At 46.2% G+C, this 1,088,621-nt stretch overlaps 30 protein-coding genes and 2 long non-coding RNA genes across 55 annotated transcripts; 11 read left to right on the top strand and 21 right to left on the bottom strand.

The window, feature by feature from the left end:
* Positions 1-8,423: 8,423 nt before the first annotated feature.
* On the top strand, positions 8,424-11,423 carry LOC105279216 (potassium/sodium hyperpolarization-activated cyclic nucleotide-gated channel 2). The gene is made up of 3 exons (XM_020031635.2): positions 8,424-9,592; positions 9,737-9,901; positions 10,056-11,423. The coding sequence occupies exons 1-3, from the start codon at positions 9,360-9,362 to the stop codon at positions 11,245-11,247; spliced, it is 1,590 nt and encodes a 529-aa protein (XP_019887194.2). The 5' UTR covers positions 8,424-9,359; the 3' UTR covers positions 11,248-11,423.
* A 128,682-nt stretch (positions 11,424-140,105) lies between these two features.
* On the top strand, positions 140,106-225,989 carry LOC105279215. Of its 3 annotated transcripts, none has more exons than XR_893896.3 (3): positions 140,106-140,279; positions 145,019-145,239; positions 173,469-174,711. It is a non-coding gene; the product is annotated as an uncharacterized LOC105279215 (long non-coding RNA). The 3 variants fall into 3 exon arrangements; XR_003406580.1 differs by lacking the exon at positions 140,106-140,279 and adding an exon at positions 225,578-225,989 and having other exon boundaries at positions 143,623-145,239; positions 173,469-173,563; XR_002193268.2 differs by lacking the exon at positions 140,106-140,279 and having other exon boundaries at positions 143,623-145,239.
* Positions 225,990-240,310: 14,321 nt separating this feature from the next.
* On the top strand, positions 240,311-282,016 carry LOC105287028 (transcription factor SOX-5). Its single transcript, XM_026969590.1, has 9 exons — positions 240,311-240,336; positions 245,202-245,969; positions 252,877-253,096; positions 274,060-274,341; positions 274,730-275,108; positions 275,806-276,030; positions 276,453-276,500; positions 276,662-276,814; positions 277,159-282,016. The coding sequence occupies exons 1-9, from the start codon at positions 240,311-240,313 to the stop codon at positions 277,650-277,652; spliced, it is 2,595 nt and encodes an 864-aa protein (XP_026825391.1). The 3' UTR covers positions 277,653-282,016.
* Positions 282,017-282,374: 358 nt separating this feature from the next.
* On the bottom strand, positions 282,375-285,071 carry LOC105287027 (DNA-directed RNA polymerase III subunit RPC3). Of its 2 annotated transcripts, none has more exons than XM_011352404.3 (7): positions 284,607-285,071; positions 284,271-284,395; positions 284,043-284,197; positions 283,676-283,916; positions 283,235-283,597; positions 282,757-283,120; positions 282,375-282,662 (listed from the first exon to the last, which is right to left on the bottom strand). In XM_011352404.3, exons 1-7 carry the CDS (start codon positions 284,766-284,768, stop codon positions 282,528-282,530), a joined length of 1,545 nt encoding a protein of 514 aa, XP_011350706.1. In that variant the 5' UTR covers positions 284,769-285,071; the 3' UTR covers positions 282,375-282,527. The 2 variants fall into 2 exon arrangements, with proteins under 2 accessions (XP_011350706.1, XP_011350707.1); XM_011352405.3 differs by having other exon boundaries at positions 284,043-284,179; positions 284,607-285,069.
* A 414-nt stretch (positions 285,072-285,485) lies between these two features.
* LOC105287026 (N-alpha-acetyltransferase 15, NatA auxiliary subunit) lies at positions 285,486-324,664 on the top strand. Its single transcript, XM_011352403.3, has 11 exons — positions 285,486-285,664; positions 285,990-286,337; positions 286,509-286,643; positions 286,731-286,875; positions 286,949-287,206; positions 287,281-287,591; positions 287,727-288,008; positions 288,109-288,322; positions 319,593-319,786; positions 319,959-320,067; positions 320,197-324,664. The coding sequence occupies exons 1-11, from the start codon at positions 285,608-285,610 to the stop codon at positions 320,703-320,705; spliced, it is 2,562 nt and encodes an 853-aa protein (XP_011350705.1). The 5' UTR covers positions 285,486-285,607; the 3' UTR covers positions 320,706-324,664.
* Positions 289,429-305,036, bottom strand: LOC105287024. 2 transcript variants are annotated; one of them, XM_011352401.3, is made up of 2 exons: positions 304,788-305,036; positions 289,429-292,832 (listed from the first exon to the last, which is right to left on the bottom strand). In XM_011352401.3, exon 2 carries the CDS (start codon positions 292,830-292,832, stop codon positions 289,587-289,589), a length of 3,246 nt encoding a protein of 1,081 aa, XP_011350703.1. In that variant the 5' UTR covers positions 304,788-305,036; the 3' UTR covers positions 289,429-289,586. The 2 variants fall into 2 exon arrangements, with proteins under 2 accessions (XP_011350703.1, XP_011350702.1); XM_011352400.2 differs by lacking the exon at positions 304,788-305,036 and adding an exon at positions 301,860-301,904.
* A 548-nt stretch (positions 324,665-325,212) lies between the features above and the next one.
* On the bottom strand, positions 325,213-326,681 carry LOC105286596 (deoxycytidylate deaminase). 3 transcript variants are annotated; one of them, XM_011351650.2, is made up of 4 exons: positions 326,384-326,681; positions 326,052-326,284; positions 325,735-325,969; positions 325,213-325,542 (listed from the first exon to the last, which is right to left on the bottom strand). In XM_011351650.2, exons 1-4 carry the CDS (start codon positions 326,404-326,406, stop codon positions 325,488-325,490), a joined length of 546 nt encoding a protein of 181 aa, XP_011349952.1. In that variant the 5' UTR covers positions 326,407-326,681; the 3' UTR covers positions 325,213-325,487. The 3 variants fall into 3 exon arrangements, with proteins under 3 accessions (XP_011349952.1, XP_011349954.1, XP_011349953.1); XM_011351652.2 differs by having other exon boundaries at positions 325,735-325,951; positions 326,061-326,284; positions 326,384-326,675; XM_011351651.2 differs by having other exon boundaries at positions 325,735-325,951; positions 326,384-326,483.
* A 355-nt stretch (positions 326,682-327,036) lies between these two features.
* On the bottom strand, positions 327,037-328,415 carry LOC113562026 (deoxycytidylate deaminase-like). Its single transcript, XM_026969963.1, has 4 exons — positions 328,195-328,415; positions 327,872-328,089; positions 327,551-327,767; positions 327,037-327,465 (listed from the first exon to the last, which is right to left on the bottom strand). The coding sequence occupies exons 1-4, from the start codon at positions 328,212-328,214 to the stop codon at positions 327,396-327,398; spliced, it is 525 nt and encodes a 174-aa protein (XP_026825764.1). The 5' UTR covers positions 328,215-328,415; the 3' UTR covers positions 327,037-327,395.
* Positions 328,416-328,757: 342 nt separating this feature from the next.
* On the bottom strand, positions 328,758-334,407 carry LOC105279319 (deoxycytidylate deaminase). The gene is made up of 5 exons (XM_026969589.1): positions 334,319-334,407; positions 330,069-330,125; positions 329,742-329,959; positions 329,378-329,591; positions 328,758-329,292 (listed from the first exon to the last, which is right to left on the bottom strand). The coding sequence occupies exons 1-5, from the start codon at positions 334,405-334,407 to the stop codon at positions 329,232-329,234; spliced, it is 639 nt and encodes a 212-aa protein (XP_026825390.1). The 3' UTR covers positions 328,758-329,231.
* Positions 334,408-335,958: 1,551 nt separating this feature from the next.
* LOC105286811 lies at positions 335,959-344,262 on the bottom strand. Its single transcript, XM_026969588.1, has 17 exons — positions 344,152-344,262; positions 343,829-344,046; positions 343,512-343,725; positions 343,376-343,426; positions 342,483-342,629; positions 342,309-342,403; positions 341,331-341,385; positions 340,690-340,740; positions 340,381-340,580; positions 339,999-340,212; positions 339,519-339,627; positions 338,948-339,055; positions 337,690-337,798; positions 337,587-337,636; positions 336,805-337,066; positions 336,484-336,700; positions 335,959-336,401 (listed from the first exon to the last, which is right to left on the bottom strand). The coding sequence occupies exons 1-17, from the start codon at positions 344,169-344,171 to the stop codon at positions 336,332-336,334; spliced, it is 2,190 nt and encodes a 729-aa protein (XP_026825389.1). The 5' UTR covers positions 344,172-344,262; the 3' UTR covers positions 335,959-336,331.
* LOC113562025 (deoxycytidylate deaminase-like) lies at positions 338,884-341,020 on the bottom strand. The gene is made up of 5 exons (XM_026969962.1): positions 340,690-341,020; positions 340,381-340,580; positions 339,999-340,212; positions 339,519-339,627; positions 338,884-339,055 (listed from the first exon to the last, which is right to left on the bottom strand). The coding sequence occupies exons 1-5, from the start codon at positions 340,710-340,712 to the stop codon at positions 338,939-338,941; spliced, it is 663 nt and encodes a 220-aa protein (XP_026825763.1). The 5' UTR covers positions 340,713-341,020; the 3' UTR covers positions 338,884-338,938.
* Positions 344,263-348,611: 4,349 nt separating the features above from the next.
* LOC105279294 (deoxycytidylate deaminase) lies at positions 348,612-351,689 on the bottom strand. Of its 4 annotated transcripts, none has more exons than XM_011338951.2 (6): positions 351,671-351,689; positions 351,401-351,577; positions 349,689-349,736; positions 349,360-349,592; positions 348,996-349,155; positions 348,612-348,910 (listed from the first exon to the last, which is right to left on the bottom strand). In XM_011338951.2, exons 2-6 carry the CDS (start codon positions 351,532-351,534, stop codon positions 348,865-348,867), a joined length of 621 nt encoding a protein of 206 aa, XP_011337253.2. In that variant the 5' UTR covers positions 351,535-351,577; positions 351,671-351,689; the 3' UTR covers positions 348,612-348,864. The 4 variants fall into 4 exon arrangements, with proteins under 4 accessions (XP_011337253.2, XP_011337252.2, XP_026825761.1 ...); XM_011338950.3 differs by having other exon boundaries at positions 348,996-349,209; positions 351,671-351,687; XM_026969960.1 differs by having other exon boundaries at positions 348,996-349,209; positions 349,360-349,580; positions 351,671-351,687.
* On the bottom strand, positions 348,612-355,274 carry LOC113562024 (deoxycytidylate deaminase-like). 3 transcript variants are annotated; one of them, XM_026969957.1, is made up of 6 exons: positions 355,152-355,274; positions 354,511-354,561; positions 354,184-354,401; positions 353,820-354,033; positions 353,327-353,444; positions 348,612-348,792 (listed from the first exon to the last, which is right to left on the bottom strand). In XM_026969957.1, the coding sequence occupies exons 1-6, from the start codon at positions 355,238-355,240 to the stop codon at positions 348,751-348,753; spliced, it is 732 nt and encodes a 243-aa protein (XP_026825758.1). In that variant the 5' UTR covers positions 355,241-355,274; the 3' UTR covers positions 348,612-348,750. The 3 variants fall into 3 exon arrangements, with proteins under 3 accessions (XP_026825758.1, XP_026825759.1, XP_026825760.1); XM_026969958.1 differs by having other exon boundaries at positions 354,202-354,401; XM_026969959.1 differs by lacking the exon at positions 354,511-354,561.
* Positions 355,275-355,825: 551 nt separating this feature from the next.
* Positions 355,826-357,362, bottom strand: LOC105279296 (deoxycytidylate deaminase). Its single transcript, XM_011338955.3, has 5 exons — positions 357,084-357,362; positions 356,885-356,963; positions 356,563-356,810; positions 356,267-356,480; positions 355,826-356,196 (listed from the first exon to the last, which is right to left on the bottom strand). The coding sequence occupies exons 2-5, from the start codon at positions 356,905-356,907 to the stop codon at positions 356,070-356,072; spliced, it is 612 nt and encodes a 203-aa protein (XP_011337257.1). The 5' UTR covers positions 356,908-356,963; positions 357,084-357,362; the 3' UTR covers positions 355,826-356,069.
* A 705-nt stretch (positions 357,363-358,067) lies between these two features.
* Positions 358,068-386,205, top strand: LOC105279297 (growth arrest-specific protein 2). Of its 3 annotated transcripts, XM_011338959.3 has the most exons (9): positions 358,075-361,611; positions 371,016-371,403; positions 378,859-378,983; positions 379,452-379,593; positions 380,228-380,474; positions 381,184-381,445; positions 382,334-382,459; positions 382,839-382,925; positions 385,179-386,205. In XM_011338959.3, exons 2-9 carry the CDS (start codon positions 371,187-371,189, stop codon positions 385,251-385,253), a joined length of 1,281 nt encoding a protein of 426 aa, XP_011337261.1. In that variant the 5' UTR covers positions 358,075-361,611; positions 371,016-371,186; the 3' UTR covers positions 385,254-386,205. The 3 variants fall into 3 exon arrangements, with proteins under 3 accessions (XP_011337260.1, XP_011337258.1, XP_011337261.1); XM_011338958.3 differs by having other exon boundaries at positions 358,068-360,959; positions 382,839-386,205; XM_011338956.3 differs by having other exon boundaries at positions 358,068-361,611; positions 382,839-386,205.
* A 161-nt stretch (positions 386,206-386,366) lies between these two features.
* Positions 386,367-389,139, bottom strand: LOC105279298 (septin-2). Of its 3 annotated transcripts, none has more exons than XM_011338960.3 (8): positions 388,763-388,857; positions 388,366-388,483; positions 387,956-388,292; positions 387,761-387,872; positions 387,473-387,665; positions 387,259-387,386; positions 386,988-387,161; positions 386,367-386,902 (listed from the first exon to the last, which is right to left on the bottom strand). In XM_011338960.3, exons 1-8 carry the CDS (start codon positions 388,820-388,822, stop codon positions 386,729-386,731), a joined length of 1,296 nt encoding a protein of 431 aa, XP_011337262.2. In that variant the 5' UTR covers positions 388,823-388,857; the 3' UTR covers positions 386,367-386,728. The 3 variants fall into 3 exon arrangements, with proteins under 3 accessions (XP_011337262.2, XP_011337263.1, XP_011337264.1); XM_011338961.3 differs by lacking the exon at positions 388,763-388,857 and adding an exon at positions 388,968-389,139 and having other exon boundaries at positions 386,729-386,902; XM_011338962.3 differs by having other exon boundaries at positions 386,729-386,902; positions 388,852-388,951.
* Positions 389,140-389,655: 516 nt separating this feature from the next.
* On the top strand, positions 389,656-515,785 carry LOC105279302 (neurobeachin-like). 2 transcript variants are annotated; one of them, XM_011338969.3, is made up of 3 exons: positions 389,656-390,026; positions 484,111-484,174; positions 515,616-515,785. In XM_011338969.3, exons 1-3 carry the CDS (start codon positions 389,868-389,870, stop codon positions 515,675-515,677), a joined length of 285 nt encoding a protein of 94 aa, XP_011337271.1. In that variant the 5' UTR covers positions 389,656-389,867; the 3' UTR covers positions 515,678-515,785. The 2 variants fall into 2 exon arrangements, with proteins under 2 accessions (XP_011337271.1, XP_011337273.1); XM_011338971.3 differs by lacking the exon at positions 484,111-484,174 and having other exon boundaries at positions 389,659-390,026.
* LOC105279301 (neurobeachin) lies at positions 492,871-674,707 on the top strand. Of its 5 annotated transcripts, none has more exons than XM_026969861.1 (53): positions 492,871-496,202; positions 555,548-555,652; positions 588,523-588,649; positions 588,864-588,964; positions 589,123-589,218; positions 590,426-590,547; positions 590,931-591,057; positions 591,174-591,293; positions 591,374-591,520; positions 591,768-591,875; positions 592,524-592,664; positions 592,891-593,036; positions 593,125-593,338; positions 595,203-595,455; positions 595,552-595,694; positions 595,782-595,972; positions 596,055-596,163; positions 596,238-596,319; positions 596,404-596,720; positions 596,800-597,021; positions 597,168-598,896; positions 598,999-599,164; positions 599,245-599,398; positions 599,483-599,662; positions 600,446-600,586; positions 600,756-600,863; positions 600,958-601,129; positions 603,023-603,391; positions 605,159-605,289; positions 606,541-606,651; positions 607,552-607,759; positions 607,867-608,205; positions 609,549-609,675; positions 609,779-609,887; positions 610,064-610,239; positions 610,318-610,589; positions 610,972-611,108; positions 654,962-655,079; positions 656,889-656,991; positions 659,608-659,723; positions 663,986-664,098; positions 664,309-664,449; positions 665,855-665,974; positions 666,147-666,299; positions 666,451-666,523; positions 667,304-667,488; positions 667,579-667,756; positions 667,834-667,914; positions 668,008-668,178; positions 668,283-668,546; positions 668,702-668,898; positions 668,975-669,126; positions 669,255-674,707. In XM_026969861.1, exons 1-53 carry the CDS (start codon positions 495,999-496,001, stop codon positions 669,343-669,345), a joined length of 9,960 nt encoding a protein of 3,319 aa, XP_026825662.1. In that variant the 5' UTR covers positions 492,871-495,998; the 3' UTR covers positions 669,346-674,707. The 5 variants fall into 5 exon arrangements, with proteins under 5 accessions (XP_026825662.1, XP_026825661.1, XP_026825658.1 ...); XM_026969860.1 differs by having other exon boundaries at positions 596,043-596,163; XM_026969857.1 differs by having other exon boundaries at positions 596,043-596,163; positions 607,867-608,220.
* LOC105279300 (protein mab-21) lies at positions 640,313-642,721 on the bottom strand. Its single transcript, XM_011338964.3, has one exon. It carries the CDS (start codon positions 642,409-642,411, stop codon positions 641,314-641,316), a length of 1,098 nt encoding a protein of 365 aa, XP_011337266.1. The 5' UTR covers positions 642,412-642,721; the 3' UTR covers positions 640,313-641,313.
* On the bottom strand, positions 644,428-647,112 carry LOC105279299 (protein mab-21). The gene has a single exon (XM_011338963.3). The coding sequence runs from the start codon at positions 646,744-646,746 to the stop codon at positions 645,646-645,648; it is 1,101 nt and encodes a 366-aa protein (XP_011337265.1). The 5' UTR covers positions 646,747-647,112; the 3' UTR covers positions 644,428-645,645.
* A 144-nt stretch (positions 674,708-674,851) lies between the features above and the next one.
* LOC105279304 (synaptotagmin-10) lies at positions 674,852-704,472 on the bottom strand. 2 transcript variants are annotated; one of them, XM_011338973.3, is made up of 11 exons: positions 704,157-704,472; positions 703,777-703,978; positions 680,850-681,118; positions 680,611-680,757; positions 680,285-680,416; positions 679,190-679,344; positions 678,878-679,046; positions 678,666-678,786; positions 677,978-678,149; positions 677,688-677,888; positions 674,852-677,564 (listed from the first exon to the last, which is right to left on the bottom strand). In XM_011338973.3, the coding sequence occupies exons 1-11, from the start codon at positions 704,160-704,162 to the stop codon at positions 677,561-677,563; spliced, it is 1,578 nt and encodes a 525-aa protein (XP_011337275.1). In that variant the 5' UTR covers positions 704,163-704,472; the 3' UTR covers positions 674,852-677,560. The 2 variants fall into 2 exon arrangements, with proteins under 2 accessions (XP_011337275.1, XP_026825665.1); XM_026969864.1 differs by lacking the exons at positions 674,852-677,564; positions 703,777-703,978 and having other exon boundaries at positions 677,684-677,888; positions 704,157-704,471.
* LOC113562006 lies at positions 699,942-701,533 on the top strand. The gene has a single exon (XM_026969865.1). The coding sequence runs from the start codon at positions 700,186-700,188 to the stop codon at positions 700,477-700,479; it is 294 nt and encodes a 97-aa protein (XP_026825666.1). The 5' UTR covers positions 699,942-700,185; the 3' UTR covers positions 700,480-701,533.
* A 3,848-nt stretch (positions 704,473-708,320) lies between the features above and the next one.
* LOC105279306 lies at positions 708,321-737,243 on the bottom strand. 2 transcript variants are annotated; one of them, XM_026969862.1, is made up of 5 exons: positions 737,057-737,243; positions 734,024-735,813; positions 714,685-714,918; positions 710,835-710,900; positions 708,321-708,817 (listed from the first exon to the last, which is right to left on the bottom strand). In XM_026969862.1, the coding sequence occupies exons 2-5, from the start codon at positions 735,767-735,769 to the stop codon at positions 708,644-708,646; spliced, it is 2,220 nt and encodes a 739-aa protein (XP_026825663.1). In that variant the 5' UTR covers positions 735,770-735,813; positions 737,057-737,243; the 3' UTR covers positions 708,321-708,643. The 2 variants fall into 2 exon arrangements, with proteins under 2 accessions (XP_026825663.1, XP_026825664.1); XM_026969863.1 differs by having other exon boundaries at positions 737,061-737,243.
* Positions 737,244-738,272: 1,029 nt separating this feature from the next.
* LOC105279308 (guanylate cyclase soluble subunit beta-1) lies at positions 738,273-750,266 on the bottom strand. Its single transcript, XM_011338981.3, has 14 exons — positions 750,086-750,266; positions 749,648-749,721; positions 747,978-748,078; positions 747,745-747,863; positions 746,573-746,728; positions 746,171-746,324; positions 745,724-745,878; positions 744,829-744,957; positions 744,612-744,694; positions 743,965-744,135; positions 743,329-743,566; positions 742,926-743,066; positions 742,037-742,194; positions 738,273-739,294 (listed from the first exon to the last, which is right to left on the bottom strand). Exons 1-14 carry the CDS (start codon positions 750,086-750,088, stop codon positions 739,165-739,167), a joined length of 1,812 nt encoding a protein of 603 aa, XP_011337283.1. The 5' UTR covers positions 750,089-750,266; the 3' UTR covers positions 738,273-739,164.
* On the top strand, positions 739,302-742,024 carry LOC105279307. The gene is made up of 2 exons (XM_020031651.2): positions 739,302-739,823; positions 740,339-742,024. Exons 1-2 carry the CDS (start codon positions 739,694-739,696, stop codon positions 741,241-741,243), a joined length of 1,035 nt encoding a protein of 344 aa, XP_019887210.2. The 5' UTR covers positions 739,302-739,693; the 3' UTR covers positions 741,244-742,024.
* Positions 750,267-760,085: 9,819 nt separating the features above from the next.
* LOC105279309 (head-specific guanylate cyclase) lies at positions 760,086-786,194 on the top strand. The gene is made up of 11 exons (XM_011338982.3): positions 760,086-761,242; positions 772,737-772,816; positions 773,611-773,693; positions 779,898-780,243; positions 781,849-782,227; positions 782,464-782,643; positions 782,864-783,002; positions 783,252-783,418; positions 784,346-784,489; positions 785,478-785,632; positions 785,708-786,194. The coding sequence occupies exons 1-11, from the start codon at positions 760,997-760,999 to the stop codon at positions 785,901-785,903; spliced, it is 2,115 nt and encodes a 704-aa protein (XP_011337284.1). The 5' UTR covers positions 760,086-760,996; the 3' UTR covers positions 785,904-786,194.
* Positions 786,195-792,877: 6,683 nt separating this feature from the next.
* On the top strand, positions 792,878-985,569 carry LOC105279311 (amphoterin-induced protein 2). Its single transcript, XM_026969946.1, has 9 exons — positions 792,878-793,618; positions 841,789-841,878; positions 869,015-869,078; positions 899,325-899,363; positions 938,460-938,532; positions 966,556-966,618; positions 974,407-975,314; positions 975,583-976,105; positions 977,375-985,569. Exons 7-9 carry the CDS (start codon positions 974,421-974,423, stop codon positions 978,349-978,351), a joined length of 2,394 nt encoding a protein of 797 aa, XP_026825747.1. The 5' UTR covers positions 792,878-793,618; positions 841,789-841,878; positions 869,015-869,078; positions 899,325-899,363; positions 938,460-938,532; positions 966,556-966,618; positions 974,407-974,420; the 3' UTR covers positions 978,352-985,569.
* Positions 985,570-985,701: 132 nt separating this feature from the next.
* Positions 985,702-991,368, bottom strand: LOC105279310 (LARGE xylosyl- and glucuronyltransferase 2). Its single transcript, XM_011338983.3, has 12 exons — positions 991,087-991,368; positions 989,192-989,341; positions 988,982-989,112; positions 988,709-988,892; positions 987,714-988,258; positions 987,487-987,636; positions 987,114-987,416; positions 986,635-986,831; positions 986,425-986,566; positions 986,202-986,332; positions 986,022-986,114; positions 985,702-985,914 (listed from the first exon to the last, which is right to left on the bottom strand). Exons 2-12 carry the CDS (start codon positions 989,268-989,270, stop codon positions 985,812-985,814), a joined length of 2,058 nt encoding a protein of 685 aa, XP_011337285.2. The 5' UTR covers positions 989,271-989,341; positions 991,087-991,368; the 3' UTR covers positions 985,702-985,811.
* Positions 991,369-991,614: 246 nt separating this feature from the next.
* On the bottom strand, positions 991,615-1,000,406 carry LOC105279312 (protein mesh). 2 transcript variants are annotated; one of them, XM_011338986.3, is made up of 15 exons: positions 999,723-1,000,406; positions 998,948-999,189; positions 998,524-998,711; positions 998,129-998,444; positions 997,745-997,913; positions 997,410-997,667; positions 997,079-997,275; positions 996,863-997,008; positions 996,494-996,775; positions 995,926-996,395; positions 995,528-995,802; positions 994,921-995,347; positions 994,671-994,853; positions 992,115-992,265; positions 991,615-992,041 (listed from the first exon to the last, which is right to left on the bottom strand). In XM_011338986.3, exons 1-15 carry the CDS (start codon positions 1,000,159-1,000,161, stop codon positions 991,945-991,947), a joined length of 3,840 nt encoding a protein of 1,279 aa, XP_011337288.1. In that variant the 5' UTR covers positions 1,000,162-1,000,406; the 3' UTR covers positions 991,615-991,944. The 2 variants fall into 2 exon arrangements, with proteins under 2 accessions (XP_011337288.1, XP_011337287.1); XM_011338985.3 differs by lacking the exons at positions 991,615-992,041; positions 992,115-992,265 and adding an exon at positions 993,145-994,315.
* An 83-nt stretch (positions 1,000,407-1,000,489) lies between these two features.
* Positions 1,000,490-1,004,124, bottom strand: LOC105279313 (CCR4-NOT transcription complex subunit 7). The gene is made up of 7 exons (XM_011338987.3): positions 1,003,967-1,004,124; positions 1,003,478-1,003,563; positions 1,002,629-1,002,814; positions 1,002,378-1,002,537; positions 1,001,973-1,002,249; positions 1,001,749-1,001,889; positions 1,000,490-1,001,681 (listed from the first exon to the last, which is right to left on the bottom strand). The coding sequence occupies exons 2-7, from the start codon at positions 1,003,491-1,003,493 to the stop codon at positions 1,001,559-1,001,561; spliced, it is 903 nt and encodes a 300-aa protein (XP_011337289.1). The 5' UTR covers positions 1,003,494-1,003,563; positions 1,003,967-1,004,124; the 3' UTR covers positions 1,000,490-1,001,558.
* A 2,793-nt stretch (positions 1,004,125-1,006,917) lies between these two features.
* LOC105279314 (trypsin inhibitor) lies at positions 1,006,918-1,007,560 on the bottom strand. The gene is made up of 2 exons (XM_011338988.3): positions 1,007,386-1,007,560; positions 1,006,918-1,007,105 (listed from the first exon to the last, which is right to left on the bottom strand). The coding sequence occupies exons 1-2, from the start codon at positions 1,007,486-1,007,488 to the stop codon at positions 1,006,924-1,006,926; spliced, it is 285 nt and encodes a 94-aa protein (XP_011337290.1). The 5' UTR covers positions 1,007,489-1,007,560; the 3' UTR covers positions 1,006,918-1,006,923.
* A 2,842-nt stretch (positions 1,007,561-1,010,402) lies between these two features.
* Positions 1,010,403-1,014,320, bottom strand: LOC105279315. The gene is made up of 3 exons (XR_893912.3): positions 1,013,577-1,014,320; positions 1,011,039-1,011,252; positions 1,010,403-1,010,961 (listed from the first exon to the last, which is right to left on the bottom strand). It is a non-coding gene; the product is annotated as an uncharacterized LOC105279315 (long non-coding RNA).
* Between the last annotated feature and the right edge of the window lie 74,301 nt (positions 1,014,321-1,088,621).

Genomic DNA, 1,088,621 nt, shown 5'->3' with positions numbered 1-1,088,621 from the left:
TTATATCCTCCTACCTCATATCTCCTCATCGCGCGATAGCGCACTCTATTACGCGAACATATTGAGAATAACGCGTCTCTTATCCCCCGGGGATGGTTTCATCCGACACATGCTTACGCATCAGCGTCAAAAATTTCTGGGAAATTTTCCATTAAGCAGCCAGCTCGGGTGAACTTGAGACGACGAAGACGACGAAGCATCCCTTGTCGCGAAGTTACAGGACAAACCGAGGAAACTCGCGCGATCGTTGCCTCTTCCGTTCGTTCAACTCGGTCGACGGGGTAGAAATATCAATCCTGAAGAACCCGGCGTCGCCGAACCGTCGCGCTCAACTCGGATGACTTACACTGGGGATGTAGTACATTGTGCTCGAATGACATCGCCGGCCGAGTAAATCACGGCGAACAAGTAGAGCCATGTTCCGCGATTCGCGTGCGGAACAGCCGTTGCATGCATTCGCGCTTTTCAACGGTACTTGATGGAACGGGGGATATCAATATCAGCGAAGAAGTTGGCTGTGTAACGCGCGGGCATTTCGTGTAATATGACGGCCTCGTGATTACATCGTGGATAAAACATAAAGTACATTGATTATGTATCCAAAAGCGAGCTTAATTAAGTTAAGCATGATAAATATCCAATTCTAGCCGCGGTGAATATGCCATGCGTCACGATATGTGTAAATAGCAACTAGTTAATTCAATACTTTGGGACGTTAAATATTTATGCGTATATGCATTTAAATATATAATATATGTTGAGGTAGCGACACCGCATGGTGCACACGATGCGAATAAAATTAAACGGGGCCAATGAGAAACGCTCGGTGCGCTTCGGTCGGTTGCAATTACACCCGGCCCTTTTCGTATCTCTCTTTCAGTATTTTAAGTTTGTTTACTTTAACTTTAGCAAAGAATGCATCAAGTGTGTACTATCCGTCTCGAGAGTTTTACGGCATGAACTACCGCCGTCCGCTTGAAATGTTCTGATTAAATGTCGGCTCCCTCTCTAGTGTAAACAATAAACATTTCCACGGGATGAAAATTGTATTCCACGCTACGCTTCCCCGAGAATTCCGCTTTGTGTCCGCTTTTAATCGCGATAATAACCGGTACGATAATAACTCGGCACGGAGGGTTCATATTCGTACGATTTATACGCGCATAATGTAATTCTTCAACGAATGCGTTTCTAATTCCGTCATATATTGCGAATTATGGAAAACCAATTTTATTTCATGAACGGGCCGCGGACTTCAATCGCCCAATGCGCGTATCATCCGTACATATCCGAGAGATTCGACATCACGACAGATTCTTTCCTCTTATTTCGCATTTATAATATAACACACCATGCGATATCACGTGTCGATAAAGCGTAAATAAATCTTACGTGTTTCTACTCATATTCAATAACAAGCTGTCACAGCGGAAGTCGCGACACAAGTTTGCATACGTATATAACAAAAGTTGGAAAGTTATAAGACGTCAGAAACTTTCTAAGATAATACAACGAGACGCAAACGCGCTCTGGCAGCGTCGGCAGCACTACAACTTTCCCAATTTGCTATCTATGACTACAACTGCAGATTCTAACTCAATACGCGCCCCTTAATATTCATCAAATTGGCCAAGCGTATAACGTCCTTAAGGCGTTGTCCAACTTGGCCCAGATCAACTAGATAATACTTGCGCTAACTTTTCCAACTAGGCGCATTAGACATACGTGATGCAGTTAGTTCGAAAGGTGCTGCGAACTTTTGCGAGAGACATTAGCGTAACGTAAGTCATAACGGAGTTCCACTGGAAATTTTGCGCGATGTCACGATGAGCTCCATTCGATAGCGTGTAGCGCGCGGTACAGACTGTAGTCGCTTGTAATCAGACATTTACGCACATTTCCGATTACCGGCGCAATTGTCCCCTCTCAGAAAAAAGGAACAAAATTCGGTCGAAAGTTAGTTAGCTCGACGCGACCTATACATATTTAACCCCGCGACCTCGGCCCTCAAACTATTAAATTTCATGAAGATTGCACCGCAGGGAAATGTGCGAGGAAACCGAGGAAGAGTATACGTCAAAAAATCTATCTAAAATAAATTCCAAGTGGCTAATAAATGCATTCTGTATATTTATATTTTGCATAAATTTCATCATTACGCGATAGGTATCTCATTACAATGCGCGAGATGTTATTGATATAGGCGATAGAATCATTGCACGATTGGTGCGAACTCCGATATTGATATGGATATACTGATGCACTGCAAATTATACAGGATGTTCTGAGTATCGCTTGTATTTGCGTTAGCTAAATTGTATATTGTCTATTTCGCAACCGAGGCATCGATACTTTCTGAATTCCTTCATATTTCCCATCCACCACTCACGGAATATCCAATAATTGATTTGATATTGTAAATTATAATTCGCAGATGCGTTGCAATCGGATTCCAGGCGAGCCCTTTCATGACAACGAACTTTCTTCGGCTCTTTCGCTCGCGCGCATTGTGTGCACTTCGGTAGATTGCTGTTAATTACGCAAATATGCGAAACGCATCGCTCGTGCGTTATTTCAGCAGGCTTTCTCGGTACGGAGGCATAAAGTATCCCGGATACATGAAGTTTTCATAACTCACGCCACTTACCGTGAATATATACGCTCAGCCTGGCCGCATCACCGGTATTACCCCTCGCGTCGCGCGACATTTTATTCTACATTTATGATCGCGCACTATAAGCTAAAATCGTTATTCCCGCGGCCGTATATCTCACCATTATCGGCTAATAAGCTCGTAAATCCGCGCGCGACGCAAATGAAAAAATGTAGTGGCCACGCATGGTTACTATGCGATGATCCATGACGACCGGAAACATTGGACGATTTGGATTTAAGGCATCGGATTTTATAGGTAGTGCCACAGCTGGGCGAGACATTCCGCGAAGCACCTCGTTCTGCCTTTCAACGAAGATTGTTAACGAAAATCGCCCCGAGACCAGTATACTTAAATTAAACGGTGGCAATATTATGAATGTAAATTGGAAAACTCGGTATGTATTTTCTAGTTTACCCGTCTGGCAGCTGGACAGTTTTTTAGCAGCTAGATACTTTTCAATTCGATAGCTAAATACGTCTTTTATATCGATCGCAGCCGAGAATGTAATCTGTTCTAATTCTGTATCTCTACATTCGGCTCGCGATTTGGAGCGCGAGTTAAGACACGGTGCCGTAAAATATAAGCCCCTAGTTCCGGTTAGCTAAATTATCAAACTGATTAGCATATCGTCTTCCCCTCAGGCCGGGAGATGAAGATACAAAAACGTTAATTCCTGTTAAGTACACCCGAGCCCGTCGATTCGTTTCGGAGTAATGGAGCGGCGGATATCCTCCTCGTCCCCGACCTCGCGTCGGCTGCAGCATCCCGCTTCCCCCGTCGGTGCTTTGTCTTCGGGATACCCGACCGGAGAATACCGCAAACGTTGCCCACGGCGACTGTGCGGTGCGGCTCACGAGTCCTGCACATAACGGCCCCCGCGCTTTGACAAGTTTACGACGTTTAACGGATGCAAATGCCGCGCGTAGGCGTGAGCTGCGGACGCGCGGCTCCAGGTCCGACAATAAAGAGCGATATACGCGGGATGTCGGGGGATAAAATGAGCGAGAGATGGAATCGGGGGGGTGGAATGAGAGAGAGGAGGAAACCCGTGTAATTACATGGGGTACGGTAGCCGCGCGCGCGGTCTACTCTAATCCCTCGTATAACGTGGCGAGGAGAGCCGTATCGGCACCAAGGGCTGGCCAAACGCCAACTGCTAGATGGTAGAAGCGGTTGTTTCAGCCGCGAAACTATATATCGCTGGATAACTCTGGCGCGCGCGTGTCGTTCTCCACGCGCATCGCGCGCACACGCGTCGCGCGATGCGCGTGGAGAACGACACGCGCGCGCCAGAGAAAGAGAGAGAGAGATAAATGAGCACTTACGGCCGCCACCAGTTGCCTCCTTCATAATAACGGATTATGTCTGCGTTATGCATCTGGCAACTTCATCACCGCGCGGCGAAACCAAAAGGATCGTATCGAGAGAGTAATCGAGGTGATGTCGAGCGCGACGTCGTTCTTTTCAGAAAAATGTATCTTACGACTTCCGTTGCCTTTTGCGGAGACTCGCGAATCGAGTCACGGCTGACGAATCTTTCATTCTGGAAATCGTTTACTCGCAATCAGGTGCGGATGCATGATAAACCAATGAGCAACATCGATCTCGACTGGACTTGCTTAAACATCTCGTTTGAAGGCGGATGTTGTTCGCCGGATTACAGCGGCGCTAAGCGAGGAGGGCCGCCGGAACGTAATTATTGCACTCGGTTGTTCCAATATGGGAGGTATCGACCCGGTTCGTTCTCGACCACCAGACACCCAGACGGTGTCCACTGTTCAATCTATCAATTATTGTAATGCACATCCGTATAACTATAAAATGCACGTGTCCCACATACATACGTGCGAGGGCAGAGAGAGAGAAAGAGAGAGAGAGACGGTGAAAGAGAGCCATACCAATCCCGTACGCGGCAGCTAAAGTGCTCGAAAATATTTACGGAACCGTGCGTTTTCACGAAGCGATCGGGTGGTTCACAGCGATGGCTTTCGGGGTAACTGCAGCCGCGTCTCCCTTACCATTCGGTATATTTACGCCGGCACTAGACCATGCGGGCGAGTGTTTTCGTCTCACCGAGCGTATCGTTGGCAGCTCGCCGCGCGCGTACACGCGGCGAACCCACACGTACGCGAGTACTTACGACCACCAGTTGCCGGCTCTTTCCCCGGCGTTACACCCATCGAAGTATAAAGCGTCGTTCAGCAGCGTGGACGGGATGGTTTATTGATCATTGCGGCGGAAGCAGAAAAGAATTACCCGCCGTTCGCGCCCTTACGTCGTAAATATAAGGGAAACATCTCGGCCCTGACGAGTGCATTAAAAGCGCGCTGATAAAAGTAAAACTACTCGTGGGTGATTAATAATATTTGTTAAGAAACGAGAAAAACACGTAATAGGTGTGATAAGTACATGATCCGCTTTTTTACAACGCGCGAGTTTTTATTTGAATATGAAACGCGCATCTCGTGGCGTTGACTCTTTAGGGTTTCCACTTGCGTCGGATTCAATTCGTTACACGTTAATGCCACACGAGTTAAATGAGATAACAAATGTATTCGCAAAATAACAATACGTATTTTCCCGTCACAAAGCGTCGTCGATGCTATTTGTGTAATCAAATTTCGATCACGACGATTCTCGTTATTGAATACAATGAGCCACTGTATCGATACGCGCACATCAAAATGAAACGCGGTATCATCATGATCGGCGTATTCCGGATAAATGTAATTGGGATAATTAGGAGCGGGATTTACTTGTGAAGTCTCCGCCCCGTTATAAATTTCAATCAAATTTCGACGCAATTACACGAGCGGCGAGACAAAGCTCCCATTATTTAAACCAAGTTCCGACATTCAAATCTGCACGCGTCACTCATCGGAGACGACGATTCGGCTCGTCTGCGGATCAGTATCAGTTCCTTAGCAGGAGCTCAATTCCTTTTGGAGGAGCCTCCGGACCTCCGGAGGAAGACGGACATTCCGGTTTTATTTCCGTCGTAGCCCCTAACGAGATATTGATACAGCAACGAGACCAGCCGTAACTTTCTACCCCCGTGACCACGTGGGCGTATATGGACCTTTCCGCAGTCACTCGTCGTTACGCGGCGGATGGGCCTCGGTAAATCTACGTTAGTATGTGCGGAGGGTAGCTACGCGAGCGTGGTCCGAGTGACCACCCTTCTTGTTCCTGGGCGCCGTCTGTAACGTCGTTCCCGAGTTCCAGGACGCGTCGCTGGACGACTAGAAAATTTATTACCAGGATAACGCGGGAGAGGGAGGGAGAGAGAGAAAAAAAGGAGCTGCGGAGAGAACCCGGAAGCTGTGCGGCGATATACTTGCCCTTTCGCCTGTGTCTGACCCTTAATTCCCCCGGGGCGGTTGGGGGGAGGCAGAGCAGCGACTTTAAATTGCGTGCACCGCTTAACCGGTGGATTTTCCGGGGTAAAATGTTTCCTGATACGCGCGCTTCTTCAGCTCCGACGGCGATACTACCCGCCCGCAAACGCCCGAAACGCCTCGCGGAAGCTCGCGCGCGTTTCTCGTGTTCTTTATTTTTTTTTCTTTTTTCCTTCTTTTTTGCGACGTTTCATGTGCGAGCGCATCACGCGCGCATCGGTGGTAAAGACACAAAGTGCCGAAGAGTTTTCTTTATGCAGGCGACGACCGCCTCTGTATCGCTGCTGCTCGCTCGAATGGGCACGCTTACGCCGAGTTTATCCGCGGACGCGTACATTTATATATTTCGCGTGTATGGGAAACGAATAAAATCGCCCATAAAATCTCGTCGTTACATCGAGAATTCAGCGCGTGGAATATATATATGGGCGCCGTGGCGGGGGTTGTCTCTATGCAGTGCACGCAACGAAGGTCTGAGCCCTCATAAAGCCGACTTGTATAAAGCGTTACTTAAATGTACCGTGAACACGGAGATCATCCATCCTGAGAGCGATCCGCGATGCTTCCGCTGGTAGACACTCGCTCGTCCTTATGACGATAATCCTCGGCTCGGCAGAATCGACGAACACATATGATACATCGGGAAATGTACGATCCGCGTAAAAACGATCATTAATACGTGCGCCATGCTACGTCATACGTATTGCGGAACGCTGTCGCATGTGTACCGTTCATTTGCGACCGGAGGGAAAAAAAAAGAAAATGTTCCTACAGTCAGCTCGATATATTTATATCTCGTGGAAACCAACTGTCAGTTGCACTAAAAATAAACTGACCGCACCGAAATTCACTGCTCGCGATGTACGCGACTCGCAGCAAACATACCGGCAATTATTCACGTTTCCGTGCACCGGAACGTATGAAAAATATGATGCATCCCATATATTGGACAGCAGTATTAATTTCGAGATGGACACGCGTATTAGTAAACGCGTTTGCACAAATTGCGGACGTGAAATTTAATAAATTGCCTCAACAGTGCATGTTTATATTTCTAGATGAATGCAGCTTCTCGAAACTTACTCCGCTTTAATATTTTAATTAGCGTAAGTCGATAACACGATCAATAGGATTAAACGATAATACAAACTTATCTCTCATCTCTCTATAAAATATTGAACTCCAATTGTATAATAAATTCAATGAAAATCGAATTTTTAATGTTGAAAATGATATGTCTAGAAAATGGAGCTGCATTTCCAGAGATGAAATAGCAATTTTTACATGGATTATATTTGCATCAAAGATGAAAGATAATGTTCGCAGATATTTTCGAGCATTTTTCACTGCCAAAATAATTTCCTCCTTTTTTAAATTAAGAAAGAACAAAGGCTGTATCAAGCATATTTAGCAAATTAAGTTTTCATAATACTATCTGTTAATGTTATCTGAAAAGTGCGAATATAATTATAATTTATACAGCGAGACTTTATGATAACTTAATATTACTGCAATAATGGGACAAAATAATATATTTTTCTTAAATTAGAGTAATTTCTTTCATTGTATTACAAGACTTTAAGTGATTAAAAAAGTATGCTAAAATCTTCGTTTGACTTCAACTTTTAATTATAACAATTAGAACTATATATATATAATGTATTTATAATATGTATGTATTTATATATTTTTCAACAATTAGCAGTTTACTTATTATTACTACCAAATCTTTCTTAATCAAAGAAAGATATGAAGGCATAGTCTGAGTCCATCCGTCTAATTACACTTTATTTTCTTATACCTAAGTACTTATATATAAAAATTAAACCTTTTATGACTAACGAAATAATATAGACCGTAATTAATAACAACAAAGCCACAAAACAATGTCCGTGGCGTTATCTGCCAAAATTTGCTGAAACTGATTTTCATGAAACAGTACTCGTGGTGTCATCTGCTAGAATTTCTCGGAACTGATTTTATTTCCATGTGATACTGGTAACTGGGCAGTATTTTGTGATCTACTCGCCAAGATTACCACCAACTTCTAACAGATGGCACTATATGGATACAGTTTTGCGTCCAAAATTAGTTCCAATAAACTTTAATAAAGTGATGATGCAGATATTGTTTTCCGGACTTTACCTTCCCACAATTAGTTTTCAGAATTCCCTCTATGAACCTTCACTGCCTTTTAGTTTAGAATTATGGAATATAGCCGGACGTACTCAGACCTTTCTCTCTCTCTTATGAGAGAGAAAGAGATAGACTTTTAATTTCTTTAATGTTTAATAAAAATATAATAAAGAAATTAAGTAATAATAATATATAGAATGTTGAATGTTGCATAATTTTGTTTATTATTGGGATATTGCATAAAAATTTACGAAAATATAAAAATGTCTTCTTGTTCAATAAAATGTTCATGAATAAATTATCTAGCGCTGTATCGTTGTTACATGCGATTAAAATCGCATATTTGATATTGAAAATGATATTACCGATGATCTACAATGTCAGTCATAATTTGCAGTTTAATTGAATCACGAGTAAAAATACTAGACCAGTAGTTTACAGAACGGTGTACAACGGTATAATGAATAAATGCATTAAATAAATTGTCCGTAGTTAAATTGTACGAATTCAGCTGGATATTTGTAACAAAAATGGATAAAAAACTTGTACGTAGATAAATCAATCTCGTTTTAAACTTTCGTACACATTTTTCGTGCAATGTAAGAGATTTGTGCCGACAGAACTTTCTTTTTTATGAAATGCATTGTACAAGAAGCATGAATCTAATGATCGACGGAAAAAGCAATGACATCCTGAAGCTATGAAAATATAGAAAATGAAAGCAAATCAGAAATAAAGTGCTCGTAAGAAAAGAAATCGCACAACGAGCGCAAACGAAAAAAATCGATTAAATGTTATCAGCAAGCACACTGTTAGATTGCAGCGTTATCAGAAATTATTTAAGAGCACTAGAGAATGATTTTATCATTTATGAATTAAAGTCAATATCTGTTCATGCGGTCGCAAGCAAATTGAAAGCAGCGTAGCTGATATTACCACAATATAAGAGAAGAGAAACAAAATGCGAACTGATCATCCATCGGCACGAGACTACGCTACCGATTGTGTTCTCTATGAGTCTGCCATGGGGTGGCACGGGGTTTCCCTTGCGTCCGAGGAGATGTCACCATTGCGAATGATGTACGCTTGTCACGCTGACATAATGACATAATCTATAATTAGAAATATAAGTCCGACTGCATTTGGTGAGGTTCATCATTTTTCTCGCGATGCTTCGCGTGGAGCACGATTGCGAGATCATAACCGAGCACGAGGACATAGTGTTCCTGTCGATTTACAGTTTCTATGAAAAAATGTTCAACGCTTTGCGCCGTTTTATGATGGCATCGACCAGGAATCCAGGTGCCCGTAAGCATTTACGAAGCCGTGTCTCGATAGTCGCAGAAAAGCGGCGGCATCTGCGCAATTACAAGCACATCATCCACCCGTTCAGCATGTTCAGGTATATCCTGTCGGACGACAAATTTCTTCTTCGACAAGCCTTCATATTCTCGAAATGCAACGCTCCTATCGTGTGCACATCGACACTCGCATATTTTATTTATATGAAAAGTATGATAAATTGAAGGAGAATTTTATAGCGCAGACATTGCTGGGATTTCACGATGATCCTGACGATGATGTTGCTGCTGCTGACCGTGCCGTATTACGCTGTCTTCGAAGCACGCAAACGTCTGTATTACTGGACGGCCCTGAAAAATTCCCTTCTTCTTTTCTGCTGCATAGACATTGTGATTAATTTTATGACGGGGTGAATGCGGTTCAATTAATTAACATATACTAATTAATTCTCCTTGAGACTTGTATGGAGCTTCTACAGATATTTCATCTCATCTCAACTTTCCTACTAAAGCCCGCTCGGAGTCGTCACGAAATTAAAATTATCTTTATTTATGATCGACCAGGTATTTCGACAAATCACAAAATATTGTCGTGATGGAGCCCAAGAAGATAATGAATAGATACGTACGCCAGGGTACCTTCTTGCCAGACCTGTTCGGCTCTTTAATAACGGACACTGCGTTCTTCAAAGTTGGGGAGGAGTATAGATTCATACAAGAGATGGCATCCTTGATATGCGTGTTCCGCGTGTTCTCCCTTAATTTCTACATGAGCAAGATCGCCGACGAATATGACATCTCGTTGGCCACTTACGAGATTTGCGTCATAGTGTTTTGGATACTGTTAGCGCTGCACTGGCAGTCTTGCCTCTACTGGCTGGTGCCGATTACGACGACATCCTTCTATTGGCCAGGACGCCCCGCCGACAATTTCTGGCTGCACGAATTCGGCCTTTGGGAGCAATCGAAAGTCAAACAGTACCTGTCCTGCCTAGTGCGCGCCGTGTCCGTCTTCCTCTCGGCGGGCTACCTGCGCAGCAAACCGGAAACCGAGGAGGATCTCACGCTGGTGGTCATCCTGCAGGTCCTGGGCATTCTGACGATCTGGATTCTCACAGCTCGCGTGAAGCTATTCTTCAAGGGTGTCAACAGCTCGCGGATAAGATATCAGGGCAACATAGCCGAGCTGAAGCAATACATGCGGACCCGCCAGCTCTCGCACTCGCAGCAATCCCGCATCGTGTCGTACTACGAGTTCCGCTTCCAGCGGCAGTACTTCCGCGAGACGGAGATACTCAACACTCTGTCCGGGCAGATGCGCCAGGAGATCCGCATGCATGCCTGCCGCAAGCTCGTGGAGAACGTCACGTTCTTCAACAATCTGCCGCTCTCGCTGCTGTCGCGCATCGTCGCCCTGCTCAAGTCCGAGATATTCCTGACGAATGACGTGATCGTGCGCGCCAATCAGCTGGGCGACTGCATGTACTTCATCGCCACCGGCACGGTGGCGATCTACACGAGTTCCGGTAAGGAGGTGTGTCACTTGGAGGACGGCGCGCACTTTGGCGAGATCGCCCTTGTCATGCCGGATGAGCGGAGGGTGGCGAGCGTCGTCGCCATCGAGACTTGTGAGCTGTATCGTCTGGACCGCGGTAACTTCGTCAGAACGATCCATCCGTACCCCATGCTCTGGGAGCGAATCAAGAAGATAGCCATCGAGCGGCACGAGAAGACGATAATACTCAACATGCAGTGAACAGGGAACATGCTCCGGTGGAAAACGGCGACAATTTCATTTTCGTGTACGACTTGCAGGACTTGCAATATTGAAAACCATCTCTCTTGGTATCGTCGAAGCGACAAAAAAATTATATTTACACGACATGTTGAGTGACGACGAAAGTAGCTCCGTGATTGTCGGAATTACATTAATCATGAGCGGCTGCAGAGCGTGTCGTCTCGAGACAATCGAGCGACGATAAATTTGAGAAACCCGATTACGTGACCGTGCAACGTAGCATTAGCGTACGGGATTTATCGAGGGGATCATACTCCTGGGAACAATGCGTTCGCAATCGGTACCTCTCATCCGTAGTTGTTTCACGGGCGCGTGTAATGCGTTCTAGACTCACCGCGGCGCGCTAATATTAGGTTGCAGGGACTGCCGTTGGTTTGTTGCGATTAAAAGAATCGTTAATGATCGTTGACGATAATAGCGGAAAATTGTTAAAGAACCGATAAATTTCACGAGTCCGATAACTGTTTCTCGCAACCCAGCATTAGGGCAGATTTATTACCCGAGACGTGGATCAAGAAGATCGCGATCGTGCGCCGCGCGGAAGACTACAATTTTCAATGTACTGTAGATCATCGGTAATATCATGTAGCAAGAAGAATGTGTGATCGCTCCTTAAGATGAATTCGTGATAATTACAGTTTAGCGGCGTGCATCACGCACGCATCGCGGCCCTTCGGACTCGTTGTTTTGCGAACGTCAAAAATCGCGAGCCCATTCGAAATGCATCGCGCGTATCAAATGTATCGAGCTTCGAATCGCGCCGAGTCGGCCACTTAATATAATGGAACGAGAAACGGAAGGTCTCTCGGCTTTGTGGCCGTGCATCGACGCGAAACTAGCTCGTGTTATTAATGCTTATCGGCCGCCGGGATCATTATCTTTAGCGCTGGTTGTAAGATCCGTAGTTGATTGTAGTCTGTGTCCCGGGATATTGCATTAAGAATACGCGCGCGTAACGAGAGGAGGTCTGATTTACTTGACGATGCGTGCTTATCTGAAAGATTCGCGTATCGAGTTAGTCCGACCGGTTTCTACCTGGAATATCTGCGTGACGCGATGCAATGATACGTTATCCGTTATTAATGAATGCGGTTTTCGCGATAATTGTTTTTTTGTCGTTCGGGAACGGACTTGTCACCGAGGGCAAGGAACGCACGAGCGGGGGAAAAGCTCCGGGAGGCGGCACGCGTAAATCATATGTATATACGCGGGATGGAGAGAGAGAGAGAGAGGGAGAAAAGCCCTTCGGAATTTATTAGCGGACGTAACTGCGGTGCGTTAACAAGTCCGCGCCACGATGACGCGCCTCGCTTCTCTCTGATGCTAAACGCAGCGAATATCCGTTCCGATTACCGCGCACTCGCGCAGAGAGCGACGGCACGGGCTGCCGTAAAAGCGACGAATGAATCCGTTTGATTGTCGCGTCGTTACGCGCGGCGAGAGAGAGAGAGAGAGAGAGAGAAAGAGAAAGAGAAAGAGAGAGGGAGAGACGAGGCGCAACGGGACGTGAAAATCACCCGGCTACGCAGACTGCAGTAAATTACGCGTTAATTAATGCGAGAGCTATCACGCGCACGCTGCCAAATCAGAAGAATTGTAGCGATTGCTGGGAGACTTAACGACAAGTTTATTAACGCCGCGAGAGATACGATCACCGACTTGCCTGGCGAAATTAATACGTACATAATTGAGATCGAAAAGTCGAGCCTTCGCTTACATAGTTTATCATGCCAATTTTTACTGCACAAGTTTTCCGATGAGCGAGAGAGAGGCATAGGAAAGGAGAGAGGGACGGCTCCGCTAGGTAAAGCCAATTAATATAATTAATATTGCCGGTCATATCGAGCGGTCGTAGGTGGTCGACCGTGCGGAAACTCACGCCTCGTTCACCGTGGAAACGACGCTCGACGTCGGTGGTCGACCGGAGGGCCGCCCATTCGACGGTAGACAATGGTTCGTGCGCATCGACGCATGGGCAGAGGGAACGCCGATGACAATGAAACGTTTAGGAGGGCTGGCCATTGTAATAGGCCGACGATGCGCCTGCTTGGTAGCTCCCGCGGTGTGCACGCACCGCCGCGTATCCCTACCGCCACCGCCGCCGCCGCGACGCCGGGGGCGGAAAAGGGAACGTCGAGAGAGCGATAGCATGAACAAGAGAAAGAAAGAGGGAAAGAGAACAGGAGGAAGAGCGAGAGAGCTCGCTATTGTTATCAGCCAGTGTTGGTTCGATCGTCGGTGAGAGCGAGACGAAGCGCTGCTTCGCTGGAGAACGAGTGAAACGTGCCGCGATGAAACGAGAGGAGAAGCTGGAGGAGAAAGAGGACGAGGCGGGCGGGAGAGAGAGGAAGAGAGAGACGGAGAGAGAGAGAGAGAGAGAGGGCCGTTGTGGCTATGGTTATGTGGCCACACCCCGCGGAGCCAGCCAACGAGCTCTCCGCCGACCGACGACCCACCTGACCCCACAATGGGCAGATCCACATAGCTACGCTCTGTAGCTCGGTGTTGTGCATTGTTCCCCCCCTGCGTGCGTCAAGTGGTGTGCACGCCGTTGAAACAGAAACGGGAGTGCGCACGATTTACCCGACAGGGTGGAAACGGGGGAGGGAGGAGAGAGAGATGATGAGCAGGCTGATCCATCCGAAACAAGCTCCCGATTGGAACATGTCATTTAGGGTTGCGCAACACGATGACAACGCGAGGAAGATGCTGAGAACGCTGAGAAGAGAGGCAGAACGGTAGACTTGGGGTCATTAACGCGTTTAACGGTGCATGAGTGATGCGGGGATCGCGATATGTCCTTTAGGATGCACGCCCAGCATTTTGCGGATAATTCGACTCGGTTACTTTCATGATCGCGTTCCTTCTTTAATCACCCTCTTTCCCGTCTTCCGCTAGACTTTTGCATCGTTTTACGTGTTAGAGAAGACACGCACCAGGCGAAAACGCAGGAACCGTTGAAAGTTCTTTGTGTAGGATGTTTTGGAGGAATATGAATTTGCTGCGTACGTACCAACGCGAACGTAAAAGTTCATAAAATAAGGATTAAGGTTCAGGTTAAAGGGACAGTTAATGACTTAAGGAGTTCCGTAAATCTTGCCGCTTACGCACGCGTTCTCGTTAATAGCTCGTGTACATTTCCGCGCGGATTAAAGCGAGCAACCCTTAGCGGCGCATTCTGTTGCAGCAGTGAATTTCGCGGTTTCCGAGGAAATTCCGAGATTCGAACGGTTTCCACATTTGCGGAATCGAGGGACACCCTCTCCCCGGTGCGTGATATACCCGACAGAATTAAACCGTGAAAACGATTCGAATTCGCCGGCACGAGCAGCGAGATTGTGTCCCGGCGACGTGGCGTCTTCGCGCAGATATCTGGATAGACAGATACCCGCGTAGCGTGTACACCTACATCAACAAAACCCGGCGACGGCGACCCTGGCTGCCTTCTCCGCGATGGGTCGATACTCTGCGAGCCGCCACCCTCTCCCCCGCGCTACGCCCTCGCCCGTTCCGCGTCTCCTCTTTCTCCTCTTCCTCCTCCTGCTCTTCCTCCTCCTCGTTCTCCTCTGCCTCCTCTGTCTTTTACCCCTACACCCCCGCTGCTGTTTCCGTTCAACCCCTTCCATCCTTCCTCTCACATACCCATCTTCGCCCACCATCGTGCCGTTCTCTCGTCCCTTGTGCCACCTACCCCTACGTCGTCCGCCGTTTCCACTTCCTCCTCCTTCTCCTCCGACCGTCTGCACCTTCCCGCCGCTCTCTCTACCGCCGCCACCGCCACCGCCGCCGCCGCCGCCTCTTTTACCCTCGGTGGCCTCGTCCATAGGTGTACCGGTTGATTGATCGTTTATCGATACGCGGAGGGCCCACCCCGGCGAGTTGCGGGTACGTCCTACACTCGGTCCTCCGCCTGTCCTCCCCCCTGCCCCTCCTCCTCGCGATCTGCACCCAGCGCGTCCTCCCGCCGTTTCCCCTTTCAAGTATACGCATTACACATTTATAAGGGCGTTAAACACGAGCCGCATCGATGGCATAGAACGCTGTATACAAGGGATATATATATGCGTATTTCCCTCATCCTCCCCCGCGGTCCTTCCCGGCGCGCGTCCCGGCCGATACCCTCTGCCATCCGCTACTCTCTTCTCTACCCCCGTCCCACCTCACCTCACCGCCCCGCGCTTTGCAAAGCCAACCGGCCGCCTGGCCAACGATGCCCCCCTACATTCGGTTTTGTGTAGGAAGAGCCATGCTCGATTGGTGTCGGTGTGTTTGTAAGCGCGCCGGGCAACATCAATGTTTCGAGTCGAGCGTCCGCCCCCATTATTTCACCCCCGGCCTTGGAACCGCCATCCCACATCGACTAGCTTGCTCCCCGTTAACTCCCGCTCCCCCCGTGCGCGGGTGGTGCGGCTGGCATCTCCTCTCCACCCGCTTCGCCACTCTCTCGCTTCATTCCCCGCACGGTCGCTTGCTTGCTCGCTTGCTCGCTCGTTCGCGCGCGCGGATCCCGATGCACACGACCGATACTTATTGATATGGGCTTCCGTTTACCGTTGACTACATACGTGACTTAACCGCCGGCCCCGTGCACTTCCGAAACTACTACATCAATTTTTAACTGCGCGGCTGGATTTATCGGGAAAGCTTATATTTCGTCCCGGCGCGTGTGTGCGCGCCACCGGCGTTCGTGATTCGCCGCGCGAGTTCCCGCATTCTTCTACCCCGCTTCCGTTTCTGCGGCCGGTTTTATTCCGTCAAGCGGAATACGAAAACGTGGCAGCGAGAATCGCTGAATGCCACTGCGTGTTTCTCCCTTTTCGTCCAAACAAAAAAAGCTTCTAATCTTCCCTAAAAAAGAGAAAAAAAGAATTATACCAAAGTTACTAATCATCACTAATAATTACGGGATGCAACATCATTTGTCACGTGGTAGCGGCGATTACCGTCGGAAAACGGAACTAATGCTATTGTACGTTAACGAATTGGAGTGAAGCCGCAGCCGGGGGTGCGGCCAACCCCTATCATCGAGTGTCGGCTTCCAGTCGTGACGTGGCACCACCGGTGTTGACTGTCCGTCACACATCCCCGAGCTCGAATGACGACGTTTATAAGCCAGTGTCAACAACGGCGGGTAATGATGTGCGGCCCCCATGTTCAGCGACCATAGGAGCTTCCCGGCAGGCGGTCGGGCACCCGCAACGTATCATCCCGTCACGCTACATTGAACGTCATTGTCCGAACTAAAGTCGCCGTTTATCGCTCAACGGGCAACGGTATGCGAACAGAGAAATTGTATACGGTCCCGCCCGTTTCCCATCGGCATGATGCAAAAAATCATTGCTCACGCGAAAACGTATAACAATATCGATGTGTGCGCGTACGTAATCGAAGATCGTCCGTCGATCCTCATCGATCACGTGGCGCAAAAGTGCGATTCATTAGATTTTACAGTTGTGCAAGACGATTGCCTGTCCAATGATGATGCTTTAACAATTTTGTTGGAACGTTATTTGTTGCATGTAGGTTTTACATTGAATAATATGTTTGAATTTCATGGTTGAGTTATTTATTACAGTTGATATATAAAAACTTTGTACCAGATATAAAATATTTACGCGAAAAAGAAAGCGCTGCACGTGCCGAAGACGCACATTTCCAGCATCTCCCGCATGTGACAACTGATTTACATAATTCGTCATTGACTTGGCAGTCACCCTTTTACTAACGAGGTTACCCCAGGGGGGATGTTTCTGCAAATTCACCTTTGCGCAGCGTTATACACTGACACTCAATTATCTTTGCACGGTTAAAGCATTCACTGCAACCGGTAGATAAACTGGAAAATACGACCGTGGCATGAATTGCAAAAATCACTTAACCAGAAAGAGGAGAAAGTGCAAAAACGTTATTAATCAGCGTCGTAGTGCGCTTTAGCGATGATTACGTATCCAACAATAAAATACCAGCACGGTAATGTGCGCAGCTATCACATTGAGACAACATTAGTTACCTTACCATATTCCTATAGTTGCCTGTCGATATTCATTATTGGCAATATATTTCGTGATTAAATATGTGCATATTTTAGAAAAGGCATAATAAACCCGCAGTCGAATGTTTAATCAGCAGCGATACTCTTCGAGAGGTGGATGAAAAAATAAACGAAAATGAGCAAATCGACCGCAGTGTATCGATCGAGCGGAGTATTTGTCTGCGATAAATAATGGCAATATACGAGTGCGCGTGTGTTGCGAGGGATCCTGTGTACATTATGCATGATCGACGGCGTAATAATGCACGTCTTTTCATAAGATTCCGAGAGAATGAGCGAACGCGCCATTACTAATCGCCCGATGCGAGAGTGTAGTTTCGTTTTCATGAATGTTTCAGACGCAAGCACGCAAGAACGGACGCACATGAACACGAAATTTTGCCGCAGCTGAACGATAAAAGCGTGACGAGGGGAAACATCCTCGATCACCTTTTACATTTTCTATCCCACATTTTTTTTTCATCGCCATATAAACGCGCAATTAAGACATTCTCGATTGCGACGCGATCGCGATCGGAGGCCGCGCGGAATGGCGAAACGGGCGCAAAATAGAGTCATTTGATCCACGACGAGTATGAGAGGAGTGCGTGGAGGAGAGCGACGCAGAAAAAGCGCGGCGCGCGAACCCAGCGAACTGTATCTGATCCTGATTACTTTCATCTCACGTAGATCGTTTCGTGGCAAACGTGACAGAAATTACCGGCGGCGCTAGATTTCGCCGCGTTCTCAATAGGCGTCCAGGTCTCTTTCTCGCTCTTGTTCTCTTTCTTCTATTCCTTTTTCTCTCTTTCTCTCAAGCCGCTTCGAATATCGCCTAGGAATGGACACCGAGTGCTCGCAAAATTCCCATAAACCCTCCCCCTTACCACGACGTCCTCCCTTTCTTCTCGACGACCAGGAGTTGCGCGTATTTCGCCGCGTATAATGAAAGACGAGGCGAATTTCTGCGCGCGCGAGTCTCTTTACGAGCTGTGACTTGCACGTGAACGCCCCGAAACAAATAATTCGCTGTCATTACAAATGGGCAAAGTTTCGCGGCACAACTTCCTTTAACTCATTATCGACTTCTTCGAAACTAGTCAGCTCTTCTCGCGATTTGACAAGCACAAGCTCCTGCAAAAAAACATCTTTGGTGGTGCTTTCGCATGCCTCGTGATGGATGCGATCTCATACGTGCCCAAAGCGATGTGATGATTATAATGCAACGAGATAGTAAATTGTAAACGAAATACAAATAAATTTTTCGCGGAGAAGGATCAGTCACTCAGCATTTTTGCATAAAGACATCATATTTATAATAAATTACTCGTAATATTATATTACAATTTTTCCGCGGATTGTGTACTGCCTCGTTATTCACTGTGCAATTTTGCACATCGCGCGTGTACGTAATTACGTACACGCTTATTCGTGTCACTTAATTTTACGCGAATAGCGGAGTATAAAAACGAAATAGGTGTGTTATACGGTCGCGGTTGTATTTCAGGGAAATGTGCCGGCTAAAAGAGAGGCAGGCCTGCATGCCGTTTCGCATATTACAACGGACAGTTAATTACTTTCGGCTTATCCATCGTCATGTGCGTGCGCTTTCTTTCCGAGCCGTTGTACGACGTCCAACTTGTTCCCATAATTCCTTTGGGCACATGCCCTCTTATATCACGTAACTTTATTCGGCGAGCATGCGGCCGAACAGTTTATCATCCACCGCGGGCCCGGACACAACCGGCAGTTGTGTCGATAACGATGCCCGAGGTGAAAAGAAGAGTCAGCGCCGAAGAGAACAGCGACTGCTGATCGCGTTCCCCGCATGAGATCCGACGTTTCGCCATAAAGGGATTCGGAATCGAGTTACGGGGCATTTATTATCCCGATAATGACCGAGCCACTAATTACTCAGCCACTGTAAACACATTCGTATGACCGGTATCGTAACTCGGAAAAATGTATGTGCTCGCCGATGATGAACGCGAGTCGATTATCGCGCTCCACATCGCTGCAAAAAGATCGTAAAGCGATTTTTAAGCATCGGCATCAGCGACAACCTGTTCGCTTGTTGCTGGAAGCGATACCGCGGGCAGGTCGATCGCAGCATCGTACAAAGCTCGTCTAAACGAACCTGTTTCCGCAGAAAGATGGAATTAACCGTTATGAAAGATCGTACGATAATGAATTTTCTTGGCTTAATGGAAAAGATCCTCGCGCACACGTAACGAAAATTACGGTCCGTTGACTGTGCACTCGCAGTTTCGACCGGGTGAAGAGTCTCTCCCGATAAGCCCCGGCGATATTCGATTATTTAATCGACACGTACGACAAGTTGCGCGAGACTAATGAGCGTAATATCGACCCGCGCTGGCCCGTGGCTCCTCGCGGGGACGCGTTTTTCCGCGAGAGGAGGCCCCGAGAGGACTCGACTGTTACGCAACGTGGCCGATCGCTTACAATACAAGCATAAACGCGTGTATCGGAGCCCGAGTCGCCACTAAATAACGTCCATTACTCAGGAATTTATTCGTAGACTCACTACAGGACACCGACGATTACGAAGCGATAGACGAGCGTCCCCCTTTCTATAGATGTTCCCCCGCAAGGGGGTATGTACCTTGTTCGTCGGCTGGGATATACTTTCAACTGATCCTCGCCAGCTGTATACGCGCGCGCGCGGATAAGAACATCCACAAACTTCCGTATTCATAACTATTCACTCGCGCGCGGAGAGCCGATGTGAGTCTCGATATCCGCACAAGAGGATTTAAAAAGATAATTCGCAATGCAAGTCGCTTACGGGGAATACAAAGAACGGCCCGGCGCTATATTGGCATCGACATGAACAAGCAGCAAGTTGAAAGTTTTCTCTCTTCCTCTCTCTCTCTCCCTCTCTATCTATCTACCTATCTATCTATCTATCTATCTATCTATCTATCTATCTATCTATCTATCTATCTATCTATCTCCCTTTCTCTTTTAAATCGATTGTCGATGTTGAAGATTGGAAATTTGATTTTGTAATTCTATTAGTGACGATTATTATGATGATTATTAGATTACCATGCATGTCTCTCGTGACTCGCTTGCTTTCCTCGAAACAACGAGATGCAGCGCGCACGCACGCACGCGCGTACGTCTCCGCTCGGGACGATTTTGTGATCGCGCGGAGCTTTACGAGCAGATTTCCAACGAGCCTCCGCGACGACCCCCGCTGACGACGATAGTGTTAAAGCGGTAGCGTGACCGCGTGTTGCACCCCCTGCCTCCCCGTGTCGCCCGCCGCGACGAAAAAGCGTCGAGCGGATCGAGCCGGGGCGTCGTGGCGATCCGCGCCGAGGCTGCGCGCGGACCACCCGATGCGCCGGGCATCTGAATTAATTATTTGTTTTAATATAAAATCTGCGGGGTGTGATTTAGTTCGCCGCCACGGGGGCAAGTGGTCGGAGAGGACCCCCGAGCGCATAAACAAGTCGCGGCGGTCGGGACCCTATCCCCCTTCGTTCCTCGTTCTGGATGCGTTCCTCGTCGAACGCGTACTAGTGTGCATCTATACGTGCAGCATACGTAGCCGAACTAACGAGTCGGCAGCAACGGCAGCAACGTCGACCTAGCCGCGGCCAGCGCGGGAAAATCGCGAGCGCGCGCGATTATCGATGGCACGATTTAATCAAGCATGTCGATTGCTTCTCGAAGGTTTACGGTGAATTTCACTCTCGGCGTGTCTCCACTGAATCATATATTTTTTTTCGGGGCCAGATTGGTTTATGTAGTACGCGCACTCGATACGAGATACCTCGAGTGTATCTTGAAATGTATCGCGATCGATAGTTGAATTGCAGTCCCATTTCCAGGACGACCTTCTTTTTCGTGCCGGCACTATGTATCGCCTCGATTAGCCATGCTATCGTAAAGCGCCATGGTGTTTTTCATGTTAATCACAGCAGCATCCTGGATGCTGCAGAACATTTTCGAACGAGTTCCTTTGGCGTCGGGGATTCTGTTACGCAAAATCCGCGGGAGTCCGCTGCGACGAGATCGGAGTCCGATCATCGGACGAGTCCGTCTGTCCGTTCGGGAAAGCGCGCGTGAAACTCCACGGTATTTGGGACGCCGGAGGAGGCGCGAGCGGAGAATCTTTGTGGCCTCCGTGAACATACGAGAGCGCGAGGCCACTTTGTAATATTCACGTACCGTAAATACACGAAACGCGCGAGCTTTATGTAAACGCCGCGCCTAACTGATTGCCGGATAAAGTGACTCGTTATAATGATAAACTCGATTGTTAAGTCGTACACATATCCAGGCGAGAATTTATTCCCCGTAATATACCGCGTATCCTACGGCGCCTCGTCACACACAGTCACAGCCGCGCGGGCACCGTTCATTAATAACGCTATTAATGCGAGGTGTCGGGGACTTTTAATTGCGAGTGTCAAGTGGATTAGAATGTGTGGGTAACGATTTTTCCACGGCTATTAATGGCACCCGGTTGTCTCCGACGTGCGATATTTTCTCGGGCGCTTCTGCGCGACCGCGAGCGCGCGGTTATTTTTGCCGCGCGGCGAAAGTTCGGGATCGCGCCGTCGTACGTTTAAATGGAGAAAACGCAGGATGAATGGACGCGTACAATGCCGCGCGTAGCCGTGCTTCGTTCCGCGAAGCCGAGGGAAAAGAGACAAGCGGAAATTCGACTCGACTCGACTCGACAGCCGAGTATCGTTAATGGATGGAAGGTCGTCGCGTGTAGACGAGAGTAGCGCGTTTGCGGAGCTATTGGCCGGCATCGCCGCTCGGCAGCCCACTAATCACCGCTAATGTTAATATTATGCAGCGACCACAATGCCCTACGTGGAACCCCCGATAAACCACGAGCGGATCTCGGCGCGGCACGGGAGATGCACGCAGCTCTCGCATGCGATTCCCTTGTCGAAGCCACGCCACCCCTCCGATCGTTTCTGCCAGTCCGTCCTCTCCTCTCTTGCACGCAGGTACACTCGCTCCCCGTCCCCCCGACCGCTCGACGAGGCTCTGCAACAGCACCGCGCTCGGAACTCTTGTTGATCCTCCTTCTTGTTGATCTTCTCTCGCGAGCCTTAATCATGTTCGATTATTTAGGAGAGCGAGGCGGTTCTCCAAATCGACATCGTTCGTTCGATCCTGCGATATCGCGTGGACCCATCGAATCGGCAAAATCATTTCCAGCACGCGTGGGGAAGAGGAGGCATTACACGCGTAAATGTATGTAAATGTACGAGTACTCCAGCAACGTCGCATGTGCGCACTGTAATTACATCTTCCGCTCGTTCCCGTCCGCGCGATTACGGCGAGCGCGCGAGATCGTCTTCTTACGGGCTCTATGACTCGGGGGACTCTCAACGTCATTTACGCCGTTAAGTCGCGTCCACGAAATCGAGGCCCCAGAAAATGAGCATCGAGTACGTCGGTGGATTACGGTTTATTTTCGCGTTCCCGGTAATCACGAGCCGCGCGCAGCGCAAATGTTAATGGACGCGAGCGCACTGATAGTAAATTGAATACTCACACGGCGATAGCAGGTGCGTTTTGTTCGACCCGAGACATTCTATCAAATGTTGACCTATCCACTTGCTGCACGAGGGACGACAAGGGGACAGGGCCGGGGCTGCGGTTACGGGCTGCCGCGGGTGGTCAATTAGAAATGAATATTCAGTGCTTCGCGTCCATTGACAACGAGTCCCTCGACGATAAGTTATCGATGCCGCTCACGCGAATATCCGTAAAAGCTAATAATACGATCCGCAATTACCCGTCGCGGTACTCGCGGACGGATAATTATAATTACAGTGCGCGCGCGCGCTAATTAATCTCCCGCGCGGTTGTTTTTAAGGAAACGCGAGTCGCACGGTGATCTCCGGTTCGCATTAATATCGTAATTAAATTATTCGCAGGCGCAATCGAAAGAAACGTTTGATTTATCTGTCTCGTGTTCCGCGGAGACTCGGAAACCTGAAAGGCAACCCGAAATTGGGTTACCTTAATTGGAAGACAGAGACGGACTCGCATGCGAGGCAGATCCTCCTCGCCTGCTCCGTCGCTGTTTCCGTATTCACGTGATCGGGGCGTGAAACCCGCGTATTTAAGTGTCCATGGCGCGGCTTTCTTCTGCCTCCCCGGTAATGATCCCTTTGTCCGACGAACGAGCGAGTGCAACTTTAAGCGAAAACGTCCATTCAGCCCGACGACAACGCGATGGTTTGCGCCCTGAATATATTGCACCGATTGCGAGGGGAAGATAAGTGCGGGAGAGACTGAGGTCCGTCGGTTCTCAGCTTCCGACGAGTCCGGGCGGAGGCGCCTTTCTTACCTTCGACTCGCGCGAGAAAAGGAGCTTCCTCGCGGAGAAGGGCTCCGTTATTCACGTGTGGCAGTCATCATAATGCGATACTCGTTGCCGTGTTAAATCAGCGGCAAACGGTTCTTCGAATTAATAAAGGCAAATTATTAACTTTCTGATGATTGTGAGACGCATCCTGAAATTCGCGAGGCTTTATCAAGGTTCTCTGGCGTCTTCCTTCGTCATGGACGATGACGGCTATTAACACGTGATTTTTGCGGAATTCGACCTGTTCGTCCGATGGATTGACACGTCGCGATAAATCGCGACGGTCCGCAACGTCCGCGCGAGTTTGCACGCGCGGATGGATTTGACGAGCGCCCGTGCCGAGCCGAGCTGAGCGCAGTCGTGTCGGGGGGACGAAACGCGCTTTAAGCCTCATCGATCCGTCTTAAGTTACGCGTATATTAGCGAGTGCGCGTATCTGTGTTTTCATGTCCGGTATATCGCGGATCGGAGATTTTCACGTGATCGGTATCGCGATGCGTTTACGCGATGCCTTCTTCCTCCGCACGACGTGATTTTTCCAGAAAATTAATTAACACCCCCGGTCGCCGCATAAGCCGCTTATTTCGCCGATAATAATCCGCGGTACACGTTAGAATCGCGAATGCGTTAAGCGCTAATAGATGCAGTCGAGTCGCGCGAGTTCTCTCTCTCTCCCTTTCTGTCTTCCTCTAGTAGGTGTACTCGCCATGAGTAAATAAGCGTATCTCAAGTGGCTCTATTAATAGGTGCACTGTGAGCTTGTAAGCCGGAATATACATTTTTTTCCGGGACCAGATACCGCGCGCGCGGGCAGTATCGCGCGCGCGAGCGAGCGAACAAGCGCGTCCAGCGCCGCCGCTTCCAAAGCCGAAGGCACGTCGATCCAGAAGCCGATCTCGCATCGAGATAATAACAGGGAGATCGCCCCGTGGCGTCGGCAGGCGGTTAAAATGTGCCCGGCCGTGATAGTCAACGACCAAGATCGCCTCTCGCCCCCCGCCTTCTCTCCCAAACGGTCCTGACCTACCGATCGATTCCGCGCTCGTTCGCACGCGACTCGCTAAATTCTTCCTGCCGGGCTGTTTCTTCAGCTTTCCTGCCGAAACCAGAAACGAGATCTCGAGATTCACAAAAGGATCGATTTTTTTTTAAAAAACTTACGCACAGTATTAATTAACCTCAACGAGGGAAACGATTACTCGATTACTTGCGCGTTCGTCCACTCGGAATCGCGATCGCAAGAATTTCGCAGCAGAAGACACGAAGGATGCATTCGAGCGCCGGATAGACCGAGAAATCCTCGACGATCGATGACATTAACGAGAAACGTGGGATTCCGCGTGATGATCGCGCGCCTTCCTAGAGGATTGGCGCGAGAGACGACAGGAGAGTCGCTTACGCGGCAGAGATCACGGCAGGAACGAGCGTTAATTTGCGTTTTCACGGCAGAAACAGTAAGCGCGGATAACGAAGGCCTATTAATAGAGGGGGCAGTGCATGCCAGAAGGCGACTGTCCCTCTTTGAGAAACCGGCAGCCCGTGGCGGCATAGCGCCGCGCTACCACATATCTGCACGTACTTGACAAACAGATAGGGACGCTCGAACGAGTCAGTAATTACGGATGTGGCTTAAAATAATGAAAATCTATTAGCCAGCGCAGCGTTTAGCAGCGATGCTATCTGTTTAGGAACGCAGCACGCGCAAACGCGCGATCACGCGGCGAGCTCGCAAGTGGAATCTGACCGCGCGGGACAGACGACTGAAATCTACCACGGACGGGGTGAAGGCTGCGAGCGGGAAGTAGACGAACTCTATTTCGCGTTTTGACCGACTCGCCGTGGAATTAATAGGACGGAGGCGCTTTCTTCAAGATAACTTTAAGCGCGTCCTTTACCTCCATCGAGCTGGCTTTAAATCGCGCAATAAGAGCGCAATAAGTCTCGTCCTTAAGGAGGAAAATATGGAACCTCTTACGCGACTTGGTAAAAAAAGAGTGAAAGAGAAGAATGCGTTCCGAAAATTATTAAGACTCACTGAAGAGTGCAAGCTTAGAGTTTGTGCATAAAGAACGATGCGATTGCCTAAACTCTAATTCTTTATCCTTCATGTAATAAAAAAAAGGCTTCTCCCAAAGCGTTACATCGAATCCATCTACTTCACGGCGGACAATAATGGACGGAACGAAGCCGGCGAAGCGGATGGAGGAATCTACTCGAATGTCGCGGCCGATATTCTCCCTCTCTTCTCGATCACAAAGGCGGCCGTCACACCGGCGAGCACGGTGAGCCGATTAGAGCGGGAACGGTACAGCGTGAGGAGAGGAACGGACACAGAGAGCGCGCCGTCGAGAGCGGCTCTCGTCGTCGGATGCTGCGGAGAGGATCGCGCGCGCCGAGCGAGCGCCGCGTCTCGCATCGGCCGGCCGGATGGCTGGCTGGTCGGTCGGTCGGTCGGGGTCGCTGACTCGAACGGTCGCCGATCCGTCAGTCGATTACTCCGGGGATCTTACGTGAACATGGAAACAGGTTCTTGGAATCCGGTTCTCGATTCTACATACGACTCTAATCAACGCGGCTAGATTGCTGCATCGTATAGGTACGTACGTACGTACGTACGTACGGCGCGCTCGGACGCTCGGCTCGGCTCGGCTCGGTCGCATGCGTTACCTCGTTATTTCCCGGAGGGAATAAACGCGCGCGTGGTGTGTTCGTTCGGCTTGGCGACGGCCGGTCGCCGATGCCGAGACGCATTTAGGGCCGATTTCACCGGTGTCGGTTTGCCTCGTTTCTAACTAACCGAACTTATTCCCCATTTCGTGTCTCTTTCTCTCGCTCTCGATTCTTGATTCCCTTCTTCTTGATGTCAAGATGTCAAGATAAGATTCAGAGGTAAATGATTTAGGAGCTAAAGATGAGGTACACCTGAGTGTAAGTGATCCTTATATCGATCTCGAGTTATATTAATTAGACGATATATTATGTACAATTAATTTCCAATTACCGAATACCGCGTGCCACCCGGTATTTCGAATAAGACGTGAACTTCGCATATCAGCGAATTAGCGTTATAATTATATAAAGCCCCGAGAGACGTGACAACCAGTCACTCCGGCGATTCTGTGCGGACAATAATGTCATTCGTTGAAATTGGCGCACGCTTCGGTTTTGATGTTCCCAATTTCGGTCGTCCGTCTAAACGAGTCTTCGCGAAGTCGGACAAATCGGACCACGATTTGCACCTTGCGTCACGAAAGGCGTAAATTTCCGTACGGCGTAATCCCATCGCCGGCAAGATAACGCCGCAATTACGCGAAATTTGTCTCGCGACTCCACGAGTCGCACAACTGCACTAACGTGTACGACTAAAAAGCGAACGGTGACGGTGGCAGCTGGTGACTTTATTTGTTTGCACACGTGCAACAAAGTTGGACATTTGCGTGCGTGCCCGTCAATCGCACGCCCGTTTCCTCTCGCAGCGCGCGTCGAAAGGTCCGAAACGAGTCGGATCACGCGTAAAATGCGGGTACCGATTTTACGCGGCTGCGCCACGATAGCCGGCAATTATCGTTAATTGAGACCCCAAAATGCAACGCCTCAGCCGGCAGCTGCCGCAACGGAAACGATCCCCACGATCCTCGACGAATTTCGCCGGAGATGGAGATGACCAGGCTCTTTCGACCGCTTCGGAATCTCGCTCACACGTTTACAATAGCCGCTTCTCGGCGAGGTGCATACCTTGGACTGCACCAGCGCAACGATAATGATCGACGTTATTCACTTTTTACACCCGAGAAACCGGAAATGCCGCTCACGGGCGTATGATAAGCCTTCCTAGCGAACCGCGACCAATTAACGCCATTCCAGCGCGTTACGATAATGTCGACGTTAACATCGAGACTCGTGTTAACGCGACAATAATAATTGAACCACGCTCTCGCTAAAATATAGTATATACTTTATTACATACGCGCTCATTGCTAATATCGAATTCTTTCTTATATGACGGCCATCAAGTACATCTTACACTGTGATCATCATAAAACCAAGATGGAAAAATAGTAATCTTCGAAAATTTAAAAAGAGATGATAGACTGAGAGCGTACGAAGACCAGGTGAGAATATTGCAAATCGCAAGGAAAGTATTATTACGTGATACGATACAAGTTATATATTACACAATATATCAGATTCTAAATTGGAGCGACGGTTCCAAACGATCGTGTCCAATTACAATGAAGATTCCTTTAACGGAGCTCTCCATGATGGAAGCTGTGCCGAATGATCTAGTCGGCGAGTCTGCTCATAAACTACGCAGTTGAACGTAGGCGCGGCACTCTCGAAAAAGAATGATCGGTTTATCGGTGTCAATGAGATGCGCGGAACCAGGGTCCTGGACCAAGGTCGTCCACCTGCCACGCTATCTGTCGCGCGCGGTCCAATATCTTTCGCTAGCTAGCGCGCGAACGAGGCGCCTCATTACGCTCCGCCGACGATGGAGACATCATGCTCGATGATGCCGCGGAATCCGAGCGGAGATTTTCTCTTACGAGGCCGCATCGCGCTTCTTCCGGAAGCGCTCTTCACGCAACTGACGTTCGTCCACAACGAGCAGCGCGATACCGGGGGTGCGGCTGACATCTGAGAGCACATGAGCATTATCCGATGAGTTTTCGCAGTTGCAATACTCGTCTCTCTCAGCGAATCTGATATAATATTTTATTTCGTTTTTATTTATTGTGCTTCTTGATTTTCTTCTTGCTCTACCAGCAATTCAATTTGATTTTGATATACATTAGGGGTGTGATTTAGTTTTGAGGGTTTTCTTTGCTCAAAAACGCATGTATTTAAATATGATAATGAATGAATACCTTAATCAAAATATTTTCCTTCGTTTTCTATAACTTTTTCCCATCTTTCTGGCAAGAGATGGATTCCACCACGATAAAATGACTTCTTTTCAGTTGATCCATTCGTCGACGAATTTTCGCGCTTCTTCGAAATTATGAAAGTGTGTATCCTCTAAAGCGTGTTGCATCGACCGGAACAAATAATAATCGCATGGAGCAATGTCCGGAGAAGACTTGCCATTCAAGCTCTAATAGTGTTTGTTTCACTGATAACGCAACGTGAGATCGAGCGTTGTCACGAAGAAGAATCACTTTCCGTCGTTTACTCGCAATTGGTGGTCGTTTTTGGTCCAATGCTTGCTTCAACTTGTACAATTGGTGTCGATAACAATCAGCCGTGACAGTCTCATGCGGATTTAACAGCTCATAGTACACTATACCTTCTTCATCCCACCAAATACAGAGCATTACTTTTCAACCGTGAATATTGCGTCTCGGAGTGGATGTTGATGGTTCGCCTGGATCCACCCATGATTTTCTGCGTTTGGGATTATCAAAATAGATCCACTTTTCATCCCCAGTAACAATCCGAGACAAAAGACTCTTCTTTTTTTGCCTGGCGATCAACGAAATGCAAATGTTCAACCGGTTCGCAATGGCACTTTCCGATAATTGATGTGGAACCCATTTTCCTTCTTTCTGAATTTTTCCCATTTCATGTAAATGTTTGGTAACTGTTGTACGATCAACATTTAATACTCTGGCAAGTTCTGAAGTGGATTGTGTTGGATTTTCGTGCAATAATGCTTGCAAATCTGCATTTTCAAGCTTGCTTGGTTGTCCCGAGCGTTCTTTGTCCTTCACATCAGTATCACCACTTTTAAAGCGTCTAAACCAGTATTCACACGTCTTAATTGATGGGGCAGAATCACCATAAGTTTCCACAAGAATTCTATAACCCTCAGCCGCAGTTTTCTTTTGATTAAAAAACAAAAGCAACGCATGTCGAAAATGCTCTTTCGGAAGTTCCATTTTTACGATGATATAAACACGACTGTTATTGCATCTATTGCTATAATGCTACTAAATATCATGGATAATGTCAACACTGTAAGAAACAACAGTTATCGGAAACAGCTATTGGAACAAACTGACACTACAGCCATCTGTTGCAAAACCCTCAAAACTAAATCACACTCCTAATACATAATTTAAGTAAACAGTCATAATTTAAATAAACAGGATAGAGAGACAACGATGCGGAATGCAAGAAGAATGATTTATCGAATGACGATCTTTTATTACTTCCATTTTGCAACTTTATTGCATCAAGCGTGAAATCGATCGTGCGGTATAATCTCGCAAGATCTTGTTGCACGACAACGGAAGAAACACCGATAGCCCGATATCACCGGTCTCCATATCTCCTGACACACATACTGCTCTCGGCGTGACAAAAATTCGTGCCAGGTCCGCGTACGAGCGAACGAGGTAACGAAATGCTTGCGAGTCGCTTGGTCAGCTCGATCAGGACACGCGCAGATGTGCCGGCAGGTGTTATCGCGATCGCGCGGTCAAAGTAGTAACTTTCTGACAGGAATGACCGGTCGACTAGAGAAAACGATCGCGACAGATATAAGTGTCCCGTCGAAAAGAAAGAAGATACGTACATCTGTATCCATGCTGTCCGTTTTCGCGTCCGGAACGATATAAATTGCGCGGAAGCTGGTTAGTGCGGTTATCCGCGCGCGCTACTACCTAAATCATCATCGTGCGCGTCGCGCGATCGCCGTCGATTGCTTTACGAGCGCGTAAAAGCCCGTACCCGTCGTCGTCGTCGTCGTCGTGAGTAGTCTCTCGATTTCGCGCTGGTGCATCACCGATTTACGGGATTTATTTTTGCGAAACTTACGCGCGCTCCGCGCGCGCTTTTGCATACCCCCGCGCGAGATTTACGCGCGTGTTACTTTCTAAAACTCTCTCCTCTCCCGCGCGCGTTTGCCACCGTGTGCGAATAATTATTAGCTGCCGCGACGCCGACACTACTTACACGCTCACAAAGCATACGCTTCGAGAGCAGTTTGCAATTCGCTAATCACCGATTTGTCGGAGCGACGCGGTGTAATGAGTGTTATCCTGTTCCCCCCCCGGCGCTTCGACTTTCGCTAATCTCTTTGAGCGTGCTGCTGCACCAGCTCGACGTTATCCTTTAATGACAACAATTTTCCTTACTTTGTCGCATCTCATTACTCCATTATATTCCTGCTTTTCTATTTAGCGCAGCAACATCGAGCGTCAGACCGGTCCCGCGTATTCCACGATTGTGACACGCATGGGACGCATGGGATTCCTTTGTTCGTCGACTTTGGTAGCAATTAAAAGAGTAACCGAATCGATGGCGTATAGAGAAACCAGATCCGAAAACGATCGGTAAATGCGACGACGTTCCAGCGCAACGCTTCCGATTCTTCTATCGCGCCGCGAAACGAAAGCGTTGCGCCAACGTGTCGTAACGCTTAATGATGTTCCATATACGGCGCGGCCTTTCGCCGAGGCGAGACATGCGTCCGATATTATCGTCAGAGTGACGCGAAAATGTGCGTGAGAGCGTATCGTTGTTCATTTAACGCGGAAGACGGCGATCGTAATTTTTGGACGATCAGTATCAATCGCAATTTCGAAATCTCGTCTCTTCGTGACGTGTCCAAGCGGATCAGCCAAGCGGATTAGCACGAAACAGTTCTTGGCGAATGCTGTGACGGCAATCTCGTTCGTGCCCGAATGACGAGCGATTTCGACGGAACCGTCAGTGGAGGAGGCTTCCGACACGACCCTGGGTCACACGCAGCATCCGAGTAAACATGTGCGCACACGGATACATGGACCATCACGCCACGAAGCGGTCCTGTCGTTCGCGTATGTATGTATCTGAGCAAAAGACGGACAATAACAGGCGTTACCGGTGGTGCGCCGAGGATGTTTGCTCGAAGCGTGTTGCACACGTCTGAGGTGAGCAGAGCGAGAAAGGCCGACGAGAGTAGCCGAGAAAGCGAAAGAGAGATGGGAACAATCGTGATCTTTCCGAGCGCGCGACAGCGCGAAGAGAAAGAGAAACGTGCGGGAGGAGAGCGGGGAGAGATATAAGAGAGCCGGCGGGGGAACGGAGAAGCATCGTACGCCCGAGCCGGTGGGAAAGAGGAGCCCGAAGAGTGGATCGAAGATGTAAGGAGGCCCGTGCATCACCTGTGTCGGCCCACGGGTATCGCCGCTAGCGTGTCGGTGTGGCGTGGCGGGATGAAGGAAGCGGACAGTGAAAGAGAAAGAAAGAACGAAAGAAAGGAGGAAAGAAAGACAGACAGACAGAGAAGGAAATCGAATGAGAGAAAGAAAGACGAGGGGAAAGAGAGGATTCCCCAGTCTTTCGTAGGTAGGGGGAGCGTGGGCCTGACGCGAGGATAGACTCGTACGAGGGGTACCAACGCGGGGACCGGGACGGTCGGGTGAACAGCACTGCGTGTGTGACAAGTGAGGCCCCGGGAGGTATCAGCAAACTACCATCACCACCACCAACATCACCACCACAATCGCGTGGACGCACATGTGTCCGTCCATGGCGAGCAACGGACGGAGAACGATCGACCGACGACGACGGCGGCGGCGGCGGCGGCGAGACGAGCGGGGTCGGCACGCCCGGAGGGCGACGGGGTGGGACGGGAGAGTATTCTCTCTCTTATACCGCGCGAGGGCAAAGACGCGGCAGGGCGGGAGGGTCTTCTGGAAGCGGGAGAGGAGCCGCGCGCGGCTGCCCTCCGGCGCTCGTCCGACGGCATTCCTTCCACCGTGCGAGTCGCCTCTTCATTCTTCTTATCGGACCCTCTCTCTCCCGCCCCTTTATACCACCGTGCGTCCGCTCCTCTGCTACCCTGGCTCCTTCAACTGTCGTCCCCATTCCCCCTGTCGTCTTTCCCCTCGTCCGGCCCCACCTGTCAGCCGCTCGAGTCCCAATTTTAGCCTGGAAAGACGCCTAAACACCCGACTTTGTCACCTGCCATCCCCCTTGAATCTCGCCGCGCCCTCTCCTGCTCTCTCTCCCTCTTCTCTTCTTCCTTGTCGCATCTCTCGAAGGGACAACATCCGACTCCACGAATATGACCAAAAAGAGATCCCTTATTCGCTTCTCACATGCTGTGTCAGCCAATTCCCTTTGTTGTACACGCGGCTATCGAGGGACGCGAGCGTGCGATCGTTCCGCGATCGATCGGTGGCGATATAATTAATCGATATCACGACGAATACGAAGAAGAGAGATTTTGCGGAAAAACGATAACGAGAATAATCTGAATAATAATCATATATTAGAAAAGATTTCCGTCGACGGAACACTTGCTCGCGCCGGCACTCCAATCGCAAGCGTTAATCGTGCTCGTAACACGCCTTGAAAATGTCGCAGAAGAAACGCCGAGAAAAAGAAACGCTTTCCCTCCATGCGTTCGTTAGTACGTGGGGCGCACGTTGACGTGCAGGCGAGGGTGATCGTCGCTGATATACATTATAAAATCCGTCTCGCGCAGCGAGACGAGCAAATGAAGATTTTCACGGTGCGGCGCGCTCGCGAGAGTATTTTCACCGCAATTAAAAAACGCTCGGAGTAAGTCCGGCGCGCGGGATCGCTCGGCGGGGTACACCCCCTCCGCGCGCGCGCGCGCGAACTAAGTTTCAACGCCGAGATAACATCGTGGTCGGGTTGTGATAAGTTACGCAAACCCCTACTAACCGCAGAAAAACAAATGCGTTTCCGACGGCAGATCATTATACGGCGCGTTATTTATTCTTGATGATCATGAAATACCGGTTCCCCGCGGGGCACGGCCGGGCGTGTACAATAATTAACGTACGATAGCAATAACGATAATTCGCGATCTCTTGCGCAGCATTCCGGCGCTACCGGACACGCCGCGCCGCGCCGCGCCGTTCTTGGAGCTTCATTCATCGATCTCGGGCGTTTATGCTCTTGCCGGCGCGGCCGGGCCGCACGTCAGCGAGCGAGCGAGCGAGCGAGCACGCCGGCGGTATCAGCGCGGACGCGCGGTGGCGCGTTTCGATTCGGTATTATCTAATCGCGACCGGCATGCCGGAGCTACCGCGATCAAACCCTATCCTCCGCGTGGCCCCGGCGTGGCACACCGTGTGCCCACGTGCACCTGTATTGGTACCACGTGTGCGCGAACGCATACACCCATGCACGCAGGGTTCCACACGCATGTAGGGGCGCGTACCATCGTGATGCGTTCGCGCTCGCGCATCCCGCCAAGTCGTTTCCACGACGGATTTTTACTCGCGGCAAATAATAAATTATCGGGCCGGCCGTGCGTAATCGGTTCGGAATATAATCTGCGCATGGACAACCGTATCGCGCAGCGGTAGCAGCGGAGGCTCCCTCTTAGCCTACAATCTGTCTTACATATTCATTATGGCTGCAGGGTGAGCAGGTATTATCTTAGATGGTCGGTTTGGAACAACGTATAGCTTGTAATTTTCAGGGAGCCCCTCTCTCTCTCTCTCTCTCTCTCTCGCTCTCCATCTGTCTCTGTGTGTGTCCATCTCTTCCTCTCTCTCCCTTTCGCTTTCTCTCTCTCTCTCTGTTTCTCTCTTGCTTGCGATTTCTTCCTTCCCCCTGCCCTCGCTCGTTTCTCCGTCCATCTCGTCATACCCTTATCCATCTCTCCTACACTTCTCGTACATTCAAATACTCACATGTACGCGAGTACAAGCCTCCAACATCACCCTTGCTTCTCTCTGCTCTGGTATTCTAAGTCGCAACCCTCCCGGCGCCCCTCGACGTCGCGTTCCCCGATACCTAATCGAGCCATCGTTTACCTGGCGTAATGACAGTTTGTTACACACGTATGTGTGCGCGCACGTGTACCTACAAAATGTATGTGCGCGCCTCTGCCTGATAATATCGCGGTCTTGACCGTAATTGCCACTCGTCTACCTCGCCACAATGGTCCCGGTGACGATCCTGGAATTCCCAGTACCCCGAGCGGCGCCTTCGCCGGAGAAGAATGGACATTCGTCGCTTCTTCTTGTTCCATCGTCCTACCACGCTTCGCTCCGGATACCTATCGCGCGAACCGACTGCATGCACTGACCATGTTTGGCCGGAATGGCGGAAGTCTTGTGGCTTTTCTCGATTTTGTAACGACAGACCGCGGTGAAATCGACAATTGCGCTATCAAGATTTATCAAAGCACTGAAATTTCCTTACATGCGGAGTTTTACGATTAATTGTAATGATTTATGATTAATCATCAGTAGTTGATTGAAGACTTATATAACTGTGTGGTTTCGTTATTGTTAACGCTCGTCGTTGGCATTTTCCTCGCGCTCCTTGGATCTTCGTGAGAAATTGTGTTCCTGGCACAATTATGGGAAAAGCGGAAAGAATTACGAGGGAAGAGTATTATATACTTTACGAGGTCATCCACATATCTCCATGGAGTCGGCGGTGCGGCGCGATTGGACAGCAGAAAACGAACAACCGTTCCCGAAGGGAAGTAGAGGGAGGAAGTACTTGGAAACGACGACGATTCTCTGGAGACTTCCCGTGCGGGATTACCCTTCAATTTTCGAACTCCGGGTGTCGCATTTTCTTGACGGGATCTCTTCGTCGCTGTTCTGTACTCGAGAGCAACAGTACTCGGAGCGTATTCGCCTGTAGCCACGGCGAATACGGCAAGTGCATGTCGCAGGGGAGCAGGTGCCAGCGCAAAGTGAATGACTGGTGGCACGTAACGGTGACGGCGACGACGGAGAAGAGGAACAGACGGGAGAAGAAGGTTCAAGCGCGCGAGGCGGGCGGATAACGCGAGTTTCGTGAATGGGGCGAATGAGGTGAAACACTCGAAGTCGACGGCGCGTGCGACGAGTGTGATACGCTTTCTAATTATCGAAATTAACTCGACGGGAACGAAAACGGGCGTGTGCCGGCTTGACGCGCGCTTCTCAAAGGGGAACAGGCCGTACTACGCCGCGCCGCGCGATATTTTACTCCTCGCTTTTAACGCGGAGACACGTCGCGTAATCTGTTACCGGTTTCGCGATTTTCTACCTGCAGTAATGGCATTAATTCGCCACGGAATGTCGATGGGATTTTTACGTTTTTCCGTTATTGTCGCTCGCAGTTGAAATTGCGATATGGCGACATGGACAGCGTTGATTAGAAAGCATTCCGTCATGAAATTAGCATTATTCACAGACATAGATTTTTTTCGGGAGATTTTCTTATCACTCCTCGTGAATTACTTGATACTCATTAGTGATATACGTTTTATCTATAATATTTCCGCGTGTCAGCCACTTTTCTCGATGATTTATATACCGTTGCATTGCATTAACGTGAGAACGGTCTTCATTGCAATCGCAGAACAAGATGGGGATCGTAGCAAGATAACAAGGATTTTCCAGTAGGAAAATTCTGCCAGAGGTTGATCGATTCCGCCGGGTAGACGGCTGGGACGTCGAGCGCCCGGAATCGGGGGCACGTTTGTCGTACGTCAAGGCGGGGTGGAAAGTGCACCGGCAACAATAATCAATGGAGTTACTGCATTGGGGTGTGGCGCGCAGTGCCGGCGCCTCCTTGCTGTCCGACGTACTTCGATCGTACCCCTTGCAACCTCCGTCTTCGCCCCGCGCCGCCGGTAACTCCCTCCTCTTGCTCTTACCTACCCTCCACCGCCACCCTCTCCCCGTGACTCGCCCGTTACCCCTCCGACGTCGTAGGTATCGACATCCCGTCTTGTGTCTCGTTCTCCTTCCGCTCTTAGACGCTTCTATCCCTGCGGACGAATTGTCGCAAGAGGAACGCTCGTTTGTCGCGCCGATCGTTTCATGGAGAAATTTAATTATAGGTATTGGTTGCACGTCCGGTCCGCTCGATCTGCCGTCACTCGGGCTTGTCGTATTCGAAACCGTTTCGTATGTCTCGAAGAATATTTCTAATTGGCCGCTTATCTGCGCGATTTCTCCTTTCGTCGCGCGCTTTCCTCCGCAATGGCACGAGAAGAATGCAGCGCAATTTTTATTTTTCAACTGCCAAGTGTAGCACGACATTAGGCTAATTACAGCTTGTCAACGTGATGACAAATTCGCGTTTTCCACACGATTGAAACTCGGACTGCCGCGACCTGAGTATGTCATGGTTCCAAGTGGCTGAGAGAGCTGGGAACTGGTCCGAGATCGGCATCGAGGCCACGGAAGTCGTGGGTGGAACGACGCTGCGAGCGCAGTAGCGCGAGCGGAACGCATTGCGGGCCGCAGGTGCGCCGGTGAAAGAAATAGCGTTGCGCTGGTCAGCGTTGACACCCCGGTTGCTTCCGAGCGCCGCCATCAAGGCGAATCTCTCGATGGATTCTGGACGAGCGACGCCACGGAAATCGCACCACCTGCCTCGCGGAGATCCTTCGCGTGTCGCAACATTTGTCAAATATCCGTTCTCCATTTATCATCTCGTCGGCAACGCCGCTCGCGATCGGGAGCGGTCACGAAGATGCGCTGGTGATGAAATAACATCGCGATTCTGATGAATCATTAATTGTTAGATCATTAATGAGGCTGTGTAAATTGTTGATTCGTTGCTAATAATTGTACAACTACGAGTCGTCCCTCCTAGGTAAACGATAAGGAACGTTCGTCGTTCAACGTATTGTAACGATTCGGCAACGCACTTATGAGACCTCGTTATGGAATCATTCTTTCGAAATTATGATATCTCGACTTATGCAAGTCAAGTTATGCTGGTGAGATTACATTCGTTGATAGGAAAAACGCGGCCGTCAAGAAGCGCGCGAGAATAACTTTCATTCCGAGCGCTGCCCGGATTAATTCAATGAGACTGCAAGTGCTTGATTAATGATTCGAAAGATCGGGCGGTGCCTCGTGACTTGTACAAACGGTTTCAGAGCGCGCGGTGACAAATTAGTAATGTCACCGATTTAGACGCGTGTCCACGTAGAACCAGAAGCTAAGCGAAGAACGGGACGCAGAATAGCATTTTGCCGGTTGTAGCTGCGCGCGCGTGTCTGATTATTCGGCGCTACAGCTTCCGGTCGCGTCATCGACCACGCGGGCTCGCCGAGCGGACGTCTGCAAGCACTCGCGTCGGTTCTTGTTCCGCCAGCATCGCGAGGAAGGATCGATCGAGCGCCCATGCGAAGGCATCACGTTTCTCTTAGACAGTAAAAACGCGCTTGATGTAAATAATGGCGATGACGCGCCGACAGCAGCGGATGCATCGCGCGCACAAGTACGTTACTCCTCGCGCACTGCGATCACTGCGCTTCCTCGCATTATCCGTAATTTATTCCGGAGGCAATTACCGCACAGCGAAGCTATATTTTACGAGCGCTAATTGGAAATCGACACCGTGCGACATTCGAAAAGTATCATCTCTTTTAACTACTGCGTTAATCATCTCGAAGTGCAACTCGATAATTGGCACTAAGCGCTGTAAACTTGGCCTGTAAAATGTTTTTCTTTTTTTCCTCCTTTCTGTCTCTCCCTACACCCTCCTTGGCTACCTCCTCTTCCTTTTCACCGTATCTCACAGCGCCGTCATTAACGATATATGCCTACCGAGCGCGCGGCGTGCCTCGCGCGCGCGATGACGATGACTTTCAGCGTACTCGTTGTCAAGTAGTCGACGGCACCGGTGGCTGTCGATATTTAAAGCAGCACCGTCATCCCACTCGGGCCCGGGTCCACATAGCTCATTCATATCCTCGCTCTCCATTCAATCTTCCGATCGGGAACCACCTGATCTCACGCTACCGCTCCGCTAAGGACGGAACGGCGCACCAATGTTGCATTATTTATAGGCGCGTTTAATCGCCTCGCTGGTCCCAGCACGTCGTATGGCAAAGGTGATCCTCGACTACGGCTCGAAGAACCGGCATCGGCAACGTCCAACATCGCGAGAACACTGGTCGACGAGAATGAAACGGTATTTTTCGCCATATGAGGAGTACGCTTCTTCATCGATCGATCAACGTGCTCGCGTGTCTTCACGAGGCACGCTTTGTTTCGTGATCAATCAGAGAAGCTAAAGCCCGATCCGCGCGAACGATAAATGCACGTCCGACTAATTAAAACGTACAAGTTCCGATCTATTCGCGGAGCGCGTACGCGCCATTCGAGCGCACCTTACAAGCTGCGGATTAACAACGGGGCAGGATCTTAGAGTCAGTCATTAGCAATTGCGACAGCGTAGGAACGTACGTGTGTGCTTATTGTCCTCGTGTGTACAGGTGGAAACTCGTTATAAAGCACTTGTTACGCATGACGCAATTCCCGGCGCGAGAGTGGACGTGAATGCGGCTCTATCGGCATCGCGCGCGATAAAAGTCATTATTAAGTGATATATAGACGGTCTTGTGCGACTAACGAAATGGGACGTCTTACATCATCCCTCGCGGCGGAGATAATCGATATACCGCGATACAATGATGCGCTATTAGACGCGCATGCGGCAATGACGAATACGTTATCCGCGTGCTCCGTTTCTTTCACAACGCGGCCTTTCATTCGCGCGTTTCGTGTCAATCAGTTTGGAATTATCCGCTACGTTCAGCACAGATCACAATGCACGTGTAACGCTCGCGATCGGCACTTTGTTGCGCGCAGATACGATTATTCCGAGTTTCAATACCGCGTAATAATCGTCGTGGAGCTTCTCTCTGTTCAACCTCATTTTTAATCTTTGCATTTATAATATTTATCGAGCAAATGTATGCGCGTCGTTCAAATCTGTTGAGGCAAATATTTTGCATTACTGATAAACGGCACACGCGTTCTCTCGGCATATACTCCTATATCTGCGGACTTAAATCGAGCTACAAGGTTTACGAGGATTAGCCCACCGCAGTCGCGTTCGACCCGATCATCCTTTATCTACTGGCGATCAGAATGGGGCAGCGGTCCCCGCGGGAATATTCGGTTAGCATTCAAAGCGTGCGCCGTTCCCACGTGGACTCCCGGGAGTTTTTCCGATTCACGATGAGTCGCCGACCGAAAATGCTCACCGGCCCGGAGATCCAGATTGTGCCGCCGCTCGAAGGCATTATGCCATCCCGCATTGTGCGCTCATTGTGCGATTGAATGAAGAACATTTTTAGACGCCACTTAGGGCTTGCACGCCGGGGTGACACGCAAGCACGACTCATCCTCGCCTAACATCCCCTTTTCCATTGTCGTGGAAGACGCGCGCTCATTGTGCGCGATGCTTTTAGTAGCTGAATGTATCTCACGCTAAGACTGCAAAATGGATACCGACGAAAAAAAAAGAAAAAAAAATGATGAAACGTGGCAGGTTGGAGTGAAACGCTTTCGTAATCGTCTAAATATTTCGCGAAAGTTTTAGTCTCGCAATGTTGCTGGACGTGCGTGCTGTCGAGATCTTATTATTTCCGAAAGAAATAGTGCGTAACGTAAATGTGTGATTATGTATATTCTTATGGATTGCATAACAATGTTTCCGTTGTTGAAAAAATTATTCGCAACATACAATTATTATATCTGTACATGTAGTTATTTTATTTGATTTGCATCTTGTCTTCTTTGTTCGTCGAACTTTGATGATTGGGATCATGATCGAGGATGGACATCGAAAGACGTATGAATAATTTATACCGAAGGTTGTGATTCAATTAGCGAATCGGAGTACCGCCAATGGATCAAGCCATGGGCTATTGTGATGCTAATTGGATATAGCTGGACGAACTGGACGATATCTAGCAGTACCAGAGCAACTGGATGGCATCACTCGTGACCACTTTGCGCGACTCGCTATTACTCGGTTTGAGACGGTCGGCTTTTCCGCGCGTAATTCTCGCAACATTATACTTTTCGATTAATTTCAATGAAATAAGACGGAACCGGTTTCAACGTGCACGACACTTTTTACGCATGCCAGGCAGCTTTCGGCTAAAAACCACCGCGTAATCAAACGACGACGACAGGTTATTAACTCTTGGCAATACGTTCGTAGTGATGCAAATGATGTATGCGAGTACGCGAATATGCGACGTCGTGTTTATCAGCGCCGGTTCTCCGCTTATCCGCGGCGCGAGTTCCCGTGATAACGCGGAGTATCCAACTCGCTCTCGCAAAAGAATCGCGTCGCGTATATCGCGGGTGCGAGCGAGGAACTCGAATTTCACGTTTTATTGCTGAAAACTATCTCCACTGTGATGTTGATCGGCGTCATTCCACCGCAAGCAGATATATCCCGCGATATGGCAGGCGGAGGGAGGAAGAGGGCGACAAAGGAGACAGGGAAGGGATTGTCAATTCGCGAAGAAAACGCTGACGATAAGAGCGCAGTAAAGCGGTTCGGCCGAGCTGCTGCCAGCTAAAACTTCGTTTAGCATCGCATCGGGGTGAAACAAACCGGTCGCGTGCGTGTTGGCTGCGTGCGACGAGCAGAGAGGCAGAGGGTCAATCTCCTCGCTTCTCTTCTTCTTGTTCCTCCTCTTCGTATTCTCTCTTTTCCTTCCGCGTAACCATTTTCTTCTTCTTTTTCATCATATTCTGCTTCTTCTGGCCGCTTAACCGTCTTCTCCTCTGCATCTCCCGTTTTCTTCGCGCGGCACAGGCGCATCCTTTCTCCTTTCTTCTTCGCGTGCCCGCGGCACTGCCGCCATTATGGTGTACCGAAATATCAAACCATCACGTAAACGCATTGTCGAAATGATGTGCGATCCGACGTGGATTGCCGTCGACTTCCAACGAGATTCAGAAACGCGATTTCGACGAACGTGATCCGCGTGCGAAATATCACGCTTACGATAAATGCGCGTGTGTAGCTCGTTACTTGGTAAAATTACACCAAAACTATTGCCAAAATATTGAACCAAGCGTTCGAGAAAATATGCAAATTAAATTTCCACTTTCTTCGAAGATATAAACGGTATTCTGATCGTACGTTTGAAAATCTATGCAGAGCGAGACAGTCACCTTTTATTTCATTACGCACTCCCTCTGTACAACTTTTTATATTGTTGCAAACGGCAATACTGGCATAGAAAAAAATCGAAAGAGATGCGCATTGTTCAAGGCTAACGTCGTTTGTGCTTTCCGCGTTGCGGAATCGAGCATCGCGCTTGCGCTACCTCGAGCTAGAAAGAAAACGATTCATCACTATTGAATGGCCGGCCTTGTCTAGATGCTTTATCTCTTTACGCATGGGACTTAGTAAGCCATTGTGGTGCCATAGAGAAACGGCGGCTACGCGTAAGTAAGTCGAATTGCGCGCAAGCGTTTGCGCACGAGAGGGAGCACGCGTTTTATCTGACCGCTCCACGCGCTCTTACCTATTCCTGACCGGTATCTAAAGACGAAACGTTCATCGAAAAAAGCTACGCTATATTGAATATTTTTGCCACCATAATATACTGTCAAGATCAAATTAGGCCCCCCGAGGGAATTTATCACCGCCACGTATTCCCGCGGTCTGCAAAACGACGAGGACCAATAGGAACTTACTTCTCCGTCGAGATTCTCGCGTAATGTAACTTTGAGCTTTATTAATACTCATTAACGCAGCTGAGCATGCAGTCGGTAATGGCCTTTAATCATCGATCGACACTACTTATCTCTACAATAGGCGAGGGATATCACGCGTGAACGTTCCGTGAACCGCGAACGTGATGCGACGCAGCGGCGGCCGGCGTGCACGTGTGAGCCGTACACGGGAATCGCCGTGAAACGCTAACGTTATAATAACGGTCGTAACACACAACAGCAAGAAGTCGTAATTTAAATTGAGTTTCTCGCTTGTCTGCCCGTAATAGCTCTATTGCACGCCACTCGAACGAGAAAGAGAATGAGAGCGCAGGAAAGAGCGATGCGGCGGCGGGAAGGAAGGCACAGAGCGATTCAGCCGGAGAGAAAGAGAAAGAGAAAGAGAGAAGTATGACAACGGGCCGCAAGGGAGCAAGAGAGCACGATGTCGTCGGGTGTCGCGAGTGGGTGGGTGTGAGACATATCTGCGCTAGGGCGCGTTGATCTAATTGATGCCCTCTGTTGGGGACGGAGTCAGGATATGACGCGAATCCATTGTCGCCCTCTCACATTATTATAATATATATTATACACGCGTGTAACATCCGCGCGCGTATATCATTGACATCGCGCGGCGCGACAACGGGAGCCGAGCGAGAGGGAGAGAGCCACGCTGAGGAAGAATGGGGACGGAGATACGAATGTGACAATCCGCCGACATTGTTCGGTCAACCAGTTAGGGTGTGCGGTTTGCGGGAGCCGGACACTTTGCTCGATATATCGGCGACGATATATTCCAGACGATCGATAGCAAAGCAGTTCGCGAGATTTGGCGATTCGAACGAGAAGAAGCCCTCCCCCTAAAGTAAGCTCTGGTGACGGAAAGAATAAGGTACTTCCACCATTCTGTAACACTAAAATATAAAATACTAAAGAAAATACTAAAAACAATATAATCTATCATTATTATAAATTGGACAAGAGCAATAATTTATTGAAACGAACGTAACGATTAATAACATACATTCATACGTGATTTGGTGATGTTATTGATGATGAAAACTATGGTTTTATATAGTTCAATCTAACGAATACCTTCGTCATGATATTGTAAGCGACCGATCGGTGTTTACCATCCTAGACATAAGAGGACGAGGAGAGGTGTCGGTCAGCGGGAGCGCTTCGGAGTAGCTTAGTGGAGAGAGCAGTCGCCCGGCAAGCGAAAGACCCGGGTTCAATTCCCGGCCTCGGTTATCCGTGCTCCGTACATTTTTCTCTCGTCACTCTTACAGCGTGTTATCGAGGTCGAATCATCGGGAACGTGACGATGACTTCCCATCGTAGATCATCGCGATCAGGTGCGGTCCAAATGATCGCAGTCGCGAGTCGCGCGAGCCGAAGCGTGTGAATCGCGCCTTCTTGATAAATCACCAACGAACCGCGCCGCGGATTGACGGACGCGCAATTTTGCGGACTAATGACGTCGCGTAGCGTGAACCATGAAAATTCCACCATAGCCTCGTCCTCCGGGCTTTGTCCTCGGCGTCTGCGCGTATAAGGAATTCTGCGAGCAGTTCTGTAACAATGCGCGTCGTGCGCGCGGCTACGGCGTGAGGCGTCGGCTGTGTGAATCCACACGCGGGGCCGGTCGCCACGGTGCCAACGTGCGTGGGCTGACAGGCTGACAAGCTGACAGCAAGCTGGGCTCCGACCACCCGACACCTCACTGTCAAGCGGCCCGGGACTCTCCCGTAACTCCTCTGCTCTCGTCTCTCGTCTCCCGTGCCTCCTCTCGTGTTCTCCTCCTCGCACTCGCGTCCTCTCTCCTCCTCGTCTGTCTCCTCGTGCCGCCCCGACTGTTTCTTTCTTTAGCCGTGTCTCTTCCGTGTCCTCGGCCGGCCGTTCTATCTCGTTCTCCAACCTGAGAGGACTTCACGGTTAAAAGGTCCCTCGTCTCGTGACTGATGCGATTAGGCCCCCGCGCCTGCAGGATAAAAATACTATCGTCCGAGAGAGAGCTGTCGATTCCGTCTCGCTCGGGGACGGCCACTCGTCCCTCCTCGCTCGGGAATATTGATAGTTCGTCGCGCTTTATCTAATTGATGGGCGATTAACGAGATCGTGACACGTAACCGTTCGATTGATGCGCTCGCTCGCGCGTCATGCGAATAACGTCATTACAACCGTAATGTTCAGTTTGTCCTGACGCGGCGTCGAGTTGACGATGGACCGCGCGGGGGATATTAATAAGCTGTCTATTAATAGCCGTTTATGAGTGACTAATGAGTGGTTTCAGCGCGCACCGCGCGAGTAATGTAACGGTTAAGGAACACTCGCGGATTGCCCAACGCGGCGCTGTACCGGTCGCTGGATGCGCTGAAGCGAAAAAATAAATCACCGTGTATAATAAACGGCTCGACATGTTTGAGATTCGCTAATTATAGCTATATAAAATAATTATACGCTGCGAGCGCACCGTAAAAAGGCCGCGCTTGCGCGCGCGCTCGTTCGCTCGACGGACGCGCGCTAACGCGCTCGGGATAGTTTCGTCGTCCCGTCCGGGAGATGCATCTGCGTCGAGAGCGTATCGGCCAATGGTATGCAAGGACTATCCCGGTATTGCCGTGTTGCCGACTGGCTTTCGAAGCCGGAGATAAGCCCCGCGATCCTGGCGAGAGGAGAGAAAGAGAAAGAGAAAAAAAGAGAGAGAACCGAGGGTACAATTATTAAGAACCGGTAGAATCCATGCTTGTTCTTCGGCCGAACATCTCACGGGACTTAAGTACCTATTCGTTGTTGTCGTCCGCGAGTACGCCTCCTGCAATAAGACGCGTCCCGTGCTCGACGATAAATTTCTGCACAACGACGGAAGGTTCGCCTCGGCGAAGGTTTTCACTTCCTGGCCGCGAGGGTAACCCTCTCGCCTCGTATGTGCGCTTCGCGACTGCCATTCACCTCCGTCTTCAAGCTAAATAGGCGCCCGTTTCTGCGTTTTCCAAAGAGCGCGTGACCCGTCTTGGATCCGCGTCAAGATATCCCTCTCTCCCTCTCTCTCTCTGCTTCTCTCTCGGGAGACGATAGTCCTTGATGGGATAACGCCGCCCGGAGTAACGGCTAATGCATCTAATGGAATCGATGGTCTCGCGATATACGTTCCTTTATGGCGTTGATCGTACGCCTCGGGCCTTCGTGGACACTACGTGGGATAGTTTCCTCCCGCGAACGAGGATCCATCGTACTTTTCGCGGCCATTTGACTCGTTGCTTTAATCGAGATACAACACATGCGGTCGAGCATGCAAGCAAAAGGAATGAATCGAGACTATGATGTAATGTACAGCTGTTGAAAAACGCTGCACCCAAGCGTCGGTTGAGAATCAATTTACGCGTGCTGTTATTATGGCCGAGATTGTACTAGAATGAGATCGAGCGGATCATGATGTATAGTATCGATTTCCCGATCTAATATATCCCCGACGTATAATTCCGAGCACCGCTGGCGCGCGCGCGTAAATTTCGCGCGACGTAATAGCGCGAGCGATGCGCGACGCAGATTTACGCGGTGCCCCCCGACGATTCGTTACCGGGGGATACCAAATTGGGAGCAATCGGACGTCTCATTAAGTATCGGATGGCTGCTGGGCCGGGGCAGAGACAATTACCCCCTGAACGACGGCAGCGTCGAGATAATCGACCGGATAGAGGAGGACCGGTGGACGTATATTTCACGTGGGTTTCTCCGATCTCTCTCGTTTCCGTCTGCGGGCCGCAACGGCGGTGTCTTACAATTCACGACAACGTCAGGGGGTGCAGATAACATCTCAGGCCGGCGCGCAACAATGCATCCTGCCGGACGCACACGACGCGGTAAGACATCCTCTCGCATCGCGGATGAATCCGCGGTCCTCCGCGAGATTTTCGAGTCGGCATCTTTGCTCACAAGTTTTCGGCCGCATCAATGTTATAATAAATATATCGCCAAAAAGCATGAAATAATTCGTTGATACGTGTTATTGCATATTATTTAATACAAATTACGTATATGTCATTTATACTATTACATTAATTATACGTGCAATTGGCAAAAAACGCTATGTCTCTTGAGAATATAAATTATTAATACATTATTAGTATGTACTATTATGTTAATTATAGCGCGACCAGCTGACGCTTAAATTAGAAAGCCAGTTGTCGAGCGGGCCCTGTTAAGTTATTAAATTGCTGAATACAACTGCAGCCAGCAAGTAGTCGCGTGTCATACATCACGTTTGTCAGACTCTCGCTCGCGTGTCCTTAATTTTCGGGGGACGTGGGCGACTCGGGAACGTTCTCGGGCGCAGGCGGCCAAGCGCAACAGCCGACGAGTACGTACGTAGGCACCGCTTGATGCGGCGCGTCGTCCTGGTACACGAGGCATTGTTCCCCGGACGCAGTACATCAATTCCGCGGCGGTCGCGAGCGGTTCACCCGCGTCGGCACCGGCCCCGTCCGCTCGGCCTACGCTCGCGTATCCAGCCGCGCCGCGTTTCGTTCTCGCGTGAGCTGCGAATGTTTCTCGGGCTGTTATAGATACTTACATAAAGAGGGAATGATGTATGCCGCTCGATGGGTAATATAATGTAGGCGGCTAACGAGAAAGGGCTCGGCGCGCGGGCCCGCCAGCGGCTCGCGTACCGCGCGCCAACGGGGGTGGCGGGCCCCGTAAATCCGCAGCCTTCAACTAAATCAACGCGAGTAACGACGCCCGTCGTCGCTCTCTGCGGCGATGCGCTTTCTCCGCGAGGCGATGCTTTTTCCGCTTGGAAAGGGGTGGACGTAGGTTTCCTCACCAGGAGGTGAAAATATTGCTACCAAGTCGTCTGAAGAAAATGAAGGAAGAGAGGAAAGTAGGGACGAAAATAGGCGACATCGGTGTAACGATGAATCGAAACGGAAAGTGCAGTTCGTTCGTTCGCTCGTTCGTGTGCTCTTTTGTCCGTTCATTCGCTCGGCTGCTCGCTCGCGCAATTCCAATGTTTTATGCTCGCGCCTATGCATGCATAACGAGCTCCGAAGTCGTAACTCTCTGCTTAAACCGTCCAGCTTCACGACCGTAGGAAATAACCAGTTAACAATCGCTCACGTAGGAAGGACAGTAAGAACGACCGTTTTCCCGATTTTGATTGTCGCACCGCCCATGTCGCAATTGTCAGTGTTAATCTCGTTGTCGCGCGAGGGCATAGAAGAGTATTCCTTGAATATTAGATGATTGCAACACGAATCATCTGCGTATTTTTCCAAGATCAGTGTCCGTCACTTGATTATACGCGCACCCGTTGCGCGTATACGTTGCGATTAATCGCAACGCACCCAATTAAGGGTGGTTGAGGGGATCCCTAGCTGGATCCGTGAGGTTTACAGCCTATCGACAACGACCTCGGATGTCGTCGTCGTCATCGTCGTTGACGACGTCCGAACATTAGCAATTCTAAACGGTATCTCGCGAGAGAGGCCATCATTAGGCGGCAAGCGTAAATAATAATTACACGTTGAAGAACAATCGCGCGCAGCTCGGAGAGGAATCTTACCTGCGGATGCTGTTACCACTACTACTGCTGCTGCTGCTGCAGCCGCCGTCGCTGCTGTTGCTACATATCGTCATTCTTTCTCTCTCTCTCTCTCTCTCCTCTCTTTCTCCCTGGTCTCTCCTGTCCGACCGCCTTTCTGGAGACTGCGGATCGCGGCTCCTCCGAGCACTAAATAAAGTAAAAGTTTAATGGCGCACATCCGTTGTTCCGATAGATATCTTAATGCGACCGGATTTTCAAGTCCCTTGAGATAAGTACGCGCCGATGCGACCCGTCGGCGTAAGGGCCGTTAAACGGACGGTGCGCCTCGCGTTTTTTGGCTGCCGCCACGGTACGCACCTCTAATGACCGCGCCATAACAATGTCGATCGGCGGAGGGACGATTATTAGACGGGATTCCGCGTCGGTCCCGTCGGAGATGCCGTGCGATAACAGCGTTTCGATTCATTGTGTTATTCCTCTTGGCCGGTACACGCGCCGTGAAGAACGCGCGCGGCAGTAAAAGTTCGGTGGGCGCGACGTGTTCCAATTAAAAGGGCCTGCGGCATGATCTCTCGGCTTGCATGCCACAGAGGTATCTCTCGATCCTCGCCCTTCTCGTGACGTTGTTCGAGAAGAATAACGCGCGTGACACAACACACCGCTTTCTACATTCCAACAATCGAGACCAATCGTTGAACGCGGCGCGCATTGTCGCATTGGGTTTGCGCTCGTTCGACGGAGATCGATTCGCTCGCAAAGTATAGACTCCAAGACAGTTGCAGGAGCTGCAACGTGCCTGTTGCATATCGAGATCCGTCGCGTGGAGATCTGTGTAATCTTGCCGGTGGGTTCTTCGCAGATGCAGTGCTATGAAATAATAATGGCGCCGTCGCGGCAATTACGGCCCGGGGCCCTCGGACTTTGTTGCTCGCCCATACCCTGCTACTACTACTACCTGTCGTAAGAACTGCAGAATTATCGCCCAGGACGCGCACGGATTGTTGGTTCAACGACACCGTTCGTCATTGCCGTGGTCAACTTAATCCAACGCGGCCTTGGAAAGCGATGTTACGGCCGCGTTATGACCGTGCCGTTCGAATCGGTTTCAAATATTACGATAATGCAGGTACACTGGAAGTCGCTTTGCTCGGACGCGCGATTGCGACGTCAGTCCCCTCCAGCATTCAAGCGAACGCATACCACCGATCTGATATTCTCGTTTTATAATATTAAAAGTAGCATTCGCGCCGCGCCGGACGATCGTCGCGGCATAATCCATGTCCACTATGCATGAACATACCATACGTTTGCTGTATGGCACCTTGCATTCGCTTGCGGACTTGCTTAAGAAGCTGATGCTGATACCATCGAGAAATGTATACGCGTATATCATCGTATCATCAGGCGAGACACGTGCTCGCAAAAATGATTTCGAGTCGCGTTAACTTCAACTTTATCAATCTGCGAGTGATGATAAAGATAATTAATTCTAATGTTAATCGAAAAGCTGGAACCTCGCGCCTATTATCGAGATTATTCGCGCATTGTACGCCTATTGTAACTAGTATAATATTGATGCATGTGTGATCTTCGAAATGGCGAGTCGTGACGAAAACAGAACGCGGAGGACCGAAGGGAGTCCCGGAGGAACAAATATCGGGGGGGAAGGGGACGGCTAGCACAGGCCGCGCAGGGGCCACGAATCCCCATGGACAGCCATGGACCGCCATGGCAGGTGAGTTATATTCGTTACCGGGCGAACGGGCAGACCCGGACCCGGGGAGCGCCCGGGGGAAACGAGTTACCCCGCTTTATTCCAGTTTAAACGGTCCGTCAAAGTCACCATTACCATTCCGCAGCGCGCGAACCATTTATTTACGCGGTGCCCGGACGCGCCGCTTATTTATAGCCGTCAATTAATTATCGCTGAATAATGAGCGCGCGCATCCGCGGAATACATTAGCCGAATCGCCATTCTTACCGACGTTACGTTTCACCCGCTCTCATCTCGGGGGCGGACGATTCCCCCGTCGGCTTCCCCCTACGGTTCGTTTGCTGACCGATGCTCCTCGTGCTTGGTGGAGGTGCTCTCCCTGCTCCCCCCGGAGCTTCGTCGTTTATCTCTCCCGAGAGACGCGTGCCCGCTATACGCGAGGCGATACGGGAACTGCTTAGCGCGCGCGTTATTCGTTGGTCTCGGACGAGGAGGAAACACTTAGCCGCTAAGGTAACTGGTCTGAGACCCGCTAAATTGGTTCAGCGTCGATCTACTCATCGTTCCTATCGCTGGATACGCGATGTGCCTGCCGATGTTGATTCTTCGCAGACGCACCGGATGCGGATTGATGAATTAACGCGGTCAACGTCGCGCTTAACGAAGGCGAATAAGTGAAAGGGCGAGAGAGCGAAAAAGCCTGAAGACGAATGGCCGGGCGGGGAGTAGATTTGTCAATGTTGACGCCTGGCGAACCGCCGTGGTTCCGCGATGGGTGCCCCTCCCGGTACTTGAACTCTCGACGGTAGTAAGTCTGCGAACCGATAATCAGGACGGTAATCACCTGGCCGCCGGGTATTTCGCTAAATTTCGAGACATGCGAACGTAGCGGCCGATAAAATTAATCATTTTCGGGCGTTTCTTTTTCGTTCGGCAGTCGGTTCTGGATAGCCCGTGACGCGTCTTTCGACGGGGGTACCGATAATGATCGCGGTGAACACCTCTCGGCGACCTCGTCGAAGCTACACCCGAGGATACACGTCACTAATTAGGTGTAAGCTGCAGAAATTAGATCGTGCGAGGATACTTCACCGGCGTGCTTCAGCATAATGAGGGAAGCTCAGGCTCGCTGTTGGCAACATCGAGGCGAGCTCAGGCGTCCTAAGGCGCGCGATTGTAAATTCCGAGTGCAGTAATAGATTTTAGGGGGTCTGAGGGGAAGCAGCGACGTCGCCGTTCGCCACGTTCGCGGAGATACATTGCGTCGTTGTGCGCACGAGACGTCATCGATTTCGCCGATGTGAATGCTGCATCTGCACGTATCAGGGGGTACGAGAGGGCACGGCCGAATAATAATAAACGGGGATAAATACCTAACGAAGGACGCGAAGGTTGCATGGCTATCGCCCATTCATATGAAGCAGGCGAATCCGAGAAAGGGAGATTGGGGCCCGGGGGGGCACCGTTCTCCGGAGAGTCGTCCGGCGCGGACAATAAATGACATTGGAGCGCGGTTCTCGCGACGATACGACGGCACGATCGCCGGTTTCTGCCCGGTTTGTCCTCTCCTCTCCTCTCCTCTCCTTCCTTCCTCGGCGAAATGCCTCGATCTCACCCTCCAGCGCGCGTTCTCCACCTCCTCCTCGTCCTCCTTCTTCTTCTCCTTTTCCTTTCGTCCGGGGCGTAGGCAGGTTGGCATACGAGCCGCGGTCAACTCGCCAGCTCCTCTCTCTGCTCTAATGAGCTTGCTATTATTTGCTTTATTGAATGCAATTAGAGCTTACTTCGTGTCCCTGTTCCCCCGTCCCGTCCTCCCGGGTCCCGCGCTACCACGTCGTTTCTTCGGCTTCTCCACGTTCTCGTGGTGGTTCGTGTACACGTATAGCCGTGCTCGCGCGCACAAATCCTCTCGGATTCCGGCGGCAGGTACACGAACACGCACGCAACGCGCGGACGCGCGCGTAAACGCGAGGTATCGCGCCGACGGATGAGACGGGGGGCGTAGCAATCAGCCCACAGACATGCATCCGCGCACTACTGTGTAATTTCTAGAACAAAAACCTCGCCGTAATTGTGCTCATTATCTTCGGGGCTCCAGAAACAAAGCGGACGAGAAAGGCAAAGGAGCGGCCGCGTCGGATATCGCGAATCAAGCGAACTTCCGTTCCGCGAAGGCCTTACGTTCTTTCTTCCCTATCTCTCCCGTCCTCACAATCTACCCCCTCCGCAATCGAGCCTTTCTTTCGCGACGTAATGATGTTGCCGGTGATATTTGTTTCCGCTGTGATCAACGGCGAGGATGTATCCCGCCTGCCGGTCGAGCCGGGGTAGTTCCGTGGATTGATTATTGTTAATTATTGGAACGGCTAATGATGCTGTATGTTTTCAATTGTTGCGGAGAATCGTAAAGTTCCCGTACGCATTATTGAATGTGTCGAAAGCGATAATGTCAGGATCGATACTTTTGTCACGAGTTCCCTCATTAATCTCCTTTAACGCGCATTTGCGGCTTGAGAGATTTATGTTAAAGGGTCAAAGGGAAGGTATTATCCTTTCTTATATCAAAGTTCCCTGCAATCTCGTTCTTGCATACTTTATATAATTCGCGAGCGAATCTATTCGCCATTAACCCCGACGATATTCGGCGGGAGGGTAGGAGTTTAAGGAGAACACGCTTCCCCGCTTACGTTAATGATGATTCAAATTTAAATTGCCCCCGATGAGTTGCGCCTCGAAATCCCGTCGGATGTTCGGCGATTCGGCGAGGTGGTGGAGAATATTCATTTCTGACAGCCACGGGGCACCGTGAGGAGCCCGCGAAAATACGAGATAAATTGCTCGAAAAAGTACTCTCTCCAGCTTAAAAGCGAATCAGCCGGGTATTATCCTAAGTGACTTTTAATGACTCGAAACCGACACGGCGCCGCGCCGCGCCACGCCACGCTTCCTCGCGCGCGGCATCCGCCACGCCGGAAGGCTCGACGGCGCGACTCTGCCCTGAATTGCTTCGAAGTTGAACTCGCTTAATCACAAAGCGCATGGCGCGACTCGTTGTTAGCGTCATGTTCCGCGAGATGAAATCCGAACGTTCTCGCGCGTTTATCCCATTATCCTGGGGGAGATGAGAAAAAAAAGAAGAAAGAAAATAAATAAGATTTAGCCGACCGGCCGACCGGCCCGAGTTAGAATCGCTCTCGGCATTTTAATGAATTGTTGTACACCGCTGTCGATCGCGAGTATCTCGTCGACGGCCATGTAATCTCGACGCTTCTTCCGAGAAAGTATCCTCGCCCGAACGTCGCGCGTCCGATTTTCCTCGCGTTTCCTCCGCGGAGAAACCCTTCGCAGAGAGAAAGAGAGAGACCTGAAAGATCCTGGATGCATGCACGGCGAAATAAGGTGTATCCGCGTGTCCAAGAGCTGCACGCCGCGGCGCGCGGCGTCCCGGGTATGGTGCCCCATCGCTCGCGGACCGGCGGATAGGTAGGTGTAACTCGCGCGGCGCGTCGCTCCCCGCGTACACGCATATGTACGTGTACGCGCATGCAACGCGATGGGGGGGCGAAGCAGTCAACCGGGCGGATCGGCGAGGAACCGAGCGAGGAGAGAGGAGACTGAGGGCAGGGCGGAGAGGGTTGGTTGTAATCTACGTACCGAGTAGGTAGGTAGGTAGGTAGGTAGGTAGGTAGGTAGGTAGGTAGGTAGGTAGGTAGGTAGGTAGGATGGGCGCTGGATATACACCGGGTACGCGCGTATAGGTATAATGACTGGCACTTCTATGCATTATCATACCGCCGGGGCCCCGGCTCTGCGGTGGTACCCAGGCCGGGGTCCGTATTCGTGTGTACCCGTACGTGTGCGTGTACGGGCGCGCGGCGCGTTGCGCGCCTGAGATCACAGCCGACGTGGTCGGGGGAGAGATGAATAATTTCAGGACGGGCACGCAATTACGTGCGCGTACGTCTCGCGTACCAAGTAGCCGGTCGACGGGGGCCGTGCACGCATGCACGCACGCACGCACACGCGGATCCGACCGACGCCGTGGCGCGGCCGCGTAACCCGTCCCGCCTGCCCCCCCCCCCTCCCCGGCCCCGCTCCCGCCGGCCTCTCTCTCCGTGGACGCTCCACAATCTTGCTATCATTTATATTTCACTGCGGGCAATTATTTCGGGCCCCGGCCGTGCCCATCGGGTGTCCGATAAGTTCGAACCGCCGCTCGTTGCTGGTGCACCGGCGCCGCTGATCTCGGGAAACGATATCGTGTCGGGTCCCGATATCGCGGCGCTCAACGAGTGACGCGCTCGTGAGGGGATACTCTCGTATCTGCTTTAGTAGCTTTGGTAGCGAGTAGTAGCTCTCGGGAAATAAGATAGAGACGCAATTTTTGCGAACCGCTCGTGGTGGCGGAGGCGGCCGATCGATCGGGCCCCGTTGTGCTCCAGCGCAACGCCGGGAGCGCACGGCTCCCTCATCTCCCTGTTGCTCTTCTCGCTCTAACGTTTACTTTTCTTTCTCTCGGCTGGGAAGTCTAAAATTGAAGAAGCATCCGTTGCCTGATGATCGATCGCGGAGACTCGGAAATAAGCGGGCCAGTCGCCGCGAGCGAGGGTCCAAATGTTAGAATCTCGACGAGCGCGCAGTGTTGCGTTGCATGAACGGTAATGACTTTGCCTTCTACTCTCCTCTGGTCTCACTTGATCACCGAAATATTAATTATCGGTCTATGTGTAATCGTCCCTCGTCGGTCCGATCTGTGTGACCATCTAACCGAGCACGCGAACCGATCGCAAGAGCCGGGGTTGCCGTCAGTTTTAAATGCCGCTTCCTCGTGTGCTCACGAGTGGGGCCGCGATGGCCAAAGTTCGTTAATTTCCGGTAGTAAAGTTATATCCGCCGGTGGAGCCGAATGCAATTAAACGTTAGACGTTATCGCGACGGGAACGACGAGTCAAAGTGGCATCCACTCGGCTCTGAAACGAGACGGACACTTTGAATATCAACTCGCTCGAGAGTGATAAGTGGATGAGAGGGAGGCTGCGGCGGACGCGCGGCTGCGGGGGACGACGTCGTCGACGGAGGGCGGAAGAATACTCGCGCGGTTTCTTTAATGATTTTATATCGTCGGTCCCCTATACATCCCTATACATCATGCTTCTCGAGGATTTTCTTCATTATAAGTTTCCGAGCGCGACGGGTATGCATCCTGGGAGTGCGAGGGAGTGTACTGGGGCGGCGAAGATCCGGAGGAAGGAAGCACCCGAGATACTTGTGCGCGCTTAGCCGCGCTTGTTTCCAACTTGTCGCGCTGGGTATGGCATGCACGACTTACCGACATGTCCTCTAACAAATTGCCAAGAGCCGGGACACCGCTTACAACCTCGTTGGCACCTTGTGATGCGGATAAAACGCTCTTGTGAAAGAAAGCGGTTTTCCTTTCTTTCAATCGTGCTGCTTAGAGAAACGTTTCCAGCACTCCGAGTAACGATATTGTAAGCGACCGATCGGTGTTTATCATCCTAGACCTAAGAGGAGAGGTGTTGGTAAGCGGGAGTTCGGGGTAGCTTAGTGGAGAGAGCAGTCGCCCGGCAAGCGAAAGACCCGGGTTCAATTCCCGGCCTCGGCTATCCGTGCTTCGTACATTTTTCTCTCGTCACTCTTACAACACGGAGACAGCAAAAAGGAGGCTCTCCTTCGTACTCGCCTCGCGGGAACAGCGAGGCCTAAATGCCATTGTCCGTGCGATCGCGCACGTCAATCGTCAACAGTCCATTCTATTCATTCGCTTTTAACGAGTCCCGTGCTGGCGATCGAGCGGACTTCCACTTGCTGAGAGACAGGTGCTCCCAGCCGCGCGATGCCCTTAGGAAACCGGAGGTGAAGAGACACACTTGCTCTCTCTCTCTCTCGCACGCGGGCGCGCTCGAGAAAACGCAATCGTACTTTCAATGGATCTGATCGCGGACTCGCGATAACCGTCGTAAAGGGTCCCGTGAGAGTAGATGATTCTCACAATCGGAATTCTGCCCGGCGGCGGGTAAGCGGTACGTCTCCGCGTGGTGATTAATGAAGGAAGTGTTAATCAGTGTATTGAGGCTTTATTCAATTTCAGGAGCATTATGCGCTACGTGGCATACACGCCATGTAACACTCTCTGATGATTCTTTCTTTAAAGGATGTCATAATTTAATTTGTGTGCTTGTAAAAATCGCCCGAAGGCCGGACATGTGTAAAAGTTTCTAATACATTGTCGCGGAAAGGGAGAGAAAGAGAGAGACTGATGCAGATTATTGATGATGTTACGATTCTTATCTTTGCATGTACAATGTATTTTTTTGTAGGAAATCACGTAGCTAATTCCAGGATTTCAACATGATAATTACAGTGCATTTGCATCGCAGCAGCCTCACTGATTTGCCCTATTTGCATTATCGATTTCGTAAAGAAATTCTTATGTTCAACCCGTAATGTAATTAGGAGAAAGCGCACTCTTGACACCTGATCATTAGAATATCAAAAAGTGCGCCACGAACATAAAAGGAAATAAATGAGTACATTAGAATTACTGATATCATTCGACACCGTAAGCTGCCATCGCGGTTATATATTGTACCAGTTATGAAATTAATACTGCAACGGCGGTTTCGTTATCGCTTGGCCGACCAATCTTTTTTACCCATAATCGCGCGATAAATATATTATTTCTCGCCACGTCGCGACGTCATACGTTTCTTATTCTCATTTTCGACACGATACCGGTTTCGGTATCACCGCGCCGAAATGTACGGCGGAAAAGAAAGACGGAAGAGAAAAAGAGAGAGAGAGATACACCGTTACTAATGCTCCAAGGCAGAGCTACACTTTCATTATAATCATCGTACCGTTGCTACCGCGGCCGGATGGTTACGCGCTACCGTCCTGAAAGTATATAATTTGTCCATAGAGGGTGGGCGTAGCTCGCGCGCGAAAAACGTTTACTTACGATAGCGAAACGGTATGTTTAGGGGAGCGTTCCGTAATGATGAAGACTCGCGCACCCGCAAGATTGTCTCGGATGAGCGCGGGATTACGGAGAGCCGAGTGCAATTATCGATAGTATATCTCGATTATATCGCAGTCGGCGCGTTATCGTGTTCGGTGCGGTGTAAGGCGAGCAAAAGGACGACGACGAAGCGTCGCATTCCACCCGAAGGAAATCTCGAGGCCCGCCGGCTTCACGCTAGATTTTCTGCCGTTAGGCCTCAATCCGCCAGCGAGGAGGCTGCACCGCGCGCTCAAACGTGTCCGCGTCGCTGCGAAAAATCTCTATTAATTCCCGGCGATAGCGTACAGTACCATCGGCAATTAATGACGCGCGCGGTAATTAACAGCACGCACACATACGACTTGCGCGACTCGACTCGACTCGACTCCGAGTACCGTCGCCGTAAACGCTTTCCTCGTCGTCGATGCACACGCTCATCTTCCTCTCGATCATCTTCCTCTCGCGCGAATCGTGTGAGACCGCACGGGGTTATGGATCGGAAACCCATTTGGATCCCGAGGTTTGTGCGCGCTCCTCATTTAATCGGCGCGATTAAATCGCCCGATCGCCGACGCAACGAACGTGTATGATAATTCAGCGGGCGGCCGAAGCCGGTCAATGGTCGCGCACCTGTTCTCTAAACCATCATCCAGTCTCTGTCTCTCTTTCTCTTTCGGCGTTCCCCACCGCGCTCACCGTACCTTCTCTCTCATTAAAGGCATACGTCCTTGTCCCTCTTCTTCCGCAGCGTCTTCCGATGGTCCCTCCTTGTCCGTCGGGTCAAGGCACGTCTAGGCTGTTGGAAGGCCATTTACCCCTTAGCCCGGTACACACACATCCGTAGCTTCACTCTCGGATATATACGTATGCGCTGACCGTATCCAGCGTCCAATTTCGTCGTTGTCGACATTGTTATAAGATTCATCGTCGGTACAATGCACGATAGGCGTCGTTCGGATCCGTTGGATCCGAGTCTGGAGAATGTCCAGTGAGATAAAATCCGCATCACCTTTTCCACGAGTCGGTCGAAACGTCAGCACTACGATAGGGCGAAATGCCACCGCGCGAAATTACACTCCTCTAGCATTTCTATCTCTTTAATAATTGTGCGCGAGGGCGATTACGATGATTCGACGTGACAGTTCGTGTAAACGGCAAAGACAGCCAACGAGACGAGAGAAAGACGACGTTAGAAAGCGAGGAGTGCGAGCGTTACGATGCGTCGGTGCCGAGCAAAGCGGAGACTACCGTGCGCCGCGAGGCGGCGGACAATTTGTCAAACAGCTCTTTACCGGCTTACGTAACGCGCTCGTATTATGGATCTCGCGAGAGCGTGTACGCGATACGCCGATCTCTCCGATCGGCACGTATCGATGACCTTTCGAGCGGCATTCGACGGCTCCAACCGAACAGATCCCTATCGATACGCGCGAGCGGAGTTATGACGCCTCGTGTCACACACGCGGCGCGAACAATCGTTGAACAAGGCGCGGAGCTTTTTACGGCACGCGGGAATTACATCGCGCGTACACGAGCGCGTACATGAGCGCGTCGTACGCGCGTATCTGCTGCGAGGGCTTACCGATTAACATGTCGCGATATAACAGGCAACGTTAACAAACGTCAACAGCCGAGACGCCGACTTGTTGGCGCGTACTTGTTGCGAGAAAGCAATCATACCGTACTTGCCGCGACTTCGGCAGGCATGCACACGATTAATTATCCTTGTCGAACGGTTTTCACCGATGCATCGGCCAACTGCTAAGATTAATTGCCGCGGGCCCGACTTTCCGGCGACAAACGGAACGCAGCGTCGTTAACGCCGCCGCGAGATGAGGAAAGATCCCCGTCGTCGCCGCGTGTCTTCCCTCTCTTTTCTCCCTTTCTCTCTCTTTTTCACCCTCTCTCTATCTCCCTCTGTTCTTCCAGCCACGTTACGCCCGACAATAATCGCGATTATCAATCACCCGGAGAGTATTTATTACAGATTCACGTCGAAGAATCCGTGGCGGCGGAGATGGTGCGCGCCGCGGCACAAAGAGTACTATACTCTATGCATCTTGAACGTTTAATGAACGAATTAACATGCATACACACATCGCACGCACATCGTATGCACGCGTGGATATCTGAAAAAGCGCACTCGCTTTAATAGACACGTACACACGCACGGAATCGCTCCGCAGCGAGCTTTATTCGGGAGCCACCGCATGCGGCCGGCTATATCAATTTGTAGACGCATCGTGCGAGCGCGATTCACGCACACGCATACGAGAAATGCGTACGGGCGCAGGTAGAACGTGAGCACGCGAGGGGAACACCTACACGCGATATCGTCCGGTTGTTGCGCGCGGATCTCCGGAGCCTCTTGTAGCCCGGGATCCCCTGCGCCCCGTCTGCCCCCCGTCCGCGCCACATGCGTTATAATCTCGATATCCCATATATCCACGTACAAGACATGCCTCCCATTTTAAATATACCATCGTGTAATTCATAATAAATGACTTATAAATGCAATGTACTTTTTGTGTGCCGGAGCACCGCGCGCCCGTTGTGCGAGCGACCGCGTCCTCTCACCCTCTCTCCCTGCCGCCGCCTTACCCCGTCGAGTACACGCACGTATACTCGCACGCATTCCCATGCGTGACCATTCGCACACGCGGTGGCGAGCGTATCCCGAACCCGGCGCGCCGATCCGACCCGCGTATCCGCTTTATTATGTGTAACACGCATTATATGAGCCCTTCGCGCGAGCGTCTCTCTCTCTCTCTCCTCTCCTTCTCGCCCTTCTCGTTGATTTAGATAAATCGGAGATAGCCGTGGCGGAGGTCGGGCCGCGCGTACCTCATCCGCGCCGCTCCGTTTCCGAGAGTCGCGCGCGGCGCGCTAAATCTCGCCGCCGCCGCGCGTACTTCTTCGAGGTGTCGCACAATTCAAGCTGTGGCCGACGTGGCGTGATCGGTTGGACCGGAGCCGGGTGTCCGGCGACGAGATAGCACTCGAAGGAGGAAGGTCGCACCTACGTGCAGGCCTTGTCCCCCTTCCCTTCATAATTCTCTTTCGATGAACTCTGACCTTTGCTGCGATTCAAAATGCAAGCCGCGCGTGAAACGTGGAACGCGGAATACGGATATACTTTCTTGGACGTCTGGAGAACGGAGAATAGAAACGCGTAGCGGAGAACGTTCACGCCGATACTCGACGCGCACGAATTACCGTGGTAGCCGGGACCAGGCCGAACATATCTCTCTCGCGTTTGGTTCCTCGCGAGTCCAAGACGCAGGAGGCGACATGCGTGACCGAGGTTCGCGGTAAGGGACACCGCGAGGATTTATCGAAACCCCACGTACGTATACATGTCCCGCAGCCCTAGCTCGAAAACACTCCGAAGAATTGTCCGATGCTGAAAATAAAGGAGCGCCGTCTCGCCGGCCGATCGTCGGCGATGATGCGCATCTATACGCGAGTAGAGAGTCCACGGAGAGAGGCGGATAGATACCGAGAGTCAGGAAGGGAAGAGAGAGAGGAAGATAGCGCACGTAGCAGCAGGGGTGCGATTAATCGTCGTAAGCAATCGCTTATATCCTGGAATTTTAATTCGCAGTCGGTTAAGCGTGCTCGTACGTACACTCGTACCGCCAGGGACGAACAAAACGTCGCGCGTACGTATATCGCGAAAAGCGCCGGCGGATCCGAGCGCGCGCGACTCGCCGATACCTAGTCGCGCATCTACCTACGTGGTGCGCGAGTACCTACCTATCTACCTGCCTACCTGCCTACTTGCCTGCCTGCTTCCCAGCCTGCCTACCTGCCCGCCTCGGTACTCGGTACCAACATTTGAAATCCGGCTGATGTTGCTCCGGCACCTGCACGCGCGAGCGCCGCCGACGACGACGACGGCGACGATGGCGACGAAGCGGTCGTACCAGTCGGCGGTTATAAAAGTGTCAACGGCCACGTACACGCGGACTTTAACTCCGCGAGCGCACCGGCGACGATCGCCCGTAATAACGTTTCCCGCGTCTCTCGCGGTTTTCGAAGGTGCTAACGAGAGTCGAGCGAGGGAGACAGAAAGAGAGACAGAGACAGAGAGAACGGATTTCTTTCGCTCTTCTCTCCCTTCGTCGTCGATGAACCGGATATGAGTGCGTTTCGAGTTGCCGGCCGGTCTTTTTCGAGTGACACACGACTCGAGGGCGCGCACACGCTCGGCGTATCGCGTTATATTAAAATAGCGGCCAACACCGACTACATCGCGGGGAGATGTCGCGCTCACCGACGCAGCGGGGCGTCCCGCTAAATAATGCAATAACGTAAGAATTACGGCAACTTGATAATACTTTATGTATAATTATGAGACTGCGACTTGCAGGCCGCGCGGACAGTCTCTGTTTCGGGATCGGCACTCGCGAGCGCAAGGCCTCCGGATGGCGAACGTTCGATGCGGTTTTCTGTCTCGCGGACAGCTATGCGTACGCGAGCGTGATGTTATCACAAATCTCGTAGGTTCTTGCGCTGTCAGAAATACAATCTTGCATTTCTCAATTTCCTGATTTTCTCGGCACGAGTTCCGAGCGTGTCCTGCCGCGCGCAAAAATATTCCCCTCCTCGAGATAATCGAGATAATTTAACGCGCGTGGCAGAGAGGCACGCTGGCGCTATCAATCGCGAGATGCAGTCGAGAAATTACGAATGAATACGGCGGCCGCCACGTGGTTTACGGCAAGCGGCCGTAATGGCCGTGCAATTACGCGTAATGAAACAATATTGCTTCACCGCCTAAGAGAATGCGGCGGTTTATTAATTTTTATGAGATAATTTCGGGAGCAGCGCCCGTGCGTTTAATATCTCCCTCGCGAATCCATATAATTTGCCGCCTATCTCGGCTACCATATTACAAAGTCTCAAATGTGTACGCACACGCGAAGAGGCGAGAGAGGAGAGAGGAAGGGGGAGGGCGGCCCGGCGCGAGTGTGTCACGCAATGTAACGAGTGGCCGCCCTTCGAGGCTTTGACGAGTCCACCGACTTTGTGCGCCTTTTCACGCGAAAGGAAGACGCCGCGAGCGGTTAATTTAAAACATGTTATATGCAAAGTGGTAATGGTCCCCGCACTCTGTCGCGACTCTGTCCCCGTCACTGTCCAGTGCCTTAAATGCCCGTCGATGCGTGTTTGTCGTCTCAAAGGATCGGGTCTCTTCATGCGCGTCGTCGTCGAAGAGAAAAAAAAAGAAGGAGGATCAACAGGGAGAGGTACGCGCGTACGTGTGCCCGCGTGAACGTTTTATCGCGCGAGCGCATCCATCCGGATGCGCGCTTATGAGTCGTTTAGAATCGCAGCCGGAACTATCGCCGAGCTCGCGCGTTAAAAAAGAAGCGGTAATCGCGAAATTAACGGTTACTCGCACCTGCGGAGATCTGTAATGCAATCAGCAGCCATCGGTCCCGCGTCTTCGTGCGACCCGACCTCCGCGATGGCTGCCGACCTCTGACTCGGCAAACATATTGATTTATTAAAGTGCACGCGTGTGCGCCGCATACGTACATATTACCGCGCCACCGGCCGTGCCGGGTAATGGACGGTTATTTTCTTAATAGATTTCCATTGCCCAAAGAAATGTTTAACCGGGGACGCTACCGATCCGTGCCCCCGTCCCCGTCCGCCGTCCTGAGGACCGCCGCTTCAAATTGTAGCTTGTTCGCGGTTACAAGAGTCCGGCTTATTTGCGCCGGATCGGCACCGGCCTGCCTCTGCGTCCGCGTGAAAGCAACGATAACGAGCCACCCTTCGGAAGCTCGCGCGAGGAACTTGTGTTCACCGTTGCAGTCGACAGTGTGTTCTCCAAAGCGCGGATTTTGATACTATGCACTCTCACGATGTGCAAATTCTCCCGCGAGAGAATAGAGAAGAAGCGACGATTGTCGTGATGTTTCTCTTTTTCTGTTTCTGCCTTTCCGTTTCCGCCCACGTTATGGGAGGCTGCGAATAGGAAACGTCGCGCTCATGCTGGTCTCAATCTCTCGCGACCAGAGGCATTGGGAAAAGGGGTCGACGGAAAGACCGATCGAGAGCAACGCGAGGGAGGACAAGCAAGTTCTCCCAGAGAGAAAGAGAGAAAGAACGAGGTTGGTAATTTATAATGTGTAACATGTAAAGTGGTAATGTGGTCGGCCGGTTGTAGTGGTTTGGTGTGCAAGTCAGGGACTTCAGGTTGAAGGAGAGTCTCGAGGAGGCAGGCGAGGAGCGGCCAGGCAGCAACCGGCCGCGAAGATGTTGCGAGGGGGCACCGTGGGGCGAAAGAGCGGGGAGGGGGTCCCTTAGGGGGCGTCGAATGGGGTACCCGAGAGCGCAACGGCGACGGGGGATGAAGGTGGGACGGAGACAGCGCGACGAGGGGGAAAAGAGCGCGAAACGTGGTAGGAGATTGAAAAGAGAGAGAGAGAAAAGCAAAGAGGAAGGAGGAGAAGGGAGAAGAGAGCATCTCGGAGCCGCCACTGCTTGCGTGTCGAGGCTTAATGAATGCAAACCACGATCCGGAGGCAGCCCGCTCGACCTGTTGTTTTCCAGTCCAGATAGCCTATAATTTTTATTGTCACGGGAGAAATAGCAGCCTGATGGAGGCACGGCTTATCTCGGTCCTCGTTTTGCGTCCCGGCCGTGTTCCATGCGTTTTGTTGCCCTCTCCCGAAGCTCTCGCGCCATCTCCTCTCTGCCTTCACCCTCACGCCGTCGACCTCTCCCTCTAGCACGTCGTTCAGCTCAATCCTCCTCCGTTCTCCACTTCGTCTTACCCCGCGAAAGACTTGTCTCTCCTCCTCTTTATTCGATTCTCTTGAGCTTTCTCGACTCTTCCGTTGCGCGATTCTGATTCTCTTCATCTCGTTCTTGATCCTCCTCGATCAACCGCCACCGGCGAGTGTTATGCAGGTCGCATGTACAAGGAACATGATGGCGTATTACGTGCTCCATATTGCTACTATGTGATGCGCGTGTAATGCGCATCGTACAAGACGAATACACGCGAATCCGCGAGACGACCGGCCGGCCATCTTGAGCGATCCTTCTGCGGTCAGGAGAGTACGCGTCAATCTTTGAGTAATAATTTATTCATTTAAATGACCAGACGTCTCGCTCTCGTGCAATTTAAGAATCCGATCATCTCAAGCGGCACGGTACCAGACGCCGATGGACGGCGTAATGGCCTGCAACGCGCGACGACGCGTATAATCAAGCGATCGCCTTTCGGAGGCACCAGTGACAGATATCCGGTTGTCGATGCTCGATATTACATGAAGCGATGAGAAAGAGAAGGCTGGAGACAGAAACCGTGCTCGCCCATCGTTGCTGCGATGCGCGGGCACGTAATCGTTTCCGAGGAATCGCATCTCCTCGAAGAGAGATCCGATGAAGACACGTCAGATCGCCCATAACGATTATCCGGCGGCGAGGAGGCTATCGTTCCCGCGGCTGCACCAACGGCCCCTTGTTATATGCGAGAGATGCGCCGGTGTGCATTGTACGCGGCCGCGTACACAAATGGTTTCACGGAATCACGCGGAATGGCCAATGACGATAGGGTACTTGATAATGACGGGTAACGCGCGAACGAAATAAGTCGCGGAATGGGCCCGAGCGTTCGCGGCTCAATCGCGAGCACCGATGCGTTGACGGTCGATGTACGGATGCACCTTGCGATGCGCAAACTTGCCTTTGCTCACCTGTAATTCGGGAGGAGAGGGCTGCTTGGGTGGTTGGTTGATTGGTCACTTGGTCCCTGCGAAATTGGATTACAACGTGGACTCGTCATTATTAGCGCTCGAGGATTCATTAACCACTCATCTCCGCGGCGTAATGATGATCTCAGTGGAATAATCCTGAATTGCCCGCGATAATGACCTTCCTGAGAAACGCGGAGTGACCGTTACCGCGAGAATATTGCTCGAACGCGTTTTATCCGGGCGGCGGCAAATTCGGGCGTGATACGGATCCGCGAGTCTGCGCTTCCGTTCGAGCGGCTATCCCGCGGCGATTTTCTCTTCTTGATGCAACGCGCGCTATTTGAATAATGGAATCCATCCGCGATGGACGCACGAAACGCCCGATACCTGCACGCATACGCAAAGGCCGCATGCATCTTGGCACACACTCGGCACTGCGCGCGCGTGCAGACTCCATTCCGCGCGGATCGGCGTCATCATCATCATTATCGTCATCATCGCTGGCTTTTCCACGCGTGTGTGAGCGCGCGCGGGCTCCCTGTCTCCCTGTCTCCCTCTTTTCTCTCTCTTTCTCTTTCCCTCTGTTGGCGCAGCCAACGACGAGAAATTCCAGCGGGTGAACGGTATAGCGACCGCAGGGCAATCAGCGTTAACAATGTTTTATTGTTACGTCACGGATCGGGCTGGCCGGTACACACGTATATACGGTATAAGCGCGGGACGAGCGGACAGGCGTGCATTAAAGCTTATCATAACGGTTCGCCGTTAAGTCCCCGTCAGGACGGGCCCAGGGAGTAGTTCGCGGGCGGGAAGGAAAAAGAGCCGGCTCTCGAAACTTGGAACCTGACACGCTGCGATATTCCGTGATGTTCCGGGATCGAGTGACGGTCTCTCGATGGATATATTATATATGCGATGACCGCGTGTCGTGCACACTCGATTAAGGCTGGCCGCTTACGAAAATAAGCCGCGCGCATTCCCAAAGCGACGGAAAACCATTAATCTTCCATAGCGCAAACTCGCCTCGCACTCGCCGGCGCGTGGAATACACGAATACATGAAGCCGCGCGTGCATATCTCTTGTTAATCTGCATCGCTACGGTATTATCTGAATAACGCAGAGATAACGATTTGCGATTAATTCTTTAATTTCGAGCACCAAGTAACCGTGAAATCGATGATCGTACGCTACGTTAGCGATCGGCAAGCGAAATCAGAACCGCTTGAAAAGTCGATTTATCGAACACGATTCCAGGATATCCGCGTAGAAAATTTCTGGATATTTTTTACGTAATTATACGTATAAATCTTTCTTTCCATATTTTGATAACGTTTTGATAACGATTTGATATCTACTGATAAATTTCTGCGTTCGACGAATGCACTTTTGCGGACTATACGCGAGAAGTTCGCCGCTCGGTTCTCTCACACTGACCGACACTTTGCACACGGAGGTGAGCAAAGGTGCGGGCAGGGAAAGGCGGGGGAGGCTCGATGTATAAGGGTAACGGGACCCCCGACGATCTACGTATTCATCACGCGCGACCCTGAGCGCGAAAAAAGCGGCGGCCAATTTATAACCAGATATAATTACAATATCAAGCGTCGGCCTTTTGGTACGTGTTCGATAGCCGATAATGAACGATCGATGGGTCGGCGCGCGTTTTAACCATTTAGGGATTTCGATAATGAGACGTCCATGAGTGCCATTCTTCACCCGCCTCACCCTCGGAATATCGAGCAAGACCTCCTCTCTCGATTGACGAAGTAGCGATGAAGTAATTCGCGCGAATGGGCGAATCCCTCTGTGAGCAGAACTAATTGACAAACATTGACAGACGGGTAGGTTGCGAGTCTAAAGTGGCGTGGCGAACCCGAGTGGCCTTTGTTGACAGGGTGAACCTGCACGCATCGGCGACACGCGCGTGCCATTTCCACAAAGGTCTGGAAAGGTGGACTACTTCCGCTCGATTTGGCCGTTCGTACGTACGCGGAATTCACATCCGGATCAGGTCATCCGTGTCTATGGCGAGAGAGATTTCTCCCATCGATTTTATTGGGGACGGTCGACTGATCACACGTGCTCGCGCGAGTTCCTAATTAATCGCGGCAAATTTTACCGCGCGACCGCTAATTTATCGCGCGGCCGTCCATTTTCCGCGCTAAATCTGCACGGAAACGAGCACGGAGGAGATATCGAAACGCACGGCTCTTCGCTCGCGTAATCCCGCGGCCGTCTCTCTGCCTACGTGGCGGTTCGTGGTAAGTTGCCCCAATATCGAGAGGAAATTCGATCAGCGTCTCGTATCGACAAGACGCGATGAGTTTGCCAGCCGCGCGGCGACGGGAAAGCATTTATTTGCATAGGCGGCGAGTGCCATCAGCAAAGGATTTCTGTAATCCCATGCAAATTGTTAAAGTTGAACCATTAGCGGAAATTAATGCGATTTTCTGCGAGCGCGCGGCTGAATATAATATTGATGGGTTTGACACACGGGACGAAGGGACCGTGGAGCGACAAGAAGGAGGAAAGGATATTCGATTGGGGTGCTGGAGCGGCCAGGGGAGAGAGGGCCCTCGCAACCCCTCATTATTTATTAAACTATCGCCGCGGAATCGTAAGCAGGTATCGCGCAGCAACTTAAGACATCGCTCTGAATTTGCGTTCCTACAGGTCGAATGCATTATGCAACGTAACCGCGGAGGAGCTTGCCTCGTACCTGGCTCCCCGCAGGCGAATCGCGTCGTAATCGCCAAAGTTCTCGTTTCCAATTCAATAAATGGTTGCATCGCAATCTGGTTACGTTTTGTTGCGGCAGAGTATCGTAAATCCGTCCTATTTTCTCCTTCATGCACTTTTAAGCAAACTTGACTCGCTTCGATGCGATCTTCACAGTTTCTCCTGCGAGTAGTCGCGAAACCGAGAAATCGCTCGGTCGTACGAAAAGTAAAGCGGACTCGTCGAAAGAAAAGCGGAGTTCGTTAAGCGCTCGGCGCCTCGCGGGCGATCACGGTTTATTTTCTCGGTCAGCATCATCCGGCACATCGCCGCGCGGATACTATCAATCATCCATTTTAATTGCTAGACAAATGGACGTATTAGGTACGTCTCGGGGAATATAAATAGTACCTCGGCTCTCCGGAGCGCGCTTAATATTCTATTAGCTTAGTCGCACGGACCGTTCCCCTGCTCGCTCCCGCCTCCTCGTCCGAGCTCTCGAGTTTCCCAGTTAGTTTAGAGCCCGGTGGAGAGATGGAGAGAGAAAAAGAGAGATAGAGGCAGAGAGATGGAGGAAGAGAATGGTACTCTCTTGCATAACGCCAAGTACAATAGCTTCGTTCAGTAGTCTTTTTTTCGCCTCTGCCTCGCCGCTTCTCTCCTCTCGCACGCGGACGACGCGACGCGCTCGACGAATCCTGGAATCTTTATGAAAGGCATAAACGGCTATCTTCCCTAACGGTATCGTCGAAAATGGTATTCATAATTATACAGTTGCGACACACGCATTATTTGTTCGGAATTGTAATGGCCACGAGTTCTCCTTTGGCTGAATGAGCCTGCGAGCGGTATAAAACGTTAATCGCCGCGCCACGGAAAGATGTCTTTTACGACCGATTATAAATCGTCGCTTTCTCACTGCGTTACTCTCCGTCCAGTCCGTCGGAATAATTATATCCTGCAGCACGAACGGGTTAATAGTCGGACACGATGATAAACCGGTGGCCGTTGATTGATCCTAACAAGCGGCTATTGTGATGTCTTGGAGAAATGTGCGCGAATCGGCTGGCGGGATTTTTTCAACGTCGAACGACTCGCGAGATGCGATTCGACACGATCTCAGCACGGCGAAACTGAAACGGTGGTGACCGTACAACGAAATCAGCACGAAAGCTTTGCTCGAGCGCGTCGCAAATACTCGAGCGTGAAATAAAATCACGTTCGAAAAAATTAATAATTATCCCAAGCTCTCCGAAATTAATGAGTCTGTATTCTCGACTAACGCGAGCCACTACTAGTGCTACTCCGTCATCGCCTTAATCACCTGGAGCAAGCCTTAAGACCGCGCCGAGAGACCGAGTACTTAGGGTGCCCTGTCATTCTCGTGGAGAGAATATGGCTTCTCGGGAGTAAGAGAATGTGTCATTGTTGCCGAAACCTCTCGGGATTCGGCCGGACGCGAATACCTGGCCGATGTTTCCGAGAACGGGCCTAATAACAGTGTATCCCCCTCGTCTTTCATCGCCATCACGGGCGCTAATGCACGCGTGCAAAGCGTCCGCCGCCGACGACAAGCAGTCGTCGTGCCTTTTCGTCCCGATATCATCGGTCCGGCAATTTTGTTGTCGATCGAGCGGCCGACGTCATTACCGGGCCCTGCCGGCCGCCGAGCTGCCGCCACGCCGAAAACGCCCGGCGTGAAAGAGTTGCGCTTCTTCTTCGCAAATAATGCAGGTTCGTTGGCCGGCGTTGCTCCTCTTCGTCCCATTCGTTCTTCGCATCTCTTCCCCTCGTGGCGCCTCCTCTCGCTCGCTCGCTCGCTCCGTTCTGCCTCTCGCTCGCTCCGGCTTGGCCTCCGCGCCGGAGAACAGCCGAGTTTTTGTCGCCCCATTGTGTCAGTCAGGGTTGCTGCCTCTTCTGCCCGTCCATTGTGCGAATTCATCAACGTATTCATTCATTCCGCCGGTATTGTCTCACAGCTGTTCTCCCTTTCTCCGTCTGCTTCTGTCTCTCTTCCTCACTCGCAAGATCCGTCTCCCTGCGAGCGTTCCTCTCTACCGCCTGCTGATCGCCTCCGTCGTTATGTTGCGCATTAATGGTAACCTTCTCGCGCGCGGAGCAGAAGAAATAGAAGCGCTCACACAAAGAAACGCTCGGATTACCAAAGGAATAATGAGACGTGCAGGAGCGCGTGGCCGTTCGCCGCTTCGCGAGCTCATAGCACTTCATCTTGAGCCTTCTTTGAAAGAGCGGAATGACATTCACATGTTGGAGCGAGATTCACGGCACAGCACGTCGATTCGTCGTTCAATTTCGCCATCGTCGAAATGACATTGTCCCAGTTTACTCAATAACAACCTGTTTCCCGTGCCCCCTCGTGTGCGGGATCCCCTCGATCGCGTAGGTGCGTAACGACGTCCGACAACAACTTCCTGGGGCGAAGTTCGCCACCCCGTCACGGCTTGCCGTCAACCCCCGGCGGCGCTCCTACGTATATCGGATCGCGAGGAGCCCGGGGATGGGGCGCGGTCGGGGGCGCGGCAACAATCGCATTTCCTGAGCGTGAATTATCGAGCCTACGCAATATCGTTGCGGATATTGTTTTCGACGCGAAACAGCGCGAGGCTGCGAGTCTGGCTGAAGGGTGGCGGTGACAATGGTGAAAACGAGAGAAACGGAGAGAGACGTGCAAAGGAGAACGAAGCACATGTGCGAGAAAATGAAGGAGAGACAGGGTGAGAGAAATCTGCGCTGCGGTGGGTCGAAGGGGCGCGTTATTGTCGTCGTATAGCCATTCTCTCGCGACTAGCAGTCAATCAGAACACCACACGGTGTTACCGTTCGCTCTCTCGCTCGTATAGTCAGTCAGTCAGTCAGCTTGCCAGCCAGCCGAGTCGAAGTAGTCTCGGTGGTTGCCGACCTACCGAGCATGGAAATACAATTACCACGCCGGGAACAGCGCGCGTCGCAAGCTCCGCCGCCGTTACGACCGGCAAGCGCGACTACCCCCTGTCGTCCCCCGTCTCCGCTGCTGGTCGTAATGACGCCTGATTGTGTAACGCCGTGTAGGGATATTGGGTTAAATAAACAATATTAAATCCGCAAACGGGATTCCGCGTCACGGCGCTTGTTGCGCGCGCGTATTCGACGACGTCGAGAATTCACTCATCTCCCAGGTAGGGGGTGAGCTCTTACGTGATGCACATCGGCGTTCGAGTTTGTCCGCCGCCGACGACAAGCTGAAATCGTTTGCAGTCGAGACAGTCAACGCGAGCATCCCCCTATAGGAACGAGTGTGGGGGTTGCAAGATGACCCGGGAAATTAAAGCCGAATATAAGGATTGCTGCGCTGACGCCAATCACTAAAGCCAAACGCAGCAACAGGAATAGCGGTGATTTATGGGAACGCGCGAGAGGGCACTCACGGTTGCACCGATCGCGATTTTCGCCGCGGCGCGGAACGATTTATCAGCCCCTCGTGTTAGGCTACAGAGAAAAAATCGTGGTTCTCCATTATCACCGGCCGTGATATCGTGTACGAGTGTGCTATTAGCCATTGCCAGCAATCACTTATCCGCACTTTCCTCAACGAACGCGTGCAGTACCCGCCCATTAATTTGCGCACAGCGTACAACATGGATACATACACGCGCGAGTGGATGCATTACGCGCGTTAAATAATTGTCGATACAGATGTATATTTATTAAAGAAAATTAATGAACCGTGTCATATACATGTGCACCTTAGCGAAACGCCATCGGACGCCAGCCAGCCAGCGGTGCATTGAACGAACACACGACGATTACAATCCTTATCGAACGTCGTCGGTTGCTGAAGACAAAATCGACGTATATTTCGTATCTCGATGATTTGGAATTTACGAGTATCCGGTGGGAATACGCGTGCCGCCCGCGAGTATCAGCGAACCGGTGAGAAAGCGTTTCACTCGCGCATTCCTCGCGAGTTTCCTGCGCTCGACGGACGGAGGCCAACGCGTAAACGCGCCGATAGTTTCTAAAGCGCGATGCGGCGGGTGCCTTATCGCACAACGTAAGCACCACTCAACCTCCAGTGTTGCGTGCAAATTGTTGTTAATCAACGCCCGCTCGCTCTCCTCTGAAATCTACCATTCGCTTCTACGACGCGTAAGATTTAAAGTCGAATGCACTTAGCTCACGATTCGCGATTAAAAAACCACGAGCAGTAAAGATAATGGGAAGCAATAGCAAGAGAGAAGGGAGACAGTGGAAAAGACCTATTTTCACGGCGGGATTACTCGCACCCGTCGACGCGAACCGCGCACGGGGGTGGAAATTAATAACGATTTACAGGCGCTTTCGGCGCCGGCCGCGACACTTTCGGAGTCGCGTATGCACGCCGCAACGACGTCGTACGCGCGTACGCGTCTCGTTTACCTTCGTCGGGACGGCATTACGCATAAATAAGAATAATAATAACGATTATTGCGGCCGCGCACGGCCGTTGTTAAATCCTCCGCGTCGTCGGCATTAATTCCGCTTAATTGCCATGCCGTTTCCCCGGACGTCCCCCCGAAGTACCGCGGGCAATCGCGCGCACGGTTTCAGTTTCCACGATATCGTTCCCGTTTACGATATTGTCGCGACGCGAAACTGTCGTAACGTTTACGAGCCGGGGATAAATTTGCATACGCGCGCGCGTGCGTTTCGCGCTCGCGGCCGCACCGTTCTCCGGCCGAGCTCACATCGTGATCGATCACCGCGATGAAAGATCCCGAGGCAATTTCCCTTGACACGATCGCGACACGTGCTGGGAGACACGTCGCTGATCGAACACCAATCTCACTTCTCTTGCCGGAGCAAGATGATGTGCGCGTGGATCGACATGAGGCCAACGAATCGAGCGAAGCTCTCGGCGTTGCCTTAAATCTCGCGAGTTCCACGTACAATCGTTGCCCAATTAACTTCGTCGTCGAGGGTTGCCGCTAACCGCAACAATAACCACTGTGGAGGGTGGCTGGCGCTCTCCGCGCGAAGATGCGAGGGCGAGATCGCTCGTACCCCCTCGTACACGCGGAACGGTGCAATACTTTATCAGTGGCAGCCAGCATTGTCATTTGTGCAAGGGGTACGCTACGCACGTTGCGTACCGTTGTCCCTTTCTCTCGGCTCGCTTTTCTCTTTCCATCTGCCTCCCGTCGCTCTTTTTCTCCTGCTTTTCCTCCTCCGACCATCGTTAGTCGCGACCACGCGACGACGGCGTATTATACGCGCACTCGCCGATGCGTGCTCTTTAGAAATTTCTTCCTTTGTCCCTGCGGAGACGCAACGATGTAGCGCCCGCAACGTTGCTTCTTGCCCTTTGTAGTTTCGGTGGTGACGTTCTCTCGCCGTTATAATTCCCGCCTGAGAGACGCGCGAGAGATTCGCAGTGACGCGTAATACGCGCCGTGAAATGCATGGATCCGCGTGTGCAAAGCATTGTCGAGAGTCTCCGTTTGCGCTGGAAATTACGCGCGATTTCACACTTTCGGGCGAATGTATGCGAAAAATTAGAGAAATACGATAAATATTCATGTGCTAGATTACGGTAAACTGATCTTTCTTATATGGATGATACTTTTATTTTAAATTAAAATGCGTTACGTTTCACTTGTAGTATCCTATTCTTTAATACTTTCGTATAATGTATGCTGTAGATAAATTATGCTATCATTTAGATAATTACCTTATAATACATATTTTTTCTACAAGAAATTAGTAACTTTATATATATCTACTAACTATTAGTAAATAAATTAAATTTTTAACGATGGATTAAATGCTTCAAACACATTAAATGCAAAATGTGTTCGAGAAATCGATAGTAAAGTAGCAATTACTAGCGAAAGTTTATGCTAAAAGCTAAGAAAATTTATGTATAATGATAAGAAAATTTTCGATCACCTAGTTCATTAAAATACATAACCAGTTTAAAATACTAATTGAATTTACTCGTGATATAACAACCAATAAAACTAGTTTTCATTATCTACATTTCCATTTTTATTTTTGTTTCCATCGATATGTCGCGACTTGCATAGTATAATCCATATCTAGCGCCAAAGGTCCACAGAAAGTAGTCTCCGAGCTGTCAAACTAATTTATTGTTACCTGCGCCTTACAACACAGCGCAATTGTGTGAAACATCGCGGCTGCCCATCTTTTAATGCAGCCCCTTTCAATCGTCGAGATCATGCTCGTCGTTAGACGAAAATCGCGTGCACGCGCGAGCGACGTCACTCGGCGCGTTTGAACCGAGCGGCTCGGATTTGCATCGAAATGGTGCGGCTTAGCTCGGCCGGGTGTATACTTGCCACGCTCGGAGTTTCGGTGATAATTGCAATAATTGTCACGGTCCCCATTGTTCGGCCCGGCGCCCGAGCGGAGTACTTCGAGGAGCGACCGGCGTCCGTCGTCCCCGCGTGTGGAACAAGTGGTCGCTTGATTCTCGGCTGATTGTTCCATTCTGAGAGCTGCTCCATCCACCCACCAACCCATCCACCCACCCCTTCTCCCCTTACACTCCTGCTCCGTATCCCAGAAACACACACGTACACGTGGCTCGCGCGCCTCACGTCGCCCATCCACGTCGACTCTCCTACGCGAAGCCACCCCTAAATCAGCCTTGGTGAGCCACCGAGAGTCGGCACGTCCGTCCGTCCGTCTGTCCGCTGGTTTCATCCACCGTCGTACGTGTGCGGGCAAAACACGAAGGCGACCATCCGAGATAAATGATGGTGTAGTGGAAGACAGCGGTGTCTGTGAATTCAACGTCCCGTATCTCTCTCTTTGCTTCTCTCTCTCTCTCTATCTCTCTTTCCGGGCTTGGACAGCTTACGCCCTTCCTCCTCCGCGCGTACCGCGAAAATGAAACAATCACTGATTCCTTCATACGTGATTACCCGTATTGTCCCCGAAGCCGTCGCCAGACGACGGATCAAGGGGAAGGTCCACGACGTTATCGGCTATCACCACTGTTTTCCATTTTTTTTGTCGTCTACGCGCCAAACAGACATGGAATTCACGGACGATTGTACATGATAATAGCCATTATCGTAACGATGAAATATTACGCATGATGATATCGAACACTCTTGCACACATATTTCAAATAAAAGTGTAGCCGACAATAATGTGCGATAAGGGATGATGCGATTTCGACTTGTCGATGAAGGCTCGTGATTGCCGGCGATTGTGCAAGATTCGCTATTGGCACTTGTCATTATAAGTAAAAAGAACGTGACCCGGACCTGCTTGCCATCGTGATACAGAGATACTAGCATAATGCAGTCGTGATGCGACATGACGTGATTCTAGAGAGCGCACCGTTTTCTGCGGGTGAACGCCGGCTGACGAGCGCCCCGTCCCCCGTCGCCGGCGCTGTCGCGACGTCGCCATTATGTACACCGGGGAGGAAATAAAAATAAGAGCAATTAAATGTCTTAATTAAGGCTATTAATCAAGCTGTCGGAACGCACGCGCACGCTCCGATTCAGGAATGGCAGTGCCGCGTGATTTCTTGCGGCCGCGCTCCTCGATGCGATGTTTTCTTCCCCCCCCGGCGGCGTTACATATTATATTCCGTGCACATATCGATCGACAGATCCCGCGGAATGCGGCGCACGAAACACAGAAAGAGAAAGAGAGAAAGAGAAACAGAAAGAGAGAGAGACACATACACCGATCTGACAAACATCGATCACTCGCGACAGGGTTTACCATGTTGGGAAAACGAGTCCATTTCGATGATTTTCTGCCTCGCGGAAAATACCGCGGCGAGGGGAACACGGTGATCGCGAAAAGCGCGTAACACGATGCATCACTGTGCATGCTTGATTCTCCAGCGATCGGTGCGATTCCGCTTTTGGACCCGCCTCGAGTGCTTCATTAGAGCCTATCCATTTAAAAGGAAGGATTCTTTTTTCTCTTAGTGCCACGTCGTCGCATTACCCCGTGTGTCCCGCAAATCGCCCCTTACATGGTGACGTTCGCCGGTGCTCGCGGTGCACCATTTATTCCGACGACTTATTCCGTGCGTGTCGATTCGCTCGCACGCCCAGTATCAAGCCCTCATACCGGGCGACGCATTTCGCGTATGTATCTCGTGCCGCGAACTTCTTTATATTAAAAGGTAAGCGAGTTAACGGGCCCTCTCGCTCCACCACCGCCGGCCAAACGTGTTGCGGAGAACAGGTTGCGCCGTTCTCGATAGCGTTGAGGAGCGTGAGCTCACCCCGGTATGCCTACGCGAGAATTCTATCACGGAGATTAATATTGGGATAATTACGGAAAAAGCGTGCACTCTTCGCTGCACCCGTGGATCTGTTTCTCAAAAAACAGAGAGGAACGCATGTACAAATGTTGCTCGCGAGACGCACGAGATGCACATTTACTCGCACGCAACGTGAATAATTTAAGAAACCTGTGCGCCAACCAGAGCGAGTATCATTTACTAACAAAATAACGCGAACTTTATCGATTGCTTAATTTCTGATGTTGTATGTACATTACTCGTGCGGTTAGTTGTGTCAAGTTCCATAATTATCGGAATGCAAAAGAGAGAAAGAGAGAAATAAATTCTCGTAAAAATATCACGCGGCAAGACTTCACACATTTTCCACGCAACTTACAATTGCTGATACGATAACCATTTATTTGTGACCGGAAATCGATGTGTTATGATAGTTAATTTTAGAAACCGTTTTCTCACAAATCGCGATATTTTGCGGTCAAAATACGTGCCAATAAACGTAATGACGCACGTAACGATATTTTTTTTGGCGACCATTTAGTTCGCATATTCTCTCTTTCCCTCGATTTTCTTATATCTTTCAAAAGGATAATGCAGCTTACAAACATACAAGTCAGAACTCGTTGTTATAACTCGCCTCTCATGCAGCTCCTCATCCTATAGGACAGACATCGACGTTGCTTAAATTGCGTATTGTTACAATTGAAATTATCGGTTAAAAAGGTGTAAACAATTCTGATTAGTAAATTATTAATCATTTTAATAATTGAAAAATAATTACAAAATGAATTGGACATGCAATTAATAAATCATAACGTAATATCGCAAAAACTTTCGTACAAGCATCCTTATTTATTAAATTTATTTCAGAGATTTAATTGGGTTTTAATCATTTTTGCTTCAGTAAATAAGTAGTAGAATGCGGTCGATCCTGAGTTGTGACGGTTGGTCGGTGAGTGTAAAAGAAAGAAAATATTTTTTATTTGATGGTAGATATTTTTTGCATAATAGTGCGATTTACTTTGCTTTAGTAGATAAAAATAATTTTTGTAAATGTTTTTATGTAGATTTGTGCATGTATATACGAATTGTTATTTGAAGAACAATATGAGTCATTAATTTACTCATGTTCATTTATGTTTTAATATATAAATTGCATATTTTAATTAAATTTAAAGTTTTGCGATTAAATTAAAGCTAATTAAATATATCGCGGGAACAACATTTCGCAATATGTTTGCAAAGTATTGCGGAAGTAAACTTTGTCATTACATTATGGATCAATCCACACATTATAATTGAAGTGAAATGCAGTAAAGTGGAATAAATTTATTCCGACATAAAATTTAACGTATCTGGTAAATATTTGTTAAATCATTAACAATCGTATATCACGTTGCGAGTGTAAGTACAAAATGAAATAAAATGAGAACTGAAAAGAAATTAACGATGAACTTCAAGGGATTTCATCACGCATTGATGAGTGATCAATTTTATTGCTTGTAAAGTAGTATTAATGATGCATGCAGTAGTTTATAAATCGCACTGACCTAGAAATTATTTAACGAAAGTAGTTTGTGAAGAAAACTAACAATATGTATATATCGTAAAAAAGAATATGTAAGAATTTTCTTATATTATTCCAAATTACTGTTCGTTATTATATTTGTCTGCAAAAACTTATTTTCAAAGAAGATATAATAATATCAGAAGTATGCGCCAATTAAAAACCTATTTAATGCAAAATCTTGGCGCTATTCGATCACATAACATATCAATTGCGACAATAGTAACCAATTTTATGCATTACTATTTCTTACTGCTCCGTCTCTCGCCCTTTTCTCTATTAACGTCAAACTTATATTAATGAATATCACTTTTGTATTACTAGACTTGAGCGCCACGTTTTATGCATTAAATAAAGATATCGTTGAACAAAATGGTGAAATTTCATTAGAGCGGACATATAAGTGCAAAGTATCGTCCTACGTAGATGCGTTATCACATAACACGTCATTCGGCTGCATAAATTGCGACTACGAACGATGGCCGCTAATGCGTTTTATCTGTATACGATACGCGTTTAGTTATGGCGATATAATATAAAGCCATCACGGAAAAACCATTCCGCGGCACGTTCGCCAGGCAGCTTCGTCCTGACGGACGAGTCCGCGGGAGCGATGGCCAAGCTCGTAGATCACCGGAGACTATTAATAGGGGACGATTTATGCTGGCGTTCGTAGTTTTACTCAGATACAGGTAATCGGATACGTGCTGGGAGTGATGGATATCCATTTCAGCCGTTACTTCTCAATCGCTCGATATGGCACCGGGCCTCGCACGAGGATAATTCCTCGGCGTCGCAGAATCGGAGTGCATTTGTAAGAGCCCGCATGCAACATCTCATGATATAATCTGCGGTGTCTCGTCGCCTGATGTCGATTAACACGTTAACCGGACAATTCCACTCGACGACAATGATTAACGATGCGACAGGGATGCATTATCCTTTCTCATCATTGTCTTTTTCACGCGGTTGTTCCATTTCGGAGTCATATTCGAAATGCTCGTTAGCCAGGAAGGAATGAGAAGAAAGAGAAAAGAATTAGTCCAGTCAAAATACGGCTTATAAGATAACTGTGCTCGCTTTTAGGGCTATACGGAACATTCGCGCGAGATACCTAACGGTATATTTAATTAATTATTTCTCGATCTATGCATCGTTACAGTTTTATCATTTCGGTCGTCTGAGAGATGCTAGCTTCGCACAATGGTTCAAGTCACGTCGAATAAGATCGTCGAATTGCGAAAGTCGATCAATCGCGCACGATGAGGCGATGGCTCGTAAGCTTTGAGCATACGAAAGGCGCACAAAAAAACGATGGGCGGTATTAATGAGCGCGTTAATGCCGCCCATCCTCCCCGTAATCTGTCGGGCATCCGAGCTGTTAATTGGCACGCTGCGACTATCAGCTTAGAATGGCGAGCGCGTAGCTCCCCGCACGTCTTGCCGATATTAAATGATCTCGAGCATATGGAGTAGACGTGCTTTCCCAGGGCGGCGATCATGGTGGAGATATAGCGTTGGTGATAACTCAGCGCCGGGAATTTCAAGCTATCGCCGTGATCGCGCTGAGACTCGCTCTTGACTCGACTTCACGATTAGGCTCACCCAGTGAAAGTGCAACGAAAGGGCATGGCGCTTGGCCGTTCAGCGCGATGCACTTTCATCATTCGTACATTATGAATGGCGCTCATTCACGCCCCTGCGGTAGACGCGTGTTTATTTTCCGCATGGCTGCTCGTTGTATGCACCGTTCGTTACCGAGGATACGTGGCGTTCGCGAGATCTTAGTAAAGGAATCCATTCATAACGATTGAACACGCGACACCGTCGAACGCGTCGCAGGATGACTCCTCGAAATATTGTGGCTACATTCAAATTATGCGATACGTATCATATTTTCACTTGCCGTTTCTAGGCGCCTCAAATGCGGATAGATTCTGCAGTTCCTATACGGCAACCGAAGACATGTCTTCAGTTTTAAGAGGTATTGGCACGCGCGAGACGATTGCTAGCCGAAGGGATGACGAGGGAATAGGAACAGGAGGGTAAGCGAGGGTAAGCCCGGAGGAAAGACGGCTCATAAGGTAGCTGTGCACGCTCTTAGGGCTCTTAGGGCTAGGTAACGCCCGCGCGAGACGGCAGCGCATGACGGTGTGCTATGTTGTGATGTAATTAGGTTGTCTGGAACACTCACGTCACGTCACACGGCGCGTTGCAAGCGAGGCGGACGAGGACATAATGCGGCGTCTACAGTCGAAGCGCAGCCTTCGGCTTCCTCCTCCTCCTCGTGCCCCCGGCTTCCACCCCCGAACAGCTCCTTTCGGCCGACGTCTCCGAGCAACCATCCATCCATCGCCTTTTCGCCCTCCGACACCCATTCAGCGAACCTTCATCTTCCGCGCGAACTCCCACCCTTTCTCTCATCGAAGTTAATAATGTCGGCAATAATTAGAACGCCTGTCCCAAATCTGCCTCAAGCAACTACGGGATCATCGGTTCTTCGTAATATCTCTATAATGTTCCCGTACGATCCATGATGCAAAGAACGCCCAAAGAACATCCTTCCCTAAGAAACGTGGCCATTTGTAAAATCGACGTTCTTCCTCCGTGCACGATCTATTATTGCCGCGTCGATTATTATGATCAGCCAGACGGAAAGACAGCTTTAACGCTCGCGAAGGGATCGTACCGGATAAACATTCGCGCTGCACGCTTATGATAAACCTCGGAATGAACCGAATGCGGAGTTTCTTTCGGTGTGCACGAGAACCGCCGCATCAGGGCCCGGATAACTACTCAGAAGGGACGAGTAAATGAACGGTTGTCCCTGGAATTTTTTGTTTCCCCGCGCGGTAACGTAATCACGAGGTGCCTCGAGCCTTGCGTAAATAATACGCTCCGCAGCCAGCTGCACATTATGAGACTCTTCTCGGTATTAATAGTAATTGATCGTATCGTCGGGACATTGCGCTCCGTGCTACCAAAACCACGCGAAAACTCGATCGCCTGATAATGCTCAATTTGCATGTAACTCAAGTGGAACTGTGAATTACACGCGTTAAGTACACATGTTCCCTTTACGGGCAGCGAGCGGAGGGACATCGCGATCGCGGAAGAAATAATGTGCAAGGCGATTATACCAAGGATACGTTGCCTGTCTTTTTGCCTTTTCTTTCCCCGTTGATCATCAAGCGGCAAAAATTTCGTTGCTGGAATAAGGGTTACAGAATATCTTCCTTCCTCTTCACCTAAACGTTCAAGGATTCGTTCATAGATTAATATTATATTATTCGAAAAAATTTCCGCGTGATTTGACTCAATCTTCGGATTTATTCGAATATTTATTTATTTATATTTTATTGTATAATTGAAACGTTCAAAAATATGTACATGATTCGCATGCGATTATTGTGATACAGAGGTACTTGAATTTCATTTTTCTAATTTCTCTGTTGACGTTTATTATTATTGCTAGAATAGATATCTCACATGGAGATAAATATGATGCATTTAAAGTAATTAGCATTCGTTTGTGTTAATACTTACTTTACTGTTATATTTAAGATATCACTATCTCAAGTGTTCACGCCTGAACGATCAATACTAGACTCTCTGGCATTGATTCGCACGTAATCGCATTTAGCCGGGCGTTTTCGCAGAGAAACCCAGTGACATCGATGTTAGTCCTCCTCCCCGACCAATCTTCCATAAGTCACCGACACAAACCCGGCAAAAATGCTCGATGAAAACTGACCCGCGTGGGCATTGTAGTCGCCAACGCGTTGTACGCTAAATTCACCGATAAATCAACTTCCTAGGTACTGCACGGTTTAAGACACTGACAGTAAAGTACTGACGGGTTTATTAATTAACGGAAATTAATTTGCACACCACGTAAATCACTGCTCGGTCACGTTTCCCATTGTGCATTTGAATTATGAAAATAACTTTCACTCCAACTCTGACTTCCATTCTTCGCCAAACGGTTAATATTATTAGATTTATCCTTTCTAGGTTTTTTCTAGACTCTTTCTGGCAAACTTTCTAAATTCTTATAGAACGTACTATCTGGGAGATTTAATGGTCACTTTTGAAAGTTCGCGTGTTCTTTGTTGCGTAAATTTTGAAGGATAAATTAAGAGGTAATCTTGATTGCGCAGTCATGCATACGCAGCAAAGTTGTATACTCGTTACACAAATTCAATTGTTCAAGGAGGAGATATGAAGAAAGATAACATGTTATTAATCATTTTAATATTCCGAGTACACAAAATTGACAATATTACTTTCTAAATCTGCACTCGAGTACGCGTTGATCACAACTGCCAATTCTAATCGCGTTTACCGTGCGTTTCTTACTCGCAACAGAAAGCAATCTCGACGAGGAAACGAGTCATTTAATTTTATCGGAAAAATAATATAAGAGAGCGCGTCGTCGAATAGCGTTAGTCGTGAGATCCCATCCCCGTCGATTTCTCTCCCGTTCCCCACCCGTAATGAGATTTCATGTTCGCACGTAATGAAATAAATATCCTTTTATTTCTCCTTATTAACCAATATTGCCTACGTTGTGCGGATGCGGCGTTCCAGTCGGCGACAAAGGCGGCGACAAAGCCGACGCACTTCCGGCGTGCGGAAACACAGGCTCATCCTCAATGTCGCATCGCGTTTCGGCGGGGCGAATTATGCTCGAACGATGAAGGGTGCGTAACGGGCTAAACGGACAATCGGCGCATCCGGATAGATTACGGAGATTGTGATATGCTAGTACATCCAAGAGAGGATGAACAGGGGTCACGAGGAGGAACGAGGGGGGAGGAAACGTGTCCCACTGAGCGGACAGCGGCTCATTATTCGCGACCTACGATCTACCATCTCGGCTCCGAAATCATCTTGGAGCGTCTGCGGCTATCAGACACGATCGCTCAACTGCACGCGAACGCTTATATTATTGCATATCGAATATCGCCATCTCGGTGGCTCAGCTGGGAATAGGCATCGGCGTGTCGCCGATTAACGCTGCATTATGCCGCGCGTAGACGAATTGTTTCTGACGTCCATAAATCTCCGCGAGTTCTCCTTTAAGGCACGGCCATCGTTTTAAGTCACGATAACATCTTGAACTTCCACAATTATTTAATGCACTAATGGGCGCGCGCGAGATGCGAGAAGAACTTCGCTCGTGCGAATTTCAAGCTAAATACCAGCACCTGCATCGTAGACTCGAATCATGATCAAGCTAGAACTTCCTGCCGTTTGAAAAAATCCCTCCTCATCTTTTCCGCGGTTAGAATTACGGGAGAAACAGACTCTGCTCGTTTCGGCGCCGCTGACGCAACAAATCTCCTCGCGTTCGACAATGCAACGGAGGGGCAGGGGATTAAATCCTTCCCGCAGCTTCTACTATTCTTCGCGTAATCGTCAGACGTCAATTTACGGTGCGCGATATGCTCCCGTAACGACCTCGAGCCGCGGGGATAAAACGCGACGCTGAAACGTCTCTAGCTCACGTTGATGGCGCGAGGGGCCTGTTGCGCGACGCTTATAACATATCTGTCTGGTGCCCGCGTACCCTGTGCACGGAATCGCACACACGAACATGCACATGAAGTCCCCGTGGTAATACCACGGTGGCACGCAAAGGCACACGGGCGCCTCGTCCGACGAGGCCCCGCCGCATTGTTCTCCAACGTGGCACGGGGGAGCCCCCTCGTCACCACCCTCTCGCCGCCGCCGCTAATTGCGCATTGTATACCATTGTTGCTCATGGGCCGGTTAACTCCTATCGACCTGCTATCTTCATATAAAGTAACGCAAAACAACGTAATTAATTGCCAGTCCGGCGAGCATTGTTAGACGATAAATAACGCGACGGAGCCCACGTCCAATTAAAATATTCACCGAGACAAACAACAATGGGACGACCCTCCTCGGATCCTCTCGGTTTCTTCTTCCTCTATCCGCGCGATCTTAGTCGGCGTCCCTTCTCTCTTCCGCGGAAGAGAATTCTCTCGTGCGTTCTTCAACGCGGTTCTGTCTGCAGGTGGAAGAACCATTGCTGCGACCTGCACAAAAATCAAACGCGATACCTCTCTGTGCGCAGCGTAATCGCTGTTATTCCTCGGGATCGGCGGAATGAGGAATCTCTCCCTTCATTTCGTTGAAACAATGCCGCGTGACGTGAATCACGTGATGATTGGAATCTGTGCGGAATGCGAGAGCTTACTTTACGCATTATACGCGAAGCTAATCGGAAAATTGGCTTTTCTTCATGCTGATTTTAAATTAACTAGTACAACACAGGCGCGCGCTATTTTATTTTTCAATTATATTTATATTGTTATTTGGCATATTGCCTAGAGTTCTCGATGATTTAAAATTCGTTAAAACAATAAATGAAAAAGTTCTAGCCATTAAAAAGTGTTTCTTTTCCGAGGAGTTCTGTGCTATTTATATTGTTAATTGGCATATTGCCTAGAGTTCTCGATGATTTAAAATTCGTTAAAACAATAAATGAAAAAGTTCTAGCCAGTAAAATTTTTTCTTTTTCCGAGGAGTTCTGTGCTATTTATATTGTTATTTTTCAATATTAATAGTGTTTTCGAATAATAATATCTTATATCTATTATTTATTATACGCACAATTATCATACTCTACCAAATTGTTAACCTCCACGCGAACACAGCCGCGCGATGTTAATTTAAGCTGAACATAACGCACAACGCGAATCGAGATAACCAATCAGTGTCGCGGAAAAGAGGCAACAATGATTTCGATTTAATTTAACACGGCTTTTTTAAGAGTGGATTTAATTGATATTAAACGATTTTCTCATTCGCAAGTGTGGAAAAGGAAGATACAAATTATTGTTAATCTCAAAGTGAATTTTATTGTCCGTTTTGTAATGGTGTCGTATTAAACGCTTTTTTTGGTAATAAAAGCTCGTGAACGATGCACTATGTGCATTAGAGAGCCGTAACTTTACAGCATATTCTTCAAATCCTCAGAAGAATCTTCGTATTTGACATTTAATTGTGCGTCAAGCTATTAATGTCTTTTGTGACGCGTACATTCCCGTCGCGAGGAATTCTCGCTTCTCCGCTCGTTTTCCGGCCAGTTTACATAATTGAATAAACACGATGGGAAATTTATCTCAAAGCCGTTCATGGGAAGAATTGCCCGTAAAGCAGTCTCAGCCACTATCGTCACGCTATACCCGTGCGCGATTAGAGAAATCTAAAATGACGTTACTGTCAACGCAATTCGTATTTAACAATAATTAATTCGTTAATTCCACGTGCAATGCCTGTCGAGGAATCGAAAAAGTCGCTGCGGGACTTTTTCAGGCGCGTTTGTTGGTCGCGCGCGCGCGCGATATTTAGACGTCTTGATTATAGGTTGCTCGCTGGTACCCGCTTTCTAATGCAACGTATATACCCCCCTTTTTTCCTCTCATTTCGGTCCCGAGTGAAACTCGAATCACGGGAGACTGCGGGAGATAAGCGCGCAGCGATATGCACCGCTCGTCGCGATTACGTAACGGCAACTCGCTCTTGTTTTGACAGTGGTATGCCAGGCCGCGGGACATTTTTCCGTATTACAAGTCAGCGTCTCGTGTCTTCTGGCCAAGCAGCCGTGACGAGATCGAGATTAGTTTCATCCACTTTAGTCGTGCCCTCCGGACGGAACCGCACTCTATACCCTCTCGCCCACGTTTATTTCGATATCGATAATGCCCGATAATTCATTACGCCACGCATAACGATCGAGAAAGTACTTTCGTGCAACCCAATCTTGAAAGTCGCGAAAGTTCGGCTACGAGAGCGTTACCGCTGCATCCTGTTCTTCGCGTTCGCGTCCGTGGTTTCCGCGGACTCCGAGAACGCGCGCAATACGCATGCCGACGACTTATATCAGCAAGAAATTGCCTTCAGGAAACAAGGCATTCTGCATTCTCGCACGCTCTAACGACGTGGGCATCTTTCGAGACGAGAGCCGCGGCGCCTCCGCTGCGTCCCGTCCATCTCGTCCGGATTTACGAAGCGGCGGCGAACGGACGCAAGCCAGCGCACGTACGTCCATTATCACACATTAGAGTGGAAGCTGAGACGTTCGTGGTCAGCCGCGGATAATGTAAGTCCGCTCTCGCTCGTCGAGCATTGTGGCGCGTATGAGCGAAACCACGTCTCGCATATTGTTCCTCTCTCTTCCACGTATACGAATGCATTGCAAGCTGTCCGCCGCATAATGCATGCCTCTTCTTCATCTAGCGACTTCGGTCGCGGATCCAGCGAACGTAGAATTCCAAGCGTGAAAACAATCGATAGGAAAAAGAAACCTCTTTTAATTTCGATTGTTGGACAAGAGAAAGGAAGAAAAAGAAGAAAATACCCGAGTCGAAATTTTGCGCCTACTTTAATGCTTTTAGCAGTTGTACGAACCTACTTTTAGGAAAATAGAACCTAGAACTCTTATATTGAAACTTAAACTCCTACAAACAGGTATTAAGATACTATTTTGATCCTGCAACATTCGGCTATAATCTTGATCGTAACCTGCTTTGACGCTCTAGCGGCAAAAAAGGAAATTTCGGACATATTTTAGTGTTAAAATAGTAGCTAAATAGACACTGAATAACGTCTCGGATGAAGAATTCGAGGTTCAATGTAGAACTAAAATTTCGACTCGGGTACTTATAATGATACCAATAAAATTTTTATTTATAATTGTAGCAACAAAACAATAAAGATAACGAAAGATTGATGTGCACAATGTACTTATAAAGAAAATGTAATAGATAATGTACACTGAAAGTAAAATAAATTTCGCACGATTATTCAAAGAAAAGTTCGTCACTAATTAACTTCGTCGCTGATTTACTTCGCGGCTGTTCCTCATCGCGCTGTCCCTTCGCGGATCTCGCTCGCTCGCAGCTTCGTCCCTCCGCGTTCTCCAGTCTTTCCTCGTCTCCCTCCTGTTCCGCTCGTTCCTCTTCTTCGTCGTCCCCTTCGTCTTTTCTTCCAGCAATCCAGCATCTCGCGTTTCTCCGTCTTATCTTCCGCGCGCTTCACTCTCTCCACCGTGCGTCTCCCTTTCGCTCACCGGCCGGAGAGTGCCTTATTTATTGCCGGCAGCAAGGGCCGCAAAACTTAAGGCCCGTACGCGTGTACACCTTCTGCGTGCGGGTTTTTACACCGTGCATTACAATGCGCGCGCATGTACGCATTATACTGTCCGCGTGATTCATTACCAGCCGATCCTTCGGACCCCGCTTGAGAAAATACGGAAACTATAATTGCGCGAGACTTACGACGCCCGGGTACGCGCACGGACCCCGCCATCCCCCGTACGCTGAATAACACGCCGCGCGGCGAAGCCAGCGTTTACGTGCGATCACCGTGAGATCATATCGCTCGCGATCTCTTCATTCGACCGCGGCCTTCGATCATTCCTCATTGAACGCGACGATTTGTAATCGTTATTATGTCATAGAATTTTCTATGGTGAACACCGCATTCCACCGTGACGTCGACAAAGCGAGCGAGTACAACGACGTTATGTACCACCTGACGCGAGAAAGGAACGTAATCGCGCATGTCCGAAATTTGCAGAAGGCAAAAGGAGAATCTTAAGCATTAAGAACATCGTTTTGTTCCTTCGAAAATGTTGACTTCTTGAAAAGAAATTGTATTCCTTATGGAAGCAACGAGCTACATAGCAAGTTACTAGATGTTTAGGTAATTCTTGGATGATCTAGCGTTCAAAGTAAAAGCTTTAACGGAATTAAATTAACGTGATAGATTCGGTATCTATCTTCTAATATCATACATCGGCGGTTCTAATATCATGCATCAGTGGAATTCTTCCTGACGTAAGACGAGCTTTGTGTTTACCACTGATCCGACAGAGCAGATTGGCGACTTCGTCGGTCCGTAAAGGGAAAAGGAGAAGCGGATCGTTCTTGTACGTCACTTTTAATCTCGATCACGCCTATTACATGTAGCCGAGTTATGATGGACCAGCGATGACCCACTTTTCCTTCTTCCGACGCTGCTCGCGCGCTTCGTCCGCGCGAGGAAAAGTCGAAGCGTAATCGCGGCCGTCATTCCCCGCGCGCTGCTAAACTCTAGAGGTTTCGATGCACTCCATTCATTTATAATATATCCTCAAAGATTTCAATTCAGAAGTTGAAGACGTAATGTTTAGATGACGTACTCAGAGAGAAAGAGAGAGAGAGAGAGAGAGAGAAGATCACAACTCCGCGATTACGCCACGCTATCGAAATTTCGAAGAGTGATGCTTCGCTTACACGCGTCTTGTCCCGTTTCGTTTGTGGCATGAAGAATGGAAACGTGCGCATCCCCAGCGTGCTTGAGTGACACAAATAAATCGCTCGTACCTAAGCGTGCTTAGATACATCTGCGACTTATGGATGCAATCATTATTGATACATAGAGGTGCGCGCGCGTTGGGATGCGATTAATAATAGCCGGCTACATATGATAGCAATAAGAGTCGACGTGATATAATGGCTTTGTAATAGCTTTCCCATTCTTCTTCCTTCCTCGTTCTTTCCCGCTACCTTAATTGAATCTCTCTAGGAGGCGCGTCTACGAAGAAGCCTCTCCTACGTTTTAATCTCTCCGAGATCGTCGAAATCTGCGTTCGGTTCTCCCGGAAATCCAGTCAATAATAAACGGCGGCATCCTTCGAGTCAATCAGCTGATCCGATCAGATTATTGCAACAATTTCCGCGCTCCGGTTTCTTTCCCCTTTCGCGTTCCTCGCGAATCGGCGGCGCGTGTTAGCGATTCATTTGCGAGGCCGAACGGTCGCTAGTCGCGCGCGGATAGGACGGCCTGCTCGATCTCCTTTTTCCTCTCTCTCTTTCTCTCCCTTCTTCTCATCTGTCTCGACAGATAATCTCTCCTGCTCGTTTCCTCTATGTGTACACGTACATTCTAACCACCCATCTACCTATTCGCCTCCTTCTTTCTTCTTACTTTCTCATCCGACCTCCTCTCATCTCTCTCACTCTCCCGAGAATCATCAACATTGCAGTCAGGTGCCGCTACTTACACAACTCGGTGGATTCCATCTCCGGAGCTCTCGCGCGCGCGGAGGGGAACCAAACCGAACCGAGCACAACGACGGCGGAGGATATAGGAGCAGGAGCGGTTTCTATTTTCTGCTATCCCGGTGCGTTTGTGCGCGCGAGCGCCTTTCGAGCGGCCGATCTCATCGGGCCGGTCGGCCGCTGCCGCGTGTATGTCGATTTATAGCATCGCGGCCCATTAGAGATAATTGTTGTTGGTCGGGTATACCCGACGTGTGTACCGCGAGTTGCGATGCAAAGCCGTTTTTCCCCGCGCGCGTACGGTTCGGACACGCGGCGCACGGCTGTTTTATTACGTGCGAAATTTTTCTCCAATCTTTCCACACACGCATGTTGAGTCTGTGCATCTGCACGCACGCACGCACCATCATCGGTGCTCGCGTCCGCTCGAACGAGCTAGTTTTATAGTGGCCGCTGTAAACGCGCGCGCCGACCGCCGCGCCGGGGGGACTCGGTTAATTGGAATGTTGCTCGCTCGATTAAAGTATTAAAATAAAATCCCGATGTGTATAGTGTCGGCTCGGAAAACCTCTTCTTGTTTCTCCCTGTCCCTCCGTCGCGGCATCCTCGCGAGATCCGCAGAATCGCAGCTTGCACTTTGAAGCTGCTTGAGAAGAATGTGATACGGCACATATTGAAATGCTCGTGAGGAGAATATAAAAACATTTTCTCTGCCAGCTAATGAGTTTCTCAAGATCTGCAGATTGAAATATTCGACGCTAGGAATTAAAAACTTACAGCTGTGTCAAAGTTCTTTCGTGACAAAAATCGCTCGCCAAAAAATCGAGCTGATTAATCTCGCTCGCACACAGGGTCGGTATTCTTTAGTTCCTTTTTCGCAGTCATCGGAGCGATTCCGCGGTATCAACGGGGAAACGCAATACCGCCGTGTCTCGATCGATTTCCGTCTCGCCGTTGTGTTTCTTTTTTAGCGGAGCGAGGCAGCTTTTCGCTTGCGCGAGCACGGCTACCGTAGTAGCGGCCGGCGAGATCGGTAATCTCTCCTGCGCCGGTTATGGTGCAGGTATTAATCTTACGCAATTCATCTCGTTGAGCTTGTCTGGCTTATTAATCCTAATAACGACAGTGTGCGATTCACTTTTCAAGATTCCGCGTGCGGCCAGGCCGTTCGCCGTAGACGGCGATTAAAAAATCGCCCCTCGGTTTCGTCGTTTTTGACGATACCGTAACGTGGGCGTGCGCACCGCCCGGTATCTCTTCCCGTAAAACTTGCAAAAGCGTAACGAATCGACGGTATGCACGTGGCGAGATAGACATTCCTGCTAGGCCTCGCGCGAAACGACGGGGAAGAGGAAATAGGTGCAATTAGAGGAGGAAGATGTAAAGATAAGTAACAATCTCACAGTACGTACGTACGTACGCACGTAACTGCGTACCGTTTGATATCGCGAGAATTAGCGGAATCGTCGTGCTCCCTCTGCGTGAGCTTTCGTTAAAAGGCCGAACTAATAAAACGTTAACGTAACAACGGCTGAATTACGACTTCCTGCGACTCGTCTGCGTCTAAAACTTCGCGCGCGATCGTCAACTTCGGGCTAAGTGCACGCGCGCAGATGAAAGAGATCGCACAACGCAAATAAATTGGCCGCTCGCCGGCCTTTCGTATGTTTTTGCTTAATTTCGCGGGGCACGCTTCTCAGCGGCGTGCAGCTCATATTCTCGTTGTTTGATTCTGCAGTGTGCGCGAGAGAATGTAGTCCCGCGGAAACCGCTTCTACGAGTTCACAAATCGGCACGAACCGCTCCGTCGTCCTGTTTATCGCTGATCCTTAATTATGCGAGGATTTATGTGATAATTAAATATCGATAAATGTCTCGCTCGAGCAAGAGATTGCCGGAATATGGAATTTTTAAATCGTGTTCCGACACGGTGCGTTAATCACGCCGAGCAGTGGCCCGTTTGATTCGCGCAATTCGCAGTCCCGAAGAGTCAACCGAAGGCATTTGCATGCGAGGATGCGTCGGCGAAAGGTTTTGCGCCCATGCGAAAATATACTTTAAAAATGAACTGGCTTAATAAAAATATATTAAGCTAGTACGCGCACCGTTCGCATCGCGCGGTTTACACTTTCAGCAGGATAAAACGGCTTTCGCGCATCTGCCGGCCGTTTAGAGGCGGCTGACAGTAATATTCGAGTGGTGGCCGTAGAGAAAGTGCCCGTTTCCTATTTTCCCCGGTCGCACTTCAAAAGAGCGGGCGCGCGAGCGCACTCCACGCGGCCATGTGGTGAATTTTAGCGTAACAATTCTCTTAAACCCGGCTAGGTTTACGTTCACGCGTGGGAGTGGCTCTAAAGGGAGCGTCGATTGATTGATATTCGGACCGCGTCTGTCTTTAACCGAAAAAGATTTTAACGTCCCCTCTATAGGGATAGAGAGCGTCCTCCCTCCTGCTTCTCTCTCTCTTTCTCTTTCTCTCATCAGCACGATATCGCGTTTGCCGCGGTGGCTTTGCCATGCGAGAAGCCGAAATACCCTATGCATCGTGTCTGCTAGTGCGACGAGTGATGCACTCCACGCGCTTTCTTTGCTTCTCCCTCCCCCGGCCTTCCCGCCCACACGTAAATATGCGTCATGATACGCATCGTTCGCCGCGGTTAATGTCGTCAGAGATTCTTTGTCGACCGCTTGACGGAGGAAAGTTCCGAAACGATCTCCTCTCTCGACAATCGGGTCAGTCTCAAGATAATGTCTCCCCTCGACTGCTTAATGAGACACGAGTGGAGTTTCTAAATTACCGTCAACGGTCGCGAGCATGTTTCCCTCTCCTCTCTCCGATCGTAATCTAACTCGGTTTTACGGTGAGCGATTGTCGAGCGATTCGCGCGCGTATCGAATGGGAAGCCGCGCGTTCCCGAAAAGCGCGGATTCGCATAACAGTGGCGTTGCATCACCAGCTGCAACAGCAGCAGCGGCAGCAGCAGCAGTAGCAGCCGCCTCGTCACGACCATATACGCTTCTTTGCTCCCAGCAACGCTTCCTACATCCCGTGATAACGTTCTTATAAGGCATGATCTTCCACAGACTCGATCGCGCGCGTCCGACCAGGCGAAAGAATGCAACGTCTGTCGCGCGGTGTCATCGAACCCCCCTGCGTTACAGATGTAACTGGAAATGGCTTTGTAGTCTTTAAAGCCACGGCACGCAAGAGAGAAACGCTCGTCGCGTGCAATCCCGAAGACATGAATCGATGCGGATTACGTAACAAGTACTATATCGATACGCGTCTCCGAGCTGAATTACTGCGTATCACATTACCGGACACTCTCGGGATAATGGGCAGCACACCAAGAGCCGGAAGGGCATAATCGCCGCTTTTCATCGCGATGGCTTTTCGTGGTAGAGTTATTTCGATGTCGGGAAGGAGTCGTAAGAGAGTGCGAAGGATATCTGGCAGGCACATTTACACGGCCGCCGGTGGTGGCGGCTAACAGTGGCGCACAAGAGTAAATGTTATAACAAACACACGGCCGAGCGGAGGCCACGACGACGCCCCGCTATTTAACATTATTTAGTTTGCTTTGTGGCGCGTTTAAACAGTGCCTGCCTACTTTTTGTACGGGTATTTGATGTGCCTGCAGCCACGGCGTACGCGTATATACACGAGTACGCCGTGTTTGTTTTCTAGGTGGCGGTCGGCCAGGGTAAGGATAGTCAAATCGCCTTAGTGCACGCGTGCTGCACGCTTGCTTGCAACACCATGTTGACAAGAATGTCGAGAATCCATGGGGTATCCCTCTTGCACCGCGAGTGACGTAAAGAGCGGAAATGGCGCGATCGATATCGACGCTGGTACCAAAGACAAGACTGACAAATCAGACAAACGCGACGAGACAACGGCGATTTCGTAAATGGTGACGGATGAGGTGAACGTTCTGATAATGGCTGGTAAATTTAGTGATCAAGGATTATCCTGATGATTCACTGTCTGATTGATGCGCGAGTACGGCGCGGTTGAGAGAAGTGGGTGCAGAGTCCGCGAGTTTCTTCGTCGCTCTTGCGGGAAACAACGGATTCTTCCGATTTGGGCGGATAGCGGGATATTTTTCTCCCGAGACAAAAGGGGCACGTACGTCCGGTTGGACCGCGCGCGCCAAGATTTACACGTGTATTAAATTACACGCGACTTCGTGACACGAGGGCCGAAGGAGGCCCCCTCGCCTTGGGCGGAGCGGGGACCAACGGGGACCAAGTGCATCGTGTAAGAAACCACGCGACTGTTCGTCGCGCCGGGGCATAGAAATCAAGATAGAAAGCTCGTATACCTGCGAACGGTGGAGACAAATGGTTGTGACGTTACGGCGGTGGATTCTCCCGCGCGCGCGAGCGGGACTCCCGCTTAAATCACACCGCGCGGAATATTTACGGCGTGGCGTATCACGTTTCAATATATCTTATTGTGGCCGACCGAGCCCGCCGCTCGTCCCGTAATGAAAACGCCCGTTTATGTAACGCCCGGCTACGTCATATCCCGGTATATCATGTGTACGAGCGCGTATAGAGGCGCGCGGGATCCGAATTAACGGCGGGGCGTTAGATTTATCGTCGCGCGCATTGTTAGTTAATGAGAGAGCCTGTATCCGTTCCGGCGTGCTGTCACGCGGTCCGATACAAATGGTCCCGCGGTTCAGGCGACACAGGTATCCCCGTGAGAGGGTGAACCGATACCGCCGGTTACGTCTCAATGTCATAAATCCGTGATCGCTGCGTACTCGGCACTCAGAGCGAACTTAAAGAGCAGCCGGCGTTTTTCTTAGCCTTCTGCCTCTCACGCCAGCTCCGGGCACGTGAAGTTGCCCTTCACTGAAATCTGACGAGTTCCAAAATGCTCCGTTAATGTCCGTTTTCCTCTCATCCGCATCTTCGAGCGAAAGTGATGGAGATCCACTCAATGAGTCTCTAGGAACGTTGGGCACGTGTTACAATCAGCAACGCCGTTAAGATGCGCGCTCGCGGCACGGGAGGAGAGCCTAACGAGACAGCTCGTAGCGCGAGTCCCGGCATAAATCGAGCCGAAACGCTAAAAAAGGTCGCGCGATCATTACCAGGTAGGCATGAAAGCCGAACGCGAGAAAGGAGGCGACGCACACGCACACGTCTTCTGAATTGGCGACTTGGAAGAGTACGCGCGCGCGCTCAGAAAGGAAACGCGCGTCACCCGGGCTTTTACGAGCGGCGTTATAGCGCGCTACCGTAAACGGGGTGCCGGCGAGCCCATTTTCGTGTTACGCAAAGCCTCATTAGACATCCTATTCTCGGACGTGCGTTTTAATCGAGCCGCGCTCGTCGCCCGCTCGCTCGCTCGCGTGGTGCAACGTCCTCAGGCCGAGCTCTCTTCGTATTCTCAGGTATTCTCCGATACCTCCCTCCCGGGTCTCCTCCAGATTCACTCGGCCCGTTTCAGGCCCGAACGCGAGAAGGGACCTACTTTCTATCGTAGTTAGCCTACTGTGTTGGCGCGCGCGGTCCCAGCATCCGGCAGTGCCCGGGGCGAGCCATCACTCTCACTGCTCGAGATGAGATCTCCGTGCGAGTCTCCGGAGCGGTCCATTGTGCTCTTTCGACGCGGTTCACCTGCGCGTATCGCGCGCCTAAACGTCTGTCGCGCCGCGATCACCGCATCCGCGCATAGATGCCGCAAATCGTCCGATTTCCGGGGAGGAATTCTAGCGATCTCCGGCCAGCGGATTACAGACGACCGCGCGTCGACGTGATCATGTTGTTATTTCCGACTTATGGGACGATTGCTCCATCTCACGATGGCGATTCGCCGAGCGGACTGATGGTGCACCGGGATACGAGGTGCATTTTGCGGAATAGCACACTGACTTGGTCATCGCGATCGCTCTTCGAACGTCGTGTGCATCTGTCGAGAGAAAACGTAGCAAGGACGAAAGCACTCTACTTAGACGTACAAGATAATTGCCAAATGCTGCGAGGCGGTTTGTCCTAGAGTAGTGTGAAATGAGGAAAAGTCATTTGAGTGAAAGGAAAATTCGACATGCTGCGAGGCGGTTTGTCCTAGAGTAGTATGAAATGAGGAAAAGTCATTTGAGTGAAAGGAAAATTCGACATAGAAAACCGGCGCCCGATTGTGAAAGGGAAAAGAATCAGAGCTGAAAATGGGCGAGGACCGTTCTGGTGTGATTGAGAGGTTTCGCATTAATAATTAATTAATCCGGCATCTATCGCGGCGCGGCGCAATATAGTTGCTAAAGTAATGTTCCGCAAAAAAAGAAAAGAATCGAGTAATGAGTCCGCGGAACCTGCTTTGCGGCGAGTCGCGTGTTAATCTGGCGAAAGACTGCAAAAAGACTGCCGGCGCAACGATTTGCGCAATTTCCATCTCGCGCGCGTTCCTGGTTTGTCCTGGACGAGTCCGCAAACAACCTCGAATGGGCTCGTTGAGACGCTAACTCGCGCGCCCCATAAACGCGCGGCAGCCACCATATAGAATTTGTGGAGTGCAAAGTATCAACGTATGCTAGCTGCATCTACCTGCGGTCACACGTGGGCACGCATATACGTGCGTGTGTGTCCGGGGGATGCCCGAGCGGCCGAAGCGTCAATGTTAACTACGTTTGGTTGATAGAAAACCGTCGGCATGCCTGGTCGGCCACAAAAGCCATTTCAGCGACCACAATGCGCGTTGAAAGCACGCACGGTCGTATGCGCGCATCCGCGGCCGCTTAGGTGCATGCAATATGCGCTTACCTGCCGCGCACGGCCGCAGAAGCGGAGAAAAAGACCCCTCCAAGAAAAAAAGAGAGAGAGAGAGGAAGAGAGAGGGGTACCCGTAGCGTAACCGCGCTTATTAAGACGTCGTTGGCTGGGCGGAATTTAAAGTGCCTGCCTTAACGTAGCGGTCGAGCACACGAGCGCGGATGGATTACCCCGCATCGGTGTACTCTACCTTAAGAAATTACGATCTTCCCGGTGGAGGCAGACGTCAGGTAAATCAACGAGAATCCAGGGGACAAGAGGAGGCTGTAGACGTAAGCGAAGGGGATGAACAGCAGCGGAACGTAATTATACATCTTGGAGTAGCTAGACAAAGCATATTCGAACGAAATGCGCAAAAAGGATGCTAGGTGGCCGTTACGTTCTCTTCGTAAAGCCGAGTAAAGATTATTCCTCCTCGTTGCATCGACATTATGTGAGAGTAAGAAAACGCGAAGGCTATATAGGCACGCGCCCCAAAGTTTTCAATTACCAAAAATAAACAGCGCGCGAACTGATTCGCGAATCACGATTGAGCGACGGTATAGAATGCAATCTGCGTGTAGATCGATGTGCAGGGAATATTCCTTGGTTTGTCAGACGAGAGTACTCTGTCGCACTGCTGTGCACGATGGGGTTGTCGGGCGAGGGTGAGACGGCAGGAGGGATGGTGCAGAACGAGTGCGAAGTCCCGTCAAGGGATAGAGAGACAGAGAGAGAAAGAGGAGGAGAGAGATAAATTGAGAGAGAGACAGATATCGACGGAACGAGGCACAGCTAGCAGGGCGACCAAGCGCGGGGAGGGAGGGAGGGACCAAAGCGCTTCACGGTAGCTCACATCAAAGAGTCGGGCTTAATAGAAAGCCTTAGAGGCGTTTGTTCGAGTCTCCTCATCTGGCTAAATATTCCTGACTGAAGGAGATATCGGCGGGCCAAGATACACAGCGCGGCGCGGATCTTACGTATAGAACAAACAGAGCACGCCCGCCCGCCGCGGGCCCCCGCGCACGGCGCCGTGCACGCTTCCGTTTCGTGCCTTCTGGGTAACGACCGCGTATTCGCATAAGTTTCCGCGAGTTTCTGCAATCTGCGTGTACACATATCGAGTCGTTGACTCCCCGACGTAATAACCAATGGGCGCGTTCCAGCGGAGAGCGCCCGTCGCGACTTCTCTCGCGCGGCGTACGTTACGCGCGCCTTCCGCCGCGCGGAAGAATCGCGCCCTCGCGTCTCGCCGGAGACGCCGGAATTCGACTAATTAATGTCGGTGTTGACAGTGGGGCACGACGACGGCAGCCGCGATGAGAAACTTGGCGAAATTTCGAGTAACGAAGGAAGGCAGGCGGGAATGGAGTGCGCCTGACGGAAGCTTTGGATACGGTGCCGTGGCGCCAACCGACGACGTTGAGAGATGGTATTGGAGACATCGATGTCGTTTCCGTACGACGTCGAATGCTGCGAGAGCGAGGTCTGAAACTTCTACGATCGATCGTCCTTATTGCCCTATCGCGAGTAAACCTTTTTCGATTGAAATCGGCGTCGGTGGCTATCGCCGTTTCGCGCTGACCACTACTGCAAAAATGTTGAATCGCTAGGTGCTGTCTGTTCAGGCGGAGAGAAAAGAAATTATGATTAAAAAACACGATCGCGCGATCCAATTTTGCGCGAATGCGGTGACGCCCGGTGCCGCACCGTGCGTATAATTAATCTCCGATGGGATACCAACGTATCCGCTATAGGTCATTATAAAGAAAAGAAAAAGAAACGCAAGGGAAGGAGAAAAAGAAGGAGGAGACATTCCGCATGCGCATCGCCGATTAATACCTGCGGATATACAACCGCGAAACCATACGCGCGCGTTTGATTGATTTAAACAGTCCCCCTTATCCCCTGACAGATACAAATGAATCGGACGCGCCCGTTACTAAGCGCCGTGCAGATGTAATCCTTTAAAGGGATATTCGGCCCGCGATTCGCTTCGGTTAAGCTATACAAATAGACGTGGGATGTTCGCAATCAGTGTCGGTCTCTCTGCGTTTCATGGGGTGGGTCGCGCGCGGCTATTTATAAATGAGTCTTCGCGTGGAACACACCCTTTGACGAATCAACGATCTTCCGTTATTATTCCGCCATTCAGGCGCTCGCCGGCGTACGCCATCGCATTCGGTCTCCCAAAATTACACCCGAGCGGCAATATTATATTCGCGAGGGATATTACATTCGCATTACGGCCGGTTCGCAATTACCGCTGGTACCTGGCCGACTTTGTTCAACTTGCGCTCACAAGAAAACAGCCAACTGTTTCCTCGGCTGTCACGTGCCTTATCGACTGCCTGGCAGTTGTAACTGTAACTGTGCGGAATCATTTTCTTCTTTTCGCGGACGATACACGTGAAACAGGTCAGTCTCATAGGCGAGAAGCGAGGCGCTCCGTCCACGAGGATACGAGCCGCTAATTACTCTCGTTTCGAAAAGCGGAGCCTTTAATTTGAATATCAACGGCGGGGGAGCAGCATTATGCTCAACAATTATTCAAGGCACCGGCGAGAGGCGAGCTCATGAATTAACAAGATCTATCAGTACCTTCTCCTGCCGACTATATCCATCCGACCATCCACCCGGCACTCCATCCCTCCCCATCACCCATCCCGACGACCTCTCACGGAGTATGCGGCACCGGTGCTGCGAATCATCGTGCCAAACGACCTCGGTAACGACGAGGCATCCACCGTTTGTTTGTACGCTTACTTTGCCGGTCCCCGCCTTCTCTTTCTCCGCTCATCTTCCCCTCTCTCCCTTCCGGCGCGCGGGAGAGAGCGTCGAGTCTTCCAGCATTGTTTAAATACAATTTTGTCGTTTACTAATTAATGCGCCGTACATCAAAGAAGATGTTTATTGGTTCATGTGATACTAAAGAGACGGTAACGAAGAGGTAACTCGCTAAGGGAGCGGTTGAAGGAGGGCCGGGAAGGGTGGCCCGGGCACCGCCGCCGGTTTCAGAAGCGGTGAACGCCCATGAAAATATCTATATAGACGCAGGAAAAGTCGCATTCTCTCTCTCGCTTTCTGTCTCCTCCTTTCCCTCGCTAGTCCCCACGCTCCGTCTTCTATTCGCCTTGCTGGCTCGGCTCTTCCTCCTGCGCCTCCACCTCCTTCTGCACTTTCGCCATTCGCTTCCCGTTTCTCCTCTCGGCCACCCTCTTGTTCCGTGTTGCTCGTCGCTCTTCTCCTCAACAAACGACGGTAACCACCCACAGACTCATCAACTAACTCTGTTCCAGAGTTACCGGGCGACCCTCGCCACCCCTTCTCCGACCTCGCCTCCCCGTAGTCCTGTTCTCTCTTTCTCTTTTCGCTCGCTGTCTCGGGCTTTACGTAGCGCGCGGCATAGCACAGCGCCGAATCAGCTTGCCGTAGTTGGCCATGTAGTTTTCACCCTCAAACGGAAAGCGGGATACAAACATCCTCACGCGGACGACGACGGTGAACGGTGGTGGTGAGACCACGACGAGGGAAACCATGAAAATCAGTCAAGTTGCTCGATCGTGTGATTCGCAGGGCCCTCGAGTTTGATTGGATAATTCCTCTATCTGAGGGTCATACCGTGGTATTTCTCACCCCGTAAGTTTCGCCGTGTATGCTGACGGAACCCGAGCCAATTGCGATCCCTATTTCGTATCGGTATCATTTGTCTCATCAAGATCTCGCGATTCGTTCAATTGTTAGCGAGTTACGAAGAGATCCCTGCGATTTAGCGCGCTCCTGCGTTCTCTTCATTTTCTAACTCGTGCCTGAGAAAGATGGATTACGGTGTACAAGCCATTACGTGCGGTACGGTGAAAGAGCGGATTACAAAATGCAATCTTTCGTGATGGGCGAGAATGGCAGGAGGCAACACTTGGGCGATAACGAGGGGAGAAGAAAATGCGGGATAATGAATGCACGGGATCATAGCACGGTGGTAACGTGGAGGTACAAAGGCGGCTTAGAAAGCGCGATGGAACAAAAGCGCATCGTGATTGATCAGGGCTCCCAGATACAGCCTGTTGATACCGTCATTCGAGTCGATCCATATAGCTCTCTAGCCGAACGTGGCCGAAGAAGCGAGGGAAAGGACGAAAATGAATCGAGATAGAAAGACAGAGAGAGAAAAAGAGATGCAGGAAACTGAAGAAAAACGAATAAAATAAAGTCACTGGAATCTATCCAAAGAAGCGAGAAATAAGCCGAAAAATAGAGAAATCAGGTTTTAAACCTTGCATTCCATTTGAAAGAATAATTTGCGAAATTTACAGAAAAAGTATCCAACGATCGAGAAAAATGGTGGTCCCTTTTAATGACTTGTTTACTCGAGACTGTCGCTCCTCGTGCATACGATCTGCGTCTCCGACAAATTCAAATCCCAAAAGCGTCCTGGAATTAAGAGAGAAACAAACAGGCGGCTGGACAGCCGGAGTGGGGACAGGGGAACAGGGGACGCTCGAGAAAGTGAGATGTAAGGCCGAAGGACGAGGGTCGCGCGGACCGTGGGTCCATGTGATAATGCTGTGCTCCGCCGACCGAACGAAAAACGGTACCGAGGGGGGGGGGGGCTATACTCGTCCAACGGGACGCATTATGCCCGACAGAACGGGAGGAGGCGCGCGCGTTGGCCGTTCCGTGCCCTTCCTGTGTCAATAGGCTCGATTTCCCTTTCAAGTTGTCAACTCTTTTTGTGTGCCTGGCAAATTGTCGCCGACGATGGAGACGGAAGTCGCACTCGACGCTGACGGGACGGAGAAAGAGGGACGAGGGGGGAGAAGCGAGAGGGAAAACCCGGGGAGATAAATTAACATTATTGTTGTGACAAAGACGGGGGTGCCGAGCCCACCCAGACTGCGCTTGGGTGCCCCCCTGCGGGACCCGGAGCTAGGTAAACAATTCCACTTGATGATCGGCTCGTTTGATGTCGCCTGATTACCCTGCGCAAACAATCGTCGATTCTCTCCACGGAATATCGAGATATTTTCTTCCGTCCACTCGTCCTGATCTCCTGCCTGCGTCGAGCGGGGGAAAAAATGCTCCCTTGCATGCTCGTTTGTCGAGATCAATGTCGCTCTGCAACGAGGAAAAAGGGCTGTAGTTCCGAATGGGACAACGCACCAATTGCGATCAAATTTTGCAGGTAGCTTCAAGAGGTCATAGTAAGGTCAATTCTAAAATTTTACTCGCGGTTTTTGTTTAGTTCAAAAGATATAAACAGAAACATAACTCAAACTATTAATAAAAGAAATACACTTTATAAGAATACATTTTAGCTTTAAATCAGAAATAGGTTTGAGTTAGGTTATATTTTCCGAAATTGGAGCCCCGGACACATACGCTCGGTTTTCAGCCCGCTTCGTGGGAGGGCGGGAAGGGAGGGGCTTCGCCCCTCCCCCCGCCGGGATCCGTGCCGTGTACCAAGTGATCACAATCTGTGTGAACCTTTGTAATATATGTCAAACTCAAATTTTTGCTTTGCGTGAACAACTGAAAATTCATGCAAAATTATTAAACTTCTTTTGTTAATAACTATTTAATAAACAACGAGTGACGGCTAAAACCTTTTGAAGGTCACTCAGAAGAGTGACCTCTATAATATATGCCACCGTCAAGGTCATCGGGGTGTCCTCCGTTATTGTCAATATTTACCCTTTTTTTTGTCACTGACAGTGAGTAAAGGTTGGAATTGTTTAAATGTTATTTATAGACATAACTTTGGTAAGATATACTAAAGATTTGGTCATTAGAGCAGAATTTTCTTTTGTCGATTAGTAATATATTAAGTTATGTTTTTGTTTATATCTTTTGAACTAAACAAAAGCCGTGAGTGAAATTTTTAAATTGACCCTACCATGACATCTTGAAGCTACCTGTAAAATTTCATCGCAATCGGTGCGTTGTCCCATTCGGAACTTCACCCGGAAAAAGTCTCGACCGAGCAATGCGACACGATGAAAGTACGATCTACGTATTTTTAGATCGTAATGATCAACACTTTTCATGCTTCCGGGTAATTTCTACACCGACGAGCGCGTATCTCCGCTTTTTCTGAAATTTCATAACGGTTATTAGGATGAACGTATCGGGCTGGATGCACCGGCCGGATAAGAAGATGAAAAGCCGTCGAAAGTTCCCTGATCGACGTTCGACGGAGACGCCTTTATTACTAAACCCGAGCAAAACCGCCTTTCACGCACGAGCTCACCGCAGAGATTACCTTCCACTCATTTACCTCATCTCACCCGCACTCCTACACGGTCGGCCGACCGGCCGGCGCGCACACGTGTGTACGTTACGGTAATGTCGATCGGCCTGTAATCGGTACGTCGTACTGGTATAAGAAATGTAACAACGGCGATCATGCAGCGCGACGCGTTTCTTCCACCGGTTCATCCAATGATCAATCTTATTAATTAACACTCAGAGTCCTCGAGCCTTTCGAGGGTGCCTCTCTCTTCGCTTTAGCTTCCCGTTTTATTTGACGACGCAGACATTACACGACTTTTCCGCTCGGTCCACGATCACAGGGAAAGAAACCACATACCGTTCTGGAAGTCCTTCGACTTCGACAGCCGAAGGAGTACCCTCGAGAGCGAGCGCCCGGTCGGTCTTCCCGTGCCTACTTATACACGCACGCGTCCTTAATTAGAGTGGTCGCTCGTAGTCGAATCCGGCTTGCGTAAGCGCTCGTCGTCGTCGTCGTCGTCGTCGCTCCTTGCGTTGTCACAATGGGCGGCGATGGGCAATCATAAAGAGACCCGGCCCGTTTTGGACGCGGGCGAGACGCGCAATCTGAATAAAATATACGATCGAACGCGATGATAGATAAAAAAAAGGACAATGCCCTTTTCAACGAGCGGGACCAGCGCAGGGAAGGGACGAGCGAAATAGAGCGCGAGGAGAGGCGGGAGGGCGGCCGGAGAGCCGAGCGAGGAGCACTCCGACTTTCAGCGAGTCGACAAAGAGGCTCCTTCTATGCAAATTAAATGCTGTTTCCATAACCATTCGTCCGTTCCATTGAGTGAGGTTCGGTTCTTTGTCATCAAGGTAAAGGGAACTTTCACAAGGGGCCGCGTTCGCTCGCTCGCTCCGACTAACCAACCAGCTAACCAACCGACCGAGCCGCCCAACCACCACCCACCGCCCATCCACAATCTACCCCTCTGATTTCAATAACCGAAAGCTCCTCTCGGCACACTCCTCTGTGTGATACTAATAAAAAGATCTCTTTTTTCTCTTTCTCTTTTCCTGTCTCTTTCTCGCTTTCGGTAATCTTGACGTCGTGATTTCTTGCTCTCTCTCTCTCCCTCTTCACCCTTCTATTTTCTCTATTTGTGGCGAGTACTGTGATAGAAAAAAACGGACCGCTCGTGAAAATTCCCTTCTGCGTTTGTCCAAAATTCGCCACCCTCGTATCTTCACTCGGCTCGCAACGGTCCTCGAATTGAAATGAGTATCGATATCATCGATATTATTAGGCGCGGTTGGACGACTTGTGCGAGAATATCAACGAGCGTGCAGGAAAATACGCGTGCATCGCTGTGGGCTTTGATCCCAGTAGCATATGTTACGGATTTTACTCCCGACGTTAATAGACTCGTGATACCCGACCTATCCGCAATGTAGCGGAGAAATCTCGCGACTTAACGATCCACTAAATTATCGCTCGCGTTGGCTCTGCCCGGCAGGTGACCCTATCAGGCGCCATTAAATCCGGAACCCGGATAGTTAATACTCATTAACGGTATGCCATAATGCGAAGCGCAACCAGGCGGAAGGAAAATTGGAGCAACAGCGTTATAAACTTGCGGAATATTATATTATAATTGAATAATACACGTTGCATGAGAACTAACGAGTCCATATATGTGCACACCCCTTGAGATTATCTCTTTAAGTATCAGTTAAAACGTATCTTTATATTTCGTTTATCAAATAAATTTTTTAATTCTTAATTATTTATAATCTCGATACATAGTAAACTTTCGACTATGTGAAAACTAATTTTTATCGATCCCTTCAGGATCAGTATACATCTTCATATCCTAATTATTAATTGGTAACGCTGCAATGACTGGAAAATTAGCCTCGCACATTTCGTTGGGCTAGCGAAGGTAGCATCTCTCAGTTTTCCGCAGGTGTTGTACAAGCGGAGGTAAGAAAAGTAAATAAGTAGTGAAAATCTCAAAGCGGTGACCGCGAAGCGCGTCTGCGCGCTCGCTTTCACGGGCGATCGTTACTCTCGCGTTTGACTTGGCGCTCACTGACGTTTACGAGTTCAGGACACCGTGCGTTGGCGTGTCGAAACCCCCGCCGTTAATAATCCCGCGAGTCAACGAGGGGGCGCTCATTTTCCGCCGACGGAAATGACTCGAGTGTAACAAGGGCCGCGGGAATCGTCGCGGCCGATTTCGCCGATTTGACTCGACTAGACACGACTGAACTCGACTCGACTCGGCTCGACTCGACTCGATTCAACTCGCTTCCACTCGTAGCGGCGAGCCGATAGCAATGAAATTACACTCGGCACAAAGAGCGCCGGCGGGCGCGCCAGCCGACCACCGGTAATGATGCAGCGCGTTTACACTAAGAAAGCACACCACCGGTTGCCTCCGAACAGAAGCGTGCTGCTCCCGCGTCCCATCGATTCTCTCCTACACGCGTGTAATCGCTCGCGCGTGTACGTACACGGAGAACGCGTGCAGCCTACGTACGCTCTGGTACTTGCACGGTGCAGCAAGAGAAAGATGCTTGAATCCTCGATATCTTCTATCTACAATTATTATCCAATACTATTCTTTATAAATACCATGACGCTTCTACACAATTTTTGGAGACTTAGAAAACCGGTCGAGATTCTTGCTTCGCGCTTGCGGTCTTCAAAGAAGCGAGCGCGTGATTCCGACGAGAAAAGAAAACAGCAACAACAATACTTTAGATAATTATCCGCTCGCTGGACCGGATGAGCGATAAGACGCCGGAGTAGGAGTTGCTGACCGGCAATTAATGACTAACAGCTGATTAAGGAGAGGGTCGGCGTGGCTGGCGAGCCAAAGGAATGGAGGATACGAGAAGGAGGCCGGAGAAGGTGGATAGGATTAGGGCTCGTTAAGTTTCTATCACCTGGCAGGGCGAAGGACAAAGCGCGCGGTCGCCGGCGGACGTCCGAAGGACCGTGAAGCGGAAACGTATTTAACCTCTCACCTACGTCGCATTAACGCCGCGTTACGGGTGGTCTTTTTACGGCAGCCGCCGTACCCGCACGGGACGGTCGCCGGGACCATCGAGCGTTTTACGATAGGCCCCGCCGCAACCGCGTGCGCGATCGTTTATGATCCCTGTTCGTGGTCGCACGCGGCAACTGCTCCCGCACGAGTGAAGATACGTGTGTGACGGCTTTCATCCGCGTTTCACGCGCGACGAAATATCCACGAGGCGAAATGGTCCCTTTTACGCCTGGAGTTTTCGGTGGATCCGTAAATGCAGAGTTCTCATCTTAGCCTTTTTACATCGTATCAATTCTTTTTTTTTCCTTTCAAAGAACAATGAGAATGTAAAGCTTGTAGTGTCACACCTAGGACTGCTCCTGGGGACAGCCCTCGGGCTGATGGACCGGGACGGCTCCATTACAAGGGAAACGCCGCGTCGCGGAAGACGGCATCGCGTGGAAATTGAAGAAAATTACGGCTGCCAGTCGTCGGCGCGTGATTTATATTTGCGAGTTGCCGAGGCTCACAGCTCGTTCCCCCTTACTTGCTTGCTAGCTTGCTAGCTTGCTCGGCGGTCGTAGTCGCGGTCGAGAATGGCTCCGGCGCGAGGCTGTTACGCGCCTGAAGACGTTATTAGGCACGGCGGCGCGTTACGCTCGTCAAACCGAGCCGAGTGCGTAAATCCCGATCGTAATCTCACGACCGCTCGACCGCTCAAATAGAATATCGGTTACCGCGATATGACGCCTTGCTCGACTAGACTATCGTTCAGCAAGGATAGAGGAACGCACTTATCGTTCCGAGCTTAGCGCACTCGTCGCGTAAATCTCCATGCAAATCCAGACAAGCCAAACCCGATCGTGCGACTGCAAAAAGAGCCATAACAATATCTGCATAAGGCATGCACACACTGCTGCGACCCGCGGGGCTAGTTAGCGAGGCGTTTCATTAGGCAGATAAGGCAATCAACCCAGCCGCCGTCTCGTACGTTGAATTGTGCTCGGATCGCCGTGCAGGAGCGGTGCGTTACGTGTGTGTGCGTGCATACCGGTCGCGACGGGTACTTTACGGTTGTCCGGTACTCTCAGCGCTTCGCGGAGTACCTACTCTAATAAGCCGCATTAAGACGGAGTCCGTCAGTCTGCGGTATTCGCGGAGCTCCGCGGCATACGGAGCCCTTGCTCATCTCAAAGTGCAGCTTTGGCAAGGACGCTTCGCTCTCTCGCGGAAATAAAGTCCGCGTTACGACTTTAGTCCGACAGCATCGCGAGCGGAAACGCGTTTACAGCTAATACGCGCGCGCGCGCTATTCGGGATCCCCGCGTGGTTTCCGCCGGCGAAAACCGACCAACCGCCGCGTCGCTGCGCGTTTTATTAAATCCCGCCCGATGCAGTTGGTCTTTACTTTAATTACTCTCGATACGGGAGAATCCCGGATAAACGTTTGGAAGATAGACAAGGCCGGCGCAGCTCGCCGCTCCTGAAAATGCTTCTGCACTCGCGTCTCGTTAACTCGAAATAAATTCTATTACCTCCCCGTTACTGCCCCATCGCTGGACGGCAGCAAGTGGTGAACCCGGCGGTGGTTATAAATGGCGGGAAATATCGGTTGCACCTGTTTTAGACCAGCACTTTGCAAATAAACGACCGCGCGTCTAACTGGTAAGCGTTCGCTGTTTTACTCGTCGTTGTCCTTTGTGCCTCCTTATTAGGACACGCGTGCGAAATCAGTAGCCGGCTCGGTTATCCGGTCGGAATAAATGGAATCGCGTGCATTCAGGATTGTCCTGATATCCCGCGCGGCCCACGTGAACAAGTCGGGTACTTCAGGAGCGCATTACGCACACCCTACGTCTACGGTCCCTTCGACGACGTCCGTTGCTGCCAAGGGTATCTCGTACGTCCTACGTAAAAGATTCAACGTCCCGTGCTCTTTACGAGTACATTCCGGCGCGCGCTGGTGTCGCGTCGCGCGTGTATGCGTGCATGCGTGTTGTGCATTTAGGGCGCAGTTAAGCGGTATAAAGTATATGTTTAACATTACGTCCCGGCGCTCGTATTACGTTTCTTTTATTTCCCACTTTGTTAACATATAAGCCATTCCCATTCGTCGGGAAATTGATGACGATACTTCGGCCAGATAATACTGAAATACGATCGTGTTAATAATATATCGTGCTCCATAAACTCGTATCGGTACGGATCTCAAGTGGCATAATAATTATGCCCGAGATACGTTTCCCGCGAGTGTGATATCAGGCACGGCACACCGATTGCACGCTTGGCAAGTAAATTCGCGTGGTACGTCGCACGTCGCCGTACGAAGGCGACCGTAAAACCGCGCGTTTGCGAGCTCGCGAGGCCAAGACCACCATGACAAGTGCCGATGCCGAGAAATAAACCTTTCGATCGACTACCGGGCTACCACTCGCGCCGTTGCGTCTCTGCTACGCTCGCATGCGAACGAGCGTGCATATGCGCTACCATATTTAATATCATAAATTACAAACTGTCCGCGTATATGCGCTACCAGCAAACCGGACGATCCGGGAATTATCGAACGTAATTAAGCGTGAAACTCGTTGGATTCTCCGCGTGGCGACAAAAATCTGCATGCGCGCGATGAACACTATCAAAGAGTAGAAACGTGTCTAAATGCCACGCGTGGCGATGCACGTGCATCTTTCTGGTGGCTGTGATCAAATAATCTCATGCTCTCGATACTTTCGAGAATCGCCCGCAAGGCCGGGAAAGCAAGCGTTTACGCTCGGCTCGCTCGCGACAACCGTCAACCGATCGATCAATCTGCTTCGCTTTTTCACGTTACGCCAACGCATCTGTTCGCCCGGGGTGCATTGTAATTGCAGGCATTGGCATTTTTGCACGGCGATCCCATCGCTGATCGATGATTGGTAACGACGTTTCGATCATGCGTAAGATGAGACGTCTTATTTTTCTCGGCGCGACACGCGGCACAGTGTGATTCATATAAATGATAACTCGGTGAATCGAATGATCACCGGTTGACCGGCAATGATTTTCTCCGCGAGTATTTAAACGCGCGGATATCACAGCCCCGCAGCCTCGGATAATTTGGCGAAAGTAATACGCTCCTCGCCACGAAAGTTTATCTGGCTCGCATCTGGCTCGCGTGCGCTCGCTACACTCGCGGACTGTAATTAGATAATTTATCCCGCATTAAGTTCGAACACTATATGCTTAATTTATAGGAGCCGCGCCGGATAAGCTGTGATTACCTCGCGCTTCCGTCGCGCGAAAAAACCGCGAGGACTTTGCTGCCCGTGGTGTGCATTCTAATGGCCGGCAACGCGTAATCATTATGGGGAATTCTCGATAACGGCGCTATCGAGGGAGCGACAGGCGCTCCCGGGAACGATTTCTAGTTTCCCGCCGCGGGAAATGGATCCGGAGCTGGTTACTCGCATGCACGAACGTTGAAGGAACGTAGGCCGCAGATTTCACAATTGTCTCTCAAGTCTGATTCAGTTATCGAAGAGCACGCCCGTGATTCTGATTCCACGCCGATCTGACAGCACTTTTTCCTCGCATCTTTTTCTTCGATAGATTGACAGATCGGCGTAAATCACGCCTCGCGTGACACCCGTGGGCAATTAACGTTGAATCGAACGCGCGAGTAAGGAAAGTGCGTTAAGGATTACGCGCGCCTCCGATCCACGCTCCGCATGTACGATTTGCGGCGTGTGGGTGTACACGGTCAATAAGCTGGATAGTGGAAGAAGACACTTGTGGCGGACTATATAGTCCCACGTAGAAATTTCAAAACGGTGCAATACTGGGACTGTACCGTTTGCCATCGTGGCAGTACTGGCCGCCAGTATTGTGCCAGTACAGATTCGACACAGGAGTGTAACGCCATGCCGTACTTAATTGCCAGTACTGATCCGACACTGGCAATAATATATGGACCAGTATTCGGTAAATAACTGCACCAGCATTGGGCATAGAAGTGGACCAATTAATGTATTACTATTTGTATTTGTAATTTGTATTTGTGACTTAAATATTATAAACAAAGACTAATGCAAACAACATTAGTAAAATCATTTTGTAAATGTCGCGTGAATTAATATCGCGTTTAAAAGAAAAAGATGTTAAATCGGTTTTCCGGATGGTTATTTATACGTGATAACTCAAATGTTTCTAGCGAGAACGTCACGCCTGATCTGGCCATCTATCGGTCACTGGTGAATCAATATATTGTTATAATCCTATTCTAAAAAAGGCGTGTTAACTTCGTGAAGTTCTTTTTTATCAAATATTGAGGCCTCTTTTTCGCGACGAATTTCGTGTGACTTGAACTTCGTGTTGCGAATGTCAGAATGTCATAGTGGCTGTCAGTGCGGTTATATTGACAATTGTATTTATTATATTATTTTTATTTTATTTTTTTATTTCTTATTTTATTTATAGCGCGCGTAGCGTGTGCCTGTGTTGCTAGTTATATATTATCGGCAATGTATGTAGTCCAATGCTGGGTCTGTGTCGGTTGCCGAAGCATGGCCTGTCTCGCAACCAGTACTGGTCCATGTCTGTATTTTATAATGGCCCGTCACATGGCCCGGTTTTTAATAAGTACTGGGACAAGACTGTCTGCCAACTCTTTGCAGTACTGGCCGCCAGTATTGTGCCAGTACAGATCCGACACTGGAGTGTAATGCCGCTGCCGTACTCTGGGCTACCAATACTAGGCCAATGTTGGGCCAGTTAAACAACCTCGGCAATTTCTACGTGGGATATTTGGTTAGCCTCTTATCAATATGGTGTAGCTAATTCTGTAGCTACTGCATTAAATTTCTCTTGCGCCACGTTTTCTCCATTAATTATTTTTGACCGTGTTAAAGAGGGTAATTACTTTTGCTCCTTATTTTTCTATAATCATTAGCTTCAAAGGAGTGCTGTTTTCATCGTTTTGATAAAGATAGCTTTTTTGTTCGCCGTCAACCATTTTCTCGATTTTCGATTTTGAACGACAGTAGGTAATTAATTTCTTTCTAAAAAGTGTGGAATGCACCTCATTTACGTGAACTGTTATGGCATCCCGATCCCGGTTTCTCTGTACTGTTGAATCATGCTGCTTCTTAATTCCGATAGACCTCCGCGTGCACGGAAATGCTTATTTTAGCATGACACTGCAAGCACCGCGGAATAATGCAGACACATCGCGCGCGCAAGGTAGGTACGCGGGTTTTTCTTTTTGCGCTCGCCGGATTATCCCGCGGCGCCATATTTTGCTTGGCCACGTCCGGATAGCGTTGTGGCTGCGTATCCAAGGATCTCATTCCACCGATTTCTTCGTTTCCCATTTGCGGCCAGACAGCACAAAGTGAGCGCGCATAAAGGCGCGACCTTCCACTAGGCGCTTCTTCCTTCCGCCGCCGCCGTCGTCGTCGTCGTCGTCTGTCGGGGTGGACGGCCTACGTGTGTGTCCACGTGTGCGTATGCATATAGACGCACATATATTTTCTCCTGATCTGGAAAACAATACGCTAAGCGTGGATTTATACGCGCTGCAACCCGAGGTAATAATTTACGCGCGAAACGCTGCCTCTTCTTTGGCATTTCCCTGCTCGCTCCGGATATGTCCCCCCCTCTAAATAAGGACACGACGGAAATGGCTCCCCATTTCTTTCTTCCACCATCTCCCAAGCGGCACCGATGATCCGGCGCCTCCTCTCTTCTCTATCATAACAATGCGCCGTCTTCCAGACGCTTCAAATAGATTGTCAGATAGATTTCTGCGCCAAACATGCACTTCGGAAGTAGTGCCTTGGATTTCAATATCGAAAGATGTCACTTAGACATTCACGATTACGTTCAAATATTTTGCACCCACAAAATTAAAACAATCATTATTTGAGTCCATTATTTTATTTCGAACATCACTCGAGGAATTTCTGTTCGCTGATGTACGTGATTAGAAATGTTGATCCAAGTCAATCCGAGGAATATCTATTCGCTCAAACACGGGATATCCGAAAACGGAACATCTCAAACGTATCACAAATAGTATCGTAATCGAGGGTTGCTTCCTGCGGAGGCGCACTCGCGGGCACATAAATTTCGATTATTGGCGTTGTTTATGCCGGCGATACTCGGCAAACGGGAACGCGATAAATCTCGACGCGCTCGCGTTCCGGCCTGAAGAATGGAGTTTCCCGACAAGCGTCGATTTGTCAAGAAGGGCTTCGAATACCTCTCAATGGCAACAAGCGGAAAGCTCAGCCACCCTTCGTGGCATTCCAGAGCCACAATGCCCGTTGAATGCGTGTTCCTTATCCCGATGTAGGAGAAACGCTGCCGGTCGAGCCACGGCAGAGGGGACTAGCAGAATAGATCCGCTCCTATGCGTTTGTCGGGGTCGAAGCCCCACAAAAATTTACTTACCTACGGCCCCCTCCTTCTCCACCGGACCCTACAAAGAGGATAACTGTATTACGTTACATTGTGCTCCCCGATACCTAGCGGGTATCACCTGATTTCTCGTGGACTCGCTGGATAAAACGAAAGTGCTGTAGTCGACAAAGAGGAGGAGGAAGGGAATCGATCGTTGCATTCTTGATCACCTGCTGCGAATACCGGTATTCCTCCGTTTGGATATTTTTTTAAATATAGTTTTCTATTGCAACGTTTCACCCGACGCGACGATTGAATCACCTGAATCATCTCGAATTAATTATAATGTTTCTCCAAATGATCGATATCATGTCAATATGTTATATCGTTCGAGTACTTGCACAATTGATTTCGAATATTCGCCGATCCCTGAGACCTAACTCAGCTGTGCCAGAAACGTGGATACATGTCGACGTACACGTACAAATGCAACGACCGATCATTAATTGCGTGTCAAATCTTTCCGCGCCGTTTCTTAACGGAGAGCGCGTTCGATGCGATCTTCGACCGCGTCCGTCGACTGCGAAACGAACGAACGGACGGACGGATCCACTTACGTGTCATTGTCTCCCCCGATACCTGTCATCCGACTTTCTCCTATCGATCGCCAATGGCCGATCTGGCGTCCGCGTAAGTCCTGGCAAGGATTTATCGCGCCCGTCGATCGTGCATATAATGGGTTGAACGACCTCGACTTTATCCCGGGACTTGAACCTCGGACCGCGAACAATCGATCTCGCGCGAACCCGCGTGCGGAGAGAGACAGGGGGAGCAAGACCGGAGAAGAACGAGCGCCCGTTACAGTCGGAGGATAGACCGTGCGTGCGAAAGGTCATGACTGCCGTCGCTTCGCGATCGCTGGCGTTTTTTGTACTTTCTAATGCCCCGCCGCGCGATCTCTCGCCGTGCGGGACTAACGACGGCGGGACGACGCTTCCTCCGCTCGCCGGTGAACGCCGATTCGCTTTATCGGACGTCATTACGGACATGCTTCCGGTATCGCTCGTATCTCCGAAATGACGTCGCTCCAACCGCACCGTCTGTGTCATTCCGGCACGCTGACGCGCAGACTCGCATCTGACGTACATTTCTTCGTGCTGCTGATAAATATCTGAACAATGTCATTTTCTTTTATTCTATGCGCTTCCGTCGCGCTATCCACCTTATTCTTCTTATGCTTGAAAACGTAAGTAGTTTTGAGTGACCTCCGCGAGTGACGCAGCATCCGCGTATCCAACCAACTGAAGTCCCGCAGAAGAGTTGCAACAACCAAAAGACCCAGCCTGAAGTCGAGTTTGATGAGTGCGAAGCAATGCGGTGTGCGCTAAATTGTCTCATCTTCGTCGTCGCCGACACACTTTGCCGGCGTTCCACTTTTGACGGCGCGTTTCCCGGCGCGTTCCCGATCGCTCGTTACCCGGCCCGCGCTCGGATTGTTGGAATACCTCGTGACCCCGAGATCATTTTCTCTCGGGACGAGAAGAAAATCGATACACACATTCTTGACGCGTTACGACTAGTCCGGCGGCGGGCTCCACGATAAACGACGACAACGGCGCGAGAGACAGTAACGGTACCTGCGGCATTCTTCCCGCAAAGACCGGGAAGCGAGCGTACCCGCCGAACGCAGATCGTTATATCGCACGTCGTTATCCCCGCGGTCGTTAGGGATCGTATGATAGTGGCATCAAGTATAATACAAGACGCTCAGCGTAACGGGATTACGCCGGACAAATGCCGATTGTTGGCCGAGGCGCGAGTTCTTGTTTCATCAGATTCATCGCGCGTTTTTCTCTCCCTCGTCCCTTCCACATTATTATTCGTCGATCATTAAGAAACGAAAAACGGGGACATTGCCGGACATCAGGCTGCGAGTTACATAATGTCGCGTAATTGAAGATTGCGATTCTATAATTCGAAGCCCACGTTTACAAAACATTTCGTTTACGAAATATTAATTGGTTATCAGAAGATGCGATTTGTCAACATCACGGGTATGTACAGACGCGTATCTGTACGGGGAATTTCTTCTGCATCGTCGCAGGAAGGAATCGTAACGGTCCGTCGCACCGTTGTCTTCTCGCGCAAATGCACCGATAAGGAAACGGGTCTGCGATCTCCTCTCCGCGCGCCGTGAATACGCGTCCCGTTTGAGAACTCGGTTCCGACTTGCGCGTAGGTGTGAGGCCGGACAGGAGAACGAACCGCCGTAAGGTTCTCCGGCGATCGATCGATAGTATCGGGAAGGCTCGCCCTGCTGCCGCAGACGATAGCTCGCGGATGTGCGTACAGACGCGTTGAAAATGCTTCCGGCACGTACTCGCGAGCAGACCGCGTGGCGGAGTTATTGATTGTCAGGCTCCGCTAATTCATTGCGTGTCATCTTCATTATGCCGGTCCGCGGTCTCTCGAGAGTCCCATTGACACGTCGTCGATTGGTGTCCCGTGTGGGATCGGTCGTTTGCTCGTCGCGATAACAGCGGAGCGAGCGGACGCAGCGCGCGATTTCTCCGTGCGGAATTATTGACAGTGACGTCGGCAAGTCTGGCTTTACGGTCAATCCTTTTCGCAAAAACATTTTGACAAAGCCATCCCGTTCCACATTGAACTTCAACCCGACCGCGAGCGCGCGCTGAGAGTCACAATGTTGCGAGTGCAGTCGGTCCCACGGTGTAAAAGTCGCGTCGAGCGATTCATCGACCGTGCGTTTACAGCGACAAGTACATGGAAGAAGACAAGCGTAATCTCCCGTCGCACGGAATTGAATTTCATTTATGAGCACCGATAGAGTAATGGCTTCTTCCTCTTCCTCTTAAAATTAGCGAAACACCGCGTCGTGGAGACGCGAGGCGAAGCTGACTCACGTCGCTCGCGATTGAAGGTAGCAAATTGTTCCGTCAATTCGCGGAGAACAGAAAGATACGAATGAAAGAAGCGTTCGGGGAGAGAAGAAGAAGTCGGCGGCGTCTCCGCGACGGGCGTTTCGCTCGCCCCAATAACGTAATACATCACGCGCGCATCGGCAGACAATACACGGGGATTACCTCACAATGGCCGATGATTTACTTCTATTCTCATTACCCTGCTTTTGTCGCGGGGCCGCCCCGATTGGCGCCGTTGTCATTAGAAAAGTAACAGAGGCGCGCGTCCACCCTCTGGGGCTCCGGGGAGCGCGCTCGTATTATCCGCGCGGGGCGCGGGAGCGCGGTCGGCTGGGGCCAGGAGGGTGGCACGAAATTAGAAAGAATCGCGCTCGTAGCAGAAACTGTGGAAACTGCATTATCGCGACACCTTTCCGCCGGCTCGCTTATCCGGCTTCCGCCATTCAGCCGAAGGGTGGATGGAACGGGGCGCGCCTTTGAACGCGCTCTTTGATTTCGCGAAGAATCGAGCGCCGGTAGCGTGATGCGCCTTGCTGTGTATTCCCGCTTGCGCAGCTGAGAGATATAAAAATGATATAACTAAGAAGATGTAAGCGTATCGAGAGGTAGAGTCATATGTTGCGTTTGTACATGTGCGAGTGTGTGTGTGTAAAGTTATTTATTATACGCGATACATATATTTCTGCAGGCGCATAAATACGACACGTTCATAGTCCCGCACACGTCTCGAAATTTATTTTATCCGCTAATCTCAATTTCCATCATTAGCCGCGATAGGGACCTATCGCGAATTTTCTTTCGGAGCACATAACTGGTTTTACCTTCTTAGCGAGATTCACGCCGGATAAGGTCGTCGGCTACGTGCGATCTGCTTGAACACCTGCCTGCTCGGACGGGGTCAACGCATCGTCGGGTTAGCGCCGCGATTGAACTTTTCACCGATCGTCCAATCGCGCGGGCGCATATCTCTTCTGTAATAATCGACGGTCGACTCGTACATACTGATCGCGCGGTACCCATAACGTCCGCTCGAATGGGTTTCTCTCGTTCACGCGTCCGGTAATGTGTCCCGCGATTATAAGCGGCCATCGGCCATGATTATCTCGAGTGATTTATGTCGGCGATTCTCGCGAGGGATTTCTCTCCCTCTCTCTCTCTCTCTCTCTCTCTCTCTCTCTCTTTTTCTTTCTCTCTTCCCCTTTTTCTCCCCAGCCGGAATACTATCGACGGCAACCGAATTGCCGGCGGCAGGCTGCCACGTGTGCGCTGCCGCAGCGCAACCCTGTGGTGACCTCGACGGTCAGCGCAGCGCATCCTCTCCTTCGGCGATGACCCCATCGCGCGAGGAACGTGTTGAACAAGTTACGCCAGTCCGCGGGACTCGCCGTGCCTAACGTTACATGGTTCTCGTGTCAGTGGCGGCAGCTGCGCGCGCGAACCTCCATGGATTGCCGGCACCGATGTCTACCTATGGTGTCTACGGTGCGCGCTGCGGCGAACGCGATATCTCGTCCCGCGCGATTTCACCTCACGCCACGCGGTCGCGCAGAGGCCACCGAGATCGACCGTGAAAGATCGAGAGGCCGCCGTATATACAGGCGGAAATTGATTTCGCTCTGGTAGCCAGCGACGTCCCGCCGACAAATCACCGAGGGTGAATATCCGGTTTCAGCGCGGAGGTCAGCGCGAGACTTTTGCAGCATCCCGTCGATTATTACGTTATTGGTGTTCTCTTTTCTTTTTCTTTTCTTTCTTTCGTTTTTTTTTAATACATCCAATCGGATACAAATATCCGTCGTTGCTCGGCGGAGATTACGGCGCGGCGGAGCGAGTTATGCGCGAGTCGCGGTTTTCTGCATACTTATGAGCCTCCACCTTAATTTGTCATCTTCCATATATAATATAATGAGCACGAATGCCGTCATGGTAAAGAATATTTGCGCAAATGTAACGTTATCGGAGACTCAACGTGTGAGCTTTATCTACGTCACCGTAAAGTTAACGATGCTATACGAACAGTCATGCATTGATTGCCAATTTTAGAAAACGAGATACTTGAACAACTCTTTGTATTCTGAGATAAATGAAGTCTCTTGGAGAACTCCAAACATGTCAGAGGGCAAGGCTACAAGCTAAATTGTCTACTTTACAACGACTAGAGGCTAGAGAAACCCAGCAACGGTGCCGAGAGGCGAAAATCCCCGCGGCTAAATACATTTCTGGCGGAAAACATTGATTGACGATCTTTTATTTCAAGATTCCAGTGTTCAGGCATTTAGACGGTAGTGTTGGCGTACGCACCAGCGCCATAAATCATCATCGGTGCGCACACGCACCGCGTCTAAGTGCACGCACGTTGCACAGCGCGAAGATAATGGTCCGTGCGTTGCGAGTTTAGCAATGGCGAGGCGAACGAGGTCAACGGACGACCCCCGCCGTCACCGTGCAACCACGGGGTGAACGCAAGCCCCCTCTCGCTCCCCCTAGCTCGTCTCTCATATTCTCTCTCTCTCCTTTCTCACCGCGCATCACTCGTGTTCTTGCAGATGCGTGCGTGACGCTGGTTCCTGTACGTCGATCCTGCGGCAGCCCTCTCCCTGCCTCCCTCTCCTCCTGCGATGTGCTCCTTCCGTTACGTTCTAGCCGGCGATGCTCGCCGAGATGCAACGGTCTTCTCGTCTCTCTCCAACTCTCTCGTCTGACTTTGGATTCGAATACAGCGCAAGTCCGTCAAACCTCCTCCTCTGCTCCGTCTGCTCGTGTTTCGTCTTCCAACGTCTTCGTTCCTTGTTCTTCCAACGTCTCTTCCGCCTCTGCTTTCTCCTTTCTCCCCGTGTGTCTCTCATACACCCCGGGACCCTGTCTCTCTCTCTTTATGCATATTTCATAGTACTACTTGCGCTACGCTTCCACCCTCGCGTACTCCGGCCCACCGTCGTGTGCTCGCTTCCTGCGGCTCTATCGCGGTCGAGGGTCAATGAGCTTACCTGCCAGGAGAAACGGGCACGACTCGTAGAAATCACTTTCGACGATGCTCCGCACTCGATGGGGGTCGTGGCCGATTCGTTCGTGACGGACGCTCGCTCAAAAGTTGACCATACGAATTAATAAGTGTCAACGTTGAAGGAGGCACGAGAACAAGAAGGAGAAAAAGACAGATCGATCAGACATTTTTCCGGAGCGAGCGCGGTATCCGGCGTTGGAGATCCGGGAACGCTTTTATCATAGACGAACGAGTATAGTCGTTGCTCAACAGAGAAAAAAAGGGTGTTTTCCGTGACGAGGGTGGCACATGCGCCCGCCGGCGCGAGTGAAACAATTAGGATTAATGCATCATATGTTGACGCGGGCGACTTTAAAATAAATACGGTTGTCATATGGCGATTAGTGGGGTGTTCGCGACGGTCCTGCGCTCGCTGGACGATGATCGATGGCGGCCATAAATAATGCAACACCCCTCGGAGCAATCCTGAGCTCCCGGGACACCCTTCGAACAGGAGAATTCTCTTCCTTCTCGCTTCCACTCCGTCGTTCCGTCGCTCCCTCGTCCTCGCTCTCTTTCTCCTCTCCTCGCCCAACCCTCCTTACCGTCCTGAGCCACCCCAATGCCATTTCCGATATACCACGCGCCGCGGCATTCATCGCTCCGTATCGGCGACCACCCTCGACCCTTAAAGCCATTTAATTTGGATCCGGGTTATTAATTATTAATTAGCGCCAGTCCTATTATATCTCTCTATCGCGGTGCAACGCCTCCCCGGGAGTGTAACGACATTATGCCATTAAATTGTCGGGCCTCGTTAGTGTCTACGAGTGTATTACCGTGTTTTCAGCACTGATTTTCCCCCCGCGTGTATTCGCTTTCTCCGTGATCTACGGATCTACGCGATCTCAATCGCAGTCGCGTCGATCGCCCGGCAACGATCTTTTCTACGACGTCACATGTCTCTTAAAAGCGCAGCTAAAATAATGACTCGATTAAAATTCACCTAAAATTTTATTTAATACAAGATCAACCCGGATATTCGCACGCAGTGTGAACGGACGGATAAAAAATTGGGACTGAACGACTTGAACAAGTGAAATGCAGCGTGCTTCTTTGAAAGAACGAACAACAATTCTCGTTCTGGATAGCGACAGCTTTTTATGTCAGATCCCGGACATCATTCGATTCCGTTTTCCACATTGCCTTATTCGTTTGATGGTATCTGTGTTCTGCTCGCACGATTTATCAATTGTTCATCTAGCATCTCGCCATACTCGGCGATACGTTTGGACCAACGTGTTACAGGCATTTCTCGAATCTTGTAGAATCGCTCTGTTTGATTACGTAAGTATCGTCCACGCAATGCGTACACAGCTCGAGAGATATGAATTATTCTTGGGATACTGTTTATAATTAATTGTTCAGTGACATCGAAGTCTCGATGTTCTCATAAGGATCTAGTATTTTTGAAACAAATGTAATTCAACTCTGATTTCAATTAAGTATAACGCACACGACACATAACAAGAGTCACCATGATAGACACGCGAGAAATGGAACGAGATACGATCTCTCTTTCTCTTTTTCTCTCTTTGTTCATACGGTGTCCAAAATTGAACTCACTGAGATTATACCGGTTTCGATGCGCGGCTCTTTCCGGGGATAAAATTCCCGCGATCGTCGTGTAGACGCGTGACGGGAAGAGTCCTTAACAAGCCACGTGGATGTTTCGCGTCTGACGAAATGAGATTCGAATCTTTCCGGGTGATCGCGAGAGAAGGGCAGTCGGGAGGCACGGGGACGGCGACGGGGAAACGGGGGCGACGAGGAGAGACGTACGAAGTGGCGGTGCATCGAGCAGGATGTAAGTAGAAGAACTCACGGACTGTCACCGGGAGTACAAAGTGCGGATTGGCTGACGCGCCGCTAAAGGAAAGCCAGGAATATATCTCGCCTCTCATCTCCATGCTCCCGTTGCAGTTATATTACTTCGCTCTTGCTGCATCGCGCCGAGAGTTTCATGCCGTTTGACATAGAAGAGCGCGCGACCATTAGAATGATTCCGGCTGCTGACGCGTAGGATCGAGTGCGATGTATTTCCCCAATAAAGAATAAACGTGGACGATCGTGGCATTCGATCGTATCAATGGGAAAGAGAAACGTACGTCGATCGTGACGTTACACAACGTCCGCGATTTCGATCGCCGCCGTTGAAAGGAAGGAGGAGCTCGTTGATTTATCAGCAAACGCGGCACGATGCGTGTGCGTGATGCTCGACGACGCTTCATATTCGACAAATTAACATCACGCGGATGCGAGATGCGATCATGCGTTAGCGATCACGCGGGAATCAATGCGCGATGAGCGAGGCTTGCGGCTCGAGAATTAATGATAAGCCCAGTCCGGTATATGATCCTGGATATACAGAGTGGTAACGGCGGCCGGATCATCTTCTTGCTGACCTTGTAAGGAGGCAACCCTCTGGCGGATCCTACCGCGCGACCGGCTAAACGTTTGCCGCGCATCCGCCGCTCCTGTTCTCCAAGGCACAAACGGCACAAGACTGCCTCAGACTCAAACGCGGTAGTTGCATCCTGGCGATACGAACGCCTTGCTATCTGCCTCAAGATATCGGCCGTGCACCGATTTAGATTGCCTTTTAGAACACGTTCGCGCGAAACAGAACAGGCTGTCCCTCGACGTGAGATCGAACTTCTCAGAGCCATTCGGAGACCTATACGCCTGAATCCTCCTTCCTCTTGCTCGTCTTTGCAGAAAATTTAAAATTAGATCTTTCCAGAGGAGATCTTTTAATTTCGCTTCTGAACGGAGTTACATAACTTTTTTAACAAATGATTTTCTATAAAAGATGGTGTTATTTAGATTACGGAATTTTCGATAGGGGACCAAAGTAAATCTTTTTAGGCCGCAAATTGCTCGATGATTCTTTGATAAGCATACAATCCCTGAAAACAATATTCGCGACACGAATTTCTATTTCGATGACTAGCGAACGTCGGGCTAGTCGCTCGAGTCTTACAGGCGTACAGACTTCATGGAAGTACAGACTCCTTGGAATCGAACGAGAGTGAGCGTGTTGCCGTTATCGGATCCGTGGGAGCACCTTTTTTCCCTGCGATGCGATAACGCCACCGATAGCCGGCAAACGTGGAATGCACTCGTCTCGATTTTCATGAGCCAGACAGAAGAGCGAACTCGGACTCTCTCGCACGTGTATAACTACGCACGAGAATGCGCGTGTGTGCACGCATCGCGCTCGCGCCGATTGAATAAATTTAAACCAATGCGAGGAATACCGTTACCGGTGTCGCATGTCCGTGATACGCGAGTCGTTGCTACTGAAACCGCGATCTCGCAGTAAATACGGTGTTCCACCTGGACCCGCACTTTTCTCCTACTGTGCATTCTGTTATCGCTCCTGAGAAATTCTCCTCGACGTTAATGTTCCAGCTCGCGTACCTTGTTCCAGGCTTTACAATGACACTCGCTCGATCGGTGAAGCCTAACTGTCGAGAATATTGCAAGACTATTTTTTTCTCTACCCTTAAAAAACATTTATAATTACGACGCAAACGATAAACTAACGATAAATATGAAACCGCACGATTTTCGTTGCACTATCTAGTTTTATCAACAATTATTTCCCTAGATATATGCATCTCGTTAAAATTGAAGGCACTGTTGCATGAGATACGTTAATGTAGATGTCTAAGTATGAGATTAGCTCAGATCACGCAAGAACGATTTAATGAGACCGTTTTAAGGGACAAACAGGTGCGTTTGACGAATCAGCGCGCGCCCAGGCGCGATCTTGCGTCTCGATACAGGTGCGAGCAGGCAGGTAGGCAGGCAAGAGCAAGCTAGCAGGCAAGCAGGCGAGTTCGTACGCGAAATAAGCGGGAGAGATAAACCGTGATAGAGGACAGGGGAAGGGGGGTTAGAAGCAGGGATATATCGTAGAATAGGAAGACGGGCGCGGGCAAACGGCCAGGATACCAGGCAAAGAAGACGAGGTGGAGGAGGAGGTGGACGAGGCGAAGGACGAGAGGGCGGAGGCAGATCGGCAGTCAGGCAGTGGCAGAGAGGCAGGGCACGGGCACGGCGCGGACCCGTAACGTTAACGCGGGCTAAACTACACAGCTACGGCGGGTATAAGTCGGGCTATTATCGGGCTATGCGCTGAGAGCCCTCCGCTTTCATCCGCTAATGGGCAGCTCTCCGCCCGTCTGCTCTTTTACTGCGTCATTAATACAAGTTGCACATGTCGAGAGTCGGTGCGCTACAATAATTTACATGAATGGAATTGAAAATTTTCTACTCCGCGGAAGAGAAAAGAGACGCGAACGAGTGAGAAACGGCGGCGCGGCGGGGCGAGATGAGGAGAGAAAAGGAGAGAGGAAGAAGGGGGCAGAAAAAGATAGCGCATGCGAAGGCGAAAGAGAGAACGAGGAGATACGGATTAAACGAACGCCGGAGAGGGAAAAAGAGGGTCAAAGAGCGACGGGAGCAGAAGGACAGGGCGGAGGAGGAGGGGACGGGGGTTGCGCGGGCGAGCAAGGAGCAACGGAGAGGGCGAAAATCTTCTGGCATTTTATGTCAGTAATTACATGAAAGATGGTATAACCCAGCCAACCGACAGACCGACAGACCGACCGACCGAACCTACACTTGCCTGACCTCCCCATCCCATCCGCCCTTCTCGTACCGAGTCAACCAACCGACCAACCAACCAACCAACGCGCGTCCTCCCCTTTCAGCCGCCAACTGAATCCCCTTTAGCCTCCGTTACTCATCTCTTCGGCTCTATCCTCCATGTCCTTCCGCGGCTTTTTTTCTATCTCTGCACATTCGTACGGATACGCAAGGCGAGGCAATAGCGAATGGCAGGGACAGGAAAAGAGCAAAAAGGGACGAGAAAGTCCGAGAGAGAGAGAGAGAGAGACCAGGGTGGAAAAAGAGTCCTTTTTATGCTTTAATTTGTGCATGAAGTGTGTCCGGCCGAGGATTTAGCTGCGTCGTGCGGCTGAATCTTCCTTTTCCCTTCACTCCGGCAACCCTCCGACAAACAGCCGCCCCCGTCTGCGTGACCTCTTCCTTCGAGTGAGACGAGCTTCCAGGCGCGCTGGTACCACCGCAAAACGTAACACGACCACGAGGAGGACACCGGAGAAGCCAGGAGAAGGCCTTACCTATCGTTGACCCCGTGCACTTTATTATGCACGGTGCCGTGAGTTAGCGCAAATAATGTCGTCGTAAAGCAATCAGCCGGTCGCGATCCCCCACGCCCACGCGCGCGAAACTCCCATGCGAGCACCATGCGAGAGTCGCGCGTCACACGGTGAGGATGTACGAACGCTCGTAAGTATCGTCTATGTGAGCCGCGAGCCGGTGCGAGCGGCGTGAATTAATGGCAGCTCGTGAGCTCCACGAAATAAATTCGATTTCTTCGCGCTGGGCAATCGCGCGCGCCGGGAATCGTCGTCGCGCCGCGATGCGAGCCGAGTCGAGCGTAATTTCTCGTTGGCGCGTTGACTTTTTGGACGAAGAGAATCCGTCGCCGCCGCCGCAACTGTTGCGTTACATTAACATTTTCACGCGTAACGTTACACCGTATCGAAAGCCGCGATTATGTCCATGTATAATTCATTCGCCGTAACAATGTAGCGGTGCCCCGCGACCTTTATGGTGCTGCGAATGCTCTCTCGCGCAATTTGCTTTCGATTATGCGCGGAACGCTATATCGCACGTTGTCCACTTTTCTTTTCGCGCGATAGTAAAAATTGCGAGTAACGCGCATAACGAAGATCGTGCGGATGATTTGCGCGGCGCGCGATTTACTCGACAGGATCGGAAATTTCTACCTTACAGTCTCCCACGCTTCTTTCGGGAGGAATCGAAGAGGACTCTCTGCGTTGCCGCGAAGTTGCGCGATTCGGAAACGGCTTCGCAAACTGTGTTACCATCCAATAATTTGTTTCTCCAAGTTATATTGCAACAATCTCAAAGCATCGATCTCAGAAAAGCTGTACAGGACTCTATGTAAGCTCGACAAGAACCTCGATTATATGCGCGTTTGAAGTTTCTAAAGTAACATATAATTAAACTTTTCTACATCTCTCGAAAATGGAGCAACATAACGTCCGAATGATGTATTTGCGAGCAAAGTTGATGGAAGTAATACCATCACGATATGCCAAAGCGAACAATTACAAAGAGATTTTTCGATCAATTTACAATTCCGAGGATTCGAACAAGGATTCCTTTCGTTTTTATCTCGCTCGAGGCCTTGCTTCTCGCGAGATTACTACGGGCGATCGCGGGCTTAAGCTCTTCAAGTCATGGCGCGGATCGCTGCACCGAGTTCTTCGCCGACATCACCCCCGGCTACTCGGTAGCTATAGCGGCCATACGTCAACGTCCATTACGCTTCCACCCCGCTGCTGGCTTTAATGTTTTCGACTCGGGCACTCTTTATCCCACCTTGCAGCTAATTAGCGAGCCAGATACCGGACACGCGCTCCCAGCGCTCTCAGCACTCTCATACCACCGACGTATACACAAACGCACTCTTTCTCTCTGTCTTTCTCTTTCTCGTTCTCTTTCCCTTCGTATCCACAAAGTCCTTCCACGTTCGCCACCCGTCTCCTCCTCACCCACCCCGTCCTTACTCTCGCAGGGACCTTGCTCCTTCCTCTCTCGCTCCCTCGCGTCCTCCTCGCCGCGTTTACCCGCGGTTCCTTCTCTGCCCGAGGGACACGTCCTCCTCGTTCTAGTCGTCGCGGAACCGGCCTGGCTCTGCGATTATTCCAAACTCATTTTAACTCATTACCCGGGTCTGCCGCTGCAGAATGGCGCGGCGTACAAGTGCGCCGTACGTGAGCGGGCGCGGCACACGTAAAGCCGGAATATAAATATGAAAATTCGCGCGAGGACTCTCTTCCTTCTCCGTTCGTTCGTTCGTTCGTTCGTGACCGCCACTTGTGTGCACCGCGTGCATGCCTTCGGCGCGCGACGATTCCATTAAAATTTATTACCCGCGCGGAGTATTTTTGTCGAATCGAGCCGTTGCACCGTCGCGTCAAAGTGAAAGAGAAAAATAAAGAATCGACGGCTAAAGTTCCGGACTGTTCTCCACGAAATCGCGATCAGTCACGACTCCGGGGTTGATTAACGTGCCAAAGTGCACACGACGGGTAGCGACTCGCAAAGGATGATCGACGTGCAAATTTAAAATCCAAATAGAATGACCGCTGTCGATAGTAGGTTTGCTCGAGCGGGTGGGGAGAAGGATCGGTGGGTGCAGGGGGAGGATTACGCGATCAGCTAAAGCGGCATTCAATTTCGAGTTCTTCCCAACTCCGTTAACTACTTCTCCGAGCGGATACTCGGCCGGCGGGGCGGACGATCTCTCTCCCGTACGGTCGCAGCGGTAATTCCTCTCCGACTTTGACCAGCGTGTACACGGCGGCCGGGGTAAGTTTCGAGCTGATCATTAGGTAAGTTTAGAAAAAGGGCCACTCCGAGGTTTCATTAGGAAATGGATGAAACAGTGGATATACGAGGATCGGAAAGGAAGGCTGGGCCTGTACGCCAGCGGGAATGGGGTAAAGCTTTGAAGCTCGCGATGACTCGAACTGATAATCCATTAGGATCCGTCTACTTAGAGTATAACATCTATTTGAATGCAAATCAATAGGGAATGGGAAAGGACGGTAGCCAGTAATTGGTCCGGCTTTATTGGAGCTCTCAGTGTCTCAAAGAGCATCTCGTTCGGTCATCTCCTCTCTCTGGCTCCGCTTCAGCGTCTCCTGCCTCGCCGTACCCGTCTCCCCTTCCCTCCCCCGCTCCTTTCCCCCCTTACCCGCTCTTCTATATACTCCTCTGTCTCACGACCTCTTTCCCTGCGCTACCCCGGAATTGCTCTTCCTCTCGCACTGACTTTCGCAGCTTGCATGTCGCTTCCTCCGCGCGTGCGCGCACGCGCACGAAATATACCTAAGACTCAATGATAATTATCTAGGATCTTCCCTTTGCTAAGGGCTCCGTTCCTTTAGCTCGTTCTACTTGGCATGTATTCAGCAATAATCGCGGATTACTATTTGCGCCGAGTCACTCGCTGTTACCTCTCTCAATAACGGATCTACAGTTGCAGATGGCGTTTAAGATGTGTTTTAGAATTTCGACGGTGAAACAAAGACTGTGCCAACACGAAGGAGACGTTTCAGGATCGTCCGCGACACTCTCTCTTTTCTAGGCAGCTGCAAATCAATTCATTCGTATTGCGTGAGTGGCAACACCGCAGACGAGAGATGAAATTAATTCCAGCCACGTCCGAGTCGCTCAATGGCTTCTTACTTTCCGTCGTCTTACGGTCGCGCGAGTATCGCGCTCGGTAAATGGCTTGTAAGAGGAAACGCCGAAGATTTATTGGTTGCCACCACGAAAATGTGTGCGAGCCGACAATGCGCCGATACAATATACATCGAGGGAGTAACGACGACGGTCGCTACCGCCAGTTTCTACATGACCTCCGACAAAAACGCGGCCGCACAATCGAACCGGCGCGATTGCCAACGGTGGTTTCTTTTCGCGACCATGATTAACGATTGAACGCACTCGACTTCCGATCCGAAACGTTCGCGGGAAACGGTCCATCGCCGGCGCCCGTTCTCTCGGTCGCGTGCTCGATTTTTGTGCCCTTTCTGCGCCACCACCCCAGCCGCGATCGCAAAACCTTTCGCGCCTTCGTATTCATTGATGTATCGTGCGCCATCCATCTCCTGTTTTCGAATGGCGTCCCATTTTTCTACCACGCAGACGGTGGGAAGGAAAAAAGTCGGCGCGGTTTCTTGAGGGGACCATCACGACGCTTGTAACCACTTGAATGTCGCTCAAACGTGCGATAGAAATTTGCTTGATTCGCGGTTAATTCGTACCTACGAGTGCAACTCTCTATATCTCAATGGGCTCTTAGCTTTAATTATTATTCACACTAGATGCTTATTACTGCGCGATCTTCGTATCGATATTTATCCATAAATGTCGTCAACTTTTGGTGAAAGTTAAATGAGCATCTGCGAAAGGTATGACAGCAATTTGTAGCAATTAACTTAAATTAATAAAATAACACAATAAAGCACGGCATAATTAACGGATTGATCTTGAGAAAGATTGTATAAACGAGAAGAAAAAAGAATCAATGCTTGAATTGGCTACTATTAGCATGCAGAAGTTTAGCGTTCACGTTTTTAACTGACGGCGGGCGACTTCGATGCTCCGGCAAAATTGGAAGTTACGTGTCGCACCTGCACGCGAGATAAGTCGTTATTATGTGATTCTCTCAGTCTTCAATCGCGAAACGTTCACCGGCATGTATTTATATCCGCGCGGAAGAAATTAACTGTGACATTTCGCCCGTTAATTACGTTCACTTTTTAAAAATTATGCCCCAAGCTGCACGGGATTTTCACAACGTGCGCGTACACCAGCTTAATGAATATTTAAAGCGAGAGCGGCTCATTAATCAAGCGATAAGACACGTTTAATTATTGAGCACATGTGTTGAAAATGCGTATCCTTCTGACGGACATCGCAAACGCCATATCTTAGGAGTGAGTTCTGGAGTGTGCGTTTAAATTAAGACCTCTAAAATGGGCTCCTTTACGCGTCATTAAGTAATAAGCCTGACATGTTCTGTAATACATTTGAATGGATTCGCTCAATAAATATTAATCGTCGAAAAGCTGTAGATATATGTTTATATCTAAATCGACCAATTACACCATATCCGGTAGCTTTCGTTAGCGTTTCTTAGCGCGTGGTGAGCGTAACGTTGAATCGCCGTTTTTGTCACATTATTAAATCACCGAGGAAATTCGCGGAAGCAACGCTACGGATGATAAACCACGAGTGTGCGCGCGCACGCAATCCGGCTTAATTAGCGTGCTGCGGGATTAAGCGAAACAAATGCGATTTACATAAATAACGCGTCCGCTAAAACCCATTGCGATCGATTGCTATATAATCACCATCGCGAATGGCTCGCGGTCCAATCGGTTTTCGTTCCGTCGAGCGAGTTACGATCCCGGAATACACGTGAAAGCCACGCTCGTACGCGCTCCATCGAATGGCAATTCGATGCCCCTCTTCCCCTCCCGTAGCCTCCCATCGTCCTTCCACCCACCCCCCGTTCCCATAACGGATCCGGTATGTAAAGCTTTTTCTCGAGATTACACGCGCTCTCCTCTCTCGCGTGACATCGATCGTCGATCTGGAAAATCGAACCTGTTAGTTAAGTGGTTCTTTCCTCGTTATTAAGCCGTTATCAAGCGCCACGCAACGAGCGATTCGAGACGACGGTAACTTTACCGGGTCGAACGAGGGGGAAGGCATTCGGAGCTGATTTAATTGATGCGCCGCCGAGAATAAACTCGGAATCTACGACGCGAGAATCGTCCAGCTCGCGCTGATCGCACGACGATGCACGCCATTATCGCGTAACAGGCAAGATCTCTGTTGTCAGGTAGCTAGTCGTGAAATGCTTGTCCAGTCGCGGCCGTTCCTGCACGCTCCGCTGCGTATTTCTTGCGTTCTTCGTTCAGCGAAATCGCGATCCGACCATTGTACACGTCGTTTCGGCGCGCAACAGACGATATCTCTGCGCGATTATTGCTGGATATTTTTTATACGTATAAATATGCCTGTCTTGAGCCGCGGCGTCGCTCTCGACCGGTCTGGCTTACGTTTTCCGCTCACGAGATGCAATGCAACACGATCTTTACGCGAAGCATCGTCGTTCGCTACTAATATCGCGAAGCGTTCAGCTCGTCGACGCCGCAACGTTGTTTCCGTGCAACCTGGCGTGTACTTATCCAATTTTTGCGGTCCTCCTGTGCTAATCTCTGTAGAAAGAATCAACAGAAAACAAAACGGCCAATAAACAACTGCGCGTTCTCTTTAGCACCGCGATTATTTGTCCGTCTGTGCAGCTCGCCGACTCGCGCGGTCCTCGCAGCCTCTCAGCGTGTATTGTACGATGGAATCGCATCGCCGAAGTGAAAGTTCAACGTGGTACCGCGGTGCTACTCCTTTTCCGATTGTCTCGTCGCGGCGCGGACGTGAGAGAGCGTGAAACGCAGGGAGAACGATCTCCTCTGATCGCGGCGCGGGATGAATTCTCACGCTTGGCTTGCGCAAGCTTACACGCACGTCGGGCTACTTTTCTGACTTTTCTGAACAATCTCGCTTGCCTGAGGACACTGATAAATCCGGGAATCAATCAAAAAGATCCCAACGAGAGCACATAGATCGTTTCTTACGTAAGCGAGGCGACTCTCTTTTCGTGAACGATTATGGCAGCGTGAATTCCGCGAAACGAGGTTTTGCCGGTCGACAAGCCTTTCGTTGCGCGGCTCACGGTTCTTCTGCGTGCTTTCCCCGCGTAAAGTATATGCGCCCGGCTGGCTAATGGCTCGACGGAGAACAGATATTGCATGGGAGACACGCGGGCTCCTCGCACCGTCGTGAGGCAAGGTGCCACGGCAGGCAATTAATTCCTACGAGCAGACTTCCGTATCGGAAAGAGATAAACGCCGGACGCTCTCGGTCGAGACCCCACGATCGTATATTACGACGCGGTTTTGCAAACGTGCCCCTCCAACTTCGCGCGAGATCGCGAGAGGAAACTCGGTCTCGCGCGAGGGACGCCCGCAGATCCCGTGTTCCACGCCGTGTTTCGCCGTGACAGGGTGCATAAGATGATGCTCTCTGGAGGATGAGGGAGGACGAGAGGGTGCGTACAATCGCTTAGCGCAACTTATTAGAATGCAGGGATGTTTATGCAAGGCGTCTTGTTCGCGCGATTAACGATCGTATCGTCCGCGCGCTCATGACGACTTTGATTCGCAAACCGTTGAGCAAACCGCAATTGCGATAAGCACCTTCGGGACCATTTATCCGCATCGTCTTGAAAAGGTGCAGCCCAGTGATTTACGCGAGCCTGGAGCTGTCGCTTTTCGTAAGGACCGTGTTTTGCAGGGAAATGAATTTACTCGGCGCGGTAGCTTAGCCGAGAGAGAAAGAGAGGGAGAGAGAGAAAAAAAGAGAGGGAAAGAAGGACAGAGCCTCCAGCTTCTCGAGAAAAAGAAAACGTACAAGCCGCTGCGTCGTTGCGTATTAATCACATCAGGATTCCTTGGATTCATCTGTGCAGTCATTCGCGGCTGCGCGACAAAGTATAATAACGCGGATATGCCGGCTTAGATTGTACTTATATACTGCACGCTACACGCGTCGCGTATCTGAATATACTCGCGTGCGCAGCCGTGCCTATTTATAGCCCGGGAACCGTAGCCGTACCTTTACCTAGATACATTATCCAGCCGGGTACGTGTACCTGTGCCTAGTTACTTCGAAAACGTGCCTTTACACGTCACTGGATCGGGATGGTCCGGTCGCGGAACGAGCGGACTGGCGCCAAGTGGATATCACCACCACGCGTCCGGCCACACAAGGACGGCGCGCACACGCTCGCGCGAGCTAGCGTGCTCCGCCGGACGTCGGATGCCTTAGATTCCCCGCGCGGTTAATTAACTTTGCGCTATGGCGAATTCCGTGCTGGATTTAACCCGGCCGTACACCGTAGGGGACAATTATCGGGAGTCTCCTAGACCCCGTGCGCGAAAAAAAAAGAAATCGCGGCGCGCTCCTCAGAAGTCGCGACGGCGTAATTACCCCGTTCGCGTAAACGTCTCATTCTCGCCGCGACGTCGATCTGAATTACTAAACATGCTGCTCCCTTGAACGAGCGAGCGTGCGAGCGTGCGAGCGGGCGAGCGAGTTGGCGACGAGACGACGCGCACAGGATCACGCGGGAGTCGCTTTTAAGGAGATACGCGTTAGAGGCTCGATGACGGGGTGACAGGCGAAATGGATGGCACGTAATTGCGTGCCGCGATGCAGCGAGAAGAAAGTAAATTTACGGGCCCGGCCGGGGCCCGTAAATTGCGCTCGGCGAATTGTGCGGATGTACATTCGCGCGCGAGAAATGGCGTCTCGGTGACCGAGCGGTTTAAACGGCGCGAAATAATTGCTGATTAACCGGAGGTGGATCGCCGATTTCTTGCTTTATGCGCGTCGCTCCAATAATCCCGAACGGAGAGGTAACACGAACGGATCGGTCTACTTCTACTTTGTCATTCAATTAAAATCGATAATTGAATTCCGTCACGATGTTGCTACCGGCGACAGTATACGCTCATTATCAACGGCGATCGGCAAGAAAGACTTCATTCGACAGGTAGATTGCCATCAATTCTCTTCGACATCGTTTCACGGCCTGGAAATACCATCATGGCAGGGCGTGGACACACGAGAAGATCTGAGTGATGCATCGATACATCAACACGTTTCAATCTTCCTTCAGAGAGCTAGAAAATTGAAGACCGCAAAATTCGTAAGTCATGATAAGCATGTTTCAATCAGGATATGCTTCGGCTCCGTTAGATAACCATTCTATCAGCTGATCTCGAAGCGTACATAAAAATTCATTATCTCAGATAGGTTAATGCATTTGGCGATAATAAGTAACACGTAATCCTCTACTAATTTCGATGAAATTTTTCATCCCGGGATTAATATCCGCTAACGGATCTCAGGCAAAGATACGTATCGCGCCGATAGCGATATTATACGTGCGGACGAGTACTTACACGAATTTCGACTTCAGAGTCGATCCCAGTAGCCACGCGCGATCACGGCTTCGAAATCGTGCGAATGGCAAGGCCGTTAATGGCAGTCAAGGTAAACGCACGCCGCTTTGGTATTCACCCACGAGAGACGTCGGTGTTTGACGCGCGCGCGGAAAATGAGTCGTTCCGCACGCGATATCTTGATCGAGGCGATTCGCGCACGACGTTACGTGAAAAAAGGTCGATTTGACGTCCTTAACGCGGCGAAAGCACTCGAGACGTCCGTTAAACGCGAACGAGCATAACAACGCTCGTGGCATTCGTGACTAATGTGACATCGTCGCCGCGATTAACATATTAATCGCGCGCTGTAACGGCGTGTGGGTGTCTCACATGGCACGCGCAGGCATCCCTCGTCCTGGACTCCCTCGAGTAACGAGCGAGGAAAAAAAGCACGGGCACCACGTAAATCACCGCGACCCGAGCGAGCGATTCTTATTTATTGTGAGGTGGGCGGAAAGGAAGATGTGTGTCAGGTGTTTTATTGCTCGTCAGATCCACGAAGGTCGTCGTGGGCCCCTTGTTAATAATTGCAATCGACCCGTTTAATGCAACGCGTCTCGCCGGTGAACGGAATCGACAGTTCTCCTTTAGCTCCTCCTCTGCTGTTGAAACGTGAAATTGTAATATTGACATCCGACAGAAAGAGAGATATCGAATATATCGATAAGGAGAAACCTACTTGCATAATCGAGTACACCGTTTGGTTCTTAATTTCGCGGAGAATCGAGATCTTTTGCGAGGCAATTTTTGAGTCAAGTAACTGGATGTGCCGAAGGGGAGAAGAGTACACGTCAAAAATATGCAATTGAGGTCTGTTACATAAACAATATTAAATTACAACACGCGGCATCGACCGATCATTCCGGTAATCATATGCACGCCGCGGGATAATAATATCGGACGGAGAAGATAATAGGGGAAACCCGTTTCCGCTGAAACACATTTATGGCAGCCCCCGGGATCACAGTAATTAATATTAATTATTAGAGCGTATTTTAATGTTAATTAATGCTGAGCCCGTTTAATTGCGCCCGGGGCAAGTTTCTCGGTGCGCGCCGTCGATATCGTCGATGCCTCGCGCTCGTAAAACGGCAATTAATAACGAGACGAAACGCGATTTGCGCGCGTGAACTGTCCGCTTTGTGAACGGAGCCGACAACCGATCACCTTTACGAGTCATCTGAACTGAAACCATACGGAAGAGATCAGCTGAAATCTCCGAAAAATCACATTCTCTCTCTCTCTCTCTCGCCGCGATGACAGACGATCAAATGATGGACGCTTACCGTTCTCCATTTCCGGACGAATTACACCTGTCCGCGTGTAACTGTATGGACAATAACGCGGAATTCTGATCCAACGACGATCACTGCGAGCGAACATCTCCCTGCACTCTCCGTCCGTCCCTCTTCCGTCTCAAGAACTCCGGCTTGTTCGACTATGCGGGAACATAATGCCGCGCGGAGCAGGTACTCATAACGCCCGGCCAACTTGTTGAGATATAGCCCGGGTAGTGTTTCAATCGCCGGGCCACGACCGTCGACAATGATACGTGCACGTATGCAAAGCGTATTACAATATTGGATAGCGGGGCTATGCATCATGATAGTCGAAATAAATCATTCGGCAACAAGCACCGAGACGCGGCGCGCCGCGACCACGGGGGGAGTCTTAAATAATTTAGCAATTTTTCGACGCCGCGACCTTAAGGTCACCGACGAGTAAATCGCGTAAATCCCCCTCGGCTGTACGACCATACGCTCTTAGTAAGGAGGCTCTTCCCTCCCTCGAATACTTCTCGCGTCCGGATACTCCGGAGTGCCGGACCGCTGGAAACTGCGAGGGAAATCGCGTGTGTCTGCCGGTTGAAAAAACGAGAAGAAGGAAGAAGAGAAAAAAGTCGCGTATCCCACGTGCTTGTGTCCGCGGTAATAAAGAGCCATGCTTCGCGTACCGCTGGAACGCTTCCGCAAATCGAGCAACAAAACGTGGCGCGCGTACGCCACGGCAGATATTACGTAAGCGTTCCAGCATGCAAAAATGAAACCTGTCCCTTTGCCCGGCTCCCACCTCCCACATGGGACGCGAAAGCAGCGAGGGAATTTCTGATTTTCTTTCAGCGAAGGAAATTTTAGTTTACGCGCTTTTTGTTTGTGCATACAACTGCAGATGCACGCGAGTTTTGCGCTTGTGCGAGACGCCTGTGTGCTCCGCTGAATCAATATTTGTCCCCCCTTTCCCGTGTGTGTCCGTTGATGCTAATTTAATGGTACGGCTATTATCAGAAACCTTCGAGGAACGTTGAGTCACGAGAAGAGAGGCGTAGGAAAGACCGCAAGATTAATATCGCTAGTTACGCAATTGTCACAGATTGTTACCCAACATTACCAAATGATTTTTATTGGAAATGTACGATTCGTGTGAGAGTTTGCACTAACAAACGACGCGAGTAACATTGTGTTCGAAGATGTCACGATGACACTTGATCCCCTCGACCATCGCTCACGTACCATCCATTTGTGTATGTGCCTCAGGATCTTTCTCTCTCTTTTTTGTTCTTTTGCGGGCGCTCTCACTTTCCCCGCTCTCTTTCTTCTCTTCCCGGTCATAATGGCCAAACACATAATAAAGAGAGCGAAACGCGGGTCCGCGATATGTAGGGCGGCTAACAATGGCGCACACCTGAGCACGGGCCGGTGCGTTTGAGGTGGCTTCGAGGAGGCAGAAGGTACCGCATGGTGCATCAGTATGAAATGTAGGGGAACAAGGGGAAAAAGAAAAGAGAAACGGGGGGGAAGAGAGGGCCCGCGCTCGGAGAAAGGCGCGAGGGGAACGGAACAATGCTTTCAGCCTCTTCTACTGCTTCTTCTTCTTCTTCTTCTTCTTCTTCTTTTCGTCCTCCTCAACAACGGCTGATGCTGCCCGCGCCTTCTCCTCGATCCTCTCGTCCACGAGTCCGGGTGCCAGTTCTCCGATTTGTTCGCGAAGCGCCGAACACAGCCGGTCACCTGGTATGCACGTCGTCGTAGCGCGCGGCTACCATTGTCCAGCACGCGCTCGTTCGCGTGTGCGTGACTCGGTTCCCTCTTTCTCTCTTTCTGTCTTTCTCGTTCGCGTGTCACTCGGACACGCGGGGAACCGGCCGATTATTCCGGCTGCGGGGATGCTGCGGCGAGAAACTCTAACGAAGCTCTCGTCGTACGGTTACGTGTCCTGGTATATAACGAGCGTTAGCACGTTTGGAGAATGGAAGATGGGAGTACCTCCGGATCTGCTTAAAAATGATTTTGCGAAGAATCACGTATTTATATGTAAATATCAGTGGGACCTGTTTGGTTGATTTAATGTTCATGCTGGTTCTCGCCCTCCTCACCTCTCAAATATCTACCTAAACGCAGACTGCGTGAGCGCGGCGCACTTAACTACGTGATTCTTTAAATGTACTTGGCGTTGTGTCTACAATCCCGCCTGACGCCGTTAATAACTTCCCTTTGATCAATTACTTCCTGAGTACTTTCGACATTAATGTTTTCCCACTGCTGCGAGGGATCATTAACCATTGCAGGCTCGCTGCTCCCGACATTAAAACTTAAAACGGCAGTGATATAATTACGGGCAGCGACTGAGATTTGCTCTCGCCGTGAATTCTTGCAAATCGCCGCTAATATCAAGATACGAAAGAGAGAAAAATTAGTAACCGCTCGTACTCATTTTTGTGCCTTAATGTACATGTGCGATACATAGAAAATGTCGCAGGATAATAGAAGAGCGCGATATTTTAATTGCTACCAGATCTTATCTGGGAAAAACGTTCCCAGCGCTCGCGAAGCCAATTAATATTAAAATGCGTATGTACCGCAGTGCACATTTCGTTTTTCGCGATAACACCGATCGCGTAAGAAAAATTAACGAAGGCATAATGCGTATCCCGTGCACGAAAAGGAGCAAGTTGAAACATCCGTTTGAATTGGTTCGCGAGAAAGGTATGTCAATATGCGTGCGTATCCCGCAACGATATAATAACCGATGCATCGGCATCGGTCGTGGCGAGTATACTTAATTCCCGTAAATTATATCGATCCTGTCATTAAAGTCGCTGTGAATGAGAGTTACCCACGATGGAATGCAGCGGAGAGAACTTCAGAACATGCTCGAGAAGTCCGCGCTCGATCGCTCGCGCGGGATTCTCCGAGTCGAGTGTCCGACGTATGAAAGGGAATACGCGTAATCTGGAGTACTTGTACGTAGCGAAAGAAGCTTTCACACGGACACCGGATTATTGCACGGCTAATAGCCGGCGACGACAAAAGTGGAACGCCCGGCTGATGAATCCAAGAGTATCGACTCGCTCGTTAAGTCGCGAAGAATACCGGTCATTAATAACCCGGTAGAATGCGGGGCTGGATCTGGCTTTCCGATCCGATCCGTGTAAGAGCCCGAGAATCGATCGAGGATTAGAATCGCTTCGATCCAAGATATCAATTAATTTCCTCGCGGTATGGGTCTTTGTCTCCGTTAGCTGCATCTCCAGAAGCCGAGTATCGCTCGCAGCTGTCGCTGCGTGCTCTGAGAATTATGACAACACAGTCAACAGGGAGATAATTAAACCGTCGCTCTTAAGTGCGGTTCTTTTCCCCGTCCAGCACGATGCGTCCTCGCCCTACGCCCGTGATGAGATTCCATGGTTATTTCCTACCTGTCCGTCCGCGCTGCGTGACCCTCAAGGCCGACACGGATCCGCCGAGAGAACGAGTGATCTCGGCGGACGTGCGTCTCCGAGAGGAAGTACCCTCCTCCTTTGGTAGCGCTTTCTCGGTTGGTACTTGTCGCGACTATACACGACAATCAATCCTTTCGATCATAGCTTAATCGGAGCTTGCATCCGTTTTGGATTTACGATCGATTTCGATAACTCACGCGAGACGGGAGTTGCCGAGCTACGATCGCCGAGCGGAATCGCGTTGACGAACAATGAGCGCGGCGATGCGCGAGTCTGGTGACGGTACGGTCGTGGCTGATAGTGGAAATCGGAGCAACCTGATCCGAGGGACCAGAAGGTCCCGGGCCGCATAATGGGGGCCGTCCTTAACAATCGCGTAAAAAGACGCCGGGCCGGTTTAGATTGAGGAATATTGAGGCATTGTGAGCGGCTGCGCGTCTCGACATGCGTGCGTCCGTGTCCGTGTGCACGTTACGTGCGTTGACAATGGAAAGCCCAGTGGGTGCGTTAATCCGACGTGTGTGAGGCTGGACTGTGGGAATATTTCGTGGAGAGAGAAAACGAGCTGAGAAGACAGAGAGAGAGAGAGAAAGAGAGAGTAGGGGAGAATTATCTGGACGTCGGCGAAGGCAGGAGGAGAGAGGATAGGCGGTCTTGGCTCTATTGTTGCATCTCGGCGATACTATCTGCCGTACACGCGATGCCTCTGTCGGCTCGCCGACAGTGTTGACTCGTGTTTAAAGTCTCGTATACACTCGTGTGTGCGCTCCTCTCTCCTCTCTATCTCTCTCTCTCTCTCTCTCTCTCTCTCTCTCTCTCTCTCTCTCGATTCATCTTTCCTCTACTCTTTCTCGCCCTCTTTCACTCTTTCGCAGGGCTCGGTCGGCAGTAATTGCCGCGAACGACGTGCGGACCGACGACGAGGAGCCATACCCGGCGCATCGGCCACGCGGACAGGTCTCTCCATTTATCGAAGCCGCGCGCGGCGCACCTTCATCCGGAACCGATGAACTCATTGTCTACCATAACTCGTGATACCAGCACCGACGGCTAATAACGAAAGAGAGACGGAGAGAGATAGAGAGAGGCTCATCGGAAGCGTCACCGCGGTGAAAACTAGAAGGGAGGTCACGGTGAGTGCAAAGACAATCGGAAGGTGTGCGAAGTCGCGTGAGTCACTCTCCGCTTGCTTTTCTCATGGACGGAAATTGTCTGGGTTATCGATGTATCGGCGATTTTTCTGCGGCGTGCCTTCAGTCGAGTTATTTTCGACGATTACCGCTGACAATGGTGGAAATAGCGCAGCAATGTTCTTCCTTAAGAAGTTAGCGCTCGATTGTGAGACCAAACTAAATCACGTTTCGTCTCGTGTCTGATAAATTCCGCATTTGACTTTTCATCGCTATTCTATCAGATAAAAAAAGTGCTTCTCTATATATGTATGTGATTTCACAGAATTGGTCCCGATTCCTGACACGGTGCCTTCTTCTTTCATTCCTTAGTGTCACGGACAGCTCTTACCTTTCTCTCTTTCTTCCTCTTATTTTCTTTCTCCCACGAAGCCGCGCCTGCTTATCGGGGGTTGCAATTTCATCCTTTCGGTCGAGTGGTTTCGAAATTCCAGCTCTGACGGGAGACACCCAACGACGTCTGCGCGTCCGTTAAGAGTCTCCGCTCTAATCTCGAGAGCGGATATCGAGTCGGTGTACTGTGTCGCCGATGATCGGTCAGAGAATCGTTCTCTTGGAAAAGTGGCCGGGCAGTTTTGTAGTCGCCGAACGTGGGAATGATTTTGAGACGCTGCCCGGGGGAACGGGGTGGGCGAGGAGAACGGGGCATCTTCCTCTCCAGAGCCAGTCCTCTTGATGCGCGAGCGGACGCGCGCGAGCGCGTTGCTGCTCGCGATGCAACACACCCGTGTCGTCCCGTGTATGCGCGTTCATGCAGTTTGTAACGCGCGGAACAGGTATTCCCCCATTGAAATAAGGTAACGTCGCGAATATGAAATATACCCCCTTGTACAACTTGATAATCCGTGGTTACCATAAATCCTGAGTGATTATCCGCGTGTCTATTTATAAGCCTCGTGGCGTCGCCCTCACCTGAGCGAGTCCGTCCTGCCTCCTCCTCCTCCTTCTCTTCTTCCTCTCCAACCGCAGCCGCAGTCGCTGCGTACCACGCATCTCTTCTTCTGCCTTCTGCCTACCTCTTTTCTCTTTGTTCGGCTATTCTCCCGGTATTCTCGTTCTTCCCGACGAGCGAGGCCCCGAAAGGGCTCCTCCGGCGTTCTCGCGCGTATGTGCGCGTCAAGAGCTCTCTTCGTGGTGCACGTGAGGCCCTACGGAGATACGCCCAGCAGGATTAATCGGCTTACGGCGAGGAGCGAGAATGATTTGTCGCCGAACCGTTTGTCCGCACCGTGACAAAAGTGCTGATCGCATGCGGACGGCGAAGGGCGAGGCGGAGGCCGCGCGATGAGCGACAGGTGGCAAGGGAGGACGCTATATCGATTTTATCTTTCCTTCGGCACGAGACGATGCGACACGTGTACCAAGAGCACACGCGTACTGCAAATTAATTGTCCGCTACAAGGAGGAAACGCGAGAGTGCGACTTGCAAGAGCTTGCAGGCTGGCACATTAACGTCCGGTGTCCCCGAGGAAAATGCAAGAAAACATATTGAGTCGCGGGATAATAAATAATTCAGATTGATATACGAGCTCCAATATCGGCGGGATCGCGCCGTCCGTACACGGATATGCGCGAGTGGGTTGTCGCACTTTGCCTCGTCGACAGATACGCGCATATCGATCACTCCCGGATGCATTGACAGCTTCATTCGAGAGCGTGTCCCGCGGTATTGCGCCTTCGCATCGAAACCCTTCCCACCTCCTGTCCTCCTTGCGAGATTTCAGAACGTATTAAGGTCTCGTCGTGTGAGGCACGCGACGTCACGCAATTCGTCAGAGCTGCAACGTTGAGTCATTGCTGGCTGCCATCGATTGTCTCTCCGCGTGCAGGAAATATGCTAAAATATGTATGAAACTTGGAACGGTACTCGGATGTTTCTCCACCAGTAATTGTAGTGATGTCTTCTTTGGACGCAAGCGAGAAACGCTCGACGCCGCCGCATTAATGGAGGCTGCATTAACGGAGAAATTTTGCGCGGAGAAGAGGGAGAAAGTCGCGTCGCGTTACGCTGCGTTCTCCATCATCGTATCGTCGAGTCTTCCGCGTTTCAACAATGTTGCAACGCGTAACCAGTTCGTATCCAGCGAGACCGTTAATCTTGGAAGAGAAAAAGAGAGAAAGAGAAAAAAAGCAGAGAGAGAGAGAGAGACAGAGAGACAGAAGTTGAAGCAACCGAGGAGAAAAATCAGTATCGATTAATAAGTTAATTCATTCTCCGCGCTAATTAATACTCCTCATCGCGCAGGCAGGATATCGCTGCGCCAGCCTGCGAAATAGCAGCGATTAGCAGGAAGCGAAAGGTAATCGAGCGTCGATCGATCGATCTCGAGCCAGCGGTGGCGGGGAATGATTTTCAGAGCTGGCGCGCGCGCGGGCCTGCTCAGCTCTGAAGAGGTCAATGTTGAGAGAGAAGGCGAGAGAAGTCGAGAGAGTGTAACGTCGTCGTCGTCGCTCCCTCCTCTCTGTTCTCCTCCTCTCCGCCCCGCGGATACACATGCACATACACACGAGCGCTGCGGCAAGCTATTAAAAACCCAAGTTATGAATGAAAGCCGGGCTGAAATAGAATGGCACGCCGGGTCCCGCCCACAGGGAACAGGTACGAGCACCACGACACACAGCCGCGGCCTCACCGAGGCTGAGTCCGAGTGTCAAAAGATTCCCGAATAGCTGAACGGACGATTGCCGCGTGCGATGCGCAGCGGCGAGTCGCTGTCTCACGCGCGGAAACCGGTAGTCGAACACCGGGATATAATTTAATTACTATGCACATGTCAAAGTCAACTTGTTCGACGTTCGATACGCGCGCGCGCGCGCGCTTCAGCTCTGTAAAGAGAACCGCGAATGTTGACGTGCCTTAAGAGTTCCTCGTGCGCTCCTCGACGTTCGATGGCCCCTTCCGCCGAGGAAGACAGATTTACAAAGCGGATTTTCGAAGAGCTTTATACATTAGCATACATGCGCGCACGGGAGAAGCCTAAATAACGCTTAATTATGGATCGCATTGAATTTTATCGGCAGTACACACTGAGCGGGCAGCGATGCTCGCGCGATGGTCCGTCAGATAATGTATGGAAATATCGCGAGTTCGATCGACCGGAGGGTTTCGACGCTAAGGGTTTCTGGGAGGGACACGGACGCACGGGACTATCTGTCACATTCTTGATGTCAGCAGTCGGCATCCGGAGGGCCGGCACGCCGGAGAGGAGCGTCCTGACGATTCAATTAGGATTCAGGCACGCAGCGAAGGTTCGGATCCCTCCACAGTGTCCTCTCCTCCTCCTCCTCCTCGTACTCCTCTGAACCTCACCTTCCTTTCGTGGTATAATCGATCGCCGATTTCACGAGAGATCCGGCCACACTGTGCTCGCGTGGCCAGTTGATATATGAAGTTTAGGTACCAGATGCGAAAGCGGTCTCTGCACACGAGGAACCGGGTATCTGCCGGATCTACGTCCGAAAAATGCGACAACGTAATAAGCGCATCGAGAAAACGTAATTGCTCGCCATCGCCGGTCATTAATTTAAACGTTAATCCAATTACGTGTTGGGTACGCGGACTTTTCGGTAACATATCTCACCATCGGTCTTGGTGGCTTATACAGAGAGAAAGAAAGAGAGGAGAGAAAGAAGGGAAGACCAAAGACAATTTTTCTCTCTCAACGCTTACATCGGTTGTTACAATGAAACATGGACAGATTGAGGCAGCCGCGGCAATGAGGACGGAAATTTCAACTTAATCGCGAGCGCATTCACATGACTTAGCGATCCTCGCGAGTCATCTCGAGAAGCTGTATTCCGCGCGCGAACAATGTCCATCTCGGCGCGTTTAATCAATCGCGAGGAGAGAACCCGATCGTTATATCGCATCGTGCACAGAGAGATGGAGCGAGCGAGAGAGAGTGAGAGCGAGAGAAAGAGACACGAATCGCCGGCGAGACTAAGGAAGTGGGAACGGAGCGCCGGACCAAGGGCTGAAAGCTTCGATGAAGCCATCGCCGAGAAGCGTCGCGGGGACAATGGAGCAATCAATAGGGTAATGTGAGGACACTTTATCGAATTATCGATGCGGTCGACACTGGCGTACCTACGGTCAATGGACACGGGTACCCTGCTTTTCGAGCGAACCCTTACTCGCTTCGTCGTCGCCCCCTCTCTGTCTCTCTCTCCTCTCTTTCTCCGTCTCTCTTTCTCTCTGTCCCGGCCGATCTGTCTCTGTCTTTCTCTCTCTCTCTCTACCTCGATCCCTCCGGTCACCCCGTGGACCTCTCTTTGCCGCTTTCAATCTGTCTATCCGCGTCTCTTTCTCGCAGGTTCCCGTCAATGTTCGGCGACTGATAGAGCTGGAGCATCCGCGCTGTAACAAGCTCAGTCGCCCTTGACACTTTGGGCCGTTAATGTCCGAGTGGCACGCGATAAATCCGGCCCCCGCGAACGAGAGACGTATTTCCATCTTATCCGCAGAGTGCCTATCCCGGGAGTGTCCTTCGGATGCGGGAACGAGTGCCACCACCGCGTATGTCATCTCTCGCACTCGCTCGAGGATACTGGTTTGTACGCTCGTCTCATTCCTGCACATTGTAGCCCTACCAATCGCACGCGACCCTCACGATCACGTTAAACACGCTGTGAAATGTTTGTCTCCCTTTCCCTTCTCTCTTTCTCACCCTTTTTGTGTGAAGAAGGTAATCGATATGCATCTGTTGCATACGATGCAGGTAGAGTAATAAATCGATCGATCGAGCGATCCATGAAAACTCTCCCTTCCACGTGACTCACCGCTTCTGCGTCTTAACGCGCTCGTTCACGGTGCAAAAAAGCCTCTCGCATCCCCGATACATAAATCTCTGCTCGTCCGATCGATCGGAAAATCCGTAACGCGGCTAGAAAATCCGGTCGTGAGTGGGTTTCGCGTGCCCGAGCGGACGGTTTAACAGGGACGACGGTGGGCCGATATTTTTACGCGCTCGGACTCGGACTCACATATTTCATGTCAGTTTGAGACCGGGATTTTTCCTGCGCGTCTTTGTATATCGAATATCGCCGTGCGTGTGCACACGCGCGTACATGAACGCGCTTGTAATTGCCGCGGGAACGGTCTTGGACAGTGCCCTTATCTGCTCCCCAGCGGCGCGGGGGGCGAGTCGTGGTCGTGGTCGCGGTCGCGTCGCGTCGCCCTGGCGTCGTCGTCGTCATCGTCGTATCGTGTCGGCCTCGCGAGTAGCACCCGGCCGCGATTGACCGCGCGCTCGCGCACGATATCGCACGAATGAGTTATGATCCCCATTCGTGGATTTGCATACCGATTCATTATGCGCCGGTGGAACTCAAAATTGGAACGCGACGTGGCGCAACAGATCGCGCGCGCTGCATGGGACGTCGAAGGAGGGCGGCAGTAGAGACGATAAATCAAAGGCCTCCTGCCCCGCGTGTCCCCTCGCCCCTTCTGCTGTCCCCCCGCTTAGGCTCCTACCCTTTTCGCGAGGCGCATGCAAATGCTCACACTCGCCTTAATGGCGAGACGACGCGAACGGTCCCAAGGAAAGAAAGAAAGAAAGAAAGAAAGAAAGGAAAAAAGAAAACGTCCATCAGGAGGAGATAAAGGAGGAGGAGAAACTTTTCGCACGCGCTCAATTCTGGGCTGTTGGTTCGCGGCGAAGCTGCACGAATCGTGCGCGACGAAGGCCGTACGCACAGATGTACTAAATCGCGCGCAAACAAATCACTTTGGCACGATCGACGTGCGCAAACACAGTTGTGCAATGCTGCGGCGTTGAGTAATTCGATTTATGTAACGGTAGCGCGACTATTGTCGGCGCGCGTTGTCCCGCGACACCAACTCGCCGAGGAACTCATATGCCGATTCGTTAGGGTGTTGTCGCCGTCTCCGTCTTTTGATTAAAGTATTCACGTCGCGGAACTACCATCTATCTTAAGAAAGTCGCATACGCGTTGCGCTCTCCACGGAATAATCTCGAAAACGTAAAGGTTGTCAAGAGATAGAAGCTCCCTTTAACTGTCACTTGATTGCTGTAACAACAATTTTGCTCGTTTCTCAGCATTTACCTCGCGAGATCCTCTCTCGTGAGCTCTTCGGCTGAAAGAGGAAAGAGAGAATGAAGAAAAAGAGTAACGGCGACGAGGAGAGAGAAGCGGCTTCGAAAGACGGATGAACGGATTGTCTGAGATAAGAGGAGATGACAGGTGAGGTACGTGGGCGGAGGCGGGACAGATAGGCCGATCTGGGTATACATGATACTGCCCACGTTGATATCCTTACAGCTATATCATCTCTCTTTCCCCTTTAATTCTTCAATATCAGTACGCTCGCATAATTTATTTAATCCCGCCGGAGCGCCAACAACCTGCGCGGGACACAAAGTACGCAACCACTTGCGTCTTCCTTCGAGCTATCTTTTACTCGTGCTTGCATGGTTTATAATTTATAATTTGTACAAGTTTGTTCATGATCCAATTTGTGAAACTGGCACGAGAGTTTTGTTGATCAATGAACGGTATCATTTTCTGAAAGAAATGAATCGATCGGACAAAATGTTCCCGGTCACCTCATCATTCTCCCGTATCCAATGTGAAACCTTGCGTCCGCTTTATGGGAAACGCGCAGACCAGGTCGATAAGTGTCGTCGATAAGTGCTCGCGCCGTCCACGAACAATCCGTCGTCCTAGCCCTTTCATCCCCCGAGGGTGGTAACGTGGCAAGGGCAGGCGAGAGAGAAAGAGAGATAGAAACTATCGCTCGACTGTATTAAAGCGCGCGTATCCGCGGCTTAAACAGCAACGGCAGCAGCATCAGCAGCAGCACCGGGAGTAGCAGAAGCAGCAGCAACGGACACCCCTCCATGACTGCAGGCTGTTTCTCCTTTCGTCTCTTCTCTCGCGCGGTGCTCGCTCTCTTCTCTTACCTCCTCCTCGTCCTCCTCTTCCTCCTCCTCCTCGACAGTGGTTAAGTCCCACAGCTCCCTCTTTTCTCCCTGTTCCTCTCTCTCTTGGCCGGTCCTCCGCATCTCTTTCACTCTACCCCGTCCTGATCTCTCACCGTCACTGTCTCTCGCTCTCCCCCGTCGACCGTCTCTCCCGCGAGTCTCTTTAGTTTTGTGCGCTACCTGCCTGCCTTGTGGCTCGCTCGTATCGTATCGTATGTAAGTGAAGCGAGGTGCCGTGCCGTGCCATGGCGGGGACGAGGCGAGGCTGAAGCCTCGGAGACGACGGGTTACCTGTGTGCGGCACGGCATGGCGTTGTCTCCTCGCGTGTAGGCACACGGCCCTCTCACACGTGCTCACGCACGTACGCACACCGCGCGACGTAACGGGGAACACGAGGGCGCTCGCGCGACGGAGATGCCGGGCACCGAGTGTGCGTGCAAACAGGGGGTAAGAGGGGTCCGACCGACGTACACCAGGCCCAGCATCCGACGCATACAGGTGCGTAAACGCGTTGAGAAAGAGAACAAGAGATAGAAAGAGAAAGAGTTCTCCCGATTCCACTCTCGCGGATCGCGAGGCTGTGGCTGCGAGAGTGTAGATATGCACAAGAGAGAGAGAGAGAGAGACAGAGGGAGACGAGAAAGACAGGTTGGAAAAGAAAGAGAGGGAAAGAGAGAGAGAGAGAGAGAGATCGCGAGCATGTGTGTGGGTCTGGTAACCGCTGGTGTGATTGTGTGCCGGTGCACACAAGAGCGTGGGCTCCCCTCCCGCCGGAGCCACACTCCACCTCCTCCTACCTCTCGGTCTCTACCTCCTTCTTCTACCTGCCGGCCCGGCCGACACACATGTGTATGTGTACCTTGGTCTTCAGTGTAAGATCTGAACCAGCGGAGAACGCACGCTATTGTTATATCATTATCATTGTCATCGTACGTACGTTCGCGCGTCCGTACCCGCCGCCCGGTGTGCCGTGAACATTTCGCCGTGGACACTCGATGTGAGGGTACGAGGGACACCGAGATCGAAAATCGTCCCAATCGCGGGTGCAAATCGGTCGGTCGGTCGGTCGGTCGTTCACGCGTGCGGCACATATACCGGTACCGCGGTGCAAACGAGCGGGCACGGTAATCGAAAGAAAGCGCGTACGAAGGCGAGGGCGATCCTCTCGCACTGCCCTTCGCGCGACCGGCACGCCGGATCTCCGTAGGGCCCCAAGCGATGATGGGGTGGTGCGCATTGGTACCGCGGCGCCTCTGACAGCACACGGTGCGCAACACGTGGGAAATCGCGTTCATCGATCCCGGTTAGTCGTCGACGTAGATCGTATCTGGATCGAACATCTCGCCGAGTGGGACTGGTTGGATTGCACGAGAAGACCACAGATCCGTTCTCAGTAAAGTGAAATCGTCGAGGAAGATTTACAGATCGATTCGTTGCATAGAGCTTGATACGACGATTTAAAGTGTCCGTCATCGATCGTCATCGACGTTGATCCCTTAAATTGGAGTTGGGAAAGAGTGGCTTTTAATCGACGGTGCTCATAATCAATCAGGAAGGTGTAGATCAGGATCACGAGGACTCGATGACGGGGAGGAAGCGAAGGAGACTCCGAATCCCAACGGACGAGAAGGGCAGGCTAGGTCGAAGGGAGGCTACGGAGGACGCCTAATTAAAGCGATTAGACTTTGGGGTTAATTGTTCTGGAACGCCAAACTCTTACATGATTCCACGTCGAGGCAACGCCACTGCCACGATCGCCGTGCTTGTTATCGTCGTATCATCCCTTGGCAGGACTGAAAGGGCGAACGGGCCAATTTGACAAGGCTCGAGTCATCGCTTGCTCAAGGTCTCGACAAGCTCGTTTGACCGCAAACGGGACGTCGGCCTTTAGTGTCTACCCGAAAATCTTGGTGCTAACTATCCATTTTGTAATGCCGTTATAATTTCAATTGTCAAGAGTATTTTCTATCTCTGTGAAGAATGCATCTGTTCTCTCTTCAGGCCCTCTCTTATTTTCTTCCTCGATGGTGATTGCGTCTGATCGATCTTTTCGATCCAATTCTCATTTTCCTGTTCACTTTTCTTTCCTCTTCTATATCCTGCAGTGTGATCAGGTTGGATCGTTTCGCAAGCATCTCGCTTGATAATACCGTGCCGGTTTCTATGATGCAAACAACGGGGACCACGACTCGACGTATTGCGTGATCGATATGATCTCGACAATTGCTCAATTAGTTTTTTAAACGTGTATATATATGTATAGTGCACCGTGAAAGATTTATCCGGGTTTCTTCTCTGTGAACGCGCGTGATTAGTGCGAGGTATCTCTCCTTCTTGTCTTCAGATCATCGAGCGAAAGCGTGGACCGTTTGAGTGTGGGTGAAAACAGCTTGACGACAGTGCGCGAGCTTAAGCCTCACGAGGTGTCAGGTGCCAACCGGGAAGAAGCCACAAGCTGGTGCTGATTCCGTCAAGAATCGATGATGCGAACGAGCGATCGCGATGACGAGTGATCCGCACGGCATGACGTTTCGTTCTTACGGAAGAAGCTAGTCGAAACTGACGGTAAGTCTCGAACATCCTGCGCGGTCTAGTGGAAAACATCCTTAAATACTCTGAACAACTAACGACGTCGTAGAGTCTCGCAATATCGAGATAATTCGATATTACGTGACGCTTATCTGGTGACGCAGACAATCGGTATTCCTCCGCAGGCATTTCGCGTGAAAAATTCATTTCTTTGATATAATTACAGCCTACGTAATCACATATATTGCAGTTTGACTTTTTTGACTATTACGCGATTTCGTACGCGAGTGGTAATTCCATGTCCTTGCCGCATCACGTGCTACCGTGTCCCATCGAAGATGCATCGCGCGCTGGTAGGTAGACCGGCTTGAACGTTATGGTAGACATGGTAGACACGGGGAATTAATCTTTCATGGACGTTAATAGCAATCAATTCTCAGCTTGTTACATCGGGAACGCTTACCACAACTCGTGTGAGCCGCGCAAGCGATTAGAGGAGGCGCGCGGCGTGAAAAAAATGTCAATTAGAGAGAGCAATCCGCATGAGATCCAGCGACGTCTCGGGGCTCGGCGCGCGCGAGTCGTGAGCGGATTCCCAGGCCGGAGCGGAACGATAAATCCTTCGATTGTCGAACGATAATCGTTCGGCGGCCGCGCTCCAGTAAGAAAGAAAGAGAGAAGAGAGAAAGCAATGAGAACCCGAACATTGTCCAACAACGATTATCACGCGCACGTGATCGCGGCGCGTCCCGCTTGATTCCCGCCGCCGGTTCGCAAGTAGCGCAAAAATCGCTCGCTCGCTCTCAACTCGATCACGTTCGCGGCGTAACACGTTCCCGCATCGAATGATCGGCCGATTCGCGGGTGCATCGTCGATTCGTCGAAACTCGCGCATTAGTGGAGCAATCGGCTCCGGAACGCGCCGCGCCGGCCGCGGCGGAATGTTGCGCAAAACGCGCGAGCGTCTCTCGTTTTGGTAGCATGTCGCTCCTAATGGGACGCGGCGCGATACGCCGCCTATTTTAATTGCACTCGTAAGAAAAGCCAAATGGCCACGGGACCACGTAAGGAACAATCGTCAATGAGACGATGCCCGGTATTATTCGGTACGTTTCGCGCGAGAGAGCGGTCGACTTTCTTAAACCAGCGTCGATGCAAACGGAAGCAAGAAACCAGCAACATTTGCGCTCGGAATGACATTCCCCGAAAGATAAATTCTGTCGGTGCAAATGTCCAGATGACAACGCGAAAGATCCAAGTGTCTCCTACAACATCCTTCATCGCTGCAACATCCTTCCTAGAAGCTTTTATTAATCTCGGCCTATTGCGATCGCGTATCGCTCGCGCGCGAAACGTTATCTTGCCCGATAACGATCTGAAAGTATGAGACGGTGCATGACGTCCGTTTCGAGCGGACAAATCGCCAGGAGTCATAGGATCTCGCCGGTTGAGCGGTGTTCGATGTGAGAAAACGTGTGTCCCGCCACCGCGTGATTACATTTTACGATACTGACGCAAGAAATTATTAATCAAAGCACTTAATTACACGTTCCTAATGCAACGAGGAATTTCACGTAAAGCTAACGGTCATCACCGGCAGCAGCAGCAGCCGTTGCCGCCGTTTGTGGGCTCCCATGCGGATTATTACCTTTCATTACACACTTGGATACTCCGGATATACAATGCAGCATCGAGTTATTAAGACAGTCCCGTATCGTGGCGTTTGCAGCAGCAGCGAGATTGAGATGTCGGAGGATGAGCCGATGTGGCACGGACTCTGCCACTTTACGCGGATTGCCTCCTCGCAGTCATCCTCGACGCATAATACTCTGCCTCTTCCGTTCCTTTGTCTCGCTACTTATATTTCCAATGCATACACGGTGATACATATCTCATTCGGTCGCAGTATCTCATTCTGCGACACCTGCCGAAGAGCCTCGCGCGAAGAATCTCTCCGGTAGCGCGTTGCACACCTCTCGCGAAGTCACGTTCTCTTGCACGGTGGTTGATAGTGCACGCTTTTAGTGGCCATATTTTTGACTTTAAAAAGAGCACCTGTCGGCAATGATTTGGGTGCGGCACGAAGCGCCGCTTTTATAGTACGCACGGGAGGAGACAGTCCAATTAAGGGCACATTTGTATACTTAAGTGCAACGATATCGGCACATAAATCGAGCCAGCCTCGACGATTTATGGCGTCCTGCCGAATCTCGTAAAACATGTACCGCGGCGCGAGATACGCATGCGGGGAAGCCGGCATTCCGTTCCTAAAATTCTCAATGAACGCAGGAGAAGTGGAAGATACGCGTGTAACGTGCAACATATCCCTTATGATAATATGTATAAACCTATCATTTATATACGTTATTTAAAAAAACATCATCTGAGAGCAACCACAGTATTAAAAATATTTCATATCGGAGCAGTCGTTACACTGAATGATAAAATCGAACGATAAAATACCTCGTGTGCATCGAATTAAATTCTTAAGTCGCATAATAATTAATTTCTTTCTTAGAAAAGACAAGTGGCTTTCTCCTCTATGTCGATCGTCAATTCTTCCGCGGCGAGTATACTTGCGACAAAACTAAGTAAGGGAACATAAAGTCTCTCTTCTAAATGTCGCCAAAAGTTGCCAAGGAAACGTCTGTCGAGCACGCAATGTCGCAACCAAAGCCAAAACCTCCCCTAAAGAGGCATGCGATGTTAAACCAACCCTTTACGCGCTACATCACAAAGGAGAGCGAGCCGTTGTGGGCCAACCCTTGCAAGATGACTCTTCCGGCAGCCTCCTCTTGCCCCCTCGTTCTTCCGCGTGCAGGATGTGCACGCGCGGCCGGGGCAGATAGGGCCGGTGCGTCTCTCTTGTCGTAAATCTTGTTCGCTTGTTTCTCACGTGCTCCGCAACGATCGGCAGTTGAGTTACGTACGCCGGTGTTCCCTGACGCGCTTATGGCCGTTTCACAGTGTTAGGAGCTCGTAAATGTACAAAATGAAATCCTTTAAAGCGCGGCATATTCATTTTGCGCGCGGCAATTTGCATGTAAATCCACCGCGCCCGGACATAAAGACCCGATAAAGGGATGTCGTAATTTTCCGCATCGCAGGAACGCCGACACTTCCCGTGCACCGATTGAGTCGGAGAGATCGCGAAAAGCGCGTTTCTCATGACGCCGATTGAGATATTATGCACATTGCACTCATGTGTTTTGCTAACCAAACGCTTCACTTCACTTTTACGATAACTCTTAATCGTTAAACGTTAAACAATCGATACGCGCACGATTCGTCGTAACGAGATCCGTCCCTTCTTTTCCGATCACGCGTTCTCCATCGCGTGTCTTCTATCGCGTATTTGAATACGCATGCACTGCGTTCCCGTTCTCGCCGCGTGCATCTCGTTCGGTCCAGCGAGACGCGTGCGATCGCTTTTGGCATCGAGCGACTGGTGCCACGCGAATTTTTACGAAACAGGTGATTTTGCCCATATATACGCAGTGTTGCGAGCACAATGCGAGCGCTCGTACTCGCGCGATCCGTCTTCGTAGTCGATCCTGCTCGCCTTGGCATGGAAAATGCGCGTGCGTGTCCTAATAGAGTCCTTTGTTCAAAACCGAGCTCGATTGTTACGCGGCCGGTTTATTCAGAGTGGAACAATGTCCAGTCGGCCGGATAGCAGTTTGTCTCTCGAAACGCGGGTATGCGCGATCTTATCTGCCGGAGAACCCCGAGCGAAATGCAAATTGAAGTTTCCCCGCATAATTGGTCCTCTTTAAGTGAACACCTATCTGCGAATCGCGCGTGGACAAGCGAATTAAGTCTACCATCATTTTTATCGGATACTGACGTGAAATATAAATATTGAAACGCTTAATGATCGCAATGCCATTCTCGGTGGTGCGCGCGACAAGCCGATTATCTCGTTTCCATCGCGTGTCTCGTTGCCATTTAGACGGCGAGCACAAAACTGATGTCCGCGCGCCGTTTCAGACAGTCGCAATATTTTAGAATAATTGATAGATTCGCGTATATACCTCTCCCTAATGCCGCGTTCGAGTCGCTTCAACTGATTGAGATTTAAAATTTGCATCGTGGCACGATTTGCATCGCGGAAGACGTATGCAACAGTGTCGGGTATTATCGAAATCCGATCATTATGCAGGCAGATTTCGATCTTGGTAGTCGTGCATGCGCGCATGTTCATCATTTACACTTAGCGAAGTAATTCGCGGCGAAGTTACCTGACCCGTTCGCCCACCTGAACTCGTCGGAAATCCCTTCCATTCCGTGAAATAAATATAAAAGATCAAAGCGATTCAGACTTAACGTTCACGGGTTCGACCCATAAACGAGCCGGCTAATGCCGGCCGAGAAATAAAGTGAGGCGGGTATACTCTTCCCGCATCTCGCCGCGACGGTTCTCGTATTATGGTCCAAGAGACAACACGCCCACTCTCGGCAATCACTGGAGAACGGCAATCCCAGCTCTCCCGTAATGTCCAGCGTTCAGATTCACTATCGAGATTAGTCGGAGATTAATTAGAACCGAGACTCACCGGATGCGCGTTCGTCCGACTGAAAGAGGAGTATCCGCTTCTTGATCATTTCAAGTCCTGTCAACAGAAATTTCGAATCTCCGTTAATTTGCGGTATACATCTCGCTTACGTACATGCAAGTTGCACGTGCCATTTGATCTGCAAGACGTAACAGCGATGCCGTGGTATCTCACTGAGCAGAAGTGATTTCGCGTGAACCTCCGCGAAAAACGCGCGTCCTCCAGTTTGTCGAACCTCTTCACCCTCCACCCTCTTCACCCTCGACCAAAATTTCCGTCTAACTTGACACGTCTACCTGCGCGCGGAGCGTTACCTGCAGCTGCTTGCGCTATCGATGAAACGGTCATTGACCCGACAGCGGACAGGTACCCTCTCGGCCCTAACGAGTCCCTGCTCCTCCTCGGACCCCAGAAAATGTCAACGAGAGCGCTGTCGTAGCGTCAACAGTGCCGATCGGACCGGAGCGGTCATTCGCGCTCGCGCGCCGGTTCTCCACAAGGTACCCCACTCGATCCTCTCGCCCTCCCGCCTCTCTATCCCGGCCCTCCTCGTTCCGTTTTGCTCTTTGCCGAGGTGGCACGGTCCTTTATAGCGGCGATCTGGCCCCTGGAATCCCAAGGCATTTATCGGTGGAGTTAATACAGGTGAACGAGAGAGAGACCGCGAACGGTCCGTCGTAGTCGCCGTTGTCGTAACAAAACAGGCTCCTCTCCTCTTTCATCCTCCGTCTTTCTCTCTTTCTTTCTTCCTCTCTCTTTCTCTTGCGTCTTTTGCTCGTTCTCTATCTATCTTCCTTCGTGCGGACGGACACTCGGTGTTCCCTCGGTGTTCGGCGAAACACGACGGTTTCTCGACGAAGAGAGGTGACTCCCGATGGGTGGGAGGTCGGTATCATTGAAAGGGATGAGGGAGCGGGGAGGAAAAAGAGCAAGAGCAAGAACAAGAGAGAGAAAGAGAGAGAGAGAGAGAGAGAGAGAAAGAGAGTGAGAGGACCGGAGGAAAAAGGCAGGGCGGCGGTGGGCCTAATTAGTCAGGGATATATCTGGAATCTCATGGAGGCTGAGTTTTGTAGGCCTCCTTCAGTTTTATGTACGCAGGCGGATTTCTCTCGTGGATTAGCATACAAATCGATTTAAACTCGAGATAAATAGCCACTCACGGGCTCCTCACACGGAGCCGACTTCGGGCATTATCTTGTCCACCGCCGAGATTAACGCTTAATGCTTTATACTTTACAGCCGAGGAGCCTCCCCGCGCTGCCTCCTGCGGGTACCACTATATATACTTAAGTACGTACCTGCGTTTTGTCGTGACACCGTCGAGTGGCTCTTCATCTCTCTCTCTCTCTCTCTCTCTTTCTCTTTTTCTCTTTCTCCCTATCTTTCTCTTTCCCTTTCTCTTGCTCTCTTACCTTCTCTGCCTCCCGTCCACTCGTAGTGTCCGCCTCGCGCGCTCCGCGCCTCCAGTGTTCCTTCGTTACTCCCAGCTGGCCGATCGGACAAACTCGTTTCCGATTAATCGAAACGCCGGGTCATCGCTCGAGCAATAACGGCCCGCCAATGTGGCGGATCGTTTACACTTTACACCCCCGATGAATTTCACGGGAGTGAACCTGTAACACCGTGTGCGCTGCGCTCTTCACGCAGCGCGCTGATGGCATCGCAGCGTTGACGCCGATGAAATCGACTCTCCGAGGCACACCATTATCGTGTTACACGAGCTCGCGCGCCTTGTATCCGGTCACATTATTTTCTCTAGTACAGGCATACGCGTACAGCGATCTCTCATCGCGCTCATCTAATTAATACCGAGAGGGAAGAGGGAATCGCTTCTCGCATGGCGAATAAAATTCAAAGTCGCGCTTCTCCTCGATGGCGAACTCCTCCGCGGAGAACACTTGCTGGCGCTTTCCTGAAAAGCGTGAATGTAAATTATACATTCGTTAGCATTTTATGACAGTTTTACGCTCGCCCGCGCGGCGTTACCGCTCCTAATCGTTGCAGCGCGCTAATGGTTACGTTAGCGTTTTATGCCCGGCACTCGCGCGCGATTACCGCATCCTTTCGCTCAGAGAGAGAGAGAGAGAGAGAGAGAGAAAGCGGAAACGCAATGCTAACGTTCCGTTCGAACCGGGACCAACATTAATATCAGACGCGCTCATAATAATCAGGTATAACGTGATTTTGGGAGACAACGGCATACCACTTACGTCATTGTGTTCATCTCATGGAGAGTTTATTACCAGTCGGCCGAAATCACGTCGATTTTATGATTACGTTAAAACGTTCGATTTATGTGACTGGCCTTGGGTGACGATGAATTATTCGTCGGGCACAATACGAGCGCGCGATGCCGTTGACTCCGAATCGAGGATCGAGGTGGAACGACGGGTTCTCGACGCCGCATCCGATTTCACCGGGATGCACGAGGTTCAAGGCGTGTTTTAGCGGAATATCTCGATTATTCATGACGATCCAAGGTTCCTGGGAACAGCGAGCGTCATTCGAATAGTCATTAATGAGCCGCGGGCGCACACGTGGAGAGAATACGGGAATCGAATCTCCCATGAGATTAGCCGTATCGTCGAGAGAGCGCTGCTCGTTATACCCTACTCTTTTATACTAATTTATACCGTTATACCTCCCTTTGCCCCCTTAGACTCCTACGGAACTTGTATTTTTTAATTGGCTGTTGCGCAAACGACTATAAACCGATTCTCTTCGATCAGTGCGTAGGTCCACGCGCGCGTATACGTCCGATCGTAAATTTTCTTGTGAAATTCATCGAAACGTCCATCATACGCGCGAGCGAATTCGCTGTCTGCTCGATTAGATCGAGCCTCGTCTCGTTTCCATTCCCGCGATCGCTATCTCTACTATCTTTTTGACATCCGGTTGCGCTTTATCGATACAACTTTATTGTGAGGCGAGCGTGCGTCCGCGTCGTGCACTCGAGAGCCGATGTGCTCTTAAAACCGTTGTTGTGTTCACCGAGAAAAAGCAGGCCGACATTAAGCGAGGTACGCCGGGGGGACCGGCCGACTCTCTCCCTTCTTGTCGCGGCAATTATCATAATTTACTCAATTAAGAACAATTATCGGAAACTGCAAATCGCTCGACGGCTGTTCGATGATGATATCGCGCCATCATGCTTATCCGCCGTAACGGGGAGGGACGCTATTAAGCAGTTATCACTCCAACTACGTATGTACTTAACAGAAGGGACTTTTCCGACATCAGACAGAGGCACCGACACTTGGCGTCGCGTTTGCTACGTCCGTTGTTTGTTCACTCCGCCGATCCGTTATCTCTAACAAGGTTACACTCGGCACGATAGAACCGAGTTTCTCCCTCTGTCTTTCTTGCTCCCCGTTCGTTAGTGTGTAACGTTCAATTAGCGATTACTTTGTTCGCCGGAATTATCTGCGTCTCGCGTGTCCCGATGAAATCGTTAACGGCCGACTTTTAAGACACGCGGCCGGATCGCGGCACGATTGGCCCGACACGCGATCGCGAATAATTGACCGCGCGCGTAATAAGGACGGTGCCGCGTGTTTCGGCATGTTGTACCATACGAGTACCATAAGGAGTGCGTAATATTATACAAAGGTGTCTACTAGCGCGGCTCTCAATCGCCGGGACTGGGATAATAATGTCAGCGTGCTACGCGTCCCCAATCGCGCATCTTCGTGAAGCGCGCGAGGCAGCCGGAAAGAGAGGCGCAAGTGGGCCACACTTGAAACGGATGAGCAGGTGAACGGGCGTAAATCAGGGTAGACTTAAGTCACGGCACGGAAAGGGAGAGGACGGGGGCCGAGAGGCGAGAGGGAGAGCTGCGGGGAGGGGAATGGACGGAAGATGAAGAGGGACACTCTTCGCGACGGAGGCGCGCTGAAAAGAGCGAGAACCCGAACGGAGAGAAAAAGACGGACAGAAGCGGAGCGGTTCTTGCACGGAGGGGGCAGCGAGATTGGAAGAGCGTCCGATGCCGGATCGAGACCAGCTGCTGTCACCGACCTGCCTGGTAGACAGCCAGATTATTGCACGAAGCCTTCATGGACCACGGATGCGCGCGGGCCGACCCTGTCTCTCTTTTTCCCCTTTTTTTTCTCGCTCCGCTATCCGCCTGCAATGATACAGTGGTGGATCTTGAATGGAATGAACACCATTCTTCGATTCTTAAGAACGTCCTAGATTTCGTAGTGGAGAGCGTGATTAATAATTAGACGAGACGAAGCGCGCGTTTGCCTGTCCACGATTACATTTCGCAAACGTTTGGAACCAAGGCGATTGTAGGTACGTACATCGCTTCGTGATCGCGAATCTCGTTGCGTTGGAAGCCGATGAAATAAACGTCGCACCGTTAATAAACTGCCGGGAACGTTAAAGCCGAGGCCGAATCGGTAAGCGTGCGCTTGCGATCTGCCGCGATTGGCGATCGGATTTGCCGATCTTCGCGTCGCCGTCGAGCGTAGCAGAGTCATTCGTACTGCAGGGATGGTCACTTTCATTGAGAGAGTCGAGTGGGATCGAAGGTGGTGCCGGATCGGCAGAAACCGTCACGCGTCCAATAAATCTTTCCGCGTACGTTCTCCAGCCGTAATGCGCTCCAGCGCGAAGAGTTATGCGGGATTGATAAGACGCGGCACAAAAGTGTGATTTACGACATCGTTCACACGCGGCGTAATTGACTATAAATGAAATTGTAAAAGAGAGAGAGACTGCCGGTGTGTCAGTCCGCCTGAGAGTCGATACTACTCTCCGGCCGAGCGTCATTACGAAATTTCGCGCGCGCTTTTATCGGCCCGTAATTCAGCGGGGAACATTTTCCGCGACAGCCGCGTGAAATACTCCATGTCCGATTACGCGTATTACGCGTGGAACTGGATCGTGATAGCACGACGATGTATATGCAAATTGCATGCATCCACGCACCTGATTTTCCTGGTTTCGTTTCGACTGCGAGATCCGCGTTACGAACGCGCGGCCCTTTCGCGTCACGAAAGTGGTTTAATCTGGGCGATTCCCGCGTGAGAACCCGCTCGTGTCGAGCATGGATAACCGCGCGACACCATGAGATCAGTGCTGCTAGGCGGCAAGGTGTTGAAGCTAAAGGGCTCGTATTTTTGTCGCGGCTCGTCGTAGTCGGCGCGGCCGAGAGCCCCTTTTCGGCCACGGTGGCGATAAATCCGTATCTTTATGAAACGCCGTCGGACGTTGCTGCCTATAGTGGCTTCTTTTGTTCGGCTAAATGTTCCGTAGCTCCGGGCCGGCTGTTCTCGATCTCTCTTTCGCCGCCATCCGTCGGCCCGGCGTGCCTTCTATCGCCTTTTCTTGCATAGGCATTGTATTTGGGCCGCGCAATCTCTCCGACGCTCGTATCGACCTTTTTCTCTCTCTTCCTCGCGCTGCGCCAAAATTAGAATCAACCTTTTTCGCCGTGTATGTCATTTTTTATTAAAACATACGTACCTACATCCGTCTCTTGAGATGACGATCTCAGTGTGCTTCCTCGTAATTAATGCAAATAAAATGTAACATAACGGGCGATCCTGTCTCGTCGGAGTCGCAGGGTGTCAGTACGAGGGTTAATATTTGGAGAAAGTGTATAACTTATGCGGAGCCTCGAGAAATCGCCTCGCGCGTCCGCGGTGGGTTCCCAGGAGCGATTTTACGACCGCGGATTAAGAGTCGCGAGTAAAGTCGATTCAACGATGCAATTAAGAATATTTACGCGTTATTAATTTATTTCCCGGTGAAAGCGAGCAATGTGCAAAACAGGCCGGTCGCGTTAATCGAATTACCTTACCGATCTTAACTTGTCGCTCTTGCTGAACATTCATTAAAGTCGGCGTGCATGCACCGGGACACGAAGATCACGGTGATTTTGAGCGAACACCACGTTTGCAGGAATCTAACCCTTTGTGGGAACTGTTACCCGGCGCCCTCGCATATTTCGTGTATCCGTGTAAAATTGCGGACGATCCAATCTTATCGCATCGAGCGGCCTCGAGAGAGTCGGGCCGGATCCCATATAAATTATCGCCACGAATTTCGAGACACTCCAAGCCTTCACCCCATTAACCCCTTTTCTCATCGTCCTCTCCTCTTCCTCTCTTATTCCACTGCAGTTCCTCCGACACTCAGGCAGGAATTTACACCGCATTACACGATCATTGTCGCGCGAAGACAACGGACGAGCGGCTTCTAATCAAAGAATGGCGGTAATCACCGAAAATAATGTCCTCCGCATCTCATAGGCCTTTAGAGCCCACGTGCACAGCCGTGCCGGACCTGAGCAAACGATGGGCAATAAATTGTTGGCACCTACGCGAGCGTCGTGTTCGTCTCTCTGGTTCTCGCTGGTACCGCGCTGTGCCGAGATTTTCGCTTGGCGACCGCAGTGTCTCGTTGGCCGATCACCGATTCGAGACGCCTTAAAACGGTAACGAGGGACGGTTTGTCGTTAATACCTTTTTGCGCGGGGCACTTGGGACCGCTGTGACCGATGGGAATAGGTTTATGGCGGTTTAGACGCGCGGACGTGCACACATGCAGACGAATCGCGTCGACGACGTAACTCTCCTCGCTAATGGGAAGAGACTCGCAGACGATATTTTAAATAGGGCGAGGAAGGACACGAGACTTACTTCGATCGTGGCGGACGCAGCATCCTCGCCATGAGTCGCCATCAGTTCGAGTAAAAGCTGTTTTTCGGAGGATTCTTAAGCGTTAACGCTGAAGCGTGTAATGCAAGCGACGGACAATCGTACGACATAATGGATGCGTAACAGTAGCGTTTTTCGAGACGAGACTTGACGACATTGCGGCGTTATCCTCGTCGCTAAAGAAACTCGTGCGAAATATGAATATACAACGAATCGACATGGAAAAAGCAGCGTTTCAAACGCGATCAGCAAAAGACTTTCTGCAGGAATTTGTCGTATGCAGACTTGCATGTCGGACGCGGATAACGCAGCGCGGAATTATCCGTAACAATTAAATTTGAATCGACAGTTCACACGAAGCTGGTAATAAATATGTAACTGTCAACACGCTGCACTTACGCGTATTCCGGCGCGCGCGTTTCCGTCCAGACAATAACGGCCGGCAGACGTTTTCACGGTGATTGCGTGTCTCACTAACGCGCATTTATACAAAGTAAATGCCTCGGAACGATGTGCGATCTATGCATAGAGACAATATCTCTCAGTCGCATTCTTCAAATAAGACAGATGTGACGGCGAATACACCGTGAAAAAAGCGCGGAGCTACTTTGGACTTGTCGTCTGAGGCTCGTCACAAGCGCGTTACGTCATTGTCTGTCTAAAAAATAAGTGAAATTTAAGTATTAACCGACAACGTTGCATAAAATGACTCGAGAGAATAATTCACCGAGTATTGGTCACGCAATTGAATTATTTCACTTCTCGTGTTTTGCGTCCGATATCGAGAACTGACAATAATCGTCGAGCGGTCGTTCACGTTTTCGATTACGGCAAGAAACGCTGGCAATTATCCAAAGTCGTTGTCTGGAAAGGAAGGCAAATATTAGATCCCCCGTCGCATCGCCGCCACTCGAGGGACGCAATTATTGGATATTCGTAAAAAGAAAGAAAAAAAAAGAGACGAAAGAAGAAGCAAGACGGCGGCGGCGATGCGACCGATACCGTTAGCGCAGCCCGTAATAAAGTAAATAAAGAGTCCGACTGCGCGACGACGTTCGATTCTCCGCCGAGGCGAATCGCACTTTTATTTCCCTCCGCTCGACCGCAAGCAAGCCAGGAGGACGGGAAGGAATTGTGCACCCTTCCCGAACCAGTTTGGAGGCGGCTCGGTTCTCCGCTCGTTACGCATTATCATCCTCAATATCATTTGTTGATTGTGTAATTGACGGGCAGCGAACTCCTCGTACCTCACTAATTCCATGCCACCTGCCGATTCGTCGTCGCGTGTTGCCGTCTCCTTTTTACGAAGTTCTCTCTGCATTCTAATCGTTCGCAAATATACGGCGAGCGCGGAGATAAAATCAGTCGCGAGCATTTCAAGCGTTTCGTGCCGCGCGATGGAGCTCGAAGCTCCATTCTTTCGAACTCTTTCTCTTCCTCTCGCCCTCAATTAATCTTCGGACATCTTTGAGCGGTCCTTTGTAAATGAATCTTCCATGGATCTGCAGCCGTGGAATTTCTCGGACGCAGTCCGGGAGAAATGAAATTAGAAAATATGTTAATATATCCTTGCCGCGCCAATATCACGGAGTCATTAGAAATGGACAAAATCGACGAAGATCGATAAGTGGCTTTCGACTAAGTGACTCGAATTACTTAAACATCAATCTATCAGAGAAGCCACGGTTATTTTCTCACATCGCTTCCTTATATCTTACGCCTTTCGACATGTTTCCTTGAAACGAGGGGACCGCGTCGGCGATCAGTTCGATCGAACGATATCTTGACGATATTGCATATATATCATTATAAAATAGGAAATGAAATTTTCTGAAGCACCAATTTCCTGATATTTAATTGAAATCGCTTCTTATGCGGCAGGGAAAGTAGTTAGACATTTTTGTGTTACACAAGGACCAACGATTCTAATACCTAGTCATTTTTTTCCTAGGCAGACGGCGGATTTGTACGTTAGTGAGCCATTTATCAACGGTTTTACTTTGTCACGCATTAATGTCGTTTTCGTGCACTTTTTCCCAATGGCGAACGGCTTTCAGCATTCTAAATAGTAGGCTTTCCCTAGAGCGTAAAACGTCTTACGAGTAACGCCAGCGGCCAAGACGTGTCATTAAAATCGCCCATAAATATGCAGAATTGTTTTTGTGACGGCGCGAATTCCGCTTTCATCAATTTATTCAATAAATAAAGCGTGACTTTTAATCGATTCTATTAACGCATTACTCGATATCAAGCTCCGCTTTTTCTCTGCGCGACAAGAATAAAAGAAAAGAATAGACTACTTGTAGCATAGAAATTAACACGCTAATTGAACTTGCTCTGTCGAATGTAATCGTTGCGAAACGGCCCGACCTGATCCGACAGCTCGAATTTAAGAGGAGGCAAACGCGCGACGTTTATTGCAAACATTACGCTGCTTGATGTTTCCGGTGAAAACGCGCCAGGCGGAAATGATTATTACACTTGTCTCGGGGGGAAAAAGACGTCGAGATTCCTTCGTCTTGCGCCGACGACTTTTCATGAAACTATTAAGCGTCCGCAATGAACGAAACGGGAACTCGGCCGCAGTCTATTTAACCCGAAGGAAAACTTGGACAAACAAGTTTTACGTTAGGTAAAACGCACGTGCATCTGTAATATTTAATTTCGTAATATTTTTATTTAATTCTTTAATTATATCTCACATCTTTTTCTAAACGATCCAGTCACGTTAATTGGGGATGCTGCATGCGTGTATGCACGTGTGCAGTCACGTGGTTTCCGTTACGAGTCACCTCGTGCCGGTCACGCGATGAACTCGCGCCGCGGCACGACATGTGCGTACCTTAATCGGACGCACGCAAGCTTGGACCGGAAGGGAGACTGACAAGGGATGCATTTGACGCGCGAAAACCTCTCCCCATTCAATTATTATAGTCTCGCGACACCTGTGACGAAGCCTGACCGGACCAACCTGTTCCGAGCAGAAGCCGCTTACATTAATATCGAGCGGGCGCGTAACCGCGCCGCGATAATCACCGCCGTGGCAGCCGCTGCATCTGCATATAAGCAGGGCGAAGAAGCGAGCGTCCAGTGACAATGCGGGTAAAGGGGAAGATCGATGCGTAAATGTAAACTTGAACGAGCGCAGCAAAAAGCGCGCGACTTGAGTTGCGAAGGGCCGTTTGTCTGAGGCTGGAACGAGCGGAGCGGAGCGAAGCAGAGCACTCGCTCCCTTCGTCGGCCCGTCTCTCTCGCCGAGCCGGCGCGCGTCCCTTCGCGCTCCATCCTGACATTCCTCTCCTTTCCGCTCGTGTGGCGTCTTTCCCTCTTTGCACTCTCTTTGCGCTCTCCTCCCATTCCTTCCCGGTCCCGTGCTTCTCTTCTCATCCGCGCCGCTTCTTCCGTCTCCGCTCTCTCCGCTCTTTCCCCCGACCTTCCCCCGCGCGGTCACGTCCCTCTCGTCTGTTTCACTTCTTGCGCCGTCTCGTGTACGCTCATGCACGCTCATCTCCATTCCGTCCACGCCGTACACCCTTTTTCTCGCAGCCGCCACCGTCGCCGCAATCTCGGAAAACGCGCACTGCTGGATTTCCCCGCTCGCTCGCTCGCTCGCCCATCTGCGAGGTCGATAAGACCCTTTGCGCGGCGAGAGGTCCATTTCGATGTTTTTAACACCCATTGCGAAGATACCGCATAGAGCTCTCTCCGGAAAAGCGTCTGGAAACGCGCATCTCTTCTCCGAGAGATATGCGCTTCCTGGAGATGCACCGAAGGAGAACGTTGAATTACATGAAAATTTGCTACCATTTCGTTTTATTTTCTGGAGATGCGTGAATACGAGGTAGAATAATGTATATGTGTTGATATTATTATAATATATTGAAAGGAGAGATATATACAATTTTCTGAAGACGGAATTTCTTCCCGAGGCACTCAGCGTCGTCTCAGCGGTTTTTCGAACCTCGTTCCTGAAGCACGCGTGAATAATTAGCTCGGATAAGAAGCGAGCGCGTTGTCAGTCTTTTCTCTTTACACGCTTTATTAACTCTCTAGTCTAGACGCGCGAAGGATACGAACAGAAGAGCTATTGTGCGCGTTGTTCGGCATTCATCTTGCCGAGCTTTCGCGAGCGGGTACTCGCTCGTGTTCTCTCTTTCTCTCCCTCTCTCTCTCTTTCTCTTTTTCTCTTCCTCTCTGGTACGCTCTCGTTTTTAACTTGTAATTATGCGGTGCACGTTGCGGAAGATAGTATTAGTATTGCGACGCGCCCGCTAAAGCAGACCGCGTCGAATCTCCAGTCCGTCTGTCCGTCTGTTCTCATTCGGGATCCTTCACGTCCGCGTAACGTCGTTAGAAACCGAGCTAGAAAACATCGCAACGATTTTCGACATAATTACATTCGGGACGACGAGCAAACTTTCAAAAGCCGCAGTGATATGACAGCAAACCGTATCTTCTCGCCGTCGTTCCACGTCTCACACGAATTTCGAATCGAGACTGCAACCGATTGGAAATAGCCCGTCTGATAATTTGGACGGCAGCTGCGTCTGATCCCGCCGCTAAAAGAGCATCTAACGAGTGACATCCAACGTCACGCGATGCCCTTCCCCCTCGCCCTGGCGATCGCGATCCTTCTCCATTTTTCGCGCTGTACCTCTTCCGGCGAGAAGGCAGCAAAAGGCAGCGACGCGGCCGCTGGAGGAAGAGCGTTCGGTGAATTGAATTATTTAAAGCCCGCGCAAGAACAGGCGTCTTTTATGAGTGGCCCCGCACAATGCCGGCTTTGTGTGCCCCCCGGGTACACGTGTTGCGTGTGCGCTGGCGGGCGCGTTCACGTACGTATGGCGCGACCGCGTCGCGTAGCCGGCATGAATGTGCTAATAATGAAGGTAAATTTGTTCCGAGGAGTCATTAATTAAAGTATTTTGTAACAAGGCGACGTCCGCAGCGTCGCGGTACCCTGGTCCCCGTCCGCGCGCACGGTCGACCCTTTCTTTCTATCCTGCGCGCACGGTGCAGCACAGTAGCGTACGGAGGGTGGTCGTGACGGCGGTGTTGTTTCAGAGTTACTCCGGGGCGGCCAGAGTACACCGGAATACGACACACTAACGCGTTTGAGTACACGGAAATGAAGCAGAGTGGACGGACAAATGGCTACGGTAAAGGGACGGTGGCACAATCGATGATAATATCTCTTCAGAGGGAGGATTATTCATTCGCATACCCCCGTGCTTGAAGATCATAAAGGGAAAGACGCGCTGATTCCCAGAGACGCTCTGTATAAACGTACTCGCGACTGGCGTCTATGCGTCGCGCGTTTGTGTAAGTCGCTACGAATAGGGGAGAGCCGGTGGCGAGAATGAAGGCGCGCGTATAAATAAAGGTGGCGATCATAGAATTGCTAATGTTTCAAAGAGAGATATTATTCTTTTCAGAAGATGACAGGACGTACGCCTCGGCGCAAGAGACTTTTCAGACGATCGCGAGGGATGAGCGGGACAGGGATGGAGAGTTGAGAAAGGGGGGTAAAGGACGATGGTGGATGACGATGGCGGAATGATCTCTCTTTTTCTCTGTCTGTCTCTCGCTGTCCTCCTCCTCTTTGCGCGGACTTGGCGGATCCGCGCGTGCGAGTCCGCGCGGACGCGCGCAAAAGCGCCGGGACTCCCGCGCCTCTGTACTTTATATATTACTCGCCGAGACGCGTCGCCTGTATGTACACGAGTGCACACGGACGTAATACGCGCGCGAGCGGGCCACACAAGCGAGCGGGTTTGCGTGAATACGTATACATTATGTGTCTATACGAAACAAGCGCGGCCACCAGTAATTCAAAGGCCGCCATTCAAACCTCTCCCTCCCCCCCTCGCCTCTATTCTTGCTCCCGCGTTTGTAAACCATTTCATTTGCCCCTCGTCGGAGCGTACACTAATAACTAATAAGGAACTGTGCTCCCGGACTTTTAACCGCTAGCAACGCCAGCGTCTCGCCGCTCGCTCGCTCTTTGTACGGAAAACCATCCTCGTCGCGGCGAACGGCGCGGCTTTGACATCGCCTCGACTGGCCGGGAAAGCGATGGACAATACGTGAGACGCTCTACATTGCGGACAATACGGGGAGACCATTCCAAAGCGTAAGATGCCGTCTATTAGTTGCGCGAATGGTGAAAGAACGGCCACCGAGATATCTCACGAGTGAATTAAATGCGACCGCGTAAATGGCGAACGCATTTTGTTGCAAGTATCAATTCACGACGTATCCCCGCGAAGCAGAGCCTGTTCTTTTGAGTTTTTTTATGTATATATAATTTTGCTTCCTGTCCTATTCTTCTTGCAGTCTGAATGCATCCTGACGCATCGGATAATTAATTGACTTTTTGATAATTACTCGGTGGGTTCGTCTCGAATTCGCCGGGCTGGTGAGGAAAGGAAGACAATGATAAATTTTCACTTCGACTTGTGTAAAACACACACGTGCGTTATAAATGATGCTACTTATCGCCGAGGACGATCTATCATCGATGCTGTTAAAGCATCGTTTTCGCAGAACGTACGAAACTTGACGTACCACTGATGTTTTATTCATGTAACTATCTACACTCTAGTGGCCGTGCCGCATTAAATAAATATACTTGTTTAACGAGCTCTAAGATAAAGTTCTAACAAGCCAGCGTAATCTGATCTTTCTTACAATTAGCGCTGTATTTGCTCGCCTAATTAAATAATAACGTGCAATGCCAGATATCCCCGCCAAACGTTTATGAATATTTATATTCTTTTAAAACCCAAATAAATTATCCGTGTGACTCGCCAAATGCGTTTTATATTATATATCTTATTAGATTTATATTATATCTTAATATATCATACCTCATATCTTATGTCAACACACATAAGTGCCATCAAAATATATACTAATAAAAGTATTATGTGTAAAAAACGAAAATTTTCTATAATTCATCGCATATATCATTGCAATGTGGGTCGAGGGAATTCTCGATACTCGTACACCTGTAAATTAATAACAGCTGTGTGCAATCGCGCTTCCCTCCCTCGTGAAAGCAAACCCTCGAAGCGTCCACGCTAAAAGGCGAGTGTCGAAAAACCATGACATATGCGAGCGAGACCTAATCTATCCGGCTTCCGAAGCAAACGAGCGGGCGTCAAAAACGAGCTCTCGACACGTAATTACGGCCGGCCCTTCCGGTCTTATCACCGACGGAAGAAGGATTACGCGTCCACCCCCGACTGACGTCAGGACGGAGCCAACCGACTCACACGCTCGTGGCCGCGAGGATCGCTCGCGTGTAGATCCCGCCGTGTGTACACACGGGCAGACTTCGCCGACTTCGCGAGTGCACGTTTTCGTCGCTTCACAGCACCGTGGGCACCGCAAACGTGGCGAAGTACACGCGAAGTCGCGAAACCGGCATGCGACGAGTTTGTTACGTCACCTGCGACGCACTGCGTCAGGTGGAGGCTCCGTTCTGGGACCAGGCGAGAGGTGATGTCCTTGGTGGACACCTGTCGGGACGTCAGGCGTCAACGGGACAATTATTAAGTGACGAGCAAACTACGAAGCAGCGAGAACGAAGGCGGGGTGCGGAGGAGCCGATGGCAAAGCCAAGGGAAGAGAGAAAGAGATAGAGAGAGAGAGAGACAGGGAACGATGAGAATCACCCTCTTGCACTCGAAGGTCGATGAAATTTCAGCCTCGGCCCAGAGAAGATCGCCCGATAAATTGAAGGGCGAGCGCGCCGGAGGCGCTCTCCCCGAGCCCCGCTGCCACCTACCGCCCTCCCCGTACCGTTAATCCACCCCTGTTACGCCGCCCGCCACTCTATCCTACTCACCCCCTCGGCCGCGGAGCGCAGTAAGCCTCCGGCCGACTAGATTGACGTCAGACAGAGGAAACGGCCCCGCGCCTAGTGATTGTCATTTTCCGGCCTGCATCCGGTGCCGCGTGCTTTTTCTCCGCTCGCGCCTCCTCTTCTCCATCGCCATCGCGCCTCGCTCGTAATCATTTTTTACGATCAAGTCGCGCCGCCGTCGTCTGCACGCCCGTTTCGGGATCGGCGCGCGCTGATTGCCATCCGTACATCGTTCCTCGGCCTCGGGGGATTGTCCCACGTGTGCGAAAGATATATGTTCGATTTCAAGTCGATCACGCCCGGATCACGACATGGAGTTTAAAGGGGCGCGTCTCCGGCCATCTCTCCGATACGCTCCACTTAATTAATGTAAATTTGATTAATCCGAGTAGAACGAGGAAAAAATATCTTTTATTCTTCTCTGATCTCTTTGTTTGACGGAAGAGATCATCACGAGACTCTTCCAGATGCTACAAATACATTTAGCTGATCCCAACTCGGTCTGGTAAGACACTTCCCCTGCGGGGAGAGGAAACGATCCTCTCGGCCGAGAGTTTGTTCCTCGCGGCTCCATAAATAACCCCCACGACAAGGATTAGCTCCCCTTCCGTCCGGTTCATTGTAAATTAATTAACTGGAAATGAGAAATCTCCGGTGTTCTTGGCGGCGGACGCATTCAGTGGTGAATAAAGGCGCGCTCTTTGAGCTACTGATCACCGCCCGATCGCTTTCCCAATCGATATATCGCGCCGTTCTCTTAAACTCGGTAACGCCGACACGGTTTCCCGGAGCCTCCGTCGCCACGTGAGGCACACGTGTCAAGATAAATTGATACCTTTGCGCAGCGCAAACAGCAACCTCAAAGTCCACAAACCTTTGCTGTCAAATGAAGATCCGCGAATTTATGTCTCTGATTGAGTCAACAGCACAACGGCGTCATCCTCAACATCAGTCGATCTATTTCGCTCGTCCGAGGATCTCCATCGCGCGTACATATTTGCGTGCACGTTGAGTAAAGAGGATTGGGGAGAAAAAAGAGGAAAATTGCGAAAGGAAGCGCGCGCTCGCGGTCGGCGATGGTCGCGACGGAAATTCGCGAGTTCCTGCTAATTGAATCGGGAAACAATTGTTATCCATCGTGCGCGTATGCGTATGCACGCATTACTTACGTGCGATCGCGCGGAGCTCGCCTCGCGTGTTTCAACGCGTATCGGCGCCTACGCAACTGCGCACGCGGCCATGGTGGAATTTTCACCTGCTCAAACAGCGAGCCGGTCCCCGTCAAGCTCGCCGTGTCATTGTGTTTGCATTATTATGTTAATCACAACGCGCGGCAGTAACAATGCGTCAACCTCGATTTAGGAAGCGGCTCGAAAAGGAACATGTGGCTGAACAAATATTAACTGAGCAAATCATTAGTTTCCTCCTCGCCTCCGTTCCTTTATGTCGGATCGGCGTTTGTTCGTGGAGTGCTAGTCTTCAGGTACGTTGCACGCACACGCGAGCGAATCCACGTATCGCGACGAATAACGTAAACGGCAATACGCCGATTTTTCGAGAGAGAGAGCCTACACCAGGCAACCGACCTCCCTCCATCCCGTAATTTGCAAATTACGCGCGCGGCTGTTTGCAGTGTCACCGAGTGCGGCACCGGCGAAACCGCGGACAATCCGCGGCGTGGACGATTGCGAAACTGTGTAACTTGCGAATTTTTATTCTTGCCTGCGCCCGTCCAAGTACGATCAATATTTGAAAACACGGAGAACGTGATACCGTGTGTACGGTAATAAAAATCTGACGGACGACGTCGCGATTTGAACCTTTTGCCTAGGAGGTTCCGCTGTGATCGTTGTCTAAGACTTATCATACTCACACGCTTCGGTAAGAAGTGTACAGTTAAAAATAAAGCAAGACTTTCGCCGAGAGAAATTTCCTATTAAAAATGGCGGCGATCTATTACAAATAAATTCCTGAAATAGCAATAAACACAGGCAAAGTTATGTATCCACGGCACGTAGCAGAAAATCGACCGTACCACCGTAAACAGGGGCCATTAAACGGCCGTTTTCTTGCGCTCGAACAAATCGCGCGTGACCAGAACGCCGCGATACAATTAAACGTGGCGTAGTCGAGGCGAACCAACGGGGAGCAAGAACGCCGCGTCCAACGGCGAAATGGTCCTCGACGGACTAATGACGGCGAGCGGCACGCGTCGTCGTCAGTGCGCCGCGAGAGGAAAGAGAATAAAAAAGAAGGAACGGAAAGGAAGAAACGGCATCGATCGTCAATCCGCCGATGCGAAACGTGCTCGAAAAAGTCTCGTGGCGCTAATCACGTTAGCATAGCGTCGATGCTCGAGTGGAGCAAGCCGAAAAGTGCGCTCGGCGGTGGCCACTCGTCGACGTGGCGCGACAGCCACCCCTTTAAGCACAACACTCCACTGCATATCGGCAGTGCACGAGGCACGCAGAGCCGATGAGAACCCGAGCTGATTCGACCGAGAAGCGAATAGAACCGCTTGATTAGGATCCCGGGATTTTTCGAGAGAGCTGGTATCCTTCTCTCATAGGAAGAGAGCAGTTGCAATTGGATTAAGAGCAGCACGACTTCAGTTTTATGCAGAAAAATAGAGATATTTGGCGCACGAGATGGTCTCATCTGGCATAATTTGGGTTGACGTTACATCAACTGTGTCACCTCTGTCATTCTCGAAGGCGATTTTGGAACGTCAATGCGACAGCTTTGAGTAAAGTATTTTAATTCTTAATTCCCGCGTAAATCCAATTGACGACACCGAACTGGTCCTCGTCCATCCCGTCCCACCGACTCGTCCGCTCTTCACGGGCACCCTTCCGTCTTCCACCTTCTAACCAACCCCGTGCCGCAGCGACGTGCGTAACGCAATTACGATTGTTGTTTGAATGAACAATCAAGCGCCCTCGATGCCCTCGCGCCCCCAATCATTCAATTTCTGTTCAATCGACTTCTCTGTTCCCGCGCCCGCTCCTTTCTCTTGAGAACCATTTCGACGTATCGAAAGAGAGGCGGGAAAAGAGAGAGAGAGAGAGAGAGAGAGAAACAAAGAAAGAGAAAAAGACGTAGCGAAAAAGGGGATCGGTGCCTTATAGGACAAAGAGGGAGTGGGTGACGAGCGCAGTCAGTCGTAGAGTTTCCGAACGGGGAGGGGCAGAGGGGACGAACAGGGTGCGGGCCCACGATTATTGTCGCTTTCCCGACTGACAAAGTAACTGCGCCGGAATACTTCTTATTTCCTGCTGCTGACAGGGCGCGTATTACGAGAAAAGAAAGCTAATAACAGCCGCCACCGCCGCCGCTGCCGTCTCGTCATTCGGCTACCTGCATTGACGGGCGCGCCCCCGTGCTCCCCCGGGTTACATTGCCGCCACCGAATTCTCCCGTCTCTTTGCGGTCCCCCCTGGCTGCCTCGCCATTGATTTGTGCCGGTGGAATCGGGTACGGCGCGCGTGTGTGCGAGGACAGGCCTGTGAAACCCGGTTATTAGTTCCCTGCGGGAGAGCGGATCTCTTCTTCCTCTTTCTCCTTCTCGGTCTTCATCTCTCTCTCTCTCTCTCTCTCTCTCTGTCTTCACTTTCTCCTCTCTCTCTTTTTCTCTCTCTCCCGTTCTCCTCGATTCCTGAAGGTACCGTACGAGAGACCCCTTTGACCGACGAGAGAGGAAGATAGGAAGAGCCATAGAGACGGTTGAGGTCGAGAGGCCGGCTATTATTTCATCCGTGACGTCACTGCCGCAAGCGTCGCTCGATGTTAGCTCGGACGTGACGTCGAAGTCAATGGGCTGTTTACGCGATGCTGCTGGTACTGAAATGCAGCCACGGGATGAGGGAAAAGCGCGCGATTAACGAGCTCTGGTTTACTTGCATCGTAAAGGGCTCTCGCGGTCGTAATACGTCACATCTTGTGGATATTTCCACGGCGAAACGCGAAATCCTATAAACTCGCGCACAGGCGGCGCGAACGTGCGTTGCTCGTTTCCGCCGACTGTTTGACCGCGGCTCGAACCAAGTAGGCCAATGTTAAACGCTCTTTTCTGATTTTAATATCGTCGATGTAGCAGGCAACCAATTAGTTTGACGATCGGCTTCCGGAAATTGGGAGGCGATTTCTCATCGCGGCTCGAGCGGGATTTTCGGTGCGCGGCGGATCGATTTCTTTTCCGGATTCCAAGATTTATACATGTACCCCGTGTGACACGCCGTTAATACCCGCGCCAATAAATAAATCCATGGTAGATCGGGCCGAAACTCGGCAAACCTGTTCGAATCGCGCCTGTCGTCGGTTTTTATGCCGCTCTTTAAGCGGCTAAAGGGAACCGTGCGGCATAAACACCCGGCTTGAAGTCGCCGTCGTGAAGCTGTACGGTACAACCTGCTTTTCCCCATTACGGTGTTACTTTTCCCACTTTATATTTTATCTTCGTGTAATTCGCGTCTCTCTAAATCTCCGCGGTAGGCATAATGATCGTAAAATATGCGTAATGTCACCCTCAGCAGCATTTCCGTGCCGTGAGCAGTCACCCCATAAACCTCTACGTTTCATAGGCTCCACGGCACTTTCACGGCATCGGTATTAGCAGTACATTAATAGAATTTACGTGCCGTCGTACAATGTAGTCCCCGTGCGGGGCCCGGTACCAAGCGAGAATTAAAGACCGAGACGTAGGGAGAGCACTGGGCCCCCACGCCCGGAGGATAGGGAGGCTCACCGTATCCATCGTAAAGGAACAAATCCTCGTTCGCGCGAGGTGCAAAGTGTAACGGGTCAATTATCGTGTTTACACGGGGAGTACAGTAACCGGCGATTCCTCGGAGTACAAATACCGGTAACTTAGTTAAGGCCGCGCTCGCGTTCGGATCTAGAGCGGAGACGCCGATGAGAAGGACGAGGGGTCGACGGGGGGAACACCGAGATGCGGGAGGAGGACGCGGAGGAGGAGCAGCAGCAGCAACAGCAGCAGCAGTATCAGCAGGAGGAAACGGCGGGGGGAGACGTCAGCTCGGCGGAGAGGAAGAGAGATCCGCCGTGCGTGGCTGTGTGTGCGTAACGTGAATACCCGCGTGTACGTTATACGTGCGGCGACCGAAGAGGTGCGAGGAGAGGAGGAGGGGAGGAGGACAGCCGGCACACGATGGCGAGAGGGCGGCAGGGGGGCGAGCGGGTGAACGGGTGAACGGCCTGCCGCGTCCTTGCGAGCCACCTGACCACACCGGCCGTGCCGCCACCACTCGGTCTCTCCAGCATCCTTCCAGCTCGGCTCGGAGTCGCCAATCCAACCGGCAAACCGCTCGTCCACCGGGCTCCTACCTGACCGATCGCATACGCGCTCAGCCTCGCGGATCCGCTAGGTCCGGGATCACCTAGGACCGTACCGCTCGTCCTTTCGCGCGGAAACGTGCAGCTAACCCTCTTGGAGCCTTCAATCTGGATTCTGTCTATCCCATGACTCAATTGTGGATTCTTCCGCGCGATGCTTCGCTTAAGATGATTGAGATTTACTCTTGATCTTCGAGTTATGCCCTTTAACCGCGATCGAGGTTCTCCAAAAATGCGCGATGTTTGTTTTTCTCGCACTTTGATTCATCGAAATGTCTCATCGTTCATCTCGCGATAGATTCTTCCTTTATGAAGAGGGTGTCACAACGGATTATGATAGATGCATAGTAAAATACGCGAGCTGCGCTTTCTTACGCTTTCTTATGGTGTGGACGCGTATAACGAATTTTTCTGGCACCGATAAACCAGTCGCAATGGTACCAGTAGTGAGTTTTCCACATATTTCGGAATGTAGGGGCGTTGTAACATGTCCGCGACGCGTGGGCACAGAACCATTGCGATTTCTGCGATTGCGTTGGTTTCAGGTGGCCGTTTCGCGCGACTGTGCCCAAAAGTGGTTTCTCGCCTCGCTGCGTGTGTATTGTACGCTTCCTTATTTCCCGAGAACGCCCGCGCGTTATTAGCACGTTACCGCGATAGCTTGTGCCTTTTCAGAGAGCCGTGTCTCGTTTCTCGACTCGTAACTGGTTCTCCCCTTTTGCGCGTAACGTGCACGATAAAATCCTCGGCTTTTGTATCGCGCGATCTCGATCGATCACGCCGTTTGTCCGCACATGTTGTCCGTTTCATTGTGCTCGAGACTTTCCTAACGATCCGCTGTTTATTAAAACGTTTCTACTATTCTGCCAGTATCTCTGCGACAGATCTGTGACGCCATTTGCGATTTCTACATCTCATTTTGCCGATCCAATCCGGTATCGAGCTCTCGCTTATCTCGATTACCGATTTTAATTACTCCACTGTTTGCGATGACGGACAGACATTTCCGCGCGTAATCGTGCGTGTGCGTATATGTGACTGCTCACAACGCGGCCGTGTAAGTGCGCGATCAAAGGCGGAAAAAAAGGTATATAATTTCTCGATTTACATTATCCTGTGCAAATCTGTACACGCGGCATTCCGTTTTCTCCGCTCCCACGGGATGTCATATCGATCCTACCCGTTTGAAAGATACATCGATGCCATCAGCACGCCAAAGCCAACAGTTAAACGATCTCTATCGTACGCTCGGATCGCCACCGGCAAACGCACGCTTGTCAAACGAAAGCGAGATCAGCGCTTTCGATCGCGCGTCTCGATACCTTGATGACGATCGCGCTCATAAAGGACGATACACCGCCGGATCCATCGTCGCCATCATCACCGATGATTTGTTGCGCCTTCCTCCCAGCGTGAACGGGGAATAAACTGGAATAAACTGGAACGCGTGCATCATTTATCTGCCCGGCGCGTATCGAACTCTCATTATCGTTAGATCGTGCCTTCATCGCAAACTTCCGCTCGCTGCGCGGCCGTTTGCGCGTAATCCAAGATGATTTTATGTACCCTTTTTCCCTCTTTTTCTTCTTTTTACATGCATACCCCAGATGTCGTGTTGAGTCTAATGTGTTACCTCTCGGGCCGACGTCAGACACTTCTCTCTTGAAAACGACCATTTAGCGGCTCTGTAAGACTTCTCGCTGTCGCTGGAAACCGTACGGTGAATTTATCAACTGCTGTCCTCGGCGCACCGAATTCGCTCATGTCCCCGTCGTCTTATCGTCCGCGCACTAGTCGTCGCGTGTATTTCCGCCTGGATATTCTAATCTCTAATGCATATTCCGTCTAATTTATGGCGCAGCATGCGGTTTAGATATACGTTCGCCGTGCGTTTCTTCGACTCCGTCGTCGCGACGAAAGAAAGGAGGAAGACTCGTGCTCGTTGTTGTCGGAAAAGTTAATCAGTATCGCGATAACGTGTCGTTCCGTTATGCGATCTCCCGTATAGGGCGCAACCGAGTTTCAAGGCGGATTCATTTGTGTTACGATCCAGCAGCGTCACGAGCATCGTTCTTGCTTCACGGACGGTTGAGACTCAGCCGTGCGATTACACGCTTCATGGTGGTATTCTGTCGAAGCGTGTAACCAGTATCGGCTCGCGGAGACCGTAGGTTACGGAAAGATCCTCAGGGCTAATGATCCATCACCTCCTGATTCTAAAGTCCGAAGTGGCTACTTAACGACTTTACGGCTGCTTGCTACCCGGGGAACGCCCACGTGCCACAGGTAAATCCCGCCGACGTGTCTGCGAATTGATCTCAGCCGGTCTATTAATAGATCAGGAGCTACCTGCGATCTTCCGGACTGAGACGACACGAACCTATCAGTTTTCAAGAGAGAAGCACACCTAGAAGCAAGCGGTCCCGCCATTAGCCGGATTGAGCGATAGCACGTACTTCATTACTTTTATCGCGTTACACACGAAAAATTTGCCTTTGTAAACGAACATGTACATGTACATTTATGGTTATCATGACAATTATGCGCAACTGATAAAAGATGTGTTATTGTAATTAGGCTCGTTCAAAAAATCGAAGCGACGTCGATTTTGCAATAAAAAAATGTCTAGTTGCGTCAATCTCTGCGATATTTCGTTACAGTCGCTTACACTAAACATCCAGCGAAATAACATCAGGTATTTGTCAGGTACTTAAACGATCTTTACGCGGTTATAAATTATGGAGGAGGGAGGAGGAATGCTTAGAGTGGACATTATATTTTCTTCTAGACGATTCATTTAACATCGTCGGATTCCACACGGCGGCAGGAATGTCGGTATTTCGAGTCAAAATCGTTAAACCGAAAAGATGCACGAAACGGAAAGAAAGAGAGAAAGAGATAGAGGGAAAGAGAAAGAGAGAGAGAGAGAGAGAGAATTAGCGAGAGAGCAGCGAAGCGGAGAAGAAAAAGAATAATGACATAGCATCCACCTTCCTCGAAGGAATCTTGTGTCATCTACCAGGTTCTTCTCTCCTCCTATCCTCTGAATCATCATCCTTTGTCTTCACCCAGGATCCTTCGTACCTGTCGTTGACCAACCGCAAATCGCGATTCTCCGATCCCGATACAACGGATTCTAGATGGCATCTAACGGAACGTATCTCCTGCTTAATTGAACGAGGCCCCATCATTGTTAACTATTCCAACTATATAAGCCATCAACTTCAGCTATTAACGCGAGCGGTCTGCGCGTTAATCCTGCTCGCTAACTCGCAATTTGAGCTTTAATTTTTCCTATCCTGCTCCGAACGGACCCGATTCGCTCCAATTCCGGTTAGATAACATTGAACGTGAACCGGCCGATTTGCGAGATTCGCGCGAACACAAATCTTGTGCCGAGCCTTCCGGTGTATCCTTTTTTCTTTGTTCAAATAAATATTACAACGCGGCCTTTATGTGCACGCAATGGAATAATTGCGATTATCCGAACGCACAACTCGGCCGTGCAACTCGACCGTAGAATTCGATATTCGATTATCGCTATCCTTCAGTGGCGGTAACCGTTTCGCGCGGCCGGGTCAAAAGTTTAACAGGATTCGAGAACCAGTCGCGAGACGACGTGCTCGCGCGGGTAATAGAGGTCGAAATGGATAATGCGAGAATATTAGAGAAATGGGATTCCGAGTGGATTACGCTCCAGCTCACTCGCTCGCGCGCGCACGCCCGCCCCTTCCGCGCCAAAGGTTAAACGGCGCGGAATGACGTTTCGCATTATTCGTCAGGATGCTGACCGAGGATGCCTTCTTGTCTTGTTCGCAGGACGGTGCGCTTCCTGATGCTCGCCGTAATTGTACGACGGTGGACGGGGTCGATACGGCCGTAAACCCGATCAGCTGGAAGGAGATTCGAAGCCGGTGAGTCCAACGGCACCTGCTCATTGTGCTTATTCATTCGGGATGCTCCGGCGGGTACGCCGCGCGTACAATGCCGGCTTAATGGAACACCCATGGGGACCTTTGGCATTACTATGAAATCTATCGGCGCGGCTACGGACCGATGCGACAGACTTATCGATGATGCTCTCTCGGGACCGCGGCGCGTACCCGTTCCTATCAGGCCGCCGCACTTGCACAGTCACCAAGCGTACGGTATTTCAATTGAAGTCATGTTAACGTAATCGCGCGATGATTCTTCTTCGTTTTTCTTGCCTTTACAGCGGTTCTCTCGATTTTACCCAAGTCCGCGCTTCCGTCGTCGGACGGAATCTCGTAGAATCCACACGCTCGGTTGCCCCCACGTTTCCCGTCGCGATTTCTTGTCGTTGAATAAGGAGAATTGGACGTGGAGATATGTCGAGGTATGACCGGGCGACCATTTCCGTTTGTCGAAATCGTGGGGCGGAGAACGATTTAAGATTGAAACAGGAAATTATGGAGAACGCGTGTATGATATGTATCTATCTCGCTTCTGCACGTGCTAATACGCTCTATCGAAATAATTCATATTTTGCCGGCGATTGCCCAAGATCGGAGCTAGTTCGTGTCGCGGTACGTCGCTTGAGTACATGCGATTACCCGAGGCGGCCAGCGCGAAAAATAGGATTTGCGTAGAGTCGTACACGTGGCGGCACGAGAGCGACCGGGGAGAAAAGAGTGGCGTACTCTCAACTTGGACGTGCGGGCTAAGTGGACACGCGCGGACAATTGCGGACGGCGGGACGTGGTTTTACAATAAGTCAATTCGCTCTCGAGCTGCATAAGAACAGCCTGACAAAAAAAAGAAAAGACAGCCTGGGATATAGTTATTGCGGCTGCACACGTGAACAGGTCGATCCGGTCGAGTGAGATCAAAAGAGAGATGGAGAACGACACATGAAGAGAAGAAGAGAGAGATAGAGATAGAGAGAAAGAGAGAGAGCAGAGAAGAATGGACGGGGGGCCAGCGAGGAGAGAGGGCCGCGAAGAGGAACAGGAACGAAGGGGAACAGAAACGAAGGCACACGTATGACACGTATCGAAGGCGATAAAGGCCCAAAGGAGAGGAAGAGGGCAGCGGCGGCGAAGAGAGGAAAAAAAACCAAAGAAAAAGAGAGGGAAGGAGAGAGAGAGAAACGAGGATGTCGTACAATAATCGAACGCGCTCGCAGCACAATGTTTGCAAAAGAACGATATCTAATCGGCGAAATGCTCGTCGGAAAGTAAACCCGAGAACAGGGTGGAGCACGGGCGCGCACACGGGCGCGTTCCGTCTCCCTCCGTCTCTCGTTCACGGCCGTTTTCGTCCATCGGTCTCGCGCGCGCCTCTCCGAGAGGAAACCTGCCGCGCGCGCGGGGCACCACAGCGTGGACCCGTTCGCCGCCCGGTATCTCTTTACGTGTACGTATACGTACACCCGATACGCGTATACACACGCCGCCGCGTGTGTGTCCGTGCATCCGTGACACACACACGGCGAGATACACGCGAGCGGAGAGCCGTACACTCGCGCGCCGCCGAGAACACGTACCGGCGTATATACCACCACCGAGTATTGTATAATGCAGCCATTGATAGCCGTCCTCTCTTTCACGCACGCGATCTGTTGCAGTCGCTGCAACCCGTGTCCGGTGACAGCCTCCAGTGTCCAGTCTCCCTCCCGGTGAGTGTGTCCACAAGATTTATTTTCCCAGGCAAGATATATACGGGGTGGCGTCGCGAAAACCGTAGCACCGGCAGCCGGAAAATCCGCTCGGGCACGCGATTCGAGAAATTCGAGCACCGCGCCGGTGTACGAGAAAATTGCGCGCTCACGAGAAAGAGGAAGAGAGAGAGAGAGAGGGAAATGATCGTCGGGCGCGTTGCAGTTTTGCAGGACGTACTATCGCAGTAGAAATACGATCTAGTGAGGTGTGATTGGACTTTGTGGATCGGACATTCCTCGTTTTCCACCGCGAGTATTCTTGTCTGTAGCCAGAAATGGAGTCGAATGGGTATGTAAAATTGCACTGGCGTTTCCCATTTACATTTATTATGTAAACGCAAGCACAAAGATTACATATCGTTAACTATAAATTGTACATCGGTTGTGTATCTTCTCAGCATAATCATTCCATTAATGATTATTTGTAGTAGATTCTTGCTTGAAACTCGACGGAATATTTAATATAATTTACAAATCGAGACATTTTGTGGAGAATTAAATTAAAAGAAAATGACACATGACAGCTTGAGTCCATTAATTTTAATTATCTTCGACTGCAATTAAAAGAGATTTTCGCGAGTGGAAACTCGGCCGATGGTGAGCATAATATCAGGACATCCTGTACATTGCGCAACGAACGAGTGGCAGGACTTTTACTTGACAATTTGCCTTCGCAGTAGCAATCTCTGATACCAAGAAAGCGGAAGCGAGCTACCGCGCGCGCTTATGCAATGTCCAAGGTTCCGTCGTCGCAAGATCAGGAGCCCCGCGGCAAGAAGCATGTCGGGAGAGCAAAACCTTCTTCCGGCCGCGAGAGACTTTCGCCATTAATCGCGCGCACGTCAGGGGTATCGTCGTAATTTTCTCGATCGCGATCTCCGCCATCGTCGTCTCGCTTTCAGGCGCTGTCTTTCTCCAAGGAAGCGCGGGGAGGGGGCGCGCGGTACTTAACGAGCAGATCACTTTCCGCCACGGCGTATAGCCGCGATCAATTTACAAGCGCGGCGAATATCGCCGCGGGGTCCGAGTCGCGGAAGATCGCGATCGTGGCAGCCGGTTCCGCCGGGGAAGAACCGTTCCTGATAATCTTTGTGAGCTTGTAGGTGGCGGCGAGCGAGTTACGACTCTCGCGGCGATTTGTACGCGCTTTTGTGCGGAAACACGCGGGTACGAGCGCGAGAACGAACGAATTGGGACACCCGTTGAGTCGCGCAGATTGCTGCTGCTTCGCCGTCGCTGCCGTTCGCAAACGCGCGCCAAATTGCGTAAACGAAATCGAATTACCGCGTCCATCGCGAGATTCGCGGGCTGCGTTCGATTTATCGGACGATCGCCGTCGATGCGTTTCCCATCGAGCGCTCGTCATTTTGCGGGTAACTAAAAAATTCCAGGCGATCTTCGTTGGATCGAGCGCGCGTGCGAGAGAGAGAAAGAGAGAATGATTGAGTCGAGCTCCGTTCACGTTTATTATATAATATATGTACATTTTTGTGAGCCGAGGAATATTCAATCTCCTAATCTACTTGCGATACATCGCCTGACAACGGGACCATCTTCGTTCTACCGAGAATGCTGAAATCTCGACGAGATTTTGGCATAATTTCGCGCTCATCGATTTATCGGAGACATCGGTTCCCGAATACGGATGTTCGCGTTCGGCGTGATATTGACATGCCGCTACCATCAGCGAAACGTTGAGCAAATAGCGCGAGCACATAGTCGGTATCGTCGATGCCATCTCGTACTTGTCAATAAAGTATCGGCGTATCTACGAAGACGGCGATAAAATGTTGAGCGGTTCGGCTTGTGAGATTTTCGACGGTGGGAAAACGTCGTTTTATCTTATCGCTCCTTTGTGCAAACAGTACAATGACGATTACGCGCGTCGCGACGCTCTGATGTCCGCTCCGCTTCCGCTAATTTCGTTCCTTCGTTTCAGCGACGGAAGAAAAAGACGCGGCACGTTAAATCGGGAGCAATTCGGCTGCGACGGCCGTCACAAAGAAGTCATCTCAATATAAAGCCCGACGAAAAATGATATTTTCCCCGGCATTTGTTAGCCGTAACTCTGGCGCTTTTTCTCTTCTCTCTCTCTCTCTCTCTTTTTATTTCTCTCTTTTTCTCTCTCTTTCTCTTTCGTACGCGTGGCGATTATTGAAAAGCTTTCGTTTCACGAAGACGAGAAAATAGGGAGGAGCGTGCTGCAGCAGGTGCGCGGATGAATAATCCGTTCGTTTGTTCCGCCTTTGAGAGGGAAAAGAAATGCATAAATGCACGAGAGGTAATTCGAGGAAGCCGCACGATAGCGCGCAATTTTTATTGCAATATCTTTTCTCTCTCTCTTGAATAGAGAGAAAGAGGGAGAGAGAAAGAGATACAATTCCTGCGGATTATTGCCGATAACTCAAATTTTTGGCAACGAATTCACGAACGTCGTGCCGAAAACGTTGCGCCTCGATGACAAACGATACATAAAATAATATGTTTGGACGATTTTGATCTCGTTCGCGGGCGTATCTCGGCGAACCAGAATAACAACGCGCGGCGAATTTGAAGATATGCTCGGAATGCATTAAGAATACGTGCTATGGATAGAAGCATCGCGGCAAACGAGCGCCGGCTCCGAGCGGAGAGGAAAGAAAGAAGAGGAGGATTGAAACGCGCGCTTTTGTCGGTACGTCATTACGACATCCGGTCACCGCATGGTCGTTAAAGTGACACAAGTGGTGTTTCAAAAATATCTGACGAAATATGAATCGGAGTGGAAATAACGTCGCGCCGTTGTTGCGACGCCTTCCCTTTTTCTCGTGCTCCTGCACTCATTACGCTTGAAAATTTATTCGCTCGAACATACGTGCGGCCTCGCATGCAAAATATATTATCTTCACGTTCCAGCCCGGTGTTTAATTACGGAGAGCTGCTAATTGATATAAATAACGTATCGCATAATATAACATAATATTTGTTTATCTGATTTCCCGCTTGCATAAGAGTCTATTTCTACTTCTCGTGGAAACAATTTCGAACGCAAACATTCGCACATTTGCGACGAGGCATACCGCCTTTTGGAACAACTTTTTGGCAGCTTCAGCGAATAATGCCGCTTGTTTAGAATACCACCAGGATTAACACACTCTCGCGAGATTATGCAGATCCTGGGAAGCTTGTCTATTTAATTCTCGATTTATGCGGAACTCGCCAGGTCGTTCTGAGCGTGTGTGCCCCGTGGGACGGACCGTTGTCGACTTTAATCGGGGCCCGTGCGTGCGCGCGCGCGCACGCACAACAGCCGATCGTGAATCTGCCGTTGACGCGGAGAGAGCCGGCCTTCTTGACGAAAAAAGAGAAAGAAAAGTAGGCAAGCATAATCGTAAAGTGCGAATGTTATTCGCCGGGCGATGAGCGAGGCTGCCGAGAAAGAAAGAGCGACGAACGGACCGGCAGGGAGGCGCGAGGGGGAGGCAGAAGAACGGAGAAGACGCCGGGAGGAGAGAAGAAGGACGATATTTTTTCGGCGCATATAATGGAACGCCATGGAACGTGAAATGAATTCCACGTTCTTCGCAGCAGCGACAAAGATCTCGGCCGATTCCTCGGCCGACCCTCGCAAGAGCAGAAAACTGACATTTGCACCGTTACAACGGATCACGACGATCTCGCGATGCGGCATTATCGCATAATTAGCCCGAAGTCCGCCCGGGCGGATCGGCGGATTACCGACTCCGGATCGACGAAATGAGAAGTCATTTCATGTTTCCGTCAACGGGATCGACCACTCGATGAGCATTCCTCTCCCGCTCCTCCATATCGTCCGAGTGCGGCGTCCCCGCACTCATCATCTCCGGAATTCTGCTTTCTCGTCGTTCTCCTTGCGTCGTGCGTGCACGCCGTCGATAAATTCAAAGGAAAACTAAAGATCGGCACTCCTTTCCCCCACAATCGGTATTCGAGCGTGGCGGCGGATTTCGTCGAGCACGTCAATTGCGAATGATCGGTGAACCAAGAAGGGCGACAGGGGGATGGCGCAGGGGGGGGGTGGAAGTGGAGAACGCAGGGAGCGCGTCGGGCTCGGTCGGCCGAATTGCACAAGCGGATTATACGTTTTCCTCCGTAATAAAACACGGGAGGTCTCAAAGGGAAAATAATGTCTCCCTGATTACTCGCCTCGATTCAACCCGCTGCTTTTCCCCGTCCCTGCCCTCCTGCCCCGGCCGACGCCTCTCTTTCGCGCTGTTTCTCTTTGCGGGGATATAACTTCCCGGGTCCTTTCTGGCCGGGACTTTGTTGAAATGGGGATTAAAACGATGTTTGCGCGCGGAAGCCAAAAGCATTACCGACTTTATCTTTCGAATCGCGCCGTATTACTTTTCCTTTTATCTCCCGGCAGCCTCCGCGATATTTGTTTTCTTAATTTCAGTCGGAGAGGGAAAAAAGGTATCTCCCGCGCTGTAAGATTACGTTTGTAAGAATTAAAATGCGTTATCTCGGGCAAGTCGCGGTTGCACGTGGACGTGATTATTTTCGACGTAAGAATGAACGCATCGACAATGACCAAATTTGGAAGTGCCATCTTGTTACTCGTTTTCCGCGTCTGTTACGTAACTTTCGAATATCGAATGTAAATCAAGCACCTAATCAATCTAGCATAATATAAGAATATTTTTACCGGTTTTTACAGTAGCCTTCCTTTATCTTAATAGCACGTAGCGTTATAAATATGTATCACGATGACAATAATATTATATATGCGTATGTATTCTTATGTACTTGGTTTCGGGATATAATAACTCGAATATTAGCCTGCCGCTGTTCGGTAATCGATAAACCGGTTGGACGACAATACAAGTTCCTACCTCTCAAAAGTCGTCGGCTTCATAAAAAAAAGCTTTGCAATCTTTGAGATCCCACGTGTATCGATTCCGTATAGACATAAATAATCTCGTTTGTATATATCTTGTACGATCTGCGAAGAAGTATACATTTTATATAACAAGTGAATTTCACTAATCACGTCAACTATTTCATTCGGCAAATACGTTATTTCCGAGTTTAATTATACAACGATGATTATGACGATATATAAGCGATGTAAAAGCGATTTATATAAATTTATATTGATACCGAGGTAGCACAAAATGAAGCGTGTACGACATTTCACCTTTAAAAAAATTTGCGATGCCTTGACTCATATATGTTACTTAATGAATATTGCTAAAATTGGAAGATATTAATTATAGAAGATATTAATTATAGAAGATATTAATTATAAAGCTATAAAAAGATAATATACATAACACTGCAATTTTCGTTTGCCTTTTTTACTAATATTCGATCGCAGCAAGTCTCACACATATACGAAAAATCGATCGTATTCTGTATGATATACCGAAGTTTCATTCTGGCCGATGCCTCAAATATTCAACAAACGAGCTGCAGAGACAAAAAAACTGCCGGTTCCCAATTCTCGGCCATGAAGGAAAAAAAGAGAGAGAAAAAAAAAGAGAAAGGAGAGAGGCAAGACTAAGATCTCCAAGAGTGGTCGGGGTGCGAATAGGCGTCGCGGCGAAAACTCGTCCATAATATATAGGGACCGCGCGCGAACATAAAATTCTCCGATTGCAAAATTGATGCGGCTTATGTTACCCTCTCTCTATCTCGCCGCTCGCTATCCTCGCACTTGTCGGTAGTCAGGTCGGCGCGGCCCCATCGCAGCGACATCGTCTACGACGACGACGACGACGCTGCCTGGTCTCGCGGGTCCCCTCCTCGTTTTACTGTAAAGCAACTCCTCATATTGTACAGGGACGCGTAATTCATTTTTTACCGGACTCGGCTCAATTATTTATAAATTGCTGCTCCCTGGGGAAGGGCGGGATCGACCTGTCATTGCCCCCCCCCCCGGCGCGGCGCGTCGCGGCGTGGCGCTTCGTTCCTCGTTCCCTGCTTTCTCTCGCTCGCTCTTTTTCTTTCTCTATCTGTCTCGCTTCTTCTCACCCTCGCAGCAGCCACACCACCCCGAAATAAAAAGGAAAAAGCGAACGCTTTGGAAGCGCCATACGAGCGGCCGGTAACTACCAGACACTTGGAGCGATCGCGCGTGAGATGTAATTTGTAGTTTGGCGCGCTTTATTTCATCAAACGCGCGCTATCTCCGTATACCATCGGGAGCGGGGGCTGCGAATTTTTATTTTTAATCCAACCCTCGCATCCTTCAATTCTGATCATGCGCCGTATAACTGTCGCGATACAGGATGGGCTGGGATAGACGGATAGGAAGAGTGGTACAGCGCTTCGAGAGCGAACTTTTTACACTGTCGACAATCATTATCGAAGTTTATTATACTTATATTTATTATCAATATAGATTTATTATCGTAGAATATTGACTATCGAAAGTCATTGCGGGAATGTAAAGATTTATAACATTTTTAGAAAAATAATGAGATGCGGAAAGCAATAAAGATTATACTTTATGCAGGCGTTCTCCAATTAATTGCCGTTGCGCGGAAGTATTTATTTTATGGATAGTACACATATCAACATTCCGACACGCACGCATAAAATTTGCCTGACCTGCAACTTGCGATCTTAATTCACGCGGGTTAAACGTCCGTCAAAGGCGGAGACCTCGGCTCGGCGGAGGAACGCCAAGTGGATTAAAGGTCAATTGCACGCAAGGGCTACGTATGACCTCGCGCAGCACGCGCTCACGATCGCGCAGGCCTCCGCGATCTTAATGACGCGCCGCTCTACATAAATTTACATGTAATTGCAGGCTTTTTCGCGAACCCGGCAATTTCCGACCCCGGCCGCATTCGAGCCGCACGCACGCGACGCGTTTGTTTAGCGGTAACACCCCCGCGCTCACGCGAAACGGTCCTTCGAATCTCGGCGTTATTACACGTTAGATCCTAGCGGATCGGCCGGCCGTAACTCGATCTCACCTGTTGTATAGCGGAACTCATTCATCGCGTGCGCTCGTTTCGGCGTGATCGTCCAGACGCGCGGCTAAACAATTCAAAAATTAATCTAACTGTTACGTGCAGCACGTAGGATAAAAGAATCGAGGAAACGAGGGAGAAGAATACAGATACTTTTACTTATAAAAGATGATTGAGATATTTTCTTTCTTGAGATATGTAGTTAGTAACTGCAATTTCAAAGCAAAATGTCAAAGAATAATGAGTTTCAATAAACAATTTTTATTGGAATCTTGTACCAATTGAACTCGTCAAAATTGAAGTTTGGAATTACGTACTCAAATACGATCGTTTATTACGCAGAGCGTTATTATCGGAGTAATGATCAAATTATTATTACATGCAGCGTTATTATAGGAGTAATAATCAAATGTAAATCTCAGCGAATTATAGCGATGGCAATTTCGGGCCTTATTATTCCTGCCACGTTCATCGGCGGCAGCGCATCGAACAACGTTCAAAGAGCATCGCTGTGTGGTTTGATGCCCGGATCATCATTACGGGGACACTCGGCTGCTTTGACTGCTCCCCAGAGAACACAATCTCCCTTTCTACGTCTCCGCGTTTCATCATCCGTCCATGGTTTCCTCCCCCTTTTAACGTGCGCGCGAATGCGACTCGTTGTTTGCAAAATCGGCCAAAGGACTAGGAGAGTTTCCTTTTTAAGGGGACCATATGCTTTTTAATTAGTCTCCGCCCGCTCTCTCTCCTCGCTTGATTTCCTTCCACTCAAGTGGACCGCGAAAAGCATAGCGACCTCGTCGTCGCCATTAAACTTTCTGAAGAACGCTTTTTGAGACCGCAAGCAGTATTGGCACCGTCATATCGATCGAAATAAATGCTTCTTATGAGTGTTATGTTTTTGACAATAAAACGATACTCGAGTAAATCGAATTAATGCGAAATGAGTGAAATTTCGATGTCGTTTGGAGGTCGTCAGCGCAATTGATCGAGCACATGATTGTTAAATTATTGATTAAACAACGAAGTTGTGCTCGTGTGCTCATCTCTCGTAATTGTAAGGCGCAAGTGTTGCGAAACGCGTGACAACGCATCTTACGAGTACAAAGCAAACTGATCTGTTTTCCATCAAATTCTGAATATGCGCCGACGCGTACGTAATACCATTTTTGTTAAATTATCCTATTGAAACCGTCACGAAAGCATTCGTCCTCTCTCTTTCTCTTTCTATTGCTTTCTCCCCCTCGCAATCGGCGTTGGCATAATCGGTTACATAATGAAACACATAGTCTACCAAACGTGTAAACATTTACCCGTCGATTGCGTAGATGATGATTGTGTTCTACATCAAACGAGAATAATTGATAAGAGAAGAACGCACTTGTCGATGCCAGAAGCGTTCCGAAATGGAATAATGCTGGTTAGATTGACTTGTTTCCAATCTTTATTTCAAAATCAGATTGAATCCTCATTCTAAAATAAGATAAGATTCTAAAACATAAGAGAAAAATGTGACGTCCCATTGTGTGTCCAAACCCGTAAAGAAATCGATCGCACATTTAAAGAATTCATCAGCGAGATGTAACATAAGGCGTGACGAGGCTTCGCGACGCAAACTCGCGGCGAGATTCGCCGTGCATGAAGCATTTTGGTAACATGTCATAGCGCGCAAAATGTAACGTGTCATTAGAAAGCGCTAGGACGTGGCTGCCGGGAGAAATCACCGCGCGTCTCTCGTTTCTCCGGTCTTCGGGATTCGCTAAAAAATCAAGCAGACGGACGTGGTCGCCGCGCGGAGGAACGAAGTCGGTCGGGCATCCGACGAGAGAGAAGCGGTTTTATCCTCGTCGGACACAATGCCACCGCTCTCACGAGAGCGCGCACATCAGCGAGAGGACAAGGAGGACACCGCGCAGACGCGCCCGCGTACGATCGGAGGCTACCCTTCAAACAACCTTGATATTAACCAGTTGTGGAGGGCCCATTGTCGGCGCTGGACTATGGACATTGTGCTCTTTGAGCGTCCCACAAAGAGCAACCGCGGCTCGCACGCTCGGTGTGCGTGCGGTATTCAAACGGACGCGCTATCTCTGGTCCCGGGGCCCCGCACACGCGCGCGCGCTGAGTGCCGTTAGATTGCTGCTAAAAGCGCGCGATGGTGCCCGCGGGGCATTACCCATTGTGAGCGCACGGCGCATCTCGAAAACGTAACGTCGGACATACCACGACTGGTCACCGGTGGCCGCCGCGAGAGGAACGGAAGAGGCGATTGCGATCCATGGATCCATTGGCGCTGAATCGTCCTATCTCTCTCCCTCCCTCTCTCTCTCTTTATTCCTCTCGGGCTTAATCGTGAATGAAATTAGATTAACACTTCGCCGACTGGTTTACAGCGCCTCGTGAAATTATGATCTCGAAAGTCCAAAAGGCAATTGAGCGTGATAAGGCGCGCGATAAGGCGCTCGATAAATTACAGAAACGTTAATTTGATTCCTTTGTTAGTAGCTCGGCCGGATTTCTGCTTGCTCGAACGGTTACTTCGAAATTACTTCAACTAGACTCAACGGCTTGAATCGCCGACTCCCAACTTCGTTCTCATTTTTCATTTCTCCTGTCTGCCGGAAAAACTTGTGAGAAAGGAACACGTGCATATGCTCCTTCCTCCACACGCAGTAGCCGTATGCGGCCGATTGTCGCTCGCCGAGCGACAATCGGAGACGTGGGTACCACTTCGTCCGGAGGCGTGAGCCAACCGTACCGATCGCGTCGATGGAGAACGTCACAATGGACGCGCCGTTTAAGGCGCGAGGGATTTCCAAGGCGGGAGATTAATTGGTCTCGCAGGAGAGAAGTGCGAGACAAGCGCGTACCGAATTCGACGTGGAGAACGTCCGGATCTCTCGCGTATGCTCGCATACACGTTCGCTGACGGGATGGACGGGGGAGGGACGGGAGAGACCACGCCGCGTACGGTCGCACGGAGCCCGTCTTAAGGCCCTAAGCTTCTCGTCGGAGGACGCGACCACGCATGCGAGCTAAGGACTAACGCACCGGCGTCGGCACAATGTACCGTGGGCCGCGATGAATGTGAGCATTAAACGATTATAGTCGGGGATTTGTACGAACAAACGGATGACAATGGCGTCGCGCGAATGGCCGCGGCCGGGCCGGCCTCTTGTTCCGCTCCTTCCTCTTTCGAGATTCAATGAGAGACTAATTGCAGGCTGCATCGTCGGCGTTGGCTGCGAGCGAGCGTGCACGGTAGCGCGAGCGCGCGTATTATTCTTCACCGACCACGTCCGCGCCATTACGCAAATTGCGCTCATCGATATAAGCGCGCCCCTATTATTTTAATCTTCGTTGTTTAGCGCGGATGCGGACCGACGCGAGCCGGATGCTGGCTGCGTGGCCATACCTGAAGCGTACGCACGGCTGCAGTAGATGGACGAAAAAAGAGGAATGAAAGCGGAATGCTCTCTCATTTGTTTGTTCATCCTCTGTATCTCCTCCGCGCGGTCATTAGGTGCACAAGATGCGTCTCGCCGGCCGTTGCGCGGTCAGTCTTCCGCCTGAGAACATCACGGAACCGCGAGGGGATCCTCGAAGAATCGCACGTGACGGATAAGAGCCGGGGATGCAGCGCGCGCGCGCGCGGATTATTTCGGCACTCGTCAATCGAGATATCGCGAGCGCGTCCGCGTCTATCAATAGACGACGGCGGTGCGCCACTTAATATACGCGTTGCGTCGTGTAAATCATATCGGTCCCGTAAATCACGGGCTAAAAGGGATCCCGAGAAATCGGCCCGCGCGATTCAAGAGCGGGTCCCGAGGCCCACAATAAGACGTGACGCATATCGGCGAACGCTCCCGGCCAGATGTCTTCCAGAAGGTCTCTCTTTCGTTCGATAAACACGCCCGAACCGGCTCGAGAATTCTCCATCAGAATTCCTCGGTGAATTCCGAGCGCTGCTCCGCTTCTTCCGGGGACTTGCGAGAAATCGCGTTATTTGATAACGTCCCGCGACTCGCGCGAGTCAGCGAGAGGAATCGAGGGTTGGAGAGGAAAGGGGAGGCCCGGGACCACGAAGAAAGAGCGTCGAAATCGGCGATGCTCGCTCGGCCGGTTGATCCAACAGCTACCATCTATCATGCAGCTGTTGCTTCCATTGTGTTGTTAGTCTTACGTTACGCGTCGCGACGAGAGAAGCCGAAGAGAGCAACTCTCTCTCTCTCTGTCTCTCTCGCTTTCTCCTGTTGTTTCTTTCTCCCTCTCTTTCTCTCTCCTTGCGAGCGAGGAACCAGCAGCCGGCTACGAGCGAGTCTGCAACATGTGTTCGTCCCGCGTCCTCCTTCCTCCTGTTCCTCCCGCCTCTGTTTCTACGTCTCTAGATCTCCCCCTTTTTTTCTTTTCTTCGTTGCGTTATAGTGTTATTCTTTCGACCTAACCTGGGGCTGGGAGCGAGGAAGACGAGAAGGAACGCGAAGTCGCGCGAGCCGAACAATGGATTAGGTACCAGGGTGTTTTAACTGCATTTGTGATACAGGTCTAGTCCCGCCGTATTTTCTGGGTTCCACGCGATCATCGCGCTATGATCCCTCCTTGTCACGGCGGTTAAAAATTAACGGAAGTGTCAGACACGCGTTCCTATTTTTACGCGAGGTATCTCTCACGGAATCAACTCGTACGTTAAAAGGGGGAGAGTACGCGCTCGCGGAGCGTAGGTAAGTAACTACCGTCGGCATTTTCTCACGTAGCCGACGTCGATCGCAACGGCAAACGATGTATTAATTTCACGTAATGGACGAGGCGGGCATCAAGCGAGCGATGCATTCTGTATCAGAAGAAGTATACCCGGGAGTAATTTATAAATGGTCATCTCTCTCTCACGAAGTTCCAAAGCCACGCGCGCGCGCGCGGCTCCGAGAGAAACAGGAAGGACGAACAGGAAAGGGGGCGAGGGAGCGAAGGAGAGAATCGTCGAGGGATACGGAGAGCGAGCCGGGCAGAGAAAGGGCGTAAAGGCCACGGGGAAGCGGCAAAGGAAGGGAGACCATGAGACAGAGAAGAAAAGAGGGAGATGTAGAGGGGGAGGCGGAATGAGAAAGAGAAACGAGGTGAGGAAGAGAGAAAGAGAGATGGGGAGAGAAAGACGGAGACAAGACAGAAAGATAAGTCTTTGATGTCTAGCGGAGATATGATGATAATCATGATGAAGGCTTCCGCTTGCACGCTACAGCGGAATCCGCGCGCCTGCTACCCTCCCCGCCGTGAGTGAGTCGTGTGCGCGCGCGTGTGGTTTCAGGCCAGGTATCTTGTGTTCTCGCAATCAATATAACGGACGTACGTCCGAGACGTTGATATAGCCGCGGGTGACCCTTACGTTAACGCGTTACGCCCAAACGGGATTCCAGATACGCAAGCAAAGTCCGTACAGGTGCGCGAGCGGGTTTCCGCCGTACGCTCGGCATCGTATCCGCTCGATGTTACGCGAAACTGAGCGCCAATTAACATTAAAAACGGCCTCGCTCGTAAGCTAGGAAAATTGCAAGTCTGAAGCGTGAATTTTGCGAAGACAAATGGTACGCGCTCGAGGAGTTAATCGTCGGTAGATGACGTATGGTATCGCGAAGTTATCTAGAAACGAGAAATCGAACGAGGAAATGTGGCTTGGTGTGAAACCGCAAATTTCCGGTAATCTTGTAAGAAGCGTAATTTAATTATCGCATTCGAGTTTTCCTGAACTCTTCATGAGTTCTTCATAATTTTCATAATTTCCAGAAAAAGCTGAAAGTTGTAACGATATGCATCAAAGATGTAATAAAATAACTAAATAAAATTGTTTGATGTACTTGCTTTTTATCTTTTCAACACTTTTCCCCTGAGATCTGAGAGGAAAACTGTGGGAAAGCGATGAAAACCTGGCAAAACGGAACACGAATATAAGTTCGCGGTCCAGCCTCGGCGCGTCCGGCTGAGAAGACACAACGGGAAACATACAATAAAGACGATGACTCGTCGCGAGCCTTGTATCCGCGCGCGCGTACACAAGAAGTGCGTCCTGCTTTCACGACAATCCAATGCGGGCGCGAGAAAGTAGTCGGTCCATCCGCCTTTATACATACCAATCGAATAGAAAGCCAGATAAGCTTTATAGTCAATCGAAATCGTAAAGCGGCCGGACGGCTAAACTTTTAACGGAGCGGCGTCGCGACGGTCGCACGACTCGCGAAGCGGAATTGTAGCCGCTGCCGACACGTCTGAAACCCTGGAATTCGTGAGAACACCGCAACATCCATTTGATTGCGGATTAGAACCGAGTTTCCCGATAAAAAAAAAGAAGCAATAACTGACCTCATCTCTCGCGCAGCATCCCGAGAATTTCCAGCATCGCGCGAGTAGAATCGGCTCGCAATGGCCGCGCGCGTCCATCTCACGCCGCCAGATAAATCCCTTCGTTTTAGCGGCCAACATGGGTCACGAATCGAACACTTTCATCAAATCGCCACGCCACGTGTCCGGCCGTTTGCATACATATGGTCGATGCATATTCTCCGACTGAATATATAGCTTGCTTTCTCGCACAGAATCGTACATGTGAGCGGTTTCTCTTAGTATAAAGATTAATATATGTATGTGAGTGTGTGTGTGTGTGTGTGTGTGTGTGTGTTTCTCGACGATACATTGCTCGCGCAACTGCGAGTTTCCGCGCGTGAAAAGCGCGTATACGTTGAACACACTCGACGATACGCGCGTGTTCGGTGCGCTGGAGGATACTTCGGCGTCCAATTTTTCGGTGAATTTCGATACTCGTGAATGCTTGGTTCCCCTGTGAATCTTTTATTAGCTGCATAGGAAGCACGCGCGCACGCTGACCGCGTAAACTGTATTTTAATTTTCTGGATGGCGGGTTCGTTTGTGCCGCGTGCGTTTGGTGCCGCGCGAATTCCGAGAGGCGAATTCTCGTCCAAGCCGTCACATTGCATCGAGAAACGAATTTACTTTCGAGCCACCACCGACATATCCTCCCGATGCACGTGACCCCGGCACATGCCCGAGTCTGCTCCCTCTCTCTCTCTTTCTGGAGGGGTTTCACCCACGAAATTTTACACCGTAAACCAGAAGAACGACTCCGACAGGGATGGGCGCACGTGCGCCGGACATCGTTACTAAAACATTAGGCGACGCCGATAAATGGCCGCAATAATCCCGCGACTCGACTCGCACGCCGATTGTAGAGTAAAAAGCGAGCGGAGACCATGCCGACTCCGACCGCGGGGACCGACCGGTGTAAGTGATCGCCCTTCTTTCTCGGCCGCGTCTCTATACTCCACGGGCCGATAAATACACGGGTCCGCCACGGGACGGGGGTGAGGTGGGGCCGAGACTCGGCCCCACGAATTATAGGCGTTTTAAAAATATTGTTCCATCACTTATTCAGGCGCACGGCTAAGGTATCGCTTTCCAATAGTATCCTTCGATCACAATTTCCCACCGGCTGTATTATTGAAGCCCGCTCCGAAACTCGGGGCGTTCTAGGCTGCGGCGGATATCGCCTGTACTTTGTGGAGATAGCTCGGCCGGATAAAAGGATGATATACGATTACGGCGCGGACCCCGCGCGGGAAGCTGCATCCTATTTTCAAACACGTCGATCCTCGTAGCGTGACGGAAGAGTATCGTTTACATTCCTGCGCTTCTTGATGTAATTGCACGCGTGAGTTGCGTTTCTCATTCGCGCGATTACGTCGTTGCACCGAGCACGCGAGCGCTCAATGCAATGCTCATTTTTCAGACTTATGCAGATGTCTTCGAAAGCCGCCGATGCAGGCAAATTTCATCGCGGATAATTAAAATCGAGACCATCTGTGGACCGTATCGATTATGTCCCCACAATATTCCGCGGGACGATTCAGCTCTCTCATTGCATCCGCACTCGTCGCGTTTCCGGATGTGCTCGCCGGATTATCCGCTAGTAATCTGTCACGAAACCGAAAGTTCTGATGATTCCATCAGAACTTTAGGATCCCTCGAAGGATCCGACAGTCGCGCGAATCGCGAGCATAGGGATTTTCGACGCCCGTAATTTCCCGATGAAAATCCTGATGAGAGAGCCACGTTCACCATAAATAAAGGATGCTCATCAAAAATTTTCGTAATCAATGAAAGGGATTTACTATCTCAGAATGATCAATTAACAATGAATCAACGGCGAACAATCGCGATTGCGATCGCGTAAAGCGGAGTCCACATCATCGAAATGTGCTACGAGCGAAGCTTCGTCATGAACCGATCAAGCAACTACATTGTCGAGTCGAACTTTTTCGAGATTTCAGCGAGCATTTTCACGTTGTATAGTTTGATTTATGGCTTCCTATCAGAAGATATTTTCATCAAAGAGCATTACGCACTTTGTGCGTAAGCTCTACGAGAAACGAAACGATCATCATGGAAGTAAAATGTGATTCACGATAATTTGGTTCGACGTATTTTGTAATTTTAACGCGAAAATTTACGAGAAAATCTGACTAATCGAGAAGATCAGCTCACGACTCAGTTCGACAATGTGGACCTCGCTTAACACCGTGACGGCGTGCCGGCGCCGGGAATGGGAACGGCAGAAGCTCGAGAAGCGGCGCTTTCAATTATTCCCCACCGAACAATCCAGCCGCTTGTTTCCTTCGGCGATTACATCTCCGAGTATTTATTCGCCTTGCCCCGTTCTCCGTTCACGTTCTTCACGGCGCGCGGCTTCCATCGTTCCGCCGCATCTATTCGCTCTCGCCTCCTCTTTGTCGCCCGCGCTGCACCCGGATTGCTTCTACTTGCTCGTTGAAGTCCCGGCGAGCAAAAGCCGCGGAAAGAACACGACATGGCTCGATCTCAAGTTTGCACAAGTGCTTGACGAGATGCATCGGCCGCGTGGACGAGCGCAAAAGGTCAAAGGGCATCTTGTCTGTAAGGTAAAACGCAAAGATTTTTGCAAAATCACAAAAAGTGTTTAAGAAGTAGCGTGCGAGTAGTTACAGGTTTATGAAAAGTAAAGTTAAATATCATTCAAAATTTTATGATATAAAATAATGAAGTAGATACTTCACACGATTAAATGTTTGTGGATCACAGATTTAGGCAAATTTGTCTCGGTAGAGTCTCAATGATTCACATGTGTTGCTTTTAGAGGCTTAACGCGTGTCTGGCCGATAGCCCGATCGTCGTCCCAGCAATTTTGCTAATAAATAATGTCCGTTGCCTCGCGCGCTCGCGCAGAAATTACGAGGCCGTTACGGAGGATTTATGGGATTCGGTAACAATATGCCCCGCGCGAGAATCCCGTCAGTCCTGAGTGCATCGGTGGGCGATTAAAAATACGGCACAGCCGAATAACAACAAGTAGAAATCTCGTAGCCATTAGCCGGCAACAAAAGCAGCCGAGAGAGCGCGCGTCCACCGCGTTTCTTCGTTCCCAATGTAGTCATTACTCTTTAAAAGCGGTCCATTAAGGTAATTGTGTCCTCCATTCTCCTGTCCGCCTCGGCTCGCATCACCGGGCTGGCCGTCGCGGTCCCACTTTGGAGATCCGAAACCGTGATTACGCGCGCACGAATTATCGGGAGTTAATTGTAATCCTTAATTAAGGTCTATACAGAGTGACTGGCGGATACGCCGCTCGATAATTTCTCTCGGGGGATAAATAAACGAGCTAGTGCTTTTAACGCGCGTCTCGGCCGCGCGGCCGCGTGCGTCCTATCCGCTCCACCCGCTTCGCAACTGCCAAGAGACGTATTTAACGAGAACGACGATTTACGATCGTTCATATTCGCGTGCTATTAATTGGAGGATCTTTTGTAATTTCAGCGCTAAATGCGCAAGCACTCGTAAATTACGGGGGATATTACCGAACTGAACTTTAATGCGTTGCTGATGATTACGGTCTACTCAGCGCGAGTAATAAATTCACAGTAATGTCTCGAGCTAAAAAGGAGAACAGGGAGCGGCGCGCCAGAGCCACCGGAAGTACGTGTTGTCAACCCGGGCCGTCAGTCCGCTGAAAGCAGAACATCGTTCTCGGGGCGCGCGGCTAAGCTCTGGCAGGCAGGCGTAATCGAACAGCTCCGCGGGCTTAAATGCCTGTTATGCCTATCTATCCTCGGGTTTTCTTCGCGGGCACGTATGGTCCGCACGTGCTACAATTATTGTTGTGCGTTTGAAATATGCGCGCGTGTATATGTATATATATAGATACAAAAGCCTTCGCGATGCCGCTCATGACTTAGAAATCCTTTACGGCGATCCCGGTTGTCTCGCCGTTTCTACCACGAAGATCCATTAAACCGCGACGACGACTGACGGACGGTGCGAGAGCGACGTCGTAAAATCGCGCGCCGCGTGCATGAGATGAACGGGTACGGTTCCGATCACCGGAATTGGCGTGGAATCGCACGCAACTGATTTTCACACGTTATTGAAAATTATATTTTTAATAAAAGTTCGGAGGTGAGCAACCGCAGGTGAAACCGCCTGACTCTTCTTGACACGGAACAACCTCTGTAAATCACTGTGAACGACGGCTGTAAAACTTGCGCGCCGATTAAACTTATCCGTCGAGTGATGCCATACGAGAGGAAGAGAGAGGAAAAAGAGAGGTTGGTTATGAGCTAACAATTAACGCTCGCAACAGCCGCGGCTTGAGAGACCCCATGAGCTTGTCGTAACGTGGTGGATTCGGCAGCCAGTTGTTGCCGCTGCTTTGGCTTCTTCGATGGCCCTGACCTAGCTCAACCCGCTCGAGTTTCTAATTTCGTGCCGGTCGCATCCTTTGCCGGAAATAGCGCACGTGTGCTGCCGCTGGAAAAGCCGAGAGAAAGGGAGAGAAGGAGAGTCGCCATTGCTCGGTGCGATGATTAAGGGCGGCTTTAGGGTGGCGCGATTCATTCGGTAACGATGCGTCGCGTTCAAATCCTTCGGTCCTCGGTCACGTTTTTCGTCTTATGGCTATGGTCGCCGGATGTACATGGAGTGCTGCGGACCGTATTTGTTACGTTAGCGACGCGGCACTTCGGTGCACTCGCGCTGTCGGAGGCGGGTGGGCACCGGTGCGCGTGCAATCGCTCAGCCGCGTACGCGGGTTTACTCCTCGCGCGTAACGTCGCTGAAAGCCGGGAGCTAAATTTACATTGTTAAATTGTGCCACCGCTTCCGTCAAGCGTGCGCGACTCGTCGCTTGTTTATTACGGTATGTCCTCTCGTGCTTTCTCTCTCTTTCTTGGTCACTGAATGTGCAAGATGCATCCGCGGCCTCCGTTGAATTTATCTCGCGGCACGTTTCACGCGAGCGGCTCATGGAAATTCGGTAAAAGTAACGATGGGAAATCTCGATTGAGCGCGGATACCGATAGTGACTTCCGTTAAGCTTGTGCTCGACCCTTGCCGTACGTTAAGCTCGGCTTTTCCCAAATCGCTCGTGGAGTTATTCATATCGCGTAATTATACGTTTGCGTCATAACGGAATATGAAATCAAGTCATTAGTCACGACTGGATAAACTCGTAACGTACACTTATGCGGGACGGCTCTCTGTGTCCCGTCATTATCACAATTTAAATATTTCTACACTCGATTATACGCGTACGCCGACAACACCTCTGAGATCCTCTTCAATTTTCATTAATCGCGCGATAATTCCGCCGCGCGCGCGGATATTTTCGCGGCGGATATATTCTCGATCGTCGGGCCAATATTAGAATATTGCCGCGAACGGCGTAAATGTTGAGAGAGAAATAGAGAGACCTGTCGTTTTACCGTTATCAATCACCATAACGCGTATAAAGACCGCTAAGTGTCTCGATCGCTGCGCGTCGATTTTCCAATTATCTACGCACGCGTGTTCCACATTACGCTTATCGAACAACGGTATACGCGGCAGCAATGAGGAAATATCTTGGCGGCTGCAAGCACTGCTATTACCGTATGCCGTGTGCAAGCGCTTCTAAATAATGATTTCCGTCAGTGCGACCTTGGACATGAAAGAAAGTATCGGTGCCGTAACGATGGAAAAAGGACAACGTTGGCGCGCGACTCCTCTTCCTGGTCTCGTTGTTCGGTCGCGAGTTCACTCGCAATCCGACACGCGTGCGAGTATTGCAGGCGCATACCGGATAAATCAAGCCACTGACAGTGCCTAATGATCGGACCAAGTTATTGACAATGAAAACGTTGTTCGAATGCAGCATGGGGAAAGATTACGCGACATTCCCGTGCAAAATTTCCGTGCAAAATAGATTGGACGAATAAATTGTATTCTTGGTGATTGCGATTGTGCTGCATCGAAAATCGAACAAAAGAGTACATATATTTTGTTAAAGTTAAGGTAAACTATTTGTAAAATTAATGCAAGAAGAAGAGACTCCCGCAGAATCAGAAAAGCACGGGCATGCTCTCACACAACTACGAACATAACTCAGGAAAGCTCAAAAAGCTCAAGCAGGCTGACACAGGCAAGTTCAGGCGAGTTGCGCAAGCATGGACATAAGATTAAACATCAAAAATAAATTTAATAAATAAGAATGTTTGCATAAAATGTTTTTTCACTTACGTTATGAATTATTAATTTAATTTCATATTTCAATAATTTTATAATAATTACTTTTAAATTATTAAACTTATTAATAATTAATATAATAATTAATTTAATAAGCGTATTGCGGACTGTTTTGACCAAGAAGAAAAATAGAAATACAAAAAGGACTTGCGAACATATCTTTAGAATATGCCGATTCTGCTTGACCTGAACCGGACTCGGTACGGCGAATGTGCAGAGATCAATCAAACAAAATTATTCCGACTTTTAGATATTATTTTATTGAAACTTTCCGATTAAATAAAAATACAAATAGAATTTTACTGAATAGTTATTACTATCCTATATACAGGGTGAGGCACCTAAAACAGGCCACCTGAATATCTCGACTGTTATTGGTGATAGAAAAAAATGTGTCAGACCAAACTTGCATGGTTTCGAGGGACACATAATTTGTTCTAAATAGTTTTTTATTAGGTGGACGCGTAGAGGTTATATGAAGGTCAACTTCGTTTTTTTAAATGGTATGATATGTTTTTTTACGTACTATCTAGTAGAGCGTTTGAAGATGCGCACATTGATCTACGGGTCAAAATCATTCAAGGTCACTGAAGGCCAACTGCAAGGGAAAATAATTTACTTTATATTGCCTAGAGTTTTCTGCTATTAAAAATACTGTAAATTCAGAAATGAAAAAGTTCTAGCCCTTAGAAATTTTTTCTTTTTCCGCGAAGTTCTGAGTTGTTGTTATCATTATTTTTTATATTGCCTAGAGTTCTTTGCTATTGAAAATACCGTAAATTCAGAAATGAAAAAGTTCTCGAGTTAAAAATTTTTTTCTTCTCAGAGGAGTTCTGAGTTGATGATATCATTATTTTTTATATTGCCTAGAGTTCTCTGCTATTGAAAATACCGTAAACTCAGAAATGAAAAAGTTCTCGAGTTTAAAAGTTTTTTCTTCTCAGAAGAGTTCTGAGTCGATGATATTATTATTTTTTATATTGCCTAGAGTTCTCTGCTATTGAAAATACCGTAAACTCAGAAATGAAAAAGTTCTAGCACTTAGAAATTTTAGCCTTCAGTGAACTTGAATGATTTTGACCCGTAGATCAATGTGCGCATCTTCAAACGCTCTACTAGGTGGTACGTAAAAAAACATATACCATTTAAAAAAACGAAGTTGATCTTCATATGACCTCTACGCGTCCACCTAATAAAATATTATTTAGAACAAATTATGTGTCCCTCGAAACCATGCAAGTTCGGTTTGACACATTTTGTTCTATCACCAATAACAGCCGAGATATTCAGGTGGCCTGTTTTAGGTGCCTCATCCTGTATAATAATAAACCAATGAAGTTTATTTATGAGGTCTATCGATTAATCATGTCACAATCTGACTTCGATCAATGCTTTTCCTAAGCCTATACCTCTTCTCAATCTTTCCTCATGAAAATACTCTCAATGATTTTAATACCCGCGAAAAAACATTGATATTGCCATGTTGCCGAAACTTGGCTATCTCGGAAGTATAACAAAGGTTAAGCATTAGATAGAACGAACTAAATTGACGTGAAGTCAATGCGAATGGGGTTCGCCAGCCTCTCATCTCGAGCAAAAATCATGCCTAATTCAGTCTCTATAGAAGATCCTAATCTATAAGAGATTAACTTTCCTTTAATTTTTCTCTGTATCAAGAATTTTTATGCATTAAAAAAGCAGTTTGGGGGTGTCAACGCCTCCCTGTCAAATCGAGAATTAGACGTTGTAGGGTTTAATAAAGTCGTTACTGTTACGTAACTTGGTTTACGTGCGTGCACCCGCGAGGAAATGCGCGGTGAACGAAATCGCTCCGAGAATAGCGGATTGGCAGAGGATCAGGTGCGCTGCTAACGAGGCGGACGAGAGTGATTCTGCTGGACGCTGCGTGCGCTTTCACGACCTAATATTCCCGAGTGAAACGTATCCGCGCGATTTCGCGAGGTAAAAATCCCTGGTAGAATGAACACGTCTAATTTTTCTGCTGAGGTGCTTGACCTTAAGGAGAAAGAGAACACGAAGAGAAGAAAAGAAGAGAAAAGAGAAAGAGAGAGAGAGAGAGAGAAAAGGAGTGAGGTACCGTCGTGTGTAACCAAGCACCGGGGCCTCCATGCATAGTTAGCAGCGTGCAATAGGAGATCCTCTGTCCCCCGGAGCAGATCTTTAAACGGTAGTCTCACCTGCACCGTCGTGATTTTCATAGCTACGAGCGTTGTAGGTAGAGATAGAGAAAGGAAGAGAGAGAGAAAACGACAAAAGAGAGAAGAAGAAAGAAAGGGACAACAAGTGGAAGGCGAAAAGAAAAAGGATATTGCAATGACTACCGATCGTTGCGCACTGAGAGTCACACAAACCAAAGAGTACCAGAGATGCACGCGAAGGGTGCGAAGCAGAGAAAGAGAGAGATGTAGCGGAACAAAGAATACGGAATACGGAGAGAATGTCCCTCGTGGCGCTTCAGGATGGCGACACGAAGGCGACAGGGGGACGAGTACACGGAAAACACGATACCCCGTAGGTGCGAGATTTAATATGGCTCCCCCGCGGCCCCTCTCGTGCGCTCGCTTTAACGAGCGATCGTCAAATTAAATTAGACGACACGCGAATCGTTAAGGGACATGGCGACGTCGCAGCGCTACCAAGATGGACATACGCGCTGTCCGCCGCGGGCGGCCGATGCTTCCTCCTCGTCTACAATCCTCGTCGCCGTCTCGGATGCTGCGAGAATGCGAGATGCTGACGTGTCATTACTACCACTGTTGCTGCTGCTGCTGCTGCGCGTTGCTGATGACTAGCGCATACCTGACGCGGGGAATAGATCGCGTCGCTTTCGCGATTGCCGCCGGCGCCTCGAATAAGTCAATTACATCGACAATCGTCAGGCGCATCATGGATGAAACGATGACGAGATTAGATGAAACGAGCCGCTGCGACGCGATTAACGCGCGGAAGCTCCCCGCTTCCTCGCCGAGCCGGTAGCCAAGAGTCGTCACGAATCCGAAACTTGCGAGGAGCTTTTACGATCACGATTTACTGCGCTCCGTCTCGTTATGTTTTGCATAGATTAAGCAGCAACAACAGCAATAGCAGCAGCGCTTCGGCATTATGTATCGAGATTACGCGTGTATCATCGATAATGATTTATTTCCGCCGTTTCTCGCCGCGGTCGTAATTTACTGCTGTGACATTTGTTGGTAGACGATTAATAATCTCGCGACTTCTAGAAAAAGAGGAGAGAAAAACACGCAATGTAATTCGACAATATGATAAAGACGGTCCAATGAATGCGTGACGACGGCAGCATCCGCACACACGCACGCACGCGGGGTGTTTTGTGGTGGCAATTAATAGTAGATTAGCAGTTCTTTCTCTTCTTTTCTCTCTCTTTCCCTCTCTCTCATCTGCTTTCGTAAGCTTTGTAAAGAGGAAGACGGAGGAGCAGAGCGAGGCACCGGATCAAGCGTATTGGGAACGTGGCAGAGCGCGGGGAACGGGAAAACGGAGTCTGGGGAGAGGTCGGAACCCGGGGGTTGCTGAAGGGCCACCGAGACTCAACCCGAGGCGAAACCCGGCTGGGGACGGAACGACGGGGGAGGAGGGATGAGATTACACACGCCGCCTCGGGGATTACCACACTCTGATTCTCCGATAAGAATGTCAAAATAAGCTGCCTCTCGCTGCGCCACGTGTAATCTCCCTTCCCGCTCGTCCCGTACGCTCGATGGGCGCTTACGAGCCGCGTAATTACATTGTGACGAGCCCGGCCGTCTTCCCGATCGACCCCCCGATGGTACTATCGAAACTATCGAACGTCTCATCATTGCCGCTCGAATCATTTCCTGATTTTCATCGACCTATTTTCGTGTACGCGAATACCTCTGATAATTTGCACGTTTTTCTTTTCTTTCTTTGTGCTGATTAATCCATGGCATTTTTAACGCGCAAATGATGATGTATCTGTCTCTTTTCTAACGCACAATTTAACAGAAAATTGTCTCTGCCGAGAAGCTAACGGCGTAAATCATGTTTAACATGCGCGCCCGCTCGTACGTGGCGCACGCAGTGTCGTGTAAATCAGTCGGGCGACTTGAAGGCGACGCACGCCGACGGAATTCTAAACGATCCCTCGAAGAGGAGAGATACCTCCTCGGGCATCGGGAGACGGATTCTGCCGGACAATCCGGGGAAGCGTTTGACCGTGCGTACACAGGAGCGGCGAGAGCGTAACGCATAAATTACGGCTTCGGATCTCGCACGGGCGAGCGAGGACGTGCCACTTTTCACGGGTTCCGTCTAACGGTCTCGCGAATAAAAGTGCGCGAAGAATAGGATCGGCTTGAGGGATTAGCTGGCGCCTTTCAGCCCGAAACGACATTGAAGGAGTATCGCGCGTCTCTTCTCGCCGCGCGCGAGGATTAATTCCACGGTCTTTTCGCGCTGCGAACGGAGACCAAGTCTCGAGCGTCACGCGAATTAGTCCATGACTCGCTCCTAGCACCACGTAGACCACGTTCAATGTAGCACAAAACATGTCGATAGCACAATAAATGATTTTCAAAGCCGGTATTTGTCGTTTTCTCTTTCTAAGACAAGGGACTACATTTCGACGTAACTCAAAACTCTGAAAATTTCATCTTCGATACTATTTTGCGAATTGTAACAATCACGTAATTACGTTTCTCGTTTCGGTTTACTATGTGGCTTATTGTAAGTGCGAACCCCCCGTCCCCTCCTCGTAAGATCGAGCGGGTCTATTTGATCGCAATGAATAATCATGACAACGTGCGGGCGTTGCGTGTGTGCACACGCGTTATGGATGCATCGATCCTCTCCTCGGCCCCGCTCGCTGAGGGCTTTTCGCAAGGAAACGATACAATAGTCGGGGAATGACGATTATTCAAGTCGGGGTGGATTATGGGACGTTTATTGAGGCTAGCTTCTGTCCCCAGCGGACAGATAGGTGGGAGAGTGAGGGTGGCCTCTTTGCGCGTATGCGTCGACGATGCGTGTGGCGGTGTGTCCGGTGCGTAGGGTGGATGTTGACATTGGCAGATCTGTTCGTGGATTAAAGCTTTGTGTCGTACAAAGCGTCGCCACAATGTCCCTACGCTATTGTATACGCGACCTCATATACCTCCTCCACGGACGGCGCGACGCAACACCCTGCAGGGACGTAATAACTCGGTCGATTCCCCATTAAGGATTCAGACGCGCTCGGAGAGGCACAGGCGTATCTGAAGGAGAGAACGACGGATCTGCTCGCGCCGTTCCCTTGGATCCTTCGGCTTCAAAGCGTGTGAGAGTTTCGGAGCTGAGCTTCGAATTCGAGCTGAGCTGGTTTTGCAAGTGTCTTGCCGTATCGAGTACCCTTCGACCCTGTCAAATATTCTGTTTCTTGGACATTGAAATGCTTAAATGCGTCAATATCTTCAATCATCGCACGAGACTTGTGTAGGATAATTAACACTTTCTTAATACACACACACACACACACACACAGCATGATAAAATAAATTTCTCATCTCCGCGGATGTAACATCCCTTGAGTTTACGAGTTTTCCGCGAACGGCTTCGTCTTAATCTCGCTCCGTGTGGGATCCGACACCCACTCTCAGACCTAAATTGCGTTAGGATAACGCCTTCTCCGATGACGTTGACCATCGTTCTGCGATGGCAGCGTTAACTCTCGCCACCGCTAACTCCAGCGACGGGAGTTATTCGGCATCCTCGTGTTTTTAGCGTAGCCCCGGAATGAAGTTGCGAAAAGTGTGATGGCCGGGCTATACGGCGCTAACGCCGGCGATGGCCGCGCCCGACGGTCGACCCCGGAATAGGTGTAGGTGTAGGTAGGTAGGTAGCTAGGTAATATCTTCGTAAGCTCCGTCTTTTATGACAGGACTAGAGCGCTCTCCTCTCAAGGATATTGGTAATCTTCGGGCAGGCTGTAGTAATATCGGCGCCGCGCACTGATCTCTCGCCTCGAAGACCCCCTTCCTCCACGTGACACCCCCGCGTCCCGCCGCCACCTCCTCTTTCACTCCGTCCCTCTGCGCCCACCACCACCACCCGCCGGGCTCTACGCGCCGGTACAAGTCCGCCAACCACCCTTTCCGTATGAGAGCCCAAGACTCCGAAGAACCGTCTCTTTGCCTATATCTACCTCCCTCCTTGTGCTTCCTCTCTGTCTGTCTCTTTCTCTCTCTCTGTCTGTCTCACTCTCTCTCTCTCTCTCTTTGCAAGCATCCCTTGTAGCTTCCGCTCCCTTCTTCCTACCTTCTCTCTCTTTCTCTCTCTCATTCTCTCACTGTCTCCGACTCTCCTCCTTCGTAAGGGCGGTATTGACGCGGCTTTGCAGCCACATTCCGAGGTAAGAACATATAACGTACGTTATACCTCAGCGTTCTTGCTCTCTCGCGCTCTTCTTTCCACCCCGTCACGTAGCGCAGTCGATAAACCCGAGTCGCTTCAATTTTATCGTGGTTTTACTTGTATTCCCGGAGCAATTATGACGTCAGTCCTCGCGCGCAAGATTCGCACTTTATTAATAGAATGCTGTAGTCGCGACGTTCGATTTATCACCCAGCAGCGATATTAGACGTCGCGAATCTCGCGTATCTCAGTTAATTATGTATACGGCACGCCGAGCGAGTTATGAACTTTTATAAATAGATCTCGAGATTTCTTCCAATTTATGTAATATCACTCACGTCGCTATTTGTGTACATTTATTATTGCGATTTGCTGCAGAAATAACACACGCAGTATTCTCGTCTTATCGAACTTCTTTAATAAGACCATGGTCTCCGACGTAGATTCGTCACGCGATCCTCTCATCGCGGGAGATCGCACATAAGTGCTTACATATCCATACCGGGATGCGAATACGGGCTGCCCGGAACAGTTTTAAAGACGCTTTCTAATCTTAAGCGGTGCATAATATCGCGTTCACGCCGCTCTGCGGAGCGTACAAATACGCTTAGTAATCCATTGGAGCGACGTTATATTGCGCGTAAGAGTTATGGCTCGGATTTAACGAGCCATCGATCGGTTCGTTATGTGGCCAGTGCGGTCGAGACGATAATTGGATAGCATTCGATGAATCGCACGCACAACAATAGGCCTACAACAAGAGGAATCGTACTTTGGTATTCGCATTACGTTCTATTTCTTTCGATGCAGACGCGATGCAGATGCGGAAAGTTTATTTTGTCATGTTTTATCAGGCTTGATAGTACTTGATACTCTTCCTTATATGGCTATGATTTGAAATATCTTGAAATTATGACAATGTCATTTTGTGGTTCCGAAATATTTAAAATATGCTGTTGATACTTTTTCTGAGAGAGAGTTTGTTTCTGATTGAGCTGATGCACATTGAGCGGACAGTGCATCATAACTTATATGCTCTTTGTTGGCGATGCGATTAATGAATACCTCGGTGACGATAAAGCAAGTCGCTCGCGAAGAATGGTTACGCATTGAAAACACCGGGGTCCATTTTATTAACGCGGAAAACTAGCGCGTTAACCACGCGATCTAAACGTTTGTATAATTACGACCGCGGATCTGTCGAGGACGTTTATTCCCGTTAACAAGTCCGTCGAGTCGCCTCGCCGAGTCTCGCCTTAGATCTTAGGAGCAAACTCAGAGTCCCACCACAAAAGTTCTTTCGTTAGTATTCTCCCTCGGAGCGGGCAGCGGCCGCGACTCTTAATTGCGAAAATTAATGCCGTTACGGACGCCGCCGTCTCCCGGACGATTGTCGAAGACTAATTAGAACGGCGATTTCATGACGCGAGGACGTATAACGACCTCATTCATTCCGTTTGACAGCGCGGTGCGCGCCAGTCCATCGCGACGTATACCTCCGTCCTTTCTCGTGCTTGGCCTCCCCGTTCACCCTCGGCACTCCTTCTAACCCCGTGGCAACCCCCGTCGCGTCGTATCTGGTGCGCGAGCGCCAGGTATAAGCTGGAACGAGGGAGCTGCCGGGCGAGCTGGCGGTATCGCCCGCGAGAGATTAACGCGCGAGCGAAATAAAGGCCATTGAAATCCCGGCGAACAAAAATAGCCGCCAATGAGAAAGGGAACCTTACTACAGTTCCCTCTTTTCAGGGCTTTCATAAAAATTTCTGAAAACTAATTTTCCTCTTACACACCGGGTGCGCGAGCGGCGGCGGAAGCGGTGTATAAGAAATGCGGCCTTCGCTTCTCTCGACGCCCTCACCCCTCGCTCACCCTTCGACGTTCGCTACTTTCGGTGTGCTCTCTTTCTCTTTTTCTCGCTCTCTATTGCGCGGCATACGTCTCTTTTCCTCATTCTCTCCCTCTCTCTCTTTCTGCATCCCCGACATCCACTTTTACCGTTCTTACCACCATCATCGTCGTCGTCATCGTCGTCGTCGTCGTCGTCGTCACCTCTGCACAACCGTTCCCTTCACCCCGCGTTCGTGCTACAGCACTTTTATACGAGGTGCTAATCTTCCAGACAAGCTCCCGCCACCCATCCCATCACAGTCGATCTCTTTCTCTCGTTCTCTTTCCGCCGCTTTTACAGCTACCCCGCGCGACCCTCCTTACCAAAGTCAGAGCGCGCCGGGATTATAATATAATATCACGCTCGTACGATGGGGACCGAGCATCATCGCGTCCCGGAGCCGTTGCATTTCGATGTCGACTGTGTCGATAATCTCTCGATAATGTCCGATGGTTCTTCTATCCTCTCGAGGAGCTTCATTTATGCTACTTGCGATGAAGAATACAAGCGCAAAGTTTCGCCGCCAATCACGTATAATCGTCGCAGTTTGCAAAGTCTTTTTCCTTTAGTTTTAAGATGCAAACGTGCAACGGTCCAAAGAAATATTCACGCCGGAGATTCAGGATCGAACTACTCCAAATAAACGTGCGCGGTACGCCGTGCGGATACAGCATAAAAGTGGTCGGCGTTCCTGGCGACGCGAGGGCACTGCCGTTTGAATAAGTTGCCCGATAAAAATTTCATTTCCCCACCGCACTGGGAGAGTCGCGTTGCCCCGTGACGCTATTTCGTCCGTTCATTATCGCCCGGGTCGCATAACTCGCCGCTGCGCCTATCCCATGGGATACCACGCGGACGCGCGGGGAACAATGTGGCCGCCTCCTGAATTATTCCCTTTGATTGCTCGCTTTCGTCCCGCTTCGCTCGGCTCGATGTGCGCCGAGTCGTCGCCGCGACCCCGCTGACATAGAGTTTTCGGTGACCCCAGCCCCCTGCTTATGGTAACGCGACCCGCACGAACCCCGATGCACGGATCGCGGGGGTTGACACCGATTACGCTCCCGTTCCGTCCCCTGCCCCTTGTTGCTATCATCGAGAACACGGGTCGTAACGACGAGGGATGGGGGAGGGGAGGAGTCGGGAACCGACCGAGCGGACGGACGGACAGATGGACGGATGGATGGATGGATGGCACGGCAATCAAACTCCCGTTAATACGGCTAAGTGGAAACGAACCTCCGCCGCGTACGCCGGCGCATGCTCGTATGCGTGTGTCCGTATGCAGCATCCGCACGCTCGTTCCCGCCGCACGGAAAATTCATCAGCCGGCCAATTGTCGGCGGCGCGGAGTCACGCAGCGCGACGTTCGTTTAATCGTGAGCCGGAAATGCAAAGCGACATTTGGCTTTTTTAATAACGGGTCATTATTCTGATCTCTACTAATTAGAATCGACGCCTGAGTGCTCATAACAATAGTTGATGACAAGACAATTAGGTTTTTTTATATTTCTGAGTTGCCTAATCATTTTAATTGTTCAGAGATACAATTACGACTATTATTAATTGATAGCATTAGCGTTTATTTGAAATGGGATGGCTTCCCGAACATTAAATCTACACAAGCGAACTGGAACCACCGATCGGGCCCACTCTATCATACGAGCCACAAAAAGATCTTTATTGGCTGACAGTGAACGTGCCTATTATATTAGGTACGCGCGATCCATCTCCCGAGGACAGCTCGACAATGGCTCGATAACGCTCTAATGTTCGAACGCGTGACGTCCGCTTACGCGGGGTGAATTGATAGGGGATGCAGGCGCGGCATTATTTGTACCTTGCAGATTTTTGATGATTTCTCTCTCTCTCTCTCTCTTTCCTCTTTTCTCTTCGGTGAATCGTGCAACATCGCGACATCGTGAAAACCTTAAGTCCAAGGGAGGAACACTGATTGAGGAGCGTCCGTCAGATAAGCGCGTAATAAATACGAGCTTCGTGAGTAAGCTAGAAGCGCTGCGGGTGAGTCAGCCTTTCGCCGAGTTGCCGAAGAAGATGCTTTGACTGGCAGCACATTTTGCCACCGCGATTCGTTCCTCTCCTTCTTCCCTCCTCTTTCTCTCTCTCTCTCTCTCAAACCTCCCACGATATAATAAACGTGGCGGGTGAACCCCTTCGGCGTCCAGGCGAATAAGATAATCTACATCATTTTCGCACGGTTTTCACTCTGTACACCCAAAGAAGCATATCTCGATCTTGACGGCGACAAAGTCGAATCGCTCGCGTCTTTCGCCGAGAACAAACGCGCGCCAAGAACTTGACGAAGGGCGAGAACTCAGTCCGCAAATTTGACGGTGTCGCAGGAAGGGGGCTCCATCTGAATCGGCCTGAGTCGGGAGCACGTCGGCTTCGCCTCGCGGTGAAAGCGTTTATACGCGATATTTATTGAATGTTGTTGCCACAGGCGTTCTGACAGTTCGTGAATGGGGAATGAACTGAACGGCGCCGAAGGGAGATAAAGGGGCGACGCGCGCGCGAGAACGGGAACCGCGGCGGGGAGAAGCTGGGAGCGAGCGAGCAAGTGAAAGCATACGGTCCGGGCGCGTAGCGCGAATAGGCGAATCAATCATCCTGCGACTCATTAGCCACGCTGGTACACTTTTCCCTCCACCTTGTGCTCCAACTCTGTTTCTTGTTCGCCCGCATCTCCTTTCTGTCTCTCTCTTCTCTCTCTCCGTCTCTTTCCTGCCCAAGCAAATTTTTCGCCGAGAGTTCTCTCTCGTCGTACCCGTTACGAGAAGGTGCTCGCCGTTTCCATTGTGCAGCTTCCAGCGCTCACAATGCGCCCCCTCCTTCGAGCCTGTCCCATCAGGTAACGAAAAATTACACTATTGACGGGGAACCATCAATCTTTGCATCATGAAACAATGATCGTATCGACTGCGATTATCTTTCTGCGTTACACTGTCTCAAAAACGAGAGGAAAATGCGAAAGTAGCGTTCATCGCGATCTACGCGGCTATTATATACGATACACGTGTGTTTCTGCACGAATGCTTCCGCGAACAAGGCCATCATTTTGCTGTCGCCAGCATCGTGATGCACCGTGCCGGGTGCACAGAGATCAGAGTGGCGAAAGAACGCGTGAACGGACGATGAGAGAAGGAACAAGAAGAGGCGAGAGGCTCGCGAACAACTCGCGAGAAGATTCCGGACTCCCCGCAAGCCGGCCGGTCGTTGCTTTAAATGAAACGTTAATTAAGGGGGGGGAAGACCGTGCGCGCGTAGAGCAAGAGACCTTCGCTCTCTCGCAATTAACGCTACGGTACATCCACCGCTGACCGCGGCGCGGTTCGGCAACGATTTGCCTTCCACGAGCGAGACGAAGATGAGAGAGAGAGAGAGAGAGAGAGAGAGAGAGAGAGAGAAAGAGTCTTGACAGGTGATTACACCTGCATTACGTAACGCAACGTTCGTTAACGTTCGGCCCGTTATTCCCCAGCGATTTGATCGAGCGAACCGTTTATCGCGAAACCGGTAATTCGCCCCTCTGCCTCCTCATCATTCCCCAGCTTTATCATCTCGCGCCACCTCCTTTGTCCGTGTGTGCCCCATCGTTCCCTCCTTCCCTCGCGATCGGTTTCTGGAAGTCGTGCATAACGAATCCGTCCCGCCCCGCTGCGTTCCCGCGCCTCCACGATGCCCGCGTTCTCCGCTCTCCGCGTGCTACTGACGCCGACGTTTCGCGTGCGTGCTTCCCCGCCGTTGTGAAAACATCTCAAGTGTGCTCGCGTACGCACGCTGCACGCTCGCCTCGTAATCATCGAGCAGTGGCGTCTGGAAGCGGCTAGCATTTGCAAACTTGTTCTCCAACGTGCAATGCCCGTGACGTATAAAGCATATTGTTTTTTCCGCGACGACGACGGTAGCTCCTCCGACGTGCAACAAGCGTGTAATCACATCGGTGTACGCCGGTGCACCAGGCTGCGCGTGTAATTTGTCAGCGAGCCGTGCGTGTCCAGTCGTGGTAGGTGTGTCGTAACAACGCGTATCGAAACGAGTTCGGATTTCAGCGCGGATCTCAGCACACGCGCCGAATCGAACATCGAAACGATTCGAGCCCGATTACCAGGACGGGAGAGACAGGGAGGGTGCACGCGTCCGCAATGCGACTCGATGCGACTCGACAATAAACTACACCGATACGCGATGGTATTGCATAATACATCGCGTATGACGCGCGTCAAAGCCGCCTCTCTCTCTACGCTCGAAGTTCCTTGCCGGCATACAGGGACCGGACCCATTAGCAGGATATATCGAGCCCCGTAGGATTAAGCCGGCTTGCCCCGCGGCGCCTGCCCCATCAGCTCAAAGGACAAACATAACTACTTTAGTCCCGGCCGCAAACTCAAGGGTTAAGCGAGCCTCCGTTACGCTTTACGCGAGCCCGCCGTACGCAACCGCTCCCTCCCTTCCTCTCAGGACATGAAATCCTCGAACCTGCCTCTCCCGGTCTCTCTGATGATCCCCTCGCCGCGGAACTCCCTCCCGCATCCCTCGAGTCCATCACGGGTCGCACACAGTCAGGATTGATTCCGCCTGAATATTTCATAGCAGCCCAGACCCGAACTCGTGTTCCCTCCCCTTCCCGTATATACCCCTGCCTCCCGTCCTTCTCTCCCATACGCGCGCGTAGTTCATTAACGTCATTATTCTATGATGAATTTATCGTTGCCCCCGCTAATGCCGTAACGGGCCTTGCCAAACTTAATGAGCGATTGCCCTGCGATCACTAACGACTTGGTTGTGGGGCGCGTTACCGGCTTCGCGTTTCGTTTCGGCGTTTCGTTTCTCGCGCTACGTGCACTTGCATCTTTGGTCTCCTAAGTTTCTTCCTGTTACCTTTGGTTCCTTCGTTTCACGGAGGGCATCGACGCCCTTCCTTGTTAACGCGGATCGTTCACGAATGGTCTTCTCGCACGAGAAGTTTCAACGGGGTCCGCTTGTGCTTTATTCGCCGGGGTCTATTTCCGTTCGCGGGTGCAGTCGCGAATCAGCGTGACGGATGAGGCGGATTTACCACGGAGAACCAACCGACGAAGAGAGCCCCGTTGGATTATTGCGTATTCATTTGAATGTCTCGCGTCACATTAGCCGGTAACGGTGCGGGTTATTCTATGGTTATCCCGGCCCGATCAATTAATCACGGCGCGGCGGTACAATTTCGGCGCATCACGCCAAATAGCGACTCTTAATTGCGTTAACCCGAAACGTTTCACTATTGGCCACTATATTCATACCGCGCGCAGGACGTTACACAGACCCAAATAAACCGACGCGACTTTATCCGGTCGATACGGCGCCGCGTTGCGATAAGGAGCACCGCCTAAGGGGAGTATCGAGGTATCGACGATTGACGGATAATCATCGCGCCTCGGTGAAAACGCGCGTTATCGCCCCGCGTTTTCCGCGCACTGTTAGGATGATTATTAACGGGCGCGCGATTACGGGAATCAGACGCGGGCCGCGTTCCGTGTCGCGAAACGGAAGACGTCGATTATATCGTATCGCCATGTCGATCGGGGTGCCGCGCGACTCGCTGTTCTAATCAATAGAGTAGACGGTTGCCATGGGATGGGACCGTACAGCTCTGCGATGTCGTAATTATAATTATTAGGTAAACACACAGAGCGACGCGGCTTGCACACCGCGTTACACAGACATATCGTAACGCACCATCCTTTCGCCCCCTTTCCCTCCTATCCATCCTTTCTCTCTCCCGCTCGAGTTCTCTCTCTCTCCCTTTCTCTCTCTCTCTCTCTCGTTCTCTCGCCCCTTCAAGCTCTCTCGCCTTCTCGCTCGCTCCCTGTGTGCGCGAAGCGTGGCTTTGCTGTGCTGTGCGACTGCAATATATCCCAGCTATGCATTATGCACGGAATCCTCTCATTGGCTCGTAGCGTGCAGTCGATACTCTGCATTCAATGGATGTCTATAGGCCCAGACCTCGCCCGATGCCACACCGCGTTTGTTGCGATCGATTAAGCGAAAATATTCGCTTCGCGGATGTCGGGGTTGATATGACCATGTCGGCGCGAGCATGTGAAACCTATGCGACAATTATCCAAACGAACGACATATAGGAAGTATATAGCTTTGACGGAGAAACTACTATGGTCATGTCTTATACTCTCCCATCATTTATATTCCAAAAAATCAAAAATTCTTCTGCTCCACTCAGTTTATCTTCCTCTCGTATTTATAACGGTGGCAAAACATTCGTTTAATTCGTTCGGAACAAGTTTTCGGTCATCGACGACTCGGTGAACGCGCGGGAGTCCCTTTTATCGTAATTTTCTGGTGGGCGCAATTTATATATATATATATATATATATATATATATATATATGTACGTGTATATATATTCCACCGTAAATGGCTTTCCAATCGCGCGCGCAAGGAAATTGCTCGTCGCTTCTCGATAGCAAATTACAAGAGTTCCGGAACGCGGGCCGGGCCGCAAGCCGGGAAAAAGGACGCGATCAGCGGGAGAGCGTTAAACTTGCGGCGTACTCAATTTCAAAATGGCCAATAGCGACGCCCGGCGTCGTTTCTTCGGCTCGCAAGCCGCACCGCTGCAGCCGAGAGGCCGGCGAACACCAGACCGTGTGCCCGCACTTCTCATTAATTTTTTATTTCGCGCGAGCACGAAAACTCACTGCTTCGAAAGTTCATCCGCCGTCTCGTCTACTTCCCGTCGTTTTCCTCCTCCCTCGCTGTACCTGCCTGCCCGCCGCGCTTGGTGCTGCCGAAAAAAAATGTGCGGAGCACTCTCGGTCGAGGGAGAGCTCCCGGAGAAACAAATGCGCGAGATCAAAGTGCGCCCCGGGCTCATCGGACCCGGGGTTGATTATTTTTATGACGTTACATCACGGCCGCGGGAGGGATGGCAGAGTCGTCCGAGACAGATGAGATGGCCCCCTTCCCGTCGTATAACGAATCTTCGCCTCCGAAGGAGAAGAGCGGGTTCCCGATCCTCCCCATGTACAACGACCTGTCGCCCCGTGACCGGAATACGCTCCGGTCGCCTTTTATTCAGCATCTCCCGTTCTTACCTTATTACTTACTGCGGCGATGGCCGACTCGGCGAATTAATGGACGTGGACGCTGCGAGTGGAGGAGAGTCGAGATGGGTTCGACAGTGAGCCACGGAGATCAAACGACTCGGGGGGTGTATTGTGCGACGAGACGTGATTCGGGTAAAAACGTCCTGCGCGTCCGTTATCTCGTGCCAGTTTTTCGATAAGTCACTAATTACGGATAGTACTGGGTATTATGGGGAGGCTCCACTGCTCTGGCACTCCCGGCAAAACGGCGCGTTTCGAGCGGAAGAGATACGCCCGGCGCGCGATACGTTCGCAGTACGTTCGAAGCGCGCGGGCCCACGTGCGGGCACGCGCGCATTTCTCAAGCTGTCAGCTTGAGACTCGGCGGGCTGTTTCGCGGATACGTGCGTCCCATTTCGTTACATAATAATAGAACGTTCGACGCGACAAAAGGAAGCCGACACCGACGGAAATTAAGAAGCCGCGGTATTATCGCGCGATGCGCCGCGTGACAGATTGACACTGTTATTCTTAACCAAATGAGAGACGTCACCGAAGCGTGTGCGTGTGCGTTACGCGGAGAGGTATTTCGGCCCTCCCGTGTTCTCTGTGGCAACTCGAGTTCTTCAGCACTGACAAAAAGCCGCTACGACATCGAGAAATGCAACACCATAAAACGAAATAATATATTACGCGTAAGCTTCGACAGTTCCGCTCGTGGGAAAGACGTACAGGTCTATTAATTAGTGACTTTGGATGCAGCATCGATGCCACTTATCGTTACGGGAATTCTTGCTCGTTATACAGCTAAAGAAAAATAGGTATGCGTAAAGTTATGAAGACATAACTCGCAATCAGAAAGACAATAATTGCCTCGCCGTAATCCGCTATTTCTGCGAGGCTGCATTAGTATACGCTAATTGTCCGGCATTGTATATCCGCGCGAGCTTAAAGGCCGCTCGCCAGACTTGCAAGGCGCATCCATCAATCCGCACACCACGTGCGAACATAGGTGCAATGCCAGAGACAAAAGAGCGGACGCGTATGGGGCATTATGAGCGTCAAGATTGAGTTATGTAACTGGGACGGAGGCCGCTTCTAATGCCGACTCGTGAGGAGAGGCATTCGCTCGCTCATGATTCCGCTCGTACGAGAAAGCTACGCGAGGTTGCCTCCGTCATCAACCAAGTCAATTAGGACGAAATCAATTAGGCGGAATTAGAGAGAGCGTCAGTCAGCGAATGGAGAACAGTTCTCGACCTTTCTTCTCAGAGATGCTAATGCTTTCGGACAATTCGGAGGGGAAGAAGGAAATTCTCGCTAATTTCCCAGAGTAACGACTGATTTGAAAAAGCTCGTCAATTGACGTTCGCACTTCTCGTTCCTCGGCTCCAGAAAAACTTGCCGCATCACTGTCAAGCGTTTCTGGAAATCGCGCGGTGCACCGCAGCGTTGGCTGATGGTCTCCGTCATGAGCTGAGAGTCATGCCGGTTTTTCGAGAATCTGGGAAGACTTCCAGAGGGGCGCGACTGACGAAAATGTCCCGGCTGATAGACGGCCAGTCCCGGGGACGCGCGGGAGGCAGGCGAATAAATTAACAGCGTCATCAACATCCGGAGAAGCGAGAGAGAGATGAGTTATGCCTCTCAACGCTGCGTCTGAGGAGCCGCAGCGTCCTCTCCGGCGTAGGTAGCGCACGCACAGGCACATGCACCCCGCACGCTTTTGCCGTGCAGTCGCTCCCCCTCCTCCCCCCCCCCCCTCGTGTCATTTCACGAACGAAAATAACGCACGGTATTTATAGTCGGTTTTTATGTGAAAACTTAAGTGCTCGTCGCGAGGTTACATCAGGAGTAACTACACGCCCCCCCCCCCGGACTATCTGCTGTCCGTAAAGAAAAAGAAATCGACGAAAATGCATCGGGAGAAATCTCGCGATATCGAGCATCTAACGTCGGAGATTAATCTCAGATGACGGGGTTTCATGGTTTCTTCGACGAGAGTAGGTACATAAAAATTCATCACGTTGCATCCATATGTCTCGCGCGAGTAGGTATTACAAGAACTTTTCTCAGACGTATAATGAAAAATATTTATGAGGTGAGAAAACTCTTCTCTGCAGATATATAAATATCAAATTTCACGTGCAAACCGACAGCATAAAAAGTTCACAGCGTCTTTTGAGCATTCAACGTATTTTTTTTTCTTTATCGGTTTGCATAATGCCTGTTGGAAAACGCAGCCGTCACGGCAAAGCTTTTTCCATCTCACGTCAGAACGCGACATTACTAATTATCGTCGCGACAAGCTCGAATTACGTAAAGTCTTTATTCGAGTCTTTCGCATGAGTTGCTATTCGAGCGACATTCATAGAAATTCACAACATTGCACAAGATTACTAGGCACCACGACGTACTATGTAGCGACCGCAGTCCGGAAGTGTCCGTAACGTTCCAGTTAGTGATCGAAACTGCTAATTTTGATCGACTTAATCCTCGATAGCACACACACATATACACTCATACGCACACACGCATATGCGTGCGCGTCAATATAGTTACTGATTATCGGATGACTATCGACTGGGCTAGTTTCGTGAATATATAATTAGAATAATCGCCGTATATTTATATCATTTTCCTGTTTCCTACATCGTCCGATGACCACGCGTATTGCGTTTTCTTAAAGAAAATCGTCAATCTAGCCGCGCGCATAATCAGTATGCAGAAATACGTCCATACTTTCACATTATCGTTCGTTTTAATGAAAAGACCGTATAGTCAGATTCGTAAGCTTAATCATAGGGATTACTTTCGCGTGCAAGATGTCGAGTCTTCGCTGACCGAAATTAGCCTCTCGACGGGTTTCTGATTCTAGCCGTGCGCGGATATATGTGGAAAAAGATCACAGGGATTCGATACACGCATTCTGAGCGGGGCGCCGCGCTCTCGTACACACGCACGATATAATTACAAAGTGTATCGCTCGCACATCCACCCACGCGCGCACCCGAGCGGGCAGTTTCGTTTTCTTCGCGGATCCCCAACAAGATGCGCTTTGTACGCGTTCCCTCCGCGCGATTTCTTAACGACAAAAGAAAAGACACACGCTTCTTTGCCTTCCACCCTCTTCCGCTGCCTTCCGCACGCCCACCTACGTTGCGTGCGTGTACGTACGCCTCAGCAATTCCCACAGACGCATTCGTACGCTCCAACGCGCTGATGCGAAAAGCCTCGGCCAGCTGAAAAAATCCAGCGAAGCACTCTGTAATTTATGCGTCTCGCATGCGTACGCAAGTCGCAAATTGATGAGTATGCGCGTGCGAGGCGCGCGAGTCCAATTAACTGTTTCTATCGGTCTGATCGGGGTCCGCGTGCGCCGCGATTTGTCGCTGTAAACGTAAACGTACGTATGTAACTCGTTTTCGTAAAAAGCACCGGCATAACTGATCGAGGCAGATTGTGACGCTAGATAGCAGACTGGAAAACGCGCCGAGAAGAGCTTGGATTACACGGTTCACTCATCGCATCGGTCATCCGTAAGGTAGCGTAAGCTGCATCTCGCCGGTCGGTCGTTATATCCCGAAATGCGCGGAAGGATGGAGAAGAAGAGACAAGAAACACGATCGAACCACGTGTCTGACGTAATCGAGCTTGGTCACTCGAGAGTCAGTCGTCCTCGTCTTCGCTCTCGTCGGCGACCCTCTTCCGCCTTTTTCAAGCACGCCCATTCTGGTCGCCTATTATTCGTCGCTGCCGCTACTACGGGCCGCGTATTTTGAATGGCGACGCCACGAAGAACGGGCCCCTCTCCGTCGAGAGGCACCGTCGAGAAAGAGAGAGCAAAAGCAAAGGAGGAGGAAATGCTTCGACAGAGTTCGGATGCTGGCCTGGACCAACACGTGCAAACCTTTTCTGACCTTCGGGCAGCCTCCGCCGCTTCCTCCGCTTCATCGTGAACGACGCCCGTCCCCGGCGGCCGTCAGCCTTTCTACGTCAGACAACAGTCTCATTGTGACCGGTGACTCCGATTTGCATACTCGCTCATGTATGCGTGTACAGTGGGCCGACTGTGTGTATCACGCGCCGTTTATTAATCGCGAGACGAGTACGTGCGTACGATACTCGGCGCGCCGAGTAACACGGCGGCCGGGCCTCGCGGCGAGCTTGCGAGCGAGATGCTCGTCGCGGAGTACAAAGAAATGATCGGATGTCGGAGGCCTGACCTCTGTGAGTTCAAGTAGGCGTACACGTCATGATCGATCGCCCCGTCTCAGTCGATCGAGTTGATTTGCCTGAGCGTTCGTCTTGTCACGTAGATCGCGTTTCTTCCGTAATCTTGTCGGAGACTATAAGATGATTCATATTGCAGCAACGAGCATGCGGAATTAGCGTCGATTGTCGTACTTGATTCACTGATAATAATTGGGCAAGCTTTGTAACATCGAGCCTTTCTCGCGACCCGGTGAAAGGGCCACTGTACGAAGACGAGGAGAGACAGCTTTTATCTGTCTACCTAAAGTCGAAGACACAGATAGGAAAAGGGGAAATCGCTTCCATAGAAACGTTAATAATAATAATCATAATAATTCTCTTCTCTTTTCACAACGTCTGTTCGGCTCAGCCTTTTCATCGGTACGTGAATGGGCCGAACGAGTTGAGCCGCGTCCTCTTCGGGTTCCCTTTTTCCTACCTCCTCCAGTCTCCATCATCGTTGCTCGTCTCTCCACCCTCTCCACCCCCGTCGTGTCTAACCCTCTTTCCCATCCTCTCGCAAGGAACATCCATTGGAGACCGCGGTACCGATTGTGCGCTCCTTGCCGATCTAGGAAGTCACGTATGAATAGAGTCAGTTCCCGTAACGTTCCTCCCGTGCGCTTTTTCCCTTCGAGCCCTCTCACGTGTCGAGAAAAACGCGAACGACGTCGCGTACATGCGCCGTCCGATCGCATAACCGATACGGCTCGATACGGCTCTATTCATGCCCGCGTAATTTCTAAGAGGTTTCCGCGTCTCCCTTTGGCCGGTCCCATCGATCTCGATCTCGATCTTCAGCCTCGACCGAGATTTCGTCTCTCCGAAATCGGGATTACAAAGAGACATGAGAGAAATGTTAAGTGATATTAAAATGAAGTCGGTGAACGTAAGAGACATCATTAGGGAAGAAGAAATCGAGTACCAACACAAGCGTGAAACTGTACGGCACAAGAGCATTATCTCAATCATCTCAATCATCGTTCCTGCTGTGACGTTTTTGCCCTGCTGACAGGAGTATAATTACATCTAGAAAAAAGTTCGGATTTCTATCCGGGAAGATGTATTTAATCACACACCAGGCATCAATTACAATACAAAGAATTCTTTGTCTTGCCCGGAGGAAAAAAGAAGATCGAGAGGAAACAGAATTTAATTATTCACTACCAATGCTACGTGATAGCGCGAGGTTTTTTTGCTTCTCTGGTAATAATGAAATCAACCTTACATTACTGCGAAACGGACCACGCGATCAACACTTTATACTACAAATTGTTAACTAATATCGTAAGAAAACATATAATTATGTGTTACGTAAAATTCAATCAAACGGTAACGGCCTCATCGCCGATAGTAATTCGCGATCAACACGAAACGGATACAAGAGGCAAGAAAACACAGGCTCGCGTGAAAGGACTCACTTCTCGAATCCGCCGGCGAAATTCTTTTATAGCTTACTCCGGATACGCTCTCGCCGACGCGCGTCTAGTCACGTATGAATTAGTCGCGTGTGTGCGAATACGCGAATACTTGTCGCATCGATATGACTTCGCGATCATTGCATGTTTGTACATACGTTACGCCGATGGAGAATCCACAGGACTCCGCGCAGCGGATTGATCAAATCAAACGCCAAAGTGGATCACAACGAAAAGGCCGCGCGATCATCTCTCTCTCCGCGCGCGGCCCCAACGAATTTCAATATGGCTCGGCATGCCCGAATAACCACTTATATCTCGCCAAGTATTCGTACAACGCGAGTGTATGAAAGGCCTTCGCGTATCCTCCGCGCGTCTGCGACGTGAATGCCGCGACCGCGCGTGGCACCGAGTGGAATCGCCCTTTCGAATAAGTTTGTCCTCATCCCTGCACGTCCCGCTTAGAGACCGTGGTCCGATTTGTGCAACGTGCATCGGTGACGTATGTGAATCACATGTAACGAGGTCGCGTCATGTTAACGCATTGTGCGGGAAATAGAAATTATTACCTGTTATTATCTATTAAAATTTCGCTTTCCAAACAGGTAATTTTTCAGAGTAGATAATTTTAATTTCAATTCTTTATCTTCAAATTGAAAAGTTCTTTGTTCAACGCGCCTTCGTTGATCGAGTTACACTAGACACGCAATTTTATTCGCATCCGGTTAATGCGAGCTCGCCGATGCGACTAAATGTCACTCCACGTGCGGTTGTATGATATTTGTAACAATTTATACACGCATGCTAATCGCTCGTTAGTTCTTGTACGTTATTTCTCACGAAAGCGATTTGCATGGTTATGGGCTATAGATTCTCGCCTCTCGTGTTCTCCCGCAAGATGCGTTCCATTATCCACGTGTCCGTTTCTTTCCCGCGAGCGATCCCGCTGATTAGAATCATTTATAACATACCGGTGTCATTTATAACGTCATTAATCGCGCGCGTCAGCAACGATCGTGTCTCGTGGACGAGACGGCAAATTTTAATTCTCTTCGATGTGAACAGATGACATAATCGATATCCAACAAAGAATAGCCGAAGATTCTTGATCGGTAACAATTCGTCGCTCGCGAGCATTTTGCTTCACGTGCACTTCGTTCAATTAAAAACACGATTTATTATTTAAGATACTGTCTTCCTTTTGACTGCCGCGCCGCCGAAAGGAGAGACCGATAGCTTTGTCAAATGGAAAAAGGGGATTGCCTATTTAGAAGCTGACGGCTCGAAAGCCCTAAGGTGGCGTCACTTATCCGGTAGGAAAAAGACGAACGAGACCGATGCTTAGAGAAATAACGTAGATACGTGGCGATAGTAGACGAGCGAGCAAGAAAATAAGCAGAGAAAAAGAGAAAGAGACGAAAGAACCGTAAAGGGAGGCAGGTACGATCTTTAGGGGATGACGAAGATGCGTTTTTGTCGGTGTAGTTACTCGAGGGCGGGAAGATCGCTTCTTCGACCTCTTTCTCCCTCTTTTTCTCGCTTCTTTTCTCTCTCTCTCACTCTGTGCAACTTCGTTTTTTTCTTCGCACTTCTTTCTCTTCGCGAGGCGGCGTTTAAGAAAGCCCACCCCGTCGTCCTCCCTCTCGATCTCCCGCTTCTCTTTCTTCCTTTTATCGCTCGCGATACCGACCGTCGTCCTCGTCGTGGTCCTTGCCTCGTCCTCATCGACCACTCTGCACCCGGCGAAGCAGCGGGGGTGTAAAGAGTGCGCGAGCGAGACGGAGGTTCTACGGAGATGGGAAACGTGTTTGTCAATAGCCTGTTAATGCGCTAAGCCATTAATCATTGCGAGCGCTCGCTCCTGTCACCGCGAACTTAAACCATCCCCCGAGCTGCTTCAACGACGGAGAACAGCCGGAGAGGGTGGTGAGAGAGTACGACGAGGGGAGGAGGTAGCCGGGTGCAAAACGCCAGGAATCGACTCGCGCAGTTCTTTCCTCTGATCCCGAGGACCTCGTTTCTGGTATACTCGCCCTTTTCTTCCCGGCTCTACCTTTCTCTGCGCACTCGCTGGTAAGCAGGATTTAATTCTCGAAGATGCGCGGCTCCTCTTCGGCCGAATTGGGTTTATCGGCCCTTAATCGGACAAACGTCAGCCGCATTTCAGCGGGCTAAGCAGATTCTAGCTGAATCCGTTTCCATCACCGAATCAGACATAGTTTTTTGTAAAGAGAGAGAATATGCCTCCACAGTCTTGCTTCAATATCAACTTCGTTTATATTGTATGTTCCAGCTGCGATATTCACGATTGTGGCTATATATAATCATCTCGACGCATATATAATCATTTCGTAATACGCTTTCGACATTTTATAATAACCCCGCATAAATGTCTCATTATTTTCGAAATATCTTTGTACTTAATTAGACATTTATCTAATCATTACTTAATCGAAACGTTTTACATGCAACGTTAAAGTTTTTCATGCAACGTTGAAGAAAGTGTAAGATTAATAAAGAAATTCAAGCGTTCACAGTAAGAGAGATGGATTGAACGTAGAGCGGAAGGTTAACCTTTTCATCGCGGGCCAACCCGTCGCTCTTAATTTCCGCGCGTCCTCGCGGCGCGAGTGGCAACACGGAGCGACGCCGTCCGCCTTGGTACCGCGCGATACACATGCTCATCTATTATATCGGAAGGATCTCGGCGTTAATGCACAGCCACACGTAATAATATCCCGCTGGAGCAGCGAGAGAGAGAGAGAGAGAGAGAATGAGCGGAGATTCGCTTTCTGAAATAACCGCGCGTTTGCGGCCAGCATGCACACGCGCGGGCGTCGAGCTCGTGGAGATGATGATCGGAGCGCTTCTGTAGAATGCAGCAGAGAAGACGAGAAGAGAGACAAGAGAAGAGGAAAAGGAGGATGAGTATACGAGAGGGCGAAGCAAAGAGGAAGAGGGGAAAGGAGGAAGCAAATTGAATGGGAAAGAGAGAGAGGGAAAATGAACAGAGAACGACAGATAAGGAAAGGGAGGAAGAGGAGCAGAGAGGAAGAAAGAGAGAGACAGAGAGAAATAGAGCGAGAGCATTCCTATTTATAGCGTTCTATTCGTTTCGGGTAACTTCGGATGCTGCACGGACGTGCCATGGCGGAAGGCATTATTATGGTAAACGATCGTACGATGCTTCGTTTATTATCCCGAAGTTTATTGTGCTTCCGCGGCCGATTAACTTGTCTAGTCTCTCGAGATCGGAACCGTCAGCGAGAGAGAAAGAGAGAAACAGAGATCTGTGCGTAGTGTGCGTGCGTATCCACGCGTGTGTTCCGTTCACCGGGATCGTATCGTTCATTCAGGAACGATCGCCTATTCTGCATCGTGACCTGCAGCGTGCTTGACTACGTAAAATACAGGAAACGGGATTCTTGATCCCGGAACTCGTTACGAATAATAGATATAATGACATGATAATCGTAATATAAAACACGACGAAATATAGGTGCAATAAAATATTATAGAGAGCCATTAGTAATATATTCGTCTTGATCGCTCGTTTCCTGAAGCCACAGCAGCTGCAACGCGCGATGAGCAATTTCAGTTTTATTGTCACTGATGCAGATCCACGCGACGTTTTGCATAATTGTAATCCGGGTTCCGGCGCGTCGAAGATTAGACGTGGACGGCGCGGTAACGAAGCGCGGATAATAAACGTTTAGCGTTTAACGAGTGCGGCCACTATAAATTCGCCTCGTGGAACCCGCGAACGCGCGGCCGTAACGAGAAATCCGCGCGCGCTCCGGCTCGGCACGTACATAAATTAACGTTAACAAGACGCGGCGCGTACGTTAATAGACGGCATAACGATACTGGTCGGGTGCAATCTGCGAATCGGTCGGCGACTCAGCCTCGTAAAACGTGCCGATTAGATAGAAATCCTGAAGGCGAGCGCGCGTGGCCGAAAGTGTAACTTGAAAGCCAGATATCAAGAGCGTCTTCCGCAAAGTGACTTCCCCTCGCGCTTCAAAAAATTCGCTCGTGTGCATTCCCCTTTGCCATTATCTCACCTTCTCTTGTTTACCGTTTATTCGCTCGTTTATAATAAGAAAATGCGAATTACGAATCAAGCTACCCGCCATCCCCTAGTTTACCTTGCCGAGTTCCAATCGATATCTCAGTCCAAGTTAACGATAGACGCTTATCCACCGTCTGCCGCAAATTACAGTCCTAGAACCATCGATTAACCGAGGGAATCGATCGAGCATCAGTTTGACCGAACATTAAATGTGGGAACGGCTGCTAGTGGCTCGTGTATGCGTTCTGACATCGCGGATACGCGATACATCATCGTGAGTGCACACAATGTGCTTTCCCAAGTACAAACTGCTTATTGTTTCTCGCGGTGCTCGCTCGCTCGCTCGCTTGCTCGTTGCTGCTGTTGCGAGGGCCGAGAAGGAGCCGAGAGAGAGACGATAATAATAGCCCGGCAGCCTCCTCGCAGCCGCCACTCACGACCGGGTCCCGTTTTCTCGCTTCGGCTTTATGAAATATCCTCGCCATTCTTTCGCGCCTGACTCACTCTCCCTCTGTATGCTCGTGCTCCATTCATGAGGGCGATCGCGCGCGATCCGCGGCTACGACGCCTCTTTAATCGCGCGCGTGGCCGCCGCGCGAGACGCCAATACGCACTGTTCTTCGCCTTTGCAAGGACCTGTCATCCTGCCCACCGTCATTCAATCTTGTATTCATTTATATATACTTATACTTGTATAGATACAAACGTGATTAGATCGGGTATATTTGGTATTGAACCAAACCTCTGCAGTAGTAAATCAAAATTGGATGCGGAGCAAAGCGCAGAATAAGTAAGACTAAATTAAATAGCAGATTATATTAAATACCGCTTGCTATCTCGATTTTGCGTCTCGCGTACTCGCTAATTTCAGTTCTCAGACGAAAGATAGAGATTGCACTTTGTGTGGTCCTTCGGTGATATCGATCTTTTGCAAAGAGTTATTACGATATTTGCGACATTAGAATCGGCAGCTCGATTTCCGCGAGCAAGTTCGCACGGTACCACGATGTGCGTACTTGGCGCACATCATGCGACTTCGGGCGTATCTTGATACAAATATGCGCACGTGCATTGTTGGTCTCGAGTGAGAATCCCTATTGTCTCGGCGGATATCGTTACGGGCAGCGCGTGTTCCCGCAACCGGTTGCGTGCGTATAAGAAATCACGTCGTCTCGCGTTTATTAGTAATTAAGATTTCGAGCCGCGATGGGAACGGATGCCGTAAGCGACGCGGAAAAAAGAGGAGGAGGGAAAAACAATAGGAAGGTTTTTTTCATACTAATTCTCTGTTAAGTGGAGGTTGGGAAGGCCGTTATTATCGGCCGTCGTTTGCGCTCATTATTTCAATACACAAGTTAATGGTACAATTCTGCGGCTTGTTGGCGAAGTCGCTCGTCGTTAATCATCGTACTCCGCGGTTAAGCGAGTGCTCATTGTTACGACAAATAGTCTAAATTGCATTGTGTAAACGCACACGTTGTTCCTGTGAAACATTATTGTGATGAGCGTCCCGGGGAAACCTTCAGTGATTTATAGCTTGAATGTTTTACGATCGAAGACTCCCTCATAATTACCATCTTGCAATAAACAACTAATTATTACTGCATTATCGCAATATTATTATTATTCTGCTGTATGAGATGTCGTAACATGCTGACTTACACTTCGATAAAATCATATTGAACGAACTTGTAATACAATTTAATACACACATCACGTAACTGACACAATTCAGATCACTTAAACAGGATTTGCAGACATATATCTACGAAATAATTGCTAAATTATTATGATTTATTAATCATGATAGTAATCGCAAAATAAATATCAGCAATCAGCATCCAGCAGGCGAGAGACCGGTCCGAACCTTATAGATTTCGTCACGTACGCGGGTAACCCAGATACACATACGCCTAAGAGAACCACCTATTGCAAAACCGCTTTTCTGACGTAGTCGTCCCCGCTTTATGGGATTAGTGGCCGTTCCACAATCGACAACCGCAAACCGATCGATCATTGCGCGCGGCCCCTTTTATTGCAAGACGCGACAACAATGTCGGCCCTCCCGCGTAAGTGCCCCTCCGTTGTTGTCCGTCGCGCCGTAATTCACGCCTACACGCGTGCACTCGCGCGGGAAACCCGCCGTCATCGTCGCCCGCAGCGCGCGGCCGCCTATTACGGGCGCGACCGTAACGCGCGCGGATTTTAATTATTCTCCACCGACCGGACACCTGTCACCGTAACGGGTGCACGCGCGCGAGTGCTCTATTTATACGCGCGCGTTTAACGGTCAGCAGTGTTTCGCCACGCCGAGGAGATCCTCGCGCGCGCACGCGGCTCGCGAGGAAGCGCGACTCGCGCCGCTTCTTCGTCGTGTGGTCACTTCGTCGTGGTTTTGCCCCACTTCTCTCGCAACGCGAGAGTATTTTCCTCCCACGCGAAAACCCGACGGATGCAACGATGTTGCGTGTTGCATCCAAATGAACCTCCGCGAGATTGCATCTAGGAGCGAATTCATTCTCAAGTCTCCAAGCGACGATCATCATTTTGCCCGAAGGGCGATTTGAAACGGCTGAATCGAATGTCAGTCTTCAATAGAATTAATGAATTTTGCAAGATTAATCAATCCTGATTAGAGACGTCTGGGTACTGTTATGCAGGTGGATTTTATTAAATCAATTTGTCAAGTAAAACATCGTGCCTCGAATTAATTGCAGACGTCCTTCGTTATTATTCCGTTTCGGATTTCTTGATTCGACGCGCTCAGAATCGTCCCACGCAACTATTGTTACCTCTCGTTCTGGCTCACGGCGCTGTAACAGCACGAGTTTAGAAGATTATCGGACGGCTTAATACAATCGGAGTTCTAGGCGTGACGAAACGCGGCACCAACGTGCAGAGCAGACCTGCCGAGCGAGCAACTGGAAAAACCAATAAACTATGAATGGTCTTTCCTCTTTGAGTCGTGAATGGAAGAGAGATCGCAGGAAACGTCCATCGTTTCCTCGTTCTATTTCTCGCTTTCAATGCACAGACAAAAGTCGAGAAGTAATCGCGAATTGAAAGGATCTCGCTCACGTTGGAAAATTATTCGCGCACGAGATCCTCGGAACGTCACCGTGCAGAGACGTGGAGGCGATGACGACGTGGAGAGGCGGAGATATAAAGAAAAGCATCCGACAAAGGTTACTATTTATAATCGGCACGGTGCGCGCCGCCGGATGAGCCGGGCGGGGGTGACGCGAGAAAGAAGAAGATGCAGAAGAGGACCAAGAGGAAGACGAGGAAGAAAAAGAGGGAATCCAGAGACAGCTAGGACACGCGGGGAGCGGGGGCAGTCAGGCGCGGAGACGGCGATATATTAATAATGGGAGTAACAAAGCGGCGAGGAAGAAAGGAATAAAGGGGGCGAATGAGTAAAAAGAAGACACTCGCGCGTGGAGAAGGAAGAGAAGGCGAGCGTATCGTGGTTCCGTCCTTTTCCTTTCTCCCTTCGTTCTCTCGGTTCCTGATCTAAATTCGTCCCAGGCCCCGTTGCAACCGTTTGGCTGCAGGCTAACGGTCCGTCTTCTCTCTTTCTCTCTCTTTCCTCCGTCTCTCCTGTACACTCCTTTCCCTGTCATTCCTTCGTCCTTCCTCGTCCACTTGTTTCGGCAGGCTCTGTCGCTCTGTCGCGAGGCCGCGACTCGACGGTCTCATTCATGAGACGAGGTGGAGGACGCGAGTAGATGGAAGAGCGATCGGGATGAAGCTACTGTGCGGAGGACGAGGATAGAGGGAATGACATAGAACGAGGCACATGCAAAATGCGGGGAAGAGGGATCGCGAGAAAAAGGAAGAGAGAGAGAGAGAAAGAGAGATTGCGAGCGGCCGGAAATGCTCGCAGCCAATGTTCATTCACAAGCGGCCACGGCTGCGTTGTCATCTTTCTCGTCTTTTTCCTTTTCCTTCATCTCAGCGCTCGTTCCCGCCCGTCCGCCTTCACCTCCTTCTTCAGCTACTGTAAGACTTCTCTCTCACTCGCACTTCTTCATCGTCGTCGTCGTCGTCTTCGTAGTCGTGGTCGTGGTTGTGGTCGTCGTGTCGTCGTGGTTCTCGTCGTGGTTGTCGACGACCACGACGACGATTACGACGGCGACGTCCAGCAGCGTGAGCAAAACGTTCCGACGCCACCGACGCCGCCGCCTCGCATAAATCTCGTTCCTCCCTCTCTTTCTCTCACTCTTCTGGTGTTTCGCGTGCCCTGTCTCTCCCTCGCGTCCCCAATCGCTCTACTCTCCTTCTCTCTCTTTCTCCCTTACACCCACTATAGACCCAACATACCCTGCGGCAGGATGCACGAGCAATACGCGGAACGCGTACAACACTCATTGTTCTTGTCGGCTCCCGCACCCGCGACCGGTACCGGAATAGCACGGTATCCCCCGCGTGCCACCGCGTTAATACCGCTCCCGTGCAACGCATAACGATGGCCCATCTCGCGTTTCTGCCAACCGCCTTTCTGCCTACACCCTACGCCCGCGCCGGAAAACGCACTCTAGTTCCAGTCTAAACACGGGGTAAAAACGGTCCCCACCGTCGTTTCACTTGACAATGCGCAAATTTTTGCTGCAACAGCAGCAGTCGACGTGATGTCATGAAACGTCATAATGTTGAGGTAGGATTACGCAAGTGGCTACTTTGCATCGTGTCAATTAACGGGCGATTCATTTGGAGTGGCGGAGGATTCATTGTACGCATCGTATTGTCATGTAATGACAAATTATTTTCTTAAGGAAAATTACTACGATGTAAGAAGTGATGATTGCGTTCCCTGATTGCCTGATTGCTGAATTCTATTGAATTCTGATTGTTATTGAACAAAGTCGTTTCTCGACTTTAGCATTTTCCGCATTAGTGCACATGGTGTTTCACTTAATTATATCCAAGGCCATTCGGGATTTCTCCTTTCGACAATGCAATGCAATAAAAGCAAGAACGAGTTTTACGAGCCGGCAAAGCGCAGTGAGATGTAGCAATTTTAGGGGGGATAACTCTGGAGCTGCGTGAGAGGCTTTTCTCGCATTTGACCTCCATTGAGGGAGAACAGCAGTCATAAATTTAGATGCTCAATTAATGAAAGTCGCATTTGAATAGGCGAAATAAACGTACAGCTGTTTTCTCATTACTAACAGCCACTGCAGCTTTTACACATATGGCATTCCAAGATAACGTCTCTTCTAACTGTTACACAAATATTCGTGCTTATATTTATGAATATGTATGGTTTAAATTATTAAGTGGTCATTTTTATTTTTCTACTATACTATTCTATCAAATAAAATGAAATTTGTAAAATAGAATTAATAAATTTGGAAATATCTAACATGTACCTTCTATTTTTTTATTTCTAAACATTTTCCTAATTTTGTCATGCTGCTTCTACCTCTTTGCATCAAACCGTAATTGATTTATCGATAATAATTAATCGATGAGAGATTATTGTATAGTAACGATTAAGATCAGTTTCAATTATATTAGAGTCAAGTTACGTTTTTGATCAGATTCGGAACGAAATATGAGGAGGAGGCTATCATGCAGATTAATTGCAGATCGGAGGATCGGCGTACTGGACCGCAATTGATCTTAATTGAGAGGAAAAGAACATCGATTTGTGGTCCAATGCGGAAGCGGTCAGGCGGGACGGACGAATGGACGAATTACGGTAGTGGTCCGGCGAAGCATGCACGGGGGATAGTAAGAGGCTCGAGTTAAGGGTGCGTTGGGGGAGTTTGAAAAAGGTGGCTGACGCGGGGAAGCGAGGGAACATGAAAGAAATACGATCCGACATCCTCCTCGTACGTTTCCTCCCGCGGAGAGAACAGCTCGGGATTGCAAGATATGCGACAAGGTGGCATACGCATCCATCGACATACATACTGACGGATGAAAAGCATCAGGGAAGAAGAGATTGCATCAGATACAAGAAGTAACAAACAAAATAAAAGAAACCCAAATGCAAAATTCCAATGACATTCTTGTCTAGTTTGCTCGTCTAATTTTCAATCGATTATCTCGCTACGCTACGATACGATACGAATACTTGCGCATCGACTCGACTATAATTTTGCAGTTGTATCTCGGCAGATAACTAGAGTTATGAACTTCGGTCGTACGAACGTGTAATATCGCGATGAATATTGAGTAGAATACCATTAGATATTTCCGAGATTAGGGCAGAAATGCATGGCGACGTATCGAAACGAAGCAGCTGCACGACGGCTATCCTAACGGTGGTTCGGTGGTATCACGGTTCGCACGGCGCGAATCAATTACGAGCATTTACGATAACCGAGTTGGTGCATAGAGACGTTTATTCCGCGCCTCGGGCCGCGCGATCTTCAGTCCCGAGCACTCGATAAAATTACACACGCACGTATAATCCCTACAGTTTATGTGGGTACGCGTCCATCATGAACGGAAGTGAGATAGATATGATCGAGATGCGATAAGACAAAGATCAATTTTTTTATCCGTGATTTTGTTATGACTCTATAATGACGGAACTGCAAATCGCATTACGCCGCGCTGTATGCGCAACGCCGCAGGTATACGCCCGATTCGCCCCCCAGTTCGGAACCGACTCCGAGGTTCCCTACCTGGGCGAAAGCCGACAGGGAGCACTTTGCGGGTTCCGTAGTGGAAGAAGCGGCATGTGGGCGGACAGCCCGGCGACAACAATGAGCATTGTGATTTGCGCGGGTGTGCCTCGCGCCCCATTGGTCGATTCTCACCACCACTACGAGCCCGTCCTCGAGGCGTAAGCGAGCCCGCCGGCAGGGGGTTGTACCATGGCGGCCGCCTACAACCCGAACAATGCACAATGCGCGCGGCGAACCACCTGAGGCCGACATGGTTGCTCGAGAGCGACCTTACGACTTGACTTTGCGCCTTCGCGATTTGATGATTGCATCCATTTTTGCTTCTTTTTTTAGTATTATATTTCTCAAAGGGGTGAAAAATGAAATCTGATTTAAATTAGCTTCGATCTTCATTATCCTGCTTTCCAACGAATCCATCGATAAATTAATGCAACGCACGGCAAAGTATCTCGAACGAGCATGCAAACCTACGAAGCTGTAAATAATATGATCGGAGCGCGGTGATCGGAGGGTGCTTTCTACGTTCGGGATAAATGTTACCGCGTGGTTGCGACAGATCGATGTATTTTGACAGTTTCCCTGCAACACATTCTCATCATCCATTTCGGAGTTGTACATTGATACGCCGCACATTCTTTTACGATCACGTGTGCGCACCGTGCACTAATCTCGTTTTTCACCCCCGTTGAGCAATGAGGTCGATTTAGATGATTGAAAACCAAAGAGACAAGACTCATGCAGCTACTCGTAACGCGCGTAGCTGTCCATCGTCTCGCGACACTATTACGCCAGGCTTACGAGCTAGCAGCGCCTTAAGACGCTGGATTAGAGAAAAGGGGCAGGGGGTGAGCCCGAGTGAAGCGGCTGCTGAGTTCTCCCTGCACAATCGCGCGAACGCGTTCCGATCCGTGGACGACGGGTGCGACGACGTCGACAAAGAGAAACGACGAGGACGAGGACGAGGACGTCGGCGAGAACAACGCCGGGAGTCGCTGGCGGCGACGGTAGTGGTGGCAGCGACTGTGCCGGTGGTGGTGGCAGCGGCGGCAAGTGGCGGGCAGATCACATCTCGGCGTGGGTGTCGGAGAACGGAGGCGGCGACTGGACCACGAAGGGGGCGTGTCGTGCATGGCGGGGCTCGTCGTCGTGTACGAACGACCGGGTGCCGCCGCCGCCGTTTGCCGATGGTGTGACAAAGAGGCGACGAGCACGAGCGGGAACGTGCGAGGTAGACCGAACACGGGCACCGGGAACGCAAGAGTGCGACGGGGAAACAAGAGGTGGAAGCGAGAGAGAGCCAGAGGAGCGGGCCGTACGGAGGGAGACGGTGCGTGCCGGTGACAAAGGCAAAAGAGAGAGGGAGAGAGCCGGCGAGCGCGCGGGAGGGGGGTCGAGAAAGCGAGAGTGCGAGAGAGCACGACGAAATAACAGTAGCGGGGCAAACTGCGCGAGAACGGCGGCGGCGCGGGCGCCGAAGCGCCGGTTGCCGTCGCCGCCGTCGCCGTCGCCGCCGCCGCCGCCGCCGCCGCCTTCCGAATCTCATCTCTCCGGTCGGTCCTCGGGGGCTTCAGTCAGTCAGCCGACGCTCCGAGACGCGGTGATTATTTCCATTGTATGCCTGCCGCTCTCCGAGAGGGGGGGAGAGGGGGGCTTCCCACCGCACTCGCGTTCGCGTTACCACGCTCCCTCTTCCACCCTTCGTGTCTCTCTCTCTCTTTCTCTTTCTCTCTCTTCTGTTCTTCGTCCGTCTCTCGCACCGCGCCACTCCGCTCTATGCCCGAGCAGTCTCTCCGTACGCCTCCTTCCCGCCCCCACTGACGCGGATCCACTGACGCGCCGCGGGGCCGGTGAAGCCTCTCCGCTCGTGCCGCAGAGCGCCTCGTAGCTCGCGGCAGTGGTACGCGAAGCGGAGCATCGGCGTCGCTCTCGTGAATCGCGAGACGGTATCGATATCGGTGCAGGAACAGCTGTTCATCGCGCGAATCCGCGCCAGAGCACCCCGCTCGCTCGTACTCGCGCGTACGCGCGCGCGCGCGAGCTCGCGTTCCACCGTCTGCTTATCTCCCTCCGCGACGATTGGTGTTTGATTGTAAGTGCGCGACCGGGCAATCGGAGCAACGGCGACACGACCGGGTCACGAGTTAGCGTGGAGGAGCGGCCGGTGATCGCGGACTACTCTTTGTGAACGCGGCGCTTGATCATCCGACGCGAACATCCGGGTGTTGCGAGATCCGATATCCGAGCGAGTTGTGAGCTACTACCGAGTGGTGTCCCCGGGAGAGACCCGGTCCCGGTCGACAGAGCGAGTTCGACGTCGCCGCGGTAGCCGTCGATCTGCCTGGTTTGTCAGTGGCGGTTTTGCTCATTGTGCGGGGGTGCGTTCTATTGAATACGTGACAAGTGTTGCGCTCGATGGCGACGGGGTAGTCCAGGCTACCAGCGCGCGGCCAGGATGATATGAGCACGCTTGGCAGGTGAGTGAACCGAGCTCGCGTGCTCGCGGATCGGAGCACGTGGTTTCTCGACGCGCGATCTCGGGACCTGGAGGCCGACGTGGCTGTTATCATCGCGGCGTATCCGTCACGATCGTAGGGGAACGTGACTTCGTACGGAGCGAACGTGAGCTTTATTGTCGGAGCTCATTGGGCTCTCATTTGATTTCACCCACAGATATCACAAGAATTTCCACACTTTCTTGGGAAATCACAAGTACAAGTATGATTATGCAATTGTATATGCATCTGTACGATTATACAAAATACTTGTTCATGAAGATCTTCTTTATGGATGGCATTAAGATAAGATCTAACAGCAATCCTTTTCCTGCCTCTGTATTAAAATTATAGTCTAATAATGAAGAATAATTAAATTGAGTTTATAATTAGTCCGGTCTGTCAACGTTACACAGCTCTCCATTACACTTATAAGTTATCAGAATACGAAATTGAAAAATTATATATAACTCCGGAAAGTCCGCATCGGTGTGCTATATTGAAAAACGAAGAGTTCGATGAACTCTAAATCTGAGATTCTCAACTGAGATTCTGGACTCGTTAACGCATGAAGAAACATCGAAGTAACTTAATTCGATGATGCCTCTCGACGCATTAACGCGTGAAGTGACATGCGCGTCTTCGTAAACGAGATTTCCGCAATATGTTGTCCTCCCAGTGCCAATGACGGCGACTGAAGAGAAGAAGCTCGTCGTCGATCGCCCGCAGCCTCCGGCCGCGTCGGGACCGGTCGATCCATCTCCGTGCCACGGCTTCTAACGCGATACGAAATGCGGAATTACGCTTACACGAGCAGGCGGCGATCACGCTCGCGGGAGCCTTCGGTCGGTATGTAATTGGAGTCGCGTCGTGACATTGTATCTCGCGCGATACGCGACCGCCGGCGCGATAGCGCGAGGGCGACTGGATGAAGCGTGTGTACGCGTAACGCGCATACGTGTCAAGCTGTATATGGATGTGTGCGTGCGTGTGCGAGCCGTGCTCAGCTTGCCGGGTACAGCCGTGCAGCACACGCGGGGCCATGTGTTCGGCACGACGAAGGAGAAAGAGAGCCCCAGTTCGGAGCGGAAGGTCGACGAGAGAGAGAGAAAGCGAGAGAGATGGAGAAGAAAGACGAAGAGAGGAGAAGAGACGTAACGAACGAGGGTTGCGAGAGGAGGGAGCGCGCTCTCTACGCATCTGACCCAGTGACCCTCCCTGTTGTCCCCCCTTTGCCTTCCTACCCCTGTGTTTCTTCCACGGGGTCCCATCCACTCTCCCGTAGACTTCCCTCCATCGTGAGATATCCTATGCGACCCTTCTCGAAATCCGGCGACAAAATCCCTCCCTGCCTCCCCCGCGCGTACGAGCGCAACAAAGAACGACCACTTGATGCCTGCAGCTCGAGCAATTGGAGCACGCGGCGCGTGCAGCAGCGGCTCTTTCCGTTCTCTGAAACGATAGGCCAGAGATTTCCGGTGATCAGACGTATACAAAGTGGATACCGACTCATGAGTGTTCACCCAGAGGAGCGGGATGTCTCAATCCGCGATACGTTTACGAGAAATCATCTTCGCGAGCGGGTAATCCCCGAATCGAGTCACGAGAAGTGAACTGTAAAATTGATCTATCGCTAATTAGCCCAAAAAAATAAGGAAAAATTACTTACTTACGATTGCTTAAAGCGGAACGCGATTTCTTTTTTTTCTTCTCCGATATCAAAATCTCGTCTCGACGATCAATGGGTATTGGCGCCGGCATTTGGGAGCTTCCAGATACAATCGGCCTCGTTTCCTGGTTAGAGCGTGATTTGTATTACGGATATCGGGTCGCTGAGCGCGCGCAAAAGTATCTCAAATTATCATCTCGGGCGGCCAATGATAACGCGCGTGCGAGCGTACGCGCGGATTCCCGAAGGATACGTCTGATACGCGAGATTGACGTATTTGCGCGGATACGCATTTGCGTAACAAGAGCCGCGTATCGAGCCGAACGGCGCGGAATCGAGAGACGGCGATATCGAATTAACGCGTGCAACGATCGCTGCCCGTCCCGGGATATTCACTTGATTTTTAAGCGATTTCCCGCGGGGCCCGCGATATCGTCTCGTTACGGTTTCGGAAACGAGGGATTTCATCGAGCAGGATTATGAATTACAGCGGCGTCAATGCCGGATGCGCGATCGATCCTTCCGCGCTTTGACCAACGCGGCTACTTAAATTAACCGGCAGCCCGAGAAAGCGGCCGCTAAAAAAACCAGCGAGAGCTGGTTAAACGCGCGAAAGCGAATTAAAATAAATAATTAATATTTAACCGCCCGCGCGCGCGAGAAAGAGGGGGAGAGAGATAGTTGTTTGAAGGATTTCCAGTGCGCGGTCAGCGCCACGAGCATTTCGTTCCGCGAGCATTTAAGAGCATTAAAGAGACCATGCCTTACAAACGCAAGAGATTACACTGTTCGAGAAAAATTATATTGTTTGTTGCATACCTCTCTGTACTAAGGGACTCATTAACCGCGAGCCGGCCAAGTAGACGAAGCATTTAAAGACAAGAGGGATGCGTTTGTTATTTCGAAAACCGTTCGTCGACCAGCGCCATAGAATTCCGCATCATCAGGCGGATAATTAAAATAGAAGGATCTGAAAGGAGAATGGGATACACGTACGAGATAATAAACAAAAGCCCTTTACGCGACTGAACGTACGACAAAGCCCCACTGTGTGTGCTTTCCGTCATAATAAATTGTCTCGGTTACATCCCCGAGCTACAAAGATGCATCCCTTTGTAAACTACGAGCGCGACGTGCGTTATGTCATGCGGCGCACTCAATGATATCGTTCGCGTGACAATGCACGCGCGTTGGTCGCGCTGTTGATCTCACCGAGAAGCCAATTGCGCTCACCAAGTATAAATCTAGTCGCCCAACGTGCGTCGCCCAACGCGACTCGAAATACCGGCACGACCTCGGCTGATATATACGGACAACCCTATAATTGCGCGTGACACCGCTCGCTACAAATGAATTCGGCAGCGCGCGCGTAAGCACGACGTACAATGGAAACACGACGCGTGTGCTGCGATTGCGTCAGCAATCGGCGTCGCAGCGTGTCCGCAAGACAAAGCACGACATTCTTAAGTGTCAAAACACAGTCGGGTCCAGTCTCAGCATCCCGACACTCTGGCGAAAACGAGCAGCGAAGATAGAGAGAATGCTGCATCGCGCGAGTTTCTGCTGCATCGCGAGTTACTACTGGTAGCCGGTCGTTGCGCAACGATCTAACAATGTGAACGATACGGGGAATGATACGTCTCTCGACAATAGAACCCTTGATACGCCGAGACCCCCCATAGCTGGTACGCGTGTTCTTAGGCCCCCCACGCCGACCATTCCATTATCCTTGGTTCGCATGTAATGTGCGCATCATTGTGATATGATGATAACCGTAAAGTGAATAAATCGCGTTGCGTTTTCCAAAGCGTACACTCGATCTTTAACAGTTATTCGATCATTAAATGTCAAACATCATTTTCGTCATCATAATCGTGCATTTCGTGCACGCGGAAGATCCGCATGAAATCTCGCGTGGAATTTAAGTTACCCCCGTTACGTCGTTATCGTTATATACCTACATCGATCAGTAGTCGCGAATTGAATTACCTGTGAAACTTGCGTGCAGCGTAATTGCCGCAAAGTACATGCGAGATGCATCGTTCTGTCTGCAAGCGGTGTCGATGCTTGACTTTGATCGGTCTGATAAACGCGAGAATGAGAAATGTATCAGAAAGGAAAAGAAGATCCTTACTCGGAGCATCCATTGAGATCAAGGCCGGCGAATTATTAAAATGATAATTTGAAACGGACGCAAGCTGACGCTTTCCTCCCTGAATTTCCACGCTGGTATCTCTCTGAGATTTTTTCGACGCTGGCGATCTCGTTTCCATACTCGCTTCTCGGAACATGCCAGAATCCTCACCGCTCATTATCCGAATGATACTGCAATCCATTTTTATCGTCGATGAAGCGTGATAATGCATGTAGCAACGCAAGCGCGACGAATCAGATCGCCGATTATGAATCGCTAATGCTCGAGCGCAGCGTAATCGCGCGAGCACGCGCGTGCGAGAGGTGCTGCGTGCCTCTAATTTCCAGATACATGAATTGCTGCGCGATTTAGTGGATAACAGTGAGCGATAAGCGTCGGACGCTTGACCCTGCTAGAACTCTCCCGGGATTTCTTAAACGAGATATGATCTCATACGTTACGCTAATCAGAAATTTAATCAATACTACTCACATTATTTATCGCACGCGATACGTTTTTACTTATACTGTATAGTTATTTCCGACATGCTTATCTGCAGATACATGTACAAACGTATAATGATTAGACAGTTTTTTTCCGCTGATGATATTTTCATCGAAAATATCTCATATTGTCTTAAAGCGTTAAATATTTACGCGATCTGCGAACAATCCGCGGCACGCGTCTCGTATTCTTCCTCTCTCTCTCTCTCGACCCCGCACGGATTGCCAAATATTTCATAATAATTCATCTCCATGTTTCGCGTATCTCGCGTCCGCAGAATTATCGCAATGAAAGCCGCGCGGGAGATTGCGAAGGAAACCAGAATAAAACAACGATAAATTATCCCATTTCGTCATAACGATACAATGATGTACGTATTCGTTTAAAGTATGCGATAAGATCTTCCTCAAGGCTTGGGAAAACGCGCGCGAGTACGTGCCACCGTGAACCATTCTGAATAAACTCTTCTGAATAAACGTCAAGCAGATAAAGATGCGATCGCGTACCTGCGCGGTCATTACGATATCGCAAACGTCTTCCTCGTGGAATGTGGCTACAGGCAAAAGGAGCAGCGTTCCGAGCTGCTCTGGCGTTCATTAGCGTGCCGCGATTCCGCCTGCTAATCGCGGTAGCCCGTCGCTTTTAAAATTACGACGGCAACCAGTCTCATAACGTATGATAATGCACAACACATTACGTTCCGCACGATGCTACACCGCTAATCGGCTAAAGACTCGCGTTGCGGAAGTGATTGATCATGAATGAAATTCTCTCTCTTTGATTCCTTTGACTGTACAATCTCCTACCACGTTACTGTAAGCAAGATACGTATTATCATCAAGCATGAAGAAATATTACTAAGTTTATCTCGAATAATGGAAACGAATTAAGATTCCGTTCTCCAATTTATCCAAGCATCAGAAAAATTCCGAGTCTTTAAATTCCTATAATATATAACGAGGATATACACATCGATGTGTCCCCAGAAGGAAAGAGCTTGAAATTAAACTCTCTCGGCACTCATTGTCTTATCGCGAGGGTCAAACTCACAGGAAGAATCGAAAATAACGTCAACTCTCGCTGCGCATCAACGACTCTCCAGCCGAGATAGCCGATCTTGAGTCGCGATCCGCGGGGCTCTACCTCGGTTTCATTCGTTAAACCATAATACGCCTCGTACTCCGTAACCCGTACAACAACCGGAGTTCATGGCCCGGCGGGATTCATCAGGACGAATGAATAGCAACCAGATAGCCGACTGAAGTACCGGGGCACTGCGAGTGCGCTATCGCGCGTGCAGCTTTTCGTGCACAGGTACGCGCTTTGTTTGCCCAATGTGTGCATACATTCGGGACGGAAAGATAGGGGGGCAAGGGAAGCAGGGGGAGCGTTACGCGTCCATTCGATTCGCGAGGGTGGTGGGCTACTTTGAGAGATACCAGCGGACGTAACGTACACGCCGGTGTCCCTGTGTGTTTCCGGATGGAGGCGCGTACCCCCCGAATTCCCTTGGTTCCCTCCACGGTCAGGCCTGGCTGTTCCTCCCGGTCCTCATGCTGCCCCTCATCTTTGGGGTTCACGCTCCTCCGTCTCTCAGTCTTTCTCTCTTCATTGAGAGAGAGCGCGTGCTTTTCCTCACACGCGTATGGCTGTGTGAGTGCGTGGAGGCGGCTGCGGAGAACTCTAACGCGTTCCAGATGCTGCACGCTTTGTTCTCATCGGCGGTCTCGCGCGATGCCTGTGGCTCTCTTTTTCTCCTGCTCTTTTTCACCGCTCAGAGCGAGATTCCCGATAAGCACACGTCACGCAATTACACATCGAGCATAATGTCTGCAACAGATTTTTCATAATCTGTTATGAAAAATTTAAATTTCAAGTCTTACGTCTACGTCTAATTTAAGTCGAGGAAAATGATCTTGTTTTTAATGAGCGATGGATAGTTATATCGGATTATAGTCCAACAGTGAGTTGCTTGAAAGCGGAGCAGCTTCTCGAGAATCATTTGCAAAAATGCACTATTAGTCGTGTTTTCTCTTCTCAAAATCTTGAAAGAGATACACGCGTCTTAACGCACACAAATTTCCCGAACGCCATCGTTTCTCGTTAGTTTTCTAAACACGGTCCCCGACGTTATTTAACTCCGGCCATTCGTGTCTTTTGTCTGCCTAGCCTCGCATAGTCCCACACGCCAAATAAATTCTTGCGTCGCTTCTCTTCATTTCTCTCTCTCTCTTTCTTTCTCTCCCTCTTCCTTCATCTCTTTTAGAGCTTTTCGGACTCTTTCTCCCTCGATCTCGTTTATCTGTCTTCCCTTCTGGTTCCTCTCTCGGGACGATACGTGCATACGTGCATACGAGCGCGCGGAGGAACGCGCCGAGTGTGCACGTGCACCGTGTGCAACGTGCTCCCTTTCCTCTCTCTAACGAACTTTGCTGTGGCGTGAAGGAGGAGGATCGAGGAAGCGATCCGAAGTCCGAGCAACTTGACACTGAACACATGGCCCCACTTCTCCTTAAACCTACACTCGGTCAGAAGACCCTCCCCTCATTTCCATCCGTCTGTCTCTCTCGCCTCTCCTCCACTTCTCCCCTGATCGGCGTCCCGCAGTCGAACCTTCCTTCTCTCCGTTTTTTTCTTCCTCGTTCGTTCTCGTCTCTTTTATCCGCTGCGTCGAGGAGTTCTTTCTGGATCGATCACGCACTCGCGATCCATATGAATTCTGTCTTCAGCGTGCCCGGTAGAGACAGTCGGTGCCACTAATCACAGCATCGCGAATCGCAGGAAACGTATCAAACGATATTATCCGACTAAATTCCTTCTTTTTTTTGGCAATAGGCATTTATCCTACTTCGGGCATAAAAAATGACGCGATAATGTGTTCAACTTTCCAATTTCGATTCCAATTTACGAAAGCAATTGTACACGCGTGTCCCGGAAATCTTCTTATCGCAACCGTTGCGCAAGCCGAGAGCTCATTTGTTTGCGCAACGCAGCTAATCCACGCAAGATTATCCATAATAAGCGGAGACAGTACAAGATTTCGTCTCGCGGAAATGCAAAGAAAGTGCGAAGCGGCTACTCACCGGTGAAAGGTCGAACGTATTTGCGACTGTCCGCGTCTTCCTGGGATTCATGCAGCGTTATCGCGGGTATTTCTTTATTGGCACCTAGAACTCGCTATTCGTTGATAATGCTTCTTCGATGCACGAGCCTAGATATCAAATGATAGCGAATTTGGCGCGAGCGTTCGTTCCTTCTCGCCCCACTCCTCCTCCGAGTGGCCAAGTTCGGTGGCCATTGCTACTCTTAATTAAGTCATGATATTAATCACGACAGCTTATAGCGCGCCGCACTGGTGGATTAACAAATTCGACTTTGCGCAAAAATTCATGAATGTATTAATTCCATTGAAGATTAATAATGCGTACATTCATTTGACTGGAACATTAATTTTAATATTCAAATTTGACTTCTGACAAAGTTTTAGAGCGATGTAACGGGATGTAATAAAACAACCTGAGAACTTATTGAAGAAAATGGTGCGATTCATATGTTACGCGACTGTTTTCCATTTGCTTGCGTTAAATCACCGCGCGATAAGGGGTTTGTCTTCGACTCGTTGTTTTGACGCATTTAATTAATGCGTAACGATTAAAAGTCCAGCGATATGACTTTGCCTATCTGCCCGGATGTCAATTGTAACCTGCTTCACACAGAATTCATCCATTGAAAAATATTTCAGATGCAAATTTTTTTCACGAATCTAAAAAGTGATTTGTTTTTAGACAATATTCCACACACCTGAAAGGTAACATCGTTAAGATCATAAAACTGTGAAAGATCGGATCTGCACGTTCCTTCGCTCGTCTTTTTATATCATCTGCTCGTTCTATAAATACAAATTTCGGACTTTTGTCGCGTACGGCCTTCCCTCCTCCCCCTATTTCTCATCATAATATCCACTCCGGCGCGTTCTTAGCTTTACCGGGCGTGGAGTTTTATATTACCATACTTCAGAGCACGGAAGGCGCGAGAGTCCCGTAGATAAAAGCGTGTCTCGCAAGAGAGGAGCAATGAAAAAGAAAAAAAGGAGAGAAAATTCGCGGCGAGAGGCGGAGAGTGCTGAGAGGCGACGACATCGTCGTCGTCGTCGTCGTCGACGACATCGTCATCGTCGGCGGCGGCAGCCGCGGCGGAAGAGAGAGGCTCCGGAAATAGTAAGAAGTATTAGAGCAACCGCGAGGTCGGAGAGGCAGCCCTCCTCGTCCTCCTCCCGGAGTTCCGCTGATAACGTATTCTAGGTAGAAGGGGCAACGAGAGGAGCAGGAGGAAGCAGAAGAAGAAGAGGAGACCCAAAGAAGATTGCTTTCACAGAGCGCGGCCACGGCGCAACGCGGAGGGTGGCAGGGCGGGAGGGAGGGAAGCAGGGCGAGGCGGGCGTCACGTTGTCGCTGCCTCCGTGAATATGTTCCGGCTTACTCGCACGGGCCTCTGCGCGCCGTTTGTGAGGGTGAGGAGGAGGAAGAAGAAGAAGAAGAACGGGAGGATCGCCTCGTGCTCAAGGAGGACTTGACTATTCCCAGGACAAGCCAGCCAGCACTAAACCACTCCCTGGTCGGGGTAGTGGTGATACTGGGTGACGGTGGGCCCCGTGGCACCCCCGCGCGCGGACGAGCGTCGGTCCGCGCCCGCTCATACATAAACAAGAGATCGGCCGAGAGGTGGCATCAAAAGAAGAGACGCTGCGGTACCGGGACTCCATTATGTAGAGCGTATCCCACGCTGGTTCTACAAAGAATACTAACGACACGAGAGCGGTATCGCGCTCTTTCAGGACGTCCAAGACTTTCCTCGCGTTCCTCGACTGACTTTCCCTGCGTGCACGCGATCGCCGCTTGGGGATGACTATCGATACTCGGATGCTGCAGACAGATTGTTGCTATTTTTCTATTATCTTGAGCAATTTCTCGACGCCTAGAATGACGTTGATGTCTTGTGCAGATAGTATCACGTTATCATTGATTAATTAAGCTTATTCATCTTCAGTCTCCATCTTGCCTCATTGTTCAGTGGGAAATCCGCGCTGATATAACAGGAATGACGAAATCGGGATATTGTAATGCCGGCACTATCAGCACCGTGGCCTGAATTGTGTAGTAATCCGACAGGGTTTTGTTTACGACGAAAGAGTTTGCGCGGCGGGTAACGCGCGTATAGTATCTCTCTTACGATAACTTCCGAAAATGTATGAAAAGTAGATAACGAAAAACAGAAGGCGGTCGGCCGTACATTAATGGCCTCTTATCACTATTGTACATTTGAGCCGTACGGCTCGCAGGCTAGCGGTAATATAAAAATTCGTCAATAGCGCGTATCTCCTTTCCTCGCGGCGTATCGTATATACAAGCGACGCCTGGACGACTTAATTATAACGCTCCCGGTCCTCCGCCGGCCGTCCCTCCACCGAGAGCCGATATAATGAGTTCTTATGTGCCACGTCGCGTAATTACGGCCCTCTTTTGTTCGCTTCTGTTTAACGAGAATTAAATATCATACTTTGACCGGCGATCGATTGCGTCCCCTTGGCTTGCTTCTTATGAACGGTTCCTGCTGATAAAATTCCGGTAAAGAATTGCGCGGTTCGTCATATTATTCACAAAAATCATCCGGATTGTAAAATATGGTTTCTAATCCTGATAATATAGCAAAGAAGAGAGAGTATCATTATCGATACCTCGACTGATTGACATTTGTTTTATATGCATAATTCTCATAATGATTTGGTTATATATGTACATCTTGAATGTCTCAAATTTTCTGTTCTGCATTAGAAAATCGGAATTAAATCGCGATAGCATTTTTTTATTCGGATTATCTTAAGCTGCCTTCATATAAAATATTTTGTCAAATTGTATATTATTATGCACGATCGCGATGTTCTTGCTTGAATTGCCTACGATTTTCGTGACTTGGGAAGTACCGTTATTCAAAAATGTTTTCTCGGCTGTTTCTCACACTGGACCACTCGAAACAGGCCCCTCTCGTGCGTCCTATTTGCGTGCGTGCTGACGGAAGTCGTAGCTTGCGGTATCGGGCCAACTTTCCCACCCCGAAACGCCACCCCTGCCCTGCTACTTGAACCCGAACAGATGCCACATCTTCCCCCCAAAAAAAGCCCCGGGTACCTATTGTGCCAGTAATAGAAAGTCAAGCGTCAGCTCACACGCTTTTACGTGTCGGTACATGAACGTGCGACCCTTAGCTACTTGCTTCGATAATAGGTAATTGCCTCGGTAATTCAATCAGATCCGCAAAACGATCGGATCGTCAAAATCTTGCCATCTCGTTTGAGTGAATCGCGCGCGCGCGCCATTACATTCAATAACTAGATCGCGTACATGTTAGTGGGAAAACGGGATGCAATACCGGAAATGCACACGCATGAACCGTTATCGAACGCTCGCTAACGCTAATCTAATGCATTAATACATGCGTTAAATTGTGTCAGTGCGTTTTTCCGATCGATCGACAACACCACGCCTGCTTCTTCCGTCTTGAATTTGAGATAGAATACATAGAAACCTCATTTGCACTCGAGTTGCTGCGACAATTGCATCGTATCGTTGTGTCGATGACTTTTTTAAAAGGGAGAATATGAGGACACCGACGTACGCGTTTTGCAAAGGTAACCATCCGGAGCATGTCGTACATGTCGCGATACAAAGATAGAATTTTAAATATAGCCATAACGCCGGTTTCAATGTCTGTGTACGTGAGTATATGAGAGCGTATGTGTGTGTGTCTGCAGCAAATGTAATAACCGGGATGTACGACCTTTCTTCCGATAAGCGCGTTCTCCCGATTGAACGTGCACTAATACAGGCATGGATAATTTGTATCGGGCTCTTCGGTGAGTTTATTACACGCGTCTAGAATGGCGTAACTTTACGACATGCGCGTGATAGTCACAGTTAGATTAATTGCAGCGCTATTAAGTCACAATACGGCCGGCCAGTCATCATGAGGGTTTCGGTTGTCACCGATGCGATATTTCGCACGGTGAAAACATTTCGCGCGTAAGTCGAATGACAAGTACAAAATTTTTATGGACCAGACGCTAAGCTGTGCGCGAGGAACTTTAACGCGAGGAACTCTCATTCCGCGACGACCTTATCAGTAATTTTCCGCGATAACGAAATGCCTGACATATTAGAATTGAATTAAAGCGCGACTTTCCGCCGGAGAATCGCGTCGACGATGGAATCATCGTCAATTTATAATAATCGCCGCGCGCGCAAAATCGAGAGGAAGAGAGCGAGCGGGTGAGAAAAGAAACGCGCTTGCGTAATTACACATCTCACGAACTTGATGAGTCAGTATCTGAATGAATGGATATCGCACGGATGCAAGGGAGAAAGATAAAAACTCTTCGGGAGAACCGTGAGGAGAAAGAATTCGCCGTCGATTTATCGCGTTCGTGATTGCTCGTGATTCGTCGACTCGCTATCATTGAGTATAATGCGCAAAGTATGCGCGTGTTCGCCAATGCGAACTTTGAACCGCGCTCGACCGATTATTTTTTCGGCACTCACTCATTACGAGCCCAAGGGGTCGCGGTCTCGCTCGAGGATCCGGATCTCGCGCTCCGGCCGAACTTCCGATTTTCACGCGAACAAACGCGATTCTCCCGCGGTCTGTTCCTTTCCGGACGCTGAAATCGGACGTGTTGCAGCATCCGCGCGAGAGGGATAACACGATGATTCGCGCGAGTTCCTGCACTGTCACCGTGGCTCGAACGGATCGCCCTCGCCTTGCTTGTGAACTCAGTCGGCCGGACACGATGGCATCTGGCGGTTAAAAATATTTCTTCCACGCGGACGTGCCGCAGGCAGACGCGTGCTTTTTGTTCGGTCTCTCTTCGAGCGACGCGGCGGGGCGAGGCGAGGCGAGGCGAGGCTCTATAGTCGTGAATCTGTGCGCTTCGCGAAGTAATTATGCCGGTCGGGAAGTCTAGGGACAGAAATACTTCGCGTACCGAGAGCAACAACGAAGAGGAGTCGTGTCGACGACGACGGTGACGACGATGGCAACGGCGACGCCGGCACCGGCGCGCATACGCGTCCACCTAGACTCGTACAATGTCGACGTGTAGACAATAGAAATAGAAAACCGGCGCGATAAACTGGTACATTTGGCTAGCAGGAGGTGGAGGCGCAGAAAAGGGAGAGCCGCGGACTATGTCGGAGAGATTTCTCCACAGCCGGCACGCCAGACGTGTTTTCGCGCGCTGACCGATCACGGATTAACCGTCTCACGCGTGAGCATACCTGTGCATCTGCGATACGAATATTAGCTTATGAATATTAACATCGAAAAATATAGCCGCGAGTCTTTTTTACTCGTTGCAAGTTTACTGATTTTGAAAAGATTGTTAACGATCTTCAGCTATTCTTTCATCTTTTCTTCCTGAGCTCTTTGCAGCGATTTTTTTCATTATCGATAAAAATAGCAATAAAAGAATGCAATTTTTAGTCTTCCTTATCAGCTGGTAAATACGTAAATACGTGACTTAATATGTGCGCGTGTTCAAATAACAAAGGCGTATCAAAATCCCCACAGATCGAATTCTTGGACCAGAAACTTGGCGTTCCCCGTTATCTTAAGCACGGGGTCACACGGCGAGCGCGATGGACGTGTGTGTTTCGGCAGAGTTATAAGAAGGTCGGCTTGCCAGTTAAGAAGCGGCACATGTGGTCCAGCATGGAGAGCCTCCGAGTCAATCCCGATCCATCGTTGCTCCGATCTCGCGCGTCGCATCTTGGGGTTAAACGCACAGCACGTGATCAATGTGCGATCAGTGATCCGCGCGTGCACGAATCCCCCTCGCGGATGGTATCGCGCGAGTACGCGCGATGCAGGAAGCTGCAGGAGGCTGCGTGTGCAACGCACGTACATTGTGTTGCAATGTGTAGCATTATGTTATATGCGTACGCGCGCGACGCAGTTACTGCCCTCCCGCGTTATCGGCATCCCCGCCATCCGCCTCCTCCCGGGTGTTTTTTTGTGCGATTTGCATAATAGGCCGCGGTAACGCGCGGTATCGCGCCGCGAGCGGAGGGACCGACGTAATGATGCTGACCTTCCTGATATTACAGCGAAGCCTCATTTCGCGACATGGTGTCTCGGCACGCGCGAATCCAGGGCGGCCAGCCACTCGCCTCTCCTTTTTCCCTCCTGAACTTTCAATCTGTAATTTTTCTGAAACATTCTATGCGCGACGCTCCTTCGACCACGACGAGGATCAGGTGGAGATTTTAAACAAGTTTTCACGATTAAGGATCGCGTTAATCGAATGTTAATACTAAGGGAGGTTAGTACTGTTAAGGATATATCATATTCATACTACATTTTTTCTCAGAGATATTCGTAAATCGTCTGTAAATCGAAGAAATAGCACGCTGCTCCGGCTAGAATAGGACAGTAGCTGCATATACAAAACTTGCAAGAAAATACGGGAAAATTCGTGTAAATTTTTGTTGGAGCAAGAAGATACTGGACAAAGTGCTAATTAATTGATGTAATAATATATTAATTTTAATTGCGGTTTACGAGTTTATTGGAGTCTCACGCAATGCGTAATACGGTATATCGTTCAATAATAATTCTCTGTGTGTAACGCTAATTCGCATTTCCAGAGATCCAATCGATCGATCTCTATATTGCAATGAAGAATCACACATGCACACACATACACGCAGCTATCCCCGCAGCAGCCTTACGTAACTCATCTCTCATACAAATATTATCTTTATCTTCGCAAATATTATTTCTGTCGCGAATTCACTCGCGGAAACGAAAACCAACTTGCGTCTTTATTTCGGCCGGCAGAACAATCTCGTTTAAAACTTCCTGGTATCTTTTGCTATTAATCGCGAGAAACACTAATTTACTAATATTTTTCAACGTTACTTCGTTAAAAATTAATTTCATTGACTTTGAAGGATTAAGCGACGGATTAATTTACGAACGTAATTACAGATGCAATGTGTAATCACGTTGTGTTATATGTAATCTGCATCTCGAAGGGCTAATCGGCGGATCAATCCGTATGTATGGGGAAGGATCGCGCGGATCCTTCTCGAGCGATCTTTATACGCCCGGAGCGCATCGCACAAATATTATCTTCATCCACGCGATAGAGTTAGCGTCCGCTAACAGCGATGGCCGATGACAGCTGCGGTGTCATTATATATTTCATAACTTTATGATACATCGCACTCTCTCGCGCGTTCCGAGAAGATGCGCGCGCGCGCGCTGCATTCTCGGCGCCGTAAATCGTTCTCCATTATGCGACTAACAAATGTCCGCGTAACGCGCCGTAATAAATCTCCCCTCCCCATGTAATTATGCACATCACAGGGGACGATTCTGAACGCAATGCGACGTGCAAAGCGCGGCCGCTTGCCTTCCCGGCTTGAAAAGCCGTGCACGTCTAAAAGTCATTACCCCTGACACATTATGCGCGATGCACTTCACCGTTGCGCGTCAGTCAGTCCTGAGAAATATGGGTCAAACGTGTTTAATGGCCGGGACCGTTGACGCATCGGCCAAAACACGCAATTCCATCACGAAAGGAATTAATGTACGTATCGCTCGCTCGATACAATTTACTGGTACCAGTGCGAAAATCGAGGTAGACGCTGATCCCGAGCAAGAAGGAAGAGTTCATTCTCGTTTATCAAGAAAATCGCTTGCGGGGGAAGCAGAAGATATTTCCGCGAAAAAAGTTGCATTGCGTGAAAAAAGTTGACCGAAACGTGATTAAGCATTTTTCATTGAGGCCTCACCACCGATCAACGAAAACGCGATTTGCAGGCCGCGTGCGCTCGTTCCTGACCTCGCAACCTCGCTCGCGGATGATAATCGGCCAACGTAGCCTTTTCTCTTTCTTTTCTCATTCTCTTTCTCTCGTACATTCTCTTACTGGCTTTCATTATTTTTTTCTCTCTCTCTTTCTCTCCTTATGTCTCTCTCTCCGTTTCGCCGTGCCTTCCGCGCGTTCTCGTTCGCTCGATTAATGGAATCTCGTACGATTAATGGTGAAAGAGTTGCGACACTCCGCAACAATAATTCCCGCCTGATAATTGCGCCTCATTATTACGTCTTGCGGCCCGGTTATGTAACCGTTACTCCGATTGCTCGATTTGTTCGCACGTATCAGCGGCGGTGGCGGCGGATGGCAGACGGGCCGGTCGATCGCGCGATTTGGATTTAGATTTGGTAATTTGTCGACGGAAATGAATGGACGAACTTGGGCTAGTCCGTGTCTAAATTAACTCCGCGCCAGATGGCAGATAGTTTAGACGTCGCGCCCGCCCGGCGACGTCCGGCTGACGTAAGGAGCGACGTCGTGCCTCGCCGGGTCCCTCGTACAGCATCCTCCACCTGAGGACGTCGAGATTTAACCCCCTCATCCCACCGTGCCTCGAATCATCGAGCCAGACAAATTTGCAGTAAACTGCGCTCCGTAAACCGACATTCGGACGACATCAGGACGATCTCTTTATTCCACATAAAACTAAAGAAACGAGCGGTATCGCTGGACATATTCAAGAGATGCATCACGCCGATTATCCTCCCCCGCCCTTGCTCCTCCGTATACCACCCCCAAATTAGCGATGGACGAATTAACGCAAAGAGAAATAAAAAAGAAAAATGATACCGAAACAAACCCAGAACAACTGAGCTCAGGATCTCGTTACGCTTGTGTTGCAGACTGAGGATGTCCTCAAAGAGGAAGTCGCCACCAACGAAGCTATCGGAGGGCGGGGGCGGTGCGGGTACAGTGGCAGGGGCCAACGAGGAGGAGGAAGACACTACCTCGCCGGTGGCCGGTCCCGGTGCGGGCGAGGCTGCCGTCGTCGTCGTCGGTGAGGAGGGCGCCGCCACCCCCGTCGACATCGAGGAGTGCTACTCGCATCAGCGAGGCGGCGAGTGCGAGTCGTCCGGCTGTTCCTCGCCGGCGACGACCAGCGAGCCGGATCTGCGCGACTCGCCGTCACCCTCGTTGAATTCCCTGCGGACCGCCAAGCGACAGAGGTTGCTGTACCTGTCCAGCCAGGAGACCCTCACCCCGTATCATCCTCATCACCATCACCACCATCACCATCACCATCACCATCACCACACGAATACGTCGTCGTCGTCGGGCGGCGTAGTGGAACCGGCGAGTTCCTCGGAGTGCGGCTCGCCGCCCACCCTCCTCTCTGTCGACACCTACTACTCCCATCATCCCCATCACAACAACAACAACAACACCGTAACGCAAAACAACAACAACAACGGCAGCGGCACCGCCGCTGCCGGTAGCAAGAGGTCCATGGACGACGTTCTGAAAAGGCTGACGTGCAAGATGAATAGCGAGTCCCTGTCGATCCAGGACGACACCACTACTACTACCACCACCAACACCACCACCACCATTAATACCAGGCGGACGTCACCGCCGCTCTCCTCCACGCCGACTGGCCACAATGCGCATAGGTTAGTCCAGGTGATATCAAGTGCTGAGGTGGAGGGTTCAAGAGATGCGGACAAATACGACTGTTTAATGGGATCTTTCATATTTCGCGCGGTCTTAAATTGCTCGAACGGGATTCAAGAAAATAATTCAAGCAGACTTTCAAGCAAGCATTCAAGCAGAGATAAAGTCTTCGGTTTCCCCGTTATATTCGCTGAAACTAATGCATTCGGACAGTAATTAGCTCACTCTTACAAGAGAAGAGGAAAGAAATTCGATACTATATTTCGATACTATAATCTGAGGATCACGCAATTTGTTTCTTTTGAGAATCTCGTTACTGTTATCGCACCGGGGCTCTCAGTGATTTCGGGACTCCCTTCCGTTTGATATCGGCCCGGCTGCCGTTAACGCGTCCAGGAAATATCCTCTGAATGGCGATATGACGGGAAATGAGGATAGCTCGCTCGGTGAGAATCTCTTTCCATTTTCGCGATCGTTTCGAGTTCGCGACGATTAGTGTAATCCGGATTAGCGGCATGTCTCGATAAGCAGCTCTTACGTAACTGGCTGTGCTATGTTAATTATTCCGCGACCGATCGACATTGTAATACAGTGCACTACACTGTTGCAATATCTGCCTCATAATGCGCCACCGTGTCGCCGAGGTTATCATGTGGCTCTCCCGCTTTATATAACTGATTAATCTAATATAATAGAGAGAGAGAGATAGAGGTTTCTCAGAGGCAGATATGGCTTTTTGCAATTTCGTTGCGAACGGCACGACGGTTCTTGCTGCTACGGTTTATTTGTCACCCACCCCGCGTAATGAAAGCGTGCGCGACTACTTATTTGAATTTAATCTCGATTTTATAACGAGAAGCTAATTGCAAATCTCTCGGCGGATCGTTCTTTATTGATCAGTCGACTCGACACGATTATTATCGTTCAGAATTGCGATAAAAATTCGCTAGCTGCAAAACTATCACTTTGACGATAATAACAAAATCCCGCGGAGATCATACGGTATTAAAATTGTCTGTAAAATTCTCACATATTTTTAATGATGGAAAAATAAATTTATAAAGGGAGACTATGTAGTTTCGTTAAAAGAGACAGATTCTTCGAAGGAAATCCGTTGATGTAGTTTGTGAAATTATTAGTGCTCGAAAGCTTACAACGTGACGTTTTACATTCTTCACCGAGCGATGTTATCACCGGAAATCAAGTCGGCAGGTCATAATTTTGTTTTCTGAAAGAAAAGACCACTGTGTCGTTTTTTGCTTCACATTCTTAAGGCCTGGTATCTCGGATACGGTAACGCGCGACTAACGATCGGGCGGAGCCTAAAAGGGACTATTGTCTCGAAACCATAAGGCCAGCTTAGCACGGCCTCTTGAAATTGATCTCTATTACCATACACTCAGTTGACAATGACCAGCGACTCGAGAACAAGAACCAGCGGTCGCGATAAAACGTAGTTCAGCGATCGAGTGGAAAATGTAGGAAAGCAAGTTTCTGGTTTTCTTGTACATTTTAAAATGACCGGTTTTGCAATCGACCGGTAACTTATCTTTTATTTAATTTCGCACCATAGTTTTCCAAAGTCCGTTAAGAATTTCGCAATTTATATCTACGTTCTTAATAATCTCTTTTTCTGCACTCGAGTTGCGAAAAATCTGGTTATGAAATGATCGAACGAAAGCTTGTCGATCTCTCGTAATTAACGATCTGCATCGATTACTGTTCTCCATACAGTTTTTATCGGTGCACATTTATTTTTGTCGTGATTCCGCAATTCCTAAATCGTGCTAATTGAGGGATATTGTAAAGAGAGAGAGAGAGAGAGAGAGAGAGAGAATCAAGGAAATCTTTGCGACATGTTGCGACACAAACGGACCTATATCGCATTGTAATAATCGCTTTACTCGCAGATAATAAGGTTTGTCAATGAATTCATTCGTGTCGATTACCACAATAATGATAATGACTACGACGAAACATTTATGATACAGCAAAGTATTTTTCCTCTCTTCCGACAAATCGCACGCGTACAATGTATGCAAAATCGTATGCCATTAATATCGCCATTAAACCCGTCTGAACGCGTGTCACTAATTGCGATCTTTATACACGTCACGACTAGCCAGCCATTAGAAAAATCACAGTTTTTCGTTTCGCGATCGATTCCAATCGCAATCCAATACATCATATTAATCGCATATTATTTATTTTTTTTGTTCTTTGGACTCTGTTGTAACTCGCGCGAGAAGTAAATCCGCAAGCATCATCCAAGCGATTCGTGCCGGACAACATCTGGCGAGATTACATTGCACGACAATACTTGCGACAATACGGGGTAACAGAATCTGCCGCAAAAAGTGTCTTACAGACGGTGCAACGCTGCAAAAGTTTTACGTTTTCGCGGCGGAGTCATTGAGAGAGCGAACGAGTGAACTTGGCAGCGTAGAACTGTACCAGCCCGTTGCGGCCCACATCGGGCCGACAGCCGGCCAAGATTCTTCAAAAATTCAGCCAACAGTACAACTTGTACTTACGCTTGACGTTCGTCCTCTTTTTGGAGCGCGCTCAAGTCCAAGTAACGCGGACTCGCTTCGAAAATACAACGGCACGCGGCGTGCACGACGTTGTTGTCGCGATACGATCACATAACGGTCGCATAATAGCGTAATACGTTCCTAATAAAGTATAATGCAACAGTGTGGCACACTTAATTGTTTACTTGACGCACAACCTGAAGCCGAAGAGGCAACATTTATTCAATATATAGAATATAACTGATTCCCGATTTATCATTTTTACTGTTCACGACCAACCTCCGATTGTTATCAATTTATATTTCATGAATTAAGAACATATGTATCAACTTTATACTTACAGTTCTGGCGGCGGTAGGTGAGAGGTGAGAGACCGAAGGGTCCGAGGCCGTTCTAAAATTCGCGCGCGAGCGTCGGGTGTGCAGACAACTGGTACCCAATAACATTGTTACATAAAGTGTCGCTCGCGATCCGCACGTGGCATATATGCACCACTGACGTATCACGTGCGAATCGTATTATTACGGGCGCAGAGACGGCATTCGGCACTAATATACTTGTGTACTAGCGAGTGACGAGCGAGTAGAGTTGTAGGATGGACGAAAATATCAGGCGTGCACACGCATTAGCTCTCGGCTATTCTAAAGATAGTCGATATCGGATAAAAAGCCGCGCGAGTAACCGTGGTATTATATGGACCGGCGATAACTCCGATACGTAAAAAAAAAGAGAGAGAGCGAGAGAACATCTCTGGCGCGCGATGGGGTTTGGTGACGGACGGATTAACGACGTCGAGCAGAGAGAAAAAGAACCGTGCTCGACGATCGGCTTAATGGCGTAACGTTATTCGAGCACGGGCGAGCGATGTTGCTGGAAAACGCGTGGCATGAATTCTTTCGATATCGAAATTCAAAAGCACGGCACATTAAGTGTATGTACGTGCGCGTTTGAGCTCACTTGAAGTCTCGTGTTTGATAGCTCGCTCGCTAAATGCTTCTACTTTGCTGCAAATAAAGGTTACAAAAATAACGGAGGTGCGCATCAAAACTTTCAATAATTTAATGTAACTCGCGATGGGCGCGAAATAGCGTAGGGTCGTAAACAAAATTATCGCTCATTTTTTTCGGTAAGAAAAAAGCATTCTTTCCTAATTTAAGACGCCATTAATTGTTGTTTCAAGCGCAGTTACTCGACGCTGCTAACTTCACGCGTATGGGTCACCATCACGGTCCTTTCTCGCGCCTAAATTCTAGGAAGTCATCTTCTATCTTTTTATCTTCGCTTCAAATTGCTCGAGCACGCAAGTCTCATTCGTCGTGTGTTTCGGTTGTAGGATCGGAGGGAATAATACGAAAAAGCTCACGAAAATGACTCACCGGTCGTAGAAAATCAGCAGCTGGTTGTCACTCGTTCTCTCTCCTTCTCTTCCTGGAAGCTCCTTTGTCCTCATCGATACACTGGACTGCACACTCACACTTGCACTCCCGAATAATGCCCGACAGGCGAGACATAATGCACATTAATATCACTCGCGAATGCGCTGCTCCAATATTAACACATAACACCCGCGTAATCGCGACTAGACCGATTCGCCGACTTAAAACGATCGCGAGATTCACATTTCGGCACTCCGCGACGCGAAAATATCGATTGTCCTTGGCGGCAGTCATGACGGACCCGTGCATACCGAGCGTAAGGCGCGCGGATAACCAAAATGGACGACTCCTCTTGATTACTCCAGCATTCATTCATAGATTCGCCTCGAGGCGATCCGTTGTCGAAATTCCGCACCTGTCCGCGTTTCCGAATGACTGATAATGCAGGCGCGTCTTTGGCGACACTTGCGGCGAACCCGTACACACCTTGACGAGGTCTCGCGAAAAAAGCGGACGACAATTTTTTCTGATGGCTCCGTTTTGTTCGTTCGGATTCTCCAAATTCGACGAAGACGCGAGGTTGTGTTACCCGCCGCCGATCACTGGACCAAATCACAATGCAGCGATTGTCGTGTGAATTATTATATCGATTATATCGATATTACAATATCGAGATGATTATTCGGACTCGCGTTCGCGTTTTCGAGCGACGTGAAGTTGCAGACTACGAAATGCGCGTCCTTGCGGGTAGCCATGTAGGACCCGTACGTACCCGAAAGAACCGATGAGTATTGTAGCCGTGTTGCAAAACCGACGATCTCTCTTTCGATCACTTTGACGTTCTGCCGCTGTGTTGTCGACGCTTCTCGATGTCCAACGAACGTTGAACGAGGTGATCCTGCGAAACACGCGGATCGGAGTGCGAAAGGCGTCTCGACAGGTGAGACCGGCTGGTCAATAATACTCCAAAAGACGCGTTAATCACGATCGCGACGGTGCATTAACGCACCGAGACGATCGGAGTCGTTGAAGTCGGCACTTTCGACATTTGTTCGTACGCGTAATTCACCGAGGACGAGTAAAACCGACGCGAAAACGCGGAGCCGTTTCTCTCTCTCTCTCTCTCTTTCATTAATGATAAATTATGTTTGAGTCTATTTGGAAATATGCTGCCTTTTTGAAAATATTAACCGGAATGTGTGTGTCTATGCATTGCATTTATCATACATGTATATCTCTCTTCAATTAATTGCTACCAATCGAATTGTAAATTAACATTTCCACAAAAAATTGAAAGAGTAACAGCATCCTTACTACGCAGTCATCTCAGTAATAGGATTATAATATATGTAGCTAATTGTTTCTTATCTCGCAATAGAAATGTACGATTCGTGCGTGAACTTGCGTCACACGTATCTAATTATTGATTATTATTTTTAATGTAATAATTAAATGTTTTTGATAAAGTGTCACTGTAAACTGCATAAAAATCCCGCGAGTTCTAGGTCAGTACAGGCTGCAAAAATCTTTTTACTCTCTTAGTGACTTTATCTGATCTGTGTGATTCAATTTATGATACAAGCATACACGTAGGAAGCAGCACAAAAGAGACGAGGCGGCCATTTATCTTGGCTTGCTCATGAAACGAAGCCCCCCACAAATGCCTTATGCAGCTTGCGACAATAATAACAGGGGCAGCTGCTTTTTATTTCCCTGTAGCCGGTAAGCGTGAACGAAATCTGTCGCCGGGTCATTATCGAGCTAGAGAAAATCCGAGTGGAATTAAGGCCTTTCGCGAAGCCGGATGTGCGCTTTCGTTGGCTGTCGACTGAACGGGATAGGCTTAAATGCTCGGGGAGTATTCAAATATCACGGGCCGTCTGGCTCCAACGAATGCTCCTCAAATTAAACTAAAGAGTAAACGTTTAATTTAATATTTTATACACTTTTTTCTGTTCTGATGTGTAACGAGATGAATCTCTTCCTCTCTCTCTCTTTCTCTCTCGTCGAACGAAGCTTGAAAGCACGTTACGTATATAAATAAATATGTAGACACATATTTTATTTATTCATCTTTTTCTTTCTCGTTCTTTTCCACCTACACGATTTGTATAATAAATTATATATATTATCATATATAAAATTACGCTGTCGTGCTGAGCATTATGCAATATTCTTTTACAATATTAGAACTCTATCTCTCGTTGCTGCTCGCGTGCCATTCATATAACGTAGCTTCAATCATTGACCCTGTAACGCCACGACAAACCCTGCTGAAGCCCGCCGGCTGACGTTGCTCTAGATTTCTGCATAGCGCGGGCTTTCTCGTTGTCAGCGTCGTGTCACCCTCGTCTTGTTCTCGGCAGCGCGGACTTTGTCTGCCTGGCGGTTCCACGGCACGGCACAATGGACCTGTATCACTTATTCGCGGTCCATTTTCCCTGGCATAAAGGCGCACAGGCTCCGGGCCGGTTCCGGCCGGGCGCTCGAGGGCCGGGATTCGGGTGAGGGAACGGCGGGGGTGGGTTAATGGCAACCAGGGGGGTACCCCATCACGGACGCAAACACTCGCCCCGTCGTGATTGCGCGGCCGCGACCCATCTATTATTCACCTGGCTTCCAGCATCGCGCAGCAGCGACCGCTGCCATCCGTGACAACCTAATGCCCTGGAGAGTGTCTTCTTCTTTCTCGCTCGGCAGCCTCGGGAACGTCTTTGCGTCGACGGATATTCCTGGCCGTGCACGATCTCTCACCTCTCATCCGACTTTTCTTCTTTCATTTATTACTAATTCAAAAGCGTCGGTAATGATTATCGACAATAAATATTGCATAATAATTTATTATTTACGATAGATTGTACTTGTGTACGGTTATAGGATTCAATTTTAAAGTGCCTGCGACAATCGTGTTTCTCTACCATCTTTCTCTCTCCCTTCTAGTGTGATAGAATGAAATTGACTTTAAGTGATTTAAGTGATTTAATCGTGTGTTGCAGTGGAGGCGCAACCACCGTGGCGAATAACGTGGCGCTCTCGTCCCCGGATGCCGGAAGGATATCAAACACGGAGGCGCAAGTGCAGCAGGACGGCGTGGCGGCCCTTCACAGGGTCCTCTGCGGCGAGAGCGTGGCCGAGAAGGAGCGCCGGGTGTCGGAAATGATTCTACAGCTACAGCTGATCAGGGAGCAATTGTTGCAACAGCAGGATCAGCCGAAGGTGAGTACTTGTACTGCGCATATTGTAAGGCATTCGCAGACATTGAATTATATCGTGATGAATGATAAATATCCTGGATGTCTCAGCGTCATTTCTATTCATCTTTTTATCAACACGATTTAATATTAATAAAATCAGAGCATCGAAATAGATCTTGAGTTGCAAGTAATGGAAGAATTATCATCAGACAGTAAATTACGAAACGAATGACGCAATTATTAAAAAATGACAAATAAAACCAGAGAGTCTGAGACATCGAGCATATCGATTTATCGCGGAATATCGATTTATCGCACTCGACGAGGGGAAATCAGGGGACTCGAACGTTAAAGTTTGTTGCCGCGATGCATGTATATTACATCAGATAGGATTTCCCCATTGTGAGAGAAACAGGTGCATGAACCGGTCAACGTGTCCGATCGCACGATACGCGCATACGGAATACCCTTTACAATGAATGGAAAAAAGAAAAGCGAAACGCGTGTCGCGCGACCGCAACGGTGACGAAACGGAGAACGGAGATGGCGGAGATCGAGATCGAGCGCGGTGCGCCGATTTATAAATGGTGCATGCTGATCGACGAGAGAAAGTGCATCGATTAACGTGGAATTCTAATTAACGCGCGATCGGATCGCGGTCGCGAATAGTTCCGAGAAAAAAAATGAGAAGCTCGAGAGAAGTCTCCGCGGCGACCACGACTACGAGGACAACGATCGGTATGCCGTTACGACCAGTCTGATGCGTATCCGTTTGAGAGAGGAGGCACCGTGATAAAGCGAGGCACGCCGCGCGACCGGCGGCGTCTCCTCCAGCAGGATCGTAGAATAATTCATAATGTTCGCGGCGGTGTCTTTCCGCGAACGGCTGAAAAATTCCGCGCGCGTTCCTATTCCCCGTGCCATCCATCGGAATGCCGCGAGCTCATGTTCCTGCGCTCACAGGAGGGCAACAATGTTCCCGACAATGCAATGCATATCTGTCTCTCTCTCTCTCTCTCTCTCTCTCTTTCTCTCTCTCTCTCTCTCTCTCTCTCTCTCTATTTCTCTCCGTATTACCGTACTAATAGCGAGTCCGTTGCACCTCCGCGAGTAACAGTACACGTCTGATGCGGCTTCATCACGCCAGGGCGCGATTGGCGACCCGGCGCCGTCGTCGTCATCGAGCGCGAACGCGTCCCGGGCACAATGGGGGTCGCATTAGACTCGCGATTCCGCATATCGGATCCGATAGCCGACAGAGATTAGCATCGCCAACCGTCCCGTCCCGGCGACGATGACTCGATGATTCCGCGCAGGTCATCGCGTGGAGCTGCGGTGAAGCGCAATGCCGTCGCCGCAGCCACAGCTACAGCGCGCAGGAATCGCGGGAGACCGGAGGAACCTGTCTGCCCGCAAAAATGCGAGCGCGTGCAGATAATGCCCCGACGTGTATTACCGTTATTATGCCAGTCATTTACGTGCTGTGGAAATGCGATGTTTCTTCTTCCCCGATGTCCCGCTAAATTCGCCCGCTGGCGGAATTCTACGAGCGCGTTCGAGCAGATATCCGTCACATGCGTGCGCGCGGCCAGCAGCCGGAGGTCCGCATACCTGAACATGTGAAATACATGGATTCGGTAGCGGGGTAACGATAAATGCTCTGTGGCGTAAACAACAATCCCAAGACATCCCACCGGGAAGTTTCCGCGGGCGATCTGCCGCTATTCATACCGGCGAGGAAAGAGAACGATGGATGAGTCGTTGACACGTTTTCAATTACCCCGTTGCTCCGTCCGAGCAATGATGCAGCCGTAAGACATGAAAAGATACGTGGATGAGGAAGTTTCTCTGGTGCGTGTGTAGCTTTTTAGATAAACGTTCACTCGTAGAAATGCTCCGCTCTTTTAATTATGATCTGACTATAATGCTTTTATAGGCAAATCCTAACTTTCTAAAATGAATAACAATGGAATCTTTCTCTCTTCTTCTTAATTAATAAATTGCTCCAGAAAAGATTTTTGATTAATTGTCGTACGACGAGTTGTATGACGTCTGCTAAGATAAAGAGACAATTTTCGGGCACTCTAAGCGTAGTTTTGCGGGTGGATCTACCAGTTCTCCATTGCATAGCGAATTTACTATGCTTGAAAAACCAGCAATACGCCTGATAATTGATCATCACGTTATCAGGTCATATTTTTTCGATCATTCAGCATAGACAGATATCCAGTTCGCGAAAAGCTCTTTCACACGAGCGCGAGACAAATCCATCTTTGCAGGGACGTTTTCAGATGAAGTTTACCAGGGTGGAGAACAGTCCTCCCGTCCGCCATTTCATCGGCGCAGAATGAAAACGCGTTTTGTCGGCGGCGTTTGCGCGCCGGGCGCCCCGTCATAGTCGGTTGACGTTAAAGCGGAAGTGCAGCGGAGTCGTGGCGGACTGGAGGAAAATTGAGGGGAGGAGGGGGAAAGGAAGAAACAGAGAAAGCGGAAGATCGGTCAGGGGGGGAAAGAAAAGGAAGATAAACTTAGGAACGAGCACGTGAGAAAGAGATAGGTGAAGTAAAAAGGCGTCGCGAAAGACAGAGAGCCAAAGAGAGAACGAGAGAGAGAGACACAGAGAGAGAGAGAGAGAGGGGGGAGATACCAGAGAAAACGTAGGAGGAAGGCGGTAGTCTCGCTGTTCTCCTCCTCTTGGGTCGCGGAGGGCGTATAGTAATGTTCGAGTTGGCAGACTCGGGGTTGAGTGGGGAGAGGTCGTCTCTCCTTCTCCCTCTCTCTCTTGTATTTCTCCCTGTCTTCCCTCAATGTATAGACCTCTCTCTCTCTTTCTCTCTCTCTCCTTCTATCTGTCTCTCTTTCTCTATCTCTCTTCTTCCCTCTCTCTCTCCCTCTCTTCCTCTCTCTGTTTCCTTTCCACCTGTTATACGACGCCGTGCCATGCTGCGTTGGCACAGGTGTGCGCGATCGCATAGCCAGCGACAGAGACCGCGCGCCCTCGCCTCCTCGCTCTCCTCGCTCTCTAGTCTCCCACCTTCGTGCGATCTTTCTCTTCCACCTTTTCGTGCCTCTTTCTCTTTCTCCTCATTTCTTTTCCCCTCTCTTTTTCTCTCTTTATTCCACGCACTACCGGCCTGGTTGCCGTCTTTCCCGGCGAACACGAGCAAGCCGATCGCGCGTGGGCGGCGATGATCGCCTTCCCCTCTATCCTGAAGCGCTTTCACGGTCCTACCTGCACACGTTCGGTTGCTGCACCTGCAGCTACAGCAGGGATATACGGCGTCACGCCCAGTAGTTCGACCACGGGTCGACTTGCTGCCGCATACCGTGGATTTCCTCCCCCGCACATACCCTTTCCCCTTTCTGCCGGGGGCGACATCGACAACGAAACGATGGCGCGTTCGCCATACGTGTTGTCGATCGTTGTTCATCAACAGAACGGGATTTTCAGGAATGGGATACTAGGGAAGATAGTGAACGACGATGAACGTATGCTTCTTCTGCGTAAAACCTATCCTCGCGATCGGATACAATAGTCTGAGGAACTCTCGTTTCGCTTGGTCAAAGGGTGTACTCGCGACGAGTATATTCGCAGGCGTTCTCCTCGACGAATGAGAACCCGCGAGCGTACGCGAGGAGCAAAAATGATCTCTTTGCCGCGGACGCGTATGCATATGTATTTATCATATATGTATTTCTCTGAAATAAATTTTCGTTCCCCGTAAATTACTAGCCCGCCGAACGCGCGACGCAGCCGCGCGTGAAATTAGTGCATTAACACGTTTCACTGTGCTACTTTTATACAGTTTAATGAGAATTACGGTCACAGCGTATTACCGATGAAACGCGCGCACCGACCGCGCGCGAAAATCTTTGTGCACGATTTCAGATAAATTCCGAGGGGGGAGGATAAGGCAGAGGAAATCTGATTTTTCGATTATTCGGTTATCGGGACGAATTTGTCGCGGATCTACTCAACGATGCGTTCTGCTCTTTTGCAAAATTTTGTTAGTCCGCTTCACTCTCATCTTGCTGCACCGGTTTACATTACACGCCAATAAAAGCACGTTTTAAACGAGTTACCTTCGCTGTATGCATGCCTGGCAATGAGGCACGCTTCTAGAAACTACCCAAGAAAACTGAGCGACAGAAAACATGCAGCAGTAACCGTACCGATGAAAAGGAAAAATATCTCACGGCCGTGAGATGCATAATGACATAATTGTATTCGAAACATTCGAATAAATATATGATTATGTAAATGCTGATCGGCGCTTTTAATTATTGGCTTACGTGCACTGCTAAGCAGGTCTGTCGCGGAGCAACTAGTTTGCTAAATTCATTCATTCCGACCGATCGATCGGTAAAAAAATTATGCAAATGCAACAGTCAGCAAATATAGGACTCACCGCCGAGAAACTATGCGTCTCAACGTGCAACAATATTTGCGCCGACTCGTTGTATCAACACATGTTATATGATATTAGATTGTATCACGAGATACATTCACATGTGTGTGTTTTACACGCTTACACACGTGTATTTCCGCACGACAATATCGTTATTACGCGCGACAACATGGTCCACAAAGGCGGAGCGAAACCGTACATCCGTACAGGGGGGTCATCGCGCATCCAGGGACGACCGGGGTGAAGCGCGCGCGCCGCCGCCGCCACGCCGCGTTCTCTGTGTGCGCGTCCACGTCCGTTTGTCCATTTGCGTATCGGTCGGCGCTTTATGGGAATTAGCAGTGCATTGTGGGCCGCCGGTGGGCGGGCTGTGTGTGCACCGGTGCACGAGACGCGACCGCAGGCACGGCCACCCCCGCGAGCCTCCCGTTTGGCGGACGGGGATTGCGGGGATTGCGGCGAGATAGCCGAAGGGGATGACGAGAGATAAAGCGCGGGAAGTAAATAGAAAGAGAGAGAGAGGGAGGGAGAAAGAAAAAAATACAGAGAGAATGAGAGAGGCACAGGAGACACAACGGTTGCGGGCAGTGGAAATAAGAGAGAATTGACCCCCGAGGGGGGATGATTCTCTCTCTCTGTATACCGCTGTTTGTCAATACGCGAGCGATATGATCACCAAGTATAATCACCGGCGGACCCGAGAGAGTGCGCGCCGGGCTTTCTGTCAATAGAATGCTACTTTGTGACCTCCCGCGCGCCATCGGCTTCCGCCCGGTCTCTCTCGCCCCCTCGTCTCCTGTCAGCCGCCCTGCTGCACCCGCCGTCCCGCGACGCACCTCCCGCCGCTTATATATTGTATCAAACGCATCCGAGCGTCCGCCCTCCGGAGCGCACATCGTCCGCTCGTGAAATCCGTATCGACCACGAAGCGGGGTAACGCGCGGTACACGGATACATGGACATATCAGGACGCGCGTAGAAACGCGCACGCACGCGGGGTACCAACCACCCCGCGAAGGCCGGCGCGGAGGACGTTCCGTGTCGGCGAACAAAAGCGTGCCCTGCATATTGCGTAACGCGCGTTGTTGTTACCGCCACATGCACGCATCTTCGAGCGCGTCTGACTGAATTCTCCTTTTTCTCCTATTTCCTTTCTTCCTCTTTTCGCGCGCGAGTTCACCTCGCTCGCTCGCAGCTACAAAGGGAATCGCATGATGTAGCGGCCATTGCAATCGGAATATATACGTAGGGATGTGTGCGAGTGTGTGCATGCGCAAAAACAAGAAAATCGATGACAAAACCGTTAGCTAGTTGTGATTACGCGATAATTACAGAGCGCAGGCCATCTGCGCTACCCGTAATCAGCGGTTACAGACGGTAACGGAATTTTAACGGGCTGATTAGCTCGCATTTCATTATGTACCTCATTACATATCGCGTTAAGACAAAATAAAGTCGTAGCTTGCCGAGGGATTAATAAAATACCACACACGCGACACCGTTTTATTTCGAATCGATTATACGGAGAGAAAGGCGATTGTTGCTTCGAAAATGTCGCGCTCCATAAAAAGCGATTCGACTCGCTGATGAAATAAAGCGTCGCTGTAATAGTACGGCATACCTGCAAAAAACTGCAGCGCATTTGAAAAACGTCATGGAAAATGCTTTTAAACAGGATGTTACCAATGAGAAGTCGACTAGTGACATATTTACGATATATGTACATATATCGATAGATATCGATACGACAAATATTATATTTACGAGAAATGAGAAGGATTCGCGACACTTCTTTTTCCTCGCGCGGCGATTCAACCGATCACCCTCAACCCCCATCACTTCTGTCTTCTATCTATCTTTACCTACGTCTGACTCACTCCGGTTGATCCACTCTGCTTTCACTAACGAAGCCCCCGCAAAGTGTGCATTATCAGCGTGCCGCGTCATCGCAGCGATTTCTGCAGAGCGCGATTCGGTTTGCCGTTAAACCAGCTAAACGAACGCGGTGGCATTTCCACGCACCCTGCACCCCTCTTTTACAAGCGAGGAACATCGACTTGCGGACGCATCCGCGCGCGAACACCCATCTTCCTTCCGTTCGGTCGTTCCACCCACGTTCAGGGGTCGTCGTCGTCGTCGTCATCGCCGTTGAGCGGGAGACCTCGTTGCTGCTGTTGCTGCTGCGACAGCCCGACCGGTGTATCTTTTCAAGCGATCAAAGAATTACCGCACTCGAGCGGCAGGCCGACGGTGTTTGCCGTTTGATCGTGGTGCAACGACGCGTGACTTTGCACACTTCGACATTACCTGACACGGCGTCACGTCGCGCTTCAAGGCCGGCTTCGGACGTTTGTGCACCCCCGTAAGCAAGCTTGCAATTTGCGAGCCTATTCATCCCGGCGCGGACAGGTAGAACGCGCTTATTGTACTCGAGGAAAATCCCCTCGACACTCGGCGGAATATACGAGTAGCAAATTATACGAGAATATAATTGACTGGAAATAATGAAGAACGAAATAAAATGCCAAAAAAGGAAGAAGATACATTTATTACTATCTTTTTTAAGTGTCATATCGAACTTGTTTGGCTTATATTACATTACATATTTCATTTGGCTTATATACATTATGATTAAAAATATGATTTATTATAAATAAAATATATATAATATATTTTATAAAATATATTTATTTTAGATAGGGATTAGGGAATTTATAATATTTCCAACTATTAGCAAATATTGTATATTTTTTCGAAGCTTCTCGTTAGTTGCTCGCACACCGCTGTTTGATGTTACAGCGTGTTAACCATTAACGTATCTCTCATACCTGTTCCTTCCTTCCTTCCTTCATCTGCCGCCCCCATTTTCTCGCACTACCACTCGCCGCTCACTCTTTCCATCTCCGTTTCACTCGTGCTCTCTGCATTTCTCCATCAATCGTTCCCCGCGTTTCCCTTTCCAAACCCCCATAGATTTGTACATCAAATATCTCTTCTGGAGCTCGCGTTTTCTCGCCATGTACTAATGCACGTAATTGCGGCTAACATCATTAAATCCATCGACCGATGCTCAAGTCGCTGACTCGCTCAAATCGTGGCCTCTCTTTTATCCATTGCTCTCGTTTTACCCGATCCTTTTGATTTTGCGATCTCGCAACAACTCGTTTTCTTTTCTCTCTCTCTCTCTCGCTCTTTCTTTTTCCCTCTTTGGATTTACCATGTTGTCATTTGCTGTTATCGTTATTTTAACTTATCCCTTTGAGACGACAAAATTACACGTAACACAATATCTGAAAATTCGGATTATATTTTGGAAATCAGAACGTACTCGATACGCTTTCCATGCGGATCCTGCGATCTCGAAAAAAAATGCAATGTTGTTAAAGGGTTTACGCATAACCGGGAGAATGCATAGTGAATGACACAGCATCCACGTTGATCCGGAGACTCATATGCGGCCAGTGTAAAAATTGAAAATGCCGGTGCTGCAATAATTGAAGGTTTCAATCGAGTTTATTCGCGCCAAAAGCGCGCATTCGGTATCGGATGAAATTGAATTACAGCTTGAAAAAGTGAGTGAGTGAGAGAGAGACAGGGATGAAGGGAGGGAGCGGGTGGGACACTTGTGTGTAAACCGGCGTTGCGTTCTAGGTATCGATAGCTGATCGGGGACCATCGGTGTAAAACGCGTTCAATCAGCTTCGTATACGTGCCGTGTATTCGTGAGCGGCCGGCATATCGGAAGTAATACTGCACTCCAAAAATCGACGATACGATTACGCGGCGGCAGTACCTGTTTTCGTATTTTTTAACCGTAACTGCAGCGATCCAACCGACCCGTTATTCAACGTCCGATTGAATGATCGTAACAAGGGGTAACTCGTTTTATCCTCCGATACGTTTGCCACGCACAACGTCTTTCTCTCTCTCTCTCTCTCTCTCTCTCACATGTACATACGTATGTGTACACTCACGCCTCTCTCGCATATAATAGTCCACACGCAATCAGTATTATTATCAATATAAATGTCAGACGCTTCAGCATCTCGTTAATGTGAATCCATTTGCACATTGAGCGATTCCCGACGACTGTAATCGTCATGGTCGGTAGCCGCCCTGCATCTTGATTAGACTCGCATTAATGTCGCGACGGTTGTGGCCGTGCATTAATTCATCGCTAATTAGTGCGAAAATAATATATCAGTTGATATAAATACATGTGTCGTAAACGATCAATCTTAGATCAAAAAAACCTGAAGGAAAACTATTGTAGAAACTTGCACGGCACTATCTCTCGAACTCTGTTGAGTTGTCTCTCTCTTTCTCTCTTTCGCATATCGTTCTCTCCATGCACAGACAAATATACGTTGGTACGTGATATTTGGTGCAATTGTATCTTTACCGAGTTACCTTTAACGAGCGTTATATTAATTAAGAAACAATCATCGGACGGATGCATCAAACAGAAAGGACGTGGCGGCTGCGACCGAATCACTCGACTACGGCATTACGGGCCCTCTTGTGCCCTCTGCGCGCTTCTCCTTAAGCAACTCGACCTCATCTAATTTCCCGCGACGGGAGAAAAATCTCTCGTAATTATTTTTCTCGTTAATGCGCCCCATTGTCCGGGCGCGTCGGGTCCCCACGCTATCGGTAGCCCCACGCCGCGTCTTAATTAAATCTGCGTACTGTCAAACGAAGCGTACGGCGAAATTTCGCGGACGCTTCGCGGTTTAACGAGCGCGTCGACGTGTTGACGCGATCATCGCGGACGGATGAGGTCCACGTGGGAAAAAATGTTGGGTTCTCGTCTGAAGCAACAATCACCCAGCTTGCGGAGTAGCAATCACGACATCGCTACATCGCCACTTAATTTCCCGCGGCGGAGCGACGGAATTTTTAACGCCGACGATGAGGTCGCTTCGCAAAGTCGAGCCTGAGCCTCCCCTCACTTCGCCCCCGATAATACCATTGTTAGAGAAGGAAGATAATTATTCGCGGGAATGAATCAGGTTCCCTTCTCCAGTTCCGCGAAAGCGAAACCCTCGCTGCCGAGGAGAGGACGTACGTGGACGCTGCGATGAATATCCGCGAGACGATGGAGAGCGTCGCGCCTCCGCGGCCGCTCTTATCTAACGGCGGCCCCCACGTTGGCGACACGGATTGTTAACTGAATCCGGGAGCTGGCATTGTTCGAGAGTACCGAGCGCGCAACAGTGTATCCATTGTATTCTTTCGCGGGCACGTCCGCGTCGCTGCTTTTCTTCCTCTGCCTCTCCGATAGCTTTTTCTGTTTCGTCTCTTTCGCGATCAGTCGTCACCGACGACTGATTGTCTCTCCTTCTCTCTCGTGACTCTTCTCATTGTAATTTCTCGACCCGCGCCCGCGCGGGTATTGCATTGTTCGCAGTTGATCTCGGCGTGATCCTCGTCTCGAGTCTCGTTCACTCGTCTGGCTCTTTCGGTTTCACGGCTGTACCAGCATCCGCTTATCGAGGGTATCGGTCTCCCTCGCAGCGAGCAGACGCGCGCGTAAGGTCCGAAGCGCACGCACTTTGCTCGCGGCAGCGGATATAACGCGCGTTTTCGGCCGCGGTGCCGAGAATAGTTCAAAGTAAATACCGCGCTGTGAGTGTTGCCTTCTAATCTTCTTCTCCTTCTTCCACGGGCGATATTCTGATTGCATTATGAGCCGGCCTCGTGCAGACACAGCTCCTCGAGAGGATACTCCATCGACGCTGATGTAACGCGCGCCCGCGAATATTGTCGCCAGTGGTAAGTGGCGGTGTCTGATTAACCGGTTCGCGTAGATCATCGTAGGATCACCTAACTAACCATGTCTTGCAATCAGCGAAACACCGGAGATGTATCGAAGATTTGGCATTACGGATGAACGACTTTTTGTGGCCCATCCATTGACATCTCTAATAAGTTAAAATTTTATTCATTTAAAAATTCAGAGCAAACATTTTCCTGTCAAAAGTTGAATTGGTCTCTATTGAACAGCGTAACATAATATTAATTAATTTAAATATTCACAAAGAATACGTTACTTCCGCCAGACAATTTTACTCAAAGGGAAAACTATTTATTATTCGTCCATTCTGGCTGGTTTAGTCGAAAAAAGAGCCTGATTCCGGCCCTTATCAAGTGCACAATACAATAACAGTTATTTTTGGCTGAAAATAACTGAAAACTTTTCAAGGAGCACCTCAATGTGACAATAGTTCTACAGCGATCATCTATCGACATAGATCGATATAGATAGTCGATAGATGATCGCTGTAGAACTATTGTCACATTGAGGTGCTCCTTGAAAAGTTTTCAGTTATTTTCAGCCAAAAATAACTGTTATTGTATTGTGCACTTGCTAAGGGCCCGAATCAGGGTCGAAACGTCGTGCTCTTTTTTCGAATAAACCAACCAGAATGGTCGAATAATAAATAATTTTTCCTTTAATTTAAATATTAATTAATTTAAAACGTAGGACTATTTATAATATTTTCAAGAACAGGCAGAGATTGCTGGTTCAGGATTCAGATCATCCAACGAAGCGGATCCGCTTCGAGCTACTTCGGAAACGGAGCGACCGCGCGCGTAACAATAGGGGCGCAGATTTTGGCCGCGGTATTTGACTCTGGATATATCTCGCGGAGAGATCACGGGAGGAGCACAGAATGAAGTGGAAGTGGGTACTCGGCGGGGGCATTGAGTGCGGTTATACTTGTAACTTGGACGGCGACCCCGTGAGGGAGAGAGAAAGAGAGAGAAATGGAGAGACGTCAGGGGAGGGTAGCCGCGGGTGCAACGGTAGTAAGAATTCAGCCGCGTGCACGCGCGCGCGCGCGAGCGAATGTGAATGAGCCCCGCAGCTGCCACATTCCTGTGTGCCATCACCGCGATTTCCTTCCATTTTCTTTAACCTCCTCCTCCTCCTCTTCCTTCATCTTCTCATCTCGCCCGAACATTCTCCTCTCGAGAGGGACGCGGCGTCGGGTCGCACTCGCATCACGCGCAAAGCTCGCGCGCGCGACATCATTTCATTGTCTCGTCGCGATCTTGAACGAGTGGGGTACGCATCGAGCGACCGGTTGCATAAACGCGCGATGCAACTGCTCGCAGAAGCCGAATTTCGGCACGCCAGGTGTTCGATGAACAGCGCAGGACACTTTAAAACCGGTGTCCGATAATCGTTTCGCGCAAAACATTGAGCGGTGAGCAACACCCCTGAAACTTCTTTCGCGACCTGCTTATGGAGTTTTTTAACATCTTCCAGTCGACTATAAAGAACGGCTCAGTCGACTGAATCATTCCTTAAATGGGTGCAGCACGCGTGCGACATCATTTTATTGTTACGCGTGTGAGAGATAATCATCGCATATATCTATTTCTGTATTTATGTATGAGGTATTATATACCTCATTCTGTGGAATGTGCAGCGTGGCGCAAAGGTGCCGATATTAGCTTACGGTACATACACGCATTCGCGTAAACGAGCCTTTTCGGAGCACGCGAGCGTGCGGCTTACTACCCGCTCTGGGGAACCGCGGGTTGTTTCGCTTTGCCTTCATTACGACGGCAAACGATCCTGAGAGGTGCGCTCCGTGGTGTCACGTTAAAAATTACGCGCACGTTATGGGCATCAAAGCCGGCCGCGTTTTAACGCAACGCTGAACGGGAACCGCGAGCGGAGGAATTTCGTTTCGAGCGTTCCTTCGGGACTCTCCATACGTGTCAATCGACGGTTGACTCTTGAGATTTGTATACGACGATCTCTGTCAATGATGAATAATTGAAAGATAAATGATTAATGTAAACCACTCGAGCTCGTTCCGTAACGACATCACCGTCACACGGGTGATAGAGTTTCAATGTGACGTTTGCACATTATTGACAAGTGAAAAAATTGATGAATATTAATTGAGCTAGTTTTTTGACCGCACATAATGATTAAAAACATACAAACGCTATGATTAAATCCTTATTGTGCAACATGCTAATTCCCGTGGTTAGACTTGCAATATCGCTCGCGTTGCGTATCAGTATGTGTGTGTATACCTCGCATCTGCTTAAGATCGTTCCGCTGGAATCGCGCTTAAAAGTATTCAACAATGCGACGTATAATTCTTCCCGCACAAAGGAATCGCGAAGAATTCCAGTTATCTCGGAATGGGCGGCCGCAGAAGGATGTCTCCGCGATTTTATTAATCGCCGTGGAGTAACTGGCTCTTCCGTTGCGCGTGTCATCTCCGGGTTCCGAGAAAGGCGCTTTGCCTTTCGCGAGATCAACGTGGCAGATGCAACAACGATGCGGCAGGAGAACGGTTGTGCATATCGCACGTGACAGACGGCAGGCTGCTCGTTGGAGAATCTAATTGATTCGCATTAAAGATACACAGGATCTATTTCCAGAAATGGGATATCGATTGGCACATGAGCACAAGTTCCGCCTGTAATTTGTCAGCGTTTCCGAGTACATTGTTCGGCGCGATCTCGCGAAATTCATTTGCGAAAGCCGCATGTGGACCGATCTTGCAAAACGCGAGGTTGCGGATTATCGAAGGAATCAGGAATGATTTTTTTCTCTTTTCAACGGTGACGACTTCGTTGAATTCTTTCCTCGTGTGATCTTGCATGATCGTATCCACTCGCACGCGCGCATAATGCGCGCGGTTGACACAAGAGGAATTATTATACAATAGGATTGTGGTTGCGAGGGGAGGAAAGAAGAGGACGAGGGGCACCGTGACACGTGCATCGCGCGCATTATTCTCGTTTCTCAAGTGGTCCAAGCATCTCGGGGATCTCGGGGCTTCTCTGCGGAACAAGCGTTCGAGGAAGAAAGGAGCGAGTTGGAACGGGAAGCGCGCGAAAAAGGGAATGAAGGGCGAAGGGAACAACGATGTCTTGAGCCCCCGTACGCGCAGTCGTGATGCACATATAAAATTAATTAAAATCGACGGATACGCGAGGAGGGGAGCTGCTTATTGTACGTATCCCGACGCGGAGAGCACGACGAGCACGTGGTAAGGTGGCTGGAGGTACGTAGCTGCGTATTGTGTGCTAACCAACCCCCGTGGTCGTTCTGCCTCCACCGTTGCCTCCTCGTTTCCCGTCTTCTTTCTTGTAGTACTCCGATATCGCCATCATCAGCCAGCGGAAGTGTGAGTGCGGTTATACGGCCGCCTCACAAAGCTTGGCTTGTTAGAAGTTAATCACTCTCCGACTGACGTTACAGAGACGTATCTGCGTATCTCTTGGTATTGTTCCGATCCTTGGCTGGTTAACTTTTAACGCTTAGGCGGAAAGATATTTTCCTGTCCGCTGTTCTCTCATCATTAATCTCTCTGAAGAAAGATTGAAATTGGTATTAATAATGTAGGACAGGTCGTTCTCGATTTCTATGCCGCGACGATACTTTTGATCACTCTGAGTTAAGAGGACCCATGAGAAAAATTACATGCTATGCTCGCGACAAGAACAAGAACAAGACGCTCTCGAACGATAACGTCGTGGCATAAACCGATCATCGAGGTGTCGATGTGGCACGGTGACAGTACGTCGCGGTTGTCGACTGCCACGACGATGAAGAGACAGTAGGGTCGCTGGGTGATCTTCTCTCGAGAGGGGTGACCGTTGATGGGAATGCCGACGATCGAGACAAAGAGAACGTGGGGCAGATAGAGCGATCCTGTGGAAAGAAAGGGGAATGACGTGAGTAGGATGGATCTCCTTCTCTCTTTTTCTTTTCCTCTTTTTCTCTATTTCACTGAAAGAGACGAATTCGAGTCGAAGGAGGCGAGAGAAGAAGAAAATACGTCGCGAAAAGCAAGATGAAACCGAAGGAGACAGCGATGCGAGATTGCCCTCCACGCTCGCCTCAAAGTTGACGGGAGTTACTGTGGACGCGTCTCGACGTTCCCCTCGGTCCCCGGGGACACTCGCACACGACTGCCTTGCCGCACACGATCGTCGCGAAAAGAACTCCCGGGCGACCGTAAGAAGCCGAGGACAATAATCCCGCTGACAGCCGGCTCATCGTCGCGGCTTATTTCGATCCGCCAATGGGCCCTGAGCCGTTAAGAGGAACGTAGTTTCTACGCTGGCCCCCCGCCGGTGTACACGCTGTCATATGCCTCGTAATATCGGGCTTTAATGCCATTAACGCGCACTTACATATCGACGTACTTACGTATCGTTGGTACGAGTGTGCGCGAGCACACAGACTGAAATGTTAAGAAAGAAAGTGTTCGACTAGATCCTCATATGCGCTCGCCAGCTCTTGAAGATTATTTACTCAGCAAAATAAATCTGAGGTAATAGCATCCTATTTTGATTAAGCAGAAGCTGGAGAAGGGATAGCAACGATGTGTATGAATATATTTCTATATTACTATATATACATACATATATATATATATATATATTTCTATACCGAGAGGTCATGAGATATTTAACGTACAATATTGAGTGCGCAGATAAAGATATCTTCTATCAGCTAGTAAAAATGACGGTACGTAAAAATAAATCTGCTTATGCAACGAAAAATATACTATCTTTCTAAGTCCGATATAAAATTGCTGCAAAACAGCAATTCTTAATCGCGTGTTTATGCGCCGCCAGGAACATGCCATTCTCCATTCTGTCAGTTCTGTGCGCGTGAGAATTCCACGTTCGTCATCGAAGAAAAAAAGGAGAGAAGCCCTTTGCTCTTCCTCACGGCCTACCTGTCCCGGTAACGGAATGCTCAGAAGACTCCAGATTGTGAATATTAACCGCGAGAGATTTGCGACGATGCGGTTGCACGCAATTTCCTGACTGCTCGCCGGCGCTTCGGAGTGATTCGAATGCGGTTGACTGTCTCGCTACTGTTCGGTATTCGTGTCAGTTGGCACGAATATGGAGGCTTGTTCGCAAAAGAACGGGAAAACGCATCGGCAAACAGTGAACGAGAAAGCCGCGTGTAGTTTTCAGGCCGACGAAAAGGACACGCGTTTACAGAGTGGTGTGAACGATAGTAGTTAGGTAGTCATGCTGTGCGCACTCCTGATGATCCTGATGATCTAGGCTACTCTGTAGGTCTGCGTTACGCGCTCGCGAATCAGAATGCATGAATCGGAATCCCGATGCGATCTATTCGCATGAACGATTATCAGTTCCCAACTGCATCCTAAGCCAACTCGGTCGGCGGGAAGTGGTGAATGCGTTATTTTCGTTTAGCGAGAAGCTGACCGAACTGCCGGGACAGTATTCCTGACCTATCACTCGCTGACGCGATTATCTTAATCGCTTTCTCGGAAATTCTCGGAGGATTATTGCGCGGCGATCGAACTATTGATCGACGGGAAATCAATGGCCGCGTGTGTGTCGTACGTGTCGCGCGAGTTTGCTCAGCGCAACCGACACAGAGATCCTACATAGTTAACTGCACGTTATCACAATTGCTCGCGGAACCGATGACGTGAGCTGAAAAGGGAACAAAGTCGCCTTTGTGATGTGAACCCGCGCGATCGTGAAACGCGCGTAACGCCTGCATCAGACGACTACGAGTTGGAGATTGAAGTTGCGAGCTGGAGATTGCGGTATTTGACCAATCAAAATGTTACCCGCTACATCTCGATTGATGAAATTCCAATCTCCAATGCATAGTCTAGTACGGGCTCAATGCTCGAACGCCGTTGGATAGTCGTTCTCACATTCGAGACGATATCGGCCAGCAGCGCGGCGCGGCCAAAAGGAATTAATATATTAACATTAGCGCGCGGTAGCCAACCCGGGCGTACCCGATGATCGGCCAATCTGTTTATCCGCCGACGCGGAATATCAAAAGGATTAGGAGCGGCGAATAGATAATAAACATCGGCCAATAAAGATATCCGAAAATATCCGCGGCGTGCAACGCGCGCGTCTGTCCGTGTCCACCGTGCCCATGCTGAGATCTATGATTATGGATCCCGCGAGGTCAAACCCCGTGTCTTTTGACGAATGCGCGGGACGTCTGTTCCGTGTGCCTTCTGCAGCCTCGCAAAAGGGAACATAAATCGTGTATTACGTAGCGCGAGACGTTGAAACACATTATCGTTTCTTCTTCATCCGCAGAATGCGTGAAAGTAACATGCTAACGCATAACGAGGAAAAATACTGGACAAACAAATTTTACAAAATTATATCGTGCGCTTTTCTCGACTAGTCATATGTAACAAACGTGCATAGGAATTACGTTGAGGTAATCATGGTAGGGAATTAATGGTGATGCGAAGTATACTTTACATAAAGCCTTGTGATATCGTTCGGCAAGTACGATACCGCATTAATGTTGGCCATGCATTTACATTTACACAGTCCACGTGTCAAATACGTATGAAGTAAAGATTAAATTCACATGTTCTAGGATGTAATTTATTATTTCATACGTAATTCAGACAATCTCGAACTGTGAAAAAGCAGTGGTTACTTTTTAACAGTTGTCGACGTTGGATTACGTGCGTAATGTTAATTTGCGCATAGACTGTCCTCGCATTGATTTTTTACGGATACCACGAGAGGGAGAAATCACTGTATGACACACGTGGCATAATGCGATTCCAACTGCAAGGATATATAAATGGCATCAACAACGTACAACAACGAATCACTATAAACGGCGCACATGAAAGGAAGCAATCCTCGTGACGGAATATCCTGCGGAGAAATGTCAATATTCGAGGAACACAGCAGCTACACAGCTACATAATTTCAGTCTAAAATAGCTCGCAAGATTATTGATGCAAACATCTTGCCGACGAACATTTCAGTCGAGAGAAACTCGCTTTAAGCGAGCTGCAAAAATTGTCGTTAAAATCAAGACATCCGGTAATCCGGAGAATCCGTGACGATGATGTTTTTCCAGCTTTATCCGTGCGATCTGCATCATTGACGTCGATCTCTGTAACATCGTCGATTGCTGCATTATGCATTGCCACACTCGAATGTGATTCGCGAGACGAGAGACAATCGGCGAGCTCTTGAAAAGACGGTCACTCGAAAGACCAGCGAGGTACCATCCACCATCTCGTACTGTCCGCACTCCGCTTGAAAAGCGGCGCCACGAAAATACCGCTTCCGGTTGCCCTAGATTCCCGCAATTCAGGGGTCCCTCTCTCGCACTCGCTCCTCTGTCCGCCCCGTGCGGCCGAGCGCGAATCCCGTTCAAAGCCGGTCCATAACTTATGCATTCACCGGCCGGTCCCCTTGTGTGACGTCGGATTCCGTGTCTCTCTTTTAAAATTCCATTAAAGGGTGCAACGGCGCTTTTCTGCGTCCACGGCTCCTCGTTGTCTCGCGCGTCGCGTCCGCGAGGAGGGCTGGCAGGACCCAGCTTCATCTCCTTCTTCTCGTCCGCCTCCTATTCGTGCTCCTCTCGTTTGTGCCGTTCAATCGATTATTCATACCAGTGGTGTATTTCGGGACGGGAACGATCGCGATAAGATTGCGCTGATATCCGGCGAGGCCTTAATCCGATCTACGTGCGTGCGGACTGCCTTCGCTCTTGGGAGAGTCGACTCTCTCTCGGCTCGGCGCGGCACGGCGCGACGTAATTTTAGACAGTACCCGTCAGTGACAGTCTTTATAACGCATGTGAAGTATGAACCACTTCCGGTGGATCCACGTCATCCCCTTGCGCGTCCCCCTGCGCTCGTGCACTCGAGCGCGAGTGCTCCGATTCTAAATGTAGACAAGCGAATTCGCGTGGCCCTTAGCCCTCGCTCTTTCGCGCGTCGTCTCTCGCGTGTCGCCGGCAAACATCGCGTCGTTGATGCAACGACCAGTTTTCCGTTAAACAAATTTAAATATATAAGATTCGCTGGAACATGTAATAATAGAACTACGGCCGTGGTATTCGAGTTGATCGATGTTCGAGTGTTACGAATCAAATATGCACGTAATTGCATCGCAATATCGCGCAGCGCAAAGCAAGATTGCAATAAATCATTGGAACGTCGAATTATTTAGGATATCACGCGGCATATGACTAAATCGGGCATGCCACTCTCCATCGCTCCCTCTTCCTCCCCGAGTCGCATCATGCGCGATCTCGATCGATCGATGATCCGACGCCGGATGATAGTCCACCCGAGTAGCCGATTATACGGGGGGTGGCAGGTACGTTTTGGTAATTGCGCGGCTAAGTTTAGGCGGTGCAGTTGGCGTCAATGCGCGGATGCATATTCAGAACGGGGCTCCTCATATTCTTATGCTCACTTACTAAAGCGCTGCGTCGCGCGCGTGGATGTGTGAATGTGAATGGAACTTGCTGGCACCCCGCCTGTTTATATTTAGCCACTGTGGGCGGTATAGCTGTCACGGATACGTATCATCGGCATAACTGAACTCTGCAAATGAATAATGAAGTTCCAGTCGTTTCTCTATCCTTCCTCCCTCCCCTCTTCCCTTTCACACTCTCTCTCCCTCGCCCTGCGCTCGTTCCTCTCTCCTCCGCCTTTGTCGACCGTTATAGGTACCCCGAACCGAACACGTTGCCCGAATTGGCGTTACCCGGTCGCGTCTCATTGTCTCTCGTCGCCAATTCTTCGCGCTCGCATTACGAAGCGAACACGAGCGGACGTGTGGTCTCAATGAACTGCGTACGCCCGTATGTAGGTGCATAAACGATCACTTCGACAGCTTTTAGGTGGTCGCCGAGCCGGCGTGTCGTAAAAGACCGTAACGTCGACGAACGCAGAATGGAGAGAGAAAGGAGGGAGTAAGTCATACGGATACTCTTAATCACGTAATGACTGTCTTGTTCCATCACGATTTAATATGATGTTCGAATGACATCTGTATTTGCTCTCTAATGATTGAATCTGTTTTGTCTAACTTGCTGAACAGAGATCGTTCATTAATTGATATCGAAAATATCGAGAATGGGGTAAACGCCATTAATTTTTATTAACATACTCTACAGAAAGAAAAGGATGTGAGAGGAGATGGAATTTTTCGGTTAATCTCCGTAAATGCTGAGCACTGGTGCCTCTGACGTGCGATTTCTAATATGGCCGATATCGACTGATCGTTCGATATGCATATTAATCGGTTTTTTACGCTCCCGCACATTGTAATCGTTTCACGCGTCGATCGTTAGTGTTGCAACCATTTTCCTCGTCCGTTCGCGCTTCTTGCGCTGGTGTTCTTAACAATCCACGGAGGTCGACAAGAAGTTCCCGGCTAAACAGCTAATCGACGCGAAAGGTCTCGGGCTTATCGCCACTTATCGTTGTGCAACGCCGCATGTTTTGCGCGGATTTTTGCGTCGCCAACCCGGACGCGAGCTTACCCCACAGTTTTTATTTCCATCGCAACTGCTTACAATGTGCGGCTGGCAAAGTCCTCCTACTCTAACAAAGTCGGGGACTCTACAGCCGCGGCAAACTTGTCGCGAGAGCCTCGTGCCGATCGTAAATCATTTGCCGCGATCCACCATCGAGCACCGCAGGAATTAATAATCGCTCGAGAAGGGCGATGCAAGCGGCGGCGGCGGTTGCATCCAGCGTCGCGCGCGCGTGACGTCTCAGCTGGTGCACAGGCCGGATGAATAAACGTCTTCCTTATCGTCTAAAATAAGCCCCACGCATATCTGGACCGCGGCCAGGACGTAGGAAAGTACAATGATATCCGTCGCGTAAATTGTTGCGTTCCTGTGGAGGGACGCGGATCAGATATATTCTGCGAGTCTAAATCCGGCATGCCTTATACGCTATTAATACGACATTCATCGAAAAATTCGCTGGCGATGCACTTGGCTGCCCGACCCGCTTGACCGCGTCGATACTACCAGTTTTTCTTTCTCTCTCTCGCACGCGCAATTAGACTGCTGCCTGTTTAGCTGTGAAATAGCCATTTTTCGTAGACGCGATATTTATATCGGCACGATACACGATCCCGCGCTGCGACGTAAATGTTATACATCCGAAACAATTTTAATGATTAAAAATGCTTTTTCGATACGCGGCGCTGACGAGGCCTCTGTTTGTGCTCGGATCGCGCGAACCGGAAAATCTGCCGGCGTGTAACGAAAATCGGGAAAAAATATTTTCCGCGCAAATACTCATAATTGGCACGCTTCATACATGAGGTCATTCCATCTGGGTGAAGTGTCAAAGTGACAACGCATCGGCCGTTCGGAATCAACCGCTGAACCCACAATTCGCAATTTTTATATCGCGGTGTCGATAAAAAGTCAGATATGCGCGCAACGCAAAAGATTATATATTTCTATCCGATTAATCCAAATGAGAAGAGTGCGGAACTTTACATAAGCCCAGTAAATAACATTGTGTGTAATCACAAGTTTTTGTGTCAGCGCACTAAATTACGGCTGCATAAAATATAAATTGTTTATCGTACTTACATAAATGTTACAAGACCAAGAGATATTTTCAACCATACATACGATACACGTCGCACTATCCGTCACGCTCAACAGACAAAGCGAAGCATGCGATTGGAACTACTCCCGTGCACCTCCGCGATATTCGCAATACCCGAAACACGCGGCGTCTTTTTATTATAATTAGTGGCCCGTGTGACTTCACAGACGTCGTATCCCGCACACATGACGGTCGCAGACTCGCAGAAGCAAATCGAGATGCAGCGGCTGCAGACGGAGCACCTGAAGCGCCAGCAGCAGGAGCACATCATGCAGCACAACATCCAGGAGCTGCAGGCGCAGATGACGAAGAGCCAGCTGGGCATGTCGGGGATGTTCCTACCGTTCTTCGAGCAGCTCAGGGGGCTGCCCGTGCAGTCGCCCATGCCGCTGCCGCCGGCCACGTCCACCGCCACCACTGGCAACAAGCATATCAACTCCATCGCCAATGTACGTGGCTCGGTGATTATCGATAATCGCTGTCTGCAATTCAGCGGTCCCCGTTTATTGGCTATACGCGCTCGATTCATCCCTCACTGGTTCCGTGTTATGAACATTTTTTTGTCATCTCCCTCATTTTCGGCGCGAGCTACTCGTTTGGCGGAAACTTCCTGTCACATTCAATATAGTTGCACAATTATTACTACTATTATTACTATTATTATTATTATTATTATTGTTACTGTTGTTACTATTAATATACGGAGAATTAGACGTTTGAGATCCCGAGTGTTCTGTTGCTTGTTCGAAAAGCATGATGGTTCCGACGTTGACTCCACTTCGACAAGTATACCTAATAGGAAAATGTTGCTTATAAAGATCTGGCTTTTGTTCGCAGATGATCAGCGGCCACCGGGAGGGCCCGAGCTGGGCGACCGCGCACCTCGCGCAGATGACCACGCAGCTGGAGAAGGAATCGCCGTCGCCGGCACCAATCTCGTCCGCGGTTGCGCCCACGGCGCCGCCGCTCCAGGACCTCGACGCGCCGCTCAACCTCACGAAGCCGAAGTCGACGTCGTCGGGTGCGACCGCGTCTTCCTCGTCGCCCGGAAGCGACTCGCACTCGACCGGCGCCGGAAGCAGCGGCCAGCAGGAGCAACCGTTAGCGGCGACCGCGCCCAAGCTGTTCCCGCCAGGTCTGCCGATACCGCGGAATTACCTGCCGACCCTCCCCTACGCCGGCTTGCCGCCGCATCTCAGCACTTTGTCTTCGCCGAGTGAGTGTGAGACCGACGTTTTACTGATCGTTAAACTGATTTACGTACTGATTCTCGCGCTTCATGATGCTCGGCGGTTGCGATTCGCCGAGAGCGGGGAAGAGAGAGAGAGGGAGAGAGAAAACGGAATGAAACGAGCGAGCCGAGAGTTGCAACCGTTCCGGTTGCAACGGTGCCGTAGCAACAGTGCGTGGATCGGTGAATGAAATTGTGAATGAGTCGGGACGGCTTGCGTGGTTACCACGAGAAGTCATTGCCATTCAAGAGCACGGTTTACGTGCTTTTACGCGTGTACGCGTACGCTCGCTCTCGTTACCCGCGTATCTTCCTGTGGCCAACGTCCGCGCGAGAACGTCGGAATGCCCGTTTCATCGATCGATCGCTCGTCCAAGTCCATATGCGCTGCGTAGGTGTGATCTTATCATCCAGATTCAAGCTTTCATTTGAGAGAAAGTCATATTTGATTAAACAAATTAATCCGTAGAAAAAATGTTCAATATTACTGAATTAAAAGATGCGAGAGAAAGCGTTGAACGAAATTTTCCGATCGATCTAGACTTGAACGAGCGATCTTGCAGACAAAATTTATAGTTCTTTGGCATCTCGTGTCTCAGTCGAGTATTTTATTATCTTGAGATCATGATCGAGTATCTTCATTGCACGGCTCTCATTCCGTTTCTCCGGTGACCCGTTACAGTGGGCAAAGTAATGGGCAAAGACGAAGCCGGTGGACCCGGTGGATCTGTGGCGGCTGCTGCGGTCGCAGCCGTGGAGAAGCACTTCGCGATGCACGGGCTCTACGGATTGCCGCCGAGTGCAGGTGCGATGCCACCGTCGGCCCAGACTCAAAGACCGATCAAGCATTCTGGCTCTCGAGAGGAGACACCTCAGGAAGAGCAAGACTTCCTCTCGTCGTCTCACAGTAAGTAGACGGCGAATGCACGGGGAGGGGAGGGGGGGGGGTGTTAATCGTTGAGAGATAGACGCAAGAAGATTTTTATATAAATAATATAAAAATTATTCAGCGAGAGCTGCCAGCATGTTAAGAATTCTTTCTGAAACATGGAATTACTTTTTTCTTAAGCAACACAAATTATATAATGGAAAATCTCATAACTAAAGATAAAAATCAGTTTAGAATTAATTGCAAGGTAGAATCAACTAACGTAAATTATATAGATATTTTTTTATCGCAATTTATTATATAAATTTGCGCTGTTGTATTATACAAAATCATGAATGTTGTAAAAAACTTATGCAACATATTACTTATATTATAAAACCTGTATATAATAATCGCGTCACGTTGCACCTCAAGTACATGATTTGATTTTGAAATTGCAGTGTGGCGAGATCCGACGTATAAAGTAGCGGAAGACATAACGGAAAAAGGTAAGCAGTTCTATGGAGTAACGATTAGCTTGATATTACGCTCTTGTTTTGAGAGCGCCAAGTGACGCCCTCACGAAATTAGATTCGTTTCTCACGAGAGTATCGTGAATCGCGACGACGGCGTGACATCTAACGCTCCTATCTCCTCTCTCTTTCTTCAGCTAAAATGGTGAGGCAGCAAAAAAGGGAGAGTGAGAACAAACCGCATATCAAACGACCTATGAACGCATTTATGGTCTGGGCCAAGGACGAGCGTAGAAAGATCTTGAAAGCCTGCCCGGACATGCACAATTCGAACATATCGAAAATTCTCGGTAAGTAATCGCATCTGATCAATATCGCCTTTCACATTTAGTAGTAATCAGCATTCCACGCGTGCATTTTCAAGAATTCTCATTCCCAAGTCGATCAATTGCGCGTGAAATTTCACACTCGTGCGATCATGCTTCCTGAAATTCGACGGTGGCGTTAAACAAACGATGCACTTTGCCGGAATAAAACTTTCTTGAATTCGATTTCATCGTTCTAATCGTAATATAATCGCATTGTCAAAGCACGTTTCCGACTCGTTATCAAACCCACTCGAACCGCTTACACTTAAACGCGCTTAATTTCTCGCATCGCACGAGAATAAAAGTATTTCCTCTATCGGTTGCAGGCGCCCGGTGGAAGTCGATGTCGAATTCGGAGAAGCAGCCGTACTATGAGGAACAGTCGCGGCTATCAAAGCTGCACATGGAGAAGCATCCGGACTACAGGTACCGGCCGCGGCCGAAGCGCACGTGTATCGTCGACGGCAAGAAGATGCGCATCTCCGAGTACAAGTCACTGATGCGGCAGCGGCGGCAGGAGATGCGGCAGCTCTGGTGTCGGGACGGTGGCGCCGAGATGAACTTCCTGTCGCCGGTGGGCGCCGATATGGCCGGCGCGCAGCATCATCCGGCTGCAGGCGCTGGCCCGTCAGCACGGCCGTCGGTCTCGCCTCCGGCGACGATGTTAAACGGCGGCGGTGCGGGTCCGAGCTCGGACCATCCGTCGTTTTACTATCCGCAGGATAGTCTCTCGCCCACAGACATGATGAACTTCTCGCCCGAGAATTCCGGCTCGATCGGCGGCTACGACGCGAGTCCGCGGCACCACGACGAGGATTGAACCGTGGCTCCGGGTCAGCCACTCTGGCCGCCCGGAGCGTCATCATCGTCATCGTCGTCATCGGTCACCGCGGCGGCAGCGGCGGCGGCCGCAGCGGCCGCAGTCGCGGCTTCCACGTCGCGGCTCGCTCATGAGCTCTTCTGGTAACCGGAAGTTTGCGGTCCGGCCTCGGTGTGCCCGCTGTCTTCCGAATCGTACGCGACGTCCGTGCGAAAAAATAAACGCAAGACTGCAAAGATGCGTTCGGATTGCGAGCGCGCCGCTTTCCGGTGGAAGAGGAGCGTGCCGAAACCTCGCCGGAGGTTGTGATATAACGTTCCATCTCTGTGCCATCGTACACGAAGGACCTAAGGTAGCGAAGCCGGAGGCACCGATGGCGCAGCCACTTGCTCGGATCCATCGTCACGTCGCTCGATCGTGTTGATGATTGTTGATGATCGGGGAGACGTCGGTTGTCCTCCGCGAATTTCTAAACGATGCAGAAACGGTGCATCATGTGCTCAGACAGTCGAATAGTTAAACGAACGACGAAATTTTGAAAACTACCTTCGCCACGGCTAATCGAGTTTACCTTTATGCGTCGGCAGAAACTTGACAATCCGTTCTCGGTATTATAATTCGCATGATTTTCGCGGTTTTTCTTCAAGACACTGCCACTACTTGTTTCCATTTCTTAGGCAGAGCAAATTCTCTTTTAAATGCATTGTAAATTCGCAATTTCAAGCCGAAGCAACGCATGAACGACGTAGCAGAACCCTCGTCTGATAGACGTCGCATTCTTCCTCAGACAAGCGTTTTCCCTCCGATTTCTTCATTCACATCGACACACGAGCGACACCGGAGGGGCACGTTCACGCACGTGGCCGCCGTCACGCATGTCGGCGTACCTCCCCGCACCTTTGCGCGTCGCACAATCAAAACCGCAGTCCACACGGAAATTCACGACGGACCTCGACGAGCGCGAGGGCACGCGAACTCGCGCGATACTTTCCAGGGACAATCGCGTGTCGCGCTGGTTCGGGGGATCCGCGCGATGGTTACGCAATCATCGTGAACCTCCGTCTTACCCTGGACGTAGATATCCACGTACACATAACGCGATGACACGATATACGGCCAAAAAGTTGTTCCTATACCTTCTAGTGTGTGTGTGCATGTGCATGTAACAATGCGCGCCGATATGAGAGAAGCGGAACGAAGACAGAAACGTAAAAAGCAAACGAAAAAGCTAGATAAAGAAACGAGAAGAAACGCATGAGTAATGAACTGGTCCCTCGCAGCATCCCCTGCACGGCACCTTCATCTCGCGACCGCCCCGCAGTCACGCAATTGTCCACCAATAATAATGTAATAAAACCACCGACGACTCCACGTTCGACGCGCCGAACGAACGTCGGAACGAGAGTGAGAGGAAGCTGGGGAAGACGACCCGGCCGCGCGATCGATCTCGCGCGTAGACGCGCGTCGCGGCTTCGTTCAATGTAAAAATGCCTAGTACTTATAGTATTTTCATCGTTAATTTATTGACTGTAAATGTAGAAGAAACGGCGGACACGCAACCGCGAGACGGGTAAGAAAGGGTAAGTCGCGATTGAGCCAGGGGGATGGGTACAGGGGCGAGAAGAGGGGCGACACGATGCAATAAGATGGACACGGGAGAATAATAACGTCGATATGTTAGTACAACGTTACGGTAAAATCGCGGATGGGATTACCACGGGGTGACACGCGCTCATCGCGACAGTAAAATCCACAATCGCGCTTTATCAGTTGCGGCCGACGTTCTCTGGTAGCGTGACACAGCGACGACGTCGCGTTACGTTACGTTTCACCGAATTACGTTCTCGCGAATGAGGGATGATGATCGCGCGTACATCCGAGAACGAGGGGAAGACGGGAATCGACTGGGAGAAACCGCTACGGACTACGGTGCGAGCCGATGCGAGAGGCGAGCACGCGGTCGTTACGGTAGGCAGCGTAGCCAAGCTGCGAGACGATCGGGATAGAGCGGTCTAATATGATTTCGGAGCTCGATGTGATAATACTTATGTGCCAAATAGCGTTTTCGCGGGCCGGGGGGTCGGGGGGTCGATTAGAGCGGAGGGGTCCCCCCCGGTTCCGAGTCGCCTCGTTGGCTCGACGTGAAGCGAATATCTTCGCGTCTCCTCCTCTACCTTCCTTTTCTTTTTTCACGTTCTCTTTCTCTCTCTCTCTCTCTCTCCTTTTTCTCCTTTTCCTCGTCTCTCTCTCTTCTCCTATTTTTTGTTATTTATAATCAGTGCAATTACGTACACGCGGTACCTAATATAATTTTATAAAGAGAGCCAGTATCCTCGATGTGCTGTGTCTGCACCCGTTTCGTTGGGGCTCGACCGGCGTCAGATTAGGGTATAGCTTAATGTTGATAATAATTTATTTTATGTATATAATGGATTTGTACAATGTGTCGGGGGGAAGCGGACTAATCGCGCGGCATCCGACACGAGCGCCAATAATTATTAATGTACAGTGTAACTATATTGTGATGTATATCTACGTAGCTACATTATATATGTAATTATTCGAGATATGTAGATTAACGAAATGTTAAACGCGACGCATATTCTTCTTTTCATTGTCATTATTATCTTTATTAATTATTATTATTATTATTATCATTATTATAAATGTTACGTTAGTATTGATATCGTCGTTGCTTACTTAGTGCTATTATTTAAGTGATCTTACTATTTTTAATAGTGAAGAAGGTTGTACGTGCCAGTTTAGACAAGAACGGCAAGTAGAATTAATCGTTGATCGTTTTACGCTCGAATACTCAAAAATCGAATTGCGACCTTGTCACCTTGTTTTGCGTAGTGCACATTGTTTCCTTGAACTCGAATCGCCTTCGGCGTGATTTTGTGATCGTTTCAGAATGTCAGTTTTTTTTATCAGTTTTTAACTTTTTTTCTCTCTTTTGCTTTAAAGAATTTTATATTTCGAGATGTGTGATTCTCTAGAGCGATTTTCTTTATCGTCGATTTCCAAAGATGAACTTTGTGAAATTTGTTTCTCCCTTATTCATCTCGCTGTCGGATGATTAGCAGCCTACCGTTTAATTGGAAGACTATAGATGTTTCGCGTAAAAGATCTGTTTGCATCTTGCATTTCTTTTCGATTGTGCCATACCCTTCATTATCGCGAGTAATTCGATTAATTCGAAGAAGAGTTTGATTGCTGCCACGCTTTGTGAGGAATTTTGTGAGATCGAGCCGTTTTGTGATGACAGCGGTCACACGTGCAATAGAGCTGGGCCGGCGTCTCGCTTCTTAAGGTCCCATTAACGTTTCGTCGGACGTAGTGTTTGTTTTGGCAAAAATTGGTTCTGCATTCCATCGATTGCGACTTCTCGAGTTATCTCGATTATTATCTCCGTTGAAATCTGCTTACGATATTTGCAGGCGCGATCTCTTCACTTCCACGGGTGTCACGGACATTACGCGATAATCCCTCAGCACACGCGATTAATTTACTGGCCTTCACATGCAACCAATGCGAATGCAAACTGTAAGAATAGTAAATTGTAAATCGAATTACACAGCTACTAATATTATAGTATATTTAACGTAAAGGAAAAAAAAGTGAACACACACTAACATCCGCTCTCAATATTCCAAGCATTCACTTCATTTACATGTACACGTTGTTGTTAATGGTATAAAAAAAATATATATATATTATATATAATAAAAATATAACGCTTTACCGAAATTCAATCTTATAGTTTTAGGTATACGACACTATTTCTAGATGAAAACTTGTATGTATGAGGGATGTACATAGCTATGCAGTACTAGTGCACACAAGTGAGGAAACGGAAGCGGAGTGAGCGAGAGAGTGAACGAGAGCGAGGAAGCGAGAAAGAGAGAGTGCATGTGTGTGTGCGGGTGCATGTACACGTGAGCAAGAGAGAAAGATAAAAGAATATAAAAGCAGTCAGAGTCGCACGTGTGGATGGAACGAGATTCTCGCGATCATCTTAACACTATTCGTGTCGTGATCGTGGTACACTATATCGGGTATCAATAGCGTAAAATCAAAATATATATATACATTTAGGACGATGGGTAAATCGCTACTCTCTCTCTCTTTTTCTCTTTCTCTCTCTCCCTTTCTCTGGTAACGCTACTTTGAGTTTTATTTATTGTGAAAAAAAAAAGAACAAGTCTGTCGCGGCTGAAGTGTTAAGATGAGCGTACAAAAGCATTATGGTAGAACAAAGGAAAAGTCATTTTTCGGAGCGCGCAGTAATCTGTAGTAGTCCAATTGTCCAATAATGCCCAGACATTCGTGCTTACCGTAAACGAGAAATCGAGATGCACCTGGTAAAAAAAAGCGCAATGACATTTTTATCGGGCGCGCAATCGCGGAGATAGTGAGACCTTACCAAGCACGTACCACATGCAAGCCGGCTGTGAACCACGTAACTGTTCCCTACGTTCGTTTCTCTCGACAATATAGGCAGACGTACGTTCATCCCATTGACCGTTCAAATGAAATCAAAATGCGCGAACGGGCGCGCACAGGCAGCAAATCGCGATCGTTCATTTCCATTAACACGATCCAAGGATGACTTTTCCTCGTAGATAGACACGAAATGCACTGTATATCGTACAATAGAGAGCAGCACTATTATAAACATGAATATATGATTATATTTATTATAATAATTTGAAAGCTAGGTACTCTTTGTTGTTTGTATTTTACAAGCGTAATCATTATTATACATAAATAAATATAAACTATATAAATGAACGAGCGCAGGAGAGTTTTATTCTTCACACTCGCGCCCCGAAAAAATGGAAACAGAATGCTACAAAGGGATAAAAAGTTTATTTAATGATACCGGACATACATGGTCAATAGAAATAATGTTTCATCGATGTGAAACTCCGCCGCCGCCAGTCCCTTGATCGCTTTCTGCGCTTTCTCGAGCTGCTCGTTCTCCGATGGCGTCATCATGTCCGCGATCTGCGGAAACGAGAGAAAACAATTTTACACATTTTTTTATTAATCATTTATTAATTTGCCGCTGCATAGAAATATATATATATATCGATATTACGTCAGCTAATTGCTGCTCCGTAGCGCCGTGTTCCCTCATGTTGGCCGAGAGTATCTGCACCCTCAGCTGCTTCTCTATCATCCGCCTGTTGCTAGTGGACTCGTGGCTGCGCCTCTGTATGATGTTGTACAGCGCCTGGCAGCAATGTTCCATCTCCATCTCGACGACTGTAGGCAGATCGATGCAGAAGCGGAACGATGCCTTCCTGCTGTCGACCGCTGACGATCCACCCTTCTTCAGTTCTTGTATCTGTATGTAGTTCTCCTGCACCAAGGTGTACGCGAAGAATTTCGCCTCTTTCGCCGGTATCATTGCCATCTGCTGAATCTGCTCCAGCGTCACGCCACTGTCCATGCGCACCAGTCTAAAATCGCACACAACTAAACGATTACGCGAAGAGCGGCGTGTGAGCGGGACGTTCGTTCGTCCACACAAGCGAAGCGGAATTTCGATGAACAATGAAACATGAAAACGTCACCTAAAAATTCGCGCGGCTTTCGAGCCAAATCTCTCGGTCACGATGTTCTCCAAAGTGACCCATGCCAGTTGCTTGAACGCGTTCTTCATGTTAATGCTGTACTGCCCGCCGCCGGAGTCGCCAACTCGCCTGACGAACTGGCTGCTGTCCTCCTCCATCATCTGCAGGTACTGATCGAGATATTGCTCCAGCTCCGGGCAGTCGAGCTTCTTCACCGCTTCCTTAATCTCGGTGTACGGAATGGGATTCGACGTGTCCGACCAAGAGGCGGTACGCACGTACATCAAGTTGATCAGCTGTCGCATGAGCTTACCGGCACTATCGTTGAACCTTTGCGTCATAGCTGATACAACAATTTGGTCCCTATAGATCGCATAACGCGCGTTGACACTCCCAAAAACATGATTAACGCTACTGGATCGTGAGATTAAACAGTCTCACCTAAAATCCTGCGTAAAGCGATCAACGTTGACCTTCCAGTATACCTTGCCATCTCCGGGATCAGCTTCTTGGCCTTGCATCATGTAATGGATGGCTCTCAGGTCAAGTTCCGGTAGATTGTAATCGGGTTTTTCCGTCTCTTTCGCCGCTGTATCGAAGGACACGCTGCGCATCAAGAACTGGTTCTTCACCAGCAATTCAAATGCATCCTTCAGATTTGGGAGGGAAACGTCTTCGTCAGCTGAAAGGACATTTGCACAGTTGATGCATCTAAATCATTCAAGTGCGCAAGAATAAATCACATCTTGGCTGATAATTTTTTCAAGAAAAGTAGAGAGATGTATCTAAAGCTTTCTTAAATTCATACACTTGTTGGATGCTTTCTCGACTCGCTTGTACGTTTTTATTATTACTTCAGACGCTGTCAAATATCCGTGCTTCAAAATTTCTTCCAGCATGATCTCACCCTCGTCTCCACAGTAGGTTTTTGTGAAGAACATGTATCTGTAACAACAAGTGATGCTTACGACAACTGATAGCTCCGACGTTAGATTTTGTTCCACGACTAGTGTTCACACTTAGTGTGTAGTAATACCTGGGGTAGCGGAGAATCATGATGATCTTGTCATGGTCTAGAGAATATTCTATAGTGTCGTCTTCCTCAATTTGCTGACAAGTAACGTAGCCGTATTTTATGAGAACGCACAGTCCTTCCTTTACCTAAATATGAGTAACATCTTTTGAGAAATATTAAAAATATCAAGGAAAATAAATTTTAATAATAAATTAATAAATTTTAAAAATATCAAGGAAAATAAATTTAGGAAAATAAATATAAATTTTATATACACTATTATTTGATACTTGCAGAGTAGAAGTTGAGGTTATGGTATTTATTTCATTAAAATAATATTGTTTAATGTTTACGTACCTTTGCTAGCGGTAGACGTGTGCCAAAACATATCGCACGTAACGTTTTCGTTCCATGTAATAAATTATTACCTATACATTTTATAAGAGGTCCAAAATGTTCCTCCAATATTAACAAGCACAATTTGTTGTAAAAGTCCCTCATGCTTCCAACAATTAACATTTACTGTTTCCACTAATTGAAAAATAAATTATCCGCGAACACTATTTTACACAACATACTCGTATTTTCTGCATTTTCACTGATATTAAAACATAACCTCAAAGCAATGAACGTGTTCATCTATTTTATATACAATTAATATTTGTATAGGTATACAATAATGTTCTTTGAACAACTCGCATTAAATAATGTAACAAAATCGCGGGGAATACACAATTATTAACAATAACAATCTTAAAGTTAAGCACACACGTCACTGCAGTTTGCACGTGGTGCAAAAGTCCATGGCGGCCAAATGAGCTCCTAGGGATTTAGAACTAAAGACACGTTTTTATTGATCACTGTACTATTTCACTATGTTGTCGATTAGTTGCTCTCTTTGCAAGTCAAACACAACGAATGTAATAAAATAATAATATAAAATCGAAGAGAGAAAAAGGGGATGTTATAATTGTCATATGCAATTATGCTGATTTGCGTCCTTTGACATAGCTTCGCAAAAGTATGAACTGATTTTTGCGCACGATAGCAATTTCATAATTATTACTTTATTACTTCATTATTATAGTAAATTGTCAAAAAAGGAACATTGTTCCCGACATGCGATTACTCGCGATTACGCGAAAATGTTCGGCGTGCCATCGCGCACGCGATTGGCGCGTCGGGCGAGCGCCCGTTGAATCGCCCGGCGCCGTGGCGACAGCATTTCCGGCGGAACAGCATTGTCGCAATGATCACGTGATCATAGATCGACTTCTTCGTTTGTGGCCACGAGGTTTTGTGGTGAAAATTAAGTTCACCGGGTGGAAAAGGCCCCCTATTTTTGTAATTATACAAAAATGCCCTCGAGCAACCCGTTGCCACCCAAAGAAAATGCCCTGTTCAAGCGTATCCTGGTGAGTACAAGCTGATTAAAATACTCTGTTTTGGACCCCACTCTCCGGACCGACGGGGTTTGCGCTCATCATGCTCTAATGATAAAGCACACCCGTCGGGAAAAACCGGGAAAAAGTCACTGGCGATCGCGGCGAGCGGCGCCGCGCGCGTCGTCACGGGCAAAAGCCCGTCACGACCAGTGGCACCCGGACGACGGCGTCGGCGTCGGCGACGTCGCGCGAACGCGGTGCCGCCAACTCTCGCAGGTCGAATCTCGTAATGCCCCGACTTAACCCCCGCGGCGCATGTTTTCACGAAACGCTCCACGTATACCATGTATTGCAGAGATGTTACGAGCACAAACAGTATAAAAATGGGCTAAAGTTCGCGAAGCAGATCCTGTCAAATCCCAAGTTCAGTGAGCATGGAGAGACCATGGCGATGAAGGGTCTCACTCTGAACTGCCTGGGCCGCAAAGACGAAGCCTACGACAATGTCCGGCGCGGTCTCCGGAACGACCTGCAGTCCCACGTCTGCTGGCACGTCTACGGCCTTCTGCAGCGCTCTGACAAGAAGTACGACGAGGCTATCAAGTGTTACAGAAATGCGCTCAAATGGGACAAGGACAATATCCAGATCCTTAGGGATCTCTCATTGCTGCAAATTCAGATGCGAGATCTGGAAGGATACAAGGTGAGTGTTCCATAATTATAATTTTTCTTTCGTAATTGTTTCTTGTTTTTATTATGCTTATCTTCTGTATTTCAATATTACAATAAGTAATTTCAATTTCTTTTCATAATTCATAACTAATTTAATGCTACTTGCTATTTTAATTTTATTATATATCTACTCTCTCTACAGGATACCAGATATCAATTATTTATGTTACGTCCTACTCAACGAGCCTCCTGGATCGGTTTCGCTATCTCGTATCATTTATTAAAGGATTATGAAATGGCGCTGAAAATTTTAGACACCTTTCGAAATTCTCCGATGGTACGTAATTCACGTGCACACGTTTACCCGCAAGTATGCAGGACGAACGATGCAACTTAATGGAGAGCTTTTACGAAATTTCTGCAGATCTGTTACGATTACGAACACAGTGAGCTGCTTTTGTACCAGAACATGGTCATCCAAGAGTCGGGAGAGAGCGAACAGGCGTTAAAACATTTAGACAAGTATAGTGATCAAATTTGCGACAAAGTTACTGTGAAAGAGACTTACGGTAAGCGCGCAACGAGGGTAAAAATATTTTTTACGAATATCAATACTTCTCACGCACTGTCTCTTCCCTGTAGGTAAATTAAGACTTCAACTGGGGCAGTACGCGGAAGCGATTCAGGTCTACAAGGAGCTGTTAGATGTTAATCCGGAAAACACAACGTATTACACTAGGCTAGCGGAGGCCGAGAGACACACCGCGCCGGGCGACACGCTGCGTATGCTCCAGAAATACGAGGAGCTCTTCCCGCGAGCGCTAGCGCCGCGTCGCTTGCAGCTCAACTATGCGAAAGCAGATGAATTCAAAATCCTAGTCGATCGATATTTACGTAGAGGTGATTCATTTTCCATGTAATTAATTGCACGTTAAAATGCTCCCGTCGCATGCTGATGCTCACACGACTTTCAGGGCTTCACAAAGGCGTGCCGCCGTTGTTCGTCAACCTCCGCTCGTTGTACACCGACAAGGAGAAGGTGGAAATCATATCAGGTCTGCTCGTGCAATACAAGGAGGCGTTGAAGGCGCACGGCCACTTCAGCGATCACGAGGAAGACAATCCGAGGGAGCCGGCGTCCGCGCTCCTGTGGACGTACTACTACCTGGCGCAACATTACGATTACCTCGGTGAAACGGAAAAGGCGCTGACCGAGATTGACGCTGCCATAGATCATACTCCTACGCTTATAGAACTCTTCGTTACCAAAGGACGTATTTACAAGGTAGGCTTTCTTCCGCGCGCGATGTGCGTTCCGCTACGGAATGTGCGTTTCGCAATCGACACGGACGTCTGTCCCGAGAGAACGGCGTGAGAAACGTGTGTGGTCTGAAGAGGTTGTACGTTCGTTTGTTAACAGCACGCAGGGAACGCTCAGGAAGCGTACAAGTGGCTGGACGAGGCGCAGGGGCTCGACACGGCCGACCGATATATCAACTCCAAGTGCGCCAAGTACATGCTGCGCGCGAACCTGATCAAGGAGGCGGAGGATACGTGCGGCAAGTTCACGAGGGAGGGCGTCTTGCCGATGGACAACCTGAACGAGATGCAGTGCATGTGGATACAGACGGAGACGGCCAACGCGTACAAACGTCTCGGGAAGTACGGAGAGGCGCTGAAGAAGTGCTACGAGGTCGACAGGGTGAGTTGAGACGCGCGTCGCGCGCCTGCGTTTTTTTTTTCAGATGCGATGCGTCTGATCTGTGTGATTCATCGGTGCGTACCACGTACGTTGCCCGCAGCATTTCTCGGAGATCATAGAGGACCAATTCGATTTCCACACGTATTGCATGCGGAAGATGACGTTACGGTCTTACGTCGGCTTGCTAAGGTTAGAGGATGTTCTGCGGTCCCATCCGTTTTACTTCAAGGCAGCCAAGTGCGCGATGGAGGTGTACCTGCGGTTGCACGACTACCCGCTGCCGGATCCGGCGCAAACGCAGGAAATCGACACCGGTGAGTCCCGTTTCTCGTTCACGCTGCATTTATTGCCGCGCTATCTCTGTTGAAGATGAAATGGACGTAGTACGTTTGATAATTTCGCACTCTATCTCGCGTTATCGATGTATGAATTTGTTTGATCAATTCAATATAAATATTGGCAAGATTATGTCATGTTTCGAACAGCGCACGATTATATTTCGTTTCTTGGAAACTTCTCGATAAATATTAATGACCGTGTTAGATACAAAATGCTACTTTTTTTTGGTCATATTAAAGTACGCGAATTTTGTAGAAGATACAAGATTATTTCTAGTTTGTTGGAAAGTGCCGACCGTTTTTAATATTAATAATCTAACGTGCACATCTGGAATTTTTCTAATATTATATTGTAATTATGTTTATACAATATTTTTTGAGAGACGTAGAGAAACTAACAGTGTATATTACAAATTATATATTATACGCTTTGCATTCTGTGTCCAGTCAGATTCAACATAATGTTTTGCAGGAGCTCAAAATAATTCTCTAATTACTCAAAGCATGCTATGCATAATTATAATTGGCAAACTGTATTATGAAAATTTCCATAAAATTTTGTAAATAATATTGTATAAACTGATCGCTATATTAGATTACACTAAATCACGTACATGCGCTGCGAATTATTTAAATCTATTTTCATACGAAAAACACGCTATAGGAAAGTTGCACCAATTAAAAAAATATTTAATGCAGAAAGCTTCATGGATTTAGTAACATGTAAATTGCTATAATGTAACTAATTTTACGCGTTTTAGCGTCAGTGAATATGCATTTCACGCGTGACATTTCACATAAATATCTGATTTCTTTAGCTACTATTAAATATTAGCTCGTCACTTATCACTGCTCTTAGCGTCAAGAACTCGAAATGCACAATACTATCCATTGGGTGACAGCGTTTCAGAATTTTTGAATACGATTTACCAAGTACCGCGTATCAATCGCGAGCTAACGTACATGTAATCTGTTCGTTAATCACAGATAACGTGCGCGAGTCATGGTACATAATAGCACAGCCATATCATCCTAGGAAATCGTAAGGAAAGAGGGAATCGGGTTGCGTAATAAATTAGTCGTTTCTCGTAAAACAACGTGGCTCTCTAATTAATCTAACTTAATCGAGTCGTATTTACAAGTACAATAAATATGTTAATGTTATCGTCGCGCGTACGCGGGCGACATTCACGAGATTATGGCATCGTGCGGGTGCCGAATCGGAAACGCATGTCGCGCTTCAGGCGTCACCTCGACGCCGCCTCCGTAATCTCGGTCCCCGCGGCTTTGGATAGATGTAACCGTCGTCCTGCCGTTGCGTGACCGCCTGCGGCGTCAGGAAGTAGAAGTGGCCGACGTCTCCGGGTAGCCGGTACGCGAAGTACGCGTTCGGATTGTCCGAATGATTGTCCTGCACGGTGACGGGATCGATGAATTCCGCGTCGGGGTTCACGGCGGGACGCGGCTCCCTATAGTTGACCTCGATGTCGTCCAGCAGCGACACGGGCTCCCCAACATCCTCCAGTTCTTCTCTCGACCCAACCACTGGTACGAAATTGTTCGTGTGCCCAGTCGGCTGTACCGTTCCATGCACTGCGTAACGAGAAGTCGGATTCCGCAATCGGTAGTTCTCCGTCCGCAACTCGTAGTCGGATAACGAAGCGGGAGATTGGTGTGGCCGAGGTTTCGGCTCGATCACCTCGATGAACTCGCTATCTGGATTAATCGGCGGCAAGGGTCTTCGATAGTTCACCAAAGTGTCGTCTTTCAGGGAATACGGTCGTTGCGATTGATCGCCATAGCGTACCTTCACGTTGGGTGCCTTGTGGGTCACCGACTGACCAGTCTTGTAGATGTTTGTAGACACGTAAGTGTTCAAGGGTTTCTCCGTAGTACTGCTCGATTTCCCATAAATCGGAGTCGTACTCGGTATCCTCGTGTCCGGCAGTTTCTTGCCGAAAATCGTGAAGTACTCCTTTGTTACGTCGTCCAGTAGTCTCTCGTCCTGCTGCGTGAAGTAGGCGTGCTGCGGATTCGCCGTTGTTGTGTCCGCGATTGGATATCTCGTGGTAGCACTCGTAGGATAAACGAGTGGTCGATGTTGCGCCTTACTGTACGGTATGCGTTTCAACGGCGGTGGTTGCTGATGTCCTCGCGGCGAGCTGATATCCTCGTAGGCATATTGCCGAGTACCGAGAGTACCGGATTGAACATCTTGGTACGATTCACCGTATGACACATCTTGCTGTTGCTGCCGCAGCTGCAGTTGTTCCTCGTGATACGATGTCCCGCGGCCACCGCCACGTTTCGAGTAATCCGCTACCTGGAAGCTGTATTGATAGATTGGCTTAGGTTTCGTGTTCTGTCGGTAGTACGTCTGCGGCTTCGGGGTTGTGTAGTACAACGAATGGTTCGGGCGCGCGGGCTGATAGTACACGGGCGCTTCGTCGGCCAGCATGGGCTGATTCTGGTCTTGCAAAGTACTGTCCGTGTGTTTCGATGGCGTTACTCCCGCATCATCGGTGTAGTGGAACGTATGCGAGTTCTTGACGATGTTGTCGATCAGCTTCATCTTATAGTCACTCGATGTTTTGACCGGTGCGACCGTCTCGACATTGTAGTAATGCTTTTTCTTCTCAGAAGTTTGCTGTGATCGCGACGTTTCAACGTTGTAATACGGCGACTTGGTAGTGGTCTCGTGGTAAACGGTTGACGGGTCCGCTGTGCGACCCGAATTTTCGTCGCTCGATTCCTCGTAAAAGTAGTAGGACGCGTGATTGCCTGAGCGACCATCACCGGGTTGACTGGTAGTGATGATGCTCTTTATGGAGGCCGGCGTCACTTCCACCGGTCGTTCCAGCGATGACGGCGTGGTCGACGGATAATACGCGAGAACCGGTACCTTGTTGGTCACCAGGGTGGACCAGTCCTTGTGTTGGGTCGTCGCCTCGGACACTTGATTGCCGATCACGGGGCTGATGGTGTATATCTCTGTGTTCTCGAGAGTGTGCGGTTTCTTGGACGTCACTGTCGTCACCTCTACAGTGGGCGTTTTCTCCTTAGACGTGAAACTGTCTGTAGCGTTCTTAGTCGTACGACCGAAAGAGACCTTCATACTGATCGACGTGGAGATTGTCTTAATCGTCGGAATCGGTGTGTCGGATGGGTTCTTGTACTGCTTGGTCGTGAGTTTCCTCGGCGGTAGGTAAGTCGGCCGCGGTCTCGGTGTAGTCGTCGTCGGTCGCTTTGTGTACTTCTTCGTGGTCTTCTTCTCGTCCAGGGAGGAGAAGAAGTCCGGCGGCGGTGGTAGTATGATGCCGGGCACTAGCGGTCCCGGTGGCACGGCGGTTGTATTGTCTCGCGGATAGTGGAAGCTGTACGGCGGCGGATAGTAAATTGACTGATCCTCCTCGTCGTAGTCTGACAGATTGCTCGGCGGTGGCGGTGGTGGCACGAACACCGCGCCGGGTGGTATCGAGTGATAAAACGGCGGCGGACCGTCTGGTGGGCCCTCGGGTGGACGGAATTCGGGTCTTAGTCCTTTGTGCTCGTTGTTGCCGCGCGACTTCTCCTCGATAGTAAAGTTTCGCGGGGGAACGCCATAGTCCGGGGTGAGTATCGTGCCGTTCGGCGCGATTGGAAAGAACGGACCCTCCCCCGGTAGTAATCCCTTCGTGTAAAAGGGATCGGTGCTATAGTCGAGCGTGCCGTTACCGATGTCCTCCGTGGTGCCATTTGGGCCAATGATCTGTATCGGTCCGTCCTCCATGAGTTGTACTGGAAAGGGCGGCGGTATCTTCGGCCGCGCCGGGATCTTGACCTGTCGTCTGGGCGCCTTGTAATCGTCGATGGGAGGCCACCTCGCGTTATCGCTCGGCCGTTGACCGTCCTGCTCGCTTCCGTGTTCAGGAAACTTCCCGCCCCTCAGCACCAGCACGTGATTCTCGGCCAGCCAGATCTCGTCCTCGTCGAGACCACCCAGATTGTCGATCGTGTCCTTTGGCACTTCGGGATTGCCGGCGTAGCTGATAATGCCAGGCCGTTTCGGCCGATCGCCGTAAATCTCGTTCTGTATGAGGCCGTACTTGCCCTCCTTGACCTGCTGAGAGAGCGTTTTCTTCTCGTCCTCGTCGTCGCCGCCGCCGCGAGTGCTTTTCCCCTCCTTGCCGTCACCGGCCGCTGACATGAGAATTCCGTCATCCCACAACGAGTCGCCATCGTCTTGGGGTTTCGTGTCGAGTCTCAGGTGACCTCCGACCAGTCGGTGAGATACTTTTCTTCCGGGTTCCGCGGTGATCTCGTTGTTCGTCGTCGACAGTTTCCCGCTGCCCCAGCTTTCCGATGCGTATTGCTTGCCCGAGCGATGACTAGATTCCTCGACGTGTCTCCTCTCGCGGCTCGACGACGATCCCGCTATCGTCGTGCATATCGCTATCACTGCTAGAGCTAGTGGTAGCCTCCGCAAAAGCAATGCGAGATGCGTCATCTGAAAATAGAAGGCACCGTTATAACTCCTGTCTTGTCTATAACTCGCGTGCACATGATAGATCTTTCTAATATGATCAGGAGACGATAAGATACTTTGGTTCCGCGCGATCGGGGAGAGGAGGCTTTGTTTAATCTCGTTCTCGCGCGAGAGTATAACGGGAGTGCAGCGGGTGCACCTTGAAATGCGTTTCATTATGCGAGCCATAAGCTAATTAAATAACGCGTTCCATTCCTCATACTCGACTTCGAAACGACTTTTGCGTTTAATAGGTCAACGAGAGAGACTCGTTGCGCAGAACAACAGTTTGCTGACCACAATGGCCGGAATTACATTCATAGTCGGTAGACTTAGCGCGCGTATTTCTAGCGTATGTCAAGGATCTAATTACGCAACGGCGCTAATTAAGTACTAAGTCACGAGCGCAAAGCATGTGTTTACGCGCGTCCCAGCCAGACCACCGCGTAGTCCCGCAATTTAATCTTGCAGGAACGTAGAAGTACGGTCGCTAATGGCTCTCTCATCCCCATTACCGCATTATCTGCAAACCACATCGGCGATGACAAGCAGAATCTTTGAAACATTTTTGATGGATACGATCGTGACGACTAGACACGTTTTATGGTAAATTAAGCAAGCTTTATCAAGACCAATGATTCAACACCTAATGTATCGCAATTCAACAGGCGGGAATGCTCAAGAGTATCCCTGGATGCATCCAGGGCTAATTCGAGGTTCTACTCGCGCATTCGAGGAATTCGGTCAATTTCACCGATTCGAATCGCGATACGAGAATGCGATAATATCGAGAGGGATTGCCACGCCTTTCGCCGGCGAGCAGATCGGTGAACGGTCGACAAACGTTCACGGGTCACCGGAGTACTGAGCCAGCCTCGTTCGTAATGACTTGTGACTGAATAACGAACCGGTGCGAGTGGAGCGTAGGTTTCTGCGGGCGTACATGTGTTACGTTCGGCACGACCGATGCATTAACGTCGTATGCGGTTTACTGCAAACGCGGTCGTGTAAGTTTGCGGAAGTAACGCCAGCGCGAGCAACACGATAGCGAGCTTCCGAGAGTCTCGCGGACGTCGCACTTTGCCTATCTCTCCGCGCTCTTCTAATAAAACTCCGAACTTCCTCCCGTCCATCCATTTGCGATCCGCGACGATACGTCTCCTACGCAATGCTGATATATCGTCTGCCCAGTTTAGTTGCTACAAATAGAAAGTCGTTATATAAATAGCATTATGCAAGGAAAATGCGATTTCGGCTAAGCCTCCGCGGACGATTAATGGTAGCAATTATAAAATGCTATTTAATTTGTACATCGATATCTAAGTTTGGAAATTAATTCTAGATCGTGATCGATATGACTTGTATTAATTTTCGTAATCGTAATCGTAATTAATTTTCGGCTTTTTTATGATTCATATCTTCAGCCGTGAGTTGCAATTTTTCCGCGAGCTCTAAACTGCGTTTGATTGATGAACGCGGAATCAAGAATGTACCTTTCCTCGTGCATCCGGAGCGGCACGACAAACGTTTATCAGGATTCCCGGTACGTCGCTGAATTGCTGTAATTGTATCGCAATAACGCGCTTCCTCCGAGAACCAGCAGTGGCCGAGGACGAAGACGCGATACGCCTTACGTGAGTGCGCTAGATTTCTCCGTGCAAATAAGTGCTTAATCTATGCGCGAGTTACGCGAGGACGGCGCAGCAGCGTTTCTTCGCATAAAAAAAGAGGCAGGAATCGATGAATACATTACACTCGATGTACGTGGCCGAAGTCGTCAATGCGTCCTAAACACTCGTAAGTTTCGAGAGAAACTCCGCGTGACTCATTCCTCGAGTATTCCGCATAGATATTTTAATATATCTAATGTACCTCTGATTGTTTGATCGTTGTTGATTATTTTTATAATCTACTACCTCTACTTTATCAGAACCATCCTCTCATTGAACATTGGGCTCGAATCAAAACTCAAGTTCAAAATTAATTAGAATCATTCAATTAATCAGAGGCCAAACGATTCGAACATTGCACGATACTGCTGAACAATTTTTCTTTTCTCTTATGGAATCGTCCCTGTGTCCTCGGTTGCACTTTGATAAATCAGATCTCGCGCGGACACTTTCGTCATCGTGCACTCACCGCGACCGGCTTGCCCTGCGACTTAACATACTCATTTCTCGACATTTAACCGACACTGCCCACACTGCACGATTGAACAATCGAACGTTCCGCCCTATCAAAAATCGATGTCTCAGCACATCCCACAAACGAGATCGGTCCCTGATTGTTCTCGCGCGACACGCATCGTCTCACAAAAGTAAGGAACGACGAGGAGGAACCACGCAAAGCGATCCTCCACTCGGACACGTTTGCGAATCAACGTTCCTTGGTTGGTTTCACGCGCGCCGACGAGTGACGATGACTTTTCGGCACTTTGATTGGTGGGTGCGAGTGGAGAAACGCGTCGGATCTCGATGGAACCGCGGTGCGACCGCACGAACCGGCATGGTACACGTGACTGGTGGCTTTTCCATCACCCTCTCTTGGCGTACCGGGGGCCCCCCAAGGACGTTCGCCGGAGAAGGTGGAGCCATTTCCAGGCGGTAGCGTACTGGACGCGGCCTGGACGCGGTGGAAAGGAGGAAGTCTCGCCGATTCGTATCGTCAATTAATGATCGTAGTTAGATCGGCCGCTTTCTGGTGATCGGCGTTACTTCTCCGGCTATCGTAGCCGCCGGTTACCCGGAGGATGTTTCACGCGCGGCCGTTTCCTCGCGGACGTTTTTACGTGGGCGACGTAACTACGGAAAGACGTGCGATCGAACACGATCGAACCGCGTGCACTATCTTGATGTCCTTTCACTTCTCGGTGATCAGCGACCTGTCCGATTCGCTCACAGGCGACACTCACGTGACAGAGCTGGATCCGACGGAATCGCGTGCACTCGCGTATACCTGAGCGTTATCTCCCGCGCCCGATTGCCTAATCCCATCCGGTAACGGAGCCTTTCTGTACCGGCAATGAACGCGCGGTAATGGACCCTGATAAATCAGCGCCGGTAAAATACTAGATGCTGCTCTGAGGAATTGTCCACGCAACAATTGTCGAGCTATGCTTCTTGCCTACGGCGCGTAATCGCGCCGAATAGGCAGTTCGCCGAGTCGTTTGCCGAAATTGCGATCGCTGAATTGACTGTCGGCTTTAACGCTCGGTATTCCGGAATAACCGTTACGACCGAGCTATTCGCGTCGCGAGGAGTCGCGTAATCGCCGCGTTCTTTCGCTCGGCGCATTTCGTTCGCGCGTAGTCGCGAAGCCGCGCACAAAGGAAGGCGCGTAGAAGCGGCTTGGTGGAAGCGATATTGCAAAACGGGTGGACTCGGTGTCGCCGAAATGGAGGTGGACGGTTCCGCAAGACGAGAGCCGAAGGATTTTCGATGCGTGATGCAAGACGACTCTTGGCAGGTGCCGTTACGTCGCCTCTGCAACGTTCTGTTCGCGCTCCAATACGCGTTCGGTATCAGAACGCTCCGCGGCCGTGGCGACTGGTAGTGGATCGCTCCGATCGATCTCACTCGCCAAATTGGAAAAAAAGTCGGAAACTAGTTTAGCCGTGATAGACGTGGCGTAATAATCACGGCTCTCACGCGAGGCGGGCTCTGTCCGGGAAAATCGTCGCGGAGAAAAATCGTTCTCCTCCCGCCTCACGGAAATGTTCCTCTTGATCACTTTAAGATCTACTACTGCAAATCCGTCGATTGATATGTCTAATAACCATGCGGCATTATGCATGAAACGTACGTTCGTTTGCAGAAGAAGGTTCCCACGAAAAAAATCTGCATGCTTATTAGTATCTCGCGGTCTTGACGGAAGTCGACCTTGGATGCGGACCATCGAGAAGGCGTCCCACGGTTACCGATAAAACGGCATTGAGCCATCGCACTAGTTCCGCGAGAGTGAAAGGTGGCCGGGGTGGCAGAACGAGATCTTTGCAAAACAGCCTCCACGTTGATTCATCGCGAACGGATATCGCCCGATTATTCTTCTTTAGATCGCTCGTAGTATACCGTTGCTCGAAGTATCGATCACAATAACGTATGACTCGCGCGCGCTACAGTGCCGTTTCATCCAGCAAATATTTGATTTCGCTGTTACCGGAATATTGTGTAATTTTTATACTGTAAAAACGTTATTATGGGAAATATATATTACTGTAATTATTCATGGAACGCGCCCGCCTCCGCCAAGTGTATCGTAACGCGAGGAGGCCGCTTGCATACGCGGACTCCACGTAAGCAGCTGCGGATCTACCGTTATCCAATTGAATTTACGCTTTCAACTACTTTCCTTTTTGTTTCGCGTTGTGCTCGCTGAGCAGCGGCATTAATTCCCCGACGCCGCCGAGTGACTTTCGGCGCGTCGCTCGCATAACGATTTTACAACCGCACGTAGAAATGTACACGCGGGAATACATACGCGAAACCGGTCGGGCACACCTTTGCGCACAGGAAATCGATAATTGACTCTAAACGGTGTCCTGCACGACGCGCCTTTTGCCCGATGAAACTAGCGCTTCTTTATTCAATAATCCTTAAGTCGATAATCGGCGACCGTTCCTCATTTTCTGGTGCCAAGAAGGTCGGCTACCGTGTTACACGGCAATTTCATTAATTGTTTTCGAATCATTTGTCATATACTTCTTGTGAACCTACGTGTTTGCGTAAGACTGATAAAACAGGAGAAAGCTGGAACGCTAAATGCGCGAGGTGTCTCGGCTTAAAGGGAATTATTATCTCTATCGCTTTCAGATGCGAGAGATAAGTCCGGTTGTCTGTGTTACCTAGACACTCGATCGCTGCACTTGATGTCATATATTAATGCATTGCCACGGGCTACACAAGTGAATTAAATTAGCACGTCGCCGGAGAAACATTGTTGCTCCATTCCTCGCTAAATGTACAGTGTCCATACTTTCCTACGTTCGTTAAGCAACTCCGACGTGTGCATTTCATATTTCCATTATCTCCTCATACCTTTTTTTCTTATTGGCCACACGTTACGTGAGTGTGTCGAAGACGAAATTAACTCTTATAATACGCCGGCGACGTGGTACCAATCGCGCTTTCTTGAATAGAAACTCGTGGAAAAACATCGATAAGCTCATTCAATACGTGTTGCTCTAACACGGTTCAATATCAAGTGTGTCTGTGCCGGTTAATGACTTATCAACAGTTTATCAGAAATTATGATTTACATGTTTAGTAAATTAGAATTCTCACCCACGCGCGGGAAATTAATCGCCGTCGCGATAAAGGTATTTGATCCTGAGTTCACCGAGTCACGTAGCGTTCGCGTCGAATGACGATTTACCGCGCACGCCGCTCGAGGTGAATCCCCGGCAGAAGAAATCTGCGCCATGACGAGATTGACACGACGGGGAAGAGCCAGCGCACACCTCGCTAGCAGAACACCTTGGCATTGACCGGCTTGCTCCGCCGAGGCAGCGCTTGCATAATCCGCTCGTCTCGTTCATCCCGAGCAGCTCCTCTCACGCCTGGTTACGGCACGTCTATCGCATCTTGTCGCGCCTCTCCTTCGCTCGTGATCGCGCGTCAGGATATTCTTTGCGAGCAAAAGAATTGCGACGACCACCGGTATTGCTCGAGTCGCGACCCCCGTTCTCGTTCATCGACCGGAAGTCTCCTGAACGGAACAACGAGTACCCGTGTGTGTCACGCCGTTATTAGTTGTCTCAAGAACTCAAATACGGGGCCTCGAAGCGTTACGCAAGCTGATTGCAGTTTCTGCCGGTAGAATGATTTTGTTTCCTCCCGACGTGATTTATTTGGATGATCAGGCGATTTATCCTTCGTCGTTAGGTAGAGTTGTTGTAGTCGAGGCGGGCCGGAAGTTTCCTCAAAGAAATTAGCGATTAATCATTCTGTATTACTTGTCGGAGTGATTTTTATACTGATTACATGGTCTCGGAATATCTTGCGTGCAAATAAAATATAGTGGCGATAATAGAATATTTAGAATAGATATGCATAAATATTCGATTGAAATCGCGAATCATACGAGATGGCATAATTTCGCCATTTCTATCTCCGACGGATTATTAATTATTTGCATTTTTTTTAATGGCTCCTGATAACTGTTTGCGTCAGTTCTGCGTTCCCAGGGAGTTGTATTTCTCGTTAGTATCCACCGCGAAATTTGCATGGCATCTCGATAAGTCCTTCGACGCACAATCTTATAGTAAATCTCACGATATATTGTGCAAGAAAGTGGTGAACAAAAAAAACAACGAGGTAGTTCATGGCGAGTATGGATAATACCGGTTTACGTTTTCAACGTTAACGGCCGTTAAAACCCGCGCCGGTCAGACAAGGTTAACGGCCCAATTTCGAATCACGCAGCGATCTTGCCGCTACTTGCTTTGATTTTTCCTGAAATTCGAAAAATCCAATCAGCATATCAAAGTTTTTTGCCGTTTGAATGAGAAAATATCTCAGTTGGCTGGAACATTCAATGTGTAATTAAACATGGTAGCATATGAAATGTCACATCACAGGAAAATGTGTGATTACAATTTCGAAAAATTTGTAAACGGTTTTCTATCTTTAGTTTTGGTTATAATAATTATTAATGGTTCTCTATCTTTATATTCTTCCGAGAGAGAATAACGACAGTCGATCCTCAGGGGATCTCCCACGTATTACCAATTTTTGGCAGTAACGTTCTTGGAGGAATTTCTTTTCGCGCAATCGCGATGGCCTTCATGCCTTCAGGTAACAGGCGACCGAAATCGATACGCGAAAAAATTCGAAAAAACAGGTCGCAACCGCAATCCCATGCTCGTTAAAGCTTGGAGAACGACCGCGGACTTTTGCGCAATAATTTGCACCACAAATACACCTCCGCTAATCTCATCAGCGTTTTAGCTTCGCGCATTTTCACCTCAGGTTGACTTGACCGTTCACCTTCACGATAGATAAGAACCGCAAATCTTGCAACGCTTTCTCGAGTATATCTCGATCCTTGAAGCTGCTCTTCATTTTTAGATACCGTTTCACAGACTTCGTCTTCGAAGGCATAAATGTTGGCGATCTGAGACGCGTACGGAAACGTTGATTTTTAAGCGGACCTGAGTACGTTCCCCTTGATCAAAAATGCCGTGCTATCGCTGCGAATATCGCAGGAATTCCCGTGCCATTTCACTAGTTTGGAATCTGTCTCTTTACAAAAAATACAAAATTTTTAACCAGCCGCTCGAATAACGTCGCGTCCACTTTTTAGCGGATATTTATTTTATTAACACGAAAGACACGAAAGAGTGATTATGCGACTGCGCGATGAGTCCATCGGAATTCGCACCGTCGGGATTCCTGCCGATTGTTTTCCCCGTGTTAATCAGAGTCCGATTCGTGACGCTAATCGTGTCCGTACGTTTCAATCAGCGGATTCACCGGATCTCAAATTAAACTGGTTTGTCCGCGGTGTACGCGGTGAATCACAGTCCGGGCATCCAGACGATCATGATCCCCGCACACACACACCGCCGTGATCGCCCATGGCGAATCGTACTTTTATCCGCGTTCCAATGCTCGCGTCGCACCATTTCGCGCTTGCCGCGTGCATTCCCACGCTTACGCCATGGTGTCCCTCTCCGTCGTGCAAGTTAGACGCTGTCGCCGCCGTTACATCGACAATTAAGGACGATCACTCGCCGGCAGGAGGGGAAGTTAGCCTGTGCAAGGTTTCGGGCCCAAGGTTTCGTTGACGATCTTGCTCGCCCTCGTGCTGGTCGTTCGTCCATTTCGCGAGTCCATGAGATTGCATTCGATGCATCCGCGCGAGCGAGCAGGGGACACCGTCTGCGTGTGCGCATTTTTTTCCTCGCATTTGTTCCCTCTCGCAAGCTTTCGTACGCGAAGTAACGCGAGGTACGTACGTTATTCGGCGTCTAAACGCTAATGCAAAACCGCTCGCGAAAGAAGAAAAGTGTCTCCTTTCTCCGATCGCATTCCTTCAATCGGTAGTTTTCATATTATTCCATAATGAACGCTTACTCGCCCCATGTATGTAATATGGTACACTTACGTACCGCCACCATGCCTATGCCTCGATACGTACCGTATTTTCATCGTGATATCGAAAAGTTACCATTACCGATCTCGCTAAACATGCGACACGCGACTTTCCCCGACATGTCACTGCTGTTTCTTTTCCCTTGCTTTTTCTTTTCCTTCGCTTAGCGATACTTCATACGTGAATTGCATAACTTTGAAAAGCGGTGCGCGTACTGGCGCCTAAGAGATACCGCGCGACCGGTACGATGCACATCGTCGATCCTCTATAAATCGATATCCGCGATTGGCACTTTGGTCTCGGAGGTCTACAAGGAAGAGCTCGAGCTTCGATGCATATCATGATTATTTCTGTCTTCGTTTTACACCGTTTTTTTGCGCGTTTGCAAATTGCGCTTATGTAATGTGATCTCGCGAACGCGAATGCATGATACTGTGATGAATCTTGATAAGAGATCGAAAAACACGTCACGATAACCAATAATCATTTACGTTGATTTATCATCTACCTTCCTCTTCTTCCGTTCCGGGGAAGCGATCGTGCATCAGATACGCGGCATTGATATATCCAGAATGCAAACCATCGCACTTTCTAAAAAAGCAAGACGCTGTCGCGCTTCTCAAGGAACGGAAGAGACACGTCGCCGACACGCTCCGGATTTCGTTTAATACACTTTGGTTTTTCCCGAACGTTTTTCGAGGGCAGAGTTATATCGAGGTGAAAGCAATCGATCGCCGATCGATCGATAGATCATGCGTTATAATTGACAAAACGAGATGAAAGTAATTAGACACGTCGTAAATACATTAAGCCGTCGCCGGAAGTCCCAGCTTTCGCAAGCAATTCGCGATTGACCGGATACCCCAGAGAACCCCCAGCCACGCGAGAGACGATTACCGCGGGAACGATTGACAACACCTTCCATTTCGCTCCGTGATATAAGCTCATTCGACGAAGTAGAGTCGAGTGCACGAACGCAGGAAGCAAGTCTATCCGGAAATCGTTCTCTAAAAAAAAGAGAGCAGATTTATACAAAAAAAAACTTTGCAAATTTCTGGAGAATCTTTAAAGCATCTTATTTCTGGTTATTTTTTTGCTATTTATTACCTATACAGGGTGGTCCACTTAAATCGATCATCTTAGATATTTCACTTGTTTTTGATGATACGAAAAAATGTCTAAGGAAAAAGTTGCACCGTTCGAAGGGGCTATCATGATGACAGAACAAAAAGTTTTTCAAGGCTATTTTTTTCGGAGATTCAAAGGTCAAGATAATTTTTTTAAATGGAACTACATATTTTTGTTCGCGCAATTGTATAGCCAACATCGACAGGAGTTCAGCGACCTATGACAACATGACCTTTAAATGATCTTGAACGCGGGAAACAGAAAAATCAAACTTTATGCTCTTCAACACAAAAATTTATTTAAGGAGGTGTTCGAAATGATATCCTCCGACTTCAATACATTTTCTAAGGCTCCATGGACGTTCTACTTATCGAAGCCACTTTAGATTTTCGACGGTCCAGTAGTTCATATTTCTTCTATTTACTTGTCCACGGTTAGTGAACATTGATTCATCGGTAAACACTCTCATGTTCTGGAATTCAATGGAATGTAAGATTGAAATAATTCCATACATGTATTGTGTGCGTGTGTGTATGTGTATGTAAATATTTATGATCGTGAAATGCTTTCGCAGTTCAGTTCATTTCCTGAGCTTCTCGATATCAGAGTTTAAATATGACTAATTATACAAAAGAGGAAAGAATAGAAATGCTTCTTATTTACGGTGAAAGCGGAAGAAGCTCTACAGAGGCGCAGAGAATGTACGACCAAAGATACCCTGAAAAGCGTTTACCGTCTCGCGCTGCTTTTGACCGTCTTATTAAAACATTTCGTGAAACTGGAAGTGTTTGTTCACGTAAGAAACTGCGACCTCGTTTGCAAACTAATGAACCAGCAGAAGTTACTGTTTTGGCTGCAGTGGCAAATAATCCACATATCAGTTCTCGACAAATACAAAGAAATACTGGTATTTCCAAGACAAGTGTTTTACGCATTCTTAAACGCCACTCATTTCATCCATATCACATTGCATTGCATCAAGAACTTCATGGAAATGATTTTATTAATCGAATAGAATTTTGTCAATGGGTGCTACAACAGTTGGAGGTCAATGAATTCTTCTTCAACAGAATATTGTTTACCGATGAATCAACTTTCACTAACCATGGACAAGTAAATAGAAGAAATATGCACTATTGGTCCGTTGAAAATCCAAGGTGGTTTCGACAAGTAGAACGTCAACGTCCATGGAGTCTTAATGTATGGTGTGGTGTTTTACACAATCGAATCATTGGCCCTTTCTTTATTGATGGTACATTAAATGGTCAAAAATATGCTGATTTTTTGTCCCAACAATTACCAAACTTATTGGAAGAGGTGCCGTTAGAAACTCGTTTACAAATGTGGTATCAGCATGGTGGTTGTCCGGCTCATAACGCACGTGTTGCACGTACAGTTTTACACGAAACGTTTCCGGAACACTGGATAGGAAGAGGAGGACATATCAGTTGGCCAGCACGTTCTCCTGATTTGAATCCTTTAGACTTTTTTGTGGGGAATGTTAAAGAACACTGTTTACAATGATGTACCAACTACACAAGAGAACATGAGAGAGCGCATTTTGAATGCATGTGCTAGTATAAATTCAGAAATGATAGAAAGGGTAAGAGTATCATTTGTGCATCGTATTAGAAAATGTATTGAAGTCGGAGGATATCATTTCGAACACCTCCTTAAATAAATTTTTGTGTTGAAGAGCATAAAGTTTGATTTTTCTGTTTCCCGCGTTCAAGATCATTTAAAGGTCATGTTGTCATAGGTCGCTGAACTCCTCTCGATGTTGGCTATAAAATTGCGCAAACAAAATTATGTAGTTCCATTTAAAAAAATTATCTTGACCTTTGAATCTCCGAAAAAAATAGCCTTGAAAAAATTTTTGTTCTGTCATCATGATAGCCCCTTCGAACGGTGCAACTTTTTCCTTAGACATTTTTTCGTATTATCAAAAACAAGTGAAATATCTAAAATGATCGATTTAAGTGGACCACCCTGTATATGTTATATAAATTTCTCGCACGCGAATTTGTGAAGTGTCTGGTAGAAATTACGCTTGCCACACGTTGGAGAACCGCCGTTCCTGCCTGCTGTCACGGTCGGCGATGGATATGCAATAATAACCGACATCCTGGCGCATGATGACCGCGCGCATTATAATTAATATTTCTCGGAAGACCTCCTAAACCTTCGCGTCGGTTAGATAAATGGGATAGATACGCGTGTTAAGACAGATAAATGAGCGATACACCAAGTTCGGTCATGTATCATCGAGAGTATCAAAGTAGTATCGCGTTCATCACAGAACGAATCTGCGATTCAGAAAATTTCTATTCGCGAAAACATCGGCGGCTGCAGTTTTGTGTACTTATCACCTTTCCAATTTTATTTTTCTAAAAAGATATGTTTTTTTATGCATTGAAAACCGACCTTATCTCTTGACAACGTTATCATTACTAGTATCCATCGAAACGACGAAGTCTAAAACAAATTTGCAAACGCAACTGTTCTGTTTGGCAAAATGCGACGCGTGATGATTTCATCTTCGTTAGCTATATCGTCCGTATCGGTTATCAACAGCTATTAGCTCACGTAGCGTAGCTACCGGAAGGTCGAACACGATTGTCGGAGGTACGTGACACGTCGACTGCGTTTCACGCGGGATATTCTCGTCGCACGTTGGAAGGATCTTTCTCTCAGAGATAACTGCGATGATGCACTCACGATCGTCTCTTAATGCCGTGTACCGGCGTCCTCGGTCAACAGAGTCTCCCTCGATGCGTGACGGCGGTAACCGGCTGCTTCAAGCCTCATGTATCGCGCACCAACGAGTTCATCTGCACGATTGCGCGCGTGAAGGCGATCCCGACGACCAGGAGCAACGTGTCTCTCCTACCATAACACACTGCCACCAGCCGCCGCAAGCTGTGCGTGCTGCGGGATGCAACCAACTGCACTCTTGTACGACGATGCACGAGCGAGTAGCCTTCTACGCCGCGTGACTGGCGATCTTTATATCGGTGGATCCTCTACTGGCCCTGCGCCAGTGTCATCCCACTCTTTCCCTGATGCCGCGACGCGATGCGAGGTGACGCGATGCGACTCTTGCGACTTGCGCGCGGATTCCCCGGCAGAATCCGCGTGCGGTGTTCGCGCGCTTGGAGAACACCTTGCATGCAAGACCTCCGCGAGACCAGAGGTGCTAGAGGAAGTGGAAGCCGCGTGTGCAATGTCGCCGGTCGCTCTTAAGACTGTGTCTGTACCCGAAGGCATCGTCCTGCTGCGCTCGCGTGCCCTTCCTCTCTCACCTCACGGTCCCCCCTATTTCGCTCTTTTTCAAGGCAGTTCTTGGTCGAATCGACAGGAAGGGTTTCTGCTGTCATTTATATACGCGCTCTTTCAAATTGGCGTCTGATTGGAGTCAATTAGTCTTGTTACGTTGAGTTTCGACAGTCCTCTTTGCGAAATTAATTCGTTATTATCGATGTCAATCGCTGACATGTTTGTGTTAGTACGTTGATTCGTTTTGTCTCGATAACATTCGTCGCGGTCGTAAAACGAAGTATTCGCTTATCTTGCTTTGTTCTTGAGAATATGCGGTCTTGAATAGAATATGTGCTTTTGTGGTTTTCGGACATCCTGTCACGTAATATTGCAGGATCGTAGCGTTAAATAATAAACTTGTAGACTATCAGGAAAAAATCTCTCCGAAGTGCGTTTGAATATTTATTTTCTGCACGATCATTCGGGCTATAAATATAAATATGCACATTTATTTCGCACATGATAGTAAAAATCAAGACCTCCGGTTTTTAATGGGTTTCAGATATTCCGTGTTATTTAGTTATTCGAGATGGACGTGACGATCTTGACCCGTCTATTTAGCGAATGATACGATCTGTTCGGAACAGAAATAGAAACGTGGAAACTTACTATTCACCGGATGACAGACGTGCGTGCAAAAGACACGCCACGAGCTTCTACTGGATGCCAGAAATTCCGCTTCGATCTTCTTTATCCTCAATAAATTCCTTCATGAATTTCCTCATTCCGAATCTCGGCGATCACGAGTATCGCTTACGCGTGACAATAAAAAGGAATACCACTTACGTGGTACAATAAACAAAATATTATTTACGTTACGTCACCGTTTAATACGTTTACATTACATTTCCTGATTTACGCGTTGCCGTATATATTGCATAATTACCCGTGCGATAAGATCCAAATTTAAATAAGAACTTTCACGCGGCTTTCACCGAGTAGTCACGGTCCATTAATAGAAAATAATCCGCGGGCGTATCAGCGCTGCTCTTAATGCAATAACAATGGACATTACGAATCTGTAATAAGCGCATGTTACGATTTTATTCCGCGTTTGTTTCTCAGACGTGTGGCATTAACACCTCCTTCTTTCCAAAGCCGATAATGAGCGCGGAAAATACGATGAAACCGTGAGAAATGATGTCGCTCATAAGTAATCACCTTGCGTGAACGTTGCATCGATCGGTTGCATGTCAATCGTCGTGCGGAAACTATCCGACAACGAGTCGATATCGAGCCGCTTATAGGTAAACTCGTACCGGCATCCACTATTTTAATTGCGATGATGATTGCGATCACTGATATCAGCTACAAAGTGGAATAAGTAGTGGAAAATATTATGAAGTCGAGGTTACAGCAGCTCGATAACTTTCGCAGAGGTTTCTCCACGTTATCCAAGTGGTTTCCGTATCGACTCGACGTGTCAACTCGCTTGACATGTCATGCCCATTGACTCGGAAGCTTCATGATTTTCGCGATGGCAGGAGATACATTACCTCTCTTGCTCGCTTAAAAGATGGAGTCCCCTGTCACTATCGGCGCACGGTGAATCTTCATGTGTTGTATGGTAAAAGTATTATATGGGAACATGCTTGTTTGCATATGAACAACCGATGAACATCGCTTCATCATGCTGGTCACGTGCGGCGAACGCGGACGTGCACGAAAGTTCGGTCGGGCCAGTTGGGCTTGATCGCGAGTGATCTCGATGCGGAATTGACTCTTGCACCGGTGCAAAAAGTCCAACAGCTGAAGCTAAGTGCGTGCTTTCAAAACGTATCATTCTGCACAATGCATCAATTACGTAAGAAAGCAGAGAAAGGCGATCGCGTCCATTATCCATCCATTATCTCTCGGGCGCATCTTATTCCCGCGTTCTCGCATTTTTCTTCGGGTTCGACGAACCGAGTCGAATTGATCTACTCTGCACGAACAATCCGACAATCCGTCCGCTGTCAACGCGATTAATCCTCGCGCGCAGCCAAATTAGGAGAATCGCGACGAGATCGTGCGTTTGTCATCGGCGTTCACGCGAATCGACGATCTACCGCGTCCTTTCGCAATATCGTCATCGTATTCTGGGACCGTGACGGCATCATCCAGATGCGAACCGTCATCGATGTGACGTCTTGCGTGACGCACACAGAATCGGCCGTGCATTCGCGCGCAGATCACTCTATGACAAAAGGGTATTTTTAAGATACCGTTCATTCACATACGCGCGCGCGGTTTTCCCGCGAACGAGCTTTGAGTCAGCGGGGACAAGGTCAAGTCCGCTCGTCCTGGACGAAAGAGCCCATTGCGCGCTTTGAAGAGGAATTGCTTCCGTCCTGGACCGCGTCGTAAACGCGACGATGCGGCTCGTTTCGGATTATTTGATCGCGCGTGAGTCAACTCCGCGGCAGTATCAAAGCATCACAGCATCACTGTTCTTCGTGTTGCGAATTTTTAAGCGCCGCCTGATCATGCTATGAGACGTCCGGATGTAATCTTCATTGCGTGCCTTCGCGTTCTCGGGATGCTGGGAAGAGGTCGTAAGGAAGATCGATCTTGTCATCTTCCTACTTGAGAAGAAAAAGGTGACCCTGAGGAGCACGTGTGAAATTAATTATTCCGCTACGGCGATTGTACAGCATATTTGTGGTGTGAAATAATGCAATAGTTAATTATTAATTACGCATGTATAATTTCGTTTGTGTGATAACGACTGCTCGATACTCGCGATATCGACGCTTCTGGCTTTCATCGTCATCATTTATTTATTCGATAGTTCAAGTTTAGTCGAGTCACATTCGAATTTATGACAAAACTCTTCAAAACGAGCGAGGTCGATGGCAAACGAGGACATTTTCGGAAGGATAATCGGAGCATTGGATGTAAAAAGCTCTTATTCGTGATTCTTGTTCGTCAGATTAAAGCGAGATTCAATTCAAAAAAGATTACATGGTTGATACGGTTCACCGAGTACTTGGCACATTATAGCGTGATATTTCGTTGTTGTATCGCCGTAATAAAATCCTACAGAACAAAGTGGTGAACAGCTTTGTTGCTATAAGGTCGCGGGTCATTAGCCTTCATCAAAACTGAGAAACACATGGGAGCACGAGCTGCTAGGTGGAGAATCATAGATACGATCTTCCCATTGTTCCTGCCGACCTTAGCTCGCGCTTATTAACACGTGAGATTGACGGGAACGGTCTCGCCGATGCACAATCTCGTTAAATTAACTGCGCCTTCTATAACGGCGCGCCGTGTTGCACTTATCGCGATGTGATATCGACCCCGCGATCTTGAATTTTAGATCGAAAGCGAGAGAACGCGCGCGCGCGTTGGAAAGTGCCGACGAAAATCGCGAGGGAAAATCGCTACAAGTATTTTCTTGTGCCGTGCGGTTCCTGGGAACCAGGTTGAGACGTGATACTTGAAGACGTGACAGTGAAATTTTCGCTTTCAGCCTTCCATTCTTTATGTTTGCTTCCCACATCGCTCCTGACACCGGGCGCTCTTAAATTGACGCGATTGTTGCTCCTAATGAACGTTAATTAATCTTGTCTTAGCTTTCGATTGAAATCAGTGAGTCGATTTGTCGCTCACGTTCGATCTGGATTAATCCCGCGGAAGGTTGTACAAGACGCATGGCATACGCATAAATATAATCAATACGCAACTAAATGTTATACAACTGAACGTTATACAAGCGCAATTACATACTATAACAGCATATAATGCTGGATGATTTTTCGACTTCCGTATTTCGGAATTACTCGCTCCTACAGGTATGTGATAAATTTAATGAAGGAAACGCCACTTATTTTAAGTTACATCGAGATTATATATCACGCTTGTTAAGATTATATATCTTTTCCGTTTTTGCGGGTTATCGAGTTTGCGGAATCGCAATCGAAATCGCGATCGAACGTGTTCCGTTTCGAGCTTAGAGGAGTGTTGCATTTTGTCACGAGTTCGGTTCGTTTCGCTCAGCCTGTCGCCCTGGCGCTCTCAACCACGCTCAAAACGCAAACAACGGGGCCCATATTCTTTTGTCGGGCGTGTACGAGCCATTGTTCGCGATCGTGCGCACTTACGTTTTCCCGTGATTTTACGCAGAAAGTGAGAAGGCAGTTTCTCGCGCGCGTGAATTTAACGAGCACCGCTGGGAAGTAGGTCGAATTGGTTAATTTCAAGATCACGGCGAAAAGGTTGCTCCTCGCGACCATGCTTGGTGTTATGGCCTTTAACCGGGGCTTTTTATGTCTCCCCCATTGCTCATCTAGGACGCAGTAGAAACTGCGGAACATGTGGAATATGAGCATGCACTTTGTATTCTTCTTTTTCATACAGAAAGATTTCTTGCAACAAGAACAAGAGTCATTTCCGAAGACGGTAACCCTTAATTTAATCACGCCTTGATTGGCGTCCGGCCTTCTTGCGAAGGCGACTCGAGGCAAGTACGTCGAATCACTTAAGCGTTCTAAATGAATAGATAGATCTCGTCACGCCCTCAGTTATTACGTTTCGACGCACAATGACGGCCTGTTAATCGGCTTCAGTAATGAGTTTGCGACTTGCCGGTTATCAATTAGACTGATTCATTTACTTCACCGGAAGGCGCCAAACGTTACTGGCGTTCTATTATTGTCGCGATTGGCACATGATCGGCGGGATGCATCCGCTGCATCACATCCGTGCACCACATCTCGTTCGTTACGAGAACCACATGTGTCGCTTGTAAATTTCTCGGGCAAGCAGCGTCTAACGCGAAGTGCGTTTAAAGAAATCCAAAATTCTCGGTAATCGTGGCAGAAAACATGCTGACTGCGTAACTGGTTGGCCACCGATTTGCAGTTGGCATAACGCGCGATATCTGTAACGTGTTTTTGCACATAACTGATTTTTGCGAGCGTTTCCTTTGCATGTTACATGTTTACTTTGCGTGAGCGAAATCTAGCGCGACATTGCATTGCATTTCTAAAGGATTGATTGATGATCGCAGTTGGCGATGACGCTCGTCATCGTTCGCGATTTTTCCACGATTCGTTCTGCTCACAACGGAAATCGGAAATCCGTGCCGACTATCAGGCTCGCTTTTAGAATTCACGTCGTTCCATTTCTTGCCTCACATTAGCGAGCAGTTAATACGCTCGCATGTAGGTCAGCTCTTCATTTCTGTGAGATTTTATAAATCCGATAAATTCGCCAGGTAATTCTCCGTTGCTGCCGGTATGACGCTGTTGCTGAAAATAAATCGTAAACTGCAAAATTCAAAGAGGGAGAGAATATTCTGTTCAAGAGAGAAACGTTTCGAAAACAAGTATGCACCTTCGGAATATTTTTTCGTCAATATCTAGAAAGTATTTCAAGGAGACTAACAAATATATTGATTAATAGATTTTACTATTCTTGTCGTATTTATGACTGTGTGGGCATTGAAAGGATCGCTGCGACTCCGACAGTTCCCCATACATGGAAGCAGAGATTTCTGATTTCTCGAACGAGATTTCGACATTTCGGATTTCGTGCAAAAATTCTGGAGCTGTCCCGCCGTCGTTAGCGCCGTGACTTTCCTGCGCTCGCGATTTTCCCTTTCGCTCGTGGAATTAGAAATTCGAGTGGAAGATGGCCCGTTTCTGTTCCGCTGTTCATTACGGATTCCAGTCGTCGCATCGTCAGTATTTTTACACGCGACGCAACGGCTTTCCGCGGGGGAACAGCACCATCGAGCGAAAGTGTCATCGCCGTCGAGGCGCGCTGCACGTTCATCGCTTTCCCCGTGATTTCCTGTGGAATCGGTCCTATTCATTTAACTCTCATATTTTTCTCATATAGTCGGATATTCGCGCGTTCACGTGTCCGCGAGGGAAGATATTATCTCCGCATTCGACGCGCACGTCCGAGAGAAACGCACTTCTTCATGGTACGTATCCTGAGTAGCACACGGCATTTTATCCTTCTCGATCGTTACGGAAATGATCGATTTATTTCTGTAAATCGTATTAGCAGCGTGTCTCCGGTGGGCTGGTTAATCACTGAGACCACTGTCTTCATTAATATTAATGTCATTAATATTATACTTCGCTGATCACCGGTTAACATTTTCATGGGAACGTTGCGGGTGGAATTTATTCCGCGTAATGTTGCAAAAATGCAGCATCCGGAATAAGAACCGTTGCGCTAACCGCAACATACGGAGATAAAAAAAACCCCGTTAGCTGAGAAAATTGATTCATCATCGACGTTCCAGCACCGCGACGAATTCTCGATGGGGTAACGGCTCGACGAGAATTCTTGTCTGCGAAGGTGATAAATGTTATTCTTACGTGTATCGGTGGCGCCATTGTGCAGAGGTTGTAACAACGGTGTCTCATAAATTTTCATTAGTTCGCCTGATTTTCAAGCGTACGTCACTCATATTTTTTGCTTCAACATGTTAATCATCGTAACAACTGCATACCGGAAGCCGTCCTCATAAAGCAATAGCGAGTTCACTTGATCGATGCACACTCAATGCTGATCTCGCAAATATTCGAAATACTTTCTTCGTTTTTTTATCCATGTCAACGATTCAGATTTCACCGCGTACTTTAAATCGTTTTGTGATCCTGGTATCGGGTATCCCTCTCTCTGTCTTCAATCTCATGCACGACAGCGAAATTGAATATTTTTTTCATTGTACCATCTGGCGGATGATTCGCCATCATTAGCTCGGCTCATGCCGTTTCGTAATACTCATTCGCTCGGCGTTTTTGTCGCTGACAAACAGGAAACAGCGCGCGTGCAACACGTGCCGAGGTAACACCTTGAAGGAAATGCACACTGTGTTCGCATTTAGCGGTCGATACTCGTATCGCGTTTCCACACTGTGCACGGTAATATCCTCGACATTTCTCCCGCGAATTCCCTCCAGCGAAATACGCTTTTAAGAACGTTACGTAGCCCGTAGCGAAGCGCAGATCTCGCATCGAGAACCTGGCCTGGTAATGGACATCCGGAGAAGTACACTCCACCGAGACATTAATCTAATTTACTGCGCTAAGTACCATGAAGCAGCATTTTAAGTCGCAATTTTCTCTCGCGTTGTTGAGTCACCGTGGCCATCACTCCACTGCCATCAAAGATCAACAATCAAGATTTCGGCCTATTCCGGAGGTGGGACCCCGCAGTCGCTCACGGATTTCTAAAGACGAGTTCAATCCTAGGATGTACCATACAATAAAAACCAACGAGTGACGTACGCGATGTCGTCCAAAGAAACGACAAGTCGTGAGATGAATTTTAACGAGAGGAAGACGCCTGGTCCCGTCACCGTGAACCCGGATTCGGTCTCGAAACACGGTCTTTTTGGTACCAAGCGACTTGGTAGCGGGATCGAGGCGAATACTTTTCGTCTGGGGCCGCGTTGGCGAACTCCTCTTGTCTTGGGAAGTTAGCATTACGGCTCGCAATCGTATAGTTCGAAGCCACGGTGGTGTAAGGCCTTTCTAGTCGTCGATACGATACACGAGACGGGTGTAATGAGTGTAACACACACGCCGGCGATTTGCGGCGGTCAGGTCCCTTTCTTATTTCTCCCGCGAGCCACGCCTAAGCCCGCAGAACATTTCGCGTGGCATACCCTTCACCGCACGTAGAGCACAGCCGCCTGTGTACCAATCGACCGACCAAACAGCCACACACGCTCCACAACGGGAAACGTGGGCGAGGTACTTCGGCGATCGACGTATCTCGGCCGCGATCGATGGTATCGCGCTGGTTCAGGCGCGATTTCAGCAGCAATTTCAGCGCTCTTTTCGGTTCGAAGTTGTTGGCTTGAGAGCACCAATCTGCTCGCGTCACGCGGATAACACGGAAAGTCCACCGGAAGCGAAATCGCGCTGTACGAAATGAAGAGTATGAATAACAATCAGGTGGTTTCGCGGGATTTGCATAATGCGGTATCGCTTTTTATTGATGCTTCGGTATTCGGGAGAATCAACAGCGCTCATGCAGCCGTGATGCGACGTACTGAAAAAGTGAGGACTCAATTCGCGCGACTGCAAGATTTTCCAGATGAACAAGCAACGCGGTTTCCAGAGCGGAGTCTCTTGCTCCAGAAAGACGATTGGTTTTTTACTTAATTTCCAGTTTTCACCTGCACGCACTCATGATAGCTCGATTCTCTTCAAAAGCGTATAAATAAAGTATAAATAAAATTAATGTTTAGAATATCTCGGAGATACGTTGGCTGAAAATCTGCAAAGGCGTCTAGAACGCGACCAAGAGTGAGTCACTGATTCTTATTTAAGCAAAGTGTCTTCGTGGAAACGTAAACTCGCGCGACAGCGTTATAAATAAATAAGTGTTTACTTTCATAAATCATCGACGCTCGTTTCATTGCAAAACTGGTATTTTTTGTATGCATAATCAATATTTTTGGGCGATGCAAGTGGCGCTAAATGTCAAAGAATATACTTCGACCAAAGTCATCGGTCGAGAATCGACTGCATTCAGCTCGCAATTTTCGCGGCACGGATAAGCGGCTGCATAGTCCGTATTTATTCCACGACCCGCTGATCTCAGCGCACAGGATATTGCGACAATGATCTCCCCATTTATCACGCGTAGTAAATGTTGCGTCTGTACATATATATATGTATATACGTATACGAGCACGACATGGCACTGCGTCGTGTGATTTCCGAAAGAGTCCAGTGTCTGCTTCCGAAAAATCTATTCCCGTCTTCGTCCCCGATTGAGAAACACGTCGCAACGGAACGAAGTGACGCCAAAACAGAAGGGAATCGTGGATCACCGTGAGTCACGATACTCGATCTGAAAATAATTGGATATAGAACGAGCGAATGGACGGTAGAACAGCCGACAAACCGTAGAACATTCGATGCTGCTGGCGCGCGTAAGGAAATTGTTCCCGGTACCGCGCCCTTCTCAATTAACGTCATACTGATCTTGGGAATAATTTAATTGCGGCATCGTTTAATATACTATGTAACGGACGATCGACGTAAACATCGGAATTTATGGTCTGCAATTTCTCCATTCGATTGCGAGTTCCATTACTGAACAAATATCGCGCTTTTACTTAGCATTTCTATATTTCTATCTCCGGCTCGCTGAAGGTGCTTCGCAAGAACTTTTAATGCACGTTTAGATCGCAAGATCGGCTGAAAGTAGCTCGACCACATGATACGTAAATTCAGGGTCGCACCGTGAAATAAATCACGCCACGATGAAGTGAAGTGAAGCGAATTGGAGAAACTCTTTTAAGCTTTTCGGTACTTCTACATGCAGAAACAATTTTATATAAGATATTTCAGTAAACATTTTCGAGGAATTTATTCTTCCGGCTCCTCCGAGTAATTTTTAGATTACAAATGTTTCCGCGATTCGCGCGGCCTTCTGGAGAATTTGCAAATGGAATTTCTCGAGAAGCTAACAGGAAACGAATGAGTTTGTCTGCCGAGATGAAGAACGCATTCGATCGTTATCTTACAGCGTCTTACGTAATCAGTATCATAAATGCGACTTGGCAATATAATTGCCGCTAATCGGACTTTTTGATATAAAAGAGTAAGAAGTCCCTGTATTCAACAGCTCGATTGAATCGACATTGGCGACGCGTACTGTCTACAGTTTTCTTCGTTCATCAAGGTGACGTAAGGATCGTTAATGAGAGTGCGCGACCGACAATCATCGGCGGAATCAAAGCGCTTTGTCGAGCTGGCACAGCCGCTTTTCTTCAGATCTAATATAGACGTTCCTCTGTGCCACAAAAGTTGCTGAGCCGCTCTGTCATCGAGCATCGTTCACCGTGCACAGATCGACTATCTCGCCAAGGCAAAATCACTGCAACGGCGTTTATAATGATGCCCTTTTTCTTGCCGCTACTGCGCTATTATCGTACGTTATTCCCAACATAAACATAATTATACATTATTCGCAAAGTATTTGCGTAACTGCAAATAGATTTTTATTACATAAAAAGATTGTGTTGAAAACAAGATTGCGCGTCGGCAATTAACTCATCGTCACGTTATCGTCATGTTATCGTAACTGCTGTGACCGAAGGTCACGTAATTAATCGTGGAACTGTCTAATTCATCGCATCTCTTTCGGTCCGCTAACGGGATTAATTGCGCTCGATGGAGAAAATTGCAACGTTCGCGATAATTAATCGGCCGATAATTATTCCCCTCGTGCACGGCACGATCATCGTGCCGGTATCGGAAGAATGATAATCCGCCGAGCGATTAAACGGCGGCATTTTCGCGTGTGGTCTTCTCTTCGTGGTATCAATTAAAACACGGAACTCCAATGCGTATAATTCTGGTGCAGCAATAAATTAACGTGTTTTTCACGTCACAGCATCGTGAAAACAGTTTTTTCGACGCACTCATTGAATCTTTATTCGCTTGGTTTCTTTGTGGAGATCTTGTCGATCCAGACCAATGTAATGTGTGATTTCGCACGTTCTTGAACTTCCGCTTCGGCGATTGTATCGCCATAAATGTACCGAATAAAAAGATATCAATAAAAATCAAATTTGTGAATTTATAGAAAGGAATAAGAGTCGACTTCGATATATCCCCATTTAGCGTACTCGCATACATATACATATGCATATCTTAGCGTATTTTATTGTTGCCAGATTTAGCGTACTTTATTGCTCATCGACACGCTGTATCCTCAGCAATCCTTCTTTGTCCCGCAGCATTATGCAACAGGACGGAATTAATGAGATTAACGACAGCAATTATTCCCCAACGCAATTTCCTCGTCGGATTGCACGTTTGCCATCACCTTAAATGAATCATTCTGATTCAATGACGTCGTCAGAGGTACGTCGCGAGAGGAAGGTCTCCTCCGCGAGATTACAGGGGGAGAACTCGCTTCGCGAAAAACTGGTATCGCCGCGAGTTTCCCGCGCAATTAAAGAACTAGGTGTCATTTGCGCTCGCTTCTCCTTCTTCTTCCGCATCCGATGCATTCTGATGACGGTGCGGCGTCCTTTTTCCATGCGCCGTCCTTGCCGGCCGCCCCCGTCATCCATTTCTGGCCGCTACCCTTACGTAACCGTAATTATCTCACGCGGTGGATCTGTGGATGCGTTGCAGTTGCATCTCTCGTGGCACGCGACCTCGACTCGGCTTGCGTTCCTGCCGAGATACCAAGCTGACACGACATCTTCGCCCACGCGAGAGATGATAATGACTGTGCATCGTTACGATCGTAAAAAAAAACAGGCGATATTTTTGCGCTCGGCTTTTCGCACAAAGAAGCCCATTCTGCGTGATAAAGAACCTGCGCCGTTATTCACACGCGGGTATTCCGGACGAATCCAACAGGATCCATTCGTCATGAAACCGTGACAGGATACAAGCCAAGTTGCACCGCATCGGGAAGCCCGCGGGGCGTTACGTAAATCGTTTCGTGGGTGTCATAGAGAAATCGTCGATGCTCGCAAACGCGTTATTACGCGCGCTTAAGATTAAAGGTTTCTCGAGTTAATATAATATCTCAAGGACCGCGCAATTAATATGCGGTCTCTTTTGAATCTCGTTTCTGCTCGATGAGAGACTCTGATCTCTTTCAACAGCCGCTATTCAAAGTGGACTCTTCAATTTATGAGCCTGGGCTCGTGTATGATATCGACTATTTTTTTCGCGGAGCTAAAGATCGCGCCGAGGAAAAGTGATTTCTCAAGTTCCGCGACTTAATAAGTTTCGCGAAAAATCGCGGCAAGCCGCAGGCGACTCGGTATGCCATCCCCCTTATTATTCCGACTATTTCTCTCGCCTGCGAGCCACGTGAGCGCGATTATTGGCGACACAGTGAATGCATTGCCCACGTGGATTGTGTCCCAGCGATCGCGTGGGAGCACAGATCACTCGAAGGTAGATAATGGTGCATAGCTGAGGGCGCGGTCCGATCGAGGAAATGATTTAATTTAGCGCAACGTGGAATGCCCGTCCCTATCAAAAAGACCGACCGTTATTACACGAGGTCGTGTATAAATCAGCGGTTTTTCAGCCGCGAGGAAGGATCGCGCCGCTGAATCGACGCCGGCGTCGCGCTTTCTATCGCGCGACGCGGAATTACGGAATAAGACTCGTTATTCGCGCGTAATTACCGAGTAAGTTCGCCGGGGCACGACTATTGTGCATTAGCACAATAAAACTTTTGCATACACCTAATTTGCAACGACTCCACGCGCGTGATATCGAGATTCGAGGGTTTTGCGGGATGATCCCGATGATCGCGGATCGAGTGCGAACGATCGCTGAAGAACGCACGCATCTTTGCAGAGGGATGCAATTTGCATCAGAAACTTGACGCGCTGGTACCGCCTGTTGCTCTACATTCCTGAACACGCGCGCAAGTGCCGCGCGCGAGCGTAAGGTCCTCCTTCGTCCACGGATGAAAAATCTCATGTCGGACCGTGCGATTTCCTCATCAATTAATAATGAAGCTTTTCGCGATGCTGTTGGTCTGCCGGTTTGTGATCATTCTATCGGGTGAACATCAACTGATCCCTCCCTGGCCACCTCGATATGCTTCGACAAGTTTATTAACTCTATTGAACTTGTGTGTTACATACGTTATTAAGCTGGGACAGAATGATGTTGCGTATATCATTCTGTCTATATCGGAAAGATCAATGAGTTGAATGATACCGCTTTACGTCACGTCAATTGTCCGGATGATATCATGAAGCTCGCGTGCAACGATAATAAGCATTTGAATCCGAGATCGCATGAATCGTGCTGATCACCATGTGTGATTCCGGCACCGAAATAACGCGTAAATAATTCTTACGTAAGGTAGAACCAAGGTGGAATCGCCTTTCGAAGAATCGAGTGAATCCTCTCGGCGGTAACGCCTACGCCGCTCGCGGATTTACGGAGCATGGCAACAGTTCTCTACCGCGTTCTAATAATCGCATCGACCGGCATTATTACATAATGGGAAAGCGTTCGTGATTTTTCGCGGCTTAATATCGAATTAATACGGTGCTAATTAATGCGCTGATGCCTGCTAGGCGTGCTGAACGTTGAAGCATTAGCGCAACAATTGAAACTGCTTGCCCCAGTTTTCCGCGTAGCGATCATTGATCACCCGGTTTCTTTAAGCAATTGATCGATAAGGGCTGAGAATATCGAGAAATAATTTCAATTATAATCTTTTTATCTTGGAAATTGGAGACGTATCCTCAATTTTTCCAAGAGAGCAATAAAATACAGATAACATATATTATTTATTCTTGTCACATTTATATGCAATGCTTTAAAATAATCCTCTCAGAAACATAGAAAATTGATAGAAATCATGCATGCTCTCCCATTTGTCATGGTTCTACTAATACAGTTTGCGGATTCTGTGTCGTGTCTTGCAGTTCAACGGAAGAGTGACCCAGACTTCTTTGCGTGTCTTAGATTACCACCCGCCTCAGTCAATTACTGGCAAGAAGCTGATATGCGCATTATGATCCCTCGTATCCCCGGTATTACCGTTTTTCGCGGAACGCTTCAGATATTTACGGTATCCCGAAGCGATTACGAAGCCTGGCGCACGGTTCCTTTCTACTTTTGCTACCGTCCCACGGTACCCGCCGGGCATGCACGTGACTAACGGGCACGCGAGGCACGTGCACGCATGCCAGACCTACTAAGCGAGACCGTCAGTAGGTCTGGCCACGACCGAAGGCGAGGAAAAGTGGGAAAAAGACTGCGAAACCGGCCGTATGGGACCGCGTGTTTTATCTGCCCGGTTAGTGGAATACCGTGGCAACCTTGGCAAGTACGTCAGCAAAGTCCCGCCACCGAGGGTATCCACGGCGATATTTGTAAAAGCGGCGGAAACTAGTGTCGAAACTGGTCTCCCGGTTCGCGCCGAGAAAACGGGGGGAGGGGCAGAACTTGCGTAACCGTGAAGAAAAAAATTCAAAAGGATACTAGCCTCGCGCAGCTCGCGCGCTAATTGAGTAATCACGCGTTGGATCACGAAGGAGAGATCATTGTTGTACGCGTAAAGCACTTTCGTTCAAATCGTGAGTTATGATGTAACTGGGTCGGTAGACAGGACCGACTTTACGTCTTGCGGAGTTCTCGAGTAGGCTTCGATCATGAGATTTCCGAGCGTGTGTACGTACTGATGAAGCTTGTTGGCGAGTTAACGCTACTAAATGATTCCCTTTCTTGTGCTGTGTTACAGAGAATTTGGCACCGTCCGAATTGAAGAAATTGAGGAATAAACAGAGGAAGCAGCGCAGAAAGGCCGAATTGGAGCGACAACAGGCCGCGCAAGCTCAAGAGAAGCGGGAGCAACACAATAAATCCCGACAGCAGAACGACCCTGATCTCGAGCAGCCCACATTAGATGAATTAATTCCGGAAAAACTGGAAAGGGTCAGTACGAATTTATCTATATAGAATAAGTCTTCCATTTTTTTTAACCGTCAGATTGATCGTTCTTGCGTCTTATTAAAACATCGACATGATTATAATTTTTTTAATATACCAATGCAGCTGTGAAAAGTGCATTATACATCCCAAAACATTTATTGAATGCATTTTTTAGGTCGAAGATCCGCTGGAACAAGCAATAAAGTTCCTGCAACCCCTGCAGGATCTGGCGTCGGACAGAATAGAAACGCATCTCATGGCTTTCGAAATCTACATTCGCAAAGGTATGAAAGAATTGAAAGAATTATGCCCAACTGCACGCACGTCAATAATCGAATTATGATGAACGAAAATCATTTCGCAACGAATGGTTCGCGGTGTGGAACATGTCTAATTCGGTTTTCCCTTTCTAGGTCGTACCCTCCTTATGCTGCGTTCGATAAAACGCGCTCACAGACTAGACGCGAACGATCCGGACCTGCACACGTGTCTGGTGCGCTTTCTGCTGCATACCGGCAAGTCGCCGTTGGAAGGCGCGGTGGGCGAGGTAGTGAAACGGCAGACCGCCGACATCTTTTCCAGTACTAAGGCTGCCACACTGAATACCGAGTACTTGAAGAAGAACCGCAACTCGCTGCCGCATCTACTGCAGGGCGCGCGGATGTTGTACGTCCTAGATCCGTCCGCGCAAACGAAAGCGCTATCTCTCGTGACATCCATCGACGGGCTCGAGGGCGTGACGTTGCAGAACTGCACGAAGGTGCTCGAGGCGTTGCGCAACGGTGACTTCGGACCCTGCGACGACACGATAGCCGATTACATGGCGAGGTGCCACGTGCGGTTCCCATTCGCCACCGCGTTTCGGCCGCCCGAGCCGAAGGCCAACAATCATCAGGAGAAAGAGAACTCGATCAAGAACTGATCCAGGCACGCGCTATTACAGCGTCACTGAGCAGCGATCGTTATAAGTAGTTAGACGAGTCAATGGTGAACCGGGGGTGGTGCGGCGCATTCTACACCGATCTACACGATCTGTTAAAATCATGTTTATCAGTTGTCGCGGTTAAGAGAAAAAAAAGGAGAGAAAGAGAGAGAGGGGGGAGAGCGAGGAACGACATAATCGGCGGGATTAATCGATTGATCGAGTATAAAGCATGCGTCACGCACGAACTGGCTCCTCGAATTACTTTGTAGTGTGAACAGTGTGTTTGAGACAGTGCTCGGAGAAACAATTCTAATAAATTATATAATATGACGGGGAGGGAAGGGAGGGAGGGAGGGGGGGAAGGGACGTGGGTGGACCGCGCTCTCTCTGCGCCGGACGACTCACAATTTTACGAGGAAGCATGGGGCAGGGGAAGGGGGAGAGATAGAAGAGGATGACATATTAGCTAAATACTAGTTAACAATCGAGATCGATCAATTTGACACGTTCCACTTTAATTGTGGACGGCTTTAAAAACACGAGAGGAAGGGACGACGGGAATCGTGGTGAGCGATGATGGAAAACGACGAGGGAGTGCGGACCGTTCTGTGTGTACTGGACGTGCAGTGTTGTATAAAATAAAACGTGCGAGACTAACGTATTATTGGTACAAAAAAAAAGACACAAAAGACTTGTATACTATACATACATAACGATACGAGCGAGCGCGCGCGCGTGCGCTCCGCTAATGCGAATGTTTCTACTCGATGTGTTAAGGTGTACAATTTCCAGCGATGCCTACGTAATACTCTACTGTGTAGAGGCCCGCAAAAAAAACAAAAAGAAAAAAACGCTAGATGATCATCAGGAACACCGAGTTACCCGTATTACCCGTGCATGTCCGTCGCCGCGTCCGGATGGACTCCGTTCCCGCATCGTCTTGTCTAACTTTTTCTGGTTCGCCTCACCCGTGAACTGTTGATTCGAGTGAATAAAAAATGATGATCTAACGCTTCGCCTCTTCTTAGATACATACAGACACAGACACACACACACACACACACATTTTATTCCTGCGTTTGTCCAGGGTAATGATCTGCGTTTGGATTGGAGCCCTGGTATCCCACTGAGAGCAATCATTACGGGGAGGGAGGGTAGTAGTGTCCGTTCTCGCAAAAATTCTCTACGAAAGTTACTATAGGGATGATGATGATGATGATAAACTGCGTATTGTGTGCGCAAACTACCAAAGTATATCATAAAGCCGAAAACCCGTTATAGTGTTGATAGCGAAGTATCATCGTGCGTCATGGTATCATACATACGATCGAAAGATCGTACATCGATCGTGGGGGGGAAGGGAGGGGAGGGGCGGGGAATTTTTCAAGCAACGCTAAAGATTCAAAGCCTACCGGTACAAGTCAAGGGATATTACAATTTACCTCGTTTAATTCCGGGAGTAATGCTACATATTTATAGGTCTTCAGTTTCTGCCGTAAACAGGAAAAGAAGAAGAAGAAGCAGCAGCAGCACGAAAAACCATTTTCGATACGAAGTAACATAGAGATACTACCGAGCTATTATTAATAATGTTTGTACATATTTCAAGTACTATAACAAATAAGTGTATATGTCTTTACAACTTTCTTTCGATGAGAGCGACGAGCGAGCTTTCGCCGCCGATCGATATCTGCTGAATGTTAATCACCTACTCAAACACGTCATAACAGTTATCATAAATATATAGTAGGTATCTACGTTTCATTGTATTAATTATAATGTATATTTACCTCTTTAATCTCGACCGTAAAGTAAACAAAATCTCATACCGGCTACTATTGCAGACAGTGAGCAATCGATGGAGAATGGTCTAACGAGATAAGAAAGATATACAGAAGACAAAAGGAACAAAGCTCGCGGTCAATCTTTAAAGACAATTAAATTGATTTTCTAGCTCTTCCCTTCCGTAAAGCGTCGAAAACACTTCCTCGGGACTAGAGAACTTTTATTGCCAGACCGATGAGAAATTTAGTGTCGCCGTCTCCGATGCTAGCGGTGAAATTCTAGAGATCAATAGAGGAGGAACAAGTACAAGAGTGACAAGTTGCTTGAATCGATCTTTACAAATTTGTAATGAACTTAATTAAATTATTGATACTCCATCGGAAGCAATTGGGCTCCATGAGCGTGCGTCAATCACGAAGACTATAATATATTTCTTAATTCCTTCCTTTCTATTTTTTTTTGTTTTTCATTTAGAGAGATCTCACGAAAGTACTGATACAAGAGTGCCGTTGCTCCAATCTGTATCGAAGGTTGTTACCTCGATCGAAAGACTTCCGTTTCGCGCATAGACGAATATCAAAAGATAAAAAAATAGATTAACGCGAATCGCATTTAACTTCGCCGAGAGCTGAGTCTGAGAGATTCGCTTTTCAATTCCTAATACCGTAATAATAAATAAATACCGCACGACAAGTTAGCCTGGGTTTATCCCGTAGATCATACCTTTTCTTCCATTTTCGGATTATCGTTGGATTCATCACACAGAATCGGGCTAATTTCGAGCGTCATCTGAGATCGTTACAGAACGCTCATCATTTTATATTGTCATCTCATATTGTAGTACGTATCCTGAGGCTCTATAATTATATCTATAATTATATTCATCGATAGTTTGCTCGTAAACGATATTTCAAGCATCATCATGAAGATCCGAGAAAATGTTGATACGTACGATGCGTTTTGTGCCTCGGTGCACTGGTCTCGATCTCTGTCGAATTTCTGTGTGATGAATCGAGACTCCGTAATGTATTCATCATGTTCATCGTCTCCGATTTTCCTCACATTATACTCACGAGCGAGGAAACGAGTGGAATGACATTTTAATCGAACGAATTCGAACATGTATAGTATGTACATAAAACACATGCGCATGCCACACACACACACGTACACGTACACGTGCATATTAATCGTGCATATATGTATATCGAACATCTTTATGTTTAATCGTTTCCTTTAATTATATTATATCACACCACCAGAAATATATCATGTAAAACTGATCTACTTTGCTCCGCTTCAACTCGAGGAGAGAAATAAACATTGTTACATATTTCTATCATGCCATAAGTATTGTGTCACCGTTCACGTTTGTACAGCAAGTAAAAAGTTCCGCATAGGAAGTGAGCTCTCGTGTCATATACTTAATTCTACTTTAGTCTATCGTACACCGCGGTCGCTTCCACACTTCCTGTACATTAAGTTTTATTTATTTGCCGCACTCTGCATGGCCGAGGAGGTGGAATTTACGGAAAATCTGTAAAGAGATCGACGGAGGAGCAGGTTCACTTCGCCTGCGTTTGTACCTACTCTCTCAATTAAATTTTCTATAATTGTAAATATCAGTGTTCGCTCTTTGGACCATATAAGCATGGACCGCCAGGCTGTATATCCCAGCAAAATGAGGCGAAAAGTGTTGCCAGGTATAAAGGCCATTCTACAGTGGCAGTAAGTAGTAAAAAGTAGGAAGTAAAATAGTAGAAATTGACCAGTCACAGTCGATTTCTTTTTTCACACTCGACTTTGAGTAGTCAATTTCTACTATTTTACTTCCTACTTCTTACTGCCACTGTAGAATGGTCTTAACGGGTTTTGATCAGTCACAATCCACGCGAAAATCAAATTAGCTAACTCTTTACTAAATTCTGTTACATTATTTCCTCGGTGTTTGAGTTTTATTTATATAGTGCGCATTGGCGTCCGAAGGGGAGAGGGAGGGGGGCAAGACTGGTCCATACTTATATAGTCTAAGGTTCGCTCTTTCGAGGGAATTTCGATATCCAGTACGATAAGTTGTATTTTCACGTGATTACTTGGTGATTAACATTACTTGAAAACGTTCAATCTATCAAGTGTCAAATGAAGGAATAAATAAATGAATAGAAACGGAATTATATCTTGTTACATGTGTGTGTGTGTGTGCGTGTATGGGATATGTGGATGGATGTGGGTGGGTAGGTGGATGGGTGTGTGTATGTATGTGCGTGCGTGCGTAAGCGTGTGCGTGTGTATGTGTGTATGTTTGTTACCATGACATTTTTCTGCAGCATAGAAATAATATCTTACTGTGGCCTTTATTAATTAATCGTTTACGAGTACGGAAATTAAATACATTTTTATAACTGCCGTTCTTTTTTTTATAATATGTAGGACGTGTGTTTATTTTATGAAACAGCTGAGAATAAAATAAGACAAACTACTATCAGAATTATTCATATGAAAAATATAAATGTATAAAAATATTAAAGCGTCAAAAATTATTTGTAATAAAGGACGAAGAATTGAAAGCGTTGCGCGAGAAAAACCCGCAGCTAACAAAACGAGAGAGAGCTTGTAGCAGCTTGGAATTGAAAGAGCAGTGCGGAACTATTTGAAAGAAATAGAAGAGAATAAGAAGAAAGAAAGAGAATAAGGAGAAAGAACTGATAAACAGCTAATATGGCTTTTTAAGTTTTTTAATATAGCTTTTTTTATATAATTCTACATGCTTAACTTTTAACAAATATAAAACTATTCATTTGGCGCTAAAATAACCTGATTTAAATCACATATTACATATACATAATAATAAATAACAGAATAATTCAGCTCTAGTCACTATTCACCATGTAATCAGAATTATGCAGGATTATTATATATTTAAGTGTCCGTTTTTATCTTCTCCTTTGTGAGCTTTTTACTTCATTCATAGAATCTGTGAAGACTAGACTATCTCTATTGATGAGTTGGTAAATTAACAAATATTTGTGATCTCTTTAGTTTATATTGCCTGAAAAATAAAGAAACGGAGTTACCGTAAAACATTTTGCGGTTGAGAAACAATAATTCACAATAGTGCCATCCCGAGTAGCACAGTGCATTGGCTTTACATTGGCCAAACATTGACCAATGTAAAGCCAATGTTTGTCCAATGTAAAGCCAATGAACTGTGCTACTAGGGATGATTCCAATCAGTTAATACCTAAATGTCACACCAGCAGCGTTGAATATTCTTCTCATACTTTCTGTTCGGGTTTCCGGGTATTTAGCGGTTGCATATATCACTCTTCTTATGCCGGATCGTATTATCAGTTTCGCGCATTCGTTGCACGGGAACAAAGTAGTATATATCGTGCACTTGTTAAGATCGATCGAAGTTCTCATCGCGTCGATTATTGCAGTAAGCTCCGCGTGACAGACTAAAATTGACGAATATTCTTTTAGCGATTGAGCAGCATCTCGTTTATTTGTTATGCGTTGTGTTAAAAAAAAAAGAAGAAATGCTAATGTATATTGTACCATAAAAACCTCTATAATCCCAAGGGTTTATCGGATTTGGGTTCCAAGGAAACTCATCGTCGCTGCATCCTCTGGACATCTCATTATATCCAATGCTAACGATTCTCCTATTGTCATCAACAACACATGCACCGACCTTAGGGTCCCCATTTGTGCATGTCATGGATAGAGCCGCTACAGTCATGAAATGCTCGTCCCAATAATCATCATGTAACATGTTGTTCCTCGGACTTCTACATGCAATGAAGTGCAATCAACAATAAGAATATTTATTCGATTCTTATCCTTATTCTTATTTTACTCACTTTAGTTTTGTAAAAAGAATTTCTTACCCGTTGTACGATGTTTCCGCCATTGCCAGAGCAAGAACTATGCCCAAACTGCACGCAAACGTATACTAGAGATCTATGGTCGAACAACTTGGCAGATATTTATTTATACATTATTATTTATCTATGTTATCGTTATCAAATCTGTATGCATCAGCAGATATATATGTTTCTTTGTAGTATTTGTACATTATTTTAGACGTAGATTATTTGACACGATGAGTCAATGGAGATATGTTTTAGAAGCAGAAAAAATGGATAAGGTAGAAGTATTACACATCGAGGGAAAGTACTTTGTAGGATTATAAGATTATAAGATACAGATAATGAAAATTGTTGATTGAATTTTTTTAACGGAAATCTGATATTGTTGGATCAATAGCTTAAAATTTTACGAATTTTATATTAATTCTAGTTTCTTCAGTAAATGACAGCTTTTATCAGCGTTAGATCTTGCAGGGGAATACCAACAGTACGATAAGTTATATTTTCACTTTTAATTTTTCCTACCAATTATTTAGAGATTATTAATATTACGTAGAAACGTTCGAGCAACTAAATATCAAAAAGGGAAGAAATAAGTGAATAGAGAGGAAATATATTTCACATGTCTTTCACTTAGATACTTTTAAAAATAAAAGTAATATCTTGTTTCAGGTTTTATTAAGTTGCTATTTAGAATTACAGAAACTAAGTATATTTTTATGACTGTCGTTTTTTTATATAGGATATATTTATCGTGTGAAAGAAGTAACAGAAGAATAAGGTAAGACAAACACTGCCGTCAGAATGATTCATACAATATATTATAGCATCAAGGATCATATTGATATACAGACAGTTTCGTTAATTCACAGTTCACTGCCAATTATCGGCAGAATCATTCTGTTCTTTTTGTTCACCAAATGCTGAGCAAAGACAACGAGTTTCGTCAGAATTATTATATATTTAGGTATCCATTGTTGCATCGCTTTTGATCTCTCTGCTACAGGTCGGTTGAAGACTGGATCATCCCCTAGTCTCTTTCTCTTTCGAAGTTAAGTAATATCCTTGATCTTGGGGACATATTGATATCGTCAAATCGGCTGAAGAAACAAAAATAGAGTTATGTTAAAATTTTCTACGACTGCGCGATAAATATTATACATGAATAATTTGGAACAGTTATACCTGTATACAACACCAGCATCATCAAGCATTCTTTTTGAAGCTATCCACTTCGGTGTGCCCTCCTTTTTAGGATACGATTTATATATTATCTCCTTTATGCCGCTTTGTATTATCAGTTTTGCGCATTCGTTGCACGGGAAGAAAGTGACATAGATCTTGCAATTTTTAACATCACTCGAATTTTTGTTGACTATCGCGTTAAGTTCGGCGTGAGACACTACAATGCAGTCGAAAACTCTTTTAGATGTTGAACAATATCCCATTTGTTTTGTATTTTGTTGAAGAGAAAAACTGAAGAAAAATAGTTAACATGTAATATACCGTAAAGATATTTTGCATCTAAACTGTCTTCCGGGCCTTGCTTCCAAGGATACTTGTCGTCGTCGCATCCGTAGGGCATACTATTATATCCAACGCCGACGATTTTCTTCTCATTATTAACTATACACGCACCGACCTGGCGCTTGGGATCTTTACTGCGTTCTGCAGATAGGAGTGCTATACCCATGAAATATTCATCCCAAGTAATGTAGTCCGTCCTATTAGAAGATTTGCTTAGTATGAAGAATAGATAGAATACATATTATAGAGGAATATATTTGATTTGTTTAAATTTTTTTTTAATTTAGAAAAGAGTTTTATACCGTCTAAATCCTTCCGCCATTATCAGAATCAAGACTTTATTTGAACTTCAGACAGAACAGAACACTAGAACACAAACCCGAGAACTATCGCTGGACAATGTATCTCAGCAGCTATTTATTTATACGTTATCATTAATTATCTATCCGTTATCGGTGTTATTCTTACGTTAGATATAATATATTTTTCAGGATATACGTTCAAGGCATTTTAAAGTTGATTTAAAATTGAAAGAATATTTGAAAACGTTCAATCAGTTAAGTCAGGCCTTCACTTAAAGGACTGGCGTGAAAGGCGAGTGAAAACTGATGGCACTTTCGGAGACTTTTCCACTTTATTGTAACAATAAAACCAACAACTAACTATAATACATGAACACCAAACCCTAAGCCGTACACCAGTCGGAAATCTTCTGACTCGTCTGGACTCTGGACCTGCTGCACCGAGACGGAAATCTTGGGTAGCGGAGATCCCTCCACCTGAATGGAACGGAGATCTTGCGCGAATGGTGGAAATCTTACTACTTTAAGAGGGAAGTCCTTATTAAATCATTAAAGAAAATAAATACATTTTTATACTCATTTATTTAAAAAAAAATATATTTACGACAAAGTTAATGGATAGAAAAATAAGATCGTATAAAATCGTCTTTTAAAATTGCTTATGCATAGTAAAATACCATAGTATCAAACATTTATAGTCAATAAAATTATTCTTCAGTTTAACATAAGGTTTCTTTTGTTTAGCCAATATTGGCAAAATTATTCTGTTCTTCTCGTTCATCAAATGTCAAATATGAAAATAAAACGGGCGCCACTATTAGTAACGAATAATAAAATGCAACCCTCGTCATGTATATATAATCAAAACATAAACATAATAATTAGGATTAGGAAAACATAATAATTAGAATTATATAAAATACGCTGAATAATCCAAATTATAATCGTATACCCCAGTAATGATAATAATGCTGAATAATGTTTACAACTTCGGCTTCCCAACTTTAACCCTCGCCATTCATTGGAGTCTGCGGTGTTTAATTCGTCCTGTTGCAGTCGATATCACTAAAGTTAATTTCTATCTTCTTGTTCAGTGGCCTGAAAGAAAAATTAAACAGAATTGCGTAATAATACCACTAATTCCAATATATTAAATATATGAATAATTCAAAATAGCCAATACCTGTACGTAACACGATTAGTATTAAACAGAGTCTTCGCATACATTGTTTTGTAATTGGAGACATTCTTATCCGACAGATATACCACTTCGTTTATGCCAAATTTTATTATCTCGTTTGCGCAGTCGTTGCATGGAAATAAAGTGACATAAATCGTGCAATCTCTAACGTCGGTCGAATTTCTGTTGCGCAATGCATTAATTTCCGCGTGGGGCACTACAATGCAATCGAAGAATGCTCTTTTAGTTGAATAACATTTCATTTATTATTTTCCATGTTTCCATTTCATCAATGGAAGAAACGAAACACACGGGAAAAGTAAATATCATATTAATATTCACATTAATAAATTATCATAAATATTACCAAAATTTAGTCGCGCACCTAAAGTGCCTCTCGGGAAACTGTGCCATTGGAAATAGTCGCCACGTTCCCTACACATACCATTATACCCAATGCCGACGATTTCCATTATATTATTAACGATACATGCGCCGACCTGGCTGTCAGGATTCCTGCTAAGTTTCGCTGCTAAGACTGCCTGAGCCATGAAATACTCGTCCCAATCTTGACAAAGCGTTCTCCTAGACAGTTTACTTGTATATAGAACAAAGTACAATCGATATAGATAAGGAGTAAGTTACAAAAGAATATATTTTATTTGCTCAAATTTTGTTTAGCAAAAAAATCTACCTTGTATCCAGCGTTCTCTCCATTTGTCCAGTTGTCAGAACTAAACTTCTATTCGAACTATGTCAGGACACAAATCAGAGATTTATGACTTAAGAACACATGTACATATAATTAAATAACTTAAAAATATCCTTAAAAATATTTATTTGTCAGCAGATATAAGTCATGCAAGTCATGTCAGATATATATGCTTTAGGAATAGAAACAAAAGTAGATAAATGAATGAGTATTATATCAAGCGACGCGGTAGCGTCGCGACGCCAAGTACATAAAGAACAAGGTTCCGAGCGATATTTCTAAAATATTTTTAAAATGTTTTATAAATTTATATGTTAACAAAGTTTGGAAAAAACGTATTTTAAAAATCTTTCTAAAATACTTCAAAATTATTTTAAAATATATTGAATCTTATAAAATATTTTGTGTTATTGAAAGACAGTCTGTTCTTATAGCGCGTTATTGATGTTACTATGAACTTGAATTTGCCGAAGCTTACGTTGACTGGTTGTTCACTATATGCTCGCGCAATGTTCACTGATCACTTGCCGATATGGTATTGACGCGTGCGACGTCTAAAATGGCGTATTGAGTTAAAATTGAACATGCTCTACTTCATAGTAGTGACTAAAGACGCAGCGAATTCAAAATTTTTAACGCTAGCAGTTAAAAATTGAGCGTCTAGAAGAAGTTTTTATCAGCGAATTCGCTGACGAGTAAAGAAGCTTGGTCAAAACGAATGAAAGCAACGCCGTGTAAATAGCCCATAACCATTGCCACGTACCATTGTGGAGTACACTGATATGATTATCAGGGCTTCGTTCCGATTCCTCGCCAGGGTGCTCTCCCTCTCTTTTTATCTCATTCTTGTATCTTTCTCACTTTAACATAGCGGGTGCACCTGGGTAAGGAATCGGAACGCAGCCCAGTTATGGAATGGCCGGAAAAAATGTCACAGTCGTGTATCTACGCCGAACGATTCCCTAGGCGACGACATCCATCAAGGGAAGTAATTGACCCCTATTAAGCTGGACCCCCCAACGCAAATCAAGTTCGGACCTATCAAAAAATTGAGTGCTATTTAGGTGCTAATTAGTTGCTCTAATACAAATTTTGTTGCTCAAAACGTTTAGCAGGAAATCGCATTTAAATTGGGGGGGGGGGGGGCAGCTTGCCATTAAGCTGGACCCCCCATAACGCAAAAAATATATCAGCGGTTTTACAAAAAAAAACAAATTACCTAGATTTAGTTGCTATTTAGTTGCTCTAGGATAGCGCAAAAGAAGTTTCGAAATATAACACAGTTAATGAAATATCACCATATAGGCTACGGTCCAAAATGCGCTCACAGTGCTGAAAGCGTCCTCCATCCTTGTTGCTTATTATATATCGAAGAAAGATAGAAGACGCTTTCAGCACTGTGAGCGTATTTCGGACCGCAGTCATACTCACCACCACACCGGCGCGTCGTTGCCACTCACAACAAATCCTCTTAAAACTCATTAAAATAGTTAGTTGTTCGGATGTATTTGGTACCAAATTAATCTAGAGGCAACGTAGTATCGAGATACATCAATATCCGAATTTGTTGCTAACTCTAACAAGTGGAAAAACATTAGGTAATCCCGGACGCTCGAGCCGCGCTGCAAGTTCCTTCAACCGACGTTTAAGAATTAGTTGCTTGCAAGATTTTGGTCTCAAATTGTTCCTCGCATCACGGGCTATCGAAATATATCAATAACTGAATTTGTTGCTGCAAAGTAAAAAATACTCGTCTATGTGGTCGCGAACTTTAACTGTAGCGCCTGGCCATCCGCCACAGTTAAAGTCAAGACGAATTGTTTAAAGAATTAGTTGCTCGCAAGATTTTGGTCTCAAATTGTTCCTCGCATCACGGGCTATCGAAAAATGTCAATACCTGAATTTGTTGCTAACTGCAAAGTGATAATATAACCGTCTACGTGGTTGCGGGCGGTCACGCGCTACTCTTAACTTCAAGATGGTATAGATTGTTTAAAGAATTAGTTGCTCGCATGATTTTGGTCTGAAACTCTTCCTCGTATCACGGGCTATCAAAATATATCAATAACTGAATTTGTTGCTAGCTCCAAAGTGAAAAAATATTCGCCTATGTGGTCGCGGATTTTAACTATAGCGCATGGCCATCCGCCACAGTTAAAGTCAAGACGAAGTGTTTAAAGAATCCCTACAAAAACCTTGTTAAAAAAAGAAAAAATATATACGCCAAGTACATAAAACGTATCGGACTTTCTACAAACGGTTTAATTCTAAACAACCTTTCTAAAATGTGTATTATGAAAATTTATTTTTTCAAAAATATGCAATATGAAATTAATGCAATTAGCCAATTATATCATTCTTATTTATTTAAAAGTGAACTGTTCACAAATGGATATGAAATCAATACAATATATCTGGTATTTGTTTAAAAATGGATGTTATCAGTGCTGTTAACAACGAGTACTGGCGCAGCGTCGTAGCGACATGTACGCGTGCAGGTATTCAGGTGAAGACGGCAATCTCCTGAGGGTCCGACGTTGTTTGGTGTCGAGGAATTGGATTCAATACAATCGTGGTTGATTTTTCCATAAAACTTTAATGATCATATCGCGTACTCTTAAAATGTAACGTCGCGGAGGGAATCACGAGCAAGCCTTTCTCGTATGGAGGTCGAACAAAGTCTACGTTTCTCGGGCCGAGTCCTCATTCCATTCTTTTCTTTTTTCTTTTGTCAAACATCGGTTCTTTTTTTGTTGCCGAGTGCACTCGATCTATAGTTCAACGCCATCTCTTTCTTACTCGAAAAACTGAGGAAAACTTGCTCAAATTTCCCACTTATCATTTGATTTCTTAACATACCGCTCGCCTCGTACTAAGTACGATTTAAACAACAGGGAATTAACTTGTGACATACAAAACTAAATTACTTGGAATAAATTCTCCAGCTAATTTAACAAACAAACTTGCAAATGTGAATTGGTCTCTATTAAGTAACGCGCCGCCCGCCATGGACCTAGACTTTTATTCTAAATTATGATCTTCACTTGGTAGGCGACAAAGACGAGATATAGGACGTTTGTAAGTACCGGATACGGTTTTAACATCAACAACTCTTACTAGTCCTTTTGAATCCGGATATAAGTTTTGTATACGTCCTAAATCCCATTTGCTAGGTGGTAATAGGTCGTTGCGAACAAGTACTAAATCATTAAGTTTTAAATTGGAACAACTCTGTCGCCACTTGTATCTTTGCTGTAGGGAATGTAAATAATCTTTAGACCACAGTTTCCAAAACTGCTCGTTCACTCGACATACTCGCTGCCAGCGATCCAGGCGAGATTCTTTTAATTTTAGCACTGATTCTTCCGGTACTGCTGTCAAAGGTCCTTCTACTAAAAAATGTGCGGGTGTAAGGAAAGAAAGATCATTAGGATCGTCGGACAAAGCAAAAAGAGGTCGTGAATTTAAACAAGCTTCTATTTAGGCTAGCAAAGTAGAAAACTCTTCGATAGATAGTGTGTGGGAACCAACAACTCTTCGTAGATGGTGTTTTACGGATTTTACACCTGCCTCCCACAATCCCCCAAAATGAGGAGCCGAAGAAGGGATGAACCGCTAACACAACCCGTCCGAGGCCAGATGAGCGATTAAATCCCGATCTTGAGATAGTGATTTAAAGGCTTGGGCTAATTCGCGTTCCGTACCTTGAAAATTGGTACCATTGTCGCTATATATGATCGAAGGAAGCCCTCTACGGGACGAAAATCTTTTCAAAGCTGCTAAAAATGCGTTCGATGTATAATCATTGACTAATTCAAGGTGGATAGCGCGGGTAGAAAGACACACGAATAAAGAAACGTAACATTTACGGGATCGTTGTCCACGACCAACGGAATTTAAAGCGTAAAAGGGTCCTGCATAATCGACACCTGTATGTGAAAACGGACCTTTCCCGTTTAAAAACTATAGCACCCTCGACATTTTGGAATTAGAATTTTCGTCTCCAAATGAACTCAGGAATCTACCATTCACGGCTTATACGGTAGGTCTAGGACACCCTGTATATGTATATCTCGAGAATAAACTTCATTGTAAGATTACATCAAAATTCATTGTATATCAAAAAATATATCAAATTATCAAAATACAATATATCCGAAAATGGCAATTGTCACCTGTGTTTTCTAATGTAGATTTGATGGATTGATCAAGTTTAGATTTTAATATCTTACCAATTCTGTTTTACTTCAGTAACAGGTTCGGATTGTAACAGCAAGACAAAAGCGACTGTGTCACAGGCGAGAAAAGACTGAGTGTGCATCCGTATTCATTATCTATCAAGAACAGATCAGCAAAACTCTTCGCGGGAAATGAAACAAAGGACTTATTTTTTATGCGTCCCGATATTCACTGCCAGTACTAAAAATCTATAGTGTGCGTGACATAAACGATAGATTATTAGTGGCAGTGAATATCGAAACGCAGCCTTAGCAGTCGTTGTGTGCTCATGGAGTCTTCTACCTAGAAGCCGGGGCTTCCCCGTTCCCCACGATAGTAGATCGCATCGAAGACGATCGAAGAGTAAAATCCCTAGTAGGAATAACAATTCTGATTGGGATTGAAGCTGGGATCTTGAAAGTACTAATCACAAGAACGAATGCTATTTGCAGTTTATTTTAATATTGTGCATATTATATATATATATATATATATATATATATATATATAGCACATATAAGCTTATATACCATGTGCACATGAAAGATCGAATGATTGCTTTCTACAGCAATCATTCGATTTTTCGAGAAAATTTGATAGAAGAGTGATAAGTTATATTTTTACGTGCTGCTTAGTGAGTAATATTATCTGGAATTTTGTCTGGAAGTAAGGGATAAAAGATAGTGTGTTGAAATGTGTGTTACTGATATTTTTCTGCAGTGCAGAAATATCTTGCTTTGGCTTTAATCGAGTCATTATTTACAAGGACTAAAAATGTAATCTATTGATTCTTTTTACATATTTATAAAATTTATCTTATAAAACCGCAAACGAAGCAATGCGACAGACTGTTGTCAGAAAAATTGATATAAAAATATAGCGTCAGCAATTAGATATAGTACATTCACACACACATACATATATATAGTCATATTTGTCGTCATTCTTCCTTCGTCTCATCCTCCTTTTTACATTTCGTAGGAGTCTCAGATAAATTCTTCCTCCTTTCGTTGCATCTAATATCGCCGAAGTTGATCTCGATCTTTTCATTCCTGAGACTGTATGGCCTGAAAGAAAGGAAACCGAATTACTCAACAATTTTACACGACTTTACATCACAGATCAACGATTCCAAATAGTTTATACCTGTACGTGACACCGGCAGCGTCGAACATCTTCTTCGCAGCTATCGTCTTGGGCTTCTCCGCCTTGTCATCCGACAGGTACACAACTGTCCTTATGCCGGACTGTATTATCGCCTTTGGTAGAAGTATTACACATCGAGGAAAAGTACTTTGTAGGATTATAAGATTTTAAGATACAGATAATGAAAATTGTTGATTGAATGTTTTTAACGGAAATCTGATATTGTTGGATCAATAGTTTAAAATTTTACGAATTTTACGAATTAATTCTAGTTTCTTCAGTAAATGACAGCTTTTATCAGCGTTAGATCTTGCAGGGGAATACCAACAGTACGATAAGTTATATTTTCACTTTTAATTTTTCCTACCAATTATTTAGAGATTATTAACATTACGTAGAAACGTTCGAGCAACTAAATATCAAAAAGGGAAGAAATAAGTGAATAGAGAGGGAATATATTTCACATGTCTTTCACTTACATTAGATACTTTTAAATATAAAAGTAATATCTTGTTTCAGGTTTTATTAAGTTGCTATTTAGAATTACAGAAACTAAGTATATTTTTATGACTGTTGTTTTTTTATATAGGACATATTTATCGTGTGAAAGAAGTAACAGAAGAATAAGGTAAGACAAACACTGCCGTCAGAATGATTCATACAATATATTATTTAGTATCAAGGATCATATTGATATACAGACAGTTTCGTTAATTTAGAGTTCACTGCCAATTATCGGCAGAATCATTCTGTTCTTTTTGTTCACCAAATGCTGAGTAAAGACAAAACGAGTTTCGTCAGAATTATTATATATTTAGGTATCCATTGTTGCATCGCTTTTGATCTCTCTGCTACAGGTCGGTTGAAGACTGGATCATCCCCTAGTCTCTTTCTCTTTCGAAGTTAAGTAATATCCTTGATCTTGTGGACGTATTGATATCGTCAAATCGGCTGAAGAAACAAAAATAGAGTTATGTTAAAATTTTCTACGACTGCGCAATAAATGCATATAAATAATTTGGAACATTTATACCTGCATACAACACCAGCATCACCAAGCATTCTTTTTGAAGCTTTCCACTTCGGTTTGCCCTCCTTTTTAGGATATTCTTTATATATTATCTCCTTTATGCCGCTTTGTATTATCAGTTTTGCGCATTCGTTGCACGGGAAGAAAGTGACATAGATCTTGCAATTTTTAAGATCACTCGAATTTTTGTTGACTATCGCGTTAAGTTCCGCGTGAGACACTACAATGTAGTCGAAAACTCTTTTAGATGTTGAACAATATCCCATTTGTTTTGTATTTTGTTGAAGAGAAAAACTGAAGAAAAATAGTTAACATGTAATATACCATAAAGATGTTTTGCATCTAAACTGTCTTCCTCGCCTTGCCCCCAAGGATACTTGTCGTCGTCGCATCCGTAGGGCATACTATTATATCCAACGCCGACGATTTTCTTCTCATTATTAACTATACACGCACCGACCTGGCGCTTGGGATCTTTACTGCGTTCTGCGGATAGGAGTGCTATACCCATGAAATATTCATCCCAAGTAATGTAGTCCGTCCTATTAGAAGATTTGCTTAGTATGAAGAATAGATAGAATACATATTATAGAGGAATATATTTGATTTGTTTAAACTTTTTTAAAATTTGGAAAAGATTTTTATACTGTTCGATTTTTATCCGTTTAGACGGTCTTTCCGCCATTATCAGAATCAAGACTTTATTTGAACTTCAGACAGAACAGAACACTAGAACACAAACCCGAGAACTATCGCTAGACAATGTATCTCAGTAGCTATTTATTTATACGTTATCATTAATTATCTATACGTTATCGGTGTTATAGCTTATTCTTACGTTAGATATATATTTTTCAGGATATACGTTCAAGGCATTTTAAAGTTGATTTTGTTTAAAATACAGCAATATAGCAAGTACTCAAACATAGCGAAATGATTAACCAGGAGGCAGTGCATAGGCAATGCCAATGAACGACGCTCGGTCGCATTTCTTTTCTTTAAAAGAGCTCATTTCAAGTTATTGAATATCTCTCATGTGCTTTGTCTCTCTCATGTTTTTTGTTCGTGCGTTCGGTTGGTGACCAGTCAGTCACAGTCTCTCTCACAGTCTCGTGTGATACGAATCTCTCGTGATCTGTTGTATCTTCCGTAAAGTCTATACAGTAAAAGTATTTTATTCGAGTGCTATATCAACTTAGTTACGCTCACGAGTCAGCCTAGTCAAAGAGCTTCTGGAGAGCATAATCTCGTCCAAAGATCGCAGGAAAGACTCTCGTTCTGTCAGGCTCTGGTGTTGATTCTCGCCTACAGAACCGATCTTGGACAATTCCAGAAACACCTCTCAATTTTCATATTTATACTTGAATCTCTCATTCACATTAAGGCTGCTGGGCTCTCACCACGGCCATGTTGAATTATGACGTCAGAAGCGAGAAATGACACGCTGAGAATTATTGCGTTTTATTTACAAATAAAAAGATAGTCGCATAAAACAACACTTTAGAACGCTTTAGCATACTTCTAAAAATATCCGAAAACTAATCTTTTCTGTTAACAGTCAATCAAGAGTCGTAAAATGACTGTGATATGAGACTTAGTCATGCGAAATGACTGCGCATGTGCAAGACTATTTTTATATTACAGACATTTTACGGCTACTAATTGACTGTTAAGACAGAAAAGAGTAGTTTTCGGATATTTTTAGAAGTATGCTAATGCGTTCTAAAGTGTTGTTTTATGCGACTATCTTTTTATTTGTAAATAAAACGCAATAATTCTCAGCGTGTCATTTCTCGCTTCTGACGTCATAATTCAACATGGCCGCGGTGAGGGCCCAGTAGCCTTAAGGTCAGTGTATCCAACTAAAATTATAATCATCAAGTGTATTAACCACAATAACCAGACGTTTGCGTAATCTGTTCCGTTTCATTGAATTTATGACATTATTGTAATCTATTTGCGAATTATCTGTATCCATTTACCGTATTCTTTAAAGCGAATGTCTATTCATTTAATATTTATGCATTGAATGTTTATTCCATATTTGTGTGTTGAATTTTAATGTTTATGAATGTATTCTATTTTAAACCTGTATGTTAGTTCTAAGATCTGTTTAACAATGTTGAAACCCGTATTTGAATTCTAAGATTTTTCTTATCAATGCTAGGTACCATTAATTTGTTTGTTAACTGATTATTATAAACTGTCAATTTATAAAACTTGTTTCTGCTTGCGAATTGTGATCTGTTATTTTTGAATTACGAATTGAATTGTTCTCTTTTATAATTTCTATATTCTTTAAGTTCATTATACAGATTTAAAATTGAAAGAATATTTGAAAACATTCAATCAGTTAAGTCAGGCCCTCACTTAAAGGAATGGCGTGAAAGGCGAGTGAAAACTGATGGAACTTTCGGAGACTTATCCACTTTATTGTAACAATAAAACCAACAACTAACTATAATACATGAACACCAAACCCTAAGCCGTTCACCAGTCGGAAATCTTCTGACTCGTCTGGACCCTGGACCTGCTGCACCGAGACGGAAATCTTGGGTAGCGGAGATCCCTCCACCTGAATGGAACAGAGATCTTGCGCGTGAATGGTGAAAATCTTACTACTTTGAGAGGGAAGTTCTTATTAAATCATTATAGAAAATAAATACATTTTTATATTCATTAATTTTTTTAAGCATATATTTACGACAAAGTTAATGGATAGAAAAATAAGATCGTATAAAATCGTCTTTTAAAATTGCTTATGCATAATAAAATAACATAGTATAAAACATTATAGTCAATAAAATTATTCTTCAGTTTAACATAAGGCTTCTTTTGTTTAGCCAATATTGGCAAAATGATTCTGTTCTTCATCAAATGTTGCATAAAAAAATAAAAATAAAACGGGCGCCACTATTAGTAACGAATAACGGAATGCAATCCTCGTCATGCATATATAATCAAAACATAAACGAAATAATTAGGATTAGGAAACCATAATTATGATTGTATAAAATATGCTAAATAATGTTTCCAACTTCGGCTTCCCTCCTTTGACCCTCGCCATTCATTGGAGTCTGCGGTGTTTGATTCGTCCTGTTGCAGGTGATATCAATAAAGTTAATTTCTATCTTCTTGTTCATTAGCCTGAAAGAAAAATTAACGGAATTGTAAGTAAAAATCACAGGACACAGTTATAGGCGTATACTTTATTCGCGTGGACATCGGTGATCGGTCGAAGCGACCCAACGCGCAAGTGGATACAACAGGACTGTTGTGAGCTGAGCTCGCGAGGCGCTCGTTCTCGTGGTTTTATCGTCGAAAGACAAAATGCGATCGCGACATCGCTACTCGCCGCCGAAGCCGGCGATTCGTTTGCAACCGGATCAAGGGTTGTGCTGCGCGATCGAATAGCGGCGTGATCCTTTGGCGCTTACATCGAAGATCTTACAGAATTGCAAAATAATACCACTAATTCCTATATACAAAATATATGAATAATTCAAAATAGCCAATACCTGTGCGCAACACTATTAGAATCAAACAGACTCTCCGCATTCATTGTTTTGTAATTGCAGACGTTCTTATTCGACAGATACACCACTGTCTTTATGCCAAATTCTATTATCTCTTTTGCGCAGTTGTCGCATGGAAATAAAGTGACATAAATCGTGCAATCTGCAACGTCGGTCGAATTTCTGCTGCGCAACGCATTAATTTCCGCGTAGGGCACTACAATGCAATCGAAGAATGCTCTTTTAGTTGAATAACATTTCATTTATTATTTTCCATGTTTCCATTTCATCAACGGAAGAAACGAAAGACATGGGAAAAGTAAATATCATATTAATATTCACATTAATAAATTATCATAAATATTATCATAAAGTGGCTGCGCACTTGAAGTGCCTCTCGGGATGTGCCAATAGAACTTATAGTCGTCACGTTCCCTAGGCATATCATTATACCCAATGCCGACGATTTTCATTATATTATTAACGATACATGCGCCGACCTGGCTGTAAGGATTCCTGCTAAGTCTCGCAGCTAAGACTGCCTGAGCCATGAAATACTCGTCCCAATCTTGACAAAGCGTTCTCCTAGAAAGTTTACTTTTGTACATAGAACAAAGTACAATCGATAGATAAGGAATAATTTACAAAAGAATATATTTTATTTGCTCAAATTTTGTTTAGCAAAAAAATCTACCTTGTACCCAGCGTTCTCTCCATTGTTCTCAGAACTAAACTTCTATTCGAACTATGTCAGGACACAAATCAGAGATTTATGACTTAAGAATAACACATGTACATATAATTAAATAACTTAAAATATCCTTAAAAATATTTATTTGTCAGCAGATATAAGTCATGCAAGTCATGTAAGAGATATGCTTTAGGAATAGAAACAAAAGTAGATAAATGAATGAGTATTATATATATGTATATCTCGAGAATAAACTTCATTGTAAGATTATACAGGGTGTCTGGTAATGATCGCCCCAGCTTCCGTGCACGAGTAGAGCGGATCGAGACGAAGAGAAAAGTTCTATACCGTTTTGCAATATTCGCAATAATAATAATAAAATATTGAATATTAAAGTCAAGCGAATCCAGAGCCGCTCGAGGTATAGGATTATTGCGAATATCGCAAAATGGTATGGGACTTTTCTGTTCATCTCGATCCGCTCAATTCGTGTACGGAAGCTGGGGCGATCATTACCGGACACCCTGTATATCAAAAAATATATCAAATTATCAAAATACAATATATCCGAAAATGGCAATTGTCACCTGTGTTTTCTAATGTAGATTTGATGGATTGATCAAGTCTAGATTTTAATATCTTACCAATTCTGTTTTACTTCAGTAAGAGGTTCGGATTGTAACAGCAAGACAAAAGCGACTGTGTCACAGGCGAGAAAAGACTGAGTGTGCATCCGTATTCATTATCTATCAAGAACAGATCAGCAAAACTCTTCGCGGGAAATGAAACAAAGGACTTATTTTTTATGCGTCCCGATATTCACTGCCAGTACTAAAAATCTATAGTGTGCGTGACATAAACGATAGATTATTAGTGGCAGTGAATATCGAAACGCAGCCTTAGCAGTCGTTGTGTGCTCATGGAGTCTTCTACCTAGAAGCCGGGGCTTCCCCGTTCCCCACGATAGTAGATCGCATCGAAGACGATCGAAGAGTAAAATCCCTAGTAGGAATAACAATTCTGATTGGGATTGAAGCTGGGATCTTGAAAGTACTAATCACAAGAACGAATGCTATTTGCAGTTTATTTTAATATTGTGCATATTATATATATATATATATATATATATATATATATGTATGTATGTATGTATGTATATATAGCATATAAGCTTATATACCATGTGCACATGAAAGATCGAATGATTGCTTTCTACAGCAATCATTCGATTTTTCGAGAGAATTTGATAAAAGAGTGATAAGTTATATTTTTACGTGCTGCTTAGTGAGTAATATTATCTGGAATTTTGTCTGGAAGTAAGGGATAAATGATAGTGTGTTAAAATGTGTGTTACTGATATTTTTCTGCAGTGCAGAAATATCTTGCTCTGGCTTTAATCGAGTCATTATTTACAAGGACTAAAAATGTAATCTATTGATTCTTTTTACATATTTATAAAATTTATCTTATAAAACCGCAAACGAAGCAATGCGACAGACTGTTGTCAGAAAAATTGATATAAAAATATAGCGTCAGCAATTAGATATAGTACATTCACACACACATACATATATATAGTCATATTTGTCGTCATTCTTCCTTCGTCTCATCCTCCTTTTTACATTTCGTAGGAGACTCAGATAAATTCTTCCTCCTTTCGTTGCATCTAATATCGCCGAAGTTGATCTCGATCTTTTCATTCCTGAGACTGTATGGCCTGAAAGAAAGGAAACCGAATTACTCAACAATTTTACACGACTTTACATCACAGATCAACGATTCCAAATAGTTTATACCTGTACGTGACACCGGCAGCGTCGAACATCTTCTTCGCAGCTATCGTCTTGGGCTTCTCCGCCTTGTCATCCGACAGGTACACAACTGTCCTTATGCCGGACTGTATTATCGCCTTTGGTAGAAGTATTACACATCGAGGAAAAGTACTTTGTAGGATTATAAGATTTTAAGATACAGATAATGAAAATTGTTGATTGAATGTTTTTAACGGAAATCTGATATTGTTGGATCAATAGTTTAAAATTTTACGAATTTTACGAATTAATTCTAGTTTCTTCAGTAAATGACAGCTTTTATCAGCGTTAGATCTTGCAGGGGAATACCAACAGTACGATAAGTTATATTTTCACTTTTAATTTTTCCTACCAATTATTTAGAGATTATTAACATTACGTAGAAACGTTCGAGCAACTAAATATCAAAAAGGGAAGAAATAAGTGAATAGAGAGGGAATATATTTCACATGTCTTTCACTTACATTAGATACTTTTAAATATAAAAGTAATATCTTGTTTCAGGTTTTATTAAGTTGCTATTTAGAATTACAGAAACTAAGTATATTTTTATGACTGTCGTTTTTTTATATAGGACATATTTATCGTGTGAAAGAAGTAACAGAAGAATAAGGTAAGACAAACACTGCCGTCAGAATGATTCATACAATATATTATTTAGTATCAAGGATCATATTGATATACAGACAGTTTCGTTAATTTACAGTTCACTGCCAATTATCGGCAGAATCATTCTGTTCTTTTTGTTCACCAAATGCTGAGTAAAGACAAAACGAGTTTCGTCAGAATTATTATATATTTAGGTATCCATTGTTGCATCGCTTTTGATCTCTCTGCTACAGGTCGGTTGAAGACTGGATCATCCCCTAGTCTCTTTCTATTTCAAGTTAAGTACTATGTTTGATCTTGAGGACATAGCGTCATATCGGCTGAAGAAACAAAAATAGAGTTATGTTAAAATTTTCTACGACTGCGCGATAAATATTATACATGAATAATTTGGAACAGTTTTACCGGTATACAACATTAGCATCATCAAGCATTCTTTTTGAAGCTATCCACTCCGGTTTGTCCTTTTTAGGATATTCTTTATATATTATCTCCTTTATGCCGCTTTGTATTATCAGTTTTGTGCATTCGTTGCATGGGAAGAAAGTGACATAGATCTTGCACTCTTTAACATCACTCGAATTTTTGTTGACTATCGCGTTAAGTTCCGCGTGAGACACTACAATGCAGTCGAAAATTCTTTTAGTTGTTGAACAATATTCCATTTGTTTTGTATTTTGTGAAGAGAAAAACTGAAGAAAAATAGTTAACATGTAATATACCGTAAAGATATTTTGCTTTTAAACTGTCTTTCGGGCCTTTCTTCCAAGGATACTTGGCGTCGTCGCATCCGTAGGGCATACTATTATATCCAACGCCGACGATTTTCTTCTCATTATTAACTATACACGCACCGACCTGGCGCTTGGGATCTTTACTGCGTTCTGCGGATAGGAGTGCTATACCCATGAAATATTCATCCCAAGTAATGTAGTCCGTCCTATTAGAAGATTTGCTTAGTATGAAGAATAGATAGAATACATATTATAGAGGAATATATTTGATTTGTTTAAATTTTTTTTAAATTTAGAAAAGAGTTTTATACCGTCCAGATCCTTCTGCCATTATCAGAATCAAGACTTTACTTGAACTTCAGACAGAACAGAACACTAGAACACAAACCCGAGAACTATCGCTAGACAATGTATCTCAGCAGCTATTTATTTATACGTTATCATTAATTATCTATACGTTATCGGTGTTTTCCTCCACGATCTCCTCTTCTTTTGTGCGTATCGATTTTAACCGATGTGCACTCTAAGCGCCCGCGAAAATACCTATCTCCCTATACGCGAGTTCCCATATCCTGAGGATTTACGATATCATTAGCGATCGGTGTTATAGCTTATTCTTACGTTAGATATATATTTTTCAGGATATACGTTCAAGGCATTTGAAAGTTGATTTAAAGTTGAAAGAATATTTGAAAACGTTCAATCAGTTAAGTATTAAACGAAGAAAAAAAATGAATAAAGACAGAATTACATATTGTGCAGGAACGGACTCCTGGATGGAGGCTCCACTTTCGTGTTGATGAAACGCTCGGAAATGAGCGAGCGACGTGTGTGGCGTAACAGCGATCACTTTATAAAGGACTGGCGTGAAAGACGAGTGAAAACTGATGGCACTTTCGGAGACTTTTCCACTTTATTGTAACAATAAAACCAACAACTAACTATAATACATGAACATCAAACCCTAAGCCGTACACCAGTCGGAAATCTTCTGACTCGTCTGGACTCTGGACCTGCTGCACCGAGACGAAAATCTTGGGCAACGGAGATCCCTCCACCTGAATGGAACGATCTTGCGCGTGAATAGTGGAAATCTATTACTACTTTGAGAGGGAAGTTCTTATTAAATCATTATAGAAAATAAATACATTTTTATACTCATTAATTTTTTTAGAAATATATTTACGATAAAGTTAATGGATAGAAAAATAAGATTGTATAAAATCGTCTTTTAAAATTACTTATGCATACCCAGACAGCACATAATATTTCTGATAAATATTCATAAATATTTATTGATATTTATTATTTTAAATTTATATAAATATTTTAATAATATTGAAGTTACATAAAGACAATACAAAAATAAAAATTGTATTCGACATATTATTAAAATAAATATTAAATATTTTATATAATATTTACGGTAAGTAAAAATAAATATTTATAGTATAATATCTTGTAAATATTTGTAAATATTTGTCAACTATTTGCTGCAAACGCCATCTGTTTCATAGAGTGCAAACTAACATCCGGCTGTACATATTCAAGTTATAGGTCTGTTCTTTATTGTTGAACTCCCTGCACTGGGCTGAACTAGTTCAGAGTTTATCCTTTTCCTCCTAATATGGAGTAAAAAAGATAAACTCTGAACTAGTGCAGTCCATTGCAGGGAGTTCAGTAATAAACAGACCTTATGTCTTTATAAATATTTATTTTATTTATTACATATATATTTTTTATTATTACATATCTTATTATACTATATATATTATTATATATATAAATATCATATTAATTATTTTTACATTTCTGTAAGTATACATAATGTGTATACGGCTCACATGTGTATCGCATGCCTGTTACCATATAGTCTTCTCGATATTAAAATTAGTTTTATATCGTCTTACATGTGAAAAACTAAAAAACGTTAGGCGTACATTGAAAAAGGTGCAACATTCTCGCAGAGCTGCTGTCGATGCTATCGATAATGATTTCTTTTCACACTTGTTGTTGTTCGTTCATTATGGATTTATTGCTTTAAATATAATTAATAATCGACAAGATATATTAATATATAATATGAATATGACAAAATATGAATATTTTATAAGATAAAATAAAAAAAATATTTATATTTATTTCCAGTTTTATTGCTTTATTTTTCCTTTTATAAAGATGTATTAAAGAAAGTAAAAATATATTTAAAAATTTTTATCTAAATTATTTAATAAGTAATTTTAGAATATTTAATATAATATTTATGATAAACATTTTTAAGATATTTATGATAAATATTTATGATCTGTTTAACCCGTAACTGGTATGGTCACTTTTTTTATACGTAGTTGGTATGGTGGGGTCATATAGACCCCAGTAAAAACTTTAAATATTTTCTATTCAAATTGATAGATATAAACACGAACAGTTTGGGATATATTTGTCGGTTTATTTATGACTTAGAAATAATAATTAAATCAACATATAGTCACATAAACTTTAAAATAAAAAAGAAATTGCACAAATTGGTACATACATATATAAAAAAAATAAACTTTTCTTTATATACCTATTTATCGTCGTTACTTGCGACTAACTAAATCATAATAATAAAAATATAACATTAAGGTTACAACAAAGTAAAAAATAAAAAAGAAACAGTTTTAAATAGAAATAATTAGTAGCAGGTGGGATAGCACTCCATTTGAACCGATTCTTACCAAAATAATTAGCAATTCTTTTTTTGATTACTTCTTTGTTACTTAAAACAACATTCTCCATAATTGATTCGTTTTCGCTCTCCTCTTGTTCCGATCTGCTATCATGACCACTTACATAGTCCGGATCAAAGTCTGATCGTGAGTCATTGTCGCTAAAATCACTTTCCTCTTGTTCTTAAAAAAATATCGTTTGCTCAAGATAGGATGTATTTTCTACACGTTCCTCAGAACGTAAGTTATCAATTATAATCTTTTTTCTCAATTGATATGCCATTATTAGTGGAAGGAGAAACTATTCACTGTAACGAAAATGCAACGTAATTAGTATGGTGGGGCACAGAGACCCCACACTGGAGAAAAAGTTTGACAGACACATTATACTTACATCGGAAGACATAAGCTCTTTACGAGACACTCAGTACACAATACTTGAAAGGTACTGGAACGTATAAAGCGCTACAGCAGATATTCTCGGAATTATAACGAAAATTAAAATTCCTGGGGTCGTGCAGACCCCACCATACCAGTTACGGGTTAATCTAAGACTACAAAGAGATTTATGAAATACTTTAATAAATATTTATAAAATATTTAAATAAATCTTATAAATATTAGTTATAAATATGAAAGTTATAAATATTAAAGTTATAAATATTAAAGTTTTTCTATAGTAAAATACCATAGTATCAAACATTAGTCAATAAAATTGTTCTTCAGTTTAACATAAGGCTTCTTTTGCTTAGCCAATATTGATAAAATTATTCTGTTCATCTCGTTCATCAAATGTCAAATATGAAAATAAAACGGGCGCCACTATTAGTAACAAATAATGGAATGCAACCCTCGTCATGCATATACAGGGTGTCCCGAATTTAAATGTCCAAACTTCGGGAGCGTGTAGGGGATAATAAATCAAAAATAAAAAGTCCTTTAGAGATATGCTCGTTTTTACTTCGTTTTGGAAAAATCGCAAAAAAGAAAACGTAGATTTCATGCAGCAATGACTCGTCGTTCCGGAATTCTTCTGTTTGAAAATCGGCGCCGCGCATACTCTCGCACTTCCTTTGTTTGTTTACATTTCTTTTTTTGTTTACATTTCTGCTTCTCTCCTATAAATTCGTCAGTTACTCATCAGAAGCCATCGAGTGAATTACTCCTGTCACAATGCCGCATACATATTCTAACGTTGAATATGCTGATATGGTTTTCGTGTATGGTTTCTGTGACGGTAATGCTAGGGAGGCGGTGCGAGAGTATGCGCGCCGATTTCCAAACAGAAGAGTGCCGGATCGGCGAGTCATTACGTTGACTTTTAATAGGCTGCGAGAGATCGGCTCATTTTCAATTCATCAAGACCCGTTAAGAGCAAATTTGCAAGTAGAAAATCGTGTTCTGCGCCACTTTGATAATAATCCTGAGACCAGCATCCGGAGGGCATCAGCTGCATTACAAGTGCCGCGGCAGACAATCTGGCGAACTTTGAAAGATGATAACCGCCACGCATACCATATTCAAAAAGTGCAGAATTTATTACCCCAGGATTATTTCAACAGGTTGAATTTTTGCAATTGGTTTCTTGAGCGATTTGATAATGATAATTCATTTCCATCAAAAATAATGTGGACGGATGAAGCTACGTTTACAAGAGGAGGAATTATTAATTACAGAAATTCTCATGTATGGGCTCATGAAAATCCCAGGACTGTTAGAGAATACAGGTTCCAGCATGAATTTGCTCGATCACCTGATCTGACACCAGTGGACTTCTTTGTGTGGGGGGCCCTGAAGCAGGAAGTTTATTCGTTGCCAGTCAACTCAAGAGAGCAATTAAGAGACCGAATCGTGGCTGCAGTGCACCAAATATCACCAGATCAGTGTTTGGCTGCAACACGAGCTGTCCGTATTAGATGCAATGCTTGCATTGCAGCAAGAGGCCAACATTTTGAACAATATCTACATTTACATTAAGCAAGTGACAACATGAATAAATAAGTGTGAAATCTACGTTTTCTTTTTTGCGATTTTTCCAAAACGAAGTAAAAACGAGCATATCTCTAAAGGACTTTTTATTTTTGATTTATCATCCCCTACACGCTCCCGAAGTTTGGACATTTTAATTCGGGATACCCTGTATAATCAAAACATAAACATAATAATTTGGATTATATAAAATACGCTGAATAATCCAAATTATAATTGTGTACGCCAGTAATGATAATAATGCTGAATAATGTTTCCAACTTCGACTTCCCTCCTTTGACCCTCGCCATTCATTGGAGTCTGCGGTGTTTGATTCGTCCTGTTTCAGTCGATATCAATAAAGTTAATTCCTATCTTCTTGTTCATTTGCCTGAAAGAAAAATTAAACGGATTTGCGTAATAATACCACTAATTCCAATATATTAAATATATGATTAATTCAAAATAGCCAATACCTGTACGTAACACCATTAGAATCAAACAGATTCTCCGCATTCATTGTTTTGTAATTGCAGACGTTCTTATTCGACAGATACACCACTTTCTTTATGCCAGAATGTATTATCGCTTTTGCGCAGTTTTCGCATGGAAATAAAGTGACATAAATCGTGCAATCTGCAACGTTGATCGAATTTCTGTAGTGCAATGCATTAATTTCCGCGTGGGGCGCTACAATGCAATCGAAGAATGCTCTTTTAGTTGAATAACATTCCATTTATTATTTTCCATGTTTCCATTTCATCAACGGAAGAAACGAAACACACGGGAAAAGTAAATATCATATCAATATTCACATTAATAAATAATCATAAATATTACCAAAATTTAGTTGTGCATCTGAAGTGCCTCTCGGGTAAGTGTGCCGTTGGAACTCATAGTCATCACGTTTCCAAAGCTCACCATTATACCCAGTGCCGACGATTACCATTATATTATTAACGATACATGCGCCGACCTGGTTGTCAGGATTCCTGCTAAGTTTCGCAGTTAAGACTGCCTGAGCCATGAAATACTCGTCCCAATCTTGACAAAGCGTTCTCCTAGACAGTTTACTTGTATATAGAACAAAGTACAATCGATATAGATAAGGAGTAAGTTACAAAAGAATATATTATATTTGCTCACATTTTGTTTAGCAAAAAATCTACCTTGTACTCCGCGTTCTCTCCATTTGTCCAGTTGTCAGAACTAAACTTCTATTCGAATTATGTCAGGATACAAATCAGAGATTTATGACTTAAGAACACATGTACATATAATTAAATAACTTAAAAATATCCTTAAAAATATTTATTTGTCAGCAGATATAAGTTATGCAATTCATGTAAGAGATATATGCCTTAGGAATAGAAACAAAAGTAGATAAATGAATGAGTATTATATCAAGCGACGCCAAGTACATGAAGAACAAGGTTCTGAGCGATGAGAGCCACTGCATAGACGTCGCGCGCTACAAAGTACAGTAGAACCTCGATTATCTGAGGTGGTGCGGACCGAGCATACATCGGATACTAACTCCACCACGAATACTGACTTATTTTCCTACGTTAGTTCTAATATTTTACTATGTATCTCAAAATAGTTCTGGCTTCTAACAATTTTTGAATAATTGTTAATAATTATGTACACTTCATCCCCATACTCGTGATATGCTGGTGCATCGACGTGAGTTCTGGACACTTTTCGAGTCTTACGTTATAGTTCTAGTACCCCCCGCCCCCCGTATATTCCCAAAGAGTTCTGGCTTCTAGCAATTTTTGAATAATTGTTAATAATTATTATGTACACCTCATCCCTATACTCGGGATATGCTGGTGCACCGACGTAAGTTCTGGACACTTTTCGAGTCTTACGTTATAGTTCTAGCACTTCCCCGTAGTTCTTGCTTCTAGCAATTTTCGAAATAACAAATATAAAAGAAGACTCAACATCTTATAGTTTATTCTTGCATGCTATGCCAGCTCTGAGATTAAAAAATTATTTAAAAATGTTTAAAGGACGGAACTATGGCTAAAACCTATCAAAAGCCTTGGAACTATTGCGGAACTATTTAAAAAAAAGCGAAATGATGGCCTAGAACTGCCAGCATCTTATAGTTTACTCTTGCATGCTATGCTAGCTCTGAGATTAAAAAATTATTTTAAAATGTTTAAAGGACGAAACTATGGCTAAAACCTATCAAAAGTCTTGGAACTATTGCGGAACTATTAGAAAGAAGCGAAATGGTGGCCTAGTACTGCCAGCATCTTATAGTTTACTCTTGCATGCAATGCCAGGTCCGAGATTAAAATATTATTTAAAAATGTTTAAAGGCCAGAACTATGGCTAAAACCAATCAAAAGTATCGGAACTATTGCGGAACTGGTAGAAAAAAACGAAATGGTGGCCTAGAAGTGCCAGGATCTTTGCTACGGGTAGTTAGCATATCATTTTCTTAATTCATGATTTTTTTGTATAAAATCACCAGAACTATCATTAAAACCTATTAAGAACTATAGAACTCGACTGCATGCGAGTAAAACTACTTTTGATTTTTGATCTGCTAGAAAATGATCTGCTACGGGAATTTAGCATATCATTTTTTCAATTCAATTCAATTCAGTTTTGTGCATTCGTTGCACGGGAACAAAGTGACATAGATCTTGCAATTTTTAACATCACTCGAATTTTTGTTGACTATCGCGTTAAGTTCCGCGTGAGACACTACAATGCAGTCGAAAACTCTTTTAGATGTTGAACAATATCCCATTTGTTTTGTATTTTGTTGAAGAGAAAAACTGAAGAAAAATAGTTAACATGTAATGTACCGTAAAGATGTTTTGCATCTAAACTGTCTTTCGGGCCTTGCTTCCAAGGATACTTGTCATCGTCGCATCCGTAGGGCAAACCATTATATCCAACGCCGACGATTTTCTTCTCGTTATTAACTATACACGCACCGACCTGGCGCTTGGGATCTTTACTGCGTTCTGCAGATAGGAGTGCTATACCCATGAAATATTCATCCCAAGTAATGTAGTCCGTCCTCTTAAAAGATCTGCGTAGTATGAAGAATAGATAGAATACATATTATGGAGGAATATATTTGATTTGTTTAAACTTTTTTAAACTTTGGAAAAGATTTTTATACCGTCAAGACGATCTTCCCGCCATTATCAGAATCAAGACTTTATTTGAACTTCAGATAGAACAGAACACTAGAACACACTCGAGAACTGTTGCTGGACAATGTATCTCAGCAGCTATTTATTTATACGTTATCATTAATTATCTATCCGTTATCGGTGTTATTCTTACGTTAGATATGACTGCGAAAGGCGAGTGATAACTAATAGCACTCGGAGACTTCGTGAAGCTGGCACCTCATTTTTTTAAAAATCAATTTTTTATTAAAGTTCTGGTAGCACCCCATTGAGTTCTAGAGTTCTTTGCTAAATTTATCAATAGTTCTGGCGAATTAAGCTAAAAAATCAATTTTGAAGTTTGGGGGTGCTAACTTCACAAAACGGGATCACAAAATTAGCAATAACATTAAAACCGTTGAAAAGAATGAATTTTGTTAGAACTCTTGTGATGCTACCCAGAACTCTCAATAAAACATCGGATTTCCAAAAAAACTTTATTCCTTCGAATTTAGAAATTTCCGGCTAAAAGCAAGATTTAACAGGATACAGCAATTTTTCATGTCACGAGCCGGAAATTTCCAAGTCCGAAAGAATAAATTTTTTGGGGAAATCCGATGTTTTATTGAGAGTTCTGGGTAGCACCTCAAGAGTTCTAACGATGACTCTTAAGACTCGAAGCGCTAAAAGCAAGATTTAAGAAAATGCAACGATTTTTCGTGTCGCGAGTCGAAATTTCTAAATTCGAAGGAATACATTTTTTTGGGAAATCCGATGTTTTATTGAGAGTTCTGGGTAGCACCACTAAAGTTCTAACAAAAATCCTTATAATAAAGTTCAGTATTTTCAACGGTTTTAATGTTATTGCTGATTTTGTGATCCCGTTTTGTGAAGTTAGCACCCCCAAACTTCAAAATTGATTTTTTAGCTTAATTCGCCAGAACTATTGTTCAGTTTAGTAAAGAACTCTAGAACTCAATGGGGTGCAATCAGAACTTAAAAAAAAATCGATTTTAAAAAAAATGAGGTGTAAACTTCACAAAGGTCTTTCGGAGACTTTTCCACTTTATTGTAACAATAAAACCAACAACTAACTATAATACATGAACACCAAACCCTAAGCCGTACACCAGTCAGAAATCTTCTGACTCGTCTGGACTCTGGACCTGCTGCACCGAGACGGAAATCTTGGGCAGCGGAGATCCCTCCACCTGAATGGAACGGAGATCTTGCGCGAATGGTGGAAATCTTACTACTTTAAGAGGGAAGTCCTTATTAAATCATTATAGAAAATAAATACATTTTTATACTCATTAATTTTTAAAAAAATATATTTACGACAAAATTAATGGATAGAAAAATAAGATCGTATAAAATCGTCTTTTAAAATTGCTTATGCATAGTAAAATACCATAGTATAAAACATTATAATCAATAAAATTATTCTTCAGTTTAACATAAGGCTTCTTTTGTTTAACCAATATTGGCAAAATGATTCTGTTCTTCATCAAATGTTGCATAAAAAAATAAAAATAAAACGGGCGCCACTATTAGTAACGAATAACGGAATGCAACCCTCGTCATGCATATATAATCAAAACAAACGAAATAATTAGGATTAGGAAAACATAATAATTAGGATTATATAAGATATGCTGAATAATGTTTCCAACTTCGACTTCCCTCCTTTGACCCTCGCCATTCATTGGAGTCTGCGGTGTTTGATTCGTCCTGTTGCAGTTGATATCAATAAAGTTAATTTCTATCTTCTTGTTCATTAGCCTGAAAGAAAAATTAACGGAATTGTAAGTAAAAATCACAGGACACAGTTATAAGCGTATACTTTGTTTGCGTGGACATCGGTGATCGGTCGAGGCGACCCAACGCGCAAGTGGATACAACAAACAAGACTGTTGTGAGCTGAGCTTGCAAGGCGCTCGTTCTCGTGGTTTTATCGTCGAAAGACAAAATGCGATTGCGACATCGCTACTCGCCGCCGAAGCCGGCGATTCGTTTGTAACCGGTTCAAGGGTTGTGCCGCGCGATCGAATGGCGGCGTGATCTTTTGGCGCTTACATCAAAGATCTTACAGAATTGCGAAATAATACCACTAATTCCTATATACTAAATATATGAATAATTCAAAATAGCCAATACCTGTGCGCAACACTATTAGAATCAAACAGACTCTCCGCATTCATTGTTTTGTAATTGCAGACGTTCTTATTCGACAGATACACCACTGTCTTTATGCCAAATTCTATTATCTCTTTTGCGCAGTTGTCGCATGGAAATAAAGTGACATAAATCGTGCAATCTGCAACGTCGGTCGAATTTCTGCTGCGCAACGCATTAATTTCCGCGTGGGGCACTACAATGCAATCGAAGAATGCTCTTTTAGTTGAATAACATTTCATTTATTATTTTCCATGTTTCCATTTCATCAACGGAAGAAACGAAAGACATGGGAAAAGTAAATATCATATTAATATTCACATTAATAAATTATCATAAATATTATCATAAAGTGGCTGCGCACTTGAAGTGCCTCTCGGGATGTGCCAATAGAACTTATAGTCGTCACGTTCCCTAGGCATACCATTATACCCAATGCCGACGATTTTCATTATATTATTAACGATACATGCGCCGACCTGGCTGTAAGGATTCCTGCTAAGTCTCGCAGCTAAGACTGCCTGAGCCATGAAATACTCGTCCCAATCTTGACAAAGCGTTCTCCTAGAAAGTTTACTTTTGTACGTAGAACAAAGTACAATCGATAGATAAGGAATAATTTACAAAAGAATATATTTTATTTGCTCAAATTTTGTTTAGCAAAAAAATCTACCTTGTACCCAGCGTTCTCTCCATTGTTCTCAGAACTAAACTTCTATTCGAACTATGTCAGGACACAAATCAGAGATTTATGACTTAAGAATAACACATGTACATATAATTAAATAACTTAAAATATCCTTAAAAATATTTATTTGTCAGCAGATATAAGTCATGCAAGTCATGTAAGAGATATGCTTTAGGAATAGAAACAAAAGTAGATAAATGAATGAGTATTATATATATGTATATCTCGAGAATAAACTTCATTGTAAGATTATACAGGGTGTCTGGTAATGATCGCCCCAGCTTCCGTGCACGAGTAGAGCGGATCGAGACGAAGAGAAAAGTCCTATACCGTTTTGCAATATTCGCAATAATAATAATAAAATATTGAATATGAAAGTCAAGCGAATCCAGAGCCGCTCGAGGTATAGGATTATTGCGAATATTGCAAAATGGTATGGGACTTTTCTGTTCATCTCGATCCGCTCAATTCGTGTACGGAAGCTGGGGCGATCATTACCGGACACCCTGTATATCAAAAAATATATCAAATTATCAAAATACAATATATCCGAAAATAGCAATTGTCACCTGTGTTTTCTAATGTAGATTTGATGGATTGATCAAGTCTAGATTTTAATATCTTACCAATTCTGTTTTACTTCAGTAAGAGGTTCGGATTGTAACAGCAAGACAAAAGCGACTGTGTCACTGGCGGGTAAAGACTGAGTGTGCATCCGTATTCATTATCTATCAAGAACAGATCAGCAAAACTCTTCGCAGGAAGTGAAACAAAGGACTGCGTCCTGCCAGTACTAAAAATCTATAGTGTGCGTGACATAAACGATAGATTATTAGTGGCAGTGAATATCGAAACGCAGCCTTAGCAGTCGTTGTGTGCTCATGGAGTCTTCTACCTAGAAGACGGGGCTTCCCCGTTCCCCACGATAGTAGATCGCATCGAAGACGATCGAAGAGTAAAATCCCTAGTAGGAATAACAATTCTGATTGGGATTGAAGCTGGGATCTTGAAAGTACTAATCACAAGAACGAATGCTATTTGCAGTTTATTTTAATATTGTGCATATTATATATATATATATATATATATATATGTATGTATGTATGTATGTATATATAGCATATAAGCTTATATACCATGTGCACATGAAAGATCGAATGATTGCTTTCTACAGCAATCATTCGATTTTTCGAGAGAATTTGATAAAAGAGTGATAAGTTATATTTTTACGTGCTGCTTAGTGAGTAATATTATCTGGAATTTTGTCTGGAAGTAAGGGATAAATGATAGTGTGTTGAAATGTGTTACTGATATTTTTCTGCAGTGCAGAAATATCTTGCTTTGGCTTTAATTGAGTCATTATTTACAAGGACTAAAAATGTAATCTATTGATTCTTTTTACATATTTATAAAATTTATCTTATAAAACCGCAAACGAAGCAATGCGACAGACTGTTGTCAGAAAAATTGATATAAAAATATAGCGTCAGCAATTAGATATAGTACATTCACACACACATATATAAATATAGTAAAATTTGTCGTCATTCTTCCTTCGTTTCATCCTCCTTTTTACATTTCGTAGGAGTCTCAGATAAATTCTTCCTCGTTTCGTTGCATCTAATATCGCCGAAGTTGATCTCGATCTTTTCATTCCTGAGGCTGTATGGCCTGAAAGAAAGGAAACCGAATTACTCGAAAATTTTACACCAACAGATCAAGGATTCCAAATAGTTGATACCTGTACGTGACACCGGCAGCGTCGAACATCTTCTTCGCAGCTATCGTCTTGGGCTTCTCCGCCTTTTCATCCGACAGGTACACAACTGTCCTTATGCCGGACTGTATTATCACCTTCGCACACTCATTGCAGGGGAACAGAGCGACGTATATCGTGCAGTCCTTCACGTCGCTCGAGTTTTTGTTGAGCACCGCGTTAACTTCGGCGTGGCACACTAAACGCAGTCAACGAGAGCTCTTTCAACAAGAGTTTATCAAGAGAGAAAAAAGAAGAAAAATAGTTAACACGTATTATACCGTAAAGAGACTTGGCATCTAGACTGTCCATCGGCCCCTTGCTCCAGGAGAACTGATCGTCCTCGCATCCCCTGGGCATGCCGTTGTACCCAATTCCGACGATCTTCTTGTCATTGTTAACTATACACGCGCCGACCTGGGTGCAGGGATCCTTACTGCGCTTCGCGGAGAGAAGTGCTATAGCCATGAAGTATTCTTCCCACTCGATGTAGGACGTTCTCTTAGAAACTACGTTTCCACAGGCATCTCTACAAAGTATAATCAACAAATGAAAAAGGTTTATGAGGAACACGTTCAAATCTTGGTAAAAATAATGTCTTACACTGTGCACGACCTTTCCGCCATTGTCAGGACTAAACTTTCTACTAGACTTCACCGGAACACCGTTGAGAGGTGTATGGCTGAAAAATGCAACAGATATCTCATTAACAATGCCTGTATTTTTTAATGCAGAGTCTTAGAGTCGATTGGTATGATTAAATCATAATAATAGTAAAAGATATGCTATAAACCAGACTCACATGTGACTGCTATGGTTCAGCAGTATTATTTACAAAATTTACTTGGTAGTTGTGCGACTTGGATAATTTGCCTTTATGCTGACGCTGCTACGGCAAATATTGCGACTCAAGCATTAGCATTGCACATGAAGAAAAAGTATTTCCAGTCTACTGGTAAATCATATTGATTCGGAATGGAAGTGCTGGGTCGTCGAAGCAGTGTGAAGACGAAAATAAAAATAAAACGTTTGATTTGTCATTAGGTTATGTTGCCACTTCGTATTCACGAAAATCACGAAAGACAGTGGAGGCTCGTAGCGGATGTTTTTAGAATTAACCGCGAGAGTTTTTTAAGGGGACCCTAGAGTCTGTTTTACCGAAAATTCTTGCCTTTTCTACATTGGTTCGAAGAACGTCCGTTAGGAGCCTCCACTATTTTTACCGCAAAAGATAAAGTAGTATTCATGACTCACAATAGCAGCGAGGATAGTATCCACTTATCAGGTATCAGAGTAGATATAAATCGTAAGAATTAATTATATTATTTGCATATTAGAATATTCTAATAAATTATTCTTTGTCGAAATTTTATTAGATTTGTATTTGATAGACATTAGATTTGATAGACGAGATAACAAGAAATCAGCTGCAACTTCGATCGTGCAGTCCTCGACTGCGTGTTTTAAACAATAACTCGTACATTTACTTATATGTGAGAGAATAATTAAAAACGAACTTTTTACGCTATTTTAAGAATTAGAACTTATTGTACACATGCAATGCACACATATGCAACATCCGAGGCGATGGAGTAATATATTTTATCCTTCGTCGCCATAAAGTAGCTTAGTATTCGCGAGCGACGAGCGACGCGTATATTTTAATTCGGTCAATTTATCGAGATACTGGGGACAAGATCAAAAATAGGAGCATGGTACAATCGATAAAAGCTGTAATAATCTGTGCATGGCGGAGCTTGGGACTGAGTCTTCGGGCACGCCAACCGGTGGCTCCTGGCACCGATTCATGATCTTTCCCGAAGCTCTCTTTTATAAATTTCAATATTTATTAGAAACTAATAACCAGGCATTTTGTAAATTATTGTGCTCACATATTTGCGTGTGCTTGAAATATCGATTAAAAGTAATCAATACTGCCCGCCGTCGAGATATCGTGCCAATTCAGACTCTTTATAATGTGGCCTCCGAGTTTGGAAATTTATTGCTTAAATTACATTTTGCAGAGAATAAAAAAGAATCTAAAAATACGATACTTGGACTGTTGATTTCTTTCGTCATGAGGCACATTAATCGAATTGTGTCGCATATTGCTCGATTGATACGATATTTGCTACGGTACACGTATTATGTGGATTTCCGTATGCGCGCTTTACGTATCATTCCGCTATTTTATATTCAGAGTCCGTGCAGTTTCATGATACACTGCATGTACGTACTATTATTTCTGATTACAGAGGGAGAACCTTTCGTCAGCGGAAGAAGGCGTCCATCCCGCTGCGGAATGTAGTACCTCCACATTCCCGTGCCGAGCGTGCCTTATATTTGTACGTTTCCTTCCGGTCAGATTTCTCGATACGATGCAAAAGATGCCAAATCTCCTCGTAGGCGACTAACCGATCTATTTTCAGTTTTGCATTCAGTTTTGCACCATGACGACCAGAAGACAATTGAAGTCCCGTCTCGCGCAAGAAATCAACGAAATGGCTCATTCAGCGATCGCCTTCCGAATAATCGTGTTGGATTTGCAGAAGGGAGAGACTTTACCGTGTGCGAAAAGTATCACGTGGACAGTAATACGTACGAATTGCGTTCTTAAGTCTTCCAAAGAAGAAATAAATAGAAAAAGGAAGAAGGAGCCCTTCCTCCTCGCTTAATCTACGATCAAGGTATTTATATATACCTTAATACGTTAAACGGTAATTATTTAATTGCGATTTATACGCTTAGTACTTTATTGTTCTTAGTATTTTAATTAACATGTCAAACTGAAAGTAATTTGCGGAGCTTGACGCAAGAAAACATCGCGTGTCGCTGGTATTTCGTAAAATTAATATCTTCTCTTTCAATTCTTCCAACTTTTGTCTTAATTGCTTGGTTATGCTTCATGTGCCGAGGTGGAAAGGCTTTGATGTAAACGCAATGCTTGCTTTACGCAATCGGTACCGCGGTAATTTCTTCGCAATATTGACACAACGTGCGAATAGCTCCGTTATTATTGGCACACTGGCGAAAGATACACGAGGCCGAATTTAAAAATCCTGGACCCTTCACCCGCATTTCTCGATTCTTAGTTGATCCCTAACGTGTCTCTCCTTCGCGAAGCAATGTGGGTGCGGCACCGTGTGGGCACGTTTTACAGCTCTCGGAATATTGTTAGGAACATCAGCAGGAAAGAAACCTCGTGTCAGCCCCCTTTATTAACTAGTAGTCAATAATGGAGACGACGCGCGATCGGTGCCGATCGATTTCAGATTACGTTCCGATCAATTCTCGTGAGAAGTTAGGTCGTCCTGTTCCCGCATAAAATTTCAGCGTCTATGTAGATTCCTATCGATCGTCCCCGCGTGCAAATGTGACAGCGATTCTCCTTCGTCGAGCCCTCCTTAAACCTCGCGACGGGAATTCTAGAAGGAAATTCTGGCGAATTAGACTTTCTAAGCGTGCGTGTTGCGAACGTTAGGAGTCTACCACGCTGTTCCGCAACATATAGTACAGTTCTCTCCACTAATTAACGTTTCTGATGGAATGGTGCGGCGAGTCGTGATCGCCGCACGCTCCTCGGGGACCCGACACCGCCGTTGATCCTGCTTGACACGGTAATGCAACGGCATTTAATCGGAACTGCCGTTACTCACCGCTCGGAAAATCGACGCTTCCCGAGCCAACATTCTTCTTATGCCCACGACCCGACCCTCGTAACAGAAAAGGGTCCGACTCGATGCGAAAGCACGATCCTTACCAGTGATCTCTTTTCAATTGGGAAAGAAACACCTCGTTTCTCCTTCGAATAAAACAGACATCAATGTAACGACGATATTAAGAATAAGAAGCAATGAAAATGCTTTATTTCGGACTGGACAGTATTAACGTTTTGCTTTCCAAAACTAAGAGAAACGTAACATCTCGCGCGGATGGCTTTCCCATGCAGAATTCCATCCGATCGGGCGATTTAAAATAGAATGGACAGACACAGCGGGTGTACACGTCGGAGCATTTTCACAAAGGACCTCGAGTGTCGAGGGCCTGTTTATTCAGTCCTCCCTCGACACGACGCGCTGCAAACCGCCCTTCGCTGCCGTCGACGCTGTCGGTTCTCGTCGCGACGCGTGTACTATATTTTATTCGGCGCGCCGAAACTTGGTCCAGGGAGGACCGAGAGGAGAATATTCGCGGTCGAGACGAGGAGGATGTCGAGTATTGATTAAGGGGGTGTTCGCCGGGAGGGATCCTCTCTCCTCGCGGCGGTCGCGTTTCCTCGCTTCGTAAATGCACAGGGGATGAATGGGCGCGGTAGGGGATCGTCGCTGCGGGGATCGGGGATTTTGCTGGAAAGAGGGGGTGCGGCAGGAATGCACGCACCGGGTGCGTCTGCGCTCACGCAGTGCCTCCGGATGCGCCCCGTGCGAAACGCGCACCGTATATTCACGATTTTACCGGGTCGGAGACTCGCGAGCCGTAAGGGTACGCGCACGTGGTGTCTGTCGATGGAGAGTGCTGGGTGCGGGAAGTAGGGTGCAGACAGCGGCAGCGGAACAGAGATAAAGCTGACGAGGGTGAAATTGGCAGTCTCGGAGGAATCGCGATGCCGAGTGGCGCGTTCGTTCGTCGCATTATCGGCTACAAGAGTTTCACCCCTTGACAGAGAGTTCGCCGTTGTGTGAGTAGCCACGTTATCTTGTACAAATTTCCTCCGAGGGGATTCCGGATGAATTTCCGACTCTCGGAGAATCGACGTAGAAAGTCTACGAGATTTTAACCCTTAATCGAAGAGAATCTTTCAAGGAGATTTTCAATAATTACCAAACTTAAAAAAAAACTAAAAAAATAATTAAGTAATTAAATTTTCCCAATAAAGATGCTTTTATCAAAATAGTTCGTTGCGTCACAGACGCAAAACGTGCTAAGGAGGAGAAATCAATCTTTCTATTTAAGGGTTAAACGTCCCTTTCCGTGATGTACATAGTACATACATTTCGCCCTATACGTCTCCATGCGAATGTCGTGCGTACAATAGCGACTGTCAGAGCTCGTTCTCGGGCACGACATGGTAGGGGCCCGAGATCCGCCGGCGATATCTCCCTCTCCGTCCCGAGCACTCTTGGAGCGTGCCGGCACCGAAGGGCTGCAGTCGTGATCGGATGATCGGCGGGTACGGGTCGTTGTCGTCGTTCCCGTCGTTCGGGGTGTCTGATTGTCAAGAGAACGAGAGATCAGGGTTTCGAATTCGCATTGAGTCCGCGTTTCGAGTTCGCGAAACGAGAAACTCCGCGTTCATGCAACGAGCGATGTTACACACGAGAGTTCCTCAGGTAAGCATTTCCATTTCGCAGTCGCAAATTTCTTTCGATAACGCATTTGATACGCGACCGCCGATTACGTGTGTTTTATTGATGTTTGACAAGTGTACGCGGATTTATGCATGTGATAAGCGACAGCCGCGCTAGGATAATGATAACGATAATTTAAAATAAAACAAGGCGTCATCACGAATGGCTCGTTATGCAGAAAGACTTAGACGAAAATGCGCGAAACTTTTTGGTAAAATATTATTCGCAATATTTCGGTATTATTCGTCATTATATTATTATATATTACTGGGACACGTTCTGATTTCGAAGTTGTAAGGTATACATTCCGAAGATATTCAACGGTATTTAAGTACACATGTTCCGATACGAATCATTGAAACGATACGTATTACTATGAATATACTGCTATTATTGAAAGACAGTACGTCCTGAAGTTGAAAGCATTACCGGTTTCTGTCATTGTGTATTATATTTACTTAATATTATGTGTGTGTATCTTATAGTCACCCTATAAGTCACCCACAATATCACAATCAAAAACAATTTAGTACGTGCAAATTGATTGATTTAAATTGATTGCATTCTATATTGTTCGGCTATTACTCCACTTGAATACTGGCGTCACGGTCGAGTTAATATTTGCAGTTGGCAGCTTGCGATAAGAGCGAATCGAGCGCAAATAATGCGCGAATGAACGTGTAAACACAAAGATCATTTTATATTATGTACATTTCATCATGCATATTTTTATTTCGCAAATAATTCAGAACTCTCGCGAGCGAGAACTGTAATCTGTTTGCTCGAGACATTATCAATTGTTTAAGAAAGCGAGGGTTGATACGTGCTTTATTAACATTTAACGAGCGTGTGCATGGTTTTGCACTTAAATATGCCACTTTAGAGAGCTAATTATGTCGAGCATGACAGTCATTATTCCGCGCAGTCGGTTTATCGCTCCAATAATAAAAGCAGAAATAATTTTCTGTGACATGTGCAACGCTAAAGTGCTCTTCGAAACATCTTGAAAAATAAGTGGACTCTTCTCGGATACCACGCACTTTCTCTCGGCCACAGATTCTGTCGTACAAATTTTTTTCTATACTCAGTCGAGATGGAATGAACCATAATTATTCGTCTCAACATCAATTTAATCTTCGGTGTTGAATGTGTCGACGATCAAGTTGAATCCGCAGGAAAGTAAAAGCTTGAGACTCATCATCGAGGAACAAAATGCTTTCGTTTCTCAATTACGATCTTTTGCTTAATCTATTAAATTTTTTGAACTCTCGATATTAATAAATTCTGACTGTTTTAATATTGAAGTAATTTTGCAATCCTCTTAAATTTGATCGTCAGGCAAAGTTGGTGTATTTTTCGTATCCTAAAATCCTCGTTAATTAATCCTCGCGATAAAAGTTCCACGGCGCGAGCAATCTTATCTTACCAATCGTCTTTTATACAACTCTCCTTTTCTCTCCTTCTCACGACACTTTGATGAACGACTGACGGGCCCGCTCGCAGAACGAAGCTTAAATGACACATCTCGGTGTGTGCGCACTGCGACATGAAGTCATTAAAGAATTTCTAAGGCGTCGGGCAACGGCCTGCCTCAACAAAGCTTATTATCCCGTACAGACGGGAGTATATCTGCCGTTGTATCCGTGTACGCGCACGTTACGACTCTCGCTCGTCATTTTCGCCGCAATTAAACCTGTCTCTGGAGCGCGCGATGCTGTTATACTTGATAAATCAGATAAATCACCTAACGGCGGCGGCGACAAATGATCGATGACCGCCACTGCGAATTAGACGATCGGCTCAGCTGGGATAAATTGCGAAGCATGACAAGAAGTTCATCATTCGGAAATCCGCGAAAGGCAGATTCCGGGATTTGCACGGGATGAGTTTTCACTTTACCGTACGCCGCGCTTGTGCTCGCTCGCGCTTTGAGAGATTAGCTCGCGGGAAAAATTCTGTTCAGCTGCTTGAAAGACGGAGAAGTGCGTAAGAATCTCGTTCGTTTACGCGAGCCGCTTGTTGCCGTGAAAATCCGTTAAAGCGCATTAAACATGCTCATTATCTCCCGTAACAGCTGGTAATAATGTTACGAAGTGCGAGAAGACCGATGATATCAACGAGAGACGGCGATAATACGCGCCGTGGGCGCGAATCGCGCACCAGGAGCGCTCGCTCGCGTGCGCACTCTTGAAACCGCTTTGCGGGCGAAGGTGCGCGTCGTGTAGACATTCATGCAACCGCTGATGCATTAGCATCAGCAGTTTCATTAATTCCGCGTACGGTGCAATTAATGAATTGCACCGTGCAGACGTGACCTGTTAAAAAAAGAAGAAGGAAAGAGAAGAAAGAACTCGGTTTTGATCTCAATTAAAAAACCTGACGTCTGCTTTTCCACGGGATGATTTCCAGGCACGCCCGCGAAGTAAACTGCTCCGAGAAGCTACGCGGTGCTTCGCATTAAATTTTACGGCTTCGGGTATTAGCGTTAGAGACATTCGCGATACTGCAATGGTATCGCAAAGCGCTGATATCTTCCTTTCGAATGCAGGACTGTTCGATTCGAAGGCGAATTTACGGTTTCATTGCTCATCAGGCCGGTTGCGCGCGGTGATTAACGAACGCGTGGCGCTCTGCAACGTGCTATCAGTGATATCGCGATGGAAACGAACGGAGAACGGCGCCGATAAGCACGGAATATAAATTCGCGAACATTTTTAATCGCCGAGTTATCAGCAATCGTATCTCGCTCAAGTACATACATCGCGACCGTAAAAAGAACCGGTCGCTCTCTCGCGCGCGCGCGTGCGAAAAGCACGGAAAGAGCGCAGTTTTGCGCTTTCTCACCGGAAACGCGAAACGCACTCCTTCCCAATGCTGTCTCGATGCGATGACTCGCATTAATCTGGACTTTCCCGTCGATTGGGAAAGGAACACGAACTCGAATTTCATTTCCCGGCACGTGCCAGGATTTCCGCTGCATCCTCACCGTCTGCCTGTTTACCGGCGCGGTTTTATCGCCTGGAACGTCATGCATTGCGACGTATGTACGTACATACATATGAAACGCACCTACGCGAGCGCGAGCGTCACGCTCCAAAACGATTACTCTTATTACCTCACTTATTACCTCAATCCTACTGCCGCTAACGGAGCATCATCGCGAGCGGCGCCTCCGAGGATTGTTTCTTTCGGATCGTCTCTCTTGCAACGCGTCGAGAGAGATCACCGAGCTTCTCCTCCGGTTCTCTAAAAATACGCGCTTCGGAGATTTCGCTTCCCGCACGCGGCCGCGAGCGAGAATGCGCGCGGCGACTAACGATAAGTGCGCTTTGTTAGCGCGCTAATCGGGGCGTGAAACATCTTGTCGCTCGTCCGTCCTCGCCCGAGATGATATTCGATTCGCGCCGATTTATGCACGTCGCAAACATCGAGCAAATTATAGAGGAGCGGGCGAGATTCTACTTTGCCTTCCCGCACAAGCCGATGAAATTCGTCGGGACGCCCCGAGCACTTAATCGGTGGTTTAATCGCGTACGTTTGATCGCCAGTAAAGTATTATTACACGGCGGATGTGCGTCCAAGCGTGTGGCGTTATCCACGCTTATCTTAATGAAAATCGACGAATCCATTTCACACATGCGAACATCCGTTACACCGCAGGCCTACACGCGGCTGCAACCGCGTCGCTTGAAACGCGGTAGCGAGAGGAGAGTGCCAGGAAAAGGAAAAAAAGGAGAGGAGGAAGGCTCTATCAATCTTTCGTCGAAATGTAAAATCCATTTTCTCCCGCCGCGCGTAACCGCACGATGGATGACACATCTGTCATTCGTTAAGTGCCACGTGCGTGAAGACGTGTCGCCACGGGCGCAATTCTGATTAAAAGGGAGTGAAAGTCCCGGAGCGCCTCACGCTCGTACGCATCGCGAATCGTCGTGCCCTCCTATCGATTCTCTTCATCTTAGTCTTGTCTTGGTCTCGTCTTTTTTGCCAATGAAGTCGCCATTTCGCAACGGCGACACCCACGGTTCAACCCCGTCCGCTTTCTCGCGGACGTTCCTGTTTTCCGTGCGGGGAAATCAGCATGGGGAATCCTCGGGTATCCTTGGGCCGACTTTGTAGAGCAGACGCGGATGAAAATTCAAGTCGCGACAGAGCTTCCGAGAGCAGCTGGATAAACCGACCGGAGAGACCACCGTGTGCCTCCCCGTGAACGGTAATTGGGCGTGCACGCTCTGTTTGCACGCGCTTTAATTAGATAGCTCGAGTATGCTATACAGCGCATCGACTGGATTTTCGAGCAGCATTCTTCATGGTCTTCCTTCCTGATTGCCGCTGAAACGAAAAGTTCAGCGCGATCGAATCATTTTCGAGAAGAAACTATCAGTCTGTTGCGAAATATTAATCTCACAAATTTATATTATATTTTGATTATGAAAGTTTTCTTGATTAACTATTTCGAAAAAATTCTTAATCATTATTGCCTGAAATATTTGGAAAAAAGTTCTGACTGTCGTTTGCGACATCTGTTGCAAGGTTTATGTGTGAGATAGCTGTTGATAATAAGCTTGTAACCGTAGGGACAGCTGTTTCGCATTCCAACCCGATGAGTCCTTTGCAGGTGCGAGAATTCCCTACGGGGGACGACTGCAAACGAAGGCGCGACGTCGCGTCGTCCTAGAGCCTCGTTTTGTTCGTGCACTGCACGAGGGAATATCTGAAAGTATTCGAAAGTCCGAAAGAAAATGGGCAACGCGTTGACGCGGTCCAGTTCGTCCGGCGCGTACTCTCGACGACGAACTCATTCGCTCGCTGCCGCTCGCTAATTTCAGGAGCATCTTTTCTGTTACCCCCGCGGCGACGAAGAATCCCTAATTACAACTGACATATGCGATTCCGCATCAAGTCGCACTTTCTATCTGACGAGAAAAGCGGTAGCTGCGCGCATAATTGCAGCAGCCAGCGAATCTCGTTCAGGCCGCATCCTGCGCGCAATATATTATTTATTGAATACTTGAGCTTCTGAGTATTCGACGGGACAGTCGGAAAAAGTGTTGACAGCACGAGTAAGATATTGGACATTGATTTTCTTGCCGATGTATGGCGGCAGAATATTTCAATATGTGTAAATTCCAACATACGGAGATGTGAATGCGTGCCTCAGTGGTGTAAATTTTTTTATACTACGTGCAACGATTAATCAATCGTAACAGAAACTCGATTACATTGTAAATTTAACGTGCTGCCTATTTTAAAGTCGGTACAGGAAACGCACGCGAATAATGCAAAGTAATTTCCGCACGAGGCGCAGACGGCCGTCCGAAATTTTTGCGAACTGGCCGACAGGATGATGTCGCTCTTTCTCTTTGTGATGCGGGTGACCGCGCGACTTTATCGGCTCCTTTTAAGGAACATTTTATAGCAGTACGTTCTCGCGTAACGACCACCTACGTGCGCCACGCTGCCATTTTGCTACGTGCAAAAAGTAAAACGACTAGAGAGAAACGCGCTGTAGTTGACCCAGCAAATCTTTCTCGCTCTGTGTAAGCTTCGCGTGTAAGCTGTCCGCGTAAATTATGCCTGTAACTCTAACGCGCTGACGCGATCAGAACACAGCTCATTTGAAACGTAATTGAAAATGTCTTCGATCACGTTCAATCTGTATTAAATAAAAAATGGAGATTAGAAAGCTTCCCACGAACTTTCTAGCTTTAAGATATATAATTTCCTTCTTCAAAATGCACGGATTTCAGGCAATTTATAGAAATGAGTCCTCCAAGTACAACAATGTCTACGAATAAATAGGATACGATAATAAAAATATGATATATACATGTTATACATACACAAACATGTTTATATATTTATAATATATCCACGCGGAGTAACTATACATTAGTGCTACAACGGTAGGAAGCGGGTTTCCGCTCAGCTATTGATTAAAGGAAATTGCCAAGTGGCGTTTACTCTAAGCGGACGTTCAAAAAGCTGACGGTTTGTAAATGAGGCACCGGTGAGGCTTGATGAGACCGATCGTAGGATGATTAAATAGACAAACAAACGTAACATAAATCGAGACTGGTGAACATGCTCGTAGCGACTGCGAACGACGGACAACTGTTCGCGATCTGCAGGTCCACCGCGGCTCGCACTCGAGCTGTCCTCGAGCGAAATCTCGAGAGGAGAACTACGGGAGGAGATTGTCACGCGACGTTACACGTGTCCCTTTGCTCGTAATGAGCGGATAGCCCACGCGCTCGCGTTTACGAGCCGGACGCGCGATGATGGACGGCCGCAACGTTTGCCACGCGTTTAATCTCGCGCGCGTACATACACGCGTTGAGGTCTCTAATGGCAATCCAATTCCGCTGCTCATCCTCCGATTAAGCCCGATTATTGTCGGCTGGCCGTTGACCTCGCGGACTTCGACGTGAGTAATGCGTCGCGTTCGATCTTCTCCGATCGGATGGCTGATTGCTATGCTTATTATTTTATTAATCCGCTCAGGAAACTCAGATGGTTATGTATTGGTAGGTAGCTCGTAGGCAATTAATTACGTCGAAATGTGAAAAGGAGTTCTTGATCGAGAAGATGGTTTAACAGACGCTAGTTGGAGGAAAATGGATGATCATGTCACATGCAACTTCACGTGTACACGACGACTCGTTTTCTCGTGAAAAGATCGTACACGCTTTATTATATCACCGCGTTGCGGCAAGGTACGCGGTCTGACACGTAACCAGTGAAACTTCGAGGTGTTAATGAGGATACATATCAGTATATATCTTTCATGCCCCGCAAGATTATGAGCAGCTCAATCAATTAAAATAATCTGGCCGATCGTATGATCGTATCTGCGCTCTGAGGAATCGTTCAGCACGATCCCTCGTCAGAGTCAAATGCTACCAAACGTCACGCGTTACTGACCTCGCGATTATTTTCATTTCATTTATCGAAGCTGCCGCTCATTCGAGATTGCTATGGTAATTCCTCGACGTGGGCGCGAAACAGCTCGTAATGACTGCATGATTACTTCTAGCTGCTGAATACCGAGAGAACGGTGCGCGACGACGTGTCTGCAAAATTAATGCAGAAGTCGAATACGTATGAAAAAAACCACGAACTTATGTCATCCCGTGGGCGCGAGCGTTACCTATCCAGTGAAAAATAAAAGCTTGATTGATGGTGCACTCCTCGCATCGCTTCCTGCGACGTTGTTTTTCGAGCGATAAGCAAAACACGTGACATTTTACTTATCGTGAAAGACGTAAAAATAAAGGAAATGAAAAGTCAGTGAAGTCAGTGGACGTTCGTACTTCATTTGACACGACTCAAGTCTCGCGATCTAAACTCAGCGTGTACCGGAGGCACGGTCAAAAGAGCACGCTCCAGGAAGATAGGACCCGTCCAAATTTGGCACTGATGCCCCATACGGGTGTGCAAATCTTCAGTCAAGGATAACCGTCACGTTTCCATGCCGGTCGGGGCTTGTAAACAGCACTCAACTCGAAGGAACCTGCGATGTTCAGCGTTCGTAACGTATACCGCTATACGTGATCCCTCTTTCCTAAGACCATTCTCTGCTCGTCACATTACGCGTAGCCGTATATAGAGACGTTATGCGGAAGGCCCGGTTATTTTTGCGCGATTACATAAATCAGATTGTTACGGTGGAATTGAGCCGTTCGAGAGTTAATGAAGACTTTAGGATCAGACGTAAATGGATCTGTACAGGTTCCCCGTTTCTTTTCATGAGTGCGTGTAATTATACGCGGATAAAATAAATTCTACAATTCTATATCCCTTCTTGTAACGTATTCTTCTAGTAATATTATACTGTAGCATCAATCATTTTTGTAATTAACACTGCTGCATCAATCAAGATGCTGTCGTTACTTATGACATAAAAGCAGCGATCATAGAACACCACGAGGATTTTCGTAGAGATATCAAACGTCACGACACGTAATAAACGTGAGTAATAGATTGCGGCGATTCTGTCGTATCGCAATTTTCTCATGTCAAGCGGATATAGACACTCGCGTCAGAAATTGATTAAAGTTTATCACGAGGTTGACGTCGTTCATCGTCCGCCTCCGTTCAACGTAATAATGATGCATGCAAATGCTATTAATCCCGGCGATTGTCTCATCGATCGATGAGCGGGCCCGATCTATCGGGGGACCGAAGGTCTATCGGGAGAGGAGATTTCGCGCCCACACGTGAAATGCACGATGATGTCGCGCGCGTCAAAAGCACATGATGACAGTTTCATCCGCGATTGCCAGGTTTCACCAGGTGGTTTCGCAAGCCGTTTCGCTAAACGAGGTTTCGATAAGAAAGTCGCCTCCGCTCGTCCCTAATCTGAGAAAAGCGCGAGTATATGCGTATCACGACGTGATGATGTAACCTTACGGTAACGGAGACGTTGTGTGAATCGCAGTATCAACGTATCGAAGGACACTCGTAGGTTTGTCTGTGAGCATCTCGTGTTGGGCGGTGATTTGTTTCCTTGGTCCAGAGGTACCATACCGGCGCGCCGTCTTCTTGCATCAGCATTTCGGCATTGACAGCGGCGATCGATAATCGTGATCCTCCTCTCGATCTCTCGCCTTTGTTGCCGGACACGTTTTCGGGAGGTCAAATGCAAATTTCAGTCTCGATGCAGACGCATCAACGAGGGGTTTCGATATAATACGCACGCAATTACGTAGGAACATAATTGGAGGCGTTACCGTAACTAACAAAAGAAACGTTCTTTCTCGCTGATAGACAGACGGCCACCTAATTAATTATTGGTGCGTGAGTGTTAATCGTTTCTCGTTCCGGGGCTATTATATGCTCCTTCGGATGCGAACGCTTAACGCTAACTACGTTCGTGTTGGCGCTCCGCAAAAATCTGCATGATATCCACTCTTTCGCTTGTCTTTTTCTAAAAAATATTGTTCATGAAAAATGATCCGTCCGATACAATTCTCCAATTTTAATTTCATTGTGTCCTCGATTACTTGAATGCTTCCTCTCATCATCCTTCGAGCAATCCTACGACTGCTGTGTGCGCTCTATCTCTGAGGCCGTCCTTATCCTTGAGACTTAGATTTACAGCTGTGGGGATAACGGTAGAGCACTCGGAGGACAATCCTCACTGAACACAGAAACGCCATGTACACCGTCCCGTCAGCGCTTCCCAGAGAAATCGTAGACGATTATCCGCGCGCATACACTCGCGCTCGTCTCTTGAGCGTCTCCGTTTTCTTTCCGTTCTGAGAAAAAGATCTCTGCCATATCATCGCGCTCTCACTTTCGATTAGCTTTCTCGGTACACTTTTCGAAAACGACTTCGATAACTCCGATAACGCAATCCCAAGTTACATATTTTTACTTTCCAGGCGTCACTTAATTGCGAGGCGCGCGTTCCTGCGTGACATCGCCCGGGAACGGCCAGGCAACTGTCGCGGAGGGTGAAGTGGGTCCTGGAGGAGGACCCGACACGAGTCAGGAGGGAAGAAGGATCGAGAGAAGATCTGGCGCGCGGCACCGGGACCACCCGCCGCACCAGGATGTCGTACACCAACCGGTTCCCGTCTTCCCAGCACACCCGTTATCGCAGCAGCTGGGGACCATCTTCGGTGTCTGTCTTCGATCGGGCCGACGTACCGCGGCCGTCACCGGAAGAGGAAGAGTACGAGTTCTACCATGAGCGGTTGCACTCGGCGCAGAGCCGCCAGTTGATACCGCTTCAGGAAGACTTGGCTGATTGGATCAACAAGACGATTAGTGAGTACATTGCGTTGCAAATCAATTCTTCGTGGGCGAAGCGACAGTTTCCACGAGCCTTTTAAATTTATTCGAGTTTGCAACAACTACAAAAATTCAATCGACCGCAGGTATTGCATATACATTGTGTAGAGTGTAGGGAAATGTTGCAGCAATCTTTTCCGTTTGACTCAGTCGCGAATACCACATAAAGTTAATGTAGCGTAACGAAGGTGTAATGATCGGACTTGCGCACTGCTCGTGACTTTAGCCACCTTTTTCTCGCGTTTTACGCGCTACCTGATGTGGAGCCACCTTAAAAAGAACCGGCGTATCGTGCCACGGGATGTGGCGTGCGCGTGCAAGCCTCACGCGGCTTTGGTACGCAAGAGCCGCACACAAAGGTTCGCATCTGGCGCGACGTGGGAAAGGATACTCGTAATAATATTTCGCCGTGCACTTCATCGCGTTTCGCTCGGACGGGCGTGCAAAAACGTTGCGCCATGTGCACGAAGTTTGGCGAAGCGACGATTTTTCAAGGACGGCGAGACATGACATCTGGATATCGTTTTGCAAAAAACGCAATTTTGTCGTTCTATTCATTCCACGGAACGGATTGACTCTGAATGACGAGATGTCACGAGAAGTTAATAGAGGCGACCTCAAAAACAGCCGTAAAAGGCGAACGAGATCAATAAGTTATCGTGAACTCGTTCTCGTATAGCTGCGCGTACGTTCGCCAGAAACGAAATGTGCCGTGTAAAGATTGGTAGGACGTACTACCTCGTTGGTACTAAACTCGGCGAGTCCGAAGTAGGTGAAAGCCTCCGAAACTTATTTATTACACGCGAAGACTGCACAGGCTGCAACATTCTTGAAACGAGCCCGCGAAGTTGGTGCCATAAAAGTTTCCCTTCGAATCTATCTAATCAAAGGAGTTACCAATGCGCAGTCAGTCGTTCAATTATCGATTCCTACTACTCTCGACTGGAGCTTAATCGGCCTCGATCGATTTTTTAACGAGCAATTTTCTCTGAAGTTAATTATCTTTGATAATAATTCGAGGTGCGATATTATTACTTCACGAATTATCAATTTTCTTCATTTTTATGATTGCGAATATTTGAGATTATCACTATTCATCTGACGGTCGTTTCGAGGTGCTTGGCTTAATCATCTAACGCGAAAAGAAAGAGGCGAAACGACGAGGGGAACACTGGCCCGTGATTTTTCCTCTACGAGGATTGGAAATCGACCGATGGCTATCTAATTCTAGGCAAGCATGTGACCGCCTTTCCGAACCGCCAGTTTCCTAATACGGTACGAATACGAGTTGATGCGTAAAATAGAACTGCCACAGTGTACCGAGCGTCCGCGGAAAGTAGCAATTCCGACGCAACGCGGCGTTTCGCATAACAAATATTCGCGACGCGCGATTTTCACTGAACTAACATCATTCTTCCCATTAGCCTTTCACGACTGATCTTGAAACTCTGTGTATCTCTCATTGAAATCTGATTGCAAAGGTATAAAGCCTGATAAAGACGGTACTATCGATTTCTGTTACATCATGTGAATAATCTCGCGTTCCAAAATGTAGGAATCCGTCAATAGCGAAGCGATAGCATCACGTGATTCCTTCTTGCAGAGTTCGATTCAGTTACTTGTCTTTGCGTGCAAGCACTTTTCTGCACTTTCACGTTCGATTGCCAGCCTTTGTGCACGCGATTAAATGCTGTCGCACATCAAGAAAAGTGCGTCCGTGAAATACGCGCGCGGCCGCACTTCGGTGAGCGGAATGTGCGAAAAACGAGTGTGGTCTCGCGGCCTCGAAGCGTCCAGCTTCAAGATGTGGACCACCCTGAGAGATTGCGACACGGGCCGCCGGACCGGCGAAGAAAAACGAGAAAAGCGATACGTAAACGAACATCGGGCCGCGCACGTATATTTAGCCGTAAAAGGATAAGGCGACGTGCGAGTATGATTTACGTGGCTCGCTTGAATTGCGTCGCTTAAAATATAATACATCAGCGTTTGACAATTCGAGACAGAGAAATATGTAGGATCAAGGAGTCGCTGTTAAATGGTGGTAGATTAATATCGAATGATACACGCAATGATTCACGATGCAATGATTTCAGCTCATTAAACGTATCTGCGAGATACGATGCACTAAATAGAGGATATAATCGGATCGGATCCTTGAATGGCTGACAACGAACACGCTGGTTTCATTCATTCCTCGCGGGATCTTGTGCATGAATCTTGTTGGCTCGGTTGACTCCGAAGGATAATACTCAAGATACGAGCGTAGATTCCGTTGCCGAAGGCGCGCGCGGAGAAACCGTTCCTTCGTACGTGTCGTATGCACATAATGCATGCACGAAACGTATGCGCGCTGCAATTTTGCAAATTGTTTCCTTTTTCTTCGACTGGCGTGTAATCTCGGAGTTGACTCGGACTTTCTCTTTAATAGAGTACGAATTTATGAATTTATTCTAATTTATGGATTTATTCGTGAGGATTATACACGTGGGTAATTCGCGACATTATTGATCATCCGCATCTCGCACGTGCAAATTGCACAGTTGAAGACCGAGGGCTCGGAACGCTCTTCTTCTTCTCCCGTGAACAACGGAAAGAGTTTGCGAAAGATGCTGTTTAATCATGCTCGGCTTGTCATATTCAATAAACATCCTAAACGTTTCGAAAGAGATACTTTCAACGAGGCGTGAGATTGTAAAGGGAAAAAGATGTTTAATGAGTCTTCCCAAGACGGTTAGAGGAAGCTTGAAATTGATCGCTCGAGCGATCCTGGCGTGTCGTAAACGTGTTTGCTCATCCGAGTTGTTTAACGAACGGATTTGCGCTCGTGCAATTTTTTTCTGAGGTAAAAACCTCGTCCAGGCACGATTGAAATGAGCAGCAATTGAAAGAACTATTCTTGAGCAACTTATCTCAACTTTCTTGTAAAGGATATCAATTCGATCGCGATGATTTTCTTTTAAATCACTCGAATTCTTTTTAATTGATTTTTCAATTAATATATAAAGATTTTACGTAAATAAAATTAACAGTGCAGCATAATCCTCCAGCGAGGTCCTGAAGATCGAAATGAAAACGTAAAAGACAGAGTCACTCATTGAAATTCATCGGTTGTTAAAGCACCATCTCGTCGACGTGAAAAAAATAACACGGCCTTTCGTTACCCACGCGCGCCCTGCGCTTGCCGCAGTTGCAAAGCCTCCGTGAGTCAACCGGAAGTCGTCGGGCCGGGGCACCCCTCTTCCTTCGTGCCTTCCTTCTTCTCTTCTCTCTTCATCGCACGGGGCACCCGATGCCGCATTACGCATAATAGGCGTACGCCTTCTCGCTCGCGCATCCGCAGGACGAACGCCGTCGATTCGCGCGACCACGAAGATACGACACGGCAATAACGATCGATACCGTATCCAGACGGATATCGGTACGGCACGCGCTCGCGGACGCTCTCGAGAGCGGCCGTAAATCAGACAGCAAGAGAGAGAGACCTTTTGGAGCGCCGCGCTAATTTATCGCCGCCGATTATTTCCCCCGATATAAGGCGCCGTAGAAGCGACCGCGTTCACGGTTCTGGACCCGGTCAGATTTATCGTGGGATCCGGGTTGCGGAGTTACGATATACGCCGTTTATAGCGGCGCGCTGCCGAGCGAATCGTGATCGCGCTTTAAATCGCTTTGGTTCGCCGCCGCCGCCGCCGCCGTGAGTACTGCGTGGCAAGCGAATGAAAAATGCCGGCTATTCAGAGCCCGCTCTATGACACGAACACGAACGGATAAGGAATAGATTACGCGTGTCCAGGCGTGACGCGGCGATAATCGAGATACCGCGTCCTTCGGCCGGGGCCTCGGCGCGCGGAGAGAACTTGAGAACGCCCGGTTCCCGAGAAACCAGTCCAGCGTTTCAAGACTGCGAGCAGCACCGCTAAGGATATCCGTAAGGATACGGTAGCCGCGAAAAGTACCACGGCTCCGGGACATTGGGCAATCGCGTGAGGACGTAGGACCGGATGCGCCGGTACCGCTAAGAGCCGGAGGAAATCTTTCTTTTCGTCGGGACGTCGTCGTCAGTCCGTAACTTCGTTCGCCTCAAGATCAAGATCGCGAGGCTTTAAAGAGAACGGAAAAGAAGAGCCGCACGTCACGCTCGCCGACGGTTTTGAGGATTGATTCGTACAAACTGATTCCTCCGAGCGAGCTCGGATCGCTCGACTTACAGCGCTGAGACTACAATTTGCGACTCTCGCGCGAGCATCGGCGCTGAACCGAACCCGCAATCTCGTATCTTCCCGACTCGTTCCCGGCACGTATTTTGCATTCGCCGTTACACGTGAATAGCGCGCGAGCGACAATGGAAAGCGTAAATTGACGAGGAAGCGTTCCCGTTCGAGAGGAGCTACTCGTGCCAGTTGCCTGCACAATACTCGACGTCGACAGGGATCGTCTCGCGGGGAATACCGCGCGGATCCGCTGCAGCATTAACTATTGTGCGCCGAGGCTTCCTACCCGGTATAACAAGCGAAACAAACGAGGGACTTTGTGCAATATATCGGTGCAACCGAGATACCGGATCGAGGAGATGCGTTCTCTTCAGTTGCAGCTTCCGCCTTCTGATATCGGAAAGCAGACAACGGAATATCGCAAACGCGTGCGCCTCCTCCGTTCCGCGCGAGATCCTTATGGATATCGACCCCGCCGAAGTCTTGAACACCAAAGAGTCGTGCCCGAATGAGAAACGACGTAACGTCGCGGACGTGTATCTACCTCGGTGACGGGAAACACGGTCGCAGCACGTACTTCCGGGTGACCGAGTTCCTGTACGACGGGATTTCCTCCTTGCGTCCACGCACGTGTTCGTGGAGTCCGGAGAACTCATCACTTTCCCAGTTTGCATGATTTCTCATCGATTCGTAGCAATCAAGTGGAGATTCTTCCTTTCTTCTTCCTTTTACTTTTGTCTTCAACAGGAAACGCTATGGGGGTTTGCCTCCAGCGCCCGTAATGTATTCGCAATTCCGATGCACGTGGCCGGAACGTTGCACCGCCACGTGATGGGGCCCGTGCCGTTGAAACCCCGTTCTTTTCGTCGTGCTCGCGGTGCCAACCCTATTGTTGTTACCGGGTCGAGTCACGAGCCCGCGCTCGCGAGTTCTCATTACCATCCGTATCTACGAGGCACTATCGCTGCGCCGAGGCCCAACCTAGTTCCTATTTCCCATCGTGCCCGCTCTATATCTATATAGAGTGTCTACGGGATCGTGTCGCGACCCGACTACGAGTTTTCCTTAGACCCGCTCGTTGATCCCAGGGCTGCTCCGCCCTGAGAAAGAAACGATGCATTGACACCCGGGTTAACTCAAGTGAGGCATCATGAATTATTTCTTCTTATCTCGTGCACATAAACGGAGAGGAATATTAATTTTTTTTATAGGATAGATACTCTCATATAAATATATCGAGTGTATCGCAGTTACATTCGTCCGAGTTGCTTGCGGCCGTAAAATTTTATCGTTTCTGCGATTTAAGTATAATGCGTTCTACTTTGATAAAACTTCGATAGCCGGGGAACTAATCAATTTTCGTGATTCGTTTACGCCTAATGCCAGAAAATCTACGACGCATACGACTAATTAAAAATGTATGTACACACGAAGCGAAGAAGTGAAAATCGCGAAGGAGTTACCCGCGAGGGAAAAAGGATGCTCGCGCTTGCTCGAATCCTGCCCCACGTATCCGGTGAAATTCAATTGCCCCGATGTATATCAATATCTCTGGCGCGCGATACAGATATATAATATAATCGAATGAGACGATCGTAAAGCGCCATCGATATTTTCGCCTATCTTCGCGAGAGATAACGGATCGAAGCAAGAGAAGCGATAGCAGATAACGGACGCGGATGGTGAACGGACGCGCGAGCCGGCGCGCAGATGCGCGTGTTCCATCATCTTCCGCGCGGCTGAAAATCCGCGCATGAGTTGCTAAGAGATAATGAATATGAAGGGGAGACGGCAATAGATAACGCGGACGTATAATAGATAGTAGCTAATGGCCAGTGTAGATTAACGTGCGTGATTAACGAACGTGTTCGGGCCGGACGAGGAGAGAATGGCAACCGAAGGCGCGTTCGCCGGCAGAATTAGACACAATTTGTCACACCAGAAGTAAGGCTTCTCGTAGAGAAAAGACATGAGATGAATGTGAGAAAGAGGCTGATACAAGCATGATAGGGATGATAATTAATAGCGGCTAATAACGAACGGAGGATCAAGTACGTGATAAGCGTGCATGTTGATGTCGGGCAAAAGAGAACGGAGATAGGAGGAGTTTCTTTGTAAGGAAGATTACGCGCTTTGCGGGGACAAACGATAATCCCGGCCTCAGAGTCTGTGAGAAGAGCGGCGGTTGGTCCACAGGTGGGACCAGCCGCGGTTCGTTTCCAGGGAAAGTCTGGACTCGTTGAATATTCATCGGGAGACGCATCGCATAGGGTTTCCCGTGTCGGGGAAACGCGCGCGTTGGAAAGTTTTATTATTCGGAAAAGTGGAACGTGTGTCCTTGATCTACCGGTACCTTACGACGGCGAACGAAGCGCTGGCGTGATTTTTCGAGTCACGCACCAGTCGATGGAGTCTCATCGTGAGAGGATCGTGAGCTGACGGTTTCCTCGCTTGACCGATCGTGTCAATCACGGCGATTCAAGTTTCTTCACTTTTTTTCTTCTGGAAATCGGAAGAAGGAGAGATTCCATGGCCGATGAATCGGCCGATCCAAATCCATCTCGTTGTCCCCCTCGATGATTGATCCCACGATTGTGCCATTAAACACGTCGTCCTTGAGCATCGCGTGCTTCTGATAAATGATTTGCTGCACGATCGCTCGACGTGTACGCGTCTCTTCGAACAGGCTTCTGCGACCGACCGAACCGGCTCGGCGATCGACATTCGATACATGGACGAATCACCGTTGCGTACATCGTTGGTATACTTACGCACGGCGATTACAATCGTGCGTCCTCGATCGAGTGCCTCTTGCGAAATAAATGCGCGAGACAATTCCCGACTGTCTGCGAGACCCACTTTTTACAAACTTATCCGCAGATTATTTGCTGATTTAATTGTTGCGTCAATTGTGTAACGAACATCGTCCAGTTTTCCTTTTCGTGCGGAGATTAAAATCAATTTTAATTATAGCGTGAATCGAAAGGATGGCACGAACATAGTAATTCACAATGATTTGATGAACTCTGAATGAGAGTGAACGGTTACTCTTTTTTGTCACGATGTATCACTTCATCTTGATCAAGCCACTTGAGCATTATTGAAAGACGTTTGCAGCCTATACGTCAAGAGATACGTAGATATACGTGCGTGCCGATTGCCACAGCTACGGCAAAGAAAGAGAGAAAGCTAATAGCGCTACACATTCGAATTTCAGATGTCGATTACATAACGGGCGACAATTTCTTCGACGTGCTCGATAATGGCGTGGCCGTGTGTCGATTGGCAAGGGTTATCCAGGAGAAGGCGAGATCCGCGGTGGAGGCTGGACGGGCGAAAGGGGTAAGCACAATTTGTATCACCCTTCTATCTTATGCTTTGCATTTTAACACAACGCATTTTTCACGAGCAGATGTTCTTTCCTCAATGTTCTGTCTGATTAAGCACACGGAAAGAAAAAAGTAGCTGCCATAGCTAAAAACTGCGTGTGATAACTAAATTCAGTCGTAATATATGGACACCTAAATTTTAGTTGTGACACCTATTTTATTAGATAAGGTTCCTAATTCATTAGCTGCAAGAGCAAACATTTTGCTGTAGTTTAGAAATTTATAGCTACGGCAGCAAACATTTTTTAGCAAATCATGATTAGCTACGGTAGCAAAAATTTTTCTTTCTGTGCATCCACTTATTAAAATTCGTGTCGCAATATCAGACTCCCTATAACAGGAAAATTTGTTTCGGCGTAACAATGACAAAGGGATATCTGAGAAATTCTGTGCTCAGAGCATGGGAAAAATTTTTTTGCAGCCGGCGCCGATGATACGAGGCCGTTGCTGGGAAAACGCCGCGCGGCGCAGCTTCTTCTCCCGCGACAACATGGAGAACTTCATACAGTTCTGCCGGCGACTGGGTGTCCACGAGAATCTCCTCTTCGAAAGCGACGATCTCGGTAAAGACGCAATTAATTCTAATGCATGCGGATCAAGTAGGGGCGGCGCAGGCCGCCGCGGTTCGGCCCATCGGACGACTTTCGACGAGATTTGCGATCCGGGCACGTACTCGTCTAACTTGATGGCCGGTAATTAGGGGAAACGCGGCAATTGACTGGCGCAATCCCGCGACGGTCGAGTGTGTGGGAACCTGGTCTCGCAGTAAATTACGATCAGGCGCCGCGGTACGCAAATCCAGAGCGCGGCGAGAGTGATCCGCCGTGCCTGCGGTGCGGAAAAGTGGAGCGGCTCTCGTCGGAGAGCGGCGGGACGCTTTTTCCCAGTCGACTGGGGTTTAATTGCCGGGGAACAATTGTCGGGGAACAATGCGCGTGCAGTTACGTAAATGACGTAATCGGCGTAATCGAGCGTGACGGCTGGGCCGTTTTGAGGGAGTCCTACGCGTTCTCTTACGCGAGTAATTACTAGTCTTAATTGCTAGCAGAGGCCGTCAATGACTTGATGAATCGGTAGATGTGTCAAGGATGCTGCAAATACGTGCGGAGCAATAAACAAACGCAAACGTCACGTGCGGATGGCAAATTTGTCATCTTTCATTGGCGCAAGCAATAAATCTGCCATTTCTCTTTGCAGTTTTGCACAATCAGCCGCGAAACGTGGTGCTGTGCTTGCTGGAGGTCGCGCGACTTGCGGCTAGATATTCCCTGGAGCCGCCCGGTCTCGTGCAGCTCGAGAGGGAAATCGCGGCGGAGCAGGAGCGAGATCTTCATTGTTTGTCCGACAGCGGCATATCTCACAGCAGCCTTGTCTCCTGGCAGTTCCAGTCGCCATCGCCGACCGCGACGCCCAGACCGCCGTCCGAGAAGATCAAACACAGCAGGTAAATAAGCCATAGGATCTCTTCTCGAGGGGCGCAGAGGAGCCCTTTTCGAGAAGAAACGAGGATGTCTGCATATTTCAGCGACTGATCCTCCTTCTGCGTCTCCTCTCAGCGTGTCTATCGTGGAAATCGGTTGGGATGTCGCAAGGAAGAAACCGAAACTCGCCCGTTGCGGAACGCGTGAGCTGTATGCTCGCATAATTTTCTGTTTCGCTTACGCGGACAACGTTTAGACCTCGAGCGTACATTCCGGCTCGTTTACGACAATAGATTTCCCCGTCGGCCTAACAGCCGTCAGCTGAATGGGCAATTCCGCGAGGTGTTACCGCGAACGGAGACCTCGAGTCACGTCGTAACGCAACTCTGTAGGAGTGGCTGAATTTTATGGTGCGCGAAGCTTACAGAGCGTTGACGTTAAAGGCGCCACGGCGGCCGTTACATTGCGCGCTATTCGAGATAGGCTGTCCGCTCTATTAAAGTCCCAAATTGTTTAAATAAAATGTATTTCTCCACCCGATTATCGTTCTATAATAAATACATTTTTTGCAATATATATTATAAATAATTGCAATTTCTGCTCTTCTGGTCTTAATCAATCCGTCTCTCGCTGGCAGAGGGCTTACCCAATTGTTTTCAACTATTTTTAGAGACATCGCTAAGATTCGTAACTTTGCGGAAGCTTTTGACACAAAACTCTAACGCCTTTCAGCTCGGCATCTGAAGTCGCGACGACGGCCACACGATGGTTGGATCCGGTGACTGGCGCCACGCATGAACCCGAGATGCGAAGGTCCGTTAGCGACAATGGCCCTACTGGAAGCGATGGAGTGCCCAGTGACACCACCGAGGATGATTGGTCTCGCGGTAGTCCCGAGGATCCGGACGAAGTGCCGTCACCGTCAAGTTCGCCATCGCCATCGCCAGCCGAGCCACCGGAGCACACCGGTCCGATAACGGAACTCGATCGCAAGGTATCGTACTGCTATTATCGAGATAGCTCGATCGTATTCCGGAATCTCGATGGCGAACAGTAGTCGCAAATTAGTTGCGTTCGAAAGTTTCAAATTGTGATTTATTATTTATTTATTTAATCATCTTGATAATTATTATAATTTATGAAAAATCGAGGTCTGATGATCTTTTACGTTTGATTAAAAGTATTTCATCATCGCGATAGCCATAAATAGCTCTCAACGACACTCCATTTATCGAGGATTCATTCTCCTCTGGGGAATAAAAAGACCCTTCAGGATTGAGACGTCATTACGCGATGCACAAACACTGCCTCCTTCCGCATAGTGCGCAGAAGGAGAAGTGCATAACGGCGAATTGAATAATTTATATCTTCCTTATTAATGTTAATGTACCTCGCCAACGTCCCCTACGGCGTGGCGCACGTTACGGCCGTATCCTCGCGCATCTCGTGCGTATCGTTGGGAAAACCTCGGCCCTACGGTTCTCCGTGGCAGCTGTCGCGCCGCATTACAATCGTCGTGAGAGGAAAGGAACGCGCGCGGGGAAGCGGAAGGGACAATGGGAACTGGCGTTTCCTCGCGCGCGCGTCTCTGCATGTCGAATTCCTGCATGCCTCACAGCGGAAGTTAAGCGCTTTACGGCCTCTACATCTCTCTGTTCGGTCGCTTCATGCTCCGTCCCGACGACACGTTGAGGCGATTTATCTCGCGTGATGCTCGATCGTCCGTCGTCCGTACGGTAACAACGTAGCTGCAGATCGACCGATCGCACAAAAAACTGCCCGCCTCTATAGATATATTCCTGAGTTCTTTTCCTTTAAGTACATTTCTTTCGGCTCGGTTTCCCGCATCGCGTGCCAACTCCGTTTTTTCTTTTGCTCGCAGGTAAGAAGAGCGACCGAGGCCGTCCAGAGACTCTGCCAGTGCCCATCGGAAAAGTGCTCCAAGTTGAAAGTGCGCAAAGTCGGGGAAGGTCGCTATCACATCGCGGGACGTAACGTCTTCATCAGGGTACGTGTATATCGATTTTCAATTTTTTACAGATCGGGATACGGTCTGTAGAAAATTTTACACAGCGGATTACAAATCGAGAGATTGTGCCAAGTATCATTAACGTTGCAAATGTTCGCATTTTGTTCGTATTTCGGTCTCTTTATGTTTCTTTTGATTTTTTCTCGCCTCGTGGAAATCCGTACTCTATAATTTAAGGGTTTTGTTAAGGGGCCGCCGCGGGTACCTGAAGATCTCGAGATCTCTCTTGAGATCTCTGCCTCTCTTTCTCTCTTTCTCTCGAGGGTTTCCCTCTCGTCCCTTTCCTTTTGTTCGCAACGTCGCGGTGGCCCTGTAATCGTGCCAGCTGCTAATGACCGCGCCGCTGACGTGTTCGCAGCTTCTCAAGGGGAGACACATGATGGTGAGAGTGGGCGGCGGGTGGGACACCCTGGAGCACTTCCTGGCGAGGCACGACCCCTGTCAGGTGAGGGTCCTCAACCGCGAGGGCACGCCGCCACCAGCTCGCGGCACCAAGCACGACAGCTTCCTGCACATTCGCGCCAAGTATCGCAGCCCGCCGTTGGAGCCGAGCCTCTCACGTCGATCGCTCGCCTAAGAGCACCAGCACGTGTAGTGGCCTAATCGTGCGCCCACATAATTACGCGGTCCCCTCGGGGGTGCACACGCGCGTGGCGCACGTACGATTTCACGTTATGGCCTGCAACTGAGCTTGACGTCTATCCGAGAGCAAGACTATCGGAAGACAAAGTGGGGAAACCACTGAGACAAGTGATTGAGAGAAAGGAAGCAACTTTTGTAGCACTTCCGGCACACTGCATTTGTACATTAAACGTACGTGCTGTACGTTATCTACGTTATCTACGTAATTATCTTTACGTAAGCGTGATCCTCGACAGTAACTCTCTCGGATAGACTGAATTTCGCTGTGACACGGCGCTATCATGCCCACATCCATCTCTGTCTCGTCTCATGGGAGTATTCTTGACATGATCGGCCGGCAACTCGATGACGGACGTCGATGAACGGACGCGGATCGGTCGACGTGTCAGAAACGACGCAACGAAACGTGGCGACTCGAGTCATCGAGCAGGAACGGCGATTTCCGCGCACGATTACATTCCTTCTTTCCTAAGTATACTTGTCGAGTATTCGCGGGGGGGAAAAAAGACGACCGCAATTCGCAATTCCCAAGAATTTGCGGCCACCCGCGGCGCACATTCCGATATTCGTGCTTGCGAGTAGCTATCGTTCCTCTATCGGGGATCACCGGCTACGCACCGCCTACGACAAGCTCGCAAGATGCCTCTCTTCCAAATCCGTAGCCACTCACGTGCATCACCAACTGTGTCAAGTGCATTTGTCACGTACATGCGTACAACATAGCTCGATCACGGTGTAGAGACGCACACAACTATTTTTATTACAGAATAGGAGCAGGTATTCAGGTATGCTCGGAGAGCAGACGCCTGCGTCCTGTCGAAGCATGTCCTCGCTGATGCGTGATACGCTCTGGTTTTCCCGAAACGCGATGGATAACGATAACGAATAGCCAAAGTTCTGTATCCGAGATTTGACCCGCGAATTTACAGAGACTTTGTCTATTCAGTATTATCGTATCGCATGAGACCGTAGTACGTTTTCGTCTCTTCAGGGTACCGAGGGTAATCAGCATCTCTCGGAGATCCCTCGACAGGGCTCAGGGAACGTGATGCACTTGGTAGTGGTAGTGTCTAAGATCGCAATGACCAAATTTATTTTGAGAACCGCGTCTTTATCAGGATTTCGCTTCATCGTATATTACTAACGAAGAAATTGATAATAATAACAGTAATTTTTTGTACGAGTAACTTGTAAACTGAAACATGCTGCGCCTGCGTGTGCAATAAAAAGGAGACAAAAGTGCAATTAAAATCTCAGGTAGAGTATCGTCGTCCATACAAACGTGTCATGCCTTAAGAAGATCGATCAATGATTTTCTCGACGAGATTCGTTCGCGAATATGTACACTGATCTTTCCCTCAAGCAATCGTCGTGCCAGTGTTACAGAGAGTTTGTAGTCGAACTGGACACGCGCCTTTCTTATCACTAGCTTGCAACGTATCTTTGAAATGTACTCAACTTGAATGTTCAAGCTCGCTTTGGTCATTGCTGTATTCATACATATTCTTACAGTGCACTCTCATATTTTGCGACGCGATCAGGCACTCGTATCGTATAATAATCGCGCGGGGTCGGCCTGATTTTCTTACACATTCAGTATCACAAGAATCAATCTGCCAATTAATTATATCGCATTAAATTTGGCAAATTCTTTCCTCTATGTTTATTTGTATTATTATGTATTATATATTGTACGATATTTAAATGAGAATCGCGCGCTAATTATCATAAAATATCGTATACTTATATCAGAAGCTTCTTCAAAAATATTCTCTATCATATCTTTGAATGATCGTTACTTGCCAGCTCGCGATTCTCATTTCAGTCGGCCCTGCGACTCATCGACGCGCACTTTAACACTCGATTAATATTCTTCAATACGCAACTTGTACCGCCTAACGTGTAAAGTGCTTCACGATTAATCGTCATACACATATATATATAATACATATGTATTTTGTACTTTTTTATATAAATAGGATAAGGGATCATCCACGGTCGGCCTAAACGTTAGCCGAGATATCATTAAAAACTGTATCAATTATTCCGCTTACAGAAGTGCAAGAGCACGGCGTGCAAAGGGATGCCAAAGCAAAGAAACACGCGCCGACGAGTGTTATCGGCCCGCTGAAGCCGACGAGTCGTCATCTGCGCGCGATCCGCTTCTAATGATCACGTCGAACGGTGGTATTTGCTTTCACGGATCTATATCTCCTGCGCGCGCGAATCACCAGTCATGCAATCAGTTCACCGTCGTTCGAGATTATCCTTCGCGACGTAGAGTCTTATTACGACGTAGAGTATATATTGGAGGGCAATTTCTACTGGAGGGCTTATTACGTAGACATAGATTTAGCGAGAACCATTGTACGCGCATTGTATTGCTGGACACAGGGCCTTACGTTGCACAGACACGATCAGACCGCGAAGTCGCTTCTTATGCTTCGCTGTTTTAATTAAATAATTCAGTCGAACGCGATTAAACCGCCCTGCCTAATTAAGCTGATTTCGCCATATTACGTAAACTGTAAATATACGTTGCTCTGACGACATCGACGGGATAGTTGATTTAAGTTTATTAATCGTACCTGCGTTAATGTTCATCAGCGGATCTTGAGTATAAGTTGTGTATTCTGTATGTTTGGGTAAACTGCTTTTTATCAGACATTATGTTTGACGTTATTCGGATCTTTCGATCTTTTGCAGTTGTCGAAAGTAAATGAGAATATGTGTGTCTTTCAATGATATTGAGATTATAAAATTTGTTGAATTATTATTATTTGTAACGAGGTGTCAGAGCGGTTTAAATTGATAAGTGCGCGTTTTTAAATATGCTATTGTCTTTCTCGATGCTGTTACGTTTCAGCGTGATATTCGGCTATTAATTCATCAGTATCGCGCTGCTTACATTCACGATAATTGTACGAAATTTTCGTAACAAGTTTTACAATTTCGTTTAATGTACGGTATAATGTATGATATGCTGCACGTATATATTATCTTAGCCGATCAAGTTTAAGTTCGAAGATATAATTATGTCGGTTGTTATATTTTGTTGAGCAATAAAATATTTGACCACGAAACGCTTACAGTATTCTTATTTCCCAAAAACATGACAACGTAATAAATTATGAAAGAACTTTTTTACCCTAGTTTTTCATTTGCTGTACGAAATTTTTATTTTCCGAGAGCGCTTTCGCGTAACGCTGCTGTTCGATATCGCAAAATTAGTTCCAATTAGTAATGTACCGGCGGAGTGAGATATCCTATTTTTATTTGCATACTAAATATACATTTCGTACAAAGGCAAATTAAGTAGAAATTAATAATATTAAGTAAAAGTTTGCTTAAACTATCTTTTTTTTTTAATATCCTTCCACGTTGGAATATATGACTTAGAGCGTATCCTTAAAAAACTTTTTGGTATATATGCATATAAGTGAATATTCCATTATAAAAGATAAAATAATACTAAAATAAAGAGATACAAGATCAGGTATACGTACAATTATTAAAATAGTAATACTATTATTGATAACGATGCAATTAAAATGCACGGCCATGTCTTTCGATGGTATAAAAAGGTATCTTACGGCGAGGCGCCGTTCACTTCTTCTTACTCTTGCCCAGCGTGAGCGTGTGATGCTGCGGCTGTTGCGCGAATTGCGCCTTTCGTCTGTTAAACTCCAGTATGTCATCCTCCAATTTCTTGCGATTTTCCTCCAACTTTTTCTTGTCCTCCGCGTGATCTTTTTTCAACTTGTCAAACTTATTGTGCAACTGGAACGTACAAGAGGATTCAAGTGGATAACGAGACGCGTTAGCAATGATAAAATGATGACCACGGCGGAGACGATGGCGCTACCTCTTTCTCCGTTTCCTTCAGCTCGGCTTCCTTCTCCTTCACTCGCGCCACGAACATCTGCCGCATCTCGTCCTCCTTCTGCTGCAACTCCTGCAAGTGGATCGACCGCTTCGCTTCACACGTCTGCTGGAAACTCACTGGCTTGTTGTCACTGTCAACATCGCTGAAGCCCATCTGGAAATTCGGCAATGAGCAATGAGAGAGAGAGAGAGGAGGAGACACGAAACGACAGCTTTGCAGGAGTTTGGAAGCCTGTACCAATCTTCTTTACCTGCTCCAATCTTCTTTTGCGGTAAAGTTCGTAGTGACGGCAGTGCGTTTTCTCGCGCATGTCCTCCATATTGGTGCTTATCAGCATCTCCCGTAATTTCACGAAGTCACAATGAGACTCGTTCTCGACTGTAGCAGAGTTTCTAATTTAACGAGGCCGCTCGAGTGCTGCCGGCACCTTCCGGTCGATTGAAACGGAACGTTAACAGCCTTACCTTGTACCGTGCCCCACGGATACTGACGGGAACGCATCATCTTGTTGCCTATGCGGATGAAATCGGTGCTGCCGACGACGGCGAACGGCACGTGAGTGTTCATAGTGACATTTATGTCCGCCACGCTCTCGTCGTCGGTCGGGAACTGGTAGATCTGTATTCCGTTCGTTTGCAATTCCGATATGATTTTGCTCTGGAATCGCAGGCATTCTCGTGAGGCATCGTGACGCAAAGGGGATCACACGAGATCAGAATAACTGAATAATTAGCCAAGCAACCGCCACGTACCTTAAACTTCTGTAGCTCGGTCTTCGATATCGTATCCGCCTTCGCGATAATTGGAATTACGTTAACTTTGGAGTCCAGTTTCTTCATGCACACCAGATCGATGGATTTTAAGCTGAAAACACAGATCAGTATAATTTTTGCGACATAATAATACGTAAATTATTTATTAATAAATCGTAAAACTGGTTTACACACCCATGGCCAGTGGGACAAATGAAATAAAGGCAGATGTGAATACGGTTGTCGTGGTAGGTCGCCAGGTTGCGTTTGATTTTCAATTCCTCCTGCAAGTAGGCCTCAAACTGGGCGTCTATGTAGTCAACGACCGCCTTGAAGCTGTCCTCCTTGTTAATCTGATCGCCGTAACCGACCGTGTCGACAATAGTCAGCTTCAGCCTGACGTTGCTCTCTTGCAGCTCGTAGGTGTGCGCCTTGAGCTTCACCGACGGCAGACTATGTGGGCTGGGAGTGGACTCGAAGCTCGTGTTGAACAGCGAATCCATGAGCGTCGATTTCCCGAGCCCAGTCTCGCCTGTAAGATGACGGGTCGTCAAGTCGGCTACGCAGAGCCTTGGCTACCCTGCTAGAGCAGGGTTATAACGTACCAATGCAGAGGATGTTGAACAAGAATCCATTTTGCACCGACTTATTCACCAGCTGGCTGGGCAGACTGTCAAAGCCGACGTGACCGGACAACTTCATGGTACGCAGCATCGCTTCCACCTAGCATGGCAAACAGAAACCACAAATAATGCTGGCAAACAATTCTACAGAGAAAGATGAAGCGATTGGAAGCTCTGCTTCCATAAGTGGATAAGACAATCCTATAAAGAGAGGTGCGTCACTAGGTGTACAGTTATCATGACTCGAGAGGGAGAAAGGGAAAAGAGAGCAAGCCAACACCCTTCAGCTCAATATACACAAACTCATGGAGATTCTATGGGGTTGATCCTGATACTTCAATAAAACGACTTCTCAAGAGGAAAGCTGAAGGAGGCTTACAATTGATGAATGCAGGTACACTAATTCTTTCGTGAAATCGGACAATATTTCGTGAATCATCAAGTGCACCCAACTTCCTAGCGACGTACCACAAGCACACACACATGTATAGGACTAGAAGGTGACAGTGGCGAACCATGCACGGGTTACGGGCGCCGTGTCAACGAGCCGAGCGGTGCGTGGAACGGCGGAATTCTCGCAGTACCTTAGCGCGGTCAATATCCTCCGTCGCCATTTTTCCTGCGTGCTCGCGTGGACGCAACGTGAGGCCGTGAGTGAACAGGTTTTCGAGTGGAAATCGCGAGCCACCAGGCCGATCGCACCAAATCCGGAACGTGCGTGCGCCAATTGCGCCGACTGACGCGGAATGCTGCTGCAGGGCGCAGCACCAGTCACCACAATCGAAACCGCGTTCGATTGCAGCTGCTGCGATTTGACGCTTCCGGCATCCGCGGCGCGTGTGTGCGCGCAAGTATATACGTGTGCACCACTACTACCCGCGCTTATTAAAGCCATAAAGACGGAATTTAGATCGCCAGATCGAGAGAGTGGCTTGGAATGCGAGAATGAAATCGCGGAGTCACGCACGCGACATCGAATCGGCCATATTCGACCGCGAGGCGAGCAAGAATCTATTATTTCCGCTGCGCAAGTGATCGCGAAGGAATTTGCACGCGGGACAAATAATTAATTTAACTTCCATCCAATTTGTGCGCCATCGACGAGAATCGTTATCGCCAGATGTCAATTATAAATAATTGCGTTTGCAGCGTTCGTCGCGGCATCGCCGTGCGTTCGTAAATTCGCGGCGCCGCGCGTGCGCGGACGGCCGAGCGCGTCGGCGCGTGCGTCGTGGGCGCGCGGCGGTGACAGCTCTCGATCCTAGGAACATTCGGGCCGGCGCGGCTGGCAGGCCCCTCACAACAGTGTCCACTTTCTAACATGGCAGATCAATTTGTGTTGTATTATCATGTGACGGCGAAACGCTCCCGTTGATAGGACCGTAACCTCCGTGCGAAGCGTTCGGGACTGGACTGCCGGTGCATAACCTCGCGAGTGTGGGACGCGCGACGCGTCGCGGTCGCGTTATTAAACCGCCGTCGCGATGGCGGACCTAAAGAGCCCGCCGTTCAGTGATATCAAGCGGCCCGAGGAGGTGGTGGCGATGGCGATGAACGACAGCCTCAAATTCGCCGTGCTGATCGGCCTGATCGAGGTGGGACAGGTGTCCAACCGGGAGGTCGTCAACACCGTGCTGCACCTGGTGAGTGTGAACGAAAAGCGCGACGACGCGGTGCCGCGGCACGAAGCGAAACGCACCCGGTGCCCCGTCGATGACGAGGACGACGATGATCACGGGCCTCGCGGGCGCCGCGGTCCCTCCGTCGCTCCTCCCGGTGACGGCGCCGAGAGCTGTCAAATGCCCTCGCGCGCGATCGGAGGGATCAGCCTCGCCGGGAATCCCCGGGATTGATCGGCGCCCTCGGCCAGAGGAAGTCGCGCGAGTTCCCAATACGCGACTGTCCTCCTGCTCCGCGGATTCCCCCGATTGAAACTACGTCTATGTGAGAAAAACCGCAGCAGTCGACGCATCCTTATCTTTGCGTCAAATCCGTCACGATGAATTTTCGTTCCCGCGGAGAGAAATTCCGCTTCGACTCCGGTTTGCATATCGGGTATTGTATTTATACTCGAGTGACGTATTTGACGTACATGTATGCTCATTATTTTAAACTTGATGGCGATCTCTCTCGTTTTCTCTGTACGTTTATTATTAAATAGCTGCAGTGAAAGTAAACTTGAATGGGATCATCTTTGATCAATGAAGCGCGCCAGCGTGAACCGAACCGAGGCAGCTTTCGATTAGTACACGACGTGTATTATTCCACCGTGGCGAGGAACCGTAGTAGTAGTATCGTAATTACGTCACGCGTTTGACCGCAAAATGCGCATCGTATGATAATCAGCGCCGATAACGCCGAGTGTCGTGGACAATGAGCAAACGGCCGCCAGAACCGGACAGGTTCCTGCCTAGCGTTAAACGCGGAAAGTACATCCTGACGCGTTCGAAGACGGGGACAATCCGCGATTACGCAAGCGTGCAATTGTCGTCGCGCCTCTTCGCAAAACAGACGGATGAGTCGCGGATACGCGGATAATTGCGAGTCGCGAGCTCCGATGTCGAGTCCGGCCTACGCTGTCGCCTTCACAAACGATGAGGATATTAAAGGAAGTCATTAAAGGAAGTGCGCCGCGAATTTGGAGGAGCAAATTGCGGAGATCTTATTGACGTGTTTTCCTTTTCATCTTTTTTCTTTTTATCGTGAAGAGCGAGCGAGAGATCGAGCGTCTCACTCGCGACGTGTACATCGTCTCGCAGTCATTTGAACGGCGCCGCTTACGTGGATCTCTTACGTCGCCACGTAGAACGACGACGCGTTGTCCTTATCAGCACCGGTTGTCGATCGTCCTTCGCGCTTGAACTCGCGCTCGCTCGCTCTGATGACGTGTTTGAAAGATCGTGCGCGCGCGTGAAAACTCGTCGCGAGTCGATGGTGATAGACAGGACCGTGAGTCCCAAACGATGGGCGCTCATCGAGCTGCGAAAAATGCATACGCCAATTCTCGGAACACTCGTCCACAGATATCACGTGGCGTTGATCAATGATCGGCGTCCGGTCGTTTTCACGAGCCGCACTTAGAGTCCACTTCTAAATCATCGTTGGTACAGCGGCTATTCCAGCACGTGTTTCTTCAAACTTATAGGCACTCGCAGCTCTCGTACTTATATTTAACTCCGTTCGATGTAGCCTCTTGAGTGCTCGGTAGGACGTGGGTCGTTCGCGCGAAGTGGAGCACCCTCCTCTTTGAAGGAACGCTTGCGGATAAAAGCGTGTGCAAAAGAAATTACTTATAGTTTCTACGAAGCGTTTCCAAAAGTTGTAATTGTCGACTTAATCTTAGAACACTGCGAGTGTCTTAAGACTCCCGGTTAAACCGTTAATGATCCTTGAAGTTAGTGAATGGTTAACGACGTCTATTCGAGAATGCCTGCGTCGTGATGGTCTCCTGCCCACTCGCTTTGCACTGATATTGTCATTACTGCAGATTGATACTAGCCCTCCGGTAAATAAGTATAGGTTTAGTGCGTGGTAGAAACGGTATGGGAATTGCAATGCAAATGCACTGATCGTGAATGCACGGGAAGATAATAACACGCGCGAGCATAGCTGCATAGCTGCTGCCCGGTGGTATAAATTCACTATATTATATCCGCACATACGCCCGTCGTCGCCAATATCTGTGAATTACGCGTGTTACGCGTGAAACGCGTATCACGCTCGCTGCTGTTTGCGTTCACGCGTTATTCGCATTATTTGCGACATCGGCTGGATATTTCGCACTATCGATTTCGTTTATATATTGCGTTTCTCTCCCCTCGCCTCTCTCTCTCTCTCTCTCTCTCTCTCTGTCTCTTTCTTCCCTCCTCGACATTTTTGCGTAGGAACGAGAATTGATTTGCCGCGACCGTACGTTCGTCGCCCACTATGACTTCGACTGCCCAGCTAGCTAATTCCGAAACCGTGAACCGGTAATAATGTTAATCTCGTTTCTTATATTAGTATATTTATTATGCAAGTGGTATTTTATTCAATTTTCATTGAATGTTTCTACAAGTATAGTTGATGGAACTTTTCCTATATTTAGTAAATCGTTGTCCGCATACGAACGATAGGGTCCACGCGGAAATGCATACGTCACCTCCATATGAATGACGAGGCAATCTAAGCGTTAACGCAGTACGTATCGCTGCCGTGATTTGTTCAGCGGTCGGGATAAAAGGCCGACGTGACCGTCCTGGAGGCCAATATCGAACGCGAGGTACGAATCGCTCGACCCTGAATTAATTAGCGTCGCCCGTTCGCGCGATACTGTTGCATAAGTCACGGCGCGTAACTCATGGTCGTTCGGTTGAAACTGGTATGAATTAGCTTGCGAACACAAGCCAATTTTTATGGTACGATGAAACATTCGTCGGATGTTCCACATTCATGCGGAACGTCCGCGTCGTTCGGTTGTATCGACTCAAAATGACGCGATGCAAAAGTATAATGTCGGCGCCGTTCGCTCAGAACGCAACGTTGTGTGCACAAGACGCTATCTTGGAATTAGATACTGTTAATTTTAGACACATGTTTATCAGTACTCCCGAAGCGCACGGTCTTCGATTATCTTTCCCCTGTGCATCACACCTGCGCGACGTATTTTTCACTCGTAACACGTTGAAGTAATACGCTGAAGAAGATCGATTGACACAACATTAGTTCACGCGCATGAAGAAAAGTCATAGCGGCAAGAAAAGCCATATCGATCTCGAATCGTTCGATCTCTCTAGCAGCGGAGGAGAGACTTCTTGTTTCTTTGTCGAGGAGCGACGACTCTCTCCGCGCTCCTCGCCGTAGGGCCGGGAATTCCTAATGGGTTATTTTGTCATCAATTGACGGTAGCTTGTACAACATCGGATCGGAAATCGATGCGCGTGCAGTGCGTTTACGCGGGCAGGCGTGTACAGTCGACGACAGTGCGATCGATGCGATGAATGTCAGCGAGTAATTAGGTGCAAATTCGTGACTGCAATTCATCACGGCGGCATTATTCATACCGGCTCGATTGTGCTGCCCGTGATTGTTCCACGTTGCCCTACGAGTGCCGGCCTACGGGTCACTTTCTACGGGATATATTTTATTTATGCTTATGACATAGTTCTGTGCTGCAGCGTGCGCGCCGTTGTGACTATCGCGCACAGCTCGGGTGTTAATCGATTCGACTGTATGCATATTGTCCACATGCGAACTTACTTTCAACTCGTTCTCGACAGGTTCTATTTTGCTGCCGCATGGTATAGTTTAGAGTTACCGGAACGCTAATATCCATTTTTGCATCACGTGGCGGTGCACAACGACCACTCGTTTTCTCGTAAAATCGCGAAAATTTCGTTCCACTCTCGTATGGGCATCCTTTAGCTATTGTGAGAGACTATAAAGTTATGCACTCTTTATGGCGGAAGTCATGCTTGCGGACAACCGATGGCATTTTCGTTCTATTATTGGATCAAGAGAACGATACCCACGTATTTCCATTATCTATGATATTTTAAAGCTTTTTGTAGTGCAACGATTCATTGTACCCCCAGGCGTTGTACAGGAGAAGATAGAAAAGATAGGAGAGAGCGAGAGAAAGACGGAGGAAGAGGAAGAGAATCTCACATAAATGATGCTTTTCCACCCGTGATATCTTTTATTTTCAATCGCGTCTTAATGATGGTCTGGTCTGGTCATTAGAGAGTCAGGGGAAAGTGAGTTTCGTCCGGTTTCCTCGTTTGTGACATTTCCCGTAACGTTTGCGACCGTATTTTGACATAACTTTTTATTCAACTCGCGATTATTTTAATCAATCTCGTAGGAAATATGAATCGCGATAACCATGTGTTCTCCGTCGAACACGTTGAAGAGAGCGAATGTGTATGCATCATCCGTGGCCCTGGCGCGATCGGTATTAATCGTTTTACATTCGCGCCCCACATCGTAATCTTTCGCGCGATAATGGATCGCACGGGTCGTGTCGTCGTAGCGAAGTAGCCCCTCGGTCGAATGAGCGATACCCGCGATTTCACGTACCGTCGATAGCTCGTCGCTAATTGATCGGACAAAAGCGTGATTTTGCAATTTCCATATAAATGGAAATTGTAGATGCCGACGTATTGCACAAGAGGGGCAATACGGGTATTCGCGGCTCATTGTCGTCGTTCGTTTCTACACGTGTACCATATCTATGTAAGTGTGTATGTACACACACACACACACACACACATTTATCGATTACGGTTTCTCTATTCACGTATGTATGCGACATGATCGACATCGCGCGCAACGTTACATCACGTTTTGTTCGCACGCTGGTGGATGCAGATTGTCCAGTGGTTTGTAAATGACGGAACGTAAATAATGTGTGCCAACTTAATTTTCCAAGTTTCCGTTTTGCACGCGAAACGCTGGAGCGAGCGAGCGAGCGAACGGCTTTGCGGACGGCAGACGCGGGGACATTTTTATGCGCGATTCGTAGATAGTCTCGTGGAATAATACGGATTTATGAGCCGTAAAATGTGACGTGATAAAGTAAATATAGACTGATACGATCTTATCTGCTACATATAATGGTATAGAGTAATCCTTCGATAATTCTCGCGCTGGTTTTATTCGTTTTGCGCTAATTACATTTGCTCGCAGAGCAGAACTGGCATAAAAACGATTTCAACTAAGTAATATGCATTGTTTAAATAAACAGCTGTGAATCCCTTGAATCTCGAAGTTATCACTCAGCTGTATCGCGGTAACAGCATGCAGCAATATAAATTCATTTCTTGATCGATTTTCTTTATCAGAGCTGAGGATCGTGCACGATTGATGAACGCATGCAGGTTGGTTGACTTAATATTTTCGCTAGCGCAACAAGCGGGAGAGAAAAGCGGCAATTGACGCGTGGACTACAGATAAACGTCCATTGCAAACACAATCGTCAAATGCGCATAATACTGTTTTGCAATGGCCGTTTGATCGTTGTATTATTAAGCTCTGCATACACCGACAGCCGATTCGGTTCGTGCAATTTCACCGGCGGCACTCGGGCTAATCGCGATTTTGCCGCAACGTGAACACTCTACGCACACGCAGACATTTAACGCGGATCAGTTAATCCGTCAGAACAGTTATTAATTAATTCGGTGGCGGGCTCTCCACCGCTCCAGTTCTCGCAGCGTGAGAACGATCGGCGGACGCGATCAGGGAGATTCAGATGCGATCATCGCGGAATTGCACGTGGTTACACGCCAATGACGACCTGCATCACGATGTGGGAAGCGCTTTAAGCGTTCGATGCTTAAACTATGACGCACGCCGAGCTAAACGTGGCGGACGGCACGTGCCCGTTCACGTGGATGCTCTAAAAACGACCGTGCGAGTCTAAAATAACGAGCTTCTTTCTCCTTCATTTTCTCATCCTCTTTCTTTCCGTCGCTTTTCCAGCGTCGACCGAACGAGTTTATCTCGTTCGCGTCCGGGAATGACATTTACTCTCGCATTCGTATCGCCAGGACACACGTTTACCTCCTTTCTACGCTCGCAGGCGTGACTCGCGTGTTGCGCGACCATTGATTATTTCGGTGCGGACTCGCCATCGCGATAACCCCGCTTACGAAATATTAAAAACGCTCACGGTGCGCACACTCCTCGCGGTAATGTTTGGAAAACGTGTTAACCGCGCCGTCGGTTTCAGCATATGAGCAAACAACGTGGAGCCAGGCGCCTAACGAGTTTGTCCGTAAATTACATTTCCTTTCGTTTCGTCGTTTTATAATACCCGTCGTGTCCGAATCGGCACAGAGTTCTAGTGGTTTCGCACAGTTTCATCACCCGTTGAAACATAATTCTTTATTTGCAATGCAGAGAGAGAGAGAGAGAGAGAGAGAGAAGCATCTTTGATTCGTCATCACGATTTGTATGCATCCGATTTTTCACTTCTTGTTCGACTTCCATCGTCTTCACTTTTTACGTTTGATAAATCTCGCTTCGCATGCACATTAGATCGCTCGTGCACTCGAGCGTGGCGCTCGCTAATTTGATATCGCGCAAGAAAAGCGAAACGCGCAAGTGGCACGCGCGTACAGCGGCGTGACTGCCACTGGAACTGACGGTGACATAACTGCGTCTTAACTTGATAAATTAATTGCGGTTGCGGTAACAGGTTGCATAGCGGTAAGCGCCATGGCTGTATCTACAGCGCGTACATCTATACCACGTATTAAGCTATTATCAAATCATAAGCGTAAGTCTTGTAAACGCAGTTCGGCCGCGGCCTTGTTTGTCGAGACAATATCGTCGCGAGATGTGTCAGCGCAGCGTCCGCGGCTGCACGCACGTGCGAAGTCAACGTGACGTGATTTCACGGTGATAGCTTAATGCGCAAGTAAACGGCGGCGATTTATTAAGGGGAGACCAAAATCCATGATAGAAATAGAGATATCCGTACAGTGTGACAGTAGGCTGTCTAAAAAATAGATGGAGAGAATTCTTGGCAGTCGAATGGGCCCTTCACAATATATTGCCTGCGGCAAGATGATTCTCTTCGAAGGGCAAAATCTATTAGTGCTTGGAGAAAGTCCTAGGGGAGAATAGTCCCAGCCGAGATACGAGTATTGACGTAATAAGAGATTAAAAATAATATTCTCTATTTCGGCTGATTTCTCCTCGAGGCGACATGTCTCGCGATGAGTGGGCACTTTGGCTCGTCTGGAACAGCTCCCAAACGTACAATTCCAAGCAAACCTCTTTTCCTCCCGATAAAAACTGATAACGAATTATTATCGAACGCTATTTCTCGCCGGCGCCACTCGCGTGCGGGGGGACTGCGCCACGGTGATTAATGAAACGGATTATTCCGTCCATTAATTTTCATCCTGTGCGCGTGCGTCTGTATACAGGCGGCGGTTCAACGATTGCGCGTTTCGTCGCGGCTCGAATCATTAATTACGATTTAACGACGGCGGCTGTATTTTTCGCCACGGCGACGGCGACGGCGAGATATTGCGGATAACAATGCGGTGCGATTTTTCTATCGACGCGTATCGCCGTCTTGAGAGATGCGTGCACTCGCTCGCCGAGTGATACGCGGAATAATCGTTATTGACGCAACACACGCACTCCAATCGTGATAATCTCGCGAAACCTCGCGCCATGCCGGTACATTTATTACCAGATTTCGCACAATCGCCGCGTCCGATAATTGTGTCGGCAACACTCGCGACACATTATTGCCCAACACGCGTCATACTTCCGATCGAGTTCTCTGTTATGCTCGTACGTTCCGCATGCTCGCGCCTACCCGTGCCATCCGGTGGAACAGGACGCATTCGTCCAATGAATGAGAGATTCCTTTGTGCAAATCACGCGATCAAAGAAAGGGCTCTGGTTGTCCGAGTCAGCGAGCGAATGTTGCGAGCTCGTTGCATTCAACAGCGTGAATGGTGTCTATGTGCTCATCAATAATCGATTAACAGATTAAAAAGGATTGAAATAGATTCTTCTGAGGTATACACTCGGTCTTTACCTATTATTAATCATACAAGAACCGCGTAACGTCAGTTCTGTCGATATACTCGTGCATGAGCACCTGTACAATTAATGGCTCGAGTTATATGACGGCAATCGATTGACGGTTGTTTCCTTTCTTTGTTTTTTATTAATTCTGTCATTTATAAAATATATGTCGTAATGTCACTTTACAAGTTTGTATTTTGTAAGAAATACGAGCGAGCACGGATCATGGCTGCAGCATAGGAGTACGTCGAGGAGAGCGAGAGAGAGAGAGAGAAAGGAATTCCTTGTCGCATAATTTCCGCAACGCTCACGGATTATATCGAAATATCTTAATGTCGATCTGCTCAAAAAAAGAAAGAAAGAGAAAGAGAAAGAGGCAGCGCGGGAAAAATCCCAGTAAACGAGAGATAGCGGGTGCACGGGATGCGAATGCCTCTTCCTCTCATTGTCGAGAGCGAGAAGGACGGGTGGTAGTTAGTAGCAGTGACGGGGAAATGAAAGGGCTATTGAACGTATTCAACCCCCTCTGCTTTTCAGAGTCCGCGCGCGCGGGGCTATTGGCATTACGCGAAACGAGATATCCAATAACTTAGTTTTTCACAATTAGCGAGGCGCACCGATCAAAGCGCGGCCGATGATGCGTAAGTTCCATTGATGATGCACCGCTCCCGCCATGTTCAATAACGTATCGCACTCACTCGCGGAACTCGAGTCGAACTCCCGTCGTCTCCAGATCCGCAGCGGCTCCTGCGAAAAGTGCCTGAAGTCTGGCACGTGTGTGTCGTAATTTTTCCTTTCCGAAATTTTCCTAACTCATTCCTAATAGTTAAATCCTTACTCCGAGAACTCTTGTCTTGCTTGAACGAGCCAGTGCTCTACAACTTCGTACTTCCACTTCCTTGGCTCATCGTTTACTCTTGAACGATCACAAAACATTCCACAATTCTTATCCGCAAAATGAATATTCGTTCCGAATAAAATGAATGAATAAAATGAATGAATTGAAATGAAATGAATGAAATGAAATGTTATAAAATGCGTCTGTTTTATTTCATGCATCATAATAAAACTAAAATAAATAAATAGCTATGCTTACAATTTATTTTTGTATTTTTGCGTAAATTGACGCAACAATCTAGATGTTTGTTGAATCGAGTTGCTGCTTTTCCCGCATCGATGGATTTATGATGCTTTCGACAGAAAAAGGCTAGACGGAGTATAACGCATGCCTTTTATACTTCAAACCACTCGTTCGCTTTCGAAACTCCATACGTTACGTTTGTCGAAGGACAGTATCTATATTTCCTGCCTGTGCAAATCGCCCGACTGCTCACCCCAGAAATATGTGTATGGAAGTTAAGGGATTTGGCAGAAAAACTGCGAGCAATGCCGGCGGAGCGGAACGGCAGGAACGCTTGGCGCCGGTCCATCTACATTTACCGCGGACTTTGCGCCGTTTAAGGGCAACGACTGCCGGTCCATATCCCTCGTGCAGGTATTCCCGCAGCGGCATATCGCTGCCCAACTTCGAAAACCCGATGGGAAGTAATTTTTTGAAGCACTCTAGCCTCTGGAGCTTTAATGGACGTTACGAGCGATGAGGTCGAGCCGAATGGCTTCGGAACCATTGACCTCCGCTGGAATTCGGAATTGCTGTTTATTGTGAGCAACGGCGTATCCCAGTGGGACAAAGACGATCGGAACGGATGTGTGTACGTATGTGTGCTTCCGCTACATCGTGGACATCACGGGGATCGACGCTCTTATTAGAAAAGTTGCGTTCAGTGTCGATGGCGCCACGTTGCTGGTTACAACGCTGGAGGAGCGTGTTTGGCACCCTGCCAGATGAACTCTCCGCGGGAACTCTCCCCTCGCTCGCATGAAAATTTCAAGGGTGCCCCGACGCTGCGCTCCGAGACAGATCGCTCTTTTCGCGTCATTTGGTCTAATCTCGAGTCGCTCGTTGCGCGTTACGTATTACTCAAGAGGGACTGTCGATGCGATTATTCACATTGGTATTAATGCTGATTGGATCATCGGTTTCCGAATTCCGAAGAGCCAACTCTGCGAGATCGCTACATGGCAAGAAAATGGATCCATCGCTCTTCGCCGTTCATTTTTTTGCCATCATTGTGTGAGTTTTTTTGCGAGGTATTCTTGCGTCGATTCCGCGACATTTTGCGATTCAGGTGACGAGGATCAAAGTCGATGGTGCGCAACCTCGAGAATGGTCATTATCCATAGTCGAGGAGGCGCCGTGAAAAGACGCGTGTGTTCGAGCATAAAATAGGGCACGTGACGCTTAGCAAGCGCATCTAATGGGCGTCGTTGGATCAAACGAGGCGCTGCAGAGAAAATCACGAGGGTACTCGTGACGCCTAATTAATGTGTTCTGATTATGCAAACACGATTGTGAAGGCTTTCCTAAAATGCAAAACAACATGAAAGAATTAATAGATTTTCTCCGAGCCAAACAAGTCTTTTTCTCTCTTTGAATGTTCATCACGTGCAAAATAACGCGTCGGAGCCGACGATATTTTTATATAAAATAGTTTAGCATGAGAATTTCACGACACTCTAGGCGTACATTCTACAGTATGAAGTATGAAGTATAATGCACGTTGATATTTCGATCCTATTACGAGTAAAGCGACGAGACACATGATAAAAAGTTATTACGTTCCCGGGCGGTTTACGCATAACGGGACGAATGGGGGTTTGGTTTCCCAGGAATGTCGATGGAATCTGATGTAGGCGTTCCGGGGTCTTTGTGTTTCACCTTGGCGTAATTTCTTGTCCGGCTAAATCGAGGACATTAATAATACGACGACGTGGAGAAGAGGAATCGCGGGAGTAAATCGCAAGCATCGGGCTGCGAATGGTGCAAACTGCAATGCTGCTCAGCTCTTTCTTTCGGACGTTATTTATCGCTGGCAGTTCACGCTATGAGTATCATTGCTGGATTAGAAAAAATAATTGCGGACAGGCTTGGTGGATGTTATGGGATTTATTATTCTCCCGGAAATACCAGCGCATCCGTTGCTGCAAGTTTACCCGGTTTACTCCATTCGTGTTCGTTTACCGAAATATCTGATTACTAGTCCTCATATTTAGGTTTGTTGTTCGCATTATATGATAAAAGATTAATCAGCATTAATATCTACGTGTAATATAATAATTGATGAATCAATATTGTGATGCCACTCCCTTCCGGATATTAAATCATCGTACGTGAACAATAATTTATTCAGATCGCTGACCTCGTCCATAAATTCAATGTGTTAGACTGATCATTTGATCGAATTTATGTGCGGAAAAATATTTTTCCGGCACCGTTTATCAGGCACGTTTGCATTTCACACTGTCGTGTGCATCGAACCGCATTAAAATCTCGCGCACACCTCGGGAAAAAATTCTGTGAGCTTAATAATTTATAACGTTTTGCAAGTTATCCGCAGAAGAGTGTATACGCGTGTATCTACATATTATATATACCGATAAATATATAAATATCGCTTGGAAAAAACGTGTAAATCATGGCATCGAATGTCAATACTTTAAACGGCAAATAATTTACTTCTTTTGCGGTTTTTGATCATCGGTGAGAGGAGGCCAGTTTCTCTCCCGTCGTTCCATTTTTGCGCCTTTCCAATTTCCTGGTCGGTGGATCGTAACTTTCGTGCCATGCGCCGGCCAGAAATTGCTGTCCGATGATGAAACGGCGTGTGTCACCGAGGTCACAATGCTACGCATCTCGTTCCCTGCAATCGTCGAAATTCTGGGACGATGATACATAGCGGCGCAAGGTGAAATAGTGTGATCGATATTAATCTGCAACTCGCAAGCAAAGAAAGAGGACATATATCCTAACCTGAGCGAAATTCGCTCTCTCCCATCTCTAAATCGTGGAATAATGTCGCCCCAGTTCCCAGAGGTTGTCGATATCGCAACGACAGTAGCAGTAGTGAAGTATAACTGGACCGCGTACGGTTTTTCAAACATGTCTCTGATTCTCTCGGGGAGATATTAGAGACAAGTAATGCCTCACAGCGTCGTTTGTCGCATGCAACCTGTCGACGGTAGCTACTGAGAGATGTGCAATCGCTTTCGGAGTACGGAGGTTTGCGATTCGCAAGGAAACGGTTTGGCAATACGCGCACTTCCGACAGGATGTGCCCTCGAGTTTACGGCGTAAGGAGATTCCGATGTTGCACGTGTATAAGCTAGGACCACGCGCACCAGTCATGCACCGCCGGCTTTCGATTGGGATAATATTTCGAGGGATAAAGAAAAGGACAGACAAAAAGAGAGAAACCCGAGGAAAAAGCCATATCGCTTAATATTCTCGCGTCACTCATTATGCGAAATTATTGGCATATAATTGCCATCGATAATTTATATGCACGCAAGATACAAGCTGCAAGCTCGTCGAAACGAGTGAGCGCGCGTCGAACTTGCGGAGAAGCGTGTTCTCCGCTTCGGGACGTTTCTCACCCTCGCGTGACTCCAAAGCTTTCGACGGGCGGCCGGGATTTAATTCAACCGGTCGTCGTAGGGAGAGTGATGCGCGGAGAGGTAAAGCCTCTCTTTTCTCTCCCATGAGCCCCTTACGCGAGGATGGAGCCTTCCTTTCAAGTCGCATCCCCTAAATAAGCCTCTTGCATCTGCATAAATCCGGTACGGGGTCGCGAGCACGCGAATGAGCGAGCTCGCTCTTCAAATAATTATTGCTCATCCCACATGCGCGCCACAGTCGCTCCGCGCGATTTGTGGGTTTCCTCGACGCCTACTTGAACTTCTTATTAATTGATTGTGCGGCCCGATCTTTTCTGGTGTGCAATGAATTATTGTTATCATGGTGAAATGGAATGGAATCCAATAGGATGTAATAATTTCGCAGAACACAATAAGAATTCATAAAGAATTTTATTCCATATTCATATCTGCAATGCATTTTATACGACACTTAATCACATAATATCCTGTAAAGAATCACCTCTGATTGAATACTTTCTCAGGATTTGGCCATACGATTATTCCAGCACATTTTAGCACGAATAACCGAGCAGTAACTGAAATGCGGGACCACGCGGTGTGACTGAAAGCGAGTCTTGTGCGCGGAATGCGACCGCGGATACGAGAATAGTATCGGATACACGGATAGTGCAAGGGAGGGAGGAACATACACGCCTCGTGTGTACACATTACAAGCCACTGCAGCGGCTGATCGATCGCGAGGGCATACATGGAACAGGACTGACCGTTGACGTCGACCGAATGACAAGACGTGGCGTTTCGCTCATGCCTGTTGTAAGGGAGCCTCTCCCCCGGTGGGTCCTTTGATGCACGGAAATTCCAATTTCACACCGCGGCATGGTCGTTGTCAAATCGCGACAATGTCGAAGAACAGAAGCGAGGGATGTTTCATCTTTCTCGAAGCAGCAGCGTTCGCCTCGTCAATGCATACGCCGAGAGGATATCGTCGTGCGGAAGCGATCGCGATGTCACGTCTCGTAGAAGCGAGCTTTCGAGGGTCGTCGTTCGTACGCGCGGCTGTCCATTGTCTGTCCGCTGGAAAGTTGAAAAAGTTCCTGCCGTTTCTACGTAATAACAGGAGACATGAGGCAAACGTGGCTTTCAGCATCTCACGTTGCGCCGACGTGTTCCTTCCATGGACATGACCATCGAAGAACGAAGAATCATGCAGAATTGTCTGGTCGCGCTGGTCCCGTTCTCGCAGGAGGCGCATACTGAAAGTGGAATTCTCGTGCTGTCTGAATAAATCAGTCGTTTTCCCTGCGCACGACCGGCCGACTGAAAGTTTCATACGGACCGCGCTACTTCATCTGGAAATTTCATCCGGATCGATTCGGCGGCTCGGCCCCGGAATTTGGGACGCATACACATGGCCGAACCGCAAATTGTCCATCGGGGACATCCTATGTCTACCGCATCACCGCATGAAAGAATGGATCGACGTAAATGGTAATGGTAAAGCCATTACGAGGACCGTGGAAAGATAAACGAGCGAGATCGATCCATTATTCTCATTATTCAATGAAAATGTTATTCTTCATTTGCATCCGATTTTCAGCCTTGGAATAAATTGATTTTCAGGAATTAAGCACACATGCGATAAGAAAAATTTGAAGTGCTACAAGAGAAATTTCAGAATTGGACTTGGGCTCAGTAATTTATTAGATCATTAACTAAGTAATCCGGGTCGAGTCTAGGTGGCGATTAATCGAACTAGAGACATACTTCTGACAGCACAACGTAATTTGTCGCATATTAATTTTATAGTCGGACAAGCATTCTTTAAAAAAACAACAAAATTCTCCAACAGAACATTGCTAAAATATTTATATCGCCATATAAATGCGACCTGGTTTACTTAGTTAATGACCTGATATTATTATTCTATCGTCATCGAAATCGATCCGGCTCCAATTTAATTCTTGTGCAAGAGTCTGAATTGTTTTGGAAAAACACATGCGGATATCTTGTCTCTGCTATCTCAGGCTGTTTTTCTAAGGCAGATCATCGAAGATCATTTGCGATTCACACGTGCATATTATGTGTGATTGCAATTCTGATTGCACTCTCGTCATTATAAATGACGCGTTCTCTTTTTAGCATTGTCCAGTGGAGCAGGTAGCGCATTCTGACTGCGCGCGCGGTTCTTGCGAGCGTCAGGTGCAGTTTCCAGCAAAAAGTGGTCTGCGTGCGCATAATGCAAACTCTGACTGTGTCGAGAATTTCATTTCGCCTCTCTTTGCGCGCACGTGCACGATTTTACTTTGACGCAATGCATGTAAATATTGCGACGCGTTTGTTGAACGTACTCGATATCAGCTGCCACCATTCTCACATGAGTTTTGAGACAAGAAGAGTAGCTAATTATATCAAAGTTATTACACTGAGAAAAAAATGTAATTGATCTTACGAAATGTTTTGTCACGGGCTGCCAACAAAATATATACTTATTTCAACAAGTTATATATTGAAACAAATATGTAGTTCTTGGATTATGGATATGGATGTGTAATCACACATATGAGAATTATAATCCAATAATTATATATTTGATTCAATATATAACTTGTTGAAATAAGTATATATTTTGTTGGCAGCCCGTGACAAAACATTTCGTAAGATCAATTATATTTTTTTCTCAGTGTATAATTCTCTAACATATTCACAGAGGCGTGTGAATAAGAAGGCAAATAATTGTGATATAAATTACTTTTAGATAAAATGAGATCAAAATGAATGAATCAGTTTCATCGTTTCTAAAGGAATAAAAAACTTGAATATTAAATAAACAAATTTGAGTTTTTCATAAATAATCTCAGTTATTATTCTCAATTTATTCCACTCACAAGACTTAACTTTATAAAAAATAGATACCTGATATCTCGGACAAAAAATTCAATGTTCTATTTCGAAACAATGAAAAAAAAAACAGGATTTCTGATCAAACCTATTTGTGTTAAAAATCGGGTCTGCTATGTTAGTTCGTTTCAAAATAGAATCGCGTCAGTAGGGCTCTAATTACAAACTGCGGTGAAACAAATCTGGGTTGCTCGAAATGGCTATTGTCCAAAGTTGTCCTAAATAAGCAATTGCAAGACCTTGGTGTTTATACATGAACATATGGATCAAGTATGAGAAAAAAAATTTGATTTTATTTTTTTATTAGTTTCACGAACTATTAATCGGACAGCCAAGATCATAAGTTCGCCCCTACAAATAGACTGACAAACGTGAGAGCAGGAGCTAACCCCGTCGATTTCGGGTGTTATCGTTGGATAACGTTGGAAACGTAGGGCGTGGTGGAGAGTCGTTCGTGCAAATAATGGAGAATTGATGATCGCGCCAAAAAAGGACGAAAAAGTGGGACACGGCTTTCATATTTTCGCTTTTATATTTAAACATCGCGACGGCGGTTGTCTTCGATTATTCTATCCACAGGTTGCTGAATAAATCGCGAACGGAGACGCGAACGTTTTATGTCGTTTTAGATCAATCGCCATTTATATCGACTATCGATTTATACCATTTGTATTAATTTGTCGAGCCTTAATGTGCAGTGCAGTTACAACAAGTGATAAGTAATATGTGCAAGTATTCATCATTTTTCATTGATGGAAATTCTTTACGGAAAATGTTATATTTGAATATTTGAAATTTATAGCATCTCTTATAAACTCGTTGTAAAAATAACATTTAAAAATAACTGCGTTTAGGTCATGTATATACAGATTTCGCTCCTCCATGATTATTTAGGTACATATATTGGTTACGTCCTCTATATACTAAACGGTTCAACATAAAGCATACTAGGGAGCGGCTCCGAGCCCTATTGATTCCGAGTGAAACTGGTCAATCAGAGAGGACATTTCTTTGCGCGAAGCGATTCTTTTTACGTTACTTTACAAAACTGTTCAAGCATGTTTAAATGGTTAAAAACGACACAACATAGCATCTCCGAATATATTGTACACGTAGAAACATTTTGGCGTTGCAACTGTAAGATAATAACTATTTGAAATATTTAAAAAATCTATTAAAAAAAAGAAATTTCTACCATTCGTAGTAACAAGGTTTTATTCAAATTGTTGACTTTCCCCATTTTTCGCTTTAAATGCTTAAAACGAATTCTTTTAACACTTTTCCGATGTTGTCTACCTTGAAAATTCGACGTCGATTTTTGTACTCGCGCAAACCGTACTCTTTCCACTATTTTCTCTCGGATTCAACTTCATTTCTTCGTTTTCCGGAAGTGCATGAAGTGGAACCGTGGAAAATGCGTTACCGGTATAAATTCGATGAAGTGGGAGAGATAGGGATAGAGATAGAGAGATAGAAAAAGAGGGAAGGCCTGTGCATGTCACGATCTGTACAACGTTATTCCGACCGCCGATGTGGGAAGCTGTTATAAAATCCATCCGCCTGTAGGGCCCTTCGTGCGCCCTTGCCTTCGATTTTCCACGGTGTTGTTACCGCCAGCGGGAAATCAAGGCTTAAACACTCATATTTTCGAATATAAATTCGAGTGATATCAGGGTCATTTTGGTAGATAAATGCGCGAAATAGGGTGCGAATTTAGTCTGTTCCCCTTTCATCTCCGATCGCGACTGATCACGCTCTCTGTATTTCAGAAATTAAAAGAGCTTCACTTTCACAGCTTTTTATTCACTTGTGTCACGTTGACGCTCCTGCTATTCTTCTGTGAGTGGATGGAAAATTGTATTTGCACATCTTTTTTTTTGAGTAATTTCTCGTGGAAGATACGTTACTGCTAGTTATTTCTATCGGATTTCTATTCCCTCTGTTATATTCGACGTTTCCGCTTGCACTAACACGTCGAACGCAGAAACTTTTGCAGGAATATTTTTCCTCTTCGTACAAACTGATCGTAAAAAAATTGGACTGTACGATTACTTTTCTCATTCGTTATACGTCACATTTTAAGTGCAGTACTACTTAGAAACACGCGTAATGATAAAGTGTTCCTGTTTCTTCCCGCTATCTTTTCTTTCCCGACATTTCTTGAAACTCACCTGAGAGTAACTTATCGACAATGGCTTCTAATCTGATTAAAAGTTAAGAGGAACGGCGTTACAAGTCAGGAAGACTGCGCTCTCCCACGCTGAAGTCATATACGCGATCTCAGACATCTTGATAATCCGACTTTCCTTTCGGACTGGTCGATGTTAATGTATACGAAAATGCGATTTATCGAGTTTCGACTTTAGAAACATTAAGGAACCCGTCTGATCCTGCGGATTACTTCGCCTCGGAAATTGTAATATTTAGCAACTTTCCGTCTCGGCTTTAACGATGTTGCTCCGCGGCTGTTACATTCTTAACGGCGCAAGAGCGGAGCGTTTTTAGCGCCAGATATTAGAAATATTTTCTTTTGACGATGTCCTCGTGGAAGGCACTTGCCACGGAGTGCTTGCTTCTACACTTTTGCGAAAGCCAGTCGAGAGCCCGAGATGGCAGCTTAAAAGGCGGCAGCTTTAAGCTTCCGCTAAAGCGCGGAAATTCGTCGCTCGCTCACGACGCGCGCCGGAAGCGAAACAATATTCAGACGAGCGGATTTATTCCCAGATATTTCATGATTTCTCACTTGTCTGCTGCGGGAGTATACGGGATCAGGCGGGAAGGGCGTCGTTATTCTGGAGAGTTCCCGAATGCATTTCACTATTTGCGATCGTAACAGCCTCCGCGGTTCGACGCATAATCCCAGCTTCGCTCCTGTTCGCCGCGGACGAGCGCAGAGGGATTTGTTAATGTAAGGAGTCCCATGAGAGAGATTTGTGACGAGCGGTGCGTCGCCATAACGGAACAGCGAGGAGAGACTTCTTAATGAACTCCATTTTTCAGATCTTCCGCCTTATTCGACGCTAAATATTTAGTGGTACCGGAGTTTTCTCAAAGGCGTCCAGTAGTGGCCCTCAACGTGACGTTGGCGAGCAATATCTTAAGGGAGTAGAAGATGTAACGTCGATGAAAGTTTGCGTGTAAATTTTCCGGTGCGCTCGTGACGCGACGGAATTTTTCAAGATATTTTTCTAGGAGAACAGCTCCCGTGTTGGAATATTGCCTCGGTAGGTATAATAACGAAGATTCAGTTACCATCCGGAGCCCCCGGTAATTATAACATAATTGCGTTAGGTCCTTCTTTCTAGACCGTAATTTCGCTGTGTACATATATTAGAATAGAGATGATAAACTTTAATATTTTTATATCATGTTAATTAATTACACTTATCACTGATCGTAGAGAAATCGTACGCTCCATCCACTCGTTAGTGCCGCTGTTTACGGTATTTCCAAGTGTTTATCGACCGTCGAGTTTTCGCAATTATTCGGGAATTTCGTTCGCCGCGTGATCAAAGGGCAGACATAGACATGCGAGGTCCTACGAACATTAAAACGTGGGCTTCTCCGAAGGTTCACGAAATTCTCCGCGTGGCGAACAGCTCAAAGCTCAAAGAAGCAGTGAGAAAAGGGAAGAGGAAAGAAACAGAGAAAGGAAAGAGAGAAGAGCAGAGAACGCGTGTGTATACAGCAACAGCACTTTGTGCCCGCCGGGCCCCATTGTCACCGTATTGAATTTCCTTTCTCATTCTGCACTGTGGGGACTTTGATACTCGTAGTTACGTACGACGAGTTGCAGGCCTCTACGCGCGGAACACCCGATCCCGATGAGATAACTGTCGATATATCCGACGCGCAGGTGTCGATTGTAAGAGAGAGAGAGAGAGAAGGAGAGGATGGACCAGCTCTCTTCGGCTACATGGCATTATATCTATTCAATATTCTGCCAGGGATACTCGGGGCCGCATTTGCATATTTCTGCGAGCCAGAGCGAAGACAGTCTAACGTGTGTGTGTGCGCGCGCGCGCCCGCCGTACTGACCAGTGCGGGTCAGCGCGGGGTGTTCTTCCACCCCTCACGTCACAGCACCCCGAGGTGTTGGCTCCCCGATAATCGCATTTGGTGTTTACGGTGGAACGGTGCCGGGAATACCGTGCCGGAGCGGAATAAGATCGGCTATGCCGCGCGCGCGGCTGTAAAAAGTCGGCTGTAACCGACTTTTCCTCGCGTTTTATCGGTTTATCGCGCGTCGTGCCTTGTGCTCGATAAAGGGTGGCAGCGATCGATCTATCGCCCTTCGCCCTCGTATTGAAATGTTTAATGCCGCCGCCACCGCTGACGACGACGTCGTCGTCCTCCTCCACTCGAGTTCCCTCGTACTCTACGGGAAAATGTCTTTCACCGACGTGGCCCTTTGAACCTGCTCGACGATTTATCTCTCTTTGAGTTAACTCTCTTTCTCTGTCTCACGATCGCCGCGGCTGGGTATCGTTGAAATTCGCCCCGTTATCCATTGTTACCGCCGATTCGAAACGCGAGCCGGGCGAAATTTCCAATCCCGTTATTGACGTCGGGCGCATGTCGGCACCGATGTCGATATAACGTTTTACGCGGGATCATTTGGCGTGCACGAGCGTACATTTTGCACGTGGAAAATATCAACGAAAAAGGAGGACACCAGCGAGACTCCGGATACCGCATGACGGATGATCGCTAGTTCCTCGAGGCTATCAATTGCCATCTTTCCTCACGTTCTCACCCTCGTAAGATCCCGAGTACTCTTGTGCTATCCTCGAACGTCGACGAAACTTACGCGGCTTGCTTGTCTTGTATTAAAATGTCGTTCGTTTTACGGCACGCGTTCGCTGTGCCTCAAGAGAGCGCGATAAATTCATGGCCGCGCCCCCGGGATCGTAAAGCAGCCGCGCGCTCGTGCTTTCGCGCAGTCGAGGGAAACGAGGCAGCAATCTGGCAACCTCCGATATTCACCTTGACAGTCGAACGCTTCCGCCGCTTCCGAAGAAGAGGGAAACTCTAACGGCGGCTGGGAATCCAGCGTTCTGCAAGAGGGGAGACTTAGATCCCGAGCACTTGGATCGCACTTCGTACAATCGGAAACGGGAATCGAGGAACGGTGACGTGAACTGCGTCAGAGGGCGGAAGACTGCCAGGGTGGCGTTCCCGCCGGAATTAAACGTGCTTAATGGAGTTGCATCGTCTCGTCATCAACATCGAGTAGCGCGAATGAATCTTCAGATAATAGACCGCAGCGACGAAATTGTCCGTCTCTCCAGTACTCACTTACTGTTCGAGCGAATAATCTACTGATAATCTGCGACGGCGACGTGAATTACCAATCGCAGCTCGCCGCTTTGAGCGTAGGCTTCGTGCATCCCGAGCTGCGAGATTACTGCGACTGAATCATAATACGCGATTAGAATGAGCGAGAAACGATAAGCAGTAATCATCGGCGGTCTTTCAGAGCTTTCTGCGACTACGTAATCGAATGTCGTTGTTACGACTACGCGCCCCGAGTATGTCACGTAAATAAAAGGAGCGTCCCCTGCATGGATGCACCGAGTATCAAGGTTACTCATGACTGACTTGACGTCAGAGCTCTCATTTGTGCGATGTCTTCCTTCGTTTTACTCCGCCATTGCTCCTATTTCCGCGAGACGCTCGTAAAAATACGATATCGTGCTCTGTATGAAAGACGCTGGAGGGGACAAAGGGGAAGGGTATATGTTCTTTGAGAAAAAGAGGTTTAATACTCATCCGACTGAAATGGATGGTGATTTGAGTCCGCCGTAAAAATTCCTCAGCCAGCGCGCACCTCGCGCGATAATGGGATTGTTTCGGAGAGGCGAAGTCAACAGGGAGCTCTGCTATAAGTTTCATGATAATTCTACGAACATGCTTGCGTTGTGAATGCTATTGAACCAACGGTCGGGGCAGTCAGGATTGCAATTATAATTAATGACAATCCCTTGGTCGATGCATTTCGATGATATTTTTCAGCGGGGTTTTTATTACAACCGAGTCTCTGGTCTTAATGTTGAACGCTTGACGGTGATCGCCTTGTCGTTTATCATTATGGATTCCTTCGGAGACCATCGATTCGCGCGCGCGGGCGGGAAAGGACCACTAATTTCACTCCGAGTCTTGACACTACCGGTGCACTACCGGTGATCGTCGATAGAAATTTCATCTCGGAAATGAAAGGGTCGTCGTTCGTGAAAAGACCAGCCGACTCGAACGAGCCTTCACTCGTGATGACGGATAATGCAACGCCGAGGCGTTCTACTCCGCTTCGACCGTCATACAGGAGACCGTGACTGATAGCTCCACCTAGGCTAGGTTTGTATTTCCGGCTTCCAGTGATACGCAGTGTCTACTATAGGACGACACGCGCCTCGCCCACATGGCATGAGTGATTAATTCAAGCGTCTGTACCACTTCCGGGAGCAAGGGATCCATGCCGAGGCCGTGCGAGAGGCCGAGATGCGCCTCAGGAAGCGAGATCTGTTTACGTTCGTGTTCGCATCGCCGCGAGGAATGCATTCAATCTTGTACATTTCTGAGCATCACCAAGTTGATGTCGTTAACTTTTAGGACGTGGATATCTCGTGTGATATTAATAACCAGTCGAGAAGCGCTGGATGATTAGGCTTGATAATTAGCAGCTGCGACGAGCTCCTAGCGAACATTTCCGAGAAACTTTCTCTCGTATCTTGCACAGCTGAATGCGCGGTTTAGCCGCTATCCTCTTGCTGACTTTGCTCTTCGAGTCGAGGGAGAATGGCGAAAGATCAAGCCGGGTGACTTGTCCTAATTCGAAAATATATGAAACGTTCGCCCTTTCTTCTCGCGAACTTTGCGATTTGATTAACGCAACTCGATAACGACGACATTTCCGCTCGGAGACACGCCGAGACAAAAATCGAACGATTGTGCTTCGAGTGGCGAAGTACCTGCACTTGTTACGTAACATAAAGGGCACAAAGGTCGAAGGAGGAAGTACGAAGACTCTTCTCTCTGATGAAGATTCTTTCATTCGTATTGAAGCGAAGTTCGTCGTTCGCGATTTCAAAGTTCGGATGAAACGTGCAGCGACGTGAGAGCGCAGAGGAGATCCAAGAAGATAAAAATATAAAGCGTATATACGCAAACACATAGCGAGACACTGAACTGAGGCAATGGCTGTTTAAAAGTCATTAGGGAGGCTTGTAACGGAGTTGCTTGCTTCTTGTGTCATCCCTCATGATTACAGTAATCCTCCCTTTCTTGCCACTAGTGTGTGATGTTCCTCGTGTGTGCAACGGCCCGGATGTATGCATGCCGCGTGGCTGACTCAGGCGCCGTCAGATCAAGTCAGACAAACGCCCGCATTTGTCTAGCGAGAATAATCGCACGATGACGACTCGACAGAAGCGCAGTAACATGTACCTTGTAATTAACGGCACAAATTGAAGTTGATTCACATTATACTGGCACAGGGTATGTATCAGCACCGATATGGTAATATTTTGAAACATGCGTTTTAACGAGAACTGCAATTATATCACACTGAACCGTACAATGTATCATGTCCTTTACCATCACCATCGCTGTCATCATCAATATAATAGCAATCTCTATCTTCTTCATCTTCAAGAATCGCAATTCCAATTCCATCGCCATCATAATATTATAATTTTCCGGCGACAGTTCCAACGTCTCAACGAGAAAACAGCGTATACAGAAAATATGAAAATGTAAATAAAAAATCTTTACCTTAAACAAACTACAAGTCTTTCTGTCGGTGAAATTGCTTTGCGCAACAACGTATTTTGTTTTTGTAAACATAGATTTAATAAATTACAGCAAATCATAAAATTTACATTGCGGCATTCTAAAATACTGATAACATTTGTCATCATATTTTAGTAAGTCTTTGAACAATGTCTAATGTTCTGTTTCACGTTTTCTTTTTTCTAATATTGGATTCTCATTTTCGATTTTTCTTCACTTTTTTGACTTCAGCTTCATCTTCGTCTAAAAGTAAGGCTATAAGATTTATCATCGCTGGATGGATCCATTCATTGTGACAGCTGTCAACTGACGGATGACGACTGAAGCAATCTGAACACACGCATTTTATTTGTCGTGCCAATGCCGCTACGTGACGGTCCATGCCATATAATGTGAATCAACCTTTATTCTGTTATTCTCTCTCAATGACTAAATTATGGATTCAGCTGTTCTCTTGGGAATTTCACGTTCTCGCGTCGGAAAAATGAAACAGATGCGCGAAAGTGTTCGAACTATTTCGCGTGTCGACAAATTTCATTCGTTGTTCGCAGCTTCATTATCATATTGTTTCAAGCGTTTTTGAGAAAAAAGAGGCGAACGACATAAACGACACGTTTTTTTTCCCCCTGGAGGGAAATACATCCCGGAGGAGGATATTTTTGCGATTCCTCTCTTGGGAATCTCTTCTTCCTCCAACGGCCACGGACGGAACTAATGCAGGCAGAGAGACTCGAAGCGTGAAGGGATCGCTAAATCCAACTATCAAAACTTGGATTTTACGACGACATACGGAATACGCGCGTGGGGTGGGTATCAGGTGTCGTTGGAGCAACCCCACGGCAAACCCGACTTTTATCGCCTACTTTTCGGATACGCAGGCGAAATTAATTGCTCAATTTACGCGTTCCCCATTTTATCCCGGAAACGTTAAGTTGGTATTAATCACGTTTTCCAACTCTCTGTCGAAGATTCATCTGTAATGGATTATCGTTGATCCGTACGGAACACAAGCTTCTCCGTTAAACCATCTCCGCGGCAAGTGATAAATATGTACGTTCGTATTAATCATAGGTAAGCTCTTGTCATAACGCGATAAATTGGTAATATCAGTTTAACGATCACTGAGCTCTTCAAATAACGTGGATATCAAGTAAAATGAGGTCGCGCAGAAAATACTATTAAAAGAAGCCTAAAATAAGGAGCTGCTTGTGATTCAATCATCGAGAGGAATCATCAAACTTTATTTAAGATTCAATTCAAGATTGAATAAAGATTTCTATTTATAATTTCATTCTACAAATCAAAATAGTACTATGGAAATAATATGCTAGATCAGGCCTGCGGCCGATTTGCACTTTTCGGCCGATCTTGTCTATTACCATCTTCACTCCTTTTGCTTCATAGTATCTTGGCAGCTCGCGAAGACGTCAAGACGGTCAAGCTCAGGGACGGATTAGCTGTAAGTCGTGTATAATTCGTTAAAACAATAAATGAAAAAGTTCTAGCCATTAAAATTTTTTTCTTTTTCCGAGGAGTTCTGTGCTATTTATATTGTTATTTGGCATATTGCGAAGAGGTCTCGACGATTGAAAATCCTTTAGATTTAGAAATTGAAAAAGTTCTAGCCATTAAAATTTTATAAACAGTGAATAGAAATAAGCAGTGAACAGCCGCGAAAAATTAAGATCAAATTGAAGTGTGCGCAATGCGCGGGGCCCCTTCAACCCACCGTCACTGAACGCGGGAAAATTCTGCACAATATACCTAATGTCAAAGGCCCATACACGACTTACAGCTAATCCGTCCCTTAGCTTGACTGTCTTGACGTCTCCGCGAGCTGCCAAGATAATATGAAGCAAAAGGAGTGAAGATGGTAATAGACAAGATCAGCCGAAAAGTGCAAATCGGCCGCAGGCCTGTGCTAGATAATATATGAATATATTGCTAATAAATGAACGATTAATAATTACCCTTGATATATCGATATTTCGATATAATCGATTTCGACGTAATCATCATCGTGACCAGTAAAACGACGGAACGAACACTGGATCGACATGATAGATGGGAACGATCGGAAGAATCTTCTTCGGCAAAGTGGTGCGATTCTTTATCATTTTTGTTTCCGAAAGATCAGCGGGAAGTACGCGTCGGTTACCGCTGTGCTCGCAATGTGGAATCATTTATGCGAGAAAGACGTATGTGGCCCTGTCGGCGCCGCTCCCTGGTGCATGTATCTTTCATGGAGAAGGTACCGTGCTTTTGCGCAGCCGATGGTGCTTCCTCCACTGATCACCCCCGATTCCTTCGAGCGAGGTATCTTGCGAAATAACATTGATCTACGACGGTCTGTCGAAATATCCACTGTCGTCCGCACGAGACATCGAGCGACGTCCATTCGCTGCGAATGTCTCTCCCGATTCCCTCCGAAAGCCGCAAAGAACTTTATCCGATAAATGTCCCCACCCATCCTCGCACCCTCGTCCGTTCTCTACCTTCACCCTTTCTTCCTTCGTCCTTCGTCGCGGGCGGACGAAGGACGACTTTGATAAGTTCTTTGCGCGGCTTCCATCGTCGCTCGCAAGATCCGCAAACACTAATCTCACCGGTAGTCTCCGTTCAGGAAGCCCGCCATCGCATGAGGAAAAGAGGGACCAAGGAAAGCGGAAGCGGAACGGGAACGGACGTGAGTCTCGATCCCCGATATGTTTGCCGATATTTTTCCTCGAGTGCGCCTCACGGAGATTCTATTAACGCTGACTGCCTCGCGGATCCAATCCTTATCCCGTTCGTGAAATTAACGACTGCTTTCCCAAATAGGTTTTTGGATGACCATCGAACGTACGAATTTATCTTTGGCTGTTCCATTTAATCAAGATTACAAATAACGATCTTGTACACTTGTTCAACCGAAGCCTCTTTTTCGTGGCATGGCGTATGGATCAAGCTTCGCGGGCGTTCGCCACGCGCGTGATAAGTAGATTCGGATTTCGCAGTACTCCGCACACTCCGTATAATTCACGTTATCGCGAATGTAGTGAGAGTACATATGGAATTAGGTAGCGAGTGGAGAGGTATCCCGAATCGGTTCAGATAATCTCGAATGCATGGGTTTAATTAAGATGGTGCTAATACACCTGGGCACGAGGGACGGCTATCTGTGTGTACCTAAAGGCGCACTCGTGTGACCATCCCACATCAGTCGGTGAATATCATTGAGTCGTATACTCTTGGAAGAGTTCAGCCTTAATCTTTCAATTATGTAGAATGGCGCGTCCGTGCCTTAACTCAATTACCGCCATCTTCTATCTTTCATATTCTATCATGGGACTGTAAACCTTTCAGTGGCGGTTCTTCTCATCGAAAGGACGCCCGTTCGACAGATCCGGTAAAGATCTTACCGGAAACATCCCGTTGGAAGAATGAAATATCCGTCGAAGAATGTTCTGCTTTAAAGCACGCTTAAGCGTGTCGCCGTAGTGCGCCTAGAGCTTTCGGAGTTTCAACTTTACGCTTGGCCAACGAAAAGATACAAAGATACCGAGCGGAGACTGCTCCAATTAGCGCCCCGTATTTGTCCTCGCGAGTCCTCGGTCAGCTCGGAGACGACGCCGCGTGGTTGCATCCGCGTACAATTATCCGGCATCTTTCTTGCAAGGAAAATCTCGAGTAACGTCTTACGTCGTTGAAGAGAAGATGCTCTACAATATCACGCTGAATAATCACGTTGCGGCTAGGATTCTGTCGTCGCTTTCCCGCACGAGTTTCGTGGAGCTAACACAAGCAGGAATATCAAACACCAGTCTTGCGTTTGACAAAATTGTAATTTAGTGGTTGCAGTGTATAAGTAGGTGGCGAGTTCTTCTTGATTATCTTATAAATTATATGAGCTTGAGTAACTTAAATTCCATTATGATTAATTATCCTTTTCAGTGGTTTCTGTTAACTGCTGTTAGACTACTTCAACTTCCGCATCCGAACTTTTCCAGAGCGATCTACATATTTCTTGGGAGAAGTTCGGTTAAAACTACATGAAAAACTGAATTCCGTTATCCGTATAAACGTCCGTAAATTAATGCGTTTGAATCACTTCAAGTCATAGACGCCAAATATAGAGAGTCATGTAACAAAGATCCGCCAGAGAGATCTCTGCTGCAGTAAAATTCTCGCGGGTCAAATAATGTCGGGATATCTTTCCGCTGAAACATTTTTCTCTTTTACCGCCCCGCTTTTATATGCCTCTATGCCGTCCAATTTTAAGCAGCAATAGAATCCAGCATATGGAACGCTGCGTCTCGAGAATGCGATACGGAGACGGAAACGGAACGTCGGTTTTAGTGTTAATAAAAAAAAGCTCGGCCATAATAATGTAACGAGTTCTTGTCTCCCGCTGTTTCACGCAAAACGCCAATTCGTCCGCTCGATCGAATCTGTGTAAAAACGGTCAACGATCTTATCACTGTCGATGTAAAAGTCGGAGTAAAAATCGGAACGACCTTTCACTCGAGTTAGATACATGGCTTGCAAATAACAAACGAGCCGGACAACCGGCTCCGCATCGCGCGTACTTTGGCGCGCGGATGAGTAATCGCGCGCGCATTCTCGAGGATCTCGTTGTAGGATATCCGTACCGATTTCCGGAGGAATGAACTCGGCGAGAGAGCAGACTAACGACTGCGGGTTACACCCGCAATGCGGTAAATAAATCAGTTGACGGCCAACAAGGATTTTAACGCAGTTGGCGGAAATCGAAATGGCTGGTGTCGCTTTCAAAGTGTCAGAAAAGGTTCGCCTGTCGCGCCATTACGCTCGTTCCGGGAATGGATCCCTTTCCGTCGAAATGCTCGAAACACGTTGGAATTAATGTCACGCCGTTACACCAGCCAGGTACAACGTCGAAGTGCGAACACTGTCGAGACGTATAACCTTAGCTGGATACAGAAGTTTGGATCCGCCTCGCGATTTCGAGTTCGCGGATACGCGCCGGAAACGCGCTTTCCCACGGTGTCTCATTGACATCCTTCGCTGCAACGTGAACATTCGATTTCCATGGTAATGCGCCGCGATAAGCAGCTTTTGATTTACGTAGGTGTACGTTCTATATGTGATTTTCACGTGTGGATAGTGACGACAATAATAATAGTTTTATTAAATTTGTTATTAAATTTCATCACATAACTGATTTAACTTTATCCTATTTTTAAGTATATTTTATCATTCTTACAACTTGAAATAGTGAGAATTACTGTGGTCTTTTATATGTAAAGTTTTTCATTTTATTTCGAGCGACTTCTATTGTATTTTTATCTTCAAAATTCAAACACGTCATTCTAATAGGAAACGTGGTAACTTTTATCATATCATAAGCGCAAATTCTTATTATTACTTTTATCATTTTTCTTTTATTTTTATTTTAGTATTCTTTAAAATATTCTGACTGTTATTTGGACATCTCACTTTGAAAATTGACAGAATTCACGAAGAACATTAATTTCAACCTAAGAATGTTTTCTCCATCGTTTTCTACCACGTGACATTCAAAATACTTCTCAAACTTCCGTCTCATTCTTCTTCGAGAAAGAAGCAACGTCTCCTGGAACGCGGAAACTTTGGAATTGTTCGTTAAAAACTTACAGCCACGTTCCCCGCGGCTGACCCTCCATTTTTACGCCGTTACCGGGCGGCATGCCCCTGCCGGGTGTTCTCATTTTTTACCGAGATAAGGAAGGGAGACATTATTTCTATAAATTATTTACTTGTACCCTCGAGAAACGAGATCGCCAAAAGCATCATTGAAACTCCACTCAAAGAGCGCCTAAACCTCGTTTTCAAGTAGAAGACAAGCACGTCTTTTTTATAGACATTTAAAGATCGATACTCCTTTCCTCTCTTATATCCGCTCTGCCGCGCCGATATAAATAGAAAGAACAGAAAATGACAGAGAGCTCCAGGTAGCTAACGTGCACCCTCTTCGGAGAGGCAAGATTTCCCTCGTTATTTCCCGCGCGGCATTTTACGGGTCCGATATTTTATGCCGCGCTCGGCCAAGAAGCTTTCAGGGGCTCCTGGTGAATCGCCAAGTATATAGCCGCGGCGGTGTTGCTCTTTCATTCGTTACCAAAAGTACGAAGTTTCGCAGCGCCGTGGAAGAGAAAGAGGCAGGAAGAGAGAGCGAGAGAGATTCTGTGAACTTAACGGACGGAGAAGTTGCAGCTTCACGCAATGCAATCTCGGCATGATGACGTCGGCGCGGGATCTAGTTTTCTCATTCCGTCGAAAACGGGATTAAGAGCTGGGAGATTTAACACTTTATCAGTGAATCCGCCGCGATTACGTTGTCGATGGAGGACAAGTGTCGGCATTCTTGACTTGCCCCCCCCCCCTCTCTCTCTCTCTCTCTCTTTCGCAGTCGAAGCTTTTCTCACAATGGTGCAATCAAGTATCTGCTGCCGGGCTATTAAAGTGGTCCCGCCACGCGCGGTACATAAATCTATCACGTTTCCTTCCGCATGTTAACGCGAAATACCAAGGTGGAGAGTAACGAAATGTCTTTAATTGCACTTGAGAATTTCCTTGAGCTGCTTAAATCTCTCGTGGTAAAAGTATTTGCACGGGAATTAGGAGGTGCTTGCGCTACGTCGTTACTTTCGAGCGACCAGTTTTCTAATTTTTACATTGTGCGTCGCACGTTGAAGAGAAGTATCTTACGATTTATCGTTCAGTCGACAGCTTATTAATCAATTAACGTATTTCATATTGCAAAATTGAACTGTGGCAGCTACTTTTGTCCGGTTACTCAGTAATAAACCGGTGCCACCGAGTTTCATCTCGCACAAACAGTCTAAATCTAATGCGTCCCGAGGTTTCCTGAGCGAGCGCCCCGCGTAACTGCTCTCGGTAATCCAGCATCCGAGATATCTCCCCACGAATCGCGAGAGACGAGCATGCTCGCGCAATTTTACAATCCTTTTTACGACTGCGTCGTCCCTGGTCTCTGCTCGTGTCCTTCTACGTTTCACGCTCTTTCTCTGTCTTCCCTTTTGTATTTTTGCGCTGTACAACGCGCGCTGGGAAATGAATATTTACGCCGCCGTTCCCCGAGGCCCGAAAGTCCCATGCGAGGGAACCACCGCGCACAAAATTCACAGGACCACCTTCATTCCCTTCCTCTTGTCCACCGGCAACCTCCGCTAGGTATAAAGTTACGAATTTATAGTACGGCCGTGCTGCGCACTCTAGGTTCTTCATGAATGAACACTGGCGAACGTGAGTACGTTCCCGGTCGCGTATGTTTCGCGCACGGTGCTGAGGCTGTGCAGATTCACGATGCGGCCTCGAGGTAAGCTAACGGACACTGGTTACCAATCAACTCAGCGGAGGTTGCAGAGCTCTGATCTCTGGATCTCGGGAACCACTTCCCTCCGATACCACACACCCTGAGGCACCCTGATGGCGCCACGCTTATCGGCACAAGCCGGATTTCGGCGTCGAGCACTGGATTGCTACCTCCGTATCGAATGAGACTCGTACGAACGAACGAGATTAGGGTGCACGGTGCGGTCAGTTTGCAATCGCGTGGTTTACGGCATTGCTAATCGACGTGGAATATATGGAGCCTTTACCGAAAATCGTTGGATTTAGGAGAATGTAACCGACGATGTTGTCCGACTTTGTAATATGCTTGGCACCGAGGGGATTGTATCTATATATATATATATATAAAACCAGATCTCTCAGATTTTTTAAATAATATGATGAAGTTTTAGTACAATGCATTTTTTTGCTTCTTTCTTGCACCAGTTATTTCGATTATTCGAGCAAGTCACGACAATCGCGACTCTGCGAAACTGCTCTCGTTGCGACGCGAGTAAAAGGGCAACGCTATTTATTTCTTGATCGTGTCTCGCGTCGTAAAGAATTCAGCTTCGTTATTTTGTTCCACGATCGCTCGAGAAGAATATGACTTCTTCTTGCACTTCGCGACACTGTAAATAGCATCGATCGGCTTCGACTGCTTCGATATCAATAAACGGGAATCCGTTATCGGTTTTCTTTTAAGGCCACAGAAGAGTACTTTTCTTTCATAACCTGTAACCCTGATAAGGAACGTAATAGTGTCTTATACAGAATTTTATCATAACCATCTTATGCTCTTCGAAAAATTCGCTTCACACATTCAAGCGATTTCTTTTCAAAATATCGATATCGATTTTGCTTTGCGTACAATCCACCAATTGAGCCACTTTCTCTTTTTTTTTTAATTGCCATTGGATCCATTCATATTACGTGCCACCGTAACTCGCAATTTTCATTCCGCGTGTTTTTCATGCGCCACTTTCGAAAAACTCCGCTTTTCATGGGAATTTACGCACTGGACGTGGTGTTGGATTTCCCTCACCGTTTTCACCGTTTACAAGGACAGTCTCTGGTTACCTCGAGTGCATATTCTTACACGTATCAGAATGCATATACGTGACCACTTCACGTATATGCATTCTGAGCGAATGGTATTATGTAATCGAAGTCAGGAAGACGGGCAATTGAGCTTTGAGTTGCCAAAGAGACGTCGACGATGGTGCGGCTTACAGCATGCGAGACATCCGAGCAATATGTGGCACGCATACATCCCATACCTATCTGCGATATTTTTCCGCGTCTCTCGTAAATATCCCCGTGTCGAGCGTGTCCTCCACGTATCTCGCGAACGCAGAAATCGAATTTCGATCGAGAAACGCGTTCCGGTTGACGTTGCGTTTCTTCATGACCGCCGATGCATCAAAGCCGCATATTTCTTTCTTGCTCGAGTAAGCTAATTCATCTGTGCTTCTTCGCGATGATGGCAATCTGTTTGAACATCTCACTGACATGAAATTCGGTCTTGAAATGTCGATCGAACGTCGCGTTCAATCGACACGTGATGTTACCCATGTTATTTTGCAGTAACAAGATCAACCAAGCGAATCGTAGTGCGGCTGCTCGCCGTTCATGCATACGAGCTTGTGGCCGAGGAGAGAGGCGCATCAAACTCCCGCGCATTTGCGTTTCCATGTGCAACATGCAGGCATAAATCCTATGTACGACATTCCACAGTCGTACATTCGAGGGATTCTTTTTATTGCTTTCACACACACACACACACACCGCGCTATACGGAAACGTTACATAAAAGCACATGCGTTATATTGAACGATCAGAAATGCACCTGAAAGAAGCACGTGACACTGTTACTGTTTGCGAAATAAACGCGCGAAATAAAAATCACCCTTTCGTGATTCGCACGATGATTTTACGTTTCGTTTGATAGGGACAGAATTCCCATTCGTGAAACTGAATTCACAAAGCACCTCAGATCTTGAAGTGACTTACTGCGGGCTAAACGCTCGCTTAACGATGAATAGGACACTGAAATAAAATACGGTGGAATGTCAGCACGGCCAAGTTTTCCCTCCTGTTGCAACTTACGCGACGGAGGTTGGCCTAATGCGAGTTAAATTGTCCGGTATATTCGAGAAGCCGTAGACCGTGCATATAATCCAAGAGTTTCAGAGTCCAAAGACCCGCCGTTGCAGCAACGGCTAATTATTATACAATTTTGTGAGGTCTCGTTGGAATTCAGGATGACAATAGTCAATCATTTACGATAATAGTAACAACGGTTATATTTATTCCTTGCTTCGACAGTATTTAGACGGCACTTCCACACTTAGAGCACGCTCGCCACACTTGTTCTTACTTGATCTGTCCACCGATACGCTCACCGAGATTTTAATTAATTTATCGGCACGCTCGCCTTACTTTTTTTTTATCCGACGGCACGCTCGCCCTTTTCTACCTTGATTCCTCTCTCCGCTTTTTTCCTAATGCTCTCCCCGCTTATCTCTCCTTAGCTCTTTATATATTGCGCTGATTGCGCCCTCAGGATTCAATAATTCGCATTATCTACCTTATTGACCCATTTCTATTTCCGCGGTGTGGCTCTCGCTGTACGATTTGCTTACAATTTATTCTGGTTCTGGTCTGAAACTGAAAGAATTCTGTGATTCGAAGACCGGATTGAAAGACTTAATCAGATCGATTAAGACAATTAGATATAAGTTAAGATGTTAATGAGCAATGCCTGCATCCATGATTCGTTAGATAACAAACCAGAAGCAGAACCTGAGATAAACATGCATCGCGTTCGCGTCTTCAATTCACCAGCCACTTTGTACTCATCATCTCGGTTACCTGAAATATCTAAGATACGAAATTCAGGGAGAATGAGACAGAAAGTGTTTTGGTATAACAAGTACGCTGATGGAACGAACGTGAACATACAAGGTACGGAGATGATGCAATGAGCGAGATGAGCACACCGCTATAAGCTGAAGCACCGCCATCCTGCGCGCGTTCACGTATTGTTGAAGGTACGTACGTATGAACGACCGGGGAAACGACGAAAAGCGAATCACGGAGTAGACAGTACGCGCGAGTCGGTCGATACGCGCCCCTTCGACGCGACAGCGGTGTGGCCCGTCCTGCCAACCCCGGTGTATCCTGTCCCCCTCGGCCGCTCCTGTATGTCTCTTTCTCCTACACGCCCTTTCCCCGTTCTGTCTCTCCTCGTGATCTCCACCGAGACCACCCTTTCATCTCAACATCCTCATCCTCGCGATCTTCGCGATGGACCGATGCTGTCAGGATCTTCGTCAATGTTAATTACCATACAGCTAATCTGTCTTTCTCCTTTGCACGCTTTTCCTCTGTTTCTATCTCTCCTCATGAGCCATTGAGACGACCCTTTCTCCTCAACATCCTCATCCTCGCGATTTTCGCGATGGATCGACGCTGTCAGGATCTTCGTTAATGTTAATTACCATACAATCGATCTATCTCGACGCAAACTTCATCGATCAAGAACGTGCGCGTGATTAATCAACCGCACCCGTTTAGCAGGGCGTCGAGGTTTAATCCGACGCATTGAGGACTGCGAATCTGTTATCTGCGATCGTTACGAAGGAGATATTTCCTTCTTTTCGTGACGTTCGGTTTGATTCGTATTTGTACAGCTGATGCACGTTCCACATCTGCATTTACAAGTTGATTTGCATTTGGCTGATGCGCTCGTCAGAAAACATAATGTCGACGCGTCAGTATACGCGTAGGTATCCTCATTAGGAAATCATATTGGTAACGTCAGCGTAACATTGGCGTACCCGTTGGTGCTTTTCGTTGCGTAATTTCTGAATATACACGGCTGCTAAATAACATGTCTGTTATTTTGCTGTCTCTATCGTCTCTGATTTCAGGATGAATCATACCGTCAAAAGTTTTGTCGATATCGATTATGTGAGCGTGAGAGATCGACTCTCTGCTCATTGTTACGTTTATGTGCTCTGCTATTCCTGCGTATACGAGGTTGCGAAAAGTATATCATCAAATTCAAATAACGTTAGAAATTTTAGGGGCAGAAATTAGAAAATGTCTTTCCATTAAAAAAGAAAGTATCAAAGCCAATCTTGTTGCGATTTTTTTCTCTATTGTCCACTTTATTTAACAAATAAAATTGGACCTTTCAGAACCAACAGCAAAACATACTTAACGTTCATTATTCGAAACTCCAATACATTCCTGCTTTTGATCCGTCGCGTTTTTGAAATCTTGATGCGTCCTGCAAACACTATAGTTCGCTTCCAGATGTCCCGTGCACTCGGCGCCGCGGCCGATCGTGCACGTCGCGCGCTAAACATCCCCGAGTGTTCTCCGTGCATCATTCCATCCCCCGTACGCGCGCGCTACGACATGTATGAAGTTTTACAATACTCCAAACGTACGCCCCGCGCGTATGTACGTATTGATCCGTTCTGTCGGCACTTTTGAATAGAGCCACCAGCTAGATATACATTCATAATTACTTCGTAAAAAATTCCATGCAGCCGCAATCGCGGCTCTCCCTCCCGTTTGCCCCACCATTGGCAATTTTCAACTCTTTAACGTGAGTCTTTGTAAACGCGAGGGTCTTTGTAAACGCACGCGCGAACAGCACGTCGTGTTTCCTTTTTCGCGTCCCGTTTCCGCTCTTTGTACATCGTAGCGGCCGCGATGCATTCTCTTCTTTAATTTATGCCGGTGCTCGTTTGACGGATATTCTTCTACTTTTGATACATCATGCATATACATATTTATGCAAGCCAAAGAGAGCGAGAGAGAGAAGGAGAGAGATGAATAGAGGAGATTTTGTATTCTGCGTAACTCATTGCGCTACACATTCGCCCCTCCTCCTCCTTCTCATTTTTCTCCTTTCATCGATCTTCCGTTCTCAAGGGTTCTCCCCGGGGTCCGATGAGGCTGTTGCAGTACATTCCCCACTTATCGATCTATCTTAATTAGCGACTTCACGTCTCTCGAAGTCTCTCGTTCGTAATTTTATGAGCATTTAGCGTCTCGAGGCAGGCCGTCTCGTTTGTGAGGTCCTTTTGTAAGTCCTCTTGCAGTTAAAGCCAGTGTACACGTGCGATATGGTACCGAGTGTCTCATCAAGTCTCGCTTGCGACTTTATGATATCAATTTACGTGTTTGTTAACGTAATTCAACAATAGTTGACAATTCGTCGAATAAACGAAGTCGCTTGCGCGTTCGATACAGAAAGCGAATCGCGCGTGCGAACGTGCGAGAGTCTGAAAAAAGGGCTACAAATTAGAATTACGTCACTTGATGATTACCGTCTACGATGAGCGTTCGCTCACACAAAATGAAGTCGCGAGAGGGTTCGTATCCAAGCGACGAAGAGTATTTTAGCAGATTGACAATATACCTGCTTGGATCGGCCACGCTCGTCGTTTTTATCCCTATTCCCCGATCACGGACCAGACCGGGTTTTATTGTGCTCCTCCATCCCTTCCTGCTGACAATCCACCGGTGGGATCAGTCTGCTACGTCCGCACAGAAATTTCCTCCTTGGTTTCTTACGACTTTTGATCGTAATCTGCAGATTCTCGAGAAGAGAGGAGTGACAGACGCGTGCGCGCGCAACGGGGAGATTGGAGTAACGCTCGAGCCTCTGCTTTTCCACCCTCGCCATCCGCTGGAAATTTCATCTTACAGCTAGATTGGTTGTTTGCCCGCTTTTCCCACGGTCGACTTTTAAGCAGATTTCTGGTGACCGTAACTTCGTATCGATTTCCGTCCCACGTCGCCCACGTTTTATTATTTCACCGTCTTTTCCTTCGCCCCTCCGTTCTCGCCGTCAGCTATCTTTTTCGCCTCGTTCTCTCGATTCTGTCACAATTCCCTCTCACCCGCTTTCTCTCTTCCTTCTCCTCGCTGTTTCCACGATGTCAATACAATTTACAATGGATTAGCGCTTTACTCGTAAGAGCCGCACGAGTTAGTGTGGACTAAAAGGGGGGAAAATTGCGTCAAGGGGAACAGAAGTTCCAGACGTGGGAGACGCGCGCTCTGTTTTATGCCGTGTTATGCACGGCTATGATCTCACTTCATCCACCGGCGCGGGAAGAACGGGAAGCGAGCAAGCTTCACGTGGCACTTATTACTTTATGGAAAATGCACCCCAGTGGAGAACAAGCGGATAATACATTTTTGACACTTCATGAGATTCGAGGGAGAATAAGTGAAGGCATCAGGTCGCATGTACGTACTGCATCGTGTACATACGTAAATTCTTTTTATGATAACACGATTCTATACGCCACGTTATTCTGCTTATCCGACAGATTTTAATTTATCCTCCTGCCTATAGACACTTCTTTATGAATATTTTCCATAAAACGAAAATGTGAGACGAGATTATTCCCGCCATAATTTACTCGCACACTAAAACGCGGTTTTACGAATATTTTTAATATCTCCCGTCTTCACTTCCTCCGTTTAGTAACTAAAAATCGTTTTCCTCACGTGTACCACAGTTGTCAGTAAGAGAGTTGTCCGCCTTGAGCCGAATACCGTGCCGTTTCGAGACGGTCAGTTTTGATTTGCGCATTATTCGGACGAGTAAACGAGTTAGGTCGTTATGACGCTTGCATAACGTGCTTTATTACACGCGACTAGCATTGATGTCGACGATGCAGCGGTTCGCGTGTTGAACGCGGCGCAGAGTTCACGTTTCTGCGCGCGAAATCAATTATTCGTATGGTTTATTGTCCGACTTGATCCGCCTTATTAGGCTTCACCCTATCAGACGGAAGTTTTGACGCACGCATTGTCCCGGCTCTATATCGCATCTCCATTGCGGCACTAAGCCGATTGGAAACTCCCGCCTGGTAATACGAGTTGTCCGTTTGCAGTGCCATTACAATAATTGCGTGTTGCCTAAGCCATTAAACCACTTGCGCCGAAATCAAGCGGGTTTGCACCAATTAGCGGAAAATATATTTCAGATACTGGGGAGGGGGAGGAGGACACGAGCTCATTACATTAGCATTACTTCGAGCCGTCTCCGATACCAAGCACGATCCACCCTAATATTCGGCTTCACTTAAGGGCTTCATCTAATATTTAAGCCCCGATTTAGACTGGGCTTATTAACGACGTCGGCAGGTGCGGACGGTATAAGTTAGCCTTCTGAGCTACGCTGGGCGTGTAATATTAGCGACGCTAAAAAGATTAACGATGCGCGAGGTCTTTCTTTATCATCTTGAAAAGCCGGCTGGCAAGGACTCCTCTTCAGGATGCTCTATGGAGAAAAGTCAGTGCAGGCCATTAATTCACGGGGATTTCTGGATCTCGATGGCCCTGTATGCGTTTCCCGGAACTTGCCTTTATCGTCACGGGAGAATAAGAACATGACTTGCGGCGCTATTGTTAGCGCGAGTAACAAGACATACGCGCGCAACTGAAAAATGCATATTGCAGAGGAGGAAGAGGAGGAGATGCGTCGCGTCGCCTTTTTCCTTCACGTCTGACAACCACCGACGTCAGATTAAGTTTCCCCGTTAGGTGGTTCATCCGGCGGCTTCTCCGATTTCTGCTCTCCCATCGTGGACGTTTCCGCGCGATCCTCTCACGCTCATGAACCCGCGCGCCGCCGTATGCGGTTGTCAAGTGCGTGTTTGCCTTCGACGCGATCACGCGAAACTCTCGACGTTTCTCTTGTGTCGCCTCACGATAAACCGGAAAGACGGTTCCCTCTTCGCTGTCTCATTGAAGCTATTGATCACGACAGTCGGTTGTAATTGTGCACATTCATAAAAGAATTTCAAGTAACGTTTAGGTAGTTATACAATCGCGATATCGGAACATTGGAGGAGATCACAATGATTTCCGTGGAGGGTGCTTGTATCGACCGCGCGCCCGCTCACTCAGCCCGGCTAGGAAAATTAATTAGTCGAAACTCGGCGGATCGTTACGGGCTCAGACGCGGATAGAATGGGTGTAGTCGCTCGCTGGTTATCCTTTAATCACCTTTCTTTCCTCCTCCGACGTCAGATGACATCTTTATCCGCGCGTACTTCCTGCTTTTTATCCTGTCGGTCTCTTTGTCGTCCGCGCGCGCGATAGCAACCTGATGTCGTTTCGGTTCCCATCGGACTCTATGCCCATTTTTCCCTTTTATACGATTCCCAGCACACAGAGGCTTGCAATTGAAATTTTTATGCGACGGGAACAACGATTGTCAAAGATCTATGAAGACCTATAAAGAAACGAAAACTAGTCAGGCAGTGACTTGTGCAGGCCATTAATTCAGATATTTATTTATTTGAATAGTAGAGGAAAACCGCTCGACAGAAAAACCTAATTGAATTTGTTACTTACCGTATCCGGAATTTTATCAAATCGACTTCTGAAGGGCAATTGATTACACAGAAGTCGCTATATTGATACCGAGCTCTTGACTGCTTGGCAATCTATTTTGTATTTATTCACTAAATGGCAATTTGACCAGGTTTCGCTAGATTGTATGATCGCAAGTTCCTGCACTGCCGAAATTACTAAAACGGTTATTGATAAGCGAACGAACGCTCTTTCGAGAATACATGAAAACCGATCGATGTGTGAGAAAGAGAGGAGTTGAGAGTAAGAAAACACGACGAAAGAAATTGGGGCGATCGGAGAATGCACATTGGCGGTATTCGGTGAAATAAATTGCGCCCATCGTGCGGCTTCACTGACTTTCCCATTTTCTTCGAACGTGAAGCATAGAAAGAGAGAAAAATATCGCGCAGCCTTTTATCAATCGAATCGTACGGAAATTACGATCGTATCGCGTTGCACGCTCGCAAAAGTTACGTTTGAATTTTTCAAAATTCTACCAAAGGAGGCTCACGAGTGTAACGTGCATTTTCCTCCCCCCGTGTGTTCGTTACGGTCTTCAGATATCAAAGCGGATTTCGTATTCTCTCAAAACGGAAGGAGGTTTGGGGAACGGCAATCGAGCAAAATATTTGCAGTTTCAATGCGATATCTCCGTGGATTTGTCAACGTTGGAATCTCATATATTTCCCATCAATCCCCTGATACTTGACTTTTGTAAGACGTTCGAATGGCATTCCGGACGCAGTTACGCTTCTGCCGGCGATCTCGACACGCGAGCTTTGTCGATGAGACTGTGGTAGTGCCCGGCAAGGGCTCTCCCAGACGTTCCACCCCGGAGAAACCCACGAGGAACGGATGCGGACGTCGCATCAAGACAAATGGCTTTCTTCCTGATCTACCGTGGCTGTACACGGATGAGGAACATGCATCTCCCGTGTGTCCTTATCTGTTTCTATGATCGAGCGTTTTTTCCTTGCACTGGACATTTGTGTACGGATCTACGGATGTATTATGGAGGCGTCTGCGGTTCGCATAGCGCAATTATCACTCTACCATGTCCGCGCCAAGGCGCGCAATTAGCGGCAAGTTGCCTCGACGAATCGAGAGATCGAGAGAATCGAGAGATTTACGTGTCAATAGCCGTTCAGTTTTTCGATTATGTCGATGCTCGCCGAGTTTCCGTTATATCGGATTTCCGGATTCATTATCTCGCGAGCATCGGTCGCGCGTTTCAGGCCTGTCCCTTCGTTATATCCAGGCTCTTTCTTGCTGGCTCTCGTCTGAAGTGTTCCGAGCGTCTCCCTTTATGAGCCTGCTCCCTTGCAGATACTTCTATCAGTCCCGTCGCCTTATTTATTTTCTCAACCACCTGGGCTCAATTTCTCCATTACTCCCTAACATCCCCGCCGATGATCGTCTCACACCGCCCGCTCGAGTTTTCCCATTAAAATTGAACGTCTTTGAAGGGACGGGCGGTTGCGCCACAGTGTAACTGCAACGATCGCGTGGCATTTTCGTCGCGCGATGACACAAAGTAATCTCGTGCCATTAGATACTGCGTTGTTACGACATATCGCGACAGAGAATCGCGGACAGGAAAAGCGGTAAGCTCGCAGGAAAAATGTCTTTTCGTATCGAGGAAGCGATTTACTTTATCGGTGCATTTCGCCGTACAGCGCTATAGCAGTGGAAGTTTAGACATTTCGCTGTACCGCCGGTTGTACATTTTCTTAATATTTGCGACTCTTGTCTCCGCTTCCTCCGTCCTTCCTGCCTTCCTTTCTTTGGGGAGGATGAAATTCGTTGATGAAATGCAACGCGTAGGAGGTTTGTAGAATTTACAGAGACAGATTGCAATGCCCAACTGAGCGTCGAAATGTAAATTAAGAATGTAAATCATGTGACATTTAAGCTTACTTGCACGAAACATGAACAGCGTTCCGACATTTTCGTTAATGTCAGTCGCCCTTGCTCTACCCTCGAGTCCTTTGAACGCATTATTCTTCGTTAATGTTAAAAAAAGTATGCTATATGGTAATGCACGTGGATCGGATACGTTTCTTTGTTAAAACGCCCTGTAATTCAATCGATAACGAACTGGAATAAATCCCTGTAAGCGCGTATTGCGATATAATAGGATTTAACAGTATATAATATACAATTATTACATTTATATCACTGGCTAAATTGCAGATCAAAAATGTATTCATCTATTAGCAATAATGTTATTACATAATCATTCACAATATTGTACAGAAACATGTTATTAAAGTAATTAATAAATGAATTTATCCCTTATTATAAATTAACAATTTCCATCACTTTATTATGATCAAATACTCTTTCAGGTGTATATTCATATATTAACAATACCCATCGTTGTATCGCCTGTTCAAATGTAACTTTTCCATCGATTTTCTGTGGTTGGAACTCCCTTTATGACAGTTTTATTCGCCATCTCGGATTCCACGTGTGATACACCATAACGTGACATTAATGATAAAAGTACACGTGAGGTCGGGCGTGAGGGCGGGGCGTTTTTATGTGTATCGACGCCGCCATCCGATGTTCGATAACTTTTCCGGTATTAAATTTTGGAGTTCTCAAACTTGTATCCTCAAAGAGCCGAGAGGGAGCCGAATCGCGTCGGATCACCCGCATCAGCCGCGCGATTTCGCGTGATTTTCCAACGCGAGCACGTCTTGGTGAGAGTTAAACCGTGTAATTTCACTATTCTTCGAGGAACGAGCCAACTCCGGGATCGTTAAGATCCTTCATAACTTTACCGCGTGCGGAATCCTGCAAAATGAAACGCGTAGGATTTAAGCCGCACTTCGTATCGAACGGATACGGAAAGCGTACCATCCGTACGCTCGCGCGCACATCCAGACAGCGTAATATATTATAAAATCCATCCCGAAGTCCATGGCCATAGCGCAATGTAATTTGGGATGAATTGGATTCGTATTCGTGAGAGAACAACGTAATTAGCTTAGCGCGAAAGCTGCTGATATCTCCGCGAATAGATCGGAAGAAACATTAGCGCGCGATAATCTCGGTCTACGGAGCACTTCCGTTACATTACTGTGTCTTACATCTCGAGACTTGATTTCTATCGTGGAAGACGCTAAATCGTCTTTTCCAGATTCTTCATTTCATCCCCTCGGTTTAATTAAAATCGTAGAATGCGGCGTAGTGCGCGCGCGCAGACTACAATCGTGTTTTTATCATCCTTCTCGGATTTCACGAGATGGAATTCCTGTTTAATGAAAATATTTCGAAATACTAGCGAATACTGCATACATCGAACAAGTTCTGGCTGTGGAAATGTTTACGAGCGCGATATTTCGTTGTAATTGATTCACTGTAACTTGAGACATCTAATATTACGTCATCAATATTTCGTTATGCGTATCGGAACAATTATGGAAATGTTACGATTTATATTGTCGCGCTTTTGCTGCTCGATGTGCATGGAGGCGGGTCGCGTATATATTATACTTTACGTGTGTCCGGCTGGTAAATGAAATCCAGAGTCGACATAAGTGAAACAACCGCGCGGAACAGTCTGCGGGACAATGGGTTCTGGTAGTACTCATAGGTAGAAATGCGTTAAAAGCGTGTGTTACTGCCGCCTGGACGTTATTGTTCACGAATGCTCCCTCCGCTTAACGCGGCGATACGTTTTGTCCAAGCAACTCGCGAGGATATGATAAAGGATTCTCTGGCCAGCAAATCTCATGGAATAACGATTACAGCGCAAAGGATGCATAGAAAAATCCTTCCAAAATGCATCGATCGCGACTTGCGTTGTCTCGTTGCACCTGAATCGTTACGAAGTATATTCGAATGACACATTCAAATGAATGATCATAGTCGTCGCGAATAAAGATTTATGCAGGCAGTTATTTCCTATAAACCGACTGAAGAATCGCGTGCACCGTGATATAATCCGCCTGCATACAAAGCAGTCCTCTTAATAATAAGGCGCCTGAAACGTCGGTCCGTCCATGCGCCCGCATCAAAAGCTTACAAGAGCTTTCCTATGAGAATTTCCAATTCTGTCTTCGCGAAACAGGTTAGCAAAGCCTGGTCGTTAGGAGGAAGAATTTCGTTTGCGTAATGGCCTCTTCTTGGTGCTCAGACGCGTGCCCGCATTAACAGCGGTAATGTAATACCCGTAATTTTGAAAAGATTGCGAATACCCATTGAATAACTAGACGGATCTCGCACAAGAGAGCTCTTGAACTCTATTCATCCGTCTCGTTTTCTTTTCATATCGGCTTTTTGTGCTTCCTACAGTTATTTCTGACTTCTTTTTTTCCTCCTTTTTCACAATCCATGTTCTGCTCTCCATCCGTTATCACAGACCGTTAGCAGTTTGATCAACAACAGCATCATGGTAGTAAAAATGATCGACTCTCACCGCCGATTAATTCTATATTCTCTCGTATGAGTGCCACGTCTTCTGCATACGCGGATTTAGAAATAAGTATCTCGCGGTTTTGTTGAAATGTCCAGGAGAGATATTTGTGTGTCAATGTTTAACATTTATATAACAAGACAGGTTTAATATTTCAAATTTATGCAGCTTCGTTTTATTCTTGTCGCGGAGGATTCTTGGTCGACTGAAGCGGTATAAAAAACATGCTTTTAAATGAAATGAATATATTTTCGTCTAAGTTGTTTATTGTTTGTTTAGCGCTTTATTGCTAATTTTAAGTTTTTGTTATTTTCGTAAGAAAGCAGACCTCGTCAGCGAGCGTTTCGCTGTTTTCGTGAAATCCTTAATGCATTTGATGCCGATTACAGGGCAGTTGTGCGCAGCATTGCGGTTGCCCCAGACCGCACTGCATATCAGGTGAAACGCGCAGGTATTTTCGCTTTGGTGAGCTACGTTGAGTAACTAGCACTCGTGGTTGCCCGTTTCTCTCGCCGATTGTTACGCGACATGCCGAGAGGCAAGCAGACAGAGGTGGAGATGTGCCGGTTCTTTGATTACTTGGCGAAACTCGGACGCGACTAAGAAATATACTTTTGTCTGTGGGAAGTTGCGGGGCATCTTCAAAAAAACGGTTTCGCAGTTGGAAGAGTATCGCCACGACGAACTGCAGGCGCAGCTCGCAATGATAACGCACCCAAAATAGGAGTGCTCGTGATGATCTAATAGCGGTGGCCGTTTAACCTTTTGTCCAATAACGGGAATAATGGCCTTGTCCACTAGAATCCATATTGCCTCGGGATATAAACTGGAATGCGATTATCGAGAATGTGTAAGAATTTCCATGTGTGGAAATCCGAAAAATTAATCCGCGAGCTAGCATGATGAATGGCTCCACTTTGCGGTGATTCGGCAACCATTAATCGTGCGCCGTCACTCGGCAGGTCGCCCTACCGAATTTTTATCATCGATAAAATCTATAATTGCGTCGCGATAATGGAGAGGAAACGTGAGGAAACGCCAATATATGATGCGCCGGTGCTGTTTTGCGATTACTCTTGCAACGTTCTCATATATCTCGCGTTTAATTGCTTGGCATATGTAGTACGGTTTTACGTACGTTTTATTTTACTTTATCCTTTTACAGGAAATTGGATGCATAAAATTTCAATTCCGATTGATGATATATAGTATGCAAAACTATCGCAGGGATTGACCAATATTTCTGCCTTCTGCAAAAGCGGACCTCTTCAAGCGTCGCAATTCGGTGGATTTGATTTAGTCGGTATTACGTTAGCATGATTTAGGGAACTCGCTAACGAGACGTGAATTCTTCAAGCGTAAGCGCGTTATATCACGGCTCCCCATTGCAGAGTAAACTAACGGGATGGACGGAGAGGTGGACGTAATATTGCTGGACGAAGTTGGACGGAGTGCCTCGCACAGGTGGTATCGGTAATTCGTAAGCCGAAATTCGCGTACGTCCCTGTGGCCGTTCGGCTGCAAGTTTCCCTGAGCGCGGACCGATAAATTTTCGGAAATCCCGGCTATTAGCCCGAAGCAGGCGTCGGCCCGCACCCGTTACGTCGGGATAATTTGGCGTCGCATGGGAGCGACAGAGAAGGACGAAGGACGCACAGAAAGGACGGCGGTAACTGCCTAAAGGTGAGAGAGCGACGATCGACTCGGGAAATAGGAAGGGAGACGTGGTCGGAACGGATGTGAGCGAGAAAGTGGAAGATAGAGACAGAGAAACAGAGAGAGAGAGAGAGAGAGAGAGAGATTCTTGCAAAAGCGTAGCTAGTCGTGCCGCCAAAAGCCAATGGGATTCGGTGGGCAGAGTGCTGTTGGAATGCACGAGGGTTGGTTGGATAGCGGCCAGGAACGAAGGGGAGAATGAAGTAATTCGAGGTTGTTGCCACCACGAACGGAAGTATGCAAGAGAGATGAAGAAAGCGAGAGAAAGAGAGAGAGAGGAAAGGGGGTAGTGACCAAACGAATGGCACGCTGCATTCAGGTGGCGCATTTCAGCACAGTCCATCTGGACTAAGGTCATCAGAGTGGAGCCAACAAGGAAAAAAAGACGAGAGAATGCCACTGGGAATTAAGCTCGCTCTAATGTCTATATTTCGCCTCAGCTATAATTGGCTCATAAAAGATTAGTAGTTTCGCACGTACACCGTCGGTGCTGTGAACGAATCAAGATGTCAATCGCGATATAAATGTGGGGCGCTTTGGCAATCATCGGCCGAGGTGTGCCTTCGTAAGATTGGAGAAGCGCGCGATTTCGTGTTTCGTCTAATTCCTCTCGCGACTTTTCTTCGTGCTTGAACGTATCCAATTCACAGTACGCTTTACTCATCCGCGCGAGCGCACTTTCCGCAGCTGACACCATTGCGGAATAACGATGTGCAGTGCGATTCAAATCCCCCGCCGCAATGCGCGGGTGCGTGTCAGTTCCCAATACATCGCTGATCGTCGAAATTGTGTAAAAAAAAACACATCGGGACAATCCGTCAACAGACGCAGCTCGCGATCGCATAAAATACCCGTTTTTTCGTTGCATTGATTTCGATTGCTTCATCGAGAGGGCAGAGGGGAGAATATGCTTTATGAGGGGTCGCGGCATTCCATTAAATGACGAAAGAGTCGGATTGACGTTACGTTACGGTCAGTGGGTCCTCCGTCCATGTCACTCAGGCGCATGTCGTGTCGTTATTCTTTCGTATTGACGTGTCGCGCTGATGGATACCGATTTAATCTCCGCAGTGTCGCGATAGGATTCCCTCGCGACGAGTTTGCGACCGGGAATGTTCCCGCAGATTAATCTTGCCGACTCGTCGCTTTTCATAAAGCATGCGTTCGCAACGAGGTGATTATTATTAGATGTTCGATGTCTGATTAATCTCAACCAAGTGACTGTCCTCATTCGTTTCGTCTCTCGGGCTTGTCGCAGAATAATACTCGGTGTTATTAATGCTCTTTAGTAGTCTTTTCAGCAGCACTTTGTCGGACAACTTCGTAATTTATATGTTCCAGATTGAAGCATTCTACTTTGTTTTTTTCTTGCGCGTAAAAATTCATCTACTTGCTGTTCGATCAACTAAATTCGTGCTAGGAGAGATTATTTCTTCGACATGCACACTTCATCAGATATTTAGTGGTGATTAGTGGTCGTCACTGAGGTCTACTCTTCTATCCTCTAATCATCTAGAAATCATCAAATATTCAGTGGTTTCCTAACCGTTGGAAAACTGCAGATTATTATTGCGCGCGAGTGTTTTTCCACGATCTTCATTTATATTGTTCCTTTTTCTGTGTCTGTGTTTTCCTCAGATACGCGAATATATATAATCGACAAGACACTATATCTCTTCCTCTTTACCAGATAATCGATTGACCTTAAGTCTTACGTTTAATCTGCTTCTCGTGCCGAGAAATCGATTCTCAACGAGAGAAATAGATTCTCAGTATTTCTCTCAGTTTAATAATTCTCAATGATCTCGTAAAATTACAAATACAAATTATACAAATACAAATTATGATCGTATATTCTCGTTCCTCCTACATTTTCGTGTTCTTTCTTAAAAATGCAGGATGCGATTCGCAAAGCGCGATATAACGGAGTTCGCAGTTTAAACGTTTCTTCGGCTTTTTTCTTAAAATATATCAGGTAATTGCCTTGTCAGCTTTCTCTCAAAGAGACTGCGTATTAGATTCCTTAAAATCCAGCTTGCATGTGGCGTCAGATCTTTTTCTGTTAGTTTTACATCGCAGGAAACGAAATGTACGCTTAATGCAGCTTGCTAGAAATACGTGAAAAGTCATCTCGTTGAAGCTATGTTCTTTCGTTGGAGGTAGGCGTTTTTATATTTATTAAATCCGCGGAAAAACTGCACTGCGTCTTTCCTGTCGCAAGGATGCCGTCAGCAACAAGTAGAGCGAGCTCTTTTTCTTTACATCGCTCTATTTTTGTGTAATACGCTGATTGTAATTACACTGAAGCTAAAAGCATGGACGTCAGAACCGTGAAAAATCACCGAGAAATCACGATAGCGCGGCAAGTGCCAATGAATATCCAAACGCAGTCGGTGATGCACAATTAATGATGATAATAGCACGTATTGCAGTTCTAAAGTTCCAAAAAGATCCCAAATGTTTTGATCTGATTCACCGGTTCAAGTATCCTCTTGAATGATCCTCTTGAAATAAGAACTATTCGCTTTTCGGACTGAAGAGGGTCGGAAGTGAACCGAAACGTGATTTTATATCAAAGCGTTCCTTCTGCACTCTGTTCAGTGCAGAAATGTCTGAGTTCAGAGAAATATCTTCCATTCCACACCTGATTTACAAAATTCCGCGTTTATCACGTCGTGATGTGAATTAATGGAAGTTGCTCTGTTGTAACATGAAACGCAATCGCATGAATCCGCCAATGTCCGTGTGTGCGAGGTCTCCGTACGCGTCTATAATACCGCGATCGCGAATAGGGCAACGCTGTGTTCAGATTGTCGCAATTTCGAGGATGTTCCAAGCGAATTTCCGGACGAACGGCAGTCGGTGATGACACTTTGTGGTTACGCCATTTTTTCAGCTACCGTTCGGCGAGCATTTAGGCTAATTGCCACCCGGTTGCGGCTAGAACAGTGTATCACGTCGCGACTGTACTATACGCAATTGTGGAATTGCGCGGCTAGATATCCGGAGATCGCAATTGCGCACTGGCATGTGCATCTGCGCATACGCTATTTGGCAGACTGATAGCGTAATTGCGTCTCATCCCCTCGCAGTCGCGATGCTCGTCGTTTGAGCCACCCCGTCCAACTAAAATCAATTTCTCACGACCCGAAGACGTGTCTCTTAAAAGGGAGGATCTCCTCGCGATGATGACCTTACTGCAAAGCGAACTTTTGTGAGGGTGAAGCTTCCAAAACAGTTCCAAAGTCACTCGAAGCCTAATTGTTTTACGATTTGTTTTACGACTTGTGATATTTTTCCTTGGGTTATAGCAAAGACGTCTTTCGCCTCGATAAACTGTCGATATGTCGATAAAACGACAAAGAATACCTCTTTTTTTTTAATTAAAAGCATTACAGTCTGCGCTTTCCGTCTTCATACTGAAAGATATTACCCTCGTGAGTATTTGAAACTCCTGGTATTATCGTATTTTGCAATAAAAATCAGAATTTGCGTTGGTTTCGTTATCTAGTGCACATGTACTATTTTATCAGAATTATTCTGCACTTCTGAAGTCATTTGGCTGAGATCGTGTTATCGTTCCCATAATGTAACTAATGTCACTTAACGTCAAATTAGTGTTATCGACTAATCTGATGAACATTGCAGTTATCAAATTGTGATCATTACTGTTATAGCTTGCGTCTATATTTCCCAGTATATATGCAAAAAGTTGTTTTCGTGACATTTATAACGACGACCACATGCGCAATCGAGGAATATAACGGATCGTTATTTCGCATTTCGATTTATTAAATCGCAATCCGATCGCCCGCACGAGAGGGCAAATCTTTTTTGATTTATTATTTATAAATTTCTTTTAATGGAGGATTGGAGTTCGTACGGTAGAAATATGCTTCCGTGCTTTAGCGTGCACAGGTCGTTACGCGGGCGTATTGGCGACAAACGCGCCGCATGTATGACAATGCTCGAGTGGAGAAATGCCGCGTTACACGTATGATTTTATATCGCTTTACATACACGCGCGTCCCTCCACGGGTAATATTATATACATCGTGCTGGTCCCTGTGTATTATCTTGGAGCACCGATGCGATTCGATATCCATACCGATCGGATCGCTCTTGCTATCACACTGAACGCCTTGCTTGCACTTCGCTGCTCATGAACCTCCTTAGCTCGGGGTATTACCGCGGCGATAATATAGGACACGTCTTGCACGTCAAAGTTCTCTTCGGAACCTCAATGCGTGCGACGCTGCCCTGCGAAGGGCGCTTTCGATCGCTTAAGTTTTGATACCTCTTACCTAATGGATTTCGCGCTCGCGCACTTTAGATCGCCTGTGTGCAGCTAGCCTTCTTCCCATCAAACAGAAACATAGTCAGGCAAAATTGAGAGCTACTTATGACAGTTTTCAAAAACATTACATTAAAAATTTGGAGTTAGTTCCCCTCGACAGAAATTTAATTTTTTTTTACTGGCAAATGAGGCTGAGTAAACGTATGTATGTTCATGCAAATGGAAACGGATTTAATCTTTTTCTGATTAAACATGCATTGCGTGAATGTTGATGCTAACGTTGCAAATAAACTGCACTTGTGGCTCTTCACTCAGTACGATGCTCGAGTTGAAATTTTTTCTTCTCGCGATAAACCACGGGTAAAACCGAAAGATCCTCAGGCGACTCGTGCTTTGTCCATCTCACTACCGCTACCAAGGTGTAATTAGATTCATTAAAATTACCAAGATTTCTCGTAACCGTAATATTCCAAGGGTGACAGCACATTCTTTAGTGGCTCAACGGGCGTTCGCTATCTTTTTTAGAGCACAAAAGAACTTCATTTGCCACACATTAAGTATTATATACCAAGTTTATTTTATGTTTTTGTTTAATTTCTATTTGCACCGTAGCACATTAATGAAAAAGAAAATAACAAACGTCAGTTATAATTTATGAGCGAATAATGGAAGAAATGCTCTGTTCATTTACGTTTAATTAATATTTATAATGTTCAACTCGCGATAATTAATTATCCAAGTTCCACATGCGGGGCAGCATTAATTAAAATACTAATCGAGTCAGCTGTTTCGAGGGACGGGAAAGAAAGAGCGGAAACAGTCGCCAGCGAAAACGAGCGAAGTGCGACGGGTTTGAATTAAATTAGAAGACGTTTCGAGAAATCAGTTTTCGCAGAGATCGGATACAATCCCATCTGCTTGTGGCATAGCGAGTAATAGGAAACGAACGACGGAGTTTCCTCGAGATTCGCCTTCTTCGACGGTATCACCAGTTAGGATTCAGAACTTCCCGTTGTCGCTCATAACATTAACGTACACATTGACGTTTGGTGATAGTATAATATTGTTGGTGAACTAAGTTTCGACCGAAGCAGTACTATATCCGATTCAATACCGGTCCAAATCTCAACAGAGATCGACATCCTCGAATTTTTACCTTAAGCTTAATCCTTAAGCTAAGTACCGAAATAATTGATTTTAAATTTCTTCAAGAAAGAACTTCCTAATGTTTTGCTTTTTCGGGATGTTGCAAATGTATAGTAAAATGTTTTGAAGAATATATCCAACAAAACTCATGTTATGGAAATATTTTTCAAATATTTTTTTCGATATACAGTAAAAAAAAGTTCGAACGGAATCAATGAACGAAGAAATAGTGGAAGAGAATACATGGGTGTTTCCATGTTCAATTTTACGCTGGGTCTAATTCAATAAAGACGAGAAAAAAAGCGGAGGAAAAAGTTCGTTACAACAAAAATGTACGTTCTTTGAGCGTAGCTCATGGGGAGTATTCGAATGGTTTTATTCAATTTGTGAACTCATATCACTCTAACCGAATATTTCCACGAGACAACGTTATACGAATATCGCACAGCGTGCGCAAAAGCGTAATGAATTATATCGCTCAAGTGATTCGACTGGCGGAACAGTTTAAGGGATTGCAAATACAGCGGGCATACGACGTGAATGCGCGATCCCGGAACTCTAAGCCGCGCTTTTGAAGGATTACGTAGATCCGGACGAGGATAAAACGGCACGAACACAGTTTTTAATGAGAGCTTTCTTGCGCGACGGCGTAAACAGATACAGCAAAATGCAACTTGCAACATTTGATCTCCCCGTCACGGACATTATTATTTCAAGATCGTTATTAGTTGATACGCTAATCGAGATTAATTCCAATTGATTCCAACATGAATACATGAATTATGTAACTTAGTTCATAAATATCCAATATGGAATTTACTATGCAACGGATAATTTCTAAATTGCGGCTCTCTCTCTCTCACTATATTATAATTGTAACGAGATGAATTTTGTCAGCTTCACAAATTCCGATTGTGTTAAAAATTGAAAGTTTCTCCGTTGAAGACTCCATTTGACAGAATGCGAGTGTAACGTGAATTAAGGGATATCGCGCGGCATAATCGCAGCGCTCGTGACAAATCGAAACGCGCGTTTAATTTCCGATTTCAACGTAGGAAGAGAACTCTCCCTCTTTCCCCGTTCTTCTGATAAATTGCGTGAGTTTTCGATGCAACCCGTCGGCTGTTTTGTTCCGTTCGGATTTCAACTCATGCTTACAAGTATACAATTGTCGGCTAATGACTGGAAAACGTGGGAGAATCGATGCTGGAAATATACGAGCCGCGCGAGGCGATTCCGGGCCGAATCACAATGTGGCGCCGTAGCACTCTCTCGCCTCCCTCGCTTCCATTTTCGCCACGGCATCAGTTTACGTAATTAGCGAACTAATACGTAAAATAAACGAGCGTCTGCGCAAACCGCCCACTCAAACATTCCGTTTTCTGTTTAAACATTAACGATATTCATCAACAAATATATACGCGCTAAAAGGGCGGCGACACATTCGTGAATACGTAGGACAAAAAACCGCAACGTGACTCTCTGCAATTATATTTTATGTAACACGTATATCTTTTATTTACGGACGATATCCAATTATTATATCGCGTTTATTAGTCGCGCACTGCGGCGCTGCACTTGACTAACGCGTACGAGCTCGTATCGTGCCATTACGAGCGGTCATGAGCATTATCGTGGCACAGATACGATATCGTCGATTTCGATTTACTATTTGCTGTTACATTGCCGCTTAGCTCTCTGCTCGCGTCTGAAAATACCATGGTGTCCCGTACGCGCGCAACGACACGTGCGTGTGTACCCCGCCGATGCACTAGACGTAATAGGCCATAGGCCCCGTAATAGCTTCGAGATTGTTGCATCTACGAAATTTCCCGGGGTCGGGTATGCACTTAAGCAGCGTGCAAGTATGCAGGTTACGCGAGACGGCAGATTTTCAAGATCACTTTGTCAATATTACCTGTTTCCTAAGTAAATTATACGTGAGACGCGGCGCATAAAGGTAACGAGATTCGGTTACGCAAGTAACCAAGTAATTCCGCAAAGAATCGTTTCAGACGACTCGTTGTTTCAGAATCGTTTCGTACTCATCCTCGGATGCTTGAAAACAATTTTTCAGTGACATATAATAATAATTTCGAAAAGTAAAAATTGTTGCAAGCAAGCGAAATTTGATAGGAACAGTTTGAAGTCATGCTCCACATCCACACGTACGCTCTAATAGGTGTCCGTATGCGACTGCGCGTTATGCAGGAACGTGAACTCGGAGAATAATAAAATTACCTTCTCTTTCTCTCCTTGTAAATTTCCCATATTCCTTAATCCCGCTTATAGCCCACGATTAAGTCTCGAGAATAAAAACGACATTAAACGCGTAGATTAATAAAAGGTTTACGAGGGAACGGAGTCTCCATAAGTGCCTCGCCACGTTTTACTATCGCGATGGAGGTCGAAGTTTCGATTCAGGTATCGCCTCGTTCATTTATTATCTAATCATTGATAGGTTAAAGACTTCGTTACGGGAATGCGTAGTACCATTGTATCTTCGATGCTTCTCAAGGCGGAGTCTTAATTAACGCCAATGTTGCATGAGACGCGAATTCCTCTCGCAAGAATTCAACGTTTCACGACGGATTGTGTTGCTAAACTATGCCAAACACCTTGTACCATCGTCACTGTTAGTCGCGATTAACCGTCGTTTATGCATCAATTAAATTTGCGTCCGACCAGGCAACTTGTTACTATCGAGCGATTTTTTTACGCGTTGATAATTATTAAATTGTCGCGTGATACTTCTAGTACGATGCACTTAATGCAGTTTCGCGTAGAATATAATAATTTCTGCGTGGCCAGGTAAACTCGGCCTGAGTTGGTCCCACGTAAAATGAGCGCGAGAAAATGCACTCTCGCAGGGTATTCCGATCACGCGCTTTTCCCCAGTGTTTTCCATTACAGCGTATAATCGAATTCGAGCTGCTCGTGATCGAGATTTCGTTGGAACCAAACAAGTATACCGAATGAGAAACCACGTCCCGTTCTCCTTCAACAACAAATTCCTTCTTGTTCGAATCCTAAATGAGCAGAGAAGATAGAGCGAACTATTCATTCCGTCACTGAGTACGTCGGCAAGAAAACGGGAAGAGGTCAAAACGCTGCTTGGGGCGGGGGTGGAAGACTTAGAGCCGGCTGTGAGCGTGACTTACGGGGCGAATGAGGTCGCAACTTATCCACTTTCGTGCCCGTCGCTTTCATTGTCACCTACCCGCAAGGTGCATATGCAAGTCACCCCGTAATAATGTGTGCGTATTAATCCTGAGGTGTTGTTCGTGCTTGGATGCGCGGTATCACATCCTTGCGTGGCCCACGACGAATCGGACCTTCAAGTCCAGGTCATAGGTCGTTACGCGCGAGTACTCATTCGAGACGTCGTGTGGAGAATCCAGGAGAGGACCTCCCTCGTCTGCCCTCTCTATCCATCTTCCACGCGCCCTGCCTGGCGCTTCATATTATCATATTACGTGACCGTTCCAACAAAACGCTCCTCAATCTTATCTAGCGCTAAGGGCGGGGAGAAAAGACGGATATCGTCCAGGCAACCCCCTGCTGTTCTCCATGGCGGAGAGAATTTTCCGTATCCATCGTCGGTGAAACGTTAAGAGTTTCCCGGGGGCGCGGTTCCCCGAAGGATAGTAATCGATCGAGGAAGAAGCCCTTCCCCGATTTAGGGGTAATATTTGACGTGCGTCAATGCGCGTGAAGTATATACATTGTAACCGTGGCTGTTATTTTATTTGTTTCAGGTAAGTCTGACTGCACTGCTTTCGCATGAATCTCGCTCGCGAGTTGATCCCGACAGACGAACTCTACCTTGCTGCGGTAAGTATTCTATCGAGTAACGTCGAGGAATCGTTCTCCAAGCATCCTCGCAAGCGCACGGTGCAGAGACACGATTTGACATTTGCTAAATATTCCCGTTCTCTGACGGGGGAGGCGTGTCAGAGGGCTTTCTAATAATAACAATAAAGCTCTCCGTATGGAATACCAATATACGGAGGACTGAATAGCGTATTCCGAACCTGTTCGAAAGCGCAGCCAGTCATACAGAGTACACTTGGCGTTAATGCGCTGTACGCATCGAAGCCAGGGGTCCGCATCGCATTCGCGCTACGCACCACGGAAGTCACAAACAACCTCATTAACGCGTTCGTGCTGTAGATGTGTAGGTACAGCATAATTACATTGATATCAATAACCAGTTCTTTTCGAATATCCTTTTTTTAACATTTAAGTCAACTAAAGTTGCAATTGCGTGGTATCCTGGTATCCGGTTTTTACAGATGTATCCGCTGTTTGCGATCCTTGAGAGATTACAGTACGCGCGCGTCCACGCATACATACGCACATGCACACATGAGTAAACGCACTACGGTTTATATGCTCGGAAAAATGCATTGATTAGTATTCCGCACGTAAATGAAGCTGTGTTCGAACGTTCGAAGCACTGCGCCGCGCGAATGCGAATTGCGCGGCGTATAGTGTATATACGGACCGATGGCGTTTTCATTTCGGGCTCTCATCGAGCCGCGCGATCGATATTTAGCGATATTCATTTGCACCGGCAATTCCAGAAAATTGGATGTAACTCAGTTTATTGACGTTTATCAGCGCGACATTATAAAACAAATTCTATGTGTAATAAATATTTAGATCGACATTTATAACGGCTGATGTATCTATAAATATCTTTATCGCAACTGTTATTGCCGGGGCCACCGGGTCTGTAATTATTGAATACGCAGTGCAATGCGCTTCTAATTATGTTTAGCCATAATAAACTCGAAGGTACAATTTTAATGAATTCTTTTACTCGTTTTTTTCCATCTTATTATAACGTTCAATTTTAATAAGATTGATTCGTACATAATTTCCAGAGGAGAAAAATACGTAACTTGATAATACGGTCCGTACCCTAATTTCTCGGTAAATCATTCGACGCCGGCGGCGATGCCAATAACGCGCGCTTAATCGTGCAAGAAGTAACGTTTCATTCGACACATCACGCAACATTCGCGAGGGGTGCCGCACAGTTTGTGTGTTGCGTGTCGCAATTTTGTAACACTGCGGTTTATTTCCCCGCGGGAGAGGTGAACCCGCACTTCCTCCGCACGCTCCGCCGGACCTCGCCTGTTTCCCGTATTGTAGGGGTGGTTTTTGTCACGTCGACCTGCATAATGCCCGTGTGAAAATTGCCCTTGTTTCGCTCGCCGGGCACGAGTGGATCGCGCGGACGGTATTGGCTTAAAGTTTAAAGTAGCGATCGAAGCGAGGGCAAACACACGAGACCGGAGCCCGCTCTGCGCACCCCTGTGCCGACTCTTTGTGAGAAACGATGCAAGGTAATTAAAAGTCGATAGAACCCAGTGGCCTGCTCCAGTCCTTTCTTTACTCCCCGCTGCACGCCACCCCGTCGTCCCGCACGTACTTTTTTATCATCCTCGACCTATCGTGCCACCTACGCATGCCAGTCACCCTCCTCGCCGTCATCGGGGGTAACATTTGCGTCTTTAAGCGGCTTACACTAAATCGCCGCGGCCTCAAAATCCGCTCGTGTTTGGTTTTTAGATTGGTTTGTTGTTAGCTCTTAATCGTGCTCGGCTGATACGACGCGGATTAATCAACGTATAAAAGTAATGGTGGCGGGAAAATCATCACCGAGTTTCTTTTACATCGTAACGTGGTTTTAAGATAAGATGTGCTTTCAATTTTGCAAGCATCACGCGTAGTTTCTTAAGAATATCCTCAGAAATTTATCAATGTATGCAGGTGACAGTTTCTAACAGTTTACAACAGTTTCTCTTGTCGAGTCTGAGATACGTGCTTACGCGCCACTATAAATCCTCGTTGTTAACTCGAAAATCATCATAATTACGAGTTATCGTCTTCCGTGCTTCGTGTGTTTCCCGAAGTTATATCTTGCCATTACCGTATCGCGTAATTCGTGGTGTTGGCTCATTGGACGCCAGAAAATGCGCGCCGTTCGTTATACATTCTTTGTATCTACCCTAAATATACCTCCCGCGCAACGAGAACGTGTCAAGGGATTTCGCTACGCGCGTCAAAAAAGCGCGACGGTCACATTTCGCACGGTATTATTATACCTGTCGCGTCGCGGTACCCGCAACTTTTTCCCGCTGGCGAAACGTTGAAACCGCTATCTTTCGTTCCGCTATCGCGTCGCGCGGGCGCGCGTATTGATTGCCACCGTGGAAAACATCCAAGGTCCTGCATATGACCACCAGACGTGTATATATCGAACGGGGACCGAGTGGCTCGGCGTAAAATCGATATTTATTCCCAACGCGCTTAATGACATTTAATTACGCGGATAGGTGGGGTCCATCGATCGTGAGGCCACGTGGGTGAAAAAGAAAGAGAGAGAGATAGACAGCGAATTAGGTCTTCCGGGTGTCCAACTTATACATAATTCACTGCATAGCGATTTGCGTATTTCGCGATTTAAAGCGCAGAAAAAATAATTGCGCGATAATATTTCCGATAACGTATCAGACGGACACGATTGAGCCGTGCGAGACGCCAACTGCGATCGCTATCGTTTACTTGATCTTCCGGCACGGATTTCTATACCGCGGATAAATCTATAGAGCAACACGGAGGTATGTATCGTACAATCGGGAATTTATCGTAGATGGCCGGCTTCCTCGGGTAACCCGAATAAATTCCGTCTGAAACAATCGAATCGCCGAGATTACTCGGCACTAACGAGCCATTTGTTACTGCGGCGCGAGAGATTTTTCATTATTACAATACTACTAGGTAATCGACTCTTCGTTTAACCGCTCCGGCGGCGGCGGAAAAATGTCCAATTATAAATTGTGCCGGTTTTAAAATAAAATCTGAAATGCGATTCGTGTCAATATTTTTATCTTGTTAAAATGTCGTGTGTAATGCATCGTTTTATACTACTTTTATATGCTAATCTTTTTCAAGCCAATTACGTCGAATCTCGCTTGTATTTCAGTATTTTAGTTAATCTTATCAAAGTTCGATCGGATATTGTATTGTACATAATATATATGTATGTATATAAATATGTCATATATTGCATGATTTAATTAATAATATTGTACAATTTAATCAATACTGCTAATTAAATATTACAATAAAATATTAAAATAAAATATTAGAATCATCGCAAAGCGTACGGTAACATTCAGAAATAACTGAATTTATAGGGTTTGGATCAAAAAATGTCGAAAATAATTTGCTTAATAAATGATTGATGATGATAAAATGACAAGACTGTAACTTATACTTCAATGATACTAATTGCGAACTAAAAGCACAACTGTCTCGACATGTTTGATAGTTGTATAATTATTAATTATTTTATTCATTGTTAACGCTTTTTTTCCGATGATCCGATGTTTTTATAATTACAATTAGCCAGATAATTTTGTTCTCATTCATCACGCTTAATTTACGTTGCGAATATTACTTACAAAGCTGCAATATTTATTTTGCGTTTTATCTTGATCAGTATTTATTTATTGCATTATTGTATCGCCACGCGATACGCCTCATGTGTTGTGCGTTACATATTCGAGTAAACATATTCTCTACATGCATGTATGCAAATTAGTAGGATACATCCACAAAACCGGTGCAAATGCTTCACCATAGATTTTGTAATGCGAGCCTCGAAATATTTCCCTTCCGCGCAGTATTAAATCCTGTCAGACATACATAAAATACCTTTTTCTCAGCGTGACTGCACCTAGACAAAGACAAAGCACGCTTTTTATCTCCCCCGTAGGGATTAACAGCGGTGCATTCCAACGATCTGGAAGTTTACTTTTTACTTGGGTATCCATTTTTCTGTTTGATTAAATTCTCTATTCTCTGTTTTTCTCTTTTGCTGCATTGTGTGTATGTGTAACTGGCTGATAGAAGTATATTCGTCTAATGACATTTTCCATTATATAAATTGAAAATTGATACGATCTATGAATAGATTATCTTGTTCTCGGCAAGCTTTAAACTTACTGCCTTTCTATTTTCATTTTCACAATATATTTTTTGTAAACTTTCCACTTTAATATCGAGTAAAAATAAATTAATACATACATATAAACACGACACGTGTGCAGTATATTGAGATATTATTATAAATCTAATAATAAATCCTGTATTTAATTTTAGCACAAATTTAATCGTTTTTAATCTGCGATATCGTTTCGATTTATAATTCTTTTATCGGATCGCCGATCTTGGGCTCGTAACAATCACCCCACGAAACAGTCATAATTTCGCTATTACGCTTCGCGAACATTGGGACATAAAATTGATTTGTTCGTCGAGCATGTCGCTCGCCATTGCCTCTTCAATTGCATATCGCGAATTATTCGCGAGATATTTATTTTTTCCATGCGCAGATTTATCTGAATTAATTCAAATTGTTTAACTTAATGTTAAGTTTAATTGCTTAAAAAGTTACCTGTCTCATAAATTTTTATTTAATATTATATTATATATATAATAGTTAATATAAATTTGATATAAATATTCGTTTCACAAAATCGACTAAAATTTCTCATTAATACATTTGTTCGATAATTCAGGATTCGGAAAATAGAGGAAGCTGTAAGGTCGAGATTACGGCTCCTAACTAACTTCTAACTTCATAATGCGATATATTTCTGTTCTTCGCGCTCTTGTCAAAGCATTTACTTGACTTTGCAACAATTTAATGGAGGCACTTGTAGAGATTCACTTCTGTCCCGTCGTTCAGATGAATCCGGATGACGATGGCGATGCAAAAGTGCCGCACGGCAAAAGTACTGTCTTGCTTAATGCACGATAAGCTTTTGTGTCGGATCTCTATGGTAATGAGCTGTACGTAAGAGCAAAAGAAATGCGAAGATCTCGTCTCTTCTCTCGTTCATCTTTCCAGCATAATGCGTCCCGACATTATTACCAAAGTCATCGCGCGCGGCCTCTCTTGGTTTCTGCCCGAGACAGCTATTGTTGGCTAAAGAAGTCACGCCGTTCTTGATGGAGACAATAATTCCCGTGACCGTGATCCTTGCACTTGACGTAACAACTTCGTAATGCTCCTCGACTTTATAGGTGGCCGCCCGCACGCATTATTGACGATTGTTAAATCGCAGATGTGCAATTAGGATTATCAGAGATATCGAAGTAAAAGTAGCTAGTAAAAGTGCTTACGATCTCCACTGAGAATCTTTCTCCGATTAATTGTTGTAAACTAAATAAAAGTTCCCGAGATTTACAGTTGAATTTTGGAAAACAAAATACAGAGGAAGAAAAGAAAGCGATTTTTCGAAGGCATCTGTGACATAAAAATGTTTTCAAAATTAGATATAAATGTAAAGATATTTTTTTATATATTGGAGTTTTTGCTTCCATTAATACTCTTTTGAGGTTTCATTAAAGCATGAAATTTATTGGACCAGAAAATCCACGTCGATCCTCTTAGCAAAACTCAAACACGAAACTCTGCATTAAGAATTAATACAAACTTTTGAGTACCGGGAGGGTTCGTGTGGATTTTTTTGGGCAGGGTTTAGATGCAGAACTTTGTATTAATTCTTAATGCAGAGTTTTGCGGTTAAATTTCGCTAAGAGAAGTCGACATGGATTTTCTGGTCAATCCAATGGAAAAATGATGACGATAAGCATACTCAAATTATATCTTTTCCCCAATCCCTCATAAAAAATTAATTTGATTTTTTGAGTTTCACGGACATTCATCTAATCCAAATCCCTCGTTTTCTCGCGATTATACACATTGATCGCTACATGAAGGGAGTACAGAAGCACAGAAATTGGTATCATTAGAGTACGAAGTTCATGCTGCCTGTGTACTCGCAAGCATAATCAGGCAACTGCGCAAATTTGGCTTAGGCAACGACGTAATCGCTATGTATATCCGTTAGTATCTGGGAAGTTATCCGCGTATATATGCGCGTCGTCGTATCGGACAACATCAGTCACGCCACTTCGATAGACCGCTAGATGCACGTGCTAACGTTCGCCGGATTCGGGAAATTCAACCCTTGCGAGTTGCACTCGCAGGATAACGCGCAGGCTTGCACCCTCTGTCGCCCGTGCGGTACTTCGATATTTACCCACGAGCAACCCTTCAGGTTCGCGTTGGTAAAGCAGACTAGTCTCCTCTGTTTCCAATCGTTCTCCACCGAGTCCTCCAATCGGTAGCTGGACCACTTACCCTTACGTTACGTTACCAATTGTCCCTCCCTCTGCCGATCGCTTTGTACAAGTGTAATCTAATTTTCCTAAGAAAATAATGTTACGCACTAGTTAGGGGATGTGTCAAAGCTACGGCAGACCCTCGCCTTATATCTGTGCAAAAGGTAAGTTGCCTCCAGCTTCGACGATACGGTAGGTAGCTACATTTCCACTCTTCACATTGGCAGCACTGTACGGAGTCCTTGTGAAGGTAAGATTCATTGAAGACAGTCCGTATTCCTTTTTAACACCAGGTGATGAAGCTTTTTGGACATCGCGATCGATTTTTTTGGGGTACTTTTCAATTTCCAATCTTGGATGATTAAAATTTGAGAGACTTTAGCAAAATTAATTGTTGCTAAAGTCTCTCAAAGTTTATCTATCTTCTCAAAGTTGTCAAATATTTCTTCTTTTTTTTAAAATTCTGTAAATACTTAATGAACGTTAATATTCTACGCGAATTTTGTTTGGTACAAGATATCTCTTTCAAAGATCAATATAATTATTAATACTGTTTTCTTTTACAAATATCACTAATAAATTTAATAAAGTAATATAAAAATATAAAAAGTGCGGATAAAGTTTTTAGAGAAGAGAAATATGTTATATATTTTATTCAGAGATTCCCCGAAAGCTTGTTCGCAATCTTGAACGTTTCGTCGCTTCCTGTTAATTTATCGAGTCACCAAATCTATTCACAACATGCACTGCTACTCAAAGAGATAGTGTATCCCCGCAGGGGGAATGCAAGCGTCAATTCATTATTCATTATTATCGATTCATTAAAATCCGTGCGCGTGCGGGAGAAACGTAGGCGTGTATCTGTTTGTATCTCAAAGCTCGCTATTATGATCACAAAGGTTTTCCCCGAGTCCCATCGCAGTCGATAATACAAAGCTCCCGGTATTTGATTATACCGTACACAGTGGATTCTCAATATTTAGCACACGGATCGGTAGCGCAAGGGCTGCATTCGTGTGTGTATCCTTGTGCAGCGAGAAATTGCGGTTTGCGGTATTTCAGTGATACTTGCCACTGTGAAGCGAGCGTTAGCTCGAAATTAACGCGCCTAATTACGACCCTTTTCCCAACGTGGCGTAAATTAATACCGCTGTCACGTTGAGGACATCTAATATTTCCTGCCCTAAGCAGGAGCAAAGACGAGAATGGTACAACTTTGTCGGTGCATTTTCCTTGAGAAAAATGCATTTCCAATTTCCCATTAAAGCGAGTTTGCGCTTATGGGGAATTATGATTCTCGATATTTGCATGATTATGTATCACACAATTACGATTTGTAGAAAATTGAAATAATTGAGAATATATTTACACAACTATGGAATTTCTCAAATGAGATTTTTTGATAGTCTATTATGAGCCGTTTATTTAAACGCACGAAATCCTTTAAGAGATGTATCCACAACGGAGTTCGATTAATGCTCACTGGTGCTTCGCGAAAAGTTCACCTATTTGGAATCACGGCGACGCTGCTTGTGCAGCGTTCGAGGCATCCAAGACTGAATTAAAGTTCGATTAAAGTTCTATAATAAGCCTTATAATGATCGATAGCGTAATAAGATCAAAAATTTGAATTTATATAAGGCAGAGCCAAATCAGGAGAGCAGAATCGAGTACATTGTGAAAGCGCTTTCTGCAAGGATCTACTGTTCGTGTATCGAAACATCGAAATCTTCATCGATAAATTCATCGTTCAATAACTCGCATATACTTTAAGGAAATACAGTCAGTAATGAGTCAATATATTTTTTTCATGATGATTCAATATAGTTTTTCACTTGTTTCGCGAAACGAATGTCAACTTTCGCGAGGCAAGCTATACCCTGGATTCTGCCTTTCTGCATACGAAAGCGCGGAATATGATCACCGAATTCAACGGTAATGCCGAAAGCTAACGTGTAAATTTAGTCAGGTATTTGAGAGAAGCTGAATGAACATTGTCGTGCCGGGGAAATCCAAGCGGACGCCGAGACTTCGCTCTTGCTTCGCGAAACGATTTGCAATTCGAAACGGTCTTTATCTTTATGTGCTCTTTGTTCTCTCTCAAAGCTCAGTAACGTCCATGAGAGCATTCATACCGTCACTTATGTAATCGCCTTACAACTGACGAAATGTACGCGTTTCGATTACGGTTATTCACGATAGGGTGCACGATAACGTATCGGTTATTACATACCGTCCGCAATACCACAGATTGCGACGTACGAAGGGTTATTACTTCCCTCAAACTTCGCGTACACTTCTGCGTACGGTCGGTGCGTGCATCGAACTTTTCAGTCGTCGTAATTCCAAATTCAACAGCAAAGAAACGATTTATTTTCACGCTGCGTGTAACGATAAAACACAAACACATGAGACACAAACACACGCACGAGAGAGATCGTCTATCCTTCGGGAAATCTCCATTCTAATTCGGGGCTACCGCGCGATGAGCAAAAACGCAATCATTTACATCACATCGTTTCGTGGATTTGTTCCGTACGCTCGCGGCGATCCTCGCGAATGCAGATTTGGTAACTAACGAGCATGCCGTGCCTTTCATCCCGCATTACCGAGGATACATCCGCGGTTTGCGGGTCTGATGTACCACGACGTCCTTTTTCGTCGACGCCGATGCTAATGAGCGACGAGAGCTCTAACAAGTGTCGCCCCGTATTACCATAGCTCTCTGGCCATACAATAATAATTACATGCAAATATAAACAATTACTCGGCCGACCTTGTCGCTGTTGATGACCCGCCTGTATGTTCGCTGCAATTATAACAGATTTTAAGAGGCGACATGCGCGAGATATATCACGGCGCATCTTGCGATCATGCATTTTTCATCGAAGATTTCATGCTTATGAAATTAGGCGCGCGCGAGATATTCGATAAGGATTCGATCTCGTTAATTTATCCTCAACGTATCCATTGACTCGAGAATCCTTACGTCGCGTGGAACAAGGTGATCGTTAAACAGAACATCATTTCGCTATCAACGATTCACTTGCATCGCGATGCATCAATGTCGTCAATGGATTTGTCCTCCGAGTCAGTTGACATTAAGCTTCCGAATGCGCCGTTGAAGTGGAACACCGTGAAATCTAATTACGTCGAACGGCATTAAACCTGCGACGTTTCACTGAACGTAGTAGTTGTTCATGCAAGCGTAATGATACAATCATTAAGAGGAAATAAGCATCGTTAAAGATATACGCGCCGACTGACGTTCTCCGAACATCCCCTTGGCGGAGTAATAATATTGAAATATCATTTCTCACGTGGCAATAAAATAAATATCACCGTAGCGCCTGTAACTCGGCGAGCACTATTAACACTAGCAAAATCCTCCTTACGAATGAATGAACGAAATTGTTAAAAGCGGACTGATTGGATGATCCTTTCCTCTCACACAGGAGGACAATGTACGTTATATCCTTCATGCTGTATTGTATGATTATCCCTCATTGCGCGCTCGTAGTCGCGCGCGCGTGCTATGAAACGTACTCGGCTCGCTTGTGAAGTGGAGATTGCTTACAACTCTACGGGGAGCTCCTGGCATAGGCAGGATTACATATAGAACAGGTCCGTGCCTGGTCCGTGGCCGGTCCAATATCTCCGGCGCGCAATTACGTAACTTGGAAATGAGTCCTATCGGACGCGTGAGGATCATCGCGCTCGAATTTCGCGGTGACATGATAACGATACGCGCCTCTCAGCAATATCGCCGAGAGCAAAGTGGATGGTTGTAATCTGCAATACGCTCGCTGCTTCTCAATTACGCCGCGCGTTCGTTGTAGCTTTCGGCTATTGATGTATTATCTGTTTGGCTACAAATGAAGCTGCCATGTTCGCTCTCAGAGCGAGTGCGAGCGTTAAACGAAAACCAGTCGGTGGACCACCGAACTGGAACGATCGACGGGGCACTCGCGTACACCATCATCCCGATTTTCGGCAGGACGAATCTCGCCAATCTCTCGGATTCGACCGCCTCCGTCTGCGTGCATTGATTTTTTTAAAGTGCACCACCACCGAGCAGACACCGCATCTCGGTTATCGCTGGTGCGGCCGCGGGCTGAAATATATCGATGCTTCTCTCGAGCCCGACCAAACTGCGTAAACTGCTGGACAAAAAAAATGTTTCCATCTGCAAACGAAATGAAGGGGCAATCTTTTCGCCGATGTGGCTCCGGTTTATCGATCATCGGGCTCCTGTCACTTGCAATGCTCGGCCGCGCGCATAACGTCCGGCTGCGACAATAAAGCAACCACCTGCGCCAAATCGGCGGGGGGCAGTTTCGAATGCACGTTGGAAACCTAAGGCAGAGATTAGCACTGATGGTGGAGGGAAGCGAGGTAGGATAGATATTGTTCCGTTGCAATCTATTGTTTAGTTCGTTCGTTCGTCGTGTAATACTCCGATCCTCCCGATGCGGAAGGATTCGATCTCGATCGGTAGTTGCTGACGCGAAATACTGTTGCCGGGAAAACGGCTGTCAACGAGCGGAGAGAGGCCTTCAGTCAGCTTCATGAAATATTTGTTTCTAAATTCTATAACTATTCGTAGGCAGTCAACAAGCAAACAAGTCAACGCATTCTGACAGATTCATCAATACCGGTTTTCCCCTTATTTTTCTTTTTTTCAAATGCCCTACATGGCGTAACGAGTTCCGCAGTTTACCTTGTTGACTCGATGTTGACTGCGTTGAACATAGACTGAAACCGGAAAGTTCCACTAGTTTGCATAAATGTGGAAAATTTGCGAGGATAGTTACCAAATAAGCACGGTGAGACGGTGGAAACAAGTTCACCGTTTTACAGCCTGGTGTTTCGCCTGAAAATGCTCGGAATATTCGTTCTCGGAGTCATTTCTATCCGCGATGTTCGAGTTTGGAAATCGTAAACTTCCAGAATCGATGGTCGTCATAATTATGAAGAATCGCGTTCGTTTTATTGTTGCTACGTGACCCTACAGGACTTCAGCTCTGCGACCCGAATAACGCTCACGCCCGCGCGAAATAAAATTTGTTGACGTCACTGTGACGTATTCTTCCGCAAAGCGGGACGCCGGTGACGGGGTGCAATCGGAGGAAGAAGATCTGGATATACCGGGTAAAAGGACGAAAAAGAGGAAAAGGCGGATGGCGGAAGAACGATGAGAGAGTGTAGCGCGCGAGGAAAGCGAGGAGGTAAACGAGACCAGGGTTTCCGGAAAAGGAACGTGGAGTATGAGCCTCGAGCTTGTCGATACCAGACGCATGTTAACTGAAGGTATCGACCCGATTTAAATATTCCCATCAATCGCCAAGGTTCTCTTCAATAATTCATTTGGGAAACGCCGTCGTATCAGTGGCTCATAATGATGAGGACGACGACGAAAAGGTTGTTTCATCCGGTATCAATCCTGCCAGTTTAATCTCGAGTTCGCCTAAAATATGATGACCGCGACGTCTCAAAACTCAGATAAATCTAAACTTAAAGAATCTAATTTGAAGGGCTCGAGAGTTCGCCTTTATTGGCAATCGCGATATCCGATAATCTCCGCGTCCTCTTCGAAATTCCTACCAAGCTACGGATTCTGCACAGTAGACGGTCCTCGCGTAAGCGCTGTTCCTCTCTCTCGAGACTTCACTTCTTTTATCGTACGTTGCACCCTTTAATTACGACGTGCCATCGCGTTTGCTCCTCTTACATTTTCATTTTTCACGGATGCGCACCCGTCTCGGGCGAGCGAAAGTTAAACCGCCATCCAGGAGGTAAATTCTACTGGTTTAACTGACAGTGTAATTCATCGTCAGCAGAAATTGTTCGTGGATCTTCGAACGTTTATAAATCATCCTTGAACTTGCGCGAATATTACATTTTGAGTAATTAATCGTCAAGTGGATCGTGATTTGCAGTTCCAATTCTCGCGTCATCGTTTTGAGAGATGTACATCTGCCATGCGTAAGTAAAAGCGAAATATATCTTGCTGTGATGCATGCGCTCTTCGCGGCATGCATCTATCGGCAGTGCTAGTTTTATTATCGATTCGTTCGAGTTGTTCGTGGCGGTATGTACACCTCATATCTCTTCTCCCCACGGATACTTTCTCATTGATACAATTTTATTGTCCGTGAACACGAAACTCCAAGACGCTCGTCTCTGTCCCTCTTTCTTTGCTTGACCGAACCTTTTCCGCTGTATATTTCTCGAAGCGGGGGGAGGGGAGGTAAGGGAGCTTGAAAATATATCGATTATATCTTTAAGTTCGCCTCTCGGCGCCGTGGGAGAAAGAACCTTTTCTCTTATTTTCTCCAACGCGCCCGCTCGACCGTGAATAAGACCGTTCGCCCGAGTCTGGGCATCTTCGATCCGGCCGGGTGGAGTTCGTCGCCAAGTAGGTGAAAACAATGGCTCGTTCGACGACTCCTCTCCGAGAGAAATCTCGAGAGTCGAGGCCCGTTTTGGTAGGATGGACGGACGGATTCGTCTCGGGGAAGATAAGGGGCGTCAGCCTGACCCGAGCTACGCTCAGGAGGAGTCTGACGAAGTCGCGCGTTACTTACTCTTAATTCTGTTTCTCCCTCCGAGTTCTCGGGCGAAAGTTTCCCTCCGGTCTCTCCGACGATGGGATCAAGTTTCAAGCGATTACCGACGAAACGAACTCATTCGGCATGTACAAGGCGACACGCGCAACATGATCGATGTTGCGCCTAACGAGCTTGGTTCCTACGAATTATTAAACGCGCCTAATCCTTCGCCTGGCCTCCGCGACAAATTACGCGCGCCACATGGAAAATTGATCGTCCTCCACATGACGAAACAGTAAGCACCACCCGTTACGAATGACTAATATAACAATTACGATGAAATATTAACTGGGCTCTCCGCGTGCGTGCGTGGAATCGAACAATCGGCAGCGCGGAATTCACCGCGCGCGCGATTGCACGCGGATCAGGGGGGACACTATTAATCACCAGCCACCGAAATCTCGCGCGTGTTGCCCGGGTACCACCACGTTACCGTACCTGTGTCTGGCTCTCTTCCAGACATTTCAATATCCGCGCTCTCTCAAAAACGAGGAAGACTTTTAAGAGCAAATTGATCAAGCCTTTGCTGGCGTTCGATCGCAACGCGGAAATGCGAAACGAAATGGATGGATAAGGAAAAAAACACGTTGAACCGAACTACCTTTCTCTCTGACAATCGTTCTCTCATACGTTTTGACTTTTATTATCACGACTCGCTATTTGCTTGTTCCCAATGGAAATCAAACTCTCCTGCTCTGTTCCCAATCAGTCTCAATCATCCCCGGTTCGCAATTTTTTCTCGTTTTTTTAGTCCAATAATTAGGAAAGATTGACGTTCAATCGTAGTGATTTTTTCACGTTGCAATTCTGCGTTTCTGACACTGTTTTCCATATATTTTTTTACGATCATCCTCGCGCATGTTGGTCTCGTCGTTTTGCCGTTTGATTCGCAAAGCGAATGTATTATTGCGCCTGGCGATCGATGGGAGAGACGTCGCATTGCATCATAATTTCACTAATGAGCAGACTTATCGTCTCTCTTTATTCGTTTTTACCGGCGTCTCGCGGTTTCCTCTTTTACGTCGACGCGGATTGCAGTTGCAGCTTGCAGCATCACTTGCTGTCCGTACGTGGAGTCGTAAAAAAGCCGCGGAAACAAGCGACTACGCAACGAGCCGTGTGCGGTTACGTTGTATCATAAATAGCGACGAGTGCGCCGACGATTCCACACGAGTCGCGCGCTTTTAATTACACGCGGGAAAACGTTCGTTAAATTTTGCGTGCACGGTATGCGCGATGAAAACGTCCGAATTTAAATATCTCGCGTTCGCATCGGATTAAAACAAGACGAATTGGAGACAAAACTACAGAGAGTCATACAGATAATGCTTTCTTCTCTATTTCTATACTCTATTCAACAAGTCGAGATTATAGAGCATGTCGTTAATGAAAGAGGTTGTCCTCATTATTCCAGATATTTTATAAGACAGAAGATCGTAGCCAATCGAAGCAATTAAATTCAATTAATAATGACACGTAAAGAAAATAATGGATAATCCTCCTTTCAGTTCAATTTTCTACGTGCGAGTTTCTTGTTGGCTCGATGAACTAATATGAGTGTGAGGAGCGAGGAAGAAACTAAGAAACGATAACGCCGGAAAACGCGGATGATGTTTTAGTTTCGGATTTAAGAGTCTCCGCCGATAATTGAGTATTGCCGAGAAACGAAACTCCCGGCGGATGAGAAGAAAGGACTCCGCGAAAAAGCTTGCGTTTATTAACGTGCTGCGTCCTGAGGGAATCACATCTTATACGGTTAGAACATCTCGATGGAACGTCTCGCAATCGTACACGTCGCCCTAAGCGCTTCCGCGAGACCACGCGACTCTTTGATGTGGAAAGACGCCGATGCGAAGCCTTTGAACCCGAACAATCGGATTTGAACGACCGATTGCATGTCTTAAAGATTGCGGAAGCCCTCAGGGGTAAGGAGGGAAGTGGAAGGAAAGTCTCGCGCGCAGATTGTGCGCGGACGAGGGAAAATAAACGGCAGCTTAGATCGTGAAAGAGGCGAAGGAGATATTCGCGAATGTTGCAGGATGTCGTCATTTCATCCTTCTTCGCGAGAACACGTTGCATGCAAAGGTAGGTAAGAGAGGAAACATCAATAGGAAAGTATAACTCGGAAACTGGCAGTACTCTGCTAGATCGTGAGAACCGCGACGAGATCGAGATTAATTTCACGATTCGAATCTCTGATTTCCTCGATATTGGATTCTCGAAGATCAGTTTGGCACGTTTCGCAAGTAATACAATAAAATTCTGCGCTGCTTTGCGACGACGCGAGGATAATTTCAAGTAACAAGTGGAGATTCTCGCGAGCTATCTCATGCTAATAGTTTGACTCTCTCTCTGGTAAAATCTGCGCGCATAAAGTACCGCCAACTGTGCGCATCCCGTTCCGCTTGGATTATGACTGCTATCGCGCCAAGTCCGCTAAACAAACTTCTGTAATTAACGGGGATATATATTCAAGAAGCTTAAATCAGTCCGCCAGAACGAAGGAACACCTACACCGGTGACGTCAATATACATACGTGTATGCATAAGTGTTCTGAACTCCCGTTTACATCCCTCTATAAATGCAAAATGCATATTCTACTTTAACACTTAAAATCTTTACTTCCTGATGTTAAAAATCAACAATTGCAAATTGTAATTTATCGTACCACGAATCTATTGTCTATTCATTTGAATGAATAGAATATCGCAATTCCTCATTATCATGGAATAATTGGCGCCATCAACGGATCTCTAACAAGCGCATAACGTGCACGGTAGCGCATTTCTATCCCAAGCAACGTTTCGTCTGAGCTGATGCATCTCGACAAGCTGTCGGCGGTTGTTCCCGGCGTAAATCCGTCGCGTTCTATATAGGAAGTAGGTAGTAGGAACACCTCAATATGCCTGCTGATTTCCGTGACATAACTTTGCTAATTACAGCTGATAGTATTTCAAGAAGCTATGCGCGAGTAGGGGAGACGGCGGCGAAGTCGGCTCGGAGAGAATCCCGAATGCCGTTAATACGCCTAAGTAGACGTATACTCCTCTCGTCTTCTCCAGTTACTGTGCTCGGAGTGCCTCGCGTCTACAGGTGCGGGCTCTAGTTCTCGGACTCATCCTTATGTGCGCACTCACATATGCACGTGCTTATGTGCGTACGTGCGTGTGGCAACGCAAGAAGATATCTACACGCTCGAGATATACGGTTGCAGTTTCTATCCGCCGTGTACCGTCGACAGAATAATTATCACTGTGATATGCTTGAGCTTCTCAATCCGGGAAAGCCCTCCTCGCGTGGGGAGGGTCCCTTGTCGTTCCATTCATCAGCTGGAAGTCCCGCGGAGCGGGCCATCACCGTTTCTACCTAAGCGAATAAATCCAATCACCACTACCACACCCGCTTGCCTCTGGCTGATTTGCGTTACCTGCGCGTGCACACGTATTGCCTGTATATCGCGGTCCATCCCATCTCCGCGAGCGGGAGACGCTCAAACACGACGCCTCGGAGAGATCTTAATTAATTCCGTCTGCGAAGCCGCGAAGAAGCGATTTCTTCGGTCGAGTGACGTGTTAATTGACCGCTCTAATCTCGCAATATACCTACGTTTTGACAGATAATAAGGCTCTGTTTTTTTTCTTCTGCTACACACGAACGAAGAGAAAGATTTTCTAAGTTTTGCATTAGTAGCTTGAGTACTCCTATAGAGGCGCTCGACGGAGAAATGGGACGAGCAAGAACGTACTTTTTCGTACGTGTTTCTCGGAAATTACGATTCTCTCCTTTGCTGTACGCGTTAGTCTGTCGAGTCAGTATCACGGTGTGAATGGTATTCTCAATGGAATTTTAGCGCACATACTCGAGAGGGAAGGACGTGCCGGTATAATGAAACTCTTCATGTTCGGCAAAGAACGCCGCTCGCGCAAATTCCATTTAAAATGTAAAATAATCGGAAATGTACGCGCGCACACACGTACATGTACACGCATGCATAAAGCACGAGATGGATGCTTCGAAAAACGAGATCGTTTCATATATATATATATATATATATATCCGTGAAACATCCGCAAACTTTTCATACGGCGCTCATTGCATATTATATGGAGGTTTCATAAAACATTCGTGAAAATTACATGAATGTATCAGCCAGCGACTCGCCCTCGCTGCAATGTGAATATTACATTGTCAACGACGTTCGTGTGACAAAGAGCGCGAGGTGGCTATCAGTCAACGACAACCCGCATCATTCTTTCCCCTTAGGAGTACCTATCCCACTGTTAAGCTTCGACAGAGCTGAATGACGGCGTGTTCATCAAATGGAGATTATAGCGCGTGCTTTCAAGCGAAATCCGAAATCCTTGCCACTCGATTACCATCCTTCAAAACTGCCATCTCCATATCCCTTCTGGTGAGATATAATACTGCTGGACATATTCCTTCTCCGGTCGGCCGATCCTTCATCAATCAAACGCGAATTAAGCTCGCAGCACACGTTAATGAGCAAAGTTATGCGATGAGGAAGAGGATCTCGACGTGTAGCATTTCGAGGTGCCCGCGAAAAATTATCTGGAGAAATTATCAGATTCTTTGGAGAACATTAATTTAATGCGCGAAATTTTTCAAAGCGACGCGGTCGGACACGCGTGTATGATCGTGTCACTGCAAATCACGGGAGGGAATATCGAAAACGCGACGCTCGCTGCACAAACGACGATACGACATGGCGGATTGAAATTCGCGACAGTGGCAACTAATTACGGGCGTTCGAACGACGCAATCACTACGCATCATGATTACGCGCGGTGCGCGGACAAACGCGTGTCGTTTTGACGCGGCTGTGATCTGTCCCTATCGTGGAATCTCCTCGTGGACGGTGCATGGTGATTGCGCATTATGCCCGCTTGTCGCCGCACGTTAATTCCCACAGGAATGCCAACGTCTAACAACGGCCTGGCGAAACGAAGATTTGTGACAGATAATCGCGACTATTGTTTCGGTAGGGACCGGGCCTTGATACGATTTGGATCGGCCGGCCTTTGTCCCGTTGTACAAGCACGAATTCAATTTCGAGCAGTACGCGTCAGGCTGCATTACGATGGACCGGCCTTCGATCGATAGTCGCGTAACCACGCCGCCATCGGAGCGAAATGTTGAACTTCGCTCGCTACCCTCCAGATCTACATAGAACAATATGTAAAATTGTAACGCGATCAAACAATAAAGTAATTCTGAAACGACACGGTATCCCGCATTTATTGATAAAATTTGTATCTCCGCATATACCGCGGGAAAGAGTATGAGAAAAATAGTAGAAGATAGAGTAAAATAAGTGAAGGCGGATGGAGAAAAAAATATTCATCTCAAAAATATCGGAGAATATTAATAATGTATATTAAGATTATAGATAATAAAAAAGCATAGTGAACGGTGTAAGATGATTTTCCTCGATTAACCTGAAGTAAATTTTGGCGGATTGAAATGCTCTGTACACTATACGTACATAGTCGATAGATATGTTCAATTAACAAAAATTAAAAGTGTAAATAGAGTACGTAAAAAGACCAGCTATTAACGTTGCTGTAATCACGATCTGTAGCCGTAGGGCGTGGCGAATAATCTTCCGCACATCGGCAACTCGCGTAATTTTCGGTCACGCAATTACGATGCAATTTACCGACGGTAAATCCAATTTTGTAACGATGCCGAGCGCGTCACTGTACGTAGTTATTTGTTTGTTATAAAAGTGGTATGCTGTGCGCCGGCTCTTAACGCACGCGGTAACATCGGACATGGTCGCGGCTGAATCCGCTCATTAAATGAATTTTGCGATTTCCGTCACTAATTACTTTTCGATTCTTATGCAAAATCCGGGCGGTGCCTTCGCGCGAGCCGAAATTTCGACTGCGACTGCAAATAACGGTCTCAATCCGCAAAATTTCTGCATCAGAAGGAGCGCGCGCGGAACGTTGTTTGCATTAAAATAACATAAAATCGCGCGGCGGGAAATCACGTCCGTCACCGTCGCACGAAAGTTAAAATTGTTTTTGGACGGTGCTCCCGTCTGCCTTGTTAAATATTCAACATTTAGGAACCGTCCAATTTGGAAGTTCAAGGCAACGCGTCGTCTTGTTGGAAAATTAATTGAATTCTTGTGCGGGAGCTGGAGTCGCGCACACTCGATGACGCTTTTCTCATTAACCACCGTGAGTTCTGCTAAAAATGTCTGTTTAAAAATGCTGCTGGCTGCACTAAACAAGTAAAAGAAAAGCTGGGAGACACTTTTCACGGAGCGGTATAAAAAGTTTGCAGTAAAAAGCGGACGTATCTAATTATAGTCGTGAAATCCAATGAGAATTTCGGTGTAAAAAGTAACAGCAACAATAGGATGCAGATCGGGAGGATAATGGAAAAATTAAACAAGATTAAACAAAATCCGATTGTGCGCCTTAATCAACCCTCCATGCTGACATGATTGATGCTGATATACTTAACTTCTAGACAGGATAGAAAAGAGGGTAGAAAAGGTCTTCCTTCTCCGCTGGCAGGGAGGACGGATATCGTGATAATTCTTTATGCTCGGATCTAATCTGCGAGCAATAGTAGGACGGGTTGTTAATATCCAGCGTAATAAAATTTTAGAGCCCATTACAGCGTGCAAACTATCCAATCGCGGAGGGTTATAGATAAACTAAGGGGTGCTGTGTTCCGGGTTTATTAAATTTAACGTCCTACACACCGGAGGTTTCCCGCGCCCACGTGTCCCGGTCGTTAAGTCTCGCGAAGATACGTTATCACCAACACGAAGAATGAGTAGCCTTATACCCTGCATAGGGATATACGAGGTCCTCTTCTCGCAAACCAATCAGGTTTATCGATTAGCACAAATAGACATCTCCTTTACGTGGCTCTACGTGCCGCATCTACTTTCTTGAACTGTTCCTTCAACAAGCTCGCCAAGAGAAAGATCAACTTCTCGCTTTCCCATCTCGCTCGCAATTTTCGGTGTCAGTGTATCGCAAATGCTGATCCACGAATTCGCTTATGTGCGCTTTGACGCGACGCTTCGGAAAGCAAAGGGAACAGCGAGAAATCTCTCTTCGTCAGTGATACCCGTTAACTCTCTTACATTCAAAGCACTTGCCGTTACCTCTCGATCACGCTTAATGTCCTCGCTCCTCAGTGCTTCCTTCGCTTCGAGTGGCAGTCCTCGTTCTCTCGTTTTGGCCTCGTTGCTCTTTTTTTATGTTCTCTCGCTTTCTCTATCTTTTGCGCTCCTTGTTTTGCATATCGAGCAATGCATCTTTAATCTGCCGCGTAGCCGTATATCCCGAAGGAGTTGCGAGGCAAGTCCAGAGATACGAGTTTCTCGTTGGAAGCAGGGAAAGGAATAGAGATAAAAAAAGAAGAGAGAGAGAGAGAGGGGAGAGAGAAAGAGAAGGGAGGAAGAAAAGAGAGAAATCGAAAGCAAAAATCAGCGACTTTTCGCGCGGTAGCAAGGTGAGATGTTACTATTCATGGAAAAAGTTTTAATTTGCGTACTTCGTGCACGCTCGCTTCTGCATCCAGGATTTGCGTCGCATCTGTGTGACGGACCGTACGTTGGAAACTTCCGTAACGACGCATGGAGAGTTACACGAGCGAAATTAGTATGTCACAATGTTACATGCGTGGTGTACTTTCAAATTGGCGGAGAGTCAATCATAAGCAGTGTAACCGATTAATCTCTATTGGGATTAATTATCATCGTTAGTTCACTTATGAGCATTATTTGCACACTATATGCCGATTTAATCAGAAAATGAAGATGATATAGTTTGAATTAGAAAGCAACGCGACACGAGATGACTGTTCATCATTATAATGAACATTTTCCGGGCAATTCCGGTAATTTTCAGACCTGGAGCGAATCTATAGAGGCAATACGCGAGTCGTTTGCATCGGGCAACGTTCCATTCTTTCTTTTTTTCTCACTTGCAGCGGTCGATGTAACTGATCGGATATCGATAATCCTCCTTAAGCCTTGTTCAACTTAAACGAGATACAAGGTTTGCTTGCGAGGCAGTGGATAAAGCGACGTTACTATTTATGGAAAAAGTTTTAATTCTCGATCCAAGTTCCGCGCGCGCGTGCGTCTCCAATCGGCGGCATTCGGAATCGGTTTACGATCCGCGCAACGGATCCGTATCCGTCAAACTTTGATGACGGCAGGTAGTAGGAGCGGAATTCCCCGTATCAAATCGAAGAACTCCGTATTCGAAACTTTTTGCTCCTCCAAGAGTGCTATTCCAAGTTTGCGAAACGGCTTGTTTGCTGCGCGATGCGTGCGGAAACGCGATTTCTCCTCGCGTGTACTTCTCGCGGCCGTGATGTGGCATCCTCCGTGCAATTCTAAGACGTAACAAAACCGTCAGCGACTTTTTGCGTATGTTTTTCGAGCATTAGCACAAACCTCGATCTCTTCAACGCGAGAACAAGTCTCTTCCCCCAGAGCGGAGAATTGTCGTATTTACGAAAGAAGTTTCTACTGCCATGCCAAGTTTCCGCACGCGATTTACGCGGTCCCACGATTCGTGATAGTTGCGATTTCTTTTCGGAAAATCGACGATGGCGCAGAAAGTTTTCCGTCCACATCGTCTCGCGTTCAAAACACGTCAACCATTTCCAGCGATATCCGTAGAGTGGTTCGAGCATGGAAAATGCATCTTTTGATTACAGCCAGGTGCGGTCAGCACGAGAAGCCACTCAAAATGTTCAACTTTTGATATTGACGTAATTTCGTGCCGATCTATAAACGTAACAGTCCCGTGTATGCATTATTGGTTTAATATGGAACGCTGGAGGGAGATACGAATAAAAGCTCGCTAAAATGAGAACTCTTTGATTAAAAAAAAATTCTCTCGCGTATGTAATCCAGCGTATTGAATTGTCATGACATTTTGTCGCGCTTGACTGTCCAGTGCGCGCGATTTTTCGGACGTTTTCTCTACAGCGACACTTTCCCGGAAAATTTCCGTCATGTTGTGACGTTTGCTGCACGAAAAATTAAAATTAAAAATGGCCTGTAATTCGCTGCTGCCGCTCGCTTGCACAGCTGACGAGTACAGCTCGAGGGGAAGCATCGCTCGAGAATGCCGGAGCTTTTGATGCGGCGTGGAAGATATCGATGCTCTCGAAGATAGCGCGGGTGTAATGCGACGTTACCGGTGACTCCACCTTTTTGCTCGGCAACGACTATGGAGTACGCTACTTCTCGTTCGCCGCTTATTAACCTAATATCGGAAATTCATTACAATCGAACGCGATAAATTAGCGATCGTGAAACGAGCGTTCCTTTTACCTTTTGCCGTGTCTTTGCCGTCACGTATTTTGCATCCTATCTCGCAATCCTCGCCGTCAAAGTTTAATTAGTTTATTTCTCGGCGCAAGAAGCCAGCCAATTCCGCGCGCACTCCCGCGCTCCGCTTCTGTTTTCAATCTGTAATTGGCGCGCACAGAAGACTGCCGGAAGAACTGCGAGATTGTTAATTCGCGGCTTTTAGAAATCTTCCGTTCCCGTCATTACAAAGGGACTAACTTGACCCGAAAGTGGGACGTGTTTTAATTATAACATGCAACGACACTGCTTTAATCAAGATCCTTATAATTTTACATAATATTCGAGAGAGAGAAGAAGAGGAAGAATAAGAGAGAGAGCTCTTGGTTGATAAAATCACTCGATAATCTACAAATGTTTTCAAGAGACACCTGTTCTTTTGCTCGATTGCTGGATCGCTTAATTTTGGGGCTCTTAATTTGGAGCGCTTAATTGCTGCCCAAAACTACTAGAGATTCTTCATGATGCATAACGTGCATAACGTATTCGGAGCACTATGAAATATTCAACTTCTAATGACATACTTTCAAGCGACACTCAAAACTGCAGTTCATTACGGTAAACCTTCCGACTGGCACATGATACTACGCAAATTATTAACGGTTATTAGGTTGCAAGAGGGCTTCCAAGATGTCGAGGACTCTTGACGATTTCCATGTTCTTCCTTGATCCTGGCGACATAGAAAGAGAGAGAGGAGAATTCGCTGGCAACATCTCGAAGGCAGCAAGTTAAACGACAAATGCAAAATAACTTTTCGCATCGCGCATTTTCATTTTCCGAGTAGATCCCGGGGGATGCGCAACTGCGCGAAGGAAAATATGCTTTTGTTTCGCGAGTCCGATCTCTCTCTCTTTCTCTCTGCTTTCTGCTTTACCTCTCCCTTTGCCGCTTCTACCTTGGTATTCTGCGGAGACCACTTCGCTAAGTACGAATTAATGAAGCTTCAATTAACTTCGCTCCTTCGTGCCCGTAAAACTCGCCGCCTGTCCCAGCTATCAGCTAAACTACACCCCGTCATCGAGCGGACGAAGTTTCGTCTTGCAACAAACAGCGACGTAAAGCTTTTCCGGTGAACGAAGAAGCGCTGCAAAAAAGCCAGCGTGTCGTTTCACCTGCATTGCACCAAGCTGGAAAAGATGGAGAGCAGGGGAAGATTGTGTCGCACGTGAGACACAAGAAGAGTGTATCGATGAGGAGCAAAAGCTGGATTCGTCCTCATCATCTTTCAAAGCGACGACCCGCATCGCAAGACAAGGGTTTAGGCATTTACAATCATTAGCACCGTTTGCACTCGTGCTCGTCTGAATCTTTTAAAATATCAGCTCTACAGACTCTTGATTCGGTGATTCGGTCAAAATCTTCAGTGGACGATTCTCGATCAAAGAGTGTCGCGCGACATCATCAACGATTCACGCTGTCGTAGACCGTTCACGCTTCCTTCGTCGCATTGTCGCGCACATCGCCTTCATCACTTCCGAACTGCAGTTGCATCTACGTTTCCGGACATGTAGGAGACTGACACACTTCGATGGTGGGTCGAGCACAGTCATTCGGAGCATATGTTCAACTTGCTGGTGGCAATTACTATTCGACCCATGGTTTAACTGTGTCCTCGATGCCCCGGTTCCACCTTCACCTCGAGTATGCTAATTGGTCGAAACGCGCGACGCTTAACGGCAGACTACCGGCTAATGCCCGTAACTTTCGGAATAAGTAAGCGGCGGGGAAAAAAGCTCGGACTTTAGCAAGTTACCGCGGCTTGTTGCAAATTCGATACGCATCCCGAATATTATTACGGATTACGGGCTACGTGTTTTCTGCCTGGGAATATATTACTGAAACGAAATGTAAATTCGAGTTTCCGCGCGCGCGCAGTCTGATCGAATTTCCTCATTGCAAATCACGTCGCATCAAGAGAAGACGGTGCAAGTTTTTAATCTCGTGAAGGAAAATCTTCTGGCGCTACGTCCGCTCGTTCACGACATCATCGAATCGCGCCGCGATTTCCTCCATCTCGAACATCCTTGTCACTTGACAATCTCGGCCTGTTTAAATATGACACGTATGCCACGAAAAGTACGGTCACACCATTTAATCCACGTGCAATCTTGCGATATATACACATATACTTACGAGATAATCGCGTTCGCGAAACGAGAGCCTATTTGCATTACAAACTTTAACGCGGCGAATTATTACCGGTGGAGTACCTCCGAGCGAGGCAAATATTGACCCGCAATATTACGTCATTCACCGCGCCCGTTTAACGCCGGTCATCCCCGAACGAAGTCGATTACTCTCGTAGATTTTTCAATATCCTTTTCCCTTGGTCGGACCTCTCCATCTTTTCAATCGGCTCTCTTTTCTTTTTCACTCGCCACCGAGTGCCTGGGATTGACATGATCCATCGTAAGTCACTTGACACACTTGTGTCCGGTCGGCATATCGTTAATGGGTTCGTTTCAAAAATCGATTCGCCAAATCGATATTATAACGACACGATTCATCGCTTATTGCCGGCCGTTCAACCATCCGGGGATAAGGTTTCTGTGCCGGAAATTTCAGCCAAAATTGCACCATTCCATGCGTAAATCATTTTAATCGCCATTTTTATTTTATCATTATAATTTCGCGTTCGCAACGAATGTTCAAAAATTCTAGATTCCTAGATCGTGTAAATGGAGTGGGCGCTGCTGCTAACGTACATACGTTTCCTCATAATAGCATATTACAGTTGCAAACTACTTTTTGCATTATAAATACTATCAATTATGTAATCCTCATATCCCTGTCATTTGCGTCGGCAGAACGGAAATATTGCATTGCCTGCCGAATTATATATAATTGTAGCTGATCAATTTGTAAATAGGAAACTGACTGAAAACCAAATTATAATATATAATATACTTTGTAATATATAAAATATATATATGTATATATATATATATATATATATAAAGGAAAACAAATTACCGAACTGGAATATAGACACACTTACAAATTGCGTAAAGACGCGAATTGTGGAGAAATGCAATTATTCCAAATGAAAATGAAAGCCGCTTTCGAAAATGAACGACAATCGCGAAATCCTATTAGCTCGCAGTACTGTTTGTCGGCTATCATTTAGCAGTCCCAGGCTGCCGAACGAGTATGGCGCGATCAGAGGGTTGTGCTATACCCGTTTATCGCCGCTGTCGGGAAACACGACGTGCCGACCGCACGGAATCAAGGCGGAGACGTTTGATCGGCAAAGTCGGCACGGACTAACGTCACGTTTGCGACCATGTTTGCATCGTGTTCTGCAAACGGATCCCTTCGGTGCACCCGGACGGCTGCATGCCTACACTCGCGCGCGCGCGCTTCACGTTGGTGCGCATATCGCATCTTCATTAGCAAATGATTGATTACCTATAACGTATCGGATGTGTCTGCGTGTTTGCCGGCGCGCGCTATTATCGTGCGTTATGCAGGAGCGGATTGACGTGCAAGCGGCATGGTCATAGATCGATGTAAATCGCATGAACATACACACATACAAATTGTACACACGTATCTACCAACGACGTTACGAAGTATGGGAGTGACATTCGTGTTAATCGCTCGCAAAATCCTGATTGTTCTCGCGCGACTCCGTCGTTAGAATGCTTGTACACCTCTGTACGAGCCATCCAATGCAACCTTCTCCAACTTCACGTTAGCAAATGAAATGTGATTTCCTGAGTGTCGAGGACTCTCGTAAAACATTCTGAGCCAATTGTACCGATATCGCGGTGTCGAATGAGTTCGCGCGGCGATTAATTTGTCCTAATCATCTGCCATTATCAACAGCGATAGTAAGCAAATGTGCAGCTGTATCAATAGAGATGAATGTGCAGTCACCTGTTCATTAACTCACTCGAGGTTGCAATATTGGAACGTTTAACATTATTATCGCTTTTCTCCGACTCCGTCACAATCGACGTTTCCAAGATGCCTTGAATTCGTTTGAAAAATTCGTTTGCTTTTTAGTGGAACACGTTTCTCTGGAAAACATTTCTCAAGTACAGATGAACGATCGAACGTTTGATTTCTTTTTTTCAATTCTCTTTTCTGCGTGATTAAATTTGGAAACCTTCGGATAATTCAGTAGCGATCTCTTCCATACGTTTGCAAATTTGAAAATTTAACGTGAACGACAAAAGAGAACACGTAAAGTTCACCAAGTCATTCAGCAACGTCGTGGTAGTGCTTGGAAAATGCACGAGAGGCGAACTAATAGGCAAAAATCCCGTGGAACGAAAATACAACCATGATTACATCTTGCTGGAAAGGATTTTCCTGGGAAGAAAAATGCATTAGACAATGCAGAACTGCCGGCTCACGGAGTCAGCCTATTGTTTATATTTTCACGCGTTGGTGTTTTACGTCTTTCATCATGCAGCTCTCTATCCCTTGCCTCTCGTCTTTTTGCGAACAATGAGGTCGACGAGATGCGATTCATGGCGCGCTTGAGCTCGAGCTTGCAACTTGCGAAAGAGCATTTTTCCTCCTTCATTCTCCTCCTTCTTACCTTTCCTTCAATGCATATCATACACAAATGCGGATCTGTGTTCGCGTACACAGGTCGTCTTAATATCCTAAGCCCTTTAAGGATCTCCGACCAAGTCTGCGGATAAATCGTGAATCTGCTGGAGAATTAAATTAGTCGTAAAATTGAGATCTGTGTGAGACAGATTGTTTCGGAAATTCTATTAAATGTTTGAATATCGGAATTTCTCTCCGCTTAGCGAGTTAAGTGGAGCAAGATGAAGAGGTACCCTCGGTCATTTCCACTACAAACGAGAATGGGATATCTCTCTCGACGGCGATCCCTCAAGTGTTTGCGCTCGCGAAAACGCGTTCCTCGTGACTTGCGAGGCTGACGATCCTTACACCGCCGCGTGCATCCACATTTATAGGTGCAGGGCGTAACAACGAGCATTGTCAGTGCGGCCTGATGAACCCCCGTCGTCAATGTTCGTCATCACGTGGATACTGGTCGCCCAATTTTTTGATCCAACCTAACCCTCAATTAATTTTCGTTCACATCGGCGGACGAGCCCACGGACATGTTTACAATATGTGCCGTAATTGCACGATCGTGATCGCGTGAATATCAGAGTCGACAACGGAATACGTTCCAGATGCTTGTTATCGCGTTATTACGAGAATAATTCACGCAGTATTCGTCGTGATTTATTAATATAATAATTATCCACGCGCAATGGAAATTTCATAGAACGAACGATGGAATATCCTTGATAAAATTTACAACAAAACTTCGCATTACAGTGTAAATACGATGATGGACATTATAAGATGCCAGCGTCAGTTTCATTTATCAAGTTACCCGCGCGAGCGCCGTTGATAAAGATCATTTTTTGCGCCGATATTATATTATACCCAGCGAATGCTGTCTCCCTTCCTCTCCCTGTCTCTATTCCCTTTTGTCTTCTTATTGATTCTCGTCCCGGGGCCGCCGTATATTCGACTCCATATATTCTGTACTTGCTGTGCCGACTTCTCTGCTGTCTCGCGACGCGGTCCCATAGAATGAAGCCGGAAATTGGCGATGGTGAAATACAGCGTGCACCATTGGCAAACTCGGCGCTTCGCTATTGAAAGAACTATTAAGTCAAGAGTGCGTAACGACAGTGGCCCGTCCTTCTGCGGGCGAGCTATAGCGCATCAATAGATAGAGCATCCGCGCCCGATTGCAGCTTGCACAATAGCCGCGTGCGATTTCAGACTACCGTGATCTTCTAATTAAATTTCGGGAATATTGTGATCGATGTGATTGTGCGTCTCACCCGTAACTCCTTGTCGCGTCCTTGTACTGCCACCTAGGTGAACTTCGAAGTGATAGATCGACGAGAATTTCTCTCCGAGGAAGAATTTGTCCTAAATTTGTAAAATGCTACACAGCTGGAGGCAAGTGCGCGACAGTTCTGGGCCATCTCACATATGTACGCGATTTATACAAGATGCAGCAGCTTCTTTCTCCCCAAGTACATAAGCATACGTTAAAATTCCGTTATGTACACCCGCTTGGCTCCCCCGGATTTCGCCGACGCGACGTTGTAACGCAGACGCTGTAATATAGGCGTTAGGCAGCCGGACGTGAACATTAAATCAGCGAATTCAGCGGACCGGTGGTTCTTTTCTGCGTTTGCCACCCCGGGTTACGTAAATATTTGTGCTACGTCGGGAGAAAGGCGAGAAAGTTATTTCAGGACAGAGGGTGGATTGCATAAATGCGGAATTTATCGCGCAAAATTTTACGTCACGGAACCTGGCATTGATATATAGAATAACATCGGCGAGAAAAATTGCTCGAGGAAGGAAAGAAAGTCTAAAGTACGTTTCAGCTGGAAGGTGAACCGAGAAGGAACGAACACTGCTCTGATCAAATGTGCGAGAATGATGAGATGTATCAAATGGATCAAATGTGCGAGAATAATGAGGTGTATCAAATGAGCAGATTAAATCCCAGTCTTTCATAAAATCACAAGCCCTCCATGTGACGCATCGTTCGTTCATGATTTCCGGTTCCGTTAAAGGTTACTGTCGCGTTATGGTGCACACAATATTCGTGACGTGCAAATTCATTTCCGCAAAACGCTTTTCCAGACTCGTATTTTCTCGCGGAAAGTAGTAGGATGCAGCGCACGGATGAAATTGCATTCCGAAAACTCGCGGAACGACCGAAATACTTTTGCCGCCGCTTTTACGGAACCGACGAGCCGATTAAGCGATTCCTCTGGTTGGCCGAGAGAAATCGCATTGGCGTTTCTCCCGTTCTCGAAACTTAAGACTTCCGTGGAATCTCGAAGCGGGGCCTAGTTCTCCTCGTTTTTCTCAATTTCCACTTACTCCCTCCCAACGTTCTTTTTTCTCCCTTTTCTCTTTTTGTTCGCGGGGCCTCTCGAGCACCCAGACGAGACGCGCTCGTCCACGAAATTCAAGCGCAAATCGGTCGCCCTCGACGTGGTTGAAGATGTCGTAGAGGAAACGTTGCATATTTATCGTGCCAAGCCAGCTTCTCCGATCGACTCCTAAACTTTAAAGTCGATAGCCCGACGTTCGACCAAAATGAATTATACACGGTGTCCCGAACGAAATGCCACTTCCTTTCAACTGTGGACTCTTTGGATCAATTGTAAAAGACTTTCCTTTAGCAAGAATAGTAATACATGTTACTTTTTCACTAGTCTCAGTGTCAGATATTCAGAAAGCTGTAAAATCCTCAATCTTAGAGTTTCCTCTTTTCTGTCTCTAACAGCTTGACTTTCATCATATTTATGGTCATACCATTAAAAAAGTTGTTCCGAGATTTTCTATTCTCTTTCATATAATCTTTTATTCAATATACATACGTACTGAAAACTAGACCACACTTTTCAAAAGCTATTATTATAATTTCGCAATGTGGGCATAACGTGGATAGAAAAAGTCGTGAAAAAAGAAAGAAGTCTGCAATGAAAGAGAAAAAGCATTAAAAAATGCCAGAAAGAGACTGTAGTCTTTTTGATCCAACCGCGTGCATTCACGGGCATCCACCGTGACAACGTGATAGTAGCAACGGGATCGGACTACCCCTTGGTCTTTCTAATTTTTATCCTCGGTTTTTTACATTATCAATAACGGACAAGCTGTGAAAAAACGAGCAGCAGCACTCGCGCGACATGTCTTTGAAGTGCATGATCAACCTCCGAAAAAAATACGCCATGAAAGCGAGGAACCATGCGTTTTTTATATTTATTTATAAGTTTGTGAGAAACTAGAAGCCCGAGAAATTCGTTACTGTGCACCTGTAATTAGTTCGCACGCGGTTATGGCTTTCCTGCGGTTCGCCAATAAAGGCCTCTTCACACATATCCGTGACGTGTCAGTGCCGTATTCGCTCAGTTTTATACATACATGTTTTTATACTAGTATTTATACATGTCCGGCGTAGTAACATATGCGAATCGACACGGCACTGATACGGTACTGACACGTCACGGATATGTGTGAAAAAACCTTAAATCATCGATCCGACAAGAGAAAAACATGAACGCAGAAAAGCCCGGGTAAATGTTTCCGAAAGACTTATTTCAATTAGAACGACCCAGATTCGAACTATTAAGAACTTATAGAAAGTTCACAGGGGGGGAGTTGAAATACTAATTGATTTGCCGGAACGTATACTACAAAAGGAACGATTTACTTTTGTGAGATTACGGTTACGTGGATCGTTGTATGACATTCGTGATTTCCCACTAGTAACACGTGTGACATGAAGAGATCGTGATAAATTTTAAAATTAAGAGGAAACGAAGACCGCGTAAATTTCTTTACGCGAAATCCGCATGTCGCAAATCCCCACGACGGAAAACGTCTTTCATGATTCTCCGGTCGCCTTGGTTTTGCACGCGGGACGCTTGACCCCGTTTTCAAAGGCGTAGCCTACGGCACTTTCTTGGTTATCCGCAAACAGAACGTCGTGTAAATTCACATTCCTTCGTAAGAAAGCCTCTGCGAAGCGTGGAACAAGCTACTACGGTAATTAATTATAAATTATAACACACGTGCACGTGAGATGTCAACAAAATATCGTATTTTTGCAATCGATACAAAAATGATCTTGCTGCCTTATTGTACATGCGATATACGCGTTATTTTAAATTAACGATAAAGTATAAATTCTGTGAGCGAAGAATGTGACGTACGAAGCGATACAACCTTTAATGGGAAGGAAAAGGGACCGCTACAAGTTTGCGAAAACTCGTTAAAAAATTCGATGAAATTGCTTTAATCCGGGCTTTACATCAGCGACTCAAAGATTAGTAGTTCCATTAAGAGACGTCACTGCGCGCGGAATAGCTTGTATTAAATTCCGTTCGTTCCTACGTTTGCATAATAACTTCCACGTACGAAATTATAAATCCACATTTAAATTTTCCTACACCCCGTATTCATCTTTCATTAAGAAAAGCCGCACGACAGGTACAGCAGGGTGAACATTCAAATCGATTAACGTCGCGATCTACATCCCGCGGAATAATTGCGGTCCCTTCAACAAGGGCGAACATTCTGGTTAATTAAAGTCAATTTTTCGCGATACCGGAAAATCGTTTAATTCGATTGTGTAAATAGGAATTGTCATTACAGTGAGATAAATGTGAGGTAATAAAATATCTCTCCAAGTTAATCGATAATTATTATTTCTGAGTCGCAAACTGCAATTAATGCGAAAATAGTAACAATAGCCTGTACACAACGCATTTCCACAATAATTGCTGATAAATTTGCGATGGATCGTACAAAGGATCGATATGTGCATATATGCGTACGGTTCGTAATAGATAACAGTCGAATCATCATCAATGTAGATTGCAAAGATATTTATATTGTCGACAATATCCGAATTTTGAGCTTGCTCTGACAAAAGATGCGTTATTGCATTTATCTGCATTATATAACTTTATAGGTTTCGCATGCCCTTTACATTTATGCAAATATGGAACGCCATATTTGAAAATTAATCCAACAAACATGTTAACAGGTTTCGCCAGTCGAATATTTTAAAATATCTTGTTTTCCTCTATCGATCTCGGTTCGGTGCACAATTTTATGTATTACGCATCGCGGTTAACCAGCCCTACGCGGTCATAATTTCGCCGAAATGTTTTTAGCTAAATACGATAAAAGGACGAAAAAGCGGTGTGTGGAATTATTCATCTATCTTTCGCGAATTTACTACGATATTCATTTTAACCCGTCGATATTAACGGTATTAGCTTTGTATTTGCTTAATTTTTCTATCCCGTGATAAATGTGCATTTGCCGCATTTAATTGTTATTGCACACACACATATATAGAGTGCACTATATGCGCAGCGGGAAAGATCTATTTTATTAATTTGCGATTTTACGTTTGATTGTGCCTTATAAAATATAAAGAATGGGACACATTATGGAATTAATATTTACGCGACTTCGTGGGCTTTTAGCGCGGACATGCGTTATTCAATGCGCGCAAATGTATACGTCGTCAACGACGACGACGAAACGTTCCTACTGCATAGGTTCTCTTCGCGAGATTTTCATAAAGCTTATTTTCTTAACGTCCGTAATTCTGTCAGCGTTTCTGTCCCGCATTTCAACCAGTGCATTTGTCGTTCCGCTTCGTGCAACGCTCCTACAATTTTTTGAAAACAGCGCCAGACAAAAATCTCACTAGAAAACTAGATGCAGGTTGAGTATTTCCTCAGATGTGCACTATAAATCGTGCATAAGTGTAACTCATCAAGCGAGACTTCACCGGACGGAATAATAATCGAATAAGCGCAAATAATAGAAGTCGTCGTATTTTCGACAGATCATTCTTTTTGCCGTTCAAAGCACGTTCATAGTATGGTATAGAGATCATATATAGATATGGAATAAACAGATTTCATATTATTAGCGACAAATGCGTCATGCTGTGTGTGTAATTATAATTCTGATCAAAATGGAACGATCACTCGACTGATACCAAAATACTGAATAATGTACGTAACCACCTCACAAAGGACATCGTTAACAATGTATCACTTTATGAATATATCGTTGCGAATATACAGGACATGATACAAAAGAGGAGAGGTATGCTCTCGCATATAGACACTTCATTTTACCTCGTTAAAGTATACGCTAAGGATTGCATCTCGGCGGTGTATCATGAATATTCAGCGTTCATTTTCCTTGGATTTAATTTGCACTCATATTTTTACGCGACGCGTAAGCTGACAGAATGGCATCCGAGAATTTTATCATCGATATAAAAAATAAGGTCAATAATAAATTATGTATCCTATCCTGTATGCGGGCGTCCCTCGCTCGTCGACTCTTTTTCTATAAAATTAATATCGTGAAAACTTGCATGTGTGTGCAGTTAAATCGTTTAACTTGATTTTCCATTGACTTTCAGTTTATTCGCAATTTAATTGCTCATTGTTTTTATTATAAATACGTGTATATTCAATTATGAAATGAAAACTTTTACACAATAAATAAAAATCTTTCAGTCTCTTAATGAACCTTCATGTCACGTTCCTTTTGCTTTGCCTGTTCCTCAATTACTTGCAGCTTCCTTTGTTAGTTATAATTAATAAGTTCTTTTTTATCCTCTTGCCTTGGAGATTGTGGAAAATTTTGTGCGTAACGAGGTTGGAAATACCGAGTTGTTGCTTCAGCCGTTAACTTCCTTTATGGATGCTGCATCACCTCATATACGAGCGCATAATGTCGGTAGACACTTACTTTTTAATAAGATCAGTAATATCCTAACAGCTTTGTTCCGGAGTTTCACGTACACCAACGAGATAACCTACCGTGTCTATTCGTGCCTCTGTTCCATTTGCAGTTATGAAAGCTAGATGCGATTAATTTGCGACGCGTTTGCGCTCAAAACAATTCACGTAGAACACTCAAACTGAATTGAATAAATATTCCTGTGTTTCGCGAAATTTATGTCCTTCTTGTTTATTATTTCAAAGTTACGTGCTCTTGAACCAACAAGAAAAAGTTGATACATAATTTCATATGCGAATAATTTCAGAGTTAAATTCGAATATTTCTCCCTCAAAACGAGCCAGATGTAAATGGCCACTCGTTTTTCGTCAAGAAACAGTGCATTTGTTCATATCAAAAATGTTAAACCTTTCAGTTGCATACCACAAAGGAGATATCTTATTAAATAATAGACATTGTCGTATGCTGTCGGTGCAAAGACCGCGCATACTTGATAATTAGTCACGGTAATTAAATCGAGCGATTTTATGATAATCCAATGGTCTCTCTCTCTCTCTCTCTCTCTCTCTCTCTCCCCCCCCCTCTCTCCCCCTCCCTCTCTCTTACTTGAAGTTTTCTCATCCTGTCATCGTGGTCTATACTACTGTACTAGCGTCACTATCTCGTTTTCTGATGCCCGTTTTCCTTCCTCATCCTGCACGCGCTTCATTCACTTTCCCTCTACTATTCCCGTCAGCGTCACTAACTCATTTAAAACTCCGGGGACAGGCCTTTAATTAAAAAAGTTTACGCTTCTTATTGGCGGGTCTCCGCGCGTCGCATTGAGTTCTAATTGAAAATTACTTAGCGAGTAGGTATTTTCGTGAATAATTTTACATTATTGCATATGCGGAGACGCGTGCATAATTGTATCTCCGCGGTAACACCATACATTTATCATGCAACGTGATATTTGCGGGATATTACAATTACCTTGCCAATATCTAAAAAAGTAGCGCGAACGAAGTGCCGCAGGGATTATAATATTTTTGTGTCTTACAAAATAATTGCACTTTAGAAAAAAAAACGGACTTAATAACATTTTTCAACGCGAATTGTATCTTTGCCCCTAGGAAATCTATTCGCGCGGAAGTATACGCACGGAAAACGTGAATCCTCCCGGCATTGACCCTCTTCACCGAGCTCTCAAGAAGACGGAGTATATCATACGTACACGGCAGAGGGAAATAGAATTACTTAGCTCCTTTTCTCGATGAAATTAAATTACCGCCCGGCCATTAACGCGAGTAGAATTTCATTACGTTTTCTCTTCCTGAAGAGACGACGAAAGGGACGACGACGGCCGCGCGATCCATTCATCTGGTTTCCGTATTTCTTTTTTACACAACTGCTGTATGATCGCGCGTGACGAACCAGAGTATGCACATTGCGGCCGCAAAACGCAGGATGCCGATAAACGTGACAAACGAGTCTCGCGTTTAGTTTTTATAATACGTTCACCAACGTAATCAATGACACGCCACTCCGAAAGAACGAGCATCTAACGTATCTGCCTTTGGCGCGATAAAGCCGCAGCAAATACCGGGTTTCTATCCGTTCCCCGTCGTAGCGTACGTTATTCGTTCGAATACCTATCCTATCGGAATAAATTGCGGTGCGGACTGAGAATGATTGTCCTCATTTTGTCCGTGCGTTACACGCCGAATAAAAATCGCGCGGTGCTATCGGTCAGCAGCAATCGCGTATCGCCCTCAACAACGATCCTGAATTTAATTCATTCCTTAGTCGCGTGTTCAACCCCCTTTCTGCCTTGTCCATTCCCGCGCTCGCTGTCTTTCGTACCTCCGATTAATCGGGCGGAATTAAAACCGTAAAAAGCGGAGAAGTACGCGAGCTAAAGATGTAATTGAATTTATCTCGCGTCGCACTGGCTTTCAACCAAGTTAATTGCTCACAAAAAAAAGAAAAAGGTAAATGAGTCCTTGTCAAAGACTGATAAAGCTTCTGCGTGATACCGCCTACTGTCTCGAAATACCTCGCTCATGTAATTGCTACCACCCCTTTTGAGACCCCTAATGGAGCGCTGCCAGTATTTCGCGTGGATATTAAATTTACGCAAAACTATGCACAAACGTAATACTGTAATATGAACAATACATGTTTCACGCACAGACTTGCATTAATATCAAGCATCAAATTACACAATCGAATTTTCACTTGCAGTCGATTCACTGGCAGAATCGAATTAACACTCCATTAACCACGATAGGAAATTAATTAAAAATTCAATGCGCTCGTGAGGTAAAATGCAACAATTTTTCATCAAGCGATATAATGGAGCACAGCAACCGCTGCGGACCGACGCAATTAGGCTGGGAGAACGCAAGGGTGGATGGACGAAAGGGGGAGAAGGATACGGCTTTACGAATCTGGAAATTCTCGCCTCTTTAATAATTACGCTATCGTGCCAATGAAAATGGTAGCTTTAAGCGTAACACCACGCTTAAGTAATGTTGTCAATTTCGGAACTAACGTGGGCTACACGTCGGTAAATTGCTGTGGTTTTGGCGCAGCGTACGTATCGTTATTTCAAAGTGCTCCAAGTACGGCAAATTGAGTTTCCTGTCTGATAATTAATGCCAAATGCTCGCGTGATTCAACGGTTGTAATGCCGGTTTATCAAAAGTTATCGCCATTAATTTACATTGGTCAGCGAGTTAATCCACAGTTCCAAAACTGCACTTAAAATGTCATGGTGTGATACTGGGACGAGCGTGATTCAAGCTGCACCCTGCACCCTTTCGCTGACACACTTACGCGTGATTCTCTCGAAATTATGTTTGGGTGACGTGTTGTATGAAGGTTTTAATCCCTTACGTCGACCCTTAAAGCTGCTTCTATTTTTATTAATGGTTTCCTTAATCAAGAAGATTATTATAGAAAATAATATTATAGAAAATAGTTACTTTGATGCAATCAATATTATCGGTAAATCGGTTATGCGACTCGGAAAGTAAGCGATCGTGGATTTCAAGCGGGATTTCGCCGGAGCAGGAAAACCTGGAAATCTCTCAGAGATTTCCGAGGTTTTTGCGAAATTAAACAGGTGGTTCCGTCTAGTGCTTCAGCACAGAATAATCAGACAGAGTCGTATTCAAGTCGTAGACCGATTCCATATACGCGAGGAATCCCCCCGTCCCCAGATCTCATCTGCAGTTTACTCCTGCTATCGGACATTGCCGCGATCGAAATTCTCCAATCCGTGTTAAAAATGATACGAAAACCCCTGTGCAGAAATAATGCATCCAAGAATTTCAATTACAGGGGAATAATGGAAGTTCGTTCCTGCCGTAAATAATGAAAATACTTAGAAACAGGGGAGTATAATGACGCGAGTAATGCAAGATAATGATATTACAGAATACCTGCACGCGAAAACCAATTAAAAGGCGATTAACCTGATTGAATTAGCTGCGTTAAACGGATCGGATATCGCGACGTGCTGTCTCCCTTACACCTCCAATCGCGTTACGTGCAATGATCGACGGGCGTTCGATACGTCAGCACATCTCACCGCGACGATAAAAGTCGGCGTTTATCATGTAATTGGATATTAAAAATTTCGCAGCCAATTAAAGACATTAACCCAGGCAGAGCGATGAGAATGATCGGTGGGCCGACCTAAATATCGCCGATAAACTTCCTCTTCGATGCGAATTTTCCATCGCCCGTCACCACCCTCTACCGCCTCTCGTTACACCGCGCTGTCAAGTCCACCGGGCAGTAATAAATTGCACCTGGCTCGAAACGAACGTTAAAACTTTGACACGTCGTACCGGTCAAAGCGACCTTTTCTTCAGAGCGGATTCCACTTTCATCGTCGCGAAACGTGCGTCATCGCAGCCGACGTTGCGCTTTTTCTTGTTTTCGCCCAGGTACTCCGTCAAAGGATGAACGTTCTGGCAAGTAGCGTTTAACAGTTCGATTCGATGCAATAGTCGGTCGGTGCAAAGGTTGACCGACTCCACTAAACTTACTTGTCCACTGGCTGGCACTATAGAGTTCCCTTCCTCCTCCAGTCGCCTTGGGGAACATACTGGACGAACAAACTTGCCCGGATTGAAAGTTAAGGATGGTTAACGGGGGAATATAACCGTCCTTATACGGTGGTCGAACGGAGAGTGAAGGGCCATCCGGGAGATCGCCCGGCAGTTTCCGCGAACCGAAGAGTGAGCTCTCTTCCTTCCTCTCTCTTTTGAATCTGGGGAGACTTTTCAGTAATTCCGCGATCACACTTCGAAATGCTGGTGTGCGATCTTGGCAATTACTTTTGTCACCTCGAGGACATGTACGTTCTTAATATAATATAGTATAATGTAAAGTCAAAGAATTTTCTGAATGGTTGAATGCAATTATTCGTATACGTGATCTCTAATTTTTCTAAAGTTAAACGTGAAAAATGGTCGAAAGACAGGTATATGTACATATTACATAAAAAACTGAAATGTATTAGTGAAAAACCGCTACTTTTCTCGGGATTGTGGCGATATTTTAACTAGGTGAGTGTAAAAATATTGTTTGAATAGACAATGCGGCGGCTATGCATCAGCGCCGGAACAAACAATGCGCCGAGAAAAGCGGGGAAATAAAGACCGGACAATGCGTTGGCCAGTGGCTGTTATGACGATTAGGATGAGCGCGCAGTTTCGCAATCATGATACTGTCATATTTGTCGGTACTGAATAGCTGGCGGAGAGAAAGTTGAACAAGCACAGAAAAGAGAATCAAACGGGATTGTCGACTGCGCGTACACGTGTCTTATCCTCAATGTAACGTACGATCCTTCCTTTTGACGCATAGGTTTACTAAGGCCGCTCACAATCCTTTTCCAGACATCCGATTTACTTTCGTGCGGCTTCCCCGCGGTTGCTTTTAGGATTGCTTTGAGGCCATTCGTGAAAACGAGAACGCTGAAAATAGTCGAAATTTGCGAAGGAAAACAGCGCTAGGAAATTACATTTAAAACATTTCGAGATAGCGATCGTTATGCGTAAATATTGGAACTTCAATAACGTTGCATTTTTTTTTTAATAGAAAGTTGCAGTAACGAGATCGAAACGTGAAGTCTAATGAATTTTATTTCTTTTAATGGAGAAAATTCTGAGTGTGCGTAGAGATGCGTTATGGCAGAAGCAATTTTTGCGAGAGGCGACGCGGACGAACTATGCGCCCTGCGAAATAAACGAAATGAAATATTATCGTAAGAAGTCGCTCGCTTGCTGAGAGTGAACAATTTATACCCGCAGCATTCGAGGTCCAGAAAGCAATCTGGAAGATGCGGGCAAATTTACATTACACGGATACCTGAGCTCAAACTTCGCGTTATTTGCGATATACTCCTTTAATATCCGATAAATTGCAGACATTCTCGAGGATGCATTCTTCATAATTATCTGATTCACGACGGATGATTTAATATTATGCAAAAGAGAGATTGCAGAGTTTTTTTATTGTATTATGTGTGTGTTATAAATAATTCTTAATTTCTTTTCTTTAAAAAAAGGTTTCTTTGCTCCATCTTTCACGATTCATAGATAATTGAGAAAGAATATAAATTACATAATAATTTTATTATAATAATTATAATTTGTACTCGGTTTACACGCTTTTATTAAGGGCTTTAATCTGATATCGGTTCGCTCTCATTTTTCTTCCTCTTGAGATCGTCTAAGGGCCTGCGAATCTCGACGAAACGAGATGCAACATGCGATTCCAGGCGACTTGTTGGTGATCACAGAGAACTTGTTGGTATATGCGGTAAGTCGTCGAATCGCATGAGGATCTCACATAACAGGTGGTAATGAATATGTCTGTTCATCTTAACGTTTCCCTCGTGCGTTTCATATGTCAAGGGATGGCGGAACTTCCTCAGTGACACAGGGACTCTGCGATGATAAGGTTTCTACGTTTATCTTCGATTTCATTGTTCATTGGATTTCATCGTGTAGCTCTAAACTATTATTACCATGCACTTTCTATTTAACATCCTATTTAACTACTTAATACGTGCAATACGAATAATAATAACACATAGAATATCATAAATAACTATCATAGAAATCATGTATTTTAAGGGCTTTAAGATTATTGATCGCTTGCTAATGATATCGACGTTATTTCTGTTGCAGGTACGTATTCGACGAAAGGCGAGCACTATAATACAAAGTCGACCATTGTCCAGTACATGCGTGAGTAAGTCATGAATTCGGTATCTTTTACATCGAATAGTCTATCATTCCATCTCCGATAAAATGATCTACAACCGAGTGTCCCTATTGTCCGTTTTTCTTTTTTATTTTATCCGCAGTTTTGTTATCTCCGCATTAACTTACATCACGCAGGCCTTGCTTTCGCATTCTACTTGGTTCGATAGCAGAAGCCAGAACCAATGCAATATTACGAAAGAATATGTACACGCATACAACAAATCTATTAAAGCTCTTGGTCATTGCGATATCTGAAGAATCTGAAGGAAGCTGCGCTGTTATATCCGCCGCGTAAAAATAAAAAAATCGCATCTCCATCGATGATTTATGCGTGTTTCTATCTTGTTAAAAGCGAAATAGGATCAGTTTTGCTAACTCTAAGATTCCACTACTATCAGCCAAAGATTGTTCGCAATGTTTTATCAAACACGTTTTACGAGCTATGGCTTAGTTCTTCATTAGCTCTTCATCTTCGAGAGCTAGCTCATAAGTCTGATAAAAGATCGCTGTTACGTTGGATGTTTTAATAACGTCTCGCGGATGCCGTTTCTGTCGTACTTTGCGCTAATTCCGCATCGAACTCCATCGAGAAGATAGTTAATCCCTCGCGACGCGATTACCGGCAATAAGGAAAACTACTTTCCAGCGTAACTCTCCGCTCCGTCATATCCGCCGTGAGTTGCCAAGAGCTCCCGTTCCGCAAAGTTTTTGTCTTTTTGTAGATGGAACTTGGCTTGTCGCGATTTCGATGCTCACCTCCGTCACGCCGTTGCAGTTCGTGTTGTTCGAACTCTTGTCGTGACTTTTTATCCCGGTTTTATTCCGAATCGCATTCGGAAGGAAGGATGGATTACGGAAACATCATGTTGAATTTATCGAGCTGCGTTTATGCGATGCGAAGGATATGTCCAATTAAAATACGGATCAAAAGATTTAATATCCATTTTGAACCCAATTGCAGGCACGCCGGCGCGTTTCGCAGAGCGCTCGTTCATAGTTCGCATAACGGATATTTTTATCTGCGCTGGATGAAAATCGATGATAACGCGCGACTATAACCGGGCGCCCCAGTTTATTGGCAGAGCTATCAACTCTTTGTTAGTAGCAAAACAGATAGATTGCGTTTTTCTCAATCAGAGTTACCGGCCCTATTCCAACGGCGGAGAGCGTAGCTACCGGGCAGAAATATTCTAAATACTTTAGAACATGCTAATATCGGAAAAGTGGCGGAACGAGAGCTCTCCCCGAGCTTTTCTGACAATGAAATCTCTACAACGCATTCGCGGATGAAAACTCGTTTGAGAGTTCCGTACGGTGGAACATGCGATTCGCTTAATCGAGATTCGCAGGCGACGGGCACTCGCCGAGTCATCGAAAAGTGCCTTATTTGCTCCGGGTATACACGTGGTCCCGAACGGTTGTCCTTTCCAAACGACCGCATCCATTACAAGCCGCGATACGCGATCGTGTCGCGCGTTCGTCCGCGTAACACATGGAAACTCAGATAACCGTTTTATCGGGTACAGGAGCAGAGGCGATTTGGCTATGGGAATCATGTTCGTTATCACTGGACGTTGCACAGACGTATCCCGCGGAAAAGCGCGGCAAGATCGCGAATTGCCAAGTGGATTTCACGATTTCATCCTCTCACTTGCTTCCCTCGTGCAATCGAGTTCTCGAATTCGTGTGTCGCCAAGGGTCTTTGCTCGGTTGTCCGATGTGCGTTGCGTGACGAAGGAGACGTGTGCGCGTTTCATCGCTCGCGCGGACCAAGAAAGTGCATAATAAATCTCCCGACGTAGCCAGTACACGTCCGCCGACTTCTCAAGCGCGCGGATCCATGGAAAATGAGATTTCCCTGCGGCGTGGCGTGCTTTCAAAATTTAAAAGGCGGCCGTTCCCGCGAAGCTTTCTGCTCTAGCCGGGAAAACGCGGCTGGATGGCAAGCACGGCGGGACCAGGGCGAAAAGTCGGACGTGGAAAATCAGTTCGCGTTTAACGGAGAGACAGAGAGAAACGGAGAAAGAAAGAGAAAGAGAGAGAGACAGAGAGAACTGCCATGGCAACCTATGGCACCTCAGAGGAGAATGTCACCCTAGCTGGCTTCACCACCATTGCAGCTATTGTCGTATACAGGAAAGACGCTCTTTTTCGCATTTTCGTGAATACCTATGCTCGCGCGCTTATGCCTCGTCTGCGTCGTTCCGTTATCTTCTCGTTATTGTCTCATGGGTATTTTAGAGATACCAAGTCATCACGTATTCCCTTGGGTCAGAAATTTCAGAATCGATTTAGTCAAACGAAAAGGACGTGTATTTATATTTCTCATTTTACGAACATATGAATAATATTCAATAATATGAATAATATTCAGATTGTATCTCGCGCATTGTAGTAATATAATAGTATCTATCGTGCGTGTTCTAATTGTAGGACAAAGAAAATAAAAATATAATTTAATTTTCTGTAAATTGAAAAGGATTGCATTGCTATTACTTCTGTTCGCTGGCGTTTTAATAAAATTATTCACCATTTGCATATGGAAATTATATAATTTAATATTAACAACTGATTCTGCATTTTAATGGAACGCCTGACCTAAATTTATACATTTATAGATATGTTTTATCATTTTGATTGAGAAATCCGGCCGTGGCGTTGTTACCAGACGCTACAATCGTGATACAGAGAACGGTATTATTCGACGAAAAAGAGCGAAGAGAAATAATAAACGTGTTCGATAGCGACTGTATCTTTCCAACAGGAACAAATATCTTGATTTGATGTTGGTTCGCGAGACGTCAGCAAAAAGGTCGAGAGTAGCCATCGATTCCTTACTCTCGGCGGAAAGGAGTATACGTTGTGTAACAGAACGTTGCGCAATTCGTCTTGATATATGTCCCGAGAAGGAAACTTTGAATAGAAAGTAAGATGCATCGATTCCATTACGAGATATGTCGATGTCGACTTTTAATTTTTTTAACGTACAGATCTTTTATCTGAAAGATTCTCGCACGTATTTCGACGCTGTCAGATACGCAAGGAGAAAAATCAATGAAAATATTTTCTCGCGCTACTTTCCTATCGATGTTATCTCATTGCACTTGTTATCAAGATTACACGAGCTCGGATTTTTGCGCGATGTTACATCCAATCAACTGAGCGCATGTTTCTTTTGCACTAACGATCTCTCTGCGGTTGTTTGCTCCTGTTTAATGAATCTAATGCGGATTATGTTATGATTCATAACACGTGTATGTAAATTAGCTGTTATATAGTTATCTTTTTGTTCTATGAAAATTTATATACACATGTACAAGTTTTAATACATTACTTCGTTTAATTTCGTTCAAACATTGACGCATTTATATTTAATCACATGTAGCGAGTTTTTGTTGTTAAACCTATTAAAATCTATATTTGATGTCACAATGCAGTTTACATTTACTCATTACGTATTCGGCGCTGTATCGAGTTAACGTGAAAACATAGGCTAATGATATTACATTCAACTATTACTGCGTTACATATGGATTTATTATCATTTATGCAATCAAAGTGAAAACACGATAAAATGCGCTTTGCATAACAAGACAATGCTGATAAATAATGGAAAAATGTATAAGTCCATGATTAACTTGTTGCATTCGCAACAAGTTAATCATGGATCATCCCTCGAATCGTCGTAACACGTAATTATGCATCGATACGTGCTTTCCCTTTAATGGATTTGAATGCACAAGATATAATATCACTTGCCATCGAGAAGTCCTCCTACGTCACGCTGTTACGCGGGATAAACACGATGTGGGATGACTGCACGAAGCTACAGTTAGCCGGAATGGCGTATGCATTCGGAAGTGTGGGAATTTATAATCCAAGTCCGGCTATATATTAAGCAAAGTTACTTCAAGTCGTAAACGTCGGAATATATCAATAGTCGGGTTGGTCCGCGCGCGTGTGGTCGCGCACGCGCGCACGTAAAGATGCATTTTCGCATGCATGTGTAATACGTATAATACATGTACGTGTATATCGAATATGCCCTCCCGACAGCAGCCTCCACCGCAGTTGTTGGTAAAATCGTTTTAGTTAGTCACTTTGACGCCGTTCCGCCTTTTTAGTAATTAAGTAGCCTTGCATACACAACGAGCAAGAATTAATTAGGCTTTTTTGTTAACTTTTCTGGCATCTCATGGTTATACGCAAAGTTTCTTGGTTCCTTACGCCTCGTTTGTTCAGAATAAAATTTATCGATGATATTTGTTGAGTCCATATTTTATTACTGTAATCTCACAGTGGATAATAGATGTAATCATATTTGGGTCAAGATTGATCATCGATTGTCACTATTAATCAACGAAGCTTATGAAATTGAGCACTGATTAGTGGCCCGTCGTGATTGGTTTAATCAATACGGATTATACGACATCCGACATTAAATATTCATTCGGTCATCAAGCTAAAACTGTTTTAATACGCAAGAAACAGGCTTTGCATCTTGAATAAAAATAAAAAAGACTGTAAAAGAGATTTTTTAGGGTTGAAAGTAGGAGGGTTGGAGAATTGAGAGCAAATACTCGCGAAGTATAAATTATTTGCGCGATTTAATCACGTGATGGTTAGAAATAATCATATACTAGAATAGCACCGCTTGTTTCTAGAGATAAATCAATGATAATACAGAAAGGGGAGGCCATAAAGAGCAGCGCTGTACGGAGCAGTATATTTATCTGCGCCGTTTTCTATCGATCCAACTCGCGCAGGCTTTTGTTCTCGTAATTAACTACCCTTTCACTCGGCGCGTCGTTCCGACCGACAAACCAGCACCATTTGTCGTTACAATGTGATACTAAAATTTATACTGCGTGCTCTCGCACTTTCACGCTATCGATCGCAGTTGCGCGTGCGATATTCGCGTGATCCTAGCAAAAAAAGAAAAACGAAGAAAAAGAGGTGAAAGAACCCCATCCCAACTGCGAGGTTGCGTATCTACATTTCGGCGACATGCCGCGTGCTTCAATTCAACAAATCTCTATGTCCGACACGGCGAGGAAACTTTCATCGTATTGGTTCTGAAGGGAGTGTGCTGTCGAATGAAAGAGGAATTGAATCTGAATCCGTGCCGCGGGATACAATATGCTTTTCGTAAAGACGGGACGGCTCCCCCATCTCGAGAGAATTTCGCGACGAGTTTCACATGCTTGCCTCAAACAGCGCGCGTTTGATAGAAAAAGAAAAAAAATGAAGAACGCGAAAGGCCGTCTGCTAGATGTGCGCGTCCGCGTAGAACGGAATTGGCTCATATTGAAGTCAAAGTATCAAGCGTGCATGTGCGTCGAACGTATTATCGATTATGGCTGTTGCAAGAGACTGTAGAGCGTTAAACTAATATTTTTGACGCAAAACTGTAAATTCCACCGCAATGGTTTACGTACCGACCAATATCCATTATTGCGTGAGATTTGTGTGCGCGTTGCATTATAAGGCTCGCGGCTGCAGGCAGTAATCTGCAAATTTGATCAGTAACTTGAGTAATTAAACAGCAAATCGGCCAAACGCTCGTTTATATGAATCTCGTACTAGAAAAAGGTTAATCACATCGCACATCGGAAATACGGGACAATTGGGCGAAAGTCGTTAAGGGAGAGCATGTGCGATCTTATCAGTTCCTACATCGATTATCGACTTGCCGCATCGGTCCCCGTACTTCGCCTGTGACTATGATGATCCGACGTGATTTTCGATCGTAAGGGAGCATCGCACGCGACGAGCAAATGCGCTCGTCTTCGTCCGTAAAATTACCGCGTCCCTCGAGTACGCGACATCACGGTATTCGAAATGCGATCCACGTAAATCTTCAAGTCGTTTTCTAAATGAAATAACCGTGTCGCGGATACGGCATCGCCCGGACGAGCTCTGTAACTCCAGAGATTTACTGCCACTTTGAATTGCGTCACCGGATAGAACGAGCATAAGGCAATCAACGCGCCGTTTGATACTGTCGTGCTATACTTCCGTCGTCTACTCCTCCGTGTAAATGCAATTTAAATAATCCAAACCGTAAACCACCACGTCGTCCACAGATACGAGGTCGAGCTTTTTCTGACCTGGCTGGAGAGAGCAATAAACGTTCCCATCGTCCTCCCACTTTTCTTCCCGTTCTTTTCTTTAAGTATCTTATATTTAAAAACAATGAAAACATTTCGGCGATTAAGACACGTGAAAGGGAAAAATTAGGGGTGAGCTAAACGGCTAAATCACGTTAAACTCAATTCTCTTACACTCTCGCTCTCAGGAATTTCTCTCAAAATTGCCTCTCTGTGTGAGTAAAGGACGAACATCGGGTGTACGGGCGTTTCTCTCCAGAGAAGGTTCTTTAACCGCTTAGCACCTCGCGCGACAGACCGCGACCGTTAATTCCGCGACTTCGCCGGAGCGCGGCACCCCGAACTTTATTAAAGCCAATTAAACCGGCGACAAACTTGGAGCGAACAGTTGCGCCGATGGTGTGTACCGTAAACGCAAATTCACAATTTGTCGACCCGGCGCACCTAATCTCGCGGGACATCCGTCGTAAACTCGCCCGTTTTCGAATGATGCACGAAGTCGGTTGGCGTTTGTGTGCGAAAGTTCGTTAAGGGTATATGGGCCATTTACTTGTCCCGGCATTACGTTGCGCGCAGCTTGACAAAAGCTCGCGAGAAGATAACGTTCTTACTGTTACCGCTTGGTTGGAGACTAGCGACGCTATTTGCATAACATTTATACGCGCTATACAAGTGCCAGGATTAACGTTTTTTCCCAGAGTACAAAATTAGAAGGTACAAAAAGCGAGGAATGGAAACACGCATTAACGTATCGCCTCTCAACTCGAGTTGTTTGTTTGAACAATTCACACAGCAACCGTACGTCGGCATTTCCAACAACAAAAATGGATTATTGAGCATCGTAAAATTGATTTTTCCAACTATGACTTCGAATCTAATTGACGTAGGTAAAATTAGAAGTTAATTCATTTATCGAGGAATTCTCTCAACTGCATAATCAGTATAGGAAGACGAAATAGGTCAAACAGTATGTGTTATAAGGGCGAGAAGAAAGGAAGATAAAAAAAGTTCCATAAGAAAGGAAATACGTTCATATAAAAAAAAATTTCTACGGGAAAGCGATAGGAAGAAATCAATAAAGAATCTGAAGGAAAATAGGGCAAGTGAACAGAAAAAAAAAAGACGAGAATAAGCGATCTCGAACTACAGAATGGAGATTTCGGAATAATAGCGGACTATTGTACGGGGCGATGCAGTAGCACAAATCACACATGACTGAAAAGTTCAAAACGCCGTTCATAATAAGAGCGCAATTCCTCACCTTAGTAGCACAATTTCCTTCAAATCACGATTTTGACGTCGTCAACCATTTCTAGTAAGAATTCTAGTAAGATGCGCAAAAAAACAATTTACGCCCGAAACGTACTCAGAACGTCTCTAATATTGTACTAATTTTACTTATATAATTTCCGTAATATTCTTTTCTTCTACGCCGGCTTCTCATTTCAATGACACCGTTTGACAACAGAGGGAAAACCGCCCCGTTTAACCGCTCCGCGATAAATTCCGCAAGATGCATTAACCCTTAGAGGGCCGGGATTTGTCCATTGAAATTTAAAATTTTTTAACGTAAAATTTATGCATATATGCAATCTATAGGTTCCGTAAAGTTCCCAAGTTCGTACCTGGCCCATATATGGGCCAGTCCGGCTTCGAACGGTTTGGCAAATATTCAAAATTTTCAAATTTTAAATCTTAGTGTTTCTAAGGGTTTTTGATATCGCTAATCACGATTTTAAGATCAGATTATCGAAATTTTACATAGGAACAGTGTTGCCAACTTAAATAAGCCTAAATGAATAATAACAGTTACATGCATGTATAAAACTTTCTTTGGCGTTATCCAAAGCTAATTGCATGGACATAGAAAGTTTTGTAGCTCCTTTTTTATTTTTTTATTTTATAGTTTTATATATACCTATATATGCACATTAAACAGTTATTTATCTTGTAGCCACTATAGTGGCCCATATAGGGGCCACCCCGGCCCTCTAAGGGTTAAGAACATCGCAACAATGCGATCACGCCGACGGACGGACGCAGACGGACGCGCGGAGCGCATTCAACCCCGCTTGAATGTCCGACCTAGCTTGTGCTCGGCGTAAAAATCGCCGCTGGCTGGTCTCGCCGGGTCAACGGGCGCGGGTAGAAGATACGCGTGATGAAGAAGCTGTGAGGCATACGGTGAACATGAGGACGCGAGGCGAAATAAAGAATGCGATAAAAGAACGCGATAGGGAACGGACGTGGCGAGTCTGAGGTGCGGGCATGGAAGCAGCAGAGCGAAAGAAGCATAAGAAGAAGGATGACGGGGAGTAAGACCGAAGTAACAGCGTCGCTCGGTACGAGCGACCGGGGGTGAAACGGCGAATAGCGCCCCGCTGGATGAGAGGTGGCCGAAGGCGCTGGTGTTCGCGTGAGGGGGTTGCTGCGGGAGGTTGGTGGGTGCCGAGGGAAAGGAGAGAAGGGATCGGTGGATTTTGCGAGAACGCCGTACGGAGGGGTTGCGGGGGTGGTGCCGCGGGCCGCGCCGTCGCCCAGCATCCCTCGTTTCCACCCGCCCACCCTTGTAAAGGCGCACCCTCACGCCGAGAGTATCTGGTAGTCATACGCTGGCCCGTTGCGCGAGCCCGCTGATACAACTGCGTCGCTCTCTCGCTCCGTTTTGCGCGAGTTGTGACGTGACGTACGTGTCGGTCGCACGAGTGACGATTTGTGCGCATCCACCTGGATCCGATCGTGCGGAGTGCTCGCGAAGCAACTCGCGATCGTCCACCCGGTCTGTCGGCGTGAAAAGCGCGCGCGTTTCCAGCGATTTTTCTCGAGGAATCGTTTTCTCGGAGGACGGTGTGTGTTCGACGCTAGTGGTGGGACCTCTGCGAGATATCGGTGCTGATCGGGGTAAACGCGAACTCCGAGAAATCGCGGCGCATGTCCGCACGTCCGCCTCAACGTGCCTCAAGATCCGAGTGCATCCGGTTTCCGTACGACGTTCGCGCTCACATGGCCTGTGTTTTGTTTCCGTGACCGCGTCTCCGCGCACCCTACGTGGCTCCCTCTCGAGCGGTTTTTCGCTTGCAACGACGAGCTGCCATCGTGGCCGAAGCGCGCGCTTTCAGTGAGACCTCGTGTACCGCAAGACCGGCGTGCACAGAAAAGACGCGATCTTCCAGGATGCTCCACTGACAGGCAAGATACTTGAACGACGAATGCTGATGCTTCGAGTGAGATGGTTACCGTCGAACGCGGGCGTAGTTAGCTGTAGGATCATCAACACAATCAACGACGAGTTTCTGATCAGCCACCCTGTCACCGGCAACGCGTTAACATTTGTCGTCTCGAGCGACCCTCCTCGTTCACATGGAAGCGTGTGATTGACATTAGCACCCTGAACGGTCAGGTCGTTGTAATATCGAGAGCCCAGCTTGCGATCGCGTTTTGCATCATCATCTCTTTCTCTGTTCCTCTCGTTCGGGGGCGTTCGTGAGTGGAATATCCACGGAAGTGCGAGATCATCGACGGCGTTAAGCTGGCAACGCGACCGACGTCTACCGTTACGACCGTACGCGTAAAGTGCATTTAACAGTGCCGCGATCACTTACGCCCCATGTGGCTTCTTATACGGCAAAAGAAGTAAGAAAACGATAACGTTCAGGTAGCTTTTATACCGATCTACGTAGAAACTCTGGCTCTTTCTTCATTCGTCGCTGCTTCGGGTTTCACGAGACCGCTCGCGAGGTTCTCGACGCGATTACGGTCGTTGACCAGGGAGATGGATACGTTCTTGATTATCGGCATCTGCTTCCTCTGCTACGAGATGTGCGATTTAATCATGCGCTACGCCGCGCCGCAGGCGCCGATAGAGACGCATCACGCGGCGGAAACAGCCACGGCGACTACTAAGGCATCATCTTCGCAAAAAGTCTACTCGATCTCTCGCAAGATTCAAGGACCACCCGCCTGTTGCCCGCAATAGATGGTTGCACGTTCGACTCCGGCTACGGGTAATTCCGCCCAGAGAACCCCTTTGACGTCCGCTAGCTACGGGGTACGCTGAGGAAACGAGACACCTTTGTGTGAGCGGAAGATCTCCGCTGAACCTCAAACGGATATAGAACTCTACTCGACTGTGCCGGGGCAAATGGATGGCCTCGCCAGATGGATTTACAGTTCCGCACAGTGATAACAGACGCTCGTCTCGGAGATTCATGATGTTTACGGAGGCCCGGAGGTGGCAACGCGATCGATAATGATTTGTCAGCTGATACTACGTCTGAAAACCAGTGGACCAGTGGTCAGATTTCAGTCTTTAAAGTGACGAGTTCGTAGTTCGCGTGCTAATAAACGCTCTGTGCTTCATTCACGAGTGTGTTTCGAGTGAATCGCGAGGCAGGAGCAGCACATCGAATAGATAGAACATGACGAGATGAATCATCAATAATAGGATCCGCTGTTGGTTGTGATTTCGCTCGTAGAAAGTGAAACGTTCGCTTCGCTGCCTGACAAGACTCTCGCTAGCGAAGTTTCATTGTTAATTTTCAGTGTTCGGCAACATCGACAAGGCGCGATCGCTCGCTTCGTTCGTGGACAAGTAAAATGCAACGGTGGCGAGTCTTGCTCGTGTGAAACCCATCGTTGCACCACGCGTTGCTTCACGTCGCGTAACGCGGAGCAAAGGTGGGTTGTCGTTAGGCTTTTGAGTGATATCGACTGAGACATCGCGGCCGATAGCCTGTCGCGGAGCGAAGGAAAAGCAAACTTGATGCTTGATGGACTCTTAGAAACGTGTTTGTGAATGCAAACTTCAGCGTCGAACGTTGATGCGACTGCACGTAACCGCGGCGCTAACAAACAAGAGGCAAAGTTTCTTTTGTGTATCTCGGTCAGAGCTCTGCGTAATCATCAATAGTGTACCGTTTCCGTGTCATAACGCGGATCGCCTCTGCGGTGCGTTCGAATGGATAGAAGCGGTAACGTCATTTAACGCGGTTGTGTGTGTTTACTGCTCGTAACTCAATCTTGACGTCCACGACCGCCGTGTCGAAAAGTTTCCATAGATCGTAACGAACTTACGAACCCTCGCGGTTATTGCGGCGGCCACGCGAGGACGACTTTATCAAGATCGGGAGAGAGGCCTCAGTAGGCAGAAGAAGTCACGCTGACGAGAAAGTTTAAACTGGAATCGCTAGGATCGTCGCTCTTCATAAAGGTCTGACCTTTTGCAAAATAAATGCAGTTAATAAGTTAAACAGCTCGCGGTTCACCGTGCACTATCGGCGAAATGTCTTGCCGGCGCTGAAACGGCAGTCGTGTTGATTTTATTATATTAACCACACGCCCATCCAGCAAGGAGCTCGATAACGCCGAACAAAAGCATCGTGAGGTTGAAAGCTACCGTGATACGTTTTCCCCGAAGCCATATATAATGTAATTCTCGCCGCATACATCAAAATGCTCTCCGACCGATAGAACGAGCGCCGCTCCCTGATCAACTGAAGTAGCTCTCTCGCAAGGGGAAATTCGCACGAACGGGATTCGTTCATCAATGCGACGAACAAGGGGGAGGAGGAGGAAGACCATGACTGATGTTCGATCCGAGTCCAAATATTCGCCATTCGAATCCTACTTGATTCCCGCAACCCCCGTTCGGCAAGCAAATCGAGAAAGATCAAGACGAGGAATCATCAAAGATTAGAAGAGATGGACTCACTGGAGCGTCTAATGAGTTCCCGCACTCACCATCCGGCTCTTACGGCGGCCACGCGATCGCAGAACGCCTTTGTGCAGGCCAACCTCTGCTCCGTAATAGGCCGCAAAGGGCGACACCTCAACGGCACCTTTTGCCTAACCGGAGACACGATGGAGGGCATCATACAATGCCTAGTCTTCCTCAAAGCCTTCTCGGTAAGGAAACCGCCGTCCCTATCCGCCTGCCAACACGTTCGAATTCGCTCATTGCATCCGACGGAGTCTTGACTTAATCTTCTAAGTGGTAAAGTATCTTAAGGGATTCCTTCCTCTGTTGCTCGGCACCTCGTACCTCTTCGTGGCTCACGCTGGGATTTCAGACCGATACGTTATCCGGTGTAATGAATCGCACCGTTCTCGGCGGTAAAAAGAAATTATGTTAACTGTCTCTGTGATATTTTAATGTTTCTATCGGTATCTCAAATATAAGACACGAAGTGTGAGTGCTCATTTAAAGCGACTAGCATCGGAAATGACGCTGCTTCTACTGATTCCGTGACGATGAGTTATCCTGGCAATTAATTCTTGCACGTTATCTCGTTAGATGCACTTGAACAACGAGGATCGTCCAATTGCGCAACACTTGTCGCACACCGAGAGAGAGAGAGATTCAGACATTACGCGTCGCCACTATTAACTGGCAATTACGATCTTTTTTCTTTCGTGTTCTTCCCACGTTCGCTGCACTTACAGGATTGTTTTTCCCGACAATGCGACAAATTAAAGTATACCTCGTGGTTCATTCCGTTTTGTACACTTGATTGCTGTGACGTGACGGGCACGCGCAGCACGAGTTTGCATGGATGCATGTAAAGGCGTGAGAGTGCTTATATGCATAGTTTCTACCATATGATTCGTCTTCTATCGCTGGAAATGAACCCTAAGCGGTTAATTACGCCATGAGGGATAATCAAATAAATCGTATATGTGTTCGGTACATTATTGCAGTTTATTAAGGAGCAAGTTACCGCATGTAATTCGTGTACAATTTCAGTTTAACTCAATTACATTTGGAAATCTGTACATTCAATATTACGAACTTCCGGACATTTTAAGCACATGTCTCAAAGTAATGATTAATTATTGGAGAGTGATTTTAAATTCGCGCAAGTATAATATATCGGAGCAGCAAAATATGAAGACATTTATTGGAAAAGGGAAAGAAGGTTGTTTATTTTCTCTATGTGAAACAGATACTCCTCCTCGTCATTCTCTTAGTAAATGCAACGTATACTTTTATTTTCTCGACTCGCTCGAAAGGACAACGTACTGTCTTGGAAGGACTTGTAATGAAAATATTAAATATGTATCGAGTGATAATAAAGAGAAGGCAAACATAAGACGTTGAAAATTACATGAGAATAACATTCACTTTGCTCCTCTTTGCAACATCGACCGATTTCACTTGACGCGCTCGTAAAAGGTGTCCCGTAAATTGCATGTCTTCTTATTCTATGATTGAATCATTGATGCTCGGCGGGATGTTTCAATCAGATTATTCATGTTCAGCTGCACGGTCTCGCCGGTCGTTAACCGACGTTATGAATTTTGCAAGCGACGACGAGTCGACGTCAGGACGACGGGGCGCTTTCCGTCGATTCGATCTCTTGTTATCGCCTTTCCGCTGTGTAAGATTTTCATCTTAAAAGCACAAGGGGCTCGACGGCGCGCGGCGTGGCGTTGAAAGACGAGCGCGTGCACTTTCTCGCAGCAATAAAGCACCGATGTTGTTTTCAAGTTGCGCGCCGATACCCGGAGCAGTTCAAAAGCTCGAGAGTAGCGTCTCAAGAGAAATTTAAACTCCAGGATTGCGAAAGGAATTGAGCTTTCCTTTGACCAAACTCACCGCGCTGAATTGGTGCACGGCCGGGTCTAGGAGCGTCCTGCTTAGCATCGTCTCATCAATCTCGGCGTAATTTAATTTGCGAGTGCGTCTGCCTCGTTAAAGTCCCGCGCGTCCAGGATCTTTGATCAGTTGCGGAAATTAAATAACAAATAACATCGTGTCGAAAATAACATGCACGAATCGTCGAGTAGCCATGTATTCGCGTCTCGTTGCAGGGTATTCTTACACGGCTCGTATACGCTGCAATATCTAAAATACGATTTTACATGAGCGCATCATGTGCGATCGATAGTATGACGGAGGACAGTTTCTCGCACCGAAACCGAACCGATAATTTTACAGCGCGGTCGCGGGACAGATTAAAAAGGGGACACCTCCCGAGTCGCACGGATCATTAATCAAACGTTTTTTCGCGAGTTCGCCCGGACGGTTACTCGAGCGACCACCGATAGATGCACACTCCGGATGGCGTAAAAATTCACAACGCCCCGGAGAACGGGGAGCCGGTGCTCACGGTGCTTTTCTCGTCTGTTCTATTCCGTCACGTTTACCACCACGCGGCTTACGCGGCGTACAGATAACTTTTTCTCCTCGGGACTCCTCTGTCGCGGATGGAAGTCTCTGGTACGCGTCTTGCATAGCCCCTTCTCATCCTCTGACCCTTCCTCCCGCTCCCGTTACCACGATTGTCGTTGTTATCGATATCGTCGATGATATAACCGGGCGCGGCGCACCAGCACGACCATCGAGTGGCATAGCATTCTTCGTTTCCGTCGCACGTTCGAGATGAAGGGTGCGACGAAGGTGCTGATAACATCTCTATGAGGGTGCCTATGAATTTTTATCTAACCCTAGCCCCGCGGCTAAGGAAAGATAGAGAGAGAAAGAGACGAGCGGAGAGAATTGCGGTAGTCCCTAAGAGAGAAGCACTTATCCGGCCATTCCCGCGCGCGACGATAGAAGTTATCGGCAGTATTGCGCCGTAACGAGGATGCTCGCCTCGCCCTCGTGATCCTGTCCGAGGACCGACGAGAAAGGACCACGATCAAAGTTACACGGTGCTGTTAAAGGAACTCTCTATCTTCGATCTCATCTTGATCTCGAAGGATTCTGTCGTGAGGTCGCCCTCGCATCTACCTTAAAATGGCTATTCTCCGCGAGTAAAGTTGCATAAAAAAAAATTAAAGCAAAGAAAACATACGATTGCAATTAAACTATGTTGAGCGAAATTTTTGTATCTCTTTCTCTCTGTATTGTTCAATATTTACTTGGAAGAGGAGATTTTATGTCGCGTAAACCTCTACCCAAGAGGAGAGAGACTTCTCTCGTCTCGCGTAGGGTTTACCGCAAGGTGGCGAGGAATCGCGATTTTACCGCAAACCAGCGATATTGTGTGCAAAAATGTAAAATCCTCGCGATATCTAGACAAAAACTTGAGTTAATTTTAAGATTTAATTATATTCTAAATATAATCTTAAATAAATACACGCGCAACGTTTTTCATAAAATACTTCCTGAAAAATGCGATAATTAATGACATGGTGGATGTGATAAAGGAAGAGGTGAAACATCAACTATTTATGTTTAAATTGTGTTGAGCGGAGAAATAATTTATGCATTCGATACAAAACGATAATTTACATTATAAATGTGACTCATTTTATTTCCATCAAAATAATACGTGAAATTGCATGTAAACGAAGTTTTAATCGAACGTTAATATTAAAAAGGTATTTCTTGTGGCAGCGCGCGTGTCACGACTAAAATGTTATATAAACAGATAATTCAATTCTGTTAAATGTATTATATTTTTCTGATCGTTAACTTTTTGATTATACAATACAATCGAGATTAATACTGTCAGACATATTGCTGATTTGTGGTAAAATCTCGATTCCTCGCAACCTTGCGATAAACCCTATGCGAGACGAGAGAAGTGCTGGGTAGAGGTTTACGCGGCATAAAGTCTCCTCTTCTTTTCCGGGAGAAATACGTCGGGCCATGAGCCATAGAATATCCGAGAGCCCCAATGTATAGGCTCCCTCGATTCTCTAGTCTCCCTTTGGGTTATGAGATTTCACTTTCCCCAAAACTATTTCTATCAAGTCACGGTACTACTTTATTCGCGTTACGTGGCTGAAATTCGCCCCGCTACACACGCCCTTATGATTACTGAAAGTAATTCGCACTTTCTCCGGATGTTATTCGCGAAGCATTCCATCAATAAAATGGACGAAAACCTGATAATTTTTATATATTATGTAATGTAAATGTGCAAAAATTTATTTTCAAGTAAAATATTTTTGTTACAATGTATTAGATACATGAACTGGATATTATACTCACAAGAGAAAACGCACGCGATTACCAAGACGAGCGAAACAGTGATTTTCTTCCTACCATCGCGCATATTTTATGTTTATTTAAAAATGCATTGACAGTTTAAGAGAGCTCCATTTAGCTCATTAGTTAATTAACGTTCGGAAACAAATCGCAACGATTCGTAGCGCAATAGCACTACAGATTTGCGTCGCTTTCCGCGTCTAATTACTGAAAATATTTTCCGTGTCGAGAGTTTCCACTGGGAAACAAATCGCCAAAGAGCAGTGAGCTTTGAAAGCTATATGTGTGTTTGCTCACGAAATAATCCATTGGTCTATTACCGAGCGTGAATGATATCCTCGTCGACGTGGAATCTCGCTTTTCCACGAAATCGAATTATACTCCGAAAACTCTCCTCCTATCCGTCCGGGATGCTGAACAGATATATCTCGTGCTGTTTGGCGTTTATTTAGGAATTCAAACAATTCATGCGTACACAAATGTAAAACGTTATTCCGCCGAATGAGAAAAAGCTCGTATATCACCAAAGATCGGCACATTTATTTATATAACAAAAATTTAATAACAAAATCGAGCGTATGTAATAATAGCGAAATTGCGCGAGAAATATTGGACGAACGGGTGCAGCATGCAACGTATCATTTTCCGGAAACAGTTCATTTATCTGAAGATGAAGATGATCTGAAGTCCACTCAGCAAGTAAGCCAGAAAGATATCTGACAAGATAAAGGCATCTTCCGAAGAGCGGTAATAAAGCGACGTTGAAATTTAACAAGTCACGTGACAGAAAATCGGGTTTGATCGTAATTGAATTTACCGCCAAGATATTATCTTTTCGGGTGTAAGTTCGCTGTCTCGCTTGACGGAAATAGGTGGTTTCTCGTACAGGATATCCCAAATATGTATCCCATAAAATTCTCTCGCGGGAATGAAGCTTGAATGACTCGCTCGCGGACAGACGTTACGTGAGCGGATGAAGAACCGGCACTGCAATATTAGAAGCTCGTACAACGAAGTTTTATTTTACTTGCTAGCAATATCTGCAATTTTCGCGCAAAGTGTGATCCGTTCTGCAGCCAACGATCTAAACGGACATAACGGATACGGAGGTAAGTTTTATCGCCGCCCCGCGAGGTATGTCAGGACGTTGCACTTTATGCCAACTTTCAAGTAGACGCGAACCTAGAATTTATAGCCGGTCTTGCGAGGACGGCTCTCGCAATAATATTCCATATGTTTCAGAGAGGAAAAAACGTGAGGCGACCAAGTTACCCGCTCCTTTCCCGTGAAATACTCGTGTTCGATCCTTGTTTCGCAAGTCCCCCTCGTAATAAGATAATTGGAATAGACGACTTTCACATTTTTATACCGTGAGATGCTGCAAGATGCTACAGTCGCGAGATCGTCGCTTTTCGCGGAATTAAAGCGAGATATTCAGGAATGCATCGTCAGGACTTCATTTCGAAACCACCAAGTTGCGGCAAGATAGTGCCCGTACCCGCTCATATTTCATTCCATTCTTGACTTAATATAATTCCAACGAGGCGAGGCTGCAGTCCCGTCGACAGCGCTGATGCTGCGCGGAACTGTCGCTGGCCACGGTGGCTGACTATTACGTTTCCGCGAATCGAACAATTAATAATCGGTCTCTCTGTTGGCGCGCACACACCGCTGTCATTCAATATCCTCGCGTTTTTACCAGGACGAATTCGCACGGAACGGAATATGGAGCCGGATGCGGTGGAAACAGGCGTCATATATGTGACACGTCGTCAACACTCTCTATTGGAGCGCGCTGTTGTTTTTGCTGGACGAAACCTGGACACTCCTGGGTTTCATTTGGCGGTTGTGCAAACACCGATTCGCCGCCAATAAACATCCCCCATCGCGACATGCGAACCGCACCAAGCACTTAAGTATTCAAAGCCGACTCGAATTCTATGGGCGCATCGTCAACGGCCGCTCTCTATTATCACCAAGCGCTCAATCACCCCTCGCGATGGATCATCGCCTTTAAGATCCTCCCCCCGAAACCTAAATTAATATTCGCGGCTGGCGGGCTAAATGCGACCAAATTGCTCTGGCTACGTACCTTGCGGTTCAGCTGATGGTGATTCAATACGTCGGATAAAAGAGAGATCCCTCTTTTCTAATGTAAATGAAGATTAATGTTAATGCCCGGCATACTAAGTTAAATACGGATGACAAATAAAATTTCGTTAAGCCAAATTGAGTCGATTAATTTGTACTCCCCCAATTTCTCGCGTCCCCTATTTTCTTTATTAACTTACATACTCCTGTCGTAAATACAAAAACGAATTCAATATTACTTGTCAAACTTGGTAATTAAGCCTAACAAAATAGAACGCAGCGTGAAATGCAAAATTTACGAAATCTGTATATCACCGATTAATTAAGAAAATGATCGGCACTATATTTTACAAAGTCGACGTCGCAAAGCTCCCATAAAAGCTATTAACATGATTTTCGCTCGTTTCACTCAACTTAGCAAAATGCAAAATGGAATTTTTCTTTCGTCGATGGAGCGTTACTCTCACCAAAATATCCCGCGCTGCACGCAAATACGCCTGCATCCAGTATTTTACATACACGCACCATCTGTCCGAAGAGCTCCGGCAGTTCTCTCCGCCTCCGCGAGGATATGGAGCTTTGCGCCAAACAAACCACAAAAACCGCCGCGTTATTAACTCCTGGATTATTAACTGGGATACCGGCGCATTAAATAGAAGAATTTCCCCGTCAATGGAGAAAAAACTACGGTGTCCGCGCTCGCTGAAATTTCGTAATGTAGTTTCGCGACGATATCGCCAGTAGCAATTTTCGATTGATGAACGCGTTTATACGTATATACGAGTATCTCTCAAGCAATTTTAATTACGTGCAATTGAACATTGAACATATTCCGCGTTATTTCGGGTTTTGCGAGTGACATCGAGAAATGATACGATACCGTATCTAGGGCGGACGCAGTTCATTCGCGTTATACGTTAAAGCGAAATTATTATCCGTCACCGCCATCGCGCCATATTTCCGTGAGATATATTGCAACCGCGATTATTATGAGCAGTGTTTAATTATCGACGAGAGTGGAGGAGGGTGCGGAGGCTCGGTTGAAAGAGCGTTGCGAACAAAAATCTTGCATCATCGATGAAATCGTTTATTGGCGCACTAGATCGGCGTTGCGACAAGGTACACCTATCAGGATGCACCTATCGGGGGGGTGCGCTGATGTTCCGCCTACGGGAATTTGTATTTACGATCGAACTTAATTATGAGATATGCAGCGCGTGGATTACTTTTACGCGACGATTGTGAGCCGCACAAGGACGTAAATATTATATGTCGACGCTATCCCCGGGGTTATTAATTTTCGGGAAAATTAATCATCCACCCGTGTCTGCCTGATAAAAAATCGTCCATTAATAAATTTAATGTCGCACACACATACACTGTCAGTACACTGATCCCACCCCCTCATCTACGTTGCAACGTTGCTCAGCGCGCCCGAAGCTTGCGCTAATATTTGCGATGCGTTAATGAGACCGCGAGCCTGTTGTTCTAAATCCGCCGTTGTGCGATTATCAGCGAGAGAGCATACGATCGAATTCGCAAATATCGCGAGTACCTAGATATAGCCTTTAATAACGTACAAACGCATTCGTTACAAACATTTGCGCCCGATATTTTCTCGCGAGTTATTGCGAGCTCTTCCGAAAGCGAGAGGGCTCGACGTCGCTCTTTTGTAGAGTTTTTAGTCGATTTCTTATTATCTCTACATTTATCACATTTTATAAGGCACTTTGTATCTTTTGTATTGTGATTACTGGTACATCGCGCGCACGCGGAATTGCAGCGCCTTTACGCGCCAGATGTGACCAGCGCACGCGTTTATTTATTTCGTATTATCGGTATAAGCGGGGACCTAGATGTCGAAGCAAGTACTGCCAATATCACCGTTTAATCGTACTTTGCATATATTACATGTATGCAGGCGGATGATAACCGCACGCACGCTGTTATTATTTGTAAAATATACACGGTGATGAGTGTCTACGTAACAGAAAGCTCGGGTATCGCTGTACACACATTTCGGCGCTTATCCGCCGCCGTGTCGCTATCAATTTTCGACGATATCACGGGCGTCAAATGACGCACGCTCGTTACCGCCTACCTGTGGTGTAAAAAATTCGATGAGTGATTCACACATGTACGGCGAAAATAAAACGGTATCTATTATATGAGGCACGACCACAGTGATCGATATTTTATATTTGTATCGTACAGATTGAGCAACATCTTACAATCCGCGCGTACAACGTACATCGCTTACATCGTGATCGGAACGCCGGCGACGTCGCGCCGAGAAATTCACCTCTCGAGATGTCTAATCGAAATGGGAACAATACGCCCCTCGATTGCGGAGATGCTGATGGGGTAGATTAAGCAATCTCGAGCGCGTGACATTGATAGAACTTGCATAGCACTCGTCGTCGCCGAGATAGCGCGGACGTGGGGGTACATGGCGACTTGGCGAGGGCGTCGGGCTCGAATAGGAGTCAATGGGTGATCGGTCCTTCGCGGGGGAAAGGGTGAGACTTGATAAGATGCATCGGCGCTGCGGTAAGGAACGCTGTCGGGAGTGGCAGTATGAATAGCAATGCTGTTACCATTAATGGAGCACGCCTAATGTCCCTCTTAACTTTCCCGCTGCAGCCTCGTGCTTGCGCGCCATTAGAAAGCGCCCCGTCTGGCGTTGATTAAAGCGTATGAATGAAAAAGCGAACGGCGCGGCGTTCCACGAGTTCTAGGACGAACCGCGTTCCTGAAATCGACCAGCTCGATATTGTTCTCTGCCGTTCGCATCTTCAGGCGGGCGACTTTTCACTTTAATTTTTTATCCTGTTCCGTTTCCTATTTTCCTGATTTCCTATTTTAGATGTGAACCGAGGATGCAGGAATCTCGATTAGAGTATGATGACGATACTGTCGACAATATATTTCCTGGAGCACCGAACTCCGAGGACTGTGATTTGTAAAAGAAGTATACTCCAAGCAGATTAAAATGCATGAGACCCTTACAGTCTACTGGGATACAATGTTGCAGTCACGTTAATTTATTCCCGCACAGCAATATTTCGCGCCGGTTGATACACTAGCGCGCAGTTTATAGCGCTTCCGGTCCTCACGGAGCACACACAGAACTTTGGGAAATTTCGTTCGTGTGGAAATGCATCGTTACACTTCCTTTGCAATATCGTGTGCGCGAAAAAGACGTTGTGTTTGTGCGAGATGGCAATTGTGCCGTTATGAATAACTTGTTTGCCACCGGATATTAGCCTCACGTACTTTGACGGCATTTGCAGGTGAAAGGGGTAGAAAAGAAACAGAGATCTGCACGATGATAAAGACGTGCATGCACGTCTCCTCGAGTTACGCGAATCAAGTGGCGGAAGTCTGCTCGCGCGTTTCCTGATATTCATATTCGCGTCGAAATGCTCAATATTGTCATAGATATGAATCGTATAAAATATCGCTCTCGCTGGCAGCTCTCTCGAGCAGCTTAATCACCGAAGTTCCACTTCGCCGATTCGACGCGATTATGTTTCCATCGAATCTTCGAAAATCGGAGCAGCCGCTTTGGTTAAGCCATTGATCTCGGTTCATCGGATTACGCATTCGTCGGGGAATCATCCGTCCGCGGGAAAAAGAGCAACGTTTTTCGGAAATCCAAATGCACACCCCATCGCTGTGCAGAGACGCGGATATCGTGAAATGTCAATGCGCGGCTAGAACAAAATCTGTTTTGCAACTTAAAGAGGATAACGTTTCTGTGGGACGAAAAGTCGTTCTTCACAAAGTTGTCTCAATTTGTATTATTTAATTTGCGAGTGCACACTGCTTTGGGTGCAATAAATTCGCCAGCAACGCGTGAATAATGGTGGGTCTTTCTCGATAATTTGCCGCGGATGTATATTTAAAGGTACTTATAGTTAAATCGCGGCAATAATTGTTCTGCGCGCAGGTCGTTCCCGGGCCGCCATAAGCGCATGAAAATGTCGGAGATTTACGTTTTCAAGTTGGCCAACCGCAAGCACCCGACGCCAGAGTTACGATTCTCTTACCGAACGCGCGGTGCCGCGCCCATTTAATACTCTTTAAAGCTTAAAAATGAAAGAAACATTAAAGCTTATTACGCGTCGTTAAAAGCGAACTTAAAACAACCCCCCCCCCCAAAACGACGTTCATTTATAGACGCCGTATCCCTCATTTCTGAATTGTCGATATAACCCTAAAATATATGGAGCATATCAATCTTTATTAATTGAGTTTCTTTAACTTGGAAATTCAAAGTTGCAAATTTTCATCCTTCCTTAATTTGTTCCAATAAGAAATTGAAATTTTTCGTGCAACGAATACGCATGATAAATGCACTTTTATTCGTTACACGTGTTTGACTTGCAAATACAGATATCGGTGATAATCGAATGATGCATGCTACGCTTCCTATTCAAGAGACAAATGTTCCGGTTTCCAGCGAGATGAAATGTCAAAGGTGATTCTTACGTTGACGTGAAATCACCGAGTCGTGCGGCCATGATCGTGTTAGCGTTATGTGGTTGATCATAATTTCATGATACAATTAATTAATAACGATCTGGCATACGCATTCTGCGACGTTATAAATAATATTACATTTGCTAAATGAATATGCATAATACATGGATCTGGTATATGAATATCTGCCCGATACTTTTAATGCATATAATAATGAATGGCAACAAGCTATGCATAATTCTGTAATGCAAAAATGGAGATGCAACTCTGCTTTAAATATATTTTATATTGTTCTACATTCAAATGTAGAAACAGTATCATATATTCAATGCGCAATACATTAAGTCACTAGCGAGCGTTCTCTTTTGAATTTCGGCGAAAATCGTGCTATGTGTTTTCTATAGAGAAACACGAGTTCAAATTAAAGCAATCGACCGTGGCTGCGGCGAGATTATTTTTCGCATCCCAACGCCCCATGATTGCAGCAAAATTGTGCTTTTGTCAACGGTAGAAACGGGCACCTGACATGGCGAAATGCATTTCCTAACGTATAACAAAATTCAATAATTCCTCCTTTACATCAATTGTGTATACATTCATACAAATAAATTGTACAGATTAATTTTCGCTATTTTATTTACTAACGCTAATTTTTGATCCTGAATTTTGATCGATATTTTTGTCATATCAACGTCTCTATAACGTGATTAACGTTACACGCGGATACCAAGTAACTCATGAAGCATTTTCATATATCTATCGTGCAAAATGCGTTTTTCATACTCAGACGACGAGCTTGCGGAAAATACATCGACCTTTCATGAATCTATACTTTTGCGAACATCTTTCTTCGTTTCTTTTTGAAGTATGCAAACATCACGAAATATTTGCCGATAAAAATCATTTGCTCACGAAAGAGAGAAAACCGAACGAAGAAAAGAACACTCCCCGACAATCACGAACTGAAGCTCCGCGACACATCAGAATATCGCAGAGGCGAAGGACCTTTGATTCCGCTGCTTGTTTTGGAATTCGCACTAGTGTGTATGCACGAAGTGCAGATACCCCGATAAAGTTCTCGCGGTCGTACTTTTGCGCGTATCGCACGTTACTCGACGCTTAAAGAGCGGAATCGGCGTCGCATGAAAATTCACAGTGCCATCGTGCAACTTAGCCCGTTAATTAAAAATATCGCTTTTATCGCGCCGGAACAGTTTCGAGAGAGCAATTCGCCGACCAGTGCTGGAATGGAGACGAAAGTCCCTCCTATCAGGTTACGTAAAAACGGATCAGCGGTTCAACAAAGGGACGAGATTGAATTACGCCTGCCTCGTCTTTTTGACCATTCCGACGTGGTTACCCATGGCTTTCCCGTGCTAGCACGCGCGTTAATAGACGAGAGCTCTTCTCCCGCTCTCTCGCTCTTTCTCTCATTTCCAAATCAATTAATCGCTGGTTAACGGACTTGCTGCGAGACCAAGGAACGAGATCGACCCGTCTGGCTGTAATCTCGTTTACTCCGAATGAGAACGAAAACTTGACATTTTTGCTGGTCATGGCGGCGTCGAGTCAGATTAGAAGGAACGCGTGCAGGAACCGCGAAATCAATTGTCAGCCTCAATTCCCGATGGCGAATCTGCCGGCGCGCAACTCTGTTACGTGCAATGGCTGAAACCGTACGACGTCCTGGCCCCAGATGCATCCTGGCCGAGAATCGAATCCCTTGGACACTGCTTGTGAGGGGTGTCTAATTGGTCCGCCATCGTGCACAACGCAATTGCAATTACGTCCTTGCCACACGCAGCATCGGGAATCGGTTAAACATTCTCGTCGCGAGCGCGCATTTAATAAAATGTAGTAAAAATATCATTTTTCATTGAAAATTAGAAAAAATTCCATAGTATCCGTGTCAATCAAATGGCTAAATATGACTTCTCTTAACGACAAAGAGATCAAAAAGATTTGTGGTATCTTATCTTCGATCTTGCATGGTTCGATCCGAATTCTCTAATTCCGGGAATTTGCTATCATCCCAATCGCAATCTCCGCTAGATATGAAAACAGAAATCATTTTTCTGATTAAAATCTGATGGAAGTTTCAGAGGAATGCAATCGTACGATTTATAATTCATATAATTGTGTGCATCCTACGTAGATATAATCATAACGAGAGCTTGTAGAAGTATTGAAAATTAAATATTCAATCGCATATCCGCGAATTCACATCTTTACAATATCAAATTGAATCAACACGCTGAATTTTACAATGGATTCGCGAGATTTTAATCACGCGTACAATTTCAAGTCAAATAATTAAAATGTAAAGCTCAGCGCATCATATTATAAAACATTATAAAAATTGATAGTAAAATATATTGTGCAGTATGTAGATCGCACGGAGTTACAGTGGAATTTGTCACAATCACAATATTATGAAAAATTATTATCAATCGATTAAATTAATCTCAGGCAGTAAAATACATGCTTGTGCTTCATTTCTCGCAATCTTAATGTGAGCTATTTTAATCAAATTTCTGCAAGATCTAATTAGAGATGAATGTGCTGGACATCGTTGTGCGTCCGCAGATTTGTACACATGCTAACATAAGCCATAACAATGCATACCACGTAAAGCGTTGTAATAATCGACAGCTTACAGTATGGAATACAGCAGGCCGATTAATACCTCTTTAAGCTATCAAGAGTACACAGCTATTAATGCGTGCATTCCCACCCGCGCGAGATTTCCTAGATATCTAAAGCCGCTATTACTTCTAAAGCATTACCTTTAAAAGCATACAAGAAAGATACTGTAAGATAGAAGAAAAGAAAAATAAAAAATTTCATAAATTTTAGATTCACATAATCCGCAGCATGCGTATACTTGACGCCTTTCTTCTACCTTTTTTTGAAAACATACATTCTCCCGAAGCACGAGAGACTTCTACTAATCATCAGCTTCAATGCATACCTATTGACAAAAAATTCGGATTTGCATTTTGTGAGAGTGTATATCGAGTCCGAGAGTGTCATGCAGGTGGATTTCCACGGCCGTGTCACGTTCGCGGCGGAACTAATGGGAAATTGTAATTTTCAGCGAACCGACTCTCGCGATTCAGCGTCCCGTTACAATTTCAGGCACCCACCAATCCTGCCGTTCGCCGCGCGCCATCGCTTTATACCGAGTATGACTAGACTCGTTCAATTATCGAGTGCGTGCATTCGTTCGACAACGAGCGCATTAGCGGCAGCCTCATTATACGTGCGACTGCAGCCATGGTGACGGGAATGATGCCGCTTCGTGACGGAGTTTCATCGAATCTGCATTCTCTTTTACGAGAAACCGACGCGTGCCGTGTGCATTACCATATCCACATTATTATTATACGACGGTCTCTAATCGCTCGGGATCGCTCGGAGACAAATTGCAGCAGCTCGAGGAACCCGGACTACGAAGTCGATTGTCAGCCGCAATTTCCTGCCAGCAACGCCGCTGCTAGATTAAGACCCGGATGACTCGAATCGCGGGAATGTCGTAGTTACACCGGGACCGCGCTCGATTGGCTCTAAGGCCTCTTTAATTGCTCGATCTCCAATTCCACGGCGATTGGAACTTATGCCTCGCGCACGTAATGTTATCTGGGAAGCTTCGGCGAGCCTACGTGTTACAAGATGTACGCTATTACAATATGCGCGCAGAGATCGATTTTGTCCTGCATATTTCAAAAGCCTCTCTCCTGTTTTATGAGAGATTAATGATACAAGTACATAATCGTTAATAATGATTCCGTTCGACTACTCCCGAAATTAATCATTCGAAAAGAAAGCTAGAAAGCCAGAAAGACAAAAAGAGAAAGAAAAAAAATGAGAAACGAGGTACAAATAAATGTTACAGTAAGACATAAGTTGCGACATTGGAAATCGTTAAAAATTGAAAGCGGAGGCGCCAGACGACTGGCGGTAATAAATCGTGGTTTTAACGTCGAGGATACCGGAGGCCCCCGTAATGGATTCTTCGTTGCATATAAATCTAGCGCGGTGTCTCTTTGCGGCGGATCCCATGGTGCATTTTGCCGCAACCATCGATTTTATCGTTCGTCGTAAGCGCGGTGTGTCTCGAGCACAATGCGACGACGATCCGCCCGCCCGCCCGGCCAAGAAACGACTCGCGGTTCTTCCAACTCATCCTGAAAGTCGATCGGCGCGTTGGCTGCATCATAAATCGTCCCGCGTGATAAGTTCCTCCCCTCGTCGAACGCCCTCGTTCTATGGGATATCCGGATTCTTTCCGAAAACATTCCCCTGCGACGTTAATGCCTTTCATCCGTCAGACTACCACGCTACCCGACGAGAAGTTCGCGGAATGTATACCACGTCATCGTGCTAATTGCAAGAATGAATCACACGAATAATGGAAACCTATCGATCGATGCACGGATGCAAGCGAGGTATCATCAGCATGACACTTCGCTCAACACGAAATGGATCATTCTTTAATTTCCGAACTTTCCTCTCACCAGTAACCACTGCTTTAACATTCCTTTATTTATTTATTTTTTCTTAAGACTAGTAGAACACAGGCGTGCGCTATTTTATTTTTCACTGTTAATAATGTTTTCGAATAATAATATCTTAAATAATCCTTTAGATCGCCAGAATAAATGAAAAAGTTCTAGCCATTAAAATTTTTTTCTTTTTCCAAGGAGTTCTGTGCTACTTATACTGTTATTTGGCATATTGAGAAGAGGTCTCAACGATTGAAAATCCTACCGGTGTGAACCTGGCACCTGACTTTAACGAAATGAAAATTTTCGGGCATATTTCGTTTGTACCTCGTTTGTACCTGTTTGTACCATCGTTCGTTTCGTTTGTACCTCAACAGTTTAAAAGTTATAAAGGGTCAAAAAATAGCCAGCACCCGACTAAAAGATATCCGAATTTTAATAATGCCATTCGAAAGAGCATCGTTTGTACCTTCAGGAACCATCGTTTAAATCGTTTGTACCTCAACGGAACCGGAAGTACAGGCTTTTCAAAAAATAGGTCCAAGAGGTATCTTCGTCAATTTTTGAGATATCGCAAAACGGCCAACGGCGGTCGAAAGAGCTCGGATAGCGCCTGTTTGTAACTCCGTTCAAATAGTTTGTACCTCAAAGGAACCGGAAGTACAGCATTTTCAAAGTAAAATAAATAGTTGTTCATACCTCCGTTGTTTGTAGAGATATCCGAAAATGCCCAACGCCATTCGAAGGAGCATAGTTTCTACTCGTTTGTACCTCCGTTCAAATCGTTTGTACCTCAAAGGGACCGGAAGTACAGGCTCTTCAAAAAACGTCCAAGAGGTACAAACAGGCGCTATACGAGCTCTTTCGACCGCCGTTGGCCATTTTCGAATATCTCGAAAATTGGCGAAAGTACCTCTTGGACGTTTTTTGAAGAGCCTGTACTTCCGGTCCCTTTGAGGTACAAACGATTTGAACGGAGGTACAAACGAGTAGAAACTATGCTCCTTCGAATGGCGTTGGGCATTTTCGGATATCTCTACAAACAACGGAGGTATGAACAACTATTTATTTTACTTTGAAAATGCTGTACTTCCGGTTCCTTTGAGGTACAAACGATTTGAACGGAGTTACAAACAGGCGCTATCCGAGCTCTTTCGACCGCCGTTGGCCGTTTTGCGATATCTCAAAAATTGACGAAGATACCTCTTGGACCTATTTTTTGAAAAGCCTGTACTTCCGGTTCCGTTGAGGTACAAACGATTTAAACGATGGTTCCTGAAGGTACAAACGATGCTCTTTCGAATGGCATTATTAAAATTCGGATATCTTTTAGTCGGGTGCTGGCTATTTTTTGACCCTTTATAACTTTTAAACTGTTGAGGTACAAACGAAACGAACGATGGTACAAACAGGTACAAACGAGGTACAAACGAAATATGCCCGAAAATTTTCATTTCGTTAAAGTCAGGTGCCAGGTTTACACCGGTGAAAATCCTTTAGATTTAGAAATGAAAAAGTTCTAGCCATTAAAATGTTTTTTTCCGAGGAGTTCTGTGCTATTTATATTATTATTTGGCATATTGCCTAGAGTTCTCGATGATTTAAAATTCGTTAAATCAATAAATGAAAAAGTTCTAGCCATTAAAATTTTTTTTCTTTCCCAAGGAGTTCTGTGCTATTTAACAAGCCAGTTTTGGTCAAGAATAAAAGAATTTGGTTAATAATATCTTATATCTATTATTTATTATATGCACAATTATCACACTCTACCAAATTGTTATCCTCCACGCGAAGACAGCCGCGCGATGGTAATCTACACTGAACATAACGCACAACGCGAATCGAGATAACCAATCAGCGTCGCGGAAAAGAGGCAACAATGATTTCGATTTGATTTAACACGGCTTTTTTAAGAGTGGATAAGATATTACATATAAAATAGAAGTTAATACAGAATAGCCTACTCCGAGAAGGATAAGAGTGATTATCACAGATACACATGAGATTGACTGTCTCATTAATTGTCTCATTGTTACCATTCAAGACGTGCTTCACGGTGTTTAATTCTAGTGCCTGTGTTTCAGAGTCACATAAATTTGATCGTAATCGGATCGATAATCGCAATAGAGTTTCCGGGACGGGAAAGGGAACAGAGTGGAGGGACTTAAATTTCAATCCGTCCTCGAAGCTACCAGATAGTTAAGGTTAAACGTTCCTCGTCATACCCTCGTCACGGAACGACCAGTTCGCTTTCCGCGATAAGCGATCGACTAATTAGGAATCTTGTTCCGCCGGCGGCATGACGACGACATCACGGTGTAATTGTAGTAGCAACGGCGACAGAAGTAGCAGTAGCAACAGCAGCAGCAGAAGCAGAAGCGCAGCAAATAGCAGTCAGTCATCGTCGATGGACAACGCGAGATCCAAAACCTGCCGGAAGCGGACGGAGCGATTTTGCGGAAACCGCGCATGTTTCGGGATAATCCGTGACTAATGAATTCTCTTGTCGCTTAATCGCCTTCCGCCAATCGCGGGGAACAGACGACGTTCGTTACGAGCGTGTAATTGCACCGACAATTCTAATGGATATCTACTATAACCCCCTCCCCCTCTTTCTCTTCCTACCCCTCGAATCGCAATTAGCCTACGGCGAACGATAAGCAGGATGTAAGAGCCGTCCTCGCCTTGAAAGAAAATGGACAAGAAGCCAAGAACCAGTCGCGAAGAAGAACTGTTAAAAGTAAAATCTCTTGAGCACACAGTACCCCGTGGTCGTTACGTTAGAATAGTAATTTCCGTATTCTTACGTAATTTAGCCCGCAAATGTAACTTTAATGAGTTCTCATGGATTTACGACTGCTCTTTGTCGCGTCACGTTAAATTTCCCCTGAAAAATTTAGTCTTAAAATGTGTAATCTCATATTAATCGTGAATGCAATTTATATTCCTTCTTGCCTCTACCATTCCGATATGACCGAGGGGTGCAAAAACAAAATTGGACGTCGCACGTTGCATTTACAATTGGCGTCCTACTTTTCATTCGTAATTTCGCCTCTCCGAGCTTCTTTTTCGATGAATCATGGAACGATGCGCAAGAAAAAACTGAAAAAGTCATCTCGTTTTAATTCGTTACGCGATGTTAAAGTCGTCCAAGAAGGACGAACAATATCATTTCGCGTCGAGAGCACCGAGTTTTGTAATAACAACGATTGCCTCTATCTCTACCGCCCGGTATTGTCGTAAAAATCTAAGGTGAACCAATTTGCATAGCTTATTTCTTTAGATTATGCGACGGCTGGGACATTGTTTCACGCCGTCGTTTAGCGGAATAAAAGTCGGGTTCCGCCGTCCCGCATAATTCGCTCGTAAAGATAGGAATGGAACGGTGCTTTCGAATGCTTCATAATGGCAGTTTCGGAGTGGCGCCCACGGCGCCGTTGCGATCCATCAAATCGCGACATTTTTACGTGTTCTTCGTACATCTCCCATGAGAAATCCCATCTCCTCGACTCTTCCAATCCCTTTTTCTTCGCTCTCTATTATGCGACGCAATAGAATTAAACTATCGTACGTTATATCTCTCATGCCAGACATACATTCACGATACATCTTTCTCCGCAAAATCGGAGCTGACGCGTTCCTGCATCTGAAGTTTCTTGTAGCGCTACAGTGTGTATGTTTCTATGTGCATGTGGATTGTGCATCAGTTGGAATCACCGATGCAATATTTGATCAGAAATATCAATAAGTTATCTTCAAACTTTGCAAATCATTTTCTATTTTTGACTTTTCATACAGACACGAATACGATGCCGATTCTTCGATACGATGCAAATTTTATTAGAATAACAAATTTTGTACATGGTGTGATGGTGACCTCGAGGATAAGAAATTTTATGTACTACTTCAGTTTCTTCGTTAATTTCACATTTCTGGTTGGTGTACGATCGCTCGCACTATCAAATTGTGGGATACGAATTTTTAATATTTTTCTTATAAAATACACGCTATCGCGATGTGTCAGCATTACTATATAAAACAACTCCATAGAAAATTCCACGTGAAGTACGCACATCCCGCGAAAATTCCAGTAATCCCTCATCTTGCGTCACGATGCGTTATGCGCGTCTGAAATCGCGGGTGATTACAGCTTCTTAGCGCACGTCAAACTCACGGAAAACTTCAACCGTGTGTGTATGTGTGTGTGCACCACGCGGCGTTGTTGTTCGCGGTATGCCGTACAGAAGTCGTAAATTTCTACGTATATATTTTGAACATTGTTATTTCTATCTGTTTCAGGTACGTATAATCGAGCCGAAATGGAACACCGTGCACACCGGATGACGTACGTGCCCACGTAACGTGAGTGTGGTCAGTGTGGTCAGGCGGTGCCGAAGCGTTGTAACGAAAGCTCCCAGTTAATACTCTGTAAACGAAAGTAGAATGCAAATAAATCGTTTACCACACCACTCTCGTGCTCTCTATCTCTGTGTCTCTGTCTATCTCTTTCTTTCTTTCTCTTACTTTCTCTATCTATCTCTATCTTTCTCTTTGTGTGCCTCTATTCTTCTGTATCTCACACTGCGCTTTTCTCCAAGCCGCTAACGTTATATTACACGCACGCTGGGCATCCGGTAAGCCAAGATTATTCGGATTACTTACGCATACCGAAACTCGCGACGTTATAGAGAATTAATAATTGCATATCGCGACGCATGTCAGACAGCTGCGAGCTTCGATCATTGAATCGCGTTTCTATTCTATCGACGACGACGTTCCGCGCGAGAAAATCGGTGATGTAAGTAATTACGTTAATCTCCTTCGCCGACGTGCTTGCTCTCGCTTCGAGTTACTATCGATCTGACGAGCATCCGGTTTTTCCTGCAATATCCATATCGCTGCGCTGATGATGGCGATTCTATAGAAACTCAGCTTGTCGCTTCGCTCGAAGAAAACTGGCTTACTTTTTGCACGCGCAGACGCCAATCAAGAAATGACGGAAAACAATGTCTCTTCGACGTGGGCCCACCCGCTTCGCGAACGACGAGGAAAGAGAATTGCGCTTCGTGCACGCCGCTGCACGTCTCCTTAAACACTTGCTTTAATCGTAATCGCCTCGCAGCTTTGCCTGCGCACCGCGCGTGAAATACAATCTCAACAGTCTGAAAACTTGATACTGAACGGAGCATCGTCGAGGAAGAGCCGTTGATTCTCTCATCGATCGATGTCAAATCGAGATAATCAATCTATCGGGTAATCGAGATAATCGGACGCTTATCTTTCGGCGCCATGATGAACGTTCAATTTCCGTGTCTTGGGTTCATCCGTTTCCAACAGGAGTCTGCATGGACTGCATGCGCGGGCGTACATACATGGCAGTATACACACGCGCGCGCGCATGTATATGTACTTTATATAAACTACATACATCGGCCCGTTAACAAGCGAGGTCGCGGGGGAATTAGAACGCAGGTCGACGGGGCGGGTACGCGACGAGGGTTTCCTCGTATTTTCGCAGAGAAAGGCGATACGGCGCCCCTTAAGTGACTTTATCCGATCCGATAGTCGCTTCTCCTCGCCCGGAGACGTGCGTTACGCTCGGATCGGCTTTCAGCACTCCCGCGCGGGTCGTAGGAGGCAAAGGGGGTGCGGGTGGATCTTATGGCGGGCTTTCTGCCCCGTGCAGGCTGCTTAGATAAATAGGGCGGACGTGTGCCCGATGTTAGGAAGCCGGCTCGAGAGAGAGGGGGAGAGAGGAAGGGAGAAAGAGGGAAGTGACGGTCACGAAACTAAGCGACGCTCAAATAAAGAGAGAAAAAGCAGGAGATGGGGAAGGAAGAGAAAAGCGTCAGAAACAGTCCGTGAAAGATCGCCGGATCTTGACGAGTCGGGATTGACCGTCGCTTTACTTCGACTGAGCCACTCTCGCACTCGAAATCCGGTAATATGCCTACTATCGATCCCTCGGGAACGACTTCTTCGGAGACAACGGTCCCCGCGGTCTCTCCGGGAAATACCGCTCTCGCTGCGATTTATCTCGTCTCTCTTCTCTCGACATAATTGCTCGACCCAACTCGGCGACGAGCGCAAGGACGGTTGCACATGCACCGTCACATCCGGTATCGTTTGCGCTTTTACATCCTTGGCTCTAAAGACCGGCAGCACACCACGGGTCTTCCGGGTCTTTTAACTCGAAAGTTCCAGTCCGTACGCGTAAATCGAGGATTCTAGCCGTCCAGTGGTTCTGTGGCTTTCAACGAGACGAGCATAGACATCAGCCGGATCTAAACCTGAGCTTACTGAGGATATTTGCGTGGCCGGCGCATAATTCCGGTATTATCCATTGTTTCAGATCGGATCAGATCCCGCGTTGTGTGCAGCTGCGCGCGGATTACGCGGATGCGCGTGTTATCTAGTACACGTGAAAGAGACGCGTCAAATATTTCATCTTCAATGCGGATAAGTATTCGTCATGTTTTATAACGGATAGATTTTACGCGGGCACGCGGACCGATCAGGAATTTTGCGGCGCGTGAATGGAGCTTCGACGCGGTTAAACGAACGCTCACCGAGGCGGAATCGACAGCATCGGAAATACATTACGGAAACATTTTTATTAAAAGCCTTTTGCTCCCGATCGCATTCATTCGGCTCAATTTTCCTTCGCCACGGGACTCCGCGCATTAATGCGCGCCGCGTGAGCTGGGTGCAACGCGGGTATATTGTTAATTTACAGGGGATGCCGCTTCACGGGGTACATCCGTGCGTACAATGCTCACCGTCAACATCAGTATCACGACAATGGCGTGCACGTTGAATTTTTAGTACGAGCACGAGCGCGCGGCTATCACGTACGCGACGCGCTGCTTGCATTTAATATCATGCCGCGTCCGAGGTACTCTGATCGTTCGATCTTCTTCGTATGTTCCGTGACGTTTCGACCGCCGCGTCGGCGGAAAGGAAAGCACACGTGCACAGCACCGCGAAAAATTCCAATAGACCGCGGTAAATTCTCTATTGATCCTGGGGACGCTTGAGCCCAGCAAAACGAAATTCGACATCCCGCTGTGTTTCGTTGTGCCGTGTACGACGTGTCGCCTACATCTTGAATTTATGTTTCGGCTGACATCTCGGTTAAATCTCTTTTTGAGATTATTATTATTCCTTGTGTCTCAGAAGGATACGAGCAAGCAAGAAGTCACAATTATGAATAAAACTGGCCTTGCAGCTACATTACCGTTGTGACGTTCCAGCTTTGGAATATTCTCTATGATGAATTTTTCAATGTTGCTTTAAACACGTCGCATTTTCAAGCCCGCCGGGGTTTACACAAACGATCATTATCTGGTCCATGCAAAATGTAGAATGCGCACAAAGTGATGACGGTTTCGCGATTAAAATTTAATGGCGTTCGGAGTAGCGAGTTTTCCCCTTTTTGTGACTCATTACCCGCCCAAGTCGCCTCTTGGGGCGACGGTTCTTTGGAGTGCACTTTATTATACCTAAAAGTTTCCTTGTTCTTGCGTAAATGCTTGCGAGATTTTCCGCCAATTAATCTGCGAATCACGCGGGGCTCTTTATCATTTGTACATTTAGTTTACAATATCGATGCTCGGTTGCATTCGTTGTTTCGCTCGGGAAAATAAATTAAGCACGAGCGCTCGAATAAACGTGTTTTTATCTCCAGTTAATCGGGAATTCGCCGAACGCGAATGCACAAATTACACCGTATGGCGTCGAACGAGTGTTTTTTAACGTGCCATTCGAAATTCTCACGATCAGCGCCATAATATAGACCCGAGACGTATATCGGTCCGCGCAAATTGAAATAGGTATTTCACTTCGCGGGGAAACCCGTGGAATAAATCACGCGAACGAATTTCCCCGCAAAGTGGATATTTCTGATCGGAATTTATATCGGACCCGAGGACGTACGTGTTCCTCGTCGCGCATCTATCTGCGTAACGTATATAGTATACGTCGTCGTCTCGGCGAGCATTTCCGGCATAAATGGATCGCGCCATACGACAAGCATTGCGATACACTTACGGTCGTAAATTGAACCATAAGAGGATTCGCGCGTAGCCTTCAGCCACAGGAGCCCCTCAGCTATTTATACTAGTATCCGATATACTTTCAACAGATCATATTAATCCCCCCTTGGGCGGACGAATACAGCCCGACACACGGCTCTGCCTTTGTAGCTCTATAAAAATGCATATACGAGTACTGCAGCAAAGATAATGAAACAAACGAACCGAGACTGCTAATCTTACATTCAAGGAGCGCGGTCCGCGTACAACGTGAAACTCTTTAAGAAAATTAAGTGTCAGACAGAGCGTGCGTTTTCATTAAAGTTTCGCAGTGGTTCGCAATGTTAACAAGGCCGTGTGAATTAAATGTCCAAAGTTCAGTGCGTTTTAACGGAATATTGTTCGCAAGAGCAGTGATATTCAGAATATGTCAGCGGTTATGCGTCGTTTTGTTACTATTCTGAACGTAACGGGCGAAATAACTCATACGCCCGAAGAAAGTCGACGTATGCACGTTACATATTCGCGTTCTTACGCGACAAACGCGAAATCGGTGGCTGCGTGCGTCCCGCGCGTTATACCTCGGAACGAGAGTTACAGCACAGCTTCCGCTATCCAAGTAAAAATCAGTCAAGAGATAGCCGGCCGGCCGTGTGTTGCACCGTAAATCACTCGTCGACACGACCATCATTTGAATCGGCTGCCACGGTCGCGATGACCGTCCCGAGATGACGATATGTTGCACAGCGTTTCGCAGTGTGCTATAGTAGTTGCACTTTCGCATCTCTTGGTAATGCGGGGCGAGAAAAAAAGAAAAATTAAAAAAGGAAAAAAAGCATCTCGTCGACCCGTTCAATGCGGCACGATCCTTTTTTATCCCTCTTCAACCAAGGGAAACGTGCGCGGAATCGTACGAAAGCGGCGTTTATCCTCGTCCATATGTTCGCGAGACGAGAGGCGTCCCATATGTCGCGCTAAGCAACGCGGCCGATCTATTTCATAAGCCACCCCCGGCAGCCGTAATCGTCCCGCAAATTTTAGCGCAAATCCGCTTGCGGATTGCAGTGCTTTCGGCGATGCAGTTTTCCCGCTGCTCGTGTCGAAATATTGGACAGAAAAGACATCCATCTTTTCTGTGCAGTAATCCTACGGTCCACGCGACGAGCTTTTAAATCACGAAATTTTCCGGAAATATTTTGTAGAAGTAATAATCATGCATTAAATTATGTATATAATTTTTTCATTTAATTCCATTTAATTTGTAAAAAAATTTTAATCAACGGAGTTTTGTCTGAAATCAGCGAGTACCAGCGCGGGCGGTGCGCCACCGCGCTGGCAACTGACCACACGTCGACCATATCTACTGGCTGCGAGGTCTTCTGGTACTGCCTGACTTCACCTACTGCTCGCTCCTACTACGCTCTTACTACGAGATCAACGACGCTCTCTTATTTCTATCTATGTAATTGTTTTATTTATTTAATTAAACTGCAGTTTTTAAAAATTATATTTGTTACTTTTTACAACAATTTATGGTGCAATTTATTTATTTTTTCTATTTATAATACATCACATTTGCATAAGTATGCACACATATAAAAATGCTTTTAGTAAATTTATCTTTTTCATAAATATGAAAAATTGTTAATTATTTAAATAGGTTATCATGATACATTTGCGATTTATTTTTCTGTATAATTCCGTGAAAGGAAAATTACTGCCGTTGCGCGATAGCGGTTATAAATTTGATTTGTGTTTAATCCTTTTCCGCGAAGCTTGGCTTCAGAAAAAGGACCTTTCGAAGAAAAAGGAAACGTGAGCTGAGGTCGCTCTGGAGTGTACAGTTATTAAGTTCGTAACTACATTATAGTCTAACAGACTCGAAAGTTGGCTGAACGTTAACGCTGCTCGAATAAAGCATCAGAAATCAAACTTCACTTCATTTTATTTCATTTTCATCTCATTCCATATACATTATTTCTTTTTTAAGGTATATCTCGTAGTCGAAACGTTGAGGAAGATCGCCAAGTCAAAGTTTAACCGTTCCTATTAATCTAGCTGCAATCCGTATTTCGATCAGGTGCACTCGTGAAACTTGGAACAAATTCGTCCGAGTTCTTTACGATTTACCGCGACCTTAATTTACGATCGTCCCTGTCCTCGTAAAGCATGAAGTCGTCATTCCGGTTATGCGTGCTCGGTCTCTTCGTATCATTAAAAGAATTTAACTGTTTGTAACAGACACGTTTCATCAGCGGAAGATGCACGCATTACATCGTCGTTACTCAGCCCGATGACTGATCGTTAAATCGCGCATTTAACTTCGTTATCTATTATTTATGATGAACGAGTAAAACGTGCGAATCGGATGTTGTACGTTATTCGTAATTCTTACCATTGTCGCTATCAAGGATATAATGAACGAAATGTACTGATAATAACGAGTTCGACAGAACGAACCAGCAGACGCAGTATTTCTCTCCTGCGGAGTGGAAGGCACGAAACAATACGCGCGTACTCTACTTAAAAGAGCTCGGCTACGTTCGATTTACGAGTGTCAATGGCGAGCATTCCACGTATCGGGCAGATCGGGCTTTGGGCACGGTGACAATATCGAGAACTTCCACAGAGGATTTCAGAATTTCACGGCGTCACGCAGTATAACTCGCTCAGCGTGCAACTTTATTTATTGCATCGGGTTCGCCTTTGAAATTCAGTGGTAGACACAGCTTCCGCAACTTCCCGACGAATTGCCTGCTCTGTAACTTCGTTGACGTCACGCATTTGTATGGCAGAGGGCTGAAACAAGAGATGCTGAGTGTGCGTTCAGCTGACCGCGAGGTTTCCCTTGAGTATCCAACCGCCGCTAAATCGTTGCGAAATGTACCAGATACGTTACACATTTTGGATATTAAATCTACTGAGAATTTATCAGCATTACGCAATTAAATGCAATAGTGCTCAATAAACGTTTCGGTGCAAATCGTTTATATCTCATTTCGGTTATATTTCCACGTGGAATATCTTCATGTAGGTTTTGCGATACTTCGATCGATGTAAGCTGTACGATTTCAGCCGAAATCGGATGTGCCCCGCATTTGCAACGTTCACATGCGCTTCTATTTCCGCCATCGTCACGGGGCTCAAACAAATCGCCACATGAGCGCACAGAAAAAAATTATTAGCCACCGGCTCCACCGGCTACACACGTAACCCGCAGCAGCTTGCGGCGGTTATCATCGAAAATCCCGGGAAAAGAGGAGCTCTCTCGGGATAGAAAGCCCAAGCGTGTATCGTCGCATACATATATTTCTTCGGGGCGTTCGGTATACGAAAAGCGCAGCTGCCGAATGCCAAGCTAAGACGAATTGCTCAGACACGCTCCGGTCTCTCTATTGGCAGTCTAGGATGGTTAACTTATTTTCTCGCGCTGCGTAATGGAGTTTGTCTTCTCCGCGTCTTTCCCTCTCGTCCGCTTTCTGTCTATCTCTCTTTATCGCATCGTCTCGCGCGGCTTTTCCCTGTACGTCCATTTTGCGACTCGGCATTACGAGCTTTCGCTGCAGCTGCGTCCCGTTCTCCCGGCGCAGCTTCCTCCTCCTTCTCCTCGTGTTAGGGTCCGTCACACGTCGTCGCGTGTTTATGAGAAATCACTATTCCACGGGAAACCCATATAAAGTCACGATCCCGTCTGAGGAGGATATTATGTGCTCGCTTGTATGCTCGCTCGCCGAGCGTCGTTTTCGAGCAACGCGGCAATCTGCTTTGCAAGCCTGATGTACAAAACGACCCCGGGAAAGTAATGAATGTAAGGCGGTAAGTTCCGACGATTCCCACGGGAGTAGTTTGCCGCGAACCGTGATTTATCGCCGTCTACCGACACACGAAGGGAGCACTCGAGCACTTGTGCGAATCGCGGCCGCTATTTACGCGGACCCGTGTTGTCGCTGACCCCTTGCAACCCGATCGTGATAGATCCAACCTTATCGTCGCGCATTACTCGATCGTAAGAGCACCAGAAACGACATTTTACCCGGCGATTCAGCGAAACCCGAAAGGCAAAGGAAAAAATCCATCTGCAACACGCACTGCACATTTGTCATGAATTTGTCGCGCTTGTGTATCGTCGTTGAGACTTCCGTGGAACGATTCCGTATGAATTGCAATGGAGTTATCTCCTAAGCTAATTCCGCGATATCGCGTTTCACAAGGAGCGTGAAATTTCGAGCGTTCACCCTCGCAGTTACTCGTGTAAGATCTTAATCACGAAATATCGCGTGCCTCCGATATTTCGGAGGTCCCTCGCTTCTACATCGCCGTGAAATCTCACCGTGACGTTCGAGGAAACAGTATTCGGTTATGCAATTCGCGTTTCTATTAAAACGGGAGAGTTTAACGGACGCGGCATGCGCATTAAACCGTGCCGCGTGAGGAAATAGATATGCTTAATGAAATGTGCTTTCGGAGGACGCGAAAGCCCGCCTAACTCAATTTCTACTGTCGCCGCGGTAACCGCCGCGTGCCCTGCGCGTTGCATATGTTATTGCATGATAAACATATTATCATACTCCCCGCCTGATAAACCACGAAGACACTTGACGCTTTGTCAACGTGGGCGCATGCATAACAGAATCCGAATATCATCTCTAACACGCGATTCTTGACACGCGCGACATGTCCGCCTGCATTAATGAAGCGGAACAAACGTGTCCCCTCGATACGTAGGCAATAATCATTTTTATCGTAATTTCCCTGAATGCGCAATCGTTCATAATAAATTAATTTGGAAAATAATTGCTCGCAAGTGCGACGAGAAATTTCACGGTAATTATTATAATTTTGTCGTGTCGTGGACTGTATATGCATAATGGAAATCAGTTTCGGAATTGTGCAGTGAATAATATCCGGGGAACGTTGTGGCTCGATTCGCTGCCGAGCTAATTAATTTTTTGAACTGCCTCATAAAATTAGCGAAACTTAGGTTCGTTCGTTGGACGTAGTTAGAGAGAGATAGGAAGAAGTTTGATCGTCTTAAGCGAGAATCAGCTTAAGGGAAACCGACTCAGAGACTGACAGTTTATCTTTTCCGCTTTCAAGTTCCTGGACGTTGGGAATTGAGTCAGCTGCTGTTTAACGATGTTTCAACCACTTTTCGCTGTGAAATTCGTCGATATATATTTATTCTGAGCGATTCGAGATTATTATATAATACGTTCACCAATTCGCATTGTGGTGGATGTGCACGCTGTTTCGTAGAACAGAACAGAAGCACTTCTCTAAACCGAAAGCCGATCGTTACGGGCAATGCAAATTAGGAGGCTGGTCCGAGGGTGGGAGGATGGGAGAAAAGACGTGCTCTTCGGATCGTTGTTAAGTCCGCGAAACAATTTCACAAATTGCAAGCGAGCCAAAGTGGAAATCGATCGGAAGACCGAAGGAGTGAATCGCCCCAAGTGCAAACGGATATCCGCCTTCTGTGTGCCTTCGGCTGATAATTAATCCCTTACATTATTCTAATGAAATACGCGGAGGGGACGCAGGGGGAACTGAGGATCGGAAGGGACCGGAAACTTAGTTAGGAGAAGTGAAAATAAGCGGATAATGATAATAGTTCTTGGGCCATAGATTTTCCTCGGGCAAGATTAGGGGGCGTAACTTCCGGCAACTTTGGGGCTGCAACGACAACGACGACAACGACAACGACAGCGACGACGACGATGACAATGAGGTTGCCGGTGGAAACGTTCGATAGAGTTTTACATAGTAGTTACGGTTAATGCAATCTCAATGTTCATCAATTCTATTATAATTGCTGGTAGCTTATCGTAAATAATCCAATAAACACAATGCAATAAACCGTTCTTGTATATAAATTTTATATACGTATAATAAGCGATAGCGCGCGAAGACAGTCGTGCCGGCTGCGACCGCAATTTCGCACACAATTTCTTTTCTTCTTCCCGTTATCATGCGGAGACTATGGAGAAACGAGTGATGTTGTATCGCATCCCGAAGGAACCGCGTATTGCATTTATGGATTTGTTTTCCCCGCGGCTCTTAAAGCTTCACCCTCGACGTCAATCTTTTATGACTCCACGCTCATAGATTCTTACGATTTCAGTGCGTCCGCGATCATGTTTCTCAGTTTCACAACATTTCCATCGCCCTGAACCGTAAAACGAATGGTCGGTATACTTGACGTATTTTTATGTAACTCCCATAAAAAATACAATTTTGCAGCGAGCGTTGTTGAATAATGACCGATGCTCTTCAAAGAAAACCTAACGTGAGTTTCAATAAAACGGAAGCTGAATTTTCGCTGATAAGTTGCCGGGCATTTCGCGCGCGGTAACGGGCGATTCGTCCAAGATCAAAGGCTGATTAGGATGTCGGTGCAATCGACTTCCTTCATACCACGATCTTATTTAAGACGCAACAACAACAACGCGCGAGCAACGAGTAGCACTTCGCGGCGCAATATATCGGCGGAGTAAGATCCCTTAAATCCCGGATTAAATCGAAGGTGTACGGGAGAACGTAACGGCGATCAGGAGAAAGCAAACGAAGACGATGAGGAAAAAGAAAGAAATATAAATCGGTAAACCATCCCAAAGGAACGAACGAGAAACAGACGGTACAGAGAAAGACGGCTGAGGGAAGAAGATGGAGGGGTGGCTACGCCAATCCTTGATTTACTCGGGGGTTCTTATTGAGTGGGGGAAAAAGGCGGGCAAACAGGTTATCCGAAGCACAGGATTGTCTATAGAAGTAGGAGTAGGTGGCACGTGACGTGAATGCACAACGGCATACCAATACCCTTCGCTCTCATCTGTGTCCTCTCGACCGCCTCTATCTCGACTTCAACCCCGTGTGTGTTCTCTAGAAGAATGCGGCTGCTGCTGCTGCTGCTGTTCTACTACTACTAGTGCACCTACTATTGATGCTATTACTATCGTTGCTGCTGCTGCTGCTGCTGGTCGTGGTACCACTACTACCGTCGTGATTCGCGGCTACATATAAGCTCAAACATCGACCCGGTATTTTCAGCTTCTTTCATGTCCTTTCAGTCCACTTCTGCTGCGAACTTGTTCCAGTGTTTGCGAGACCATTTGCGTGGTATTTAACGTGATTTTTCAATCTCGTCCTTTATTGTTATCCCCTTTATCTTCCCGTTCGTACCCTACGGGATTTCTGTCACGCGATGAAAAATACGAAATACCGGAATCGAACTCTTTTTTGATTAAAAGGAGAAAGAGATCGCTTTCGCCGCTTTTCTATATCCGCGCATACGGCAAAATACGTCATCCGCATATCTATTCGTATACTGTTAGAATTTTGTGATTGTTCACCGCAGGTAGAATCAATACGTTAAAATAGCGGAGTACAACCGTAAGGTTACACACATGTATAGGTTGGATAACGGCCAGTTTTTTTTTCTTTTTTTTTGTTTGCGCGGGATAATTGACGAAGTGCTCCATTTGCTCGTCCGAGTGAGATGTAAAATTTATATTACGTACACCGCACAGTTATTCTTGAAGATTTTTTGAACAAAACAACCGAACCGAAGGTAGCAATTATTAAATTGGTTACTTTTATATATAATATAAAATATCACATGTACAAGTTATGAGCAACAAATATATAGCTTTAAAAAATTATGTGAGAAATTTGGTGGATATCAGTTACTGTCTATATTTTATTAGATAAATCCAAGTTAGCAAAATCCAGATATTTTGCATTATTGATCTACGTCGGCGGAAAAATATCGCTTACATCGCGAACAACGCGCTGCGCGGCCGCGCGAGAATGAAGAAATATATCCTTTACCAGAATATACATAGTTCCCGGTATTCCCGGCAAAATTGGACGCACATTTACATTCTTCTCGATTTCGGAAATCCCCTCAGAGGTATTAAGCCCTGAACCCGCCAAGTTTTTATTGGTCCCAGAAAGTTTCGCAACCTCAAAGGAGAATCCTGTCGGCCGCAGACCACGGTAATCTATAATTCCACGGACGAAGTTTAACGCAAGCCACGGAATGGAACGGACTCAAATTACGTGGCCTCTCGCGAATACCTCACAATGGCTTATCCTTGTAAATTGCTTCTTAAAATCCGCCGTGCTGCCTGACGAAACACGCAGCGTTCGAGGGGTGGACCGTCTTATTTCTGCGAGATTCATAGCGGGATCAATAGGGAATTTGACCGAAGCGAGAACTCAAGAAGGTTTGTCACGAAATTCGCAACGAGAAAAATTCTGACGCACAACATCGCCCCAGTATCATGCCGAATCCCCTCGGTCATTCATAAGAAATTTATCCGCGCGCGATTTTCGCTCCGCTCTCGGGATTTTTGCTGCGATCGATCCGATCGAACGCCACGGACGTCGCGTCGAAACGTCCCGGGGGGAGATACGTGAGACACGAGGATCTCCCAGGAACAAAATTTAATAAAGAGTATTTCGTTACGGTACGTGGCATGTGGTTCTGGAGGAGGCAGGGCAAGTAAGGGTGAGACTCGAGGATGATGCTTGGCGCCGCTTCAACGCGAGTATAAGCCAGCATCATCTCTGCGATCGGGTGCGAATCGAACGCTTGTTCGCTCACGTCGCACGAACACAGTCGCAAGTACGCGTACGCGCAAGGCAGATAAACACGTGTGTACAGTGACGGGGGCGAAGAACAAGAGGGTGGCTCCTGTGCATACGATTCGCCTTGATTATATTTCTCTTCCTTCATCGAGCGAGTCACGCCAGCGTGTTTCCCCACGAGCAGTGGCGTGAAACTAATTATTATTCATGTCACGAGCAGTTCGTAAGCATGCTCGTGCGGGCGCGGAGGATGACGTAAATAAATTATTATAGCGGTCGCGTGAAAAGCCACAATTTTGTATCCGTCGACTGCGCGTGCTCCTCGCATCATCTTGCGCATCGCAGGCGAAATCGCAGGCGTCGTCCACGATGGCGACCGACGACTAAAAAGTCGGGAAGCTCGTTTGGAAAAAGCACGGCTGTATCTTTGGCAACTTGCCAGCTCGCGCGCGACTCAGGAATAAGACGTTCTTATTTCGTATCGCGACATGGTTTCGAAAGCGCGTACCTGCGAGCTATCGCTTTACGAGTATTATTGGAATTTCGTCTTCACGGTAAATGGCTTAAAAATACACGAGGGGAGGTAATAACGAAAGCCACTCGCGTAGACTGTAATTATAGTGTCTCTACCCGATATCTTACCAAATAATCTCACCTAGCGAAAAAATAACTAGCGCACCGCCTCTTGGTTGCGGACTTAAGGGGATCCTGCAGTGACTAGTGAAACAGTGTTGCCATTTGCACTCATACACATACAAAAATTACAGTTGAAATGCTTTTTATAAAAATTTGGCAATTTGTACGCAGAAAATTGCGACCATCCCCTCTCGGAATAAAATAAAGGAATATAATGAAGCTTTTCGAGGTGACTTTAGAAGCGTAATAAAAAAGAAAAGTATCTGTGAAAATCTTGTACATACTTATACATGCATACAAGATTTTCACAGATATTTTCTTTTTTATTACGCTTCTAAAGTCACTTCGAAAAGCTTTATTATATTCCTTTATTTTATCCTGAGAGAGGATGGTCGCAATTTTGTGCGTACAAATTGCGAAATTTTTATAAAAAGCATTTTTTTGTGCAAATGGCAGCACCATCGCGAAAAAGTTCCCTAGTCACTCCAGCATCCCCTTAATAAAGATAACCGAGCATCGATATTCATTCTGATTGTTTCCACCGGACGGCTTTCGCGCTGGAATAGATACCTCCTACGCGTTGCTGGAAATACTTTTCAAGTATTCGCGCAAACGAAGATTCTTGCAGGCGTGCGAGCTTTTCCGTCGCCGCGTATTTTTACGTCCCGGATTTCCAACGGATTATTTCTACCATAATGCAAACAAATGCGTTGCGCGGCAAGAACAAAATATTAAATCATAATACTAATGGAATCACAGTTATATAATATAAATCTGTTTAAACCTGACATCGTTCTACTTCATCATCATAATTTAATTCTTGTTCGTTTTTTCCATCATTTGTTTACAGAAGAACTGACATAAGAATGACGTGTCTTTCGCATAATTCTTAATCTGACGAATTATTCGTAGCTCTCGCTTTGCATTTCAGTGCAGCGAGTATAAATTACATGCATGCATACTTTACGAGCGTGAGAATTAAGGGCTCACCCAAAGCGCGATGAAATCCCTCGGCGCGGTTCGTCGTGGTCCAACAACGAAATCGGCCACCTGGAACCTGCTGCATCTGGGACGCATGATGTATCGTAGTTTTCGATTGATCGTTACACTTCTCTTGTCAAGTGTGCTTTATATTCTTTAGGTATTTATATTCGCGACATGGTATTCTCTTCTCTGTGTTCTTGACGAAGGATGATGTGTCGAGCAAAAATAGCACGAATTTAATTTCTTTTGAAGATTAAGACATCAAACTCGAACAAAAACAATACGTGTTGTGGTGCAAATTACGACGTAAGATGCCTGTAGTTTTTTAATTTGCATCGCAGAGCAGAGTGACGATTATCCACGAGAGGTGGAAGTGGCGAAACTCATTTACGATGCTAATTATTTCGAACAATTAATTAACTCGGTTATATCAAACTGAATAGAATTTATCGGTCTGCCCGTTTGAAAAGCTCAATTTGTATAAGCACGACGCATCCCTGGCGCTTTGCATAAAACGGAGTAACGGAAAATGCTAATTGCTTTTCTACATAGGAAAGTTTTCGACGGGAACGTCGGGCTTCCGACGGAAAATATTATTGTCTTTAATCGTGACTTGATAAACATCGCGTTTTCCCTCGCTGCCGCGCAAGACGTCCGCAATTAAATGGCAGGATGCAACGCGATTCGGCAGGACTCAGGACAAGACAGATAGTCCACCAAACCCGTTACAGAACCTCGTGCGGAACAGCAATTCAGTATCAGTTCCAGTGCGGTCTCGTTTATTTTCAACTGTCAATAAAACGCAAATAAATTCCGCGGTGGTTGCCGAAGCTAAATATATTTCGTCCCAAAAACTCCCATATCCCCCGGTAACAGTCCCTGAGTTTTGTTCGCGGCGAGGGATTACGCGTTGAAAAATCCGACATCCTCGTTTCGCGCTCCTCTCGCTAAAAAAAAGGCAGGAAAATACGAGAAGCACTGGAGGAGTGCGTTTAGCGTGCATGTTAATAAGCGTTATCAACAGATCCCTCCGATAATCCGTATTAACCAGAATTTGCGGAACTCATCGGCTTGTTTCAAAACTCACGGACACGCATCTCACGCGTGTGTTAATATATTAATGTATTAATACCTCTTTTCGAGCAGACGTGTATGTACATTCATTTGAGCGTTTCGCGTATTTGAATTGCGTAATACGTAGCAAAATCCTGCCATTTCATATATTCGCGCGAGAGAGAGAGAAAGAGAAAGAGAGAACGAGGTGATCCGTGACACAACCAGCAAAGCAATGAGCGTGACCGCAGTTTCAACAGTATTATCGACCTGTTTTAGGAGCCAATGATGAACACCTGTTCACACACCGAAAGAGTACTCGCAAATATAACTATTCCGGAAATGCGAATTCCCGCCGACACATAGTAGCATTCTGCAAGCATAAAAATACAGTTTCCGCAATATTCGTTTTTGACTCACAAATTGTGTCTCTGAGAAAAATCGATTCGTTCGAGACATCGATCGTCAACAAAAACATCGATACACAGGCATACAATACTTGAACATTGTAAACACAATGTTGTAAAAACAAGTTAGTCACCCATAGATGCTGTACTGTAAAAGTGTGATTGTTACTGATCGTAACAGCAACGATCTGGTAACAGAAGGCTAACGTGCGTGGAATTAATGCAAGTTGTAGGCACGAAGCTGGCGCATTGTGGTCTCGCGATATGTCCACATTACAACATAATAGAGAATGCAGTGCGGCGTCTGCCAGGAACTTTGCTACGTGATTTGTTAACGAGATGATCCTGCGAGACACAATTTTTAATTTGGCGCGACAGAGAGATATAATGCAACAGTGGCATGTCGTCTGCAATCAAATCAATTCGTACGTGCACTATATATATACTCATCTCTCCGAATCCAACACGCTTTAAATATATTTTTATAACGCGGCGTATTTTTCTAGTAGCCCGATGCAAAATGAAACATTTTTAAAAATGTTATTTGAAAATGTACCGCGAGAGAAGTCTGAATCGGTGAAAATTGGTGATGAGAAAAACATTGTTGACGTATCATGGGCATTTAAGATTACTCGCTTTGGCGACAGCTAATTTTAAACATGCAGATCTTTACAAAGCTGTGGAAAACATGATAATCCGACAAGCGCAGCGAAGCGTGCACTTAGGCAATTGAAGTTAAAATTAACGTGCTGGAAAATGTTGGAAACCCAGAAAGCGTGATGATAAACGTCAATTTGCTTATAACGGACAGGCTTTCCCCCTCGTTGCGCCGAGAGAAGATCACCGAGCGATAGGACTCTATGAAAATTTATGGAAAATTGCGGAAATCTCGTCGAAAGTCGCGTCCATCTGCTTGAGTCGATTTGAGAATCTCATGCACGGCTTTATGTAACAGAACTGCATTGCGCGAGCTTATATCGCGTGAAAACGAGATAACACAAAAGCGGTAATAATAGAAACTACACGGAATTCGCGGGATTTGCTCTCTCGTAACGCTCAAATAACGAATCGCGGAACCGGATTATATGAAGATGTTCCGGAAACTCCCGAGGCAAGGAATTTCTTCGCACAACGGTAGCGAGAAAATGGAAAGCTGCCGGAAATGAAAACGCAACGAGAGGATACATGCTTATAATCTCCAGTATCAATTTCGCGAGGTTGATATTCCGAAAATATACATTCATCATCATAGAACTAAATCGTTTTACGAAGAAGATCTCGCTATCTGCAAAATACGTAATATGCATCAAAAGAAGCGAATATGAAATATACGAAGATATTCCGCGATAAACGCTTTTGCTGGCGCGTTGCAATGGCCAATCTTTCCCGTCTTTCGGAAGGCAGAAATATTCAATCAACATTTTTCTCGCTGGAGTTCTCCGCGCGAGGTGGGACGAGTCTTGAGCATGCACACCAGCCAAACTGTCCGAAGCCAGTGAACTTTTACGGTGGTTAATCGGTGCAGCGGCAGCTCTGCTCTCATCATTTTCAAACTGCCTTGAGCGGTCACGACAGACGCGTCCGGAGGACGTCACCTCAGGCTCCGGGCGACCGCAAAACCGCGCGAGGCGAGCTTATCGAGTTAAGCCCAGGCCGAAATCACGCCTCGCCTCGCCTCGAGCCACGGATATCTTGAGACACAACCGAAATATTCCATCTGCCGAGGGAAAGCTGGCCGCACCACCAAGTTGATGGGTAATGAAGATAAGAGTGCGAAGGGAGAGAAAACCAAAGATGGAGAACGCCGAGAATTCTCCAATTAAATCCCTACCCTACGCTCTCTCTTTCATCTCCTCTCGGTTCTCTTTGCCATCCTCTGGTTCTCCACCCTCGCAGCTACGAACGTCGCATAAACTCTCTCCCTCTATGACCGCGTCCCTTCGAGATTCATGTCGCTGCCCTTCGCTTTTCCTTATTATCCAGCACGCGGATCCAGCTACGACAGAAACTCAAATCCTCCTCACTCCGATATCATGGATACTGCCTGGCAGTAAAATAAAAAAAAAGGATTTGTAAATCGTTTTACGTGGAAGCGTCTCTTTTTTCCCTTTCGTCGCCGGTTAAATTGCGTCCACGTATATCTCGACGGGTGGATGAAGCAGTTGGGAATGTTAGCTTGTCGACTGATTCAATCGCGATCAGAATCCCGGCCGTTTGCGGTTGCCCTCAAAGCCGCTCCGGCGCCACGTAAATTTCGCAAAGTGCGCTCGCTATTGCAAACGACACGACGGATTAAAAGCGACGACTTAACGTGACAAGTTCAACGTTCCGAGCGACAGAAGAAAGATGTGCAATAACATAATAATTTCACAGCGCCGATATCGCAACGTCGTTTTCGATACCGTCAAAGTTGTCGTTTCGCACGTGTGAGCTTTCACCGCTTCACGAACAATATACCGGAGCACTCCAAAACGGAGCGTCACTAGATCCGATAGGGTGGTTCGCGAAATTTCATTTTTGCCCGATGAATGCACTTCCGGGATAATGTGCACGAACATGGGCTCGCCTGCGCGCACTGGTGGCACGTATAAGAGAGGTCCAGAAAAAAAAACGGGAGAAACCGATAGAAGGGAAATGGGACGAGGCGGTGGCGGAAAATAGGGTGGGATGCGATAGGGCCGCGTGTGTAGGCCAGAATTGGAGGACGAAGAGGAGAGAAAGGGAGGACCGGCGCGGGAGAGAGGACCCGGAGGGGGACGGACAGAGCGGAACGTGATTAATCGATGTTACCGAGCTAGACGAAGCGAAAGAGGGCGCCGTGACAAAGGTCGACTTCGCCATGGCGCCTCCACGCATAGCACCGTCGGATTACCGGGACGGTAACGAGTTAACGACGGAGGCCGGCTCTCGTCGACACGACGCAGGCCATTACCCATGACAAATACTGCGCTATGACGTTGACTTTTTCTCTCCGTCCGCATCGCTCGCCCCGCTCGCTTCATCCGCTTCCCTCTGCAGTCCCCCCTTCCGCCTCCTCACCCTTCGGCCAGCCGTCGCCATCGCCGTATCATTCCGCGTCAGTTGAGACGACATTGGGCCGCGAAAATGAATTTTTGCTCGGCAACGAGCTTTTGTGCGCCACGGACGACGACGGCTAAGCCCGGCCATTAACGCGACCCGTATCTCACGCCAGTTGCAAGACCAGCCTGGGCTTTCTTATGGTGTACCTTGGCAACGAGCGGAGGATTTGCCGGGAACGGACCGTTCGTCCGTCCCTACGAAACGGTCAGCAGCGTTAATTGACCCACAACCGTTCCTGCAGTTTCTTAGGGCCCATGTGCGGTTTACTTAAGCGAATCCGATTTGTTCCGATGAGGAATTAGCGAGGTGAACGTTCAAATCGGTTTCTCGATAATTTTCACATCAATCTGCTGTCGAGATTGGACGAGTTGTATTATATGTATATCGCGCAAAAACTCACGATTAAGCGCATTTACAATAAAATTCCCTAATTGACGTGACGGTATATGGTAACTGTGCTGGAGGCGCAAGACCACAATATCGGTATACAATACGCGAGCCCTTGGAGATCTTAACGGCGTCGTCACAGCGAATTTATATTATCATCCTTGGAACATGCTAACCGCGGGGGAAGCGCGTATAATTGAAAATACCGAAGCGCACTTGAAAATGTCAATAAATCCCCGGTACCTCGCCGCCTCGCCGGCCATGCTTGTGACACGAACCCGAGGGATGCGAACGCGGTTGAATGAGGTGGCGGAGAGAGCAGGTGGAGCTCGATGATGGCGAGTAGGGATGGACGAGAGGGCTGCATGGGGTAACCGCGCGTAACACGTGTATCGTTGATTGGATTGAATTCGAGCCTCTCTCTCCACCGCACACAGATAAATATAGTATAAATAGAGCATCATAATATATACAATTTAATCGTTCATTCGTACATTCCGCGCCAGAACGCTCTCTGTCAACGACAGGTCGCTCAACGAGTGCGGGTGGATTTTTCATCCATCGGTATTGAACGGAAAAAGTAATTACGGGGGTTAGTTAATGTCGGAAATTAAAAGCTTCGGGTGAGCCGAGGCTGCGAGCGAACAACAAAGCGCTCCTGATCAAGTAAAATTTAAATGGACCCTGTTTCATCAGAAATCGGATACGGAATTTGCTTGTTTAAAGGTACCAAACGTCGGATACATAAAAACCGTAATTTTCAGAAAGAAATGATCGACTTGAAATTCATCAGCGAGTCTGAGTTTTGACAGAATCTGCTCGAAATTTGCCAGGGAATTTAACATCCCATGTGTGACTCTTTCATTTTAGATTCGTAGCGACGAGAGCGGGCGAGAGGGTTTTCAACCAAAGGCAAACATAAGCGGATGAGCGCATTTACATGTTATTAAGATTTGACGGTAATAGCATGCATACTCGTGGTATGCAGAATATACGATATGCAAGATTTTTAATCTTCGAGCTAGAGAGAGAGAAAGAGAGAGAGGGGGGGAGGAGACAATTTTTTTCGCCGAGCCACCAGTTTCCTGTATTCGTGTACACAGCGATTTTTTTAAATGAAAAAGAGTCATTAAAAAAAAAGAAAAAAGCTCGGAACGAGACTGTGTACACATCTATATGACACGGTTAGTCATTTACACATGTGTTTTATATTTCCATAACATGACGTACACGAACTGTATCTCGCTTTTGACGTCACAACGCGCACGTATACCCTCTCCTTCCCTCCCAGTGATGTTTACGGCGATACGAAGTGCAATAGATGCAGATGAAAATAAACTAACGTCGCGCGAGGGTGACATCGCAAACCATTGGGGTTCGTAATGATTTTTCGCACGACGACGGCGACGACGACTTGAAGTTATATCGCGCGCGAAAAGTGCGCGCAGGTGGATGCGACAGGAGGACGTCACTTCGTTTATGATGCGGTACCACCCTCGTCACTTGCTCACCGTCGGGATATGGACGTTCCCACGAGCGATGTTTTATTATGAGCTTGGTGGGCCTGCAGATAACGAAGCGCCAGATAGACGCGGGGGTGAACACGCTTTCCCACTTCCTCCCCTATTCGTATGTTGCACGGAGCCAATCTCGACGTGAAGGTGCACGCGGTTCTGTTATAGTGTACATAAAAATAGAATCTGCAACAATGCAGTTCCGCAGTTTTCTCTGCGCGACGCGACGTCTATTTCGCGATACTTCGCGCTAACGAGCACGGTGTAGCGTAAATGACTCGTTACTATGTATTGCACGTTGTTTTTCATGAAGTTCTAAAAATCTCAGATTTCCCCGGCGCAACGTTCTCGCTCAAAAAAGGAAATAAAAATTAACTCCCGCCGAGACTCCCGCTATTCTCGTGCGTATAAATTGCGCGTAACAACCGGAAACAAATTGTAAAATAGTTTACGTGATCTTCATACGTGATTTTCAGACCTAAAAGACACCCGCGTGCGCAAATTGGCGCGATCTAAACTTGGGATGTGCGAAGCATCACGCGATGCGAATTTCGCAAGCGGACAAAGGTGATCGCTCGCAAGCCGACAGCCAAATCGATAAAACGAGAGAATGCCGTTTCCATTGATCAGAATCCCCGGTTGGCCTACGGCACGACACGTCCGTGGATCGAGTCGCAAACTCGCGAAACCGCGAACCAAACGAGCGCAGCGCGACGACCCAGCGGCCTCGAACGTGCGTTGATGGGCGCGTGTAGTTTGAACGCACGTACATGCGCACACGTCACAGCAGGGGGCTGCGACATGTCGCGCGTATCGTATCAACCCGGGATTCCCTCTCACCACGCGAGAGTGATATGAATTGAATTGCGGCCGAGCATAATTGGAACGTATCAACGACGCCGTTCGAACACGGAAAGGGACCGCCGGTCTATAACGTCTCGTCCGCGTCCAGATCCAACCGGACGGCGATATCCCAGACGGAAATGAATGGCAAAATGCAACGGCAAAAATCTGCATCAGTGGAACTCTCGATCTGTCCGTGTTCTCGTTCATCCTAGATATTTCTCTGTTTATTTGTTACTCTGCTGTTCGCGCGGTATTTCCGCCGAGAGAGAAAAAGAGAGAGAGAGAGACAGAAAGTCCGGCGTTCTCTTTGTTCTCGAAATGCAGCGAATGTGATTACCGTATCTATAGATGTAAGATCGAAAAAAAACGCCATGCCGCTCGTCCGATGATATCGACTACTCGATATCAGTCGTTCTCGATACGCCGAGTAATACTCGTTACTTCGGGATTGATCCGCGAATACTCCTCCGAGAACTCGGTGGAAATCGAGCGGTGTGACCGCGCTTCCGCGTAATTTATATGCATGACCGCGAGACAGAACCGCCTCTCGATCCAATCGCGCCGCGGAAATATTCCGCGTTACGTGTTACATAAAGTCCGCACAAGAACGGCGATAAATACAGTAGACACGATTATCGTTCTTCACCTTTCGTAATTCGTGCTTTTATTGCATATATATCATGAAATTAAATCAATGTTCTTTTTTTTATGCAGTCAAACAGGTGTACACTTCCACACATTTCTAATCGCCGAAATCAGAGAGTGGCGACGTAGAGAGAGATGGATTACTCCTTACAAGGGAACGTTCCTATGGTTGTCGCGGGTTTCAGAACCAAACTATGTTTTTTAGATAGAAGGTCTGTAGGTATGTTTATATATAAAATTTTAGCTGCTATGGATAATAGGGAAAGCCATTAGAGTCTTGTTTGTTTCATGATTGAACCTCTCTTAAATCGTAAGATCTATTAGAAAGACTATTAGCTAGGCACGTGAACAGCTATTGGATGCGAGGCAGAATCACGTGTTCATGTTGTTAGCCTTATGTATGCGAGTCTGACCATTATTTGGGTACCTGACGTATGTCGTACGAGTCCTGAAAATTTAAGTCGACATAGCGCACGTCGTTAACGCAGTTTGAACTAATATTACTGCTAACGTAAATCATGACTCCAGCAATAGTAGTGAAGTTGTTGGCTGATGCTTTCGGCTTATCGGAGGACACACCAAGTCAAAAGGATCTTATCATATTTGAACAAATAAAAAAGGATTTGCTTCTGGAGGAAATCATTGTTGAAGAAGTAAATACACTTATTCTTAATGACGTATCATCTGATGAAGAGGAAACAGTAAGCGACTTTGGAGATGAAACAGATACTCCAACATACGATTAGCTAATATTGCAAAGCGAGGAAAGCAGCAGTGATTCATCATACGCACCATCACCAAAGAAATCGCAATCCACATTTCCGGTAGGATACTTGGCGGATGCGTACAAAATCTGGACTAAACAACCAAGGGAGAAAGATGGCAACTTCGATCTTCCTCATCTATGTCCTTCAGGTTTGACTCTTCTCCTAGAGCCAACTTCAACACTGTTATGGCACAAAAGAGAAGAATAAAAAACAAAACTGTGCTTCAAAAATTTTAACAAGGATTGAAAATTCCTAGTCATAGAAAATTTCTTCTGCAACAGTTAAATAGTGAAGTGTTCGATTATTTTCTTCAAATGCGTACTAAAAATGCAATTATTCACGACAGGACAATTAGGCTTTGGGCAATGCAAATAAAAGAGCGCATTGATCTGGAAAATAAATTAAATTTCAAGGCATCCGAATCATGGATCAGAAAATTTAAAAAGCGAAATAAGATCGTTTCTCGGAAAATAACCCATAAAGTTAGCAAATCATGTTTCCAGGAATTAAGCGATTGTGAGGCAAAAGCGAAAACATTTGTTAATAATGTGCGAACATTAATTGAAAAGTACAAGATAAACGATGAAGATGTGCTTAACGCAGATCAGTCGCGCTTCGAAAAAGAACTTCGATCTTGAAGAACCCTTGCCACTAAAGGAATCAAGCAAGTCTTGGGGTCAATGGGTTCCATTTCTGCAACAACCCATTCCTATATGATTATGCCGGTCATCACTATGAGTGGAACTCTTCTGCCTCACATGTATATTTTAGTATCTGAAGGAACTGGAAAATTTCCTGTAAACATGACCATTGATCTTCCAAATATCAAAGCATATCCAGGCAAGTCAGCAAACATGTCCAAACAAGATTTGAAAGTTTTTTTGGAAGAAGTTTTGTGGCCAGACCTTAAAGGAAAAGAGATCTTAATTTTTCGCGGCTGTTCAAATTGAGGTGTGCGCGATGCGCGGGACCCCTTCGACACACCGTCACTGAACGCGGGAAAATTCTACACAAGGATAGGATAACTACAACCCTTCGTAGCGCCGAAACTACGCCACCCTCGACATTTTGCAAGAGGAACATTCGTCTCAGAATCACCTCAGGAATCTACCATTAACCGGTGATACGGTAGGTCTGGGACACCCTGTATAAATAAATTGACAGATTTTCATTACATTCCTTTACATTATAAATATATTTTTATTTATAGCCCATAGCAGCTAAAATTTTAGCATTGGTCAGTATTCATTGAGTACTTTCGAACGATGTATCACACATTGCGTTTTTTGCGACAACGCTTCAGACCCTTCCCTTGTTAGATGGATAACTCATTAACGGTTGCCTGACGGATGTATTATAAGTATCGTTACCACGGCGCACAATATCGTTAACAGGCATAAGATAATTATCATCTTGCGCGCGCACGAGTTATTCGCGAGGCTTGTTGGAGCTCTTCCCCCGCGAACCTAATTACACGGCGAGAGTACGTTGTACCGTGGAATTTTGTACACGTTCTAAGCCGCCGCGTTTGCTCTTAGCCGAAGTACTGACCTATTTCGCTCAAAGCGTGTTTTCAGCACCGCCCCGAATTATGTATACACATCGACTGCATTTTGGCATTTCGCAAGCCGATAACACACACACACCCACACACGCCCAGTACCCTTACATCTCCAGCATCCTTGCTAGGCGATTGTGCCCGGAATTATGGAAGACCTCGATGAAAAGTTTATCGACGACGCTATACGCGACGCGAGTACAAACCCCACGAGCGAACGGAAATTCCGCGTTGCTGAATAGTTCTATTATGTGATACGCGCGCCTCGCGCATAATTCATGCGACGCTCTTGCAATAATGACGAGGCACGTGGGGGTGATAACGCAGAGATTGATTTTCGGTCCGTGTACCCTGCAGAGCAAGAATAGTTTTAGAGATCGCAACGCGATGATCCGATTCCTGATCCGTTCGTTTGCTCGTATGTCAGCACAGATATTTCATTCGCCGTTATTTTCTCTCTGCGCGTCGCCGGAGAGGTGGATGCGACAGTTTCGCCAACGACAAAGGAACAACGAAAGAGAGGGCGGAATGCAGTGCACACACGTGTGCGCGACACGTACGTGCACTTTGCACGTTGCGTTATATCGAAGAGGAGCATACGATGTGTATAAATCGGAGCGTATGGTGCTTGCGACTGCCTCTCGATCTGCAGCCGGCGTTTACCAGACCGGATGGCACCCCCTCGCAAATAGCGGACGAACGATGAAAGTTATAGCGCTCAAATTTGGCCGATTGATTTTTATCCCCAGTTCCCCCTCGGGATTTTACCTCACCGTACAATCACGCGGGACAACGGTAACGAGACACATTGTATCACCCTTCAAAACTGCGACAATATTCATACCTCACGTGTGACGTCAAACGTCTCCTTCCGCCGCGTCTTTATTCTTGAGATGGACATAAAACATTCTCGCGCAAATAAAATTTTTATAATTATGGCAAGACAGTGCCAACTAGCGATCCCCTTCGTCATTTATTAATTTAATGTACTTTGCGATTGTGTTTGAAGAGCACTCTCGTTAGAGGAGGAAAAGGTAACGATATTGTGAAATAATAAAAGGTCGCCAGGAGTAACCGTAACCCGTTCGACGTGAGAGCAGAGAAAATTAAATGTCACGCGTAATGAAACTTTGAGGAGCCAGATTTCGCTCGCAGTGTGCTCGCAGAACGCGCTAATTTGAGGAGACAGACGGGATAGACAGAGAAATGCGGCGGCGATAGCGGCAACGGCAACAGCAGCGATAAAAAGGGGTCGTAAAAAGGGTTGGGAGAAAAGATAAAGAGGACTCCCAAAAGGAAGGAAGGAAGGAGGCTACTGGATGGCGCAGGGACGTAGACCTTTCGACCTCGCGCTCCGTTTGATCTACCCTCGGAGACAAACCGTCGTCTTCCGTACGTCGCATTGACTTCCCGGCGCGGCATCTGCACCCCGCATTGCAACCCAGCTTCCCTGCAACTCCACGTCCCTTTCCTCTCTTTCTTCTTCGTCACCCTTCGCTCGTGCACAATTCACCGTCCGTACAATTCGTGGCCGGCTTTTTCTTTCGACGTGTCTCGCGGCGAATGCCGCAACCGCAACCTCCGTTGTCAGGCATCGTGATAAGGGAACGTAATGTGGGAAAGGGAGTGTACGCTACCGTATCACCGTCGTATTTGCGAGTGCGATCGCGTTAAACGCATTTTCGCGATTCGCGGAATGCAGCTCGTGCGCTAATGCGGTCTGCAGCACGAAATTCGCGTACGACGAGGCAACGCGATTCCGGAATTCCGCAAGAGTCTCAAAATCGTGCGTGGAATGCAACCACGACCGAGTCGTTCCTCTTCATTCAGAAAAAGAATACGTATGCGATGAAAAAAAAGGAAAAATTGATACGCGATGTTTCACGATGCTGTAATTTTGATTTTGTCATCATCGTCACCAGCAATGCGTATATCTATCGCCAACTAAATGAATTATGCGACTGTGCGTGCCGACATCGATACTCTCGTCATTAAACCTGTGGTTTGGCTTACATTCGCTCGTTATCGTCCGTTAGTGCTTTGCGAAATTTTGCCATTACGCGGGAAAATAGTATCGCCGAAGCGAAGCGGAAGCAAAGAGGGAAAAAAACAATATAACGGGAGCAACGTTGGTCGGATACGATGAATATCACTTGTTTCAGCGTTACATGACGCCGAGGCGGTAATTTCCGAGGCGTGATAAAATATCTCCCCTTCCCCCGCGCGCGGCGCGTTTTGATTAAATTCAGGCATTTATAAAGTTTCCACTATTATAGAAACGTGAAACCGTCGGAAGTTTGAGTAATTAGCATGTGTGTGGGATTTCGTTATTCTCAGATTCGGGAATATATCCACTGAGCTCTACCGTAATCCGACAACGAGTCATTTTACGCGAAGCTTTAATTTGTAACGTCAAAATCTCCCTTCACAATTTTTTTCTGCGATGAGAAATCACGTTTCAGTATTCTGAATCTCTTTCGAATTGCCATCTTGCATCGAACGTGTTTCGCAGTAATATTTTGCACGATTTTACAGCCTCCCGATAAAACACACGTATCAAATTGTCCGATTAAAGGACGCGTTCGCGAATGATCGCGATATATCGCGCGATAGTCGATATATAGAGTAGCAGTGCTGTGTGCCGCGAACTAGGCACGTCAAATGTAAAAGTTGGACGGGCTGCATTCTATACCTTCGCGTTTGACGTCCTGGTAAATACAAGCGTTGCGTCCTGAATTCGAAAGCAAACTGTCAGCGCCAATACCCAGTATAAACTGGCATCGGACGTACATCTCAATAAGAATTCGGTCCTCCACTTGCCGAATCAATCTTCGTGCGAGTCTTTACGCAAATAATTTCAGCGTCGGCGTCATCTGCGCCGATAATACATCTTGAGCGCTGACAGCAGGATATTGATTGATCGCTTAATCGTTCGAGGATCAATGAGCAACGAGGAAACACAAGAGACTCGATTATTCAGCGAAAAAGAGAGAACTGATATAAAGATGTCAGTATTCTCTTACGAAAATGCACTTAACGACGTGTACCCGTCCAATTATCCAACGTCAGACTCGTTCAGGATTCTAATGACATTAGGGACTTCCCATTTCATGCATATACGTGGCACACTCATGCATAGATATGAGCGACTCAGCTCATAGTTAGGAAGATGTCATCGTTTGTTATTTCGAGACGATTGACGCAGGTATGTCGGCGTCCCTTTCGGATATCCTAAGAAACGCACGAAGGTGAAACGTGCTATCGCGTAAAAATCCTAGGGTGGCGGAAATACCGAAAAATTTTCGCATGTGTGGACGAACACTCGAACGTGAAGAGCAAGGGAACTCAATCCAGGTCCGATATAGGGATATTCACGGGCGCGCGAGTGTTTCGCATTCTGAATCGAGACCTGTCGATTACCCGTCGTATCACGGCTCGTCAGGGTCGATTATGCGATGCCATGCACGGCTGGTGTCCGCTAATGCGCCGATCTTCCAACGGTGTCGTCCGTCGGTACGGCGTGGCGTGGCTCTCAAAGCACGCGGGGTTACAAATTACGGGCGCCCCGACGTCGGTGCCCTCGTGTCGCGACACAAAATTATGATCTCCCTCTCACCTCCAATTAAGCCGGCCGCCCACGCTCGCCTCCCTGTCGGCACTCGATCTTCTGAAAAGCTCGGCGGGCGCCCTCGTGACGTCAACATGCCGCGGCCTCCCCCTCAGCTTTGTTTGCACCCCGAGATTTCTCTGCCGCTCTGCGTATTTCATCGCGCTCAGCGTTAGCTCGATGTTGCTCGACGCAATTTTTTTTCACGTCACACAGTTCATTATCGTTATTCGTGATCTCTGATAAACTATTTGCTGATTGATTCATAAAAACTGATCGATTTGAATTTTGCAGAAAAATATTCTGACCTAGATTTACTCGGTGTTCAATATGACTCATACCTTTGGGAGTTTTTAAAAGCTCTACCAATATGAGACCGATATTTGTACCGTAATTACAAATTTTTCAATTTTTATTTTTAATTCCTACACTTTGTACTTTAAATAATTTCGAATATTTATAAAGGGAAAGGTAAAATAATTGATAATGTTGAGGGAATGATATATTACTAGTTCTTCCATTAATTTTTCTTCACCATTTCCAATCATTTCAGCAAAAATTTACAAATATCGAAGAGATCGTGGCGGAATAATGTCAAGTTTTACACGGTATTTCAATCCGAGAAGGGTGGATCGATAGGCGCATATCTGGAGCCGAGAGGAGCCTATCGGTTGGAAATTACTGCGAGCTACAGGCGCTGTACTTCAGAATGAATGATCCATGTGTAGCCAACAGTGCTAACAACGAGAAACACAAACAGACCTGAGGCTGCCTACGTACCGGATCGCTAGATTTCATTGCATCGAGATGAGTCACTCCAATCACGTTCAATTATGGACGAGCTACTCGAATGGATTAGATCGATCGGCATCGTCATTATCCCTTGACGAGCGCAGGGGCACTTGATGCGAAAAAGATGAACTGGCTATCTCGCCATTACTGTCGATTCAAATTCGAGTTCCGCATTTGCACCAGCCGCGTTGCATATTGCACCGATCATTTTCCCGATCATTTTCATTTTAAAAGTCGGATTGATCATCGAGAAATCTACTTAAATATTCATTACGTCGTATAGATGATATAGACGAGCTTATGCAGTTATTGCTCGAATTGGAAAACGGAATTGCGTACGGGAGGATTAAATATTCAGTAACCCAACCACTAACATTTAATCATGCTTTAATCAATCAATATTACATCCCCTTTATAAATGCCACACAAATAACGTTATCACAAATACGTATTCGATCCAGATCAATCACTTTTCGCTTTTCAAGATACAAAAGAAATAATATCGACAAGTCGTTAACCATATGTCGAAACGGGCAACATGCAAGAACACGACCGATTCCATCAATTTCAGTGCGATGTTCCGCTTTTCACACGTAGCCTGCCAGCTCACTATAAATGATGTACATAGTCCCGCGATAGGCTGATTCCGTGCATCAAGTCTAACGGACCCGTGACCAGTATTCTCGCGTTTATTTTAATTAATCCATCAACTGATTTGAGAAGCACTGCCAAAATCGCACGGGCAGAGATTCGCTGCTCGCAATACCGAAGCGCGAGATCCATGCTTTGAAATTGAAACTATATCACGTGTTATTTTACACAGCGTACTACATTACTGAATATATTCGATTGGTGTTTCGACATATGAAGACAGCAGCGTGAGAAGAGTTACATATTACAGTTGAGCGACGAATTCTGTAAAACGAGCATTTGTGTCGCGTTCGTTGGAAAACACAATAAAGATTTATTAGCAAATAACATCTGTCCACATACACAAAATAGTTTCAACTCAATAATAATTAAAAAGTAACGAAACGAAAGATACGTTCGACGTCACAACTAGACATGATGATCGCATCGATACAAGAGAATAATTTCCAGCATTTGATTTATCATTCGATCACCGTAATGGCTGCTCATTATAAGACCCTATGGAAACTAGTCGAGCTTTATTCACAGCGTACAATCCTCGAACATGATAATCAGAATATCGGTCCGCTTATATTTTTTTCATCCACAAATTGCAACTAATTCTTGTTTCTCATAAACGGCACGAACTCATTAGCATTGTAATTAACAGTTCGTGCAAGAACGACGAGTTTTCGCAGAATTAAACGATGATAAATTCGATATCGAACATACATATTACATGCATTATCTCTCATTAATTGAAACGTTCCATGATTATGAAATGCAGCATTCGCCGAATCAACGATTCCCTAGGAAGAGGAGGAAATATCACGTTGAATATTTTCGATCTTCCCCACATTTTGATAAATAAATAATGTCAACATCCGATTAATGTTCCCTTAATATTTAAAATTTTCGTCTTATTTTTATCTTTCACAGCATCCTTATGCAATAACGAAATTTCTATTATGCGGTACATCTGATAAATAACGAAATTTTCATTAGGCAGTACGTCTGACAGGATTTTCACTTTGCGGTACGACTGACAAGTAACTTCTTTAATAATTTCTGTGTATCTAGCCGCTCCAACAAGCAGGAGCAATGAAACAATCAGCTCAAAATTAGAAGTTATTAATGAGTTTCTCAATGCCATGAATTACAATTTTTAAATTCATCAGGAATTTAATTTTTTTTTGACAAGATTGAGAGAACATTTCGAAATGCTTTTTCTACAGCACTTGAGATCATTATCCATACTTTCCTCGCCAAATACTCAGGACTAATCGCGAGATCAGAGCTTTCATCAAGCACAAAGAAGGTATCATTACCGACGGATAGGATCCCACACGAACGAGGGACGCGCACCATCCGATTTCTCTTACGACAATTCTCATCTCAGCTCCTTCTTCGGCTGTCGCTTTCCCGCCCCGATGACTTCGGGCGCAGTTCCTTTTCTATTTTCCCTTCCTCGTAACCAGAATCGCCAATAATAGTAACGAGAGAGACTCAAGATAGGTAGAACTTCAACGGAGGGTTAGAGCGCTGCCATTATTTGACTTGTTTACGACTCCTTCGTCACTTTTGCGTAGAATTCTCGTTAAAACCAGCGGAGGGAAAATACGACACGCAATCCGCGGCGGAGAGTCGCAAGTTTCATTAATTAAGGGAAAGGGTCGCCGAATGAGTACCATCGTTGTCGCACGCCGTACGTGAGCGCGAAGGGTGACGCCTAGCAATGTTAAGTAGCATTTGAGGAACATATGAAGACCGACTAAAATTCTCTTTCGTTCCAGATTACATAATTTCAAATATGATTATTTTCCAAGCACATACAAATAATTTAATCTCATTTGGAAGGATCTTTACGTGACGACACCTACCAATCCTGATAATTGATGGTAATAACTCTGTTAATTGTAATGTCGGACACGCGGCAAAACGGATTCGTAATCTCACTTTCCGCGACACGGAACGAGCGTTTACCGAACGCGATCTCGTCTCGAAATTCGCCGACACGCGGGCGTTAAGCCGGGACAAGTGTGAGATTGACCTCGACTTGAACATCCCGAATGCAAATCAGAGACAGTCCACACCGACTCGAGACGCTTTTGGATTACGTCCTACTGGAACGTGCAGGTTCAAGAAGGCGAGCTCGATGATGGCGAGCTCGACATCGGCCCGATGTTAGCTCGCTCCGAAGAGCGACAGGCCGTTTCCGTCTGCAATATCACTCGCATCTGATCACGATCATCAATTTGTCCTATTAACTTGTTCAGCGTACCTTCGGCTGCCTTCATGAGAATCAGAAAAATGAGCGGACCATCGTTAAAATTCGGCTGAAATTCCGCGATGGAGAAAACGGCAACGAATTATGCGAAATTATAGAAGTTAGTGGAACGATTATCATCGTTAGCATTCCTATGTTCTCCCGCGTGTGCCTGAATAAATAGCGATTTGACTCAATCAAGCGTGCGTAATGAAGCGTGCATGCGTGCATGCGTGTCGTCGTTACTGTTTATCATGCGTGGCATTTTCGTTTCCGGTGCATTATGTGTGCAAGCGACAAACAGAGAGAGAGAGAGAGAGAAAACGAGAAATCTGCATGGAAATGCATTCTGACATTCCGAAATTGGTTGCTCGATTACGGCGAGCGATTTAATTCGCGGACGCGTGGATTAAAATCCCGTTTTTCGTCCAGTACGACACTGAACAGCGGTACCGCTGCCAATACGACGATTTCCATTAACGCGCTTGATGCGTTCGCTAATGATCCCTGTCTGAACGGCGGAATCTATTAACGGACACGACCAGTGCAGCGGATTCACTCTCTCGGTCTCTGTCTTTCCGCCGTTTATACGTTATAAACCCGGTTAAATAGCCGGTCTCCGTGTATCGCACTAATCTCAACGCGACGTATGTTACTTATCGGATTGTTCCGGATAGTTTCCGGGAATTCCTGATTTTGGTACTCGAAGTGATGTCACGTTCGCCATCCGAGTCAATGTACCGTTCGCCGACGTGGTTGAAACGCGATACTGCTACCGGATCTGGAATCATGTTGGGAAACTCGGCTTTTCACAAAGCTTCCGACGACGTGTAGTGAACGCTCCTCTCTGAGAAAAAGTACATGTAGCTAACAAGTATCTTTTACCATGTTGCATTTAACGAGCCGTCGTAAGCAGGGTGACGTAAAATTTCTAGCGTAGCGAAGCGTATTCTGTCGTACGTGAATATAATAACTGCTAATGATGATGCGAGATGATGATGGTAAATAAATGAGACATTTTTCGAACGCTTGATAGCTGGACGTTAAATTCTGGAAAACGGCTTTTATCACATTCGCGCGGTGGCTGCTGCTACTACGACTCGGATTAACAGATTATTAATTACATTCTTTATCTCACCATATCTGCACGCGAAAGCCACACAAGGCTGGGAATCCACGAAGATTCATTGGCGACCCGGCGACCAGGCGCAAAAGACGTAACGCGCGAAAGGAAGAACAATGCTCGTGAATTTAAACCCAGCCAGGATCACGGCCTAATTAGGAGCAACGCTCGGGTTAAATATGAATATGAAAGGAAGGGTTACACAGATATAAGAAGAAGAAACGGCCAACGAGAATCAGGCGATTTACGTGCTTCATCCGGCGCGTCAGTTTTCCTTCCGTTGCAGCTTTTCTTATCTCACTCTGTGCAAAGATAAAATCGCACTGCTATTTATTATGAATAATCATACACGGTCGCATGTAAATTTCCAACTTCCTGCGTTGGCTTTTTATTTGGTGTAAATGTGATGCTTGATGCTCCAATTTTGAAGTAAGAAGCGAAGAATCGCGGAAATAACGCATTTCAGTTCAACTTACTACAATATCAATGTAATTACCTTGACGGATGCATCTTTCGAGAGAATTTGCGACGTTGTAGTTTAATATTTACCGCGAACGTAATTGTGCTATCTTTTACATTAGACTCTCGCGGTTCTGATTTCTTGAGGTGGAAAACGCGGCGTTATAACATGGTCGGAATATTTAGGTGTGTGCGGTAGCAACGAAGTCTCCGGTTTCACGGGAAGAGAGAATTACTAAAATCCGCGTCTCCGCGTTGGGGGTGAATGTCGCCGGAGTTCGTAAAGTGGCGAGATAGGGTGAGAGAGCGGCGATAGGCACACAGCCTGAAATTCCCTGGGACACAGCTCGCAAATGCACCCACCGAAATAACCCCCCGGCGCATAACCCCGAGAATTCCCCGTGCTGGATCGAATGACCGCGAACCGAAGAAAACAACGTACATACGGGCAGACATCTCAACTGTACAGCAGCCGAAGTATGACATGCACACGTGACGTGTATTGCGCTGCTGCGATTCTCGGATTTCTCATTGCGACGCAAAGTAACCGATTGCGGAATTCGTTTCCATGAAGGCAAGGATTCGCAATAACGTCGAGATAGGAACACGGTAACGAGATATAAAGCGCTACGGATTAAATTTGAACAAGATAAGAGGACGGTTCCAGCCGTAGTTTAATAAAAGAAAACTGTGATATCGACAAATCGACGTTGCACTAAAAGCGCCCTTAAGATTATATTTCAGATCCTCTGCAGTTTATTCGAAGAAATGCATTTTAAGAGTCTCTATTTGCGTTTCTGCACGATGTTTTACACTGTTGCATCGTACACCAGTTAGCACACAAGAACGCAGATTATCTCGACACTGATACACGCGGCGCATGCATCTCTTTCTCTCTCTTGCATGGGCGCATCTCGCGTATGCGAGGGATATTACAAATTCAAATGCAGCAGTTGTATTGTCAGAGTTATGTTCCCTGGCGGTGACTTGTCACCGAGTCGACATTTCAGGGAGCGGGTGGGCTCCCGTAATCCCTCGTGCCGATATGTAAATACGGCCGATGGAGATCTCGCGGAAGTCTCTCATCGGAGAGTACATGGAACACAGTGGACCGTATCATCCGGCGATTGAAATGCAGATCCCGATGTAGATTAATGATGTACCGAAGTAGATGCATGCTTGCCGATCCGCCAAACATGCTCGTCCGCTCTGACAGAAATGATGTAATGGTCGCGACCCTCGAGACACCCATAAGATGATGTACATGTGGACGTCTCATTGTACGACCATTTCTATACACGTTCCCGTGAAAATGCAAATTTATGCTTGCGAAGACAGTCGTGCTAATCGTCTTTACATTGTCGGATCTCCGGAATTCTGAGACTAAATTCTCGGATTCTGATTATTTTGCGTCTGATGCCAACTTTTAAACTATTAAATACTACAACTTTTATGATCATGTAAAATTTTCACGAAATTTGTATTAACATTCGTAATATATTTATTATCGTCTTTAAAACAAGACCGAAGTATGGCATGTATTTTCTTCGCAGAGAAAACCATTTCTCTCTCTCTCTCTCTCTCTGGATTAATTTTTTCATAAAAAATTAAAAGCTCTGTTATCCTCTGTGAATGTAGAAACGCAAGGAACAGTGACATCTCCGGAGGAAATGGAGGGAATCTTAAATTTCACAAACAGGATTGTCACGTTTCTCAAGTAACTCGATAAAGACTTTCTGCGTAAACAGTACGAGTGCTGTTTCCCATCGTGCGTTGCGAATAACGAGACGGACTTCTGTTACAACTCGCGAATCGATATTCCAGTAAAATTTATTTACGCCCACACTTTGCATCGAAGGTTGTTACACCGTGTAGCAGGGTGTGCCGTAATAAATTTCGCTTTAACGATCTAAGGAAAGCTGCGAGCTGAGTTATCAAGTTTCAGCTGCGGAACAACTAAATTGAGTGGAAATAACTACGCGTGGCAATTGTCATCGAGTATACCGTTGAATCACCGTGTCGCAACACATGGGAAATACATAATTGCAATTCTATTTGCACAACAGCTTTCACGGTGACATAAAGCTACAGTTATTTGGCTAACATTGCGATGAAACATTTCGTCGATGCTAAAGAAGGAAAGCTTTTCAAATATGACGTGGTCGATATAAAAAATATCGTACTCTCCAACTTTGCGATTACATATATAATTCTGCTGAATGATTTCGAAGCCGATAACGCAAATCCCTCGGCATCCGAAATTAAAAATCAAAATCCAGGAAGCTTCTACTATAAAATTTTAAATCTCTCGGTTTCGAAGAAATCGTGGAATCGAAAATGTGCAAATTAGGTATACGCTTCGCTTTGCGCGGCAAAGCTGTTTTTCGCAAAGAGATATGTAGCTGCAAAGGCGAGTGGTATCTAATTAGCGGTCAAGTCTGCCAGTCGACCTTAATTCACCGGTTGAGGCTGCCTTTTCGCCTTATTCGTCTGTTCTCTCGGCTACACGTAGGGGAGACCGGGGCTCGTTGGCACAAGAGGCAAGTTGACATTGCGTTCAATTAATGTATTTGTGGCAAAAAAAACTATAAGAAAGTTATTTCAAAATAACTCTTTCATAACGTAGATACTTTTCTCAAAATTTCATTTAAATAAAAAAAGTATTATAATAAAAACAAGGAACATTCTGATTCAAGAGCAGCCAAGTAAATTTTTGAGCATTTCAAACTTTCGTATTAATATTCTTTAGCTTGAGAGAATAAATCTAAGTATCGCATTATTAGTTAAAAGAAATGTTTCTGTTACTGTTAGCACATGTTATTTTGAATAATGACAATAATTATTTATAATAAAATGATTTAAATCAAATGTATGTAGAGCTGGGGTACGTTGGCTCATAGCATTAGGTTAGGTACGTTTATGTATTGTTGCTGTGTGAGAAGTGAGAACATACCTACGATCCTACGATTGCTATAGTATTTAGAAGTGATACATAAAAGTGATACATAGAAGATTAATTGTAAGTAACTTTATATGTGTATAATATGAGACTGCTAGAACAATTCTATGCGTGTATATAATAATGTAACCTCAAATCTAATTGTAATTGTTGTAATTATCGACGCATAGCCAACTTATACCGTGATGTATGTCAATTTACCCCACTATCGGGGCAAGCTGGCTACAATGCAATACGTTCGTATCTCACTCATTACAAAAAAACTATGCAGTATACAGGATCGTTTCTGGCATGAAAATGTAGAGAAAGGTTTGCTCTATCATATTAGTACAGTTTCATTATTATAATTAGTTGTTTAAAGAGTCGAATGACGAAATTATAAAAATGGTGCCAACGAGCCCCGGTCTCCCCTATCTATAGAATGTCGTTCAACTGCAAGAATTCGTAGCATCGTTTTCATACGAACGCTCTACATGTTTTGCGTGGCCGTGTGTGTGCATTGCAAAAGAGACGGAGCCTAAAAGGAATCGATGTAAACTCGAAAAAGAATACCTAACACATGTGCGATATCCATACATAAAATTTTGCAAACGTATCTTTAAAAAACAACTACTAGTATTATGGAATATTTTATATATCTAATATTTACCAGAATAAATTTACATTGAAAATATAAAAGGTATTTCTGGGATTCAATTTAAAATGGAATATAGCTTGTATGTTTAACGGAAAAAAATTGGATCGTTTAATCACGAAATTTGCTGAGACTCGGAAGGGGATACGGGCACACATTTCTTTTGAGAAAGCAATTCGGTTTGATGATAGAAAAACTGCGGATCGATTCCTCCGCGTAGGGAAGGATGTTTCTTTTTAAAACATCGCACGACCATCCTCTCGATTCCCGGCGCATGGGCTGTTAAGATTCGCGCGAGTGATATGGGTCATTCGAGAGATCGCTCTGGCGGCATCGTGCCCTTCTATCGGCAGTAATAGCGCTCCACTTTTGCCCCTCCGCCGCTTTCCATTACGTGGAGACTTATTTTCCTCGAGGGATGAACGATTTCCGGAAACGGCTGGCACGTGAGAGTGCAAGCGTTGAACTGCGCGTTACGTCGCGTTCTCTATTTCGGTTTTTCTGCACGACGCACGCATGCAGATCGTCTAGCATTACACTGCACATTTGCAATAATATAAATATGTCTGCTCACTTTCGTTATTCCGATCATGCAACGTACTTTGGTCGGTGTCATTTTTCAACAGAAGACAAAAAAGAAAACGATATTTTTAATCACGCGTTTTTTAAATTAATTTCACTGCTATTAGAAGCGCGCATGATTAAGCAGTACTTCGGCCGAAACGATTTTAATTTTCGGTGATAGGACAGTCGGAGGAGGTGCTGCGCACGTGAAATGCAAAAGAATTAAATTAAATTCCAGACGGAAGTGGCATTCATGTTCTTGGTGCATCGCTTACGCGAGAATGTAATTGCGTTGTAAATAGTTGAAAGCGCGCCAAGCGGCTGTGCCTTGAAAATTTTGTTTTCTCGCTTTATACCGTTCCAATCTAATATAACTGTCCATATATGTGTACATGCACATGGCAAGCAGAGGAACAGAGAGGAGAAAGAGAGACATTGAAAGGGAAGTAAGAGGGAAGGAGAGAAAGAGAGCCACGGTAAAATTCTATTATCCAAATATCGATAGAACGAAATATTCGTCGAAAAGCAATTGATCCTCTCGCCAATAAATGTGCCGCGGATAATTCGATATAAAAAAAATATTTCAATACGGCAAACTCGACCTGAAAGCCGAATGAAATTTATCACAACGGGATTACACAGTGTAGTTTTTACAGAGGAACGAATTTTTTCGCAACCAGATCACTCGTTCCATTGATTGTTTGCAAATTTTCTTGTTCGTCGATACGATCGCGTGACGCATCGTGACGATCATCGTCGAGTTACGCTTCCGCGAGACTTTCCGCGTCGTGCTAAACGCAATGAAACTTTCGCTAAAATCGTCGTTGCGTTTAGCCACCAAAGTTACCGGATTGAGTCGGCGAACTTCATCATCTCGTTACGCACGGGCACTCCGCATGCTTACAACGAGTCATGAAAAAAACCCGGGATAAAAGCAAGGAGATGCGTGTACTCGAGTCTGCCGAACATAAAACCGTGTCGTAACGATTCCACTGCACCGATATTCAGTTTTACGTGCCAACTTCACCGGCGCCAACAGTGAGTATTAGTTACGAGTCCGACAAAGGACGAAACATCGGTTCTCGCGGAAAAACGAGCGAAAAAGCGAACGGAGAAACGTCCGCTTCCTCGCGCGGCCTCACAGAAGAATAGTTTTCGGAGTGTTCTTTCGGAGTGCAGAACCGGACGCTTCTTTTTTCCTCGTGGTGCTAACCAATCTCCAACTTATAATACAACTCCTAGCGGAAAGTGGTTCCTAAAGGAAAGCTGCGAGATCCGAAACGCGCTGTTCGATCGAGAATAGGGGGCAGGGGAGGCGAGATAAGCGCCGTTTTTCAATTGCCGGAACAATCGATTTTATAAATGTATCCTGCGTAAGTCGTGAATTTTTACGAGCAATGAACGCGCGCTCGTAAAGATTGGCCATGACCGGGAGAGCCGTAGACACGACCGGAGGAATTCATGATCGATACCGGTACGAACGTTTGAAAGAAAACGCACAGCGGGAGGGAAAGTAAAGGTCGGACGAGGAGAGACCAGGGGGGCGAGCGAGTGAGATACTTCGCCGGAAATTACGCTCTCTCCGCGGAGGCGGCGTTTCCGGTTCAACCAGATATATACGTAAGAGTCGCTCTCCGGCAGGAGAAAGAACCGCAAGCGGACGTGGACCGTAAACTCTTCTCGTGTCCGAAATGTTTTGTCTGCCGATTTTGCTCACAGAAACATGTCGTTACTACGCGACCAATCGCAATCCAATACGCGCGTAAAGCGCCGTTAAATGACGACTGTACGAGTCGGAGTAGAATATCGAGGAATATAGGTGGGACACTGAGTCGCTCAAACGTAGGTCGCGTAAACATTCAGCGAAAGATTTTTCAATAACTGCAAACGTAAAAAGAAAATATGTATGTCATGTCATTTTTATTGCTCTTTTACGCGTGATACACAAACAGAATATCGTAATGCCGTTAGAAAGATGCGACACATATGTCATTATAATCCGATGCAAATCTCCGCTCGCTTCCGCATGCACGCATAATACAAAACGTCGATATTTATTCATTTTATGCATATCGTTCAAATCGGATATTGTTTTTCAGTTACGGACATATTTAATGAACCGAGAAATTTCATACGAAATCGATGTAGCGCTCGACTGGCGGGAGAGGGAAAGGGAGGGAAGACAAAATGAACATGGAAAACTGCGATTATTAATATTAATAACGCTGCCACGAGATGATCGGTGGCTGTTTGCCAGAACAATTTTATTTGTTTATACCACCCGTTGCATTGCCTAGGTCGGATTTTGTTATAGTAAATTATAGTTATATAAACGGAACAGCGTTACGTGAGCATTCGCTTGGTATAGATCCGGCTATCGAACAGCGAGGCTTTCAGTTAACAGCGTTTCCGTGATTAAATGCTGACGATACATGCACTTCCTCTAGCGAATTTCCGATCCGCTTGTATCCAGAATTACCGCTATAATAATTATTATACTATCCCGTACATATATTCAGCCGTATAAAAGAAGACCAATAATCCAGCACAAAATGAACAACTTCGCTGTCGCCATTGTCACGAGATGCATGATATGTATACATATACATTCACACATACATACATACACATATAGAGCGATCGTATATTTGTCCATCTTCCATTTTTATTTTAACACACTTCCATTTTTATGTGCAGCTCGTGGGCGGCGAATTCGACATGGAGCTGAACTTCGTGATACAGGACGCGCAGAACATCAGGCACATGCTGGAGCTCCTCGATCATTGCCCGCCCAATCTCCAGGTAAGCGAGCGACATGACGTCCAAAACTAGGTCGAATTAATTACTCGCGGAAAATATCCGGCGCAATCCGAGAGGGATGAAAGGTACACGCGCGCGCGCACACACACACATGAGCGGATGCGATACCCCACGATATCGGGTAATTGAAATTGAGAATCCACCATCTATACGTGTGTGCGGCGCGCATTTTTACAGATTCGCGAGAGAAGCACGTTGAGATAGAAAAGTGATTTCTACGATCCTCGGGTATCATCGAAGCAGACTCGAGTTACGCTATTGCGTCTAAGTTGATCGAAGTCTCAAACTACTCAATCTTCCCCTTGTTCCGGCGGTTCTTGCCGATGGATTGCCGTTTATATCGATTTATAAGATTTCTCGTTTCCCGGCACTCGTTTCCTTTTATTTCATTTCATTTCATCATCTCCATCAATGCTTTCGATATTCTACACATAGCGAGAGAGAGAGAGAGAGAGAGAATATATATATTGCTTTAATTGGCTCATTCAGTTTCATGCGATTGTTGATCTGAAGCAAAAATAATAAGATCCATCAAAGATCGGCAGTCAAATTTTCAAATAGTCAAAATTCAAGATGTATAAATTCATAATATATAGTCACACAACATAAAGTTTCTGAATTCTATATCACAATATTTTACGACTTTAAATAAATAACAGTGATTCTGGCGAGACTATTTAGTTCACACATACGCAAACGCGCTCGCGTATCTAAATAATATTATATTCACTGCAGTCTCAACTCCGCGGCTGACTCTACGGAGAGACTTACTACTTCGCCCGTTGCTCCGTGTCGCAATGGGGTAATTCTACTTCACTTCTGCTGAGTGAATTATCGTCGGCGTTGAATAGAAGCGATCGATAATATGCGTAGCACACACACACGGTAATTAAAGTTATGCGAATAATTCATATTTTCTTTCTCTCTCTTTCTCTTCTTTTTACGCAGAATTTTGCAATCCCCCGGCATAAAGACGATAGGAAGGAAAACCGTCAAGTAACGAGGTGCGCGTTTGAGTTCGTGGTTTTCTCTCCTCGCGTTTGCCACTCCCTCGCCACCCTCACGTGGAAAAAGAGCGCACGACGTGGAACACGCACAATCTCGGCACACAAAAAGATCCGGAATCCATTACGCGGCAGATTTTTTCCAGGGACGAGTGCGCGCGTATGACGTTGTCATGGTATTTTCTTTTTCCCTCGATCACGAAAAGCACGAGATTTATCATTGCTTTGAAGCGTCCTTCACGTCCTCCGCTTCGCGTGTCTCGCGAAGCATCCGAACGCGAATCGATTCGCTGACGAAAAAATACGATCTCACGCGGTGTCGTGTCGTGCTGCGCTCGTCAATAAAAAGATCGTCCGTTGTAATCCGATCAATGCTGATCGATTTGAATGCACATCGAGTGTTGACATTTAATAACTTGCCGGCCGAATGGTAATTTGTCAAGATATTATTGAGATAAATTGAAGGCATAAATTGCCTAGTACATTTCGACAAATTGCGCGCGAATTCTGATCACGAAATGATTAATTTCCCCCATTCGATGTCGCATTAATTGATAGCAGACAGATAGATAGACAAGCAAATGTTCCAGTTGCTTTATGTTTATTAATGATTTGATCCCCAACTTCCATTTCACGTGATCTGTAAACAACAAATATCGCGCATGGAAAAAAGTGGATTAAAAACAAATATGCACAATCATACAGTCCGCGGAGAGAATATTTGAATTGATGATTTTTTAGCCTGTTTTACGCACGTTTTACGAGTTTTACAACTCGGATCGTCGCGTTTGCGCGCTAGTATCTTCTATCAGATACCGAGCGGGCAAAGGACGTGTTCTCCTAGGTGCAAAGATTAGGGCGGAAAGGGCTTCCGCAAAAAAGCACCATCTACTGTGTATCTTCGAAGTTCGTGCAGTGCCCGGCTTCGTTAAAAGCGCCGGGTGACTCGACGGGCCAGGAAACTAAGGACGGCGAACTTTTGTAAATAATAGCAGGTCCTTAGCCGCCGTGTCGGCCGGAGAGAAAATCCGTTTACGCTTTCGTCGCTGTTCGCGAACTCATACACGACACTTGAGCCGTCGTCGTGGCGAACTTTCACGGCGCGTGAAAGTAAATAGAAATTTAAACTAGATGGATGGAACCGACGAAGTTATGAACATTCTGCTCCCTCGCGCTGATCTTTCGCGGTCGCCCGCTCCGCGTCTCCGCGTAGTCAAAATAACGGATCACCGTGTGCCGGACGTGGTGTTTCAAATCCAAATCAGATTTACGTGAACTCATCGTGTCTCCGACGAGAGAAGGAAAGCGAAGGAAAGAAATTGCGGCCAGGCCCGCCCGGCCAGAAGAGTTCTCCGTGCTGTGTGTTGCGATTTACGCGCGAGCTGGCGAGACGCCGTATCTGGCAGCTGTTGCTCAGATGAGAATTAATCTGTACCGTGCACAGGCTGGAAACGCCCGTTTCGGTGCGCCGGGATCGCCGCATTGCAAACGTTAAGATGCACTTGATGGCATGAACGCAAGAACGCGAGTTCCGCCTGTTATATGCAGAGAGCTGTGCCATTTATGTCGTTTCTCTGTCATGTGCTCGTTTTTAATATAATATAAATTTAATATAAATATATTTGAAATATAAAAATATAATATACATAAATCTTTAATATAAATCTGTCGGATGTAATCGTGCCAAATATTTTCAGTTCTGATATTAAATATTTCTGCGAAATTTTAATTCGGAAGTTAGGTTAACAGATTGAAAGTAATTGACGTAAAACAAAAGTGACGGTACTTTCTATATATAATATAATCCTGTGCGCATGCATAATGATAACGCTCGCTTTAATAACGGCTGATATCAGTTACTGATCGATTTCTGATGTCCCCATGGCCTCCAGCTCGAGCAGCAATCTGAAATGTTAATGCTATTAAGAGAGTTTCCGCGTTGCTATATTCGATCGTATCCTCCACCGTGTCTAGCTTCCCTCTTTCGCGGTAAATAACTAACAAAGTACATATGAGCGCATACATATATATACCGAATGTCCCAAAAGTAGCGGTCCATAATTTCAGGAAAGCTTCTTTGGATTACAAGTTAAAATTCCGCTCAAGCAAAGTTTGCTCCAAGTTAGATGTGAAATATGAATATTACATATCTGCAGTCGCAAATTTCACAGAAATCCTTTACCTCCCAATCGCTTACGAACTTCAACGTCGTCGATGACGTCGATGAAATATCTTCCCGTGCCTTTTCTCTCGCTTTAGCTTTAATGCCCGCCATTAAGACACGTGTCGCTGAATTTGAAACGTGCTGTACGTATTTCGCGGTACGTTCAATAGATCCATCTATCTTTCCGAGATCTAAGCCAAGCATAATGGACCGACGTAATGCTCGGAGAAGCGTATTCTATCTAAATCTCTAGCACTTTTCTCCGTTAGGAGATCTTTTAGTAGACGAATATCCTGCGGGATCCGCAAACGAAGCGACGACCGCGTTAAAGAGACACAATGCAGTTTGAAAGTGCCATTTGCGACGCACTCGTATTTACGTCACTTTGAGAAATCGACCGAAAGCTTTTTAAATGAAGAGCTCCCTACAGTCCTCTCTCTCTTTCTCTTTACATACTTTGCTTTTATACTTTCATGGAACATTTCGCAAATCTTCGTCTTATGGAGATCCGTGGACCTCCAAGAACAATAGCATGACTCAAATATTTTCCGCGAATGAGAATAAATGCGGCAAGATTACATAAATACGATTTCTGATCTCGCGATTTGATTAATATTCAGAAAATTGCTCTGACTCGATTAATTTCTTTCGAGAAAGATGGGGTGAGAAAGGATGCATGCGTCCGGCGTTCGATAATAAAGAATAGAGGATCAAATTAAATTTTCAGCGGCGTAAAGCAATTTCGCTATTCGCGGATGAAGATACGGACACGTGGTACGCTTCCGAAGAGGGAGATTAAAATGGATGAGACACCGTCTCGAAGGGAAAAGATCGGATAATGTGGGCGTCTTCAATCGAGTGTTATTTCAAGAAATGGCAGGAATATAGAGGTTGAGACATTCTTTTTGACATACTGTTATTTACGGTTGATCGGATACACGTCAAATCGAATTACTCTGTTATCACCGACTCGTTCAAAAGAACGCGACGTCTCACCGGTTGCAGTATAAAACTCATTATAACAGTTTTTCTCCTCTCTTTATACCATATATTTCAGCACGTAGGATGAACACGTAAACGTCTCGAAGAATTTCTATCAATCCATTTCTTGGAACTTGGAAAATCATATATGATAAATAATAAAACGATATAGAATAAAATCAATGTGATTGGGCATGTCAATAGTTTCGTTGTTTGACGGCAATCGAGAAAAAACTTTTGCATTGATGTCATCAATTTGTAATGTTTTTGAAAAATATAAGCAAACATTGGAAAAACGGCGCCTTTAGTTTTGCAGAATAATACAATGAATAGCCATTTCATGTTATAAATGCATAGTAGGCGTAAACAAGAATATCCGTTTTTCACTGCGCAGAATGCAACAGCGATTTGCAACGAGAATCACAAGCGTTCGCGAACACGATTTCATTCGGGTATTATGTCGCATTGTTATTTTGATGAGATGCAGAGTCGGATTAACTGTTGGCGAACATTGCACTTCACATAAAATATTTTACGCGCGCATCGCAAAAATCTATTTTATATTTTTGGAGAATTATATGAATTATTAATCCGCAATTCAATCAAGAAATAATAATAATGGACATTAATGCAATGAGAAAATAAGCTAAAATATTGCTTTCGTAAGCGCATTTTCGCAATTTTACAAGTATGATCTTATCGATCATTTAAAAATTAAATTGGGTAGAAATTTAGAGAAAAGTGGAGAAAAGGAGAAAACGTGCGTGCAGTATTTAAAACTTAGATTTATGTATCTACATACGTAACAATTATCTATTTCGTAACGTATTCATAACTAAATGAAATCTAGCGAGAAATATTAACATTACTCATACTACGCTTAATTGCCTACTAAATATTACGGAGGATTATTAAAGCGAGTGCCCGTAGCCTTTAGAATTTTGGACCCTATTACTTCCAATTGACAGACTCCGAACTTTCATTAGATTTCATTACATCCCTATATATCGCGTTCTATTCAGTTTACGGACTATTAACAGTGTTTAAACATAATAACTTGGATATTGCTACCCCGTTCACAGCCTTCATAAATTGCGAGAAGAGTTTATGGATGCTGCTACTGTACCAGATATTGTAGGAAATGCATATACGTTGTAATTCCTACGAATATGTCAGTACTTTCCCATTTGTGAGAAAAAACAAACTAACGTTCGATTGTCCAACGAGCAACCATTTGTCAATACTTTTCAAAAAGGAAATCCGAGCGTGCACGCGTTCGTAGAGAAATATAAATACTCCTCGATTCATTGAATGTGACGCATGGGAAAAGATCTTCATCGCGTATATGAAACAAAAAAAAGAGAGAAAAAGAAAATATTTAAAATAATATGTAAAAATACATAAAATATATCTGAAAAAAGCAAGAGGCAATCAAGAAACGAGCAGCGCGTATGCATTACCGAAGAGGTGCGCGAAGCCAGAATTTTCAATGGTACTTACGAAATGAATGTTTTCCTAAGGCGTTGCCAAAATCAATATGCCAGCGTGATATTGACAGTGCATGCGTTTCTGTTTACGTTGTCCGATCAATTCGGGTCAACAACAGTATGACAAATAAGGCCACAGTGTCAGCTGCGGAATCACGGTGCAATTCTCGTACTTGGGAGCAGCGCTCTCCGGACACGAATTTCACGGATTACCGACGTTTAATTCATTTATAAGCGGATCCGCAATGGTGGGTAGCGTCACCTAATCGCGTATCATTACCGCGGAGAATTGCGTACAATTGCACGCTGAATAATTCATGTTATTCGTAGACGAACGGAATCAACGATTTCCACTCGTGCCGATCACCGATCGCACGAGCATCGAAGATCAATGGCGGAATTAAACGTCAAATATTAATGCGATTGGTCGTCGAATCACTGTGTGACACAATTAAGTGGGAAAGGCCTCGTCCGCTTCCGCCTCGCTTGAAATGCAGACGCATTTGTTGCGCAGTCGGAACTATAAGCACCGTCGAGCGCATTGCGCATTTCATATGGATCCACGCTGGCAAATTACCGTAGAGATTAGTTCATCGCCATCGGTTCAATTATTATTGTATTGTGTGCGCGAATATCGTGTACAGTTCAAAGGGAACCACTATATAGTATCAGTAATCAGTAACGTATGTCTGTATGTATGCGATACGCATATGTGTCCGGCTTTTATTAAACTGATCGATTTATGATTTTGTTAGGTCGGCTATCGCGATCACGTGTTATCTTTATGATTTTCAGAATTTTGTTTTATGACAATTCCAGCCTAGTAAGTTGAAAGTATCAATTATTGCAATAATATCAATAGAAAGAGAGTGCATATATAATATTCTTTCCAATAATATTTTCCAACGTTCGCGTAACGCAATCATAAACGATTCTTTGTGCGAATTTCTGGTAACGCTAAAAATTTAGTAAAATAATATGCAACGTGAAATGTTATTTAACATCCATGATTTTACAACAAATTAATTTTAAATTTCCGCTTTTATATATACAATGCATATCGTTCAAAAGAGTCTTCGCACAAGGGACTCGCTCGCTGTTATCTCCCTCGTCAGAGAACTCGCTTTAAGTTTAAGGATATTTCGGGCGTCTAGATAGGAGGAGACTCGCGCGCGAACTAAAGGCAAGATTTCGCCTTTCCAAAGATAGGTATCTTACAGTTGATGAGAACACGGCGCTGCGTCCCGAAAGGGTTGGCATGAAGGCGCGCCTTTATACGTGCAGTACGAACTCGGAAAATTATACTCGAAATACAGATTATACAATAGATCCCAGAATGCAGTTTCATGCAGCACACGCGTGTCTAATTACCGTACGTCACGCGGAGACAAAAACGTCCACGATTTTGCGCTGAACGGTTGCGGATTGCGAGGAATTTAACGAGGATGCCGTTTAAAGCTCCAAGCAAGATCGCCGCGATCGAGTGGCGGTTTTAGCTCTCTCCCTCTCTCTGAATCCGTCGATTATGTTACCCCGTGCTCGCGTTACGGCTACAATTACGCGTGCACGCGCTCGCGTTGCACGCTCGGCCACGTGTGAATATTCTGGGTTATTAATCCAGCCGGGATATTAATCCTGTTTAGCGGCAATGATAATGCTGACACTTGCGCGACGGTCATGACGAATTATTCATGAATCTCTTACGGTGCGATTCATCCCGGCGAGTCGGCGTCGTAACGAGAGCGTCACTCTCATGAGGACTATCGATCGAAGTTTATTCCGCAATTCATGTTATTTCATGCCGGCCCCACAGTAACCGGAAAAGGAAATTGGATAAATCGATGTTACCGTACATAATGGTTTGAAATAGACGCGATAACTGAAAAATACGATACACGATAGAGAGGCCAATTGTGCATTTCCGAGCAATAAAGAAATCCGCTCTCGCGATTGCGGCGAATTTTACAGTCGACATATTGGAAAATTGAAAAATAAACGCGATCGATATCGATATGATTGTTTAAGGTAAGTAAGTGAAAAACTATCGAAAAAATTAGAAAATTAAGTGAATTTATCACCTTGTGAAATTTCAAAAATCGCTTTTGGATCTATGTCAAATTGACTTTGCGTCGGTTGAAAATATTTATGTGACTTGGGGACGTCGAAAGTTCCAGAGAAAGAAGAGACAAAGTTATTTTCCACTGCTGAGATATATTATTAACAATCGCGAAGAGGAGTAGGCGGTTCGAGTTTTAAAATGGAACAAAGTTCTCGCAACGTTTTCAAGAAGTTATGCTCGCGGCTGATACGCGTTGGCCAGCCATATTTCTATAAAAATTTCATCGGGAACTTCGCCATACATCACGCAGCATGTGTGCCTGTATTTTCCCGGAAGGAAATGATTTCTTGCCGCGTAACCGTAAATCCTATACACACCGTGGAAAATATTTGTGGTAAACTAAACAGTCAATAAATGTTGCATCAGTAATATCGAAAAAATATTTTTCACGCACGAAGGTAACCGGCAATGAAGAGAAAACGCGATATTTTTCTATCCAATGCAAATTATTATTGTTCAATATCGTCGTAGCGTGCTATGAATTTTGCGTTGCCGATATATGCGCTCGCTTCCCATTTATTAACACCGTTTAGAAGAAAAACATCCATATCCGATTGATAAACATTCTCACTCTAAATTACAGTATTCCCAACGAATTTGGCGAACAGTCAACGAGCTTTTTTCGAACGGCGCAACAGACCACTCGATTTTCGAGTTTTCATAACTGCACCGCGTGGGGTGGTACAAATCGACTCTCCCCCTCGACCGGAACGGTTTTTCCGTTCGATTCCATCGAACGTTCGTCAATCTCCATACGAGTACGCGTGGAACGTGCAGACGAGCGCGCGATCCGCGTACGAAATATCCGCGGGATGAAAGTGAAGACAATGAAGTGATCGAGGGTGGACACGCTTGAGCGGAGATTCGAGATGTGTCGTTACGCCACTGCGTGAGTAGAATATATTGATTTATTACGACCCCCCGTCCGCCCCGATCACACCGTCGTCACCGTCGTCGTTACCGCCCCATCCGCCTCTTCCTCTCTAGATTTCTCGTCTCGTAGCTTCCAACTGCGCGCACTCAACTCCTCTGTCTTCGATTGTGCGGGTCCTCGTTCCTTGCCTACTTCCCTCCCTCCCTTCCTTCCTCCCTGCCGCCTTTCTTCGCCGAGTTGTACTTCAACTGCGATTCACCTCTATCGGCGCGTTCCGTTCGTGCGACATCCGCGAGGGCGGGGGACATTATTGTCCCCGGTATTGACGATGTCGGCCTTGTTATGCACGGACTCCGTGCATTGATCCGCGCGGGGATATATCCATATCCACCCCCGCGGCCTGTCGGCGATATTATGCCGCGTGACGAGGCATCATTCCGCTCCGGAATTTCTTCTCGCAAGCTGTCGGAGGTGATGGCAACAAACGCAATGCTACATGAAAATCGTTGGACAGTATCGTTTAATGCCGCCCCGCTGATGTTCGATGCTACGTTTTCGGCGAGTAATGGCTCGAATGCAGCTTGATACGCGAAAAGAAACAGCCATTAGTTCTTCCTTTACATTCTTCGCAAATTGCCGCAGCCGAGTATCGTATCGGCGACTGCAGTGCGACTTAATTCGCGAACAAATGGAAATTAAGGTAATGGAGTGGGTAATAAATATAAGCTCTCTTGCTCCCTCTTTCTCTGCCTCTCCTTCCTTTCTCTCTTATCATGTAAATTGCTTCTCCAGGTCCGTACTTCCCGAAAAGTAATCAGTGACGAGCGTTCGCCGTTCGAGTATCGCTAAACAAGACGGTCCTTTCATTTCCGATCTGTCCGTGGAGCTGCATGGAAAACGTCGATTTTCCGCGCGCCGAGGGAGACCGTGAAAAAACTACTCGTGTCGATAGCCATGATGGCAACCACCCACATCACGACTAGCAATATCGCGAGGATTCTATTCAAACGCTGAAAATCGTCGTTCTACGAGCGTCTAAACATTCCGTGTATGCAATCGAGCCTGTGCAATTGTGTTCCCGACGTGGAGAACTCGGGAACTCGCAGCGGAAAATCGAGAATTCGCGAGATACTGTCGACGAAGATCACATATTACTATCTTCATACGTGCGAACGTACTTCCGGAGCAGCGTGATAACAAAAAAAGTACAAAATATTAGCGCTCTGCCACCATCGTTCCGCGCGCAAATGCGTTCCATTTGTCTTCCGGTTATTTCGTTGGCAACAGTTTAGTTTCATCGACCACTACGTACATTCGACGCTTAATCGACGTTTATTGCGGCGAGTTCGGCGAGCTCAATTTTCGTCAGGAGCGCTGCACCGCACAGCGATGAAAGAGAGTAATTAAAAAAAGTACAACGCGCGAGGGAAACGACGGTTCTTTCTCGCGAATATAACGGAGAAATTAACGGAAACCGTGTAGCCCCAATGCTCTTTCAGCTTAGTGATATAACTGCCGGGGGCAGAATAAGAACACACTTAATGTTTCGGCGGGGGGTGGGTACGAATAAGGCAAGGCGGTCTAATATCATTTGCATCAAAAGACGTGTAATGGCTTATCGGCTCTTTATTACGCGCTCAAAGCCCGTTTCGTGTAAGTAAGACAAATGAGTATTAATGAGGAACAATTCGTCGTGATTTGCGCATCGTCGTCTCAAAGCGCACCGCAGCAGGAGATAATGGAGGTGCGGAGGGAGGCATCAGCATGCGAGATAGCAGTGCGCGATGGCGATCCCTCAGATGAAAAATGAAAACTAATTGGATAAGGATCGCGAATGGGAATGATTCCGGCGAAAATGCAAAAGAACGCAACAAAGTCCGAAGCACACGGATGCAGCAGCTTAAAAACAGCGCGCGTAACGTAACGCGGGATTCGTGAGTTATTCATGGGCCGTGGTGCGTTCCATTTTCGCGAACGCGCCGGGACGCTGGACCTGGTCGGCTAAACGGAGAAGAAAAATGCACCGGAAAGAAGAATGCGCGCGATGGCATTTGCGAAGCTGAGACCTCACTGCTAAGGGCGGTGAGGGTGAAGCTTTAAACATTGTTCGCATAATATTCGCCGGCGTAATTCCCGCATAATTCCCTCCCCGTCATCTGCAGCTGTCTCATGACTCTATGCACCGTAACGTGAGCACATCTCAACAGGACGATTTTCCACGATCGGTAATTTTGGAGAACCATGTGGAGGTGAAAAGATACTCCGAGAGGCAATCATCTCTCTCCGCTTAACGAAGTCTACTCTCGAAGCAAAGGACGGACTAAAAAAAATTGCATAGAATCTATGAGCTCTTAATCCTCCCTGTAACGAGTAATCGAAGTGTATCGATCGATGCGAACGGAAAAATGGCAATTTCGTCCACGATCGTCGATACATACGCAGCTCAGAGAGGGCTAAGCCGCTACGTCGATATGCTGATGAGGATTTAGTTCCACATCACGCTCCCATGACGTTGTACTCGTCGACGTAAAGGGAGAAACGATCCAGCTAGAAAGGAAACCACCCCCCGTTCCCCGGTACTCCGCTTTGGCGATGCATTCTGGTGCTGGGGCATCCTCTCGCATCCTCGCCCCCTTCGCCGCCACCTTGCTCCGATCTACTTGTCCTTTCCGTCGACGACGACACTTCGCGACTTGCGTCGATCCATCGCGCTGGAAAATTATTCCACAGAGGGGTGCCGGCAGCACTTTGCCGCTCTCGACCAAGTCTCTCGTGGCACCGATCGTGTGATCCCGAGGCGAATCGGATGAGCGGAGAACGCGACCCAAGCTGACGTCACCGTCGATAACTTAGAAATTTCCGTTCGGGCTGCACAGCCTCCGAGGCACTGGCCCGGAAAAGCGCGAGACAGAGGGCTTTACGGCGTTTAACGGGGAGTTAAAATTATCGAAGCGTCTGTCGCTTGTTCGCGCTATCGATCTCACCTGCACACGTGCGCGAGCGTGCGGTATACCGGAATGCGCGCGTGTGTTATGTGCCATCATGCAAAATGTGCATACGGCTAAGTACGCGACGCGCGTTTTATTTATGGAGCGCCCATGCGCTTTCGACAGGCTAAATCGCGAAAGGGAATACGTAAACCGCGGATGTGTCGGAAATACGTCGATTTTGCAACGTTGAACATTTCAACACCAAAATGTTCTAGTTAAATGGGCTATTTTTTAAATATTGTACACCATTCACGCACGGCATTCACGGTGGCACAACAGATCCCCATAAACGATATGAGAATCAATATCATTCCATTTTGTAGCACACGCGCAGAGATGGCTAAGGCCTGCTTATATATTTGCCTACACTGAATATTGGCTCACGGCTTTTGAAGCCTGAAATTTCCGGCATTTCGTTTCGCGTACGTATCGGCTACATCGCGACGCAGGAAATACTTTTCGTCGAAATGCTCACGCAATAAAAAAAAACCATATTGCGTACCGATTCATAAATTCCATTGCATTTACCGCGCGCATAGCACCCTGAAAATCCTTATCCATAAAAAACGTGGTCTAAAACGTTCCATTACGATATCGCGAGAAGTGAAAGAGAGCGGTATGAGCATTTTGCGTAATATGTATAAAAGGTTCTTCGCAAACATGTCTGGAATCCGCATGTGTTTTAAATATTATTTCATGCACAAATAAAATTTATATTGTAGAGTATTGCTACCACATATTTCGCAGAATATTTATGAATTCCAGTATTTCCATAACCTAGCTATTTTATATAAAATGCTTTTTTCTACAAACACCTGATACTTCATAAAAGAATATTTCATGAGACTGTTTCATAAAAGAACTAAAGTCAGAAAAATACGACATAAATTTAAATGTAAATTAATTAAATTAATGACAGAATAATGATTGACGTTTTGTATACTACGCGTACCGTAGAATGTAATGAAGCAATAAAATTGCTGGCAGTGCTTCATTTCGCACTATTCAACGCAAAAATCATAATGTATAATGCTCGCATACGCGCCGGTTAAAAAACAATACATCATCATTGCGCATTTATTTTCTGCACGCTTGCGTTCATATCCGGTCAACAGATAAATCGTTACTTTCTTCATCGCGACAAATGAAGATTAATGAAAGATCGTGAATGATCGATGTTTTAACAATCATATAATCAATATATTCGATGGGAGCGACTTGATGAAAATATTTCATAAAATTGCAGCGCCCGTCACAGCACGAGTTATTCCGATTTTGCGCTGTGATCAACGTAATTGGAAGTAAAAAACATTTATCGGCGTTATAAATCAAATTCGCGTTTCAATAAAATCGCAAACATTGAAAATTTCGCGGAACGGGGAACGTGACAGGGAACCCGCGCAGCGAGATTATACGCGAGCCACCGAAACTGGAAATACGAACGAGACGAACGCAATCTGGTCGCCGTCCGATTAGGACCCATTACGATCGACTTATTGGAAACGTAAAGCTTCAGTTTTCATCGAAGAGGCGGACAACGGCTTTCATTTACTTCGCCTTCGTCCAGACGAGCGTCTTGACCCGTGCTTCGATCATGCCCGGCGCTTTATTGCCAATCAGAGACCGGCGAGAGAAATGGTGCTCGTCAACTCGCGAACGAAACGAAGTGGAAATTCCAACGCGGAAGTGATATCCACCATTCTTTCCTTGCCTCCTTGTGGCGCACCGATAAAAGCGACAAGTACCTACGTCCTGTACAACAGCCGCTTTTGATCAAGACTCGAAGCGGAGAGCCCCGAACACACGCACAGCGCACTCTTGATCGCAATTCAGCCTCATGCAGTATATTCACGTACGAGACAATACAATACACGTCGTGACAATATTCAGAAATCTAAAGAGATATAATGATTTTTCAGAGATGCGCGTTTTAATCTCGAACAAACTGATCGACGAATCCTCCCTTTTAAATAGAGTTATTTCACTATGTAAGTCTCTTTTCCTTTCTCTCTCTCTCTCTCTCTTCCTGAATTTTCGAAGGCATCCTGAATTTGCGAAGGTGAATTATTTCGGGCACGCGAAACACTCCGTCTTGCGCGGTTTTAATTTTCTACTCGACCCGCGGTACATCATCGAGATTTTACAACAGCAACGGCGGTTCCCGGCGTAGCCGGGCTCTACCGATCGTTACGCGTCGCCGCACAAAGAGATCCACATCGCCATTCTGCTCGGCCGCTTATTTCCCTTTTTATTTTCCCGCGAGAGTCACGTATATCCCGCATGTTCGATTGAGCCGCGAGAAACAGCGGCAGCGACGATGACTCACCCCCGGGCGACAGCTACCCTGTGTACAGCTGCGCGAACCCCGCCCTTGTATCCTATGCCCGTTGTCGGCGATGGACTTAATTAATGTCGTTTTATCACGCGTCCCTTTCACGTTCCCGATCTCTCATCCTCCTCCCCCGTCAATTTCGAGTCCGTCAATACGTTGTGTCCGTTTTAATTCAATGTGCGCCGCTCTGACGCACATCTCGAAATAATAATCCATTGTACCAGCCACGAAAGTCGCTCGTTACGTCAGACGTTGCCTTGGTGATCGCGGTACAGCGGAGAGAACTTTTCGTTACTATTTGCTCTGAGGGTACCTTCGCTTCCTTCGAACGTGGAAGCTGCCGGAAAGCTCTCGGGTTCGGTTCATCCGATTTTCCCCGGAAAGTGTGAAAGCAACTAAGAGAAGAGGAAAAAGGAATGACTGCAATTACAAACATCCGAGCGAATGGTAGTCAATACTATTGCTATTGTGATCGACGATGCGCCATTTAACGAGCATGAACATATTAGCAGCGTGCCAATTTTACCGCACATTCTACGCATTCCGACGAAGCGTTCACGAATCCGACCACGCGGACGGTTATTTTCGAGGCAGAGCGAAAAATTATTATTATTAGAATTATTCGGTTCCATCCACGCGATCGAAAGGACACGCGCCTGCCGAACTTCCTGCCTCGCCAACCAAATTTTTCGACGCATGAAAAAGGAAGTATCTCATGTTAACCCTTTGCCCATGTTCGAGCGTTGCTTCCCTTGCCGTGATAAATTTCGAGCGCATAAATCGCTCGCGCGATGACGTGCGTCCATTCGGCCGGTGAATTTCGGGCGATTCCGTGCTGAAGTGCCGTATATACACACACCGGTAATCTCATAAAACTGCAGTACGTCAAATTACTGTCCGGATAACTCGCCGTCGACGGGAAAGAATTTGCGCGTAACAGCGTTACTCAACGTTGCAGTCGAAATTCTGCGCGCCGTCGCGTGCGTTGTGTAACGAGTAACGACACGTTACACAACGATAATCTAATAACGTGATTGCGCGCGCCTGCCTCGAACTCGTCCACGGCGAAAAATCTCCTGTAAAACTATCCCTTTTCGGCCTCTCGGACATCTCTTCCACCGCGAACGCGTAAACCAAAAAAAAAGATCCATTTCAACGCGAAAGAGTAATGCTGACGTGCTTCCTGACGTACAAGAGCGAGGTGATGGACAATTACGTCGCGGTCAACCGCAAGACGTGACAGATAATATCCGCTGAAGGAAACTTCCGTCCAGATGCCGGTACTCTATCACTGGACCGATACATCAAGCCTGACCTGCTGAAACTTGGGGGCAGTTCGCTCATTCACCCGGGACGAGCGCTCGTCCTTGCGCGCGGAGGGCCATCTGAGACGGAAACTCGTTGCGCGAGAACTTTAAAATGCATCGTGACATCGGCGGACGTTCCCGAGGGTGATGATCTCAGGGGACCGTTGCTTTATTCGTGTCGCGCGTGAAGTAACATTTCAATCCGAGGGAAGTCGATGCCGCCGAAGGATCCGAAGATCGAGACACCCCATCGTGCGCACCGCGTGCGCGCTCGTCAACGTACGCGGAATCGTGAGTAGAGTTCAATCTTATTTGGGTTTATCTCCATAAATCCCTGTTAAATTTTGAACGTGCGAGATCTCGGAAAGGCTGTAGAAAGACCGTACGCGGTCGAGGGGTAGGTACCAGAGACATTTCCATCCGTTCTGAGATTGACTGGAGGGTGGGCGCGGAGTGAGATCTGCGAAAGCGCCGTGGAGGAAACGTGGTGCGGGAAACCGCAACGAAATTTTCTGGCATGGGATGAGAGAAGCCGAGCGAAGGCTTTATGGTTTCGCCCTTCGTGTATATCAGCCGTATCCCCGGGATTATACGGAAAAGTGAGTTTGCTCGGAGAAGTCTCCCGATAGGGACGATGCCGCGACGCAAGTCCAAAGCCGATCGCGATCGATTCATCGCCTAAACGGATGTAGCAGCACGAGGGTAAATTAGGATATCGATCGGTTTGGTGACAAATGTTAACATGGCGGCACGCGTACCGCGCGATCGTTAACGTTTTTCTCAGCCATTAGCGATTTGTTCTAATCGCAGATAAAGAAGATACGTAATGAAGAAGATTACTGGATAAATTAGTCCAATTCGGAGGAAATATATTTTACTTGAGGAAAACATGAAGTTAATATTTCTCGTTAAGAATTGAAGAATGCAGGAAGCGTGATTATATGCACGATTAATAAAGAAGATGCGAGACACGCGGATGATATGCGACAAATATAGATCAATCACGATTTAGTTATCAACTTACCAAGCCATTGGTTTCGTGCGCGATATAAGAGTCAATCTCCCGTAAGGGTCTTTTAAATAAGAACACGAGCCATTAGGCCCGTAAATTGCTCGGAATATTTTCATGCGCATCCTTACGTGACACGTAATGATCAAGGGAGAGTAACGACGATTGCAAAATGATTGTTTCACAATATAAAAAGCGGATACATTGAATGGAGATGCGCGGTTCTATGTTAATACTAATATACACACGCCTGCGAGGAGGAGAATACTTTGAAGGGGACGAAATAAATTTTGATGAATAAATTCAAAATCTTGCGTTTTATTGAACCATTCCCGATACTTTTTTGATCAGTAGTATACCAATTTGTGTATAGAGTTTAGCAGAAACTTATGGATATACGTAAAGTATGACAAATTTCCTTAGTTTGCGATACATCGTACGGCCAAGTTTCTGAAAAACACATCAATCCGCATCTCTCTTTCTCTGTCTCTCACTCTCTCTTCCTCCTTCCGTTCTTGCGCGATACTCAATATATATTGCAGTAGTTTATAAACTTCCCACTTACCCAGTTAACAGGAAATCGATTGCAATCCAATCGTAGAATTCCTGTAATTAACTTTGCTCATCGTCGCAGATAATTACGATATTTATATTATCCATTCTAATTTGGATCAAACAATACAAGCGCCTTCCAGCTAACATTAATGTATCTAATATCATCTCATTCCTGTTTTTAGAAATAATGCAAATGACAAATTGATCCTGTCTGCAAAACACTTAGCCGTCGAGCTCCTTTGACTTATTAGCGACGTAACAAAATTACTTTTCTGGCATTTGCCAGTACTATGTTTCCTGAGAACAATACAGTGACATAGTGACACTAAGCGAAGCTTTTACTTATGTAAATTAAAGTATTTTTAACCAGCCAAGTGCTGTTCCCGAGAGAAGTCCTCTACAAATGAGTACCCTATGCGCGAAAGTTTCGCTCATCCAACAATAACGTTTCTTATTGGAAACAATTGCGTTTGCGAAGTTTTTCATATGTTTCTCGACCAACAAAATCCACACTGTGCGTATGTATATGCGAATTTTTTAAATATTAATACAATGTAATTATAATAATACGCTATATCATTTAACTCGCTAAAGCTGTGCAAGTAAGTAAACCTATTATACGTTGTACAAATGCACATGTAATTACTTATACATATAAAAAAATCATTACTTTTTTTAAATCAAAGATAAATGACGGTATTCGGAAACAAAGCCTTGATCCAAGTACACGTGACTGCATTTCTTAACATCCTGTCACACATTTTCGAGAGAGCCGGTCGTCATTTTAAAAGGCCGCTTTCCGCGTCCGCGCCAGCGGTTTCAATTAACCGAGATAAGAGAGAAATTTGCCGACTAAATGCATCTACCCTGTTTGCGAAGGAACGCCAATATGCTTACACGTTTCTGTTCTCAGCCTCTCGGTTCTCTCTGCGAGTCCGGCCGTTTAATCTTCGATATTACATCTTCACCGTTCTTTCTACTGAGTTGTCCGATTAAAGTGGACGTTCTCTTTGCCCATCCCTTAATGTCGAGATGCACGATGCCTCGAGCTCCACGAAGACAACTGCGATGCGACGAACGACGAAACTTTAGTGTTTTGCAATCACATCTTGCATCTCGTCGTTTCGCGAGTCTGACACGAGTACGACGTCTTGGATAACAGCCCATAAACGCCATAATAAATCGCGAGTTCGGCGCGGCGTCTCCATTATGCTGTTAACCCCGTATTAACAACCTTGTACAGCGCACCGTGCGAATAAGTTTTTAATGCACTTCCGTGCCCCGAAGAACTTTACGTCTCCTCCTCGTGCTTTCTACGAAATTCTGGGTTTTTATGGCGCGCTTTGCTCAGGGAGTATGCCCCGTACGAGCTTTCTCATCGAAATAACTCCCGGCCTTCTGTTCCCTCGTCTTTCACGTCCCCCGTTCTCCTAGTCTGTTCCTAGCGTGAAAAATCGTGGCTTTCGAGTGATGGAGCTCTTTTGGTAAGTGGCAAAGAGGCAACTATTCGAGCTGACCGTAAGTTCCTATAAATCCCTCTGTAAGAACAGAAGTCAATCAAGCGACCGATTAAACGGTACCTGCACGTACATTGTAAAGCTTAACGAACGTATTTCGAAAGTTCTATCTGAAACGTTCTTTAAAAGTCAATAATGGTATTTTCACAAACAAACACTCTTTCGCGATAGGTGAAAATACATGTTCAGATGCACGTATAAAAATGCATAATGTATCACATTGACTTATTTAATACCGGAGACTAATGAAACATTTAATATTTACTCGGCCGATGCAGCGTATCAAGCTTAACAATAATCACAGTAAAAGCAAATTCATTTTTGCTGTGATTATTGTTACGTTCGATATATTGTACGGAAATACATAAACATTGTTAACATTTCGTTCGCTGTCGACAAAGTAAGCTCTCCGTTTTCGAATAGTTTCCACATTCGTGCATTTTCAATCACACGCGAGTTTACACTGCGTATTTGCGCCGCAGAATTTACTTTCTAGTACACGCATAATATACGACTAGTCGCGCGTGCACGCTAGCACGAGACGCAAAATGTGTACACAATTGTGAGGCACCCCGCCGCATATTATTTTGTGTGCAAATAGCCCTGTGCATCCCGGGATACGCGAGGATCCTGTGTTTAATTAGTGGCCTCGCAGCAGTTTCGCATAAGCGTCGTAATGAGCCGACGTTGTTGGGACATGTCGCGAATTTCGGGGACTTTCGCCCTCACGAGGAATGACCGTCACGCGCCTACGGATTCCCAAAATTTCTCCCGTGGCCCTCGCGTTCCTCGCACGATCAGGACGAAGGGCAAAGTATACGTACGAGGATAACGAATAACGGCGTTCGCCGGATTTCGCCGGCTTCATCGTCAGATCTCATTGTTATTTATTGCACACACGGGTTTCAGTTGATGGTTCACCATTATCGCAACGACGTCTCGCGCATCGACAATTTTCTCTCTCGACGTAGATAATGCCGATAAGCGAGATCATCGCAGGACAGTAAAACTACACGCAAGCTTGCGTTCTCGCGATTTTACAGTCGTAACTTTGATCGAGGGGATTACTTGCGAGAGGAGAACCTGTAATCCGAATGTGTGTGGTTCAGTCGGTTCGGACGCCCGGGGCATACAGAACCGATAAGATGGAGAGTGACGGAATGATGAGATCAGGACACCGGAAGTGGGCAGCCCTGCGTGTGATAGCTTCTCACTCGATTGCATTCTAATCGAAGTGGTTCAACTAACACGTTGATGCGTTGGTTGAATCACAGCACATCTCAAGATTCACCCTAACACAGTTGCTACCCGAAGTGGTAGTTGCATTGGCACATTTATTTCTTTCTTTAACACCTTTCAGCAATTTTCGTCGACTATTATTATTGCTCCATATAAAACCGATTTCCCAGAAACTTTTACCATTAATAAGAGTTCGACCATTGTGTTGCTACGTTTGGTGCCATTTTTCTTCAGCGCGGGCGAATGGCAGGTATTACGCTCTTAAACTTTTACACGGAAGCAACCTTCCTCTATCTTTCTTTTGGGTTCACCCATTCATCGATTGCATTAGGAGAACGGCTGCTACACACAACGGTGGCGTATCTCGCACAGTGCAATTCTTCAAGACGACGATCCCCATCGTTACAAAGTGATGATAAGGAAAAGAAACGTCGGCGAGATCTCGCAAAGGAGCAACCGTTTTGTCCCTCGTAATCCACAATAGTGCTCGACGCGCGTGATAGCTGCCCCGGTTAGGTTTCCCGGAATAAAAATCAGATCAGACCCTTCAAGTTACGGCCGTGCTCAGAAGTGAAAGGGCTGACGCGGGCGATTCCCATAGATCTTGGAGAATAGGATAAACTTGATGCTCTCGGTCGGTGCAGACCACGCCATTTATGAAACTGCTCGAACGAATGTCTCAAATATGAAACGACAGCTTTCCGGTCGCTCCAACGTTTTTCGTTAGACCTCCCCGATTCCGTGTTCGAACAAGTTCGATTGCGGCTTCGCCGATTCCTTTTCTTCATCGCGCACTTCTTCGTCGAATCCAATACTCTTTCTTGAGCACTTTTACAAGCGTCATAATCACAACGATTTCCTTCTTGTTCGCGGAGAAAAAGCGTAATGGTCAGCACTTTGATTCGTTGTTATTGTTCGAATAGTAAACTTCCTTGATGGCAATGTACCGTATTCGTATCGCGAAGAAATTTTTAGAAATGCTCAAAGAATGTTGCGATACATAATAAGCGAATGTCGATTTAAATATTTGGTTAAATTTCACACATATGTATGCGTGAACATACAACAATGTGAATTGTTTTATCTCGTGAAGGAAAAATTTATAGAAATGTACAAAAATTAGTTGAAATAAAGTTACGTTTGCCTGTGTTTATATTTCCTTCCTTAATTTAAGACTTGTAAAATGTTGATTTGTGCCATCAGACAGTCATAGTATAATTAATGAATAACAAAAAGATAACTAAGATAATTTCTGAGTTTTTATATTTTATTACTTCATCGCAATAAAGAGGAATTTTGGCAGAAGAAACCACCTGACAGGAGAATTTCGAGTGATTAATCGCTCCGAGAGAGGAGGCTGGAAGGTTTGTCCAGAGGTATTTCAATTATTCGAATTCGAATATTACCGTTCGATTATTCGGACTATTCGAAAGCTGAAAATGCGTGTACCGCAACTCTCGCGTGCCTCGAATCAATTGAAACGGAACGAATCTATCTTTAAATATAATCTTGCAAAATTATTTTCTCGCAATTTTATTATTTTTAAATTGTACGAAACACATTTATCGATATTGGAAACGCGCACGCGTTCGCAGATTATGTAACAAGTTACGCGTAGTTATGAACGACAACGTTTCGAACGTGCGATTGTTAGCAATTATTGTTCGTTCCGATAATTAACCGGTCTGCGTGCAATTTCATGTAACACATTTCGGCATCGCTCAGCCAACATTTTTGTGACGGCTTTAATTACAGCGATGGTTATAATGCGGTTCATATCCGTGAATGAGTTCATGATTCGGTATACGTGCATCCGGCGAGAGAAAAAGAAACGGAGACGAGCAGAGAGAGAGAGCGAGGAAATGGATGGCACCAACTAGAAATGATGCTATGGACCAGGCTCTCGCTATTTTGCATGAGATAATGGAATTTACTTTCCGATGCTATCCGACGACCGTTATCCATTATGCGATACTTCAATATGTACGCGCAAAGTTCGTACTCGATAATAAATAACATAAATTCTACATAATATAATGGCTAAGTGCATAGATATTAACGTCATTCGTGAAAAATATTTTTCCCGAAGGTTTTCAGAAATACGGATTCTTTTCGGTGACATTGACGGACGGTCTTAAGCGATTCGCTGTTCACGGGACTATTAGATAAATGACGGCTTCGATTAGCGACGTGACGTTCCATTCTGATGAACGAATTCTATTTTTTGCCAGTCGCATGAGGGTGCCCGCGTGCTCTCCCAGCTCCGCTAATAAGAATTTCTCTCCCGCTATGACGAATTTTTTTCCTGACTAGGCAAAAGAACTCCAACGACTGCGAGATCATGAAGAACCGGGCGAAAAGGTTACCGCCGCCCTCGACGAAGGGTGGAATCGAGTTTCACGGAGAATCGGCAATTCGGCATGCAAAAATGCGGTTTGTAATCTCGTTGTATGTGTCCACTGGATCGCCCGTGATTGACAGTTTTGAATCATCGTCGAAAGTAACGTCATTAATCCGCGGCACGTTCTTTCTCACCCCCTTTTCGAACGTTTTCCTTTCACGCGATCTCTCTATTTTATTTATCCATATAAAACGTTCTTCAGCTCTGTTATCTGGTTACCGTTTGATATGACAACTTGCGTGCTTCTAGCTGTTGACTGAATATTTACAAAGTCTAGCGCACGAAGTACAGCACGCACGTGTTCAGGATTAAATTCACGCCTCGATATTCTCGAGAAGTCACAAGAGGAAAAGGTAGTAAATAAAGAACTTCGAGTGAATCTGATGACTTTAGTCTGTGACATTTCCCACTTCGGCTTTATGATCAAATAGATATAGATGGTACACTACTACACGATCTGTGCTTTCTGGAGGCTGGAGAAGTTATATGAGATCAATCGAAAACTGTCTTTCGTCTTTCAGAGCGCGCTGAGTACTCTAAGATATTGATACCATTTCCCGGCAAAATAATCTCCCCGCTTCTCCATCTTCGTGCTGCTTCCATTTACTCCCCTTCGCAGCCACGAGTATTGCGAGATGCGATAGCGGATTGGTATGTAAATATGCGTCAGCAAAGTGGCCGGAGCAATAATCCAATCGGCCTGTGCGGGATAAGCGAGAGATCGGGCGGTAACATTGGGATATTCGCAAATTCGCGATCTCTGCGTGTCTCATTCGTAGTAACGTAATGCACGTGACGGTGGTAACGCGGGATCTGAATTTACGAAGATTGAAAAATCCAGCGCGTGAATCGGAGAAAGAGGGAAAAAGAGAACGAGAGAGAGAGAAAAACGCGGAAACGGGCCAGGGAAACCGAGAGGCGTCCGCGCGGAAAGTAGTCCGAGATTTAAATTGCATCTCGACTGGCTCGGGCTCGTGCATCATATTTATCTAGCTCGGCGATGACACCGGCGATGACCTGCCAGAGCGGGTCAGGACTTAGGCAAATACCGTGTATCGCGGATCTCCAGACCCAGCGGAATCTCGAATCGGAGGACCCAGGAACCCCGGAGGAAAGTCGGCATAATTGAAACGCGGCGAAGTCGCTCTTTCCGGCGTCTTGGCAACGACGGAGTTCGAAGTCGGATCCAATGGAGTAGACGTCGCGCGACGTCTTCGCGACGTTATTTATTCTCGCGGCGTCGTCTCGCGTCAGGAACGACGGGCGTCGCGACGATTGTGCAGCGTGCGGGGCGAGAAATGAAAAACGATAACGCGAATGCGACCCGCGCGGGGGGAGCGCCAGTTATGTAATAGCATTATGCGGCACTGTGTATATCAAGAAAATGGATATCGCCATAATGAACGCGTCGTAAGGCTGACATAATTAGAATGTTGCCTTTGATGGCTGATGTAAAAGCGATACGCCCAGCTGAATCTTCTGTGCAGCTTCATGAAAATTAAACAGTATGCGTAGTGCCGCTATCGAATGACCCTTTGATGATGTGTCACGATGTTCTCATCCGTGAAATGATTATCGGAAAAAGTACAGCGGCTGTTACATGAATTTATGAAAAACGTAATTTATATTATTTCTCAATGACGAACGTTTCAACGAGCGAAAATTCGCAATTTGACCTGAGACGTACGTGCCTAATTTACTTTTCTCCGACCCTCCGCGCGTGAACACACTGGGAGAAAGAAACGAGCGCGTTATCTTTTCCACGTAATAAATTTTGTAGCACGATGCGTCGCGTAGGTGTAGCGACTTTTACGAGGCCGGTCGTCATAAAGCGAGCTGACGTGCTGGCGATTAAATAAGGGAACGGGAGAGAGAGAGAGAGAGAGAGAGAGAGAGAGAGAGGGTGATCACATTAACAACTTCAAAGAAACGTCGCGGTCGGCGAGTCTCGTACCTCAACCTGAGAGATCCACGTTGCAGGAGCAACCATAAAGCTGCTAGTCGACCATTTCGCTCGTTCCTCGCGCCCGGAAGCAGCGCGCGTCCCAGAAAACCATTTCCTTTCTTTCGAATTGCCGTTCACCCCGCGACCCGCTCGGCCCTCGCATTCCTCATCGCGTTACACCGGCAAAGACGGCGACCGTTAGTATTCCGCGAAGATGTCGCGGGTAAATGATGTCGGGAAAAATGAGATCAAGGTATATACGGATATATGCTAGTGGCGACGAGCGAGACGCACGAGGCAGGAACGCGCGGTATGTACGAGCCGATTCTCGGTTGTTCCGTGGAATACTGCACGATTCCTCCCCCGTTCTCCCCGCGCACACCCCGTAAGTTATGATACTTGTAATATCGCCTGGTATTTCATTGTTGCTGTCTACAAAACGACCCATCGCCAGGTAGAGCCGAGCTGGGAGCCGCGACTCGCTGCACACATATCTTCCTCCGGGCGAACCTGCGCCAGCCGGGCCACTCTCTCCGGCTTTCGTCGAGAATGGTGTCATTTATATCGAAAAAAAGAGAAGTGACGGGGCTCTCTTTGAAACCGCGCGGGCGAAAAGGTATCCGTTTTCCGGCGGAAACGCGACCAGGTACCTTTCCGTAACGCGGCACTTCGACCCGCTCTCGCGATTGCTATGCGCATAAAACTCGGCGATAGGAAGCGAGGAGCGAGGTGGGAACATTAAGGAATATCGTGCGCGGACTAATTCCGCAAAAAGAAGTTTATAATTTTTGAAACCTGAGATACAAAAAACCGATCGAGGTACAAAAAAAAGGAACGTTTTGAAACATTTTTGACGCGACGATAGACGGAATGTCGAGCACTTTTGGAAATGGTTATCCGTTTCGCTAATTTTCCAAATCTCTTACTCCAGTTTACTCCGTGAATAAGCTGAATTATTATAATTAATAGTAAATTATTTAATAAGTTAGAGACACAGAGTTGGAAACGCTAAGGAGAAATATCAACGTCATCGGACTGAAGCAGTCGGCAGCGCAGAGCGAGATGCAATGTGCCTTGTGGAGCGCTGTGTCAATGTTTGCACCCACCGCGCTACACCCACTGACTTCCGCTGCCAATACCATCCGTACATCCGCGGTGGATTCGTTCCGCCATTTGCATACACTTACGTAACGCCGCTTTCTTCGCGATACCAAACAATCGAACTTCAGCTGCCTTCGTTCTGCCTTTCATTCTGTTTTTGTTTCCAACGCCTCCGTGACGTCTTCATTTCTCAAAGAGATTCAAATGGATCACTGACTCGAGAGAAGTCTGCGGTTTAATTGAATTGTGCGAGAAAGAAAAAAGACGAGCGTGATGTGCATTATATCATAAAATTCAAACGATTGGGGAAAAAGAGACAGTGCCGCACACGAATACGAATGGTATTGCAATTTATAACGAAAATGAAAATAATGTTGGATAGTTTATCGAGATTCCGCTCGGGAAATTGACGTCTTAAAATATAACAGCAAAGAATAATATTAGCAATCCATTCTCGTTGACACCGCGCGCGGCTCTTCCCCATGTTTGGAGCGATATTAGTCGCACGCATTTTTCTTTTTAGCCATCGGTTTTGCCAGACCGACCGACGCCGCGATATTTTTCTCCCTGGCTCTCGGATACTTTATCGGCCTCTGAGAAAATATTGTTTCAGCTTATTGCTAATCTTCGCTTCTTGTAACCGCACACGTAAGCCACCGCGGGAAAAACGAACAATCGCACACCGCAAGGTCGTTCGGTATATAACATCATCTTATAATAACGTCGCATATTATATTTGCGGAAAATCCGCACACGAATCGACAGTATAAATACGCCTCAACGCGAGGATTATCACAATTTTACGAAATATTATCAAGTAACGTCGACCGAGCAAAATTACTTTCCGAAATATCATATATTTATTTACGATTGATTATTGTACGATTGATGTGCGATTTAATATGTCTCAGTTTCTTGCCCAAATTACAACTGTAACTGTAAATTAGGGGAGAATACGAGCGACGCGATTACACTGGAAAGTTTCGTCCCGCGTGGAACAATGGGAGTTTTAAAGATTCGCGCAATTTCGGAAGCGAGAAACACCCTTTCAGTGGAGTTAATATACGATGGTCCTCAACCGTGGGAAACTATGGACTGCGGGTCTAATCGTACTTCGTAAATGCGTCGCTTCCACTCTGTAAATCTGTGCGTTTAACGCTCGGTGGACTCTTAATGTGATACAGACACTACGTGCTAAGGTGCATCGCAGAGTCAAGTAGATCGTAGCCGCGCAATTGTCAAGAAACATGTAGCGCAATGCGAGCGGAATATCGATGTCCTGAATTTTTATCCGCGTGGAAACCGGAGAGAGAAAGAGACCGCAAGAAAGAGGGATAGAGATAGGGAAGAGAGAACGACTTAATCGAGTGACTCTTAACTTAATCGTAAAATTCGAGGTAACAAGCATCAAGTCGTAATGGTGAAAGCATTACAGAATTAGGGTGAAACGTATGCCCCATGCTTATTTAAGCCCGCCGGGCCCGGCGCATCAGAAGGGAACGGCGATAAATGGAAAGCGCGGAGTCGCGGTGAGGTCAATTAAAGTCAGAAAGTTGGTTAAAGCGTGCCGTGACAGTGTATCTCGCGGAACGAACTCGGAGATAACATCGAGATAGTGTGTCTGTTCTATTCCTGCAAATGAACCGGCTCCGCTTTCTTCAACGAGTCCTGCTCCTTCTCTGATCTATGCGGCGACGTCGATCCGACTTGACGTTTTTACTTTATCAAAGCAAATGGAAATTTGTGTCTCCGCAGAAATGAGTTGCCGCGCAACGTATAGAATTTGTATGTGGAAAACACGTTCGGAATTGAGTTTTACTTAGTTTTATTTAGTTTCGAAGAGGCGACGATTTAATCCTGAATATATGTTCAATTTTGGTTAAATTGATATGCGCAACGATTAAATGTTGTATGCATGAATTAAAAGAATTCTGTATCGGCCTCGAAGAGGTTTTTTCTGGACCGCGAATATATCTATTTTTCAATATCCGTGGATCAATTTGCGGGAACGACTTTAAAGTTTGTATGCACATTCGGCTATTGGTGACGCAATACTCTTCCGGCGGTTTTTTCTCTGGTGCATCCTCGGCCCTTTGATACAGAATCGAATGGGTGTACGGTTAACCTAATACCACGACTGAAACCTCGTGCTAAACGAGCTCAAATTCAATTGAATTGGCCGCTAACCAAAAGCTGACCCTTTGAGGCGCTTGAAATTCAAAGAAGCGATTGAGGTCTTTTCGCGGCATAAACACTTTACGCGCCCTCGTGAAATGGAACTTCCGCTTTGTGCTTAAGTAGTCCGTATTCGCACAGTCGCCTTTGATATATTCCCTGCAATCGGAGTTACCGTCACTTGTTCATACTGCATTCAAGTATAAAATGAAGATGTCGCAGAGTCTGGATGTGTTCAGTGCTGTGCTTAGTTCATAATCATTTTAATCACGCCTTCATAATTATTTTATCATTTGCAGAAAGCGGCTCAAGCAGAGAAAAGATTTGAATAAATGGGGAGCTGGTAATAACGACGCAATAGCCGAGCGATGATCCGTGAACAATACGAATGATAAGAGACAGCGATGCTATCACTGATTTATAACTCGCCGTTGTTTTTTGTCTCTGTGTAATCTGTAATATAACTCTGGGGACCCGAAAGATCGAGGAAGAATGAAACGTAGAAGAGAAATCGGATTAAGTCTCGGCGCGCGCAAAATGCCGTGCAAATGAAACGAAAAGCCCTATTGATTTTATAACGAATTAATTAATGCCGGCACAAGTACTACAGTAAACTCTCTCGGTCTTGCTCTTTAACATACCGACCAGTTCTGACTGTGTTATTCGTAAGTCCATTGTGAATACTTCGTCCTCCTTTGTTCGACGGCTTCAATATCGATGGAACAAAAGGACGCCTTCGAAGCGCAGCAAGTTTTGCACCAAGACTGCCTTTTGTCCGCGGGATCTTTGATAAATTCGGAATCGCCCTTTTTTGCCGGACAAAAGTGAAAGAATTATGAGGGAGGAGTCACTCTGTCTTTAATAGTCGAATCTGACCTGCAAACCGGCGAAATTTGCATATGTACTTACGAAGCAGAAGGATGTTTTTCACACTCGACGAAGTGAGAAAGCACCACCAGGCACCCACCGCTTTTTCTCCTCCTCTTTTCAACATCGCAAACGCCTTTAAAAGCCACCGCTTTGCCGGTGGCTTTTAGCGCGCGCGGCAATTGTTGAACGCTACGTACCAAACTGGCGAGTACGTTTTAATGTAGGAAGCGTAATGGATGGCTACGCTGAAATTGAACGATCCCCTCCGGAAACGCGATTCTGCGAAACTCCCCCGCTGATGCGTCCCAACTTGAGCAACCCGACCAGGCTCTTCCGGGATAACTCCGGAAGAATTACTACCGTTGACGGATCGATAGCGGGGAAGAAATGATAATAAGGTGCCAATGAAGCGCGGTAGCGCGTCACGTCTCGTGCGAAAGATCAATATCCTGCATAACCGACTTGCAAGAATGCAGCCAAGCTGAGATTTGCACTTCGAGCAGGAAAGTACATAAATAATTATCGTAATTGATGGATAAAGAATTTTGAATAAGAGATTTTTATTTATTTGTTCCCCAAAACGTAAGAACTCCAGAATATCTCGAAAGAAGAGTCAGAATTCAATCGATTACATCGAAACTCCGAAAAGAGGATACTAGTTTGAGCGTAATATATTTCCCAACAATCTTTATCGGCATCGACGACAGCTCTTCTTGTACAGGGGACCATTGGATTTCCGATAGTGCAACTTAACGACGCTCGCGTGCAGCGAATTATTCACGGGCGCGTCGGGTGCTTGGATTTTAAAGGCTCGCAAGCGCCCCTATTATGCAGGATTATCCTGCACCCCGAGTGCGCCCCGAGGATCACGCCTGAAATTCGCGGGAGCGGAAGCTCATGGGAAAACCGCGCACACAGCCAACCCTTACGTTTTCTCCTAAGTGCTATCACCGACTACCGACGATAGAGCCGCGCGCGAATTACGATCACGAGATTACACAAGTGTACACGGCCGTTCTGTTGATTATCCGCGATATTTCACCGCGATAAATCGGCGCGATCTCACGTGAAGCGCCCGCGTTGCTCATTAATATCATGCAATGGAATTTAATTAATGTGAGCGTAATTAACATAAATCTAATTAATGTGAGAAATCTCAGAGATATCACACCACATGCGAGAAACATCCAAGAATTGTTTAATATTATTTTTGCCGAGGCAATACGAACCGGTGAACTCGGAGTGAAGGCAACACGCGCGTCAGTAGTTTAGCCGCGCGTGTAGTCAGCCATTAAAATCTTTGACGGCTGATAGAAACTATAGTTCGTATCCGCGCTTTTTGTGATACAATGTGTCACGAGACGACTTCGTTTACTAAAACTTCTATTTCATCTACGTTTTTTTTAACTCATCTCACTTGAGCAGAATTAAAACTGACAAAGCGATTAAAAGTCACGGGGTCTTCAAAGTGTATTTGTGGAAAATAAATGTAAATGTGTAACGCGATGTGCTCTGCGATTGATAATGATGATAAAATTAACTTTTTCGAATATCAATTGAATATGTGAAATATACTAATTTTCATGCTTCACTTAACATGTATTTATTATTATATATCGTGTCATTAAGTATTACTATATTGCACATATTAGCATATATTTTAATTTTATTATAGCGCAAAAATGTATCTTTCTTGCGGTGATTAAAAATTGAATTTCATTATTCTTCATTAATTATCAGAATTTATTAAACATATTCTAGTTAATTATGAATTTATAATATGTCATATATACTTATATATGACATAATGATATTTTATGATATTTAAGTGAAAATTTATATATTCCCTCACTCTCTCTTCCTTCTTTTCCCTCTCTCTCTCTCTCTCTCGTTCTAAATTAGATACAATGTAAATCGTGCACGTGCTAAAATAACGCGTACTTTGATTTGCTCGGTTATAAAATAATAAATATCTCAACATTCTGTACTACTTTTATCTTCGCAATATTTCGATGTATAATGTCAGCAATGTAATTTTAACACACCAATCACGTAGCCGCTACGAATCACCAATGAATAATCGACGCTGTGAACGTTAAAAGGTATCCCTGCAATTTGTTATTGCGAAAAAAAAAGAAAAACTGGGATTTCGATTTAAGAGATTAAATTTGTGGCGTTCTGTTTATTCCACGCATCAATACATATTAGTGTTCCATGCGATAGGTGCGTACATGAAGCACACAATTGCAACATTGAATTTATTACGTAGCATTCGTTAGCGCGCGCGAGATATGTTACACGAATTAAAATATTATTTTATTATTCCGGCGCACGGTTGGTTCACATTCAGACGTTTTGTTCTGAAAAATATTATACAAACAAGCATGTTATGGAAATATTTAAAAACCGGGAATGTTCATGAGGCAAAAATACGCGATGACCATTTGTAGATGCAACGCGGGCAGGGGCCAGAATTAAAAAGGGACGGCCTGTGCGAACAATCAAGCGATGCATATTTCCGATTTCGACCAACCTGCATTTATTAATCCGCTACAGTACATTCACAGTCACAACTATCATAAACAAAATTTCATCGATAAAATGGCGGTTCGCCTCTCCTCTCTTTTTGGGCTCTCCGAATCACTCGGAACTTATGTTTAAAAAAAGAAAACAGTCGTGCATGGATCACGTATGTCATGTAACGTCACGTATCGCGTCTTTCTGTCAACTTGCAACACTTCGTCTACTTCGTTTACTATAAAAGTGCAAATAAAGATATGAGTAAAACGGCTGTTGCGGCGTCGGTCAGCAGAGACTACGCTCGCACTCCTCGTAAAGGCACGTCATAAAGCCGACATTAATATCCGCAGCCGTAAGCAAACGCTTGCAGTACTGCCTCGGGGTGCAACGCATCCGAGAGCACAGATAAGCGGTATCCTTTAACTTAGTATCCAGACTCAACCTGACCAAAGATCAATCTGACTAACCACTGCTCTCACGATTCCGGGCAATTTATCACGGTCGAGCGACAGCTGAAAGCTTCCGCGACATTATTCAGGACCGCTACTCCATCCCTCCGGTGGCTCACCCTCTCTCCTACCCTGCCGGATTTTTTGCTCTCGCTCAGCGGATTCATCCGCAACTCCGATGCAGTAAGCCGACAAGGTGTATAGCCGCGAGATCATTACTCCGGAATTATCCGAATGCCCATAACTTCTCCTCACGAAAACTCCGGCTCGCCGGGGCCGGAAATTCCAACTGGGGGAATTCCGGCGGCATTTTCGGGATTTCTCCGCTATTCGGCGGTTACCCCGCGCCCGTAGTTATCTCGCTTCGTGGCCTACCTTGCATATCAGTAGGGGATTACGCGGGTACACGAACGCCGCGTTCGACCGTTCGCCCCCGTTGTGTGTGCTCCGGTTGTGTCCGGTAGCTATAATAATTTCGGGATGAACTGCTGCCGAGCCATCGGGGAAGTTGATCTACACTGTATAAACACGCCCGGTGGACGATGCACCAGTGGCCGAGGATGCATATTGAGATAGTCGATAAATCTTATCAGGGAGAATACCCTTGCGGTGCAGATGCGCGAGTTGGCCTCAGCACGTAAGCTGAGAACAGCTGTTTAACGGTATCTCACAATATTTGCCCAGCGGACTCCAAGTGAATTATTCGCGATTGCTTACAAAAAACCTCTTTAGTGCATTAACTTCTTTCTTGCAGGATGACCGTCTGGTTTTATTAAGCCATCCTTTATTCTCAGCGTAAAACCGCTGCCGCTCCACTTGCCTTGGAGAAACCCTCCGAGTAGTTTTTGCCTGAACGTAATTGGCAAGCCATTATCTGTAACAAAGACATTACTGGATTTCTCGTCTACTCGAATAATTCGGTTAATTAAATCAAAATGAACGGACGATCCCAAGCTGTAATAAAAATGCGAGATAAGAGCGGCAATTTGTTTATGTATTAATGTGTGAAGATGTTACTACACACGCACGCGAGATATTGAAAAATATGAAATTTTAACTCATCCTCGTAAATGACATGAGTGCCTAGCTGAGAGTAAATTAGATTATATTATATATATGTGTAATTATAATAATGCTGTAATAACCTTTTCAATTAGCATTATGTAAATATATATGCGAAGGTATAGAAGTAAATTGTTTTGGATAATGAAAAAAGAGTAATTGCAAAATGAAAATTTTATCTTTTACGTATACATTGACAAATTTCGTGACAAACTTAATTTTTATTAAAAATTTTTGCGATTCCTCGTAAGAGAGAAATTGAGAAATAGTAACGCTAACAAACTTCCATTTTATTAATTAAATTAATTAATTAATGTTTTTAACAGGAACGATATTTTCATGCAAACAAGCAAATATTAATAAGTGCACGGTACGCTTTTAATTAATATTCCTCATTATCTCACTATTACATGACTTTAGCAAGCGATTTATGATGATAACGCAATTATGCACAATGAGATTCCATTTGAACCAAATTATTAATTACATGGCTTGCTCGGATGAAACATCGCGTTATATTCTTTGATCCTGTAGTCTCGAACAATTTTAAGCATGCATACGTTTTAACGTGTGCATTTAACAATGCAAAAGTGTATATTGATTAAGCTGCATATACATTATACTTTTCATTATTAATCGCAAAATGTAAAATACCCAATTTTCCAGTTATAAGTATTAAGTCTGGATTTTACGTTACCAAATGTGATGTTCAACTATAATAAATAATGTATTCGTGCTATTTTTGTTTCAGGCCGAAATATGGAGTGTCTTTATCGCGATTCTTAGGAAGAGCGTTAGAAATCTACAAGCATGTACGGATGTGAGCCTCATAGAACACGTTCTACATCGACTGTGTCGTGCGGAAACTGTCGTCGCTGGTAAGTAAATACTTTAAACAAGCTCTCTGCTGTCTTTGATAAACCACAAAAATAATTTATTAGAGTTCCTTAAGCTGACTATAAAAGTAATCATTTTCTGCGCTACACAGCTACGATATTATTTATGACAGAGTTTTGCCATTTCCATATAATTATATTTTCCAAAATATCTCATCTTTAATAATATTTAATCAACCTTTGTGTGCCGCGGCAGATTTATTAATCGATATGCTGGGAGTGCTGGCAAGCTACAGCATAACGGTGAAAGAACTGAAACTTTTGTTCGGCGCTATGAAAGCTGTCAAAGGAAAGTGGGTAAGAACTTTTAAGACTCGTTTATAAAATTCGCGAAGTTCATCAAAATTTCGATAAATATTATCTTGCAAGAATGTAGACGTATTCGAATCTGAATTGGATGTACGTGTCGGATGCATGCTGAAATTACCGTAAAGTAACAGTGATGTATTTCGCAGCCACGACACTCGGCAAAACTGCTAAACGTCCTCCGCCAAATGCCGCAGCGAAACGGGCCCGATGTATTTTTCAGTTTCCCCGGCAGGAAGGGATCGGTAAGTTGGTTTCTTTTTTCCCGACTCTTGCCTTTGCCCCGGAACAGATACTTCTTACTTTACGACGTCCCATAGGACGTCGTTCGATTCTAAACTCTATCAAAGTTCCGATAAGAGAATTTACCCTGCCTCGCAAGATTCCGCTGTCCGCTTACATTTTCGGAATCAATCACGGCAAGCAACTTTCCCAAACATTATTACCGCGTACATGATCAAGGAATACACGTCCGTCCGTGGAACATAATACACACCGGCGTATCGGTTTGAGCAGAGACGTTAGGCATTCATTATCATGCGCTTCATAACGCTCGTTCTCGTTACATTGTTCTCGTTGAGAGCAAATTAACAAATTTATGTAATAACAATTTACAAGAAGAAAAGATCTTCGTTACGTTGATGGAAAGGGGAGAGATATAGTCTTTCTAATTACTAATTAGTTGGAAATCCCACGTTTAAACGTATGATAAATGATATGATGATGAATTTTACGAGGCTTTCACGAATTGAAGTTGTAAGATATGTACTGCATTAATTAGCAGTAATGAACAATATTGAATGATAACTTTCCTCTTTGTGCTCTCCTTCGTTGTATGCCTAATTAATTAAATATGTGTATGCAGAGAGAGATTGATGCGTACAGAGCTGTAATTATTAAAGACGTATTAATAACAGCGCTGCCATTAGAATTGTCATTCATTTTGCACGCTGTAACGGTATGATCCTCCACAGAGACACGACAGTGTGCATAAGTGCATAATTATTAATTAAATTATCAACACAGCGCGTACGGAGGTTGTTGGAATTATGAAAAGCCCGTTAGTAAAAGCTCATTACGTGAAGCACAACGGAATATAACGGGAAATAGAATAATATAATTATATTTGTAACGAACGCTCAAAGAGAAACGGGATTGAAAACTAAGACTGCAGTCGGAGTTAGATGCATGACAGCGTATACGGTTATACGCAACCATCACTGTGTGCATTAACGATATTGACACGATATCCGTTTCAGCCGTGTACACACATACACATAGAATGAAATCGTAGGAACGGTATGACGCAATCGAGTGCCATCGAAAATTGGAAACCGTGGAAATCACCAAACGTTTGTTCAATCTCGAAACGTTTTGCCCGTTACGTTAGATTTCCTCTCTTTTTATGGAACAGCCTGATGAAAGCTTGATTGTCTCGCCTTTCTGCCGCAGGCGATTGTCTTGCCGCCGCTTGCAAAGTGGCCTCACGAGAACGGATTTACCTTCACCACATGGTTCCGCCTAGACCCCATCAACTCTGTTAATATCGAACGAGAAAAACCGTACCTCTACTGGTAAGTGCTCTCACATCAAGCACCCTTGCGAAAGCACCCTCTCCAGGTGGAGCGCCGGCCTTAAAAGAATCACCTATGTATGTTTCTCAACTCCGAAAAAAGCCGCCTCCTACTTTCCCATTCAGCGTTCTCATTAAGAGTGATCTCGCGTGTGCGTATTACGATAAAACAGAACAATACCTGTGAAGTTTTAACAGTTTTGCAGTTTATTCCAACTTTACTGTAATTCAGCCGTTTCGTGCTGATTTAATTTCCGCTGTTCCTGCACAATATAATTTCAAATAGAAACAGAAGGCGCAAGTAGCACAGAATGCGAAAGCAGATAGAGATAAAATAGCTTCGACAACGATGAAAAATAACAAGATGTTGTCTTATTATTTCAGCTTTAAGACCAGCAAGGGAGTAGGATACTCTGCGCATTTCGTAGGGAACTGCTTAGTCCTGACTTCGATGAAAATAAAGGGCAAGGGCTTCCAACATTGTGTCAAATATGAGTTTCAGCCACGAAAGGTACGCCGCGTAGTAGTATACGCATGTTTCTCGAATCAATACGCCTCGATCGTTTCGCATAGGTATAATTTCAGTCTTGCGTGCCGCACTAATCGAGGTACATCCTTTCGTTTTAGTGGTACATGATCGCGGTAGTGTACATATACAATAGGTGGACGAAGAGCGAGATTAAATGCCTCGTGAACGGTCAGCTGGCGTCGAGCACGGAGATGACATGGCACGTTTCGACGAATGACGTAAGTGAATATAAATACGACGAGACAATGCAGGCGAGTCTGCAGTCGGCGTTTTGAGACGAGCAAACGTCACGTTGCAGCCCTTTGACAAATGCTACATTGGGGCGACCCCCGAGTTGGACGAAGAGCGCGTGTTCTGCGGACAAATGAGCGCGATATACTTGTTCAGCGAAGCGCTGACGACGCATCAGATATGCGCGATGCATAGATTGGGTCCGGGATATAAGGTATGCATCCCTCTTGTTTTATTATAAATTGTATTAGGCACATACTTACGCGAATCTTTCCGAGCGTCGTCATTTTCACGTTAGTGGACGCAACAGGAATAATCTATGGTGGACGGTGGTTTTCCACCGTACAAACGTGTTAATCGATCGCGGGTTACTTGATTTATCGCTCGACGGCATTCTCCTCGATATTGCATTCACGGGTGAATATTTATTGTTAATAATAATTCCGATCCGAACTGCGCAGAGCCAGTTCCGTTTCGACAACGAGTGCTACCTGAATCTGCCCGACAATCATAAAAGGGTGAGTGAGCAGGATCTCTCTGCGAGCATGGTGGACCAAAGTATGCAAATTGTAAGCATTTTGATTTTATTTCTCCCGTTAACGTATAATTTGTACTTTGTTAATCGCTCTATTACTACGCTCGAGTTCATCTGAGGTAATTACGACCACCCTCATTTGCCGGCCGTAGCCGGTTAATAAGTTTAATGTGATTCGCTTTATGTTATTTACCTTAGAAAAGTTGATGGTATCATTACCTCGCATTGTGCCATTATATTCTTGTATTATTACCTTGTGTACATTTATATCCCTCTTTTTATTATTTCTCTTCTCTTTTATCGAGTGCTTGTTTCTCTTAATTAGCCAGTTTTCTCTTAAATAATATTTTTCTCGAAACGAACATGCGTGATGTGGAAATTTGCAAATGATTTTTGTTGTAAGCTTGAGCTTTATGTGTAACGTATCGTATCCTACATATTATTACACCATTTTAATTTAACGTTAATGAGTATTTTACTTAGTAGTTTAGGTAGTAAAATATGAAAAGTTGATTTATTATTAATTCCAAATTATTAATTTGTCATTGATTTCAATGTATCTGGAAAAATCGAGCTGACTTGTTTAACGTAGTTCATCTCAATGTCTATTTTGCGAGTAACGTAACGAGTATCGATTATTCTATTTTGCGATTCTATTAATAGAGATCTCTGTGCATTCCAGGTACTGTACGATGGAAAACTTTCGAATGCAATTGTGTTCATGTACAATCCAGTAGCGACAGACTCGCAGCTTTGTCTACAGAGCGCACCGAAAGGCAACGTCTCGTATTTTGTACATACACCGCACGCCCTCATGCTACAGGTAAAATTTATATTCGTATTTTATTATTTATAGCTTCTGCCCGAAGAGAGACAGGTTTAGTATCGTTCTCGACGAGAACGCAGATGGTTGCACATGCATCTCTCATTTACCAGATAGCTGTTGCGCCTCGGCATCCACGGCACGCGGAATAAATTCACCGCTAAATGCTAAAATAGAGCTGAGAAATTGTTATTTCCGTTGAGAAATTGTATGTTTCGGCTTTCAGGACGTCAAGGCAGTGATAACGCACTCAATTCACAGCACGCTGAACTCGATAGGCGGCATACAAGTCTTGTTTCCATTATTCTCGCAGCTTGATATGCCTTATGATTGCATAGCGCCAAATGACGTTAAGCGCGATCCCACGTTATGGTAAGTCTTATTAATAGCCGTCGCGGAACCACCGCGCGCGCGCGCACCGCCTAATGAGACGGCATTAACGTGGTATATCGGCTTGCAGTTCGAAACTGCTCGGATTTATTTGCGACCTGGTAGAGAGCTCCCAAACGGTTCAGCAGCATATGGTACAAAACAGGGGATTTCTCGTAATAAGCTTCATGCTGCAGAAAGCGAGTCGAGATCATCTCACGACGGAAGTCCTCGCATCCTTCCTGGAGCTCACGAAGCATCTGGTCACCTGCCTCAGCGCGAACAGCGACTTATTACTGAAACAGGTATCGATCTGTTAATTAAATCGACTCTTGTCTGCTAATATCCCGTTAGACGTGATAAATAGGTATTTATTTCTCGATAGGTATGTTGAAGCTTAGATAATTACATTTCTCTCTCTCGATCGTCTTTTTGATTCGTTTTAATTTAAATAGAGATACAGCTTTCATTAATTATAACTTTGATGAATTTCAATTTGCGATTACCTTAGCTGATGGTAGTTCGATATGTTCATAGACTTGTAAGATATGTATAGATTTAGAAAAATTCTAGATACGTATAAAATGATGACCCCTTTCGAAAAATTCGAAAAGTTAGGTAAAACAATTTAATATCACGAAAAAATCGAATATGTGATAGATTAAATAGAAAATCAGTGATAGAAAAGAGAACGCGATTTTGTAGGATACAGTATTTAATTATATATCCCAACATCCACTTTATTTCACAATAGTATTATTATAGCATTAAAGAAAGTATCATCCACCCGATACATTGTTATTTAATTGAGTTGTGTTGCGTAATTCATGCGAAAGCAAACCGCTTACCCATGTGTGTCCATGTATCCAATCCATGTATTTGTATGATTTTCGTTTGCCTGATACATATTCTATTGATTATACAAGCATGAATTATGTTCAGTTTCCACCGGCTAAAATGGCAATATATGTGTCCTCCTGTTACACCAATTTGCGTTATAGTCTCCACTGTGTAATGTAATAGCTTCTATGCTTTCATCACTCCTGTCGAAATGTTTGCGAATGCTCCATACGTATTGGTACATGTTGGTGTATGAATTTAATGTGCATTCTCTACTCTCTCGCGAGTCTTTATTAAAGGCTCACCCTTCAACGAGCCTGTCAAGCATGCCCATTCATTTCGATCATCATTATGATACCCAAATCTCGGATCGCATGCAATCTATACCGACTTTTGAGCTTCCTGGTTTTAAAAACGTGGCTATACGCAAAGTATTTTGTGTCGCTTTTACGTCCAAAACTTGTGATTCTTATTTTGCGACGCTAAGAAATTCCGTTTGTCTCTGCTATTACGCGAAATTATGTTCTCCTGTCTTCAGATACGCACTTTCACCGAAATCCCGTCACATATCATCTTCGATTACTATAAGTTCGATTACTACAAGTCGAGACTTTTGATTTCATTATTCGAGTGTTCAATTTGTAATTTGTTTACGGTCTAATATTAATTTAACGTAACATTGATGCATTTCTTACATGGATAAATGTACCTTCTGCGATAAGTAATAATTATAATGCAAATTACATTGATTTAATCGCGATTCTTGATTTTTGGAATGTATATACAAGTGAACTCTGCAGTCCTAAATGTTTATATATTTTCGATATTATTCCTCAGGATTCTTTCTCACAATCATAAACGCACGAGCATTCTCTGCACTCATTCTGTACTTGTCAATCATCTCTTTCTGCAATAATTGTTATACACGTATGTAACAATGGACTGTGCCAGCAGCGTGTTGCTTCCATTCTTTTTCCATAAGCTTTATATACCATATTCGAAATTTGTTCATAATTTTCGGTTATTTGTTGTGTTAAAATTTCTGTGATGTGACATATATTTATCATCGATTTTTGTTACAATTCTGATACTTGACACCCACACATCCCCGTACTGATTACTGAAGAAGGTCAATCAGGAAAGTAAAATATTTTACGCCCGACGTAACACTCTCTTTGCAACGAAAAAATATTCGCCGGGTGACTTACGATCGCGCACGACGATTACGTGGATTAATTACATCAGGATAACATAACGCGCCGCTCAGGAAACGAAAAAAGTCGGCTAGATTGGTGTGTCCGAAGAACAGGCAGATCCATGGTGATGTAGTTGTTTTATTTTTCATTCCTAACATGGCAGCTACTGGATCACGTCCTTTTTAATCCCGCTCTGTGGATATACACGCCTGCGCCGGTACAAACGCGGCTTTACTCGTACCTGGCCACAGAGTTTCTTAGCGACACGCAGATCTACTCCAACGTGAGGCGCGTATCAACCGTATTACAGACGGTGCACACGCTCAAGTACTATTACTGGGTGGCTAATCCCCGAGCGAAAAGCGGAATAACACCGAAAGGAATGGGTATGTGATTGTCACACCTGATCGAGCGACATCGATGCGAATGATTCTCGTTGGTGAAATCACTGCAACGACATTTCATACGAATGCGTTCCACAGATGGACCGCGGCCGCAGCAGAAGGACATTCTCACGATCCGTTCTTACATTCTGTTATTCCTGAAGCAGCTGATAATGATAGGTAACGGCGTAAAGGACGACGAGCTGCAGAGTATTCTCAATTATCTGACGACGATGCACGAGGTGAGTCCGTACGATGGCATCGAAATGTAAAGTAACGTGAGAAAACGTGATAATGCATCGGAGATCTTCCTTTGCATCTCTTCGCAGGACGAAAATTTGCACGACGTTCTTCAAATGCTGATATCCCTGATGTCGGAGCATCCGTCGTCGATGGTGCCAGCATTCGACGCGAAGCAAGGCGTGCGGACGATTTTCAAGCTCCTGGCAGCCGAGAGCCAGCTGATACGACTGCAAGCGTTAAAACTGCTGGGATTCTTCCTCAGCCGCAGTACGCATAAGTGAGTAATAATTTGTCGCGAACAAATTTGCGAAAACAGAGAACGTCGAAGGACACATTAATTCTTACAGTAATGATTACAGAAGGAAATACGATGTAATGAGCCCACATAATCTGTACACGTTGCTGGCCGAAAGGCTCCTGTTGAACGAGGAAACGCTCTCTCTGCCGACGTACAATGTTTTGTATGAGGTATTTATCAGTCGTATCCTGTTGCATTAAAAAATCCTAATTTACAAAGATTTTTACCTCGAAATTACTTTCAGATTATGACGGAACACATCAGTCAACAAATACTCTATGCCAGACACCCCGAACCCGAGTCCCACTATCGCTTGGAGAATCCAAGTAAATTGATTGGCGATTGATTTATACATATACATCGCGAACGAATCGAACACTCCTCCTCACTTTGCGATCTATGTTTTCCAGTGATCCTGAAAGTGGTGGCGACGCTGATTCGACAATCAAAGCAAACGGAGCAGCTGCTGGAGGTGAAGAAGCTGTTCCTGTCGGACATGACGCTGCTCTGCAACAACAATCGGGAGAACCGGCGTACCGTCCTGCAGATGTCCGTGTGGCAGGAGTGGCTGATCGCCATGGCTTACATCCATCCGAAGAACACGGAGGAGCAGAAGATATCCGACATGGTGTACTCCCTGTTCCGCATGCTTCTTCATCACGCGATCAAGCACGAGTACGGCGGCTGGCGCGTGTGGGTCGATACGCTGGCTATCGTGCACTCCAAGGTAAGACGCACCGCGAAATGCTCGGATATTCCGAAATTTAACGTAATAAAAATTCACTACGGTCTTCCATCGCGCGCAGGTGTCGTATGAGGAGTTCAAGCTCCAGTTTGCCCAAATGTACGAGCACTACGAGCGACAGAGATCCGACAATATCACCGATCCTGAACTGAGGCAGCAGAGACCGATCAGCACGATCTCTGGGTGGGATCAGCAGCACTCCGGAAGTAACGGCTACAGCAGACCGGCGCCATGGGGCAATCAGCAGAATCACGAGATACAACATATGGAGAGAAATTACAAGGTAATATCAAAACCTGCAGAAACTTCGAATTAACTTTAACGATCACGCGATTTTTCATACTCGGTGATTGTTTGCCAATATAAAATTATTCGTGTTACAAATTAAATCTCTTTCTTGACAATATTTTCTATCATGATTTTTTGCAGGAATTTGATGCATCCGAATCAAACGATCGACTGGAAGAATCCTGCAGCTGCGACCTGAACTCCATAGACAACACCGAGAGCGACGGTAGCCCGGCTATCGTGAAGTCGCGCAGTGAGACCTTGGACACCCTGCAGTCCTGCGAGGTGGTATCGCTGGATTCCGTCGTCGTAGGGCTAAGCGACAAGCCGGAAACGCCGACCACCGCTCGCGAAGCTCACATGGAGACGCCGACCATCCTTGAAGAAGCGAACAGCGAGGCAGTTTCGCTGCCGACCACGCAGGAGACCAGCGAGGTGATATCAATCGAGAGCTCCAGCGATCTCTACAGCGAGGTTCACAAAATTGAGAGCTCCAGTCCCGATTCCATGATAGTCCAGGATACGCTGAAAAAGGATGAGGACGCGGCATCCGAGAAGCAGCCAGTCGCCGAGCCGTCTACGGCCGAAGAGACTAAGGAGATCAAGGAGAACGCGGAAGTGACAGCGGCCGAATTGAAAGATACGAATGAAACCGAGAAGAAAACCGAGAAGGACACCAATGTCGACACCGACACAATCACCGAGATAACGGACAAGAGCGAAAATCCCTCAGTTGCGAACGAGCAGGCAAAGGACGAGAAGCCTGCTGAGGAGAGCAACGTTGCCACCGACGACAGCAACACGCCGACCAACACCGAAGATTCCGACAAAACGACGACGATAGTTGAAAACGCTACGGCTGATTCTGTCGTATCGAAAGACGAAGCCGATATCGAAGAAGACACCGTGCCAATTGTCCCCTCTGACGAGACGCGGGAAGTGTTGACGGTCAAGGTGATCGAGAAACTCCAGCTGGAGAACGAACGCGAGGTGGTCGACAGCGACACGTCGGAGGCGTACTTGACCCCGACGGAGAATCAGGAGACCTCGGGCGAGGTGAGAAGCGGGACGTCCGAGGGCGAGAAGATCGACGACGACACCGTCGAGAGAAAGGACGTTTCCGAGGAAGGCAGAGGCACGACCGAGACCGCCGATGCTGGCGAGAATGAAAACGCAGGGGAAACTGTAAAAAATCCGAATTGCTCAACTAGCGTAGTAGAAAGCGGCGAGGATGCTTGCGCAGAGAAGGCGGTAGATCTAGGGGAGAAGGAGGAGGAGGAGGAGGTGGTGCTGGAGGAGCCAGTAATAGTGAATAGTGCGTTAAGTAGTGACGAACGCGCCGTGGATACTTTAACGGGGGACAAAAGTGCTGTTATTAATGATAACGAAGACGCGAGAGTAAACGAGACACACACAAGGGAGCCGTCCACTATTTCTACTAGCGTAAGTGATAATAAGCCGGACGTTACGGCGACGACCGGCGAGATAGAGGTAACCGATAGCGTTTGTAGTAATAGCGATGTTCAAAGTTCTGTAGATAACGTGACGCAAGTGCCAAATCCTAAGCAGCAAATCCCAACAATATCTACGGTCTGTGATGCAACTAAAAGTTTATCCGACGGTGTGCCTCAAATCGTTAGTTCTAATGTGGTTGCCAGGGACAATGCGTTATTGAGTGACTTGACTACCGATCACGTAGACACCCATCGCAGATCCAGCCTGCCGATCGTCTCCTCGGACGCGGTCGGCAACGCGGACGACAACGTTCACGAGCCACCCTCCTTGCCTGTACCCTTACGGAAGACATCGTCACCCCAGAAGCGACCAAGGAGTGCCTCAACGTCCACGCAGGTGGATCCTAATCATTTCGGTCAGTCATATTCAAGACCTCGATGATTTCATTTCTCAAAATACGCGACAACTAAAGGCCACTCGCCTTCTCACTTCCTCGTATTTTTTTTTTTTATTGCAGAAGCCAAAAGATCAAAGCAGGGAAATCCCTCCACGCGACCGATGTTCAGTCCAGGTCCGACGCGACCACCGTTCAGAATACCGGAGTTTAAATGGTCTTACATACATCAGCGACTACTGTCGGACGTTCTGTTCTCCTTGGAAACGGATATTCAAGTGTGGAGAAGGTACGGAACGCGTGTTCGCCAACAAATTTCACTTCTCCGTTATGGGATTTTGTATTTAACGTCTCTTTGTATCTTTGCAGCCACTCGACGAAGTCCGTCCTGGATTTTGTGAACAGCAGCGAAAACGCCATCTTCGTGGTGAACACGGTCCATCTGATCTCGCAGTTAGCCGACAATCTGATAATCGCTTGCGGCGGATTGCTGCCCTTATTAGCATCGGCCACTTCACCAAACGTACGTAAATTATTTCAAACGATCAAAGAACAAATATTGAGCCACTTTTACGATTTTTAATCCAAACGATCTGAATATTTGCAGAGCGAATTGGACGTGATCGAGCCAACTCAGGGGATGCCAATCGAAGTAGCGGTTTCTTTTCTGCAGAGACTAGTCAACATGGCCGACGTGCTTATATTCGCCAGCTCGTTGAACTTCGGAGAACTCGAGGCCGAGAAAAATATGTCGAGCGGCGGCATATTGCGACAATGCTTGCGACTGGTTTGTATGATTGAGCATAAGGTATTTCGTGGAGTCGGAGCGAGAAATAACGATAACTTACTTAGAATAGATAGATATAGTTATGATCTGGATTCTGTCGTTGTGCAGTTTACCGACGATTTTCACAGATTACTCGTCGACCCATTTAGGAAGACTTATACTAAATATTAGTGCACATTGTGTTTAAGTTCTGCACTTGACGATACATAGAATTTATAGTGTACAATTTTAGAAAGGAGTTTATAAGGATTACGAGATATCAAGTTTGTCTGTTTTAGTACTCTTTTTCATTTTATTATTTATGTTAACGATGTTAGATAACACGATGTTTAGATGAAGATCAAAGTGACATACAAACGAAAAATGCAGCTGCAACAGCATTTTATTTATACTTGTTTAGAACATATGTGGCATGCATAAAACTCAAAACTCGATACACTTAATACACTTTAAGGATATCAAATATAGTTGTCACGTAAAAGTTGTATTTTCGATCTCCCGTGCATTGGTAAAAAATTTGAAACTCGATTTATACCATGTTGCAAAATTTATTCATAAACAATCTTACGAATAGCCTTCCAGAAAATTTAATTTCATGAAAACCAGTTTTATCCAACGCGTGAAACGTTAAAAATATTTTACGAGCGTAAGTTCGCAAGTGAGATTAACGGGTAGCTATAACTGTATTCTTAGCTATATATAACTCTCAATTAGGAATTTAATATGTACAACTGCACAACATCTCTCTTTTTGTTGTATTTACCTAATAAACTGCTTCTATAGGTCTGTACATGTGCCGTTAGAAACTGCTTAGAGTGTAAAGAACGTGGCAGATCGTACAGCATGTTAGGTCGGCAGATCGGTTCTAGTAATAAATCACAGCACATACAGTCCCTCATACGCGGCGCTCAGACATCACCCAAGGTACGTCTCATCTGATCAAACTCACATTATCGATCCAGGCGCCCTTTCGCAGCGTCCTTCCGTATCGTTTCACTTTCCAATTTTCATTCGCTAAAACAAAAAAAAACACTATACTTATCAATATTTAAGATATACTTTCGTTATTTAACGGGACGTTCTTTATTCATAGAACATCGTGGACAACCTGACGCATCAGTTGAGTCCCGTCAAAGATCCCGAGAAATTGCTGCAAGACATGGACGTAAACCGTTTGAGAGCCGTGATATACAGAGATGTTGTGAGTAGACATGAAATTCTTTTACTCGTAACTCGGATTACTCGTAATTGCACATTGAACAAATGCAAAATTGAATTATTTGCATCGATTTCAGGAAGAAACCAAGCAGGCGCAGTTTCTGTCCCTAGCTATAGTTTACTTCATCTCTGTATTGATGGTATCGAAATACCGCGACATCCTGGAGCCGCCGATATCGCAACGTCCACCGAGCCCAGTGCAAACGATACAGACGAATGGTGCCGGTCTCAGGCCAGGTAGCCCTTCAGGTGAGATCCTCGTGCCTCATCGATATCATTATTACTACTAGTTAAAAGAATTTTATTTACCTAAATAACGATACACAAAATTAATTGCCAAAATCAAATTAGTTTTACGAGTTGTAGATAATTACGTTGTAAGATATTATACGATGACAATTTTATAATTTTTTTTTATTGTTTTTTTGCTAATTTCATTTTCAAAGGTCTTAATTACTGGGTATGCACTCTGCAAAGAACTTATGAATTATGGAGATGATGGATTTAAATATTTAAATAGTCGTATATGCTGTTTTACCTATGTCGATAACGTAGTGACACGTATGTTTCTATGCGATAATCTGAAATTTTTGAAGATCGGCCAACTATTCAAGATTTTTAATTACTATGAGATATCTACGAGATAATCATGAAGAGTAATAATCTTTATATACTACTATGAATTAGCTTTGCACGTTGAACATTTAATTACGTATCGCTTTCCTAAGAAAAGATTAAAGACTTAAAACAAATTCTCTGTTTACGCAAAACTCTTACGTGTCAGATATATATATATATATATTCGATTATCTTTCTGTTTCAACATTGTACCAAATTATAAAAAGACTTGATTGATGAATGAGTGTTAATTATTTCTCGATACTACAGCATGATTGCAGCTATGCGCGAAAACATAAAAGAAGAAAATTTACAGTGTATGTGTCTGTGTGTCTTGTAAAAATATATTAGAATCCGCCCAATCAGAATTTAGATTATACGAAACTAATTCAAAATTCCGTTGAAATTTCGATTGACAAAGAATTCGATAATTTTAGAACGTCGTCTCCGCAACGGCGCGCGGGGTGGATCAGTTAATTAAAGATTTCTCTGTTACGGTGTTCGATTGACAATACGATGAATGTTCTTGGAACAGCGTGAACATATGTGTACAGATATGTAGCTAGTGTGTTCGACACTGTGCACCAAAACGATGTAGCTGCAACTGAAACAACAGCACATGACACACAAGTAGAACGCATGTGTTATTGCACCGTATGAAATGAACATCCTATATGTATCTGACAGTGAGAGTTTTGATGTTTGCCGAATGTGTTTTTTGCACTCTTTTGCGTTTACGAGTCTATACTTACATCGTTACATCATTGTGGTTGTATTTTTTATTCAATGTGGAACTTATATCTATGTGGCAAATCTCGAAAGATAAATGTCTCTATGACTGCTATCACACGATTAATATTTTCAATGTCTAACATATTACCACAACAGACCGCGTGATAAGTTCTTTTAGAATGCCATACTCGTTTAACGAACATTACATTACCGATGAACATTAACGATGTTTTTTTTTTACGCAAGAGTGTGTCGATAATAATATCTCGAAACGGCGTCGTCGTTGTTTCATTTATATTAATTTCTTCCATTAAAATTTATTCTGTTAATTGCAAAAACGAGCGCTGTCAATTTAATATTATCGTGTATTCTCAATGATTTGCTGTTTATAAAATAATGCGTATCTGAAATGAGTAAATTTCGTCTGCTGAGTTTCACTCTATAAATATTAATCAATATTCCATCTTAATTCTCATACTTTCCAAATTGTTATATCGACACTTAAAATCGACATGCTCACTTTTAAGCATGTAAAGACTTTATATATATAATTACTAGTATTTTACAAAGGAAACATGCCAATAATTCATGATAGCAAAATTTCTTAATCAGACGTTCCAAGTATCGCGTAAACGCTGCGCTGACAATCGCATCCATCGGTCATGGATTTTCCATTGAACGCATAGAGTGAGACGCAGCGGAACATTTAGAAATATACGTTACATAGCTCGCGAACGACAGAGCAATGATAGCGCACGGTCCGATAACGTGGTAAATGTGGTTCCTCGGCAGATGGGAACGGTGGTGGCGGAGGGCGGCCCTTATTTCCACAGTGGTCTCACCACGTGTACCCACAGTTCCTCCCGGGATCTCACCCTAACGCCAATGCGAATGTCAATGCCAATGCCAACCACCACATCAACCAGCACCACCACCAGCACCCGCTACCGGCCGCCAGGCACTCTAATCGCCAGCCACCTTCCAACTATTACCTTCCGAATCACCACAACAATCACTACAACCATCACCCGAGCAACCATAACTATCATCGCCATCATCATTACCATCATCACAATAACAACAACCACCACCATACGCTTCAAAAGCATATTGATCAGCCCCGAAATCTCTGTCATAGAAACTCCGGTGTCGGTCTGCAAGGTAACTCGAAAGCCCGAAGGTTCTTTCACGGAATGCCCGAGTTCTTTCTCTTTCTTTCGCCTGGTTTATTGCGCAGTTTTCCCGCCGTTGTTGTTGCTGACTTGTGATCTGCACGATTGCTTAAGTGGTACCAGCGAGAGTTGTCGCGCGCGTTCCTCGCGCGCGTTCCTCGCGCGCGTTACTTCCTCGATGTGTCCTCGATGTTGTACAAATGTGTTCCCCCTTCGCACTGTATAAATCTCATTTGAGTTCTCAAATTTTTATTACCCTAAACGGAACCGTATGGCCGGCTGAAGAATCCAGAAAATGATTTTTCACTGATTTATCCGTCCGCTCTTCACGTCGTTGACCCTCTCTTGGTTATTTATCTTAAATAATTGATTACGTTGATTCGTTATTAGTTACCAGTACTGTATTATTATGAAAACCAAGTGTTACCTGTTGCGTTGTCTTACTTATCTATACTATTTAGCTCAGTTTTATTTCTCAGAGGCACGTGATGCACGTTGCACACAAAGCAGTTATCTGAAATTTTCAGCATATCACTGTGAAAACAACAAGTGTCATAAATCTTGTTTTGCAGCATGTTTTACATTGCACTGCGCCTGCTATTAATAAAGATGAAATATGCATGAACATGAGGACGATATTATTTTCTGAAAACTGAAGAATGACATAAAAAAATATACTTATTTAAAAAGAAAAATGTGTTGTAGTTCACGGAAACGATAGTTTCTCTTGCATATCTCAAAAATTTTGTTGTAGCCAATCATTTAATCTGATATCACTAATGTTACCGATGGTTTGTTACGTTTCTCTTTTTCTGTCCAATACAGGGTGTCCCAGACCTACCGTACCACCGGTTAATGGTAGATTCCTGAGGTGATTCTGAGACGAATGTTCCTCTTGTAAAATGTCGAGGGTGGCGTAGTTTCGGCGCTACGAAGGGTTATAGTTATCCTATCCTTGTGTAGAATTTTCCCGCGTTCAGTGACGGTGGGTCGAAGGGGTCCCGCGCATCGCGCACACTTCAATTTGATCTTAATTTTTCGCGGCTGTTCAAATTGAAGTGTGCGCGATACGCGGGACCCCTTCGACCCACAGTCACTGAACGCGGGAAAATTCTACACAAGGATAGGATAACTATAACCCTTCGTAGCGCCGAAACTACGCCACCCTCGACATTTTACAAGAGGAACATTCGTCTCAGAATCACCTCAGGAATCTACCATTAACCGGTGGTACGGTAGGTCTGGGACACCCTGTATAATTCGACATTTAAGGAATACCAGCTGCTGCGAAAATTAACGAATAACCGCTTTCATAATGTGCAACTAAATTTGTGCTGTTAGGAGTAAGTAGAATGCAGAGCTTGTGTTCTTTGTGATGGAAATAACCGGAAACCATAAATGAGTTCTCATAAGCGTCCCGTAACTTAGTTACGAAACCTTGCATATTCCTCTTTTCTCCCCATGTAATACGAGTGTTAAAGAATGTTCGATGTTTTTATTTTATCTACATGAATGTGTCGCAGTCTTACCGATCGCGTTCACATCGTGATCTTCATATCGACAAATCACGGACTGCAAAACAGATTCTTAATCAGTATTGATTTTCCACACCAAATACAAACGAAATGTTCCACTTTGCTACGATTGTTGAACGCATGTGTATGGATATCGGAGTATGAATATTTTGCTTCGCAAAATAGAAGAGACTGCGCATCTCTCGATTTTGTAACGCCACGTTTTAATCCCATGTTCCCAGGTAGCGGAGGTATAATGAGTCAATCAGGCTCCCAGGACGACGGCGAGTACGAGGTCATCATCGTCGACGAGAACAACTCCTCGATTCTAGCCGATCACGACGTCACATCGTCGGGGCCGCCATCGACTAAGGTAAGTTGATTCCACGGGGAATTCGCGCCCCTCAAAATTTCAATCTTACCTGAAAAGTGCGACTTGTACTTGTCCTCCACCTCTCCCCCTTACCGAACAAATTCGTAAGAAGTGTACACCGAGAATAATCGAACCGAAAATCTCGCAGGTAAAAGCCTTGTAAATTCCGTGTCACATGTATGGGACTTAATTATGGGACGGTAACGGTAAATCAATGGTTGGACGTAAAACGATCTGAGATATCACGGACTTGTGACGATCTTATTGTATTTGAGATTCTGCATGCATCTCAGTGGAACGAGAACGTAGACACGAGATTCGATGTTTCGATCTGTCGCTTCACACAGCTAAAATATATAATTAGCGAATATATATATTAATATATAATTATCTGCGGGTCTTGCCGAGAGAGTTAAAACGCGGAAATGTCCGTTTCTTACGATGTGTCCTCTCTTTTGCCCGGTAATTTCCAAGCGATATCGAGAGCAGCGAGACTTTAGCACCCTTCTACTATCAAGCACAATTTTACGAAGTATTCACCGCAAGTGAACGAGTTACTTGTGCCGTCACACAATGCTTTGCACCAGTTTATCACGCGCAACGTTGTTCGTCGCGTGACGACAAGATAGAGTTTCATAGATTTTCACAATGTTCAATTTTCTATATTTTACGATTAAACTAGAGCAGTTGAAAAGTAGCTACTTAGACTCACGAGCATTGAGACTCGACCAGGTAAATTTACACTCACCCCTAGATGTTAATTTCGAATTAGCACAATTCTGCGATTGTGGCATCCTTTTATCTTATCTTAAGAACGTGGACGCAACCCCCTCAGTAGTTATCCCTCTCAATTATTCTCCCGCAATGTGACCGCAGTCACGAAGAGACTTTGCGACCCACCGTAGTTGAGGACTCTTTGCGATGTCCAGCATGTAGTGTTTCACTTATCGATTGGTGTTTTGCATCTACGTAGCTCCAACGTAACGATCGTCTTACCTGAATCTCACGATCTCTCGCACGTGACACGATTTATCCGATTTGTGAAATTTGGCGAGCCCCGTCAAACACGCGCGAGATCTCACCTTTCTCTCTCTCTCTTTCTCTCGCGAATACACGTAATACTATGTATCGGACCCTGTACCTATTATCTGTAATTCTGAATTGAGCATGCGTTACTTTGACTCTGGAATTTCTCTCATTGTTAACTTCCTCTGCTTGCATTGCTATGCATACTAACTACTGGTTCTGAAGGGAGGTCACAGCGGTGTACCTCGGCCGCGGACTATTCTCGAGGATTACACCTCATCAGAACCAACGCTTGGCACTACCACAAGGTCCGAACCACTGCCACGAAATCTACAGGTAAAACTTAATTAGAATACAGACCCGGGCGAGACCGAGACCGCGCGATCGAGTCACCGATTTCCGATTTCCCGAATTACGTCCCGCCAATAAGTGGCGGTTTTTCGGAAAAAGGTTCTGTTTTTTCTTTCTTTTTTTTCCATAAAGTAGAATTACGCAACGGTAATGTGCGATAATGCCCATCTGACGGGTGGCAAAATACGTTTCTGATTTTAATTACATCCTCTTTCGACGCTTACGTAATATTGTAATATAATGGACTACATAGCGGTCCTTACACGCGTGCAACCATTTGATCGTACTCTGCCTAGAATCACTAAGATTGCCATCGGAGCTTGAATACTCGACACACAGGCTTGGTTCTTTCTTTCTGATATATTAGTTGATTGCGTAGCAATGGTGTATTACTAATTGCATGTAATGAAGTAAGTACTTGGCACGCGAAGGTTTATGATCGAGTATGACCGTATGAAATTATCCTCCATGAAACGTGTGTGTCGTAAAGTACAATTCTAGGATTTTGTTAGCAAAATACTACAGTACCGTAGCGATATAGTGTTCGTAAGCCTGAAAGTACTATAAATATCTAGTTTTTACGTAACACTTTCTAAAGAACAATATATTTAGTAATAGTTTACTGAAGTTTAGTTGACAGAAAATTCCTTGTTACCGACTTGCTCCGACAAAATCCGCGAGAAAGGTATAAGAGAATTTTCAAATCTCATTCGGATCAGTAAAGATAATTCTTTCGCGTATCTCTTGATCAGAGCTTTAAAAAAAACGCCTCAAACGTTCGCCTGACGGTTCGCGATTGAGATATGAATCCTAATAAATTAAAAAGGCAGATCTAAGGATGCCGGTCTTTCATGGTTCCCTTTATTTTAATCAACTTTCTCTCAGAGCAACGACTCCAGCGAGGAAACGGTACACCGCAGCAACATCACCGCGGATCCGAGTCCTTCCGAAGTTACTACAGACAACGAGAATAAGCACAACTCCTCCGAGGAGGCTTGGACCGACGTGAACCTCAATGAGGACGGCGACACGATGCCAATTACGAATCCTAGGGAGGATCCGCGAAATATTCACAATATCGCTCACTCACGAGGTAAAATCAATCAATCGCAAAACAATCGATTCTACGATCGATGATAATCTCATCGATTTATTCTAATTTTTAATTTATTAAATTTAATTGCATCATTTAACACGCAGGCGAGATGCAGGACAGCGAGGGCAACGTCCTGGAGCAGGAGATGCTGGGCAACGCGGAGCGTGGGGAGAAACCGTCGGCGGAAATCTCGGTGGTGCGAGTGCCTGATCGGCTGGTGGTAACCGCGGCATCCCCAAGGGCTGATGAACTCCCGATCAAGGGCCTGGTCGACCATTTACCGGTACCGACACCCTCCCGCGAAGCCTCGCTCACACAAAAGCTGGAAATGGCTTTGGGTTCGGTTTGCCCCCTCCTTCGGGAAATAATGGTGGATTTTGCCCCTTTCCTGTCCAAAACACTCGTTGGCTCTCATGGTCAAGAATTGTTAATGGAAGGAAAAGGTACGAGCTGCAAGGGTACGTCGAACGTACGGTCATTTCTCCATGCGTGCTCGATGTGTATGTACGTATATATGTGTGTGTGTGCATGTGTGCGTGCGTGTGAATTTTCGAGACACATCCGTCGTTATACGAATCGGGAAATCCGCTCCTCTCGTACGTGGCGCTCCTGCGTCCTCGATGCGCATTGATGGTTTGTATCGAAGCGCAGCCTATAAAGACGCGAGCATCGCCGCTAGACACCGGCCTGTAAAATCACGTATAAAAGGCAAGCACGGCTTTCAGGTCCAGCGCGTTTTACGCGCGCGCAATATGATGTAGAATGTCCGAGGTTCGATAGATAAAAAGGACGTATTTCACGCTGGACTTTATTGCACGACACGAGGAATAGCCGTAGTAGCGCGGCCTGTGTTTTTGTGAACGGTGTCGAGATATATCACGCCCACGAGTAAACCGGAATTGTAACGGATTAAGAAACTAAGGAGCGCGGCTAGCCTCGTGTACGCGACACTTCCCGGTGTAATAAGCGAAATTGCACATTAGATTTATTCATAATTTTATTAAACTTTATTGCTGTATGCACATTCCGATATAAAATATGTGTCGTAAACATATGGACACTGCTGTATTTTTCTCACGCTTTTGTCGATCGCACTCAGCACATTGTAAGAATAAGTTTTTACCCAGAGTTCTACGCCGGCTCATAAATACATGTATTATATTATACCGAAATCGTAAACGCGTGCCTTGCCGAGACGTTCGTCATTAAGCAAAAAAAAAGGAGAGAGAGATACAGAAGAACCCCCGTAATTGATGTATTATGTGCTCGTTAAGAGATAAAGGAGAGATCATAAAGATAAGAATTCGCCTGTCGCTCGTGCAAAATATTTCGAATCGTGCGTTTAGATATTCCGCGCGATAAATAAAAATTTAAAAGTCCGCCCAAAACGGGCGTGCTCGGCGAGACTTTCGTCACTTTTACGGCCGAAGCGTCTCCGGCGTTTCACACCAAGTATTCAAATTAGTCGCTTTATGATCTCGCTTTAAAAAAACACGCTCGCGCGTCCCCCGGGCGTAATCTCTCACCATTAGCATTCGGCACACGTGAATAGGAGTCGCGATGATTCCCGCAGATTTTATATTCAACGAACGCGACGGCCCCGCGAATGTATCGATGTACTTTATTTCGAACGACACCCCGGCTGCACGTTCTCCGTAAATCACGATGCTCTCTGTCCGGCTCGTTCGTTTCTGACCCACCCATTGTTGGTTTTCTTCATTGTTTATCGTTTATCGTGCGATTTATCATTCGTTCGTTTAACCGCGCCGTCTCTGCAATTTGCCAGGTTTGACCACATTCAAAAACAGCAACTCTGTCGTGGAGCTGGTTATGCTGCTCTGCTCCCAGGAATGGCAGAACTCTCTGCAGAAGCATGCGGGCCTCGCTTTCATCGAGCTCATTAACGAGGGACGGTAAGACGTTCATTACCGCTAGAACGCGCGCGAGCAAAAAAACGCAAACGGAAGATTCTCGTTTTCCCTTCGTGAAAATACTTATTCCCTTGCGTTTACACAGGTTGCTATCTCACGCGATGAAGGATCACATAGTGAGAGTCGCAAACGAGGCGGAGTTCATTTTAAACAGGATGAGAGCGGACGACGTGCTGAAGCACGCTGACTTTGAGGTATTGCCCGCGTTTCTTCCCGCGATTGCACTATCTTCCTAACATAACCGACCGGTTTTTGTCGCCGGGAAGTTTCTACAAGCTTGCCGATATCGATATAACTAGAAACATAGCTGTCGATACTCTTAAGACAAAGCCACACGTAACGCAATAATTTTTTTTCCTACAATTTTCAGTCTCAATGCGCGCAAACGCTTCTGGACCGCCGAGAGGAAGAACGCATGTGCGACCACCTGATCACCGCAGCGCGAAGACGCGACAACGTGATCGCCAGCCGGCTGCTGGAGAAGGTCCGGAACATCCTGTCTAACAAGCATGGCGCGTGGGGCTACATGGATCCAATGGCTGCAAAGTAAATTTTCGCGAAACCGAGCGAGATTGTTCTCACATCTCTCGCCCGCGGGGTCTTCAATCGCGTATCTGTTCACAGATTGGCCGAATACTGGAAGCTGGATGCTTGGGAGGATGATGCACGCAGACGCAAGCGTTTCGTGCACAATCCACTAGGCTCGAGCCACCCGGAGGCTACGCTCAAGGCGGCTCTCGAACACGGTGCACCCGAGGATGCGATACTTCAAGCGCGTGAAGAGTTTCACGCGCACCTCGCAGCCTCGCGTGCACATCAGCAATTGCAGTCGGCGGATCTCCTGGATGACAGCGAATTGCTGTCGGACGACAGGGACCTCGACAACGACCTGACAGGTAGATTGGTCAGCGTACTTGGTAGCCGATAAACGAGACGTGACGTTCTGATGACTCGCGTTGCACGTGAATTGACGCTTTCGTTTCGCCAATTTCGCCCCGTTGATTTCGCCGAATTTCATCGTTTAAACTGCGCGCGTGCGTCGATTGTTAATTACTTTAATTTCTCATTGTTCTCGATTTCCCCGCGCGCGTTGAATATTGCAAATTCGACGTTATTGATTGTTCGGAAGGACGCGTGAGTCTCATGACGAAAAAATACACAGTTTTTAATACTTGAATAAAAATCATCTTTATTTTGGTGTGCGAGTAATACATTTTTTGGAACTGCTTTTTTCGCACGCATTGTTCTCACTGTTCGTTTATTTCACTGCCTTATCAGGTCCGGTGAACATTAGCACAAAGGGCAAGTTAATCGCTCCCGGTATCGTGGCGCCTGGCATCATTTCCGTTACATCTACGGAACTGTACTTCGAAGTGGACGAGGACGATCCGGAGTTTAAGAAGATCGACAGTGAGGTGAGTCTTAAAATCGAAATCTTAAAATATGGTGCTTGAGGAGACACAGAAATGCGCTTCATTATTCAATTTATAATACAATATATACATATATATATTTTTTTAATGCACTTCCGTGAAACAAAAATTTACATGTTGTTTATGTAACCCTCGATAACCGCCTTACCTTGTCTTCTCTTCATTACCGTACAACATATGCATTTGGGACAACTCGTTACACTCATGAACTATTATCTTCGTGAAATATAGTCCTTGCTTGTCTTGGCGATAAGATTGTTTTTTTAATGAAAAGCCATGGCCAGTCAGAAAACGATAAACTGGCTAAACGCAGGTTTGTCCATTAGTATTTTACGAAGTATGGACTAATCTAATGCCTCTAAAATGCAAAGTATAGAAATATATAATTTATATTATTATATAATTTTCCTTTACTTTCGTCATTTCTCTAATTCTCTCTTATCGCATATCGCATATAGCCTTATCAGCGCGCGGATCGACACACTGGCGTAGCACCACTTTAAAAATGCGTGTGCGGCGCTCGGTTATTTACATATTAAATGTTTGGGATAATATTTTACGCTGCTCTTTCTTAAACTGACGAACGCGAGGTCCGTAAGGTAGCCGCTCATAACGAAGAATATCAATCATTCCGGCCGTCGTGGAATTTGAATAAGTGCGCACCGTAAATGATGAGACGTGGCGAAAGCTTCCACGGCACCGTCGGCGCAGGCAGATTCCGCCTAGAATTAGTCCGGACGTGTCCCTGTCTATCAGCGCCCACGGGGCTACGTTCGTGAAGCTGACGCGATGAAAAAAAAAGAAAAAGCGAGCGAGAGAGAGAGAGAGAGATAAATAGAGAAATAAAGAATAATAAAAAAAACCAATCCTGTAGAAAACTAAGATAAGGCACGAGGGAAAGGGCTGGGAGAGAGAAAGAGGAAAACTGGGAGTAAGGCAAACTGGAAGAACTAGAAGGACGATTATCATATATCGGTCGTAGATCTCGCGTTTGTATAACTAGGGAATAAAACAAACAGAGGAGGGCCCCATGGGGTCGGCCGATCTTCAGGGTCGGCAATTATGAGCCCCCCGCGGGGCCCGGTATCTGCCTTGCCCGCACTCTCTCTTTTTCTCTCTCTCTCTCTCTCTTTCGCTCTCTCGTCGTCTCTCTTCCTCCCTATCGCCCCATCGCTCCACACGCATTGACCGCGCATCGGTGGCATAGGTGAACAAACAGCTCCTCCTCAGGAATGTACCGAAGCCATGCACCATGCTTTTCCCACCTAGGCCGATAGGCATCGGCGACGGCGAGATCGCGAGAATGCAACTTGCGACGTTGCTCGATCGGCTCGCCTTTAATGCGTTCTTCGACTTACGCTGGTACCACCCCGATCGCGCGAGGTCTCGTTGACGCCGCCGGATTCTTCCTTGATACCGACGTCTCCCTCGTTACTCCGATGCCAGTGTCCAGAAGTCTCGATAACCGCTCGTCAACAACCAAGATCCTATCGCCGTCCTCTACGTAGTCGCCGCGGTCGTGCATCCCTCGCCGTGTCTACCTGTCGTCCCCGTCGTCGTATGTCGACCGACGGACTTGCCCCGTGAATAGTACGAACTCATTCGGGCTCTCTTAATTGGAATCCTTTTTAAGGAGGAACGCCAAGCGCACCTGGAAGTGAGGGGGAGGGTGGAGGAAGGTGCGCTGGAAGAGAAAAAGAGAGAGAGAACGGCGGACCGGCAGAAAGGCGGAGGGAGAAGGTGAAGGCGAGAGGAAAGAGCGGAAAGAAAGACAGAGAGAGAGAAGGAGGGAGAAACCGGTCGTTCACGATCGAGACACGCTCATTAGTCGAGGATGTCCCGAGGGTAGGCGGGAGGCTTCGTCGAATTCGTAGGCGATGGATCACTCGATAGTCGAGCCGAGACTTAAGCGATCGTAATGCGCGGCCGCAGAAGAGGATGCACCCAGGAGTGGCCCCAGGGAGGGATTGCATATCGGGCCGCGTGCTGCTGCACCCTTTTGCACGTATCTTCCTCGTGGATACGGGCCTGCCCCCTCTCGCCGATCCCTCTCACCGATTCCCTCCTTGCCGATTGTGCCGATTCCTCCCTTCTTCCTCCTCCGCCTTTTATAATGGCCCAGGCAAACGTATTTATCGTGATTTATCGTTTACACGGGTTTCTCCTTTCTCTCTCCTTCTCTCTTGCTGCCGGCCCGTCGTTTCGCCGTGTCTTTCTCTTCCTCTCCATCCGTCCTGCAGTCGTCGTACGTTAAAGATAGAGGATGCGCACCGTGCGATTACGTTGAGGATGAGTTATCGATAGTTCGCCGGCAGCATTAATATATCGAAAACAAATAATCGACGGTATATATGGCACATTGTCCCTCCCTCCAAATTTTCGCGGGCGCGGTCCTACCTTCCGTCTCGGACTCGATGAGGAAAAGGAAATCGCGCTGTCCTGTCGCGATTCAGAGATCACCGAGGCGCAAAATCCCGCGGCCATTCGCGAGCCGATGGTTATTCATGTCGCGCGTATTATTTCCATGAGATTTATGTCGTATAATTGCTCGTGATGGCGAGTAATAACGGTATGCCGCCGCGCTCGGTTGCGGTTGCGCGGCTGAAAATTGAGTCACCACTCGACTTATTCCCGCGGACAGCCGCGCGGAGACCGAGATCGTAAAATAATAATTGATTCCCCCGTTTCTTATTAACGTGTGTTTTATCGTGAGCGAAATCGATTACCGCGATACCGCGTGCATTCCATCTGCGGAAATGCACGTGTGCTAAAACCGGCGTGCTCTTAAAGCAAAGAATAAAGATTAATGATAAGTATTGGCTTCGAGGGAATCATAAATTCGTATCATTGAATATCATTGTCGCATTCGTGCAAGACTCGCAGAGCACGTTTCCGTAATTTTCGACAGTGTTTGCACGTCCCTTCGGGCGTTTCTTATCTCGAAAATGGAGAAGCGGATCGCTTTTCGGTAAAACTAACGGACTCTCCGTCGCTTTCGGCTTCGAGAGGGTAGGTCACACGGGACATTAAACTCCGCCGCGTCGCAGCGGATCGGGCGGCTCGCATTTTTATGGAAACCTGCTCCGTGGCGCCTAAAGCCCCCTTCCCGCGGTATAGTTATCGCAGACACATGCTGCGAATATCCCCGTGGGATGCCCGTGCGGTGCGGGAAAGAGAAGGCAAGGAAGGAACAGAGAAAGAGAGAAGAACGGACGGGAGAGAGCGAGGAGTACCGACCGGACAGGTGGTCCGTGCCGTACGTTGGTGCGTGCTCGTTCGCGAGGAAGGCACCATTAACGAGGGGGTACCGTGCCGCGAAAAATCCGCGATGGCGGGCCGTTTATCAGCGATCCGCGAATAGAAACCTCCTCGTAGATCACGCGGTGTCGGAGATCTCCTGGTTCACAGTCGGCCGCGTAATGTCTGTGACTCACTTTACGCTCGACAAGAAGAAACAGAGAGAGGAATTATTAATGCAGTTTTATTATTCATACATGCGTGCACATTGTGTAAACGCTCTCGTGCAATCGATACAATTTTTATGAAACATCGATAGGACAGAAAAAAGGAAAACGGAAAGGCACGTCGTATCGGGGACATGCGTGTAAAAGGCTAAACGGGAATGACAGGAGGGCGGGCCATGACCGAGCACCGGTTTAACGTTATGAGATTACAGCCTTCTCTAGCGCGATGCATATGTATGATATCGGTGTGATATAGTGCGAGTGACGTTATAATAATGCGACTATAATTATTCTGTGCTCCGGCGGCGAGCGAGCGAGCGAGCAAACTGTCGCCTGCACTTTAAACACAACGCGCGTATCTGGTACCATCAATCCCGACTGCATAATCTTCATATCTCGCGATTACAACTGCGCGTCGATAAATAATAAAATCCATCAGTTCTTTTTACAGTCGACTGCCGAGACTGTCAAGTAGCGCCTTCGACAAAGAGACCCGGCTTTTTCTCCACGTCGATGAGCGCGATATGTCTTTAGTTCGTTAAATTATTTATCGCTAAATTATTTATCGCCGAGTACAAAATAATAGGCTCTCACCGCGCCTGACGAATAAGCGCGCATTACTCTCGATCGGATCTAATGTCACCCGCGCTCAGGGGTTTATTATTAATAAAACTGGCATTCCCTCTCTTTTCCCTGCGCAGGCAATAATAACGCCTTGCAACAGTTTCGTCGAGCGTCTTCCACCAGGAGGAATCGCGCGCGCGTCCACGCGGATTTGCATATCCTGCATAATTAAATCGAACCGCGATTTCGATGGGACCGGACGTGGTGGTAGCCGATGTCCGGCGGGCAGTCTGCGCGAGGAGGATGCAGTTAGTTTGGTAAACACTCATCAATTCATGGGCAGGGCAGCGCGAGGAAGCTCGACAAGGGGAACGGGCCAGAACCCGGAGAGCAGGCTGGAAGGAGCGGGGCGGGTTCGTTCTCAACAAGGCAGGGGTAATCACTGCTATTAGCGCGGACATTACTCCGGTGGTCCGCCAATCTCCGCAACACTCCATCATATCGGTGCCCCGAGGCCTCTCAGCGGTGCAGAAAATGGATTTTCCTGCGGACCGCGATCACGCGGCTCTCCCGTCCTTCGCTGTCGCGACTCAGATCGTCCTCGATCCCGATTGAAGCTTCACGCTGCCTGGAATCGTCGCCGAGCCTCGCGTTGATCAATCCTGACAATTCTACGCACGACAATTCTTGCATCATCTTATTGCATAATTATTTCTTTGATTCTTCCTTTCGAATCAAAACTTGAGTGATGCGCACGATTATCTCGTGATGACGCTTTAGCGGCGGATTGCGGGAGTCGAAACGCGTCATCGTGATCATCATTGTCCGCGTCGAAGACGAGCGAGAAGTCTATCGCACACGAGCGGAAAGAGAGAAGAGTCCCGCTCGCCGGTTCCCTCGCCGGTCGTTAGAGGCGTGACGACCGATTATCCTCGAAAGGAATGATGATGGATATCATAGGCAACTGTCTCGTGCCACATCAGGTTCTGTCAGCGACTGCAGGTAGGCGGGAGGCTTGTGGGTGTATCCGTTCTGTAGGTACGCGAACCCAGCTCGGTGTTGAGAGTTTGCTCGCAGGTATACATATGGGGTGCTCCGAATGCACGCCGACCTGTCTCTTAACGAGACGTCCTTCCACCGTGTTCCAATCCTTCGCAACGTCGCTCGTTCCATGTCGTGCGTAACTACCGGAAATACATGCACTTAAATCGCCCAGCGAGAAACAACCCTTAGCGATACGGTGCTAATTTCTTCTCGACGTGTTCTCCACGTTTTCTCACGGCGCACCTCGTACATGTGCATAAACAGAGGACGATACGTATCAAGATACGACACTGTTACAGTGTTGGACGTTGATCAAGAACGGCGCAATTTGGGCAGCCACGTTATGACTAAGAATGAGGGATTAATTACTGGCTTCAGGGACGTCGATTTGGCAGGGTCTGCTCTTTGGGAAACCCTGCAGCATCATTTTTCCAGCCTGATCAGAGGACTGTATAATGTGAACGTCTTCTCGCTCCGCGTGAACATTCGAAGAACCTTTACCAGACCTAAGGCTGATCGCAAAATAGAGATCACATTGCTGTCAGCCGCAATCGCTCGGCATCTCATGGGAACCCTAGTTACCTCATTGATACGGACCTGGAAGAGAGCTAGTCGCCGGCGATATAGGCGGGGCACAAGGCTGGATCCGATTCAGAGTGTGACGGATGGTGCCCACCTGTGGATTCATTCACTAATCTGCTCGCTAAGCAAACAGCCCAAACACACCCCGTCATTATCGCTGACGGCGTAAGTAGCGCCTGATCTCGTCCTTACCCGATATTTATTATGCCCTCTCGAGGCCCCCCCCCCTCCTCGCCTTGTTCTCTTTTTCATTGGCTCTCTTTCTCTCTCCTTCACCCCTAGCTTCGCGCACGCATCTTTATAACAGACCAGCGATCGAACGCCGGGCCCATTTTCGCGTCACCCTTTCGCCACATTGATTTTCGGGCTATCTACGCGTTCGGGTGCACGTTGCCCCGCAATTATCGGCGGCGCCCCGGCGTATCGGTGGCCGCGTGTGCCATCTGGATACGTGCCTGGAATGGAATTTCAGGGCTACGCTCAAGTCGCGCAAGAGTAGCTCTTGATTCCAAGCGTGTGCGCGCCGCGGGTAGAAGCGGCCGCTCGATCGTGATACGTACACGCACTCGTTTTCTCCTTGAGATAATACCGCAAAGCGTGTGCCCCTCCAGGTATCTATCAGTTATCCAGTCTAATGACGCTTGTAATATCTCCGCAGAATAAAAGGAATTAACTTTAGATTAATGAATTTTTTTGCGTGAATTAAACGTGGCAATGAATCAAACGTGGCGACGCCACAGATCGTGATAAAATAGTTAACGTAAAAAATTACATTCTCGATTGAACGATTGTTTCCTCGTGCCACGACAGTCTCTAATTATTCCCGTATCCATTGGAAGAATGCGAAATAGAGGTAGACGCTTGCCTCTTGCGTCGTAATCAGGGAAACAAGCGAATACGGGCGCAAAGGTACGCCAGGTGAACGTCGGGGATGAGCGGGGAAGTCGCGAGATAAGGGAAAACGAAAGTATTCTTTTTTTCTCGACCAAATTGACAAATTTATTAATATATATTACATATATATTACATTGATTCACCTGGCGATACAAACTTATTAATTTGAGTAATAAAGGAAAACCTTTACCAGAGGCCGTGTCTTTTTCCCGCTTTTCCCGTACCATTAATCACCATGTCTCGTGAGCGGCGGGGTACCCCGCGGTGCGTTCTCCAGCGAGCTGCGCTGCGTCGCGAAACGGACCGCGACGTTCGACGACGCGAATCTATTAATATTAATGAGACCGTCGGCGACACACAACGAGCGCGCAAATCACACGAGAGGATAGAGCGGACTCCCATTCCGCGTAATATCGATGCCGGATAATCACTATGCATCGCCATGAACGAGAGAGTGAGGAAAAACGTGGTTCTCGACTGCGCCTCTTCGATGATGTCTCATCATCTTAGATCAGATTTTAAATGCAAATTCTAGATCCAGAGGAAGAGAGAGAGAGAAAGAAAAAGAGAATCAGATCCGACGAATATTCTCCTGATAAATGCTCAGCGTACTCGCGTGCGAAGCGTATCCAATTCCGGGTCACAAATTCGTGCTAAACGTTATTGAGACGCTTGCCCGATCATCTTGCTGAGTGCTGCGGTCGATAAGCGAACAAGGAGATCTGCATACTTGGGATTATCTCAAATTGGTTATCACCGTGGCGAGATGGAGCGAGACGGAGCGGATGGAGCGTAGCGTGAAATCGGTATTGCGTATCCGGTTTTGCTCGCAGAGGTGCTGCTCGACCGAGCGTATAATTTGTCGCTCGCGCGCGCGGAGGCAGGTTTTACTTCTCAATTATGCAAAAATGGGGCCGGACTGCACGAGTGGGGACCCACGGTGAAATAGTTCGTTGACGATAGATCTCTCGTCGATCTGTCGATTTGCGATTCATCGACTTGCAGTTTACGTAACTGGATAACGAGCGAAATGACGAGAGCTGCAGGCTGCAGGTCTCGCGATTTCGTCTTGAAACCGGTGAAAATTGTACGCTCGTCGGAAACCGTTAAAACGAGAATATAAGTGCAACGATCAGGATCACCAGGTTTCCGAACGATTTTCTTTATTGTCCCATTAATCACGCGCGGGAGCAACGATGGCAGTGGAGGACGGCGGTCGCGTCAGCTGTCCCGCACGATTTTCATTCACGGCCTGTGCGTGCCCATCGATTCGTGTACGGCTGCAAAAGGAAAGCGAAATCGGGGAAGGCTAGTTATCGGCGGGCGAGATGGGACGAGCGGATAGGCAGGAAACGGGAATGTTACTGACCCGGGCGAGAGCGAGCTGGTAGTTAAAACTGTGCGCATCCCATAATTTAGCGATTATTTTGACAAGGGTATGATCTCCTGACAGTTTGCCGTGGCCTTATGGCTACGCTCTGAAATATAGCTATTTAAATGGGCGCTTAGGTGCCCCGTAACGAAATACGTACTTTCCAGCGAATCGGCGGAACCGCAGTTGAGCGATCGCACGGTTTAACTTCCCCTCGGTACTCACGTCGCTTTATTTGCTCGAGGAATCACGAGCAGAGAACAGAGAGCAAAGAGGTAGGACACGTACTACTCACGTGTCAGCGAAGCCGAGTGGCTCGTGAAAGCGATGCGAGCTGACGAAACGGTGATTAATTATATATGTATGTATACATTTGTACATAATTGTCGATAACTCGCGAGCGTGCGTGAAGTAATTTATAAACTATCGCATGCGTTTCGCAAGTTCCGTGTGGATAATAACGCCGCTCGATTACAGTCGCGTGACCAGAGGCAGGCGGCCGCGGGGGGCAGCGCAAAGTTGCGGAACGCAAACTATTACCCTAAGCGTAATTCTCGCGATCTCGCAAACGTGGTACAGAATAAGTAGCCTCTTCGAGCATCCTCGTTCCCTCGTACCCCGACCGGGGTAAAACGTAGTAGTGCCCGTAGTGCAAGTCAAGTCGCTGCAAAGCGAGCGTGAAATCGGGGCGTTCCTATCAATTTCCACGCCACATTAGCCCGCATATTTATCCGTTTGTCCCTCGACAACGACAAGCGAGAAGATAGAGACGCGAGCGAGCTCGCGACTCGCGTCAATGCACGGAGAACACGGTCGCCGCTCGCCGTGCCCTCGATTAATTCTCGTTACACCGGATTATTCACGAAGGGGGGACCGGTCACCAGCAGCCCGTATAGAGCGATCGCGCTCGAATTAATATCTGATTAATATCTGATACGCGTAAATCACGCGATTGTGCCTGCAACGGGCCATGAACGGCCTGGCAGGTATCTTCACAAAGGGGCATCATTTGGTGGAGGCCATGAAGACGCCGCCATGCCGGGGATTATGGAATTCGTACTGAAGAATCGTTTAGTACAGAACGGTGTAAACGCGTAGAGTGGGTTTCGTTGGGCTCTACGGTGGTTGCGAGGAGAGGTTGCTCCTCGGCTACTTCTGCGGCAACGATTATCCGGTTGTTAGTCAGCCGCACGAATCGTATGGAAAGGAGCACGCCGTTCCCCGTGCCTCGAGCTTTCGGCACGCTGTCATGCAACATGCAAAATCAGTTCTCTTCGGCCACGAGTCAATTTGCCGCGACAAGCTGTGCCTCTCGATTTATTCGCGACGCCACGGAGCGTTCTCCACTCGATCGGTTCTACGTTGTGGGACATACTTGATCGATGCCCTCCTCTCTAATTGAGCTCCCTTAATTTACACTTAATTTTTCAGTTTGTCCGAAAAATGCTAATGAGAAAATATCCAGGTTCCTCGTTCGTGTTGTTTGCGTTGTGTCATCGCGTACAGGATTCCGCGGCGACAGGTTGCGCTCCGTCCGGCCAGATCTGGCGAACGGGTCGTCGCGGCATCTTTATTCATGCGCATCGGGACCGCGTCGTTACAATGTTTGCTTTTAATGGTGTTTGAAGGTGCGGTGTCTCGTAATACCAGCACACCGTGAGGCCCCCATCCGTGAATACACAAATACCTTTTGCCCGTGAGCCGGAGATGCGTGCGTGGAGAAGAAGGGAGGTCCGCCCGCGGCTGGAGGCGCGACGTACGTTGAGTTATGGCGCAGGTTAATTATACAAAACATTCAATTATACCTCCCCACGGAGCACACACCCAAAAGCCGGGTCTATTCACACGGACGCACACCGATCCGCGTACCCCGAAATGCTATCCCCGATCGGGTCGGACGACCCGGTTACAGATACGCAAAAATCGAGGCAATCGCAACGGTAACCAAATCGGACGTCGATTCTTCAGCGACACCGTTACCTTGAGCATATTGTCGGCCGAGTATCGAACTCTTTTTCTCTCCCTCCTGCGTACGGTCTCTTTCCTTCTTTTCTTATACCGAGATTGATGTCTTCAAATCGACATACGCAAATCACCATTCCTGCCAGTATGAAATAGCAAAGAAGCTGAAAGAAGCGCGGTGGTCCCTATCTGCGTTCATCTTGGAGAACGATCTCGTGAAGCCGGCGAATTCTGTCGCAGTCGGAGCAACGGTGTCACCCCGTGTAGCCGCGCGCGATTTATCGATTGATACCCCCGATCCCGAGGGGTACCATTTATCACCGGGCAACGGTAGATCCTCCTCGGGACGCATTGAAACAAAAGAGCTACGGAGGAGCGACGGAGTCGTCTTCCAAGCGGAGCGGAGCTGAGCTGGACCGCGCGAGAGGTGAGGCGGCGAGGCGAAGGCTCGGCGTTGCCGGGGTCCCGACGTGGCGTGGGGCCCCATGACGAGGTCCAGGTCCGGTTCGGGGTGGCGTGCGGCGAGGGGACGCTCATAACGCAGGGATTTTACGCGCCGGCGCCGGCGCCCCCCCGCGGTCTCAGACGCCGCGACCATAATGCCAAAGCTGAACGCACGGACGGCGGCCTGAAGACGACGAACGGAGTATCTCCGAGACTATCACTGGCGCCCCCTGCTCCTCCTCCTCCTCTCGGAAGGTCCACCTTTCTCCCACCGGCATTAAAAATGCCTTTATCTCGATACGTCTGTTATGTAATGGATGAACCGCGCAGCCTTATCCCGATTGCGTTCCCCGACGTGTATCTCTTGAATTTTAAAATTGATGCTCCGTTGCGTAACGCACTGTCTCTTCACAAACGCACGCTTGTGATATCGTTTCCCACGTAGAATCCGCGCGAATGATTTCGCAAATTCTTTCGTAATTTTCGCCGCCCGATCCTCGGACATCTCTTGTTGCTCCATGTGGAATCCATGTAGAATCGTGAGAGTGACTCTTGACGAGAACACGCGGGCTATTCTCCTTGCTGAGGATGATCGGTTCTCATGTGTCTATCGATCCGCGCGTAACGGTCCAGGCAGGCCGCGCTTGAGAACGATCCTGCTCGATCATTAATTACCCGGGTTATTAATGACACGCGTGAGCGGTATCATTGCACGAATCGCGATACGACGGGCGTTCTTGGGCTCGCGGTTGATTTATTCGTTGACCTTGAACTTTCGTATCGTGGTAGACCAAAGGAACGCCAGGAGACGTCCGATATATAAGTTTGGTCGTTGTTGCCGTGACTACTGAACTCGCGGACTACAAGCTCCACTACGAGACAAAATTCAGTATTAGCGGTACCTCAAGTATACGCCAATATTCTCGTTTTTTGCCATTATGTAAGTTCCATTAGCGATGCGAAAAAATTTCCGCGAAGAAATTTTCGCAAGCCGCAAACCCGTGGACATTACGTATCTTGCTTGGTGAACACGGTATCACGTTGGACTTTGTATAACCACTCGCAATTGCTTCGTCGATCATTATAAATTTCATGAAATAGGATACGCACGCAGGTGGACTTCGCGACGATAGCGGAAAATTATGGATGCAACTTTATTCTAAAAAATAATGATGTATGCATGCCGCATGTCCTTACGTTTAATTTACGATTAATTTATCGCAACGTTTCCGCTAATCCCGTTATCGAGAAATATCTCTTCGTCGCTTACGCGAAAGCGAGGTAAATTGCATTTCGACCGAGGATTGGAGGGATATTAATTCCGCAAACGAGGACTCGCGACGTAAGACTTGTATACGTAGGCGTCTGGTACCACGCGAATTATCCGCGATATTCCCCACAGTCGGACAAGCGTTCTCTGCACGTAGAAATAAATATATTTGCCATGGCGAGTGGCTTGCGAGAAGGATTCGACTCTAAGACGTTGCTCTGAACTCTCCCTGAACTCGCGCGGGATCAGGGATGCTCAAGCGTACAACCGAACTTCTTTGTACCGTAAAACATGTTTTCCATACTGCGCTCTATGGTACACCATGATACCGACGAGTCTTGTTTTCATTTCCATTTGCGCGCGGTTCTCCATGGGCCATTAGCATGAAACATTCTTCGGTCTGGAGCAGGTAGACAACGAGCGGTGGCTTCTCCACGCTCGGGAGGGTCGACGTCTCGAGTTTCCGCAAGCTCGGAACAAGGAGAGGGCCCTTCTTCTCCCAAACGTTCACATCGGCGTCCAACGGTCGCACGGGGCACCGATGGAACGCCGCGCCGCTTCGTTCGGGGGCTGACGCAATCGCGCGACATCGCGGGACTGCAGGAATCAGGGGGACAGCTTGGTGTGCAAGTCCTCTCCTGTCCCCCCATAGCACCGTAAACGTGATATATACCGTGGTCTCGGTCGGACAGCGATCGAGGACGACGCGGTGCCCCCCTCGTGATATCCCCTATGCACTCGAAACCTACCTATTCATTGTTTTATAGGAGCCGTAAAGATGTCAGGCAATTAAAAGATTCGCCTGATTTGTTGCGTGGGCGAGCGGACCGATGCGGTATATCGATACGACGGGGTACCAGGCGCGGCGTGCCCCTATGGACGACGACGCTAACGTGACGGTGGCGATGGGCGGCGTGTGGGTGGTTGGTTGGTCGGGTCAAGTAGGTTCGACGAGGAGAACGCGGCGTGCCCATGTGTGCCTCACGGCATTTCGCGGGGGACACCTGACATTGTACCGTCGTTGTCCTACAAAAGGCGTCTTCAGCCACGCTCGTAAATGTCCGCGACCCCATCGTGATATACCGCTAGCCGTATATTACCGTTCGTAACGCGCAACGGTCCCGCGAGGTGTGGTTTTTCGGGGTGGACAGTCACCGTCATCCGTTTCGAATTGATACTGCCTGCTGCTCCTCGCGATCCGATCGTGGATTTCGCGCGAGATCGGAGCAAGACCGAATCGGCGTGGTGAACGAGCGAGCCTCCTTTCTCGGCGCGTCTACGAATCGCTCAATTTACGCACGCTCGTAAAACCATTAATCAGCCATTAAGCCGCTCCGAGGATGGCGCGATTAAACGTACATCGGGCACGGTAAGCCGTGCGTCTCTCTTCGGGCTATCTGCCGAATGGCCTACGAAAAAGGTTTATTGCGCGCGTAAAGTCCGCGTTTATCGCGCGCGAGCGGAGTACTTTTTCGCGTCGGCAGAATTACGAGTCGCGTAAACGTTTGCATAGTTGGAATTCCGTTGCGATACCCGCATCTCCTTGCGGCGGAGACGCGAGTGGAGATTGCGTGCGGTGTAATGAATTTTTTTGCGCGATCTCCGTTTTCATGAGGAACCTTGGCGACTGCTGTTATCAATAGCCAGCCAGCCAGCTAGTCAGCCAGCGTTGAACGCTCGAGTATCGCACGGAGGAAATACCCTTACGAGTTCCCATGATAGAATTAGGCGGGTGGAGATCCCGTGACCGGACCCGCCACGTCGTCGACGGATGAAACCATCGCGTGGCTTATTTAATTCCCGGATGGCGACGTAATCAATCTCCGTGGCGGACAACAGACCGGCATCCTTGCCTGCCACTGATGTTCCTGAGCAGAAACCGCCGCGGCCTGATCGTATCTCACGAGAGAGGAGCTCGTGCTTGCCCGTCGACGACGAGGGCGACGGAGACGACGGCAAGATGGCGAGAGCTCTCGTACAGGTCGATCGCGACCATATAAGCCGCATATAGCAAGCAGACGAGAGGGAAAAAGGGAAAGAGACAGACAAGACAGAAAGAGAGAAAAAAGGAGAAAGAGAGAGAAAGAAAGAGAAGAAGAACGAGAGAGAAGGTATAGCGACGTTCTGGTGGGAGATTAAAACAATGCGGTCGGTCAGATAACGCGGGTGTGACAGCTCTCCGCCGTATCCACGCGGGCCCGTGGACTCGGATGGACCTTAACGAGAACCCCCTAATAAATAACTAGCGAGTTCGAGCTCGTTCCCGTCTCCTTTTCCTGTATCGGTGCGTCTCTCTCTCTCTTGATCCTCGTTCCTTTCGTTCATCTCCCTCTCGCATGCACTCCTCGTGTTTCGAGAATCGCATGAGGATGGAAGGCCGAAGGGATGGACCCAAAACAGGCCTTAGGCATGAAGATGGATGTGGTCCGAGGCGCCGCCGTCACCTGGCAGGCCTTCCACCAGACTTCCAGTTGTACTTCGTGGCGCAGGGACCGGCGAGAACAACTCTCGGCTCTCTGCGACACCTTGCATCGACGGAAAAAACTTCGATTCTGAGCCCGAACGTGACGTCCGCATTAGTTGACCCTTTCGAGGGCGGGGAAAAACCTCGATCGATGATGATGCGAATTGCACGAGGGAGCGATTAGTTTTTCGAATGCTCGTACCTTTGTTTCTTTAACGCAACGTTTAATCTCATTGTCAAAATATGTTTCCTTTCTTTTTTTGGATTGATCTTCTGATATCATCTGTCATAATGTTTTGCGATGTAACAAGCTCTGTAAGTATCCGGCGCGGATCATCATTGATTTTTCAGTCCGATGATACTTCATCCAAAGATTGTTTCTACTTGCTCTCTTCTCCTGCACGTCGTCCTTGGCTACTGATGATATGCACGCGGTACGTTGTCGGTGCATCCTCGATACCTGCTTGACTCGGTAACCCAAGAGATTCTCACTTATCTTCAACCCGATCATCTTCACGCATATTATACTCCGAGGAAAACAGCGCGAGTAAAAAAAGGAGAAAAAGGAAAAAGAGGGAAAGGGACAGGCGCATCCTGCGCCGACAACTCGTGAGTTCTGCCGCGCGAATAACAGGATCAGGTTACCCTCTTGGAAAAGGGAAAAGGGTCATGTGGTGCTCCTTGAAGAATCCGACCGCGTCGCGGCGGCGTCTCAGAAAGATCACTCGCCGGAGAAAGGGTTAAACCCATCGTTTTCCGCAAGATCGCACGCGAAACGTTTCTCAGTATAATCTTTCCTTTACATTGCGCCTCTCTCAAGCACTATACTTACACACTACGAGCAACAAACGCGCAACATTCGCAGCCCTCTGACGGCTCACCGACGGATCGTTTAATGAAATCGCAGAATAAGTAATATGAAACATCACGAACCTTTCTATGCGAAAGGCGGAAGAAGAGCTAAGTCACGGATCAAATCGAGAGGAAATTTCTCAAAGATATCGCGATCGCTTTCGCTCCTGCGAGGATGGAAACACGAGGATTACTCGCGATACAGCGTAGACATTAAAAATCGTGTCTCTCCCGGGCCCACCCTATCTACCGACGGCAAGCATAAATCTTTGCTGGATCGGATGATTGACGTCTATTTAATAGAAACGCAACTATACAAGGATGATGCGGAATAACATTAACTTGTCCGGGAGTCGAGGGGGCTGGTCCCGCCGCGACGGGTGGCCATTGTAGTCCGTGGACCCCTGCGAGCCCCGACCTTTCTCCCATTCTTATGCCTGCCAGCTCCCTCGTAAAGTCAAACGTTGACACTGGCCGCGGGACACCGACTTCACGGCTCCGAAACTCTCTCTCCCCCTGCCTTCCCCTGACTTAGCCACCTCCTCATGTTTGGCTCTCTTCTGTCATCCGCTTCCTTCTCATGCGACGTCCTCTTATCCTCCCCCGGTCCCGGCGAGTTCCGTTTCGCGCATATTCTCGCATTATTATTGCCGAAGTCGCGGGTACGGCTGACCAGGAAGAGGCGAGCGGGTTTCGTCGCGCCAACTCACGATCGGAGGTCACGATCAGTTACCTCCCGATCAGTTACCTCGTACCGGCATACCAAAACTCGTTAGAGGGTACGTCGAACGATAACCGAGGATCGCCGCACGCAGAAGCAAGATCCGCGAACCTGGTGGCGGCTGTGTGAGAAATAATATCCTGTTGTCCGAGGCTTCTCGTCTGGTTTAATGATCACGTAAGCTCGCCGCACATTGATATGCCGGCGAGGATTACAGCCGCGTATAGGCAAGGATGTGGGGAACGCGCGATCGACGAGATTGCGTGTACGTCGTGGAGAAGACCGAGCTCGAAGCTCGCGTCGCGCTGCACTGGGAGGCTCTTCTAACGATTATTAGTTAATAATACTCATCGCGTGAGCGGCCCTTTTGCCTGCCGTCACCGTTTTCTTGCCGAGCGAGACTCCTGTCTCGGTATTCTGCCTGCAGTTCCGCTTCGCGCTCGCTCTCCGCTTTGCAAAACCGAGCGGTTAAGCCGCCGCGCGCCGCGATAAAAAAGAGCATCTCCGCGCGAGGAATCTTCAGGGTGAATCGTGCGCGCTTGGACTGTTTTTTCGCACGTGGACGAGGTGGGTGCATCGTTCGTTAAATTAGGAGGTTTATGGGTGCATTAGCAAGCTTAACGACCTAATCAGAGCAAGCGCGCGCGGCATCACAGAGAACGCCGCGACGGAATTGACGTGAGCATCTTGACACGGGCTCGACGCCTCGGGCCAGGCCACGGTGCTTTTTATCTTTTGCCGATTTCGCTTTACGGCCGTGGAACATTACTTTTTGCAAGTACAATACTCGATACGACCTCTCTCCTTAAATGTTCAATCGTAAAATTCTTTGTCTCGTCGAAGCAGCACGCCAACGTATCGGATTTAACGTGGAAACGTGGTAACGTTGACGCGCGCTCGTTTTACACACCGCCGAAACTCCAAAAAATTCTTCTATCTCTCTCTCTCTCTCTGCCTCTCATTCCTTCTCCCTCGCACTCTCTGTCTCTCTGTTTCGTACCTGCTCCAATAAAGTACTTGGTAACACGATATCCGGTCAACGTGGTCCGGCGAGATCCTAGATCGTACTTTAACGTCAGCCGTCCCGCGATGCGGCCCGGCGAAGTTGCAGGAACGAGCGAACCTTGAAAACAAGAGGAACACGAGACGCGAATAAGACGAGGCGGACGCGAGCGAGCAAAAAGGGCACGCCGAGGAAGGAAGATAGGCGAGAGGAAAAGGGAGGCCAAGGGGTTCACGTTTTCGCTTCGTCGGCGAGATCAAGGTGGCGCCACGCCTCCGGACCGCCTCCTCTAATCATCGACTCATTACTCATTAGTGCTAATGAGCCACGCGCACCGTCCGCGTACCTACCTGGCTAGCGTACGAACACCTAGGTGATCGTCGGGGTTACGACAGCACAATAGCCCCCGCAGGGGTACACCCTTGAGTTGGTCCTGAAGACCCGCCACCCTCGCGTCGCGATAACGCAAGCACGCGAGCTGGCCGGAGCGTCTAACGCGTGCACGATCCATCCCTTGAGGATCGATAAAAGGTTGCGGTATCGATTACGCCGGAGTCGTGCCGTGGACGGACGGTCAAGCGACGATGATTAACGACGGCGCTAATGGAAAACGTCTCCGTCCGTTTATTATGGAGATCCGCAGGCCGCAGGTCGAGCCGTGACTCCGACGTGCGCCCGAAATTCTTGGGCGTCGAAGAGGAAACTGCGTTTCTTGAAAATGGTGTGCAACGACCGCCGCCGTGGCGTGGAATCTCGCTACCGATGATTCACCTCGGGATAACACGGTTATCCGTGAAAGTTGGTTGAATGGAGTCGTTCCTGAAGATCCGTGTGACCCGCGCGCAGCTCCCCGAAGCGATACCGGATGACGCATAATTTTCTAGAAATTGGTAAATACCGTTCGCAGCTTCTTGATTCGACGAATCCGCAACATCGTGAGATCAAATTCGCGTTGTTGATCTGTTCGGGATCTTATTAGCTCTTGTTTGATTCTGAAAACTGCATTCTGACATGTTTCATGACACGTTTTAGACGTTGCAGCAGGTCTCTTGTCGATACATCGACAGAATCGAGCGATCGATGAACATTATGACAAGCAGCAACCCTCTCAAGGATGGTTTCTTTATGTACGCACTTATTCAGCATTTATGTTTCCACTGACTGCGGGTGCACGCATGGCGCTCTGCGCTCTGCGAGGGGGATGACTTTCGGTCCTCGCGCGACACCCCCGGCTTCCCATAAAACAAGCCGTGACATCGTGCCCAGCGAAGCGACCACGTGTGACGAAAGCTCGCACAGAATGCGCTCCGAGCTGCGTCTCGTTACATCCGTCACAGTCGTCGGCCCGTAAAATTGGCGCCACCTGCCACCCTCACAGAATCCGGCTTCCCGCTCGCACTGCTGGAGGGACCCTGACTCATCCCATCGCCGCCAAGTATTTAATGCATTTATAATATGTGCGGCTTAATGACCCCCAGCCTAACCCATCATCTGCAGCGGAATTTATTGCGAATCCGACAACCGTCTTGTGCGCGGGCGGAAAAAAATCCGCTTGCGTTATTCATCGACTTCTTAGGTGCTACGTACAACTTGGGTTAAACAAAAGCGAAGGATTTTTAATGATTCTTGAAAGCAGAGAGGAAAAGAAAGGAAGAGAGAGTATCTTTGTATCATACCTGATGCTGGAAATGACTTAATTAAAGTAACCGAGTTTAGGCATTCATTTGTCTCTGGCTTAAAGGAATAAGGGATCATTACATTACATTAGTGCGACCAAGCCGGAGGGGAGCCTGGCATCGGAGTCGTGCGAGGGTAGACGGGGGACTTGATGTGCAAAACATAATGTGATTGTTTCCGAACCAGCGATCGAATCGGGGATGCTCTACTGGCGATGACTTCATCCCCAGCCGATCGTCGTTTTCTATCCATCTTGGAAGGCCGTACGCAGCGGACCGAACGCGGATGGAGCGTGAAGATAATGGCAGAGTCAGACGACCATTTCGATCACGGATCACAGCACTGAAACGTATTTTTACGTAAAAACCGTTTCAAGAATTCAACGAAGAAGAAAAATTCAACGTTAAAAGTAAAATGTTGCCATATTTGTCTTGAAAAATGTTACGACAAATGTGTTATAATGTACTATCCCATCCACGATTATTTCGGATATATTTAATATTCAGTATTCGCAACGGAAATCAGTGCCGGAAGTGCAGACGCGTTTGGGTTCCATCCGAAGCCTCGCGATCCAAGGAAAGGCACTGCCAGAGGGAGACCTGACTGATCGGCAAGAACAAAGCTCGCAGATAGGCCTAGTCGCATTGTCCCGCGGCTGTTTGCGCCCGGTTTTCGTCCCGGAGATAAAGAGAGAGAAAGAAAGAGAGAGAGAGAGCAGACGTCTGACGTGCATTGTACAGCTCGCAGCATTCTCGCCGTTCACCGTTTGCCTCCTCTCGCCCAACTGCACGCGAGGAAAGGATTACCAGAGAAATCCTTTAATGGCATTGTTGGCATTTGAATAACACGAAATATGATACGAGATCAGGCCTAGCCTCTCCCCCGAGTCCCTTCACTTCTTGCTCGCTCCCTAAGCTCGGGGGTCCTTCGGTATAGGGTTTCTACGCTGTTTTCTACGCGTTGTTGTTCGGATTAATTGTTGGCAGCTTGTCGATCCGGGCATCTCGCGGCATAATGGCGGAAAATATTTGTCAAACCTCCAGTCCCCTTCCTCCTTCGGTGCCCCGATGCGTCGGCGCGATTTTAGTCGTCATAATGATTTTGGTGAACGTTGGAAATGGTTGAACGATTGTACTGGAGTATTCATTCGAATGTAGGCAAAGTTTCGATTCGATTCAATTCGAAGCAGAATCGAACGTTGGTAGAGATCGACGTGGGTTTAATGTCTGTCGCCCCAGGCGTCGTCCTTCAAGAACAATGCTAATGTTTTTATAATATGCGCTTATTAAGATTCAATCCAATAGTTCTCGATCGTGCATTCCTTGCCACACCTCACCTCGCCGATTATAATTGGTTGAGAATCATAAATCAAAGCTTGATTGGATTATATTATAGTTTTCAACAGACCTATTGTATTAATAAAAAGAATAAACTGCTCTGACAGAAGCAATGAGTGATAGGTAATTGTTTATGATCCACGCTGAGTTTAAAAGCAGCTTAGTCGTGTATTATCTCGTTCTTTATAAACCCACGTTATAGCTGGCGCGACTTCATAGGTATTCCATTAGATAAAGACCTCGGTATTGTAATGGAAGAGCCGAGTTGGCGAGAATATCCACGCAAAATCAAAAGACCGACTGCTTAAATTGCACGCGCAGCAGCATTGACTTGTTAACGTCGTTCCTGCGTGTACGTGACCGACTACCGGTCATTCCGTCGCGTTCTGCGTGACTATTATTCCTCTTAAAGGACGTTTATAAACCGGACACTTTAGACGGTTCAGCAGGTAGCATAGGCCCATTTAGTATTCACGGTGTTGCGCGAACGAGAAGCGAATACGAATCACCCCCTCGTTCGCGACTGCAAAGTTTATTTTTGCCGGTTACGAGGGGATTGATGAGGTAACTGTGGTGTTGAAAGACAGATTTCGTGGAACGGATCGCTCGTACGAGCGTCAAGTATTTTACGGAGGAAGCTCCGAGATTTACAGCTGCAGTGACAAGCATACACATTTTTAGGCAGAATCGCGCATCACGTTGCACGATTAGAGATATAAAAATAGCCACGGTAAACTTCGGTAGCCGATTTTAATAAAGTTTCATTCTTTTTCTGCTTGCAGGTGAGTACCTAGACACGTTATAGAACGATCGGTCGCACCCTCAGACCCGTGTGTCGCAGCTATCGGTGAGTACCACTTCGATATCGTAAAACGAGATGCTCAACAACGCGACGCTAGAGGCACACGCGTGCACGCACATGTTGCGCTGTTGTAACGCACATTTAAAGCGTGAGCGAGGCATGGTCTTTACAAAGGATGCCCCGTAAAATGGCTGGACGGTCGCCGTCTTTGAAGATACGAGCGTAAACAGACGATACACTTGACGCCGCCGGGAAGCGGAGCGGAGGGTGCGCGAGGAGACGCGAAAAGGACCGGGAAACAGGCGGAAAAAATGAAGTTGGAGTGGAGGAGGGGATCCGGGTGTCGTAGGACTCGCGGCGATAATTCAAGCAAAAGGATGCATCAATCCTGCAAGCCCTCCGCCTCTGCCGTCCCGCGGCACCCCCTCAGTCCAGAAATAGAGTGATGTTCGTGGCCGCTGCTTCTTCCGCCGACTCCCCTCCCGTCTCGGCGTTCCCACAGACTCTCCCGGTTTCCCTCGGGAAAAGCCCCGGATGACTGCCGATTTTTCCCGCCCCTTACTCGCGCGCGCGTGTTCCACAAACATAAATCTCCGCGGCCAGGGCGGGGACCAACGCCACCCCCGAAGCTAATCGAATTTGGATCCGCGCCGATCCGGCGTGATGCTGATTCCGGATTGCTCCGGAAACGCGACAGGTTACCGTTGATTTTCCAGCGAGAGAAACGTCATAGTTTAGCTCGCGAGTTTAATCGCACGAATAATTAATTAGCGCGACTTGTTAATCGCCACGGCAAGTGCCGAGCAAGATGTTGGATTCAAATGGCAATTTACAATGCATTACTGGTTGTATATAACGAGTCATTGGAGAAGAAGAAAAACTGGATCTTAATTGATAAGTCGGAATGTCACGCGAGTGAACGAACGGCCGCAATCGAGGAGGAAATGGGTTCAATGCGCGCGACACGGAAGTTAAAAGAAATTAATTTATCGCGGTGATAAATTGTGCCTTGCGTGCACTTAGACCGTCCTTTACCCCTTTCAGTATTAACGATATTACCGGGTAGTCCGGGGGGGACGATTAAATTTCTTCGGCCTGAATTAGAGGTAAGAGCGCAAAGTGTTTTCGCGCGACGTCTATTAACGTCGCGGATACGGCGCCCGTGGACGTTATGAATGCCCGATTTTGCGGAATTATTTATCTTTTAATCTCGCGTGAAAGCCTCGCTTTTTGGCGCCGGGTGTTAAACCCTCGCGATGAAACTTTTCTCATCGCGAGCAGACCGCCGCCGCGGCATTTCCGCCCCTTCCGCACGTTTTATCGAATTGAGGACCACCGAGAGACGCCCGCGATCGTTTGTATCAATTTGCTGCGGGTTACAAGAATTCACTCTATGAAATACGACGTTCCTCCGAGTTTTTACGAAATTGCGTTCCCCGAAAAATTACGGCGCCACGTGGCGGAATCGTTTGCTCCTTGGCTGAATGCGCTTCTCCGCTAATATCGCGCTCGCCGGTTAATATCAAGAATGAGGAACTCGCGAGCTGAGAGATCATTTGGAAGATGGCGATCGAGCATCCCGAAACAAAGTCCGGAGTCGTCGATCGTGGCTGACGTTGCTCCTGTTCACGGTTCTTCCGATGCAAATGGAGAGAAAAAACGAGAGGAACGTCTACACTTCTGCCGGAAGTAGCAGCACTTAGTAGCGCGTACGACTCACTCGGAAGATCACAACAAACTTGCCACTTGGAAATTTAAAGGCAGTTAACGTTCCCGGGGGCTTTCTCGCTCTCCACACGCGCGTTCTCAGCGGCCGGCTGATTTACTAAAACGCGTCTTGGGACATTCGGGCTAATACATTTCGGACGACGATGCGTGTAACGCAGGGAAGAGGAGGGGGAGGCCCGAGACCAAACAAGAAGCGACTTCTCATAGAACAAAGCTTGCCGCCTCCTCAAGACATCAGACACCTCCTAACACTTCGGTCTGGGTGGCTCTTTCTCTCTTCTTCCCCGACTTCTGCCCCTCTTTTTCTCGCTTGCGCTCGGCAGGACGTTAACCAGATCACCGGATGCCCGGGACACTTTTCTCACCCACTCGACGTCGTTATCTGTGCCGTTGGGAGCGAGACCGGCCATAAAACGAGACCTGTTTCGTGCTTCGGGTCTTATTGAAAAGTCCCATTAATTTCGCATTCCACGCGGCAATAAAGAGCACGTCTATCGACGAACGAATTTGGTGTGCACTTATCACGAACCGCCACCGAGATAAGCGAGCCGGAGGGAGGAAGAGGCTGCGAAGGAGAGCCTCGAGGAGGCGCAAGGGAAGAACGAGTCTGACGAAGTTCGTAAGAGAATCATTTATCGTGTTTACTTTGTAGTTTTACCGTCCGGCAACTTTGTGTCCGGCAAACGCAGTAACCAGCGCTCGTTAAGCCCGTACGCGAAGTGGCGTGATTATTGCCGGCGCGATAACGCCTTCGCGTCGAACTTCATAAAGAGAGATTACTTAACGGCTCGGGCTTATCTTATTAACCCTCGATATATACCCGCGGCGCCCGTTCGCTTATCTCCCACATTAATACCGAGCCACTTATGCCAGATGCGAGTCCCGCTCTTTTCCGCGCCGCGTTCATCGCTCGCGTCGTGTGGACGATTACGCGTTCCCGGCTGCGTTCCGAGCGCATAACGCGCTCGCGGTAGCGAGCGTGGGCTTTAACGATCGTTCGTTGGTCGTCCTGCTCGTCGCCCAGGTACGATTGGACGATCCCGAGGGTTCCGGTTCTTCGGAAGCTGAGACCTCCGCGTTCTCCATGACCTCCCCATTCTCACGAGAGAGTCCCGAGAGCATTCCCAGGAGCTGCTGCGAGACCCGGCTCTGTACCATCTCGGCCGGTTCGTGAAATCGACTCCCTGCAACCCGGGGAGATCTGCATGAAAGAGTCATGCACGTAAGCGGAGACTAACGTGCGAGGTTTCCAAGATGTACCAGGATGTATCTCGACTCTCTCCTTCTCGTCCTCTCTTTTCTTCGCTGCACGAAACGCGACCCTTCGCGGCGATCTCGCGTGCCGTCGATGTACCGGCGCGCGTTCGGTATACCCCGGCACCCTCATCAATGTTGCAGATCGGCACGCAATGACCCCGGCCAACACCGTCGTGATACACTAAGTGGTTTTGCTCATAAAGCTGTAACGGCCCGGCAGGATAATGCCGTTAGTAAGTGCTCTTAAGTACTGGGGGTAAGTACCGCGGGTGCAAGAGCGCACATGCGACCCGGGAGAGAAAGTGTCACGGCGGCATCGACGTTTCTCTCATCGCGAGCAGGTCAGACCATCGCCAGTTCTCGTGGTTTAATCGTGTGATCTCTGCGAGATGAAACTCATGGCCAAATGCATGAGCATCGATGTAACAGTGGAAAATAAAAAAAAAAGATATTATTTGAGAAAATAGCTGATATTTTTATTTCTGGCATTGTTTGATGTTCTGTTGGATTGACTGGTGCAACTTAAAGCAGAATTTATCGTAGCGCCCGGCTTTAATAGCTTCTGCCGCGTCGTCGTCGTCGTTCTTAAAAATTTTTAAACGATTTCTACGAGTGTAAACGCATTAGACCGACGGCTATCCGCATCATTACAGCATCACTAGCGGACAATCGGACGATAAAGGCTCATAAATTTGAGCGATTTATGCGAATGGTTCCGCGTCAGTGTCTCCTCGGTGTAAATTACACGGTTGTCTAGAGTTTATTGAATGCACGGGAGTAGTTCAGCATCCCGAAGGCGATATTTACATTTTCCCTCGTACGCGATTTGCGAGCGCAGTTCGGCCGGAGTCAACTAACGCTCCTGCGTTATTTTTACAATCTCGTTTCGGTGCCTCCACCGCGACAGTTCCTCGTAGTTTTACAAACCTCGCGCACGTATAAAGAGAGGAAAAAGTTGGTCGCTGGGATATCGCGTTACCGGTAGGTGAGACGTTTTTCTCTCTCTCTTATCCTTTTCCTCGTTTTTGAGTGGGACGGTCTCGGTCTCGGGAGGGCCTAATGAAATTGAGACACAGCCTGCCTATGACGAGTTGCCCAAAATCGGAACTGACGTTACCAGTGCTCGGGCTCGGATGCATCTGGGATGTTTCTCATAAATTAAGAATTCCAGCGTAGAAGAAAAAGAAAAGGATCAAAATTCATGCACAGGGTTGTAACTGAGCCAGACTTGGCAGGCGCGCTCTTTCAGTTCTCAGTGAATGTTCATCTCGTGGACGGAGAATGTGACGTCTTCGTCGAAAAATACATTTCCGGATCATTCGAGGCGGTCCATTCTTGTATTTTAAAGCGGTCAGTTCGCTCGTTTCATAAGGATCACGAGGCAAACTCGCGCGCGCGCGATCCCGAAGGACGCTCGTTAACATCCCCATGCAGAATCGTCGCGAGATGGACGGCGATCGCGTGGCGAGCTCGGCCGCATCCGCATCGTCCGGTACCGCGATAAACACAAATTACGGATATATAATGTACGGTAATCCCGCTCTCTCTCTTCTCTCCTCCTTTTCCTCACGAAGTGTTCGTACGCGAAGAGGGTCGTCGTCCCACGAATCCTAACAGCCGGTCGAGAAAGCTAGAACGGAGAGGCGATTCTAATGAGAGCTCGCTCGCTCTCTCTTCCTCTCTGTCTCTTGCAAGATAAGCGTCGCGGTTGGGTAGCCCGTAACACGACGCATTCGTCCGTGCATTCCTGTCCGGTTTCCTCCTTTTCTGGTCGCTCCCTCCTCACCCCTTCATCCTCCGTACCCTTCGCCCTCTGTGTCTCTCTTTCTCTCTCTTTTTCTCTCTCGCTCCACCTTTCGTGCGCCGCAGCATCCACCGCGTCTGCAACACGGCGCTCTCCCATCCTCCTTTGGGTTGCGCTCGGCCTATCTCACTGGCGTTCGTTCTCCCCTTCGTCCCTCCACTCGTCCTTACCTGATCTCGCAGTCCTCCTCCCCCTCACTCGTCCCCCTTCTCTTTCTCCGCCACGTTCCCCTCACCCCGCTTCCCGTCGTCCACCCCCGACGTCTTTTGTCTTATTATTTTGTCGGCGCACGCGGCCGGCAGGTATATCTCTCCTTCTACACGGCGTACCCCTCCGTGCTCCCTTTCTTTCTGTCTCACTGTTTCTCTTTTCCTCTTTCTTCTCCTCTCTTTCCATGCCTCGCCGCGCCACGATCCCTGCATATAAACATCGCGGCTTTATCTGAACGTTTTATAGCGGAGGGGTCCCTGCTGGCTGAGGGGGCCCGGCCGGGATCACCCCGAAGAAGGAGGAGGACCGGTGCCGCGGTCCGGCTCTCCCGTCCGCCGAGCGCCGCGCGGACCGGAGGGATCACGGATCCTTCGGCCTACGCTTCTCTGATGTTTCTCCTCCGCGATCCTTATTCTCTCCCGTCGTCCCCGTGTCCTGTCTCTCTCCTTCTCTGCTTCGATCTCTGTCCTTCTGTCGCCGTCTTCCTGTCGCACCAATGCCAATTACAATGTTCGCTCTCGCGCATTCTTGCCTTTGTCTCGGCGCTGCCTGACGCGCGCGATCCGCGCCGAATTCAAGGGACGGGCGCCGTTCTTGAAGGACCCGATGCAATGATAAAGCGTCCTCGCACGCAGACGCTCTTCCTCCCTCCCTCCCTCTCTCCCTCTCTCAGTACTCCCTTTTTGCTGGACACGCACGTCGTAAGTAAAAGGAAAGAAACGATCCCGAGTCGTTTGCATACTGCGTGCGCCTCGATCCGTTTCCCCTCTCGTGATCCTTGCATTCGCATTCTTTCTCTGCTTGTCTTGCCGGCTTTTTCCATGCGCGATCACCAACGCGTTGCAATCGCCTCGAAAAGACATGTACCCGTGATCCTACTCCTCCACACGAACCGACAACCAAGGATTGCTTGGTCGGGACCATGCGATCAGCGGGATGCGTGGATCGTCCGCTGGGTGATCGCGAATCCGCCGCACGGATCCCCGGTCTTGTATCTCGATCGACAATAAATTACGGCGACGAGCATGCGAGCGAGCGACACGTCGTCGTTACCGGCGGATGGCGATTGAGCCGGCGTAATAAATCCCAGATCGGTATCACGGCAAGACAGTATATTAATAAGCGTATGTGACTGAATCATTTAATTGACGGTGATTGCGCCTTATTACCGCGTCGCCGGCAGAAGCGACGATCGGGTTTGTCATTAAGATTAATAATTTATTGTAATTGCCCCGGTGCTCTAATCGCATGTCGCCGCTTTCTTGCTGGTCTTGCGGGTCTCGCGGAACGCTCGCCCGTCGACCACCTTGAAAGTTACGGTGATAAACCGATAAGCATGTAAATTCGGTCGTGCAACGCGAGCTCGTCGCCGCCTCGCTCGTTGGAATTACCTGCAGTTCGCACATACGCCATGCCCGAAATTCGAAACCTCGCGCGAGATACTCGTACAAAGTACTTTATTATCCCTGCGTTGCCAGGGAACACGAAGGGTGCATGAAATCAATCTAATAATAATGCCACAGTGAGGTGCAGTCCGCTTTTTTCTTCTGCATAGTCGAGGAAGTAATACAACATGTCCAGTAAATCGTCCTGACACAAAGTAAGCATTAACATATCTTTTTAATGTCTCCGAGAGGTCTCCGAGAGGTCTTCGAGAGGTGATGTCGCGTAATTTGCACGAGTAATTGCCTTGTCGGTTTAATCAGAGATTCAATTACTGTTCGCCGGTTGGTTGCCTTACATTTGCCCGAAATAGAAAAGAGATAATTGCATAGCTAGGCATGATACTTAGCACTTGTAATAACCTCACCTATCAGCTTGCATGATTTACCTCTCTTTATAATATTTACATATAAATAGAATTCACATAAATAATGTCCAATGTAATAATTAGCAGATTGAACTAACTTTCTTTGCGATATCTCATTATATTAATCCATTGATGATACAGTCCACCCTCAAGAAAACTTATAAGCTTCAAATTTATTTTTGATATCGATTCAGATGGTTAATAATAGATCTAAATAGATAATAAACATGTTTTGATAATTTTGATGTTTTTCTGTATATCGGTTTTCTCGTTAAATTCATCCACGCGCACAAGCTATGCAATTAATTTACACACTACATGGGATTAATTCAGATATCAATGTTCCTTGAGATCGGCGCTGGCGCTGGAAAATTTATCCGCGCGTGTCGAAGGAGGAACGAGAAATTCCGCCCATTACTTACGAACGCGCTACTCCGAAAGGCGAGGCGCGCGCGCATGAAGACGAGAGAATATTTGAAGTTTCTCTGATGCACGCATGGTAAACACGGTTATTAGTAATTGTTGCGTTGAATGGACGCCAGTTGCACGCGCGCTCGTTTGTACTAGTCGGGACGAGTCTTTACAACTGACGCGCGGTTTCAGATCCACCATGCGCGGAATCGTTTGTTACTTCCGTTTAGGCTTTGAATAAAGTATCGTTGAGACACGGCTGACTCGGAATACACCGTCCATTAATCGAAAATGATCCAGAGCACACGAGCCCTGTTTCACGTTAGCCACTCGCCTTTAGTCAGCGCGATCCGACAAATCCATCTGCTCCGGGATTGCGATTATTATATCACTTTGCGGGAAGATTGCCATTAAGTAGCTCTCGGCGAGAAATGTGCGGTCGCTCACGATTTTCGCGCGCTGAAGAATCCTTCGAAGAAGTCGGAAGAAACGAAGCTCTCGTTCACATGTAAATGATATATTACTGCTCCTCGCAGAATACTGCTCGCGATCGCATCAATTGCGATTGACGTGCATCTGGACACGTGGAAAATTAATTGAACACTCTAGTAACGTGATAGCATTTTACATGATAGCGCGTAATACCGTAATGGACTTTATGCTCACGCCTATAATATTCCAGGGATCCGTAATGTAATTCCCCGGAGATCGTTGGATTATCAGCGTAATGCGTTTCCTTTCTCTTTGCGTGAGACACTCTTTCTACGTGACTGCAGTCTTTTCCTATACATGTTAGGAGCCGGCAGCTGCTTAAAACTCGTCCCCGACTCGCCGCAGGTTATTACGCGGACCGTCGCGCGCGTACGAGCGCACCGTTCGCGGTAAAACATTGAGATAAGGCCCAATTAGCTTATCAATGAGAGAGGCAGAAAAGAAAGAAACAACGGCGCACGATAATTACCGGTCTACGTCGAAATGAAACGGAATCGGTAAAAAGACTGTATCAATTCCGTCGCGGCCTCATAAATAATATTTAATAACAGTGCCGAGTATGACAATTTGCGATCGGCGGACATTGGCGGGTTTCTTCAACCTCGACACACTCTTGACGACGGAAAACGGCGAGCGATTGCCTCGGACCGCGACAAAATGCGTGTGGGAAATGCGGATTTTCCGTGTTTCTTTTTTCACAATTTTCGCGACGAATCCGTTCGAAATGTTTCTGGCTGTTTAGTCTTATGATGCAAACGGAGAAATTTCGAGCATTCCTCCGTCTGTTTCGCGAACATCTTCAATGGCGAACACGAAGAACGAGAGAAGACGTGAGAAAACGCGTCGCAAGATTTACGAGGCCTAACTCGTGCTCCGCGCTACGCGTCCGTCGCTTCGAGATGTTAATAATCGTCGCATTACGATATTCGGTTCGGCAGTGTTCGCGATTTCTCAGGCGGCACATTGTGGAGTAAGGAGAGTGGGTTGTGCATGATGTGTCATCAACCGAACGCGCATCAGGCTTCCATATAAATAGCATTATATTTCACATTTCGTTTTACAGTTCAATAAATATCTTTTTCAAGTATTATTTACATAGGCGTCGGAGTTGGGGGAAAGAGGAGTGACGGGACAGTTAATAAGAGAGAAACGACCCTTAACCGTGGTCAGCTATCGACCTCAAAATTGGAGAACAAATTGAGCGTTCACGTCGAAAAGAACGGCGACTGAATCGCGTTAACCCTTCAAGCGCTGGATTGGCAGTGCCCGTAGCTTCAAATTGGAAGATTCACGAGAAAATTTTAAGTGTCGAAATAAAGCGGCGTGTTCAAAAAATAATCGTTTGCGTGAAGAAAAAGTCACGTTTTTTTCGAATTTTTATACGATTACCGGATGCTGATTTGCAGCACTTAAAGGGTCAAACGCGGAGAATGGACATTTTCGCTGTTTCGCATGATGACAAAGTTTCTGTACCACAGGTCGATAGTTACTTCAGGCGCGCTTCTGTCGGCCGGACCTTGCGACATTATGGATTGGCCGTGCGAGATCGATCATCCTCTCCGCGACTGTCTGTAATTGCAGCAAGTACCTCGCACCGACAGTAGAAACGGCATTTTGTTTCCCCTTTCTCTAACATCGAAGTATTTATGGCACTAAACTCGATTGTCTGCGTGCAACACGCGTTCACTAAACATCACATACATGCGCGATTATATTCTGGCGCAAGGGTTGCTGTCAACACACACTGAACATCCCTGGAGAATTTCTATGCGTATACTCCGGGATCGGGATTCCACTAGGTCCAGGTTGAAAATCTCAGGTCGAGGCTCCCAATAATTCGATGAAGAATAAAAAAAAGGCTCTTCGTGGATTCTCGTGGTTCCTCACGAAGCCGTCGCTTCGTGGCGTTAGGTGTATTTTCCTCGTGCGCCGGCATCAGCGACGCAAATGCGGGCGACAAGATTGCGAGTGCATCGAGCAATTGCTTCGTCTATTCGGTCACGTTGAGTACACCTGCATTCAGCTACAGCTTCTCGAGCGCGCGGCTGTTCGTCAGCAACTCCCGGGTGAGTCTCCAGACCTGCTTCGCCGCATTCTCTAGGCCGCTGGGAGATTTCCCCTTGAATAGATCGAGATTCGGCAGAAAGTAATGCGGACAGCGACGACACTGCAGACAGGAGATCAGCTGCAGAAAGATGCCATTTATCCGCTCGGCCAGGCAACCTTCGTCCCATTCCGCCTCGTGCGGGTGCTTTTCACATTCGTACAGCAACAAGGTCTTCATGTGGTAGCTGGTGACCGGGTTTCCCGGCAGCTCGAGATGCCGATCTCGCAGGGTCTTCAAGATGCTCAGACAGCGCTTCCTGCTCGCGCCCTGCAGCAACCGATTCTCCGCGTCGATGAATGACAATGCCCACGCGTCGCCCTCCATGGCGGATTGCTTGCCCTGCAGGCCTATGCACTCCTTGGAGAGCATGTCGAAGCCTTCAGCTTTCACCTCGGCGACGATGTTCGGGTGTGGCCAGGGGATGTGCGTGATTGGCCAGTGGGAGGCCGATCGCGGCCACAAACCGGCGCACTTGAACGCCGGCGTGATCTGCACGACGTAACGTTCGCGTATACGTAACTTCACCTCGGTGGTGTCAGCGATCATCTTCACGGAATCCCGGTACGTGCACTTGTCGCACGCCTGCGCCACCAGGGTCTGGAAACGCGAGCGTATCTTGCGCGCCGACAGGTAACCGGACGCGGTGATGAACTCCACCCAGAGCGACATGGACCTCTTGCGACCGTCGCTGAGCTTGAGCACCGCGCAGCCCGGCAGGGTGCCGTCGTCCACAAAGTTCAGCACACCCATTTGATTCAGGTAGATGATAATCTCAAACTCGGTCGGCGAGATCACGTCCAGGCCGTCGAAGCGGCCGTTGTAGTCCGTCAGCGACGAGATGAAGCGCGGTTCCTGCACTTCCACCTCCTTCAGCACATCCTGCACGACCCGGCACACCTCCTGGATGGTCTTTGCTACTTGATTCTTTCGGGTCATCACTCGCTCGCCGAAGTACTTGTTGAACTGGTAAACCATCCTGGAGTGTGACGAGATCATATCAGGCGGTACCAACATCGTGGACCGCCCGGTAGTTCCCGGGACGGGCTGTTGCAGCAGTGATCTTCAGGATCTCCGGATCATTGCGCCCTCGCGTGTCCACTTCCGGCTCTTTCGCCGTTTCCCGCTGCCATCGGTACGCTCGGCGCGATCTTGTTAGCGCGTCGCGGGGTTCGCCGCTCGCTGGATCTCACCGGAAGTTCACCTGGGAGACAGTCTCGCGTTCGTCAGGGTGCACTGCGCGCCGGAGACACGAACGAAGGGTGGAAGAGAGGTATCACACGAGCGTCTCCGTGCAGGAGCAGATCGCCGACTGCGCTTGTTGTCTACCTCCTCCGCATCACCCGTCCTCCACAGCAACGCACGGGCGTGTGTCTTTATTGGCAACGCCTTCTCGCAGGGATTACGCCCCCTGATGTGATCTTGTAGCCAACCGGCGAACCGCCAAGCCGCCGTGGGCGTGGCTGGCCGTGCCAGACCAGCAACATCGATCGCTGCGCGAGGCACACGCAGGCACTCTGGTGGTGTTTTACGTGCGGCGTGCACGACAGAGGGATGAGGGTAACGCACGAGGGCTCACCCCTCGTCCTGGCCCTTCTATTCTGCCTCCCCATGAATTATGCAGGAATTGCTTGGTTTATTTCGCGAGGGCTCGATCTTTCCTCTGCGGACCCTTCAGTCATCCTGAAATTTTCGATATGGTGGACCGCCGGTGATCCTGTAGTGTGTCCGCCGGATAGAGTTACCCTAAATCTCCTTCTGTGTCCACGATACTTTGTTTTCGATGGGTTGGCATTGGAAGTCGGTAGACTGTAATAATCATCCTCCGCTACCGCGACTGGTCGAACGATGTCAGAAAACGTTGTCCTCTTGGAGCACAAGTCCAAACCGGTTGGAACTTTCGTTTCCCGGAACACAGAAACGCCGAATAAAAACCACATTTGTAATGCTCGAAAAGCCGGAATAAACGTCGTATGTACAGGAGCGACTGCAAAAATAGGAACGTTGTTGTCGACGGCGAGATTGCATTTCTCGACTATTTCTTCATCGTCTAGCCTTTAAATACTAGCATTTGAATAATTAATAATAATTAATAATTAATTTTTATGTCGTCGATAGAGTTACAAAACTGAGTAGATGAAAGTAACTATTGATAATGTCGCTGACATTTCTTGCAAAAGTGTCAGAGTTCTCGCGCGAGGAGCGAAACAAAAGAAACGGTAGGAGAAACCGTGCAGGATTAAAATATGTTAATATCTTAATACACGCAATGATAAAAACGCCGCGGTACCATCCACCGGGGAATGTCCATTAATTTGATATTCTACAGTCAATGGAGATCTTTACTGTTCGTGTTAGAGTGTAATAACAATTATCGTACGCATTTGGAAGTGGTCGAATGTGTAGTAAAGCAAGGAAAGCAAATGGCACCGGTTAACGAATGTCATTGCCGCGAAAGGAAGACTCGGAACGTTAAGGATAAAATTAAGATAAGGACGTGATATTCTATGTAGGCGTATAATGAAGATGATAGTCCGCCTCGCTGGCAGCGTGCCGTTCCAGCCGCTCCTACAGCACACGAGCTGGATATAAGTATTCGGCATAATAATTGTACAGTATGCTCATTAAAATCTGACATACAACGCATTATGAGAAACACACTCCTCTTGTAAGAGAGGAGCGGTCCCGCGAAAAATTAATTGGAGAAGATATGTATACGTTTGGTCGTAAATTACGAAATGCGAAATTTACGAATCTGGTAAGGTCTAGCGATTCGACAAAGCCAAGGATATTTGTTGAAGTGGATATGCAGTGTTTCGCGATAATTACAACAGATGATTTTCGTTATGTTATAAATACTCTAATTATTTATGAGCGAGCGAGATAATCAGTTGCTTAATAATAATTAAGAACGTGTACATCGGAGCGGTAATTTATTGCATTATGTTAGTTTAATGAACTCCATCTCTTAATTGGAATCAGGAGATAATTTTGGGACGGGGTAGTTTCGTGAAGACATAAAGAATCCGTTAATCGAAGATGACAAATGCATTTATTCGTTATTTACATGCACATCGTGTTTCGAATAATGATCGTAAAATAAATATCATTTAAATAATGCGAGAGAGAGAAGTATGTATACCGTATGATATATACATATAACAACGAATAGTCAAACTACCGTCGGAAGCCTGCAGCTAACCGATTATAAATATCAGATCAAAAAGAATAACAAATTGCATTGCGCTTCCAGGCGAATGAATGAACGAAATTATAACAGTCAATTACTAAACAAACGCGTCGCATTCTATAATATATATACGCTTCTTTTAATATACGAGTAACTTGGGATGCGAAATTAATTCCGTGTTGTAAAAGCGTACGTTCGTAATACGGAAGTTCGCGCTCGCTAAAAGTCTTGTACCGAATTACACGAGATGTTTCGTTCCGACAAACCGCATCGCATGATCCACGTGCGATACAACATGACGCAGTACGTTAATAAGAGATATCGAGATATGCTTAACGCATAACTGCTGGCGTGGGATATCGTGATCCGCGATATTGCTTGTTTTACAGCCACATAAAATGTTTAAAGTGAGACGCATTAATTTGTCGGTGGGTCGATGTGTCGGAAGAGAATTTGTAATTCATATCCAACTGTAAGGCGGAAGAGCCATCGTTCTGTATGTATATTTTGCGGCATAAAAATTACTTTGGTGATAGCGTGCTCGGTTCTCTTTTCTTGGATATTCGTAGCTTACACAAGTTCAGTCTTCGTTTATTCGATTGATATTGTTACAGAGACAAGTTTGGCTGCAAAATCTCTCCAAATTCTGGATCACAAATTATATAATTTGATTAATTTTAGAACGTAAAAATTCAACGTACGATCACATTTTAATCGCAGCGGATTTTCATGTTGCGTTTCTACGTGACCATCAAAGAACGAAATTAAAAGTCCGGCTATCTCTATTTTGACGATAGCTTATTGCTCGTTGAATTGTGATTGTTACCGGAGGAGGACGAGTACGACTTAAAATGGCTTACGTGTCGAGGATCGTTCGTAACAATGCACCATCCCTAAGCCCTTGATAAAAGCGTGTATTAAGTAGTAACAGTAATTCGCAATACTGTTTGCGTGTAGCATCGGTGAAGCACGTAATATGCCGTGCGGCAGCAATGTTCTCAGAGTCCTGTTACAATCGAGTAACTCCTCCAGCTTCTCACGCGCGTCTCTTCGTCAAGATGCTAAAGCTTCTCGAGCGCGCGGCTGTTCGTCAGCAGCTCCCTCGTGAGTCTCCAGACCTGTTTCGCCGCATTCTCTAGGCCGCTGGGAGACTTTCCCTTGAACAGATCGAGATTCGGCAGGAAGTAGTGTGGACAGCGACGACACTGTAAACAGGAGATTAGCTGCAGAAAGATCCCGTTGATTCGATCGGCCAGGCAACTCTCGTCCCACTCGGTTTCGAGGGGATGCTTCTCGCACTCGTGCAACAGCAGCGTCTTCATGTGATAGCTGGTGACCGGGTTTCCGGGCAGATCGAGGTGCCGATCTCGTAAGGTCTTGAGTATGCTCAGACATTTCCGGCGACAGCCTCCCTGCAGCAGCCTGGTCTCCGCTTCCGTGAACGACAGCACCCAAGCGTCACCTTCCATTGCCGACTGCTTGCCCTGAAGCGCGATGCTCTCCTTCGACAGCAGGTCGAAACCGTCGTTCTTCACCTCCAAGACCAAGTTGGGATGCGGCCAGGGCACGTGCGGGATCGGCCAGTGGGAGGCTGATCGCGGCCACACACCTGAGCACTTAAACGCGGGCGTGATCTGCACGACGTAACGTTCGCGTATACGCAGCTTCACCTCGGTGGTGTCGGCGATCATCTTGACGGAATCCCTGTAGTTGCACTTGTCGCACGCCTGCGCCACCAGGGTCTGAAAACGCGAGCGTATCTTGCGCGCCGACAGGTAACCGGACGCGGTGATGAACTCCACCCAGAGCGACATGGACCTCTTGCGGCCGTCGCTGAGCTTGAGCACCGCGCAGCCCGGCAGGGTGCCGTCGTCGACGAAGTTGAAGACGCCCATCTGATTCAGGTAGAGGACCACCTCGAATTCAGCCGGCGAGATCACCTCGAGACCTTCGTAGCGGCCGTTGCACTCGGTCAGCGACGAGATGAAGCGCGGCTCCTGCACCTCGACCTCCTTCAACACGTCCTGCACGACCTTGCACACCTCTCGTATGGTCTTCTGCACCTGGCCCATGCGTGCCTGCACGCGCTCGACGTAGTACTTGTTCATTTGATACAGCATCTTCGACGGGCCGCCCATGAGGTCCTGTGGTACCAGCATCATGACTAGTCTGCCCGCTCGTGACGTTCCTCAGGATGTGCTCCCGCGTCGGGCGAGGGTGCCTCATTCTCCCGCGCGCATACTCACCCCCGGATCAACCTGTCATCGGTGCCATCGTTGCTGCCACCATCGACCGTTACTCCACGCATTATTCCGATAACCGCGATAGCTCCTTCACCCCCGCGATTCTTTCGTCAGGGTTAAGCCGCTCGCTCGGAACCTCGCGACGCCTTCCCCGAAGAGGGTTCAGCCGGAACGATGTTACGGATGAGCGAACCCTGCGTGCCCAATCGTGCGGCAGATGTTGTATGTGCGACGAGAGCAGCTCGAGGTGTCCCGCGCGCACGACGACAGAGAGAACGCCGCTGACCACCGGCTGGTTCCGCCGACGTTGTAGTTGTGCGCCCCGTTCCGCGTAGTCCCGCCTTCCGATTCGACGGGGTCACGTGGAGTGTGCGCGTTCCTACCACGCCTCCCCGGTTCCTCCAACGTTCCTCCACCACTGCTGCTCCTGCCGCCGTTCACCGTCGCTATCGATGGGGCGAACGATAAGCCATGCAGGTTACAGAACCGCGGCGACGGACGTTCCGTCACCAGCAACCCTGCGGTTTCCAACGATTGTATTTCTATCCTGCAGCTGCTGCATCAACTGCAAATCGTCGCAAATTTTTTCCCCGGATCTATAGATTGAAACTTAGTGCACGAGGTTTGGTGATGGCGGCACGGGCGCGGTTTCAAGGTTTAAGGAGCAATCCTTCAACAATCCTGGTGATCTCCAAACTGTTTTACCGATTTATTACGAAAGCGAAGTAAGCTTTTGTGAAAGTCGCGGTTGCTTATCGTATTCGCCTGCTAGACCACATCAAGTTGGCGTTGTGCCTAGCTATAGCTGTATATGTACGTCGGTAGCTGAGACACATTCCGCAAATGGACGAGCGGCTTGTGCGATCCCAGGGCGTGATAATTCCAGATGCGACCGAACGAGCCGATAAGGTCCCGTTGAAAGGATCATTTGAATATTAGACACCGGCGTGATAAGCAGAAAGCGTCAGCGACATAGTCCGTTCTCGTTCGCTCGCACACGGATATGCGAACGTGAACACGTACGCGCATCGGTCGGGGCAGGTGTGCACCACGAAAAATGGCTCACAAACACGAGATACTCTGGATACCTACCTACCTTTTATATCGCGATCGTAAAAACTCACGCCCCGCCAAATATCCGGTCGTAGAATACCGATCGGCCACGCGGATACAGATACTCAGAGCACAAGATTCCGCCGATTGCTGCAGCCTCCGTATCTCCGGGAAGCATCGTACGATCTCTGAACACGAGCTTTCAACCCTTCAGTGCTCGACCGGAAACCAAACGCGTCATCAACCGCATCGTCGACTGTATGCAAAGAATGCTCTTCCGTTGATCTTTAACATCGATACGAGCAATGAACCCAGATGTTTCTTATTATAAGAAGCGCGTGGATTCTCTTTTCGACACTCTTGGAAAACTGATAATCCGCTCACATGCAGTCGTCATCAGAAATTCATTTCTCTCGTTCAGCAAACACTCGGGAAATGTAATCGGTGCCTTCGATCCTCTTATTTGATTTACCCCTAATTACGTCGTGCATCACTGTCCGGCTTGTTGTTCATGCCCTGATGATCGTAGTTGCAGAGCGGAACGGCGAGAGTCTGTGTGCCAGAGAGACGCAACCGCGCTCGATTCGCGCTCCTCGCTCCTCGTGGATAATCGAATAAAGCTCGGGAATCCAATCTACTCCAAGTTGGAGTGGTAGATTGGTACCCCCGGCGGTCCCCCCGCTTCACTCTCGCGCTAATACGACTTGATTCATGAGCCGAGCACGTGTGTCGTGCTCGCGCGCGTTTCTGTCCCACTCACCCCCGTTTCGCCCATGTTGCATCGGTGAGCACCGAGGGGTCAAACGTTCTGCTACATCAGCCCTCGCATTAAGGCAGAACTCGGGGGCTCCTTCCGCCCTAACTGTGCTTTCATCATCCCATTCCGGCTTAATTCGTTTATCATCTGAATTATTTGTACACCAGCATCCTCGCGGCCTGGTCAAGTGGGACGCTCTGCGGGATACTTCGATCGGTATTTGGCCGAGTAGCTAGAAGATCTCAACTGGACTGCTCCGACTCCCCTGAAATCCCTCGAAACAATATTATGCTCGTCGTCAAAAAATTGTAGACGCACTAGTTTATGTGATCAGCGCAGAGTCTTTATCGCGAACAAGATAGAAGAAGCGGAATTTGATCTATGCCAAAATATTTCGTTTCATTGTACGCGCGATACAGGTATACGAACACTCTCCATCGCGTCGAGGCTCTCCTGTTTCCATTGTGTAACGTTTCTATCGAGAGGATCGTGACGCGTTTTTTGGAGCGGTCTGCAGACGGCACGCCGAGTCGACCTTGTAAATCAGCTCGGATGAACATCCCCGCGTAATCCCCGAGTAATCCCGGGACCCGGTCTAGTTGAGCTTCGGCAGCCGGTAGACAGAGAGAGGTACGAGTACGCATTTCACGGTTTCTTTGTCAAATGGCACGGAAAAAAAGAGATCTAGCTGTATCTCGCTTCGAAAAGATCGCCTCCTTCCTCCATCTCCCCCGATCATTACCAAATCCATCACGGGAGAGAAACGCAGACGAAGTAATTCGGAATCGATCGTTTCGTTCGAGTAGTACATACTTTTACGTATTATATTCCAATTTCGGTTACAGGCGAGCGAACCACGAGTTCTTGTCCGCGTATGAGTAGAATGTAATGATCAAATATCGATAATCCCAAAATTCAAATTAATCAAACGATCGATCAAATATCGATCGTTTAAAGAGCAATTATTAATAGCAACGCATGTCGATTCTAAGCCTCTTAGTCTTCACGGGCTAGTAGTTTAACTACGAGCACTTTGATGACAGCCGGTTCGTACGCATCTGTTACCGGAAATAAGTCTCATTACCCTGTTTTATGATAGCTGGAAAACGCACGGGTACGGGTTAATTAAATGGAAAAACATCGTCGCTCCTGTATCGCCGTCCGTCCAAGCGTCATCGGTAGGGGTTGCTTTACCTCAGCTCGAAACTGTATCGTGTCACGTTTCGTGCTCGTAGGCGATTTTCTGGCTATGCACGACAGACACCGTGCTTTTGAAGGATCCTCTTCTTTTTCTTCTGCTCACGATCGTGCGAAATGTAACGCGGGAGAAGAGAGTCACCCCGCACGCAGCCACCCTTTGTGTGTTACGTGGCGGCGTTACCTCGCGCGATGCTGCGGTAATAAAAGTATGAGAATACGCATGTGGCACGCATAACTCACCATCGCGATGGACCCGATTGGAGCATTAACCGACACATCTCCACAGATACAGGCGGACGCCGTATGTTCCCTCAGCACGCGCAACCCTCGCGCTCGAGATCATACGTTGCCTTGCGAGACTTTGAATTTTCTCATTTCATGACTTATTTGTTGGATGTGAACAAATTTTTAACTTGCATCTCTGAAAAAATCATAAAAGATAATTGAATTGCAAATTTTAATTAGAAAGAAATTACGATTATCGTCAGCGATAGTGTAGCAAATTATTAGACGAACATTTTCCGTTAGGACTCGTTTTTAATATACAAGGTGTCCCAAAGCAAGTGCGACAGCCGTTAATGAGAGATTCTTGAGAGTATTTGGAGACGAATTTTCTAATACCAAAATGTTGAGACTACAATAGTTTTTAAATGAGAAGCGTTTGCAGTTGACTAATCGTATCGTCTAAAATTCGCGCGCTCAGACACGGTACATTGCACAGTAGTGACAGGCTCTAAGTGCCCTGAGTCTGGATCATATGCGATATTACAATATCAATTTCTGATTCTTCTTTTCATTTATTTATACGCCGATAATAAATAATATATTGATAATGTATTGAACATTCTATTCATTCATTCTAACATTCAAACATTTTATAATAAGATCTTAAAATTTAATCTGTCAGTAAAAAGCAACGTGCATCGAAATGTCAAAGCTATCACATGAAGCTATCACATGTCAGCCGAGTGACATTGCTTATAGATTACAGATTTCTGTTTCACGTACATCATAAGATATTATTTTTGTCTTTTCTAAAATAAATAAGTTGATCTAATAATTGTACAAAATGTAGAAACAGAACTTTTTATTATAAATATACATTTTTAAAATTATTACATGATATGCGTGATACAGAATCTGTAATCTATAAGCAACGTCACTCGGCTGACATATGATAGCTTCATGTGATAGCTTTGACAGTTAGATGTACGTTGCTTTTTACTGACAGATTAAAGTTTTAAGATCTTATTATGAAATGTTTGAATGAATGAATAGAATGCTCAATACATTCATTATCGGCGTATAAATGAATGAAAAAAGCATCAAAAATTGATATTGTAATATCGCATATGATCCAGACTCAGGGCACTTAGAGCCTGTCACTACTGTGCAATGTACCGTGCCTGAGCGCGCGAATTTTAGACGATACGATTAGTCAACTTTAAACGCTTCTCATTTAAAAACTATTGTAGTCTCAACATTTTGGTATTAGAAAATTCGTCTCCAAATACTCTCAAGAATTTCTCATTAACGGCTGTCGCACTTGCTCTGGGACACCCTGTATATATTATTTTATTCAAACATGTGTATCATTTATTCATTCGATATAAGTAGATCTCTCTTGTTTCCACAGAAATTATTTTGATACTTGAACTCGATTTGTTGACTCGTGCACAATGAGAACTGTCTACGATTCCACTGACAAACAACTAAGATGTCGAACCCGAGTGCGGTGATCTTCTCCAGCCATTCGTACGCTGCATTCCGTGTGTTTACCGGTGGCATCGTGCCGTGATTTCGAAGGGACCAGCGCTCGATGACGCGACGAGGGTTCTCGTGGGCGTCCAAGTGAGGACGAAGCGAGCGGGCGGAGGGGTCCATTATTGTCCGGCGCTTAATCTGTTTGTTGTATACCGCCGGCGGACTGCTAAGTGGTATCCCATTCTATGGTGCCCCCACGGTGTAACGTGGAGCGAGCAGCGAAGAGAGGACACCCCCCTTGCGAACGCGACACATGTTGTTACATCACGTCGCCCATTGTCGTTGCGGCGCAACCCCGGCGCTCCGCTGCGCCCGGAAAACGAACGAACGAACGGACGGATGGACGATTTCGGGTCGGCGAGAGATGAACAGAGACCGTGGGGAGCTCTAATCGCGTACCACTTGACACTATGCGGCGAGGACCTCCCTTTAACCGCGTGTGGTCTTCACCACCCGGCTCCTGCCTCGTGTCGAGACATGTAAACGTATCGTTTTTACTGTCCGTCGTATGACGATGTGCATTTCATGTCTAGGGGTTCCCGGGGATGAATGTGCACGAATATGAAACGATGTACCAAACGCATGCAGAAATATCTCGCGCTTCTTCTGCGAATGATAATGATAATTGTCATGACATGTTTCTCCTAAGGAGTAGGAAGATTTAGATTTAATAAGAGAGTATCACGGTAAGGTACGCATAAATAGAGCTGTACCATCAGTTTCTTTTATTTTATTTTCCCTGGAAACTAAAGTATTATTTTATCAGCGAGAAATTTGGAATAATTATCCAGTCTTTGTCCGACATTTCTGTTTTTATATTTTAATTATATACATTACGTATTTTATCGAGAGCTTAATGATTTCTGGACCAAATGTACGTGAGAAGAAATTTACGCTTTATCAAGGAAACATGTCAGCTGTTTCGTCGATTAGTGATCGCAACAGACGAAGCGAGCGACGCACCCCCGCGTTCGCGAGGGTTCAAACAACGCCGAACTTGCTTATATCTAATCGTCAGCGAAGTTTAACGCAGAGTACGTGTTATATCTGTATGTCGCGGCCACAAATATCCAGACAATGGATTCTGAGCCGCGACGCGGCTGTTATCAATCTCGTGCAGTGTTTGCGGAGAGCTTGCGCAGTTCGTCCCGGGGGGTTGGCTCTGTGCATTCGCACCCCGAACGTGCGCGCGTCGCGTTTGCTGCGCATGACACTGCAACCGAGATCGCCGCGCGACTCTCAATAATGAAAACCAAGAAAAAATGAAGAAATAAAAATGGCACATTGCTCCTTCGCAGGAATTTCGCAACGTGTCGCGTCTGTGTATCCCCGATTTTCGCCGTCGAGAACGCTTGTGCATTCCCGTTACAAGCCGACGTGACACTCATGCCCCCGACAGGCCGCAAAGCCGCTTACGCTCTTGTAATTTTGACGTGCGTGCCGCATCGTTAACGTGTAACATTTCGGAAGGGAAAAACGAACGGCACGAAGCGTGTTTCGACATCGCGATTTTTTTATTCGCCGTGCCGAGTTGACTTATTTCTCGCGCATCTCTCTCCGAGGGATCATCATTATGCAAGGAATTTACTTTGACGACTCGCCGCAGTGACGTCCGCCATGCGGACGCGGTATTAAGCGGTAAAATATCGTGAGGCATAGGAACGGCGGAGACTTTCGGGACTTTCCGGAGCCATATAAATTTCCGCGTTTTACTGGCGATCCGTCCTTTATTGGCGGCCGTTTGCTCATTAATCGAAACAATTGCACGCATCAGAATGAAACCGCATATAAAGCCGAACGCCGCCAGCTTTATCCTGTTAAGATTTGATGGCTGTCTCATTAAGGAATCTTAACATTCATTTCTTGTGTGTTTTCGGCTTGCACATCCTTAGCCTGCGTGATTCGCGGTCGTTGGAATCTCTCCGCCATCGCTATAAAATTAGTCGAGATGTTTGTAAAACATCCGTTTAATTGCTTGACTAGAAAATACCGAAAACCGCATATTCTAGCTAAAGATTAATAAAATAACCATCTTAATTTCTTATAAATACATACAAGTTTTTGATATTACTTTCCGCATCTTCAGCATTTAATTAGTTGACATTAGATAAATTTCATGATGAATGTTAAAGAATAAGATTAATTTCATAATTGTGTTATTTTCAAGTGGATCGTAATTCGAGTAGCAAATCAAATGTTGTGATTGTGTCTATCGAAGCGACTGAACACAGATGTCTACGATTTTAAAACGAATCCACATCAAGTCGGACTAATACGTCTATCGCCACCCTATTTCTGATCAAAGCGCGACCGCCCTGTTCAACCAGAAATCGACGTTAAGGTGTTTTCGAGCACCGATGTCGGTTTCGATAAGTCCGACAACATTTCTACTTACATTTACCTTTGCGATACTCGCATTTTTATCGCAAAAGACGGCTTTAACGGACGACGGGAGCCGCAGATAGCATCTTATTGGCATTTCTGGCCATGGACGTTCTCGAGCGTAATCAGCTGAATGGATCATTCAGGCGGATTATTTCGACGATAATTTCATTGGCCGCGCGTAAGGACATCACGGTGGCACGATACGTCCTCATTAAGACGCAAGAATCGAAGGCCTTGTTAGCCACGGGGTTGTAAATCGGGGGATCCCTTACTTTGTCCCTCCTTCCTCCTCCCTTTCTTTCGCCGTGTACGCCGATCTTTTTTCCCTCCACCCTGCCGTCCCTCCCTCTTCCTTTTCACTCTGTCTCTCTTCCTGTACCGTCGTTCTTTTTGTTCTCCACCTCTCCCCTTTCGCCGACGAGTTGTTCACGACTCGTTCGAGAGCGCAAGTCCGCGAGGTCCTGGGATCGATTCTCGGCTCAGCAGGAGGCTCCTCCTACCATGACGGCCATCTTGCAACCGGCACTAGCCTCACTATATCACATCACACTTCACTGCATCGAGCTTGCATACTCTTACATCCAGCCATGCGCTCGCATCCTCGGACCGTGCTGCCTTGGTCCCCGATGGGCATTTCCGTTGCGATGTCCATGCACACCGGCGAACCATTGTTCGCGAGAAATGCTCGTTTAATCAGGAAAGGTATCGTCGCACATAAGCAACAAATTACCAGAACATGTTAACTCTTTTTTTTTAATTTAGCGATTTACACCGAGATAATAATAGATATTAATAGTCCAACCCAAGGTCCAAACACGGCTTCAGAAATACGTAAGTTAATCCTTGCGCAATGGTAAAAATAAATAATGTCTTTCACAAATGGCAGACGTGTTTTAAATGGAGACAAGCGTTTAGTTATTCAATTTTGATCCGAAAACATTGATAAAGGGGGCACGTCTCCGATTTCTGTTCTAGGTGCTGAAGTACTGCGATCACTTGCACGGGAAATGGTACTTCTCCGAGGTGCGCGCGATTTTCTCGCGCCGTTACCTGCTGCAGAATGTGGCCATCGAGATCTTCCTCGCCAGTAGAAGTAAGTGCCGGCAATCCTTTTCGCTTTGCTCGTCCTCAATCAGCGTGCCGCTCTCGGACGAGAGCGCATTCCGTTTCTTGCACGGTCTCCTTCACCACCCTGCGTTATTTCGCGCGGACGGAGACGCGACCTAATTCGGCGAACGGCAAAGCGGAATTCCGAGCTCGCCGCAAGGTGTGCGCGCGCGTTAGTTTTTGCATAATAAATATCTCGCCCGCATTACGGTATGCTCTTTTTCCTCAGGATCAATTTATTATTCAATCCTGCGGTCGCACCTGCTGCTATACCTCGTTGTTGCACTTCGTATCGTATTTATAATTCTCCGTGAAGTAATTTTCAATAACGCCCCATACCTTCTCAAACAATAGTGATCATCCTTTTTAATTAGAAATTGATATTTAAAACCGCTGAATTGATGAAGACGCGGTCAAGCTTGCGCTGGTTGATCAATTCAGTTGATCCAGTGACAAAATTTCGCGCGCGCTAACAAAATGTATCAATCGAGATCAAGCTATCGCTGATGTAATCAACAGTGACGTTTTGATATTAACAAGCCTTTGTCTTTGCATTTGGGAAAACTCGTAACAGACCACGCGGTCGAATTGCTGCTTATACCTGCCTCGGGGCCACTATCCCGCTGATTATTTCTCCGGGGCGCAGATAAATTCCCCGATGCGTTCCCCGATTCTAATCTGATCCTGACTTTCGATGCGTCGTGAGGGGGACTCTCGGCGGTGGAATGTCATCCCTGCGAGGAGTCGTACCGCGCGCCGTTCATTAAAAAATCAGTGGAAACGCGCGCGTTCGTTAGCCGATGCCGAGGTACACGCGTCTCTCCGCTCGCGCGATAAATCGTCCAACAATAAAACCGAGAATGAGTTACTTTTATAAGCAGGCGCGGCCGCATGCTCGTTGGCTGCTTTACGTTACGGCCAACCGAGATGTCACTTGCTTTCGGAGGAGATTCTTGGTCCTCCCAGGATTCTCACGATTACCCTCTCACGTGACACGTTGTCCCGTGTCCGCTCGCGCGGTTCGCGTTATAGTGTAACGCTCGAGATGCCGAGCTGATAAAGGCGCCTTTTGCGACAAGTAGTCGCCTTTGGCCTCTTGCGACATCTACTGACTCCATTGTGGCGAGTGTTAATTACATTCGGTACCGACAATGCGCGAGTACCAGCATGAGTTTAAAGAAACACCTGGAAGAAACACTGCGTAACGCTGTTTAATAAATGTATGAAAAATACAATAATCAGAAATTGCAACTAATATATTGATAATATTTCTGGTAAAAATGTTTATACGATTTACGTAAAAATCAAAAGAATGATTTGACAGTTTGTGTTTGTTGAAAATCTTTACTTCTTTAATTAAGATGCACACGCTATTCTTTGAACTCTCAAAGGAACTTTGGACGATTGAATTCCCTCTTGCTTTCTGCCATTCCGCAGAAAAGAAATAATCGATTCTAAAGTCCGCCAATTTATTGCAAGCCCGTCATCGTGCAATAAATCATAATTACGCTATCGATTTATTAGCATACTAACTCAACGGTATATCTGCATAATTAAATAATGATAGACTCGTGGTGTCTGAACAACTAACATTAATACTTTATCTTCGTCACAATATATTTATTAAATTACAATTCTTCTGGAACTTCTCGTGAATAAATGTCCGAGAGATGAAAATTGAAAAGTTACCTTTCGCAAGGAATTCTCTTGCATCCAACCGAGTGATTGACGTGCGACGTATCCTCGGAATCGAGACTCACTTCTAATACGTGCGTTAACGCCTTTTTGTCCACAGCCTCGATCCTGTTCGCGTTCTTGGACCAGGCAACGGTGAAAAAGATGATCAAAGCACTTCCGCGGGTCGGCGTCGGCATCAAATACGGGATACCCCAGACTAGGTAAGCGATAACCCGCCTGGAACACGCACGAGGAGGAGGAAGCGCCCTTGGGTGACGTTCCACGGGATCCCAGGACCCAAGTCCACTCCCAAACATGCTCATCGCATTCCCCCGTTTCTTTGTCCTTTCCGGTAGGGCGGTATTCTATCTCAGGGACGGATCCAAGGAGCGCTGCTTTCTCCACAAACGTTTGTCATTCCCGCAGATCAATCGCGCGCGAACAAGAGCACGAGACTTAATTACGATCGGCGAGTCGAATGGAAAAAAAATTAATGAGGAAAGTTTGAATAATAACTTAACGTCGAATTGATTTTCAGGAATGACAATGAATATTCTTTATGTTAATAATACATGTGATAATATCAAAGACACGCGTTCACGTCAAGACATGCGCGCTCAAATCTTGCTCTTTCTGGTGTGCTATAAGACGTATGAAATGTGTGCTAAGAGAGACAGCAGGGGTGCAGAATTCGTCCCTGCACCGAGTTACGTCCCCATGTCTCGTGGTATCGTATGCACTGACAAGACGGAAAGATCCTCGCAGGATACCAAGCCTGCCGTGGATCGTCGGCGAGGATTGGCGGCGAGAACAGAGGTTCGCGTATCCGCGCTTCGACCCATCCATTAGAGCGCTCCTACATACGAGAGATAGCCGGAGAAGGATACGCATCGGCCATAAATATACGACGGCGAACTCCGACGTCTGATCCGAGAGGAGAGGGTGCCCGGCTCAACAAAAATAATCCGTCGGCATATATAAAACGCGGATCCGCGTTGGGATGCTGCGAGGATCCCGCCGTATACGCGTATTACATGAGAGAGGAGCTCTTCAATTGACGCATAATTGAAACACGAATTAATTAACGCGTTGAAAAAACAAACGTCTGCCTGTCACAATTATTGTTTGATTAATTTTGAATGGATGGGTTTTAAACGTTTTATTTCGATTTCGAATTTTATACTTTGATCGCGCAATTTAATTACCCGGATATTTGATATTAATAATTGGAACGTCGACAATATTGCTATCTCGTCGATTGATGGAAAGGAAAAGTTTTGAATTTTGACGCGGCGAACGTAAAGTTATTTCATAATTTCCTGTTTCTATGTATCGGATGAATATTTTATGGGAATTATTTATCATTATATATGACGGTACATGTAGATACAATCGGAAATTGATTTCTATAACAGCTCCAGGTAGAAGATTGCAGAATATCATGTAGGAAACTGTGGTAATTGACACGCAATCGTAAAAAACTTTTGAATCTGACTATCTCGCGTTGAATAATGTCCTCAATTACTATACGACTTTAATTGGTTCAGGATTTTAAGACGATTAATATATTGACAAAAAATTGGAATTTATATAGCGGAATATCGAAAAATACGAAGGATATATTTTCCGCGAGACACGGCATTTACAACCGGATTCATTAACACCGCCATAAATCGATACGTAATTAGACGCTTTCTTTAGAGTATTAGTTACACGTTAATTTACATTTGCCGATCCCGCCGTAAGCATTAATTTATTCCACTCCAGGTAGCACGAATAGTGCTAGTAGCTTGAGAAATTTCAAACTTCATAAACACGCGCATAACTCGTTGCACGTTCATACGTACGCCATTTATTCCGATTATACATGCAACTTTTTGCTGAAGAATCTAACAAAAGTATCGGAGAATTTTCACGATCGCGTAGCGAGAGGTTGGCCGATAGCGCCTTCACGTTCGCGTGAAATTTACGCGAGATGCATCTAAGGCCTGAATTTATGCGTCCGGTCGTCATCGTGTGCTCTCTTTTAAAACGTCGCAGTGTCCAAGGACGCACGCCCGTTAAAGTTCCCCGTGTATAAATCCTAAATCAGCGATCCCCCGGCCGTCCCGTAAAAGCCGCGCGACGGCACTTTACGGCGCCGCGCGTAAAGACATCGGCGTTGCAGCGTGCGCGTCTTGACGTAATTGCCCCTGCGAATTGAGACTGACTGTCGTCTTAATTGCGTATCAAAAGCCGCGTGCAACGTGCGTTTGATTTCGACACTAAATTAAAACGCGCGACGGCTGGCATCGCCGAGAAGCGAGTGACGCGGCGAGGTTGCGACGCGCGCAATTTCGCGCGTGATTATACGCTTTCTTTCTGAGTCCGAGTTGAGTCCGAACCTGTTTCGATTATTGGTACTTCATTGTCGGCGTCATATAGCTCTTCGATGCGCTTACCAGCGAACCAACGTGGACGTCCTTATTTCCATAGGCGTGTGCGCGATCTCTCATGCCGCGCTTTAACGAGCGCGCATACGGACGTACTAAATATACATGATGAAGACAGGTCGATGCGAATAGGCAGGGGATTTTATATCGGTCTATGGAGTCGTTAACGACGGAGGAAGTTGCGGTCGTTACCGCGGAAATAAGCTGGAAATTAATCGCGCAAATAAATTCATTACTTCTGCTTGAACACGTTGATCGGCTGACTTAGGAGAAAATTGTCCTCGGGAAATCTGCGATTTATGACCGCATTAGTTACAGCATGCGGATTAACGACTCTCGAATTTTTACGTGCGATATCATTACTGATTAATAATCGATAATCGATAAAACTGATTTATTTTTCAGACGAGCGTCGTTGATGTCACCGCGACAGTTGATGCGAAGTTCCAACATGACTCAAAAGTGGCAGCGCCGAGAGATATCCAACTTCGAGTATCTGATGTTCCTGAACACAATCGCCGGTGAGTGCGTGCTCAAATCGAACACACACATGCACACATAATGGATAATGATCCGAAATTGAGATGATCCGGTAGCTGACCTCGCGATGTTGCTTCGATCGGAGGAAGATCGTGAAAGCAGCGAGGAAATACCGGGTTTTTTATGGGCGCACACGGGCGGATGGAGTCTGTCGCGGCGCATTAGGGATGTTCTCAATCAGCCTCGTGTTCCGTTAGCTACCCTATGCGAGTAATCCCGACCTCATGGGCCCCGGTAATCCTCTCCCGGGGGACTCACCAACGCCGCCCCCGGTCGCTTCGCCGATGCAGGCGAGATGTAGGCGCGCGTCTTTGTTTCTCTTCGGTTTAATATCCGCACCCTCGCGCTCATCGGAGCAAATCACGAAACTCGAGACGCCGCCCGGCTCTTCGCGTACGCTTTTTAATGGGACAGTTCGGGGGGCACCCTTTGACGAGTGGACCAACAGCCACCAAATGCTTGGAATCACCCCCTTGTCGAAGAGTGCCTTCTTCGGACAACGCTTGTCCGAGATATTTAACGCTCGCGGACGAGGCGAGGCGAGTTCTGCTTTTATGATCGCGCGCGTGATAGGCTGATTTATCTTTAATTTCACGGAAGAGCGGATGCGACGCGCACACCATTTGTCTTGCCGTGTTGCGCGTCTTGCGCGCGGCGAGTTTTGCGGGAGGAGGAACAAACGTATCATCGAGCGATTCTCTCCGCGAGGCTCATCGACTCCCTTCGTCGGGAATGATCGATCTCTCGGCGAGCATCTCTCCCCAGGCGATGTAGCTTGGATAATAATCGCCGGCGCGCACGCACGGGGTGGTGTTCCGGTCGTCGCGGCGGCGGCGGCGTCGGCGTCATTAACCGATCGCGCTATCGACCACGATTCTCGTAAACGAGAGTCAATTCACGGAGTGGCCACCGCCCACTCTGAGTTATATCGCCGACCTGGGATTTATGCGCGCCCACGCACGCGTTTGGTCGGTGCTTAATGACGGCGATGAGCACGGACGCGTAATTATTCGCATTTCGGCGTACTGTGCCGCGCGATGCCCGGGGGTGGCCGCGCCGCGTATTTACGAGGGTTATATATTAATTGCTCGAATAAATAGCCGTGGGTACCGCGAAACGGCCACAACCACACGGTCGAGAGCGGCCCAAACCGCCGGCGGAGAAACGGGTAAGACAGAGAGAAAGAGAGAACGAGAGAGAGATAAAGGGAATCACCACGAAAACGAACCGGTCCCGCCCGGCCGGCCGCGCCGAAGCCGCGCCGCGCCGCGCCATGCCGGGCCCGCGCTCCCTCATACGATCAGTCGCGGGGTTTATTTGCTCTCGTGCGCGCATCGGTTTATTAAAAATTAATGACAGCGAATCCGATGTAAATACGATAGCCCGCACCGGCGGCGAGCAAGCCGCGCGTGTGTACAGGGTGGATCGCGAAGAGTGATCGCGAGGACCGGAGACGGATCTGCGAAGATCGTCAAATATCACCGCTCGCCTCGTCTGAGAACCCAGCGGCGTGTCCTTCATCGCAAAAACTATGAAAAATGGATGGTTGCTGGAGGAAAACGCATGCAAGCGACACCCCGTTTTGAGCTGGGACATCCGAAAAAATATCCTGCTCCGAAAATATTTGTCTTGAAGTAGCCGAGCGTTATTCGTCTTTCGTGAGTCCAAAAAGTTCTCAAACAAACAGAGAGCAAAGTCCGATTTTACTACTTTGCTCCCTCGCGCGAATGCGGATGCAACGGTTCGCAAGAAATGGTGGAACATGCGGTCCTATGATAATCAGAAACAAGAAATGGCATTTATGGCAGTGAATGTGAAAAAACGTTGCGTTAAGAAATCACACCGAAGGCTGCGTCCGCGCACCGATTCTTCGAGGAGTACCCTGTATAGCACACACAGCTGCCGACATCCCCCGCAGCACGTTGATTGCGATGCATTCTGATCTTAACTCTCCCCGATATAATTCCTGCGAGCGCGTCCCGGGGATACGACGATATTTTAAATCCGTTGATACTCACTTTGTAATCGCATCTCGTGCGGATCAATTTTTTGCGCTTAACAAAAAGCAATTATATATATCAGAAATGCCACTCAAGGATTTATTAAACGTGCTCAGCAAACGAGGAGGTCTGAGATGTGTAACGCAGAACGCGGGATAACGTGCAACCAGCAGAGTATCGATGTGTGATTGTACCTCTCCGTATTCCCCTGTCGCATTTATTTCCCGGAGAGACGCACGCAGCTGTTTCGAGCACACCGAGGACCTTTCTTACCCAGGTAGTCGGCAACGGGTCGTCGTCTTCGTTTCCGATCGTATCTAGGTTGGCCGGTCCTGGTCCGGGGGTGAATTATTGAGCTGAGGACGCAGCGACAGCGCGCGATAAAACGGTCGGCTAAAATGTCATTCGTATATATCGTGCAAAAGTAATAACCGTAATTGCGGCGCGCGGACACGGGTTTACCTGAACCGGCGTAAATTCGGCTACCTAATTCCACCACGATACTCGCTCGGCGGGGTAAACCTCGCGGTAAATCGCGCGTCGTATTACACAAATCTCGCGAAACCGGATCCAAGGTACTTCTGCGCGCGGATCTGCTCCCCCTTTCAGAGTGATCGAAGAGGGCTCCGATGGACCAGTGAGAATTACTCACGCGTCGCCCTTCCAGTCTCCCCCGAGCTGCTGCAGCGACCGTATGTTCCATGAGTTATCTTGGTCCCGGCCTTAAATCCTTTCGGAATATCGCTCGAATTTCTTTCGGGCGAAGGCACGGCGAGGAGGAGGCGAGAGTGAGCTCTGCTAAATCCAAGGGCAACGCGGACCAGAGCGGGACCAGAGGAGGACGCGTGTGTCGCGGGCATTCCGCTGTCGGGGCGCGTTCCACGAGCGCTCACTCACGCCGACGCTACCATTAATAATCACTTTGATGCATAACGCGGTCTCGCTATTATTTACGCCCGGCCGTCGCTCGTGCGGCCCCCACGATTTACGGTCGTATTGTAACGACGGCGGGAGCTGTGCAACGCGGCACGACTGTGCCGTTGTAGCGGCGGTCTTTTTCTCCTGTGGGAATTAAGTATCCGGAGAGCCGTCTACGAGGAGACGGACGCTGCGCAGCAGTTCTCGTGTTCTCCAAGTCGCCGGTTGTTTGCGCCGCTGTAATCGGCGGTGACGAATGGCTGATGCGTGCGCTGATAACTGGAAATGCTTAATAATGAAAAGATCTAGGCGCGAGGATAAAACGTGAAACTCCGCATCTTTTAAAAAAAAAAATAAAAATCGCGCTGCATCTTCTGTCGTACTTTGCATCCTTATTTTTGTTTTTTAATGACGCTCCATCATCGAGAATCAGCGCCAGTCGATTGCTCCGGCTTGCTCGACCGTGCCATAGAAAAGAATATTTCGCGTGCGGATCAACGGGGCAACAGAAGAAAAGAAAACGAGGGGGATTCTGGTAGCACACGTGTATTCGTCATGAGGGCGCCGAGTGACAAACTCGCTGACGTGCTTTAATTAGCGACAGGGAAAGAGATTAGAACTCAACCATGGGACCGCGTTGCCGTCACTAATGCATTTCGGGATGGGATTCCTGCGTGGCGCGGGGGGACCGGTGGCGGGTGCGAGTGAGACCTCTGGGAGTGACAATTTCAGGAGCGATTAGCCGTCACGCTCTGAGTTATGCGCTTACTAAACGGCGCGCCGCGCCCCATTGAGCCACACGGCGCGTTTTTCGTAAAAATAGAATCGTGCGGCGCGGGCGCGGGCGCGAGCTCTCGCGGCCGCTTTCATCGCCCTTAGTTAACAGCGGGGGTGTGAGATGAAGAGGAGTGACCGTAAGGCTGAGAAAGTGAGGGGGAAAAGGAAAGAGAGAGAAAGGCGCAGGGTCAGGCGAAGGGAGAAACAAAGTCGACCGGCGATTATCCGCATTAAAAGCCGAAAGTGCAATGTCTATGCTATCCCGTTGTCTATTCCTGTCTGTGTGTGCGAAGAATTTAATTTAGGCACACTTACGTCCTTCCTCAACTTCCTTGTTTTTTTTCTCTCTTTTTTTTGTTGGGTTTGGAAGCGATGATTTAGATCATATGAGGAGAAAAAGTGCATGTGACGCGACAGCTTCGTTAAAATACTCTTGCTTTACCGTTTGCGTAGATCGTGATAACACCAGAGCCAGCACGAGTCGAACATACAAGTGAAAGCCACGTTGCTTGCAGAACGAATAAATTAATTAATTTATATCCTTTCAGGTCGCACGTATAACGACTTGAACCAGTATCCCGTGTTTCCCTGGGTGCTGACGAACTACGAGACCAAGGAACTTGACCTGAGTCTACCGAGCAATTATCGTGATTTATCGAAGGTACAAGTCTCATAATTTATTGTTGGTAGTAGGAGAAATAGAGGAGGCGGTCAGCCAATTTACACATCTTACGTTGCAGAAGTGTGAAAATTGGCAGAAAATGTGGCAGAAAATTGCCGTTCTCGTTATACACACTTGTGAGAAATTTTCACGCGAGAGTTAGTAAACCGACTTTCTCAACTAATGAATGATTTTACGTGTATTATGCAGCCGATTGGCGCGTTGAATCCGAACAGAAGGGCTTACTTCGAGGAGCGGTTCCAGAGCTGGGAACACGACACCATACCGCCTTTCCATTATGGCACGCATTATTCTACGGCAGCCTTCGTCTTGAATTGGATGATCCGCGTGGTAAGTATCTTATATCTTATCATTATAATGTCTTATTATTCCGAGGATATTTTATTATTCAGCGTCCTCGGCTATTTATACCTATTATCCATGTGCATACATTTTCCTAACAATCACTACATCAACTCGATGAATAGAACAATTAACCGTATTCATTTGCGACGAAGGGCGCGCTCGTTTAAGCAATGTATTAATTAGCCTTTGGCCTGTCAGTTGCTTTTTGCGAACGTTAAATTACACGCGACACGCGCAGCTGAGTCTCTTTGTGCGCATAATGGCCGTATAATTAGCTACCGATCGCTGATTTTTTGTCTCTCCACTTACGGAGCGTGTCCAGTCCGCACCATAAATTTCAGCGACACTTTTAGTACCGCGCGCACGCTAATTTGGGGGCGTCGGAACGCCCTCGTGCCAACGACGCCCGCCTTCCCGTTAAACATACGCGTTTGTTTCTGCTGCTGCTGCATTTCCTTGTTCGCTCGAAATTCCGACTTTAACTGGAAAACGTCTTCATCCGTCTTTGTCCCGACCGGAAGCGCGATACAATCGCGCAAAGATTCCATTCCGCTATACCGACACGTGAATCTAATTATCGTATTTGCACGTCGTTCGACCTCGTTTACGTCAGGTTGCCGATCAATTTCTACGATTGCGTCATAGTTGGAGTGATTTAGCACCGGCCTTAAACCAAATGCAGTTTGCAACGAGATACTTGAAGCACTTGAAGCATTAAATGCGAGGCACTCGAGCGCAAATAACGGTGTAACGCGTCTAATTGTTTATTCTATAGCGCGCGCTATAGTTGCCAGGGTAAAATATTACGCCGTAAATAATTTATTGCTTCGCACAACTGTCGTAACTTTGCCGCATGCCTTCGCCGCTGCGTCCGCCGCTGAGACGCGTTTACGATCAGGTTACAGCGTCATCCCGGGGTCTTTCACCGTGGAAAGCAACGGTTTTAGAGATACGATACATGGCATACTTGAAAGTCTCTGTGCCCGATGAGAGCCGAGAAAAATCGGGCACGAGTTTACGTTCGCGATACAAGGCGAGACAATGTTGCGTGTGGCCTCTTTCTTGTCAGCTCGCTCGTCAACCGAACGGATGACTGACCGGGAACGAGAAGGGCTCCTCGTCGCACAAAAGGACCGCCTGTAAAGTGCCTCTAAGTGGCGGTCTGGAGTCGCGTAGGGCGGCTCTCTTCCGCACGCCTCTTTCTCTCTCGTTTTCATGTGGGAAATCCCTCCTTCATCCTCTCTCTCTCATTGACATCTTCTTCTACGCGCTGTTGCCGTCATTGCTGCTGTTACATTTTTAGGAAAGAGAAATAGAAAGGGAGAGAGAAAGAGAAATCTCGACGAAAACTGTTCATGTTTCAAAATGTAAATGAATTTTGTACTTGCAGGAACCCATGACGACCATGTTCCTGGCGTTGCAAGGAGGCAAATTCGATCACCCCAACCGGCTGTTCTCGTCTATCGCGCTCTCGTGGAAAAACTGCCAGCGCGATACATCCGACGTCAAGGTTCGTTACATTTCATTAATCATGGAATTTACATTTCGAGCCACACTTCGCTGATTCGCCACACTTGGCTACATCTCGCACTGTTATTATTTATTTTATCATTATCGTTTATCATTTAATACGCTAGAGAATTCGACAGAGTTCATCAAAACCCGTCCCTTCTCGTTAACAGGAGCTGATTCCGGAATTCTTCTTCCTACCGGAAATGCTGGTAAATAGCAATCGTTACCGTTTGGGCAGACAGGAGGACGGCAGCGCGGTCGGTGATGTTGAATTGCCACCTTGGGCTTCGTCTCCCGAAGAGTTTATACGTATAAATCGTATGGTATGTTCTATATGCATTACTTTTTCTCTCGCGTACGTTCCTTAATATTTGAAATAAATATCACAACTTAATATGAAATTAAGAAAAACAAAACTCAAGTAGCATTTTTTTGCAACGTGTCTGTCATTAAATTATAATATTATTTCTTCAGGCACTTGAGTCCGAGTTCGTGTCTTGTCAATTACACCAATGGATCGATCTGATATTTGGTTATAAGCAGAAAGGTGAGCTTTGTCTTAAATTAACTATGATAATTTATTGTAAAAGCGCTCGCGAATTTCAGGATTCTTAAAACTGAACGAGATAGGTGTTCTGTACATATAAATCCACTGCATTTCGTAATTTAATTTAATTTTCATTTTTTTTAAATTTAATTTTACGTAGGATAACAATATCGACGTCATAATCGCGCGGTCGCTGTTAGGTTCGCGCTTAATACATTAAAATACGTGAATTGAGTCAATTTTACGTTCGCACAATCCGGCAGGCGCCGCATATCGTGGATACCCATAAGCCCAAGGTTGCGCCCTGGGTGTTGGGACAGAGGCAGTCGAGTCAAATTAGATTTCCACCGATGGTAATTGTCGGTGGCGCCTCTATATCCGGCGCTTCCCCGAAGATGCAGCCTCCGACGCGGAGAGGGACGCGAGGGGGAAAGGTGCTGGCATCCGAGGGCGCGCGTATGGAAGGAATTAGTTTTTAGTTAGCTTCCTCTCCCTCTCTCGGGGCCCTGTCCCGACCAATTAGGCACGTGTGCCGGGTGCGACAATGCGTCCCACCCGTAATACGCAACACGTTTACGTTAAGAGCAGCCGGTAGCAGCACGAAAAGCAAGCGGAGTCCACCGGAAATACCGGTATCGCGACGGGATCGTTCTCCAAGTCGCTTTCGAGGAACGCGTCGTCGCGCGAAACAAATTGCGAGATTGTAAGAAAGCGTAAAAAACAAAAAAAAAACGCGTTCGCACGACCATATATTCTGATCGCTTTGCTGGTCGCTTTCAGGCCCGGAAGCCGTGCGTGCAACCAATGTTTTCTACTATCTAACGTACGAGGGTAACGCCGAGCTGGACACAATCACCGACCCCATGATAAGGGAGGCGATCGAGAACCAGATCAGGAATTTCGGGCAGACGCCGTCGCAGCTGTTGATGGAGCCGCATCCGCCGAGGAGCTCGGCGATGCACTTGGTGAGAGATTATGCCAATACTTACGCATACACGTATATTAGTAACTTTTGTGCGGTTTAAAAAAACGAACAGATGACTCCGCTCTTCCAGTCGCCGATGATGTTCTCGAGCATCCCCGACGACGTGTGCATGACCATCAAGTTCCCGTCTAACTCACCGATCTGTCACATTTCGGCTAACACCTACCCGCAACTGCCACTGCCATCGATCGTCACGGTCACCACCGGCCAGCAGTTCGCTGTCAATCGATGGAATACCAATTACGCGGGTAAGGCAATTTCCGGTACGGAATTCCCGGAATTTCAGCCGACGAATTTGCTCTATTTTTATCGTTTTTTTTCGCAGCCTCGGTGCAATCTCCGAGTTACGCGGATACACCTCAGGCGCAGGCTGCCAATCAGCCATTGTCCATGGATCCCGTTCTCTGTGAGTAGAATCGAATAATGCTCCACGCGAGATCTACAATGGAACGATGATCCCTGACAGAGCTGATGATATTATTATCACGTGTATTTCCAGCCCAAGCGGCGAACAGCTCGAACCCGACGCTGCAACGCCGGCACCTGGGCGACAACTTTAGTCAGAAGCTGAAGATACGTAGCAACTGCTTCGTCACCACCGTCGACAGCCGATTCCTGGTGGCGTGTGGATTTTGGGACAACAGTTTTCGCGTCTTCTCAACGGAGACAGGTGAGAAGATTTCTCATTATGACAGGAATCTTAACTAGCAATTGTTAAGTTCAATGATTACACAATGGACTTGCGTGACGAGCGAGAGAAACGTATGTTCGCAGCGAAAATCGTGCAGATAGTCTTCGGTCATTACGGAGTGGTCACTTGCCTGTCGCGCAGCGAGTGTAACATCACCTCCGACTGTTACATCGCCTCCGGGAGCGCGGACTGCACCGTCCTCCTCTGGCACTGGAACGCCAGGACGCAGACCATCGTCGGCGAGGGTGAGGCGCCGGCGCCGCGCGCCACCCTCACGGGCCACGAACAACCCGTCACGGCCGTCGTCATATCCGCCGAATTGGGCCTGGTTGTCTCCGGGTCGCATTGTATGTGTTATATAATATTTTTGCAGAAAATGCTTTGAAAAATTTGAGTTTGAGAAAGCTTCGCTATATTTTTGGATCGCTCGTGGTCTCGAATTATTTTTGAATTTCGAAGTATTTTCGTGACATTATTTTGACATAATTGTTTGCTTTTCCAGTCGGTCCAGTACTTGTCCACACTACCTTCGGTGACCTTCTACGATCTCTCGAGCCGCCGAACGGTTTCTCATCGCCCGAGAACATTGCCATGTCGCGCGAGGGTGTCATCGTGGTGAATTACGAGCGCGGTCACATAGCGGCGTTCACCATCAACGGAAAACGCCTTCGCCACGAGTCTCACAATGATAACTTACAAGTAACTCTCGTTCTCCCCCGCTTCTCCTGATAATTCGCGATGATCACGTGATAAAATGCCACTATTTCGTTTCCAGTGCCTGCTGCTGAGCAGAGACGGCGAGTACTTGATGACAGGAGGTGACAAGGGTATCGTAGAGGTCTGGCGGACCTTCAACCTCGCTCTGCTCTACGCGTTTCCCGCATGCGAGAGCAGTGTACGCTCCCTCGCGCTCACTCATGATCAAAAGTGAGTAAAATCATCATTCTGAGATGAAATATTTAATCTAATAATAAGTATATAATAAATTCTGTTAATAAATAATTCTATTAATAAAAATATATAAAATTCCCATTCCATTTACGCTGCATTTTCAGGTTTCTCCTCGCTGGTTTGGCGAACGGGTCCATCGTGATATTCCACATTGATTTCAACAGATGGCATCACGAGTTCCAGCAGCGTTACTGAAATTACGATTTCCTCTTCGCCTAAGGGAGCACGGCGCACCTCGCGAGATGTCGCAGCAGGCTCTTGCGTGTTTAGCTCTTCGGATAGCACGACGGCTTGAAAATTGTCCCAAGTCTCACGTTCAAATGTCTCGTTCGTTCGATCTCTCTCAGCTCTCGCGGATCAGAAATCCGCGTGTTACTCGCGCGATGTTTGTACGGAGACCGACGGTTTCCCGTCGGAGCTATCTTTAGACTCGCCGCGATTCACGACGGGCGAATTGTGGAGAAGAAAAGGGAGGAAATGGAATAGCGAGGGGAGAAGGAGGGAGGATAGAAGATTCTATCGATCGTGCGTCAGGTGCAGCGGACGACAACGAAATAAGCGTGACGGCACTCGTCCGGACGGCGACATCCGGAACATCCGCGAGCGTTTCGGCGTTCAGCAATAAAGACTCTCCCTCGTGCGACTGCGCGCAAGTTGCTTCCGTAAAGAGAGCTAAAAAAATAGATCGAGTAGAGGGTGAAGGGAGATGCGGAGGAGATGCGAAGAGGGCGAGGCGCAATCACACAGAGGTGCGATCGGGGCGCGCGTTCCGCGTAATCGTCGCGGTGAAGCGTGATCGTCGTCGCGCGTAAAGAAAAAAAATCGCGGCGCGGCGATTGCGCGCGTGCCGCTCGCGAAACGCTCTCTCTCTCTAGTCAATTAACGAGCAGACTCGGATTCACACCTACGCTCGCGAATGTTCGCGCGCGAGGCGAATGATCGCGCGATTTCTCCCCGGCGCTGCATCATCGGGGAGCGTATAAATTCGTCGACGCGGAGGAGAGAAAGAATGAAAGGGGGAGGAAAGGGGGGAGGTAACCGCGTCGACGACTCGGTTGGAGCTGAACATACTACTATTATTTTTATGCCTGAAGCTGCGCGTGGATTTGGCCACGCGGCACTTTTAGCGTTAATGTCCAATGTATATATATATATGTGTATATATATATACACACATATATATATATATATATACGGATAATTCCTCACGTTATACACGTATCATACACACACGTATACATACACGCGCGTTCTTTATCCCGTATACATATATTAGGAAGCAGAGGAGCAAGCGAGAAAGAGGCGTGTATTATCGCGAGAGGGTATTACATCGTATTCTTCCTATCAGATGTGTATTCAATGTCGCTCACGTCGGACTTTTTGGCCAAGCACCTTGTACGTTCAGTTCGGACTACACGCACGCGAGACTATACGCACCGCGTATACACACACACACACACATATATATACATATATATATATATATATATATATATATATATAATAATGCCGCGACTCTGGTGAATACCCGCAGATCGGCGGGGATGCCACCGATCAGCATCCACCGGATCGCTCTGTCAGGCTCACCCGCCCATACCCGCCCCACCACCCCCTGCTACTACACTTTCTACGCCCTGATGTTCGCGTCCTTCGGAAGAGATCCTAATTTTTATCAAAGCCGTCCAGCTTAACTTTCGCGAGGATATTTCTTGGTATTTTCGCACGCGATGTATGTTAATCAGCAAAAGCGAGTTATTTAGGCTAAAGTGACACTGCGCATCCCGAGCTCATCCTTAAACATTCCGTGATACCTGTCGAGGATCGTACGTGCGTGTGTGAGTCGTGCGTCACCGGTGATCCCTAGGGTGATTTCTCGTGTCACGACGACGACTACAGAACCGTAGAGTATACGAGAGAGAAAGAGATGAGAGAAAGGAAGCGTGTGAGTGCGAGAGAATGGAGAACGCATACACTTTGACATGCAACGACAACGATGGGGGAGGGGGGAGGACGATGCTTGATCGCGCACTTGTAAGCGCACTTCAGAGAGAAATGCCAAGCCGACTTGCACTCGTGCATCATCGTCATCATCATTATTGTAGAACACACGATAGCCGTCTCGTAGAGTGTTACCGCTAGGTACTGTCGTTATATTCTGGATCCCGTTTTCACGCAAAATACGGGAACTACGCACTGTGCATAGGTATAGCCTTCAGTTATTCGTACGTATTCTCGATATAGCGTCGTATTCTCGTCGTCAGTCTTGGTTGATCTTGCGCGACGAGCGATTACTTGTCTCGAGGGAATCATCAGCGTTCCGTTGTAGCTCACGCTTGATAGCTCAGCTCCGCGCCGTATAATACGGATACACATTTCCGAAATTGTCGCGGAACATAGTAGTCGGAGAATTTTTCTGCGGGACAACGGCGAGAGATGCGAGGGTAAGGAGGGAGAGGGTTGAAAGAGAGGGAAGGAAGAGAGCGAGTGTCCTTCATGGATCGCAGTTGATCGTCGTGGTAACTCGAGCGTGCGCGATTCCACGACCATTACATGCGACTCGTGATACGGCTGAATCGTCATTCGCTTCGCTGTGACGCGAACGGACGACGAGTCTTCGATTCTATTGTAGTTGAGCGCGTCGTTGGTTGCCGAAGCAGTCTAAAGGGAAATTCTACGCGGTGTAGAATTTTCTATCTAGAGAGCGGCAGCTTTGACAGATCTTGAAGAGTGGCCAAATCCCGAACAACGAGATCGAGAGATCGACGTATCCGTAGCTGCCGATACGCCGATGTTCTAGTCAAGGGCAATCACCGTGTGGAATCACGAGTCGCGCAAAAAGGAGTCATCTGCGATCCTCAGCAGCATTTCTTAGGTATCGATATATTTAAGGGCTAATCGCCGTACTGTCTACGTGTAGGTGTATAAAAAGTAACGCGCATCTAGAACGCCACTGTTTTAGCGGATCGATCACTTCGGGCTTGCGAGGTCAACGGTAGCGAGGTCCCGGCCACCGATCCCCGATCGGCGCCGACTCGCGGCCGATCGTCGGTAATATCGTACAATTCTTAATAAGCGTCTAGAAGGCGGGGAGATTGTTACGTGTGTTAATAAAAACGGCGTTTGATCGCTGCGCTTCGTTATGGGCGTGCTTCTGCATGATCGTTTGTACCGTTTTGTTCGCACAGGTGTGAACGGATGAGCGAGTGAGCGGTGGAGGGAGAATAGAGAGTCAGGGAGGAGGAATACGGGAGGGGTTCGAGAGGGTTGTGTCTGGATGCTTTCAATGCGATGTATCGCCGACGCGGAAACGCACTCGACGCGCGTACTCGACTAGGCGCGCATCGCTATTGTGGCTATTTTATTTTGCGGTGAGAGAATGAGAGAGAGAAAGTGAGGGAGAAAGAGGAAGGAAAAAAGAGATAGCGATTAACGTTAAATCAGAATGGGCGAACAGGAGCGAGGAAAGAGGGACACGACACATTCCATCCGCATTTCCTGCTTTTTGCCGATTCGCGAGCGCATGTGGCCCTAATACAACCGGTCGGGACCACTCGTCGAACCTACAAAGAACGAGAATCAAATTGGCTTCCTGTTTGCGAGCGTGGGAAGTAGGGTCGAATGAAAACGAACTGTCCGAAGTTATTTTCGAGGGGAAACGTTTTCGTGTTCGCGAATCATATACGTTCGACGTGCGTTCTCGCGCGACAGAATGCCAGCATTTTCGGCGTCCGAAACTACGCGAAGGCAGCGTAACGGGTGAGAATGCATCGGGGTGACGAAGAAGTCTTACGTACTTAAGAAGAGTTTTTATATTTGTTTATAGATGTGTGAGAATGTGCTGCACTCTTTAAGCAAAGTTGTTAGTGGATTCCCTCCATATTGCTAATACACACGAAGGAAGTTAAAACTCAGATCGATTTCTGTCCGTACTCGAAGAAGAAGAAGAGAAGAAGGAGAAGAAGAAGGAGAAGAAAAGGCATTCGGTACATAAAATTGAAAAGAAAAAAAATAATGATATCGCTACTATTTTAAATAACGCTAAGTACAATGCTACGAAGAGTTCGCCTATATTATTAGTAACAATTACGGTTTTATTGTCACCATTATTATTGATATTCTTATTACATTATACAACTGTGGCTAACGCATTAACGTACTTAATATTATAACAAGGGGGGGCTGCCTACGCGGGAGCATTATAGATTTGTATATTCGTCGGATAAGGCCCTTAATGTTTGTGTGTCAGGTAATAATTTTACTTAACCCACAATCGCGATCAATCGATGGGGGAGGCGAGAATGTGAAAAAAAACGCGCATAAAGGAACCGCGCGCAAACTTCCGCTTCCGGTTCCGCATGTCGCGAACGCTGCCCGTAGAGGAAGAAGTACTTACGTATAGATTATTAATTCGACGCCGATGCTAATCTAACGTTCGTGAGCGCGATCGCGGCCAGGAGAGACGCGAGAGACCGCACCGCGTGACACTCAAGCGCTTACTCGTATTAGGCTCGTATTATCCACCTAAAAAACCTCTGATTTAAGTGTGTCGAAGGTAATTCGCGGAGTGAAAGAAAATGCGGGCAAAGAGACACCGTCACCGTCATAAATCGGCTCAAGCCGCGCGGAAGCTCAAGGGGGCTGCGCGGTTATATAGCCCGGTTCTCCGCGAGCGCGAGAGAAGGAAGAGTGCAACCGAATCGAATGCGAGCTTTCGTCACGATCACGCACGATCAGTTTTTTACATCGCACATACGAAAGTCAATATATACCGTAGCGCCGTTCGAAGCTGGAGAGCGGGCCACGATCGCGCGTGTGGATCACACGCTTGGTTTCACCGCATTCAGCGTCGCGCGCGTGTCCCAACGCGTGCGAAGTTTTCTGAGCGTCGGGAACCCGTTTTTTACATCGAATCGGTAATGCAGTCCGACTTCCGCCGCGCGATCGTGGTCGAGCTCTCGACGATCTACGGGACGATTTACGTCATCGCGCGATCACGTCCTCGTATCGCGGTCGAGCCGCAGTACCGATACATGCGGACAGCCGTCCCGAGATCAAAGACACGTGCCGATCGATCGATCGATCGGTGAATGGAGGAGTAGCGTTAGAGGCTTAACTAGGCCTAATCGCTTTTGCCGCGGCAACGTTACCAGTCCAGCGATGCTTCGGTGATCGGCTCGATCGGCGAACGCGGAAGTGACGTGGAAGCCATCGAAGGAGTCTCGGGCACTCGTCTCGCATGGATCTCCGGCGAAGCCAAATCGCAACTCGCGTTGATCACCGTCGACGAGACCGGAATACAGAAAGACGTGCGTCGTCGACGGTGCGGAAGCGCGTAACAGATTAATTCCCGCCACTTTTTTGAGGAGTACTACTATAAGTAGAGGAGTACTTAAGTCGTTGCTACATTACCAGTATAAGCTCTATCGCTTATTTTATACTTAGAGGTATTGTAATGTTTCGATTTAGAGGTAACATAATGGGAAAGTTGTATCTTAGCGTAAGGTAGAATAATCTGTAAAGATAAGTAGTCGAATAAATGAAAAGTACATTTGATGTTGCAGATGGTCCCTTTTCTTTTCTACCTCCGACTAATACACTCGGCTTGTCAATTGGATGGTTCAATATTAAAATATGCAAACAGGGGTGTAGGAGGGGGAAGTTAAATCGGAGGAGCGGGGAAATTAAAAAGGCGACTGCGTTCTTGTTATTTCGATTTATTGATGATTCATTCACGATCATATAACAGGGAGCATTGTGTGTGCTCAAATATACAATATAGATATTATATACTCGTTAGAAAAGTATACACATTGTTCATACCGATATTATTGTTACTCGCTCACAAATCGACTACATGCGAATACGATCGCTTTCATAATTAGAGTAGATTTTAAACAAAGCGCCCTTACCGTTCGCACAAACAATTGTAATGCGTTACTGACATTTACTGACATAATTATCAATGCACATTCATTTTATTCATTTCGCACGTACTTTATCTGTTTCGCCTCATTCGTAGAGATATACATGAGGGAGATATGTATTTATATATATTTTATAAATCTACATGCAATTCAATACCCTCACGTTTTTTATCGTCCGTGTCTTGCAACTCGTAGATCGCTAATGATGCGGAAGAAATACTGAAAGAAAATAGAACAAAAATTTATCATTCATTTTTAATTGAGACACGTACGAATTAAATAGAGAACTCGCAAGTTTCACGTCTGGACAAGTCGACGGATCCCTCAAGCTTGTTTAAATCACTACTCTCAGTATGGAGCGACTGTTTCCACGTTTCACTAGGTGAAGTTGAGAGAAAGCTTAGTCCCGTGATAAGAACGGTTCCCACTTGTACGAAAAATACAGCATCTGTGTCCCTCCTGTTTGCGCGGACATTGCTGGGAATAATGGGCTAGATGAAAAATTCTCGGGGATCTAGAAAGATGTCTCTTACGTTTTACAGGCAGGCATACAGTTGAAATCGTGTATTGACTCGAGATAGTTAGCAGAATTATACTCTAGGTTCACTATGGCGCGCAGACTGAAATTTCTATGTTTAAGCATGCGATTAGAACGTGCTATCGTCGTTATCGTGCTACTGCTACTACGTTGTTACTCATTGTTGGCACACTTTACGCTAGTCAGTGTATGCCATTTGTAATATATCACCAGTATTCGGTATTATTTTTTGCGATTACTTATACTTGCGTAACAACTTGCTACGTTTTGTAGATTACGTATACTTTTTGTGGCATAATTTACATGTATCATATTCTCATGCCTTCACGCGACTCACAACAACGGTTTCGAGGAACTCAAATCCAGACGTTCGAATTCAGAAGGAAAGAATCAATTACTTCCGTAATTCAGCAGATAAAGAATAACGAAAAACGCATAAGATGAAATTTTCTCTCACACCTTACAAAATCGCCGCGGATTTATCAAAGCTACGATTTTTTAAATATTCCATTTTCCAGAAACATCAATTCTTGATACTCGCGTATTCGAAATCTTTTCCCGTACGATCGAATCAGCGTCCTTAAGAATATATCGATGAGATACAATTCACACACTGATCTGTACTCGTCAGAAACATTCGCGGTCCAATCAAGCGCAAAAAGAATAAAGAACGGAGCATAAATCGTTAAAAATGGTTATCTATTCTAATTATAATCTTTACGTGCTTCTTTTCCAGAATTATATTATCCTCGTCGAGGATTATATTCTTAAATTTACGCACATGCATGTAAATAATCCAGTAAATTATAAAGAGGATTGTGCACCGTTCATCCCTTTTTCACCCCTACGATATTTTTATAATTCCATCACGCTTCTAGATGTATATTATTACTTATTATCAAGTTCACAATCGGATAGTGTCAGTCGCGAACGTACATGCCACGTAGCAGCTACTGGTGCACACATGATTTTTGAATCACGTTATACGCGTGTCGCTTGTACGTACGCATACGCATGCGTGTATATATGTGTATGTATGTTTGTCTGTGTTTATGTATGTAAATTGGTACATATGTGTTCCAGAAAGTACATTATCACAAACAGTGCCCGCGTAGCGTCGGGCGCGATTATATGTCTAAACACGTATCACGTTAATAGAACAGTTGCGCGCAGAAATGTGGGTGATAGCGAGCGTGAAACAATAAATGGCGCGTAGATCCAGCGCGCGTTCGCTAAATTCGGTGCTATATCTTATAGAGGGTTCTATCGACTAGAATCATCGATCAATTAATCGATTAATCAATTGTACTCTGCCGCCGAGATCTGCTGGGATGCGCGATCCTCGTCGCTCGAATCTGCCTGTACGTTCTCCACTTCAGACACGTAAGTGTCGCAGATATAAGGCCTTTGTCAAACACATGTGCCTCACGCTCACGCGTTCGTCTGCTATAAAAACTTACCTATCTGATCACGCGCGTTTAATCTACGAGACATTCAAGCTACACCGTCATGCTCAACATCACGAAGGAGTCGGAGGTTTACGTAGGGGAATGATGCGTGTCTGAGGGTGGCACGCGCGGGACCAGCCCGCCGCGCGATAGGACAAAGCGAACGCAAAACTATCTCTCGTCTCTCTGTACGATTGCCACGATCGTCAATCGTCGAAATTGAGCAACATGTGTACGCGATGATCTCTCGCAAGCGACCGGTTTCACGTCGGATGTCATGTCGAATCGTTCAGTCGTGTCATGTCATGATGCGGCTGCCGCTCATACGATGAAACTCACAAAGTGCAGAATTCACCTCTCGGGCCCCGATTTGAAGACAAGAGGTTGTACTTAAGTCAGTTAAGCGACGTACATTAAATACGACAGAAGGAGACGACGTCCAAGCCAGCGTCTGACAATGCCTGCGAGTTTCTGCAGTTTTTATCTTCGACATCTCGCCTTCATCTGCAACGCAACGCTTTGTTAGACAAAGTAAATTAAATAAGGGTGATTTCCGTCGTCTCATCGCGTGGAAACTTCCGTTGGATTGTCGAGAGATCAGCCAAATAATTGCGTAAGTGACTTTACCTGCTGTTCAAGCAGCTCAGGCTCACCGGAAGCGGCTCCGAATCCACTGCCGGAATATGGCCGGACACGGTTTCCATCAGCGGGTACCATTGCGCCACCGGTTTCCTGGGGTTGTCCAGCATCTCCAGCCAGTGGTCCCGGCCGATCCCAATGAAGCTCGAGCCGATTGCCGTGCATCCCATCAGCTCATTCGATCCAATTCTAATTGGAGTTTTAATCAGATCAGTAATGAGACCGATTCATTTCCTTCTTACTTGCAGATAAATTAAATGCCTCGAATTTCCACTCACCTGTCGTAATCGATTACTTTCACTATGAGACTGACGTCCTCGATGTTGTTCGCAGGAACATCAAAGACCAACGCCTCATTGTAGACAGGGTATAGAGTGTTCTTTTTCACCGTAGTCTTCTTCTTCTTTATTCGCTTACCCTGGCACAGCAGGTAAACTTTCACGTACGGATCTGATGGAGAAACGAGGCAAATACAGTTAACTTTCCGTATTTTCCTTCCACTCTCACAGAGAATGGGTTTTAAGTGTATGCACAAGTTTTAGTTATTTTTTGCGCATTTTTGCTTTTTAGCTTTGCATGATATATGCAATACAATCTAAGTACCAAAATATTTGCCCTCAATTTTTGCGATTTTCTGCCATCTCTTACAAATTTCGAATTCCTTTGCGGAAAAGGTTTTTCGTATCTCATTTTGAAAGTATAATATTATTAAGTTAAAAAGTACTGCATCAATTAGAATAAATGGTAATTCGAATCCGTTAATAATCCATTTTACAGACTGCAATGCTCACTTTTTAAAAAAGCGAGAATTTCTTTGAAGTTTAAATAATAATACCATAGCATTGAAAAAAAAGACTACACCTTTTGCAAACACCTAATAATAATCGCATTATTAGCTCTCTCGTGAGATTAAATCTCAGCACTAATATCACAAGAGGAGAATAATATCTGGTCCACTTTACCCACCCGATTTGCCCGTTATATCCATCGCTTTAAGATTCCTGGCTTTGACCACGGTTAACGTTAGCCGACCAGCTGTCGGCAGATAGCACAGCGATAACATCAACTCTCCTAGATCCACTTTCTCCTGCGAAATGAGATATCAGAAAGTCAAAGTTACAGTCACATCCTTCTGACTGTATAATTGACCGTTGGTCTCACAGAAAAGCGCAAATTACCTGTAACGCGCAGAGAATGTCCATCGTGTATTCGATCTCTTGCTCGAGATCGGTGCACTCCAAGAGGCCTTTAAGCACCACTTGTCCAATGAGATCGTGACGTGAGAACCGGTCAAAATCGTAAACCGAGAATTGCAGGTAACGCTCCCTTAGTTCCTCGTATGACACGCTGCCACAATAAATTATAAATAAATTTTTCCATTGTTTCGATTTCTCCATCAAATTCTTTTTCGTAATATCATTTGGATAACAGAGCGATAAGAAAGTTTTAAAAGTACATCCGATAATCGTGCAGCATCGTAAACCGCTTACCTAAAGATGAATGTCTCGTTGAATATTGGATTTAGGTTCTTTCGATGCACTTTCGTCTGGAATTTCTTCTTTCTGTCCGGCAACAGGTATAACTTGATGTACGGATCACTGCTGCCCGTCACATCCTTTATCGGCAACTCGCGTGCTTCCAGAACCTGAGTGCATCGGAAAGCGTTATGAACCGATGAGATCAACCGAAGAAATGAAGTAACGTAAAACTAATGTTACGTTTTACGTGGAAACGGGGATTGGAATAATATCAAATGTTATTTTTATCGTGCACAGTTAAAGTTGCAGGCAGCGGCGAAGGAAGAAACAGTTAATTAAAAGTATTACACAAACACGAGTATTGCGTAATCATCACGAGCAAGCATTTTTCGCAGGTAAATATGCGCGACTGTTTTGAGAAACAGTGTCATAGTTTTTATTTAAAAAACAAAAAATATTTGCGCGTGTGTCACGCGGCGAATGCAGCCTTGGGGAACACCGGGGTGACAGCGTCGTGTATTTAAATTGACCTGTCACGAAACGCGACCTGCTCTACATAACTGATCTTAATGGACCTGAATCCATCGCGGTACAGGAATAACTCAATGCAGCTGGCATTACCTAATCCGTGTTACGCGCTAATGTCAGTACAGTGCAGGATATGTGTCCATCACAAATGCAATATTCTGATCTTCGTTATCGTTATTCAATATCTCACTCTTGCTGAATATGATACGCACAGATACATATGCCTGTATATGTACGGAATGTATATATACATATATAATATACATTCCGTCTCAACTGTAGTGTGTTTTAAATGCCAACTCGTTAATTTGCAGATGTACTTTTAATCATTATTGTTATTCCCCGTTTTTTGATAGAATTTTGCAACGTTACGATTGTGAATTTAGTCAGTTTCATATTTCCCTCAAATATACATTTTTATTGCAATCTTTTTTCTATATCTACTGCGCTCGAGTTGAATAAATGCACAGCATACAATTCACCCATATATATTCACGTATATTGTCTGACGCGTTTGTTTTAATGTAGCAGCTCAGTTACAATAGAATCGTAAAGAGCAGAACACCACGCGATACTGACTTTGACGATGAGCCCTTCGATCTCCTTGTCGTAGCGAAGAGCGAAATGTAGTTTGCCAGCATATTCCATTTCTGTTGTACTGGAGCTTTCCGCACTCTCTTGCCTCACCAACTCCTTCTTATACAATTCCGGCTGCAAAGGTGACATAATATATGGCATCGTGCATCACACGCGAATAAAATCAGAATTTATATGTTCACAGTTGTTTGTCATCATGGAGAACGACGAGCAACATATGGGATAAGCTCGGGAGAGAATCGCTGAAGATATCTTTGCGTTATCGATGTTCGATGTTTATCATGATAAGATATCAGGCGAAGCTATACCTTGATCAGACCGAGGCTGGAATCGCTGCGATTCTCCAGGCTGCAGATGCAGAACTTGATGTTTGGCAGATCGAGTCGATGCGATAATTGGCGTTGGAAGCTCTGGTGTCGCATCGGCACGATCGGCAGAGTGGTCTGACGCAGCACCTGCGGCCAAGCATTAAGTACATCGTGACAAGCCGCGCGATTTCACCACCGCGGAATGTTTATCCGCGGTGATTCGATCTCGGCAACGGTACCTTCTTGTTCTCCTTCTGCTCCTGGACATACTCGTACTCGTGAGTGATCGGTTCCGATTGGAGATCCGGCAGGGAATGACTGATGCGGATCGCGTTCTGCTGAGCCTGATCGGTCTCGGTGTCCTCGATGTTCTCGTGCCGTGTCTTGCTCATCAGCCATCGCCAGGTGGAGGAGCAGTGGAAGCTCACCGCCGCCAGGAGAACCAGGCCGACGAGGGCCACCCCTGCCCCTATCAGAAACTGATAGGGGAAGGTCTCGCTCCATTCCTCTGTGGATCAGAAAGCTCCGTTATCATTGCGGCGTTTAATCTGAATAATTAATTACTGAAATTGCTAGGTGTAACAATATACAAATAAATATGTGTTAACAAATCTACATGATATATTGCGCGATAAAATAGTTTCTGATGCAGTTTCGTTTTTGCATCGCTCGAAAGTCCTAGAAAAAGAGACACGTTTCGTGTATGCTCCGTGGAACGCCGCGCGCTGCGTAACGTGGATCGCGCGGAACGCAGTGAAAGGATCGAACGAAATGTTTTCCCTGCGCATTCCCGTATTACCAGATACGGGTGTTACGTCGGATGCAGGTAGTGGATTACGGAGATTACATTGCGCAAGAGAGCCACTAGTCGGCATCTATTATCGTACGATTCCGAATCGCTATTCGTCAGGCTGGTGGTGATAGACCGTCGCTGACGAGAAAGCTGGTCTCTCTCGCTGGACTCGCGCAGATACGTGCAGAAGGCGATGCAAATGAGAAAGACCCTTTAAGTAAATTGCGCGTGTGAGTCTGCAGCATTGTACGCGCATCCTACGACAAAGAGAAAGGTATCCTTGATGCGGCCTGCACAAATGAAGAAAGGTACACCGACGCCTCGCGGTTGAACGAGCTTTCCGTTCTCGTTTACGTCGAGAACAATATACGTCCTGCTAACGACAGAAATATCTCCGTTTTTGCTGCAATGTGAAACAAGTCGCCGCCAGCAGTGCTATACGTGATATTTTCCTTCTCGTTGTGCTCTCCCTGCAGTATTCAAGATCAAATTGTGCTTACGAGTCAGCGAAAGAGCTCAGCTTACGCATAAATGCATAATCTCAATAGTTAGCTTACCAATCGCGATCTTCAATTTGCTCTCTGCACTTTGCTATATTTAATGATCTTCCTACAATCAATACTCTTCGAATATCAATGCTTTTAGAAGAAAGATAAAATTCCGCTTTTATTTCTGGATGATTAAAAAGAAAGTGCAGTCTTCGCGCAGCCTACAGATGGAATAACATACACATTATTACGCAGGATTGTTTTATGGGAATGATTCATCATAGGAGGATGTAACATGGAAAATATTACGCCGCGCATCACGCCACGTGGGAAGCTGTAGGTGATCGATGCACTATTGGCTTTACGGAAGCTCTCTGATTGACTGAGTTGCGCATGACTGAGTCGTGGAGTGCATCATGATGTTTCTCTTTTTATTATTTTTATTCACGTACGTACCGTAGGTATTTAAATAAAAAAATTGCACGGATAGTGCACTTCTTTATCTACGAAAACAATAAAATGGAATTGGGCAAACACAATCCTGCAGGCTTTTTCTCTACCATTTTGCAGTGCATATGAAATAGAGCCAGTCAAATAGTCAATAAAGGCCACACGAATGTGCGCTTTATTGTTATATTGTAGAAATTCCATTTGTTATTACGATAGCAGATGTCCCGTGGAGTTAACATCTGCATGAACCGCATGTAATGCACCTCGCGCATGTATTCACGACACTCGCTCGAGAATCAACATTTAGCCGCGATTTAACATATTTTTCATAAATAAAACATATTTATCGCAACGACCGTGAAATGCGCTCTTAAATTTCAACAAAAATGCAAATTCTCGATTGAATAACAGAAAAAATATATTTATATTTCATAAATATCTAATTTCGAAATTCAAAATCCTCCTCTGATCCGTATTTTTACAATAAATTTTATCGCTTGAACAAGTTGCATTTGAAAAAAATATCTTCCACATCTCCGAATTATATATTTTTCCTTTTTCCTTGGAAAACGCCGATGTGATGAACGAAAGAGGTCAAGAACGTTCTCATCGAAAACGAACATAGTCGTAAGTTAGATCGTCTGGTGCACTTTCGTGCTAGGTGTATTACTCGCATGACGAACTCGTGAAGTTGCAGCATGAGTACGATTCACGGGATACTTCTTCGTCTTCACTCATTGTCGAGTCGAGCAATGGTGTAGGTACACGGTACAGGTGATTGATGGGCTTTATTGAATTTACGGGGTTACTGCCACGTGGCTTCTAATGATTGTCCCGCAATGGTAGATAATAACGAAATTTTGTTCCTCAACATTTCAAGTGCTCTCGTTCATTACGGCACTCTCCTTGATACATAAATCTTGATAAACGAATTAGAATTTTTATGACGCTTTCAATCATACTTAAATTATACTTATACGTAGGAAAAAAGATAAATCGCGTACATTGTTACATAATATTAAAATACTATTATAATAATTCAATTTTAAAGTGTTAATCTACCAATTAATTTACCTATTTTCAGTAAAATCTGATCCGCTTTCTGTGACGTAGTTTGCCTCCCTTAGCCAAGTAATAATCAAAAGCAGACGATCCCCCGCTTCTCCAACCCTTCTTCTGTCAATCGAGTTTCCATCAGTGCAGCGCGATGCATGCACACGTCATCTCGTCAAAACGTGTCGATATATCCTTTTACATTTATTGCGCTTTTTCATCTTCTACGTGACATGCGCTCGCACGCCGCCCCTGACCCTATCTCTGCGTTTGGCACGTTCACGGGAAATAGAGGCCTCGGGATAGAATTGGCTCGCGTAGCTACGTCGAGACGCGCCTTGCAAGGCTAACACGGGATTTACATCCTTTGCTTATTTCGGTTTGCGACCTCGTCTATGATCCCGATAAAGCAAACGATGCTCCACCGCCATCGTGGATTTCTATTTCTCGTGAATTCAGCTAATTATTCTGCGAATCCGAATAATACGTCAATAACGGTGAGACGCGAGACTATATGTTCGTTATACGGCATTATAAGCGAAAATGTAATACTACATGTAATGAAACTTGTACCGAGAATATCGCATCCCAGGTATCTCGACGGATATTTGCGGCCTTGACCTGCTCCTTCTACTTGCGGCTTGTTTAGCGCTCCGGCAACCCTCCGAGTCTTTTCCCTCTTCGATGAGCTCCTTTGTCAGGAATCAACCCTCCCCATAGAAATGTATTAATTCTGGAATTTTATGCGGTCCGTGAATATCATCGTTTCTGCAACGTAGGTATATTCGCGTCAGATTCGCATCAGTAATCCGACCGTCCGTTCCTCAATTATTTATCCACCACAGTCGCTTGCTACATTGAGCGATCTAAATATAATCTTCGAATGTGGAATCGTGTAATAGTACTAGCAGTCAGGTTTGTGATTTTAATGCGCTAGAATGAGACATGAGAAATGCTAGCTAATAGAAAGAAAGTCGATACATATGAAGCAATGTAGAAAATGACGTGTGACATTACAGAGCTATATATATGTAAATCAAATTTTAGTCGAGTTCTATGACTCGCAGATCGTCTGTTGCTCAGAATGAGTCACGGTTTTATTTCTGCCTAAATTGTCTCGTAGACGGCCAGCATTTTTCATGTTGCTCGTAATTTTAGTCCACGCGGACAGCTTTCCTCGGGAGGAATTGCTGCAAAACTGAAAACACATGTGCGTCTGCATTTCAGGCCGGTATCGGAAGATTGACAATCTCTGTGTAATTCTCAGATGCAGCTCACCGTGGCATATCCATTAGCTCCATTACCAGTAATCGCATCTGTAACGTTTGACTTGGCACATCGCATGCCTTTGATCAGTATCCGCATATCCATATTAACGTTAATTAAACTGTTTCCGTTTACTTTATCTTCAACAAATATACCTTAGCAAATATGCGGAGAATATTCCGCAGAACATCCCGCTTTTTCTTTTGATCTGCAATACATTAAATCACGTAATAAAGATAAAGGAAAATCCGGAAAATTTGCAGCGATATTGCAGACTGAGCGTTAATAAATGCGTTCATTTTTACGCACACAGAACGGATATCAATAATTCGTGACTGACTGTTGTAGCAGTCACTCGGAAATTATTGATAACTTACTGCGCGTTATCATATAATACACAGTTTATAACAGAAATTTGGGGCACGGCGTATATTGTCTGCGTATGGACGCAACGCATTTTCTATTGAATTGAAGTTATAAACAACCGATTTGGTAATATTGATGGCAGAGCAGATGTTCTACACCTCATGTAATTCTGTCAAATATCGCACGTTTACGAGAATTAATAGTTGGACATGTCAGCTGTGTTTAACGAGGATGGACATCAAAGAAAATATATCAATAACTGAGCCAATAACAGCCGCCTTGGACGATCTGTTCGGTTTCGAGGTAGCCCGAAAACGACAAGAAGAACGTGACTTGACAGCGGAAAATGGGAAACTACGTTTTAAGCCCTGGCGCGTCTTCATCAATCATATTGACAGCTATCATGGAAAACTATTGGCCGACGTGCGTGGACCATTTTAAATATTAAAAAATTTAACATATTCGCTTCTCTATATAAAATTATACATGTTCGCAGATGCATTAAAAGTTCCGTAAGGGACGAAGGTCGCAAAGAAGAGATATTAGATAAAGAAATATAACGTTGTAAAAGATTCTCATATCTCTCCTTGCGATTTATACTTATATTTTTTTACGTTACTTTTTCTTATGACCACACGTATAAACCTACAGAATGTTAATTATATGCCCACTTCCGACCTCCTTTCTTGCACTTTCTGGAATTATTCTGCCATTATTTTTTTCTTTATGCAAACTTCCAAACCTTTCCTTCATTTTATTTCTTTATTGTTGCTTCCAGCAATAGAAAGTATATTATGCATGGGGGAAACATCAATACGACATACGATTGCAACAATCGTTTGCACCCTTGTAAAAGAAACATGTTTGTTAACAAGATGGATATTAAGGATTAATCGAGGAAGAGATAAAAAAAGAAAGCGGTTAAAGTATCAAGATGGTCTTGTGTGTGACATTTGTTGCAATTTTAAAAAGGATTCAATGGCGGAATACGCTGCATTATTTTTCTTTGTGTATGTACGTATATGAATAAAGCGTATTGTTCGTAGCACAACGAAATTCCCTTGAAAGGCACAATGACAAGTAGATCCCCGATGCTGGAAGCTACGGATCCGACATGATTACGACATGACTACGAGCCTTTGATTCGAGCAATGCGCGTATCGTTTTGCCCATAGTCGGCGCACAGTAATCAAGGGAAAAGAATAATTAGAGTATTTTTCCGCGTTCCTTTTTTCATCGTGCCGATTAAGACGACCGCGGCAGTATTGTCCGAGCCAGCCGCTTTGTATCACTTCTCGCAAAGCGTACAAATTATATGAGAAATGACCGGCTGATCATTATTAGTCTTTCGCGTTTTCCCTCTGGGAGATTTGTCGCAGCGGCACACTGAGGGTTCGTTATTTTTTCTCATTACAACCTAGCTTGTCTTGTAAAGCGAGCACGGGGGACCTTGGATAATTAAAATTAAAACTGATATTACATCGATAAATTGCCTCGCCAAATGGTGGAGAGATGTAAATAAAAGGTGTACGCCGATGCACAAAGGATTCTTTTCAAAGGCACGGTGCACCGGACAGATTTTAAATCGACTCGACTCCAATTTTCGTGCATGAGATTATTTCCCCTTTTGTTCTTTATTGTACTGCTACTTACTTATAAAAAGATTCATTGCTTGAGCCGGTTTTAATCCAACAAACGCGGAGCGATGTAAGCACGGCGAATTTATTTTTCAAAGCGGCTTTCAAATACGGTACTCTGGACGAGTCATTTTATGAAGTTGCTTCTGCGCGACTGGCGTGATACAACGCGCGTTAAAACTTAACTAACTTGACTTGAAAAACTGAAATGTTCAGATCTTATCGGATACCGTGTACGTGGATCCGCTGAGTGCGCGTGCGGACGCTTTGCCGGGTCGGGAAGACGAAGAATTCGAGGACGCCGACGATGAAGAGGAGAGAGAAAAAAGAAAGTGGCCGGGCAAGAGCGCGGCGGAAGTTTCGAGAAAATACGAAGTGATCGGTACAGTTCTGGACCGCGAAGTAATATATCTTGAAGTTCCTGTCAGTTTAATTAACAGCGCTTTCTCGGCGCTCCGTGATTAACAGCAAGTTCGGTTTTCCTGCGAATTTTTATCATATTCTTGTGCTCTCTCAAAAAATAAAAACAATAAAAAACGTCGGATACCTTCGCGTAAATTTGGCAGATACCTATCGATACCTTTCGTGTCGCGCTGTATGCTTCATTTCCCTCTGTACGTTTCAGGTGTCACGTATTATCACATCTTGTTTCGCGCGCGCGATACCAGCATCAGTAATAAAATGAGACGAGGGCACAAGAAACACACAGAAGGGACGAGGCAAAAAGCGCGTCGGGTTTGTTCGCACGTAATGCCATTTGATTCTGGTCTCTGTTCGACAGTACCCGTGCCCGGAGAACGTGACGGTGATTACGAGAGTCGTGGACGACGAAAACCATCTTTTACCCGAGCTGATGAGTTGCGGCGTTATTATCTACGACATTACGCAGGAGCCAGGTCAGATCGAGGAGGCTTGCTGGGCCCTGAAAGGTCCATTAATACAAATACACACACACACACACCCACACACCCACACCACACCCACACACCCACACACCCACACACACCCACACACACACACCCACACCCACCCACCCACCCACACACACCCACCCACCCACCCACACACACCCACCCACCCACTCACACACACACACACACACACCCACCTTGAGCCTCCGCTTGTAGAAAGAGAAATGATCCTTCGCAAATAAACCTACCTGGCTCTCTACTAATGCAGAAGTTACTGAATTTTACATCGATATACCTTCCGTCTCGTTAATATGGAATTGAGTTTGCAATGTTTAACTTGAAGTTCTGTTTCTTGCAAATTGCATCACGGAATATGGATAGGCGGAGTTTGTAAACGGAGCTCACTCTTTAATTAATAAAGCAAAGACGACATAATTTCATTATCTTTTACATCTTTCAGATTTAACATAACACAGAGAATGGGTATTTGAATAAACCGATTATATCGTATACTCTACTCGAATTGCATGAATATAAACATTTTTCAATTAGGAAAGTATATAATGCAATTGAGAGATCTTGCATAACTTTGTACTACAAAGCACAGGATAAAATAAAACGTACTCAAGTACAGTCGAATATTCTATAAATTAATTCCATAAAAATATCCAACACAAATGTGATTAAAATTTTCAGTTCATATTTCATCAGAAAGCAAATTACGTATCTATATTTCAGCTACAATTACTGTAATGTTTTAAATTACAAAAAACATTGCTCGCGGAATACGTTATGTTATTAAGGGAAATAGAGATTTGAAACTCCAGTTTTGTGTGAAAATGTAACATTTTAAAACTATTATATTAATTATATATTTATCACTGGCTTTAATGTTATTCTGTACTTCGGATATGTATTTTGCTAAGTTAAGCGCTTAAGGAAACTTGTCCCAGAGCGCAAATAAACGTCTCTCTCTCTCTCTCTCTCTCTCTCTCACGTAGCGCTCTATCGACTTAAAAAGAACAGCACCGTCGGTTTCCAGGTATCATCCGCGCGCTTCAAGATACGCTGGAAAAATCGCCAAAAGTCTTTGAACGAGAAGAGCCAACACGACATTTTATCCTGATCTCCACTCTAATGACGTGGGCCCTCACGAAACCGTTAGATCCAACAGATTCAGATTTGCCATTCACGGAAGCCGATTACCGAAAACGGAAGCCCCATACAAATTATAAGGAGCACATACGCTGCGAGCGAGAAGTCGTGACCGTGAAGAAGATCGCTAATTTACAGAGCAAATTAAGAACCCTGGTCATTTGCTGTGGCATCACGTACGGTGAGGAGGAAGGCCCACTGCACTACCTCTTCAAAATGGCCTGGCAAAATGCACCGTTCTTACCGGTCTTCGGCAAAGGACGTAACAGGATACCTCTCCTGCACGTTCGTGACTTGGCTGCGTAAGTGGAAATAAAAAAAAAGAAAGAGAGATACTTAAGAAAATTTATCTCGTTTGCGTGTGCAAAGTTGCAATATTATCGGTTTTCTTAATACTCAAAGATGAAATTGCTCAGCACGATTTTACGTTACGAGCAGGCCTATGCCTACCAACAATGTTTCATTGTTTCAACTTAACTTTTTATATCGAACGTAGCATTTTCAACCACATATCGTTGATATTAAAATACTCTTTTTATTCATTATTTTAAAACATTTTTAGAATTGTATCTTCGGTACTACAAAATTGGCCTCCAATGCGGTATATCGTGGCAGTGGAGCAGGAAGTGATCTCGCAAGATGCGATTGTTGAGGTATCGCTATGAGCCTTTCCAGAATATATCTATACCGGCTATGTCGTTCGTTGCCATTTTACGAAACGAAAGATTTTCAAAAGTAGCGAAACAATGTCGGGGTGGGGAGGGGGAGAATGTAGGACGGAATATACATTTGCAACAAAGAAGCAAGAAGCAACTGTAAAACTGCTATCGCCGTTAAAACTTCCTACATAAACGCGTTGACCTGCGTTACTCGCGATAGGGGTTGACTTCGGTGATTCGTATTCCGTTTTATTGGCGCAAACCAGTTTTTAAAACGTTCTTCGTCCTACTTGCGTAAACTGGTTTACGCAGGACAGAATCGAGCATTTAGAGTCGACCTTAACAAGCTCGTCGAAAGATTGTAGGTACCAGTACTTTTCCATAATTCACGAGTCCGTTTTCCATACGGTAAAAAATTTGCATCCCTTCGCGTGCGCGAATTGTAATAATTGAGAGCTTCAGCATGTGCAGACGCATGTTACTAGCAGTCTTTATCGCATGCCCTTTCGACGAAGCGTATATATGCATACATGAATTGCGCAAAACGTTGCAGAATAAAGTGGAGGAATATTAAAAATAAATATACGATTCTCAAATACAATTTTCTTTCTTCTTTTTGATTAATATTTTCGAATACAGAGAATCAGTCGAGGTTTAACTACCGGCAAGATAAGAAGTATATCAGAAGGAGAGGCTCTCCTGCTGCCGGAGGTTTCGCAACAGGTGTACGATCAGATGACTGTAGATCTAAAAATCGAGCCCGTGCACATCGTTGATCGCATACGCTGGTACCACGACATGCCATTTCGCTACGTTACGGATGCGATCATAAGGGAGTACAAGGCAGCGCGGAATCTGCGCCCAGTGAAAATGGTCGTTCTTGGTCCGCCAGCATCCGGCAAGACTCGGGTGGCGCGCTACCTCGCGAACCACTACGGGATTCATTACCTTCATGTGGAAACATTGATCGCCAACGTAATTCAGAGACTGGTGAGCGTGTAATAATTTATTCACGCAGAAAAATGCACGATCACGATGCGAATAATTAAATGAATTAACGCGCGATCAGTCAATGATGCAATTCGCGATCGCGATTCTAAGATTGACGACATCGAAGCCGCGGAGCTGGCGGAGGAACGGCGAGTTGATGACCTCAAAGATACAGCGGCGGATGGCGGCGAAGATAAGGCAGATCAAGACGAAGAGGCGGTGGAACGGGACGAAGGAGAGGTCGTCGCGAGTGTAGCCAGCTTGCGAGAGCAGCTCGACGAGATCCGCGCCAATATGGCAGCAAATAACGGCCACCTCGACGACACCGTTCTGAACAAGTTATTAAAAATATTTATTAAATAGTTATTAAAAATATTTCCGCTGTTGGCCGCACGTGCGCCAAAATGCATCTCTGTGGGCGGAATTTCGTTGCGAGCACGTTATCCGGCATTTAGGAAACACTGCTTTCATCGTTAGTCGCTTCATTTTCTGCCTTGCAGTTGGCTTCGCAATCTCATTCGTGTCGGAAACGTTATTTCATTTAGAGGCGCTGTTCTAATGACGCTAAAGATTCGAATCCCGCGTCCTCCATCTACTATTCAGCATCAAATGTGCGCGGATATAATACATATTTTTTCCAGGAAAATTTCCGGAAAAATATCTCTTCTGTATCTCCGCGATGCAACTTCGGCCGCTTTCCGTCTCGCGAAACGTGTAACATCCGTGAACGTTATTTTCTCGCCAGATAAGTTATACAATGTACCGATATATATCAAAGTTCTGGCGCAAAACCCAACGCTGTAGAACAAATTTCATTATGGGCTGCAAGTTAGAAGCCTCCTCGCACCTCGCACCGCTCACAGGCTTTGTAGCCTAAACGTAACGTGTTGCAATAAAGTGCCCGTATCGGAAGAAGTAGTCAAGCCGCTTATTTGAAACGTGCTGCGTTCAATATTGCATTCTGTACAATAATTCTCGCGATAATGTAACATAACATTTATCGCAATTTAATTTATCTTTTATGCTGATTATATTATTTTATAAATATTAATTTATTAATTTTGTTTTGGAATGTCAAACGATTCGTACAATTAACGAATACAATTCCTAGCAGAAAGTACAGCATGCTCTTTTGATAATATTGGAAATATCAATTAACATTAAAGGGTGTTCCTGAGCCGGCTGAAGTCGAAGGATTGTTTGAATCAGGGATATGTGATGGATGGGCATCCGAAGACTCTCGAACAGGCAAGAAAGTTGTTTCTGATCGACAGCAAGAATTTAGAGGAGAAAGAGTACGGGGATGAGGATACCGCAGCTGGCGAGGCCGACATCCTGCCAGAATTGGTAATAGTTTTGGAAGCGAGCGACGAGTTTCTGAAAGAACGGGCCATGAACCTTCCAGAGAGGGAGGTACAAAATACCCATTATACGGAGGAGCACATGCTGCGGCGCTTGAGAGAGTACAGGTATTCATCGCGTGCACCAAAAAAAAGAGAAAAATTTCGTGTCATTTGAATGTGACCGCCGAATGATTTTTTATATTCATACCGTAATGGTTTTGACAAACGAAGCGTTATCCGCGGCTCGCGCGTACAAATGGGATTGGAAGGAAGATAAGGATCGATCACGCTTCCGATTAAACGTTCCGACGAGATTGAAATGAAACGTTCAAGTAGCGCGGATTAACGCTTCGAGTACGCGTATGACAGTTGAAAGTTGGAAGTAGCGAGACCGAGTCAAGTTTGCGTCGAGATACGGCCTCCGAAGGAAACGGGATTTATTCGATTTTAATTTGATTAAGGGATTTTCGGCTGAGCGCTTCTCTCGCGCTGGGTCATGCATGTTAATAAGAACGTGCTCTTTCTTATTCTCCTCGTGCCGCGATACAGACGAAATAAATTAATTGCCCGCACTTTTTGTACTCTTGTCGGACGAACGAGCTGTGTGTATATTGCAACGCGTTCGGCGAGAATCGCGCGATCGATGCGCTCAATCACGCTCTGATATCATAGGGAGAGGAACGCGGATGAGAACACGCCGCTGCAATTATTCGACGAAATGGAAATTCATCCACTTGTCGTCTCCGTGGAAACTGACACCTGTCCGGATATGTTCCCCACGATTTATCAATGCCTGGAAAAACTCGGGAGGCCGAGGAATTACGGTAAGCGATACGGTAGTTCATACGGCCCGGCCGCAATTTCACGTCACTCGAGCGTACTTTACCCGGTAATTCCGTAACGATACGCGTGTCAATGTCTTCGAAGTTTCCAATATCTCGTTGTGCATATCCTGTGTTGCCTCTGCTTCTACGCCCACCGTTCCTTCGCAGTTCAGTGTTTTCTATCTAAATCAGGGCGAAAATATAAGTGTCTCACAGCGTCGCTGGCAGCGAGATTTATTAAAGGGGATTATTTCCCAGTAGAAATGTTGAATTGTGAGATGGAAATCTTGTACAGCGCATCGGATTCCCGGAAACAGTGAAATCTTAATTTTCGATATGCCTCGGTATACCTCGTTAACGAAAGATCGATTACTCCGCTGTTGGACAACTTCAATTTTACTTTGCATTACTGTTCTTTGTCATAATCGTATCCGCGATCTCTGCAGAGGAGACATTTAATTACGTTCAATTAGCGTTAACCGACATCGAAGAAATTGGCTCTCATGGCAGCTGCAGCGATAGAATACTTCTAATATTTTCAGCGATCTTCACGGTTTGTAATAACAGCGACAAGGATGAAGAAAGCTTTTAGAAAATTTACCATTTTTTGAATTATATCGTTATTACCATAATTGCGTTGATTCAAAGTTACTATTCTTTATGATCGTGACATCAGCACACTTATTTTTCTTCGATTAGGGCCAACAGCCGAGGAAATAAAGGCGGCACGGAAACGCGCTGAAGCAGAAATGCAGGCCGCCGAAGCTGCGGAAAAATTGTGGAAGGAGCGAGAAATTTTTGAGCGTAAAAGACAACGCGAGGAGAAAATGAAGGAATGGGTTTGTCGATGCATTCTCTCTCGATATTTAGGAACCACCTGGAAATTTAACGTTTATTCTAGCAGATGTCTCGCTCTCTACGTATGTTTCTACCACTCTATATAATAATTTGGATCGATACGAAACAGACGGTCATTCAATCAGTCAGCCACCAAAATTGGTCGCATCAATATTTTAATATCGACTCCGTCGACGTAAACGAGTTATCAATCGCAGCAGACCAATGTAGTAATTATTTAAATTGTCCAGTCGTACCTTTCGTCAACAATAATACATAACAGACAGAGTATAACTATTAGAATCATCGTTAAATTCCAGTGCATGACGACGGCTAGCGTGCTGCTTGTTTTCCCACGTTGCTGGCTCCGTTGCTGCGTAGATGCGTGTCCGTCGCAGACGCGCTTTGATCCGCATTTGCCGATGTAATCGCGTGTACGGTTATCAAAGTTCCGCTTAACTAGGCATAATTCTGGGAGCGGGCGCATTCCGCCTTTCGATCGCGCGTAAACATCGCGTTTTTCGAAATCTCCACCGGCGCGATTTCCGCCCGCTCCGTAAATCGATGAATCGCACGCTGCATTTCCGGGCGTTCGAGCGAAGTTTCCAAGCCTGGAAATTACTTCTCCCGCAGTGGAATTAGTAAGTCTTATAAGCGGATCCGCAGGATTAAGCGAGGCAAACGAATCGATGCGCCTGTTTGCAATATTAATCTGTTTTTTGCACGCGTCTGGCGTGAAGTCGCTTCAGACCTATGAATCGTATCGAGTTTGATGTTTCTCTGTGAAACGTTTTTGCTCGCACTTGCGGTATATGCATTAGCGAGCTGGAGCTGTCCGGGGGTTCGAACACGGTATCCATCACGGTCGGCCGCGTGCACGGTGTTATCCCTTTCATACGAGCAAATCGTAATGGTTCGCCGATAGCAAACGCTCGGTTGGAACGGATGCACGAGGATCCGGAAATAGATTTTTGAGAACGTCAACGTAGCAAATATTGAACACTAACCGAAGCTTCTTGCTGGTGTCGGTTACCGCGAGAAACTTTGCGGATCGCTGATGAGGAAAAGTCTTTTACGTTGTCTTTTGCAGACGAACTTGATGGAGAAGTTGAAGCAGGAAGAAGAGGAGAGACTTAGCATTCTGGCGGAACCGTTGCAGCGTTATCTCGCGAAGCACGTTTTGCCAACGTTGACGGAGGCTCTGATAGAAGTCGCGAGGCTACGGCCGGATGACCCAGTGGACTTTCTCGTTAGTTAATTTATTAAATTGTTTATTTTATAATCGCCGTACGTTTTTATTACTGTTGCGTGGGAATACCATATCGCGCTCGCTCATTCGTCAACCCGTTCCGTCTGAAAAAATTTTAACACATCCGTGCAACATATCCGTGGGTGTCGCTAATTAAACAGCTCCGTCTGTGCTAATAGCTCGAAAATGGAAATCGTGTAAGACGAAAGCTACGGCGAACGGCGTAGGGACAGGATAGAATTAACTGCTTGGCCGCGGCTCGCACGAGCGCGCTGCAACAAATGGATTATGGTATACCGTAATCGGCCACGTTTCGATAATTCTGCCGCACTGGACCGATGTTCGGTTCGGAAACGATCGTTCTTCCGCTAAAGGAGCCGCTTAAAGGGCAATTACGTCACAAGTGACCGGCTTTTAATTTGATTAAATTCACAGTTCGTTTGGCGCGCCCGGGGGACGTGCGATATTTAGTGATTATTCCCCGCCACTGTCAGACAGGTCAAAATTAATATATAATGGTCCGGCTGTGCAAGGCGCTGCAAATTAAAAGCGACGATGAGCTTTTCCCGCACGCAGAGATATCGACCGGCGTTGTAAACCGAGATGATTCACCATTCGTTTCGCAACGCGCGCCGTCTATCGAGTTTCGTGTGGCTGGCGGTCGCACGACATTGCGACTCTGATCAATGCACACCGTGAAATAACAGCGGAGAAACATTATGGCACGGCATATTATAGAAAGTTTATTGACAAAGTTAAATCCACATTGAATTGGCCTCGTCTGAAAATCTAAAACCGCGCGGTCGCGACTGTTATTTCCCGCTCCCCGAGATTGTGTGCTTTAAATGTAGTGTTTTGCTGTTTCAAGTTACACACAGCGTTGGAATAATGCGTGTATAATGCCGTAGACGGGCGAGTGCGAATTATAATGCGATCGGATGGATCTAAACAAATCACCGTTGCAAAATAACATGTAGCTCGTGCGTGCAACATCCGCGTGATTAAATCTTGCGCGAAATAATCGTCTCGTCTGTAGAGATTTATTTAAGGCAACCGCGCGTGAATATAAATGAAATTCCGGACAGCGATCGCCAACGATAATGTGTTATGTTTCTTGATAATGTAATACATGATCGCGACAATAATTCACTTTGATCGAATTGGCGATCGCGCGCACTTTGCACTCACTATCGCGCATGTAAAAGCGCTCGCCTGCTTATATATAATAATATTGCCATACGTGCCAAAAAATTTAATTTATTTAGGCCTCGCATGTACGGTGACCGCAACTTCCACGAGTGCGCGATCGTTAGACCCGAACGGCAAACAAAATTCCATCGGAACCTGTTGAAGGCACCTCGTCCGAAAATTCTGTGTTTCGCCCGGGCATGCAGACACGCACAGTCCGGCGAACGCCGGCCGCGAAAGGCTGCGCGCATTTCACGTGCACGAATGCGAGAACAACTTTCACACCTCGCGAGTCCCGTTCCCGTGGAAATCGATAGGTCGCTGCTCACCGATTAGACACCGTTCCACTCCGGAGCATCGAACCGCGAGAGGAATAGGAGCATGACCGTTCTCTTGGCTCTCCGCCGACCATATCGGGTCCTTCCATCTATAATTTCGTGATTTCGAGCTCCGCCGGTTCCGATCGGTCCGCTATTATGGAGAAACGCAAAGGGCAGAGGCAATTTTTTTCACTATCGGCTTCAGTAACCGTTTTAATTTGTTCTGTTATTCACGGGATCGATCCACTGCGAGATCGCCTATCGCTGCGCAAATTTCGGCGCCGGTAATGAAATTTCGCTCTGGCCGGTGTTCGCGTTAACTTTTTCGGATGAAATCTCCTATGTGTATTTTTCATGGCATTTTTGTTGAAACGTAGAAGCTTTCATTAGCCCGGATATTCCGATACTCGCATCGCGATAGTTTCAATTTCAACGTGCTTTTGACGTGGCATTGCTAAAGTAGTTTTAGCAGGCGCGCGGTCATCTCACATCCCTGCATAATCTGCTTTGTAGCCTCTTTCCGAAATATGATAATGGATCTCATCGCTTTCATCTTTGTTTTCCGTTTTTTTCCCCTTCGTTTTATTTTAATTGCTTACGTGGGCGAGGTTCCAGCTTTGATGGTAATACGGTAGTTACAGCGAATGTTTATAACATTCACGTCGGCTTTCACGATTCAGTACAATGCTTCCTTTGAAATAGCGATTTTTTCATTAAAATCTATAGGTAGTATTTGGTGTGAAGGAGAGATAGTTACAAATGGATAGGCGGGGCGCGCCACAGGGTGGGTAGATCAATGGCAGGGTGAGACGTGAGACGTGAGACGTGAGAGACGTAGAGAAAGAAAAAGACGGGGAGAGAAGAGGAAGATCGTGACAGAGAGGAAGAAGGAAAGAGAAAAGGAGAGAGTATAACGTCGATAAGGTAAATTCGCGTTACCGTCAACGTTTCCCAACGGGTTTGGTGAAATTGGTATTTCATGCCACTATAGCAACATGTGTGCCCTTCAACATTCGTTATTTAAAAGGCAATCAATTCAGATAAATGCAGTCACTCGATGCGACTCTACGTCATACTAGCAAAGCGAAGAAACAATTTGCAGGCACCCTCAGGAATCTCCTGCGAAGTTGTCGTTTCCTAACGAGACGAAACGTTTACCGAGCATCTTGCTTGATGCCGAAAATTGTATTATATCTCCTCTGTGCGACACTCAACAACCTGACAGTGAGCTTTCGGAAAGTCTTTGCCCCGTGCCTCTCCCCTGTCATCTAGAGTCTTCGGAACGTTATCGACCACACGCGAATTCATTTTCAAATTCACAAGACGGTGGAGACTTATCATACTAAAGCACTCCGAGTCCACAGAGTTATCTCGGTAATGCCTTTTCCATCGAGAAACCGCTGACTGGCGTGTTGGCTGGTGGGAAATGTCGGCTGTCTACCTAAAAGTTTCACCGTCGCGTCAGATCGATTACTCAGATAGCGCCGATATCAGTCTCACAAAGATGATCATTCTCTATGTCTATTGGCTAGTTCGCCAATAATATGACACCAAATATGATCTCATTTCGTTAACACAATACGTGCTGTAGCTAGCTGATCATCCCGACTTTTTCAGTGATATTTAATATCCGGCTTCTTTCGAATGTCGTGCAAATTACCGTGATTTCTACGGTTCGTTTCATGTGTATTTTCGTGTCGAGTTGTGCATCGTAAAATCGATTGATACAAGCACTCCTACTCGCCGCTTCGCGTTTAATCGCGAAAGAAATATGAACATTCAGATGGTACGTGCAGATACAAACGATTACTGGCGTTTGATTCCTAGACTGGTACACTTTGTGCAGCTTCGCGGAATTTTCTGAACCTTTTAATTGCTACGTTTGCGTTTGCGTGCGCGCGTGATAGAAGCGTCCTGACATCTCTCAAACGCGAATAATGTAATCGTTCCTATGAGGAATGCGAACAAGAAATCGGGATTCTAACATCGTTCGGGAAACATCGAGACACACGAGCGAGTAAGCGAGATTGCGAGGTATAATGGAACGCGATAACGTAACAACAAGCCAGTATCTTTAGATGCTCTTACATAAGAGCGCGCCGCGCTTTTGGACCAAGTTACAAAGGTAAATTAATAACGAGATGGGACGTAATGCGCGATGTCACGACTGCTCTAAAATTACAAATGTAACGTAACGTTCATTGTTACGTAACTGCTATTAATGCCAGAGTATTAATACACGTATACGCATCTCAATGGATAAGTTTAGCGAAACGATTTTTAAAATAACGATTACATCATGACTTACGAAATGACTTATATTTCCGACAAGTGCTTCCGCGTGAAACGGAGAAATGGAAAACGGAAGGAAGAATATCTTTGTATATCCTGCGCTTTCCAGTTTTCGTTCACGTAAATCTCAACGTAACAAAACGTTGCCTGCGAGACGCGAGCTTATACTTGTCTTAATCGTAACGAGGTGACGGTCGATACGTCCATTAAAAAGTTATTACGCGTCGCTTCGACGAAGGGATAAAAATCGGATTTCGCAGAAAATTCGATGGAGCGTATTAGACGGCACGTGAATGACGAGAAAACGTATCGAAGGTGCGTGAAGAAACAAGCAAACTCCGAATTTACGTGATACGGAATAAACGATTATTTCAGATCGACGTAACATGCACATGGGTCTTTCTGTCAGTAATTATTGCACGTCGCCATTCGCATTGCTCGGATTATTTTCAAGTGACATTTAGATCACCCATGCATGATACTATCGCGATACTAGATATTCTCATTCGCTAAAGTATTCTGCGGGATTGAGGCAGGAAATGGTGATTCTATTGTGCACAAATGCACATAGACACACGCGTGCAAAATACGGAAATGACGTTCATCGCGGTAAGCTATCGTACCTAATTTATTAACAGCGGCAAACCTCATAGAACCGGTTGACATTTGCGTTTGTAATAATTCATTAGCGGGCCAAAACCAGCGCAAAGGACCGTTATTAAATCTTTATTATTAGTTATTAATTGCCGGGCATTATGGTCCGGCAAACAATAAAATGAAAGACATTGGAGCCGGGAGGAGTAACATTTGGCGTTCTTCCGCACACAAATATTACAAAGCAATCCAATTACGAAACAATACATATTTACGGAGGAAATATAATAATAATACATAACGATTTACCGCGTGAACTGCGTAAGCAGAATTGCATTTTACAGCGATCGAAGTGCGTCGTTTTCGCTGTTTCGTGATCGGTTTCACATCGAGCGATATTTATGGTATATTATGCAGCGGCGTTTATAATAGGCACATTGTTGTGCCGATCATTGTTGTAACCAACACGGGTTTGCATAAATAAAACAACGGCGAACGCTCCTGCGCGATAATCGCGCGAAGATTGACGCCGTAAGCAACGCGCGGCTCATTCTGCGCATGCATAATCGTAAAAATAATACTGTCGCGGAAATCGAAGCGCGCCGGAACGAAAGCAGCATTGAAAGCGAAAGCGGGTCGTGATATCGGATGGTGCACGATCCGTTTCTAAATAGATTACGAGGTCGATCCCCATACACACTGCACAATAGTCGCGTGCTCCCATGTGCAAGCGGAGGAATCAATTGATAGAGACCAATCAATTATAATAATTGAGAAAAGCTGCGCGTGCATTGAGCTCGCGAGATGAGATCGCTAAAAATATTTTGAAGTTGCCGTTATTTATAACAGCTACTCCAAGATATTTGCAATTATTATATTATTACGCGATTTAATTACGTTGCTCCTTCCTCTGTCAGTTATTTTTTTTTATTAAATGCAATTAAATTAATTCACTTGTAATACGAATTTATAGAAAATTCTGGCATTTCAGATAATAATGATGTTTCAAGATATTTCCATCTATTGTCATTCGACAATCGTAGATTGATCGTAGATTCGGGTCGCGCATAAGCGCTGTATCGGGCATTACTGCGCGCGCTGAGCAAGATGTACGTTCGTTCTAGGCCGAATATTTATTCAAAAAGAATCCCGAGGGAAAAATGTTCGAACCGGATTATACGGAAACAATGAGCATGCTTCTGGATGCTATCGGCCAGCAACAAAGCGATGTTCTTCCGGAAGCAGGATTAGATAGCGACATAATGCAGTTCCTGAAGAAGCGGGATGAATTATCCACCGCGGACGAAATAGAGGAAAACGGAACGAAGGATGAACGCGGAACGCCAACATTGATTCCTGAGCAGACCACCGATTGTGAAAGCACCGATGAGTTTGAAAGGGAGGAATCAAATTTCACCGAGCGGATCAGCGATGAATTCGGGAGAGAAGCGTAATCTGTCCATCAAACCGTTCTAAACGCGCAGTCTTTCGACATATGATATAACTAGAAAATAAAAAGCGCAAGCTGCGAACGTTTGCGATGTTGCATTAATCGCCAGTTTGACGTTTGTTCAATCGACATTACGTATATTCGTTATTGTAATTTATTTGCTGCGAAGATCACGAATTATTTAAGCAAAATATATCCGATATAAATTTTTCTTGACGTTAAATATCAGTTTGATGCGCACAACAACTTTGTTACTTAATTGTGACGACTCTTTTTACATGAACGCTGTTTTTTTTTAACCCAATAATTTCGATACTCGTTCAAACGTGAGTCTCTTTAAGCACGTGCAGTGTTGACTAAATATAATGTGATGTATTTAAATAGTTTGCTACGTATCTTCCTTTTTGCAAAGTTATATTACGTATTCGATACTCAAGGGAAGTCAGTAATTTCTTGCTACTCGTGTTGTGTCGAGTCATATCATACTGGTTCTATTTTGTTGCCTTCAATTCATGCTGATCTCGGACTTAAGCACTTTGGTTGTGTAGCGTGCAATAAGCAGGCGTTTCAAGCCGAACGCTCGAAGCGTCGCCCACGTTAGATCTATAATATCTCTTGAGACGGGATTCTCTAACGATTTTATACGTGCGACAGCATCTGAAGAAACAAAAGGTTTAATAAATAGAAATTCTTATCCTTGGATGCTCGCAGCACTGTCAGCGCAAGCCAACTTTCATCGAGGAGGGCAAGTGCGTAAGAAAAGTTTAATTAAGAAGAACTCTTTATTCGCAGCGTCTATAATTCCTACACGAGCGCGGGTACAGCTTCTTAGAGGAGCAGAGCTCCACAAGAAGAGCGAAGTTTATAGTCCTTGACCAGGATAGACTCGCGATTCCAAAGCCGCGCAACTTCTATTAGAAGCCGCTGCAAATATCAAGAATGCAACGCTAAATTGATCGTTTTATGGAAATCAGACGTGTGGCGCAACGTACGTATGGGTTTTTGTAGACATCAAGGCCGCGATCATTTCAAGCTGGGCTTGCTTGGGAGAGGGAAAAGAAAAAAAATCGATTACCATTTCTCCCATAGTCTGGCACGATTACCATATATTCCTTTTCCTTTCCTTTTTCTTTCATGCTCAAGTTATGGCGTTAGTATAATATCGCTGTGAAACATCACGTTTTATTAAAGTTATATCGGGCGATCAATCATATAACGATTACACGTCATCGTAGTGATCGACGAAACTTATTTTCTGCGAGTGAGTTTCTCGAGTCGTGTCTAATTTTCGGTTCACCACCCTTGGGACCGGTTTCGTACGCACCGGTTTGTCCGCCTCGCTTCGTAGTTTAATTATTTAACGCGTAGAAGATATATACGCTTTCTCGCGATCGCAACACCGGGCTGCGCCTCGCCTCGACGCGGTCAAAACGGACGCCTCGATTCAACGCGGTTAACGCAAGTGGCTTTTAATCATACGAATTCTCGCAAATGGCTATCGCGATGGTCCGTGACGCTGTCCCGATAAAGGCCAAATGATAACTCGTCGCTAAAGACACACGCACGCGTTACAATTGTCATAACTGCACACGAGCGGCGCGGCGCAACAATTTGCTCCCGCTCAGAGTAACATCGCTTAATTAATCGATGTTATTACGAGGCAAATTATATGCGAGCGCCTCGCCGCGCGGTTTAATCGGCCGGATAATACACTGATATTCCTTATAAGCGATACAACGTACCGCAGGTTGCGAAACGATTCAATCTCGTTTGCGCTTCCAACCCCCTGGTCCATCTCCATATCAATCCGATACTTCCGAGTCTGCGATGTGAAAGCGCATGCTTAAGTCGAGCTTCTTCAAGGAGAGAGATCGTGAGTTTCGTATCGAGCCGTCGAATAACATTAGGAGGCCAAGGGCGAGGATTCCGCGTCGATCCGCCTTTTTTTCACGCAAACCTGATGCTTCCCTCGGCGCGTTTTTCCGTTGCTACTATAATATTTTCGCGCCAGCAATATGCGAATTAAATATTAATGTAATGCGCGGCGCGTATCGTACCTTGAAATTAATATAGAAGCTTTTTTTTACGCAAGGACACAGTAACGCGACGCGAAGCTGCGTTGCCTGGCTATTATCAAGCTTCCGGGACACGCGGAAACGCTTTTTATCTCGATGCTGTCCGTGAGAGGCACGTGAGTGCAAAGTAAGCGAGCGAGCGAGCGAGCGGTCGCAGCGAGAAAAACGAATTATGCAAAAGTGTGCCAGATATGAAAGTAAACTGGGGAATTAAGGGGTGCACACGGAGCTAATTAACCCGCGAGTGTGCCTACATTAGCGCTTGAACTCGCGCGCGACCTAATCGATGCGAGATTTACGCCTTGTGGCTGAAATTGGGTCAATCAACAGTAACCTGGTTTTAATCAATACAATACAATACAATATCCGCGTCGAAAGTAGATCTGGATCGGGCGTTGCCTGTTGGCCGAATGATCGACAGACAATGCCCCGCTTGTTCTGCCTGCCTGCCAATTTCTGCTCCGATCCTGTCATCGCTCGGAATCGGGAGCTATGTAGGCGCGAGCTTGCTCTCTCCTTCTGTATTCTTTGTGAAACTCTGTATCCGTGCATATGTTGCGCCACTTATCGATTCTTATAAGTATAAATAGTGTCGAAGCGCATCGCTTTCGTACTAGGAGCGACATACACGCGCGATCGCACACAAGTCACGGTATTAGCGACGCGGTATAACGCCGACGACAATAACGTGTCGATAGAACGTCGCGCGCGTATCGTTTCAACTTTGAGACACGTCCCTTCCGTGTCTCCTGAAAGCCCTCGTTCGCGCGCGCCGAGCGGTTCGATCCGTTCGATCCGATATCGTAATTTATCGAGAACGTAGCGCGCAATCGATGGTTGGCGGCCACACGTGACCCGAAATCAAATCTCGAGGCATGATTCTCGTTACACCCTGTGTATCGACAGCTCCGCTAATTTGAGCGAATTAATTTTACGTGATTTTATCTGCCCTCGATCCGATATCAAATTTTTAAAAATTTGTTTTTGGCGTTTTGTCGGCAAATTAAACGCCTAATTGTAAGCAACCCTCTCGGAAGGAGCCGCGATCAAGTAACAAGTATTAGGACACCCCTCACCTCGCGTGAACTACGAACCGCGAGTTCAAGCTGCTTGATTTTCTGCTCGGGAGTTCCCGAGGCCGACGTTACAAGAAACGGAGGTCGGATTTCCCCAGCGGTGTCGGGCGCGCGGCTGTACCGCGCCAGTATATCTGTATCTCCAAACACCTGTTAGCAGCCGCTCTCGAGCAGGCGGCTGGCTCGCCACATCGCCTTTAAAGCCGCGGCGTCGCGAATTCCTGCGCCGGTCCCAAGCCGAGCGAGCGAGCGAGCGAACTCGAGCAGCGACCTTGATCGCGGCACCTGACATCACCGGGATGCTGCGACTTTGCCTTTTCGATGATCTTCCGTCCGGATTGTTCGCGTAAGGCTACGACAAAAATCGACTGCACGCGTACACACTCTTTCTGTCTCTCTCTCTCACATACATACACACACACACACACACACACACACACACACACACTCTCTCTCTCTCTCTCTCACACACACTCACTCTCTCTCTCTCTCTCTCTCTCTCTCTCTCTCTCTTCCTTTCTCACTCTTACCTGCATGGCCCTGCAGGGAGTAATTCGCCTCTTCGCTCGGCACGACGGTCTCCTCGAGGATGCTCTCCGACGCCGTCTTCACGACACCCATCGTCGCCGCGTGGGTTCGGACGCTGCGGTTAACTAGCTAACTGACTGACTGAATGACTGATTGACTGACTGACTGACTGACTGATTAACTGATAGACTGACTAGCACGAGCGGAGTGACACGGCCGGTACGGTGATAGCTCGCATCGGCGATCCCACAGCGATGTTATCCCGTCTCGATCGTGCCGCGTTGTCTGGCGTCGCCGGAATGCTCGGCGCCGTTATTTCGTTCGACTATTGCGTCTGCGTTCGCGCGCCTGCGTCCCCGTTCCGCCCTTGCCGCCTGCCTCATCTCGCCCTTCTTGACCCTCATGCATCCCCCGTTGCCACGGCCGAGCCCCCTCGTTCGCCCCGCGAGCCCTCCCACGCCAAGTCGTCATAGGAGCAAGGCTATCCCTCTAGGCCAGGGTGAACATAGTAGGCAGCAGAAAATTGCGGTGGTAGTGGTGACAATTGCTAGTAGTAGTGATGGTGATGCTGGTGGTGGTGTCCTCTTTATATACGCCGGTGAGGTGAGACGCGGCAGGGGTTGCTGTCGCTTTCATCGCTGCTCCTCCTGCTGCTGCTTTCGTCGATGCTGTTGCTGTTGCTACTGCTACTACTGCCGCTGCTTCCGCTGCTGCTGTATCTGCTCGTGACGGCTGCTCGCTCGCTAACCTGTGCTCCTGCCCGCCACCGTAGGGCGGGGTGTGGCGAGAGCACGGCGAACAGGGGCAATGTCGACCTACCTCGGTCTCGGTGAAGGTCTCCGACGGTTACTCGTGCCGGATAACGCTTTTCCCTCTTGCGCTTCGCTCGTGTCGCAAGCTCCTCGTCTTGATGCTCCTCTCCACCCTGTCTCCCTGTCGCGCTCGCCGTTTTTTCCCTCTGATTTTCACTCTGCTCGTTCCCCTCTGTTTCTCACGTTTCCCCGTCAATTCATGCCATGACCCAGGACTTTTATTTCAGCTGGTAATTTTAATACGCAATGCCCTGTTGCTCCCGGCAGAACGCCGAACCACCGAACCGAGAATTCCGAGCTGTGTGTGATCGAAAATCCGGCATGCGGTAAAAAAGAAACAAAAATCGCAAATTGCCATCGTTTTGCTATCGGTTTCGCTTCTCTCGTGATCGCTCTTTCATATTGCTCGCGTTCAAGATTCGTTCTTTTTAGCTTGACAGCACTTTCTCGGCGACATCAAAAGAACAGCAAGCGATTTAAATACGCCTGAATAACGCGAATATACGTCTTCAAGCTCTTTTTTCCTGCAACGACAGTGAACTTGCAGTCAAGAACACGTGAAATGCCGAGAATAAAGCTCGTGCAGGAATAACGGTGACACATCATACATATCACATTGCATCCCTCTCAAAGGATCCTTTCACGCCGCAACAAAATGTCGATCTCGTTATTCGAGCCTGCGGTATTCTCAACTGATTTCGATATTCGTTGGTCAAACGGTCCTTTTCGCTTTTTGACTTGAAATTTTTCCCCGCAAACCTTGAAATTCTTTCTGTAAAGCTCGTGCACGTGCAGCACGTGTGTATGTGTGTGTCCGCCAAAAACCGTGGCTCTTCGTCGCAGAGCATTTATAACACGTGTTCGTCCTTGAGACCTCCCACGATTCGTCTCGCTGCACGCGGGGCGCGATCGTTAAATCACACCCTTCACCGTACACTCTCGCTCTCTGAATCTCGGAATCCTGGACAGCGTTTTCTGCGCCGCTAATGTCTTAAATAGTACAGCCGTCGTAGCGGTACCGCTGTAGCGGCATCTCCTTGTCTTCTCGTCTTGGCACCTCCGTTTACGAGCGTGCGTCATCGCGCTCCCTTCCGCTTTATTGAGTGCACCGCTTGTGATCGCGACTGAAAGGCTCATCGCCCCTTGCATAGATAGGGAACTCTCTCATCCCTCTTCTACGAGTCTCTCGTAATAAGACACACGGTAGACGGAATGGCATTCACGCGGATTCTCACGTTACCGGGATCTCATCAGGCAGCTCTCGACGTTACAGACGAACGAGCACGGCGTTCTCTCACGTCCGATTAGATACGGGAAAGATCGGGGTCCCTTAAGCGATAACATGTTATCGTGTTTAATACGCCCCGCGCGATCTGTTTGGCTCTACTAGATTGATGTAAACGTGGAATCCCGCACGTGTACGTAACAGTCAAAATAATGTAAACAGTATAATATTTATTCAGTGCATATATGCTCTTGCAAGGAAAAGAGAATAATCCGTTTTGATTGATTTAGCGTGAGAGTATGCAATAATGCGCGAATAAATTGCGTTCCGCGCGATGTGCCTGCGCCCGGGTATTATGTTAAAAGTGCGAAATTAATGTTTCAAATCGACCGTACGTATACACAATCATGTAATAATTATCTTGTGAACATTAAATTAATATGCAAAATAAATATTTATTAATGACCATGAGCGCGCACACGCACGCACACGTATGCGAGAAGGATTAAATCCTCTCCGGGGATTCCGTCTCAATTAGCATCAAATTGGTGATATTACAATCGTATATTTTATTTTACATTTGGATATATTGAAACCTCTTGATGATTCTCTGCTCTGCCCTACTTATGATGAGATAAAAGGTAGAAAACAACAGGGAATTCCATGTGCTTTTAAGTCGATTACACTACACGCTCCCTGTGTTCGGCGCTCGCACGCGCAATGCCTGTCTCGCTCCGAATTCCACTATCGATAATAGAACAAGATGGATATGTTGACTTTCCACCCCCGCTAGAACCACGAAGACGCCGCGGGTTGCCGAGTCGCACGTGTTGAACGTGGAAACTTGTTGCACGTAACGCTACGACGCTTGGGAGAACCATGAGTCGTTCTCTTCCGTTCTTCCAGTTTGATGTCTTAGTTTCCTCTCCTCTTCTCGTGTGGATTTCAGATCAGATTCTCCACGTCGGATTACCAGGTCGGCGAAATTGTTGTCGAAATTGAAATTCTATACGTACGTCTGGCGGAATGTAATGCACGAAAGTATTTCCGAAAGTGAAGTAAGAAAATAAAGTAAGCTCGCCGCGCAGGCTACGGTAACGGTATATTCCAACTGAATTTTGTGCAAATGCGGAGAAGACTTGTGTGCATCTAGGCATCTGGAGATTGCTATCTTGGGAAGCGAAGGTAAACGCGCACCGACCATGTAACGTTTACTCTTGCTTAACGTGATTTGCGTGATTATCGTGCGTTATCGCGCGCCTAAACGTTTGGCGAACGAACGAGCAGAGATCGTGTCGAATTTTCACAGTAATCCGTCTTGCTCCACTTACCGAGCCGCCTCGGCTTACTTTACGTGTATAATTGGGTTGTGGATAATTAAATGCGATAGAGCAGAAAGTGGCCGTTTCGATCGAATACTAACGAATCCGAGAAGTCCCTTTTCGTGCGGAGCGTGAGAACGTTTTTCTTCGTGCGCCCGATTGAACCAAGTGCAATCCACCGCAGCGGCGGATTATCATCGTGAAAACCCGATTTCTCGGATATTTCTGAGAGGTCCATGCTTTTCATTTATGGACCACTTTCAAGCAAAGTTGCTGAAAAGGTGTACCGCTTTCTTGCTACAACTCCACATAAATGTATGAAGCCTGAGAGCCCGATCGATCGCTCACGCTGTTGTTTTAATGTTACTGTTAACGGTCCTTAGATATAGAAGAATGAACGTAAGAAAATCACGCGCAATTATGATCTCTCATTATTAAAAGGCGTCCTCCTTCACGTCCTATTTAATCGTTACGACGTGTCGAACGTGGGAGCAGCAGCAGCTGTGTGCTACGGTATATCACGCCTTTTTAATTAGATCATGGACAAAGTGAAAGTATACTCATTATTCTAGAGCAGTCGGCCTGCTCTGGTTACTGTGACGACAGTGCAGAGGCTGCGCGTATTGCGGGATCATCGATTTTACGATTTCGATGAACAATCGGACAAAAAATTAAAATCATATAATTGCATTGAATTTTATTCTCAGAAGCGGGATAGATAATTAGAGAGGGTAGCTCTCGGAATTCAGGAACTGGCTCTCGGATTTGGGCACCCGCCCAAATCTCGAATAACGTGAACACGCAAGATTACAAAACTTTACACAAAAAGTTTTATTAACCGTCATATCTTACAACATGCGACAGCGTGGCTACGCAAATTAGTTAATATTGTTTGTATGCGTCTCATGAGCGTACGCCCTCGCTTAAACGACGTAGCGTAAAATATTCTCTCGTAGCACCTTAAATAGAACATGTAAGTTAGTATGGAAGGTAGTCGAAAGACAGAGAAAGGAAGAGAGAGAGAGAAAGAAAGAGAGAGAGAGAGAGAGAGAGAGAGAGAGAGAGAGAGAGAGAGAGACGGGAAAATTAAAGGGAAGTGAGATTTGAGCAGGGTGGAGTGCACACATCCCTCAGCAATGCGGGCAGCGTATCATGCCGAAGACGTCGCACTTGGCGCACTTGAGAGCGACAAATTCCACGGTAAACTCGTTGCGATGCACCGATCTCTTGCTGCCGTGGCAGATCGGGCACAATAGTCGCTGGAATCCACCGCAGTAGTTGCAAACGACGCACGCATCCTTGCACTGAAATGCAAACAGGTCGTGACGTTAGTTAATGAATAAATTGAACGCATTACAGGACAACTGTAGGCGACAGTTGATTATTCGCAGTCAACCGGTTAATCGATGATCGATCGCGGTATCTTTAATCAAAGCACTGCACTTTCGAGTCGACTCTAATGTTACTCGGGGAATTCTCTCCGCAAAGTAAATGCGCCAGAATTGTGCACTCCCGTTATTGCTGGTCCGTTCGTGTTTGCACGGAAAATATCTCCGCGAATGACGAATGATCGCGCGATCTAATTTAGTCATAAGGCTCGATGGTGCCTCCTATCCATTACAAGCAATTATATTAAATTTATCAATCTCGTTAATGCAAGTAGCAGTTTATGACTGCTGAGACCAAACTGGATAGCCTCCGCGTGACAACGATGCTCGAATGGACCTTCTATCGAGCCTTGTTTGACGTTACGAAACCGCAGTTTTCACTTTCACTTTTACTTGCTACTAGCTGCCAGTCTAAATCGACTAACAAAGTAGAGCGTAGTTCGGAATGGAGAAATGGCTACTCTTTGGGTGAATATCGGGCTTATTCATTCCTAAATAATGTCAGGCGCGTACAGTGTATTTGACTGTTAACATTTGACAGAAAATAAAAGGAAAAGAAAATTTTTATAAGCTGTGTGTAATTCAACTAATCATCATTAATTCCACTTGACCAAGTGATGTAATCTAGAAATTCTAGTGAAAAGTAGAAAGTTCAGTAAAAGATTAAATATTACGTTTCGTTGATTTTTTCATGCGTCCAAATATCGATTCCGACTATTTCACGTATCTGTAAAAAAAACTTCAATTAATCTGTGTCAACAGCCGAGACACGTGTGTAAAATCGCTGCGTGTAAATGTGAACTCGAGTACTTTATGTCTTTATGTATGTAACTACAATCACAAAACTAACAATGACCGCGTAGATGTAAACGACCTTTCGTTGTAGCAAGGTAAACCTGAATTGCACGACACCAAAATTTATGGTACGCGATGGTGGAGAAGGCGGCGAAGAAAAGGAGAGAGAGAGAGAGAGAGAGAGAAATCCAGAGGGTGGGAGAGAGAGACGTACTTCCAGATAAAAGTGAAAGGAGTGTGCAACCTTGCGTTCACAGCCGCTTGTGTTGTGTGTACAGGTTTCATCAGAGAGTCGGGGCTGTTCAGTCTACCTTAGATAGCCAATTCTACGTAGAATAAACGCGTCGTGAGCGCGCGATCACGCAATCATGCGAATTATTCGCGGCTCTTGCGATGTTCTTGCGACAGCGCGTAAATCCTGAGCGGAATGTACAATATGGAGACTTTTTTTATACCTGGCCTGAATACTGGTTACCTTCATTACTTTGCTCATTAAAAGCCTGAAAGCAGAGCGGCAACAATGGGCGCAGATATTGAAGCGTCGCGATTGTCTAAAAATACATCTCTCTCCTTACGTAAATTCTTTTATAAAGTTTATAAAATGTTCATTCTCGACGAGACTCAGAATAGAGGTAGGTACATTTAATTCGAGTCTATAAATTTATTACGGGCGTCTGTGCAATTAAATTACAACGGTGTCATTTAAATCGAATGCAGCGGCGAAGCATTCTTTTCTAAAAAGCGATTCGACTCTCGGAAAAAAGACGGAAGTTACGTACGGTTCTTCGACGCCCAGTGATTTAATTGGTTACGCCAGCTTACGAAACCCTACGCGAGTTTATTAACCGACATGTAATGGCTCGTGATTATCGAAATTAACGTTTGGTGAGTGCATTTTTTACGCGTTCACGCGCGGATTCGAATTACCGAATTTAAAAAAAAAAAGGAAGAAATCCGATCATGATTCGATATGCGGAGCGTGAATGTTGATCGCGAAAAACACAAAATTATCAATTCCACTCTCGCTCGCATGGATGAATAGCATATCCGCGTTAACATACCGCTCCGGGCGTGGAGGATCAAGGATACGTCGCGATCTCGGCGATCTCCACGATCCAGCCCGGCAAAATCGACTCACCTGGTAAGGTTCCAGTATGCGGCGCAGTTCCCCCGACTCGTTAAGTCGCTCGACGGTGTCGACACCCTGCAAAGAGAAAAAAAACGAAAAAATTGTGAAATGCAGGTATTTAATGGCCACGACATTTGGTTCGTTCGGGAGACTCGTTCGCGGGCTCGCTTTCTTTCCGCCTAGCGCGTTACATCGGCTGCCGTGTAGCTGTACCATAAAAGGAACTTGTCTGCGGTATGTCGCACGCGGTGCGTCGAAAAATCTCCGTCGAATAGGATGGAAAATCGGTATAGTGCGTCTCGGGAGACTAACATAATACTCTTGTCGCCGAGAAGTGCCGCTGTCCCGCGCGAGAAAATTTTTATCGCATTTCTCGGTCTTTTCCTTATGCACGCGTAATTGTGAGCCACATCATGCATTTTCATGCGATCGTTAATGAGGCATTTTAACGAGGCACGCGATACGTCTGGTCTGCTCCGCTGATTTATCCGAGCCAGAAGATCTCGCGCTTTTCATTTCATTTGTTGCGACTCGCACCTTTAAATCACATTATGTGTAATCTTGTAGATTTCAAGCAGACTTGCTTCACAGGTGCGTCGATTGCATTATATCTCATTACAATCTCTGCGACGTGTTTTGTCTTCAGGTCAGGTTCTGCAAGAGAGAGAGAGAGAGAGAGAGAGAGAGAGAGAAGGTCTCTTTCGTGTCTTGCAGACTGAATGCAAGATCGAATGCAGGAAAGCAAACCAACGCGGCATTCCGCGGGTACCTGCTCGTCCCTACGCGCGTCTCGTAATCTCACATCTGATGTGACGTAATACGAGTTTTATTGCGATTGTAGTTAGCCACGGTGATTATACCTCTCCTTTCACCAAACACGACGACTTGCGGACTGTTAAGCTGTTAAATATGTACACGAGGATGCGAGCGAAAGCATCGTCGCGAGGAACGTCGCGAGGAGCAGAGATGACGGGAGGAAAGGTGTGATCCGGCAGATTTTTGGCAATGATTCGCGCTGTTTCGTGCCGGATAATTGCATGACGCGACCAGATTGGAATGCAGTTCGGGTAGTTTTACGTGTGTAGACTTGTGTGCTAGACACCAGCGACCACCATAAGGCGATATAACGCAGGCAATCTCACCTCGCGTTCTCTCTAGCGGCCTTGGATCAAATAGCTTGACATTTCACTTACGCATATATCTACTCTCCCAGCGACTATCGGTTGCTGGAAGTGGCTCTCGGAGAAACGGATACCAATAGGAAAATCAAATAACAGTGTAATTGAGTCACAGGGGCACGTTATTTGCCCGGTTAATGCATGTTGTTTTACTGGAAAGATTGACACTAAGTTTCCGGGAAGGATTTCCTCACGTATTTCCGGCAAAAAAATTCATATATCTGTTTCAGAAATGTTTCTGATTTATGAAGAATTTTAATTGTTCAAACTGCAATTGTAATTTAATTATAATGTAATTAATTATGCTTTAATGATTGCAATAAATATGCCTGTATGCAAAATTAATTTTAATTATAAATTAATTATATATGTACATATGTCTAATAAATATTTATTATATGTACAGGCTGCATTATTTGTGCAATACCTTAATAAATGAAATTCCCAAATTTAATTTTCCCTTTAAAACTAGACGCGGTAAAAAATTTCATTACACAGAGGTTTCGATTATTCCAGAATCGTTCTTTAGACAGATATACGTATATGGGGAATATTTACCGTACGCAACATTCATAATTTCGCTAAAGTATATCGCTGATATCATCATTTGGGAAAACGCGCATAAACACTGAAGCTCATGATTACCGAGTACTTTATATCGCAATAAAAGCGATGTGTTCTTTTATGAAGAGGTGTAAAGATATCTCGCATACAACCATGCGAGTCTCTCTTCTCTTGTATTACTTCCATCGCGAATGAGAGCAATTACGAATTCCACGTACACTTAGGGAACATAATTTACTTAATTTACTATGATTGTTCTCAAGTGCCATGATATTTAAGTGATCATCGATAGCGCTTGTTAGTGGCCACTAATCTCTAATTACCCATTAAGTGATTCTCATTAAGAGTTGGCGTCCAACTGGTCAGATAAGATACTTACAGCTATCGCGAATCGTAATTTGTTTGTGCAATGCAGGATGATATTTGAGAATTGATAAACGAATCTGTTCATGGAATAAATAAATCTGTTTTTATTCTCAGCGACAAGCTACACGTGTATGCAAAGTGGGAATGTTTGTCATTTATTAAAATAATATTTTATATATTTCTTTCTTTCATTTCTTTCGCGTCTACAATATTTTTTCAATAATAATGTTTTAATGACACTAGTACAACACAGGCGCGCGCTATTTTATTTTTCAATTATATTGTTATTTGGCATATTGCGAAGAGGTCTCGACGATTGAAAATCCTTTAGATTTAGAAATGAAAAAGTTCTAGCCATTAAAATTTTTTCTTTTCCGAGGAGTTCTGTGCTATTTATATTGTTAATTAATTGGCATATTGCCTAGAGTTCTCGATGATTTAAAATTCGTTAAAACAATAAATGAAAAAGTTCTAGCCATTAAATTTTTTTTCTTTTTCCGAGGAGTTCTGTGCTATTTATATTGTTATTTTTCAATATTAATAGTGTTTTCGAATAATAATATCTTATATCTATTATTTATTATACGCACAATTATTACACTCTACCAAATTGTTAACCTCCACGCGACACAGCCGCGCGATGTTAATTTAAACTGAACATAACGCACAACGCGAATCGAGATAACCAATCAGCGTCGCGGAAAAGAGGCAACAATGATTTCGATTTGATTTAACACGGCTTTTTTAAGAGTGGAATCTCACAAGGAAAAACTGTAAGGTAACACGCGAAAGACGATCTTTTCAAAGAGAAATGCACGTTGAAATGGAACATTGGTTATCTATATTGAACATCGTGTTCCGTCACAATATATGAGTGTATCTGGAGAAAGTGTGATGATATCTTTATACAATACAAAACATTTCTCACTAATTTAATTTTATTATTGGTATCATTCCGTCATCTGCAATGGTTAACTGTTGCGCTTTGTATTCGATTCAATTAAATGCGAGAATATTTCCACGTAATACAATAAATTGTAAACACATACAGTGCTGCGTACGTTTCATTGCGATTCACCCATTCGCACGATTTCTGCAGATAATTCGACGCAATCTAATTTGAAATTTTCGCTCGTAGGCTCATTCAATTTTCGCTCGCCGGTCGACGGTTATCTTTGACATTTCACGTCATCCATCTCCCGACTTTCTCGATGTCGAATATCCCCGATTGCGTAACGCGTCATCGGCCTTGTATAAATTCTTCGCAAGGCGTAAGGAGACGGATTCGAAAGGATCGAGTATAGTGTATCTACGACGAATGTACGAGTTCTTTATGTGACTTTTCTTATTAGAAATTATTCTATCTGCTAGAGGAAGAATAGAGAGAAATCGATACCACTTCTTAACAAGAAGAAAGTACCTTCGTTGACGAACGTCAAGTGCAGATGACGGAACACTCAACGCCAGATGGTCACGTTTTATTATCTAACGTTCTGAATATCCGTCGTCGGGAATATATTTTAAAGCGATGATAAAGTGCAATTTACTATCTAAATGAAATGAGAACGCGTATAATTAATAATTAATTAATGATTAATGATATATCTATCATGATTTATAATTATTACCGACCTCTTATTTGTTTAAAATTTCTGTAAAACCAATCTTAACAAAATAAAAATTAATTAACATCTACGCTAGTTTGTAAGTTCAATTTTAGTAATATTTTACAGTAGCAGTTTCGTACATACCCCAATGTGTTGGCCATCAACAAAGAGCTGCGGTAACGTAACGACTTCCGAATCGGTCCGATCCTTGAGTTCGCTTTGTAATTCCGTGTCACGGAACAGATCCGCCTCTTCGTACTTGACCATGTTCGTCCATAATATCTGCTTCATTTTCATACAATTGGTAAAGGTCTCCCTAACGATGCCCAGCGACGTCATGTAAAGCACCACTCTGCCCTTTTCTCTTTCTATATAGACCTGAAACAATATATGATACGTCACTGAAGATTGTAACGAGGATTGTCCCGTGCAGATCTTAGCTTGTATCGAGCATAAAAGTTTCGAAATCCGCCCAGTGTTGAGAGAGATATCGAGATGATTATTTTTTACAATTTCGTAACCAACATCACGTGCGTGCCTTGGATCCCATCCTTAGGCTTAAGCTGTACAAACTTTTAATAAACCTTCAATCGCTCAACGCGGCATTTAATAAAAGCGAGATTGGATCGAGCGACGATGTTATCGTATTGGTTTCCCAAAGATAATTGGAAATTTCTCGTGACAAACAACGTTGTCGTGCGAATAGCGATGGCTTCCGATATCATTGTTTGGAACCATTCAGATACGAAACCATTAAAGTGTAAAAGAAGAGAGAAAGAGATAGTCATTGTATTCTCTATAAATAATTTTGTTGTATAGACCAACGGTCAGGCCTTTGAACTTTGAAGTGACTGCTTTAAGCAATGATTGTGCTACGCGACTACTAATTGGAAAAGCTTAATACATAAAAGAAATCAAAGTATTCCTTTTTTCTCGACCGAACTGGCAAATTTATTAATATATATATATATATATATATTACACGACGTTTCGACCAAGTTTCTGGTTCTTCTCAAGTGTACACGGAACTTAACAAGTCATTTTTGACTAGAAATGACTCTCAAACCAATCGATACAACATTCGATAATCGATAGAATATCGCGACAAGAACACTCCCGAGTGGAAAGCACGTTAGCACTCCACGGCGTTCAGCAAGTAAATGATGATTCATTTACTCGGGAGTGTTCTTGTCACGATATTCTATCGATTATCGAATGTTGTGTCGATTGGTTTGAAAGTCATTACACATAAAAGCGTAACGTAAAAAAACATAATCATAAAAATAACAAACAACGCTGAAATAAAAAGAATGCCGCACAATAGACGAGCCATAACACTTCCTTAGATTAGTTACATAAATCGAAGTGACGACCACATGTAGACCACGACTATTAGTAAACCTTTCATAAAAGCGAACTAGCTTTTGCGGAGAACTGGGTTTTGCGGAAGAGGTTCGCCTCTTCATGGTTCGGCAATTCAATCGAGAGCACGCTGAACTTCAATTCTTGCTCAGCAAGGCATGCACTCGTTGGATGTTCCTTTAATACAATCGATTTCGTTGGCACGTGCATAACCACCGGACTATGTATATCGAAGTATCGTGTGATGGTTTGCGAGAGGACCGAATTCTTGTATTATTTACTTAATATTTGTGAAAAACGTAATTTTCGTTATATTATCAAATATATATATATATATATATATATATATATATATAATTAAATATCTCTTTTGTCGTTGTGCACATTTTAATGTTTTATCCGTTTGTAAGTGTTTCAGTTTCTTGATCAAATAGTCGTCCTAGCGGACACTGTCACATTTCATTACCATTTAATGTTACATGAGTGTCCAAGATCGCGTATGCAAGAGATATGGATGCAATCCGTGAGTCTGCAAAAGCTAGACATCTCTCGGGGCGCAATCTGCGCGGTAATCTAGCTTGCTTTCGAATTGCTTCTACTTCTCGCGATGCTTAATATATTTTCCCGCTAAATTGCGTAATGTCATTTAGGCAGTCGTTTCAAGATGGAAAAGAGGAAAAAGAGGTAGCGGTAAGTGGCAGATGATACAGAGAAAGAGAGAAGAGGAAGAGAAAATGATCATGTTAAATTAGCTTTCACCGCGCAGAAATGGCAAGACGATTCAGTATCGCGCATATAATGCCAGTAATGCAGCTTTTCATCCATAAAAGAGCTTACGTAATGCCATTCTTGATACGTGCATTTACACGTGATTTGATTAGTAAAGCACACAGAAATATTTCGATGCTGGATATGTTTCGAATAAAGCTCTTTGATATACGAGCAGCTTTTACTGCAATCTGTAGAACAATAACTTCCTCAATATTTTTCATAATTTTTCGTCGACTTGCAGATCGAAATGCAGATAGAAATCATACCGTACATTAATTTCCATTTATTCCTAAAAGCGTAAAAACATATTATTGATATTATATATTATTGATATTATATATTATTGATCTGCGCGACATATTCTGTATCGCGAGTTGTTAATTATTATTACAATGTTTTATACGCGATATGCACTGTTACAGTTCATATTTTACGTTTTAATAATATCGAGTTGATTAACGACGATATGTGACAATATGCGCATTTATTCTTATTATCGACTTTATTGCATTTCAAAATTCTAGTTAAAAATATTTCATTTAGTGGATACACTTGCGATGTTACCATGCAATATCTTGCGACTGGCATTTCTCGACTTTGAGCTCGGTCCAGGGAAGACGCAAAGCGATCATCTTAAAATCTTCGCGAGTGGTTACCTTCGTTCTCGTGGCGTTTACCTGCCATGAGTCCCCTGGTCGCCAAATGACTCGTGGAACTTGTATGCACAGTGTTTAAATGTCGATTTTAGTTCGATTAGTACATTTTGTGCCTCGGACGAGAAGTCGTGGCTTATTCTCGTTTGTAGGTACTTATTCCGACGGCAATGAATTTCTTTAGCTCGTTGAGTCTACCATATGCCATACGATTTACTCTAAGTGTTTCGTATATTATTCGTGACTAAGGAGACTGAGTCGACGTTAGGGGTGGTTTTTGCTCGGGACGAGAGATCAGCAAACCCCATCCAGGTTGACCTCACGTTGGTTGGTTTAGCTCGTTCTATCTCGTGTCTAATCTGGTCCTCTGTGTACTCGGTATACTTATACCAAGATAGCCGGACCCCGATAATAAGTTAAGTGCATCGCTGGTTAAATGTGATCACTTTATCTTCTTGATTGCATGGTTGCAATAATGTCGCGATTAACTTAGCAAAAGCTAAGCGACATATAGAACCATTATATAAAACGTGTCGCATTACAAATATTTGTTCTCCCGATTCGCATGTCAGCGCTTCGCGAGAATCGTATCGGGAGTGCCGTATTTTTTCGCGAGTGTATCCGAGGATGAGAGGAGGAGGAAGTTCTCTCAGGAAGGGCATCGGACAACGCCAGAGTAATCGTGAGATGAATAATTGATACATTTTATAAATAAATTTTCTTGTCATATTATACACGATAGCGATGCATACAACTCTTTATACGAAAGATTTATACGAAAATTTATGTGAAAATAGAAATCCCATTTTTATTTTAAGTGCAATTAATATATATCGCGTGTTTTCAAAATTTAATACACTTTTTCTCGCGTATACGATGTTTCTCTCTTTAATCTCGCATTATCCTTCTGTGATAATGCCTGATCGCCTTCAGGGCTTTCGGGCAGAGCCCTGAAGCATGTCAGATCCTGTCTGAGCATTGCTGTGATGAGCCCAAGTTATGTCCGAGTTGTGCTATGGTCTACCTGTTGCATTCCTGAGCTTGTCTGACCTTGCCAGAGCCTCTGAATAGTCTGAACTTGATTGAGATTGCCTGAGCTGACGTGTGCATTCTTGAGCTTGCCTAAGTTTGCATAATATTCTCGCTAAGCTTGCCTAAGCTTGCCTAAGATTGTCTCAGCTTGCCCGCGTTTTCTTGAGCTTGCCTCAACTTCTCTTAATCTCATGTGCTTGCGCAGCTCGCCTAAACAGAATCTACCTTTTCTTAAATTTATTCGTTTATGCGGGTACGGTATTTGTATGAAAAATGGAATAATCTGTTTCTTACATGAATCTCTTCAACTCCGCTAATAACAAAATAAAGTACGATAATGTGAAGAATAGTGCTGAGGCTAAATCCATAAATCGATATTCGATATAAATCGATGTAAATAAATTGACGTCGTTAACAAGTAAATACCGCATCGCGAGTGTGAGTGTGAAAGAAGTGAAGATTGAAGAGCAGTCGATGCACGACGAGGCGAGGGATTCCAGGTAGCAAAGGTTGCAGACGGTCAATTTCGTTATTGGACTATGATGGACCGAAGGATTTTATCGCGCATTGGTGGAATACTCAATTTTATCGACTTTAAGGATGCATGCAGTCTGTAAATCGCACTGATTTTTAATGAGATATTTAAACGTTTTACAGTTTTATTTTCTTGGAACAGTCATAATTGTTATGCTCACTCACATTTGAACAAAATATAGTTTCATAAACGAAGTTTTTAAATAAACTAGTACAACACAGGCGCGCGCTATGCGCGCGCTATTTTGTTTTTCAATATTAATAATGTTTTCGAATAATAATATTCATCTATTATTTATATGCACAATTATCACACTCTACCAAATTGTTAACCTCCACCCGAAGACATTTAACACGGCTTTTTTAAGAGTGGATTTGACATATTGCGAAGAGTTTTCGACGATTGAAAATCCATTAGATTTAGAAATGAAAAAGTTCAAGCCATTAAAATTTTTTTCTTTCCGAGGAGTTCTGAGCTGTTGATATAATTATTTTTTATATTGCCTAGAGTTCTCTGCTATTGAAAATACCATAAACTCAGAAATGAAAAAGTTCTAGCCCTTAGAAATTTTTTCTTTTCCGAGGAGTTCTGTGCTCTTTATATTGTTATTTAGCATATTGCCTAGAGTTCTCGATGATTTAAAATTCGTTAAAACAATAAATGAAAAAGTTCTAGCCATTAAAATTTTTTTCTTTTCCGAGAAGTTCTGTGCTATTTATATTGTTAATTGGCATATTGCCTAGAGTTCTCGATGATTTAAAATTCGTTAAAACAATAAATGAAAAAGTTCTAGCCATTAAAATTTATATTATACGCTATGCATGCGCTATTTTATTTTATTTTTCACGATGAAATAAATACACAAATAAAAACACAAATTTATCAATAACCGCACTGACAGACATTCGCAACACGAAGTTCGAGCCAAGCGAGATAACCAATCAGCGTCGCGGAAGAAAGGCCTCAACTATTCGATAAAAAAGAACTTCAAGAAGTTACACGCCGTTTTTGGAATAGGGTACACAAAAAAAGAATAACGTATATAAAGGAGAGCGAGAAAGAAAATTTTGTAAATGATTAAAGCAGTGTATTTATAAAACTCGCGCATAATCATAATGTATTGATTTATAAAAATACTTTATCATAATTTAAGTATTACAAGTTTTACTACTCGAGAGCTGCTAGTGTCAAAACTTGCTCCATAAATATTGCCATTGATTCCCATCTAAACTTGGCACACACAGCGCGTGTATGGCATCTTTTCCTACTTTTTCACTTAGAAAATGTAATCTTTTAGAGATCAAATAGATTACACCGCACGAGAACCATCGTCCTCTCCCCTTTATTAACATCGCCCTCGTAAAAGCTCCAGACTCCCATTTATTACTCTTAAAGCGTAACGCGCGATATGCACTCTACAAAAAGACCATTCATTAAAAATGTACTAGCGATACTCAAAACTTTGCATTTATCCATTTAACTTTTCAAGCGCATGTCAAGTTTCGTTGGAATTAAATCTCGCAGAGCGACTGTCTCGCGACAAAATACACGTTCACGTGTCGCAAGTTTATTAAATCCAGCGACTCGAATCCGCGATGCAGTCGGCAAGTTTGATGAACCTTTCCGTCGACTTTTTGCTGGTCATGCGGTGCGTGCACGCAGAACGATCACGTCCAATTGGCATTATAGATCGCCACGTGTCCGCTCCGATACCTCCGCGACTGCTAATGGATACGCTCCGTCGAGGAAACCGGACTCGTCGTGCCAGGTGCATGATCAGCACGATAAAAGCACGCTATCATTGTGGCAGTATATGTGGTGCGCACGTTAAGATCTCGGTTGGCCATTACGAAGTTTTTTGTTAACCCACTTGCATCTACCGATACCCGTTACCCTACGCAAACGCGACAGGTATAGGTGATCGCCTTCGATCATAATTACGCTTCGGTCTCGGAACGGGCAGAGCCGTGCACGCGAACCAGATGGTATAACAAAGTGCCGATCTCGATGTAATAAGCTATAAACTTAATCGGAGGTGTGCACCACTCGCGCGTGCACGCCGCGTGCGTTCCCTGCGTTCAAGCGAAGCTTCAATCACAGAGTCTTGTTTGACAAAATTTATCCGCTCGTCGATCTTGTATCATTATGCTGACATCAAAAGACCATCTCCGTGATTTCATGGCTCATTATGGTAATATTAATGATTTGACAAAGGTATGGAAACTCTCGATGTACGCTTGGATGATAATTGCATAACTCAAATCTCTATTTCTCCGAGAAGCGGAGACAATCGCGATGGCCTCAAAAGACTTGATCTGTTCTTTCTGCGACGGCTATTAATTTTGTCGTAGTGGACTTTACGGTATGCGCGAAAAAATTGGACGAGGTTGTCGATGCCGTCTATAGAAAAGAGAGGTATACTGGAAAAGTAGGTCTTCGCTGTCTGTCTCCATTTTCCTCGGGTTGTAAAGCATACGCGAAACGCGTTGACGCGATTTGTAATTTTATATTTTATTATGATCATTATCATGTTAAAGGCTGATTGGCTGCCAGTTATGACAAGTTAGCGTATTAACGTTTTTCATGTCGTGTATGAATAAAAATGCAGAATGCGCGCTTTTTCCCGCACGTGATCGATGAGAGAGGGATGCTTGCAAGAAAATAATTTATCCATCATGCGGCTTCTTGTAATAGGACGCGCGTATGTAGATGTATACCTATATGTGGTAGCGTATGTGCAGCTCACACGACGTGAATAATTTTTTGTGCGTCGCGACGATCCCACACAACATTATCCACGCTCGGTAGATCTTACGTTCCAATAAGGATTTTCTTCGAACGGCAGAGGCACCATAAAAGAGATGTTATGGGCTTGCAAAATCGCATCGCGTGAGTATATATTGTAATAGGAGTACGTAAAGGAGTCTATTAAAATTATTAAGCACACACTTTCTCTCGGAGTACTTAATTTATTTATAGTAATCCTGGCTTTTGTGAAAAATATCTTTTGGCCATAATTCTTTAATGTCTGCAGTAAAGTTTTTTTCCTTTGCAAAGTAAACCATCTCTGAGGTTACCACTAGGGAGTTTTTCAACCCCTGGTGGTTCTTCTCCTTCGATGAGACTCATCTTACCGTAGTGAAGGGGGCCCAGCTGCGGTTACTAAGAATTCTTAATCGGTTTTACGCAGCCTGTCACTGCGCGAATCCACACTGGCTGTGCTTCGAGAGTACGTGTTCGATACTTGTTTACGCTTATTATGCACCTCATCTTCTTGAATTTACCTCGATCTTTTCGCTCAAGTTTCAAGCACATCTCTTTTTAATATCCTTCATCATTAATTAGATGTAAGTCAATCGATCTCTCTTGGAATTACAATCGCGAATTACAATCCGACGAGAGTCCCGCTCTGCCGAGAGTTGGTGATGCCTGCAGCGAAGAAACGAACGAATCCCATTTCTAGTTTCGCTCGAAGATTGACGTGGATTGTATTGTGGAGTTGCGCGCGTGATTTTACCGCGATAACTAATTAAGTGCAAATGTGCGCGGCAACGTACGTGGCTCGTGTAATTTAAATGGGTTTCAATTTCACGGCACTGTAATGCGGAGCCCGGCTGGTCGGCCATGCTCGCTACATACTCACAAATACAAGATAATTTCACAAGCATTTAATGAAAGCCGCGCCGGCCGTTACATACGAAACGAGAAGGCGTGCTTTGAATCGCCGATTAATTGACGCGAAATGACTCTAGCTGGTAATACACCGCAGACAAATCGAGGCAAGCCGAAGTCGATTTCTCCGTAACTGGGATAATGTTACGAGAGATCAGGTCGCCCACTGACCGGAATTTTGCGTGCTGAGAGACTTCCTGTGATAAAATACAACTGCCGCACGCGCGGAGAACAGTTCCCGCCCGCTTGCCGCGTGACAACTGGTGCAAGAAATATCCATTGTAAAGGGCAGTTGGACGAGCGTGAAATTCAGTTTATCAAGGTCCTGCGGTGACCGCAGCCCACGTCGCTAATGCGACAGGAGACTTCTTTCACTTTCTCCCCGTCGTTCTTGACCGTTCAACGTTGAAAATCGCTCGGGTGATCGCCAGAAACGCTTTGCGTCGGCCAATTCGATCGCTCAGTCTATGCGCTACGGAGTATCTACCAATATGCTTTCAGCAATTGCAGCAATTTCAGCATCGGCGCAGCTGGACGATCGCGAGGCCAGTAATTGCAGCGTAATAACGACAGTAGCTGCTCATTACGATTTCTGTTTCTAAAAGAGTGATAGAAGGCATGATAGAAGAGATAGAAGGTATGATAGTCACGATTTCGTATTGCCCCGTTATTCTCGTAACATTAATTTCACGTAGCATTCAATTTTCACGGCGTACTCGTAGAAGAATTCGAGATTCTAACGCGAAATCGGAAAGGGTACGCGATTAAGGGAAAAAAACCGAACGTGTCCAGACACATAGGTGCCTCTCTAATTTTGTGCGTGCATCGTCGCGGTTGCACAAGATTTCCAGAACGATCACCAAGTGATCAGCATTGGCGCGGCGTATTGACGAGGCGGACAAGTCCGGCGAGCGTGTAAAAAGGTGAAAGCGCGCATGCACCTGCAACGCCTAAGCGAAACCATCGTCGCCAGCGTCGGGACGAAGCGCAATCCTCCGTCTTCGCTCCGAGACGAGCGCTTTCACACGCACGTGAAGGCGCGCGACGTAAAGTCGTGCGTTTTACCTTAAGCTCGTCGTTTTCACGCCGTAACGCTAACAGCGGAGCTACAATATTACGTAAGCACGAGGAGTTTCGCGAGCGGAACGTGGGTCGTAAGTGATAAAAGTCACGCGGCTCGGGACTGTGGAATCCGTGACGCACGTGACCAGTGGATGGATGGATTAAGGAGAAGATCCTATCGCTCTTCTCATCTTGATTGAGCTCGCTCCGCGCCTCGCGATGCATAACACGAACATTGAGGAACGTTCTCCTCGTCGCCACGCGTATCGTGCGTATTTGCGCGCGTGCATGCGCGGTGATGTCAGGCGCGCTCTGACCTTTGTCGGGATAATCGATGCAAATGCGCCATCGTCCGATGAGTGCATCCCGCCGGGTCCCACCTTTAAGATCCACGCGAGTGTGATGACAGTCTACGTGCATTTTCCCATTTCCCGCTTCCCGCGACACGTGACCTGCGTGACTCGACGGCCGTGCGATTTATCGCATCGTGCGGAATTTCGGATCACGTGTAACCTTGCCGTTCTCGTGCGAACCTTCGTCGGCTTCATCCACGTGTTATCAATGGAAATGTCAAACGAGGAACTTGCAATATGAAGTTACGACGTGTCGCATGATCATTGCGCATGGGAATGCCATCATATGTTCCGATCAATTAATTAATTGCCGCTCATAAACTGTTCAACCGAGATGTTTTGGAAACTATGAACTATCTTCTATGAATTACAAATCGTGGGAAACGTTACAGCTGGTATCAAGCTGATATCACTCGCTCCGCTCGTATTTCTTTCTCCGGCCGTGTCTCGTTATTTAAAATTAAAAACCGTAGGAATTATGCAAACAGAAAGTAAATGCGCCCAAGACAATCGCGCACGGTAAGAATTTCATTCGGAACGAGCTGCCTTTTATCTTGCTCGGCTACAAAGCAGCAGCACGCAGCCGTGAGAATCCGTTTCGCTTTTCCCGCTGCGCGTGTATGTGTGAGTCGCTGAGAGAAGAAGAATATCTTTCTCTTTAAACGTGCTGCTTGTTATCGCCGTATCTTGGTTCACACAGTTCGTGCTACATACCTTCTCTCGACAAGTTCAATTTATGTTAGATTTATGTTAGATTTGTTATCCATCATGTGGAAAGTCGTGATTTACAAACGGGTGAAAAATTATAATATGACATGAAAAATTATAATATATTATAGGATTAACAGTGAATTGCTCTTTGTATAATTAAAAATCTCTTACGTCTTTGTGAGCCTTCAAATAAAATTTGAATTTAAAAAAATTTGATGAATTATATCGATAATTTTAGTCCCGAGCTAGTAGTACGTAGAACGAAATCGTCGATGCGATTCCCTTTTACCCTTTAATCGATGTTCAGGAGAGCAGACCTGAAGTACAACAAGCTGACCTGGCATCGATTTGATTTCGTTGAAATTGAAACTAAAAGCACTCACTGTTCATTACATTTAATGCTGGAGCGCTCGCAATCTCCGCATGAATTTCCGAATCGATCTCTTATTCGTGATGCTTGGCTAATTTCATTATCGAAAACTTCATTGATTCGTAACTTCTAATTTGATCTGTGCGCTCCCGTAGCCATACTTGCTTTAATAAACGAATTCCTCCTTCGCGTAATTACATGAATCGAGCCTCACGATTATTTTCTCGTCTTTTAATAATTTGGATAATGGATAAAAAAAGAGCTAATTTAATGTTCATTTTCTATATTGCTCTTTTCTATTATGTAAAAACCGTAGCCTTTCTAGGCACAGTGAGTGACAGAAGCAATCGATAATAGTATACATCCATTTCCTGTTTTTCGCTCGCCCATTATGGAAATGGGATTCCTTGGCTCTACCGCGTGTTTCTATTTCAGGATACGCGTTGTACAAAGCTTAATTACGCAGCAACGCACAGCAACACGCGTCATTATGAAATCACCGATGGGAAATCTGCTCTTTGCTCATCTCCGATAATAGAACGCGCCGAGGGAGGTAGTAACCGTTTCGCAAATGGTTCGGATGCCGCACGTCTATCAGAACGAGGTGCGAATCCGAAGAAGAAAGTACACTTTCATAAGTACGCCTGATTATTTATGCGTGATTGCAACCACTCGCGCGAGCACCGCAGAAATGTCAACGATCTCGTGGCTAGAAAGGAGAGTCATATTACCGCGCCGGCATTCTCGTCGTAAATACCGTGGAGTAGCGTTCAACACGTCCCGCGGAAAGTGTTACGATAATCCAAAACGGAATTCTCGCGGAATTCCACACCGTCAATGCGCTCCATCGTCGTTACGATGCAATCTTGAAAGCGCGAGCACCCTCTTCTCCCTTCATCTTTATCTTTTTCTGTTTTTCTCGTTCTCTCTATTTCTCTCTATTCGTCTCTTTTTCCTTAATCAGGTTGCTTAAATACGCCGCGTATATATCTTTCCGCAGAATCACGCGGATTGTGGAACTCCTAATTAATTAGATACGGAATCCGTTCCTGCATCCGCGGCTTGAAAGTCACGATTTGTTTTATGCACCAAGATAAGAGATGGATCACGCGACCCCACGTGCACATTCCGTGCAAGGTTGAAAGCACGGGAGTAGAAATTTCTCATGGCGAGCTGCATCATGTCGGGGGTGTATTCTCCCTTTGCTCCTTCCTTTTGACATACCGCGTTTATTACTCGTGCGCGCATAACGCGTATGTAACTCATAGATATTAATGCTCACGTTAACATATATGTTCCGCGAGCGTATGCGACGCTTTCAATTACGCTGGCACATGTATCTATATACGTATTACATTTGCCTAGGTTGTGCTGCACATCGACGGCATGCAACTCCCGTTACGTTACTTTTATAGAGTGTCGCAGTTTCCGTTATGATTCTCCGGCGAACCGGTTCCTCGATCGCGGAGATTCCCCAAATTTCGAGTTATTCGTGTCAGCTGCGCGTACATGCACGTCTGTCTCTTTCCGGTACCAATATACGCAGGTACCGATATGATACCAGCTACCAATATATACTCTGCAGGATACACGAATCTCGAAGATTCGCAAGTAACGTGCCTTATTAGGAATCCTCGGATGGAAAAATAACGTGAGAAGCGAAACTCTGCGCCTCCGGCTGACATAAAGATGAAACTTACGAGGCCGTATCCAGATTATGCTTTCAGGATAAAGATTGTTTCCCCACCCTCGCAGACCGCGCGAAACTAACCGCTGCCGCGGCCGGTCATTCTTACCGGTTATGGATTTACGATTACGGTTATAGTTGTGCCATTCCCGGGTGTGCGTTGAGTGAAATTTGTGCGTGTCTGTATATCTGCCTTTTTACCGGAGCGGTGAGCCGGAGCTCTCACGTACCGCAAACACCGCAATATCTCTTAATAGGCGATATTATTGCGCGCGTATATACGCGCGCGCTCACTAAGTTCTACTGGTTTTACGGGTTCTCCGTTGGCGATTTATTGACTGCGATAACGTATTTGTGGCTTCTATACGTACGTTTGAGCGGCCCGTATATTTTTCACGCGTGCACTTACGCAACAGCGCGCGGCAATTGTAGCGGAGCGATATCTCTCACGCGGTACGTATACAGCTCCAAATTATGATTAGCGATATTAGGCGATATCGCATTACGTATTATTTATTATGCGAACGAAGTTATTACGTGATTAATTGCTACACCATGTGCTGCAAGTGTTTACTTAGTAATCTACTCGTAATAAACTCGACATCCGCATCACCCATCCCGCTTCCTTACGGCGTGGTTTTTACGGTATCGTATATCCTATTATTAGTTAATTGGAAGACAGGATATGCTCGGCAAAAGGGTAAGAGCTCACGCTGCGCGGTTTCGAATTTCTTGATAAACGTAGCGGCCACCGCGAGGGTGGCTTTTGTAAAAAGCTCGAGCGTGCAAGCGACCGGGCACGTGGCAGGCTAGTAGCTTTTCAGAGAATTACACATAAAAAGGGAATACGTGAGGAAGGTGCGAACAAGAGAGGAGACAGAAAAAATGAAGGAAGGTCGAAGCTTGACCAGAAGGAGAAGGAAGAGGAGGAGGAGGAAGAGCAGTCCGAAACAGTTTGCTCTTACTGTTGCTGCTTATTGTCGCAGCGGTGGCGGTGGCCTCTTTGACCCGCTTTCTCTTTTCCCACCCGATTTGTCTCGTGGACGAGGCCGCGCTCCGCGTTTTCTTCAACCGGGAAATTCATGAAGAGTCGACCTCCTGCCATCCGCCACTGATGGTTAGAAGCCCCGGCAAATCCGTCTCCTTTCTTTCTAGTTTTTTTTCTCTACTTCTCGCTCTATCTGTCTTTCTCTCTCTCTCTCTCTCCCGCGGATGCGACGCGGAATAGTCGTGGTAGTCTCGAGGAAGGCGGAAGAGGTCGCCGGACGAAGTAGGCCGTGGCGCGTCCTCGCCGCTCGGGTCGGCTTCGGGTCTCGTTAGCAACGCTAATGCGCGGAGTTATTAGTAAGCCAAGCGTGCTTACATAAATAATTTACGCGGCCGTCGAAAATTTTGGGCAAAACGCCGCGGCAGGAATGCGCGGCGAAAGTGTATTTGCATAGAGAAAGATGATGACCGTCGCGGAGATTTTGAAAGGCGCGCGTTATGCGTGCGACCCCGAAGCAGCGTTTCATTAGCGACGTCGCGTGTCGCGTATCAGCTCGACGTCGTCAGAGTGAGATCTATCAATTTAACGTCAATTTATGATCGATGTGCGTGTCGATCGTGTGGCACTAGAAATTCACTGGTCCGCGCTGCGTTTCGTGCGATCCGTTCGGACGATCGCGACGATCTCGCCGATTTCGTATCGGAGAGATGGATGAAGTCCGATCAACGCGATCGTTATTTTCGCGAGGAAGGAAGGAAGAAGAAAGTCTCACGAGATGGACGACAAAGTGGGTCGTATCTGTGCGGCATTTATCATCGGTCACATTTCACATTCTTCGGCGGTGGCTTCGTGGTACTCGAACTGGGTTACGCGCGAGCACGCGTGAATCAGCTTCATGAAAATTTATCATACAAACGAGAGTAACGCTTGGTGCTTAGCTCGCGATCTACACGCATACACACGTATACGACTACCGAGTGCAGGAAGCGGAAGATTTCCTGGCCATTTGAAGTCAGATACGACGAGATAGTCAGCAACGACGTGTCGGTCGAAGAAGTAGAAGTTGAACGAAACTCTCGCTGGCTGTTGAGAGAGGAAATATACATAAATCAGTACGCAAATCAGTTCGGAACGATCCGTAATCGTTTCCCCATTTTTCACAAATTACCATTAATCCGTAACATTTATCGTCCCGCTTTCGTCGGTGAGAAAGTACAGTTTCTACAGAAAATCGAGCGTTCCATATTATTGGTCGAATGCGTCCAGCATGCTTTTATTATGTACGTGCAACAAAACGTGTAATTATATAACCAGGTATACGTCGATAAAACGATCGCGGACACGAACGATAGGAACAGGTAATGACTAGTTTCTTGTAAAAAAAAAGAAAAGAAGAAAGTTTTATTTCTCGTTAAAGCGGACTGATTATTACGGACAAGAAAACCGAAAATTCGATGCATACAATCACATTTTCAATCAAGCCCGCAACTTTTTATCGTCCGTTGTTTGGATGGCTGCTGATTAGTCGTTGCCGTACTTGCGTTGCGTGTCGAAGCAATTTTCAGATTTAGCTTAATTATCGCACTCAGGTAATCAACGGACCTTACGAGCAGCATTAAGACTCTATGAAAATTCTTTAATTAGATACGCTGGCGGTAGAACCAGCTCCGCTTGCGGTAATACCAGGCCCTAATGCCTCTACTCGCTAAATAGATTATCTGACCACTAAATGTGTAACGTTTTAATTGCATATACCGCTTCGCGATGTATAATCGACATGCAAGATACCGCGCGACGTTTGTTTCGCGCGGCGCGAAGAGGAATTCCTTCTCGACGTATCGAACATGCCAATTATTCAGGATGAGTTATGAATTGTAAAATGTAGCATCATTTCATGCGGCAGGATAGCAAAGATCGCTGCTAAATGGGAGGATTGTGAGGATGAATCGCGCGAACGTATATGAATCTGTTAGTAATAGAGTCTGTCTGGCGATTTGCACGCGTTCGGCCAATAATATAACGAAAAAAAGCGTTTCCTCTTCAGCGTATCAAAGAATTTATCGGTCTAATCCAACTCATGAAATTCAATTGGTGTATTATGGCGGGTACCGTGCGGCTTTCGTCCCGGAAAATTAGCGTGGCGCTTTCAGTTATAAAGTTTCGTTATGTCAGGCACTCGGCTGCACTTGAAGCCTGCTTTAAGCTGTTAATTACACGGAAGTGGATACGTCATTTCCCATTACACCGTTTCGCTTTGAGACTAACCCAAGCCAAGCTGTAACAATAATCAAGCATCAAGCGCGTTTATCGCGCAAGTATAATCGAGAAACGTGGAAATATTTCGCGGGATTTCAAGATCGCCGTGGTATGACGTAAGCAACGTCGAAGTTCTCAGAGTCGGAAGTAATTTCGTATTACATTCCGACATTTGCAATCCCCGAGTACTTGTGCCACGAGACCGCAAGAACTTCCATTACGTACAGCGCGTTAAGCAATAGGAGAAAATTGTCGCGAAGCGAATGTCTGCCATAAACATGTCTGCCATGAACCAAATTTGCACAATGTTTTCGCGAGAGCTATTATTCTACCAGGTGGAAAAAGAACAGAGTTTTCCTTGCGCGCGGCATTATAAAAGTTGCAAAAGTACGGAAATAAACTTGGAAGAAAATTGTCCAACGTTCTAATAAAATTACGTGCTAATAAAAAATTGCGATAATTGGAAATTAATTACACAATTAATTTCCCGCAATTGTTGTACAGCTGGTGAAATAAATGTTACGCTAAAGTGACGCGTGGTGCCCTAAATATTGCACAATAATGAATTGTTTCTGTCAACCAAATTGAAACGTCTGTACAGACGGGAGTCAGTTGCAGAAGATCGAAAACGTTAATGCATCTCCATGCGATGCAACACGTCAGCAAAATGCACTGAGGGGAGCATTGAGATGAATCTGCGTGCCGTGACGAGGAAGATGAGGAAGCGAGAAACGTATCGAATGTAGGGCATACCGCGCCAGTGTTTTACCCGGAGCGATATTTATAATTTCAGGTCGGATCTGCGTTGGAGCCTACTTAATTTTTTCCAGTTAATGTAAAATAAAGTCCCTCGCAGCGGCCAGTGGCCCGCGGTCTGCAAAATCATGCACGACATTTCGATATCGTGAATCGCGGTTACCCGACCGTGCGGTTAATGTGCCGAACCGTTAAAAATCTATCGACGCGTTCCACGGCAAACCGCCGAGGCGCGTCATCCGAGCTCGGTGCGGATATTTCGAAAGTGCAACCCGATGTTACTTTCAGCCGTTGTTATCAAAGAACTCGATACGCTAGGTAAAGCGTGACTATTAGCAGCTTCACTTTGATCACGTTTTCGTTACTTACGTAATTTGATGTGATTTCGAATTTAATTCCAGCTATTGTTCCGAAATATCAAATTCTGCACACGGTTTAGGTTTCAGGCAAAAATACGAGATACTTGTCAAGGATTTTTATTAGATTTCATTTTATACATGGAAAGGTATAGTTGCCACAATTAAAAGTTAATGCTGCAAATAGAAATTGTGTATGTTTCCGAAGGTGAAATACTTCTGGAGGCACTTTAATCCGGTCTGGAGAGGCTCTTCTCTTTAGCAGATGCTAGCTCATTAAAATAACATCATTTGCGATCATGGATGCCAATATTCGTGGGGAGCGGGGAATAATCGCGCGGCTCGCGGCGGGTTGCACGCGAAAAGTGCAATTCGAGGCGTGCCGTGGAAGGCTCAGAGGCAGATTCAGCCACGAGGAAGGGCGGGATTATTTCGCAGTCGTTGCGGGGCGCATTTGCGTGCGAGCGAGATATCCCCGGTCTCTGTAATTTCGCGAAATAGGCCGCGGCGGCCGCACACGCGCGGACGAGATGGGATAGCAGCACTGCTGGTGCACGATAACAAAGAGGAACACGAAGAGCAAGGCGGAGGCGAGGACATATACCTTGCTTGCGTTTCGCGGCGGCCGCTGTTTCTTCTCGTACGTACCTACTTGCCGTAATATCGCTTTATCGAATCTACCGTTATGTCGATCCGTTCCGCATCGACGGTACGGACATACGCACGATGCTCGCATAGCAACATCGGAAACCTTGCAATAAAGACGCGCATTATGTATAGGTACATATATACATACGCGAATATATAATATTGTGTTGGCTGTCTCGAATCTGCTTAATAGCGGATTTCACATTGGGAAGCGAGGCGAAATTAATGCAAAACGCCGCGAAACGCCACGCGGCAGCTGACAGACGCTAAGTGGGCTCGCTGTACGCTGCGAGTAAGCCGATTATCGCGACGATTAAACGTGTTCACGGACAAGACGATGGCAAATATTTGTCAAAGAACATTGCGAGAGGCCACCGTTCACGGTGGATCGCCGCCGTTGCTCGAGTTCGTCAAGAAACCTGTCTTGGTCCCATTGACGTCACTTCTCATTCAAGATTTTATAGCAGAAAGGTATGAAATATAAAGAGGGTCCCTTAACTTACATTTCGCGGACGATGAGTCTGTTCGGGACACTGTCTTTGCCTAATACCTTGCTGTCAAAGTATCAATTATCGTTTACATTTGTGAACAGTTGCACATGGAAAAGGAAGAAAACAAAACGATTCAGCAACAGTAGAGCCGAGTGGACTTGGTACTCGGTCAAGTGAGTTCTCGAACTCGTAAAGTCGTAACGTGCGACTCAAAGTACCTCATGAAAAAAACGAAATAAATCATTCGAACTTTTCTCCGCGACATTTGTAGCTTCGTGTATGCGCACTGGACAAGTATCGTCGCTCATGTATCGTCTATAGATTTATGTAACAACGCTACAACAAAAACTTTATTTATGCAATCTTATGAATTAATGAGTGCAAAGTTCACGTGAATCGCTTTTACGTATTAATAATTTCACGCCACGAGCAATGTCGATCGTGTCAATATGACTTGCTGTAAGAACTGATTACAGGAGATCTCTTGGTCTCTTTGCAAAGGCTGTGCGTTTTTTTTCTAAGCCATGCGGAATGCATGCTTGAATATGGGGACACGCGATATAGTTACGAATCGATGCCACCTGATGACGATCCGAAGCGGCAAGTAATGGAGGCCGGCACGGCTATCTAACTGTAAATCTAACGCTTCGCGCCGACCTGTACACCATGAGAATCAAGTGCATCCAGCTTGATGCGCGGTTCAAATCGAGGCTTGCGCCAGGCTGCTCGATACACCATTCTGGCTCGTCAATACGCAACTCAGGTACTCACGGTTCCAGCACCTGATTTGCATAACAAGTGGCCCCGTCGTTTACGGGGCTCAACCTTACTGCCGTGTCGATCGGTCGATATCTTTAAAACGCGTGAAGCCGCAAACACGGCAGAGCGACCTTACGCAAGTCCGTAAATGGACTTGTACCTTACGCCTTTTTTCGTCCATACAGCCAATTTACACATTTATTCAGCAATGCATTATTGATACAGCATCATGCATTTTCTAACTTTCATCGGCATCCCCTGCTTCGAATCTATATGACACTGCGTTACTTTCTATTTTCCATCGCACGTACACAGCAAAAATATTTGTGTTAAACTCAGCACATTTCATGTTATATCTCAAACGGTCCACTTAAATTTTTGTATTAATTTAACATAATGCAAATGTATCAAACAATGACATCAATATTATATAGATAATTAAAAACAAAATTAGTAGGAAAATTGCGATGTTTGGGAGCAGAAATTTAAGGTAAAACGAACATATTTGTAATGTTAAATTTCATTTAAGGAAAATGTTATTTATATGGTTCGCACAATGCCGTACACTGTGCGTCATCGTTAATGTTTGTAAAAGGTTGATTAAACATATGGTGACTGCTGCAGAGTGAAATTTTTACTATTTTATATAAAACATTATTTTAACATTTGGATTAATTAATCATAAATTTAATACATAAAGTTCAATTAAAACAACGACGAATTCGTTAAATTTACATGGATATGTTGCGTTTTTAACATAACAATTTTAACGAGGAAAATTTTTAAACAGAAATATAAACTGTTTTTTACTGTGTACGTACCGAAAAATAATTTAGCTTTTTAAGTGACGCTGCATTTCAGAGACGAATCACGTTCCTCTCATTATAGCTCTGTATACGTGCGGCAACTTACGAGCGCTCATTACGCCAGAAATTCGCTTGTACTCTGTAGAGTTAGATCTTGCACAAGCGTTCCTGGTAGCGTTGCACCAAAAATTAAATTAATATCTACTGATGCAAACCTTGGAGGTGGGCGTCTGTAGAAACGTCGCGATGCCCGCTCGCACCCTGTTCTTCACCCCGCGTACGGTCCCTTTGGCACTTCGTATGGCTTCCTTCTCGTGGATTTTGTAGCCGGCGAAACACTCGTCGGTCTCGGCCGCGCCGTGTTCGCGATTGGAGTTCTTCTCACGCAATTCGTTCACATGGAAGTTGTAGTACCTGTCGTCCTCGTACAGATATTTGTGACCGGACGATCGATTCTGATCGGCGTCGATGCACTCCGTTCTCTCCTGCTCGTGTTGCTTCCTCTCCTCATACGTATACTCTTTGACGACCGCCTTGCCGTTGTGTTGCTCGATTGCAGGAACAGGGCTTCTCACTCGAGGCGTCGAGGACGCCTTCGACAAGGACGATGTGTCGGATGGCGAACGCGACACGTTCGCCGACAACGCCGGCGAGAATGAGCCAATTTCCGTTATTGCCGAGACCTGTTCGAGGCGAACGCCACCCTCCGATTCTTCCGCTTGATCGTCGGCACCGTTCGTCAGCGTGATTCGCCCGAGTTTCTCGGCGACGCCTGTTGTCGTAGTCTTCTCGATGTTCCTCAGCAAAGGCGTCTCGACGTGATCTTCGTTTCGCGAGTGCACACTGTATTCGCTCGCATCACCATTCGCTTCGGCGCCGTTCAAGGAGTCGCAGCTGATGTTGCTCTCGTTGTCGTCGCTGTCGACCTCGGCGCCGCTGCTGGTCAGGCTACCGGTCCGATTGTGAGTGCCCGCTGATAGTATCACTGTGCTAGCGTTTTTCTTCTTCGGCAACGGCGGTGGCGTGCCGTCAAGGTCGCTGCAAGTGCCGCTGTCCAGGGTTTCGCTGGGCGAGCATTGTCCGCTGGACATCACCATACCGCTCAGCGGATTCTGGTAGCTGTTGTAGTAGAAACAGGCGCTCGAACGGCCGCCAAGGCTGGACGAGTTCAGGGTCTCTGTGGTACCGCGGTGCACCATGTCCCCGTTGTCGCTCCTGTCGTCCCGCTGACTGCGTTTGTCGCTGTCGTTGCCGCCGCTGATGCTGATGGAGCTGGTGCAGGTCTTATTGTTGTTGCGTTCCCGATCGCTGTCGGATGCTGGCGGATCGCCGCTGTAGACACTGATCCTAACACAGCCGTTACCGGTACCGGCACTCTCGCGGTGTCGCTCGTTCACCAGATTCGTCGCACTCACCACCACCGCACCGCAATCTGCGCGCTTGACCAGCCGTTCGCGCGCGTTCTCGTTCTCGATTTCGTGTTTGCCGTTATCGTCCAGAGTCAAGCGTACCGTTGATATTACCCTACTATTCTTGTCACCATCTGGGTTGATCTTGATCTTTACTATGTGCGCAGCCTGCTGTTGCTGCTGCTGCTGCTGCTGCTGGTGATGATGATGAGGGTGATGATGATGGTAATGAGAGTGATGATGATGCTGCGACTGCTGCCACCGCTGTTGCTGATGCTGTCGCGACGACTCGACGATGCCGCTCTGCTCTTCGTAGCCGTCGTTCGCCGATTGCACTTCCGGGATTATGCTCTCGCAGGTTGTCGCGGAGTCGACGGTAGGTGCGCTAACTCCGACAAATACCGTTGCTCCAGGTCCAGTGGCGAGGGACGTCGGGACGGAGGGGGAAACGGTCCGGATTGACACAGTCTGTCGAGCGGCCTGGCTCGCATCCCGGGCCTGGGTCTTCGCTGGTAGTGGCGGAGGAACGGTCATCGTGATGGTCTCATCCATACGTGCATACGAAGTCACACCGTGGCTCGTTCGGTACGCTTCACCTTGAGGTGGAGGAATTTGGAAAGTCAAGGATTAACGCCCCACTCTTCGCGGTTCTCTCTTTCTCTTTCTTGCTCCTTTCGTAGCCTTTCTTCGTTATCGCAAGATCGGCCGGAGGGACAAGGCTAAATCGGCCGATGATAAAAACGCATCGAACCATTCGCCAATCATTAAGCGACGTTAATCGGGGACAAATGAGGCCATTTCCCAAAAATTGCTACGTGCTCGTACGAGCATCTATCGCGATCTACCGCGGCATTAATTCACCGCAAATGCAACACGGATTCCTCGCGCTGAACAACTGCAATTTGGAGCGAAATAACACTCGATCAAAGTCGAGTGCCGTCCGAACGGGCGGCTTTTCATCGACACGCTCGCATTGTCGATCGCGTTCACGGCATATGAGTTGAAATATTAAACTAATATTGTTGCTCTCTCCCTCTCTCTCGTTATCCCCGATATTGCCAATTTAATCGGTGAGATTAATACATCGCTGTGTTCCCTTAATTGACTCTTTTTGAAGTGCAGCGCGCGGAATAATACGAGTTAATTAAATCATATCGATCAATCTAGCGGATAATATCTTACACGCTAAATAATTATCCACTACACGTCGTTGAGGTATCCACGATCTTCGGAGCATCAGCTACGCATCGCTCTGTCCGAATATGGTGGTCCATATTGCACCATGATGATCACGCTACAAGGAAAGCAAGAGAGCTACGCCAGAGATTGTATGACTGATTAATTATTGCACGATTACATGCATTTAAAAATTCTCAATTGCGACGAAGATTGCAATTTCTTCAATGGTCGATACAGACAAGTCGCACCAGTGAATGCACAGTAAGCGAGTCGCCTAAATACCGTCGATCAGCCGTGGTATTTGGCCGGTCGCGTTCTCCAGACCTCGCCGTTCGCCCGCAAGGACGATCGAACGGACGTGACGGGAGAGCTTGACGAATTACGCCGCTCGAATCGGGTCGACCGGTCGAGGTGCGTAAGGCCCCGCGGGTCCGCTCGTCGAGGGAACGTTAGCACCTTGCGCACACACCTGCGGCCACGCGAGATCACGGATTACCTGCCACACGCGCACGAGAGAGAAAGAGCAAGAGAGGGAGACGGAGACTGGCCGAGAGCATACGGGATCATCACGGGAGCCACGAAAAGACGAAGAGAGAACCATCTGCGAAAGGGGGAGAGATGGTCGACCAAGTGTACACGAAGCGGGATGGTACCACTTACAAACCGCATATATGCGATATCAAGAGCGGCGCATAGTAGAATCCCGATTGCACTCGACTCGAGGCGATGCAAAGCCGATCACGACTACGACGACGACGACGACGGCAGCGATCACGACGGGTGATCGTTCACAGCACGGAACGTCAGTAACTGTACTGAGTGCCGCTGACACTCACTCATGCGGTGTCTCGTGGCCCGGGTGGGGACTGAAGTCTCGGGCCCCGGGGACCATGGTGAAAGAAGGAGTGGGAAACACGTTGGTCCGTCTACGGGGAAGAACGGCCGCGGAGGTAGGGGCGGGAAGGGAACGGTCGAAGGAGAAGGTGAAGCAGGAGGTGGCATGGTGGAAATGATGAAGAGAGGTGGAGAGAGGAGAGACGGGCGGAAAGGACGAGAACGGGTTCTCCGAGTCGCGGCCGTGGTCGTCCAACAGGTACCTGCCTGGCCGAGTGGTGGACGTGGCGTCCTCTGCTATGCCACCGGGATCCCCCGTTCCACCCCCCCCCTGCGGTCCCTTATTTAAATACCTGCGGTACTCCTTTACCGTTCACCGCGCGCGCCTTTCACGTGGATCGGCTTGATCGGCTCGATCAGCTCGCGTGTGTGTAGGTGCAAGCACGCGCGATTGTCGATGCACCTACCGAAATTTTCACCGGCTGTTAATGCCCAGAGATACTCTTCTCTTCATCTTTCTTCTTTTCTTGCGATGATAATCCTCTCTGGGCTGGACAATTCGCGTGGTCTTGGATTCCGTTTGAATGGAGAATGAGCGATACTTACCGAACGCGTGGTCGGCTAGGAAGCATCGGGAATAAAAGAGAGAGTAGAAAAGACTTGATTCTACGGTAGCGTGATGCTTCCCGCTGTCCGATCTGACTGACGGATCCGTTCTCTCATTTCCTCACCGGTTTGCGTAGATACAACGCTCTCTGCTTTAACGGTTCCTCTCTTATAAGATTTATTTGTTGTGCATACGTGATGCAACTTCTATTTATGGATTTATGCATGTCTACTGTGACGAGAATGGACGTCTCAAGGCGCTTTGAGAACTCGGAGAAAGTCTTTCGTATAACATGAATAGCCAATAATTTACCATTGTACAAAACGATTAAAATTAAGTGACGCGTAAATTCAGGATGTTTCAGGGTGGTGTGTATCAGCTGATGATGACTTGCAACTTATCCATTGAGTGACGCTTATATTGCACTCATATCGAAAATATCGATTTTTCTTATTGAAGCGCAATAAGTACAGTATTTAATGATTAAGATTAAAATACATTCGAGTGATGTAATCTGTGCAGAAATTCGTAAAAAATTCTTATCACATTTACGCAATACAAAACTAGAATCAACAGTAGATTTAAATACGATTTAAAGCTAGTAGTTGTGACTAGCACGTAATTGAGTTAAATGTAATATTGCCATAAAATAAAATTTTCCACGAAGAATGCGTTAGTCTGAAGGAAGAAACGTTTCGCTGTTCAGAAGAATGCATACGAGATCCATTGTACAGACCTTGTGAGCCTTAAAGGGAACTAGAACAGGTTCCGTTACACCTCCGAGCCGCGTGCATGCGCGAATCGCCTGTCTGGTTATTTTCGTTGTCTTTTTCTCAGTTAAGGGCAGGACATTTCGCGCCTGCAACCTCTTCGCCGCGAATGATCATCGACGACCTGACAACTAGGCGAAGCGGGACAAGAGATGCTGCTTATCGCTGCGATGTCATCAAATAAATAACGATTATATTTGATAGCTTTGCACACTTACAATCGCTGAACAGGCCTATCCAGCCGGGGACAAGGCCCTCGGCCTTACAATCTGCTCGGGAACAATCGCGCCGATGTCTCGGCGCGATAAACTCTTTATAAACTTTTCCGCATACAATCAAACGTATGGTACACGAAAGTGTATGGTCGTGAAAGTGCCTTAGTCGTACACTTGCATTGCTCCTATTTTATCTCTTAATAATTAGCTATCTCCTCGCGAACGTAAGGATTTGCGTGGGAGCGCGCAAACTTTTATTACTCTGTATATCCATTTTTAACTCTCGAACTGAAGTGAAGAGATTCCCGAAATTATTGCTAGGTGCGTCGTTGCCGTAACGATTTACGACGCCAGTTCTCTTTCTCTGGACAGGAACCATACGTTCATGGGTTCGGATTTTCCTTTCATGGACACAGGACCTCGGTACTCCAAGAGAAACTGCGGATCTTGATTTTCAGGCATGCACAGATACCTGCAACAAAACGTGCAAACATTAATCACAATTCTATCAACGTCAACATGACAGTCATAATATTTTTATAAAAGAAAATTACATATTAGAATAAACTTTGCCATTTATGACTTGCGAAATATAATATTTTATTAGAATCCGGATGAATGTTGATTATTGCAGTTCAAGTATAAGCAGCTTACGTGTCGCCTACACGAATCTGATTGCCTCAGCGGAAGGGTGCATCGAAGAAGCCTTTGAAACGCATACTTTACGTCTAATCGAATTAGCCCCGTCGTGTGCGCTGGGCCTGGTTCCTCACGCTAGCGACCATTAAAACGCGAACGTTCGCGACGGTGCATGTCGCTGAAATTGTTGCCGCGATCGAATCCTCCACATAATTGAAATCGCGCGAGGATCATGGAGGTGCTGATAGATTGCTACTTCGACAGGTTGTTCTCGGAGATGGAGCGCAGCTGCCTCGCCTCACGATACAAACGTCGCGAGCTGGTCAATTATTTCAGCGACGTGATAAACAGTTGTGCGGAAGGTACATAACGAGATTTATGACAGGGACAAGTCGAATACTCCGTCGCGGTGACAAATGGATCGCTGTTGGGGATCGAGACTGATTAGCGCGTAGTTGGCGTCGTTCTATCATTCGTGTCCGACAGAAAATTCCTCAAATCACTTACGTGCGAGTCGCGTCCGTCGCGATGCCGCGACATTAACGCGCGGATGTTTCCATTCGCCTCATCCAGGCAAACGCTCGGGGGACACTTTGGTGGAGATATCGCCACCCGTTCGCAATCTTACCGTTATATTAAACTGTGCCTAATCCTTTCTATTTGTCTTCGTTGTTCCGCTGCGATGCCGTTGCGGTAACGGTGAAAAATACCGCGACGCCGTAAACGCATCTCTCGCGCCACCGCGAATTCCGGGGTAATTTGCATCTCCGGCTGGGATATCGTCTCGCGCAGTTTTTATTTTCTCCTTTTTCTCCTTACTCGCGGCGTAATCGCGACGAGGAGCGCACGAGCGATCACGTCTGCTTGATGCTTCCAGCGGAGAACCTCGACAAGCAAGACGTGTGCGAGAGGATCGTCCTGTCGGCGTTGCGCTACCACAACATCACGATGATGGAGAACGGGTCGGTCTGCCTGCTCGGCAAGTTCCACAACGTTCTTTACGTCGCGGCGAAACTCTGTTACGACTGGGATCTCGGCAACAACGAGATTGTCGGCCGCCTGTTGAACGACATATTCTACTGTGAGAGAACTTTCGAGCGGCTACTGGTCGGCGCGATCTTTGGCACGCGCGTTACGCACTTCCTGTCCGGCTGGAAGTGCGACTTCGAGGATCGCCAAGAGAATATCCGCGCTCTGGTGTACTTTCTGGATCACGCGATCAGCGGCCGGCTCGAGTACCGTTGCGAATCATCCCCCATGAAGCGACGCTTCATCGATGTGCCGATGGAATCCTATGGACAAGTATTACCATTGCGAGTCGCGGTGCAACACAGCGCGCCCGACATTCTGCTGATCATGCTGCGCTATGGGGCCTCAATTGAATCCGACATACTGGCACCGTCGCCGATCGAGATCATTCTGACGAAACTGAACGAACTTGAAGCGCAACCAGGTCAGACGGAGGTCGTCTATCCGGAGCATCTGATGACCTGTCTGAGGCTGCTGCTGAGGACAGTCACGACCGTCTGCGTGCGGACGCCCGAGCACATCGCCGACCGCAGCGGTATCCTCAGCGTGTCTCTGCATGAGCAGTATCCCAATCTGATGAATCGCGATCTGATTCCGCCGGAACGCAGCGGAGTGCATCCTGCGGAACTCAGGCACCTGTGTCGTTGCCAGATCCGCGAGACTTTGCACGCCAACTGGGCCTTGCCTCACGGCATCAAGAAGCTGCAGATCCCTGAATCCTTGAGGGATTACCTGGACCTGCTGCGAGACTGACAAGGAAAACTCTTATTTGCGGATTTCGTGGTCTATACGTGATCGATATCCATCGTTTCTCAGTCTCGACGCGCAGTTCCGTGTGCGGTTTCATGTGCTGGAATTCCATCCTGCGAGACGTAATCGCGCGTTCGCCCAACTCGCCGCCGGAATCTAAACTCTTTCAGGATATCTGTGTGCCACATGTAAACTTGGACTCGTAAATCCTATCGCCTGTCCTGAGTAATGGCGAAGTTCGGTGAGATCTATGAAAAGTGCAACGGAGCAGAGGCTTTGATGGATATGAATTTTCTATCTAGACGTGTCAAACTTTGCTCACGAATCTTTCATACGAGGGGAGAATCCGTACAACGTTGCCTGAGCCAAGTATAGAGAGGTCTGAGATTCAAGATCTAAGAGAAAGAGAGAGAGAGAGAGAGTTCAAAAGGTCGGCGGCGACGGCATCTCATAATGTCGCTGAGTTAATGAATCTTGGGAATTGGAGAAACGCTTTGTCGGGGACGCTTAGTCGCCCATGATACGAATACCAGAGACGTTCGAGAATAGCGAAAAGTATGTCGTGAGACGACGTACGCGACACGTATACGTTCGGGAAACCGACGTCGCGATCTTTCCGCCACTTTCTTTCATTGAGGGAAATGGAAATAAAGTAGAAACGATACAGAAAACATGTTCACCTAAACGAGGGACCAATTTGAAACCACTACATCTATTATTTTCACGTTTAATAAAATATAATCTCTCTCTCTCTCTCTCTCTCTCTCTCTATGTATTAATGTTTGAGATACTTTACCTGTAAGCATCCTCCGAAACATTGATTTTCCCTGGCTGACCGGTGGTCTCTGTGCGACTGGTAAGATTCACGGTATTTCCGAATAAACAATAGCGGGGCATACGATGACCAATCACGCCAGTAACCACTTCTCCACTGTGTATTCCAATCGTGATTTTCTGTAAAATAATAATTACAATATTATACGAATAGGAATCTGATAGAAAATACAAGATTTATATATGCTGGGTTTTACTATACACGAATAATTATTTTCTGGGCATTAACGGAATATCTCTATTGTCTCTATTATCTATCTATTCTCTATTGTATATATCTATTGCTCCTAAATTTATTTTTAATGGTATGAGTGCAAATATATAATGCTCTACGTCTCTCTTGTCTCGATTGTCTCTTTTGTGCTGAAAGTTTAGCGAGTTGTTTTTACCTCTTTACCCTTGGGACCTAATATATCGCCTCAAATATTTTAACTGTCTCCGGCTGACAAATATTTAAGTAATCTGAAAATTGTATTGGACTCGAGAAACAAAGTTAAGCTTCCGTCATGTGGAGATACAACAATAGAAACGTGCCAGCCCTCCCTCGGGAAAGCGCAGACAGTTCGCAATATATACATATAGATATACATGTATCTATAGCTCGTGTAAAGATACGAAGAAGATTTCAACTTTCTACAAAGTCGACAAACAGCTCGTTATCTTGATGACCTCTCCTGCGGCAGTTTTTCCGGTCTTACGGTCACTAATGGCTCGTAATGTTTAACGTGCGATCTTAAATCGACTCTCGCGCGGTATCGACTCTCTATCCATCCAACCGGATGGCGTTATCAAGACGCACCACTCGCCCGCGGCTAAAATATTGTGTATCTGGTGAGTGCAGACGTACGTACCACAGGTTCGCCATCGATTTGCACTTCGTCAGCCGCGAGATCCATCATGTCTAGAGCTAGACGGGCAATGCATCGTGCATGACAACGACAGGGTTCCGGCAGTCCACTCACCGCCATGTATTTATCACCGATGGTTTCCACCTAGACCGGACAAAAGTGAGATTAACGACAATGGAAACTTGGAGCCGAGAGCGCTACAGATACCGCTTGAAAAATAGCGGACGATACACGCGCGTGCGAAAACACGTTGTATTTCCTCCCCCCCCCCCCCCCAGCATGTCGTTGATATCAGGCTTCATTAATATCTTATTACGACTCATGAGAGACGTTTTGTATAGCAAATACAAGCGCCAATTAAAATCTGTTATGTATCAATCAAAAATCGCATCCGTCGTATATTTACCTTATAAACGTTGGGATTCTTTTTGGGATCAGTCAACACGTCGAAAGCCGTGTAGAGTTCGTTGAGCATATTGACGATCTTCATAGCGCCGTTGGAATCCGTGTGAGCGGCGCAGTAAGCGCCAAAGCCGACTATCCCGGAGAACAGGAGGGTAACGCAATCGTATTTCTTCGCTGGTACTGGTCTCGAGTGCCTGAGCTCGTTCGCCACCGAGATGGGAAGCACCGAGTAGAGTAATCTGCGAGACGCGAACGAATCCTTTATACGACGTGTCAACGCAACACATCCGCGCGCCGTGCTTTCGCGGATTAACATTTACGAGCAACCCCGAGAGACGAGCGATTTCCGCGCGCGAGTTGACGCGCGCTTGATCGAGTTTGGGTAGTTTCGACGAGCTGCTCCCGCTGGGAAGGAAATCTCGGTGAACTCTTGTGTCCCGCGCTCTCGAGCTCTCCGCCGGAAGCTGGCTTTTCCTTTCGCGACACCACAAATCCCGTCGTAAATTCGTTTCCGTCAATTTCCATCGGTCGGACTCCCCCGCCGCGAAAAAGTGGAGTAATTCGCGGTAATCGGATTTACCTACTGGCAAAACGACGAGCGAGTCCGGCGCGGTCCCGCGAGCTGGATGACACTTACCTGTCAGTTTTCTGCTTCTCGCCGTCGAGCTCGCGATACGTCTGCTGCAGCTTGTCGGTGAGCAATTCCAAATTGCGCGTCAGCTTGTAATCCGCCTCAAATTGCTCCGACATCAGGACCAGATCGCGAGTGGCGTCGTGCAGGGGAACGTCGCTCAGGTACAGACCCCGCCTGTACAGCCAAAAGGATAACGCGATATCGCGATTTCGATGAAGACGTTCTGTCACGCGCGACACCGAATCCACCCCTCGCGCGCATACATCCTGTCAGGTAATATGTCACGCACAGGGCTCCCGATAACATCGGATAACACGGAACTTGAACCAATTACCCTTAACGCGAACGTACGGACGGGGATCCAAAAGTTGGTCGGAAAGATGATGGGATTAGGAGATGCAACTTTCCTTCCCGCGAAAGAAGAGTAAACAAGTTTAACAAGTCTTGCGCGCAGAAGTTGATACTAATAAGTTATGTACTTTGGTAGCTGTATATGTATACTTTTGCATTTTATTATCCCGTTACGTCTCCTGATTTATCGTGCGACAGTTTGATTGAACAAAGAGGCGATTAATAGGGATCTCGTTTACTGTGCAGCGACCCCAAGAAACACGTTTAGCAAACTTGCGCCAAGATTGTGTAAGCCTTACCTGGTTAAGTCATCGAGATTCATAACGCTCGGGTAACACAGAAAGATGACTAGATCGGATTCAGGTATATACAGCATTTGCCCCTGCGAATAATGATTCGTTTTTACTCTTTTGCCGAATCTCCACACGATTCGGCAAACGCATGGAAAACGAGCTTGAAACTTGAATTGCTTTCCAAGTTTTCAATTTGTTTCCAAAGCACCGGCTGTAAATTTACCTTTAAACGCAAGGACGCGTATTCCTCCGCAGCGTCGACGCGCATTACGCCCTTTTTAGTTCGCAGTACGTATACTGTATTTATGTGCGACAATATATTCTCGAACGTTAATTCCAAATGCGGCCTGACCTATAGGGATTAATTGATTAAATTAATCAGAGAGAGAAAGAGAGTGTGCTTCGGGACTGGTCCGGGTGTTCCAAACAAAATTAACGTGACATAATACTCCCGCACTAATATAATATCACGCATAGATCCGATTTTTAAGACGTAGGATATTAATAATAGCGAGGTTAATTGACAACATCGCATTTTGCGCGCATGAATAATAACGGAAATTGTAATGTAAATGTTTGATGCATGCGGACAACGTGTACCGTGTCAGTCACAGTAACTTGCATCCCGTATACGTTCGCATGCTCACGGGCATTGCGTTCCAATAGCAAGCTCAATGCTCCGTGTGCTAATGTAATTTCCCTTTGACGGGAGAAACAATTAGTAACAAGTATATTGAAAATTAACGATCGATAGCGCGAACAGTGCTCCGTGATGAGCGTACGAATGTGCAACGTTGGCTGAATTCCGTCAGGCGACATTGTCAAAAACGAAGAGGAAGAGATAGAGAGAAAAAGCGAGAGAGAAAGAGAGAGATTTTTTTCTCTCTCTTATCTTTAACTAAATAAATTTTTGGACGATAACAATTAGCAGCTCCAAAACAAAGATAATAACAGAAAGGATATAATGTATCTTCTGTGACAGATCCGTGATGCAAATTATTCGAGAGGTGCATTAAAATACAGCGAAGTGCAGACTCGTGACGAAAGCAAGAGAAATGGAAGGCAGAAGCTACATACATTAAAGAAAGTAGTCGTAGTTTTATGGCGCGTTAACTCACAGTCAGGAGAATATCGCTTAATTTGCAATGACCGCTGGAGACGCGCGGTATAACGCGTGTGATGGTACATCCGGTTTGAACTATGGTGAGGTCCCGATTGAACATTAGGTGAAATGGGAAAACTCGGCAGAATGTTGTTGGGCTGACCTTTGGTTCTACGACAAGTTATCATAAGTTTTTCTCTTTGCCCACACCTGCGTTGTAAGATGCGAGATTTCATTATAATAATTTAGTAATGCGCGTTTCACAAGGTAGACATAATTTCGCTGCATCCAAGTTGTCGCTACTCCCGCTCGTTTTCATCACAAATTCCGTTTCCGGAAAGATTTGATTCGACATGTCGCATTTTCGAACGTAGGTATGTCGTATTGTGATGACGATTTTATTGCTGAATCGCTTGCGCATATCGATTCCTCTTATCGAAAGAAACAGCAATACGCCACTCACCCACAGACAGTGTTTCCAGCTCGGCGATCATAGGATTTGATACGACTCCCGGCCCCGAGGTGTCAGTTATGAGGAATTGTACATGATCGCATTCGCTTTTCGTCTTCACTATCTGCATATCAACGTCCGTGCCGTGCAGTTTTTTCGCGACCGTCTGTTTCAAAAGCAAATTAAAATTTCCCCTCGATAGTCTGTTGCCGCTGTAGAATTTACTACGAGAGAAATATTCTCGCTAAATAAAATCAACGTTACGTTCTCTCGCGTCTCTTTCGAGTTTTTGCAACGTTGAATATATTTTCGGCACTCTCGGGAATGATTGAACTTCATTCCGCGATTGAAAAGATTCTCGAGTCCCGCATAACGAATCGTATTTCTTGTTAGAGTCGTTACAGAATCGCGTACCTTGACAATGCCGATAACGATGTGCTCCAGCCCAGGCCGATCCGAATAATAATGCAAAATAAGCGCGCCATCCTCTGGTCTCTCTGTACATCTAAAGGATGGTGCTCTCATGCCCGGATATAGAGTACCCAAATGATCATGAAGCGCATCCAAATTCTGTAATGCGATCACGAACGTATACATAATATAATACGATATATATGACATTTCCAATATCGAATATAAATTTAAAATGCATGTATCACATTGATTAATATTAATCTCGATATGGCTGCAGCCATAGAAGTATAAAATTCACATAAATCTACATTTCATTTCCACTTTCTATCAAAGAGGTAGTAATAGATACCGTGTGCCATCTGATTAATTAAATATTAAAGAGAGAAATTAGATGAAAAGGTGAAAGGTGAAAGATAAAATGAAATTATAGAAAGACCCGATAATTAACATTTTATATATTTTTATGTGATGCAATTCTCTGTACTACATGGCAAAATAACGGCGAAATCATTTCTGAAAAAAGTAGAAAATCCGTGATGCACTGGATTTAATTGCAAACCTCGTTTCTATGCGGGATGAATAAGCGAGAGGAATTGAATATACCTTTGAAGTTCGGCGTACAGAATCCGTTATACAGCAACGATATTAAAGTCGAATATCTTTAAGTTTTATTATATCTATTTTTATTATATTTAGTACTCAATGAATAACACCTGCGTATTTTTCTCGCAAACGAATGATACCAGTGACCAACTTAATTATAGATTTATCGGGGCTATCTATAGAACACGAAAAAATGCTAATCTCTACACAGATCATTTTAATATCTCCGTTCTGTTTAATATGTTTATCCCGACACATCCTGTTCTATCCGTGACTGGTTTAACAAGTTGTTTCCGTGATAAGTTACAGCAACGTCGTGCGCACCAGCTGCGAAGTATGCACGATTTAACAAGCTATTAAGTGATTTCAACGACCATTAAGGCTGTCCTTAATGCGATTTTGAAGCGTAAGTGAGATCGGTTGGCAATCAAATTAAAATACGGGACGCGCAAGTGATCTCAGTTCCACTTTTCTTATCGGTGTAAACCAGTCATGACTATAAGCGTGTGCAACGAAAATGTTCTCGAAAGAAATCTATGATGCTCCTACGAGTTTAAAGAACCTCTCACCTGCAGGAAGTCTCTAGGTGTAGCTCCAAGGACCTGAAGGATCTTGTCATAACCGGAATCTTGGCAGAACTCGAAGAACATCCGACCAAACAACTCGAGTATTTCGTTGGCAGGGATATCTAGAGAGACCAGAAGTTTTAGTGAGTCTTTTTGATTTTTACAAAACACGTCGTGCAATGTCGACGTTTACAAATCTTGCTATAATGAATTATTCCAAGTGAAGACATACGTACTAAGCCTATTGACGGCGGCGGATATAAGATTATACGTAATCTCGTCGTCATAGATCTGTCGCACCAGAAACTGCCCTTCCATATTAACCGTCGCATCTTTTCTGCATCATCATGATAGTATTGTAAGGGTTGGCAATGCAGATGCACAAAACATTCAAACGTTGTGCCTTACAAACAAAACTCTTATTTCGCAAGACTTTCACATTGACTCGATATTCCCGAAAAAAATTTACATCAATTTATGTTAAAATTTAGAGCTTGTGACAATTTTTCTTAGCAAACGCGGATTCTAAATGTGTCTGCGCGCTTTTAATTATTCTACGTTAGATACTTCCAAAGTTTGTTTTAATTATTTTACGTTAGATACTTCCAAAGCTTGTTTATTTCATGAGTACTTTGTGCGTGGACCTGTTGCCATTAAATTTACATGTCGAGTGCTCCAAGCGAATTCTTTGATGTGGATATCAGGTGTCACTTAAAGCTTACTTCATCTCTTGCGACAGCTTTAGCAATATTTATACCGTGAAAAAACTTATGGTACCTTTGAGAAAAGTTCCACGGAGAGGATGCTCGCAAAGAAACATTCACAATAATTAAAGAGTGAAAGAACCAACGCGAGTAATAATTAAAAAAAAGAAATGGTGTCAGTAAAGAAGATTGATAACGCCGTGATTAAAACTGATCATCTTTACGCTTCTTTAATCAATAAGTCCACGTTGCCATGATTTAATTTAAAAGTTTAATTTCATCTCAAGGGACGTTAAGAGCGCATAAATCTTAAATCGCGCCTCAGTTGAGTGCTGTGCTGTTATTTCCTAATCATGTTATGATGTTGCCATAAAACCAGATGATACCTCCGACGTTACCTAATATTATTCTGCGGTCCAACTTTGTCGACCATATTGCTAAACTTCGTTTAAGACGGGTAAATTGACTTTCTTGTAGATGCTCTTAAGCAGTACCCATCTTGATCACAAAATTATCTATATTTTGTGCCATTTAAAGCGTATCAAGTACACGTACAAGCAAAAACATCCATTTTTTAATATTTTCACAAAAAATACGTCTTGGAAGTAAATCCGCATAGTTTAAAAATATTGTTAAAGTCGCAATTGCAACGCGCGCGCGGATCGTTTAAACTGCAGTGAAATCATGGTGACCAATCGAAAAATCAATTTAAACTCGTAATCGGATTTGCGAAATGTCGACGGCTTATGGTTCACAAATATTCTACAAAATAAAACGATTTTTATTTATAAGGCAAAACGTATGCTTCTCGACGCAGCTCGCAATAAAACAATAATACGTACAAGCGGTGGGAGGAGTGGGTGCCTCTGGATATTAATAGACGTATGGCGGGAAGGAAATCACACGTGACGCAGCTACCTTGACATACGCGTGCGAACGCAAGGAACGCGAGCAGAGAACTCAGCAATCGCGGACGTACGTGTTTATAGCTTACAAGAAAAATTCATGACGACGTACCAGCGTGCAACTTATCGACGTGCAAGGTGCCTCTTACAACTGACCTATGTCGACACCTGATTGCTCATCCGACGGTAGCCGAGCGAAACGGGAGGATCGTGCGAGGGTGGCTGCGCGGGGTACGCGACCAACCGTTCAAAACAAGGGAGAGCATGAAAGGGGGGGGTCACCTAATTTTTACCTACTTTATCGCTTCCCACGTCTCGCTGCCGAAGGTCTTCACGACCAAGAGCTCGAGGGCGTAATTCACGAAACCGTACTGCACATACAAAGATACAGGGATTGCATGTGTATGTATGTTTGTAATTCACCGGCGAGCGAATCGCGTACGCCACGACGTCGTCGTCAAGGTGCTGACGAGGGTTGCCTACTCGCAAGGGAATATATCCTGTGTCGCGAACCTGCCGACCCTTCTCGAGGGGATGAATTCTCTCTCTTTCTCTCTCTCGAATTCCCCCGCAACCGAATCATCTTCGTCTGCTTCGAGAAGCGCGCTCACGATTTCTTTTTGGAGCGTTTTCCCTCGCGCGGAGCCCTCGTCAGCACCCGTACATCTTCGGATCATCTTCGGATCGTCGTCGGCGTCGCGTGTTCGTCCGCACCTCCGCTTCATAACGACGTACCATTCTGATGCAGCTCGGACAATCAGGCAATTAGGGGGAGGGAGTCGGAAAGAGAGAGAGACAGCGCGGTAGCCTGAGAACCCCTCACTCGCCGCGCGTCATTCCATTTCCGGTCCGCCCCGATTTTTTGGGAGCCGTGTTTACCTCGTGCACACGAGCCGCGTACTGGAGGGTGGCCCGCGCGTCGCTCGCCGGCAACGCGATAAGTATCGATTTTCCGCGGTCGCGGCTGCGCTTAGATACCACCTAGTTGCGCTCCTCTTGCACGAGGAGCCTCGTGCCTCAAGCTGCACGTACGTGTACACCTATACAGGCGTGTGCACGCGCGTGTACGCGGGGTAGCCCACACCCCGTGCATTTTCCCACCCCAATCCGCTTTACTCCGGCACGGTGGAGCCGATGGCGGCTATATAACTTCGCGAATGAATACTTATAAGACCTTCGTGAGATTAGCGGACGGCGAACGACTTCTGCGGGAGCCCGAGCGGACGCCTGGCCGCGCGCACGCTCGCAGTTCCGCGCGCTTATCGCAATTCCTCGCGCGATTCTCGCGCTGAACGATCGGTGATTCACTTTTACGAGCCGGATTTCGGCTGATTCGGCTTAGGAGGGAGATGGACGTAGGCTCTCCTCTCTTTTTTTTCTCGTTCTCGTGACCGGATCGGTGATGAGGCTTAACGAAACGTAACTCGGTGTCATGAATGTCGGAGAACGTCGTTTAGAAAGTTTCGAACTGCAGCATAAGGTGTTCTTGCGCGTTCCCCGCCTCTTTCGACTGGTAACGAGCGATTTCTTCGAGTCGATTACATGCTCTAATGATACCCTGAGAAGGGATCATGCGTGTTATTTTTACGACGCGATGACATTTTGTCGGTAATATTCGAGAAGAGTTATGCGAATGTACGTGCGTATTTATTTAATTATATATGTAACGTTATTATGCACATTATATTGTACAATATGTGCAAACACGCGTACGCACACACACGCAGAAGCACACAATTGCGCGTTACAATCGCGAACAGCTAACTAAATTAGGATAGACTGGACGATAGTGTTTGGTTTAAATTGAAATTAATGGCATAGCAGAGAGGCGGGCAGCGCTCTGCAAACGCCCCATACGCGAATCATTTTGATGATAGAATTGCGATTTTACTTTTGTCCATGCCGCTTCAATAACGCCGCGCGCTGAACGCATAACAAATAATCTTCAGAAGATCTATTTCCCGATGCAGGCAATAAATTTAATTACGGCGACATACTGCCATACGATTTACATTTCACAAATGAGATTCAGCGCATGAAGTGATATTGAGCGCGTAATTCCACTCTGCCGTAATTAATTTGTGTCATTAAATAACACACCGCAAAAAACATTTCTTACGATACCACTGGGAGTACAAGTTGCAGCGCACCTTGATAAATAAAGCAGCCAGGGAAGATGGACAAACCAGGTAATATTTGCATTATCTCACAAAGCGATTTTGCGATTTAAATTGCATTTATACGGTAAGCTACTATCGAGGTACACATCGGAAAGTCAAATATGAAATCTTAAATACGAGCCATCCCGCTGTAGCGCATCTTCCTTATTTCCGACGCAAAGATATGCATCCAAGTGGCTGCAATTTTTCAGGAATAATTCCAGTTGCATCAAGTTATATCAGGCTGGACGCATGCTGATGGGAAAATTGCCAACTTGAAGATGGTAAAAATTTCAATGTGTTCCGACAGAAGATTCTTCAAAAAGAATCCTTCTTAAAGGAGCTTTTTAAGAATTGAACTTACTCCACATCGGAAAGTTCCGGCCTCCGTAAATCCTCAAGTCCGCGCGAAATTTTCCCTCATGAAAGAAATTGCACGACGATGGTGTCTTCGGCATTAAGTATTCAAAGTGACCCCATTTCATTCGGCACTATATGCTGAATTGCTGAGTAATGCCGTAAAGCACATGTGAATGGGGTGGCGAGGGAGTAGAGACAGTTTAAAAACGCTTAGTCACTGCAATATCGCGCTATGCGCTTCTCATGCGCCGGCCAAGAAAAACGAGAAGAACGCACGCGAGGACCAACTTTAATTCTGAGAGATGGAGCGCATCTCGGCGGCATTATTTATGCCGTGCACGGAATTGTATTAGGGTGTTGGTTGATCACGATCGATCGTGTTAGCCCGTAATTGACACCGTTATTGATGAATGGAGGAAGTGCGCGGTCGAGCGTTCACGAATGTGAAAATTTGGCTAGCTGAGACGCCGGCTATCTGTTATTTCATGATCGCAGCTAGCGATAGCGGGGAACCGGCGAATATGACTATTTCCGTATCTATCGGCGCACTTGGCGGAATGCTTTTATCGCCTCGGCGTACATGGCATTCCTGAGGGAGTTGCAGCGACCTCGTTCCCATTGTGCAAAACGAAAATGGCTGCGGCGCTTTCTCTCTCCTTAGTACCCAATTTTCTGGAAATACGATGAAAACACCGTTCGTGTTGGTTTTCTTATTGATCCGCTGCCAATCGTATCACTCCGTGGCGCGTAGATGCGCGACGTGTGCGCGAGCGTCCAATGAAGCTACAATAAAATTTTTACCGACGAATATAGCCCGATGAAACGCACGATCGATGCATGAAAAGCGGGAAAGAGCGCGGGTGAACTAAAAAAGAAAAAGGTGAAAGAGAGTGCAATCGATCGAGAGACGCGGAGCACCGATTTATTAAGTCCGCGCTGAAATTATCGATGATGCTCGGCTTAAAAAATGCAACGCGACGACGCGCAGTCCGCAAGCGGAGCGAGGCGAAGCGCAGAATGCACGGACTCCCAATCTCGTGGATTGCGTCGCGTTCGGGAGAGCCAATCGCGTCGACCGTCAAACGAAACGCACGGCTATCGACCATCAAGATTAAATGGTTCGGAGTGATTCACGGGTGCTAGGGGGGAATCTGTGGGTGCCGGAGAATTGATCGGGAGCTGGTTATTAGAACTATGAGAATGAAGAGACACGTCACATTTTCGAGATACGCGAGCGGCGGCGCGAACTGCGCTAATTACAATAAAGTTTAATCTTCCATTAAATTCCGATTCCACGGGTCGCGCTCGTCCCTCTCTTTAATATAACTCACGAAACTCATGGCTCGGCTCAGAATAATTGCGATTTCTCATTTACCGCAAAATCAGGTTTTTGACGTGTTTTCTAATTAGCGGACAAAATGAGAAAAATTCACATCACAGTGTCATTCAACAATCCTTTTATTAGAAATGTGTCAGACCTTCACTCCTAAATTAAAATAACAAGAAATCTGAGAAGTTGCTGTCCGCGGGGGCGGATGATCATTAACGTAAGTGAATCTCGCGTCTGAATTAAAAGTGTGTAAATAATAAGAAAATGGCTCAGACAGCTTGAATAATTATTGAGGGCTCCGCCCACAAGACCGCGATGTAGACCGTGTCGAAGCGGAGTCTCGTGACAGCAAAAATGATACCCGATATTTTGCCACCGACTACTCATTGCGGCGCCTCGTAAACTTATCTACCGCCCTCCTAAGTGCAGGTTGTATAAATAAGCGCACGACACCTGACACTTGCTCTTATATCTGCTCCTCCTGCTGGTTCTCTTCTTTACGATAGTCTCTTGAAATAAAATTCTATTGTCTTTTTCGCTTGCCTTGGAAATAAGTACATTAAATATTAACGAAGAATGAAAGATTTCGAGGTTCTTTGCTGCGTCTCTCCGTAGCGGAAATGCTTAATTATTACACAATATTATACATGCACACACGTGCACGTACACATGCACGCACACACGGAACATATAATCCCCCGAATGCGTGCAACAATTCCTCTTCATGTGGGATTAATATTCCGTGCATGCTGAAATATTTATCGACTACGGGAGATTCTTAATGGAGGAAAATTTAATTCACCTGCGCTCATAGTTTCACAAGCGCATCTTGACATCTTCCGCGATAAAGTACCCGTCTAGTTCAATCCCGCGCAAACAACAAACTTTTCGGCAGTTTCATATATACAGCGGCCAATTAATCTACCGTTATCACTTTCAGCCGCGCTATCCCGCATCCGCGAAAGCGGTTAGTCAATGACTTTCACGTGGATTCTCGTCGGTCGACCTCGGCCGATGATAAATAGCGCCCCGCGCTTAATTAAAAATACCGTCACACGTCGAATATCGATGACCGGGGCCTTTTCTCCGCCGAGAAAGGGAGATCGAGAAATGCGTGTACCAGCCGGAGCACACCGTAATGGTGGCCATAACATAGAAATGACTGACGTCACCGGATGCCTCCAGACGACCTGCATTATCGATTTTATATCGTCGACATCCCCCGTGGAGGTCGTCGTCGACGGATTCCACCCTCTATCTCTTGTCGATTTTTATAATGAAACGGCACTCTTCGATGCCCGTCGGACGGCGCGTCCCCGTACGACCATCAATTTCCCTCTTTTCCATGATCTCGCCGTAGGGCGAAGATTAATGTCGACTTACATGATTTTTTGCGCCCGTGAATTGCCGCGTTTCGACTGTGGCGCATGGAGTATTTCCCATCAAAGGAGGATCTCTCTCGTCAATTAAAGTACGGCTCGTCGGCGCGCGTGGAATCGAAAATACGATTTTGCTTGGTGCAAATCAATCGCGGGTGGTCTTGAAATTTCGATAAAGCGACCCAGTTCCCAGTTTTGAGAAACTAAGATTTCAAGAGAGACCCCCGAATCCGCGCGGAAGACAGATGCGGAGCTTCCCTTCGGTACGTGATTGCAACACCTGACAAGAATAAATAAAATATCGACAGTTAAGGCTGAAGCTGTTAGTAGGTATTTGCCGTCGCGTTCGTATGCATTTAATCAATATATTTCGATCAAGTTCAAATAACCTGGAGAAACGTTGGGGACTACATAAAACGGTGCCGAGAGAATACGTACACGCGGGAGGAAATATTTCACTGAATAAACCAGTAAAAATAAAACCCAGTATTCGAAAACTGTGTAACGATTCACGAGGAAAACACTACGCGCGCAATACAATATGAGAAAGAATGTATCACCGTAATTCACAATCAAAGTGAAAACTTCTCTTTCCCTCAGAGTTAATTAATCTCGTAAAGTGACAAGATCTCTGTAAAGTATAACTTCTCCAATTGTAATCTGCAGAACATAACGATGCGCGCTGTACACACTGATTGCGAGGAACGTTGAAATGAGTAACGGTGAAAATGATTCTGGAAAATAGTAGTGTATCATGCATCTCGAGCTGAGCCATCAGATGCACGTGGCTGGAGTAAGCCCGAGAGGAAGAAATAAAGGGGAGTGAAAACCGCTTTGTTTCGCTCCTATCGAGCTATAAAATCTCCGAGGATGAGGGCCATACAGTAACTCAAACGTGTGAGATATGTGGTTATGTACTTCGAAAAGATATGGATATTAAACGGATGGAAATTTTGTGATACCATAAAAAAAGGGAGAAAAACGAGATACGAGAACTTTTAATCCGACATGAGGAGATACAATCGTATATTTCGTGTGCCCTCTCTTATTTTTCAAGCGTATAACAATATTATTACATGTTGCAACGAAGAAAAATCGGTGTACCCACGAACGAGTGAGAACGATCGATTTATCCCTTGGCGAGAGTATCGTTCACGTTTTCGCAGAGTTTTCCAGCTGGTTTTACGAACGTGTATCAAACGCATTTTTCTTTGGTGTTTGCAGCGCGACGCAAGAAGAATAACAAAGTACACGATGCGATCTTTCAAAAACGCGTATCATGAAAATTCTACAGGTATAGAAAATACATCGGAAAGTATTATATACGAAACGATACATTTTTCTTCGGCGAGTTCACTTGTCAGCGAGGTCGTAGCAATTTGCAGCTAGCTATATAGCCAGTGATTGATATCGACGGCTGGCTGCTTCTTTGGCAAATAGCTCGCACTTTCTTGCACGTTCTATTGCATTACCCGGCGCTGTATCGCTGCTCCCATCATATTAGACAGACGAGTTATTGCCGTATCTCATCATCTCTTTACTCTTTCTTAATTAAAAAAAAAAGGAGGTAATAATTTTATCTTTTCACAACGCAACGAAAGGCACGAATCCAGGTTGTCAATAGGAGTCGCAACTTTTATCGTCGTGACAGTGATGCGACTTGATAATCCCGCTGTGTGTCAACGTTATTGATCACCGGACAGTTATTGATTACCAGTACGCGGTTTATATGTAGTCCCTCTCTTTAGGGTAATTTCTGCGCTATGTTGGTTTTCACCGCAAACTCGCGCGGACTTCTGTCGACACGCGTAATTAATTCGTGTGCCGATCTGTTCGTGATCACTTTGATATCGTATATCTCGACATCGTTCTCCAAATATGCATTCCGATCACGAGTGGAAGCTGTTGCGCGATAAAGAACTCATTATTGTATCGCGATTTCGGAAGCGCTGGCGTCTCGCCAGAAACTATCAAGAAGTATATTTAAGCTGCCCCCGAAAACACTTAGCTGTAATAGAACACCGAGAGCATTTGGACCCATTACTACCTGAGAAATCTGGTATCTCTTTGCACATATATGTGCACGCGTGCGCGTGCACATGTGCGGCGCCAACGGTCTTTACATGGCACGCTAAGGGAAAAAAGACAAACCCGCCAGACGCACGAAGAAAATGGAATAAATCCTCCGCTCTGCAAAAAGACAAACACAGAGTAAAGTAGCCAGTATTTTTAGCTATTACTAACTCAGCATTACTAACTCGCGACACGATATATCGCAGCTGCATTTCAGAATAAGCTACTCGAAATTCGGCTAACAGCGAAATAAAACATGAGCACTCGGCTATACGCCGTGATTGCGCCATAGGTACGCGAATCGAGTATGCACGTTTGCGCGCGCGAGAGTGCAAAGTTATTATACTTTATAAGTCATTAGCGAAACGAGATCGTTAAATACGTAGCACGTAGCACGAAGACCATACTCTGAACGCACGCTAATTTCATTTTGTTGTCACGCAGTGAAAGCCTTACGGGACATATTATTCATTTAGAGAGACAGGGCTATCTGGGATCTTCAAGAGAGCGACTTTTCTATAGAGTTTTTTTACTATTATTATTTTATATATTATTGCTGAATTTCATGGATTTCTTTCTGAAATAGAACACGCTTTGCTTTGAAAAATACGAGCGAAGACCCGGCGCAATTGCGAGCGAGATGTACGTATAAATCGTACTAAAATTGTGTGCAGGAAAGGAGCGCAAAGTCGACGAGATATCGTAAACGCGAACTCAGCAACTCAAAATGCCGTCTTTACGGCGAGTAAACTCGGTATTCGCAAGCGTAGTGCAGGAAACGTAAGGTGAGAAGCGTAATTCCTCATGGGAGACCATGAGGAAACAGAGAAATTTATGCGTCTGACGAATGGAGTCAATCTGGCAAATGGGAAAAGCGCATTCCGAAAATCACGCCGTCGTATTCGCAGCTGTTGGGTACGTTGCCAAAAATGTGATTCAAGTCGCTAATTCGATTTTGCACAACGGGGTGTACGTGTGTCACGCGTTCCTTTGACCGCGGCCTGACCAGTTGTCTGCGGCCGTTAATGGAATGCATTACACAGACGTTTAACCTATGCATTAATATTATACGTGTTTACGTAGTCGTATAATAATTTTCGCTTTCGTTTAACTAAATTTGTCACCTCACTGAATCATACATTATACCGTTGCGATAGTTTGCAAGCCATGGATGACCATTCGACCGCATAAGTGACGTTTACATCTAACGATAGTTTTGACTTATTCTTGTGACTCGTAGATCTCTTAAAAATTATGCTGGTTTTAAATAATCAAATAAAAAAAATATTTGTACAGAAATTTAATTCAGATATTTTATAAACGTATGCGAGAAAGTTTTAGCTGTTATCCATAGTGTGACACAATTTTGTAGCTAAAAGTTGGGACAAATTGTTTTATTTGCGTAACAACTGTCCTAAATTTCATTCCATACGCTGAGGTGATTTATTATTTATTTTACTAAATAATATGGAGAAGACAAACACGATAAAGATAGTAGATAGCACAGGGAAAATGGAAGAATTTTTTCTGAACAATTCGTAAAATCGGAACGGACTCCAAATCGCAGATTTAATGTGCTAATTTCGTAATGTCCGATATGCACTGCTTCCAAGGAATATTTATATCTTTATTGTCCCCATTTTATCATCACCGAGTGATTATTTTCTCGAATGGTTTTTTCATACATATCGGCGCTTCGAGAGAACGCTAGAACGTTGCATATTAATTCTCCTAATTATTCTAATTAGAAGATGTAATATAAGATTGACGATAATATAATCGTCAACATAGATGTCAACGTCACAGTTACTCGTTCAAGTACAATATTCTCTTTTTCTTTCTGTCGCCGTTATTTTCGCCGATTTCTTTTGGCCGATGTAATTTGGCATCTCCGTCGGGAATCTCGATGGGCAACGACCGTCCAACCGACTTCCTCCTCACCGGACCACTGACATTCAGCTGCGGTACGAAGCAACGTTCCTCGTGATAATGGTACAGATCGATCGCTCCAAATTGTCGGACATCCAGATGGATATCCGAGCCTGCCGCCTGTAGCATGGAGACGAGGCGGAAAAGTGCTGGACAAACTTCGTTACCGAACTCATCCATTCTGCTATCCTTTATGTTCCTCGCTTGTCTCCTCGTTAATCTGATGCGTAACCCGTTTCAGCGCTCTGCCGCGGGACGTAATTGAGGGAACATTTTGGAAAGGGACAATGGGATTAAATAAATTGCGATGGAGTTAACAGTTATCAGTTATCAGCGTCATCAGGGATCGTTAAAACGAACTGGCGCAACATTGCCGACGACACGTGGCGCTTAAGCAATTATGTTAACGGTCCGCCGATGTTATCAATTTATATTCAGACAAATTGATAGAGTGTAGTATCCAACAGCTCAGCATTTAAGTGCTTACGCTCGAATTACATGGAAAAAAATTTGCTTACGCGGATACACGCGGCAGTGCAAAAGTGTGCAAGGGTAACAGAATCTACTGCAAATACCCTGCGATTCCTGGAAAGGAGTCATGCCATTAACGAGGAGGATGTCAGTCGGATTAACCCCATGGTTCGCATTTTTACGTTGCCTACTATGCATGATACATGATTAAAAATATAAATTTTTATTCTGTGCTCTGCGTGGTCGGAGCGTAAGCGTTAATCGTCGTAATAGGGATAAACATGCTCGAGAGAATGTCAATAAATGACCTAAGGTTTGCTTAGGAGATCAGGATTACGAGAAAATTAATGAGAAAAACTATTGCTATGTAGAGGAATATGTACTTGAGCCGCAGCAAGAAGCGTGTTCACCGTAATGAAAACACTCGCGTGCATGACAGATCTTGCTTTTCATTACATCAACTGGATCATCGCTAAATACGTCCGTTTACTCACATCGTGATCATTTTAATTTCCACAAACGAGAATCGCGAGTTGCGTCGCATGCAATTTGCGTTCCATTAATTCTAGCAGTGTATCCAGTGCCCGAGCAGAATTCCCGGAATAATCGAGGATGCATTCTGCTCGTGTAAGATCTTCATCCGGTGGCTGGATGCGTCGTTGCGCCAGAATTACAGAAGCTAATAATAGAGAACGAGATGTGTACTGAATTTCCGCAAAATTTCTGGGGTAAGGGGAAAAGGCAGGAAAACGTCAGCAGGTAACTGCACACGAGCGAGTCAGGTCAGCCAGGTAAAGCAGGCAAACAGGCGAGCGAGCGGACGGACGGGCAAGCAGGCGGACAGGCGGGTCTCCTTCTTTACGAGCGACGGAGCGAAGAGGACAGAAAGTGCGGCAGTTCGAGAGGGAGGTCGGAAAACACGCGCAGGCGTCTCTACTACCCTCCATCGTGGCGCCTCCGTTCTCCGCGCGCCCCTTACTCGCCGTCGGCTCACCCTCGCTCGGCCGACTTCCCCGACTCACCCTCCGCTCGGAGCGTTGCTCGTTGCGCCTCGGTCAATCCGCGAGCAGTATGGCGCTACGCGCTCCGGCACGGCAACGTACGTAGCGGTGCCGTCACCCTCGTTCACCGTGTCCGTCCACAGTCGCGTCGGCTTGCCGACGCGTCCCTGGCGCGGGGTGAAATCCGCGCGCGAATTACGATTGTCGATAATGCGCGATTGGATCGTGCGTCCCACATTCCGGGGTAAAGCGAGATTGTAGAAAGACACGATCAGTGAGGAAGAGCGAGAGAGAGAGAGGGAAAGAGAGAGAAATTAGAGAAAGATCGAAGTGACGAAAAGAGCTCGAGACATTTTCAGGGGGTGGCAAACGAGTGACGGCGGTCTCACCGCGTTGATATGCAACCGCATGCATCGCGTCGGACCCGACGGCGGTCTTGGACGACGACCGGGTAATATAGCGCGCGCAGCGCGTTGTAGTATAACGAAAGGCTTCCCTCCGCGCCGCGCGGTGTACAATAAAGGGTGGTGATCGAGAATGACGGTCCCATCGGCGATCAACAGCACCAACGGTACCGGCGACAACGTCACGACCACGTTCGACGAGAAGACAACGACGTCTCAGGTAACCAAGACGATACAGACAACAGCGGCGAGTTCACGGATTGGTCGCACGTGTCCAGGCGCCGCTTAGGACAGCGATGTGAGAGGGTTGCGAACTCTGTCGCACAGAACAGTCACCACAGAGACTCAGAGGAAAGCGCGAAGAGAGGGCAAGCAGTTAGCGGGGAGTTGCACCCAGCTGATCGCCGACGAGCGCGACGGGACGCGCGCGCGGCATGCCTCTCGTTAATTAAGACCGCGTGCTTTCCGTCTCCTCTTGCTTAGTACACCCCCGAACAACCGCTGCATCGGACCGCGAGATAGAGCGGCTACGTCTGCAAGATGGCATGCCCATTCTCCGGTGGACGCTTCAAGGTTCAGGTCACCAGGAACGACAGCAGCAAGGATGGAGATCAGGTTCGCAAGTTCTCCCGGATCCGACAGGACGAGGGCGACAAGCCGTTACGACAATCGTCGGTTCAGATCACGTCGTCGCTGCTGGGAGAGGACGGCGACGACCTCGAGGACACACAGACGCTCAACCTGAAACACCTAAGAGCCGCGGTCACCCTCCTGACTAACCCTTTGGTATTGAACAAATAACTATTCTGATCTCTCAGCGTCTTTCAGCTGCTGGTTTCGTATACACGTTCCTCCTCACGTGGCCAAGTCACGCTGTACCTTTACCGCCATCCCCCCGCGTTGTTGATAGATCTGATAGATGCTGATAGATTAATCGTTTCTTCCTTAAAAGTAGCGAGAGGTAGATAAGGTAGAGGTAGATAAGCATTGCATGCGCGTCTCCAAGTCCTTAGACAAAATTAAAGACGCAAAAGCGCCAAAGAAACAGCTCTGTGACGCTCCCAAGTACCAGCTCGGTTTTGTACGCTCGGCTTTTCTGCCGATGAGTTCAAAGTCGGATTAGCACAGGCGCTGACACGCAATTGGTTTACAGTTCACTTGAGATTCTCATTCCACTTTGCGCGGAAAGGACGCGTACACGTCCTCTTCACAGCACGCGCGAGTCTCCGCTTCCTCCACCGTGTCTTTGAAAGCCGGTATTATCGCGAATACGACCAAGTCCCGTTCTCAAAAGGCAGGGACGATCGCGATAAACGAGACGGCGAATCGGGGTCGTTTTGACGCGCGACACTTACGGCGTGCCGGACGGCTGAATTTATATTTATCGCCTCGACCTAAATATCGGACGGATAAATTCAGGCGACACTCATCTCGATTTAACTCGATTTAACTTAACCAAGAGAACGCGAGATGCATCGCGAGTCAACAACATTCGAGTGGTTTCTGTATACCAATCCGATGTATACCCGTCCGATGATCCGATGAAATAATCTCTTATTGCTATCCAATCCTCCGCTACAAGCATATGAAACCACGCGCGTCCGTGCCGATCGCTATTTATGGCAACACGGAGACTCCTCACATTCTCTTCTTTTTATTATACAGAAATCGCTATCAAACTTCCCATAGATGCGCGCGCACGATCGTATACGGAGATCGCCCATGGGAATCGTGGCAGTTTTTCATTGAGAACTGGGTCAGAAATATGTAATAAATCTCAGCGAAAAGTTTCCTGCCGTCCCCGTTAGAGAAAGCGGGAGTTTCTAAGTTCCTCCTCCGCGCGGAAGCAAACCGCGTTAGCGACTCACGCGAGCGGTCCCAATGTTTTCGAAGCCAGGTACCGGGAGCTTTTCTGCCACAAAGCTGTCTGCATTAAACTTGGCTGGCACGGAAGTCTCGCTGCTTCCGGTAATGCGTATTGCTTTCATGATGCCTTTCTTGCAGCTTTTGCACAACTTGTGTAGCGAATTACGTCGTAAGAGCAACCAGCGAGGACGTCGTATTTTCGACAAGCGTTTTGAATTGTTCAAGCCATCTCTGACAATCAGGAATAACACTTCTTGTTGACATGTAATTACAAAATTAATGATACTTTGTTAGCGTGATATCAATAGATTGATACTAAGCTAACAAACATAGTTTCTTCATGAAAAGATAATATTTTCTTGCGGATATATCCGTCTTGGAAAATATCTGTTCTGTTGGGGACAATCGTGCACATCCTTGCTATCTCTCTTGTTATCGGTGAGATAGCATCGGTAATTTTTGATCATTGAATTGCAGTAATTCGGCAGCCCCTCCTCGCCATCCAATCACGTTAGATTGATTCCCCTGGGATGTATCTGTACTTGGCAAATGTCATTGGTATTTCAAGGGGTTAACGGCGTTTGATGGCAGATTAAGGGAGATGGGAATGCCGGCACTTAAGGCGATAACGCCGAGTGCAAATCCAGGGAGGTGTTGAGCCACGCACACAACTCGGCATCAATGTTCAATTCCGCGTGTAGGACGAGTCGAGCGGTGGAAATGAGTAGTTTCTCGCGAGAATGGGCACGCGAAGGCGACCGTGACGCCAAACTTTGTATTAACGAGTGAAATCGAACGCGTCCCACGATACTCGTCGCATTATGTCACAGTCCCGCGCGATGGAAATGATTCCTCCGCGATAGGGACGCGCACCGCTCTTCCCAAGACTCCTGGCTGGCGGTCTGAACAAACGCAGAATAATTAAAATCGCATTTACAATTGATTTTAAACAGGTCGAGAAAGTCGAAGTAAAGAGTCACCGCGAATACGAACAGAAAACGCTGAGACTTATATTTTTTATTACAATTGATATTTATCTGAAGGATACAATCGTGGAAAACTTTCGGATCCTCTCGTTCTCCAGCGATAATGAGATCTCTGGAAACGCCAGGTGTCAGGTGGCGATCGGATGGCAGAGCCGTTCTCCGGAATCAAACGTCACCGAAATGAACTTTCGACGAGATCAAATCAGGTTCGGGGTTTCGTTATCGATTGAACTTTCAACGACAGTTCAGGGCGAGACAATGATTCGTGAAGCGGCGAGTGTCGTTTAATCCGCGTGGCGAGAGACGCGACTTTCTAATATTGGATTCTAATCGACAGATACGAGAACGGGAGTAGGACGAGTTTCAAACCATTGGAAATCCTACGGCGCAGTGGTCGATCGAAATCCTCAACTCCAACAAGGCGAAACGACGTCACGTCTCCACACGTGCGTGGGTTCGGTCATTTCATTAAACTCTTCTGATCGTGTAAAAGCGCGTTACTACAAATCACGTCTCATTAGGCGCGAATGCAGTTACTTGAAAATTATATAACCGCGATTCGAGAATTCGATCGCCAATTTGCGGTAACACAGTTACTGGTTTCGAGTGCAATCTCGACAAGCGCTCTGCAACTGTGCAATGTCCTAGTGTGTCACGGAAATCAATAAACCTGCAGGATGCGGTTTTGACATGAAGCTGCGAGATTCTGTAACGCGAATCGCTCTTCCGTGCGCGAGCACAAAAATGTGGCACTGTCGCGTCGCAAAAATCCTCCGCGTTCGCATTTTCTCCAGCCTCGCGTGGTAAATAATAGTTAGACCCATGGAACGTTTGCCACACCCTGGATTCTCTTTACCGCGAAAACCCACGAGCTGGCCACACGTAGCTTGAGATAGCATGGAACCGGGGATTCGGCGCAGCCTCACGCTAAAAGGGTCAAGAGCAATTAGTGGTGGCGTGGTGGGTGGGGAATACAAGATTGCCTTGCAACATGTAAAACGGCCGAGTGTTCCTCCGCTGGTCGCAAACAGCGCACGGTGAGCGCCGTACGAACGGTTTTCCCTCCGAAACGGATGAATAAATGACACGAAGGGCGGAACGTTACGAATCGTTAATGCACCGCGGTGAGCGCACTCTAAAACGAGCGCAAGAGTTTCGCAGGAGTTATTAGCTCGGCAGAATGCCGTCCGGCAGTCCACGACGTTGGTCTTTCTATTGACTTCCGCTTTAATCTCTCCAAATGAAAAGAGACGTTCCTCCAAGGACGACCCAAGATATTCCTGGTGTAATGAATGTCACTCGCGCGCACGATTCCACGGGAGAATTCAGGTGCCGCCCTACGGCTTATCGCTCTGGTCCAGCAGGGAGCGAGCATCGAGAGAGAAAATCCATACGGAAAAGTCCATTCCGATACGCGGGAAATTAATACAATGCGTTCAAGGAATAAAAAAAAGGAAAAAGAGGGGAAAGTAGGTATATCGAATGAGGGTGGAACTGAGAGTGCCGCGGGATTAGAATTGGATTCCACGTGCACAATGGCAGCGCGACGGTAAAGGCGGATCGCAAATTCCCGATGCAATTAATCGTAACGAGCGTGGGTATCGAAGTATCGTTCTCCGCAGTTGCATCTCTGGCTTTTTTGCTGCCCGAGTGCAAGGCGAGAGGCGGTAGCGCGGCGCGAAGTCGACGGGAGAGAAAAGATGAGGCCAGCGCGTTTAAAAGCGCCCTGCAACCGCCGGCTATTTCTCACTTGCTGAAGTATTGAATTTTTTTACGGCGGCATCGCCGAGAAATTCTTTTGTGCGTCTAAGAGTGCGCGTCGTAAACGAGCATTAAGCGGATTATTTCACTAATCCCGGGGGTGCGGGTATTAAACGAGCCATTTCTAACAGCGGCAGCTTTTTAAATACTATGTCGTGAGAAACGCCCGTTCGCAGTACGCGAGGAACTTCCGCGGCACGTACACTCTGGCATGTCGTGTCTGACCCGACATAGCGTGCATCTCCTCGATCGTCGACGCGGAGCACCACAATGATGTATCATGCGGCCGCTGTTAATCGAGAGGTCGGACCTGATATTGGGGCGAGAACCTATTGGCGCGTTTCACCTCCCGTGGGAGGTTTAGGAAAATAATTACGTAATATCAGCGCGACGCGGATGTTAATTACGATTTAATAAACGCCGGGCTAGTATCCGGTGGGAGATGACGAACCAAATAGATGTATGTACATATGTATATATATACATATATCTATATTCTACGGGAGCTCCACGTCCCGTGTTTTATTAAATTTCATCCGATACCGGATGCGCGTGCGGATATTTTTAACGCAATATATCTGTGTCGAATCATATCAATGGCGCGTGATCGATGCGTAATATTAATGTTTTAAGCTTCCTGCGAAAAGCCGGAACACCGCGTATCCGGCGACCGATGTCGAATATCACGTATAAATTCGCGGGATCGGGGAGAATGCAGTTGCCACGCCGATAGCCGCCGCGCTATATCGCGCCACTTGGGAACTTGGAGCGCCTGCCGCTACCTGTCGCATGCACGGGGCTAAAATTAAACGTCCACGCGGAAAAGGCACGGCGGGGAGGCGCGAAGCGCCGGAAAATTTTAATCACACCTACAAGCTTGAGGTATCAGCCGGGATTATCAGGTATTACTTAAATGGAGATTTCGGATCAGCGACCCCAAGCCTCGATTTCAAGAGATTACTCTCGGGATAACGTGGGGGAGAAAAAAAATGCATATCGTGCCGATTATCGCGAGAATGGCACAGGCGTAATTACTGCTAATCGGAGAACGCGAAATTGCGTTACGTTTACCTGGAATCGCCGACTAATACTGGGATATCGCCGGCTATTAGCGTGCACACTTCCGCAGTTCTCGGAAAGAAAAGCTGTAATAACTCACGACGCGACAATGTTGCCTTCCTCGGCCGTAGCTGGCGGTCGGAAGTTAATCGCACGCTCGTTGCAATGCAAAATACGTCTCTTTAGAAACGATCGATATATCCGTCGTTTCTAACGGCGCTGCCACCTCCCCCCAACGACGCCGGGGTGGTAATCGTAAGGGCCGTAAATGCACTTCCGTCGGATACCACGTTACCGTCTGCCATGCTACCGCGCTGTTATGGAAATATCCACGATCGATTCGATGAATTTGCATAACACGCATGTTCCTCCGCGTCCCCGCTACCTCTATTAACCCTGCACATATTTTTACGACGGGACCGCATTTGTGATGGATGAGGCTCATTGCGCGACGCTGCTTCAGCGTGGACGAATGATCGCGGGACGCGCAATTCCTCCGCAGACGATGCCGGCGATGCTCTCGTGGCCATTACGGCGAGAAATATGCCGGATCGATAAATGCTCGGCGGATATTCTTCCACGTCGAATGGTCTCAAGTGGATGTAACGCGGGAAACGCGAGCTTGAATGAAAGTTCCGTTTGCGGGGTGAGCGGGAAATTATGTCGCTGAAAGATACTCGGCGGTAAATTTAATAAAAGCCGCATCTCCTCGCTGCCATAAATATCACCCTCAAATTGGGGTTTAACCGAATTTCCGGTCTCTTTGCTAGCCGCGCGCTGGCCCCGAAGTCTGCATGAAATAAATACGTTCGCCGCCGTAAGCGAGCATGAATGCAAATATTGTTGTAGTCTGAGTAAATTTGAGGCAATTTATGTGCCGGGCTCGTGTTTGTCTCGATCGGAACATAAATACTACGTCACGCTAGGGGGAAGCGTCCAACTTTTTCCCAAGTGACGTTGCAATATGCACCTCGTATGAAAATCCCAGCGGACTAGCCGTGTATATTCGTATATCAATTGCATTTTTATACTGAATTCGCGGCAGTTCTGTTTGTTACGGCTTTATGCCACGGAAATGGCTTATAGAAAATTCAATGCGCTGCATATGCGGATATAGTCGTTTATACGTATGCCGATACGCTCGACAACATGGAACAATCGGGATGTCCCAGAAGAGAAAAAAATTTGTTCGCCTGCGCAAATTATACCTATATAGATTTTCTGTTATGTCATAATTCGCTTCCTCCGTAACGTCCGACGTGTCCCCCATGTTCACTTATTACAATCATTTAACTTAGGGTGGGTCTCATTAAACTCGAAAACTCGGCTGTGCAAATACTGTTCGTGCCTTAACTCTATGTTACCCGGGACCAGTTGGATGTTACGGCTTCACGGCTCCGGAAAGTTGCATGTGATATTCCGTTTGACATGGGGAAAGACGCGGCAACGGAAATACCGTAATCTTGTAACGCCCTACCGAAGTTGACTGGGAATCATGGTTCAGATCGTAAGCCAGTGGAATAATGCACATCAAGTTTCATCTCTTTTGCGAATCCGGACATGTGCACGCGCGGCGCACGTACACGAGGGATCGCGACCCCGTCTATTATTCTACGGATAACTTTTCAGCGGATGGTTTTTCTTTCGGATTTCTTTTGGATTCGCCGCAAACCATATAATTTCGTTTGCCATCTTCGTATCTTCGTATCGCGGTATCTTCCTTGAAGTATCTTGCTTGCTGAATTGTCGAACGCTGTCAACGAAGAATTTATTTCTTTGCCGAAAACCACCGCTAAAAATAGCGATGCAGGCTTCATAAAACTACGCGGTAATTTTCGCAAAGGGGCGAGCACGTTCACAGTGTATCTTGGTTAACCACGCGGCATTCATTCTTGGGGTTGCCGGGTTCTTCATTAAAGGAACGTTCTACGTCACAAGATTAATCCTTTCCCTTGGCTCTCTATTTTCTCGAGCATGGCGTTCCTTTGCACTCTGTAGTGCGGACTTGAGTGCTTTATGAGATACCGGATTTCTCTGAGCGATTGCGTGCGCCGCGTGAAAGGGTCGTTTAATGATGTACGTAACAAAATCTCGCGCAACATGCTCATTTCGAGAACACTGAGGAGAAAAGAACGAGACTAGTTTAATGAGACAAGGCCGACGATGACGATTCCTCCACGTTCGGGATCGTCGTCGCTGCAAATGTCATCATGGTGTAACGAAGATCGTAATTGTCGTCTCTGTGATGCATAAACATGGGAGTTAACTAATGGAAGGATACAACTGGGTTACTCGAGCGGTTCGGAGCGTGGCACGAACGACCATTGCGTCGCCAAAAGTAATTAAACTACGCCATTCAACGGAGGGTTCATATACCCATTACAGGGCTTAGCATTTCGTGGGCTGCAATTGCGAGACAATACGCTCGATTGTTCCAACCGGTTGGTGTATAGTTGTGCCTTGGCCGGCGTACAAACCACTGTGTACGTACACGTAACTACGTACACACGAATACACGGTGACTCGCAAAACGAGTTGCATTTTGTCACGGGGAATTCGAGAGACGCGACGCTCGACGCTTCCGGCTAATCATCGTTACCGTGAATGACACATCGGCAGAGACAAGCTTTATAGGAGATGGGCGAGGATGGATCGACACGGGAGGAGACCTCGTAGAGGACCTCCATTCCGGCGGACGAATTGGATGGACGCGATAGAAACTTCGTTACTTAGTTAAATTGACGGAAATCAAGTTTTCCTCTCCTACTTGCGGAAAATCACGCCGAATCGTGAACACGAAAGCATGCAGCTGTGTCAGGTTGATGGCCGAAACTCTCGCCGCTCTCGACGTCGATGGATTTTGCGCAATTGGCCTATAAATGTACTCGCGCGAGGATTGTAAGATTTTTTAATGCGTGATTTTCAAGGCAGATTTTATTTAGCTGGAAATTTTAGCTGCAAATTGCATTGTTCGAAGGATTATGCACGCGAGGCGCGATGTCATAATTTTCGTTTTCTCTCGTTTTCATCAAAAAACGCGCAATTTTATTCCATCACGAAACGACGAGTATTGTGATTCGCGACGCGTCTTCGCGCGGCGGAAACGTCACGTTTTGTGAGAAATAAATTACACATTAATTCGAGCGTGAACTTTGTACGGTTCCATCGCGGATACACGTGTTTCTACGTGTCTACAACATTTCTACAACAGTAATTTGCTTCTCATCGTTTATTCTCTTCTCCTTCCGACAAGGTTGTATGAATAATTTTATCGTCCACGAAAGTGCTTGGCAAAATGAAAGTATTGGTTGCATCAGCGTTATCGGGATAATCGTCACTTCTCAGATCTGCGTCGCCACTGTGAAATATTCAAAATTTGAGAATAAAGAAAAATACCACCTCCCCGTGTATTAAGTCACTTAAGTGCCTCTCGTAATAGCCCGCGGTGCACTTACTCCGATTCCTCGAAGCCGCCACGGAGCATAATGGAGACGGCCAACTTTCGATGCAATGAAAATATTAGCTGACGGTCTCCCGCAACGGAATACCGTAAGTCTCACTTAAGCTCGGTACAATTACGCGATAATTGTTTGAGGGCATCATCACTGAAACATGTGACGCGTGTCCCGCATTTTATTTTCTCTTACATAATAATCGTGTTACGGTAAAAGTTGAGTCACTGCCTTACAACGATAAAGCTTCGCCAGTGGAACTCGAAATTATCAACTTCAATTATAACGACGATAAAAATATATATCCGTCGATTACTGGAACTGGGTCTCGCCCAAGTGCTCCGAAAGCTTGTCGACGATGCGGTCTTTTTTTAACAATCGGCCAACGTAATACTTCCCACGAGCATGTATAAACTGACAAACATGTCATTTCGCATGAATGTCTCGGCGTCCTTTCACAAGTAGTTTAAATGACCTTCCCTCCGCCATTCTAGAGTGACCTCCATCGATTTTGGCTCCAATCGGAATGTGACTACCGAAGCGTTCGTTGAACAGCATTTTGCATTGCCAGATTCTCCCGGTTTCTGTCTCGCTCTTTCTCTACTTTTTCACTTATACCAAAAAAGAAATATATTCATGAAATGAAAAAAAATTTATTCATGCTTTGCGGCTTTCATGAGTGCAATCGACTGAAGAAATATTTTTGAAAACTCTGTCTCTCCCGTTTTTGATCTCTCTCTCTCTCTCTCTCTTTCTCTTCGGCATGGCCCTGGTGTAAATAAATAGGTCAATCGATCTACAATCGAATTAAATTGCCAATTACATTTTTTCACTTGTCCGTTTGATATTTATTTCAACGTGATATTCCATAAAATTTCTTCTCTGTCGAGAGTGTGCAACCGTCTCTTTCCTTCCTGGAAAGTTAGAAAGTAATTTAGCTACTCATGCGCGAACCACTAATTAAACTGCTTTTCTCCATTTTCTTCATTTTTATATACATAATTTTATTCCATCAGTCGCAGTTTGCACACTGTACTATCGTCGGACAAGGTAAAAATTAAGATGCGGTGGACTCAATGTGGCTGCAAACAATCGACGTCGCACAATACGCCACACGCTAACACGTGGCATCTGGAAACGCAATTATCCAGATCTACCGTGGAATTGTTCTCCATGAGCGCGCATATTTAATTCGTATTATCACGAGTCTCAATACGCGAGCGAGATTAACTCGTTAGCCCGGTTTTCTGCAGATCAAGCCCGGCACAGTTCCCGCGACGTGGCCCATACCCGATTATTAATAAACGCCGGTACATAATTCATACAATCCCGCCGAGAGAAAGAAAGAGAGAGAGAGAGAGAGAGAGAAAGAGAGAGAGAGAGAGAGAGAGAGAGAGAGAGAGAGAGAGAGAGAGAACTAACCAGCGTTTAAAGCTTAACTAATCGCGTACTCCCAATAGATTATATTAAAACTTTGAAGCTGATTACGACATCGGTTCGAGCAATTTGCATTCGTGATCCATCGGTCCAAAATTCCCGTATTACCGTGCACGTACATTATTCGCTTCGATATTTTATTTTGCCGGAACGTTGCTGTATCTTTTTTTAAAAATATCATCGTGAAAACTGATGCAATAAATAAATAACGCTGGCAGTTGTCGCAAAACACCTTTTTACATCATTTTCGTGTTGTGCAGACTATTGATTACTTCGGCTACTATCTCTCGCGGTCTGCCGATACGAATGGATATCACCTGTCAGTTGTAGTGGATAATGTCATTTGTTGGATATCATTTTGACAAATTGTTATCTGCCGAGTGAATCCGCCGAAACGGAATACCCAAATCAAAGGAAACTTCCTTGCCCATGCGAAAATATCGAGTCCCGCGCGAAAAACTCTGTGTGCCATTTACAGGTTGATAAATTTCCTCCAGCTTTCGGAATATGCAAAACCTTCTTGACAGCTCCAACGAAACATCGTCTGCATCTTTTTCTTTAAGTGCGCTTTTCGCGCGACGTAAAAATTCAGCACGTTTAATCCTATTTACGCGAGAGAAGCTTGCAAGATTGCTGAAAACAATGCGTTTTGCAATTTATGTTTCACCCTGCGCGATTTGTTATATCTCACAGTATTAACAAAGCGTTACTTAAAGCGGTATTGAAAATTTCAACGTTCAATATTCAATACTCAATATAATTCCATTGAATATTCGAGGAGATTTATAACTATAAAAGTTATAGCTTTATGAATTCTTCATCACGCGCGCAGTGCTCGAAACACGCGCAAGCAACCATTCATGATTATTCGTAATCCGACGGTGTTAATCGTGCATCTCTATGAATTCATGTAAGAGTTGAGCCAGAAAATAACATCGTTTCCAATGTCGTTTAAGCACCGGCAATCACGCGGTTAATGTCTCATATGAGTGCTCGCAAGCGCCATTCTCTTGAGAAGAATTGCTCGTACAAGCGTACCAAATGGAGCAATAATTCTCAATGTAAAATTCCGGCCGTAATTTAATGGCGGAGACCTAGGTATTATGCAATATCGAATTATTAGCGACTCACTAACGCAATAATCGTACCGGATGCACTCACAGGATGTCGTTAAGCTTGGACTTTTATATATTTTTAGCATAACTTGTGATGTTGCAACATCATCTTTCTGCCGTGATGATAGGGTAACTCTATGTGCGAATTTTTCACGCGCATTTACGAAAACCGCATACATCCCCCGATAAAAGTTCGGAATTACCACGTGCAGACACTGAATTATGCACCTGCGAGTTTACAACATGCTATTTATATGCATACGGTGCATTCACAAATGGTACATTTTGCATGTTTAACTTAATTCATAATGCTTAATTTTATAAACAATAATAGAATTTTATTTTATGTAAATGGTCATTATCACGTTTTTACACACAATTTTCATAAAAGATTTTGCATGCTACTCCTGATGAAAATTTATGATATGTTTTAACGTCTGTACAATATAAATGTAACTATTAATATTTTAATTATTTTATTACTTCTTCCTAAGAGTAAACTAATTAAGTTATACGTTAATTAATTTTATGATTAATCTGAAATAGATAATAATGAAATAAATTTATTTAGCAGTTATTCCTTTATTCTCTATTATTATTGTAGAACGAGGTGGTGGCTGTGGCGCTAGAAGCTCTATTAAATAAACATGAGATACCTCTTCCAACATCGGCAATGTCATCTTTGTGAGTATATTCATTAAAAATATTCTTCATTAATATGGAAATTACGTGTTATTTGTTGGAGAAAGTGAAATATATTAATTATTGGTATTGGTCATAATATAATCATTTATTTTATTTTAACTTTTCCGCTGCAAAGGTAGCTAAAGCCACATTATTTAGTAATTAATTAATTAATTTAATTCACAATGTTTTTTGGCTATACTAATAAACATTATTTAGTAATTAATTAATGAAATTCACAATGTTTTTTGGCTATGCGAATAAACGAAGTGCTCTCTGCTTCCGTCATGTTACCAACTATGCAAAAGTATAAATATCGCACAACACTTTCCACGAGATAATATCCTCTCTTAAAAATCCGTTAAATTATATTACATGTCGAACGAGTAAACTTGTTATGTAATTAAAGTTATCTACTTGAAACAAAATAAAATGACAATGCCATTAAACAATACTGAGAGTTCAAAAAGAATGCAAATTGATCATTCATAATTTACATATCGATGTAAGGAAGATTACATTGTGTATAAACTGATTTAATATGAATTTAATTAAACGCGCGCGGTCTCCAATACAATGCGCGCACAAAAATTCCTCTGATTAACGTGCTTAAATGAACGCGATTAAATTTCCACATCAATTTTTACATTCAACAGTAAAACAATTCTATATTCGTAAAAACATATTTGATTCGATTATCGACAAGAGCAAAATGATATTCTTACCAATCACATGATTATTCAATGCACACAGGACTCAGCAGTGATATTATAATATATTGTTTTACATTTCAGAGAAAAACTTCTAAGTAACGCTGAGGAAGAGGAGAACTATAATTTACTGGAGGACATTTACGAGACCCTGAATTACGATTGCGGTAAGTGATGTGACATTTACAATCGAATGATGATAGAAATATGCTACTCTTATAAAAACGAAAAGCTGCTAGGTACGATATAGTTGAACAGAGAGTTTTTGGAAGTACACTCGTTGCCTTGACTTGGTGTCTTTACGGTGCAGCTCGACCGCATTCACTTTGTGGCGGAACAAGTTTTTCACAAGTTTCTCCTTTTTTATTTTAACTACATAGTGCACATGAGAACGGTGCGAGCTCCTGGTACTTGCAAGCACGCGAGCCCTCTTTCCGTACCGATACAGCGAACACATTTAAAATAAAAAGGAAAAAAAAAGGAAAAGGATCCGCTGCGTCGCAAAGTAGCTTCGGTGTACGGTCATGGTCAAAACGCTTGTCTCAAGTATGCACGTTAATTCCACGAGCGCATCCGTGACCGTTCATCACTGTCACAAGGACGATTGATGCACATATCGATTTTAAATAATACCTACCTTTTATTACCTGCTACGTTTAACGTTGATCGTCCCGAACGTTAAGACGTCCATGAAACGTCGGAACGCGTTTGAACAGACGAAATTGCATGATCTTATTGCAGAGGCTTACTGCGCAATTCCAAGATGCGACAAAATACCTTGAGATACCGTACGTTATATTTCGTGGCAAAACGTTATCGTTATGCAACTTTTGCGTTTTTCGCAATTGTACCTTGAGCACCATTGTTTGCTTTGATTTGGCCGCACGGCTGATAACGCGAGAATCCGTTAATGCGGGCTTGACCGAGTTTTTGATTGAATGAGCGCGCGGAAATACAAGCACGAGAACCAATCGCGTATTTACCACGCCTCTAATGAAATATCCCGCAACCAAGGTAATAACAATGTAATCTATCAATTAACCAATTGGTACAGTGAGGTTTTTTTTCGATCCTCCTCCTCCTCCTCCTCTCTGTTACCCCTGTTGGAAGAATTAATGGATTTCTCTGGAGAATGGAGAAGAACGAACTTGGCGTGGCTCGTGAAAGAAGCGTTACTATACTACGAACGATCAGATTCTACACGAGCATCTTCGAAATATCCGACGTGCTCGTTTTACGCTCGTGTTCACAACAGACATTAAAGCGTGTAAAATGTGTGCAGGCTATGAACGTTGTTATCGTTAGAAATAAAGCTCGGGCTCAGACAGCTGTCTCTTTTTCGCATTGAAATTATTTCAGCTTTACTAAACGTGCTCTCCCGCGTCCCGGATCCTTGGTTACGCGCTCCACTTTCCCTAGCAACTGCATCGCGGCTGCAATCTGCCGTCGTACGATAATGTTTCTAATTTCATCCTGCGTTTTAATTCACCCGACACCAGCCACGCGCGTTTTCGGCTCCAATTTGGACTGCAGCACAGTAGCAGCAGCAGCAGCCGCAGCAGCAGCGACGGAGATTATCTCCGGCGGAAAAAGTAACGCTGATGTGCACCAGAAAAATTAACGTCGTGATGCCATATAAAGGTACCGCAAGAGAGAAATGAAGAAAAAAATAAAGCGCTCGCATAATTTCGAAATACTTTTTAAAATTTTTGACTACATTACACGCTACAGGTGAAATACAATTTCTGCGGCGCTTCTTTCTCCTTTCATCCTCCGCACACGGTGGTCTGATAGGACCTGGGAAACTAGTACATCGAATCTTCGAGACGGTGTCTGCTGTCACAGGAACCGGGACTATTAGGCAACGGCGCACCTTTATCGATACTCGGGTCACACGATTTGATATGATTTTAACGAGGACGCTGTTGCAGGGCGGATAGACTGCACAAATAGAGCCATGTATAGACCATGTGTGAAGGTTTCCTGGCGTTGACGGAGCCACCTCTCGCCGGGGGTAGGGTAATACGTACTCCGAGAGATTAATGAACTAGATGAGCCTGGTCTCGGAAAATCGTGTTTGCTATATGGTGTCTCGCCGCTATACGCCAACTCGTATCTTATGCACGCAAGCACAGAGCGTCTTATTGATTCAAGTCCGTGCGCGCGATGATAGAGTCGGCTGCCTTTCCCGTACGAATTCGAGAAACTCTTGTGAGCCAGCTCTGCGAATTTGTCATGTCATTTGTATAGAGCGCGTCGCAGCAACGTGTAAGGATAATCTTGTATTATAAATGGTCGACCCTGAGGGGTAAATAGGTAGGCTTGGCGAACGCGGATGAGACTGCTAAGTCTTCCGCGCGGAAAGTGGAACGAAGGATGCGCGCGGGGCGCAACTGAATATTTCATCGGTAGCACCTAGGAAAGCTGCGGAAAGCAGAAACGAAAAATTGTATTCTCTTTCGTAGAAGAGTGCCGTGCCGCGTTTCCCGCGTCATGAAAGCTCCAACTTGGAACAATAACCGCGTTATACCACGGCTATTGTATATCGTGTATCGCAATACAATTTCGCAGCTTTCAAATTCCATTGTGCGCTCGCGTGCGCGCGAACCAGCTCGTACCATCTATATATCCTTCGCCTCGCTTAGTGGTGCATTAACATTTTTGTGACGCGTTTTCGCGTGTTGTAGATACGATTTACGATTTTCTCTCTCCTTGAAAATGTTTTTTTCGCGTAACATACATATTTTATAATTACAGATTTTATCACATCGGCGTCGGCGTCGGCGAATCGCTCCATTATATATAATACTCTCTCGTGCTTTCAATGACAAGCGCGTTTATGTTTATTAACGGTAATTAACTAATATTATATAATATTATATAAAGTTATATTACTTTATATAATTTATTATTAAAGTATATGATTTATATACTTTATATAATTATTACTTTATATAATATTATACATCGGTGAATGCATCAGAAGAGCAAGAAGATATCTTTGAGAACTTTGCAAATCACAACTTGCGACAAATTCAGCTTACTTGCTAACAACGACGAACACATGCGGAATAGCACATTTATTTTAGAACGCCAGTTGAAACAAACGAGTCGTACTCCTTCGAAAGAAGTAAGGTTGTTAAAGTCTCTTCAAAAAGTTATTAGAAAGTTATGTTGGCTGTCACTCTCTTGAAACACTCGCCTGTAACTGGCAATCATGAACAGCGGTGTAACAGACTTGGAAACGTCTGCAGATTGCACATAAAAGTTAAATTACACAAAAGTTCTTTATTCTTCCGTAATTGTATTAAAGGGAAAAATGTGCGTTGAATTAGAAAAAAAATGTACAAATATGCAAATACGAAAAATTGATGAGATAACTGATATTTTTTACGTTAGAGCACGTGATAACACGTGAGCAGAATTTTTTTTCGTTCAATATCATGCATCGCTGAATTTTCAGAACGAGTGTCTGTACTCTAAATATGCATTTTTTATTCGCAATGAAATAGAAAAACGTACAGTTTGCGTAACACGTAAAATTTGGAATAACATTCGAACAACTTTCTCTGAATAATTTACAAACTCGAAGCCACGGGAGCTTCAAGTCGTCGATCGCGCTGGCAACTCGTAAACCCCGTAACGGACATCGTGTGTCTCAATGATCCAAAGGGGATCGAGGAGGATCGGGAACGGTTGTTTGACAGCAAGGCGGACTGTCAGATGCTTTTGCGCGATCCTTCATCTTGAAGCGCATGTTAACCCAATTTGCATTCGGCAGCGTGTTCGAGTACTGTAGTTACAGTGGAGCGCGCTTCAGAAGCGTCCCATTAATCATCGCGGACAATCGATATGCGCATGCAATGTATTCGGATCTGACTTCCTGATCGGGAACCCGTGAATAGGGCCTCGGTCGTGGCCAAACGAACGAAGACAACGGGTCGGCCGTCGTGCGGGAATAACGCGGTCTTTGTCGACTAATAGTCCGTCCGGCACGCGAGACGCATCGCGAACGGAATTTAACGCTCGTAACTTGGAAATATGGTGTGCCTCTAACGCAATAAAGAGCCCGCGGGGCCGCGGTATTACGTAACCGCATTAGAGAACGTGAAGAACATTGTGCTGAGGGTATCCGCACGCTTGCCCACTCGCTCGCTCGCTCGCGCGCAAACGTCCACCCTCTTCCTCGTGTGCGTGCGATTATGCGAAACATGTGTTTACCCGCTATAAAACGCGCAACGCACCGTGCTCGCCTCCCCGTTAAATATATCGCCAACTTACCTCCGCCGGTGCGTCAAGACACTTCTTTGACGAGACGATAGCGGCACGTACATGGCCGTTCGCGGTCGAGGTGATCCTCCAAGCATGTAATCCTGGAAAAAGAGCAAGGGTAGCGTAGCGAGTACTCTCAAGTTCAAACAAAATCGCCCTGTGCCTAGCTCTCTCACTCCTTCCAGCTCTTTTTGTCCTTCGCTCTCTACTTTTTTTTTCTGGAACAGAAGGGCGTACACCGTAAAGAAATTACCACCCCGATGGAGTCCCTTTCCTCCCTTCTCTCGGCCGCGTTAGCGACCACGACGGCTCTTGAATGCCGAAGTTCATGCTTGGTAAAAGCGCATGCCGTGCGATTTTAACGCAATTAATATGCGATTCGATATGTTGCGTGTGTGCGCGCAAACAAGAATAGCGACGGGGGTACGTAATTATACACGACATATAATTAATAAACGCGAACGCAATAATGAATTGATAATCTGTTTACTTTGCAATTCTCATATTGCAACATTAAAATCGGCAAACCGTTAAATTCGCGTGCACTCGCGATCGCCACACAAGAGCTTATCGCCCGCTGACAAATGCGTATCGTCGTTCATCAAGCGAGCGGAAAACTCGTATTTCCCCGACTCATGAGGATACCCCGGGACAAGACAAATCGCGACGAGCGCAAGCTGCACGTTACTCCCACCCTGTGATCGTGGCCCCTTTTCGCAAGCCCTTTCGCAAGCAAGCCCTTTCGCCTGCAGAGTGAGCACATCGCATTTCGTATACGCGACAGGAAGTGCTCGTAGGCGGTGGCTGTCGGAGCGAGAGGGAGACCCGCCCGTATCACCGTAATGCAATCTCGAGAGAAACCCCAGGACCCCAGGACCTCCCTGTCTCTGTAGGTATACAGGACGCTGGACCATTTGCTGGATTGACTTACGAAGGGTCTTCTTACGCTCACGATAGCACACGACACAAAACACGACGGAGTCGACGTCGCGGAAACGTGTAAAGGGACGCGATTCACGACGTTTCCACACACGTTCACGTTGGTGGGAAGACACGCACCAGACGGACCAACGATCGACCCAGATGGATGCTTCGCCTTGCGCGTATCGTCGTGACCCAGAAAACAGCGAAACCACCGAAAACCTCCTCGAATTAATCCCACGCGCGATAAGCATCGGCTGTATAAATCGCCGGTAACGTTTTCATTTCCGGGCACGTATCGCCGCGCAATCGCCGGCAAACATTTGCGATGCTTCGCCGCGTGATCTGGCACGTCCATCGGATAATGGCACCGTTCCCGGTGCATTTAATGGGAGAGTGACGTAACGACGAGACCTCGCGTGCGAAATGTTTGCGGTTGAGGTTCGGGAATATCGTCGGTGGTTGGCCGGTCTTCGCCTAGGCGAGAACCCGTCGATTAAAGGGCATTCGTCAGCTAAAAACCCATCGATTCGACCCGGGTTTGTCGCGCGACACCGACATGAGCTCGCCGCGCGATATTCAGAATGGTCGGCCGGGCGTATCATCGAGCGCCCGACCACGCAACCACTATTATAATTATCGTATTTTCATAGCGATATCTCGATGTAGAGCGATTCGACCAGGGAACTCCAGGCCGCGACCCTTGTTCACCGGCCGTCTATTTCCGGATTTATGCAAGGGAGTAAATCCGACCGCATCGAGTTCCATAGAGCTGGAGCTCTCTACATGCGCTATCAATCCCGCGAGAGATTCGTCCGCGTTTCTACATCCGCGACGATTCACTGTTCAATATCACGTTAAGCACTCGCGCGTGCGATGAACATTTTTGCGGATGAATAGACTCGTCAGGATGCAAAGGGTAAGATTCGAGAGAACACGACGTTACTGTCGACCAACTCGGCGCAAACACGAGATAGCTCGCTGCACGAGAGAGGATTATTTGCGATAAATTTTTATTTGTTCCGTAAAGAGGCTTTATAAATAGCTGCATGTGCTTCGTATCGGTTGTTTACGGAGCTCCTCGGCGTGTCGCAAGGAGGGAAGTAAACGGTCCCTGCTGAGTGACACGAGACGCGAGATTCCCTCGCGGCGGATTAATGTTTGCGGAACTTTTACAGACGTCGACGTGAACGCGTTCTTCGATCACCTCGGCCAGGAGGTGATCGCGTGGGCTTGCGTGGGTCTCTTGGAGCGGGCCTTTCGTTGCCTTGGGAACGATCTCACCGCCTTCCTGACCACGCTCGACGGTGTGAACGACGTTGTCCAGCATCAGTCCGGCTCGGAAGCTGAGGCCGAGTTTGTGTGTATCGCCACGCCGGAAGCACTGGAGCTACACTTCACCACCGACCACCCCTCCATAGCCTATCTGCTGGTCGGCAGTCTAAAGGGTATCGCCAGGCAGTTCTATAATGATCAAGCCGACGTGTATATCCTGCCGGATCCTTACAACACGAAGTTTTTTAGGTAAATCTTTGTTGATCGCCTCGGCCTGCCTTATTGCCTACTACCGGCTTCATTGCCGAGCTTCGATTTTACTTTTGTGGATAGCGCGGCTTTCCAGTCAGCCGCGGATTTTAATTTCCGTCTCTTTCCAGTCCGATTTTGACAAACGCCGGCAGGCATAAAGAATCGCTATCGGAGCGTAAGAGCAAAGCGAGGTGAAGGACGAGTATTTCCCAGCTCGATTATCTCCGCGTTTAACGGAGAAAATACGAGAAATTGTTATCAAACATCACGCGCGAGCGAGCTTTCCGCAACTGCAACGAGTACAAAGGATCGTGTTACCTCATTTCGAAGTGACACAATTTCGGTCTGCGCCGTGCGAGTCCGTAGCTACTTGTATAACATCAAAAAGCAAAGAGAGGACGATAGAGGAAAATTATCAAGGGAGAATATGAAATTAAAGTGATAGAAAAAACGCGAGAGGAGTAAAAATTAATGGGACACCAACATCAGCAATTATGACACACGATTAATGATCCCTTGAATATTTACCGAAATTTTTCAATCCACTCGTAATTAGGTGCTCAGTTTTGACGGATTTTTGACGGATATGCACATCAACGTCAGCTGCAAAGGCGAACCGTGAAATTCAGTCAGCTGGTCGATCAATCGAAATGATGCCTCGATATAAACTTTAATAAGCGCCGTATCCGCTTTTGCGAATCTCCCGATGATTGCACATAAATGTCGCTTCTTACGCAAATAATTTATGCGTCGCGCGTGCAAATAATTTATTCATTTATATGCCGTTTGTTATTTACACGAACAATCGCGCATTTAACGCGAAATTCCCGATCGCGCGATACGTCCGCGCTGCATATAAAGCCGAATCGCGTATTGAAACACGACCACCACAAAGAAACACCGAAATTATTGTATCCATCTGTCCAGCTATTTATCGCATGTTGCATGTTGCGCGCTTTTGCATAGGGCAATCAACGTCCCGCCTCGCGGCCGGATCGCGTGTACCGAAATAATCTGACGCGTGTGCAAGCGGAATATAATTCGCGCAGATAGGCGAAGACACCGCGCATGCAGCCAGTCCAAACCTTTCGTTTAAACAAATATTGATTCCCGGCAGCGGCGGACAAATGTTTGACGATAGATGCGGCAGTCCAGCCGGAGTCACGTTAATTCTGAGCGCACGAGGCCGGACGAGGGCACGAGGCGCGCGCGAGCATGTAAATGACGTGCGAAACACCGTCACCGCACATCGCTTACATTTCCGAGTTTAATTAAACGTTTCGCGGGAACAGCGAGCGCTGGTTAAGCTCGACACCCGCAGCAGCGCCCGGATCCGATAGTAATTGTCTCCGCTGGAATTGGCGTATGATATCGACGCAAGAAATGCCGATCCTCCATTTCCCCGTCTCTACGTAGCTATATTATGTGAGCAAGCTTCGCGTATCGATACTAGATATCCGGTATAGTCACGTCGAATTGTTCCACGCCCGCACATTGCTCATTAATGTCTGCGGCAAGAGCGACGTTCTCCTCTTGCTGGACATCCCCCGTGAATTTTTACGGAGAGCGACGTGTCTTCACTCGCCCACTCGATCGTTACAGATACCGCATCACTCCGGAGCGTTACAGCGAACGACCGGATGTGGCCGACGCAAATGACGACTCTGACGTGCTGTCGTCCGCCTTCCGTCCACTCTCCGCCGAGGCAACGGATCTCCGTATGGGGGTAGCGAGCTTCTGCAAGGCGTTCCCGTGGCACTTCGTGGTCGATCGTCAGCTGGAGCTCGTGCAGCTCGGCGTCGGTTTCATGAGGATCTTCGGCCACCACCTGAACCGCCACGGCCGCGAGATATCCACGTATTTCGCCTTCACGCGGCCCCACGGGGTCACTTTGACCTTCCACGAGATCCTGAAACGAGCGAATACGCCGTTCATCCTGACCCTCCAGAGGCCCCACGGCATCGACAAATATCCCGCGGAGGTAAACGCACGTAAACAGGGTTAAACACGCGCGGTACGATCGACTTGCGAGCCCTCCCGGCGAGCCGGGAATTTGCAAATAAAAGCGGACTCGAGGCTCCTCGCGGGAGCGGTATTCAGTCGATGACCACACGAAACTCTCTCTCACTGCACGAATTATCGTATCGTGTCCCGTATCGTGCGTCGATAACGAATCAATTCGCTTCTCCAGTAAATTATTGCAGGGCGTTATTGCAGGGCCTGGAGATGAAGGGTCAGATGGTACATTGTCCAGAGTCGGACTCGATTCTGTTCGTGAGTTCGCCGTTCTTGAACGGTCTGGAGGGCTTAACAGGTCGAGGACTCTTCATTTCTGATATTCCACTTCACGACGCTACGAGGGACGTCATACTCGTCGGCGAGCAAGCCAGAGCACAGGTGGAAACATTCATACACGATTCTACTCGCTCGTAAATAAGTCAAGTGAAAAGCTCGTACTTTGAGCCGGTCTCATTAATGGTTGGTCATTATTTCATTATGACGGCGCGCAATAATTCACGTTGTCTGTCGCGTAATTAAGATAACATCGACATTCTATTATATATATATGCTACCATAATGCCCGCATCGAGCGCAATGCTGAGTAATCTCCTTTCAGGACGGCTTAAGGAGACGTATGGACAAATTGAAGAGCTCCATAGAAGAAGCCAACTTGGCGGTCGATGCGGAACGGGAAAAGAATGTCAGCCTTCTACATCTCATATTTCCACCGGATATTGCGAAGCGCCTGTGGCTGGGTAAATTACAACGATCTATATCCGATCATATATATATATATAGTGATATCTTCAGCTTCTTTTCTTAAATGTCCGTCTTTAGCGTCGACGTTCAGTGTAACGCAAATGAATAGATGAAAGTGGAAAAATGCTATAAAATACTAATATGAGTTTATTCGGCGAGCATTGTTTGAGTATACTCTAACAAATATTTACGTATAATTGCAAAAGGAAAAAACTCAAGTATAAATTAGTGTTTTAATCATTTAGGAGAGACTATCGAGGCGAAGACATATCCGGACGTGACGATGCTGTTCAGCGACATAGTTGGGTTCACAGCCATCTGTGCTACCGCGACACCAATGATGGTCATCAATATGCTACAAAATCTTTACGAGCAATTTGATATCTTCTGCGGTCAGTTAGATGTGTACAAGGTGCGTTCTGGGGTGCGGAAATATGTAGAAAATCTTTTGATGCGTTTACTATACATTTATCTTTCACATCCGGTTTAATCATTATAGCTGCTATTTATATATATTATTAATTGAAATTTTATCATTTATTCTTTGAAGACTCATTGATAAATTATATTGAAATGTTTTCTTTTTTGAGCGCTAGAAAAATCATTCTCAATTTATCATTTGATCATAAAAGAGATAAGATATTTTTAACAGTTACGAGAGAGTTACGTGGAATTTTATAAATATCTTAAAAACGTTTGTTTCACCGATAAGTTCAGATTTATCTCTCTCTCTCGTGGAGCGATGCTGCCATCTATGGGGCGCTGAGCGAACTGAGACAGCACTCATACAATTCCTCATCATTTTTTATCGCTATCAGCCATTTTGTATTCCAACAATAGAAAATAATATATAAGATAAGGGTGACGTAACGTAATAGAATGAGACGGCTATTTCATTCGTATCAATTTAATTTAATTCATCGAGAAATTCTAATATTATCACAGATGATTGTCTGTAACGGCTGCCATTATGTGCCGGCATGAATGGGAGCTGCGCATCGATTTTATTTATTTTATTTTTATTTTATTTATTTAAAGTTTAACGAGAAAGAAAATCTTTCTAGTACAATACCAATTTAAACAGAGTAAATACCAATTATCATACCAAATACTATACCAATTTAAACAGCAGAATTAATATAACATTTAACATTTTGACAAATATCTCTAAATATTTATGAATTAATGACTATCGACCAACACTAGAAAATATTTGAAAGAAATAAATCAGAATTTAGATAATTTTTATAAATAACGAGTCAGGACTTCTTTTATTGTGTTTGAATCCGCCGTACAACAATTGTATTTTAAACATTTTATTTTATTCTTGTACGAACAGGTAGAAACGATTGGCGATGCCTATTGCGTTGCATGCGGCCTTCATCGTAATACCAATACACACGCGCAACAAATTGCTTGGATGGGCCTAAAGATGATACAGACGTGCTCTCATCACTTGACTCACGAAGGCAAGCCAATAAAGGTATTACACGTGATGACTACACGATTACAGATAAAATCGTGCTCACACGCGACTCTGCTACAATTTTCCTTCGTCATTCGATGCTGACGATAATAGCGTAGTTAACGCCGTATCATTTCATTTTGTGCACTTTGCCATATCATAAAACAGCAATTGCAATTCCATTCCATTCCATTCCATTCGTGGAACGTAATGCTGGGATAAAAACGTTTAATAATATGGTACAACGAACGTTAGCGTCGACGATTGCGACTGAATAGTATCTTGTTTCATATTCACACTCGTGTTCTAAAATGTCATGTGCAGCGATGTTTAAAATTCTGCGGTTCTCCGAAAGCATTTTATATATTGTATAATTGTTATTTTTTAAATGTTAAAAACATTTTTATAAATGTAATTGTATTTTGTACAACACGGATCACAATGAGGATTTCCAATATTGTATCATAAGAGGCCCCTCTCCGGTAGCGTTTCTCCTTCAATTTTAATCTCTTTTACAATTTCTAATTGTGTCGATAAGTCGTTTTTTACTTCGCACTCGAGAACGACGATCGGTATAGCAGGCACGGTTCTCTCTCTCTCTCTCTCTCTCTCTCTCTCTCTCTCTCTTTCTGCCCCTCTTCCTCTTTCTCTTTCTTGCCCTCTTTCGCGATGTGCCGTGTCTGAAAGTTTTTCAATTGCAGAATATTTTTGATTATTGCATATCTATTCAGGCAGGTATTCCGTTGTTTATTATTCCCGCCTTGAACGCTATTAAAACTTTTCCCATTTAAAGTATTTCTTAACTGCGATAACAAACGCGAAGAAAACGCGCCAAGCCACCCTCCACTTGCATCAATGTCGAAGCCAAGCTACGCGGGGCTTGTCTTGCTCTTTATATTTTTTTCATTCATATCATTTTTAGTCTTATATGTTCACCAAACGTTAGATGAATCATCGGAGCCTTCCATCGACTCGCTCATGATTCTCCTCTTTGCTATCCCCTCAGATGCGCATCGGCATTCACACGGGGATGGTGTTGGCGGGGGTCGTCGGCAAGAAGATGCCCCGATACTGTCTCTTCGGGCATAACGTCACGCTGGCGAACAGATTCGAGTCAACGAGCGAGCCGCTTCGCGTCAACGTTAGCCCGACTACGTACCTGTACGTGAGGAGGACACTCGCGTTTTCCATTCACATTACCATCGTTAACGTTCACCTTTTTCGCCTTTTTCGCAGGTGCTTAATACAAAGATCGGGATTCATACTGGAACCGCGGACCAAGGACAATCTACCCAAGGGGTTGCCGGCCAGCGTGTCGGGCACGTGTTACTTCCTGAATGGGTACCAGCATGACGACGTCGACGCGGGTGAGCCCCTCAATGTGCACATCCAGGCCGCAATCACGGAGCTCGGAATCAGTAGTAATATGTAGATGGCTGCTGAGAGGTCCGCACCGCGCACCGACGAAGCCGCATCGCTGATCATGTGTGTTTAATGATGTTAGCGTCGATAATAGGGCGACGCCGCACCCGACATTACGATACGACAGATCGATGTACGTGAGCTCTCAAGCTGGCACTAAAGGCTACATTAAGGGCATGGCGCTAATTGTACGAATGCAATCGCGAATGAGACCTTGCGCGGATATACTATTTATACGCAGAGTCTTAGATTGTAATCATTATATACTTATTAAAATATAAGAGCAAAGTAAAACACTCCAGCATGGATTACGCGCGCCTGTGCGCGCGTGTGTGCGTCATTTGAGAAATCCTCCCCCGGATTCGAAATGGATCCCGCGACCGAAAAAACGATCGTTTTCAGCCTGTTACGAATCGGATATTGCAATTGTTTTCTTTTGTTTTGCGCGCATCGCGCGAGTTTTTCGCTGCGGCGAAAGAAACGCGGGAAAAACCGGGCGAGTAATTTTACGGGTCGATTCTGGGCCGCGCCTGACCTAGATCAATAACGAAGTGGTTCTGTGCTGTGAAAGCTGTTGTCAGCTGCTTCTTTAAAAAGCAGCTTGGGTATTTTGCATTGCTGCTTCTCTCTGTGCAGCCGTGACATTATTTTCTTCTTGCAAGTACTTATCTTTTATTCGACAGGGTTTCCATCATATTGGAATTTTACGTCGCAATTTATCTTCGTACACTGAGAAAAAACATTTTCCCTTTTGATCATGAAAATGAGATAAATCAAATTTTCTTTTTATAAGCGATCAATGATTAATTATGCGTTCATTTCTTAACTACTTTACTGTAACGATATCGATACCACATAATACACTGTGTAGGTAAAGAAACAATGCAATGTTCTCCATAATGCAACACGTTACTCCGTTTTATTATTATAATAATAGACACGCACATTTTTCGCACATAAGGAAGCAGGAAAATTTACCAAGCGCGATTTACGGAACCGTTAATATTCCATTTTTCACGGAAGCGTTCTGCCTCGGGGAAACTTCCGGTTGTTGTACAAAATAGCGGCTTTTAAGATAATAACGCCGGTTTGTGGATCATGGTAATAACCAATTGTGCCGTTCTCGCGGCGAGACGCAACAGCAGCAGCAGCAGCAACGGTGGCAGCAACGGCGGTAGCAGTCCGCTTATTGAAAAGCGCGGCCTCTTTCCGCTTTAACGTAACCGTGCGCGCATCGTTTTACCGGGGGCACAAAAGGGAGGTGGCGTGTATTGTAAAACTGAAAACTAGGAGGAGGTTTTACAAAGCCACTGTCACTGACGGCCCACCGTTCGCTCACGCACGTGCACTTACACGTGTACATACGTGTGTAGGTGCGTGTATACTCGCGCGCGGACGTGCACCCTTACCAGCAATCTACACGTTGTGTGTATGTGTGTATCTTTAATGTTTCTTACAGTACATTTATACAGGGGACGAAGAGATTAAACATCGTCCCTTCCGGCTACGCCATGTAATGAAACCCTCGGTACCGAGCGAAATATTCGCCAAAGGATCCCGGAGGCGGATCATAGCGGTGTGGATATTAAAATATGCAAAAAGATAAGGAAGCAAGATTAGAACAGGCAGCCGGAATAATGACACGAAAATCGGCCGGTCTTTAGTTACTATGGCATCGTTATTATGCGCGAGGGAATGTCAGAAAACGCGCATCATCAAAGCTAAAACGGAGAAATGCGCCATCGTGAAACAATCGACATGAAAAAGTGAATTGAATTGAAAGGAAAATTATAATCTTGGAGTAAATTTGTCGGCTCGATGAATACCTAGAGACGGCGAAAGGGGAATATCAGACATGGGTCCCGGGAAAGAAAAGTCTACTTGGATTATATCGGGAGAAAATAACATCATTAAAATGTGATGAAGCTTTCTATCTTTTTCATCGCGAAGTCGCAGTCCCTGAGGTGCTTAATGCTGTAATGCGATAAACTCATTCTCCGTGCTCGTGTAAATGGAGTAAAAAAGGAAAAAAGAGAGAAACCCGTAGTTTTCATTGTTCGACAATTTAATTACCTCGTAGTATAACGTTTTAATTAGTAATTCTAAATAAACATATTTCTCCCTTTTGCTTTTGCATAATTATATTTCCGACAAGGAAAGATCACTATCGAATAAAATTTACTAGTTTTATGTATTTTACCTCATTTTTTCTAGTCTCCTCTTCTTTTATTCGAGTTTTCATTTGTGACATTAAGACTTCGTTTGTTATCACAATACTCATTCGACAAAAAGAACTTTCTCCCCCACTCTGATATCCTCTCCGATATCCAGCACTAATTTGAGATGGACTTGTGGAAGGATGTTATCTGTTGTCCCCTGTAGTGCGGCAAAGGAACTAAGTCAAAGGCTCTCGTGAGTTCTCGAAGCCTAGCCAAAGTGGCTCAGCAAATATTTCTTTGTCGAGAGGGAATATGATGTTTATTAAGGCAACTTAATTAAACTGCGAAATTTCATCAACCAGTGACGTTTAAGTCGTATTTAAAATGAACCGTATTAGGCAAATATTGAATGTTTACACAGCGTTTGAGGGAAAAGCAAGTTAAGTAGTACCATCTGGCAATACGTTTATAATATCACGATACTTTGATTTCTCTCCTATTTCCGTTGCGTCTTAAACAGCGTCTTAAACGCACTTTTTCGAACAGAGACACTTACTCGAATTCGGGATTACGTTAAAATATCGCGATCGGGTGGTACGTGATTTTAATCGGGTAAATATTTTAATAAGATATGCACGTCGTTAAGCATCCCCACGGCAGGTATTTCGAGTTTAATACGCGTGACATAATTCACATTCTCCGCTTAATTACATTCTCTTGATAGTTTTGAACAATGCCAAGTAACTGGAGCATTAGCCCAGTATGTTTAAGAAACCGCCCGTGTAGAAAAATTAATAGGGTCTTAAAAAGTCCCGATTAATTTTCCTCAATATTAATATGGCCCTATAATGGTATGTAACAAATATTTTTTCGGGACCTTATAAGAAAATAATAAAAAATATTGTTTTAATCATCTGTCCTTATAGTCATTATAATATCTAATCGGGCCACGATGTGGCAATGATAGGGCATCCCTTTTTAGGACATCCCTATTTATTCCTTATAAAGGCCTTTACTTTCTTATTAGGCCCTAACAATTTTCTGCACGGGCGTTATATCGAGATCTCGCATTGCTCGTACATTAAATAATAAAATCTGTAGAATATACGAAATACTGGTGCATTACCAGAGATTTTTCACGGTTATCAATAAATAATGCTTGTGATGCAGGCATGTTATATTTTTCCTCCATTAATTACTCATATTCAAGCGTCATTACGGATTATTACACGCCGTAGTTCCATTTGGTTTATCTCTGATATTCGGTGCAGCGCAATCATTCTTCCGAATCATAAAAATGCTACCAAGTTTGCGCTCCCTCATCCTGGACGTTGTCACTACTTTTCACGCGACAGGACAACTATGAGACAAGTCTGAAAAATTACCGTAGCTACTTTCGCACCAGAGGTTTCATTACGGTGCACCATGTTATTTACTGCTGTGCGTCTCCACCGCGTCTCATCGAATCGTCCTTAACGAAAAGCAATTAATTAGTGAATTAATATTAATTGGGCGCAAATGGAACCAATATTTACCGTGAATCGATTCTCTCCATTATCAATAAATTTAAAAATTTTAAAAAGATAAAATTATTAATAAATTTTCCGATTACCCGATAATTCTAGAAAGGATGACATCTTTATTTAAATAGCACGTTTTCCATCGAACATGTATGAATTGCTCTCTCTGTCAATGTACGAACGCATCTGGAGAATAATTAAGTTTCCGCTTTCCGTTTCGGCGAAACGGAATTTTCCATACGTTTCCTGCATATTCTGGATGACGCGACACGTACGTTGAACGAAAGCCATTCGTGAATTGCACGACGTGTCTCCCCGCATTCGCCGCTTCGCTGTACGTTTCTGGTATCGATACAAATATATTATTAACTCGCTCGCGTACGGAATACGCGAATATGTGCATATTCTTTGTGCCGCAGCGCGGTCGGCTGCCTTTCTCTCTCTCTCTCTCTGTTGCTCCGAGTGTTCGATTAAATTGCAATGACGCGTATCGGTTTTCGTCCTGACTGCAGGACGGATCGAAACGAGTGTCTAAATACTTAGTGCGCGCTGTCATGTAACCGCCTGTGTATTGACTGCCTTTGCGTACATTTTCCGTTTGTTGGAAAAATTGACAGAACGAACGCGGTTTTGCGGCACGACGTTTGTCCACCATGGAATAAAGGCTCGTGAATAACATCGCGTGTAAGCAACGATCGACAGCATCTTCGATTCGAAAATACGATTTATGCACTTAACGGGCGCAACATCGATAATAACGAGTCGTCTGTTTTGTTCGGATAGGCAAAATAAATGACTTTCACTAACTGGATAACGCAAATTCATTATTTGCGGTAATTGCCAATCGCACTAACATCGCGAAAAGCGGAAACGGAGGACTCTGGGCGAGTGTAAGGTATCGCGTTGCAGCTTTATTCCTGATACTTCAATCTTCGTGCGGAATCCGCGGTAGTGATCCACTTGGTATACTCTTGTTGCGATTCCTCTTAGCTTGATACAAAAGGACGAGTATTTAATAACATTTTATGTAATTTGAAATCCAATAAAGCAGATTCTACTAATCTCATATTTAGCTCGGTGTCCATCCACCCGTATGACATTGTTAAACGTGATAATACCTAATTCACAATGTTTGAAATAATGCGATTTATATTAATTAAACTAAACCCTGTGGCGCGTATTTAATGCGTTTATTGATTTATCATATATCCGTCCCTATGAATTATTCCATTTTAATATCAGTCCATTTATTACAATACATATATAATAATTAATTATATTTTTTTATAAGACAACCGATTTGTACATGTATACGTAATAAAACTGCATATGAAAATAATATCATTTATCTTTTTTTAGTATTATTCAGGAATTAATTAAATGTAGAAATTAATAAAGGTTTTTGGTAAAAGCAATAATGAAAAAAGGACATTTTTGATACTGGAAAATTTGTATGGATGGTTAGGTACAAATTCAATTCGATTCATTATTGTCGGAATACCGATACGCTCCCTTTTATTTCAGAAACGCATAATTTAATTTTTTGTTTAAATTGGAACGCTTCAATAGTTTATTATCCATTGCGACAAATTACAGCGTTCTAAAAAGGAAAACCGAGAGAAGGCAAATGGGTAAAAAGGATCGGTGGAGGGTGACAGAGGGGCAGGAGATGAACGGTGGGAATGCGCGAGCGAACGGAGAGCGCAATGAATGAAACATAATTTATTCAATTGGAACTAATAAATGGTATTTATCGCGTCATCCAGTAGTTACATCAGAGTAAAATCTGCACGTCGCTGAAGTATTGTTGTCGGGGAGAGCACTGTTACACGACGTCAAATAAATTACCGAATAACATGCATGCACGCGCATGTGCGTGTATATAACACACACACACACACATATGCGTACATAACATACTAGTCTAAATTAACTATTTTAGAAGAAATTCGTATTCCTCTTAAAATTTCACGTTAAAAAATCATGGAAGAACACTCGATTTTGTGTATTCGTTCTCGAGTTTCCCCTTAAAATGAACATTTAATCGCAGACTTGACGCAGAGAACTTTGGACACGTTGTATATCAATTACCGAAGATCAATTGCGTTGTGTTATCCGGCTACTCTTTTCTCTCTCTCTCTCTCTCTTTATTTAATTTTCATATTGCGTTAAATTGGTTGCGCTGCATTTCCTGCAGATTGGCGAGGATCTTATTGAATGAAGACGGAATTTATTCGTCGTTGCCTCTTCCGATCAGATATTGAAATACTTATTTGATATCTGATCGGGTAACTCTTACATCAAATTGACCTCTTTCTTCAAGCGAGACCTCATTAGTCGAGGATTTATGCTGGTGCCGGTGGGCGCGAGAAGAAGCGCGCGAGATAAAACACGCTCGCGCGAAATTTTGGAAGCGTTGCGGTGTACTTTCTGAATTATTTGCGACAGTGTGAGATAGCGCGTGTTTTATTTACTGCGGCCTCTAATGAGATAGATTTGGTGCTGCGATAAAATATCTAACTAATTTCCGTCGGCGATGCAACCGTTGCCGCGCGCATTGTGTTATTCATTCGCAGGGAGACTCGCAGAGTTTAATTAATCGCTTACATTCGCGATGCGCGGAATTATGTCTACGCACGAACTTAACTGCGATACATGAAGTCTGACAATAACGTTTAACATCGCTCGACATTAGCGTTAAAAACTCAACTCAGTTATCCCGGCTCGCTAATTAATTATTATAACCTGCGCAGCTGAAGACGCGTGCTTATTAACGGACAGTTTCGTTTCCTAACGGATATTTATATAATGGACTGCCAGTTTTTTTGTTTGCAAATGTATACGCTGCTGAATATGTAAATTATCAGGAACATGAACAGCGGTGCGCGCATTAAAATACCAAACCTAAATTTATCCGCAATAAATATTGGTTTTGCATTTGAGCATCAATCGATATGAATAATTTGTTGCGCATATGCGCTCCGTCGTTCGCAGGGTCGTTCTCGTTATTGTTTCAAAAACAATTAAAAGTTATCAAGAAAATTAAAATTTTAATTAATTAATTACTTGTTCCGATGCTCGGCGAAGCGAATTTCCAACATTTTCTCTCTTCCCGTCGAATATATTCCAACAATTTTTCAGTGCTTTTGTCATTCACATTATTTCAACCGTTTTTTGTAAAATCTATTTTACTATTTTAAAATCTACCTTGATGCGAGTCGAAGCGCGAAGACCGGCACTGGACAGACCCGTCATCGTTTCGGGTATCGGCCGCTAGAGGTGCGCCGATCGCGTCTCGGCTGCGGCGCCAGCGTTTAGTCTGCCGCAGTCAGCAGCGCGCGTGGGTTGTATCGTATCGTGTTGCGTCGCGTCGCCTTTCCTCTGAATTCTCTCTCTCTCTTTCTCTCTGTTTTTCGCCGTAACTCTCCTCGGCGACGAGAGTCACGCGAGTAGAGAGGCAACACGGGTACGAGTGCGAGGAGAATTCACGCGAGAGATCGTGCAATTGCGTGAGGCCGGGACGAGGGATCCCGAAGCGGCCTGAAGTTTGCGTTTCTTTGCGCGCGCTGCGCAGCATCCTGTGCGCGGCGACGTTGCGTTCGCGCTCTTTCGCCTCGTGCGAAAGGAGATCGCAAATTCCCGCGACCTTTTGCGCGTCCTTATTGTACGCGCGCGCGGCGGCGGCGCGCGGGCTTGTGTGTGTTCGCGGGTTACGCGGAAGGATGTGACAGTGTTCGCGCGTAGCAAACGACCGCGAGCCGGTGAGCGCGTAAGTTCGTCCTCGAGAGTGTTTGCCGGTCCCCGTCGGCGTCGCCGAAGTTTCCGAGTATCGCGGTGTGTCGCGGTTGTGCGTGCGGCGTACTCTGTGGTGATGCCAGAGGCGGATAACGAACAACGAGTAGTCGGGAACAAGTCGGAGGAGCTGCGACAACGAGCGCGCTGAAGGTGTCCGCGAAGCAAGGACGACGTGAAGTTGCCGCCGCTGTGCCTAACCAACGGATACCTGCGGGTACGTGCCGGACGGCAGCTCTCTCTCTCTCCACACGGTAAGTACAATACCGATCTCTCTTTTTATCTCGCGCAGAGGAGTCCTGTCCGGGAATACTTTTCCCGGATAATTCTTTCGTCCTGTCATGCACATGGCTCGCAGCGAAACATGCATGTGTGCGTGTGTGCGTGCGTGCTCGCTCACGCGAATACGTTCCTTTCCTGTTGGGATGCACACAGCGGGAGAGTCGGGGTTCCTACCTGAATTCTCCGTGGCACACGAGGCGGTGCTCACGCTCGCACTCCTCGCTCGAGTTCCCTCCGTGCTCGGGTAACGCGGTCTCGCCCGGAATGGAATCTGGTCCGACGAACGTCTCGCGGGATCTCTCGTTGTCTTCGACTCTTCCATCGGCGAGTCCTGGGTCGTTATTGTTCGCCGAGCGGCGCGTGACGGTACCAACTACCAGCTCGTAGGTGAACGCGATTCGGATTCAGAGTTATTCGTGGGGATCGTTCTGGAAGTAGTAGCGCCTCACGAGCGTTTACGCTCGACGAAGTTTCAAAAGCCACGGTGATTATCGAGCAATTATCGATGCCTGTTGTCAGTAAAACACGGAGATTCGGGCATTTAAACACGCGTAATGTGTAATATGTTAAATGGGAATATTTAATTGGGTACGCGTGAAAAATGTGACTCGGTATGGGAATACGTTCGCGCGAGAAATACGTTCGGATACGTTGAATCAAGTGCACAGAGTCCAATTGCGGTGATTTGATCACCGGAGAAATATCTCCGGTAATTATCTAATAACAATCTTATCATGTAATGATAATCCTCACTAAGTTACACGTGTGTACTTCAATGCATTTTAAAAGTATGTATTTTAAATCGTCGAACACCGAGCGCAGTTTCCACTGAACGTTTTTACTGATAGTACGTCGCGCAGTTGTTGAGAGAGCAGTGATTAAAGTGTACACGGTACACTTAACCTTGGAGTACAACTCTGTGTGTCTTTCGAGTCTCGCGTTATGAGCATTGGACTTTTTCGGATATTTACGTTGATGCGCTCGCACGACCGTGAAATTGCTTTACGATGTAATTGACGCCGGGGTCTGCTCTCACACGTGTGACACACGAGGAATCCTGATGGAGCGAACGTACGTCTTCTGAGATAGAAGATTTCCACCACGTAATCTTCAATAAGTTGCGCGGGAATTTTTGACTCAATTGAGATTCCTGTTGCATCCAGATTCGTTCCGTCGAGCTCTCCGACTCGAAATATATAGCCGTGAAAAAATTGCAGGGACACAACGCAGCGTGTCTCTCTCTCTCTCTCTCACACTCTCTCGAGCTGAAGGGGAGAAAAAACTGGGGAGATGGCGATTTTTTATGATTTTATCCGAAACAGAATTGCGAAAAATGGCGTGTTTTGAAAGCTATGGGGATCTGCGATGCATAATAGAGAAGCAGGATCGAGGAAATAAATATCCCTCCTGTAAAAAAAGTCCCGCGAAAAACACTCGCGCTTGCAGTGTTTACTCCGTATACGTATATCAATCTTCAGCAAGTCGACTGTTGTCCGTAGCAACATTTACGGACGCGAGATATCAATTCTTCTGCAGATGCAATCAATCTATTATGGTTGGCATGAAATAAGATATCGAACTCCTTGCTCGCATGAGAGAGAGAGAGAGAGAGGGGGGGGGGGAAAGACCGGAAATAGAGATCCGTTTCGATTTCCGTTGTCCGTGCTTGTTTATCGCACGCAACTCTTCATGAACGGGCTTCTATTTTTAAGATAATGGGCTCCTCCAAAATTTTTCCGCGTTGCGTTTTCCATCGAGTATCAACGAATCGCTCAAATGCACAAATAATTGGCAAGAAATTTAGCATTTCGTAAATAAACATCGTTACCGGTGCTTTCCGTGATGACAAGAGTGCTGCGAACCAGTTTGCCAGCGTAATTGGTGTGCGTTGTCAATTTCGAGTGTACGTTATTATCAAGTTCGAGGAGAACTTCGCCTCGAGGACAAGATCCGCTTTGCAATATTATAAACGCAGTTATTTGTACGGGCTCTTCCTTCCTTCCTTCCGTCATTGAAAGTCGAGACAACCGAAGCGTTCTATTAAAACGACAATCGAGCCACCGGGTACCGAGCAAGGGTCGACAATTACGTGGAGCATTTAATTATAAGATCTCATCTCGCAGTTTAGAAGATCTCTGAATACGACGAGAGAAAAGTCAATTCCGTGTCCTCCTCCCCTTCCCTCCTCCCATCTAGCAACGAGAAATGCTAGCTCTTTCGTTCGGCAAACACGATCAAAATAACGACTGCGGGATGTGTTGTGGGACGCTGACCGGAAATGTATACATTTATTGCAGGAAGCAGCAGATCCTATTAGCGATACTATTGGCAATCGTGATAGAAATGTGCTCGATAAATAATAGCTTCTTGTTTTCATTAAAGTATTCTATAGCAAACGCGGAAAGCTAATATTGACGTGTCAGTTAATTAATTTCCTATAGAATAATTTCTAACACGTACTCCCCGCGAGGTGATGTTTCAATAAAGTATTTCGTAGCGGATCTTCTAAGTGCGTGATGATTTATTCGTCACTCAATAGCGAGCATACCTGCACCGCTCATTTCCGTTTCAATAACGTTTCGTACACTGTTTCGATGGCTGAAAATTCGAAATCGCTGTTTGATATTTTTATATCCAACGATCGTATCCCCGAGCGGGAATGTATGCGCCTTTTTTTTGTTTATAGATTCCACATTGATATGGAAATATATAGCCACGCCACATTAATGAGAGTGCTTCGTTTTCTCAATATAGTCTCAATATATTCGATAATCGATATTCGCAGCGCGCTTTTTCAAGTCTAAATATCATGCTAGTTAAGCATACTTTCTCGAATTGTTCCTCGCGTTGTTACGACGTAATCAAAGACGACGTCTGCTGTTCCGCGCGGCGAAATGAAACGCAAACGAGCAGTATCGATCCCCTTTTCGTGCTTCTCATATGTTTATCCGTGGCGTAATATCCTTTACTGTTAAAAATACCAACCAGAAATACCGGCACGTAACCATCCATTCACCATGATATCATAATATTCATACGTGTTATTTTTATCCTAACATCATCATTCGTATATTAATACTCGAAATATAATAGAGCACGTATCGATCTATCTGACCGCGTATATTCATTGGCACGTTTGGAGCCCATGGCAGCCTATTTCGGCCATAAATCGATTATGTCGTTGAACCCTCGAACCGTTCTCGTGTGCCATGTTCTTTCGCTCCTGACCGTCGCGACGGATTTTTGACACATCGTAAGACATGCTCTCGTATGAGTTAGTTACTCACTCCTCGTATGAATCACGCAACGAGTCACGAGTCTACGCTGTCGTGCCTGTCGAGATCTCGTCATACCAGTTGTCATACATGATCGTATGTATCGTGTCGTGATAGATCTCCTGGCGTGACGCCACGTCTGTCATCATTCTTTAAAATTTCATTGGATAAATAAGAAGTAATCAACGGAATTTGGAGTTTAAAACGTCATTGACTACGACAATTTTTAGAAATTCTCGTGTTTCAAACTGAAATGTAGTAAAAGTGGAAGGAGATAGGAAAAAGTGACAGAGAAAACGACAGGCAGAGGGAGAAAGAAAGGTGGGGAGCGTTTTCTGGAAAGAATAAGCATTCATAAAAGACGGAAGAAAACGGAACGAATAAAATAGAGGGAGCGTGTAATAGGACGACAATACGCGTTCAACACTGGAACCGTTGAGAAATGAAAAAAAGTTTAAAAAATCTGTATGCACTCGTGCAAGGTGAAGGAAGGGAATATAAGGAGAACGCAATAATTCAGATAGTAATGGTATTTAATAATATTTCGCTTTACTTAGCAACATAACATTTTATGAAGCTCGTTTGAGAGATTATTCTAAAGTCTCACTGCACATATATGAAAGATCCATAATACAATTTGGTTTCATGTATTAGATATAACGAGATTACGGATGACGGATCGTATTATATGCGAACAAATATTATTTTCGATTCTACGTAGATACACGTTCAGACAGACTAGACGTTTTTAATAATGTGTGGTAAATAAATTTTATATATGCGTCGGTAATGTGTGGTAAATAAATAATAAGTTAGATATAAATCTCGTTCTCTCATGTCTCAATTTAATTATTTGGTTTAAGTTTAGCAAAACTGCATTGAAATGAAAAATGGTATTAATAAAAAGACCAATTAAGTGAATAGAAAATGATGATTCTGATCGATCGCCTTTGTAATTGCATTTTAGCTATTTTAGCGGCGCTATTTTGGCCTCCTTCGTTGCGGCTTGTGCATTTTTGAAGTCGAACGTCGTTCATGCTCCCCTATCCGCGCTTAAATCTGACTGCAGTCATTAGTCACGCTTTATTTCGCGTCAGTCTGTGTTATTCGCACTAAAATAGCGGCCTTCCTTCGAGAACGGCTTGACTCATTGCACAGTTCTGAAAGCCATTCATGAAACCACGCGCGAGCGCGCGTGACTTTAATGATTCCGTATGCGCATCGGGACGCATCGCGCGCCGATAAAATGTTTCTCCGGAGTCAGCTGGTTCTCGTCATCGTCGTGACGTTATCTCCAGCGGGATCGGGGACGGCAGTTTCCGTTTGCCCGCGCCGCGTGCCGACGACGACGACGACGACGTCAACGTCGAGGAGGGTGGCACTCATTACCTCGCAGTTGGCGACGTGCACACCTTCCTGAAAATCGCGGTGTAGAAATAGAAACGTCGGGCAAACGTAACATTTTCGCGAAAATCCGGAAACCGACGTTTTTTCCCCTCCGTGTGGAGTTCGTGCTATTGTAAGTTGGTCGGGTTAGCGCGATCTCCTTTCGAGGATCTCGAGTGCGCGAATTCACAAAATTTTTGGTCGCATATGTGAAACCATGTATATCACAGACAATGTGTTTGATATTATGATTCTCTAATAATAATAAGGCTGATAAGGCTCAGTAATTAATTAATGTTACTATATGCGGTAATATGAACATTAATATATACATATACATATTTGTAGAGAGATATGCAGAGATTTCGAGCAAATGTTTGTGCCAGACTTATCCCAATTAGTATTTTCTTTGCAGAACTCGGAGGAAACATTTGCGACGAAAAGTTCGACTAAAGTTTTTAACGTGCATTAACGCGCACATAGAAATATAAAATATGCTAATGAAATATTTGCAGAGATAGTGTGTGGTAACTGCTATTAGAATCTTGATTTCGAATCTTCTATTGATTTTTCCATCGCCGCAAAGAAAACATCTTTTTTCATTTAATGTCGCGTCAACTGTTGAATAGTTAATAGCGACATGATATTTAAGAGCTGTAGTTAGTTACACTGTAATGTTGCAGTGGTTTGTCAAATAATTGTGTGCTTTTTAGAAAGGTAAAATATTTGACACGTTAAATTTTGTACGACTGAAAAGTCGAAAATTGTGCAGGTAATTGCCGCTGATGGAAAGCAATTTGAGGTATTTCCAACTACCTTTTAAAGAAAGAACGATTTTCGAGGAGCGTGATGAATATTTGCGCAGAGTTAACTTTGAAAGAGTTTGAAATAAACAGTTTAAACAAAATAGTGTAGCGCAAAAATTTATAATAATTGATTGTCATTGAAAACACAAAAGTAAGAATATTGAAGTTGATTGTGTATATGCACCACATGCCAGTTTGTAAAACTAGGGAAAAAATATTCGAACGGAATAATTTTCTCCGTATTGTTTTTAGAAAAAGCTACGCGCGGCTCACCTATGAGACTATGTACAGCTCCAGTCAGCACAAATCTAGCATGGTTCAGCGCAATTTGAAAAGCAACGTTGTTAAAAGTGCTGCGTTAGCCATGAGAACATTTTATCTTTTAAAGAATAGCGTCGGTTGTAGCACGTAACGTCCGGGGCAGAAACCGGCGCAAGTTTAACATCGACTTGCTCTGTAAATTGTACGTGTAATTGTTTAGAAATAATGCTACGGTGTAATCCGATTTATAATCCGAGAACGAATGCAACGAGTGTAAATCAGAATGCGCAGAGATACATCCGCGTTATACTCATCTCGAATGCAAAGTACACTCGCTAAATTGCAGGAACTGCATCAAATTACAGATATCACAAAACAAGAATAAAGGAAATTATTAGCCGAACATAATTGGCCTGGGTTTTGCAGGCTCCCTATATAAAACATCTACTTCGGGAATAGATTGACCTCACGGTCGACGTGTCGGCGCAGGACGAAACAGGAACAGTCTTGTGCCATAAATAACTATGTATTACGTTGACAGACAGCGCTACATTATGCACATTCCATAAAGGGCACTTACCCTGATTAAGTCTCTAGGCTTATTACGCGATATAGACGCATATGCACGATATAGGTGCATCGGATATTACCCCAACTGACGAGAACACGCGGAAGAAGCGAAGGGCGCGTGATAAACGTGTCTCAGGGATGTTTTCACCGCGGGATCGATGATTCCCTCCGAGAAATTAATTACTTCGCGCGCGCGCGCTGGGCTTGAATGTCGATGCGATGCAGCTCTTATTGTTTGCTCAGCCTGCCGTCCCCTTCCGCGTTACGCAGACGTTACATCATACACGCGCGGTGTTTTCACTCGTGCCGGCGGAAAGTGCACATTGTAATCTGATTTGAAGTCCGCTCGGAGTGCGTGGCGTCCACGTTGACGCTACTCGTAGGAAACAGGAGCGACACGCAAAGCAGATCTGCGTGACCGATAACACTCGCGGGAGCCCGCGGGAGGAACGAGGGGATGGAGGGACGTTCCTCTCCCTCGCTGCGTGAGGGATGTATTATTTCGTGCATAACGCTCTTTATACATTCGGATCATTAGTGACGTCGCGGAGGCGCCGGGCGTCGTAACGAGGCGCGGTCGACGTGCCGCGCGCTCGTCAATCATGACGATAAGGCGCTTTATCCGGTGCTTATTTCAACTCTCCCCTCCCCCTACCCCTCAAATTCCTCATTCCAGTGCGACTTCGTACTCGCGAGTCGCGAGCACTCTTCCTCGATTTACTCTTTCGCCGGTTGGCAAAAGAAAGGATTTCCCGTGCGTCTGTGAGCGCGCGCAATGTCCGAGAGTCGACGCGGAAAAGAGTCTCGGGCTTTCAGATCCGTAAACGGTATGGACGCGGGGGTATATCTTCTTGTGTGTTATACGCGTTTCAGATCATGTGAAAAGGGAAACCGACGCTCCTATTTCCTCTTTTCTTTTTCTTTTTTATTTTATCCGTTTGCCCTGTTCGCCCGCTCTTATCTTCCTCTTCGTGCCTCTTTTGCGGGAACGTACAGCCACTCGGATGGATGGACCGAATGGACCGCGAAGGAACGGATCGAGCTCTGGAGCTTTCTAAATCCGCATCGATCGCTCGTAATGGACGAGACGACATGTCGGCCGGGATGACTATGAATTTTTGATACGATCACGTCGAAATCATTATGCCTTGTCAGCGCGATTTACAATCCACGTCGCGCGCGCGTAATGTAAGACTTATGAGGCCCCGTCGTGCTTCGAATAATAATCCTTCGTCGCGCTGGAACTACTTCAGATTCGTCAGAGGACGTTTCTCAAATAAGGGCCGACGACGACGGGCCACCAAAGAAAAAACATCACGCCGGAAGTTAATTTAACTCGCGTATCTTCTCGTTGTATTTGCAGCTTTAACGGCACAGTGATATCTAACGAGACGTCCCGACTATGCTATTGCTGTTGCGGCACATCTTGAGCCATGGTCTGATCTCGAAGAAATTGCCACTATATCTTAATACTAACGGAGAAGGGGAAACGCGTTTTACAGAGCTGAAGATCATCCTTATATTTCTGCATGCCTCTTCATCTCTTTTTCATATTATATTCTGTGTAGTGCGCGATATCTAAAAAGAACTTAGATATTAAGAATGCAGTCTTTAATAAATTTAGAATTGAAAATGTAATAACGAAAATTCCACGAAAATTCCGATTTCAGTCGGAAATCGGAGTTCAGCTTGAAGAAATATCCAAATGTCAGAGCTACGACTGACAGATCTTGCCGCTCCGTTTTAGCATCCGGGACGGATTTCGTTTTAAAATTTAATTTCCCGGATAATTGCTGGGGCCGATGTTTAACGCCAGATATGGAAGTTACTTGTACGAACGCACGGTAAAATATAACGCCAGTCTGAAAACCGAGTCCGGATTAATCGAGCATATTGCCACGTTTTACAAGTTGGTTTGCGTCTGTTCACCGCTCTTTGTTCGCACATTGCTATTCGATAGTCCTTTTGCGAGTGATGCATCACCGCTCCGAAGTTTTACAGCTTGCTCGGCGGAGGTAGGAGAGACAGAAAAAAACGTCATTTGAAATATCGAGCCGCTCTATCGTGGACGGATAACAAGGGCTCCTAGCGGCCACGCGACAAAGCCGGTAATTGTTGTTGGATTTAGTATAGCCATGATCTCCCTGAATGTGCGCGTTTATCACTATGCACTTCGGCTGCACTGTTCCCGCAATAAAAAACGCTCGCGAAGATTATTCACGGAAGATGAGTGAAAAAATTCTTTTTCCTCGTAGATATCGTAGCGAGATTATGTTACATATAATTAATGGAGTTGCGAGTCTCGTGCTATTACCGTAATTACCTCGATTATCATAATTGTTATTGTGATTATACACGCGGGTGGCACGCGTGTATTGTTACACAAATACGTAGAGTAAATTAGCCTTCTTAATCATACCGGCGCGCTGCGGTATCGGGTTTAATGGAATTTTTGCGGGCGCGCTATTAAATAGTAGATGCGACCAAACATTGCAATTTAACTCTCTTTCTCTCGCTGCCCCTGCCGTTGTTCTTAGCTGCTGGAAAAATGTTTGAATAAATTTTTCATTATATTTGACTGCCGCGTGCGCGAAGGTGCATGTATAACGTGTAGGTGTAATTACATTGGAAACGAGAGGAGGAAAGAGATTCAGGGCATTATAATGCCGGTCGGTCGGTATCAACAGTCTGGATTATATGCACAAGTGTTCTTTGTGTCGTGCGACGCGTCGAGCACGCGTCACGCGATAATGTACCGCACATTTAACGCTTCTTACATATCTCGAAACAGATCTTGCGCGATGCACCGTCAAACGCTCCAGTTTCGACGGGGCTGCTAAAGACCTTTTCTTCGTAAACCCGCTGAAAGTGCAAACGTGCGAATGTTAACACGTCCTTATTGAATGCGTTCGTTAACCCAATCGTCGCGTCGTCACGGCGCGTAACAATGACAGCTATACTTTAACGTTCGCTTTAGTCGTTCACTCGTGAAACTCTCTACAAAGTTTCTCAAAGGAACAGCCCCGTAGCGTTTCACCGCCTCTCTCCTGTTCAAAGTGGATGGAGGGTATAAGTAATTTTCTTAATGTACGCGTCACATTTGCGCGCGATAAGAAGCGCGGACTAAAAATGATATCGTGGACGAATGTCAGATTTATATCGCTCCTGCTGGCGAGATGGCATCTCGACGTCCCCGCAACAAGTCAAAATAAATGGAGCTCCCTCGCGCGGTATCAACTTGTGTGCCTAGCGGGAGTCCGTAAAACTGCAGTTAACGTAAACGCGTTGCTTATTTATACGACACGTTCTTAGCGTGCGTACCGTGGGTGGCGAGGACGACATAAACGGACAGTCCGAGTGTTTGATCAAGTCACATGTCGTTTGTGCAACGTCACGAGTAAAGTTTTAATTTCGGTGAGAACATCGTTGTGTAATTTGCTTTTTGGAATCTGGCCTTTATCGCCGTCACTTTAATTTTTTTCAATTTTATTTAACTACGTGGATTAAAGCGGCGTTAAATAATCTCGAAATTATTTAATGCCGCTTTAATCCATGTAAAAAACAATTATCGCGAGTAGAACAATATAATATGACTGGTCTCTTCTCGGATCGCATGATGCATTCCCTTGCGTCCTTGTGCGTAATCTGATACGTAATTATCATTTTTTTCGCGCCGACTACTGGTCTCTGACGTAAGATACCCAGTTCTCGATACCTAGTAAATAACAAGATCTTATTACCATCATCCTGTATTGCAAGACACAGAATGCAGGAGAGATGTGTAAATTCTGGATTCATTTTTCAATCTACAACGTTCTCAACTTACAACATGCATCATTGTTTGCACGAGACACGTAATTGTATCAATTAAACATGAAAATAAGTCTTCCGATACGTGCATAGAACCGTGCTTGCAAACCCATGTCCATTTATTTACAAGTTAATGCTTGTACCTTGATGCGCCATGAAAATAGGACTCTAAAGAATATGAATATGATTGACGAGGATTAATGGGTGCGCAATTCGAATTATATAGCGACATTTATCATCGGATACTGACAATTGCGATGCACCACAGCGATGCACAAATCCTCGGTGGTTCCGTTAAAAATGATACAATCCGCGAGGACAGTCTTCGCCAGGAGCAATTTCTATTTTGCGAAACGTATATTCCATTGACACATTTCTCTCGCGGCATCCGCGATCGAATTCGGGATGTGTTTGACCAATTAAATATTCAATCTCGTCGGCGCTCTGGCCGCTTTTTCTCCTTTCTCCCTCCCTTCAAGCAAACAAATCGGGGGAAACTTCACCTACCACTTCGATTGTACTTGGGGCAGGATCTGAATATCGGAAAATACATCGGCCGTTAGTTCGACAGCTTCTAATATGAAAATGATTAAAACGTTGAGGAGGAGAGAGAAGTCCCGAGTAAGAAAGTTAGATTAAAGTCAAAGTTCAAGTGTGATCGACTAGCCCGATGTTTGCCAAGCTCGTGCTCGAATCGACTGCGAACTTCGCGAATTACATTTTTCATATAGGCATTAATCAACGTCGTGCAAATCGACATCATTTCCTGAGGGGGAGAAGGGTGGAGAAACATGTAATGAAATAGCCGCCGACACTATGTTCGGGTGTGCGGAAAGGCAGATTAAAGATAGGTATATAATCAATCAAGACTCGTCCGCGCGCGCGCGCGTGTAATTTTTTGGAAAAGAAAAGAAAAATGACCCAGCCGATTCGCCGAGATATTAGAATACATACGCACACGCACACGCGTGCACAGTTACATGAAATGAAAATTATCACACACGATACTAGAAACTACATATGTAAATTGTAAGCAAATTATTGCTGCGGATCGTTAGTGAGAATTGTTGGCGAACGATTCAATAATCGACACGTGAACATTACGGAATTGATGTCCGTATTTTTGATCTGCGTTTTGCCGTTCGTTATACGCGCAGTTATCGCGATAAATGCTTATCGAAACGCTCGATCTGTGTTGTAGCAACGCAATTAAAAACGAATCTCGCAAGTCACTCGCGACTCCAAGTACAGAGCAAGATGATGCATGTATAGTTGCCCGCGCGTACCGGCGCGGCGAGCCGGCTCGAAATCCCGAATACGACGCGCGAGTTGGTCGCAAATAATTCTGTCGATATTTGCTTCCGTTTCGCGATTTGACATTCGCGAGATTATTCCCATCGACGCTCCGCAAACCCGTAATGCGCGGAATGCCGAAAATACTAGGAAATCGCGCGCGGAGATGCATCCGCACCGCGCGAGACACAGCCGGGCGAAGAGATGTGGTACAGCTGAGCGAGCGCTATTACGTAGGTAAATATATTTCTGCAAGAGGGAAACGGTGAACGCGTGCGTGTAGTCGACCGATTCAATATCTAAAAAGTGACATTTCTTGCGTATACATACTCTGCGCCGCTCTTAATGTCAAAGACGGAGGCCGCGTGCTTTGCGTCGTTCACAAGAGTGCGTTTATGGAGATACAGTTGGAGCGTAGACATTTTGCCGACAGCGAAAGAGAAGGTGTGTGTGTGTATCTGAGAGAAACAGATAGAAAGAAAGGAAACGCGTTATATGTATATTCATATGAGTGCGTGTTACGTCATTCTTTATCAAGGACTGTCGGGAATGATACATCGTCGCAGCAATTTGTCGCAAAACTTCAATTACTCGGGCATTAAGCAGTGCACTGAGGTAGACGTTGCGTAAGAATAGCAATAATTTAAAAAGTCCGTGTAGACCAACGGATTCATTCTTTACAGTAAATCGATGAGCTGTCGGACGAGTTCAACTGAAATTGAAGAATATATTTTCAAACCAAACTAGCTTTAGAAAACAGATATTACGTGTGGTAAAGGTTCCATGAACTTTTAACAGGTTCCATAATCTCTCAAAAGTATCTCAGGTTTCGAAACAGGATCTCCGATCCCGAGTATCATCAATACACACAATCCAGATGCAAACAGAGGGACAGTTCTTCGTTCTCTCTGGTTGTTATCGCTTCGTGTGAGTCACGCGTTGATTTTTAATATCCAAGATAAGCGATGGCAATATAAAGCCGGCTTTATACCTATTCACGATGCACAGTCGTATTAACGGTAAGGTAACATTAAAATCGAGGTCGCGTTCGGCGCCACGCGCGCGCAATTTTCTCCGTCTGCCCACGTCAAGGCGGATTCCCTTGCTCGAACTCTCGCTCAAAGGCAAATCGCGCCGCGTTTCCAGTGCATTTTAGATACATACTTTTTTTCGAGAGATGATTCGCGAGTTGAAGCGAGTTACACGTGCGGATTGCCTTCGAAAAATGCATTCTGCGATAAACGCTTAAAATGCGTGAAGTCACAAGAACGCGCACAACTTTGCGATCGTTGCATCCGCTTGAAATTCAAGGTGATGTTGCGTGCGGGAGTACGTAGTACGGTGTGCGTAAGATTGTGGGCCTATTCGGGACCATTCGCGGCCGAATGTTCAGGTTAATGGGTTAAAGGGTGCGTCGATGTACGAGCGTACGCACCCTTCCGGCGATAAATTTCTTTCTTATCGTTACGTTTCGTTTCACGGGTCGATTGAACGCGCTCGAATGTGAAGTAGGTTTGCTTACTGCGTGAGGGAAACACCGTAAAAGCGATTAACGATCACCGCAATTTCGCAACGTCGGCAGACCTGAACGCGCAAAGAGCGCGTTAAACGCGCGCTAAACTCCCGTGAGGTTCAGGATAATTTTCGAGGATTACATGAGTAAAAAGGTACGTCCGGCGTACAATCATTATGTAATGCTTGCTCACATTTCTGTCAAAGTGCTCTTCCTGGCACACGCCGACGTTGAAGCGAGAGGAGGACGGGAAGGAAAAGAGACTGCGAAAAAATTCGCGTTTTGATTATTAAGTCAATTATTATTTTCCATGTCGGCGCGCCGTCGTCGCGACGCGCTGATATTCTTTCCGCTTCGCCGAGGAGGCGCGGCCAACCAGCCGGAAGTAGAGAAACTTGCGCTTGCTCCCCTTCATTATTGCTTCGCGAAATCGCGGTGCTTGGATTTAGTCGATCTGGCTTGCTCGTGAACAGGAACGGCTGAGAATCGAGAATTCATTAATATGTACGTACGACGGAGTTGTGTTTTTCGTCGCGTTTCCCTGTTCTTTGCCGATGAGATTGGATATTAAAACACAGAAAATTCTGTCGTTTATCATCGAACTTCTTGGCGAATAATACATCGCCAACCGACCGGTGCAAATCCCTTTCATGAATTTAACACGGCTGTTCGATGAACACGATTTTACAAGCGATATGTATGCCTAGTTACGCTCGGACATAATAAAGACCGCATTCACGAATCGCGCGATATATTCTAGTATTACCATTACTGATTAATATATCTGCCACAAAGTACATTATCGATGCGATATTATTTAACGCGCGCGCGTGCACACGTGAACACCGTTATTGCAGGAACGTGATAAAGATAACTTGATTTTTCAGTTCTACATTTCGGTTCTGGAATCGAACAAATGTGCACGTGGTCCGCATTTAGTGCATGTAAAAACTCTTCCTTTTACAAAATGATGTTTATCAAGAGATGTGCACGCGGATATCACCCTCGCGCTCACGGTAATAAATGGATACGTTTGCGCACGATTCTTTTTACACAATTCTTCTTTTCGCCCGCGTTCATTATCGCTGTCTAATCTCTCGATCTCGTGGACCGAGTGGTCAGGCGGACCGAGAAGTCGCTCGAAAAGCCGACGTTGATGTACGATGCGGAATTTCACGAACGTGCCCTCCGAATTGCACGGCCAGGGTAGAAAACTGCGAATTTTTCCGTCGCGCGCGAGTGTGTTGCCTGTTTTATTCTCCGCTGGCGCGCTGACGCGACGGCTCCACTTTTTCCGAGCTGTTTGCTCCATTTTCCCGCGACTCGGTTCATTAAGCGCGCGCAACGTGCACGCGCAAACATACGGTCCAATTACGGGAGTTTGTACATAATGATCTAATTGCGGTATCGAGGAGCGGATTGGCTATGCTTCATCCATCCACTATTCGGCATCGGTCGGCATTACGCACCGGCGTCCGCGCTGGGTTGCTGCCGGCCGCGCGAATCGGCGTAGCGTAGCGGTCGACGAGCGCTAAAGATGAGCTCGTATTAAAATATTCATGCCTCATAAGAGCGTCATGTGCGCCGACCGTTCCCTGGGAGCGATGTAAAATCGCGAGAGCGCGTGCGAGAGCGAGGCCGCTCGCGCAAATTTACGACGAGGGTGGGTGGAGTGCACGGGGCGAGGATTCCGAGGGAGCCTTAAGCGAATCCACCATCAACGCGAGTAACGGTTCCGCCCGCGCGCGCGCGCGAGAGAGAGAGAGAGAGAGGGAGAAATTCGCTCGACCGCTTGAATGAAAGTCGCCGAAACCATGAGGATAAACCATTGGGGTAGCGCTGCTTGTGCAAGATCCAGATATTAGTAGGAATTAACGGACGGAGTATTACTCAATTAGGGCAACTAATGCCCATTTAACCCTTAAACCGCCGCAACCGCCGAACGCCGTTCCATTGTGTGATGATTATCGCAATTTGATCACTCGATATTGTCACGAGTATTACGAGTAAATTTAATAGCGTGTGTCTACTGTATTTATTGGTTCGTGTTACCGATTCGGAATTACTACCGGATTGCTTTCCGTTACAATACGCGATTAGCGAGTCAAGCTTTTGATCGGTCTCCCTTTGCCTCCATGATCGAAGCTCTTTTTGTAAACCCGATGCGGCAATTACCCCCAGCGAATCGTAATCTAACTTGACATCCGGGCGATAACAATTTCGCGGCGTAATGATAAACTCGTTTACAGACACCGGTTACCGCGCAGACTCTTCCTCGATCCTTCGCTGCGGGATAAAACGTTGTTTTATCGTGGAGGACAACGTCGCGCGCAATTTATTCCGGGGACCTCCCCGAGACGAGACGGTCCGGGACGGTGTATCGATAATTCACGGCGACAGGAATTTACATGGTGCGTAGCCGAACGAGCGTAGCCTCTCGATGTCGCCTCTCGTTGATAATCTCTGGTGTTCAGGGTGCCGTTGCGAGCTTGCAGGGGTCATTTGTATAACGAATCGCTGACGATTGTCCGCTCGTGCGCGATCGATTGGGACGGGACGCTGAGGCGTACCGGAGTCGTTTGCAAGCCAGAAACTTGCCGAACTGTTTTCGTTGCCTCCATAATTTCCTCATCCAATATTCACGGAAAACATTCGTCCGCAAATAGTCGTCCTCCTCCTGAAATATTCATTTATTTGCGCGACATACGATATCCTGTGTAAGCGCGATAAATTTCACGCCGAATCCGGCGAGTTCGTATCCTGGATCGGCGATCTCGAATTACTTTCTTCGTTCCCGTCCTCGCATTGTGGCGTCTTATGCGTTATTGCGACTGTGCCACGTAATGACTATTGTAGCAAAGCTCCCTATCGTTGTCGTACAATGCGACTGCGAATGCCCGTTACTCGAATGCCAATATGACGGATTTCCCTGGGGGTCGTAAACTACTTGCACGGAATGGGGAACCACGTATGAACCGACAGTGGCGATCTGCCGGTTCATGTTAATACTCATGCTTGTCAGAATTGGTTCGCGTTGTTGGCTCACGTTCGCACAATAGCTGCTGCCTCCGACCGCCGTCTCCCCAACCCCCCCGATATAAGACGCTGCGAATGACCGAGGAATTTGCATGTGCGAATATAGTGTGTATGTGTCGGTCATTGCACATTGCCATTGTACGATTTGCGGTATTCTACATCGTCGGTGCGATCCTGTTAGATGATATCGTTCCCCCGATGCCGGCTTCGATTAAAGAGAAGAAGGACATTCTGATGAGGTGACCTCGTGCGCCGGATATTTCCGGAAGATGAAAATTGGCTCGTAAATGTATGCACGAAGTGGAAACATTGCCTTTTATTAGCTTCCCTATTTTTTCCGTTGCATTTCTGTTCATAAAAAAATGTTGATAGATGATAACGTGGCGCGTTGAATTTTTAGTAGCTAAGATACTACTAACAATAAGTAAACTTGATGAATGAAATTTCTATTTTTTTGATATAATGAATGTGACACTGTTGAATAATTTCAGGATATTTTTATTTTATTGATCGAATTTTGCCAGATCTCCGTAAATCTAGATCAAATGTGATGATCAAATGTGAAATCAGAATAACGTCTCTGAAAATAGCGCTCGATTATTACGTGGAGATGTTGCAATGTTATTTTCGCTAAAACAAATAAACGTTATTCTAACAATAAGATATACTTAATTCTTGCTCCTCAATGTGTAAGTCTACACAGCAACTGTTTGACATATTATTCAAATAATTAATTATTTGAGAAATCGATAATTGTTACGGAGATAGATATTTTTATTTTGTAAGCACAGTTGCATAATTCGTACTATTTCTATATTAGCTTCGTACTATTTCTTACTATTCGTTAGTTTCTTGCTATTTCTTGAATTTGTTATTCAAGTTCTAAATTGGTCTTTTGTAAATGTGTCTTGCATGCAGCACAGTTTTATGCTTTATGATATTTTCAAATTTCTTACTTGCGCATATTTTCAACTTGCTCGCAAATTTTAATACTTTTTTAAATTACAGTCACGCTTTGCCATATGATTTACATAAACGGTGTGTAAAAAGAACGAATGTGCATTTACGCAGTACTTACATGCGAAAAAATAATTGCAGTAATTAAAGTGTCTCATAACGGCGAGTTTAAAATAACATGTGATAATGAAATAAACCTCAAATGCTTTTTGCTTGGTGTATTTAATTAAAATAATTACGACACAAATGCGAGTAATTTATCATAATATCACAACCACAGTGAAGTAATTAATTCACGCTCCTGCTACTTAGTTTACATCTCTCATTATTATGCAACTTAATTTTTATTTTAATTCGTAAAGAGTAATGGGACTTATTCATCTCGAAATTATTATTATATAATAAGACCAATAAATCATCACCAGTTTCAAAATTATACATCTAATTTTTTAAATAAAGGTGCAATATAAAATGTTATTCTGTATCTGCGGGGAACCATAAATATTCGAAACATCCGGTAAGTGATACGGAAGTTTACATTATTTTTCCTATCGCGTCTTCTTGTGTCTTTACGACTTCGCGATAACAGTGGCGTGTGCTCGTGGATTTGCGCCAACCACGTTTTCAAGGGATCGTTATGCGTTGTAAAAGAGTGAGAGGCCGTTCACGGCGGTGCAGAGAAAAGAGTGGAGACTATAAAAGTGGCCAGGATGCATATGCACGAACTCGTCGTGATATTTTTACGTTTTCTCGGGTAATTTCCGGTAAGTAAGTCGGCTTAACGTACTTCTCGCGCGCGGAGAGACGAGAGCCGTCCTATATTTCCTCTTGTCGATTCTGGTTTAATTTGAGTTCTCGGCGCGTGGTATGTGTATCTATGTGTGTGCATGCATGTGTGCGTGTATGCGTGCGTCCCGAGCTGAGAGGATCGGCACGTGCAATGGCAATTCCTCAAGAACTTTGCAATCCTTATTCGACACGGAAACTCCGTCTCTCGAGCGCGATATGAGACAGCGCCGTTTCCTTCCCTTCGGCTGCGCCATTTTCCCTAGAACGAGCTGCATGCAAAAATCGGTGCTAATCGACTCCCGGTATTATCTCGCCTCAGTAGATTGCCGTTCGTCCTTCCCTCCGCGTGAGTGTCTACAGTCAATTCGCGCCCGCGCCGCTCGAGTTATAAGCCATCGGTCGAAACTTGCACGCTAATCCCGTAATACTCTCAATTATTAGACACTAGTCCCCGGTAATACTTGCGACGATTTTAAGTAATCGCTTGATAAATGTTAGATAAATCTCGCGTCAAATCAAACGTTATCGCCGTACGTCCGTCGGTTATACGGAACGTGCAGACTCGATCCGCGCAAATTCAAAATATATTCTGGTAATACGCGCGGCTTAACATTGGCAATCAGAGAGAAGGATTTCGCAGCAATGCCCGTTGCCTTCTTGAATACAGAAGGGATTACAGAAGGGTATTATTAAAGTGCAGGATAAAATAATGTTGGCGTTTATTGGTTTAATACGCGATTTACAATGTTTCACCCAATATTATTGAAGATTTTAATTACATCAATTTGATTAAACACACCGATACATTGTGATATGTACACGATTTTCGTGTGATTTGCACGTTTTTACTTTATTATGTAACAAGCGATAAAATCTGAAGGGCGAAAAATATGTATAATTATAAAGTAATACGATACTTGTCCGGCAATAAATGTTGGTGCTACCACGTGACGGGATTTGTAACGGTTATTACTTTGACTCGGTAAGCGAACTCATTTTCCCTGTAAAGAACTTTATGTGACAAACGGCATAGAATCTCTCAGATCGACAGAAATATATCATAATTGGCGGTTTACAAAGGTCTCCAACGTTGTACGAACATTTATCGCAGCCGGCAGCTACCGCAACAGGTATACACACGTATACCGTATCGACGAAGGTGTGGATGAATACTTTTTCACGTGATAGCGCCATTTGTACCTCTTGAATTCACATACGATTAAATCGAGTGAATCAATTTATGTTTATTATTAATTCTATTTTCCATGTGCCAGACTTTCATTTTTATTATAAAAAACTAAGACACTCGGGATTGGATTTTTAATCATCTATATTACTTTTCTCTCTCTCTCTCTTCCTCTCAATAACAAAGTTTATTATAACAATTTTAATTAAATTTTCGTATTACAATTAAATGGAATCATTATTACCGTCATGCATTAAGTTCGCTGTTCCTCTATCGAGTGTTTTATATTAATGAATAAAGAACGAAGCAAAATAATTCGTTGCATTTTTGCACCGTTGCGGTTGCGCGCATTGTTCATCACGAAAACAAAGCGGGAATTGTAATTACAGATATATACTTCCGAATTTTTGTTTCCTACGAAGATATCAGTGCCTGTGGTATCCTCTCATATAGTACTTTGCATCCGCCTGCTTGCCCGTAAATTTTAAGCTCTCTTTGCATCTTTTAGCAGCGTGAGTGGGATGTTTCCTCGGGATTTAAAGCTTCGTAGTTTGCCATCTACGGCGAGTCATTAATCATTATTTTATTATCTTTTGAATCTCATACGCTTATGCGCGCAGCTTAAGCCAGTAGAGCGCCGCAAGGTATAAAGAGAAAAGTATACACTAATCGCACCGTAATTGCGATTGGATATATGACGCAGTTCCGGCAACGTTTATTCGTCATTCGCTTCGTTGGCGTTGCGTGGATTTATTAAGATAATTAGCAGTCGCATTTGATACACTTTTGCGCGACGTTTCATTCATGGAGATCGCCTGCGAACGTGCGAACGTACTCTCGACGACGAAGCACCGAGGACGCCTTTCGGACGGAAACTTCCTCGAACGCGGCGTAAATCATGGCCAAAGGTTAAAGGTTTCCGATAATCCACCATATATCACGTGAAGCGCAAGGTTCGAATTAACGTAAATGCGGTTTTCGCCCTCTGAATCCGGTAATTGTTGCCTCTACCTAGGGACTGGCGGTTTCTCGCTACTCGCTCCGTTACTTGAAACTTGTTCTCTTGTTATGTTACTCTTAATCTATCGTGAGACCAGAATTTCCGGTTCGCCGTACGCACGAGCTGAACTTGAACTTTTAAACGCATACGCTCTCTCTCGCCAGGCGAGTTTCTCCGAGCGCTGCAATTCAAAACAACTGCAGCTAGAAAGGGAGAGAGAGAGAGAGAGAACAGTGAAATAGTAATCAGGATATACACACGCTGAATTGAAAGCGCGGATTAGTATCAGGATAATCTCTTGTATTCGATTGCGTATCTTTAACACGATATGGTAGTGTGTGGTACAATGAAACCGAACATTTCAGGAAATATCCGATTGCGACTGTAATCTCGAATATTCAACGTAATTTGCGGCTGATCGGGCGGCTGTTAAATGGCGCTTTGTAAAAATTAACGCGCGATTGCCGATGTGATAAAAGATTACAAAATTGCTCGGCAATATTCGAACGCGGTGGAACTGCAGTTGGAAAACGACGCTCTGTACATGCAAAAGAAATGAAAAGTGAAGACATCGCGGGCGAACTCGCGATACTGAATATTCATACCGGGCATTTGCATATCTCGCGGTGAGGCGTACTGATTTGTTTCTTACCGTCGTGTTTCATTTATCGATTCCGTACCCACTCGCCACGATGTGATAATTAAGCGTGCAAATTCTCTCCTCGTTCAAACAAACATAAATTCACCCGTGTTTTACGCACATTGAGGAAACAACTCGCCCGCCTAATGTGTGACTTCCGTCACATTCGCTGATGCGCTTCGTTGGGTCGGTCACAATTAGTTTCCCGTTGTTTCATTGAGATATCTGCGCACATTGCGATGAGCGCTGGTAAGTATATCTCGCAGTGACGAGTTCGGCGACAAATACGTACTTTTGTTTCGCGTGCAATGAATGGATTCATCTGCGGGATTGGCAATACAGGTATCAAAGAACGCAGCGCATCTATTGTGCGCCGAACGGTGGAAAAAGCGCCGCGGGACAACAATTGTACCAATGCTGCAATTGCGCCCTCGTGATCGATATCACGGGTACCCGTGCAAAGTACGCGGCCCCCCTGAATAGCCGGCGGCAACTCCGGCTGCGAGTGCGTGCCGCGGCCTTTTTTATCATTTCCGAACTCGCGCAGAATTGCGTGCGGCGGCCTCGTTGTCGATGGTTCCGGAATTATTAGAGGTGGCCCCGGCGGTTCGATAAAATTATACGCGAGGCTACCGACCGACCCGGACGCTCCGATATTCTGCGTGTTAAGCGGCATTTTCACGGGACATTGAGTAGGATCACGATACCGATCCCGATCCCGGTGTAGCATCGATATTAATCTCTCCGATGACACTGCGTGGTAGATATCATGACGTCTCGATGCGGCCAGAGGAGACATATCAAATATCCTGATGGGATATCATGCATCCGCGCGCGCGGATCATGCGCGTACCAGCGATCAATCATTTAATCGCGGTCACATAAGGAAGAGCTAATCGTTTCGTTAATAAACGTGACGTAGCGAACCGTGCAGCCGAGAGTTTAGCGTGCTATCGCCGAGCTTGAGCCAAGTCAAGCACGGATTATTCGTCGTAAGTTGCTTCCTCCGTTGCTTCCGTTCCTGCGAAACATGCCATTGTCGGCATAACGTGTCATGCACTCGCGCGTCGGAAGGTTACGGTCTACCAGATCCGACTGTTGCGCATAATAATACACGGTGCTACGCCGCCGGGGGTGTTCGAGCTCGAACACGCGCAAAATGCGCTCTCCCGATGCTCGGGCTAATTTCAATCTTCCCGAACGTTATTAAACTTTCCCCAAAAGTTACGCGCCGCTCGTTCTATGTATACACCGTAGCCGACGTAGCGGCTTTCACGTACACGCGGAGAAACGCGGCAAATCGCAATCGCGCCCTTATCGCCCGGGGAATTTCCGAAAAACTTTCGAACTTGCGAGAACGAATTCAGAGATGGAAAACTCCACGCGGCAAGCACGGCTTCGGAGTCGGCCCTCTGCAAGATATGCGTGATTGAGAAAAGAATTTTTCACCTTTCTCGTCTTTCGTGTACTTTTCTCGGGCCTGAAAACTTGAATTAACTGACTTGCGGTAGTCTGCATCGGGATAGCCGACAATATGACTTGAACGTTCCCATATGATAGAATAGTGAAGACTCCATACGATGGAATAGAAAAAGCGAATAACGTGTTCCTAACGTTTCCCATTTTTATTCAAAAGCGAAAGCCCTATAGTCTACCTTTGATATCTTCCAACAAACGATGTAGGTAATTGGCTGCTTGGTAAAACGTGATTATTGCTCACTCCATGAAAGCATCATCTGTAAATAACTCGCGGCATTTTCTCGTGAAGATAGACGGACGCCACGACAAAGGGGATCGTTATTTCATTTGGCAGCTGCCTTGCTTTAAAGCGCGGACGTGTCATCGCGAGAGTGGATTGCTTTGGACTCCCGAGATAATATTGCAATCCGTGGCAAGGATGTTGGCGGACACTTCATTAGAGTCTACATATGATTCCACCGCACTTGCTCGCTCTTTTGAATATGTCCGAACTCATCGCGCTAGTTCTTTCAGAATAACGCCCAGTTTCATTTGAGACTTTCGATTTCTTGATTCCACTTGATCGATAACGACACGATGGTGAATCTTTCGCAGAACGATTGTCACGAATTTGTGATCGTATCACGATCTGATGCATTTAAATTTACACGTGTACATGGCTCCGTGTATGTACTCGGCGCACCTACATTCCCGATACACTCTCTCTTACTCGGTGAAACTTTTGTAAAACTAGTTTCTTCGAGATCTTCATGTAACTTCGAGGGGATGATATCAAGTAGTTGTTAGCCCTCCCTTCCCGGGCGAAAGTACAGAGTGCACCGTATCGCGCGTGCGGTGCAACCGGAAAGAAGCTTTCTGAAACGTAAGACACGGAGAAAAGGAACAGCTCTTATGTACGTAGTTTACATAAAAATAAAGGGTCGCTCGGAAAAACTCGAGCCATGATTCTCCGTTTCACGGGGTTTATTACGAGGGGCTCGCGTCGCGCAAAACCAGAGTGATTCAGATCGCTCGAGATGTGCTTTCTCTTTTTCTTTCTCTCTCTCTTCTACCGGCGACAGATGCGACGATATGAGTGATAATCAGAATCCATAATAAAAAAAGGGTGCGCTATTTGCGCGAGATAAGTTAAACCTCCAGACTGGGTTGATCGTAAAGTCGAATCCGATAAGTCACCGGTATCGATCCACTGATGCACAGTGTGCGTGTTTATCTTTTCACACATGCCCGGCAATATCCACGCGAGGAGATACCGAAGTGCTCTTAGGAGGGAAGCATATGTTTGCAAGCGATAAGATAATTTCGTACTCGGAAAAGCTATTTTATGGATCGATGGATAAACGAAGAAGTATTTCGAGATCTGCGATGACGTAAAAAAAGAGGAGAAAAGAGGAATCGTGGAGAAATTTTTGTTGGAAAGTTCTGTGTTCTACTTACACGATTTACGTGATTGAACGATAGATATATATATTCATCCAATTGAATTCAATTTCGATGTACCAGTTTCCTGTGAAGAGATGAGAAATACGAATGTGGAAATGCTGTGGCATATGTAATTGAGCTCACCGGTGTACTCGTTACGTCACTTGTACTTGTATCGGAACAATTATCGGTATGACGTACTATATTGCTCTACATAAAATAAAAAATATCACAACATCTAAACATATTACATGTGTCTAGATTTTTCGGGATTTGTGATTCATATGCTTCTTTCTTTCTTGTTTAAATATTAATACTTTTTATTAAAAAAGTAATATCTTGTTTTTTTTACAGTGATCGTAACGTCGTTTGCGTAACAGTCTTTTTGATACAAAATCGCGCGCGTGATGATGCGACGAAAGCTATTACTCCAGGAGTTAAGCTGTTTCGACATACTAATAAATCACTCGTATCTACGTGCATATGACAGGTAGTGACGTCGATACTTTGATGCAGTTTTACGGGCATTAGATTTTTCAGCAGGCCATTTATAGCGTGCAGCTAATAATAAAATTCTCGCGTGTCAAGAAGCGGGCGTGAAAAATATTGTGGCTGCGTGAAAATGGAACTCCGAAATATCAGGATAAAATCAGAAAAAATATTTTTGCTTATAAAAAAATTCATTCAAAGAAAACAAACAAATTCCGAAAGAAGATCTCGTAATAAATGTAAAGAAGACTTAAAAATATTCATGAATATACGTGGAAATACTGTTTATGCAGTTTTCAGCGATCATAAATTCGTCCCTTCGATGTATCTCGCTTTCGAGCGTTTACATGTTTCCTATGAACATTATTTTAACAAGGAGCGGCAGGGTATCATGCGATTCACTTCCTGTTCGCTTGACGCACCCGGTAACACTCATTTAATTATTCAAATTACGCGGCGACGTAACAGCTCCCCTGGAAATGGCTCTTACATCTAAAGGGGAGGATCGCGTTTCTCGCGTCGAATTTCTCAAGAGGAAGGACGGCTGAAAAACTGAACTGCAGAAATCTTCCTGACCCGAACAAGACAATGCACTTCCTCGCCCGTCCCTCGCATTATCAACTCGTGCCCCCGCGTGGTCTGTCGCTATTATAGCCTTTGCTAAATCGGTTTTGCATAATCCCGCTTGAAATCGGTTTTACTCAGCGGATTTACAGCGAACGGATTGCACGTGCCGAATTTTTTTGCGCGCTTTACTCAAGCAAGTACAGAAATCGTTGTACGCGAATCCGGCCAATCGTGTTTACGTTTAATTTACGTCCGCGTTTATTAAAGTCGCGGTGCACGGTGCATTACATCGTTGGCAGCAGAGCGTAACAGGTTCAATATCGACGGTGGCTTGACATTTAATTTATTAACGATCTCGTATTATCTTCTTCAATGTCATCCATTCGACGAGTGGCTTGATACGTTACCCTTACCCGTTTATCTTGGTTGTCGTAAATGATTTGTACGCCGCCTTGATTCACATGTTTCAACGCTGAGCTGATGCAAGCGCGTTTGCTCGCCACTATACGGATACATGCACGAGAGAGAATTGTTTTCGCGTGCTTTCCGTCGAGGGATGTACGTTCTCCATTGTCTGATCGAATCAAACGCGGCAGAACGAGCAGTCCGTTCGGAATTCTCCGAGGCTCCATGTAAATTCTCGACTATCGGTTGCGCGCCAGGGAATCAGATTAAGGAAGCACGGAACGATTACCAATAACGCGTCGAGGAATTTTTTGCACGATGCCACACGTACTAGCGCGTACTTCGCCAGGAACATCCAGCGAAAGGGGGTGGCAAACGTGGAGGGAATCGATAGGATTAGCGGGATCGTGACAAGAGTGGTTCTGGCTCCGGGTAGCGGGCACACGGAGAGGAAAACTCGGCGCGCCGCGAAGCGGAATTTAGCCTGCCGTTGCATCCGCGTGCAACCGCAGCCTGAAATTACGCGACAAACGCACGTCCATCTTGCGCGAGAACCCGTCCGAATGCATATTGCCGTAATAATCCATAAACAGGCAGCGTCATCGGTGGCGTTTGGCATTATCGGATTTGTAAACTGGCCAACGTTTGTGACGCGGTACGGTAAACTCATTGACGTTCAAATATTCTCCTCTCCGCCTCTTCAATTTCCAGCTCTTCGCTACTCCACCGACCATCCCCGGTCCCCCTGCACCGTCGTACTGTAATCGCAGCCGTGCGGCATACATGCATACTGATGCACCGCGGATCGACATAGTTGTCTCCAGTTTCGTGCGGGCCGATTCGTGGGGGTTATCCACGCGAAATCAGAGGGCGACGACGGAGGGAAGAGGAGGGTCTTACGCGACGATCGGATTCCGGACGATACGCTGACCTTAATTTCGCGTTCAACCCAATTTCGCGGGCCGGTACCGGCAATCGACGTAATCATAAATAATCGAGGGATTCATGCGAGCACGGATTCCAGAAGTTACCGATTGTCACAAAGCGAATTCGTGCGAGTGGTGCTGTTGAAAATATGGAGATGCGTGGATACGTGACAAAATGCAAACGTTAAGCAAACAGTGCGGTCGCGGTGATGACGGTATTACTCCGACATGATTGTCAACTGGATGCTAACTAAGCGTCCAACGTTCGCTCAGCTTTAAGCGGACTTATCGGATATTCGGAAAAAAAGTAACAATGCATGATTACAGCTCGCGTATCGCTGACGGTGCACGTATATAATTTTGTGTAATTTACGGACGACGATTCACCGTTTCGTGACTGCTTGTTAATTAGCGATGCGTGTGAAATTTCAGCAGGGCACAAGGCGAAGCGTGCAGACTGAAATTACATAGGCGCTCTTACGTAGGACAAGTTGACCGCTTATTGATTAAGATTAGATCCACGCTGTACGGGGATGCATATTGGATTACCGTGGAAATTATTTTTCCAGCCAGTTCGTTATTTCATCCATGCGCGTCGGTGTGCGTTGCAGCGTGGAGCGCTTTGTGGTTTCGGGAATTAAAATTACATTATTAAACGGTCAGATACGCTGTGAAATAGCGGCAGTAGTTGCCGGGTAAGCTGAACCTCACTTTTGTATGGTGATATCCGACAAAGTCCGACCAATACAGCTTCCCCGGGCAATAATTCGTCGGGTTTATCACGGAACTTTTAGATTCGGCCGCTACATGGCGCGTACACTTGCACCGTATCCGTTTATGGGACGATTCGACCAGCTTGCAATTTCCTGCTCCGTCCGGGGTGTCAAAGTTCCGATGTTATCCAAGTTTGCGCGATTTCCTTCGCGCGACTAGCGTCTCCCCCGTGCCAAAGATACCGTTGAATTTCGTCGAAATATCGATGCTAGTATCGATATTTCGACGATGCTTTAGTCGACCATACTTCTCGAAATACAAGCGACAAAATATTTTTTAATCTAGTACATTAAATGTTTGTCCTCTTCGCGGACCATCTCCGAGAATAACATGATTGAAGCGGGAAGAAAAATAATCTCCACGTGGTTTATGCGATATTCGAAGCCGGGAAACCATGGAGGCTCATTGAAGCACGTATCCTGACGTGGCGGCGCGTGCATTTATTTTCGTTGGAGCGAAAGTGCTTCTCCCCCTACGTGGCGTAGAGAGGGATCGGTGACCAGAGTTCCCAAACGTGATCGCGCGCGATGAGATACGAGCCTGAAGCCTCGTAATGCCGACGATGGAAAGAGCTACGGGCACGTACGCGTTTTAAGCGAGAGCACCAAGTTGGAAACCCGATGGAAACCCCGTGATTTCGGGGTCCCCGTGGGGGAAAACGCGGAGACTCTCGAGGAAGACACGAATCACGTACCGCGTATGTGTAAGATCCGCGAGCGAGGAGGGTGCGCAGAGAGCGTATTCTCCGTGGCGGAGATACGAAAAGTATGTATGCTCACCGAACGATCGGGGCAAAATTATGAAGCAACTATCCGGTCGATCGCTTGTATGCACAGTAAACGTATCAAGGGGGAAGGGCCGAGGGTAACGCCGAGTAACACGAAACCGAGCGTGGTATCCGCGTAACAAAATAATTCAGGAGCTTTCACTCCAGACCGCACGAGCGATGCGCTTCGCCATGGCGACGCGTCGACCATCAATTATTCCCCCTAATAATTTTATCGCGTGTCGAACCGACATCGGGACAGCGATGAACGACGTGGCCTCATGTGCTCGCACCACTCGGTGATAGTATCTGATCTAGCGGGGTGACGTTATTGATACAGTCAGCACAAAAATGTGTTTTCCGGCCATTCGCGTTTATATCACGCGCACGCGATTAGACGAGCTTTAGGAGCGGTGGATTTACACGCGACCGTCATTTACTAGCGCAAATCCTACTACTCGAAATTGCCAATTAGCCGGTCGCCATGTCTTTGCAGCACGCTCGCACCGGAAGTGTTTCCGGATAAATAATTGCCAATCCTGCCACGTCGATCCCGCGGGAGGATTGGTGTCCATTCGTGGCGCATCGTTCTCTTTCATTTGCAGGATCGTATGGTAGGTACTTTGACCGTACCGTTGAAAAGACGGATCAGAAACTTGTCATTTTAAGATCCTGGTAGTATGCCGCGGTTGTCCGATTATACAGTATACACTCTTAGGAGATTTTTAATTTTTACTGTTTTAAGGAATAATTTATTGCAATTAAATAGTGACTTGCTATCTCAAAATCTGAATTTTATTAACCCTTATCACTCCAACCAGCAAACGCAAGCCAGCGTTAAACAGTAAGATATGAATTTATTTCTGTTTTGCTTTTGAGAATTACTTTACAAAAATTATGTAGCGCCTTTTCTTAGTACCTTAAAATTCAAAAATGTATCTGGAGTTGGCTGACTTTGATTTCAAGACATGATGGTATTACATATCGTTATATTTCAACCAGCAAGAGACATCTTTTATCATGTTAATAACGAAAGAAAGTAACGTGCAGGTATAAAGGTATAAAGTCAGTACACAAATGACTCAAGGTAGAAAACATCTTCTTTAAGGATGTGTTCTTTAATCTCCGTGAAATTCCTATCGCGATGCGCTTTCGATCTCCGTCCATACGAGTATGAGTATGTTTTCGTGAAAAGCGTTCTTTTCTGCCAATATCCTCCACGAATATTCGGCGAGCGAGTGGGAAACGTATTTTCCGGTGCATCCAGTGTGATCCTCTCACCTCACATCCATTTTGCTTTTATTTCTTGGCTGCGCAGTCGGGTCCTTAGCCTTGAAAAAGGCCGGCTTTTCTCGTAATGTGGCTAGAAAGATTGAGAACTGTTTCTCGTAATCGGGTTCGTGGAAATTCGTGCGAACGGGTACACGACGGAGCAAATTGTTACGTCAGGTTACTGACACGTGCAGAATTGTATGTAATTATTAATTATAATATGAAACGATATAAACATTGCAATATCTTCTGACTTTAAGTACTGGCTCTGCTAATTAATGAAATAAAACGGCTTATAAGAAATTTATCATCCGTCTTAACGATACTATGCATTCAATGTACGTTGCGATTGGCCGTAAAATTGTACAAAGAGAGAAAGAGATGGTGAAAAGACATGCACTTGTGGGTTAAATTCTTTCATGAAATATCTGTATGCCTCATTTATTCCGTTCTCCGTTATGATCTCATTAAAAGTCAGTGAGATATTCTTACGCGGACACGCGGCAGACACTGTTCGCTGGGAAAAATTTTCATGTCTGCGGGGAATAGAGAAGTTCGCAATCTTCTTAATTTCAATGAATGGCTCGCGACACGACTCGCCTGAATCCGACAAAGCAGCTGTTATTTAAGTATGCTTCGCGAGAACGTGAAGATTCAGCGTGGTCCATACTCCCGTTGGATCCCGGAAGGAACCTTTCTCCGAACTGACGTTCATCATCAGTTAATAACAATATTCAGTTTATCAATTCTCGGAATTCATGAACTTGTTTGTATCGACCAAGTTACGTAATTTCGACATCGTGCCTGCACTTTCAGGAATGTTTTATTCTCTCGGCGAGGATTTCAGTAGTCCCCAGACTGCCAGTACGGACGACGGTATTATTCATACTCGTTCAATGGATTGAAATTCAACCGCGGCAGTACGAGTTTGTCGAAATTAATTTCGTCGATGTGAAATCGGTTGGATTATCGATAATGGTTAACGTTCCCCGCGCTGATTCCGATTTTCAAACATTTCCTTTGCCTAATGCACATGCGCGTGCACTCTCTTATCTTATCCTGTGGGAACGAGAAGAACGACCGCACGTCGGATGGAATTTTTGATGCAGCGCATTCATGGTGTACCAACCCTCGTCGAGGATGTCACGCTCGCGTATTCGCCGACGGCAATATTAACGATAAGTCTTAAGTACACCGGAGCGGACGGAGCGTGCGGCACATTTTCGAGAGTGGATCGATATGTGCGGCGGGGCCAGGTCCAGTTTCGACGTGATACCGTGCATCCGACGATCAATACGCGTCGGGACCGCAAGGAACATCGCGCGTTGCACCACGTGCGTTCAGCGGGTCGCGGCGCTTAATCGGGCTGCGAGCGCAGAAATGCGAATTTCAATTTACCTTACCCGCGATCCCATGCGAACCCAATCAGTGACACAGATCGAGCTTCGCGTACACACGTACCTACCACCGTAAAGCCGCTCGGGGCCCTCGAGACACGTTTACCTGCGTGAGTTCTCGACGCTGGGTCGGGTTGGGAATGTCGGGATACGCGCGGATACGGGGCCTCATTCTCGACGTTGCCACGTGTACCTGGACCGCTGCTGGGACTCGAAGCGGTCTGCCTCTGGTTCTATTTGTGCGCCGGACAGGTACGTTCAAAGATACAACGCCTACGAGTGCGAGAGCCAGCCATTGTGCGCTGGTACGTACGTAATGCCGGAGAATCGCCTTGTGGCGATCTCCTTTCTCTCTCTCTGCCCCCCCCCCCCTCTCTCACTCACTCCCATGCAGTCTCCCTTTCTCCTACGACCTCCCTTCCATGGCCGTTTTCTCTCAGCCTCGTTCCCTAGGAAGACGGGCAAGCTGATCCATCTGTACGAACTGCTACGCCGCATTGTTCTCAAATGGTACAGCTGGCTCCTCGTGCTCTCTCGCGTGCATTCGCGTTGTGCTTTGTGTCGAGCTCGGTGGCGGTCACGACGGCGGAATAGCACAAATCGCATATATACGATTATAAAAGATGACGATGATTAACATCACGCGCGGATCGGCGTCCCGATTCGTTGCCCTCTTTTCTCGCGGTGAGCGAGTGTAGACAGCGAAAAAACCGGAGGGTCCTTTCTCCTTACGCGCATTCGACCGTCACAAATTGGGTTCGGTCCAGTTCTCTCTCGCCTTATCTGTTATGTCCATTGTCTCGGGAAGCTTTTGGCAAATGGAATTAAACGACAATGCAACACCAGCCAGGCTTGGGTACCAGAGCTCCTTCTCTGTTCTGCGCAGCTCTCTGTGCAGCTAGATCTGACATAGTTGGAAATAATCGGCGGCACTCAATTTTATTGGAAAGTGGATTGCGCGAACGGACCCATAAGAAGCATTGTCCGAAGTAAGAAGCACTTCTTACGCTCGATTGCGTAGTGTGTAGATGCTGTGTAGTTGCGCCTTCGTCCTTTCTTTCTCTCTTTCTCGCGAAATTCACGGGTCGAAATGATTTATTTGTCTACCTTTTATCGTAGCTTCGTCATGAGGTACAGAGCAACGAGGCACGCGGAATTCGAACGTGGAATTACGGAAATTCTCCCCATTGTTTCATAACGCGATCCCGTCCATCGATATTCCTGCTCACATTTATCTTAAAAACGCAGCAAGTGAAATATCGCGCGCTTTGAATCGCCGAATATTCGCGGTCTCGCTTCTACGCGGATATAATTTTAGATAGACCCGTCGGCAATATTTGATATGCGAAATGAAAACCCGTTATTTGCACGCATCGTTGTACCGGCCGCAGCGGCCGATAAAATTAATTGTCCGCAAGCACATTTAATTTTGCTCGATGTATACATCTATCACTGCGAAACGTGGTTGCTGGAGGGTCTCCGATACTTTGTTATTAAAACATTACGTCATACAGCGGTCGACCGTTTTACAAAATTGACATCTCAATTTCTGTCACGTTCTGTCTGTCATTGTTATTAATTATCGCACGTTGGAAAGACTCGCAAGATTGTTTCGTTACAAAGAGGTGGCATTTCATATAAACCAAATAATAACCGCGGATATGCATTCTGCCAAATAACTCACGAAAACAAAGCATACGGTAATTACGTGATAATTATTTTTTAAAAAATTATGATATTTTGGCCGATTCAATATGCTCTCTTGGGATGGGAATGCGGGATCCGCTCGCAAAAACGTATCTTCGTTTTTTCGTATTCCGAAGCAAACTCGGATTTAGCTACCGATTCATCTTGATACGCGCGATCTGCATAGAGTTCTTTATACGCGACGCAAATACGTGCCGTACCTCCGAAAACGTGCATAGATGCACATATTAAATCAGAACGGAAGAATTATGTGGGAATGCGGCCTAAAATGCAGGCAGTTGTATTTCATCGTCGACAGGAATGAATTTACGAGCGCGCTACGAAGAAACATTCATGATTGTTTATGGCCGCGAGGTTTTCCGCTGCGGCGCGGTCCCGCGGTCCTTTTTCTTCCCCCGTTTCGCGCGCATTTATGCATTCGCGAGGGCTGCGCAAGCAGCTATGAGACTCCCTCATAAAATAAAAAAAACGGGGAACACTGGACCATTGTTCATCGAGTTTACCATTTTCTATGTTTCTTCGCGACGCGACTTTTATCCCCCGCGGGAGCCCCGGTTCGTTTTTCGAAGTTACGACTCACCCGGTACATACCGCGTTGCCGCTGTGCGCTCGCGCAGAGAACCTTATGGGACACGCTGGAGGGTGGATGGGAAAGAGACACGGCACTCTGCATTACAATTACAACGTAAAAAAGTTTAAGTCACTTAACACTGTGCAACTGTCCCGACGGTATTAAACCCGAGAGATACCGCGCGAGCGCATTTATGCAAACGGCATGGTAGTACGAAGGCGTGTTATCAAGATACTCCGTTTCGCGCTATTTTGAGGTATGATTACGGGCATCGCCGTATTATCCCTAAATACGCTTTGCCCCCAAATCACTCCTCGCACGGATTATTCGCGGATTCGGATGGAAGCTGTTGGAAAGTGTGCGCGCGCGCGCGCGACATGACCTTCTCGTGAACTGTCTCGGATCATGAATTTGGGTTGATGGAGATAATGTGAGACAATTATAAAATTTGATCTTTCATCTATCCTTCTACTTACGTCTTACGTCCTATTTACGTCACTTTAATAAACTTCTATTTCTATTTCTATTTCAACTTTAGAGAATTATTTAAACTTTGTTCGAATAATAGCTATTTAAAACAGTAATATGATTGATTAGTCGAGAGAAGATAAAGCACATGTTTACTTTTTAACATCATTTTTTAAAAGAGCCGAGTTAATATCAGTCGGGAAAACGTGTCACGTTGGCGCTACCGTAACTATCGCGCCGAATATGTCTGCCGATGAAATTACACATATTCGTGAGGTACTCCGAGTCCGTCCGAGAGACGAGCTCGATTCGAGTCTTTCGCCATCACGTGTCGGAAGGTATTTGCAATGATTTACTTCACAGACGGGCCCGTCTGCCCCGTAACGCCCCACAGGAACCCGGCATTATGCGCGGGCGTATATGACTCCGAAGTTTCACGAGGATTCCGATATTTACTGCCTCGCGTGCCGGATAGAGTCCTTTATACCGATTTTACGTAGCAGCTGTTGTACTCCGATCCCGTAACTCTGACTTTTCCCGGGGAAAAATGTAGGTCGCGGCACCTCGTGAACGCGTGATTCGTCCTGCACATGACGTCTCGCGGAGGATCATCATCGTCATTGCGACGAACTCTCCATCGCGTTCGCCTCTCCGTCAGTTACATTTCCGCACGCACTTCACGCCGGACGCCGAATTAAACACGCGCGCGCGGGTTGTATCTGTCTGCAGATACGTGCCGGCTCCAGCAAGCGTGACAGGATGCGTTGTTAACGTGGCATCATGTCCGCTCGGGACAGATGCATTAATGACTATCTCCTCCATCTTTTTCACGTTCCTGCTTCTGGATTTATTATACGAGATCGTAAATCGCGCGAAAGGGAACGCGCATCTTGGTGAAACGGCGCGCGATCGAAAAATAATTTTACACACAGATGCGCAGTGCAGCTGCGTTCTTTTTCTTCTTTTACATTACTTGGACGTTCGAGATTCGAGATGAGATGTGTTTGAACGTATTGGCGTGGCGGAAAGATCGAGTGAAATGCTATGGATTTACGACAAACCAAATGGCGGAATACTAGAAGTCTGTGCACGAGCGTACGTCCTTCCTATAACGAGCTTATCCGTTTTCGTACTGAGATCCACCGACACCGGCATGCGAAATGGATCGAAGGAGAAGCAAGTGGCAATGTAATATTTGCGTGTGACGGCGCATCGTTATTTCATTTGTTTATCATCGTATATGTTATTGCGAGGAAATTATTCAATCGGAAATGAAATAGATGATTGTAGATGTGAGTATCGCCCACTTTTGACCAGAATATGTTATTCATTTGATTCATTAATAATTCTGACGAATAATGGCCTAAGAGCGCACGAATTACTCATGCAGATGGGTGTGATCATTCAGCGCGGATCTGTCAAAGTTATACAGTTACACAGGTACGACAGATAAGACGTGAGACGACTAGTAATCATGGAAAACGCAATTGTATGTGCCAGCGTACGAAGCGATAATATTGTTTGATCTTGTGCCGATACGGCGTTACTTATGGAGATTGCTTTAATCAAGCTTAATTCAAACGAGCTTGATTAGATCAGCTTCGAGCGCGAAATAATCTGAGATACGAATTATTTTCTAATCTGAGGGTAATGAAACACCCACGGGAGAAAGAGACAGGCAAACAAGCTACGTTGTGTACATTCATTAATGAAGTTCCGTGCGCTTCTGCGGATGGATATAACCAGCTCATCGCCGGACTGAAAATCACCTCGGAATAAATTACGGACGTTTTCGCAATTTAATATTCGCCGCGCTCGAAACTCGGGAACTTCTAGCGCAAAGAATATTTTTTAATGCACAGCGTAATGGCAGTCGTTGTGCGAGCGAGCTGTGATAATTAACGTTCATTGAAAATATCGTCACCGCGCACTTCCACCGCTGACCGACAGCGCTTTTCGTCCTTTTATCGGTCGCTAAACCGCCGTTTTGTCGTCGGCTAACCGCCGTGCAAAAACGCAAAAAGCGGACACGAACTTGATCGCGCGCCGGCACGTAAGTGCGGAGATCCGCTCTTTATGCTCCTCGCAAGAACTTGGAATATCCTCGCGCGGAATGGACCATTCTTGGATGAGAATTACAGCGAGACCATTCGTTCAGCACTCCGGCCGACGGAGGTCATTGTTCCAACGCGAATTTTCGTCAATTAATCGTCGCAGCCGGTCCTCCCTTTTCTCTCCCCTGCACGCGCCGTCCTCCCTCATTCCCTTATTGCCCTATTCGTACGAATTAAATCGAGACGGAATGGAATTCCATTTAGCGCATCGGCCGAACGCGCTCCGTTCCGGCGGCTTGGTTCCCGCTGTTGCGTGCCGCTGCTTCGACCGCGCTCGCCGTCCGTTATTAACGGAGTTATTTTTACCTAGCTCAAGCGATCGGTCTGGGAAGTCATTCTCGGGAGAGTCGTTGAACCTGCTAGGTGCTGCGATAATTCTCAAGTCGCAAGAGTCATGACGCACATCAGGTCAAAGTGGCTTCTCAGTACTGTTTCTGCGTAATAATGATAAAGCATCCTAAACCCGTTGGCAACGATTGACCATGACTATTCGCGTTTATCATGTTATCGTCGCGCCTCCGGAACGATGATATGCCTCGCAAGGTTCTTCGCGAAGGATTCACGCGCTCCGCTCGTCCATCGTTATGTACCAGCACGCGGAATCGATTGTTCGCAGTCATTACGCGCATGTTGCGGATGGCAAGCGAATCGAGAGAAAGGGATAGAGAGAGAGAGAGAGAAAGGGAGAACAAGTGACCGATCCTGGTAGGGATGAAAAGCCGAAACGGGCTGAACTCCCGGCGCTCTGAAAGTTTCAACAATGCGTACCCTGTATGATATGCCCGCTGACCATGGTACCATGGCTACGAGATTGTAATTGCTAATCGACGCCTCGGTCGTTATTTGCCGCAGCCAAATTGAATTCGACCGCATATCAAATTGATTCATAATACAAGCCCACCCCGTCAGCCCCTACCTCCTATCCTCTTTTGGCCCGTATTTTTGGCCCCGTTAATTGGGATCGACTATAATAATTGATTTCGACAATTTCGCGACATTCGCTGATTCATTAACTGCTAATTAGACACAAATTAATTGCAGATCCAGCACGGACTTTCTGCCAGGCGACAAAGCGAGGCAAAGTTATTTTTTTCAGGAGTAACGATTCGCACGTTGCATATTTACGAGTACGATTTTTTCTAAAACTCGACTTGTGTTATTGTGCTACGGCGCACTCCGAAATATTTATTAATAGAATTCGCAGAATGCATATTCATTGATTTGATCATAATACACTTTTGGAGCCTCTTATTACCGAAGTCCTGGATGATCCTGTCGGTCCCGTCGGTTCTGCGTCGGGTGGCCGATCGCATCGATCTCCAAAGATAATTTCGCGAGAACCAACATCACTGTAGGTGTGATTAACTTGCTCTCGTATTGTCAGGAGTACCTTCGGCTTTTACATTTATAGTTACGACGCCGTTATTGTAACGATAATATGGCGAGCGTAACGCGCGACCGTTGCCTGAACATAATCTAGAATGTTCGTATAACGCGCTTTGGGACGCAGACGTCCGCAGTAACATGGAGCGAGCGAGCGTTTCAGGCCGCGCGGCGAAATGAAATTTGTTTCGATTGGCACGGATATCGATCCCGCGTTGGCAAACTATTCCTTTGACGCGTGCATTCTCCCCTCTGCAGATTTCATCGTCGCTCCTTCACCTACGCCCTCTCTCTGCCTGTCCACGTCCACGGCGACGAGAGGGAACGCGCAGCTAGCCGGAATACGGAAGTATGCCGAGTGCGGTCACGACATCGCGGTACACTTGAGTGGAAACTAAACTAGCTTCGATCGCGAAACACGAAACAACGGCATGCATATACTCGACGTCGGGTCTCGCGATCGAAGATAATTCTTCGGCTTCCGTCGCGATCCGCGTAGATCGTCTTGTGGATCACCTCGGCGAACGGTATGATTAAAGTGCAGCTTGAACGAACGCGCTTCATTCTGACACGACGGATTTCGTTGTTGCGCGACGTCGTACAACGTCGACCCTCCACCCCCGTCCACCCTCCGCGGTTTACCACACTAAAAATTCATGTATTCAGGCCGAGTGGGCTATACCTGGCTCGCCTTGCGGAATAGGGTCGAAGGTGTATTCTCCGAGGCGAGATCCACGCTGGCACCGCAATTTGCTTTCTGATTACGTCACTGACCCTAAAAACGGGCGCGCTTCCGTCGGTCTATCCTGGCGGTCCGGCGGTGTTCTCTTCCTCTCTCTCTGTTATATTACCGAGACGACAAGCGTGATTACCTTCGTCCAACAATGTCGTGACCGTCCACCGGAAGAGCCAGCCGTGGTCTCAATTCCGCGGGACTTAAAATTTCATGACGAAGAGTTGCCGCACCGACGTTACGTTTAAGCCGCGCCCGTTCTCCTCGTATGAATGGAGAACGGTAACCTCGGATATGGGTACCGCTCGCGCTCATACAAACCGCTCTGCAGTGTAACCAAATAATTGACGATCGAGCCCGCTGTTTGTCCCGTATAAGTCGATGCTTAGTTATTCTATTAAGCCCGCGGCACAGCCGATCGGTGCGTGATGCAGCTTACCGTACACCGCGTTTACGTGGAAACCGGGGACGCTAGGCCCCGGATACGAGCACGCGTGATTACTGTTGGTACCATGCAAATCTCAACAATAATTTAGCTCACAGCGAATCATCAGCACCCAACTCGCCGGTCCGCGCGAAATATCGATGGTATTTCCGAGCGAATGCTACGGGGAGGGGCTGGTAGACTGTATTAAACATGAGGATGCCGAATATGCAACGCGTACCTTTAATTAAACATTTCTGCGGGAGTAATTTTACACTGAATTTACCACAATCGAGAGATTGTGCGTTATCACGCGGCTCGTACCCGAACGCGAAAGTATTTTAGCGATTCGCCGCTTATCGCCGGTAATCCGTTGTTCCTCGTGGTAATTTGCCTGGTCGTGATTCCCACACGGGAAAAGCCTCGCGAGATGGAACTCACGCACATGCACTTCAACTTCGAGTACAGGATCAAGTGGACTCGCCAGGGATTAAGGTACAGCCGTTATTTCGCAAAGCGTGGCGGAGGACGTTCGTATATAGATGTTAATCCCTGGTAGGGGACAACGACGCGGGAACTTTCGCAGTTTTACGCTCGATCTACGAGAGCTTGTTGCCCATTCAGTAGCCGACTTTATCGTTCAAAGTACCACGAAGATGGAGGAAAGCGTTAGTGCAATCACTCTACAGTTAGCACGTGGTATCGCAAGATGGAGGGAAGATTTTAGGCGGAGACGAGGGTCGATTAGGAGGGAGGAAGGGAGGGCATCAAACAGCAGAAGAGGCTTCTCAGAGGCAATCACTGGAAGACCTTTGAAACTACATCGATCCAGAAAACCTTAAACGCGTAATGGCTTATCCAGCGTTCGATCGTATCGATTATTGTATACATGAATGCACAAAGAAGAGAGAGAGAGGAAAGGGGGAAAAAGATGGTCTTCTATATATATCACACATACATATAGATCGTGCATAAATACGCATATATTCAAAATAATATAATTTTTTAAATTTTGTATTTGATTTTAACACTAATTTTGCGAGACATTACATTATTATATATATCTAATTTAAAGTCTCGATTCCATGAAAATGATACTGTGCGAACAGAGAAAAGAAAGAAAAAGCGGGAGAACATTTTTATAGGATACGTTGCACGCTATTAAAATTCGCGCGACAATTCGCAAAACCAGAAGCATCGATTTTGTGATTCCACTTCTGCCCAACTGTTACCGGCTTTACGCTCGCTTTATGCGCTGTGCGAGCCTTTTCCACATCAGATTACCTCCGCGCCGTTTGGCAATATACACATCTCATGTGTATTTCAAAGAGGGTACGCTTCGTTCCACTTGCACCGCCCAATTCCACTTGCAGAGAGAAAACGCGTTTATTAAAGAGAACAAGAAGTTCTCTTTTTCCTGCGAAAAAAATTTCCCTTGCGCGTAGTAGCTAATGAAAACATTGCACCGTTTACGACAAACTTAACATGCTAATTAAGTTCTAAATAACTTATTCAAATAATGTCCGCTGATTCTTATCAGTCAATCCCGTAGTTCTAACTCGCTGAGAAAAGCCATCTCTTTTATTAATGGATTTAATTCATGGGAGTCCGTTGAATAATAGCGTCTGCATGTTGTGAGACGTTCGACATCTGCGGCGTTCTTAATAACGGTAAATCTCAGCTAACGCGCCGGTTTGCGCGATATAAAGTATCGCCATGATACTTGTCTTCCGCGCGCGCGCGCTCGCGCACCAGCACGGCGATAACGAATCGTTACCGCCGGCAAAAACCGTCGGCTCGCGATGCGGGAAACTGTTGGGGGAGCTTTATACTTCCAATATTATCTCGGCCGCAATTTCTCACCGACGGCCCGCCGGCCCCGCGACCGTTAACGCTCCACGAGCTTAATTCTTCGGCGGACTTATGATCTTTCGAGCTACATTCAGGCCCGCCCGGACCATGTATAATACCATTATCCGGCGGACTTGGCTTTAACATCGCTGCCAAAGAGGCACGGCGTTACGGAGGCGCACTACTACTACTTCTCTCGCGGAAACTTTCGCCGAAGCAATCTTGTTTATTCATCCGGCCTTCCATCTGTAAATTACTTTCAAACTCCGCACCCTTCGTGACAGTCGCCTTCCTTCGGCCAGGTGCTCGCGACGCGAGAGAGCCTCAAGTCAATCGTTCGGGAAGAACCAGCAGGTTCTTGTAACTTCTCGCGCCGTCGCGAGGAAAGTTACAGAACGGACATCGATCCCTTGAGCTTCCATCCGCAGCGCGGAGCGGACGCACGGAAACTCGTCCCGCTACAGTCGAGGCATCCTTAAAATAATTCTCTTGCGCGAAAATGCCCCGTCCTCATATTCCAGTCTCACCCCTGAAAATTCTCGAGGAACGTCGTCGCGAGAGGTGGCACGAACTTGCGCTTCTCACGATCCGGCTGTCGTCGTGACGCGGCGTCTCGGCGTGTTGCGGCCAAAAATAGTGAGAGCGGCGCGTGGGATTTTGCGTCGAGGCACTAAATTAGAACGGCCGCGCCTTCTTAACGAGCGGGAACGTATCACAGGAATCTGGTAGTGCATTCCTCTGTGCACCCAAGTGACGATCACGAGAGGATGATGAGGGGTTCGTGTTTATGACACTCGCGGGATAAAGAGAAAGAGAAAGTGGTAGTGAAACAGAAATAGAAAGAGAGAGAGAGAGAGAGGATCCGTCCGCATGATGAATGATCTGTCAGGTGGTTGCCGTCTAGTGCAGCAGACGCGGCGGCGCGCAAAAGTACGCGCGTGAACCGGCCGGCGCAGCCCCGTGTTACCCTTTGAAAGCGTGCCAAAATGTGCCCGCCGCGCGAGACCATGAATGACCGCAAAATCTGGTGTAAACAGCGTCCAAATGCGCCCCTCACACGTCTCTAATCGCGACTGCGATCTCGCGGCAAATGGGATGACTGCCGGCAATTACGCGCCGAGTGCACTCATCCGCCATTCTCGCGGATTTGATTCCGGCGTGCTGAATAAAGATCACAAAAAATCCCGTTACGTTGCTCAATGCGCAGGGCCGCCCTCGGCTCGGCTTTTCTGTGTCAGTATCGATATATGACACGTATTTCGGTAACGCGGATGTTGACCGGATACATTCATCAAACTGTCATTGTGATTATACTTATAGCGGTACCTGTCATTCTTTTTTCCGATTGGTCGTGTCAGAGATTACCTGCCAATTGTTTTATTAATCGTCTTTCCTCATTATATGTTGTATTACACGGTACGTGACGTAAAAGCGATACTCGCGCGCCGTAAAGGACACTTCCTAGTGCACTAATGCATTTCAATATCTTCTGTTCGTTCGCGGTATAATACAGTTTCTCCGCACGACCGGCGGCGTCATGTTGTCCTCATGGTGTGTCGACAGACACGACGCTTCTTCCTCGTCGGAGCGGCTTATTGAATCTGCAATCGTGTGTATGACAGGGGCCCTCTCCTCCGCTTCGTCCCCCATTGATGTTTCACGTCTGGCCTGGATGTCACAGTCGGGGATGTGGACGAACGAAGCTGCCTGCTGATTCCCGTTGGACAGTCGATGGATTACAACGTGTACCCGTGGGATGTATTCTGTGACATTGTTAGACTCTTCCTCGTCTATTCGCGTCGCGGACGTTTTTTACAGAACGAATTGCGCGGAAGATCCGCACGTGAGAACTGGGAATTGTTATTTCGAGGACATTCCGAGCTTTTTTCCCCCGGAGAATCAGTCTGCGTCAGTCGCATTAGTCGTGGCGCGTGTTAATGGAGAACAATTTTGTTTGTGTTCGTCGTAACTGTCAGTGATTCGATTTATCGTCTCACCGTGTTGGGATAGTTTCTTTTTCATCAAGCGTAGTGCAAATTCCAGAATTAAGCAAACTCACCGGAGGTGAGAATTTTATTAATAATTCTGTCGTTACACGTGTCATTCAATTCCGCGTGACGTTGTTTCAGTTCAATAAAATTGTCACTGCGGCATGTTAATACTCAAAATATCTGTTATCTCTTTGTGTTTCGCTAAATCGATATCTGCGCTTCTGTCATGTGATTAAAATTGAGAGCGGAATAAGTGAAGTGGGTTGAAATTTTTTGTTGCGCGCTGTATGCTAAATAGTTTCCTACGCGTCGCGGTCAAGCCAAAATGTGGAAACAAATTTTTCCACCTCGCACTCAAAGGCTTTCGGGAATGTCAACTCTAACTTACCACATTCCGCGTGTTCGGGGATCCGCAGTGGATATATCCCAGTGTATCTACCGCGTCTACTACCAATAAGTCCATGAACGACGTCAGTGTAGTTCGCCCGAGTCGAGCACTTACTTCCACGTCGCAGGTCAAAGTCTGCACGAATTTTCCTGGGGAGGAAACATGTTCAAACATTGCGTTTTCCTCTTTATACCAGAAATCGCACAATATAATTCTTAGCTTGATGCAAACTTTCGGACGGTCTGAATTATTGCAGCCGGAGAGATGTTTTGCTTCACAAACATCCTTTAGCTGTAAACTGATCTGAAAAAAATACTAGATGTTTATTTTACTTTTCTAAAAGATTTACGATGCGGCAGATACCGCACTGGCAGATATTAATAATTCCAGTTGTAGAAAGATTAATGCACTCAAAGTGCAATTTTGATGTGTCTCGTCCGTTGCTGCGCGAAGCATAAAACTAGTAGTATGTATCGATTTTCTGATTCCACGAACGCGATTATATCTGTATGACTGTTTTCAGTTAATTTTTATTTTGACCCACACATATTCCCTTGCATGTTCCAAAAATATCTAGACTGAATTTAGCACGTAACATACATACATACTTAGCAGCGTATAATGACTTTCAAATTAAATACGTACGTGTACGTGCGCGTATCGATCGGCCTGCGAGAGGTACTGATGCATGAAAGCAATGCAGCTACTCTCATTATTTGTGTCGCACATAAATATGCCATTCAATCCGATTACCGATTTAATTCGATCTTGTTACACCACTGTTCCATTTACGTCATATTTTCAGTGCAGACGGCACTCGCATCAAACCCAAGCGAACGCTTTATATCACTTATAGAATTCAGTTTGCAAAAACGTTCTTGTCACATTCTGTTGCCGGGAAGTTTCGCAATTTAAAAGGCACTGAAAAGAATTTCGCCTGAATTAGCTGACGTTTAATTTATTTCTAGTCGAATATCGGCAAGAATTACTTTTGACTTTAATTAAGTTTCTAAGTGACGGAACTTATTCTTGACCGACCTAGAACTCTACGCGATGAGACAAATAACTTTCCGAATTCTTCAACATGTCTAGCAAAATGCGGCTATATTGATGTTTCAGCGAATTTTAATTAATCGCGATTTAAATCGGAAGCCTGTCGCGAAAATAAAATATTCGAGCGCCGAACTGCCATTCAGTATCATTGGTATTACAAGCGATAAAATTTCAAACTCTTAGCACATTAAATTTCATGTAAATAACGAATAAAAAGCTATACCTCACTTCAATTAAGTTAAAGCGTATTTTACTTTAACTAAATTTCAATTTGATATTTAATTTAATTCTGATAAAGTAAAAGAGCAGCAGTGCGGCACAATAACACGAAGTTCCATCAAATTGTCATTACGGAAAAATCAATTCCGGAGAACCCATCAGTAAAATGTTTTCCGACGGTGATGAGCCGCCCTGTATATGATCTCAATTGAATCCGTTGGACCGGAAACGGTTAATTTTACATCGCACAAGATATATATCTCCCCGGCTTGCACTCCCGAGATCGAACTCCGGGCCGGAATGTGTCTAAACGAGGACGCGGGGATCCCTGGTATCGCACCGTATCCGAAAGCTTTTAATCAGCAGCTCGAAATAAACCCCGTGGAAAGTTTTTACCGACGCCAAGTAACGCCGTAAGGTGATATCGCTGATTATCGGAAGGACTGTCGAATGCGGTTAAATCGTTTTCTGATTTAATTAAACGTTCTGCGAGACGAGTAACTTCTTCTTCTTCTTCTTCTTCCTCTTCCCACAAACTCGGGTGATGGACTTTCGTGAAATCGCGCACGAGATCAGATCAATTCCTCATGTATTATAAAATCACGCGCGATCAGATCGATTCCCCGTATAAAATCGCGAAACGATCCGCTTTAGCTTCGCGCCATTGTGATGCATTGTGCTCCATCGTGCCGTTTTTATGGCTCATCTTTCACTTAGATGCGATTTTTTCATATTGCCGCTTACGTAGCGAGAGCTTATGGCCGGCAAAAATGTTCACCATGCAACCGGAAGCCGAGAATGAAGCGCAGCTTCCTGTTGACTCGCTCGCAACACGGCTCGTGCGTACGTTATGTACAAAAAATAAAAATATAAAAACTTGCCGTGAATATTTCTGTGTAAAGTTAATTGAGTTTGCATCGTTCTGTGCGTTTTTTCAACGCAGTAACTGCTGCTACCGGTGCGTGTTAGTTCTGAAGCATGTGCTATGTTAGTTACACTATGTCCATTATACTATGTTCATTAAACGGCAGAAAATTGATTTCGTGCGACCGAAATTCATGGCGCGGTTACGCGAGGTGAAAAAACGTCACGTGTTTTATGCTATTATTTAAATTTGCCATTATAATAATCTTGTAGTTTATATATATATATTTTCCCCCCCTCCGCAGCTGTTGTACATAAAAGTCGATAAAAGATATCGCGTCACAATTTTTCCTTTGATGCATGCATTAATTGGCGTATGTAAAGCAGGCGCGTAAAAATTTATTGTGCTCTCACTCTGCTGAGCTGTAATGAGCTTTAATCTGTACATCTAAAAGGTAATATCAAGTTTGGCATATCAAAGGTAATAAAACAAAGGGGAAACGAGAATAAGAAGTAGTTGCACAGAAAATACAATTCACTCGATTGCAACGAATTGCAAAAAAATATCAGGACGCTACAATCGATTACTTTTTCGATCAAAAAAAGTATTTACCTTACTTTTACGCTACACAACGCGTATATCCGATAGTGCGAAAATATTGCGATATTCGACAACGATCCAATCAGATCCAGATGAAATCTGTTCCTATGGACATTCCTATCATCATTCACACATACATTCGAAATATTTGGTTTCAATCGAAACGAAGTAAATTTATCACGATAAAGGCGAATTATAGGCTCACAGGAGCAACTTTGGTGCACCGGAATTCTGGCGTATTGGTCGGCGGAGATGAAGGATACCGGAAACGGAATGGTGCCTCTGATAAAAGTTCCCGGCGAGTTCGTGAGACCCGATTAGGATCGCGTATCGCGCCAGTCGATCAGAGATTGAACTTTCAGCGACGCGATCGCCCACCCACCGCCCTCGATCGTGGTCCCCTTGACTCGTTAATTTCATTCCGGTACTCGGCGCTTCGCGTCGGCGTGCCGATACGAGAGAGAAAAAAACGATCTCGTCGATCCGAGCGAGCGACTTGGAAACTTCGCTGCAAACTCAATCTTCGGGATTACCAATACTCGCGGTCTCATCTATATATACCCATCCGCCTGCTCTTCCTGCGGGAATGGCCCGCCGTATGTATCTCTGGAGCATGTGCTCTCTATCACTTTTCTCTTCTCGCCTCGTCCGGGTCCATCTGTCTCTCTTTTTCTCTCTCCGTGCGCGCGGCCAGATTTCGCGGCCGGATAAATTACTTCCCGTCGAGGATTATCCGACGTCGCGACGCCCTTACGTCTCGTGTTCGTATTCGCGTTAACATCTGATCGGAATAAAACCACGATCCCCCGCCAGAGATTTTCCCGTCAGCCGGTCGGCGTGCACTCTAACGATGCACGGAGGAACGATGCCGGCGTCTACTTCCATCCGTGATGGCGCACATCCCATGCGTTTTTCATTCTTTCTAGATCTCTCTGCATGCGTGCAGAGACTTTTCGATCCTTATTTATATAGCGCATATGTCAGATCGTGCGAATATGCCGTATTGCTAGGACTGAATGAGAATCTCGTCTCGAAATCGCGAGATCGATATTAAGGCCATTCCATATTAAGGCTGAGGAAAAGTACGAGGATAAATACCCCATATTCTGTCAATCATACGTTTCACTTATGAATTCTTTGAAATTTCAGGGGAAGTTTCATTAGCAAAAATTTGACTCCGAACGCTCCAGTTCTCGTAACAATATAGTATTCCGGTGCAGCAGAGTACAACGTGATCATATCGCATAATGACAGGTTGAATTTTAGGAGCTGCGGCGATCAACACGGAAATCTAGCTCTTCAAGTGCAAAGCGCAAGATATGCGAATCAGGCTCGCGAACTTGTCGGCGATGTGTTCCAATCCTTATCACGACCCGATCGTCGCTCGCGCAGGGGTGGAAAGGAACGGGGTTGACTATTCTCGGCTCTGTCTGTTCCGGTTATACGGGGTTGAATCGGGGTTTCGGCCGCGTGTATCCGGGCAAGCCAAGCGACTTTCGCGCCGGGCAAGAACTTTCAATAAGATCCGCGGTCCTCCGAAACGCTGCGAAAACCTGCCTCACGTATACGAGGAACGAATCCGAGTCGCGCCGTCGCCGTGCTCGTTCGCATGGAAACTTACACGATCGTCGAATCGAATTCTGAATTTATCTCTCCTCTCCTCTCCCTTTTTGGCTCGCCTCCGTTTCTCGGCCGGCGCCGTCACCATCGAGAATCCACCCTCAACACCGCGCGATTCGTAACCTCGAGTTCTCTCATCTCCGTCATCCTCACCCCTTTATATCGCGAGTCACGCTTCGCCGTAACCATCGCGCAGATTTATGAGTAAGCTTGCCTCCGATATACCGATTCACTCTTCGTAGAACCTCGCAATACACCGAAGAAAATTTTGCCAATGCCTATTTCAATATCCGGGTCGTTTTCCCGGATACTTTGCCAGGATATGTCTCCAAGTCCCTAACAGTCCACCTCTGTCCCTCGTAAGGTTTCATTGCTCTTCTTGAATAGGGATCACTGAAAGAGCGTTGCAAGGGATTTCCCCTTGCGTCCTCTTGACTAAGGTTTCACGGTGTATTAGTATTTGTTAGCAACATAAATTTAATAACAAGTTCGTAGGAAGTAAAATTTTTAAAGTAAGATAAATCGTTTGCTTGTTAATGAGAAGTAATTTATCTTTATTCTAATTTTTTTCTTGTCCTTGCTGTAGAAGTAGCGTAAAGTAAAGTTGCAATAAACGTTACCTAAAACCATACAATGGAATTATACAAATTGGAGGATATCGTATTAATACGTATCGTCACTCCAGCAATGATTAATAATGAAATTAAGGATTAACAACGCGTGTTACACAGATATCACGTAGTATAATTATTACAAATTACCAGTTATACACGTATATAGGTACATAAAGCTTCCTGAAATGGGGGAGCAAGAAGAAGGAGCGAATTAAAATCTCAGACACTCGCCGTACGAACCGCGAGTATGAATAAAATTCATACGCGACTATGAATTTAAATCAAGAGTTGAAAAATCTCATGAATTTTTTGTGACGTCGTCACTTAAGCGTTAATTGGACGTTTAAAAAGTTTGGTCCCCACGTTCTACAGATTTTATACACACATAAACCGACCTTTCACGATCTCCCGACCGATGCAATATTTTGCCCTTTCCAAGTCTTCCATCTCTATTGGTTTTCGCTTTATAGCCGCATCCGTTTACATTCGAGCACTGCAGATTTCGACTTGCTTTTTTCATCAATTACAATCAGAGCAAGATAAACACGAAACGAAGCTAACGGAGAGAAAGATCATGACTTACTCGGGAATTGGTCCACTAACACGGGTCACATGCTATCGCAGTTGCATTCTCTTGACATAGGTGTGTCCTATATAAATAGGAAGATATACACACATCCGCTTTAACGACCCACTTTTTGCCGGCGGTAAAAACAGTTGGAAAGCAACCTGCACTTTTCGTTTGCAAGATTGTCTCGTTCCGTATCGTTTCCGTTTTAACGATGAAAAAATTCGCTTGTTATAATAAATAAATAATTATGTTTCACGTACCGTATTACCGCCGGAGGATTCTCTCTCTCTCTCTCTCTCTTATTTATGGAGTCGTAAAACAAAAATCGGTCAGCTTGCGGCATTAATTTGTTCCGGATCAGCGCGGGCACAATTTTGCTGTAACGATGCTGGCACGCCTCGATATTCACAAACGCGTTTTAATCTATCTCGCTATTAAACGCTAATTAGCTGTTGTGGGCTGTTTCATTATATAATTATGAAGTATAATACGATTATGTCTTCGCTCACCGTTATTATGTGCACCATCGAATGTTTCGTTATGCGTAATGTGCAACATTTTTCTTGGTCGCAGACCAAAAATATTCTGGCATGTTTGCGTATTACATTTATAATCTGCCATCGATTGTGGCCAATAAGCAGCGCGGAAATTTTCGTTTTCGGAAGTTTAACCACAGTATAAAAGTCATGAGAAAAAGGGGGAAAAAAATCTTGCAGCGATTTAACTTTTTCTCTGTAATAAAGTGGAAATATATTTTGCGTGCATTTCGTGACCAAGTGTTCGATCGATCGTAGCTGAAGGTACGGATCTCGAGCGAGGTTGAAGTGTTTTCTCGAATGCTGCCGTAAAAATCAGATACGTTGATACTGGGAGCGTTATCTGCGTTTGCATTTCGATAGCGTACAGCACTGTTAATACGTGCACTCATTCACGATTATCTTTTGGTTTCAGATCGTTCGCGATTAGTGGCGTAGCGGTGTTTGCGGTCCACGAGCGACGATAATAGCTCGGAAGCATTAATCATCCGGACGTTCCTCTATCGTAAGTACACTTTGTACGTTTCTACGATAATCTAGAATTAAATGAGCTTTCGAAGACTGCCAATGCACTCGTGCATCCGTGCTCGTGTTCACACGCGCGTGCGGTCGTATTTTTAACTCGAATTTCTCATTTAACGCAACGGGAATGGTGATGAAGCGCGTAATTCTACACGGCTGACTCACGACGCAAAGCGCGACGTCGTGCCGACAGGAATTTGATATCATCGATCCGTTACCTAGAAATTTACCTAGCGGCTCGTTATCGGTTATTATCGCGGCGAAGCGGGTACTCGTTGCGTGATAAATCAATGACTCGCTCTCGCAGCTAGATAAGACTCGGCGTATCGGTTACTCCATATATTCGATTCAGCACTCTTATCGCTAGTACCGCCACGAATATTGCCGCATTCGGCGACGATTAGATGCCGGCCTTGCTCCCCGCTATGAAATGTATGGGCTAAGATGATACATTCTCGATGATGCATCCTCACAGGTCAAACGTGGTCGAAAACGATGACCGAGCCGATGGTACGGTTTTGTATGCTTATGTTCTGATTCCGAGTGAAGAGGAAGAGAGAGACACGTGAGGGGGCGAAGCTGCTAATTAACATGATGAGAGAGCTTGCGGCGATATCCGATTAAATCCTATTGTTCGCAATGGCAATTACACTTGACGGAATATTCAAGCGAATTCAACGGGAAATATTTGATTCGATCGTCATTGTATGGCAGAAACGGTAATAACGATATCAAGCACAGAAATCCCACTCGAACTCGGATTTCTCGAGTGCTGTCAAGTCATTTCATGACTTTCCCAGAATAGAAAGCCAATTTCTTCTGTCTTACGATATTTTGTCGCCGGATACGGGTACTGATACGGATATGGATGAGATTCCGCGACGAAAGATACTAATTTGCGATAATTGATGTCGATTACTCATTCGCTGAAAGATAAATGATTCTCGCGTTGTCATACGCCGTCTTTCTCGAAGGAACGCCGCGAGTAGGTACACACGAAACATCACTGATATTAATCAGGTTAATTGATGTGAATAATGCAGCGCGTGTTAATTTTTTAATATTCTCCGTTCATCCACTTCATTTATACATTTACTGCTGGCTTCGGAAAAACGCGGATTTCGCGCGTTGCACGGGGAGTTGTCGGCGCGTTTCGCGGATTGTTTAAAATTCTGCGCCCGGCTGGCCGCCGCTAAATTCAAAAGGCCGCCAGTATAAATTACTCGGGCGTGCCTGCGCGGTTCGTGTATGGGCGACCGGTTGTCCATCGCGTATGTCCAGAAAATATCGCCACTCCGGAATATTTCGGGATTGTGTTGCCCACTTGTGCACGCGCGCGCGCGTGCGCGGGGGCGTCCGGGACGACGACACCAACGGGACGAGTTCCCGGGCACGTCCGCCCGACGATGCGGGGCGTCGCGACGCACGACGATGCTGCAATTCGGTGTCCCGAGACACGGGGTCGCCGGGATTTTACCTATTCTCTCTCTTGCAAGCGGAATTCGCGCGGCTCTGCGCCTTCGGCCGGAAGACTCGCGTCGCGTCTCCCGCGTATATATAATGCAATTTGCGAGCGGGATTCGCATCTCAAACCGTCCAGCCGGACAGATACGGAACACGGATGCTTTGCATTGCATTCGCATGACTGAAATTTGGCGCCTCCTGAGTAATTAATTCGTGCTCGCGCGCACACGTCTGTTCGCCGGACCGATCCCGTCATTGATCTTCGCTGATCGCGAGAAATTGCATTTATCTAGGACGTGCGTTGTGTTCTCCCCCAATAGTAACATTCACGTTTGCTAATTTATGTCGATTCACGTGTCGCGAGTTAGCTTTAAATTCGTCTCCTAATGGGATTAACATCGCACCGCAGATATAAAGAGGATTGAGGTCGATCTGGCGTTTAAGGAGGTATTCAACGCGCGGCACGGGATCCTCATGGGCTTTGGTGGTAGCGCACGTTGATTACTTTCGCAGACGTTCTTAAAGTCTTTCCCCAGCGCGGTGCAAAGTGAGCTTCATTGGCAAACTTGCTGAATCTAAGAAATTAAATGCAAAGTTAAGACGCACGTCTCCACGACAAATTCGATTAACATAACGCGCGCGATTTAACGATGTTACGTGTCGACGTTCTTTCACGTACGCGAGAGATGATTATTAACTCGATTATTATCCGTTAGGCATTGTGTGTATGACGTAATTTTGCATAATACAATATGTTATAATATAATAATCTGAGATAACACAGCAGCGCATGCGCGCGCATGAATCAACGTTATATCATCAAGCGAGATATCTCTACCGCGAAACGACGTGTAACAAGCCTAATAATAAGTAATTTTGTAAAACTAATAACAGGGAATCCCTCAATGAAACGAGATTTCAGCTCGATTTAATTCATCAATTTCTAATATCGAATACCTCTTTTGAGATTTATTTCCATTACAGAATCCTCATCATTATTTATACTTAAATATATATAGATCTGCATTTCACAAACGGACGATTGTACACTTTATCTTTTATTTTCGGCAACTTGGCACTTTAATCTTTTATTTTCGGCGCAAACGTGCCGACGTCAAATAAACATTAAACAGAAATATCCTGCCAAGCTGATTTACCTCTAAACTTCACGAATGGACCGAGAAGTCAATGAATGAAACCAGCTGCATGGAGGAGAGAGGAGGGAGGAAAGCCGGGCAGTAAAGTAATGAACATCGATCACGGATGCGCGCAGTCGCCGAATTCCGAGGAGAAAGAGGAAAAGAGAGAGAGAGAGAGACAGAGAGAGAGAGAGAGAGAGAGAGAATCGTCGCGAGGTGACACGACGTGTTGGAGGATTCGGCTGCAACAAATCGCCTAATCAGGTGGATATATGACGGATGGAGAGGTGAAATTGGTTCCCGGCCGCGAGTAAATCTCGCGCGTGTCAAGGCTGGAGAACGGTCCCGGGGTGAACCGGCGTCGGGGGAGGGAAGAAACGACGCCAGATCGATTTCCTACGGGATTTATGCTACTATTTTTTATCCGGCTCGCAGCCGAAGACGCCGTGCGCCGCGTCACGACGCCGGGGATACTATCTCCAACGGCGCCGTCGTTTTTCACGGGCTCTCACCTTCATTTCGCAGCCGCCTTGGCGTCGCGACTTCTCGGTCGCCATTCCCGTTATATCGACGCGATATCGGCGAGAGGGTGAAGCCACAATTGATTCGAGCCGATCATTCCGAGTTGTATTTGATCGCACATGCGACTCGGATACAAAACGCACCGCGTGAATTAAAAGGATGCTTCATTGAGTTGCCGCCAGTGTTTTTTCGCAGAGTCCGCTCAGAGTCAGGCCTTTGTGCCGTGACCCGTTTCAACGGTACTATGCACACCCGCGTGAACGAAGGTTGATGCAGTTAACCTTCATGCATAAGAGTTTTTAATGTGATTCTCATGCTACGTGCTAGTTTCCCCCATTGAAGTTACGATAAACTTTCCATCTCGCCGCCGACGTTTCGCGGAGCGCATTACTTGCGAGAGAAGTTCGCGCTTTATACTTTAGCCGACTACTGTACATTACGGTTCTATTACGGTATCAAGCAGAATTCTGAATCTTCATATTCTTCGTTGAATTCTACTACTCTTAGTTTCTTTCTTAATTATCTTGGAAAGACGTTGATCGATCCTTTCGTCATGCGGCTAAAAAATCAAAATTCTTGTAATGGTCGTTGGCAGAATAAATTAATCAAATTCAGGGAAAGATACTGAGGAATTGTTTCTTTTGATTTCAATAATCGTCATAATCTTTAATGTCATATGGAACAGTTTTTTATGCGATCGAAACACACGGTACTCGCGAAATCAGGTTTCCATCGGTTTTTTATTCCGTGATAATCACATTTACGTATCCCGGCAGAACGTAATTATATCTCGATAACATTGTATAATAATCGGGACCGGTCGATGTATTACGCGGTGCGACCGAATCAACGATTAATGGACGGCAAGTCGGCAAGCGCCCGGCACCGCGCGCAGATATAATTTTGGCTCGTATTCGCGCATGGCGGACCGCGCTAACGCCGGAAACGCGTTCGTGACGGCCGTGTGCGTGCGGAGGATGCGATTTATCACTCATCGGTGAAAACGACCATGACGTTGCGACGATACCGTATAATTGCGCATGTGTGTTCGCCGCCGCGTGTGCTCCCCGTGGCTATCAGCGAAACGTAACCCGCCATCGCCGCGCGAGTAATCGATCGTACGCATCCTCATTTTCCGCACGATTTTAGATTACCATTCGGCGAGTTTACGGTCCGTCAATAACTGCGGACGGTGATATTGGAAATCCTCGGTGACGGACGTTATTGCACCATCGTTCGCCTCTGCACTGCTTTGGGGTGGGACTCACCCTGTCGTCCGTTCCTCTCGTCGCACCTCATCGCGCGTGTTGGATGCTGTTCTCCCCCCCGACTCAGTCTCTCTCTCTCTCTCTCTCTCTCTCTCTCTCCCTCCCTCTCCCTCTCCCTCTCCCCCCCTATCTCTCCCTATCTAGTCGTTTCCTCGCTGTACCCTCGATACGCCTGAGATATCGGGCTCGAAGTTTCTGCGACGCGGAAGTTCGCGGCGCTTTACAAGGAGTCCATGTAAATTCTCTTTACGGCCCCGATATTCACCCTTTTGCGTCACGCTTGAGTAGCGTTACCCGCTGCTGGCGCTGCCGCCTCTTGTTCGAGACCGCGTTCTTTTTCTCGCTTTTTCGTCTCGTACTCTCCCCCTCATTCCCCCTGTTTCTCTTCACTGCATCTTTTTTCCTAGCTCGCGGCCGTTGCTGCAAGTTTATGATTCGCACATCCGACGAAAAAATCACGTTATCTCGGGCAACACGAGCGAAATCCCGCCAACGTGATTCTTTTTCCTTCGCGGAGATTACACCGAGTCGCTTTTATGCGCGAGCGTGCGACACACATTAATCTTCGCGGAGCGATACGCCGGCACTGCGCTGAAAGAAGAGATCAAAGGTTCAAAAAATTATTTGCTCGCCATGGAAGAGAATAAACTGTTCTCTTGCACGATACACGTGCGCCTTCGCACGTGTACACGCTTGAGCCGACGGTAATGATTTCAAAGTGCAGTCCGGTGCACGTGATTTGAACGTAAAAACGCGAGTGTCGATAACAAGATCGCGGTGTGCGGTATGCGACACGATTTAAAATATCTCGCATCATTAAAAACATTTGTCTCAATACGTATTTTCGTTTAATCAAATTGCCGCGGTTTTTATTAGCCGTGGCGGAAATATCATTTTTGCCCTGACAATGTATCGCTCCGCAACGACGAATCGCTGGAGAACTGCAAGAAAACCGGGACTTTAATGTGAGATTGCGCGACCCTTGAAACCAAGTACTTCTCTCTCGCCGGATGAACGCGCGCAATGGGTACTTGATAAAGCACCTGTGTATTTTACCTTAACACGTGTATCGACTTTCGCGCCGGATAATGGAGGATGCAAGTCGGGAAACACGGTGGCGAGCGTTTTCGAACCGTTTCAATTTAATTGCCACGCTATTTCGCGTAACGATCAATACGAGTCGGTGCGATGCCTTGAGTGGGCCACTCAGCCGGCTTCCCGATGAAATTGTTTTCGCGGCGTAAACTCTGCGGTGATTATCACCCAACGATTACTGCCGATATTAATGGCCGCGGCGATAGCAAAGTCCTTTATCCCGCGATACGAGTCTCGTGTTGTTCTCTGAGAAACTCGCCCGAAGCGCGCGCACAAAATGCATCTTCGAATCGTAAAATATTGACAACTATTGTCTGCGAGGAATTTTTATTTTTCTGCATTATTATCACACGTTTCCAGAACTCTGGTTTTCGTCGAGTAATTGCCGCCGCGACTCAGCTGGATCTACCTTCCAAGTTCTGTCTTTATCATCTCGGATAGTGAACCCCGCTAGATTACGCAATACCCTTGCCGTTATTATCCGTCCTTCCGTGAGTATCGATCGATCGTGGCCTCGACTTCTCTTTTTCCCTCGTTTGCCATTTTATCCCATCCCCCTGCGAAAGTATATAACTGTTTCTTATCATCAAGCATAATAACTTATTTCGCGGAAACACAACGTCGTCCATACGTCTTGTTATCAGATCCGTGGGCATAATATACGGTCTACGAAATCGATCCGTGTATCGATGGCGACGTGACGTTTGTAACTGGTAATGTGAGTTGACTGTCTTTGTAAGCGATGCCCTTCCGAAGTGCGCTGTCGAACGACCGTATCCCAAACCGACTTCACTTCTACTTTTCTCTCTCTATCTCTTTTCTCCCCTTTTTTTGCATCCGGCATATTGTCTCCGTCTACGACGAGGAAAGAATCTTAGCGAGTTTTCTTTGACACCCGCAGCATTTAGTTGTTGAGCTGCGAGCAGCTCCCTTGCGCTCACGGTGAGAGGAAATCAAAAAGTGGGCCACGACACTCGGGTTCCTTCAAATTTTTACACGGGGCACTCAAGAGTCTATTGAAGTCTTTTTGAACAGCATATGAAAGCAGATATTATTCCGATTGATTTATTTAGATAACTCGAAAGATTTTCATTTACATGTAAGACTTACACTTCAGTTTTAATGATCGGTGCATTTGCGCGACAGACGGCTGGAAAGGAATGATTTTATCGCGATATTGAATTGAAATTGTTCGTGTTAAGCGTCACGAAACCTTTCACTTTATATTTCCGTCTTTATACTGAGCTAATTAAGGCGATCACTAGCTCTATTTAATTCTTATAGTTTCCTCCTGTATCCTTGCACGCTGAGTGTTTTCCGCTATTGGTTAACCTTATTTTGCAAGCAACAAATTCTAACTTGGATATTTCGAGAGCAACAAATTCGGAAAATGTTCCAGCCGTCCCAGGACGAAATTGAACGTTTGCAAGGCCCCCCCACTTGACCGAAATTTAAGCTAGGAACAACCTTCAAATGATACATATCGGCGGGTTGCTTATTAAAGCGTTGCATATTTGTCGGTGAACTGTTTTTGTTTCTTTACAAATTCCTCACGAAAGAACGAGCACTCTCATGAGGCACGTATTATTGAAGCTCGAAAGTGCTATTTTCAGAGTGGCATAAGTAAAATATTAAAAAGGTTAAAATTGAAATAGGATTCCGTGGCGGTGTTGTATGCCGTGGCGTGTCGCAGTTAACAAGATTTTTCAAATTGGATATCTTTTTCCCTCTCGGATAAACGCCTTGTACATACTTTACGAACACTAGCACTTTATCGCGATCGTCGTAACATATGTCAAGCAGGATATTCGAGGCACGACTTATTACAGATGGATGGAATTTTACTCAAGTTTCGAGGATGCCTGTCTTCCGTTTCTCTGACGCCTGTCGTAAATTTTCTTGGGTCGCCTGGGATCCTCGTTAGAGATTTAGTAGGCGATGCGCGCGCGCGCGAGCGTGGGGGGACGCGAGCGCAGGATCGAATTTCGGGGCTGTTCGATGCGCCAAATTTCGAAGCGTCAAGACAAAGAACGGAGTTACAAGGCGCATAAATATTGTAATCTGGCCGGTGTATTGGCGCGACATGCATATTCATACAGCCCAAATCCACACTATGCGCGAAATAACGCTTACCAGTTTGATTGCATATCTCGCCGAACCGGAGCGACATCCAATTCTGATATTGAATCTTTGTTACCGGACGAACATTTTTTCATTAGAATATATGAGTGAGATTTGTCATCCGTGCACTTTAATTTAATTTAAGATGTGGAAAAAGGAAATAATTATTTATCTGCCGTCGCATTCCCGTGGCGAAATTGTGCTCGTTCCCTCTTTCTCTATTTCTGTTAGGTAACTAGGTAGGTAACTACGGCTATTTAAACTCAGTTTCGTACGCGATGTCCTACTCAAGCAATAATTTCGCATTCAGGCAATTAGCCTGCGCCCCGCTGAAATAATATGCGCAATTAAGTAAGGATGAACCTCTTTAGAGCCGGGCGGACTCTCGTTTAGAAAATAATGTCGACGCAGCGAGATTTATCGTCGCATACGCGACGCAAATTTCGCATGTGCGCGATGTCGTTGCAATTACAACGTTGTAAGTGCGCTGCTATCAGTAGCATTTATGAGGTGTCGCAATGATTCAGCGTTCGTCGCGCGTCTACGTGCGTTAACCCACGTCCTCGGCCACGATGGAATAATACGATGAGCGTTGGCGAATAATATGGAAGTCCGTAAGCGTAAGTAATTCGAAATGGAATAAGCGCGAGGGCACCCGGATTTCGCAAAAACGCGAATATTCGTTGGAATAATTTATGCGCGGTTGTAACGCGGTAACACGGTACGGTATGCTTTGTACAGCGCGTAGCGGTGGTATTAATTCTCATATCAAACCATGCGTTAGAGGTTGACATTGCATTGTGATTGCCCATCGGACACTCGGCTTTGATCAACAAGGATGAAATCGATCAAGTCCGAATGATCGAGCCTTAATCTCCAATCGCGTAATCGCAATGCAATTCACCGCGTAATCCAATGCGGATTGCGGTACTGATTTTCGGGATTCTCCGTTTGGCTGTCGCTTATGACATATTTATCTCTGCGCACAGTTTCGAGAGCGTATAATTGCCAAGAGACTCAGCTACGAAGCGTCACGAAAATATCCGTTCGCAATATATATCCGTACGCGATGCAGTCCGCCAATAGCCATTGATATCACGGATTTAAATCGGGATTTACGGGATTTAGCCGCGAACGACTTTCCAAGTATCCTCTTATCGATACTCGCGGCGCGCCGACACGATGCTCTCCGCGTGCAATAACAGCTTCCGCACGCGAGACAATGGTTGATCCCCGTCCCAGCGGAGAATCTCTTTCTCTCGGTGTAAATTGGTTTCCGTGAGCAAGTAATCTCGAGCGGCAAAGTGGTCCGATGTTCCCCGCGGAGAGGCGCCTAATGAAGTGAACGCGAGCAGAACAAGTCACGGCTGGCTGAAAGAAACGCCGAGAACCGCTATGGGCAAGAGAACAGGCAACAGCATCGCCGGATAACAAGTCGGTCCTCGAGACTCTTTGTCGCGCTTGGACTACGCTCGGCGAGAAGTTCGACGAGACTTGGTGATTTCCCACTGCATGCCTTTACGACTCTTTCATCGCTGCGCCTCGTCTGCGAAAGAGCGAGCCTGAAAATAGTGTATTCGGAAGATGCGCCCTTTCAGCGATATCCACCACTTGGACACTCGGTACACATGCAAACGAGTTCGACCGCTGTACACGAACGCGCGCGCGCGCACACACACACACACACACACACACACACACGTATTCCGCAATGGTTATTCCGAAGCGACCATAGCCAGGGAAACCGAAAAATATTTTTCCTGAACGTGACAGCCCGGCTATCCGGGGCTGATCGTTCGGTGCTTATGTAGCGGTTCCTCGTCAGCTGTGCACCCTCCATCGTCTGCTCTTCCTCGCCTCTGCTTTCCATATCGCTCGTTCGGATCACCAATACGCCGGAGTTACATACACCCTTTTACCGCCTTTTGGGTCGAACTGGAGAACTATCTTCCTCATGAAGAAACGGGCTCCACGATGTCGTCGAGAATATTTGTCACCCCTAAAAAGGGCCTAAAAATGAAAATGAATTTTTATCCAGACCCTCGAGACCTCTCTTCAGCGATAACCGGGACATCGATCTCTTCACCGATATTCACTTGACGATTTTTCCAATGTAATCACCGTCTTTCATGCATATTTAAAGACTCATCAATGCAAAGATAGAAATCTCAGATGTGTACCATCGTTGAAATCATACGTTTGTACAAACTCGTTGGAGCTCGCGGCAACTTTGATCAGTGAAGTTTGCCGATTGCGAGTCGAGTTGAAACCGGCCTCCGAACAAAAACGCAGAGCCGCGCGTGACTCAGCGTCGTCGTCGGAATGGTGCGGGAAGTCGAGCGAGTTCCGCGCGGTGGAAATGGTTGGTAGACGTCGACATCGTGCTGTGCTATGCCGTTACTATCCAGTCGTCGAGGCTCGAGAGACTCGTACGGGCGTGATGAACGTGCTATTTCTGGATGGGATGATTGCCGTCTATTACGCACGAGTCCGCAATAATTGTCCTCCCGCACGCCACCGCACAGCCGCCGCTCTTCTTCGTCATCATCGTCTCGCGGCCTGTTTCCGCTCGGCATTTTTCCAGGTATTCCAGCTGCGAACTCTGGAGACCGCGGCGCAGATTGAAGCCGCCAAGGAGACAAGCATCGCGCGATATACACGCGTGACTCCGATTCTCGCGGTCGTTTCTCTTAATCCTACAAATGTGCGCCGGCTTCCACCAGGTCAGGTCGTCCCCATCCCCACCATTCGTTATCTCGCTGGAACTGTCCGCCGACGGAAAATATCGTGCATTCTTAAGCCAAATGGAAGTTTCTCTTAATGCTTAATTACTTCCCGCCCTAAGATATTTACGGGAATTGTTACGGGTATAGGCTCTCTCCATCTCTCTCGCGCACAAATGAAGGAATGCATCAACCAGATTAGAGTGAGGTGGAGGAAGATTGATAACGGATGGACAGTTCTCCATTTCTCGCAAATGGACCACGAATAGATGCTCGATGGCAGCCGATAATTGTTAATTGCGCATTGACGGTTCAGTAATGCCGCTGTTTTTAATCCATCATGCCGTACGCGTAAAATACGTATCTATAGTTAAAGAATCGTTCGTTCAGTAAATCCGATACATTTGTCGCAAGCTTTTAGACGCGACGCCATCGATTTACGTGAGTATTGCACGGTCTTCCCATTTCTATCGATTGAACGCAGAAAGCGAACGAGAACCGTACGAACGAGCGTACAACATCACGTAGTAAATCACTGCCGCGACGTTCTGCTTTGGGCCGCTCCGATCGTTAATCATCATACGTCCGCGAGGTATCATATCGCTCGTTTCAACGACTCTTCTGTTTCAAGTCCAAAAGGATACGGAAGAAAGGCAGAATGGGGAAGCACTATCTCACAGATACCTACAATTCCTCCTTAATTATGAAGCGCCAGCCCGTTTCTCTCAGCGAGTCGCTTCGCTTATACTGAGCGAGGCTGCGAGCGAGTTCGGAACTGCAAGTTATGCACCCTTTCCTGGTGGCAGTAGGACCGTAATTTTCTTTCCTCCCTCTTTACGCTCACTTGTTCAGCATATCGGACGTCGAAGTTTTAATGAATTGGAAGAAAGAGTTTACAAAGCTGTGAGATTAATACCGCTGTCTTGAATTTTAAAGCGGCCAGCGACGTAACGGCCTGCCATTGTCTTTAGCTGTTTCCAGCTGGAAATCGCGGTTGCGCGAGGTAATAACGGACGTTATAACGGATAGTTAATTTCAGCGGGTACTTAAATAAAATCCGATAACATTTGACCTACTTGTCACTGTGATCTTGCAATCTTTTCTCCGATATTTAAAAACAGACACGTAAAGCTCCAAAACTCTTTCTAAATTGACTGACCACTTGAAATACTAAGTGTGTCTAAAAGAAAAAGAGGGCGACATGATAATATTATTTTCTATACTGAAATCTTATAGATTATTTATCCAGATTTCCATTATTAAACTTAGAAGATGCAAGTGTGGACATTGCGATTGAAGATCGATATTCAGCGTCTCTTTGGAGCTTCAAGTTCACGTCATTGTGAAGGTACATCGAGAAACGTAACGCACGCGTGGCATTCACTTATTTCGTATCCAATAATTTCAATCACGGGCAGCTTGTGCAGCTCTGGGGATACACTCCAATCACCCATATTCCCCTTGAGTGTAACGTTTCGAGCATCGGGGATGGCAGCAGCGGAGCAGCTGCCTCTGTGCATTTCTAGTAATCCCGCAAGGTGGGACAGGCCGTGTACAAAGCCGAGATCAGTAGCGTGTACACGTTCGTGCACCACGTAGCACGCGATAATTGACTTGCATTACAATGCAAATTACCCCCGGCGTCACGTGATACAGCGTAAAATGGCGAGTCCCATTCTTGCGCCGGTTACTTTCCGTCCGTACCCAGCTGCATTAAGTCTGCATAAGTTTCGTACAGATTTACACGCGTCGCAGGCTGTCGAGCTCTTTTTCATCGAAAATAACGCGGGGTCTCGTTACCCCTCGCATCGGTGAAATCGTACGATTAATGAAATGCACAATGTCCGGGATTATCGATGAAAAACGCGCGCGAGCACGCGATATTGCGCGTAGCTAGAGGACACAGTGGCGATGATTTATGCGGTTGGCGCTTATTCACAGCTGCGTCATATTCGAGAGCGTTTTAATTGGCTGGCGTGCCTGATGTATGTACAATCGCGCCGAATTTTACGACGATTTCAGCCGCTCGCTGGTACCTAGCTCGCGCAGAGAGGTCTACCTTCCTTGCTCTCACGTACCGGCCTCGTGCTGCTCCACGTGATCCACCTGAAAATGAACTCGGCGCGCTGGCCGCTGAAAAATATCGCTGCACTTAGTACGCTTTAAGCGTTCCTTCGGCTTTCTGCCACCCTACCACGGTCGATACAATTAAACTCGGCCACCGCGGTAGTAGATCCATCGCCGCGAAATAAACCCTTTAGCGGCAGCTCGGTAAATCGCCACCCCTACCGCCCTCCCCCGGATTTCTTTTTTCCCGCGCCATTATATAGGAGCCCGAGGCGCAAGAGCGAATGAATTTCAAAGTCCCGAGCGTTCCGCATCCGTTGAAAAAAATTTCCACGTACAGATCGACGATTAACACCCGCGACGGAGTACTCGCGAGCCCGGCACGAGAGCGTGAAATAAAACGAAAGAGAGGCTCCCACGAGAAATCTCTGCGTGCATCGTTAATGACCCATGTCTGTTGCGTTTTACCTGCCGGAAAGTTAGGTGCGCATTCAGTCTGACGTTACATCTCGAAATCATGGATACAGAGTGTCTTGCGGTATATCTGCGCCGAGTAATATTTTATGCGACCTCCGCTAGGAAATCACGGACGTTGAAGGCAATTTTCCTCGTGCAGTTGTGCTTGAATTTTATTTCCTTGCTGAGGAGGTTTCTGTTCTTCATGAAAACTGATATGTTAACAAGTAATCCTCATTCTTGTGGCTTGAATAAAAAAGCATCGTTTGTAGTCTCCTTCCTTCTCGTCGTGATGTTAATTAATTAGTAGACGTCAGACTTCTGGATATTTTTTTAACCTCACAAAGCAAAATTAAATTAATTTCAGAGTGTTAATTACGTAACTTTTCTTATACGAGGTCAGCATCAACGTCGGCATTAAGATAAATCACGAGAGAAATGCGTGTCAATTAGTTCCTCCATTTATTTACGTATACTGCTATTGCGCGCGTTATCCTAAGTAAGCGGAGACTGTGTTCCGCAATCTTCAACTTTACAATTTCCAAGTTTCGGTCTTACAATGGTGCTTCCGACGTACAATAATTCATTACCACGCTAACCGTAATTTCCCTGAGTTTTAGCGCGGAAGACGGAATAACAAAAACCGTAACTTTGTACGCTCTAGTATTCCGTCGTACCAAGGATCGTGGCAAAGACTTTAACAACGACGGAGAATTTTCCTCACGACGGTGAAGGAAATATCCCGTAACGTTCCGACGAATATCCAGCTTTGATTCACACCTGCACCTTTTTTAGGCTCCATTCCATATTCCAAAAATTATAATTTGATGTTGAATCCAAGCGAGAGTAACGTTTTAGTATTCCTGCATTCTCTCCATTCGTCGCGATCATTTATGTCTGCGTATCAACGAGATTGCTTCTTCTATGATGGACGATCGCCTAAAATTCAGTCATTTTTGGAAAACACAAAGCACTCTCGCATTGTCCCGTTTTCTGTTTGCATAAAAAACACCGTTAAATGTGTCGTAAACATTTGGTAATAGCGTTGAATAGCGATATCATCAGAGAGAGAAAGAAAGAGAGAGGGAAACAGGTATCAGTAGAGCAGACGCCGATGCAGCGCGATAGTGAAGAGCTAAACTGCGATCGTTACGCTCGTTTGCCTTGGCTACATCGCGCCGACAGGGTCACAAACGCTCGCGCCTGTGTAAAATTAGGATCCTCGTGTCCGCGTATTGTAAGTGTAAATAAATTGAAACGAATTTTCTGCATGAGCACGGTTAAAAGCACTCTGGCCCGGCTCGGCTGTTGCAGTACAAGCTGTTGATTGGGGACAGTTAATTGATTCCCAGCAATATTCAGCGTCCCTGGCGTACGCGCAAAGCGGTTCCCATAATTGCCGTGCTTATTCCGATCGGCCAATCTAACTGTGTTGAGTTACATATCATACAGTAAGCCATGATAAGGCGCACAAAAATGCCGCAAACGCGCGGCAAAATAAAACGCGAGAAAGTGCTGTCGCTCGATCAATTTTCAACGGTTGCCTGCACATTAATCACTAGCCATCAACACGTTGCCGACTGCCGTTTGATCCTGTGCAGTAGGATTAATCCTCATTGATGCATTATTCTCTGTAAATTCTTCGCGGCAAATTTATTTTCCATTCTACCATCTTTAATTGCTGATCATATGGCCTTTCGAGCGTTTCCTGTCGCGGATCTATCTACAAATCGCGTCTTTAATTGCTTCGCGAGCGGAAGCCAACGGAACGCGCTCGTTCAATTGTTTCCTCGATGCTCGATCATTTTTTCCCCATTTAACTGAAGTCTCGGCTCGCGGAACGCCACCCCGTCCATGAATATTGACGATCGAAAGGGCCGATTCATATTCTCGATTCTAATCAGGACCCGTGACTCTCCATTTTTCATTCGTTATCAGCACCGCATAAACTCTGCCCCTTACCCCGCTGCCTCCTCCATTTCACTGCTCCATCGTACCCATCCTACGGCCCACTTTTATCCCGCTCTTTTGCCTCATCTTCCCTCGTCAGGCGGCACAGAGGATAGGTGGTGTGTGAAAGACTGTCTATTTAAGGTTTCTCCCTAACGATCTGACGCATCATCGTATCTGCTGCCAATAACTGTAACAGTGACACGCAAACAACCCCTCCAAGTATCGTTCCTCGTTCCACGGCTACGAGGAAACCTCCCCCTCGAACGCCCCGTTCATCCCGTCCGTCCCGTCTAGCCGTCTTCACTTTCACCCTCTTTCGGTTCGTCACTCAGCCGACAACCGCGATACAATGTGACGAGTTTTTTTCTCCCTCACTCTTTTTCCCTCTCTATTCTTCATCTCTATTCGTTCCATTCCGGACTTATCGTCCCATCCGGTTCCATCGTGGTGATAACGCCGTCATTGCACCGTCACGGTTGCCTTCCCTGTGTGAGAATTCGATCAGAAGCAAATGCCCGTGCCGACGTTTCCTTCCCCTCCTCCTGGTGATGTTACCAGCTCGTCACGTGAGCAGCGAAAGAATCGCGACTGCCACCCCGAAAAAAGAAACCCTCGCCGCGCCGAATGACGTGCTCGGGCGAAATGCGCGCCGTCTCGTGTACACGCCGAATCTCGCGGAGGCCATTAGCCTGCTAAATGATTAATCGAGCGTACAAGGTACACGACAAGGTTCCCCGCTTCTCCGCACGTTACGTTACGTACATGGATGCGCGAGCGACCTCGCTGGATAAATTAGAATTTCCATGCGCGAGCGGACAAGCACGCGTTGTCCGCTCGTTCGCTCGTGCGAGAGATTAGAAATGGATGATACGCGCAACCGCGTCTCCGTCCGCCGAGTATCCCAAAGTCTAAAAAGTTTATTTTATTAATAGTAATCCGCTACCTGCGCGAGTGCGGTTTCCTCTGACCAATCTCTGCTCATACATCACTATTTAACATTAATGCCTCGCGCGCCTCGGGATATTCTAATTAAGGAAGATCAACGTGACTTATTCATGGCGCCTGGATCCCGCACGAGTCGCGCGCGGAACAGTAACGGATCGAGTCCACCTGTGATGAAATATAGATTACGTGCTCGTTACATCGCGGGAAAGCTCCTCTAGCGCTTCGCCTTTCATGTTATCGCGTTTGCTTCAACTCTCTGCGCGCTTGCTTTTATTGCCCTCGATCAGCTGCCGATTTATCTTGATCGCGCTTTCTCGTCCCGCGCGACGCAGCGGTAATTTTAACGGGGTGCGTGTCGTGTCACCGAAGATAGCTGTCGTTCTGTGGGGACCGCGGGAGGAAGGAAGGGTGATTTTGTCCATGGGACCGATCCTGCCTGCGAGAAAGACCGCAGAGATTTCGCTGGACAGAGTGAGCAGTGTATCGCGCCGCTCTCGTGCCCGCGGCGATATGTCCATTTGTCTGTTCGAAAACGCGACACCGAGCGTAATCGGGCGGGCGCACGCGATCACGCGTGTTTGCCGAGCGGTCAAGCACAGTCGCTGCCGGCTGTCGGGCCGTATCGGGAACGGAACTACCATCTGTTCGCGCCCGGCGATCAAGTCGGTGCCTGATAAATGAGACCCGTGCGCGTCTGATAGCGATTCCGCAGCGAGAACTTACTGCGCGCCACCCTTGCATATTCCGTGCTGTAATGCCGAGTTCGCATTCATGAGGAACGTGGCGGAGCGGAGCACATTACCATCGCGTTACGCTTTCCTTCGGTGTCGCTCGCTGCTCAATAATATGCGCATCGCCTGCGCGAACCCGTAATAATAACGAAGTCGTGCTCTCACATTCGAAACGCCGTAACAATAATATCCCTACGGTACCGCTCCCGCAGTTGCACCCGATGCGGCAGCAGCGCGGCGGTGTAATAACGAAGACTGCACACACAATCCTTGTAACCGCAAGTTGTGCTCTTTACGATAAGTGTTTCTCGCTTTACTGTCACCGTGGTGGCGTCGTTGTGGTGTCACCGTAGCGCTGAAATATCGCCTGTCTATCTGACGAATGTCCCTCTCTTCTTTTTTCTTCGATGCAACCATTCCGATCGGAGTAGTCGTCGGCAAAAGCGTGTTTCTCACTTTGTTTCCTCCGGCGGAGGATTTGTCGAGTAATTGCGTGATTTATTGTGCTCTTCGCCGTCATTAATATCGTCTCACGGAGTTCTGCGTGAGCCGCTCTAATCTACTTAAAACGATTTATCTGGAGATTGTGCGAGGAGGAGAGAGAGAGACTTTGGTATACCTAATGCGCGCGGATTTTACGTGTGTTTGCACGTTTAATGATATCACATAATTCATATCGCGCGTCTTGAAATCGTAATCCGATCTGTCGCGCGTGCGGAAACCGAATCGAGACCAAAGTTTAAACAGTTACTCTCACAGTCTCTGCGAGTGTGCTTCCGGCCGATGAGCAGCCTACAATTTCGAAAACGGAGCACGCCCAGATTGAACGGGAACGTTACGCGTCTCCGGTTATCGCTTGCACTTTGTAGATTAACATTATTCGTCAGACGGGACATACGTGAAATTCCATTGATCGATCTCGTCGTTCCGTATTCATGCGAGCGTTTGCACAAGCTCAACTATGGTACACGGAATTTACAGCCAAAAAAACTGCTGGTCAACGTTTATCGCAGTTCAGACTTGCACGGCTATCGACAAAAAAAGAGTCACGCACGATATTTCGGCAGTGTTTTTTGAAGTGCCCTCCGGATTAGTCGGAGCTACGTACTCGGCGCGCACGATAGTTTGAACAGCTGTACTGAACATACTGTATGCCTGGCGATTTTCTGTTTACCTATCTTGCAGCGTAAACGCGTTACCGGCGCCGTATTCGGGCCACATTATCGGAGAATTCGCGTCGAATTGTATCGAGTCGCGTTCCTCCCGAAATCCGAACGCCCCCGTCATCGATTTCAATTGTCGCGCGGAACTCGGGGCACGGAGTTCTCAGGTGCTATCATGCATAGGGTGTGAAGAAACGTCGATGAACCGGCTGAACGGTGAACAAAAGGACGAGCGAACAAGTCGAACGGTTCACGGCGCTTGCATAATTTCGCGCTTTGCACTCTTGAATGGCGCGAAAGTGACGCTTTTGTATATTTAATTCAAGTCTGTCTAGACGCGTGCGCGTGCAAATAGCGCGTGGTGGAACAACGCGCCGCGCCGGCTCTCCGCGTGTGGGTGTGTGATTCAACGCAAGTATTGTTGTCAGATTGTACAGTTGTTGGAGTATGTAGGTATATATGCGTGGCGAATTTCAGAGTTCTGCTTTGGCTTCCGCTGTAATTCTCTTTGCCCTTCCGCGAGCGCACGAGAGGGAAGACCCGTCTGGCCGGCCAGCATATTCTGTACACGGAAGCGGACCGCGAAAGGGATCTCTCGGCGCTCTCACGGAAAGTCGCCATGACCTGTTTGAAATTCGTGGATTTAGGCCAATTTTCCTCCCTCGTGTGGCCGGGCGAACCCTCATCATCCCCGGGTCACGTATCGTGCTTTCCCATGGAATACTCATGGAATACTCCCGCCTTACGTTGTTGCATTCGTTCGCTCGTACCTTACAAAGGTCTACCCTCTGTCAGTTATTCGGCTGGACGGAAAGTAAACGTACATATATATTACAATTTTCTCAAGATGGATTCATCGAGGGATTGTTCGGCCGGTACGTGCACGCGTTATTCGATCATGCGTGTCCCTTGTGCAAAATCCCGTCGTTCCGTAAAAGTGATGAGATAATGGAACCTGTGTGTTACACGCAATCTGCAGGACTCCGACTCGGTCTAACTTGGCCTAATAGAATTTGCACGAGCAACTAAAGTCAATTTAACCGTTCGCGCGTTCTCGATGTAGCGAGAAATTTGCATGCACCGGCTATTAATCGTATTTAAAGGACAAAATAATTTCACGGATGACTCACGTTATTATCGCGCTTTGGCGATGGTCGCCTCGCCACGTGGCCGAGTTACGCGGCGCGAATAGATAATGAGTGCGGACGAGGTGCCGCGTTATTGCGTTTTAATTTCATTCTACGCTCGTTACGTCGTCCACCATTTATGCACAGGACAGATCGCGCCCGACACTTGGTGAACGCACGAATTACTCACGCGCCGGGAATATCAATGTCACCTGCCGGCCGACGGATTATATACCTAACTGAATCCGGTTGTCGATTCCGCGCGTTCCGCTCTATAAGATGGCTAATTGACGGAGCGACGTGAATCGATAATATGTGGGGGACCGGAGGAGTACCTCCAGGTCCGCTTTCATAATGGACATGCTCCGATATACATCGATCGGAGGTTCGGTTGGGACGTCTTTTTCCCAACTGCACATTTCCAACAGTTTCGTCGCCATGCCCTCTCACCCCATTTAGAGTCTCTACCTCACCCTCGTTATCTCGATACTCACCGAAGATACACCGTCGCGCAATGCTCGCCGTTACAAGGGGTCGGGACCATTTGGATATCGATTTGCAATTTCGCCGGCAATTACGCAAGGCGCGGAATATGTTCGTATAGATTAGATCAGATTAAATGAATATTTACGAGACTCACGGCCGCGCGACACGAACGTTCGTTGGCCGCTCCGCGTGCCGCCGGCTCCGTTTCGCGCGCGGTCGCTGTGCGTGTTCCCCGTTATGAATTACTACGCGCCTCCCATCGTAATTCAACCGGCAAATAAATGCCGCGGTATCGGCGACTCCCCGTCGTTAATTGTGCGGTCGATTAAGGGAGACGGAATTTTCACAACCCTCTCCGGAAACGCTCTACCCTCTAGCTACTCCGCGACAAGACGCGACTCGCAAAGTTGTCACGCGCGCGTTACACCGCTCGTGAAAGTGGAAAAATCGTTCGACGGAATAAAAGTGGTATAATTGTCATTACTTTGTTCGCGTCAAAGACCGTACATTCGTTGCAGTATCGGATGACGAAGTAGTCGACGCGGTCTGTCAACCAATCTTGTCCCGTTTTACGAAGCGACTCGCGTCGTTCCGCGAAACTTGCCGCTTGTCGAATCAAATAGATCGGGCTGAAAGCGACAAGGGTAATATACTCAGCACTTCTCTCTCGCAAGCGGCATTCGTGCGCACTCGCCTTTATACTCTTATGCCGTACGCCGCGCACGTAAAACGCACAGGTACGAAACTAATCCGCGATAAATTTCGGCCGGGCATCGTTACGCTGTTTACGATCGAGAAGATTCCATTTATAAGCGAACTTTTGATTGCCGTAAAATATGGTGCGCCATCCTCTTTCGCGCGCAACCCCGTCCCGCTCGCTCGTCGACCACGTCGCGCCAAGTAAGTGGAGTAGACTGCCGATATTGAGCGGCCATTTCGGGGGCGGTGCTGTTGGAAGGAGGACTCGGGTTTTCAATTTTATCTTCCGACCAATATCTCGATAAACTCTTTTATTGGGCGCCCAGGCCTCGCTGGAGACGGGGTGGTAGTCGTGCTTGCCGTGTCGATGACATTGCGTTGCTCCAGCGCTGTTCTCACTTCCGCGGCGGCCCTCCTCGGGGAACGTGGCAAGTTAATAACCTGATAATTCGATAAAAATGATAGGGAGACGTAGATGTATGTGTACACCGACGTTATTGCAAATGCAATTAGCGGCGGTATCATGGGGGGGACCGATAGACAACCTGCCGTTCCATCAATATCGCATTTCTGTCAATAAGAGGATTCTGTTGTTTCCTCGACGGTGATGATTGCAGCGCTCCAAGAATAGCAGCACAGTAAAATACTTGATTATTATACGATTATTTGATGAGGCTCTTTCGGTCAATATATTATTCATACGGCTTTAAGTGGAGTTCCAAGTTTCACTTTGACAAAAATACGATTCCAAATTCGGCAGGTCGATGTATCAAGTGAACTGACATTAAATACTCACATTACGCTTCTGTCGTTCAGCACATTAGATTATTTTGTACACACGAGCACGCTCGAAGATATCTAAATTTATGCCGGATCAATGCGAACTTTCTTGATGACACAAACACACACGCAACCTGTTGTTCCCCCGTATAAAATAAACGTATTTGGAAGTCGCTGTGTGCGCACGCAACAAACTGCGAGACAAAATGAGCGGTCCGTGCCTCAATTAAAATTTACTCGCCGTGGGCTCGCAATACCGTGTGCCATAGGCACGTTGCTTGTGCGTGACCGGCCTCGCTGATATCTAACGTCAATCGTAGTGTTGCCTTCGACCATGGTGCAACCTCGGGGCCAAACGACGAGCGTTCACTATGGCGGTCACACGAGAGAGCTTTCCGCGATAGTAACGTGTATGTCCGCGCGTTCTCCGCAGACGGGCACACGTGATTCGAGGACGTACGCCCTCCCGCGGAGTGTCGCGCCCTCGTGCACACGTAACGCGCACACGAGGACCCGAGATCGATGGCCTTTTCGAGGATTTCCTCGATTGCGATCCTAACGATTGTCACTTGTTCGCCTCCCTCAGCTATCCCGATCATTCGGGCACCGGTCGCCACAAATTAGCATTTTACGATGCGGCCGAAGGGACAATGGGGTTTGTGCGTTAAATTCGGTGGAAGAAGAGTAAAGTGGGAGAGCCATTACCGCGATCGGGGAAATCTCGGCTGAGTGCTTCATTTAAAATCGAGCGATCCCATGTTTATGGAGCGCGAGGGGGAAGAACGTCGAGACGGGGCTGATCTACCATGTCAGGATTCATCCTTAATCGAGCTGATTCCCTTAAGAAATTATATCCGGTCCGGTAGACCCGCTATATCAAGCTTGCCGCCCCTTTACGTGAATCTTTTAAGAATAATGTCGATTCCAAGTCCTTTGACGTCGTCATCTTTTACGATTCCCTGAGCGCGATTTGTACGCACGCTTTAATGGGTTTTACGGACATTCTTCGCAACTAACTCTTCTAAAATTTCGTTATGTGATATTACTTCAGAGCGATTGCGGAATGCATGATTCTCTACTTGCTGAATCTTCTTTACTTATTTTACTTTCGTTTAAAAATATTATTCAGAATCTGAACAGGAAAACATCAACTTCCAAATTTCCGAACGTCAGATTGGCGAATGCCTTCCTGTGCCACATTTGCATGCCTTGCTCGACATCATAAACTCATCTACCATCGGTCAATGAAATTCGAAGCTGTTCAATCATTGGACATTGCGGTCACGGAACTGACTATCGCGCGAAATCATTAAACGCGATGCCGCATCTGAAATAGGGCGCGATTTGTTCGATGACGATCCTCTTCTCTGAATGATGATTCTCTGGATTCTGCAGATCCGAAATTCGGTATTTTGCGTGAGGACGACGCTGAAATTTCTCTTTCTTGGCGCTTCGCGATGCAGATTCGCGTTTGTATTATATATTGCGGTGCAAGTATGTAAAGCGGCATGAAGTATATTGAACGGTGAATACGTTCTGCTACGCCTGATATCGTAGATAGCATTGCAGTCGCCCTCTGTCGCCGTGTGCCTTTGTGAAGTACCGAGCACTCTTTGAGTTCTACAAGATGCAATAATCTCGAGAATTTTCTCGCTGCGTGCATCACGTTGTTTCGTTTTACACGCCCTTACAACGCGCGCAGCATCTTTATTGAATCGAGATTTTTCCGACAACATGCCGCGCTCCGGCTCATACATTTTGACTTCGCGATTTATATTCGCTCGTGTTTTTCATCTCAATTTCTCTCGTCCATCTCTGGTACTCGTTTCCGCACGATTTGACCACGCTCGTGTAATAACTCTGCATATTGGTTCGCCAGTAAATTGGTAATCCGATAGACGATTACTACAAATTACTACTAAATTCGACAATATCGAATTTCAATGCCATTCACTGCAAAAACTTCTTTAGCCCGCGCTATCGATCTATGATTGCACTCGATGCACGTTCAATACCGTGCACACAATATCGTGCGGCTATATAATCTGTTTGCGAGTAACGGATATTGCGATTTCCGAATTATCTAAATCGCAGTGATTGTCAATTTTAGCAATCCCAGTTAAGATGCTTGAGGAGGAGATCCCGTGCTCGAATGTACTCGCTATCGGGACAAATAGCACACGTGTGTAGTTTGCACGATTTACGAGAACGTGAACATCAGTGGACAATGCATTAGACGACGGCGCAGCACTCGGACCGTGCGTAATGCCGCTAAGCGCGAGTTACAGTCGTCGACGGAGCGGCAATATGTCGCGCCGAGACGCGACAGCGGTTTGCGTTTAGACTATTGAGCGCTCAGAGTGGCTGCAATTTCTGGCACCGCGCGATTTACCCGTCATAAAACTCAGGCGCGCAAAACGGGGGTGGCCGGCTTCGGCTCGGCACGGGATTAATGTAGCGTGAGTAACGCGTCTTCGATGGAACGTACGGTATATGGGAGCGGTCGGGGTCGGATTATTCCGGCTCCTTTATCCTCAGGACTTCACCTCGGAACCTTGAAATAATACGAGATGCGATAAGCGCGTGCGATCGTTACTCGTCGCGCGCGCCACAACGCGCTGATTAAATTGTCGCGCCAACATCACGCACGTTGCCGCACGTTAACGATAAGCGCGCCTGTTGGCTTCGTCAAGCTCACGGAGACAACACCGGTTGGGTATCACGCGAAAGCAATGTCTAGGATTATCCCGTCGGGCTGAGACATAAGTTAATTGAGGTAAATCAGGAAGAAGCGCGCGTTTCGGCGCAACATCGTGCGCTCCTCAACGAGGGAGGAGGCGTCATGCAAAGCGTAACGCGGACGCTACGAAATGGTAGCCAGATTAATTTTCTCGGTAACGCGCACGTCTGTTTTCCATCGATATGGAAATCCGATCCAACTATTTAATGTTCTGTCGAGCCACACACAACGGTAACGTTTCCCGTTATGAAAGTTACGCAGGAAAGCGGACCGAAATTAACGATAAGTTATTATAATATGCTATTTCGTAGGCGGGTTGCGAGAGTTGTGGTACTTTGGAGCGCTAAAGTAAACTCGGTCTTGGCGCCCGGGATCTTCCGTATCGGACCGACCAGAGTTTACTTCTCGAGTTCGGAGTTTCGTAATTTGCTGTCGGAGCACCGAGACGTCGCATTATTGTGTACGCCACACTTGTAATAATCCCTGTCCTAATTACTACACCGTGATAAAATGGAGTTTCACCGCGAACTTTTCGGAATAGCGAGGAGCTTTTGATTACGTCTACATAACGGTCCATTGTTTGTTGTTCGTTAGCCATGCACATCTATATTTTCTTGTTAAGAGCAGGAAAGGTGAAAATGTTAAAATATTATATATAGTGAAACAGTTCTTCGCGGACTGTTCCCTCCGGGGTACGCGAAAAAGGCAGGAGTGCTTTCCGTGCGTATTTGTGCCACGACAACGAGTATCCATGGATATGGGACTATGATAGAGTTTGCGGAAGTAGATACGTGCGGTAAACGCGACTTTCGGTCGCCGTGGATCGCGCGCATTTTCGTAATGATAATGCGAGAACTTGTTCGCGCGGAAGGATGCTTTGCGGTGAAAACTATGTCGCTGTAATACTCGTTACATAGATAGTGGTACACGTGGGTGTTCCCGGGCAGTTTGCATATTGCCGCATTTATGAGACTGCCGATGGTTTACGGATACGGCGTGACAGTTGATTTGAATATCGAGCTTTTTTAATCGTCTCATAAAAGATCTCAATGATCGCCGCGAGACCTTCAACATCAATTATTCAATATCGAACTGGACAGAATGCATTATGAATTACTTTTTGAATATTTTATTCATTATGTGTTTGTTCAAAATACAAATTTGTTTTCCTTATTTCTCGAGTGCAGCTGTGGACCAAACTCGGACGATTTATTTTTTAATTCACTTTTCCCATCAGAATGCTGCGCATATTCTTTCACGGATATTCTGTTAATTATGTACCATGTATTTTTATAACTATTATATATCCGATTTACATCCGAGTATTTTTGATTCTAATTAACATTCTTCTTTTACATCCCTGAGATATTATTGGGTTGGCCAAAAAGCGGAAATTAAATCTTTAATACATTTTACGAAATTGATTGTATTATTGACGGAAGTATTATTGGAATTTAATTAAAGGAAAACAATTATTTATTCAACCCGATATTATAAAAATATCTTAAATTCTATTCTGAAGCAATCGATAGATCGATAGAATTAGATCAGGCATCATGGAAAAATCATGCCCTGCACCGCGATTCGCAAATTAATTCTTTTTTCAATTACAGTCGCAATTTAGTCTCTTTTCAGGTTTTCCATCCGTGATGTTACGTACCGATCTTCTGACGTGAATTAATTCCAATGTGCAATGCTCTGATGCTCTCGCGCTTTTACTGCATGAGTCGTTACGTTTAATTTCCGAGGGCGTCGCACCGCGACCCTGCTCCACGGTACCTCCGTCTCTTGTTATTATAGTGGCAGCCAGGACCGATTCACTTGACGGTAGAGACGGTGGAGAACAGTCACAGCTGCGCCGACAGCTAGCCTGCGCCGTGTTTCTCGTTTTCCCAGTCGCACATTTTGCATTATTTTCCGCTCTTTTTCCCTCTTCATACATCAATAAGAAATGCCTCATACATCAATAAAATGCATTATCCGGCCGATTGCTTTTACACTTTCAATTATTTCCGCGCTTTCCTTTCTTGTCTTCCTCTTTTTGCCCTTTTTATGCGCACGGATCAGATAAAGATCTCATGAAGTTTAACGAAACGGAAAAAACGAACAACGGTGAACATGTAATCTCTTTTCTCTTGCTTTTCTTTCCTCCCTTTTTGGTACGTACCCATGATATTACTGCCGGCGTGACAAGAATTGCAACGAGTATCGAATTATAATCGGATGAGAGACGTAACTCGTGACTAACGAGCATGAAAATTGGCATGGATGAAGTGTGCTTCTCCTGCTCGAATATTGTCAACGGATTGCAAACGGCGATTTTGCTCGATTTCGCGTGCGGACGCGGAGACTAGCAATATCGCGCTTCGCGTTTCGAGCGCCGAATTTGTTTCTGTTACGAATTCGTTGCAATTCATTTCGACGACGATGTGATCCGGACATGACGGTTTGCGCGGCATACGTTATACACGGCGATCGAATTACATCGGCTAGGGATTTCTGCCTTTTTGCCTGGTGGCGCATTGCGAGGCTGACTTGCAGCAATATTGTATCTTGCATCGCGAAGGATGAGACGCGGTATGCGCGCCATCAGGACGCGAGTCATCAATGATGCACGGTTCTTTTCCTCCGTCACACCGCGCGCTTTGGCGAACTGCCAATCTCCGTTGCGCATCATGGCGTTTCTTTTCCGCGGAGCTCTTCCACCAATTTTCCATCCACGCGATCGCAATGCATACCACCGACGCGGGAAACTCCACTGCGGCACGTTTCGGAGTTCTCCAACTGTAAATGATTCACGGGGTTATCTGTGCCTGTAGCCTGTAGCCTCATTATAAAGGTAATGTTATCATAAAATGTGAAGCACAATTGTATAATAAACTCCTCGTTCTCACATATTTTATCGTAATATCGGATTATTTTAAAGTAAAATGATTCAATAATTTAAAGTATAAATTCTGTTACCAGTCAGTCACATGTTGTGTTGTGTTTATCGTTTTTTGGAATCACGATGTTTAAATCAAATATGTCAAATATGTATAAAGATATGTTAAAAAATAAAGATGATCTCTCTCTCTCTCTCTCTTTCGTTCTCTTAATATTTTACGTCACAATCTTCTGACATTATAACTTTTGAAAAAACCAAAAGCGAGATGTTTCTCGCTGGTTTTATTTCAGGCATAGTTGAATGGAACATGACATAAAATCGTGATGTAGCCGCTGTTGCATACGTTTGATCGATCGTGGTTCGCGTGTGTGAAAGTACATGTGACACAACGGACCTAAACTCGACCGTAAGGCTCCACATAAATCAGTATTATCTCGCATTAATGCGCTACTAGTGCGAAGGTAATGTTCATAGATTCGCTTGTAATGAACATGCTACGCATCCTGTACGTTAATCTATGCAAAGTATCTGATCTGCATTATAGGTGCATGGAATCGATACATGTCATCTCCTGATATAAATTTAAAACTGATGAAACACGAGAGAACATATAAACAATATTATATATGATAAATATATATGTATAAAGTATGTATAAATATTTTACTATTACGTACTATTTTAAATATATTTTACTATTGCGTATACTTTGTAGACACACATAATTACGTGATATCGGTATTTTGCTTTCAGATACTGTTGCAAGTTGCGAGGCTTTCCACTTCGTCCTGTTCACTTTGAAGCACAACCGCAAAAAGTGAGTCACGTTACACTTTAAGCCCCTTTATGAAATCGCGTTTTCTGCGCTCAAATACAGGCTAAAAAATTCGCATGCATTATTGACGGTGAGGTGCAAGCCTCGATATCGATCATACTTACGCGATGGAAGTGGCGGGTTTCCATATCAGGCTATTTGGTGTTGAAGATACTTTAATCGAAAATGTTCCCGGGCGATCCGATAGCCGCCAGTCAGCACTCGCGCGCACGACTCCGATATCATGGCTACATATATTTATCTAACAAACTTTTTTGCAAAGGAATGTAATATACGCGTCTCTGACATGGTATCCCATTTCTTGGTCAGATGAAATAAATATTGGCTTCCGGCAGCAAGCGGGAGATACGCCGTCAATTCTAGTATCCATCGAACAATATTTATTTAGCTGGTATCGATTTTGTTGCATATTGGCTTTCTTGGTGGAAGTGACCGGATTTTGTAAATTCGCTTCTCACTGCTGTTACGATACCGCTGCTGTCGCGGAAACTATACGGCGTATGCTGAATATTACATTACGATAGAAGAGCGACAGAGAAATGGCACAGAGAGCGATATTTATAAGCTCGCTGGTATCACTCATTTCGAGCACTCCACCGATGATTTGTTTATGGCAAATATGGTCCTGGATGATGTAAGCGGTCGAGTACGGCCGGAAATACAAGAGTGACAGTTTCCCGTTTCGTGTTTCTCGTTATCTGCGTCAGTCTGCATATGATCGAACGGGCGATTTCAAAGCAACGTTTAAATCAGCGGCAGTTGTAGTCGCGCAGGGGCAATATTTCGAAGTGCATGCAGTACCTTTGCGGTCCGCATCGCGACTGTTTACTTTCGGTCGGTCTACTTTGTTGCTGACAGCTTAACGTGTACCGTGCAACTGCGGCCATTGTACGTGTATCACTCGAACGTGTCTGGTGCAACATTTCCCAGCTTGATGTTCCGTACGTGCGCCGTTCGCTTTGCAATGAAGTCGACCGTGCACCTCCAACGCTCTGCGGTGTCACCCAGACGGGGCACCGACGGTACCAAACGGGTAATGCCTCACCGCTTTCTCGCGCTTTTAATTAACAATATATTCATAAGTGGAGCGAAAATAGTTTTGATTTGATTTATGACGCGCCCCAAGTGTTATCCATGGATTTCCGTGACCTTTGCACGAATTTATTCCACGTGACCTAGATCTAGAATGGAGATACCATGGAGATACGTAGTTCTGCATGTCTGTGTCTGGCTGTCAAGTAGCTCGATGCTTCGCTATTTTGGTTCGAACTAAACCTCCGCGGTGAGGACCGTACTGAGAACCAAATCAGCTTACGTAGCCGCGTAGACTTGGCGAGCCGCAGGATCAAACCATCACGATGGCGATGATCTCAGCTATGATCGATACCTCTCTCGTCTGACGTTGATATGTGCACGAAAGTAGATTTCCATTTTTGTCGCATTTGATCCAATTGATTTCCCGTGATAAACTTTTTATAACGTCGGTACTCGCGGTTCTTGCGTGAAAATAGTTCCAAATTAAATGTTCGCCTCGCTACGGTTTAATAAAGCTTAATGCACAGCCCGTGTTGACGGCAACAAGTGCAAATTGCGTTGCCGCAGCGATACGCGGCGACGACACCAGCTACCCGTCGTTCGCCGTTGTAATAATTCTCTGGTTCTCTCCTCTCCGAGCAGCACCTTTATCCGTCTCTGTCGCATTGCACGACGAATGCCCTCAGCTGCCGTACGACTATGGGATTTTCGTGTAGCTTGGAAAACGCGCGGAGCATCCGGAGGGTCGACCGCGCGCACGTTTCATCGCCGTCGTCGCCCTCGCCGTCGTCGTTTTCGTCTTCTTAACGGTAGACGGCTGCAGGGCACGCTTAACCGCTGGTGACGCCACGATAAAATAGCGCATTTTGAACACTCTTATTCCCCGCCTCGCCTTTCCCAGCCGTATTCTCTTCCGCTCCTCGGGCCTTCCTCCTTTTTGCCCTTATCACTTTGTCGAATATACCGAACGAGAAGGTTCAAGGGACGCGATAACGACGGGCGACGTGCAAGTTTCGGCGGACGGAAGTCAGGGAGGGTGCAAAGGATACAGTCCGCCGGAAGGCAACGGCGGCTTGAAACCTCGCCGAGTCTCGTTGTGCGAGATATTTATTCCGCTGTGAACGCGAACGCGGCTTTTAGGAGATTGCATTCTGTTTGTTGCCGAAATTTATCGACTTTGATCCCGTCTGTGGTATTTTTCTGCTTATCCTCCCGATTCGCGCCAACATGCGGAGATAGACACGGACGTAAAGAGTTGATGAGAAGTTTCACGGTGAAAAATTTCGTGATGCCGCGCGTGCATTATGTAATAACTCTCACAATCGAACGAAACGTTCGAGCTGTCTCATCTCGTAGCTTTCAAGCTGAACGACGCGTCGATGAAAATCCGTTAGCGTAATATTCAAGTACTCAGACATTCTATCTATAACGATATCAGCATGGCAGTGACATGACGAAACTTAATTTAATTATTCCATAATTTAATCTGCCGCTATTGTGTCTGTAAGGGATCTCAGGAATGGCCGTAAAGAACGTAATAACTTTGCTTATTAATACGCTTTATTTCTCGATGTATCTCGAGCGGCAACTGCGGAACGACTGCTCGACGAGCCCGCTCGCTCACGAACATTGGAAAGACATAAGACATTCTGCGTTATAACAAAAAAAGAATAAACGCTATGCCGCGATCCCTTAGAACTTAGATTAATTACAAAGAGGCGACATCGTCGTACCGTATTCGCTCGGTTACCTATGTCTCACATGTCTTAAAGACGCTTTTGCGCTCGTTGCGCATTATATCGCCGCAAGACACGCTGAGTATCGCGAGCATCAGATGTGTGCTGTAATCACGTCACTACAGACAGTCCGAGAAAATTCATGAAATAATGAAAAATGTTCGCGGTTGCCAAGATCAAATGTCAAAGCTCGGTTCTTCCGTGACTTCTTCATTCTCATTTGCACACGACTGCATTGCAATCTCCGTATATGGGAGCTTCACTTAGCGGAGTGCTCCGAATAGTTCGCTGCTCATTGCGGATACGTTACGATTCGTTCGCACGTAATGGTGCAGCTTGAAGCAGGAATAACGGAGCCATCAGCGGAGACGTCAAACTTGGACGAATGCACGAGCGAGGCGAAGGATTTTTTACGAACGGAGCACGAAATCGCCCATAAGTATTCAGGACACGAGCAAGCGAGCGAAGGAGCGTGCGCTGAACATCAGTGCCCTATTCTTTTTAGCGGCGAGGGGTAAATCTCGTAGCGAAACTAAGAAACCGTGCAACCCGTTCTTGTCGACTATCACAGATAAATGCCGCGGGCAAGTGCGGGCGTGGTGGATCTATTTCTCTCCGGTAACAAAGGTGCTTTTAACGTAATTTAATAGGCACCTTGATACACATACATAACGTAGAAAAAAAGAAGCTGTCCTTAATGCGAGGCAAAACGAGAAATAGATCTATTAAAGATGCATTTTCTGTTCCGAAGGATGCACAAAAATGCACAAATAAAAAATGCATGTGTCTACATACGTCATAGACGAGACGAAATTCATTTATGTGGAAATCGAATATTTACGTACGTACGTGTACGTGTTCTCCAAGTAAGCGGATTTAATAAAATTAAGAGACGCTCGTAAATTTCGAGATTTTCTCTTATGCTGCAATGTGTCAATGCAAATAATTTATTATTTGTGCTACGGTGCTACTGTGTATCGGATATTTTATTTATTTCGCGGTACCATCTAGGATTACAACTTGCGCATTCGTGAACGTGACGGAAAAACGAGAGTGATTGCAATTGCGAAACGCATTGTATAGGCCGGCGACAGCCTGATCCACTCGTCGTTCGACGTTGAACAACGACTTTCCAAGGCTGTAACGACATAATTTAAGCTCGTTAGCAGACACAGCGCCGGCTGCCCGAACGTCGACGTCGTGCCGCGCTCTCGAACCTCTCCATGAAGTTCGTCAACCTAATTCAGCAGCAGTTCGCTCCCGTTTATGCTCGTCGCTCCGCGTGACTCCGCGCTGCACCCGAACGGAATTGCTCTCATTGGACGGCACGCTGTTTCATTGCAGTACGTCACTCGAAATGGAAGAAACGACGTTTGTCCGCCGGTCAAACCGCCCGCGCTTTCTCGTCAACTCGCTTGGACGCGAGAAATTCGGTAACTTTTATACCCACCCATTCGTCGTTTTGCCGACATTCTTTCTGATCCGCGTGGGATCGCGACAGATCACGGCAAACTTTGTCACGGGGAGAACGACCTCCCGTCGCCGAGTCGTCGCTCGATTCAGTGAGGAGCAGGCAGGAGGTCGAGTTTCTCCCAGGGTGAACTCCACTGTCGCGCTATAACGCGACAATTACCATTGACTGCCGCAAACAGCGAGAAACTGTCGTGCGAATGCCGTGGCACGCATGACAAACTCGCACGTTTCACAGGGCTAACGGCACAGAGCACTTTGCGCCAACCGCCGTGCACACGAGGCGTGTACGGAGGCGAAACGCAATTATCATTTAGCCGCGGCTCGGCGACCGCGCGCGCAAGTTGTCTAATCGGTTAACCGCAATTAACTTCGATATTGCGTAATGAGAAAAAGAAACTACTGCTACGAGAGGGAACCAGCGATGGGTGCTTATTCGCACTCGCACCTCGTATCCGCCAGCTCGCGTTAGGTGATTCTCGTCGCGTGCCTTTTCTTGAATTTTTCACGGTTTATCCGTCCACAAAATCTCTCCGTTTTGCCTGGACCTGCGATTCTCCCTCGTAGCGACGTGCAAATTCACGGAGAGGTCAAAAAGAGAGCAAATAATGTTCCGCGAAAAAAATGCTCCTGGAAAGTGCTGTCGCATACGTGTGCTGTGTACTGTAAAAACGCAGTCGATTCTCCTCGTACGGTATGCATAACCGTTTCGTGTATTCTGTCTTTTCTTCTCTCTTTCTCCTCTCTGACGGTTGTCATAAAGATTCTTGCTCGCATCGACGCGCAAAATATCCGCGCGCGTATTCGGATTTCAGTGTTTTATGGTGACGTTCTCTGGACGCGGTGGCAGTCGAATTCCCGTCGAATATCCCGTGACAAATAAGACGGATATTCGTGCCGTCCATGGAGAGAGGTGAATGGTTCTCCGGCGAACAAAGCTTTCCTGGAGCTTCGAGTTTCGTCGGAAATTCCGCACCGCCCTCGTCGTGTTTTAACCGCGCTCTATCGGGTTTATTATCTGGCTTTTGTAGAGTCCGTGGATTTGCCGTGCGAATTCATCGCAATCGCGTTCTTGAGGAGCTCCGTGCAATGTATGTGTGTCGCAATCACGCATTTTATCTTAGGCGAATCGGAGCGTGGATCGAATGCAGCCGCGACCGTACCATTCAAAACGGTGGACGATGTTTCGTGCTGATAACACAACTCGGACCGCATAATTACGCGTTTTACTTTCGTCGCGCCGGGCAAGTTGTTACCCGAATCGCCATGAGAAATCTGCCAGCTTTTTTAATAAACCACCGTCAGCTAGGAATGGAAAGTTCTTTGTTGCAGCACGTATTTAGAGCAAGTCCCGAGCCTGAGATTCTCTGTGCACCCCTACATAAGTGATTTAAATTGGCATACGGGACTTTACTTGCACGTTACTCTTAATAGACAGCTGACATCGAAACAGTTAAAACCGGTGCTTCACCGGTCGTCCGTAGAAATTGTCCAGGTGATATCAGCGTTGGTCCCATGGTCACGTATCGAGACGTGAGTCGAGGTATTCGCGTAGCTGAACGAATTGCCCTTTGCTAATTTCCGACGGCGATACGAAGGACACACGCGAGACTTGACGATTATTTCACGACGTCGTCACGTAGCAAGGGAATGAAATTGCCGGGTCAGCCTCACGTAACGTTTACGCTTGCGCGCACCAGAAGACATATACGAGCGCTAGAAATCTATATATATATATTTCTAGCTATATATAATATATATTTCTACACACACATATATACATATATATGTATTCGCGCGCACTGCAATAGTGCCCTTCCCCGTTAATATGGCATAATACTCGGATATCCGGCGCCCGATATTGAAATTATTCAAGAAGCCGAGCCGGGCAAAGATCGCTCTGCAAGCAATTGCGGCGCGTACGCTCGTCCGACCGAATTTACGCGCGCAGCGTTCGCCTGCCTACCGATTAAAGGAGGGAACCAAGGGGAGCTGGCTTCGATCCCGTGTACAGCCATTCGGTAAACCCGTTCCCGGGCGGCCTATGGCCCGTCGGCGCCGTCTAATTCCAGGCGCAACAATGGGGCCGCATTATTGCGCGCGATGTTCGGTACCACCGAACGGAGACCTCTCTCCGCGCAACGGCTCCCTCGTTAAAGATTGACGAGGCGTCTTGCGTTATTCACGGCTAATGTGCTCGCTCGCGCATAATCACATGACGTTATTTCCCAGTGACTCGAAAGGAGATGAGATCATCTCCTTTCATCTCGGAGGATGGCGGTTTATCTCTCGCGATGTTTCCTTCGTTCATGAGGAGGACGCGAGGAAACGCACATGAGTGACAGGTAGACGCGGAGATATGAGGGATCGAGCGGATTTCGATGTCGCTCGGATGCCGCACGAAAGTGTCTCCGATTTTTAGTCGTATTTCTTCGACGCCATGGAAGTCCCAGTTCTTCTTCTTTCTTTCTTTCTTTATCTTCTTTTTTCTTCATCTCTCGCCTTGGCGCTATATCGCCAGTGTATGATATTTCCCGCAAAAACGCTCCGAGGATCAACCCGCCTGACACTCGGCTTCCCAAAGTGCTCTCTATTGCAAACGCGGCTGTCTTTCTGTCACGGTACTATCGCGAATCCGATTATCCATGAAATTCGAATGAACCGAAATCGTAACGGATATCGCGGCATGTTTTCCGCCGAATTGCGGATTGATTCAGAGGAACGGCAAGGCGCGTTTACCAACTGCGTTGGGATGCTCTCGATTTTACACCGCGTCGATTGTTAATCCGGCAAATTTTGTTTGCGCTGTAACGAGTCATCCGATCGAAACCGTTCCATCGGGATACGTCTGCGATGTCCTAATTTTGAAACGCGATTAATGCTCCGCGCGCGATTCCGGTAGCTGGTGTATACTTAGCGCGGCTGAAGTATAAGTATCTGAGACCTCGTCTCTTGATATTAGGATTAAGTAAGCTTCGCAGTTTGGCTTTATGTTTGGCGGATACGCCCGCTAATGAGGTGGATGCTTGGGATTCTCCATAATTGTGTGCCGCTGTTTGTAGTTCCACCAATGATCCTTTATGGTTGACGATCTTTAGGGAGACTCGAAGATCGCCTGTTCGTGTTTGTAGGTGCTGTTGGATTAGACTGTCAATTACTCTGCATGTAGATTAAATTCTAAACTGATCGGAATTAAGGAGACAGTCTGAATGTGATTTAAACACTAAATATACATTGAATAATTTAATTTGATCAAGAGGTAGAAACGACGAGAATTTAATTCGAAGCGATCCAAGCGAGTCGGTGATGACGTCTCCTGTGACGGTTAAATATTCACGCATCAAGATAACTCGACACGACGGAGTTAAAAGATTTAATTAAATTATGAAGCTTGGTCAAAATATTATGATTTGTTTTCTCTTTTATAAATTACTAGTACAACACAGGCGCGCGCTATTTTATTTTTCAATATTAATAATGTTTTCGACTAATAATATTCATCTATTATTTATTATATGCACAATTATCACACTCTACCAAATTGTTAACCTCCACGCGAAGATATTTAACACGGCTTTTTTAAGAGTGGATTTGGCATATTGCGAAGAGTTTTCGACGATTGAAAACCCTTTAGATTTAGAAATGAAAAAGTTCTAGCCTATAAAATTTTTTTCTTTTTCCGAGGAGTTCTGTGCTATTTATATAGTTATTTGGCATATTGCCTAGAGTTCTCAATGATTTAAAATTCGTTAAAATAATAAATGAAAAAGTTCTAGCCATTAAAATTTTTTTCTTTTTCCGAGGAGTTCTGGGATATTTATATTGTTACCAGTACAACACAGGCGCGCGCTATTTTATTTTTCAATATTAATAATGTTTTCGAATAATAATATTCATCTATTATTTATTATATGCACAATTATCACACTCTACCAAATTGTTAACTTCCACGCGAACACAGCTGCGCGATGGTAATCTAAACTGAACATAACGCACAACGCGAATCGAGATAACCAATCAGCGTCGCGGAAAAGAGGCAACAATGATTTCGATTTGATTTAACACGGCTTTCTTAAGAGTGGACTACGTAACGAACATAGAGAAGAACGAGGCATAACGAGATCATATTAACTGTGCAAAATTCTTATATTGCACAAGAAAGATTTTCGTTTTTAGATCAATTCGACTCTCTTGTATTTTTCTGACGCTGAGAAACGTCTCCTTTCCCATTTGCGTAACTCGAGTTGGCAGTCACGCTGTGGTAACGACCAGAAGACTATTTATTTCCAATAACCCCCGCTAGCACCGTTCCCAGTTGATACGATATTTTAGATCCGCAAGCCGTATTCGGTCGTTTGCATAAGTCAGCTCGATGTACGGATAGCTTTCCGGATTACGAAATATTTCCCTATGTAAAACGTATTTCAAGATATCGCTCATTTCATTCAAGAATCATCCATCAGTATTTCTTAGTCGTGTCAATGATATGGAAATATTAACGACAGGTTAGTCTTGTATAACATACACATTTTACGACTTTAAATTAATTTGACTTTAGCTCTCCCTTAAGTTCTCCCTCAGCTCCAAGTACTCCAATATTAAAAATTCCTAAAGAGAGTCAGACGGAGTGACGTGCAATAAACATTTGGCAGAGGCTTCTCAATTGGCTGAGGAATCCGCCGTCGAAAAGAGCGATGATCATTTCGGGCTATTCTGGGGCATGATCCAGTTCCGCGGGGCGAACAAAGACTAAATGCTTTTTACGTCTGTGGCCGCGTACGTAGCTCTAGGAATTTCCTCATTAAATTCCGAACGCTTTCGCAAAAAGTCGGATTGCCGTAAGCGCGAGCTCGTAATCGTCTGCGGTGTGCTCGCCGTTAATGCGCGCGATATACGCAGCCCGCAACGTAATTTTAATTCTGCTCATCACTATCGATCCCGCGTCGTATCATGCAATGCGCGCGGATCTCCGCAGCGTTTGCGCGCGCGTACGATTCCGTCGCGGGCGACTTTATTGCAATCCTTGTGCAGTTTTCCATCGATCTTTTACCGCGGCAAAGGACGTATAGATTCCGGCCACTCTTTATCGGAATCCGGAACATCAGCAATTAAGCAACAGAATTCAGGTCGACCCCATAACGCCCGATTAGTTCGAGATTGAATACGTTTACGATCCTCTGACGCTCGATCGAGCGGCGCTCATTGCGGATAATCGTGACGCTAATTTGGCGGCGAGCCAGTTGATCGTCAACGATCATCGAATTAACGTGCTTGCTAAGTTATTAAGTTACTAAAAGCGATTTCCGTGTATACGATCCGACCAGTTCAGCTTTCACGCTGGATTTAACATTTAATTACTCCCGTAACAGATAGCATTCTCGCTCGATATACGTTTCTATATCTTTTCCAACCGCAGTTTTATCTGTCGGGAGGCTTAGATACTCTGTGTGATAAGAATTCCAACTCAAACATCGTCGAAGTGTCATGTAATAAATGAGCCAGTTCAGAAAATAACTCCTTCACGGAGTTATGGATCAAATGTACCTTTGGCGTAGAAGTACGCTTTCACGAGCGTTGCATACGAGATACGTCAGGAATTATATTTGCGGGGTTCAAACGCGGCTATGAATTTTCATCAGCGTTCAAATTAATTCAAATTGATTTTAGCTGCAGACGTGTCATTAATATGACCAAGTACAAAGGTGATGCAACTGAATATAATTAAAATAGGCATGATCGTGCCTCGGTGGTATAATGAAAGCTCGATGTACGTTACACACGTCTTCCTATCTTGAGCGTTTCTTTTTGTGTTTGCTCACGTGTCGCGGATGTTGATTGTCAAGAAAATTACTAATGTAATTTTGTGTTACACTTTATGTAACGCGCTAGATACTTCACATCGATTGCGTCTTCCTAATTTTCGCATCTCATCGTCACCCTGAAACGTCTTAATACAATTAATAAGTGCAAGCTCGAGTCTAATGAGCAAGCACGCGTGCAAAATTTCGATAATGAGCGAACGCGGCAATTTATCACCGTATCGGAGCACAGCAGCGCGCATAGTTTCCTCTCATCGCAGCTTATTAAGAACGTCTGCTCTCACAGGGACCGAGGACGAGAACTTTATATATTTTCCCCCTTTTTATTGATTATCCAAAATCGTTTTATCACGATAGATGCAAAATAGCAAGTAAGTTTTTTGCAAATTTGAGACAATAAGCGAATTTCCGTCCTAAAGCTGGTACTTAATTTACTAACTACTAATTTACCACAAGCATTCGGAATATTCACGTGTCGCGTTTAAATACATCACTGCACCGGTTACGGTTTCCGATGTATTTACGAATTACCGCAAATGTCCGTGCACTGTTTCCTGTTGGAGAAACCAGCCGCGGCGGATCGATAGAGCGCCTTCAGTACAGTTGATTTATTCACGATCTCGAGGATCTGTTAAGTTTTCAGCGCAGGAGAACGAATGACGGCATTGCATTAATGTCCCTGGCCGTTCTCTCGAGCTTGAAAATTTTACGGGAGACGTTCATAGAGATTCGTTATATAGTAATTGCGCATAAAATAGATTGAAACGAGTATTTTTGCAATGCGAGAACTCGGTGAATAAGTATATTTTTGCAACACGTGTGTATACCATCAATAAATTGCTGTTTAGAAACCTATTCATCTTTGGTAATTTTACGAATAAGAAAACGTTATATTTATTTTTCCCGAGTTCCGTATCACGGAACGATTTAAATATAGCGTATCTGTTATTTCATCGTCTCTCGTTAGGTCTCGAAATAACATCGGTTATTTTTATTTCAGTTCTGTTAAAATTTATTCGGTTCGCGAGCTCATTACATTTCCCTTCATTATAAAGCTTATTTAAATGTCAAAATGTATCTCACATGCACGCTTTTTGCTCTTCTTCTCTCTCTTTGTTTCATGATTTTTTCAAAATTGAAAAATCATGAGGTTGAAACAAGTTCCTTTCGCTACGAAGCTGATGCCGCTCTCTCGTCAAGTTCGAAGGCGCAAAATTTCTTGCAGATTTCTCAAACATGTGTGAACTTAAATTAGTGGACGAGCTAATCCACTTACCGCTTACAAACTTCGCCTACGTGTGACGCCTAGATAAAGCTGCGAGTATTCAAAGCGTAACAGAGGAGGGATTCGTGCGTGACAGAACTTCATCTTCCTCGCAAAAACGTTATACGGCTTCGGAGCGCCATGTCATTAGCAAGGAAATGATCCTCGTCGGACCTGCTTGAGGAGCCGATCTCGGTTCGTAATCGTGAGACGGACGTGACGTTAACGCGCGTATTAACGTGCATCCCGTCACTATAAAGAACGTTTAAATTTCCACACTCCTCGCGGCGTGTCCTCGTCGACAAAGCCGATCCCGTTAAGACATTCTCGGCTCCAGATGCGGACAAAGCAGGCCGGAATTGTTCTCCAATTCATGGAACGTAATTCGGCGCGATGCGCCGCTCGAATCTGATTAAATACGAGACAAGTGCATTGCGCATTTTCTTGTCGGCCTCAGCCTCTCTTCCCAGAGGAATCGGACTACTGTCGAATCTAATTGTCGGTATCATTAATTACAATTAAGGAGCCCCCACTCGTGGGAATGCTCGACTGAAAAGAATTCTGGGCGCTCGTGAGAGGAGCGCTTAAGAAGCTGCTAACTAGCGTTATTATGGACATAATAGGAGAGACGGCTCTTAATTGAGAATTCAACCAATGCGTTCCTCGTAACGGTGGCTAAAGAGACGCAGAATTCCAGCACGAGCACGCGCTTAATCATATCAATCGATGGATGATCTCACGCTGGTTTATTTACGGAATTTCTCGAGTATTCATTTTTCTATTTGTATTCTCTGTTTTTTGCTCTTCTGTGTCTGTTTGCCGTTGCAAATTTAACAATGACGAGTGTGCAGTCATAATCAGGAGAATCCGGATTCAGTGCATAGCGTATGCATGAAAGGGACTCGGCACGCCAAAAAAAGAGTTTCTTGCGCGCACGCGATCATGATAAGAATTTCGATGGGACACGATCGAGATAGCCTCGGAAGGAATTGTTCGCGAAATGAATCCACGAAAATTCATTACGCGTACTATGAATACAAATTCCGCTGTCTATAATTACATCAGAGAGAAAGAAAGGAACCGATTAACGAGCTTGAATCAGCGGTGAGTTCTTTGCGAAACAATCGCGACATTCGACACGAATATCATTAGCGACTTTTCGTGAGACGCGGTGATATCATGGAACATGTGCGGCGCCTGCAGGATACAGGCAAAGGAAATTCAGCAAAGTTCATCTTGCGCCAGGGAACGCTTCCCTTCTTTCTCTCTTCCTTTGTGACTGTCGCAACTTTGTAATTAGTGACTCTACGCGGACGAGGCGCGTTCGCACACGCGGAAACGTACGCCAACATTCTAAATCAACTGCAAATCGGTCAGCGGACAGAGGCACGTACATATGTCGAGTGCGCGAATCTAGGATACCGCATGTGTGCATGTGTGGATTTCGTTCCGTTTTTTAATCATAGTTCCGACAGGCGTGTACGTGTGCCGCATGTTTGAAAGGCGAATTCGCGACGTTTTCGCCCGAGACTGCCGTCTCGCTATCGTTTCCCTGGCACAACTTGTGCAGCGCTCTGCTATATTCCGCAGAACGTTTTAAATTATGTAAGAAATAAACAGTGCAGCACCCTGTTACGTTGGTCGCCGCCGTGTATACGCGTCCGCCGCAAAACTTATGCTTGCCTGCCACATGATTAAACTGTGCTCCAGGTGCTTTGAAAGATTTTCGCCGTTTTGCGCTCGATGTATATGCTACTTTAAGAAAGAACAGCCGTGCGCGCGAGAACCGCTTCGGGCAATTTCACCCACGATTTAACTCGCTCGACCTATGCGACGGGTTTCTTTGCCGTGTTTCGTGATACACGCGTAATAATTATATCGCGCGAGATTAACCGTTTCACCGTTGTAATACAGCGTTGTAATTCGCGTATGCAATAAATGTAATGACGCTCCGACTATAAATCACGCGAGGCGATCGATATTTCTCTCATAACGCGCGCGTTTCGTTTTCCTTCGTCGTCGCCTTTGAGGTTGATCGGAAGAGGAAAGGAGGATGATGATTTATCTCGTGTCAACAAGATCACCCCTCGAGATCGGTAAGGAATACGAGATTAAGAGGCGAGACGTTCGAGCACGCCCATTTCTTTCTTTATTAAATGGTTTTCTTTACTATCGCCTTGATAGCTTTCACTTGCAAATAGTGACTTTGTGACAATTATGTGTGCTATCCCAATTTACATCTGAAAGGACGTATTTTTGACCGTGGACTTTCATTGTCGTAAAGAACTACTTTGCATTCGAATTACGTCTCACTTTCGGTCTCTTCTCTGAGCTTCGACCCTACCTTTGAGTTTTCCCATTATAAAACGAATCGTGAGAGATGTTCCTACTAAAAGTTTAAGAGATATAATGGAATGTTGTCCCAAGCCGTGATTATTTCTTTTGCTCACAAAGACATCCCGAGAGAGACTTCTGACATAATATTCTTCTCCCCTAAAAGTAATCCTATCGAGATAATGCGTTGCACCACTTCATTATAAATTATAATTAAATCTGTTTTGCTTTGCAATTGTCAATCAGTGATAATCAAAATGCTGGAATGAAGTGCGACACGCCTGTTTCCATGAATGACACTCGTAGGCTTTCGTCAAGAAGGACTTCTTGAGAATAAAGGGAATTCCGTCACAGCCGCGCTTAAAGCGCAGAGAATTCAAAACACGCGAAACAGCCGTGAATTACAGCCGGCTTTGATACCGGCTTCCGCCGGCAGTATCCTTTAGCCCCCGGGAAAGCGCGGTATTACCGCTGCCTTAAAATCCGGGAGTCAAGCGGAGACATTGCAGCTCCGGATGACCTCCTACGCGAGATCCAGCGTGAAAATTATTTTTCCGACAGGACTAAGCGCGAATGCGCGCGTGTCATTCCGCACGGCGGAAATTTCATTAGGACCGTGTTGCGGTATCCTCGGGTGATTTCCCGTTGTTGGTGCAGAAATATGAAAACACTTGGACGGGCTGGCGTTGTTGGTTCACGGTGGCGAAAGGAAGGGCCAGGGTCGATTCCAGCGGAAAATGTCGGCAGGTCGAGAGGATCCGCGTGGCTGTAAAGTAATATAAACGAGAGGATTATCGGCTAAGCTCCTGCCCACACCCGTGAGCATTAAATGCACTCTTTTTCCACCGCTACCGCTACCCCGTTCTCCCGGGCTATTCTCTGTCTTACGTTACCTGCCAGTTTCCGCACCGAAGTTTCCAAGACTCTTTGCGGCCCACCCCTTTGTCCCGTCCATCCCTTCCTTTCTCTATCCTCCGACGTCTGTCTTGCGTTCTACGGCGCATCTGAGCCTGGCAATTCCGAAGCTTGGAGATTTTGTCGGCAGTGCTTCTCCTGAATTATTTCACGCTATACGTCATCGAATATTTTTGTGAGTGAGTTTAGTCTGTTTAAAAGTAACCCACATTTTTATGGATGTGCTAAAAACGTGAAAATATCCCAATATATACATATCTGATACTCGATAATTACAATGCGAAAAAAATAGTTTCTTGTATTATATTACGAGATGACTTTTGAGTCACATCGGAAAACTGATATTACAGATACACAGAACAGATCAGATTTATACCTGAGATGTCTGATAAATGTCTGAGATTTAATTTGGCGGTTGCAAAGTTATACAAATTACATTGATTGAATTTCAACCAAGTACATTAATTATCTCAATCAAGAAAATTAATTAAGAATTACTTAAGAATAGATTTCGATCGAGAATACTTGAGCAGATATAAACTTATTCTTTCCGCAGAAAGTAAGAACCATTTGTCTCTCGTGAGTCTAAGAATTGATTAATATTAATCAGATTCATCCCCAGACTCTTCTGCGCGTTCCCCAACGCGCGTATCCTCGTGAACAGTCCCGGTCGATTATTCCAATAAGAGTAACGAGCTTTTAAAATAGCGGCAGATCCACCGAAAAGTTTCAGTTTAAAGTTCACGGCAAAGGGCACGCGGCTAGATAAATCTCGCGGCTTTTAACGGCATCTGGCGTGGGACTAATTTTCATAGGCGTTTCTCTCGCTTTCCTCTTCTCTCTCTCTCTCTCTCTCTCTCTCTCTCTCTCTCTCTCTCTCTCTCAATTCGCCCTTTTAACTACGGCGTTCCTTAAATTCCAAATGCGCAACCATAAATCTCCGCAGGCACGAAGTGGACGGGGATCGAGGGAGGAGACGCGTTGCGAATTTTTCTCGGCTGCGCTCTCGGCAGTCCGGGTGCCCTGTTTTCCTCTCATCGCGTTATCAGGAATTGATCGGACGGCAAAAAGTTACAGCGAGCTGCAGGTGCACGATATTACGAGTCCGCCGACTACGCATAGTCACTGAAGAACTTTTCGTCAAGTACACGACGATACGACGCGGTGCACGATCCCGCTCTTTGGTACTTGAGAGAGAGATCGGAAAGTCATCGAACATCAGTCGATTCGTTACGACGTACTTCTGTTCCCAGGCGCGCAAGCACGATTTCGCATAACGGATAAATACGCTCGCTGTGCACTCGGGCACTGGAGTACTTGAGCTTTCCGTTGCAGCGATTGGAATCAAGGGAGTGTTGGTGCAGCGCCGAAGCGCCGCATCAAATTAAAACTTTACATGGATTTAATGGGCTTATCGAATTCAAAAGCCGACTACCGGTACCCCGAACTTCGCGTCGAATTGGAGTAACTCAATTTGCGACAATCGCGCCGCTTTCCTCGCGAAAATCGATCAGATATTAATTACGTTCTCAATGACGCCAGTGAATCTTTTGACTGTTGACTTATGGCTCTCCGTACATCGTTATGAAAAGATATCAGTTGTTTTCAGTTAGTACGCCAAGTACTGTGCAACGTTGCAGAAAACAGAGAAAAGCAACGGAAAGCGGCGGATACACACTCACACACGCTTCAGTCGCACGTGCGTTTTAGCGTGTACGCTTTTTCACCGCGATTCTTTCCGCAAGCTTTAATTTACCTCGCGATAGCCTTAGCGGCCACTGGTGCATGCCTGGTCGGAAGTTTCGTAACGCGAAGGCACCGCCAAGCACCACGTACGAATGCGAGAGGACCGGGAAAAAGAAAAACCGTGCGATAAGCGGCATGAGCTGCACTCCCGAGGAGGAGCTTTCCGTCCTAATTTTTCCCTTTTGTTACTGTCCACAGTTGCATGCCAGGCGCAACCACCATTTCCACAAAGTTCCTCGGGAATTACTTGCCCGCCCTTCCGTCGCCTCCAGTCGCTACCTTGATTTGGAAATAATTGTTGCCAAGTTTCTCCGGATAACTTTGCAACGACGCGGCGCGGCGTGTCGGACTGTCGGGCGTGTTTCTCTCTCGCGTGGCCACGTCTATGCACGCATGCATCTATGTAACGCGACGGCAAACATACGATCACGGAGAGACGGTAGGAACACAGCCGATAAAAAGTTTAATGGGCGATCTCGGCTTATGAATAGCGCAGCGGCGTGTCTGATTTTATGCTAAATTGCGCGACTGCGGACGGAATGTAGTGGCTCGCAGATATCAGTCGGACAGTGAACAGAGGACTTGCGCTCGTGTGCGTCCGTATATACGACTAGAGAAAACAAAGGGTTTCAAAATTATTGCCGGTCCCCAAAATGCAGCCATAAATCGTGTCCGCAGCTGTTGCGCGGCGTATTTTTTCTTCTTTCTTGTTATTCTCCCGTTTTTCGTACACTGCAGATACTGAAATACATGATGAAACATAGGAACCTAGATAAAACATACTTTTGAATTACTGATTTCCGAAAATCTGTGAGAATTTCACGGTAGATAGCATACATACAAATATGACACTCCAAATATAACATATTTTTCTGCAAAGCAGAAGTAGATTCGCTAAACGATAAAATTGCGAAATACCTGCGAAAGACTATGTGTGCATACTCAAAGGTCCATAAAAAAAAAGTGGAACAAATTAATATCATAATTCAAGCAGAGTAAGTGGCACTTCCAATTTTATTCTCTCTCTTGCCTCTTTCAAAAACATTTTTATTTTTCAATAGCATTTAATTCGGACTGACTCTCGGTCGTTCGGTCACGAGAACGGGGTAATAGCCGAGCGTAATTCGTTTTCCGCTAGTTTATTCCGGAGCGATTTTTGCTCCGAACTGTTCCCAACGCGGACCGCACGCGGTTAGGCAAAGCCTAACAAGACGTTATATGATTCGAGATAAGGCGGGGGCTGGTTTGCTTATGCACGGGGGCTCCGGCTAACCCAACAGCTTCATCACGGGAGGTGGTGATAAACGAGCCGACCTGGCCCGGCTATACGTAACCCGACCACGCGCGCTCGCTTCTATGCGTTCTATTCGAGCCGTAGACCTGACTATGGTATCAAGCGGACAGACGACGGACGACGGTCAGTATGACGATGATAGTGGCGAGGTGAGGGCCGAGCAACATCAGCAAAACCAAGGTTTGCAAGCTCTGCCCGAGATCTCGCACATCGAAGCTTCCACTCGATTCAGCCTCCCCTGACCGCTACGTTCATCCGCGTGCACACCATTGCGCGCGATTGCATGTTGCGACGCGCGCTCGAACGACCGAATGATGGATCATCGGCTGGCCAGCTGAATATCCCGGAACAGGCGTTTTATCGTTATCACCGAATCTCCGGGATGGAACAGTTTCGCGGCGCGCGATAAAGCACGCTTCGCCCTCTGCCTCCCGTTTCCACCCCCGAGTTTCTTTTGTGTTCTCCTCTTGCGCCGCGCCTCTTGCGTCTCGCGGATCTTGGGTCGCTTCGGCATTGTTACGCGCGCGTCCCATTTCGTCTCGCGAAATCTATAAGCACCGACGTAACTACGCCTTGCGAGCTCTTCCGGTCGCGAGGAACTCGCTCGGAGAGGAACGTCGAGAGAGAGAGTTTCGTTTCGTCCGTTGACGAATCGTCGCGAAGAACCTCGCAAGAAGCTTCGCTGCTCCGAACACTTCCAATCAAATCAAGAAAAGAGAGAGAGAGCAATTCTGAACGAATCGGGCAGATGAAATGCAATCACAGGATATCGGAAAACATTAATTAGGAGAACAGATGTTCCTAAAATTTTCACGAGGAAAGTAAAACGACGAGAAGTAGTCATAGATCAAGATTTGGCTTATTCGTTTCATTATTCGCGTATTGTTTGATATCACGTCCGAGCCGCGCAACAATCGGATCATGTTTTCGCACAGATACCGTGCGATTTACATCGAAAGATTTATGCGCTATGGCTAGACGGGTTGCACGGTGTGTACCGCGCCCAGCCTCGTGGCCCAGGTATGAAACACGTATGTCCGTACGGACATGCAGCGCATTGCATGCGTCAGTTGAAATTTACGGGAACGTGTATGCTACTCACGACGGTGAATTCGGAGACGGGGGAGACGTATATATTCGTGGTCCGTCCTGGGGAAAATTTCGCGGAATAAAATCGCCCGTACCGCTCTCGGGATCGTATCATTTCGCGAAAACACACACGATGTATGTAAATACGGCAGTGAATAGGCATTTAAATCACGGGCAATACGATCCTGACACTACGGACGGGCACGATACGCCCGGGCACCGGTTGCTTTGCTCGCCTTCTTCTTGATATCGCTCGCAATAATTTTTTTACGCGCGTTTACATCCGTATACACGCGAAGTACGTCTACTTTCTCCATGATTTTACATATTAATCTCCGATATTAGCCCCGATGCACACGCTCGTCAGAGTAACAGGTCGCTCACGTAATAACGCTGCCCCCGTTACGAAATGTTTATCGCGAGATAATGAAGGCCTCAGCGTTTTCAACGTTATCCATGATAAAGCGTTCTTTTAACACGATACACTGCCGAATGCCCCGTTAATTCGCACCTCGCGGACTATAGCGAGCTACGTGATAGCGAGCTACGTGACAGCGAGCACGATTCTCTCACCACGTCGGTATATTCCATTGCTGTTGCGACCTGCATACTGAAGAAAGTCGAGCCCCTCGTTGCCAAGCCAGGCGCGACGTCATTAGTAACTTAATATCAGTAGTTTCGGGGGACCGTACCCCTTTTGAGTCTTCCTGTGTACACGCGCTCCGTGCGCTGACGCATGCATATTCCCGGCGTGCACGACACTTACGTGAACGTAAAACCAGCACCCAACGCCCAAAGGAGCGCTCAAACATGGTCAGTATCTCTTTGAGGCCGGAACTTTTCGCATTACAATGTTGCGCGCGGTAAAACGGTAGATCGAATTGCGATTGATAATGGCTGACGTTAATTACGGTAATTCATGGACGAAGTTTCGAATGCCGGCCGGGTGAACGAGCAGACGAAGCCGGTAACGAAATAGGATACGACTTGCATAAGACGATAAACCGGTCGGGTGTAATAAAATCGAGAGCTAACGTTGCTATCAAACTGCTACGTTGCCTCGATAGCGCTCATATTTCACAATTTTGCAGATCGAGCGACTTTACGCTCGCGAGATATTACGAAATATCACGGTACCAGAAAGTAGAATCCTTCGTGAGCATTTACATTACACATTCATATTCACAACGAACTGCATATGGAAATTGGTCTAACACTGAGTCCAGGACTGAATAGGGACAGGCGAGACGAGATTAAAGCACCTAGTAAATCTTCGATATGAAGCTTGTAGAATTGATAGCGAGGATAAGAAAATATCAGGTACGCTCGAGCGTAATAAAGCAACGAGTTTCGACCCAACAACTCCGCTGGATACTTGCGCGTCTAATAGAATGTACATGATGACGCGTTTCGATGGTTTCCTTATGGGAGGCGTGAACATTTCACGTGATTTAGTACTCAGTAACGACCATTGAACGACGATTGGCGGAGGAGCGAGTGGTCGATCGTTTATCGTACGCGTTTCAGCGCCGAAACTTCCAAGTGAAGTTTAACTGCGCGGTTAGACGGCAAGCTCGCATGGAATACGAGGATCCATCCGAATCGTCGATCGTAAGCGAGCTCCGAACTTTAGGTGCCTTAACGTCATCCCTTTGAGGGATACTTACGCCACAACTTGCTTGTCGCTCAAAAGAACTGCGCAAAGCGGCCGCGACCACAAGTATTTACCGAAAGTTCCACCAAAAATATTTTGTGACGTCGAGTAATCAGCTTTTTTTTATTTAGACCACCCTTGTAATCCAACCTGGCCACAAAAGGACACTTGGACCGTACCTACCTCTCTCTGGCGTTTCTCTGACGTTTTCATTCGTTTGTCCGCCATTCCTCGTCATCATTCCAGTTACGCTTCTGCTACTGGCATGGCGCCTCGCTTTCGAGTCACCGAAGCGAAGAGCGTAAAATTTGAATATCCCCTAACGACGTCAGCGTCTCTAAGAAAACGCGAAACCATGCCGAGAGACGCAACTTTCTCTGCAAGCGAGCAATTCCTCCCTCCTCGAGATTGGACCAATTTACGCGCGCGTTCGAGTCCTCCCCTCGCGATTCTTCCCTCGCGAATTATGCGACTTGCACGGACTCATCACAGCACGCTTGAAACACGTTTATTTTTTTTTAATTGCTATGTAATGCATTTATTATGCGTCGATGAAAAATCGTGGGATATACGCACGCTATCTCTCATAGCAAATCTAATCTTCGCCGCAAGCGATAGCATCAATAATTCTGTCTTTTCTTGTTGCCTACCATTTTTCTCGTCTGATTCATGCTTTCCTTCGTTCCTGCCTTTCTAGTGCGAACAATAAGAATTACGCATCAACCACCTATCATGAGAGAGAAACGGCTTGGCTTTGCGCCAGATGCATCTCCGCGATCCCAAGCGAATCGGATATTTTTCTGCTATCACGCACGCATTTGCCGATTTTACTTTCAAAAGCACTTAAGGGGAGATAGTGGTAGAATGTGTCATAATATTATTTGAATATTATAATTGCTTGAAAAAAATCTTATCGAAAGAGATTGATTTTCTTCTCTCTCGTTGTTTGGCATCCAAAATTGTAAGTGACTCAAAGTAATTATTAAACTTTAATATACAATCTTTGAGGAGATGTTGATTTTCAGTTTTGTGTATGTAACGCGAAATCGAATATTACTCTACGAGTACACAAACTTGGGACACGCTATCGAGTTAAGTCAAATTTTGTGCAAGTCTGTTGCCCGCAGATCTGAAACTTTTCAACTCATCTCGATGTACACTTCTCGCTTTTCCAATAATATTTATTCCGTTAATACGTTCAAGAGGCATCATTATCAAGATATCTCGTTTGATATCATGAAAAAGCATCCTACTTAATTATTCAGAATGATTTAAAAGTTAAAGATTGTCAAAGAGGTTGCAATCTGCAAGCTAACGCTTTTTTAAGCTTGACGATCTCGAAGGAGCGAATGAATATTGATAACGCGCATCCGCGCGTACCACCAAGTTGGACGAAAGTTTTATAAATACACGCCAGAAGAAGTGGACAGAGAAGGGTGTACGAGTCCCGTCGCGGCGGAACTTTGAGTAAAATATCCATCTGCGCAAAGTGCAAAGACATAAATTGCATCGAGGTGCACCACTGTCCTACCAAAGATACGACGGACGAAGTCGACTCCGACAGTGGTGCACATCTTGCAGTGCCATCAGGGTGATTGCATTAAGAGAAGTCGTTCTCCAACGAAGATAATCAAGTCGCGCGTTAACTCGGTGCCGAACGGGAAAAAAGTTGACACAATTGCTACGGAATCTCTTCGCGGAAAAGATCAGTCAAGTTTCTATTGCTTTCGTCAGGCCGAATCAATTCTCACCGCATAATTTAATCATTTAAAAATCTCTCTCTCGTAATTTAATATTTATAACAACGTTTGTATTCTCCAGGTTAATTTATTGTTTCCAAAAAATAATGATCCCTTTTGCAGGGATTCATCTTTTTCGTTGGCATTGTAATCATGTTCGAAACAGTAATGGCACAATTAATATTGATTACACGCTGAAAAATAAATTCTTCAATTTGTTAATGTGACGTATTAATCTCCCTTGATGGTGATCGTAGTTTCTTACCTTCGTGTGCGCAAAGAAAGAGAAGAATTGTATCGCCCGAGTTCCGATAGTGGGAAGGTATATTTCGCGTGGAATGACGGGTACTGCCGAGGTCGGAGGTATTTCTGCGGAACAACCCCCCAGTGCAATATTACTGAAACAAACGCAGTCGCACAGAAATTGTTTCTAAAAATGGCGCGCATTGCATTTCGCATGATATCATCATACACGTGACTGTCTTTACTTTCAGGACGGTTCTGAAATGTTCAGCTTCTTTGCGTTAATTCGCGTTCACAATTTCATTATTCTTGCTTATAATAATTGCACGTTGCTTAACACGTTCCTACAGAATCAGTCGCACGTAGAATCTGCTTTGTATTTGACAATTAACAAAGTATTATTTGAATCGGGTAATGCTGGAGAATCCAATTAATTTATCTTTCTTTAATTATATTCTTTGTTATTGACATTTTTCGCGTTTCTGTACGCTTCTCGCGCGATATTCTACAATTCTGCACAGTATCTCTCTTCCTTTCTCTCTCTCTCTCCCTCTCTCGCATCCTCTTCCTCTCACTCGTCTCATTTAATTTTCCACGCGAAAAGGGATGCAACGAGCTTTTTGCAGTGGCAATCTTGCTCGCAATTGGCTTCGGTGAATATAGCGTTAGAAGAGGGCGTAAGGAAACTGCACAAAATATCTTTGCAGGTTTGTCGTGCGCTCACGCCCATGCTCTTTCTTTCTTTTTCTTCTCAGCTCCCTTTTTCTCTACCTGTATATTTCTAATTCACAAGTTTACGGGACCACGTAGGCATACAGTAGCAAGAACAGCAGGTTCGTATCCGCAGTCGCATACTCTAAAATAGAATTGTTGGCTCTGCTTCGTTCGGGAAATCGTTTCGCGCTTTTTGGATGCCGGTTTCGAGTGGATACGGAATTACGCGCAACCTTTTTGACAAAGCCAGCTTTTGCACATCGAGACGTAGATTTCATTCGTACCGAATCAAATTCATGCTGCTCGACCTCGCGATAAACGCGTTGATGGAATGCAATGGAGAGCAATATTAATTCCCTTAAATCTTTGCGTTGCATTTAATCATCGAAACGTTGCAATGCCAAGTTAGCCTAGGAAGTGCGATCCTGATTCCATTTCAAGATGAGAATTTATAAAGCTTAACGTAGCGCAGGTAATTTGTGTACTCGAAAGTGTGACGCGTTTAAATTCATCCTGTTGTTCAAACAGTGAGTAAGTAAGAGAAAGCGAAACGGAGAAGGAGAAGGAGAATAGTACCGGAGAGAGATGCACGGGTGAGAACCTATGCACACAAGGCGGTCCGTACGAAGGTCCGACACATACTCGGCAGAGTAAATGTTTAATGCGAGCCTGTGCGAAGCAAAACGTAAAGCGGTACCTGGGGGATGCACCTGGACTTTAGAAGAGAATCCAGCACGTTCCACATGAGACTATGTTTCCGTATTTTTAGGATACCGATACCTGCGTTTTCTCTTTCTTTTCACGACGGTGCCGTGATACCAACGGAAATTATTCATAACGTCTCATACCGACGATCGTGCCATAGAAATCGTAACAAGATTATAAGAGCTAGAAATAAATAAGGCTAATTAGCCAGTTCCACAAGTGGCGATAATGAGCTACTAATAATTAGCCGATGCATGCCATCTATTATTAACCATTTAGCGGAAAATCGGGGTTAACATAGGGATGCTGCAGTGCTCGTACCCCTTGTGAAACTATTCACGTCTCTAACGCTCGTTTTACACGTCACGAACGCGGTAACTCCTCAAGTGTTGCCTCATCGGCGGAAACGACGAACTCGCGCGAGTTCCACGACGTACCATTAATTGGCGTTCAACTATCAGCGTAACATTCTCTCCGTAACGATCGCTCTTCTCCTGTCACAAAAGGCTCACGTTCTTCCTTAACGACGAGGCGAGCCGACCTCGTCGCGGACTGGAAGATGTTCTCGCGTTGAAGCATACAAAGTAGCAGCCTGATGACACATCAGCAGGTTGAACTTATCTCACGGGGAAAAGTCTTACCATGTCACGAATTCGATGCTAATTCGTGACGATACTTTCGTAAGTGGTAACAACCCTTGCGAACGCTCACAATTCCGCGATCACCACGCACGCTGCGCACGAAGAGTAGACACGCACACACTTCATGTTTGGTCTCACGTTTATTCGAAGCAATAGTAACATCTAGCAACATGTCATCAACGAGCAGCAACGTCTAGAGACGAATCGCTTCATCATCCATATGACTGCTGCCTTCGGCGATACTCGCGTGTCAGGTTGCCCTCGCTCTTGCTTTTGATTAAGTATTTCATAGATAGCGGGAAAGATAGAGCAGGGAATCGAGAGAATTGCTCGTCGAGTCCGGGCGGAAGTGAATTCGGACTCGAGAGGAATGGGTGGAGTCGGAAAACGAACCGAGTAACTCGCGCGAGCACTCTTCCCGTTTGCCTTCGGCCGGGCTTCCCGCTGCGCGCCACTGAAACGTGCACAGGAAGATTGGATCTTGCAGTTTTCTTTCCTCGCGTTGCAGCGAACGCGACACGCGTTTCCTCTTAAAAACCGGCTACGTGTCCTCCACCATCGGTGCGTACGTCTATCGCGCGGATAGATGGGAAGAGCCGGCATGTGTATTCTCATTGCACACGAGATAACGGCAAATTGATAGCCGCAGGAATGGAATAGCCAGGACTTTTAAGAGACGACCGTGCTTTCGTGCAACGATTTATTCCCAGAGCGGAAATATCGTGATAATATTACATCGTCAGTTTCCCCGTATATTTCGTTCCCTTCCATTTTCTGTAGCTCGTACTCTTGTTGAACTCGCTTGATTTGAACGAAATGCGGGTAACCGAGAGATTAAGAGCAGAATGAAAGAAAATGAACTTTTCATAAAGAAGAAATTGAACGCGCGATAAAATCCGCATCATTGCGAGTCAATCGGTGAACCGCAGTGGAGAACGTGATAATGTTCGTAGTAATGTCCGGATACTATTGTGGATTCTTTTTCGAGCAAGACTGAGAAGCAAATCATTTACACGCGTCACGTAATGTACAATATAATATATATATATATATATATATATATATCGGTCCGCATTGTAATTGCATCGAAGTGACTTCCGTTACATTACAGATACCGAGCCCGGGTTCTCTGCTCTTTGTGGCGCGAGCGAGCGAGCTAGCCAGCCTGCAAGCGCGCGCGCTCACGCTGGAAACACGACTATAGCTCAATTACTTCACCGCAACCTCTGACTGTTCGAGCATTGAGCAAATTCACGCGTACAGAGAGACAGGGGTGTAATGATGAAGTGGCGCCGTGTGATCTCGAGAGCGTTATGTGACTTTATGAGCTAATCGTGCCCGGCGCGATCGATTATCTAATGCAGTCAGACTCGACGGATGCCCATCTCGCACACAACATCCTACATGTATGTACATGCAACATTCTGCGCGTGATTCTAATGTAACGTATACAAGCGAAATGTACAGACTCCGTCAGGGGAGCGCGAGCTAATGCCACCTCATGAACAAACTATAAACGCACGTTCCGTCGTGCGGTGACATTTTTATGGGATCTCGACGATGTAAAATGTCTTAATGATGTCTTTAATGATGTAAATCCCATTTCGCATCCCGGCAATAAAACTGAAGGAAACTGAAGGAACCTCCCGACAGAAGGAGAGAGACGAGAGGCACGTTATATTATATTCGTAACATGTTCATGAAAATTCAATGGTCTGTTACGACGTGGGTATACGGTAATAAAGCTGGGTTATGTAACGACAGTGCTATTAAGTAGCATCGTGGTCGTGAAGTGCCGACAGCCATCAGACAACGGATTCATTTGAATTAAATCATTGTAAGAACGCACCAACAACATTCCAACCACGTGACTCTATCTCGATGGGAGAAAATGTACGATCATTTTGCTTCTTCGACCGCGCGTAATTACGTCGCGCGAAAAGGTATCAGGCCGTCGCCACGGTAAAATTCCGCGGTGATCACGGGACCACGGCAGTATTTTGCAAGTTAATGACATTCCGGATAATCGATTGCTCAGCGTGTCGCCGCGACGCGTTCAATCAGGCGAGGATGACTCGACGATCCTCGATGAAAATTATTAATCTATTTACATGAAGGCTTTGCTCCTCGCGTCACGTCGAGCATCGCTGATATCGTTATTAAATTGACATTAACATGTATGATGTACATCTGAGCAAGCGCGAAATTCAAGGCACGCAAGCAATCAGAAATTGGAATTCGCATTTTTTTATTCCTGATCACTTTTAAATTCTAAAGATAAAATTTATGAAATTAATATTTATAACACTATACGCGACATTCGTTTTATTTGGATTTTTTTATTCAGTGACAATTGTCAGCATGTAGAAATGAAGTTATTTCCTGATTTCGCAACAGGGATTTGTTGCCCTTACTTTTCGGTTAATAGAGAATGGCACGAGGTTCTCGTGTAACCGTTAATTAAGATGTCTATCTGCCCGTTGCGCGATATAGACCGGCAATAGCAAGTCGGCCGGGCAGATAGGATCTAGAAACCCGGCCAAATCTTTTCGAAGACATTGCACAATGTATGTATATGGAGCAGCGAAAGACATCGATTCACCACGGCGTACAGTGCGACCACCGCAATTCCGGTCGCGATATCGAGGCACAGTAAATATATCTTTTGCTTTGCGCAATGATGGTGTGCATTGCTATTGGCGCAGAATTGCCCGTGTCGAATGAGTGATTGACACTTTTATCCTGACAACGAAACTGGATCCGTCATGTCATTAAAAGACGAACGACTCTCAAGTGTCTCCGCGTTTTTCCGAGCACGTCGGTGATCACTGATCCTTAACGCTGCGATCCGCGAAAGTGCATCACGACTTCCCATTACGATTGGGATTCTCGACATTACAGTCGTTGCGACATTGTCGTACAAGCAAGTTTGCGCGTGCTGCGAAACAGGCACTTTTCTCGAAACGGCGTGCTTTCCCAGCTGCGTTCGTTCGGGAGTTTGCGTAAAAGAAGATCACTGCGTCGTAGAAGACAAGTTGCAATTCGCGTATTCTTATCGTGGATAGGCCGCGACGAGAGAGCCGAGTGCCGAGGATGGAGATTCAGCATCATATTTAGTTTTTATTCCAAGAAATTTAGTTGTAACTCTCATATCTCGGATGACTCTCTCTTACGTCGTAATTTGCATTTCGGCATGGAAATCCTTTTTAGAGCGCATCTCTTATTTCGCTCCGCGCGCTACCGCGCTCTGACGTAATTTACCTCACCGCGATAATATCTGGCGTACTGTTGGCGTAATCTAAATTACTTCGACTTACTCCGGATGACTACGCCATGCGACGAAGTGACCCAAATCCGTTTATATTATATGTGTACTTACGTAGCGTCATCGATCCAATCCCAAATGACACGCCTGATCCTCTACATCTAAAAACTTTTCTGCACTCGGCAGGGTCACTTATGGTTAAGAAGTGTATTAACTATAATTAACCATAATTTTATGCAAAAGGAACTGCTCAACCGCGATCCTCAGCCTCCAAATATATACAATATCTCACAACCACGTCTCCGCGGCCCGGAAACGCACGGAATACTCGACTTATGACGCCGGGGTATTTCGATCCTATTCCGGTTACAACTCTCTGTTCCTCGTAATAATGACATTTGAGAGTTCCGAGTGTAATTATGTAACTTCCGTCGTCTATCTGCGAGCTGCTGCCGCGATCGAGCTCGGCGACAGCGGCAGAGAGAACGCGCCTCCGCAAACTCGGGCCAATTTTCGTAGACAATGGCAACGGTGCAACGTCGTGTGCGTTGTCGAAGCACGACTTTTCCCTGCGTCCAGGAGTTATGACACGGGCCGACGCGAGGCGTCCTTATTCCGCCGGTCGGTCGGTCGAAGAGAACGTACGTGCTGGAACGCGCGTCACGGCGCTTACGTTCCGCTCGCGGGCTGACGGATACGGCGCGGCGCACGCGAGAACGCTAATCCCGGATACCATAGTGTCACACACCGTCGTCGTCTGTCATTTACGGAAAACTTGCACACACGCGAGCGGGCGGTATTTGAAAACGCGAGCGAGCGGTATTTGAAAACGCGAGCGGTACATGCAATAGAGCACGTTTTCCGTATCACGCCGCATGTTCCTCCAAGCAACAGCGACGCATTTCTCTCCAAAAGCCGTCCTGGAGAACCGCCGTCGCGAAATTTGCTCGCGCGAACTCGTAACGGACGGCGTCGCAATTTCTCACAACTATCGCCGCGAAAGCGGATTAATTTATATACATTCGTACTCACATTCGTGTGAGCGCTCCGCTCGAGCAAATTCAACGAGAGTACGGAAATCTTCATCGCCCTGCAATTATCCCCCTTTCCCTGCGTTTCTTCTTTCCTGCACGCACATATTCTTCGTGGATACTTTTTCTCTTCTGTTTTTCGGCGAGGTAGAATACCTCCGAAGTGCTGCGTGTAGCACTTGGTCACTCGTGCACCAAATTAACTCCCCATTATGTAAAACGGTGAATTCCGCACGTCGTAGCTACCGCAGCGTTTGTAATTACGTGAAGGATACCGCGCGTGTATCAGCTGGATATTCCTCGCTATTATAAAATGCCATTTTCAGATGTTGGTACGTTTTATTCTGAAATGCGGATTTTTAAATTTGCATGGACGTGCATGCGAGAAGCTACACTGCTCCGAGTGAGAAACACGAGGGGAGGTCGCTATTTAAGTCCAACCTATTTTCCGGCACGCACACGATGAACGAATAACATACGCAGAGCCGACGAGAGAGTATTCACCCCCGGAGCTCGATTGTGAAGGCAAAGAACTTGCTTCTCTCGTTCATAAAATATTGCGCGCGAGCCGACACTGCCGCGATAAGCGTGTGCGCATATTCCGACGAGGGAAAAAAATTCTAATCGAATGCAAACGTTAGAAGAAAAACATAATAACGTGGAATATGTATTTTCGATCAATCGCGGCGCACCCGGAGAATGGAAGCTACGCGAGGCTGCAAAGGACTCGGGCGATATTGCCGTCGTGTAATTACTCGAGGCAAAAATGAAAACGGCACGGAATTTGCGGAAGATATTTCTGTCGATAAAGAACAGATATATACACACTATATTGCGTTTCACGACGAGCGACGAACTCGATGCTCTTCATCACGAAAACGTAAGACTATGAGGCGACGGTCGGGTAATTAAGGAAACCGTTAACTGCAAAATCCGATTTATCTGCGACGATTGGCTTCGAAGTTCGTCGGGCGAGGCGAAATGTTCTTGGGAGTTTCAATCAGCCCTCCATGGAACAGGTACTTTGCAGCCGTTGCCCTAAGACGTTCGGAATGCGATTATAATAAATTCTTGACTAAAAGTCGCCCAAGTACCTAAATCCGCTTTTGATGATAATAGCTGAAAGAAAATGGGAAGTCGGAAAAGGGATAGATCTTTTTTACGTCGTTGATAGTGCATTACACACCGCTGTGCCGCAGTAGCTCGCGTTTCGGAGGCATCGGGATTGCGATTTGCATGTAAAACGAAATGCTTTTTCTCTGCTATTTACGGGAGGATATACTTCAATATATTCATTGCCACGGTGTTTGATATTTCGCTAATATGCTTTATACCGTACAACGATTACAGAAACCGCGCGCAAACACGAAGGTATTACAATTAAAGCGCTTCGTGCTTATATAATCGTGGAAAAACACAATACCGCCGTGCCATTCACTTGTAGAATCATGGATTAAAATAATCGTAATATTTAAATGATGCATCCCGAGCAACATTTTCAAGCCCAGTTTATTAAAATATTTCTTTGTTGCAGGTAAATATTCGGGCCATGTTTGAACGGAGCTGCATGCAGGTATGTTATAATGCGCTGTTTAAATCTCTTAAATTATTCTAGATGCGCCAGTGTACATAAAATCTATGAGAGCAAATGTAAAAGACTGGTCGTCACGTAACACCGCACATTTTACTATCCCATATCCCGTGTAATAATATATCGTAATAATATCGGTGGTAAACAACACGCCGCGCACACATCGCTTACTTTTCGATTTCCGCCGAAAAAATTGAAATGCAATTCTTTATGATGTTATACGGCCGCATTGTCGTCGATGTAAACCGCCAACGTGACGGGCTCCATTTATCTCGGCAATATTTCCGTTCTTTGGCAAAACGTAATTTCCTTGGCGAGAGCTGCGCCCGCACGCTTTCGCCAAAAGAGGGGAAAAAAAGAGGAAAAACAGAAATATCGAATGTGAATAATTCAAATGTCATTTCTCAGTCGGATTTGTTGGTTCGGTGCCCGCATACCTGCCAGACAATATATCCGATAAAGTGCCGAAAGCAATCGCCGTCACCCCCCGTGCGGCGTAAAAAAACGAGCTTATTTATGGAGCACCCGTCGATATTCGGCCTAACTTTGACTGTCATCCTTACACCGTATCGCGAGTTCCCTATCACGGATTTCCTATCACGGGTTCGCCATCGCGATAGACGCCGATGACGTGGACCGTCCGGACTATTAACGAGTTAACTGGTGTCCCTCGGTGATTTTCTGTCTCCTTCCGTGGAAATGCTTCCGCTCAACATCACTGCAGGATGCTATACCTGTCTGTCCGTCCCGTGAAATTATTCCTTGCAATACATCGCGAACGATATCGCGCATTAACAAAACGACTACACGATGCTAACCATTTAATTAAATTGTCTGTTTTCCGACTGCGTGTAATTGAAATGTAACTTTTAGAACGGCGATGTATGAGCGTGCGTTTGCGTACATGCATGGATGCATCCCTCACAATCGCACAACTGAAAATATACTTGAAACGAGAGGCCATATTTGAGCGGAATAACTATCAGCTGCCACATCGGTTTTCCGTGTTTTATTTTATGGTTTAGTTTGTGCTTAAAATTTCGCGACTCCGAAATCGTGCGCGTGTATTCGCACGCACCCAACGTTTAACAATCAACAATCAAGTTGCCATGCGATTTATTATGATTTCTCATTGCAGAATTCAACTTATAATTTCTCGCAATTTCAATTGTGTCAGTAGCGAAAGTAACAAAATGAATCTCTCACGCTATATATATATTTCCCGGGTCAGATCTTTCTGCACGATTCGCCAACGATAAAGCGAGACTGTACATTCACTCGAAAATCTGCGTTTATTCGTCGATCAATGAACGGTCAAATATCTCTTTATCGTTGCAAATAGGACACGTTAAAATTAAATTATCCGCATGATCGTTTATTGATTAACGAATCGAAACAGAGTTTATAAGTCCGCATTATTAATCACAAACGGGCTCGTTTGTTTCGATGTAATTGCGAAATAGTCGAAACAATTAACAGCACCGGAATCTTAATTTTTCTGACACGGAAGTATTAATTTTTCCGACAAAAATACTCGAGAGTCTTGTGCAGAAGGTTTTGATTATGCAAGTTGTATATCCACGCTTTGCCAAGGCTTTTGCTTCGCGCGGGAGCCATTTGCGAGAGCGGTATGCTCGAGCGTTTTCCGGATAAGCATGAAAAACCGTGATGTGCCGCCATGGTGACCCAAAGAAGACATTCCGTACGCTAATGGTGGTGATTATCGCGAAAGCATCCAGTCTGGCTGTTGTGTTTCTTGCGTGAAAGACTTGTTAGTTCCTCCGGCCTGATCCCGCGGTGATAACCCAATTTGGCACCCGGAAACTCGACGGTAAACAACGCCGGAAGCTGTTCACGCGGGTCAAGAAGGCGCGAGTCAGCTCGCCGAGCACGCGCTCGGGGAAGTCACGTCTTCACGCGCGCACGAGAGAGGGACGGATGCACACGGCTGCTGTAAAAAGCTCGTTACGGTGCCACTTGTTGTCATACAGTTGTCGTACCACCTCTCGTCCCCTCCTACCCCCCTCCCGGAATTCTTTCGAAGACTCCATTATGACGAAAAGTTCATCTCACGGACACTGCTTTTCGCTCGCGAAGAGCTTGAAGAGAATATCGTCGTCGTGGCGGCCGGCGCTGGTGGCTTTTGTCCTTCGCGTAGAATTGCGCAGCGGTTCTGTCTATAATATATATTCACGAAGACGTGGAATCGACCAGACAACTGCAACTACAACTGCAGCCAGCGCGTATTGGGCAACAAAGATAAACCCGGGGCTTTGCAAACACCGATAAGTCAATAGCACGTAAGGAGCATTTCCCTCTTTTATTCGATCTCAGTCGCTTTTTCGATCACGCGCGAGTTTTGCTCCATCCGGGGCACGCGATTTACGCCCGCGTTATTTCGTCGATGGCTACTTTGCAGCTGGCAACTCGGCAAATACGATGAGATCGATCACCGCCGTAATTAAGAACGAATTGTTAGCATGCGCGCGGTCAGACGGACGCGTTTAAATCTCGCCGTTAAATCTCGACACGGTAATAGAGTTGAAAACGAAATTGCGTTCGGCTTATTTATATTTGTTCGTAAAAGTCCGGGCGCATGTAACAAGTGAGTCTGATAAAATTTTATAACGCAGATCGATAGCAACGAAATTGGTCGGGAGAGCACCTGAAGTATCAGGTTTTCTCTTTCTCGTGGTATTTTTTTAACGGGCGCAGATATCGGATATGCACGCAATGTTTGCAATTTTACAGAATATCCTGGAAAGTTTCTGCAACTCTTACTCGTGAATGACGGGAGTTATATATATATTATAAATTAACACGAAACGCAGTCGAAAGCGCTGAGTATACAAGCGTACACAATTTTCTACGAATACGTATATGACTTTTGCGGTTTTTACGTAAACAATTAACTGATTAATGAGAATGCGACAGAAATGAAGAACGAGTTGCGAATATGTGAATTTCGAGGCACGTGTCATTTCGCGTGGACATGACAGCTCCAAATTATTAAGCAAACGCAGTTTGCATAATCACTACATTTTTTTCGATAAAACGTTGAGACCAATAATCGATTGATGACTTTTGTGTATATTCTGTGTGTGTACGCAATATTATCAATGAGTAAAAGCAGCCGCGGGATGGTCCCTGGAAAAAGGGAAGCTGTGTGACATCGCTCCAATTATGGGCAGATTGCTATCGCGTTTTTGAAATCGACACCTTGCGCACAACGCGCCCATTGCGATGGAACACCCTTCCCGGAGGACGTCCCGGATACCGCTCGAGGGGGCGCGCGGGAGGGATGGTTTTTTTATCATCCACTTTGTCGGCCCGCCGGCGTAGATAGGCAGCCTCTGGTATTGAATTCTAGAGATACGAAATGCCGTTGAAACGATTGCACCCGCCGCCTCCGCCGCCGCGGGTACGTTCCATTTCGCGTGAATATCGAGTAGCAGGCAGCGGGAGCAGTCGACTTCCCGATCGCGAGTTATTGTCTGCTACCGACGCCTACGACACTCATCGAATTTCTTCTCCCTCCCCCCCCCCCTTCTCCCGCCGCTACCCTCTATTCCGTTTGATTCTCTGTCGCCTGCTCTCGTCTCTCTCGTGTACGATTGCACGGGTGATGTTCCGTCAGCACGATATTCCAGCTCTTTTGACCAAGAATGCTGATCGTAAGGGATGTCGATATCCTATTTAGAGTGTCTGCGTATACATATTTTGCGACGCGATGTAACTTGTCTAAAAAGAAAGCGCGAGTCGAAAGCGTCGACATATTAACATTTCGATGTTATATTCGCTCTGATATTCCGCTTCCAGGGAAATTTGATCATCGTCGTTTCTACGACATAACGCTCTCGCGTATGCGACAGCGTGTAAACAACGTTTCGCGTTCTGCGTGTAATAATTCTCTCATAAAAAGCGATTTCGGTGGCATAGACGTATAAACCTGGCTCGCGTGCCCTGCATTATTAATACGGTGGATGTAACATCAACTGACAAAATCACGCGCAAAATGCAAATCAGGCATTACTCATTCCTACGTGGCATATAAATCCATAAGCAGTGGCGTGTCGCCTGTTAAAAGAGGAAACGAGCGACGAAACGAGGGAGGAAAGAAAAAGAGACAGGCAGTGGACGGATGCGATCCGCAAAAAATGTCGTGCAATTCATTAACATTCTCCCTAATAGATATGTGTCGCCCTAATAGACGAGTGTTATCGAATCCGTCATAAATATGCAAGCCGTTGTTCATCAACTTAATATCGTCAAAATCTCGTTGAAAGGGATAGGGACAGAAAATAGTTAGGAATTTAATGAGGATTTAGTTCATGATTTTCCCAAGAAATTATGGATTCTTGTGCGGAAAGCGATAAAGATCCCAAGAAGAACTGTAATGTTTCGAAAGTGTAATTCTTAGTGAGAAATCTGCACATGTTCTAAATGGAAAATCGAAATATATACATATTCTAAATTTGCTTTTCAATATTTTTCTAATATATATTCGGATATATATTAATATTGAGTTATAACATATATTCATCATGTTTTTTTAGTTTTAATGCTTTTAATAATGAATGTTACAATCCATATTATTATTAAAAACATTAAAAAAACGGTAGGAATATATGTTATAAGACAATATATATTCAAGCGTTTCGTTAGCTATAATATAAAATAAAAAGTGAATTTTTCTCGCTTTCTATCTTATATTTTTGATAAAAACAAAACACTTGGATATAGTAAATATAAAAAAATGTATTATGTTTTACCATTGATTATTTTATAATAAATTAAAATGGAAATGAAAAAAATATGTTTTTACATTTATCTTTTTTAAATACTAGCACCACAGGCGCGCGCTATTTTATTTTTCAATATTAATAATGTTTTCGAATAATAGTATTCATCTATTATTTATTATATAATAAATAACACAAATCCTATTCTAAAAAAGGCGTTAAAAGTATTATTTATTTCATCATGTTTCATCAATACAAATTTGACAGAATTGACAGCTGCCGTTTTCACGTTCCTAAGAAATAATAAATTAATATAACCGCACTGACAGCCACTATGACATTCTGACATTCGTAACACGAAGTTCAAGTCACACGAAGTTCGAGCCAAGCGAGAGAACCAATCAGCGTCGCGGAAAAGAGGCCTCAATATTCGATAAAAAAGAACTTCACGAAGTTAACACGCCTTTTTAGAATAGGAGGATACTTTTACAATATATATTTCATAAAAATACAATAATTTCTATTCTTTAAAAATATAATTGTATTAATGCTTATAAATACGTTCACCCCCGTGCATTGGCGAACCCCGAGGCAAGATTGCTATAAAATACTTTTTTATTTCTGTAATTTTTGTCATTTCCCGTAGGCACATTCTCTTATTGTAATATCTGGAAATTATAGAAATAAAAATCCATTTAATAAACAAAAATAATCTTTCTTTTCTATGAAATATAATATTATGTCATGACCTAAATTCAAGTCGCGTTTAGATAAATCAAATTAAAGCCATATTTATAACAGAACAACATTGCTTATCGTATTTTATAGCAGGATATTAATTTTATAGCAGAATAACCTTTATAGAACAAAAAATTCTTCAAACTATCACTGTATTGAATTGAATTGCTGTCTAGATCGCGAGCTAGTTTAATCTAATAAATATATAATATAATAAAAAAGAGCAGATATTGCAAAAGGCAACAAGCTATCTTTTATTTTTTGATATGTATGTACTTGTACTTTAAAACATTTTTCGTTCACCCGATTTTTTGACAGGTGTAAATTTGACAGGTAAAACTTAGTTAATATTTAAAGATATTTCGCAGTATTGTATAGATTAGGAAACTAGAATTTTTGGCGGGCTAAATGTAAAATTTGTGTTATACCGCGAGCCGCAGCTAAATTTAGAACTAGTTTTTGCCTTCTATGTATTACTAAATAAAAGTTTTTGTATTAACAAATAAAATATTTATTCTTCCTGATAGAAAGTTCGTGCAGTTTTTAAGAAGTTATTGAACCGTTATGTTATATTCCAGGAATACGCAGCTAGATTTTTTGGCGGGCCAAATATAAAATTTGTGGTTACACCGCGGGTCGCAGTTAAATTTAGAACTTATAATTTTTGCCTTCTATGTATTACTAAATAAAAGTTTTTGTAGTAATAGATAGTCTTGTTGGACTATTGTTATTTTTGTCTATGCAACAACTTATAAAGCATATACAATATAATCAATTCATATATTAAAATTTTCTGATATTTTAGATACGAAAAGCTTTTCTGTTGTATTTTTGTTGTTCAGAAACAAGTCGAATTGAATAAAATCATTCATCGACTCCATTGGGATTAATACATCAAAATTTTCGATTCGTATACTTAAAACGTTTGATATTATTATTATTCTTCATTTTACGTATGTAGTAATGTAGCAAACATAATCAATAGCATTATTACATTGTCTTTATCATCTGTAAAGAAAGCTATCCCCAAAAATTAATATAAAAAGAATCAATACGTGACAATACATTAAAATCTAATAATGTTATATTATTACTGGTATAAATTATAAATTATAATATAAATTATAACAGTTATTAGATTTAATATTAATAGATATTAAAATTTATCTATTAATTGTAATTAGTTATTTATTAATAAATTATTACTTAATTAATTATTTATTTATTTATTTATGTTATAATTTATTATAAAATAATATTTGGTAAACCTTAAAGTATTTTATATATTTACGTTTTGTAAATATTTAAATTATGATATATAGTAATTTGAAATATACATATATATATATATATATATATATATATATATTGCCCATAAAAGGACAGATACGAATTTTTGGATTATTATTGTTACGATTTTAAACATGATATATCCATTTTGGGAAAACTTTGGAAGTTCTAAACTTTGGAAATTCTAATTTATTGGAATGTGTTTTATTAAATACCTGTTTGGAATAAAAATGACATTCTGATTAGTATTAGTAGTCTAATCTATGCAATACTTGGGAAATTTCTATGTAGAGGGGAGGAGAGATTACCCGGATGAGGTTATTCATTACCTCTTTGATGCGTAAATGCTGGAATATATGATATTTCCGTGGCGTACAATATCCGCTGATCAGGGTTTTACGTAACTGTGATCGATCAACCGCGTTCTCACTGCCTACCGCAAGGAGGAAAAGAAGCATCGCGTGCCTTCAGGAGCCAATATCTCAAGAACGAGCCATGTAATTCAAAGGTCGGCAATGCACGTTAAGCAATGTGTTCCGAGTCTCCCGGATATTTCTCAATCTATTCACGCACGACATACTTGCGCTGCTCGCATTTAACATCCAGAAACTACGTTCTACGTCTTTTTAACATAAAGTGCCTCCGTTCAAGAAAAAATTCCAGGCAGGTAAACGAGAGGACGCACGTTCGTCGTCGAATTGCAGATATCCTGGTCGTGAAATATTAACGAATCCTCCGTCATCCTCAAACGTTTTACGCATTCCCATAGGTGCATGTCGTCTCACGTATGTTTTCTCCTCTTTTTCCCAGCATCATACTTACATTTTAAGACGTAACGGGCGCGTATCATTAAATCTTTCTAGTTTACTGCGACGTAAGATAGAGCACTAAACAAAAATTGTATCACCTTGGGGGTTGAGAAGATGCGGAGAATACTTTCGCGGAATTCGGGGTAAGACCGAGAGTTGCGGTATGCCGTTCCGACAGATCTCGCGGCGTGCAAGAGAGAATGCACCGTCTTCATAAAGTAAGGGCAGAAATTTATATCCACATACGCGTCTCGCGTGCCGGCGAAAAACGGCGTTGGACGGTCACGTAACAGCATAACCAGCTCGCTGCCATCGGCTTAAACACTCGCGCGTCGGCGGCAAGTGCCTTGCAAACGCTCGTATACACTCGTGAAACTCCTTATGTTTCCGTATCTCGCACGCATTTACGCAATGCAACGCGATGCATGCGCTCGCGTGAAACCACTCAATTCCACTGCATACATCGGCTGCGTATGAACGGCAATAATCGTATCTGCGGAGTTACGATAAGAGCATGCACTCGTATCCGGTGGCTTTTCGCTCCTCCATAACTCGTTTCTGTTGCCGGTATTCGCGCTGCGTGATAGCATTTTTCCACAGCTCGCACGAATATCGCGTTCGTCAAAGGAGACGAGCGTTATCCGCGGATTTCGCGGTACAACACGCACTCTGCGTAACGAACGTTACGAGCGAGCACAGTCGGAACGAGTAGAAAGCTGTTGCTGCTATTTTTTCATTTTTTCCTCTTTTTTTGCGATTAATCTCCAGCGTTCCTCCGTGATCTTCTACGCGCGTCGAATCTCCGGTATCGATCCCTCGTGGAGAACGGTGGATTCCCCTTTGGAAATTTTAGAGCTGGGGAAACGTCCCTCGTACATCCAACTTTAACACGCGAAGGCTCTTCTCCGCAGGGCAAATACCCCAATATTTCTCCAAGCGGCGATGCAGACGCATAACATTCTTTTATGATATATTACATACGCTCAACTTGGACGTGTCTCAAGTTCCATCCCGCGTCCTGTGCATCTCCCCCAGCGATGCATTTTCGATCTTCGATCCCGCGCCGGTTGTGCCAATGAAACATATTTGTCGATTCGCCGCACCTTCCCTGCCCGATCGCGTGAAAGCCGTAAAAGAACACAGCCGGCTCTCTCGCGTCCTGAAAATCCCATTTCCAGGCAGCGCGGCGCAGAGGGATTCTCGCACAAACCACAGCGGTGCGTTCTGTAAATCCGCGACACGATTGATCCCCGTGCTAAATACGGCGATTGAAAACCCTCCGCGAAAGACCATCGCGTTCATCCTCTCTGCATCTTTCGGATTATCCGACGACGACGATGTCGACGATGACGATGTCGCGCGCGCGCGCGCGCGTAAGACCAACGCAACGTCGACATTAATCCACGTCTGGCCTATCGGGAAACGCGAAATCCAACGAGAGGCTACGGCATCCGAGGGTCTTACCGAAGGTTCACCGGTGTGCAAACACCGCTATATCATACCTGGCAGCTCACTACGTCACACGAGAGACTGAGATGTCATACCGAAAACTTGGGATCTCTGCTGGAGCCTGGCGCGTCGCACTAATCGATATCGCAGCCCTCAATTTTATGAGCCTTTTTTATTTTACGGTCTCGCTTTACGGCTGTATGTCGTAATAAAACACGTCTCCCTCTGTAGGCGCATTCAATAAATTTTAATGGAACTCTTGCGCGTGACGCGGCTGATTAAATGTACAACGAATTGATGCACTGAACTTTGTCGCGCGTGAATAACTCTATGTACATTGGTTGTTTATGTTGCGCAAGAATAATATTTCACTTATTATATCGTGCTCGTTATGTTAATCCGTCAAATGTTGACTCTATTTTGCCAGCATTAGTGATATACAATACGAAAGTACGGTGAACGCGTAAAAATATTGGACACATGTTGAACGCTCGACAACATCCGTCATTGATATTGACATTTTATGGATTTATCCGTGATAAACTGCAACGAATTTACAGCTCGCTGCACCAATATTAATAAATATATAAATTAATTAAAACAATCATAGCATCATATTCCGGCTTCGTAAAAAAATGATGCAATTATCTCGTACCATTCTGCTCAAATAAATATGAATTTAGTAGCTATTTTCTGGCGGTTATTTCGTGAAAATTGATTTGAATTGATGAGAACGCGCAAGCATTATCGCACGAGAACGCCGAGCGTCGGAGACGAAAGTTAAAAGGAATAATCGCGAACGCAAGAATCGCTAATGCGTCGAGACGATTCATGTTGAGCTCTAAGGGGCTCAGCGAAGATTAAATAAAACGGTTAGATCCAACGAGATCGCCTTAAAGCTCGCAAATGACAATCGTAATGTTAAAGACGTAAAGAGTGCTATGCGCGAGACCGGAGATCGATAGATTCCAGATCACCAGGTGAACCATTTCTGCATGTAATGAAAAAGTGAAATTGGCGTGAGGGGGAGGAAGTGGGACATCTGCCGTGGCCTTTACAGTGACGAGAGTCGTACTTATCAACGCGAGTCCCGTCATTTTGTCGCGTGCGTGGAAGAATAACGGGGTATACTACTGGACGTGCGAAGTGTCTTTCGTGGGTTATTTTATTTTTATTCCGAGAGAATTTTTCGTCTCTTTCTCTTTCGTTTTGTCTATCCCTGTACTCAAACGATTCGGGAAAGAAAGAAAGGAAGTATGTATTTTTATAATGTAATAAAAGAACGTATTCCCCGTCTCCCCTCTGGAATTCACGTGCCTCGTAAATCGATGATCGCGCTTGAAAGAGGAGAGATCGAGAAGAAATGGAACCGCAGGAGAAAAAGTACGCCCTGGAAAAGGAGAAAGGAACTCTAGGGTCGGCGAAAATTCTCCTCGCGATCGGTGCATTTACATAGGCACCGTAAAACCGCTACGTCGTCGACAGGGACAAGCGCGATATTCAGGCATCCCGGAAAGGCATTGCGACGCGAATCGACATGTGATGTATAAGGGACAGAGAGAAGTACTGGAAAAAGGAGGAAGGACAGAGGCTTCTTCCGACTGGGGTCGGAAGTGCAATGCCTTTAAGACCGGACGAGCAGTCGGCCGGATTATCGATTAAACGACAGGATGTCGTCTGTCTGTGTACGTACACCTCATACGTATAAGACGACGTTGGCGATGACGTGATCAGTGGCATCTAGCCTAGATAAATATTGAGTAAATGTACCGGCAGTCGTAGGGCGCGAGACTCTGCTCTCTCGTCTCTTCGTTTCATTCGCCGCTTTTAAATCGTCCGTCTACCGCTGATGCAAGTTGATTCTCTCGCATTGCATCGCGATAAAAGCGACTTGTCACTTAGACGACAAAAATAACAAGCAAACATTCGTCATTCAATATGATGAATTAGTTAGTGTAATGTGAGACGAAACGAGAAACGGGAATTCATCCACGGTCATTTACCGTGTAATCTCGGTTTACAGAAATTTTAGATCTCTCGGTAGATGGGAAGTCAAATTCAGAGAGTGCGGGAAAATCGACGAAAGACGAGTACTCTGCGAGAAATACGTTCGACGACGATCTAATTTTACTTTCGTTAATGACGTAACGAAGAGAAGCATCGTTTCGGCTACTACATGCGCATGGGACAATAGATTTCTTTTCCACTTTTCTCGTTCGTTACATTGCGTTCGTTACGCGGGCTATTGCGAGACTTTATGTCACGTCTTTGTTGAGCTTTCGTACGGTGCATCTTCTCCGATAGAAAAACGAAGAAAAAAAGAAAAGTGGTCGTTATCGAAGAAAGCGCAGTGCCCGATTCATTGACCCCAGGATCTTCGAGGGAAGTAGTAGAGAGGAACATTAACCGCGGTTCTCAACTCTTCAAGATCTTCCCGTTTCCTATGTCGACGTAAAAGTAATAGTTTCCACGTTGTCTCGACGGCTATAAATAAGATAGATCCCGCGAAAACTGATCTCGGATCTTCTTGCTCTTTTCACACCGCACAATTCTCCACGCCATTCTCATCGAAATTATTTGCATGCACTTTCGAGAAAATTAAATTTTACCTTTATACATAACATTTTTCTACCTTTTGCTGGTCACTTACCTACCATAAAAATATTATTTTGGCGTTCAATGTTCGTTCTATTTTACGCGATCGTTTGATTTCGCCGTTTGTTATCGTGCTGCAATGTTAAATATTATTATAAATTCCAGCATATATGTATCAGCAGTTATAAAAGCTAAATTTCATCGAATACCATTTTTTTAATAAAATATTTTCAATAAATTCCCCTGTGCGCAAAATGCGCGTTTGTTGAATTAAAAGCGAAAGAGAGGAGAAGAGAGGAAAAAGGAATCCGCGATATTAATCGCTCTAATGACGATTATATATCTGCCACCTAAAACGCTGCGAGGGAAAAAAGACCGAAGGTACCGGCATCCCTTTCGGACGGCGTTAGTCCCGACTTTTCCAATTATGTGTGACGCATTGCCCTCGCGGATCGTCGACGGTATAACTCAAGCCGCGGTGAGAAGCCCGGAGCAAACGGAGAAGATAAACGACTCGATGTACTATAAAAGAATCGACAGCGGCGGCGGTCGATGCCGAAAGCCCGAGAGAGGATCGCCGGCCGGGCGGATACCGGCGAAGAAGAAGCGGAGAGGAAGAAAGTAGATATAGGAGAGCCAAGAGCCGTCCGAGAGAGCGAGTGAAGGGTGGAGGAGACGCGATTCCGAGCGGTGCATCGTGAAATGCATCGGAGCGCATCCAGACGAGTCGGTACCGGCGCGCATCGATTTCGCGCGGGCTTATCTCGTCGATAACGTCGGAAATCCAGAGAGAAAGAGAGAGAGAGAGTTCCGTGCTCGCAGTCCCGGGACTCACCCTCCGCCCAACCTGTTCCGCGGCATGTGCGAGGGGCGAGATAACAGGATGGAAAAAAGCAGAAAAAAAAGAAACAAAATCCATGACCCAGTGCACCGTATGCGCGCAGCCGGCTGAATATTTTGTCGTCCCGGGCGCGTTGGAAATCGCGAAATTGAGCGACGGGTAGATCTCCCGGATCCGCCGTTGACGAGTGACACCGAGTTTGATCAATCGGTCATGGACGCGCGATCGGCGCAACAGGCAATTAATAATTCATCGGTCTTGCTGCGAATGCGGATGTCCTTCAACGCTCTGCCCGGCTCCGTTCTTTCGCAGAGTTTCCCCGATAGTGTACCTGTGCGTTTGAACACCGCGCGAATCTCGTCGCTCACCTTTTAACGCGTCGCGCTAACGCCATTTTCCGACAAATGCTACTTCTGTTACGACGACGCTGGAAGAATCGAGCAGAGCGAGCGCTCTTGGCGCCTTACGAGCGTATAAAGAAATCACGGCATGAAATATTCGCTCTCTCGTCATTTACGCGCGAGGAAATTAGAGAGGCAGCCGTAAAAAATGGCATTTATACCGAAATCGTAAAAGAGGAAAGATACCCCGTGCATACTTTTATTTTTTATCGTAGAAAAAAATATTACGAGCTATGCAGCTAACGATATTGCCTTTATCAGCACGTTATGCGAACGATGCTGTATGACAGATACGCGTAACGCAAAAGAGAACGAAGATCTTTGCCCCTCGATTTGTTGTTCGTTATTGAAATCGCACTACATTAAGGGTGCATTAAGCGAGACAATTCTCGAGAGTATATTTCGAATAAAGGTCTTGACAGTACTTCGAATTTAATAGCGCAACAATGGTAAAAATAGCGACGAACGCCTGGGCGGGGCGGAAGTGATTGTGGAACACGTGACGTGATTTTATTTGAGAGTCTCTGATCCGTATAAAAGAGCACGACTCTCTCTCTCTCTCTCTCTCTCTCTCTCTCTCTCTTCTAGAGCGGGCAGTGACCTGCATGAACGGGACGCGGTCCAGTCTTCTTATCAATTGTGTCATTATAAAGTTAACGATCTTGCTCGTAACAACGGCCGACCCGTTTCGAGCGAGCAAACGAGAGAGAGGGAGAGAGAGACTCTATAATCTTACGGGGTCTTTGTCCGAGCGTATTCGCTTGTGACGTTCGATTTCCCGCGAGGGCCGGAAGTCACTATTGCCATTCAAAGACCGTCCGTGTTTCCCCTTCCCCCTCCCCCGGGCGCGGTGCCCGAGGTGTAATCAATTTTAAATTGTCCGTAATCAGTGGCGCCCTTCAGCAGGTTAAAGTTTGCCTCCGCTCCGCGAAAAGCTGTTCTGATTCCGCGGAGAAAGGGCCGTTCGCGCGACTTTCGGAACAACGCCGGTAAACGCGCGCGCTTATTCTTCGTTACTGTTATTACTACGGAGTCTACGCTACGCCACACGAAACTCCACCGAGTGCCGAATGCGCGACAAGGATTTTCTGGCCGTTGCGAGCGAGTTGACGATTCGCTCTCTACCGACCACTTAACGTGAAATATATAATATCGCCCGTTTATTGAGGTCAAACCGACTCGGCGAAGTAGGTATCTGGCTTAAAGGTGGTCGCGGTGCGTGTAACTGTGGCGTATCGCGAGCTGAACAATGAAAAGGTCGGTTCCCGCGCATTCTGACCGAGCGGCGAAATCTTTTTTGGGGATTGTGGCGTAAGTCCACAATACGCGAACCTCGTAAAAACGAGAACTTGCTTTCACGGTTACGAGCGTGAGACACGATCTCTCGTCTCGTGCGGGCGCAAGCCGGGTTCGTGAAACTAAACGCCGGCCCGTTTACCCGCGGGACGCAGCTGCCTTCACGAATCCTCGCCGATAATTTGCACGCTCCGCTTCCGCTTCCGCTCCCGCTCCTGCTCCCGCCGACGCGGTAATAATTGATCGGCGAGTCTGCGACAGCTGAAACTTTCTGCATGAAATGTAGATTTTTATCGTCCCGCCAACAACCAGTCGATTTCAATCGCTCGTCGGGTAAGAACTCGGGAGATCTCTGCGAGATGGGCGATATTGAATCCTCGATGGAAATATCTTTTCGTAATAATCGGTTACGATGAGCCGCCGCTGGGAACGAGAAATCCGAGAACGAATATAAATTCGCAATCATCTTGATAATTGCTGCTTGGCACCGACGATTTTCAAGATGATTTTCAAGAATCTCGTGAAAATTTGTCAGTTGTAGAATTCATAATCAAAATTCAAATAATTTAATCAGAATTATTCGGATTTTCGGAGGCAAACTTTACGAGCTGTGAAACAAGATTTTCTCAAAGATCACACACACACACACACACACACACACACACACACACACACACACACTTGTGAGAAAAAAATAAAAGTAACAGAGCATCCATCAACAGTGTAAAGAACGAAAGTTAAGGACTGAAGCATAAAACACGAGCGAGACGCAGGGGACACTATTAATATTGCATGAGGAGAGATTATTCATCCGACTTCTTAATATTAATAAACAGCCCACCTCTCCCTTGTCTCTGTTCTCTGTTCTTTAGCTTATTCTCGATCCTTTAAACTTTATCCTCTATCCTTTAACGAACTTTGAACACGCGTCTGGGATTCACCGAGAAGATCCAAGAATAAAGAACGAAGCGCGAATTTCATTCTGCCGGATTTTCTCATCGCCAAATGTATCCTCCCCGTGCTCTTAAGGATTTCAACAATTCAACCGCGTGTGCCCTCGAGGGAGGACCGTCTATTTGACACTGTCATGTATTTCAATGCGAATTGCATCACGCGATAGTACCGCGCGTAATTACGCGCGTGCACGCACGTGCCCCGTACGTTACGAATGTTATTAGCACATTCAGGGAAACGGTAGCCATGGTATCCCGCGGGGGATGAAAGCACATCATGCCGTGAAACGGTCGGAATTGTTCGCCCTATGTGCGATCTCATCAGTTGAGTCTGTGAGCTCATTAGGATCCGTCCATCTCCTCGTTCGCCATGGTAGAACGTCAACCGGCAGCGCACCGGAAAGACAAGCGGATCGATTTCCGCAGGCGGGATGCGAAGCGTTCGCGCCGAGATTCGAGAGGATTCGCTTTGATCCGCTCTCGGCGAGTAAGATACGAATCTTTAATCCGAATTTACGATCGCGCGAGAGCGGTGGTCGACAGAAGCTCGACGAGACACTCGCGTCCACCGAGTCGAGTTTGCCGAAAGAGAATTTTCCGGCGAGAGGAGAATACGGTGCACAAGGACGCGACGGGCAGAGGGGCACGATAAAAGGAGCTGCTCCCGTGCCAAGGGGACTAAAATAGCGCGGAAGGCACCTATTTTGCATGGGCTAGAACTTGCGACGTAAAGAAAGTCGTTCCGACCTCGTCGATGGCACGTCTCTCTCTCTAAGGGAAGTGCGAAGAATGGCAAGAGCCAAGTTTGATCCGCAGATGATGGTTTTATTCGGTTCGCGCGAGTCTGGCAGGGAACATTGAAATCAGCGGACGATTGAAGAGTTTTAATCATTAAGTCGCCTTCGCTACGGAACGCTCTTCGCAGACTACGGAGATCATTTCTTCGGGTTTTGTCGTTCTTGTCTGCGACGCGCGTGGCTCGTCGCCTTATTCAAGGTTCTCGATGTCGTCGTCGATGTCGGTAGGGCATAGTAATGGCGCTAAGTTGTAAGCATCTTGCAAGAGCACGTACCCGTCGATATAACCCGGCGAATTAAATATTTAAGCGACCGGAGTGCTGAATGTCTGAGTGCCGCACACCAAGTATAAAAATGTACCAGGATGCAGCCTGTAAATACACTGTTGTGAGTGTCTCGCTGCTGCGAGATTTTATTTAACTCTGTGCCTGACACCAAGGCGCAAATGTATTCTTATGAATAAAAATCAAGGAAGATTGGCGTTTTATTTCAAGAACGATCGAACGGATCCGATGATGAATTCAGAATCGTAATTTACTCTGCAGTAAAGTACTAACGCAGATGTTAAATATTATCGTAACGTCTTAAAAGTGCCGACTGCGCTCGTTAGGTAAATTCACGGGTTAACATCCCGTCGGTCTCCGCGCCTTGTCTACCGTTCTCCGCTTTGATCTCGAATCATTTACGTCTCCGTGTGCCGATATGCAGACGTATGTCCGTGTAATCAAACGTGCTCGTGTGCAGGAGTGCATACATATTTGAGAGTCCGGAAGATTACAGGGTTCCCAGAATTAGGCACCATTGACACAGGATATGCGCGATGTACTGCAGCCTGAAGACTTTACGCGCTGCATACTCAATCGTGCGAAGGAAGAGGAAGAGAGAAGAGAGACAGCGTTACCGTGCAGTATCCAAGTGAGAGAAAACCCCCTCCGAATAAAGAATAAAGTCGCCGAATAAAGAAAAAAAAACGACGAGAAGAATATCGCTACTATGTAGGACTTACAAACGAGATCTGCGCGTACACGAGGGGCCAAGTATCGTCCGCGAATCTTATATCCGGTTGTGCAATGCGGCCGTTTCTCCTAGCATTATGAATTTTCATTCGCACTTGCGTGCAAACGGTCGCGATGGGAAACGCGATGGGAAACGCGACGGGCAACGCGATGCAAGAGACCGACCCGATTCACCACCGATGCGGCATCAATCGCGTGACGCATTTGCAATTGAAATTGCTCGCACGACCAACCGCGCCTTCGGCGAGAAGAAAACCCACCCCTCGTACCTGGTCATCCAAAATGGGCCGAATTAAATCGGTGTCGAGGCTCGCGCGAAACGATCGCATCGCGATGTAAAACGAGTGGATATGAAATGTAAATCCGTATTTATTTTTTTTATTTTTAACAAATTTTTTTCATTTTGAAGAAACGAGGGCGCATCAAATAATTTCACTGAGGCTTGCTCGGGATAATTATCGCGTGTCGAAGGAATTGACTTCCTGAATTCGCGAGAATTGTAAATTCGGCAAACATTTCCCTCTTGTCGTCTTGTCGGAGAGGAAATCTTTCTCGGCGTCGCGCTTATCCGCAGATTTATAAAGCAAACGGTGCATTACTCGCGCGCGCATCTGGTAGCTGCGAAATTTCGCGAGATTTTGCCCGGCGTGCGACATATGGCTTCTATAATCTTCGTACAGCTTATCCTCACTTTCGGTGATCTCTCGTTCCGAGTGTTCCGAGCAGCGATATTCCGGAGGGTTGAATTTTTGCGCGTGCGGATTCTCCCTCATGCCGCTCGCGATTCGCGGTACTCGTTCTTCCGGGATAACTTATGAATGTAATATCGTGAATGACATTCGTTGCGCGACTCTGAAATACCAGGGAGGGTTTAGGGAAGTCGGGTATATATCTGGCGGCACGCGAATCGTATCCGTTCAGCGAATTCGTATGCTCGACCTCGACTTTTCCAGAAACGCGTGACGTTCGTGCCGAGGGGGATGTAATTAGATCGAGCACGCTACGTTCGTATTATGCAATAGATAATGGACGCGCGGACAACGAGATAGCGCATGGAAAAATGTGAATAATTCAATCAACAAATTTCCACGAACGTTAAAGAAATATCGTTTAACGGAAAAACATTTAAGGCACCTAACTAATCTGAAAGAGGAGACAGTGTCATCGCTGAATGCCCTAAGAGAAAAGCCCTTCAAAAGCGAAAAATTCTTCCCGAATAAAGGGAAGAAACGACAAGAGCGAGGAGAATATCGCAACGAGAAATATACGCTTCACACGCGAGATCTACGTATACACGTGCGACCGAGTATCGTTCGCGAATGTTACCCAGCTATGCAAGCGGTTTCTCCTAGCTCTGCAAATCTTCATTCGCACTTGCGTGCAGCCGGTCGCGTACCGCGTTCAACGAGCGATTACGGTGCACCGTCAATGATTTCCAACTCGGTGGAAGCCCTGTCGGGCGAAAGGCCGCGTTAAAACGAAACGCGCTCAAAAGGAATATCTACTTACCGCTTAAACTGGGAACGGGTAGACCTGCGGCCGACAGTGACGAATTTCGTCGTCGAATATTAATCCCCTTCGACTTATCGGCGCGGTTATTTTCCGCAGCGGGGCCGGGCAGCCTCGTTACCTCTGATATATCGATACCAGACGCGGCACGCGGTCGCCCACCGCGAGTTTTTTCTCGCAAGAAAGCGAGAAAGAAAGAGGACGGAAATGTTCTTTCTGCACGGCGTGAGCGGGCGCATTAATGGGTGCCCCGCGAGGCGTCGCGACGTTCCCGCGTCTGCGGCGAACACGTCGCGGATGAATAATGGCCCGGCAACCTAATCGACAGTCTAGCTGTAGTCATTTTTCGTTTATTCATACACACGAGTGCCTCGTGAAAACAACGGTGGAGGTTCTCCGGACGGGAGGACGCGTCAAACGAGCGTAGCTTTTAAATACCCTGTCGAGCGTGTTTTGCGATACACGGCTGGCGCGTAAGTGACGTTTACCATATTTCATAACGTGATACACTTTGCGCTCAGTGATGTTTTTCATGAATAATAATCTCTGTGTCGGAAAGCGACGGGGCAGACTGCTCGGGGGTGCGGCATAAATAAATCATAGATTTAATATACCCCGCTGGATATCTTATGTTAGTATCGAGCGCAATGCGCGAGGGAAGAAAAGGAGTTTTACGAGGCGAATCAGAAGAGAAATAGAAAAGCAAATCGGCGCCGCGGCGAATCGGCGTGAAATGTTTCTCGCCTGCCACGTCGAGAGTATAATTGGTCGCACACAAGAGGTAGGACCGCCGATTCTTCGTGTTTTAAACAATTGCTTCTCTCTCTGCCTGCACGTTCGCACGTTTGGCGAACAGGCGCCGGTGGCAGCGACACCGTCATGCTTTAACGCGAGCGGAATTATTCATGTCACGTAGCTTGCGCTTTATACGATATTGACTGCATAGTCCCCCCGTTGAGTAAAAAAAGAGGAGAAAAGAAAAAAAAGGAAAATGCACGGTCGGAGAGGGAAACAATACCAGTGCGAAGTCGCGTCTTTAAGCTCGCTCGAGCTCGCTACAAAGCCCGCCGAGCAACGTTGAATCGGCCACGCATATCGTTTCGAATACTGAGAGCATACAAATCCGTGTGGAATGAGCGATTTGAAATAATGAATAAACACGGATTGGAGCATGCTCTATGGAGGAGATCGACGGAAATTCGGCGCTACAGGTGCGATTCGAGGGTGTCGATGAGAGTCGTCAAATAAGCGGCTATTTGCGTAGCGGCACACATAGACGCCTGAGCTCGTTATACGTGATACGGATCCGCCGAAATCCATTGTTTGATCGCTGCGTTATTTATCGCACGTGGCAGAGAGAGAAAGGAGAGAGCACCCGGCGATCATATCCGTAGCGAGACAAATCGCCCCGATCGCCCCGATAGCCTTGAAATCGCCGGTTTATGCTCGATATTTCATGTTCCGAGCATTTAGCCGCGAATATGTCGATGGTGCATCACGTTTCGTGCACGATTATTTCACTTTCGAGCCGTCTGTTTCAGCGTTTCAGCGCACCTCGCGAGAAACGCATTTAGCCGACGCGAGTTATTTAATGTTAGCTATTGTAACGTTAAGCTGAACGTTACACGTAGCAGCACAATGGCTCCCCTCGAGAGTGAGATTATTCACACTACTACGAAAAGGAGGTTACACGTTATACTTCGAAACTCCGTAACTCGCGCAGCATGTCTCCTACCCCCATACGCGCTGACTAATGACGGCACACTTGAACCGAGAGTGCAAGATGTGCTCGGAATCATCGGATTCCCCCTCATGGGCGTTTAACCCGAATGTAAAACGACGCTCGTTTCGCAGTTTCTGTCCCGATAAACGGGAGATAATCCGAGACGATAAACAGTCTTCTATTCGTGAGCAATCGAGAGCGAAAGAGTTTTATGGAACTGAACGCGTCGGCGAGTGTTGTTAGGTAACAAACTTCCTCACGCAATTAATTTCAGGCGGAACTTCAGCTTAATGGAAATTTATTGCTTTAGCTTAACGGGGAATTTAATTATCATTTAATGACCGAAAACTTCCGACGCGGATGAAGTGGCGCGCACAGAAATTTTTATGCGGGCAAACCCGGCTTTATGTCTGCCGAAGAATTCGCAGCCTCGCGTATAAAGCGCAATGCTCTTGGTCTGGTCGCTTGGTAGGTACGGCGAACAAGCGTTACAACAAAGTTTCCGGAGGAGCGCGCTCAGCAGTGCGAGGGATTCCAGGGCGAAATACTGCTGTGCGTTGTCGCACTTTAACCTGTTCCGTCCTACTGGTACTCCAAGATTCTTGGGACATCCCGATAATGTCCGGCAATAAGAGCGTTATGAAGAAATGAAAGAACCTGAACAAAGAGCTGTCATTTATGCATCTAATACTGGAAATTGCGATAATTGTGCAAGTGCTTTAACGAGACGTTCGCATCGTTATTAATAAATGCATCATTACAGACAGATTAAAGTAATTATGATAACACAAAACTGCACGTCTGCGAGAGTAATGTTCTTATTAGCGAATGAGATCGATATGTCGCTTGATAAACGAGTCGACTCAATAATCATTTCAATAATGAACTATTTCCACACCGCCATCGGCTACCGGCCAGCTACGTATCCGGCCAGCAAAAAGTGCATAAAGCAACTGTTATTATCGAATCGAATGGAAATCGGCAAGTGCAAATGGATGCGGTAATTACTGCATTGCAAATACGTTCGAATATACGATTGTATCTTACTCGAACGAGCGATTTTCGTCCGTTTGCGATACAGTAATTATCGTAACCCGCTCCCCTTTCCCTCGCACACTTGCCCGTGTGGTTTTATCTGTTCGCGTTTATTTGTCGGTTTTTCAATTCATTTTCCAACGCAGTAATTAACCGGTTTAATTGAGTGAATTGTCAAATGAGAAGTGTTATGCATACCAAATTCAAGGCGCACAGTATCCCTGGGAAAAAAAACCAAGAAAAAAGAGCGGACTTTTATCGAATTCGATGTAACGTTAATCCACAGAATGAATACCCCTAACGTCCCACAGCGAGTCTCTCTCTCGCCGCTCGAAAATTGCTGTCGACTTTGCGTTCTCTTGTGTTCCCCCTGGCGTGAGCACTCCTCCGTCCCCATAATGTCTCCCGTATCCGCGACTCTCTAACACCTCGTAAGAAACGTTACGCAACCCTCGCCGGCATTTAATTCCGCCGCGACCTTCCGCCACCTTCCGTGTCTCTTAAAACTTTGGTTTTAATTAAAGTTTGTTCTATCTGTTACTCGCTTGTTTGAGCCATTGCGGACTTGCTTTCATTTCCGCTCCGTCGTCGTCCGCTTAACTTTTACTCCGCGACACGTGCATCTTTTTCTTTATCTTCACTTCCTCCCCGCCGTGCGGGGATTGATGCGGTGGTCATCTCCGTCGGAATATTTAGCACGTCAAAATTCTCCTGCTCATAAAATGTGTGATTCGCGCGCTTGTGTACCGTAGAATTATGATTTTTGCCATATTATCCAGCTGCAATATTAACCGTTCGATACGATCGTCAATCAATAACCCGCTGAAACGTGAATATTCTCAATGTTCAAAAATATATCCGTCACGTCATGGAACGCGGGCTGCGCATTGTACTCATGGCTGTATTTTCCCGCGCGATTTTACGTTAAACGCGAGAACGTTACAATTAATGTGCATATCATGGATTCTGACTGAGCGATGATTTTGAAAGGATCATATATATCGCGATGTTACCGAAACAGAAGATCGGTCTGTGTGAAATCGCGAAACGAGCTCGTAACGCACGTCCGCTGAGCAAAATGGATGTGAAATCGGGGAACGTATCTTTGAAGTAAAAATACAAAATGTCCCTTCGTGAGAGTGGGATGCGGGAATGAAGTTTGCGCTTCCACGATGAAATTTACACGCGAAATACGATATATTTCCGTCGAGTTAACCGATAGAGCAAACTCCGTTATTTATTTTCTTCCTTTTCTATTTTTAATCAAATGACATCGTGCGAATTTTGAAAAAATGCAGTTTAGAGTAAGTCGACAGTTGACATAGGTCTCGTAATTCATACAAGTTTCGACGCAAGTGCGGCTACCGTGAATTAACAGACCGCGCGTTCTCCAACGTTTTTACGGGAATATCTCTCTATTGGTGCAAAACAGTGGGATTCATCGTGCCGGGGGGAAAAGGGAGGCAACGACAAACGAATGGGGAAATGTATGAGCGTGGTAATCGTCGACAATTGCCACCAAAATGCGACAGCCAGTACATGCGGCAAGAATTACGCACGGCCGATAGGCAGTCGCATTTATAAACGCCGAGCGACTCACGTAATGAAAAAAGAGGGGATGCGGGAGAATCGCGCACCATGTAGTGGGTGGATGATGGCAGAGGGACGCGGTGAACGGAAAAGAGCACGCGAAATGAACCATGAGATTAACGAATGGGCCCGGACTCATATCCGCGCGTCCCATTTCGCCGGCCAATTAATTATTTAAAATGGCTGCGCGCCTGGGAACACAACGCGGTCCCCGTTGAACTCGTATTAGTGCTCGTGCAAGATGGATGATGCTTCTTTTCGACGAGTGTGAACGAGTGCCATGCTTCCAGAAGAAGCATATGGCACTAGCAGAATGCATTCCCTATACGTTCTCCTCCATTCCGATCTGCCCTCAATCATTCTCAGGAGATTCAGAAAAAAGAAAAAATACTTGTACACGTTCCCGCATTGATTCTGGAAATATTAGTTTTGTATTATACTTTTTTGATTTTTCCACCTTAAGCGTATCCTTTCTCTATCGAATTTAAGGTATATCCTCCGTAGCAGAAGTGTTCCCCTGTTATTTGTTAGATTTGAGAGGCCTCAGCCGAATAGCTTGAAAGCTCCACTTAATGACCAACGATCCGGATTTATTGGTCGTTACGAGTTTTCGTCGCTCGTAGATAAAAGGAAAGGATCTTCACCTTCTAATTTAATCATCATGTAATTTGGAATGTAACGGCGCTTTGTACAAGTCCACGGCTACTTTGCGGCAAGTGGGGATATTTGCTTGAGTGCTCGTAAGGGAAAGGAGAAGATCCCTGGGAATGTGACACTGAATAGCCGGAATTAATGGAAATGACGGACCGCAGAGTAATAACCGTGAGCTTTTGGCTACCTTCGCTACTCTCGGTCGCTCTCATCGAAAGCATTCAAGTATTGAACGTCGCTTAATCATCGTGGATGCTCTGTGCTTTGCATGTCATATCATATGTATATCATATCATGTGTGTGTGTGTATATATATATATCCACATATATTAGTCAAAATGAGATGCATCTAGAGAAACTACACTACTCGAATTGCACAGTCATCCGTATCTGAACGCGATGTGCTCGTTCTGGACATACGTGACATGAAGAGAAGCATTCACGACAAGCATAATGAGTGACGTTTAATAATCGAATGTTTACTTACGCTAGTTTTAGGAGGTGGTAGTAATTAACGTCATTTGCTGTAACGAGCGTGCGGTAACAGCCAATTAATTAGGAAAATCGAAAATTCGGCGTGCGCGAGTGCGCTGCTCCGTCCGTTGCATTAACTATGATATTATTGTACAATATCACGATACACGTAACGTCTGTGTTACTTGCAAATAATGTGTTTGACTATAGGCTCGATGGAGCGCGTCCACCTACCAGGTATTTCCCTGATTGAATGGGATATCAATTTGCTTTAATATGCGTGCGCGAGCGCGTGGCTACAATTAGCTTGCCAGACACGGACATGCTATTATTCGTGGTGGGCTACTGGCGTCTCCCAAAACAACTAAATCAGACGGTATTTGATGCCTAACTGTGCCTATTGCCTTCGAGGCGACGATGCCGCGTGTATATATGTACGGATTGTAACGCATGCAGGCTGAAGGGGATAAATTAAATGCAGCATGGTACGATCCTTATCGGATGTAGAGAGCTACTTTGCATCACGCTGGATTCCATGGCGTTCCGATTTCATTAGGCATTGCATTAAACACGTGTCGACGGTTCGATAGGGAAACGGCACCGAGCGTCGTTCCACGGCACGATTTCGTTTGCGTTTCGCGATTTTTGCGTGTATTTCGCCAGCGTATAAACACTCGCGTGCTCGTGCGGCGTGCCCGTTCGCGCGAACGACCATTGTTAACTCGAACAATAATAACTCGGCGAGTAACGGGGCTGTGAACTGGAACGCAACCGAAAACCTTTTTGCGAGACCACGAAAATGTATGCAACGCGTGAAAACACGCGCGCGAGAAAAACACGGTGCGCCGGAAAAAAGCACCGCGCACCGACAGTGGGGACATAAAAGCGACGTACGCTGCAATGAGACGTGTATATATCGCTGGTAATCCGATGGGAAATGAAATAGAGAGCCGGTAATTAGAATATTCAATATTCGTGATGAAGATCGAGACGTCTAAGCGTGTGCACGCGCGTGTGCGTATGCGTACGTAAAGTGCATCATGTTGCTTATTGCCTTGCATCGTGTATTTGTCGATGACGAGAATCTAAAGAGAATCCCGCGTACGTTTATCTACAAAAATACATGCTGAATTTTGCCGATCTGACGTAAATCGACGTGACCTATTACGATGAGACTACGCGATTTACAGTGAACTAGAAAGCTCGAAGAAATTTTAATTGACGAATATATCTGTAAATATTTGAAAAAGAAACATTAAAGTGCGCGTATTTGTGATAATTGGCAAAATTAAATCAATAAAGATCGAACTGCAAATAGTAGAAACATAGTAGAAAATAGTAGAATTCAAATAGTTCATCGAATGCATTTCATTAAAAATTCTCGCCGATGAACCATCTGATGAACAAACGAGGTTTCCAGATATTTTGGGCGCGTAAATCTGTGCGATTTGTGGAATGCCACCGACTTGTCAATTGATAGTGCCACGAATTTTATCGCTGTCCATTTGCGGATACCCGAGCGAATATCTGGAAACCGAGTTAGTAGCCTGAGACAAGATGACCTAAGGGTTATTTCCGTTTACGGAGCAGTCGTTAATTATGTTCAACGTCGCCATTACCAAACTGTCGCAAATGTATCGCGATACCATAGAACATAAATTAACTAATCAAGCGCATACCGTAACATTCCACAAGTCTCAATTCAACATCAACTTGCGAAATTAAATTTTCTGCTGTCGATTAATCGACATGACAAATGTTCTTTGTCGCTGAAATAAAGATGATATTTTTTGTAACGCGAATGTCGTGCGCTTGAAATAGTGTTGTAAATTTATAATATTGGCAAAATCCGTAAATCGAATTCTGATCGCATCAATGTAAATCCTAATCAAATATGCGAACGATTAGTGTATACGTCTGCAAAATTCCAATAACTGAAATATCGTCAGAAATATAACTGTCATTTTGAAACGATAGTTCAGAGAATATTATTTCCATTTTCTACTTAATCATTCAGAGCTAGTATCGGGGGAAATTGTCTTTGGGTTAATAGATTGTTACATCAAATTACGGAATTGGATAGCTGACGCTGTTTAATCAGGATTGAAATGGCAACTCGAAAAAGACTAATGAATGCGCGAGAAAAAAGTACTGCGACTGCAAGCACGCAGATGGAAATGTGAGAACAATAAAGACGGAGGGAGGAGACTGTAATTGAGGGTCGTTTGGTCTACTGACAGAGCCATATCCACCGGAAATGCGAATCTTTCCGATCGCTGGATTTTCGGCGCATTGTTCCGTTCGCCTTTTGTTCGTGCGAGCGTTTTTTCGGAGTTTCGTCAATTTAAAATTTCATCCAGCTCACCTGCCACTTCTTACCATTCAGCATCTCGCGCTTTTCTTTCCTTCATCGCAACTATCTTTCCTTCCCTTGCTCCCATACCCTTGGCACCTCATTATCCTGCGCTATTCATATTTCGCGTTTTTTTTCCTCCGCTCTCGCGTCTTGTTCTTATATTCACCGCGCTGCATCCCCCTATCCAACCCTATCCTTTTGAGCCGACTCGGTTCTCTATCCAGTACGCTACCCTCGGTTCCTTACGCGAACCCGCAAATTGATCTCGTTCATTAACGACATCATTACTTGTGCAGGCAATGCTATATAATATTCTATATTTCTTCTGTTTTCGTGTCACAATATTTCCACAGTGAGATGAATTTTACGCGCGGCGTTACGATTCCTAAGGAAAAGACTCGTGTTTGCGGTAGCAATTACGTCGTCGCCGCATCATCGTCGTTGGCCGAATCTCTGCACGCCGAAACAGGTCATTTCGTGGTGGTTATACCGTTAGTTTAGGCAGTAAGGGACGATTAGCTCCGGGGCAGAAGTCGGGGGGGCTAAGAGCATAAAGCGCACTCCTGAGCCCTTGGTTTGGCCGATTGCCCGCGTCTTCATCCCCTGGACGACCGTCTCCTCTTCGCCTCCTCTCGCCTAGGTCTCACGCGCTTTCTCTCCTCGATGGTACAATTCCCCGAGGTGGTACCATGCCACGTTTAAACGGAAGGGACGTGACGTTAAATGGGTACACCTAATACCTACGAGTCTGAATTATACGACAGTCCTTACCACTCATTTGGTATTCCGCGAGGATAATTTCACCTCGGAATCCATTAGGAGCTCGCGAGCGCGCAGGCGAGCGGTGTTAGATTCCCTTCTCCTGTTGCGGAGACGCGCAAACGCTCGTCGTCGTCGTCGTCGTCGGCGAGCAGAGAAAACGGAAGAGAGGTAAACGTATTACCATCCGGGTCAGATCCTTTAAGGCGGTGCACCCGATGCCGCATTACGCCGGCTCATTTCGCTGGCCCCTTGATATTTTCACAGCGTCGCGTCACATCTGTCGCGACGTGAATCTCACGCGATGTTTTATAACGGCGTCGTAGAGAGGTTCCGTCGTGCAATCTCCGTGGATGCCACCGGTATTCTCCTCGCAGCGCGGATTTGCGCGGATCGGATTTATTGACCGTTTCTAACATCTGTTCTCTCTCTTTTTTTTCTCCTTCGCGCTCTATTTCTGACATGGGAATTAATCGTAACGCATGTTCAATGTGAACGGCACGTATTCAGCAGAAATTAAAAATATTCTCAACCGAGATAGCGTAAAAGGCTCGAAAGGCAGAGGCAAGTACTTTGACGGAGAAACTGAGGGAAAGCCATTAAAATGTTTTAACCATGGTATGTTCCCGACAAAAGAGCGCGCGTGAAAACTACAGAACGTTACAATACAAAATTGTTTAAATAGTTTGTTGAATGAGATTGGCGGATTAGATTACAACAAATGTGGAAACGTAATATACATTTAATCATTCATCCTTTTTCAGGCAGTATACGTAGGAGCGAAATGACATAATGGTACCGCGTGTAAAATTAATTTCTTTTCATTTTGTTCGACATGAACGTACCGTAATTAGCTACCGAATAATACGCTTCAATGTGATGGCTCTGCGAGAAGCGCGCCAATTTCATTATCCTCAGCGCATTGTGTGCGAACAAATATACAAAAAAAAATGCTTCTCGCGATTATAATAATCCCGAAATTCATCAACGGATGCGAGGCGCCGTTCGTCGTCGCGAGATTCATGAGAGTTTCTTGTCTCGCGGAGCAGAAGGAGGCATCTAATATCGGAGCCTTCGATATCTATCGAACGGATCGAAGCACACCCACCACCAACGTCGTCTCGCAACGACCGTCTCTTCGGCGATCCAAGTACCGAGCGATAAACGTTAACTTCTCCTCGGACTGGGAAGTACTGGGAAGACTGGGAAGACTGGGGGTAATAAAGCCCGAGCGCTTGTTTCGTGCTTCCATTATAAGAAAACCCATCCAGGAGTATTTCGACACCTCTCGCTCGAGAGGAGCAATAATTCGCTTCCGTCCCCCGTGTACACGACTACCCCCAGGGTCGAAACGTCAACGTCAACAGGTATCCCCCGGCTGGCTGAGGCTGGCTTTCGCGCGTCGTACACGCTACTCGCGCGTGTATGCACCTCGTCGAGTTTCGGTCTCCGGATTTCCAGTTCCACGGCGGATCGTGCGGTCCACGAGATTCGCGTAGGTGATGAGGAGAGTGAGAGAGGGTTGCAGGGTCGGTGAGTGGCATTCTATTTTATTTGAGGACGAGAGAGTGAATTCTCCCGGGCGGCCGAGACGATGGCAAATAAGCTGTTTCCTGCGCTCGATACAGCTTAAGCTCTCCCGCCCTCCCTCCCCCTTTCCTCTTCTTCATCGTTTCGTCCGCCAAATACGGCTGTGTGCACGGCACCGCCAGATAAACAGCAGAAAAGCCGGGCTTTCTATTGAAGAGCCGCCCAATTGAAACGGCGATGGCGGTGATGGTGGCAGCGATGCTGCCTGCAGGCTTCTACCCCGTTGCACGAGAGACGCGAGCAGGAAGATAACTTTTCGTGATCTACTTCTGGTCTTCCACTCCTGCGAGGCCAAATGCGTATTAAACGAAAATCCGTAAGCGGATCCTCTCCGGCCGGTACGCGCGAAGAATGAACGCGCGCAGGCGTCAACTCTTATCTCTGCAGAACGAAGGGGCGCAATTAAGGCGAGATCATACCAAAAAAGCCTTTCTGTTTTTGCTGTAAAACTCGGTCAATAAATAGGATTGTTTTTATACACATGAAACGAAAGCGTTCATTGTTCAGACAACGAATTCTAATTCTAAATTAACGAAATTACTCTAGCTTGATTATCGTATATTCAATATAGAACAGTTCGACGAATACTGACAATGAAAGCAAATTATTCAATGCTTGAGTGCGCTCAGCGAAACGCGATGATTGCGTCATATCAATGAACGTTTCTTTTTCTAATTTTTAATTATATGAGTGTTATCGATTCGTTTTATCACATTTTCTCGCGAAATTCTCTCACTTTATTAATTTATCTTTCCTTTACATGGATTTTCATCTTTGTAATGCAACCCATCATGGATAAACAGCATTATCCGATGAACGACGGATTAATTCAGAGACCGACCAAGCATTCATATAGAATGCTGAATATTCACGTTACGCTATAGGATTCATTTAATAGTCTCGGCAAAGTAAAGTTTCGCTCTGAAGCGCCACATTATACTTATAATGAGATATTTAAAATAATATAGACGATTTTTTTACATAAAGTACAATGTTTCTCCTCTTATCTTCAAAAATGATGAAACGTATTATTTATGCTAAAGCGATCACGATACCTTCATCGCGTATCAGCTGCACGAACGAAATATCTTTGAAAGAAATCGAATGATGCGACGCGCACTCTCTTGCAGCTAACAATAAGATATATTTAACAAGACAGGTTCTTGTACTTGCAAGCAAAGTAGAACCTATCCTCAGATTCCTCACAGTGGTAAGGATTTCGTTTACACTATAACGTACCGTCTACGGTTATTACACTCTCGACGTTCTCTCGCGGGCTCGCACTCCACGTACTGGAACAATAATTTTATGTGGAAGCCTTAAAGCGCGGGATTGCAGGGGGTATCACGAGCGGGTGCCTTACAACGATAAAGAGAATTATGCTGTAAGTTGGAACGAGACGTATTCCTCCAACTTTTACATCGACGACCTCCTCGCAGTGTTCTTGCGCACGTTTGACGCATAGCCGGGAATAAAAATGTTTTTACTTCGCTCTTCGCTACGATGTTTCGCTCGTTTCCAAATAGCACCTTATAACGAGACTAAAACTCTACAACTTGAAAGAGAAAAGCACGCTGAAACGCTTGAGATGTCTGTTGCATTTATTTATTCTACGTTCCTTTTTCATATTTCTTCGCTGTAATATCATTACTACATTACAGTAGCACAAATCATAGTAATTAAATTTATTTGCCGGTTCCATCGATCGGTTCCACTGCGCGAATAATGTATGTAGTGTCCTGCGAGAGACGCTGCGTCGCGTTTCACAAGTATCGATTAACCTGTATCACATAACGTAACGTAATTGAGGCCGATTGAAATAGCGACGCAATCGTCTCCGCCTTTAAAGCGTCTCACACGTCATTGGCAATAGATTAATGAGACGTCCTCAGCAATCGATCAATTTCTCCGATGTACGATCGGACAACCACGCCTCCACCGAACTGTCACTTCCCTCTCGATCATTCCCCACGGATGTATGTATTTCTGTCTGTGCCGGGGACAGATATCGGGCACATTTCCGGGAATCAAAGAAGGTTGATCCATCCCCGAGTCGAGTAAAATAAGGGTGGCTCGCGAAGAGTGAGATGAAAGCTACGTGGAGATGGAGAAAACGCGAAGACGAAAAGGGACGGCGATATCGAAATCACTGCGAGAGATTGTGGCGAACCGCGGGAAATAGAGTACGCCAATGAAGAAGAATGGCCGCCAAATTCCCGACAGGTTCTTTATTACTTCTTGGCCATGGGTTCCCGCTTCGCCTTCGTGGTCGGACCGGGGGGTGCCGGGGGAACGAGAAAAAAGAGAGGAAAGGCAAGTCGCAAACGAATCTCTTCCGTCAAGCAGCGCGAAATCTCTTCCAGAAACCGTCGCCGGAATGTCGCGAGATGAATGAAAGACCCGACGAGAACGAGGGAGAAAGGGGACTGAGGAGGGATCGCTAAACGCTTTTAAAAGCCTTCATCAGGCAGTCAGCTCGAACGGGCACACACGGGTCTCTTCGAGACGAGCTGAGAACGTTTACGTGGCAAGAAATTAATTAACTCGCTCTCTCGACTCTCTATTGCAGATACATTCAGTCGCGGGAAATTAAAAACGAGTGAAATTATCTCGAGTAGTCTCCTGTGTTGATATTTGATTTACGTGCTTGCATTGCATCGCGCCGTACAATTTCCAAAATGCATAAGTTCTGCTCGAAGTACTCTTCATAACATTCGCACGTGACTTAATAAAAACATATTTATCAAGCATGTCTATCTGAGATTATTTTCGTGATTCAATATCGTATCGTATGTTCTATACGATCGATGTTTTCGCATACGAAGAATTTTTCGTATAAATTAGATTATCGCGTAAAAAACAAACAGATTTCTTTCTACTTCGATGTGTACAAACAAATAAAAAACATCATACCAGTTGAAAACATAGATATTTTTACAGAATGACATATTAAAATTGCCCGGAATCCAATACGACTAAAGTAGATGTCACGTTACACGTGCCAGCGACTAAATCCCAGTCCCTCGAGAAGCAGACCCGCGTCTTTACAAGCTACGATTACCGTGAGTGATTGCTGTCTGCATGGATTATGCTTCGCAGATTACGTGATAAAGCAGACAGTCGACAATTCCCACGTAACAATAGCATATAAAGGTGCTATACCTTCGCATGAGCAGCGTCTTCTGCACATACGAAGGTGGATTTTCTTTTTTTCTTGAGCACATTGTCTCACATCTACACTCTGTGACGACTAGTTGGCACAAATCGATAGGACCCAACGCAGAAGAAGTCGTACTCGGAAGCGAGAAGACGGCATTCGAGTCAACCCTCCGACTTAAATGTGGCGCGAAGTCGTGTCCGATTATACGGGAACAATATCGTCCCTGCTGGAGGGACGTTTCAACCCTTCCGCCATCGTAGCCACGACGTTCTGAATAGCCACCGGATCCGCCGTACGTCCGGCTAGCGTGACGCACCGTCATTTTTCCGCGTTAATTATTCATACGTGTCATCTCGCATTTTTTGCATTTCGCGACCACGTTGACGGATATTCACTCGGATGCATTTTGCGGCGCGAGTACGGTATTAGCATAAAAGTGCTATGCTTTGTCGTGACACACAATATGCGACGGATATTATCGATTCGCGTAGTTATTCGTTCAAAGCGTGACGTCCGCGAGATCGAGAAAAAGAGAGAAGCTTACAAATCTACAGGACAATTTTCCGAATCGCGAATATCTATCGCAAACGTCTGCAATGCGTGATTTTGTAACCGTACAAAGTTTTGCAGCGTAATCTTGCATTCTGACCGGCGAAATTGAAAAGTACATCGAGCCCTCGTACTTCGCTTAATAACAAGTGCCATTTTCTTTGCACTGGTGTCTCGCAGCGTGAGACGAGCGTGTCTTCTCATTCCGCTTCCATTTACTCGACTAGTGCGACAGTTATTTGAACAAAATAATTACAGGGTCATTTGTATGAACGTCTGCGCTAAATCTCGTCTGCAGCCCCGCGGCGAACGAGAGAGATTAAAATTGTTCCGTATTTATAATTAAAAGATTAATACCAGTTTATTTGAAAGAAAATCATATGCAATTTTTCTTGTCCATCACATTTTCAGTGATCGATTATGTATCTGCCTTTATTCCTCTTTTCTCTTTGCATCAAAGAGAATAGAATATCCTATTTCGTTGAAAATTCATCATTATTTCTAATAGTCCTGTTAAAATTTCTGTATCTGGATCAGCATGGTGCTCCAAATAATTCATATCAATACATAATTATTGTCAATATTATTATCAATAAAGATTCCAAGTAATAAGTACCAATGAACATAATCTCCTATTCTAAAAAAGGCGTGTTAACTTCGTGAAGTTCTTTTTTATCGAATATTGAGGCCTCTTTTCCGCGACGCTGATTGGTTATCTCGCTTGGCTCGAACTTCGTGTGACTCGAACTTCGTGTGGCTTGAACTTTGTGTTGCGAATGTCGGAATGTCATAATATTAATATTGAAAAATAAAATAGCGCGCGTAGCGCGCGCCTGTGTTGCTAGTAGTATTTATAAAGAGCATAGCAGGCGGAACAACGGAAAATATTTAAAACAATACGTTATCTCATTTTAATGCAGAATTATTCAATTAGTCAAATTATACTATCAGATTTACAAATTACAAATATATACGTGCCAATTAGGCGGCGTATTTAACGAACGTAAAAGTGTTGAAATTCGCAGCATTCGCAGCCCGTTATTAATCATAACGATGCGCAAAAAAGCCATATTCAGAATGCGCTTACAACGGTTAGCATAATAACAAATAGAAATCTCACCATTTTTATGAGCGTTCGTATTCAGAATGCAATGATAACAGTGCTGTTACACAAAATTGATAATCACGCATATTTATATCAAAAACTAATATTTTGTAAAGATTAAGATTAGATTGTATCGTAGCAAAATCAGACATTTTGCATAATACATTGTTGTAATTGTAAAATTATGTAACTTTTTAATTTTTATGACATGTATTTTATGTATTTGCGAGCGGTTGAATATCACGATTCTCCCACGCGCAAGTATCACTTTTAACGAATTTACATTGCGATACGGAAGAAGTCAATAGTGTGTGTTGCACGATTTTGAATAAATTAGCTCTTTGTTATTGTCTGTTATCGCGTACTTATCTAGCATCGCTTTATTATTACGTTCTGAATACAAGCTCTGACAAACGCACATATATCTCGCGTATTTAAAAGTATAGATGTTAGCGTTCATATCAGCGCTGAATATCTGAATATGCCAAGATCGCTATCACGACGTGATCTCATAAAATCGCGTGATGCATATTTGATTAATAAATAAACATTTCAGCTTTAATAATACACGGGAAACAGATCGCTTTGGCACAAACTCATTTGTTTCCCCGTGATACACGCAAGCGGTACTGTATGCAAATAATAATCTTCAATGTCCCAATTCCATCAAATTATTGCTGGCGCAGTGAGCTATGGGAAATTAAGCCACAAAATTGTTTACGTTCGAAAACATCGCGCTCGGAATTGACGTGGAATCAATATCGAATCTCGGATTCACAGGAGGAAGAGCAATAAGTAACGATTTAATGTGCAACTGCAAATGCGCTGATTGTTACATATTTCCATGTTGTATTACGCTGCAACTGTATCGGTAATTTTCAGCTTTCGTCCTAAATCCTGTTTGTCATCTTTTCTCTTTTCAACGAAAATGTGCCTCTCACCCGCAACGTAAAGCAACATTTAGCATACTGGTTAGCGTTCCATCACCGCAAACTCTAATTCCTCTAACGCGTAACGCTACACCAATCTGGTTGCATCGACAATCTGATAATTACATTTTCATTGAGATGCGTCGATTACCGCCTCTGGCACGGCACATCGAAATTCAATCGGTACTTGCAAATCGCTGTTAATAACAATGTCATTTCCGTGTTAATAATATTGATCACTCCAAGAGGGGACTAGAAACACGCTTAACTAGAAATTAGAAACTCTCCCCATCTAGAGCATTATTTAGCAAGTACGAATTATTGATCGACGAACCGTTATGCTTGAATTTGTAGAATTAAAGAAAAGGATAAAACATTTTACATAAATCATGATTACACGTAAAAACAATGCTTTATTCGACTGATTCCTTATCGAGTTTAAATGAAAAAACGATATTTTATGGAATGCAAATATCTACAGACAGCGAAAAACGTTTCTTCAAATTTAGCAACGTGAATACTATACGATATTTTTTGTAACTTCCATTTAAATGCAAGTAGTGTCAATAGCGCTTGTATACATGGAACGATCCTTCACGATCATCTTTATTCTCGAGAAAACAAGGGATGTAATCTTTAGACATCAATTTCAATCTCCACGCTCAACTCTCGTTGCACGTTAATCATTTTCTTGAATGCGGGGGCACCTCGCATTTTGACATGGTGCAAAGTCATTGTGGCAACAAGAACTAATTATCCAACGCTTCATTTAGACATTCACCAAAATCGTCTTCGACGACGAAGTCTCCGACGTGTTCCGGGCGCTGCCTCGGGCGCTTCCATAAATCATCTTCAGGGGCGTTCGCTCGGGAAACCGGACCCCGATTTCTCGATCTGATATCCGGAACCGTTCACTCGCGCGGCGATTCCACCGGACGACTGGCTCTATCGCTATTTATCCGGCCAGGGAGCGTAATGGCGGATGTACAATCTTGTTACTGCGTCGCACGCGGTGATACGGGCCGGGCCATAGTGATTCAATAATTCAGTACCACGCTCGCCGCCGCCAGCGCTATTTCGTATCTCGGGTGTGCTCGGGAGCCCTCTCCAACGGTACTGGGGCTGCTACAAATGAGGGACGGCGGGGTGACGGAAAGGGTACGCGGAGGTGCGCGAGGAATACTCCGGTCACAGAACCAGCCCACATCCTTCGGGTTCCTTCAGTTTCCACGGGATCCAGGGATTACCTTCGACCCCGTTGTTTGAAAGCGCGTGTGGAGAGCCGCCGGGACTCGCGCGGGAACAATGAGGGTTCGTATTCGCCGTGAAACAATGACGAAACGCGCTTCTCGGTTAACCCGCGACTGAGACGTTGGACTGTACAGATCTCTCTCTCTCTTTTGTTCTCTTGATCCTTTGTCCTTTAATTGCTGCCCTAACGATGATAAGGCGTATCAAATGACGGGGAAAGCAGTTCAGATGCTCATCCGAGTCCGATCACATCAGATCAAGTGGTACACGTGTACACATTGCGATCCTAATGTATTATATTTTAATGGCTGTGATAACTAGATGTGGGCTCGGAGTATGCGCGTATATCATCACGATGTAGGACAAATGTGCTGGAAGAATCGTCCGGATATCGCGCTGGGGCTCGCTCGCCGCGAATTCCATCCCCGCGAACTACCATTAAGCATCCGGCTATTTAATCCAATTCCGGATTCTTATCCACTTTCTCATTTCACCGGAACGGATTTGTTCCTCGACTCGGAGATCTCGCACGACCCAATGCTCCCGAAACGAAATGTACGTCCGACTGGCGAGCCAACATTGTGATCGATCTGTCATATTTCCAATGGACGCCTCCGTACTTCGTCCGCGTTTCCCGTATCGATCCCTTCCTTTCAGAGGGGAGCGTCGAACGTGTCTACGAATTTTGGAACGCTCGCAACAGCGTTATTTCAGAATTATCGAGGGTCGAAAGGGGGTTAAGGTGGACCCGAGAGATATTGCAGGGACCACAGCCTCTGAGGGGTACCTGCCATGACGCAGGTCGGGAAATCCCGTGGCTTCCAGGCAACAAAGGACTCGGGAAAGACAGGATAATCTGGAAATCCTCGCGGCGTGTAGCAGCGTGTATAACACGCACGTGCAGGACAATATATCGCGCAATGGTGTTAAGAAAAAAACCGACAGAAGTGGTACTCGTGACAGACGTACAATCGAGAATGGCCTGATTCGATTACTATGAACTCTTTTCTTTTTTCCTTTCATCGTATCATAAAAAATTACTCATCGCATTATCTTAATGTTTTGTACGGGATACGCTGGGGAGAATACATATCGGATGTCGGAGATGCATTATTCATGTAACTACATTATTTCAGATAAACGCGTGCGCACGCGGATATTGTGAATTTATGGACCCGAACGCGTCGATTATAAAGTCATGAATTGCTTCAGGTGTGGACGTTACATATATTGACATGCGTCTTAACCAATATTATCTGTTATTGCATTATCAGATTCATTGCACTGATATATGTTTCATTATGTGACTAATACACACACACACATACACACACACACACACACGATACATACTCGAGTCTCGAATGTTTCATGGATAAATAAGCAAAGGTAACGCACTTTCGTTTACTCCACATGCGCAAATTCTCACAACATGCTTTCCATATTAACAAGCTACGGTGCGAAAAAAAAATGCCAGTGGTACGTATTGTATCGGAGTGCGAATTCATTTCCGTCGCATAGCCTGCGGAATCGCTCACTCGCCCGCCTATCCGCTCGGATTCCCGCGGGAAAACGTCCCTAAAATAATTCCGGGCCCAAAACGTGTCGTTATAAAAATTCCATTGCTCCCTGCCTCATGCCGCGTCGCCGTCACGAGAAGAATTTTGCGTTTTGCTATGCTATGCCCGCTTTTTTCCCTTTTTCCTCCACTTTCATCACGCGTTCCTACTGTCACGCACTAAGCACGCGTGGCGGTTCCGCTGCCCTTCGTAAATCCGAATTTTTATGAATTTTTCATCGAACTTCGAGAAGAGAGCTCGACGCAACTATTCATGTTTCTGGCGAACTTGCTCTTATCGATTTCGCGCGACTTTGTGACTAACCGCGGGATCGATTAATTAGTATGGGACCAACATGGCAACAACGACATCGTCGACGACATTAATCGCCCCCTCGCGTAATGAGACGCCGACAGATCTCGGCTAAGTTGGCTGTCACCGCGTCGCGAAGCCCGCGTAGAAATTGTCGACGAGAAGAAGAGCGTAAGGTTTCCAATAGGATCATCTCTTGAATCTCGCGGGAAAACCACAGAAACCGTGCCTCGCGAAGCCGAACGTCCGCAAACAATCAGTCACCGGTAATTGGCTGCGATTCCTCACAAGTGACAGTGTTGAACGAGCGAGGTCTTAACGTGGACGACGCGTTCACCAAAAGATCGAAATCCCGATTCCTCCATTCCGTTCATACCGTTCTAGTACGAGTTCTCCAACCGTGCCGGGAATAGTGCATGGTCACGATTCAAGTCTGAGCGAACTTCGTCCTGATACACGACGGAGACGTGAATTATGAAGGAATCTCGTGCTCAATTCAGGCAAACGCTTATTCGAGCGAGTGTCGCGATTATTTATGCAGAATGATTCGCGCACATTGGGCAGGGAACATCGTCGGATCGTCGTCATTATTGGATTAACGGATTTTCGACGGTCGTAACGTACATAGCTCAGGGTGGTGAACTGCGCGCAAGTAACGCGACGGGTACCACGCGTAATTTCTACATGGAAAAACAAATACGCTTCTTTACCGTAGCGCGGTGGTTTATGGAACATTTACGAGCGCTAAAAGTGAATCGCCGAGGGCGCGTCTTAGTTACGGAATGAATAACATCCGGCTGGCTTTAATACGGAACCCAGGTCGCACGGCGGTTCACTTTGGGGATTACGGTGGACGTACTGATTAAAATTGAGCGGCGCGAGCATGACGCATATTAAATCGTATACCGCAACGGGTACGCACCGATTTAACCCTCCTCGCACAATGGATTCGTTCCGCGCGAGTTGCCGCTTCCGTAAAATCGAATGCGCGTCCGTCGTTCTCTGTGCCGCGCAAACAATATTTCCCGCGGCTCTTCTCATCCGCGTTTTTTCCACTCCGACTATCCACCTCTTTCTCTCTTTCTCTCTGCACCCTCGACTTTGGCAACCACCCTTTTACGTACTTCCTCCTAACCCCGGTTTTCGTTTCCCTTTAACATCGTGCCGGTAGCAGCGACCGAAGCGCTTTGAACTTTTCCAATTTTCGTACGATGAGATTCAACTACGGAACCGAACGAGACGCCGGTTGTAATGTACAAGGTGCGATCCTTAGTGGGGTTCGCACCAATGGCTGTTAAACTGGCCGTTAAACCACTTCCACGCGTTAACGAGAGGGAATAATCAATGAGAACGAGGGGCGGTATACTGCGTACGTGGTGGCATTGAGAGAACGTGAAACTGGTCCCCTCTATACCTGTGATCCTGCATGATGAATCTAACTTTGCAACATTGAGCTGGTCAGGCTTTCGAGGGCAAGTTAAACGTTGTATGAAAGCCTCCCTGTGTCGATTGCGTGCAACGTTTGCGGCGAAGATCATGCGTGGATCACGTCACCGACAACTTTTATCGTCTATAAACGATCGATTTTCTTGATTTCAGGATGCCGACCGCTGAGAGACACGATCGCGCCGTCCACGTAGCTCAGGAGAAACTATCCCGGTTCGACACGTAGGTAAGTAGCGCGTTAAACTGACCCCTCCCGGCGTCGCGACGCCCAAATTCAATTGCCACTTGACGCAGCATGGTCGGACGGGCCGCAAATTCTTGCCGCGCGCCACCCTGATGCGGTAATCCCATCATGGCGTTCGTTAAGCACGTGGCTCGAAAAAGAAAGATTTCCCCGAGGGTACTTAATACCGTAAACTGAGTTTGTCGCAGCACAACTACGTTGGTAGCGCCGCGCCGGCACGCTGTTGGCGACGTGAGTTTTCACTTAAAATACCGCATGTGGAGGATAACGTATGATCCCGAAACATTGAAGAAATATTCCCAGCACAATTGCGAACGTCATCATGCGCTGCAATAGTGATTTATCCGCGCGATGATGCGCGCGCGGTCATTACTGGAAAAGCGTTTCCATACGCGTAGGATCGTCAATCAAGCTCAAACCGAGATCACGCGCGCCATCTCATTTGTCCCCCATTATTTTTGGATCGCAGGAAAATAAAAGAGTACCGTAGATCAGTCGGCACGATTAAATGTATCCTGTAGCAATAACGGGCGATTGTGCCAATTACGATTCAATAATATGCATAGCAAGTATAATACGCACAGCAAACGCAATTAATTTGAAATAGCGCTATCGGCTCACGGTCGAGTAATCACGGGAATCGAGATTACTCGAAATGACACACGGATTACCGCGGCAAAGTAATTCTCAATTCGTTATTATGTATTTAATATCTCATGTTTAGCACGCGCTGACGCACTCCCGCTTTCCCGCGCTGATACATGTCCGCATCTAATTTTCATGAAATTTATCCGTCGTAATGATTATGTATTGCCATAATGATTCCGTAACTCATCCGGCTACCTCATCGATAATACCGGAATTGTGTGGAGATGCGAAGAATATCGAGTAAATGCGCCGCGCAGAAGCACTTTATCTTCTCGCGGAGAACAGAGACTTCCAAATCGAGTCTTTTTCGAGGCCAATTCCTCTCAGCACCGCTCCGCTCGGCATCCATGACGACCCGCTCGCCCTCGTCGTCTACATCCCGGTCGATTTACGGTCGAAGGGACGAACGCGCGCGCGCGCGCCGGCCAGAATTTCATTTTGCGGAGGCACATTCGGTATCCTCTGGGAGTCGTCGGGCCCGTCTCCGCGACTCTCTCGACGAATTTAAAGGACGTCCGTCATCTTGACGGATCTCGCGCGCCCGTCCCCCGACACACCGTAAAGGTGGATTTAAGGGGATGTACGGTCGCGGCGCGGGCATACGACGGAAACGTAACCATATTGTATCGACACTACGGGCTGGGTTTCGTCGCGCCACTTGTCACAGCCGCCACTTCGACGAGATCTTTCCGCCACGCTCGAGAGGGCAGACTCGGGGAGCGTCGTAACTCTACTCTTAGCGCGCTCCTCGGCTGCTCGGGATATACTCCACGTATCGCAGATTTTCTTCCTGTCCCTACTCCTTCCACGCCGTTATTCCGTTATCTCGGATATAACCGAGAAATTAGGTTGCAGGAATTACGAGGAACGACACAGATGTATTTTTAACGTTGTCGACGAGAACGTACGTTAGCCCCGTGTGTTATCTATCCATTCTCATCAATCACTTCGCCCCGTTCGCGTATCCGCGCCGGTAATTTCATTAAATTGAAATTGCAATTTGAACATGAAAATAATATTTGATCTCCGTTACGTTGTGTTTTCCAGATAATCCTGTAGTTGTGTTTGTAACGCGGGGCTCGCGTATCCAAATACGAAATTAAATTTCAAACGAATCGCTGAACATGTTTCTGCATGTCATTTGATTAATTTTGAAATTTAGCCCCGCTCCGGAGTCGGGGCAATCCGTTAAATTGTTGCGCCACAGTCAGTGATGAAGTCATTCGAAAAACGCAAAGCGCTTTACTAGTCAAAGACCCTCCCTGCTTCCCTCCCTCCCCCTCGGTTTTGATTTGAGTGCGAGCGGAGGGCGCGTTTCGAAAATCATTGATGAAACCTCAGCGATCCTGCCGCAAATTGTAACGCAAAATTGTTACGCGAGACTTAGCTCGTCCGAAAGGAGAAGCAAACTTTTTAATGATGAGCCGAAAGCCATCGATATTACGTTCCTTCACTGTAGACAGAAAATTGGCTTCGTAATGACACAGTACACTCGTTAATGAAGGGTTCGAAGGAGAATGAAGCAGAACGCAGGTGCGCGCGATCGTTCTGAAACCGCACGACAATCCACTCGCACTTGCACACGGATCATCGAACACCCGCCATATTATCACATGAAATTATACGGAAAATCGGTCCATATCGACCCCCTTGCGATCGTTCGCGCTGACCTTAATATCCGCGGTGGCACCGAACCGGAAAAGGGGCCGCTCTATCGCGGTTCGATACTCGAACGGGCCGCCGCGCCGCCAACAATAGGAAGTGCAGGCGAGCGCAATGTATGGCGTGCAATCCTGGATGCTCGGCGACGATATCACGCGGACACGTACGGCTACGTGTTCGCCACGCCACATGGAGAGAATACATGTACGCATCTTCGTGACTGGGTAAAATCGCATAGGATACAACTCACGCGTCGCAATCGCAAAAGTTTCGCGGCCCGCAGAAGGAAAACCGTGGTGCGATATACGCGAAACATTATTGGCCAGATAAGACCGGTTTGCCGTGTGTGGTTTTGCTCGTGCGAGCGGTATTTGCCAGCGTGGCAAGCAGAATGACGATCCACCTAGCGAACCACCCGCCCACTTACCCTACTTACCCACCTACTTGCCTGGCGAACGCTATATTACTGGTGACGAAAAAAGCAAAACGTGTCGGAGAAAGGGTCGAACGCGATACTCGATACTCACCCTCGGGAATACACGGCAGAAGTAGGAAGCCGAGAGGATCGTGAGATGATTGACACGTTACGCGGCACAAGGCGCGCACGTGTATCTCGGTTCCATATCCGGAGAGTAATTTACAACGGCTGTCACATCGGCGATCGGATTTTTCAGTTAGCTGACGCCGTACGTGGCTGGTAATTGGACAGAAAATGCTACTTGAACAGAATGCGTGAAAGGTGTCGACTTTTGACCGGTCGCATAATTAGATTATTCTTTTCCGAAGAAGTTATCCGTTGAAAAGAAAAATCATCTAAAATCAGTGTAGAAATTGTCGATTGTTTCTATATATATATATATATATATATCGATCGCGTCGATCGCTTTTGCGCTGATTTTGCAGAATGCATGCACAACGAGACGGCACGATTGGGTGGATGCAGTTGCGGAAAATCCCGAAACTCGTGAGGCTGCAGTTGCATCCGGCTTCGATCGCGACCAGGCAGCTGCAGTTGGTACACCGACACAAACACGCGTACGTGTAATGCTCGACTCGCGTCGAGCTGTGTCACAACGCCGGTAAAACATCGCTTGGCATGGTTTAAACGCGCCAAATGAGCCATTAATAGAAAAAGCCAGCTGGAAATAATGCCGGATTCGGCCAGAGGAATTAATCGATTTAAATTAAAACGACCCCGCGGATGTACAGCGTTCCCCGGGCGGTCCCCGGAGGCCCATTAATTACTCAATTAATTGTGATCCAGTTTGTACGAAAAAGTCGGATAAATAACGCATCGTATCTCCCCAGTAATCCCCGTCGCGTTTTCGTTAACTCCGTCAAGACATCGTGATATTTTTTCCCGTACGTTGCGTATTTCGCGGAGTTGACGTGCAAAATCGATATTGCGCTCCCGGTCCGCCAACTCGAACTATCGTTTAAGTATCTTTCGATATCGCGTACGTCCGTGTGCCCTGAAAAACTGATAAATGCAACTACGATTCAATGAGACGATAATTTATCGAGCGAGCACGTGAGAAATGATCGGGAAATGTTCCCGTAAAATATGACTAGAGCCGGCGGAGCGCATTCAAAGTATTATTACGGAGCTGTATAATAGTGGCAGCGGCGTCTCTACCTTCGCTGTATCTCCATGCCGATAATAAGTGACGCCAAGTGCCCAATTGATCGCGATCTTTGCCAGTTTCTTGGTGTGCGCGAGCGCGAATGGGCGGCACCACTTTTCTGAGTCAACGAAGCTGAATTAATCGTCGCTCGACGCCTCGCCTGGCGTTTCCGTCAGCACGAGCACGACGAGCACCTCTCACGCTTTCCTTTCACGTCCGAAAGAGCAGCGATTTATCGTCCCTTATTTTCGCATCAACCAGACAAAGCGCACACACGCACACAGTCGCACTACATGTTTTTGATTCAGCTCTTGAAGAAGAGATTTCTAAAGCGCATCTGCCTGTCTGCCTGCCTCCGCGCCAGCGAACTTCTCCACTGTAAATGCATGTAACTCCTAAACGCGTATTCAATTGTTAAATCCCCCGCAGTGCAGCCTCCATTGTCTGCCTGCCAATTGCAACAACACTTTTATTTTTCACTTGCAATCTGTAAAATGTTAATAACAATTTGACGATGATAATGGAATCATGCAACACACAAGGAGCGCGAGGGAAATTCAGATGCTTTGAGTAGGCTTCTTAAACGTTCTTCAAGCGTTCCCTCTTAATTACCTGCACTACGAATTTTCTAGGATCGAAAATATTAGCGTGAAGCACGAAACGTTAAGTTCTTTCGTTTTATCTTCGAATACGTTATATATACTGTTTCTGACTACGTCAGACGTGCGAGTTTATTTCAGATTGCACGTTTGTGATGCTTTGCACCTCTTGTACTACCATAATACCGCGTCACTGTGCATCTAAAAAGACAAGCGTCTACAGAACCATTGTCGATTCAATCTATGTCAAGCACGTCGTGTATCTTCGGCTCCCTCGAGACGTGTTTGCGGTGGCTGGCACGTGTGTACGAGGGGGATGCTCCAAAATGTGTCTGACATCACTGATCTCAATTTTCAGGAATCCAAATCGACTGACAATTTCGAGTACACTCCCTCTTTTTCCTCTCAACATCAAAGATCAATTTCCACGTACATTCGACATTCGTAAACGGTAAAAGATCGTGTTTCTACATCAGACAACTTCTATGTTAAACGAAAATTGCTCGTCGCGCGCTTTATCTCTCACTCGAACTTTAAAGCTTTTCCCGCTATTTACGAGAAATACATTTTTTTGTAGACATACAACGTTCCGACGCTGCAACGCATGGTGTAACAGGCGTCTTGGGATAAAGCGAGCGAATTTAAAGAGTATCCAATCTTTCCTTTTTGATCCCTCGCGCAAAGCTCAGCAAGCACCGAGCGACCATCGTCGAACGTCGTTGGACCAAGATCGCTCGTCCGTTCGTTAATCGGCGGATGTACCGACAAGACGTGTCGTCGGCGTGTCGGCACGTATGCCTGTGTACGCTCCGTCGACGGCGCCGTGGATTCCTCGAGGCGAACCGCGCGACGAGGGCGAAGGGTTGCTCGGGGAGGTAGGGCCCCATTGTGCTCGCTCGACGCGCGATCTCCACGGGTCGGAAAGCGTACGACCATAGGAACACATTCAAGGGGATGGAGTGGAGAATGGCTGGTGCGGGGGACGCGCGGGGTTGGTCGGGGGTGGTGATTCCAAGGGACACGGAAAGAGTATTAAGGAACGCCGGGGGACGCTGCTGCCGCTGCTGGTACGTGGCGTATGTACACACACGGGGGTAACGCGTGATCTCGTGAATGCGCCGCAGCTGGTCGCCGCCATCGCCCGTCCACCCCGACGGAGTTATACGATCCTCATACGTGGAAGTGCACACAAGAGCACCCCCAAGATGCGGCGCACTCCGCGTCGGTATGCTCCCTGGTTTTTATTATAACGCGGGGCTCGCGCGACGCGCGAATGGTGGTGCAAGTTACTGGACGAGGGTGGCGCGCGAGCACAAAACCTACGAGGGTTGCGAAGGGATAGATGCGTGTGCAGACCGCGCGTGCGAGTTGACTCTCTCCACTTCAATTACTGAGAATTCGTCGGCATTACTGTCGAGATTAATACACCGCGCGAGGGAACCGAACACAATGTGCTTCTTCGATTTCCGCCACGTAATGAATTCGCCGATGCACTCTCATTAGACGTAGTCTCGACAGTTAAATATGCGGCGAATTCTCACGATGCCCCACGTTCGCCATTTGTCTCTAGGTGGTGAAGTGAAATTCTTCTTGACGCATTGCGTCTCGCGGAAGCTCGAATAAACGTAAGTGAAAAAAGACGTATTTCCGCCGCCACGACCGTATCCGCAAAAGCGCGAATTTCTTCAAGACTGCAAATGCAACATAACGTCATCTATTATTTATTAGATCCGATTACGCCGTCGCGTTTCCATTTGCATACTCCTATACCGTGTATTCACAATAGCGGCACGCAGCTGCATCCAGGATAAATGCATGTTCTTTGGTACCGTTACCGTTGCTTCGCAGATAACGCTTTCTTTCGCGCGGTTTATGCGAAATACTCCCTCATTATTTTCGCTCGTAGTGCTTAAGCTCATGATACCAGCGGAATTAATTAAATGTTTCATTTGTACGACGATAGCTTGAATGCTGCCTGAACATTGCGGCAGCCTGTTCACTGCTGCATTAAATGCTCTTGTTTCTAATGTAATGTCGATAATAAAATTAGACAATATAATTAAATATGTTAGAATAGAGACATAAATAAAAACGTGACGCGACTCGATAATGCAAACCGCTGAGAGTGTCATCGAAGTGGCGTTACATGCGTCGTGTGTACATTAACGCACGCAGCATTTCACTTGCTTATCGTCGAGCTGCATCGAGGGTCATACGTCACCGTAAAGCAGGTGCTACGCACGCACGTCAATCAGATTTTCCGACTGATCCGTGGGCACACGTGGTGAACCGCGTTTAGTTTGCCATTAGCATGATCAAGATTCGCTGTAACGCGTTTGTCGCTGTCGATCCACCTAATTTACAGACGACGGCGCCTCAAACGCTACGTTCGCAATACCGGTATTTGCGCTGGTACGCCAAGGGAACGAGATCTATTCTGAGAGATAGCAGAATAAGAACTCTCGGATGTTCCGCGTGCGGAGAGCTCGGAATTGGCGGCGTCGGGGTGGCACGATTATCCGTGTCCGCGAACGAGAGAAAGCCGTAACGAAAGCGCTAGAGTTCTCTCTACTATATCCGTCGCGGACGAATATGCGCGCCGGTAATTTTTCTAAGTGGACGTTATTATGGCGGAAAGAACAAGGGACGTACGAAGTAGGTTGAGGGTGATTACCAAAGATTGCGGCGTTGTTCCAAGCCGGGTATCGCGAATGTATATACCCAGTCACGAGTCCCGATCTGTCGTGAGATTATGTCGTTGCACTATAAGATCCGCCTGTTGTTGTGTGTTCCTTACTATAGCGGCGTCCGCGTACACTTGCCGGAACACCCAGCTAACGATGTTTGATCAAAGGTGGACAGAGCGCCGTGTTTAATCGGAGGCAACACGATCGACCATACCTGTCGAATTGCATTACACCGTGCTTCATTATGCTCGATCACGTTTATGATCGACGAACTTAGGGGGTGCATTCGCCCGCGAATTTTGCGGTTTCCAATTTATCTTCCGACGCTTTCCGAAATAAACATGGTTATTTTGAAAATCATCGAATTTATTTCATGTAAAATATTTAACGCACACCTTTATTAAAACGTGATAAAACTTATACTTATTCTTCTTCTTTCTAGATCGTATTTTACACAATCGGTGTATTTTATTAGGTTGAAAACATTCATGGAGAGATCTATGAATTGAATACCGAAATAAATGTAGCACTAATTCATTAATGAAATATTACTTGATGAGATTGTTAATTCTCTCTATTCTGAAATATTATATGTCCCGCAACGTGACACACAGTTAACGGAAGCAGAACAAGAACCATGCTAGATTTTTCAGCGGAATTATGATAAATTGCGACGCAGCCACCCAACGTGTCAGCATTGTCAATCAAAATTAATAAAAAATTACTGTTATGCTCTCGTCGTATTCCCGGACAACATTTCGGTATTGATCAGAGTCGCTCTCTTGTATGCCATTACTTATATAAATGATTTATAGTGCATAGTGCATAACGAAATGTACTTTACATTATATCTATACCATGTTACATTCTGTTCGAGATGGCATAATATTAAATTACGTTAAGTAACGTTGCATGTATAATGATTCATCCAGAATCCGCTTTAAAGCGCTCCATAATATGTGACGGAATCCAATGCAGATTATTTAAACGCAAATCTACCAATTTTACATGCCACAAAGAGTAATATATCAGATTATATATAAATATGAAAACACATATATACGTACATCAAATTAATAAATAGCGCTCTCCCATATTTCGTTGTGAATTAAGAATAATTCACAACGGATTTGATAACAGCGCAACGATTAATGCTTTTCCTCTTTTACTTTGTTCTCTAAATCTTTAATGTGCGAATTTCGAACGGATGGCAAAAGTAGGCAATCGATTTTGCGCCATTTATAAAGATTTTCAAGCAGATACCGCAGAGCTCGGAGCTGATAACTGGTTCTAAGTAATGACGGCTCGGCGAGGGAGAATGTGGGCGCGTGTTCGGAAAGCAAACAGCGCCGAAAAAGGGAGCAGCGTACGAGAACGAGAAAAACGAGAATGAACGAGTTTAAGAACGGAGAATGAAATTGAAGAGCGCGCCGTGATCGGGATTAATAAAGAAATCGATGGAACATCCGTTTCTTTTTTCCCATGATACGAGAGGAAACTGTTGTGAGATATGCTCCGATTATACTCCGAAACTCTTTAATTTTTCATCGCGTGTACAGGATTCGCATCGAGTATTCCGAATGATCGTTAAATCAATCATTGGTGTTAATTCGCTGGAAAACATCTCGCATTATCATTGCACGTTACTGCGCGAAATACATATCCAACAATACCAAATGTACAGCTTTGTGCCGGAAATTCGTAAATTAACGCGGATACGCCATTAATTCGGAAATACGCGTTCATCAGGAAGCACCGAAGAATCTGCAGGCTGGTATCCATGGAAATCGGAACATTCTAATGAAGAGGTCCGTAAAATAATATCAAATATTATACACCACGAGAAAGATGAGACACGTAAGCTCGCGGACTTTATGGTTTTATTTGAAGCCTTACACGCGATACCCACTGTGGACTCATGTGATACATTATCAATTGTAATTCTTTGCTTAGCATATGCACATACACACACAACATTCCCCTTTCACGTATCACGCACACGCACGCACAATGACAGCTAATACGCGTATAATACATGCTGGAATAAACGCGTGAACATGCGGCGATGTTTTTCAGCCGGCTAACAAGCTCGAGAATCCCACACTGATCCATCTCAATTAGTTGACGTTATTACAGCCCAACAAGCTCATGCCTCGCATTACCAGTTATGCCCAGCGGCCGGAAATGACGGCGGGGCTAAGTTAGTTTCCGCGGGCGCTCGGCGCGGAGTGCGTTTGACTACACACGGCAAGATAGCGCCGAAATTTCGGCCGCCGTTAAATAGATTGAGCCTCTCGCTCGTGTGCGCTACTAGACCTCGACAATAATGATTTCCACGCGGTTGTGTGCTGTGGGTAGGCGGCTAAATATCCGCCGTCCGGAAGGCATAGCGGCGTGGCTTAATATAAACCGACTAAGCGATACTCGCAGTCCATTAATTATAATCAGAAAAAGATACACCGTGTAATTTCCGGGCCGGGCCTCTCGGCGTGCCACCCGCCCCTTTTAGACACCGCGGATCGCGTAGATTTCCGTACGTCCCTCAGACGGATATTTTAGCATGACTTGATAATTATTATCACAATTATCGCGATACTAGGTATTATTACAACTTGAGAATCTCGCGGTGCAGCTAAACGTCATCAATAGCACGTTGGACGAGATAGCGTGTTTATTCGTTTATCGCCTGATATTGCTACGCAGAGTTCTGATGGTACTACCTTATCAAATTCAAGGAATACAATTTACCACATAATATGCTGGGAAATGCTGATTTTTGTCTACTGCTGTTCTCCGAGAGTTTTCTCGTATAGACGGAAATTCGTCTGTAAAAGATACCATGTCAGAGCGGAGTGCATCATGACTTTGTCATGACTATTTGGATTAATTTCTGGATTGTTCACGCGGGAACGCGGTGTCGAAAGGGGTCAAACATACGCAGATGCAACTGATGCGCTAATGCATCTGAACGCGATGTCGTATTCGGGGGTGGTTTTTCGCGCGTCCGCAGTCGTCCGCTCTCATTCGCAGCTCGGCGCGGTTGAAGCGCGCCGGGCGGGCTACGCCGAAAATTTGAACCGCGGCGGCAGCGAAACAGCACGTTGCTGTTACATCGCGCATGTGAAATGTGTCGGCAGTAATTGCCGTGGCAATTACGCCGCGTCACTCCACCACACCACCACCACCACCACCACCACCATCACCACCATCGTCGCCGCCTCCGCCACCGTCGACCTGTGTCTGTGTAATGCGACTCTAAATGCGCCTTGCCGCGTAGGGCACGTACGTACGTGTGATATTATGCGCTGGGCGCGCAAGAGCGCCGAGAGCATTCCACACCGAGACCGCGAAATGCCTCCAAATTGTCATGATAATTTGCGCAATTAAACTTTTACTCCCTTTTCATCCGGCTCTTTAACACTCCGATATTTCATCCGCGCGATCCTGGGGAGACGAATCAGGGAGGGGAATCATGGCGCAACTTCAACAGATGAAAATCATTGCGTAATATGGCTAATGTAGTACACATGAACACTAATTAGAGACAGCTTTTGCATATTTCTCTTTTTTCGAAAAATTTTGCATTTTATGCCGAGCATTTCAATCTGTCGTACGTCCGTATATACGATCGATCAATCCGAGCAACAATGTCCGAATAATCGGCGTCCGAATAGCCGATGTTCCACGATATCGATACGAGCGCGTCTCTCACTTCCGTTTCTTCTCAAACAGACTGAACAAGTAAACTGGAGCACGGAACAAATATCGGGAAATGACTGTATTTGAAGTTGCGCTAATTGCGAATGGTCTCACACCGGCGTGGCCGACGGAGAAAGGGCAATCCGCCGCGCGTGCTACGACAAGCGTAACCCTGTGTATCGCGACGGTAAATACATGGGGGTAACGTCAGTGGGCAGGGAGAGGAAAGTCCGCGAAGTTCGGAAACCCCGGAGTAGCAAGCGCACGCGGGGTCGTACAAAGCTAATGAATTTTTGCGCCGGCAGTCCTGATGAAGCCAATACTCACTCACGGCGTTCTCTCGCGCGCGTACATCGTGTCACGAAATTTGCTTCGAAACTAACTAAACACGAAACTAACGTCGTGGCACGAAAAGCGCCAGTGGTATGAATAATGGCACCCTTTCACAGCGGGCGTCCGATCGCAATCGGTACCACGACGCGTTTGGAAAATTAAGCGAAAGTCGAGCACCCTTCGCGTTGCTGTCACGGTCAGATTTCACGATCCTTAAAACCCACTACTCGAGTCCGACATATTTTCTACGGGGTTTTATGTGGGGAATAAAAATGCAGTCGCGCGGATATGGTCGCGAGCCGGCGCACGAGAAGGAATTTACGCGCGTGTGTTTCAATAGAAACATCGAATCTAGATTGCCGCGAACTCGATGTAATTTCGTCGGGCTATTGATTTATATCACTCGCCACCGGCAAGCTGTATTTCAAAATGAAACGATTGCAACGGTGTGTACGTACAGCGCGAATACACGGCGCACTTTAGAACCGCGAAAGAACGATGCGGGAATTACGGCTGCGTCCGCTAATTAATCACGCTTGGCAGTAATTCCGAGCGGCTCGCATCGCGCGTTCATTTCAGGGGATGATGGCCTTGTTTATAGCGCCGGCTGACCGTAACATTAAAATGCCCAACGCTCTCGAACTCGCATCCGAATGATGGTACGTCATCGATGCGCGCTGCTAATGTAGCGCGACTGCAATGCACAGCTTCTGCACGGTAATTGCGAGAGTTTTATTATCCGATCGACGATGATTGACTCGATACGCAGGAAACATACGAATTTGGCTTGATATGGCGTGTAAAGAGTGTCAGCGGGAAATGGCCGTTTCAGCAATCAGGTTAATCTTTCACGGGCAACCAGATCCTTTATTTTTTCATAAACGAAACGCGCCGCTGTCTAATATTGAATCATCCCATTTGTCCGCTGTTTCCTGCTTTTGTTGCATTTCCACGCGCGGCTGCATGTTTATTACGTAACATTTGCATCCCGCTCACGAGCGTGAGCGTTTTCTTCCCTTCTGTGTTAACGTTTTCATTGTACACGCGCACGCACGCCCTCGCATACGGCCGCAGCAAAGCGTAAAGCGCGAACACTTCCGTAAAGCATACTGGCGATTGCTTTTATCCGATCGATGACGATTGACGCGATCACTCAATCCGCGCGCCGTGTAAAAGCTGTAATTCGCACGACATAGCTATTTTCCGTGTTAACCGATGAATAATCCGCCGGACAATCAATTTTTTTTCCCATGGTCAGAAACGACCCCGATATTAAATCATCCATTTACGTGCTATTTTCCGCCTTTATTGTTTTCTACATACAGCTGCATGTTTATTATGTAATATCTGCATTTCGCTCGCGGCGTGGGCGTTCCTGTTTTATTTTTTACTTCTTTTTTTCTCTTAGTTTAACGTTTCATTATACACGTTCGTGCGCGCTCGCCTATATATATAGATTCGCAGAGCCCGAGCGCTTTCATGAAATGGACCGGCAATTGCTAATCTTGGAAATTGCAGAAGGATGCATCTAGTTTAGATAAGTACGCAGTCGGCACGCTCGTAATAAACGGCCTAATGAGTCGGCAGTTGGAACGTCTGTCGCAGAAATATCGTTCTGCCGCGCGAAGCGTCGCCTTTTTCCTTTTTTTTTTACGTGCTCGGGAGGAGATATTTTCACGAATAATTACCCCGTTGCACACCGTACTGTCGCGCGACTCGTGAATCAGTAGTAAAAGTTCAGAACTGCCGACTGTCAGAATCGCGTCGCTCGCGTTTAGTATCTTCTTTACTTTCTTCATTTGTACCTCTAGTCAGTATCGAAACAACGTTAGGTACACGTTGCACATGCATGTGAATAGGAAACTAAACGCTGCAAAGCGGGGGCCATCGATTTAAATGTGATTATCGTAGGAAGGCATTGATTGAAAATTGGATTTTGCCACCCACTGTGCGCGCACTTGTGAGCGATAGAACTCGCGAGTAATTAATACATTTTAAGCGGTAATCGCGATAATTTGTTGCTATGCGAGGTATTCCTATCGTTTTGACTGTGAAATTTTAGTTATATGTTTCTGTAACGTGGCGACGCGCCATTAGCTGTCGTTTTGTAATGTTATATCCACGTAATTCGCTTCGTTAAAGCGTGTATCACCGTGGAAACATTCCAAGCTACTCGCCGCATATATAATATCGCAAAATGTGACGGACGAATTTCCGGAATTTGTTTCGAGTTTTGTCCTGCTCAAGACATCGTGCCCGAATAAGTTGATTGTCGCAGAAACCAAATCCCTTGAAATATTTTCGACCATCGTCATTAGCAACACCTCGTTTGACTATTACCATGCGAACGTTCGTTGAACGAAAGCAGATCCGTTCTCCTTCATCGCTTTAAAGGTATTAATGAACGTCTGCTCAAACCTGTTCTCGGACAGACCCATAAATGAATACGGCGACAATTCCTTACGAGCCAATGTGTCTGATTCACTCAATTCCGCATTCTCGTCCGTGTCTGGTATCGCGCGAAACCATGATTCATTCCACTGTACCGGAAATGCGTCATCTGGGACCCCTCGGTTCTTCTGTCTTCCTTCCTGGTTCTATTTCGTCGCCATCGTAGTCGTTCGGCACGTCTAATGGCTCGTACACGACTCACAGCCGTCGACGAGAGCGAGCAAGCGGTGGCGAACAGAACGCGCAGCCGGTGCCCGACATTCTGCAGTCCACGCAAAGTTGGAATTTGCCGGAGATGCGAATACCACCACATCCGGGCGTACATGTGAATTCTCTAAGCCTGTAACTGCGCTCCTTTCCGCAGGCAAAGGCACGTTGGTAATCACACAACTCTCGTCGGAGCCCAGGACCACTTGCCAGATCAAAGGCGCGCGAGATAATCGCAAGATTCGTTGAAACTCTTCGACAAGCGGGATGAGAGGCTCCTCGTTTCGAAATTGTAAATATATCACCGACACACTGTGGACGTGCATGCACACAGCACATACACAGGTGAACAACTAAATGTAGCCAGCCAATCGCGTACATAATGCGAATCCAAATTCGTGCAAAATTGAATTGTGATGCGGAGAATCGCGCACTTAATGGACTCTCTGTATTATACAGGAGCCACACCCGCATAATCGCTCAAAAAGATATGTCTGTAATCCGACATGTAAAAACAAAAAGGGATAAAAAGGAAGAGATAGTAATGTTAACGTCAAAATCCGCATTAAAGAACAACAGTTGGCTCGTAATGAAGACCGCGCGTTGTACATATTCGCGCGCTTTTTCCTCATCCGACGCTCATTTTTTCTTCATGCACGCCACGCATCCATTTTAATTCAGTCGACGTCAACGGAGAGGAGGAAAAGGGTAGAAAGAGCGCGCAGCGCCGTCTCTTCGTTGGAGATGTTCATTTCTCGAGCGGTTGAATTTGCTTTCAGTACGCGACGCGATAATCTCAATTTTGTCCCGCCCCCTTTTAGATCGCATTTCTAAAGCGAAACGAGAAAACCCCTGATGCTCAAAACTAAAAGCCATGAAGTCGCGGGCTGCTTCTCTTCTCTTTCTCGCCATCTTCCTTTTCCCGTCTGACGATCTTATTTTCAACGGCACAAAGTAATGACACGCCAAGCCCCGTGGTTTTCGCCATTCTTTTGAGCAGGAGGCTTGACCGCGGGCGCGCTTGCCACGTTCATCAAAAGGGGCAAATTACATCGCTTGTAAAATAGCCATTTACTCCTTCTTTCTGCTCTGGGAGAACGTCCCGTGAGCGATATAGTCTTTTGCCAGCTTCGCGATTCGATCTGAACGGCGCTGGAAGCGATTACGAAGTCGTACAAGTGCAAGCTGCAAAAGAGTCTATTTGCGCGAACGTCAACATGCTTCTCGACAACTTTTAAAGTTAAATTCCTCACGAATGTGTAGCATGTAAAGTATCCTATGAATACGAATCGCCGAACAATCTTTTGCAAAGTTGATGACACGTGAGTTTTTATTCAGCCATCACGTTTGTCCCCGGCGTCTGCTTCTCGCTGTCTTTTAACGTAAATTGAAACACGTTCATTACGACACCGCAGACACGTAACAACAGTTTAGTTGAATTGACAGCCGGCAACATCTGGATCGAGACTATTCGCGGCGGTGTTACTCGACGAGAAGACGCCGCGGAGTCTGAGACGACGCGTGTATCTCCACGAGCGTTTATTTAAGTAACGAGCGCGCGTATATTCACGCGTCTACGTGTGAAAAGTCGGTACATGTCTCGTACCACATGCCCCTGTGCTTTGCGTTAGCGAGTCTGCCAGCCGGTCTGTAAATAGCGCCAATCTCCGTCGGGAAATATCACGCTCGCACAGTTTCTTTCCCGGCCATTTCTCTCCTTCATATTTTTCAATTATGCATTAAGAGCCACCTGACAGAATATATACCGCGCGTTATTACGCAGGTTGGCGTTAGATTAATAATCAATTAGATGCTTGCGAGAGGTTTGGCCGAGAGCTCTGTTACCTCTAATTTCCTTCCATTTTTCTCAAGCGAGGAGAAGGCAGGAATCTAGTCACTGGAGTCTCAGGAATGCCCCGGGGAAGAAGATAATTTCCATGAAATTTACACAGCCGAGAGCCCTCGATACTCCGCATTGTACGAAAGTTCCAGCGCGATGAAAAAAACGCCAAAGCTTCTATCGAGTTTCTGGGACAGGAGACTCATTTCAGTATCGGCTCTTCATTTATTAACGGGGAAACCTGACTTTGTCACTGAGTGCTTCCGCCGCTACGTCGTTTCCCACTGTCTTTCGCAAATTACAGCATGTACCAGCTTTAATATTTGCACCGTGTAGTAACGGAACCGTATATTAAAAAATAAGATTGTAAGGATGCATCTGGGCAATTTTACTAGATGATCACAATTTTACACTGAATCGAAGCGGTAGCGTGACGCAGAAGCTCCACTTGCGAAAGTTCATCTTGTTTCCCGATGATCGATCGATCGATTCTCCTACAGAACAAGCAAATCATGCTAATATTGTTCCAACGTCGTGCGTTGTTAGACGGTCGACGCCGACCGCAGCTCCGCGGAAATGAACGTGGAGAACCGGTCGGTATCCGGGAACGACCAACGGCACGGATAACGCGGGACAAATCACGCGATTCGTATTCAGGCGATCGTGCGATACCTCTTACGCCCATCGGCAACCGGCCACAGCGGGTCTGGCTCTCAAAGGAGGTTCGGGATGCGCGGACGAGGGGGTCGCGGCCGGCCACCGTAATTTCGCGAGAACCCGTGTGGCATAATAAAGGCATCTGCAAGCCCCGATATCTGTGGCGAAGTAATCGAAGCCGCGTTACTCCGCTGCACATGCAGCAGCGATGAGAGACAGAGAAAGAGAGAGGAGAGAACAACGGAATGGTCAGATCAACGACCCCTTCGTTTCAACCCGGGTCACCGAGATACAAAGAAGACTGCTTTCCCGTTTTCGCACATGCAAGGCGCATTCTTCGACTCTACTTATTCTTGGTATCGTACGTACGATACTCAAGGAAAACTACGAGCAAGCTTACGGAGACATTTCTCTGCTGCGATCTCGGTAGTGATCGGTGGCCAAGCACTGTTAACGACGTTTATCGGTATCGCAAATCATTGGGAAATATCGCTGTGCGTAGTCACCGCGGCGGATCGATGTGTGTGTTGCACTGTGTACTCGAGGTAATCAGGAATCGCGACATCAGTATGCTGCTCTGATTATTTTTGCACGATAATTTTTAAACGGTAAGACACTGACGAGTATGTATTAGGAGTGTGATTTAGTTTTGAGGGTTTTGCAACAGATGGCTGTAGTGTCAGTTTCTTCCAATAGCTGTTTCCGATAACTGTTGTTTCTTACAGTGTTGACATTATCCATCACATTTAGTAGCATTATAGCAATAGATGCAATAACAGTCGTGTTTATATCATCGTAAAAATGCAACTTCCTAAAGCTCTTTAGCATTTTCGACATGCGTTGCTTTTGTTTTTTAATCAAAAGAAAACTGCGGCTGACGGTTATAGAATTCTTGTGGAAACTTATGGTGATTCTGCCCCATCAATTAAGACGTGTGAAGGACAAAGAACGCTCGGGACAACCAAGAAAGCTTGAAAATGCAGATTTGCAAGCATTATTGGACGAAAATCCAACACATTCCACTTCAGAACTTGCCAGAGCATTAAATGTTAATCGTACAACAGTTACCAAATATTTACATGAAATGGCAAAAATTCAGAAAGAAAGGAAATGGGTTCCACATCAATTATCGGAAAGTGCCATTGCGAACCGGTTGAACATTTGCATTTCGTTGATCGCCAGGCAAAAAAAGAAAAGTCTTTTGTCTCGGATTGTTACTGGGGATGAAAAGTGGATCTATTTTGATAATCCGAAACGCAGAAAATCATGGGTGGATCCAGGCGAACCATCAACATCCACTCCGAGACGCAATATTCACGGTTCAAAAGTAATGCTCTGTATTTGGTGGGATGAAGAAGGTATAGGCTGTTAAATCCGCATGAGACTGTCACGGCTGATCGTTATCGACACCAATTGTACAAGTTGAAGCAAGCATTGGACCAAAAACGACCACCAATTGCGAGTAAACGACGGAAAGTGATTCTTCTTCATGACAACGCTCGACCTCACGTTGCGTTATCAGTGAAACAAACACTATTAGAGCTTGAATGGGAAGTCTTACCGCACCCCGCGTATTCTCCGGACATTGCTCCATGCGATTATTATTTGTTCCGGTCGATGCAACACGCTTTAGAGGATACACACTTTCATAATTTGGAAGAAGTGCGAAAATTCGTCGACGAATGGATCAACTGAAAAGAAGAGTGATTTTATCGTGGTGGAATCCATCTCTTGCCAGAAAGATGGGAAAAAGTTATAGAAAACGAAGGAAAATATTTTGATTAAGGTATTCATTCATTATCATATTTAAATACATGCGTTTTTGAGCAAAAAAAAACCCTCAAAACTAAATCACACCCCTAATACAATATGATAAATATGACTTTAATAGTATTTCTGAGGTAACATACATAAGTATTGTACAGATACACGTGTAGGTGATTTCGTCTACAGCATCGTCGGTTTCGGATGCTGCGTCGCAATATCTAAAACAGCCATGTGCAAGGAAACTGACAATAGAACTCACTGCACATCATGAGGTTAAACGTCACGTAGAGCACTACTACTACTACTTCAGGCAAAGCTGGCTGAGATTGTCCGAACGCAACCTTGGTTATGCACTTTGATTGCTGACGCAGATATTCCAACATCTTCTCGGTGAGATGATGATTACTGTCAAAGAAAGATCTGATAACAATAGGCGTTCACAAATATGTTTTTCTTATTATGTGGCTGATTATCTGGCTGCCTTCACGCTTGATTACCCGAGAGCAGTACAACTCCTGCGGGATCTTCTGGCAATTTTCAATAATAATAAACGTAGAGTCTGATAATTATATCTGCACAGTACATCGATATCCATGAATCGATATCTCGATATCTGCGATGAATGAATGACTCATGAATCGTTTTTGATACTCCAATAGAAAAGTCGGTATCCGTTCTCCGAGTTAAGACCAGAAACGTACTTCGAGACGTGGCAGTAAACGTTAAAAATATCTTACGCGTGTCGAGTAAGGCGACGTCCTCGCTGCTGCCTCTCGCATTCATTGCGCCTTTCCGCTCTTGGCGGTCGCCCGGTGTGCGCGAAAAAGGCGGTCACCAGTGTGCGTTATCGAGTTTACGTACGTTGGTACACGTTAAATGAGACTGAGGCCTCGTAAACGCTCGCCGTGAAGGCTCGTGTAACCGGTTGACTCACGCACGCTGGCTGTTACACGCCAGCGAAAGTAAGTAAAACAGCCAGAGAGCGAAGACGAAACGATCGCACGACATCCACGCGTTCCGCTCGCGAACGAGGACGAAAACCGTCCCTGGCCTCATTCGTCGAAAGTATAATACGCTTCTTCCCGGTCCCCGCTCGACTTGCCGTCGTTTTTACCGCATCAAGGTACAAGCCCGCCACTGACAGTCGATTCAAGGCTCAATTGATCGATCTAGTGAATTGACGAATGGTGCACCGCGAATCTTGCGTCGAGAGACACTTGAATTCTCTCTCGTGAGTGAAGATCCGTTCGACGCTTCAAATGCGCTTGAGATTCAACGGATTTGATTGTCGCGATCGTCATCGCCAATCAATGTCACTACCATCCAGATCAGGACATTCGTATTCCTGCCAGAGAACTTGAAGTTCCCAAGGTATGCGCAATGCTTTTCGTCGTTTCAAGCTGGGCTCTGTTCTTCGTACATGTACCGTTCGTGATTGGCGAAAGGTGTTTAGCGCCACAAACAATAACTGTTCATTCCCGGAGCGTGATTTCTTCGGGGGTGACGTTCGATTCTCCGGTATTGGACGTCGTCCGTACGAACGAACACGCGTTTCCCAGGATCGATAAGGTCGTACGGTACACGGTGTGTTGCATGTTCCCGCGATGTCTATGCGAGAGAGTAAACTGCACGCGTGTCTCCAATCCTCTCACCTCCTTCCTCTCCCTCGACATCGCCGTTTGAGGAATGGACGTACGCGAGAAGCGATCGTAAACGTCCTGTTTCCGACACGGGAGTCTTTCACGTAAGGCGGAAGCCACGGGGAAGTTTACTTTCTCGCTTTACTCTCATTCCGTCGGTTAAAAACGATGTCGGGGAAATCTTGCACCGAATTTCCGCACTCTCCCGTCGCTTGTCTAACACTTTCAGGAAAACCGATAGGTGTTATCCTCGCCGTTCCTCGCGATAACGTAAAATAGAAAAGCACTTTATCTGAAATCCAGCTATCCCATTGTAACAGATTTTTCAGTAGTGATTTTGAAGAAGAGGAAAGTGTCAATTTACATTATGCGCCGAGCAGAGCATTGTTCTCTCTCAAGCATGTAAAATTTATCATTGATACGGTTGGTCACATCGAAGAACTTGGACGGCTGCTCCAATCCGTCATGTATATGTAGATATCCTTGGGACGAGAGGTTCCGTCGTAGTTGGACCTCTCGAGGGTCTCCACTTCCGCGAGGTGACGCGAAGAAGGGGTTTATTCTTGGTCGCACCCCTCGATGAATTCCGTGCGCATATTAATCGATGCAGCGCCGACGTTCGAGAGGTCCTCCGACGAGGAAGTTCGGTCGACACGATGGCGACCCCAATCTACGGAAAGGCTGCAAAAGCGAGACGCGTGTCGGTCTGCCGAACCGGTGGTAGGTGCTCGTGCGACCGCAAACTGTGATGGACATCGTCATTAAACTCGACTTCAAGCGCACGTCGTAGGCGCTCTCTCGCCACCCTCCTCGTTCCTATAATACATCCCCCGGTCTCGCCACTCTTACCGTGGCGCTTCCACTCGATGGCGGATATCGCCGTGTATGCGCCATGTGCATGATCTGCACGTTGTGCGGAGGCTGACCGAGCTTGCACCAGGAGGTGCAGACGTAACCGACGAGAGCAGACGTGCGAGAGTGAGACAAATTGAGAGAGCGAGAGAGAGAGCGAGGGAAGTGAGGTAAAGGGAGATTCGAGGGGATAACCCGAGAAGGTGGGTGTTCTCGATATGATTAATGCCTCGCATGCGTGTTCATATGTGGAGGACAGCTGTGAGTGACTCGCGCCCCGCCCAACCACCACCGTCGACATTCTGACTGAATACATACGCCGACATATACCAAGGTACACACTCTACACGTACACGCGCATCCACGGGGAGAGTGAACTATCCTTTCCTCTCGTGCGAGAATCTCGACCCCTCTATACCGGCTACATGCATCCACTCGCGTTGCACGCTCGCACTCACGCGCGCGCGCGTGATACTCCGCGTCCTGAATACATGACGCGTTCGACGCGTATTAACCGGCATTACGGCTATGATGTGGTATCACTCGCAACCGTGACCTGACCGGCCGTCTCCCCACGACCTCTCGGCGCCTCTTGGCGACTCCCGTGGCGCCGTGGTCCACGCCCGTTCCCACTTTTTCAGCGCGATAATGCACCGTGACGAGCGCATTTGAATTAGCATTTTTGCCCGCAGCACGCAGAGAAGGAAAAACAACGACTCACCTAACACGACCGCGATCCTTTTTTAATGAAAAGTTTGAGGGAGGCAACGCGAATGCGGAAAATCAACGATTAAATTAAGGTCCTGTTTCAATAAAATGCAATTATTCCTGCCTCCTCTCTAAACAGATTTAGAGCTTTAATATTACAGCAGTGGTATAATCGTGCGTTTAAGGATTGGATAATTGTCTATGCGTTCGTAAATAGCGTCGAGCTTTTCCTCTAACGTGAAGGACTCGGCGGACACTGGCGTTTCAATATCGTGGAGACGAAGAAAATATGTGTCACATCCAGCGACGACGCCACCGAATGCGCGCGGGACCAAGCCGCGAACAGCGTGATTTATTCCGCGGCACTGCTGGCGACGTTTAATTAACCGCGGCTCAAGTGCCTCCCCCGTCCTCGCGAAAGTAAGCGTTACTTGAGGTAATGCGCGTGAAAAATTATGAGTGTACGAAACAAGATTAACGTTTCTGTGTTTTTCGTGCGGCGCGTCGTCACATTTGCTTGTCCCTTCCGCCGCGCAAATTTTTCGTAAACTTTTTTCCGACGAGTTTCACTACGCCTCATATAATATATTGCGCGACTGAAAGATTTATTGGGACCGCCAAGTAGATTTCTCTCTTAAAGAGAAGCTGCTTTGCAATCGAGAAATATGTCACGATCGCAAAATTTGATGCGTGGTAATTGGTAATATATACATTCTTGCGAGCAACATCAATGCGGAAATCGCATTACGCTAGTGTCATATTGCAGGAGATCATATCCTATCTCCCGATGTAAATTTCGTTTGGTTTGACGAACTTAATGCTCATCGTAAACGCGAAACCTGCGGAATTGCCGTCCTATAAAACGTATAGAAGGTATTACCTGATACTTGATGTGGAAATTTTATGCCGTTCTGGAAAAAGAATGTATAGGCATGAACCTTCAACTATGTCTTCAAAAGTCGTAAAGTTCCTTATCTTATCTTGTTGCATACTTGTTTTTATAAGATCTTCTCGTTGCTGTTCGTGTAAATTAGGAAGGCAGGAACCCGATGCTTTCAACTGTCCGCGTATTCCGTGTGTGTAGTCTCTTATTAAATAACGTAGCTTTAAAGCTACTTATCCTTCCTTGAAGGAAACACTTACATGTTTATTACTTTGCAAAATGTTTCGTAATGTGAAATCTACCATCAAGAATCCATTGTTCGATGTATCGTCTAACATGTTATTTATTACATCGTGTAATAGGACCGGTAGAGTCATCAAACTGTCCAAGAACAATTCGCTTCCGGAGCAGGCATAGCTCTGAATTGTTTTCTACCGAGAAACATGCGTTATCACGACGATGCCCCCCAGCGATGGAGCTCACTTTATCCGCTGGGTTAATTAGGGGCTAATTACGTTCCCATGTGCCTCTACGGCTAGTCTTGTTATTCGCGTTAATACCTCAGCTTTCATCGCTTTTGCTCAGCGCGCAGCTAGTTAAAACTTACGACACCGACGGTGAGCTTAACGTCTCCCCCTTAACCCGTTCCTTCTCCTCTCCGCCCCCTCACCGGTTACAGGCCGCTTTGCTCCCAGATTTCATTTAATCGTCAACACGGCGCGCAAATTCGCCTTATGAAACGAAGCTTTTACCTGCTGACGTTTATCCGCTGTATATGGATAAGAAACACTCCGAACATGAGCAGCCCGTCCATTTTTAGTTCGCTTTTCATCCCAAAATTCGAGCGTCAAAAGAGAGTAAAGGATAAACGAAATTATCTTCTCTTTGAGAATCTTGTCTCTTCGAGATCAGACACAAGGATTGTCGTGAACTTAGTAAAGAATATATACCTAGGCATGCAAACTCCCTTAACAATATTATACACGCATGACGGAGGGTTCGTTCGCGATTTGTCGCCGAAATAAATCAGCGGAGGGCGTGCTCGAGGTGACCCGTGATAAGACGCCGGGTCAAGCGTACGGATCACGAGAGGCTATCGGGTGCAGATCGAATTCGATTTGCGATATGCAGAAAGAGGGCCCCGGGAGTGTGGCAAGGGGGCAGGCGCTTCGATTGAAAATAGTTCGGTTTCAATTTCGCCCATCGTGCGGCTCCCCGTGGCCCCCTGAATAAACACTGACTTTTTCGCTCCAGCTCTTGCCCAGAATCAATTCTGCTGAATAACCGAGGCGTTAAGACCGCTCGGAACGACGCGATTGGGAGGAGAAGAGGAGAAGTAGGAAAAGTAGAGCCAGGAGGATCGGAATTTAAGAGGCTCTCCCGAGAGGAGACAGAAGCGTTTCCGACTCGAAAATTAAAAAAGAAAAAAACGAAAAGCTCCCGTTAAGGAGAACGGATAAGGGAGAATACCCTCGCAAGCCGGGCTGGTTGCGGGATCTCGCGTAAACGCATCCATCATGTCGCGCCGTTGCGGATTAGGACCTGTCTGCGGCACGGAATCTCGTTATCGGTGATGATAACACGTTCGTCTCGTAACTCTATCCTGCGGTTTTTTCCTTTTATTTTATTACCGCAAAGTTCGTTTTATACGTGCAATGACAAAATATTCATATCGCCCGTGCTGCACTCCCGCGTTTCGCTTGGGTTAAGATAGTGTTTGCTTTGCGGAATTCAGTTCACCGAACATGTTTTTCTTGCATCATGCCGAGTTGCGTGCACGGCGATTACATCGTCATAAGTGCTCTAACGCTCAGTAATTTGGCCCAGTGCGCGGAAATGTTACAAAATCATATTATATATTATATGGAATATACGGTACATGTAAATTTCTGTCTCTTTTTCTCTCTCTCGTATATAATATATTAAATATAATATTCGTCCGTACTTGTAAAATGATGCACGAAGTATTTTTTCGATGCTTTCCGCGTAATCTCTACGTAATTTCTATCGTGTGCTGACTATTTTTATAACGAAAGTAACGTTACCTTACGATAAAAATTAAAAGTTTCCCCTTTCTCGTTGTTCTCGTGTGTTGCGGGAAATTTCAGTTTTTCGCGGCATATTATTTTTTCGCGCGATAAAACTTTTTCAGGAATAGGGAATTAACGTTTCGTAACGTCATTTACATCGACGAATGGGATGTAGCAGCAATACTTTTGAATGATTCATAACTTTTAAACATGCATAAATTAAATCCGCGTCATCCGTTTATTTAAATTTTAAATTTCACAAACTGCCCGCTTTGTTAACATGATATCCGAAGTAGATTGCATCTACGACCGCATTACACGCAACGTGTCATCTAAAGAAAAAATATCTGGTGCGATCTCCAACTAAATACCTGCACCCACCATGACAAAATGTTACATTAATATAAACGGATTGTACATGACGGAGGGAAAGGCGTGTCAGCGTTGTAACAAATAATTATCCCTCGCTCAGTACGTTCTCATTTCTACCGGTACTTTCGAGCGCGTTGCACGTGATAAAAGATAGCTATCTCGTCCATCCTATAAATAAGAACATTACGTATCTCCCTCCCCGATGTAAATTACGAGTGGAAAAGGCGATGGAAAACAAGAGATAGTCACCGAATTCGGTGACAGCTCGTAGATATCAGAGCTGCTTGTTATATAAATGGGCGTCACGTACAACGCGGTTTTTCTAATGGCATTCTCCGTAATGACATCGCGAGGTCACTGTAATTTAAATTGCGACCGAAATAATTTTCGATAATAGATTGGCAGTCCGTATCGGATTTTCGTCTCGAGGTTGCCCGCATTGTCTATAACGATCGATTTCTATTAATTGCAGTTACATTTTCACATCGTTACATTCTTATCGTGTATAATTAATTCTTGCAAAAACTGGGAAAAATGCATTATGTGGGATCGCCGTCTCGGTACAGGCGAACGAATTGCGATCTGATAATTAAGTGATCCAATGAATTTAATTATGTACGACGGACAGAACAGTGGTGCGGGCAGATTTGCCACGATCAATGTGCCTCCCTATTTACTTCTAATTTAATCATTGCATGACCGTCGACGGCATATAGCTCGCACCTGTATCCGACAGTAGCACGAGCGCGTAGCGAATATATAGCAATATCACGACGATGGTTACGCGACGTATAAATTTCGTCGTTGCCCGGGTTTCATATGGAGTGCGCCATTGAAAAACGTGTTTTCGCAATGAATTCGACAAATATTTGCCGGCGCGTGACATGGGAAGCTTGACACATGCCGTTATGAAAAAAACCACGAACGATAAGAGATCAATCGCGTGCACGTTATTTCGCGGTGCGCAAAATTGCGTAATCGGTGACAGGGAGGGCGACAGGGGTGCCCGAATCCCAATCAATTTTCATTTAACGGTACACGGCGATATCTATTTTAATCGCACTATGATATTGCGATAACAAGATATCAATTTTGTAGAGCAATGCATGGCGCTATAATAGATGTTTACATTTATTAGCAACAATTGTTTATTAGCAACATATTTCGGTATTCGCTGATATTCTAAACACGCAATTAATCGCAATTATATGCCTAATCAGTTAATGTTCGGATACCCGATCGCGCATAAATTAATTCTTGCAAAACGATATTTCTGGCAATTTTCCGGGTATATACGCAAAGCATACGGATTCGTTGACGCAACGTTTTGTTCCGCTGATCCTTTCCGCTTGTTCTCCGGCCACCCGTTTAGCCTGCATCTTCAACCCACATCACCCATCGCCCTCGGCTCCTCCTCTCGTTTTCCCCGTTTTCCTCATTTTCTCTCCGCAGTATTTTTTTGCTTTTCCGTGTACGGGAGCGCGCCTTACCGGAGCGATTCTCTCACTACCTTAGTAATAATTGAATTCGCGTTTATATCGGCTGCCGCGCGAGAAGCCAAGGAACGAGCGAATCGCGCGTCTCGTTGAATCTGAAATTGAGAGGAGAGAGCGAAAGCGGGAGAGGAATACGCGGAGAACGAGGAAAGCGCGGCCGTATTGTTCCTCCGCCAACGCGGTGGAATCCGATTAGACGGACTCGCGGAACGCACGATGCACCCTGTGCGAGAAGCTATCCTTTGATTTCGAAACCTGACTTGGTTCATCGAACGTACAAAGAAAGTCATGCAAGGCTTCGCTCCTTACCCTCGATACAATATATTCTTCAAAATGTCGTCTTGAAGAAACGGAATTTCGTATTTGTGTTGTGTGCCACGACACGATGTCGCAAAGTCGAGCAATTTAATGATTTAACCGGTAATTTATACGCACTCAAGTGCGCAATAAGTCGCGCGTGAGTAAAAACACCGGAAAACAAATTGCAAATTTTCCGTTAATGGAATTACAAAATTGTGTTTATTCAATAACTGCAATTAATTGAATTGAATATATGGGATTGGGACTCATCACACTTTAAACTTTTGATCAACAGGCACAAAATTGCGTCTACGCTAAATATAAGAGAAATGTGCGAGCGTAATAAATAATTATTTACTCGCGACAATAAAATCGATAAACCGGACTAAGTGGATTAGTTCGCCGATGTTTATCGTCGCGGTGGATATAAACGTGATGAGTTATTGACTTTCCGAGTTTCAGCAGATACTACATGTAAAAAAAACTTACACGCATCGATAATCAACTTAAACATTCAACTGCAATTTGGAAACAAAAATTGTATTATCGGCTTGCAAATGTTGTAAACATAGCTGAAAGGATTTTCTTTATCCTGTGGAATATATATCAGGAAAATTTTACAAAATTGATACTATTTTCTGTATTTTCAATATCCGGCAAATGATGGGAGATAAACAAAGCGTATATCCGCGTGGCTCTTGAAAATTCTATTTGTACGAGAGGTGTAAATATATTGATGTAACAAATATAGAGTTCAATCAGCACGATTAAATTTTTCCGCAAGTATTTCGAACTTTTCTATAAATACACGCATGCACGTACACAGGCACACGCGTGCAATACACGTGCACGCATATCGAATCATAGTTATCCCCAATCTGTTGGTATATCGAATGTAACGACTGCCATGCGCCACTTTTAACATTTTTTTTACAACTCTCTTTTAAAACTCATGGATAACGATTATTGCACTTTTTTTCGGCTATCCACATGCGCATTGTTAAATCGAAACTCTCGCGGCGAAAAAAAAACGGCTTACGCGACGGCGATCGATTTCACGCCGTTTACTTACAGGGAAACCTTTTTCGTTGTAATGTTGTTTGCCGCGCCGTACGCGGCGTCGACAATTGTTTTCGCCATTCGGTGGGTTCCTACCGAAATGAGAAAAACAGGTTCTTTGTTCGTCTAGGTTTTTGTCGACACGTATTGCAACGAAAAATAGCTAATTTCGCTACAGCCGACTGCGCGCCAAATAATTTACACGTTTCATTACCGCCTGTCGAATGCGTGATGTTTATCCGAATGTAGCTATTTACACGAAAGTCACATACTACAGCGCGTAGATTTATTTTTACTGCACGCTTTGCGTGCTTAATGTCTCGGGCCGAAAATAATTTTCATTCTCTCGTGGTATATTGGCTCCGCGTGTGTTTACGCTGATTGCAGCCGGCAAATGGCAGATACCGATCACGTTTACTTAATTACCAATAATTACGCTAATAATAAGAATTATTTTATAATTCCTAACGTCAAGTCTTTATCATTCCAGCACCACCCTCGGTCCAAGTGGCACTCGGTGGAGTCGTGAGCATTGCACGGGTCTAGAACGAACGTAAGTTTGTAACATAAGTAACATAAGGAATTTATCGAATTGGATCTCGTGTAATCGGATCTACATTGACAAAGAACGCATTCGCAATCGTGTGGCAAAGCAATGCCCGAGAGACAATCACGGCACGAGGCGAGCAATGAAAGTAACGTTGGCATTTATCAATACCGTTCCACGACAGTTAATAGAACTAGAACGAAAAGGAGGAAGAAAGGAAGGATACGAGAGCACCGTCAACGTGTCCCGAGTTTCCTGAAATTGTTGTCCTGTCACGTGCTAACGTCAAAGGACCCCTTTAAACTTTGTCTTTTTATCGAGGACTAGTTTGGTTCTCGTGGGGCACACAGAAAGGAAACGGAATCAAGTAATCGGGATGAGATTCCGGTTGTGCCCGCGAATAAGATACGTGTCGTAAGGCTGAAAGGGAACGGATCTTTTTTCAGACTATCCGACGTGAACCAAAACGTCGATCTCCACATCGGAACATTAAAAATGAAAGGACGAGGAAAACTTTGCTGTCCGCATAAATTAACTTTTGAACGTTAGAAAAATTTAATTAATTAAATTAATTAAATTTTCTCTAAAGTATGTAGTTATAATGAACAAATTCGTCTAACTTTGCCCGTGAAATTCACGTACGCTCGTTAATTATCATAAGCGAACTTCTGAATAATTACGAAGGCTACAATTGTCCGAGAATTACACAATACAAATGTACATGTAATCACTCAAGTTTTATCGCGAATGTCGACGTGATTATCAAGCGGGACGCGATGTTCCCGGTTAATGGTCACATTTGCGGTTTTCAAATACCCGTACGCACACCTTTGGAGCCTCCGATCATAATAATCGTTGCGCCGGGTATACACTTAAGCTGTAGCTCACATGTAACGAGTTTAGCACTGGAAAATGCGTTTTAAGCTCCGTAGCTGGAGAGGATACAAGCGTTTCCCGGGCGCTTGCATAGTTGCATAGTTTCGCTGTCGGATAAGTCTGGTTGCGCGCAGCAGAAACGCGCGCGACCGCCAAAGCAAAAAGACCCTTTGCATACGACGATGGTGGCATCATAACGATATACCATAATCACGTATATGGGGAATCTAATCGGTGACAAAGCGAGAACCTAGCCCGGACGCTGCTTCCAACGTCGACGAAGCGCCCCGACGGTTTCGTGCGACTTGAAGTTAATAACCGGCGGAAGTTCCGCGGACAACGGCGGTACCCGGCCGCGGATTTATAAGATTCGGTCTTATTTGAAAAGTTTATGCAATTTCGTGGCACACCGGCACACCAGGCCCGTAAATATTCGACTCGAAGCTCGCGAGCGAACTTTCCGAATACTGAGCGGCCGAGGTTTATCGACGAGCGCCGGGAAACGGATACCACGTGGAGAGAGATGAGTTAGATATTGGCAAAAACATAACACGATATATATGTATGTATATGAATTACACAGCGGATCGATGCAGCCAGCAATTTCCGTCAAAATCTTGTGGAAACAAACTGATAGCTAATAGCACGAATGCGCTTTATGTGCGTACGCGTCGGTTATTATAGATATTTAATTACTCATGTAAATCATTTTAAATATATTATTCATGATTATAATATGTAATTATAACTATAATAATGGATGTTTTACATATTAAATATTTTTCCAACACAATTATTACTGTAGCTCGACTGCATCGCGCAGTTATCGCAACATATATTGATCGCGGCAGACGGACAGTTTTTATTCCTTTAAAGTCCGTTTTTATGTTTTAGCAATCGTACTGACTCGCGAACATTCTGTTACTAATATCATTGGCAATCGTAAACTAATATATGCGTATATGTATTGGCCGTATCAGGAAATATAATATGATCGCGTCAAGCTGAAAGTACTTTATTCTCTTGTATTTAGAGTTAGATACAAGAAGAATTTATTACACTTTATATTGCGATATGACTGCTGCTAATGCGCTCTTACTACGCTTCTAAATTCTGTATTTAAATAATTAAGTAATGAGCGCATATATTTCGCGCGTTACTTTTCTCATATTGATTTTGCACAGTCAGTTCGATGTCCTTTTTCCTTTTTCCCTGCCGTTGTTCGACGTTTGACTAGTGCCAAAGGCCGTTTTTATTCAAGAAATTTCACTTTTGGTCAAAAACGTGCTCTTTGTAGTCGTTACGATGCCGTCAGAGTTAAGCTCACACTTTGAAAGGAAAAAATTCAGCAGAACGTTGAACGAGATATCCGATAAAGAGAACTGCAAAGCCTTCTTCTCAGAGGAAGGATCTTTTTTTAACGATCTTCGTAACAATCGCGCGCCGGGGATGGGACCAGCAGCGTTTACCCTGAATAAAAGAGAGAGGCGGTCACATTGCCTTCGGTATAGTAATTCTTAATTCATTCAATTTCCGATGCACCTCCCTGCCGCGTGCTTTACCAATGACGGCAAAAATTTGCAGATCAAAGTATGTTCAAACAAAGCTGCCGTCTGGCGCGTTCTTTTTTCTTGGCACAGTTATGTTCTGCAGAGACGGCTACGTGACATACAAGCTTGATCATAACTCACAGATATCAATTGCATTACGCACGTTGTACTTGCACGCACGTATGTTGCGGGATATCTGTAAATTCAGTCGCTTTATGGCAAGAGCTTAGTTGAAGCACCGCTTCTCTCTATGCGGGGAGTGACGCTTTTATATAATTATGAAAGGGCTGAACTCACGAGAATCCTACAGAGCGCGGCTATATATGTACATATATGCAGGTAAGCAAGGATTCTCACCGGGATGCGGAATCTGGATACACAAAGGTACGCCATCGAGCTCGCGAATGCGACAGGTGCATATCGACTTAGCGTCCGTGTAAATATGCACGGCTTTGCTCCCCGTTGCATTATCATGTTGGCATTTATGTAGAAAGTTGCTCGGCTCGGCGCGGGGAATCGGAGATATTATTAGATATCCGTAAGCACTTGTCCGAAATACTTGTACATCGAGTAATGCACTGTTTAACAATGCAAGCGTGAGTTCTTAAGAAATATAAATAACCGTCGTTGAACTGGACCGTGTGTGGAATTTTCAGGGGTAGAGATTTTTCAATTTTGATATTACGTACTTTTATGCGATGCTGGAAAATAACAGGAAGATTTAAAGTTAACTATGAGAGTGTAGCATCTGAAGCGCTCTCGTGAATAAACAAATGAATTTTTGCAGAAGTGTTTCGGGTTATGCAATATGTAATTTCGAATTTACTGGATAAAACCGAGCTTCTTTAAATGGGATGCAACGATTTTTTATTTATTTAATATCTTCGGCATCCCCGCTATCTCTCGAGTTGTTGTCCTTTGGTTTTCAATTGACGATTTGAAAAATGTGTAAATAGGTAAGCACAAAATAAGAATGATTGACAGAATAAACTCAGCAGCACGTGACGCAATACATAATAGATCCGCCGATTCGCGCTTAGAAATGCCATGAGTTTTTATGTAGTGAATCGTCTCTCTTGTGGAAGAGAATAGAAAATTTTTTCGCTTGATTCTACAGTCTCTATATTTTAGTATTTTTAAATTATCTCGGTAGTCGTTATACGGATATATAGGATATATGCATCGGATATGCGCGAACTATACGTACACACAGATATCATATTCCCGACAACGGCGCGGAGATAAAACGGCCAAATGCAATCATTAATTCGTCCGCCACGACTCTTGCAGCCGCTACCCGGCGCTGGATGATGAAGCGGGCTAACGACTCCGTCCTTATTCCCCGCTAATTAACTATTAACGTCTTATCGGGAAAAAGTGACCTCGGTCGAGAGTTCACGCGCTCCGTCCGAGCGCCGAGCTGGCCGAGCTCCGCGTTTATAATTAGAAAGTCGATTACCATGGTGCCCCCGTCGGCGCACGATGACCCGGCGTAATGAAAACAGCACCCCTCGATAATTCACGGAAAACACCGCGCTTATTCGCGCGACGAATCCGCCAACAGCCCTGATTAACTGGATCGGCTCGTTCGATTTTTCGCGCTCGGAAATTCATTATTAAAACGGCCGCAGATCGGAGACTCCGATGAAACGTCGCGTGAAGTCATTGCGCTCGTTACCGCATTGTCACGTTGCTGTAATTCGCCCGGCACGATATTTCTATCGACACGGTCAATATTTATCAACCTGACAAATCGCCCACCACGCTTGATGCACGCAATTTGACACGGTGAGGATCGGAGATCGATCAAACAAATAAAACTACCTGCAGTTAAACACAAGCACAAGCTGGATTGTCCGCACACATTGTTTCGTGTGGGGCTCCCGATTGACTCAAGACTATTCGTATTAATCTACCACGTGTACAAGACGGGTATGCATGTGCCGCAATTAAATCTGCAGACTTGCGCCGATGCAGTTTAATTTATACCTTGTTTCATTAAAAGCATTAGGGATGATAGAGTTTTCGAATTTATTCAAGACAAATCTCGCCCGAGAAAGTGCGCGCGAAATATTCCGGGATCGGTGTACATCGGTGTAAAACGCGCTTGTACAATAATGAGTAGACCGCGGGCTAAAGATTCTTAGTTAGTTAGACAATGTTTCGTAACTGAGTGAAGCCGGAGTTCACAATAATAAGTTTAAACCCACTTTGCGCAACGCGATTACATGAGGGACGAAATTCTCCTCTTCGCTTTACGACTATTTGTATCACGGCCGGGTAATTTAACAAAAAGTTGCTCGTTCTATTTTCGTTATTACGTTTAAGCGTGTCCCTGACAAGAGAGAGAAAAAGAGAGAAAGAGAGAGAAAGAGAGAGAGAGAAAGTGCAGAAAAGAAGACCGCATCTCCGAGAAGTTTCAGTGGAGCGCTGCGCGAGCGTTCTTCTCGTCGCACTCTCGGTCCATGTCCAACCGCGTCGCTTCTAGTGTTATCTCGAAAATAGTACACGTACATATAACACATATAAATCCGTCCACTGTAACTTCTTTGATATCCTCGGAGACGGCGTCGTCGCTGTTCAATAATCCTTGTTTCTGCCGAGGAAAAGTTTTCACGCGACCAGGACCTAACATGAACTGGCACCAGGACGCGCGTGAACTGAACTCCCTCGCGAGCCGCAGATTAAATTGCAGCGTTCTCTTAAGGCACGCAAAGTTCCCGAAAACACGCGGCTATCATTTACGGCGATCCGCGTCCCACTTAAACGGCCGACACCACCGATCAAATAATCAAACCCCCGGCTGCACGATGCCGCGCTCTCTCTCTCTCTCTCTCTCTCTCTCTCTCTCTCTCTCTCTCTCTCTCTCTCTCTCTCTCTCTCTTTCTCTCTCTCTCTTTCTCTCTCTCTCTCTCTCTCTATCTCTATCTCTATCGAGGTTTCTCTCTCAAAAACGCCCCGTATTTACACTCCGCTTCCGGCGTGAGGGTCACATCACGGCGACCGTAAGTTTCATAAGTCACTTGTAAGCGTCGCGATATCCGCCTACTCGTTGTATCCGCCGATCGTTATATCGAAGCATCGACCGTTCCCGCGTGTGTCCTGCGACACCTTATTTTATTCACGAGAATGTAGAACGGGGGGTAGAACAGGGGTGGCAACGAAGATCTGGCTGGATAACCAGCGGCCCCCTGTGTACCGCCTCGCATGATTGATGAAATTTGTGTAGGAGCAACAGGGCATACACTTGCCACTACCCTCCGGGAACGGAGTGCCCTTGATTGATAGGGGGTGTTCGAATTTGTAATTCCACCCTACGGGCAATCGATCGCTCTCTCAGTCTCTTTCTCGCTCTCTGACTCTTCCTGGCTCTCTCGCTCTACATCGACGTTCCATTTTTTGTTGCGCGCGCGTAGCACGCGAAACATCGCCAAGCACGCACAGGTACGCGCAACTTCCGTGATTTCGCATACCGCGATGGAGCGAGGGTGAGAAGCACCTTCCGGCGTGACACGCCGCTGAAGGACGCCAGAGGACTCATCGTTCACCTGGACTAAAAGCCGCCCCCGTCAACACACAGGCTTCTTACTTTGTCTGTACGTAACGTCCTCGCTGGTTAGTTATTTACAAGTCAAATGCGATCGATCGATGCACGGGATGCTAGGGCGATTGGGGGGTAACAGGGTACCGCTGCGTCGTCAAGTCGCATCGGGCCACGATAGTAGGGCGCGGGGGGTGCGAGAGCACGGAGATACGAATTGAAACTCGTCGCATAGGATATCGTATCAAGTATCCTCTTTTACCGTTTTATCCCTACAGTATGAAGCACTCGCAGGTGCGCGCGCGTATATTTCTTCTTTTGCCGAAATATCTCTCGTGGAAGAGAAAACGCTGCCGTACGTCAGAAGCGGCGCAACTCCCGGGTAAACGTGTGCGTTCAAAGGGCACGGTTTCACCATCGGATCCGAGGCCGCGGCGGCAGCAAAAGGAAGGCTGAAGGACGACATGTGTACGGCGGGCTTAAAGGACGACGGTGCTCGGTACATATTTATTCTGACCTCAACGCCGGACCACCGATCGCGCTCAAAAGAACTGCTCTCCGCAACCGCGTGATGATAAAGTCCCGGGAATACGAGCAAGCGCGGCGACCACGACTGCCCTTTGTGGACGGATACTTCAAAAAGTTGGCGCGTCCCGGTCGCCCGCGAAACGTGTACATACACGCGAGAAGTTAGCGATTTCCGTCCGGGACCAGGGGATAAATTCACTCGCCTCTCGGCGATGGATTCTGGCGCGACTAAATCCCATGGATGGCGGTTGGTTCACCGCCACGCCGATAACACCGTTCACGTTGAATCCCTCGGAGCTGGACGTTGTCAATTAATCCAGCATCACACTTCAACGTGATCCTCGGGATCCTCTGTTCTCGCGTGCGGAATTGAATCATATTTAATGTACGGTTTCGCAGATCTTGCTCGCGAGTACGATTAATGGACTTTGATTAACAAAAGTAAAAGAAAGACGGTCTCGAGGGGACCGCGAGCAGAGAGGAGGAAGACAGAGTGACCGGGGGGAAATGGGAAAAATCCCGAGGGGCTCCGACGGCGCCGAACCGCTCGGATGCAGTCGCGGACTTCTCCGATAACACGGAAAGTCGAGTTTACTCTTGTCGTGGCGGCGAGGGCCTCGGGACAACTTTGTGCAGTTGAGTCGCTGAACGCCGTTGTAAGAGGCAACGGTATATTTATACGGCGAGAACGCACGATCGAGCAAACAGAGAAACTTAATGGAGCCTAGTCAAGTTTGATACGATGAATTTTACAGAAAAAGATTAAACGTACGTGACATTTGCATTATCGCGGAGTACTGCGAAATGCAGTCGGATAATTCGCTCGATGCCAGTCACAGGCAATTTTCCTGACGTACATTAACCAAGAGTGTCAAATGGCGTGCCGGGTATTTGTGCGCGGCATATAAATTATTCAAAATTATTAAGCACCGCGTATTATTTGGCAATAATTAATCCCGGCTGCGTGTATGTTATATAATTATTCGATCGTATAATTAAACAATGATCCACGGCCCCGCGTTTGACTATCAATAATATACGCACGTACACATAAAACGCGAAACTAGCTCGTGCGTGAGCGCATTGATAAATATTAAGCCGTATCCTTGGAATATATTAACCACGTTGTTGCGTAATTCTCTCGAGATATATCCTGAGAATATTCACCGGAAGACGGGACTCCGGGGCTGTTTTGTTGAGTGCACGCGACTCAACTAGTAACTGTACGGCTAAGTAAGTTCCGCGTGGAACCCAAAGTCACGTTCTAACGTCATTGGCGCACGTTCCCGCTGTTAACAGGATTCGCGTGCGAGATGGGACCGAGAATGACGGCACGGTGGCTGCTCTGCGCGGCAGCCCTTACGATCGCCCTGTGTCAAGGTCAGGAGGACTGGATGCAATGCTCGTCCGCGTGCAAGTGCAAATGGGTATCCGGCAAGAAGACCGCCGAGTGCATCAAGCAAAACCTCACGCAGGTGCCGGGTAATCTCTCATCCGAGATACAGAACTTCGATTTGACCGGCAATCGCATCAGTCACTTGGTCCACGATGCTTTCATCCGCGTCCATTTGGTGAATCTGCACAAACTGGTGCTGCGCGAGTGCGGCATCGAGTCAATTCACACGGGCGCCTTCAACGGCCTGAAAATCATTATCGAGATCGACCTGTCGGGAAATAACATCCAACGTCTACACCCGGGCACCTTCTACGAGACCCAGAGACTGCGAGTACTGCTGCTTAATCAGAACAAGTTGCGCGTACTGGAGAACGATCTGTTTTTCAATCTCACGTTCCTGCAAAAAGTTGCGTTGTCAGACAATCGACTGGAGAGGATCGAAAACAGAACGTTCCGCAATCTGCCGGCTCTGCACTCGCTCACGTTGGACGGCAATAACTTTAGCACCCTGCAACTGCAGAGTTTCGAGAGCCTGCCCAAACTCGGCAGTCTCGAGCTACAGAATAACCCATGGAATTGCAACTGCCATCTGAAAAAGTTCCGCGATTGGACGATCGAGCGCAAGCTCTACACGAAGCCGACCACCTGCCAGGAACCGCCAAACATGGCCGGCAAGATGTGGGACGAGGTCACCAGCGACGAGTTTGCGTGCAGGCCGAAAATCGTCACCATCGGTCCGGCGTCCAAGGTTGAAATGGGCAAAGGCGACATCACCCTTTCTTGCAAGGCAACGGGAATTCCGCGTCCGCAGGTAACTATCTTCGTTTTGCAAAAATATATTAAATTAATCGTAAACTGATCAGTTTTCGAGTCTTAATTCGAGCCTAATTTTCGAGTCTTGATTTTATTTTGGACAATTTTATTTTCGACAAGATTTAACTTCTACTATCTTCAAGCAAACTCTGTACTGAGATAGTGTTTATTGCCGCTATCTAGTTTAAGAAATGCGGAATATTGCACCATCAAATATAAAAAAATATTGACATTTATAAATTTATGATTTATAAATTGTGTTTCAGTTGTCTTGGGCACATCGGACGCGGATTTTGAGTAACCAGAGCAAACGTCCGAACAGCGACAGGGGTTACATGCTCGCGTCGAGTCACGATTGGTTAAACCTGACCATTCTCGACGCGACGTCGTCCGACAAGGGCGACTACGTCTGCCACGCGAAGAGCCCCGGTGGTGACGCCGAGAGGAACGTCACCCTGGCCATCGTGGGCGACACTCTGAGTGGCAGGGAGAATTTCATCAGTCTGCCGCTCGCCATCGGGCTCGGTGTCACGGCATTGTGCCTGTTCATCGTCACGGTGGTTTTATGCGTGTGCTACTGTCGTCGCCGACGGATCAGGCACGACGAGAAGGGCCTCGAGGCGGCGTCCTTGGAGCACCACGGCCTCGGCGAGCAGGAAAAATCGCTCATCACCACCATCAACCCGGTGGTGAAGCCGCCGAGGCGCTACGAGGCGCCGTCGGTGACGTCCCACGGCACAGAGATGACGGAGCTGAATCGCACCCTGCTGGACAACGACTCGGTCTTTGGTCAGTACACAGCATATATCACTAAACAGTGCGCGGCCAGGTGCTAGCGGGAAACTGCTGACCATTACTAGACACAAACAAGCGATCAACGACGTCGCGAAACGCGTTAACTCTAGGTTGATGGGGTGGTTCCCGCCGCACCGGCAAGTTGCAGCCGATACGAGTCTTCGATGGACCGCGGTCTATAATATCGGTCGTTTTGCTCGGGAACGGTAGTGTTCTATCCCCAGGGATGAAACGACTGCTTGTATATGTCGCTTATATAATGTACAAATAGCGTGTGTGCTTGTATGCGTGCGTGCGTGACCGTAAATCAATTCGTTTCGCGCGGGAGAGTCGTCCGGCGCGGTTGAATCCAGGTGCCATCGATCTTGGGGTAAGAAGGGTGGTCCAACTGAGTGACAGCGTGGAGACTAATGAAGACCCGTTAGGACGCTTATGATACACCGGACGGACCAGTCCTTAATACAGCGCAGTAATGGCGCGAAGGCATTCGTCATCTGCGTTCGACTACTACTGATAGCGTAATTCCCTCAAGGAACGCGATAACATCCTCTGTAGATAAGAACGAAGGCCAGGTTCTAATTTAGCTGTCCGAAATAACGCGGGGTTGTTAATTACGAGTCGCAGTGACATATAATTGCGCAAGTAATGACGATAATAATGCTTGCCGAGACACACGCGAGTCATCGGTGAACTATTTTTCTTTCTTTCGAGAACATATGTACAGACAGGTACGTGCGCGCGCGTGGAAAACGTTATTGAGTTATCGAAAAATACCTTGGTAGAAAGGGAAATCACCCGGACGATAAGATTATCCTTCGAAGCGCTACAGGAAAAAGCGCACGGTGTACGACGCGGATTCGAGCTTTATATGGCATGGTTCAATCGACTTACAAGCGGATATCACAGGAAGCCCACAAAGGGGCACGATGCGTTGCTCCAAGCGTTACGCTCGGTCAGTGACGCTCACGAAATGTGGTTACGTTTTTTTCGGACAAATTGACAAAGCTCACCGCTGGTTACTATCGTATCGCGAACTAATCGGATTAAGGGCGCACTCGTCCGCGCTTGTCGACGGTAACATCGCGTCACGATCACGAAGGTAACGATTCCAGCAACGACGGTTACCTCGCCGCGCGCGTTGCAACATGTCTCTCGCAATCTGTTTTTTTTTCTCTTTCTCTCTTTCCTGGCTTCCTTTCTCGTGACCTCTCTTAGATTTTCTTTTTTAACGTTCGCCCTTCTCTTTTGTTCATGTTCTCGCAGCTGACGGTGTCGGGACCGGTGTCGTCGGCGGGGTAGGCGGCGGCGGCGGCGGCGGCGGCGGCATTGGAGACGAGAGGGAACACGAACGAGCCACGCCGGAACTTGACAGGAGCGGCGGTGGCGGCAGTGGCGGTGGCGGTGGTAGCGGTGGTAGCGGTACATTGCCACGTGGCGGAGCCGGTTACCATCACCGGCAATATCCGCCGGACCTGCTGGCCTTCTCCGGTGGACGCGGTGCATCGCCAACCAGCCAAGCATCGACGGCGCCCGACAGCACGCGTCTACCTAATCAGCATGCGGCAACCTCGATGACACCGACGGCGACGACGGCGGCGATGGCGGCATCGTCGTACGGTTCGCCACCGCCTGGTCAGTATCACCCGGCCGGCTTCAAGACGCTGCCTCATAGCCGCAGCGTCACGCCGTACGGCCTGGGACCATCGTCATCGTCGTCGTCGCCAATGGCGCCGGTATTGCCGCGTCACGGCTACGTAACGATTCCGCGACGACCTCGGGCTCCGAGCTGGAGCAGCGGGCCCCCGACGTCACCCACGGACGTTTTCGAGCCGGTCTACGACAATCTCGGGGTGCGCACCACAGCGGACGGTAGCTCGAAATTGTCGCTAAACAAGAGCCCGGAACCGGTACCGGCAACGTCTATGCGAGGACGACCGTTACCGGGCACACCCGGTGGCTCGCACTATGGCACAATCCAGCGCAGCACACCGAACATCTTGGCCGGCAGCCCGCTGGATCGGGCGGCGCCGGAGGGCGCGGCCGAATGGCCAATCAAGCTCACGGACGAGAACATGGACGGCGGTCACCCGTTGCTGGTCCAGCAGCAGCAGCAGGCCGCCACCGCTAGCAATACCCTTGGTAGGAAGGTGCCACCAAGGCCGCCGCCAAAACCCAAGAAGAAGTCCGCCAATGGACCGACCCTGTACGAGGATGAGGGCGAGGACGGCACGGAAGTATGATACCACGGGCGTCGTCCACGATGAGGACGACTGGTCGTAGTACGCCACGACGGGGCGCGCGCGACCACGCTTACAATAAACCGGTAGTGCCTTTTGAGACGCACGTCTCGCGCGCGGGATTTCTCCGCTTTGTATCGGTAAATCGCGGAATCATCCCTGGAGACTGGAGACGAGAGGAAATCCCGGCAAGTTTCCTCCTCGCCCCTGCTCTTTCAACGAGACGGATTTACGGAAGGATGACGCTGATTGAGATCCGATGGACGACGACGTCATGAGAATTCGACGATCGGACAATCATCACCTCCAGTCCCTTCCTCCTCCTCACCTTTCGGCTCCCGTAAGTCTCTCTCCCTTATCTCATAAGTTATTTATTGAACCAGAGAGAAATCACTGGACCACGGAAAGGATTTTTTTTTATACCGCCCAATCACTCGACAATGTCCCCGTTTTGTACCCTCGACCCCTCCTATCCTGTATTCTTTTTCTTTTCGCTTTGCTTTTTGTCGCATCGGGTCCCTCAGCGCATTTATTTGGCGCTCGCCGTGCGCGGTGAGGTGATAACGTGATAAATGTGAATAAGGTACCGGACATTGTCGCCGGGCTTAGTCGATAGGGCGAAATTCGTTCACGTTCCGCGTGAAATTCACGCGAGACACGAAGCAGCTGCGGAACGCTGAATGCAAATCGTTCCGACGAGGGCGATAATACCAGCGAATTCGTCTTGTATTCGTGCACTGCGCGCAATGGGGAATCGCACGATCGCGTTATGATCGGTACGATTCTCACGTATAATAGATGTAAGTGTCAAGGACCCGGACTCGGGAGAAAGGTAACGTTTTGCACGTGTTACGCTCGTGCAGGAAACGCATCGAGAGAATTTAATACTGTTAAGGATCTACGTAGCTGTTACACGTCGTCCCATCGCGTTTTTCATTTTTAACGTGGTGATTCCGGACATTTTCTGTCGACATTGTAGCAAGACTCGTCGCATTCGCGAACTCGCCGAGCTTATCGCGGATGGTAACGATCTGTGTCTCTTCTCCTTCTATATGCATCGTTGGATCGAACCCAATACCCGTGCAGGTGTCCCATACTCCGTCAGCAACGTTCCTCACTATGAATCATTGCAAAGCATCGCTACGCGGCTACGCCAAGTAAATTGATGAGATTCCGTACACTTTAATCAATCGGAAGAATTATGGTTCAATCATTTTGAGATATCGGAGCGTCGTTAACGCAGCATGGAATGCCGTTACGGTAACGGTGCCAGTTGGTATCGTCGTTAAACGGATAATATCTATCGCAGTAATGTGTATAAATCGGAAAATTGTAGACTTAAGGATCTTCGCGAATGGAACTCGTGAACGTGTGTTATAACTCGTAATAACAATTGACCACGTGTTACCGCGTAGGGATAAAAATGGTGCACGAGTCCAAGGAACCATACGCGAGTGGCGTTCGCGCGTTTGCTTCTGCCGACGCTCACCGTAACGATATTGCGACCTTTGAAATTCAAATATAATCGATCGCCCTCGAAATGACCGAGTTGCCCGAGATACACGGTGCATATTCTGGAAACGCGGCCAATTTAGCGTCGCAGAACCCCCTTTCCGCGCCGCCATCATTGCGCTTGAGTAACGCGAAAAATCACCGGTTTAATGTAGATACTCTTGCGCATCGAGTCAAATTTACTACGGGACTCGAGACTTATTGAACGCGCATTCCAATTAGCAACAATTACAGCCACGTTCGACGATTAACAATTCCAGCAACGCACGTAATTTCTGGAAACTGTGAAAAATCGCGCGGTGGAGAACAGCAGCACGCAGCGCAGGGTTCATCGAAGGGGCTGCGACGTGCACCGAGGCAGAAACGGATTGGGGTGGATATGATTTAGAAAGATGGCGATATCGCAACACGTCGTAAACGTGGAGCGAGGATTGAGCACGCGGCACGAGGGGTACATTCGATCGACGTGACGGTTCCACGGTCCCATCGACGACGATATATCGCCAAGTGGAAACGTCCACGAAAGCGTCCATGTATCATCGGCTAGCGTACGTCGGACTTATGGTGCCGAATGCTTGATAGTCGATAAATCGCTCGACCTTTCTCGACTGGAGAACGCGTGACTCGTCGGGGGCGATTGGCATCGCGCGCGACGATGGCGGCGGCGCGATTTTTCCCCCGTCGAGGTTCTCCAAATACCATCTCGCCAAGAAACTCATTCGAGGGATGCGTTTCTTCTTTCTCCACCCTGCCTGCCTCTTTCAGAATGCGATTGCCGCGATACGAGAGTGTATGTCGCTGCCCTCCAATCTCCTCTTCCTCCATTATCTTCCGCCCTGGTTAATCCCGTCGATTTGCCGTTTCCGCGACACGGAACGCCGAGTCGCAATACATCGTGATAAGAGGTGCTTACGTGCTTACTCGCTCGCGTACAAACTCGAGGAGTCGCGTCAACCGTACCCCGATATTTCACCGGATACGGCGCAGGGATAGGTGGTACGGCGAACGTTCTTTAACTGCGAATTTATCGCCGGTGAGCTAGCTACTTCGCCATGCTTCTTCCTTTTTACCCGGGGCGACGGGGGCAGGGATTAACGTTCTGTCCCTCTGGCTTTAACGGAGATTTCGGACGCGATTGTACGCAACTTGTTGCGATTGCACGACTGCAGTACTCCGCGCCGTTATCGAAGCGCAGCGCCAAGCAGCCGGCAGGAAAGGGGCGGCGGGGTGAGGCGTACAATTTCCGATGAGAGCCACGCAAACCTGATTCACCGCCGAATGGTGCTCGAACGGTGCTCGAAGGGTGCCCTCGTTCAATCTCTGACCCCCCCGGCAACCTCGGATTCGCGACCTGCATCCCTACTCTGCTGAGGCGAGACGCGTCGAGATTCTCCTCCGTGAATGATGGTATCCCAATATACGAAGTACCACCGTGAAGGAGATGAAAAGCAAAATCGCACTTCATCCCGCCGCTCTAAATCTGACGAATCGTCCTCTCTCACGCGGATTATAAGCATGTCGCAATAGTCCTCGGTATTAAATATTTCGATACTTCAATTAATTTCAATTAGATACTTTAACTCGACCGAGATTGAAATCCCCTCGAAATGAATTACCTGATAATAAAATGAATTACTTCGTATCCAGAGCTCTCATTACCCTTCTCACGAAATCTCCCGCTCCTCGCGATATTACACAGATATCTCGGCATTAAATCCGAACTCGGTACGAGTTCAACCCCTTTAACTTACCTGGGTTTATTTTTCTTCACCGAATTACTTCTTACAGTTTGCGTACCATTGGTAACTCGTGCAGTTGGAAATTCGTAGATGTAGCGGCGCGATGCAAGAACCGGGTTCCATCCAAGATTATTCCGCGCAGTATTACGAGCTTCAGCTCGTAGGGGATGGCCGCCCGGGTGAGATATAGCGGGGAAAATAGCGACGTAGTCGCGTCATCCCTAATTTTCGCCGCGTCGCTCTGTGTGCTCGACCAGCGACGTATCCCATGGACTGCAACGCTTATTCAGCGCAACCATTGCGCGAGAAAAATTTTCGGACACGTCACGACGGGGTTTGATCGCGCGACGACCCGCTTTCCTCGCGAACCAGTGCCAACTAACGGCGATCTCTCTTTCTCTCTCCCTTCGCTCTTTTCTTCCGACGTCATGGAACGTAATCTGCGCTTCCTGCGTTTCTTCTCTGCCCTTCTCGCTCATATCGTCGTTCGCGCGAACAAGAGGAGGATCGCGACAAGGGCGCGGCGAAAAGTAATCGAGACCGCGTATCGGGGAACGTCGAACAGTATTTTAAGCGGCCTAGCAGAGTCGCGGCTCGCCCTGCATCGCGACCCCCATGCTGTGCTATGTACATACACTCTCTCTCGACCGCACCCCCTGTTTCCCATTACACTATACTGTTCATATTGTAAATGCCACACATACGATGGAAGGGTCCGCACGGCATGAGGGTCCGGTAGTCGACGGGTGCCACGAGTATATTTTTGTAATTTTGTATTTTGAATTGCGCTCCCCGCCCGCTCGCGCGGACGTCTCACCTGGGACCGTAGGCCCCCCGGATCATCGGCCATACATTGTCTGTCGATATCACGTATCTGCAAACGATCGGTGTTCCTTCGGGGAAGGCAAGGCAGAAGACACCGACGCGTTTCCGTTCCAGCGCTGTGGGAAAGTGCGGCCATCCGATCGGTTAACGTAGCAAACACATGTACTTCCCTCGCACCCCCACGGCCACGCTATGATAATTTATTGATCGTCGCTGAGTGCGTATCGTGAATCGCGATTGCGAACTGTCGTCGCTGCGCTGCACCGATCGATCGCAGCGGATCACACCCGGCCTCGTTTCCGCATTCCGAATGCGACACACATCTTCTGGAAAAGCTCTCCCGCGTCTTAACGAGAAACTCGTAATAACTCGTGATAATCCGGAGAAATAATCGAGTGAGAAATCCTTCTTGATTCTTGCAGCCAAGCACCAAAATTCGAACGGATTCTTCGAGACATTGACTGAGCAATCGAACGTGTTTGTTATTTTCCCGGTAACAGAAAAATTATTGGATATTACATTTCTCATTATTTTCAATTCGTTAAAGATATCCGCGTTTGCTAAGAATTTTTATTAAATCGTTATTCATTTGTACTCTTTTCATTGGTGAGAACATGTTGCCATGACAACGATTAAAGCGTAACTGGAGCATGATTAAAATTGTGACTTTGTACGAACGAGGGAAGAGGGTGCTTCACACTTGACGTTAATCATCGGCCTCGTGACAACGCGATGTATATCGCGAATTCTCGGCGCTCAATTATCTATGCAACTGCCGTGTTGTTTGCGCGATATTTCGAATATCACGCGTGCACACTTCTCGCTTCCAATACCTTTCGATTCGTACGGCTCGTGAAATGGCCTGTGTGTGTGTGTGTATATATATATAGATATATATATATATATACATATGTACGTATGTGCGTAACGATAATTTACATTAAAATAGGGTAATTTACGATTGACACAAGCAAGCTCATTTGCACGACTCCCATTTGTACGCGCTGCAGATGAAGAGTCAGTCCTCAGTTCATCGAAATCAGTAGCAGCGTTATTCCGGTAATTTTATCGTATTCGTACATCGTATTCAACACATCCCAATGTATTCGTATCGTTCATTATCGGCGGTTAAATTAAAGTTATTAATAATTCGATGATTTCAATTATTTGTATGATTTTAATAACTGTCAGCTATTAAAATTATCGAATCATTTTAATCGCTTCGAGAACCCAGATTACATCTCCTATCTTGCACGCATAAACAACCAGCGAAATGGCACATTAACTTCATATGACTTCATATTTTATTTTTTATTTCTCTCTCTTTCTATCTACGAGCGATCAATCGAAAGTACCGTCCAGCAGATCGGTCCAGTTTGTAATTCTTCGAACGATTATTTGTGTGAACCTAATCGTTTTTTAAACATCTTGTTTGAGACGTGCACATTTTGTCGAATTCAATCCTCCTGTAATATACTTGGAACATTTTCAATTTGCACATTTCGCAAGTTACCTTGTATTAAATTATTATAACGAATGCTGTTTTAACGACCAGAAAGACAATTTTAGTTTCAGAGGTTTCAGAGGAGGAAAAGAACAAAGATTTATTTGTCAAAAAAAGAACTTCTACAATTTCAACAATGAGATATTCCCATTAAAAAGTGCACCGTATATAGAGATTTCGAGAACAGATCTTCTATTTTCTATTCCGAGTTTCTCGTATTTTTGTTTATCGACTTTGTGCTATTTTCTAGCATGCGAAAATATTTGATGGGCGATCCAATTAGTCGTCACTATTCAAGACTGATACTTTTAGAATTAGGACAATGTCTTCTGCGGTCTTGCGTTTGACGAATCGCACTAATGCGAAAACACGCAAAGTTCTACATATGCCGTCGCGAGTTTTGCCTAATTTGACTTTGGTGCGCAGCTTGCAACGCTGCTTTCTTTTTTATAATATAATACCTACCAGTCCGTATATTTGTACGATAAATTTACGCGTAAACGCGAACGGCTATGGTCATCGAACATCGAAATGTACAGTGTTCGCCACCTCGCAGGACGACTCGTTGCACAGGATAAGCTCTCGACGTTAGAAGTCAGTCGTCCTGGCAAATTATTGCCTAATTACCATTTCCGGAAACTGCCACATAGGTATACCGAATGGCACTAAGATTCCTCAATGAAAGACGAATACGTAATACGCGTGTACAGTGAAATGAACGTGCGAGATATTGTATGTTGGGGAATGCGAATCGCATATGACAATTTTATCAAATATAACGATTTTGGACCGCAGCGTCTCATGAGAACGGTCGCTCAGGCTGGCTCGAGTTTCTCTAAAAATTATAATCATTGTAAATTATGAATAAAAAAAAAAAAGAGAAAAGAGAAAAAAATAAAATGACAATCGCGTTTCGTTGACGCGATCTCGCGTTTCGCGCTTCGCGCAACGCGAGAGTACCGTGGATGATAAGTCAGTATTGCGAGAGATAAGATTGGGAGAGAGAGATACGTTTCTTCTCTATTGAGATAAGTCAGAACGATGTAATGTAAATGTAAAATGATTTATATTTGCGTGTCATGTTGTAGATAATAATCCTAATCTGAGATGTAACGGTCTCCGCGTTTCTCTGCCAGGTTCTACATGAGTTATTGAGCGCGCCGACGATCCAGGGAAAATTTTTCATGACTGTTAATGAGATATTTGCATTTGTTATTCCTATTAATGTTCTTATTACTTGTACTATTAGTATTGTTATTATTCCTTTACCATTATTTTAGTACTATTTTTTTTAATATAGCTATACGTTTGCGATATCACTATGATTATCATGTTTGCGCTGTTACGTTACACAGTTACTGACATCGCCATTATTGTCGTCATTACTGTAATTATTTATAATATGAAAGAAAAACATCTTGCCTAGTAACGAACGTTTCAATTTTCGATGATTCAGTATAACGTTTCGGCTAGATATGATTTTGTACAATGTATTAACACACTGGGCGCTGTAAATATTATACATATTTTATAAATGAAATATTTAGTGTGATTGTAATATTACAATAATGTACTGAAAGCACCACTCTGTACACTCCACTAAATACATGGGTTAAATTTTAATAAATACTTCCTGACCCCAAATTTGATCCGTTTCTTCCACCCCCGAATATTTTTATCGCTCTTGTCGAATTTTAATAAATGATGGGATTGTATGTCGCGTTTAAAAAGGTGTGTATATTTTTTTCTTCGGAAAATAATTACAATATACGTACTTTCATAGTTGATAAAAATATAATCAGCTTTTACGTCGCCATCTAACTGCCTCTTTAATTACATCTTACATCCTAATTTCAGGAAACATTAAAATCTTATAATGGCTATCAAGTTCTCTCTTTGGTCTCTTTTCTTAGCTTCGCTAGTGCGGTCTCGCCATATTTCGCCACCAATTCCTCGACGAATTCATCCTTCAATTTTTTAAGACATCTGCAACACAGGTAAGATACCAACTTGAAGACGGAACATTCAATACTTTGTCGTTGCTTCGTTTTTATGCGATACTAGCGGAATCTGAAGCAAAACGTGCACATTACCTTCTATAAACGGAATCAGTCCTGAATTTAGCAATATCCAGGCTAGGAGCGTGAGGCCGATGAATAATGAAAGTATCCGGTAAAACTATATACCTACAATTTCAGTTATTCATTCATTCGGACATATTAATAGAAGCACAAGTGATTTCTTTATCCACAAGCAAAATTATCGAGGCTTACTTATAACCCAGCGCCGTTAAGTGGGTCACGAAGGAAACTTTATTCCACCCAAACCCGACAAACCTTGTGTCATAGCGCGGAGCGGATTTAGAGACTACCATGTAAGGCTCGAAATCCGGCTCCCACGAAACCTGAAATTATTCATTCGTCGCGCGTTATTCCTATTTTGTTTTTTTGTTTTTTTTTTAATTTAATTCCTCCGAATCGCAAAGTTCTCACGCACTTCGTAAGATTCCGTGCTGTTCCGCCAAAAACTGTAATTCGTGGCGGCGTGGCCTTGCGTCCAGACGTGATAGCGAAATGTGTAGAGGATACCGCGTTTTAGAAACTTCAAAAGTTCTTCTTTATTAGCAGGAAACGTGAACCTGTAAGAGAGCCGTGTTCTCTTTACGGGGACGGAGATACGTCTCTCAGTATTACCACGAAGACTTACCTATAACGCTCGGTCTCGAATGCTGGCACTATCAGAGCCACTTTGTCCGGTTCTCCGATACCCAACCTATTGATGTGGTTCATGAGATTTTCGTATAGTCCGAACTGTGGCAAGAAATCGACGTCGAGTTGAAAGACGAATGGGGTCGAGACGTGCGAGATCGCGGTGTTTCTCAAATAATTAATCGGGTACAGCTCCTGCACGAAAAAGCAATGGTTTAGACGAGAAATACGAAAACCGTCGAGTTTCTATTCGCGGACATGATCTAAATCAATTTGTTTAATTCTGCGAGTGCGATTCAAAGCGCCTTGAGTTTTTATTCGAGAATGAAAACGGAAAATAGTATCTGGTTTGCCGTAAGTACTTCTGGAGAAATTTGTATTTTTAATAATAATTTATATATTTTTTTATTTTTAATAATATTTTAATAATAATTCTAAATTTTAATAATCTTAATAATAATTCTAAATTGACCACACCCCATCCTTGTATACGACGTGATAGGCGATATTTCTTCTAGCCCGCAGGTCCGCGGAACCTCGCACGAACTCCAAGAACTTCTGCACTTCCGCGTCGGTCAGGTAAAGCGCGACGCTTATGGTACCAGGCCAGTGTTTCGATAACGCTTCCAAGAGCGGTATCCGGTCGACGCTGCACTGGGTGACCAGAGCAACGTCCGTGGCCGAGTACACGTTGTACTCGTACTCCAACAGGAAGGGATGCGTGCGGTACAGAATCGCGGCACCCTTCTCGAACTCTCGACACGGGCTCGACTCGTTATACTGAAAATACGCGCGCTGTAAGATCGAAGAGCGAGGATACGAGATGCAGTTTCAGGATTCTCGAACTCACTGGCGGCGCACTCTCCCGCTTGTCGCAGCCGAACAGCCGTTTTCGCAGCAGATTGCCATCCATCTCGAGGAAGACGCGGTGCAGCTTGCGAAACTCGTTTACGTGCCTGTTGCGAACGTCCTGCTTTCGCGGCGAGTTCCAGTGGAGGATCTAAAAAGCACAGCGGTCAGTCGACCGATCGATCGATCAAGGCGAGCCAGGACACCGGCTTTACACGAGTGACGTACGTTTATGCGATCGGCGTCGCGGTAACACGCGTCGCTCAGCGTGTGATCGCTCAGCTGTATGTTCCACGTACACTCTATACGGTGCACGATACCCGGCCGCTCGTCGATCATCGCGTTTATCACGTCCTGATCGGCCAGGCTGGTCTCCGGTATGTAGCTTAGCACCCGCTTCGTTACGCTCTCCCACGCGCTCGCAAACCTACCGTCACGCAGCCGTCGCAGGTGCATCAGCATGATGCCAGTGTTGAAGCCACGACCCAGAGCTGGCCAGGGCCTCTGGCCGTAGGACAGAGCCTTCACGTACCAGTTGCTCTGATTCTCGACCAGGCCCAGCGTCTGCTCCGCCGAGAACCTGGCGAACATCCTCCAGAGCGGGTACACGTCGCTCAGCACGGTCACGTCCGTGTCGAGGACGAGCACACGTTCCACCTGCATCGCATCCGGTAGTATCAGCTTCAGAAGGCCGTACACGCCCGAGTAGTGCTTGTTTGGTATCCACGAGACCCGCGGCACCCACGTCTCCGCCCCGTAGAACGTTACGTTTACTGGAAAATGATTCGCAATGGGCGAGCGGGAAGAGAAGAAAGCCCTTTCCCTCGTATCTGGCTCGTACCGGGGACACGCGTCTACCGAATGTGAATCGCGAGGGGAAATGCTTGTTACATCAAGTCTGTAAAAAACGAGATTTCAGGAAAGCCAATGCAATTGCGTCGAGAATTCAAGAGGCACGACGAAATAGATTTCGTAATTTCGGAGCAATTCAATTAAATCAATTGAACGAATTCCGCGACTGTGAGTTCGCGCGGTAAAAATGCACTTCTTGTTTCTCTCTTTTTTTTTCTCTCTCTCTCTTTCTTCTTTTTTTTTAATGGCTTTCGCGCCGCGTTAACGCACGACGGATAGAAATTAGGTTTCCGTAGCTGCCGTGTGCGTGGTGTCACAAAGGGTAGTAGTACGTGTCCCCGCTCGCGCCCTCCTCGTAAAAGCGTACAAACCATGCGGCAAATCCCACGTTTGGAACACGGTTGAAAGGGTTCTCCTCGCAGTCTCGTCGACGAGCAAATGAAAGTGCAACGGATTCGTGCGATAAAACAGGATGGACTTCACCACGGTTACGAGGGCGAACGTCGAATTGTATCCGGCGCACACCATGGCTACGTGTATCGTGTCGCATTTCACCTTGAAAATGCGAAACGTCACTCTTGTCGGCGTGCTGCACCGCGTGGCGAACCGAGGATTATCGTAAATAAGGCCCTAACGAAGCGTACCTCGATGGTGCTCGTTAATCGGGATTCCCCTTCATTGGAGCGATCCTCCTTTGTGCGGGGGTGCGATCCTTCCACCGGCGATGACCGCCATTCGCTTCCCACGTTTACCCTGCCTATCTGCGCAGTGGGTACTGGAAACAACGGATTGTGATGTGTCCCAGTCGCTAAAGCGGGGGTAGATCGATGATCTGGACGCGGTAATTAATTTACCGTTCAGTAACAGGTACAGGTAGAACACCACGGACGGTACTAGGACCCCCAGCAGACACCCTAGCCATGATCGAGCCATTGTAATGTGCCGCACATGCTTCCCGATTCGCGATATGGTGTCGCGACTTTAAACTAGACGCAAGCCGGGATCTACGGAATAAAGAATTAATTAATTGGCTCGATTTTCTCGCATCGGTGCATCCAGACTAGCAAAACCGATATAATTCCATGCCGCGTGCAGGTGAAAGGAGAATAAAAATATCGCTTGATAGCGAATAATTGAATCTAATTTCTCATCTCGATGCTCGTTCCAGAAATACGAATATTTCAGTAGCGAGTTAAAAGGGTGACTATTTTGCGTTGCCGTAAATTCGGTTAAATGTTTGATAATATCCCAACGATACCGAGAAGAACATATCGATAAACGCACGCCTCGTTCATCTGTCTCGCTTGATGCCTACCAACGCGTGATGAAAGTCAATAGATCATATTTAACGTACCGCTTTATATGAATATATATTACACCTAATTTTCTCGCGCTACACAGATAACGCACATCACGAGCGCGCCCCGCAAATCATAATCCATGCAAATTAGCGGCGCAAATGAAAACGTTATAATTATATATTGCTTGCGTGGAATTTCTGAATAATTATACCGCAAGAGCGCAAGTCAATGCGTCAGCATTCGGCACGCGGAGGCAGCCGTTAACATGTCATAAATAGCACGCGGTAAATGAATGAAACTTGACACATTAACTGCTCGCTGGCCGGCGCGCAATAAGTCTAAGTCGGTTTTAATAACATTTCGTTCCCTTTTTACGCCCGGTTTGTCGATTATTACACTGTGAAGCTACTATAGGGAAACCCATGATATATATATTATTTTCGCTGCACTTTGTACCCCCGAAACATGGATATGTTATTTGATCTATTTAATTAGCGTATAATGGATGAGTGTATTTCAAGAATTAATTATCGTCACTCATTATAACCATAAAGATAATTCGATTGATGGAGAATTAAATTGCATTTCATGTTAAACGAGAAAATAATATTGTAGACGATGGACGACTTTAGTTATTAGCACTCATGTAGCTAAGTGAAGAAGCAAGATAAAAATTAAAATCCAATCTTGATACAAATTGGGACTCGAAAATAATTGCGGATTTAATTGAGAAGTGGAAATCAAAATCAAAGGTGTAGACTATCCGTAATATCTTCGTCCTGCTTTTTTTGGAACGTCCTGTATCCTTCTTGGCTGCTAATCGCGCACATGTGACCCGGTTTACATTCTTGGACAGTGACGTGCTTATACGCCCGTACACTTGGTGACAAAAAAATGACCACAGTTTGGACCCGTTTCTTTTACGAGCTGGCTTCGCGAGTTTGTCCGCAGTTATATTACGACTTTGCCTTGACGTGATGAAATAATAAAACAGAAAATTATTCACAAGAGCACAAATAAGTGACAGTCGCAAGACACTTATTTTTCTTACAAATAAGTCTCAAACACTTTAGGAACGCTAGTAAAACATATTAAAGGAAACGTTAATATCATATAACGTAATGTAACACTATAATTGAAATCTCACAAACTTGCGAAATGAAGAAAAATGAAATAAATATTCAGTCATGCAAACTGTCATGCATCCTTCTATTTTTCTAAAATTTATTATTCTCTCGACTTCTTAAATAATTCGATTCGAACATTACGAGCAGCGAAACCGCGAGTGCAACGTAAACATATACGTCAGTCACTATTATACTAGTGATATCGCATCGCAAATTATTACTAACACGGAGTGCGAGTTACGGGCTGCACGACACATGCAGATAATAATAACGACTAAATATGTGCATATACATATACATATATATATATAGAATACGTACCAGCACCGGCTCAATTATCGTCTACCGTACTGTCATCCGGCGTTGGTCGTCGCCTGGAGGTACGGGAGCACGCGTGCACTCACGTGAACTCTGCGAGTGATGCTGAGGATCCGCGTGGTGTCGTCGCACTCCTCGAGGCACCACCGCCGCTTATCGTCGTCAGTGATGATGCAAATCGTCGCAATCAGACGTCGCGACGACACGCACTCCCGTAGCAGGAAGCTCAAGCGCTCGACGCGCGAGTAGCCCGACCGACGCCGGAGCGACGCGACGCGACGTCACGACGGCGGCTCTACGCGCTCGATCGAAGCTCTTGAGCTCTCATGAGACCGTCGGCAACGGGCCAGGCCGTCGTTCCCGGCACGAGATGGCAGTTGCATCTCTGTCAGATGCAACAACGAACGGTGCCCGCAGCTGCCGGGGTGGCACCTCCGCGGATAAATCCCTTCGTGAGTCCTCCGGGAGGACCGAGTTCCGGGAAAGGGGTGGAAATGCGACGACGGGATACCGTCCGTCGTTCGTGGCGAGTTTGAGAGAGGATACTTTATTCTCGCGCCTGGAGTAAACTCCACCTTCTCTTATCTTATTGTACATATCGTATAACGTTATTACATATTTATTTAAAAAAATGATGCTCGAGGCGAGCTTGCGCTGTCGCCTTGCGAAGCGACGCTGCTCTTCTAGTGTGCAAAATATAATATATTTAAATGTATTTAAATAAGTCTAGGGATGAAACGACGACCCTGCGACCGCGGGGACGATGGTCGACCGTAGGCGGATAATGTGGGATGATGCGACGAGTAATATCGTACAAAAAACTCCACGTCCCGAAGAATCTCCTAATTGACGGAGGATCTCCTAATTGATCTCCGTGGCTCTGCTTGAACTCGTGTAGGGGACGGGCTCTTCTTCCTCGCCGATCTTCCGCATCCGCTGCAGCTCCGCTTGCCTGGTCCTAGAAAATAATTATATCGGCATGAAACTTTATCCACTGAAATTGCTGATGAATAAAGTGAATGATAACGTACCTCGCTAGGACTTCGTCCTGCTCGCGCTGTTCTTTGCGACCCTTGAGGATTCGGTATCCGACGCAAACGACTATCAGCAAGATGGGTACCAAGCAAGCGAGTATTATACCGGTCGTAACACCCGCCTGACGAGAGCTGTACTCCTGCTTGCCTGCGTAACAAGATTATTGCTAATTAGTATTCGTTTGAAAAAGAAAAAAGACAGTCGAATCGAAAGACAGTCAGTCTTCGGATGAATATGTCTAGCGAACAAGTCGCAAGTACTATAACGGTAAATTACGTGGATGCGATCGCCGATCGCGATCGTTATATCAATTAACAAAATGCTAATTTTTTTCATTTTCAATGTTGATAATGAGGAAAAAAGCATGTATCGCAAATTAGATTTACTTTTGATTTCGAGATACGGATAATTTCGGGAGGCTTTACGGTGGACCCCATTCTATCCGGCTCGTATGCGATGCATTGTTTTCCTGACAAGCGCCGATAGAATAGAAGCGGGGTTTTGCTTAGATTAAGCATGCGAAAACAATCCGTACATCTCACGGGTCTTGACGGCGACCCGGGCACCACCCCCGCAGCGAAACCCGTGAACGTGCCAAGGCAATCCACGCGCAGATCGTTCTCGTGTGCCGTCGTTTAACCCGGACAAAACCACCCTTCTATTCTATCATTGCCGTTGTTGGGAAAACAATACGCCCTGGATCGTTCGAGCGGAGTGGCGTGAAAGGTATTAAGCGTATCTCAACCCCTTGATTATTGGCGACGCTTATACTTGTAAGCGCCGACTGTGATAAACGGTGATTCCGCTGATAATTCGCGAACTGGGCGTTGATGATTAAATAAAATTTCTTAAACGCAGGATGTGGGGGTAGGTGTTCTAGGAAGAATTGATGACTCCGGCGGAAATTTCCATTCCATCTAATGCCGTTCTGTCGCTGCATCGTAATTGCGTGAATTAGTTTCTCCCCGTAATCGTAAACATTCTGCGCATGCATGTGGAATAGAAATTTCCCGTCGTCCGATTTAATGTGATGTATAAAATTTTATTAACACAAACCTTTACAGTAACGTGAGCGCAAGTACATAACATGATTAAATTGCAGTGGTTGTTACGACATCGCGCCAACTGGTTATAATTGTAATTAGATTGTTGTTACTGTTTAGTGCCACGAAGCCACTGCGTGGCGTTTTATGCGTTACATTAATTGGTATTAGGATTATCGATAGAGCGATAATAGATTGTGTATTCCAAGTTATGCACTCTAACAATTAATGCCGCAACTATTTCTATTCCACAGCAAGAACAGTAGTTTTCGTATCGTGTTAATTACGCGTGAGAACATTGAAGCAACGCTGAACATGGAAGTAACAATGAAGTTATATTTGGCACGTCGCGCGCAACGGTATAAAAAAAAGACTTATCTGCAACTAATTTTTTAACGCTAAATTTTGATCTATTTCGTATGAATAAAATCGTGAAGAAATTAATTCCGTCTACAATCTATCTATAATGCTAATTTTGCATGTGCAGGATGTACGTTATTATCTGCAATCGCCGTCAAGATACACTGTCATGGTCGCACACACGCACACATATACATTCAGTAGACACACACGAACACGCACACGTACACACACACATATCCATTGATTCAAGTAACGACGCGTGCGGATGGAGCAACCCTCCTGTCGCTGGTAACAATATCGTTTCTACGCTACAACCGCTATTGAGACGAGCACACGAGTTCAAACGTCGCTCTCTTTGGTGGGGCTGCCCGTTTTTCTAATCGAATCCGTGCCCGAATCCGAGCCCGAAGCCGCGGGCGAGTTGGGTTCTTTCAGATCCCACTCTTTGTCCTCGAAGTCAACGTCCGGTCTATTGGGCAAGGGCTCATGTGTGCGGTAGACCCTGTCGTAACTACGTCGCTTCTTAGTGCCGCTATTAGTCTCGACCGTGCTAGCGTCACTAATAGGAGTGATGGCCCTATCCTCGAACGACTTGATCTTCGACAACGTGGAGTCATTGTCGATACCGGATTCGCGGCCGGTATAGCCCCATGACTTCGTGGAGCCACCCCGCTTCTGGTTCCTTCGTATGTAAAGGAAACCGCCGGCGATGCAAGCCATGATGGGAACTAACACGGCGCTAATAATGCCCATTACAGTCCACGCCGTACGCTGAACGTATTCGATGCGACCTACATTTATATAATAAGCATCAATCGTGGCGCACGAGAAGGCATGTCGGCTTGGGAGTCCCATCGAAGCCCCAGAAGGGAAACAAGGCATCGAGACGGACGAGAGAAGAAGAGAACAAGAGCAGCATTCGGTAAATGAAAGTTCCTACTGCAATTTGTAAGTTAAAACTCAATGGAATTGCGTTGAATCACTTAACGTCGCTTCTTAGAGTTAAACTTAGAATTCAACCGGCCTGATCTCTCATTCCTTCCCTTATCCTCCGACTTCGTTTAGGATCATTAAGCGGGGCTGCGGGGCGGGAATCGCAGCAAGGAGGAAATTTAATGCATCGAACAATAGTATAGGAATACTCACGAAGACACTCCGTGTATCCGTACTCTGGGGTGTTCCATTGACCCTCCGGTGTGCACACTCGACGTTGATCGCCGATGAGAGTAAAGTCCTGATTGCACTCGAAGCTCACTTTTGTCCCAGGGATGAACAGGAAGTTGCTCTTACGCCCGAACCGCGGTGTCTCCAGTACACCACAGGATACGACTGAAAAAAATTAAGTCCGCGTGTATTACATATGTATGATTCAGACTTCGCGGTAAGTTTTACTTACTTTCTCTGTTGTTTAACGCTCTGATCTGGGTGTAAGTGTCGTAGTAGTTTCTGGTAAAGTGCGCCAAGTCGCGATTTAAGGTCATAACGTAATCGTACTGACACTGATACGATTCGCCGCACAGATCCATCGCGCGATTGATGTCGTTCGTTCGATTCGGCGGCAGTATCTCCTTCGGGAACTTGCGGAATTCCGGCAGAAACGTACGATTAGCGTAATAACTTGCTGTCCTACCGAACTCTCTGTGGAATAACGCGACTCCTTTGAGCTTGGTCTCCTTGTCCTCCAGCATCCAGTGCAACCCGAAATCTCTGTGAACGGTCTCCGAATGATTCACGCTGTTGACGGGGACCTGATATCCTGACGGGTTTGTCAAATCGTCCGTCACATCGAAATTCCAGATGCCGAATAGCCCTTTTGTTTTGTTCTGTACAACAGATAAATAGAATCTCCTAAAAATTTCTAACCGATGCATCTTGATTCTCTTGGTGTACTTATTGTTGGACGTTCGCCGTGCTTGTTATTAATTAATATTTTATTAATTACGTGAAACATATATTATATTTGCGTGATGCAACAACATGTACATAGCGCATTCGTTCCTTACCAGATACGTCCACGGCAGGTACGTTCGCGCGGATATGAAACCCTCGTTTTCCACGACTTCCACGCCAGCACCGGTGTCGAACATGATGATGACCTCGCTCTGGTTCAGGATGTACGTGGGAGTGTAAACCACAACTCCTGTGAAGTGTTGGAACCTCAAGGAGGGTCGATCGAAGTATACTCTCTGACCATCCGCAAAGACGTCGAGTCGATATCGCCACTGTGCGTGCTTGGGCCGCAGACGAACCTCGATAGTGGCGGAATTGTTTCCTCTCGCTGTGCACATTATAGACAATGAAATATTAAGATATCTTCAATGATCTTCCGAAAAGTATAAAGCTTCGAGATTCTACTCGTTCTTCCAGGAAATCCCTAAGATGAAGAAACAAACCCTCATACCTGCCACCGACGTAAGATGCGTCGCCATCACCGCACCGTGAATGTTGTCCGGCAGTTGTTCGAATCTACCCTGCACGTCGAGCTTATCCCTGAGATCGTTCACCCGCAGCAGAACGAATTCACCCTTGCCGTTGAACGTGTACTCGACACCGTCGAACGTAACGAAGTGCGGATCGCCAAACACCGTCGCCACCGCCGGAGATTGATAGGCGATGCAATCTTGCGAGGGTCGCCTTTCGAAACGGAACGTCTCGCAACCTACCGCCTGTTCCTCCTGCCATAAACAACACGAGTACATGGGCACCACGTCATGGTACCAGTGCGAGAGGGTTGGCACCTTGTTAGCCTCGTTCCAGGGGAAGTAGCCCAAATTGTGCGATCGATGCGGTCGCGATCCCCATTGCTGGTCGTACGTCAGCATGAGAAAGCCGTTCCTGTCGTAGCAGCATTGCTGCTCTGAACCATCCAAGCTGAAAGTAATACATTAAGTGATCATGATTACTTATAAAAAATTGCCTCAAGCGCTTTGCTCGTAGCGCTTGCTACGGATATAGAATGGATCACTCACTTGGGCGCACCGGTCCTAACGCAGTGCATCGCGTGCTGGTTGTAATAACAATCTGGATTCGAGTCCTTGTCGCAATTGTAATCCGGGAGGAATCTTCCCTTGTCGTACAGAGCGTGATCCAGGATGCAGGGGCAAAGCGGCACCTCGGCGGCGAAGTTTTTCAGGTATCGATCGTTCATGATCCATTTGTCGCAGAGCCTCTGCGACCATTTCGAACCGTACAGCCGTTCCCATTGAGGACTGAAGTACCATCCAAGGGGGATCGGCCTGCTCCACAAGCTCCTGCGTTGGAATTAAAATTGAGAATCACTTAAAGGTCGTTCGAATTAAAATAAAGAAGCTTTTATCGGTCTCCTCTGCGAAACGTACGGCGTTATCGAGAGTCCGGAAAACAGTTGCGGTTCCGTCAAGTTAATTTGGATGAATCCAAACGCCATGTCTATGTGCTGCGGATTGTACTCGTTCCGGTACTTGGCCGGTTTGATGACGTAATTGCCGATGTTGGTATACGATCTCTGAAACACGTAAGAACGTAATCGATTATTCATCCCATTCATTTGCCATCGGGGATTCGTTATCGCGTACCTCCAGCGTCGTGATGAATTCGAATTCAGGCGTCGTCTTGGTCTCCCTGTATCCCCACAGCGAAATCTGTACCCCCGCGCCTATGTTGCTCGTCAAGTTGTACGCGTTCCATGTAAATTTGATTTCCGGTGGGTCCTTCCTGTGAATGGCCTCTTTATCGGTAAAGATAATCCTCTCCGTCGCGGTCGCCGGGGTCTCTGCGGGCGGAAATTTCATACGCTCTTATCACGAATAATAAAATGGCATCACCATGTGTCACGAATAATTAATGTAGTCGAAAAAAAGGGAAAAGGAGAAAACGATGGCGAGAGAAAAGCGAGGGAGATCTCACCGACGAAGTACTTTCCCTTCCAGTCGTAGGTCCCACTGTCGATGGCGATGTAGAAACGTATGTAGCCTTCGTACTTGAGAAACGGTTGCACGCAGATCGCGCGGTTCCTGTCGATCACTGTGCCTATCACCACTTCGTGCTCGAAGCGGCACTTGATCTTTTGGGTCTCGTTGAAGCACGGCCCCGTGATGTTGACGACAGTGCCGCCCAGCATGTTACCGCTCTCCGGGGCAAACACCAGCGGCAGGTGAGCGCCAGCTGTGCATCATCGTGTGTGAGCATCATAATACATTGTGCACTCTGATCAGCGTAAAAAAAATCCTCGCGCTCCTTACCGATGTCCTTGTTGCAAGTGCCCAGCATTATCTTTTCGTCGATCCTGAAGATGTGTCGGCCCGGGAAGCCGTTCGCCCACCCTCTACTCGTCAAGTCCCGTATTGTGGTCGCCTGGGAGTAGGGCTTGTACTCGTAACTCTGAGTGCCGTTCCCGGCATTAAATCCCACCTGAGATGAATGGGTTTCGTGAGTAAGTCACTTATCTCGCGAGATGATTTACGTCTCCCCGACAGTCGAAATACTCTTTACTTCAGCGCGTTTCCTTATGTAAGCAGCTTTTAGCAATAAACAGTGGAATTAAGTAAATCGGATCTAACGAAAACTCGCGTGAAAGAGTATGTTGCTGCAGGAGGGCAGAAGGACGTTCCGCCGATCACGCTTACATATGCAGCAACTCCGTTCTCGCCCGTGGTCGTGTCACCCCCCGCCTCCGTGTGGCTCGTCCACTGGAGATTGAGGTAATTGAAAATAGCGTAGGTGAAGACCTCGTCGGTGGCCAGAATCAGTTGGAACGTATTGGTTCTGTGGAGGGACAAGTCGATACCACCGGTGAATGACATGTTTTTCCAGGTGACTATGAGCGCGTGCTTAGGCATGAAGGAATCGGCGCCAACAACACCCTGACGAATGTCCCACATCACGCGCTCCCGCATCTCCACGCCGAACTGATCGGTTCGGCCTTCCAGGTCCCTCTCGAGCCTGAGGAATGATCTTTGGCTGTAAATTTCTGTCGCCATTCGCGAGAATGCGCAAGAACGTGCTAATTTCGTGCGCGTACCTGAAATACACTCCCGGCTTCCTTTGATCGATGTCCGTTTCTCTTATTTTACCGATACGGCATTTGCTGAAAAAGATGCCAATGAAACTGGGATCGTTCTTTCTAGGCCAATCCTTTATCGGGAAGACGAGCGGATACGTGAGATGTTCCGGTGGGTCGCTGAATTCCAGATAACCGTTCACAGTTAACTAAAACGTTACGTAACGTCTCATTATCTTCGGCAAACGAAACTCTTTGCTTAAGAGTGAAAAATGTGAATGTCCGAATAATGAATTGAACTTTCGAACGTATTCGCAACGTATCTCGATATAAATGCATATAAATTTGATTAAAAATTTAGTTGAGTACTAATAAATAAAACAAAAATAATCTAAACAATTAACAATTATGCAAGTAATTTTTGTAAAAAGAAATACGATCGTACTCGTGTGTAATTGAATCTAAAGCCAAAGAAGGGCAACTGAAAATTTAGATTCTTGTGTATCTGGAGCGTCGTCGCCTGCAAAGACGACTGATAATCTCCTCTCCCATCGTGGCCACCCATATCGAAGTACCAATACATGAACTGAGATCTAATCTCTTTCAGCCTGGTGTCCGTGATTTTATAGTTCGGTACGTGGTCCTCTGGGCGAGGCGCGTATCTGTTAGCATCAGGTGAATCCGAATCTGCAAGTGCGCATCGTACAAGCGTTGAACAAAATTGTAATAATAACAATAACAATCCTTGATATAATATATTGCAATCGCAATCGCTAGGCGCCATTAATATCATTATTTTTTATATTATTCAATTTTTCTATCATTAATGATAACAAATTCATAATCGCAACCCGATTAAAATCGATGGTCGATTTCATAGAAGCGCATAATCTATTAAAACGACTCGTCACATCCAATGAATCATCCCCGATTCACGTTAAAGTGAGTAACTGATAAACTCCGCGATAAGCTGCGTGATACGGATTGCCTCTATCATACGTAAAGAAAAAGATTCGGACACGTAAATCGCGCGTCAAGAATTAAATCTTCTCGAATCGCGATTTTCAAGAACGGGCGATCTCGCGTGGGTGGATGTACACGCATTTTTGCGAAATCACACAAATCAAATCAGGTGCAAACGGATTCCGCGCTCGTTGTTGTTTCTTCGTTACTGTTCGTTACGAAATCTCGGTCACGCCCATTGATAACGAATTACTTACCGTATCTCACATATTTCCCATTCTTCTCGTTCGCCATTTTACCGGCGATACCCTGAACAGAGGGTGAATCCGTCCCGGATTCATTCTCCGTTGAAAAAGTGTTTTTGCTTTCCGGCAGGATCTGGACCAGGTCGTCCTCGCCGGCCGTTTTCTCAACGGGGGGCAAATCCTTTTCTTCCACGGCGAGATCCTCGATTTCCAGAGGCGTTTCCTCCTCCTTCGTCACATGCAACGGCGATGCGTCATCCCCTTCCGCATTATGGTTCTCGATCGACTCCGGCAAATTTAATCCGAATGCACTTTCGAACGTTTCGTTCGCGTTTTGCGTCGCGACGACGGGACGCGTTGTGAGGAATGAAACGGCGCAGACGGCGAGGACAATCCACAGCGGCAACGCGAAAACGCAATCGGGCTGCTTTCGCGACGCCCGAGACCGCATTTTCGTGGGAGCGGAGTGATGAACGAACTAATTACCTTAGTACGCACGACGAAACTGAACTGGGACCCGGGTAACAAGTTGCGATAACGATGCTGATATCATCGGCTCTAATGATAACGCGCATTTATCTCTTTACTACAGGTAGATGTACACGGCGTTGATACGCGTTCAACAGGAAAAACGACGAACGCACGCGTCCCACTTAGAAAAAGGGCGTATCCACTCGTCATTGAGTGAAAAACAGGCGTTGAAAAATCGTTTTGCCGACGAAACCTCGATCCTTTTCGCTCGTTGTCGCATGTGCATTGACGAAAGCCGATACTTTAGAGGCAAATTATTTATTCGGTCTCTGCAACTGTCCGGTATTTACAAAGCAGTTTTTCTAGTACGATTAGAGAGTTCGAAAAATGTACCAAAATCTCTTCCTTCCTATCTCTTCGGCGAGACGAGACGGATTTTACAATAAAACAATGTGCAATATATATAGCAAATATTATATGAAGAGGCGACGCACCTCGTCTTTAAAACTCTAACGACACTTTTTACATGTATGCATCGCTCGTGCCGGGGGGGAATAATCGTATGTTATTACGTGTATAATAAAAACGTTACGTACGATTCTCTTGTATTCTCGGGTATGTTCCATATCGCGGCTTAACTTAAAAAAAAACGCGTAGAGAGAAAACGGTGCGCTTCGATCCTTCCATCTCGAGGTTTTCTAAAATGCGTATGAATTTTTTTCATGCTAAAAGTGTTATCGCGCTACAAAAATCCATCATGGAATAAATATACATATCAACAGTAGATAGATACGTTTACATAATGCGGCATATACACATTGCGTTCCGGATTCGAATACACGGCACGTTAAGCGGATTCTGTACGCATCGTTCGGGGGGAGGGGGTTCACCTAGATATGTATACTGCAAGGATCTTAAAAGTAGAGGGAGTTATGCGGGATTTTTTGTACTGCACAGTATGGTATCTTATGTATCAATATTGTCCAAATGTTTACAAAAAGAAAACTATATTACATCTTTCTTTGTTTTTCGTTTTTTCTTCATTTTTATGCTGTTCGGTTGCGGGTATTTTTCGATTGACAGTTTACATATCACAGAAGAAATCTACAAAGGAGTCATCACGCGGGGGAGAAATCCAAAAGAGTTAAAAACTGGGAAAAGAAAATGAGGGGGAGCGGAGTTTTGCGATACTGAATATATCCGGAGGCGGAGACGTGTCCGAATCGCATCACGTGTGTTCAACGGAACCTACGGCAATGTCGGTATAATATTGCGGACGTGAGCCGTACACTTGATCATTAGGTGAAAGGATTTTTTGTAACGTTTTATTGGTAATGAAATAATCTCTCTCTGTTACGGTTGATTCTCTCTTTAACATTACGAGGTCGAGGCGTTATCTCCGTTGCTCTCCATTGCAAGTCCGTTCATGACAAACGACGTTCCCAAGCCGTATAGGTGCCCGCAGTACTTTGCATCATCAATATTATCTTCAAAAAACATCTGGAAGATCAAAAGCGACCAATTAGCATCTCGCTCGCAACTATTTGATGAATGATAAATCACTTACCTCCCGCATTTTAAAAAAGACCATTCCAGTGAGGAGAGAATCGGAGCCAGCTTGATGCTGGGGACCCACTCTTTGAATTTCCAACTGTTCCGCCACCTCTTGTAAGCCACCCTTTAGGTTCTTGCACGATTTCATCAGATACTGCGGGCAGACGAAAGTGAAAGGATGAAAAACGTGCAATTTCATGTGCTTCTCACGTTGTGCTCTTCGTTGATTGCACTCACTTTTACATCGTATATCGTCGGGAAGTATATCCTGAGGAGCTCGAAGAATTCGCTCTCCTCCTGTGGCAATTTCTGATCCGTGAGGAGTTTCAGTAAGTATCCGAAGTCGTAGCCAGAATGAAAGGACAGCCACTTAATGTCGTCGACAAGTACGATTCCCGACGTCATCAGTAGCTCGGCGAACTCTAGAGGATCGATGCCCTCCTCTTCGTGTTTCTTGAACTGTATACCACTGTTTTGTAGCATGTCTATACTATCCTGTGCATACATGTCTTCACTAGCAACAACAAAATGTACATGTCTCATTACTAGAATTGCCAAAAAAAAAGTTAAAAAACGTCACGCGATCCAGTCGCTTCGGCTCGTCGCGAATCGCTTGAGCCGCCGCAGCTCACGTGTACTCACTGTAAATTGAATTTAAAATTGAACTGCCATGTTGTATAGCTACCGCCCGGCGTGTTTCCCGATTCGTCGAGGAATGTGAGGCCAAGTTGAATTATTCGCAAAAGATCCACGTTGCACCGCAGCAGCTGATACTGGTAGTCTGCGTTAGTCCTGAATTCACCTATTCCAGATTCAAACAAAACTCATACTCGTGGTTCTTCATGTTTATCTTAGGATTAGATAAGATCCTGCGACAGCGTCGCCTCCCTTACCGATAGGTCTAGCCACGACACCCGGAAATTCCGTATCCATCGCGATGTACTGATACTGCTGCACGACTTGACGAATTGTACGAAACTCCTCTTCCAAGTTGTGTCCCCATACATCTCTGATTCCACATTCCTCATTACTCGGCATGGTCCCCCCTCCCTTCTGCTGTCCTATCGGGTTGGTCCCGCCTGAAATGTTTTTTCTAGTTGAGCATCATTAGCAAAGAGGAAACGCGCTTCTCCTCTATCTATCTTCCGATGAATTAAAATATTAATTGAACACTCTTAAAGGAATCTGTGACAGATGTCAATCTTTTAACACCGGGAACATGAAAGGGAGCATTTTTACTAAAAAAACAACAATTTGTTCAAGAAGACATAGAACTAAACTTGTCCATCTCATGCAGTCAAATACACAAAATTATAAATGCATGTACTAAAAGACTGACTTCTTTATTTGCAAGGTGTTTACATTCTTAATCGATCACGTTACTTCCTAAAGCTTGTCTAAACCGCCTCTGCCTGTAGCGCACCTTCCAGTGGCCGTGCACTCTTCGCAAATTTTGTAAAAACACAGGCCTTCTCCGGCATCAACAGTGTTTGCATGTTTCTTAATAGCTTCACGACGCGTATTAACATGTTACGTACTCTCATCCGCTCGAGGAACCAAAACTCTCTTATCCAATCGGAATTCTTTACTTGCACAGCTCGAAAACTCCCAAGACTGTACGACAGCAGCACAGAACGTTACATGTACAACGCATCATTCGCAGTGCCTGGAGGCGCAGAGGCATCGGTACGTTTTTCTCGATTCCAGACAGAAACTTAACTGTGTGCATGTGTTTTACGCACCGGTAGCTGAAGGCATGGTCCTGCGTTCACCGGGGCTGCTCTTGTCCTCAAATTGCCTCCGTCACGGCCTTTCCTTCTTCATATCACTGTGGAGCGACAGACGGTCATTAGAACTCGGCGGCGGTAAAGCGAAAAGATTGCAGACGCGACTCATGCAGGTCAGCTATAAAAATATCCCCGCCAGGACTGAGAGGGACCAGCGTCAGGCTCTCAATCTACGTTGCGCTATCAGCAGGTTATGGGCTCACGGGTAAACAACGGCGATCATCACAGTGGACGTCGCGCGAGGGTGAGATGCGGGGTGCGAGCGCGAGGGCACGGACACGCGCGAGAACGAGAGATCGCCGTAGGCGAGCAACGCGCGACACAATACTCAGTTTCTCAGAGAAGTTTATCATCGGACGCGGTCAGGTTATGTGGCTCGTAGGGAACGTGAGGCACCGCTGTCGGGGGGTTCTCGCGATCGGATAAACGCCCGGCGAGCCGTACCTCTCAATATGATGTATTCCTGGCTGGCAATACACGAATACGAAGCGAATCAATCGAGACTGCACCGTCGAACCTGCGGTCCTGTTATGTCAAAGCATGAACAATTCAAACGACTCCTGACGGCACAGTATACAATAGCGCGGAATCGCGGATCTCTCTCTCTCTCTTTCCGTTTCTCTCTCTTCCTCTGTCAGCGCCTTTTTCAGGCAGGCGCTGCCGAAGCGGAATGCGCGTGCGCAAGGTAAGACTGTTACCTAGTGAAAAAACTATGGCCGCCCGGCGAGTCATACTCGCTTCGTACTACTACTTCATTTTTCCCGGGAAGATAGAAACTCATAGAGATATTTTTAATGCTACTTAAAGCGATTTTTCTCATCTGCGGAATAACAGCCGGCTTCCTTAAATGAAATATCGATGCGGAACATGGTTATCAGTTTGCAGCCGCTGACCATCCGGTGGATTAGAGGTTACGAACGCTTCAGCGGGAAAGTCAGTTCCAGGAAACTCCGCTACGAGTCTCTGGTATCTCTGAGCGAAAAGTGACGCAATCAAGGCAGTAATACGATTCAAATGCGGGATCGGAAACAGTTCTCGGTACGTTTCGATTTATATCAAATTAAGCTGTTATTTTCAGGTAATGCGCTCTAAACATAAAGATCTCGTTATTTATACTATTTTCAATGGCACATTGAACAAATGCTCGTGATTCGACTGAGCAGCGTGTAAGAGGAGACTCGATCGATGCCATTTAACCTCGAGTCTTAAGTAATTGCGAAAGAAAATGGTAGAAAAGGAAGAAAACAAAAGAGGCAATCTTCTTATTTTCCGCATACGCGCTTTGTTTCAAACAAAATTACAACATCTCGTGATTGTCCTCGAAAGGCTCTGTTGTGTGCTAACGTCCTCTTGGCGATCATCGGAGCCGCGGCGGGAAACTGGAATTCAAAATGGAGAACGCGCGGACAATGGGTGCCGATAATTACGCTCAACTTGACATCAATAATTGGTAAGTGACATGATGAATAATTGCTTAATAAGCGGAACAAATGTTAATTCGTGCGGTCGAAAAGCGTTAGCGTCTAAAGGTGATAACGTTCACAAGTATGAACGTAAATATTGCGTAAAGTACGGCATTATTGATAGACTTTTCCACGCGCTCTTCCGTGCGTTTTCAATTTCGTGCAGTGCGGAATAAATTTACTTCGGCTATACAAGCGGAGAAATAATGATTTTTCATTGAAATTATTCGACATGAGGACGCGAGTGTGATGCGGAAAATATTTTCACTACATTCCGACGCGGCATTTCCATAAAAGAAATTATATGCCGTGTACACCGCGTTACGCTGCATTTATAAATTTATTATATTAAAATATGCGCCACGCCAGAGATAACATAGTGCCGTATATGTATGTGACCGTATTGTTTCTTCAGCGCGTATTCAGCTCCGCGTGTTACGTGACGCAATGTTTTCTCCCGTATCCATGAAAACCAGCAAAATCGACGTCTAAGTTTTTACCCTGCTAAAAATAATGGCAACTTTATTATCCCCTTTTCAACATCCCGATTATTATTACCTGGCTAATTATATCACCGTGATTATATTATCAGTTCCGAAAAAGAATATCTCCATTCTTGAAGCTCTGGAAAATGTATGAGAACATCCTTTAGGTAAATTCATAAATTTACAGCACACGTGTATACGCATTACAATTTTAACAGACATTATTATTTATGATCCCGCGTATTATTGTGCCGCAAAGCGTTGCGTAGATCAGCTTGCTTTAAAAATTAACGTACAAATCTTGCCATTACATTCCTCGTACGTTACGCTAGTTTTCCTCTTGGTAAAATTCTAAAGTGATATAGCAACTTGTCTCCTACCATATAACTTAGAGCAACTTCCTCCATGGAAGCTATCTCGTTCACGCAAGAACTTGCTCTAAGTTATGCAGATCAGAAAGCGATCCTCTTTGCCGCTGTAAATTGAAAAGGCCGGAAGCGATCAAGAGCGTGCACTCTGATGGGGCCTAATATCTTTCTATCAGAACAAATAACGATGGCCATCAATCGTGGTAACGTTGTTTCGCGACTTGCTCGAAATTGAATTGATTCATCAATACAGTGAATGAATCTAAAATGATGTAACTTAATATTATCATAATTTAATACTGATCATAGTGATTATAAAATAAGTAAAGTAAGTAAAAGCTTAAAAGTTTTTCAGAAATTATAGTTTAAAAATTTTATGCACAAATTTGAGGCTAAATAAGTATTTTAATATCTTTTTATTTTTCGCTAAGCTTAATAGTTTATCTTATATATAAAATATTCATAATTATCTCGATTTATTTTAATTTTATTTGCGATGTACATATTTTAAAATTTTATATATTCGCATATACACTCGTTTTACGGAAATTTGTTTTAAAAGATATGAGCATGTTTTCTCTGCTTTGAAGTATTTTGAAGAAACTTAAATTGCGGAACTCTCCACGAAGAAGTTATGTCCCCTGGTTAAGCAAATATTTATACGTGGAGCTACTCTTTCACCGACATGCAGATATGTTAATTTTTATCTCAACGAGCCGGGTCCTTCCGCATATGCAAACTGCACAAATATAACGGTGAAATCGTCAAGCTGTGCCCAATTAGAAGGACAGAATATATATGTAGGACAGCTAGCAAGTGCATAATATTTGTTATATATATGACAAGTTGCATATTACATAAACAATACTTTCTGCTGTAGCTGCGAGATGAATTTAACTTTTTATTTTTTATGACACCTGCACGGTGAAAATTTACACGTTAAATAAGGGGTAAAAGACATTTACAATATATTTGATGATATTTAACAGATCACGTGTTTCTATTTTTGTCTTATCAGAGTTTATCATTGTGAAAGTCGTGTTCTTTTACCGAAAGTTCCTCATTAAGTCTCAGCGAAATTTCGTTTAGTCAGTTTTGTGTGTTGCCGATGAACACATCTGCTCGCATTCTTCCTTGGTCTGGAAATTGTTTGCGTTTCCGAAACAGCCACCGTATAAAAATTCGACGCATTTTCCTGAAACTGCATCCCACGCATATTTGCGAAAATGTCCTTTACAGAGACCAGCCTCGGCGCGCAAGGAGCAAACTGTAGCAAACGAATGTAAGATCAATAGACTGAAAAGAGCGAAGCATCGAATTACGCACAGCGCATTGTTCTTGCTAGTTTCCATCGCAATTTAAGAAATCGTGTCCAACTTCAATATTTTGTTTCTAACGTATTGTAGCTTTTAAATCTTAATCTTGTAGAACATTCAGATCTTTTTCGCATTACATCAACAATTTATATTGTATCAATATGACGGAAGATCGATGCACTGAATCTATGAAATTCAAGACGAGGAAAAGACGTGGCAAAAAATACTCACATAATGGCTGGACGAATGTCTCCGTCTTCTCCTCTTTTGCATCAACATGCATTAACACGCCTACCACGATAAATGCAAATAACAAGCACGTTTTCAAGCCCATCTTCGTGCATATGTGGTACCTCGACTTTTGGTACCTCAACACTTGCTCGTTTTCTGAGTTTCTTCTAGAGTTCCCCTTTTATAAACTGTTGTGAGTGCGATTCTCGCGGGAGGGGATTATCATTCCCCCACGACGAAATAAAGTCTAATCTTATTTACGTGCGCATGAGAGAGCTTATAAATTGTTCAGGCTGATAACGCGCGGCACGTCTATGCGCAAAATTTGCGGTAATGTTCTAATGCGGCTCTGTCAGCGACATTTTATACTTTGTCACATCGCGGAGGTAATCGCTCGATAATGGCAATGCGGGTAAAATTGCGCGAACTCTCGACGTGTTTATCGGCGTGTGACTACGCTTGCCACGTGCACGAGAAAAAGGTACCAATCGCAGAATTAGCTGCGTGTACCGATCTTACACACCCCGTATGGAACCAGCACGTCGCTCACGGCTCGTTTCCGTCACGCTTAAACACAGGCTCCCAATCGCGCACGGTATAATTTCTGTATTATAACTACAGATGCGTGTGTGCCCCGATGCTGGCTGGTTATATGCCGCACCTTGGCGAGAGAGAAATCGTTTTGTAATATCTAGCCGTGTTATTAATATGGATCCGTAACAGATCCCGCAAGTGTCACGATACTAACGCGCGAACGAGACCAGCACATAAATGAGAAAAATTTATTTATCTCCCGCATATCGAAACCCAACATCGCGCGAGAGGTATTGCACACGTTAAAACACAAAATTCACCCGATGTCACGTACACACGGTCGGTTTTTTTTTATATATCAAAAAATACATATGCAAGATGTACTCGACATGTGACACGCGTATTGCAACAGAATCTCTTCTCTCATTTATATTTATTTATAGTCCATTTTCGATTATTCAGATTATGTTCCCTCGGATGATTGGCGATCTTCAAGAGTTTTGCAAACAACAGAATTCGATATTAAACGGTTAACGATTTGTCTAACGATTTATCGGATCCTGTGAACCGTGAAACTACCAACCGCAAGAGGAAACAGCATCTCTTCCGTTCTGTAACTCACGCTACTAATATATATGCCACCATCATTCTCGTAGTGAGTAGCGCGGATTGTTACCTGTCACCATACACATACTGGTGAACAAGTCCGCCGCCAACAATTAGATTGAATTGGGTTGGAAGCGAGATGCATTACCGCCTCTTGTGTCCGTGGCCGCTTTAGGACCGTTGCACGTGCTAAACGTTCTGCCCGACGAAGGGCGATCCATTCTCGAATCGATACCGCGTACGCCTAAACATTTGCCGCAAATGCAAAATCGTTCATCTTGTCGAGCGGCGAAGTTGTTCCACAACTGGGGATCTTAATCACGGCAGTTTCCCTTGAAAATTTCATTTGAAATTTCCAGTTTGTTTCCATTCCATTCCGTGTTCGCGGATTTACCGTGCGTGCATTTTGTCGTGACGCCACGACTGCAAATTCAAGTGCTGCACTCGGAAAATAGCCGATTCACTTATCTTCCTTCGGATTTAAGTGTCACATCGTAAAATCCGAGCAACGGGTTCATTTCGATTAAGCGCACCGGTTATCCCGGAGGTTTACGAAATTAGTTCGCCGCGAAGTTTCGTTTGAGTGTCAGCCAACTCACGGTAACTTCAACCGTTTCGATCATGTAGCGGTTTCTTCCCTGCTACTGCTCTGCCCCTGCGCCTCTGTTCTCTCAAGACACGATAATACTTCCTATGCCATCTCATTATGGGAGAAAGCGTCGTTCGCGATGTATTAAAGATCATACATACGAGCTTCTTCGGATCACGATCGGCTTTTATGCGACACGTGTCATCCAAAGTGGAAACGTCGTGGAACTTTGCTTCCAAATCGTCGCCCTCACGCTCACTCGAAGTTTTACGCTGCGCTTTCGCTTTTCCAAGCCCTTTACAACTTTTTTTTCCAAACCTTTTACAACTCGATCTATTCGCAACGTCCGTGATATTTTATAGTAACATAAAAAGTTTTATTAATTCTGTCAAATAATAATAATAAATAGTATTAATTTCAATTATTCATTTTCAAGTACATGAAAAAAGTGCATGTGGAAATTGTTATAAAAATCAGTATTGTATTCGCAATCTGCTTCGATCGATAAAAATACCATTAGTTCGAGCGATCCATCTCCGGCGGTAAAGCGGCGATTTACATGTAACAAGGCACTATCAATGATCCATCCGTGGAATATGTTAACTCACGATCAGGTCGACGTCTTCGAATGCTGTCGCACTAGAGCAAACGCAACGCGTGAATCAGATAAAAACGACGCAAGACGATGGGAAAATACGAGGGAATTCGCAAGCAATAAGTGTACGCGATAAATTCGGAGAAATATTTCGCGGTTTCTTCTTTCTTGCTCTTCGCGTGCCGATTGGAATTTATCGAAGCGATAGCGCGGTCGTTCTTTGAGATATTGCGCCGATATCGGAGAACGGCGGCTTCCGGTCGATATTAGAGTGCGAAATAAATGAATCGCGTCTTCTTCCGAAGTCCCCTTAAACGGGCTTTTAACTTGTAAGAACCTATTGAATTTTGAAACTTTGGCGAAAAATTTCAGAATCGCAGATACATTTTTACATTTAATGACACGCACGATCCAATAATATCACAGTTATAAAGAATTTTGTTTCACGCACCGAAATTTATTAATTCAAGCCGAAATCCACGCGAAGCTCATGTATTTTGAATTTAACAGCAGTGATAGCGTTAACAGGTAGGCGCTGCTACACGGGTAGAAATTATGTTTGGTAAAAGTTAGGGCTGAATAAAGCATGCCGGCTCTGACATTCGGTCCTGATTCGACAAACCAAATTCGGCCCGGATAAGGGATGTAACGCATTTTACAAATAAGGTCCTGATCAGGTAAACGTTATGTGTTCGGAATAAAAATACTATATATTTCTATTTTTTTATTATTACATATTATTACGTATTCATTACATTGTTCTTAACATAAATCAAATTTTATAATATCAACAAAAAATATTAAAATGAGTACAAATTCTTAATTTCGCGATGTACTGGCAATGTTTATCAGGTGGTCGGATAAGATTTCTTATTAATTATAGTAACTGCATGGTTACTCATTTTTGGAATCTATTTCACTACGCGCCAAAAAATATTAATTACATACTTTGGTATTTTCAACATAAATTTTTAACATAAAAAAACATTTATCTTTATCTTTGCACCTGAAATACTTATAATTATCTACCTTATTATCTACCTTATTTACTCTACAATAGTTGAATGATTAAAAAATTTTATATCTCATCTTCAGTATCAGATATTCGTTTTAATTGTTTCGTTTTTTTTTTGACGCCTCGAACGTCCACCAGCTCAGTCTGTTGTATTATTAATGACACCTTTGATCGCAGCCTCAAATGTCTTCACTTGTAAAGGTTCTTTATTACTTCCGAATATTTGTGAGTAAATTGCTGAAAACCCATCAATTACTACAATTCATTTTTATCACTGTATTATTCGTTTTCTTTACATAAAAATAGAAATTTACTGTTATTATCCATTTTATCTTCTTCTTCATCGACTTCATCTCTATCAGAAGACGTTCTACAAATTTTTTCGGTTCCTCTTCTTGTAAAATTTCTTAAAGACTCTGTAGATTGTGAAAGCTCAGCTGAAGTTTGTTGAATCGTTTTACTTTTTGGAGAACCACTGTTCTCTCTTGTAGGAATTCCTTAACAGGAGTGTTGTCCGCTAAATGAGAACTGTGAATATTTTGAAATTCTTTTTTTTTATACAGGCGTTAGTTATTGAAGCATTCTTTGGTGGTTTTCTATATTATTCTATATTTTCTGTATTATTGGTAACTAAAAGTCGAATTGTCGCCGAATAATAATTTCTGTTACGAAGAAACTATTTTCTTTTAACTGTGAGTATATTTTCGAGAATAAAGTTTGTAACTGAGTTGAAATCGTGAGACATAACCTTGTTATAATTTGTGTAGATTTTTCTTGTATTTCTTATATTATTTTTTATATTATTTTCTAGATGCATTCATCCTGGCATTCATCAAAGTATAAATTAGTGGTTTTTGTGCAAGGTAAAGGTCATTTCAAAAGTATTGAAATTATATCTTCACAGTGGATTTATTACAGTGTTTAATTTTTTACATATTTTTTTACACACCAATGTTACATGTGTAGCAATGGCATCGTATAAATCCTCTCTTTTTTACCATCGCTCACATCTAAAGTTACCAGTTTTTGAGAAATTGAATTTAAATTACAGATTATTATTTTTCTGTAATTTTTGTTAACACGCCACATTTTTAAGTCACCGGTATACCGATCAAAAATCGTATTCGGACCTTATTTGGCATACGCTAGATCAGGCATGCCAGACCAAATTTCTACTCGGGTAATAGCCAGGCACTGCGAAAATGACGATATCGTAATATATGTTACGATAATTACTTTTTTATTATTTAAGTGTGTGTAAATGCATTTTGTTAAAATATCTTTAACATATTTTCTTATAATAGTTTTTTTTATGAACGTACATTATACCAACTTCGCGTGATGGAATAGGATAATCAAATACGTTACGATGGAATAGTAAGTGTTTACCTTCAATTACCACAGAACCAACAGAAATGTTATTATCCCGGACAAAAATGCTATTAATTTTTATAATCTCGCCGTTTTTCATAATTGCGACATTATTAGGATGTGATGTTGTAAATGTAAAACTTTTTAATCTAATACTAGACAATATTATCTTATCTTCAGTTGTTTCCACAGGATATCCTATCGATATATCTGTATGTATTTTAATAGTATAAAAAAAGGGATAACGACATTGTATGGATGGCGATCTCTCTTGCATTTCATGCAGACGTCTTGTTATTTGTGGAATAATATGAGGTGTATTTCTAATCAGTTTTTTCATAAATCCAATATAATCTTTGAAAGGAAATGCAGAAAATTTAAATAAAGGTTCTTTCATATGCATGACATCATCTGCAATATGAATCAAATTATGGACAGTAATTGTTAACAAAGTTTCATTATAGTAAGTTGGCATTAATTTAACGAATTTTCTTAAAAGAATTTTAGCATATTGGGTACATTGTAAAGCCAATTTTTCAGTTGATAAAAGACGACATGACACACATAAAAGCATAAAATGTCGATAGGTATCATATGGTAATACATAAGAAAGAAATAAGCCACTACAGTACAATAAAAAAAATCTAAATTGAGTCGCTTTCCAATTGTTAACATCCAAGAGATCAAAATTTTTTCTTTGAAATTCCTTTGGGATATCGCGTGCAATAGAATTCAGTAAGTTTTGCAAAAGTGTAATATTATGTAAACCGATTCTATGATACCGACTACCATGAAGAAATTCTTGTAATAAATGTTTTGTAACTCCTAAACAAAGAAGATGCATAGGGTCTAATACAACTGACTTAACAATATCTAATCCTATAATATTTAGTAATGGTGATGCTTCTTTAGTAGACTGATGTTCTAATTGTCGCTTATTTCTAAATGATTCCTTTGTACGTTCCGCATAATGTATACCTTTATATACTCTTTTATTTTGTACCGTTTTTCCTTTTATTTCGCAACGTTCATATGCAAAAAAACCTCCGTGTCCTTTGCAACGTTTAATATATGCGCGCGCAGGAGTATCGCATACAAAAGCTTTAATATCAAAATTATAATGTGAATTCCCGATATTTATACTATTTGTTATTAAATCATTAATTTCATCAACAAAATCACTAAAAATTCATTTATTGAATTTGGTTTTGATTCACCATAATATATCCCTATAGGAACGAATGGTTTAGCATCATATTCTTGATGATATATTAAGCCTAAAATAGTCCAAATATGCTTTTTGGAGCTTTGATAAATTGATGCACCATCAATATTTATCATTAAAAGTATGTCTTCTGCGGTATAAATATCGGGAGATATAATTTTCTGTAAACTATCTTTAATATTAAAATAATTAAATGATCCATATTTTCCATTACTACTTAATATTGGACGAATATTAGTCTTTGCTTTACACGTACCTAATAATGTCTTGCTACTTTTGTCTTGACCCAATGCTGGTCCAGTTATTTACCCAATACGGGACCACTTCTTGGCCCAATGCTGGTCCAATTATTTACCCAATACTGATCCAGCATTATTTTAGCACTGACAAGTACGGCATGGCGTTACACTCCTGTGTCGAATCTGTATATAATATTTTTATATTTTCTTCGCAGTTTGCATAATGCTATTTTTCCGTTCGAAAGTTCGCTAGACATTCGTCATAGAAGCAGAAGCATCGGTCGTTCCATTCACTGTCATTACAAGTCGCTCGTTTAATATGGGGGTCACGCGATGATAACCGCAAGGCCAACGCAAATTGCATAACATGCAGTAACGGCAGTAACGAACGTGCAACACATTTATTTATGGAATTCTAATTATATCTCTGTATATTTTTCTCGTCTGCGAAAATCTTATTTAACTGTCACGCAATTATCATACAGATCATTTTTCCATCAGACGCGGTCGGATGGATCTCGTTGAACGTTCCGTAACGTGCGATCTACGATTTGCGATCTCTTCAAGACGCACACAAAAATAGACGTGCACACGCACCATGCGCACTGACAGACAGCTATCGGCTGTCATGTCAGTGCTTACAATGGCTTTTAATTGTTTCGCTCGAGATACTTTGTATGTATATGAAGCACACGTCATGCAGAACGTGCCTCGGGCTCATTGCAGCGCGCGCAAGCGATGATACGCGCGCGATCTTTCCCGCGAGTAACGAGCCGTTTTTCCACCTACACACAGGCTCCCGTCTCTATCTCTCGCACCTTTTTAACGTGCGAGGGCACCCTTCCTCTTTCGCAATCAACCGCTATAAAGCCCTCGCGCGTTGTACGGTTCCCCGCGTCCCAAACCGTTCTCCACAGCTTGCGCTGTACCACTTATCGATACTTGGCTTCAGGCGTTCGGGCATTCAGCTGCGTTACCCTGTTACGTCCAGCGCTTGCTACGTCCGGTGCTGGACCGTTCTTTGTTCGACCGTTATCGTTTGCGAACGAACGAACGAGCATACGAACCGAGGGCCGCCGTGACTTTCAGCGCACGAGACTTTCAGCGCGACCCACTCGCTTACGTAAGATTCGCGCGGAGCCTCGAGGAATTCGGCGTCCGCCGGTATTTCTAATGCTGGTGTGCATTAACGCGACGATTTGCATACAATCGGAGCACCAGCAGCCAATGGCCACGGCACTAGGACGTTATCTATTTTTCAACAATTAACGACAGCTATGCCAACGATTCGCTGAGATCCCCGCTCGCGAGAGCAGGCCCGGCCGAGTGATATTTGTTTCGCAGTCACGGATTGCCTCACACACACACACACACACACACACATACTTATTATATCACACCACCGCAATCGTATCTCTTCTTGTACTTATTCTTAGTACCGCGGAGTAACTTATGCTACGTGGGGAAAGTCAAAGGTGCAATCACATCGGTTGCGTTTCCGTAAAAATACTGAATTAAGACCGCACGTTCTTGCCATTCTCCAATCCGCGAGGAGATCTCTCGTATATACTATTACGCCACTCTCATAATCCAAATGCAAAACTTTACATCCTGGAAGATATAATACACGGATATTTATAGCGATTTGCATTTACGACGCGCGAATCGTAACTCGTAGTCGAATCAGCGGAAATCGCGTGACTTTGCCGACGAAACGGATACAAATGTAGAACCGAGCGCGATAATGCCGCTGCATCTATCCGCGCGATCGATACCTCTTGTGATTTAATGAACGTCGCCCACCGGTGTGTACACCGGTAACGGGTGTTTTACGGTGATATTATACGGTTCGTAGTACGTAGAGACATGGTCCCACGCCGCGCTATTGTTCGGGATCGCTGGGACCAGACTTCCTTACCTGGATGCACCACATCGACGTACATTACTCTCTCTCTCTCATCTAAACAATGGACGCCATTCGCTAGATATTAATTGCGGTTCGGTAATTCATAGTTGGCACCAAAAGTATCCAGCGATGTATAATAATAGTAACTCGGTGAATCCGATCTCGGATGCGTATTTTAATTACGGCTCTGCGTGATCTCGAAGAACATAATTTCGTTAAGGCTAAAAATGCAAGCTGCCTGCAAACATTGCTGATCAAACGCTCTTTCTTATCTTTGAATGAGCAGCAGGAGATATCGTCATCGTTACGTCAATCATACTTTAGTTCATCCATTTGTACGCGTTGAAACGCTATTACGTTAGATGAACGATGTAGTCTTGAACGATTCTGGTATTTTCAGTGATATTTTTGTTCTCAATGCTCGATCGATTTCAATGCTCTTGATTCGAGACTTGATTCGCGACGTGTACGGAAATTACATCTCGGGTTGTTACAATAACGAGATTTATTGCTTCTGAAGCCATCTAAGCCAACGGTACACGGGATTCGCTTATCCAGCGGATATATTCTCGCAAGTAAGAAGATTATCCTTCGAGCTTTGCAAAGAAAAGCTCTTGTTAGCCAAGACGCGATATCATGGTAATCAGGAGTGTTTTCATGTTGTAAAAAATCCATAATTAATGATATTCTGCAATAATAATAATTTTTCTCGCTTCCATGGCAAATCTTTTATATAATAGGATCATAATCATAAATGAAAAGAAATGCAGATTCAAAGATGTGGCAAGGCCTATAATTATTGGACATTCCTGAAAATAACTCTCGCGTGATCGGATTCGTCTGGTGTGCGTGTGTGATTTCGGCAGAAATAAAAGCACCATGAAACTCGAGTGAACAGGTGCAATTCTTCGTCCGGCGTTCAAGGTAAGCCGGTTGCCACCTGTTTCAATACGATCCCAGCTCGAAACCCTTGAAAAATACATTCTCTGGCTCCGCAAGATCCGTCTTCCCATCAACTGGGTCAGTTTCATCCGAGTAATCCTGAAAATGAAAAATGTTCTGTTATATGTTACCTCGCGAACAGAATATAATATCGATTATTTAAAGGTTAAAAAAATAATATTCGACAAATATATCCCTATGAACTAGATTCGCCTGTCTTTATAAATTGAATAATTTAATATTTTCATTTCCCTCGTAGCGTATAATATGAAATGTACGTTATGCTGACGTAAAAAAATTAATTTTCCTACCGTAAGAATTCCAATTATATCTATAATACAATGTGAAATAATTATTCTATAAAGTAAAGAGATACCGGTAGTAGATTTAATTGCTCCGGAACGAAATACGCGATTGATATTGAATGCCATGTTTCCGATTCTCTCTAATTCTTCTTCAAATGAATAACCCAAGAGATATCTAATTATTTCGCGAACGGGCAGCTTCATCGAGTGACGATTAGTAAAGTAATGCTTTTTGTGAAATAACGATTCACTTGCTTCTCCATCACAATCATTTCCGTCTCACATTAACAATCTCGTATGCGTGTTATATTGAGATACCGATATGCCTCACAGAGAAAAACGATTTAATTTCTTCCAATATGAAGAACCACGTTCTCCGATCGTGCATTACCTCACCAAAGATCGATCTATAAAAGGGATCATTCGTGGAGGTAGATGCGATAATCAGACTTCGCACGGACCACGAACTCTTCGGAGTCGCTTGCGAGTGATTTACAGCTTCCTCTCGCATGGACTAGCAGTCGCAGCAGCAGCAGCAGCCTCGGCAGCACGAGCAATTCAGCGCGCGGTGAATTGTGCTGAGCTCGTGCTGGCAAGACGACATACGAGTGATTTGCATGCGAGCTCGTGCGGTCCATGAGAGGAATAGGGCATAATTTGGCAGGTGGGCCACCCGCTGCAAGCTCCGGCGTGCCGCTGGTGACATTTGGTCAACGACAATTAACAAGGCTCGGTACATCCGAAACCTGGTTGTCGAATCTCGGTGGTTCGCTGGAGGCGAACAGTCGACGGAGATTTTCTCAGCAAGCGAGACCGAGGAAATGTGACGGGGATTGTCGTGCACCGGGATTGCGCTCCAGAGGAAATTCACGACGCAGGCTTGGTCCCGCGATTTCACCGTGCTCGTCTCAATTCGATCGGGTCTCTCTAAAATAGAGAGAATTCATTTAATAAACGGAATCGCATCAGTAGAAGCGCATCGGACGGAGAATTTTAAATCCAGTCTGAGTTTTTAATCACCGTGACATTACGATGACGCGGGGAATTGAAGAGTTAATTAAAAGGTCACGGCACGCAAAAACATGAGTCCCGCGATTACGTTCTCCGGAAGTGGCTGGCGAATTTCAATTTAATTTCGCAATGCGAATGAAACGATGTGCATTTACGAGATTTAATGTCGCGCCACGCGACGACAGTGCGTTAGCAACAAAGCGTTGCGATGCTTGCTCTTACACGCTGTTGTACGTTGCAAAATATGATGAAATATATCGAACAAATGTATCGCCAAGCGCGCAATATGCACAGTTGAACAAGGATGAAAATCAAAATTAATTAAAGCTCTTACTTGTTAATTAATTTAATACCGACACGCACAACGACACGGTGCATTTTCATGATTTGTTACTCGTTTGTGCCATGTGCACAAACATTACGCAATTAGTGCGTCGATTCTTCCAAATCGCGATGAATAACGCGCCGCCGATATTACATTCCCGAACAATATTTCGACAGCGAACTGTGTACGCGTACACGTTTTTGTTCTTTCTTTTATCGGTCGTTAGAAAAGCATTAAATATTTGAAAATTGCTTTTCCCGTTCTTTTATAATCCAGACGTGTACTTCTACAAAGAAAAAAAAAGATTATTTATCAATTACGGGATTTTGTTAGCAAACGTTAAGGAAGCGCTGATTCATTTCGTCGCGAATAGTCGATTCGATTAAGTTTGCGAAAGCAGAGCCTCGAACCTCTTAAACTCACGATCTCGCAATTTCATCGTCGTCAAATGTTAACGGGGAACGACGAGGGTACGTTACATAGTATGAGAGACGAAGGATCTCTCTCTCTCTCCTTTTCGGCTCACAGCTTTGGAAACTGGATCTCTCGAGTTGAACGTCGTCGCACGTTCAATGTGCTTTGCTGAGAAGCGTCGTTCCCCAGTATTTAGACAGTCGAGTCGGTTGTGTCCTCTTAGATATAAATTCAAAGAGACTTGCCTTTCACACACGCGGCCACCCGGTATCAATGACGAGGAACATCTAGACCGAGGAATTCTCGAATGCTCGTACTGTTCCTGCGTACCGTATTGTGCTTTCCTGGCGAAGCCTACCAGCTTACCGTTACCTGCAACAAGACCGACAATGACGGCGAGTAGAACGACGACTACGACGACTACGATGGCGATGGAGGAGGTTCCATTTAATTAAGTTTGCATTGTATCAAAGTACACGGTGCGCCGCAAAAGATTCTTATCGAAGTCCCGCGAGATATGACGACGACCGTAGGTTGGTGCTCTTATCAGCGACGATCTGCTCAAGCAAATGAACGAACGGCCGTTCGAAGATTCGCTGCTAACGAGATCGAGAAGTCTATCGGTAGCGCAGCCTCTTTCCTCTCTGATAGCTCGGGGAACGTGCACCGTGTGTTGCGGCCGAGTTCTACTTCTGCCTTCTGCAGCCAGGCTGATCTCGATCACTTGCGGCGACAATAATTAGAACTCTTGGAAGCTACTGGACACGAAGTAGGTTCTTCCGGTACACCAGGTGGCTAGAATCGGCACGAAAGCTGAAATAAGACATATATATCTCTCGATCGGAGACGATCGCAGTTTGATGATTTTACTTCTCTATTTGTGCAGCTCGCGTACGTTAGCTCAGCTTCTCAGGCTTGAGGCTTTCGCATTGAGGCTTCTTCGATGTTCCAACGGCGGTGAGCTGAGCTTGTCCGGATCGAAATCGGTTTCCAGGATGTTTCCCAGGATTTAACACTCATGTTCCGCAGACCGCATTTGGAAAATAATAATCTTTCTATTTCGTCGATTTACTGTTCGCATCGTGTGTCAGTCCGTTGCGGAAATCGCTAATAACAGTTCTATGGCGATTTTCACTTGGTGCACGCGCACGTTCGCGAGTTTGCAGCCTATACAACTTTCTTTTGCAGCATTAACTTATGTGCATTATTTGTCGGAGTAGCATGTATAATATACGGTTGTAGACGTTTGTTTCCTGACCTATCACGTTATACACTAAATGGTACCGCTCAACACTTCCTTACTGTATACAGGTAGTTTTAGTCGTTTCTTGTTGCACTGCCGCTACATATTATTAAATTGTCGACATCCAGCTTAGCACTGCGAGAATTCTTTTGCATTTTTATAGAAACGCCAACAAAGTAAACTATTTTTACGGCGTTATTATTCTTGAATTCTTCAACTGAAATTTCTTTCTTTCTTGCGATTGTTTGTTCTTTGTCCACTTCGTACTATCATCACTACGCGTCTTAATTTTACGAGGAGTATAGTTGAAGTTAAACCTCTGGTCGTTTACTGTTATCAACCCAAGCGAAGGATATCCAAAATGATTATTCCGGTCGTGATGCTGAAATGTTTCCGCTCCGTTTTAATAAGCCGTACCACGCTCACGTGTAACGAAACTGGAAGCTTACCGTATAACAGTTAACGGTGCTACGGTAACAACGACCGCAAGGGAAAATGATTCGGTGGGCCCTTCTCCTTCTGGGAAATCCGTGGAATGTTTAATAGTCGTGCGAATTCATGGCATCTCAGGTTATATCGCTAATGAATTATCCGGTTACAGCGGGTCGCCCGTTTCCCTCCGAGGAAATCGATGTAACGTACTCCACCGTACTCCGGTGCTCTTCCACGTGAGCCACGCTGCGCACGTAAACACGACGTACTGCAGTTTCATCGGGGTGAATTGCGCGTCCTCCAGTTACGGGACAATATCCGCCGTGCACTAAACAACATAACGTTGATGACGATTAATACCGTGACGCTCGATTACAAGCCGACAGTTCAGTTGCATAAACGCACGTTATTACAATAGCAGCAGCGATAGAGCTTGTAGAAGATTGTCTTAAGATCATGCTCGTCGGGTCTCTTTCGAACTTGAATTTTCCATTATATTCTCATCCAAATGTACTCGTTCGGATACATCTTGCACGTGACGTTCAGGATAGTGCACGCTTTTTTTTTCTCCATCGCGGGATAAAATACGGCCGATAAGGGATGTTTGCCGCGCTTTCTGACGCTTTGCATTATCAGGATATTCAAAATTGCCGCTTTCTCTCTCTCTCTCTCTCTCTCTTCCTCTCAATAAGGCATCGATCGAGGTTGTGGGAATCGCGACGGTAGAAGAACCAGTTCCGGGTGAATGCACGCGCGCAGTGCCACCCTCGTCGGAGTTAAGTAATTTGTCGTTGCCGATGGGTTAATGTTATCCATCACTAAGCGGGAATTTACGATGTAATAAGGTCGTGTAGCGACTGCCACGATTTATCTCAAGTGCCTCGTCGCAGTAACCTCCTTCACCCATTTCTATCCTCCCTCTGTGCCTCCTCCTTTATCACGGGTGCCCCCTTTGCCATGCTCCTCGTCGCTCGCGATCGCGCCGCCTAAAAACCGCGCGCGCTATCGATTCACGATTAATTAATATGTCCGGGTCAGCGGAGGTGAGGCGATTACTGGTGGCCGCGGGCGAACAGATGATTATCGCTTAAGGATATTCCTTCAGCTATCGTGCGATCTCTTGTTCTCGGCGTCCAATCGATTCTTAAAAAACAGCTCGTCGTTCGTCCAAGAATTTCGAAGACCCCGATGATGTGAATCCCGTGAATTTCATCCGTTATCGCGCATCATCCTGCCTCGATATTCGCATCGCTAATGGACGATCACTAGACAACGCGTATGGTCTTCAACCACGATTTCAATTCGCATTTCTCCCGAAAACGCGACGGCTGCGGTACCATACTACTGATTTATGGAGGAACTCCACCCGTTTATTTTTAAACCATGGCGGTGGCTTTTTGACGGTTGCCGCTACGAGTAAGTGCGATATCCTCTTTAAAAACGCCACGGATTCTCCGCGAAGCAACGGATTAACTCTCACGAGGAGAGATCAAGCTGCATATTTCACGATGTAAGGGGCGCATCCTTCTCCCTCGGGCGCAAAACCCCGGCAAATCGATCGCGCGTTGAAGCTTTGGAGGCCGCACCACCATCCGCACGATTCAGCCGACGAGGACGAGCGAAAGGAGTCTTTCTGGAAAGAAGAAAAAGAGAAGATGGTGGCTGGTAACCATTGTGGTGGCGGCGACATGCCTGGCGAACGCGTCTCGACTGACATTTATTGCCGCTGTAGAACAATGTGGAATCGTAGTAGCTACTGTTATTGCCACCGTTATCGTCGTCGTCGGTGACCAAGGAGATGTGTCTCCTTCGATTCTGACCACTAGTCACGGCGCGAGCAATCTTGGTATCCTCCCTTCGTGCGCGAGCAGTGCGTGAGAGTAATTCGTAATAGGCGCCATTGATAAATCGACTAAAAAAAAATAAATTTCGACATAGTACACTAAATAATATTTAAAGTATATAATATAATGTTCATGAGGACTTTAAAAACTACTGTCATTTATTCTTAATATCTCTATCTCTGTCATATATTCTTAGTGTCATATATTCTTAGTGTCATATATTCTATTACATGCAAAATTTTAATTAAATATCTCATTGTCAGTGGATACACACTTCCGACAAATGTTCTCATGCAATGTCTTGCGACCTGTGTCCTTCTCGGCTTTGTGCTTACTCCAGAGGGGACCGGAAGGGATCATCCTAAAACCTTTGCGAAAGGGTCCTTTCACTTTTGATATCTACTTGGCATATGAATCCCATGGTCACCGAATGACTCGTAGAGCTTGTAGATGTAGCGTCTAGCAGTTGATTTTAACTTCCATCTGGATGTGGTCAATCTTGGCTTTAGGCTCGGCCCGAGGAAAACGAGTGGTAATTTTCTTGAAAAAAATGAGTCCCTTTGCTCTCGTAACATCTACCTACCATATGAGTTTCATGATTACTGAATGACTCGTAGAACTTGTATGTATAGCGAATGTATAGAATTGATTTTAGTCTGATTAGTACATATTTTCTGCTTCAGATAAGTAGTCGTGGTTTGTAGATACTTGTAGCAATGAGTTTCTTCAGCTTGTCGCATCTACCATATGCCATATGATTCATGTGGAAACACTCTAAGTGTTTCGTATGACTAAGGAGATTGAGTCAATGTTAGGCATGACTGTTACTCGGGACAAGAGACTGACGAACTCCAATCGCGTTGACTTCACATTTATTTAGCTCGTTTTTCCTCGTGCTTAATTTGACTCTCTGTTATACTTCCGAAATAGCCGAATTAAAATAAAAACCCCGGCAATATGGCAAGTGCATCGCTGATTAAATGAGATTATTTTATTCTTGATTGCAAAGTTAAAATAATGTCGCGATTACTTCGCAAAAACTATGTAAGCGACAGCCATTATATATAATAAAACGCATCGCGTCGCGAGTATTCGTTCTGTTGATCCGCATGATAATATGGATCGTCCCGTTTGCTGATCTGTGATCATCTCGCGCAATCGTTCCATTTGCTGATCCTCATGATCAGCCCGTGCACGATCGTTCCATTGCGTTGATCCGCGTGTTAGCGCTCTGCGAAAGCTGTCGCATCGGGAGTGCCGTATTTTTGCGATTGCCATTCGAAGACTGAGAGAAAGAAGAGGCTCAGAAAAAGTATCAGGTATACTACCAATATTTGGTATACATTAAAGTAATCGTCGGTAATATACATTAAAATAATACATAAGTTGCATATTATCTTAAATACAAAATATTTTTCTGTCTTCTAACTAGACTAGTACAACACAGGCGCGCGCTATTTTATTTTTCACTATTAATAATGTTTTCGAATAATAATATCTTATATCTATTATTTATTATATGCACAATTATTACACTCTACCAAATTGTTAACTTCCACGCGAAGACAGCCGCGCGATGGTAATCTAAACTGAACATAACGCACAACGCGAATCGAGATAACTAATCAGCGTCGCGGAAAAGAGGCAACAATGATTTCGATTTGATTTAACACGGCTTTTTTAAGAGTGGATATTATTTTGTTTTAAATATATGCTTCTTATTGAGTTATATCAGTTCACTCAATAATTCATGTTAGGAAGGCGCTCACAGCAAGTTTTGAATACGAGCGTTATCAGCGATGGCTTTGCAAGACAACCATATTTTTTACGTTACCGTCGTGATAAATAATCTTTTGTTTTTTGTTTTGTCCTGTCTGTCTTTATAAATGTCTCGCATATATGTTTGTAACTGCTGTTGCATGAGTAAAGCCTGTTTAATAGTTGCACACCGGTAGATATTATTTTATCAATTCAATTTTTTACTGCGGTCGTGCATGAGATATTATCGATATACCATCGAATAAGATGATACTGAAAATTGGTGCGGCAGTTGCTCCAGATATGACACCACACAGATTTCGTGAATACTTTCTCGCAATTATCACGATATTTAATTTTTTATCGATTTCATCGATCGTGCATAATTTCGCGGTACGATTGGAAACACGATTGGTTAAGCGCGATTAAAATCATGTGATTAAAGAATAATCGATATAAAACTTTTATCATTTATTTTACTTGCGCGTATTAAAAGATTTTGCAATCACGATTATAAACCTCGAACGTTATTCAGCTTAAACACGTTATTTTATTTCACTATCTCGTGCATTGCATTGATTATATATATAGCTCACTTATATTACAAGATTTTGCAATCGTGTCATAAATTTTGTTTAAAGCAAAGAGACGTAAAACGCTTTTAAATTAAATCAAAATACGTTTAAAAATAAAGCCATAAATATATTGCGCAAACAATCTTCGTATATCGCATAGGCATTATAGAACAGACTTCTCAAATACATTGGAGCAATATCCACCAAGTATTGCGAAAATAAGCTTCGTCATAATGCGGAGCAATTCATCGTGGGACTATTCCACGCCGCCAGTGAAGTGAAGTGAAGTAAAGTGAAGTGAATTATGTTTCGACATAAATATTCGTTCAACAACTTTAATAACAATATCACGTCGCGAGTGTATAAAACAAAGCGCAAAATATAATGTGTAGTAAAGAGTAAAAAGTGCAGTGTGTAATAAAGAGAGCAAAACGCAAAATGTAATGTGAAATAAAGAGTGAAAAGATATCGACAAAAGATGCACAGCAAGAAATGCACCACGAAACATGATGAACTCTCTCTTCTGTAAAAAGTTTTCTGAAAGGAGTGTATAGCTGCTATCAGGGATGCCTAACATCGCTCAACTATTTTAATAATAGGTCACCTCGATCAGGCTCGAACCGGTGTTAGTCCAAGCCAAAGATTCTCGAACTATGCTAACCGCGGTATCCCGGATCTTTACAAGAAGGTCCCTCTCTCTAGGAAGATCCACAACTTGTTACATTATTGATTAATTAATTAAATTAATATGTTATTGATCAATTAATTATACACACGCGTGCATTTCAGTATTTTTTAAGAATTTGTTTCAGAGAGATATATGTTTCCGAAATATTATACTATTTTCCAAATCAACGCGTAACGTGTGTATGCAAACGCGTCATACATAGTGCCGTTGATCTTTCAACAAATTACCGTGCGAGTTAATTACAGGATTCGAATCTGATATCCAAGTTGGCTGATATCCACGCGACATGATACGATGGAATATTGCTCGATAAAGAGGCATCGCAAAATATGTGTCGCTTCTGCATTCCTCTCTCTCTTTCTCTCTGTCATCTTGGAAGGCTCAAGCTTCGTTTTCTTCATCTAAGTGCAGCTTCGCGTCGCTTGAATTACGATCGCTCACATATCACCGCATCTAGCTCCGAGTAACCGTAAAAGAAAGTTGTCACCTCTTTAAAGACCGTGTTTCTATCTCTCTTTCTTTCTTTCTCTTCCTCTTGAATCGAGTTACATTGATTATATGAGTGCAACGCGAAGTTATATCGAAACATTACGACAACATTAATCGTGAGCAGAGATATTAACGAATGGAATTAAAAGCTCTCTCTTTCTACTCGCAAAAAATATGCTAGGTCGGTTTTACCTTTCTCTCCTTTTTTTTCCTTTTAAAAATCACAGATAATGCTGCCGAATAATTCATATCCAGAATAGGTAAGTGAAACAGAGCGAGTCCAAAATTTTGCATATTACAGATGACAGGGTGGGTGTGTTGGTGACGTCGTAAGCGAAAGGATTAAGCTTCCTCGTGAATTATCAGGGAACGTGGGGAAAAGTTGCGGGTCGCGTATAAACGTCGGCAATGAGTGTTTACGGTCCACGCCAGAAATTCAAGTTGAACGTAACTTTTCGGCCGCGTTGCAGCTTGTGAAGCATTACGCACGCTCCACTCCGTCTTTTCTTTTTTTTCTCGTTTTTTTTTCTGTTGGAAAAAACTTTGCGCGTTAACGCTATTCGCGAGTACCAGGAGTGCACGACTTTACCCGTCCGCACCGGTCCTCGTGGTTAAAGATGATTATGCAAAAACGGCACTGCGCGTGTGTTCTAATATTCTTACGCAGTCAGAAAGAGAATTTTACTCATTCAAATTTATTCATTGCCCTTTTTGCAACGCCTGCGTAATAATTAATACGAACGAGAGCGCCTGGAAATAGCCCTGCACTATCTAATCTTTTCAATTACTCTGAATAAGAAAGACTTACAAGATTGTTCATTTATATGCGCATCTTTCGATAGTTGCACCCGCGAGCGTTAATTTCGATCACAGTCACACGACTAGCAATACAATCGCCATTAAAATAAGTAAAAATTGAATATTACTTTCAAAAATGTCGAAATCCGTAACTAATAAACTCGTAATAGTAACGCCTAATACTTTGCATTCCAGGCAATTACGTTCGATCGCCGCTATTGCTACTGCTCGCTGCATGAAATTGCATATTGTAACGTTAACGCTGATGGATCACAGCATCATAAATAAGTGCATATATCGTTATCAGAATTTATAACGCACGTGTTATTTTCAACCGGCAGAGTCACCTTCGCAGGGTTGAACGGAATCGCTCGAGGAACGCATCTTATCTAAGGAATTCCCTATGCGCGCTCGTAAAGTTCGTATTATCTTAATTGCTAATTACAGCTCGTGAATGGACTCGCGATAGACGCTGTAAACCGCGTGGCGGAATGGGGGAGGTCGGCCAGCGTTCATAGCGATCGGACTGAATCAGAATTGCTGCGGTGATCCGGTGAACAGATGATGCCGGAAGGTCGGCGAACGCTCCACCGGATGTCGATCGCTCGTGACTGCGTTTGTCACTCTTGTCAAATTCCGATTGATTCCGCCCATTCGCTTTGATCACGTAGCGTCGCATCGTCGGCGAAGCGACAGCGTTTCCATTTGCCGATTGCCGAGCTGCTGCCGTGATTTCGTCGCGTTGCGTCGCGTCGCATCGCATCGAAAACGCCCGTATAAAGAGTTGCGCACGTGTAGGGGTTGCAGCCGAGCGGGTGGAAACAACAAGCGGGGCTGACAGGACGGAGATGGGTCGCGTGGAACGATTTCTCGCGTGGAAATCCATCCGTCGCGCCGGTATCCGGTGACACGGTGGCCGAAGTGAACGAGTCGTCGCTCTCGCAAGCCATTTATAATCGGTGGACCACAGCTCTTTCGAGCGCATGGATTTTGTATCCCGACGAGAGATCTCGGGATGCGTCCGAGGAATTTACGACAAATTTATGCACATACATACAGTTTCATCTACATGATATTAGCTTTTCTTTGGCTGAAGGATGATACGCAAAAGTGGCAATCGGGCGATCTAGCGCATCCTCATTTTCGACATCTACATATATAATGAAGTAAGGAAAAATTATAAATAGCTATTGTTAATGCGACTCGCGACCAAATCAGCTCAACATCAAATTAGAAAATAGATATATCGGATACTTTGCCAATCGGTGACTTTAATTTCGAGCGAAAGTATATTTAAAAGCTCGCGTTCGCGTAAAAATGAGAAAAGTGCTTGTACGCACGCACGCACCCGCGCACGTGCGTACACGTATTAAGGAAAGCATTCACAGTGTGTGCTTGTGCGAGTATATAGCTGTGCCCGGATATCGCTGTTCTTTGTCCACGTCGTGCCCCCGCGACAAAGGGGTCCGCTCGTGTTGAGGAGCGTTTTATGGCAACCCCAGGCGCATTCCTGTGCCCGACTGCGCTAAGTCGGCGTTGGTTTCTTCCGCTTGTCGAGAGAGTGCGAGAGATCCAGTTACTCTTAATAGGTGCAACAGGCAACAACTTTGCATTTCCTACTTAGCAGCGTGGGATTCTTGCTTTGTTCGTTTCTATACTGTCAAGGGTTTCACTTCTTTTGGATTGCGTCAATCCGTAAATTTGATAGAAAAAAAGTCTCTCAGGTCCAATAAATGACTTTAATAAATGAATAATTTTCGCTAATCAATATTTCAAATATTAAGAGATAATTTCTATCTTCTCTTCTTCCACTTTTCTTCTCTTCCTCTTTCTTTCCAGACACGCATTTTTCCAAAGACGCCAGGTTTGAGACAATTCATCATATTACATGCATAGTTTAGCATGCGAACCCATCTCGCGTCTTCGTAAGCGCCGACCTTCTTCAACGCTTCCTTCGTCTCTCGCTTTCTTCTTGCCCCATGTCGATGTGGAGTCTCCTTCGCCCGCTTTCGTTCTCGTAGTTGCCTCTTAAATTCTCCTTCCACATCGCGCCTCGCAGTTCTCCAAAGTTTTATACGCAAGAATGTGCCGCTTGAGTCGAAATGCTACAAGTTATCCGAAAGTTTTCGGGGCGCGGGCCAGATTTCGTGTTCACTTCTTCTATCAGCTGTTATACGAAGCTCCCTCTCCCTCTCTCTCTCTCTCTCTCTCTCTCTCTCTCTCTAGTTTCTTTCTTTCGTCCCTTTCGATCTAATTTTGTGCGGCGCTCAAAGAGAACACGTACGTGGAACAAAGACAGAATGAAATTGGAGCGGGTTTAAGTAATAGAGCGAATCTGCAACGGCGAGATATGCATACAACTTCGTGAATCTGAAGCAATTTCCGGTTGCCTGCCGCGGAATGTTAGCGTTAATCGTGAATTGGACTTGTTTGCCGATTCGCGGGGGATTCACACTACAAAGCTAACAAGTGCGTTTCAATCGCGCAACTATTACCGTTGAGTCGCAACGCGCTAAGTAATCCACATTAATCGCTACGCGATCGCGTATGTATGTTTTGGGCTTTATTCCATTCCGACAAAAATTTCCGAAAAATTTCTGCACTGTTTTGTGGAGAGATAATTCACTAATTCAAGTTTTTCTTGAAGTATGCTCTTCAAGTAGAGTATTCTCTTCGAGTAGAGGGATGTCAAACGGATGCAATAATGTGAATCAAATTTCTGAGCATCCAATACAAAATTTTTTAAAATTACGACGGTAATGATCGCTGCATGGATTACGTCGATACGGACGCAGTTCCGCAATGCATGAGATCACGATACCGTTCGAAAGTGCATTACGTAACTTGACAAATGCGTTATGCCCCTGCATCAACGCGAAATCTTCACGCGTGCTTAAAGAATAATTTAAATGCTTCGTGGTTCCGCGCGTTGATACCGCAGCTGCACGCGCGCAGACACGCGAATATTTAATAATGTGCATTAAAAAATAATTGCGCATTCCCCAGAAAGAAGGCTTTTAAGCCGCGGCATGCGTTATGACGAGCCAACTGGGCCAGTGGGATCCACAAAGGGCTCCGCGCGCCGCACGGAATTTTTCATGAAAGTTAACCCTTGCTGTCCTACCCATTCTTCTGAAATTATTTGCTCGTTCCGCCCGCTTCTTCGGGCTTAAGTATGCTTTGAAGTTTCGCTGCTTGTGCGGCCTTCGGTTTCGCGAGACGATCTCGCGAACGTATCTCGTGCGGAAACGCTTTCCTATCTGCACTCTGGATCTACCTTACGATGTTAGCTACGATGCGATTATGGTTTTGCAGTAATTACAACGACGGATAATGATATCTCGTGGTACCTTCATTACTTGCGTGATACTTTGACAATCTGCCTCTTTGTGCTGTATCACTTCACTAACATTCAACGACGCTCTCGCATAGGTAGTGGAGGAACAGATGAGATCATTTCGATTTTCGGCTTTACCAAAAGGCACAAGAAGTTTCAAACATTTTCTCGTCTATTCTTCCGCGAAGAAGCTATACTCCATACGTTCGTGAGAAGAAATGTCACTGTCGGTAGTCGACGCTTTATTGCACTACCGAAAGCGAGATATGGTCCCGCGGAGATTCTGCGGTTCCATTCGCCGGGATCAACTGTGTCCCATTTTTTTCATTATCTTTCACCGTTGGCGGACCTCCGCCTGGGTGCGGCGGAATTCTTTCGGCTCTCTCTCCCTCCCGTTGTATCAAAGAATTAATATCCGAAAGCGTCTCTCTTAAACGCCGACAGACGACCGCCAAAGATCGCGATCCGTGCGAGAGAGAGCGTATCTCGCGGTTAATTCAACTCCGCTGTCCCCGGAAGGGATATTCCGGACCGCGGTGTCCGGTAACGATATCCCATGAATGTATTTGAAAAATGATTACGCCGTAATGATTACGCGGTTGACAAGTGTGAGTGTCCCTCGACGGCGGCTATTCGTCATAATCCGTCGTGTTTTGCGTTCTGTGTACCGTTCTGTCGTCGTTCCCAACTTCATCAGACTACTTCGTCAACCGGCGAGCGAACCCAGCGGACGGTTCCGCCTCACGACTTCCACTTCATGATTTCCGCCTCACGATTTCCGTCTTGCGAGGACGAGACAGCGCGGCAGGAAAAACGGGTAACGCGGCGCAGATTGCGCGCTCGCGCGCGACCCAATTACGCGACGTAATGAGCGACGTCGCGACGATTTATCCCGGCGCGCGGCGTCGCCGGCGCGTCGCTCCAACCAAGTTTTAATCAAGCGGCTTCTTAACTGCAATCACGCTCATCGTCATTCGTCCGTGTCAATGTTTCATTCAGGCACGTGTGCCTGAATTTATTAGCCGGATTGCGCGGCGATGCATTCCTGAGGAACAGAGAATACGAACTTTTTTACACTGAACATTACGAAAGATAAACCACACGGAAATGTACGAAATGCTGCTTTAAGCATTGAGCTAATATTATGCGTATCCAAGTTTGTCACGTTATCAATCATTCAAGGAATTATGCATGATTGATCCTCAACCAATACTTGTACAGCAAAAATATCGGAGAGGGATATATTTGTCCGGTGGAATTTTGACACGAAGAGTATTCTGCTTCTTGCTATTTTCCTTACTTTGCTGTGCTGTAAACACAACTCACGGGAATGATGCGAAAACTGCAATATTTCCGACCGCATTATAGAGAATATTGAAAAACGCTTTTGAATCAATCGCGCGAATTCCTAGCCGTACATCCAAGTGTCTATTCTTCGTCTGAATGCAACGTTGTTCTCTATCACAGCTATCATGTACGCTCCAATAATGCCGGGAACATTTTTCACAAGTAACCAGCTTTCGCGGATCGCACCGTTTAAGTTTTTTCTTCTATGGAAGAAGATTTATGTGTTTCTAGCTCTGTTGGCTGGAAATATGTATAAATCGGTTTTGCTAAAGAGTTCACATATCAATCATACTCATATTTATCTTTTACTTTTTTTTATAAATGGAATAATCAACAGAACTAAAATATATCCGCTTAAAATGCGCCCTACAACGTACGCTAATTATTGCCATTGTTCCATCTGTCACGAAACGGCTTATAATTTCATTAAAAAAATTAACGACATCGTTAATTATATTCATTTGGAAATGAATAATTTTCAATCATTCAAATATTCTGGATAGTGTTCTTTTAAGTACAAATATATCTGACCGATGAAATTATTTCTGAGATTGTGCCATCATATTACGAACGTTAGCAAACGGCGTTACGTCATTGATACTTGTCGTTGATACTTGTCAATCCGCGACGAGCATCAATATTTGATAGATGCATCATCAAACTAGGTCATGATACATTGGCGACTCGCGTGCAAATGTTTGCTTTTAATTTCAAGTGCGTCGTCGCAATAAATGACGGGCCGATGATTATTATTTATTTCATGATAGGACGCAGCAACCGACACTCGGCGAGTAACAACTCCGACACGTACAGCGCAATCATTTATCGGCTGAAAGAGAACGCCAAGCTAATTGTACAAACATAACGTTGCAGAGGTGGCCAAACCTGTGCCTTTGTAACCGCGATGATTTATCCGACGAGTCGGACAGATAGATGGTGGAGCGTGTAAGATAACGGAGCAAAGGAGGATAATGGTCGACAATCGCAACGCATAATTTGCCGGCAACGGCCAAGTCACGGACGGAACTCTAATGATAGAGCCATTTTTCCTTCTCTCGCCACGCTAGCCTGCGTTGCGTTCTGGAAATCTTATTTCGTCGATACGCTCCACGTTTGCTCTGTTACAATGAATTCGTCACGTTTTCACGTGTCACTCAGTTCGCATCGGCTCACGCGAAGAAAGCGCGTTATTTCCGCGCGCGGGACATGGCGGGTTTAACTTTAATCGATGCCTCTGCGCGCAGAAAGGTTCCCGCGGATTATTAAACTACCGTAATACATTTCCCTGCGAAGTTTCCGAGACGTTGGAATTATCCCGGGATCGAATTAACCGACGATTAAGAATCGCGGAGACGCGGTCTGGTGAGCGCGACTTCCTGCTTCCCCGCTACGCTAATTAACCTTTTAGATAAACCATCGCGTGGTGCCACTCGTTGAAACTGCACTTTCGACCTTTCCGGTCTTACTCGCAGATTTCCTTCACTGAGATTCCTTCTCTAACTTCTGGTGCACTTTAAAATTGCCCTGAGTGCTAATTGTGTACCTCGAGCACAAACACTTTGGGTGAAACGCGGGAAACACGATGGAGAACCAAGGAAAGGGGATCAACGAAGGGGAATGCGACGTAAACGTCGTCGTCGTAAACGTCACGTGAGATGTACGCTAAATGCGCGCCGTTGCTTGCGGTGTCGTCGTATATCTTGTCTCTTCGGCTTATAATTTCGTTCGTAGGAGAAATTAGGCACACTGCTGCATTCAGTGCAAATTGAATTTGCATAACGTATCCACCGATCACACCATCAGCCGACGACGACGACGACGACGACGACGAGGAGGGTTGTGAATCTCGCGCGCACTGTATGCGGACCGCACATCCGTTCTAGAGTTCAAAATGGGTCATCAAACATCCCGAGTACACCGGAGTCGTTAATGCCCTCTGACTGCGCGAGTATCTAGGACCATTGGAGTTACACGCTCTATCGTGTCGCTTAAATGGGGCAGTTTTAGGAGGAGTAAAACGAGGCACGCTGATCGATGCGTCAGCCATGCGAAATCTCGAATTTGCGTACGATTCGTTCATTTGTGGATCACGCGATCTTAATTCCGAACTGCACGTAGGTTCGATCGGCATACCTGAAATTTCATGAGGCGTAAAACACGATTTGTTCGGCGATGTCTCAATGCCTTCGAACAGAGGCACCATGCAAATTCAGCGAAATGAGGAATGGCGCGGGTGTCATTGCAGGATTCTGGATATTACTCCACGTCCTCACGTGGAGTTTCATATATGCGCTCATGGCGCAAACCGTGATTTATGTCGGAGTATGTGAAAATTGCATCGTCCGCTGCAAATCGTCATGAAAAACTGAGTAACATCAAGCACGTGTGAGCTTGTGAAATGAAAAAATATTACTCAAGAAAGTCCGCGCGGAATATATACTTTCATATCCCTATATACACAATCCTCATTTGTTCAAGAAGGTATTCAGAACGCTCAAAAACGTCGCACGATACATTTTGGAGAAAATTTTACGTAACATTTTACGCGAAGTACCCGAACCAATCTAAAAAAAAGGGTAAATCTACCGATTAGCGAACCCACCTCCTATCACCTTGTCCTTGACATATATTATAGAGGTCACCCTCCTGAGTAACATTGTGCAAGTTTTAACCGTCGGTCGTTGTTTACTAAAAAGTTATTAACAAAAGAAGTTTAATGATTTTGCACTAATTTTCAGTTGTCTACGCGAACCAAGAACATAATATTGACATATATTACAAAGGTCACCTTCCCGAATAACCCGCACTAGGTTTTAGTCGTCGATTGTTTATGAATAAGTTATTAACAAAAGAAATTTTGCAAATATAGTAGTTATTTTGAATATTGAAAGATATAAAAGACGAATATGTATATGAACGAAGGAAGGAAAGTCATTTAAAGCAGTGAATCGTTAATATATAGAATAGTTTCTTTTAATATAAGTACAAAGTATTCTTCACTTTAACCAAAAGCATAAACAGTTAAATACAAAGTATTCTCTGCTTTAACCTAACCTAACCTAACCTGGTTAGGTTATAATTTCCGAAACTGGAGCCTCGGACAGCTCGTTTTCAGCCCGCTTCGCGGGAGGGCGCGGGGCAGGGCTTCGCCCCCCCCCCCCGCCGGAATCCGTGCCGTGTACCAGGTGATCAAAATATGTACAGTAAAATCTGTTACACTGGTTCTGGCGGGGGTCGGGGGGCAAAGCCCCTGCCCCCCGCCCTCCCGCGAAGCGGGCTGAAACCGAGCGTATGTGTCCGGGGCTCCAATTTTGGAAAATATAACCTTTTGCTTGTTGTGGACGGCTAAAAATTCGTACAAAATCATTAAACTTCTTTTGTTAATAACTTTTTAGTAAACAACGACCGACAGCTAAAACCTTTTGAAGGTCACTCAGGAGGGTGACCTCTATAATATATGTCAAGGACAAGGTGATAGGAGGTGGGTTTGCTAATCGGTAGATTTACCAAAAAAAGAAATCTGATGCACTTAAACTTTACGCTTGAAGCGCAAATAAAGGCAACTCTGCGCGTACGTTTCTTGCTTTAACAACCGCAATATTCCCCCAGCTACTAAACGCGGGGCAATAAATAGTAAATAAAAAGCCAGTCTGTCTCTCCATCCCATCGGCCGACAGGCGAACTTGAGTGTTACACGTGTCGACGAAGTTCTGCGACACAAAGTATTGATTGCAAACTCATCTTATCAAGTGGAGGGCTATGGCGGTCGTAAAAGGATATGAGGCAACCACCCGGCCAGAATGTCGAAGCCCTCTGCACTCGCTTGGAACTTTCAGGACTTTCGTTGAACGCGTGTTTTCTCAATCTTTATAAAATGCAGATACGTAGTCACGAAGGAACATCATCGGGTGCACGGGATAAGATTTATCACTAACGCATCTTAACATACAATGAAAACATGAGTTTCTTCATTATTCCGCAAACAATTTTTCTGCCGTTCTTTTTTCGTTCTTTTTTGGATTAATATTATTATTTTATCAGATCACTGCGCGTAAAGCATGATGCTTCCAATTGATATCGCGCGCAGTTTCTTGAGCCAACTGTTGGGCCGACGGGAAGAGAAAAGATCAGCAGACGATTTGCGAAATCGCGAGAGCAATAACGCGATCCAGTTTATCATTACGGTTCATTATAAGGATAATTTGTTGGACTGTCCACTGGTCGGTCTGGTTCTCGCGAGCGTGCAATGTCGGAGACGATCGGAACCATTACTTCTGGAGCGGCCAGCAGACATAAACGTAAGTGCGCGTAACGTAATGGGACACCATTCCGAGGGGGATCCGAGCGGCTACGTGCACGTTTCTAGTTGGAAACGTCCTGGAGAACGCGGGGAAACGAGCGGCTCTCTCATCGGCAACATCTCGGTACGGTAACGGCGATCGGCCCTGGAGTGCCTATTAGAACCAATTATCCATAGCGCCGAGGAAACATCATCGCCGCGCCCATTTTCATCTCGCTGTACGTCAACGTCGTGCGAGACATCGCGAGCAATGTTGGAACGAGGTGGTCCCGCGGACATCGGTCTCTCCAATCTCGAAATTAATTGTATCGTGGTGCTGTATCGAAGTTAGAGAAAGCAGCACGACTGGGGGATTTTTAAAAGAGAGAGTTTAAGGGTCTGGAGAAAGAAAGAGAGCGGAGAAGCAATCGATATCGATCGTTCCCTCCGATCATCGCGTTAATTCCCCGCGATCGAATTAATGAACCGCTTAATGTTTCGTGATTGTATTCGTTTTTACTGATATCCTGATCATTGAACGCCTAATTAGCATTCGCGTTGATTTTTTCATGGCTCATTAATAATTCGCTTTATTTGCAAATTTTATCACCGATTCATGAATATCAAAATTTTGTTATTAAATATGCACGTGATATCGTTACGATTTCGAAACGGGGTATGCCTCCGATGAAGCGAGCGAGAACGGACGAATGTGCGCATAAATTCGCAATTTTCGCAATTCGCACTCGAACAGCAAACTCAACGACGCCAATGAAGAGAATAAAACATCTGTGGCCTTCCCACTTGATTGTAAACCCGGCAAGTCGCATCAAGATGTCAAGAGTAAATAATATCGGTATGGTTCGCGCGAGTCCTCCGCTAATCCCATTAATCAATCTCGTTCGCCTCTCGTTTCATCAGTCGGCGCGTGGAGCTTGACGAGGGGCATTCCTAATTGGAAGTCCCTGATCCCTGATTACTTTCGCGACCCCATACACCCCCGTGTTTCACCGAACACAATATGTATCATCGGTCGTAACGAACTTTACGAGACGGATGCCATTTAACCATTATGTCATTATGTCTTTTGGATTTCAATACGAAATAGGCCACGTGGGCGTTGTCGTAAAAGCAGAGGCATTCCAGTGCACTTAATTTCTCTTGTCGTTCCTATGATGATGTCTATTATTGTACTTTTACGAGTGCAGCTGCTCGCACGGCTTGCATTGGTACCCGACAAAAAAATGTTGGACTTGTCCTGGAGGGTGTATTAATTGTAGAAAACCGTAGAATAATTCAAAATGATAAATAATCTACGTGTTGCTGTTAGTTGTGCGTGGTTTTAAAATAAAATATTTAATCAAGCAGAAAAAGCATTTTGAAAAATGCTTGCGAAATACTGGATATTGAAGTCGCACCGCAGAGAGTTATATTCCCAGACGTGAATTTTTGTCGCACATCATTCCGCAAAATCCGCAAAGTGCATCAGTGTACTGGTGCGAGCATGATACGTGTTTTTAACCACATTTGCATTTTATATCACGTAGAATTTTATTATTGCCTGGATATTGATCAGTGCTCTTCGCGAAATTAACTTTGTTCACAGTAGCAAAAGAGAACGCAGTTTGCTGCGCAAAGTAATTAATTCCCGTTCGATGAGAACGTTGAGCCGGGAACTTGCGAATAAATCTAATATATCGAATTTATTTAACTTTGTACGTATGTGCCGATGATCGTGAATTACTGTGTGATAAATCAGGAGAATAAATTGCAGGAACGAATACGCGAGGAAAAATAATAAAACATATTATTTATGCGTAATGACAATTTTCAGTTTATTAGGTTGACGTGAACGCGATAAATGTGTATAAAACATTCCGAGCGAACTCTTTGACATATAATGCAAGCAACCATTTACACAGAAAATAAAATTTGAAAGAACGCTGTGGTCAGTTTTACGTAGGTACGAAAGCGATAATAAATTTTTCAAAAGCGGTTACGCAGCAGTATAATTAAATTAACTCGCGCACAAAAGGTAACATTTTACAACATGCTTGGAATACAATGTTTTGCCAACCTTCATATTTTTTAACTAATTAAAGCAGTATACATAAAGAAAGGGGAGGAGAAAGAGATAACAAATAGCGGTGGAATCGCGTGACCGCATGTTGCAATTTCAACCGATTAGAATCAATATTAATTGAGCGAATCAATATTAATTGAGTAAATATAAATATGGTATACACGCAGTCATGTATACGAATAGCAATACGTATACGCGTATTGAATAATTTTACGTATCAAAGTATTTCGCATATTTCTAGATAAAGCATCGACCTTTTAGAATGCAATCGGAATCGGAATCGAATCGGAATCGCAGAATATCCAATTCAAGATTCAGATTCACTTGTGGCGATAGACTTATGTGCGGAAACGTGGGCACGGATGGTCGATTAAAAATTCGGAATACTTGATTCTCTTTTGACAATCGCGGTATAATTGAAAGAATGAATCGCAGTTTGCGAAGGGAAAGTAACACGAGAAGTTTCCTACAGAGCGAAGGAAGAAGAAGAAAATGAAAAAGAAAGAGAGAGAGAGAAAGAGAGATGACACCAGAGGTCTGCACACAGTTCTCATTATCCTGGACCATTTTAATCTTCACCGGTGGCAGCGAGAGTCATAAATAGAGAACCGAGCGAGAGAGCCGAAATGAAAGAATAAATTATTTGCCGAACTTTCCTCGTGCTCGAAGCTTCAGTTTTGTACCGTCGGTCGTAATTAGTATCACGTAACGAGCAAACGTGCATTATGATACCATCAGAACTATCAAGTTTTGTCTTCGATGTTCCGGACGAGTCGCACGGAGTTCGCCGTAAGCATCAAAAGATCACCACGTTTTAACGACGACGCAGCTTTATCAATGCTCGATTTAATCCGTCGTAATTGATCGTTGCCTTCGGAATCGATCAATTATTTAATCCTGTGAAGAATCGCAACGGTGCAATCGCCGTGAGCGGAATCAAGCGTGGCCGACCACGGGCACGGTGAATTTTTGCCGATGAACGGACAGCCGTAAAAGCGTGTACGACGCGGACATAAGGAGGAAAGGCGTCTGGCCTGTACAAGCGATTCCACTCGATGCACCTCGAAATAAATTGCGGAGAGAGCGTGCAGCCTATTAGCGGAAACAACCTGTCTACGCGCGCGGCGCGCATTCTTGTGTAATCGCCCGCTAATAAATATACCTCCATGTTTCTAAGATCCACGGACGCGAATTTACCGCCAAAGCCAAGAGCGCCTCGCATCTGTATATATATCTCAATCCTAAGCAATTAGCTCGGTGAAGACTTTATTCTGTAATACCTGGCCGCATCTTCTGACTCTTTCATTATCAAGAGCGAAAGGTTTTTAATCTCTCTCTCTCTCTCCCCTCTCTCCCTCTCTCTTTCAGTAAATAAAAAATTGCATTTATTATTGGATGCGTTGAGCGTCTTTTATAACTAATTAAAATTTGAAACGAGAGGCGGATCTATTATAGATGCGCGATTGCTGTCGATACAAGTGCCGTTTTTCATCATCGCGATTAATCAAGCTCCGCGTGACCGTCTACATTTTCTCGTTATTCCCGCAAGATTCACGCAAACTGCACGGAGTATGTCGGCAAAAAAACGATTTGAAATGCAAAGCGACCCATGCGTTTTATCAGAGAGCAATATGTAGATCCAAGAGACGATTAGCCGGCTCCCTTTTAATCCTAATATAACAGAGGCGCGCTCATGTTATCTCTCTTGAATCCGTGGCCGCGATTTTTCAGGCCATGATACGATTGAGCCGCTCACGCGCGCGTTAAACAACACGAACACGGAGGAAATCCTGAATTATTGAGTGGCAGCTCATTTCCGAGCATGGCACGGAATTAGGTTTGATGATACGCTCTCGCGGCGATCGTATTTCATTTTAGAGTGGTTTTATATATTCGCCCTACAGCGTGGCGGAAAAAAAAATCAATTTGCCTAGGAACGGTAAAGTTGGAAACGAGCTCGGACGCCCGTTGGGAGGATGGAAAGAAGCGAAGGGAGATGAACGTCATTTTCTTTTTATGCTCAACCTCAGATTGATTGCCGCGGAAGCACGTGTTTATTTTCGACGGAACTTTGGAGCTGCCATCCCTCGCCCTGTGAGAATACATTCGCTCACGTTCAAGTTCCTGAACGGTGCGCGATTTTTCAAAAGGTCGCCCTTTGTATAATTGAATGTTCCAGGTGAGTAAATCGATTGCCCTCTTGAGCCTTAAAGGAGTTTCGCGTTGCCTCACCGCCAATTCCACCGATAGAAGGGGACAAGTCAATGCTATTGAAATAGTTGAAGCAGTACCGAGATCAAATTGACGTATTATATATGTATACGATATGAAAATATCGTTCACGCAAAGGAAGAGAGAAAAAGAAAAGGGAAAAGAGAAAGAAACTGAGAGAACGTTTTGTTCTTTTAATTCCTTATTTTATTTCAAATATCATATACGTACATCGGAGTATTAAAGAATGTTATGTCGCACTATACGATGCAACGTAATTCTACGGCTAGTGACTATGCAATTACAAGATTCGGACAAAAGTGCGTGTTACCGAGAAGACAAACGGCACCGCGGTAAAACCGCGGGAATCGATTCCGTTATTCGAGCGACCACCCGCAAACCGTGACGGTGTGTCGGTATGGTAACATTAACGGCGAACGTGCGGCAAACGAGAGAGAGGGTCTCCTCGAGGCTGAGAAGTGTGACGAAGCTGGGGAATCGTCGTGCACGCGAAGCCGCGGTTTAGTCGAGAAATTCAGCCATCGGAATAGTTTCACGTGACGGCCTACGTTCGTACACTAACGATAAGCTATCGGCGGTGACATTACGACGAGATCAACTTGAGATTCAGCAATCCATCCAGCATCCATATTCAGCACGCGTTCAGCGTTTCGCGTGGAGGATGCAGTATCAATTTCGCGACAAGTCTCTCCGCAGTATCTCCTTCTGAAAATTTGACACAATTGCAATTAGATTTCTCAGTCCAGTCGATTACAGTAAATTATGATACATAGACTTAACATTAGATACGCTAAAACAATTTGTAATTAATCGAAGAAATAAAAGTACAATCTGACAAGTCTACAAGTCTCAAGATGCCTCGAAGAGAAAGCAGGATCATTCGAAAAACTTGTTATTTACCGTAGACTGGATGCGCCATAATGATGTTAAAAACGAATAAAAAGATAATAACGACCATGACGACGGGAACGGCAATGACGATGGAATTTGCAATGGTGGGTCCAAGAAGCCGTCACGAATAACGGGGAAGTATGTACTTTCGGTCGCGTGGTTGCATGGTGGCGCAAAGTCATCAGTGGCGGCACTGCAAAAGCTTGATTAGGGATAAAACACGACGGAGTCGTCACGGCAGCCCACCACGGCACCATTACGATCCGTTACACACTCGCGTGTACACGAACGGCCGCGCGTATGCATGCCATTGTTAATTGTATACTAGAAATGTGCAGAACGGTGCGGCCGCGCGTCTTTGCACGTGCACATGTACATGTGTATAAGTGACCGCGCACTTTTCATACTCTTCCTGCTTTCCCCGTGATATGCAAATGCTCTTTACTGCACGCCCGGTCCCCGGCACTTTACGATTGAGAGTACAGGCGTAAAAGAGCTATGGACTATTGGACAAACCCCCTCGTTTTTTGCATAAAATGTAAAAAAACTCCGGCTTCGATTGCGAGAGAAGCGTGTCTACTAATTTGCATTTCGATAGGTAGTATCAAGGATGATAACACAGCTACGGGAACTGTGATCACGGAGTATTCATTGTAGGGCACTCCGGGAACATAATTAGATCGGGTACTTGCTATGCATCATAAATAACGTCCGGGAGGAAGGTAGGTGGTGAATTGTAATTTCGGTAAAGAATTAATTACCGGTCGATCGTGTGTGGACACAGCTTAAGCGCTAGATCGCGTGTACGTGATAGTTGTCGCGTGACTCCACGCGTGTCGGATTTAGGGAAACTAAAGCAAGGCACGCACATGATTTAAAGAGATCAGAGAGAGAGAGAGAAAGAGGAGAAGAGAGACGAGATTGGAACGGAAGAAAAGATTATATTGCACTATCGGTGTTCTCATGATGGTATCTCTTATCTGTTATCTCAGAACTGGTTCGTAAATCTTGATATATGCATTAAATCCATGTTCACGATAATATAGCTTATATGATCATTTGCTGATGATTTACATTCAAATATACGTGCGACTTTTACGTCTTCAAAAAAGATTGATAACCTCACGTGCTTTCCGATCCCAGTCGATCAAGAATTATCAATGATAAGCAAATATTTTCACGTTCCCGTGGCGATACCGCATGCATCGCATCCAGCGCGCAGAATATGTATATTAAAACTGACTGGCGGTACACGCGTTAATTAAAAGCAGGCGTTGTCCTGGAATTTTGAACGCGGCCCAGATGTCGGAGCGCGATAGGAGCGAGATTAATAATAACTTGGGCGAACTCTCGGAATTCTTCGCAACGCGAATACAATATCATGCCTCCTCGAACGTGGCACATTACCCGGATACGTCGATAATTATCAAATTGGGTGAAAGTTCCTCGGCGAGTTTTAATCAAGCGTTGTCGATCTGCGTCGCTTTTTTCTCCTCTCGCATACGCCGTTATACCATGTAACAGTGAAACGCAGGAGAGAGAAACTTAAGACGTATAGTAACAGCAGTAACAGCACCCTCCTGACTTGAAAGAAAGAAGGCGATGTAAATCTTGGATTATCTTTGCGTATTTCTTCGATTTTTCATCCATTTTCATTTCGCCGTTACGATCCTACGCGTATAGCATCGAGCTACGCTCGACACATACGAAAGCAGGGCGAGTAAATTTTTATTTGTCCAGCGTAGCGAGCTGGCATCTTCGATATCGATAAATAAAGGGCCCTTACGGCTCCCGCGAGACTCACTCGTTAATTTGCTTTAATGCACTGTAGTGTTGTGTGATCCCACAGGGCCTATTGCCAATTAAATTATGAAACATGCCTCATTTCAAGTAGGCAACAATTAATGAACGCACGTTCGCTTTTCTCTCAACTTGTTTGCGCTTGGTACACCGCTGACTACATCGGAACCAAGCGTGACCTTTTATTTTTCAATTACAACGGCAAATTAAATTGCTAAAAATTAAATTTCGGTGATGCATCGCTGAATTCGATCTCGTACGAATAAATTCGAACGACATCCAAAAGACAAATGCGGGAGCGCGATACGGTATCAAGAAATATCATGTCGAGTGCAAATTGGCATTTCGCAGATTGCGGCAGATAGCGTGTACACGAATATGACCAAGATACGGAACAACCTCCGAGCGGACGAATTTACGCTTGAAAGGAGAGTAGCTCGCAAAATGCTGCAAAATCCGAGATCTCTACCTCTCTTTCTTTCTCTTTCTCTCTCTCTCTCGCTTTCTGTTTCTTTCTGGCCTCCGGTGTGGCTCTGCGGGAAATGAAACTTCATCTAGACAACGCTGTAGGTGGGGTCAGCGAGCCGCTAATGGTCGGAGATGTCACGCGGAATCGTGCACCACTCGACATCGCACGGCCGCTCATTCGCTAGCCGTTTTTCTTTTCCACTCCGCTTGTTTCCTTTTTCTGGGGCGACGCAAGTGAGGAATGAATTTTTCCGGGCACACACAGCGGCAAACGGCGTCCTCTGCCGTCGGAGAACGCGTCGTCATGCAACGAGCGCCTGCATTTTCGATCGTTTCGCAGCACGATGCACCGTGATTGATCTCGTACAAAGTTGTGTAAAACGATAAACATACCTGATAAAATAAACGAATCTGTAATCGTTTTATCTTTGATGGAAACATTACATGATAACACAAAAAAAAGTAAAACACGTCACGCAAGATATAGATTACATTGATACCACGAGTTTCCATAAAATAAAATCGATTTATTAAAGCTTTGAGCGATTAAATTCGCTCCATTTTATTTAGTCACGCAATGAGTTCTCCGTACGATTTTGCTTGCAATTTGTATAATTTTCCTCGCTGCTGTCTTTCTCTCTCCGCCACTCTTCAATTAAGAGAAACATCGCATCTGACCAAATATTAATCTTTATCCGTCGCTGTACTCGCCATCACGGAACTCTGGAGAACTTATTTCTTCAGGGTTCCATCGATGTTTCCTCTCACTGCAGAACAGCGTGTTTAAATTTGTAACGTTTCGATTGAACGCGTTTAATTATCTCTGATGAGTACGACGAGCAATTTTACGTCGCACATCGTTCGGTGTTACATCGGAAAGTCGAGAGATCGTTGTCGAGATGAAATTGTGCCGATAAAATTTTAAATTGTCCTCCGAGACGGAAGAACAAGTATAGCACCAATGTTTGACGACGTAGAGGACGATATCGGAGTCGTCGATTACGAAATGTATCCGCAAGTTCTTCCGTGGATCGACAAACCAGTAGAGGCACTGTAGAGTTTCGTAATAATGAATGCCTCAAAAGTCCGATTATAACTACGATTTCATCGTGCGCTCACGTCTCCAGATGGGAAATTTGCTTCGCGAAGTCAAACTGTACCGGATTTGCTTGCCTCTTTTCTCGTCGAAACTTGGGAGAACCGGTAAACGCGCGTGTCTCGACCAGCACGGCGGAGATACATTTTTACGAACGACGCGGCGGACCCAACTTGACGAAAGAGGAAAGTCACGTAACTTCAAAAAGTAATATCGCAGATAAAGAGGCATTTTTTTCGTACTCCACAGTGATCCTCTTGACGAAAAGTCGCTCGCCCAGATCCGCGTCGCAAGAAAGTTGTTCGCGTTTATTACCCCGCTGTTGGCATTAAGATCCGAGATGCCTGACGTAGAAGATACCGTCGAGTTTTAAGGTATCCTCCGCTGGCAACGGCGGAGATAGCGCGGTCTTTAGTACTTTGAAATTGTCAGGTGACCGATGTTGAGGGAGGTAAAAGTCGAAGGGTGCAATAGAGCAAGAAGAGAAGAACGAGGGAGACAAAGAGAAGGAACGAAAGTGCTGTTGGATCCAGTAATTTTGAAAGTGTTCTCCAAGCAATATCCAGCTCGATCGACATTTTTGTGGCGCGGCTGACGCATTTCTTCTTCTCGGTAACGATCTATCTGGTAAAAGAGCCGATCGGTCGCGAGCTCTCATCAACGATAGGCGAAACAAAAGTGCTCTTTAGTTTAAGAAGACCCGCGACGCGAACAGCACCCGCCAGTGCCTCCGCGCGGACATAATTAATCGCTGTCTCCAGCACCCGCTGCAGTCCTCATAAATTATATCTCTTTCTCTCCTCTTCTCTCTTGGCCTGATGCTATTTTCTTTTCATCGTGCAGTTTAGAGTTTACATTGTAAAATGTCGCCGCGCGTGCAAGAATCGCCGAAGATTTCCGGTGCGTTAATGAAGCAGCCGCGCGTTATCGAGTCCGTCAAAGGGATCGTGAGATTGATAACATTTCGGTGTTCACGTGCAGTACGCATAAGAGACAGAACACGAAACTCGCGTGATGAATCGCGGATAAGTTGGCCCGTTTGTCCGTTCGTTCGTAAAGCGCGTCGAACGCGCAGAAGGAATCGCCGCCAGTCGGCCGTTCATTTTTCACGCTCGCGCACAGCTGGATTTCCGCAACGCTCTCGAGAGATCGACAATGTTTCTCCCAGTGAAGGATTCGCCGTGAAACGGTCGTTGTCGTCATTAATTTATCAGTGGTATCACCTGTCCTGGCACGCTACGTTGTTACATGCGTTTCACGAGCTACCAGAACGCATAAACTCGATTTTATCTGTCTTAAATTCTCTCTCTTTTTTTTTAATTACAGTTTTCAGTCAAGATAAGACTCTTGAGAAATTGAAATATAATAATTTCGCATATCGCTTATCACGTGTACGATGACGATGTGAGAACCGGCGCTCCGCATCGGGATATCCGTCGGAAGTATCGAGTATGCGTCCCACTTTGGCCGGAAGGCGAATTTCTCCGATCCGATTTTATCGTCTCTCATCGGAACTTTATTTCGAGAAGACGGAACGGGCGCGCAAGAGGATCCGAGGATCGAATAGGAATACGAAATTACGAATGGAGAACGAGTCCCGACGACTGTTCCCTTACCTTCCGCTTGATGCAACTTCCTGAATCGAGAACAGCACCGAGTGTCTTCATAACCACGTAAATTGTAGAGGTCTGCGTTAAAGTAAGTAGAAGGGACAGAAAGCCCTATTGACTTGTAATAGTAGTCTGCTATTGTCTGAACAACGTGATTTTAACAAAAAGAAACAAAAAATCGAGAGATAAAAGTTGTTATTCTCGAGGGACGTCCGAGGAGAAAGATATTCGCGATATGAATTACGTTTCAAGATATAACACATTTATGAATTCCGAATAATATTTATACACGGTATCTTTCTCTCGAAAGATAGAAAGATAATTACTCAGAGTGGAATTGCATAAATATTACGTTTTGCAGTGTGCGAACGTATATATCCTTAGGTTATCAACTTTCACGTTTGTTCCCTCCGTTTCATCCTTCTCTTCGATGCATTTACTCGTGCAAGCAATCGTCGTCGTCTCGCCAACTTTTGTATGTCCTTTCGTGGATGCAGCAGGAGAACAGAACAAAACCGTATGGCCGGCGCACATATTTTCGTCCCGAGAAATTTAATATCGCAAAATTCTCTGGCCAGAATGCCACGCGCCACTACGATCGGGATGATAGAGAGAATATTCGGTACCGCCCGATTCCGATTACCGCATCAGATCCCTATGGCGCAGTTCGCCTCAGCAAGAAGCGCAAAATCAAATTTTTAGAGAATCTCAAATCAAAATGCCCTGGAGGTAATATTAAAATAAAAATTTACCAAGAGAATCTCAGAGATTTTTCTTTATAAACGTCGAAGACGCAACATTTCGCAAGTACGAGCAAAATTGCCTTGCTCTGAAAGTGCATCGTTGATCGCGATGCGACGTCGATTCTCTTGGACGTCCGCCAGTTTTTCTTTTCCAAGAATCTCGATCATCAAATCTCTCTGTGCTCGAAGACGACGGCGATCTGGTCGCGATGTAACGTGATCCACGCAAGAACGTCAGGGAGTCGCTTCGTTATCCCTGATCACACCTACCTACATGTTCTCCGCATGCTTCTCGCGGCAGAGGTTGCACTCAAGGGCTAACGACGATTATTTGTAGCTACGGTAATTTACGAAACGACAACCATGGAAAGCCGTAACGGAGGCTTACAGGAGGCTCGCAGGAGGCTCACTGCTATCCGGCAGCGTACGTCCGCCGCTTGTTTGTTTTAGGGCCTCGTCATAAGGAACGCATAAGAATCGCCGGGCCAGCTTAATGGCTCATCCGCCAATTTATCGTCCGGGGTTCGGATGCATGCCTTTATGGATCGTAAAGATTCAAAGTTTCGACGGCATTTAAAGTCCAATTACTCCGGTAATAACGTCGAATCACGACTACATTGTTGCGCGCGCGAGCTTGCTCCATCAGGCCACTCTGCGGTGATTACTGCGTAATATCATTTTAACTGGTACTTGCCCATCGTCTCAGTCTTACCGAAACAATCTGCACTTGCGTAAAATGTGCTCAATTTGTTCGTGCAAGCCACTCTGCGTAAGAAGCGTAACTTTTCGCTCGCAACAAGGATACTAAAGAATCGTGTCGTTCTCATGGTTGGTTAATTTAGATTAATTTAGTTTAGAAGCAAAGGTAGTTTAGGAGCAAAGGTAGACTGGCAGCAAGCTAGATCATCCGAATGAGCAAAACGGAAACCGCGCCCGGGCCGCGAGAATATTTTTGCGCGGCAGCACCAGCAGATTGAATGCGATTTATTGCACTCCATTACATAAAGGCCGCGGCCGGCACGGCACGAGCCCTCATATTTTATGATAAATAACAGGTTGACCCCTCGACACGCAGGATATATGGTGAATTAATGGTGACCGTTTGGGCAAAAGTATACGCATCGTATACGTTCGGTGGAGTCAGAATTATTAGCGGCGACCACCGCTCGAATAACTCAATGCATGGAATGTCTCCTGTTTTTTTCTCTTTCTCTCTTCATGGACCAGAGGTTCTCCGAATATCAGTTTCTCTTTTTCTCTCTCTGTCTATTAAAACGGGCGTGTACCGATTCAGGTTTGTCCAGCGCAACATCCTCTCGTTTGATGTGATTAAAAGCGAGGTTCATAAAAGCGGACACACTTAGGGTTTACAAAGCCCTTAAAACTCTTCTGCGAGAATCTTAATACTGGACTGGAATAACACAGGCCGGAAAGTTTCGTGCGCTTGATACTCGTGGTCGTGGAAATTTCATCCCGCGCGGAAAAAGCACGAGGATCGCGGAAATCTTCTTCGTCGGGGCTAAGCGGCTCCGCGAATATAATTAAAACCGCGCGGTAATAAGGTGCGGCGGTGCGATTTCGGGAAAAGTTCGCAGCAATGCGTGGGAAAAGCGCGAGGTGTAAGAGGCGCTTCCCGCGGGATTGTTTTATTCCGGGAAAATATAATGAGAAACTCAGACGAAAATGCGAGAGAGCCAGACGATGTTGCATTCGAGATGGTGATTCGGATTTATTACTGCAAACAGTAAACGCTAATTGTGCCGACAATTAATGTGTTTCAACGAAGCGATCGATTTCAGCCGAGTCATTCGCTCGGGACTCGAACGTTTCTCCTCTTCCGATCGCTTGCACGCGGCGTACGTTCACGGAGCCGAGACGAACGCGGTCGGAAGGTTAATCTATTATAACGAATAGGAATGTTAATAAAACGAGTGCGACGAAGTGCCGCGGGTGTTGGAGCGGCGCGTGCGAACCGGCGAACCGGCGAACCGACGGCGGATCATAGGCGTGAACGCCGATGAATAATCGCGAGTTGCGGCTTCGGCGAGTAACGAACGCGCGTGATGGATCGTCGGTGGTGGCTGCGGGCGGGGTAACTCGAATCCGAAATTCGCCGGCGGGGGTGCCCCGTGCAAAAATGATGTTCCACCTCTAAGGAATCCGCGCGGCAAGTCAGCGGCGTGTGCGCGCGAGTATTTATCACGCGAGCGAACGGAGAACGAGCCGAGCTGAACGCTCGCGCGGATAACTGTACATAATACGTAGCGAGGCGCAGGAACGCGCGCGAGATAACGCGAATGAATGATCGTCTGAATTCGTGTCGGGATAGTATAGTGAATAGGGCGCGATAACGGATCGTAGGAAATGCGCCGGACTATCGGGCCTAATCAACGAACCCCGGACATTATCATCCGTTAAGCGAACGAGGCGGCGGGATATCACGAATAAACGCGCGACGAATACCCGTTCGTGTATAAAATATCGCGGCCAACCGGCCGAGACCGAGCTGCACATTCATCTGTACAGTGTCTGGACGTCGCTGTAAAATTGTAGCTGAAGCAACACGAATTGAATTGTGTTTAAGTCACGTTCACTCGCCAGGTCGTTTCACGTTTTTTACCAGCGCGCGTCTTGTGTGGCGCGAGACAATTGTTTTGCGGCACAATTTGTCGCATAGGATCGTTCGAGATCAAACATGCATGATTGGGTACATAACTGGCGTGTTAGTTTCCGGGAGACGACTGATGCAAGACCGTGCGGCCATTAAAGACTTTGGGGATGTACTTCTTTTCTGCCCAAACTTTCTTCTCGGTGTAAGTATGAAGTTTACGACGAGAATTAACTTTGCTGCGAGTTCCAAACTGACCATCAGCCGAAAACTTTATTTCGGGGACTTGATAACGAAATTAAATGTATATTTCTGACTCGGACTTTGTCACACCTCTCGATTTACGGAGGATATTCCGGACAGTGAACTCAGATTTTGACATAGAAATTATACGGAAGAATTAAGTTTAAATAAACTCTGAAGCGAGTTTGAAGTTTTTCTTTTTTTTTAATGGCCTTTTAGACGCCAAGGTTTTACATACAAAATTATTACAAAATTCTAAGACAGAATTTAAGTATCGTGTCACAGTGTTCAGTGGCAAATACAATAGTCGATGTTCCATTCGTCCTGGTAAAGACGAGTCGACAAGCTTTATTTCGATCGCAGTCACGTTTGCGAAGCCACCACGGCGATCTTATATGGTATTATGAGCAATCATTAGGGGCCAGCTTTCGCTCGATGTGGATCACTTTGAATTTTAATCGTCCCGGCTGAGCAAGGATCTGCTTCGGATCCAACGTGGCGTGCATGCGACGCGTTCAGAGAAATTCGTTATTCGCCACCCCGCAGCTCGGCGATCATTTAATCGCGATTCGTGCGTCCCGAATATTTCAGTAGTTGTAAACTAGTGACTTAATTACACGCACGTGTAAGAGACGGCGCGTACGCTCGCAATTAAGCCTCAATGTTCCCGTTCGATTATAGCCTACGTTTCCGTGCGCGCGCGAACGAGCGAACGATGTTAATTGGACGTAATTATGCGAAAAGCAATCGGCGATATTTAGGGATCGTTAGAACTCGAGTGAAGCACGGTATCGTGGCTGCAGCTTCAAATTAGGACACGCTTCGATTTCGCACGGTAGTTTTGAAACAAATAATAACGAAGAAGAAGAAGAAGAAATGTGAATAGCAAGCTACCAGAATAAATGTAAATGAATCGAGACTTATGATAGAACACGTAATAAAATCTCCAATAACGCGAATTAGAAATGTCTTCGCATCTTGGATCCATATCTATGAATTTTTCTCTTGAGAATGATCTCATCTGAATTGGTTGGTGAATGATATGTGCATTTGGGACACAACTCGTTAACGGTAATCTCGATTATCGCTCAGTGAATGCGGTACGGTGCCGTGGTAAAATTTTAAGTACATATCGCGACAAAGATAAAGCCGCTTCGAGACCAATGCTCGCGGACGTTGGCAAACTTCAGCAAACAGCGCGCGTTGTCGCGCTCGCGCGAAGTGCATCCGCAAATAGAGAAATACGCGGGATTCTCTCCTCTACGTTCGTACACGGTGGCAATTTTGTTAGTACATACTCGTGCACAGACACATGAGTACTAAAGTATCTCGAACATACCGGCATCTTTGCTTGCGCGTGGCTTAAAGCCGCTTAGCAGTGGGAATTGTGGCCCGGGCAATGCAAGTAAATGGCGGAAATATCCGCCGGCGTATCCGTCGACGACGGTGTTACTCGTTTATCCGCGTGAAACGCATAAACCGTCCATCCCAGCTACGACAAGCCCAGGGAGAAACGGAGAAAAGCACTCGCGAACGGCACGCTTTTGTACCGCTGTCCCGAATGTATGTACTGATGTCGGGCCGCTAATTAGATTAGCGTTTAAGTAGTCGTGTCGCGAGAGCCCACCGTAATCCGACCGATTATACAAATGCCGGTTGCGCTGCTCCTGTACAAGTTGTGAGATGCAACACTGTCGATGTTACTTTACCCAGTACGAGATGCAGCCGCACCTCTGGATGAACTGCGATTCCATTATCGGACGCAACGTGGAGAACGCTCGAGGTCCGCGCGATCGGCCGATTATGCACCTGCGTTCCCTCCGCACGTGGTACACACGAAGACCGACGCCGGGAAATTAGATTTACATTGTACGACGGGGCGAGAGAGGAATATAGAATTGCAGTGGTCGCAGAAAAAAATCGACGGTCCCCAACAGCGAGAATACACGAGAGTAGTTTTCCGCGTACGTACAACGAGCGACGAATGCTCCGGGAAATCGGGATTTTTTTAAACGACGCAATACGTGCGCGAGCGCGCAATCGCCGCGGGCTCGATATCACTGGGGTTCGTTAAAAACGGACAAGTTAATTACCGTTATCGACTTACGTAAGCGAACGCGCGTATCTGCTCGCAGCTCGCTCGTGCACATGCACGGTGGTGCACGGTGGTGCACATGGGGCGGCGAGTCGCGATTGTGATTTACTGGTGAGGGTCGGTGGCGGTGCCGGGAACGTATCCCTCGTGGGGTACGTAATTCTCGCACGTGGAAGAGAAAGAGAGAAAAGAGACCGGCGGAAGACACGTTGGAATTCGCCGATATCAGTGCGGCGTTTCCCGAGCGAGAGAGCAGCGATAGTAGCCGCGACGATCCTACATAATCGTAAAGATCTCTCAATTAAGATACGAGTAACATTAGAACCATTTTCGCTACACTGCCGATGCCGTGCCAACAACGGCGTGTCGATAATTTAACGGGAGTAATCGCGCCAGCTTTAAACCGGCAACAAGAAAATCGCGTTCTCCAACTGCTCTCTCGATTTGAGCGAGTTATGGACCACGCGAAGCTCTTGAAAATAAAAATTTGGTACATTGCAAAATTTATGTAATATTTAACGTGTATATTAACGCGTGCATTAACGTGTACATTAACATTCACGTACTGCCAGGATGTGAGAGGAAAGTTGCTCATGCAAGGTGCGCCAAGTCCGTCGAAGTTTCTGCCGACGTGAAATATGGAAAAGATGCGCGAAACGGCGCGTTCATCGCCGCATGCGGATACTTGGAGGCTCTCCCTCTCGTAATTCCCTTCCAGTTGCGTAATGTGTTTTATAGCGTTTCCAGCCAGTTATGTTCTGAACTTTTGCACGTCGACGCATGCATCTGCGATCAGCGCCGTGCGTTAATATATCTGAGGTGATATCACCGATGATATCGAATTGCTGCAACTTTCTCGTCGGGATTAAAATTCAAACTCGAATGAAAAATCGGAGGATTCTCGATTACTCGAATTTTCGCGAGACGAATCGATGACTGAATAAACATATCTACATTCGCGTTTTTGTTAGACTGCGACTGCCGTGCAGGGGGTGGCCGTCGCTGAATATATCATTTCGCAGGCACATCGCGCTTGGGTTCCATCGGTCATGGCATCGAGGAGACAACAATGGTTGATCTGCGCGAATGGTATTTTTATAGTTTCGGGGCTGCAGGATAGCGTAGCAGATGAGCGCAACAGAGCGACAACGCGCATATACGTTTCGACACACAAAAGCCCGGTAGATTGATGCGCGATTGCTCTCACGTGCGAACTTTCCAGACAGCAAAATAGCCATCTCTCGTAAAAACCGAGCGTTCGCCGAAAGAACCCGCCGGATTGCGCGGAAATAAAAAAGAAAACAAAATGGAGAAGAAAGGAGGAGAGTGACAAAAAATGAAAGGGGAGAAAGGAGTGAAAATGCGCCCGATGAATCGCGGCAGAAAGACGTCGCGGCAAAGATCACTGAGGTGAGATCGAAATGTTTATTGCGACGTTGACCGTACGATGCATGGCGCAAGTTCGCAAGAGTGCTGGGACTCTTATAGCTAAGCCGTAGGAAACCCTTTTTAGGTTAATGCAGAATGGTATAGTACACTCGAGAGCGCGGAGGCATCGCGCTTGCTCTTAAATTATACCGATGCGCGCCTTTTAAAAGCCGCGGTTGTGAAGAATAAGTGCAGATAATAGCGCGGCGCGTGTAAAATAATGAAATTAATATCTCTAACGAGCCGCACAAATTCTGCAGCTGCACCTACGTGTTCGCCCCGTCCTCCTTCGTAAAGAACAAATAGCGTTCCTTTCATTGGCTTCTTTTTTAATTATGCGCACGCTAACGCGTTAAAAGCGCGATATCCTTATAATGGACCACTTTGTTCGATGCCGCTCGGGCGTCAACAACTTAAATATACATTTTACAATCTGTTAAAGCGCGTTAGCCGGAAAGATACCGTTTCGAGAGTCGACAGCCCGTTCAGCCGTGTGAAGAGCTCCACATTCAATTTACAGGAATGTATTTTGTTGTAGAAAAAAAAGCCGCCATTTATTATCAGCGGTTCTCCATCGTAAAACCAGCGGTAATTCATGTGGAATACAGTTGTCCGGGGCGAGAGCGAGAGAGTGCCGCTTCTTTGTCTCCAACGAAATCGTTTTAGGAGACAAAGTCGCGATATTCATCTCAGCTTCGCAGTTGGACGTAAATTCCTTACTTCTCGCGACACGCTGTGCTTGCATACCCTACTCTTTCCTCGCTAAACCCCTTTCACATATAAACCCGCGAATGTCATCCGCAAATGTTGTTTCATCCGGGACCAGTTTGCAGATTTTGCTCGCAAACACGTGCAATACACTCGTTGCACAAATAATACAATATTAATTTAATATTACAGATGTAGTACGTGTACTGTGAATTATTCGATCCGGACTTCGTGAATCACGACCGATGTAGGAGCGCAGGAGCATCGATTGCGACGCGACGTTAGTGGCGAGGGTTGACCGTGAAAACTGGGTTTAATTGATACATCGTTAGTCCTTTTATGATCCGATTAAAGAAACGTGAAACGACAGCTCTATGGAATCAGCGAATTCGGGAGTCGATTAAAACGATAAACACCAAGTATAAATAACGTACTTTTTACACCGCACTTGAGCATGTTACAGCCCATTCCGCCGTTGTTCAATGTGCCATTAGAGTCGATCCCATTATCTGTTACGACACCACCTCGTCCCGTTTTTTATACATTTCGTAGGCTTCGAAGGTATCGCAAGCAAAAAAGTGTCGTAAAGGCGATAAAAGATCGTAAAGGGACGCTATACTGGTCGCGTATTTTTATCAGAATTTGTTAAGAATACTTATTCGAGATAGGTAGGACGTAGGGAACCTATCTCACATATTACGCGATGTATTAGATATTTCTAGAGACTAACAGCCTTGAAGATTGCTGATGCCATAACGTCAGTTCGCTAAGTACATGATTCAGACACTCTATTTCAATATCCAGAAGCGTTCTAATTCGCCGTGCGCTTGTAGATTATACGGTGAAGTACGATAAGTACGGTTATATGCAGTACCGCTAACGGCAGGCTTTATCCGACTTAATACGAGCGAAACTTGCTCAAGTCTGGTCTCACTAAGGAAAAACGAGGCCATTAAGCCATTACTCGATCGCGACAGCTCCGACAGTATCCTTTTATCCTCGTTCCAAATTTTCGTTCGGTCTATCTAGCAATTCAGAACTTTGTCGAGTTATCATGGTAATCTTTTAATACATTTTAGAGATTAAAATCCTGTTGGTTATGCACTTTGTTCGTACAGGTAATTTTGGATATAAAAAAACTTTTAAACTGCGATGTATAATTTATTATACCATCGCGTGTAAAATTTTTAAGTATGCGAATTTAGCGTATTGGGAATGTGTGTGTGTGTGTGTGTGTGTGTGTGTGTGTGTGTGTGTGTGTATCCATAATAAAAATTCGCCTTTAACATTGCGCACATTTTTTACTTTAATGTGCCTGTGCGATTTTAAAATATTCTCTCTAATATGTTATAAAAAATGATTCGCGCACGTAACGTGATCTGCTTTAGGCTTTTACGGGAGCGGGAGCGCTGGCAATTAATAATTCCGCGTGCCACGTCGTGCCGGTTTCCATGTCGATGATACATTCGACCCCGTTGGTACCGATCCCGTCCGATTTAAAATTGGTAATCAATTTTTAAACGACACTCGACGTTGATTCAACACGGCCATTGGCACGCGGGCTCAACCCGGCTCGGCGACCGCAGACCGAATGACTCGCCTGTGGCTCGTAAAATGCGAAATCACCCTGGCATTTCGAAATTTTTGTGACTCTACCATGACGTCTAGCGCTGGGAAAGTCACGAAAGAATCTACTAAAAAAATCTATGTTAACGTTACGCAGCATTGCATCCGTATGTTAAAGCAGTATCGAGATGATTCATTTCTTCATCCTGTTGAGTTCAGTTGAATTAAAATTTCGTTCGTCATTAAAGTAGTGAGGTTTTCATTAATAGTTATATGAATAGTTCCTACTTTGTAATGAAAATTTTACTATTATTCCTTAATTAATTTCTAATTTGTTCCAATTGAGAAATGGTTTATTCTCTTGTTCCTTTCGTTTCGCGATGGAGAGCGATTCATATTCGTCACAGCCTCATTCAAAAGGAATCTACGTGCTTTGAAAAGGGAGATTTAGTTATGGTTGTAAAATTCAACTATGCGCAGTAAAAGGGCTGATGTTTATACACTAAGAAATATATTGGCAAAACGAGTGTAACGGTCTCTCATTCGCAACTAGCTTATATATCTTCCGTGAGGTTTCCAGTAGGTACGCGTGAAGCCTGGCATAATTACCATCCCCATTCGCTACTCTTCGAGCACTACTGCGAATACGCATCCCTCTCTCACCGGCAGATAATCGCGTTTGCTTTACGTGGCGTCTCTCGTGCTTTATTTATGGTTTGCTTGCAATTATTCATAATAAATATATTTGCTGCGGCGAAATAATAAATAACCAAGAGGGAGATACAGAAAGAGAGAGAGAAAGCTGAAATAGACGAGGAACGAAAAAGCGGTCCGGGAAGGCCGGAGGCTGCGCGAGGTGGAGGTGTGCCCAGCTTTTTGCTTGATTTATATCGGAGCCGCTGAGGCGTATAAAGCTGCTGGAGCCGAGATACGCCGATCAGCCCTACGCTTGGCAAAACTAAGGGAATGAACCGAAAAGCAAGCCGCAATAAGAAATGTAAAGAGGATATCAGAAATAAATTATGCAAGTGCGACAGAGATAAGATACAGAAATACAATACAAAACACTGAGAAGAATACATGAATGTGTAATAATAATTTGTGAAATGTGCGACTCTCGCGAATTTGCGAACGGTTTTCTTGATTGCAAAGAAAAAAAATCCACGAAACTGGTTAACGGGCAACATAGAAACTTTCATCTCGGCGGAGTATCGAGATATCGGGATATCGATTAATCCCGGGGCGGATCCTAAGATCCCGATTTGTGACGTGACGAGTCTTGCAAACGAAAGGATGGACGGGTCGATCCATTCGCGCTCGGACGTGCGTGTCTGCGTCGCGATGACGAATCGCCGTGTATCAGCGCAGTTTATCAAACCCCCTCGTTCACCACCGTTATCTCGCCCGCCTAGACACATCATGCGGAGGTGGTACCCCGTTACGCGACCAGTGTTCGAACGAATCTCGAATGACTGACATTCGATCGCGCTTCCACTCGCGTTCGCCAGTGTTCGCCTGCTTTCTTCGCAGTTCCGCTCGTCAGGAATTATCGACTGACGAATGAAGCAACTCGCACGCACGCACGTATGCACGCACGCACGCACGCACGCACGAGCCGACAGCTAAGACGAAGCATTCATTACACGGAGATGAAGGAAAAGAGCTTTCTTTTCTCTCTCCTCTCCTCTCCTCTCCTCTCTCTTAGGATCGCGCGTTGATTCTCTCTACATGCTACTGAATTCCAATCGCAATCTCGAACGTGATAAAAAATAGGAAAATATATCAAGAATATTATGATTCCTTTTTTACTTTCACCTTATCTTCCGTTTCCTGCTCTTATCGCGATCGTCATTGTTGGATTGTTTTCTTTAACATCCTGTTAAATCAACAATCTCATTAAATTATCCCGAGCTTACGAGAGGGGCTATAAACTGTTGCGCGAACGATCGATCGCTAATGCGACGTACGGAAATAGATACTCGCTCACGAGGCTATATTCGCAGTCTTTGCTGCAATTATTTCGAAACATTTAAACACACGTTTAAATAAATACTAAAAACCGGCGTGCAAACGGCGCGCGGGCACTCGATGGTGATTTTAATGCGTTGCATTGATAGCCATGTAATCCCATACTGGCGTTATACTTCGCACTCGAAAGCGCAAGATAATTGTACGCCTCGGCTTTCGTGTCGTACCATTTATTGCGGAATAGAAGCACGATAATAACGTACAAAGTGCCGTAGAAAATGCCGGAACGCATGGTGCGGCGCTCGCGCAATTATTCACGATACGGGAAAATTATAACGTGTTTGTACTGATAAAGGAATTTATCACGTGTAAGGAAATACCGCGATTCCTGCCAGTGGTTATCAAAGGCTAAAGTCTCAGATCCAGGATCAAATAATCAAAACCGAGTTAGCAAATTGACCAAGCTGACGAACGAGATCCGATATACCGAGATCCTTATTGCCACAATCATGGCGTCAGCTCCATGGCACTTTTACGCTTGACTTCTCACATTGTCAAGACCTCTCGAATAGCCTCGTCTTCCTCGAAAAGAATCCCCCGAAGCGATCGAGGATGTGAGACCCGTATTGTGAATCGCGACACGTCCCGTTCGAGCCTCAGCGAGGTTTACAGCGCACTTATCCGGGCGATTCTATACAGGTACGCCATTATCGGCAAAATTCGTAAATAACAGGAGCAGTTGTGTGCTAGCTGCAGCGCTTACGTCGAGGTGGACGAGGCTCGAACGAGGCAATAAAATCAACTGGCGGCTCTACGTGTCAGTTTTTAGATTCCGTTCACGTTTGCTGGCGATTGAAAGGCGCCAGCGGGCCACCAGCATTAACGGAACGATGATTCGTTCGTTCGCCAAAGCGTTTTAGCGCCGATTATCTGCGCACTGGTCGGCGTTGTCCAAGACGACGGCTCGGAGAGTCGCTGAGCGTGGATTAGCTCGGAACTGGTTCAGCTCAATGTGTTAATTGCGCCTCTCCGGGCCCCTGATTTGCGGCGCGGAGGCAATTGTACGATCTATCCCGCAACAATTACCCCCTGTGCTTGTTCGCGCACTCGTGCATGATTCAGCTTCGTCGGTTTCATACACATGGAGTACATACACATTAACTCTATTTATCGGGAATAAGAGAGGACAAGAGGGACCAAGTGCGGCCGAACATGGACGAAGAGGGTGGACGTTACAGGGAAGGCGGTCGCTCTCCTCTCTATTCTTTCGAGTCGACGGTACATTCCGATATTGTTTTGCGCTCTCCAACGCTCTTTCTCGCGTGCCTTAACCTTCCATTAAGCCGAGCATCTCGAGGCGTAACGACTGGCGCGTTCCTCCTTCGGCTCCGTGGAATAAGAAGAGGGCTTGCTCGGAGAGCAAGAGGAGCAATACGAGGGAAACGTGAAAGCGTACGTTTGAGAGAACGAGAGAGAGAATAAGAAAGAGAGAGAGAGGTAGCAACCTCTATGCCTCACTCGGCAAATACCACTCTCCGGCAGTTCTTGTTCCCTTTGACTCCCACAATCTTTCACGGGCTAGCAGGCAACGTCGCGTTTGCACGCGGAACGGGGAAGGAGGGTAGATGCGGCACAAAGCAACCGGAGAACCTTGCGACGAGATGCGGCCGCTCGAGGTGCGAGCACCAGGCATAAAAGGTCATGGTACGCGTGATAGCGCGCGCGCAAGGAGCAACGCAAACGCGCCTTTGCGCGTGACTTTTCCTCCTTTAATCGATCGGTCGAGGGCGGCCACGTTGACTCGACTTAATTGGATAATGACGACGATAGGAACGACCGAATTTACGAGTCGGGGATGAATTTAATTTAACGAAAATTGACGGGGGGGGGGGAGATTCCCGTCTTCCGACTGGAACCCCGCGTCGGTCTGGCCAGCGGGCGTAATTTCGAGATTCCGTAATTCGTCCCGCTTAATCAGCATAACGGCATCGAGGCATCCGCGGGTTCGTCCGCGGTTTCTGCAAAACCAACTTGCGCCACTCGCTTCGCCTGGCCGCGAGCCGGGCAAGAAACGCGCATCAAGCGGAATTTTATTCCAGCTGAAGCCATTAAACGCGCCGGCATGGCTGCGTTTCGGTCCGATTTTTATGTCCATCGCACTTCGTTAGCCGACGTAAAACGCTAGTTAAAAGTGCAATTAAGCTTTCCCTATCGAAAATAGCACCGCGCTGTTCGTGAAACCGTGCAAAATATGTTCCTTAAAGAGACGCCGTTAATTTTTTTTCTATGCAGTAATTGAAGAAACTTTCGTACAATTTCGTGGTTTCTGTACTCGTCCACGTTCGTCGCACATTCGATGTCATTAAAACAATTACGTTTTCGCGTACGTGTACGCAATTCGTTGTTCCGGGCGATTCGCGGCAATTACGGCGTTTTAACGGCGCTTTGTATGGGAGGTCGACGGCAAAATATTATATCGCCTGCAGACCAAGAGGCGCGCACGACGTATGCCCGGCGAAATTTATGCATCGCATCGAAAAATGCGTACCGCTACGCGTGTCCACGGTGCATACGCATCGCGAGACGTTACGCGTGTCCTGCCTGTGTTCCGATAAATCTCGCGTCTCGAATTCGCCGCGGTCGCATCGCATAATTCAGCCGCGGGTCCCGATCGGCAGAAAAACCCGTCTCTAGGTCGCTTCCGCATATGGGATTCCCCTGTTCCTCCGAGATTCCCGTCGGCCTTCAGTCTCCCCGGTCTCCCTCGAGCAAACATCGAGTAATATGCGGGAATCGGGATAATCCGATATACGAGCGTAAGAGACACATCCTCTTTGTATTTTAATAATGTATGGCTTCCGCGCAGGCCGTTGGGACGGTACGTGAACTCTCTAACGACGACACGAAAGGTTTCCGGTTACGATGTATCGAAGACGATCCCGCTCGAAAATATCCGCTCGCGTTCTTGCGACTTATAGATCCCTGGCAACAATCCATGACGAACAAGAGAGATGAGAAAGCGATTAAAAGACTGTCTCAAACCTCTTCTGTTGCGGAATTATTATTCCAAAAGTTGTTCGATATCAGCGCTCGATTCGCGATCAATCGCGATCGTTTCCGATTCTTCAACCGCGTCATTCTCTTTGGTTAGTTCGCGCGGCCGTTTTAATCCGCTCCAATCACAATTCAGTAGAAACTACTAAGTGACGCTTTTCACCGAGGGCTGGTAACAGGGAAGAGAGAAACTTTCGACGAACAATTCCGCGCGCGCGCTCCTGCAACCCTTCGGCCCTTCCTCCCGACGTTTCTCCCGTTTTCCGCGCGCGAACGAGGCGGATCTCTCGGCCTTTCCGATTACTTCGGAACATACTTCGTAACCGACGAAATACGGCGCCATCCGCTTTCCAGGCACTCTGCAATCCCGCTCTCTCGCTCTTTCACGTCTTACGTATTGCCGCGAGAGAAGGCTGCCCACCGACTTCCGGAGCTACTTAAGAAAGTTTTCCAGTCGGTGCGACGCAATGCCGCACTCGAGTCACGCGGTTCCCGTTGCCGGTACGGGACAATGGACGATGTGCCGGGCACCCGATAATTTTTCCCGTTGTTCGCAGAGTCGCATCCGACCATCCCCCAGCCAACTTTGGCTGAATCCATTTCGCAGCATCCTTTTACTGCTCGCGAGCTTAAAAGGAGGAAACTCGCGGAGGTTTTTGCGTCGATGTTAAGTACCATCGAAGAGCTCAGAAAATAACGCGGGTACACAAGCATGCTTGTAATCTATCGAAACAGCACAGAAATTACAACAAAGTTTTAATTATTTGTATTCTTGTACCTGATGATGCGTTTCTTTTTCATAGCGTGAAAATCTGATACTATAAATTGTATTAAAAGCATCAGATCTCAGTAATCGAGATGAGAATATCTGCACTTCATGCATTCATCGATATTCAAGTAATTCGCGCATATTTTCATATCCCACCAATATCAGGCCACAAATGAACAGCCGTCGCTAATGAGGCCACGATCTCAGCACTTGCTGCTCGAGACTCTTGCCTTATCACATCGGGGCCCGAGGTGGTCGGTACCTCGTAATTGCTTGATCTTATTACATCGTCGGAGGCGCACCACGTCGCTGTTACTTTAATAGCGCGTAATTGCGAGCGAAGGATAGGCTCCACGGCGCGATATCCGATCGAACGTGGAATCTATTCCTAGCCACCTGAGATCGAGGCTTACCATGTCGCGGATTTCCGATCGGCTCTCGATTGAGACACTAGTCAACCGGTAAATGGAGACATTATCCACGAGGGATTAAGATAGCGATCTCCCGCGGCCGGTAAATTTTTAAGGCGGGCGGAAATTGCTGATCCCGCCTGTCCCTAATCTCTTAACGATCGGATTAAGACAATGGCCAGGGGAGAAGGGACATTAAACCACGAACGAATGAACGATGGAAGCTCATCGTCTCTTCAAAATGTATGACCAATTTTTCTTGAAGCGGAAAGCGAGGCTTCCGGCGGAAAGAAGTTTTCCGCGCACCGATGTTCAGTCGAAGCGGAAAATTTCAGTGTTAGTTGGAGAACAATTGACAGCGAGTATAACTAGTTTCAGACAAGTCTACCGACCGCGTTGAGACGCGTATGTGCGCTGTTAGTCTCGCCTGAAAGAGCAAGCACCTGTGGGACGATTGTTCTCTCTGCGCATCGTTCCGCAAGATACCATCTCTTTGAGCAAGCTCTCGGCCATCGTTTCGGCTGGTAAATTACTGGACACAACAGCTGGATCATTCGGCGTTCGTAAACTCGCATCCATAAAGCATTCCCCCAGCAATAAAATGCAACGAGACTTTGGAGTTCATTTATTCTTGGAAAACCCGAGATCGAATTTATGAGCCCGATAAAATCATTATCAATAGTCGTGTACCGTGTTGAGGATTCGTTTAAACAAGAATCGGGATGTAACACAAAGTCTTTAAGAGATCTGCACGATCAAATCTTCCGTCTTGCGAGATGCGATCGTATAAATGAATCACCGGTCATCGGAATCAATTTTACGGGATTAAATTTGAGCTGCAAGCAAGAGAGAACGCGCGAGAAAATGAGGGTCTTCGTTGCGGGGATTCAACAAGAGCGTGTGGTCGCTGTAAGTCGTGCAAGAGAAAATATATTTCTCACAAGAGAGAAAGAGAGAGAGGCGAGAAGGCGAGAAAGTCGATATCGTCAGCTTGTGTTTTCGAAGCAGCCGCTGCGCTTCGTAGGATTCGAGAATAGGGCGCTATTTAAGTTAGTATAAACCGCAGAACGGGAACGTGATCCAATCGTCCGTCTCTCGCTCTTCGGGTTGCAGACAGTACAATGTATCTGATCTCGCAGCACGAAGTGCAATACCTCGACCGTTGCGTTCCGTTCGTCGGATACCCGACCGGCATGTGAGGAAAGAAGGTCCGCTCGCCGCTCTAAAACACCCACTCGAGAACGGCAGGCTGCTCTCACAAAATCCGCATATATTAATCAAGTCAAACTCAAATCATACTCATGTTATAAAACCGCGAACCGAAAATTCGGGAATCGAAATACGACCGTGTTTCATTTAACGTGCTATGTAATCGCTACCGTAATTGTCGTTCTCAAGGAACGATAACGATGAACGTACTTACGCTGCTGGGGTTCGTATCGCGCCGAGCGAATGAGTACACAATTAAGAACCCGATAAAAGAAAGTGCAAACGATTCGCAACGTCGCTCATCGTTCAAGATTATCCGCGGCGGATAAGCAGTAAAGAGAGGTCTGCTGACACGGTGATATTTATCCTGCGCCTTTATCTGGCTGGAGGCGAGATGCCGCGGAAGAGTCATCGATCCTTCGTGGCCGAGGAGGCGAATAATTCGCGAATACAGGAATCTGCGGACGCTTATCAAAAATCCGTGCGGAACTTCTGCGAAACGAAACCGTTCGGGATAGCGCCGCGAGATAATTTCGAAAGGCGTGCATTCACGCGGCGAGGAAGAAGCCCGGCGAAAAGACGTTTTCATTCTGACGCTCCCAGAGTTCGTGAGAAATCGCATGCGGAGCTATCGCTGAAATTTCAGCCGGTTCCATTTATCCTGGTTGTTCCTCGCAGCCTCCTCGGCAAACCGGACCATGGCGTATCGCGCGGCACACCAAGGGAAGCGATGGAGAGGGACCCAGATGCTGGGAGAAACGTTACGTATGGTACAAACGTCGGACGATAGTGATCTCTCTACCGAGGGTTCTTAGTATCATCATAAGTCCTGCGCTTTGAATAACTCAAATAATCGTTTTGCGGATTCCGTGAATATCAAGCTGACCTAGAGCACTTTGTTGCAGCGATTGGTCGAAGTGACCAGACGTGAGATGTGATACGAAAGAGGAACAAGGTCTCGAGATCCGAAAATGAGCGTTTCTGCACACTTGCCGGACTTCGCCGTCGAGTAGACACGCGTGGACCGAATTAATTCCCGAGCGACGCTCGGAAGAGCATCATAGACAAGTTTTATTCGCACCGCTGGATCAATTAAATTCTAGATTTTGCGCTTCCACAATTTCACCGTTGCACAACTACGGTTTCGTAAATGAAGGCACGAACGCGCTCCATTCGAGCTTAGCACCCGGCGTAGAAGTTCATTAAGTCGAGTAGTATAGTAACTATTTACGTGACAGAGGTACGTAATTATTTATCTTCCACGGTGTATACGCAGAGCTCAAGACGCTTACGTAAACGCGCTCGATAAATAGATTCACAAGACTGCGCTCAAAGAACCGCGCGCTGGTGCAACTGGCACAATGACGACTCGAGAGTATTTCGTGACCCCTGCGAATTTACCGTATCGCATTGTTCCAAGAGAGCCGAAGCGATCTACGAGAAAAGGGCATAAGATCCGTCTCAGGAGGGCCGCGTGTCTGTCAGAAAAATGCTCTCTCGAGCGGCAGCCTCGTTATCGGGGAATTAACGGAAAACGTTTGCAAGAGCGGCTCGCAGCGGCTCATCCGCGCCAGATCGATAGCGGATGCAACGTAGCGGGGTCCGTCGTCATTATTGGAGCGCGCGTTTAATGAGTCGTTGTGTGATAATTTAACGAGTCCTGCCGTAGCGCGGAGGTTCGCTGCGTTCATGACACCACACCATTAATTAAGCCGCCGGAGTTTCAACGGCTGAGTAGTCAGGCGAGCGTATCCCGTGTCAGAGGTAAGGCGCAATAATTTAGATTACGACACCCCATGAAGTCCGGAGCCAACTTTGTGTACAACAACGACTTCAAAGCAACATGTTAGCGGGCTCTTCGTGCTCGACTGGCGCGTATCTGAGCGTACTGGAGCCGCTCGCGCACGATCGAACGCGGACGTGCACCAGTCCGGATAATTCATAAGTAAGCTCGAGCATTTCCGGCTCAATGCGAGCTCGCCGCCAATTTTATTTCGCAAGGCTTTTAATATATCATTATCAAATATCCCAGCGGGAAGTGCATGTTGCGTATGTAAACGCGATGAAGAGCTCTCTGAAACCATTTCATATAAAGGTTCTTGCGCCGGACCAACTCTTCGATGTGCAGAAGCGTTGTTTGAGTTAATGAGCCATCTTTCGCGCTTCGGTTTATCGTTAGCTCGTTGTATTATTCATACAATAGCATGCAGAAGAGCGTGAAACTCACACAACGATGCAAGCGAGACGTATCTCGAATAGCCCAACGTCGAGCACTGTTCTGCTACACGCGAGCGTGCACAGAGGTGTAATTGCGATAAGTGAGTTGCCGCCAGCGAGCTCGATCCACTTGCAATTAGCAGTGAGGACGCCATGGGGATTCCATCGTGACAAACTTTCGAGACTTTATTATCGTAACTCATCCCGTAGCTAAAGTACGACGTCCTCCGTGAAGACGCGTGCAACTTCATCGCAACTCGAGCGCCGTCTCTCCGAAGACGTACATTTGTCTCCACGATTGTCGCGTGCCGTGCGCAGGACGGCCATGCGACAGAGAGAACTCCAAAGTTTCCGACAAATTATCCCTCCGAGTTGGGACGACGTCATCAGAACCGAATGATTTAGAACAAAAATAATTCAGATCACGGCAGAGAAGGAGAGTTTTAGAGGAGTATCTCTCTGTAATCTGGTCATGCATGCGTTTACTTAACGATGCTGAAGACTAACCGAGTACGAAACGCTCACCAAACGATCGAAGAACGGAGAATATGCACATAAGCAGGATTTCAGACAAGATTTCAGACAAGATTTGTAGACTGCGATGATTCGCTCGCCTTGAACATCAGTGACGTCGAAACATCGCTAAGTATAATCAAGCACGAGCGTCAGGATTATACTAACACGCACTCGCTTAAGAAAGGATGTATATCGTTTTACGAGATCCCGTCGCGTCTAGTTTTGCAAGGTATCACCTTAAACTCGGTAGACATCGTAAAGCCGGGATATTAGAGACGCTTCCGAGATCCGCGTCTGCGTAATGGCTGTTTAAGTAATCCCGCGACCAACCATCACTCGAGTTTAACCCAATTGACACAACCGCCACTTAACAGATCTGTTACACCGGGCGTTACCTCGGTGCGACCGGATTAAGTAGGCTGAACTTCAGCCTCCGGCGACGTCGCAGCGTCTTTCTTGCATCGCGCGCCGCGCCGGCTCCGGCTCATGAAATATCGCGGCGAGCTGCCTTCAATGTTAACAAGTGAACTCGAACACGCACGCGATTGATGCACGCTCACAGGGATGAGTTAGATAAAACTGGTATAACAGAACCGGATAGGCGCGCGGACAAGAGTAACGGCAGACGTTATTTACAGCATAACGAGGCGAACGAGTAACGTCAAACGGATGTTAATAAAGCACACGAGTTGGCATTAATCGCCGATGAAGGTGTATCAATGAAGAATTTTGCCACTCCACGCAGTAACTCGGCCATTGGGACCCTCCGGCCTGAGAGATTGGCATTGTAACTACCATAGGGGGCTCGTAAAATCTTTTTTATAGACCAAACGATACGAATACAGATACTAAAGGAGGATCACGAGGACCGCGCTGGGCGAGATATATTGCGTAACAATAAATCGCGTCGCATTGATCCTCGCAGCGGATCCTCCACGGAGCAGCATCATTGTGAACGTTGAAGACCGCATCTTCCTAATGAGATGTGACGAGCACTTATAAAACTATCCTGAAACCCCTCCGTTTTTTCTTCATGGAGTGTTTTATCCCGTCTCGCCTATCTCGTCTTAAGTAGGAAGACACCCTTCATTATGCTCTACCGCCGTCGCGATGAAAAATTACACCTCGATGATCCCGCATGTGCAACAGGATGGATCGCGGTGGATTGCACCGTACCGACGTAAATGATTCACGATCGGGATTAATCGCACAGGAGATACTACGAGACGGATCCGTTCGACGCCAATCTACGAAGACTCCACGTAACTGAAAGTTTACCGAGATTCAATCGAATCGATGCGAGATGCACCGCAGCACGAAACGCATAATGGTAGTATACCTCTACATCGTTTAAGAGACGCATTATCTTCTCTCGCGTGTTCTGGTAATAGTTAAACTCTCCGTCATTCTATCCGCGAAGCGAAGTGCAGCGAAGTCACGTCATTAGTATTCTCATCTCGCGGCGGGTAACTCGAGCCGACCTTTCTTTCGTAATGATTATCCTCACGATTAATAGAACGCAATGGCCTCGGCCGCTCTGCTTGAAGTCTGATGAGAAGCGGCGAACTTATAATGGCCGTGTGCTCCTTTAAATTCCGACCGCGAAGTCGCAGTTGGCGCGATGGTCTCCAGTGGGCAGGAACTGTCTCCTGGCAATCTGCCGGACGAACCTTTAGCAGCATCCTGCCACGTACTTTCCACATTTTTCCTCGCGAAACATCCTTCCGACAAGAAGAATACGGTAGTCGCTGTATACGTATATCCCTCGGATGTGATGTTTGACGTCGCATACACACGTAGTAATGATAAGTAGCATCGGGCATGCGACAGGCGCAGTATTCAAAACACGTGAATCTTGAAAATTTCTACCGGAGCGAGCATTGCCCTCCAAGTAACGTACCTAATTTTAAGGAGACGTTATACTCACGCGAACGAGCTTTAAGCTCAGTATGAGGTACTTTTCCCGCAAATTGCCAGGTCGAGTGAGAAACCCGAGCGATATCTGCGTTTCGATTACGAAAGAGGTAAGCTCTTGATGGGATTACACGTTAACTGAATGAAAGAGGGGCACACGAGCCTTAAAACGGTGAACGGCCGTTCAAGAAATATCGCTAGACGAGCTGGTTCCCATCTGTAAATCTTTCGCGAACTATTACGGGATATCTGCGTGATAAGTCGTTGTCGTTATTGCTGGCAATTAGTCACCGTGGCCCGATATCGGGTCGCTCCCCACGTGTGCGTGTTTGCACACACGCGTATATACTTCATCTGCATTGCATTGCACACGCGAAATTTGGTGGTTCGGGAAGGTTTCATACACGGTCGTGCACCAAAGTGGAATTGACTCTCTGTTAGAAGGATAATACCAAACAATTGAATTGTAGATTGCTGAAGAATAGATTGGCCAGGAGATCGCACGGGAAACTACAAAGAGATACACCGTAATTTTGCTGGTGCAACTGCGCCGCACTTGCAGCTTGAGACGTCGGAGATAACTTGGCTTCGTGGTGCCATTTATGCGGGGTGTTTGCACGACCGACATCAAACATTTGCGGGGTCTACCCTCTCATTAAAGCGCAGGGAGCTCCGTATAACCGTGTATTAACACATGATAGCAATTACCTATAGCACACATTTTAACTCGTAAATGTGCAAAGTGCACGTGGTGCCCTCCGTTCGGATACAGGAAAGGAAATGGTAAATGTTTGAGGTTTACACATGTACAAGTATACGTAATAAATAGCTGAAGATGTACATGTGCACGCACGAAAGCTGAAGCCACACGTGAAAAAGGTCGCGAGCGTAAGTGACCGATATTGATCGTGGCGTACTATTTTATTAGAGCTGCTTGTGGCACTTAATCTCGCGCTTTATAGCCTCGGTGTTCGATGTGCACAATGCCCTTCTGCATACAGATCCACCGATAAATTTACGAGAACGCGCAAATAATTAAATCGAGGACGCTCGTGTGTGCTCAGTTCGCGCGCAAATCGGATATACGGTTCCGTCCGACATGTGCGCGAAATTAAAGCGCCTATCGTCCTCGATGTCGGATCCAAAATCGCATTTTTATCGACGAGATTCAGCAAATCCACCGATAGATTTTGCTGAAAATGAATCCGTTTGCCATCAGCAAATTGCACCGGGAGCACGTACGTAGGAAGTTCTTCGAAGAAAGGCTCAATTGGAGCGTACGAGAATATGCGTAATCGAGTGAAAACGACATAATGGACGAATACAGCGCGACCGGTCCAATAAAGGGTCACCGATAATTCAAATCAATTAATCCTTGCGAATTCAATTAGCTCTTTCAGCTATTTGAACTTAAATATCACTCGCTCCAAATGGACTAATTACGACGAAAATTTTGAATTCCTAGTATAAAGATATACATTTATTTTTTCGCGTGAATGTGATATCATTTTGCCTGACGCAGATAAAAAACAAGTAAAATGCGAAGAATTTTCATTTGGTAGAGTGCTCGTGAGCTCGTCGTCACGGGAAGCAAATCGGCCTGAAGCACATCTGTCCGAATCTGTCCAAACGACCGTCATCGTTGTCGCTTCATTCATTGAGTTTCTTTCTCCTTTCTCGTTCAAAAATTTATGTATCTCGTGTATGTATCCGCAATTACGCAAAATATCACTGAGAAGCGTTCTGAAAGAATGATTTGACGACTAGATTCGTGCCTCGTTATCTGCGCGGCTTATTTGATACTAGGATGTCGGAAACGCGGCGTATGTGGAAAGTACTCATGATGCGCCGTTCCCGGTTGTTCGGAACTGTCATTAGACTAATTATACATCGGTGTCTGCAAAGACGCGGGAATCCAAGACGGCGGAATCGCACCGTATCATTCCGCAAGGTTGAGTCACGGATCACCCCGGCGCGGCGACACAAATTTCGCATCCTCCTTGCCTGATTGTTACGCGCGCGCGATTCGCAACACGGCATGGTTTTCTAGGTGACAATTCTCGCAGTACGCTAACACGAACTGTTACGCTTCCAGGTGAGCGCTTCATCTTCGCGTTCCGTGAGGAACGTGTAAGAGCGTCACGTATTACATTTCTCTTTGTGGGAGCTGTGTGCGCGAGGAAAAATATTATGTAAGTAACACGAAGACGTGCCGCGCGATTTTCCACCGCTAAAAGCCAACAAACTTAATTGTAGTCTCGCAATACCTCTCACTCGGTGACGAAATTTCATCTCCCTAAGAGTCTCACGTTACGTTATAAGGGTAAATACGTTGCGTGTTATAACAATATCTATACCGCGGGATTGTTCCGCTGATGAGAGACCATCAGCGCATATCCAGTGTTTACTCGATTATCTCCGCCATGTTATTTCAGTTTGAGTCGTTGTATATTCTCAATAACTTTCTCAGGCGAGGCTAAAAAATGAATGATAATATTGTGTAACTTGCGCCGACACATTCTGGAGCAAAAATTTTCCACGAACCTTGCTTGCTGATAAATCAAAACTCTGAATTCCTTTATTCTCTTCCAATCCTAAAAATTCTAAGAGTTCTAAAAGCCTCGACATAATTTTGACAAGCTGATGATACTCTATGCGCGTCCTGCATAGAGAGTAATCTAAAATCAAGCACCTCACCTTTAGAAATCGGCGAACGTCGTTTTCATCGAGTTCCTGGCTCGTTGACTGCGCGTACACGCTTATGTGCACCAAGTGTACGTAACATTTATCAGTGAGAGCAATCGCTCGTTAATCGCGGGTTCATCCGCTTGAATGATGATCGATCGAAAAGTTCTTATGACGCGCATTATGTATTCCCGCGTGCGTATACGCGCGCCGATAATACCAGCATGCGCGCGTCTCCCGCTCGCCGAGTAACGAACGAGTCGATCCCGAACCGAGATATTGCTCATATAAATGAGAGTCCCGAGCTGAATACCGCCGGGAGATACGAAACTTGCGACGTAAACGACATTAATTATTATCCGACGAATCGCGCTCCTCATTCAGGAGGAGGATTCCCTTTCGTGGAGCTGCCGCTCCACAGAATCGCATATTTCTGCGTGTCCTGCACAAAACTTGAGGCAGCTCCCACAAGATTCATTAGCCTGTTACCACCGGCGGATTAATTAGCTCTCGGGAGACCAATGAAGCGAGCACAGTGATTTACATCCTGACAAAAGAGACACGTCTGGAGAGGAGATCAATGCGTACTCGTTGTATGCAAATTAATTTTTATCCACGGCAACAACCGTTATATTTTTAATTACTTTGGTAGTATCTCTTGCGAAGCGCAGGCTCTCTTGCGAAACGACAACGGCAAGATCACGTTCGATACCGCGGCGCGGCGACGCGATTTTGCTCGATCACTCCGATCGATCGATTCCAGGCTGCTACCACCACTGTCATCCCCATTTCTCACCGTCGACCCGATTGTTTTTTCAATGAAATTGAAAATGCATGCAAATGCGCGTCCAAAACGGGGGCGCGATGAGTCCTTTTTCTTTCTACCACCTCGACACTGATTTCAATATTAATTCGAAGGAGTCGTCCCGACCTCGCAGAAGTTCCCAAACGCATTACTTTGCATACGAATCGGCGGTGAATCGGAATAGAAATCGCCGGCATACATTCAATGTGGCGCGCTCAGCTTCTCCAAGAGTATAAACGCAAGAAAGTTTTAATTGCTTCCACACTGTGCCACTGTACTTACCAAGAGCGTACGCACGTATCTAATGCGCCTTCGATACCGAGTGCGATGTCACGGCACTTGTGTTGCACGTCTCAATTCGCATCGCGTAATACTGTATTTTAACAAAATCGAGAGACAGAGAGAGAGAGAGAGAGAGAGACAGAGAGAGACGGAGAGGGTATAATTACTAAACTGTCCATTAACAGCAAGAAACTTTCTCAATCAACATTACAATAGAAAATCCAAAAGTACTAAATTATCACACGATACACGAACATTGCTTATACTGTGTCATATTTATAAATTTGCCGGCATGTTGTTATATATTGTTGGATCAAGTTTATAAGCTCATTAAGCTCGACGGTAACAAACTTAATTACTTAAGCATAATTAAATAAGTAGAATTATTCACAATAAAGTGAGGTACATGCAACGAGTAAATCTTCAAAGACAGAATCGCTCTTTCTAGACGTAAACGTTTAACTGGAAGTTTTCAGCATATCCGTTCAAGAAAATTTACGTACACACTTTGCTTCGTAACTTGCGGTGACTTTTTCTACAATTCGCGAAGTGTAGTTCCTTTATATTTTTATTTTGCGTCCAAGTTATGTTCACTCCAAACCGAAAGGAAGTGTCATTTCTCTCTTCAATTATTGCGACGCCATTCTAATACGCGGAAATGACTTTATCATTATTACACTATTATCCGTCGTAATTAAATTACAATTAAATCCGTAAGCACTGCGCGCAGTGCAATATGTCTCTGGTTTGTAAAATATTATTAAACGTACTTCGCGATACCATATAACAGAATGTGTATTTACAGTGCAAACTCTGCAAACGACGAGCGCGCTCCTCGGCGCTTGGAAACACACGTTCGCAGCTGCTCGTGTTATTACGCTTGCCGCGATAAAATAAAGTGCATCTGCTAAAATTCATCTCGGTCACGCGAAAGAGAATGACTATTGTAGTATGTCGAGATCCTTGCCTTGCGCGATGAAAGTTTAAAGACTTCGCCGCTCGTGCTCTTCCGCCACCCGCGCAATTAAATTTTCACGAACGCGATCGCGTTCATCGAGGCTTCCTTGTCTCGCGGCTTTTCGCGGAATCATATCGAAATGTCGACGACCCTGCTTCTTCCGTTACGCTAAAAAAGATAGGAAGAGAGAGAGAGAGAGAGAGGGAAAGAGAAAGAGAGAAAGGAACGGCGCATTCTCCAAGAGGACGATGGAAATCGAGCACCTACTTTACATTCGCCATTCCAAACTGGATCAGATACAGGACGATTTAGGTAAACGTCTCGGCTGAACCCAACCCACGCTTCCTCGGATAACACTCAGACTACGCGTTGTCCCGTTTCCGCCGTGCTTTTATTTTACGGATTTACCCGGCATGCGTGGTAAAGCTTTCTGGGCACAGTCGCCACGACGCTCACGCATACGCATACATTTCGCGTGTTTATCGCATACAGATATACAGATATTATCCTTCGCCATGAACAAAAAAAGATTTTAATTCTCCAGATGCGCTCTCACTGTCGCCGAAAATTGTGATTTGCGATCAACAGAATCTCTTTCTCGCGCACATGTTGCAACAAGCGACGAGTATCTCGTATAGTGGTTGCACTTGCAAAATTTAGGTAAACGCCGAGAATACACGCGTGAAACTTATCGATGGCGAAGACGAAGAATGCGAAGATGCCTTCTCAAGATCGGCGCGATAGATTTCGCGCAGTGAATTATTACATTTGCGGAGGAAGTGCGGCGCACAATTATCGCCCGCAGCGAACCGGTCGTTTCGTTCGTACCCTTTATATTCACTACTTTGTATCTACCACTTGAATCGATGGGCATCCTGTCTAAAAATATTTGCACGACGCTCGAGGCTACTACACGTACGAGCGCACCGAATGATACGCGTTTTATTTATGATGAATTGGATAACGCGCAACGATCGTTAGTTCCTTCAACGGTATTTCCGTTCATTCCATATATTTATACCGTGAAGTATTTCTACCGTTATATGTAGGACGCGGAATATTTCTGGCGTTGAACATCGATTTTTTCTCGAAAAAGCTTTTGCGCGGATTTAGAGATGAGAGACGACTGCGGATGCAATTATACACCGCCTACTGCATCGTGATACTAGCCACACGCAAATTTGTTTTCCATCCACCAGGTTTTCAAGTAGTTTTCCTTTTGCCTTCTCTCCAGGGAACAGGTGAGATATAGGAGTACGACATAGGAAAAAGAAGAAGAAACGAGCAGCTTCATTCGGCGCAGCCGGCCGGAAAATAGCTAATATTCTAAGGCATCGGCGACATCGCGAGCGAGATGGGCTCTCCAACTGGCGGCTTGTGCGTACATATATATGTATACTCGGGATCAAGCCGAGCAAGTTTCCCTCTCGTCTCCACATTGCACGGCCACTTGGCCGCGAGGGCTCCAAAAATTCGCCAACGAGAAAAGACAATATGGTACTGCTCGGTGTGAGCGCATCTTGACATTTCAATCCGATTCAAGCGCGCAAAATGAAGAAAGACGAGCGACGGTGTCTCTTTTCCTGGAGTTACGTCGCTTGCCCATAAATAGATCCAGGTCAGAGCTCAAAGGCACGGAATATCCCGTTGAACTCTCACCCGAAGCGAACTTCGAGATTTCCTCATCGCAGTAGGGACATGGCGCAACATGACTTAATTAATACACCTAGAGAGATTGTTTCGCGAAAAACTCGTGTTTGATGTATCGCTTTACGTAATCGCCAGATGTCAGGTTGGAGTCATTATAATCTCATATTTATATTTTTCAACTAATCATTTCAGGATTCAACCCAATGAAAATATATTCGATTCGCAAATAACCCTGATTCGTTTATTGTGCATCACGAGACTATCATTTATACTGTGTATAAAAATATCTCCTGCATTAATGTATCGATTACCTTAATCTACCTTAAACACAATGCGAATCTGTATTGACATGAAATATTACGTATCTTTGAAAGCCGTAATTATCATAATAAATCAATGGCACGGTGCATTCAAAATAAAATGAAGTAGATTTATGATTATGTATTTCCATGCAACATTTCTTTATTAATATATGCAAATACATGTAAATCAGTTTCATTTTAAGTTATTTATTTTAAAATGTAGACGCTGATATGTACAAGTACTCCACGGAAATACGTGATATTTTCAATATCTATTTATTATTGATTTTAACATTAAAAGTTACGCGATAATGCACATACAAATGTTGAGCTGGATATACCGAAAACGATTCCCACTTCCGTCGCTGTAATAATGTTTTGAAACTCTTGAAATATGCATATGAAAATATTTATGTTGTCAATAATAAATCTGACATGATTGATATTCTCATATGCGAATTTGATTATTTAGCATTTTATTTTTATGAACGAGTGCTATAATAAATATATACATTTTTAAGAACATAAATGCATAAATGCATCACAACAGTACATTCAGAAATCGCATCGCAGATCACGCCATTCAACAAAATAATCCGCTCTGCTGTACATTCGTGAATTATGGTACCCTAAGTTCCAAAAGCAAATTCTAGGCTTACAACCGGATCGGCAGGTGAGGTAATAGCGTTATACCGAGTTTACTCTCCTACTTTAGAGTTCTGTAATTCGCAATTGAGACATCGGAGTGCCAGCTTATTCCCTAAAGTGCCCGTACCTCATCTACCGGTACACCGAGTTTACTCTTGTACTTTGGAAATCCATGAATTTGTGATATGGCCAATAGAACGTCTTGTACACCGGTGAAGTTAAGATTATTATCGTAACTTTTGCATCATAGGGTGAGCACGGAGCTGAAACGTAGAACCGAGTGCCTGCTGATAGCGCAACGATCTTGCACGTTCAGTATAATCTAACGTTGAACAGAATACTTACTTCTCGAAACTAGCGACCAGTGGAAATCGCAGTTTTTTTTCATAAAGTACCGTACAATGAGCTTCAGAAAACAGAGCTTCTAACGGTGTTACAACTTTCATCTGAACGTGCGACGTCGCCGACACTGAGAACTGTTCTGACGCATACCGATGTTTCGATTTGTGCGTGGTCTCGTGTCTAGTGAATGCTAGCTAGTCGGTTAGCGAAGCCCGATACATCCGCTCGTGGTAGAAACGGGACCAAGACCAATAGAGAACGATGGGCGCAGAGAGAGAGAGAGAGAGAGAGAGAAAGAGAAACAGCCGGAGGAAGAAGCGGAAGTCGGATATTTTCTGACGAGTTGCGTTGCAGACACAATGCTATTGTACTTGTTTCTCTCAGTCACACGTTAAAACTTGCGTCCGATACCTCTCGAAGCGAGAGGGAGAAATGTGCGTTTATAGGTAAACTCAATATCGCTGACAGTTGCTGTCTCGACGCGACTGTGCTTTAAAAAGCATTGCAAACGGCCAGCCTGCGCCAAATCATATCTCCTACGTTTCTTGTTGGCCCTCGTCGTGCATGTCAGAAGAGTATGGGGAACAGGGTAACATGGTGACGAGAGAAGCTTGTTCGCGGACAAACGCGTTGGACAGGTTCTCTCCCTCGCTTCTCTCTTTCTCTCTTCTCTCCTCTCTCTCGCTATCTCTCTCGCTGCCGATGTGACCGCTTTACTAAAATGAGCTCATTCAGCGAGTGTCCGCTTTCAGCTAACGTCATCACGATGTAAAGAACTTAATAGAACGACCGGTTAATGTATCTATGTTACTGACCGAGTTGATAATTTTAATAGAACACCGTAGCGAGATACGTGATTTCAATGCGGAACACGCGGTGCGCGCCGGAATGAAGAGCGCAGCGCTTCGAATTTTACAATCGTCATAAATTGAAGGGAACGTACGTTCCGTTGCACAGTTGTCCACGGTTCAAAGATACGACTGGACGCGCGAAATAAGGCGGCTTTAATTGCCTGCGCGAAGAACGCTCGACGTATGTCGTCGGACGAGCGTGATATTTCAATGGAGAACGCGGCAATACGCATCCTCGTGCTATCTCCGTATCAGGCGCGCGCCAATAATACACAATAGTCGGTACGTTAAACGATACAAAGTACTATCGTAGGCAATCTTTATCAACTGCGAGCACACATCGTGTTCCGTGTAGGAAGCACTCTGCGCGCGGCGATGTCCAATTACGTTTCGCCGGATATAAATCATCGGAAATATTGCGCTGGTCGACGTACCGTTTGTTGGACACTCTATATTCGTAGCGCTTATTGCGTACTGATAGCTTTTACAGCGTTACATATTTATAAGCTGTCAAACGCCGACATTCGGCATGCATTCCACTCAGAATTCACGATAAATCGAAAAAGGTGACGAAAGAAATGATACCTATAATCATTTCTGATATCAATATATAATGCGTTATATTTTTTCGCATCTCTCTTTGAAAATTTCGTTACTCTTTAAAGCTGAATCTGAACATTCGCTCACACACTCTTTAATATTAAATTGTTAACGCAATGACAAGTCGATAAGATGCGCCGTACCACAACGGCGCGGCGGGCTTTTTTCCATATCCATCAGACATCGATTGGTTTTAAATCGCGATGCATCGCGGGTCCGCTAACGTGCGGCCCCGCACGGTCATCGCGGCGTTGGCGGTCCGCAAATTACAGACTTCGTTAGAATCCCCGTTATCTCGATACCTCATCTCGCCGCGGGAATTATAAAAACAATTCAGATTTATACCTTACGGCTTATCACGCCGGAGAAAGTTATCTACGTGCACGCGGCACGAGTGTGGCCCGAGCGCCGTTACTTCGTTCGTCCGCTCGTTGCGGAGACGGGCTCGATAAATTTCGGCGAAGAATGGTTTTGTTTCCACTAAAGATTACGGATAAAAAGTCACTCTGCACGGGAGAAAATCGAGGTAATGCCGATTATCGTGAGAATGAAATTGTGTGCGCATCTTCTCTCCCCGTGACACTACGGTTACTACGCCCGTCCGCGATTTCCCATTGAAGTGAATATCGAGGATAACGCCGACGGTGATTGAAATCACGTGGACTGTGAGAGGAAAGGTCAGACGATTCCCTCCGTCCATGAGCGGTTAGCGAGACGACACGCGGGAAATTCCGCAGTGCAATTTCCGAGATATTTCGGCGTTCGATTTCTCCCGTTTTACTCGTAAAGTGATCCCTCACGAGTATATTTGTAATCAATGCGTCGTTTTCAGGCTTCTGGTGCATCGATCGATGTTTCCTGTGCGTAAGAACCGTCACGTGTACATGCGTGCGATGTGTACGCATCCTACGAATGCGAAAAAAGTTTTGTACATGCCGGACCAGTCGTAACTCGAGTGCATGCGACGTGACGTACGCGGTGCACGGATATATGTTTGCCGGTCTGAAATATCTCGAGCGAACAACGGGGTGGAGAACGCAAAGAGGGAAACGGGAGGACGAGAATACGAGGATGAAGAGGACAACCCACGCGCCTCAATAACGATCACGATGAGCCCGTTGCCATGCGCCGCTCTCGCCCCGAGCGACGAACAAGTACGGGTACGAAGACAATGGCCGTAAATACTGGATGCGAGATGCTCGTCATCGTACGGGGAAGCGAGGCATAATTCACAATGGATGTATCTCTTTAAATCGCGCGAAAGCGTAAAAGCTCGTGCGGCCCGCGCGCCGATGCACTATCGCGAGACTGAACTTTGCCCGTTTCACCGGGTGCGCGATCGAACGTGACTTTTCCGTAGCCACACGTGTGCTCACATTTCGAAAGTGACGGGACCCCATTCGGGACAGACCATCAAGACGCGGAGCGATCGGCGGAATCGTTGCCGCGATTAAAATCATATTGATCTTCTGGGAAGAACGTGGTGCGTCTGTTCGTAGTATCATACCTCTGAAAATGTCAGTTTGCGGCTTCGATTTCCTTTGACAGGTCTCAAGCGAATCTCGTTTCCTTGCTACCAGTGGTACACGTAACGCTATATATACGCTATGGGTTACACACCAAATACCGTTCTCACCGATTGCCATATAATGAAACAAGTCACGCTAATAACGCGAATTCCGATCGCCGGTGTAAAAGGATCTGCAACGGCGAATGGCGATAAATCAAACCTTCCGATGCATCGGCGATAACGTTAAATAAAATCAGCTTCCTCTTTGTCTCTCTCTCTCTCTCTCTTTTTCTTTCTGCCTTTTACAGTAGATATAATTATCGTCAGATTGCCTGGCGCGTAAAACCCGCGCGCGAATTGTCTTACCCGTCGTGGTCATTAAAATCCCATTAGGTGCAAATTTTCAGGAACACGCCGGACCATCCCGGCGAGATTGGAACAATCAGCGTGATTATATTAGCCATACAATCTCTGCGCGACGTTCGTTCCCCTTTGCGTTATTTGCGTAATTCGTGTGATTCTATCAAACAGATCAGCGAGCCGCAACAAAGTCACCCGGCTCCTTCTTATCACTCATTCTTACTCGTCAACAGTTTGCCCAAGGTGGAATCCGCTTTGTTGGCGCCGTCCTCTTCAGCGCGTTAATAAGGACGTCGACCGTTCCTCTATCCTGTCTAGTAATCCCGAAGATTAATTACGTTGTGAGTTACGGAGGTCTCCGGGTTAGCGGCGCATCATGGAATTCACTCGGGCACACTGCTGTTAACTGCAGAATAATCGTACGTTCGAGCGCCGCTTGTTCTGCCGTGAATTTTCCTCGTCCGACGAGAGCCTGACGAGAGCGCGAAATTTGGACTTGACAGCCAACCGTTCCACGGACGGCGTACTCTTTTTTTCCGCCCCGTAGTACGGGTACCCCATTCCGCGGGATACCGAATCTTGCGGCGACGAACACGCCACATTACCTGAAACAAAGGAGGCTCGCGGCTGAATGTGCGAACGTGAAAAGTGTCTGTCTTCCAGAATGCGCCGTTTGTTCATCGGTTTTCGTCGCGTCGTTTCAGCGCTTTCGCCCCCGCGCGAATGCGCAAGACTTCGTGAATAAAGCATTGTTCAGTCTCAGCCCGGCTCTCTCCCTCGTTCACCACGCGCACGTCCACAGTGTCGACAGAATCATAGAAATCTGTAAATGGGATCGCGCGTCGCGTGTACACGCTTAAACAAACGCATCTACATTGTACCTAGTCGAGCGGGGTGTTTAAATGAATTCCGTGCAAGCCTGCTCGCCTCGGAGCTTGACAGCGATACATTCGCACGTGTGTCAATGACGTTTGTTTTCCAACGCCGGCATGTCGATTCGGCCGGAACACGTGCGCGTTTCCGCATATCTGCATAATGATCCACCCTCGTGCGCGCGCGGAAAGCTCGACAGGCACACCCTCGCGCGTTCAATGCCGAAGCGCGTTTTAAACGCGTCGAGGATAGGCGAAAGAAAGCTTCATTCACAAACGTTGACGAGATTGCTGGTCAAAATGCGACCGCTGTTGGGATGAGAGATGAATGCTCGTCTCGGGGCCGCGACGAAGGCAGGGAAACCTGTGTGCATAGGGTACAGCTCGTTATAGCAGCGCAAAACCGAGCAAAACGAACGCGAAGCTGATGGGATGACATCGCGGGAGGACCCAGCGCGCTTCCCCGTTTCGAGACGACGACTTATCGTCGCGGACAATGTTATTTATTGGCGCGTTAAGCGCGCCGTGTGCCTTTACGCGAGATTTTTCACCGTTATCGACGTCCATCACGGCCGGTCACGACCGTACGCGCGGACCGAGAACAAAGGTGCGCTTTCCGTTACCCGCAACGCGCCGACAGACGTGATTACGACTTACGTACTGCTTGAGACATCAGCCTATTCTCGGGACGCTCGTTCGGCACTCCATCTCCCAGCTCGGATCCATTCATCATTCGGCGTGTGGACACAGTTCCGCGGATACTACTCGACAAACGATGCCATTAACTACCCTAAAAATGGCTGTAGCCTGAAATTAAGAGGTGACGGTGATTTGCACCTGCAGTCGTGAGTCCGCGCGCGCCTTGCGCTCAGAATAAATATGCTTCATCTGGAAATAAACGTCCGTGATGTATCGACGATGAAATGCCTGTTATCCCCCTTCTTTGCGCGCGATGAATGATCGTGGTTGAGTCATGGCGTTACTCGCGATCGTGCTGCAGTCGCGTAACATTGTCCACGCAAATACAAATAGTAGTTAGTTAAAGTAATTTAGACATGACACGTGTCAGCATATGATTATGCAACGCGAGGCAAGATGCAGATCGGGCACATACGATCGATCCCTTCGCACCCTTCAGAGTTCTTTCGCGAAGAGTGCAATCCGCGTTCGTTCCTTCGTCCCTCCAAAATAATTGCGAAGCATTGTACATCCCGTAGCGAATAATAAGTAATAAAATTTCCGCTCACACAATAAACGTAATAACGCGAAACGCTGGCGAAACAGCCCGGCAATGATAATGGGTATAAATTTCATCGTGGTTCTTCCAGAAACAATAGAAAATCCGATATGATTACGGGAGCTCAGTTGGCATTCGCTATTCGCAACTGTTGTACGGAAGAAACGCACAAAAAGGACCGTGCCGAGGATCGTGGAAGCAGAGGTGGCAACGCTACGATTTATTTGTGTAGCGGTGGATGCACGTAATGCACGTTCTCCACTGTTGCGCGTTATTATAGGGGGACTTCTGGACCATCGCCAACCCCTCGAAAATATGCAAAGAACACGTTCTGCCATAATCGCGTTGGTATCGCACAATCGTTGCGCAGTTGAAAGTCATTACCCCTGATTTTTCGTGCAAACCCTTTCATGTGGTTGGTCGGCAAATGAAGAGACCAGAGAGAGAGAGAGAGACTCCAGTTTGCCGAAAATACGTTGGGAAGGACCAGGCTTACCTGCAAGACCACTTCACGTAATCGCACTGAATACATTTGGCAAATTCGTGGATTGCTGGTGCCAGCATTTGCATTTATCGAATCTCACAACAGCACCTAGATTAAGACTCGTTCCGTGCAGTAGATGCACGCAGAGACGCAGTTTTCAACGTTGGCTTCGAAACTCTCTTGTCCATATGCATAAACGAGTGTCGCGAAATAGAAGCGCTATTGAGGTAAACAGATCGTTAGCGAAATTAGATTTCTCGTACCTCTATTTTAAAAAAAAGAAAAGAGAAAAAAGGAATAAGTAGCACGTAGTGTAACTAGCGTAATTGGCAAATCATACACGTAACATTGTAATCACGCACGTCTAGACGCTCTACGTACATGAATGCCGTTTAAGCCCGCTAATTATAGAACGGAGATAAGTAACGCTTGCGGCGTTCGAGAAAAAGAATTGACGCGCTGCATAGAAAACAGGCACCCGGGGGAAATGAAGGGACCCGACCCTTTATTCCAGTGGCGTATTCATTTCTGGCGCTTTCACGCGTTAGGGGCGTGGCATTGCCGCGCGGAGGGCACGAGGAAGAAGGCCAAGAGTTCCACGAAAGGCGACGGTAATCACAGAAATGATGATAATTTTAACGATGAGACTCGCAGGGTCTCAAGGTCTCCGTGGTCTCTCTCAGGAGCGGCCATTCCGCGTAGACCGACGAGGAGCGACCCGGAATACGATCGTTACCAGCAGAGAACGAAAAGGAGATCGGGGGCAATAAAATTGTTAGGGATAGACTAGAAGAATGAAGAGAGCGCGAGACAGACCGGAGGGACGGAGCAACGGAGGGCTAATTATATTAAGTGACATTTAATTACAGATCCACGTCCGCGATAACGCACGGCCTGGAAAGGAGGCGCCACGTGCAGTAAACAGCGAAATATTCATGCGACTCGTCGAAAACGCTGGGTATTAATTGCCGGAACGGTAGTCGAGCAAATGCTTTGAGAGGAAAAGCTTCCTTTATTTCCCCTCCCCCATCGTAATTTCTCGTTTTCACGAGGAAACGTTTCCATCCACCTAGAGCCGGTATAACATACTGCTCTCATCCTCTGGGAAGCCCCGGTCTCGCCTCGCAAGAGTGGCTCGGCTCTCGGAGCAGAAAATTATTGGAAGAACTCGTTTAAAGAAATTTTCGCAATGTGCACAGAAAGCGGGCAGCGCGCTGCTAATATTAAGACACGGAACAGCGAGTACGGGATATGCAACTAATTGCGCTAAGGATACAGTGATACTCGCGGTATGCCGAGGGCAATTAAACGGAACGGCGACGCATTCAGAGCAATAACTCGCCGTGGAATTGCTATATTGTCTGTGCGAGACGAGAGATCTGGAATTGCACGTTTCTGTTCCTCCTGCGAGCGAAACTCTCGTCGAGTGAAGGAACGCGAAGCCAATGATGACGACAACGATGACGATGCGGAGCGTGAATCGCCGCAAGTGCGCACGATATTTCGACATTATTAATCCGTCGCGATTGCATGCGGTTGTTACGATATAGTTGAAATGCCGTTACAGCCACTCGACCGGTACAGCAAAATCCGTCGCGGTGAATAACGCTTCGGCGTGTTCAACAGCGAGCCGCGCGATTCGGGTCCGAAAATCGCTCGGTGTTCCTCTCTTCTACCTCCCCTTGCGGCGTACATTTATCAAGATCAAAGATTCAAGAGGGATAAGATGAATTCCTCGGGGGAACGCGGCCGGTGGGCCGCGCTGGACCCCGGTGTCTACGGAAGACTAACGACTCTCTGCGAATAACTGCCATCCGGCGCGAACGTGTCTCGCGTGTGTACCAATTCCATGACACGCGGAACTTGCGATGCTCGAGAGAATGCCGAGAGTGCGTTTGTGCGCGGGATTCGCCGCACGGGAACTTGGTGGAGATCGGAATTGGCATGATCGAGGTGCCGATTGGATCTGACAGCTGGGTGAAGTAAATGGCCGAGCAACCGCCAACCTGCCGGATAAAGTTCGAAAAAACGAAGCGGAAAAAAGGCGACTGCACGTACCATTAGTCTTTTTTTTCCTTTTTTTTGCGCCCGATCTAGGAGGAACTTATCGACGATTATGATTTTCGCGCGATTCCCAGCGCGACGAGTACGATCGCTCTGGTGCGTCGTGGAGCATAACGCGGAGCGTATTCCACGCGTCGCTGCGCCTCGACGGAGCGCGGAAGTCGTCGTCGTGTTTCGCGTCTCGCGTGCGTACACGCTCGTGCACTTGTTGGTCTTATTCCGGCGGACGCTCGTTAGCCACTCAACACGCAACCCAATTTCTTCTCTGCTCTTACTCGGCTCACCGATCGCTCGCGCATCCTCCTCGTCTGCTTTAATCTTTTCACGTGTATGCGCGGCAACACTTGGTGCGCGCACGTTTATTTCACCGGCAAAGATTTATGCCCGATTTATGCTCCGTAATAAAATAAAGCTTTCAAACACTTCCCAGCGACTTTTCTCCGTTGAATCTGATTTATCGCGTCTGATCGGAATCGGACAAATTAACAACGGGTCCGCATACGCGCATATGGATCGGCTACGCATCGACAGTCAGGCACTTTACATCCCCCTTCCGTGAATCATGCTGTATCATATCGCTGCGACTCCCCCGGGGAGCGAAGGCGCGGGTCAGAATCGCTTCAGCAGCCAGTAGTAATTTCATGAGCGCGCACGTAAAATCTTTTTATGGTATTTTAATCTGGTAGATTGGCGTCGCGCGTGGGGAGATTCGCCTCGCTTCTCCAGCATCGGTCCAACGCTACCCCCCGTCGTACGCGTCCCATGGACGTCGGTCCCATTGCTCGTTCGCTCGTTCGCTCGCAACGCACCGGTAGTTCCTACGTAGCTACGTTATATGGCATCGCGCGTACCGGGGGGATCCCGCGGCGCGCAATTGACGATGAAATATGTACGCTGTAAAAGTGGTGTCCTTTACCAACGCGCGGTCTCCGTTACACCATGGCTTTAATTCTCTCGCAATTTAGAAGGACTACAAACGGAATTAATTACCCTCTCTCGGTCGCATCGGCCGTGCTTGCGTATCTGTGTCCCTTCGATTTCGAGCCTCATCTATGTCGATCCACGAATAATGGAATCTTATGCAATGTAAATGCATAACACACGCGGTGCGTCTCGGTTGGAGAATAAGTTTCCTTTCTTTTTTCTATTTTTATTTCTCTTTGACGTAACATATAGGGATCCATTTCGCGGATTGTCTGGGACGTCCGGCGCACGAGAGGGAATTCCAAATCGCGATCGATAATCCGGAGAATCGGAGGACACGGTGAGTACAATCGCATGCGGAAGTGTGGTGCACGCGTATGCCGCATTATGCGGACCCGCGGGATTACGAGGAGGAGTTGCATCGTCTCTTCCTCCCCTTGTGGCCGTCTCTTCTCCGCTCTCGTCCGCGCCATCCGTTCAAGGATCCCCTCGGCGTTTCTCCACGGCCGAGAGAAAGAGGGGAAACGGCGCATTCTCGGTCCCCGGGTCGTTCCGTTTATCTCGAGCACCGTCGTTTCGCGATGAATAAACAGCAGTCGGGCTTCTTCGAAACAATTTAATCTACATAAGCTAACAGCTACCTGTCTCCGCGCTCGCCGTCGCCGGTAGGGAGATCCGAGCCACTTGGTGGAACACACACAGGGCGCAAAGCGCCAGCCCGTCTCTCGACTGACGCGCTCGTACACGCTCGAGCGAGCTCGCGCGAGCAACGCGAGAGTCCGGAAATCGCTCCCCGACGAGGAGAACAACGTGCGGCAAGACAAGAGGAAGATCAGGTGGAAGGTAGTGGGATAGCACCCGGGAGAGCAGAATCGCCGATACGAGGGTATCGTAGAAGCAAAGGGCAAGGGGTTAGCACGGGGAGGAAGGGTGCAGTCGGATGCGACGGCTTCAAGAATCTACGGGGCCACAAATAAGAGATAAAGCCTGCCCGGTGCTTCGTATCTGCAATCTGGCCACCGTATCGCACCCGAGCCCCGGGGGTGAACCGGAAGGGGTAAGACGGAGCATCTCGAGAGCGCGAGAGAATCCGCCACAGATTGAATTATCGTATCCCGATCGATCCCGAGTGCAGCCTGTCGCTCCTCCGTGGCCGGATTGTCTCCGTCCGAATCGGAATGGACAGTATGAGAGAGGTGACTTCTGCGCAATTAACCCTCGTTAATGTAGTAACATGTAAAGAGAAAGAGATTCGTGTTTTTCGATACAAATGTCTTTCGATGTGCGACGGAGATTTTTGGCGACGATCCGGAGGTTGTTTGCATTCGGGAGGAAAACCGGTCCGCATGATAAGCACGGCGATTTCGGGAAAGCGGCGGACTTATTCCGCAGAGGTGGAAACTATCTTGCGTCAATATTGACGACATGTTGGAGCGCCCGCTTTGTCAGTCGAGAACCGAGGGTTGCTTTTTCAACTGACTCACTGTCCTCTCGCTGTTACCTGCGAAAACACAGCGACGACGGCATGCGCCTTGTCGCATTGCTCGCATACTCGCACGAATGAAAGCGTTCCGACACAGCATTCCTCAATTCGATTAACACTTGATTAATTAAAAATGAGCCATAATCATGCCTTGCCAATATCTCTCTGATGCTTTTGATGCTTCAAAGATTCCGCGCCGTTTAATCGCTTTTTTTGAAAAGAAAAATAGACACCGACGTGTACAGCCAATTTCTTGATAAACATATCGAGCCATGCAAGATGCGATAACGCATCTTACGCAGATAACTCGTGCCGCGATCGGTGTTTATTTCAGAAAACGTAGCGGCAGCCTCTTCGTCCTTTTTCCCTTTTTTCTCCTCTCGAGGTGGCTTGGCGAGCCACAGATCTTTAATTAGCGGACTGTTTAGCTTTTATCTTATCGCACTGAGAAGATCGGATGACTTACGCGCGCCCATACGTAACTTTCCATCCGGACGTCGCTCGATGGTGCAAGAATTCGCGTTTAAATCAGTCGTCAGGGAAGAGAGCACGGAACACGAGGAAGAAAAGAAAGAAAAAGGAGGAGAAAGAGGTATTGAACGATACACGTCCAACCGGGCGCACTTACCTCGATGTCCCCGGTGGATTTGCGAGGAGCAACGTTCTGATAAAAATGCGCGATCGTTCGCGCGCGCGACCGCTGGTACCCGCGCATACATCTCGCATTATCGAATCTTCAGCTCTGGCTTTAACGACCGATATTAATTCGAATTTTCTGCGGCGAGCTAAATGCGCTCGAGAGAAATACGCCGTCGCATTTTTGCCCATCTCGTTTCGCATTTTTGAACGCACTTCCGCATGCACGACAACGACGACGACGAGGACGATGTGGGCGAAGAAAGCCTCGTGTATGGAGATCAGGGTAAACGTGAGGTGCGAGTGGAAGTAACTCGAATCGTTGCCGAATGAGTTCCGCGAGTGATATCACCGATAAGATGGTTAATCATGTCAATGTCGAATCACGGAGGGATTAATGGCATTAGGATCGATGATCGTCAGAATGAACGGGACACGTAACGCACGCACACTGAGAAAAAAATGTAATTGATCTTACGAAATGTTTTGTCACGGGCTGCCAACAAAATATATACTTATTTCAACAAGTTATATATTGAATCAAATATATAATTGTTAGATTATAATTCTCATATGTGTGATTACACATCCATATCCATAATCCAAGAACTACATATTTGTTTCAATATATAACTTGTTGAAATAAGTATATATTTTGTTGGCAGCCCGTGACAAAACATTTCGTAAGATCAATTACATTTTTTTCTCAGTGCATGAATGAGACGTACACGTACATCGCTTTGTTCAGTCTACCTTTTAGATATCGCATCCCGCTCCGACGAGATAAACTTTTCCTTGTGAGTCAATATTTGCTAAATCGCTGGTTTCAGATATGTCGGCCCCACCTGTATATAGCTGGAGAACGCACGACTCAATGAAATTGATAGTATGCAGTTGTAATTTCTTTCCTGTTTATATCAGCATTCTCGATGGCACTTACTGATAAATGTATTCCGTCAGTAATAGGATTTTTATAACATTTTTCTGTTACCTCAAATATGAGGCATTTTTGATCGATACGCGATCAATAAGCAATTTCATTTTAGTTCCCTTTTTTATACTTAATATGATTGCCTTCATATCCGCGTGTAATTATCAATTTTATTAATTTTTATTAAAATCAAGAATACATTTACTGCGAAACGCACATTTTTAATTAAATCTGTCGTTGCTTAATTAATTAGTTCCATCGCTTACTTGTCACGCACTTCACAGATCACTCCACCAATTCAATTTTTTGATACGCATGCAGGAATACGAGATGTAGAAATATATTAACAATTCAGCAACCGTTAAGCTAAATGTTACACATTAAGAAACGCTTATCTCTAAGGACTATTAAGCGTTGGCACCTCTTGCTCCTCTGTTGCCTCTCCCTACGAATCACCTGACGAACAAATATGGGTTAATTGCAGACTCGGCACGATAATATTCATTTATGCAATTTAAGTAATTGCGCTCCCATTAAAACGACGGGAACTTATGATCGTTTCACAGACACACGAGAGACTGTCACGTAATAGTGAATCCGCACCAGTTTTATTCACCGATACTTGCTTGTGGTAGCCGCGAACAATCGTGAAATGCTTCGTAACGATCAATTGTTGTTTCTGAAAACAACCGTCGAAAAATTCATAGGATGAAATCTCTGAGTGGTTTTGCGATAATTATATTGCGGACAATAGCATACCGTGCAAACAAACATCTCTGATTTGCACGATGTACCACGTGTCGCGAATGCAAAGCGATATGACAGTGGACTAAATTCCTAATTGGCCATAGGCGTCCATAATAAATTTGAAAATTCACAGCGTTCCAAGTAACCATTGCGCAATTAGGCTCGACTAATGGACTCTAAACTGTCAGCTGTGAGTTTCTAGTTTCGCGAGCGTATTGCGTATACTTCCTAGCGGATAATGATCCCCGTAGGTCGCTGCATACGCAATTGCAACAAATAATCGTTACCCGACAACGGCAGATAATGCTAATGGTACTCGCATGTATTATTAAGTAAACATCTCCCCGCGCCGATGAGCATATACAGGAAATCGAAGCCGAACAAAAAATAAATTTCCTTATTAAGAAAGTTACGCTCTTCTTACAAGGGATTAATGTAAGTGGTCGAATATTTCTATGTACTTCAATGTCTCTTACCCCTCATATCTTCATACTCCATGCAACCTATATCTCGCTGCATATCCTCTCTGATATCGCTGCATATAATGCCACTAATTGCCGACGGATTTAATTTCACTAATAATGCACACGAGTTAAAACCACTAAACCTATATAACGGCGAATCTAGAATCTCTATTATTGTCATATAATCGTTAATACACGCCATGTTTCTCCGCGTTGGATCGCACGTAAAACTTCTTCGTGATCACGCTGCCGGATATGAACCATCGTCCAGCGAATGAGCTTTCTAATTCGTCCGTAATTATCCTTCACTGTCTGAGATTCCTGTTAAATACGATAGCAGTATTTAGAGGCAAATCCTTTTCCAGTCGCTGCGGTAGATGCACATGTACGTTATGCGTAGGTAGTTTCACGGACGAACAGCTGCGATTATTACTATTTATCTCACATATGTATAATTTCGTACGTACGGCTACAAAGGAGGAGGAGATGAGACAAATACTAACGTATCCAGCTATGCGCGTTAGCGCACTATAATTAGCACGCTACCATTACCACCTGCGCGCCTGGAAATGCGATCAAGAGGATTAGCTGAAACCATGCGAGCGGCTTTTCGGACAAACTCCCCGTACTCGAGCACACGACTCGGATGCAGTGGCCACCACCGGCCAATAAAGATATCGCGATCCAGAACACTTCAACTCGAATTAAAGTACTCCCGAGGGAAAGCCAAGCGACAGTCCCACGAACGCTCAGCTGAATAGTATTCAGCGACCTCAATTTGTCCGATATCATTCACTTCACCGTTGATCTTTCGTATAGGCATTTCATATCTCTTCTCGAGAACTTGGACAAGAAAGCCATTTATTCGTGCAGTGCCGCGGTTCAAAAGGAGAATGATAATGTCAT

Source organism: Ooceraea biroi, chromosome 5 (assembly GCF_003672135.1).
Source record: "Ooceraea biroi isolate clonal line C1 chromosome 5, Obir_v5.4, whole genome shotgun sequence".
In the NCBI taxonomy this organism is placed as follows: domain Eukaryota; kingdom Metazoa; phylum Arthropoda; class Insecta; order Hymenoptera; family Formicidae; genus Ooceraea; species Ooceraea biroi.
The sequence above is the reverse complement of the archived record's forward strand: the minus strand, read 5'-3'. Positions and strand labels throughout refer to the sequence as shown.

Excerpts from the sequence above, each read along its gene's own strand:
- LOC105279216 (XM_020031635.2), top strand. The coding sequence starts at position 9,360 with ATGCTTCGCGTGGAGCACGATTGCGAGATCATAACCGAGCACGAGGAC. Across the intron at positions 9,593-9,736 it reads CACCCGTTCAGCATGTTCAG|ACATTGCTGGGATTTCACGA; the intron begins GTATATCCTGTC and ends TTTATAGCGCAG. Across the intron at positions 9,902-10,055 it reads GTGATTAATTTTATGACGGG|GTATTTCGACAAATCACAAA; the intron begins GTGAATGCGGTT and ends ATGATCGACCAG.
- LOC105287028 (XM_026969590.1), top strand. The coding sequence starts at position 240,311 with ATGGATAATTTGTATCGGGCTCTTCG. Across the intron at positions 253,097-274,059 it reads AACAGCAGGATCAGCCGAAG|ACGTCGTATCCCGCACACAT; the intron begins GTGAGTACTTGT and ends GTGACTTCACAG. Across the intron at positions 276,031-276,452 it reads CTTCCTCTCGTCGTCTCACA|TGTGGCGAGATCCGACGTAT; the intron begins GTAAGTAGACGG and ends TTGAAATTGCAG.
- LOC105287027 (XM_011352404.3), bottom strand. The coding sequence starts at position 284,768 with ATGTTAATTGTTGGAAGCATGAGGGACTTTTACAACAAATTGTGCTTG. Across the intron at positions 284,198-284,270 it reads ATGATTCTCCGCTACCCCAG|CATCACTTGTTGTTACAGAT; the intron begins GTATTACTACAC and ends AGTTGTCGTAAG. Across the intron at positions 282,663-282,756 it reads CGGAGCAGCAATTAGCTGAC|ATCGCGGACATGATGACGCC; the intron begins GTAATATCGATA and ends TCGTTTCCGCAG.
- LOC105287026 (XM_011352403.3), top strand. The coding sequence starts at position 285,608 with ATGCCCTCGAGCAACCCGTTGCCACCCAAAGAAAATGCCCTGTTCAAG. Across the intron at positions 288,323-319,592 it reads AACGCAGGAAATCGACACCG|AGAATTTGGCACCGTCCGAA; the intron begins GTGAGTCCCGTT and ends GCTGTGTTACAG. Across the intron at positions 320,068-320,196 it reads CGAAATCTACATTCGCAAAG|GTCGTACCCTCCTTATGCTG; the intron begins GTATGAAAGAAT and ends TTCCCTTTCTAG.
- LOC105287024 (XM_011352400.2), bottom strand. The coding sequence starts at position 301,889 with ATGAGCTTATATCACGGAGCGAAATGGAAG. Across the intron at positions 292,833-301,859 it reads ATCACGGAGCGAAATGGAAG|ATGACGCATCTCGCATTGCT; the intron begins GTGTTGTCAATC and ends TTCTATTTTCAG.
- LOC105286596 (XM_011351650.2), bottom strand. The coding sequence starts at position 326,406 with ATGGCGGAAACATCGTACAACGG. Across the intron at positions 326,285-326,383 it reads GCGGAAACATCGTACAACGG|AAGTCCGAGGAACAACATGT; the intron begins GTAAGAAATTCT and ends CATTGCATGTAG. Across the intron at positions 325,543-325,734 it reads GCTGCTGGTGTGACATTTAG|GCAATATAAACTAAAGAGAT; the intron begins GTATTAACTGAT and ends TTTATTTTTCAG.
- LOC113562026 (XM_026969963.1), bottom strand. The coding sequence starts at position 328,214 with ATGGCGGAAGGATTTAGACG. Across the intron at positions 328,090-328,194 it reads ATGGCGGAAGGATTTAGACG|GACGGACTACATTACTTGGG; the intron begins GTATAAAACTCT and ends ATCTTCTAATAG. Across the intron at positions 327,768-327,871 it reads AGATGCAAAATATCTTTACG|TGTCTCACGCCGAACTTAAC; the intron begins GTATATTACATG and ends ACTGCATTGTAG.
- LOC105279319 (XM_026969589.1), bottom strand. The coding sequence starts at position 334,407 with ATGCACACTCAGTCTTTTCTCGCCTGTGACACAGTCGCTTTTGTCTTG. Across the intron at positions 329,960-330,068 it reads GAGAGAACGCTGGATACAAG|GAGAACGCTTTGTCAAGATT; the intron begins GTAGATTTTTTT and ends TAAACTGTCTAG. Across the intron at positions 329,592-329,741 it reads AGGTGCGCGACTAAATTTTG|TGCCCCACGCGGAAATTAAT; the intron begins GTAATATTTATG and ends ATTGCATTGTAG.
- LOC113562025 (XM_026969962.1), bottom strand. The coding sequence starts at position 340,712 with ATGGAGAGAACGCTGGGTACAAG. Across the intron at positions 340,213-340,380 it reads CATCCCGAGAGGCACTTCAA|TGCCCTACGCGGAAATTAAT; the intron begins GTGCGCAGCCAC and ends ATTGCATTGTAG. Across the intron at positions 339,628-339,998 it reads TCTAATAGTGTTGCGCACAG|GCTAATGAACAAGAAGATAG; the intron begins GTATTGGCTATT and ends TTTTTCTTTCAG.
- LOC105286811 (XM_026969588.1), bottom strand. The coding sequence starts at position 344,171 with ATGGCAGAAGGATCTGGACG. Across the intron at positions 340,581-340,689 it reads GAGAGAACGCTGGGTACAAG|GAGAACGCTTTGTCAAGATT; the intron begins GTAGATTTTTTT and ends TAAACTTTCTAG. Across the intron at positions 339,628-339,998 it reads TCTAATAGTGTTGCGCACAG|GCTAATGAACAAGAAGATAG; the intron begins GTATTGGCTATT and ends TTTTTCTTTCAG.
- LOC105279294 (XM_011338950.3), bottom strand. The coding sequence starts at position 351,534 with ATGGGTATAGCACTCCTATCTGCAGAACGCAGTAAAGATCCCAAGCGC. Across the intron at positions 349,737-351,400 it reads TACGGATGCGACGATGACAA|AAGTTTAGTTCTGACAACTG; the intron begins GTATCCTTGGAA and ends TAATTCGAATAG. Across the intron at positions 349,210-349,359 it reads AGATGCACAACTAAATTTTG|CGCCCCACGCGGAAATTAAT; the intron begins GTAATATTTATG and ends ATTGCATTGTAG.
- LOC113562024 (XM_026969957.1), bottom strand. The coding sequence starts at position 355,240 with ATGCACACTCAGTCTTTACCCGCCAGTGACACAGTCGCTTTTGTCTTG. Across the intron at positions 354,402-354,510 it reads GAGAGAACGCTGGGTACAAG|GAGAACGCTTTGTCAAGATT; the intron begins GTAGATTTTTTT and ends TAAACTTTCTAG. Across the intron at positions 354,034-354,183 it reads AAGTGCGCAGCCACTTTATG|TGCCCCACGCGGAAATTAAT; the intron begins ATAATATTTATG and ends ATTGCATTGTAG.
- LOC105279296 (XM_011338955.3), bottom strand. The coding sequence starts at position 356,907 with ATGGCGGAAAGGTCGTGCACAGT. Across the intron at positions 356,811-356,884 it reads GCGGAAAGGTCGTGCACAGT|AGATGCCTGTGGAAACGTAG; the intron begins GTAAGACATTAT and ends TATACTTTGTAG. Across the intron at positions 356,481-356,562 it reads AGATGCCAAGTCTCTTTACG|TGTGCCACGCCGAAGTTAAC; the intron begins GTATAATACGTG and ends GACTGCGTTTAG.
- LOC105279297 (XM_011338958.3), top strand. The coding sequence starts at position 371,187 with ATGTCGTACACCAACCGGTTCCCGTCTTCCCAGCACACCCGTTATCGC. Across the intron at positions 371,404-378,858 it reads TTGGATCAACAAGACGATTA|ATGTCGATTACATAACGGGC; the intron begins GTGAGTACATTG and ends TTCGAATTTCAG. Across the intron at positions 380,475-381,183 it reads GAGAAGATCAAACACAGCAG|CTCGGCATCTGAAGTCGCGA; the intron begins GTAAATAAGCCA and ends AACGCCTTTCAG.
- LOC105279298 (XM_011338960.3), bottom strand. The coding sequence starts at position 388,822 with ATGATTCACGAAATATTGTCCGATTTCACGAAAGAATTAGTGTACCTG. Across the intron at positions 387,666-387,760 it reads CCGAGCTACAGAAGTTTAAG|AGCAAAATCATATCGGAATT; the intron begins GTACGTGGCGGT and ends CTGCGATTCCAG. Across the intron at positions 387,162-387,258 it reads GCAAAAGAAGATTGGAGCAG|ATGGGCTTCAGCGATGTTGA; the intron begins GTAAAGAAGATT and ends CCGAATTTCCAG.
- LOC105279302 (XM_011338969.3), top strand. The coding sequence starts at position 389,868 with ATGGCGGACCTAAAGAGCCCGCCGTTCAGTGATATCAAGCGGCCCGAG. Across the intron at positions 390,027-484,110 it reads TCAACACCGTGCTGCACCTG|GTACGTATTCGACGAAAGGC; the intron begins GTGAGTGTGAAC and ends TTTCTGTTGCAG. Across the intron at positions 484,175-515,615 it reads ATTGTCCAGTACATGCGTGA|GTACGTATAATCGAGCCGAA; the intron begins GTAAGTCATGAA and ends TATCTGTTTCAG.
- LOC105279301 (XM_026969856.1), top strand. The coding sequence starts at position 495,999 with ATGGACTCACTGGAGCGTCTAATGAGTTCCCGCACTCACCATCCGGCT. Across the intron at positions 593,339-595,202 it reads GCGACTTATTACTGAAACAG|TTGTTTTATTTTTCATTCCT; the intron begins GTATCGATCTGT and ends ATGGTGATGTAG. Across the intron at positions 667,757-667,833 it reads ATGGAATACCAATTACGCGG|CCTCGGTGCAATCTCCGAGT; the intron begins GTAAGGCAATTT and ends TTTTTTTCGCAG.
- LOC105279300 (XM_011338964.3), bottom strand. The coding sequence starts at position 642,411 with ATGTTGGTACCGCCTGATATGATCTCGTCACACTCCAGGATGGTTTAC.
- LOC105279299 (XM_011338963.3), bottom strand. The coding sequence starts at position 646,746 with ATGATGCTGGTACCACAGGACCTCATGGGCGGCCCGTCGAAGATGCTG.
- LOC113562006 (XM_026969865.1), top strand. The coding sequence starts at position 700,186 with ATGTTCGAACCGGATTATACGGAAACAATGAGCATGCTTCTGGATGCT.
- LOC105279304 (XM_011338973.3), bottom strand. Across the intron at positions 678,787-678,877 it reads ACATTCTCTGCGCGTTACAG|GAGAAAGTGGATCTAGGAGA; the intron begins GTAATTTGCGCT and ends CTCATTTCGCAG. Across the intron at positions 677,889-677,977 it reads AAAGTAATCGATTACGACAG|AATTGGATCGAATGAGCTGA; the intron begins GTGAGTGGAAAT and ends AACTCCAATTAG.
- LOC105279306 (XM_026969862.1), bottom strand. The coding sequence starts at position 735,769 with ATGGATGAGACCATCACGATGACCGTTCCTCCGCCACTACCAGCGAAG. Across the intron at positions 710,901-714,684 it reads TTGATGGCCAACACATTGGG|GGTGTCGACACCGTCGAGCG; the intron begins GTATGTACGAAA and ends TTCTCTTTGCAG. Across the intron at positions 708,818-710,834 it reads GCATACTGGAACCTTACCAG|TGCAAGGATGCGTGCGTCGT; the intron begins GTGAGTCGATTT and ends TTTGCATTTCAG.
- LOC105279307 (XM_020031651.2), top strand. The coding sequence starts at position 739,694 with ATGGAGGTGCTGATAGATTGCTACTTCGACAGGTTGTTCTCGGAGATG. Across the intron at positions 739,824-740,338 it reads GATAAACAGTTGTGCGGAAG|CGGAGAACCTCGACAAGCAA; the intron begins GTACATAACGAG and ends TGATGCTTCCAG.
- LOC105279308 (XM_011338981.3), bottom strand. Across the intron at positions 748,079-749,647 it reads GAGACGTGGGAAGCGATAAA|AAAAGATGCGACGGTTAATA; the intron begins GTAGGTAAAAAT and ends ATGATGATGCAG. Across the intron at positions 739,295-742,036 it reads GTTTCGGAGGATGCTTACAG|GTATCTGTGCATGCCTGAAA; the intron begins GTAAAGTATCTC and ends GTTTTGTTGCAG.
- LOC105279309 (XM_011338982.3), top strand. The coding sequence starts at position 760,997 with ATGGCATGCCCATTCTCCGGTGGACGCTTCAAGGTTCAGGTCACCAGG. Across the intron at positions 772,817-773,610 it reads ACATCGGCAATGTCATCTTT|AGAAAAACTTCTAAGTAACG; the intron begins GTGAGTATATTC and ends TTTACATTTCAG. Across the intron at positions 783,419-784,345 it reads GTCAGTTAGATGTGTACAAG|GTAGAAACGATTGGCGATGC; the intron begins GTGCGTTCTGGG and ends TTGTACGAACAG.
- LOC105279311 (XM_026969946.1), top strand. The coding sequence starts at position 974,421 with ATGGGACCGAGAATGACGGCACGGTGGCTGCTCTGCGCGGCAGCCCTT. Across the intron at positions 975,315-975,582 it reads CGGGAATTCCGCGTCCGCAG|TTGTCTTGGGCACATCGGAC; the intron begins GTAACTATCTTC and ends ATTGTGTTTCAG. Across the intron at positions 976,106-977,374 it reads GGACAACGACTCGGTCTTTG|CTGACGGTGTCGGGACCGGT; the intron begins GTCAGTACACAG and ends ATGTTCTCGCAG.
- LOC105279310 (XM_011338983.3), bottom strand. The coding sequence starts at position 989,270 with ATGGCTCGATCATGGCTAGGGTGTCTGCTGGGGGTCCTAGTACCGTCC. Across the intron at positions 986,115-986,201 it reads TTAACGGCGCTGGGTTATAA|GTATATAGTTTTACCGGATA; the intron begins GTAAGCCTCGAT and ends CTGAAATTGTAG. Across the intron at positions 985,915-986,021 it reads ACTGATTCCGTTTATAGAAG|ATGTCTTAAAAAATTGAAGG; the intron begins GTAATGTGCACG and ends CCTGTGTTGCAG.
- LOC105279312 (XM_011338985.3), bottom strand. The coding sequence starts at position 1,000,161 with ATGCGGTCTCGGGCGTCGCGAAAGCAGCCCGATTGCGTTTTCGCGTTG. Across the intron at positions 998,445-998,523 it reads AAGCCGGGAGTGTATTTCAG|GCTCGAGAGGGACCTGGAAG; the intron begins GTACGCGCACGA and ends ATCATTCCTCAG. Across the intron at positions 997,668-997,744 it reads CACTTGCAACAAGGACATCG|CTGGCGCTCACCTGCCGCTG; the intron begins GTAAGGAGCGCG and ends GATGATGCACAG.
- LOC105279313 (XM_011338987.3), bottom strand. Across the intron at positions 1,002,538-1,002,628 it reads TGTCGTGGCTAGACCTATCG|GTGAATTCAGGACTAACGCA; the intron begins GTAAGGGAGGCG and ends AATCTGGAATAG. Across the intron at positions 1,001,890-1,001,972 it reads CGACGATATACGATGTAAAA|TATCTGATGAAATCGTGCAA; the intron begins GTGAGTGCAATC and ends GTCTGCCCGCAG.
- LOC105279314 (XM_011338988.3), bottom strand. The coding sequence starts at position 1,007,488 with ATGGGCTTGAAAACGTGCTTGTTATTTGCATTTATCGTGGTAGGCGTG. Across the intron at positions 1,007,106-1,007,385 it reads GACATTCGTCCAGCCATTAT|TTTGCTCCTTGCGCGCCGAG; the intron begins GTGAGTATTTTT and ends CGTTTGCTACAG.